The sequence below is a fragment of the Rhinolophus sinicus genome, chromosome 5 (genome assembly GCF_057876585.1).
Source record: "Rhinolophus sinicus isolate RSI-liver-muscle chromosome 5, RSI-T2T, whole genome shotgun sequence".
In the NCBI taxonomy this organism is placed as follows: domain Eukaryota; kingdom Metazoa; phylum Chordata; class Mammalia; order Chiroptera; family Rhinolophidae; genus Rhinolophus; species Rhinolophus sinicus.
In genome coordinates, this window is record NC_142505.1 from 2432868 (window position 1) to 3586300 (window position 1153433).

Sequence of the window (1153433 nt, forward strand, 5' to 3'; positions counted from 1 at the left end):
AATTCTATTATTGGTTTTATTGAGGAACCTCCACACTGCCTTCCATAGCAGCTGCACCAGTCTGCATTCCCACCAACAGTGTATGAGGGTTCCTTTTTCTCCACAGCCTCTCCAAAACAAAAGACTATTTTAGAATTTGAAAAAAATACAATATTTGAAAAGAAAATTTTGGATGGACTTAGAAAATTGGTCATACCAAAAGAAAGGATCACTGAACTTGAAGAGGTCATTAGAAATTAAACACAGAAAATAAAGATTGAAAGAAAGTAAACAGAACTTCAGTGACGTACAGAACAATATCAAATAATGTAACTTATGTGTAATTGGAATCACCAAAAAATAGAAAAAATCAGGCAGAAAAATATTTGAAGATATAATGTCTGAACATTTTCCAAATTCACTGAAAAATATAAATTTACAGATTCAATAAGTTCACCAACCCCTAGATAGTGGAAATACAAATGAAAGTACATCAAAAGTGAAAATGCCAAAAACCAAATATAAAATGTTAAAAGCGGTTAGCAACAAAAGAAACATTTTCCTTTGGTTCATATTGGAACAGGGACAAATATAATAGTTGGCTTTTATCAGAAACAAAGGAGTCCAGAAGATACTACAATAACATGTTTAAAGTGCTGACAGAAATTTAAAAAAAAAAATCTGTCAACCAAGAATTCTATATGCAGCAAAAATAACCTGAAAGAAAAGGTGAAATTAATATATTGTAAGATAAATGAAAGATGGGAGAATTTTCACCAGCATGAAAGAAATGACTAAAATAAATGCTAAATATTAATTTTAAAGCTAAAAAATTAATGGTACAAGATGGAAAATGATACTCACTCAAAGGAAGAAATGCCTGGCACCAGAAATAAACATATGAGGTGTGACAATTGAGTTTGTGAACTCATCCTATTATACAAAAAGTGCTACATACCTCACTGCTGAGTATCACTACAGTCACTTTCGAAGCACTCCCCTGGGGAAGCCATGCACTGATGCCAGCGCCTACTCCACCCTTCAAAGCAATTTTGGAACTCTTTTTCTGGAATGGCCATCAGAGCTGTCATCGTATTACCCTTGCTGTCCTGAATGTCTTCCAAATGTCTTCCTTTCAGTGTTTCCTTTATCTTCAGGTAAAGAAAGAAGTCATTGGGGGCCAGATCAAGTGAGGAGTGAGGGTGTTCCAATACAGTTATTTGTTTACTGGCTAAAAACTCCCTCATAGACAGTGCCGTGTGCATTGTCATGATGCAAGAGCCATGAATTGTTGTCGAAAAGTTCAGGTTGTCCAATTTTTTCATGCAGCCTTTTCAGCACTTCCAAATAGTAAACTTGGTTTGTCCAGTTGGTACAAATTCATAATGAATAATCACTCTGATACCAAAAAAAGTTTAGCAACATCGTTGCAACAAGTTCACAAAATTATTTAGCAGACCTCGTATTTATTGAGTTTTACAATTATACAGTTTTTTCCTTTCTTAAAATATGTATACATTTTTCTGGCACCTTCTGTATATATAAAATGTATAGTATAGACTATATATAGGTATATTAGGCATAGTTACATTCAATAAAGTTGGATGACAGGAAAAATTAACCTGTAATTGTAAAAATCAGAAGAGCGGTTCTTCTGACAATTGAGTTAACTGGAAAGCGTTAGAACCGTGAAGGAAAAGTTTCTGTGATAATGAAAGTATTTTCTCTTTTGAGTGGTGTATTTGTTACATATCAAACTCTACAAATTATATATTTTAAAAATATGTGTTTTACTGTATGAAAACTATACTTCAGTGAAAGTGTTTAATTTTAAAAATGATTCTTGGATGTAGTCTAAGTGAATATATATATATTCAAACACACATCTCCATAAATAAACTATATACTTTCAACCAGATACATACATAAAACAAAGTAGATTAGAAAGACTAGAAGGAAAAAGATGGGTATATATATACACAATACAAATGCAATAAAAATAAAGCAAGGATTGCAATAATACTAAGAAAGTTCAAGGGAACCTTTTAAATAGATAAAGAAGCTCTTTGATTGGATCAATGATATAATCCACAAGTATAAAACAGTGATGAGATTTTTTAGGAAGTGATATCCTATTATCTAGATAAATAAAATAAATACTTAGACGTATAAAGAGGAATAGAAGCATTGTCATAGAAATTTTTAATATATCCTGTCAACTTCTGATAGATGAAACACAAATTTAGTTGAAAATTTTTTAAAGTCTTTGATAAAGTAAACAAAAAAGAAGTCTGAGTAATATATTAACAGGAGATATTTTATGTATAACTGTATTTCAAATCCTAAATTCTGTATAAGTAGTGTTCCTTCTTTTCAAGAGCCAATGGAACATTTAAAATGATTGCTCGTATATCAAGCCATAAAGAAAACAGCAGTAAATCCCTAAAAGTAGAAATAAATCCAGCCACATTCACTGCAATTTACTACTGTACAACTACAAACTAATAACAAAAGTTATATCTTAACTTGATTTATTTTAAGCTATAGACCTTCAAAGCAATTTCAAAGTAAAGAACACGCTCCTGTGTCTGTATAATAGTTATTGCACAACACAAAATATGAATTTTGAAAATATACTTAAGAAACAAAAGGACTCCATTCAAAAAGGGAAAATTGGCATTCATCATTAATATTAAAATTGTTGTTTTCCTCTAAGTTAACTCTTCACTTTGCCCCAAAGTTGATGCTACTATTAACACAAACTTAGTTTTTCACAGATAAAAGTAATGAGGGAATCTACTTAAAATGATTAGATATCTGATCGTGGTTAATCATCTACCGCTTTTGACTAACATACTTTGAAGACATTGAAAATAATTAATATTCTTTTTTTTTTTTTTAATTCTAAGGCAGGAACTCAATTTATTGCCAGAACCTGAAAGTTTTGTTTAGATGAAAATTCTAGTTCCAAAAGTTTGATAGGTCTGGGATGGGGGATGAAATTGTAATCATGTGTGACCCATCGGTTCTCTGATGGCCTGAGAGGAATGAAAAATACCCTTCTGCCTTTCTTTATGACGCGGACGCCTCAGTTTTAAAGACAATCTATTCCGACAGGCAAACCGAACTTAGATGTTTCCCCTCTCCTGTGTAAACAGTGATGTGGAGTATCTGTTACACAACCATTCGGTGAGTAAACACCAGGAATGAAGAAAGAACTGTGCACGGAGAGGGCGTCTGAAGGCACTTAGGACACGCGGAGATGTGCAGTCTTAGGGATACGGTGCTGGGCAGCCTGCAGGGGCCAGGAAGTCCTCCACATGTAAAGTAGGTCAGGGAGCCAGATGGACGGGGTGGGGATGGGGATGCGGGGAGCGCTCATCTCCTCTAACACAGAGGCCTTAGAACCACTGGGGGCGCTGCACTTGGGCTGGTCTCCTGTTAGCGAACGGCGGCTGGCTTGCTCGCCTGTGCTTTTTGGGTGAGTTACAGTAAAAAAGCAAATATGGTGTCTATGAAAACAAAATGCCACAGTATACCAGAGAAGAAGCATTATCTGAAAACTAGAAAGATCCCTGATGATGGTTTACTAAGAAGTGTTAGATAAAACGGGCATCTTCTTTTGGCTGCAGGTAGAAACAAACTCTAAGAAAGTGTAATGGCAAGAATTTTCAGACAGTAGATTGAGCTAAAATGGAAACGGATAGGGGAAGGGTTCACGGAAAGGATCTATGCAATAGTCACATTTCAGCTGGAGGCTGAATAGCATAAAATTAACAGTGTGCAAATAAAATCAGTGATTTGGGGAACCCTTCTGAAAAAAAGCCACCAGAATACAGTGTCAGGACAAAGAAATTTAAAATAAACATGAAAAATAGAAGAGAAAGATACTAAGAATGTAGGATGAATAATGGTATTAAAAACCTGAGAAATATTCTTGTTCTCTCCCTTTCCCTCTGCCTCATCCTCTCTCTCTAAAACAAGGCCATTCATTCTCTTATATAACCAAAGTGAAATAAATTATCAAGTTCATGAAAGTTATCATTGACAATACTACTAATAAAGTCCTTATTCAAGTTCACCGATTGTCCCGTATAGGGCTTTTCACCCATTTATGAACTAACCCAAGATCCCCGAGGGCATTGAGCTGTCATGGTTCTTGAGCCTTTAATCTGGAAGAGTTTCTCATTCTTTTCGTATTTATTTCATGACATTGACATTTGAATAGTACAGGTCAGTTGTTCTGAAGAACGGTCCTCAATGTGGGTGTTTTTAATGGAATACGGTGGAAGCAGTGCCGTGTGCATCTCAGAGAATCAGATGAAGGGAATGGGATCAGTCTGGGCCGTTACCAGTGATGCTAACTTTATTCTCTTAGTTTAAAGGTACAAAGTGCCAAATTCCTTCACTTTAAAGTTGCCACCACCCTTTGTAATTCCTAAGTAAACTGGGCAGATAATTGAGGCTGTGTAAATATCCTCTTCTTACTAAAATTCATCCAAAGGTTCAAGTCTTGCCTGTAATAATTATTGGCATGATGGCTGCAAAATGGTGATTTTCAATTTTATCATTGCTTAATGATAAATTTATCAATTTATCTTTCTACATTTATTGGTTGTTACTCATTCAACTATGAGAAAAAAGGTTCTCATCCCCATTTACTTTATTTATTTACATATTTATGAATTTATTGATCAATAGTATCTAATGGGTCATTTTTATTTAAAGGGTTGTAATCCATTACTCTTATTAATTTTATGGTTCCCACTGTATCAGACTTGGCCTGTGGGAGCACATTCAGGTACCTCTTTGCTGTTTTACTGTTTATCTACTTACACTTCATAAATTTTATGCATGTACATATGTCAGAGTTGTGAGTTTATTTTAATGAGAAGTTCTTAGTTTTAAGGAAATGTAATTTATCATTTTTCCTTTATGCTTTTGATTTTTGCATCTTAAGAAACCTTTGCTTACACCCGTTACAAAGATTTTCTCTTGTATTTGTCTCTAAAAGCTTTATAGTTTTTGTTTTTATATTTAAGTCTATGATACATCTCAAATTAATATATGTGTTTAGTATGAGGTGGGGTCTAGGTACGAGTATATTGTTTTCTCTAGAGATAACAAGATTTCCCAGCACCATTGTTAAAACTGGTTGTTTTATGTCTTTTTCAGAAATATCAGATGGATATATAAAGTGTATATATATATATATATATATATATATATATATATATATATATCCATTACTTAGCTCTCTGTTCTATTAATTAAATCCTTTTGTTGATCCTAGTGCCTGTAGGATAATTATTTGGTCACCATCGACTATAGTTTATCTTGAAGTTATGTAGTATAAGTCTTCTAACTTTGTGCATCTTTCTCAACTTTGCTGTGATATTCTAGGCCCTTCACATTTCCCTGTCAATTTTAAAATCACGTTTGCTGGGTTAGAGGTAAAATTGATACCTTAACAATACTTGGTCTTCTAACCCATTACCATCGTTATATTTCTCCGTTCCTTTAGGTCTTTCTAATTCCTCTTAGCAGAGGACTAAACAGACAGCTATACGTCTTTTGTTAAACTTGTCCCCTGTGGTTGGCATCTAGAATGTCAGTTCATTTCCTACGTCCTTGACTGAACTGCACATGCATGAGGCAGGGTTCAGCCTGGATGTTGCTAGAGTTCATGCATGGATGTGGGGGACCCCCTTGCTGAATATCTCATTTGGACAACTGCCTTCTGAGTTTCTAGAAAAAGCGGTTGCCCCAAACTCTGATCTCGTGTTTCTTGCCAGAAAGACTGTGTGACACTGTTACTTAGCTTGAGACTAAAACCTATAACCTCAGACTCACCCCCTGTGCCCTTTGCTTCTTCCAGGTGTCCGTTCCAGTCTAGAGTCACTGCTTTTGCTCACCCTGCAGTGTCTTTGCACAGTTGTTTGTATTTTGCCTCAAGTTCATTGTTAGTGTCAGCAAGAGCATTAGTCCTCCATAAGCTTACATGGTCCCCCCGCTTTAGTTTCGAATTTTGATCTTATAAACACACAGCAGGGAAATATAAGAGGTTATCTTGTTGCAGAAAAACAGCAAGGACCGAGAAACTCAAGCGGCACATGAGATCAGGGGAACACACCTTTATTACGCCAGCGGCTCAGCGGGATCCTTCCCAAAAGACTGAGCCCCCAGCAAGGTTTTGAGCAGGTTTTTATGGGTTGGGGACTTCCTCGAGTTGGGAAAGGGGTAGGTGTCGTCTGGTGATTGGCTCAAGGAGTGGCTTGGAGGGGGTTATGCGGAAGTGGGCTGGGGCTTAGGCTGGGGACTTCTCTCTCCACTGGGGCCACCATTTTAGCTCCGTTCCACATGGCAGGGAACCATTTTAAGGTCAGTTTCCCCGTCAATCTAACCACAAAGGAAAACATAGTCTGATGTTCTCAGGCTTCTCTTCTGCAAAACAGAAATGCCAGAAAAGAAGGCAGTGGCTGCTGAGTTTTCCAAGAATAACACATAAACCTGAAACTGCATATTTACTCATTATGCCTTCCTGGATGGCAGCTACATTGAGTGTTCTTGGGTACACATGGACTTTGATACATACCTACCACTGACACATCTGGGCAAAAGTCACTGGTCCCTTCCTGTCACAGGGTGGGGCACGGAGCAGCAGTGTCAGCGACACTTGCACTGTTGATAGAATGCAGACTCTCAGGCCTACCCCAGACCTAGTGAATCAGAACTTAAGTTTTTAAAATATCACCAAACACATCATGAGTACTTTAAATTTGATAAATGATACTCTAGCCATATGAGGTTTTCACTTCTAAGATGTGAAAATCATCTTTTAAATATTAGCAATTATTTGCCCAATTTGGCAGTCTACTCAGAATAATCTGAAATACAAAAATTATGCACAAGGATATTCCTTGATACAATGTTTATCATAAAAATGAGAAAAATAAATTCGGCATTAAGAGAAATGTACAGTCATTGAAATTTTACGTAGGAAGATTGTGATGATACAGCAAAATATTTGTTATGTCCTATTGAACTGTAAAGCAGGAAATAGAAGAGTGTATGTGATAACATCTCAACCCCAGAAACACATAATAATCACAGGGGAAAAAATGTTTACTGAAAATATTTGTTGGTACTAGCTAGTGATATTTCTACCTCGTTTTTTGAAGTTTTTGTACTTTGCAAATACTCATGCATTTTAAAGGAAGAGAAAATCCATTTTGAGTAACTGAGGACATATTATTACCATGTAAGTGTGTTTCACAAGGGCCTTCACTTCGTGCAGATTGTTGTTCTGCCTCAGACGCTGCTTTCTTCCTCTGTAGCCCAAGGATGTTGTACACAGGTGACAGTTTCACAGGAAACAATCAGTGAGAGCTGGTGACTGAAGCAGCACATGCTTTTCTCACCCGCCTTGTGATCAAGAGTGAATTGCACAACCACTCTCTGAGGCATTTCTCAGGTTTGGGTAATAATAAAGTTTGATATGTACAACACAGGCACGTTATAAACATGAATGAGCCTGTGGACAAATGCAGCACAACTGTAGCCTATGTCCCAGTGTTGGAGATGTTTTCCTGTTTAAAATTACACATTTCTGAGACCTCTCCACAGCAGGAGTCAGTTTGTGCTGTCCCATGGGGAGTGGCCACTAGCACATTCTGTACCCTGCGAGCTTTTAATCTTAATAGATATTAAGGATTACGCTTATGAAGTTTGCAGTTTATGCCCGATTGTGTAACCCTGTTGTCTAACTTAGCACACCGTTGCTAATTTTCATTATGCTCCCAAACACAGCTGGAGCCGTTTTCCTGTCTTCCACTCCCTTTCCTCAGAGGTATAGATGTCAATTACAGCCTACCCCATTGCCAATTACAGTTATTACTTGCTGCTGTTCAAGTTTAAAAGATCTAATTGTTATCAATTTGCAGTTCCCATTACCTGGCTGTATTCTTGCCCGAAGGTTCCTCATCTCATTGGAAGCTATGAAGTTGGCAGGAAGGGGGCATTGGACAGGATTTTCCTTAATATGAGTAGGAAAGAGTGAGTGTTTGCTACTAGATCTTACTGCTGTGAGATTCCCAAATGTTCACCATTTCAGGCCATTAAATGCTTTCGCAGTATAACCAAAACTATTTAGCTCTCTATCCTGAGGTGCTTTCTGGTCTGTTTCATGGGTGTGGTCTGTCGCTGTCAAGCGCTTTTCTAAGAGAAGCCCTGTTGCTGAGTGTGTAAGGGAAGCAGCTTGGAGCTGGGCACGTCCACACACCAGCTGAGTGGCATAGGGAAAATGAGCACCTCTGTGCCCCAGTGGCTTCCTGCTGCCTGCCCTCCAAGTTCTGGCGTGCCCAGGGACTTTCCATCATTTGTTCCCTCCAGGACTGTTCGCTGCTCACTGCCCAGACCTCGGCCACGTGTCCCACCCAGAGACGTGTTCGCAGGGATTCCTGCCAGTGGAGCGTCTCCTCACCCGCTGCGCCTCATCTGCTCTAGTCCATCGTCCTCTTGATTTTCTTCAGAGACACCTGACAATCCTCAGTAGTCGTGCTCTCAACATATACTGTGAATTTACGGATGCCTTTGTTTTCTGTCCCTATCGCCCACTTCTCATATTGGTGCCATGAAAGCAGGGATCTTGCATGTCTTTACTTTGATAGCCCGTTCCATTGAATGTTATCAGGGACCTACCCCGTTTCCCCGAAAATAAGACTGAGCTGGGCAGTCAGCCCTAATGCGTCTTTTGGAGCAAAAATTAATATAAGACCCGGTATTATATTATATTATACCCAGTCTTATAGTAAAACAAGACCGAGTCTTATATTAATTTTTGCTCCTAAAGACACATTAGAGCTGATTGTCCGCCTAGGTCTTATTTTCGGGGAAACATGGTAGTGGGTATTCAATAAACATTTTGATTGAAGAAACATGAAACAGAACGACAATTATATCTACTTCATAGTGTTGTGTTTTATTCGTTTTTTAAACTTCTTAGTAAAATATCTGGTACGTGTTAAGTACTTGCAAAAATGTTAACATTCCACACTCAAACACACACATCAAACAGGAGAATATATTTCTTTTAATTAGAATATATACATAAGTTTTTGAGAGAGGACCAGCTTACTATTGCAGTTTCTCAGATATAACTCTTTTCCTACCAATTGTTGGCAAGAAATCTAACAATCTAAACAATCTAGATTCTTAAAATGCTTATAGGCTTTTAACCATTTACTGCAAAGTGAAGATGGAAAGCAACACTGTATCATCTTTTCTGGTTAAAGACTGGTGGGATGTGTCTATCCCATGAAGATGTAAGGAAACTTAGAGATAGTCTCCCTGATTGTGTGTGTGTGTGTGTGTGTGTGTGTGTGTGTGTGTGTTTGTGTGTAAACCACAGACACACATTTCAAATGTTAAACCTAATATTTAAAATAAATTAATCATGTTCTCATTGAGTTAGAAATAAGAGGTACTAAGCCTATGACTGCATAGTTTCTCTAGTCCTATCCAGGTCTCAAAAATATCCCCAGATCAAGCACAGTTCATAAGTCATTGATTTGATTCAATCCTTTCATTGCGCAGAAGAACCTGAGGCTCTGAAAAGGTCATGACTTGCCAAGGTCACACATGATTAGTGAATAGATAAGGATTATCCCAGGAACACCTAAATGCCACACTAGAGCTCTTCCTATTCTAACTAGGGATAAGCCTTGTATTTGTGTGTATATGTGATTGTTTGTTTTTTTTCATTAGCAATTACTTATTGAATCTTCACCATGTCCCAGGCACTCGGCTTGGTTTAGGGACAGAATGGTGAATAGGCAGCCATAATCCTGCCTCTCAAGGTGCTTTCAATTTTGGGAGGGGTGAGTCATTAAAAATACATTCACACATAAAATAATTTAATTAAAGTCATGAGAAGAAAAGCAGCAGGAGATTCGAGGTCAATGGCAGCCTGAAGTTGATTCTGAATTCATGTCCTCACATAACCATTAAACAACAAAAAACTAACCATAATAACAGGCACTGAGACCTGTAGGCAATCCAGTGCGTGTGAAATGTAGAATTCTGTTGTTTGTAGTGCCAGGGGGAGTACTGGGTAGTTAACTCCCCCCAAAAAAACAAAACAAAACAAAACAAAAACATGTTTTTTGTTTTGTGGAACAAAAGCCCAGTGAGGTCTCTGCTGAAGGCGCTTGTCACTGCCCAGGGCAGACACCCTGCAGTCCCAGTGCTGCAAAGAGGCTGTGGGGAAAGTAGCTGAGCTTTCCAAGTCCTCATTTCCATGCTATTCTCGGGCACTTGGGGAAATGTGTGAGGGTCCAGGGCCCACTGTCCTAGAGCTGGAGCACGGAGCCATTTCTGCTCCTGCTCCAGTGACACCCTGGGGGAGAATGAAACTGGGAATATCTTGCTGCCACAGGGGTCTGCTTGGGATTCCTTTGCAGACTCCAAGTCTGTCTGTGTTCCTTTCACCTCTTACCGTCACTTCCTCCCACTACCACCTAAGAGGACTAAGAGAAATTGGGGTGCAGTGGCCCTTCTCTGGGAACCCACCATTAACCCACTTAAGAACATCCAAACCTGTAGAAAATTTTTATAAAAATTGATTTGAGCCCAAACTGAGGACATACCTGGAAGCAGGACCTCAACAGACTGAGAAAAATCCCTCTTAGAATGAGTTTCTTTTACGCATTTGGAATTAGGGAGGGAATGTGATGAAGATTGAATGAAGGGAGAAAGCAAGGTGATGATTGGAGTAGAAGGCGGGTAACAAGATTCTGTGCTCTCTTGGGGGTGGTTTTCCTTGAAGTGTCAGAAAAGAGGCTTTTCAAAAGTGTGTTAACCTAGAAGCAGAGAAACAATGGACAGGGCTTGCCTGAGGCAAAGATAAACCTTTTACTAAAAAGTTACATGCCTGGGGCGTGACCTCCCACCAGGACCTGCCCAGTTAGGAATTTATGATCAGACAGCCCTGTGAGGTCACGTTCACTAGAAACCCCTTGTCACCCTCAGCGACATGTCTAATTCCCTCATTACAGCTCTGGGAATCAACTGTATCTCAAGGGGGTGGAGGATTGGGAGGAAATGGGAGGTTCTTACTGATAATTTATTGTTTCAAAATGTTTCCTGTCCCTTTTCTTCCCTCTGGGTCTAGACTAAAGCTTTGATTCTGCGATTTGTGGAATCACCTTGGTCATTCCTTCTCTGGGTGATCCCTTCTTCAGACAGCAAATGGGAAACACATGACTTTCCTTGACTGTGAGGAGAAAGGGGCTGAAAATTCTCAGGTTGTATCCTGAAATTATCTTTCCAACACATCATAGTTGATAAAAGTAGGGGGAAAAGTCAGATTCTGCCAAAAGTTTGTCCCACTATAAACAAATTGACATGCTAGAAACAAAAGCCAAAAACATTTTTAAGTAGGGAAGGCTTGATATCATGAAAACTAGTTAATAATTCTTAAAATAACACCTAATAATTAAAAACTTGTGGGGAGAGTAGAGAGAAGTAAAATAGAAAAGAGGGATAGGAAAAGAGACCAGATGAATCCATAGGGAGCCAAGAAATTAGGGTGAACATATGGCATAGTGTAAATCTAACACTTTCAAAAAAGTGGCGAGTGACTAGATGCTGCTGAGACAATTGGCTGTTCATGTGGAAAAAGGGGAAAATTGCGTCCCTCTCTTACACAACACATGGGTATAAATTCTGGACGGGCTACGGGCTTCAAAGTAAAAAAGCAATGCCTTAAAACTTTCCAAAGAGTATCAAAAACATATTTATAACAGGCAAAATGAGAGAAAACAGGAAAAAGTTGAGAAATTTGACTACATTAAAATTAAAGATGCCATAAACAGAGTAAGAATTATGTGCTACATACTACCGGAGATATTTATAATGTTAATAACCAAGAAATAATTTATATCAAACATAAATAGTGAACAATAGAAAAACAAATGACCCAATCAAAAAATAAAGGTATTTCATGAAAAACTGAAGCCCAATCACCCATCAACATATAAAAAGAGACATGTTCTCAGTAATGTTCATGAAAACCAAACTAAAATTATAATGAGATACCCTTTCATGCCCAGATTAGCAGAAATTCAAATGTCTAGCCATGCCAGTTGTTAGTGAGCTTGTAGGAAAGAGAGAAACTGTGAAGCTTTGTCAGTGACTGTCAACTGGTATGGCTCGTTTAGAAAATAATTGGATAATACCTAGTAAATTTGAAGGTACATGTGGGGCGGGGAAATTTCTCTGCCATTCTAAGTTCTTCTGGCTACTCTAATCATGAAATTGACGTGAGACAGAATAGCAGGAGAAAAGCAAATTAAATTTTAGTAACATACATACATCCTGTATACATGGAAGAGACCTAAGAACACTAAGTCCCCAAGGTGGCTGAAGCCACCACCTTACATACCATCTGCAGCTACAGACACAAGAAGGTGTTGGGGTTCGGGAAGCAGTTCTGGGAGGTGAGCAGGCAAACCCAGCAGACAGGTGCGAGGGTGTATGTGGATCTAAGCCCCTGCCTTCTCCACGGAGAAGCCTCTCTAGAGACGCGTTAGCCCTTCCTGGTCCAGAGAAGTGGACACCCTCACGAACAGAGGCCAACAGAGGTTTCCCTCAGAAATGCACCTGTCCCTTCCAAAGCATAACAGCTATTCCACCTTCAGAGCTTCTCCCGTGTCTGTTGTGTCTAAAAACTAACCAGCCTCAATCCTCATGCTAAAGAGACATATTGAAGGGTGGCACATTTGTCCCCATGCGGTTTATACTATTAGGTTGGTACAAAAGTAATTGCAGATTAAAAGGTTAAAAATAATTGAAAAAACTGCAATTATGTTTGCACGAACCTAATACAACTGAGAAAGTGTATGTTAAGTCTTTCCCCTGAAGCAGTTCTTGCGTAAGAGTTTGAGGCACCTTGAACCAGAATGGTCATTTCAGCCTCCTTTGTAATAGCAGAGTAACTTACAGAACCTGAAAGTCTGCCAACAAAAAATGAGTAAACAAAATATGATTTAGTCATATTTGGAAAATATGCATGAGTTAAAATCAGTGATCAAGAAAGACATGAATTAAAATGAATAAATTTAGAAAATACACAAAACAAAAGCGTATATTGATTATGAACATGTATGCATGTAGTTGGTGGGGAGCAAAACATGCCTTTTGGGATATTGATTATTGTAAGCTGGTTATTTTTAAGGCACAAAAGACTCAAGAAGAGCCTTTTACCCCTCACCCCTCACCTGCCTTAAGGAATTCAGATAGAAAAACTTGCTTAAAGAAAGGAGCTGTCACCATAGCGTAACAGGACTTAAGTGTGGCAGACAGAGGCGCCTGCACTCTGCTTGTCGGGCTTCCCTCGTGTCCCACGGTCTCTGGTGGCCCAGCAAGTGTTTGTTCACCACACGTTTGCTCCTTCTCACCTACCGGGGACTTGGGTAACTCCACTTTGAAGTCCAAACCACTGCCCCACCGCCTTCTCCTTGGCTCAAGATGGCATATAAGCCTAATTTGCCCCATTTGTCTTGTGGCCTCGTAGTCCGTGTACATACGTAAAAAATTGTTATGTTCCACTGTCAATCTGTCTCATCACTTGGATTATCAGAGCAGCTGGAAGAACTCAGAGCGATAGAAGGGAATGCATGGTCAAGTTACCAAACCTCATGTGATGATGCTACACAGCAAGCATCAGGTTCTGAGATTTCTGCTAATTCTCACCCCCATGATCAGGTCTGTTCTGAGAGCGTCCACCACAGAGAGATTTTTGGAGAGAGGAAGTGGAAGGGACGGTGGGAAAGGGTAGGAAGAGATCGGGGGGAAGTTAGGGGCCTGAGGTTTTAGTGACTCTGTAATGTTTCATTTCTCTTCAAGCACAAAGCAATCTGATACAAATATTTAAAAAATATTAACACATGTCAAATCTGGACAATGAATAAATTGACATTTTTAATTTAAGAAAAGTTTAATAGCACTTACTAATCATTGTTAATTTTTTTGTATGTTTGAAATGTTCCACATTTAAACATTTTTCTTTTTTTTAACTCTTGAAGGATATACTTGATTTCCAAAAATGGGAAAGAATTTGAGGGTGGGAAGAAGAGATTATTATTTTTGTTTTCTATTCTTTTATACTTTTTGAATTATTACAACTAGCTTACATGTCTTTGTAGTTTAAATGTAGCAAAAAAATTAATGTAATTAAAATTGTGATAAGTATTTTTGAGTGTTTGAGCATGAAAGTAGGGATAAGGAACACTTTTGATAAAACCAGAAGGAAGGAGGCACGGCCAGACCCTGCTGTCTGAGAGGATGGAACTGTGAGACTCGACAGGCGGCAGGGGGGCGATCACGGGCCTCGTAGGCGGGTGTGCGAGTGGACAGGCCCTTGTTCCATGAAAGGGTATTTGCCGTTGGATTGTATTCCTAGTCGGAAGGAAGGAAGAGTCCTTGAGCTGAATGTCTGCAGGACAAGACCTGGAGTTTAGACATTTCTAGACGGTAAGTAGGGCAGAAGTAAGTTAATGGAGCGATTGTTGTATTTTGCCCAGAGACTCGGAACAGGTCCAGAGAGGCTGCCACGTGGGACTCCACTCACACTAGAGACGCGATTGTCCTGCCCTCTGGAATCCCTCCTCTGACGTGTTCATCAGAGAGAATGTCCACAGACTCTTTATTCCCAGCCTGTGGCGAGGACACTTGGCTCCCCCCGCGCCCGTGTGAAGTGCAGACGCTGAGGGTGAGGTCTGTTGGCAGCAGTCCCGCCTGGTGATGGGTGAGTGCGGCCAACACACCCCACCTGAAGGGGCCGGCTCAGGAGCCGCAGTAATCACTCCTCCGAGGTCTTGTGTCGGAATGACAGCATATTCCCGGAGAAGTGCTTCCTCGTGGTCCAGCCGGGGGTTTCTCTGACAAAAGCAAAACTAATCAAAGCGATGGTGTCAGACTATCAAGATATACACACTGAGCGATTTTAATTCAAGTGACACTTTCCATGGTCTCTTCAGAAATGTGGATTAGTCATTGAAGATGAGTTGTAGGCTGTCGCCCGCTGTTGTATACACTGTTGTCAGTCTGCCTGGTATCCTCTCCTTTCCTTTATCCGTGTCTTTGTGTTTTCCACACTTACCCCCTGTGCCTGGGGCTCCCTGGGGCCCGCCGTCCCTTACCACCTCCTCACTCTGGCCACAGGCCTCCGAGCTGAGGGCCTGCTACTCACTTGTATGGACACTTAGCCCCACTGCCATTGTCTTATATGCTCCAACTGGGAAATGGGACCCTGCAGTGACATGTCTTAGGCTGTCACATTAGGTGTTACCAGTGAGAGTCGCCGGATGCTAAAAGGAGCAGGAAGTAAAAAAGCTGTGGTCTTTCTGCTCTGGTTCTGGCAAAAGACGCAGTGGCAGAGGGGACCTGCAGGTGACCGGGTTCCAGCACATCTCTGGGTTGTTCTTACCCAGTGACGGGGTGGCAATTTTCTCCGGAGCAGTTCTGGGCTACACTGCCCTCCCCATTCTGGTTCTCCAAGTGTGGGAACAATAGTGGCTTCTCGCAGTCACTGATTTCTGGATCACCTCCCTGATCCCTGATCCCATTGCTTATTCTGCCTTTGTAACCGTTTTCTTACCAACAACCTGTATTTCTTTTTCCTTCCGGACACTGGTTGATTGTAAGAATAATGCCACATACTGCTAGTAAGGGGCTCAAGTATGGACGTCTTGCACAGTGTGTGCCAATGAGAATACAGGACTCAAGTGCTGGTGAAATTCGGGTAAAGTGCCTCTGTTTTCTGAAACAGTTTCTTTCCAGTAGCTTCTCTCTGGTTCTGTCTCTAAGTACTATCATGCGCTCGATTTCTATGGTCGTTCCATCACCCTCTTGAGAACTGAGTTTGCACACAGAGGAAAACAGGGTCCAAAGAATTCTAGAGAGAAGACACCAGAGCGAGTGGATTTGTCATCCTGACATGCACCCTCCACCTGGATTCCCAGTTATGGGAAGTCGTAAGTGCCCTATTCTTTAGGTCAACGTGAGATGCAGTTTCTGTCACTTTCTGGTTTGATACAGCCTTTATCAGCTCGAGGGATGTCTGTGAAAAAGCTCCTGGGCCTCGATGGCTCAGCAGATTGACATGTGCCACTGTCTGTGTACTGTGTCTCAGGGTAGTTAGAGCCTGTAGTAAATTCTGGGGCTTCTTAGGGGTTCACTGAATTCTAAAGATCTCTCTCTTCAGCAGACCTTGAGAGAACCTAATGGACCATGTTTGGAGGTCTAGAATCGCTAATGCCACATAGCCCATCCTTTAGGTGAAGACAACGGCTCTAGAATCTCAGACTCAGTGGCTCAGGAAAAACCTCAGACATTTAACATCATCTAAGAAATGTGGAGACATACTTTTTTTCTTGTTCCAATCTGGGGGACTTCTGGGACTTTAAAACATAGGTTTTGTGTTTGTTTGTGGTGTTTTTGCTTATTTATTTATTTTTGGCTTCTTATCCTAAATACTTATCACATTAGTGGCTAGACTTACTTCCCAGACACACTTCAAAGTCCAGGGTCACTCTTCTTGCCTGTTCCTGTCTCTGAAGCATCTCCTTGATCCTGTCAGTCATTAATATTCTTGATTTCATTTTTTTTAATAATCGCCATCCCCCCTCCTCGGCTTTGTGCTAGCAAACGTCCCCTCACCCTGGAGCTAGACCCTTTCCTATGTGACCTTACGCTTGACAATTAGCTTTCTACCAACATAGCTCAGGTCTATGTTCATCCCACTTTCGACTGACTGCATCAAAGTCAAGTCCAAACACATTTACTATCGGATTCCAACTGACCTTTCCACTCCTAGCTCTCCCTTTCCCTGATTCCTCCTCCAGCTGTGTCTCTTACACTCTGTGTGTAACTGGGCTCTCATTTCTCCTCAGACAACACACTTGCAGTCACTCTTCTGTGCCCTGTCTGATGCTGTCCTGCTTTTCTGGAAAGCTCAGTTGACTACATCTAATGAAAGCTCGCCCATGCTTATATTCAAAATCCATTTACTGAAAGCCGTCAGTGGGCTGAACACAGTTCAAGACACTGTGCGTTCAAAATGGTGCCTGTTCCTGTGTAATTCCATGGGTAATATATGAACGTACACAATTAAATACAATACAGCCCTGAACTATAATAGAGTTATGTTCAAATCTCTGTGGGATCCTGGAGGAGATGGCAATGTGTCTTTCAAAATGAAATGTTAATACTACAACAACCTTTAAAATGCACGGTCAAGACTTCAGACAGAGTTAATCACTTCCATTTTTATAGTCTCATAAGATTTGCCCCACTGTGCTATAGTTTTTAGGAGTAAATGCCACACTCTACGTATCAGTTTCTTCATCCAGAAATGAAGATTGAAATAGTATATCGGTGATAGAAATGTTGTGAGGATGAAATAAACAATCCATCAAAAGTGCTTCAGATAGCAGTGAGCATATTGCTAAGCAAGTGTGGCATAATCTTAGGTAGTATTATCTATCGGTCTGTGTTATAAACGTCTGAAGGGTAGAGAGTATATCACACTCATCTTGTGTTCCCCATCCTTCTCCTGGAGCCCACAAGCAGTAGTTTGAAAAATTGAATGAATGAATGAATGATTCCCTTTGGAATGTACACACAGTAAGCCTTTTAAAACTGGTCTAGCTACACTCTTCTGTGTCTCAACTCTTGACATTTTATTTTAGCACGAGAGTTCTTTTCCCATTAATCATCTCTTAGTGTAGAAAATGACTCTGCCTTCAGGGACTGCTTGTGGGGGAGAATGTTAACAGACCTTTCAGTAGCTGCAGTTTCCTTGTTGCCCACTGATGGATCAAGAGCTAATTCCCAAACTAGTTTCAAGCCAACCTGGTAAGTACATAATATTTACTCAAGCGACACTAAGCCATTCGGCGTTATTTCAAGAGAGAAAACAGGATACTTTGAAGAAAAATCTGTGGTATGAATCGGGTTTGCTCATAATCGTTTGGATAATGCTTCTGTTCATCTCCTGATAGAGGAGCTGGGAAATAGTTCTTTTGAATGAGCTCTTTAGAATATTTGGCTTGTTCTTTCTGCCATTCTCATTGCAGATCTGAATGACAGTATAATCAGACAGACCTAGAGAATAATCCCCGACAAGAAGGGGCAGAGGCGATTAGGCTCTCCAGATAGAGCAAGTGAATTCTAGTGCAGCCAAGAAAAAAGTGTTCAGGCTACAAGACGAGGACCACATTTTTTGGTCAAGCAGGTGGAAGGGTTATCAGTGATAAATGCTTGCTTAGGTTTATTTTCTGAAACCATTTTCCTGCAGTTCGTAAAGGAGAAATGCTTAGAAATGGAGTTCTTATATTCTGTTCGTAATGGCTTTCAAAGATGATTCTATCTTTTCAAATCCATCCCTCTGCTTGGTGGAAAAGGCTTACCTCCCTCAGGCATCCGAGTGAGACAGCGGTTCCCTTTTTCATGTCTGGATGGACACATAGCTTTAAAGTGTAGCTTCATCATTTCAAAAGCGCCCTTTGAGAACTTGATTTGAAATGCAGTAAATGCCTTCACTGTGTTGTTTATGGGTCACACTGCATTTGTGCAACTGGTGAAGGTGAGCAGTGAAAGCATCCTGGCCCACAACGGCCCTTGCATTGAAACTCAGAGATTAAGAGTGAGGGCCTGTCAGTGGGAGGTGACATGATTTGGCCCCAAGTCACAGAAAGGGAGACGGGGACAGAGCTCGGGAGCAGGCTGTGTCAGGGTCCCGGAAGAGGTTATGGCCTGCTCCAAGCTCACGGGCATTTATGCACAGCCCGTGTAAACAGGGCGTCACTGGTGCGCCTCTCAAGTCAGACCAGCTTCTTACAGTAACACCATGCGATTTCAGAGCTGCCGCCCATGGGCCAGATTCTGAGGTTGTAATCTTACTTTTCATTCTCATTCTATTTATACATGTTTCAGGATCGATCCCTAAAAGATAAGGAAACTTTAAAAACTTATCCATAATAGTATTATTAAAACTCAATGAAATGACACTATTTCATCGTAGCCTCAAGCCGCTAGTCAGCGTTCAAATTTTCCCAACTGTCTCATACTTTTCTACAATTGTGTTTGAATCAGACCCAAACAATGTCCACTCCGTTACGGCTGCTTCATAGGTCTGCAGCGTGACTTTCAAGCTGTACGCTACTTCTCCAGCTCTTTGCTTTCTTGCAAATGACCCTGACTTGCTCTTGAGCAGAAGCACACCCCTGCATGGAGTGAGGATTCGTAAATACACGTGGAAGGAAGGACCAGAGACTCCGAAAAAGACCCCCCACTACCCTGCCTTGTGTTTGGAATATGGTTCCTTCCAGAACGATGGCCTGCCTGTCTTCCTTTCGCTTTCTGGGAGCCTGTCGTCCTGCTCCGTAACTCTGTCCTCCATGCTGCAGAGTGAAGGCAGCCCCTTGCTGTGTGCCCCCCAAGCTTCCCCAGGACGATCCAGGCCTCCCAGCCTCTCAGCACTCACTGAATAATCACTTCATGTTTTCTTACCCAAATGAGGACACTGGGCGACCCGAAGGCAGTACCCATCCTGCACGTGCCTTCCTGTCTCCAGCTCCTAACACGCTGCCCATCACAGAGCATACACTCAATGAATGTTTATTGTTGTTGATTAAATCGTAACGAATGGCAGCCTTCAGGATTAAGCAGAAAAGGGCACAGAGATCATTGACCAAGGTTAGCGTTTTTTCTCGTGTAGATTCTCGTTTTCACCCAGTAATTGTCGCCTGTCTGGACAGCCATGTGCTTTCATCGAAAGACGGCAATACTCCCTTCGGACCTGTGTGCATGCAGCAGTTTTCTAGTGCTTTTTAACTCCAATTTTGCCTTTTCCAAAAAGAATAGTAGCATAGAAAGTGGACCCAGAGTGAGTGTCAGCAGTGGGACGTCAGGGGAGAGCTGGGCTCCGGCTGCAGCTCTGAACTGGTTTGCCGCAGGCCGGTCAGGCGTAAAAAGAAGTTTGCAGTCTGAGAAGAAGGACTACGGCTCCATTTGTGCTCTGCGGTGAAGAGCCTGCCTCCCGTGGCCAAGGAGGCAAATGGCTGGTGTTGAACTCGTCCCTGTTCTCCTGTCACTGCTCTTAGGGAGAGCCTGGTGCCAGAGACACAGTGGTACAGGCCAGGGCATCTGTTGAAGGGGCGGTGTGATCTGCCGGGGTCCTCCCTGCTGCAGCTCCAGGCTCCTGTCCCAGGTAAAGTCAGATCCTTTGCGAAGCTCCAGGTAGGACTCTTCCTGTAACTTTCTCGCCTCAGCACCTGAGAGAGGCGCTTATATCCCAACTAACATTAGATGTCTGAAAACTAAAGGCACAGTTTTATTTATTGTCAGCTGGCTGAAGGGTAAATGTAAATGATTCACATCCAGATGACAAACATGTGTGATGGTGCAGTACTGTAGCAAGTGTAGAGCTCAAAATTAGGTGCTTGAGCTGCTCAGAGAAGCTGCGATAAAACGAAAAGAGATTCAGCCTAGGCAAGTGGCTAATGGACATGAGCCAAAAGGATTAGGAAATAGCAAGTGTTTAGCGGTAGGAGGGTAATTGAAAACAGGATGACATATAAACCCCTTCGGATGCGAATGGAGTTAGAAACCATTTGTCGATTTTTTTTCTGTTTTCCCTTACAAATATCTATTTTACCACTTAGAATTAAATTTTAGCCTGATGTGGAAATGTTCGTAGTCATATTGAATATACATTAACTCATCACCTACCAATTCCTCAAATACCACTTAGAATAGAAAATGCAAAATGAATCAGATTCTGGTTGATTCCATCTAGTTGTAGAATGGATAGGTTGGTTAATATATTTACCTCATTTATACTACTTTGGGATGCATGTTTCCAGAATTAGAATACAAAACAAACAAACGAAATCCTTCTGGAAAATAAATCACATACCATTGGTCATTTAAAAAACATTTTAAATAAATTCTTTAGAGTAATGGTTGTAGCAGATGCTGTCAGGACATCTCCCATCTCTTTTGCCTGTACTGGAGGTCAAGCCCAAGCTTCCAACAGCACACAATGTTTCCTGTATCTGTCTGCCAGAGCTGTTGGTCCCTTCAGGGCAGGACAAAAATGCCATAGGACTGGTGTCCCCAGGAGCATCCATCAGCCAACGATAGATGGGCAGCTGTGGAGAAACACCTCAGCCCCTGCCCTTCCATGGGGCACTTCTGCAGTGTGCCGTGCACCATCTGTCAGGGAGGCCCCAGTGTGACTGAGCAGGAATTGTCCACAGACTTGACACCTCTGATTGGCTGTCCCCTTTCCATGTCTCTCCTCCCACTCCCTCAATAGACGCTCCGGAATCACCTCCACATAAACTTCCAGCATCTACATCCTGTGTCAAGGTCTAATTTGGGGACAACTCGAACTTGGATGGTTCTCCACTGTTTTTAATGGAGCCCCATCGAAAATGGTAATTCCCAAGGTTCAGTGGTGCTTCTCTGGCTTCATTCATTCACATAAGAGCATCACAGTTTTGCCATACCAGCGTTAGAGTCTGTACTGATTGACTCAATACCTTTCTAAGTCAGTTTCAAACTGATTCACTCTGATTTAGTCTCTGCTCTAGTAAAATTATGGATGAAATCACATTGTAATATGACAGCAGTGTATACCTTCTGAAACATACTTGAAATTACATTTTTAAATGTTCGCTTATGTATTATCTAAAATGAGGCTACACACCAACCTTTGCAAAATACTGGTCCACGATATAGATAAAAAATATGCGTGCTTTGCTGTCACTGGCCCGTGACACTGCAATTGAGAGTTGTTAAGGTATAATTGGTAGAAGTTTGAGCTAGACACTTCCCTGGGGGTGTTTGAGAGTTCTGCATTTCGTGTTGGATGATTTTGTCTGGACGTAAGTGTCCATTTTGAGTTAGGAGCTCACATACAGCATGAACCCCATCTAGAATTCTTTCATACTAGCTTCCAGTACAGTGGAACCAAGAGGGAGAGGCGGTGGGGTGATAATAGCAGTGACTGGCACTTGTTCCATGTCTAGGGGATTTCCTTAGGAACGTGTAAGGTACAGAAGGAAGGGAATACAGATATTTGAGGTTCATAGTCACAGGACAAAAATTTCCTGCTGTTGTCCAGCAAAGGACTTTTCACTGTTTAGGAGGGAATGTTTTGCTTTTGAAAAGATACTGGTCCTCAGAATGCAACTCAGGACCCAAAGCTCATAAACCCACTTTTCAAAAGAGAATTCTGATCATTTTTTTCTTTTTTTTCTAATGAGGCATTCCAAATTTTTTTTAAGTGACACAACTTATTTCTCAGGTATTTAATTGTCATTACTAATTTGTGAATCACATGTTGTGTATTACAAACAAATGCAACCTATGTAATTTGTAAATGATTCAGTGGCTCTATTCCTGGAGACGTGTGTGTGTGTGTGTAGTGTGTGTGTGTGTGTGTGTGTGTGTGTATGTTTGTTTGTATGTATGTGTGTAGGTGTGTGTGTGTGAGAGAGAGAGAGAGGTTAAGAAAGAGAGATTGAGAGAGAGAGAGAGATCTAACAGAACGATTAGACAGCATCCATTGAAGTCACTGTGTTCAGATCCACAGAGATATGTGTGGACAGGGTATGAAATTGTATAGATTATAAACATCTCTGGTTGATTAAATGGAATTGAAATACATTTTCTCTTTCATATTGAAAGAGGCTTAACATTAAAAATCTAATCTTTTCTGAGATAAGGTTCATTAGCACAGTGATTATTCATTTGGCTCTTATAATGATATTCTGCTTAATCACCAGAACAGCGTTTCCTGTGCTCTGTGGGAACCAGCAGGAAACATTTAAAGAGCAAGTCTTGCTTCTAACATGGCGGCTGGTGGGGGATGGCGTTCTCCCTGCTCTTCGTTCAGCACAGCACATCCCCCTCTTGGTCCAAAGCCTTCGGCCCCACAGCACGAGCCTTCCACCTCCCAGGAAACACAATGAGGTTGTGTAACCCCGAAGGCTAAATCTTTGCCTCAGGTCTGCTGCTTTCTGGATTCCACCTAATGTTTCTCCAGGGTGATGTTTTTATTACAAACCCAGGTTTGAGCTGGTTTAATCTTGGTGGTGGCAGACCCCGTGCTACCAAGTTTGACATCTCATTTGACTGTTTAGCTCAGTAAACAAAGACATGAACAAGATAAGACCGAACTATAAATCTTTAAAACTGTATCCTCCTTGGTGCGAATTCAACCCACAGTGCACCACTAAATCTGAAGACTGGTATCTTTGTAATAGAATCAAAATGAAAATATAATCAGGGGATGTCATAAAGAAAGACAACTGTTAGCGTTTTTTTAATTCACTAAAGATTCTTTTGCATGTAGGAATTGGTGAACTCCCGATAGAGAGCTAAATTATCAACAAGGTGAAAATGTGGAATTATCCACCGTTCTATACTGCAGTGTTGCCAGAGCAGCCAGGGTGGTAAATTGCAGGTGACAGACAGCAACTGTGGGTGATTTCAGCAGAATATGAAGATATTGCAAGAATATCAACTAATTCACAAAACTGTCCAGTTAATAAACTTCAGAAGCTGGGCAGGAACAACAAATGTTACTGCTTAAGGCCACGACCAGCCTCAGACCACCATGTGTGGAACCATTTAAATGAGGACAGTGCTTTCAATGATCATGGGACTTCCCAGCTTGCACTGCATGCCCACCTGACCTGGGGCCACCCTAGAAATGTGACATGACTGCCATCAAGGGTGCCACCAGCCACCAGAATGGGTTCTCTACTGCCTCTGCTTCTTCAGTTTAAAAGCTGGTGGGTCCATCTCTGGAGTAGGTGTGCCTGGCTGGCCTGTGTCATAAATACGCTGAGTTTTGTGCAGCAGCGGCCACGTGATCTCGGGCTTTAGGACGACGTCTCCATTAGTCTCCATTATCCACCATCAGACAAGTCTGATCAGATTACACATTCCTAACAAGGACATGCTTGTAACCTGTATTTACATGACTGAGGGCCTATCACTAATTTAATTGGGTCGCTCAAACCCTCGTTCACAACTTCTCAAGAAGCGCAACTTGCTGGCCCAGAACCTGGCCCCATGTTTCTGCCAGAAGCTGAACGATGTTACCTAAGGAGCCACACGGCTCATTTGGCCTCCTTAAATATCCCCGCAGCCTTTCAGATGAGCAGTCAGCGTTAGAAAGAAAGGACGAGGGCAGCGGGTGTAGGTAGCATAGGAGGTTGTTGCAGGGCGTTTGGGGTGTCTTACAATGTTAGTGAACATTTAAAGAGACGGTCAGGATATATCCTCCGCAAGATGGTGACAACTATAGCTGACACTGCTGTGTGACATAGGAAAGGTGTTGAGTTAATTCTGAGTTATCATCACACGGAGAATTTTTTTCCTTTTTTCTTTTTATTGTTTCTACATTGGAAGATGGTGTCATCTGAACCTGCTGTGGTCATCATGTCACTGCCGCAGTGTATGTAAATCAAGCCATCACGCCGCACACCTTACACTTATACAGGGATAGGTGTCAACTGTTTCTCATAAAACTGGAAGAAATGCCCCTTCCTAAAAAAGAGGAACATTTTAGAAAGAGGGCATTTAGAAAAGAGGAGGTGTCTGTGTGAGGTGTGCTGCTCCCCATTTGATCATTTCCCAGGCTCATCCACGTCTCAGTCACTGAGCTTAAGTGATTTTGGAACTCAGGGAGAAACCTGCCACCAGGAACGTGCACTTTCATCACCGTGTTCCACTTCATTATTTTGCAAAACTCTGGTGAATGTATTTGACTCCCACAGAGCTCAGACCTGAAAAATTCTCACAGAGATGGAGTGAATAGGCTGCAAGTCAGAGAGAGGTCAGTGGTGGGATGGGAGAAGCTGTGTTTGGCATTTCTCAAATGTTAACTAAACAATCCGCATTAAAGTCACATGTGTGGATAGTAAAAGGTAACAACAGCAGGAGCAGATGGAGCGCGGATGATGCAGAGCATGAGCATGGAAAATGTATTTTATTGGTGGAGACACTGTAATTGCTGCAACAGCTGTTTGTTCTTACCTTTTCTTCTGCTTATCTTATAATTGGGTCCAGCTCTTCTTTTCAGTGAATAATGATTACAAACTTTTTTCACAAGTAGCAGAAATATTCTCAGGATACAAATATGTGAGAGTATACACTGTGTGAAATCATAGAAATTCTCTTGACTCAAGAAAATCTTTGGAGCAGGGAAATATCTGAAAGAAACAGCCAGTGGTGTTGGAAAAGCTTGTGTGTCAGAAAACATGGGCGCGCAGTGCCTGGAGATAAGGAATCACTAAGTTGAAAAGCACTTTTGATGCAAACAGGATGTTATGGGGTGGGCACACAGCCCCCAAGCTGGTCTGCGGCAGGCATCTCAGCAGAAATGGCGGCAGTCCTCTGGCCCTGGGACCAGGTAGTGAGAAGCTGCCGTGCCAGCTCACTTCCGCACAGCATATGGTGGGGGCTCAGTGACTGGGGGATGAGGAGCTTCCACATGATTGTTCGGTAACGCTCAGACCCCAATGATAGGCAATGGAGCTAGCTGTGCCGTCACCTGGGTTCCAGGACAAAGTAGAACTGACTGCTGCGGGAGTTACACGTTACGTTGGTTTTCCCCTTCACCCGGAATCGCCCTTTGCAAATGGTATTTTCTGCCCATGATTGCAGATTGGCTAAAATAAACTTCAGCATGACTGAGACACACACTTTGAAATAAGAAACACAACCCACATTCTGCCCCTGACTTTCTCATGGAATACTTGTGTGATCCCAAGTCAAGTCACTGAACTTTACTTGGTCTTGATTATTTTATTTGCTTAATAAATGTCAGGTGGGAAACCGTGTCACCTGAAATCCCCTTCAGCTATATGAACTAGAGTAGAAAAGCTCTGTCATCTCGTGTCATGTGACTTCTTCATTTAGAGTTTGATATTTTGGACTTGAGCTATCACAAGACTTTTAGATCAGACCTAAATAAAGACTTTAAGAAGCATCTAGGATACTTAACTAATGGGACGTCTTCTAAGGCAAATCACAGAATCACCCTTACAAAATATTACATGAATGTAGCTACCTGTCTTGGAAAGCTGGTCACTACACGAGATGAACTTGAGATCCAATCAGACCTTGATATCTCATCGTGGCTTTTCTTTCTAGAAGGGCAGATCTTTATCTATTCTGATTTCTGCATTTAAAATTATTTGGGGCTAATACGCTTCCATTGCTGTTATTAGAAACTAAAATTTAGAAGTATTAGAAACTAAAATTTTTCTTTTTAAATTATGCATGTAGAATAATTCAATGAAAACTGTTGACATTGTAGAAAGGTTGCTAGTCGACATGGACAAGCTCATATTTAGTGGATTATCAGAGCCATTCCAACTGCATATCTGAAGCCGTCTCTGTGTCCCCCACCCCTTTTGTGTCATCTTGGTGAAGAAGGAGAAACGCAGTATGGCATATCTTGTGTCCTGAGAAGGCAGGTGTTTCTAGAAACAACGAAAGTTATAGTTGCTTCATGCTCAGCTAATAGATAAAAGTCTCCTGAAGAAGTTAAAGACTGTAATTACATATACTCACTAAGATCAATTAGGAAAACTCAACTTGCATTCTTTGTACAAACAAACAAAAAATGATAACATGTATACATGGTGGGAGGCCAGGAAAGTAGTGTGTAAATATCAGATGCACTGGGCCACCTGATACACAGAAAATTACCCCCCATGGTGGCATTTGCTTCGAGAGCTTAAACCCTCACACATCAGATTGCAAATCTGTTATGTGCAAAACACTATGATAGGAAGGCTATGGGTTGACATCAAAAAAATCAGTCTGGAGAAGCTTAGAGTCTAGTAGAAAAAATAATAGAAATGCAAGTCAAGATTTCCTGCCATCTTTTCCATGTAACTCTGAAGCCATCCGGCCTCCCTTGGATCCCTAACACCTGAGGCTGTCAAGTGCTTCTGTTGTTACCTTACTCTCTCTAAATTGTCGAGTCCTTTGCAATGGGAGGGTCAGTCCCTCAGGCCTCTTCCCACAGTCCTCTGTTTAACAAGTCCTTCCCAGACTCCCCTGTGTAAACTAGCAAAATTCAGTACTTGCCTAGCCCTGCTTTTTCTCCAAGGCTCTTACTATCATCAATCAAAATGAATTTGCTTGTGGATTTTCTTTATTTTCTGTCTCCTTGCTCTAGAACATAAAGCATCTAGGCCCTTGAACTTTTCTGTTTGTTCAGTATCCTCAATGACTACGATAGTGACTGATACCTAGATTTGCATTATAACTATTTGCTGAAGGAACAGTGTACATAATATGAATGAATGAATGGATATATTTATGTTTATTGGGATAAATGAAATGCACTAAAATATTCAAACTGATACTCTGACATAGGATTCTGAGTTCACTTTCTTTTCAATACTTTCATACTTTTATAATAAGCACACATTATTTCTAAAATTTTAATTCAAAAATTTTAAAAGTATTTCTATTAAGAAAATAAAGTTCACTACCCTGCATTGAAATAGAATGACACAGATGACCCACAGGTAGTTTCACACGTGTCCTATTTCTAATCACTTTCACAGAAAATAATAATTCCAACTTCTCCACCACAGCACCCTATTTTAACATCCAACACCTCATTCACATTTTCTGTTTTATTTTCCATATAGTCTATCCTTTTGGTTACTGACAACAGAGAGAATCCTATCACAAAAGAAACATTCCAACCATTTACTCCAGAAAGCTGTTGGTAGAACACAAACATTGATATTGATATTGATATTGATAGAGATACGTATACGTGAAAACCACGTAACAGTCCTTCGTAGGCCAAGGTGTGTTTAATGGGGGAAGAGACGAGTTTTAATACACATGACAGTGTCATGCGTGTGCCAGGCAAAATAATTTTTAAGTTCTGTGAACTAATGAGTAAGAGGTTATTGGTTTTTCTCAGAAGTCTAAGAACTAGTCCATATTTTCGTAGGTGAAACTTTTCATACATGTTATTTAACAATAGAGATGCGAACATCTGTATGTTTATAAAATGAAAAGGGAAATGACTGTATCTTTGCCTACACCTTCAAGAAAGATAATGGTGATCATTCATACTATTTTATTTCAAGCAGAATCGGGATATTAGTTAATTATACAATTACGTTTTTACCGCTTTTCAAAAGTAGTGACAGCTTAGAGTTTGAACTGTACATATAGTCAAATCAAAAAAATATTGTTCAAAGAAATCACATCCTTTTTTTCCTTCCTTAAAGGAAGAATTTTATTTTACCTGGTATAGTCCTTACAGAAAAGTAAACCACTATCATAGGAAGGATATAGATAGATAGATAGATAGATAGATAGATAGATAGATAGATAGATAGATAGATAGATAGATAGATTTACAAACATATATACACACGTGTGCATATAGATAGAGATAGAGGTATTTATATATATAGATTATATATATATATGATATATCTATATGTAGATATATCTCCAAATAAATATGTATCTCCATAAATATATATTCATACAGATATATAAAATCCATATTCAATGTCTAAGAAGAAAACAAATTTTGACTAATTAAAGGATTATAGTATTATCTTCAGTAGCTTAATCAAATGGAGAAAAATATTGTGAATTCAGTCATTAGAATAGTGAATTAATATTAGAAAGAAAATAAAAAGAAATTGTATGATTATATGTAAATAGTTGATAGAGTTAAATTCTAAGATAAATGATTTCATACTGTGCTATACTTTGCTAAGTAAATAAATGAAATTCTACAGCAGAGATTCACACGCAGATTATCCATGATGCTTTTTGATTTTGCATTAAAAAGTGAGAACTGCATGAGTCTAACTTTTAAATTAACAAAATTTTCTCATCAAACATTCAGATATAATAGCCAAAATTATTCAACTATCTCGTAAATGATTTGCATATGAAGAAATTATTCTAAAAATCTGTTCCTACTAAATGAGTTCATATGCGTTTTTTCATCTATTTTTTTGCTGACAGGTTTTACAAATCGGAATTGATTGGGTGACAAATAAATATTGCCTTCTGAATGTTTACAATTAAAATTTGCAAGTGATTTTCCAAAGCAGATTGTATATAGTTTCCACTGCCCACACCACTATCACATAGCCCTGTTTCCAAATACAATATTTTCCACCTCCGTCATTAAGACTTGCCTGTAGGAATGTGGGTTTTTCATGTGTACTGACAGTACAGAATATACATATGGATATTGATTTATTACTTCAGCTCTTCATTGCATTGTAGTCATAAAGGTTGGGTGTGCATCCTCTCTATTAATTAGCTGTGTTGCCGTTGGCAATTTGTTCTCTTTCTCTAAAGCTGGATCCATACCCTCTGAATGGGGACAGCCAATACGATCTGCTAGCTGCTGCTGTGCGAATTAAGTAAAATAGCGTATGTGCAGCATCTAGCATCGTGCTTGCACAGGCAGTCATTGGAGCATGAGGGCTCCTCGTCCACATTCTCTCCTCTAGCCACACTTGCGAGTGCTGTGGGTCATGGCCAAATTACTCAATAATTGGTTACTGGTAAAGTGAGGATGATTGTACATGCCTTTCTGTGTGATATAAGGGTTAACTGAAAAAAATATGTACATATACAATTTCATATGTGCCTATATATATATGGTGTGTCTGTGTGTGTGTGTGAGAGAGAGAGAGAGAAAGGACAGAGAGTTTATAGTATAACAAACCATGCAACTATTTGGATCATTAAATAAGGTGATTTTTAAGATCCTATAAAATTTTAATTCTCTATTTCTATAAAATTTATATTATTATTATAAAGCTTGCTATTCTTGGAAATTTATTTTTAAACAGATTAACTATCTTCTGTAACTTCACAGTTATTTGGGGCCGTTAGTCTGTGCTTTATAAACAACTCCACCTTAATATGACATCTTGGGGGCACTTAGGCGTCTTGTCAGCTATAGTAGAACTTCATGACCATGTCATTAGTGTTGTATGTCGATAGACCTTTCTTTGGTTCCTCCCGTACCTTCCAGTCAGATGACCTGAAAAGGTGTGGATTTCATGGATACATTGGGCAGCTCTGTCTTAACTTCTGGAAATGCAGTGCATTTCCATAAACACCTGGGCACCAGTTCATATACATGTGTGAACATGTTGCATGCGTCCATGTTCCTCTGTGTCCAGAGACTATTTCACTGACTTATTTAGTCCACATTTATTGTGCTAGTGTGTTAAGACCCAGACTATATGGATTCAAATCCTAGTTCTCTTACCCGTTGTATAATCTTAGGCAGATACTAACCAATCTTTTCTCAGTGTTCTCATCTGCAAAATGGGGCAATAGTAGTACCTGTGTTAGTCTGTTTAGGTTTCTATGACAAAATGCCATAGACTGGTGGCTTTTAAGCAACACAAATGTATCCATCACAGTTCTGGAGGCTGGAAGTCCAAGATCAAGGAGCCAGTAGAGTCTGTGTCTGGGGAGGGCTGGCTTCCTCACAGATGTGGTGTTCTCACTGCAACCTCAGATGGCAGAAGGGGCAGGGAGCTCTTGGGGCCTCTTTTATAGGGACACTCATCCGAGTCCCGAGGGCTCCACCCTCGTGACCTGATCACCTCCCACAGGTCCCACCTCCTAATACCATCACCTGGGGGTTAGGGTCTCAGTACACGGATTTGAGGGGCACACACACATTCAATACATAGCAGTCCCTACCTCACAGGGCTGTTGTGAGGATTAAATACATTAACACACACAAGTCACCCAGGACAATGTGTGCCTGTCTGTGTCAGCATCCACTACTGCAGTTATCAGGCACTTCCTTTTTGCCAGAAGCTTTCCTCCACACAGTGAGCAAAAGAAACTCTGCTCTTATGGCCCTTAGAGTCCAGGGGCTAACTTGTAAAGACATGTAAAAGCTAAACACGTAAACAAGTCAGGTAATTTCAGATGGTAATAGGTGCTATTAAGGAGAAATGAAACCGTCATCCGATAGTGACGACGCCTACTCTGGGTATCGTGCTCAGCAGAGGCTCCTCTGAGGACATGGCACGAGTTGAATTCTGCATGACAAGAAGTCAGGCAACAGCCTGGTGCAGAAACAGTGCAGGAACTTGAAAAGTGTATTCGAAAGTCCTGGAGCATGCATGAGTCTCGGAGTTAAAGAATCAAGAGGAGTCTACTGGGGCTGAGTCAGGTAGGCAGGGGGCAAAGTAACAGGAGACGGGGTCATGCAGGGACGTAGGAGCAGGGGGTGCAAGCTTAGATCCTGCCGAGTGGGAGCATTGTGTTCTGCACCTGAATACTTGCAAACACCTGCCCTTGTGATGGGAAACTTGTACTACGTAGTGTCCGGTAGAGTCCTGTCCCTTATCTACGTGTGACAGTGACCCTGGGACAATGAGATGTCTGCATAATGTTTTTTGTTGCTGTGGCATGTCTTGTAGTGAGCCAGCTGGGAAAACTGATGATGCTTCTTTGCACGTAAAACTGACTCGCCTGTAGAAAATTCCCCCATCATCTTAACTCACCATCGTCTGAATATGATATAAACCATTTTTTTTCTTCAAACCTATAGATCGGCAGTCATCATTTTAAGGTCCTTAGGGTTTAGGCTATTTGCCAAAATGACAATAGCATTAAACTTTTTGATATTATTGGCATTAATAGCTCTAACGTTCTCTACCCGATGACATCAATGTCGGATTTCAGGGCTAGGGAGGAGTAATGAGCTAAAATGATCAGAAAGGCCTTTTCACATATTTCAGGTGATGCTAAATGAATAGATGTTGCACACTCCCTGTGAAACACCTGACATCAGCCACATGTGAGGAAAGCACCATTAGCTTTGCAACTGGAAGTGGAGATCCAGGGGCTCAGAGCACCCCTGAAGATGATTTTCAAAATCAGTGTTACTAGCTCACTGTAAAAATGAAATGGGACTCATGTCTCTGGGGATAGGAGAGCAAGACGACGTTGGCATCCAGACCTGAACAAAACTTCATCTCGTTTCCCTGGCCATCCTCACTCCCTTCATCCATTCTTCCCACCTGCCCAGCAGCGTGGCTCAGGTGGCATCACCAAATGCTCTCAAATAGGCCCATTTATAATACTAACACCTCACTAGCTGCTAAAGCATAATCCCACCTGGTTTAAAGATGGTAACAAAAAATTCTTTGCCTGCTAGATATGGGATTGACACAAACAAGCTGCCAGACATTAGGTCAATAGAATCTGGAGACTTGGTCTTAGCAAACCAATCCCTGGCTGTGGGGACGCGAAAGCTCTGTAAGGTGGTGCTAGTAGCACCCCTGGACCCTTCAGTCGTGTGGAAGTCAGAGGAGAAGCATGGGGAGAACCAGCCGAGGAAGAGAACCGTCTGTCCTTCACGCTCATGCTGCCTGTGGGGACAGAGCCAGGAGTGCAGTTTCCAGGCTCTCGGCCTCACGTGGAAAGGTGCTGGCTCAGGTAGTAGATGGCCATCAGCTGTGGCTAGTTGGCCGTCAGCTGTAACCAGTGAGCCATTGGCCACTAATATAACTGCTGTGGCTACGCTAGCAGCAAATGGGGGCCTAGCAAGAAGATGGTGGCTGGCAAGCGCGGAGTGTGGCAGAGTGTGGATTGCGGCTTCTGTGGCTCCTGCTTCCTGTGTCTCCAACCCAGCCACCAGCGAGACTATAGTGGTAAGACTCCCCTATCTATGGCTCCATGGGTGTTCCTTTTTGGCCTCAACATGTCCTGCGTTCTTATGTGGGGAGCGGGAGCTGAGACCCCGCCTGACACCCCGCATGACACCTGCATTCTTGTGCAGGGAGCGGGAGCTGAGTCCCTGCATCCACCCTGCATGACAGATGGCACAGTGAGCAGGGTCTCCCACATGACTCCCTGCATGACACTGCCATATCATCACACTTCTGACACCAGATGAAGCGTTTTCACAGCAAGTGACACTGACACTAACTGCCTGAGGTCAGTGTGGTCCCCACAGGCGCAGGGCTCAGTGCCAATAGACTGCCCCCTACGCCAGATGCCAGTTGTAAGTAGTGGGTCCCCAGGTTACCATCCTTCTGTCCCACTTGAATACAAAATGGAGGCTCCTACACCTCCCCCCCACACATGCACACAGGTTCAGTCAGTCACTAGAACAGCTCACAGAACTCAGAGAAACACAAACTTACATTTCCCAGTTTATTATGTAATAAAAGCTATGATAAAGGATGCAGACGAACAGGCAGATGAAGAGTTGCAAGGAGAGGTCTGGAAGGGTCTGCAGCATGGGAGTTTCTGTTCCCATGGAGATGGAAGCACCACCGTCCTGGCACGTGAATATTTCCCCCACCCTGCAAGCTCTCCACACCCTCACCATTTAGGAGTTTTATGGAGGCTTATCACGTAGGTTGATCGATTATGCAGTCATATTCCAGCCCTTCTCCCCTCTCTGGAGGATTAGGGGTGCTGCTAAAAGTTCCAGGCTTCTCATCACGGGTGGGTCTTCCTTGAGACCAGCCCCCACCCAGGAGCCCACAGAGTTGCCTCATAGGGACAAAAGATGCTCCTATCTGTCACCCAAGGAGTTGCTAAGGGTTTAGGAGCAGCTCTGTGTCAGAAACCGGGGTCGAAGACCAAATATTAGCAGGAGCTGGGATATATATAATTACCTATCTTCATGAGTACTTCAGTGTGTTTGAAATATGAATTGTTGCTACAGAATAGAGCATCCAAGCTCCCGGTTTCTGGAGTCATGCAGTCCTTGGTTCCAGTGTTAGCTACCCTGTGAATTAGTTCTGAGCCATGGACAGGTCACATACCTTCTCTCAGTGTCAGTTTTCTCAGCTATAAATGAGAACGGAACTGGTCCATGGGCAGTAGTGCTGTAAGAATTCAGTGGAATACGTAGCACTTCACACGTAGGCGTCTGGCCTGCAGGATGCAATGGAAAGACTTTGCCACTTGTTGAAGTTGTTATAACTGGGAGTCAATGGCAGAGAGACGGCCGGGTGGCTGCCCTCAGTTGCTCGTAGCAAGCATTATTTATATCACACATCCACTGTCAGTCAGTGCAGAGGAGCTCAAACTCAAGTGTGCATTAAAAATGCAGCATTTCCCAGAAATCACGATTCGTTTGTCTGGAGGAGCCCAAGAATCTTCACTCTTAACACATACTCCAGGTGATCCTGGTTTTTAAGAAATAATGTCTGGGAGTAAATGCCAAGCTTCACTTCCTACATCCTCCCCAGGCATTTAGAGCGACTCCTACCATCAGGATGTGTTTTAGAGAAAGGCTTTGGCAACTGGGTTTGAGCGTGAATGGCAGCCTCACTATTGACTTCAGAAGTTTCACCTAGAGCTTGTCTCCGCGACTCGCAGACATTTTTTGCTTGGCTATCACAACTGAAGTACACAATCTACCACCCCACAAGCTGCTTGAATTTCTCTGAAGACAGGGCCTGTGGTTCATTAGAAGGTGAATAGTGATGGCTCTGACCAAAAGGGTGTGGGAGAGAAGCCAAGAGGGACACAGGTGAGTGACGTTTTGTTTAAAGAAACAGAAAAGGACCCCAAACAATGAATTTCAGCATGGTGTGTCTCTCAGCCATGCAGCTCTGGGCTCCGCTCTGCTTGGTGGCAACGGGAACCCCTGAGAGGAGAACTGCCTGTGGACAGCTCCATGGCATGGACACTGCGAGTTTCCCGTGGCACTAGGCAGCCGCACATCCCGTCTTACTGTGCATAGTCTCATGAGCACTCCTGGGCCTCCGTGTCTTGCTGTCTTTCTCTTCCCCACGCCGTACTGGGTCGGCGATGAACAATTGATGAGTGTTTACATAACATTAAAATATGTTGGTGGCAGCTGGTGTTCAGAGAAGAGCTTTTCTTTTACTTTTTGTTTTACCACAGCTAGCATTCATTTAATAATTTTTTTCTGGTATGTGTATTTTGGGGTTTCCACCAGTGACTTTTATGTGTTTAAGACTCTCCTCTAGTTTGCTCACTAGGCAGGAGTCCCAGGCGGCTACACCCTTGGAGGAAAGATAGGCAGCGGGCCCCTGAGGCTGGTCACTGCCACCGTGCCACAGCTCAGTCTCTGCGAGGTGCTCCCAAGGCCATAGCTGTGACCCCGGAAGTGATGGAGGCGGCCGCGTGCAGCAAGTGCCTTTAGTGCTGCACAGACCTGGGTGAGCCCCTGAGTCTGCCTCTTGCTCGCTGGAGGACCACGAGCAAGACATGCCTTTGTCTAAGGCTCAGGTTGCTTCCCCAGGGAATGCAATAATAGTTCCCAATTCATAGGATTGTTGGAGGGTTAAATGAGATGCACAGAGACCTTTTCAGTACTAATGTGTAGTGGGGACGACTGGAAGTGCTAAACACCTCTAAGTGCTGAGTAAAAGTGAGTCTTCCTGAGTCCCGTCCAGATGGGGGTTCAGGACTTCTGTGGTAGGTTGCTGTGCACGGTGGTGGCAGGTCGTGACTTCTGTGCACACCGGTGTGTGAGGACATCTGTGCTGTAATGTTTTGTTCATGGACATAAACCCGGTGCTCAGAAAGTTTTTGACACATAGTAGGTACACAACAAATAATGGATAAAAATTACACCAATGAATTAATGAATACATGTTAGTGTTTCCCTTCCCTTCCTGTCTGTGATTGCCCCGTTGCAATTGCTAGACCACCAGAATTCAGGTATCGTGTGTGCGCGCGTGCATGAGGGGAGTGTATAACGCGTGCCTTAAAACAAGCAGAGGGGGATTCTTTCATGTTTTTCCTGTTCTTTCACTCCCTCATATTTATCTCCCTTGTCACCAGCCAGAGCCTTAAGAGGTTAGTCTCTTGTCATCCCGTTTCACATACAAAGACACCAGGGCTTGTAAGTGAAATCTTCTTGCCTCAGCTTTCACATGATTGAATGTCACCAGCAGGAGTCTAACCCAGTCTGTCTCCTTTCCTGAGGGCGGCCAGGGAATGGGGGTGCTTTTACCACCCAAATGAGAACAGGACATTCCAAATACTGATTCACTGAGCATTGTATGGGGGAGTACTATTTAGCCATTCACAAATCTATTTAAGTTTTACAGAATTGTATTGGGCCCAGCTAGAAGTGTACAAGGTATACAGGGTTTCTGTCCTCACAGAACTGTGTTCTAGGAAGCAGTGGAATGCCATTCACCAATACCCACTTAGTTAGTAGTATATATGTGTGTGTGTGTATATATATATATAATCATTTGACAGCATCATAATGATGGTACTATGCTAATATCATTTTTGTATCTTCATTTTGAAAAAAATACATCAGATTTTCAGAGAATTTCCAGGAATCATGCAAATAACTCTCATATTCCCTTCCCTCACAGAACTCATTCATATTTCGTCAATTATGAGGGTGGTGTCCTTTAGCATGAGTCCATTCTCCAATCACAGGTCATATCCATGTGTCATGTCTTTATAGCTTCCTTCAATCTGGAACATTCCTCGGTTTCTACCTGACTGTTTTGACTGTGGTATTTGTGAAGAGTAAGGCCAGTCATTTTGGAGAATGTTGCTCGATTTGGGTTTGCCCAGTGATTCCAAACATCATTAGTGCCAGGTTGCACATTTGGCTAGAATATCACAGAAGTGATATCAAGTTCTTCCCTTTGAATCTTGAGTGGCACAGAGATATTGATTTGTCCCCTTTGTGATAGTGTTACCTTAGATCACTTGATTAAGACGGTGGCTGCCAGGCTTCCCCACCGTATTACCCCCTCTATAAAGAATAAGTATTTTTATGGGTAGAAACTTTGAGATTATGTGAAATCACATTTGTCATACCACTTTTACCCAACAGTTATAGCATATGACAGTTCTTTCCGGGATTGATTTTTCTTGTGATAGGTGTCACCTGGTAACTTTCTAATTCTGTCATTTCTTCTAAATTTATTAGTTGACATTACCTCAAAAGAAGAACTTTCCACTCCATTTATCTTTCTATGTATCTATCTATGTATCTATTTACCTATGTATCTTATCTATCTATTATCTATCTATCTATCTATCTATCTATCTATATCTACTATCTATACCACGTAGAACTGATTATTCAAGAGATAGCAATTTATTTAGGCAATGGTAATAATAATAATAATAATAATACATTATTATTTTATTGTTGTTGCTCAAATTGTCTCAGAATTGACTGGTGGCAGTACTTTGGATTCGGCTTCTGTGTCCTGTCCACACGTACCCTTATCTTTGGACATGTCCCTACTTTCTGGCACAAAACAAAATGCAACAAGTCATTTTAATGTAGCCCTGAAATCAGCCGTTTTCCAAGAAGGCGTGGTTCATTTTAGTAGAAAATACTTTTTAGAAATCAAGATACAGGTGCTAGGTAGGCTCATTGCTACTGAGTTGTTGCTGACCCCAAGCCCTCCAAGTGGATGCACACATTTATATCTATGCTTATTTCTATATTTATTGATATGTATTACAAACAGCAGTTCACACCAGTAGTGCTCATTCCAATCCAACAAAAACAAGCGTTTGTCCTACCTTTGTCCATTTCAATATTTATGTCTCCCTTCTCCAACAGTGAGAAAACCAGCCCCCACTGTCTTCTTATTTATTGAGGTATAAGTAATGTAACATTATATTAGTTTTAGGTATACACTATAATGATTTGTTATTTGTATACACTGTGAAATGGTCACCGCAATAAGTTTAGTTATCCATTACCCTATAAAATTACAATATTTTTTTTGTGGTGGGAACTTTTCAGATTTACTCTCTCAGCAACTTTCAAATACGATATATAATATTATTGACTGTAGTTATGATGCTGTACCTTACACCCCTGTGACTTATTTATTTTAGAGTTGGGGGTTTGTACCTCTTGACCCCCTTCAAGCATTTTGCCCCACCCACCCGCCCCATCTCCTTCCACTCTGGCAACCACCAATCTATTTTCTGTATCTCTTAATTTTATCTAGCTTTGTTTGTTAGATTGTTTTGTTTTTTAGATGCCACATATAAGTGAAATAATACGGTATTTTCTTTGTCTGACTTACTTCACTTAGCATGATACCCTCTAGGTCCATCCGCACAGTCACAAATGGCAATATTTCATCTTTCTCATGGCTGAGTGGTACTGCACTGTGTGTGTGTGTGTGTGTGTGTGTGTGTGTGTGTGTGTGTGTGTACTTCTTTATCCATTCATTTATCAATGGCTACTTATAATAACCAATCCATATCTTGATTATTGTAAATAATGCTGAAATAAACATGGGGGAGTATATATGTTTTTGAATTGGAGTTTTTGTTTTCTTCAAATAAATAGCCAGCAGTAGACTTACTGGTTCGTATAACAGCTCTGTTTTTAATTTTTTGAGTAATCTCCATACTATTTTCCATACTGGCTGAACTAATTTAGATCCCACGAGCAGAGCACAGAGGGTTCCCCTTTGTCCATATCCTCGCGAACCCTTGTTGTTTCCTGTGTTTTTGATAATAGCCCTTCTGACAGGTGTGAGGCGAGACCTCATTGTGGTTTTGATGGGCATTTCCCTGATGATTAGTGGTGCTGAACATCTTTTTCAGTTTGTTGGCTGTCTGGATGTCCTCTTTGGAGAATGTATGTTTGTTCTGATCCTGTGCCCATTTTTTAGTTGGATTTTTTGTTGTTATTTTTGCTACTGAGTTGCACGAGTTCTTCGTATGTTTTAGGTAATGACCCCTTGTTGTACATATAGTTGGTAAGTATTCTCTCCCATTAAGCGGCTGCCTTCTCATGTTGGAGAAGGTTTTCTTTGCTGTGCAGAAACTTTTATTTTAACATCATCTCGCTGGTTTAGTTTTGCTTTTGTTGCTTTTGTTTTTGGTGTCAGATCCAAAGTAATCATGACCAAGACTGATGTCAGGGAACTTGCCAACTGTGTTTTTTTCTAGGAATTCTATAGTTTAAAGTCTTACATTCAAATCTATAATCCATTTTGAGTTCATTTTTGTGTATGGTGTAAGTTTCATTCTTTTTCATGTGTTTGTTCAGTGTTCCCAGCACCATTTATTGAAGAGATTGTCCTTCCCCAATGTATATTCTTGGCTCCTCTGTGTAATTAATTGACCATATAGGTGTGGGTATATCTCTGGGCTCTCTGTTCTGCCCCGTTGATCTACATGTCTGTTTTCATGCCAGTACCATACTGTTTTGATGACTATAGCTTTGTAATGTAGTTTGAAATTGGGAGGGTGATGTCTCCAGATTTATTCTTTCTGAAGATCTCTTTGCTGCTTGGGGTCTTTCATGGTTCCATACAAATTTTAGGATTATTTATTGTAGTTCTGTGAGAAATGCTACTGGAATTTTGATATAGATTACATTGAATCTGTAGATTGCTTTGGGTAACACAGGCATTTTAACAATACTGATTCTTCCTATCCATGAACACAAAATATCTTTCCATTTACTGTGTATTCTTCAGTTCCTTTCACCAATGTCTTATAGTTTTCAGTATACTGGTCTTTCACCTCCTTGATTAAATTCATCCCTAGGTATTTTATTCTTTTGGATGCAATAGTAAATGGGAACTTTAAAAAATTTATCTTTCTGGTAGTTTGTTGTTAGTGTATAGAACAACCAATTTTTGTGCATTGATTTTGTACCTTGCAATTTCACTGAATTTATTAGTTCTAACAGTTTTTTTTGGTGGAGTCTTTAAAGTTTTCTATGTGTAAAATCATGTTGTCTACAAACAGTGACTGTTTTACTTTTTTCTTTCCAATTTCGATGCCCTGTATTTATTTTTCCTACTTAATACTCCACCTAGGACTTGCAATACTATGTTGAATAAAAGTGGCAAATGTGGGCATCCTTGTCTTGTTCCTGACTTTAGAGGAAAAGCTTTTTACCACTGAGCATGATGTTAGCTGGGGTCTTGTCCTGCCTGACCTTTATTATGTTGACGTATGTTCCCTCTGTATTCACTTTACTGAGAGTTTTTATCATAAATGGATATTGAATTTTATCAAATGCTTTCTCTGCAGCTTATTGAGATGGGCTTACGATGTTTATCCTTAATTTTGTTAATGTTATGTGTCACCTTTACTGATTTGAAGAGGCTGGCTTTTTCTTGCATCCCTGGAATGACTCCTGATATTACTGGAAAGTGGTAAACATGACAGTTAGGTTTGGAAAATAGTTTTGAGATTTACAGTATTTCGGGAGTAGATAGTTAAGGGAGACTTTTTCTAAACAGATAAGGAACCTTAGACCTCCCTGGTCACCTATTTGGCACAAATTAAAAGCAAATCTGATTAAGTTGTATATCTGCTTACAAACCACTTTGTTTTCCCTCTTTCTAATTTTTTTTTAAATGAAACAAGTAGCTCTCGTTTAAAGTGAACCAGACAGCTCCCAGGTGCAGTTGTCTCCTGAGAGAAGAGAAACATGATTCTTGAAGAAAATGAAAATGTTTCATACCTGACTTTCATCTTCTGAAAGGTTACTTTTAAAAGTTAACTCCTGAAGAGAAACAGATGTGTCCAGAAATTAAGTATTCAAAGCCAGGCCAGGAGAAATTCTCTGTGCCTGGTATAGAAATGGAAGACGGGGCTGTAGTTCCAAGAACAGTCTCTGAGAATCATTCTTAAGTGGAGCAGGGGAGACAGGGAGGGAGAGATGGGTTCTGCCAGAGCTCTTCGCTGTGGTTCTGTTTCCTGCCAGGCTGTTAGGTGTGTGAGCACAGGACACCTGCTCCCTCTTGTTCGTATTCCCTTTGTCACACTCTGATGAATGTATAGAACACATGGGGTTTCTTTATGTTTTTGTTGTTCCTTGCGCAAATGAGAGGTATGGAAGATAGCTTATTATTATTATTATTATTATTATTATTATTATTATTATTGAGATATTCCCTTATTTTTTGCCAATGTCCCCTCAAAATCAGACCACAATTTTTATTGGAAAATTGGGTCATTTTCAGATGAGCTACTTTGAAAACTAATTTAAAAGTATGCACGTATGAAAAATAGTCAGAAAAATACCTGAATCAGGAAAAGATTCTTGATGAATCTTCATGATGCCTTTCTGTGTCTTAAAAATACAGCCATATTTAATCCACTTCAGTACACATGACATGTCATATAAGAAGGAAAGAAATAATTTACCCAATGACAATTTGAAAGGTCTTTCACCTGTTCCTTTATATGTAGGCACCCCCAAAGGTCCCAGGTTGTCTCTGCTTCCTGGGTTCTTTTCTTCATTCTGAGTCTCTTGTTCCACACTCGAGTTCACACCTGTTCACTGGGTTTCAATTGCACACTGGTTATTTCTGTGTTATGGTGACCTCGCACCGGAGTCCAAACATGCCCATTTGTAAGTCTCTCCACAAAAATACGTCTTCTCCTAAATTCTCCAAGTACATAAAAGTCCAGATCAGCTGGGATTTTCTTTGCGTGTCCTGTCAATTTCTATAAGATTTTCCAAATCTTCAGCTTTTTAAAATTATTCCCACTGATCTTATACTAAGTATAACACTAATATCTCAAAGATACTTACTATCTTATCTCCTCTGTCTTACTTATCTATGTGATTTAGGACAAGTTGTTCAAACTGTCTGTGCCACAATTTTCTCATCTGTAAAAATGGACTGTTTTGTAGCCCTCTGTATTATGTAGGGATGCAACCAGCTGTAAGAAAACCATTTGCTTAAACAAGCATGGAAGTTATTGTTCTCACAGGTCCTCTCGTAGCTGCTAAACCCCTCACACTTGCTGCCAGAGATTTGTTTGTCTTTTCCCTATAGATGAAGATGGTTATTTTTCCAAAAGAATCCTAATTTTATACTAAGGTAAGACCAAACTTCTTAACTTTCCTGGAGTATAATCCACATCTATCCCAGCGTTCTGCAATTCAAGTTCCACAGCTAGCACTCAATGAACCTTCTGTGGCCCTGCTAGTTCAGTGTGGAATGCGCCTCACCCTTCTCTCTACTGTTACACCCGTTTGTGCACAGCACGTCTCTCCACCCCAGCTCTAAGGAGAAGGCCTCCATCGGAGCTCCTGCTGAGCAGTGGGTCGCTCACTGCTCTGCATGTCCAGCGTGCATCAGTTGTACCATTATTTATAGTAATATCTTCCTAATATTAAAATGAAATCAAATCCAATGTTATGTAAAAGAAAACATATGGTATTAACATAACATATACTGTACTGTACTGTACTGTACCGTACTGTACTGTGCTATAGCGCACTATACTTTAGCACACTATACTGTACTACACTGTACTGCACTATAGTGTACTATACCGTGCTATACTGTACTACACTGCGCTGCACTGTATCACACTATACTGTACTACGCTGTACTGTACTGTACTGTACTAGACTGTACTATGCTATCCCTACTTGCTTCCTGGCTTTTTCAGGGAAGAAATCCTGTCTAATTTACCCAGCTGTTATCCACAACATTCCTAACATACAAGCCCTCGGTAAAGATTTGTTGAATCATTCCTGTTTTAGGTTCAGCCAAACTAATAATATGCATCTTCAGATACAGCTTTGTGGTCATAACTGTCTTCTCTTTCCAAGACTGATGGGAATTTGAAATGAAGACAGTCATGTGCCACATAATGACATTTTGGTCGGCAACAGACCGCAGTGGTCCCATGAGATTATAATGGAGCTGAGAACTTCCTATCACCTGGTGACGTCCTAGCCGTGGGGACGTTATAGTGCAAAGCATTACTCATGTGTATGTGGTGACGCCGGTGTGAACAAGTGTGCACTGCCCCTGTATCACAGTAAAGCACATACCGTTACGTACAGGTCATAATACTCGATAATAAACAGCTATGTTGCTAGTTTATATATTTATTGTACATTTTATCAATACTTTAGAGTGTACTCTTGCTCTTTGCACTTACAACATAAAGTTTGCCGTAAAACAGTGTGCCCGGTTTTACCAGCGGCAGCCTCGTACAGACCGTGTTCAGCACATCTCTTGATGGCGTCATTCTCTCTTGTGCTGGATTCAGTTTCGTGTTGTTTTGTACAGTGACGTGCTGCGCAGGCTTGTGGCCCGGGAACAACACTCTCTACCATCCAGCCCCGCTGTGTCATAGGCTGTGCCATCCAGGTTTGGTGTAAGTGCCTCTGTGATGTTCACATAAGGATGAAATGGCCTAACTGCATTTCTGTATCACCTCTGTTAAGTGGCAAATGGTTGTAATTTCAAGTTATTTAATTTCTTAAGCTTCGCCATATCTACTCGATTGACTGATAGCAAGTAACTGATATGGTGTGTGTGCGTCTGTGTGTACTCATATGCATGAGGGGCCTTGTTTTTTACCGGAATGTTGGCATTAAGTAGACCCTAGAAATGTTTGTTATAAGCAAGTGGAAGATTGCCGTACAGGTGAGCTCTAGCAGAGGACTTGGTTTAACCCACAGGCAACCAGGTTGGCTTGCTTGAAGAGTGCGCAGTATTTTTATGGTTAACGTTGTTTCTTAGTGACAACAACTAAGATTTATCCAGTGGTTTAAATATGCTAGGCATGTAGTGTTTTTCATATATTAGATCATTAAAGTGTAAGCCGTTGTTCAGCGACCCAGAAGTAAATAAGAGCTATCTAAGTCTTTACCACAGTCTAAAAGAAACGCCAAAGGGAAAGTGTATTTACAATAGTAAACAAAACTTCTTAAAAATCACATTTTCCCGCTCTATCCCCTCAGCATCTCACACGGCCTGTCAAGATGCTCTCCAAGTGCTTTCCCCACCGAGCGCAGGCTCTGAGGCCCATCGCCTGTCCAGCTCTGCCCAGGCAGGCCCGTCATCACCCTCATCTTCCCTTTCTCCCGGTGTGATCGAGGGCAGGTTACTGAAACTCAGTGAGCCCCTTCTCTCGTGTCCTTCGAGGGTGCGGAAGGAATGCAGCTGCGAGCAGATGTAACCCAGTGATTATTCAGATCCGGCGTCGGGTTCTCCTGCCACAGAATGTGCTAGTGGGCGCTGGTTGGCCGCCGCGGAGAGAGTAACTGTGTCCAGGCTGTGTGGTTTTCTGGGCCGGTCTCGCACTTTTGTGAGCCACCGTTGCCATTGTTAAGACGGGGAGGGAAGTAAGAAGGAGCTGCCCTGGTGTGGAATGTGAAAGCCCCCCCAAAGCCCTCGGCTGATGTCCACTGTTCCTCATTTCCTAGACCTGCGAGGGGAGCTCACCGGTAGTACTTTTCAGGGGACATTGTCCCCAGACAACATGGCAATGTTCTTAGTGACAAAGAGCGGGCACAGGGAGTTGGGTAGAGAACTGACAGCGTCTCCCACAATACCTTCAGGCTGTCACAGAGATGAAAGCTCACACCTGGACGGTACTTGCACGAGTGCAGGCTCAGGGCAGGTGCTCAGTCAGTGGCAGCTGTTGTTGACAACAGCCTCTCTCCGTCCCCTGCCCTTCCCCTCAGCTTTCTGCCCTAAGTCATTCTCCTCTGTGCCACCTGTAGGCTTCACCCCTAGTCGTTTCCCTGGGTCTCCTCTCGTTTTTCACCGGTGTCACAATAGGCCTAGAATGGATAAGATGTGCTGCAGAGAACCCTGCACGTACTCCTTTACCAGGAAGGGCAAATTTTTGTTGTTCCTGTCACACATGCAAAGGAAAAAACAGTGACCTAGGAATCATCAGTTTAAAACGCTCATTTATTTCATACGTTTCACTAGCTGTTCGGAGGTAAAATGTGCTCTTCCCCAGTGGCAAGGTGAGGTAAAGCTATGCGTGAGAAGACATATTAAGGTCACGAGCAGTGTTGCTAACTTAGAAAATAAAAGCTTTCTGGAGTCTGTAGTTAACAAGCACTGTGCTAAGTAGGGCACCCCAGTCTTTGAGGTTCCCCTGTTTGACTTGAGCGAATCTTTGATGTGGGAGCTCAGGGGAATTCTCCTTGACTGTTTTTTATTGTAGATTCTAGTTAAGCAAAACAGTGTCTGTCAGTGCCCTGACAGCTTAGTAGTCCAGTCTCTCTCGTAATAAAGTCAGACGACCAGGTGCCATCAGGTAAACACAGACCTCCTGCAGTCAGTCATACCACGCCCCTCCCCCATCGTTCCTGATGCCACTGGGTCCTCAGCCACAGGGACGGAGCCCTGCTAGGTGTCAGCCACGTCCTTGTGCTCAGGGGACCCTCAGGGAAACACAGCTGTGGTCTGTAGTGGATTGTGACGTGCCGATAACAGCATGGTCACCTTCGCATAACTGGGTTTCGGTCTCATCCACGGGGACACAGTCCTGCCCCCAAAGGGCTGCAGAAATGGGGTCATGTTTGAGGTTGCTCCCCTTCTCAGGTCATAGTTTTGCTCCCCTGCCTAGAAATATGCAGCATTTGTTTTCCTGACACTGCCCTGCCTGGCACCCCCCAGCTTAGCCACAGGACTAGTCCTTCATTCATCCCCAGCGCTGTGCCTGCTGGTGAGCACGTCAGACGCCAAGGGCTGGCTGGCCGCCTTGCTGTCTGGCTTGGACTTGCTAGGTGGTTCACACTAGTCACTCCCGCGTGCGCACAATGCAAACTGCAGACACAGAGCGGCTGCCGGCTTTGCACAGCAGGCAGGGCAAGGGTGTAGATTCTTGTGGAGCAAAAGGGCCAGTTCATCTGACTGGCATCTGTCTTGTTTTTACACCACGGTTACTGTCACTGTCGTGGGAAACCTGTTGCTTCCTATTGCTATCAGATGTGCCTGCCTTGATTATCTCTGCCCTGTGTGCCAGGCCCTCCGTGACCTGCTGGACAACCTTCTGTAACCGTTACCAGGTTCAGCCCAAGCCAGTCCTTCTGCGCGTGGCTGGCGATGAGAATCCTTGAAGGGGTGCGCATGCCGTGCGCAGATGAGCCCTGGCACTTCATGGTCAGTAGGTCTCCGTTGCAGCCAGTGGCCTTTCTTTCCTTTCTCATCCATGCTGCAGGTGATTCTTATCTTTAGCCAAATTTGGGAGCAGTGTTCTAGGTGGTGTGATTAATTACCTGCATGATTAATTGCCATGTCCCGACCTGTCCCACTTCTTCACCTCCCTTTCTGACTACGTCTGCCGAGCAGCCTACTTATTCTCAAGGCTGAAAGTTTAAAAAAGAGGTCAGAGAAAACAGTCAAGATCATTTAAGTTAAGGAAAATAGTTTTATTGAAAAATTGAAGTAGATTTTCACCTTCAATGGAGTAAGAACCGTGATAAGAGGAACCAGCCCTCTTTGATGATTTTGGTGTTCAGAAAAAAACTTGCACAGAGCCACTTGGTTGACTCAGCATGTGACCAGGCATTGGCTGTGTGTGGTTTTTGTGGATTTGGAGACGCAATGTCACTGCCATTTACCAGCATCTGTATAATAGTGTTGTTACGTGTGCAGGGTCACATAATATCTGTGATGAGGTTCCCAAGACTGCGAGTGTGTCTGACTTTTCATCCATCCATTTTTATATAGAAACAGAGGTAGAAAAGGAAACGCATAGGGAAAAACGAACCATGTTGGTAACATTTTGTTACAGATATGTATTACTCATTCACTTAACATGCATGGAACACATTATGTATGAGGCTTTGGCTTCACAACAGTAAATAAGAGAAACAGAATCTGTTCCTTGTAGAATCCCTGCTAGGATTTACACTCTCATAGGAAGAGAGACTTATTTTTCTTTTTTTCTTTTTTTTTAGATTTTATTGGGGAAGGGGAACAGGACTTTATTGGGGAACAGTGTGTACTTCCAGTACTTTTTTCCAAGTCAAGTTGTTGTCCTTTCAGTCTTAGTTGTGGAGGGCGCAGCTCAGCTCCAGGTCCAGTTGCCGTTTTCTTGTTGCAGGGGGCACAGCCCACCATCCCTTGCGAGAGTCGAACCGGCAACCTTGTGGTTGAGAGGACGCGCTCCAACCAACTGAGCCATCCGGGAGCTCAGTGGCAGCTCAGCTCAAGGTGCCGTGTTCAATCTTAGTTGCAGGGGGCGGAGCCCACCATCCCTTGCGGGACTCGAGGAGTTGAACTGGCAACCTTGTGGTTGAGAGCCCACTGGCCCATGTGGGAATCGAACCAGCAGCCTTCGGAGTTAGGAGCATGGAGCTCTAACCGCCCGAGCCACCGGGCTGGCCCGAGAGACTATTTTTTAAATTTATTTAATTTTTTCTATCAGTGTGGTAAGTTACATTAAGGAGAAGTTCAAGAAATAACGATGAGATATGTCATGGAGGGAAGTGAGGTAGTTTAGGAGTCTGGTTTCTAAGTGGTAGTTGGAACGTATCTGTTACCTCTGATGTTTGCTTTTCTCTTTTCTCAAACAAATGAGAGGATTCTATTTTGTCACAAAAGGGAATTTTAAAAAGCAGAACAAATAGAGGTTTGCAGTGACAAGCTATGCTTTGGTTCTCCTAGGAACAGGTCACTTAATGCACAAGGACGTTCCCAAAGACAAAATGCTAGTGTCACTGAGATTCTGCTACGACTGTAGCAAAGCCAGCTGTTTTCTTCCTTCGCTTTCGAAACAAATGCCCAACTACAGTTTGCTTCTCTGCAGATAGACAATAGAGGGAGATATAAAAAACTTTAAAAAAAGAGGATGAGGTGGGTGTATGTGTGACTTCTTTTTTTATTTTTTTTTTCATTTTTATTGGCTGCATTCTAGATACATGACACTAGAGAACATCAAAAATAACAACTGTGATTATTAACAGCTTAGTGAGATAAATACTTTCAGTCAGTTTAAGCTACCTTCCTAAGTAATGATCGCTGTCATTTCTTGAGGGCTTAGTATATTCCAGGCACTGTCCTAATTGCTGTAGATGAATTACCTCATTTTATTCTCTGAACAACTCCATTAGATAGTTACTATTATTGCCTCCTGTTTTGTAGACAGGGAAACTGAGGCAAAGAACAGTTAAGTAATGTGTTCAAGGCCATTCAGGTATTAAGTGACAGAAGCAGGATGCGAGTCCCAGGCTGAGAGCTTCCTCAGAAGGACACTTCCCAAGAGATGACTTGTAACCGATCAATCGGAGCTTTCGGAGACCATGTGCCCACCAACCCAAGACGGTGCTCGGTGTATAACCAGACAAAACCAGTCCTCTCCTGGGGCTTGGGGAAGAAGGGGACTGTGATGTCTCTTGAAGAAAATATAATATTCTCTCTGCTGTTACAGCTGTTTGAATTCTACTAACTCTGCTTATCCTCGTTTTTAAAAGAGAAACCTTTTCTTCAGCAGCCATTAACGAAACTGAAGGATGGTATGGAAGGCTGCAATGTCCAAAGAGGCCCACAACAAGTCCCGCATTCCACAAGCTGCTCTTGCCACACCTTCCACCAAGAGACGGGGCTCATGTTCCCTTCCCTTGAATCCTGGTGGGCTTGTGAGACGAGGGTCAAAGTAAAGCTTTGTGTCTTTCAACACTAGCTTCCACCTGGCCCTTTTGGGACACTCACTCTTAGAACCCAGCTGCCATTGTGTGAAGAAACCCGAAGTAGCCCACACAGAGAGGCCACACGGACGGGAGGCCATATGTCGGGGTTCTGGCCAACAGGTTAGCTGACCCCCAGTCATCAGCCACCATCAGCAGCCAGACACGTGAGTGCACACGCCTCCAGATGCTTCCTGTCCTGAGTGTTCGAGGTGCCCAGCCTTTGCGATTACCTGCCTGAGGGCCCAGAAACCGTGGTGCAGAGACGCGCAACACAGGCCCTGCCCCATGCAAACTCCTGACCCACACTTGTGGCAGGTGCACGGTGTTTCACGCACTACGTCTGGGGTGGCTGATACACAGCAGTAGGAGCTGGACCCCCCAGTGAGGGCGCAGGCTCGGGGAGAAGGCGCTCTCGTAGGTCCGCAGCCATTCTCGGGCTCTCTCAAAGCAACGGCTGAGTTCAGCTGAGCCGGGCGTGGTGCTGACAGTCACAGGAGCACCTGTCTGCTCAACCACAGCACTTCCCCAGGTTCGCTGGAAAGTAATGAAAGTTAGAAACAGGAGGTTTTGCTGTAGCACTTATTAAAGTCCATCATAACCAGGACGTTTAGAAATATATAATACATGCTGCTCAAGTCCTTGAAAAGAGCCTGTTCTCATGGATAACTTCAGTACTCTTCCAATATTTATACTTTCAAAGTATTTCCTGACTTTCTATCTCCACTCTCCTGGCCTCCTGCATTGAGTTCTCTGCATGTTCTGTATATTCCATGTCTCCCAGTCAGGAATTCTTACCCGCCTCCCGCTCTGGGATGGGGCAGTGGCCGTACTTCGGCAAACGTGGCACGCTTCTGGGTACCAGACTCGGCTGTAGCGCCCCATCCCCTCTGAGAACCACTGCTTTGTGGCACTGCTTCCGAATCATTTTCCCACTTGTAAGGAGATAAATATCGGCTCACTCCCTCTCCCAGTTGAGATGCTGTTCTAATTAGTTGGGTCCAAATTCGCCATTGATTATTCTCTCCCAGATTCCCTGCCATACTCCACTATTTCCGAACAAACATCAATTGTGCCAATGTCTTGAGTAGTGTCAGTCTAAACGGAAATGGTTCCAGCTTCCTTAGTGTCATCACCAACTGTCTTATTAATTAATTAATGATACTGTGAATAATAAAGTGCGTGGTGTTAAACCAGGCAGATAGCAGTAGGCAGCTGCTCCAGTTTACGGAGCGCCCACCACCTGGCTCAGAGGAGAAGGTGATCTTCTTCACGAGGCACTGGACAAAGTAGGCAGGAAAATAAAATAACACTTCGCCCCATTTGGGGGCAGCTTCCCTGCTTGAGTTCTCTGGAGGGGACCCGCTCCTCAGGTTGCTGGCGGGAGCTGTCCTCCTGGAACCCACAGTCTCCACCTGCGGTCATGGACGAGGGCAGGGCTGCCTGCTCTCGTGTTTGTTTAGAGGCCCTTTCAGAGTGCGGAGTAAATGGAGCTCCTGGGACAGGCCGCACAATGAATGAGGTTCACGGCTGCCCTGTCAGCTTTATGATGCTGACAGTAAAGCAGGACAAGAAGAGTGAGCGTTTGGGACACAATAGAGTGAGTAATAAAAGAACAACAGAGCCATCCTGTTGGACGGAGCCTTTCCTCAGGAGAGCCGAATGGCAGCCCTATTTGTTTCCCTCCTCTAGTCCAGGTGGACGCAGACTGCAGAGACAGTCAGTGCTGGGGATGATGGATGCTGTTCCATGGAGTTTGTCACCATTACTGAAGAGATGCCCTGGATTACTCCGTTTGTTCCGCTGTTCCTGGCCCTGTCGTCTTGCCTCAAAATAACCACAATGAGAGCTGCATGGACATGGGATCCGTCAACTGCCTGATGTGACCGCCAGTCAGGCCTCTCCCTCCTCCACTCACCCGTCTGCACTGCCTTGGCCAGCAGCTCTGTCGGCGACAGTATGTGCCTGCCGCCCTCAGCCGTCCCTAGAGCAGTGCTTTCTGAGGATGCCAGCATAACACGTCCTAAGAGCTCTGTTCATTCAAGGAAACGGGCGAGGAGGCGGCTGGGCTTGTAGTCAGTTTAGTGTCTGTTCTGTGAAAGGCCTAGTGTCACGTCTTCACGTGTCATCCTGTTTAAGCCACAATAATTTGGTGAAGTAGGTGCCGTTTTTTCCATTTATGGATAAAGAAGATGAGGCTCACAGATGATAAATAATTTACTGATGGCTAATCAGTTCCTGGTAGTTGAGCTCTAAGCCCCAGGTATACAGGCCGGTTGCCAGTGGTTGCGCACCGTTCTGTACCCAGTGTCTGTCCTGGTACCTGGCACGCAGTAGGCACTCAATATTTGATACATGAAATGGCAAAACAAGCATTTGTACTCAGGACTCTAATCCCAAAACCCATGATAGGTTCACTTCACCAACAAAGAAAAGTAAATGAAAAACATACAAAACAAATGTGAGAAAAAATAGATTTCATTATGAACTGACCCCATTGAAGAATTTCTTGGGTTTTATGTGTTTTTGATGTGCAGAACAAGTACATGACTCATCAGTTTTCGTTTTGTACCTTGTGTGTTGTTATTTTTCTCTGTGTGGTGCTGAAGCTTCAGGTTAGGCATCTGGGCAGAAGAGTTGAGCTAAGGTTCTAAGTAAAAACACTTCAATTAAAACTTCAAACATCCCCTCAACTTATAATTAAATGTACCATATGGTTCTATTTTACTGAAAATCAGGGCCTAATTTAATGTTTTCCGTTTTCAGCAACAAATTTTATTGGCTTGTTCTCAATCATTTTTATGTCAAGAAAACAATTACAACCAAGGCAGTATTTTGAGATTATTAGACAGAAACAATATCTTACTTGGGGATAATACTATTGTTTTTGGTGTGGAAATATCTTTATTTCAGCTCATCCAGGGATAAAAAACAGTTGCTTAGCTTAACAATTGTTATGTCATTGTAGGAAAGATTCACACTTTTCTCCAGGTTTTATCATCTACTTTGTATTTAATTTGAATACAATCTGAGACAAAATGCTGATTTGGGCACATTTTAACAGATGTGGTTGAGCATTATTTGCAGTGTCTTTAAAATGGCCGGTAAGTAAATTACAAATACAAGGCCAACCATATCATCTGAGAAAGTTCCTATCTTCTTATCTTAACTGAGCAAGGTAGGATGTGGAGACTATTAACATTTAAAAAGAATAGCATTTTAAAGAAGCAATTCCGATTTTCTGTCTACCTTGTTCTAGGTCTGCAGGCATGTCAACAACTGCCGTGAACTTAATTCTAAGCCATTTGATTAAAAAAGTAGTAAGTCTTAGTGTGTGATCTTCCCACCAAATGTATTTTACGTACAACTGTTCCTCCCACACGTTAGTCACCAACCGTGCAGGAGTGTCATATGCTTTATTGCCCAAACTCAACAGTTTCTCACTTAAAAACATTGGTCAGGCTCTCTCTGTTTCCACCACTGTTATAGCTCTTCTGTCACAAAAGTGATGACACATTCTCTGCCCTTCAGAAACATACAATCCAAGGCAGACACTTTCCAGGGTCTGTTAACCCTGGAAGCGAGACTGTAAGTGAGGGGCGAAGGGACTGTAGTGTCAGGTCCAAGAAGAAGCCATGCGTAGAGGAGGATTCGTGTGAAGGAGACACTTGAATTTCCAAATGAAAACTAGGAGTGAGAGTGGCTAGTAATTCATCTTCACTGTTGAGCTCTGTGCATATGTGTGCAGAAGAAATGAGGTGGGGCCACGTCCATGTACCGACATGGGCTAGTCACCAAGACGTGAAGTTGGAAAGGCAAGTTACACTCACCCACTGACTATTACAGAGCGCTGCTACCCACCAGGCCCTCCTCTGACTGATGAGTGTATCAAGCAACCAACAGAATCCGTGCTCTCGTGCAACTTACATTCTGTGTGATTCAATTTATGTAAACATGTAAGCGCTAAAAGAAAAAACAAAAGATCTGTGCACACATGTGAGTGAGTAGTTAGGGCCCTGACTGGACACACACCATAAGCACAAGTGTTTACCTGGAGAGAGTAAAGTAGGAGTGAGGAGGCGGTGACGGGACTTGGCAGTGTTTTCATGTGGATGTGTTAACTATTTTAAAGTAAGAATGTATTTGTCTCTGACTTGTGCTTCAAAATAAAACGGGAGAGAAAAGTAAAGCCAAAGAATAAGCAGAGACGGCGTTTCGTACAGCGGGAACAACCTGAGCGGGGCCTAGGGATAGAATGAGTGCGTGCAGCTTGGCAGGGTTGACAAGGAGGACATCCTGACCTTGTCATCACCCCGGATGTGCCAATGCAGTGACCTTCCTCCTGAGGCGTGGATCCATAGACTCGCACACATTACACACACTGTGTCACGTCGTATCCCCAGTGTGCCACCATCTCAGTTTCCATTGTTTTATAGCTCACTTGCTGGACTTTAAAAAAAGAAAAAGAGAGAGAGAGAGAGAGAGAGAGAGAGAGAGAGAGAGAGAGAGAGAGAGAGAGAGAGAGACTGTCACCCTGAGGGAGTGACAGAACAGGCCGGGAGGAAGCTGGACTGCGGTGTGCTTACTAGGCTCTTAGCCACTTTGGCTACTGGGAACGTGGCTGGCTTTGAACATGAGCCTTGTGAGGAGCGCTGAGCATAATTCAGATTCGTACCTCACCATATGACAGACTGACTATTACAGATCATGTGTTGAATCTACCAAATCACTTGTCTACTCTTAAAGGAAAAGGTCAGCTGTGTGGAAAGTGTATCAATTCTGATTCTGATGGGCTAAGAAAGGCTCTTGCAGGGCTTGGCAGTAAAGGGGAAGAATGCAGGTACAGTCAATAAATTTACCCCAATGGAAAAGCAAGTTAAAAAATGCAAAAGCGTGCCAGGCACCCGTGTGACATGGTCAGACCATGCTGTGTGTGACGGCACTGTCCAGTCAGGGTTGGGGAGGAAAACTCGGCCGTTCTGGCTGCTGATAGTGCCTGAGTGAAGTTCTGAGTCTCTGTGACTCTGTGATGTACGTAGCCTTTTGCACAAATATCCAAAATATAACCTGTTGCTAGGAGTCCTCGGTCCAAATAAAGGGATCTGAAGTGGTTCCTAAAATTCAGTTACCGTTTAGCCACCTTGAGATTTTGCCTTTACAGGGGTTAAGAGTGTATGCTTATTTCCTCACTTAAACCATTGTAACAGACACATTTTAAATTGTTGATGATTTTTGAGGGGATACCTATAAACAGTGGGATAAGGGTAACCACATTTTTAACGTTGATTTTTACAGTAGTATTCCACGTATGTATATGGACAATTGGAAGTTTGAAAAGAAGCATTTGAAAGGCACTTGAGATGTTGGAAATGTGACAATAAATGGCAGTTTAATTACTCATTCAATGTATTATCAAAATGGATTGATACTTTATGAGAGAAACACCAAATTTTAAAATATTCTGTATGTCCTCGTTGGGTCCTCTGAGTGGATCCTCACTGTTCCCAAAGGTGATCCTTGACCAGTAACATGCTACTGAATATGCAGCTGTCTCCAAATATTTTGTATTCACATTATCAGCTTCAGCGATGTGATTCCCCACCAGCCACATGTGAGCAGATGAGCTAAGAGAACTGGGGGACCTACCATGTGTGTTGTTAGAGTGTGACGTGGGATGTGTGGGCAGTGTTCAGGACAGATGGAAGGAGGGCCCCGCAGCACGCTGCCCTGCGCGCCCAGACACCAGCCTCCCAGCTCCGTGGCTCGGCAGCCTGCCTGCCTCCTTCAGCCCAGACTCCAGGTCATCACGCACAGGCGGCCTTCACATGGCTCCCTTTCTTCCAGCCGCAGGAAACAGTGCGCACCTTTTTCATTTTCTTAGAGTAATACTTCTCCCCAAGAAGCCCACAATAATTTTTCAAATGGTTTGAATTTTGTTGTTGTCCTGATAGAGAAAAAATTTTATAGCATGTGAAAACTAACAAGTCGATGAAACTGTTAAAAGGCTTTTTACATTTGATGGTGCAAGACCTCAAGGAAAAAAGCCTCTCTTAATACAGGCATGCCTTCTTTTATTGTGTTTCACTTTGTCACGCTTTGCAGATATGGTGTTTTTTACAAATTGAAGGTTTGTGGCAAGTCTGTGTCGTGTAAGTCCATTGGCACCATTTTTCCAACAGCATTTGCTCACTTCGTGTCTCTGTTACATTTCGGAAATTCTCAGAATATTCCCAACTTTTTCATTATTATTCTATTTGTTATGATGATCTCTGATCACTGATCTTTGATGTCGCTACTGGGATTGCTTTGGGACGCCATAAGCCACACCCATGTAACACGTGAATTTAGTGGATATGTTGTGTGTGTTCTGACTGCTCCACCACCTGGCTCTTCCCCCATCTCTCTCTCCTTCTTCCTGGGCCTCCCTATTCCTTGAGACACAGCAATATTTAAATTAGGCCAATAAATCACCCTACAGTGGCCTCTAAGTGTTTAAGTGGAAGGAATAGTTGCATGTTTCTCACTTTAAATTTTAAAAAAAGTAGAAAGGGTAAAGCTTAGTGAGAAAGGCTGAGGCCACAAGTTGGGCCTCTTGTGCCCAAGAGTCAAGTTGTGACTCCAAACGGAAAGTTCCGGAAGGAAATTAACAGGGCTGCTCCATGGAGCACACGAATGATAAGAACGTGAAACAGCCTAATTGCTGGTATAAAGAAAGTAAGTTTTAGGGTCTGGTTAGAAGATCAGACCAGCCACAGCATCCCTTTAAGCCAAAGCCCAATCCAGAGCAAAGCCCAACCCTCTTCAATTTTGTGAAGGCTGAGAGCTGAGGAGGCTGCAGAGAAAAGTGTGGAGCTCACAGAGGTTGGTTCGTGAGGTTTAAGGAGAGAAGGCATCTCCATAAAATCAAAGGTGAAGGTGAAGCAGTGAGTGCTGGTGGAGAAGCCGCAGCAAGTTATCCAGAAGGTCTAGTAAGATAATGAATGTGGTGGCTGCACTCAACACAGATTTTCAGTGTAGATGAAACAGCCCTATATTGGAAGAAGGTGCCACCTGGACCTTCATAGCTGCAGACGAGAGTCAGTGCCTGGCTTCAGAGCTTCAGGGGACAGGCTGGCTCTCCAGTAAGGGGCTCATGCAGCTGGTGACTTTCAGTGGAGGCCAAGGCTGTTACCGTTCTGAAAACCCCAGGGCCCTTGGGAATCATGGTAAATCTCCTCTGCCTGGGCTCTGTAAGTGGAGCCACCACCCCTGGATGACAGCGCCTCTGCTTACACGCATCTGCTTACAACGTGGTTCACTGAGCATTTCAAGCCACTGTTGAGACCTACTGCTCAGGAAAAAAGGTTCCTTTAAACATGACCTCTCACTGACGATGCACCTGGTCACCCAAGCGCTCTGATGGGGACGGATGGCGATATTCATGTAGTTCTCACGCCTGCTAACCACATCCATTGTGCAGCCCGTGGACCAAGGAGTCATTTCAACTTTTGGTCCTCGTATTTAAGAAATACATTTCATAATGCTGTCGCTGCCATAGACAGTGATTCTTCTGGTGGAAGCGGGGAAAGTGAATTGAGAACCTTCTAGAAAGAATTCACCATTCTAGATGCCATTGTACATTTGTAATTAATGGGAATAGGTCAGAATATCAATATTACAGGAGTTTGGAACAAATGTCAACCCTCACGGGTGACTTTGAGGGACACGACTTCAGTGGTGGAAGTCGCTGCAGACGTGGTGGAAACAGCAGGAGAACTAGAACTGGAATGGCAGCCTGAAGGGGACTGAACTGCTGCCGTCTTGTGACAAATCTTTAACAGATGAGGATTTGCTTGTGGATTAGCAAAGAGAGTGGTTTCTTGAGATGGACTCTACTCCTGATGAAGATGCTGTGAAGACTTGAAATGACAACAAAGGATTTAGAATATCACATCAACTTAATTGATAAAGCAATGTCAGGGTTTGAGAGGACTGACTCCAATTTTGAAAGAAGCTTTACTGTGGGTAAATACTATCAACTAGCATCTCAAGCTACAGAGAAATCATTCATGGAAGGAAGAGTCAGTCAATGTGTAAGCCTCACTGTCTCTTTTTAAGAAATGGCCATGGCGACCCCAGGCTTCTCCAACCACCAGTCTGATCAGTCAGCAGCCATCAGCATCAAGGCCAACCCTCCACCAGCAAGAAGATTGTGACTTGCTGAAGGCTCAGACAATGGTTAGCATTTTTCAGTAATAAAGTGTTTTTTTAATTAAGGTAGTACATTTTTAAGGTATAATGCTATTGCACACTTAATAGACTACACTGTTGTATAAACATAACTTTTTTATTAAATTTATTGGGTGATGGTGGTTAATAAAATTGTATAGGTTTCAAGTGTACAATTCTGTAATACATCATCTGTATATTGCATTGTGTGCTCAACACCCAGAGTCAGTTCTCCTTCCATCACCATGTATTTGACCCCCTTTACCCTCTTCTACCTCTCCCCTCCTCATCCTCTGGTAACCACTAAACTGTTGTCTCTGTCTATGAGTTTTTGTTTGTTTGTCTTGTTCATTTGTTGCTTTCAGTTTTATATACCCTGTATCAATGAAGTCATATGGTTCTCAACTTTTTCTGTCTGACTTATCACACTTAGCGTAATAATCTCAGTATCCATCCATGTTGTCACAAATGGCAGTATGTCAGTATTTCATCCTTTCTTATGGCAGAGTAAGTAGTATTCCATTGTGTATACTCATATACATCTTCTTTATCCAATCATCTATCGAAGGACACTTTAGTTGTTTCCATGTCTTGGCCACCGTAAATAATGCTGCAGTGAATATCGGAGTACATATATCTTTACGGATAAATCTTTTCAGATTTTTTGAGTAGATACACAGAAGAGGGATTGTTGGGTAACATGGTAGTTCTATTTTTAATTTTTTGACAACCCTTCATACTGTTTTCCATATTGGCTGCATCAATTTACATTCCCACTAGCTGTGTATGAGGGTTCCTTTCTCTCCAGAGCCTCTCCAACGCTTGTTAGTACTTGTCTTCTTGTTGATAGCCATTCTAACAGGTGGTATCTCATTGTGGTTTTGATTTGCATTTCCCTAATAACTAGTGACATTCAGCATTTTTTCATGTATCTGTTGGTCATTTATAGACTTCTTGGAAGAAGTGTCTGTTCAGGTCATCTGCTCATTTTCTAATTGGATTATTTGTGTGTGTTTTTTTTGTTGTTGTTGTTGAGTTGTAGTTCTTTATGTATTTGGGATGTTAGCCCCTTATAGGAGACGTTGTTTGCAAATATCTTCCTCTTCATTCAGTTGGTTGCCTTTTTGTTTTGTTGATGGTTTCTTTTGCTGTGCAGAAGCTTTTTAGTTTGACATAATCCCATTATGTTTTGCTTCTAATTCCCTTGCCTTTAAGGTCAAATTCATAAAATCCTCTCAGAACCTAAGGTACATAAGTTTAGTACCTATGCTTTCTTCTATGCAATTTATTGTTTCAGGTCTTATGTTTAGATCTTTCATCCATTTTGAGTTAATTTTGGTATATCGTGACAGATAGCAGTCTAGTTTCATTCTTTTACACATGGCTTTCCAATTTTCCCAGCACCATTTATTGAAGAGGCTTTCTTTTCACCATTGTATGTATTTGGCTCCTTTGTCAAACATTATCTGCCCATATATATGTGGGCTTATTTCTGGGTTTTCAATTCTATTCCATTGGTCTGTGTGTCTGATTTTCTGCCAATACCATGCTGTTTTGTTTATTGTCACTTTGTACTATAATTTGAAGTCAGGGAGTGTTCTTTTTTCTAAGGATTGCTTTGGCTATTAGGGGTCTTTTGTGATTTCATACAAATCTGGTGATTTTGTTCTGAAAATGCCATTGGGATTTTGATGGGGCTGGCATTAAACTTGTATAGTGCTTTAAATATAACTTTTATATGCACTTGGAACCCCTGCCCCCCACCAAAAAAAAAAAAATGTGTGACTCACGTTATTGCAGTATCCACTTTATTGTGGTGGTCTGGAATAGAATGGACAATATCTCATAGGTATGCTTGTATTATAAGATAAACTATCAAGACCATACTCCTGGTGAGAAAATTATGGAAAATCTTACTACATATTTCTTTCTAAGATGAGATGAAATAATAATATACTTCATTTCATTTGTTTAGTAAATCAGAATATTAAGCGATGGAGTTTCTTCTTCACCTACTGTGTCACCTATGTGTCAATACTAATGACGAAGTGACACAGAACGTGAAACCCAGTACATTTTCTTGATTGGATGAGATTATGGGAACAATAAAAAATATTTGTTGCAAAATCATAAAACAGATTGTCTTTGTTAAACTTTCTCATGAACTCATAGTGAATTAAACTCAGTATCTGCATGCTGAATCAAGCTGAGAGATCGGACAATTTTCTCAAAACCTAGGGCCTCTGTTAAAATGAGAATATTCACTTTGGGCATTTGCTGATTAAAATTTCCAGAGAATCTTTTACAACTGATATTTTAGTCTATAAAAAAAAAGATATAAGTACACAAAATAAAATAAAACAAGCATATCTGGAGCCTTGAAAATTGACTTCTTTTGAGTTACTTTCTTTTTCCATGAGGTCTTCTGATTTAATTTAGTCATTGGACAGCACTTTTGTTTGTCAAGGGAAGTTTGTGCATAATTATGTTTGAGTATCAGGTAGTTTCCCCTTTAGAGACACACAAAGGTTATTTAATAATATATCTCCATACTTAAAGTAGATTAACTTGTCGAAAGGGCCAACTTGCTTTACAGTGGCTTTTGAGGATCATTTTGCAATGCAATTTTTTTCAATTAAATAAACAGGCATGTATTATACACACTGTTGTATGTAACAGATACACAATGATGATATGGGAAGAAGGAAGGAATAGTTGTAAAGATGAGTTAGACTAGCACAGGCCCCAATGTAAAGTATATTTTAAAAATGAGATAGTTCCAAGAAGAACCACAATGGCTGTAAACCCAGTTCTTCTCATGAAATAGACTTTCAAAATGTAACGGCAGTTTCCTTTAAGCTATATGTATGCTTCACAATTGTGAAGAACCTTGCTAGTTCCATAGCTAAGTTTCTTGAAAGGAACACTTTGTGGAAGGAACACATCTGTGCCCTCTGTGGGTCTCGGTTCTTCCCATGACAGATGGAGTGAGAGTGGCCATATCGATTGGTCCAACATCTGCTTACTGAGCATCTCCTGAATTCCAGGAACATGGTGCTCGGGTTTCAGTGAAGTCATTTGCAACCTGGAGTCTCTCCATCACTAATTGTTTGAAATTAAAAATAAATCAGCACACATAGTATATCCTGATACTGCTAGTTTCATTCTCGTCAAAATAATGAATATTTGAATACAGCTAGATATCACTGAAATAACAAATTCCAGTTCTTATGCTGTTGAAAATTGCATAATTTGATAAAACAATCTTTGGGGGAGATGTGAATTAGATTAAGTTGACGAATTCCTCTATTTGTTGTAGATGGCTCAGGACTATTTGAATACATTATTGATACTGTTTCCAATCAAATAGCTGTGATGATTACATCCAGCGGCTGGAATTGTTCCAATGCTATTGTCTTATGAACTTCACTGTCCAAATCTAGTTACTCTCCAGTATTTTCTTTAATCTACTATATAATGTGTCTTTTCCTCCTTTTTAGCAGCTATGTTTTGTCCCAGTGTGAATATGATCTAAAGATCAATTTTATTCATCTGGCCCCCTTCCCATTTTAACTGTTTAATTATATCACCAAGAAATGTACTGTTTTCCTGTGAGAAGAAGATCCATTTCCTCCGCGTTCCCCTCAACGTACTAAATCTCTGAAATAGTCACCTTGCCATGTTTTCTAAACTGTGTATTTCCCAAATTCATTTTTGTTTGTTTGTTTGTTTGTTTTTCCTTAAGGAATTCCATCATGACCAACCCAGAGCTCCCTGCCATTGAGGGCAAATTGGTAACAATGCCCTGAACTTGATTCATTAGCTGTTTTGCTAAAACACAACCAGGAATTCCCTTCCTCATTCCTGCCACTTACTGCTGCATGAGTGCTTCAGACATTTCCCCGCTACTCGGTTTTAGGTTACCTTTCTTTTAGTCATATGCTGACATTGTAGTTAAATATCTTGCTCTGAGCCTGTTTACACTGTGTTATAAATATGTCTGTTGCTTCTTGGTCCAGTGACCAAGTGATACAAATCGGTGCTCCCCTGAAGTCACCATTGCTCATTAAGAAAAAAGAATTGCCTCAGCAAAACTAGATGACAGTATAGAAACCGGGGCTTAGTCTCACTTCTGAAGGAGTGAGAGGGTTTCTTTTTTGTGTTTTTTTTCAGACTCTTTATTTTTTAAGCTTTCTTTTCCTAAACCTAATCATTGAGTCCATTTTAAAACAAACACGTAACAACAACAAAAAGCAGTCATTTCAGGAAGAAAACTGGAGCAGGCCAGTAATTAAATAATATGAAAAGCTAGTACAATCTTTTGTATGCTATATTTATCAACTGAATAATTTTCATCTATACGGTCTTGACAGTCCATCTAATAGAACTTTCTTCAGTAGTGGAAATCTTCCATATCTGTACTGTTCAATGTGGCAACGACTGGCCGTATGTGGCCGTGAGCCTGAAATATGGCTAGGGTAAATCTCAGATTTAATTTAATTTTAATTAATTTAAATGTAAATGGCCACATGTAGATAGTGGCTACTAATAGACAACACAGGTCTAGAAATGTGAACCTAATGGATAATTCTGAAGTCATTATTCAAATTATAATTTTGAGGGCATTTTTTTCTTTTAAAAAGGAATTGTCTTACTCATTCCTCAATATAATCACAATAGTCCCTTTATGCTAAGCATTCTTATGTGTCTTAAAAAGGATATATGTTTAAACATTTACCATATTTGAGCTTTACTATATGATTAAATTCTCACAACAACCCTCTAATGTGAGTATTCCTTTAAACTTATTTTACAGATAAAAAGACTAGGGCTTAGACAAGTATTTTTTTCTGCAGTTACACAGCTTTAACATAGCAGGACTTATCTGAAACCCGTGTATTTCTGATTCCAAGTTGTAAGATCTTAAGAACTCTAACGTGTATTGTTAACTGCTTGCTATTTTCCAGACTTTGCTTTGTAGACAATCTACAAAATAAAAGTAGAATTTAAAATTTTCTGTTGTTGCTGAGCTAATGCATAAATACTAGCTATAGCTCTGGTTTTGCAAGCCCATCCAAAGGTCTAAACCTACACACACACACACACACACACACACACACACACACACACACACGCACTTCAAAGTCTACACGCAAAGCCTAAAAAAATTAGCACTTTTTACAGCTTCATTCCTTAAAACTCTTCTTAGTAGAAAACACTTAAACCTGTGCAATTAAAAAACTATTTGAAACATATTTTAAGTGCACGCATGAGCTGGCAGGAAAGTGTAGAAACTCTCCCAAGGCTCAAAAACACAGAAGCGCAAATGAGCCGAGCTGGGCCGGTGTGGAGCGGCAGCTGCCCTCGTCACGTACGCCCATCCCGAGTGGCCCAGAGCTTTGCTGCTGGAGTGTGCCCTTCAGAGCAGCAACTGCCGTGTCACCTGGCATCTTGTCCGAAATAAAACGATCTCAGACCCTCCTGGAGACCTGCAGAAGCTGCGTTTTGACGAGATCTCAGGAGATTTGACTGGCATTTGTATTTCGGACATACCCTTCCCAGAATGACTCTTTATAAAGTACCTCAGAGCTTGTCCTGGAGATAAAGTGTAGCGTCAATGCATGGTGCAATGTAGGATTAGGTATTCAAGCTGAAGACTGGACACCCAAAGGCCAGACCCACTGTGAACCAGGAAAAGCCCACCATTTAAGAGAAATGTTAGGAAAATATACTCATCTTAGCCTTGGGTAAGGTCTTGGAGGATGGGAAGTCTTTCCTGAAATTTTGTAAGCAAAGCAAAACTCTGATTAGTTTTAGGGCCAGAATTCATATCACCCCATGTGACCTGAAAAATCCCGAGCAGACAATTCATACTCAGAGGTTTTAGGTTGTCGGTGCCTCGGGGAAACGGGCATAATGAAGCACTGCACTGTGAATCCAGGCCTCAGACATTCCCACACACAAAGTCCCAGTTAATATAAACTCATGATTTAAAAAGAAATGAAAAATACTGGCTACACCATCAAGAAACAGCAGATACAGTAACAACAGAATTAGACCTATTCACACGACAGGTGTTGAATTATCACACACATGATGTAAGAAATAGATTTAAGATGTTTTTAAAAATGAAATTAAAAGTAAAATGTCAATCTTAATAGCTCAGAAAGATACTCAGGCCACTAATATTTTTTAAATTCCCAGAAATTTTAAGGAGAAAATTATTCTTTAAAGACATGAACAAAGAACCAATAAAAATTGAGACAGAACATCTTTACCAATCCTAAAATTCATCATCATTAAATTAAACTATATATCAAGGCAATACCAGTTAAAATCACATTAAATTTTTCATGAAAAAGTTGGTAAATTTAAGTAAAAGAGTAAAGGGCCAAAAATGGCCAGGGTAGTTTTAAAGAAAACATGCAAGGTGAAGAGACTTAGTAATCAAATCAAGATTAATTATAATGCTATAGTACTTAAGATGTGGTATTAAGGCAGGGAAAGACAAACTGACCAGATGAGCGAAATAAAAACTCCAGCAGTAGACGGATACATAATTGGAAACTTGACAAAATGACAGAAGTTGTGTTGCAGATCAACAGGGAGTGGTGCTACTGAGAAAAAAAAGTGATGGGAAGGGATTGAATTTCTACCTGAATCATATCCACAATCAATTTCATGTCCTAGATTTGAAAGGTCACCTATAAAATGCTCAGAAAACATATAATGAAAATCTTTATGAGTTTAGGCTAGGGGAATACTTCTTGAATGATACAAAAAGCAGTAAATATTAAAGGTGAAACACTGTCAACTCACAAACAGTAGAAGATATTTTCAACACATCTAAGGAATTATGTAGGGTATATAAGGATATATAAAGAACTTCTACAAGTCAATAAAAAAAATACAACCCAATAAAAAAACAGGCAAATGTTACTAGCAGACATGGAAGACACAGGGGATAAACACGAATGAAGGTGAACATATGAAAGCATTCTCAGTCTCATTCATAATTGTGGAAATGCCAATTAAGCTAACAGTGAGATACCATGTTATACTCACTGTTTGAAGGACTTTGCCAATAAAAAAATGCAAAGATTTTAGTCAATAGCGCCAGTGTAAATTAGTACAGTCACAGTATAGAACTTTTCGGCCTTACACCGTGATGTTGAACGTTCACATTTCTCCAGCAATTCCACGCAGAGCTATAAACCCAGAGAAACCTTTGCTCCTGGATGCCTGTGCATGCTCATGCCATCCTGAATCTCATTAGGGATTCTGGTGATGGTGAGAAGAATTTGTAGAATCACTAGGTGGAAAAAAAAGCATTAAATGTTTTGACTTGGATGACAATCTCTAAGAAAACCCAAATTTTGTGGTACATTTAAGTAAATTGGTGAGTTTGGGAGAATAGTCTATTGCTCGGATAAGGAAGGGTCATGTTTATTCATGATGAAATACCCAAATTGGGCAACCTTGAAAAAGCTTCTCCACTGTCATGAGAACACATGAGAAAATTTCAATATAACTAGGATCCAAAATCATTGAAAATAAATCCACAATCATCGAAGATAAAATACCATGTACCTTTGTAATTCGATGTTCACCCTTGCAAATAATAGATATTTATAATTAATGTACCTTTCCACACATTTTTCAATTGTGAAAATAATCAAATAGTCTAAATGCAGTAATTGGATATTCTTGGCCTTTGCACATTGATTCATAATATTTAACTGTCAGGATTGTTTCTTCCTCCTTTACTCTCTGGATGTTTCATACCATTTAGGTCCAGTTTCAAGCCTCCACATCTCATCTTGAAATGACTTCTGTGGTCTGAACTCTTACTAATATGCATTATTATATCATCATTTAGTTTATGTACATACTGCATAGCACATCCTTTCTGCTGTCACCTTTATCATACCATTCTGGTGGATTTTAGTTTTAGTGTTCATATCTCGTTCCCTCAATAGATATGATTCTACAATGCAAAGTCCTCTTCATGGGCTCAGAACTGAATGAAACAAAGATGTGAAGTTCTGCCCTCGGTTCTTACAGGTGAATGATGTGTAATCCCACTGACTTTCACCTTCGTACAGTACAACTAAGGGGTTCTTACCAGCAACCTAACAAGTGCACTAGTAAATTTAACTATAATTTGGCATTCTGAAACTAACATCGGCATGCTAGAGTTTATTGAAGACTCTAAGTCAGTATTCTGTTAAGACCTTTTGCTGCCTCGTGGCATTTGGCAACATTTTGAACAAGAAAAGCTGGAATTGCAGCAGTTGTGAAGGAGGCTTTGTTATCATTACACTGTTAATATTGTCTTGAGTTAGCTGATGTTCTCCTTTTCTGCTACTGTTGATTCTTCATTATATATGAAGTTATAAATACATTATCATTTTAGTTGTTTATGACATTTTAGATTAATCCTGCAATGAGCAGCATTACATATTACCATTAACAGAACTTTTAACACATCATTCCCCAATAGCTATACTTTAAGACATATAACACATTGCAAGTCAAAACTGAAATCATTGAACCTGGTTTCTGGAACAGGTGTAGATGTAATGGCATCTCCCTACATGTTATTGGATGGAGACACTTTATTGTATATACTGTGAATTTGTGCTATTTTAATATCATCGGTATACTGTCAAGGTAAGCATAATAAAAATGCTAGGCTTATGTTTACCTCTATAGGCTTAATTTATATTCGAAACACATATAGGCACACATTCCTCTCTCATCGGGATATGAAAGAAGATTCCTATATTTTGCTAGCAATACATTTGCAACAATCTATTTTGTGCTTTAGTTTTTTGCTACCTATGAGCCTATTTTTCACTGGAAAGCTCCCAAGACTTTTTGCTGTATCTAAGATGGAAAATGACCAAAGATCTTGGCGAGCCCTGTACCTCAAATTACAAGAAGGGATTACACTACAGGACAAAAACTGTTTCCCGTGGTGCTTTTCTTCAGGATATTGAAAACCACATGACATGTTAGGTGCTCCATAAATTTGTGCTAGTGATTTGATTTGATGCCAGCGATAGCATCAATACCTGTTGTATGTTATCATTATTTCTAAATCAATTTGAAGAACTTAGCATCAAACTTTCTTTACAACTATTCAATGCACTTATTGTATAGTAAAATTGTACATATTGGTGGATTTGTTTGGTTAGGTCGCCTGTGGTAAATGAAAACGGGGTCAAATATTCTCCCCAGAAATGAGAAATAATTGTTTAGATAATCCTCATTTATTTTGTGTGGATTACTGATATATTCTAAAGATATTTTTTATTTCATATATATATATATATATATATATATATATATATATATATATATATATATATATTCATATTCCAAGGGATTTAAGGTATAATCTTTTCACAACAAAAAAAGGCTTCATATTCAAAACATGATAAAAATCCCTTGTTTTATGCATATGAAAGTCACAGAGCTACTGAGGAATCCTAGTAAAAGGAGGTGGGCCACATGCTCATTCACTCACAAAATGGGTTCTGGAAGCATTTTAAGGATTGCAGGTGACTCTCAAGCTTCATTTGAAGATGAGAGGAAGTTAAGAGTAAAGGTGCAGCGCCTCAGGAGACTGCGTCTTCACCTGGTGTTTCACCAGCAGTGCTGATGGGCCTCATTACAGCATTGGAGTCTTTTCAAACTCTGGCAGCTTGTTAATACAGATTTCGGATCCCTAGAAATTCAGAAAGGGGTTGGTGGAGCTCCAGATTGGCACTTGTAATGAGCTCCTCAGTGACACAGACACCGCTGGTCAAAGGACCACAATATGACATTCAAAGTCCACTGAAAGGCAAAACATTGTAAATTCCAGATGCCTTGGAAGAAACATGTGCCTTAGCCGTGCATAATAGCGATATTAGATGATTATTAATTAATGATGATTGCTGTTGTCCATATTCTTGTTTAACTCAAAAGCAACAGATGACCATTCATAGATGTGTAAAATAAAAAGGAACGGAAAGAAAATAGTCCAGGTCTCATTTTAGAATTCGATGTTATTGAAATTAAATGTTTCTACCCAAATGTTCTCAACATATTTTATTATTTAATAACTGGAATAGCTATTTGGAGGTGGAACATGGCATACATTTTCTATGATGGTATAAACTAAAGAGAAGTAGAGAGTCAGATAATTTTGATTCGATTTTACAGATAATCTGGTAAATGTGCTGCTGTTTAGAATTTAATAACGCTATTTCTTAAGGGAAGAGAATAAAGAAAAACATCTGAGTATTAAACAGTTGTCCCTGGCATCTAATTTACATTTTTTCATGGACAATGGCACTAATAGCAGTTTCCCCAGTATTAAGTCAGGGCTTTGTTTCAAGATCTGTAGATAGAAGGAAAGGGTGCCACCTACTGAATTAGCCAGCCTGGTTGAGCACACGTCAGCTGCCCTGGCGTAACCTAAACCCCCTCAGAAGAATGGTGCAGACCTGTCCCTGACACATTAAGAAATGCCCACGAGTAATAGCTATGTGGATGTGGACCTCTGAAGGACTCTTAAGTTGTGAGCTTGCTGAAGTCATTGTGGAATAATTATGTGCTGTATTTACACAGGGATGTTGGGATGCCCCACCTGTTGAATCCAAGGCCAGAGGAGAGATGGAAATCATCACCACATTTTCCTGAATCCCAGAAGGAAGGTAGGAGAAAGCACCCAAACCAACATCAATCCTGTTTATTTTTTATTTGAAATTGGAAAACCGCTTCATCTCCCCAGCCAGGTGGGAGTTCGTCATATTCTATTCAAATAGAAGCCAATTCAATCTCTGAAATCCTTCCAACCCACTCGGAGTTCAGCAGTTGATGGGCTTTAGTAAAAACAAGATTCTTTACCTAAAAGTCTGATTCAATATATATCAAGGTCAGGATAAAAGAGCTATCAAAACTAGGTTCTGGAAGCATTGCATGGATTCAAATCCTAGGTCTGCTATTTTCTAGCGGTGTGGTCTTTTACACTTACTTGTACCCCGGATTGCTAATCAGTAAAGTGCAGACTGTAATCTCCTAGAGTTATTTTGGGTAAAATCAGATAATAAAATAAGGGCCAGTTCCTTGAGTAAGTACTCAATAAATATAAGTTGTCACTACCATTTATTGGAAATCTCTGAAAAGTTATGTGGCCCCAAGGGAGTCCTAAGGACGCAGAGCTAAGGAGAAGAGTAACTGAAAGTCACACTCAGACATAATGAAATTTTGAAAATAGAATAAAAATTTTAAAAGCTTTCTGCACATTACATACAAAGTTGCTAACACTAAATCCAATAGTCTTTGCATAAAAGCTGTGCAGATATGTTGTCAATCAAGTTGGAGAAGCTATTGATCATTTAATGTGTACTTTATAGGGTCAAAAATGAATATGATTTAAAAAGAAACTTGACTGTTTGCCCCCCAAGCATTTCTTGCACAGAGAGCTCTTTCCTTTCACACACTGAAGTAAATAATGACCTAAATAATATGTTTGGACACATTTTCATGCTTGCTTTGTTTATGAAATTTTTTTGTTTGTTTTATTCTTAATTAAATTATGCTATATCGTTTTCTACTCTGTAAAACTGGTCAGAGTTCAGCTGAAAATTCATTAGATAAATTACAGGAATTATTTTACTATTTTATAAACCATCTTATTCAGAAAGAGGGAGATAATTTTAAAGTGAAAGTTTTAGGCTTTAATATAAATAATTGCTGGCTGCCAACATTCAGGTGCTTCCCTGAAAGCCAGACCAAGACACAGCTGTGACAGCAACTGAGGTATTTGTTAGATGTCAAGTTGTTGGGCTGAAGGGGTGATGCAGCCTCGTATGAATCGCTCTGCCTTCTGATCAGCTAATTGTTTACCTGTAACTTACTTGAACACACGTTAGCACAGACTCTGTGTCTGTGTGTGTGTGTGTGTGTGTGTGTGTGTGTGTGTGTACACCTGTATGTACAGGCAGTGCCCCAAATGAGAAATATAGTCTTCAGGTAGGTGGGAGCTAGCACTGAGAGAATTACCTGCCATCAGAAGCCACGCTGCAGAGACAGCTACAGCAGGTCACATGTTGTGTCTAGTCATCCAGTGATTAGCATTAAAAGTGTTTGTGGTGGCCTCTCACTGTTCATTGTAGAGTTCAGCCAAGGTGGGCTGTCTGCAAATACTGCAGAGCTGTTCCCATCCGTGCAGGAACGTGGTGGAAGGGCCTGGAAGGACTGGTGCTTCAGCAGTGTCCCCGCTCGATGCACACACACTGCTTACAGCACGCATGTTACCCCGTTATGACCAGGTGATTCATGTCCCTGGGTTCCATGCGCTGGAAGTTAGCTGGGAACATAATGATGCCAGGCAAGGCTGGTTGGAACACTCCATGAGCAGAGCGCTAGGGCTTCGCCAACCTTACAGGAAGGGAGGACAGCTGTTTCCGTGTCTGTTTGCCACAGACATTTGGACACACTCCTCTGAGGCTTCCTTCCTGACCTGGGAGGGGGGCTGAGGGGGATGAGACCCTCTTAGCTCTCTCCCCGGTTTCTCACAGTTGGAAAAGATGGATTTTTACCAGTCAGAACCTAGTGTTTATGAATTGCCACACTTGATTAGGTCAGTTAGCAAAGTTTATAATGCACTCTAATGTGCAACTCTCTGAGATTTGGGTTCTTGGAGGAATTTCAATAATCTGAATTTTTTCATACACTTACTTCTAAAACGGGACTGTCAATCTGTAGGCAGTTTTAGAAATCAAATTTGACAGTTTAATTTGGGGAGAAGAGAGGCTTGTTTTTGTCACGTGTTCTTCCAAATGGGTTGACTTAGTTCACAGACAGTATCTTTGGGTTTTAATTTAGTCTTGATTTTACTTCAGCTTTAAAGAGTTTTACTTTCTAAAAGATAAAACGCTTCCGCATTAGCTTTGTTCCTTAATAACACATCGTGTTTCCAAAGTATCTTAACTGATGATTCTTTCTGCCTTTGTATACAGTTATCTGGTTGTTATTTTCCTTTTGACCTAAGGGGAGAGAGGAGAGGGAGGGGTGGCAAGAGGTTAGATACAGGTAAACGCTTGTCTAGGTCAAGGCGACTGTGGCTCCCTGGCTAACTGTGGATGTCAGGAGACACACTGAGTAGAGGAGGGTCTGTTTCCTCCCCACGCCCCTCCCCCAGGCCTGTGCAGACTTCGTTAGAAGCTACAGGTACTGGCCCTGTTCTTTTTGGATCTACATCATAATGACATTTTATATTTATCTTACAATTCGCAAGGTACTTTTTCTGCGTCATCCTTCGTGTTTTTCATATCCATGTAATGAGGACAGTCAAAAGAGTATGACTGTTTCTAATTTCTCTAAGAGGAAACTAAATTTGTGTGGGCCTTGCCTGCACGGCAGGCCTGGGTCTTGCGCATTTTGAGGTTTTCTGAATCTACCCCAGGACCCTGACCCGTTGTGTGTGAGCTGGTGTTGAAGCAGCATCAGGATCGTCATGCTCCTGCTGAACCAGCCGTCGTTCCCGCTTTCTCTGTTTGTTTAGGAAACAAATTACCGCGTCCATTGCAATTCAGGCTTCTATTCTGTTTCTGAGTCGACTTGAAGATTTTCTGGTTTAATAACATTGCTTCTACATAAATTTTGTCTACATTGTAAACATAACTAGTTTGAATTGGCCAGAAAGAATCCAGTAAGTCCGATAATCTGTACACACAAAATTATGTTTCTTCTTTCATGTTGAGCTTGTCCCACAGCTGCGGTTTGATGAGGGTGTGGTTGTTCGGAGGCAGCAAATGCATAGTACTGATAAAAATGCATTCTTCTTTGGGTGCCTTTACCTGTCACCTTAAACTGTGTTAAATCTGGAAAGGTTTGCTTTTAATCAGGTTGCCCTGTATGTCTCTTGGCGTAGAGCTTCTTTCGTGAAGGTCGTGAGGAACAATATACTGAAACATCTAAAACTATTAGTTGTGTTAATTCCTTTCATAGCTCATAGAAGTCTTCATTGTAATATATCAAAATGTTGCTTTTACTACTTTGAAGAAATTGTTCTACCTAGTATTGCATTTCCAGAGGTTCTTAACCTTTTTCATGTGATAATGAAGTCTCAAAAGATTGGTTACACACAGTAAGTGCCCCTGAAAACCCAACTATTTAATTGAAACGTTTTTGTTGTTTCAAAGTCATGGTAGGAAACTGAGTAATTTCTCAACTTATGCTTTTCCCACATTTCTTGATTTCCTTCTAATCAGAAACAGGAAAGTGTTTTATTTAAAAATTTTAAAAAACAGTTAATATTCAGACTTCTGGTAACTTGAAACATTCTGTTATATGTAGCAAAGTATCATCTGTCAGGCCCAGTTTCCTTATTTCCTCATGTTAGTTGGAGCTGAATCTCATTCATCTTTATAATTGGATTTTTTTTTTCTCTCTTTCCTTGGGCAAGCTCTTGTGGAGGGGAAAAAATGGAAATACAGTTGCTAGTCAGGGCCATATGAGGGCAGCCTTCTGGTCCCGGGTGTTGAGGACCGCTGACCAGCAACAGCCCGGCCTCATGGATGTGGGTTTGAATTTCTGCTCTACCATTTACCGTTTGAGTGAACTTGGGCCAATTATTTAAACTCTGTGCTTCTATTTTCTCATCTATAACAAAGGTATAACAGTAATATTGACTTCATAGAGTATTTCCAGAATATTAAAAAAAAATAGTCCCATAAAGTTCTGAGGACAAATACGTGGCATGTAGGATGTGTCTGTGCAATGTTCCTGTGTTTCTCCATTGTCACTTTTCCATGGCCAACGTCTCTATGGGTAGAGCTTATTTGCTAGCCCTTCATGGCATGGGCTCCTTGGCCCTAGTGCGAGCGAGCACTGCCATTCTGTCATGCAGAGAGCAGTTGAGAACCACTGGGAATAAGTTAGACCTGGGAAGGCACGTCAGCACCTTTACCAGACACTCACTGTCACCAGGCCACTCACCTCTGGGGCGCTGCTGCCCCCGCAGGAGGCTTCCTTGGAAATCGATTTCAGTTCACAGTTCTTATTTTCTTTTGAACGATGGATTCAAAATATTAAGAGGCATTTTGTTCCAGCACATTATGTTCCCCGTGGGTGTAAAGGGTCGAAGCCATCGCGACGTGGAAATGCTCCCTGTGCCAGAGCAGCCTGACTCGCTCCGCGGTGCCCGGAGGCACCGGGACCCAGGACCCAGGACCAGCTGCGTGGGTTCCAAGCGCCACCTGCTCCTTCGCAACTGGGCCGCCTCAGTTTCCTCATCTGCAAAGTAGAGATAAAATAGCCTTACCCATCTTCAGTGTTATTGTGAGAAGACGATGCAAGGCCTCGAACACAGCGAGGTCAAAATGTGGTGGCCACGGTCATGTCGCCCGTGGTTGACACTGCGCAGACTCTCAGCCAGGACTAAGGGGTCACAGTTACTGGAAGACGCCAGTCAGACCACTGTGCTTTAGAGAGGGAAGAGCCCGGAGACATTATAGTCTCACATTCACTCACACGTTAAAAAGAAAAAAGAAGTCCCAGGAGCTGATGGGGACAGTCAGAGTGGCCCAAGGAGCACGAGCAGGAGTGGCCTGAGGAAACACATCACCTGCCCTGTTGCCCATGTGTGCGACACGACCTTCCCCCGCTTCCATCAGGCCGCCCTGGACTGCCATGCCGGGCCTAGGTTACAAGTGAACAGTCCACGTTAGACAAAAACAACTCGAGGACAGGAAGGGACAGGATATACTTGAACTTCTCATGCAGTTGTTTTTCCCATGTTAAAAATCAGGGAACTCATCCTAAAGTATTCGGTACTTTATTTTCTATGACGATTTTCCAGGAATTGCAAGAATCAGAATATGGCCGTCCTACGACAATGCTTGGTGAAAGGTTCCAAGATACGGTAGCTAGACTTTAGTGAAACAAACATGGGTTGTGTGTACTGCCTCCCGTTTTTGAGGGCATAGAGGAAAAGAATTCCCTGCATCTGTGCTTCCACCATGCTAGCCACCAGACACACGCACCGGCTTATATTTCACTTTAAGTCAATTAAATGTTTAAAAATTAGAAGGTAAGTTCATCAGTTGCGCTGGCCACATTCCAAGTGCTCAGTGGCCATGTGTGACTAGTGGTTCCCACGCTGGACAGCTCAGATGGACGCTTCCACCGCCACAGAATGGCCCTGGACGGTGCCGATGTCGGCACCTGGGAAGGACCTGTACCTGGTGAGTGGAGCAGGCTGTCCTGGGGTCGGAAGTGCCGTCGGGAAGTCTGTTCACAACATGCACAAATGGGTTACGCAGATGACAGGCAAAACCATATCCTAAACTCTGGTGAGAATTTCTTCAAACCCAAGCTTTCACTGTGCAGTGAAGAGTCTGTCGTTTGTGATATGAGGAAGCTCTAGATAAAAGGAAAAAGCCTGCAGACTCTAAGGGGGAAAAAGGCAAACATGAAACTAACTGATTTAGGTTCACCTGATTTTCTGGTTTATTTGTAAGCATCTTTGAAGTGTTTTCAGCTTTCAGCGTCATAAGGGGCTTTTCCGGTGGGGACTTAAGGTACTTACATTTCACTTGGAAGGCGGCTACCATTTCCAAATGGTGATATGTGTGTGGGGAAGCAGATCATGGCGGCTCAAGACTGAGTCTGTCCATGGAAAATGTCTGTGTTGGTAGAATTCCACCATTAGCCAGGACGAATTTTAAAGAGGATACATTTTTATCTGTTTAGATTTTATTTTGGCAGCAAAATATCTAACGATTATTCAGTTTACTCTGAAGTATAAAACATCATTATGAGTTGTGTGTAAGTGCTTTGAAATTCAATCTACTCTCTGCCTATTGCTTTTTTTTAAAATGTGGATTGAACTAATGAATAACAGTAATTTCCAGCCTTGAAGTCAGGAAGGAAGAATTGGCACTTTGCTCTCACAATTCTGACCTTTGACAAAAACGATAATCCTTATACTGGAATTGTGCTGTAGAGTTTCCAAAATGCTTTCAGGGAAAGTGTTTTCACGTAAAGTAGCCCACTTCCTTCTGAAACAGTCATGAAACGGGAGTTTTCAGCATTCTTAACTTAGAAACTAGGAAACTGATGTGTACGGAATTAAGTCATCTGCCCAAGAGACTCAGATATGAGGGGAAGTCAGGTGTTACTTGTGCTGTGTGCTATGCTGCATTTCTCAGCATCTTGTGTATCAGTCTAAACTTTTCTGAAATAGTTTATTTTTTTTAAAAGTAATTGGTAGGAGGACACAACCTAAACCTTTCACTGTGTACAGTGCTCTCTGGAGGCCATGTTGCACTTGGCTCACTTTCTGGATGAGGGATGTATTTTCCATCCCATTATATGTTTTAGTAGGTGATGGTATAGAGTAGGTTTATCAGATTATGAACAGAGGGCAAATCCAGCCCATCTCCTCTTTTTGCAACCAAAGTTTTTTTGTAACACAGTGATGTTCATAAATGTACATCTATGGAATTCAGTATTATTAATGGTAATAATCATGATGCTATGCATTACTTGTAGATTCTAAAGCATTGATCTATAACTGGAAGTTTGTACCCTCTGACCAAAATCTCCCCCATGTTCCCCACCTCCCAGGCTCTGGTAACCACCATTTTCCTCTCTGTTTTTATGATTTTACCTTTTTGAAATTACCTTTATAAATAATGTCATACAATATTTGTTTTTCTGTGTCTGAGTTAATTGGCACAATGCCCCAAGTTCCATCCATGTTGTCACAGATGGCAGAACGTCCTTCTTTCTCGTGGTTGAATAATATTCCATTATACATGTATATTACTTCTTCTTTATCCAGTCTCCCATTGATGGAGACTTAGGTTGTTTTCATACCTTGGCTACTGTGAATAATGCTGCAGTGAATGTGAAAAGGGCAGAGGTCGCTTAGAGATCCTGTTTTCATTTCTGTTGGATAAATACCCAGAAGTGGAATTGCTGGGTCATAAGGTAGCTCTGTTTTTCATTTTATGAGGAACCTCCATACTGTTTTCCATCGCGGCTGTGCCAATCTGCCGTCCCACCAACAGTGCATGAGGGTTCCCTTTCTCCACATCCTCATTTACATGTATCTGTTGTCTTTTTGATGATAGTCATCCTAACAGGTGTGAGGTGGTACCTCATTGTGGTTTTAATTTGCATTTCCCTCATGATTAGTGATGTTGAGCACCTTTTCATATGTCTATTGGCCGTTTGTATGTCCTCTTTGGAGAAATGTTTATTCAGGTCCTCTGCCCATTTTGTAATCAGATTGTTTGTTTGTTTGGCCAGGAAGGCTTTCTCAACATGGATTGCTGATAGAAAAAGCAATTATCACTCCCAGATGAAAAAGTTGATTATGAGAATATGGTCTACTTGATTTAAATCAACTCTATAAGAGGTAGTGTGAAAACTACGAAAGAGTCGAGATGGCCTGTGACGTCAGCACAGTCTCGCTCACTTTTTCTCCTCCCACATCCTCAGTTATGGCCCCGGAGCCTTCAGTGTCAGTATGTTGAAGGCGACGCAAGTTCCCCTCAGGCATCCTCCTCTCCACAGCATGTACTTCGCCGTCAAAGGGTAAAGTCTGGAGAGGCAAGTGACTGTCCCTTCACCCAACCTCAGCCAAAGACACAGTCTGCTCCCGGGCTCCATCGTGGAGGAGCCTGTGCTCCTTTCCAGTCGCCGTGGCATTTATGTTCCTGATGGCCAGGAACAGCTCATGCTCGTTCGAGCATATTTTAAAAATGTAGGAAAGTATAAGCACAACAAAACAGTACCCCAAACCTACAAATTAAAATCACCCCTAATCCCAACACCCAGAGAGAACTACAAGTAACATTTGGGTACATTCCTGTTATTGCTTTTTTATATAAATATACATTAAGTTGAAATATTCTTATGTGTATTGACCATTTCTATTTCTCCTAGAGATTGACTCTTGCTGTTCTTCACCTATTTTTCTAATAGGGTGTTACTGTATTTATTTTAATTTATAGATTTCTTTTCCAAAATTAATCAAGGATATTCCACGTTTCTTATTTAATTTAACCATTTTCACATTGTTTAAATTTTCACCCAATTTACATATAGGTTACCAATACTTGGCCATGTTAACCCACAAAAATAGCGATACCATGTGGCTCACCTTGCCTTTAGCTTTTAATTTTGTTAAGTTTATTATGTTCAGGTATCTTAATTTCTCACCTAGTTACACACTTCCTTTGTGAGTTTTTTCCCCAGTGTTTTAATACTTAGTGCTGACCATCCAAGTTCATTTAAATTTCACTTTTCTTTTGTTTGTTTGTTTTATCATATTATTTTTATGTCTAAGCAAATATATGCATCCAGTGAACAATAACTTGACATTTTTATCAAAGATGCATTTTTTTCTTTATACCATTTATTGACTGTTCTGTATCTTTTCAGGCAGTGTGTTAGGCTCCTTTTAAGATATCATATTATGAATTAAAGTTCTTATATAGTTTATTAAGGCATTATTCATGCAAACATTTATTTCAAGACTATATGTGCTGTGCCATTTCTCTTTTCACAAATTGTGTCTAGTATAATGCTATTTTAATTACAAAAGCTTTACATCCCAATAAACCCATCGTAAGCAGAAAATATCCGAAGTTGAAAATGCATTTCATGCACTTAACCTACCGAACATCCTAGCTTAGCCTCGCCTACCTTAAACATGCTTAGCCTGAATTTGGGTAATTACCTTGACTTTCATATCAATACTAATCACCTTCCTCTCCTTCTCACCAGAAGCAGGAGACAGATGGGCATTTTGTAGACATGATGGGATGCAAAAACACAAAATCCAAAAAACAAACGAAAAAACCCACTGGCAACCCAGTTCACTGTAGAGTATGGGTTGTTTACCCTCGTGATCGCCTGGCTGGCTGGGAGATGCTGCCCAGCCCAGCATCACGAGAGAATAACATACCAAGAGAGTAACATCACTAGCTTGGGAGAAGATCAAAGTTCAAAAAGCAAAGTACGGATTCTACTGATTGCATGTCGCTTTCACACCATCATGAAGTCAAACAGTTGTAAGTCAAACCATCATAGGTTGAGGAATGTCTGAACTGCAATTTATTAATTCTAATTTGCAAAATTTTTCATTTATACACAGTTGTAAAAGGTGAATAAATCTTACAGGATGACAGAAAAAAAATTTTGTTTTCTTTTTAGGGGTATGTACACAATGGTTTGTATTACAATCAATGCTTTTTATATTCATTGTAATGCAGAGTATTTTAATATGTGGTAGCACAAAGTTTCTTTCATTACTCCTCGTCAAATTGTATGTGTCCATTTATATTTTTCTTTGTATTCCTTTGCCATAGATTCTCCAGGAGTTTACAGTGCTGTGAAAAGACCTTTTTAATCTTTTATAATGCATTTGCTTTCTACTTTATCTGAAATAGTTTTCTACTGCCTTATTTTAGTGTGTATTTGCTGGGTAAATTATTATCACTCTTTATTTTTTAATATTTTATTGTAATTTTATCTTTATTTTTTTCTCTTGCGTGTGGCTCGTATAGTTACGTATTGGATTATCTGCCAAATCCAGTTGTCTTTATTTTCTAATAGACGAGTTTAATCCTTTCATAGTTATTTTCATAAGTGAATATTGTTTTATGCTCTGGAATTTGCCTCCTTTGTGTCTTTTTCTATACGAATTTGTTTTTCGTTTACATTTTTTTTTCTCATCTTTGGGGATTTGGAAGTAATTCTTCCAGTTTCAAATTCCTTATGATTGCTTTTTTGTTTTCCTGATAACTTCAATTAATCAATTCTTCTCTGTCGTTTCATGAAATTATTCCACTTTATTTATTATCTATTTACAAAAGATGAAAAATCTAACAAGCCTGCACTTCTGTGCCTTTTAAAAACTCACTCCTGTTCATTTGAGAAGATTTGGTTTTAGATCCAAATTATTGACATTAAATTATTATATTTAGCATCTCCTTCATTAACTATTTTTGACTTTACAAAATTTGAAATAATTATTTAAATTTCAAAATTTATTAAATCTTTTATATTGTAATTTTCTTATTCTTGAGTTTAGAAATTTTAGTTCTTTCTCAATCAGCTGGAATATCTACTTAAATCTCTGTTTTAATTATTTATGTATATTACATTTTAAACACTTGCATATCTGAGAATGTCCTCTTGTTGCCTTAACATATGGACGGGTATTTGGTTAACAATTTTATGTCTCAAATTTCCCCCATCAAATTCTGAGACCTTTGTGCAATAACAATTGCAGTGGAGAAGTCCGAGACCAACTCAGGTTGTTTGTTCCCTGTGGGTAACCTGCATAAGAATGAATATTTATATTAATTACTCTAATTGCAATTTTTGATTTGGTGTGGGTCATTTTCATTTCCCTTTCTCGGAACATTAGGAAGCATTGCTAGTAGAAGGCTCAGAGTTTTATCAGTTGTGGCAATTTTCATCACTTTTTTTTTCTTTAATGATTGCTTCCATTGTAATTGCTCGGATTTCTTTGAGAAAACCCAAAATACTTATTTTAGACTCTATTCTCTAATTTTCACATGCTTCACTTTTTCTAATAGTCTTTTTCTCATCCCTTGGTCTTTCTCCTTTATTTTCAGAAATGATTCTCGATTGTGTGCTTCGCATGAATGGTTTTATTCGTTGCAGTAGTGCAGTCATGCGCCACTTAACCACAGAGATACGTTCTGAGAAATGCGTCATTAGGTAATTTTGTCGTTGTGCGAATATCATAGAGGCACTTACACAAACCTGGAGCCTACCACACACTGGAATGTATGGGTGAGCCTGTTGCTTCCTAGGCTAGAAACCTGTACAGCACATTACCGTACAAAACAACATGAGATTGAATCAAGCAATAGAGAAAATGATGTGATCGAGAGATGCAGTAGACACGATATGTATGAAACTGCTGCTGGTGTGACATGGGGTACTGTTTACAGCACAGTTTTTTAATAAGTAAAAAGCAAGCACTCTAAAATAATAAAAGTATGGGAAATACACAAAACAGTGTAGTCATTTATTACCATTATCAAGTAGTATGCACTGTGCATAACTGGGTCACCATACTGTTACACGACTGCCGTCCAGCAGGTTTGTTTACGCTGGCATCACCACAAACGCGTGCAGCATGGGCTGTGCTAGGACGTTATGAAGACTAATACATCACATCAGCTTCACTGTAATCTAGGGGGCCACCTCGTGTCTGAGGTCCTTGGGTGACTGAAACGTCATTATGCAGAACATGACTGTAGTTCTTTCTTTACTGACGCGGATGCAAAATTTAATTGTCTTCGCAGTTTAATTTTCTACGCTCTATTTTGATCTTCACTTCTCAGCCTTCGGTCATTGTGTTTCAGCTCCACCCCCTTTTGTTTCAGACCAGATCCCATTTACTCTTCAATTCCCGCTACTCACATGTGCACAGACACCATCTTTTCTTGCTTACTGGGGTTTAATTCAAGCTGAACTATTTTAACTTTTTTCTTCTTTCCTTGAGAAATCCTTTTTTTAAATGTTCTTCAGAGGAGGCTTCATAATGATACTCTAGTTCCCCTTGCCTGTATGGCAATTAGATTTTAATGGGACACATGTTGTTTTGTTTTCTTTCTGGTATGAATGGAGATCTATCGTGTTTAAAGTGTTTACCAATTAGCAGGATGTCCTTGGCTCAGCTACTGTCCATTTGATTATAAATCTAATCATCTTCTCAGATCTATATATGAAAAGTAAATTTACGTGCACAGTTCTTGGCCCAACTCCCAGGTCTTTTCTGTTGGAATTAAAAGGGGTGTCTTTCATCCCACACCCTGGAGTTCTTACCCGCTAAATTAAAGCCATCCATGAAAATCCACTGCGTGTATTCCTCTCACAGCCTTCCACGCTTTGCCTCGAACCGTGCTGCTTCGTACCTGAGAGGTGCACTTCCCAGGACACAGTTCCTACCTCTTCCAAAGCTCCCATACTCACTTCCTTTGCCCACCGTGTTCCTGCTGTGTGAAAAGGGGCACAAGCAGTGTTGGGATAACCTGTAAAAGCAAGAACTATATAGAAAAAGGGCGAGTGACTGCCAGTGGTCCTAGAGATTAGACACAGAGAACAGACTGTGTATGAAAGAGAGAAAGAAAAGAAGGAGACTCAAGGAAAGAAAGAAGCTCCCTGTCGTTTTCAGTAGCAGGAGGCTGTTCTCTTTCATGAAGCCACCATGTTTGGTTTTTTCCCCACAATCCAATTCCATCAGCTTTATAGTTAGTGGAAATTCCTCTCATTTTCTAGCAATAGGTTGTCTGTCAGTCTTAATTTTTTGTGATGTCGTGAGTTTTCCTGGGTCTTAATAGGTATTTTAGAGATGAGCTGGGTGAGACTGCCTCAGGGACGCCTAGCCAGATGCCATTTTAAATGGAAGCCTATGGTTTCATTATAAATACAGAGAAGACAGTTGCCCATGCCAGAAGATAATATCATTGTTGATTTTTCCCATTCTGGGTTGGTGTGAGCCATAACAGTGCTGTTTGTTTTCAGGGTCAGATATTGAGCAGAAGGAATTATGCTAACTCCTTGATAAATTCCTTAAAATCAAATTTTACATTGATTTTAGTTTATTTTGTATGTTACACAGCCTAGCATAATACTGGCTCAAACTTGGTGGTAATTTTGTGTGCTTAACTACACTGGTAAGAGTTCACACTACTGTCGGATAGTAAATGTTTTCCTTATCCCTGTATGATCTCATAACACTTGATTTCTTTCCAGGTTTAAACTGTCCTCCTCTCATTGAAAGATTCATCCAGGTAGTGGCTGTAAACTCCATCATGCATGATTTTCACAGGAATCTCCCCAAACATTCAGGTTCTAGTCTTTCCTTCAAGGTTACAAACAGGAAGACTAGACTCTGAATGTTTGGGGAGGATCCTGTGACTCAGTCATGTTGCTGAGGGTCAGGGGTGGGGAGAAGGTGAGGCTGTTTTCTTCTTATTTGCTTTGATATCCTACAGCCTTAGAAAAGCATAACTATACACTCCCTACACTGAAGACTCTCTGTCCTTGGACTAGATTTTGCTAATGTAAAAACAACAGGATTATCACTTCCAGAATTTGTGAAAGCATAAGCTCAGCTACTGAGCTCCCGGTTGGATAGAGGAGTTAATGCAACTTGTTCTTACAGGGGAAAAAAAAATCTGTCCATAATATTCCTCAAATGAGTATTATTAACTGTGTATAAATGATAATTATCTGATAAACAGAAAAAAGCATAACATAATAGGAAGGTTAGTGGACTTAGAATCAGAATAACTAAACTAACATCCATCTATGTGACCTTGAACCTTGAACCCATTAGCTAATCTAAGTCTCCGTGTCTTCATGTGGCAAATAAGGCTAATCCCACCTGCTTTACTCACGCAACAGGCTTTAGAAAGGTCAAATAGCAAGGTATGTGAAAACACAAAGTACTTTGTGAACTGTAAACACTGAACACACAAAAAAATGCTGTTCTAAATGAAAAATATTGCCACACCCACATAGCATCAACAGAAGGTTCAGCAACTCTGTTATGTCATTAAAAAATAATCAACATAGATTTATTGAGGATTATTCCAGGAATAAAAACTAGGTATCTAGCATCTAATAAAGAAATGTCTTGTTTGCTGTTCTACTTTTCAATTAAGTATGTTGGTATTTGGTCGTCCAAAACTATATTTTGAGTTCTTTTTAAACTATTAAAATTGCGTGCTGTTCTTTCCTAGACCAGATAAATTAATTAGTCAAATAGGATGCAATGGGTAACATTTACCCCTTGGTAATTTTTTCCATTAATATCCATTTACCATATCTCACTCTTTCAACACTACCTTAAAGACTTACAGACTTTTACTCAGGTACTTCCTAATTAAGTGTATTTGTAATAGCTATAGTTTTTATTATCAAATCATTCTTGATTCAGACTTTAGGCTGATGGTTGTTAATTGCTCAGATTTTTTTAAATTTAATTAGCTTTAGGTGGCAGAACAGATGGTCTCTGAATCAATTGGTGCTGTATCTATGTGATAATATATTTTAATTCTGTCTAATGGGGTGAGTCTTCTTTTCTAAATTTTCTCATTAAACAGCACTCTTAGTTTCTCATTTTCTTTCTTTTTTAAAATTCAAGTTGTGTCAAGAGTAATGTGAAATAAACACGAATTTTTCAAATTGTCAATCTGGCCAAACTCAGAATCAAATGTGGTCGCCTTGGATTTGATACATGTAGTTTCATATATTTAAGGTTATGCACACCCAATGATATTAACTCAATACAAGAGGACTCTTTCCTCAACCAACATGATGTAATCCAACAACTTCCTCACACACTTTGGTCAGCACTCTAAGGGTGCTCGACTCTGGAAATCAGATATGAATTAAAACAGTGTCCTGCTCCTCTGCTCTTGAGGGACATAAAGTTTAGGGGGTGCTAAAGGCTGTATATTAAACTAATCATCACACTGTTGATCATGTAATTACAAACTGTAATAAAGCCTCTGAAGAAAAAGAATACAACTGTATGTAATAAAGAAGCCTGAACAATATTGCAGGGTTGGAAAAGGCTTATTCAGGGAAAGGCATCTAATCTGAGTTCTAGATGATGAATATCAATAAACTTGGTTATTAACTGATAAAAAGGAAAAACACAGTGATCAAATTAAAAACTTTTAAAAATCTTTACACAGCAGATCGCATGTAGTAGAAGAATTTTGAACTACAAGATAGATCAGAAGATCTGTATGGATCAAAGAGACACTATGAAATGGAAAAACTGAGAAAAGCAAGGATAATAGATTAAGTAGAGATCCCAGATAGAAAATAGAGAATAAGAAGAAAATACTTGAAGAGCTAATTGCTGTGAATGTTCTAGGAGATTCAAAGAATGGACACTTAATGAAGGACACCAAAGCCAAATTAAAACAAACAAAAATCAGGCACACAGCCAGAATAGAAGCAGGAACCTGGAGGACACTAAAGACAAAAGATGGCTCCTTGGTTTTGGCTTGGCCGTGTGATGGACAGCGGGCCCTTCACAGAAGCAGAACACAATGAAGGCAGAGGAGATGCGGGCTGGTGAGGTGAGTCTTGAACTTGTTCAGTTTCACGGACCTTAGCATAGCTCTGTGTGGTGAAGCCTAGTAAGCAACTGAACATACGAGTATGGACCTGAAAAGAGAAGTCTGGGCTAGATACATCTAGTTCTCACAGGAGGAGAAGGTAAGTGAAGTCAGTTGTATGGTCCCATGGACTGACATAAAGTCTAGGACTTTCTGGAACTACATATAATGACCGATAGAATGACCGATAAATGCACCTGCAGAAAAAGCATGGAAGGATTACCAGATTGAAAGAAGAAAAACCAAGGGGAGACATTCCCACAAAAGCCAAAGCAAAATGCTGTAGAAGATATTCTTCTTTATTCTCCCACCTTTGCAATGTCTAAAACCACCTCCACATATAAACACATCATATTACTCTGACATTCTTCTAGCATTAAGTGTTAAAAGAAACACACCTTCTTAAATACATTATCATATGTGGACTCCAGGGTTCTTCAGACATAACACGTACTGTGTAGTTCACTTTATTTCTCTAGAGGTTTTATTAATTATAATTCTCTAAACCAGGGATCTATATTTTTCTGTGAAGGACCAGATAGTAAATATTTTAGATGCTGTGCCTCATGGGTCTCTTGCAAATACTCAACCCTGCTGTTGTAGTGTAACAGCAGCTGTACACGATACCTAAATATCGAGAATCGCTAGATGCTGATGAAACAATGTATGGAGACAGCATCAGTCCAGAGACGCTAAACGTGTTGGACAGGCCCTGAGCTAATTTTATCCTGTTTACTGTACATAGTTACATTTGCATGCACAGCAATGTTGTTTTTTTAAATTTCCATCTCTGTTAGGTCAGAGGAATATTTTTATTTTACCCAGAATAAACTAGACAATTAGATGCAGACAATGTCACAGGAAAAGATAGATTTAATTAGAAGATAACTGCAAACTATATAAAGAGTAACAAGAGAACATCAATAGCAATTTTTCGATTAAGGAGCACGCCTTATATATGGCAAAAGAGAAATGACATAGAAAATCAATCCCATAAGAGAAGACAAGCTATGAAAGAATTCATGATCCGTGTAATAAAACGAAAGTGTCCTTTTTGGAAGTATCAAGACATTCACATGCATATTGTGGACGTTCCCACGGAGGAAGAAAAATAGTAACAAAGGAGCTATCCCCCCAAATAAAAGTGCACGTGTGTGCACACACAAGTACACACACACACACACACACTCCTACACCTACAGTTTGGATCAATACATAGAGGCTTAAGAAAGCCCTGTAGGACAATACATTTAGAACAAAAACAGATGGTTATATTAGTTTTTTTAAAATATATGTTCAGATGATGTATTACAGACTCATACATCTGAAACTTGTGTAACTTTACTAACAATTGTCACCCCAATAAACATATATATGTATGTATGTATATATATATATATATATATATATATATATGTCTATGTAAGAAAAGGCTAATATATTGATATATCTTTTTTTGTCTCTCTGCTGTAACTAGAATCGTTAAAGATTTTTTGAAACAAACTGGTTTCCAGGAGGAAGGAATAGACATACATTTTCCTATTCCTCCCACTATATCCAATGAATATCCTGGTAATTACATGTAAAACAAACAAGAGAAGACTCTCAAGAGTGGAGAGAAGAAGGCAGACTGGGTTGGGAACTCAGGAACCAAGGGACAACATGATAGTGAGTTTTCTGGGTTTTCTTTTTGCACTATGCAGCCCAGACATCTTCAGGCCGAGGAAGCTAGCACCTGGAAATGACAAGATGTGCAGAAAAATGAATGAATGAATGAATGAATGAATGAATGAATAAATAAATAAATAAATAAATAAATCTACTCAAAACCCAGAGGACCATGAAAGGGGCAGCCTAGCAAGACAGAGAACTTTTAGACTATCTCTGCTGTACTTCAGCCAAACAACACAGGAAAATTAATAAATAAATAAATAACAACAACAACAAAAGAAAAACTATGGCTCCACATACCCACACCAGCAAAGGTGCAGTGGGTCCTCCATGCTCACCAAACTGCAATATGGAATCTCCAAACCCCTCCCCACCACTACCACCACCAGAGTAATGGTATAAGGCTGGCTAGAGAGCTTGGGATTTCATCCCCATCAGGCAGTAAGGAGGTCTGCTGCTTCCCAACCATTGAAATATCGTTAGAGACCACATGGGGAGCCTAGACTTCCACCCTGACCCAGAAGTAATGAGGCGCCCTCGTCACTGGCTCGAGTGGAAAGAGAAGAGGCCGTTGCACAGTCAGTGTGCGGAGGCCATCTCCCTGTGGCTTCAGTGGAGGTGCCTGGGGAGGTGTCAGTGGATGCCCTGGGGGCAACTGGTCTCCCCACCCAGCAGTAAAGATGTTGCCACTACCTCAGGTGTCAACAGAGACCAAGGGGGAACCTAGACTTTTACTTGTCATGGCTGAAATAAGGCAGTGCCACCATTTCTCCTACCAGTATAGTGTCAGAGGAAACCCGCTGAGGCAGAAGGTTTGAATAAGATTCTGTCTCATAACCGAATAAAAGTATGTCAGGCTTTCAGCTGAATATCACCCAACACACCAAGAACCAGAAAAATTTCAAAGTGAGTGATGAAAGATAATCAGTAGCTATCAATACCTACACGGCGTTGTTGTTAGAATTACCTGACAGAAATTTACAGAAGGCATAATGGTCATTCATCAATTACAATCTCAAAACAAATGAAAAAACAAAAAAAAAAGTCAAAAAAAAGAGAAAATCTCAACAAAAATATAGGAAGTCTCAGTAAAGAAATAAATCTGTAAAGAACCAAATGGAGATCTTTGAACTGTAAAGTAAAATAACTAAAATGAAAACTCAGTAGATAGGTTCAACAGCTAAAGAACGGAGAAAATAATCAGTGAACTGGAAGATAGAACAATAGATACTAGCCCAGCAAAGCAGAGAGAAAATAGACTGGGGAAAATGAACAGATCTGAGGGGAAAAGCCAACCGCAAAAAGTTATATAGTTTATGATTCGATTTATACAGCATTTTTACGATGATAAAATTATAGAAATGAAGGAAAATTAGTGTTTGCCAGAGGTCATGCGTAGTTGGGGGAGAGGATACAGGTGAGTACAGGAGGGTGACAGTGGAGATCCTGGTGGTGATGAAAATGTCCCTTGGCTGTAACACTGTCAATATGCTGGCAATGATGTTATACGACAGTTTTGTAAACTGTTATCACTGGGGGAAACCGAGTGAAGGGGTATGCAGGATCTAACAAATACCTCTTACAGCTACACAATAATCTACAATTATCTCAAAATAAAATTAAAAAATTAAAAAAAATGATCTCAAAGTGTTATGCACATCTAATGCAATCTCTACAAAAATCCCCATGGCATTTTTTTTTGCAGAATGGGAAAATTTATCCTAAAATGCACATGGAATTCCAAGAGAACCAAAGCAGTCAAAACAATCTTGAAAAAGAAAGACAAACCTGGAGGACTACCATTTACTGACTTTAAAACCTACTACAAAGCTACACAATTCAAAATAGTGTGACACTGTACAGATACTTGTACACCAGTGTTCATAGCATAATTCACATTAGTCAAGAGGTGGAAACTACGCGTGTGTCCATTAATGAATAGATGCACATATTGGGGTACATACATGCAATGGAATATTATTTAGCCACAAAAAATATATAAGTTTCTGAAACATGGTACAATATGGGTGAATCTTGAAAACATCAAGGACAAAACTTGTCCAATTCCACATATATGAAAAACCTAGAAGAGTCAAATTAATAAAGACAGAAATTAAGTTACGTTTTCCAGGAGCTGGTAGAATGGGGGGATGGAGAGAACTATGGCTTAAGGGCTACAGAGTTTCTGTTTCGGGTGCTAAAAATTTTGGAAGCAGTGATGACGGGCTCAGAACTCTGTGAATGTAATTAATGCCACTGAATTGTATGCTTAAAAATGGTTAAAATAACAAATTTTATATATATTTTGACACACTAAAAAATTTAAAAATAAGCAAAAAGAAAACAAACATAAACTGATTGCTACTTTGTTAATTATAACTATTCCACATCTTCTGCTGTTAAAATAAAGCAAACTTAAGAGGGCAAACCTAGCAAAACGTAATAAGCTTAATTAGGCAAACAAAGAGGGCAGGCTCCGCCTGTGAGGCCTGGCCCCCTTTCTCCTCTGCCCCTCCCTCGTGTGCTCCGCCTTCCCAGGACCCCTGCAGCACTTAACACCTGTCAATCTCATTCCTGCAGCTGGGCTCCTGCGGGGCCACCTCTAAGCCTGGAATAAGATGCTTCTTCCCTCATGACCGTTGTTCTCTCTAGTCGGGATTCGTTGATTTTCTTTCACATATGGCTTGACAAGTATGGAGACCATAAGACTAACTCAAATAGTAATTTTAGTGGCTTTGTGTATTTCGTTATAAAATTTGTTATAGTTACAATTTTTTAAATACATTTGTGATCATGTAATGTATATGTATCCTCTTTCACGAGAGTGTAAGATCCATGAGGGCAAAAGCCATGCCAGGCTATGCTTGTCACCAAATGCCAAAGCTAGCCTCATGGTGGCATGTCACTGGCAATGAATATTAGTGGAGTGAATTAGTGGAGCTCTTCTTACTACTTTTCGGCAATAATCTTCCCTGAGAAATCATGTGTTGTACCCAAGAATCCAAGACGTCACATGAACTGTTGGCTGCTTGAGTGGATGAAGGAATTGTATGCTGATGACACAGCCAGCGTTTCACAGCCCAGCCGCCCGCTGCCTAGGTCAGTGTTCTGCATACACATCTCACGTGCAGTCGCAGCAAGTAATTCTAAGTATAGTGCGGACCACACATGCTTTACTGATTGTCCCTTTACTGTGGTGCGCCTGAGTGAAACAGGTTTCCTCATGTTACCTGGGGTAAAATTTGTGTAGAAATAGGCTTGACCTTGAATCTAAAGCTGGAGTTGGTTTGGTAATATTTTGGATATAAGGTGAGTTAGTGCTGTATCTGTGTATATAGTATGTCATTCTTGTGCTCATAGTATTACCTCTTGATCCTTAAAGAATTAATGTTGCAAACATTAAAGGGCAAAGTCAAATGCTAAGTTTTGGTTATGGTGTTCCAGACGCCTGAGTTCTGTTCACTACATAACCTTCAGAGCACAGGGTGCCTGGGACTGCTGGGTGCTTGGTAAATACGTGGAACATAATGAGTGGAAAAACTGACTTAGAGGGAGGGAGGGACGAAGGGAGGGAGGAAGGAAGGAAGAAAGGGAAGGAGGGAGGGAGGAAAGGAGCAGAAGAGGCGGGAGGGGAGGTAAAGGGAGGGGAACCAAAACCTCACTCTCAGGTAATCCCTAGTTTTTTACATCCCACATCATCAAAGTATTTCAAGATAAGTATTTCCTGTTCACAAATGCATGGATGTCTAAGTGTCTTTCGTATTTATCACAAATGGTCCCAAAATTATGACATCTTCGGGAATTACTTTTCCCAGTTTAATTCAGGGAAAAGTATGTTTGCCCTCTAGCTCTTTCATTGGTCTGCTGAAAGAAGCCTCCAGTATCTGCTCCTTTTTAGTAGCAATTCTCAGTAAAACTGTTTCCCAAGCAGCCTGTAGGTTAGACTTGAGCTCCATGAAACATACAGGAATCAACCACCAGCAATTAGCCGCCTCACGTAAGCTCTGGAGCATCCCCTTTGCGTCTAGTCTAATTGCATCTAATCCCAGATCGCTAAGCCTCCCAAGCCTTTTCCTGAGGAAGTTTTTATTATTAATAGAAGTCCATCAAAAAGGACTGCGAGTGGCTTCTTTTTCCTTCCTCATCCCTTCGAGGCATTGTAATCTTCTCCCATTTTAAGAAATGATACTTCGCTTTGTTCTTCTTCGGTATTTGTCAAAATGATGCCCATTGACAATAGCAGGGGCTAAGAACAAACCCGAGTGCTCAGTAAATATCCCGGGTGATACAGTGATTTATTGTAGCCTTAATTATCCTGCACCTAACTTCAGCCAGCTCTTTTTTATTTTTCCAGAAGTTATAAAAACTTTAAAATCATAGTATCTGTGGAAGAAATGATTTCATCTAAGTGTGACTTATTGGGGAAAATCCAGTAATGTTGTTATACTTCTGTTTTAATATTTTTAAATGTTAATAACTAATTACATTTTATATTTTAATAAATATATAATGAATTCTAGCATAGTGTAAATGGACACACTGTGGTCTAAAATGGGGGAAAGGAGATGGGGACGATTATATAATTAGGAGTCTAGTTAGAATCCAGTTTCTACAAAGCAGTGTTTAATCTTGTCAACATTTTTCTTAAAATTATTGGTTAAAGATTTGCTCCTATTATGGGATATTGAAACCATACCAGTAATTCAGTAAACAATCCAGGGGTTATAGGGAATTCTTCATTACTCCACAGTGACTATTATAGGAATGTAAACAAAACAAAAATAAAACACACAAAAAACATATTATTCACTTTGTTATGCCAATAAATTAGGATATCAAGAGTGAAGCTTTCAGAGGTACAATAGTAATATGTCTAAATATCCAAAATTTAAAAAAATTATTATATAACAGATGGACTCCATTATTTTTTAAAATTGCGGATAAATTTATTTTGTTTCTCCCAGTGGAGATTTTTGAGCATTTAATTAGAGGCCTCATTGCCCCATTATTAAATTCAAAGAAGCATATCTAATGTGCGCACTTAAATGTAATGTCACTCATTAGTCTTTAATGAAGAGAAACTTACTCTTTCTAGAAAGAACAGCTGTAAAAATAGTATCTGTCACCTACAAAATTATATATTCCCAAGATTATTAATGTGCATTTAATGACTTTGAAATATGTCTTTGCAACAGTCATTATGCATGTTTCTTTCTTTTTGGCTTCCTCTGCGAGAGGTTAATTGAAGTCAGAGAGCCTGGAATTCGCAGGCACCCGGGGCCATCCCGCTGCCACACAAGCTGAATTTTCCCAGGTACCTGAAACAGATCTGGCACGAAGCTGCTTGGCTTTCTGCACCACACGTTCTCTTATTGGTCCCGTACCCTGATAGCAGTTTTCATAATGGCATCGTCATAAACTCTGTCATTAGACACTTGAAATTCATCTGGAGCTCTTTCTGCCAGGATCTAGTCAACAAGAAAATTGATTTTAACGTCTGTGCCATTACCTGACTCTGCAAGATGGAACGCAGAATAAAGCGAGCCAGATCGTAGGGGATTCACCAGTGTCCCATCACCATCATCATCACCGTCCTGGAAGCACATTTAGATCTATTAGACCCTGAATCCTCACATACTGGGCGTTGGGCCACTGGGCCATATGAGCATTCTAACTCTGGTTCTTTTCAAAAACAAAGGCTGATTGTTCCTGCTGATACTCAGCTGAACATCCCGACAACTTGTTTTAAAAGTGATCAATTATCCATGCCTATCCAAATATCCTTATGTCTGAGTTTGGTAAACTTGGCATCTGTGTTTTTTAATTGCATTTTTTAGAGTTTATCTAGATTGAGTGTCACGTAGGTAGTTTTCTTATGTTTTCAAGTATTATACTACGACCTTGTTAAAACACAATTCATCATAAAGCAAAACTCAGTATTAGTGTCTCCATAAAGGGCATACAACATGTTTAATTACAGAAGCAACTAAATCAACTATTTCATCGGAGACATTTGCATACACACTGGTTCCAGGGCACAACTCCAGGAATGACAGCAGAGCATTCTTCTGTTTATTTATTAATTCAGCAAATCTTCATTTAGTCTGTGAGAGATCTAGTTCTGTGTTCTAGAGATACAGTAGTACAGTCTCACATCTGTACATATAAATACATATATCTCTTAAGTATAATTATGTATTTTTTCTATATTGGGAACACGTTCTTTATACTCTGAACATTTCATACATTTTTCTTACAACAGCAATCTGAAGTTCCATAATGTAAGGAAGTGTGTTCTGGAACTACTGCTGACATTCAGCAAAGGGGTAGAGCGCGTGTGTTACATGACTTTTGGGATCCAACCTCTCCCCCGCGTTGTATAAGACTGCCCATAGGGGTGTGTCCCAAACAGTGGTGGTGAGGTTGACAAAAAGGACTAAGACAAAGCCCCTTCATTTTCAAAGTAATTTAGATTTTTACGTTTTTCTTGAAACCATTTTGACATACAAAATTTTCACTAAAAATTATGAAACATTTTTATAGCCACTCGATTTAAATTAACTTATTGAAATATATTCTCTATGCAAGGCAAATCATCCTGAAAGCCGTCCCTCCAGCATCCTTCTCTACCTTCCCCACCTCCCTAGCCCCAACATATCCACATCAAACAGCCTAATATCTGGAAATAGACACTTACCTCTCGAAGATCTGCTAAAAATTTACTTTCCCTATTCAACATCTGATACTTTCCTCGCGTGCAATTGATGCCCACCATTCTGTTTCCCCACTGCATCTTTTCATTTTTTATCACAATAATGCTGTCACTCTATTGCATGTGTATGTACAAATGTGAGCTGTATAAAAGCCAGGTGGCCTCAATGTGCTACCCCAAATAGAGTCGTATTCAGAACGTAATCCTACACATGAAAGATAATAAACTAAGTCACTTGTGTACTCAGTCACCTGGAAGAAATGTGAAAAGGAAAGGTGTATTTCTGAAACATACAGAAGTTTTAAAAAGTCTGTTGTCTGATCTTTTATAATATTCAGTGTCTTATTTTTAGGATTGATACTGTCAAAGAATTGTTTTGGTCAAAAGTCAAAGAAGTAAGACGTTCTAAGTTGCTAGAGATGATGAGAACGTAGTTGAAATCACTGACCACGGGGCTGCAAAAGACGGTGGTGGTTGGCGGGAAAATGTAATGAGTTTGCGTGGCTTGGCAATCAGAATCTGTGCTGTCACTTATTAGTCAAGATACTTTGTTTGCAAATGACAAATTTCAGCTGACTTGGCTATGTCACTGTTAAGTCTCAAAAGAGTCTTCAGGCATGGCTGGATCCAGATGCTGAAACAATATTGTCAAGAATTATGTTCTGATTTCATTCTCCACCAGGCTTTTTCCTGTGGCAGCCCCTACAACGTGAGGTCGACATTCAACCAGCTTAACAACCCCGGTAGGAAGAAACCTCTTTCCCCAAAGTTCCTGCAAGCCTTGCGGGATGAAATCTTATTCCCAGACTGGGGTTAGGACTCTGCCTAGCTAAGATTGGGTCTCCTGAGTGTCCTCGGGAGGCAGGACTTGGCCATCCCCATCTGAATCTCAGGGCTGAGAGGAAAGGTGGGAACCGGTGAGCTAACACCAGAAGGGAGCAGCAGAGGCTGGCCAGGCCAGACAGCGAGATAAAGATGCTGTGGGTGGTATTCTTGTTTCACAACGGTTTTCACGTGAACATACCAAATGGAGCCCACCCATGAGACAAAAAGACACATCAGCAATCAGCAGCCATCCGGGAGCTTGTCAACTTTCAGATTGTCAGAAATTTACTTTCCCGTCACTTACATTTTCATCTCAACAGTGTGAATTCTGTCTTTCGAAGCCTTAGTTGCCCTCCTCTGTTGACTAAACAGAGCCAACAACTCACGTGAAGGAGGCTTTCTCCGTCTGCGTCTTCCCGTACTCTCTGCATGTGTATAGATCATACGTACGATGCATCTGCAGTCTCCTTGGAGTGCCCGTCGGGAGAGTGAGTGCGCAGGGCACCACTGCACAGAGCTGTCAGTTGATTGAACTTCTCACTTGGCCTCATTTCTTTTCCATCTCTGCCTGCCTCGGTGCTCGTCCAAGAATGAATGTGTGTGCACAGTCTTGGCGTGTGTTACCGTTGCCTCTGACTCCTTTTATGTGTGGACATCACTTTACATTTGTGTACGTTTCCTCCTCTCTGTGCTCCTCTTCCATTTATCGCCACACACTCTCGGGGCCCTGCTGACAATCTCAAAGATGTCCGTGTGTCTTCCTCATGTGTGTGGACTCCGATTTAGCCCTGCTTCTTCATAAACTCACGGTGTTCTCTTTCTTATTCTCCTACCATCGTAATTCCTTAGGTCTGCTCTCAGTGTCTCTGTCACTCCAACCCCACTCATTTTTAAATCCACCTTGCAGTCTGACGTTTGGTCCCATCCATTCTACTGAGGCTGCAGTCTTACTAACACTGATACAGATTACCCAAGTGCAGTGCCCTCATCTCTGTGCTAACGTAGAGTTGTGAAAACAGTTACACGAACTACACTAACATTAGTGAAACACAGGTGCTGGGCATTATGCTAACTGTTGCATAAGAATTATCTCAGTATCTCATTGAATTCTCACAGCATCTCTAAGAGGTAAGCCCTATTTTAACATCCACAGAAAATTTGTGGTCAAAAATTTGAAGTAAATTGCCCAAGAGTCACACAGCTAGGCTCAGTCTCTGGTCTCCTTGTCAACTGTGCTCGGTGCCTGTGTTTTTTCTCAGTCTGTTGTCTCTTAATGTCCACCTTCTAACCAGCACTCTGTCCTTACCCTTCTAAAGAGGTTATTAGAATCTCAGAAATTATCAGTGATAACAAATCACCAAGTGCAATGCTTATTCTGTCCCAATCCGTCTCTTCTTAAATAAAAACAACAGCAATGTGAATTTGTATCTACTAGAGGAGCCTAATAATCTCCATTACATGTCACCCTCCCTGAAGATCATGACACTTGAAGTGCAGGGCCCATTTCTTACAGTCTTTTGTATCTAGCCCCAAGCACAATGCTCTCCACAAAGCAGATTATCAACAAAGAAATTCTGAACTTTAGTTGATTTGTATACTGAAAGGTTTAGGGATGAAGTGTACCAATGTGTGCAATTTACTTTGAAATGCATCAAAATATAAGATGGCTTGATGGATGCATAAATGGATACATATATACACACACACACACACATTTTATATAGTATACAAAATATAAATATATATTACATATCTGTGATAGTGCAAATATAACAAAATATTGATAATTGAAAAATCTGGTTATTCACTATACAATGTTTTCAACTTTCCTGTATGTTTGAAATTTTTCAGTAAAATTTTTTTGGGGAAAAAAGAATTGCTAAAGGAATAACGTGAATAGGGCCTGTGTGGCGTAGCCTACAGCTGGGCTGGTTCTCCACATGTGGTGCTCAGATAGCTGTCACGACCTCCCAGTCTTAGACCAATTCCGATTCTTCTACGCATCTTCTGCAGTAGTGACATGGTGAGTTAGTCATCAGACACACGTGTGTGTAGCGATGTTTGTTCTACATATGAAGCGACGTATAAAAAGAGGTCACCCAAACCCTGTCATATCCTTCCACCAGCATTCTGCTAAGTCTGACGTGGCATTTGGAGAAATCCTATAAGAAAACGATACAGAATTAAATGAAAAGGGGAACTATTCGCCCTAGCAATTACTGTACTTTCAAAATGACACTTAGTTTGTGATCTCTTGGGTAACCACCATCAGTAAGAGTCGGAATGTGATGTAAGACTTCAAGTAACTGCGTTTCTGTCAAAGATGAGACTTCCCCTCACGATCTGTCTGCTGGGGTTCTCTCTTACTCACTGATTTGCTGTGCAAGTCTATCAGTTACACTTAGGAGCTTAGTCTCACTTTCTACTTAAAATACATAGCAAATCTTACACTTAGCGGAGAGAACCATCGATTTGAGCTGCCACACTTGCCATTAACCCAGAGTTACCTTGATCTTGCTTAAATGCATAAGGCAAATGGAAGTCAAGAACGGGAAAGGGAGGAAAGGAATCAAACAGTTTCACAGTGAACTAACTTCTGATATGCTTTTTTTTTTTTTTAAAGATTTTATTGGGGAAGGGGAACAGGACTTTATTGGGGAATAGTGTGCACTTTCAGGACTTTTCTCCAAGTCAAGTTGTTGTCCTTTCAATCTTAGTTGTGGAGGGTAATGTTCAGCTTCAAGTTGTTGTTCTTTCAGTCTTAGTTGTGGAGGGCGCAGCTCAGCTCCAGGTCCAGTTGCCATTGCTAGTTGCAGGGGGCACAGCCCACCATCCCTTGCGGGAGTCGAACCGGCAACCTTGTGGTTGAGAGGACGCGCTCCAACCAACTGAGCCATCCGGGAGCTCAGCGGCAGCTCAGCTCAAGGTGCCGTGTTCAATCTTAGTTGCAGGGGGCGGAACCCACCATCCCTTGCGGGAGTCGAGGAATTGAACTGGCAACCTTGTGGTTGAGAGCCCGCACTCCAACCAGCTGAGCTGCCTAACTGAGCCATCCGGGAGGCAGCTCAGCTCAAGGTGCCGTGTTCAATCTTAGTTGCAGGGGGCAGAGCCCACCATCCTTTGCGGGACTCGAGGAATTGAACTGGCAACCTTGTGGTTGAGAGCCCACTGGCCCATGTGGGAATCGAACCGGCAGCCTTCGGAGTTAGGAGCACGGAGCTCTAACCGCCTGAGCCACCGGGCCGGCCCCTGATATGCTTTTGAGGAAGGTTGAAATCTTTGTACCACAGTCGCATTCCTTTCTGCCTGGATCACAGCCTTGCTGAGCTGAACACTCCTGGTAGCCACTGGTCCCACCTTCACGGGGCCACAGAGTTACGCCCATTAGGCTCCAGGCACCTGCTCCCTTAAAATGCACATTTGCTTCTGCTTAGAAAGAAAAAAGCATTACAATGGGAATTTTGAGTTGTGTTGCAAAACTTAAACTATGGCTCAATCTCAAGGATGTATTATTATTTATAGTTAACTCATTTGTGCACACGTTAATTAAGAGTATATCTTCACACTAAGTGTGCAAAGGCCATTTGGGGGGCAGAATCATTATTGAAGTAAAAACAAGAGAAATCAATTCATGCGTGCACTGCCCAGTAAACAAACACTTGTTTCTAATTATCCCTAAACAGTTATACTTCCAGTTCTCACATTCACCTTCTACTGCATTAGTAATATGACCCATTTATTATACTAAGCATTGACAGGTGTGCCGCCAGTGTGACAATGCTTGTAATTTAGTGGGTCATCTAACCTCTGCAATGTCATGAATGAGGGAAGGATTTACACTTTCACTCGGGTTTGTGTAGGTACCATAGTTGGTAAATTTCAAGCTTGGCAGTTCTTGGTGTTCCCTGTCTCACTAACATAGATTTTTGTTGGCCAGACTTTGCTTGGTGCTCTGGTGTTTGCTATGGGGAGCATGGGACGTGGGGGTGCTGAGCTGGCAGGACTTTTATGGATCCATCACTCAGAACAGTAGCAGTCACGTCACAGTCTGTCAGCGGGAGACTGTGGTCGGTGAGCACGGTGCAGAGGTTCCCGCCCCCCAGCCTCTCGTGGAATTGAAACTGTGTTGGGAAGATGAGCAATACACCTTTAAGAGAGAAACTCAGTAGCAGCCCTGGGTGCTAGGCAGGCCAGCAAGTGAGAGGGGGTGGCGTACCTGGACTTGACAGGAAGACAGGAGCCCACTTGGGTGCCTTTTCCTGAGTGCTGGCTCTGTGCCCGCCCAGCACGGAGCCTTCTGGGGGAAGACTCGTTGGGGACAGGAAGGAGAGATGGGGCTGGAAAAGCTGTGAGTCCTCAGAACGCTGCCTCTGGGCTCTGGCGCTGGTTGGTCTGCTGAGCATGAAGGCCCTGCCCTCTCTGAGCCTCGGTGGTTTGCATTTGGCAAACGGATAACATGCACTGGGCAGTCTGGAAGCTTCCTCCTGCTCCACATTGTATATGAAAAGGTCAACACAGGAAAAGCGATTAATTTCAGAATGAACATGAGCTGAGAATGATTGTTGGGTGTTGGGGTCTCTGCCCAAGACACGAGGATCATTTAGTTACTAAATGCTGCATCCAAGGCATTTGTCAAGACTCCTCAATTTCTTTAAACTTGAATTTTGCAAAAACTGAGGTCCTGACCAACACTTGTCCATGACTTTCCTTAAGAGTAACCCGGCCGTATGCCTTTAAGGAACAGACAGGTGATGGAAATATGTGAATATGTTGCATAGTGACTCTGGTCACCCACAGAGCTTGGGCTCTGTCTGCACAGAAGTCACTGCCAGGCCATGCAACTGTGGGTTTTGTGGGGACAGTGCTGCATCCTCTGCTTTGCAGTGGTTGACGGAGGATTCAGAAGGACGATGACAGTAACCACAATGCAACTGTTCCAATTTTCCAGGTTCTTTTCCAGGCACTTACCTTACTTACCCCAATGACTTAATGCCGGAGATGCATCTCCTGTTTCCTGTTTCAGGTAAGGGACCTGAAATGCAGAGAAGTAATCATCCACATGTTCACTGACACTGAGAAACGGAGGAGATGATGGCAAATTTCAGACTCAGGATAATCCAGCTATGAAGTCTCCCCACTCCCCATATCCAGTGCTGGCTGCTGAGACAAGAAACCAGTGAACAGACTAGAGAGAATATAATAAGTTTGGCCATGTTTCCCTTCTCGAATTAAAGTAGACTCTTGAATTAAGTCTGGCACTGTAGGTTTGTATCAAAGCAATGGAAATAATGTAAAAATAGATCACGTGAAAGCTGAGAAGCGGCGCTGGGAATGAATAGACCGCAGTTCTGGGCCCCTCAGGCGGGAACGTGACGTTCACAGGCCCATGCCGTTCAGTGTAATCAGGCCCTCCCTCCTCAGCTCCCATGTGTTTTCTCCTTCTGTGTGGTCACCCATCCCTTCTTGCCTCGTGCTCTCTAGGAGGGTTCACATTTCTGGATGAAATGTCTGGTAAAACGTCTGGTTGGATCAGAATGGCGTCTCGGTCTCAAAGTGACCTTTTCACTGTATTTAGTGTTGACGTCTCTGCATTATGAAAACTGCATATCCCTTCATCTAGTTGTTTACGGCTTCGTGGCCCGCTGCACATGCCCGTCCCTGGTCACTGCACACCCTCCCACCAAACTAGTACCCCTGCCCGAGCTCATCCAGGGCCACTGACAGGACAATCCTATCCGTTCACTAGACAGTGCAAAGGGAATGCCACCTCCAGGGGCTCCCAAGTGTCTGGTTTGTACCAAAGGCTTTGACAAGAAAAGCATTTTCATTTTCAGGACCAGAGCGTATTGGGAGCGCTCTCCAAAGGATGCAGGAACTTAATCTGTCATTAAAACACTGGACTCTTTTTTTCTCATCCTCATCCTCGTTAAGAGCTTTACAGCATCCACACCAGCCTCTGAGTCTCCCGTGGGAGCTCACTTTCAGGAGCGTAACAACTTTATAATTTGTACGTTAATCAAGAGTCTTACCTTGCTTGGCAGGTGCCCTTTTTTTCTTTCAATTTTATACAGGCTCTTTTGACAATCTGTTTGTTGAAGTTTCTACCCTTTACTTAATCCCCCGTGATTTCTTGTTTCCCATGTTCTTCTAGATTAACATCTAACAGCTGGTCGTCTGTCATGTGACACTCATATAATTAAAACTTTACTCTCTGTATCATTTATTTTCAAACCTGGGCTGTGTTAACATGTTCTGTAGTTAGGAAAAAGTTTCCTTGCTGTCATTTCTTACTCTAAAATACAGACCTACTTAATGGACAATGATATCCCACGGTCCGTGAATATTGATATGAGTGCCATTAGCTAGAGTGGAATGCACTCATTTCAAATGTTTTCAAACACTATAAATGCTAATTTACTTTTACATTAGAGGATGTGTCCTTAGCATTTGGAACCATTTTTGCTTAATTGGTATCAGCTATTCTCACATAAATAAATGATATTCAAATTGCTAGCCCCAGTGACACAGAAGCAGCTGACTTCTGGCACCGTCGTAGACCCTGTCACTCATTACTACACTCACAGCCATTCAATTAACAAGAAGAACCCTTTCAGCTGCACAACACGGCTTTGATATAGAAGTGTAGACACAATGCATGAAGTTTGCTTGTTCTAGAAAACATCTCATTAGATATAATTAAGATATGCAAACAGGGGGTACTCAAATTCTGTAGTTTATTGCCAACCAAAAATCTCAACCATTCCCAAATTAATCTTAGTTGCTGAGTTAATTCAGTCACTACTGCAGTTGGAGTCACGTTGGAACTAGCAGCTTCGAGTTGATACCCATTCTCCCCCTGAAAGCTTCTGAGGGGAAACCAAAATAAAAACAAGAAATAATAACTATAACCTCTTTGGAAAACAGTCTGTGGAAGGAATATCTAGTTAATTATGTGACAAAAAAGATTTAGTAATCACTTTGTGAAGTTTGCTAGTTCATTTTAAAACGCAGCAAGTCTCAAGCATTGAGCCTTGTGTATTTGGGCTGTGGAATCAGGGTGGCGGGAGCACCAGGAAACTGGTCTGCTCAGTCCTCCTGGGCTGTCGCTGCAACACAGCAGGAGACGTTTTCAAGACGCGGCGCAAATGACATTCGTTCCCAAGTAGCGCGATTACTGGACGGTCATGGCCAGGCCGCAGGCGCCGTCCGAGGGAGTGGACAGGGCCGAGGAGCGGCCGGACTCCCGACCTGCAGGGACCCGCCGGGCTCGGGCAGAGCCCCCTCGGGCGCCCGTTTACTCAGCGCCGTGTCTCCTGCTGTGAACGCACCGACACGCACTGTGGACGCCCCACCAGCGGACTGACGCGGGGCGGCGGTGCCCGGGAGCCGGACGGGCTGCAGCCGGCACCCTTCTCACCAGCACACGCTGCGCGTAGCTGGCGGTGCCCGTGCCTGCCCCCCTCACGCCGGCCTCCTGTGGGCAGGTGTGGGGATGTCGTCGCGGGAGACCGCGCCACGCAGCCCGCGCGGGCCGCAGGCGGTGACACGGGTGGGCGGCCCGGCCGCTGTCTCGAGGGCTAAGCGCTCCTTCGTGCTGTGCGTTCCCACGCCAGGTGTCGGCTTCGGCAGACGCCCACGCGTGGAGCCCTTGCTGAAGGAAGGACGGGCTGGCTGCCCTGCGCACAGCACCGAGACCCACCCGGGCAGCCCCGTGGAGCCTTCCACGTTTGAAGGTTTCCCAGCAGGAAGAGCTCCCAGAAGCTCATCTCCGGTGATTACCAGGCCAGTTCCTGTTCCTCTGGTTTCTATTTTGTGTGAAACCCCAGGCTTTACGGGGTGGTTTCTGCAGAATGTGCCGTCTCCGGGCAGTTCCTCCAGGCGGTCTCCTCCATCCCCCACCTTGCTTGCAGTTATGCGGGAGCCATGAATCTAGTGGGTCCTGGGGAGAAAGGCCCGTTTTCTGTCTGGGCTGCAGTGGCCTTAGAAGCCGCGTGTTTCCGATTCCACAGCCACTCGCTGCAGGACTGTCCAGACGTGTGCCCGAAGCCTTCCTTAATGGCTGAGATTCGGGGGTCATCACAACCTAGCCCAATCTGGCTAACACTCAAGTTTAAGCGCCTGTGGGCTAAAAATGGAGGCATCTGTCCACGCATGCATGTCTCTTGTGTCACCTCTCAGACACCCTTCCCGGAAGACAATGTGTGTCGTGTGTTAGGGTGTCCAGTACCAGTCATTACCCAGTGCCAGCTGCCAGCCTCGGTGGCCCTCTGGGCGCAGAGCACACAGAGATTGGAGGTGACGGTGCGTGTCTCATCAGAGTGGGGGCCCAGCTCCCGGTACCTTCACATGTGGGCAGGTACACGGAAGTGTCTGCTCCCCGATAATGAGAGGGGTGTGTAGATTCCCATGGTGGTCACCACTGCCCCTCTGTGTTGACAAGTCATTCAGAGCTGCTCTGCCCTTTGGCAGGGGCCCAGGAAAACCAGCCAGTTGCTCAGACTCTTGGCAAGGATGACTTTATGTCAAAATTTTGCCATAAAAAATGTCAAATGAAAGGCAAAGCAAGGTAATGTTGCCATCCTCCACCCCCCCTCAGTTTTAGGGACATATGTCACCTTTTAAATACAGGGTAGTCTACACAACCACCATCACTTTGGGCAGTTTGGAATCAAGCTAACATTTAAAAAAAATTCTGTGCTGTGTGATTTCCTGAAATGTGCTGCATCGGAATCCAATGTTTACATGTTGAAGAAAGAAAGTTTAAAGTCTCTCCTGGGATTTATGTTATAACCTTAGTATTTATTAGAAGAGTTTGAGAACCACCTCCATTTTTAATGACCCCAAATGATGTCTCAGTTAAAACACACACACACACACACACACACACACACACACACACAGTTAAGGATTGAACTCAGATGATTTCTGAACATTTCAGATTTTCTTGCTACCAGTAAATTCTCTCTCATCCAAATAGTACATAAACTTAACTACTAAATGCCAAATACTGATGGTATCCACCAATCTAGCTGCTCTGAGAATTTATCATTATGCCAATCGGATTATCTCCAAATCCCACCTGTTTTCAGATCCTCAGATGCTGGCTTTCTATGTCTCTCTGATTGCTCAGTAGAAAATAAACAGATGGGGCTGAAAAAAAATCTAGAAATACAAATGGGGTAGAAACCACCTCCAGCTTTTGAACAACATCAAAGGAAGGTTTTGGGGTTTTTGTGTGTGTGTGTGTGTGGGTGTGTGTGGTGGTTGTGCTGGCTTGTGTGTGTGTGTGTGTGTGTTGTTTGACAAACAGATCTCTCGGAACAGAAACCTCACTATGGTCTCAACTTTCAGCCACCACTGAATGTTTTGTTCTGTTTCCCTTGAAATCCAGAGTGATTTTAGGGTTTTTCTTCTTTAAATTCTGATGAGTGAATGATCAATGATTGGTATTTGAAAAGTATGTGAAACGGGGTGAGAGGAAGGAGTGCATCCATGCAAGACCGTGGGATGTATATGGATTCCTTTATTTCAGCAGTGAAGAGCTTCAGGGGCAGTAATCTCATTAATTAAAGTGCTTTCAAATAAAGGCCAGGCCTGTTGACACCTGACAAAGATAAATTATGCCCAGGATAGATTTCAGTTTTCCTGTATGTGCTTGCCCTTTACGTGTTGACTTCCACATAACAGGAATCTCAGTGAAACGTATTTTTATATGTCTAGCGCCCTATTTTCTAGCTGCTTTTTTGTTTATACAACTTTATCAGATAACAGCAAGTATAGGACTTTGAAGGGAAAGGTGAAGGGCAGGGAGATTAAGTGCTGCAGCGTGGAAAGGGCACATGGTACAGTTGCAGAGGTTACATCCTGAACAAAGCACTCAGTCAAGGGCATGAGCCAGGACAAATGCAACCTGAGTTCTGCTCCCCAAGCCCCAAACCTGGGGGAAGCTGCATCAGTCTGAACTACGAAGTTTCCCAAGTGGCCCCACCCCTGGCAGGATCCAGCTGGACCCAGCCATAGGAGGAGCCTTTTTCTAACTCACGTGTCGGCCTTGCAGTGGCCTGGTTGCTCTGAATGAAAGCAGTGATTCTCTGCACTGCTCAGGTCAGCAGCCGTGGTACCATCGGGCCGGTTCCGAAGCGCAAGCACGTTTAATTGGGTGGATTTGAAATTTCAGATCTGCTGTGATCACCCATCAGAAACAGGGGTGGTGGCTGATGAGCTGGCCGCTGTGGTGACTGTCAGTGGCCTGGAAGGGTCACTGTGGCTCTGGGCCCCGACCACGGCCCTGGCTTCTGCCAACTGTTTACTACGCACTCTTTATGACCCCACTTCCTTATAGGTCAAGGCAGCAACAGTGCCGACCCCAGAGGGCTGTCCTCTTCAGCCTCATGTCCTCGCACATTTAGGTGCCCCGTTCGTTCTGGCTATGCCAGCGTCATCGGCGTCACAGCCAAGATGGCGGCCTGCATCTGAAATCCCACATGTGCGTGTTAACAATGCATATTTCCAGGCCTCATTCTTTATTCATCAGAATAAATAGACTTGGCATCGGAAATGTGCATTTGCTACACTTATCATATGACTCTACTGGAACCTTGAATATGACAACTTCAGAGAGATAGTTCTGCCTCAGAGAAAGATCCTCTCAATCATTTCCTTGCTTATTATTTGTTATTTATTTTTCAATTACAGTCAACATACAATACTATTAGTTTCAGATGTACAACGTAGTGATTAGACATTTATGTAACTACAGAGTGATTACCCCGAAAAGTGTAGTACCCATCTGACACTACACTTAGTTATTACCGTCTTATTGACTCTATTCCCTGTGCTGTGCTTTACGTCCCCGTGACTGTTTTGTAACAACCACTTTGTACTTCATCCCTTCATTTTTCTCACCTTGGCCCCCAAGCTGCCCTCCTGTCTGGCAACCATCAGTTTGTTCTCTGTGTCTATGAGTTTGTTTTTGTTTTGTTTGTTGTTGTTATTTAATTGTTTCATTTTTTTAGATTCCACATGTAAGTGAAATCATTTCTCTTGTCTGACTCACTCCACTCAGCATAGTACCTTCTAGGTCCACCCATGCTATTGCAAATGCAATATTTCATTCTTTTCTATGATTGAGTAATAATTCCATTGTATATATGTACCATCTCTTCTTAATCCATTCATCTATCAGTGGAGACTTGGGTTACTTCCATAGCTTGGCTATTCTAAATAGTGTTGCAGTGATCATAGGGGTGCATATATCTTTTCAAATTAGTTTGGATTTCTTAAGGTAAATACTCAACAGTGGAATTTCTGGGTCATATCGTAGATCTATTTTTAATTTTTTGAGTAACCTCCATGCTGTTTTCCATGGTGGCTGCACCAATTTGCAATTCCACCAACAGAGCACGAGAGTTCCCTTTTCTCCACATCCTCACCAATACTTGTTAGATTAACCCCTTATTTCAAGAAATGAAGAAACATACCCATATTGGTTTGGTGACTTTCCGCAGGTCATAGTGAGTTTTCCTGCTTACCATTCTTTATAGCTTCCAGCATTTTGATGGGCTTCATTTAAGAGATCATAGCAGCTTTTTTCCATCCATCACAGAAAGATGAACCAGAAACTAGGTTAAGTGTGTTCCAGAGAGATGAGCGAGCTGCTGAGCTTTCTTGTTAGAATTTAACCATGCTGAAGTGGCCATTCTCCTCCTCACGTCTCAGCTCTTCCTTAATGTCCTATCAAATCTAATTTGTAAGCAAGAGACCTGTCATGGGTAGGACAGTGCCCTCCTCTGGACCTGCTTCTAAATGGCACTTATGTACAATGGGCCAGGATTGCAGGTAACTCTGGAAATACGCAGGTAAAGCTGGCTAGTTGCCTCCAACCCCGATGTCTCAATCTACGCAGGTAAAGCTGGCTAGTTGCCTCCAACCCCGATGTCTCAATCTACTCAGGTAAAGCTGGTTAGTTGCCTCCAACCCTGGATGTCTCAATCTACTCAGGTAAAGCTGGCTAGTTGCCTCCAACCCTGGTTGTCTGAGAGAGTCTGTCAGGCTCTCTCAAATCTAAAGAACAAGATCCCTTTCCCATTGACTCACTAATAGGCCAGGAAGCCCTGTGCTATAGAATTTTTCAGGCCACATTCCAATGAGCTGTCGGGTATAGAGCTGCTACTGAAGTATTGTAGATGTGGCCCTGAAGACCTGCTATTCATTAGTCAGACTTACAAACACACCAGAATGAGAACATCCAAACATTATTTTGTCAGTTCTACCAGTTGGAAAAATAAAGTTTAAAAACTAGAAGCAGCCTTAGACATCATCTGACAAATTTCTTAATTTTATAGGGAAGGAAACAAAGGCCCTGAAAAGTCAAGTAATATATCCAGACACAATGACAATGTAGTGGCAGATCTGGGATGATAATAATAACAATAATAATAGTAATAGTAATAATGCCAACTTTAATTCAGACACTGACATAGGTACTTTATATTTCATTAATTCTTTGAACTTTGACGTTCCATTCGCAATGAGGGAAATGGGGCTCAGAGTGGTTAAGTAAGTTACATAAGATCACACATCTAGAATATAGAGAAGCTGAGATCTTAAGTGTATATTAGACTCTAAACCCTGAAGATGCTTAGTCCCAGTTCTCACTTTTCCTGTAATGCTGCTCTCAGTCCCCAAATTTCCAATCTGCGGGTTAGTGCCCCATCTTCAATCAAAACCTTGAAATTGAATTGATTTTGTATCCCAAATCTGAGTTCATCAAGGCTTCAAGAAACACTTTATTGCCAAGCTGTTAGATGTCAATAAAGGAAAAGTGTAAGATGGGTCAGTCGAAGAGAGTTCTACACTCCCAAATGTCACTGCTGTCACTTAAATGATTAGCTGTTCTTCAGAGTAACTGGAAGTTTGGAGCCAACTTGGAGCATTACTTCTCTAAGGAATAGAAGGTAGAAATGAGATATTAAGGATGTCTTCCAAGTGGCTGTTATAGCAGTGGTTTGTGATGCTAACATGAGTGGAGACTAGTGGGCACACCTACGTAGGAAAAGAGACGACAGAGAGAGAGAGAGAGAGAGAGAGAGAGAGAGAGAGAGAGAGAGAGAGAGAGAGAGAGAGAGAGCGCGCTAGCTAAAAGAAAGAAAGAGCCAGAAGAGCGGGATAAGACACCAACGGAGTCGCTGGGACATGGTTGCGTGGAGACTACAGGGAAACCCATTCACTCCTTGTGCAGACGAAGAAGGACGGCTGTGGCTCAATCTGCTGCCTCTGTAGAAGCAACGGAAGTTCAGAGGAGAGTGAAATGCAGAGGACCTGCTGCAGGTGCTGCTGATAAACAGAACACATCATGTGGCTGACACACCTTCACAGAAAAGTACCGCCATCCAGGAATGACAAAGAAGCTACTGGGGTCCCAGCCTCGTGAATACAAGTGGAGTACAGTTCTTCCAGTGGTTAGAATTGCTGGTGTCACTAATAATTCACATATTTTGGGTGCCTCAGGACAAATAGACGGTTTGCACAGACTTCATGAACATAATCTAACGGCATGTACATGCTATGGTTTGAACATCAGACTGTGTATATAAAGACCTTATGCTCATGTCAATAGTCACCTGACAACCATGCAGAGATGGGGAGACAGTCCCTTTCACATGGATGAAGTTGCAACAGGTTGAGGGAATGAGGTGCAAGTGTCATGGAGGCAGGACAATGAAGGGTGCCAGTAAGAGGGACGCGATGTGGCAGTAGAATGTGACACAGGAAGGGAGCCGCAATGGAGAAAACACTGGGTACAGTAAGGTGGGGCACTGCTGTCGTCTCAGGGCAGGGACACTGCTTGCCTCCTATGTCCTAGCGATGGGTGACCTACTGACAGCTATGAAGTGGCGGGTTGGCAGGCAGGGGGCATCAAATCAGCCCCCAACTGCCAACTGAACTATTTGCAAATAAAGTTTATGAGCGCTAAAACTGACGCAAAGGGATCTTCCCTATCATAAGTGGTAATGATGCCGTTACAGAGTAACGGAAAGCTAGGGCAAGACTTCCAAAGTCCCGGTCCTTGTGTTAAAAAAAAATAAAAATGTCAGCTGAGTAAATTTAAAGATCTAAAAGACTTTACTCAACAATTCATGAATCGGCCAGCATCCTTTCCAGCAAATAGAAAGGAACTCCGAAGAGTTGTACAAGTGAAGGGTCTCTATAGGCAGAAGGGGCAGGAAAAGGAAGTTTCTAGAAAGAAGTGGATTGTTTCTGCAAGGTCACCTTCCTATGAGGGATCAAAGTGGTCTGTCGTGCAGTTGACCTCACAGGTGCTGACCAGGTAATTCCAGATTGACTGATTAGAGGTTCCATTCCTGAGAGAGGATGCAATTGCAAGTAGGTTTGGTTTCAACTTGAAAGGAAGATTTTAGCCATAGCCTTGTGGTGTGAAACAATGAAGAATCCACTGCCCCATTCTTAAGTAAAACAGGATGAAAGAGAACTTCTCCCTTGGACGTAAGTATAGAGAGGAAAAAGGGGCATCTAAAAAAAAAAGATTTTATGCCATAGAAAGGTCTGTTTTGCGTAAAAAAGGAAATATTTAAAAATCAAATTTATATTCTAAATGGATTTTCAAAAGCATGAGGTGTGATAAAAAAAAAAGTGAATGCTGCTGCCGAGTGTCATCCAACAGAAAGGCAGGGATCTTCAGTATGGGAAGTGGTGCATCGAACCTTAGTAACAGTGTGTGACAAGTTTCAACTTGTTCAGTGCAGTCAGTTGGACGTGAGCTACAGTTGAGCGAAGGTGTGTTTTAAAGTGTGCTATAAATCATCCTCCATCATGACAGCACTCCGTGTCACACATTGCTTCCGGTACGGCAATTTCTGTCAAATAAAAACATTATGGTGTGTCCTCATCCACCTTATTCACCCGATCTGGCACCATGCGACTTCTGACTCTTCCCCGAAGTCAAAATGATTCAGGACATCGAGGCAGCCATGACAGCGCAACTAAAGACACTCACGAAAGAGGACTTCCAGAACTGCTTCAGAAGGTGGCAAGATCAATGGGATGAGTGTGTTCAAAGGGGAGGGGGGAGTATTTTGAGAGGGATTAATGGCAGTGTGTCTTTTATTGTAGTAGATTTTTTAAATTTAAACATTCACCATATTTCTTGATATGTAAAAACACCTCATAAGTAAAAACAAACCAAGAGAATGTGGAGTACGGATGTGAAGTCTCATTTGGATGTGTAGGTTAATGGGTGAGATAAGCAAAACCAAGGAAACTAAAGGTGTGATAGCAACTTTGTTAGTATGAAGAAGTTGAACTGGCATTGCAGAAAATGTTCTCGTTGGAAGAAGATCGTGAGACACCTTCCCAGAACTTGCAGAAAGCATAAAGCAATTAAAATGACAATAGAAAAGTTGTAGATAGCCAGGAGTGAAAATGGGGACTCAACTTTCAGATAATGAGTGTTTCTAACCTATAGAAAGGGAACAGAAATAGGATTCAAAGATCTAAGCAAAGAATGTTTTCCGTAGGTCCTATTTGAGCTTTCTGATTAAAACCATCACCAGACACTGGGCTTTAATTAAACTAGGTTATTATTATCTCAGAGAGATAAATTAAAGGAACAGAAAAGAAATAAAAAAAATGCTCCCTCAAAATAAAAATTGATTATGTGATAAAGGTGATAATTCCAGCTAAGCAGAGATATGGGTTATTCGTACACCAGACCCTTTCTATAAAGTTCTAATGAAAGCCTCATCTAATGCCACATATGAAAATATATAACAGATGGATTTAAAAATAATTTTAAATATGAAATCATGTATGAATTACTGTTAAATATAACTGAATGCTTAAATGCTGAAGATATATCTAAACAGAAAAGCAAGAAAAGAAATTACAAACAAAAAAAGTGAGATTTGACTAACTTGCATTCAAAAATTTCTTTTATTTGGACATCCACATATTTAGGAAGATTTGCTTCAATACATCTCATCAAGGCACTAAAACCTGGCTTCCACTTCATGCACTTAATATACCTGCTCGTGAAGTTCACCAATAACCAACAACCTGTTGGTAACCAGGGAAAAGTTAACAGTCCTCTTTTCATTCCATCTCTGTAGTACCGGACACGCTTCATCATTCCCTCTATCTGGAAACTTTCCTTGGTTTTGTATCCACCTTGTAGCCACCTTGTTTTATTTGCACTTAGGGCCTCAGCAAACACACAGGACGCTTTCTTGGAAATAGGGAACTGTGGTGGTGCCATGTGAAGGCGCAGGACCTAGCTCAGGGGTCTTCACTCACTATCCCTCTGAGCACACCCACTGCCGGCTCCGGGTGGTGGCCTTCCTGTCGTGTCTCCTCTGGCTCACTCTCATTTCCCTTTGTAGATTTCTAACTACTCTATTCCTGCTATGGTGATATATGAGTAATTTAACAATGCTAACATTTGAAATTTTGGAGTTTTTCCTGTAATTCTTCAAGTTAAGCTACATGCAAAGAATTGAAGACTGAATTGTAGTTATAGAACAGAATTTAAATCACATGAGCCTTGAAAATATGATAACGCAGACAAAGATAAAACTAACAAAAATGAAAAACTAGGTGAAAAGAGTGTGTCAGTGCGTCAACATACTCACGTTTGTAACGGACGTCAGCTGATGCCCTGCTCAATGTCTCTACACCTAGAAAAGAAAGTTTCAGCTGTGTGACGTGAAGTTAGAATGATCACCCCGGGAGAATGAAAAACGGCCCTGAGAGAGCAAACAGCACTTCTGAGAGGTGACATTGGAGCGGTGGACGGAGTAAGAGCTGTGCTACTCATTTCCTGCGGTTCTGTGCTGTCTCATTGTTTTAGCCATGTGTCCAGCAACAAACCCACTGCGTGGATCCAGCTCTGCTATTGATTAGGAGAGGAAAGGAGAGGACGTTGGGCCAGGTGACCTTTGAGGCCTCTTCTGTCCTGTGAGCCTGTGGTTCTGTGATCAGAGACGCGGTTTAGGAAGACGAATGTCGCCACGGTGTGTGAGATGGGTCAGAATGGAGGCAGATGGAAGTGAAGAAGCCAATTACTGCTTTATTACGGACCGGAAGGTAGGGAAGTAATGAGGGTCTGAGTGAGGTGCAGGCAGCAGGGATGGGAGAAAGGTTAAAAGGGGGAAAGGCTGTGGAGGTGGAAGAGACGTACTTTGGAAATCGATTGGAGGGATGTGCAGGTGAGGGAGGAGGAGGTATTGAATCGACTCTACGATTTCAAGTCAGGATGAGTGTAAGACTAGTGGTATCATTAGCTGAATGAAGAGTCAGAGGTAGACACTGTTCTGTTGGCTGTGCCAAGCTGGTGAGGGAAGGTTGTAGTTACGAGAAGCACCTTAATCGTTAGTGCCTGGGACGTAGGGGAGACGGTGTAGCCTGAAGCAGTTCAGGCAGGCCCGTCCTCTGTTGCAGACCTTGGCTCTGCTCTCCAGCTGGGGACGACTGGAGATCATACTCAGTACCTAGGCGTTTATTCGTAGCTTGCAGTGGTCTGGCTTGAGGAAACCGAAAAACCAAAAACCAAAATTTTCTCTCATAGAGGAAACAAAAAGTATTGAGTACTGAGACAGCTCTTGAGCTTTACTCTGTGGACTTGACCTTGTCATGCAGCTGTAAAATTTAATAGTAATAGCACCTCACTTATAAAGTCTGTCAGACACTGAAAAAGTTATACAAGTGATTGGTCCGATAGTATATTTGCTACTATCAGAAATACATTCCTTAGGAAAATAGATGATTATCGAAACTATACACCTCCATTCTAACACTTACCCTTTCTTACTTTTCTTAGCCACCAATATTGTAAGAACTGGATTTCCTAGTTCATGGAAGTAAATCAAGAGTATCTCCTGGGCTTCATGAATTCACAGCCATCCGCTTTATTTGGAGGTTTTATTATATTTACACCTGCCTCTTTCTATTTAATGGATGTAAGGTAGCTTAAGTCCAAGAAATTTTAAAATGTATCATTAAAAATTAATTAAATTAAAGAAATGGAGTAAGGTAATGTCAGCTGCTGTTACAAATGAGAACTGGAATCTCAGTGGCTTAAACAAAGTGGATGTCTTTCCTCTCTCAAGTCAAACCCACTGGGGACAGGAGTGGGGAGCTACGCCAGGCAGTGTCTTCTACACATTCCTGCGGGATCTCCCAAAGTGTGAATTTCTTGTCAGCAGATAGGGGAGAAGCAATGATTGCATAGAAGTTTTTAGGGCCAGAGTGGAAGTGAGCTGTGTCACCTCTGCTAGCATTCCTTGGGCATAGACACAGTCACATGGCCACCACTAAGCACGCCGGGTGCTGGGGAAACGTCTAGCACCTGCCCGGAGGAAAGGAGATGGAATGGGTTTGCTCAGCAGTGAGCCCGGCTCACCACAGTGCACCCTGCTGATCATCGAGACCTGGGTTGGTTTTACCACACACAGGACATGTCATCTCGGGCTGAGTCCCACCCGCTTCTGCAGGAGCCTCAATGTCTAAGGACCTGGTATGACTCCCAGGGGGTCGGCCATCTGGGATAAAAAGGGTAAAGTGTCAGCTGCACCCACCTCAACACAGTGTTAAATGGAGAATCAGAAACAGGAGCCCCTCGATAAAGTCGTTTTAGAAAAGGGCAGAACAGGTGACACTGCAGTCACTGGGCTGCAGCGTATACAGGTCACACTGAATCTCTACATCTCTAGTGACACACAACTCTGCCCTGGCGCTGGGGCCAGTTGCTTAATTAGATCCTGATTTTGCTGTCTTGTGAACTAGGGGGATTGTCACCGTTGTCTGTATCCTCTGATTCAGCAGAGTTGATTTTCCCATGTTTACTGTCACACGTGGCCACATCAAAGTGAGTGATGAGAACGCCCTTCTTGGAGACCCTTCACCTTCCACATGTGCTTTCTGCCCACCTGAAGCCTCAAGAAGTCAAATAATTTTTCAGTCTAGGCTTCTGGGGTTTTTGCAAATACGGTATCTTCAAAACCTTTTTAGGCATCTGATTTATTTGCTTCTAGTCAATTCCATGTTCCAATAGCCAAACAGGGTTTTTCTAAGAGTTTTCTATGGTTATTTTCCCTTCTTCTCCTACCTGCTTCTCTTGCAAATAAACGCTGGCTCCCCTGAGGTTCCCCAAGGCCTTCGCCTGTCAGTGGGAGGCTCCATCTCAATCGTAGTCTTGTTGCAAGGGTGAGTCTTAATGAATCCTTGTCACTCAGAGGCGTCTTCCATCTTATTCCTTGGTTTCTACTTTTCCAATCAACTCGTCCATATTTTGCAGGACCTCGAACTTCTGGAAAATTTCTATTTGATTTCTCTGTAAAAAACAGCCAATTATTGTTCAACCTTATTGATCTCCTTCTGATGCCACGTTTTGTTCAGCCACTGCCAGTGAACTGCCACCAATGACACAGTTGTCCCCCCTTTTTCTTTACCAAAGGCTTTGCATGTACATTATCTGTCATCAGGTTGTCATAGCAAATGGTGTGCCACTGAGTCACTTGCGTTTCCATCTCTCTTGCCTCTGACATCAGTTTTTTTCTTGCTACCCCCTAATTAACTATAAACAGAGCAGCCTTGGAAGGCATGTTGTGAAGATGGCACGACCTCTGCCAACCTAGGACCCTGATGTCTGTATAAGCAGGACCCACTCTGCTATATCTTTTGTTAGAAAAACACCCAACAGCTTCCCTTGATAAAGCTGAAACAGAAGGGAAGCAAAAGAAAAAGAAATAGCCACTGTCTATTACCAATGTCTTTAGTGATGACTATGAAAGAAGCTAATGTAACTGATAAACTCTGAGGCCTCGGCGGCTTCATGCATTACACGTTTATTTAGTGCCCATGTAGATGAGCTATTGGCGGGGGGAGGGGGGGTGTGGAGAGGCTCTGCTGTCTTCAGTAGGCCCCTCCAAGGTGACCGTGGTCTTTGTGAGTCAGCAGGCCATGTGTGAAGGGAAAGGTAGCCGTGGGTGGCCAGGCCTGACCATAGCACATATCACTGTGACCTCCGTGTCATTGTTTAGAATTAGTTACCTGCCTGCGAAGGAGGCTGGGGATCGGGTCTGGTTGTGATCTCCGTAAGGAGGGAAACTTGGGGCAGCGTACAGCCTCGCCACAGATGCTAAAGTCTGCTTTGCTGAAGCGTTCACACTGGGTCTGAGCTCCCGACCACCAGATGAAAAAGAAAGCACGTTCCTAAGACAAGGCATGTGGTTCCTTGGAGAGGAACCTTCCTGGAAATAAATTCCGCCAGAGAATGGCGGTGTGCACGAGGTCTGGGAAATGATGGAGCAGATAGTGCTTTTGACAAGAATCCTAACATCGGTTTAATAGGCTTTCATATATTTCACAGGACATCAAGTAGTGACTTGAGAATAGTTTTTCCCTCATTAGTGGGAATGAGGGTCCCCATTTTCAGAAGGATGTACAGTGTTTTATGGTGGCTCTATAGGTACTGGGGAGTAGCCTTGCCCCTCGGTTGTTCTCCTCTCATCTCTTCTGTAAAAAGAAGGAAATGCTCTAATGCCTTTTACTTGAAAGCGGAAAAAAACAAATGAATTTCCTGGAACCTCATTGGCTCACATTGATTATGGCCAGCCCTTCTGAACCCAACACTGTCCAGGCAGGCCACTGACAACTCTGTTAGCATAAAGAGACACGTCGTGACCCTGAGGTAACCACTGGGCCTGAAGGTACAGTGACACAGCTGCTCAGAAGCTGCCGCTGAAGAGACCCAGGTGGGGTGGGGGTGGCAGGGAGCATCGTGTGGTTAGGAAAGGGGTGAGCTGCGGGATCGCAGAGCCGCTCTCAAGACTGAGCCCCGTCCCGAGTGAGCGAGTGGTGTGATGTGGGCTGTGTTCTCAGCAGCAGGTTCTCATCTGTAAAGTGAGCATGTGAACAGCAGCACCCTCGGCAGAGGCCGTGAGGACCACAGGAGTTCACGTACATGCACGGCTCAGAACAAAGCCTGGGAAGGAGAAGGGGCCTCAGTATGGACTAGCTCTCATTTTGTTGCTTATTTACAACTGTGCGAAATACTTGAGAGCTTAGAGCAGAGACCGGAACCTTATACCTGCCAAGAAACGTCAACACCTTTGAGGCTGTTCCTTTCCTCAGCTGCGGCCACATATGTCTGTTTCCTTAATGTAGCTTAATATAATCAATAATAGTACATCAATGATACATCTCCAAACCATACCAGATGATTTTTATTTTTAATTTGGAGTCAAAAAATATGAGAGTGAATTTTATCTCAAGTGTGAATTTGAAAGAAGGAATGGAGGTGTCTCAATTCTTACAAATAGAAACAAGGATTGTGATTCTTGAATATAAGAAGTCCATGGAAGAAGATAGAGGAAGACTGTGCTATTACATAAATTAATATTATCAGTAATTACAATTAAAGCAATTCCCAGAATTCTTTGATAGATATTTTTTTCAGAATTCCATGTCCCTTTTGGAGACAACCCATTAGTAAACAAAATCAGCATTCTTGGTCTGGCATCCAATTTTATTTGCCTGTGACTATCTGCAAAACTAATGAAATTGTAGTCCATTTTTCTTATTAAGAGTTTATTGGATTAATCCCACTGTTCTCATAGGTTTTTAAAAACCGTAAATAAGTACAATTATGATAAACAAATGCCCACCATATGCAACACCCGATTATGAAGCCATATGCTGTGTTCTCATAGTACATCACATGTTTCACTTATGGCTACGGATGGCTTATCCATTGTCCATTTTATAATTTTAATTACATTAGAATTTATGTTGTTGATTGATTCTGCTATTATAATAACATGAGACTTTCTTACCTACATTCTTATATGCTATTTTCTGGAACAGAGTCAAGAAAATATTTTAACCCAAAGTGTTAGATTTCTAATTTTTAAAATTTCTATTTAAAAATATCAAAGTTAGGTTTTCCTTTCTTAATTTTTTCAATATTTTTAGACACACATCCAAGATGGGCATTTATTCCTTCTACTTCAAACAATATGCATGTTTATCCAAAATATCCAGTTTATTTTGGAATGTTTTTTAATTTTCTTACTTTAAATAATTGCTTTGTTATCAAGTGTCTGAGTGATTTGAATATTAATTTCCTAAAATTATGAAATAAAACAATAGGTATTTGTCTTCATGAAATAATTCTTTTCTCAGCATATAAGACGGTCATTACTTAAGGAAGAGTCATAAACATGTACTTTTTGTGGGTCTATTGTGATTCACTAATATGTGGTAATATATCATCAAAATGTTAATAAAGATCATGGTTAAGATAAAGATCCTAAATCAAGCAGACTTGGGATGAAAATAGATTGTCAGTATTGGAAGGCTATCTGACTGAGGTTATCTACCTAACATCTCTGAAACGGCACATGACACTGTCTGGGGCCGGCTTGCTGACTGCTCACCTGACGTACACGTGCTCACCTGACGTGTGTGTTCCCCATCGATCTGCCCCCGCAGCTGGGCAGGACCTTGTGACAGGCAGTGGGCTCTCCTGGCTCACGTCTGAGCTAAACCATTTAAGAGCAGATGGCAACTCTCCAGCTCTGTCTTCTCAAGATGTGGGGACCTGGGAGGCGCATATAAAAAAGGTGGCATCACAAATTAAAGCAGTGTGACTCTGAGACACAGCATGAGCGAGCTTCTCTGAAGGCACCTGACTCCACCTCAGAATTCTTTCGTGTTAGTTAAGCCACTGAGATGTGTACATTTGTATGTTGATTCAGCATAGAGATAAACTACCCGGCAGGTTGGTTGGAGGATTCAGGGACATGATGATATCCAGTAGTGGCACAACTTGTGACACAGGGTATAAATGCAGTAAGCGGTGTCAGAGTCGTAGTTATTGTACAGCTGGCCTCGCAGTGACCCTGTGACATAATCGGAAGTCGAGAGGATTCACATCAGACTTTGTAAAAGACGGAACTGAGACTTCTGAGGGTCTAACCTACAAGCCCATGTGACAGAGCTGGAGTTCTAGGCCAGTGACTGTTTTCCCCATGATCACGGGGCTTTCTGCTTCGTTAGCACAAGGCATAGAGTGTCGTCTTGCGGCTTGTCTGGCTCTCACTGTCTTCCAGCAAGTAATAGCCGTTACTCACATGATTGGCTCAGCTGACCAAAAATCTGAGGAAATAAAATGCACAGGAAACCGCCCTGTTGTGGTGTTTCAGAGACACATCTAATTAACAAACTGGTTAATATTCGTAAGTGGTACAAGGTATTGTTTCAGCCTTATTTGCCATCTACAGACTTACTAAAAAATATTTTATGTTGAGTGCCAAAAGTTATCCTGGGGAATAGATGATCTGTTTAATGACCCCCCCCCTTCCTCCCCCCCCCCCCCCCCCACACACACACATACTGGCCTTTACCCTGATAGCTCAGGATATTTCTTTTTGGAGTGCTTACCCTAACTAGCATGTCTGCATGAGAACAGTTAGAGTTGTTAATTGTAAATGAGGAACCTTGTCAGCATGTGAATGAGTTTTGAGAAGTAAGAATGGCTAGGTGGGTGGGGTTCGCTGTGCTGAAGCTGCAGCTTCCATTGTTCTCGGCTGTTATTTTTGTTCCACTGAATAACAGCTGCCAGGAGTGCTAGTTGTTGAGTTTTCTGCTAAAGACCCACTTACTGGCACAAATAGTAAATGTTTGCTTGTGCTATTTTGCTGCATCTCCTGTGAGGCTACAGTTCCACATTTAAATATGGATCACATATGGCGAATTAAAATAACTTCTTGTATGTAAACCATATGTCCAAGGAGTAAACCAAAGAGACGCAGTCTATGGCACTGTCATGTTCCATATGCCTTCTAAGTATGGGCTCAAACTTAATGGAAAATAATATAGCAGAAATACGTAAGAAAATGTTTGGTTTCGTAGTTATAACTTGTGATTGGCAGCATGGAGAACAGGCATGGGTAATGTATGATAAATGCTATTGCTCAAAATTTAATGTAAAGACTGTATATAAAATTGTAATATGACAGAAGTAATAAGGATAAAATATATCAGTAAACTACTGCAGTCAATTTCTATATAGTATTTGAATTCATAACAACTAGAAAATTCAGAAACACAACAGCCCTATTGAACCCACTACTTAATTTTTAGGAAAAATAAAATAGTTAATATATGGATGCCCAGACAATAGATGATTTAGATGTGGATTCTGTACTTGAGAACTTACAATCTGGTAGATGAATATGACTTGTAGACATATAACTATACTAAGGAAGAAAGGGAAATAGCCCTGTGGGAGAGTGTGGGGACAGAGCCCCAGAGAGTAGTTTACAGGCTCTCGGCCTCACGTGAAGGGGTACTGGCTTGGGTGGTGAATGGCCGTCGGCTGTGGCTGATTGGCCATCGGCTGTGGCCGGTTAGCCAATTGGCCGCTGGTATAACTGCTGCGACTACGGAGGAGAGCCGAGGATTGCCAAGGAGCCGAGCAGAGCCGAGCAGAGCCGAAGAGAGCAGAAGAGGAGGGCCGAAGAGAGAGGAACAGAGGAGAGAGTGGAGAAGAGTCGTCGGTTGGTCGGTTGGCGGAAAAGCGGACGGCAGGTCGGCGTCCGGTGGGCCCAGCCTCCAGTGAGACCGTGGTGGTATGGCTCCCCTACCTATGGCTCCGTGGGTGTTCCTTGTTGGCCTCACCGTATCCTGCGTTCTTATGTGGGGAGCGGGACCAGAGACCCCGCAGGCTGCCCCGCACGACAAATGGCGCAGCGAGCAGGGTCCCCCGCACGGCAGAGAGTCTGATGAAGTGCTGTGAGCATTCACCGACCAGTACGGGAACCTTGGGGTCCAGCTCAGCTCTGCCAGTCCCTGTGTGTGATTCTAGGCTAGTAAGTTTGTTCCTCTCTGTGCTAAAGTATTCCCCTTTGTAGAGTTAGTGGGACCGGTGGATAGAATTGTGTCACCCCAAAAGTCATACATTGAAGCCTTAACCCCCAATGTGATGGTATTTGGAGGTGGGGCCTTTGGTAGGTAATTAAATTTAGATAGGACCCCCCCATAATGAGATTAGTGTCCTTATAGAAGAGGAAGAGAAACCAGAGTGCCATCTCTCTCTCTGTAAAGACACAGTGAGAAGAAGGTAGTTGTCTGCAAGCCAGGAAGAGAGCCCTCACCAGGAACTAAATAGGCTTGCCCCTTCATCGTGCACTTTCCAGCCTCCAGAACTGTGAGAGAGAAATTCTGTGGCTTGAGCCTGTGGCATGCTATGGTGTTCTGTTAGAGCAGCCTCGCTGAGGTTACAGGAGGTAACTCACAGAAGCTCAGTGGTGTTCAGTCTGTGTGCCATGCCTCTCTGGTTGGTACGTACCAGTGGTTTCCATGCCTGAGCTCTCTAGATTCTAAACATAAATCCAAATTAAAGTATGTCCTATTCTAGATTTTGTTTTACTGAATTTCATTTTTTAATTTTTCAAATACTTTAAAAATCGAAACCATGGATGGTTTATGTGATAACTCGGAGTAAAATCGAATATTTAATTAAACAGAAGTTCTTATTCCCCAAGCATTACGGGATTTACTTGTAATTCAGTTACATAAATCCTACCGATGTCTCACAGCAACCCTCTGAGATAAAAACATCTTAATTTTGTTCTCTCTAAAATTCAAAATAATGAAGCAAGGACTAGCTAAGGTTATATCTCTTTGCTCACAAAAATTTCAAGCTGCAGTAAATATTTCAAATAGGTTGGTGCCTTTAAAATAAATACTCTTTAATAGAGTATGTATTTGAAAGAAGCCTTATTTAAACAGAGTGTTCTAAACATAATAAAAAGTTCACGTGTGAATACTCCTGTATTTCATTGTGTGACAGTGAGCAATTCACCTTATAATGAATACCAAGGATAAGTTAAATACTATGAGAACTTGTAACCAAATTTTTATATTCTTATTATAACCTGCCAAATCATAATTAAATTTCAACAATGTCTCTCAAAATTCAAATTCCTGAGCATCTACTTTTGACCATTAAATACTATCCCATTGTGTGGGTAGAATTCATTTTCACAAATTCCTGTCCATGGCCATTTAGATTTCTTCCATCTTTGTACCATTAAACGAAAGGCTATAATTAACGTTCTTCTACACAAATCTTTGCTGATTTGTGTCAGCATATATTTCTCTTGGATAAATTCCTACATGGAGACTTGCTGGATCAAATCAACACGTGGTGATGGTGAAATTTATAAAGGCAACATTGGTCAGAAAAGTACTAACTTTCTCTTTCAGTAACTGAACTCAGCCTAGCTCATGAGTTCCTGTTTCAGTTAGCATTTGTGAATTCAGTATGTCGGTCATCGCTTATGTAAGACTCAGTCGCTTTGGGGTGAGGGTTCAGTTAAACCTGGTCCTCCTTCCTGTCTGCCATGATGGTCTGAGTCCCGCGTGTGGGCAGGGAAACGGGCATCGTTTGGCTTCGGCTCCATGCCCTGCCTTCACCTTTGTTGCCTCCACTGAGGTGCCTGCTCATGCCGAGTCTCGGGGTGCTAGCCCCTGACTTTCCTGCTTTCCATCAGCAAAGCCTGTGCCCTCTGATCCGTGGTCTGAATTTGAGGCCTCTTTTTGTCCCGTGACCTCCCACCCTGTCCTTTTCTGTCTCTGGGTGTCCCACCTGCTTTCTCCACACCTCACCGAGACCTTGAGTTGTGGCTACTTTGGAAGGTGACTACTGTGATGATAAAAGATCTTCCTATTTCATATTTATTTAAGAGCTGTTTTCTTAGGCAAATTATATAAATCATAGATGGCTAATTTCAGGGTCTGTTTATGAAAGGGACCGTTAATGAAGAACACAATTGTGACAGCCTGTTTGGCCGTGGGCAGAGATTTGTGAAAATGAATTCTGGTGCATCCACACAATGGGATAGTATTTAACAGTCAAAAATAGATGCTCAGGAATTTGAGTGTTGAGGGACTTTGTTGAAATTTAATTCTGACATTTTTACTCTTGGCCTTAGGTTTTTCCCGTCACCAGAATGGAAAATAAGGGAGGCCCTCACACTAATGTAATCAAGTTGCGGGAAATAAAGAGCTACAAATACATTTCTCTAGGTCTGTGCAAGTCATCATGACACAGTATCTCCTAATGAACTGACTGTTTGTAAAACTAGCCCCCACTCCACTGTGCGTCTGGGACTGTCACCTGTGCCTTTGTAGGTCAGCTGACTGACGTGCAGGAAACAATTGCAGGTCTTGTACAAGGTGCAGCATATCGTGGAGTCATTGAAGGTAATTGTAGAGAACTGATCTATTACTGGCAAATCTATGGATGAAATGGCAGGGTTAGACCTGTTAAAAATGAAGGGGAAAAAGCCATGTGGACAGAAACACAATAGACAATTCAACTAAGAAGGCTTTGTGAAGCAGAGGATTAAGACGAGCCCTAGAGGAAATTTATGAAAATCTAGGGATGCCTCCAAATTAATTGTCGGAAATGACCCTCATTATGATCTCGCTGGGATAGTAAACTGAGAAGTACAAAATTGCATACCGTGTTATCTATATGGTTGCTGGAAAAATTAGATGAGAAAAGAAGAAAGCAACATTTGATACAGTTTTTTTATCCTTCCTAAAAAATTAACATAATTGAAATTACAACATACATTTTATTAAATGAAATAAAAGTTATTTATTTTCACATATTTTAGTTTTATTTTTCCAGATAAAGTCTCAATCACACTTTATTTTTACCCCTAAAAACCAATGGAGTATTGATGTGCATTGTCTTTTCTGTAAGTGCCAGTTGTGGTAGCTTTATCCTGTGTCAGCGTGGCTGGGCTCAAACTGCTTTTTCCAGAATCCTTTCCCTTGGTGTCTCCCAGATATCACTGGGCACGAGAGACATTTTACACAAGTTTTAGAAGGGGGAAGTGAAGCAGTAGCTATAGACTTTGTTATGTGTTGGAGGCCATTACCAAGCGCCAGGTACCATGGCTGCTCCCGCGTGTTGTCACAGGTCAGCTAGCTGACCTAGGGGCGGGGGGTGGCGGGGCACCCAGATCCAGAGCTTTTCCAGCCAGGCCTCCTCCTTTGACTTCTACCCCTGGACCAGTATCGTGCATAGTTTCATAGTGAGGCATGCAAGCTTCTCTTGCAAGTCCCCCAAGCCATCAAGGTTAGAGATGGTGGCAGACAGGACTCCAATGTGTCCTGAAAGAGTCCAGTTGTCCCCATGGTTGCAGCAGGACCTGTGGGGCCCAGTGTGTCCTTGCTCTCACATGTGTGTGACTTTGCTTCCCACCTGCCAGTCTGGCTGCTCTTTGAGGACTTAAGTGTCAGTGTGGATTTAGAGGCTAAGCATGGACTGCCCGGCCGATTCCATGGTGACGCCGGGTATAACCGCTGCACGTCCTGATTAGTCCTCGCAGCTCTGCCGCTACAGAAATCTGACCGTTACACTGCGGTGTTTTCAACCTCTGAGAAGCTCCTGTATAAAAGCAAGTAGAATGTTTACTGTGCCATCTCACTGACCTTCGTTTCTAATCAGTGGTATGTAATTAGAGGAAAATAATTGTTTTAAATTTCAATTATTACAAGGAATTATCAGTGACAATAAATTAGACACAGAATCCGAGGATTTATGTTCAAATCTCAGTACTAACACTTAACCTGCAATCTTAGGTAAGACTGCTCTGACTTCCGATAAAATGAGAATAATTAAAAAAGAAAGAAAGAAAAAAGCCTTGTTCTCTATCTAGAAATATTATAAACATGAAATTAAATAAAATTCTTAACTACACACGCAAGTTGGTCCACACCACACACCACAGTACCCTTTGCCAATGTCTATTTCGTGACTAACTATTAATATGTGGTCACGAAACTACATACTTTGCATGTTATCAGGCATTTGATATAAACAACATTAATCAGACATTCACACTGTGCAAATAATTCAACATTTGTGGCTCCATTTCACTCATGTTTTTTTTTTAAAGTGAATGTATCTGCCCCATACTTCAAGGTGAAATTGTGAGATTAAAGATGGCATCGCATATGAAATTGTGAAGTAGTAACTATTCTCTGGACAATGTATGAAGATAGGTGCAGTCCCACAAGCATTACTGGAATGTGACGTCCAGACCACCCGCATGGAGGCCCTGTCTGTGCAGCTGTCCCCTAGCTGGGGTCAGTGTTTGTGTGTCGGCATCATACCCATCCTTTGTCTCCATGTGCTCGGTCCCTTCTGTCTCATTCATCAGCTTCCCTGCACACGCCAAGGAAAGGAGGAGAGGAGGGATCAGGCCCCACGCCACACTCACTGTTCAGTTAGTCTGTTCTGGAATGAGCGAGCGTTTGTGCAACACATGGCGAGATGAGGAGTGGGGTTCGTCTTTCTTTGCTCTCCCTTATCTCAATCAACACAAGTAATTGAAAATTAGCTAGTGAAAATGCAAGGTAAAGAATGACACTAGATCCTTCATAGAACCAAAATGTAGTTTTCTGTTCTGAAGTTGTGAGGCAGTCATTAATTAGTACAGACTTAGTCATAGATAGAGGGTGCCAAAAAAAAGTGTCCGCATTTTAAGAAAGGAAAAAGCTGTATTAAAATTGTAATACTCAATATATACCGACAACGAAAGGTGAGTACAAGTCATGTGTATACATCTTTTGGGCATCGCCGGTATTTCAGATACTATGTCACATGACTTTACTGAGGGAAAGTGGTGTATCTCAGTCTTGTTAATTGGATGTCTCATCCATAGATGACAAATAATGGTGAACCTGCTTGAGAAAGAAGAGAGGGTGAAAATTAATTTTAGAGTGTTTTATTAAAAATACAATTTTAGGGCAGCCAGTGGGCTCAGTAGGTTAGAGCGCGGTGCTCATAACACCAAGGTCGCTGGTTCGATTCCCACATGGGCCAGTGAGCTGCGCCCTCCACAACTAGATTGAAAACAACAACTTGACTTGGAGCTGATGGGTCCTGGGAAAACACATGGTTCCCCAACGAAAATTAAAAAAAAAAAAAAAAATACAATTTTAGTTGCTTTAACTTCCATCATAGAAGAAGACAACAGGTATTCAATATGTGCACTAATCACACCGTCCTGAAAGTTCACTTTCAATTAATGTACGTTCCTATTTAATGCGCATAGTAATGGCATCAGGAATCATTGTGCCTTTCCTATGTGCCAAATGCTAAGAGAGTCATGTGGATTATACAATGAAAGCCCAACAAAGCATATGCAGTCATAGAATCATCACGTGATTTTATAGAAAAAGAAACAGTACTTCAGAGAGGGTTCCTGGCTTGCCCAATGTTAGAAACTATAAGGTGTCAGATAAAATGCAAGGCACCCATTTAAATTGAAATTTTAGATAAATCACAAATAAATTTGTAGTATAAGTATGTCCCAAATATTTAGTACAAGTATGTGTAAAAAAAATTGCGCTAGACCAATTACACAGGCAAAAAAGATTTTACTCAAGACTATTGCACTGTGGGGGAGATTGAACTCAACTCCATTGAATCAAAAGGCAGGAATCTTTACATGCTGGTGAGCTAGTGGGAAAGCACCGGAGAGCTGAGCGGGGTGGTCAGTATGATCTGGCCATCTGTGTTTGCTAACTGAGGGAAGTTAGCCCCTAACCCTCCCATGGAGACTGGGAAATAAAAGCCTTATCTTTCCTCTATGATTGCATTTCGAAGGGAAGACTCCCAGGTCCTTCGGAAAGACATTCCTGAGTTATACAAAATTTATACTTCAAAGGGGCGGAGTTATAATTTACAATTACAAGTTTCCTAAAGTAAATGTTCTAAGAAAAGGGAAGTCAGGGGTATATTCTCAGGAGGAAACCTGTCAATTTACTGAAGCTGAGGAAACCATTAAGGCTGTTATGCTTTTATGTCCCAAATATTACATGGGACATAATTAGACTAAAACGTTATTTGTTGTTAGTCTGAAATTCAAGTAGAACTGGGAATTCTCTTTTTTGTCTACTAGATCTAGCAATCCTATCCAGCTAGCAAGTTGTCCCATCTCCTTCAAGGATTAGACAAGAAAGAAAAGTCACCACTGTATGAACTTACACAGCTTTACTGTGCTTCCTTGACAATGAATTTGATCTTTTAAATTTGTTAAGACTTGTTTCAACAACATGTGATCTATCTTGTAGAATTTCCCATGTGCGCGTGAGAAAAATGTGTATTCTTCTGCTGTTGGGTGGAAAGTTCATTTGGTCTATCGTGTTATTCAGGTCAGCTGTTTCTGTATTGATTTTCTGTCTAGATGTCCCATCCATTGTAAAGGAGATATTGAGTCCCCTACTATTACTGGATTGCTGTCGATTTCTGCCTTCAGGTCTGTCAATATTTTTTTGCTATATATATATATTTAGGTGCTCTATTGAGTGCATATATATTTATAATTGTTATACTTCTTGTTGAATCATCCTTTCCATCATTATATAACGACTTTCCTTGTCTCTAGAGACACTTTCAGATTTAAAGTCTGTATTTTCTGATGTAAGTATAGCCACGCCTGCTCCCTTTTGTTACCATTTGCATGATACTCCTTTTTCCACCCCTTCACTCTTAGCCTACGTCTGTCTTTAAAGTGAGTCTCTTGTAGTGGGATCTTGTTTTTTTAATCCATTCAACCACTCTGAGCCCTATGATTGATGAATTTAATCTGCTCACATATAAAGTACTTCTTGATAGGTGAGGACTTACTATTGCCTGGTTGTGATTTGTTTTCTGTCCATTGTGAAGTTGTTTTGTTCCTCTCTTCTTGCTATTTTCCTTTGCTATTTAGTGAATCTTTGTGGTGACTTGCCTTAATTATTTTCTCCTTGTTTTTTATGTCTCTATCTAGGTTTTTCCTTTGTCTTTGGCTCGAGGCTCATGTAAAAAATATCTTGTAGTTATAACCACCTATTTTATGTTGATAACAACTAACTTCAATTGCATACAAAAACTCTGCACTAATAGTCATGTCCCACACATACACACTTCGTGTTCTTATAGTCAGAATTTGCTTCTTTTTCTATTATGTATCCATTAACAGACTTTTATCTTTTAACATTTATATTAAGGAGAAAATTTAATTTACACACCACCTTCACAGTATTACATTAATCTCTATTTGTCTATGTTTACCATTACCAGTGAGATTTATGTTTCCATATGCTTTCCCTTGCTGTTTAGTGTGTTTTCCTTTCAATTTAAAGAAATCCTGTATGTATTTCTTGTATGGCAGGTGGAGTGGTGAAGAATTTTTTCAGTTTTTGTTTGGGAAAGGCCATATAACTCCTTCATTTCTAAAGGATAATTTTGCCAGGTATAGTGTTCTTAGTTGGCAGTTTTTGTTTTTATTTTTGTTTTTTTCTGTTAGTACTTTAAATATATCATCCCATGCTCTCTTGGCCTTCAGGTTTTCTGCTGAGAAATTCATTGATAGTCCTACAGGGGTTTCCTTATATGTAATGAGTCATTTTTCTCATGCTGCTTTCAAAATTCTCTGTCTTTGATTTTTTACATTTTTATTATAATGGGTCAGAGTGTAATCTTTTGCAGGTTGGTGCTGGTTGGTGAGCTTTTAGCTTCATGAGTCTGGATGTCCACTTTCCTACCAGTATTTGGAAAGTTTTCAACCCATATTTTTTTAAAATAAATTCTCTGCCCATTTTTCTCTCTCTCCTCCTTCTGAGACTCCCATAATGCATACACTGGATCAGTATATGGTGACCCATAAATCCTGTAGGTTTTTGTCACTATTTTTCTTTCTTTTTTTTTTAATCTTTTTCCCTTGTGACTGGATAATTTGTAATTACCTAACTTCGAGTTCACAGATTCCTTTTTCGTCTTTTTCAAGTCTGATGTTGACGAGCTCTCTATTACATTTTTCTTTTCATTCATTGTATTTTTCAGCTCCAGGATTTCTCTTTGGTTCTTTTTTATGATGTACATCTCTTTGTTGAACTTCTTGTTTGTTTATGTATTATTTTTCTGATTTTGTTGAGTTGTCTATGTTCTCTTGTAGCTTGCTGAGGTTTAAAACAATTATTTTGAATTCTTCGTCAGGCAATTAATAGATCTCCCCTAGATTTGTTTACTGGGAAATTATTGTGTTCTTTTGGATATGTCGTATTTCCTTGATTTCGCATGTGCCTTGTATCCCTGTGTTGATGTCTGTGATTTGAAGAATAGTCACCTCTTTCCGACTTTATGGACTGACTTTGTTAGGGAAAAGTCTTCACATAGGGGCTGGGTGGTTGGGGTGCAGTGTCTCCAGCTCTGGGGTGGGGGTTTGCAGCAGTGTAGACTCCACGCAGGTCCATTGACCGAGGCTGGCATTGGAGAAGAATGTGGAGCTCCTTGCAGGCGATGGGTGTGCCTGTGGAGTGAGGGTGTGCCTGTGGAGCCAGCGGCCTCAGTTCAAAGGCTGCTCCTGTTCTCCTTTTTACCCACAAGGAGGAAGTCACAGCCGAGGGAGTACCTTTTGGTGCTGGAGTGCAGGGCATGTGTGCATGTGTGGCAGAGGTGCTGGTATCCAGGGTGTGGCTATGCATGGATCAGTGCTGCCGAGGCCAGGGCAAGGGCACACTTGTGGGGGACTCCAGGGTCCAGGATGTGAGTGTGCGTGCAGCAGCAACAGCTCCAGGGACATGGGCTTGGGTGAAGCAGTAGCAGCATTGGAAGTGGGGTGCGGGCATGCACGGGGCACTGGTGGTGCCGGTGTCTGGGGTAAGGGTATGCACGGAGCTACAGCACCACTGAGGTCTATGGTGTGCACACAGTGGCACCAGGCCCAGGCTTAGGCGAGGGCGTCAGCTCCAGCCCAGGGCGGGGAGCAGGGCACTCCTTCCCTGTGGGGGTGCAGCAGTGTGAACTTCAGGCAGCTCCGTCAGCAGGAGTTGGCCTTGATGAAGACTGCATGGGGGCCCATTGGCAAAAGCTGTGGTGTCCACCACAGTGGCTGACTGGCTGGGGCCTTCCTGTTCTCCTTTTACCGCACAGGGTGATCACAGCTAAGGGACCCCTGTGGCACTGAGCTGGGCTGGGTGGGGTACATGGTGACGTAGGTGAAATGCCTCCACACTTTCCTAAGGTGCATCCTCCCTGTCCGTGCTCCTCGGGGTCACTGCATCCCTTTCACAGGGGGAACCCCAGAGCCCCCCCTGCGCTCCTTCTGATGGCCATTAGTTGTTTAGTCATTGCTTTGTGAGGGGACAGGTGTTGGGACCTCCTAGTTTGACATCTTGCTGATGTCACTCCTCTCTTGCCTTTTTCTTGATTTGATTCTTTAGTCGTTTATTTATTTATTTGTTTTCCTCCCCAAAGTCTTTTAACTTGCATATTACTTCTATTATTTTGAAGTTTTCCACAATAATTTATTTTTGAACTTATCTTCATTGTAAATTTCTTATTTATACTCCCCTTCAGTTTTTTGTTTTTCACCCTCTTTTTGCATCTGATGCTTAATTTATTTGTCCTCATTTTTCCTTTTTATAGAATGAGTGTAAGTTTCAAGGTTATGGGTTTTCCCCTGAACACTGTGTCCCTTAGGACCTCATAGGTATCGTGTTTCTTTTCCTTTTTTCTGTAAGTATTCTTCAGTTCTGGTGATTCTTCTTTGACTTCGGGTTGTTCAAGAGAGAGTATTTCAATTTTTAAGTGAAAAAGTATTTTTGGACTAATTTTACTTACTTATAGTTTTCCTACACCATGATCAGGGACTGTTGTCTACATTAATTCTACTTTTATAAACTTATCAAAGTTTAATTTATTCCCCAGTACTTGGCTAATTTTTATGAATGTTTAATGTGTTCTTAAAAAGGAGGTATTTTCCCCTTTGTAGGAAACTGACACTTATCTGTATATTGTTAGCTCCATCAGCCTTGTTCCTTACGGTGTTTAAGTCACCGACACCTGTAGTTTGTTCCCTTGGTTTGTCATGAGCTGAGTAAGGCAGTCGTCTACTACTAGTATGTTTCTGTTTCTCTTTGTATTTCTAGTAATGGTATCTAAGACAACTTGAGCTCATGAACCTACAGCCAATTTACATTCGCAAGATACATACATGGATGCATTACATTTTTGTAATGTGCGATGTTTGTGCTGGTTTGTAAAGTTGACAAATTTACCTTTATTTCCTTCACATTGGAATAAGTACATTATGAGATACAGACACCGAGTAAAGCCATGCCATTCCCACTGTGCTACTGGTTCTTTGACCAGCAAAGCTTATCTGCCCTATTGTTGGAAAGTAAGGTCCTTACCAGGACCTTTTAAATATTTCTGTGCAGTGTGGAGTGGTTTCCATAGATCTGAGCTTTGTTATAGCATTATATGTCAGGACGATTGGCTTTTACAGGAATAATTTAAGTACAAAATCCTGCCATATTTTAATGTGTCCTTAGTGTGTGAAGATACGTAGGCAGACTCCTCACACAGAGAAAAACTGATGTCTTTGCTGACATTGAAAACTGCAGGAGTCGCTGGACTGGGGACTCAGATTGTTCTGAAGACTTCAGTGCATCCTCACTACACTTGCCTTGCCTGTGTCTGACTAAAAAGTGTGTAAGTAGAGTTTTCCCTTTTTCATTATTTCGTACTTGTTACTCATCCCTAAATCATACGTCCCTGCCTCCTAAATCTTTAAATTATTTGTTCCTTCTTTGAGTCTCCAGCTACTCAATCTCTGTTACTTCCCTTTTTCCAATATTTTTTTTCTTGTTTTCCTAAGTGAGCCCATTCCACAAAGTCTCCCTTTGTGTCTTCAGAGTTTAGCTGCAATACCAAGTCTTCTCAGGAGAAATATCAAAAGTTTTATATTCTGTTGTTTTCCCCATGACTGTGTTCCCTTCTTGAATGGTTTTCCTCATATGTTGACACGTCTTCATAAATGTTAAACTGCTTTTCTGCGTGGTGATTTCAACACTTTTTCTCCCAATGGAACTGACAAGGAAAACGTGTTGTTATTATAATTACAATTAGATGTATCAGCTACGACTATTATAATCACAGGTTTTTCTAACTAGAAGAGAGCTGATGAAGTCCAATGCATTTACTTTAAAGTCGTAAAAACTGACCCCCAAACAAGAGGTGATTTTCTTAATACCTAAGTCCACTGTATCATTGTCCAATAGCTGACTTCATGGAGAAAAGAAAATATTTCTACTTATCATTTATTTTAAGCCTGCCCAGTTCTGTCCTCATTTCTTTAGTCATTTGAGCTACAGATCCAGAGAGGAACCAGTTGTGTTTTGTGAAGACCCCCGAGTTTTCTCTGAGTGGCAGTAGCTTGGGCAGCCTGAGAAAGGAGTTGCATTTGTATAACTAATGTGCTCTAATGGTGTACGTGATGCTAAGAAAATGCTCCTGCTTTCAAACTGTGCTCCCTGGACGGCGCAGGTGGCATCTGTGGATTAGCTATTTAAATATTTATGAGGCTATTTAGACATATTTTATTTATTGTAAAATGTTTATACTATAATTATTTTGAGAATGAAGCTTCCACATGCTATGAGAGGCTGAAGCTAGAATCTAATTCTCCTGAATCATGTCCTTCTAATGCTGGGTCATGTCCAAGTGGAGTAGGGTGAGAAAAGTTCTTCACTGATCACTCGCTGCCAGAAACCTATTGATCCATCAGCCAATCAATTCATTTTTAAAAGCATCGCATTGCATAGATGCGTTGGGGATTCCAGTAGAGACTTACAGTAACAGTAACACACTTACCGCTTAGGAAGGTGCAGGAGCTGGTGCTCGTTCACTCATTTAAACACCCAGAAGAACCTTGAGGTAGGTCCTGGTATCATTTCCATTATAGAGGCAAGGAAACGTTCTCTAAATTCTATAAACCTAAAGTTAATTCGAAGGCATAAGTTATTCCCTTACTTACAAACCAACAGCTTTTGGTAAATGTCCAAGTCGGATTGAGAATCAGTTCAAGAGAAATTAATGGGATTTGGGAGAATTAATTACACGGCTGAGTAATTAAACACAAAGAAATCAGACATCAGTGAAGTAGCGACCTGTGGGCCATATTCAGCCCTCAATTACTTATTGTGTATCCCATGTTTAAAAAATGAACTAACTGCCAACGGTATGTAGTCATGTGTGTGAAGTAATCGTCATGTGAACTCTGTCACATAAAAGTCCAGATTTCTGGCTTCTCTTGTAAAAGCAAACAACAAGAAAAGGAGACGATGTGGAGAAACCCTCGCTTCCCGTTTTCACGTGCCCACAATTGGCTGGATCTGCATCCCTGCTTTCCAGGAGTATTTGCTCCTCAGTTTACCCAAATACCCACAGCTCTGCAGGCACCTGTTAGAGCCAGCGTGCCCTTCCCCCACCATCCCCCGTATTGAACCCCCTTGCAGACGGAGTAGCTGGTTCCTCACCATTTGTCGGTTCTGTCAACATTATCGGTGAACCTGGGAGGGAGCAAGTTCACTCAGATGATGATTCAGACCAGACACGTGAATGGATAGCCTAGCGTTTTCCTCTCCGGGCACTTAAAACTGCACTTGGTGAGAAATAACAGGCAAAGCGCAGAACGGGTGTCCACATGGCTCGCTTGCTTTTTAGCCTCCAAGTTCTTTTTTCTTTAAATTTTAAGTGCTCTGCTTAGTTTCCTTTTTTCACAGGAGGTGGGACACTATGCAGTCACTTCTGAAGCAAATAAGTTAAAAACAAACAAACAACTTCTATTCGTTTTTCTTAAGTAAAATTATCTTCCAACCCCTGTCTTTGATAATTTTCTTCTTGTCACCAGAGAAGCACAATTCTGGGCACTGAATATCAGTGAGAGCAAACTTTAAACCCAGCAAGCCGACATGCCTGATGTAAAGCAGAGATGTGTGTAAAGCAGAGACCACAGACAAATACAGTCCTTTCTCCATGAAAACCCCTGGACAGAAAAGTTGGGGCATTTTAAATGTCAACCTTCATGATCTCAGAATGTTCCTAGTGCATTCCTCACTCACGGATACCTGCTGGATACATTTCTTTTCCTCATTTCTGTAGGAGCTTCTCTCTGTGCACCAGCCTTCCAAATTTCTCCTTTTGTGCTTCTGGGCTGGTGGCCTGTTTACTGCCTGTTGAATTGAATTATAAAGCAGCAGACAACACAGGGGCAGGCCCTTGTCTGGGATTTTTGTGGGCTTACAAGCTCTCCTAACTTGTATTTTTCCTTGGCGTTTATTTTTCGCACCATAAAAGATAGCAAACCTGCCTTTAAAAGATGTAATTGTAGGTGAAAACTTTTAGGAGGGAAAAGGCACATGAGAAAAGGGCGAAATGGCTTATTTTGAACGTGTGAATCGCACGCTGGAACCGTTAATGGCACCAAACAAACCGTGGAAATACACCTTTGGAGGTGAAAATATGATTTTCAGGAATGTGATAATAGTTTCTACAGGGTATACAGAAAACATCATGGAAAATTTACTATTCCTTTTATATTTCACTACAAACATTAGAAAATTGAAAATAAGACCTTGTCATAGAAAATAAAATTGCTATCAACCTTTGATGATTTTTGTCAAAATCTAACTTCAGAATCCTCGTGGAAAAGAACATTCTACGCCTGGGGCCATTCCTTAGTTAAGTACCACGAGTTTAGTGAGGGACAGTGGGAAGGAAGTTGGTACAGTTCTCTGCCTACGGGAAGAACGGTAGTGGTTCTGGAGCTTGAATGGCTTTGAAATCACTTGGAAGCTTAAATGCTGATGTCTGGGTCCCAGTCTCAGATACACCCAAGTAAGTCATTGATTTGGGGCACAGCCTGGGTATGGGTACTTTTTACAGCTCCTAAGAGATTCAAATTTTAACCAAGATTGTGAATGATGGAGAAGAGGAAATTATTTCAAATGCAAAAAAGAGGGAGAAGGGGTAACAAAGTGACAGAAGGGAAGAAACAAGAGTCCTTTTCTTTCTAGAATTCATCCATACATATAGGAAAGTAGGAAGGGGATAAATAGGAAAAAGCATTTGTACTTTGAAGTAATTAAATCCTCAGTACAGAACAAAAATGGCAACTTCATACTGTTGAACATACTCAGTAGTTGGCCGACCTGCATAGATATTAAACGATGGTAAATGTGTAGCTACATAAAGACTATATTATATGTCAGCTTTACTAACGTGCTTAAACTATATAAATGTGCACCTTACAGTTTCAGATGCTTCACAGCTCACTAAACAGCTTCGTACATGGTGTCTTACTTAAATATCCCAGTAGCTCTGTGATAGTGGAAAGTGATCTTCACTTTACAGGTGACGATACCCTAGCCAGGGAAGTTAAGTGATGTGTCACAGGTCACCCATGCTTGAAGTCGGGCCCAGAGACAGTCCTGCGCCCTGGGAACAAGCCTTCATTGCTTGAACCAGCTATCTCTTATCTTTGAGGACTGCTGCCTTTTGGATAAAACTCGCCCCTGGTCTGAGGGGTGGTGTGTTAGTAACAACTTTCTCAAAAGCTTTCCGAGAATATGCTGAAGACGTTAGGGCTGAATATATAGAAAAGATGGCTCCGTCTTTAATGAAACCAGGATAGTGTCACTTAGGTTACTCGGAATAGAAAAAAGAGAACTTCATTAAAGAACAAATACAGTGAGAGTCATAACAGGTTCTCCTTTGTTCCAGACTCTGTGCTCAGTACTTCTAAGGCATTTAATATCTGATTCAGTGCCCTAAGTAAGCTTATTCCCATTTTATAGACAGAGAAACTGAGACTCAGGTTTTTTAGCTTTAGGATCCTTGCTCTTTCTGTAATTCTGGATGCATACCAAAAGAAGAACTTTAAGAGTGAGGAGTCCTGCATTCTAATATTGCCTCTGTCACCAGCTGGTTATCTGAGCCTTGGAAAATAGCTTCACTTCTCAGAAGATCAGATCTCTAAGGCCTCATGTAATTCTAAAATTGTATTAGAGTATGACTTGCAGTCCAAACTATAATTCTGAAATGCTTAGAATTTGCCTTTTGTTAATTCAGTGCAGGAAGTGTTTGCTGTCCGCCATTTCTCTTGTATTCCAACATTGCCTGTGCCAGCGTCCCACCCCTTTCCCAGTCTCAGTGCAAGATTTTCCGGCAGAATTGCCCCCATCTCTGACCTTCTGGATTGACATGTGACTTCAGCCTCGCTAATCACATACTCTTCGCCACAGTAATTGTTTCCTAGATGGGAGTGACCTAATTCTGGTCAAAGAGATCAGGGATAATATTTGTTTTTCCAAATTAGTCAAAGAGAAACTTGTTTTCTTTCCTGCAGAACTTGGAAACAGAATGGCATAGGCCTGGAGCTGCTGATCACCATCTGGCCACTTGGGGGAGACTGAGAATTGCAGTAACAGGAGCTCAGAGCCAATGGATGGAGGTAAAATATGACTTACCTGTATTATTTGAATCTCTAAATCACACGTTTCCTAAAATTCTGACAGATTTGAGTAATACGTTTCCTTTTTTTGTTTAAGTTAATTTAGTTTATTTTCTGTCATTTGGAAGTAAAAAAGTTCTACCCAATGCATGTGTCCTAAGGGCATCTTTTATTGGCAAACACAAAGACGTTGGGTGATTTAAAGGACGGAATATTAGATGATAGAAACACTTGGGTGATAACTATGGGTTTATACTATGGATACCTATCTGACAAATGACTCAATTTGATCCAAGTTTCGGCAATGAAGATGAAACATTAGGAAGCTATTGGTTATAAATGAAAGAATGTCATGTTCAAATGGATTAAATGATACAGGTAGCTAATGACACAAGTGACTGTACGGATTAAAGGTTCATCGGTAGCAAGCTGGCCAACAATGTTACAAACACCTATTTTATTTCTCTATGTTTGCTTCACCCTTTGCAGTGGCTGTTTCATCTTAATGCTGTCACAAAATGGCTGCCGGCAGCTACACATTTCTCTGCTTTCTTCCTGCACGTCAAAAGAACATTGTTCCCTATAGCTCTCTTATAAGTACAAGGAAGTTTCTTTCTCAGAAGCCCTCATTCAGTGTCTGCTCAGAACTAATTGGCCCTCCTCAAGTTTTCCATGCCCTGAAACTTACCTGTGGCCCTGAAAAATGGATGTGCTAATGGGCTTAAACTGGGGGTCGTTCCAGCTTCACCTGAGTACAAAGGCTGAACCTACAATGGATGGCTGTTAGCACATCCAATTCCCCAGGACCACGAGTGAGTTTCAGAGCATGGGGGCCAAGCTGTATCCAGTGATTTCTGCATTACTGAGCATTTTGGTTTCAACAAATGTATGTAGTTCAATGTCTACATTAACCCCCAAACAAGGGCTTTGTTTTCATGAAGCATGCAGAATTGCATGAGGCTGCACTGTAGTTTAGCATTTTCAGTTGTCCCTGTAGTTTATGTGTCCATTCAGCAAATATTTAATCATCCACCATATGCTAGGAACCACACTGTTCACTAGTTCATAGCAGAGGTTCACGAACCAAACTCACCTCATTTAATTTTTACCAACGCTCTTTCAGAATAAGTATTTGTATTACTCAGCATTCTCATCCACACTCAGACTCTGGATAAATCAAACAGAAAGGAAGTAATTGATCAGATATAGGGAGAGAAGGAAGCAAGGTGTCTCAAGTGGCACAGGCTGCAAAACTCCCAACAGCTTCCTAGAATCAGTAACTGTGTTGTGCACCACGAGTGTTCCCTGCAGCAGATGTCTTACAACCTCACAAATCTTTGCACCATTGACTTATGTGAGAAAGTCAAAGTCATGGGGTGGGGAAGAGGGAAGAAGAATCCAGCCCCTTCAGATTCCGTAATAGGATGGACATGGTTTTCTGTCAAAAACTCACACAGACAAGTATTCCTCCAGAGTGAACCAGGGGTACTAGGAGTAAGCAGGTGCGCATACAGGACAGGCAGAGTCTGAGAGGTGTCCACACCACCGTGATTATCTCCATTTACATGATGATTGTCTATATTTACAGGTAAAGAGACAGGTTCCGACACGATGAGCCACACATTGCTTCATTCTCATGCACGCTGGAGTTAGCGAGTCAGCCACTGAATCGTCCTGGGTGACCAGTTCATGATGTGTCTGGATTCCTGAGGTATAGGTTTGTTTCTGTTTGCTAGCCTGCTTATTTTGACTTAGTTTTTAACTTTTGTAACTTGAAGTCGTAACGTTAATTATTTTGTTGGATTCATAAAGAAAATGACATTGGTAAGTTACCCCTAATTTCGTATTTCTATGTGACTTTGCTTTAGAAGATTCTTCTAGAACCTTCTGAGTCATGAATCGATAGGATTATCTTGTATTTAACATCTTTAAATCTCAGGTGATCTACAAGGCATTAATTTAAACCAACATCGATATCTCTTCTTGTGGGATACTTAATTTTCGTTCCTGATCCAAAAATATGTATTTATTTGTTTTTCTTTTTTTTTTTTTTTTGGGGCCTTTATTTTCTTTTAATTTTTATTAAATTTGTTGGGATGAATTGGTTACTAAAATTATATAGGTTTCAAGTGTCAATTCTACATCATCTATATATTGCATTGTGTGTTCACCACTGTATTTATTCCTTATTTAAGAATTTGAGCATGCATGGCACTGTACTTGATGCTATAAATACAGTGAATTACTAGTTAGAAATGCAGTTGCAAGAGAAAGAAACTCAACTCATACTAGCTTAGGCAAAATAAACAAAAAAATTAAAATTTAATTTTTGATTAATTTAACCCTACTGTGGAAGGGACGAAAATGGAGCCAGCCTTGAGATACCTTAATCCACGGACTCTAAGAGCTCTGTCTTCTGCCCCAGCCCCGGGCAGCTGCTCCTAGGAGGATGGATCCAGGGGGCATTAGACAATTCTGGGATTATGTCCTATATCCTAAAAGGGAAAAGGGCATCTTCCTGACCGTCTTTGGTTTAACGACTCCACCGTGGATCATATGCCACTCCCAGATCAATTACACAGGTATGCGGACTCCTTGGCTGAAACTGGGTCACATGCCAAAACCTGTGGCCAAAGCTAGTATGATCTGCAAAAGGAATGTGGAAGAAATCATCAATCACTTGTGGTCCCTGACCTCATCAGACTTTGCAGTGCGGAATGATGGACAAAATGTGAAGCGAATATAAACTACTAGTAATTACAATTGAAAAGAGTGGTACTCCGAACTATGTGAATATTTTTTTAAAAAAGCTTTTAATACAGACAGTCAGAAAAGGATTCTTCCAGAAAGTGGTACTCAGATGACATACAAAAAGGCAGAGGGATTAACTACATGAAGGGCGTAAGAGGTTGCCAGGTACAGGGAACAAAGAAAAAGATGGGAAATATAAGTAAAGCCCCAAAATATACCCTAGAGAGTCAAAATTATAAGGTTAAGAGATCAAAAGGGATCTTGCACAACCTTTGATAAGGTTTTCTTTAAACTCCAAGGGTATTCAATAGCTTAAATTTCATTCCCTTTATTCACATAATATCTTAATCTAATGACAGGATCTTACATAACCTATAATAAGGTTTTCTTTAAACTCCAAGGGTATTCGACAGCTTAAATTTCATTCCCTTTATTCACATAATTTCTTAATCTGACAGTTGTAGAACAAGCACTAGCCTTGGAGAAGACATACTTCTGACACTACAGACACATTTTGACCTTGAGTAAACCATTTTCCCTCCCGGGGATCCACGCACTCTACAATATGTGAAGGGGTTGGATTATACCAAGCTTTTTCACCCAGTAATCTCTGTCTCCCACAAATGACGGAGGTCAGTAAGGAGATTGATTAGAGATAAGGACAGGATGGGATTAAGGATTAGCCTTCTTCCAGAGTGCCATTTGATAAAGCGCCCTGAAAGCTCACCAGGGTAATAACTTACCCGGAAATAAAATAAATTGGAGAAAATGAAATTACCAGATTCCTAGAGAGGAAAGGTTTATGTGAAAAGACTACTTGCCGAGTCACAAGGAATGGGGGTGAGCCCTCCAAGGGACCTGCTGATAGAAGCAGAGCCTCCAAGGTGTCTGCTAAGGAAAGGCAAGTCTGGCTCACTGGGAAGGCTTGTTTTTCTGATTGGAGCCTGCTAGCTTGTCACCAAGTGTGCGCTGTCCAGGAAAATAGAGGCTGAAAACTGCCGACAGCTGTAGCTGTCCGGCTCTGTTTTCTGCACATACCTCAGAGTGTCTCCTAAAGAAACACTTAGCTGCATGTTGGTTTGAAGGGTTGCCAAGGCGTCAGGCTGTCCAGAATACTGTAGGGTGTGGCCCAAGGTTAGGAGAGAGTGCCTCTTAGAAACCTGGCCGCTGGCTCCACACTGCGTGCGCCTCAGGTAGGAAACCTGAAGCTCTTCTTGTCTGCACAATCGCTTAGCATCAGATGCCAAGCTGTGCGCACGGATGTGTGAGTTACCTGGTAACCTGTACCGCCACCCACCCCCAACCAAAAGAAGAGTGAGACAGAACCTGGTTCTGACAGTGCAGAGAAGCGAAGGAGGGGAGTGGGCCACTGCCGCCACCCTCAGAAGGAAATCCGACCACCCAGTGCAGGACACATGCCCAGGAAAGTGAGAGGGTTGAAGGTATGGCTGTGTTTCCGGGACACTGGTAGGCATGGCAGTGAAATGTCAGCATTCATGTTTGCCAAAAGAAGAGCAGCGTCAGGGTGTCTGGGCTCGTCAGAGGCAGTTAGAAGTACCATTTATTCTATTATACGCTTTCTAGAAAGGAATACATACAGACTAATTTGGTGGTTCACTGCAATGAAAGGCGTCATCAGGATGCATTTTTAATCCAAATAGATCTCTTGTGAAATTATTTTCCGGAGACACAGTCTAATGACCAAAACCAAAACAGTCTATAGCTAATTCTGGAGTCAGTAGCGAGCGCTGAGATTTCAGACCTCTTTCCTATATAATTGTCAGAGGAAAGCCAGGCTGTAGTGTGGTGGGGTTTTTGTTCTCCTGTTTTGTTTTTAACCTTGAAAATAAGGTTGAAATCTATTTTAGATAATATATGTATTTTCATTGGTTCATAAAAGAACTTTATTTTATGTTGTTTTCAGAAAATTATCTCTCAGTTATTAAAATATTTCAGTCCTTCCCTCCAGAAGAAAATAATGGGCTAGGAGACGTTGTAGACTGTTAGTGGGGCTAAGCTGGTTCTTTTGATGCTGTGCTTTTTTCCTGGGTAAGCTACTTGACTTATCTCAGGACTAGTTTTCCCTTTTGTCAGGTGGAGATAGCACCCTTTCTAATTCACTGCAATCATAGGGAAATTTGAGGTAATAAATTTTCAAGTCATCTTTACATTTTCTAGGAAAAAAAGGAGAATTTCCCTTGTTGTCTTTAAGATGAGAGTAGATTTTGCATCTATCAATTTTTTATGCAGTGCTTTGTATTGTGTAAACTATCAGGGAATCCTTGATGAAGAAGATGATGGTGGCAATAAGCATGATGACATTATTAACTTAGGAAATAAGTCAATGCAGGGATAATCATTTTCTAAACTGTAAAGCTGAATAAAAATGAAAGGCTCACTGTTGAAGTGTCATCAGTCCTTGTGGGTCACTGTGAGTGATGTTAATGTTAGATACATGAGTAGGTAGCAGTCTGGCTTTCATCACCTTATTTTGCTAGTATTTCCAGATCAGTGTGTGCCACCCTGAATTCTTCAGAGCAAAAGATACATGGAGAGTCACCAGCAATTTCGCGACCTCACTATTATTAAAAGTGTTAAAACAATCAAACACAGGCTTAGAAAGAAGTAAATCTACTACATTTGTGAGCCCAAAACGTTGCCTTTACAAACTGCTTATATAATGGTTTTATTTCCAAAGGTCAAAAGGGAGACAGATTTTGCCCCTGAATAGCATTACTAACAGCTTGGGGAGTAAAGTAACTAGAGTATTTTACATGCATAAGTCACAAGCATTTGAATGTGTAATCTGTATTTTAGCATCATTAGCACATTTGCATTGTGTGATGTTTGCCAAAGAAACTCTTAAAAAGTTTCCCAAGCGTGCTCCACGGAAAAGCAGTGTAGGAGGTGGAGGGAAACCAAAAGGTCAAAATAAAGTCTTTCTACCACATGGAGCCAGAGTGTCTCAAAACACTAGACTTGTAGCCAGTTCATCTGAATTGAATACTTGAAACTGAGTGCAGACGGAAGAGCTGTGAGTGTTGCTGAGGGTGGGAGGTTCCCAGTGGGAGAGTGCTCACCCGGACCAGCCCTGCCCACACGCCATTTGCACACATGGCTCCCCCCACGGAGAAGGGGCACATGCACACGCATGCATACTCTAAGCAGTGGACATCGTCACGGAGCATTGAATGGAAGCCAGTGAGCCTCCCAAGAATTCTAGCAGCTACAGGAATCTGAGTCACTGGGTCACTTCTCTGATGAGCAGTTATGTGACAGATCAGTGGAAATGTCATGGATCAGCAGTGCTTGCCATTAAGTCAAAAGGTTGTTGAGTGGGGGTCTCAGGTAGGAACTGTAATGTGTGCAAAATGTGTGTTGTCACACGTGTGCGTGGAAGCCCCCTGTGTGCACTGACGCAGCTACAGTGGGGCTGCCGAGCTGCACACTCCCAGTGATGGGCGCGGACACTCAGCAGATCAGAAACGGCGTTAATGAATTTTCTGATGCCCCCACAGAGCAGGTCGGGGCCTCCCAGCTCATTCGTCATTGCTGGAGAGCCCAGAAGCACTGCTTTGGGTCGTCAGGCTGCTCGAGACTCACGGATTCTTACACCCATTTTGTGTTGGTAACTGACTAGTAAAAACCATCAGTAACATATAGGCCGTTAGCTTGATCACAGAAGTCAACAGTCACAGTGACAGGCTATCATGAGATACAAACATTATCTGTAGATACAGTTTCAACCAGACATCTCAGAGGTCAAGAGAGACCCAGACGTTTTCATGTTCTAACATCCTTGGCATATCAAAAATTAGGAAATGCCAAACAAGCTAACAAAACTTGTAAGATGTCACCAGTGTTTCCATTTAATGAATAATGTCTGATGACAGTCTTTTTACATGTCTGCCACTCTTTCTGGAACTACATATAATATCTTACTTGAAGATGGCATCAAAGAATCAAAATGTGAGCCACTGCCTGATTGTAACGGCCGGGCTTCCCCTGTGACATGGAGTTGGATTTGCAAATATGAGTTTGGGGGAAGAGTAATAGACAAATACTTTATGTAAATATCATTACATAGGGAGAAATAATAGACAAATAGAAAATACCAAGGGTGGAAAAGAGGAATAAATATTTAAAGTAGCGACAGCATGTTTGAAAGTGACTTTTCATTTTTAATGATCCTCTAACAGAGCATCTTACATTGTCGTCGCTGGAATCCGTGTCCTGGGACCAGAAGGCAAGGACAGTGTGTCCAGCCCCAGACAAGTAAGTACGTACTGAAGATACCCAGCTGAGCAGAGCAGATGTCGCCCCTCACCGCTGTCCAGCCGTGCCTGGGATGTTGGTGATGCTCAAACGTGTTTGTATGAATGAATGAGTGAATGCTGGCCTTCCGGCAATGTTAGGTGAAAGGTGATGTGGGTCATGGTATTTTGTGGCCCACCACACATTTCCCTTTTCCAGATTCAGCTGGAGAATCTCCAGTCTAGCCTGAGTCTCTGTCTCCTTACTGGACTGTTTCTGCTGAGGAGACAGTTCTTGGTCTGCCGGCCTGAAATAAGAGGGGCTTCTGGGTCGTGTCCGAGGCTGTGGCCCTCACAAGACATGTAATCAATGGTGCATTGAATGCAGGGACTGTTGCCACAGGCAAGTCTTGCATGAACCATCTGCTTGAATCCCATGCTTTGTTCAGCTACCAAAACACAATGAGCCAAGAGCACATCTGTACAGGTTTTCACTGCCTTCAGGGATGGCTCCACTATTATTCAGGGGCAGGTCTAATGGTCCCTGCAGATACATTTCCCTAATGCTGGGCACGGTGAGGACGGCTGCAGCAGATGCATGAAACGCCAGGGAACTCAGTCAAGATGGCAGGCAGTTGCCTGTGGTGCCCTCATGCTCCCGGGTGATGGGAGAGCGGCCTGGAGCAGCACCCAGACACACAGCCTCCACACACCTCACCTTCAACAGACGTGACGTGAATACTAACACCAAGCGGTGTCTCACTGTTTGATTAAATTAGACCTTTTGTTTTCTTCCCTCTGCAAAAGTAGATGCTACGCTGTTTCCCGGAAAATAAGACCTAGCCAGACAATCAGCTCTAATGCGTCTTTTGCAGCAAAAGTTAATATCAGACCCAGTATTATATTATATTATATTATATTATATTATATTATATTATATTATATTATATTATATTATATTATATTATATTATATTATTTATACCCAGTCTTATATTATAGTAAAATAATACCCGGTCTTATATAAGACCCGATCTTATAGTAAAATAGTCTTATACTAACTTTTGCTCCAAAACATGCATTAGAGCTGACTGTCCGGCTAGGTCTTATTTTCGGGGAAACACAGTACCAGCTCGGGTCCTTCACACGTTAGGACCAAGCCAACCAGACACCTCAGTCTTGGAGCTTTCACGACTGAATATATTCATAATAAAAAACAGCCAGAAAAATGAAGTCATGTCCTATTGTATTTTCTCCAGGAGATGCCTTTATGTTTTGAGGGAAATAGAAGCCATTAAACAGTGAGCTGTGTCACAATCGGGCGCTCACTAGAGAAGGTACCTGTATGCGTTTATTTAGTCACTGGAGTGTGTTGGCCGTGCGAGGACTGACAGACTGCAGAACCCTGGACCTGCCGAGACCTAGTCTTTCAGGGCATCAGTTCTTCTGGGATGGACGTCAGTGGGCGTGGGGGTTTCTCTTAGCGCAGCAGTGATCGCAGTTAGTCTCATGGGCCACAGTAAAACAGGCTCGGTCGGCACAAAACAGTAAGAAAGGGGGTGGCAGTGATTCCCCTTGATTCCAGGGTCTGATTTCAGAAAGAATAGAAATAATAACTAAAGAAATTTTATTTGAAGGCATCTAAGAGTCAATTATACACAATGCAGAGTGAAAGTAAATGATAAAGTCGTAAGTACTTAAGAGCTTATGCATAACAAGCACGATTCATTCAGGTCATGACAGCTCGTGGCAGCGTTGCCGGGAGCCTATCCTGCCGTTATTAGGAGAAGGACAAATACCTTCGTGCTTAGCTATTTGAAGAATAAACCCACGTGTGTGTTTTTATCACCCCTCCAAAAGAATGAAAACGTGCACTTACTAAGCAAGTCCTAACTTTTATGGTCCCATCAGGGTAGATTTTTAACAATAAGTCAACGGCTAACGTACACAAAAGGGCCCTACACGATAATAACATTAGTTAAAAAGGTGAAATTCCCTGAGTTAGTACAATTTCCCAATAAATACATTACACTTAAATCGTATTCAGAGCTTAAATTACCAACATTGAACAGTAAATGCTTCTAGCTAAGGATGCTTCATGATATCTTGGGTTGCACATTTCTCAGAAAGAAGGTTTCTACTTTGCTTGTTTTCTTGTTTTTCAATTGAGAGTGTACCCTTTTTCATTGACCTGAGAAGAGGACAACTTTCTTCTTCAATCATTACTTCAACACCAGCGAAGGAAATGTGCTGCTCTTGACTTGTCAATCTAGAACAGCCTTAATACAAGAGGTTTTACGACATTGAATTAAAAACCCAGATTATATTTTTTCAGAAGTGTCTTAAACATATAAGCAGATGCCGTGCTGTTCCATCCCTGATGCTTTAATCATAAGAACATCTTTTTATCTGAAGACTCCTGGCTGTATCGGCGTGCACTTTGGTTCTCTTCCCGTAGGTTCTGTACGAGTGAGCTGCTCCACAGGTACCGAGCCAGAGCGTCACACACCTCTAAGCACAGCCTCGTTGTCTTGTTTAGTTTTCTTTTCTTTTCTAATGTCGAAGGGAATGTCAATGGCGAACAAGTTGAAAATCATTCAGAAATTGTTTTCACTCCCATATTAACTGTTTCCTAACTTATATAAGTGCTATTCATATAACTGCCATTCTTATCCTAATTGTGAAATAAACTATGGGGAAGCTGATTCCATCTTGCTCACCAGGTGACAAGCACTTTACAATGCCTGGCAGAGACTGAGCTCATGATAAATGTCACAAGCTTAGAGAGGCTGTAGAGAACACTAACTACTGTGGTTCTCAGACTGTCCCCTGTTGACTTTAGAAGGGGGCAGGTAGACGGACTAGCCCAGCAGCTACAATTTCAAGACCTCCTCCTTTGAAGATCTAATCAAACATTAAAATGCACCCATATTACACAGGAAATAAAAAAATTTAAATAATTTTTATAACTTTGGTTTTGAAATTATGTGGCCGAGAAACTCATTTAATTTATTGTCTATGATTTCTCAACAATGACAATGTATATTCAGTATTCTTGCAAAGTGAGAAGAGTCTAATCCATATATTGTTCTCAGAAGTGATGAAATTTTTATGGATGGTAAAGTTAACAAAATATTCTTTGCAGGTATTCGTTCAAGTATTTATATTTTGAAGGTTTCTTTTTCTTTTTCTTTTTTTTTAAGGTTTTGGAGGCTAGACATGGTTTTCATTCTCAGATCTTTCAAAGGTGCTGTAAGTTTTCGGGTCCTGGAGCCATGGTGCCTGAGGGGGGGATGGCTCTGCTCTCAGCCCTGCTTTAACTAGAGCAGAGCCAATTGGAACCATCTGACACATTGGACAGTCGCTAAAAGTCAGTCTTTGGAGTTGGCAAACCACTGATACAGAAATTTTTGACCTACCAAATGTGGATACATAATAACATAAGTCTCCATTTAGAAATGAGAATTCAGGAAGTCAGACATATGGGACTTTTAAAGGAAGATAGCTTATTTGGGGGGAAAATTATAAAGTTATTACTTGGACATTTCATATTCAGTAAACTGCCTTTGATTCAGAATATGTAAATTGCCTTTGGGATTTGAATGCTGGCTGGCTAAATTTCCAGGGCTATTTTTTAAAAAATCCAACTCAGGCTTCCTCAGCTACACTCTGTTCTTTCTGCTGAGGGTCCAAGCTCCCCAAGTCTCCTAACTCCTCAGTCAGAGGAGGTTGAGCAAGAGGCACGTTTTATCTCTGTTGGAATACAGATTCACGTGCTGTGTTTTGTAGAAAATCAGTGCTGTGAAATCTATTTTCAATAATTGTAGAAGTCTACAACCTAGCTAGCGCAGAGTACAGTAACAGTTCATAAATGAACCTATTGACAATCTCATAGGATCCACGTCATTTCCCAGTGAATGCTTTCTTCTCTTTTTGTCAGCTGGAGTTCAGACCTTTGCGTAACACCCCTTCTGAATTCTGTGTGAAAACCTGAGGTATCACTTTGGAACTTCTCAGTCCTTGATTGTATCAAAATAATATGTCTGTGCTTTAAGTGTTCCAAGAAGAAAGTCAATCCTTTCTACAATAAGATAAAATCATCCAGAGACTCTGCATTGTTTCATGCTCAATGTCCAGCATTCATACCGGCCAGGCGTGTCTGAGAAGAAAACCAAGTGTCCAAACACCGTGGAGAAAACAGACTGTAGAAATAGGTGCAGAGTGACTGGGCTATCTGGATTCCCAGGTGGGGTTTATAACAACTACGATTGGAAAGGGAGGATTCTGCACCCATTGGAGACCGAGTATCTCGTGTGAGTGTCATTTCCCATCAGAGAACAAGGCTAAGTCTATGAAAGAGGTAACCATAAGAGGTGCACTCTGTGTTTACTTGCACGCGCCCAGGCAGAAGTCACGTGTGAAAAGGTGGGGCTGAGGAGCAGCTTGGGGTTCAGGACTGAGGGGAAATGCCCCGAAGTACCAACCGCAGAGGGACAGTGCCAAACATGAGTGTGGATTCATCTCATATCCTTAGCTGAGTCCTCAACTGCAAATGTATTGGCTAAAAAAATATTTTAAATCATGAGTCAGCATCTAACCAGAGATTTCAGCAGTAGCTGAATGCTCGGGAGATGGAGATTTGAGATAAAATCTTGTTATCTTAAAGGTACTTTGTAAACACATTGAGCTTTCTGTTGAAACCCCAAAGGTCTGTGACGTAAAGCGTAAGGAACATGTCCAAGGACAAACAGCATTGCCGTAGAAGTGATGGCAGACTGAAGGAACTCCATGGCAACAAGCCCAAATGGAGCCACAGTCTGGGTAACGTGACCTGCAGTGAGTTAGCTTCCTTCCAGAAAAACTCAACCCTCTTAAAATAAAATAAAATGTTAAGTGTTCAAACTCCACAATGTAAAGCACAGAATAAAAACTGCTGGACTTACAAAGAAGTGACTCAAACAGAGGCTGAGTTTGGCTCCCCTGGGGTGTGGGGAAAGGACCCCGCCTCAGCCCTGGGCTCACCATCCGCCTAATAGAAGACTCTGCAATGGTGACAAGATTTCATGTTCACGGCAAAAAGTGTCTGAGGTTTTCAAGAAAACTTAGAGTGCTAATATCATCTGAATTTCACAACTTTTCCTGAGACTGCTGTTTTTTCCAAGTTTGAAACATTTTTTTTCTGTTTATGAAAGACATTTGTAAGAAGTTTTAATAAGGCATTTACACATCTCTTTTCTAAAATACATGTCTTTAATAATTGCAAAGAAACCATTACTGCTTTTTAAAACCACAATTTCAAGTTCAGAGCTAGATAATGAAGTTAAACAAGTACCTTCTTTCTTGAATATTTCCAGATAGATAATTTCTTAGAATGTAAATCTCAATTAAAATTTCTTTGCATTCTTTAGGTGACAAAGCTCTAGGGCTTCCAATTTCGTTTTGTCTAACGAAGTTACTGCAGCTACAGTTGTGGGTTATATTGGAAAATCTACAAAGTCCTTTTTCCTTTAATAAGACGTATTCACTGGACCTCTTTAGAAGCATTTAGGATCTTGACCATGAAATACTTAAGTAAATAGCTGGTTTTTCTACAAAAATACCTGAGTAAGTTACATGTTTTACATGAACAATATTGGATGATTTGCACTATCATTAACAAATTCTCATTTATCTAAATAATTTTCCTAAAATGATCTCTAGTTTTTAATATATTGAAAGGAAGGAAGCCCCTTAGGAAAATGGGGGTGCTTCACTGGGGATCACCTAATCTTGCCTCCTTTCCCGAGTCTATCAGTCTGTCAGTAACCTGCTGGGTGACCTTGTTTGTCTCAGCTTTTTCTCTGTGCATGGAGGCTTTGGGTGATGTTATTTATTTCCCTGGTTCCTTTCAGATCTGAAACTCCTTGTGAGTGCCACAGTCCTTGTATTTCTGATTATTCAGTTGCTTTACGTTAAACCTCTCCGTGCCATCCTCAGGGAATGTGTTCAGCTCTATAAACACAGGCTCTCTCGCACTGACATTTGCATGATAATTGCCTAGAGATATTTATTTTAAAAAGGCTCTGGCTCCACATCCATAACTAAAATTTAGTAGGTATGAGGTAGGGCCCAGGTATATGAATTTTTAGGCATTATGCCAGATGACTCTCATTCAGCCATCACAGATACCAGAGCCTTACAGTTGGGGGAGGAGGGTGGTTGTCGTTTGTTGTTAGTGAACTCTATTATCCAGACAGGAAAAGTCTGGAGCCAGTATCGTTTCAGTGGACATGGAAAGAATAGGATTGATCTGGGATGTAGTGAGGAGTCTACTGGACCGGACTTGAATTTCATCAAACTATTGAATGAATCAGTGGAGAAGAGAGAGGAATCTGGGAGAAAGACTATGTTTTTGGCTTGGGCAATTCCGTGGACAGTGAGGTGTTTCACTCTGAGGGCAGCAAAAGGAGTAGAAATAAATGGGGAGTGAGAAGAGTCTGGAATATTGATAAGATTTGGACATTGTTGCCTCTGGAAGATCCACATGGATTTGTTCCGAATGCGCATGGACATTTGGGCCCAGTTCTCAGGAGAAAGCTTGAGATTGAAAATTCAGATTTGATATTTATCTGAATACAGATGGCAATGAAAGTCCTGAGAAAGGGTCAAATGTCCAAAGGAAAATGAATAAGTTATAAGAGGTCGTGTAAGAGACTTAAAGAACACCTGTGCAGGTCAGGAAGCAGGTACCATATGTGATGTGATGAAAATTATCTGAGTGTTCTCATGGCTTCCAAGCGCCTTACAAAAAGAGATTTGTATTTTGTTAAACTGGACTGGACCCAGAAGTCAGACTTGTAACTAGTGTCCCCATGCGATTCTGATAGAGGGACCCTAAACCACATCTGAGGACACACTATGTTGTAGGCTCAGGAAGATGATGGTATTTTTCCATTTGGAGATAAGTATATGTTTATAGAATAAGCATTTGAGTCAAAACAATTACTCTTACCTGTCATATGCTCAGTAGACTGTCTTTGTTCATGAATCAGAGTAACTTTTTTCCCACCACTAGATTGAGAACTGAGCGTCTACTTGCGTAGCTCGTGTCGATGTCATCGCTTCCCGTGGCTTTGCTGGCTGCTTAGCACACAATAAATGCTTAATAGATATTAATTGAACTGAATTATAAGAATAAAGTTTTTGGCAGATGTTGCTTTTTTCCCTTTCTTTTTTATAAATATCTATAATTGCAAAGTAATTGAGCATTACTGAATTGGAAAGCCCAGCATTGTAAACATGTCAGCTTCCCTCAATCTTCCCTTTATTAGATGTGTGTGAACATTGTTAGGTTCCTAATCAATAAAACAAGATAATAATAGAAGCTGCTGGGGCATTCAGTTTGTTAAGGACAGACTAGGTAATTCAGAACCGCTTTCCCAACTTGAATAAAGTGGGTTTTTGTTGTTGTTGTTGTTGTTGTTGTTGTTGTCTGACTTCAGGCAGGCATCAGAGAGCCAACGAGACAATGAAGATCTTTCAGAAGGAGGAAAGCAAGAAGGTGAGCACGGACTGGGGGGACTCTGGTTCCTGGAAGTGCATTCCCAGTCTGGAAGAGGGGCTGAAAACTGGCAAGTGATCCATGTTTTTAACAGCCTGATGGGATTCGGGGGGCCTAGCATCCCAGAAAAGCGCCTTGGTGAATCTTCCATGCTGCGGGTTTGGACCATGGGGGGCTACCCGCCAGGAACAGTGATGACCTGGAATCCCTGCCGTAGGACGAGGCTGACTTGAGATTGCCCTTGACTAGTCGCCTGCCAGAACCAAGCAGACATACCCTGTGGAGAAAACCATATCATCTTAGGCCTCAAATTATATCTACCACCTTTCATAGAAAATGTCTCAGACTGAACCAGAAAGAATCAGGCACATAAAGAGGAAAGACCACGGGAATGCAAAGCAGAAGAGAAACATTCCTAAGAGGTCCGATCATGGTGCTGTTAGAACCAGACTTGAAAATCACTAAGGTGGTTGCATTCAAGAAAGACACAGTTGGGAACTTTGTTAGAGCACCGGATAGACTGGAAAACACAACAGCTGAAAACTCATTGGGTGGGTATGAAAGCAGATCAGATATAATTGGAAAGAAAAACAGTAAACTGAGATATAGATCACAAGGAAATATCCAGACCGAATATTAGAAACATTCAGAGGGGAGGATAATTAAGCATAGGAAATACAGTAAGAAGGTCTAACATGTGGGTGATTGGAGTTCAGAAGGAGACTATTGAAAGAACCAGGCAAAGCAATATTTGAAGATATGCCTGAGAGTTTTACAAAACTTAAAAAGACATTAAGTTACAGGTTCAAAAAGCTCTACCAATGATATGGTAAACTGAAAACAAGAAAGAAAAAAGAAAAGTGGCCAGAGGTCTTCCCATCTCTGAATGAAAGCCATTTTGTTATGTGACCTGTTTCTCCTATCAGGAAGCTGAGTGGAACTTCTGTCATTGAATTAGAACTGGCCTTGTCATTGTGTCTACTGCTAAGAATCTGGAAGAAGTTTAGAGGTGGGATTTCTGAGCCGAGACCTCAAGAGGCTTCGGGACTTGGGCTGCTACTCTCGCTGCTTGTAGACCGTCGTGGCACCAGCCTCCTTGCGGCTGAGAGACCACATGGAGAGAGGGGCCCAAGGAAGAGCCAACACCAGTGACCACTCACAGGAGCGCCTGTTCCCAGGTGAGCAATCAGGTGACTGCAGCTGCGTAAGTCACTCCAAGGGCAGACCAACAGAAGGGCCACCAGCGAAACGTCAGCAAATAAATCTATTGTTGTTTTAAGGCGCTACACTTTGGGGCTAGTTTACTAAGCAGCAACAGATAACTGACACAGAAATTGATATCTAAAAGTAAAGTAGTGATACAATAAAAACATAAAACGTGCCAGTAGCTTCAGAATTTGGTATTGAGTACAGGCTGGAAAATCAGGAAGGAAATTTGGAGTGTCACCTGGAAAGACCAAGAGGAAACATTTCTAGGACATAGAAAAGGTGTGACCTGGGATATTCAGGGGCAGGTGAGACTCTAACTGGGAGGGACTTGGAACGTGGAAGGAATTCCTGCATGTAGTAAGGTCGTCTGTCACAGAGTGCTAGAAACGTCGGTTTACAAGCAGGATGTAAAGGAAAAGTAGAGGACCCAGGACTTTTCAGGTTGGCAAATAAAACCGTCTCATCTCCTGTGCTTCCAGCTAGCAAAATATTCTCAAAGTAAGAAATCACCTCTGCGTAAGGATCAAATCACAGGCACGGCCCTCACCTCTCAGAAACCTGTGAGAACGTGAGCAGGGCCCCACCTCCGCTCAGCAAAACGACGGTAAGACTTGCCCACAGCCGCCTGATGTGACCAAAGGGGGGACAGGTCTGTCTTGAAAACACTGCATGTGGCCTCGGAGATTTGGAATGTCACCCCAACGTTTAAAGGAGAACCACAGAGATTTTATGACTGTTGTGTTATTTAAAAAATCAAACACTACTAGTGTGAACTAAAAAGCACTGAGACTATTCAGGCCGTTCGATATAAAAGGTAGCCTGGCAGCCTCTCACTTTCCATGGATGAGAAGTACATCCCGCAGCAGAAGGGACCATTTCCTGCAGAAAGGGAATGGCTGTCACTCAGCAGAGCCGGGAGCCTCGCGTGGCGATGGACGAAGAACCGCAATGGGAGCGGAACGGGCCACAGCGGAGGCGCGGGAGCCAGACCGCGCGCAGCTGCGCTCGTGTTTCTCGGAGCGGCCCTGCTTTGTGCGCCCGGCTCCCCCTGCGCAGGAGTTTCCGCCTGCCCTTGTCCTCCGCGGTGCCCTGGGCCTGTGGGGCCTGGGACTTCAGTCCAGAAGAGGCGGGACACAGAAGGGGCTGCAGCCAGCAGCCTCCTGGCATCTGCACAGCAACAAGCTGGGAGCCTGGTGGTGCGATTGGCTGAGTGCGGGGCTCTGAGAGCAGGTGAGCGGACTGCGCACGTGGGAAGACGGGGACGGTTCGTGACCGGACAGCAGACTGTGGACAAGGACAAGCCAGCCGCGTCGCTTCACGCGCACACGCACGCAGCTCTTGGCGGCGTGACTTCCATCCCTCCATCCAGACACGGTGCCCGCTTCTCGCTGCTTTGAGCGAGGACTTGCCTTGGTCCTTGCTTCGACCAAAAAGTGCAGCAGCAGTTCTGTTTTCGGGGTCCCAGGTAAGGCCTGGAGGGGACTCTCGGCCCCGCTGCACAGGCGTCGGTGAAGACGCGGAGGCGCGCGTCCGGGAGAAGGACAAGACCCAGAAGGGACGTCCAGCCACTGGCTCACTTGGGACACCAGACGTGACAAGGAGGGCGTCGTGCAGCGGCCACCGCAGTCCCGCCTCAGAGCCACACAGCAGCCTCGGCAGGGGCCCCGAAGACTCGATCCAGATGGTGGCGCTGAGAGTCTGAGCCAAGTAAGTGTGGTTTTAAACCCTTAAGCTTTGGGTGTTTGTGTTTGTTTGTTTTGTTTTTTAGAGAGCAGTAGGTAAGGCATACAACTCCAAGTACAGCCAGCATGCTTTTGACAAGCAAAGGAGAAATAAAGAAATTTTCACACAAAAATATCTATGCGGAAACTCACTAACAGCAGCTCCCCAGTATGGGCAATTCTAAATGAATCCAGATTAAAAAAAAAAAAAGATTCAGGAAAGATCCAGAGAGACTCAAAGGGTGGATCGGTATCAGTGAGTGGTAACTGCATATGGCAGCAGTTTTAGTGCCCCAGTAGGTAAGACAGACAGACATATATGCAAATAGATAATACTGGGAGAGAGAATGAAAAATCACTAACAGCAGTAAGTTTGGGGGGGGCAGGAATAAGTGGAGTTCATGTGTCCTAAGGTGTATTGATTACTGGAAAAGGGGAAACGTTCCAAGAAATATTAAACTAGTAAGTCACAGGTGCACATGTGATCTCTAGGGTAACTTCCAAAAGAAACCACAAAAATGGGTAAACTCAGACTAACGAGGAAATGGGTTGATAAAAACAATTTACGCAAAAGAAGGCAAGAGAGGGGAAGAAAATACAGAACAGGCAGGACAAATAATGTGAGGATTTGAACATAAATACGCCAGTAATTACATTTAATTTAAATGGAAAACACTCCACTGAAAAGATAACGGTTATCAAACTAAATGGAACAGGACAGAAGGATTGTTAGCAGTTAGGAGAGTTACATTTAGGGAAAGGTACTAATTGAAAGGGGCATCGGAAGCTTCCGGGGTGCTAGTGGCGCTATGTGACATATTTACTGGTTACAAAGGCGTCCACTTTATAGCAATTTATGGATCTCGATATTTATGTTTATGCACTTCTCTCCATGCATTTGTTTCGCAATTTATAAAGTTAGAACACATGCACACGCACACACAACTTACCTCATAGAGGTATTTAGACCAGTTGACACAGGGCATGTAAGGACTAGGTTTATTTTATGGCACACTTAATAAATGTCTGTTAGGTGTTACTATCATAATTTTCCTATATTTTACACAATCCAAATAAAAATATAACTAATAATTTTTAACCTGACAAAGTCATTCTAATATTTGTTCAGAAGAATCAACTAACAAAAATAATCAAGAAACTATAGGGGGAAAAAAAGAATCAAAAGATTTGCTTGTTGTAACAAATATTTAAATGTATGTAATAATAATGATACTGGTATATGTCTCAAATAACATAATGAACAAATCATAGACATGAATTTATAAAATTGACACGTCATTTTTTTATCAAAATAATAAAGTAGCATTTCAGATTTGTTGAGAAGAGATTTGTCAGGAAAATGGAACCTGCATGATGGGTGCTGCTTTTATTTCCACAGCAGTTGCCTTATTACATGCCCCCCAGCCCCGCCCCGCCCCACCAGCCCAGCTGCTGGATGCTGCTCTGTCAGTTTGCTTGGGTGGCATTCTCATGAGAGCAATTTACTTCTCAACTTGCTGGGAAGGCTGTCTTTTCCAAGGGCTAGTCACCTGCTATTTCATACTTTTCTTCCTCAAAGCAGAACCTTTGAGGAAGATGTTCCCAGCTGAGTGCTATATCTCGAAGATATTTTCTTCAGCATGTTAGTTGTGTTCTTTTTAATGAGCATTTTTTCCCCACATAATTCAAAAGTCAACCTTATTTCTTTTACAAAAGTAGAATTGATACCATTATGGCTAAACTGCTGCACACGGTGATATTGGAACAACTGGTTAATCATTCATAAGCAAAAACGACAGTTAAAAAAATAAAATCACCTATAAACTAAAATTAATGCCAGATGAAGTAAGGACAAATCAGTTTTTAAGTAAAGGCATAAATATGGTAGGAGAAAACATAGGTGGCTATTACATTCCCTTGAGATAAGAATTAGGGACTCTTTTTTTTTTTTTTTTTTTTTTTTTTTTTGGTAACAGCTTCAATTCACATACCATACATTTGGTTTTTAGTGTATTCACATAGTTGTACAAATACTACCAAAATTAAATGTATAACCTTTTCACCACCCCAAAACCAAATCCTGTATTTAACTGTCACCTTCCTGTCCTTCCCTCCCAACCCCCAGCCCTAACCAAACCACTAATCTACTTTCTATCTCTATGGATTTCCCTGTCCTGGACATTCATATGAATGAAACCGTATAATGTGTGATCTTTTTTTTTTATGACTTGTGCCTCAATTTAGCATGTTTTCAAAGTTCATTCATTTTGTATTGTTCATCATTACTTCATTCTTTTTTGTGGCCCAATAATACCCAATTGTGGACCACAGTTTGTGTGCTTACTCATTATTTGATGGGCATTTGGGCTGTTTCCACTTTCTGGTTATTATAATTAATGGTTCTGTGAGCATTCATGGACAGATTTCATTGCAGTTACTTTTCAATTCCAGAAATAACTCCAGTTGGTTCTCGTATATTCCCCTCTCTTTGTTGACCTTCTCTGCCTGATGCGCCGTTGCTTCCATGCCTGCCTTTACTTCCCTGAACATTTTCGTAATGGCTGCTTTGAAGTCTTTTTCTCCTAAATCTGACACCTGGTCTCTCACTGGCAATTTCTGGTCCCTGTTTTTGTTGTTTTCTGTTGTATGGGTCACACTTTCCTGATTCTTCTTTGCATGTCTTGTAATTTTGGTTGTTCTTGTTGTTGTTGAAAACTGGGTATTTTCGATAATACGCTGTAGCAAGCCTGGTAATTATTGTTTGCTTTTGTATTGGTTTAATCACTCACTGGACTATCCGAGTGAAGTCTTTTCTGTCACAGTGCACACTTTCTTTTGCTCCTCAGACGGCACAGGGCTGCACACAGTCACCCGGGTGGCAGTGGAGTTAGGGAACTCCCTTCAGATTCGTTTTCTCCGATCACATCCAGATGTTACGCTCTACTAATTACAGCTGACTGTTCCATTGTTTTTACCAATACACTGGGGCATAACTGCTCCCAAGACTGAGACTGATCGGATTAAATTAGGGTTCTTTTACAGGGGGAGTTTTTGAGGTAAGTGTTTGAGGCTTGTTCTGACCCAAGGAAGGCTCTTCTTAGCCGACTTTCTCTGGTAACCTCACTGGCCTGTGATTTACCTGATTTCCTCATGAAGCTACCAGCCTCCTCTTCATTGCTTTCTACCAAAACTTTCATTGTGTTTGAGAGCACCCTTGGAATTTAACTTCCTCACACTCTTTCAAATAAACTCAGTAATTTCTTGCCATTCTCGTTTTGCAGAGAACCTACGAGTGCTCTGTGCTCATGGCTTACTTCTCCCCCGGGCGAAAGTTCAGAGCGTGGCTTTGGAACCTGTGGTGGGAACAGTGGTGATAGGGTTCTCTCCGAGTGATCCCCTAGACTTAGCAGACTTCTGGGTAGGAACAATGGCCTCTGCTGTTCTAGAGGCAATGGACTGACTGTTCTTGACCTGGAATGCCCACCATACAAGTGTGCTGGGGCTGCAGCAACTGGACCCCCAGGAGTCTCAGCCTGTCATGGCGAAGGTAGAGTCTGTGCTCTGTGAGGGAGGGCTGGCGAGAAGGAGGTGACCTTGACTTCTTAGCCATGTTCAGCTGGCATTTAGCCACTGCAGTAGGTAGTAGGGAGGCAGACAGAAAGGGTAAAGGCCTGCCCCTCCCAGCAAGATACCACATCCTGCCACAGAAGTTGAGCAAGGGGAGGAGGGAGGAGCCGTGTGTTCTTGGCTCTGCCTGGAGTGGAGTTTCTGGCAGACTGAGCCGAGGAAAGGGAGTCGTGATTCAAATTCCATAGACTCTCTGTTCTTCCTAACTTTGACTAGATTTTCTTGAATAAATGTTTCTTCACTTGATGTGTGCCCTTAAAACTACTTCTAGAGACTTTAAATGTGTGTGTGTGTGTGTGTGTGTGTGTGTGTGTGTGTGTGTGTGTTGTAAAAATAATTTTCACCTTCAGTATTACTGGTTTTCTGAGTAGTTGAGAATGCAGAGGAGGAGACTCCAACATCTGTGACCTCACAAAGATTAACAACTAGACAGCAATCCTAAAACAAAAACATCTCCAGGAGAGGTCAGGAGTCCACTTAAGAAGCTTCAGCAACACAAAGAAACAAAAAAACCTGCGAATAACTGCACAAAAAGGTCAGGAAGAACAGTTTCAGTTTGCCTGCATCCCCCAGGCCAGCACTTCTCGGCTCCAGGAAGTAACTCTTTCGAGTGCACATGGAACATTTTCCAAGATATGTCAGGTAACAAAACAAATCAGTGCATTTAAGAGGATGGAAATCATATGAAGTGTCTTTCCTGACCACAGTGGTATGAAACTAGAAATTAATAAGAAAACTGGAAAATTCACAAATATGTTGAGATTAGACAACATGCTGCTGAACAACCACTGAGTCAAAGAAGAAATCAAAACAGAAATCAAAGATGCCTTGAGACAAATGAAAATGGAAATGGAATGTCCCGAAATGTAGGGGATACAGCAAGAGGAGTTGTAAGAGGGTAGTTCATAGTGATAAATGCAGACCTCAAGAAACAAGAAAAGTCTCAAATAACAACTTTACACCTCAAGGAACTAGAAAAATAAGAATAAGGAAAGCCCAAAGTTAATAGAAGGACTGAAATAATAAAGATGAGAGCAAAAACAAATGAAATAGAGATTGAAAAGATAATAGAAAATATCATGAAACTCAGAGCTGGTTCTTTGTGAAGATAAATAAAATTGACGAACTTTCAGCTAGACTCACCAAGACAGGACTGAAATAAATAAAATCAGAAATGAAAGAGGAGGTGTTAAAACTGGTTACCACAGAAATACAGAGGATATTAAGAGACTACTATGAATAATTATATGCCAATAAATTGAACAACTAGAAGAAATAGATAAATTCCTAGAAATATACAATCTACCAAGACTGAATCATATGAAATAGAAAATCTGAATAGATTACTATCAAGGAGATTGAATCAGTAATCAAGAACTTCCCAAAAAAGAAAAGTCTAGGACCAGACTCCTTCACTGGTGAGTACTACCAAATTCAAATAATCAATATCAATCCTTCTCAAACTCTTCCAAAAAATGAAAGAGAGGGAATTCTTCCACATTTTACAAGGCCAGCCTTACCCTGATATTAAAACCACACAAAGATGCCACAAAAAAGAAAAGTATAGGCTGATATCCCTGATGAATAGAGATGCAGAAATCCTCAACAAAATATTAGCAAACCAAATTCAACAATATATTAAAAGGATCATACACCATGATCAAATGGGATATATTTCAGGGATGCAAGGATGGTTTAACATCCACAAATCAGTCAACATAATACACCACATTAACAAAATGAAGGACAAAAATCATGATCATCTCAACAAATGCAGAAAAAACATTTGACAAAATCCAGTATTTATTTATGATTAAAAAAAACCCAAAAACCCTTAACAAAGCAGGTGTAGAGGGAACATACCTCAACATAATAAAGGCCATATACAGCAAGCCCACAGCTAGCATTGAGTTCAACAGTGAAAAGCTGAAAGCATTTCCTCTAAGATCAGGAACAAGCCAAGAGTGTCCACGCTCACCTTTATTCAACATAGTATTGCAAGTCCTAGCCAGAGCAGTTAGTCAAGAAAAAGAAAAGTCATCCAAACTGGAAAGAGGGGACTGAAATAGTCACTTTTTGCTGATAACATGATATTATATGTAGAAAACCCTAAAGACTCCATAAAAAAATCTGTTAAAACTAATAAACAAATTCAGTAAAATTGCAGGATACATAATCTCTCCACAAAAATCTGTTCACTTTCTTTACACTAATAACGAACTATGAGAAAGAGAAATTAAGAAAGCATTCCCATTTATAGTTGCATCAAAAAGGGTAAAATACCTAGGATTCATTTAACCTAGGAGGTAAAAGACCTATATGTTGAAAACTGTAAGACATTAATGAAATAAATTGAAGAAGACACAAATAAATGGAAATACAGTTCATGTTCATGGATTGGAAAAAATGGTATTGTTAAAATATCCATATTACCCAAAGCAATGTACTCATTCAATGCAATCCTAATAAAAATTCCAATGGTATTTTTCACAGAAATAAAACAAGCAATCCTAAAATTTGTATGGAACCACAAAAGACTCCTAGTAGCCAGAGCAATCTTAAGAAAGAAGAACAAAGCTAGAGGAATCATGCTCCCTGATTTCAAACTATATTACCAAGCTACAGTATTCCAAACAGTATGGTACTGGCTTAAAAATGACACACAGACCAATGGAATACAATAGAGAGCCCAGAAATAAGCCCATGCATGTATGGTCAATTACGTTATAACAAAGGAGCCAAGAATATACAGTGGGGAAAGGACAGTCTCCTTATTTAATAAACAGTATTGGGAAAATTGGATTGTCACATGCAAAAGACTGAAACTGGACAATTATGTTACACCATACATGGAAATAAAATGGACTAAACTCCTGAATGTAAGACCTAAAAGCAAAACCTCCTAGAAGAAAGCAATATACAATGATGTAAATTGTGACATCAAAAACATAAAATGTGGTGGGGTGAGTAAAACAGTTTTTTGTATGTGACCAAGGTTAAGTGGTTACCAGCTTAAAATGGACAGTTAGTTCTGTAAGGTGTTTCTTGTAAGCCTCAGGGTTACCACAAAGCAAACCTTTCAGTATATACAAACAAGGGAAAGAGAAGGGAATCAAAACACACCACTATGGAATATCATGAAATCACAAAGGAAGATAGCAAGAGAGGAACGAAGGAACTACAAATGGACAGAAAACAATTAAGATAGCATTGGTAAGTCCTTACCTATCAATAACTATGTTAAATGGATTAAATGCTTTAAAAGGCATAGAGTGGCTGAATGGATAAAAGAACAAGACCAACCCTTCAGATTGAGAATAGACTCAAAATGAAGGGGTGAAAAAAGATATTTCACACAAATGGAAACCAAAAGTGTATAGGACTATCTATACTTATATCTGAAAAATTAGCTTGAAGACAAAAACTGTAACAGGAGAAAAAGTAGGACATTATATAATGATAAAAGGCTCAATATATCCTGAGGATATTGCAATTTTAGATACATGTGAGCCCAACAGTAGAGCACCTAAATATATTAAGCAGATCTGTAGCGAGAAATAGAAAAAAATATACGTAATAATAGTGGGCAGAAGAACTGAATAGCCCCTTTTTTTTTTCCATGGAAGACATACAGATGTTTTCAGGTACATGAAAAGAGCTCAGCATCACTGATAATCAGGGAAACAGAAATCAAAACCACAATGAGATGTCACCTCTCACCTGTTAGAATAGCTGGCATCAAAGAGATGAGATGGCAAATGCTGGTGAAAATGTGGTGAAAAGGGAAGCCTTGTCACTGTTGGTGGGAATGTAAACTGTAAGAGCAGTGAGTTCTAGGCCCTGATGGACAGCGTGGTGACTGCAGTGACCAGCGCTGTGCTGTAGTAAGGTGAAGGCAGTAAATCTGCAATGTTCTCACCATAACAACAACTGAGAAATGGTAATTATGTGAGGTGAAGGATGTGTTAATTAACCTTCGTGTAAGAAATATTTCATGCTGTGCACATCCATCAAATCATCCGCTTGTATATTTTAAACTTACACAATATTATATGTCAATTATATCTAAACAAAGCTGGAAAAAAATATAAGGAAAAAGTAATAAATGTGATTATATGAGAATGTAAAATGTCTGTCTTTTCAGAGTTAGAAAGCAGAGAAGTATTTGCAATGGGTAAAATTTTATTATCTTAAATATACTGAAAACTTTGACAAATCTCTAGGATAAAGATGAACATTTAAGTAAATGAACAGAGAACCCAAATGTCATTATATGATGCATATGACAAAGAACCACATGTAAAATGTTTAACCTCAGTAGGAATAAAACAGAGAAACTCTTTATGTCCACAAATTGGAAAAGATATAAATAAAATCATATCACTGAGTTAGCAGGTGTGCAAGGCACTGAGAAAACATGCTACTGATGAAAGAGTAAATTTCGGTCATAAGAAAAGATGAAATACTGCCATTTGCGACAAAATGGATCTTGAGATTATTATGCTGAGTGAAGTAAGTCAGACAGAAAAGTGAAGAACCAGTTGACTTCACTCATATGTTGGGTATAAATCTAAAAGCAACAAATGAACAGGACGAGCAAACAGAAACTTGCATACACAGACGACAGCTTAGTGGTTACCAGAGGGTAAGGGGAGGGGGGTGGTAGATGAGGGTAAGGGGGTCAAATATGTGGTGATGGAAGGAGAACTGACTCTGGGTGGTGAACACACAATGCAATGTATGGATGATGTGTGGTAGAAGTGTACACTTGAAACATAATTTGACTATCCATTGTCACCCCAATAAATTAAATAAAAAAGTAAATTGACACAAAATTTGGCAAAATGAATAAACATATTAAAAATGAGCATAGCTTTGCCATGCTTCATTCAATTCATTTAAAAATGATAGCATAGTGTGATGTATGGCTATGGTTCTGTGATGTGTGTACGCGCACGTGCGTGTGTGTGTGTGTGTGTGTGTGTCTGTGTGTGTTGGATTTAACCTACTCTCTTGCTGTAGTTGGTTAATATTTGTAGTTCCCTAATCAGGAAAATGTTTCCAGAGCTGGGTACTTAGCATCTGAAAGCCTCCTATCAGAAACCCACATGAGATTCAATTAACTTTATTTAAGATCAATGATAAAAGCTTTGTTAATTGGCATAATTGGAGGTAGCAATGATTACTCAGTGGTGAAATTATGGCGCTCAAGATATGGATTGGACTAGAAATGCGGCGGTAAGTTTCACTCCAGCAGAATCAGGTGTGAGGATCTGGGGAGCCCCATAGCCTGTATTCCTGTTCAGTCATTTCTGTGCAGAGCTCTTCTCAGAGGATTTCGTTGCCTGACTCCAATTAAAATGTTAACTGAATCCTGCCCTTGCAGGACAAATATTGTCGCCTTTGTCTCTACTAGTGAATCTTTCAAAGCGCTGTTGGAGAGCCTGGGGAGAGAGTTGGGACTTTGTTGAGCTTACAGTTTGCATGATATTTTTTATGTCTGCTGGATGTTTTCACATGTGCAGAATTTTGCCTGGAATCTTACTTAGTATAACTCACTTCCTGATTTTGAAGATGTTGAGAATAAGATGTAGAAGCTCTCACCTACCTTTAATTGTTGGACCTCATGGATAGCTACCAAAAAGAAGCTAATAATAAAGAATGAGCAAAATCACAATACTTTTTCACTTGGTAGTTCAAATTCTAGGAATTTATGCTAAGGAACTAATTAGGGATGCGTGTAAAAGTTAAGTTCAATATGTTTATCAAAAAGTTGTTTAACATGACAGAAGATACACAATTTAAATGTTCAACAATTGAAAATTGATTGAGTAATTTGTAGTATCTAAAATAGAATATTAAGCAGCTTTTTAAAATTAGTGCAAATAAAACTACTTGGTGATAAAAAATTCAGGAGACATTGTAAGAGAAGAAAATGATAATAAAATATGTACAACATGAAAATATTTTAGAAAATATGTAATTGTGCTTATGTGACTATAATATCCATTGTTTAGGAAAAAATGAAATGTGTGATTTAATGAACTCCCTAATTTCTCTGTATTTCTTTCATCTCCAAATACCAGGGTTTCTGAAGGGGGAACTATGAACCATGTGCATCAGAATCATTTGGGTTTTTTGTCAAATCCACATATTTAAACCCCACCCGAAACTTATCCAATCAGAATATCTTGGGGGTATATTAACTATCTATTGCTATGTAACAAATTACAACAAGCCATAGGAGCTAAAACTAGCAAATATTAATTATTCAATGTTTTTGTTGGTCTGGAATCTAGGTCCTTAGTGAGGTGCTTCTGGCTGAGGGTCTCTCAAAGTCAAGTTCAAGTTTTGGCCAGTGACTCCATTATCTCAGGACTTCACTAGCACTGGAGAATCGGCATCCAGGTTCACTCACACAGCCGTTGGTAAACCTCAATACAGCCACTGCTAAACGTGCTCACGAATGGCGGCAGGCATGGTGATTTGCCGCGTGGATCTTTCCACAGACTGAATCTCTTCACAACATGGAAGGTGGTGGTCTGAGAGAGAGAACATCCAAGACAGAAGCCACAGTTTTTGTGTAACCTAATCTTAAAAGTGACAGCCATCATTTCAGTGAATCGATAATAGTGACACAGTGTGTCTAACCAACAATTGAAAGGAAGTAAATATGGAATTGGGCACGAGGAAGCATGGAGGGCCATCTTATAAAGCTTCCTAACATGGGCTGAGACCTCGCATTTTTAACACTGTTCTCAAAAGATTCATATGCAAACCATTTACTTTCACAGTCCCTGTAAAAGAGTAAAACATTGGGTGCGTAGTCTCAGACTGACTTGTTTCAGCCCATGGGTGGGTCTCCTCTGTATCCAGCCCCCCACGTAGATAATTGTCAGGCTTGTTTCTCATTTAAAATGATCTTGCTGGAGCGCCAGTTTCCTCTGTTCCTAAAGGCACACTTGTCACTCCATGAAGCTTCCTCTCTCTTCACCCTGAACTTTATCTTCGTTCTTGAAATTATCCTGCTTTGTGCCCAACTGCATGATGTGTAATGTTGAACAACAACAAAAGCATCAAAGCAATTGTGGTATGCGATACACAGAAAACTCCTGTATGTGATTTACTTGAGGAAGCTGGCAGAGGACAGTCTTTTTAATAGTTCAAAATATACCTGTTTCCTCAGAATAATATGTTCTTAAAATGATTGAGTGCAAAGTGAGTATCTGGAAATTGAATCACATCCCATTGTTGACTTTAAACATAGACAGAGATACATGTCTCCAGCAAAATGGATTCATGAATCAGATCATGTGGTCTGATGGAGAACCATGCACAAAGCCCCAGAAACAGAGGAGACTTTTTTTGTTAAATTTATTGGGGTGACAATGGTTAGTAAAACTACATAGGTTTCAGGTGTGCAAGTCTGTAATAAATCATCTATATATCACATTGTGTGCTCACCACTCAGAGTCAGTTCTCCTTCCATCACCATGTATTGGATCCCGTTTACCCTCCTCTCCCACCCCCCCTCCCCTCTTACCCTGTGGTAACCACTAAACTGTTGTCTGTGTCTATGAGTTTTTCTTTACTTGTTCCTTTGTTGCTTTCAGTTTTATATCCCACATATGAGTGAAGTCATATGGTGCTTGACTTTTTCTGTCTGACTTATTTCGCTCAACATAATGATCTAAAACTCCATCCATGTTGTTGTAAATGGCAGTAGTTCATCTTTTCTTACACAAGAGACTCTTACAGGGGAGAAGTGCTTCCTATGGGCTCCACCACTACCCACGGGTGGGAGAGCTCCCCCTTTCATTTTAAGTGAGGTTTCTACTTATTAGTTTTTACACCATGTGGACTAATGTGCTAGCCATTTAAAGGGGATATTTGGCACAGTCAAATCCATTGTTCATAGGTTCCATATTTGTGAATTTGCCTACTTGCTGAAATGTATTTGTAGCCCCAGGGTCAGTACTGGAGACACTTCTGCATTCCTTTGTGGACACGTGGAACAGGGAAAAGTCTGAAGTGCCTGCTTTCCTAGGTGAAGTGTAAAGAGGTCCTGCTCGGCCTCACTGTTCTCTCTCGTACTATAAAGAAGTCTCCTTTTTGCAGTCTATTTGGTGCCACCTTTTTCAAAGTTTTGTGCTTTTTTTGGTGACCTCGCCATTTCAAATGGCCCAAAGCTCAGTGCTGAAGTGCTGTGTGGTGCACGAAGGCTGTACTGGGCCTTCAGAGAAAATCCATGGGTGGCTAAGGCTTGTGCAGGCAGGTGTTACGATGTGGCTGCAAGTTCAATGTTCATGAATCAACAGTGTGTCCTAAATAAGGTGTCTTTAAGCAGAAGTGCACATAAAACAAGGTTTTGTGTTGATTAATGAATAAAAGTCTTGTTACCCAAGGCTCATAGGAACAGAACTCGTTATTTCTCCTAGGAGCGGAGGTTTCAGTGTTCGCAGCGACTTTATAGAACAGAACAGTGAACAGCAGAAATCAGCTGTAAATGCTTTTGCAAAGTAAAGCCCTCTGGAACTTTTCTGTTTGCATTTTGTATACAGAATCTAGTGAAATTGGGAAAGTGCGGAGGGGAGCAAGCTGATTGATTCCTAACTTCCCTTCATCATGCTTCAGCTGCAGGGGCCTCACAGCCTTGTTTGTAAAGGAGTCTCAGCGGGGTTCAGGTTTCTAGTTCACTTGGACTCTAGCTGTCAGCTTGTGGCACAGCCTTCATTTTTGTGAGTTTATGACCATTGCCCGCTCTGCAGCCAGTGTTACCGTTCCATCCTTTGTTTTAAACTCACATGGCAAGCAGTCACCTGACTCACCTGCAGAGGAGCAAGCTCAGGCTGGTCTGAAAGCCCGTACCTGGCTCGGGCCTTTTGCACTCTATTTCGGCACTGAACGCAAAGCTGTTCCTGACACAATTCTTTATCCACTTGATTAAAGTGAATTTAAAGTTAGTTTAAAAGTGGAGATAGGCTACAAGTGGTGCTTTGTACCTGAAGATCTGTCGGACACCTCATACATAGAAAATAAACAATCGTTATCAAACTCAGGTAACTTTTATCTGATTGCAGCACCCTGCCATTTGATGATCTCATTCAAGTCACTGAGAACAAAGACGGTGGTGTGCTGTGAGTCTGTGTAAATCCCACTGATGTGAGGTGCGAGGAGAACAGTCAAATCCGATGTGGCCAGAAGAGATTGTTTCTCCTCCTTGAGGCTCTTCCTCTCTCCTTCTTGTTCCAGCCACACCCACCGAATCCCCAGCACGTGGGGGGAAGGATAACAGGAGTGGACAGAGAGATGCCCTTTCTGGAGTTTTCGGAACCTTTGCGTGCTGTGTCTGACCTGATGATGTATTCCACCCATGTCTCCAAAAAGTCAAAAGCATTTTCAGCGCGGTTCCACTTACGAGTTACCAGATTTCATTCTGATTTAGTCAGTGTGTACCAGGTGACCTGTGTCCACACAATACTCCTGTACGACAAGCGCTGGAAGTCAAACTTCACATGTGTAATTAATTATTAGGGGTGTGTGTGTGTGGGGGGGGTATTGCAGCTCGCAGCTCACAGGCCACTGAAGCTAAATGACAGGAGGAATTTTCCACTGTGTTCAGATGATGATGATGATTTGCAGCTTACATGAGGACCAGTAGTTCATTCATGAGGGTACTCAGGGCAGTGGCATTGAACTTGCTGCTGACAGCTTTAATTGGTTTGTTAGGAACATTTTCCCCCAGAGGATCCCAATGACAGTTTCCCTGAGCAAGAAGCTGACACCCAGCCAGGTTCCCTGATATGCTGGACGTGTGTGAGTATGTTGCTATCAAAATAAACTGTCCTTTCCGGCCAGGGTCTGGCTGTCCTAGCACTCCCCAGCCCTGGGGGCTTTGGTGGGAGCCTTTCCTGGTGGTGGCAGCTGAGCTTCCTGTCCCTAGTGGGCTGGTGAGAAAAGGGACTGGATCATTGGTTGCGTTTTAAACAGCTGCTGCTCTTCTTGGGAAATGTTGGGGAGATGCTGATCAAGCTTCGCCTTGGGAGGTGAGGCCCTGTCGGCGAAAGGAAGGGCTTCTCATCAGAATGTGTAACTGATGTCCCCTCAGCAGGACCTGGATCTGTCTCCTGCTTGGAACACCTGTTTCCCCAGCTGCATGGAGAGCTGGGAAGCAGAGTCTGTTGTGGTCATTTTCAGTTTCCCAGCACCTACTAGAATACAGTGCCAAGCAGATAGTAGTAGACAGAAAAAAGGGTTAAAGGGAAGAATAAAAACACAAAATTTAAATTTGAAATTTAGAAACTGTTAAAGGATTTTGGCCGACATCTTCATAACACTTTGAAAATTACTTCAGTTTGTAGTCTCTTTGGGATTGTGACAGCCCACTTTATTCTTTTTTTTCTTTGAAATGTCTAAACGATCACTTTTCCCTGAACATGTTAAGAGTAGGTATGTATAGGAAGGAATTTTTTCTGGAGATCTTCTGGCCAGGTTTTTTGGTGGTGGTTGTTACATAGTTTTAGTGGAAAAAAATACTTTTAATTGACTAGGTGCAGAAAAATAATCTAAAAACATTACATTATAATCATCGTTTTGGCAGAAACACAAGCCTTTAGAGTCAGTGGAGACAATTCATCTTATCTAGTTATTTGCCATGAACATTCTTGTGTTACCGACATTCAGGTTTGCAAAAGTGCCTCCATTCCAGAAACACGCCACACAGCTTAAAATCTCTCCATGTTTAACCAATCAGGAAACCTGGGGAAAACAACAACCCTAACTCTTCTCTTTAGCATTAATCTCAGCGCAAGGAAACCGTGGAATTTCAAGTGGCCAAAACACCACCTACCACCTTGCGTGGATTTGCCTACTTCCTGAACAGGGATTCAAAAACAAAAACAAACCACTGTGTGAACTAACAAGGCAGCAGTTGCTGTTTGGAGAAGTTAGTTTGCTTACTCCAGTAGTTTAAAAATAGTTTTTCGGTTAACACCTTTTCCACATAATGGAGATGTCAGGGTAGGTTTCGTGGCGGTGTAAATGCTAGGCTGTGAGCGGAGCTGTACACAGCGGATCGCTGCACCGGCGACGGGGTTCAGCAAAGCTCCCGGGGATTCTCCCTGCGAGAGGCTGCTCTCGGGTCGCTGTTAATAGACCGCGGGTGCCTTTCCTCCGCCCGCCAGACTCGCGGCACCGGGTTGGTGAGGGCTGGGGGGGGGGCGGGGGGGGGCGCCCTGACGTCCGTCTCCGCGGTTACCTGAGGTTTGGAGTTGGGGTGCAGAGAGCCATTTCTGCGGAAAAACAGATCCTTACAGTACAATGACCACGGACACGTCACTGTCGGAAGCACATGCTTTTGAATAACAAAGCTTTCAATAGTCCCCACGCAGAGCAAATCGAGCCTCGCACTAACTGTGAACCGTTTCCTCCCGCCCCGCCGTAAGGATGGGACTCCAGGTCGGTAACGCTGCCTGTCTGGCCAGTGGCCTCGCCTAGGGACAGGTAGGTAAAACATTCCCAAAGCCCCCTCTTCTGGCTTCCCAAGTTCAGCGTCGTCCCCCCACCCCTCACTCCCCTGGATTCTGCAAATCGCAGCCCCGAATCAGACATGGTTGTTTCCTGGCCAGGAAGCCTTAAAGATCCCGGAATTCCGTGTCTCCGGGAGGCCGGAGGTTGGGGGACTCGGGCAGGTCGCGCCTCCTTGCGCCCCGATGCGCGGCTTGCCAAGGAAGGCGGCATCGCTCCGGCATCTTCTCCGTCGCTAGGCAGCACATCTCTACACCCGGCTCGGGAACCGGGTAGATCTTCGGGTGCCTGGGCTCAGGCGAGGCGCCCTCCCCCGGTTTTGCGCGCGGGGCCTGGGGCCGCCCTCCCTGCAGGGCCGGCAGGTGAGCCCGGGTCGCACCTCCTCCAGGCCCCGCGCACCGAGCATGCTCAGCCCGCCGCGCCCCTCCCCTCCTCCCCTCCCCTCCGCCCCTCCGCGCCCCTCCCCCAGGCCGAGCAGCAGGCAGCGGAGCGGCGGCGCCGGGTTTTCCGAGCCTCCGCGAGCGCAGGAAAGGAGGGACGCGGCCCCACACCGAGCACCGGGTTCAACCCCGGATTGGTCGCAAGTAGGAAGCGTTCGCCGGTCCGCGGGGCCTCGGACTGTGCCCGCGCCGCGCAGGTGCCGAGGTGAGTGCGGCGCCAGCGGCCGGGGCCCGGCTCTCGGGCGCCGAAAGCGCAGGGTCCTTGGGGGCGGCGGGTGGAGAGGGGCTCCCCGGGCTCCCTCTCCCGCCGGCGGGACCGGGGCTGCGGGCGACCTGAGCCCGGGAGGAGGTAGGGCCGGGACGCCGCCGCTGTCACCCCACGGCGACCCTTCTGCTCCTCGTCAGTCGGGAAATAAGTTTGTTTCGCTGCGAAGCAGCCGCAAAACCAGGAGCGCAGAGCCAGTCCTGCATGGGGACCCCTAGAATCAGCCCCCCGCCGATTCAGGCTGCTCCCCTCTGCGCGCCCGCGTCTGGGGCGCAGGTTCCTCCGGGTTCCTGCCGATGTCTGTACCGGCTGCGCTGGGCCGGCCGCCGCTCGGAGAGGGGACGGCGAACTTGGGCTGCGGTTCCCAGGGACTTGGGATGAAGGGCGCCTGGGCTGTAGCGAAGCAGCAGTGTCGGAACTGAGGCAGATTTGGGGGCGCCCTCTCAGTGCCAGGCTTGGTGCTGAGCGCTGGGGTGCAGCGGCGAGCCACACAGATCTGGTCCCCGCTCTGTGGCTGGTCCCTGCGCACCCCGGCTCTACTGAGAGCTCGCGGGGGTGCGGTTCATTTGCAACAACTTCGGGGGCCTTTGCAGTTTCTTTGCTAAGGCAGAGGCCACCTGGTCTCCTCTCCGGACCCTGACACCCGCGGATGCGCCAGGCTCCCCGCAGACGCGGAGCCAGTCGCGCTCCTGGAGCTGAGGGCGCGGACCCCCGTACGTGTCCCCTTTGTGCTTGGGGTCTGTTTTATGACTATGAGTGGTGTGGAGGGGACGGTCGCAAGACGTGGGCGCCCGGGCGTCAGATGCCTGGACCCATGTGCAGCACAGTGGAGCCCGCGCGCGGAGGCGACTTCGCACGACCACGGGAGCCTCTGCAGGCTGCTGGCTGGCGGGGTCTCCAGATTCTCCGCGAGAGGGCTGGCGGAGGGAGTGGGGGCCGAGGCCGGCTGACCTCTCCCCTTGGGTGGGGCGGCTGCATGCGGGGCTATGGTGGGGGTTGGTTTGCAAGATGGGGTTCCTGGGAGGATGAATCCTGGGGACTTTTTCTAGTTTTCCTACTGGAATCAACAAGGGGCGGGAAGTGCTTGTCGGAAGCACAGGTCTTGTCACTTCTTGGGAAGCTCCCGCAGTTGGCTGAGAGGGGAGTGGCTGTTTCAGGGAGTAGTTCCATCCTGGTTTGTTTGGACACTTACGGTAACAATTGGGAACGTGCCTTTGTTGTGTCCATTGAGGTTCATGGTTGACATCCGTCAAGGAAGGGGGAAGGAACATGAACACGGCAGGTTTCCACGCAGGCCGTCCACGCGGTGGCATTTCCAGGCGGGCAGAAGAGCAAGTTTGTCTCTCCCCAAGTGGGTGAAAAAGAGCACTGTGTCATGGAGGCAGGCACTCAGGGGTGACTTTCATGGTATTTGAGAAAATTCGCATTTCACCCATAACTTGATTCCTCGTCTTGGCTCCTTTCGAGATTTGCGTGCATCTCCACGGCGGGTGGTGGGAGTGGAAGATCACCAAGCCCCACAGGAGTATTATTTTTGCCACCTTAGAAAATGCAGTTGGTTTTTTCCTTCCAACTGGCGTCCACTGCCGCAGATTGGTGAGCAGGGATGATGGAGAAGCTCCGTGTTTTTCAGTCCGCGAGGTCGCTGCAAAGGTGGGGACAGCGACCTTTTCCGGTCAGGGGCCATGGCTCTGGGAGAAGGGACCTGTTGTTTAAGGGGGCAGCTCAGAGCCAAGTGGAAGTGTCAACAGGCAGAGTTGCTTATCTGCAGCCTTTAAAAACCTCTTTTCAGTTCCTTTAATCGGGGGCCTGTCTCAGGGAGTCAGTGTCATGGTGGTGGGTGGTGAGGAGTGAATAGGGAACAAGCCTTTCAAATAATGTTGGATTTTCAAAGTCATCCTAGTTCTCGCTCTCTTTCCTTTTCTTCTCTCTACACACTGACTCTATTGGCTAGAAATTTTCTTCTGAAAGGTCTTCAAAACGAAAGGTGACCTGAATAATTAAGCTTCTCAGCAGAAGAGTCCGCCGTGTAGTTGTGACTTTTCTGCCAAGTTTGTCTAATAGTGGTTTTCACTTGTTGGATTCCGCTTTGTTATATTCAAAGACATAGACATACATCAATTTCAGTCCCTTTATATCTGAAGCATGCTTTTGCATGATTTTACGTGAATTAAGTTATGTCACATGATGAGCTGGGAGATGGCTGTATGCACAGGTGCGGAGAGTTTTGTTGTTGTCGTTTTCCAGGGTACAGCATTCTAAGCAGTGAAGGAGACCGGATTTATTACCTAGACTTGGTCTTCATATTTTTTTTTATTATATACTATCAGAAGAAAATTGGACCACGTATCACTAAAATTTATTTATGTATTATATGCATATACTGATATGATGTTAGACTGCTTAATGTTGTAAAACTTATGCAGGAAGAAACTAAAGGATAAATAAAGCAAATGTTATGAAACAGAAGTTCTAATAGTGTTTTTCTGTGTTCCACTGGATTGGTTTGCACAGCCCCCACGTGTCCACTTTGCAGATGGCTGATGGCTTAGGAATTTTTACCTTTCTCTGCTTATCTCTAGCCCTGCCATTCATCATCCCAGATACTGTAGCCAGTTGCAAAGCAGCTAGGAATCTGCATGTCTGAAACACGGGCCAAGAGCGTTTGCTTCCCATTCCTGGACTTGTGTGGATGGGATGAAGCGTAAGAGACGGATGTGAGCTAGGGCTCTCCTGGATCTCCCAAGTGGGCTGCACAGATGGGAAAACATGAAGTTTTAATTTACAGAGTGAAGTTCCAGCAGTCAGAAAGTGAGAATGGGAGGAGGCGGTAAGCGCGGAAGGGACGCCCCAGTCTCCATGTGGCTGTGTTGTGTGGCTGGGAGCCAGCAGGTCCCAGGGAGCATACGGGCCTGGCCCTGGGTGTGGCTGGCACATCGCGACATTGGGCAGGGTGGCCCCGTGGCTCCTGTGAGTCTTCAAATCCTTGGCCGTACGCTTGGGATGACGTCTATTTCAGAGCATCGTGGTTGGGATTAAACATGGAAGTGTCTGTACAGAGCTTGGCTCTACTCAATGGGGTGGGTTCACAGCTACAGCAAGTGAATTGAAAAAGTGTACTGTGTCAGATGCAGAATAAATTGATTTCTCATTCATGTAAAGTCCCAGAAGGGGTGATCCTGGCAGCACCCATCCAAGGTGATATTCAGACACCCCACCTTCAGCCATTCCGTGCTCCTGCCGTCTTCAGCAGGGTCCCCACGTTCATCCCCATCAAGCCACGGGGAGGAGACTTGAGGATGTTGGTTGCCGAGACCCGAACGCCTACATATCATGTTTGCTTTCCCTCCATTGGCTGTATGTGGGTGAGTCTTTCTCAGAGGGAGGCTGGGAAATCTCATCTGTCGGTGTTTCCAGAAAGGAGAAAAAGGGGTTGGAGGAACAGCCAGCACTTTGCAACATTCTATGGCTGTGTGTGGTGTTTCTCCATGTTCTATAAGCATCACTCCGCTTAACTTCCCTCAACCAGAAACACTGGGACAAATATAGAAAAAAAGAAAAGAGCGACATACACAGCGCTCACTGTCTCTGAGATGCTTTTCTAGCAGTTTGTCCTGCTGGAGAGATACTAACTCTGTTGTAGCCACGAGGAAAACCAGCCTGAGAGAAATCGAGTCACTTGCTCATCACAGCCAGTAAGTGGCAGAGCTGGGATTAGAACCAGGGTATTAGGCTCCAGAACTGATTTTCTTAGCTTCACTGTATTAATTTTTTTGTTCTGGCTTCAGGACTTACCTGATTATAGCCGTCAGACTGTCTTTTCTTTTGGTCTTATATAAAAAAGTTGCAAGAGAACTTAAAAATCCCAAAGAAGAAAAAACATTGTGTTGAATCTGAAATCTGCTGCAGTATGAGTCAGGTTTATCTGGGACAGCCAGCAGGATCAGGTAGGTCTTTTCAGGAAGACCCCCCACTGCTTCGCACTTCTGATGAGCAAATAGTGCGGGGCTGGGCCCTCCTGTGACCTTTCTCTTCAGCTCTCCCTGTGGGAGTCCTGGGCTCCCACTTTCATGCTGTAGCCAGTGACCTAAATTCCTGTTCACTCCTTGGCCTAAGCAAATGTCCTTTCTGGTAAGTTTGCAGCTGAAATATCCTGTCCTAACCTTCCTTCTGCTCTTCACCAACATTCCCTCCTCTCGTTCTCCCAGCTCTGCTAAACATTGTCAGATTTCCTGCATGATCACCAGGGCCTCCATCTAGACTCCCAGCATCCTCTGAACTAAATGACAGCTCGCCCCGTTGTCCTGTCGCCTGACACTAGTGAGGCTGCCTCAGCTCACCGTCCCTGCATATTTGTCTTTTACAGAAATGCCTGTCAGACTGGCTTCCCCATGGCTGCAGTGGAGATGTGAGGTGGTGGGCAGGGGCAGTACTTTGTGCCACGACAGTTTGTGGTCCAGAGTTACAGAGTCCTTCCTTCTTATTGTTCAGTATGTTCTTGTGGCATCATCACAATCAATCAGTGGCACGTGCAGACATACTGTGTACTTCTCACTGACCTCTTCCTCAAAAGCCCCCGTTCATTTCCTCCTCATGTTCCCTGAACTCTTGTCCTAAGAAATCTTCTGTGATTCCATTTTCTAAATTTCCCTCCCTCCCGCTTGTCTCACATCCCTGCCATTTATGCTGTGCACACGTGTGTGTGTGTGTGTGTGTGTGTGTAAGTGTAAGCTCCCCCCCATCGTGTTAAGGGTGTAGAGGGGTGCGAGGTGCAGACCTGCTTACTGTCATGGTTGCAGACTCCCCCTCAGCCGTGTCCCCCAGGGCCTTGTGCAGAGGTAACTAGCTGCTGTGACAGGTAAGCTGTGTTTCCAGTTATGCCCAGTAGCTTTATACTTCGTGGTCATGTGCAGTTGTCCAGTGCTCATAGCATTGTTCCTGACTGAGTAGCTTTCCGTGGTGTCAGCAGAGGGCTCAGGTTCCTACCCTCTGTGGCTTTGTCCTGTCCTGTGTCCCCAGAGTCCTGTTCAGACAAGGTGGAGGGGGTGTGAGGAGAGAAACGTCCTGACGAGTCACAGGAGGGCTGGGCGTGGTGATCGTGGCTTCTGCGCACATTCTACGTGGCCATTCCCTCTGCAAGGGAAGCTGAGAAGGGGAGCCCCACGGATGCCCAGGAGGAAAGGAAGGCAGACGTGGTGGGTGCCGAGCGGTCTGTGAGCCGTTTGCAGTGAGCGAGTATGTGGTGACCTGCTGAGTCCCTACTTCCCTCCCTCTAGGTTCGCAAACAGGAGAGTCTAAAGATTATTTGCCGAAGTATGTATTCCCTTTCTTCCTCTGAGTGGGGCCTCTGTTACTATCCCATTCTGTTTTTTAAGGCTTTGTTTTTTAGAGCATTTCAGTTTTACAATAAGATTGAGAGGGGGTACTGGATTTCCCTACACCCCCGAGCCTCCACAAGCCCACCTTCCCAGCGTCAACATCACTCAGTGGACGCGTGGCCATCACCCGGAGTCCAGAGGTTGCCATAGCGATCATGCTGGGGCGGGGGTCGCGTCTCCTCTGGGTTTGGACCAGTGCCGTCTGCAGCATCACACAGAGCCCTCTCCCCACCTCCGCCCCACCCAGCGTCTCTCCGCCCTTTGTCCCTGGAAAGTCCTCACCTTTTATTGCCTCCATAGTTCTGCCCTGTCCAGATCGGCATATGGTTGGAATCTCACCGTGTGCAGCCCACCTTTTCCGACTGGCCTCCTTCGCTTAGGAATGTGTGTTTCAGGTTTCTCCCGGGCTTTTCCTGGCCCAATAACTCCTTTCCTTCCAGTGCTCAGTGCCATCCAACTGCCTGGTGCTGTCCCGTTCTTAGTGCCTGGTGTGGGTAGGACTCGGTTTCCTACCTGAGGAGGAGCCCTGGCCTCCTGTCCCCAGCAGCCACCAGGTGTGTCAGATGCTTGCTGTCCCTCGGTGGCTCCAGGTGGGCTCAGGGCCCGTCTCTGAGCCAGCAGCTTTGGACAGGGACAAAGAAGCAGGAGGATACTGGCCCAGCTTCTTGCCACCAGAGAGGAGCCTCCATCTGCTTCCTGGGTCACTGCGTGCTGGTTGAGAATGAAAGCCAGTGGGAGGAGAGAATTGTGGTCTTCTTATGCTGCTTGAGGCCACTCAGACACATACTCAGCACTAAATGATGCAGCCAGAGCTCCCGTTTCTTCAGTCTTTTCTTCTTGTAGAGCTGAGAACGGAAGTGGAGGGAAACCCTGCCCATGCACTGAATTCCCTCAGAAGATGGCCCCTGGCCCCTCCCAGGTAATGTTCTCTTTCTCCCATTGCACCCCCTTCTCAGGCCTGCAGCCCCCGCACCCATCCTGGAGCCTGTCAGGTGATGTCTTCCTAAGCCTTTGTTTGCAGTGCCTCTCTGGCTGGCCTGTTTTTGCCGTCTTTCCCACCATGTTTATTACAGTTTGCACAAATGTCATGCTCTACTCAAATGTCACTCCGTGAAGCCTCTTTCAATACCACTGAGGCATAAAGGATGGCTCCCTTCTCTGTTTGTGCTCCTGTTATATATATATATTTTTTTTCTGTGTCACTGCTAAAATACCTACTGTGGAGGTGACCAGTCTTCCTGGTTTTCCCAAGACTGACGGGTTCCCAGGACGCTGCACATTCAGTGTTAAAACCAGGAAAGTTCTGGGCAGATTGGGACAAGACCGTTGCCCTGCCTGCTGCTGCATTGTCACACTTACTTCACGTGTCACTCAGTACCATGTGAGGTCCTGAAGACAGTGAGTAAGAGTTTGGAATCCGGTTCGGACAGAAGCCTTATGGTCCTCAGTGCACGTTGCACTGGTTGTGTGATGGTGGGTGGTAGCCAGTTGCCCCTTGTCTCGGTCTCCATGTCATCAGCTGTACAGTGGGAACGTGTGCATTTTGTAGGGTTGTTCAGATCATTAACAGACATGGTGAATCACTTAGTTTGCCGATGGGTGCATCTGTCAGGTCGGGCTGTACCTGAAGGCACTGGAAGTGTGGGGAGACTGTGTCTGCAGAGTACTTGGTACATGGCCTAAACCCCAGTGAGCGTCCGGTTCACGGGGGTTCAGTGGGTTGATGTTATTGATACTAGAGTATCTCTTGCCTAAAATATGGTAGGCGCCAAAAATACCAGGAAACGCACGTTCACGGAGCACTACTGGTATCACCAGGGGTTTCTGATATGGAACCGACAAGGCAGGGAGAGTGATGGGAAATATTTGGGATAGGTTTTTTTGGTGTTTAAAACTTGAAAAAGCAGGACTTGGCTGCAAGATTAGTTCCTTTTTAGACAAGCTTTTATTTTTCTGGCTTTTAAAAAGCCAGAATCAACAGTTTTCATGGTTTGGCAAGAGAACATTTTTTTCATATGCTGGCAGAGTCAGTTTCAGCTCATAACCCTTAAAATACATATTTTTCACTGTTAACGAAACAGAAGAGATGCGTTTCTGGGAAGGGAGTTTGTTTCATGTGAAAACATGGGTCAGGGGTTAAGAGCATTGCTGATTCCAGAATGATCCTGAGTTTTTTAAAAAATGCGTACAAGTGTCCTTTGTGGCCACCGTTGTAAGATGCTCTCTCTACCTACGTGCTGAGCTTCTGTGGGTAACATTACTCTGTACCCTGCACAATTGTAGAAATAAAAACCATAATAGTTCATGTCTCCCTTGCCTTTTAGGCTTGTCCTGGAAATGTCCAGTGAGGACAGGTGTTACCAGTGTGCTTGTGCCGAGATGGCCCCAGTTTGGAGAAGACAACTAGACAAAATAAATGACATGACTCAACTCCCCAAATGTTTTATAGGCTTGATTGGGGGTATCTGACCGTCATTTGTGTTGTACAGATTTGTATTGTCATCTGCATTCGGACAGCTCTTCAACTCTCAAGGACAAATATGAATATTTTTGTCTTTAGTGACTCATTTGATTAGCTATTATCTAGCTATTGATTCTAGACTCCATGCAGATTAGCCAATTAATTGGGGGTCCAAGCACAATTTTACTGTGTTTAATTAGGTGAATGACATCCTTAAAGAGATAATGTTTATGTGAGTCACATTTCTGATTCCCAGAAAATTATAGTACAAACATGGTTACGTCGAATTCTTGGAACTAAGTAACTGTAAGTAGAGGTTTGTCATTAACCTAACAAGTGTTTTTTAATGTCAGATCTGTTACTGTCTCCTTGGCACAGGTGACTGGATGTGATTTCCTTCTTGATGTAGGATAGTCATTTAGACAAGAATGTGGGCCTTTGATTCCCAGTTGCCCCTTGTCTCGTCTCAGTGTCATCAAGACCTGGACTTGTTCCGCCTCTTACAGCTGCGTGACCGTGAGCAAGCCCTTAACCCTTCCCAGGGCAGGTTTTCGCATCTGTGAGGTGAGGGGGACCACGCCCACCTCACGCAGATGCCATGAGCACCTGTGGAGAGGTTAGGCCAGCACAGGGGGAGGCCGCGTCAGCCCTCTGCCAGGCTCTCTGCAGCTCAGATTGAGCTTAGTACACAGACGTGCTTTCATAGTTGAGGAAATGGTACTAGAGGCTGTGACAGGACCCCACATACGCTGCGTGACGCCCGTCCTCTCTCTGCTGCCTCTTAGGGGCTCATACACGTGTGTTCCTGGCTTTGGTGATTTGCTATTTCTCACTGTGAAAAGTCAAATATACAACCATTCGAACTGCATTTAATAGTTTGAATAGATTCTGAATGAAGCACTGAAGGGTGCGCCTCCCCCTTTTGGTGAGAGAATAGTAGCGAGGGTGTTTTACATCCATCTTCACTGTCCTCAGTTTCTCCTCTCCCGGCTTCCTGACAGAAGTACCAAGAGGTAAAGTGTGACAGTCATACAGGAGAAATAGAAAGCGCCTGCTCCGATAACATTGTCACCTGTCTCTCTGACATGATTTGCAGCAGAGTCGCGTTTGTGAAGCTTCCCGTGTGTGACAGTTGTGGATGGTTGGCTATCTCACCTGCAGGACAGGAAACTTCATTCGGAAGTCTGCGCTCTGAGTCTGGGGTCTTTCTTTCCTGTATGAAGTGCCTTTGTGTTTTCTTTAGCCCGCTACGAGGTCTCATCCGCCAGTCGCTAGCATCGAACTTAAAATCACTAGTATGGCCCTTCTTTTTTTTTTTTTTGGTGAAGGTAATGGTCAGAATTGGAGTCATGTACACAATTGTAGCTACTGTTAAGGTGGTAGTGTGTGTGTGTGTGTGTGTGTGTGTGTGTGTGTGTGTGTGTACGCCCATTGAGTAATGTGGGTTATTGGGAATTCATAGTTCTATTAACTCTACTCGATCCTTTTGTTAGTAGTAATTTACAAGTAAATTGTAGTTTATATTATGGGCTGTAACTGAAATGAATACTTTTTAAAAAACATTACTGTTATTCAAAGCAGCAGTCTTTCGTTCTTCTGAATTAATGAGCTTTTACAGATTTTAATAATTTTCTTATAATGTAGCTCCTTAAATCAACATATGAGGGTTCCCTCTTAAGAGAAGGAACATACTATAATGCACTCCCCCAAATACTGAATTCCATGTTTTAGGTTGGGATTCAACGCTGCAGATGGAAGTCACTGTTTTATGTGATGTGCAATGAAAGAACGCCGGTAGCTGACTTGGTTCCAGAGAGCTGTGATGACTCAGATTCTGGCCCCACGACTTGGTATCTGTTATTTAACCTCTCTCAGCTTCGTGTTTCTGATGTGTATCGTGGGGACATTCTTGCAGGGGTGTGAAGACTAAAATGAGTGAATTATGTATACACGTAGCTCGGCACATAATTATACCATTCCTAAAATAATTGAGTTTGTCATTAGGACCTTATTCTTTTGATAATTTAGGCCGTACGATACCTATGTTGTTGATGAAATATGTGGAAGTTATAATTTACACACCCAGAATGCCGTGCTTTTAAAATACCCCGTGAAGTGACTCGTGTTTGCTCCCGTGTCTTCATCGTGGGTAGACGACGTGATCTGTCTTGGCCTTGTGGAAACATCGAGGCAGCATCTCCTCGGTGCCGCGTCTGATGGCTGACCGTTAGAGAGAGAGGCGATTATGTCAGAACCGAGAGGCGATTAGCACTATTTGAGATTTCATTTTGGGGAAATGGTTTTGGCTATGGTCACGAATCTTACTTATTAAAAAGAAGGGAATACTGAATAGATTCTCATCTGTATTCTTTCTACTTCAGCTGGAGCCCATTTTGCCATGCTGCAAGAGGAAATGAGGACGTGTGACAGCAGAAATGTAAAAATGTGTCGCGTTGCTCTCAGTCCAATGTGATTGAAATTTTTTAAAAGATTTACACTTTTTTTTTGGTCTTATTTGTAATACTGACAGTACTGGGGAATGACGTCTGTTTACTCTGGAGAATAGCAGTGTCTTTATGGGTACTTTGAATTTCAGAACTCAGCGAGCTTCACAGTAACGACTGCTGCATTGTTAACATGCATAATGAAAGAGTTTTACATGTTTGAACTGAAGCAGGTTAATGTTATTTTACTTCCTATGTGTTCAGAACACAGTAAGTTCCTTCTGAATGTTTCTCCACTTCCTCCTTGTGTGTGAGTTTACGGAATTCAAATAATACTTTTATCGCATATTGTTTTGTTTATAGTCAATCATTTAACCTCATGACTTAGATGTCTCAATTACTTTTATATTTCTTTCTCTATTTCTGACACATACAGTAAGAACTTATGCAGTTTTCCGTTGTGATTTACATTTTCCCCTTGCTATCTACCGAGCTGATTCACATACGAATCTTAATTCCTTGGCAGACCTCTGTCCTGGCATTTTATGGAATCTAAGCTGGGGCTTTGTTATGGACATTCTAATCATTAATGCCCCGTGTTCTCCCCATTAGTTTATTCTCAAGATGCTCTTTGTACTCCAGGTTCTCGGGTTCTTCCACCGCCAACCAGACCGAGTATTCCTGGAAGGCCTGTGGAAGGGTCCATGGGAAGGGTGGTAGAAATAACTTAGGCTTGTAGGTGTTAGAAAGAGCGACAGAAACTCATTACATGGATGGATTCCACCACCCCAGCCACTGGAATTACCTGGGCTGAGTAACTGAAGGGGGTGGCGGGGCTGTTTTCCTTATATCTGAAAATAATAAGACAGATTGTCCATTGATAGGGTTTTTGAGTTTGCCTTTGGTCCTTGATGTTACTTAGGTTCCTTTCTTTCTAACTAAGGACTGCATCGAGCGGGGCCTATGTGTACAGTCTTAAGTTCGGAACAGAATGTCACTGACGTAGGAACTTTGCCCAAGACTTGCCGTCACTGTAATCTCGAGATTGACTTTTCCTGGGAGCTTGTGAGGAATGCAGCTCTGTCCCCCACCCCAGACCTCCTGTATCAGGATCTTCATTTGTGCAGGTGATTTTCATTCACTGTAAAGATTGATAGGCATTGACTTACGTCGTATTCTTAATGAAATGAACCAACTGGTCCCCTGCTACTAGGCTTAAGTGTCAAGCATGTACTCACCATGCTTACTTGTCTACTGAGGATGAAATTCTGCACAATTAGCAGGTGCAGTAGGGCTTAGCCTAAGGATGATCAGATTCCAGTGGGATAGATTTTAGATACGAGGCCTGACAATTAAGTTCGTGGACTTGTTGCAACCGTGTTGCTAACCTTTTTTGATATCAGAGGGATTATTTGTTATGAATTTGTACCAACTGAACAAACAGTTAACCAAGTTTACTACTTGGAAGTGCTGAAAAGGCTGCGTGAAAAAGTGAGACGACCTGAACTTTCTGCCAACAATTAATGGCTCTTGCATCACGACAATGCACCAGCTCACACGGCACTGTCTGTGAGGGAGTTTTTAGCCAGTAAACAAATACCTGTATTGGAACACCCTCCGTACTCACCTGATCTGGCCCCCAGTGACTTCTTTCTTTACCCAAAGACAAAGGAAATATTGAAAGGAAGACATTTTGATGACATTCAGGACATCAAGGGTAATACGATGACAGCTCTGATGGCCATTCCAGAAAAAAAGTTCCAAAATTGCTTTGAAGGGTGGACTAGGCACTGGCATCAGTGCACAGCTTCCCAAGGGGAGTGCTTTGAAGGTGACCATAGTGATATTCAGCAATGAGGTATGTAGCACTTTTTCTAGGATGAGTTCATGAGCTTAAGTGTCAGACCTTGTATATCTCTAAATTTCAGGAATTCAGGTAGAATGTTGTCCCATGAATGGAACAGATGGTGCTTCAGAGTTGTTGTGGGGGAGCATCTGCATGACCCCTTCATGGCCTTCTGAATCCCTTGGTGGGGACTCTCTCTAGCCCTTCCTGCTTACGCTGAGGTCAGGCACGTCTAGTGCACCGTCTTCCAGCCCCCATCGGTGTAACTGATCAGCCTTTAGAGAGTTCCGGTTTTCAGGACAGATTTCTGACATATGAAAAGCCATGTTAAATGTGCTTTCAAGGAGCTCTTCGCTTGGTGTGGACGTTCATAATTACAATGTGATGTGGGATAGTCGGTGGCAGTTGCCTGGAGATGATGGGGAAGAACTGGTACTTGAGGTGAAGTGGGAAGATAGGCAGGACTGCAGCTCAGGCTTGGGAAGGACACTCAAGAAAGAGAATATAGTGGGCACAGTGGCCTGGGGTGGGCCTTAGCGTGTGGTGGCGATGGACATTTCATGGACAGGAAGGCGAGTGACAGTCGCAGAGTGGGGCAGGGAACAATCAAAGACACTGCAATTAGTGCATCACAGAACTGCACTAAGTCACATGTCTAGTGTGTGACCCAAGTTGGGGAATAAGAAGAAATTGGGCCATAACTTGTAGGCCATAAAAAGCCACTACAAGATTTTGAAGGGCTGGGATAGCATCTGATTGTTAAGTTTGAGAGATCTGTCTGAATTCAGTGCCGAGATCTGAATGATGGCTGGGGGTAGTGTGTGGGGCGACAACTGTACAGTCTCCACTTTTGGAAGGATGCCTGACCTATGATTAGTTCCTGTTTCCTGTTCCGGTCATGTTAATTATGTAAGATAACAGTAAACTGGGTATAAAAATGCCTTTGCATTTTATTTATTTAAATATTTATGCAGGTCTAATGTATTTCATACTTAAGTCCAGTATACATAGGGATTAATAAGTAATCGGGGGCTTAAATTAGAAAGCTAAGAAAATCAGCAAACAGCAAGATTCTTACTCATATAATGAAAAAAGCATCTCATCAGGTGATTAAGTGGGTTTATACTTTACAATGAGGAGACTTGTCTCATGGCCATGGTTTTCCAAATGGACAATTTCAGTTGGGTATGAGATCTTTTTTTTTTTTTTTTTTAAAGAAACAAAACACTTGATTTGAAATGTCAGACATTTACATGGCAAGGTACCCAGTGCCCGTCTGCCATGCACTATGTTTCTGGGTTATTCCGCACCTCTCCTGTGACGGAGGTGCTTTGCTAATGACATCTATTGTCCTTAGACATTATTTGGGGGACACTCATGCTGTTTGACAACGTTTCAAGTCATGCCCGATGACGCCGTAATGCCCAGTTTCGCTTTTAACTCACAGGAACAAGTTCACTTTCTCAACAGTGAATCTCTTCCACTGTCCGTGGTCTTGTTAGGTCGTAGATCCAGAGCCTCCCCCGGGAAGTGGACCAGGACGTCTGGTGACTTCTCAGCCAGGCCCTCCCTCTGTTCTATGTGACCTGCACCACACCTTCTCCCCTCATCGCTCCCGTGGAATCTCGAGCTCCATAACTCGAGGCTTTAGCAATGCTCTGTACAGCTGATTCTTTCTACAGTGTCAGGGTCCTGGCCAGACTGCCCTCTGGTACCTGCGCTGGGAGGTTTGGGGCCGCGAGCTTCCCTGGTTCTCCCTTCTAGCCTGCGACCTCCCGTGTCCTTGTTATAGAGGCCTTTTTTGCTTAGGCTTTCAGAGTGGGTTATTCCCGCCTGCAACCCAAGAACGTGGGAGATTCTCCCAGCATTTGCACGTGTCTGGAGATGCTTCCCACTTACCATGTGCCTTACGGTGTGACCCCTGCCCCTTCTGTTAGAGATTCCATGGCACAGACACACAGCTTATGTTTTCGTCCCTCGTTAGTCTGAGGCCCCGGCAGGAATGTGGAACAGTTGTCCTGCTGGACAGCTGGTGGCATTTTCCTCAGTTTGCATTAAGTCCTCATATCTCAGTGTCCTGCAGAATGGGGGGGGGGAGGTGGCTGGCAATCCGCTGTGTAACTCCTTGGCCTCCCCTGGTTTTCAGGTCTGGTGAGTGGCTTCCTGCAGAAGGAGCTCTGACAGCTCACAGGGCCAGAGCTGCCAGGTGGCTTCTGCATGAGCTGTGCCTTCTCTGGATAAGCCCCACCAGCCCCTACCTGCTGACATTTCAGGTAACTGCCAGCTGGGTGTTCCCTTCTGGGTCCAGCTGATACTTACATCCTTTCTGCAGATGTGTTTCTGGAGCTCTGGTGTCGCTGTCAGGAGCTAAAGCTCAGCGCTAGGGGCCTTGCCTGCAAACTTGTCGTCGTCAACGCTGAGTACCGAGAGTGTGGTGCCTGGATGCCGAGGCCTCCTCTTGCTCCGTGTACCTTCTAGGCAGAAAGGTCTCTGACTTCACCTGGGGCCTGGTCTTCAGAACCGGGCAGCACCCAGGCTGGCTGCTGTCCTAGTGCATGTCATACGTGGTCTTCACCATGAAACCCTTGTTGACCTGTTAGGAGCAGGGCTTTACATCAGACCCACTGTCAGCCATAGAGACACCTCCCCTGCCCGCAGCGTGGGAAGCGGAGAGACCCGCGTTTGTAGGACCGATACCAAGTCTCTAGGGTACTTGCTGCAAATAGGAGGCTCAGAAAAACCCAGGCACAAGAGGGCGATAATGCCTCACAGCCCCACTGGAGGTGCTGGATCAGAGCCCCGGGGGTGAGGCTGGTACGCTCCCCGCGTGATTCTGATATTCAGCCAGGTTTGGGAATGAAAGCACATTCTTCAGAACACCAACCCTTCAGATATAAATAGGATTCCTTTAAACACAGCGAGCAGAAGTGAGCTCAGGACACTCTGGATTTTAAACAGGTTTTCTTACATTAGGATCTCAGAATGTTGTGTGCACCTTGAAATGCATGTTTCTCAGTGTGGTGGCTGCTGTAACCCCACAGCATGGACTGGAGGTTTATCTGCATCGGGGGCTTCTCACAGTTCTGAAGGCTGGGAAGCCCAAGAGCAAAGTGGTAGCAGACCCGTGTCCCACCGGTGAGGCTGTTTCTGGCTCACAAACAGCTGTCTTCTGGCTGTGTCCTCACAGGGAGGAAGGGGCACCAGAGCTCGCTGGGGTTTTTATTGTAAAGGCTCCAGTCCCGTTTGTGAGGGTTCCACCTTCATGACCTAGTCACCTCCCAGAGACCTTGCCTCCATTTACCCTCACTTTGGGGATTAGGTTTCAACATACGAATTTGGGGGTGGGGGGGCACAAGCCTTCAGTCTGTAGCAACCAAGAAACAACCCTACACCTTCAAGGACTGTCTACTAGATATCTGATGCTTGTGGCTGTCAGCCTGGCTGCTTATTAGCATTGTTTGATTTAGGTGGTCCGCGGTGAGGATGGTTCTGGAAAATGCTGGGTTTTTTTTTTTATGCTTTCCAGATGATTTTATTAAGTGCAGCAGGGTTTAACATTATACATAGAGTGGTATATTTTTTGGGAAATTTAGTTCTAGTGTTTTCCATGTCAACCAGTATTGTACTGTTTCATACCTATCAGGTAGTTTTATTTAATTTATATATGTTTCATGTCATATGTTTTAGAGTAGGTTTCCAAATGTCTGTTTTTTTTCTGATTACAATAGAAACTTTTCTAGGAAGAAATGTCCCCCCAGTCATTGGAGATACTCTGTGAGAAAAAGAAAGGAAAAAAGAAAAATACACACACACACACACACACACATACACACACTCATTTTCTAAGTAAATTCTGTTCACAATGAGTAATGTTAATTAGACACTTACAGTGTACCAGGCAAGTTGCTAAACACTTCTGTTATACTACCTCATTTAAACTTAATTGTCCTGTGAGTGAGGTGCTGTGCAGACCCCTGGGTCCTAGACGAGAAAACAGTGTCAGAGACCTTGAGTCACTTGCCTCAGGTCGCACTGCAGGTAGGTGGCAACACCGAGGTCAGGTCCCAGGTATGCCTGCCTGGGAGCTGCAGCTGTTGACGAGTTCGGATCCTTGCTAAGGTAGCAATTGTTATGTTTAATGCTAAGTGTGTGGTAGCGGGACCCAAGCTTGCACACGTTGCTTTCAGAAAGTGCATTTATTGCAAGGACTCTGAATCTTCATGAATTACTGGGGTTCGGGAAGGCATTCCAAATGTTAACAGCCATTTCAAAATAGGAAAATTTCCAAACCAACTTTGGTGTATGTATGTAAACAGCAGTTTTATAGTTATAGTAGATTGGTAATTTGTGTATGTAAATTATATTAAGTTATAGTCATTATTCTGAATGCATTTGAATACTCGCATTCACTGTATAAATATATTTTTCATGCAGATAGGCCTCCAAGTATTGCTAAGCATGTAGAAAATACTGAGATTGATAGTTTTTGTTACTCTGGCCACACATTTAAACAAAGGGAAAAGCATGGTTTTGACTACGGGCTATAAAACTCACTGAAGGGGATTTATGTCTGGGTCCAAATGCATTTTTTTAATGAGTCATTCAGAACATGATGCTTCATTTTAAAAGTACAAGCTTTTGCATCTCATTATAACACTTAGAAAGTTTTCAGTTGCATGTCTTTCATTTTGACAGAGAAGATAAATTGAGTAATATGTAAATGACAACACAGGTTCTTTTTAATCAAGTACGATGGTTAATCTTATGTGTCAACTTGGCCTGGCCACCGCCCAGGCACGTGGCCAAACCCTGGAGGATGTCTGTCTGGACGATGCCGTGAAGGTGAGTTTTAGATGAGATCAACCCTTAAATCAGGAGGCTCTGAATAAGGCCCGTCCGTAATGCGGGTGCGATCCGTTGATGGCCTTCAGATTGAGGCTGACTCCCTCGAGGAAGAGGCCATTCTACGAGCAGATGGCTTTCAGATTCAGGCTGCAGCAGCGTCTCTTCCCTGGGTCTCCTGCTGATCGGTCTCCCGTCTACTCTGCAGATTTTGTACTTGCCGGCTTCCACCATTGTGTGAGCCAGTCCCTGACAATCAGTCTCTCTTAATCTCTCTCTCTGTCTCTGTCTCTCTCTGTCTCTCTGTCTCTCTCTCTCGCACACACAAATGCACACACATTTTATTAGTGTTCCTCTGGAGAGCCCTGACTACTGCACCAAGAGCCGTTTTCTCCCTGTTTAGAGAAGGTTCCCCCATTGTTTTGCAATGAGTTTTACTTGGACATCTTGTCCACAGAGTTGACGTCATGTTCTTGCAGAACGACAGGCAGTGGATGGCCCCAGGCTCCACCGTCTCCAGCACCGCTGTCTCTCACTGATGGGCAGTTTTACCATCACTGGGATAGATGGGTGCACACAGTTCCAAATGGAATGTGCTGCCCCCTGCAGGTTTGCGGTGTTACAGGTTTCCAGGTGTGGTTTTGGTCTTCCAATCAAAGTGAGATAATTTTAGAAAAATGTGAATGGGATCCTTCTAGAATCCCCTTCATACTTCCATTTAACTTACAGGTAATGAGTGGTATTCAGTGCTAGGGCCACGTTAGGTCCTGTGGGTAGCAAAGAAAAATGTGGGGCATGGACCCCTCCTTGGTGGAGCTTAGTGTCTGGTAGGGGAGACTGAAAACCACAAGTTAAATGACACTTAAAATAAAACTAGTTACAAACTGGAGTAGGTGGTCAGAAGGAGAAAAGGAGCGTGCCAAGATGGGAAGTGTGCACTTCTGATGGCCCTGGGAAACAAGGGTTCCTGGTGAACGTGATTTTTAAGACCCGAAATGTGAGAAGAAGCCTGGTCATACAAATAACCAGGGAAGGACGATCCAGGCAAAGAGAACAGCGGGGAAAGGAAGGGAGGCGAGGAGGAGCCTGCTGCGCCGCGTGGCTTTCGCCGTTGTGTGTGAATGGTCAGGGCAGCTGTAGACCGAGCCCAGCGACGGAGGCTGTGGGCAGAGCTGGGGAAGCCCTGGGAAAGTGAGGTGCCATAGGTGGCTCCAGCTTGAGCGTGTTGCAAGGGAAACCTCAATTTCACACTTCCCTAGTTTTTATTCTGTTGAACTTTCCTGTGACGTAAGCCGTCCATGAAGCATTTAGGGAATAAGTACGTGGTTTTGGTACAAGTATGACCATGAACGTGAATCCCTGTGTGTGACTAGCTCGTGGATACCTGTGTAGAGATCTTAAACCCCAGAGTGTCGTGCTGTTGGTTTGAGAGGCTGTCCATGCTGACAGGCTCTCGGTATCTCCAGTCCCTTGAAACTCGGGGCTTCCTGACTGAGAATTTTAAACTATGACTATCTCTCCCCTCCCTTCCACTCCCTGCCTCCTGCTCTGCTCTCCTCTACCCCTCCTCCTGTCAGTCCCTTTCTTCCGTTTTCTGTTCAAGTCCTTACTGAAGGCTAAGAACTGAGTACAGCCCTGGGTACAGTGAACGTCCCGTGTCCCTGTAGGAAGGCACGTGCCTGGAGGCGCGTGTCGTCCAGCCCTGTAGGACTGTGAAGTCGGCTAGTGTAGCACTCGTGTTGTCTGAGAAGCCGCTCACTGAAGAACTTAAGCCAGCGTCAGCACTGTAACTTGGCAGATTTCCGTTTCGGAGCTTGAAGAATTCAAGTGTACAGCCTCCATCTTCATTGTTGAAATGAAAGGTAAGGTAATTATCCATATCATCTAAAGGGGAAAAATCTGGTGGTGAAGAAGTGGGCTCTGAGACCTTGATTGATTTGGACTGGCTGTTAATGTTGTTTAATTTCCCTGGACAATGCCTGAACTTTCCATTTCAGTTTGCCTTTATAACCCTTTGTATTTTAAATTATTTTTCCATAAAGGTTATGTGTCTGTGAGTGTGCATTTTAATAGCATTAAAGGGTATCTGTGGTCAAAACTAAGCAACCTTTCCATTACCTTCTGCTAGCTCTTTCTTCTAGAGGCAAGGTTATGATTATTTGTTTATCTTTCCAGATATATTTCTTATATCTGAGCATGTACATGTTAAGGTGCTTTTTCAGTTAAAACAGGAATCTGAACATTTACTGTGAAACCGATGGCATGCAATACCCTTTCTTCCCTTAAAGGTGGGTCCCAATTGTCAGTCCATATTGTTCTGTAATGGCAGATATTGTATTGTCTCCTGCCTGCACTGAGCACTCTGAAGCTGAGGCCACGGTGCCAGAACCAGGCTCGTTGTCATCGATGTTCTTTATAGGACTTTGCCGCTCTGAACATGAGTTTTGTAAACGTGTGAGTCTATCTGTAGAATAAATTCCAAAAAGAGGAACTGGAGTTTCTCAGTCAAAAAGCCGTGCATTATAACTTTTATACTTATTTCTGGATTACCCTCCAGAGAGACGATCAGAGTTTACATTCTTTTGAGTGTCTTTGTAACTTTGGATTTAGGAGCCCCGGTGATTAGCAGAGGTTCGTTCCGTAATCCATCCCCACGCACAGTTTTCACAAAGGCTCACATGTGGTCACACACCGGGCAGAGCGGCTTCCATCAGGTGTCGTCTGCAAGGTCATGGTCGGCCGTGGTTCCATCGTCTCCCGTGGCAGGAGCTCACGATGGGCTCCCCGCTACACGACCGCCATGCTGCCCTTGGAGGCTTTGGGTTCTGTAGGTGAGACCCTGGCCCGGCCAGACGGTCCTGCTGCTCTGTGCGTGCGTGCAGCAGACGACGGAAGAAGCCGAGAATATATGCTCTCGGTCCGGCGGCCTCAGGGTCTCATACCCAAGTGATACCCAGCTGATTGTTGGGAATCTGCGATGGTATCATGAGCTGACAGAGACTAATAGCTCTCCTTTGCTGAGCTCTGACAGTCTGCGGGGAACCTTCGCATACGTTATTTCTAGTCTTTACAGCCACCCTCCAAGGTGGGCGTTGTTATCCACTCTTTACAGTTATGGAAGTTCAGAGACGCCGAGTGCCTCCCAGGTTCTAATAATTGGCACAGTGGGAATTTCGGTTCTAAAGTCTCTGCACCCGTATTTGTGACGTAGCTGGATCTGCTTCCGGAGGCGTTTCCCTTTGACTTTGCAACGCTGCAGCTGACCGGCAGAATCACTTCACTCCTCTTTCCTGCTGATCAGCCCAACAGTTGTGGAGGCCGCTTTGCCTACAGCTCCCTTTCCTCGGTTGCCACTGCTGCCCCAGGTGCTGAGACATTCCTGCCAGTTCTGAGTTCGCTGTGCTCTGCCCGGACGCCATCCACAACCTTATGTTTCTGAACTCACATCTCCCGAGAGTTATTGAGATGCTGTAGTTTTCTAGCGCTGCACTGACTGTAATTAGTCGCTGACATATGATGATTTATTACTGGAGATTTCCTTAGAAATTTGCTTTGTGTTTCGGGGCTAAGAGCCAAGTGTTAAAATTTCAGATTTACAGCAGTTCTCCCACACCACTTAACGCATCAAAACCACGCGTGGGGTCACCGGGCAACCGGACATCAGAGCACGGGTCATCCCGGCTGCCTGTCTCTGAGTGAGACTGAAATGTGTCGCAATTAAGAACACCGAAGACGCTACACAGCCAAATTAATTCTTCTTGATTAGGCCCTGGCGAGTTCTTCAATATATAAACCAATTAAAAGAATTTCAGATGCAGGCTGGTCAAAGCCAAGAATCCAGGAAACCTTCTAACAATTCCACAAAGATAAAGACAAGCCAGAGGGTGAAACCCGGGACCATCAAAGCCTGGAGAGCCAATAAGACACTCTCCCCGTGGCAAGGCTGCCGCACAGAACGAAGATTAGGGAAGAGTCAGGGACGGGACGTCGCAACACACCCTGTCCAAGCGTGTGCCGGAGAAGTCAGGGACGGTTTCCAGGCCACTTGCAGGGTTTGGAGGAGGGGTTTGGGGGGAGCAGATATCTGCACTGACTTTCACTCTCGCTGGTGTTCTCACCCCTGTGAACCAGGCCCATAGGTCAGCTTGGTAGGCTGTGAAATTGGGGCGGTTTTAGGGAATGATGACCTACCTGATCGATAAATAGAGGATTCTTTGTCTTGGAAGTCACGTATTTCTCAAAGCCTTCCTCTGCATAGATTTCTGTTAAGACTACTGGGCCCCTCGGGTTTTCTTTTCGTTTTGAGTGTGCTTTAATTTTTAAAATCCCATCATACTTCGGACCCCCTTCCCCCCACGGGTAGGTTTAGCATTGATTGTGACTGTGTCTTATCAGAAGCCCTTTCCGCAGTGTCTCATATTACAGGCGTCCCTTGACTGTGGAATGGTGAATACAGCCACTCGAATGCTTGAGTATGAAACAGTTCACTGTCTTTGCAGTGTGTCTGCCAATGACCATGTTTTCCTCTTAGCAGATCACTAATCTCTATCTCGTTAGAGCCCTCAGGCTCTGTGTGATAGGATAGAAAATGAAAAAATGCATCTGCACTGTGCGTCACGATATTTTCTTGTCCTTATCTCCTCTTCCACTGTGAGATAATTGACGTGTTTTTCTTGTCTGTGTCCTCAGTTCCTGGGGCACTTCAGTGGCCACGCACAGTTCCTGGTAGTAACACGCTCGGTAAACGTATGCGTGGATTCTGCCTTTGGTTCCTCTATCTGACACCTTTTCTTGTACTTTCTGGGCAATAAGAAGTAGATAGATATCTGGGTTTCTAGTAGATTTATACCTTATAATTAAGAAATATTGATTTAATATTTTTTCTCCTGTGGACTTTATTTAATCATTAACTAATAAGATTTATTGAATACCTTGCAATTCTAGCTCCTTAGCCCATAATTGTTTTGAATAAAATGATACTTTCATTTAATCTGATATACAAAACTTAGTGCTGTGATGGGAAGAGTGAGAGGAGGGGAGAAAATAGCTTTAAACGTGGCTGAAAACTCATCAGGCATCTTTCTTACTATTAGAAATACTGTGGCCTCCTTTGGTTGCAAGACATGGAGATTTATTCAGGTTCTGCTAAGGAATGGAGGTTTTTCAGAAGTTGAGATACAGAACTAAAGAAGAGAGAAGTATCTTGCACATGGAAGGTTCTGGTAGGAATTCTGGGAGGCTGCACAACCACAGAGCCGCTGGACGTCCCCGGGCCAGTGGGGCTCAGGACTGGAAGGGGACGTGGGGTCACTTGGTGTCGATGTGCTCGGCGGGAGTGCGAGCGCTTTATAGATCCCTGTGCCACTGCTGCCACATGATTTACCTTCCCACCCCGTCTTTTGTGAGGGTCCATGTTTGTTTGGTCCCCTCACCTCCCTGAGCCGCTTGCTCTTTTTCAGGAGAAGCCTGTATTGATTAAGTCACCATGTCCTCAGTTTGGGGGCAGTGCCCTTGCTAGGCCACCTGGTGGACTGCTGGCTACCCTGCGGTCCCCTGCGCTATATGTGTGACTGAGGGGTGGCTTCACCTGCCGAGATTACAGGTGTATCAGGGAACTCTCGGAAGGGCCTGTCTGTGAGTCACCCTTGGGGGCCATTGGATGCCTGTTTTTTTGCTTTTTTAATTTAAGAAAGAACTCAGTGTTTGATCAAATTAAGTGGCCTGAGGGGAAAGCGAGTCACGTGATGGTTACAGAGTGGGACCTTCAGGCTAATTAACTGCATCATGTCCCATAGTCCTTCGAAAACAAGCGCCATGATTAAGGCCAGTCTCTTTCCTGTCTACTCTTAATTGATTGCTAGGAATTAAGAACATTCCTGACATATCCAGAACATTGCGTGAGAGGTCCTTTGAGCCTCTTCAGTGTCTACACTCCTGCCAGGAGCTCCCCCAACCCCACCAATGATGGAAGGTTGGGGTCCCATATTGGAAACTTAGGCCGAGTTCAGTTCGGCTGCGCAGTGCCAAGAATTCCTGAACCCACGAGATGCTGGAGGCCTGGGCTAAGTGAGCCCCATTCATCATGGCTGTCAGACTCTGCCAGTGTTTAAAAGGTGCTGCAGGGCAGGGTCAGTCATGCACAGAATTAAAAGATCGCAAGCTCCGCTGGTCCAGCCAAAAGCCCGCTCTAAGCTGAGCAGTGCCAGGCCAGGGGTGGAAAATAAGCAGATGCTGAGTTTGTGCTGCCCACAAGCGCCGCTCTCTCAGTCTGAGCGGGGATGCTGAAGCCTGCGTGGTCAGTCAGTTCTGCCCACACCCCCACTCCTCATTCGAGTCGAAGGCTTTAGCGGAGTGCGTGTCACTGAAACCCTCCAAAGAAAGCGACACATCCGTCCCTCCACGGGAAGATAAAGATGGAGTCTGCTTGGGAACCGTTTTGTGGTCAGGGCTTTAGCTGCTTGCGGACAGCTGGGGCTTGTTTCTAATCCTCTGCCCACTTCTTTCCCTTTTTTCACGGTCTCTTGTACCTGCTGATTCCAACTGGAGCCACACTCACTGTGATGGCTTGGTGAGGTCTACTTTTTTAAATCGACCAAAGGAAAACATGTATTTCCCAAATGGTCATACCAATGCTAACATTTATTGAACACATTATGGGGCAGAGTCACTCTTTCAAACTGAATGTTTGCAGAAACCTCATGACGGCAAGAATTGTTGTTATTGCTCTTTGACTAACGAGCAGAGTAAGGCTTCGGGAAAGTGAGCCAAGTGTCAGGGTCTGCAGGACAGTGAGCGGCAGAGCCATGGCGCGGACCCTGGGAGAAGTGGCCTGCGCTGACCCTGCTCTGACACGGCCACACGCTGGGGCTGTGCATGACAGCACTTCACCGGCCTCCCACCCGAGCATGTGTCGTGAGGTGATCAGGTTGGGTAGTGATGCCAGCCCAAACCAGGAGGAATTTACGGTGCTCAGCTCCCGTGGTGGAAATTCGGTGCCAAGTATTGGAGTAGATGTCTTCACATACGCGAAAGGCTTTCCAGGGCAATACTGTCTGCTTTGCATTTGCACGGATGTCAGAACCCAGAAAGGAAACCTCAGGGAGCCGGCTGAGTGGAACGGCCCCCAAATGAGCAGTTTGTCTCAGCAGGTAGTGAGTCTCCCATCACCAGAACCACTCAAACATAGGCTAGGTCCTGGTTTTATAGGAATCCCGGGTCGCTGGATCGATTATAATGCATTGTAGAGAACCGTTATCCACTGTATACTCTGTGGAACTTCAGAAAAGTACAAACCATGATTTTCTGTGGACAACTATTTGGGAAATGCCTCCTTTATCAGCTCATAATGTATACTAGGACATTGAAGGCCTAAGAACTTATTCAGGAAAACAAGATAAAAGCAAAATTGCACAAACTGTTTATTTAACCCGGAATGTCCCCAGATTTTAAATTTATTTTATGATTTTTAAATACCACAAAGTCTTTCTTTTCTGCGGCACCAATTAAGAGCCTGTACAACATGGTTTGTGAATTCTGTTTTAAACCTCCAAGAAACAGCATGGTGTGCCAACCCCTCCCATATGAGTTGGTGCCGCTGTTTGTAATGAGAAGCAAGAACACCTCTGGCTCCCTTGGTGGTCTTTCAAGGAACCGGTGCTTTCATGTGGTGTTGGGATGGATGAAGAAAGTTGCTTCAGACTTGCTATTTTGCATCCTTTTGTATTCTCAGAAGCAGCAAATGCCGACGGCGGCGTTTGGTTTCCTTCCGCCCATGCGCCCATGCGTAGGGATGCAGAGCATGTGTCTGGACGTGGAGCTTCATTTCTTCTAGCAGGCCCTCTTTTCCTGGCCATGTGTCCACTTAACTGGCATTATATGTATTTCAGAACCCCAAAACTGTTTACTTATTTTCATTTGCTAAACCCCAAAACTATTTAGTGTTTACCCTGGGAGTTAGAATCCATCTGAAGAAAACAGATGCTCCCTGAAAACTTCATGAACACTGCAAATCTGCTAGAGACTTTGGAGAGACACTCTTCACCCTGTTTATAAATGATAGGTTTTTTTGTTTGTTTGTTTGTATGTTTTAATGAATGGTCTTTTGCATCATCTGCTTGGGAGTTAACTTCATGAACTTGAGCGAATTTCCAGTTTTATGTAACCCACTCTCTGTTTCCCTACTTACGTCACCATATTGGTCATAGGACGATGTGCCACACGTCAGTGCTGGTATGGACAGGTTCTGTCACACAAATTTATAGTGGTGATTTTGTGGGTGAATCTCGGGAGTTGTGGCAGATAAACATGTTTTCTAAAAGGAAGGTTTTTCAAAACTGGCATTATATATATTTCAAAATCCCAAAACTGTTTACTTATTTTCATTTGTGAAACCCCAAAACTATTTACTGTTTACCTTGGGAGTTAGAATCCATCTGAAGAAGAATTTTTAAAAGGATTTGAAGACCTAGAGTGGGAAGGTGACACGGTGTGGTATAACTTTATTCGTTATCAAAAGCAATGGCTCTCTCTGTGTCATTCCAGTTTGAATTATACTTTTTCGTTTTTGTCATGTGGAGATTTGCACACGTTTATCCTCAACTTTCCATTTCAATTTTAAAAACAGAGCCTCAGCATCTTTCTTCCAAAGTTAATAAATTAACCCTACAGGAAAGACGCTGCTGTGGTTTAGTCTGTTTTTTCTTTTTTTTTCTTTCTGGAGCTGCGCACCACTGACCTGACCGGACCAGCAGAGCGGCCATTCCAGGGTGGGACGCAATCAAACTCTGATGTTCCCAGCTCAGTGCGAGTCAGAGGACATGGTGCTCGGGCAGCCAGCCTGGGAGGACCCCACGCGTATGGAACCCATGGCATTTCATTCATGGAATGAAACATAATTCTTCATCACCCTAAGTTAAACAGCTGCAGGTCCAGGCCGGTTACACGCCTTAACCAGAAGTAGGATGTCTGTAGAGAAGCTGATCCCACTATATGTAAACGCGCCCCTTTGGTGCAGTCCACCTACTTAGGCGGTGTTAGCAAAATGTTCGTCTGTTGCTGAAATTGGCTGTAGTGTGATTTCTGGGTTTTGATAGTGATTCCAGTCTTCTGGGATCAGCCACGGTTCTCTTCAGCCGCTATTCTCAGTGGATGTTTTAGTAGCAATGTTTTGAATGAATAATAAGTTACAGGTCTGTAGTCTTTCTTGTCTGAACCCCGGGTCAGAGGTGTTTTAGAGTCTCCCATTTGGGAAAGGGGGTGTGCTCTGGCTGCTGACGGTATGTGACTTTCCTGTGGGCGCTCGGGCAGCACCTGCACGTGTTGACATTGCACAGCTCCATTGAAGCTCCAATCAGGTTTTGCTGACAGTGGGTTTGGTTTTCAGAGCTTTTTGGGTATGAGGATTACAGATAAGGGCTGTGCTCTGCTTACCCCATTTAATTTCTGCAACTCTTTGAAGAAGGTGTCACTCATTTGGTTTTGAAGATGAAGAACAGCATCAGAGAGGGTGAGTGCTTTGCCTAAGGATACACACCTAGGAAGGCAGTGGTAGAGACCTGTTTAAACTAAGCCGAGGGGCCCACAGCTGGCGTGTGCAGCTTTTGCAGCTTCCGGTCCTGCCAGTCCGATCTGCGGGACACAGACTCTGGCTTACAGCAGCACAAAGGGACTTTACCGGAAAGGCATCAGGTGGCCAGAGCACCAGGGCCAGGGGAGTAAGTGGGGGAGGGCGTGGGTCTCATTAGCAACGACTGTACAGGACATTCCTAGGATAAGCATGTTTCCAACAGAGTGCTTTTGCCACTCTGTTCAGATTCAGATGGCAGAGGTGGGAGTAGAATGAATACGTGCACACATCTGCCCTTAGCTAGGGCAGAGCAGGGCTGGGCATCTAGCATGGCAGGGATGGCATCCCTGAAGGAAGATGATGACCGGTGGCCAAAGAAGGTGTGACTAACGCAGGTGGCGACCGACGAATTAAGTGCAGATGAAATTAACATTTGGGTGAGAACTTTTACTACCTTTTTAATTGTGATCCATTTTACTTGGAGACCTTAGTATCTGAAAACTTTCATCCCTGTCCCAGTTCAGACAATTTCTAGCTACTTGGCTTTCAGAGGATCCAAGAGTTGGTTTGTTATTTGTAACCTCAAGAAACAAGACATGTCCCCTGACCCAGGAGGCCTTGTGATAGACAAAGTAACCCAGAGCACCTCTAGCCCTCCACCCCGGTGGCCATCTCCCACCCGGACGCTGGCCTGGCCGCATGCAGTGATGCTGTGTGACCTACATGATTAAGTCGCTCGGGAAGGCGGGGAGTCACTGCCATGTTAGAAGTCTGAGCAATACGAGGTCAGACAGTTTTACAAACTCGTCCTAGAAAAAGCGCTACATGCCTCATTGCTGAATATCACTATGGTCACCTGTGAAGTACACCCCTTGGGAAGCTATGCACCGACAGCAGCGCCTAGTCCACCCTTCAAAGCAATCTTGGAAGTCTTTTTCTGGAATGGCCATCAGAGCTGTCGTCATATTACCCTTGATGTCCTGAATGTCATCAAAATGTCTTCCTTTCAATATTTCCTTTATCTTCAGGTAAAGGAAGAAGTCATTGGGGGCCAGATCAGGTGAGTAGGGAGGGTTATTTATTTACTGGCTAAAAACTCCCTCACACACAGTGCCGTGTGAGCTGGTGCATTGTCGTGATGCAGGAGCCATGAATTGTTGGTGAAAAGTTCAGGTCGTTTTCATGTAACTTTCTCACGCAGCCTTTTCAGCACTTCCAAATAGTAAACTTGGTTAACTGTCCAGTTGGTACAAATTCATAATGGCTAATATCTGTGACATCAGAGAAGGGTATCAACATCATTGCAGCAAGTTCACAAACTTAAGTGTCAGACCTGGTGTGCCACCAGGAGGCACAGGCTGGCCTGTGGGGAGAGGGCGACTCCCGGCCAGCCAGCTGCTGAGCCAGCTCTCCCAGTCAGTGTGCTGTTGTGACAATGACCTTGGACACCCCACTCAGCCAAGCCGTCCTGTACTTCGGCCGGAAATGCCATCTGACGACAGAGCGCGAGGAGGGACAGGTGGCCAGCTGCGTCAGAGCAGTCGCAGAGATGCCAGGAATAGTAACCCATGGTAGGAAGTCAGGAAATTTCTGGGGGGTTTGCTGTCCAGTGGTTGATACCCCCAAAGAGATTTGTTGTGAAGAAGGGAAGTAATGTGTTAAATTCCTCACGTGAAGGTGAGCAGCTGTTTTATTATCATTGTTTTGACTGTCTCGAATCCAAGGCCTTTCTTGCTAATGTCCTCAGAGGTTTCATGAGAACCTGCCGCTGTGATGAGGGTCGTGATCATTCCGTGCTCCTGGTCGTGGACGGAGAGTATCTGTGGTTGGCTGGCAGCCAAGACTGTCAGCCTTTTCCCTTACAGCAGGAGTTTAAAAAACTCTGCCTTTTCCCCACATATTTGTTTTTTCATAATGAATGGGATTTTTTGCACTAACAGATCTTTATTGTTATGACATACTTGGAACTTCTGATGGGTCCTCATTCTGGATGGCAGGCCAATTTCTCAGTTTTCATAGACTCTTCGTCTGTCTTGACACTTGAGGAGTAAGATGTGATGGATTTTGAAAAAGTGGCAGTAAGAGTCGAGAGCGGTTGGCCCAGGAGCTTCCCAGTGATGGGGAAAGGCTGCCAGGGGGACTGTCAATGAGACGTTGGTTCTCGGTGGTGTTACGAGCAAGCGGGTGGTGAAACGAAGGAAGAAGAAGGAGTAGGAGGGACATGGGCGGAAGCAGCGTTGTGATTCTGGAGCACGGAGCGGTCGGGGGTGGGGTGGGGGTGGTGGGGTGGACGGAGGAGTCAGGGAGGGGGGCCTGGGAGGGCTGGTTGGGATGTCTTCACCCCGCGGTTTCGCTCCCCCACCTATAATTAATTCTAGCTTTATTCAGTTGTTTGCGCTCTCAAGGAAAAAAGGGCAGAGGGCTGGCTGGATTGTCTCCCTTATCTGACAGTTGTTTGAAATCAAAGGGCATTTTCTGTGAAGTCAGTTTCCCCTGTAATTCTTCAGATTTCGTGTCATTGTCTCATGAAGTCGAGTCTCCATCCACTTGATGCGCGGCTCACAGAGAGGAGTAGAAGAAGTTAACGGGGTTTTGCCAAGTGTAATGAAGAGCACATCACACATTGCGACGTGGAGCTAACCCATGAAAGGGAATAGCTCAACGTTTCTCATAGGGTTTTAAAAAGTCGCTGAGTCCCGTAGTTTTCCTAGTTGTGCATAGATTTCACTTCAAGGAAAATTTTATGTAGTTACATTATCCTTATTATTTACTGACTTCCTGTGGAGTTCAAATGGACCAACGGATGCCCTTGAGGATGAGGAATTTATATTCTGATGAAGCCAAGTAAATATATGTGTACTACAGTTTGAATTGTTGTTAAGAAACTTTAGGAAATTACTTGTGTACCTGAGTTCATGAATTATTCAATTTAGGGTTACTTTCCTTTTAAAATTTATCACTGGCTACGTCCTTTAACAATCCTTTGATTTATTAAAAGGCACTTTCCAGAATTAGATTTAAAGCCTTATTGTTTTCCTGTGAAAATTGAGTATGTGTCGTAGAAACCCTGCCTGTATTTCTTTCCTATGACTTCACCTATTCCTCTGTTGGGAAAGCCAGCTCTTTGAGAGCTGATGGACTTAAGAACATTTGAGCTCGTCTGGAGAGCTAGTCCATGGAAGTAAAGACATGTCATGAGCTTTCTTCACTTACAGGAGAGACAGTTGACTTGCCGGAAGCCCATCCTGGCTTCCATGAGGAGGCAGATTACTTGCCAGAGAGAACTTGATGGTAAATTAATATTCTGGGATCACTGTTACCGAGAGGAAGCATCAGATACAGACTGGGGTAACGCGTCCATATGTTGCCTCCCTAGGGCTAGTGAGAGGGTGAGGGTGTGGGCAGAGCCTTTGTTTGGGGTTGGGGGAATACGGACGAAGGGGCATTGTGGGCACCATGCAACTTAAAATACACGGTGTCTTGCCTCCGTGACTGTCTGATGGCCTCTAATGGCCTGATCTGGGTCCAGATTGGTTGTTCAGAACAAGTAGGGTTATCCTAAGTTTGGAAAATGGTTCCTGCACTCTCAGAACTTACGTCTGATTGGAGAGAAGAGGCAGTGAAACCGCCGTAACCTATCGGTGTTCAGATCCCATTGCCCAGCTGGTAAATACTTCTGAGTTTCTCTTGCAGATGCCATTTCCCCACGGTTGTGCCTGAGAGGTGTTGGCTTCCTTACTGGTGCGAGAGCTGCGTTTGGAACATAGGCATAGTGTTTTGGAAATATTTGGCCGTAATTCTCATTCAGGTATGGAGCCATGACCACAGGTGATTTATTCGGGGGCACTGATACTCAGATAAGACTTTCTTCTTCCTTTACTTCTGCACTTGGTGGTGGAGGATGTCATCCCAACTTCCCAGCCATCCTGAAGGGAGGTACTGTCTCAACGTGTATTCAAAGGAGAACATAACCAACAGGCGTGGTACCCTGTGTGCTCCTGGATGCAGCTGTTTCTGAAGCCAGAACAGCCCCACAGCTCAGTTATGTAAGCCAGGAATTTTCTGTTTTGATTATACAAGTTTGTGTTGTATTTTCTTTCACTGATGACTGAAAAATTACCAAAAGACACACTGAGTTATTAGGAGAAATCTTACAATAAGAGAGGGACTGTGGTAGGCAAATGGTAACTGGTGGATTAATCTTTCATACCCCATTACGTAGTTTTTGGGAACATATTTACAGTATTCTTCCTTTGTTGCACATCGGTATTTTGGCAAGTTTAACCCAATGCACAGGCTTTCTCTGTTGATGCTTCATTTAAGGTGTTTTTCATATGTTAGAGAGCTGTGTTTGAGAAGTGATGTGATTGTGATTTGTGAGAATATAATTCTTAGAAATTTAAAGGGTGACATTGTTCCCTTGGTTAAAAACAGAAATCATAGAGTGTTCTCGATGTGTGAACAGGGGCCATACTCTATGGTTTTTGTAACTACAGACGTCACTCAACAGGGTTGTCTGTGTTTGCTTTTTGATTAGTGTGGTGTAGGAACTAGTGAATTGTAAAGTCTGTTCTCATCTGACAACGTGAAATGAGTAAAGATGAAAATATATGGATTATCAGTTTGAAGAACTAGATGCTTGTTGTCCTGCTTTATATGATTGCTGAAATGTAAAAAAAAAGAAACAAAAAACAGGACCTTAAATAGGAGATCTGTGACATAACCAATTAGAATGTAGGAGAGGAAAATATTTTCACAGTAGCCAAAGCCATTGAATCAAAATAGTTGTGTCGATCATACTTGAGTTCAGATATAACCTAGATAAATTCTCTCGCTGGGGCACCCATGTGTCAAAAACTAAAACTCTGGCTCTCATTTAAAATGGCTTTTTTAGACTAAGGTCATCTAACTGTATCTGAAATGGACGTGAAATGTCAATTTCATAACGTTATAGCAGCACATTTCATATTGGTGCATTTAAGGTTATGTCAGCCTTACCCATAAAAAGCAAACGATTTAGGTTTTATTCCAAATGTACTCAGCTCAGGTATCAGTTGCAGGACTCCTTTCCCCTCAGATGGGTGTGGGGGATGGGAACCACATCCCGGAGCCTAACTCTGGAGCTGGGCCCTGTCCCAAGGTGGGATGTGCTCCCCAGATTTCCCCATTTTCATCTCCTGCACATAATCATTTTGGGGGGATGCTTTTGGAAAAATGCTTGATTGAAAATGAGTTTTGTTGCCTACAAGCCATTCAATGCATACATTTGACTTGTGTATTATTTTATGTATAATAATTTGATTACGTTGGGAGGTTTCTGAACCTTCTGTGGGCAGAAGACTGAGTCTGGGAGCTGTGCTCATCGCGGCTTCACTGACAAATGACCAAAATATGCTGCAGATGCTTTAGGCAAGAAGGAACCCGAGAGCCGATCGGTTGACCCTCAGAACTGCGCAGCCCTCTTCTATGCGGATTTTTTTCAGTAAATGCTATAAATGTATTTTCTTCTCCTTAGGATGTTTTAAATAGTGTTTCTTTTCTCTAGCTCACTATTGGAAGAATACCGTATATAATACATATAATGTACAAAATGTGTGTTAATCAACTGTTTATGTTGTCAGTAAGGCTTCTGGTCAACCATAGGCTGTTAGTTGTTAGGTTTTGGTGGCGTCAGAAGTGATGTGTGAATTTTGGAGTGTGTCACAGTCGGTGCCCTTAATCCCCGTGTTGCTCAAGGGCCACCTGGAAGAGCCTAGATCTCAGGTCCCCAACTTTCCTGGATCTCAGTGAAAGTTAGTATCTCAGCGATGTTTTCTGCACATTAGCCGCTCACTGCCTGTGAGTCCGTGCCAGGCCGACGCCGGGTTTCTGCATCCGACACAGCGCACGTTCATCTCATGGTACTTTAGTTGTTTCTGTGCACACATGAACCTGCAGGGCACCGTTTTGCTTTCTCAGGGGGCTCGCAACTGGTCCTCCAGCCAGAGGGGGAAGCAGAGATGTCCAGTGTGAGGGCATCCAGCTTTCCTTGTATGTGTGGGAGCACCCATGTCTCCTGTGATCGCCGCGGACTGAACCTTCATGAAAATACTTGTAACCTCTCAGAACACAGCAGCCTTCCCTGCTCTGCTCAGCGCTGGGCCTGTGCAGTCCTGCCCCTGGCGATTGTCTTCTTTCTCACTCCAGGTTTTTTGAATCACCCTTTCCTTACCAGTTCAGAAATGAGGAAACCTGCCTTCGCAAGGGAGGAGGGGGGAGGGCAGAAGCGGAAGCAGCAGCTTTCTAGAAAGTAGGATTTGATTTTGGGCATCTAAGGCGAGATCTTGAGACGCTTGGGGAGTGAGTGTGCACGTGGCTTCAGCTGTTGTGAATGAGCTGCCACTTCCTGTGACTGTCAGGCGGTGCTGCTACTTCTCATGTCTCCTGAAGAAGCAAAGTAAGTGCTCTGCGGCTTCCCCCGCTGTCTCTCTTAACTCTATCCAGCCGTGAGCCATTACGGGAGCCAGGGGTCTGGCGGTCAGGGCAGCGCGGTGCTTATTTCTTCTGGACCATCCACCCTACCGCGGTCCGGCCACACCCCCAGCCCCCATCATCTGTGGTACATCTTCATCTCATAGGCTGGGGCTTTGGTTTTGTTTCCTTGTGTTCTTTTAAGGGGTCCCATTTTCTTTGTAACTTAGAATGAACCTTGGCCAAATTAATTGATAAAATAGTTCCATTGTGGTATGTGTTTTCTTCTTCCTTTGTTTGCAGATGTGGTTCACCGTTACCTTTACATGGGTTTTGGGTGAAACCAAAGTTAGTCAATTCTGGTTTTCCATAAACTGTGTCACGTCTATAATGTGTAATAATGTTCATTCTTTTGTTTAGTCCTCACAACAACTTTTAAGAGAAGGGGGGACTATTCTCCCTTTAGAAGCTGACTCTCAGAGAGTCACCAGTGACTATAGTTCTGAGCCCAGACGACCATCCTAATTGTCAACCTTCTATTGTAGCCCCCGCTAGTTTCACGGACGCAGTATTTGTGAATTTCATGCTGCATGCTAGACATCGCGCCCGGTCCTGACACTCACCCGTCTGGTCCACAAAGCCAGGATTGGTTATTCCCTTTGGCCCGCACGAGGGACAAGTGAGTCTGGTATATGATTGCCCGAGGGTCTGCTGTGAGCAGGTACGGGATCAGAACCACGCAGACCTGCCACGTCTGAGCTCTTGGGTCGTGATGACCTGGTGAGGTGCTCAGTCAAGGCATCCATGACTCATTGGCATGGCTCACAGGTTAATTTGTGCCTTAATACTCTGGTGACTTCCTAAGTCTTCTGAGGATGCATACTTTAACTGTGGTGGCCGGTGGTGTGAGGGGATGCAGGGTTTCTGAGCTACAGCAGCGGTTCTGAGTAAGAAGATCAGCTAGCATTCCGTGTGAACGAAGTCAGATGCGTTTCTTCATTTGTTTGGGCACAGCCCACCTCAGAACCCGGGGACCCTTCTAGACAAGGGGGTTCTAGCCTCCAGCCTTAACATTGTTCTCCTGGCTCTGGTGGATAAAACGCGAGTTCCTTCTACCTGAAAACTTTCTATAGACAGTTCCCCTGATAATTCACTCTAATGAATGGCATCTGTTTGTGTCACCTTGTGGGTGTCTGTAGAGATTCCAGAAGGGAAAGACAGGCACTTGTCTGAGTGGTTCTGCTGTAGGAAGTTCTTCAGCCTTGGGCCAGACACACAGAAGGAGGAGTTGAGAGCAGGGCGGTAGAGAGTGTCTGTGAGGGGCGTGTGTGGCGCTTGTCACCTGTGATGGGTGACGCGGCTCAGCCCCCATGTGACCTGGCCTGCTGAGGATCTGCACTGCGTTCTGCCCGTCCTTCTGGCGCCAGCTCTAATGTCGGTGCTCCTTCCCAAACCCGGCCTTGCGGACCTGAGGACAGGTGGTGTGTGGCCGGTGCAGTGTCCTCTTGTCAAGGATTTCCCCGGGGAGATCGCTCAACACTGAGTCACCTGTTCATGCTGATTTATTTCACTTGTTTGAATAGGAATACATAGGCAAGGGAGATGAGATGTCACCAGAAGGCTTTTGCACAGTGACGTGCACCGCGCCCACTCCCCCAGGAAAGCACTGCTGGTTAAAACACTTTGGGGGGGTCCCGTGAGAGTAGATGTGTGGGTGTTGGAGTTTATCTCTGATGCTCTGGGATTATTTTTAATAACTTTCTCCCCAAAGAGAGTGGTTTTTAACCCCACATTTCCTTTGCTCACTCGGAAATACAGTAGCGGAGGGTGAAGAGAGCCTGTGACCCACCACTGAAGTCTGAGTTCTCGCGTCACTTCATCAAATTAGTTCTGGTGTCGTTTTGTTTTCCTGGAAATCAGTCACTGTTAAGTGATTCTTTCTGAACCAGCACACACATTTATCAAACCCTGGAGGCGCTCAGAACCAATTTAGGGACGTTTAGGTCCAGCTGGTCGTGTTGCTGGCCTGGCAATTCTGGCCTTGTCATGGGCCGTCTATCTCCATCCCCCGTGCTGCTGTGAACCCTTCCGAATGGGCACGGGGGTGTTGCACTCAGAGGCCGGGAAGCAATCTGAGGAAACGTGGTAGTGTGGTGAGCTGATGTGGACCTTTTCGTTTTTCCAGGTGAGCAGAGTGGGAAGACTGATAGCAAAGGGCAGATGAATTGGGGGGAAAATCAGAAATAATGATAACAGATCCTCAGAACTTTAGCTTTGATTCATTTCCGTCACACTTATTTTTAAGAAACGTACTGAAAGCAACAATTGGCTTTCTGTGTAAGTTAATCGTGCCAGCCATTAGACAGGAAATGGAGTTCAGTCGTATTTGTTGAGCTTTTTAAGAGCCTGGCGCTCCTGCCCTTTCCAGGTCCTCCTTCTCCTCCTCGCAGACCTGCGTGCTCAGCGGTGTTCCTCTCACTTTCAGTACAAGCGTATTTGGGGGTCAGAACATTGAAGTAATGAGACTCGGGCGTCAGTGCCGTGCAGTAGGGAGGGTGCAAACCAGGGCGCTGTAAGTATGTACTAGGGTAATGGTTCTTTTCGCAAAAAGGAAGGCTTAGCATTTGTTTAAAAAAACGTTTTTAATACTCTTGAGACTTGATAACCATTTTCAGTAAGTAGTTATGTTATATAAATTTAAAAATCACCTAGAAAGCAGGTGAGCTTGCCACATTGTTTATGGTGTTTATTTTATTTTAAAAATAAATAGTAATTTTCATTTATATTTGAGAGGTGTCTAGGCATCCAAGACTCTACCATACATCAATATTGATTATTAATTTTGTTTACTGTGATTTGGGAGAATAATTTAATAGACTGTTATATTAATTCAGGTATCATATGCAAAGCTGCAGTTAATTGCTGTTAGAATTTTAGAGTAGAGACGTGCTTATTCCCAAGTGTGAGCTGAGTAGTCTGTCTCTAGGTCATGTGTGACGCTCTTGTAGGTAGCACCATAGCTTTCTAACTTGTTTTGCTGAGACACCAAATAGATACTGTCCCTTTAAATACACACATACAGATGCATAGATAAAAAAGAGAATGTCATGAACTATCGGTGACCCTCATCATAGGCAGTGCTCAATGGTATTTTGTATTTTAGCCCATTACCAACTTTATGCTGGTCCGACCCCCAACGTTGCTGTCATAAGTCCATCACTGTCACCACCACAGGCTGTAGTTTGTGGCAGTGGGTGTGGTAGATGAAAACGAGATGGTTTTTCAGTCAGACAATCCTGGGGTTGGTACCGTGTTTCCCCGAAAATAAGACCTAGCCGGACAGTCATCTCTAATGCGTCTTTTGGAGCAAAAATTAATATTAAGACCCGGTTTATTTTACTATAATATAAGACTGGGTCTTTAATAATATAAAATAAAATAATATAATATAATATAATATAATATAATATAATATAATATAATATAATATAATATAATAATATAATACCGGGTCTTATATTAATTTTTGCTCCAAAAGATGCATTAGAGCTGATTGTCCTGCTAGGTCTTATTTTTGGGGAGACGCGGGGTCCCAGTCGGTATACGTCAGTTATGTGTCACCCCAAGGAAAACGGTAATAACCACTATTCCCCAGGAGGTCGTGAGGCCGGGGACAGACTGGGCACTCAGTAAATGTCCCTTCCTTTTGTCTTTTGAGTTCATGCTTCAGCCATTAATCATTACCCTATAATATGATAAAAAGTGTCTGGTTTGGTCCTTCTAACACTTGGTTGGATTTTATACTATTTATGACTTTAACTATGTCTATGCTTCATATCCTGGGCCCCGAAATAAAAGCCAATAAAAACAAATAACAGCCAAAAAAAAAAAAAAAAGTAGTAATTTTAATAGATCGATGTTAAGTGTCATAAACCAGGACAGAACCTAGGGGCTGGTTCAGTTTTGTGTCATGTTTATTATCACAACTGGAAATGAGTCCTTGTGTCTGCGAATGCTAGTTGTGAGCACCCCTGGGTGTGCCCTTAGGCCCCCCTGCCCTGGCCCATGTTTGGAGGGCTGCCAGCTCGTCTCTCTCACACACAGCTTTAGCCTCTCCAGCCTCTTAGCCCCCACTCAGCACTGTTATCGCTCCTTCTCATCTTTCCGGTTAGTGGTTAGTGGTGGGCTCCTCAGCCCGAGTCCGAGGCCCGGGTGCGACCTTTGGGGCCTCATTTCCTTCTAGTCTCCAATCTCTATGCTGACTGCTCTCTACTCATTAAACAGGGCTCCTCTGTCACACTCAGTATCGGCTTCCTGTTCTATCCTGACTCTCTAACCCACGCTCTCTTTCCTCCCACATCACTTACCTAGACACTGGTTTTTCTGAATCTGCCTCCCAAAGCCTTTCTCCTCCCCTCTCCCCGTTCCCTCCTCCCCTCTCCTCCTCCCCTCCCCTCCCTGCACATCTCCCCCCTTTCCCTCTCCTTCCCTCCCCTCCCTCCCTCCCTCCCTCCCTCCCTCCCTCCCTCCCTCCCTCCCTCCCTCCCTCCCTTCATCTTTTTATCTCACTTTTTTCTGTGAATGTGTGCATTTTGTTGCTCATAATATCATTTCCACGCTGCAAACACATTTGAAATAAATGAGCTACACAAACTCCTAGAATACTACAATGTGTCAAATTTTTGTTTTCTTTCCCGCTTTATTGAGATAACATTGACATGTAACATTTTACACTTATGTGCTGCAAAGTGATCACCACCACAGCTCAGCTAGCACCTCCATCACGCCACAGACTTGCCATTTCCTTTCTGTGATGACAACAGTTAAGGTCTGCTCTTAGCAACTTTCAAGTATGTGATGGAGTATTGTTAACTGTAACCCCAACGCTGTACATGAGACCCCAGGACTTACTCTTCTTATACCTGGAGGTGCCTCTTGGACTGACACCCCATTCCCCACGCCCCCCCACCCCGCCCCTGGTAACCACCATTCTGCTCTCTGTTTCTCTGAGTTCATCTTTTGTCAATTCCATGTAGAAATGAGACCATACAGTATTTGTCTTCCTCTGTCTGACTTATTTCACTTCGCATAACGCCCAGGGTCTTCTTTCTTCCTATCTCAAGGCAAGTAAGGTCTGTCTCAGGTTGGAAATATTTCATGGTTCTCATACAGCTGATCAGAGTGGGATTTTCTCACTGGAGGTGATCCAGAAAAATAGTGGCAGGGCTCATTGCAATTCTGCAACTTTGGCTTTAAACATACACTGTTTCTTGGGCCATGCTAGTCGGGTGAAATTATCCAGTTTGTATACATCTTTTGCGGCTTGATAAATGCACTTAATATTTATCAGATGATGGCAAAATTAAATGAGTTGGTGAATATTAATGTCTGTCTTTCCATACAACTAGACGCCTTGGGACAGTTCCAGCGTGTGGCATTTACATTGTATTATGATGCATTAATAACGTGGCTCAGAGAGAAGCACAGTTGAGGAGAAATGTAATTTTCTGTGAAATGGATATTTAGTACTTTTTAACATTTAGCTGATTATCTTTGTATGCCAATTAAACACTACGCTCCACCTTCTTCCGGTGAGTTTTTTGTGTGTCTATTGAGTGAATCTATTAATTCTCTTATTGTAGTCTCCAATGCTACAATATTACAGATTTCCTTTAGCTGTATGGAATTTGGTATATTTTATTAACTCTGCTCTAGTCGGAGAGGTTCGTTTTTGCGATTTATAGCAAACCAGGCAGGTTTCACGTTGTGTTCCGCTTTGGGGTTGACTATTAGACTGTCATGTCCTTTCAGAAATGTTCCGTCTGCCGTGTGTCAGCCTTCAGGGGCGCTGAGTGATGGAGCAGTGCCGGGAGTACTGTGTTGTCAGAACCCCAGGGCGTTAGTACAGGCTTTATTTGGTTCTGTGTGGGTACAACTTCCATTGGCTGTTTCCATGCCACGTGGAGAGCTCCAGTGAGGGCAAGTTAAATGGCAGCCGTTAGTCTGTGCAGGAACGCACTGACAAGGGTGCCACTTGACCAGAACTTAGTGAGTTGAGATTACTGCGTACTCCACAGGCCCCCCTGGCTCACAGGGATGGCTGTGCCCGGAAAGTACCTTCAGGTTATACGCCGAAAATGGTGATCTTCCTGAGGGGAAGTTCCACTGCCGCACGCACCCCACAGCAAACGCTGCGTGGAACTCTGTGACTGCCTGATGTTTTTAAACAGCTCACTGAGTAGTGCTGCTCTAGGTCACGTGTATTGATAGACACAAACACAATTAAGCTCCCAGGTTTTAGAATAGTAATGCTAACATTTACATAAGGTGGTGCAGGTTGTTTTGCCAGTAACACACAATTCTTTTAGTGTGTAACGAGACGGCAAGCTCCGGTTGCCGTGTAGGTTCCAGAGCTGGTGTGTGTGTTTTCACTTTGTTACACTGATGCCATAATCGGGGTCTGACCCAGGCTAGCCCCACAAGGTGTCAGCAAACCTTTCCACGTCAGCACCTGTTGAACAGGGAATGGACTACAGATAAACTTTTGTTTATTTTTAACATTGTACAGTAGGTGGGCAGAGGTGGGATCAGATACAGCAAATGGTGGTTGGGTTGCCTCCATACCTTCATAAGCTGCGCAGGTAATCTTCTCAGGGACTTACTCACTCACTGTAAGTCCTCCATGAGTCCCTGTTACTCTGGAAGCATTTGCCACAGGGGTAAGGCACACACTCGAGCAAAACGCTCTGGGTTTTAGCTAGGTGACTTCACACCAGTGGCTTAAACTGTGCCTTTACTTCCTCACCTCCAAATTGGAATAGAGTGATTTTGGGCAGTAATGGGGCCCAGTGCATTGAGAGCACTTGTAACAATGTTTTTAATAAGCAAGAGAATGGTAATAAAAATGCCAGCAAAACGTTAGTTGTTATGTGTAGTGTAGTCTAAAACTAATTCTTCACATAACTGTACTTAATATTCTTGAAGAATTAGTACTGCTTCATTCCCTTGCCTTTCTTGAGAATCTGACATTGCAAGTAGCTCTACCCAGGTGCAGGGCAGACATCTCTCTGGTCTTTCTCCCTTATTAGAGACGAGTGTTTGCATGGAATGGCCTGACTATCTGTCTACATGTCCTCCCCTGGGCTCATGTGGCAGCTACTTCAAAGCTGTCTCCTCTCGCACTTAATCATGTGAAACATCAAATAACATGCCAGCTCATTTTATGCATCTTTTCCTATTGAGAGAATTAGTGACCTAAAATGAGTGCAGAAGCTCATTTTCTCCGTTTTCCCTTCGAGTAGTTCTTAAGCATCTCTATGTTGGAAAAGTAGGGTTGTGTGCAGGTTTTAAGGGTGACTGAACTTGGGGACACTCTGTCCAACCACAGAACTCAGGTTGCTTCTGTTGAATTTCCTAAAGCCTGCCCTCCCTTCAATGCAGTTACCGATTTTCTTGCCCATCACGGGGACAGATTTGTTCTCCCTCCAAGAGGGAGGACCTTATTTATGAAGCACGTATTTTTGGAGCTTTCCTGGCCCACTAGGCACTGCTCCAGGGCATGGAGGGGACGATGACTAAGATCAACCACGTTCTGGCCCTAAGGGGCTTTCACCTTGTGTGAGAGAGAGAGAGAGAGAGAGAGAGAGAGAGAGAGAGAGAGAGCGAGAGAGAGAGAGGTGACAGCATGGGATTCCTTGTCACCCTCTGCCAGGACTTCATTTGGACTCTGAGTGGAGTGAGTGATGAGTAAGGGGCATGGACCGGGGGGCGGGGAGCAGGGACCTGTCAGCACAGTCGTGGGACCACCGGCCGCCACACCCTGGTGGCTGCTGCAAGGCTGGTGGAAGAAACAGCGACACTGTGTCAGATCCTGGTTGCATTTTGAAGACTCCCGGCAGTGAAGTGAGAGAAAGAGGAGCCGAGGAGGAGTGCGTGTTTGGTGTAGAGGCCGCAGGACGAGGCGATGGGCAACAGGACAGCTGCTGCTGGCTCGTGTTCGGGCAGCCTGAGCTGTGAGATGTAAAGTGGCAGGCGTCTGTTACACGTGGGGTCAGTGTCCCTCGTGTCCCCCGACACAGTATAACCCCTCCTGACTTGGGCCTGGCAGTGTGACCGCCAGTGGGTGAGACAAGTGGGATTGAAATGTGCTCACAGCGTGGGGCTCAGCCTCCTGCACGTCCATCTTCCAGAGCAGGTGAGAGCTGGTGTCCTCTGACAGGGTCCCCAGTGAGTGTGGGGGAGCGGAGCTGCCCCAGGGAAATGCAAGGACTTCTGACTCGACGCAGGGCTGCCCCTGAGCCCGCCTGAGGTCGTCAGACCCTGCCCGACCCACAGATCCATGACAGGGGCTGCTGTGATAAGTCACCGAGTTTGGGGTGATCTGTCACGCACAAGTTTTATGCAGAAGTCAGTCAGCCAGGAGCACCTGAGCAGTGACGGGAAGGTGCGTGGGTATGGGAGTCCCGTTCAGAAGTCCGGCCGGAGATAGAACTGCAGGTGTTACTGGCATGTGATGGTATTTGAAACGGCAGGGAGTGTCCAGAGAGGGTGACCGAGGACTGCATCACTGCATCTTCACAAGCTTCTGGAGGAGGGGCGACCCGCAGAGAACACTGAGAGGGAGCCTCCGCCCAGCGGGGACGAGGGAAGGCACATTTCCCTGAAAGGGAGGTGGGCACAGCCATGATGGAGGAGGAGGAGGCCACCACTAAGAATTGCTGGCTGGAGGTGGGATTTGGGAGCCCGGGGGCATGTCTGGCTGGATCAAAGCCGTATCGCAGGCCTGACGGAGGCGCAGGCTCATCAGCACGGGTTTAAACTTGATGTGGGAGGAGAGCAATTGGCCACAGTGAGTGAAACGACTTCTTGAGGCGTGTTGTGGGAGGGACGGGCAATGGCACTGGCAGGGGCCGTCGCCAAGGGACCGTGGGTTTTATTCGGAGTGAGCTGAGAGGTCCTGGCACTGTGTAAACAGTGATCTGTCCGTCTGTTACGTGTTGCTCTGACTAGTGTGTGCAGAAGGGTCTGGAGGGAAAGTGGGGAGAACGGCCAAGAGGCTGTTTCCACTTCCGGGGTCAGAGAGGGTGTTGGTGCCCTTGCGTTGGAGGTGGGAGACGTTTCACAAAGCGGTGATGTTGGGACTTCAGCTTTAAGAGCTGACACGGGTTTTGAGATTGAATGAAAAACATAAATGCACATGAGAATTATTTTTTATCATTTATTTCCAGCTGTACTTTATGTGAAGGATGCCTAGTTGAGGCCATCTGATGTCATGTTGGTCAATTCATTAAGATTTACATTCTGCCATGTTCAGAATGATAGTTTCTGTTGTCTGTGGAAAAAAATGGATAAGATCGTTTTTCTCGCCTTCAAATTCCAGTCCACACTGAACCATCCTAGCAACAAGTGACATTACAGACGGTTTCTGGTATGTGTCCTTGTCGAGTTTGTCGGCAAAATAGCAGGTTTGTTTGTTTGTTTGTTTGTTTGTGTGTTTTTGATCGGAAGACGTTCCATGATCTTTACTTGGGATGAGGATGAAGCCGAATACAAGAGGCCTCCCTTCCTTAGACCTGGGTTCACATGTCTGTACCATGGAAATGTGGAATAAAGTGTTTTCCAAAGGCGCTTTCAGTAGAGACTCAAATGAGTGTCTGTGATGTGTTTTACTCTTATACCACGTGCAGGGGTTCCCATGGGAACCACCCCCAATTCGTGGGAAGAGTCAAATTTAACAAAAAGTACAGAAAAGCCATTTAATCATTCTCTGCGCGATCCATGAAAGAACCCAAGAAATACAGAGGAAATGAAATCACTAGAATCTCTATCTATCAGTGGGGGACTGCTCAGAGAAAAACATCCCGCTCATCTCAATAGATTTGATAGATGGCAAAGCCCCAGTGTCCTGGGTCTCACAGCTCCACAGCCTCTCCCGTCATCTGTCTCTCTCTTGGTCCAGGTACCTTTTTCAGAATCTATGTGTTTCAGTGTCTTAGACTTTGGCACCTTGCCAGTCATTTTTATTTAACCATTTTTCCTCTGAAGGAGTTGTTTCCAGAAAGAGCTGGGGACTGTAATACCATGAGCCTTGTGCATAATCTCCTCCTTGTTCAGAGAGCTAATTGTACACCTGCGTTCCCCCCCTCTCTGATCCGCCGCTTACCTGCCTGCATTCGTTCATTCCTGCATCTCAGGTCCCAGACCATCCGCTGCTGAGCACGGGGGCCGCGTGTGTGTTCCGAGTCGTGGGGCAAGTGGTGCCATAGGATATACAAAGACAGAGCCTACCTGGGAGGGAACTTTGTGACAGGAGAGACATTGGGGTCCCCCAGGACTTGTGCTAAGAACAGAGGACACCCCCAAATGTTATTTGAGGACTCAGATCCCGTTTCCTTGACTTGACTGAAAACTAGTTTTGAATGATTTTTTTCTGCTGGGTTGCGATGGACACTGAGCCCTAAATACGGTGATCTGGAGGGTCTTGGGGACCCTGTAGTGACTTGGGGACCCTGTAGCCCGTGGTCCGCTTGGTGTGCACCTGGCCTCCTGCCCAGGACCTGTCCTCACTCTCCCCTGTGTTCTGTGAAGCCACATTGGCCTTTGATGTATTTCCTCTCATTCTGCCCCAGAGGCCTTGCACACTTGGCTCATTGCTCCTGAATGTCTGTAGGTAATTCACATCCGTTCTCACCCGCTCAGATTCTACGCCGTTTCCCCCAAAGGTCCTCCTTGACCCTCCAATCTACGTTAGTTTTCCTGTGTTGCTTCCTTACTGTACCTTTACTTTTCCGTGCAAACATTTACCGTCCTCCATAATTACGTTTGCAGGTGACACCCTATAAGGGAGGTGTTTTATATGGGTTTGCCTCTTCCCCAGTGACAGGCATTCCAGACTCCCTCCCCTTAGAAGCGTACGTGATTCTCCCCCTAAGCCCAGGCCAGGGGCTGAGCTGCCTCAGAAGGGATACCTGGGGGCGTCTGAGGGAATACAAATGGGATTTCGAGGAGATGGTAGATGCCACACCCATACCTGCCCAATGCTTCCATGACCAGCCGGGGTCTTGGGTGGTGGCTGTTGGTGGAAATGTAAAACTCTGAGCCACGAGAATCATGGAAGCCCAAGAACCAGGCATCTTGGACGAGCTTAGCCTTAAGGAAGTGGAACTGTTTTCCGTGGGCCACGCGGGGCCTGCACCCGGGACTGTCTGAGCAGGAGCCCTGGCAGCAGGGCCGCGTCCTTAAACAGCAGCCGTGTGTGGCAGCAGCAGCAGGGACAGGGTCAGGTGTCTGCTCCCTGGCGTGGAGGCCCCAGGACTTCTGCCCGTGACGCGTGGGCTGTGCAGAGGGGGCTGGGAGAATAAGACACGCCTGCACGTGCACCCTGGCGTGGAGAAGCATTTGTTTCCTCTGGTGTGTGAGTCACTGTAGACCCTCCATGAATGTCTGTTTTGTAAAATGAGGAGATGGAGGCCGAGAGCGGTCAGGTGACTCATCACAGGAACATGGCGTGACGTGGTGGGTTAGGACCAGACCGAACCTTCTGGCTCCAGATTCGGTGTCTCTGCCATTGAATGACGTCACGAGGAAGGCTGGACACATTTCCGTGATGTGTGTTAAGAGCTTGCAATCTATTCCCTCCTTATGAGAGTAATAAAAGTTATAAATTGCCACACATACTCCTGGCTGTTTTGGAATCAGTAAGTCTGTGTCGAGGGTGCTGTTCTTATGTCTGTCAGTCGTTGTGGCACCATTCGAATGTCGCTTCTGTATGTCTGTACGTCCTCTTTCCAGTTTGCCTAATAGCGTCCCTTTTTCTCTTTTCGCTTGTGTCCTCAAGATATTTTTCTGTCATGACTTCCCCAGCTAGATTTCTAAAGACAGAGGAGTTTTGTTTTCTGATTTGCAATTACTCTGTTACACATGCAGATACGCGGAAAAAAATATTTTAAAAGTGAAATAAGCGAAGTAAGCACATGTGAATATAATAAAGTAGATTACATAAGGGCTGGTGGGTAATAGAAGTGAAAATGGGCTGATTGATGAGTGAATGGCTCCTTAGAGGAAGAGGCTTTTAGGACGAGACACAAAAATATGGGGAGAAGATGTGCATTCCGGGGGGGAGTGAGATGGGCCAGGAACAAGACGTGTGTCACGCTGGGAAGGGACACTTGCTGAGCTCGGTGGGGAAGGTGGGTGGGGAAGGCGGCTTGGGATGGCAGTCCTGGAGTCAATGGCTTCTGATGTTTCGAAGGGGCTGGTCCAGGCAGGCCATTAGAGGGCCTTGTGTGACGCAGACTCTGCTGGGTACAACCAATGGAAAGGGATCTTCCCAGGTTTTACTTGTGCACCTTGGGGGTCGCCTCTACGTGGTAACAATAAAAGATGAACAATCTCTAGCATTGTTTCTGGTTTCAGAATCTGACTCTGTGGCTTAGTACCTGGGTGACTTTGGATACACTTTTGGAGATCTGTTTCCTCCCGTGTAAACATGAGTTTTTGTGATGATACATTGAAATGCCCAGTGAGATGTCCCATGATAGTGATGGCTTACAGGACGTGTCCAGGACGTGCTAGTTTTATACATGAAAACATATTCATTCCAAATTGTGATGACTGCCATGTTTGTAGTTTTGAATGGATGCTTTCAGTTTATCTTGAATGATTTAGTTCCTGACTTAGAAACTTTTCCCTTTGGTTTTTCTCAGAAATTAATAGTCTTTCATAAGTGGGTGTAGAATCAATCACTGTTTTCATTCAAGAAACATGGCTGAATGAGCCAGATTTGTACAAAATCACTCCCAGGAATCTAACAACATGAATTGAAAAAAACAAAACAAAAAGAATCCCAAATTTGGAAGATTTAATTTCTACTGAAGTTAGAGTGGAGTCTCAATCCCATTCCCTAAATTACAAAGACTAGTGTTTGGGTTCATTTTAGGAGAAGTTGTCAGGATTTAATTCACTTGTTCCTTAACCTTGGCCATCCTGACTAGGTGGGAAGCGAAAACATTTGAAGGGCTTTTTAACAACCCAGTAAATAAGATAGAGTGGAAAGTTACACATCCACTTTTATGTTCCAGAAAATGCAGCTTATGGCGAAAACACCAACAAAGGGGAACGCTGTTTTCCTACAGTACTCATGGAGGGAGCTTAGATACGTTTCCCGGAGTATACCATCCCCCACTATTTGCCCGTCAGTGTTTCACTACGTTTGTACTCGGTGTTCCTTGACATGCCTTTGACCATTAGAAGCTTTTATTTAACAGTCTTCCCACGCACACGTGGTCCTGGTCTCTACAACTGCGACAAGGATGATGAGGGACAGGCTGGTCTGTGCTGCCCACGGCAACCTTCACACATGCTCGGTGTGGGGGACGATGGCCGGGCAGGTTACCTGCACCTTTTTCAGCTGCACTTGTGAGAAGCGCTTAGACTCTCAGTGGCTAAATTGTCACTGACACGGGCAAGTGGACTGTCCCGCCGGCAGGGACCGCAGAAGCCCACAGGGACACGCCTGCGAGGATCAGACAGTCACGGCCGCAGGGGGTGGCGGGGTGGTGTACGCAGGGAAGGGGGTGCTCAGGCCGTGCGATTTGGGAAGCTGCGCCCATTGTTTAGATCTTTGGTTTTTCTGGAGGGGCAAAGCTGTGTTGGGCTTGTTTATTTTGTTTTTTGGGAGGGGTTCAATCCGCAGATTTAAAAACATTGGGACCCATTGTTGGTGCAGCGTGAGTCAGGGCAGGGCACACTGTGACCCTGTGACGCATTGCATCCCTTCAATGACCTGGGGGAGCTGAGGTGCAGCGGGACAGGGGTGGGGTGTGCAGTTGCCCTCAGCCCAGATGCCCCTGCCTCTCCCTCAGTGATTGGAACAAAGTAGAGCTCTCGGCATCCGTACCTGGTCTCCTGGCACCCTGACCAGCTAAGGTTCATTACCAAGCTTCTCAAATGTGATGCATGCCGCGTGTGCTGGCGCTTTCAGCCCCGTGAGAGGTAGCCCGTCTCCCAGCCTGTGGACTTGGCACTAAATGGGTCGTCCACCTAGCCTTGGAGCCTTGGAGCCTTTGTCTGATGACTGTCCCAGCAATCTGATATGTGAGGGACATGAGCCTTTTCCTCTCTTTTTTGCAGGTGATTTGTAGACAGATCTGTCAGCAGCCACAAAGGATACCCTATTATATTTTTTAAGCAGTGTGTAAGTGGATGACATTCGTCCCACTCTGATCTTTTTTCTTCTGAACAATCAGGTCAGTTTCACACAGCCTGACTTTTTTTTGTTAACATTTAGTTTAATCCTTTGACCAACCTGGCCCACATTTGTGTTTGACCTTGGCCCACCTGCCTCCAGCTGGTTAGGTGATTTACACATTAGGAAATGACTCTCTCTCTCTGTCCTTGTTGTTGAACTCCAGACCTCATCCAGACTCTTCCTTTGCTTTGCTTTGCTTTCCCCTCTATCTCTCTAATTTCTTCTCTTCGTGCTATTATAATAAAATTGCTTGAAAAATAATCTAGTCAAATGCGTAGTTCTCTAATTTGGCACAGAAAAGCTCAAGTAGAAGCTCACAATTTCTTATCATCGAATGTCAGCCTTGCAGGCTTCCTTCTGTGACTATAAATGTGCATTCTGTCGATTGTCAGGTGGAAGCAGCATTGCGGTCTGAGGGTCTGAGCCCATGTTTTCCTGAAAAGGCCGCCGTGCACCAAGTGGAGAGGCCTCATGGGCAAGGTCGTGCACATGCTGCTGGGGAATCAGGAGAGAGTATCTGTAGAGGTTGAGAGCTTAGGATCTGAAGTCAGACAAAGCTCAGCTTGAGTCCTTGCTGGTGCCGTGTAGTAATTGTCCCGCTGTGACACCAGGCAACCAAGGTGAGCCTTCTGAGCCCCAGTTTCAGCAATCCCACTGTAGAGATAACAGTCCTCACGTCAGTGGGTTGTGATGAGGAAATGGGACAGAATGCACACTGCCTGCATGGCGCAGGGCTCGGCCCACAGCTGGTTCTTAGTTAGCTGTTACCGTGACTGCTGGCGTGTCTTAAACATCTTCTGAGCGCCGGACCAGGTGATCCGTCACCCAGCTCTCTAAAGGCTTTCAAACCATCCAAGTCTTCCTTGAGGTCTTCCAGACTCCCCACCAGTGACTAGGGCTGTGTTGTCATTGGCTGAGGGCCGGCGTCTCTGCTGCTTCAGGTGTGCATGTGCAGGGGTGTTAAATGTGCAGCCCCTGTGTCCACATCTCACATGTGGTGTTTGAATTCACCGAGTCCACAGGGAGCACCTTCTCCTGTGCACACAGCTCTGCGCTAGGTCCCAAGTGTGCAGGGTGGGTAAGAGGGCACAGCCCCTGCTCCCTGTGCCGGCCTCAGGGCCTCAGGGCCAGGGCAATAGATGCTGAAAACCATTCTCTGTTTGTTTATGGTCCCGGCAAGTGATGAAAATGGGTACCGAGTGCTGTGAGTGAGTCACAGAGGGCACCCACGTGGGGCAAGTCTTGGCTGGGCATATAGGGAGGAAGCTTTGTGCTTTAAAGGGAGAGAGAGCAGAGGTGCAGGATGGGATAGTAATTCTCAGAATTGGTAGGAAGTCGTCGTGGCTGACACGAGGGGCTGCTGGAGGCTGAGGCTGGAGAGGGGTCTCAGACTATGAGCTGTTCGGTCATGCTAAGTTTTCTGGGCTTTAGGATGACACAGAGGAAGGTTGTTGGAAGGGTATAAACAGCAAGGATCGTGCTAGAGCTTTTACAAAGGCCATTGAGGACTCCATGCAGAATGGGGGTAGGAAAAAGCTCAGAAACAGGAAGAGCTGGGGGGGCTGGGATGAGGGGTGGTGAAGAGATGAGAGATCCATGGGCTCGTGTGCGACTGATGGGTCCCCAGAGGCGGAAAGAGGTGGAAATGACTCCACTTCTGCTTTGAGCTCCTGATATGGTGGATGTTGGCCTAAGGATGATGTAGGATCAGAATTTTTCCAGATGCAGCCAGAGCACAAAGGCTGATTGAAAGGGTGGAGCACAGAGCAGCGTGAAGGAAAGCCTTCGTGTGTGCGTCTCCCTCGTCCCCCACCACTGCCGTTCTCACAGCACTTCTGACACCAGACGTGTTTGTTTCCCCACCCCAGGCAAGCTCAGCTCTGACACTATCGGAGCACAGACCGTACATGGGACGGATCCGCCGCACTAGACCACCTCCCTGCATCAGGTGTCAGTCACAGGAGCAGGGCCCTAGGTGACCCACCGCTGCCGTCTGACTGGGCTGCAAGTTGAGTTTCCCATGACCCCTTCCTTGGATCCAACCATTTTTGCCAGGACAGTTTGACAAAACTCAGGGAAACACTTACTTATGTCTCCCGGTGTGTGACACAATAAAGGATACAGGTGACTAGCCTTATGCAGAGAGACACAGGACGAGGTCTGGGAGGGTCCCAAGTGCAACAGCGTCTGTCCGGGTCGGGTTGGGATGGGATGTACAGGGATTGTATTCACCAACCCAAAAGCTCTTGGGACCCTGGACTTTTGGGGGTTTTGTGGAGGTTTTATCAGGTAGGCATGATCGGCCGCTCAATCCATCTCTAGCCCCTCTCCCCTTCCCACAGGATGGGGGTGGGGCTGAAAGTTCTGAGCTTCTCAACATGGTCTGTTCTTTGTGGTGGCAACTAGCCCCCATCCAGGAGCCCATCAAAAGTCGCCTCATTAGAACAAAACACAATCCTGTCACCCAGGAAATTCCAAAGGTTTTAGGAGCTCTGTGCCAGGAACCCTGGGTGAAGCTCACACACATATTTCTTCTTCTAAATTACAATGTCACACAGAGGGAAGGGAAAAGAGGACAGTACGTCATGATTAGGCTAGAAGACATCCTCCATACTTCAAACATGTTGTTAAGTAGAGACAGTCAAGTACCAGGGTCGGTTAAGTAAGTTGTGATTGGAGGTTTGTGTGCGTGAGGCAGGACTCAGAAAGCCTTGTCTCCTGTTATTTTGATGGGCAAAGTGTTCTCCAGCGACAGGAATCAGATAAATACTCAGGTCAACTAAATTCATCACTTTTTAATGGTAAAATCTAAAGTAGTCTCTCTGGATTCTTGCTATAAATTGATTGATTACAATGTTTGCATTGAAATTAAGCTGAAACCACTATCATTTGTACACTAGATATTGATCTTGTATCTTTTAAGTATGCCTCCAGTGTTTTATTTTTTGTTTAGATTTATTCTTTTTTAATGCTTCAGACTAAATATAGTGTGGGTGCAGATGAGGATGAAATTAAATGCCACATAATTTAGTGCAGTTTTCCTGTATGCATTTTGTTCACTTCAGCATGTTATGACCCCGCCTTGGTTTGCACTGGAAGTACCCATTTGTGTACATTGCCGTGAGGTTCCTATCTGACTGAGAATTAAGTATTTTACATTCAGAGTTTAGTCCATAACATTGCAAACTATTCCTTTTCAATGTTCAAAAATTTTGCACATGTACGTATGTTTGGATTTTAAAAAATTCAAATGATATCTATGTGAAGAAATTTGGAAGACCAGGATGGGAGTTTAAGCAGGTTTTGTTTGTTTTGGTTTTGTTTTGGACCTTCTTTCTTTCCCACGCAAGAGTTGGGAAACTATGTCACACAACTGGAAAATCCGTAAGGGCCCCATCCATGTACTTGAACCCTTAAAGGGGGTCCGAGCCACTCACTGTGATTCATGCTGCGGGTGAGCTGTTGGGACCTGTTGGGACCTGTTTATGGGGCCCGTGGTGTTTGTCAGATCAGGGAGTGGGGACACATGCTCTCGCTGTCTGCAGCACATGGCCTGTCACAGCCCAGAACCAGAGTCGTTTAGAGAAAGTTTAATGCTGTGTACAGGACAGGACTACAGTGAGAGACTAATAGAAGTTCTCAGTCAGACACAAGGAGAACTCACACTTATCAAAGCGACCATGAAAAAAAGAAAAATTGAAATTAAAAGCAAAAAAATAAAAATTAAAAATTAAAATGGAGATTGTTAGAGGGAAAAAGTACACACCTTATTAGAGATGGTAAATATCAGAAAGGATGCTACTGGATACCCATTTAATTACCTGGATGTGACCAGTCTGTGTTTATCCCGTAACCTAACTTAGCGGTGTTCGTTTATCAGCTGCATCACACACTCCGTCCTCCCGATTTGCACAGTGCCTTATTTACATGTTTATTAGACTGATGGTTCATTTATCCCGAGCAGAGCTTTCTGTCGGATGGAGAGCTCTTAGTGGCTATAAAGAGATAGGCTATTGCTAGGAGGCGGGCAGCGGGGGACCGTGTATACAGTAGGAGAAAACACTCTGGAAGCGCAATGCCTGCCTCAGCTGCTCCCTCTCTGAGCAAGCGTGGTCACTGGGTTTCTGTGGCCCCTCACAGGACAGGCCTCACCTCAGCCAAGTGACATTCCTGTACTTCCACCAGCAATGAGGCAGGGAGCTCTTGTCCCACTGTGACCTGTCTGCTGTGACATGTGTTTCAAACAGCCTTGTTGTGTATATTTGTATATAAATCTTATCTTACTAGATTGTGAATTCTCTAAGAGAAAGACAAGAAAGTGAGTTTAAGAATGTGGGAGGGTTTGAAGCGAGAGGCCCTCTAAGCCCACACTGAGGATTTCATCGTCCTATTAACCACAGTCGATGAACCAAGATGGTTCCCTGCTCCAAAGGCTGCCGATCTTTAGGAAGTGGCCTGGCTGGCGCTCTGGCTAACAGGCGTGCTGGAGATGTCATGGTGACACCGACCCAGTCAGGTCCCAGGAGGGAATGAACAGACAGTGGAGGCTGAAGGGTACAGCGAGGCCAGCGGTCAGACACCATGGGCACACAGCTAGCACAAGACAGAGTTGGTGTAAAGAACAAAGTTACTAGAGGCAGCACAAGGCCATTACCAACCCGTTTATCTTTACAGCAAGCTCATTAGCTGAAGTGACCTGCAAATGTGGCTTATTCCTTGTATCTGAAAAAAAAAAAAAAAAAAAAAAAAACTCATGGAGCCTAAGGAGGGCAGCGTGACTGGGTAGTGACACAAGGACAGAGGACGCGTTCTAGGCCGAGTTCCCTGCCCTCCCTGGCGCTCCATGCACCAGGACCCACCGTGCTTCCTGACGTCACACAGGACGTGCACAACCTCCCCGGCCAGTGATGGCTCTCCAGGATGGGCAGACCTTTCGGGAGTCGGGGGTGTGGTCTTTTACAGGAAACTTTACAGGACACATTCAGTGTCAGGACCATGGCGCCACTAGGAATGCAGCGTTAACTAAAGGGTCTAAAGTTTACTTCTTACTGCAGCTTTGACAGCTAGGATGTGTATACTTGTAGGGGTGCTATGGTTATCTTGTGACATAGTTACAATTTTGTTTTAATATTTAAATATACATAGTATAGTGTATATTAGGAAAATATAAGTAGCATGATAAATCCATGCTTTCCCAAGTTCTCGGTTAGGACAAGTGTAATGTAGGTATTTAAATTGAAAACATGAATTGAAAAATATTAAGTAAACAATTTTGGTGGCACCCGTGTATGATCAAAATAATGGAGGATGTTTGCTAACGACTTATTAATATAAGACTTCTTTAAAGAAAAAAGTGTTACCAGATCAGCATGAAATGCCTCAGGCAAACTGGATCAAGAGCACCACCTTTTTTTTCTTCCTAAATTCACTGGGTATATTTTAATGTATTAGGTTGGTGCAAAAATAATTGCAGTTTTTGCAGTTATTTTTAACCTTTTACACCGCAATTACTTTTGCACCAATCTAATATTTTACGTATTTTGGGAGATGCATTGCTTTGAAAGTCAGCTCACATGTAACATAAAGACTCTGTTCTCTCTACTAGCACTAATAGTGCAAGAAATAGTGCAAGAAACTGCAGGGCCGCTCTCATGAAGTTGGACTCTTCTCTGAATTTCAAGAATGTACTGAGGAATAACTTTGTGTCAAACAGAAGTCAAGAGAAAATGAGCAAAGAGTTACCTTTGTGGCAAACACCCAGGAAAACCTACAGACCTGCATACACGTGTGCAAAAATAGGAATTAAAAAGCCACTTCCTGGAGTCACAGGGAAACATCTTTTTTCATAAACATTGGGTGCCCATTTTCCTGTCAAATAAAGAAATGCAGGTAAAAGCAGAGTTGCGGTGAGTACTTCTAGGGTGTGTATCCAATTAAGGGACGGTGGAAACAAGAACGCTTAAAGCAAGAGTGGCTAGAGCTGTTTTCTCAAAAGAGCTCCTGAGTCAGATGCACAGGTGAGAGTACGTGATCTCATCACTGTTCCGTTTTGTTACAGGAAGGGGTTCAGCGTTATCAGTGTCATTTTCACAGAATATTGTATTGGAAAGTTAAGTATCACAAGTTGGTAATGACCTTCTACCCGGGCTTTCTGTGTCCAGTATCTTTTCTCTCTGGTCCCTCAGGGATGCCAGTGAGACACATGTCCCCCTAGCACATCTGGATTGTTTTCTACTCGCCGTGAATCCCTCCTCACATCGGCATTCTTCAGCAGGCCTCCGCTGTCTGTTCCAAGTCTACTTTTCCAGAGTTTACCTGTATGCTTGTATTTATTTACCTTAATCTTAACATGCTGTATCAGTTAGGATTCTCCAGAGAAACAGAGCCAGTAGGTCGGTCGGTTGGTCAGTCTCTCTCTCTCCCCCCCCCCCCATATATAAATAAAGGAATATATACACATTATATTTGCAACAATATAATATAGGAATATATTATAATGTATTTTGTTATTATATGTAGGGCGGGCTGACAGGCCAGACACTCACACCGGGGTTGATGCTGTAGTCTTGAGTCTGAAATCTGTGGGTCAGGGTGGCTGGCTGGAAACACAGGCAAGCTTTCTATGTTGCAGTCTTGAGGCAGAATTCCATCTCCAGGATACCACAGTTTTTGCTTTAAGACCTTCAACTGATTGGATGAGGCCCAGCCACTTTATTGTAATGTATCGCATGGTAAAGTAATCTCCATTACTTAAATTCAACTGATCGTAGATTTTAGTCACATCTACAAAATACTTTCACAGCAATATCAAGACGAGTGTTTGACCCAACAGCTAGGCACCATGGCCTAGCCAAGTTCATGCATAACATTTAACTATCATTCATGCCTCCCTTTTTTTCTATCTTGATTTTTTTTGCATTCTGTCTTATATGTCCTTACGTGACATTTCTAAACTAAAATACCCTTCAAGCCCTGGCTACTTTTCTTCCTCCACTGCGAAGATACCACTGTCCACTTGTTGCAGGAGTGATATGTCTAGGGCCTGTGGAATTCTGTTGCGGGACGCACCACTTTTCTAGTGTGCATTCCGTGCTGCCTGACATGGAATGGATTTATATGAGATCTTTACACTCCCTGAGAGCTCTGAACTTCTCAAGGGCCAGGCCGGTAACTGTGTCTTTGCACGGAGTTCATATGTAATGCATTGCTCTACACAAAGGGTCTTATAATCCACCCCACCCCCCATTTTGTGTTCTGAAGTGCAGAGTGCTATTCTGAGCCATTTTTTGCCTCAAAGAATTACAGATACATTCTAGCATACAGTGGGAGTGTGTAATATAACATAGTGTTTCACCAAGTGTCATAAGCATTCCACCACAGGAAGTAGTCTTTATATTAAGAGACACATGCTGATTTTAGTGCGATTTAGAAAAATGTGATTAATGTCAAACGGATGGATTTTCAGGTGTTAATATTTAGGATGAGATTAAAATTGAGCCCTATGCTAGGCTTGAGGGTTGACGTGTAAATATGGCAATGCTGTGCAGTAGTATTTGAAGGGAATAGGTTTTTGAGGCCTGAGTGCAGTGCAGTCCTAGGCTGGGAATGAGAAGGTCTGGCAGCACTTTGCTCTCTCAGTGGCTGTCTGTGTGGTCCTGAGACATTTTACCTCTGTCATTACCTGTGTCCCGTTTTTTATATAGACACTCTGTTCGTTTCTCTTCCAACTCTAAGTGTGATTAGTTACTAAGACGGCTTTGAATACACAACACAGATGGTGCATACATGAAGACATCTCTTGATTGGTGAGCTGAGCCCAGATAGGCCAGGTAAATAGCCAATGAAATTGGACCGAGAACCTACTAACGGCAGGCACAGTGCATCGCTTAGCTTGGGGCCGAGCAAGTCGATTCACGATCCAGTCTTCCTGTGACAGCCCTGTTGAGTCAGTGGCCCCATCCTCCTGCCCTCCTCACGTTCCTCATGGGCTCATTGTACTCCAAGGTGGTTGTGATCGCTTGCAAGTATAAATGTCCTACGATCAGTTACCTTGCAGTTCACAGGTAACCATCTGCTGATGTCTCACAAAGCTGCACGGCACAGTAATTATATTAAGAGTCATTATCATATAATCGCACATGGTCATTTGTACCTTATTAAGTGTTCCCATAATTAAAATAGTTCTGGCCAAATCAGAATCATCCCTGGGATTACTGTTTTTTGGGTTTTTTTTGTGGAAAATAAGAAAGGTTGCTTCCCGGTCTTCTCTTTTATGGATTAAGGAGTGCTGTCGAGCTGACATTCCCCTAACAGCCCGAAGAGGATGAACTGGTCAGGAGAGGAGAAACTGAGTTTTCATTAATAGAATTCTTTGCACATCCAATGAACTTGAGGTAATAAACTTCAGCTCTCAGCACGGATGAGTGCTTTCCATGCAGTGGTAGCTGTACCAACAAATATTACCCCATTAAGGAATATACTGTGAATGGCATTGAGGACAGTGTGTTTTGCGTGTCCAGTACCCCCACTCGCAATTTTACTCTGAACTTTTGTTTTGCTCACATTATTCTCGCTTCAGAACTTTTAACATTCACCTACTCATACCCCTGTGTATTTTAACTTCCAAAGGCTTTGTTTAGTGTGGGGCGGGCTACGCGTATGATTCTAGAAGCCTCTGCCAAGTTTGATTATTCAAACTTCCATTAAAGAACAGCTATATATACCGGCACTGTCCTTTACAAATGTTATGCGAACCACATATGTGATTTAAATTTTTCCGGTAGCCACAGAAAAGCAGTAAGAAGCAGGTAATTTTAGTAGTACATTTTATTTCAAACAATCATTAGTTCAAAGCAATTCAGTGTAAAAATTACCTTTTTTTGGTACTAAGTCTTTCAAAGCTGGGGTGCATTTTCCTTATGGCTTATACCTCAGTTCAGATTGGCCGTATTTTGGAAATGACATTGTCTGACATCTGTGATGAGGCTGTTAAAGACACGTGGCAGGTTTGCCTTGCTGTCTCTTGGCTCAGCTTGCTCTGGGGCAAGCCAGTGGCATGTGGAACCCCAAGGAGACTCGAGCAGGCCCTTGGCAGTGTCTCCATGACAAAGAACTGAAGGCATCCTGCCAGAAGTGGCTTCAAATCACTGGTCACGTGATGAGTCATCTGGGAAGTGGGTCCTCAGTCTGAGTCCCGCCTTCAGCTGCGTCCCTGGGTGGCAGCTTCTAGAACACCCCCAAATTCCTACAGAAATGGTGGGGAATAATGATTATTCTTGTGTTAAGCACACGCACACAAAATAATTAGCCGCATGTTAAGTGCTCGGTAGCCATCTGTCGCCCGTGGCTACTGACTGAGGTGGGGGAGGTATATTGACTATGTCGATCGTAGCTACATGGCAGAAATAGGAGAGTCCTGCACATAATGTGCTTTCCCGTTTTGTGCATTTTCCATCAGCTTCGATTTCAAAAGCTGGTAAGAAAATGTGTCCAATCCTTTAAAAATTCTATTTCTTTTAGTAAAATGTTTGCTAGAAGGACAGGGATGGAGCTAACACTTGTGAACAGCTTTATGTGGTCACATATGTCGTGAAGTCCATCGATATTGGTTACCTAACAATTCTCAGGTAGCCCAGAGAGTTAAGTTGTGTACCCTCCCTTCACAGATCAGAAAAGCGAGGCCTAGAAAGTTCCGGCGTCTCAGGGTTGTGCAGCAAACAGTGTGCTGGCGTCGGGGCGAAGCTCCCTCTGAAAACAGATTCTTTCTCGTGCTTTTCACATAAGAAACACATTTTGGGTCCACGTGCTCATTGGTGCTCCTGGCAAGCACCGTTTGGATGACCCATGTTTCCCTAAATATTACATAGGACGCGTGAGTGGAAGAAAGTTGCTGATTTTTTTTATTATTTTTTTTATTCTTAGGCTTACTCTTGACTTTCCTTATCCGTTGAATTAAGTTCCCCAATTCAGTTTCTTGAATTGGTCTCTCCTGATAGCTTGCTCTGGCAAACTTATCTCAAATGCAGGATAAATTGCCTTTTGGCAGCATTGTCACGGGAAGTTTGTTGACTATCACAGACATCCGTAGGAAGCCTGCCTTTGGGGATGACTCTGGGACTGACAGTGATGCCTCCAGAGCCATCTGATTGTAGTTACAGAGGAAACTTTCCTTGGATTGAAGAGCCACGTGCCAGTGTGACTGACAGCGTCTGAAAGACAATCAAGGTCAAACCCAGAGTGAATGGGGCGCGTGGCCGTGGGCATCGGCTGATAAGTCATGTGTCAAATGTTGCTTCGCCATCTGGTTACTGCTCACGGTTAGGCTGGATTCACTGTGTAGCACTTCTTATTGAGGACAGCTACATGGGACACTTGTTTGTTTCTCATTTATCCGTGAAATGTGCTTTATCTGCTCGCACAAAGCAATTCTGCTTAAAAGTGAAGCTGAAAAACCATCAGCTGTAATGATTCCAACATGACCTTCAAAAAATCCTTTACTTGGGAGGTTGTCATAACTATGTTGTAAAATACGTTCTCATCATTTTAACATGATTTATGCATTATTTGAAAAATATATTAGGTGCCGAAGATGGCACTCATGAATTGGTGCATAATTCCTTAAACAGTAATAAGAAAACACAGTCGGCCACCCCTGGGGGTTTTAGAAGCCCTCAAATGTTTAAAGACCATGAGCCAATCTGTCTACCAGATGTCTGGGTAGACCATAATAAACTCACAGTCTCTATACCAGAAGATGACGGGATGTCACTGAGAAGCCATGCGTAAAGGGGCAGGTGACTCGAGTGAAAGTCAGAAAATTCATATTCAGCACAATGTGTCTGAGACCAGGAGTGAAGAAACTCCACTGGCGTTATTTGCTTTGTTTTGGAGGAAGAAATGAAAACACAGGGAGGTGAAGTCAGTTAGGCTATGTCATATTATTCTTAGAATGGTGTTCACAGTCTCCTGATTGTTAGTTCAGTATTATTTCCTCCTATAATTTTGCTGTCTTTGTAAATGATTGTATTTTTAATACAGTGGCTGATTGGCTTATCAATTAATGTTAAAAAAGCCATTGTCACTCTTCATCATTGATGGATTTGTAACCTTCATTCTGTTCTCAACTACCGTATCATCTTCCAAAATAGACTATTTAAGAGCTGATCCCATTGATAACAGGCGGGATGAGCCTGTCGGGGGCAATTAAACAAATTCCCAGGGAAAACGGCAGTGTCCCCAGTTTGGGTGGTGTGATAGCTATGTTACCATATATAAAATAGGATACTGCATAAGCGGTAATAGGGACCGATTTTAGTTGGTGGTCTGTATGCCGCTGCTGGTGTCCTTGCAAGGGTGGGTATTGAATGCCTCTAGGCATTTACAATAACCACAGCAAATCCATTCCAACGATGATGGCTTCTTCAGTAAACAATATAACAGAACCAGCAGGTTCTAGCAAACTGTAATTTTGTCATCAATTACATGATGTTCCACCATGTTAACACTTGTGCTCCAGCATGTTTTGGATGGTACTGCTGGGGTTGAAATTCCCAGCAAGTAAGCTAGGTGGCGGCTATTTCAGGATGTAGCCAGTGATAGCAGTTTCTAAGTGGAAAATTGGTTATCAACTGTACTTTCCTTTTTCTTTACTCAGGTTTCTTTACATATCTGTCATCTGTCTATTTACCTGTCTGTCTGTCCATCCATCCACCCATCATCCATCCATCCATCCATCCATCCATCCATCCATCATCCATCCATCCATCCATCCATCCATCCATCCATCCATCCATCCGTCCACCCACACACCTATTACTGTTAGCTATTCAAAAACAAGACCGTAAATAAATTCACAATAGTGTTCACTGAAAAGAGATGATAGAAAGTTGTTAATCATCTTTAATAAAATCTGGAGATGCAGCCTTAGTTGTATTTTGTTTATTCCTTTATCACTAAACAGGAGATCCTAAGTTATATCATTTCATCTTTTCATTATAAGCAGCAAATATGTAATATCTACCATCTAGAAGCATCATAAACTATGTGAACTAGTGTTTACAATTATGGGATGGCCATCCAAAAGACTACAAAATATGCAGTTCATTGCATATGTTTTGAATTACTTGAGGTAATGTTTAAAATTATGAGTCAATCAGCCAAAAAGCTATTGAATACATAACTCATTACAACTTTAACAGAATCAAACATGTCTTTCTATAATCCAATTATCGGTAATTTCAGAGCTATTTCCAAGCAAAATTTCCCCATAAGTTTGTTTTTTTGTCTTGGTTGAGAACTGGCACTTTTGAGATAAAGCCACTAACCCAGCATGTGCATTTTTTTTCTCCAGAATGATTTTGTTCACCTTAAAATGACTGTTTTTAACAGCAGGTACTTTCTTCTTCCTGTTGAATTACACTCAACATGCTTTTGGTGTTCACAAATATGGAAAAATCAGCTATAAAAGTGCTGGATAAAAAAGAGCTATATGCATATGGTAGGAAAATAACATTTTAGCTCTAGTTCATGTCTTCTCTAAAGATTTCTCAGTAACTTCAAAAACTTACATCATATTTTCCAGGAAGTCCTTTGGTCTACTTTCAAAGTGTATCCAGAAACAGGAAGCAGTTATAAGATCTGACTGGCTCCCTGATTATGAGTGAAATAAAACCTTTACTACCCGTCAATCTTGTATCTGCATGACAAACATAATTTTTAACTCTTTTTAAAATTGATTATATTTTACAAGTTTTGCAGATCTTCCACTAGATGTTTAATGGATTCAACTGACAGAGTCAGGCAAATTTTGTAACAAGAGAAGTATACTTCATGGGAAATTTAAGCCAATGTCGTGTCTTCTCTCCAGAGGTGAAGTCAAGGAAACAATAGGATTTTGCTGGCTTTGTTCTTCTCATTTTAATATTCCTCTCTACTAATTTTGTGTGCTTCTTTTTTTGTTTTGGGTTTATTTTTGACCTGATAGTTTATTTCTCATTAGTGACAAGAATGATTGGCAATTTGGTTTTATGTTCTGACCACCCTGGACACCTGCTGGGCAGGAACAGGTTACCTTTCTAAATGGATTAATGGTTTATAGAGATCTGTTCTCTGTTAGGTGAGCTATAATAGAGATTCTGGTCTGTTAGTCTTTGTCTGTTTGTGTACTTGTCAATTTCCAGCTCACTTCAGTTAAAAATTTTGTGCCCACTGGGAAGGAGAACAGCTCTTTGATATCTGGATTGTGTGGAATTGGACATAATGGCTGTGCAACCGGAGCCTTGCCTGGAATGTCGTATTTGAGAATGACACTTATTTAATTAGCCCAAGCTACTGAGGTTTTAGAAACCTTGACTGCAAATACAGCAGAGATAGGAGACAGTACTCCCTCATTAGAAGAAACAGATATAACTGGAAAATGTGTTTTTTTGGATAGGAGAAACCCATCCTTTTCAGAAAACAAGCTAGTGAATATATTTCGTCCATGTGGACTGAAAATCTGCATTGAAAGGTATTTCCCTTCTAGGAGGGAGTAGAGTAGGCCTTTGAGGCACACTAGAAATGACAGCCCCAAATGACAAGCCCAGAGCCGGGGTGTCTGTCATCCTGGACACCTGCTGGTTGGACCCGAATGGGGACACAGCCTCCTTGGGAAGCCTAGAAAGTGCGTGCTGCAGACACGGCTGACTTCCTTACTGTTTCTAGGACATCAGACCCTGTCTCTTAACTGCCTGCACTTGCTAAAAAATTCAGACCCTGAGAATCTGCTGGAAGTCTGGAGGGTGTGGCACTCGTTACTTAGCTTGAGGAAGAGGCAGGTCTGTAGTTCCAGGCTTGTGCAGCTGGGGCTTCTGCCTGAGCCCGAGTTCTTCCTTGTGGGGGTCATGCTCTCCTGCCTGAAGCTTATGCCGCAGGCCCCGTCTCTGCTCCTGCATCGGTTTATGGCTGACGTGTGTTCTTAGCCTCTGGTGTCCACGCAGCAGCCAAAGACAACTGTTACTTGAGCAGGGCCTGGGCTCTGCAGGGGTCTTGCTACCTTTTCCCCTTGCATGCATCCTATTTTCTCTGAATTAGTGTTTTGAGGAGCCGGTCCCCTTGGGGGTAGGAACAGGGATATCTTGCCCAGCAGGGACTGGATCTGGGCCTTCGGTGGGCAGAGGCTATGCTGGGCAAGCAGGATTGGTTAGCCAGCGTTAGGCCTCGGCTGGCGTAGGCTTTACACTGAACAAGACAAAGGGAGGTTCTGCTGGAGAACAGCTGCCCCAGACCAGACCTGTAGCCACAGTGACTCTCTAGGTACCTGGATGAGGGACTCTGGGAGGGGTGACTCCATTTATGCTGCAGAACCCCCACCCGCGCCCCGCCAGGTTCCTGGGACGGGAGATGCTGGGATCTGTGCAGCTGCTCTGGTCTCCGAGCCCGAGGAGAGCTGGGGGTACTACCGGGTCCTGTTCCACATTAAGCAGCTCTGTGGCTGTCAGGGGCTTCAGTTCAGAGCCCTGCCTCGGCTGTTTCGAAATGACTCCTCCTTTTCTTTCTTTTCCCCAATCTGACAGTCATCACTTCATTCCCCTCGATCCAAATGCTCATTGACATCCGCGCTAAAGAAGTGACGCCACCAGCCTCCACATTGGGGACGCGTCCCAAGAGAGTCTGTGACGGATGGGGACGAAGGTGCTCTAGTCGCAGAACCTGGGAGCCGGTGGGGAGGACACTCCATCCTGCCCAGACGCCAAGCCAGGAGAAGCCCGGCAGCCGTGGAGCTGTGGTCTGTCTCTGGGGGTATTAGAATGGAGAGGCCGTCCAGCTGGGGTCTCTGCACATCTCTCTAGGGTAGAACTCAGTGGAACGGGAAACGTGTCAGAATGAGATAAAGTGGCGTGTGGGGTGTTGGAGTGGAGAGGGTCGGTGTTGTAGGATGGTGGCCTGTGAATCAGGTGGGTTTTTGGAAGGGTTTGTGAGAGACGGACACCCTGAGAGTGGCAGTGTGGGTGCTGCAGTGGAGAGGGTCGGTGGCCCTCACTGGCGTGTCCCTTCCTGAGTCTCCTGCTGAGGATGTTGCAGACCCATGGACTTCCAGGGACAGGAGCGGACTGACCACCTGATCAGAGGCTTTCAGAGGCTGGTCTCCAGACCAGCCCTAGCGCAAAGGCTTGCAGCTGCGTCACATGAAGTCCTATGGGGCGGGGACGCGGAGCGTGCTGGGGACTCTGCCCCCCCTCGTGTATCTCCCACTTTCAGGGACACTGAGTGATGTTGTAGATTGTACCCTGGCATCCTCTGTGATCCAGAAGCCCTGCTACCTTCCCCAGCCTCCCCACTCTGCTCTGCCAGGTCCACTAGAAGGATGACGGTCTGACTTTTCTTGAGAAGTTTCGTCTCACTGGTTTAGTCATTTGCAAAGAACAGAAAAAAGCATGAGTCAGTCTAAGCTGGCAGATAGATCTGGGGTCCTTTACCTCATTTTTGCCTCCCTGTCTCTCTCTTTTTCTCTTCCTAAGTGTAAAAAAGGTGCTTCTAGAGGGCGCACAGACACAGGAGGGAGCCCGCACTGTGCGGGAAGCAGAGCCGGAGCTCACACGTGGGCATAAAGGGGTGTCAGGAAACAGATTCCTGCGTTCCGCAGCGCACGCTTCCTCGGGAGCTGGGCATCCAACGCAGACGCCATAGCCCAGAATTCCGGCCTGCATCTCAGAGCATCCATCAGTCTCAGGGATCTCCAGGGCGGGGCCGTCGACAAACATGCTGAAGCTGCAGGCCCCCCACCATCTGTCCTAGCAGACCCCACCTCTCCTCCCCGGCCTGTTGCAGCCCTGCAGCCTTCACTGCGCCTCGTGAGATTTTGCCTTGCACCTCTCAGCAGGCTGTGTACGTTGGAATTCAGGTTGGAGTCAGGATTAGAAGGCTGAATGTACACTGTACACTCGCGGTGCACACAATGTGTGTCCATACATCATATACTCACTAAACATACGTGCGTATGTGGATGCTCTGTATATGTACGTGTAGATGCACACAAATCGTGCATCTATGACACGCACATGCTCTCTCACACCTTGGTAGAATTTTCTAGATATCCCACTTATATCCAGATATTAGCTGGGTTCATCTTTACTCCTTGCAGTAACGGCTTTAACTTCACCAGTTCGGTGGCCTTGGATATTGGAGTTCTCCCAGGACTTTTGGCTGATTCCCGACACTTTACCCTCAGAACCGCCTCTGTCTTCATCTCAGGCCTCCTGGCATAATGTGTTTTTCTGTTTTGTTTTGTTTTTGTTTTGTTCTGTTTTCTTGCACTGACCACACATAGAACTCAACTCCCACTCCCCTTTCAGGATTTGCTAAGATAATCCTTTTTTCTTTTTTCAATCAGCCATTAGTAGCCTCTGTGTTAAAGCTACTGTGAGTGGTAAGGCTGGAGACAGGTGTGAGCACAACCACACAGCAAAGCACTTAAAACCTCACAGTCTGTCATTCCCGTCCGCTTGGGGCTGCTGTGCCCGATGCCTCGCAGACCCCCCGAGGGACCCTGGAGGCTGGTCCCTCTCTTCTGAGGACCCGCTATCCCTGCAGTATTTCCATGTTTTTCTCGTTCAGCCTGTTCCTACTGAGCAGCTTGGGTCTCCCATGGCCTAACCCCAACCTCAGCATGGTAAATGCGTCCTGATTCCGGCAGGAGGCCAGCCCATCTCTTCAGCAAAGTCAGCCCCTTACGAGAGCGGTTGGCGTTACAGAGAGCGATATGTTTGATTTGAATTACACATGTGGCTACTTCTTGTGTGAATGCTTTCCTGACTTTTCTACTTTCTGTCTTTCTCCAAGAACGCTATTGGTTTGCTAATATTTGAAAAAATAAGTAATGAGGTCAAATATTTGGTGATGGTGGTGGGGGGGTATGTGTGTGGAGGGGGGAGAGTGTGTGTGTGTGAGTGCTTGAGTGCGTGTGTGTGTGTGTGTGTGTGTGTGAGTGTGTGTGTGTTGCCGTGGGCTCCGGGCAGGTGACAGACCTGAGATGCTTACAGCTTGGTCCCTAAGATCACACACTCAGGAGTCTCGCACTGACTGGGTTATGAATGTGCTCAGACAGGTGGGTCTCCACCAGAGCTGACTGGTCCTTTCTTTGCCATTTCCTCCTGCAACAGGCGTTTCTCCACACTTCCCGTTCCCCCGGATACTTGGACATTGTCTTCCTAATCTACCCTCTCTTCACTGCAGGATTTCTCTCTGTATGGAGAACTTCCTCCCCATGTCCTCACATTTCTGCCATTGTCACTGGGGCCTCATCTGGCCCTGGCTTGCTTTAAAGCCTCAGGACTCCCAGCCTTCTCGTTTTGAAGAAATATAAACTCCAGAAAGATAAGATTAAGGTGATACAGTGGATTATAAAAATGGCCCATCAGCTTTATTCTTCACAAATATCAATATCAAAAAGAAAAGAAATGCTGGGGACTTTTTACAGAGTAAAAGATGCCAGAAATGAGTGATGACTGACTATGTGTAGACGAGAGACAGATCTGGAGTGGGTGAAATACCGGCTCTATGGCCATTACTAGGAGACTTAGCAAAACTGAACCCCGACCAGCAGATGAAAGTTCTGTGTAAATCCTCAGTTCAGTGAAGTCAGTGACTATACTGTGCGTGTAAAAGGAAACACCCCCTTTAGGAAACGCTGGGATCGCTAGGTCCATGAGGCCTGTCGTGGGTCCAGGAGAGAGAAAAGCAAATAATAGGACAAAACTTTATAACTGGGTGCTATGGGTTAAATCCCCACCCCCAAAGATATGTTGAAGTCCTAACCCCCAGCACCTCAGGATGTGACTTTATTTGGAACTAGTGTCATGGCAGATGCAATCAGGCAAGACGAGGTCACATTAGGGTAGGGTGACCCCTGATTCAGTTGACTAGTACCTTTATAAGAAGAAGGACGTGTGAAGACACAGCGGCACCCAGGGAGAATGACACGTAAGCACAGAGGCAGAGATTGGAGTGATGGAGCTGCAAACGGAGACCAACCAGGGATGGCCAGCAAACCCAGCAGCTGGGAGGAGACGGGAAGTCTGTGGGGAGTGCGGCCTGCACACCCCTGGACGCCACACCTCCAGCTTGCACACCTGGGAGGCGATGCATTTGTGTCCTTTTAAGTCACCTTTGTTACAGGAGCCCCTGGGCCCCTAACACAGCATGTGGATGTGAGTGAAACGTTCAGAGATGTTCTTTTCTATTCTTGCAGCTTTTGGTGTGTTGGAGATTCAGCAAGGTAGAAAAGACATTAAAAATGGAAGTACGTGTGTGCATGCACCCTCAGACAGGCAGCCTTCTCCACGTGCACGCGTCACCTGGCCTGAGTCCCTCATCGCGCTCCTAGACAGTGTACGGCCCTCAGTACCTCTCCCTGCCTTTACGTTTGCCCCGGTCACTGCAGTGTGCTTTCAGCAAAGGGCCACCCGTTGAAAGTGGCATTTGTGTTCTGCGTCCTGCATTACTTCCCTTCTGCTCGGAGTCTAAGCCAAGTCCTTACAGTGACCTACAGATTCTTCAGGATGCGGCCCTTGGTTCCTTCTCCTGTCCTGCCGCTCACTCTGCCCCAGCCGGTGACCGTGACCTCGCTGGGCACAGAACCATGTGTTACCCGTTCTCTCTGCCTGACGGACTGCTTCACCCCTTTCAGTCTTTCAAGTTCTTGTTCCGGTTACATCCCGTGGAGTCCCTGTGGGCGCCCCCACTTAATACCGCACCCCCTCTTCCCGGAAATCCCCCCGTCGCCTGTCCCCTTTACCTCGCTATGTTACCTCCTGCCATGCCGCTCACACTGTTCCCTCCCTCTTGGGCACCGTGCTCTGACTGCCCCCCATGATGTAAGCTCCTCAAGGCGGGGTCTCTCGTACTGTATGTTGCTGTTTGTCAAATGCTTAGCACCTCGTGGGGGCCGAGTAAATATCTGTGGAATGAAGGGCATTTTAAGTGTGAGTGACGGAAGGAGATTTTTAGAGTAAGTGTAAATTTAGTATGTCTTCCTCCCCTAGTTACCTGTGAAATAATCTGCCCTTTTGTTTAAAGATATGTAGCCATGCTAATGAGTGTTTGCAACCACGGATTATTAGTAAGTAGCCCTAATTACTTAGACTAGAATTTTTAGAAGTGCAATAAATGCGACTTCTTCGTGCATTCTGTCAAGAGCAGTGTGGGTCTCTCATCACCCTCCCATTCCTGCGTGATCACAGAAGTAAAGTGCCTTTTAAGAGAGAAAATAGTCCCCTCACATCTGTTCCTCCCCAGTCTGTTCTTCCTCTGACATTCCACGATATGGGAATATTATTAGGAAGCTTTTAGCTGCAAGGAAAAGAGCCCTACCCTACCAGGTTTAAAAATGAGGGTCTTTATTATTTTTCCTAGATAGAAGCCCTGGTGTCTTCTCTGTCACTCACTCCTGTCTTCTCTGTGCTCTGAGCAGTGACCTACCTCTAACCTGTGGAAGGTGCCTGAACTCAGACCTTTTCCAGTAGTAAACGGAAGCACAGGCTTTCCTGAGGTTGTAGCAGCTTTGAAGGAATCGTCATAACTTAGCATCACTTTCCTACTTCTTCCTTCTCAAAGTGGTCCTCGGGCCCCTGCTGCTCTTTGCAGGTTTCCGTGGGTGCTCTGGTCACCTCAATTCATCCTGTGTATGTAGGAGGGTGATGGCCCATTTGTAAATTCAAAATGCTGTCATTCCTTCTTGGTTTGCCTGCTTGGACTGCTTGATTTTTTAATTTATTATTATTATTATTTTTAATGGAAGAAGACTCAGGAAAGGATACACCTGAATTACTCCACACTCAGCGTTTACTGAGCGCCTGTCACGTGCCGGCATGGGGGTGTAGTGCCTTAGGCACTGCATTTCTGGTAATCCTCAAAATAGCCCTGCAGGGTCTGAGTCCCTTTCTTTACAGGTGAGAAGGCTGAGACTCGGAGGTTTGTCAGTGTCTCGTGTTAGTTAATTTAATACCTCTCATCAGTGGTCAGATCTGGATTTGAACTCAAGGATTTCTGGCATACATTTTCTGTTCTTTTAACATGATCCTGAGTTAAGAGTATCAGTCTTGTGAGAAGATGGAAGCTGATAGGTACATCCTTTTAAAAACAGGGATGGATGTTCAATAATGCATGCATTCTCCTGAGGGAACAGTACGGCAGATGGTTCGGTTTCACCACACGGGGTCCTCGAGTAGTGACAAATTCATAGGGAATCACGGATGTGTGACACTGTCACACCGGGAGGAAGATGTATTCATCTCCCTAATCATGCTCTTTTTAGTGTTGAGAAAGTTAAGTTTCTCCTATTAACTTGGTTGCTCTCAATTTTATTACCATGTCAAAAATACATGTTTCTAATATCACAGCAAAGAATGATGCCTTTGGGTGATTCATTTTTAACGTTTGAACAGAATAGCCTAGAAGTCAAGCTAATGTCAGTTTTCAAGTTTGTGTTTTGCTCTTTTTAGCCAGTGCATGCGACGTATGACAATATCTGCATTAAGGTGATTTTTACTAACTGCACAATAATTTCACGTACAGTTGTGAAATCACATAGGGATACGTACATCATATCAGAATCACAAAATGCTTGTTCTAACTACGTGTGAGGAAAATGTTATTTCCAAATGTCCAAATTTATGAAGAACGGTGGACCTGTGAATTGGGGTGGGCTCAGTCAGGAAGAAAGAGAGTCCAGTCCAAGAAATCAGTGCCCTCGCCCACGCCTCCCTCCCCCGTCACCAGGGACTTGCAGAGAACGTGGTGAGACTTCATTTGCTTCGGTTTGAGAGCTGTTTGTTCTTCAGGCTTCCCCTTACACTTTATTTGCAAGCCAGCTCTTATCGCTTTAGTCATTATTGTCAGAGATGCCAAGTTCTTCAATTATGCTCATCACAAAAGAGACCAGTTTTATGTCCTCGTCTCCTTCAGTGACTCATCTCACATCACAGCCAGGGCCACACTGGTGACGTCCAGCACAGGTGACAGCTTGTGTTCGGAGCAAGCACACACAGACATGACGGGAAGCCGAGTCACCATCACCGAGGCACGAGGAGTGTCTGTCGGGGCCGTGCGGCCATGGTGGAGAGCTGTCCACGTGTGTCTAGTACACAGAGACACGCGATTAGCGCGTGGCGGTGCGTCCCTCACGTGGTGCTATTAACGCAGACCTGTAGGCAGGTGTGCCCACAGCACGCGGTTTGCCGAAACGCACACTGACCTGCGCTTTCAGCAGAGGTGGCCTTAGTGCACCTCCCACATGCTTCTGCGGTCTCGCCCTCCCTTCTTGCTTCCCCGCTATTCCTTGTCCATTCCACTGTTTGGGCATTTTCACACTCTCTAGAAAATGTGTGTGTGTGTGTGCGCGCATATGCATGTGTGTGTGTGTGCGTATGCATGTGTGTTTGCATGCACGTGTATGTGCGTGTGTGAGCATCTCCACTGCAGAGACGCCACCGCACTTACCTTCTATCTTCCTGTTCCTACCGTCCATTATAAACATTTTTGTTAACTGAAAGCTTTGAAATTACTGGTTTTAGTATAATGGGAAAAGCCAGCTGGATTCCGGTTCTGACTTTATGACTTATTAGTCACTAAATACTACTTTTATTTGGCGTGCATTCATTGGGCGCCCGCTGTGTGCCTGGTTGTTCCAGGTGCTGGGGCTGGTGCAGGGAGTGAATAGACGTGGTGCCCTGGACTTTGTACTCCACGGAGAAGACAGAGATGAATAACGTGCGTTGAATAATCTAGACACACATCTAATGATGATGTGCAGAGAATTAAAACAGAAAAAGTATAAATTGCCCCTTTAGATTAAGTAGGTCGTTTAGCTGAGCTCTGACCTTCAGCCAAGAAGGTCAGAGGAAAGGCATCAGGGCAGAGGGCACGGTTTATGCAGACACCTCAGGGCGGCAGCGCACTTGTCACACTCGGAACGTGCAGGAGGTCATGGAGACGTGTGCCGGGAGAGTGACGAGCAAGGCGAGGAGTTTGGATTCTACTTTCAATGCATTCGGTCAGCATGGTTCTAAACAACATGGTGTTTTGAGCTGATCTCAACACATATTCCTCATGCCTTATGTGGAGAATGGGCTTGAGGCAGGAGAGGTGTTAGGGTCCCGAGTGGGTTACCGCCGTGCTAGCCCACCCTCCCCGTGTTTCACTGCTCCCAGTGGTGCTAGCAGATGTGGAGTTGGGTGGGTAGACTGTGGAATGTGTTTGAGGCAGAGTTAAAGATTTGGTGTTAGTCGGGGGAGGCTAAGTAAAGAGAGGAATCAATGTGCTTGTAAACTTGGGAAAGTCACTTAAATGAGTTAGTGACAGGCCCCTCATAAAATCAGAGTTATAGATCCATCAGTGAGTGATACCAAACTGGGGACAGTTTTGCATCCCCACTGCGTGCTGCGCTGGGGCATTTGGCAGTATCTGGGCACATTTTTATTATCACAACTATGTATGCAGTTGATGCTGCTGGCATGTGGGGGCATAGACCAGGGAGGGCGCTGCCCATCCCGTCGTGCACAGGACGGCCCGCTCCGCCAAGCCTCACCTGGCTGCAAATGGCCGTAGGTCTGAGGCCGAGAAACCCCGGAACACGTCTACCCACCTGGCACGGTGGTGCCGAGGACTGTGGACCGAGTATATCCGAAATGGGATGGAAGGTTTAGATTCTCGACAGAGACAAAGCATTATTGACGCCTCCATTTCACAATGTCTGTTGGGCTAAAGACGAGTTAAGTTCCCACAGTGGAAGAATCCAAGGGATCCCTTCCCACCCAGTTCTGAATGGATGCAGTGCATTTTAAAATTAGTACTTTGGGCAGTAGCCCCGGGGGGTGGGGGCAATCGTGAGACTTGGGGGGTATTGTGCCATGTTTCTTTATTAAGAACTGCCAAGAGAATTAATTAAAGAAGCTGGAGAGAACAGAGGCTCAGATAGAGTAGCCCGTTCTCCATCCTCTGTCTCGGCAGTGACCACCCCAACACGTGCTCTGCACCGAGCTCCCTTAGTAACCTCCCCCAGGACAGGGCACCTCCCTCCACCTAAATGAGTTGTTAATTGGGTAAGAGATAGTGTTGGTGAGAAGTTTAAAATATTTAAGGAGCAGTAAATACTCAAGGCAGGTCCTTTGAAGTGAGCAGTGGCTAGGTGAGCGGTACATTAGCTGCTAGGGAATCACGGAATCAACAGTTGAGATAAAGGGGAGGAGGATTAAAGATGCAGAACTCAGAAAGAGGATTAGCAAAGCTGCTAATTGCATCCAGGTGCTGTCTTCCTCCCATCAGTGACTCTTTACAGTCTTGTCAAAGTTTTGCTGAAAATGACCAGCTGTCAGAAGATCCCTTTGGTGTGTTGGCCTGGTCTGGTCTCATCCGGCTGGTCTTGATCGGACGCCTGCTTACTTGGATTGATTGACGACCAAGTCCAGCTGGCGTCCCCAGCTGGGAAGTTCCAGGAGGTGACCTCAGAATGCGGTCCTTCAGCCTGAGAGTCCTGCGGCTAGCATGTGATGCTGGTGAGAAAAGGATGATTTTGTTCGTTTTGATCCTTCATCACTTCGAAGTTCCAAACTTTGCCTTCTGCATCCAGACGTTGACTGAGAGAATTACACGGTGAGCCCCTGCATGACAGTGTGCTGATACTGACACAATGCGTGGTTTTCTTCATGTAAAAAATCACCACTTGTCTTTCTTGCCCAATCCTTCTCCGTCTCTACACCCTCCTAAATATGCAATAAAATGTATTAGAATGGTATCAATTTTACAAGGGAGGCTGTTTCCAGTATCTCCAACTAGAAGAACAGAGTTCTTAAACCGTAGTCACTTGTTAGAACAAGGCTTCCCTACAGGCATTTTTCTTTTGCTTTTTGAAGGAAATAGGACTTTTCCCCCTCCAAAGAGCAGGTTTCACTTCTTTGTCTGGCTCCAGTAGCCGTTAAGCAGTCCTTGGTGCTGAAAGATACATAGAGATCCCAAGACGTTTTCCCTTTGGAGGAAAACAGTGCATATTTTCCAGTCCCCCTGTCTTCAAGGCTCCTAGATCTTAGTTAAGAAGCAGGATAACCAGCGTAATGTGTCGTTGCCTATGCTTTCCTTGGGAAGAGAAGGCATGGAGCTGGGAGTCAGAAGTATTCTGATTTCTGCATTGTTACTAACTACCTTTGTGGCCTTGGGCAAGCCATTTACCTTGAGTTTCAGCCTAAATGCAGGGATGTTAACTCTGAAACAGTCAATTTGTTAAGTGGATTTGAAACCTGATGGAGGGTAGGAACTGACTGAGTTTGGGTTTTTATAAAGTCTCAAGTGATGCATTTTTTTTACAGCCAGTCTCCTAGTATTTGTGCATCCCTGAAAATGCATTCCCTTCAGTGTGAAACTAGAAATTTAAAGTTCAGAGAAGCTAAGTAATTTACTCAAGGTCATATAGCTAGCTTATGGTAAAGCTTGGACTTTAAGTGTAATCTGCTGACCTGCAAAACTGTTGTTTCACAATTTATTACTTGCTTATTTAATATGAGAATGACAATACCTTTTTTGATAACAACAGCAATTTAATAAATATATATGTGCATGTATACATGTACGTATATGTGTGTACATACATATATATGTGTATGTGTATACGTGTATATATACACATATACATACACACACATATATGTTCATGTATGCACACACACACACACACACACAGTCAACAAATTGGGTATAGAGGGAATGTACGAGTATCTAACACATTAAAGACCACAGATGCCAACTCCACAGTGAACATCATACTCAGTAGTAAAAAGGTGAGAGCTTTTCCTCTAAGATGAGAAACAAGACGAGGATATTCCCTCTTGCTTCTCCTATTCAACAGGGTACTGGAAGTCCTAGACAATTAGAAAAGAAGAAAGGGAAAAAGGGCAGCCTCAGAAAAGAAGAAGTAAAATCGTCTGTATTTTCAGATGACGTAATGTTATACATAGAAAACCCTAAAAATTTTACCAAAAAACTGTTGGAATAAATGAACTCATTTAAGTTGCAAGATACAGAATCACTATACAAAAATCAGTTGCATTTCTTTTCACTAATAATAGAATATTAGAAAGAGAAATTAAAACAATTCCATTTGGAATTGCATCATAAAGAATAAAATACCCAGGAATAAATTGAACCAAGGAGATGAAAGATTGGTACGCTGAACACTGTAAGACATTGAAGAAAATACAAATAAATGGAAAGATGTTACATGGTCATGGTTGGAAGAATTAATATATTGTAAATTATTCATACTACCCAAAGTGATCTACAGATTCAATGCAGTCCCTTTTAAAATTCCAATGGAATTTTTCAGGAAAAAAAAAATTCTAACACTTGTATGGAACAGCAAAAGACCTCAAAAACCCAAACCAATCTCCAGAAAGAAGAAAACAGCTGGAGGCATCACACACTTCTCAATTTCAAACGATATTACAAAACTATAGCAATCAAAACAATGGTATTGGCATAAAAACAGGCATTGGTCAATGGAACAGAATAGGGAGACCAGAAATAAACCTACACATACATAGTCAAGTAATTTACAATAAAGGGGCCTAGAATATACAATGGGGAAGGACAGTCCCTTCGGTAAATGGTGCTGGAAAAACTGGACAGACACATGCAGAAGAATTAAACTGGATGCCTGTCTTACACCACATGCAAAAATTAAGTCAAAATGGATTAGAGGCTTGAACATAAGACCTGAAAACATAAACCTCCTTGAAGAAAACATGGGGTAAGCTCCTTGATCACGGTTTTGGCAATGATTTTTTTTGGATTTGATACTAAAAGCAAAGGCAACCAAAGCAAAAATAAACCAGCAGGATGACGTTAAACTAAAGAGCTTCTGCACAGCAAAGGAAACCAGCAACAAGTGAAAAGGGAACCTGCAGAATGGGAGAGAGTGTTTGCTAACCATGTATATGCTAAGGTTTACTATCTGAAATGTAGAAAGAACTCATAAAACTCAATAGCAGAAAAACAAGCAATTCAATTAAAAAAATAGGCAGGGGAACTATACAGACACTTTTCCAGAGAAGACATGCAGATGGTCAACATGTCTATGAAAAAGAGCTTAGCATCACTGATCATCAGGGAAACGCAAATCAAGACCATGCTCCTGTTCGGATGGCTGTATCAAAAAGACAACAAACAAGTGTGGGGAGGATGTGGAGAAAAGGCAAGCCTCCTGCACTGTAGGTGGGATGCAAGTTAGTTCAGCCACCTTGGAAAACAGTATGGAGGTTCCTCAAAAATTTTTAAATAAACTACCTTATGACCCTGCAATTCCACTTCAGGGTATTTATCCAAAGGAAATGAAAACAGGATCTCAAAGAGACATCCAAACCTCCATGTTCACTGCAGCATTATTCACAATAGCCAAGAGACGTAAACAATCTAAGTGTCCGTCAATGGACGACTGGACAAAGAAATTGTGGTGTGTAGGTCTGGGGTGTGGGGGAAGAGGGAGAGGTTGGTAAAATGATGCCGACATTCAGCTATAAGATAAATAAGGTCTAAGGATCTAATGAAACATGGTAAATACAGTTAAAATATGTATATATGTGTATTCATATGCATACACATTAACTTTTACAGGATTGACTAAGAGAGGTCACGTACCAATTACTCAACCACAGACAAGTTCCTTAATTTATGTCAGCTTTGTTCATTTTTTCCCAACTCAGAAGCCATTATAAGGATCTCAGGTGTAGCTAGTGAGTGTCCCTTAAAATGCTTCATATAAAAATAAAAGTGCCCATTACTGTATTTTATTGGCATCCCTGTGAGGCCATAGTACCTATCATTGTAACCACTAAAATTAATTGTAATGCCTTTATTTCATCCAAGTGACATTCGTGTACCACTGGTCATGCTTTCTCACCTAGGACTCAGGGAGTGTTTGTTCTTTGTCTCCTTGTGTGGATCATGTCCCGATGTATAAAATGGCACGGTCTGGACTCATTGGTCACCACTGGCTCTCACCTTCTGGAGAGAATGTGTATCTCTACGCCCCATTTCACTGACGCAGACTATGCACAGGACGCCGTGCTAGGCGAGGGACACTGAGAAACGGGGTGCTGTCGCCGTGGTCGTTTGATTGCCAAGCACGTACCTAATATCCATAGTCTGCTTGTCCAAGGTACTCTTCTCCTTCCTCTCGTTTTTCTGAGAGAAATTCATGAATCATTAAAGGAAAGAAAGCCAAATGGGGCACCTTTTGTTCTCCTGCGCTTGGGTCAGACTTGTAGAATTGAAGTGTGGTATTACAGGCCACGGCGGGTGGCGGGGGTTCATTTCCCACGGTACGTAGTCGGTACTTGGCCTGTTTGGCCTGGATGGGGCTGCCTTCCACCTGTGTATGGGGTTTCGGTACTGGGTCAGCTCGTTACCACAGACGGTCACACTGACAGAGAACAGAAAGTCACAGCCTGTCCAAGTGCACCGACCTTCTAACCTCTGGGAAGCTGCACCCATAGGAGGTGTGGCCTCGTCACTGCCTAGAATTGTCTGCTTCAGATCAACGGTACGCCTTGTCCTAATTTTTCTTTTCTCTTGCAATTTTTTCATATACTTATATGTATATGAGTGGTATGCATACTCTTTAATCTCTATATTTCAAAGTTCATCGTGTAAGTGTAACAATTATAATTTTTGAATTGTTACATTTTATGTTAAATTGTATTTTATAGCACATAGCTGAGGTTTTGTGTTCTTTCGTTGGGAAACCCCATGAGACGTGCTTGTGAATACTCGGAAAGACAGAAGAATAGTTACCTTTCAAGATCTTGGAAGTTCACACCTTAATACATAGGTTCAGTAAAATTCATATTTCTTGACATATTCATTACTCAGCAAAAATTGTGTACGTTTAAAAAAATTTTTTTTTAGTTTCATGTGTACAAAACACTATAATAGTTAGACATTTATCATTTATACCCCTCACAAAATGATAATCCCCTCCCCCAATCTACTATCCCTCTGACATCGCATACAACCCTTACATTTCCACTGTCTCTATTCCTAATGCTGTACTCCACTTCTTGTAACTATATATACATATATATACATATATACATATATACGTATATACATATATACATATATACATATATACATATATACATATATACATATATATATATAAAATTATAAGTTGGCATTCATTGTTGTTCACCTTCAGGTGTACAGTGCAGTGATCAGGTATCTACATCATCCCTGAGGTGGTCTCCCTAATGAGACAAGTGTCCATCGCATACCCTGCAAAATCTTTACAACATTATTGATTATATTCCCCAAATTGACTTTCGTATCCCCATGGCCATCTTGTGGTTACCAATTGTGCTTTCTAATCCCCTCACCTTCCCCCTTATCCCCACCCCCCCTCCCATCTAGCAACCCTCAGTTTTTCATCTATGTCTCTGAGACTGTTTCTGGTTAGTTCATTTATTCCATGCTTTAGATTCCACATATACGTGAGATCATATGGTATTTGTCTTTCTCTGTCTGACTTATTTCCCTTAGCATAAATGTTGTCTAGGTCCATCCATATCATTGCAAATGGTAAGATTTCTTTCTTCTTTATGGCTGAGTAATACTCCATTGTATAAATGTACCACAGTTTCTTAATCCAGTCGTCTACCAATGGGCATTTTGGCTGTTTCCATGTCTAGGCTATTGGGAATAGCGCTGCAATAAACACATGGGTGCATAGATTTTTTCAAATTAGCTTTTTGGAATTCTCTGGATAGATACCAAGAGTGAAATTGCTGGGTCATAAGGTAGTTCCAGTTTCAATTTTTGAGATACCTCCATACTGTTTTCCATACTGGCTGCACCAATCTGCAATCCCACTAACAGTGCACAAGGGTTCCCTTTTCTCCACATCCTTGCCAGCACTCGTTTGCTTATTTATTGATGACAGCCATTCTGACCGGAGTGAGGTGGTATCTCATTGTGGTTTTTATTTGCATTTCTCTAATGATTAATGAAGTTGAACATTTTTTCATATATTCATTTGCCATCTGAATCTCTTCTTTAGAAAAATGTCCGTTCATATCCTCTGCCCATTTTTTAATTGGATTGTTTATGTTTTTTTGGTGTTGAGTTGACTGAGTTTTTTATAAATTTTGGATATTAACCCCTTATCAGATATATCATTGACAAATATTTTCTCCCATTCAGTAGGCTCCGTTTTTGTCTTATTAATGGTTTCCTTAGCTGTGAAAAAATCTTTTTAGTTTGGCATAATCCCATATGTTTATTTTTTCTCTTACTTCCCTTGCCAAAGGGGATATATCAGTAAAAATATTTCTCTGAGTAATGTCTGTAAACTTTCTTCCTATATTTTCTTCTAAGAGTTTTATGGTTTCAGATCTTACATTTAAGTCTTTAATCCATTTTGAATTTATTCTTGTATATGGTATAAGGAGGTGGTCCAGCTTCACTTTTTTGCATGTGTCTGTCCAGGTTTCCCAGCACCATTCATTGAATAGACTGTCTTTACCCCAACAAATTATTGCTTCTATTGTCGTAGATTAAATGACCATATAGGCACGGATTTATTTCTGGCCTCTCTATTCTGTTCCATTGATCTGTGTCTGTTTTTATGCCAGTACCATGCTGTTTTGATTACTATAGCCTTACAGTATAATTTGATGTCAGGTATCGTGACACCTCCCACTTTGTTCTTATTTCTCAAGATAGCCAAGGCTATCCAGGGTCTTTTATGGTTCCATATACATTTTAGGATTATATGTTCAATTTCTGTGTAAAAAATGTCCTTGGTAGTTTGATAGGAATTGCGTTGAATTTATATATTGCCTTAGGCAGTATGGACATTTTAACGATATTAATTATTCCTATCCATGAGCATGGTATGTGTTTCCATCTATTTGTATCTTCTTTAATTTCTCTCTTCAGTGTCTTATAATTTTCTGAGTACAGGTCTTTTACTTCTTTGGTTAAATTTATTTCTAGGTATTTTATAGTCTTTGAAGCAATTGTAAATGGGACTGTTTTCTTAATTTCTCCTTCTGATATTTTATTATTGGTGTATACAAATGCAACTGATTTCTGAATATTAATTTTGTATCCTGCTACTTTACTAAATTCATTTATCAGTTCTAATGGTTTTTTGGTGGAGTCTTTGGGGTTCTCTATATAGAGTTTCATGTCATCTGCATATAAGGACAATTTTACTTTCTCCTTATTAATTTTGATGCCTTTTATTTCTTTTTCTTGTCTGATTGCTGTGGCTAGAACTTTCAGAACTATGTTGAATAGAAGCGGAGACAGTAGGCAACCTTGCATTCCTGATATTAAGGCAAATGGTTTTCGCTTTTCCCCCACTGAGTATGATGTTAGCTGTGAGTTTATGATATATGGCCTTTGTTATGTTGAGATATGGTCCCTCTGTTCTCACTTTCGTAAGAGTTTTTATCATAAATCGCTGCTGGTTTTTGTCAAATGCTTTTTCTGCATCTATTGATATGATCATATGATTTTTATTTTTCATTTTGTTAATGTGGTGTATCACACTGATTGATTTGTGGATGTTGAACTAACCTTGAAAACCAGGAATGAATCCCACTTGATCATGGTGTATGATCTTTTTAATGTATTGCTGAATTCTGTTTGCTAACATTTTGCTGAGGATTTTTGCATCTATGTTCATTAGGGATATTAGCCTATAGTTTTCTTTTTTTGTAATGTCTTTGTCTGATTTTGGGATCAGGGTGATAGTAGCCTTGTAAAAAGTGTTTGGAAGCCTTCTCTTCTTCTGGATTTTTTGGAATAGTCTGAGGAGAATAGATGATAATTCTTTTTTGAATGTTTTATAAAATTCTGCTGTAAAGCCATCTGGCCCAGGGCTTTCGTTTGTTGGGAGCTTGTTGATTATTGGTTCAATTTTCCTGGTAGTAATCACTCTATTCAGGTTTTCTGTTTCTGCTTGAGTTAGCCTTGGCAGGTTGTATGCTTCTAGAAAATTGTCCATTTCTTCCAGGTTGTCTAATTTGTTGGCATATAGTTGCTCATAGTAATTTCTTAATTTTTTGCGTGTTTTTGTGGTGTCTGTTGTCACTTCTCCTCTTTCATTTCTGATTTTATTAATTTGGGTCCTCTCTCTTTTTTTTTTGATGAGTCTGGCTAAAGGTTTGTCAATTTTGTTTATCTTCTTGAAAAACTAGCTCTTGGATTCATTGATCTTTTTGTGTTTTTTTTTTATTTAAATCTCTATTTCATTTATTTCTACTCTGATCTTTATTATCTCTTTCCTTGTACTTCCTTTGGGCTTATTTTGCTGTTCTTTTTCTTGATCTCTTAAGTGTAAAGATAACCTGTTGATCTGTGATTTTTCTTATTTCTTTTGGTAGGCCTGCAGTGCTATGAATTATCCTCTTAGGACTGTTTTCACTGAATCCCATAGATTTGGGGTTGTTGTGTTTTCATTTTCGTTTGTCTCAAGATAGGTTTTGATTTCTTCTTTGATCTCATTGTTGACCCATTCATCACTATGTTTCCCCGAAAATAAGACTTAGCCAGACCATCAGGTGTAATGCATGTTTTGGAGCAAAAATTAATATAAGACCCAGTCTTACTTTACTATAGTATAAGACCGGGTCGTGGAGTGGAGTGGGGTGGAGTGGAGTGGAGTGGAGTGGAGTGGAGTGGAGTGCCAGGTCTTATATTAATTTTTGCTCCAAAAGATGCGTTAGAGCTGATTGTCTTGCTAGATCTTATTTTTGGGCAAACGGTATTTAGTAACATGTTATTCAGCCTCCATGTATTTGTGTGTCTTCCAATTTTTTAACTGCAGTTGATTTCTAATTTCATAGCACTGTGGTCAGAGAAGACACTTGGTATGATTTGAATTTTCTTAAATTTATTGAGACTTGTGGCCTAACATGTGGTCTATTTTGGAAAATGTTCCATGTGCACTTGAGAAGAATGTGTATTCTGCAGCTTTGGGGTGAAATGCTCTGAAAATACCGATTAAATCCAGCTGGTCCAATGTGTCATTTAAGGCTGCTTTTTCCATATTTGTTTTCTGTCTGGAGGACCTGTCACTTGTTATCAGTGGTGTGTTGAAGTCCCCTACTATGATAGTGTTACTGTTGATCTCTGTCTTTATGTCAGTCAATATCTGTTTTATATATTTAGGTGCTCCTGCGTTGGGTGCACAGATGTTTACTAGGGTTATGTCCTCTTGTTGGATCAATCCCTTTATTATTATGTAGTACTCATCTTTGTCTTTTAATATATTCCTCATTTTAAAGTTTGTCTGATATAAGTATTGCTACTCCAGCTTTTTTCTCATATCTTACTCCAACCCTTCACTTTCAGCCTGTGTGTGTCTTTTGATCTGAGGTGAGTCTCTTGTATACAACATATACAAGGGTCTTGCTTTCTTATCCACCCTATGTCTCAGCCACCCTATGTCTTTTGATTGGAGCATTTAATCCCTTTACATTTAAAGTGATTATTGATAGGTACATAGTTATTGCCATTTTGTTATTTGTATTTCTGGTCTTCATTAGTTAGATTGTTTTCATCTTTCTTCTGCATACAGAAGCCCTTTTAACATTTCCTGCATTGCTAGCTTGGTGGTAATGAATTCCTTTAGCTTATTCTTTTCCGGGAAGCTCTTTATCTCTCCTTCAATTTTAAATGATAGCCTTGCTGGATAAAGCAATCTAGGTTGTAGGCCTTTGTTTTTCATCAATTTGAGTATCTCCTGCCACTCCCTCCTGACCTGCAATGTTTCTCTAGAAAAGTCATTTGATAGTCTTATGGGAGTTCCCTTGTATGTAACTTGCTGTCTTTCTCTTGCTGCTTTTAGGATTCTCTCTTTGTCTTTAACCTTTGCCATTTTAACTATAATGTGTCTTGGTGTGGACCTATTTGGGTTCATCTTGGTTGGAACTCTCTGCACTTCCTGTGCTAGTTTGTCGGTTTCCTTCACCAGGTTAGGGAAGTTTTTGGTCATTATTACTTCAAATATGTTCTCAATCCCTTGCTCCCTCTATTTGCCTTCTAGTATTCCTATGATGCACATGTTGTGCTTAATGTTATCCCAGAGGTCTCTTAAATCATTTTTATTGTTTTTTCTTTTTTTGTTTTGTTGTTCCACTTGGGTGATCTCTGCTAACTTGTCTTCTAAATCGCTGATTCGATCCTCTGCCTCATTTAACCCACTGGTAATTCCTTCAAGTGAGTTCTTTATTTCGGTAATTGTGTTCTTTATTTCTAACTGGTTGTTCATTATGATTTCTACATTCTTCTTTATGTCTTCTCTAAGCTCCTTAAACATTCTTATCATCAGTGTTCTGAACTCTGTCTCTGATAGTTTGGTTACCTCTGTTTCATTTGGTTCCATTTCTGTAGGTTTCTTCTGTTCTTTTATTTGGGACGTGTTTCTTTGTTTCCCCATTCTGGCTGACTCTCTATGTTTGCTTCAATGTATTAGGTAGATCCCCTAGGGTTCTTGGTTTTTGCTGGGTTATCTTATGTAGTATGTGTCCTTTATATTTGACTTGCAGCACTTCCCTATTCTCTGTGCATATGCTCCAAAGGTGACCCTTGTGTTGTGTATATTGTCCTGTTAAAGTTGAACTTTAATTGCTTTTCGCTTGTGAGTAGGTGGGATTGACTCCCAGGCTGACTAGTTGTGAGCATTGGCTCTGCCCACAGTGGATGAACTGCTGTGTGAGGGTTGACTGCTCAAATGTGGTTTGGCCGCTATGGGCTCTTGTGCCTGTAGAGAATTCCCTCTGGTGTGTCACTTGTAGGTCAGACCCTGTAGTACTCTGGTTTGGTCTGGAGTTGGCCTCTGGGTGTGTGGAATCTTGTGCCTCTTAAGCTGGGCCCTGGTGTAGGGCAATTTCAGAACAAAGCAAATCCCCAAGCACAACAACAACAACAACAAAGAAAAAACCAAATACATTCACATGTAAAACAACCAATAACCCACACTCAACACAGGCAGAAATATCAAAAATTAAAAAAAAAAAAAAAAGGAAGAAAAGAAAAGTAGCATCAGTTTTGGCTTGAGCCCGCCAAACAATGTCCAGGTTGTCCTCTGTTGTACAAAGAGTCCTCTGCGTCTTGTGGAGGCAGAGGCGGCCACCTGGCACCAGAGTGACCCTGGCACTGCAGTTCTAGCTGAGTGGGGCTACGGGGTATGGATGGTAGTTTCTACAAAGTCAGTGCAGTGTCTGCTCTCGCCTGCACATACACGTGCTGAGAGCACCACAGCCAGCCACTGGGAGGTCGGTTTATTCCTGTGCCCAGGTCTCCTGAGTCTTAGGGCACTTCTTCCATCAGGGGTGTGTGGAGGGCGGGAGATTTCTGAGCTGCTGGAAGCCCAGAGCTGCCTCTGCCACCTGCTGTTGACCTCTGTGTGTGTCTCTGTAGCGGTGATTGTCCTGCAGCAGCAGCAGCCCAGAAAAGGTGGGGGCTGGGAAGGGAGGTGTCTGCTGTCTCCCAGCCCAGCAGTGTCACACTCTAACCAGCCTCTTCCCTAGGTCACGGCTGTAAAGAGGGTTTTTCTGGGTCCTGAGCACTATAGCTCCTCTGTAATCTGTCACTACTTTTCAATTCAGGGACCAGCTTGAGACTCTGGAAGGGTGAGGGTAGGATTGCTGTGGGACAGTGGGGGAGGGGCCCAGGTATGGAGTTTGCCTTTTGTCTTTTTTGTCTGACCTAGGGCCCAGCTGGAGATCTCCGCTGAGGTTACTGCCTCAAACGTGGATACGGGATACGCTGCTCTCTCTGTAGGAGAGATCAGTTGTGGGACGCAGGGAAAGAGCCCACCCCCTGGCTCTCCCTTCCCTTTCCCCTGCTCACCCTGTTTGCCCACCTTCACGTAATCCTTCTGCGAGTCTCTTAGCTGTTCTGTGTGATGAGCAGAAAATCCTTTGATGGGTTATAGATGTTCAATTTGTGGTAAGTTCCAGAGGAGAACTCAAGAAGACCTCCCTCGTGTACATCTTTTTAATTATTCCCCAACTTCCAGTGCCTTCAAATCTTAACAGTGAATTAATTCCTTTGATGTTATATACGTTCCATAAAATTATGTGCAACTACGCAGAAAAATAACACAAGCCTCTCTTCTGATCCTAAAAGTAGGCACACTGTCTCTTGCAATTGTAGAATTTGTTCACACATTCTTCTTGGAGTTTTGCACTCTTGTGTGTTTCTGTTTGCTGCATTATTGCTTAAGCAAAGTATGACTTCTGGATGGCTTTTAAAACTACACATGCTTCAGAATTAATAAGCACAGTCTTTAAATAAGTAATGTTCGACTAAGGAAAAACAATTACTTTTAAACCTCTTCTTTTAGGGCACACAAGAAAAAACCCTCATGTGTTAGTTTTTGTTTCTAGAATCTCAAAGTTTGCCGGGCGCCATTTCAGATAAAGTCAGCCTGTTTGGAGAAATCAACCCTGTCAGCTCTTGAATAAACACTTGAAATAGTAATTTACGGAATGGATAATGGAGAAAGCTGAGTTAGGACAGGATTTCTGGTCCTAATATGTATGACTGTCTCATAATTGTCAGTAGAGAATCCTGTGAAATCTATGAACGTTGAAACTTACTGAAGATAATATTTCATTTATAGTTAAGTGTTTGTTTATGTGTAGTAGGTAGATGCAGGTTGGGATATACTTAGGTTTTGCTTAGTAAAATAGTCACAGCTTTTTTTTTTTCCTTTTCATATCATGAATTAGTTTCTTTTTGGTGAGAAAAGGTCATAAAAATCAATTATCGTTGGCACGATTTTAGTATTGTCTCTTTTTATGCTCTGTTGAGTTAAAACAGCCTTTTAGCCTTCTTATCATACCTTTTAATATGTGAATGATTTTCTGTCATGTCCAATATTTAATAATACGTTTTCAAAATTTCTAAGTGTAGCTACGGTATTTGTAATTTTTTTCTGATGGTGAAAAAATACTATGAAAATGCAAACAAGTATAACCACTGATGGAAATGGGATTCCCAGCCTCATATTACATCCCTTTGTTTTTCTCCAACTGAAACTTCTGCCAGGAACTTGAGACGTGAACTGCAGGGACTTCTTTGTCCCTGGAACCAGCTTGGGCCCCAAATGCTACCTGGCCGGGTTCTTACTCAATGCTACAGTCACAAAGGGCAGGGGTCATGTGTGTCTTGTTCTCAAGAGGCTAACGCAGGGTCAGGCACATAGCAGCCGTTCAGTAACGAATGTCAAGTACGCATGTGCAATTTTAAAACACACCCCTCACTTCTTCCATCTGTAGTCCAAATAATAACACTAGAAACCCAGAAGGAAGCAGCAATAACGTTTGTCTCGGCAAAGTGACATGTATGTGGTTCTCAGAAAACTAACTGTTTCTTCCTGTTTCAAAGCATATGATTATTAAATAAACTTCTGTAATGAGTGGATGTGATGCTGAATCCTGTGCACATAGCAGAGAAACACTTAATCAGCAGTTTGAGAGATGAGTCTCATTTTGAGGCAATACAGAGCAATCGAATACATATCATTACTTTGAGTTTAAAGGAGGGAGGTGATGAATGCTCAGAAAACAGTCTAGCCAACCCGTTCCGTCTGTCAGGTGGCAGCTATATTCACTGACGGGTGAGAACATTTCACTTGTATTTCCTTTGTAGATATACGCTCTTCCGATGTACTTTTCCCTCCCATGGATCCTCTCTCCTTCATTCCCAAGTGAAGCTGTTGAAACAGAACAATTTTGAGGTAAAGTGAGAAAGAAGAGAGGTCATCGCTCCCTGCCTCCTCTTTCTAAACAATAGGGAAAGGTCAAAGTGAAGGTCAGAGCTAATATCGTCAGCTTATGAAAGCGCCCGTTCATCATGTCTAACTTTCTTTGGCAGGACCTACAAAAGCTTCTGTAGCTAAGGATGATTTTATTGTCAATATGCAATCAGGCAGGTCAATGTTCATTTCATTTGTGAAGAAAACCACATCAAGCAAATTTCATTATAAAACCTAAAAATCAATATACATTTGTACCAGTGTTCTCTAAATAATGAATGCGAGCCCTTCTTTACCCTGAAATAACATTTTTAAGGATTGGGTTTTTACTAAAAGAAGTAAGAAGCCATATTTAGTTCTTCTTTGGACAATATTTGTAATAGATGTTAAGACAGTGATATTAAGAATGATGTTTGGAATCTGTTTTGTATTAAATGCATGTATTGGTCAGTAATGGTGCCTGTATAAGTTGAGGCTGACTTGGGGTAAAAGTATTCAGACATATCAGCTGGCAAATAGCAGAACAGTGGTAATAATCCAGCTAGTAGTTGTTTAGTGTGTGATATTTATGGACACTGGTAAGAAATTTTATTTTTTTTTGCGTTGACTCTTTGTAAGTACCCATGTATGGGGGTGCAGTGGCGTGTGGGGGCTAAATGCCATAGCAGTGACCCCCACACAATACACGCTTTTGTTTCACCTAGCAGTTTATTACCAGTATGTGGCTCCAGGTGGGCCCGCCATTCCTCAGAGCTTAGGAATCCTTTGCTCAGTTCTGTGCTCCATCCGATACAAGAGGGAGAGAGCAGGTGGAGAGGGCACGCATGGTTGTATCTCAGCGAGGCTTGGAAGGGGCATCTACCCCTTTCTTTGCGTTCCACCAGCCAGAGCTCAAGTCATGTGGCTACACCTAATTGCAAGGGAGCCTGGGAAATGTCGTCAACCATGTGTGCAGTGGGGAGAGGAAGGAAGTTTGGTGAACAAGCAGCCAGACTCACCCACGTGAGGGTGTTATTCCTCTTTTAGAGATAAGAACCTACGGCTTCAAGTTCAAATACTATCCCCATGACAGCTCAGTGGATAGTGGTCCTCCCAGGTCTGCCTGAGGGCCCCTGTGTTTCAGCACTGCCCTCCCCCTCAGGCCTGGGCCTGCAGTGGGCCACCTGACTGCGATCTACCCGGAAACACATGGTGTTTTCCCAGTGCAAAGACCAGCAAGGGAGAGGCATGGCTGAGATTCTGACGTGTCCTCCAGGCAGGGCCCTGCACTAGATCTCCCTGGAGCCCCACTGGTAATGCTGACACCCCAAAATGGAGGCAGTAAGCACAACATCTGGGGGAAATTAGAAGAACCCGCCGGCAATCTCTGCGTGGGCTCTTCATCATGACAGCAGGCCGTGCTCCAGTCGGGGCCGTTCAGGCAACCTGGGCCCCTGGGGTCTGCGAGCAGGAACCGCTGTGGCCCCTGCTAGATGTTTAGTGTGTTGTGTAACCACTGAGTTTTAATGTAATTTTATTTTGTAGTGTTACTGTCACTGCAGCATAATCTAGCCTTTAGCCCAGAACCTCTACTTTTAGTGTCTGTCTTACAGGACTATTTACAGAGGCGCAGAAAGATTTCTGTGTCCCTGTGTCTATCTGCCTATTCAGTGATATTCATTGGAGTCTTGTTTTAATAAGTTATGGTTGAAAGAATTATGCTGCAACCACACAATAGAATATATGGAGCTGATGAAAAGGATACAATTTAAACCTATATTTACCTACATGAAATGATGTACAGGATGTATGATTACACGGAAAATGTTAAGTTGAAAAGTACATAAATTATAGATGTGTTTGTGTGTGTGTGTATACACATACGTAGTTATATATAGTTATATGTGTCTGTATATGTTTCAGAACGTCAATAAAATCTTTGTTCACATTTCTGTAGGGACGAGGTCTCCCCAGACAGAGAGCTGGAGGAGGTGATGGCGTCTGGCGCTGTCCCCTGTGTAGTCCCAGCCACCACCACCTTCTGCCCAAACCACCAAGTTAACTTCCCTGCCTGTTTCTACCTCAGTTCTGGCCCCTCTGACCCATTTCCACGCAGTAGCCAACGGACCTTTGCACTAGATCTCTGGAGTCTACTTTCTCCTATTGAAACTGAAAGCCACTCCCATTGTTACCGTGAGGAGCAGCCTGTCTCACCCTGTGTTCCTAAAACAACAGCATTTACACTTTGCTGGAAGGTGCAATCCCTTAGCGGCCGGGGAAGGAAACAGGGAGGTGAGAGGGACAAGGAAAAGAGGCAGCAAAGAGATGCCACGTTACCAGGGTGGCCACTGCTTTGTGACAATCAAGGACGTTTGCTTGGCAGACACCGCAGCTGGCCCACGTGGGACATTCCTGACGTGCACACAAGGAGGAGGAAATGAGCATGCACTGCCCACTCCCTCAGGGTCACTGGAAAACCCGCCCGTTTCTGGGTCACACCATCAGGCCCTGTGGAGCCCCAGTTCCACGCGTGCTGTGGTGGTTGATCTGAATGTGACATGAACAGGGTAGCAGAGATTTGGGGACACATGACCATTGGCCCTCAGGAGGCAGAATCTAAGTTGGACAGCACCCACACAGGCTGAGGTGGAGCAATGGCAGAGGGTCCAGCAGTGGGGGGTGGCCGGACCTTTCAGGAGGCACAGCGGACGTGGTGGGTACAACCTGTCGTGGTTAGAGCCCTGGGTCCTGGCACACCGACCTCCGTCCTGGGCCTGTGAGCACGCTGCTTCCCATTGCCTTCCGCCTTTCCTTAGAAGGCACCCCTCGGAGACATTGCAGGCCCCTTAGGGACCACCACAACCAAGTGAACGTCGCAATAAAGCGAGTCGCACAAGTAAATGTTTTGGTTTCCCAGTGCACATAAAAGTTATGTTTGCACCATCCTGTAGTCTATTAAGTGTGCAACAATATTATGTCTAAAACGTGCTTACCTTTTAAAAAACGTCCTTTATTTCTAAAAAAATGCTAACCATTATCTGAGCCTACGGTGAGTCAGAATCTTCAATTTGCTGGGGGAGGGACTTCAGGTTTTTTTTTTAAAGCAATGTCTACGAAGCAGAGTAAAGCAGAGAACACTAAAACGAGTATGCCTGTTTGTGGCTAAGCATGATTAATTTATTTAGGGTCTTGGCTTTGTTTCCCCCTTCTCTGCAATGAGACTACTCACCTCTTTCCTAGTTGCCTTTCATTCTCCTTGTTTTCTTAACATCCTTTAATTGTCTGTTTGAATCTGCCGACTTACTTTACTACTTAGAAAGCTCTTTGGAGGCAAAGTTCTTTTATTAACTGTTTTCCCCTGAAGTAAACGCATAGTGGAAGAGCTAACAGTAATGAATTGATGAATGATAATGACAACTAATGTTTCTCTAACAATTATCATATTTTAGGCAATAAAACAATTTCCCTGATAACTGGGTTTTCACAGGACTCGGGTAAGAGAGCAGCTCCTGCTTTAGTTCTTTTTCCGTTGGACAGAGCACGTGACGCCCGCACATGCCCTTGTAATTTTATGCCCCTCTACACCCCCATTGTCTTGTCCTCAATGTCACACACAGAACTATGGGTGTTTTTCTAGGTGGATTAAAAGCAACTCATTTTCAATTCCTGTATTAAAGGCGTTCCAAACATATTTGATAACAATAATTGTCACAGGAAGGCATTTCAAAACCGGTTTCATAACAATTTTGTGTGACAACTACCACCCCTGAGGAGTTTCAAGGAACAGTTTAGCTAATTCATCGTATAGAATTTAAAATTTATTTTTTTATTGTTAAATTGTTTTATTGTTAGTTAGAAAATACTGAAACAAATCTGAGATACGTACTTTGTAAGAGAAAGCTATATTTGGTCATTCTTTCCCATGTGTATTTGGGATTCATCCATGATTCCTGACTCACAGCTCCCAAACCCTTGGAATTTCCCAAGTGGTGTGAGTGGACAAGGTGTCTTTTGTGACGTTAATGAGGTGAGTTTTCTGACCCCCATAAGCATGGGGCTGGCTGTCAGGAGGACCCACCTTGTGATCAGAGAGTTGGAACACCTGGCGGCTGAGTCAGTTGCAGGTGGCCATGAGTTACTCAGCCCTGACTGTGTAGTGAAGCCTCCATAAAACGCAGAAGGACGGGGCTGCAGAGCTTCCAGGTTGGTGACCATGGCGGTGTGGGGGCAGCTGTTCCAGGAGGGCACGGTGTCTTGGGGGGCATCCGGCGGGCTCTCTGCTCTCGCTCCCTACATAAGAACTCAGGATATGGTGAGGCCAAAAAGGAACACCCATGGAGCCATAGGTAGGGGAGTCACACCACTATATTCTCACTAGCGGCTGGACCGGAGACACAGGAAGCAGGATCCACACTGTCTGCAACCCGCCATCCTAACTGCAATCCGCGCTTGTTAGCTCAACCACCATCTTCTTGCTAGGCCCCCATTTGCTGCTAGCGTAGCCATAGCAGTTATATTAGTGGCCAATGGCTCACTGGTTACAGCTGACGGCCAACTAGCCACAGCTGATGGCCATCCAATCACATTGATGGCCATTTACTACCTGAGCCAGCACCTTTCCACGTGAGGCCGAGCGCCTGGAAACTGCACTCCTGGCTCTGTCCCCACACACGGACACTCACCGTCTCCCAGGCCGTGCCCTGTGCGTCTCTTCTTCCTCGCTGTTCCTGAGTTCCAGCCTAGTAAATAAAATGCTTCTCTCGGTTCTGTGAATTGTTTTAGCACATTAAGTGAACCCAAGGAAGGAAGAGGTCGGGGGAATTTCCATTTTGTAGCTGGTGGGTCAGAAGCACAGTAACAGCTGAGGCTGGCGGTTGGCATCTGTCATGGGGGCAGGCCTGTAGGACTGACGCCTTAACTTTTGGAACCTGGTGCTGCCTCTGGGGAGACCGTGTTGTTGAGTTGAATGGTGTCCTGACACTGGCTTGTTGCCGTGGGGAACCACACCCCCTCATTGGAATGGGCACCAAAGTTCTGTAACATTCTTCTGCCTATGTCAGTCATGAAATTAATATAAGTCTTTCTTCAGTCAGTGGGGTGCCCTCTTTGGGCAGACTCATGGGTAGCCCAAGGCTAGCTCTTCGACAATCTGTAATGATACATCTTTAAAAAATTTTCCCCACATTAATCGTTTATACCTGCTACCATTGTTGCACCATAGATATATCTCATTACTGGTATTTCTGTGCTTTAAAAACATTTCTTTCTCATAGAGAAACTCTTCTTGACTGTCCTTAAAGTGCCTCCCGCCCCCCATATTTTACTGATTTAGTTTAAAACAGTGACTTTCAGTCTTCCAACATTAGAATTGACTGGAGACTTAACGCAATAGTAATGACCCCCCCCCCCCCCCAGGGGCTGCGAATTGATTGATCAGAGCTGGGAGCCCAGGCCCAGGCTGGAAATTCGCTCTGTGACTCCTGTGTGTTACTCGGGTTGAGTTTGAATTAAGCAGAAAGTTGCTGAAAGTGTGATCCACAGATCACTGGGGGTTTCTATGAATATTGGAGATCGGCAAAGGTCTCATAATAATACCGATTTTGTTCCTGATATGAAATAAAGCGTTTTTCAAGTCCAAACCTGCTAGGAATCACTTTCATAAATGATGTGGTTTGTTGGGTGTTGGTTAGCAAGTTGCAAACCTGACGTACGGACTAAAATTACTGTCTTAAAGTTCCTGAAAGCCAGGGGACACGTAGAGTGTTGGAGTTGAGAGTTTTCCTTGTCTTTAGTCAAACCCATTTTATGGACGAGGAAACTGAGGCCCAGATGGATGCAGTGTGTGGTTCAACTTCACATAACAACCCAGGTGAACCTGAGCTCCCAGCCCGGAGGGCCTGCCCTTTCTCCTTTGCCCCTTGCTCCCAGGAGCCTTGGGAAATATCGCAGGATTTCAGACTTCACTTGTTCCCACAAGCTGAGTCCCAGAAACCTCACCGTGTGTTGTGTAGGTCCCAGTGCCAAGTTCTAATTGCCATTCAGTCATTACTGGGAGCAATGCGCATTCTTTTCTAGAAGAAAACCCAAGTTGGCGTGTGCTCCGCACCTGTGCCTTACACAGGGCTTCTCCGCTGAGACGTAGCCGTCAGGACAAACATACAGACTCAGGTAGCCGAGGTCTGGAACTGAGCTGCGAACGTGCCCTGTAACATCTTCTGTTGCCCACGGAGGTGTGCTCCAGGCTCCCCGCAGCGTGCCCAGTCGCCAAAAGTCTGCTTTCCCCCTGAAAAGAAGGTTTTGTTTTTGTGCTGTTGTGGGGTTCCTTGTGAAATGAGCTAGTGCCTTGTGAAATGATTCCCCAGGGAGCTTAATGTAACCGTGAGTCTGCTGTGTTTTGTGTTCTTACATTGCACATAGCTAAGATTACAGAGTTGGGATGAGGTTAGCAACAAACTACATTAGTGGACTTACGACTGTTTTTCTCGGGTTTGTATTAAAATATACCTGACGTACAATGTTCTATTAGTTTCAGGTGCACATCAGTATTGACCAGGACCGACCTGGTGCCACATGGAGTTATTACTATGTTACTGACCGTATGCCCTGCGCTTTACATCTCCATGGCTGTGTTGTAACTACCAATGTACACTTCTTAGTAACGTCAGCTTTTTCTCCCACACCCCCAACCCCTTGGCATTTTAATTATGATGTGTTTTGGTGTGGGCCTCTTTGGGTTTATCTTGTCTGGGACTCGCTGCACTTCCTGGGCTTGTATGTCTTTCCTTTGCCAGGTTAGGGAAGTTTTCAGTCATTATTTCTTCAAATAGGTTTTCAATCCCTTGCTCTCTCTCTCCTTTTGGTGCCCCTATGATGAGAGTGTGGGCGTGCTAGAGGTTGTCTCAGAGGCCCCTGAAACTCTTCTTACTGTTTTGGATTTGTTTTTTCTTTTTGCTGTTCTGATTGGGTGTTTTCTGCTACCTGATCTTGTAAATCACTCATCCGGTCCTCTGCTTCATCTAATCTACTGTGGATTCTCTCTAATGTATTCATTTCTGTTATTGTAGCCTTTGTTTCTGACTGGTTCTCTTTTATGTTTTCTATCTCCATTTTTATGTTTTCTATGTATCTGTTAAGTTCTCCCTGAGATCATTTAACATCCTTATAACCAGTGTTTGGAACTCTGCGTCTGGTAGATTGCTTGTCTCCATTTTATTTAATTCTTTTTCTGGAGCTTTGTTCTGTTCTTTTATTTGAGACCTGTTTCTTTGTCTCCCCATTTTGGCTGCCTCCCTGTGTTCGTTTCTATGTATTAGGTAGGGCTGCTGTGTCTCCCAGTCTTAATAGAGTGGCCTTATGTAATAGGTGTCCTGTGGGGCCCAGTGGTGCAGTCTCCTGGTCACCTGGGCTGCACACTCCAGGAGTGTCCCTTGTGTGGGTTGTGGTGCTCCCCTTTTGTAGTTGAGCCTTGGTTGCTGTTTGCATGTCAATGTGAGGGATTGACCCTCAGTCTCAATGGTTGTGAGGAAGAATTTTTTTTTTTTTTTTTTTTTTAAGGAGTGGGCTCACGGCATGCCACAGTCCTTATCATATTCAGAAACGAGGCTGGAAAACACTAGTAGACTTATTTAATACTAGGATTCAATGACATCGTGTCACTTGGGAGAATAGCATGTTTGTTTCCCTCTAATTTCATAGTTTACTATTTTTTATTCTTTTCAACCTGGGCTTAACCTCGGTGGTCTCCATGATTGGGGGTAGGACTGAAGTTTTAAGTGAAGTTTTAAGGACTGAAGATCAACTCAACTGCTGGTTGGACAGCTGATCAGGAGGTTGTTGTGACGTGTCTTGAATGGGTCTTCATGGGTGTCAACTATGATCAAACAATCGGTCACGTTTACATTTGATTAATATTGAGCTTTTATAAATGTCACTGCTTTCCTTGAATGGGATAATGAAACCCCTCCCCCATATTTCTTATTTCTTTCCAAAATTAGTCATAGTAGTAAAACAGACTATCTCACATGGAAGGAGAGGGAAATTATCCATGACTGGATTTTGACTTTATGCCTTGACGTTACAGGAGAAGTCTTCCATAATAAAACTTGACAGCATAAAAATGTTCACAAAGTGAGAAAAATACCATAGAGCCCATGAAAAGAACCCCATGAAACCCTCGCAGTGGTCATGTGAAAACCATTGAAACCTCAGGCAGGATGGCCCCTGCCTAAGGAGGGGCTTATGCTGCATTCCAGTGGGGACACAACGGGTAAATCTCAGAGAGTGTACTCTGCAGAACTGTTCAGTGGAATCTGAGATCTTACGTAATAGTAATTTAAAATAGCCGTGGTTAGTTGAAAAAAAAGAAGCTCTTTTAGCATTTTAATTTTAAAAAGTAAGTTGTGATTATTTGCAATATGTAAACTAATATGAAGATAATACCCATATGCATATATTCTTAACCCACTTTGAAAAATAACATGTTGCTGTGTTTACATCAGATCCATGTTAATTACAGAAACAGTCGAACCCGTAAATCATAGATTCCACAGCAGCCCCTGACCCCATCTCCTCCTTGCTGCCTCGTAAGATGCATTGAACGTCCTGGATGGAGTGTGTTCCCAACTTTTGTGTGTTCACACTTTTAAATGAATTAATTTATCCAAAAAAATATATAGGATCATTTTGCGTTAGCATTTACACAAGTAACGTGATGTAATACGTACCCTTTGGCCCCTTCTGTTCTTTTTTTTACAGAGGGTTCCAGCAAATTTTACACACATTTCAAGATGGGAAAATGTATTAAAATTGTTACAATAGATGCCGGTAACAAAAGATGAATACAAGTCATGTGTATCCATTTTGTTGGCACCCTGGTATTTGCTATTATACCATCAACACGGATAATAGTAGTTCATCTATTTTAAATGCAGTTTAATAGTCTGTTGCTCGAGTGAACCGTGATACTTCTCTGTTCTCATTTCCATTTCAAAAGTTTCATTTTTAACAAACTGTCAGCTGATTTCCTGGGACATACATCGTCCCGATGGAAACGTGTCTTAGGGCGGGGCCCCCACAGGTGTGGGACCATGGTTGTAGGGTATGTGCGTGTCAGCTTTACCCGAGGGCCCTGACTGTTTTTGGGAGTGGGTGTTCCAGCTTCCACTCCCACCAGCAGTGTTCGAGTTCCCTTATTTTGTTTTCAGTCAGTGTCCTGTTCTGGCTGCTCCAGGCCTCTGAGCACTCCTCACCCCACAGCCGTGACCTTGGAATAGCCCCGGGTGTTGCCTGCTTTCTTACCCCTCCATGGTAGGTCTGTGGGACCCACGCCCCACTCCTCTAGCTCGTGGTGGATTGTGCAGCTGCTAGTTGGCCTTTACTCTGTGACTTAGTGCCAAAAAGCAGACTGTCCTGTTATATGAAAGGTGCGTGGGCCCCTCTCTGAAAAGTGGATCATTGTGCTCTGCTCAGAGCCTGCTGCTTTAGCGTTCCACGTTACATTCGGGGCTAAGACTTTGACTTCTTAAAGTTTGTCTTCCAAGCATTGAAGTTCAACCCTGAGATTCCATCTGCTTCTTGGGACTGTGTGACAGGCTCGTGCGTGGCCACACTTCACCAACACCCCCGTATCCTCTTGGGCTTCCTTCCCAACTGTAGGTAGAAGGCTGTTCCTTAGGTGCCCCATTCTTGCGAGCAGTGTGTTTACTGGCCGGGCTGCTTCTCTGGTCTTCTTCCTGGCCTTGAGCGCCAGCCGGTCCCACCAAGGACCCTGCCATTGATGCCGTTGAAGAAAATGATCGATGGCTGTCACCACTGGACACGCTTCCACAATAGATCTCATGTGTTGTAAACCCTGGCAGTTTTTAACTCCTCCTTCCCGAGTAAGCATGGAAGGTCATAGTCACTTGCAGGGCCACCTGACCTTCTTCACTGATGAAAACATCTCCTCCACAGAGGTGACAGTGACCTGGTTCAGATGAGCCAGAAGCAGGTGACTGTCCCTGGCTCAGAGGTGTGGAGATGTCAGAAAACCAGGGGCCCAGGACAGCATCGTAGTGGAAAAGCAGCCTATCTGTCTGGGACTCATTGATTTCACAGGTGGCACATGTTCATTTTAGAAAATGTGGAAAACACAGCAGCGCATAAAGAAAATGTGGGTTATCATGAAACCACTGACCTTGCCCACCAGTCCAGATGTACAGATGCACGTGTACATATGCACTGAGTAAATATTTGAGTGCCTGCTAGATGTTGGGACTAGAACGAAAGTGATAAATAGATCAAATATAAGCCTTCCTCTCATGGAGCTTGCAGTCTATGGGCAGAGACAGGTAACAGACCAATAGCTGAACATGTGACAGCACACTGAGAAATGCTGTGCCGGTAGTGGGTATGGTGGCAGTTCTGTGATCACGTGGGAGGGAAGGGGGTTACAAGGCTGAGGGTCTGGGTGCAAACGAATCGATCTGATGGGGGAGGCCAGTGCACTTTAGAAAACATTTCAACCGAGTTCCACTCGAAGAGGACGCGGGCATGTGCTCAAGAAAGGATGTTACTGGGAGATGGACCACCTGTGCGGACGGCATTGGACATAAAAGAGGGTGGCATGTTGCTAACGTTAGGAAGACACACTGTCATTCTAGTGAGTTTTCTATGGCGGGGCCAAGGGAGGTAAGAACACAAGAATGAAAATGTACAGCACAGTTTTATGATATAACCAGTTAAGCGAAATTGAAAGTTTATAATAAAGTATACTTTAGAATTAAATAGTGTGGTATGTTTATGTTTTTTAAAGAAATTGGGAACGTGTATACCATACTGTGTTTCTCTGAAAATGAGACTGGGTCTTATACCATATTTCCCTGAAAATAAGACCCGGTCTTATATTAATTTTTGCTCCAAAAGATGCACGAAGGCATATTTTCAGGGGATGTCTTATTTTTTTATGTACAACAGTCTACATTTATTCAAATACAGTTATATCATCTTTTTCTGGAACATCGTCATAACGTACTAAATGTGTCCGTCTGTCAGGCAATCTTAACTGGTGCTTATTTTCGGGGTAGGTCTTATTTTCGGGGAAACACGGTAGTGTTTTGAAATTTTTCTTTAAACATAAGTCTAATATCTGTTTTCCGACATGTTTCCCAGCCTCGATATAGAAATTCACTAGTTTGTAAGTTGGCTTAAATATTCGGTGGCATATAACTGAAAACAATGCCATATCTCCAACTCTTTACTTTCTATATAAATCTGATACACGTGTTCATAATATGAAACCAAAGGGATGCTTCCTTTCGTCTGCTCTGGAGGCGGAGTGCATGATTACGAACCACAAGGAAGCACTGGTTCCAGTCCACCATGCTCCTCCCCGACATTCTCCCCCCATCCTGAGTGATGTCCCCCCACTTCTCATCTTGCTAGGAATGGCTTATTAGATTGTGCTCCAGCAGTTCCCACTTTGCTTATCGGTTAGGACCGAAGTGTGCTATCATCCTGTTTTCTATATTTAGGGATTGTGGGAAGCTTCGCTTGGCGTGGGACGTGAGTAGCATCTGTTAAAGAGAGTGCGGGAGCTGAAGGCGTTAGATGTTTAAAGAGACGATAAAGCTTTGGACTCAGCTTCCCCCTAGGTTTGCACAGGCCTTGCACACACTGGAGAGCGAATTCTCAGTTTAGCTGTAGGAGGCAGGTTTTATCTTCCGTTAATGCCTGATGCTCAGGTGTAGGGCTTTGGTGTTGGTGCAGTGCTAATGTTTCTATGCCTGGCTTGATGATAACTTGATGCAACTCTGAAAGAGCTGGTGGTTTGTCTTGTACCTAATTTAGGACAGTCTATCTTGGCTATAGCTGAATGCCTCTTGTGGGGCTCCAAGTGTATGTGTGTGTGTATGTGTGTGCACGCGCCTCAGTAGTATTGAGTTTTTGTATCCGAGTGCCAGAAAATTTCTAGAAATGTACATGAACAAGTCAGAGATTCTCTTAGTGAATTAAACTGTATTTCCCGTATTTAAAGTTTCTGTCTTCTTGTGAACCTCTATTGACTGTTACTGAAAAATGTTATTTGGCTCGGCTTTGTCAAAGTCTTCGTTCGATTTGGATTATGTTGGCTCTTCAGGCCACTGCGTCCTTTTCCTGCTTGTTATCTGGAGGTCTCTGGTTATCTACTGATGTGTCCGTCACGTAGCCCCTCCCACAGCTTTGACGTCTGTCTCCCTGTGTTTACAGCACAGTCTCCTGGAATAGTCTTTAATGTTGGCCCATATCAACACTAACAGATAAGAAAAAGATGGCTTTGTTTTGGTTTTAATTACAGCAAAATAATTTATAACAGCTTTGTTTATTTGCTTAGAACTCAGAATCATTATTCACATTTCAGACGGATTTAAGCTTATTTTTTATGGTTGTTTTGAGCTGGATCTTAAGCTCTCAAATGTTCCCCAGTAAAAGACGGCATTTTTTTCTGGAAATGTAGACCTTAAAATTTTAATGGAATTTGCTTTGCCAAACTCATACTACGCTTCTATTTATTTCCCTATGATAGCTTTCTTCTCACATCTAATTTGTTTCAGATTATCTTCCCACTTCCTTCCTGTCTACCAGGAGAATGTTGTTTTCACCATGTTCAGGACACAGTTTAAATGAGTTGATCAATATATCACTACTTACTTTTGGACAAATAGCACTCTCATTGCTTTTTCTGTGCTGTCACTCATGCTTCCTTCAGCTGCAGGGCTGTTGTCTTGGCGTGGGCGGCCATCACAAAATGCCATAGGCCAGGTGTTGGAACAGCTGACATTTACTCTCACAGGGCTGGAGGCGGGGAAGTCCAAGGTTAGGTCCCGGCAGGTTGGGCTCCTCTTCTTGGCAGATGGCCACCTTCTCCCTGTGTCCCCACATATCTGGGAGGGAGAGCTCTGGTCTCTCTTTTCTTAGAAGGACACCAATCCCATTGTAGGTCCCTGACCCACATGCGTTCACTTAAACCTAATTACCTCCAAAGGCGGAACCTCCAGATGCCATGACATTGGGGATTAGGGCTTCACCAGGTCAGACTGGAGGGACGCAAACATTTAGTTCACAACAACTGTCTCCCTCTTTTGTCACCATCCTTCACACCCCTTGGGTTACTCCAGCGGTTCCCATTTGGAATTACTGTGACAACAGATGGCCACGTGCCGTGAGTTAGTGTCAGTGAGGACGTGTTTGTTTTCCCACTGTGCTAACACCTGCTAGAGAGCCTATCATTTCTGTAACCTGCAAGCAGCTGCCTTCTGTGTGCTATGTATTCAGGAATATCAAATGCATGTCATTAGGAAGTGTCTTACCTAAGCCATTGGTCGCTGTGAAGGTCCTGGCCTTCACATATTTCTGTCCGCCAATAACGAGTATTGGAGAAGAAGTGAAAAAGTTGAAACCTTCACACACTGCTGGGGGGATTGTAAAATCACACAGCCTGTTTGGAAAACAGCTTGGCAATGCCTCACAATGCTAAACCAGCAATTCCACTCGTCAGCATATTCCCAGGAGAAATGAAAACATACAGCCACACCAAACCTGTGAGCGAATGTTCACAGCAGCATTTCCCCCAAGAAGCGTCGAAAACTGGAGTCGACCGATGCGTAGACACATATGCAGTGTATCCATGCAGTGGAACATTATTCCCAATGAAAAGAAACGGGTCACGGGTACCTGCTACAACCTGGATGAACCCTAAGGACACTGCTGCGTTAAAGAAACCAGTCTCCACAGGCTGTAGTCGGGGGGTCACGTGGCGGGGCCTGCAGCTGGGAGAACGACCTAGGACCACATCTTCCGCCAACAGGCGGCACTGAGCGGACAGACCCCTCATCACGGGAGAGAGAAGGGGGCCGGGAAAGGCCCTAAGGCAGGTAGTCAGAAGAGCATTCCTACAGGCCCCTTTCCGCCCCCATAGTGACAAACACACGGCAGGTGAAGACTGAAGTTGCTCATGCGCCCTGTAGTGAAGTACCTTGCAGGTGTACTGAGGGGCACAGGGCAGGACCCGTTCAATGTACTGCGGGGGAGGCAAGAGGAAGGGGGGCCCGACCCCAAGAGCCTGTAAGCCCGCTGCCTGGGAGCCTCGGGGAGCCACACCTGGTTCCCCCCAGCGGGTCCCTTGGTGCGTCAAGCTACCCTCTAACTCAGCTTTCTCTCCGCAGACTGTCTCGCCCACTCTCATGATTTCTATCCTGAGGGGCCCCTAGGGACCCCTGCACTGGTATCAAGGCTGCATATTATATGAGTCCATCTAGATGAAGTTTGCAGAACAGGTTAACTTATGTAAACAAAGGAGAGTCGTGGTTGCCACGGTCTTTGAAGGGGCGAAACCATGGATAATTCCGAATGGAAACATCGGAGTAAATTTACATAGTTTTTTCTTGGGGGAAAGGGTATAAAAATATTCTGAAAATAGACAGTGATAGTTATGTGATCCTTGGAATATGTTCATGCTAATAGCAACTGAATTGTATATTTTTATTGGGTGTTTTTGTTATATCTCAAATCAAGAATAAAGCTTCTCCCTCCCCTGCCCCAAGAAAACCTAACTGAACGAGAGTTAGGCTTTCTTAAAATTTGATCCATCAGCCACTGCTGGCCTTACATGTGCTTCCTGTAAAGAAGGCTGAGGGGTGCGGAATCCTTAAGACAGACTTTTACTCCATCATTATTTGCCCCAAAGAGACACTGGAGTTGCCCCTGTCACGCTGCGTATTCCTTTCCGGAATCCCTGAACGGTGTTGACGGGCTTCGGATCCATTGTCAGGACTCTGACAGAAGCCAGACCCCGGCCTGAGGCACAGCGCTTGCACCTCGTGTGCCTTTCTTTCATTCTCTGGATGCAAAGTTCGCTCCCACCCTTCCTGCAAAACCAGGTCGCCTGCCACAGGCCTCTTGCTTTCTGCTCTCGCACTTCTTCAGTGGTAGGAGTTGGTATCTCCTGGAACTGACTAATGAGGGATGGATTTCCCTTGTTGATGCTCAGTGCAATCGCTTTGAAACGCTGGTCCATCTCCCCCACCGTTTTGCACAGCCGGCAGGAGATGGAGAGCGCGCACAGGCTGCTGATTTCTCTATTTGCACTCAGGCCCCCTCCCCATCCACCCGTCTAAAGCCATTGGCCTGAACTGTCCTTTAGCTCCCTGAGCCGGCACATTTCTCATTTGCGGTGACCTCTGTCTCCCATCAGCAGGCCGCCTCCTGACCACAGAGCATGAGCTGGCTGTCATCTTCTGTCTGGGAAGTTATCCCTGAGTCCTGTGGGTCTCTCCTTTCAGGCAGCAGAGTGCTGTTGAATCATGGATGTGAGTAAGTGGAGGTCTGCATCTGTACACTGAGTGGCTTGGCCTCTCTGTCACTGTAGACTCGAGCAGGTGACTTAGATGGCCTGAGGCTGTCTGCTCATCTGTAATACCAAGGTAGTCGTTTATTTACTGAGGATTATGTGTCTGGCTAGGGTGCGATGGAGGCACAGAAGGAGCTGATACACTGGTGAACACACTGGATAGTCACCAAAGCACCATGCTCGGGTCTGCCTTTTTAGTTATTATTTCCTCACTGTATAGATTTATGTTACTGTTATTATCTTCTATTAGGTTGGTGCAAGAGTAATTGTGGTTTAAAAGGTTAAAAACAATTGCAGAGACCGCAGTTACTTTTGCACCAACCTAATACTGTTTCGTGTTGTTCTGCTTTGATTCTCCAAATTGATTGTAAGCTCCTTGAAGGTTTGGGCTGCGTCTTCTCCATCTCGACCTTCCCTGGGGAAGTCAGCAAGTGGTGTGATGGAACTGGGGCTCAGGTGGGCATCTTGTCAAGTTCATGGATGAGGACCTGGGAGTTTGGAGACGGGTCATAGGGATGTTCCGGAGAGACGAAAGCACAGGATGGGAGTGTGCCAAGCGGTGCTAATGAGGTGGCACCTTTCCAGGATTGTTACGGGCCAGTCAGATCTGCTGGTCACAGACTCCTTCCTCATTAGCTGCTTTAGAAATAAGTGCCCCATTGCCCTGGAATTCTGTTTCATTAATTATGTCAAATGGTGGTGGTATCTGAGGCAAACAAGCCTTGGGTTTCCATTTCACCCTAATCATTGGCAAACATTTATCACGCATATGGCTATTAAGCTCTTTAGATTATCTTTTTCATGGAGATACAAAGAGCCACTTAGTAGTGACCTGTGAAAATGCAAGTAGTATAAAGAAATAGTAAAATAGAGTATTACTCAATAATGAATAATTATTTTGGACATTGCTTTATTTGACAAACATTTATTAGGTTGGTGCAAAAGTAATTGCGATTTTTGCCATTATTTTTAACCTTTTAAACTGCAGTTACTTTTGCACCAACCTAATACATATTCTTACTTTGTGTCAGACAGTATTAGAAAAAGTTTATACCTATTAACTGTTTTAATTAAGTTTATACCTATTGACTGTTTTAATACTTTGAGGCAGCTGTGATCATTACTTCCATTTTGCAAAGAAACTCAGACATAGAATGGTAGGTTAATTGTCTACGATCACACAGACATGTAAATGGCGGAGCTTATCAAACCAGTCACTCTGGCTCTGCAGTGTGTTCTATTAAACGCTTCTCAATCCTGCTTTCCATTCTTATCTGTGGACCTAACTACCTGTGGACATACGCATCCTTGGTGATGTGGACATTATTGTAATTGTTTGGGGCGCAGCGTGGTGTCCTGACTCAAAATAAACTAACAGAAAGCTGTGTTAGGGATTAGCAGACTTCTGCTCCTGCCTGACGTGTTTCTCTCATCCCGGTACTTTCACTTTTCCTTGTGATTAGGTTCAGGAAGGTAACTAACTGGGTGGATGATAAAATACGTGTAGAATAGAAATGCGTGGAAGGTGTCTCCAAACTCGTGAGTGTCACGAGAGCAACTAATGTGCTTTCCTGTCACCTTCACGGCGTGTCCTTTGGCGCTGCATCCGTCAGCGTGATGGCCCCAGCTCACGGACCTCACGGTCGTCCTCTTTGTCCATATTGCATGGAATCCAGCATTAAAAGCATAAGATATAAAAGGATGAAAGGACTCTGTCCCACTTTACTTATTCAGCTAACTCATCACGTCTTGACCTCAGATCAAATCCAGCCTATCTTTTCCATCCTGCGTCTCCACCCATTTCATCCTGCAGACAGATTTAATGGATTGGGAGTCTGTGAGTGAGTAATGAGAACACGGAGAAAGGTGGCCAGCATGACTAAGATTTTATTTGTAGTGTAATTCCATTCTAATTAACATTAGGTAACTGGAGAAATATGGTGTTTGCCCCTCTTCCTGGCAGATGTTTTTAAGTCAGTGGCAGAAAGGAGCTGACCCATTTTTTGAAATTGTTCTTGCATCTTGTTTTAGTGGACTCATTTGTTTGTTTCGCAGACCACAGTTAATTTAGTAAGGAAAATAAGCAATATGTTTAACAAGCACGCTACACAAATTTGCTTGTAGTGCTTTGAAGTACCGTAGTTGAACTTTTACATTAGAGATAAAAAACTGCTAAAAGATGGGCAAAATGAAAGTTTGTCTAAATAGTGAAAACAGAGTATTTCTTTTTTCCAAAAATGTTCAGCAGAACTTAAATAAAAATAACATGTATATAGAGAAAAGCATTTTCAATTGGTTACAAGTGATTTTTTTCAAAAAACTAGTTGACCAATTAATTATATATGAATTTACGTAAATTTGTGTCAGACTCCAAGGGGTTGGGGTTGGCAACCTATGGCCTATTGGTCAAATCTGTTTCTCTCCTTTTTTGTGTGGTCCACAAACTAAGAATAGGTTTTATATTTTCAGATGTTCCAAAAAAATAATCAAAAGAATAATATTTAATGATACATGAAGTTTATGTAACATTTAAATTTCAGTGCCCACAAATAAAGTTTTATTGGAACACAGCAACACTCATTTGTTGATGAATTGTTGGCGATTGCTTTCATGTTAATGCAGCAGAGTTGGGTAGTTCTGTTACAGAGTTTATGGCCTGCAGGGCTGAAAAGACTTACCGTTTGGCCTTCACAAAGCAGTTTGCAGACCCCTGCCCTAGCCAATAAAGAAAACATAACATCAGTAGTAATAATACTGTGAGAAGTACTTTTCTTTACGTTATTTCTAATATTTCTAATATGTCTCACCTCCCATGCTGAACTAGAGACCAGGATAAATGATGCTTGCATTAGGATGTGACGATGGTGGGCTTTGTGTATTATTTAAGAAATGGTTTAGGTGGAGGTGGAAGTTGAACAGGATACGTAGGCCGACTTTAAGCCTGAAAGAAGAGGGAACCATTGTTTCCTCAGAAGCTTCCTGAAATCCAGTATTAAAAGACTGATTAAATGAAACGTCAGGTCAACTGCACCTTAGTTTGCAGACATGTTTAGACTTCTGATCAGACCTTCTGAGGACCAAGGCTGTAAAACACAGTGCTAAATACAGGGCACCAGCCTAAGATTTGCATAGTGATGTCGATACTGGAAAATAACCCCTCCGTGGACTCCCTGAGGTATAGACGGTGATCTGCATAATACCTGAGAGTAGAGCCTGTGCTTGCAGTGTCCTCAGTGTGTAGAACAATCGCTAAATAACAGTGAACATGGTTATGTGTAGCTAACCTTTACGGAAGGGACAGTGTCCCAGGTGCTGTGCTCAGGTTGTACATTTAGTACCTTATCTAATTGTCCAAAGTATCTGCTGGTCTTAATATTTACTGCAACATTACAGGCTTACAGGGCCACATGACACTCTCCAAATGGCTGAAATTAGCGCTCAGGTGTGTCTGGCTTCACAGCTTGAGACTGTTTCCTCGCTGCTGTGTGGCTGCAGACGTGTGATGAGGGAATGCGTGTGTCCATGAAGGAGAGTCCGTTGTTATCAGGAAAACCGCATCCTGGAATCTGGAACTGTTTTTAATCTAAAGTGTCTTTGCTCCTGATTCTAGTCCTGTGAGCATCATTAGTAAGCTTTGTCAGAGTTCTGTACTCTTGCTTTGAAAAAGCATCATTATGGACCAATCTGAGTTAGGACTTGGGACTGAACATGTGAGCTGCCCTGCACCGCGGTGTCACTGGCAAAGGGTCGTGTTTCTGCTGCAGTCTGGATGGATCACACCGGGGGGTTGTGCCAAATGCCGTTTGTTGAGCTAAAACTAAATAGTAATATCCCCTCAAGTGCCATAATGTGTACGATTTGAAGAGTTCTTATAGATAGCTTAAATGGTTTTCACGGCAATGCCGTTGGTCTGGTGGACGGGCATTTTACAGCTAAGAAAAGGGGCTCAAAGGAGGTAAGGGATGTGTCCAAGTACCCAGCTGGGTGCTGAAGCCTTCTGAACGGCACACACGCTGGGAAGCGCCTGGAGAGGGATGATTGGACCCCCATGACGAGCATCAGCCGTCTCCCCAGGCTAGTGAAGGCAGGATTGCAAGGACGTGTGGGGTCTTCCCTTTTGGAGACTGATGTGGTTACTGGAGCCACCAAAGCACACGCAAGGAACACATGACATATACGCATGTCGCGGGTCTTAGGACAGGTCCATTGGAAATACAAGGATAGCCAAAACATCATGTCAGCTTCTCAAGAAGTCACAGTAAGACGTACAATGAACAGGTGACATTTTTTAAAGGTGACAATATGTTCAAAGTATTTTATCAAGCAATTATGAATGAGACGTATTGTGCCCATTTTTTACAGTCTTCAGTTCTCACTGTCTATACTGTAAGCTCCCAGTGGTCATCTGGTGAATTGCTGCAGGGCTGGACATCACAGCTGTAAACAGGGCCGTCCAGTCCATCTTCCCTGCGGAGGTTTGGGGCGCTTTCTCAGAAGAGTCAGGGGGGACGTTTGCCTCATTAATTCCCCTACACCTCCATTTTGGTCATTCAGGTGATCTCCTGTATGTTAAGTGTAATTGAATTTTCATATTTTAACCTCACTGGCTGGCGCTGGTCATCTCACTGTTTGATATTCAACCATCTGATAAAGAGTTTCTATTCTCAGGAGTTCTCTGAGGAAGCGGAATATCTGTGCAAGGATATACATAAACATGACTCTAGTGACTGGAACAAAATTAGAGATTCCTGAGGAAAAATAGCTGCTGTAATTTAATAAATGCACTTCAACAGCACCCAAGTCTCATGAGAAGCAAAGTGGTTATTTTGGGTTAATGTCAAATGAATGTGCTTTCGTTTCGCTTTTCCCCCCCATCTTCTTGTCATTGAGCTAAAATGAATAGTTGGTAATCGTTAGAATGCCATTTAACTACAGAAAGAGAAGAAAAGTCCAGAAAATATTTAAATTACCTTTCAACTGAATCAATTATGTCCCAATAAAATTACGATAATTTGGATCCAACTTACACGGATTTTTGTACTTTTCCCTAGTCTTTTAGACATTTATTAATTCAGTATTAAACATCCCTAGGAAATTAACACCTATCATTATACATAAATTATACACTTCTATAAAGACATTTCCCCAATTGGCAAGGCTTCCCAGAGTTTTTAAATATCATATTCTAGATCTATAGCTGTGTAGAGGGAACACATTTTTTTTAACGTTATGAATACAAAGCTCTCCTCCACCTGTCTGAAATGTTGTACTCTCGCCTAATATGACTTGCTATCATCATTATCATCTAATAATAATTACAGTAACATGAACAACTATTGAGATTTATTACCTTACCATAAGTGCTAGTGCAATTCAAGTCCTGTTCTATAGACTTCACATCCATTATTTCATTTAGTCTTCACAACGGCCCTATGCGCAAAGCTTTTACAACCAGTAACAGGTGGCCCCCATGACTGTATACTCCTAGACTGTATATTAAGAAGCACTTTTGAATAATGAAAAAAATGCTTTTTAAAAAAGCTATTGGAGAATACCCCTCCACAGCATTTGTACCAATGGATCCGCCCACCAAAAATGCATGTGAATGTCTGTTACCTCACGCACTTCCCGACACAGTGTAAAACTTGTGATCTTGGCACGTTCCCTGGATGGAAAACATGATGTGTGAAAATATTTCTGTGTTTGTATTTTCCACTGTAATTGAGACCAAGCCCTCTCCACAGCTCTTATCACCTTTCAAATCTCCAGACAGCCCTGCCAACGAGCGGATTAACAAGTTTTAAATGAGGCAACTTTATGGGTGGAAAGTCATGAGAAAAATTGAGTTTAGGAAGAGATGTAGGAGCTCTCTGACCTTGGCACATAGATTCTGCTTTTATGAAATGCATAAAACTGGGGCAGTTTGAGCCTTTTCGATAGAAATCTCTTCACACAGTAAGTTGGTTAATGGAGCACCTGTTAGCAGCATTCAAACCATCCCAACCCAGCTGGCAACTTACTATATTTGTAAACTAAATGGGGGTCAGACCGAGCTGTTGAGATATAACAGTTATAAAGACACACCCGCAGACACCCCAAAAGATGCTAAGAACTGATGGGCTTTCATTTTTACATACCAGGTTTTTCACTGATGCGGGGCTGAAATCGGCTGTTGACTCTTCACTCAATAAAACCGTATGAGTGTTGAGTATTTTCCTGTCAGTAGATGGCATTTGCAGATAGAAATCTACTTCGTAACTTCACCTCTATGTAGCCCCTTAAGTGGTCGAATAGGAAGCTTCTGCCTCCTTTTTATTCCAGTCTTGTGATATAGTCCTCGTTTTCCTCTTGGCTATATGTGTTGACTATCACAGAGACAGCTTTTTAGAGCGAGGCATAGACAGTCAGCATGCAGTATTTGATTTTGGAATACTACCTCTTAAGGATTCTCTCCAGAACTGAGGCCAAACACGCATGCGTGGGAAACGAAAGTTGTCCAGACCCTTCAGACCATTTCCTCTGTGCTTATTTCATAGCCGCCTGGTAAACGTTTTAACAGAGCAGCAGTGTGATAGGACAGTCCCAGAAATCCTAGGTGTTATCTCTGCAGAGACTTGAAGGTCGTCGAGCTCTCCCCTTCAGTTTTGTAGAGGGAGAAGCTCACTAGCAGAGTGACTTGTCTGGGAAAATTACTGGGAAAGTCAGGACTCCCTGATTTGAGCCCCGTGAGTTCTTTCTCAAAACCACCGATGCCCTGTTTGGATAAAAAGGGAAATTCACAGCACAAAATAGAAGGAAAGCATACAAAGATGAAAATCTATTAATACCTATATAATCAGTGCTGGCACTATCTCATCTCCACTCAATATGACTCTTAGGCATCTAATGGGCTTTCCTTGTTTCCAGATGATAATTGACCAGATAGCTTTTAGATTCTGAAACAACAACCCCCTGACGAGAAAACCAGTAATAGCTATGGACGCAGAGGTCTTCACTGCACCTGGCTGGGACGTACAGACTGTATCAGCAGGTGGAATTTCTCTGCTGACAACTGTTTATAAAAGGCCTTTATTCCAGGCTCTAGACCCAGAGATCTTTGACAGGAATTTGTGCTGATGTATCTTATATGTACATTCATTAAATACTTTTTTATGAAGCTGACAACTTTGGGTACAATACCTAGAGTTAGGAAGAAGGTATTATTATCTTTAGTGTGAGGCAGGTGGGTGGTTGATTACCTTTGTCGTAAAAAAACCTTATTTTATCTTCCTCAGTTAGTCTTAGTCAGTGTCCTCACACGTTGCATATTGCTCTTGTCTTTTTTCCCCCTTAGTTTTTTTCCTTGTTAGTTAGTAGCAGCCATTTGTCTGCCAGAGAAACTCATGACTGCCTTTTCAGTGTTACCTCCATTACAAAAGACTCAAGTTTATGCTAAATGGAGGCCAGATACTTGGCGTTCTTGTGGCTGGAAGCTTTGACAAAAGCTATTGACTTGCTTTGATCAGGATTGTTCTGAGTTTATTTCTGCCTGAGAAAAAGCCAGAGTGATTTGGGAGAATTGAGTTCTCATTTATCTTGGTTTATCTGTGCAGTTGATACGATCTGCTGGCTCAGAACTCACTCAGAACTAAGAAAAGAACCAAGTGGCTGAGGAGACCTGTAAGTCTGTACATCTCAGAAAAGGATTTATTTTTCCATGTTCACGTGCCTTTTGAATAGTTTGAGTTGAACGGCTGTTGTGACTAGCATGAGATTTAATGATGCCCACATCAGCGCTTTGTCCGTTGAGCAGAGTGGGAAGGATTCTGCGTACCGGGCTGACCTGAAAGCTGCTTGGCTCCAGCAGTTTATTGAGCTAGAAGTTCAGTGTGGTAGGGTCAGAAACACAGACCCCACACATCCCTCTCGGAAGGGACTCTCTAAGCCTGTTTCCCCACATGCTACCGTAATATTTAAAAGAAACCTGTTAACATTTTGAAGAAATCAAACCTATTCTCTATTTTTTTCCACTTTTGAAAATTCATTCCTATCATTGTTTTTATAAGTTTTGAACTTCTATCTGTTTAAAGTATATTTTTCTGATGTAAATTGCTTCGTCTCTTAACTCGTCAGTAAGAGGAGCTTTGCTGTCCTATTATGGTGATGACGTGAGGTAGTAATGGTGACTATGCCGACTGGAGGATGCGATTTCCGTGCAGTGCTCTCACTAGACTTTAACTTTTGGTGATTTAGAAATTATGAGAGCATCTGGAACCTGGCATATTCTGGGCGAACTCATTTATTTGCCGTTGTACACATCCACCCAGCCCAGCTCTGCAGGGACCCCTGGTGAGGGAGTGTATTGTAAGTGACCACCCCTTCAAGGCAGCCAGGGTTTCATTCAAGGAGCGGGAGGGAGCAGGAAGGAACTGGAAGGCAGCGGGCAGCGCTGCGCTGGGCAATGCAGACAGCAGCCCCTTAGTTCTGCGGAGAGGCCCGGGCGTGGGCTCGCTCGTCCCCGAGGGATGCTAAGCCAGGGCGTCCTCAGAGTCACGCTGCACCGGTTGTGAAGGAGCTGGCAGGTTCCGTGTAGCAGCAGCATGACCGCCGTCGCGGACGGTCCCGTGGGGCCCTTGCCAGGGTTCCCTCACGTGGGTTAAGCCAGGCTGTGAACTTGAGCGGGTCGCACACAGGAGGGCCCTGGGAGGTCTCATTGTCCTGCTTATCACGAGGCACGCGGCCGACCCCGAAGCTCCCTGAACCTCCGTCCTGTCTGTGAACCGAGACGGTACCGCTGGTGCTTGACGTCCCGTCCTAAGCAGATCGTGTACCTGGGAGCACATCTTACAAAGTGTAACTGCTTTTACCCTGGAGGTGTGTCTGCCACTCCTGGATCCTGTGGAGTGAATCACATGTGGGGAACCAGTAATTTTGTTTCAGTCTTCACAAGGCTGGTAGCATTTTGTCAGTCACTGTTGGACCGCACCCCTTTTGTTTTGGGGCTTGGGAATCATGTAGTATCTTCCTCAGGATGACAACATGGGACATGCTTCAGTACAAATAGAAATACGTACCCCGAACTATCATTTTTATTCATTTATTCACGTTCACTTCACTCACTTTAGATGCCAGGCTCTCCACTAGGCACCCGCATACGCAGCCTGGGTGCCACCCTCAGTGTGGAGAGCATGCGGGCTGTGGCCACAAATCGCACAGGGGATCTGAGGCAAATGCTTTGAAGAAGCAAGCGCTGCCCTGTGAGAATGTAGGGGGACCCGACTTAGGGCATCAGGAAGTTTCAGGGGCACCCACAGGAGGAGGTGGGGCCGAGAAAGAGCCTACTAGAAGAAACAGTATGCATAAAAGCCTTGAAGTGGGAAGGAACATGTCAACTTTCAAGAACTGAAACCACTCCATTGTATCTGGAGTGCAGAGAGCGAGATGGGGGATGGCGGGCGGTGAGGTGTTGGGGATGTTCCAGAAAGGCTGGTAACAAAGGGACAGATAAGCCAAAGAAAGAACTTTGGTCTTTTTTTCTGTGACCTAAGACACTGAAGCATCTTAGGAGGGTCAGGGTGGGGAGGGGTGATAACAGGGAAAGGCAGGTGGGGTCAGGAGGGAATGCAGTGAGGATATCATCACTCCCATTGCAGCTGAGTTGATGGTAGGCTCGGCGAGCCGGTGACAGAGACAGAGATGTGGGTGAGGTCAAGCGGCCTCCCCGACTGGTGGCCTGGCTCCTGAACAGAGGTGACAGGGAAAGCAAGGGCTGGGAGACTATGAGACTCCTGTCTTCTGGCTTGTGAAATTGGGTAAATGACGGTGGTGCCATTCATTGCCAACACTGGAAGTGGACCAGTTGGTGGTGGAGGAAGGGGGTGGTACAGGAAGTCATGTGATTGTGTTTAGACATGTTGAGTTTGACTTCCCTTTAGAGTGTCCAGATCGAGAGGTCAGGGAGCCAGTGGGCTGTGTGCAGACAGAACTCAGAAAAGTCTAAAGACGAAATACTACAAATCACAGAATTATAAATACATATTTGTGGTAGGTTCAAGCTGTCATCAATGTCGCTGCAAATTTAGGAAGGTTCAGTGCAAAATTTTGGATCGTCAGAACAGTGGTGGATTAGTAAAAATTGGATTGCCCTCGTATCATTTAAGTTTTATAATTGTTGCACAGTTTTCTTATCTGACCTTTAAAATTAGATTTTAGGTTTTTATAAATGTTTTCATTCTGATCTAAAAAATGTGGCAGTGATTTTAAAGAAATGATAAGAAGGGCATTGTTTTCACATAGTTTATAAGAAATGAGCACTAATTGTTGGTCTTGATGATCTTATGAAGTTTTTTCCTTAATTTGAAATGAGACAGAGTTTCGACTTGCATATGAATATCAAATAATTTTGCTTATTCAAACATATTATGATATTAGTATCTTATTTCAGATATTTAGATATAAATCAGCCTATAATAGGTCTTTTTTCTAGATTTACTGTGACAGTTTTCTTACTCATCAGAGTAACTTATTACACAAGTTAAAGAATACCATGATAAAATCAGGTCCTCTGTAATTTAGTGAGTAAACTTTTTCTAACGTTACTTGCTATTGAAACTGTCTTTTTTGGTAAAAGTAGTGATAAAACTGGATGCAACTAACAAACAAAAGTCTGGTTTATACTATATTCTAAAATGCATTTTTTATTTGTTGGTGATGTACAATTGAACTTGAAATGAATAACACATTTTAGAGTATGTACCAGTTTATTTAAATAGATAAAAATGTGTAATAAAATACATAAGTATATATTATCTTTTAGGAATTATAAAAAATCGACTGGGACTTCTTTTCCTTATGAGTTATAGAATTAATCAATCACTCTAGCTTGTGTAAATAATATATACAGAAAACAAAGGCAATGGATTTGTATTAAACTATAAGATAATAGGTGATTTTTAATGTAATGTGTGGCCCGCAAAGTTCATTTGCAAATGCAGTTTTATTATGTGTCTCATTTACCAATGTATTTTAAAATTGTAGATTTTTCAAAGTAGGAACCAAGTTAGCTAATTATATTCAATTAATTATCTGAATAACTAAATGTAATGCACAATGCATTTATTAGTTTTCTCTGATATTAATTTGGCTGTGAATCTTTTTTTTTTTTTTTAAATGTATATTTTTGCTATGTTAAATCCTAATATTGTCAAAATGTGCATGTTGGAACCCAACTTACCCTTATAAACATTATGTTACATGTTGCATGTTGGCCTTTTTTTTTTTTTTTTTTTAGTTTCAGGTGTACAAAACAATGTAACAGACATTTCACCCCTCACAAAGTGATACACTCTCTCCTACAATCTCTTTCCCCTCTATATGTTGTCATTTTTAGTGATCAGTTGTCTCTGGTTTCAATAGGAGATTTCTAGTAATCACCTTTCTGATTGGTCAGCCTAATGCCTTTATGTTTTATGCAGATTCTCTGTCTACTCCTGGTTTGGGGCAAACATCATATCCTGGAGAATTACCAGTTTGCTTGTTTTAGCAATTTGTACTTTGGTAATTCTGTGATAATAATGTGATTTGTATTTGGTTACCGGTGCAGAAAATCCTGTGGTATTAACAGTTTAACTTATGGGGAAGATCTTTAGACTTAAAAAGGATTACTGACCATTTAAGAATGAATAATTAATCAGGATAAAATTGAGTTTTAGCTGTATTAATGCCTGTCTGAGTTGCACACAGATGCATGCCGAGACCCACGGCCGCCCAGTTCTATAGCAAAAAGACCAGATGTTAACAAAGGGGACCTTTGCCTGTGCTCTGAGTCCTCACAGAGGGGGCCGGGTCTAGGGTGACGTCTGTATAGCCAGACGGGCTGTGAGGTCCCTGGCAAGTCAGTATCCCTACTGCTTCATTTCCTCCTTGGTGTGATGAGTGGGCTGAATCATGTTGTCTCTTAGGTTCCTTCTTCCCCAAAATACTTTCCTTGCATCCTACAAAAAGCTAGAGTGTGATAATGTTGTATTAGTAACATATCTATTAAGTAAGAGCTTACAGGGAACGTGGAAGAAAGAGAAATTCACATCCTGAGTTAAGACAGTGGGAGGGTCCAGTGGGTTCTTTAGTCTGCGATGTGGTCTTCCTGGAGTATTGAGGGTGGGAGGCCTAGGGAGGCAGCCTTCCCCGTGTGCCCTTCATCCTGTCTGACATGGAGATTCCGGATTGGCTCATGTGGAAAATCACTCATTTTGAAAGACTCCTCATGACCTTGTTAGCTCAAGGTTATCTTTGATCTGATTTCTCTCTTCCTGGACAGGGAGCAGGCTGAAGAGCATTAAAATATCTATTTTCTTAGTGGTTTCCTTTTCTAGATTTGAATAATTCACTTGATTCTTCCCAGCTACTTAGATGAAAGTGTGTTATCTAGGAATGCTAATTTTAGTTCTTTTTGTTGTTCATTAGAGAAATAAGTGCATGTTTTCAGCCTCGATAGTAAGTCCTCACGTCCTTCAAGGTGGTCATTTGAGAAAACTCTGACGTTATGTTCAGGTACCCGTTGTGTTCTGAGATTATATATTTGGTTGAGATCTGTGTTTCCTTTTCCTGTTCCTTTACTTTTATTATTATTGTTTTATCTGAAGAGAGTGAACGAGGAGAAAATCCCCTTAGAGTGCCGGGCTTACTCTGCATTGAGGTCCCTTCTGCCCCACTCCTGTACCAGTTTACACTCCTCGTGTCAAACTCGCCAACATCAGAGATCAAATGACCACTTTTATACCAGAGGGAGTTTTTAATGAACCAGCCCAAAGACTCTACTAGCTCTCTCAGACCTTTGTTCTAACTCTGAGGTTCTATGATTCTATTAGATTAAAATCTAAAAGAATTGTCATTTTTGTAGGTGAAGAATTGTGTAGGTGTCATGTTATGTGGTTCAGCCTACATGGGAAAGCTTATTCATCGGTTTGAAAAAAATGTGTGACTCATCTGTGAACACGGTCACGACAAGCAGCAAAGCTTATTCAGACATTAACTTTGTTAAAAAAAGAGACAACTTAGTTATCATCATGACGGATAGATATTAAAAACTGTATTTTAAACATTTGTAAATCAAATGGGAATAAAATGTTCTTTGCATATCGTATTTCCTTTTGTAGGGAATGTTTTTATTTTTTTCCCTGTGTTTTATGAGACAAATCACAGGCCTCACACTTTGAAATCAATTTCATTGTTTTCTTTGCAATTGCAACATAGCTGCTGAATATTTGCATAAGTTCTAATGACTAATGAAGTGCATGCTTGATTATGTGCCATTTGTAAAAAATATCTTTTTATGGCAAAGGCTGGTTTTCAGCATGGCCTTGACAACGGCAATGCAGAAATGTGTTACTTCCCTTAAAATAATGTAAATCAGTGTAAACAAATTTTAATGGAACTATTTAAAAATAAACGATTAAAATAATGGATGTTCGTTGTGTATCACTTCTTGAAGTTATACGAACATATACATAGAGCACCTATGTCTGCCTATTTTCAGAGGCTGGTGTAATACTAATTTGAAAATTTATAAATATCACAGTCATTCTATATTAATTCCGTTCGCATTACCTACATGTTATTTCTAAGTGTATCAGGCATTGGGTAGGTGGTTATGATGCTGACATTGAGAATGTTCCCACGATTACTTTTCAGTGTTTCTAGCTCTCATTCCATGTTCCCGATCCTCCTGCTTGTCTCTTGGGATTGGAGCCAGCATTTGGCCCCACCTCCGCCTTGTACTCAGTTGCCTTTGTCAGGACACCCCTTCCTTCCTCCAGGCCTTACCTGTCAAGTTCGGCTTATCTTTCAATGTCTGCTTTAACTCCGGCCTTTCCCACAAGGCCGTCCAGATGCCCTACAGTCAGAACCCCCGCTCAAGGTCATTGCTGTCAGCCTGCCCTTCACTGCAGCTCATCTAAAGCATGTTGCTGTGTGACCCTCCCCCGGTGTGACTGTCCCTCTCCTCACTGTGGTCCCTGCTGTGGCACAAATCATGCTTGTCTAAGCCATCCAGGTGTGTTCAATTGAATCGTTTTCTAAAATTAAAACTGCCTCCCAAGGTGGTGGAGATTCAGGCTTGATTTCTCCCAAGTGCTGCATGTGGAGTGGGTGGGCCAATTATTTCCGCCTCTTCCTTTGCAAAGGATTTCACTTATGCTCTTGTTTTCTGCCCCAGTGGATAAATCTCACACCATCATTCATTTAACTTCAAGCACAGTTCCTGAGCGTTGAGAAAGAAATACTAGGAAAAACAGAATGTCTGCATCTGCGTGCAGGGTCGTAGGTGTTTGGTGAGACACCATGAAAAATGTACATGGGTGCTGGGAAGAGCACTTATTTAAAAAGGAATAAATGAGTAGTATTTATTTTATCAGGGAGCAGCAGGAAATCTTTGACAGAAATCACAAGGCGGTAGATGCTTTCTTTGACCCTCTTTCTCTGTTTCTTAATATCTCTTTAATCTTATTAATAACAGCGGAAATGCCGCAGTTTCACAGTTTCTGCATAACACACTTCATCAGCTCTGACCCTCATGCCATCATATCTGACCATGAGATTGGGGGGGCAGAAGGTACACATTATTCAGATTTGGGTGACATAATCGGTTACAAACTGTCTAATATTTTTTCAAGCCTGATTGTAAAATCTTGCTGCATTTTTTTTAATTAAATGTTAGTCTAACCTGTTATTTCTCCAACCTCTTTGCATAACTTAAAAATCAAGTAATATCTGTAGTCCAGAATGCAATGTTGTGACTTACCACTCTAATTATATATTTTATAGCTCTACCTTTTAAAACAGACATCACTATTTTGATCATGATCCATGGGCTCCAGTGCCAAGTTGCACCACTGCAGAGTTTCCGGTTCCTGTGGACAAAGGGATTAGATGAGGAACAGGCCTAGACCCGACCATGTCAGGTCATCAGAGTCTGGGCGTTGAGCGTGGGGGCCTGTCTGTCCAAGAAGGCGCTGCTGTCCCTGCCACGAAGCTACAGAAGCCAGGACACCAGATGAGAGGGAGGGAGGCGGGGCAGGGCAGAGCCCTGAAATGGTTGAGTCTCCACTTCTCTCTCCTCAGACCCGTTGCTGCAGCTCTTCCTCCAGTCCTGTGAGCTGTGCCCTAGGGTACTTGGGAGCTAAAGGAACCAGTCGCCCTGTTATCTGAGGCAGTTTGAATTGGGTCTTTGTTATTTGCAATGCAGAGTCCTGACTCCTACAGATAAAATCATTCATACAAATGTACTCTTCTCTTCCTGCCCCAAGGTCCGTTTCTCTCTCTCTCCTCTTCCTTCCTTTCCTTCTAGTGCTGCTTGTGACTTTATCCCTTCCCCGCCTTTCTCCCTCTTATCCGCCCATTCATCCACCGTGAGTCCATCCAGCTAATAGCTCACCAACTGCTTTGCATATATTAAGTGTTATGCTAGGTCCTGAGGACAAAAGAGAAATAAAATAGTGTTTGTTCTCTTTAGGATCAAGTTTCTTCTCTTTGTTTTTAGGGAGCTGGTGTTCTCCACAGGGAGGCAGAGCCCACACCAAAAATGGGGGGAAAGACCATAAAAAAGGGAAATCCTTAAAGCACATTCATAATACTTAAGGTTGGTGGAGAGGCTGAAGCGAGGAGGGGTTAATGGGAAGGGTTTGTGGAAACGCCGATCTTAGAGCAGAGATGCTTTTTAACAGCTATTCTCCAGTGCGTTCAAGGCAGAGTGTGAGTCCCCAGAGCATTCCGTGCACCGTAGTGCAGCATTTAAACTTGCAGAGGTGAAAAGAATAAAAAGCCCTGGAGTAGTAGGCTGAATTTTCCTGACTCTGTTACGCATGTGAGGTGTGGTGAGAAGGAAGCACCCTTTCCTCTGTGCTAAGCACTGTCGGAGTAAAGCCTATGACGACACAATTAATTACGTAGAGCTTCACAGCCACCGGCTGCCCTCGGAGGTCAGCGCCTCACAGGGACCAGCCGGAGACGAGCTGATGACATGGCCTTAGGAACACTAAGCACATGTCGCCGCTCAGTCCACGTCTGTGCGTGGGCATTCCCGACGATGCTGGTCATTTGGAAAGAGAAGGTGATGTTTTGAAGGCTCTGATGTGTGACAGTTGCTCATGAAAGATCTCAGCTGCATTTCTCAGTTTGGCGAGCAAGGTCCGTGAAAGCTGACGGCGACCCACCTTCCGCTCTCACCTCAGTCCCCAAGCTCCTGTGCCTCTTCGCTCTCACCCCTCACAGCACAGGCTGCCCTCTCTCTGGATGTGCGTCTTCCTCCCCCACTGTCCTCTGGGGAGCTCCTTCTGTTACGACCTACTGCTGCGGAAGCCGCCCTACCCTCTCCCTGACGGTCCCAGGCAGACTCGGCCTTCCTTTGTAGCTGTGCATCTCTCTCTCGTGTCAGCAACCACTGTCTGGGTTGTTACTGTTGTCACCGTATTTTCCTCTCTCCAGTGAGACGCGCTCTGTCAGAGTGGGAACCTTTATAGCCGTCTTATATGACCAATTTCCATGCCCATGCATGGGGTGCATTGAGTGCTTACTGCTCATTGACTGAGTGAATAAATGAACAAAATGAGATTGATGAGACACATATGTATGTCTTATCTGTGTATGTTTCCTTATTAAATACACTGAGAAGTCCTGCACCTGAAAATCGACCATGGTTTCAAACAGAAGCATTCACATATTTTGAGGATGGAACCAGTCTTCTACAGAAGATCTTTTGAGTCGCTGACCTAACAGAAGATAAACTCATAATAGTTTAATAGGGAGGAAATGAGGCTGGAAGGATCCCTAATTTATCTGGGCTCTTAAACTGTCATTTTTCAGAAGCAGAACCTTGGGCAAAATAGGCACATTCATGCAATACTCAGCGCGGCTTGCGAAGCGCTTTCTGAGTAGCTCCTTTGTTCCGGGTGATCTGGCAGCACGAAGATGCATCAGACGGCAAGTTGGGAGATGCCACCATAGGTAGGTTCCCAGAGACGGCTGATGCCAGTGTGTCCCCTGACTCAGCCTGATTCTCCTGCTGTAATTAATTTCCCACAAGCTCACATTGCGTCGGAACTCTTGTCACTGTTCCTCAGAAGTACAGACTTTGAAGTGGGCAGCAGAAAATTATTAAGAACACTGAGTATTAGAAATGTACCATGTGCGTGTTTTAAAAACTCTACCATTTTGATTTAAAACAATAAAAAGAGGTGCACATATTTTCTTTTTAGACAAACAACTGTGTGGCAAAAATTCTAAATTTCACCTAATGTTTCATTTTACTAATTGTGTCTCATTGGTCCTATCCCATGGAAAATGATGTACCTTCCCGCTACCTTTAACGAGCTACGCGTATCCTATCCTGAATCATAAAGTGGTGCTGAAGTTTGCATGGTTTTCTGCCTCCGTCGTAAATAGTGGTAAATAGCATTGCTCTTGGAGAATTACCCGTTTCCTCCCGCCCCGTCCTCCGACTTGACGGGCAGTAAGCAGACAGACGGGGACACGTGGGTGTGCGTTCCTGCTCCTTCTCACTCACTCTGTCACACTCTCTGCTGTCACCTTCTCCTGCATGAACACCTTTCTCGATGGTAATTTTTCAGAATGTCAGCAGTTCCAATTTTTTTCCCTTAGGGATCCTTTTGGATTCTGTTTAACAGTAGTATCGATGGACTTCCTTTCCGTTTATTCTGTGATTCGGCTTGTACCCCCTGCTTATCTTGCACATTCTCATCCCGCAGCCATCTCCCCTCCCCACGTTTTTGACAGTCTGTGGCTCAGATATAGTCATGCGAACATAATCATACCATCGCTTACTTACTCATTCAACAAACTGTCATCAAACTGTGTGTTTGCAGGTGTGGGGACCATACTGAAAGGATTTTATAGTTCCCCTCATCGTGAAAGGAAACTTTTAGTGGGGAGACTTTTTGTCATTGTATTTTAAAAACATCTGCAAAACACAACTTCTGTTTTGGACCTTTGCTTTAAGTAGTCGTTTCCATAGACAGTTACTTTGATGCTGGCGTCGCTATGCTGGGGATGATGGAAGGCACATTTTCACTGGGGATATCAGTAGAGAGTGCAGCATCATCAGTATATGCACTGTTTGTTTTTCTTGTAGTTTATTGAGAAGTAACTGACATACAGAAATAACTATAAGTTTAAAGCGTGCAGCGTGATGGTTTGATCTGCAGACATTGGGACATGGTTACCACAGCAGGTTCCGCTAACACCCATCCTCTCATATCGATACAATAAAAGGAAAATAAAGGACAAAAGAAAAAAAAACAATTCTCCTGTGATGAGGACTCTTAGGATCTGCTCTGCAGCCCTTTTCCTGTTTATCACACGGCAGTGCTAGCTGTCATCGATCTGTGCGTTACATCGCCAGCACTTAGGATTCTTGTCACTGAAAGCTTGTGCCTTTTGACCCCTCGGTATTTGTTCATTCACCCCCTATCCTTGTAAGAGTATAATACATAAGGAGTATTTTCATAAATAAAAAGATAAACTGATATTTTAAGTGCCCACGTTGTTTCCACCAACAGAAGAAAGGGGATAATGGATACAAACACATGACCCGAGTACAAGGTAGAAATGCAGATGAGCTTCTGAAGGAGGGATGGAAGGAGTCTGGTGGGGAATTCAGAGAAGGCCACACTGCTTCTGTGTGGTTCCAGGGTAGTCAATGGAGGGGGATGGCATTGAATTAGCTCAGTGACCGTGGCCCGGATGTGAGTGCATAGGGCCGTGGGTGATGTCACTGCGGCTGAGTAAGCCATGCAGTACAGACACGGAGGTAGGAAACGTGGGGGCTGGACGTGAGCCGTGAGTGCTGAGGTCAGTGGAGTGCAGACACAGATGGGCAGGGGCGTGCCTGTCATGGCGGAGCCCCTGTACGTGGTGTCCTGCTCTGTTCAGGCGTCTCTCCTCTCTGCAGGGCGCATGTGCACGGATGCTTTTCTACCTGGCCAGCGTGCACTCAGGTCTGTTGATACCGTCAGGCTGGAGTAGTGGCTGCAATGATGCCATCTTCGCCAGCTCTGAGAGGACATGGAATGTGCAAAAGGCAAACCCAAGTACCTATTAAGTCATCAGATGTCATCGTGTGTTTATGAAATCAGGTGAAAGCCAATTTCTGCATTAGAGCAAACCTACTTTTCTACAGCTGGTGGGGGCTGTAAAGGGAGAGCACTCTGCTTCCCTAAGACGGTTAAACCGTGGTCTAGTTAAATATGGACTTAACATCACGGTGCCAAACTCGCTGCTTCCTGTGATTGATGATGATCACGACGATGGGCGATGATAGTTTTGAAGTCAGTTTTGCAGGGAAATTGCTGTTTTTCTGCTTCGGCTGGTGTTGTAGTCTGGGCTGCGGATTTCTGGTCACAGTAGGCATCTTCTTGATTGCAAGGCTAATTGCTAAGGACTGTCTTCTCTCTGATAAAACGGCCCTAACACTGAGCAATGGGGCCTATGAGTGCAAGTGGCTCCATACATATTAGTTGAGTGACAGCAGTTATTCTGGGCTTTACGGTGTCATGTCTTGGTGAATTACATTTTGGGAACCACACAGCAACCCCTGGCTAGTCAGGAAAATGGTGGAAAGGGTGGTACTAGGAAGATGCTGTAACAGCGCCGCACTAACGTTTGCAAAGAATGACCGCGCGGTACTGTTCCATGTTCTCTGCAGGTCTCTCAGGGCTTCCGCGCTTGGTCCCTCTTCTGGGTTGCTGTCCCCACATTCCTGCTGGCTGGTCCCTTATTGCCATGGGCCTTTGACCAGCTGTTGTCAGCAGAGAAGCCTTCCTTGGTCTTGTCTCTACCAGAGTGTCGGCAGCTCTGTTGCTCCTTCTCATCTCTCTGTGGCACTTTCCAGCACCCGCTGTGGTATGTTTCTCTGTTTATTGTCTGTCACCCCATGCTAGGAGGTAACCTACATGGCAGCAGCAGCTGTCTAGTCCAGTGCTATAAACTGGGACCCTATAAAAGTTTCTGGCCCATATGAGGCAGGCAGTTAGTAATTGTTGAATGACTAGCTGAATGAATTAATCTTGATTTTACACACGGGCAAAATAATGTGCTCAAGATATTAAAAAAGAAAAAAAGTTAATGTGTGGCTCCAGAGCCAGTGTGAAGCTTTTGGGCTTATTAACCCAAATTGCTTTGGTTTGGTTATACACAGATAACACAGACAGCGAACAGCCCCAAAAGGGAAGTGGAACCGTGAGGGCTTCCTGTCGGGGACCATTTTTATACCTCATCACATTCTAGAAAAAAGGCATCGATGTCGTTGACTACAGACTCACTGACAACCACTATTCCCTACTGTTCCATTATGTAACCTGCGGGGACCCTTGCCTGATAAAGCCATCCTCAGAAAGGAAAAGAAAACAAAACATAACACCCCTCTCCCCCCGCCCCAAGATAGTTTTCAGAGGCCAGTGATATTTGCCTGCATTGGGTAAACGTGATCCATCTAGTTTTACAAGCTTGACCTGGCTGCTTCCTTAACAAATGCGGTTTGGGCCTCGGTCGTTCATCATCGGGGAGTTGGGATGAGGAGCTTCTGCACTCTCTGAGGTTAACCCTGAAAATAGCCATGTGGGGGGTTTGTAAATGGCTGAGCAACCGCGTGTCCTCCTGACAACACGAAACTGCATGTTGTCGCCTGTTTAGGTGTGTACTGGCTCGACGTGGTGACGTCAGCTCACCTCTAGGAGGAGGATTTGCTGTAATGGGGAGATCCCATTAGGAATAGAAAGAGCTCAGACACAGATGTTGAAGGTATTCCCCTGGACCCTCCAAGTGTACAGGGAGTTTCCTAAGCCGACTGAACTCGTTAGCTGCTCAAAGCAGTGTCATCCGCTGTGTCAAATAAACTCTCTTTAAAAAATTGTAGATGGTCTTAATTAACCAAGATACAGGTAGCTGCTGCCACCGTCATTATTTAGAGGGGTTGATGAACTGTTTTGTGTGTGTGTGTGTGTGTGTGTGTGCGTGTGTGTGTGTGTGTGTGTGTGTGTGGCGGGGGGAGGAGGCTATGAAAAATGAGAAGCTGAGCCAATGGAGGCCAGCGTGTGGTGTCACCTCCAGGGAGCACTCAGCCCTTGGGGTCATAGTGCAGTGACAGTGATCAGACCTCTAAACTGAAAATACACCAACCGTGTGTCATCCCATGACTCCAAAGGTTATCTGTTTCCCAGGTAAGTTAGTGCTAATGAGAGAGGCCGAGAGACAGGTAAACAAGACAGATGTATTTAGTTTTTGTTGTAGAACTGGTAGGGCTTTGGCAAAAGGATGTAGCTCATAGGGTCAAGTTCAGACATTTGTTGAGGTTTACAGGAAGCACGAGTGGCAAGAACAGATGAAACAGCATAGATGGGGCCAAGAATTGAATGGAGGGAGAACATGCAGATGGACTGCATGGAAAACATGCAGATGAGATCCAGTGAGTTGGAAAGAAAGCAGCCACACAGAAATGTCAGACCCCAAAGGTCATCAAGTGGGAAAAGAGTCCCAGCACCATGGTTTTAGTTTCCACTCGCAGCAGCCGTTGCCATGGACAGTTTCTTTAGAGGAACCCAGGACCATACTTACGCCTTATCCCCTGCGTATGACTGTTTGTGCTGAACCCCGCTTTTGGATATTTCAGTCTTTTCTAGATCCTTGCAGTGGGATTCTGGATGATTTTGCATCCCTGCTTCAGCTGGGATGCGTGCCAGAAACAGAGTTGAAAATAAGCCGTCTTCGTGATTCCTTTCCCAAGAATGCGTGCTTTGCCCAGAATGTTGTTTTTTAACGTGGGTTTGGGGTCTCATGGGGAGAAGGTGGTTCACTGAACAAATTAAAGTATCTAATAACTTGCCCTTGTGATTTAACTTTTTTACATAAAACTGTATTCATGTCTATGTGATCAGGTAGCAACAGAAGGATTTAATTTCATGAGAGAACCTAGATTTGAATGGACGTTACGGGATGTACCACCCATCACTTTATAGACCAGGAGGAGGAGGGGTTGTCATTGGTTTCCCTTAAATGACGCAGTTCAGTCACAGCAAAACAGGATGCACACCCCGGTTTTAGGACCATGGTCTTGGGGTTCTTTCTTGCAGAAGGAGCAGAATAGAGAGTTTAGAACATAAGCTTGGCAGTTATTAGGTTGGTGCAAAAGTAATTGTGATTTAAAAGGTTAAAAACAATGGCAAAAACCACAATTCCTTTTGTACCAACCTAATAAAACCAGATTACAGTTTCAGCTCTCTTCCATATTAGTAGCTGTGTAGTCTTAAGCAAGTTATTTGCCCTGTAAACTTTTTACTTCTTCATTTATAGAATGGGTGTTACGCAGGGTCTCTGGTCCCGCTCCCCACATAAGAATGCAGGATATGGTGAGGCCAAAAAGGAACACCCTCGGAGCCATAGATAGGGGAGTCATACCACTATATTTTTGCTGGTGGCTGGGTTGGAGACACAGGAAGCAGGAGCCACACGATCCGCAACCCGCCGTCCACTTCTCTGCCAGCCTGCCAACCAACCAACCAATGTAGCCACGGCAGTTATATCAGTGGCTAATGACTAACTGGTTACAGCCAATGGCCAACTAGTCACAGCTGACGGCCATCTACTACCTGAGCCAGCACCTTTCCACGTGAGGCCGAGAGCCTCGAAACTGCTCACTGGGACTCTGTCCCCACAATGGGGTTTTATAATAATAGCATTTTGTATTTATATTATGATAATGCCAGTTGATAGTAATCACATTTATCGTATGAATTTGTTTTGAGGATTAAATGGGACAGTAATAGAAGACTTAGCACAATGCCTGGTGAAGTCATTGAAAATGTTCAGTATGTTACACTACATCTGTATTCGATGTTTATTGTTAATGTGGTAACACATTACCACAGCTCCAGAAGCCTAAATGACCCACACTAATAATCCACACTTGTTACCTCGCAACTTCATAGGCCAGGAGTCCAGCATGTTTTGGCCAAGTCCTCAGCTCAGTTTTTCATGACGCTGAGACCGAAGTGTCAGCTGCTGTGTCCCCGGCGGGCTCCTTTCCGGTCAGGCCTGTTTCCAGGCGCCCTCGGCTTGCATTGCGGGTGGAGTTCCTTTCCTTGCAGTGGAGCCCAGGCCTGGGACCCTCGCCTCGGTAGCTGCCAGTCAGCACGGCTCTCAGCACCCAAGGCTGCCCTCAGTCCTTGGCCGTGACCCCCCGGAAGCAACTCGCCACCCGGCAGCTCCTCTTCTTAGAGGTTCTTTGGGCAACCTCTGTACTTCCAGCCCTGCTTCAGGAAGGGCCCCAGGCCCTTTACCTGGGGAGGTCAAGACCACCCAGGAAAATCTCCCAAAGCCAACTGATGTAGGACCTCAGTCCCATAAAGGAGAATAAACATACTCACTGCTCCACCCTCACTAACAGGGACAGGATTATACAGAGTGTGTACACGGAGGCGCTGGAAAGTCGGGGCTATCCCAGAACTGTGCCTTGCTCGGAGAACTATTATTACTGTCAGCTATCATTCTTCTTATCATTATCATATGTTTCTGAGGGATGATGGTTGAGAGCACTATAAGTAAAGGTGATTCGATGATAACAGTAGGAAATAAAAACAACTAAACAATTTCTTCACAAGCTGCTTGTGAAGGAACTTATCTTGTGTCATTCTGTTTGTGTGTGTGTTCATTTGGTTTTAGACTGCATAGCCAAACTGAAAACATACAAAAGGGTATCCCCAAAGAATATAATTTTATGCACCGGGTCCCGAATGAAGACAAAAGTAGACAGTGATCATGGAAACCCAGGTCATAATATTCAGTGATAATTATAATGCTTAGTGATTTAGAATAGAACCTTCCATTGATTTGGTGCTAGTTATAGTTAATGGAGGAAGAGAAGAGATTATTTTAGAAGAATAATTAGTAAAGGCACTTGCGAATTTTACACATACATCTGAGGAAGAGAGAGTCTGCTTATCATGCTAATGTTGTGTTGTCACCTATTTACACAGTGTCATTATCTAAATAGTCTCAGAATTCCAAATAGGAATGTGTTACCTTCTTACCATAGAAAAGAAGCTGATAAAAAAAAAAAAAAATCCTCCTGACCACTTATTAAAATGTATTTTCTGTCCTATAAGCCATGTCCTTAATTTCCCAGTACACCTTGAATATGTCACAAGCAATTTGTAATGGCATCAATTAACATTTGGGAAGTTGAGTCTGGCCATCTTGGATATTAAATATTTGCTCCAGGAATGCTAATAAAATCCCAAAGCATTTTTTTATATTCCCAAAGCATTTATTTTTAACGGTAACAGCAATGTTAAGGGTACCAAATAAATGAAAGAATATCCCGTTAGATCCATTTTCCTCATTTCTTCCAATTTTTGTGTTCCTGTTTGATTCTGAACACTCTCACTCGTGTTTAAAGGTCAAAGTTTGGAAATAGGGCTCTCAGGGCCACGTCACTATTGGTCCAATAGAAAATGTGTCTGCATAACCAAAGTCATGGCGAGGACTGGGTAACGAAATGAAAAGAAAGAATGAATTTGCCCTTCTCTCTATGTCCTCGAAGGGCCATTGCTACTTCTGTATTTAGGGATTCTTGGCTAGCAAGGAAATATATTATTACTTAATTTAGCCCTAGTTGTAAAATATTATGTAGACATTTTTATTAGGGTGACATGTTAGGGGGAAAAAGATAATGTCCTGTTTTTAAAAGTTGAGTTGTTACTAGTTATTGTTCTTCATACACAATATATTAGGCAGGCAGGTTTGGTATTTTTCTGTATGTTTTATACCATGGGTTACACTGAAAATAACGTTGGTTTCATTTCTTCGAAACCATGCCATGAAGCATAAATATTAAAAAGAGAGGTCGTTTTCCCATTTTAATCAGTTGTCTACTCAATATATTCACTTGTCATCCAATTTATTTAATTAAAACAACACTGTTAGGAAAATGAGTGTATCAAACTTTGTTTCATTGATTTAATTGTATTTATTTTGGCCTGACATAATTCAGATCAGCAGCATAACTTGTGATGATTTCTACGCATTCTCTACATTCATATTTATACGAATTAGAATATGGCGTGGCACGTAATAGGTGCTAGGTACATACTGACTTATTGAAGGGATTTATGGATATTCAACCGTATAGTCTCTAATGAAATGATTGAATTGACTTTCCCCCAACATAGTTGAATGGTAAAAATACTCTGGAAAAAGTTTTTGATTATAGTTTAATGTGTTAAGTCCTGTTGGAAATGAAATGAACTTTCTAAATGGATCCCCAACAAAACATTAAATACTTAAGTGAGTTTTATTTTATATTTGTGTATCTCTTTTGGGACTTTATTATCGCTTTATTAATTTATAGCATTTTGGTATTTCCTAGACATGTTTTCAAAAATTCCCAGGAATTATATATTAATAAAAATAAAAATTGCTTTCTTTTTTCCCTACTTTTCTTGTATTTCCATTGATTATATTCCATACATTTGATCAAGGGAAAGTGGGGAATAATAGCAGGGCATTCATTGGTAAGTGAAAGGATATTGCTTGTCATAATGGTCAAATCATAAACCATTGATTAGACGGCTTAGCTCTTATAATAAAACATGTCCTCTTTTTCTGGGTAAACTGTGGATTTACTGGGGCTGATGATTTTCAAGCCCATCCACTAGGAAACTTAACACACATACTTAAGGAAGGTGATACCAATGCTGAGTCCTTCTAAGTGTGTATTGGCTGGATAATCACATTTGATGACCGAGCAGCTTGTCTTCCAAAGCACTCTAGAGTATTTGGTTCTTTCTGCAGTCATTGATGTTGTCCAAAGACTTCAGAAATCAAGATTGTCTTGAAAACTGTTGATTAGGTCCTTGCTTGCCAAGGTATTTCATCATCTTACTTGGTCTTTAATCTTTTATGCCAGTTAAGCTTATTTTGTATGTATATTTTTGTCTTTTAGAGATTTAAATGTACAAAAGAATAGCAGATAATACATATAAAGCCCAGGAAAAAGAACCCAGATTTCGTAGTTGCATGATTACTTCCAATGATATCAATGACCATTTCAAATAATTGAAGACTCAAAGCGCATTCCTGGAGGCTAGAATTATTCATTTTCTTTCTTTTAATTGAAGTTGATCAGAATGTCTGGATGACCCTAAATCTCCTGTGTCCTTCGTGCCCTGTTATTTTTCTAAGTATGCGGAAGGATTTGCTCCATTTGTCAGCCTTTTAAGAAGTGTCTAAACTACTTCCATTCCTGCTACCTTATTTTCAGGCCTATTTGGGTGAACAGTAACTGTATTTCAGATAGATGTAACCTTATTTTCTTTTAAAAATGTATTTTTGATACGGGTTGATGTTATTTATGAGAACTGAGATCAGAAATTCAGAAGTGATAACATAATGTTTTAGTCAACAGAACAAAGTAAAACTGCAAATATTCTTCCACGTGATTTATGCTATGATTCTAGAATCTTTCTCTTTCCTATGATCAATTCACTGTTAGAGAGCTCTGCTCACTAATTTTTATTAAATAATTTCCCAGAAATGAATACAAGATCGTACCACTAATCTTCTCTTTAATGGAATCAGGTGGATCACAGTTGCCAAGATTTCTTAGTAATTTATCATTTTCAGTTTTATCTGCATAGCTGGCGTATGTCTTCTTAGTTTCCAATATTCTGATTTAAAAAGGTTTATTGACTATTACCAAAGATTGTCTCCTTTTTTTCTGTCTCAACTAGGAAGTTGCTTCCTAATAAATGAGAGGGAGGCCTAGACAATTGCTGGGGGAAGTCTTTTATTTTAGGATGAACTCTTGCTGGAGAGGCCAGTGAAGAGCATCTCCTGCCCTTGGTGGCCATGGTGTCCTGTGTGCACGAACCCAGCACCGCGTGTCGTCAGCTCAGAGCTTCCGGGATCATGCATCCCGCCCGTACTTCACATTCCATTCACACAGCCCGTTTCTCCAGTCATTTCTGGAAACTCCAATCTCTGCTTCACAGATGCTTTGATCTAGCCTCTCATGTCTTAGCCTGACTTCCTGACATTTAAAATTTTTATTTTTGATTATTTTTGTTATTCATATTTTGATTTGCTCATTTCCCCCATTGAAAAGTGAGATTGATGAGAACAGAGACCTTGTCCATGCCAGTTGCCACTATTTCCCTGGTCCTCAGGGCACTGCCTGGCAAAGAGGGACTCTCAAAATAATAATAATAATAATAATAATAATAATAATACAAAGTGTACACACGCACACACACCTCTCATATGATGGTTCTTACTGTTACCACCATCACAGCATCCCAGCTGGCAGGACCGTGGACTGACTTTTCCTCTTGCTTTGTTGTCTCACTCAGTCCTTATAGCCAATGAGGAACAGGTGCTGTCACCCCAGGGAGGAAAGGAGGGTCCAGTGATGCCCCCCACGCTGCACTGCACTGGGAGCTGATTACTGAGTCTCTCAATTTCAGACATGTGGGCTTCAGACCCCTGCCTTCAACCACGCTCTGCACACATCTCCGGTCCTACACATCTTTATGGGGTCTGGCCATACGTTTGCTTTTGGACACAAGCCTAGTGTTTTTAGTCCATCTGTGAACACAGATTAGGAGTTTGCTAACCACATGACGAGGGAGAAGGGAGAGTTCAGTGAAAGATGTCCCTAATGTTAATGATAGGAAACAACGATTGGGCGGTGCCTCATGGTTCGTAAAGAGCTCCCCATGTGACTGCTCGTTGAGTTAAATCCTGCGACAAGTTGGGGATGTTACATGCTGTGGCCAGATTCTGCCACTGGCAGGCAGGTGCTCAGGTCTCTGTCCGTTTTTCCTTCTGTCGTAGAAGGTTCCTTTCCTCCCACACACCCTTGTTTTGTGTTTGTCCTATGTTTCACTCCACGATTTTCAGTCTTTTTTCGTTTTGGCCACCATGCTTTCCTATAGTTTCTACTGGTCATTGGACTTGTGTGTGGTTTTATGAAATGCGGACTGGGGTGAGATACATGGCCATAGTTATGGTTTGCTGTGTAATTTAGAGAGTGGATGGGTCTCAGTGTCTTGTCCAAAAATGGAGCTAGCAGTTCTGCTTTCTATCCCAAAATGGGGCTGTCGGGTTAAATCAGGGTTCCCCACCTCGGCGTGTGGGCATCCTGGGCCAGGCAGTCCTCTGGTGCAGGAGGCTGTGCCCTGCTGTGGGGCAAGCAGCAGCCTGGCGTCTACCTGGCAGCACCTTCCCGGTTGTACAACCACAAATGTTTTCAGATGCTGCAGTTTTGCCTCCAGGGGGAAGCAGAATGGACCCCAACTGAGAACCTCTGGGTGAAATTAAGATAGTGAATATGAAAATGTTTTTTAAATGTCGAAACACTATTCAGATTCAAGGTATTATTGTTAGGATGGGCTTTAAGAACAGTAAAAACTCACTGAGGTGGGCGAGGCAAGGGGGCAGAAAAGTTACGGTGCAGGGACACAGAGGACCGGCATTGGCCACCCACTGTCACTGCCATGTGAAGGCTGGCTCAGCCGGTCCCTGCTGTAGATTTCTTGCTTTTGCATTATCCTAAGCGAATATTTCATATACTGGTGACTGTTAATAGGACTTCCCATTGCAGATTTAAGTTTCCATTTCTTTATGAAATATTCTGCAGCACATTCACTGCCATTGATGAATAATTAAAACTAAATTGTACTTGTCAAAATACATGAATACCCACATTTGGAAAAAGAAAATTGCCTAATTCTTTTTTATACCACTTGATTTATTGCATATTATTTTTTATTTGTGGTGTTTGGTGCTATGTAGAGACTCAAAGTTATTCAGAGTAAGAGCATGGATGTTAAATTTGTTTTGTCGAGTAGAGACTATAGAAGATGCCAATTCAATTTAAAGGCCTCCATGTTGGTTTGTCTACTACTCACAGACTAAAAACTCGAAAAAACCCTCTGAGCAGCCTCATGGGTTCACATTGAGGTTTTGTTAAAATGGCCCAGTTACACATGATTTATGCAGGAGGCCTCGGTGACAGGGCTTTCACAGAGCTGTTCAGGGCAAGAATGCCAGCAGCCTCCCTGTCAAGAAATCTCTCCGAGTTTCTTTTAATGGAACTTGCTACATTTACCATCTGGGATGGAGGCTTGAGTAGCAACACCAACTACTGCAGGCGGCAGAGATTCTGCAATTATCCAGAACGGAGCAAATAGTGTAGGACAGGCTCGTCTCATCACTCTCTCCTCGCACTGGCATAATGCTCGGATGTAGACGCTAGTTGTTTAATTTTCAGACAGAGCCGTGTGCCTTGAGAGTAGCTGGACCTCTTCCATTGGTACTACTTTTTATTATTGTCAGAACGGATCAGATAAATCTGCCTGAGTATCTGTGTGCGGGATGCATGGTGAAGGTGATTTTATTTCTCCCCAATAAGTCCCAAACATGCTGTCGTCTTTATTTTATTTCCCTCTTCCATCTTAGACTGCCTTTTGCAACTTGCCTCACAAATCACATTGTCTCTACTTATTACCAAGGCCTTTCTCTAGCTGGTAAATGCATTTTTTCCTTTTCTCAGCGAGATTCAGAGTTTTCCCTTGTCTTATTCCCTATATCTCCCCCTTCACTTTTTAATGGGAAAATTGCAAATATATTTCTAAGGCCTTCTGTATGACGCTCTCCATTTATTGAAAACTCATGCCGTATGAAGTAATGTAGACGAGATATCTAAAATGCTTCATCTGTTTTCTGTGTCCCCAGCTGGACCAATTTTTCCAGATAATTTTCCCTTTCTTTCCAATTTCATCTGCACCATATAATTCAGGAAACAAAAGCACTTTTGTTTTGCAGATTCATTCTGTGATGCAAACTTTCCTGACTAACAAAACTACCAGAGTCCACTTAGGATTTTTGCAATTTTGCATAAGGGAATGAATGCCCTCTGGCTGGAGTAGGGCGTCCAGTCCGTTTAGGTGCCGACTGAAAGGACATGAAGGTTTTATAAGCTCTGACTTGTCTCATCACCTCTTGTGCCATGTTGTTTACGTAAAGTGAGAATCCTGTCTGCTCTCCTCTTCCTGCCCAAAGGATTATCGAGGTCCCCGAATGTGAGGTATACAAACATGTGAAACACTTCTGCAGTTCATGCGTCTTTTACTTTGCACGTGCATGTCTCCTTCAGAACTTTTGCTGGTTAGAACTTTAAATACCATTTCTTGTTCATACTTCATTAGGTAGGGTTAGACCTGGCTGTCAGAGAAAGACAACTCGTAATGGCAGAGACTTAAATGAGATAAAGGTTGATTTTTTTTTTTTCTTTCTTTCAAGTGGAAGTCAGATAGGCCTTCCCGAGCTGCTGTGGCCTTGCAGGATGTGAGGGACCGAGACTTGTCAAGCACGACCTTGGCCTCAGGACTGCAGATGGAGCTTTGGTGTCCTAGGCTCTTGCCGAGCGGCAGCATAGAGAGAAGAACATGCATCTTGTCTCGAGGGAAGTTCCAGTAGTTACTGTGCAGCTGCTCTGGTTCCTCCTGTGGCCCAGAACTTAGCCACGTGGCCATGGGTGGTTGCCAGGAAGACTAGAAGAGAGTCTCATTCTAGTCCCTGCCTGTGTGCCCAGATAAAATTTCTGTGTGTGGAAGAGACGACTGGCAGTATTTTCCCCTGCAAACGCTAATTTTAATACATCCTAAGGTTAAAAAACATTATACTGCTGAGTAGATTGTCAACTACATGTGGGCAGGAACTAGTATAATAAACTGATTTTGTATCATCGGTCCTACTGGTAACACCAAAACAGTGAATAAATGTTCACTGAAAATGTACATTGAGAGAGAGTATTTTCCTTAAATGTGCAATATGATTAATAATGAGACTGATTTTTTAAAAATGTAAAGTGAGTTTTAAAATTTAAACCAGTTGTACCCAACCTGTTCCTTGATTCATGCAATAATCACCGACCTCTTAGGTGCTAAGTGCTGTAGTCAGATTAGTATAGCTTTTCTTATACTGGCGACTGTGGTGTAAACACGTATGTTTTGGGTTCTCTTAGGAAATGACTTTCATACTTATCTCAAAACACGTAAGGGAATAATTCTCTTCATGGCTAATTTTTCTCTTTATACCTGCTTTTTACATATTTTGCTCTGACAGCTTTCTAACTCTTCCTAACAAATCCTCTACCCCCCATAAGGTGGAGATCCAGTCCCCTTGGAGGGTTCTTGAAGAAGGGCTGTCATGGAGGCCCCCATACTTCTCAGACAAGGGGCCTTAATGTTCTGGGATCAAATTAATTAAATATTTCATTCAGCGAGCACTGTCATTGAAGAATTAATAATGCCTTCTATGCAGACTGCTTCATGGGTAATGAACAGCGCTGCTATTTGGGGTGTTCTAGAAATGTCACACTGTGGAGGCTTCTCAGAAGGACCGCTGAACGGAAAAGCCACTGGTAGTGGCAACAGCTGCCACCACACGCGAGCAGTTTGCCTGGCTTGAGGTGTTTAGACAGCAAGACTTTGAGCTCTCTGGTGGTCAAACAAAAGATGCAATTGCAAAAGTTATTTTTATGGCTCTTCAAATAGAAGCAAATGGTGGTGTGGCCCACTTTACTATTACAGACTTTTAAAGGGAACCCAATAAGAATTAAATGCACTTATTGCCATGGACCTGTCTTGTCTCAAAGAAACAAAGATGGTGCCTGGGGAATTTCCCTTTCTGAGGAGTGGACATTGCCTGTGTGTGAACAATACAACGTCTACCTCCTTTCTGGCTCCTGTGCCAAACGTGATGGTGGGGTGTGGAAATTTCGAGCAACCGCCACTGAAAGAACTATTTCCTGAGGTGATACTGCCTTTTACTCAAGGAATAAGTAGGTTTTCGTTGAGTTGACCTGTATGTGTTTGTCAAGGGAGCACAAATTTCTCCTGTTCTCATAGGAAGAGGACGATTTCAAAGAGCCATTTTGTTTCCTAACAAAGAAATTCATACTGGAGACAAATCAGCAGTTTCACAGCTGGTTTGTGAAATCCTGAAATGATGTATACAAATCAAAGCAGGAGAGATTCACTTGGAATGAAGGGGATATTTGAATCGCATCCCAATTTATAATAGGATATTGTTTCATGGTTGTACAATATTCTAAACACGCCAAGTGTGTTAGACATGACAATCCTATCTCGTCTGTGACTCACAAACTTTATGGCAAAGTGACAATTTGAAAGCCTAGAATTACAGGATTGGATAGAAGTGTGTCTTCTGACCCATCTCTTGTCCCCACTTTCCCACTCTTTGTTGTTTATTTTTTAAATGTGTACCTTATCTCATTGTGACAATTCTTCCTTCCTTCCTTCCTTCCTTCCTTCCTTCCTTCCTTCCTTCCTTCCTTCCTTCCTTCTCTCTCTCTCTCTCTCTCTCTCTCTCTCTCTCTCTCTCTCTCTCTCTCTCTCTCTTTATTTAGTTTTATTGGGGAACAGTGTGTTTCTCCAGGGCCCATCAGCTCCAAGTCGTTGTCTTTCAATCTAGTTATGGAGCGTGCAGCTCAGCTCCAAGTCCAGTTGCCGTTTTCAATGTTAAGTTGCAGGGGGCACAGCCCATCACCCCATGTGGGAATTGGACTGGCAACCTTGTTGTTGAGAGCTCGCGCTCTAGCCAACTGAGCCATCCGGCCTCCCCACCCACTTTCTCACTCTTCACTGACCATGCTGACCCCCCTCTGAAACATGCCTCAGCAACTGTGAAAACACCCGTTACTTCCTAAGGTAACCTCTTCGGTAGTTGGACAGTATTGGATTTTCTGACATACAGTGAAAAAAATACCACTTTGTTGGTTTTGATTCTGCCCCCTGGAGTCACATGTGACCAAGGCTTCCCACCTAATCCAGAGCAGGGTTTATAGGTGTTTCTGTGTTGTAACCGTGTCCTGTGGAACCTGCTGCCTCAGGCTAGCGTTGTAACAATGGAGCGATGAGAAGTGTTCAGGTTCGGAATATGTGCCAGCAGGCGTTTGCGGGCATGGTCCACTAGACTTGACCGTGGGATGGATGTGGATGCAAGAGCGAGAGGAGCCTGCTTTTGTTCTCAACTTTTTACTATGTGCTCAATGTAGTGTGTTTGGTATCGAAGCGAAATCAAATGTGCATTCAGGTGGGGGTTCCATGTTACAGGCAGGGAGGGGTGTTCTGTAAGTCTCCAAGAAGGTTGGCCAGACCTGCCTTATGGGTCAACAATGGGTTCTCATTGCTGTGCTTTGAGAGAGCCGTCCTATGTACTTACTGTGTATCAAGAGTAAAATCTTAGCGTTCAGCTTTGTTTTAACTCTAAAAACTTGTGAATATCCAGTAGGGAGGTGAGCATGATTCCATAGAACTTACAATGAAACAGTCTTAGCAGGTTACCAGGGTAAACGTTTTCAGTGCAGAGATATCATACCCCAGTTACTGCCACTAAATTTTCAGTGACACTGAGAGCAGGAATTTGATTCTTTCATACAATACCTGTTGTAGAATGTAACTCTGTACATGCAGGCTCAACTGTGGTAAAACTACAGAGTCTGTAAGTGGTTTTGTTGTGTAAACCAGATTCTAGTTAATGTGTCATCTATCTGTGTCTGTCTATACCTATAGCTTTATCTGTATCTACATATCTATCTGGGAGGAAAAGAACTAGTCTTGAAAAATCTCAGTCCTTCGTATTTTGCAATCCTTTATCTGCTTTATCCGTCATGTGCATGCAAATAACAGTATGCCTGAGTTAAGTGTATAGGACACAGGGGATGGGAATCTCTGGTATATTTCAACCTTGAACTCTCCTCCCCAGGTTAAGAGGCATTGGCTTCTCTCCTGTTGGACATGCAAACAGGAAATTAGGTGGCAAATTATCTGGTGATGGCAGTTTTCTCCACCTCGCCACAAGGTACTAGGCGACTGAATGTGACAGATGTCCCAAACAGGCGTCTGGCTACACGTCTGATGAATTTGTTGCCTTGCCTATAACAGAGTTCGGCTGCCTTGAGAAATAAATCGAGATTAAATTCCCAGTATGGATGTGTCCTGCAAACTTGCAAAGTTTTCGAAGGTGTGCCCTTCAACCAGGAGCGGAAACAAACTGCACATTCAGAGAATTAGCACGCAGAGGCCTTTGTTTAATCAGTGGTTAGTTTGGTGGTGATTGCACAAATTCACTACATTAAATTTAATCAGGGATGTTTCTGGCATGTGGGTGGCAAGTCTACTGATTAATTCATTTATATTCTGGAAATAAGATATGTTCTCCTGGATGCATTTCCACTTTGGCAATTCACAGTATGCATTTCAGCATCTCTAAATGGCTTCTTTGTTCACAGTCTCAGAGCCAGAGTCATGTTGGATGCCATGTGCTGACTAGCTCACCAGCCAAAGAATGACAAACAGGAAATGGCACCATTTTAGCTCATCTGTGGGAAGCACAACAAAGGAACAGTTTATGGGTGGCTGTAAATACTGCAGGATTTTGGTGTCACACGTCTGAATTACCTTGAGAAACCAATTAGGAGAGGTAGGGGAAGCTCCTGATACAATGAGACCCTTTGAACAATGACAGCTCTTCAAGTGGGATTCTGAAATTGGTTAAGTATGTTTGTGACGTAAGAGATTACACTAAAACTATTTTTTGGGGGTAGAAATGAGACTGGAGAGATTATAGAGTCAATTCCTTTATTTCAAAAATAATGAAAAGGAGATTCTGAGATGTGAAGTGGTCGTTTTTCAGCTGTAAAGATAGTTTGTAGTAGAGCTTGGAACTCAGGGCTTCTAGTTTGCTTACTGATTCTCTTTCACAGCCAAAGTGCGCACGCGTGTGCGTGTGCGTGTGTGTGTGTGTGTGTGTGTGTGTGTGTGTATGTTCACGTACGCGGTGGGAGGCTGGTTCCTACACATGGGGACACGGAGAAGTAAAGGAATATATGAGATACACATCATACATATGGGATCACCCTGTGTAGACATGTGATTTGCTTATAAGTGTTGGATGGAACAGGAGTGCTCACTCTGACCTATGGAACCCACTTCACCCTTTCCAAAGGTATCTCCCAGGTGGCTCTGGGGAGGATTACAGGTAAGGTTCCTTAGCATGATCTGTGTCTACGCTCACAGACAAACTGCAGGGATGAGAAAGAATTGCTTCTTCGTGACCATTTTCTGGCATTAACCATGAGATTTACTTGAGGAAGACAGAAAATGGATCTTAGAAATATTCAGGGTAATTGCATTTCCTTGGAAGGTCCAGAGTGGGGCTGACCATGGCTTGCTTCCTTCTGTTCTGCTCATTTCTCAGGGTCCAGCTGCTTGCTGGAGGACAATTGTTGAGTATGCAAATGAGCAGTCATTCTGTGTCTGGGGTGATACTGGCTCATAAGTTTGTAAGCTAAGGTGTCTGTTCTCTCCGAAAGAATTCTCCTCTCTGAGGTTGAACATCTGTTTTTGTTTTTAGAATTCGAATGTTAATTAGGCCACTTCTTAGGAAGTTAGAGGCATAGCTGCTTCCAGTGTTTCACTGTAGCAAAAACAATGCAGACTGGACACAGAAACTGCCATTTCTGTGAACTGTTAAGTCCGTGTGTAATAAGCCTGTTTATACTTAACTTGCAGACACCAGAAACAGGGGCAAGTCCTGTCTTTCGTCCTCTTCACCTGAATTCAATAACACAATAATCTCATTTATCCAGATAACTGTGTTATTGTTGCTGAGAGAGAGAAGCATGTGCTAGAAAAGCTACCTCTTTACACCTGAGTTATAACCATGGAGCGCCTGTAACTAAGAATGCATTTTTGAATGAGCTTCTTATTTTGTGGATCGCTCATACTTCTGAGGACAATAACATGATTCTGTAGCCACAGTGCTGATTCAGCTTCTTTGTCTGCCTTTACTTGCTGTGTGGTCTTTCTCCGGCAACCTTTCTTTTCCTCCTTCGTTTGTCAAGTAGGGACAATAATAACACATACGAAAGAGGTTTATTATGAAGATGAAATGAGTTAATGTTTGTAATGTGCTATGTAATTATGTATCATTATTATTTTAATGAGAAAATCATCAGTTCGATTATCTTGTTAAGGAAAAGAATGGCATGATTCCAGGTAGACAGCCAATTAGAGTTTTCTTCAGAGATTTTCCTGCTTAGAGCTGTACTTCCGAACACCGGCATCACACCACCCGCAGCAGAATCAGCTGGTGGGGCCCCTCCTCCAGGTGAGCAAATGGCTTATTGGGGTCAAAGTGTTCTTATCAGGCAACTGTCCTAAACCTGAGGACCCCACCTTATAGCTGAGCTTTACTCTTCAGTAAACAACTTTTTGTAATTCAGGATCACGTCATATCATTACATTTTATATCACAATCCTGAATAATACTTAAAATATTATACAATAAATACTAAAATATTATCAAAAACATATTTTTGAAGAATATTTGAAAATACGGGAACAAGTTCACAAAAGGTTAAATAGAAACAGCAGGTTAATAGGGTGCAAAACAGTATTTTAGTATGATCCTAAATTTTTAATTCATTAGAGTTTTATAATCATGAAAATATTATTAAAATATTACAATCCTATGATTAATTTTAATGAGTACTGTCTTGATTTGGCCTTAACATTTTCTTTTTTTCCCTTCTTTTTGCAAACTTTAGAATAATTATTTATTTCATCCTTGTAGAATTTGTACAAGGTATAACATTTTGAAAAGGACAGTTTTTTTCAATAAATTTTATAATTAGTTATGATTGATATAAAAAAACTTGATTTATGGACACTTATTTTGAATATATTCTTTTTGTTGAATTTCTAATCATTTTTCAGTGGACTGTCTTAAGTTTTTACATGGAAAATCATAATATTTGTATAATTGATACTCATAATTTTATCCTCTACTTCTAAATAGGTTACACTTATTTTAGTTTGTATTTTTTTAAATTAAATTTATTAGGGTGACGATAGTTAGTAAAATTACATAGATTTCAGGTGTACAATTCTGTATTATATCATCTATATATCACACTGTGTGCTCCACCCAGAGTCAATTCTCCTTCCATCACCATATATTTGATCCCCTTTGTCCCCTTTTACGATCCCCCTCCCCTCTTTCCCCCCGGTAACCACTAAACTATTGTCTGTTGCTCTGAGTTTTTGTTTCTTTATTTGTTTGTCTTCGTTGTTACTTTCAGATTTATATCCCACATGAGTGAAGTCACATGGTTCTTGACTTTTTCCGTCTGGCTTATTTTGCTTAGCATAATAATCTCAAAATCCATCCATGTTGTCCCAAATGGCAGTATTTCATCTTTTCTTATGGCAGAATAGTATTCCACTGTGTATATGCACCACATCTTCTTTATCCAGTCATTTATCGATGGACACTTTGGTTGTTTCCATGTCTTGGCCACCGTAAATAAAGCTGCAGTGAACATTGGGGTACATATATCTTTACGGATAAATGTTTTCAAGTTTTTTTGGGTACATACTCAGGAGAGGGATTGCTGAGTCATGTGGTAATTCTGTTCTTAATTTTTGGAGGAACCTCCACACTGCCTTCCATAGCGGCTGCACCAGTCTGCATTCCCACCAACAGTGTATGAGGGTTCCTTTTTCTCCACAGCCTCTCCAACACTTGTTACTATTTGTCTTGTTGATGATGGCCATCCTGACTGGGGTGAGGTGATATCTCATTGTGGTTTTTATTTGCATTTCCCTAACAGTGAAGTTGAACATTTTTTCATATATCTGTTGGCCATTTGTATATCTTGGGAGAAGTTTCTGTTCAGGTCCTCTGCCCATTTTTTAATTGGATTGTTTGTCTTTTTATTGCTGAATTGTATGAGTTCCTTATATATTTTGGTTATTAGCCCCTTATCTGAGGCGCTGTTTGCAACAATTTTCTCCCATTCAGTTGATTGCCTCTGATTTATTGATGGTTTCTTTTGCTGTGCAGAAGCTTTTAAGTTTGATATAGTCCCATTCATTTATTTTAACTTTTACTTCCCTTGCCTTTGAAGTCAAATTCATAGAATCCTCTTTGAACCCAAGGTCCATAAGTCTAGTACCTATGTTTTCTTCTATGCAGTTTATTGTTTCTGGTCTTACGTTTAAATCTGTGATCCATTCTGAGTTAATCTTGGTACATGGTGACAGATAGCAGTCTAGTTTCATTCTTTTGTACATGGCTTTCCAATTCTCTCAGCACCATTTACTGAAGAGGCTGTCTTTCCTCCATTGTATGTTTCTGGCTCCTTTGTTGAAAATTACCTGCCCATATTTATGTGCATTTTCAATTCTATTCCATTGGTCTGTGTGTCTGTTTTTCTGCCAATACCATGCTCTTTTGATGATTGTAGCTCTGTAATACAAGCTGAAGTCAGGGAGTGTGACACCTCCAGCATTGTTCTTTTTTCTTAGGATTGCTTTGGCTGTTTGGGTTCTTTTGTGATTCCATACAAATCTGATGAGTTTTTGTTCTATTTCTTTAAAAAATGCCATTGGGTTGCATTAAACCTGTATATAGTTTTAAGTAATATGGCCATTTTAACTATGTTGATTCTTCCAATCCATGAACATGGAATATCTTTCCATTTCTTTGTGTCTTCTTTATTTTAAAAATGTCTTATATTTTTCAGTGTATAGGTCCTTCACATCTTTTGTTAAGTTTATTCCTAGGTATGTGTTTATTCTTTCTGTTGCAATTGCAAAAGGAGTTTTATTTATTTGTTAAATTTCTTTTTCTGAAATTTCATTGTTAGTATATAGGAATGCAGTGGATTGTTGTATGTTGATTTTGTAGCTGGCAACTTTATTCATTTTTTGCTTCAAATAGCTTTTTGGTGGAGTCTTCAGGGTTTTTTATATAAAGAATCATGTCATCTGCAAAAAAATGAGTTTAACTTCTTCATTCACAATTCAGATAACTTTTATTTCTTTGTCTTGCCTGATTGCTCTGGCAAGGACTTCCAATACTGTGTTGAATAGCAGAGGTGATAGGGGACATCCCTGTCGTGTTCCTGAACGTAGAGAAAAAGGCTTCAGTTTTTCTCCATTAATTATGATATTAGCTGAGTGTTTGGCCTTAAGGTTTTCCAAAATGAAAATTACTTTACAGATTTCTTTCTTTTTTTCTCATTATAAAAGCTATAAAGCTCATAGTAGACATTTAAAGTCAAACAGAAAAAAGAAGATATATATATATGGATAGATAGATAGAGATAGATATAGGTATATCGACAATCTTACCTCCTCAAAATGACTGTTAACTGTTTTTACAAAAGTCACTCCAGATTTTATTTATGGTTTTCTATATGCACCACTTCTTTCATTTGAAAGAATGGAGCGTGTGTTGTCTACCTTTTCCCCTCCACAGTGTGTCCCACACACCTTCCCTCTCCACAAGATACTGACCGTCATGATCACCCTATGGTCTCTCCCACTGCCGGTCTCTTACTGGTGGATGGATGTAGAATTTGATTTTGTTGTCTTCACAATGAGTGCATTGGCCCTACACTCAGAGATCTTATGCAGATCAATTTACATCACCGAAGAAGGTTTATGAATACAGCTCTAGTTTGGTTTTTTAAAATAATGTATTGTTTTCATCTACTTTTACTTAAATATTAATGAGGTTGAGTATCTTTTCATACATGAATTTGAGTCCCTCCCCTAGACAGTTGGATTCATAATTACTCGTGTATGACTACAATCATTCATACACTGAATCATTCATTCATACATTTCTTGGAGTATTTTAAGAGTATCACAAACACTGAAAGAGCTTTTGTTGGTTTGTGTATTAAATTTTAACCAAACTCCTCCCCCCACCTAACCCCCACCCAATGATTCTGGCCTGTTTCTATGTGGATGAGGTGGTGACTGGATTCTCAGTCAATGCTTTCGTACAATCACGTGATCCAATCAAAGGAAACCATTGGGGTTACTCCCACCAGTTGTAGGCAGGGAGCTGAGACGTGTGTGGGACAGATGGAGCCCTATCAGAGCGCCCTGTGATGTCCCGCTATGTCTCTATAGAGATGCACTCTCTGCATCCCGAAGCAGAAATAGGAATTATTTTGTAAAATATCAATATAGGATATAAAGTTCTCTCTTACATTAACTAAACTGGGAGGAAAAATAAAACTAAAGTTTACCTACCTATAAATTCTCTTAGTGATCCAATTTTTCTGCCATATCCAATGTTGGAAGTCATATGCTGACCAGATTTTGAAATGCCAGCAGAGTTGGAATTTTATTAAAGATCTTGTAGTAATAGCAGGCAACTTTGATTCTGTTAAATTGCCTACGGATTTTTCAATGACCATTTAAAAATGATTATTTTTCTGTCATCCTCTTTGTTTTCATTTTATAGTTGATTTTAAGTATAGCCTTCTGAACACATCAGGTAACCCCTTTATTTATCTTCCTTCCTTCCTTCCTTCCTTCCTTCCTTCCTTCCTTCCTTCCTTCCTTCCTTCCTTCCTTCCTCTTTTCTTTCCTGTCTATCTATCTCCCCACAGAGGTAATAAAAGGCCAACTGTGTTTGCTTTGCAGTGTACACAACAGACAACATGTCAGTAGGATGTGTCCTTTGAGTTGGTTATCTTGCATTATTGATGTCTTCCATGGAGAAACTTAACTTCACCTCTTGGTCTCATTTGTGCTAAGGACCGTGGCTGATGAGTGAGTTGAGTTTGGGATGATGGTGCATGGGTGGGGGGGCAGAGTTTCAATGGCCTGAATCTTCAAGGTTGTTTGTCCTAGATATTTAATTGACTGAGTCTGTTAGGTAAAGGAAACCTTTGACACACCGGTGTGAAGGTCAGCTTCCCTCTTTCCTGTTTTCCTCTTAGTACTGATATATGTTGAATCAAAAATGAAAACCTGGGCTGAGAGTATAACAGACCGGATTCTAATTGTGGCCGTCTCCTGTGTTACCCAGGCCCGTTTTCCCCAGGTAGTCGTACATCTCTTGATGTACTTTTCTTCATACCAGTTATCACAGAGATAGGAGCCTTTTTCCTTCTTTCCTTCATTGAATGGGTTTAGCATCATTTTCCTGTCCTACATAAACCTAGAAGTGAGCATCCCCTGAGATGCTGCGGGAGAAAACCATCCATTTTGGGACCTGAGGGAGGTAGCTGTGCTTTTCCATTTCTTCTGCAACCTGCGGGTTTCGTGTCGTACTCAAATCTTCATCCAAGTATCAAGGAATCAAGATGCTTGTCCTTCAAATCTGTAGTTGTTCCAGCATCTATGTTTGCTTACTTTCTTTTTCCTCATGAAACCTAGGGAAGTACTGTTACTCTTTAAAATTAAAAGCATTATTTTATCTTTGCAAGTGTGGCTACTTACTTCTGTCCCTCATTTACAAATGCTATCCGTCAATGAATCAACTCATTTTTCCTCTGTAAAAGGTTTCACCAGTGATATTCTCATCACCTTAGAAGGTCAAGTATATGGGCCTTGGGAAAAGAAAGTTGAAAACATATTTAGAGGAAAGGAGGAAGGAACAGTGGTGGGGGGTGGGGAGGGAGTGCGGCCATTTGACTTGAGAAGGAGTTCTCCCCATGAAATGGAAAGTTTACTGTCAAGCTTGGTAGTGAGAACATCCAGTAGGAGCAGTGGTGATAGCCCACGTTTCTGTGATGGGCTAGTTAGTGCCTCAGTGAGAACACAGTGTTAGGAAAGCAGAAATGGGGATCGCGCCTTCTCACAGTCCTAGTGGTTGGTTCTGAGTGTGTGGCCCGGGCTGCAGCTGGCCGGTTTCGGCGAGTGTAGATGAATCTGTGCCCGTGCGAATCCCTAATTGGAAAAACTGCTCAAACTGTGAGTGTTTTTTAATATGCTCACTCCATGGAAGGATGGAAATTTCCCCTTCGCAAGACTAAGCTGAGAATTTCAGTTACCTAACACTTTTGCATCTGCATTACCCACATTGTGTGTTACTTGGAGTCACTGAATGTTCAGTGTTGTAAGTGGTTAATTATGAATTTACATTCTGAATACGTTCCCGTCAGCTGAGCTGTCACAGTGGAGTATTCTCTTCTTGCAGTTTTGGAAAAGCCAATGTGCAAATCATTTTATGAATTACATGGGCAAAGCCCAATGTCACATGGAGAGTGTGCCATTTACATGCCAGTTCGGTTATGTCCATTTCACATTATTTTAAGTATCTGCCAACTGCTTTTGTCTGCACTCCAGAGCCACACTGTTTATTAAACAACCACAAGGAAGTGTACAGAATAATGCCCCAAATTTCATTGTCTGACTGTTCTTCTTTCAGGGATCACTGCTTCTTCTGAACTTGTTTAGCAATTATTAGTTAGATGCTTTGCACTTCACAATTAGCTGTTATTTCTTGTGTTTATTTTTCTGATCAAAAAATCAAATTTGATTTGAAAGATTTGAAATATGAGATGAGTATCAAATCAGCAATAAACCTAACAATTGACATTCATAGGTTTAAAAATATCCTGTTACATATGCATCTATATGATTATGTTTTCAACAAAATAAATAGTGGAGTTCCTACCACATGTTTTCATAACCTTTTAAACATTTTCTGCATTATTAATTGAGTCTCTCTTTGTGTGATTACCTTTTAATTTTTTTAAATGGGTCAATTAAATAAGTATTTAGAAGGTAGGATTCTTCTATTTCTTTGGAACCCCCAAAGCATAATCATTGCAAATAAAAGTTCTCAATAAATAGAATTTGTGTGAACTAAATATTGGTTACTTTCTAAAGTCATTTGCTCTTTTAGATTCCTTTGGTCCATGATTACAGTGACACAGTACAGACTAATGCAGTTGCTTTTAAAGAATCCAGGTACCTCAGAATAGCTTAAGGCGTAAACCTATAACTTTATTAAACAAAGATTATTATACACATCAGTGGCAACAAAAGTGAAAAAAATTGGTAGGTATGGTAAAAACGGACCAACAAAGCAAGAAAGAAGGAAGGCGCTATGTGTTCAGAAGCCACTATTCACCAGGGAACTTGGAGGGCTGAGTGTTCATAAAACCACGCTACCCCGGTCATCTGACAATACGATGTAGATCATCGAATTGTTCATCTTTCCTTTGCAGTCGGATGCTGTAAACACATTCTTGGCAGAGTCAAGGTTATAGTGAGCAAAATACCTGTTGTCATTGTTGTTGTTTTCATATTAAAAGAGTGACTTTTAAAGTAAAAGTACATGAAAAGTGTTGCTTAGTTCAAAAACATTCTTTGGAGCTACACAAGAGTTCTCAATAAACAGTTTACAGAGACATACAGAAAGGAGTGTAGTTTTCAGCTGGCTCTGTCGCCCATACACTATTTTTATTTCTTGTGCTTGTTTTTCTTGGTTTTTCTTGTCTCGTCCTCTTGTCAGTGCTCCCGGCAGGGTGTTCCGTGTGCCTTTCGGGACCTTTGTGTTGACTATCGCTGTGTGGAACCCATACACGTGCAGTTATTCACCTTCCCTCCAGCCTGCACTGTGGGCAGGGCTCTCCTTCCAGCCAGCATGATGTATCGCCTGCCTTTCTCCTCCTCCCAGTTTGTCCTTTCTCACTCGGGGAATATCGATCGCCTCCCTTGTAGGTGGGATGCACCGCCACGGTTTCTCCGTCGCACTTCCTTCTTGGTGGAGACTCAGCAAGTCCCGCACGATGCTGTTTATTGAACTTACCTGTCAATTTCTCCTTCCTCGCCTGGCTGCCTAATTCAGTGGAATCAGCACAATACCAGAGCACACAGGATAATGACCGAAGATTTTTTTTTAACAGAAAATTGTAAATCCAAAAGCGACTTCGGTTTAGAAGACCAATCACGTAAGCAGGTGGCAACTTTTAAAGTTTGCACAGCAGTTTCTAACTGAATATGGCAGCAGACGACGGTTTTCTTGATGGGCTTCCTCTCAACTTTTCATTAAATGTCTAAGAAGAGACATAGAAAGACACAAATTGACAGCAAGATTGTAAAATAAAAATGAGAAGCAGAAATCCCCCTCTAAATATAAACAAAACAAAACAAACATAATCTATAAAATAATAAAAATCAAAATGACCTCACTTGCTCCATGTGTCACTAAATGCTAAAAATCAGTAGGGCACATTTCATTAGTCTTGGAACTGGCTTAGGAAATGCATTCTTAGTCTACACAGCTCACTGCATACCAATGTATCAGCTGGCCATTGATAAAGTAAGAAAAGAAACTGACCAGCGATAAACCACTCCTATTATGCACTGAAACAAATTACTAGAAAAATAGGTGAACCTTCCTTAACAGGGCACCCCTGCAATCAGAGCTGGAATCTCACGGGTCTGTCTTCCCACCAAGGTCAGCGCCTATCTCTCCGCATCAGTGCAGAAAGTACAAAGCTCAGAAGGCAACATGTCTGAGATCAATAATATGGAGAGCTGCAGACATGCCTAGTGGTGGAAAGAGAAATACTGTGCATTCAGTATACACGTGGACGTTTCTATACCCTTCCAAGTAGAACTTTAAAATGCACGTACAGCATAGCAGTTAAGAGAAAGGGTGCTTAAATACAGGATGGTTTTGAATTCTAAGATTACCATGTACTAACGCTCTGATTCTGGAAACATTTCCTAACATCTTGGCTCTTTAGTTTCCTCCATTATAAAATGGGGGTAAAACACCTCATAATGTTATCGTGAGGATTAAATAAGTGAATGCTGTCTGGTGTTTGGTATAGTTAGCTCTGCCTAGATGGAAGACACTGCTACTGCTTATCCTTAGCTTCGGCTTAGAAGGAACTGGATGCCTGCTAGCTTTGCAGATCGAGCTAATAGGCCACAGCCATCATGTTAAAATCCCACGTGGACCTGCCAGTTGAGGTTGCCAACCTCGGGTGTTTACCTTCTGGGTGAGCAAAATGCCTGGCCCACGTAGATCTCTCCCTGTTCATGTATAAACAACCAGAACAACTAACTGAAACTAACAAATACATCCAAATGAAGTAATTGATTCAGGCCAGGATGAGTAATTTTTAATAAGTTGGTGTATAGGGAGCTGGATAATTTTATAATGTCAAGGTCGAACTACACAAATAACTTTCTAGTCAAAGGAAAAAAAAATTGTACAGTGAAGGAATCAGACTGTTTTCATTGTCATCCAGTAGTAAGTCATATCTTAATGCCTCCTGGTGTGATGCAGCATGGAATAGATACCATTCATGATGTATTCTTGTCCAGAAAGTTCTACAAAATTGCATCAGCAGGCAATACAGTGAATAGAGGAACACGCCAACATCCTCCCAGATGCAACCAGACGAATGACAAACGAGAGCCCTTCTGGGGGACAGCAAGCAGGCCTGAGCTCTCCAAGTTAATGTCTAGGAAATGGACTACCCTGTATTGAAAGGAACACGGAATACAACAAGCCACGGTGCTTGAATTAGATATTTATTTTGTCAAACCAGATTAAAAGGCCATTTTTGTAGAGTGCCTACTTCTGTAAAGTAGGGTATGCATTGTGAAAGGTAAGCAGAACTTTTGCTAAAATATCCCTGGACACAACTGTGATAGATATAGTTTCATGTCCTGCAAACTTTCTCTTCCTTTCACCATGTTTTCGTCATGACCACGTACAACAGTGGACTAATCGATAGGCCTTTACAAGCGTAGTTGTGAACCTACTGCTCTTGACTAAAAGGATATTTCAAAAATTGTTTATTAGGATCCTTTGAAAGGTAATTACTACATATAAAAGCAACAGAAAGAACGGGAATCACCTTTCCCTTCTTCCTCCCTTTTTGTCTCTACCCTTTGAACCCAAGTTGCAAGATCTTTGTTTACTGTGGAGGATACAGTTGGAGAGTATTGTTCGTTGCCCCAGGCTCCACAACTAGTGGTGTTGGTAAGTGACGTGGAGGCGGTCGAATCCTGACACGTGCTCTTAGCCAACCCTGTAGGGTCTTCAGCTCTTGCCCCCCATCAGTGTGTGGCCACAGAGGACATGGCGAAATACGAAATTGAAAAGGAGAAAGCACACTTTACAATTTTTCATGGGAGGACCCTACCTCGGCTGCCTCCTTGCTCTGTCAGCTTATAACGACTTCGGAATGAAGCTTGCTACTTCAAGCCCCAGCTCCTGCAAAATTGTTCTCAAAGCCTCCACACCAGTTAATTTAAGTCCCTGACAAGTCAGAAGCATTAGGAGAATGACACATGGGGCTTTTGTCCCGACCACCTGGGGGAGGGACGTCACTCTGGCACCAACCTCCAGCCGTCTTGGAGTGTCAGAAGCAGCCTTTCGGAGGTGCCACCCACTTGCTCTGTGAGTGAGAAGTTGAGATCTGGATGGCGTTTTCCACACTCGTGACAGTTGGTGACATGCTGACGGGATGAAACAGGAAGACGGCATGCTGAAAGTTTGCTGTGACCTAACGAGCAAAGTTAGAGAAGTCACTCCTAGTCACATGAGAGCTTTCACAGCCTCCGTGAGACATGGCTCAGGCACTGCCAGCTCTTGTGATTCTGGATCCCCCTGAACCGTATTTTGGGACCTCCTAGTCCGTGCACAACCCGACCCATGATGAGCTCAGGACCTGAAGCCACGAGGTGTGATCTTAACCAAATGATTTACGTTCCCTGAGCGTTGGTCTGCCCGTCCGTGCAGGAGGGACGATGAGGATACTCACCATATTGGGACTTGTGAGGATAAGTAAGACGTCCCACACTGTGGCTGTCCAGAGACAATTACCACAGCTGCTGCCTGCTGTCCCCATGGCCCGCTGGCCTCAAGCCCAAACCATGTCGGGAGTCGAGTCCTGTAATGCTCCGAACGGCTTCTCTCATCTCTTCTGTCCAATGTCCAGTGCCTCTTACATCTCTCCTGCCACTTGCCATCCCCAAAGGAACACAGAAATTCTGGGGGCCCCTGAAGCCCTGTGTCACACTTGACAGTGCCATCATACGCCAGCTGATGGGTGTTTCTTTTTCCTAATTCTTGATGAGATTAAATAGTTGCATGTTGCATATTTGCTTGGAAAAAGGGTCGGTTGACAGCTTTCTGTATTGTTAACTAGTTTGCATTTTCCACATACCTTTTTTGTAGGGTTATTTTAGTGTTAACCCCGCAAGTTGCTCTATTTGTCAACTCACAAGTGTCTCTGTTGTCTAGTGTCATCGTGGGCTCCGGAGGGAAAGACTGGTTAACTTTGACCAGTGTGTGTAGTTCTTGTCTCACTTGTTCTTGCCTAACCACTCTATCGACTGTAAAATAATGATTTTCATGTGTTTTAAATTTTCATAAGTCATCAGCTTCTGACTTCCCACGTTCCCGCCAAGAGACATTCATTTTTTTCCCTTTATTTTTACATATACTCCTGCTTCATTTTTACAATCATCCTTTGAAATTTTCTTATTTTCCTATATTTTACACTTTATTAATCTGTGCAAGGTGACAATATTTATTATCAGGCAGATCATGGATGTAAGCTTTTATTTTACAATTTCTTTTCTTGTGAATGCCTGTTTTACATAGTTTTGGGGTAATAAGCCTGAATTTTGTGAGGCCAGTTAAATGCAGCAAACGTTTGTAAAATTACTGAAAATGAATCAATGATGACAAACATTTAATGATATTTGTTTATTGCTGGTTGGTTGTAGTTCCATTTGTCTCACAGATATTTTCCTGAAATCAGGGCTCATATTATAAAATGACTCTGCACAGTACACAGTACGCATCTTCTCAAGTTCTCTGGCGAAGAGGGCAGCCACCCAATGTCGTGGTCACGTCAGCCAGTGTGTTCTGGGACAAGCTGTCCTGAATTACGTTCCACGGCATATGTCGCCAGCCTGGCCTCTTTCTGCTGCCTTTTTTCTTTTTTTCTTCTTCTGCTTTGGTGACTATTTTGGACAAAAATGGCTGACCAAACGTGAATTTGACTAAGGAAACAAAGCAAGACTTTCACATGGGCTATTCAAATGCAGGCTTTAGAGTATCTTAAGTTACTTTCAAGAAGACATTGTAGCCAAGAGAATTGAAAACATATTTTTACAGAAAAGAATGTACACGAATGTTCATAGTAGGATTATTTGTAATAGCCATAAAGTGGAAACAACCCAAATATCCATCCATTGATAAATGGATAAACAAAACGTGTCATAATCATAAATGGAATATTATTCAGCCACGAAAAGAAACAACGTACTCATACACAAGACAATGTGGATGGACCTTGGAAAAATGCTCAGTGAAAGAAGCCAGACATGAAAGTCCACATGTCCTGTGCCTCCATTGTTATGAATTGTCCAGAATAGGCAAATCGGTAGAGACAGGAGGTAGATAGTGGCTGCCAGCGGCTGGGGGTGGGGGGGGGAAGGGGGGAAGAGGGGGATGGAGAGTGACTGCTTAATGGATATCGGATTTCTTCTGGAATTGATAAAAATGTTGTGGAATTAGGTAGTGGTGATGATTGCACAAGCTTGTGAACATATTTATAATAAATCCACTGAATTGTATACTTCAAAATGGTTAAACGGTGAATTTTATGTTATATAAATTTTATCTCAGTAAAAATATATAAAAAAAGATGTTACAGTGAACACAGTGTATGCAAATACTAAGCCAACGGAATTAGTGGAAATTCTTTGAGTTCAAGTGCATCAATCACGTGTCTCAATTCCAGGAGAACTGACATGGATGAGCAGTTGCAAAATTATGCTACTAAATGGAGTGCATTTGGATAAGAAACACTTACCACAATCCTTCTTAATGGCAACATAGTGGGCGTTCCAGTTTCCATGAATGGATCCCCTCTCGCCCCCAAATAAAAGCAGATAATTTGTCATTGAATGGTGGATGGAAATACAGAGTGATGTATTCACAAATCTGTCACTGACACAGACTCACAACGTAGTTAGGTGCCATGTCGTGAGGATTCGGACCGAAGACACTATACAGACAAACTGGGTATAAAAGAGGGGTTTCCGGGGGAGGTTCCATTTCACCTGTTTTGGAAGGATGTGCAGGAATCCTCCACAGTGTAGATAAGGAGGGAACAACACGGGCAGTGCGGGCTTTCATCTTACCTAACTCCCCTTTTTCTATCCAGAAAGGCTTAGTCAATTCTGCACTGAACCCAACCATGCATTCTCTCTATAGAGTTGTAACAGCTTACAGTCCTTGTTTTGGGGTTTAGATTGCAAGGTTCAGTTTTCCTACAGTTTCTGCATTTCTGTTCAAGGGAGGCCATTAGAACTTTGTTGTTGTTGTTGTCGGCCATTTTGGATCTACAAAAGCTAAGAAAGCATATTTCCCTTTATGAATTTTTCATATACTCATCAGATGCTTCTGTGCTCTCTGCCCCTTTGCCTGGCCTGAAATCTTCTTACTTATCTAGTTCATCGCTTGCTGTTTGCCCGTGCAAATGCAAGGTTATAAACAGCTAAAATAGGAAGGTATGTCAGCAAAGAGCAAAAGGAAAGGGAAGAGGGTGAATGGAATAAGTGCCCAAAGAGGGAAAAAGAGCAGGGTGACAGATTGCTCTGTGCATTTTAGGCCGAAGGAAAGAAAGAAAGTGAGGAAACAGTTGGGAAGAAGGTGGACTGATGCTGCATGTGGGCTCGAAGCAGTGAAGGAAGCAAATTCAGGGATGACGCCCAAGGCAAGCAGAGGGCGGCAGCGTGTTTGTTCAGGTGGTAGCGAGAATGCTGAGCTATTTAAGTCACTTGCCATATATTTTCCTTTAGGCCCATCTCCCGTATACCTGAATACTTAGCTTGCTTTGGTGTTGAGGTGGCTTTACACTTTTTCATTTGATCCTTATAATATTTCAGGAAGGTGATGTTTTTTGTTTGTTTGTTTTGCTGTCTGTTACTGTTTTCCATGATTTTTTTTTTACATTTAACAAAAATATATTATTGCGTGAGTCTTATTTATACCAAATTTCTCATGATTGATTCAAAGGAAGCCAATTGTTGTATCATGTGTAGTTTGAAATAACGTGTGATGAGGCCTCAAGGTAGGGTCTGTTATTTAATCGTACTCGTGAAAGAGTCGAATATGCCTCTCCCACATATGCTACTTGGCATAAGGATTATTTTGAGCTCAAATCAATTGAGAAGAAGCAGATACAAGACAGGCTCCCTGCCATCCCCCTTTTTGCCTAAAAGCAGGACCTATATTTTCAAAGGTGTTTCTCCTCCCCTCTCCACTAGGAAAGACAAAAGTTAATCACCTTGTGACAACTTTAGACCCCATGAGCCTGAAGATGTTACCAGAGAAAACTAGAAAACAATCGTGACTGACTAGCCTTTTTCCACCATTAATTTACCTACCGACAGTTTGCCACCCTGGGAAGCCTAAGACTGTTTCCCTTTGTCCTGCCACGTCCCCACACATCGCTTGTTCTTTGTTGAAGATGCTGTGCCAGCTGGAGTTATAAGCCACCGCTTTGTGTTACTCAGTCTTCCCGGGTGCCACCCATGCACACATGGGTACATGTACGTGTTAAGACTTCTCTTTGTTTTTCTCTTGTTATTCTGTCTGATTACAGGGGTTCTCAGCTAACTGAGAAGGGTAGTAGGAAAATTTCCTCTCCTACAGTGTTGTAACTTTCTGTTTTAGAATAATTTATTTACATAGTTCTTGTAATAGAACTATTTAAAATACGCCAGCATCATCTTTCAGGATGTTTATTTTTAATAGTAATATTAAGTATTTCTGAGAACGGGGAAAGAGTCAGTTTAACCCCTTATGATATCAGTGGACTAAGAACCATGAAAAGTAATCTTGAAAAACACTTTTAATAATATGTAAAATAGTTCTGGTAAATACATGTTACAGGAAATTATTAATATTAAAGTGACTCAAATTTTACCATAGAGAGAAGTCTTGAAAAATACACTAATGGTTCAATAGTTATCTTATGAGTTAGGTAAAAAGATAATTTTTATTGTATCATGTATATTTGTCAGTTTATCTAACATGGTTTTAATAATAAGAGGAGCAATAAATTATACAAATAAAAAATGAAAAGGGCCCAGTTTACATAAAAATGAGGTTTCTGTGTTCTTGTAACAGATACAATAGGTAATTAGAAAGTGGCTGTAACTAGTAGCAAACAAGTAGAATATGGAATTTGTAGTTGTTACATTAATACCTAAAGTGTTGCAAGGTGAGTAACAACCTGCACGTAAAAACTCCTAATGAGCTTTCCTTATTAACTGAAGTGTAATCAATGTACAACATTACATTAGTTTCAGATGTACAACATGATGATTCAGTATTTGTATATATTGCAAAATGATCACCACAATAAGTCCGGTTAACATCTGTTACCATGCATAGTTATAATTTTGCTGTTGTTGTGATGAGAAGTGTTAAGATCTTCTCTTAGCAACTTTCAAATTCGCAGTGCAGTGTTGTTAACGATAGTTGCTGTGCTGTACATTCCATCGCGGAGACTCACGGCAGTTATTGCGTAATGGGAAGTTTGTACCTTTTAACTTCCTTCACCCATTTTGCCCACGCCCTGCCCCTACCTCTGGGAACCACCAATCTTCTTTGTATCTATTGACTTTTTTTTTAAGATTCAACATATAAGTGAGATCGTACAGTGTCTGTCTTTCTCTGTCTGACTTATTTCACTGATCGCTAACACCCTCAAGTCCATCCATCTTATTGCAAATGGCAAGATTTCATTCTTTTTATGACTGAATAATATTCCATTATATCAATATATCACATTTTCATTAAGAAGTTCTTAATCTGCAAACAAATTTGAATAGGATGTGATTTGATGACATAATAGTTTTTCTTCTTTACTGTTAATAAAGAACAAATCTGTTCAGTGACCTTGTAATTGCTTATTCTTTCACACTATAATTTCATTAATGGCCTATTAAAATTATTGAAGTGGGAACATGTAAGATTATGCTCGGGCATTGGGGTGCCTCACAGTTCCCTTTCTAGCCCATTCTTCCCCTGTACTGTACCTCGTGTTTCTCACATTCTAAGTATAAAACATTAGTAACGTGCGGTTGACCACGTGCAGACCTCCTCATACTACAAAGTCTCGCTGCTTATCCTGCCCCTTATTGCACTAATAGTGTGTTCACTTCAGAAAGCTAGAAACATCTAGATAAGCAGAACCAAGGCAATTAGCCTATAATTCTAGCAGCAAAAGATTGTAACCAGTGCCATTTTGGCATTATCCATCTACATTTGTTTTTCCTTTGCTTAGATCACATAAATAAATGATTGTGAATTTTTTTCCAGATGTTTTATGGCTTGTATTTCATACTTAGTGTTATAATATGAACATCGTCCATGTCAGGAAATATTATTATCTTATTATTTTAATGGTCAGCTATTGTTCCATATGTGGATGTACATAATTTATGTAGCTGTCTTCTGTCTATTGAGGATAAATTCCTGAAGCAGAATTCATGAATCAAAGAATGTATATATTTTATATTTTTAATGCACTAATAAATTTCTATTAGGAAAATTTGTACCAATTTACATGTCTGTCTACACTGAATTAAAGTACTGATTTATCCTTGGTGATTTTAGGTAGCATTTTTTTTCCTTTCATTTGCCATTATTATTAGCAAAGAAAGGTATCTTCTTTTTTTAGTCTATTAGTCAATTAATAAAATTAACTAATATATCTACACTTATGCATCTATATGTATCTATCTGTATGTACATATACATATGTATTAGACCTTTAAAAGCTTAAATTGTTAAGTTTTATTTTGATACATGGTTGATCTTCACATCAGTTTTCTTATTGATTAGAAAGGTGAGCACCTCCCTCTCTTCAAATTTGTAGTAACTAAATAAAAAAATTTGTGAAACATGAAAGGAACATAGCACAATCCCAACCATAAAGGGTCCATTTAGCTTAAAAATACATGGTTATTAAACACGGCTTAAGGTATATAAAAAGGTACATAAATAGGTATTTAAAAAGAATAAAAAACAGATACAATTTTCAATTTCTGAATAGGAAACGTGTCCTAAAATATGTCAAATGGTACTAGGTCAGATCTGATTCGTGTTTGAATGGCATGAATCACAGCTGACTTGATAATAGATTCTTTAATATTTACAATAGGGCATGTTCTTCCTAGAACTGACTTGGAGCTCGGACTCTCTTGGGATTATCCAAGGACGTAAGCAAATGTGTGTTTAGTTTACTCCGGCAGCGTATTTTGCAATGGACACACACATAGACAAAGTAGAGAATGCAGAAAGTGCGGGGATAAGATGAATTCCAGTGTCACGGGAAATGTTGGAGGGAGCCAGGGTTGTTTAGGGGACTTATGACTCAGGAACAGCATCTTTGGGCACAAATACTAGTGTGGCCGCCGATGCAGATTTAACTTTGATTATACTCTTAAAATGGAGGAAGGATCTGTAGGTAAAAAAGATGAGGACACTAGTAACTGTCACAGCACAATATTCATAGTTGGCTCAGACGTTTCCCTAGGGAAGTCTGTGGCCCATTCTCTCACCGACCTCTTCATCCAGTCCCTGGACTTTCACCTGACAAGCTTATGGTAGAGCTGATCTTATAGTCCGATGATAGCTGAACTGGGTTACATTTCAGGCCGTGTGTGGCCCCGAGATTAAAGACGACTCCATAAACCTGGACAGCTAAGGGGCGTCACGCCGTTCCAGCCATTGTAGCTCTGTGACAGATGTGGGGAAAAGGTGATTTTACATCAGCGTGTTTGTGACCCTGAAGTTGAAATTGTGTCTGATGATTACTAGGTTGTCTGACTTAATGAACTTAGTAAACTGTTTATATTCATTTCCTGGTACTTGCCTTATAGTACAGGAGTAAAAACCCAATCAGATTTGCTAAGTACATTTTAAAATGAATAAATTGAGAATTAAGATCTCATTTTGATTGTGTTACTTTTATAAAGAAATATGAGGAACAGAGCATTTCAGGCACTGATAGCAATTTTGACAGAAACGGAGACATTTCATGATGCAGTGGGAAACCTGACAGCAGAATTAGCAAATAAATTAGAGTAGATGTTGGTAGAAATAAAGTGGTATGGCTTTGAAGGGAAAATAAGACAGGGAGGAAATTGCTGTGAAGGCAGATTAAAGAAACTGGGAAAGATTGCCACACGCTGAGGTCTTCAGATGGTTCCTATTTGGCATGGAATAGATTAAGCCGTACTAAGTAAAAACATGAAATGTATCACAAATGTATGTGTAGGCCCATAAGTAGAAGTATAGTAAGAGAAAGATGAATCTGAAAACCAGAATGAAAGACAACAACTCATTTTTTGTTACTGGAGGAGGCTGGTCAATGTAAGATAAGCCTATGAATGAGGGAAAGTAGTTTATATTCGTCTGAAGTAACTGAAGTTTGTTCAGTAATGGAGGGAATGTGGTGAGGACCTGGAAAGGGTGAGGAATGGAGTTCAACGGGTGCGGTGTGTACAAGTATTAAAGGTAATCAGTGAGGAGGTAGGTGCCCAGACCCATCCTGCCCCTGGAAAGAGTTTAAGAATCATTTAATCCAACCCCTCACCCAGTGAATACACCTGAGAAGAGCTAGCTTCACATTCCTGAGAAGAGCTTGCAAAACATGCACTCAAAAGGGAATCCATTACCTTACAGGATAATACATTCTAGTTTTAAGTAGCTTTTATTATAATCTGTATAATAAAATATGTAATACTTACATTATACTATATGATATGGTAAATTATAAGCTATTTACAGCATAAAGATGAAAAAAGAAAGAGGATGATTAACTTTTGTCCAGTTTTAACCAAGTGCAAACTTATTTTAGGTAAAACTTCTCCAAATTGATGGGGAATAGTCCAAATACATCTTTTTTTTTTTTTTTTTTTAATGGGTAAAATTTGACATTTAATCATGTGCATTAGTAGGTCAGAGAAATCAAACTGGAAAAAGATTGCAGAGCGGTCGGGGAGGTAGCAGTTAGCACAGATTCTACCAGAAATGATCGCTCGTGGTGTGTGTGGGGGGTGGTGGAGGGGAAGAACACGAGTGCAGAGGAAACAGGTGACAGAATGAAAGTCATGGGGAAGAAGGCCCAGTGTGAACCTAGGCTCTCAGCAGGGCCAGTGGCCACTGGCAGACAGATTCTATGAGGCTTCTCTCTGGATTATCTGAACATGGAGACAGTTCATGGTACACTGACTCAGATCCTCCGTGGAACAGGGTGGAAGCACAACTTATCCCGAGACAGGACAATGGGAGACAGAAGCAGCCATGAGCGAAGTGGTAGTGCAGGGGTAGGGGACTGGGAAAGCAGGTCCCCTAAAACCTGAGTTGATCAAATGCCATGTGGGGCCTTTGCATAGAAAGATGGACACAGGTTGGGTCTATGTCCATCGCATAGAGATAAACTAGGCGAGTGCCCTCCCTAGCTTTTCTGTGCCTGGTTTTCTCATGTGTGAAATGGGATTATAGTTACACCTACATCACAGAGATGGTGGATGGGTTAATTGGATATTATACATAAAGCACGTAGCATGGTTCCTGGCACGTTTATTGTGTTCCTTAAAGATTATTGTTAATAAGGAAAGCAAGGCGTGAAGGTATCTGCTTTAAGTCAGAATTTATGGGACATGTATTGTAGTGGAGGGAAACTGAACCAAATACGATGGTCTTTTGGATCCTTTCAAGCCCAAGTGGGATTCTCTGCCCACTTTTTCACCCGTGCCTCTCACCCTGTGGAAATGTAAAGGCAAAGAAAAAATGAAGACCATACTAATAATTAAGGACCTCTTGCTACTCTCATCCATTTTGGGCCTCTTTCTAATTTTCTTCTACTTCCTGCCTTTATAAAAATTGTCATTGATGTACAAGTTGCCACAATAGACGCTGAATAGCTTATTAAAAAATATTTCATTACAAAGCAGTTCTGTCTGGATGTTTGACGGTTGCAAATTTAAATCCACCTCGCCTGGAGACTTTGCAGTGCCGTGTCAGGGCTTCCATCACGAGTATCGTTTTACATTACTGGTGCCTCTGCTGCGGCAGGACCTCTGGGCCAGGCGCTTTGGGAGGACTTGGAATGTGCTCGTCTCACATGGTGGAGTGGCCGGGCCGGGATTTACCGTCACACCTAATACAACAACGAGAATTGGGGGGAAACATGAGACAGCAGTTTTTAGATAGTGAACAGCAGGCGACATAGAACAGTGACCCCAAAACCAAGGCCACAAGGGAGGGGACCAATAGGATTGTCCTGGCTCACACATAGGAGGGCTTCTGGGTCACCGCGCAGGAAGGGGAAGCCAGCAGGACTTTGAAAATCTGCGTAGTAATTTTGAGAAACTGTTTAGTCCAGTCTTGGTGCATTGAGACTTGAATGTCGTCACATTGAATTGTTTTATGGAAATGATTTAGCGCCATTTTCAGCGTTTCATTTATACTTGTAGCATGTTTGCTGAGTACAAAGCATAGGTCCCATGGTTGCAGTGACCAGGCTAGTCAGTCATGATGACGTGGATACCAGAAAGTCTAGAACAGAGACAGGTAGACCTCATGGGAAACCCAGGTAACTGAGCACATGGACGGAGCAACCAGGAAGACGAAAACGCTCAGTGTGGCTGAGATCAGGTGTTGAATCAGAACTGGGAAGAAATGGCTGAAGAGGCAGAGGCGAGCGCTGCCCGGGTGTTGAGCCACGTCAGAGGTCGGTGTATTGATGCTAAGGCAACAGCACTGCAGGTGAGGTCACTGGCATGACAGCCACGCCTTGGGAGCTGGCCAGAGAATAGGCATTAACGCTTCTGACTTCACGTAGATCAGATTGGAGAAAACAACTCATTTTCCTTTGAACAGAAACTCCAAATCTAAGCTTCATGGAGTTTGTTGTTATTGAAAAGACCAGATTTTCCAAAGAAAAACTCAAGACACTAATGGAGTTTTGTCATGATTTGTGACTTATTTCTATGAAAGTCTTACGTTGTCAAATTCAATCACTGTCTCATATTTAGCTGCATTTATTGAAGAACAGAACTCTCTATGTAGATTGTCCTGACTCACGCCGTGGCTGTATTTATGGATCCCTGCGTCCCTGCTGACTGAGATAGCGAGACTCCACCATGGCAAACATGAGGATTTTCATTCTCTCCTGTTCCTCTGCTTGTATTTTATACATGTTTAATCCTTCCCTGTACCTAACTACATTAGCGTTTTCTTGGTTCCAAAGAGTATGTTGGAAGAACATGTTAACTTCCCCAACACTGAATACAGAGCGTAGGCATTCAGTAAATTCTCAGTGAATCTTATGGAGAAACTCCAACCCATCCAAAAGGCCTCTTACTGTTCAAGAACTTATCTCCAACATTTAGCATAATTTGAAACTGATGAATCATTTTTGACATACAATTAGACTAGACACCACTGCCTATCCCCTCCTCCTCCGAGTAATTGAAGGAAAAAAATGAGTGTTACAATTGCAAGGGCTCAATGTGAATTTTTCATCATGATTGTTAACTAGACGCTCTGCTTTTTTTCTGTTTATCCCACATTTCACCATAGGATAGCAGCTACTATAACACTAAGGGATTAGTTCTCCAAAGTTTTTAATGATAAAGTATTTAGAGGTTCCTCAATTTCTTCTGGGATTTAAGTGATCTTATTTGATTGAATTGCTTTGTTTTGAACTGTAAATTTTATTGACTTTGAAAAAAATAGTAAACTATTAATCAGTCGCACCATTAGCTTAAAACAAACTGCCTCATAAATGCTGATTCTCTATCTCACTTATCAAAACTGATATTTGTATTTTCACTACTGTAGCCCTTATTATCTACCCACATATTTTGGCAGCAGAGTATTATGATGAAAGAGACTGATACATTGTTATTTTATTATTGTTAACATTATTGTTGCGGCAGAATGGACTAGTGTTTATTGCTTGGATTTACCACTTGCAAGCTGTGTGCCTTTTGGCACATTGCTTACTTTCTGTGTCCCATGGGAACAACATCGCACCTCCTTCACAGGGTCGTTGTGATAGTATTATTATTGTTATTAATTATTATTGTTGCATTTATTGGGGTGACATTGGTTAATAGCATTTATATAAGTTTCAGGTGGACGACTTTGTAGGGGGCCATCCGTGCACTGCGTTGTATGTTCACCACTCAGAATTAGTCTCCTCCATCACCATGTATGTGACTCCCTCTGTCCTCTGTGGCCTCCTCTGTCCCCCTTCACCTCTGGTAGCCATCGTTCTGCTGTATCTATGAGTCCATTTATTTTTTTGTTTGTTTTGCTTGTTCATTTGTTGCTTTTAGCTTTTCATACCACATGAGTAAAATCATATGGTTCTCAAATTTTCCATCTGACTTGTTTCACTTAGCATGATACTCTCAAGATCCATCCATGTTGTCGCAAATGGCACTGTTTCATCTTTTCTTATGGCCTGGTAATATTCCATTGTGCATGTATACCACATCTCCTTTAGGCATCATATATGTGTTGGCTTAGTATTTATTAGCAGTAGTGTTGTTATTTCTTTATACATTTATGAGTATATCTCTTTAAAGGAAACCGGAGTAGCAATTTATTTAAACAGTTTCATTTTGACATCTTTATAAAAATAAATTTTAATTCTGTAATCTGGTTTAATAATGATTCATTGAAAGTCTAGGCAGTACTCTCAGTCTTGAGTTTGTGCTGTTATCTATTTCTGTTTTACAAACCCCAAAACTTTGTGGCCTCAGCCAGTGACCATTCATTTAGCCTACAATTCTGGGTGTCAGCAATTTGGGCTGAATTCAGCTGGTGTTTCCTCTGGTTTTGGGTGCAGTGCTGGTCAGCTAGCTCTAGATCCAGGTTTGACTGGCACCAGTTAGGGGCGGCAGCTAAGACACACGTCTCTTGTCACCTAGACAGTTATTCTGGCTTATTCACGTGGAGGGAGCAAAGTAAGACTCCAAATGCAAGATACGAGATGCCTTGTATGCAATGCAGTGTTGCTTCCACCACGTTTTATTGCCCGAACTAGTCACGATGCCAGCGGAGATGCAAGCGCTAGAGAACTAGACTTACCTGTTTGAAGGGTGATCGGAGGACCTGCAAAGTTACATTGCAAAGGAAGGAGAGAGAAGGGTGAATTTTCAGTCTACACAGCACTGCCAGTGTTTCTCCCAGAAAATCTTATTCAGATGTTTAAGAATATGCCGTCTCTAATTCCTTCTGTGGAAGTTATTGAAGAGTATTAAAGTGTGTCAAAAATAATGCCGACACCACATTGATTTACCATCATTTAAAAATGAGAAATATTTGAAGACTAACAGGAGGAGACCAAGTGGTTCTCCCTGGGAAGAAGAATTTGTCTGAGGGGCCCTAAATCAGTGTCACCAAATTCCCATGACAAAGTTTAGTCCCGTAGAAATGTCCACACTAGCTTTGAGATTTTATAGGACAAAGGGAGGAAGAAAAGGAAAGTGGTCCCTAAATGCTGCAGTTCTCAGGTGGTGTCTGCACAAGGGTGTTTGGTTTGTTACCACCTTTTGTCCTAAAAACCTATAATTACATTGAAGAGGAAATGAGACTTTAAGGGAAAATTAACCTTTTATATTCTCTTGAAAAATCTTTGCTTCAGTGTTGTGAAATTCTGTTGAGTTTATTTTAAAATGTGTCACCTCTGGGTGTGTGTGTGTGTATGTGTGTGCATGTATGTGTGCTTGTGTTTCCTAAAGACAATTGAGTGGAATAGAAAAAGTTTACATAGGAGAATGGTGAAATAAGAATTAGGTATTTCCTCATCCCTTTGACTGTAGGCATTATTTTCATTTTGAATTCATTTGGGAGTTTTAGAGAACTTTTATGATAAGTCTCACCACCTAAGGAGCCTGTTGACAAAATGTGGATTTAAATCACAATGTAAATTCAGTTTAAGGATGCTTTAAATCTCAACTGTAATATCTTTCAGTGGATTCTTTAGTGAGAGTTTTTTCCACATTTGATGTGAGATAACAAATATATTATTTACAACTCTCAGAATACACATAATGGTTGGTAATTTATGTCCAAAAAGAATGTAGGACAGACTTTTCCCCTAGTTTTATTTTTAAATTTCCATCAGAAAGAAATCAAATCATCTGTAAAAATCTTGTTGCAGAATATTGTTAGATGATGTTATTAGGTCGGTGCAAATATAATTGCAGTTTTTGCAATTATTTTTAACCTTTTAAACCGCAGTTACTTTTGCACCAACCTAATAAACATCCAGCTGTTTAACCATAACTTTAAAAATTGCAAAGCATTTTGAAAATTTAGTTAAGATTTTATGTTGCCATTTTTTAAAAATGCAGTTAAAAACAAACCAAAACAAAAAAACATGAAAGACAGCAATTACATGCCTTCTAAGTCTATGTCCCCTGACCCACTTATATAAAGTTGCAACTTCCTTGATCCTCTGTCCAGTTTCCTATGCATTTAACACTCCCCACGGTGTTTTGGACTTCTAACCCACTGTGTGCTTTCCTTGCATGTTACTGGTACTCCCAGGCTGTCTCCACATGAACTTGAGCTTCATGAGACCAGGGATGTTTGACTCACATGGAAGGATGTGGACGCAGCATCTAGAACAGTGCTCGGCGCAAAGGGAACACTGAGTAAATGCTGGATGAATGAACTATTAAGTGGAAAAACGAATGCATTTACCTGAATTTTAAAAGATAATGTAATTAGCAATAAATCGCATTTAAATATATATCCCATTTTATATTTGACAATAGTTCTAAGTGTGTAATTATAACTCCTCTGACAGGGATGTCTCCATCTTGTCCGTCAAAATGAAATCTAGTCTCAGGCTTTTCCTTGGTGTTGAGCAGACTTATTTTCAAACCTGGCTTCTGTCCCTGTACTTAGAATTAATACATTATTTTTTTTTAATATGCAGTGGCTCATCTATGACTATTGTTCAACTCAAGTAATTATCTAATTAGCCTTGCATTCGGAGAAAGCAGTTTCCTAATTGCTTCCTGTATGCCCTTGAAACAAGTGGGAATTTAAGAATTTGTTCTTCTCTTCCCTCTGTCTGTGCCCTCCTTTCTCCTGTCCCTCTGTCTGTCTGTCTTTCTGTCTCTCTGTCCCTCTGTCTCTTTCTCTCATAGAACTTAATGGAGAAAGAATTGCAAATCCTTTTGCATTCATATTTAAAAAGCTAGTAATCCAGCAATCATGCTTCTTAGTATTTACTAAAGGACTTAAAAGCGTATGTCACTCAAAAACCTGCACAGGGATGTTTGTAGCGGCCTTATTCATAGTTGCCTGAACTTGGAAGCAACCAAGATGTCCTTCGGTAGGTGATGGATACATAGACTGTGGTCCATTTAGAGGATGGAATATTATTCAGAACTAAAGAGAAATGAACTATCAAGCCACAAAAAAGCATGGGGGAAACTTAGATGCATATGACTAAGTGACAGAAGCCAGTCTGAAAAGGCTGCATAAGGCATGATTCCTACTATATGACATTCTGGAACAGGCAAAACTGTGGTGACAGAAAGAGGATCAGCGCCTGGAAACATAGGGCAGATTTGTTTGACCAAGTTCTCAAAATAGGTGTCAGAATTATTTGGGAAGTTTTACAGTTTTTAATTTAAACCATATTTCTTCCTTAAAACCAGCAGCCTTAAAAATTATACCAAGCAGATGTGTATTTTGATTCCAAATTGTGGAACTAACATTCTCATTTATAACTGTTTGCTCTTTCCATTTTCCCCAGAGAGAGGATCAGAGTATATTTAGTCAGTGAACCTTCCCTTTTTTTAAAATACAATGTTTTATCAGAGAAATCTGAAACTCGCATGAAGCCTTGCCCAGTTGCTGGCTTTCAAATAGGGGCCTGGTTCACCTGCAGGCAGTAACGAGTTGGTGGATAATCATTTTCAAAGGATCATCGGTGTTATTCCTCAAATCCGGATTTGGTCTAAGCCATCCTTCATATGTCCTTGACCCTTCATTGAATCCGTTGCAAATTGAAATGCTGTATAAATCCACCGAGTGTTCTGATACTGAACATTTATGGCAGTAATATGGAAATCTCAGAAACACACAAATGTATTTTTAGTGCCCGTTACTGTAGAATAAAAAAAGTTGTAAGCAACACTAATTACCTTTGTGATCAAGAGGAAAACAAAAATCCATATCAATTTAGATTACTGTGGTCTGCATGGTATCTGCTCCTGAATAATCTGTTTTAACCATTTATTAAATTATAAATACATTTTTATAAATCTGGTTGGCATTTAGATATTTTATAAAACACAATAAATGCCAGAGAAAATTGAATTAAGAAAGCTTGTAATATGCTTTACTACTAGTTTTTTTTAAAAACAAGTGCCTGTAAATGGTTCTGCTCTATATCAAGACTGAGTCTGATCGCAGACCAGAGAATAATTCTTTTCCATGCCAGAGGCCTTGACCTTTTTGTTGATAGCTGTTTTTTAACAGCTTCACCTTGTGTTTTATTCCTTTGGATTTGAAAGAAATTTGATTATCAGCCTTGAGCAGAAATCGTAATCACAGCAGCGGAGACAAGTCATTTAGGGGATAATAGAGTCCTCAGAGCAGCCGCGTGCTGTCTGTGTGCCTGACGCAGGGACGCTGTCCCAGCACATCAGACTTCACACTGGCACCCACTTGGGGCTTCTAAAGCACATCTATCGTGTTCCCCTGAAAATAAGACCTAGCTGGACCATCGGCTCGAATGCATCTTTTGGAGCAAAAATTAATATAAGACCCAGTCTTATTTTACTATGATATAAGACCGGGTCTTATATAACGTACTATTAATTTTTGCTCCAAAAGACTCATTTGAGCTGATGGTCTGGCTAGGTCTTATTTTCGGGGAAATGGTACTGGTTGTATACCTTAGGCCACCAAATGTGTGATTTCAGGCTGGCTTTGCGTAAAAAAGGAAAAAAATCTCTATGGTGTTTGATGATCTCTAAATTTTCAAATTCACTTCTAGTTTACACAGATTGGCAATCTACTTGACAGAAATCATCAATATCATCAAACTGTAGCCTGAAAATGATATAGGTGGGGCCACTAGTTATTAATCACACCAGCGTGTGTATATTTTATTGGCACAATTGGAATTGAACTCACTCCTATTAATAATGTCCTTTGTGAAAGTAATGTTAGGGGGTACGCAAGGTGAAGGAAGGGACTATTAACGTTTACTTTGTAAAACATCGAGTAGTTTGGTTACGTAACTTAAAAATAACAACAAAATTAGGTTATGGGGAAGTCTTGGTTTGAATTAATTGGTGTACCTTAAGTAAAGTCATCGCAGCACTTATTTTTGAAATGCAGTCCTGTTTTCTCAGATTACTTCTCCTGCCTGGAAATATGAGAGCCAGGTTATTATAAGTAGCTTCTGCTTCCATGTAGGGTTCCTTCATCTCCATCCATTTTCTCGTTGGAAGAATACAAAAGGCAAAGATCCTACCGCTTGTGCCCACTGTAGATGCTGGGGACATATTAGTCACTTTGTCCCATGAAGGGGAGCGTCTGGTGAAGTGCTGGGATGTCTCATTCCTAAGCTTCCATCTAGGGTTCTATTTGTACGTAGCAATCTCAATATGTACTGGATTGAGAAAGCAGAAAGTATGTGCTCCATTGATACTTAAGAATAAAAATGTGAATGGGATTTTGAACGACGACGTGCCCTTTTGCTATATCATATGTTACATCCAGTGACAGCCATCAGCTTTCAGGAGCCAACCTGGAAGCAGATGTTTTGGTCAGCTGGGACATTGGCTCAGAGCTGTTGTGTGAGACATTTTCCTAAATGCCTTACATATATAAAAACTACTCTTCAATACTATGACGTTTAGATACTGTGAATTTATGTAACTTTCCCATTATTCCCGAGCTCTCAAGTGGAAGAATCATGCCATAAATCCATGGTCTTATTTAAAAAAATAACAGATTTATTAAAATATAATTCATCTGTTTAAAGTGCGCAAATTAATGCTTTTTAGTATATTCACCAAGTGAATAATTATATTCCTCACCACAATCAATTTTAGAATATTTTTGCACCCCCACCCCCTCAAAAAAATACCTTGCTCTCATAAGGAACCACTGCTTTTACCCATTCACTATCCCCTCCCCCCAGTCCTAGGCAACCACTAATCTATTTCCAGTCTCTATAGATTTACTGATTCTACACATTTCATGTAAATGGAATTGGCAATGTGTTGCCTTTTGTGACCAACTTCTTTCAGTTAACATAGTATTTTCAAGGTTCACCCATGTTGTAGCATCTATCAACATTTTTAATTGCAAAACGCTTTCCTTGCGTGGATATGCACCTTATCTAGTCCTTTGTTAGTGGGAACACACTGACCCTGGCTGTTTTCCCTACCACTCGACTTCCTGTCTCCCATTGCTAAGGTTGACTCATGCACAGGTCTTTGGCACCAGGGCATTTGGACAGCTCCGCCAATTCTTTCAGCACTGGTGCAAAGGACGGCTCCAAGCTGAAGGTTTCTGAGTCCTAGTGGCACCTCAACTCAGCCTAGCAGGGACCCTCTGGGAAGTGTCCCAAGACAAGCAAGCCTGAGTAGGACTCCCCTCTATCTGCCCTCAGCTCCCTTCAGCTGAATCCATAGCTCAAGTGTCACACTACCCGACTTGCAATACAGGAAGGAAAGAATTCCAGCTAGTTTTCAGAGTACAGTGGATCCTTGGAATATTGTGTGAAAAGTGTATTTTATATAACAATAAAGTATCACCTTTGGACTTTTCCTTTGTAAAATAGATTATGGCACCTTTAGTTGGGTATTATTTAGATTTCCTATTAATCGAGTACATACTGAGATGCACACAATGTATTTAGTCCATGTATCTTTTGATGGGCTATTCAAGATAACATCATCTGGTGACATGAGTGCTTGTCACAGTGTAATGGGGAGTTGGGAGCCACTGTGTACAGTGGAAAATTTCTTGTACAAAATATTTTCTTCAAGAGTTTGGATTTATGCACTTATTAATTTCATCATTCACATCAAATTAAATGTTTTATGGCTTATGCAAGAATTGTGTCGCTTACTCATGTCCAATTTTCCCTGTTACTGAAGTGTGTTAGTATATTTAAAAAAAGAAATTAATTGCACATTATAAATATCTCATTGGAAAATAGTAGTTGGATTATTAATCTGCACCATTTACATCCAGTGAAACATGTTTAGAGCCAGATTCTATTAGTACTTTTTTGAATTTTACATGATCCTTGACAGCGATTATGATGAAAGACGGACCGAAGGGAGAGAGGGGTGTCACATCATTTATGAGCAAGACACTTAACATCTTCTCGCTTGAATTCACAGCATAATTCAGAGGAAACACTATTGGCCTTAGTAATTAGGAAAGTAATGGAGGCAAAGAGTCAGCTTGTTCATATCCTGTGATCTGACCCCACAGATAATGTGTCACATCACACTTCACATTCCCGGAATATTCATTTAACTGAAGTGAGTAAACAGCAGGGCATTCTTGGTTGTAATCTGTGGTATGTGGCTTCAGACCATTGCATTGGTGTGTGATAATCTGTTGAGATTGTATGATTCAGAAACATCAAAATTCTATTAAAAAAAAAAACAACAAAAAATGATTGGCCAATGGGGAAATATATGCAGTTATTTATTTATTCATTAGCAGCATCTAGAGGCATAACTGGTATTCTGAAAAGTTCGGGAGACTCATAAGGAGGGTGTGAGAAACTTCCTTTAGCTCCTGGTGTGCGAGTAGAAGGCCTTTATAGCACCATTTCCCCAGTGCTGCGATGGCCTTTACATTCATTCCACGCTCAGAGCTATCAGCTGTTTTCAGATTTTGACACTTGAGATGTAGCTGTATGAACAGGACACAATGGTCATGGATGGCCCACACTTCTCAGTGCTGGAAGCATCTGGTTCTCATCTGGCCTGGGCAGTTAACAGCCAGCGTGGAGCACATGTGAGGGATTGCACTCTGTTCAAAGAGAGGAGACATGTATTTGACAGCTGAGATTAATTGCTCCTACCTGGGAATTAACTGAAAGTTATTCCACAATATATTTGCTTCAGGGCAGTCTTTAGGAATTATTTTGCTTTTCTCTTCTTCTTTTTTCTTTTTTTTTTTTTTTATCATTGTGATGTTTTCCTGTATTTATTTGCCTTCTATTTTGCATCAACTTACTGATGAATTTCTAAGCAGTGCACTTTACCAGTTGCCAGATTCAGCTCCTGTGTTCTCCCACCAGTGCCTTGGTTCCAAATCTTGTATTCCTCTCACACAGCCCTTCTTCTTTCTGCAGGCCAACCCACACGTCACTCTGATATCTTCATAAAATATGTTCGTGAATCTTTTTTTCAATTTAGATATTATTCATAAACCATAAACTTGACCTTTTTACAGTTTACAATTCAGTGGTTTTTAGAATAGTCACAAGCTTGTACAACCATCACCACTATTCAGTTCTAGAATATTTTCAAAACCAAAGAGAAACCCTGGGTCCATTACTAACCATGGCACATTTTGTTCTCCCTCAGCCCCTGAAAACCACAAATCTATACTCTGCCTCTACGGGTTTGGGCATTTTACATAAATAGAATAATGTAATATGTAGAGTTTCACGGCTGGTTTTCACATACCATGGCGCTTCAAGCCCATCTATGTTGTAGGAAGTACCAGTAATCCATTCCTGTTTACGGATAAATAATACCTCATTACACGGATATACAACAGATTGTTTATTCATTCATCATCTGATGGACATTGGCATTTCAGTTTTTTTACTCGTATGAATAACGCTGTTATGAACATTTGTGTACATGTTTTTGTGTCAGCATGTTTTATTTCTCCTGGGTATATAGCCGGGATTGGAATTACTGGGTAATAAGGAAGCTTTATGATGAAGTTTTTGGGGAATGACCAATAAACTGCTTTTCAAAGTGGCTGCACCATTTTGCATTCCCATCAGCAATGTATGAGGGTTCTTACCTCTTCATATTCTTGCCAACGCTTGTAATTGCATGTCTTTTCATAGTCACGTCACTGGATATGAAGTAGTATCTCATGATGGTTTTGATTTGCATTTCCCTAATCACTGTTTATTTGAGCATCTTCTCAAGCTCTCGTTGTCCACTTGTACAAGTTCTTTGGAGAAATGTCTGTTCAGATCCTTTGCCCATTTTTTTAAACTGCTTTTTATTGAGTAAGAGTTCTTGATATATTCTGGGTATTTTATGTGAATACTCTGACATTGTTCTTTTTCTTCAAGATTGTTTTAGCTATTTGGAGTCCCTTGCATGATATGAATTTTAGCACCAACATATTAATTTCTGCAATAAAATTAGATAGATTTTTAATAGGGAATTGTGTAGAATCTGTAGATAAATTTGGACTATTTCTGTCTTAATATTGTCTTCTAATCCATGAACATGGGATGTTCCTTTTATGTATGTCTTCTTTAATTGTTTCAATAGTGTTTTGAAATTTTCTGTATAGAAATTGAATACTTCTTTTAGTAAGATTATTCCTAAATATTTTATTTTTGATGTGATTTTATGTTTAATGGACTCGTTTATTTCATTTTCACATTGTTCATTACTGGTGTATAAAATATAAATTATTTTTTATATATTGATCTTATATCCTATAATTTTGCTGAATTTATTAATTAGATCCCATAGTTCATTTAATGGATTCCATAGGATTTTCTGTATAGGATATCATGTCATCTGCAAATTGAGATAGGTTTACTTCTTCGTTCAATTTGGATGCATTTTATTTTGTTTCCTTGCCTATTTGCCCTTTCTGGAAGTGCAGCTGCAGTGTTTAATAGAAGTAGCAAGAGCAATGGCATCTTTGTCTTGTTTCTGACCTTACAAGGAAGGCTTTTTTTTTTTTTTTGAATGAACCTAGTTAGGTTGAGGAAATGCATTTCTATTCCTTGTTACTTGAGTGTTTTTATCATGGAAGGGTGTTGCATTTTGTCAATTTCTTTTGTGCATCTATAAAATAATCATTTTTTTCCTTTATTATATTAGTATGTCATATTACATTGTTTGATTTTCATATGTTGAACCAAGCTTGTGCTTGGATAAACCATTTAGGTCATAGGTTCTTTTTACATCTTGCTGGACTTAGTTTGTTAGTGTTTTGTTGAAGGCTTTTGTGTATACCTTCATAATGGGTTTTAATCTGTAATTTTCTTTTCTTGGGATGTTCTTGACTGTTTTGGTAACACTGAGTATTGGGTATCATTACTTTGGTATTACTGGTATATTACAGTCCTACTGGCCTCATAGACAGAGTTGGGAATGCTCTCTTGTCTTGTATTTTCTTAGACAATTTAATTAAACATTTTGTAGAATTCACCAGTGTAGGAAGTTTCTTTATTACTAATTCAAACATTTTATTTATTATAGACCTATTTGGATTTTCTATTTATTTTGTTTTCATTGAATTACTGAATATTTATGGAATACTTGCCATGTACTTGGCAAAAGGAACAGAAACAAATTGTCTAAAGTTAGTTTTAACACTTTCAGCAATGCCTGAGTCCTCATCATAAAAGAAATAAAATAAAATAATCTATTATGCTGATTTTGTATCCATTCATTCTTTGGTTAATTTTCATGTATGGTTTTCTCAAGTGTATGTATTTTCAAATATTACATTATGTTGTAGACCATTAAATATTCCAAAGATGATCTGAAAGGCTAGAGGAATCACCATTGCTTTTATTTCTATTTGACAAAGCATCAGCCAGTAAAGTGAAACCCATCTTTTTGGTGGCAGTGGAATAGTATGATACTTGACTCCCAGACATCCACTTTTAGAAAAAGCCCAAGCACTGGGATATAGAACACCACATACTATGCCAATCAGTGAACTTCTCAGAACACAGTTTTCCTGACTTATATTACCTGAATACAAAGCATCCATTACAAAGAGCTTATAAGCAACTACAGTCGACAAAAAGAGAAGTGTAGTCAATGATGCATTTGTCTTCAAAGCATCATGTTCAACCTTCATGCAGTGTCTGAAAATGAAGTTGGTCAACATTCTAGAGAAACCAGCAGTTGTTCCAAAGACCACTGTCCATATATATTTAAATATATTTTCTTTTCTAAGATGTTCAATTATTTTTCTATGATTTTGATGACTATTGGTCTTCTGAGTTTTGGATCTCCCAGAGAAGGAATGGGCTAACCACGTGTGTTTGTTGCCATTTTGATGTCCTTGGGCACTTCCCCAGCTCCCACCGGTAATGCACCTCCATTGCTCAGGTCAGCCCTCTATTTACTCTTGAAGCAGTTTTGTGGTTTAAGTCTTTTTAGGAGTTTATCCATTTCGTTTAGATTATCTAATTTGTTGGCATAAACTTACTCATCATATTACCTTATAATTATTTTTTAATTGCAAATTTGATTGTAATCTCCCCGTTTATTCTTAATTATAGTATTTTGAGACTTTTCCATTTTTTTCGTGTTCAGTCTAGCTAAATTGTTCTCAATTTTCCTATCAAAGAACCAACTTTTGGTTTCATTGATTTTCTCTATTTTTTTCTTTTATTTATTTTCTCTCTAATCTTTATTATTTCTTCTCTTCTGCTAGCTTCAGGTTGTTTGTTCTTTTTATAGTATCTTAAAGTGGAAGGTTAGGTTATTGATTTGAAACATTTCTTTTTTAATATAGGCATTTACAGTAATAAATTTCCCTCTAAGCACTACTTTAGCTGCATCCTATAAGTTTTAGCATATTGTGTCATGATTTTCATTCATCTCAAAGTAACTTTCATTTTGCTTTCTTCTTTGGCTCCTTGCTTATATAAGATGAATATTTACTTTCTAAATATTTAGAAATTTCTCAAATTTGCTTTTGATCTTGATTTCTAATTTCATTTCATTGTGGTCAGAAAATATTTTATATGATTCCAGGCCTTTTAAATTTTTGCAACGTGTTTTATGATCTTTTGTAGTCTACATATAGTCCATAGTCTATAATCTTTAGCTAGCCTATAGACTTTTATAGTCTAACTTAGAAAATGGTTCCATTTGCACTTGAGAACAATATGTATTCTGTAATTTTATAGTTGAATGTTTAATAGATGTTTGCTGATACAGTTTGTTTATAGTGTAGTTAAAATCTTCTCTTTCATTGTTGATTTTCTGTCTAATTTTCTTTCCACTCTTGAAAAATGGGAATTGAAGTCTCGAATTGTTTTTGTTGAATTGTCTATTTCTCCTTTTAATTCTGCCAGTGTTCCCTCATTTATTTTGTGTTTCTACTGTTAAGTGCATGTATGTTTACAATTACTATATTTTCCTTGTGAATTGGCTATGTTTTTTTTTTTTCATTGTAAAATGTCCTTCTCTATTTCTAGTAGCATTTTTGGCTTAAAATATTAAAGTCTGATATTAGTAATATAAGTCCAGCTCTCTTTGGTTATTTTTCCATTCTTTTCCTTTCAGCCTATTGTGCCTTTGAATCTAAAACATTTCCTTAGACAGCATAGAATTGGATCATGTACTTTTTAATCTATTCTACAAGTCTCTACCTTTAAATTGAAGTGTTCAATCTATTTACATTTAATGTTATTATTGACAATGTACGGTTTATATCTGGCTTTTTAAAATTTGTTTTCTATGTGTATTATGTCTTTTTTGTTTGTGAGTCTTTATTTATCCATTTCCACTGACATCCTGCAGTCTAGGCCTTCACCTGGCAGGGATTCAACAGAATACCCTACCGGATTTACGTTAATGTTGCCAATACAGAATGGAATCCTGGTGAGGCCAGGTCTGCCAATGTATCAAAAGAAATTGAAATTTCTTTTTTTTTTTCTCTGTATTTTCTCAATTTTTTGTTTTAATTTTTGAAACTAAGTTAAATTTTTAAAAACATTGTGGACCAAACAAGCTATATCTATTGGGCAAATAGAGTCAAAGAGAAACCATTCGACACCTGTGTTTTCCATATTTGGAAGATCTCAGGATCAACTCAAGTCTGGCAAGCTTGCTTTTATATGCTGTCTTCCCACACTGATACAAATCCCATCTCCCTGTACAATAGTGTGAAATAACAATAATAAAAGCTTTCTTGTGTTAAACACCTTATAATATAGCGAGTACATTCATATCACTAACTCTTTACCCTTATTTCTGTTGTCAGGTGGAATATGTGAAAATTTTTTCAGACAACAATTAAATACTCCAAGAGCTTCTAAACATTAGAGCTCTTGGTACCAAATGTATGGATGGGAAAATATATATTCTGATTGAGACTTTGTGAGAAAAGGGAAGAGTGTCGGAGCAACCGTCAAATGACTTGGCTTTTGCCTGTCTTCAACGAATTGAGCGGGTACTTTTCAAGTTTCCCGCTCGCAGAGACTTCAGTTTTCTCTTTCGCAAAGTAAAAAGTTTACCCTTGTCGATTGTAAAAGTCCCATTTTACAGGTCAATGTGATTTGGCTTTGACTGACACTGGGGAACTATGGGAAGCATATAAGAGGTATTTCACAGTCATTCCAGAACGTGTAATGATGAACAATGCAGGGTGTCTGTCATTCACTCTTCCTAAAAGTAATACCCTCTGAGATGTACAAAGCTTGCGCAGAAACATTTATAGCATAAGGATCGCATTCCCCCTTTTTCACCCCAGCACATTCCGCTTCATCAGAGAGTGTCCTTATTTGTAGCTTATGCCGTCAGCTGTAGCTAATGGTTGACCTGATACATGCACCTCTACGTGTTCTCTTTAACAATGGCTGCCTTTGTATCCGAGTGGCATATTAAGCACCTGGGAGACTTTAGGTGTTCCTTGCTATTTTAACTCAAATTGCCGTGATGATCTGTGCATACGAAAGTCTTGTAACCCTTCACCTAAGACTTGCTCTTTCTCTGCTCCCACTTGTTTTCTATCATCCTGTAGATATAAAAGGATTGCAATTGAAATACTATAAAATGTTCTTACTGCAAGTGCTCGAGTGAGCAAATCTGGTTAGCTCTCAAATGATAGCTATCCATCCTGTCTCTCCAGTAGTAGATGTGTTTTGAAATTTTCACATTTGATTTATAAACAGAAAGTCTCCCTTGACTTTATCCTCCTGTTTTTGACACTTTTTTTTCTTCCTAAAGAATGAAAAATAACAGCTGAGAAATGTAGCCTAGAATGAAAATATCAGAGACAGAGAAGCAGACTGAATGAAAAAACGCATGTACCATTCCCCTTGAAATAACATTAATGTCTTACTGGATCTGACAAAAGTCAATGAATTGCTAATTGAGGGCTGTTTTTCCAGTCCTGATTCAAGCCGCCCTGCTTCCCAACAGCCGTGTGAGTGACTCACAGTATCCTCAGAAGGCAAGGAACCACGATTGGATCAGTGATGGATTTTTCCCTCCCTTGATTTGAAATATTCTTGCCTCTGCCTTTCTGTCAACCCTAGAATAGCATTTTGATTTGTAATTTTATACTGATTTTAATTTGCTTCATTATTTTCTTGGAACCATTGAAGAAATACATCAAACAGAGGCATATTTGACAAGAAACAGAGGCCTTTCACTGACACTAGAAATGTTGGGTTTTCTTTCTGTTGATGCTTTTAATGACACTCTGACAGTCTACTTTTTATCATCTGAGGTAAAAGGAATGCATAGTGTGACTTGAAAACATCTTGACAGGGAGTGCAGCTGTGTACCTATGAGAACAAATGACTTCTGATCTTCTGGGTCCCTCAGCAGGGATAGCATTTCAATTGGTTTTCTTCAGGGCTCTGGCATGCTAAGGGGAGTCGCTGTGTGTCTTGAATCTGCTGCCTGTACAGCAAGTTTGTTATGTCAGAGAAAGGCTTGTACACCCCATAACACTTTAGAAAATTGTATGATTAGGTAATTATTTGGAAAATTGCTTCTGTGAAAAGTAGTTGCATAGAAATATGTTTTCTCAGCAATACATTTCCTTCTTGAAAGTCCTTGCCTTTCATTTAAAGACAACAGAACATCTCAGGTAATCCTTAGATATTTTCCTGAGGTATGAAATTTGGAAGGTTCTAAATGAACGATGTATATCTGGTATAGTGTCAGCACTTAACAAGCATTTATTGAATGGATATATGAAAATTAATTTAAAAAATGGAGGGTTTTCATGACATGAGAAGACACTATTTTTTAAGCTCCAGGTAAAAGTAAAGAATGAATTTTGTACAATGTCTGGTTGTCGTCTCTTTCTGAGTACATGACAGTACTGTAGTTTCCCCCCAAAGTGAAGCCAAACGAATTGCTGTGGCCAATGGCACGTGGGCGGGGGGCGGGGCTAAATACCAGTGCCTAGTTCTTTGTTTCCCCTCCCACTGTTTTTCGGTTTTTGAAATGTTTGTTGAAACTGTCTTTCATCCACCTGAATTACTGTGTTAAGCAAACACTGCCAACCATCATTAGACATAGAGCATGAATGAAAAATAACTTGCTTTGAGGCCCTGGTTGAGGTGTTAATATTGGGCTGTAACGTAGCTTTTCTGGAAGATAACAAACCTCTTGTCATCAGCTGGTTTGTTACAAAGATCTACAGGAAATTCAGCATCCCAGGGAGCCAGGAGGAAATTCATCCTGGGCCATCCTCACATCTGAGTGATGAAGTTCTCATGGTTCTCCACGTAAGAGCTGATATGACCCAAATGCTTGAGTCCTTGCAAATAGCAAAAATGGTGCTTTCTAAAATATGTATGCCTTGTAGTACAAAACACACTGTGAGGACAAGGAACATAGCTTTTCAAAAATACACTGATTTTTGTCCCAAATATAAGCGAAACCAGTGTTTTCAGATGAGTTGACCTAAGCCAGGGATTTTAGGTTCTTCTGGATTTTTGGTTGGTTGTCTTTGCGTGATTCTGTGTGCGTGTGTGACAGGAGGATTATTTTCATGAGTGTGTTGTTCTCACTGATATAATCAGAACTAAAATTAAAAACTAGAGTCCAGTACAATTAAAAACATTACAAAAATATGAGCGGTATACGTCAAAGCCTGTGAGGTAGGACCACAATTGTACTTTCAGGCAAATACGTAGCTTTAAATAAAATTGTATCGTATAACATATTATAAATAAAGTGACCTAATGTTCAATTTGAAAAGTTAGAAAAGATAACAAATCAAAGTTGTATGAATCAGGAAAGTGATGAAAAAATCATTAAATAATACAAAACCAGGAAATAGATAAATCTAAGAGCTGTTACTTGAAAATAAGACATATGTAAACTGCTCAAAGGTCATACACAGAAAAAAATAAGGAAAGCACATAAAGTAGGTTAGTAATTTTAATTATAAGTTTATATATTATTAGTAATTATAAAGGGGTTACATCAATACAGAAGAAATTAAAAATGTTAGAGAATTGGATGGCATTTTGGCAATACAAATTACCTGAGTTAACTGAAATAAAAAAATATATAAGGAAGCAAAATAACTGCCCCCCCAAAAAAAACCCATAGAGCTTATAGCTATCCCCTTTGGGATGACATTGGGCTGCCTTCTTAATGGATAAACTTCAAATTAATAGTAAATTTGTAATTTTGTGTGACAAAATTGTATCAGAACAAGAAATAGAAGGAAAAGCTGGGAAAGGTTCTTTGCAAAGCAGCATAATGTGCAAATGGCTGGTGCAGAGTCTGACAGCCTGAAGACGACCTGCCGGAGCTGGTGGCGGTGCCAGCGGTGACGCTGAGCCACTGATGGACTCGGGGAAGGACAGTGCTGCGGCCCAAGAGTCCACGAGCGCCAGCATTGATGAGTCGAACCCTACTCCCCAAGGTGATGCATTTAGGAGGTGGGGCACTTGGGTGTTGCTTGGGCCCTGAGGGTGGAGCCCTCATGAAGGGGATCAGTGCTCGTATAAGAGACCCCACAGGGAAGTCTCACCCCTTCTCCATGTGAGGCCACAGCGAGAAGCTTCCTAAAATACAGGCTGAGAGAACACGTTTGGCCTATTTTTAGCCAATGAGGAGTTTTCTTACATAATAGTAACGTTTGTAGATCAAGACTCAGAAGGCTTGGATTCGAGTTCTGGAATTATGAGGGGTGAGCATGGGTAAGTCATTTAACTTGGGGGACTCTTGGGGGTCCCCACCCATAAACTACAGCTTATAGTAACAATTTAATTTTGAAGATGTGGATTATGTTTTTATAGTGACAGAGTGCTTCCTTTTTTATAGTAATATCTCATGATGTTAATGGTGATACCAATAAATGAATAGATGAAAATAAAACTGAACTTTTGGTGAATTTCCAGTAAGTAGATATTAAACACTCTGATGTTTCAAGTCATTCTATATGACCTCAATGTGTTAATGCATCTGTTCGACAGTAAATATTGGTTTTGAAAAGGTCATCCCTTGTCAAGGTAGTTTTTGAGGCATGGTCCCTACTTATCTATGTTACTTAAAAAATGGTAGAAACTCAAATTATGCGGAATGATTGGGGGAGAAAGTCTAAAAGTATAGGTTGCTGATAATTTAAATAGTTGTAAAAACACATTACAAGTTGGGTTTAAAATGAGTATTCTGATAGCCCTTTTCCTAAATGAATACTATAAAACCGAGGCACAAAGTATGGTCTATTGTGAGGTCATTTTTATCCATCCCATTCATACCTATGGCATGAAACATCGAACATCATGTCACGTGTTCCCAGGGATGTGCACTGGCCCTTTGAAGAGTTTAATTTACCCATGGTTAGCTTTTACATGCATATTAATGCAAACACTTAAATAATTCAAAAAAGAAAAAATGCATATGCAGATTAAGTGGCGATTGATCCAATGTGTATCTTTCTCTGCTTTCTCAGGACTGCCTTGCTCCTCCCCCGTACTTTCCTTTCATCCCACAAGCAGGCACACCCCACCGTCCTAATTACCTGTGTCCTTGGTCACCACATGACACCTCTCAGACCCCTGGGTCACTCATCTCTAACATAGTAGGGGTGATAACATCACACCTGCCTCTTTGTCCACGTGCTTTTATGGACCACGCGGCAAATACTTCTCGAACACGCTGTAGGTTTCCATATAGAGGTGAGGAGTAGCTCTGCCCGCTGAATCCAGCCCTGACAGATTGTCATAAAGAAGAAAAGTCTGCCTTTCTAAACTCAATTAACAATGGCACTTGTTTGTGAAGCAGTTGGCATTTCATTTAGCTTAACCTCATTAATTTATGTGAGGACCAGATGTGGTTAGGGTAGTTTGTTTTTTTGGAAGATGCTAGCAACCAGAGGATTCATCAAAATAATGACCAAAACACCCAGAAAAATCGATAGCTACTTTTCAGCTCCAGATCTCTGTCCTCGCCCGGACTGAGGGCTAAGCATGACCGTGGAGGTCGTGTTTCCTGGCTGGCGTCCCCTCCTCTCAGAGATCCTGATGTTACCATAGCCATGGCCCATGCTGGTGTGTCACCCAGGCGTTCCTGTACACGTTTTCATTGGCCTGCACTTCTGTTCAAACCAGCGGTCAGCAGTTCCATTGACTTCGGAGCCTTTCTTCGAGCTAATCTGTCAGTTTTCCCTCACATAGCGCGGCTGCTGTGAAAGAAATTGGAGCTGTTACACCCCGTGCTTTGATACAGTTTGTAAAATGCGAGGTGGTAGACAGTAAACCAAACACACCATGCTAGTAATTTCTTTAAAAGGCCTGATGGGCTAGCTCTCAGTGTCTGGGCCCAGGGGGCTGGCATCCCTTTTTCAGAGAAGACTGACATTGTATCAAAGTGTTATCTTACTTGTGCATCAACAGAATAGGTGTCTTTGGTATGGCTTCCAGGACTCAGTACAGAAGAACACTTCCTCTGTTGCCATTTCCCCATTGTTTTGAGTTTCTCTAGATTGAAGTGAAAATTAATTGGAATGTTAATCTTAGATGGAGTGATCTGGTAGGTTAAAAGCTTGAGTATATCTGCATGCCATCCTGGGAGTAGACCCTTCACTAGATGCTATTTAAGAAAACAGCTATAATGTTCTGGATATGCATGTCATTAGAACTGTTCTTACCAGAAAGGAAGCTTGTAGCCTCAGAGCTGGACCCCGCCCCCATCGGGAATTGTCAGATAGCGTGACGTCTTCTAACACGTCAGGATTTCTTCTCCCTGAATAGGATGGCTCTGTAACCTTCCCTGTTGAAGCATTTCTAGGATTAATACTGATTTTTATATCTTCTCCTTCTAACATGTGGGAGCTACAGGGAGTCTGTTTTAACTGAGGACGTTTAGGGGTGTGTGGTACTATCGAGATGTGCAGGTTAACTTTTCGTTGTGTGTCTTCAAGTTGTCTGTTGTGGAAGGCTAGTCAAGCAGTTCTCTACTATAGTAAAATGGTTTTGTCACTGCCTGTTAGTACTATTTAAAATGTTGCAATCGATTTATATTCATTCGAAAGAAAGAGGAAGATTAAAAGAAGAGGAAACACAGTTCACATTTCTCAATATTTATCACATGTATACTAGGCTTGAAGCATCCTCATATATACACATATACACACACATATATACACACACAAACACACATCTACACACATACGTGTATATAATTACATATGTATTATACATAACATATATATTATAGTGATACAATATGATATTATATATTATACATGTATTATTTAATACTTACAAGCACCATAGAAGAGAAACATTGCTGTTATAATTTTAGACTTCAAAGATATCCAGAGATGTTCAAGAAGGATAGTAAGTCGGTTGAGCGATGCTTAGAAACCACATTTCTGGTATTATTTCTGGCTTCGTAAAAGAGAGTTAATGCTAATAGAAAATAATATGTAAAAGTTTTCAATTTTCAAGTAAGACCTCAAGAGCATTTTGTGTGTCCATCAGAATAAATCCGTATTTTAGGCATTATTACCTCTTGCATTTAAAAAATTGGGCTCCTACAATCTGTCAGAGTCATAGGAGGAAGGGAGAGGGTGCGTTAGCAAAGGGAAAGTGGCTGAAACAAAACTCAAGTCTCCTCCCGTGTCTACTGCGAGGTGGCGCTCATGTCCCTCCCGTGACCCTTGCAGAATGTCTTGCTGTCTGTCACGGTCCATGAGTTGCTTTAATACTGTATAGAGGGAAATTTGGTCGACGCTACTTGTTACAAAATTAAGCAGCACACATTACAGGAAACATCACCTATGGTACGAGATAGGGGACCCTGAACAAATGCAGCTGGTGTGCCCACGTTTATGATTCTTTCTTTACCCTGGGTTTGATGTCTGGTTTCGCTTACCGCCCCCTTTTAACGTCTTCATTGTGTATTGCGTAGCGTCGGTGTGCGTTTCTGTGCCTCCAGGGCGATACCTCTTCTCATAGTTGACCTTCACGATGCAACTTTATGGCTGTGAGGTGAACGGCGTGGAAACGTCCTGCAAGACATCAGCGGTATTCCCTTTTACTGTACCAGGTTAGTAATGGTGACTGTTCTAGGTTCCTGGTGTCGCTTTTGGCGGCCATGAAACATTCTGAAGTAACTCTCCATGTTTCAGAACCATGCTCGCTGCTGACTAGTGAAATTATTCATGCCAGTCCAGTGTGAAGGGAAACACATGAGTCTGTGTGGTTGGTAATTTCTTCACAGATTACTATCAGTCTTTCTCTCTAAGCAAATAGCATAAGTTCTTCCAGAGTTTACTTGCTCTAAAGGGAACCACAATTGTAATTAAGAATAATTACAGTAGGAACAGTGAAACTCTCTTTAGAACATTCTAGATATGCTGTCGTTCTTAAAATATTTTTATTTCAGTCAAGACGGCCACCATTAGACTCTCAGGGGAGAGGTCTAAAAGAAATGGTAGCTGAATCCACGTGGAGCCAGCCATCTTGGGTTGCTAAATTCTCAGAATGGAGAAATTCCAGATCATTTGGGCTTTGTAACAGGCAGGCTGACTCCACTTAGAGCTCTGAAGGGATCCATTTTAATTCGCAAGGCACATTAATTCTTATCTCCCTCATAAACATGTATTTGTTTGAAGCATTGTCCCTGCTGTGACATGTAGCCTGGAACAATTCTAGCTAGCATCGTCAATAAAAGCTTCAACTCAGGAGTCACGGAGACAGGGCACCAAAGTTCACCCCACCATTTGTGTTCCATGTGCTTCTGGGAGAGTTATTTAAAACTGTTTCCTTAGCTGTAGATGGAAACAATAACCATTTGTCCTCACTGCCATGAGACGTCAATAAAATCATCTTACCAGAGTGACGAGACTTAGCAAACATCTAAACATATGGAGTGTTCTGTGATTGTTTAAATCAGAAGACCTCTGTAAGGATTGCAAAATTTCACTCTTTTACATGCGATTACTATCATTTTTAATAACCTGTGTTTTCAGTACCATTATTTTTTAATTCATATCAACTTTAAATTTATTCTCTTTTTAATTTTTTTTTAAATTGGGGAATATTGGGGGACAGTATGTTTCTCCAGGGCCCATCAGCTCCAAGTCATTGTTCCTCAATTTAATTGTGGAGGGTGCAGCTCACTGGCCCGTGTGGGAATCAAACCGGCAACCCTGTTGTTCTGAGTTCACGCTCTAACCACCTGAGCCATCTGGCTGCCCAAATTTATTATCTTTTTGTACATAGCCTGGTGATAGCTAGATTCTCTCTGAGGTCTTTGTTCTGTACCAGGAAATCTCTCAGGTTTCCATTTGTGAATTAATGCATCCACATGGTTGAAGACATTTGTGGTCATATAAACTTGAGAATCTTGATGTCTAACTCTGCTCTAGCACCTGGCTATTTGTGTCATAAGACAGAGAAGTGCCTTCTGATATACAGTGACATTGACCTTCCTTTTCAGCAAACAGACGTAGTGATCTGCTTTGAAATATTGTAGTATCTGTTTATTCAGGATTCGTGTTCATGGTCGGTCATAGGGACCATTTTGGGAGGCCACATAGAGAGACAGCAGGACACTCGGAACACTGGTACTTGTTTGTTTTGTCTGCTTTGGAAAATAACTTACATACCCTAAGTGGTGGTCATATTTGTAAACTTTATCTCTGCCTATGCCACAAGCTCACATATTTCACATGATAAAATGTACATTAGGTTATTTTGTAACATACTTTACAGCTATCAGGAAATGTTTTTACATGAAGAACAATGAATCAAAATGTAACTTGAGAGCTGGCATTCCCATCGCTAGCTGTAGACCAATCATAGCAGCATTACTCAGCAGAGCCAAAACAAGGGAGCGACGCACATGCCTGTAGACAGATGAGTGGAAAGCAGAATGCAGGACATGTGTACATGTAGTGAAGTATTACTGAGTCCTGGAAAGGAGTGGAATTCTGATACATGCTAAAACATGCATGCACCTTGAAATGGTCGTGTTTGTGAAATAAGCCAGACACAAAAGGACTAACATCGACATAAAGTTTTATTTGTAGGAGGTACCTAGAGTAGTGAAAGTCATGGCAACAGAAAGTAGAATAAACATCTGGGCAGGTGATGTTTAATGGGTGCAGTGCTTCAGCCGGGGAAGAGGAGAAAGTTCTGGAGATGGATGGTGTGATGGTTACACACATTCTGAATGTACGTCATGCCGCCGAACTGTGCATTTAAAAACAGGTAAAATGGTGAATGTTCTTTCAATACATTTTACCACACTAAAAATATATATTTAAAAATTTTTAAAGGGTCCAACATTTAGATCCTGAAATACTGAAACTGTGATTGTCTGAAATATGCTGCCAATCATCTTTTCCCTTTATTGAGTTGCTGCCTGTGTTTATGTCACATTGTAAATGGAGAGCTGCCAAAGGGAGACAGAGTTGGGGTCTCAGGTGCGTGGGTTTCACATGAGGAGAACAGAGAAGCATCGCCGACGTTCAGTCTCCAGGGCACCCGGGCTCATCTCTGGCCGCTGCCGTGGGGGCACAGTCTCAGCCTGATAAGCACGGGAGCTTTGGGTGCAGGAACCGGGGGGACAGGTGTGGAGGGACTGGTGATGACAGGAGACACACACCCGAGCAGCTGATCTTCTGTTGTAAATTCAGAGACGTGCACCCCTGCAACTGTGGTGATTTCAGGACGCGGTCTCCTCGAGGAGAGCTGCCCAGGGGACAAAAGCACGCCCTCTAGTCTGTCTCTGGGGCACAGACTGTCAATGGCAGTGAGGGAAAAGCCAGACAGGAGAGAGGCAGTGAATGCACACTGCGGAGTCCGGGAGCGCCTGTGCGTGCCCTGGTCTGCTGGACAGGCCTGGAATCCGCTTCACCTTCTATTAGTCTGTGTGGACACACACTTCTCTGAGTGTCTCTTCCTTCATTTCTCAGAGCTCCTGGCTGAGAGAACCACCTGCGCTCTCTTTTCAGTCAGAATATGCCTCCAACCAAATGGACATGTTTGGCAGCTAAACCAATCTCCACCCATTACGTTTTCTTGGGTACCTGTGTGTTTTGCTGGCACATGCTGGTCACAGCGGCTATGGCTGACTTGTGTAGGAAGCACACACGTGTGGTTATTGCCTGTGTTCACTCTCGTGGGCTGCTTGGTGCATTGACTCAAATTACCTTCTGTGAAAGACAGTGTGCATGCAAACAGCTTCGGGAAATAGTCAAGTGGACGACTGGCTTTGCAGTTTGCCTGGTGCTTTTAGAAGCGTGAGCACTGCGTTGGCAATCCCACGTGTGGGCCTGGAAAAAGGTTCCTCAGAGCCAACCAAGGTCATTCCCTCAAGACAGGTGTGTCCACCTCAGCACACGTGGCACAGTGACTGAATGACTCTTTGTTGTGGGGACCTGTCCTGTTCAATGCACAGTGTTTACCTGCATCTCTGCCAACTGGATGCCAGTAACACCCTCTCCCAAGCCAGGGCAGTCACAAATGTCTCCAGACTCTGTCCAGTGTGGCCTGTGGGGCAGGGACAAAATCGCCCCCACTGGAGAAGCACTGTGTAGAGTATGTTGTGAAATTCCAGGGTTTAGGTTTTTTGGAGCAGAATGTGGGGTGAGAAGAGAGGAGTGATGGAGGGACCAGTGAGACAGTGTGTGATGTTTCCCGTGGTTTTGTTTCTTTTCAGACAGACAGACTTTGTGCCGTATACAACCTGCGTGCAATCTCCATGGCATGAGCTTTATAGAGCTGTGCCATGTTCTTGTTCTCCAGAAGCTTATGGAGACAACTTGAGAAATGGCACTTTCTATTCAAGCCATGAATGTGCTTTCATCAGGCATTGTTGGGACTCGGAGTTTGGTTTTGGTTGTGTCATTGGCAAGTCCAGGCACTCACCTTGGGCACAGCTGAAAACGGGGATTCGAACGATACGCTTGTTAAGTTGTTTCTCTGTGTGTCACCTCTGCTTCCTGTGGTCTGTCACCAGAGCAGAGACAAGTGGCTCCTGAGTGCCTTGAGCCTACCCCAAAAGGAGAGGCCCCACCTTTGTCCCGATTCCATAGATCAAACCAGGAGAAATGTGTTGGGGCTGCATGTGTCCGCGTGTCGTGTGCCGCAGGCACTTTTCCAGGCGGCACATGGACTGGCCTGGATCACCTAATCCCGGCCCACTGCGCCCTGCCAACTCCCAACCCTGAAAACAAATCATGAGTGATGCCCGGAAAAGGAGAGATTCTTTAGTTACTCTTTAGAAGAGAAAATTAAGCAGACATTCCGTCGTGAAAATCTCCCCCCCAATTTTGCTCAGGTGTATTTTCTTCTTCTTTGTTGTCTTCTCTTTGTGGTGAATGAGGTGATTCTTCTGTCTGCTTCTCAGGCCTCCTCTTTAGTCATTCTCAAAGTCTGGTCCAGAGAACCCTGAGGGGTAGCTGGGATTTCCAGGTACTCTGTCAATCAAAGCTATTTTCATGATACTCCTAAGATGGTGTTTTTCTGGTCACTCAGTCTCCCACAGTGTATAGTGGAGTTTTCCATAACGTGTGACACCACATAAGACTGGATGCAGAGGCAAATAGGAGAATCCAATTCATTATCTACTGTTGATTCACACACCCAAATGATCTGCAAAAGTGTAAAACACGCCTCTCTTCTCCCTGTATTTTGTTTCAGATAATGTAGTTAGTTTTCCACAAAACCTGGTAATTATGTTCATATGAAATGGATTTAGTATCACTTTTAAATAAATAAATATTTTTAGAAGTTTTCATTTTAATTTCTCATGTGGTGATTATTGATTGCCCTATCATATAAATATAAGGCTTTTTGGGGTTCCCAGTCGTTTTAAGAGGGTGCCTTGTTATGGTCTCAGGTGAACACCTGGAGTGTTCATTGCGTCCTCTCTACTCTGCCTATTGGAACAGTGACACCTTCAGCCCTGGGGAAGCTGCGAATCTGTTATGTCCCCCACCCCATGGCTGTCCCCTGACAGGTGGGGGAATCTTGCCCCTGCAAGTGCATTTCAAGGTTCTGCCAAAGGCTCAAGGGGACCCCAAGCAGAAGTGTATAGATGCTTCTCCATGCAACTCCCTCCATTTCATGACCGAACCCCACACCTTTCAAAGTGCCATCTCTGCTTCCCTAGAGAGACGGCTACTTTCAGCTTGGGCCTCACTGCCCGGTGCTATGGTTTGGGGAGTGGTCACGAACATCGTCAGGCCACGTGAGCTCATCTCATGCCCTCTTTCTCTGCGGCCCCATGCTTACCATCTGTTTCCTCATATATTTTGTTCAGTTTTATAGCAGTTTATAAGACTAAACTAAGTGTTATACCCATTACTCTGACTCTGAAATTGCCAACATGGGAAGTTTTCAGTTTTTCCTACATGTAGGTGTCTCTTTACAAGGGACCGAGGTCAGAATGTTGCTAGATGACAGCCAAATTGCAAAATGACACCTAAGGGTGGAGGACAGGTGACAGCTTCTCTATTTTACATCAGTTTGAATGAACTGTTTACATTTTATTATGTATATAATAGTATTGACTTAGTAGTGCATGCATATGCTTAGGAAAAAATCATGCATAATTAGGTCTTTTTTGTGTGTCTTTTTCCTAATAGAAGTATAAGATAAAACATGTGGACCTTCTCATCCTCCAGTATTTGAGCTATTTTTTCTTTTTTGGGAAAATTCTACCTTGATACAGAGCAAAGAGAACAAATATAAATTTCCGGGGATTAAGCAAACTTGAGCACGTACCAGCTACAGAAGGAGATGTTCGGCAGTGTCTTCCATTTCTCTTCAGCCTGAGAACTCAGTCAGGGCACTGGGTCCCCTCCCAGGATAGAATGCTGCAGTGGGGGTTCACTTGATATAACAATAGAGTGGCTGCCCCTGTGTTTGAAGGAGAGCTGCGTTCCTGGCCCTGGGCAATCAAGGTAGCATGGCCTCCATTTTTAAAAAGCAGAAGTCCAGGCTAGGAGAGAACCCTTTGCCTCCGGCCATGCAGGAGGGATGCAGCTTTGATCCAGCATTTCTCTAACACAATCCTCTTGCCAGCTCATCAAGCATCTTGGACCCAGACTGTACATAAAACAACTTCCTCCCTACAAAGATGTAGGACGTCAGGGTCATTTTTCAAAATGTTTCAAGTGCAGCACTGCCTACTCTGAAGTTCAGTTAAGCCACAACCAATTGATAGTGAACTGGGGAATTTCCAGTTGGTATGAATTATACAATCCTGGGGGGAGGGGGGAGAGAGAGACAGAGAGAGAGAGAGAGAGAGAGAGAGAGAGAGAGAGAGAGAGAGAGAGAGAGAACATGTAGTGCTATATTTCCTTTCAAGAAGGCTGAAGACATTGCCCACTGACTAGAAAATGTCTGCATTTTTCACATACTCGTGCATGGATTTCCAAATTGATGGCTATTTGCTTCAAAAGTAGACAGGAAATCAATCGTGGAAATTATTGTGTGCGTAGCTCAATTCAGGATGTTGTAAAATATTATTTCTCTCATCCCCTTTATGCTGCTTAGTTGCTATTTCATTCTTCACGGCAATAGCAAAATGCCCGATGATTCGGTAAGCGCAGACTGGTCTGTAAGGTTCCCTCCAGAGCCCAGCCGCCATCTGTCCGGTGGCCCTAGGCTGTGGCAGCAGCAGGTCACGCCCTCCGTATGGAAGAAAACCAAGGCAGGTGGCTTACGTTTTGTTCAGGATGCGTTTCCCTTCAAACACATGTCACTGTGTTACTCCTACTTCTTTCTTTAAAGGAAACCACACCGTCGGTCTCATTACGGACTGTGAGTAGCAATGAATGTGGACAGTGGTGCATATTCTCAGGAGTAGTGGAGGAGCTCGGGGGGGGCCCCCGCCAGGGAGCAGGAAAACAGATGTTGCCAGTGAAAAGCAGGGCTCACGATTGGAACCCCCATTCCGGGCTCTTGGATCTCATCACTCACATGCAATTTCCCTTCTCACATTCTGGACTTTGCACAGCACGGTCACGCCGCCTAACAGGGCTGCCGTCCGTCTCCACTGTTGTCTACCCAACATGCTCTATCAATCGAAAGAGTATTGTAACTAATCGTGGGTATGAGGAACATTTATGTCAAGAACATAAATGGAAGAAAGTGGGCCAGAAATGGCCATGCATGTAAAAATAAATATATATAAATATTTACAGAAGCATACAATACATACACATAGATTTAAATTCAAATGGTCAGAGCATAACACTAATAGTGTGTAATGAGCACATTTTCAAAAGCTGTGACCCTCCAAAACCCCTCTGGGATTCACACCTTCAGTTAATATGTGAGGAAGGGACGGCCCAGGGAGATGAAGTCATTTGCTGACGGGCACTCCGCTGGAATGTGGGGATCGGAGTCTGAACCCTACTCTGCCTCATTCCTTCTTAGGGTGTAGGAGATTACACACATGGAAGTACTTGGGCTCTCGCATTCCAGAGTCGCTTTGGGTGAATTATGTTCCATTTCATTTGTGTTCTGTTCGCTGCACATAAAGGTATGTGCTTTTCTTCCCGCTCCCTTGGTAAAACTCAGATAAGCAGTGTGCTCCTATAGGAAATGCTGCATTCTAAGGGTCCAGCGTATTTTATGTCACGTCACCAAATGTGACAGAGTAGGCTGTTGTGGAACGTCAGGCGGCGGCATACTGCATTCCTTAGAAAGGAAGTGATGTGTTGGCACAAAAAAGCCATGCCGGTTTTTTGTGATAACGGTGAACCCTTGGAAATGCCGTAGTCTGGTTTTGCAGACAGCCAACAGATAGACACGTCCCCTAGGGTTTCCCCCTGGGAAACGTAGAATTGAGTTTAGGCAAGTCTGATCATTTCCCTTAGTGAAAATGTAAGGGGCTCAAAAGCCTACACTTGGATATGGGCTTTAGTAATTTGAGGAGAGTTGTTTCCCGTCTCCGTTCCTGGGCTGCGGAGGCAGGTGAGGTACTTCCCACAGCACAGTGGATGTGGACCCCTGCTGATGTGGGTCTTTCCAGTTAGGAATTCAGCGCTGGCTGTAGTGCCTGTATCGAACAGGGCCCAGTGCGTTGTGAGGGGCTCAGCAGCTCCCGGGTCATCTACCCAGTCCATGCCTCTCCCTCCCCCAATTATGATCTCCATCACGCCTTCCGACTGCCCCCACATTGCCTCTGGTTGAAAATCTCTGCTTTAGAAATATAGAACCTCGGGCTCTTTGTTGTTATAAACTCCTAAAATGACGACACCTTTATGCACATTTTAAGACTTCAGACGTTTTGAGAATGGCATCGTATGAGCTACTATGCCAAGTACAGTTCCAAGCATAGGGCACTAAAATAATGATTATATGCTCTCTACTAGCATCTCTACAAATGCGGAGTGCTTTGTAAATTACAGGAGGCTTTCAGACTCGACATTTTGTTTAATTTCCCCAGTAACTCTCAGGAGGTTGTTTACCCATTTTATTGATTAGAAAATGGAGACTCAAGAAGAGTATCTTGGCCATATTTTTGTGTGTGTGAGTTATGGAGATCATAAAATACCACTGTTTTGAGTAGTTTTAGGTGAGTAGAGTTTTCTTGCTGATTAAGACCCTTGCGTAAAGAGCTCTTGTGTGGACGACGTTTTCCTCTTGGGAGCAGTGCCAGTTCTTTCTCCTGCTCTCCTGATTCTAAGCCCGCATGATGTCATGGGTAGCTTGTCTGGGGACCTCCTGGAGATGGGAACATCTGTCTGCAGCCCGTCCGGTGAGCTGCCCTCACTGTGTTACCTCAGGACAGTGTGTGACGCTCCGAAGCCCACATTTCTAACCTCACAGCTGACAGCAGCATGAGCCATGCCGGTTCCTCTCCCCAGCCTCCTCTGCCTTCAGCAGATCTCTAGGCTCTGAAGCATCTCCCAGCTTCGTTTATCTTGTAGTCCAGACCCCGGAAATTAGTCTTCCAGAAAATGGCTCTTGAAACCAGAATCTCCAAGGCGAGCGAGGCTGTGTGATCTTGCCAGGAAACCTCCTCACTGTGTGACACTGCATCTCAGGGAGGGCCACTATTCTCAGCTTAAATATCAGCTTTATGCTTCAGTACAATAAATAACCCATTTCTCTACAGTAATGACTTTTTTCCCTCACTTTGCGGAAACTGCAGGGTCCCTTGTTATCGAGAGATAATCATATCCTCCCAGTGCCAGTTATGGCGCCCAGGGAAAGTCCCGAGGATATGATTGTCTGTTAATAACTCTCAAGCCTGTTCTGCATCATGTTAGGCTGTTGTTCACTTTGAGTGTGTGGGGGGACCCATTAGTGTTCTCTGTGGTTGACATTATTTGTCGCAATAATGATAAAAGGAGCAAATGACATGTGTCAGCTTGTAGCCAGACAGCCTGACTAGAAACGCATCCCACCTCCCATTGAAAAATGCGTTGAAATGTAATCTCTTCTTCATTAGTTTACGAACCGGAATGTTAATACTAAATTATGTCCAGCAGAGCTTGTGGAAGTTCTGGAAATAAACAAGGATAACTTAATGTCACCTGACCTTTCCCTCCCACAGAAACCTAGGGTTAGGCTTTAACCACCTGTGAAGGAAGTAAAGCTCATGGGAAATGGGCGATTCGGTGAAGGAAAGTGTCATCACTAACGTCAGTGTAGCAGGGTGGATGGAAGGAACAGCCCTTTGCATGGGAGGCCGTTCTAGAACATGGACAGTGGTTGTGTGCCAGCTACCCTTCATGCTCTAGCACTGTGATAATAGCTGTCGTTTACTGAGCGCCTGCTATAGGCCAGGTGATTTTCAGACATTCTCTCGTGTTATCGTCCCAAGAATCTTGCCAGGGAGTTAATATCGTTTCTGTTTTGCAGCTGAGGAAACGGAAACGGTGAGGATTAAATAATTTGCCCACGTTCCTCTAGCAGGTACGTGGTGAAGCTCAGGTACCCCTCTGCCTTCGGAGCCCCTCCCTGTGTTACCTGCTGATTCATTCAGGGTGTGGTGTGCAGGAGGTGACATGCGATCATGGAGACTTGAAACCATGTGTTATTGGGTAGGACAGGTCTGACGCCAGTGAAAGTGGAAGAGACCGGAAGTGAGATCACCCTTGTCCCCACGAGTCTCGGGTCCTCTGTCAGCGAGAACAGAAAGAACTGAATAGGTCTCATCTGGTTTTTTTTTGAAAATTTTCATCAATTATTTTCAGGCTTTTACTTGTCACTTGGGAAGGATTGTTTTGTCCTGAGGAAATGACAAACCCCCATTTGAGTTCCGAGGTGTTTGGGAAGGTCTGGATCAGGGCTTCTTGTTTCTTGGAGGAACATCATTCTTCTCGACCAGGCCTTGCCACCTGCTGCCTCTTCAGAGTGGCTTTGGGCCCAGGTTCTCTGCAGTCATTGGTGGGTTCCGGTTCCTTTGTGTTGGAATACAGCCAGTGCACGTAGGTTGACACCAGCGGATTTGTTCAGAAATCCTGGGGAGAAGCATCCATTTCTCATCTGTGCATGTCTTCACTTCCTATCTCTTCCCACGTGGGATTTTTTTGGAGTTTATAATAGAAGCCATAACTAAAATTTAACCATAACTTAAAACCATTATCATAGTAGATAAATGATAGCGATGTAACATTGGAGAATGTAATAAATTTTCAGTGATTTTCAGAATAAGTAAGTATTTTGTGCATACGTTGCACTGGGCACTGTTGTTGGCATGGATGACCTCATTTTGCCTCACCGAAACAGTGTGTGGTGGAAATGCAGTGATGATGCTCGTTTTATACATAAGGAAGCCGAACTTAAAAAAGGTGACAAAATGAAGGCCTTTCCTTGCTCTCTTGGCCAGAGACAGGCTATTGTGCAGCCGATGATGATGGATGCACAGCGTCTTTCTTTCCCTGTGTAAAACAGCTCAGAAGTGGCCAGGAATAATTCCCATGTTCTTTCTACCTTTCCAGGATTAGAATTCAGTATCTATTTACCTGATCCATCTCTGCCTGTGTTGGCACATCTGAGACGGAAAGTTTTAGTTAAATCACTCTGTCCACTGATAAGAATATGTCTGTTCAACGTTTTGTTTTCCTATGAGAAATGAATAAACAATTCCTAGTTATAAAATCAAGAACGTCTCAGTATCTACCTAGGCCTTTAAGAGCGGTCATGAAAATGTGCTGTGGAAACAGGACTTACAGGGAATGCATATCCCTTTAACTTAATTTTTAAGTTGGTTTCATTCCTTCAGTCTGCACACAGTTAGAGAACAAATGCTTTGGACCGGGTTGAACTAAGCTCTGCAGCTTCAAGCTGAAGAGTAAAACAAGATAAGACAGGTACTGATTTTCCCACAAAGGAAGACCTGTGTTTTGTGCGGTGTCGGTGATAAACGTACTGTGATTAGTGTCATGCTGGAAACATGCTGAATATGACAGGAGCACACGATCCATTACGATCCTGAAATACTGCGGTTTTGTTAAAGGGATTATTTCAAAAAGAATGGTCTATTAATCTTTCATATTCATTTTGATGATGTTTGTTTGTTTTTTTGGGGGGAGGAGTATAGTAGTTTTATTTTGATAGCCACCCCATGAAGCTAGGGACCTTGTTCTGTTTCTTTTCCTAATTTCTTTGAGTAAATGAATAAATTCAAATATAAAATCTATTGGTCAACACTAGTACCATGTTTCCCTGAAAATAAGACCTAGCCGGACAATTAGCTCTCATGCGTCTTTTGGAGCAGAAATTAATATAAGTCCCGGTCTTATTTTACTATAAGACTGGGTATAATATGATATAATATAATATAATGTAATATAATGTAATATAAAATATAATACCAGGTCTTACATTAATTTTTGCTCCAAAACACACATAGGCGCTGATTGTCCGGCTGGGTCTTACTTTCAGGGAAATTGGGTAAAGGAGCAACTAGCTGACTGTGATTCCTGTTCATGAGCCAGGAATATCTGAATATGGAGATTTCCTTGCACATAGATAGTGTCGTGGGGCGATTTTTGATTGTATGTTCTATTGTTCATCTGTATGTTTCCCTCAGTTTCTTAAGGCACGTAGCTGAGACTTCATATTACCCACGGAAAGTTTGCCATCAGTGGTTTCATTTCTTCACCAGCCACCATTTAGTTGCGAGGTATAGAAACCTACACCGCTCGCTTCTGTAAGAAGAAGGGCTGCCGAGACCCTATGCCAGAAAGCTTGGTAAAACCTGACCCTCTGGGGACTAACCTCTCACCCTCTTACTGCATTTTCAGTCCCTCATTTCTAGAGGGATCAGGCGTAAGGGTATGTATCATCTCAACTCTGGTTTTCACAGGTCTTTTGTTCCCTGTTTATCTCATTAGGTTTATCTGTGCCAGTAATTCTACTTTGACATGCCTCAGGGTCATAGTTCAGAACCTCCAAGAGAATGATGCTACGAGCTTTATGTGGTTCAAGTATTCAATGGTGGTGACCAGGCTGTGGCCAGTAGGTTGAATCACATAGTACGGAGAGTGGCCCTTCCCAAGAGCTCTCAGTGGCAGGGTCTTCAAGAAGCAGGTGTTGACTCATCGGCCTCCTTGGGATAAGTCCCAGATATTTCGTCTCACTCCCACCCCTCCCATCTGCTTCGCATTCTCTTTGCTCCAAGGCACCTAACCTAATCCGATCAATGTACTACTGGGGTGAGGGTTCCCTCTCGAAGCAATTCCAAAAATCAAAGGGATGAATTTAGAGCCAAGTGTCTTAGACAATGGGCCAATATTTGGTAGTACGTGCTGTTTTTAGGTGCTGGCTTTGCTTTTCATGTGTATAGTCATCCTTCATGAGACTGAGCATAATGCCTGACAATCTCTGACCGCTGTTTCCTGCCATGTTACTAGTGCAGCATCACAACACCTAGATTGTGTTGTTAATCTTCAGTTGTTCTTTGAGGCTGAATAGTGTTATCATGCCCACTTTATAGGTGAAATTGAGGTGTAGAGCAATCAATGAATTGTGGAAGGTTGCATGCCTAGTAACTGATTGAGGTGATATGTCATCCCAGGCCACTGTCCCATGCAACCTTGACCAAAGTTTCATTAGTTTTATTTTTATTATTGTCATTTTAATTATTGTTACTGATATGTAAACTGGAGTTGCAAATGGTGCCAAAGGCTGTAAATTGAGCTTTACCCTATCAGTACATATCCTTAATGTAAGAAAAACAAATTGCGGCTCTGAGATACATACTGAACTGTTGTAGCCAGCTTACATGCATACAGCCAGTGACTGACCATATCACAGTACAAGTGGTGACACGTGTAGGATTCATGGGTAAGCTGAATATAGGGTTTTTTCTATTCATAAGAAATACTGTTTTGCAGTCATCAGGGTCATTTGTGGCCCTTTATTTTGGGGGCATAGGTAAAAAAGGACAGAAAAAAAATACATTTCTGAATATATTAGCGATATAAAGAGGACATATCTGCTCCTTACTTTCTGGGAATTTTTGTTACTAACCTGGAAGTAAAAGTAGGTGCTTAATACAGTGGTAAATTATTATACTACCCAGCAGGGGATATCGTAAACTTAAGTGATTAAGTATTTATGGCTAATCAAGAAAATATTTCTATCCCAATCAAGTATGCTATGTTTAAACGTAAATTAGGCTAGACTTCTATAATTAAAGATTTTTCAGAGTGGCCAATCTACATGTATGTCTACATTAAGTGATAATTTCCATTCTAAAAATATTACAAGACAGTTATTTTACTCAGAAGTAAAGTTATGTACAGTAGAAACTCGGTTAGAGGATACACACACATGCATAAACATGAGTATATACACTTATTCTAAGTAACATTGTGTATACATTTTCCTTAAAGGGAAAAACTATCGCTTCAGGGAAAAATACTCTCAGGTGCAAAACTCATTTTCCAATTAAAGTTTAACTACATCACCTTAAGAGAATATACAATGCCATATTTATGGGATGAGGTGTTTTGATTTTGTTTTTTGGTTTTTTATTGTTACCCTCATTTTATGTATTCACTTAACTACAGGGTGTCCCCTTGTTCATTGCTCACATTTCATTATTAGAAAACCCTTTGTAACGTTCCCTCTAGGATACAGTCTCTTTTATTGAATCTGAACACCACAAACTATGACGCGGGCCTCACAAGGCCTAGAGTGGTGACATGTCACGAGTCATACAGCCAGTGGGAGGCCGAGCAGAGAAAGGGGCCTGGCGTCCTGGCCCTGATCTCAGCCATTGCTTCAAGCTGGAAATCCACACCAACTGTGTTGGATTTCGTTTCTGCCTAATTTAATTTGAGAATGGAAGAGTTAAGCACCAGCTATATGTAAGCCCACGTATACTTAAAAATGTACTTATTTGTTTATTTGTGTTTTGTATCCTAGGAATCAGTGACCTTCAGCAACTCCCCAGCATGTGGCCCCAATAACTGCCCTAAAAGGTAAGCGTCCCACCGGGAAGAGCTTGCTCACAGGTACCTCCTCGCTGATTGACAGCCTTAGTGTCTGTGGAAGCATGGAGTCCCCTTCCTTACTCATTGATACCCTGAGACCATTTCTGATGTTTTTCGTAAGGTTGAGGTTAATGAAGGGAGTGAAGTCATATAAATTAATGCTTGAAAATAGGAAATTGAGACCTTCCCTCGTCTTTCTGGAGGAAGATACTTGTGGGAGCTTTTCTGTGGCTCAGATTAATTTGGTAATTCAGAAACTTAGGAATTTGGCATTGTGGAAAGAGTATTGGGAATAAAGTAAAGAATGTTGCACTTTTGCCAAATGGTTTTACAGGACAGAACATTTTATCAGTCAAATCAACACAAATATTAATGTAACTTGGTCCTACAAATACTCGTGTCTGAGAGGTGAAACTGTTTAGGGATAAAACAGGAATAATGTCACTCAGTGTCTACACTTATGCCACGGTTTTCCTGAATAAAAGATACAGCTCTAAAGACGTAATACTGGTATCTGTGAGTGGCCTGAGGCTGTTGTAACAGAGTGCCTTGACCGGGGTGGTTTATTCTCTCTGTCTGTGGGATGGACGTGTGAAGTCAAAGCGTAGGCACCCCTCTGAAGGCTCTCGGGGGATCCTTCCTTCTTCTAGTTTCTGGTGGTTGCCGACAATTTTGGGTGTTCCCTGGGCTGTTGTTCCATCACTGAAGTCTCTGTCTTCACTTGGACTCTTCCCTGCGTGTCTATGTCCAAATGTCCTTCTTGTTATAAGGATACCAGCCATTGGATTAGGGCCTCCCGAATCCAGTAGGTCCTCATGTCTACTTGATTGCATCTGTAAAGACCCTTTCTCCAAAGAAAGTCATATTCACGGTGGGAATTAGGATTTGAGATATCTTTTGGGGGGACATAGTTCATCCATAACAGTGTCCATCCCTGAAACATGACATGGGTGATAGTAAAGTTAACTGGCTACCTGCGCATGCGTGGGGAAAATACTAACACGGGAAGTGGTGGGGGACGAAGTTCTCATCCCATTGGTACACACTAAATACAATGCTGAATTATTTTAAAAGATACAGTAATTATTTCTTGATGGCCAACTTATCTCCCAAGCAAGATAAAAATTAAATACTATTATACAGTACATGGACTGATGACATCACGTAAATATTAGTCTGTGATTTTTACTCTCAGGGAAGATTGTTTCCAGCACCCTCAATTAAAAAATATTTTTAAAAAGTTTATTTCACTTGATCCTTAGATGATTTTCATAAGCCAAGATGGAGTAAGCATTTTTGTGTGTTTGTTTTACCAATTAGCTATTATTACGCTGTAGCAAACCCCTCTAAAACGCAATGGCTGGAAACAATGACCACTTATTATTCCTGCGGAGTGTAACGGGTCAGCTGCTTGGGTCCCCTGCTGTGGGACAGACTCTCCCAGTCGTGACCAGGAGTGCCATGGGTTTGGGGTTGCCTTGCAGGTTAGTTAGGGGCGCCTTTTCTCCACGTGGTCACTAATTCTTCAGCAGAAGCCAGGTTGCTTCTCACGGTGGTGGCATCATTCCAAGAAATTCTGCCTGTGGTCATACTTGCTGTTAACTTCTGTTCTGTTTTACCGGCTCAGACTCATCTACGCACAGTCCACCCTACTAGGGCAGTGGGGGTGAGCTCCTAAATCACTGCCTAATCTAATCAGATTACCACAGGACCTGTAAGTCTTCCATCGTCTTTGTTGTCCTTGCCTCAGTTCCTAGGTATTTAACATGGCTTAGGATGTTCGGTGTAAGTTGGTCCTCACTTATCTCTCTGCCTCCATTTCTTTTTCCCATCCCCACCTTCCAAAATATGCTCCATCAGTCCAAATATCTTTAAATTATTTAAATATGGCATCTTTTCCCTTTCTTTTGTTTGTTCTATTCCTTCTCCCTGGAATATTTTGTTCTCTTTCCCCTGCTCTCTTGTTCTGTCTTGTTCAGTCAACTCATTTTATTGCAAAATGAAAACTCACTTCTTCCAGGAAGCCTCTCATGTTTTCTCTTGCCTGGGCGAGGCTTCCCTCTGGTGAGAAGGGGAATGTCAACGACATGGTAATGACATCGTTCTGTCCTCGCTTGCTTGGTGATCTTCCGCTCCCACTGTGGCTCCATTGAACCAGTGCTTGTATCTTCCTTTACGTCATGGTGTCCCTAGAACCTCGCAGGACACATACTAAGGCGGTTGTCGGTCACGATCCATGGGACAAACAGAGGACCTAACAACTTCTTCCCTATTCTGGTTCCTCCTCTGTCTTTCAAAGTTGAAGTTGTTGGAGATGTCCAAAATTAAGCCTGGAATGCAGGGGTCAGATCCCTCAAATTTCCGTGGTCCTTCTTTGGCCATATTAAGGAGGGACCGCCCCCCCACCCCCCCCACCCCCCCCACCCCCCCCACCCCCCCCACCCCCCCACCCCCCACCCCCTCACCCCCCACCCGGTCTTTTGTCCTCTAGCACCAGTTGTAAAGATGGTAGCCTGTGGATCAGAACAGCCTGCAAACAGAGTTATTTTGGTCATGCATTTGCCTTTGTTTTCTTGTTTTCTTTTGTTTGTAATTTCAAAAGGCAAAACAATGTTTAATTTGTTGGCTGCACTTAAACATTAGCCTTCACATATAATGATGACTTTCAGATTCTCCAAGAAGAAATCAGAGTATCTTTCTCCCCTGGGTTTGCATTCCCAGATGGCAGGAAGGCTTCACGGACCACCAGCAACCTCCCTCTACTTGTGTCTTAGTGGATTCCAGGACTCAGGGGAGAGGAGAGTGTGGCGTGATGGCCGGTGGGCACAGGGTTTCCCTTTTGGGTGGTGAGCATGGTCTGGAATTAGGTCGTGGTGATGGTTACACAGCCGTGATCATCATGTCACATCATTGGCTGCCTGTGTGCCCCAACAGGCACTTGCGGTCAGTATCCTCAGCTACACGAAGACATCTGAATTGACGGGCTGTGGAAACTTAGATCCTAAGAGTCCGTCTCTGGTGAACCAAAGGCCGCAGGTTCACCGGCTGAATAGGCCAGTTAGGCGTTCCCATCATAAATCCATCAACTAAGCGAAACTAATTTTGGCTTTGTGTTCAGAGTCCTGAGCTCAAGTCCTTGCTCCGATATTACAGGAAATAACCGAGTCTCTCTGAGGCTCTTTTCCCCACCTGTACAATGGAGACTGTAATACGCGGTGTGGGCTTGCGTGATGTAAAGTTGCTTTATTAATACCATAAAATGTAGTCTACACTCCACACAGGGAGAAAATGGAAGAAGACAGTGACATTCTTTTTCTCTGGATTGCTGCAAATAATTTCCATCTTTTGTTAGGTGGTATTAATTAAAATAGATTAGGAAAATGAAGGGCTGATTCATGCTGTCACATGGATGGATTTTGAAAATATGACAACAAAAGGAGCCAGACATAAAAGGCCACATGACGTATGATTCCATTCATGTTAAATGTCCAGAACAGGTAACACTGTAGCGACAGAAGGTGTAGTGGTGGATTCCAGGAACAAAGGGGAGAGGACTGTGTGGAGTGACGGCTGATGGGTGCAGGGTTCCCATTTTGGGGTGAAGAGCATGGTCTGAAATTAGATTGTGGTGATGGTTGCACAACCTTGTGCATAGACCCAAAACCACCGAGTTACACAGTGAGTGGTGAATTTTGTGATATGTGAACTATATCTCAATAAAGCAATAGATTAGGATGCATGTTTCAGGAAGATGAAATTTCTCCTTCACATGTGGTGTCTAGAGAATGTAACAGACCCTGGGGTGCCATTCATATCAGTCCACACCATTTCTAAAAGTCCCACATGCCCTCTAAGGCCAAAGACCAAGTCAGAGTTCTAACAGTAAGGCCCACGGTTTAACATAAAGGGTACGAGGGAGGGGGTCAGATGGTGACGGGTTCATATGTCAAATATTTTCAGTCACAACCTCTTTAAGCCTCAGATGCTTCAAACCGTAAAGTGAGGGCACTAATAGCCACTTTATGGGGTTATTTTAAGACTTAGGAAGAACGGATGTCAAATACTTACCGTGGGTGCCAGTCGCAAAACGGGCCCTCCGTCATTGATCGTTTGGAACTTGGTGTTATCTGGTTGTACATATCAGGCCATCTCATTCAAATTTTGGCCTTGCAACTGTCCCAAGATCGGCTTTTCTTTTGCTGACATTTTGCCCCAAAAGAAAAGAATGAGTAGAATTTTTTATTGTACTTGATGAATTTAATGAGCCCCCGTGGGACTTTTGCTATAGTAGGGACATATTTACCAGAGAAACAGGGTTTTTATTCTCCCTGTGTTTCTCTGGGAAGACCACAGATGGCATTACCTGTGCTGGGTGATGTCAGTCAGGACCGTACAGCACCCAGCCTGGCGCTAAAAATGTGCCTGTGCTTGTGCTTCTGAATGCGGCATAAGCTGCTGCTGACCAGAAAATAAGCAATTGTCCATCATTTTTATTACTTAGGACTCTTTTCCTTTAGAATATAGTAGAGATTTTTTTTTTTTTACTTTTGTCTTTGTCTTTGAAAATTGAAATTAAAATCACACTGTGGGACTAGAGAAGATAATTGAGTGATGCAGTGGAGTCTATTAGAAGTTACGACATTTAGCAGACATTTTTAACCTTAATTATGAAAAAATGGCTATGTGACTTGCTCTACTTGACCCAGTTGCTCTGTGCTTTTCCTTGTGGGTAGTGGGAGGGCTGACGCCCTGGTGAATGCTGGGATTGCAGGACACTGTGGGTCATTTGTTCTCTCAGCAAGTATTTATTCAATTCTAATGATGTACCAGCATCTGTGTTAGGATCTGGTGGTACAGCAGCAAAGGAAATATGTAAGAGCCCTCAAATTTTGAGTTTAACATCTAATAGGAGGGACATAAGAAACAAGTAAAAATCCTAAAATTGCATGAGGTCCTGTGAAGAACAGGAAGAGAATACAACAATAAAGCCGCACCGGTTATGGTCCAGTGTCACTGCTGACTGGTGTGACTTGGGAGGGGGGCAGCCGGTCACCAGTGGCCATCTGATTTCCTTCAGCTGCATGAATTGACCTTTGATCGTTACGGAATGAGACCTGTTCTCCATGATGTTTTTTGACATGATATTTACTTTATGGGATGTTAATATTACCATACCTGCTTTATGTAAATTACTAGCTCCCTGGGGTTTCTGTCCTGCTTTTGGTTTCAACCATTCCATGTCGTTTTAGGTGTGTCTCCTGTTAGTAGCACGTAGCTATGTTTTTCTGTGTGATCTGTTTTTCTCTCTTTTATCGAGGGAGTTGAATTGCTTGCACTTATTTTGAATCCTGAAATATTTAACATCCTTTCTACCATCTTACTTTGTGTCAGGTTTTAGATAGCTGCATATATTATGTTTGTTTTTTTGTGTCTGCCTATTTTGTGTCAGCCTTTGGTTTCTGTATATTGCATCCTTCCTGCCTTCTAACGCACTGAGTTTTCTTTATTCCAATATCCCTTCCTATTACTTTGGATTGCTTACTCTATTTCCAGTTTTCGTAGACTCCCTTAAAATTCAAACTTAGCAGTACCAAATTTAGTAATGTTCTCCAATAAAAGCCTAAAAAAAAATTAACTCGAAGTGTGCCACTCAAAGTTCTAAGTTATCGTTGTATATATAGTTTAGTTCAACTTTATTTTTCTTGCAATTAGTAATTATTATTGTTATGTGTAATGGTATCAAGGCTTAACTTATATAGATTTTCCAATTTTTTGTTCATTGTTGCTTCTGGCATCGCACTTCCTTTGAGTTCAAGTTCCTTTTACTTAGCATATGTCCTCTTAATGAGAAACTATTTAATCTTTGTTTATCATGAAATATTACCTGTCACTATTATGTTTGAATACTGTTAAGCTGGATTTGGAATTCCTAGTTGACAGTATTTTCCCCCTGAATTGATAATCTTTTATGTGATCTTTTCTTTTTTCTCTGCTTGTTTTTAAGATTTTCTCTTTGTGTTCAGAGTGCTGCATTTTCATTATGATATGCTTAATTATGCATTTATTTTTAGTTTTTCTCTTTGATACTTTATTTTTCAATCTGAGGGCACATTTCTTTTTTTCAGTTTTGGAAATTCTTATTCATCATTTATTTGAATATTGACACCCTTACCATTGCTTTCTGTTGCACTTTTCTGCATATATAATTAAATGTGTTTTGGACCATTTATTTCTCCTATCTTAACACCTACCTATCCTTTCATATTTTCTGATTCTTTGCATCTCCATTTTGGGAAACGTCCTCAGATTCCTACTCCAGTTTTTAAATTCCTCCTTCCTTGGTGTCTACTCTGCTATTTAACATTTTGTAGTAGTCAAGATACCTAGTTTATGCTACACTAGCAAACAACACCCAAATCTTATGGGCTAAAACAGCAAACGTTATTTCTCCCTCATGTTAGATGCCAAGTTAACATGGGAGCTCTGCTCGTTATATTTACTCAGAGCCCCATGTTGGTGGACTCAACGTCAGGGTGTAATGCCACGATTGCTGACGAAAAAGAGATCCTGTGGGATCATGATCAAGGCCTGAAAGCTTCTTCCCAGAATGGACACATGTCCTTTTTGCTCACATTTCATTGGCAGAAGAAGCCACATGGCCATGGATGATGCCGAAGAGGGCAAGGAAATAAGAGGGCAAATACAGTCTTGACGTTTGCCTGGAAATCAAGGAGAACCAGAGTGTTTGTGAAAAGCATTTAATTGTAACCCCAAATGTCCATTGGGTTTTATATTTTTCAGTTATTATTATTATTATTTTATTTATTTATTTATTTATTTATTTATTTTTAATTTCCAGAAGTTCTATTTGGTTTATCCTTCTGTGTTTCTTTCATCATAATGTTCTGTTTTATTATGGATTCAAATTCATTTTATCTATAATCGTTTTACACACTCTTATTTTCTATACTTGTTTGTAATCTTTTATTCTAGTAATTACATTGCATGCTCTCTTTATTGTCTCAGCTGATTCTTTTTGTGGTAGTTTTTTTGTTTTTCCTCATCTAGTTTTAAATTTTATATTGTGAGCCAATGTTTGTTTTTTTGTTTGTTTGTTTTGTTTTGTTTTCACCCCCTGTGGGAATATATGTACCCTATGTTGTGAAAGCGTGTTCTAAGCGGGTTTTGTATCTGCTTGTACTGAGGTTCTTGGGTTTAAAGGGCTCCTGACCAGGTTTGGTGTTAGTTTCCTACACTTTGTGAGTAATACACATTTAGATTATATTCTAAGGCTTAGCAAAACTTGGGGTTTCAGCTTCTTAAAGGGGATACACTGAGCCCAGGGCCGACAGCAAAATTCCGTACCCATTCTTACGGCGACTTGGCATAGTGTTTCTAGTATTTTTTTCTCATGGATTTAGGGGATCCATGTTTTATTCTGGGGTCTATGGTCTGCTTTTCTGTGGCACAATGTCTAATACTAGCGCCCGGCTCACCTGCCCTCAGCGCCATCACAAGGCCCAGGCCCATCGCCTTAGCTGAGCGATGTCACGTGTCTTGCTCCTCTGCTCCTATGCCTGCTCAGAATTCCTGCTCGTGTGTTTAAGATTGGCACCATTTTAAAAAACTATCGCTTTCGTTATCTTTTATTCATTATTTTCTGTATTTGTAGGTGGTCATTGGGCTACATTAGCCAAGTCCATCAAGTTTTCAGAACTAGACGTTTCCAGCATCAACTTCCTAACCTTTAAGAACAGGTGCTCAGGTTACATTAGCCACAAGGACCTCGTAACCGTATGATTTATGTCTCTATGCGAACTAATGGGGAGAAAAAAAAACAGACTGCATATCAGGTCTCGTGTCTTTTTTTCCACTTTGATATGACCAACTGTGAGGTTAGAGAAATCGTCAAACTGCATTGGGCTGTTTTCCCGTCTATGAAATAAGAAATCGGGACTTGATGCCTTAGATAAATGGGTTCTCTTCTTTAAGCTAAGCAGGTTTAGGATTGACAAGTTTTTAGGAAATAACTTGTCTCATGCTAATATTCTAATATTGAATTATTCAGTGATTTCTACCAGAATTCTTTCCAACCTACACTAGTGCAAAAATCGTGTGTTCACCCCACTTGGTTTATAATAATTGTAAGTAGTTGTGTAAAGAATTGTCATGTCTTATTAAACCTATGGATTGAATGAAATTTGTTCTGCTATCATAAGGGTCTCGTAATATTAGCATAAAGTGTTCATTGATTACTGTAAAATACTTTTTGAGAGGCCTTCCAAAGTAAGCCTGCATTATTGCTGTCATCATACAGAAAAGAGAAATTAGCGTGCGCTTTTATCTTGTCATATTTACATTCAGACATATGGTAGCTTGTCAAAATTGCAAAACAAAGTCTTTAGAACCTTGAGTACAGAATCGCCCTCCTAATTGCACATGTAATCAAGAAATGTAAACTTCATAGATCACCCCAAACAGACTTAATTCCTTTTTGAGTCTCCTCTTTAAAAACGGTCCGCAAACCACAGACTCCCAGGATTTGTGCATTGCCTTCAAAGACGCACTAACGCAAGTTACCCAAAGGACAGTCATTTGCTGTCAGCTCAGTTTTAGCCATGTAAGTTTTAAGGAATATAATACAGATGGTACCTCTATCTGAAGATTTTACACAACATTTATTAAACACCTGAGCTTGGTGGGACTGAGGGACTGGTTGCCAACTGTTAGTACAGCTCTGATGTCACACACGTGTGAACTTGGATGACGTGGAGATCCACGGTGGAGTAAGACGTCAGGTGGTGTGCGATGGACCGCTACGATGCACCGAGCACATCAGCACAAGCCACCCGGAACAAGCGAGAGAAATTCAAGACACTTAAACGTGGGGACCAGTGCAGTGAGATGCCAAGGAAACAGCAGCCAGCTTTATCTGCAGAGGACAAAGGATGCTGCACCCGGAGGATGCTAAGACGCTGCTGGGGAGCTGCTGGGGCAGGGCATGGAGGGGTCACCGCAAACTCCCCTGCCCTGTAAGACCTGTTTTGAAGTGAGGCAGGCACTTGTCTCAAAAGTCAAGGACTGAATGTACCTTAGAGAAGTGGTCCTGCGTATTGTACCATTTAATCCACCTTTGAAATAAAAGATTAGAGATAAGATGAAAGCTAACCGGATCCTTGCTGGAAGAAGAAGCAAGCTTTTAAGGGAGAACCATAATTGCAGCTTTCTTCAAGGTATGTGGAAGCCAGGTTTTAGGGAAGTGCGGGATTAGCCACGTTGGTAATGACAGAACCTAAGGTGTCCCCGGCAGATCCTTAGGAGCTTGAAAACCTCGGATTTGTAGAGCAGGTGCTGGACACAGCTGCTGAGTAATCCTCTTAACCTCATCTGTACCCCAGGGGAAGAAAGAGCAGAATAAGAACCACCACCAAGTGGTTGACAACAGGGGAATAAAGGAGCATCAAAATACACAAGGACAAATTGTCTCAACGTTAATGATTTTGAACAAAAGAGACTGGCAGTTGCTGTAGAGATATGTGTACGGGTTTAAGAGAAAGACATAATAGCTCTGCCTGACTAAGTAAAGGATGGAATCGAGTGACTTCCAGGGGTGGGCCTTTCTGCAAGGTACTCCTAACGCTGGTTTTCACAGAGGGCCTAAATCGCTCTTCATGTCTCTTTATTAATTTTCTGGTCATGAAATAGTTAGGAATGAATAGCTCTCAGTCAGTATCTAGTTGATGCTTATAAACAGTATCTAGTTATAAACAGTTTAATCCAGAACTATCTAGATGTCTTAGCCAATGGAAATTTGAGCAAAGCAACTGTACCAAAGAAAAGTGGGGAGCAAAGCGGGGAAATGGCACCCAACTTTGTGGGCGAAAGATATAAAACTGTAATGTGTGAAGCCATTGGCCGTCCTGGATTGCCGTGGCCGAGCCTAACCAATCTTGGTTGGAACACCTCCCAAAGCATGAGTTGGCCTAAAATGGAATTGCCCAGCCTATACCGTTATTTCTGTGTAATGTCAGAATTCCATGTCTTAGTAACTCTCTGTATTTTTAAAGTCCCTTCTAGAATTCACTGCAAACCCCGACTACGGAAGCCCAAATTCTGTTTCTTCCACAGCGAGCGATATAGTACTAGGTCTCCATTGACTGACACAGCTGGAAGGAGCAAACTCCCGGAACACGCACCGTGGGTAAAAGGGGCCCAGGTCAAACCCAGGACCAATCTGTCATTTCACAGTTGAAGAAATTCAGGCTCCAAAATGTTTAATGACTTGTGCAGAGTCACACGGTCACACACACCAAAAGTCTCCATTTTCAGACTCATGCCGTTTGCACGACACTGGGAGTCTTGCTGATGTCAGTGGGGAGAGTTTACTTCCCACAATTAGTTTTTCTCCCTCCAGGACAGAGGAGGATGATCTTACATCCGCAAAAAGGACGGGGTGACATTTAGTTGTACTCAACAGAAGCATGAGAATTCACGTGCTTTAAAGGCTAACACAGTCCTCACTCGATGATGATAAAGGTCAAAATAGCCTCCAGATTTGAGCACTTTTGATGGATCAGGCACTTTCGTAATCCTTATAAATACCCTTTCTTCTTTGATACTTGCAACCAACCCAAAGGTAGCATCTAACATTTCTTCCTTTTTCTTTTTCTTTGATAAAGAATCTGCAGTTTAGCGCGTTAGATAAGTTTCCCAGTATTTCATGTTAATTGTGTGTCAGAGTTGGGATTCGAAGTCAAGTCCATCTTGATTCCTGGGCTGGGATCCATAATTACTGTTGAGATTCCTACAGACGGGTAGGGGTCAGATGTTCTTCACCCCTAAGTACCAGTAAGTACCAGTGAGGGGTTCTGCACGTACGGTTCACGAAAGGCACCCGCCGGGGTGATGTCAGCCGCTGGCTGCAGCCCAAACACTTACCATCCACAAGGTGGCAAATAGTAGTAGGGACTTCAAGGCCCGGATGCTCCTCCCAGCAGGAGACGCTCCTGTGGAGACGCTATCGGCTGGCGCAGTGGGAACATCTCACTAGGCTGTAAAGAAGCTGTTGATTGCTTACACGGCTTCTGTGCCATGCCAGCTCTCCTTGCCAGCCTGCTCTTCCTTATCAAAGAGCCAGGAGCTCCAAGTGAGGTGAGAATCCCACTTGACAAGCAGACATAAGCCATTTGGGGAAAATACAAATTAAAAGGCTCTACCATGGAAATAGAAGCTTTCCCAGCAGGCAGTGTCTTGGGAATACATTGTGTCAGATGACACAGGGGAGATGAAAGACGAGTGAGTCACCGGCTCCAGTGGAGAGCGCCTGCTGTGTCAGGGGCTGGGCAGCCTCAGAGGCTGGATGAGCTATTTCAAGGTGCTGGCACAGCTCCGAGTGCCCCCAAGCTGGCATCTGCTTAGAAAGAGCCTTGAATTGTGCATGGTTTGCCAATTTCTCAAGTAGCTTTAGCCTTTGTCCTAATTTATGACCTCTGGGCCTCGGCCTCCTAATGGAATTGTATTCATATTTTAAGGGGAGAAATACAGAAATGTAAAGAATTAGAGACGTTTTGCCTAATATCACATGTGATTCAGTGGAAGAGCCAAAAGTACAATTTTATTTCAGGGCGTTTGGTCTTTAAAAATAGACATACGCTGGCACGGGCTACGATGTCACGGGGCATGAGTGTCTTGGCCAAAGAAATCTCAGTTGCGAGAAGCAGAGACCCCCCGACCCCCTAAACTAGCTCAGCCAAACAGTTAGTTTACTGGAAAAATACAAAGCACCTCCCAGAACCTGCAGTGAGGAAGTCCTGCCAGGTTAAAGGCAGAGCTGACAGGCCAGGCATGAACACATTTCTGTGTTTCTGGGACCTGTGGTCTGTGTGTCTGTGTGCCTGTTGCACTGTTTCCTCGTCTCTTCACAGGTTCTTCTTTCTATGTTAGCATGCAGTCAGTTAAAGTCGGTCATCCTAGCCCTGGAGTAACATGGCCCACCGGCTGCCTTACTCGGGTCTCGTTTAGACTCTGTCCTAATCTGAAATTTTACAGATTGTAAAGCCCCCGCTCCTGTTACTTTGCGGGGTGAGGAGACACCAGGACTGCCTTTCAGCCGGGCTTCTGGGTGTTGGCTTTTTCTAAGACTATTGCCAGAGGCTTGGCAGACAGTCCAAAGCTTTCTGTGGGTGTTCACTTCTCCTGTAACTCACTGCAGCAAGGGCTGGGCTGGCCCCGGGCCGATGTGTAATACCCGCGCTTGCCACCAGGGGAGCCAGTCCTCCCTGCCTTCCAGCGCGCCCCTGGGTACAGTCGCCTGCTTTCACCCCGCGCTTCCTGAATGCTAATCCTGACTCCAAGGACGTCCAGTGGAAGACTGTTTACACCACGTCCAGCGATTGAAAGGGGAGCGGGGCTGGTTACCAGCCCGGTCAGGGACTGATTACGGCAAAGTACTGTACAGTTGAAAAAAAAGGGTAGGGTGCAGATGCTGTCGTTTGGTGTGGCCTTTTTGTGACATCTACCTCTGAACTAAGTCCGAGTAATATTTTACAAGACACATCTGAACCGTTTTAAAGATTTGCCTCTTTTTACTAGAAATTCCAGGACTGTCCAGACCATCACATTTATGCAGACCACAGGGCATGTGCCTGTGTCTTATCACAACTTGAGACCTAGACCAGTACTTCTCAAATTCAAAAATGCCCACAGATCACTGGGGAATCGTGTTTAAAAATGCGAATTCTGTAGTGGTCAGAATTCGCATTTTTAAGCAAGATTCCCCGAACTAATAAAAACTATATATATATATATATATATATATATATATATATATATGAATTCTGCTCCCGGAAGGTTGGGCAGAGCCTGAGTGCTTTCCTTTGTAAGAAGGTTCGTCCAGGTGGTTGGCGGACCCTGCTTTAAGTGGCAGTGACGTGAAGATTCTGTTTCTACCTCCAGAAACACTGGATTTTTCAGAGCAGCAGAGTCTGTCCTAACTTTCAGAACTGAGCGACGGGAACTTCGCTCAGGGTAGGAGGTGAGTTACTTCAGGACATGATCTGGAATTAGAAACTCAGTTCTGTTGATTCTACCCCCTTCGGGGACGGTCATATTTATCATATTGACTCCATACTCTTTTGTTCAGGTTGGTAAAAATGACTGTGTGCTGGCCTTGGTTCACTCTCACTGCCTGGTTTTCAGCTTGAGCAGGGACTGTGAACGTAAACATACACCCAGAAGGCAGATTTATCTATTTATCAGCCAAGATTTTGCAAAGGATGCAGAGAGATTGTTGACTGATACTAAAATTTTGACAGCTGGGAGTATTTTTTTCAGCAACAAGATGGGGAACTTGGGCTAAAGGGGACCGATGACAATCAAACTCAGATTTATTATGGACCTTTCCAGGGCGGGGGCCTTGTCCTCTCTCAATGCAAAATAGTCTAAAATTCCAATTATATGATCCTGCAGCATGTAGATTATCTTTGAGTAACTATATAAATAGAAACAACCATCATCTTCTCAATCCTATGTGTATGTGGTATCATGCTGGGACATCTGTAAATTTAGCATACTGTGATATTCAATATACTTCTGAAAGAATGTTCTACAGAATGTATCATATTTCAGTTAGAGGTTTTTAAAATAACTCTGCTGTCTTTTATGTAGCACGAAGCATGATTTCTACACTTAGTGTGTGATCAATACACCTACTATGTAACATAATCTGTGGTTTGGGAACATCTGTTTACCTTCCATGCAACATTTTTCTCTAGTGTGGATGAGGGAAAGTCTGCTGAAGTAAGATTGTTTCCTTGGGTTTCTAACAGTTTCTACCAGCTTTATCTTTAGGGTCCTGGATAAAAAGGATACAGTATTTCTGTATGTTCCAGGTGGATGTCACAGTCCGCTTAACAGTCTGAGTAGCAACGTGCCTGGGGAGTTGTGTGACCTTGGGACAAGCTTGCTGCTGAGGCTCCGTTTTGGCACTTACAGTAAGGAAATGGTAACATCTACCTCGTGGGGTAATCTGGATGAAATGGCAGACTATTTAAAAGGCTTAACCAGTACTTGGCATATGAAGCACTCAGCAGATAGTCTCCTCATTCCCTGAGGCATTTAATACACTAGGAATAAGCCGTAACAAAACATCCTTCTCTCTGGTTACCTCTGGCACCTAGAACACTCTTGATGACTCGATAAGTTTTCATTGTAACTAAAACTGAATGATTAATAGGGTAAATTGCTGTGAGAAAAATGACAGAGTATGCTTTCCAGAACCATTTAAACATGATTGTCCATGATGTGCTGTATCGAGCCCCCCCACCCCTGCTTCCACGATTGGCTCTAAGGGATGGGAGCTGATGGTAAAGAAAGGCAACACCATTGGAACGGAAGTGCATCCTTGCTTTTATTCCTGCAGCCATCATGATTTTAGTGGTATCAATTCATTGGTTATATGTAAGGAACTACTCTATTGGAGTTTTTTATAAATTATGTTTATCCCAATATAGTTACTGTCAAACAGAGAAAGTTCCTTTTATGAAATACCAGCGTATATGATGAATGAAAGCATATGCCTGGTTTCATCATAGGGCTTGTATGCAAAAGTGCGCATTTTTCTTGTGCACAGTTACCTGCACCCTAAGGAGAGGTAAGTCTGTCTGCCTTCCAGTTGCAGTGAGATGTTACCAGTGGCTTTCGGAATATGTTATATTCGCATCACGTCGCTTAATCATTTTGGGCCTTTTCACTCTATCCAAGTCAAATAATCAAGTTCTCTGACTAAATTATAGTAAATATTTATTTGTGAGGTTTTAATCCACCCACAGCAGCCTTCGGACGTAGTGAAATGGGGACTATTTTTATGTATCATACATCTGTCAGAGCTGCACCATTTAATTAGCTGGACGTGAGTTTACAGATGATGTCAACTCAGTTTTTAGAGCCGGGCTTCTTGTCTGGTTGCAGAGAACGGAATACACTTGTGACATTCCTGTGATGTGTCATGCATGTTATGAGGCATTACAATGCAGACTGTCCCGTGTTGCCATAGGACCCCTCTCTGGATGATGCTATGTCTGTTACTAACAGCTTAGGGGCTACAGTTCCTGATGGAAGTTATGCAAACATTTAGGGCGTTTTATCAGTAAGATCCATAACAAATCATCATTTTCTCTCTTAAGAGTGAGACAGACCCAAACCAGCATGTGCTTAAATCATGTATATTTGATTGCTGTCTCATTTACTGGTTAGACAGATAATTTGGGCGTCTTCCCAAATTCTCGGTTCTGTGCAGTGTACTGGTAAAGACATACCTGCCGTAAGGCAAGTAACAGCACAGTGAAAACCCAGTGAGTAGGTAGCCACTGCAGATGTGACCACACTTGGCCTCTTTGGAGCACAGAGTATATGGAAAACGTCACAGGAGAGGTGCCATTGGAACAGGATGATGAAGAGGAAGCAGGAGATTGCAACACACATGATCCATTTGGATCGTCTTGTTTTCAACAGCAAAAAAATACTTTACTCTCCAGTTCAATAATGTTTCTGAAAATTTTAGAGTCTCTCCCCCTACCCCGTCCCCCCACCCCACCCCTCGCTCCAAAAAAAAAAAGAAATCCTCTTTCATCTTTCATTGAACTGGAAGTCATGAGAAAATATAATTCTCCTGGTATTCCAGTCTTCTGTGTTTGCCCAATGAGACGTGAACCCAGTCTTCCATAATGCTGGAAATTGACTTTTAAAGAACTTGCGAAGTGCTAGGCGTTTACCTCCCGAAAGGCTGGTGTGGAGCTGCGTTTCCTCGTGGCAGACCAGCCTGAATGCTCACAGTGTGGTCGTGAGTGCACACTGGGCTCTGCCGTGGGTGTGCTGCATGCGGGGCTGCTTTCATCAAGCGGCTCATAATGGGACGGAATTGCCTTTACTGTGGCCCTGGCAGAATTCGCGGCGACAATACGGTATGAAATGCCGGATCCGGGAAACGGGAGAGGTTCTTCTGTAAATGTAACGGCATTTGGTCTGAGTCTCTTTCACTGTTGCTACCTGTGCTTGTCCCACCCACCTGGGATCGCACCTCATGCAGAACAAAGATTGTGTTTTCATGCAGATGCTGTGTCATTGGCACTCGGCCAGGGACGATTTTGTCACACAGGACACATTTGGCAATGTCTGCTGGGGAGGGGTGCTGTTGGTGTCTGAATGGGTGGAGTCTGGGACGATGGTGAGGCTCCTGCTTTGTACACGATCTCCTCCCCAGCAAAGAACCGTGGGCCCTACGTGTCAGCAGTGGCAAGGTAGAGAAGCCCTGCTCTGTCGTAGCGGAAGGCCATTTTGCGACTTGACCTTGTTAGTTCATACATTTATGCCTCACTGTAGAAAGAAAATCAACCCGTGTGCTTATGCAACTATAATGTAATAACCTGAGTAATTAGGCTGGAAATTACATGCTCTGCTATGAAACGAAAGTGAACCTTTGATAAAATGATGTTTTCAGACAAAAGAGCTGAAGAAATGGTTTCTCACCTAATACTGTGTGACTGTAGCATTAGTGACGTCATCCCGTGAGTGTGCAGTGAGCACGGAACTTACTGGTAGGCACCGGGGGCGCTCAGGGAGCCGGTGGACACAGGCGTCGCTCCCATCAGGTCTGTGATTCCCTGGGATCTAAGAAAGGCTTTAAATGTTACGTAAGTGTGTATTACATGTATAATTCAGATACGCGTTTTATGATCAGCGGACACGCAGGGTCAGGGTGACCTGAGAACTATGGGAGGGCCTGAGCAAGGTCTCGTGAACGTCCCTCTTAAACAGAACAAAGGGAGAAGCAGTCAGAGCTGACCAGGCCAAGGAGGAATTGGAGGCAGAGGGAGTGGCACGGGAAGAGGTGTGGAGGACAAGAGCTCGGTGCCTTCCACAGACAGCAGGCGTCAGGCATGGCTCCTTACTAAGCCATTAGGGAGCACGGCTGAGCCCCCGGCACGGCCTGGACCCACCTCAGGTCCTGGAAGCCATGAAAAGAAGTTCTGACTTCATTCTAAAAATAAGACGAGCGTTTTAAGACTTTCAAGCAGGAGAGGGAGGGCGTGTGATGAGATTCACACTTGGAGTTGAAGTATTAGGTTGGTGCAAAAGTACTTGCAGTTTTTGCTTTTTTTTTTTGCCTTTTAAACTGCAGTTACTTTTGCACCAACCTAATAAGACAATCGGAGGGTGTTGTCTTCTAAGTTTCTACAGGAGTACATCTTACAGTACTTGAGTGATGGGGGGTTGTGGGCATCTGTGTCTGAACTGGTCAAGGCCTGGCGGATTCTCTCTCGTGTAAAATGTCCAACTGTCCCCTTTCCCCAGAGAGCCAGGTGTTCAGTGGCCGTGTGATCAGACATCACTCGCGTGTTGCTAAAGGAGGAAGCAAGCGTTGTCAAATGGCTCCTGCGTCCCTCGCAGGCAGAGCTCACAGCCACTGACCAAGGGTCAGTGCCAGGCTCAGCACGCCACGTCTCTGCTTCCTCTCAGGCAAGGGTCATTGTCCTCAGAAACACAGGCCTCAGGAATGTTCAAGTACTTTCCTGGTTCAGGGCCCCACAGCTAAGACCTGATCATCACGTGACGACAGCTAAGTTCTGTGACTCCCAAACCTGTGCCTTTCTCCCGGTAGCGTCCTGGAGGTGGGGATGTGCGTGTCTCATGTTGAAGCTGTACTGTAACCGTGTGAGCTCGGCATCACTCTCTTCTGATTTTATACACGTGGAAATGCTAGGGGGGAGTTTTGCTCAATAATTCCCAGGAGACACAGTTTAGACCTATGTTCGTTTAACGCCAAACCAGTGCTCTTTTCACTGCACCTACTGCGGTGTCCGAAAATCATCAAAGGCGAACGTCTTTCTTCCTCTCATATGCTTCTGGAAAGATAGCGGATAACTGGTCAGCATTCCCTTCTGTGTAATTTAAAGTTGTCTTCAAGGTGGCAGCAAGCTTCATAAAGCATGGGATGCAGTCATTCCGCCAAAGCCTGAAGCAGTAAATAGGAAGAGTGATGCGGAATCTATAGCTCAGTGTAGGTGATTTCCTACGAACAGGAAATAAATAATGCGTATTGCATATTTCCAGTTCTGTGATCGCTTCCTAATGGTCGCCGAGGGGTGGAATATTTATAACAGACCAGGCGCCTTTGTGTTCCAGCCGTGTAAGCCCGAGCTGTGCTTGGGTGTGCTGCCATAATGCTTTATCGGGATTCCTTAACCTTGCATCGAATGGGTATCATGGTCAAGTTCAGCTAAATAAAGTTTGGAAACCAGACAGTCCTGGGTTGGGGCTTACATGCTAACCCATCTGGCTGGCAGTGTCCCTTTAACTTTCTGACTCTCTGAGCCAGCTTCTATACGATGGAAATCCCTGCCCCAAAGTGATTGTCAGGGTCACGGGTAAGGCACCCGCCGTGCTGGGCAGGAGCCCGGTGAAGTGGAAAGTGTCCTCTTCGTTTCGTCATAACTGCCACACTCGCTGCTTTTGTCCTGTTTTCTTGCTTATTGGTGCGAAGACCACTAAGTGTTGGCTTGTCAGCAGAGGAAGGTAAGTTACCGGAATCTTTGAAAGTGATGACAATAGAATCTCCATTCTCAGAACTTTCAGGTGTTAGCCCGAGTTAGGTCATTTCAAGAGGACCTTCTAGCATTTTTTGACAGTACAGCCATTCTACGTCTTTTGATGGAGTTGACCCCCTGGAGGAGTTAAATAGTCACAATGCCCGCCTGGCCTAGGAAGCAAATGAAATCCGGGATGGTGTGTTGTGTCTTGTTTTGGGAGTTGCAAGCAAGGGGGAAATTATGCAAAATCTGATCCTGTGAATCACGCTTTCCTGATAATTGAAAGCATCTAATGATTCTAATAAAGTTAAGGGGGGAAAAAGTCTGTTGTTTCTATTCTTAAGAGACAACTCCATTATGAATCTAGGCCATAGCATGACAATGCCTAGTGTCTCAATCTCTCTCTCTCTCTCTCTCTCTCTCTCTCTCCCCCTCTTCCTCCCTCCACCTCATGTGTTTATGTTTTCTTCTGTGTCAAATATACTATTTTCATAGTCCACAAAATAATATCAATAATGGAGTGATTCAACTTTATATTAGAGACATTTTTCAAACCATTTATCCTTTGGGGTTAAGGAACTTACAGTACAACGTTACATATATTGTATGTATTTCATGGTGACTTAAGCACATTGCTTTTTGGTGTTTGTTTTATTTGTTTGTTTTCGGTTTTGAGAGCCCCTCCACTAGTTATTTGGTTTAATATTATTTTCCGATGGAACAAAGGACTGCAAGGGGATTTGAAACAGTTGTAATGAGTAGAGGTAATAATATGCCCAGCATCTCTTCCCTCCTGTCGTTGCCCGTTACCTTATTTGGTTCAGTCTGGCATTTTCTGTCGTCTGTATTTCCTCAGTCATTTATAAAGATTCATCTTCCTGAGACACAACTCTTCTGAGTCCCTCATGTGGATAAAAATACCCCCCATGGTCTGTGAAACAGAGCCCAGTGTTCAGCGTGCTTCACGCTCTGTCCTCAGCTCACCTTTCCAGGCTCGTGATTCTCACTGCTTCTCAGGCCGGTCCAATTCGTCTTAAGGACGTGGAATTGCATTAAACACCAGTTGATCTTTTCAAGCCCTACTCTATCCAGTTAATTGTAAAGGAACAGGGAAGGAGGGAATGGGAGGAGAGAAGTGAAACAGAGAGCGTGCAGCGTGTCCTTTCTTCCTCACCCCTCCCTGGGTGCCTGCTTTACCAAAATGAATCCATGGCAGCAGGAGATTCTCTTCTTCTTCTGGTTCCCAGGGGCCTCTTCTGTGTGGACATCTTGCCATGCTTGGTGTGGATCTAGAGTCTGAACGTACATAATTTTTATACAGTGTGCCCCCTCCAAAAAGTAAGTCAGAAATCAACGAGGTGTAATGCTCTGTGAAGAAAGAGTGATGTGTCCTAATGCCAGGGTAGAACAAAACAGAAACACACAAATGTCTGTGTTGGGACTGTCCAGAGAAGGGAAAGTGTGCCCACCCCCAGCACGGCAAGTCTGTCATGAACTAGGGTCACTTTGATTATATCACATGTTCAGCTCCTTCTTTGAGCCTCAGCCCTCACCTCCACTCAACTGTTTCCTCTGCTGGAAATCTGCCTGCGTTTGGAAAGCTTCTGCCTTTCTTGGCTACCTCCTTGCATAAGAAGTGAATCTGTGCAGGTGAAAAAAGTGTGTCTTCCTGTCTCTTGACTAAGTGAGAGCCCAGGAAATGAAATTCAAGTAAATCTGTCAGTTTGTATCCAAATAAGGTCTTTTTATAAGTTACCCAGAAGAGATTAAACATCAGGACTGAAATTCTGGGATTCTGAGTTAAAATTCATATATATATTTTTTCATTCATGATATATTTTCCTGTGTTGTAATTCTCCACTTTGTTAAAAATTAAAAAGAAGGGGGACCATATCTGTCTTAAACACAGTTAGTGTCTCTTATAATTTGGATTCAGGGTCATGTCTTTCTGATGTTTTGTTGTCAGCAATGTCTTAGTGACTATGTTTGCATAACTTTAGTAGCTAAAGAATATTATGTGTAGTAAGTTGTATCCAAACACTTTTAGTTGAAAATACCCATGCTTAGCTATAGTTTGTAGAAGCCCAGAATAATATGGAAAGATGTGATTTGCGTGAAGTTTCTTCAAATTTAACATATGTGACCTCTTGGATCTAGCTATATTTAACTCTGATTTTGTAGTAATGTTTATTAAGCATCTATGTGTGTGCGTACATGGACGTGCGTGTTTGTGCAGGAATGCCCTGACAGAAGACTAAGTGTTATATAACTAAAGAGTATTTCCTTGCACAAAAACTAAACAAAACAAAACATCATAGAAAACACACAGCTATACCTAAGAAAAAATACTGGATTTTGAAATGTCACATTTTATTATTCTTGGAGAATGCCTGTTAGATGGTACATGCAAAATATGTAAGTTGCTTTTCCAGATTTTCCTTTCAAATATGCAGAGGCAAATTACTAACGCTATATTTGAAAGCTGAAATTATCCTCCCTCCCTTGAAAATAGGACAATCTTAATTATAGTTACGCTGTATGGTGCATAAGTGAGGGTAGAATATCTTTTCACTGGTGGAAAAATCTCACTGGGCTTCAGGCTGATTCTTTTTTTATCGTAGGGAGAGGATCTATTGAAACTTTCTTTCTCTGCGTCTCCTAAACAAAGCTTAGAAGAGTTGGGCCTTTAGCTCTCTTGGCTCCACTGAGTACCGTTATGTTTGCCTCGGGATCCATAAGCACTACCCTTTTTCTAGGGGACGTACGTACCTCCAGATAGATTTCAGCAAGAACTTACTCCGTGACTGCGGTGACTTTACAAGTCAGTGCTGTGAAGCGGTACTAATGGGGCCACATTACCTGCGTTCCCTCCTCTATGGAGACTCCTTTCCATCTGTTTTCAGAGTCTGGGCATCTATGGGTGCACATCCCCCTACGTCACCTGTAAAGGACTCACAGCCAGTCCTTCAGGTGAGTCACCATTTCTCAACTTTATCTCCAATTTCTCCTGCCGTTTGTGTTGACACCACGCACGTCTGTAGAGCTGATGGACATATCATCCTTCCTGCCAAAGCCGGTTCCCTAATACCTGTGAATTCCACATCTTAGGGGTGATTTTTTGAGACGTAAAATATGAATGGACGGGGTTCTTTGCATTTCCTTAAATAATACGAGAACAGCTAACTGAACTGAAATGCAAGGTTGTAATTTCTGACTGTAGTGGGGAGTCTGTATGCAGCATTCAGTGCGAGGTTGTAGCTACACGGTAAGGAAACAGATTTTCTTCTCTGATTGACTTACAGCCACACCTCAAGCGTCACAAGCTAGCAAAGAGGAAACTGTGAACATATAGCTGGATACTGAAGGAAACTTCTGCCTGTGAGTTGAGCTAGGGCTAAGGCCACAGTGGGGAAACGTGTCAATGCAAATAGTGATTTGCTGATTTGAAATGTAGACGTTGTCTTCCTTTCCATTGAGTTTTGGAAAGCTGGCATTTTCATCTCCTATTCGCAAAGCAGGTAAGAGAGTTATGACTTCACCCCTCTCAGTGGCCCACTTGTGCTGTCACTGTTGCTCTTGTACTCATTAAATAAAATTGGAGCTGTTATTATTTATCCACCTCCATTATCCCCCAAGTAACAAATGGCAGATCTGACAGGAAGAGCAGCAGCTTCTCTCAGGAACCTCAGTGGGACAGGAATTAGCAGGAGGCTGCGGCAAGTACCATGTTTCCCCGAAAATAAGACCGGGTCTTATATTAATTTTTGCTCCAAAAGATGTATTAGGGCTTATATTCAGGGGATGTTATCCTGAAAAATCATGCTAGTGCTTATTTTCCGATTAGGTCTTATTTTGAGGGAAACATACACTGCTAGTGGGAATATAAACTGCTGCAGCCACTATAGAAATCAGTATGGAGGTTCCTCAAAAAATTAAGACTAGAATTACCTTATGAGTCAGCAATCCCTCTCCTGGGTATCTACCCAAGAAATCTGAAAACATTTATTTGTAAACATATATGTACCCCTATGTTCATTGAAGCATTATTCACAGTGGCCAGAACATGGAAACAACCAAAGTGTCCTTCGATAGATGATTGGATAAAAAAGATGTGGTATATATACACAATGGAATACTATTCTGCCAGAAGAAAAGATGAAATACGCCATTTGCAGCAACATGGATGGATCTTGAGATTATTATCCTACGTGAAATAAGTCAGACAGAAAAAGTCAAAAACCATATGACTTCAGTCATATGTGGGATATAAAACTGAAAGCAACAAATAAACAAACAAAAACTCATAGACACAGACAACAGTCTAGTGGCTACCAGAGGGTAAGGGGGGTGGGGAGTGGTAGAAAAAGGTAAAGAGGGTCAAACATATGGTGATGGAAGGAGAACTGACTCTGGGTGGTGAACACACAATGGGATTTATACATGATGTAATACAGAATTGTACACTTGAAACCTATGTCATTTTATTTAGCTAATGTCACCCCAATAAATTTTAATTTAAAAATACCATATTTAGAACAAAAAAAGAGAAACAAAACACACACACACAAAGAGAGAGAAAAAGTGACCCGAAATCACAAATGTTCTCCTAATTTTAGATGTAGAGTATGACCCCACCCCCACCCCCATGGCGGGTTATGGCTTTATCCTCAGGTTTTGAGTTCATGTAGCAGAATGTCAAGGCTATATTAAAAACGTGATACTTCCTTCCTCTTGCTTGGAAAGTAGAAATATAATTTCATTTTCAAGAAAGCACAAAGTCCTTCTCTGAGGCAGAGCCCTACCTAGCAGCTAAGTGTAGAAATTACAATACTTTTCACAAAGAAATAACGATAGTAGTAGGATTGTGATGGATTAATCACCTCTCCTCAGTAAAATGACGCTTCCCTCTTGAGGATGTCTGAGTCTGTTTCCCCTCCTGTGATGCAGGGTCCAGGGGCCGGATTGGTGGTCTCCTCTCACACAGTTTCCCATAGGACTGTGAGCTCACTGAGAACACAGCCCACAGCACCGGTCTGTAGCCCGACTGGCCACGTGTCCCGACCTGGTTAACTGAGTACCAACACCACCTTTCATTCCAGAACACAGAAACCATTTTTTAAAACATTTTTGTTTTTTATTTTTACATCGCTCTGTTCTCTTTAATGCACACAGCTGCATTTACAGCTCGAAACCACTAGAGAACTTTGTTTCCCATTTTTACAGACCTTATGTCATCAAATACATTTGTGACATTTAATATCTTTAAAAGCACGTAATATGGGACCCATGTTAATCATCCTGTGGTATGCTTAAATCTATGAATTTGTTTTAAAAAGCTTACTAGTAATATTATGTTGGATGGAACTGTTTTATAAATGATGCTTTGGTGTCTGGCAATCATAAAATGATCATGAAAATGACTTACAAAAAAACTGGGTTAGAGTGTACCAGAGTCAAGTTCAATGACATCCAAGGGACCTAAATGGGCAGGGGACAGAGGAGGGTGAGGTGACAGAGTCAAGAGATGCTCCATGCGGCTTCTGTTTCTGTTTGATGTGACAACAGTGGGAGGGTAACTGCTTAATGAGACAATTTGATTCAAAACCATTTGCATATTTTCCATCACAGAAAGTGGTTCTTTCTGTAGTTTATGGAATGATTCTTTTATTTTATGGTGGTGCTCTCAAAAACAAGTATCCTTTAGCTTGTTTTTTTTTTTTTTTTTTTTTTTTTTTTTTACCAGGATTATCTGATTGATTGCTTACCACTGTCAATGTGTTTTTATCATAGATTCAAAGAGTCATAGAATTCTGAAAGTTTTTCCCAGTGTTTGTCAACCAGGAAATTCATATAGACCAGTTTTTCCAGTTTGGAGAAAGACCAAACACCCTTTTCAGGGCTCACTCATCCCTGTAGCTTTCAAGCCTCTTTCGTAGCATTTATTCAAAGTACTTACTACCTTTTAAATTCTACTCACCTGCCACTTTGCAGAAATCTTATCCGCCGAATCCAGTGCTCCAAATCTCCTCCACCCTTCCCCAGTTTTCTTTTTTCATCCGGTGTTTGTCACTGTCATCTGTCTGTCTGTTCTGGAATGTGAATAGAAGAGGGCACAGCTTTACTCCCGCAACTGATAAACCCCAAATGTCTAGAATGGTACTTTGCACGCCAGGATCTCCATAAATATTTGTTGAGTATTTGAATATCAGTTGAATATTGAATGAGTGACTATATTTATTTTTTATCATTTAATTTGTGTTCCCCCATTAGACTAAAAGGCATGAAGACAGAGAATACCCTGTGTTGTTTGCTTTTTGTGTGCAGGATTGTAGCCCTAGTGTGTTGCATATAATAGTCATGTAATACATATTTTAAAAGAATGAATTAGTCAAGAAAAGGAGTTGGAAGAATTTTAATATTTACATATCTATTAAATTTTCCCTCTAGTCCTCATAGAAGCTCAAAGCTAATGTGATGCTGTTTTTCATTAAATAATTTCCTTTGGTAGGTGATGATTGGAAAACACTAAATAATCAAGTGCATGCAGTTCTAATATTTATAATACGGCAGTTGGCCAAGTCCTCTAAGTAGACAAATATATTTTCAGTGGAGGAATTAAAACTGGATTAAAACCAGCATCTGATTACTTTGTGCTGTTTGGTTTAGCTAAGAACAATTTCATCTCATTTAAATAAATAATCATCGTGTTTTTAGTATAAATGATTCTACAGACTCTGCTAAAAAGGGTTTATGTTGCTGTTTAGAGTAGGAGAGTTGTATAAATGTGACCACTCTCACAATAACCTTTTGTTAATCCCTCCAGAGGGGTCAATGACCAGCATTTACAGTAGACTTGATCTATCTATCTATCTATCTATCTATCTATCTATCTATCTATCTATCCATCCATCCATGTATCTATGGTGTCTATATATCTATCTATCCATCTATCCTGTATCTATGTATCTATTATGTATTTATGTATCTATGAAGCTATCATGTATCTATATGTGTCTGTTTATGTATCTGTGTATGCATATATCTATCTATGTATCTATTTTTATTGAGGGTCTATGCTTCAGAAGCTTAAAACTTAAAGGACTGAAGCAGAAATACAAAGGAGGCATAAGTGGGGTTTAGTGCTTGCTGGAGGCACAGAGATATGATAATTGTGTGAAGGTTTTGAAAATAGTGGTTTTATATTATTGATCAACTAAAAGATGAACATTGTGGCTGGAAATATGTGATAGTTTACAGAATCTAAAGGGCATTAAAATATGTAGTTAATTTGTGCATTCTTCTTTGTTAGCACAAGATGTGACATACTAATGCCGGAGAGTCTGTAAAGGAAGTGTACCCATCCTTGAGAATCTCTATATCAGGGATATAGTTGAATTTTGACACCGGGGTCCAATCTTTAGTGTTTTCTGGAAAACATGAATAAAAAGGAAAGAAACGTTTCCTTTTTACTAAGGGTGTTTCTTTTGGGGTGGGCTGGCTAGTTGGCGTGCAGAGCTTGACCAGGTGTGTTTTAATCTATTTCATTCTGGAAGAGGAGAAAAGAGGCAGGAGATGACGGAAAGAACAACTGACTAGGAATCAGAAGACCCAGGGACTAGTGTCAGGCAGCCTCCGATAAATTGTTTGACCTTAGAAAAATCACTTTATTGCTAAGCCGCCCCCCTTTCTAACATTTTAAGGGAGGAGGGGTGTGAAGGTCAGAGGAATTAATCTCAAAGTTTCATCTCGAGATTACGGGTGCTCGAGGCAGTGTTCTCTAGTGAACGTCAGGAGAGCTGTGGCTTGACGTCTCAGTCCCTGAGGGCGATGGCTGGTTAGAGACCTGCAGGCCAGAGAAGGGTCAACTAAACTGAACCCAGGGCTGAACCCAGGCCCTCTTCTCTAAAGCCGCCTGCTCTTGTGTGCTTCCCAGGGTCACTGTGATTTTCCAATGGAGTGAGGGACCCAGAGGTGCTGGTAGTCACTGAAAGCCAAGGGAAGAATTAGATCATGTGGCTGGGTGACGCCACTCTTCAAAATGTACGTTCTGTCAGAATGGGCTTGATACCCGGAAGCGAGCTTTGTTTTCCATCCCCCACTCCCACCCCAAGAACGCAATCTTTAGTGTTTGGCAAATTGTCGGCTGCTATAGACATGTATTAAAAATCCCAATCTGCTAATGGGTTCTAAATAGGACTTTGATGTCTGGCACAAGAAGTGACCAAAATAGTATTTGGTATCCAAAACAAATATGAGGTTGCGGTTTTAAAGCATTTATAATCATATTTGGGCAGATAGATTGTGTGTGAGTATAGTATGCAGAAGCCTTTTAAAGAATTTCAGTTCTAGAAAAGCTTTTTAAAGGTCACCCTAATTAAAGCGATGTTTTTGAACCCATGTGAAGTAGACACTATTATGGGAAATTCATCGCAATAACCCAGAATGGCGTTTCACTTACAGTTTGAACTTTTTATGGTTAATCTGGAAAGCAAAAATGATCTTTTTGGAGGTTCTTGATCTCTGACTGAAATGACATTTTAATCAATAATAACGATTTCTTTGCTATGATTAGGAGCACGGTGGTTCTCCAGGCAGTAATAATTAAGCAGTTCTATTTTAGAAGCCCTCCAAGAACGGCTTCTTTGGTAAGATAAGTATCCATCTGTTTAGCAAAGGAAAGCACTCCTCAGGTGGAAGGTGATGGTCACCCACACTTATTTACAATCCCTGGTCCTCGGTCCCCAAATAATCATTCTGTGTGTGGTGGGGGGGACCCAGGATCAGCCATCCCCGGCCCCAGACAGAGCCTCAGACAGCCCAGGTCAGCTGTGCGGGGCTCATCCAGCCCCTGAAAACCATACAGTGAAATTGGCTGCGCGCTTCTTAACGCAAACAAACTCGAATATGTAGAGAGAAGAGCCATTCATTGTCTTTGGGGTCACCTCAGCTGTTGGTGTCGTTTAACTTAAAAATGGTCCCTCTGTCCTAAGGTTGCTAGCACTTAATCGGTACTCACGGAGCAGGGTCTCGTCAGTGCTGTGTCATCACACAACCAGACATCTCTGCAGGCGTCACTCTGTTGTACCCTGTCTGTGCGTAAGGGTGGATACCCTGTGGCCCTTGTGGGCTATCCGGAAGGGACAAGCCCTATCTGATCAGCACGGCTATGCCTCCAATGAAAAGGGATGGATAGAAGCAATGAAGTATTTATATTTTAGTCATTAGACACGAGTGATCATGAGGAAATTAAAAAGCCTCAAGTGCAAAAACGATCATAATTATAGAAAATATAAATGAATGTTTAAATTTTTATTTAATGATGATGAAATGAAACAAAGATCACATTCTTTGTTCTGTGCAAGACTAATCAAGTGTCACCACTTGAAATATTGATAGAAAAAATGAGAAAAAGATGAATGACTTTTCTGAAATGCTAGACCCATATTTAGATATAACTTAGCATTTTATGCCATAATCTATTACTTACTTTAGCAAATTTACTATAATTTAATTATTGTTATATTGAGTGATACATTTTAAAAATTCAAAAGTCCATCTGACAGTATACATAGAATGGGATGTCTTAAAAAGTCATTGTGTAAATCTGTCCCAAAGAGCTTCTATGAGACTGTGTATTAAATTTGAAGTTAATCAAGTTGATGACAGTGGACAGTTTCTCGTTTTTCTAAATACATGGCCTGTGTTTTCCACAAAATGCAAGTTGCTACCTGCAAATGTTTTTCGAGGCGTTATTTTGTGCTGCAGAGGCTCATCTGATCGAGAAGTGATTTACAGACAGGCTGCAGCTTTGCCAAAATGCCGTGCTGTGTCTATTTCCCTTGGTATGTCACAAGTCATACCTGCTCCCCTTCACTGTTTTTTTGCCGCCGCCTTTTTCTTTTTCTTTTTCTTCTACTCCTTCCCCTCCCCACCCCACCCCCTGCAATACTGAAGGAAATGGGTCGTCGAGGAGATAAAAACATGTTACTGTGGCCATCTTCTCTTCAGAGCCTTTCAATTCTCAATAATATGAGTGCTCAGCTGCTCTGCTGCAAAAGCCACACAGGTACATCAGTTAAGTTGCAGGTCCTATTCTGCCTTTTCTCACGATGGACGAGGCGACGCAGAAAGCTCCCGTCCATTCCTGAAAGGCTGTGTGTCTGGAGCCAAACTCTCGTTCCCAGGGGCCCGCCCTGCTCTGAACACCTCCGAGCGAACATGAGTCTTCCTCCCTTTCTTCTTTATCAGCCTTCAATCACCGTTTTTATGTCAAGAAGTGTCACTGGTTTTATGTGCCTGTCCACATTTCATAAAGTGAGAGGACACATGATAAAAATCTAAGAATAGCATCATAAATCATCCGTGCCTCTGAATTGCTTGGAAATGTTCAGCGCCTTGGTTTGGCTCCAGATGTTCAAATGGCCGCTTTCATACCGGCCTGACACATGTCAAGTGGAAAAAAATAAAATACAAAAAGCAAGCAGCTGGTTCTACACAACCTCTGCTGCTTACTTTCAGTTCAACCTTTGGTGTATTTTCCTTTCTTCTTTTTCTCTCACTTGGCTATTTACTGCAGCATAGAAGGGTGGCCTACCCACCTTTCAGGAAAGCTGTTTTCCACTCATGAAAGGTAGAGAAATGTGGGGCGAAGGTCACGTTGAACCAGGCCTGTGCTGGAGGCTCCCCCCGAAACGTGGCGACCCCAGTAACCCGTGCGTCAGACAGCAAGCGCTTGCTGCCTTGCGCTGTGCTTCTCGTTGTTCCCAACGAACTATTTCATTGAAGCAGAATTATTTATTCCCTCGTCCAAGTCAGAAGTTCGCCTGTTTGGTGCTCCAGGAAGTCCCAGCAATGATTGGTGGCCACAGGAGGCTGAGCGACTGGAGCGCACAGAGGCGGCTCCCCTTTCCTTCTGTGGAGGAGCAGCTCTGAGCAGCCAGGAGGGGCTTCAAAGAGGCGCGAGGACTGCAGTGGGGTTTGAAGTGGAAGTTCCTGCGTGTCTCCAGGCCATGGCTGAGATACAGAGAAGCGTTTCCGGTGCCTCAAGCACAGTCCACTGTTGTCCCTGTTTGTTCAGGTCTTTTTACCTGGAGAATTTCTGTGTCTCAATTTTCAAGTTTTCTCCTTTCTGTATAATTTTGTGGAAAGAGGCCTTTGTATGTAAAAAAATTGTACGGTTTACATTTAACAGGCTGTAATGCCTCCACTTTGATGTGGGCTGCCCCCCCCCCCCCCCTTGTATGCTGACCTCATGCTGAGTCATTCTCCATCCGTGTGCAGGTCTGAGACTCAGCTGAGGCACCAGCTGTGTGGACGCAAAAAGGAAATGGCTGACGGCTCTCCTTCCGGTTTCCAGACACCAGTCCAGTGATTGTTTTCCTGTGGTTTTTTTTTTAAACATGAAGGTGTTTTTAGTGTTTTCGATTGCTCCATTGTCGGACAGGATGCGAATGGCTTGTGTAGCAGACTGAACGGTGCTTCATTACACAGAGTATTAATAGAACAAGGGGTCTTCTGGGCCTGGCACAGCCTTTGTCTCCTTCAGCCCCAGACGGGCGGTTATGTCACCAGGGGACGCGTCGTGCCCGTGTCCTGTGACAGCTTTGCTCTCTGGACATGAGATGTCCTCACAGCCCAGGTCAGGCAGCTTCGGGTGTCTTTGCACACCAACACACTAATTTTCTATTTGAATTTATTAAAAAAATGAAAAAGCTCCCTTATAGCTCAGGGGATAGTAAAAGTGAAGCTGCCTGCAACATTTATAATATATGTTTGCACACAATATTTTTAACAAGCACGCAGGACACCAGCACGGAGGTTTCTGCTTCCAGGCGAAAGGGTCAGTAGCAGGACGGATGGGCTGCCACCAGCTGTCGTGGTCACATCACAGTTTTCATGTTTTCTGTAGAAGGAGTAGTTGCTCACTTTTTCTTTATTTGGAATAGGTGTAGTGTAAAACCCAGATGCCCCAAAGATGGAACTTGGGGCTTGAATTCTGATTACCCATGGCGTTACTTTGGGTAAGATAAACAGATTCAACACGAGCCCAAAATGCACTGACATGATAAAATAGAATTTTATTCCTCAAGTTCATAGAAATCCAGACAGCTTCCATGTGTTAGGAGTGTGAGATGGAGGCAGTAATACTATCTACATAGTCCTTCCGGGACCCAGACACCTGAGGGGTCTGCCTCTTTCCTGTGTGCCTCCCAGGGCCATTCTGGGCACCCCCACTCCAGCATCGGGGTGAGGAAAGCATGACACCAGCACATGAGAGCTGTTACAGGACAGGCCCCCTTCCGTTCACATCAGATAGACTTCAATCCCATGGCCTTGCTTGGCGGTACTAATGGGAATCAGGGAAATACCCTCTCGCACAGTGTCTAGAAAAAGGAAAACATGGGTCTTGGGGGACAGACAGGTAGCTACACTCTCTCATTTCTTCTTCCAGTCAGTATGTTTAGGGAGCGACCTGTTCGTTTGGCTTCATGCTGGACTCTGTGTTCATCGTTTCATTGGCCCATTGGCCTTCCCAGGGTGCATCAGGGAAGCAGCTAATGTATCTCTCGAGGGAGAGAGAGGAGACTAAAGATTCAGGGAAAGTGTATGGGAACTTGAGACTTCAGGCTCAGGATCTTTCCTCTTTCTTTTTGAGAAGGGAAGGATTACAAATAATCCAGTAGTGACGTTATTTCTTTCTTTTTCTGCCTTTGGAGTCAGCCTTTGTGAGAGGAGAAGTCGCTTTGTCATTATTAGCATTTGCAAGAGTGCATCCCTTTATTTCGGTGCTAGAGGAATGGAAAGGTTGCACTGCAGTTCCATCACCTTTCCAGTGGACGGTGCTTTGTTCAGTCAGCATCCATGTGTACACAGTTTTCATGCCATGTAAGTTTAATGAGGGCGGACATGTTACTTGTGTTTCTCATACTTCCCATCCCTTGCCTAGCACGTCTTCTTATACTGTGTGTGGGGGGTGATATCTGACCCTTTAAATGGGGTCCTGGAATAACTGAGGCATCATAGAGGCTTGAGACAGTTTTTCTAATAATCAGACCGTGTAGCTCATTTTGCTTTAACTCTACTTCCCTTTCTTCCCCTCCTTTCTCCCTCTCTCTTCGTTCCCCTTTCCTCCTTCTCCGAGACTCCCTCCCCTTTCCTTCCCTTCCCTCCCCCTCCTCCAGATGGTTACCAATATTGATGAAATTCCCCCAGAAGCAGGCAGCTCTGCCTAGTGCAGAGGGAAAATGCATCAGGTTGTAGGTTCTAGGTTTTGTTCTCGATACTGCTGCTAACCTGTGATCGTACCTTGGGCAGACAACTGATTTATTAATATGGTTGACCTCAATGTCCTAATCTAGAAAAGGAGGATGGATCCACTGTATACAGTGGCCTCTTTCAGCTTGTCACCTAGTGGCCGGGTCAGTGTCAATTGTTGGTTTAGGGCCATGCGATGGATGTTTATAAATAAAACATGGGGTGGGGGCAGAAGATCTCATTTCTGTTAAAATCTAGTTTTTGAAATCAGAGTTGGGATCTGAATCTATGGTCACCACCCCATTCAGCTACATGACCTTGGGAACAATATATAACTGCTCTGAAGTACAGTTTCTTCATCAGTTTAAAAACTTGTGGGTTACAAGAGTATCCGCTTCATAGGGTGTGGGGGAGAATCTAATGAGCTATTATTACCTGTCCAGTAGTGAAATGTAGACATTTGAAATAAAAAGGCCATTCCCTTTCCTCAGTCCATTGTGTTGGTATAGAAGTTAGGGAAACTAGGGTGAGATTTTGCCCACGCAGCGCTTCATTTTCTTGTGTGAACCGTGGTGGCGGGCATCTCAGCCTGGAGGGGACCCGAGTTTGCCTGGGTGGTGATCAGGTCTAGAAATCTGATGTTCTCTTGATTGTTTAAGTCCTTGGGATAAAATACCAAAGAGCCCTGAGATCAGCTATTGAAGACCAGATGGAGGCAGGAAGGAGTTGAAGAAAATGAAATGAGTGTATAAAGCTCATTTGTAAAGTTCTGGGACAGGTGAGACTCGGCATTGATGTGAACAGTGTTGGCGTTTACCACTCTTTACAGGACCCTATATTTTAAGAACAGTTTGCAAGCAAATTAGTTTGTCTGACATCACTCCCATGGGCTAAGTAAATATTCTCACTTTACACCCATGCAAATGTAAGGAGATGGCCACTTAGCCTGAGTCACTTACTACACTGACTATCACCAAGTTAATTGTATGCAGATTTGCCTTGCTGATCAGGCATGCTTTGTGGCTTTTATTGTTATTTTTTTCTATTTCTATCCTATTTGAGGTTACACTGAATAACTTACTCTCTCTAGTGTTGAGCAGCTTCACCTGCACAACAGGGGGCATGAAGGAGAGTAGGGCAGACTAGACACTTCTCTCCAGCTTCAAAGACAGCTGGCAACTCCGCGGTTTCTGGATTATGATTTATAACTGACCAGCTCCCATCCCGATCATGTGCGTTTCCTCTCTTCTGAATTCAGCCCTGTTGTGTTCTGGTGTCCTCAGTACCAGTCATTTCAGGATTTGTAAACCTTTGCTTTCCTCATCTTTTCTAAGGAGAGATGTACCCCAGTCCTTGTTTCATCCTAGTTTGTTTCTTGGCTTGGGAACCAGATCAGGTTTGACTCACTTTGTTACTTAGATCTCACCTGTCGGGACATCCTGGGGACGTCACCCACACCCTCCGGCATGTTCTTTTCTCTTCTGAAATGTGGGATCAATAAATCTGCACTGCATGGTTCTTGTGAGGCTTACGTGACATAAAATACGGGAAGTACTTACGAGCGTGTCTGGCACGTGCTACCGTCTTCTTACAAGTCTGTAGGTCAGGATGGAACTTCGAAGACTCTGTTTATTTTATGCCAGTTAAAAATAAGTATCTATAAACAATTTGCAAATCATCTCCACTCCTTAATGATGGGTTGACCAAAGTACCATGTTGGTTATATAATTTGCGAAATTATGTATCCTTATAAGGTATTGCATACTTTGAAAACTATGTTGAGCTCATTGGAAGTATTTAGCCAACATCATGTATCGTGGTATTTTTTTGCCAATAATTTGAAATTTTTCTAACAAAGGACCAGGTCCTGAGATCGAATTGCCTTTCTAGAGCTGTGTAAAATTTTTAAACTATAATTTCCAACTGACAAAGTTTAGTGTTCTTCCGGAATCCTTCAGCAGGTGCCAGCTTCCCTCACACGCAGAAAATAGTTCCGATTTGCTCTGGAGACAGTGTGTGTGGGACTCTGTGAGTTCACTTAGAGGAGTGTTAAACCTGACCACTCTACAGCTTCATGTAAAAAAACCAATTTATACCCTGTTGAGAATGGCTTAACTTTCTTTTCCTACCCTTTTTGTGCTGTTCTGATTTGTTCATGTGAGTTTAGGTTTCTCACCCCAGGCATTTTTCAGTCTAGACCATAATCAGTGCAAGAGGAACCCTTTCTGAGAAATGTGCCCTCGTCTCTGACAGACTTCCCTTGCACTTCTGTTCTACTTATTTAAGTGGCAGCTATTTGAGTTTGACTTACAGGCAGATTAGAACCAAAAACAAGGAACACTTCTCTTTGTCTCTGATTCGGCGCTTTCTGTACCGTGTGCTAAATGACAGCACTGTGGTAACGTACGCTCAGGCGTGAAGTCAGAGAATGGTGGCATCAGACAGAGCTGAGAAATAATGGGTTAAAAATGAGAAAAATAGATTCACTGACCGCTGAAACTCGTAATGGACCCGACGTTGATTTGGAAGGTCCAATATATTATACAGAATTTCCCAGACTTCTATGGTCACTGTCATGAGCGGGACATGGCTGTCAGAGGAACAGTCTCACACACGTGTGTCTTCCCACAACGTCAGATTTATTAGAATAAAGCCATGGATCTCATCCTACTGACTCGGTTTCCCCCGAACATTAACCCAGGCTCCAGCCAGAGGGCAGCCTCCGATTGTCGAGGGAGAGCGGGTTCACACAAGAAGGCCACGTAGGTTTGCAAACAATAGGGTTAGGCCAGGCAAACAGTCTTACGAAAGAAAAGTGAGAGAGTCCGGTGTTCAGCTAGAGTCCCTTTGGTACTGGGGTGCGTGTCGTTGGGCGTCAGGCCAGGCCGGTGAGATGGTCAGGAGGCAAGGCTTCGAGCGCCCCATCTGGGACGAGTGCAGGTGCGGCTGTCAGCTCGTCCCTCGGCTGAGGCCTGAGCGAGGAGCCGTCAGAGGGCTCTGATCTTACGCTGGGGACCGGGTGCGGTGCCCGCATCTGCAGTCTGATAAAGTGTCCCTGGTGGTCACACTCCAGCCTTCGCCTGCAGTTACCTGGTAGAGCGTTCCCTGGACACGCTTTTCACGGGAGGCTCTGGCAGGACTGTCACTCTGTGACTGACGCAGCTACTGGAATTATGAGAGTCCATTTTGTGTTCATAATGAATGCTCTGTGTAGACACAGATCCTAATTCACAGGATAATAACTTTCCCAATTACCTGTCTAGCATGTGAATCCTTTTTATAACATCCTTGCTGTGTGTTTGGCCAACCTCTGCTTAAATGTCTGCAGTAATGATAACCACTCACAGTTATGATGATGATAATGAAAATGACCATGACAGTTGCTACTACTGCTTTCTACCTGCTCTGTACGCAGTTCACATATTAACTGTCTCAATCCTCCCACAACCTGGTGAAGTCCATACTGTTTATTTTCCCCATTTGATGTCAGAGGGAACTGGGACCAACACGCAGCAGGTAAACGCAGCCCAGAGGGAGCTGCGTCTGACCTTTGATCCCATAAAATCTTGTCAAGAGCCCAGAGACTTAATCACTATCCTCGCATGTAAATCTGTATAGACGTGCAGCCATTTGACGTCTGCGATTGGCTCTAATAGCTTACTGATTAAAAGTGTGCAAGTCCTAATGTGCCACTTGGAAAAGTTGATCATTCCTGAGGTCCTGTTTCCTCATCAGTCGAACGAGAATAGAATGTGGGTCAGCTTTATGAGGTTGGGAGTGGAGCAAATAACGTATTCCGTTGCATTTATAACATGGAGCCCAGCATGTGGTAAGGACGCAGTCACCATTAGCCACTATTATTATTGCTAGTGTTGTTCTAATCAATCCTGAGAGGACGAGCCTACACGTGGCCCGGTGTGCTGACAGACCTGAGTTTAGCAAATCTGGGCAACTAGGAGGTAAACACTAGGGCTCCTGAATGAGGTGCCCTTATGCCGTGTGCTGCACCCCCACCCAGGCTCTCTCCCTGCAGCTTGCAAAGTCACGTGACAAAGCATCTATGAGATGACATTGGGGTGGGCGGGGCAAGAAGAGAAATGTCCCTCCTGTGTAGATTTAATGTCCGAGAATGCCAAGGAGAGACAAAGTTATTGTGCTTCATGTTTTTTAAACACGATCGATCAGGAAATCATGAGAGTGTCCAAAACAAATCTTATGTCAGAGGGCAGTGCCAAGCCCAGCCGAGCCCGGACTTAAATAAAGGCGGTCCCTCTGTGGAAGTCCCTTAGCTGTGACAGCCAGGAGGGCTGGCCGTGGCCAGGCTCTTTGCCCCGCATTCCGGGCAGCTCCCTCCTGCTCGTTTCTCTCTGGCTCCCAGGTCAGGGGCGGATGCCTCTGCACTCGTGTGTGTCGTCTCTGCGTGATATCCTTGGCTTCTAAATGGGAGGACCAAACTTTACTTATCATTTCACCTGTGTTTGAGGGTTTCTCTTTTTATGCGCACCCTGCCTCCAAGCGTATTCTGAAAGGAGATTGGTGGCATGGAGTCCCTTGTGTGTCCCAACGTTTGAAATCAGTTTGGCTGGAAAGTCCCATTGCCTCCTCTCAGAGGCTCATGTGGTCTCGTGCTCAGCCTGGAACCCTAACGTCCAGCGGTTCTCCCTCCTGCTGTTCCCCAGTGAAAATCGATCACCGTGCGGCTGTCAGAGTGACGTATTGAAAAGTATAAGCACACCATCCTTTTTCTAGCTTAGACCGTGGACATGTCTTCAACAGGATAAAGCCCAAACTTTACGATGCTGTAGAAAGTTTTAGGATGCAGCCTGGCCTCACTCTCCAGCCTCCTTCGTTCCACTTTTTTCTTCAGTGACATCAAATCACTTACCACTCTTCCTGACGAACAAGATCAGGGCATAATTTCGTGTATTGTTTGTTACCCTCGCCGCCCAGAACAACCTGTTAGTATCTTTGGCCTTCTCCCCAGTATTTCCTGAGCAGCGTTCATGGTGTGTTGTCCACAGTAGATGCTTGTGTGAGTTTCCTGGCGCCGCTGCAACAACGCACCAAACACCGGGCGGCTTAAGACAGCAGAAGTAATATTCTCCCCCAGTTCTGGAGGCTCGAGTTCCAAAATCAAGGCTCTGACGGGGCCCCCACTCCCTCTGAACCTTTCCTGCCTCTTCCTTCTTCTGGTGTTTCCAGATACGGGCTGTGGGAGCAGAACTCCAGTCTCGGCTCCTGACTCACTTGGCTGTCTCCCGTGTGTGTGTGTGTGTGTGTGTGTGTGTGTGTGTGTGTGTGTGTGTGTATGTGTGTGTGTGTGTCCAAATTGTCCTCTTCTTATGAGCACACCGCTCAGAGCGGGCTGTCATCAACCTCACGACCGCATCTGAACCTGATCACATCTGCAAAGACGCTCTTTCCAAATAGGTCACAGTCACGGGTCCCAGGGGTTAGGACGTCACATCTCGTTTTGGAGGACACAATTCAGCCTATCAGAGTGTTCCATCTGTATTTGACAAATGAATGAATGAATGCATGTGTGCTCAGCCATCACTTCTGTGAAATCGGCTCATGTTCCAAAGAGAGGTAATCAGCCAGCCCCATATTAGTGTACTTTGGCCATACTATTTATTGTCCCATCACAATGTATTTGTTGATGTGTTTGTGTCATTAGTGAGACCATGAATTGCTCAACGAAGGGCTGGGCACTATTTATATCCCAGTGCCTAGCGTGGTCCCTGGAAGGGAACAATGGATTCTAATTTAGCTAAATCTCCGCTTTCATCCTGAGTGGGTTATTTTTCTTTTCCCCCTCAAAATTGCATTGCTGTCTGCTCGACCTTTGTGTGATGGCAGCCGAGTGGCCAGGTGGTGAGGTTGCGATATTGACATGTCCAATTCATAGTCTTTTTCTGTGGGAGTTTTTTCCTGTAACCACTTCAGACAATAAAGAATGCTTTTATCATCTGAGGCCAATTCCTCTAACTAGCAATATCCTAAAATACTATCATAATCTGTTTTTTTCCATTCTTTGGAATTAGTTTAAATTGTTGTTTGCAAAGTCTGTTTGTGTTGTATTTAAAATATTTACTGGAAAAGATGTTTGTATTTTTAGCAGTAATTTTTGGAAAAGTTTATATAAGGGGAACAGTAAACATTTCACATGCTTGAAGCTAGAAAATTTCTAAGGAGATGTCAGAAACTTGCAAATCTGTTACTGTTAGTTACTCTCAGCTAAAAAATGGATGGCTAAGGGCAATTTTCCTCTTTAGAAACAAAAGGGAAACTTACCTCAGCAAATTATTTGTTAAATATTATGTTCTCCTTTCAAAAATGATTTGGGGTGGGTATAACTAAACCCCATACATAGAGTAGTTAAAGATAAATTGAGAATACAAAAAAATTACTTTGCACAGAAAAGAAAATTACAAAAAGAATTTGAGATAAGACGTAGCCACAACTGAGCATTTTCCTGCTGGTAGGTAAAGGAAAGAATAAAATTTATAAAAGTCATACATGTAGCAAATCCAAATACCTCCTTTTTCCTTTCTCCTCGTCGGCTGGCTTGGCATCTTTATTTCAGGAAAAGTACCTAAGGGAGAATAGCATTTGAGTTTTGAACTAGTTCACCTTAAGTTATGAAGTGACTTCCTACATCAGTTATTACATGCTGCTGGTGGTAATAAATAAATGTTCACTTTGCATGTCATCTCGAATCATTCAAATTCATAAAACCGATCATTATATTAAATGCACGTTAAGTTAAATAGCTTAAATATTTTAAAAATATATAGCTACATTAAAAAATTACTTAGTTGTGACACACTCCATTCCTTTGTTACATGTCTCTTAAAAATGGTTTGGTAACCCAAGGATGTGACTGCTAGTCCGTGGAAGTCATGTCTTTACTAACAGTTTGCAGATCACTTTTAAACATGTTACCTGATTGATGACTTATTTCTATTATTCTCAAGACAAATCTTTATCAGCAATTTGAAGAACATTTAAAAGCAAAATGGACATGGAACATTGATGCTACTATGAATTTATTTTTAGAAATCAAAGGAAATATGATTTCTGCGTTGTTTTATTTTGTCTATGATGTCAAGATAAATTTTAAAAACATAGTAATACCCTCTTTTATTTTAAGTAGTTGGTTTTTTATTAACTAAGATATTGGGCTAAATTATTACTTGACTAATAAGTGGAAGAAATATTTCAAAACAGAAAAAGCTGAAAAATTGTCAACTTTATTATAAGGATTTTAATGATCATAAACCTGAAAGTAGAGAATTGGATAAATTTCCCATTTACTTTTATTTCTAAGCTCTGGTCCAAAACTCCAATTTTTAAAGGAGGTTTTCTTGTTCTGTTTTGCAGTTTCTCCTATGAGAGTTGTCACACTGGTTTTAAGGGACATACTCCCATTAGTCTTCATTTTTTCTTACGTTCCACCCATTACAGCTGAACTATAGGTGTCATCAGAAGGCAGAAAACAAAGAGCTGGTCTTTCCAACAGCAATGTGGGAACCAAATTGATTTTAAAATTGCCTTGTGCCACATGAGCTGTGGGGTTCTAGAAGCGTGCCATCAGCTTCCCTGAAAACGTGGCTGAAATAATACTTAGGGTCCATCAGTTCTGGTTTTCGTGTAACAACTTCACTAAGTGTGTTATGATCTTTGGGGATGGCTTTTATTCCAAATTTAGTCAGTAGAGCTATTTTTTAAAATACATGAAATTGAGCAATGTATGTTTTGGAAACCAATTTTCAAAATTTCATCTCTGCAAAAGGTACTTAAAATGCAGAGTTAAATGCTAGGAACATGTTTCGATGAGTGGCAGATACGTTTGGTTAAAAGTTTCCAGGTGTTATTAGTAGCATAACACACTGTGTCCATGGGGTTCATCTGTCTCATGATGGAGTGTTTGGATGTGAAATGTACAAAAAGCAGGTATATTGTACCTGTTTCCTTTTGCAACAAAAGCATGCCATGCGTAGAGAATGGAAGGCTGAGATTCGAGATGCCATGTTGCACCCAGGAGAACCTGTCTGTGAGTCTGTCTTGCTTTCCTCTCGCCACGCTCTGCAGTTCACCACTCAAGCATGATCTCTGGGCCTCCCTCCCTGGCTTCCTCCCATGGCCGGCATGGCGTCCGTGTGATCGGAAACCCCTGACCCGTCTCGTAGGGACTCTCACCACTGACGTCCTGTTCTCAGTCACGAGCAGGCGTCCCCCTCCAGCCATATTCCCGGGGCTCGCCAGCTCCCTGTGTCGTTTCCAGAGTGAGTGTTCTCAGCCTCCGGGGCCTTGCCCGCTTGTGTCCTGACTCCCTCTTCTAAAACCAGCAGCCCTGTTCTGCTTTTCTGTCAGCATCGTTGGAATTTACCTATTTATTTATTCCTTCATCCTTCCTCTCCCTCCTCTCCTCCTCTCCCTGTTTCCCTCTGTTTCTTTTCTTCCCTTCTATTATGCGCTGCCTCCCTTGATAAAATACACATTCCATGAGGGAACGGGCCTTATCTCTGTCCTTCATTAACATGTTTCCATGGTCTAGAAAGGGGAAAATAGACACTTTATAGTGGAGAAATCTGATGGTCCCCACCTGAATCTAGTCATCAAAGTTTCCATAGTCGATCATGGGACAAATCAGTCTTCTGATAGGTCGCACTGAGAAAGATACAAAAAGTTCACAAAAGAATCTAGTTAAATGAGGAAACACTGTAATTATTCTACAAAACAATTATCCATAATATTAAAACATTTCTAGTACACACACGCACACACACACACACTAAAAAGAAAGATTGAGGAGTTGTTCCACGTCAAATGAGACTAAAGAGACATTAAAATGTGGAGTATGTGATATGAGGTTTGTTCTTGCTCTAAAGGGCTTTATTGTACAATGAGAGAAATCTGAACGAGGTCTCAGGTTAGATAACAGTACTGGATAAATGGGTATTTCCAGATTTTGATAGTTTTATTGTGGTTATATAAGAGAATGTCCTGCTTTAAAGAAATATATATCTATATAGACATACATTAAACTATTTAGAGTTAAATAAATATTATATCTGCAACTACTGTCAATGAGTTCAGAAAAAAACAGTCTGTGTTTAGAGAGAGATAAGAAATGATAGAGAAAATGTACTAAAAGGATAAAATTTGGGCAATCTTGGGGAATTTGAGCGTACAGTAATTCTTTAGACTATTTCCACAACTTTTCTCTAAGCCTGAAATTATGAAAATTATAATTTAAGAAAAATGCATCTAGTCAAACTTTATATCTATATTATGGGAGAACAAACTAGCCACCAATAATCAGTTTCAAATACTGATGCACCCTAAATAAAAACCTTAAATATACTTAAGGAAATACGTTGTATAACAGTAATGTTCTGCTTGCTTATAAACTAAATTGATGTGAAAGCCAGAGATTTGTATCTTTCCCATTGAAATCATTGTAGGTAAGGCAGGGAACTTATGGTTTCTGCTTTGAGAGTCACACATATAAGTTCAGTGTCTTCGTGCAGTTCGTGATTGACGAATGACCTACATAGAATTCAAAATTTTCCTTCCCCATTTAACTTCTTTTAATGTAACATGTTTGTAGAATTAGAATAGTTTTATGAAAAAAGATGCTGGACATATAACTGAGACTTCATTAAGCCACTTTAATTTCTAAATAATGATGTTTTATTTATTTCTTGCACTGGGAAACTTTGCTCAGAGAATTGCGAGATGCAAGCTTTTAATTGAATGCTTTTTAAATACCATGATCTCCAAAAAGGCGTTTCCCTCTTCCAGAAGCTATATTATTCTTTAAGGACATTTTTTTCTTTCTTTTTTTTTTTAGGTTACAAAATAAAAGGTGTAGAGCATAATTCATAATGGTTGTGGTTATTATCTGGCCTCAAATTCTAATCACAGGTGTTCTTTACAGATTCTGAATAGCTGGACTATAATATGGGAGCCAGATTTAGTCTGTAATGGGTTCAGTCTTGACCTTCCCTGCCACACTCTCTGTGGGCATCATGCTAACATGATGAAATGACCAGCGTCTGAGGAGTGCCTTTGTTTATGGGGTTGGATACCTGCCACATCTTCAAATATAATACCTAGCATCCAATCCAAAATTACTGAAGCAGGGAAGTGACACAGAGTGCATAATAAGAGTGTGTTAGAGTCGTTTAGTGTAGGCTTATTGCGAGCGCATTTGACTCCTTGTTTCCTGATTAAATCTATGCTAGTTCCTTTTATGACCATTTTTACAATTGCATTATCTCAGTGCTACATGGCTATGAGTCGTTATCAAATTCAATATGTGAAACCATGACAAAACCTAAGAAAAATGGGCAAGCTTGGGTGGTCTGTGAAGAATACAATGAAATTGCTGTCTAAGGTCATGGATCTAGAGAGCAAAACCAAATACGAAACGCAGTTTCCTCGCTTCTGTTCCTGCCCCACACCTGAAAACTCTACCAACATGGCCCCCAAAGAAAATGCGCATCAGAGCAAACTCAGCCTCATTTGGGGGGATGGTACCAGCAAGCTCACATGTGATGCCTTAGTAGACTGAGAAAGACAACTGGCCCCATAGGCATCGTGTTGGATATTCGCAAGACCCCAGTAAGGAGTGACAGCTTGGCACTGCTTCCGCCATAAGTTAATTGTTGAGAATCTAAGATCACCTGTGATCATACAACGTCGGTAGGTAGCCTTATGATGGAGTTTGTACCCCACGAGAGCTAACTGTATGGCTTCTGATGACCCACCAGTTTGGAAAAGTGTAGGAAAGCCTCTGGGGTAGGTGCTGTCAGTTTGTGGATTAGGTGGGTCAGGTATAGACAACAGCATTAAGTAGCCAGAGCATGATTTTATTTTCAACTCATTCCAGTCACCATGTTGGTCATTGTGGAGCTCAGATTAGAACTGAATCTTCTCTCAATTGCATCCTGCTAGTCATGACCAGCCCGGAAAAATATTGTTGCCTGACCCCATATTAGATGCTAAATCAAATTCGATGAGACTGTTTCTCAGCCTTCCCAATGCCATTTGACTCTCTTGTCCGAGGACAGGTGAGTATCAAGGACGCAAAACCAATTGTCGCTTTGTTCCCGTGTGAGGGTTTCTCTTCAGAAAGTTCAGTCAGCTGTCCCCCGGCAGAGATTTGATGGTCTGAGGTATACTTTGCTTCTGCCCCTTACCCTTTGTGACTTCCAACACCTCGTTTGGAAATTTTTTCTGATTCAAACTCAGAAATGTATTGTCTCACAGTTTTCGGGTCTAGAAGGCCAAGATCAAGCGATTGGCAGGGTTGGCTCCTCTCACGGGCCGCGTGGGAGTCGCTCCTGTGCCACTCCTCTCCTTCTGCTGGTTGGCTTCTTATCTGTGGATCTGTGGAGTCCCCTGGGTTGGAGATCTCTCCTTCATTTTCATGTCAGTGTTCTCCCAAATGTCCCCTTTTATAAGGACATCAGTCACACTGGATTAAGGCTTACCCCAGTGGCATTAATTTAAATTTAACTAATTACATCTGCAACAACACTGTTTCCAAATCAGATCACATTCTGAGGTTATGGGAGTTAGACATATGAATTTTGTCTAATGAGAATTCAATGTATGAATTTTTGGAGGGCCAGAATTCAACCCATAAAATTTAGCATCTTTTCACAAACTGTCTTTCCACCTCGTGATAGTGTATGACACAGGCTGATCAGTCAGTCCTTTTGGTACATGTTTGTATTTTCATAGACCTACATGAATATTTCTTTTTGTCTAGTCTACCATACTTATATAGGTAGAGAAATATAGATGTCTTAATCAGCAGATGTGTGCTTAATAAAATAATAAATACCTGTGTGTATGGGTCTGCCTAACTGTGTGAGATTACATAAAGTGAAATAATATTGGACATTTCCAATCACATTGCCTTATTTTTCTATTACTGTCTTTACATAACCTTGGTTCATATGAACTATAAATAGCTGTTAAGTATCATCATCATCAAAGCTCACGGAAGATAAATGACACACCTGAAGCAATCAGGTGAAAGACATGGAAGAATCACCATAAACCCACAATGGTGCCCAATGGAAACAATCATCAGTGTGAAGTGAGACCCCGAGTAGGTGTCACCACTGCCACCAACCGTCTCCTCACCATCACTGCTCTCAGATGGGTCCAGGTGCGTCACATGCCATTTATCTGTTTTAATTCTCAGTCACTAGCCTAAGAGAAAGCTACTATTCTCATTTTATAAATAAAATAAAAAGCCAGATTCAGGACTCAAGTTTTGGTCAGTATTACCTACCATTATTCAACCACCAGTCTATCTTAGACTAATGCCCATCAGTGAAAGCTAAATTCTTAGGCATGCCAGTGAACACCAGTGTGCAAAAAGAGTGTCACTTCATGTACAAAGGAAGTGATTTTGACTATTGAGAATGAAAAAAAAAAAAAAAAGTCCCAATGGCATAGCATCATCCAACTAGAACAGGGGTGTCCAAACTGCAGCCCATGGGCCAACTGCGGCCCGCAATCCATTGTTAATTGGCCCGCAGCAAATTCAAAACATATATTTAGTTTACTTAAATAAACCAGGTGAGGCAATATGTACTTCACCTCGAGTGAGTGGCCCAGCTGTTTGTGTATTTTACCGCATATGGCCCTTGGTGAAAAACGTTGAAAAAAGTTTGGATACCCCTGAACAAGAATAAAAGGTCCACTAGAGGGTGAGTGGGTAGAACTTAGTGTGTCCAGGTACAGTCTGATAACGGGCAGGGGCTGGTCCTAGCCAATGGGGAGAGGGCTTCACAGGGGCGCTGTCACAGACAATACTGAGGCATGGGCCTACATGGAAAATCTCTTTTTAATCTGCCCCTAACTCAAAGCCCACTTTAGTAACAGTGAGAACTGAGACTCATGCCAATAAGTACATGAAAAAAGTGCTCAACATCATACATTATAAGAGAAATGGGAATTGTGTCCCCTCTAAATGGCTAAAGTGAAGGAGATTGACAGCAACACATTTTGGTGAAGACGTGGGACAACCAGAATTCTCATACATCGTGAGTGGTGTGAAATGGTGCAACAACTTGGAAATAGTCGGACAGTTTCATAGAAAGTTAAGATGGATGCGCCTTATGACCTGGCAGTCACGCTCACGTGTAGAGGGATTTATCCAGAAGAATGGAAACATGCCTACAACGAGCCTTGTATGGGAACTGTATTCATTGTTGCCCAAAAACTGGAACTAGCCTCACTGTCTATGCACAGAAAAATGGCTAAGCAGACGTTCACACAGTGGGATACGATACAGCAACAAAAAATGGTATGTGAATGAACCTAAAACGTGTTCAGTGAACGAGTTCCCACACAGAGGAAGACATACTGTGCGACACCACTGCCGTGGGCAATAGAATAGGCTCCATCCTCTCTAATGTTAGAAGTCAGTCCCCTGAGGTCAGGACATTAACGAGGAAGGGAATCAGGAACCTTGTGTAGCTGTGAAAATGTTCTGTCTCGTGACAGGGCGATGGATTGGACGGGACACCTCAGACCTGTGCAGTTTGCTATATGGAAAGCATTCCTCAGTAAAAAGAGCCTTTCAAAGCATCAGTGCTCACAGACCAAGGGGAGCCCGTGCGCTGAAGAAACTGCATTGTGTGGGTTACGTGTGTTCGTGTGGGAGTGAGCACAAAACAGGCACACACGGCCCCTGCATGGTGGCTGTCCCCACGGAGCTGCCTCAGGTATGACGGAGAAAGAGACACACAGTACACCTGCAGCTGAAATGTTTTCTCAGAAATCCTGTGAAAGGCCCTTTTTTTAGAAACAGCAGAGTGACACCCACCCATTTTTGTGTCTAGAGTGCCCTGCAAATTGAGTTACTTGCCCACGCCCCCAACCTCCTGCATCCCATGTCCCCTGGACATCCTGACGCTCCAGATGCTCGTTTAAAATGATGCAGTTATACTCTGGTTTCTCTTCAGATTGTATAAATCTTTCGCCTTTTAAAATGACACAGTTATCCCTTCGAATCTCCTGCACTCAGAGAGAGAACTCCCGTGGTGCTGCAGCAAATCCAGCTTGTGCCAAGGCGTTACTAATTTTAAAACTCAAGTGTTATGTCTGGGATTTTATTTTTTAATTTTTTTTATTAACCTCTCCCAGAACTTTTCTGTGCTGTCATCCATACATCAGAGGATTATGAAAGAAAAGTCAGTGTGGCTGTTTCCTTCTAAGGCTGTAATTTGGCTCCATGAATTATTAATTATTAGACCGGTATGGCCTCAGCCCTTCCTGACCCACTATAAATTTGACAGGCTCACCTTGTGGAAGGAGCTGCAGTCACGTAGTTCTTACCACTTAGGGCTCTGTGCTGTGTTAAACGGATTTAGAATATTCAAGCCACGAAACTACTGAAATAAAACCCGAAGTAGAGAAGGTTTTTGTTAGTTTGGTTTTTTGTTTGTTTGTTTGTTTTTCTGCGAGTGGATTTGAAATTCAGTGGGAGGGAGCAGGTGTGGATTGCATTCAGGGTTTTCATTGTTGGGAAGGACGGAGCTGTTTCATAGATGCACAAGCAGATAGCAGGATGGGCAAATGACTGCTTGGCGAGAACTGTTTGAAAGTAAAGCTTTGGAACCTCTGACATCTCTGCTGCTGTTAGGAGGAAATAAATAATTCACCAAAGACCGAAGTTGTGCGAAAGTTAAGTTCCGTATTTGTTGAAAGCAGACATCTGACATAGTAAGTACATTATTTTTCATATGCGAATTATAGCCCTTCAAGAGAAGCAGGAACCAAGGATGTATGACCCCTTTTGTTTCTGGCTGGGATACTTAGCTTTAATACTTGATGAAGCCTCCCCGTCTTCCTTGGTTCGTTCTCTCTTTAATATGTAATGTCATTTTATTTCAAAACTTGATGTAGAAAAATATATGAGCATAAGTTCTGTTTCTTTTTGTGAACACCAGATTAGTCTCATTTTATGTGCAGGATTTTTTTTTTTTTTTTTTTTTTTTTTGGTAATTTCCGAATATTTCATAAGTGTGCTCGCCACATAGGCACACATCTGACTCTGTCAAATTCAGACAATGTTCTTAACCAATAGTGCAAATACCACACTGCTCAACGTGACAACTTAAGGAAGGAAATTACACCAAAGCTCTGATCTCTCCAATGATTTTGAATTGGTGGTTTTATCAATATAAATGTAAGTAAGGTAGACATATATGTTGTCGTCAGCTATGCTAAAATAAATGTGTTAGGTTTCACTAACTTAGCCATTCTAGGAGATTTTTTTAGAAATAAATTATTTTGCTAAATCTCTGCAAACTCTCATATATTAACAGAAATTTCAATAGCTTTATTACTTTGAGCACACTGCAGTCAGTGGTCCTAGGTCTATTTGACCTAAATTAAAAAATATTACATTTTTACAAAATAATTCTAAGGTGTTGGAAACTAGAGAGGAAATTCATTCTGTCAAAATGGCTAAGTGTGAAAATGACTTGGGAGCTAAAAATAACTTGATTATGCCCTGTTGCTTCTGTATAGCCACTTTGAACAAATTGACAAGCTAAAATTTTGTATGAATCCTGTATGACATTAAAGTATTCAGAATAGAGATGATTTTCATTGTTAGGCCCAAGAGGCCAAGGAGTGACAAGTAGTACTTCAAAGATAAATGACAGTGCATCAAAATTCTGAAAACTCCTATAATTTTAAATATCCTTGAATAATAGCATACATAACCAAAGGGTTTCCTGAAAGAAAGAGATTATGCCACCTAATTGTGGGATGTACTGAAACAAAACAATGACATTTCTACCGTAGGGTCTAATCATTCATTTTTAAAAGATATTTTAAGTAAATTGTCTCAGGTTGTACCATTAGGGGAAATTATGCATCAGAGTGACAATTACATGAAGTTGCTTCATGGGTGCTGTTTTAGACCCCTTTACACAGTTGGCCAACAGCTATCCGTACAAAAAATAATATTCTCCTGACTTTATTTTCCGTGGGAGAAGTTGATCCCTCCTGGTGCCACTGAGGGGGACCCGTAGCAGTAGGTTTCCTGTGGGCCGACTCGATGAGATTGTGTTGAGCATACGGTGCTTTGGTTCAATATTAAATCAAAACTCTCTTTATAACTAAAGCATTTCCAAGATCCATTTTCAGGCCCGTCCCTGGTGGGCATCGTGATACCAGATCTTGAGAGTCCCAGACACTCATAGAGATGAAATGGGATCTGAACTTGACCACAGTCATTCTCCTTTTGGTTTTGCTGAGGCAACTTGACCCCTCCCTCCCATTTTACCAGAGATTTGGATTATATATTTGGATTTTCAGTGAAACTGTAGAAGGTAGGGGTCAGGCTTTTTCCGGGGTTGATTTGTTTGACGGATCTTAGGTTTTAAATTTGTCCAATGAGGATGCTAAGTTTACACTCCATAAGAATTTAGGGACAGAGCATTTTGGAAACAAAAGCAATATGCAGAGCATATCCTCTGGTCTAACCCGGCGTTATATAAGAACGAGCTATTGCAGGCTTTGGTTGGAGCCCCGGATCTGTGTCAGCTTTTCAAGGATGACTTCCTCTTCTGGTTTGCCCTTACCTGGGTTCCTCTGGAGGGGCAGTTAGTCTGCAGATTTCCTGTGGCCATGTTCCCCAAGGCGAGTGTTTTAAGCCTCCCCCTTGCTGTGCGTTGCCTGGTGTCTTCATTAAAGTCTCGTTTCACTCATGTAATGTTCGCGCCATTGTAACTCTGTGACCACAGTTTCAGGACCGTTCTCGTGTAATGGGTGATGGCTTTTATCATGTGGGACATCTGATGATCCGCTTGTGATTTCAGACGCTAGTGGGACAGCTGTTTGGAAAACAATCTGTCTACCTTCTAGCTGTTACAGTTACATAAACTCTCTGAGCTTCTGCTTTTCTCTATTTTTAATGAAGATACTAATACTACCTAGTGCATTAGACTACTGAGAGAATGAAATGAGACATTTCATACTTAGTATTTGCCTTGCGTATAGTAAGTGCTCAATAGCTCTATGGCTGCATTCACTTATTACATCTCAAGGGCTTATACTTTTCCAAAACTCACTGCAATTAATTCTAGTTTGGAGGAATAATGGATCTGGTCTGTTACATGGATGGTAAGCGAATGACCATGAATCTTATTTAAATATATATTTATTTTTAATGAAGAGAAAAAAAATCGAACAGTTTTTGTCATTACCAGTTCACCACAATGTCATGCTGTGGTAGAAATCTACTTGTAAAGAGTAACCTCCCCAGTTTTCTTCACACAGAATCAATAAGTGTGAGTGATTTTACTAGTTATGAACTATACCAAGGAGAAGTGTGACTGTACATCACGTAACGTAATTTAATGTGGCAGACACACTGAGACTCGTTACGATGTTAGGTTTTTCCCAGGAGATGTTTAGATAACTGAGTGCTGCAGGTTGGAAGTCAGTCCTGTAAGGATTTCCTGGCTCTCTGCCTCCAGTAAAGCAGCACCTTCTAGCATCTTCTCTCCTTCCAGACTGAAATCCTTGAAAGAAGTTTCCTGCTGAGCACCACCATAAAATAATATCCCTCTTACTTTAAACATTTCTACTATAACAGCATCAGAATCTTGGTCTTATTTTGACATTTCCTCAATGTTTTCATCCTACCATTTTGCCCCCCTTAAACTTCATGACAAGGTTTTAGCACCATGTGGGTACCCTTGAACCTTCTCCTGCCACCTGGTGCGGGTTTGTGTTTTTATAGCTAAGTAGGGAAATGAGTAGTGAGCTCAGCTTCCTAACGCTACCTCAGTAAGTCGAATAAATACATACATATAAAGTGTAAATGTACTAGTAAGTTGATGTTTCCAAAATATTACTAAGTACTAATATTTTCTACATGACTATGTCTTAGTGATGGTACAAAAATCATGACTATTACAATTTTTAAAATGAAATATTTGATGACACTTTGTGTCTGTAAACAAAAAAACTGACTTTGCCATTGCTTTTGTTCCCAGTTTTCCAATGATTGCTTTGAAATGATTTGGATTCTGATGAACATAATAGGAGAAACACTGCCCCACACCCCAAATCTCTATTTCTAAGTGAATGTATATGTACCCCTTTCGCCAGTTTTAACCCCTTTTGGGGAGCGTTATTATAGTTCTCATCCAGGATTCTTCCGGGATGGGTGTGAGGTGTCAAGAAACTAGCACAGAATGTAGCACCTAAGTAATCGTTGTAATTGTTGCTACTCTTTCCATATTTGAGGGATAAAAACATCAAATCTTAAAATGGAAATAATCTGGCTATTCTCACTTTGATGAGCCTGTATGTAGAGTTAGTGGATTCTCCAAATTGCCAAAATCACAACCAAGAATTGCTCCTGAGTAGACTTTGGCGAGTCTCCCAGTTGCTTCACGGGGAGGTCATACTTTTGATTGGAAGCGGACCCCAGAGGTCATGTCTTGCCTCACACAGGTGGGGACATGGTTCCCAAGACGCCGTTCAAGGTCCTGGCGCTGTTGGTGGTCAGCCCAGTGCGGGAACCAGGGCTCCTGGCTTCCTGGGTACTGTCCTTTGCATTGTGCCGTCTTTCCTCTGAGTCGCATCGATAACCTGTCCCCTGGTGGCTGTCAGAAGTCTTGCAGACATCTGTGGATAGCACAGCGCAGCAGCTATTTTGGAGCGTCTCCCCTGAAGTTAAGGCAACAGAGAGAGTTTTCACTTGAACATGCTTTGGGGTGTAAATTATTTCACTACTTAGAACTTCTTGTTTTTTTCCTGTAAATTAATACATTTCAGGTATTTTGGGTTTTCTCAAGTGGGCTGAAGGATGGAGACAATTCAAGGGAAGGGAGTAAACAAGAAAAATAAAGAATTATTTCATTCTCATTCAGAATGAACAATATACCTGCTTTGATATTTTGTTCATTTTGTTTTTTCGGGGGGATCCCCAATCCATTGCTTCTGTAGCTGGTAACACTTTGCTCTTCAAACAGGCTGAGACTTTGCAGAGGTTCAAACTCACCCCCCGAGTATGGCTGTTTGTTTACCATGGTGCGTTGCCCTGTAAAAGTTCACCAAACACTCTAGAGATGGAATATTTTAATCCTACAAAAGCACTTTTGTTTACTGGCAAAATCGCACATGGATTTTGATTATTTCTCAGTGGAGATGGCCTGGGAATTTGAAATCCATTAGCGCTCCTCTCGGGGCAAGTCCATCTGCTGCCTCTCGTCTAATAAATCAGCCGGACGGAGATGAGGTCTGTGACCTTGGAGCTGGACTTGGCCGCCTGGGCACTTTGGCGTCCACACACCGATCAGGACAGCGGGCTTTGGGAACTGCCGCTGGGACAGCTCACCCTCCATTCGGGGTGCAGCTGAATTTAGTGGGGCTGTATCGGGTCCCACACGTAATCTGGACTGACCTCTCTTAGCATTTCTGCCCCGCAGATTCTCCCATTTGAGTTTAGGGGTGGCCTGAGGAACTGACCAAATGGCGATTGTCCCTCAGTCACCCTGAAGATTCAGGCTCAGAAGGTTCAGATCCAGGCCTCTTCGATTGTTCCCCCCCCCAAGCAAGCCTCTCAAACTATATTATATCCACTACTTTCTTGTAAAATAAAGTGATAGCAATTCCCACCTTCTTTGAAGTTCAGGGTGTTTTTCAGGAATTGATGTACCCAAGATTGAAAGTTCTTTAAGTGGTTGGTACCCTATGCGGGATGATTGTATTTTCAATAGTTCCTTCTGTATCTTCTCTTTTGGATGAAGGAGTGTAGTCGTGTGCTTGGGCTGTTGTCACAAAGTACCACACACTGGGGGCTTACACAACATAAATGCGTTGTCTCCCAGTTCTGGAGATTAGAATCTGAGGTCAACATGCCTGCAGGGCTGGTTCCTTTGGAGAGCTGTCGGGGAGAATCTGTTCCAGGCTTTGCTTCTAGCTTCTGGTACTTTGCTGTCAGTCTTTGGTGTGCCTGGGTGTGCAGAAGCTGTGGCCTGATTGCTGCCTTCATCTTCACATGGCAGTGTGTGTGTGTGTGTGTGTGTGTGTGTGTGTGTGTGGTTGTCTGTCTCCAAATTTCATCTTTTTGAAAGGACATCAGCCATATATGATTAGGTATCCACCCTACTCCAGTATGAACACAGTTTAACTACTTACATTTACAATGACCCTGTTTGCAAATATTTCACATCCTGAGATACTGGAAGTTAGGGCTTTAACATATGAATTGTGGGGGGGGGGGGGCAAGATTCAACTATAGCAAGGAACATGGGATTTTTATTTATTTATTCTCACTTCGTATTCTTTTCGCTGATTTGAAACTTTGGGATTACTGTAATGGGATTACTGTAATGTTCTTCTGAATCTTTCCATTCCTCCATTCTTACTCTATAAGTGACAAAGCATATCCAAATATATTCAATTTACAACCTCAAAGTAGGGGACTATACAGTGCGATAAGCCTTATAATGAGTAATTGTGAATCAATCTTAGCAAATTAACAGTTAGGTAACTTGCTCGCCAACCGTCATTTTTAGTCAGTTTCTGAGTGCCTGGATTAGATATCGCCCGGATTACGTTCTACAGACATTATAAATTCAAGTATTGAATTGCTCTCCTCTATCATCACATTGCTCTTTCGACAGTGGGTGTAGGTAGGTCTGTGACCTGTGGCACTCTATAGTAGACCGGCAAGGACAGATGGTGCATATAGTTCTGTCTCAATGTCCTTGACGTCAAATGCCTCTCATTCCCGTTACCTGTCAACCGTAGTCATCATGTGTGAAGCTCAGCAGTTGATAGACTAGGAGGAGAATTGTTCCGTTTCTCTAAATCATTTTTCTTGTGCAGAAACCTTCTGTATTTGTCTCTTATTGCTTCTCTAACAAATTAGCATAGACATAGCAACTTAAAATAATTCCCTAGATGCACTAGATGTTTGCTTTATAGAGTTCGTCTCAGCCTCAGAGACGTCTGTGAGTCCTTAAGCGCGTCAAAGAGAACCAGGCCCGTATTTTCCTCCCGCCTCTGTTTTTCTTTTCTTCTTCTTCTTCTTCTTCTTCTTTTTTTTTTTTAATAATTGACTTCTCATTTCTTTATTCCTTCCTGATGTGTGGATCCTACCAGATTACAAACCAGCTTCAGGACAGGGCAGGAGATTGTTTCAGGAGTGAAAGCACTGCGACGAAACATCTGGTTAATTATTAGGCTGACTGCAGGTTCCTGGCTTTGTTTACTGAGCGGGCATAGAAGCAGTAAGGCTCCAGGAGCCAGCAGCACATTTCTCACCTACACCTTGGCATTTCAATACCATCCTCAGGGGCTCCAGGGCCGATTCCAGGGAGAGCAGGGGAACTACAGGATGAGCCTGGAGTATCTTTGGCAGCAAAAAAGTGGGAAGTGTTCTAAAAGGACGGGGTTGTGTGACAGGACACAGGTGCCAACATCCAAGAGCTGGAAAATTAGAGCAACCCGATACATAACTGTAATATTGAATTAAATAAATATTCACAGGCCCATAGATAGATAGATGATAGATAGATAGACAGATGAAAAGAAAAAGGGAGGGAGGGAGGGAGTGAGGGAGGGAGGGAGGGAGGGAGGGAGGGAGGGAGGGAGGGAGGGAGGAGAGAAGACAACTCTTCATTATGGAAGAATTCCAACTAATGTACACAGTATGAGAACATGGAACATTATCATTAGAAAACATGCTGATAATTGGTTCAGGCAAGACCCAGTGATGGATGCTGAAACTAGTGGATACAATTTTGAGGAACAACAAACTTTTCTTACTCTCAAAGCACCCCCCCGCCCCCACCTAATGTTTATTGACTCCAAAGAGGAGAATTGTGACTTCCCACTGGGAAAGCCTGACCCAGGGGATCCTGGTCAGCGTCACTCGTGCTGCCGTTATGTCACACACCCCTGACGTGTTGCAGAGAAGGGCTCATCATTTCTGTTTTATTTTTGAGAAAAATACACAACCACAATCTGATGATGAGAACATCTCAGACACGCACAAGTTGAGGGAGACTCTGAATTGAGGAACCTACTGTCACCCCAACCATGAAGCATGACAGCTTACCAGTCCTCTCCCTCTTGTCATCAGGTCATGGCACGGGAGAGGAACCCTAGTGGCGACAGTGGAAAATCGGAGTCAGGTTCTTACTTTGTTTCTTGTTTTCATTGTGGCGTAATGGTTATGCAGGTTAATACTAGGGAAGCTGGGTGAAGAGTGTACGGGAATGTTCCATTCTCTTTTTTCCACTTTTGTATTCATATATATATATATATAAAATGTTATATGTGTATATACCGGGGGTGCCAAAATAATGTACACATTCTAAGAGGTGCTGTCTATGTATTACTTTTCAAAATTGAATTGAATCACATAGCAATGTGCAGTATGATGTTTGCTCAAAAGATGGCGTTAATCAAATGAATGCTAACGTCATTCATTGTATTACAATTTTAATAGTTTTCTTTCTTTCTTAAAATGTGTATACATTTTTTTTGCACCCTCTGTGTGTGTGTGTGTGTGTGTGTGTGTGTGTGTGTGTGTGTGTATTTTAAGTCTGGTTTTCCCATTAATAGGTTTGTAATACTGGACAACTCACATAACCCCAGTGAGCTTCCCTTGTCTTATCTGTAAAGAAGGCGGGACAGTGCAGACTGTCACAGACAAAGCATGTGACTGACATGTAACTTAGCCTGCTAATGAGAAGCCGTGGCTCTGAAGTCCTACAGAGGAGATGTCCATCCTGGTTCTGTCACTTAGGACCGTGTGGCCCTGCATAACTTAAGTTTATAAAGCCTCGGTTTCCCTATTTTTAGGGCCTATAGGCTTACTGTGAATTTTACATATGGTACAAAAGGGATACACTTTCCAGAGCCTTTGACTCACAAGCTTGCTATTATTATTACATATTTATGAATAAAATCCTCATCAAATTAGTCGATTCTAATTATCTGTTGACTTCAGTGCAACTTTTTTTAAAAATTGAGGTAAAATATATGTTACATAAAATTTACCATTTTAACCCTTTTTGAGTATACATTTCAGTGACATTATGTTTACAATGTTATGCAACCATCACCATGATCTATTGCCCACCCTTTTTTCTCACCCCAGAGAGAAACTGTGTAACCCCATCCCCCCTCACCCCCAGCTCCTGGGAATCTCTGATCTACTCTGTCTCTGTAAATTAGCCTGTTCTACAGAGTATACATAAATGGTATCTCATAATATTTGCTGTCTTGTTTTTCTGTTCTGTACAGGTTTTTACTTGAATCTCAGTTGAGTAGCTATCGTTCTAAAAATATTTTCTCTACTTATATGGTTTGCATGATCAGGAAAATATTTTGTAATGTGTTGTTTAAAAAAAGCAAATGAACGAATATCTGTCAATCCAATTTAATAACAAAAGATTCTGCCAAGAAGTTATATGTGAAAATGTTCACCACATATAACTTATGAATTACAACAAAATCTTAACCTTAAATGCCCAATGATAGGTGGATGATTAAATTAAAATGGGAGGAATTGCAAAAAAAAAAAAGAAAAAAATGCTGCCTAATGACTTCTGGATAGTAGAAAAACAAGACAAATTTTATTTTCTGTTTTATTTTCCGTAGTTTTTATTTTAAAGAAGTATTACTTTTCCTAAGAGAAATATCTAGAAATAAGAACAAATTTGTATTTAGTCAATTGATCGATACTTTTATAAATGCAAGTTGTATTGCCCATATCTGAGCTAAAATGTTCAAACTACTACCCAGACTGGTATTAGTCCATAAGTTACTCAGGAATTGAGAAGTAAATCTGTAAATGCTTATGTCAGAAGGTAGACCAAAAATGAGGAGAAACAAATCTGACTCCAGAGTATCTCACAATAGATTCTAGTATCTCATATTAGAATTTATTTGCATAAATCAGATACTAAAATTAAGCATCTGCAATATGTAATGCACGTGCGCAGTTCATGTGCTGTTATTAGAAGCTGGCAGTAATGAATAGGTTTCCATACTAAGGTAACAGGTATGTTTGCATCTGGAGAGAGAGACCATAAAGGAGGATGTTATTTTCCCTGGTGACCTGTTTAACTTGAAACAAAGAGGGAAAAAACTGAGATTAATCAGTTGTCAAGTAGCTTCTGAGAAACACGGATATATATAAAGATTCATGCTGAGATCTGACATACTTTTACGGTTTTCTTTTTTTTTTTCCTTGCAAATCCATTTTATACACCACTTGATCTATGGATCAACCAAGATGTGATAACTTTTAGAACATAACTGCCGTAAATCTATCTCACTATATGGAAGAATGTTTTAAAACATAGAAAAAATCATAAAACAAGTATAAAGAACATGGGAGTGGAATTTGGGCGATGTGTCTATATTTTAGTAGTCTTCATTTCACGCGTCATTTGGCCTCCTTTGTTGGGCTTGCTCCCTCATCTGTCATATGGGCTGATACTTTGAGGGCATGAGAAGGTGGGGGCTGTGTGACATGTTGAAACTGATTATCCACATCCATCAGAATGTCACATTTAATGTCTGACGTATAACAAACAAATGCAGTCCTGTAAAGTTGTACCATCACTGCCAGAAAATGTCTTCCTTTAAGAAGAGCCAGTATTTCAAAAGTGGATAAATTAAATGATTAACCACCATATATGGTAAATCTTCACTTTACGAATTAATCCCTAGGTGATGCATCTCAATTGCTGACTGCCATACCACGAATAACGTGTGTGTTATGTATACAGTGTGTGTTATCTGTGCACTTCGACCTACATGATAAATGTTTGTCACATATTTGCTTAAAAGAACTTTTTTTTTCCATGGCAGTTCAAAAATATTATAATGGTCATTCTTTGAAAAAATCGATTAGGGAACAAGTATCTGAAACCAGTAGCACTTACTTTTTGTTTTGTTTTCATTCTCATCATAAGTAACTTTGCCGTCCACTCTATCACCAAATAGACACTTTCTGTACAGTCTCTGGTTTGGACTCGGGCATTTCTGTGTTGATATCCTCAGAGTTTCATGTCCCTTGAGAACAATTACAAAGGTTCACAAGGTTGTTTTTATTTTGCTTTCTCCGGGTGCCTTTTAAATGAGCCCTCCGGTAAACAACAGCATGAAGCTTTCTTGTTGGAATCCTGGCTGCCGCCTTCCATCGTTTATTATGAATACATCTGGGAAATGATTTATAAATTAAATATTAGGAAAATGCACTTTAGGGAAAAAAAAAGTAGTGAGAGGTGTCATTTATAATTCTCATGTAGGGAAAGTCACGCCAGCAATTTCTAATGGAAGGCAGGGAGGGTCACTCTTAGGAGGTTAAGTCACAGTGTTTGTAACAGAACCAGGGTCGGGACGTCTTCACGGCGTCTGCTTGGGCATGTGGTGCGTTGAACACATCATGAAGGCAGAGGTTCCCAATGTTTCCCTCAGAGTGGCCCTTTAGAAAAGTGAGAAATAATAAAAGACAAAAGTGACCTGTCAGGACACGTCCTCTCATCCCTCCCCGGGGCAAACATAAAGTGTTTACAAGTACTTCTAAGTGGAAAGAGCTTCCTCATAGAGTAGAGTGTGACAACACTAGGTGTCAGTGTCAACGTGGGTTTGAGCTAGAGCAGGTTTTAGAGGCCATGTGACAACTCTTTTCTCAGCTGTACAGATGGGGACCAGCCTGGTTAGGACTTACCCAAGGTCTCATAACGTTTGAAACATTAAGCTTTGGAGGTCAATTGGAAGGCTTACTTTGAAATTTCTTTTTGCCCATATGTGGCCGATTTTGTACAATGGGGCTCTGCTGCCCTGCTGGTCAGGTTATGACATCCATGCGTTAGGACAGTGTCTCTCACATCTGCATCATTAATGGAAGATGAACCATAGCTGTTTATAACCCAGAATTAAGGGGAGCACAGAGCTTTGGGATCATGTTCCAAAACGTCACAAATTCTGGGGAATTAGAGCACACTTATCTTGTATATTTTATTTAATAAAAAACATCTGTTTCTTTTTTGTTATTTTTTTTATTAAAGTATAGCTAACATACAGTATCATAGTTTCAGGTGTTCACACAGTGACTCGACACCTATGTACCTCACAAAATGATCCCCACGGGGAGTCTAGGAACCATCTGCCGCCACAGAAAGTTATTACAGTATCATTGACTGCGTTCGCATGTCATATGTTACATCCCTGCGACTTATTTATTTTATAGCCAGAGCTTGTGCCTGTCGATCCCCGTCACCTTTTTTGCCCAACCCCACCACCACCCTCCCCTCTGTCAACCATCGGTTTGTTCTCTGTATCTGTGGTCTGTTTCTGTTTCGGTTTTTTGTTCATTTGTTTTGTTTTTTAGATTCCACATATAAATGAAATCATACATTATGTATCTTCCTCTGTCTGACTTATTTCACTTAGCATAATACCCTCTAGGTCCATCCATGTTGTTGCACATGGTAAGATTTCATTCTTTTTTATGGCAGAGTAATAGTCCATTGTGTTAATGTACCACCTCTTCTTTATCCAGTCGTCTATTGATGGGCACTTAGGTTGCTTCCATATCTTGGATACTGTGAATAATGCTGCAATGAATATAGAGGTGTTTCTATCTTTACAAATTAGTGTTTTCATAGTCTTCAGAAAAATGTCCAGAAGTGGAATTGTGGGGTCATAGGTAGTTCTATTTTTAATTTTTGAGGAACCTCCATGCTGTTTCCCATAGTGGCTGCACCAATCTGCAATCCCACTAACAGTGCAGGAGGGTTCCCTTTTCTCCACATCCTCACCAGCACTTGTTTGTTGGTTTATTGACGACACCATTCTGAGAGGTGTGAGTGGTGTCTGATTGTGGTTTTTGTTTGCATTTCCCTGATGGTTAGTGACATTGTGCATCTTTTCATATGTTTATGGCCATTTGTATGTCCTCTTTGGAGAAATGTCTATTCAGGTCCTCTGCCCATCTTTTAACTGAAATGTTTATTTATTATTTGATGTTGAGTTGTATGAGCTCTTTATATATTTTGGGTATTAACCCCTTGTTGGATATATTGTTTACAAATATCTTCTCATTCAGTAGATTGCCTTTTCCTTCTGTTGATGGTTTCCTTTGCTGTGCAGAACCTTTTGTTTGATGTCATCCCATTCATTCATTGCTTTTATTGCCCTTGACTCAGGAGACATTTCCAGAAAAATATTGCTAAGACTGATGTGAAAGAGTTTACTGCCTATGTTTCCTTTTAGGAGTTTGATGGTTTCAGTTCTTATATATAAGTATTTAATCCATTTTGACTTTATTCTTTTATATGGTATAAGAAGGTGGTCCAGCTTCATGTTTTGCATGTATCTGTCCAGTTTTTCCAACACCATTTGTTGAAGAGACTGTCATTTCCCCTTTGTCATGGATTAATTGATCATGTAAGTATAGATTAATTGCTGAGCTTTCTGTTCTGTCCCACTGATCTCTGTGTCTGGTGTTGTGCCTACCATACTGTATCGATACTATGGCTTTGCAGTACAGTTTTAAATCAGGGAGTATGGTACCTCCAGCTTTGTTTTCCTTTCTCAAGATTGCTTTGGCTATTTAGCATCTTTTGTGGTTATATTTCTTCCTATTTTTTTTCTTTAAGTTCTGAAAATTTTGACATATCTTTTCAATACTTCTATAATCATTGCATATAATAATTTTAAATATGTAAGAAGCGGATTCATAACTATGAAAGCATAACTTGGTAGTTAACATTTCTTTTCAGAACCCGTTTCAATTTCTTATTTCTTTTCTGCAAGAATGGTTAGACTGTATTTCAATATGAATTTCAAAGACATAATCAGCCATGTATCATATCATCTTTATTGGAAAGAAACATGCACATATATTATTTACATATACACTATACATATAAATTTATTTATGAATGTATGTGTATATATACATTTTAAGTGTATTTTGATATTTATTTTTATGTGTTTTGCATATTTATAAAAATATGTATTTTATCTAATTGAAAGATGTGTATGCATATACCATTCCTATAGAGGCCTTGTCTTTTTGCTATCTTGACCTCTGAACTGATAGTTTCTGCAGAAAACAATTCGCTAGTGTGGCTTTGTGGGTATCCATTTGTCATGACATCGTTGGATCACTGACAAAAATTGTAGTATTTGGGAAGGTTAAAGTAACTTATCAATAGAGTTTAGTTATTTTGTCTTTTGTCTTTTTTTTTTCTTTAAATCTGCATTAAATTTATTGGGATGACATTGGTTAGTAAAATTACATAGGTTTCAGGTGCACAATTCTGTAATACATCATCTATATGTCACCACCCAGAGTCAGTTCTCCTTCCATCATCTACAACCCCTTCCCCCTTTACCCTCTGTTGTCTGTGTCTGTGAGTTTTTGCTGTCTTGTGCTTTAGTCGTGCTATGCGAGAGAAGTCAGTCGAAAAAGTCGAGAGCCATATGACTTCACTCATATGTAGCATATAAAACTGAAAGCAACAAACGAGTTATGTTGCAGTTTTTATTATAGACTTTAGTCCACATTAGCTTATGAGAAGAAACATCAGAGATCGGTGATGTTCACTTAAACATTTCTTTTTATCTAATTTAATTCAAGTTTTGGGATTTTTTATTATAAAATGGTGTCGGTAAATGGAAGAAGACAGCAGACCCTCACAAGAACTGTGCGAGGCAGACATTGGAAATCTGTGATGACAGCATGCGTCTAACTCATCCTTCTAACAACATTTACAGTTAGAAGAAAACGGAGAATTCTCTAAGACTCATAGTTTTTAGATAAAGATTTGTTACATGGGCATAAAAATTCCAAAAGATTTCTGTCTTCTAACAATCTCTTGAAATTAATGAATAAAGACAGTGGCCTGCTATTCATTCAACGTGACCACATCAGGCAGTGGAAATAGAAAATGATTTAAACTTAATCCCTTCTCTTGACAGTTGTGAAGCGGTAATCCTTCATTCTTATCCTCTTAGAAGATACTGGAAGATAACTTTTTTATTCTCCTATTTTCATATTCTGTCTCATCACCTCATATATCATATAGCCAGATTCTCTGTGGTCGCCGAAATAAACTGGCTCTAGAAAGCCACGACTGTTACGAGGGCTCTGGAAAAGGTCTCAAAGCTGAAAATCCATTCCAGATATATTTTCAGTATTATTGCTGCAGAATGCACGTCCTTTACTGAGATATCAAAAACATCAAAGACTAGATCAGCTCATTCATGTGAACAAGCATGGGGATAAAGTTCCTCCTTCTCCTCGTCATTAAAGAAGCGGCGGTACAGCCGGCCTGACTGTGGCACCTCGGTCAGCAGAGCGTGATGTGGTTTTTGCTAATGTGTGATATCAATACAGTGTCAGCTGTCCCTTAAGCCCTTTATTAGCTTTGCTGGGCTTTTGTAATTCCGTGTATTCAGTATCATCACCCACCCACCACGAGTGCAGTGTCTGTATTTCAGCTGGACGTTACATTTAAAACGATGGCTGAATGCAATCAATCTCCTCCTTGTAAACTTACAAACTGACATACAGGACATATTCTTACTTCTTCAGAAGTATTCAGCTATTTATTTATCTAATATAATCCATAAGTGTATCTGGAATCTAGTAAATAAAATCCTGATTAAATACATTTCCTGGGGAAGATAGACTATTGATATAAAACATTGGAAGCTGCAGCCTATTGACTTTTTTGTTTAGTTTTTTGGAATGGCTTTGCAAAGGAAATTTTATTTTTCCAACGGAGAGTTCCACAAGACCCTGTTCTTTCATTCACTGGACTGATTGCCTTTTTTCTTTTTTTCTTCTTTTTCGTCGCTCTGTCTTTTCTTTCTTTGTTCTATCATGGGAAAGTAAGTCAATGGGAAAAGGCATTGGATCCATTTACTCTGTGTATGTCATGCAATTTTTACTGTTTTCTGCCTCTTTTCCTTTGATTCTGTGGTCGTTGCTATTTGATGCATATTTCCCCCCTTTTCAATTGAGATACAGTTCATACACTGTAAAAAGCTCAAGATGTAAGTGCATAGCTTAATATATGTACTCATGTAACCTCCAGAAAATGGGTGTTTCCATGGCCTGAGAGCGTCCTCATCTGCCCCTTTCCAGTCAGCTCCTGCCCCTCACCCCCCAGTGCCTTTGCTTTTCTGACTTCTGTCTCTGTGGATTAGTGGTGCCTGTCCGTGAACTTCATATATGTAGAATCAGAAAAGTTTGCACTGTTTTGTATCAGGCGTCTTTTGCTCAACATAGTATTTTTTGAGATTCCTGCATGTGGCCTTACGTACCAGGTGTGTGTTCCCGTCATTGCCGTGTCGTAGTCCATTGTGTGACTGACTACAGTCTCTTGCTGTGGCAGTCGTGCTCGCGGGACGCAGAGCAGATACTTAGATCATTGTTGCTCTAGCCTCATAATGAAATTGCTAATATAATCTACCTTGTTTGACAGTATCAAGGGGAAGGAGTTCCATATAAAGGATCCCTTTTTCAAGTGTCAGAATTGTCTTAAATGTTGTTATATCTTAAAAATCTATAAACTGCACTACACACGTTCATGTCTTCCCAACTGAGTATGTGATTATCTTTAAGATTTAATTAGAAACATGGCTTCCTGCACGGTATTCTCTTCACTTCTATAGTTCTGTCACTGCGTTCCTCTCAGGCCTCTATCAGATCTCGTTATTTCACCTCAGTTCTTTGTTTCCTACCTTCAAGCCTCCTGATTCTCTGCTTCTGATCTCTGCTACATCAAACAGGAACCATGTTAGAATCCGCATACGAATTTAACTCTGTAGGCTGTGGAAGCACCAAGTTCATAGCCTTTAGCTCACAGACTGTGTAACATTTGTGTGGAGACCATTCCTGGTGAACTGGGGTGGAGGTGGGGGAAGTGCTTCTCTGGCGTTTAATTTAAACTTTGAGCTGGGAACCACCCACCTGTTCAGGTATGGATGACATCTTGCAGTTTTCATGTACTCAAGTTTAGAGAGAGCATTAGCATTTACGAGTATTCACTCACTCAGTGTGTTAATCAGAGATCCTCCCTGGACACGCAGTGCTTCCAAAACAGCCATGGTCTTCCTCCCGAGGTCTCCCCTCATTCCCACACCCTAATGTTTTCGTTAGAAGCACACATTTAGTTCAACTCCAGTTCTTTCTGCTCTTAGTTTTCTCTTTCCCATTTTATGTATTTACACTTCTTTTGAACTTTTCATATTATTATTGGCTCCTTTTTTTATATACCATACATTTTACTTCATTTTTACTACAGATTGATCACTCAATTATTTATATGTGTACACACAGACATTTATTTAATGTCAAGAAATGAAACTCCAGTGTCTGGGTCATTGGCCTTTTGTGTTAAAATGAGAACACTGCCCTCTTTCATCACTATAGACCAATATTTGACACAGTTTAACAGTTACTAAATAATTCATGACACTTTGGTAACAGGTTTTCACTGCATTTATGCACCATGAGTATATATTTTTGTAATTGAAAAAAAGGCAGACTTGCATAGTAGGTACGATGGAAATCTCCTGAATCAGATTGCCTGAGTTTGACTCACGTATTGTACTGGCTGTTGTGTGATTTGAGACAATTTACTTAATTTCACTGGATTTTACTTTATTCACTTGTAAAAAAGGTGACATTGGAACCTACCTCTTAAAGTTGTTATGGTGATTAAGGTACCCTGTACCTTCAGAGTAGGTAATAGGCACTCAATAAAAATTGGCAGTTATTACTATGGTTCCAAGTGCGCATGCCATTTTTATTCAAATGTGTGCAATTTCCGTGTGATCTTAGTTGTATATACACAGTAAAAATGTAGCGTGTGAATTAAACTATTGACTGTTTTCTGTAACTGAAGTTGCAAACCTTTTCACTGTCGGGCTCTTTGTCTCTCAGTTGTCTGAACCAGAGGGAATGATAATGGTAGAAAAATGGCTTCTTGACGACATATAATGAGAGACTACAGGGTACATTCCTTCAACAATGGTCTTGATTGAATCATTCTCAACTGCTTACTTTCAGAACACAGATATTACTTCTAAGAATAACAAAAGAAAAGTCAGATTTCCCTTTTGAATCACTAAGCCTTTTGATATTGGGAGAATTCTTTAGGTGTGAAAGATAAGCGTCAGTTTTGTTGGTCGTACAGGTAAGTCATCATAAATTCTTTAGCTTTGCGCAAAATTTTTTTCTTAATTTTCTCATTCTATAAAGATTTCTATATAAAGCCCTGAATATACAAATATTAACTTATTTTTTCTCTGATGACATATAGTTGTAGGTTTTTTTAGTTAAGTATTTCATATTTTTGGTGCTAACAACTCGCTGTTTAGCCTAATCTCTACATTGACATCCAAAATGTACGTTGGCACCATTAATTGGGTACCAAAGATGACACAGACGTAACTCTCCCTCTCAACATGAACAAGACAAGGGAGAGTGCCCCAGCATGTGAGCGATAGATGGCATGCTGATATGGCTGGGAGATGGCAGCTGTAAGGCTTTCCTGACCTGTGTGATTTCAGGTTTTCCTAACAATGTAGCTTGGCTGGTGGGTACCAAAGGTCCACGCCTTTCACATGCCATAGATGTTCCTTGAATTATTTACGTAGGTATTTCATCCCAACTATTAGGTGGTAATTTCCTTCGGGTGTGAATTTATTTCTTCTACATCACTTAGAATAGGGTTTGCACTTATGTCCCAGGTAAATATTTTCCAGTAAATGTAACAATCATATTAATTTTAAAAAAGACAGTGATATAAAAAGACTGCTTTTAAAGAATATGACAAGAAACATGGTATATATGCATTAAATGAATATGTAAAATGATTCTGACAAAATATTAATGGGTAGTTATCTTTGGCTAGGAATTCAAATCATTAGAACTTTTCTTCTTTGTCACTATGATTATGTAGTTATATAATCAGAAAATAAATTTACTCATAGTAGATTTCAAAAGAAAACCTGAGCAAACCATTAACTGTAGTAGAAATCAATAAAGTTTTCAAAAACTACTTTCCAAAAAATTATCACACCAAGACTTTTAAAGCACACGTTTTTGTTGATACTTAATGTTCACTAAAGTACGGACAGAGAAGGAAGTCATGAGTTATTTTTATAACGCCACCATTACATTAATACAAAGATCAGTCAGAAGCAGAACAGAAAAGAACACTTCAAATCAATTAGACTTAAGGATATAGGTTCAAGAATCCTAGTTAAAACCAGCAATGATTTATTTGTACATTAAAAGAAAAAGATAAAGAAAGGAAAATGATAAATGTTGAATGAATTTTGTTGGGGGATTTTTTCCAGTGTTTCAAAATGTCTTCCTCCCTACATCTTCAGTTCTATTATGTTAAGTATAATGCAAGTGTAGGTTTAATCACTTTCTATTTTGGTAACTCATTTAAGAGCACCCGTATTTTTATCCCGTGGATGAGGTATTCTGACTTCTCTGTCGCCTTCAAAAAGTGCCACTTCCTTACCATCATAGTGTGAAAAATACCCTTCTGTCTTGCTTTCCTGCTGAGAGAACCCACTGTCTGTTTGGTGCCCCCCCTAACCTAAGTCTTCTCAGCATGAATGACCATTCCCAGAGCGAGCATATTTTGTACAAGTATTGATTGTGTTGGCTTGGAAAGGCACGTCATGTTTTACCCACATCAGAGCCGCACTCTCTGAATGAAGGAACCATAATAGCCGGAGACTCCTGGTAATCTATATGAATTTTATAGAATTGAGGTTTATGGATCAGCTTTGTAGTAGCACAGAGGTTTTGCTGGGCTTAACCAGGTGAGGGAAATTGTCAGGTACTTTTATAAAGTCATAACATTGCCACAGACAGGGATGTGATGGGTCATTTTATAAGAGAAGAAAATGATTAAACACATCACATTATTTCTAGTTCGATGGCCAGTGTAAGAAGGGAGGTCGTTGTTTGATATACTTTCCAGTGTAAGCAGTGCTTTGTTCTGATGGGCTGCTAGACCAATGAATGCTCTTTGCTGTTTCCTTTTTCTAGTGTTGTTTTGTGTTGTTGTTGTTTTTCCCTTATTCTTCTCTTACCGTGTGTCCCCGAAAGTAAGACCCGGCCGGACCATCAGCTCTAATGCGTCTTTTGGAGCAAAAGTTTTATTAATATAAGACCCGGTCTTATATAATGCAATATAATGCAATATAATGCAATATAATGCAACATAATGCAACATAATGCAATATAATGCAATATAATGCAATATAATATAATATAATATAATATAATATAATATAATATAATATAATATAATATAGTACTGAGTCTTGTATTAATTTTTGCTCCAAAGGACACATTAGAGCTGATGGTCCAGCTATGTTACACGGTAGTAATATAACTTCTGCAGGTTTCATGAACTCCGTGAGCACCATGGTACTCGATTTGTGTATCGGTGCTATTGGCCTTGTTTATTCTCACCTCTTCTTTGAAATGTTGGTTTTTAATTTATGTTGTCATTGTCCCATTAGGGTTCTGCGTTTTACCACCTTCTCCTCCCAGTACCAACTCTGGAAGCTTCCTAACGAAAACTATAAACTACGTTGGTATTACTGTACCCTAATATTCTTAATACTGGGTGGATGTCAGTAGAAGGTAAATTGGGGGTGAACCTTATTTAGTCCATCAACAGCTGTTTAATAAGTATTAGGTCACTTGCTTTGGTATTTTAAAGAGTCTTTTGAGATACTGATGTCCTGTCCTTATGGAGGGAACAATCTGATGGAGAAAGAAATTAAAAATACATTAACCGGATCTGGCTTGATATAATAAAAGAGAACTGTTCAATAAGTTAGAAGCAGATTCCCTCATGAGGTGACTCCATATCGTGGGCCACCTGTATCCTCCCAAAAGAAGAGGGCCGTTCAGTTGGAGACTATACATTATGACACTTTAGGTTCTGACTCTGCCGTGTACTGACTCGGCGACCTTGGGAAATTGACTTCACGAGCTCTGCCTTCAGCTCTGCCTTATCTTTACAAGGGGGTTGATAGGAACACCTGCCCGCGTGCTCTCTGTGCAATGTGCGTGGAGTGTCATGTGCATAAGTGACCGTGGGTGGTTAACCAGGCTCTGCCTGTAGATGAGGATGCTGACATGTGCAGTTGGGCCACACACTCCCTAGCACACACCACCTGTTGCCTACTTCCTCATTGGAGTTCCCAGCGGCCACCGTGGACTCAGAAAAGACCGTGGAACCTCTGGTGTAGAAGAATGAAGGGGCTTTCTGGGGTCCTCACTCACTGCTGCATCAGGTTTGCCTCTTATACCAGGAGTTTGGCAGGCAGGTTACAAGTGAGGTCCAGCCCCTACTGTGTGATGTGTTACCTGCTCCCTTCGGGCATTCACCTGTCCTGGACCAGACAGAGGCACATTTGGTTTTCATAAAACATACTTTCCACCTCTCCTGTCCTCCGTCTCCTTTCAGTGTTAAAATAAACGTGCATTGGTGGGTGTCTGAGGACAGACCTGGCAGCAGTGCTGTGTGCGGGCTGTGCTGTCAGAGCGGTTTCGGTCTAGCAATTATTTGTCCCTCATCAAATAGACGGTTGGTGGCAAACTCAGAAGCAGGCACTAATCCCTTCAGTCTCACAGCAACGGCCCCACGTTGAGCTGGTTTCGGTCAAGCTCTGCATTCAGAAATTCCATATTTGCACCGAGTCCTTGGTGCTGTTCTCTGGGGTCTGGAGCAGGGCCGTGAACTTCTGCTCCCTTCTCACCCCTCATATTAATAACCTGCCAGCAGGCCCCTTGGGGAGTGGTTGTAAAAAAAAATGAGCTAATAAAATGATATTAGAGCAACCTCTTGGAAATACAAACAGAAAGTATTTACAAACGCTAAGATATGCGGTTTGCAACACAAAACTGCTTACAGCCCAGATACTAAAATTACCACTAAACCATTAGCTACAACAGATCCTCCCAGCAGCAGACATTTACTTCCTGTCCTGTTACATGCTGCTCAAGGTCCAGTGTCAGCATAAAGCCATCGTTTGGCAGTTGCATTTGTGTATTTAATAACTGTTGATAAAGCTGAAATCACGAATCAGTAAAAAAATTTGTCTTTGTAAAGCACATCCAGGGTTTAAGCAAAAGGAAATCAGTCAGCATTTCTTTTATATAGAAAACAGGATGCTTGGCATTAAGAAGAAATAACACATACAGTGATGTCTGGAATGTCACTGAATTGAGGGAAGTAATCAATATCATTTTTAATCAGTGCTGGCTTGCACTGTGAAGGAAAGACATGATTTAACGTGCATGATGTTCGTATTACAGAGTTTCGAGAATCCCAGGAGATGAAAGAAGCTAAGACAAGGGCACTGAGACCCAAAGAGACAAAGTCCTTCCTTCAAATCTCGTGCAAAGTAGACTTGTTTAAGTTTGCTCCCGGTTTCAGAAGTAGGAGTGATAGGTAGAAATTAAATATCTCCATGGTTTAAATTTTAAAAAGCGTTTCTAGAAATTGGATATTCTCAACAATGGAAAAAAATAAACTGCTTTGAATCACAGTGAATTTTCCAGTATTGCAAGTAATCAATCATATAACAGAGAACCTCCTGACATGAATTTTATACCCAGAGTCGCACTGTATGGAAAGCTTGAGTGAGTATCATCTACAGTCCAGCCTGCTATAGCTGTGTCTTAAAATAGTCAACTTCCTTATATTTTACAATTTGGGGGAACAAAAAGAGTTACAGAACTTTATTTCCTACAAGGAAATAAAGGTGGGGTGGTGGGGTTACCTCTCGAGATCCTCACGTGTTCTGGGCATGTCCAGCATTTGTGTATTTCTAGGCAGGGGACAGAATAAACTGATCCCCGTAAGTCCCTTCCAGCTCAACGATTCCAAAAATTCTGGTGGTGTAGTGAAATGTGATATGGATATCATAATATAACATAGCAAATAGAAAAGTGTGGCACTAAAAGATAAAGCCTTGTGTGTCAAATAGCATTGTATGAATAAATCTAAAACGTAATTTTGAACCAATTTTTAAAACTTCTGCCCTCAAACATAACGTGGTGTCATGCAAGAGATGATAGTGCAGAGACCATGGTAAGGAAACCTGCAGATAACCAAATGCCTTCTTGTATTAAATGCGTTTGCCGAATCCTTAACAGAGTAATCGTGTGTACCCACCTGTGAGTGGTTTCCAGGCTCTACCTGTTTCTTTCTGCCTTATACACCCCGCCCCCCTCCACACCCCCCCCCACACACGCACACACACGCGATGACACATCGGCTCGAATATTTCTTCCCCTACGGTTTCACTGCACTTGTGACTGAAATGTTTAGCTGCACGTTGAATAGCCCCGAGGTGCTTACTCTTCTAAAAGTCATGATCACTGAGCAACATGGTATCTGGAAGACACTCTGGCGTGCGACTAAGGTTTCCCACTGGTGAAATGCGAATGACAGCACCACCGCCAAAGCGATGCGGTCATTTGCTTAACAGCATACGAGCGAGTCCGAGGCTGGAAGAACATGTGGACATTAGATGGCCTTTGTGACACCAAGCATCTGAACACGGGTGAGCATGGTTGCGTCTGTTTCCTGTCGCCATCTAACTTTTAGGAACAACTTTACCTGTCTGGACTTGAAAATGGAAAACGAAGAGGCAGTCGCTGGTTACCCTCAAGGGGATAACATGACACAAACTTGGTAAGGGGTACAGCTAGGGTTTCCAGGCAGGAATTCCCACCCATTCTCGGGAATTGTTTTCACTTTCCCATTCTCGAATCCCGAGATATAAACTTTTTCTGTTCTTTACAATGAATCGTTCCCACAAAGTGGCAGCCGATACTACCAACCACCAGGGTTCAAGGAGCCAATTTTCCTGATTTCCCGATCAACTTTTCTCAGGATTTGGGAGCGGAAAAGCAAAAAAAAATCCCGAAAATGGGCAGGAATTCCCGCCTGGAAACCCTAGCGATAAATAGGGAAAATGTCTAAGTGATACATTGTGAGGAGTACGTTTATTTCCCATTGTGGGTGTTACTGGGTTCAAGGAGCCGATTTTCCTGATTTCCCGATCAACTTTTCTTGAGATTTCGAAATGGGAAAGTGAAAAAAATTCCTGAGAACAGGCGTGAATTCCCACCTGGAAACCCTAGGTACAGCTCGCGGAGAGCGCTTCCAGGGAACGAAAAGGGAGAGGAACACACACCTGATTTTGTGTTACCCTCTGTCCTTTAACCTGTGTGCCAACCCCAGTCCCATTCGAGTACTTCCCTGTTGCAACTTCTCCAAAGTAGCAACAGCAGTAATCCGGGGCCTTTGGTTTGAGTTCTGTTCCCTCTGGGGGTTTTTATAAGGTGGCCAAGGTTCCGTCCAGCCCCAAAAAAGATGCTGCCTTCTCAGGTGTCCCTAAAAAACCCAGACATCTTTTTAGTGACAAATTCTGAGTATGAGTGACAGTGTACTGTCCTTAGAGTCCTGCGAGCCTGGGTCGGGAACAGTAAGCAAAGTGTGGATGGCGTCCTCATCTAAAGCCATGTCCTGCAAGCTGGTGTCCCCTGGCAGTCCCTTCTTCCTTACAAATCGTTGGCATTTCGGGTCTGACCTGGAATCTGAGAACTTTCCTGAGCATTTCGTGAGCCTCTATATATGTCCACAAAATCCTTCAGAATTTCAGAGGAATGTATTGCACTCATTGTCACAAAATGTGGAGATCGTTTGATATAAAGGATAAGCCGTGAGCCCCCCACTGTTCCCAGTGTTGGAAAACAACTTGGTTTCAGAGGTGCTTTGTCACGTGCAGGGATGCAGGGACCTTCTGGTGAAGAGCAGCACTCTCTGAAAATCCGTGAGTGTGGTGTTGTCCAGAAGCTATTTCCTTTGTCCCCGTTTGCTGCCTGTCCTGGATTCACAGTGTGAACCTGAACTTCCATGACAGAGAGAAAGCAGCATCGCCCTCTTCTTCACATCACCTTACGGTTTTAGTGTGAGGTGATGCCATGGTTTTTAGTGGAATGAACTTTGAATGGGTGAACACAGTAACAAACAGATAACCAAAAGAAATAAACAACTGATTCGTCTCAGAACCATCTGACTCCTAGAAGGGGTTTCACTGAGACGCTTGTGTGTAAGTACCCTCTAGAAACCCTCACGAGTTTTTGCCTTTTCCTTTTTTCATTTTTTCCCAAATAGACGGTTTTTGACAAACAGACTCCTAAAGGCAGTCAAGTGTCAAATACAAAGTTATGGCTGGTGCAGCTGCCTCTGGGATCACACGCTCCATTTATCCATTACAGAAAGCTCAGATGCACAGACACGTGGTGTACCTGTCAATTTAGTGCATTTAATGAACATTGATCATGCTCATTCAGGCACATTTCTCGGTGCTATAAACAAGAAGTCAGTCGTTTCTGGAAGATGTAGAAACTTTGCTATTCCGCAAACTGCCTACCTGGGATGGTACTCTTTGCCAAAAATTAACAACCAAACAGGGCTACAAAAGAGGAAAAAAAAAGTTAAATAAAAAATTATTCTGGTTTTGCATATAAATCCCACATTTGTGTACTGAAAATTGAAATTTTAGTGACTTTCCTAGTCATTAGATTGCTTTATGGATTTTTCTTTTTCTTTTTTTTTCTATATATTGATATTTCAAGTGTTACAGCTTTGCTCCAAAGTCATTTTTTAAAATTTTCTTTCTATTATAAAACTTCCTACTGGGTAGTTTCACCATTTGTAAATTGTGGTGGGTATACGGACTGATTGGTGCCAGATTTATTGTTCTGTATTATAGTGGGAAACATAGTCCTTTCTTACTATTTGATTTTTCCATCCTCTCAGAATATGTCATAAGAGGAATAATTTTGTTTCTTATAATTGGAAGACATCATTTGTTTATGAATGGTATTTTTGTTTGCTATTTAGTTGTTATTGGGAACAAATTAAAATCATGTATCCAATTAGGTCGCCTCAGGTAGAGAGAGGTGCGTCAGATTTAGAAATGATTTACTCGTAACTTTCTTTGGGAGGATAGCCTAATCAGTTTGGGGAAGGGCTTGTACATTTACAGTTCTCCACACGTGTTATTATTTCAGCAGTTCCTGCTTTGGGTTGAGGATTTTTCCGTCACCCTGGGGCACAAGATAGCTGAAGAAGACAGATGTCTTCTCCAATTATACTACAGACTCATCTGAGAGACTGTGGGTTTCCCCAGGTGCTGATGAAAATTAGAATTGAACCAGAATGCCAAGAGTCTCACATATCCTATCTTTGAACTTTCATATTCTTGTGAAATAAATTGAGCATTTCACATGGAATGTGGTATACTTTTAGCAAAAAATATTCACCTAGCACTTTTTATAAATGCGTCTAAGACTGTCACTCAACAACATTAAACATGTATACAGTGAGATCTATTCAGGAGTATTCACTGTGGCTTTGTCACTCAAGCAAACTGAATCGTCTGAGTCTCTATCCGTAGGGGAGGGGCCCACACCTACGGTGGAACATTATAAACCTATTAAAAATTATAGGGCAGATTAACATGCTCAGATATGACAGGATGTACATATCCGTGGAATAACATGCACACCATGGTGCTCTTTGTTTAATAAATAAAAATAAAAACCTATACGTCTGTTGGTATATGCTTGTAGGTGCAAAGAATATGTTTGGAAGAGAATTATTTTCCTCTGGGGAGGAGAATGAGATGGGACATTGTCAAGGGAATGTTGATACATACAGTTTTATGTTTCATTATTCTACAAAAATAATGCATGAAACAAAATTTCGTGTAATTGTTTATAATTGATTTTTTAAAAGAAGGACATCCATGGAACGGATGGGAGAAGCCATCGTTAATTTAACCAACAAATATTTATAGTGTCCGTTCTCTGCGTCGGGCACTGTGGGATTCGGTGGAGAGCAGAGACACCCTGGCGCTGAGCTCAGGGATTTAGAAATGGGTAACGATTTCATAAACGTGCGTACGTATTATGTAGGAAAATTAGAAGGAGTTAGAAAAGTTGGTGATTAACTGGTCAGGGAAGGTTTCCTGAGGAAGAAGTGTTTGCACTGATATCTGAAGCTTGAATCAGGCCTAAGCAGGAGGCTGCTAATGGAGTCAAAACAATGGAAACACCAAGGGAAGAGGTGAATACAAATGTCGAGAGTGGAGTATTTCTCGTGAAAATAGTCCTGGTTTTCCCATCTATCCAGTTGGCCACAGTTACTGTGTAATGCTTTGCAAATGGCTGGGCATCCAGAGAGATCAGTCGGTGTAACTGACCGCACAAGTGACAAGCCCAGGATGACCGGGGCTAGAGCATCCCATTTGTGCATTTGTTTGGGCAGAGGATGCCCAGCTGAGCTTCACCTGGCTCTTGCGGGCGTTGTTTGGGCAAGTGGGTGTCTGTCATTGCCCAGGCCATGCCCACGTCCCCTGACGGGCTCTCCTTCCTCCGTTCCTTCCCACCTTGTGCTCAGCCATCATGCATCCATCCTGTGACACAGGTATGGAGCACCTTTACATACCACTATTGAGAAAAGCAAGCATGGTCTTTACCCTATAAGCTCAGATTGTGCTGAAAGAAACAAAGAATTAATTAAGTCACAGATAGTGGTTAATATTGTGAATGGTTTATTGAGGTGCTGAGAGAGAGGAAAGAGAAGGTCTGCTGTAGTCGCTATGTTCAGGGAAGGTCTTTTGAGGAGGTGACCCTAAGCTGAGACGTCAGCGGGGGGGAAGGGCCAGATGTGGACAGAGTGCAGGCAAAGGCATAGGTAACAGCCTTCACCTGGGGAGGAGCTGGGAGGATTCCAGCAGCTGGAACCAGGTGGGTACAAATGGAGGAACACATGTTCGAAGGAACTCGGATGGCCGCCCCAGGGTGGTGCAGACCCCTGGGGGTGGGCGGTAGAGGAAGCACAGTACTGACCAGACAGTGGAAGCTCAGAGTCTCTTTTGTAATTCCCATGCCTGGCACTCTGTCTCTTGAATTCACTGAACCTGAGGTATGGGAGACACCCTACGGGGGAATCTCATCAGACCCCTTCCTGTCGGTTGCCCTTGGTGTGAAGGTCTGAGCCACCGAACCTCTCCAGCAGCACACAGAGCTTTTCTCAGAGCCTATTTTGTGATGGACTCAAAGCCATCCCTCCCCTGCGCAGAGGTGATCCTGAAAACAGCTGGATGCATGTTCTGCCCTGTGCTTTTCGTTCACACCTCCTGCGTCCTAAAAGACAGCCCTCTTAGCCGGGGAGCCTTCACAGTGGCAAGCATTTCAAGCAGTCATTCCCTCTGTGGACTCTCTTGAGCCCTGGGACCGAGTTGTGTACTCCACTCTGCAGCCAGCTCCAGGAAGGGCTTTTCCAACCCGTGCTCCTGATGTCTGTTCTCGTGACTGTCCCAGATGAGTGAAGTGGGAAGTCCAGCCAGTTATCTGAGTAATTCAAATCAAAGCGTTCAATACTGACGTGAATCTCCTGGGGTATCCCCATGGTTGTGTGTACGGCTAAATACCCAACTAATTGCTGGAGTTCCAGCAATTAGTTACCAGTTCAATGAGGTAAGTTATGCAAAACTTCTACCTAAATGTACAGCTACAAGCCACCTGTAGTAGAGACATGGGTGCCTTTCTTCCCCTGGGGTTCTTCATGGGAACCACAAACAGGAAATTACTGGAGTGGCTACTTGCCCGGTTCTCCCCAGGAGTAATCATGCTATATTAGCATCCTGCCAGATGCCTGGGAGAAAAGACAATTCCTTACATACAATAGATGCTCCTTTTTAGAGAAAGCCCACTTATATACAGGCGATTCAGAAAGATCTATACACAAATAGATGCCCATGTACAACCTACAAATTCTACAGAACTCATTTTCTGTCTGTTTAACTCTTGTTTCCTTCCCCCCAAAACTTGGAGCGTTATATGATTTCCACCCCCTTGTAACTAATTTCTGGTTGTCAACCTAAACTGCCCTTATTGGCAAAGCAAAGTGATGAGGCAATTGAAGAGCTACTGCAGGTCCAAAGCAGTTTGTCTCTCTTCTAGGCAAAGGCTGGACCCTTAGTAAATGTCTGGTGAGTAAAGTTGAATTGAATTAGTTTGAATTGAATTGAATTGCTTTGAGGGTGCTGGCGCTGGAGCCAATTACTTCATCCCTGGGCCTGTGTTTTCAGCTGCATATTTCCACAAGTATTCGTTCAAGCAGTGGTTTATGGGAGGCATAGCTGGAAGGAGCCCAGCAGAAACTCAGTTCAGGGCCGTGGACGCACAGATTAAATAAACAGTGTCCTCAGTTCGTAATTGCTCCCAATGGCACAGGAAGGTAACGTACCCAGTGCCATCCGTGGTCTAAGTGGAGAGCCTGGGGATCTCTTACAGAGAAAAGAAACGAGGTGGGAAGGCTAGTGGGTGGGGAGGAGACGGCGTCCTGGAGGACACGGTACCTGATTAAAGCATGACCCTCTAATCAGATGAAGCAGCAAATAGTATTTCCATTTAGGGGAAAGGTGTCATTTTACTATTTACTCTAAGGTGTTTCCTAAGCTTTGTAGTATCTTACTGAATTTTTCTAGAATCACTTTTGGTTGGCCTCTGGGATTTGGACACTGGGTGTTGGAAGGAAGTTCTCCATGATCTCAGAGCTTGGCCTGAGTAACTGTGAAATGAAAGGGGAAAAATTATTTATACACACACACACACTCACACACACACTCACACATATATTATACTCTCACTGTACATTTTAATCTCTGGTCTGTAGCTTAATGTCTCATATCTGTCTGATTTTAGGCAGTTTTGTCTATTTGTCCCATTTTGCTAATAGATGCGGCCATAAATCGAGAGTATGTAACTACAGTGTGTACATTAAATGGAGAGTGCCCCTTACAAGTGTATACTCCTTCCCTTTGGAATTGGCTGGATGGTTTTTACGATCACTTTTTACAGGCCCTGGTGTTAATTTCCACTTTCATCAGGTGGTAGAAAAAGTGTTGTTAAGATGAACGTCCGCCGGCTTTAAGCCTTAATGGAGGAAGGTGATTTACGTGAACCGTCAAAATGCGTCCTTCCTGTGGAGGTGACTTGAGTGAGACAGGTTATGTGACATGTTTCTTTATCTTTCTTTTCTTTTTTTTTTTCTTGCTCTCTACCTGTTTTCATATGACTGGAACCTGTTAATTACCAAAGTGCTCAAACAGTTAAGAGTTGTGCATTCCTCAGTCCCAATTCTAGTGAGGAAAAGGGAGATTTTGCCCATTAAATCTCTTTAGTTGGCAGTTTCATAGTTTTTCTCTTTTTGGAAATCACTTGAGCATAAGAAAAACTAGATAAAAAGATATAACTATTGTACATTATAGAAGAAAACTTTCCATAAAGAAACCTACTCCATTTATGTTCCTTAAAAATTAAACACTGTAAAATAAAGTATCTATTAAAAGACCGAATTATGTGAATTCTCTCTTCACAGTATCATGAACGGCCATTTTCCCTGCCACAAATGTGCATTTTATGTAAAGCCCTTTATGTTGTGAGATTTAAAACATCATTGCTAACGGGCAAATCCCAAATTTCTGAATCCATATATTTTGTTCTGGAGGGCCAATCCACTTAAAAGCAACCGGAAAAGAAGGAACAACCTAACAGGACAAATTCCAAAAAAAATTAAGGTGCACAATTATCACCTCTGTTTTGTTAAAATATAGACCGCCAGGCCCACCCCCAACCATTCTGGTGGTAAAACCCTGCCTTGGGGTCTGAAATGTTTGTGTTGGTTTGTTTTGTTTTGTTTTTAATGGAAAGCCTGAATGTTAGGATACATGTGGCTTCTAGGAAACACTGGAAAAAATTTTGAAGCACAGCTCAGTCATCTATACCTTCGAAGACTCATGCACTTGAGGTTGGCAGTGGAGCAGATGGGAGGATTCGGGTAGAGTTAGCGTCAACGTCTGGAGGCGAGGGCACACTTACTTTACTGTGGAGACGTGCATCTTGAAACACCCAGCGTCCTATGAGGCCTTTGCAGCCTTGAGTCTCTAGGTATTAACAGATCCACTCCCAGCATCAAAACCTGCACTCACGTGATTTTTCGAGCTTCTGAGATGCTGATGTGCCTCCAGCCAGAGTTTGTTTCACCTGTTTACACTCCATTCCATTTGTTAATTCTCCTTTTCTGCAGTTATGCTTATATTGACCTTCACAAGGGTCAAGGACTTTACTGCTTGCTTAACTTTGCCCTCTGTTTCTTTTATCAGTTCTTTAAAGATGTCTGGAGCTGCAAAATGTTTAAGATATCTTATTCTTTTAGTTTTAAATATTTGTGCGTGTGTGGCAGGTTCAAATAATGTCTGTTATTCATACTTCCTGTTGGAAATTGTTTGCCAAAATGAAAAAGGGGGGGAGAAAAAGTGAGGTCCAGAGCAGTAGGAACACATTTCAGAAGACACTAGGCGGTGGTGGACCACTGGCTGGGGAGCAGTTGCCCTGAGGGCTGACAGTGGCCGCTAAGGAAGGTGGATCTCTGTCTGCAGCCCAGCATCTCCCTGGTGGGCAGGCTGACTTCAAAGGGATATGAAGACATTGAAGAGTCACTGCTTTGGGGTACCTCTGCATCAGTGTTTCTCCAGGTGTGGTTCACAGACAGGATATGCATATACTGAACCTTCACATCCACTCTTCAGAGAGAAAGGAGCCACCACATAGCCAGGACACTGAGACGGAGTGTAAACTCGCACGGGCCAGGGTAGTGGTGTGTCTGCCTCGGCGCCCCCTGCAGGGGGCGGGAACCTGCAGCATGCGCTGTTCCTGGGAACTTCCTCAAAGCCAGAGAGTCCTTAGGACCCAAGAGCAGCAGTTCTTACAGGGTGAGCCCGAGACCAGCGACACCCCATCACTTCATCACTCGCCAGACATGCAGCTCCCAGCCCCACCCTGGACCTGCTGAACAGAAATGGGGTGACCAGGCAGCCTGGTTTAACAGACACCCCGGGTTATTCTGACAGGCACTGACATCCGCTCATTGCACCTGGCAAACCAGTGCCTTTCTGATTTACTGTTCTCATTACATAGTATTATAATCAGGTCATTTTTTAAAAAATTGGTGCCCCTCCTACTTCTATTTCCTCATGTCACCGTGAAACAACATTAAACATCACTGACAGAACTAGAGAGGAAATACGAATGCCCTGCCTTGAATTTGTAGTCATCCGACTTTTCTGCAGGCCGTGTTGGAGTGGTGTGTGTGTGTGTACACGCTCACACTAGCAAAAGCCGCTGGCAATAAGTAAATGAGATTAGCAAAGCGAGGCTAAGAGAAATGCACACAAGTTTTAGAAACTCGAAAAGCAGTTGTCTATTCTTCCCATAATTATTACATTAACAGAGACACACTTGGCAGTGAGTCAGCCTTGTCCACTGTCTGGCTCACTTTTCAGTTTCCTGTTGGCGAAGGTCCCTGCTGAAGGATTAAGTCACACACACCTCATGTCCATTAACTGATGGGACTTGAAAGTCACTCATATATCTTTATGTGCTTGAGATTTTGTCTTGTCATGTGCTATTGTTCAATCAGATACAACTTTGGTAAATATTGGGAGCAGATAATTTGTGAGCTACCCACAATCCTCAAGGACTGCAGTTCCTCGACTCACTTTTAACGTATCCAAGTCAGAGCAGCTTACGCTAAAGGAACCAACTGATGTCCGTACGCATGTTTGAGAATAGTTTATTTGTCTCTGAATAATTGGATGTCTCTGCATTACAGAGCCAGACAGTCTGAAATATATGTATTTTAATTGATCCATCCATTGAACATATATAAAAGCAGGTTAAATGACTAGTTCAGGGCTCTGTACCTGACATCAGCTGATTCCGGATGGAAACTGATGCCCTATGATACACGGTACCTACTAGTGTCCTGGGACCACTCACTTGTATGGTCTTCCCCTCATTTGTAAAATGACCTCAGTGTTGAAGTCAAAATCAGCCGCTGTTTTCCATTTAGCAATTACTCAGTAAGTGTGTGAGCCATTGGCATACGTTCCAGAGGTCCCCACAAGCCTGTTGGCCAGTGGCGTAGAATAAGATGTGTATTAGTGAGCCCACGTATGAATGTGTGACTCAACTGGTAACATTTTCCAGGAAGGAAAGTTATCTTATTTAAGCCTCCCAAATTGGTGTGATCTGATGGAACCAGCATTACTTACAATAGGACCCAAGAGAAATACAACTATATTCCCCAGTGCTATCTGTCCCCAAAGACACTCCTCTTTATGGCGAAATATTCTGACAAACCAATGATAAAGTATAACCCTTGGGAGCCTCTTCTTTCGCATATTCTGTTCTAGAGAGTAGCAGGTAATAAGCACAGTATTAGGATAGGTTTTCAGTTCAGATTTAGTTTGGGTTGGTTCCTGCAACGCAGTCAACATTCAAACAGTTTTTGCAGGTGCTGGGAAAGAGTTATTTAGCCCTGCAGTGTGACTAATTGCTAGTAATTTCCTACAAGAAGGGGCCTGGGACAGCCTGTCTCCAGCTCTCCCCCATCCCATGTTGTGCAGGATGCTGAGAAATCGTCAGCAAGTGTGCCTGACACAAAACAGGTGGCTCTCGGTGTGAAGAAAAGCTTCGTGTAAAGCGAACTTGTACACACACAGAAAACACTATGACAACATGATTTGTAAAATAGTGCTTTATTTTCATTTCTGATGAGCCTGAATTTGGAATTAGCTGTTACCAATATAGCATCATCCAATCTCACCTCTTGCCTTTTTCGTCTTTCCAACAGCTAATGTTTTATGAACTAATATTGAATAGGCCATTTGAAGAAATATCAGGAAATTTACCTGTGTATGAAAAGAAAAATCAATTTGTAATGAAAATGCATGTTGACTTAAGTCCTGTAAACTAGGAATTTCGTATATTTTTAGGTCAGATCTTTCTGCAACCTTGTGAAAGGGTACATTTCCGGTGTCAGTTTTGATTATTATTATTTTTCTACAGTGTCTCTTATACCTTTGTTAAATCTAATTCAAGATTCCGGATGGAATTCAAGGGGTTACCTTTTTACAATTGCCTGGAACTGCAAAAACCTAACAAAAAATATATAGTAGCATGTAGACCATAAAGATTTAAGCAGCTATAACGCAAGCAATAAAATGGATTGTTTCTAATTAAGAAATGAAGAAAACCCAGGTTTTACCAAATATCGAAAATTATCTACTAAGGATTCTGATGAATTTCAAGACAATTTTTTTGAATGGAAGCATTGCAAAATGTTTTTTGTTTTATCTATATATTTCTATTATCTCACATTCCTTAAATATTGAATTACCATAATCTTGTCATTTACCCCCCCCACCCGACCCCCCTACACACACACACACAGCTCATCTCTAGAGTTTTATGAGTTAGTCCAAAAAGGAAGTGCACTAAAATTTAGGACCTTGGTAATATTCAGGCTGGGTTAGTTTTATTCTGCTACATGGACCTTAAACTTACTTGAGTAATTTAGTGTTAAAAACAGGCAAACAAACAAACAAACAAAAAACAACAAAAACTAAATTCAGCTGAGTAAATCTAAGATCAAATTGCCTTTCTTCAATGATTCATGAGTCTGGCAGCATCCCCGGTAGCAAGTAGAAAGGACCTCCAAAGAGCTGCAGAAAAGGGAAGGTTTTTAAAAGTGAGAAATGAGGAAGGACAAGGAAATCATAAACAAAAGAAAGGATTATTTCCGGCAAGGTCACCTTCCTTGAGGGAACAGAAGGGGATTACTGTCTGGCAGATTACCTCACTCCTGCAGCCCAGGAAATTCTACCCCTGGGGGAGGTGGAAACTGCAATTAGTCTGGGTGTTGAGTTTCGGTCCGGTGATGTGGCCTTAGCACAGGTGACTCCATTTGGGGCTTGCTGTGTCTTCTAAAACAAGTCCCCTTTGGATCAGATGCTCAACTGAGAGACACGATGAAAATTTAAGTGGCATTAGCGCCACTTCCAGCTACTGCTCTGAGGTTCTCAAAGTTTGTGTCGATCCTTGCGTGGCATTCACAGGTCGTGGCGTTTTTTGCTTAATCTCTGTGATGTTACAGGCCACAACCACAGGTTCACAATTTTTAAGTCAACCACTCTCTTTGTTCCTTTTCTAACGTTGTTTCAGTCTTAGGGGTATCGTTTCCTTGGAGGTTAGTGGCTCTGGGCATGCACTGAAGCTTTTGAAGGAATACAGCTGACCAGGGAGACTACTGTGATTACTATACGTAGGATAATTCCCAATGTCTGGAGTGCACCATGGTCCCCAAGACCCAAACCAACCTGAGTCCAGTACATCAAGGAAGGACCCTGTTGCCGGAGTCACCTTTTTAAGCCAAGTGGCTTACCCAGTGATCTTATGTGTCTGATCTTATGCACCTTCCCCAGAGGTGTTAATCCAGGTGGAGCAAGTGGTTTTGGCCACAGCACAGACCTTTCTCAGCTAAAAGGTAGTCAGGGGCTGTCCTACCACAAACAACTTTGGCCAGAGAGTCTAAGGAGATGGGTTGGGCAGCTATTTTCTTAGCAGCAGATGCTGCAGTATTTTCAGGAATGAAGGAGCAGTTCCTGATCATAGCCTCTCTTGTACTCACTCCTAACCAGGGCAGCAGGGCCTGCCAAAGGAAGCGAATCCTGGGTCATTAATGACCCCTGGGAGGTCCTGTCTAACTTAAAGATATAAATTCAGGGGGATCAACCAACAAGTGTTATAGGCCGTCTTTGGACAGTTAGGGGCATGGTTAGAAAACCAAAGCGGCATTGCCCAATCATGTGCCAGTCATCTAGGCATTCCTAGGCCCAAAGAGAATGAATACCTCAAAGGTAAACCCTGTCGGAGCACAGACCATCCCCGCTAAGGTGGTGCTGGCAACGGATTCATTTGCAGGAGTTGTTGCATTTGCCCATTCGAGCCAGGGGTCAGTTAGGTTTTAAGCACATTTGGAAGTAATATCCTAGCTTGAAATAAAGAATTGATGTAAATACCTCGCAAAGATGGGTCCTGCTGGTGAGATCTTTTTGTGATGGGAGCAGATCTGATGTAGATAAACATGAGGCTATTGGGGTGCAAATGTACTAAGATTTCTATAGGTGTCTGTGTCTAATTGGGCAAATATAGTTATAACTGGAGAAAGGGTAAGCAAGGTATTGTTCGTTCTGGCCATAGAGCTGAACTCAGTAACAGACTTTTAAGGGGGTCAGTCATACTGTGTGGTGACATTGGGAATAAAAGAGAAATTGGTCACCGGGAGGACGAGGGGATTACTAGCCTCATGGATAAATCAATCTTTAGTGACAAATCCATCACTCTGGAAGGTGAACGCCCTTGGCAATGGCCTGGGAGATACAGAAGATGGTGTTATCTTTCCAGGCCAATGCCAGAGTAAGGAAAGAAAAGGAAGAAGAAAGGGTTCTGGGTTGAGTTTAAGTGGGAAGCCTTGATCCGGAGTCTTGGGTAGAAGCAGTCTAGCACAATATCAGCTGCTCCTCATCCTCATCAGTGGGAGTCAGGGATCTCCAGTGTCTGTACAGGATTAGATGTCCTGTGGAACCTTCCTTGGCTGAGAGATGCGTACCCAAGGCTCAGTGCTGCCTAGCTTTGCAGCACTATCAGGGTCAGGAGCCCTTGGAAAGGTCCCTTCCAGGATTGTCTTCCTCTGGCGATGTTTCCAGAATACCCAGTCACCATGCTCCAGAGTATGACCTTTTGAATCAGGATCTGGGAGAGTTCCTTTAACCTGCTGAAGATAGGACTTTGCGTAAGACATTAAAGACGTATAGTACCGTGTCATACTAGCACGCGGCAACAAGGCAGACGCAACAGGATGTCATAGGAGGTTAGTGTGCATGCCAAGAAGTGTTGAGCGAGTTAAGAAGACTTTGGACAGCATATGGAGTGTGTAAGTAAATGGTATTTCTTAGGGTTAATTCTGCAGAGACTTCTGTTAACTGCAGCTGGAATGGGCCATCGGGATGGGCACCAGAGCTGAATCATGGCTCTGTGCCCACTAGGCAGTAGGCCGCTGCTTACACCATGTCCTTGCATGAGCATCGCAGGGCTTAGCTCTCTCCATCAGGAACAAGTAAGGTGAGGTGTTTCGGGTAGGTAGGCAGGTGGTTCTTGCTTTGCTCATTCTCCCACCAAGGCCTGTGCATACTCACCTTCCTAAGGAAGAGTTCCAGGGATTGAAATTCTGTGACATTCATAGAGTAGGAAAGTCAGTAAAGAAAAATTAGGACCCTGTGTTTGTGATAACCAGTAAGGCCTGCAGATCCATGAAGCTGTTGCCTGCTTATGGGCCTACGGAATTCTTGGATTAGCTTAATTCTTCTTGGAGGTAACTGGATTTCTTCAGCCCTTACATTGTGAACTAGGTAATGAACAGTGTTTAGAGATAACTGATTTTTCCCCCCTTGGAGACATTGTCTTTTCTCAGCTAACTGTTGTAGCAAATAAATGGAATCTGTTATAGAAGACTCTTTGATAATTGAACAGAGCAGGAGGTTGCCTGCATATTTGGAGAGTCAGTTTGCTGGGGGTGGGCAGTGGGGCGGTCTTAAATCTTGGTGGAGAACATGGGAGAAACAAGGAGGGTCCCCTGTGATCCCGTGAGCCATGGCTGTCCAGGTATATTGTGGATCCTCCCAAGTAAAGGTAAATATTGGCCTTGGGGGTCCAATGGAATGTTGGAAAGTCTGAACAGACTCAAGGTGATTCACTGCTGGTGACAAAAAAGGGTTTGGGTTTGGACAAACCTGGAAGTGGGGAATAAGTGTTTTGTTACAGCTCTCAAGCCCTGGACGAATGGGCATCCGACACATTAGGTTTCCGGACGGGCCTGAGAGGTGTGTTGAGGGGCTGGTACGAGAACTGATTAGCCCTGGGTGGTCAGGTCGTCTGCTGCGGGAGCGAGGCCTGTGGGGACTCAGGCTGGAATGCATAGCAGGCAGTTTGGGGAGGGGTTTAGTTATGTCTGTTTGAATTTTGAGGGGCTCTGCACTTTTTATTCTCCCAAAGTCAGTGTTACAAGTAGCCCACAGAGTTTTGGACACTTCCATTAAACTGGGGGACGTTTGCTGAAATTCTCCCTCTCCTATGTCACGAACAAATCGAAAGGAACATAAAGACCAGATTTCCATTGATCAGGACATTCTAAGGTGAGGTCCAGGGGAGGTAAACACATCAGCCTTTTTTATTTGAAAAGGAGATTTCTACTTACTAGATTAGACTGGAACTGAATCACAACAAAAGGAGTGTTTTGCAGTGAAAGGTCCCAGAAGCTTTCTTACTGGTTGACAAAAAAGCTTCTTCGAATTTTATTAGATACCCCCACCATGGAAACCTGTCGTCCACTTGGAAGGATTTGTTGTCCTATTAGACTGGGATTTAAAGTTGAAAGCATAGCTCCAGTGTCTACCAGAGTCTGGCAAGGTTTCCCATTGGTTTTCAGTTTAGTTTCCCCTGGGCTTTTGAAGGGGATCACTGACAGCAGTTTACTGAAGGTCCCTGGGAGTCTCGTCAACTCGGAGAGGGGCCCACACGGGTCCACCTTCACAGACAGATATGGGTGTACTCGTTTATGGTGAAGGATTTACAGAGAGCCTTTGAGGACAAGCTCCTCTCCTGCCTTCCAGTCGATTACAGTTGAGACACGGATCCCTGGCCCAGTGTTTTGACGGATGGACCCCTAGGAGGGCACCATGCGGTGGCCCTGGTGTTATTTGAGGTACCTGGCCTCGGAGCTGTGGTGGCTGGAAGGCCAGCAGCCTGGCGGACTTTTGCTTCTCGTGCTCTCCGAGGGCCTCGCTACGGGCAGGAAGGAGTTCACTCATACCCCTGGCCTGTCATCCTCTTTTCTGCCTTTTTATCAATCCACTAATCTCAGGGGATAATCCATTTACAAACGGCACGGCTGGAATTTATTTTGGAGGAAAGTGTTTCCTTTGACAAACCTGTCTGTTCGGTATAACTGATGAGTCCGTTCCATTCTGGTTCCTGGTGACCCATCCAACACTGAGTAGGAAATGGTGCAGGAAATGAATGTTGGGGTCCATTTGTCAGGAGGACCATGGGACCCTCAGCTCTCCTTCCATGGTTTTCTCACACTTGCTCACCCATCCTTGTCTCTCTCGGTGTTTTTCTCTCCCATTAACCCACTAGCTGACCGCCCTTTTCGTAGCCTCTTAGCATCGTGCTTAAGCATCCTCACCCGCTGTTGAAATCAGTGTTGTGCTTGTATAACAAAGAGGAGAACTCGTCAAGAATCACAGCAGTTAGCTAAGAAAGAATGTTGGTCATTGGGAGATCATTCCTAAGTAGCTTTGGTCATGTATCAGGGAGCTCAGGTTTAAATAGGTGCTTAAGTGCTTGTCTCACCACTCACAGGGCTGGTCTCTGATGGGCCAGAGGGGCTGTGCTCGGTCTACAGACCATCGGCCTAGGGATGCTGCACAGCGACCACTCACCTGGGGTAGGGCTCCCTGTTGATTCTTTTTCTCTTAATTTAGTTCAGCAGTCAGTTTTAATTTAACTAACCAATTTAATTTATGTATAAGTTGATTTATTTGTAGTTGATCTTTCTAGGCTTTAGGCAACGGAGGGTGAAATTGATGTACATATTCTATCTGCGAAACAAACGTATGGGATTAAGTGTGGATGCCACTCCTCAGGAAACCCTTTTCTGCCTCTTCCTGGATACGTCGAACCATTTATATTTCCTTCATGGCATTGTCATTTTATATGTATTTGGGTGCTCTTTTTTTTTTTTTTATTTCATCAAGTAGTTTTCCAATGACTACTTAATACCAGGGACCATTATCTCAGAGAATATGCTCTGTGAATAAAATAGATAAAAATTACCGCCTCATGTAGCTTACATTCTAGTAAGAAAGGCAGCACGTTACAAGTGTGTGTTACACTGTCAGGTAACGAGCAATGCTATGGTGATGAAAGTAAAGCACACGTGATGAAAGTACACGTGGAGCATGACCGTGGGAGGTGGTGACAATATTTGATATGTTGGTGAGGAAAGTCCTCTCTGAGAAGGTGACGGGATGCCAGGGACTGAGTCACACGCAGCTGCCCATTTTGTGATGGTCACTCATCGAAAGGGGACCCTGCGGGAGGCTCAGTATTACGTTGGAGGAAGAGAAGGAAGGCCAGTAAAGCCAGGGTGGTAAGGGAGGGAAAGTGGCAGAAATAGAGATTGTAGAGGCTGATAGGACAGGTCACATAGGGCCTTATTGGCTGACATAAGTTCATGTATATACATTTTTTGAGTTTAATGGAAAGTCACAGTAGGATTTTAACTCATGTCTCGCCTGTTAGGCTGGGGTCTACAATTCCAAGTGTAGCCCCATAGCCTCGTGTTGATAACTGTTGGAGAAAGGGAGGGAGCGAGGGAGGGATGAGTAAGTGGGTGGGTGGATGGATGATGGATGGATGGTCAGATGGTCAGACAAACTAATTAATGGTCTGCCTACCCTGTTGCTCTTTTGTTTATGTGATTCAATTAGTGGCAAAGCTTTTCGCTAGTTTGTTTTGCTTTGCTTTTCTAATATTAGCGTTATTAATTGGTAATTTTCCTTGCACTTGTATCCTTGATGAAAGTTTAAAATTCGTTACAGCGATAAGTAGAATTTCCTGAGTCCTGCGCCGTGAGGCCCACGTCCTTTTCCCTTCTTTCTCTGGATAAAAATCTTTTTGGCTCTGCAGCTTGGACACGATTGACTGTCCATATAAGTTCACTTGGATTTCCACCTGGTAACTTATCCTAAAGGATCAAGTGAAGCCAGATTCCCCAGCTCAAAGTCAGAGGATCAGACAGCAACTGTCCCAAAACAATGGCATAGACAGAATGAGGGTTAATCCCCCTTGGGGGGACCCTGGTGTGGGTCTGCCTCTGTGGGCTCCGTAACAGCCTCCCTGCTGGGCACAGGTGAACCTGAGCAGCCTGGGGAGTCCGCCCTTCAAATCCAGGTGCAGCTACCCGAAAGTGTTTCTTATATAAGTGTAAGCATAAACGTTTGCAGTTCTTGATCAATCCAGAAAGTATTAATAGAAGTGAAATCAAGTCTATTATGAGAGTAGCAAAGCAAACAAAGTGACAATTGGAACTGATTGCTACCGTCTAAGAAATGTTTAACCAGTACAATGAAGTATCTTGGAAATCCACGTGACTTAAAGACACTAAATGTAGATTTAAAACACACATGAGTTGTCACCGCTCCTGTAACAGGTCTGCAGACTGCGCAAAAGGAAAATCATGCTTGTGGAATGTAACACTGATGCGAGATCCTCAGACAGCCACTCAGTGACTGGGTGGAGAGATGATGAAGGGACATTTGCTCCTGTTTTGATTTGGTTTGGGTTCTGAAATCCATAATTCCATAATTCGCAGCTCTGCTTAGTGCTGCAAATGTCAAAATGCCCTGTGACCTTGGTGAGATCAGGGGGAAGGGAGGTGTAAGCCAGGGAAGGGAGGGACGTTTTTTGGAAGAAGGTCCTTTTTCCTGTGCATTTTCACCTTTTAGAGAGAGAGCGAGAGCAGGCCCTTATCTCCTGTTGTGGCCCGTTGCGTTTTGATGAGGGTGCGGCACTGGACAGCTGTGCATACGTCGCAATGAGCGAGGGCACACTGACGCACAGACCAACGGACGTGATGCTAATGGGACTTGCGTGCGGAATCTGTTTTCTCCTCCCTAGCCGCCAGGGCTTCGGAGAATGTTGTCGCTGCCCCATTTAACTGCATCTTCCTTAAAGGGCTGGATTTATTCATCCCAATTATGTTCTCATTCTCTCCTCAGTTCCTTTCACTCAAATTCCGTAAGCTCTCATCTCGCAGCACCTTATCCTGCAGCTTATTTATCCTCTCACCCTCGCTCTTTGAATTGAATTCGGAATCCGATTTGGAGCTTGTCTCTCTGAGTGTAAAACACCTCCTGCTATAAATAAACACTGAGTTTACTTGGGTTTGATACTTAGATGAGTCCTATCGGCATATGTTTTGCTCCGTGCTCTCAGTGTCTTGTGGGTTGAGCTCTCATTTTCTGCTCTGAAAATGGCAGTGCTGAGTGTGTGTTGAGGGCTAAGGCAGGTTGAGGGAACTCTTCTCTGAAACTGGTGGAGGGCCAGTTAAACCCAGCCTGGGGGCCTCATGCAAAACGTCATCTTTCTTTCATTTTCTCCTGGTCCCCTGTACTTTTGAGGGTCATAGCTTAGTGAACTGGTGTGTAGTAGATAAGCAAGGAATAGTAGGGGAAATGACACCAAGAGCAGAGCGGCGTCACCCTGTTTTATAGACAAACACCGACGCCTCCGAGATGGAAATGACTTGTCCCTCGTCACAAAGCAAGCAGGTGACAGAACTGGGATTTGAATTCAGGCTTTCTCAGTCTAGATCGTGAGTCCCACCCTGGGTACAGGTGGGGTGAGCTCCCCATTTACCGATGGCCGAGGGGTGGGTGGGACTGTGGAGTGGGACGAACTGCCAGCTCTCCCTGAGGAAACGTAGAAATGCCGTTCTTAGCAGTTTTGCTAATGGCGGCAGGCCTTTTGGAGGGTCCCCATGGGCAAGTCCTTCCAGAAGGATCTAGCACCTACACAGAGCATGTAGGGGCTTCTTTCTCTTGTTTTTAATTGCTGGGCCTCTGTCAACACTTTATTTCAGGAGGAATCTGTTTTAATGCCGATCACGCTAACATGATTTGAATACCTACTATGTGCTGATTGCATCTTCGTCTTTATCTCTGTTAGCTCACTCAGGCATCAACACAAACCGCAAGAAGTAGCTAATACTAGCGCCATTTAACGAACGAGGATCCCAAGAGGTTAAGGAGCATGTCCGAGGTCAAACAGCTGCCGAGTACATGATCCACGGGCAGCCTGGCTTCAGTTCTCGGCCGCAAGGTCCATCACTACACTGCCAGGTTCAGAGGCGCGAGGTCGCTGCCCGAGGCTGCATATCTCATAAGTGGTAGGTTTGAGGTTTAGACCATTCCCACGAGACTCCCAAACCTGTTCTCTTTAACACCACCGCACACAGGAGGCTGAATCAGGTTGACCACTGTGTCTTACGTTCCCGCTATTACTACGTTGTTCTTTATTAGAAGAATCTATCCTCATGTCTTTTTCCTTCTAAACTGTATGTCTCTGAAAGGCAGAGTCTTTCTCATCTAGAAGGCTGTATTTCTTGCCCTTATGTCACCAATTATTTTCAATGCTATGTCACCAAGCCTTTGTTAATTAACCTAGAGAGAAATCCTCTGTAAAAGAGGCCATTAAACCTAGAGTCTTGCCCATGGAAAATAACTAGTTATCATATTATCTTTACTTGCCCAAGGTCATACAGCAAACTGTAGTAATAACAATAATAATAATAATAATAATAATAATAATAATACAGAAAAGAGTAACAACATTATTTAATGCTTAAAATATAAGCACTAAAGGACTATTCTAAGAAATTTATATATGTTCATACACACACATATAAGACATATTATTTATTCACAGTGTATGATAACCGTAAGTATATTATAGATCTTGTTATTTCCTTTGAAAAAAGAGGTGAGGAATTTTAGTAACGTGCCCAAGATTACTTAGCTCAGTAGGACGTGGAACCAGCATTCTCATTCAGGTAGCCTGGCCCCAGAGGCTAAACTACCTAGAAGCTAGTGTGTTTTTTATTGCATGGACACTTATACATAGTTACAACATAAGCAAGTCACTGCTACATTGCTTCACGTATAAGGGTGTGCATAAGACAGTGGAAACAATGGCGGATGAAATTAAATGCTGGCAGGTGTCAACCGTGGCCACCTCTTCTATATCAGAAATGTCATTTTACCTGGAAGGGCCAATAACACTAAAAGAACACATCACTGCTTTATCAAAATACATGGGGGAATCTGACATCCCACAGAGAGTCAAGCCGCTGACGGATACTGCTGTGTCTCTGTGTGTAACGTTTTTGTTAGTCAATAAACAGGAGAAAATTGCTACTGCTGGGAAAGCCATGTATCTTTCTATGACAGGACAATTATGTTTGCAAAACAGGGGTGATTAGGCCCTTGCTGTTTGTTCAGAACGTAAGAATGCCTGTGTGTGTCTGTGTGTGTATGTTTTATGTGTATATGCTTAAGTGCACATATGTACAGTTATCCACGTACACCAAGGAAGTTATACACTTTCACCTCTCACAGTAATGGTTTTATGCTGTCCTGTAATTCAAATTATTGCAGCAAAGGTGCATTTTTGTAAAAAGTGTAAGTGCTTCATGCTGTTCGCTTACCCACAAACTCTTTAAGCTTACGGACACGTTTGCAAAAACATTGTCTCTCTGCTTCATTTTCCTGTGGCCCTTCTGCCACTGTCCAGTCCTCAGACCCGTGTTTATCTCCAGGGCCGCTGCAGTCAGCTCCTAATTACTCCCTCTGCCTTCGATCTCTTGCCGCTCAAGTTCATTTCCCATATCAAGGCCTTCCTGTAATGCAGGCTGAATTGTGTCGATGGACCTTCATTGGTACAGAACGAAGTCGAAATTTTGTGCTTCTGCTTGTGCAGCACAAGACATGCCATGATTTCTCTTTTAGGTCAAGAAAATATTGAGTTGCATGTGCTTGGCACTGTCATCCTGCCCTCACTAATTGCCCCCCCCCCCCCGTCCCATTATGTGCGCCTCTCCTTAACATTCACTTCCTTGTTAGTTGCTCCTATGTGGTCTTGCCTCAGCACGCCTCCCACCCACTCCAGGAGCCTAAGCCGACTGCCTTGAATGTGCTGTGCTGGAGGGTTAAAATACTGTGCATCGATCATAAATGTTGACGTATCCTATTACTTAGTGTCCCATTTGCCCCTAGGATGAGGTGAGCAGAGCTGAGCTCGGAGCAGCCCACTGGTGAAAGCTCAGGGGTGTGTAAGAGGAGTGAGTGTTAGGTATGGGGCAGATGGTGGAATGGTCCACAGGAAACGTCATTCATCGGCATCGGAGTAACCAGAGAACCGTGAAGTAGAGTGTTGAGTTGAAGTGGGTAAGTACACTCATCTCTCAGGACGGGAAGAGAGATGAGTGTACAGGCGGAAATAATCTAGGTGATTGGGACACCACTGTCCACTGTTGGAGGAATAGGGAGATGTGTGTAGTAATAGGCTTCTCAGTTGTAAGTTAGAACAACCCAACTCAAATGAATTTGAGAATTACCCTCTTTCTCTCCAGCGTCTAAATTAAACACCAAGAAGAGCTCTGAAGGTTTGACCAGGACATGGAGTACTGACTGCTCTGGGCCATGTGTCAGACATGTAAACTGACAGCCCATGCCCCAGAGTCACCCAGAGCAGGAGAGGTGGGTCTCTGAATGGATATTGGACAGACAACATGCCCCATTCTCTCTTGAGCCCAGTGTGGCAGGTGGGTCACAATTATCCAGATGTGCGAGCACCAGCTGGCAAGATGTGGAATATTCAGGTCATCGAGGTTAGCTGTCTGTTCAGCTGCCCAGATGTCCTCCCCTGTTAACCAAGGGCGACCCAGTCTCATTTGTGTTTCGTGCGCAGATTGAAGGAGAGTGCACATGACAGAGAGCGTTACGTGCATATGAAGACCCTGTAGATCCCAGGTGCTGCTGCTCCATCACTGCCAAGCCCACAAGGCTGCCTTCCTGTCCCCACATGTTCGTACTTCCGATTTCCAATCTGGCCCAGCGTGTTTCGGCCACCCCCAACCCCACTGTCACTCTAATTTTTACTTAGTTTTCCAAACCGAAAATCACAGTTTTGAGGGAGCACATGTTTTCTACATAATTCTGGTCACTGGGCAATGCTGGGAGCTAGGGAAAACCTAGGACCTTGACATTTTCCCAAGCTAGGGCGGTGTTTGGGGCATGTCAGGTTTCCCAGGGGGAAAAACTAATAGAAAAAGACATTGTCCTTTTCAGGACCATAATCTGAAAGACCGTTTCACTGACCAGGAGTGGGATTTCTGAGTGAGGGGTAAACGTGCACTCCGAGATGCCACCAAGCCCCGGGGTCGAGCGGGCGGAGAGCTAGAAGCTGAGGTGTGAGCTCAGTGATGGAAGGAAGACTGTGAGATGCAGCCAAGTGGGAGAGAGACAAAGAACACACCGGGATTCTTAGAGGATGATCAGAAAACACTCATTTGTTTCCAGGCATTTGTTTCTTCTGTAACTCTGTTTAAATAATGTCTATTTTCTTCCTGTGTCAAGCTGTCAGCCAAGCATGTATGTGAAGAGTGGGCAGGGAAAGGAGAGGGGTTTGCAGAAAGTTTGGGGGCTACGTTAGTTCTTGGCATTGCACATTAGAATGGCATTTGGCTGAAAAATTCAATATGGCAGTTGGGCAGTGGGATTTCTTGCCGTGTGAAGGTCTTGTCAGTCTCTCCATGCCTCTGGCCCAGATTCTTATCAGTTGAAAAGGGAAGTAAGCAACTAAACACCACTGGAGGTTTTATTGATGGTGGCTCAGTAACGCCCAGAGCGCAGGGTCTTGGCTGTAACAGAAGTAATAGATTTGGCTTGGACCAAAGCACCCAACTCAGAACTGATGGTGACCTGGCCCAGGAAGTCTGCCTTGATTCAGCCAAACCAGCTACAGGCACAGATGTTGGCACAAGAGGGAAATGACCAAGCTGCGCCTGTCTCTGGTAGGCCCTGCCCTCTCTGCTTGGTGTAGGAGGGTTAGAACCAAGCTGAGCCCAGCCCACAGCGGTTAAAGAAAGAGAGAGCAGGACAGAGGTTACAGGACCTGCCTTTCTCATGAGGAGAAGGCAGGAAGGGTAGAGGGGCGCCCGCCGAGAGCTCGCTCTGCCCCAAAGTGTGGAGGCTCTTCAGCTCCTTTCACAGGGACTAAAAGGACATGGAGACGTAAGGGAAGCAATTTGGGTTTTCCCCTTTACGATTAAGCAATTTAATTTATGAGAACAGAGGAGAAATATTCTTAAGTAAGGAAATGCGAATGACCTTCAAAGCAGGTATATTATTAGCCAGATATAGATATAGTCAGAATTTAATTTTTATTAATATAGATAATAGCTTACATGGGCCTTATGGTGACATTACTAGCACTCTAAAATTTAATTATGTTTTAGAGCTTCTGTTAATGTCTTTTGTAGGATTATACAATCTGGGGCATCACCAGGGAGCTTCATACATTTTATTTTCATTATGATTCGAAATAAGCAGGAATGAAGTACTTTGCATATTAAAACAGTTTTGAATTTTAAGGTCTTTATTTAAAATTAACCCCAAAGGGTAAAAATCAGTGTTGTTTTAGTACCAAGTATTTTAAATGTATTTGCATATCTATCTTAAATATACTTATTACGTGCTAATGTATTAAGCACTAATCACTATTTTATATACTAATATCAATGAGTTACTTTTTTATCAGTATTTTTTCATAATTATTAGTTGACTATATCAATCTGTATATCTTCACAATAGTTTTAAAATACCCTTTCTGATGGCACATACTTTTCCTCAGTTTTTTGTTATACAGTGTTCCATTTTTTGTCTTTTAATTACCATACCTTGATTATATATGTACTATAATTCCCATCTCCAGTAAATCCCTTAAATTAATAGAAAATTCTGTGCCACGTTTTTAGAGTCATCACAACAATGTACTAGATACTTCTATAAATTTTAAACCTGATTATTCCCTCACAGGCCAAAAACAGGAATTCTGGGCAAGAATTCAATCTCTATTTTCCATAAGACATGCTTCTAAAGGGAGAGAGATACTATCAGTCCTTTGTTTTTCTAGTTATCAGGAGTCACATGCTTAATTTTTGGTGGGCTGCCGACCACGTGCATCACTAGGTGACAGTCACAGAGACTGGGAAAGAAAGACCTGGGCAGCATGGACGTGAAGGCACAGGAAGTACAGAGGGCTGGAGTCAGAGCCTTCTGCGCGCGCTCTGCGATATATCGCCTGCCCTGGCCCGAGGGTCCTTGTCTGGGAAACGAGGTGGTTGGCAGGGTGTTCCCAGCATCCCTCTGGCTGCAGCAGCATCATACACAGTTCATCACTGCAGCCACACCAAGCGGTACTTGCTTAGTACATGCATCAAGTGACTTCAGCCAGGCTTTGTGCTGTCACCGTCCCGTCCTCATGGGCCTTCTGGTGGCTTCAGAGACATTCTGTTTGGGGAGGGACTTAGTCTGGCATGATTACAGCCTAGAAATTACAAAGTTCCAGTTGGCCCTCATCTATAATTACAGTATGAGTGTGTTACGCATGTATAAGGGGGGGATGGGCAGAGCTTCCTAACACTTAAATGAGTCTGTGTTTCAGTCTTAAATATTTTTCTCTGAATTGGTATTAGGTTGGTGCAAAAGTGATTGTGGTTTAAAAGGCTGAAAATAATTGCAAAAAAAAAGAATTACTTTTGCACCAGCCTAATAGTTATCATTTATGGTCAGGCTTCTGCCCTCTCAGGGTCAGTCATGTTCATGGACTCGATGGGGTGGGAGGGGAAAGGGACTAAGCACAGAGTGTGTAGGGAACAATGTCTAGTCGAACAGCTTATTTCTTCATCCCTGTGGGAAGGCAAGATCACAACGGACATGAAACAACGACAGGGAAAGGTCATAGGAAGTCCCGGCTTATGAAGCAGGAGTTACCCCACGTAAGCCTGTTCCCTAGGAGTTCTAAAACTTTACCATAGTTTGTTGCTGTTATACTGGCCTTGATCGTGGCAGACACTCATGGCTGGATTTGACAATGAGTTTTTAATTTCTTTTTCCTGATTAGACCTTTGCAGTTATTCATAATGTTCATTTGAGTGGAATGAAATGGTATACACTGAGGCAGGTGTTAACAGATAGTAAGATTTGATATGTTTTGAAAAGAAATGATAATGGTAAATGACAGGGACCTAATCTGTGGAACAATATTTTTGCATAAAATGATCTATGAGTTTGTAATTATGTGATTAACTCACTATGGAAATAAAGGCAATTGAGCTAGAATCATCTATAGAATAAAAAAATACCTGGAATTTTTTCAAGTTAATCGGTTACAGTGAACTTTTTTGTCAATTTCAAACATAAATACTATTGTAAAATATTCTTAGGAGAATGGTGTTCATTTATTTACCACTAAAATCCAAGGATAATCAAGAAAAAATAGCAAAAATAGTATTGATAACTGCTTTTTCTTCATGTTTATAAAGCACTTTCATATACATAAAACCTCATTTTAAAAGAAATATATGAATTAGTGAGGCAAAGTATAATCAAATATATTTTATTTGATTTTTTAAAATCTATTTTTCAATCACTGTTGACATACAATATTGTATTAGTTTCAGGTGTACAACATACTGATTAGACATTTGTGGACCATATGGCGTGACCACCCCAATTAATCTAGTGATTTTAAAGATGAGGAAACTGAGGCACGGTGGGTTTAAATACCACGTTCATGATCATGTAGCTTTTCAGAGGCAGAGCTAAGAAATTTACTGCATACTTTATGTTCTTTTTACTGTAAGAAAACAAAAGTGAAATATCTAGGGGAATGAGTCCCAAATGGTTTCTAGTACATTTATTTGATTTGAATTGGATCATAGAGAATTAAATTCTGATTTTACTAGCAATGCATGAGAGGAATAGATAGATATGTAACTTGAAGATTGATGTTATAAAATAGCCAAAGCTATAATAAATAAACAGGGCGAATTATAGTTTTGGTCAATATGCATAATCATTTGGGTGACTTGACTTGCAACAAACAAATTGTGTGAAAATGTATTTATGAATTCTAACTGAAATCTAGAAGTTATTTGGAAAAAACAATTCACACGTTCACAGAGGGAATATGGAAAATACGTACTTAAGTGCTTTACTTTCATGCATTTCTATATCCTGCAACATCCTGAGAAGGTAGATATAATCAGCCCCGTATAATAAGCAAGGAGCTTGAGGTTCAAAGAAGTAAAGTTCTCCTTTGTCATATGACACGAAAATGGCAAAGCCAGGATTCAAGTCTAGGTCCTTCTAATTCCAAAATCTCTATACTTGTTTTCCACACCATCTATGATCTTACCTGTACTCCACGTTAACGCATATACTAATTTAATACTCAGTAAATATTTCCTGAGTGAATGACTGAATGTGTGAACATCTCTAAAAATGTTTTAAGCTCGTTTATCCTGGAGTGAGAGCAAGACATAGCTGTGACGCCCAGGACCGCGGGGAGTGGACAGGTTGTGCAGAGATGCCATGAGCCCTTTGGCAATAGAGAATGAAGGGGTCTTAAGTGTTTTATTGATAAATAACTAAAAGCAGTGGCTAATCACTGAAGCTCAAGCACACGTCATCTTAAACAAAAGTAAAACCAGTAAATACGGTGTGGAAGCAGCTGATGGTTGGGAGATTGCTCAGAGGGGGCATGCGTGAGCGTCACACAAAGGAAGAGGTGGGCTCGGGAGTCCTCACAGAAAGGGCGGCCTGTGATCCCAGACAGATGCCCAGGAAGCAATAGCCATGTCCTATCAATCAGGAAAGACCATCAACCCGCGTCTGGCTTTCTGACAACCGTTACTCTTCATTTGGGGCCATCGCTTGTTCTGAAGGTTGGGGAAACAGGTGTGATAAACTGTTAGAGCTGCTGTGGAGGGATGTCGGCCCTCCAAGGCCATTGTGACCCCAAGAGGACCATATACACAGGTGAAGTGTCCGAAGGACAATACAGAGAAGAGATGCAGCACACTGAGAAAGAGGGCCCTTGCCTCCTTCCTTGGCCTGTTTTTTAAAGGGAGGCCCCCCCCACACCGCTTCTGTGATTTCCATACCAGGAATCTCTTAGTGATCTTTATCGTAACTGCTCTGTTAGCAGGTGAGGAGAAGAGGACATTTTTACTGTTAAAGGTTTACTATTTTGTTGGTGGTGGAAGGAAGGCACCTTCAAAAAGTATGGAAATGGGAATGCAGTGTTTTATTAATAATAAATGATGTGCTTATCCAGGTTTCTGTTTCTTGCCTCTTCGAGTAGTCATTGTTGTCGAAGGGTGTCCTCAGCCGAGGATGACATTCCTGTGTGGCCAAAGAGGGAGAGCTAGAATCAAGTTTTGGGAGGAGGCCATTGGTTCAAAGGTCATCAGAGTTAACAATTGAGTTGATAGTTAGTTAATGACAAAACCTGACCACTAGAAAATTCAGAACTTCAACACATGCCCCTCTTCTTCTTCTCTCCTATAGCACCCCCAAAGTCACTGTCAACACTTAGATCTGTTAAGCTCAGTGTGTGTTTGTCCTGGTAAGCACCTACTGTGTGCTGGCCATTGTGCTAGACTCACTGTAGATTACTTCATTGTTTAATCCTCACTATACACTGTCCCAATGCCATTTGCATCCCTGTTGTACGTGTCAGTAAATGAGGTGAAGAGAGACGTAGGGAACTTACCAACTCTGCTAGTTGAGGGAAGGTTGAATTGAGAATGAGCTTACATCCATCCAGCCCAGAGATCTCTCCCTACACCCAACCACCCTTATGAGGGAGTGAGCTCCCTACCCACGGGACCAGGGTGGGGGAGAAGTAATTTATCAGCAGCTGACTTTTCTTCTTTGTTGTTATGAATATTGTCTAAATATTTCACCAGGTGAAATTCACAAAACACAGAATTCACCATTTTTAAGTGAACAATTAACTGGCATCGAGCACATTCACGATGTTGTACAAAATCACATTTATCTCATTCCAGAATATCGCCATCACCTTAAAATAAGACCCAGGACCCAAGAAGTGATTACTCCCGACTTCTTCTCTTCACACCAGTCACCACTCTGCTTCCTGTCTCTTTGGATTGACCTGTTCTAGACATTTTGTATAAACAGCTAATTCCACATGTAACCATTGGTGCCAAATTCTTTCACTCATTGTGCTTTTGTGACTCTTCCACCCTTCATTGCTTTTATGACCGAATAGTATTCTGTATACCACAGCCTTCATCCATTCATCTGCTGATCGGCATTCGGGGTGTTTCTACCTTTTGGCCATTTTGAGTAGTGCAGCTGTGCCCACTCCTGGGCATGTATTTGTTTGAGTAACGGCTTTCATTGGGCGCTACAGGTTTTGGAGTGTTTACTTCTGGAGTATTTACATCGCGCTGGTCCCTGAACTCGTGCTTTATGTACAGAAACTCTGACTTCTCAGACCTCCATGAGGGGAATACTATCACCCCTGTTTTACAGATGAGGAAACTAAGTCACAGAGAGGGTAGCGCATCTTGTTTTGGGTCACAAACTAGTGACCTAAAGCTTGGCTGGACCCAAGCAGCCAAGTCCTAGGGTCTACACACTATGGTCTTTACCATTATTAGATTTACAACCGTTATTGGTATTGTGATTATGTTAGAAAGGTACTTAGGTGTTAGTTTCCTTAAAAATGATATTTACTAGTTTTGCTCCCTAGCAAAAATTATATAGTGAACAATAAAACAAACCCCAGACCTAACAACCCAGAGTACCTCTGTGGCCATTAAAAAAATAAAATCAGATCACCATCCATGTGCAAGGTTAGAAATCCAAGCAGTAAAGAAACATAAAATTTGTCTCATGACTGATTTTCTGGAAAAATACGTGGGCTTCCCAATACATGCTCCAGACGTGTTCCGACAGCAGTGGGGTTCCATCTCAGTTCCATCCCCCAGGCTCTGGCCAGGCGCTGGCCCGCTCACTGGAGGTGAAAGCCACCCAGAGGCTCCTGCAGAGTTGGTGGTGGACCCGAACGCCCACGCCCTCCTCTGCGCTCTGCATCCTGGCTCGTGCACATGACCTCCTTCCCTAAATGCAGAACTTCCCAAGTCCCCGGCATGTTTTGGCCCCGCGCCATTCTCAAGATAGGTTTGCATCCCAAGCCTGCTGTCCACTTTGTTACTGTCACTCAGAGTGGGGAAGGGACAAAGCACTCTGACCATCGGGGATTTTTATTGGCTTTCACGGGCACGTCGACTACCAGCTGGGAGAGACGGGGCCCACCTTCCGCTGAGCTCGGACCCACGGCTGCTTGGCGCCGCCGTCCGATGGATGGACCTGCGCTGCGCCCACCCGCCACCCAGCCACGGAGACGCTCGGCCTGAGCGAGGTCCGGCTGTAGGACCAGCGCTTGGTCTGCAAGTGGAGTCGTTCATCAAGTTGAACTCTTGCTTTTGAAACCAGGGCTCCCATGCAATTCTGTTTGAGTATCGAACGGCACATTCTCTTGCTCAGTATAATTTATTATCTGAGGGATGTGCCTACATTTAATAGCAGTTGGCCACATTTTAATCTCACTGAGCTGCTATGAATTAAACCAAATGGTGAAGTGATAATGTATGACTGCGTCTTTATACCGATAGAAGTTAATATTAACCAATAAAATGAAATGTGTTTTCAAAAAATGAAATGGGTTTTGCCTAACCCTGCGATACACATTTTTCTTGTATCAAACAGACCGCTAATGTATGTCAAGCTAAGTTTCTTTTTTTCTTTTATCTCTCTCAGTAAGTGATTTGTACTGGAATAGAAATCCCTAAGTATCAGGTATGTGTACTTCGGTTTTGATGGCTTTACTATGTCTGAAGACATTAATTAGGCATTATCTATTTATTCCCTCTTATAAAATGTTGATAATGCTCATTTGGGGATGGACATGCTTGTTAAAACCATGCATGTTATTAATGAGCTTTCCAAGAATGGATTTTTTCCACAAGTCAGCCCATAAATGCCTCTGATATCTTTACATTGGAATGAAGTCAAGCCCAATGGTCTTGTTTTCATTAAGATTATTTTTATAGGCAAAGATTCTTCTTGGCTCCCTTTTTAATGGATTTTGTGATAGGAAAAATGCAAATGAAGTAACAGCAGTGCCTGTAAATTTCTAGCCTGGTGACTGTCATGCAGTTTTTATTGGCTTTGCTGTCCAACCTTCCCCAGCACATTTCCTTTGTGTCAGTGGCTTATGTAATACAGATCATTCGTCTGCACGTTGGACTGTATAAGTCTTCCTTTCCTCCAAGTGTGCCTTGCGTGCCACCCTCTGCGTGTGTGTGTGTGTGTGTGTGTGTGGTGTATGCATGATTGTGGTGTTTGTGTTATGAGTGTATGTGTGTGTGGTGTGGTGTGTGTGTGTGTTTGTGTAGGGTGTGTGTGTGCTGTGTGTGTTATGGCATGCGTTGTGTGTGTTGTGTGTTGCATGTGTTGTGTGTGTGTTGTTTGGTGTGTGTGTATAGTGTCGTGTGGTGTATGTATGTGGTGTGTGGGTGTGTGGTGTGTTTGTGTGGTGTGTTTTGTGTGTGTGCGCGCGTGTGTGTGTGGTATACATTCCTATAAGTGCAGCATAGTCTTTCTTAGCTGAAGCTAAGGAATGTCGCCTTGGGATTTCCCCTATACATTTCAGATCTGATAAATGGAAACCCCGTGGTTATGGGAATGACACACACTTCATACCTAAAGCCACGTGACCTGCAGTCTCGGCAGATGCCTAAATGATGACCTACCCCCTTGCTGGCACAAAAAGTGGTGTAAACACTACTCAGAGCAGGATTCTAGATGAGGATGGTCACATTGTACACTGGAATGCACTACTGTACTTTTTCAACCTCTCTGTTCCCCTCGCTGATTGTGTGAGTTTCCCATCTTTAAAAGGAAACATTCATTTCTGATTATGCGGGTCTCCGATGACAGTCAGAACAACCTGACGGCTGGAAACGTGCACAGGTGGTACGGAAATCACTCGGCCTCCACGTGTGTTGGCCGTCCCATCTTTATTCCATCTGGCATGCATCTCCAAAGCAAAACATATTTCGAACACATTCTCTGTGGCATTTCCACCTGAACAATACAGCGTGCTAACTGCACGGCTCTCACTGTATGTAAGGCACACCAGGCTCTCCATCGTGTCCTGCCCTGTAGGATTACTTTGTGATGCTGGGGCAGGGTGGCAAGCCGAGAGAAAAGAAGCTGCCTTGCACAGATGGTACTAAAAACAGCTCCGAGCTCTAAAAGCCGGTGTTTTATTTGAGCACTTTAGCTGCTACAAAAGGCTAGCTGGGTTCCTGTCCTTTCTGGCTCAGCAACCCCAACCGTGGGTCCGCAGAGCAGCAAACAACTCTAAGAAGATGATCTGATTTCTGTGAGTTTAATTTCTGAGCCACGTTTCTCTCTAACAAATCTCGAATGTGTTGAGTATAGAGTGAAAGGTCTGTCACTGTCCCACGTTGGTCACCCTGAGAACAGAAGTCCTCAGTGTAACTGTCCCTTATCCCAGGTGCAGTTTATCACCATCGTCCCTCAGGATGGTCTGCCCAGGGGCTCCCAGCTCAACACTAATGCTGGCCGTCATTGTTTCTCAAGCTTCCAGTCACCTTCCAAGGGACATGCTTCCAGAATCATTCCTGAGCCATTCTGACAATTTCCACTGAAAATCCCCCGCCAGGCCGCGAGTGGTGAATGTGTGTATTCTGGAACTCCTGGATGTTACCAGCGGGTTTCCACAGATGTTTGGTGCCACCATCAGTAGAGTGAAGTCTGGAACTTTGCTGTGAACTCAGCCCCTTTGTGGTGTGGCTCAGATATTAAGGAGGAAGGGGCAGGTCTTGGATGCACGTGACCATTGGGCCATCTCCACTTTCCTGACATTCCTTGGAGTCACCATTGATGAAAATGATGGTTTTGTCTGTCCCAAGTGACAAATGATCATGGGTCGCTCTGGCCGCTAAGGACGGGAGATAAGTAGCCTGTAAAGGATGACAGCTATGGACGGTCCCCCCAAGAGGACTTCAGGACCTTTTCTTATAGATGAGCCTACTCTGCGTGCTTGGCGTCTACCGGAGATTCCGGCAGGGCTTGGAACACTGGGTCTGAACTCACCAGTCAGAGATATTATAGTGTACCTGCTGTGTCACTGTCACTATGCTAGTGGCTGGCAGTGCAGTACAGATGGGGCGGGGGGAGAGCCCTTGGTGTCGCTTCCAGCTGGAGAGTAAGACGGGCAGAAAGCTGAGAGCTCTGTGCCCTGCTGGCCTGATTGGGGACCTCCCTTGTCTGACTGGCAGTGATGGAATTCATCTTCACCGTCTTCACAGTGCTCACCTGTCCTCAAAGGGTGTAGCCCACCTGGGTCATGCTCCGAAGCCGCTCAGAGCCCCCATTCAAATGGCCCTTATCCTTTACAGCTGTCCAGGTAAATAGGCCACCTGGGGCATTCACTCCAGGGCACGCTAGACCTCAAGTGTAAATGCAAATGAATTGGTCTCCTTTGTTTTTTTCTCCCTACTCCGAGGAGGCTACTCTTTTAAATGTCTGGTTTCCCCTCTTTTATAGTTACACGTACTTTGAAAGCTGGAGAGACTCATTGTAATACCAGGCTACCATGTATTGACGGCGTTATTAAGTGCTCTGCTAAGGTTTTATCTGCATCAACTCAGGGAACGCTCACGGGAACCCTGTGGAATTGGCGTCACTCTCCAGGTTTCCTGGAGTCACAACCCAAGGTTTAGGCACCTCCCGCCCTCTGTTGGTGGCCACAGAGCTGGGAAGTTTGGCCCCAGGCTCCCACCCAGGCGTCTGATTTGAGAACCTGAACTCTTAGCCATCGCCCTCCAGTTTATCCATGAGAGAAGGTCGTTAAGCATCTTGTCCAGTGGACAAACCATTTAGCTGCAAACTCCAGACCAATACTTACGATTTCATTGTAATATAACAATAACAGCAGCAGTTAGATCTCACAGTGCATACTCCATGCCGGGCACGCTGCTCATTTATTTAATCAGCACAACTACCCGAGCAAAGCACTGTTTCCTTCCCCGTTTTACTCAGCAGCAAAGTTACATCCTGAGACTAACTCAGTTGCTTCAGGTCACGCAGCTGCAGAAATAAGACGCTGGAGTTCTAACCCGGCCCCTCTGATGCCAGAGTTTGTGTTCCAACCTAGCGCTTCTCAATGAGGATAGAAACCCACCCCCCTCCGGAGACCTTTGCAATACCTGGGGATGTCTCCTTGTCACCACTTGGAGAACCGCTCCTGGAATGGGGGTGGGGGGGGTGGAGGCCAGGGATGCTGCTAAACCTCCTCCAAGGCACAAGACAGCCCCTCACAATGAATAATCATTTGCTCCAAAGTGTCAGTAGTGTTGTAACTGCTGTTCTAGCCACTATGCTATCCTGTCTGTGTGCCCCCAGCATGGTCTGGGAAGAGGCACGCAGTGCAGTGCACCCTCCCAAGTGAGGAACGCGGGGAGCAGCCTCCAGCGTACATGCTTACTTAGCATGTCTTCTGTCCGGACGGCAGCTCTGGGCGGGAGACTGCATTTTATTGGGTACCTCATAAGGATAAGAGCTAGCGTGTGCCAGCAGGCACTGCCGGGGGCTCATCAATTATTACAATGGAAGCACAAATTGGCATGTTTAGATTTTGGAGGAAAGAATGGCAGCCCAGTTGGAGAAGATGATGAAAGCAGCAGTCTGATGGCTGGTGGTGATTTTGGCTTTGGTGGAGAAAAGTAGCCACATTGTTATTCTAAAAACACGTTAGTTCGGAAGGAAGAAAGCTGATGTTTCAGGCATTTTCTTTTCATTAAAGCAAACCTGTTTTGCAGATTTAGTATGCCTTTTCTCTGTAGAGCAGCTCAATTACAGATTAGGCAGCAAGTTTGGACAAAATTAAAAAGCAGAATAAAAATATTTTTATACCTATATTGTATATTTCTTGCAATAGTTTCCAAGTGTAATTACCCATGAATTTCATCCAAAAATCTTCAGCTGTGCAAATCTTACATTTGGTTCCCAGCTAATCAAAATTGGGCCTCAGTCCAGCATATACATTACTTACAGACACCGGGACACACGTTTCAAACAAAAGGAAATTTCCTTATTTCTCCTACCAAGGTTTTGTGTTGTTATCATCCAGCTGATCGAATACAGTGAGACCCGCCTACCCCCTGTGTTCCCAGTTAATAAATTGTGTGGTCTCTTTATTAGGTGCTATTAGCTTTCGTGAAGAGCACAGTAGAAATGAGATACAGTCTCTGCCTTCACGGAACTACAGCGGACAGGAGTCACACACCTGACGCAGATATACATCTGTGACCCCTGAGGCTGGTGGCATCAATTGTAGCAACTTCAGAGAATGTCCCAGTCATGTGAGTTAGAGCTGCAGCTTGAAAATAAGGAGCACGCGAGCAGGCTAGTGGCTGGTAGGTGGAAGGAACAGCGTCCTGGAACAGAAGCATTCGTGTAAGGCAGTGAAGCAGAAAGCAGCTTTATCGACTGAGATTTTCTTCTTTTGCTAAAATAGCCAGGTTCTAGAGTCACACAGACGTGTGTTTGAACCCTCCAAAACCTACCACTTAGGGTCCTGTTACTTTGGGAAGACCGTCGTACTTCTCAGCTTCCGCGCTGTGACAGCGAGCATCATGGAATCTGTGGCTAGCAGATAAGAGCACGCGTGCCCAGCATTCAGCACCCCTTCCTGTCACCCCGACTGCCATGGTCTCCCCACACTCTAAGGTCCATCGAGGTATTTCTGACTTTCCTTGCCTGGACCCGATGGCTGGCCGCAGGCCACACCGCGTCCCTCACACACTTCCCTCGGTGTCCGTAGCCGCGCTGTTCCCTGGAAATACCGCGTCAGACACTTCTCTGCTTTACATATTTTAAGGACCACAGTAGGGAAAAGGAAAATAAGCAAGTGCAATTAATTTTAATGACCTATTCTATTTAAGCCAGATATCCAAAATGGTATCAACATGGAATCAACATCAGAATTATTAATGAGATAGTTCACATGTTTCTCCATTCCAAGTCTTTGAAACCAGTGTGGCTTTCACACGTGCAGCAGACCTCAGTCTGTGATACTCGCCCATCACTTGGGACTGTGCCCTCCTCTGTGCTCTCAAGGAAGGAAATGTAGCCTCACCTGCCTTTGTAACTATCATCATCTGTGTCTTATTTGAATACAAATGGCCAGAGGCAGAAAACTATGATATAGCTGGAGAAACAGAAGGCTATATCCATTAAGCCAGGGACAGTTGTTTTTTTTAAAAACACTTGCCTTTAAGGCTACTGATAAAACTTGAAAGTGAGGGCGTGCTTGTGAAATAAAACCACATCATACAAAATAAAACCGAAATTCAATTCCTCTGTGCCTCAGGCTGAAATAAAAGCTGGTGTGAGGGGCTACCAATTTATGTTATCAAAGTTAAATTTATCGCAGTCAGATGAACACAAAGGTGCAGGATAAACTTTCAGCGGATGGGATGGTGTTCCTTTATATACAAAGATACCATTTGCTTTATGGGAAATGTATTCTTTGAATAGGAGTGCACTGCTTCTGTGTGTCTGGATGACGGGGTGCAGGCCACGCGCCTCGCTGGGAGACCAAGCTGCCTTCGTGGGTGAAGCCCAGTTCTGTGACCAAGGACAGGTCCACACGTAGGTCAGGCTTCGTTTCCAAACCTAGTAATGGAATGCCTGGAACTCTTCACTTTTCTGTCCAATCTTCTTTGAGTTATGTTTGCTCCCCTAACATTAGGCTGCGGGTTGGTGCTTCTCAGACCATTCGAATGAAGTGTGCTTTCTGCAGGGATTTCACCATGTTTAAGTCTCACTGAACCACTTGTGACAACTTCATTAGTGCTGTGCCCTAACGGTCCTCGTCGACGAGTCCTCAGGGTATGTCGGTGCAGTTTTGTGTTTTAGTTGGTCAAGTTCAACATGGCAATTAACTGTCCCACCATATTGCTCTTTTTAAAAGAAATGCCTGTTATATGATGATAAATTTCTAAATGATAAACTGGGTTTAGGGCTTGGGTGGCCTGTGCTCTATACCTGGGAAAGACACACGTACTCTTGTCGTTGGCTGGATACTGGGTGCAGCTGAATAGTCCTACATGCAATAGATGCCATCACGTTTGTTTCTTGCCTACCCAAAGGTTAAGCATCCAAGAAATAATACATTCCAGTTACAACTTCTCACAGATGACCACATAAACTACTTCGCTGCTCCTGGAAGGGGCGTGCTTAACTATTCCTGAAATAGCTCTGTAATTAAGTAACTTGTCTAATGTGAGAAAGAAAATGAAAGATCTGCAGTGAAGGTCTACACTAAGGGGATGCTTGGTTTACTTTCATTAACTTCAAACATGTTTTATTACCTAAAGGCATTTTGTAATCGGAGCTTTTATCTGACATACATATGTGTGTGTGTGTGTGTGTGTATCCCATTCTTCTTCCTCCAAAAGGCAAGATCATGCCACTAGCATTCTTTTGAGAATATCCTACAACTTTAAATAAAGTCAACTCAGAAATAAAGCTATCAAAAATAGAAGTAAAATATACACTTGCCTTTATTAGAAACCAGGCATTGGGGTGAGCACTGTATCGCGTATGTTTGGAGGTGAGTGGGTTTGAATCAGCGTGGCTGCTGCCGTAATGATTGAGGCGTGTTGTCTTACTGCGGTTTCTGCCTCCTTTTGTCTGGTGACTGGATTGGTTAAAGGGAGGTTAGAGTTATGGGCTCAGTGCCAGTCGGGGCAGGGAGTCTTCTTGTCCCGGATTTCAGCGTTTCTCTGCTTCCATCATCAAGTGTGTTTTTGCCACAGAATTATGGAGGATACGTGGCCTTCTAGCTCATCGTCTGATACCGCTGCCCTGAGCAAGCTGTTAGGAAACGGCCGTGGCTCGCAGAGGAGGGCGTTGTGATTGTGATAAAAGGTGTGGGGGGTGGGGAGGACATTACAGTATCCTAGACGTGCATCTCCTACTGAGTGCCCTCAGGTTTTCACCCCACAGATCATTAGAACATATGGCACCATCGTGAAGTTCTATACTTGAGTGATTTCAGGGTTTACTTTGTGAGATATTCAGGAAGTCAGAAAAATGTCCTCATGTACCTCCGGCGGTCCATTATATGTGAATTATGCCAAGCATTACTCACCACTGGAGAAAATGATTTAATACATATGCCCTCTTCGTTTTTGGTCAGGACTACCCACGTGGCAAGCAAGAGAATTCAGAGTTTGCTCTTCCTTTGAGCAATCATTTCTAAATGTGATTGTGGGAAATGTTGCATTAGGAGCCCACCTTTTGGGTTTGGATGGAGACTACAGCTTGCGGAACTCCCATTCCTGGAACCACTGTCCCTTCCTCAGACAGGCGGCTTACAGAAACGGTACACATAAAGGGAAGGCAGAAAGAGGTGTGGTGCTGGGGTGGAGGTGCGGGGCGGGGGAGGCATGTGGGGGGTGAAGAGTGAGGAGCAAGTGAGCCACAGGCACTCTGGCAGTGAGTGTCCGCCTTTGCCGTGGCTCTCCGTCCCCAGGGACCAAGTGGAGGCTACTGTGTGGGGACCTGCACCCCTTCCACAGAGGCTGATTTACTGGGGCTCACGTTGGACTGAGAAGGTGCCTTGTCCAGGATCCCAGGGCTGTGGACCACACTTGAGAAACTGCCTGGAGGAACAGGAAGACTCCTGTCTTCCACTTACCGGTTCTTTGTCAGGAAGCAGAGACTCTCAGGACCCAGCACTGTTTTGTGAGGACTGCATTTATTGAACCTCCTTCTCTGGCTGGTAAACCCCCTGGCACTGAGTGTCCTGTGGAGGCATTAATGACCTTGTAAACCCCATAATTTAGATTCTGACGCTGATCAGGAGAAGAAGAAAAACTTTCTGACTTCTGATCCTCAAAAAATATAAACTATGTAATGGGGACAGAGTTTCTGTTTGGGATGATGAAAACGTTCCAGAAAGGGAAGGTTGTAATGGTTGCACAACGACTTAATGCCACTGAGTTTTACACTGAAAAATGGTCAAAAGGTAAATTTTACGTAATGGTTATTTTGTCACTATATATACATTACAGCAAAAGTTTTGTTTACTCACCGACTGCGACTTTTGAGATCATTTTAGTCATCTATGTGCATGACTTTGAACGAGCTGCAATGAAGCAAATTAATCCACAAAGATTAGCTGTTTATCAATTTAGAAAAAAATAACTTTTTGTGGTATATTTGCTTTAGCTTTAGGAAGGAGCTCACAAATGTGAATGGTGTTTGCTTTGGTGTCTTAAAGAAAATAAAAATTAATAGGATAGCTGTTCAGGAGTTAAACCTGAAACCTCTGTGTTAATTTCTTGGAAGTTGAAAACTCAGTTTCTGGGTGTCGGCTGCTTTCTGACGTGAAGTTCTGAGGATCTGCAGTTTATTTAGGTCCTTTGCTTAACATCTTCATATGGAATGTTTGGGAGCATGCAGAGCATAATTGGTAAGTTTGGGAGGTGTGGGCTTCATTGCTATTTGAAAGGGACGGGCCCGCGTTCAGACTGTGTTATGAACGAGGGAATGAACACCAAGTGCGCAGGTACTTTCCTGGCTGGCTCAGCGGGGAATTTAACCCGCGATGTGTCCTCAGGGCACCAAACGGGCATCCACGAAGCCATCAGAGCACAGGACAGGTGCCCCCCTCCCCGTGGTAATTACGGCAGTTACCGCAGGGGTGTCCTGCTTGTGTCAAAGGGGCATTCAGATTAAGGCGACTGTCCTCTTGAAATGTTAAGGCCATGAAAGAGAATTATAAGAGAAGTTCATTTTGGGTACTTGATACTGAAGGTGAAATGCTTGTCACACAAATATATCCAAAAAATCCTGCGCACCTAGGTCGGTGTCCTTGGAACTCAAGTTGCAGGAGTGAATGAAACCTGAGGTTCGGAGCTGCACTCACTCAGCCTGTGTTTCTGTCTCTACCAAGCTCTACAGGAGTGAGGAGCGGGAAGCACCAGTCAAGGCATTGAGTGACAGAATTGGGAATTCAAATGGAATGACAAAGTTTTCCTGCGAGGGAGGGGATGCCAGTGATTTTTTTTAAAAGTAAATTTTGTAAAGATCGGGGCTGATTCCGTCTTCCCACTGGAGATTGTGAGTTCCCCTTGCAGCAAGCAGACTCTGGTTGCCATGGTATCTGACCTTCCTCTTGGCCTTGCTGTCACAGCTCTAACTGGTCACTTGAAGAGGGCATTATGCATGCATTTTGACCATTGTTTCCATGTGAAAGCTGGATTGCTTTGACATGTGCTTTATTTAGAAATTAGATTATTTACTTAGGGCAAGACTGCCCAAAATGAACATATCAAGTGAGCAGAATAGCGATTATATGTTAATTGTTCTAATGACAGGAGGGTTAACTGTTTGCATTCCAGCTGTTATGTTCATCATGGGGGGTCTTTTGTTCTTTACCAAGCCCCTTAATCTTTGTTCCTTGCTTTATGATTTTTTTTCTTTTTTTGTGTTACTAAAGCTCTCAGTCAGGGATCTAATTTTAGCATTCACATAGGGGGTATAAGCCACTCTTGCCTCACTTAAAAGTCTCACAGTGTCACTAATGCATATTTTCCCCAATGGCTGGGAGGCTCAAGTTATGCTGTTTTTTGAGAGAAGCAAATCCTGACTATGCCCTGGGTACCAAAATATCAAGGGCATGGATATTGCTAAGGTTCCGAAATTGGCACAGTGTTACTAATACATTTACTTCCTGAGTCCTAGATTTCGTTTCCAGCCAGCGTCTTCACCAGCCCCTTCTGCAGTTGGGCCTGGAGGTGCAAGGTCGGGAAGCTGTGTGAACTAATCCTGTCTGCCTTTGCACAGGGACACACCCCTCCCCAACCATCACCACAGGACTTGTTAGCCAGGTCGGAGTGAAGGTGAACTGTGTGTGCGAGATGCACTTTCACCTCATCTCAGGAGAATGGCTTCCATTGTGGGAAGGATGGGTGTCCACGTCCCAGCCTTTCCATTTAACGCTTGTGTGATTCCTAATACGGTGTCGCTAATGTCACTGAGCCACTGTTTCCTCAGATGTGGGTTGTAATAGCTGACCTGTGCTGATAATATGAAACTATTCACGCAAAGGTCTGGGTAGAATTCCTGGTAAATGTAGTGTCACAGTAAGTAATCACTGCTACCCTGTTTCCCCGAAAATAAGACCTAGCTGGACAATCCGCTGTAATGCGTCTTTTGGAGCAAAAATTAATATAAGACCTAGTTTTATATTCTATCTATTATATAAGACCCGGTCTTATATTATAGTAAAATAAGACCCAGTCTTATATTAATTATTGCTCCAAAAGATGCATTAGAGCAGATTGTCCAGTTAGGTCTCATTTTCGGGGAAACATAGTATTATTATTATTATTATTATTTTTATCATCGTCATCATCATCATCAATAAGTACTTGATAAATAAATGAACCTTTACATAAAACAGAATCGTATGTTTTGAAGCAGAACAGAATTACCTCTTTAGATCAAGCCCACATACGAGAGATACAGACCTGAGTGTGGCCTCATCCCCCTTGCGTGGGGGGACTGTGCCTGCTAACGGAAACGCTACCCTGAAGACCTGCCATTCAAACAGCACCCACATTCCACTCCCTTATACTTGATGAAATAGGGGTCATTTACCATGGTTTACAGATGGGGGACCTGAAACCCATTATGACCTTGGCTACCCTGCAAATGGGGGCAGAGTCATGGCCAGACTTGTCTCTGCTGACCCTAGCCCAGAGGTACTTCCCTCGCTTCACCATTCTTTGTCCAGTGAGACCCTCCCTCCTTAAGAAATGGCCCAAGAAGTTCTGTGACTAAGTTGGTATTTCATATTTCTAATGAAATGAGGTGACTCAAAAAGAACTATTAAGAGTAAAGAAATAAATCATTTGAACCAGGATTTGTTTTTATTTGTTTCCTCTCTCAAGACCATCCTGGGATTCCCGATGGTTTTCAGGGAGTTCCTGAAGCCCCAGGAAATCGTGTTTCATATTATCGATATGTTTCCAGAACAGAGGGTGTGTGAGATTTGGGGTCTGTGACTACTTTCTATACATAAAAAACGAGAAGACTGTCACCAAGCGTAGAAGATAGGCAGATTGTTAGAGCAGGTCACTGGGGTGTCACCTAAAGGATGGGATGTATTACATCTAAGAAATGCAGACCTTTGTGGTGGGCTCGTGTGACCTTTTGCAGAGAGGAGTCTGTCATTTAGAAATGTGCCCAGCTGTACAATGTTTGTCTCAGACACTACGTTATTCTCACTTAACTGGCAGACGCTAGGTTAGGTGGGCCCACGGTTGGTTCAGAAGCTCGCTGACGTCAGTGGTGACCTGGCTGGTTCTTTCTTTCCTCTCTGCTCTCACAGTATGTTACCCTTTAGTTCTCACGCATCTCAGAGTGGCTTTGTTCACTCCAGGAATCATATCAGAGTTGAAATGGAGAAGGGAGCACCATTAGGCTCTCTGAGTTGTCTCATTTTTATAAAAAAGGGCATGCTTTCCCAGACACGCCCCTTCCGTGTAAGAATTTCCTACAGCTCATTGGTTAAAACTGGCTCACGTGGCTATTTCTAGCTTCCAGGAGTCCAGGCACATGAGACCTGACAAAGAGAAATGAGATTGCTGGAATTCGCCCGACCCACTCAGAGTTCATCACCCACCATGGGTGATCGTAGAAAAGGGCGGGCTGGCTGTAGCATTCAGCTGCCCACGTCTCTCTTTCCTGTGATAATTTTCCACAAATCCTGACGAGTTAACTACGTTTTGCTTTTATATTAAATTGAGAAATTCCTTCCTAAATAACACGTTCCTGAAACATTCCAATGTGTTAAGTAGTAATCATTGACTTAGTTCTTTGACTCTTAAACATGGTCATTATTTCTAGTATTCTACTTTTAAAGTTGGATCTGTTCAGACCAAGGAAGCAGGGAGTGGTTTCATGAGGGGGCAGAGTCAGGAAAGCCTGGCCCGGTCCTCTGATTTCCTGGAGGTGGTCGTCTGTCCCAAGTTAACCAACGGTGGTCATCGCTGAATGCGGGCCCTCATTTCTTACTTCGTCTCCTCCCAATTTTATGGACTTTGTATTCTGTATGGTCCAAAAATCTTGGAATGACTTTGACCAGGAAAAATGCACTGATTATTCTCAACAGTCTTTGACTTTGCTCATGCAGATCTGCCACACAGCTACGGGGATATTCTAACGGGTAAGGTTGGAGCCTCACCTGGGGGGGTAATCAGAATACACAACCTGCTGCGGGCAGGTAGGGTCCGTTTCTCAACAATGTTTTTCAATTAGTTTGCGGAAGCTAGAAGTACATCCTGGGTGAATACATAAATACACCTTCCATTCTCTGGATCCATCGTTTCATGTCTGTTGGCTGGTGGCCCAGTAGTAAAGCAAGTGTTTGAATTCTGACCTCCTCTGAGAGTCACTTCCTCATGTCTTAGTGAATAAAGTGAAGTAATTTTCACTGTCTGAGATCACTCATCTGATGTCTGCTTATCCACCTGGTACGTGGAGGTACGAGCACGTGTTGTGTTTCTATGTGAGATGAAGTATTTCACTGCAAATCTTGGGAAGACATGTTTTTAAGTTACTGGTATAAATGTGTAGCATGGGGGTAGCAGTGCTTTTCCAAGTACTAGGGAAATGTCTTTGATGATTAGGTGTGAATTGCTTGCTTTTAGAGAACATGGTTACTGGGTAGTTCTTCCCTTTTCGGCAGTGTATGTTCTCTGTTGATAACATTACGTAGTGCTTTCCTTTTATGCTTCCTTTTTCCATCTCTAGCCTCCTTCTCAGTCTGGAGTAGGTTGCGAATGCTCCTCTTGGCCCCACATCTATTTTCATTTTTGATCGTGTCTCAATACTGTCACTTTTTCCCAACACCCTTGTTCTGCCGCCATGACATCAAGGGACATTGTAGCCCCGTCACAGATTTCTTTATCCGTTATGTTCTTCTCAAGGACTCGACTCTAGCAGCTTTACCCTTAAGACAAAAAGCTACTTCTTGCCAACTCGAGCTTGTGATAAGGGCAGACCTGGTCTGCCTCTCTCTGGGGACATACAGCACATTTAGAGTCACGTCAGTTTGCACAGCCCCCTAGTAGAACTGAGAGATGTTTAATAAGTCCATCATTATATCATGGACAGGTATTTGTGGGACCCCTGGCATGTGTAAGGCTTGGGGCTAGATGCTTTGAGAAACGCAGAGAACATAAAATTCAGCCTTTGCCCTGGGCGCTTTCACTTTTGCAGGAGACAGGACGGCGTGTGTCTCTATGGAAGTCAGCCTGCATGGAAGGGTCTCTGTGCGTCCCTGCTTGAAGCCATGTTTGTCGAATGAATATGGGTCCAGTAACAAGAGCTGTAGAAGTTCAAAAGAGCTACAGGCCCTTGTGAGCCAAAGACTTAGAAAGCACCAAGTATGTGCCCTCAGTGAGCTTATCTGGTCTCCTCTTACAGATAAGTGGAAGCAAGTCTCATACTAAATTCCGAGAGTGACTGTGAATTTTCAAAAAGCCACACGTGTTATTGACAGACCAGCAATAACAGATATATCTGGAGAAAAGTAAACATATGCCTATCTTTGTCGAGGACAGAGGGCTAGCTTTTGCTTCCCACCCTCCCATTTTAAGTTCTTTACAATGATGTCATATTCCAGAGCTAGATGAGCAATTTTTTTCTTAGACATGAGTAGTATCTGGATTCTCTCTTTCCAGTGAGGAGAATTAGCATTGCCCTTCTGAAATAGTTAATTCTAGAATTAATGCTCACTTAGTCTTGCGATTGTTGTCCATAAATCTTAAACATGTCAGTCGTTTGGCTTTGCTGATTGGATGCCATCTGTCCCTCCAAAGGTGTATTGCACAGTATTCCAAAATGAGGTGACTATGTCATGTGCCAGCAGAGCAAATTAAGAAATCTCTCATCTAAACGTTCTAGGCATTAATAGGGCATGTTGTCAAAATCGTTTGCCAGTGGACTTTTCATTAACCTTACATGTGTCATGTGTTACTCTTGGATTTTACCTTCTGAGAACATTTATAAATGCCTCGTTCTAGGTGAAGTTGGATGCAATACACATCCGAAAGTCTAGTTTGAAAGCTCAGATGTGACAGTGAAATATGTTTTGAGTCATTTTGACACCAAAATGTTACAGATGTGAAATGCATCGTTAGCTACTTAAAATTTAAATCTTGGGAAGGATCCTGAATTTAAAAGTTTCTCCTCAGCCCTCCAGCAGATAAATTAAGGGCACATGTACTTAAAAGGTAAACGGAAGTATTTTGGAAATGCTAAAGTGCAATAAAAGTAATTTGAACTAGATTAAAACCAGAATACCATCTGAGAAAATGTTGAAAAAAAGGGAAAGCAAAGACAACCTAGTGGTTTCACAATGAAAGCAATAAATAAAATAGAAATGAAGAGTTAAACACTAGTATCACTACTTAAAAAAGAAATGGAAGAAATCTTTTGCAGAATGTGTACAAAAACATTACCACCAAGGGGGACTTTGGCGATAAGATGTGCTTTGTAATTTTTGTTTCTGACGCATCTGAGATGTATTATAGAACATAATGTTATGTATTGCCGCATATAAGAACGTACTGCAGGACTTGTGTGTATGTCTGTAGCTCAGCAATATAATTCAGCATATCAAATTGCCAAGAAATGGATTCATACAGTCCCATCCACTGTCAGAGTTGAGACTGAGTGAAGAGACATGTCACAAAATATTTTTCAATGATAACTGTTTTTGAAAAAAATAGTTATCGTTGATACAAGTGTTTGGTAATAAAAGTAAATATTTTGGGAATTGTACTCCTCAAATCACAAGCAACAGATCTTATCAGTCATCTCCTCCAAACTGCTTGTGTGACAGATGAGAGACGGGGCCCTCAGGAGTTAGGTGACTTGACTAGAGTGGCCCACCCAGTAGGAAGCGTCCAGTGGTGGTAGAGTCTTCTCTCAACCCACTGTAGTTTCTAAATTCCGTGTCTTCATCAATGGTACCGCCCCCACTCTGGCCTCGCAGGAACAAGAGAATTACCTGTGATCACCTGCTCTCCCTCTCTGCCCACGTGCAATCCCCAAGTCGCATTGATTCCATCTTCTAGCAAATGCTTGACTGCAGCTGCTGGGCCCATCCCTCATATATGTCTATCTTGTTAAAGCCTCCAGCAACTGTCTCCTGATTTACTATGACAGCACTCTAATGGTCCTCCCTACCTGGCATCTGGCTTCCTCATTTCCATTGTCAACAGAATTTTTCTAAAATGCAGCCTTGATCTGAAATCACCACAGTTTCACAGTGATGGGTTGTCACCCTATGACATGGTGCACACACCCATGCAGGCTGGACTCTGCCTGCCTCTTGCCACCTCCCTCCCTCTCCACTGTCCCAGACCCTTTGCTCTAGCCACTGCAACCTTATTTTAGTTACCCCAAAGCTGTTCCCTGCAGGGATGTAGCCACTACCCACATGTGACAATTTACATGAAAACAAACTCCAGTCACATGAAATTCAATGTTCAGTTCCGAAATCACACTAGCCTCATTTCAGGTGCTCAGTGGTCACCTGTGGCTGGTGGCTGTCATATTGGATGACAGAGTTTAGGACGTGCCATCATCACAGGGACTTCCGGTCGGCAGCATGGCTACGCAGGTCAGGACCCTCCCCTGTGCTCCGTCCTTCTCACAAGCCACAAGTGACTGAGGTCGCTGAGTACTCTCACTTCACCAGGCACCCCATACTTCCTAACTCCCCCTTCCTGTTGGTCTCAGAAGCAGGGGGCCTTCCTCTGGGGCTGCATGCTGGGGTCTCTTCTCCTGTCACTTCCCAACTCACCAGCCTCGGTTAGCTGCCCTCTCTGTGCTGTTCTTTGTACATAGGCCTTCTCTTAGCACAGCATTTCATCACATGTGTAATTGTGTGCTTCTTGGTCTCTGGCCCACCACCAGACTGAACCCCTATTTCTTTATCAATCTCAGGTTTGGGGTCTACAGCCTTGTGCGTGGCACGTTGCAGGCACTCAGTAAAGTTTTGATTAATTAATGGATTAATTCAAGGGTTTTTTTTCATTTGAAATAGAGAGGCTTAACTAATACAATATGTATATTTATAATTTTCCAGGAATTAAAGCCTTTTATATTTATATTTTTATTTATTTCTATTTTTTAGTATGACTTTTCTTTTGAAAGAGGAGTTACTTTCCTAAGATATTATATTGGCTTTAAGAAAATCGCTCTTAAGGATCCGTGAGCTGTGTCAGAAGATTGAACCTGAAGCAGCTGTGATGATGACGATGATGATGATGATGGGTGGTCATCTTCATAGCAGGAAATCTAAGGGGACATTTCCGTCAGCCTCACACCCACCCAAGGGGAAGGAAACTGCATTTAGCACAAGCCTGCTTCAGACTAAGCCCTGTGGGGAGCCCAGGACTTAATACAATTGGAACAAACCAGCCTTTTGCATTTGTTTCTGCTGCCTGCTAACCCGTGACTACTTGAATACATAATTTTACAGTGGCCTCCATAGTGAGGTAGTTCCTATTTTTAGTTGTAACATTAATATTTCATCATAGGCATCGCACATGGACAGTGTAATTGTTTTTCATGGCTGCACGATAGTCTATCCAGTAATGATAGTGTATTATGTAGAGAGTCCCCAGTTACTTTTTGGACAGTCACATTGTTTTCAGTGTTTCCTATTTTAGATAGCAGTGCACTGAATATTCTTACGTAAGCAGTTTTTCTTGTTGAGAGAGAGTTTACCTTAGGCTAAATGGCTAAGGCTAAACTTAGCCTAAGTTTAGGGTATCTGGAACATTTTGGCAAATATTTCCCCACAAGCTTGGGGGTATTGTCATCACTTTAAATTCTTTTGTCAATTTAACAGGTACAACATGGACAGAGAAGATTTTAAAATTGAGTTTATGGTGGGGAAATATATATGTATTTCTTTTATTGAAACACTGCTGTTCTTTTAGATAATCACTATCACATTGAGAAAGAAAGTGAGTTCAAAAAAGAAAACGATGCCATTTATTTAACTTCCACCTTTAAGCAAAATCACTAACCTCTCGTCCACCAAAGTTGATACCCCCTTTATAAGTTCTTAGGTGTACCTCCTGCAGGGGTGAAGGTGTGACTTCCCCGTGTCGCTCCACTCTACGTGGAGTAGGACCTGGTGGGCTCAGGAGCACAAACAAAGCCTGCGATGGAAGCTCCAGACTTTTTTATTCCTTGAGGGGCATTTTATATTATGTTCCATTTCAAAATGTGGCAATGGATAGTGCACAGATGTTTAAATCCTACTATATACTTCCACCAGTCTCTCACATTAGTTCTTTTTCTTTTTTTTATTATTTTTATTTTTTTTTATTTATTGGGGTGACAATTGTTAGTAAAATTACATAGATTTCAGGTGTACAATTCTGTATTACACCATCTATAAATCCCATTGTGTGTTCACCATCCAGAGTCAGTTCTCCTTCCATCACCATATATTTGATCCCCCTTACACTCATCTCCCAGCCCCCACCCCCTTACCCTCTGGTAACCACTAAACTATTGTCTGTGTCTATGAGTTTTTGTTTCTCATTTGTTTGTCTTGTTCTTTTGTTGTTTTTGGTTTATATACCACATATCAGTGAAATCATATGGTTCTCTGCATTTTCTGTCTGACTTATTTCGCTCAGCATTACACTCTCAAGATCCATCCATGTTGTCACAAATGTTCCTATATCATCTTTTCTTACCACCGAATAGTATTCCATTGTGTATATATACCACAACTTCTTTATCCATTCATCTATCCAAGGACATTTTGATTGTTTCCATGTCTTGGCCACCGTAAACAAAGCTGCAATGACCATTGGAGCAAACGTGTCTTTATGTATAAATGTTTTCAGGTTTTTTGGGTAGATACCCAGGAGAGGGATTGCTGGGTCATATGGTAATTCTATTCGTAATTTATTGAGGAACCTCCACACTGCCTTCCATAGCGGCTGCACCAATCTGCATTCCCACCAACAGTGTATGAGGGTTCCTTTTTCTCCACAGCCTCTCCAACACTTGTCACTATTTGTCTGGTTGATGATAGCCATTCTGACTGGGGTGAGGTGATATCTCATTGTGGTTTTTATTTGCATTTCTCTGATGATTAGTGATGTTGAGCATTTTATTCATATGTCTGTTTGCCATTTGTTTGTCTTCCTTGGAGAAATGTCTCTTCAGGCCCATTTTTCAATTGGGTTGTTTGTTTTTTCGTTGTTGAGTTTCATGAGTTCCTTGTATATTTTGGATATTAGCCGCTTATAGGAGGCACTGTTTGCAAAAATCTTCTCCCATTCAGTTGGTTGCCTCTTTATTTTGTCAATGGTTTCTTTTGCTGTGCAGAAGCTTTTAAGTTTCATATAGTCCCATTTGTTTATTTTAGCTTTTACTTCCCTTGCCTTTGGAGTCAAATTCATAAAATGTTCTTTGAACCCATGGTCCATAAGTTTAGTACCTATGTTTTCTTCTATACAGTTTATTGTGTTAGGTCTTATGCTTAGGTCTTTGATCCATTTTGAATTAATTTTGGTACATGGTGACAGATAGCAGTCCAGTTTCATTCTTTTGCACATGGTTATCCAATTCTCCCAGCACCATTTATTGAAGAGGCTGTCTTTCCTCCATTGTATGTTTTTAGCTTCTTTGTCAAAAATTATCTGTCCATATTTATGTGGTTTTATTTCTGGGTTCTCAATTCTATTCCATTGGTCTATGTGTCTGTTTTTCTGCCAATACCATGCTGTTTTGATTATTGTAGCCCTGTAGTACAAGCTAAAGTCAGGGAGTGTGATACCTCCAGTATTGGTCTTTTTTCTTAAGATTGCTTTGGCTATTCGGGGTCTTTAGTGGTTCCAAACAAATCTGATGATTTTTTGTTCTATTTCTTTAAAAAATGCCTTTGGGATTTTGATGGGGATTGCATTAAATCTGTATATTGCTTTGGGTAATATGGCCATTTTAAGTATGTTGATTCTTCCAATCCATGAGCACAGAATGTCTTTCCATTTCCTTGTGTCTTCTTCAATTTCTTTCAAAAATGTCTTATAGTTTTCAGCATAAAGGTCCTTCACATTCTTGGTTAAGTTTATTCCTAGGTATTTTATTCTTTTTGCTGCAATTGCAAAAGGAATTTTTTCTTGTATTTCTTTTTCTGAGATTTCATTGTTAGTATATAGGAATGCAATGGACTTTTGTACATTGATTTTGTAGCCGGCAACTTTACTGTATTCGTTGATTGTTTCTACTAGCTTTTTGGTGGAGTCTTTAGGGTTTTCTATATATAGCATCATGTCATCTGCAAAGAATGATAATTTAACTTCTTCATTCCCAATTTGGATGCCTTTTATTTCTTTCTCTTGCCTGATTGCTCTGGCGAGGACTTCCAACACTATGTTGAAAAGCAGAGGTGATAGGGGACAGCCCTGTCATGTTCCTGAATGTAGAGCAAAGGGCTTCAGTTATTCACCATTAATTATGAGATTAGATGAGGGCTTGTCATATATGGTCTTTATTATGTTAAGGTATTTTCCTTCTATACCTATTTTATTAAGTGTTTTAATCATAAATGGATGTTGTATCATGTCAAATGCTTTTTCTGCATCAATTGTTATAATCATATGATTTTTGTCCTTTATTTTGTTTATGTGAAGTATCACATTGATGGATTTGCAGATGTTGAACCATCCTTGTGCCCCAGAGATGAACCCCACTTGGTTGTGATGAATAATCTTTTTAATGCATTGTTGTATTCGATTTGCTAGAATTTTGTTTAGGATTTTTGCATCTGTATTCAAACTTACAGAGATATTGGTCTGTAGTTTTCTTTTTTTGTGTTGTCCTTACCAGGTTTTGGTATCAGGGTAATGTTGGCCTCATAAAATGAGTTAGGGCGTACTGTCTCTTCTTCAATTTTTTTGGAAGAGTTTGAACAGGATTGGTATTAGATCCTCTTTGAAGGTTTGGTAGAATTCACTAGTGAAGCCATCTGGTCCCGGACTTTTGCTTTTGGGAAGGTTTTGGATGACTGATTCAATTTCGTTACTGGTGATCGGTCTGTTTAGATTTTCCAGTTCTTCATGGTTCAGCCTAAGAAGGCTATATGTTTCTAAGAATATGTCCATTTCTTCTAGGTTATTGAATTTGGTGGCATATAATCCTTCATAGTATTCTTGGATGATCCTTTGTATTTCTGTGGTGTCCGTGATAACTTCCCCTTTTTCATTTCTGATTTTGTTAATTAGTGTCTTCTCTCTTTTTATCTTAATGATTCTAGCCAAGGTTTTGTCAATTTTGTTAATCTTTTCAAAGAACCAGCTCTTTGTCACATTAATTTTTTCTATTGTCATGTTGTTCTCTATTTCATTTAGTTCTGCTCTGATTTTTATTATTTCCTTTCTTGTGCTGCCCTTGGGTTTCACTTGTTCTTCTTTTTCTAGTTCTTTAAGGTGTAACCTGAGGTTATTTATTTGGGATTTTTCTTGTTTCTTGAGATAGGCCTGTAATGATATAAATTTCCCTCTTAAAACTCCTTTTGCTGCATCCCAAAAATTTTGGTAGAATGTATTTTCATTGTCATTTGTTTCTATGTATCTTTTGATCTCTCCTCTAATTTCTTCTGTGACCCGGTCGTTCTTTAAAATATGTTGTTTAATCTCTATGTATTTGTGTTTTTTTCTGCTTTCTTTTTGCAGTTGATATCCAATTTCAAAGCCTTGTGATCAGAGAATATGCTTGGTATGATTTCAATCTCCTTAAATTTGCTGAGGCTAATTTTATGTCCCAATATATGGTCTATCCTTGAGAATGTTCCATGTACACTAGAAAAGAATGTATAGTCTGACTTTCTAGGATAAAGTGCTCTATATATGTCAGTTATGTCCATTTCATCTAATGTGTCATTTAGGGCTGCTATTTTATTATTTATTTTCTGTTTGGATGATCTATCCATAGCTGTCAAGGATGTATTTAAGTCCCCTAGTATAATTGTGTTTTGGTGAATTTCTCCCTTTAGTTCTGTTAGTAGTTGCTTGGTGTATTTTGGTGTTCCCTGATTAGGGCCATAAATATTGATGACTGCTATGTCTTCTTGTTGTATAGTCCCCTGTACCATTATGAAATGTCCATCTTTGTCTCTTGTTATCAACCATCAACAAAACAAATGATAACCTACAGAATGGGAGAAGATATTCACAAATGAAATATCTTATTAGGGATTAATATCCGAAATATATAAGGAACTCATACAACTCAACATAAAAATAAATCTGATTAAACAATGGGCAGTTGATGGAAATAGATTTTTCCAATAAGGATATACAGATGGCCAATAGACATTTGAAAAGATGTTCAACGTCACTAATCATCAAAGAAATGCAAATCAAAATCACAATGAGTTACCAGCTCCTGTCAGTATGGCCATCATCAATAAATCAACAAACAACAAGTGGCAAGGATGTGGAGAAAAGGGAACCTCATGCACGGTTGGTGGGAATGTAAATCGGTGCAGCAACTATGGAAAGCAATTTGGAGGTTCCTCAAAAAATTAAAATGATGCTATGTAAATTATACATCAATATACTCTTACCAAAACAAACCTGAAAATGATATTTGGCATAGTCATTGATTGTTAATGTCTTCTTATTTTTTTAATTATTTTTATTAGTCTTTATTGTCCATCTTACTAAGTCTTTATACTACTTAAAGTGAGAGCTTACGGGATCTGCCATAGGACCCTGTACTTGAATGGATTTCATCAATATTTTATCACTTTTTTTTGGATGACGACATGCTTTCAAATTTGTGAGTGACACACCTGGGAGGGATAACTAATAGAATAAAACCCAGAACCAAGATTTGGAATTGTTTTGACAGTCTAAAAACCTGGGCTCATACCATAAGATGCAATTGGACAAAAATAAATGTAAAGTCTGGCACAGGCTGGCTTCCTCAGGCAGGCAGAAGAGGGATAAGCAGCTGGCTTCTAAAGTAGTTATTCCCCTTATCAAAAATGTGTTTGCCTGGTAGAAAGGGCATCCCAGAAAATCTAGGAGGAGGTTCAGGCCAAAAATGGATGCTTTAGATGTAATTGGTGCATTAGGAATTTGGTTGATGCCAAAATTGTGCCCATCTGGATATTCCATGCTTTGTGTTCACATGATACTGGTAGGAAGAAGCATTATTTGTATTATATTTATAAGGCCATTAAATACACAAGTACCAGAGTCATGCTTCCAATGTCATAAGCTTTGTGGTAAATGCTCTATATGCATTATCCCACTTCATACTTGTAACCAACCCACGAACGGAACATTTTTATCCCATTTTGCACGTGCACACCTGATTCTCTGTGAGCCTTAGTCATATAGCTAGTGAGTGGCAGACCCAGGTATGAAGTATTCAGAATTAGGACTCCCATTTTCCACACTGAAGCTCTTTAATCCATCTTGAGAATTGCTTATAACTGGAATTTCATTCTTAAAATCTTATAAAGTAAAAATGCAAAAGCAGAGCGATATCCAGCCTATGCCATCCGGGGGAGGGACCACTGATTGGTATTTAACCAATCCCAGGGCTGGTTTATTTTAGCGCTAACCCTTTGGGAGGGACTAATTTGTAATCCTCGAGTTCTAAGCAGTGCCCCATCTAACGAGCCACGTAAAAATGCTGAGGTGTCATGGTGATGACGAAGGCTGTAACCCAGTAGGGGCAGCTGCGTAGTGAAAGGTTCTTAGTAGTCCAGGAAACGAACAGGAGACTTTGCTGAAACATATAATCTATTTTTAATGACTCTGAAATAATCGCCTTGGCATTGACATGGAAGAGTATTATCCCCAGTCAGCTGTTTCGCAGAAAATACTCCACCTTGAACTGTAGTCTTAGATGCTGTTTCCTGTTGCTCTCCCATAATCTGAAGAGGGGAAAGGAAGTCACCATGTGTTTGTGAGAAATGAGATAGAGGACGTACCGGCTTGAAACCCTTTCATTCTAAAGGAGAAGAAAAACGCACTGGCACGAAGTCAGAAAAGCCCGCAGTTGCTGTTTCTGTGTTTCAGAGAGGCCATGCACACCACAGATGTTAGTCAGTCTGAGGTGCAAAGTCAGTCTGAAGGTCAGAGGGAGAGATGACCAGCTCTTACTAAGGAGTGTATGCATGACATAAGTCTTTCAAATTAAATTTTAAGTAATGAATGAACAGTGTAAATTCCCTGATATATAGGTGTCTGTTCTTTCTTAGCATTGAGTGCTACTTGGTTAGTTGATTTTACTACATGAAATCCTGGTCACAGCTTTATCAAAAGGCTGTGTTCATTTCTTCTACAAACCTCTAAGGGGAGGCTAATATGAGTTCTATATCCTCTCCTGAATTTCCACCTTCCCGGTAGGACTTAACTCCTTTCTCGTTCTTTCCTTCTTCCTGCTCCTTTGAGTACAGAGCCCCCACTATTTTGGGAATGCTTGTTTTGTGTCTCCCTTTAAATATCCAAAAAGATGGCAGGCTTCCTTTTCCTTCTAGAAAAGATGAAAAGTAATATTCAAACAATTTTACCGACTGTCGCCATTCCCTTTGCCTTTTATCTTTGTGACCCAGGAAACAAGTTACTTTTAAGCCTTCCCCATTTAATTCAACAAAGGAACCCTTTTAGAATTATAGTTTGGCTAGTTTCTGGTAAGAGCTGCTAAATCAGGTGAAGCCCAAGGTGCACTTGCGCCCAAGATTTTAATGAGCGTCCTGAGCTTATAGAAACCTGTTAGTGCAGGAACTGTGTTTTCCGATCTTTTTGAGGAACAAGCAGCCAGCAGCTTATCCTGAACACTCCGTCTCATAAGGCTTAGGGGGATTTGGGCTGGCATCAAAGTTGTCTTGCTCTGTAATGGCCATTCACAGAATGGGGAGATAGAATTACTCAGACCTGCCATCGGTTGCATGACCTTTGATGATGGCAGCTGTCAATGCTTAGGTTGTCACCTCGAAGTTTTTAACCTGTAGAAGAACCTGTTTGATGTGGTCGCTATGAAAATACCCATCTGGGGGTAAAATTTTAACAAAGTCCTTTTCCCTTTGACATTCAACTTTCACCTTCTGTCCCTCTAGCTCTTCTAACCTGCTCACCTAGTAATACAGCTCTGTCACTAGACAGCGTCATGTTGGGTACAAATGGCATGTGGCTTGTGCATTGTGTCTGCGTGAGCGAAGCGAAGAGTGAGCAGGGAACCCTCGGGGGATGCGAAACTTTGAGCTTCCCGGGGGGACAGCGGTCCTTGTGCTGTGCGTCCGTGTGGGGACGTACGAAGTGACTCCCATGGAAGAGACACGCTGGCTGGTTCCTGACGAACTGGAGCTTTTCGATCAGGATGCCTCCTGCACATGCCCCGTGGGACGGTCTCCTTACACCTGTGCTGTCACCTGGGGAGTTGGTCATCCCTGAAGGCCCTGCTTGAGCCGCTGCCAGGACATCAAAGAGGGAGCGGAGGCTGGCCACCTGGCACCCTGCCGTGTGCCTCCGTGTAGCCTGGGGTCAGAGGTGGCCGAGGGTAGGCTTATGTGACTGAGTGTTTACTTGCATCTGAAAGGAAGCTCTAGTAGGTCTGAAACGTCTGATGGGAACGTGATGAGCTAATGCGAGATCCACAGAACACTGTGAAAACACCACTCTGCACTACTATTCCGTTCTAGGGGTTCGACCTGGTGTGTGTTTCGGTGAAATTGCCAGTGGAAAAATAGTTTTAGTTTATATAAGCACTCCATTTCTGAACCTGATTCCTTTTGGCTTGTTTGTAAGTACGCTTATCCTTAGTCTAATGCACTGACTTTTATGTTTCACCAGTTCTTGGTGGTGGGGGATGCAGTGGGGAGGGTATTGTTTAAACTTGACCTAAAACAGTTACAATTAGGAAAGTTGCATCTTTTAAAATTTTTTATTAAATTGATTGGGGTGATTTGCTTAATAAAATTATATAGGTTTCAAGTATACATTCCTATAACACATCATGTATATGTCACACTGCGTGCTCACCACCCAGAGTCAGTTCTCCTTCCATCACCACATATTTGACCTCCTTTACCCTCTTCCACCACCCTCCCCCGCTTACCCTTGCTAACCACTAAACTATTCTCTTTGTCTATGAGTTTTTCTTTGTTTGTCTTGTTTCTTTGTTGCTTTCAGTTTTATATCCCACATATGAGTGACATCATATGGTTCTTGACTTTTTCTGTCTGACTTATTTCACTTAGCATGATAAATTCAAGATCCATGTTCTCACAAATGGTCCTATTTCATCTTTTCTTACTGCCTGAGTAGTATTCCATTGTGTATATATACCACAACTTCTTTATCCATTCATCTATTGAAGGACACTTCGATTGTTTCCATGGCTTGGTCACCGTGAATAATGCTGCAGTGAACATAGGGATACATTATGGATAAATATGTTCAGATTTTTTGAGTAGCTACCCAGGAAAGGGATTGCTGGGTCATATGGTAATTCTAGTCGTAATTTTTTGAGGAACCTCCACACTGCCTTCCATAGCAGCTACACCAGTCTGCATTCCCACCAGCAGTGTATGAGGGTTTCTTTTTCTCCACTGCCTCTCCAACACTTGTTATTACTTGCCTTGTTGATAATAACCGTTCTAACAGGTGTGAGGTGGTACCTCATTGTGGTTTTGATTTTGCATTTTCCTAATAGCTAGTGAAGTTGAGCATTTGTTTTCATTTATTTGCTGGCCTTTTATTACGTCTTCTTGGAAAAAGTGTTGATTCAGGTCTTCTGCCCATTTTTTAATTGGGTTGTTTTTTTGTTGTTGTTGTTGAATTCTATGAGTTCTTTATATATTTTGGATATCAGCCCCTTATTAGAGGCATTGTTTAAACATCTCCCATTCAGTTGGTTGCCTCTTTGTTTTGTTGATGGTTTCTTTTGCTGTGCAGAAGCTTTTTAGTTTGATGTGATCCCATTCATTTATTTGTGCTTTTAATTCCCTTGCCTTTGAGATCAAATTCATAAATTCCTCTCTGATCCCAAGGTCCATAAATTTAGTACCGATGTTTTCTTCATTGTAATTTATTGTTGCAGGTCTTATGTTTAGGTCTTTGGTCCATTTTGAGATAATTTTGGTATATGGTGACAGATAGCAATCCAGTTTCATTCTTTTGCACGTGATTTTCCAATTTTCCCAGCACCATTTATTAAAGAGGCTGTCTTTTATCCCTTGTATAAATAAACTTAACAAAGAATGTGAAGGACCTATACACTGAAAACTATAAGTCATTATTATAAGAAATTGAAAAAGACACAAAAAAGTGGAAAGATATTCCATGTTCATGGATTGGAAGAATCAACATAGTTAAATGGCCATGGTATTGACAGAAACACAGACACACAGACCAATGGAACAAAATTGAGAACCCAGAAATAAGTCCACATATATACGGTCAGATAATTTTCGACAAAAGAGCCAGAAACATACAATGGAAAGTTACCTCTTTGTCAAGCAACTTAACCTTCTCTTCTCTCCTTTCCTACCATCCAGCCAACCTGCCAACCATCCATCCTTCCTTCCATCCATCTACTGTACAAAAATTATCCATTGACAGGATTTAGAGATGAAAATACATACTCCTTATCTTTCAGAAGCTCACAGTCACATTTACTGTCCAGAATAATATCAGCATTTTCAGCTATTCTTTACTATAGATGATTTCCTTCAGACTAAAATAAAATGTGTGTGTGTGTGTGTGTGTGTGTGTGTGTGTGTGTGTATTTACAATGCCGATACATACAAACACTTAAAATATTTGTTCGTATCTGGTGAAAGTTTTCCCTTTTTCCATGCAATAGATTCTGTGACTTCAAGAAAGTTTAAAGGCCTTTGGCTAAATGTTGCATTGATATTGCTCTCATCCTACATCTTTGTAATTTTAGGAATATATGAGAAACTGTCTTTTATACCCTCCTTTCAGTTTTTAATCTACTGTGGGATTTGACCCATACAAAATGTTGGAAAGAAACAATATCAGCTTTTGACAGTAAATGAACTTTTGCAAAAACAAATGGTATGTACCAGTAGATTATATTTGTTCACCAAAATACATTTATAAATTATGACTCAGTGAATTTTAAGATTGCACGATAAGAGTAGGCTTAACAAAACTGTGGGTTAGCACAGATTAAAAGACACTTCTTGTTTCACCCTTTGTCCTCCTTTGTACCTGGCCGATTGACAACCCCAAAGCGATGGAGCCATCTGTAAGTATCCCCAATACAGATTCACTTCCTTGCACATTCACTAAAATGCACGGTTTGCAATCACCCTTCAGCTTGGTAATTACCTAAGATATCTAGATGCTAAAGTTTAACAATTAACATTCCAAGTTCATATTTGGTAGGACAATGTACAGAACATCTGAACTTTCAGAATTTGTATAGCAGCATTCAGCGTGACACTGTCATTTCTATGCATTAGTGCATTACCATTCCCTTCGATTGAAATGAAGGCTTACTAGTGAGAAAAGCAACCAAATAATGTTATTTAAATTGAATGTAAGCTCCATTTTTAATAATAGATAGTCTGGAATCCTAGATAAAAAGGAATAATGAATAATACAATAGAATCCAAATCATTCATCTTTCCTTAGCTCTACAGACATGCTGCTGGTTTCTATCAGATCTTTTCCTGGCATTAAGCCTTGCTTTGTGTTTGCAATTTTTTTTTCTGTGAGTTTTTATGTTGAAATATTTTCCACATTTGCATGTATTGATTCAATTTTTTGCATGTGTGAAATATTGAAATAGCTCAGTTTAATGGATCATTTGGGAGCTTTTGCCAATCTTGAGAGGCTGAGAAACTTGTTGAAAATTATTTTTGCCCTCTCAACAAAAGACATTAGATGTTTAAGCCTTCTAGAATAATTATATTGAATCTAATGAAAGTCATCACAGTGATAAAGGCTATTCTCAAGCCACACCAAGATCTGAGTAACAAATAAAAGAGTGACTTTGCTTCATTCATCCAGTTTTCCCTCCTGGAATGAAATTGACGGTGGGGGGAAGGGCACTACAGAAGGAACCCCACACTCCTACACCCACTGTTCAGCTTCCCATCTTATGCTAGACCTCATCTTCCGTGCTGGATGAAACCCCCCCATTTCTTGCAGCTGAAATGAAGAGAAACAGAAGTTATTGCTTAGTTTCCAAAGTTCCATGTCGTGAGTAGCTGAGGGAGTTGGAAGAGTAACTTTCTGTGTCCAGAGTAGGACGTGCATAGGCTAATGTTAGAATCTCCACACGCCCAAGCGATGCTAGTTTTATCAGTCACTGTTGAATGCCTTTTCTACATGTTGTGAAGTTTTAAAGCTCTTTTATATAGGGGATAATGTTTGTCCCTAGAATAAGCCATATATTCAGTTGTTTAGGAAAATGATGAAATTTATTTTAATTTATTTTAATTTCCTCCTCTCCCTCTTTTCTTCCTTCCCAGCCTTCCACATTTATTTTCTTCGTGTTCTCTAAGGAACAAGGAATACTCTAAGAAATACTGATTTCAGCCATTTTTCCTATTTGACCTTTATTGTAGAAAGAACATGTATGTGTGAATCTCTCTGTGTGTGTGTGTGTGTGTGTGTGTGTGTGTGTGTGTGAAAAGTACTGCTATGTTATGTTACGTGTGTCTATAAACACCAATAGGCAAATGGTAAATAGCAGAATGTGGAAGTCATACTTGATCAATGGTACTTTCCCAGGCAAACGTTGCTGAAATAGCAGGATTAGAATTATTATCTTCCCCAGGAAAAGAAAAAGCCCTCAGCTAACAGCTGCATGGACAAAAGCGCTCCCAGCTCTATTTTCAGAAAAGAAAAGCCTAAGCATCTGCACCAGGGACTTTTTCCTATAAAGGCACACTTCCTTCTGAGGAGGGCTTTCTGCTTGGGGCAAGCTGTGCTTTCTCTTGAGCCCCCTTAGCAGCAGCCCTACTGACCCAAAGCCTACAGCCTCTGCTCCTCTCAGTGTTAGAAACCCTCCTGCCCACTCTCATGTTTGTGTATATTTTTAGTTACCACCTAGGCCATCTCCAGCCATGCTCAGCTGCCTTGTCTAGGTTATGCAAGATGACTTCTAGAGAGGCACCAATAATTGTTTTTGTTAATGTTCTGATACTAAAGTTACATGTGATTTCAATGGTCTACCCCAATTTTTTCCACATAAACCAAATTTTTAGTACATAATTTTACAAAAACTGAAGTTTCATGGTGATGAACTCATTTGCTTGACTGGGAAGCTCTCCAATTACAAATGATAAGCTTGCTGGGTAGAGTATCCTTTGTTGGAAGTTTTTTCTTTCATTACTTTACATTATGCCACTCCCTTCTGTCCTGTAAGGTTTCTGCTGAGAAATCTGATTAGTCTTATGGGGGTTCCCTTGCAGGTAATAAGTTGTTTTTCTTTTCCTCCTTTTAAGATTCTTTCTGTAGCTTTAACTTTTGACATTTTAATTTCTATGTGTTTTGGTGTGTGTCTCTTTGGATTCATCTTGTTTGGAGCAACTGGGCTTCCTAGATCTGGAGGTCTGTTTCCTTAACCAGCTTAGGGAAGCTTTTAGCCATTATTTCTTCAAATACGGTTTCTGACCCCTCCTCTTTCTCTTCTCCTCTGGGACCCTTACAACGGGAATGTTTCTCCACTCAGTGTTGTCTCATTGGACCCTTAAGCTATCTCCAGTCTTAAAATTTTTTTTCTTCTCTGTATGGCTGAGTTCCATTACCCTGCCTTTCAGCTCCCTGATCCTTTTCTTCTGCTTCATCTAGTCTGCTGTTGAAACCTTCCAGTCTATTTTTTGGTTTAATTATTGTATTCTTCAGCTCTCTGAATTCTCTTTGGTACTTACTATTTTCTGTCTCTTTGCTGAAGTTCTCACAGTGGTCATCCATTTCTGCCTAGTTTGGTGATTATTTTTATAATTACTTTGAAGTCTTCATTGGGTAAGTTATTTATCTCTGTTTCATTTAGGTTTTGTTTCTGAGGTTGTACCTTGTTTTTCTTTTTCATTTGGAACATATTCCTCTATTTCCTTATTGTGTTTGTTTATGTGTTTTAGATAAACAGTTCTCTCTCTCTCTCCCTTTCCTTCTCCCTCTCCCTCCCCCTCCCTCCCTCCCTCCCTCCCTCCCTCCTTCCTTCCTTCTTTCCCTCTCTAAGGAGTTGTTCTGTGTCAATGAATCCTTTACCCTTTGTTGTGGAGTAGCAGTTCAGTTAGTCCTCAGGTTCTTTCCTGAGGGATTGTTCTATATGCAGCTGTCGATTTGTTGTGTCTGTGGGAGGAGGTGTGTTCAGGATCTTCCTATACCACCATCTTGAACTGTCTCTCTATAACAGTTATTTTAAAACTTTGCACCATTTAGCTTGAACTATCTTATCCAACCTGTCATTCCATGTTTGTTTAAAATCCTTCTAAGTGTAGTTTTAGTATTTATGTCCTCTGATATTCAGTATGATGGAAATGCCTAAAAGACATCTGTATTCCCATAATCCGAATCCGTTTGCTAACATTGGAAATTGACTGTCTTGAAGTATGAGGAGGTGTTTTTGTTTGTTTCTTTTTAAATGATGGAACAAGCTGCCTGTTAGGGTTTTATTACACTTTAGTGTCCTTTCTGTGAATCATTCACTAGTTTTTATTTTGTTCCATAAAACTGTAGTGTAAACTTCTCAGACAACGACTGTTTTTAAGTCTTCCGTACCTTGTTGCCTACCTGTGAATCAGAAACTATGGCAGTTTGGGCTCTATCTTTTTTTATTATTATTACTGTTTGAAAGTAATCTCTAGGCACTAATCGAAGTTTATTCAACAATAACCAAATTGAAAGGTCCTTTTAGGCAGGACATGTTGCCTTCCAGTTTCCTAGCACAGTGCCTTCTGTATAATAAGTGCTTAATAAATACCGTTTGACTCTGACACAAGAGGAGTCTCATATGCTTTGCAGATATTTTACACACTTTGTTATTATAGAACCTTTCTGATAGCATTTGAGAGCCTTTTCTCTAAACATGTCCCAAATGTCAGAGATTGTAGTTTGGGATCGAGGGTCAGGCTGCTTGGCTTAGACCCAGAGGCTTGTCTTTGATCTGCAGAAGCAACCTGAAGACCATGGAACTCTCCTGTCATGCCCACTTGAGAATGAGGGGTCTTCTTCAGGGCTCCAGGTTGGCAGAGTGAGCAGATTCTGTTTGCAGGAATATTCTTCTAGAGCACCCAGAGCTGGGATTAGCCATTCCTTTCCCTTCTGCTTTCCCATATTTATTTCACAGATGTGTAGGTGACCTTGTTCTTAAGAGATTTTTTTTTCTTTTTGGTGAAATAATTAAAACATCTTAGTCATTGGCTCATTGTTAAATTTTCTACTTAATTTTCTGTTTGGCTCCTTTTTATGAGACGCTGGGTCCTTCCAGTTAGAAACTGCAATAAATGAAGGAGGGGGATGAAGAAGGTGAACTTGTATTAGCTGACTTCCTTGATAATACTGAGAAAGGACCATGTGCCAGTAGCCTAATTGACAAATCTAAAGTGTGGTGGTAGTTTATGGTTCAAACAGTATTTTCCATAGTCTTTTCAAGCTATCAGGTTTTATAGGAAGATGACACAAAAAATTGATGGTTATAGTTCCACAGATTTAATTCAGTGAACATAAAAAAAAAAAAAAAAAAAAAAAAAAAAAAAAAAAGATTACCCTGAGGGCATTAAGAACTGTTTTTACTGATTGAATATTTTACTTGCATAAGTGGTAGTTCTTATAAACAGCTGTACCTTTTACTGTTAGTATCTTAAAGTTCTTAAGATGTAGGCGTACATGTTTCATTTTAATAGTGAATTGCCATCCCCCACCCCGAATAACAAAAAGGTAATATACAGTGTCTTACTTTCTATTGGTACCAAAGTGATAAAATTGCCATCTACTCAACTTCCAAGAGAACTTATTTTTTGTTCTCTCCCCCCCCTTCTATTTCTTAATGAATATCAGCTGTAAAATAATTGAATCATCGGGGTACTCTAATATCTTTGCAGAATCTAAACTAGACTATTCCCAAATGTGGGGAGAGTTTACAGAAAATGCCATTCCTCAGGCCATAAGGTGATGAGATAAATTTTTAACGCAAAACTTCAAAGCAGGAGGCTATCTGGAGGCATTGGAGCTTCTCTGTAGCCTCCCTTGTTTCACAAATTGAGTCTCTAGCCCCCCTCATTTACCCAAAGAACACGCAGATCTAGTCAATGCTTTCTCCTTAGCAAAATTTCTTCAGAATACTCGTTTAGTGGCTTTAGCCACTGCAATTTTATTGTTGGTTTCAGTATTTAGTGTTGGGTAGTGATTATGGAATGAACTGCCAGTAGCCAAGCTACATCCATTCTTTCTTTGTTCCTTAATAACAGGTCACTAATATTATTTTGGGCATCAATGTACTCAGATAAAATCCTGTAATTTCTAGCACATTTGCAACAAATATGGCCATGTAACTAAGTTTTGTTCAATGAGGTAAAAACAGAAATATTTGGGGTGACTTCTGAGAAGTTTTTTCAAAGGAAGATAATTCAGCTGGGAATTGTGCTTTCTTGCCCTCCACTCCACTTTCTTCTTTGTGTTGCCTGGAATGCAGACTTGATGGCTGGAGCTCTAGTAGCAACCTTGCACCAAGTGGCAATCTTGACTATGAATGTAATATGGCAGAAAGAGGGAATGACAGAAGAAGCCCAGGTCCTTAATTGGAGACTATGGAACTGCTCTACCAGCTTTGGATGACTTAGGAGTCTTTTCCCAGTGAGTGAGAAATGAACTCTTTCATTTGAGCTATTATTTTGATTTTTCTCTCACAAGTGGTTAAACCAATTTGGATAGAATGAAGTTTCAAATGAATGATGCTAAGAGAAGTAGAATTCTAGCAGACTAGGGAGGCAGTGTAATAAACACACATAATCCCAGTAAGTCCCTAAGAAATTCATAATATGGAAGAGTTGCTTGATTTCTCTATGTCTTACTTTTCTCTTTGAAAAATAGAGGCCTGATAATAGCCTTTACTATTTCTTCATATTGAGATAATGTGTAAGTTCTTGGAAAAGTGTACAGTACTAATGGAAATATGTTTTCCATTAATAACGTTACCTTGATCTATAAAGCAAGGCTGCTTAACTGCAAGTCAGTGAATTCCTTGATTTTTTTAATTAAAAATTGTAATTGTGGATACAACTTTTTTCCTTGGGAGCTATTCCTTTAAATCCTTAACAGAATCTAGATATCAGAGAGAGTGTCCAGAATGGGAAGACAATATTTTCCAGAGAAGGGCACCTTCTGTTGCAGAACAGCTAACGTACGAGAAAATTATTTGTATTTTTACTTTCACAGTATATTCAACATTTAAAGCCATCTTGAATGTCGAAAATTGACAGGTCTTACAAGGTCCCATTTCAAATACCACTTCCTCCCCATTTTTTAAAGTGCCAAGTAGGAAATAATCATTCCCTTTTCTAAATTCCCACAGGACTTTAATAACTACTCTCTTATAATGTATATCTATATGTTTTATACTTCTGTAAGGGACTGTAGCTTCCAAGAAAGCAAGCATCAGGTCTAAACCCACGTTAAATCCAGCTACTTACACATAGGGCTTATTCAGTACATTCTTATTGGGTAAATACCTTTTTCAAAACATTTGCTTATTTCCTTGGTGTATACAATACATTTTTATATAGCTGTGGTCTAAAAATAGCAAACTTTAGTCTTAATATAATTTAAAAGGAAAGGCTTCCAATTGGGTGCAGTGCTCAGCTGTTGGGACATGGCACAGAGAGGGGAGCAGGTGGTAGTCCACAGGGCAAGGCTGCAGTGCAGACCTTGTCACTTGTCTTCTGTCCCTAACCATCCCGATTGCAGTAGGAGTCAGCTTGGTGTGCGGGCTTGCTCACAGAAGTCAGACTTAAAAAGATACAAGTGATTTCTACTAGGAAATATCAGTTGTTGCCACACTGTGCTTTCTGTGTAGTAATTATAAAACAAAGGAAAGCTAACTGTTACCTTTAGATACAAACTCAACTTTTTCATGTCATCCAATAATATATTGGCATTAAACAAATTCTGCCAGTAAGAAAGCCATTTATTCTCGATGATACCTGATAGGCATATAGGCTATTTCCTCTAATTACATGAGTTTGGTGCAAAAGTAATTGCTGTTTAAAAGGTTATAAATGATTGCAAAAACAACAATTATTTTTGCACCAACCTAATACTTGATTGCTTTTAATAAGCTCATTTTATTTCTACTGAGGTACTGTCTTATGTATTCCATTAAAATCTGTTTTGGGATTTGGGGAGGCTTAAGAACAACGCCCTACTTTCCCTACAAAGTTCAGAATCAATTGAGGGACATTCTTAGCAGTCAGACTAATAGAGATGAAAACATAACCCTTATGACTGATAAAGTGAATAAAATGGCATAGATTTATTGACAGGTAGAGTGCTAGTAATTCACCCCTGAATTGAATAGATTTACCCACACAGATACTTGGGCACCTGGACAAGTCTGTATCTCCCAGACCCCTTTCTAAAGGGACAGGTTCTGTGTTCATGGTCAGAGAGCAGAACAGAAGGCATCCTGTCTGAAGGTGGGGATTTCTGAAGCAAGATGAGCAGAAGTATCTGAGATGCTTATGTTCCATTCCTTCTTGGGGAAAGTCCAAGAGTGATACTCTCCCATTGTCCCTTCAAATGGGAACATGTGGTATTTCACTGTGTTCATCTAATACTGTTTCATGTCATCATTTTCTTCTCACCAATAATCCAAAAATGTTCATAGACATTCATCCCTATTGCATCGCATAGAAAATCCTTAACTTGACACCTAAGGCCCTGTGAACTGGCTGCAGAGGATCTAAAATCGATACCCCATAATATGCATTTCCATAGCGTTTCCATCTTCAACTGACTTAGCTCATTAGCTTGTCTTTGGAAAACCCAGAATTCAGTAAGTACATTTTGATACCTGCTTTTAGTGATTCTCCCATTGACCCTTTGTTCCTGAGCGTACACACAGAATCCTAGTCCATTTTAGAGAGAAGTGATTGGGAGATGGAGTGGGTTTATTCTCGTAGGTCCCAGGTAGAGTTAGGCCAGCACTATAGCACATACATTTTTTTTACATGCTTCCTATTAATGTTGCGTATTAGTGATCACTGCTTTAATATTTTCCTGATATTGCCTACCCTATTGAGTACTGTAGAGCCAAAATTTGTTATTCTCTATTTTATGACTCTTTATTTTTTCCAGAGTACTTAACCCAATCTATACTGTGTTTCCCCAAAAATAAGACCTAGCCGGACCATCAGCTCTAATGCGTCTTTTGGAGCAAAAATTAATATAAGACCCAGAATTATATATATTATATTATATTTAACATATATATTATTTATATTATATTATGTTATGTTATGTTATGTTATGTTATGTTATGTTATGTTATGTTATGTTATATTATATTATATTGTATTGTATTGTATTGTATTATAATATATTATATTATATTATATTATATTATATTATATTATATTATATTATATTATATTACCTAGTCTTATCGTATAGCAAAATAAGACTGGGTCTTATATTAATTTTTGCTCCAAAAGATGCATTAGAGCTGATGGTCCAGCAAGGTCTTATTTTTGGGGCAACACGGTAGTTAATGAATTGCTTACTGATTATTTATTTGCTGTCTTTCCCCCACCCTAGAATATAAATGCCATAATTGTTTCCATTCATTGTCTGGCTCATCAGCACCAGAATAGTGATTGGCAGCAATAGATAATAAACATAAGATTATATCCTGACTTATTTTTACCTTAATGTTTGAAAAGAGTATCGTTCCATTTTGTTCTTGCCCCTTCTTTCTGATGAGAAGTCTGCTTTCAGTCTAATTGTTATTTATTTGTAGGTAATTGAGCCTTCTCAACATTCTTGTGTGTTTCTTTTTTCTTTGATGGAATCTGAAACATTCTAGTCCATTTCTATTTAAATTTGTTGTCTGCTGCATTTCCTGTTTCAGAATTCCCTTCTCATTCAGCTCTTTTCCGTATTTTTTTATTACTTTATTTCAGTCTTTGTATTCTGTGTTCTTTCCTCAGATTTGACACTTAATTCATGAACCTACTTCTGCAACCTAATTTAATAGTCTATCTTTTAGGACTTACTCCTTTTTATCTACTGCAGGATAGTTTACATTCACTGAAACGTGTTGGTGATAAGTTGACGCTGCTTTGCTTGTACCTAGAATGGCATCATGTAGCGTCATGCCTGTGGACGTAGAACAGTCTCGTCACGGCAGAAAACTCCCCCAGGTCCCACTTTTTCAAATCCAGTTTTCTTCCTTCAAAATGTGTAGATTTTTAATTGTAAAAGTTTGAGTTATTATTTCTATAATAATTTTAAGTACCTAGTTTATCACGTCTTGCAGATGCTTCTGTTATTTTTAGTTCTTTGTACACCAGCTCTCAGTTGCAGCTTCTGTTTTGTCCCTCCTGTTGGTTTTCCTTGGGTGGTGTATCCTTCACAGGTTTTGTGTTAACTACAGGAGATACCCCCCCCCCCCCCCAATCCTCAGGATGGTCCGCATAGCCCTATATAGAAAGACGGAATTCATTTCTGCTGGGTTCCAAATGGATTCATTGGCTTTTGCCAGTGTTTGTTTTAACATTTCACTGGAGACTACGGGACGACCCGAGGCAATATGAATATAGATTACCTCTGTGCAGACTGAAGTAAAACTTAACTTTGTGTTGTTACCTTTGTATTAGTTGCCTGTTGTTGCTGTAACAAATCACCACAAATTTAGTGGCGTAAAAGAATATAAAGTTATCCTCTCACTGTTCTGAAGGGTGGAAGTCTGAAATGAGTCTGCTGGCTGCGTTCCTTCCGCAGACTGGGGGGATTGTTTCTTACCTTTTCCATGTCTGGAGACTCCTGTAACCCACACTGTGCTCTCCGTCGGCCACATTATGAGCCAGTGGTGGAGCGTCTTCAGCTCGCTGTCCACTTTTGTTGTCACGTTGCCTTCTGTGCCTATGTGGTTGATCCTCTTGTCTCCATCTTATAGGGACTCGTGATGGCACTGGGCCCGCCCATGTAATCCAGAATGATCTCCCCATATTAAGCTTTTTAAATTTGTTACATCTGGAAAGTACTTTTCACCATGTTGAATGACAGTCACTGCTTCTGGGGCTCAGGGCTTGGCTATTTGGGGGTGGCGGGGGCATTAGGTAGCCTGTCATGTGCCCCTCTCACGTTTCGAGACAACACATTTCTTGACCATTTGGATGTCCTGGGGGTGGAGTTTTCCTAATTCCCATCTCTCACATGGTGCAGAACTTCCAGTGGTCCTGTTTGAAGCAGAGGTCTTAAAGTTTCAGTTCCACGCCTCACCTGTCCCTGCCAGGTGTTCAAGTTCATTCCCAGACCCCACAGATGCTTTCTCACATGATTCCAGGATGTGCTTTCACATGAATGACACCTAGTGGTGTGCAGCTGACATCCCAGCCAGTTCTATGGCTCCTTACTGGGCCCTGCGTCGACCATTAGCTTCACCTCTTACTCTAGCTGCCCCCCCCCCCCCAACTCTCCCCCGAGATCAGGTAATACATGTGTTTGTTAGAAGTTCACCTTCATTTTCCAGATGAAAATGAGGATGCTTAACTGATAAACGAGCAAGTCAGGAGATAACCTTGTGTTCTGACTCTGACATGACAGCTCTTTCATAAATCTTAATAACCGTGCTTTTATTATTATTCCTCCTGTCATTGTTAATACTCATTAGTGAATTATCAAATTATACAAGAACCTGATGAAAACCATACTGTTGCCCAGCTTTGTAACTGCAGCATGTGCACAAAAACCGTTCTTTCATTCTTTAAACATCTTTTGAGCTGCCGCACTGAGCGAGATGGTCAGTAAGGGACATTGAATGAGACATGTTATCTGCCGTAAGGAAGCCATAGTTGAGAAAAGAGAACACTTGCATGAATAGATAATTACAGTGCAGCCTAAGTATCATGTGAACCCCAAGACGACAAGTGAAGTTCTCCCCGGGGGCTGGGAGTGAGGGGGTGGGTGGGGAAGAGTGGGTTCAGAAATGCTGCATCTTCAAATAGTCATTATTGCATTGATGGATGGGTAAGAGAGAGAGGGAAACATAGAAGGATAGTTACATGACGCATAGTCACGGTCATTATCATCGTTTTGTAGAACGTCAGGCACAGAGAAGTTAAGTAACTTGTTCAAGCACACAGTAAGTGGGGCATCTAGGGCATGAGGCTGTCTGATTCCAGAATGTTCACTTGGGAACTCTGACAGTTAGACCTACTTCTAAAAGGTCTGTCGGAGTTCACAAGTGAACATTGGAAGTACTTTGTGATGAAGGTTGTCAGGATGGGGAAGCACCACAGGCAAAGGAGAAAATATATTTGCATGGAAGGAAAAAATAATAGGGAATTTTCAAGGAAAGAAGAGGGAAATTCCTGTTGACGACTGTGCTATAAAGCCCCAATCAGTGAGCCTGGGAGGTCGTGGGAGAGGGGCGTTGGCACGATTTGGTAGTGTGGGTTTACCAGGTGGTTGATTGAGGCCCCCTGAAGGCTGTTAAACAGGAGCATCATGGGCTCAGATTTCTGTTTTGGAAAGTGCACTCCCACTCCAGGGTGGAGAATGGATTTCAACCAGTGCTTTTCATTTTTTATTCATTTCCAGTTGAAAAATGCTGCAACGAAATAGCATGGTTTAGAAATCAATAAATGGCACAATTTAAAATGTCTGGAAGGAACTTATTGGCTCCTCCGTGGAGAGCGTGTTCTGAAGAGGCTGACACTCACCCCCCGCTGATAAGTGTGGTATTTTTAGCATTAGTAGATACGGAGAGCAAGGTCTCATTTTTCAACTTCAGACATTACCAGGAAGAGTGATGTCCAGATTCATCCTCATGCTTTCCTTCTTTCCCTCAAAGGAAAAGTGCTTAGTTTCATATTTTTTCCTCCCATCTTCATGGGTTCTAGAACTGATGATACATTTTCATGAATTGCATGATGAGTTGTCACTGGCCTCTGCATCTGACAAATTGCACAACCTCAGTGTTTCCTAAGTGGCATCATCACCACCGTGACTTTGATGGTATGTGAGACACTTGAGTGAGTGGGTCGGGATCCTTTCAGCAAAGAAATTGGCAGATTATTGAGGTTTCCGAATCCAGGTGTTTTGTAACCATCATTCTAAAAATTGATTCAGTGGAGGTTTATTGATGTGTGCTACAATGACCGGGTGAAAGGTTATTAGAAAAAAGGATATGATTATGGTCTCAAAGTATCCTCCAGAGGTTTCTTACTAGTTATAAAAGTGAAATGAGACTTTTGTATTTATAACAGAGAAGTCTGGTGATGAACTGTAATCCCGCCGCTGCCAGGACAAACTGGCAGTGCCTACCTCCTAAGGTAATGCACTGGAATCCAGGGTGACCTGTGCACAGATGACATACTAAGTGATCGTTTTGTGTCAGTGTTAAAGCTCCTGGATGGGTTAATTACATTGTGATTATGTAGGTGAAAGTCACTGTTCTTTGGAAAAGCATTATTTGGTGAATCAGAACATTGTATACTTTAAATATTTTACAGTTTTATTTCTCAAACTTCAGTAAAACTGGAAAAATAACATTTTTTGGTGAATTCTTAGAAGAATTATTTAAAGATCAAGTGTCATGATGTCCGCTCCTAATGATTCGGGGAGGGGGGGTTGTTTACAGTAAGAGAGAGGAAGGAGGGAAGAAGAGGGGAGAAGGAATAAAAACACAAAGCAAACTTCAAAATATTTCCATTAGTTGTAGGCCAGAAAACATACGGGTATTCGTTGTACCGTTCTTTCACCTTTCCTGTTAAGTTTGATTTTTTTCCAAATGAAATTTGGGGATCGGGGATGATCAGGTGGAAATTGGGTGCCTGCAACCTCACTCAGAGTTATTACATGTGTATTTAAGGTCAGCCCTGGCCAACACTTCTACGCTTTAATACGTTTGCTTTGTTTTCTACCCGCCTGGTTTAAAATTACAGAGTTAGAACCACTGGTTTATTGCAGTCAAATATTCTTGGGTCCATTTTTGGTTGTAAACATGATTGGAAAGAAAAAAATTGTCAACAAAGAAAAATAACTGTTCTGCATAGTTAAGGTCAAGAAATAAAGCTGCCGTTTACCAGCTTGGAGCCCTTAGGCGACTTCCTCAACGTCTCTGGTTCTCAGTGTCTTCATCTGTGAAGTGGGAAGAGTAATGACACCTCCGTCAGAGGGTCCTGGTGAAGATTAAAATAGATAATCCGTGTAAAGTGAGTCGCAATCTCTGAACATAGTAAGCACTTGATATAATGAAAGCCCGTGGCAGAAAAGAATTTGTCTCTGGGCAAAAGTCATCCCTCTGCATTGTGTGCTGTTCAGAATAAATCTGTAATGTCACCCTCCCCCCACAAAAAAAGAAAATTACAAACTTTAAAAATTGCAGAGACCCAAATATGTCACTTAGCATAGAGGTGGACATATGTCTACTTTAAAGTTACATGTTATTACATAATCCACGTATGGACCATGTGGCTGTATCATGTAGTTTACATACATGTTAGGTTCCACCCCCCACAGACACCCCCCACCCCCCCCACACATGCACAAATAAGCATGCAGGTGTGTGCACAGACAATTAATAGTCACTTTTGCTGATGGTGACTCCAGATTTCTGAGACGTTTGTGGTAAACATTGAGACATTGCATTGTATCCAGCTTACAGGTCAATTTGGTGTCATTGAGTCATAATTTTCAAAATGGGAAACAGTCTTTTCACACTGTTTTAATTTTGTGGTCTCAATTGGTCATTGTTACAGGAATCTGATTTCTTCCTAGAAAATGGATATGGCCACACACTCTCTCTTGTGGACCCCTGGTTGTGGCTTCTTGATTATTTTATCACTGACTCCATCCCTTTGGTTGGAAAAGAAAGTGCAGTCAGGATGCTTCAATTGTCATTCCAGTGGGTGCCCTGGGCAGAGATTTCTGAGCCATCCATCCCTTTGAAATTTTGTTCTCAGCTGGAGAAATGTCACAGTTGTCTCAGCTTTTGACTCTGAGTTTTAGTGAGAAAGGCAAGAAATAGGAAATACGAACATTTTCTAGAAGAAGCAATGGGCAATTGTATGCACATCGAGTGACTTACTGCTGAAGATTCTAAACCATTAAAAAATATTGATTAAGCCTCAACCTGATGGGAAATTGTTGCCATAACTTTCATTTTGCGCGTAGATTTGCTGAGGCTCAGAGCTGTACTTAACTTGCTGAATCTGGTCTTATAGCCAGAAAGAATCCCTTTCCCCAGGTTCTTATTTACTTTGACAAGCGTGTGGGTAAAATTGCAGACTCTTCAGAGTCCCAAAAAGAGGCAGTTTCTTGCAATTTCCATGCAAAACCTATTTTGGTTTCTGAAATGCATTCTGGGGTAAATATTTCAGGTTCTCCTGTCTTTGTGAGAACGCTTTCTCTGGTTTGCAGTTCCTGACCATTTTGGTCTCTCTCTCTCTCTCTCTCTCTCTCTCTCTCTCTCTCTCTCTCTCTCTCTCTCTCTCTCTTTCTCTCTGCTATGGTTATTTTGACATTAATTTTGGCTTTGATCTTAAAAGAAAAGAAATATACATTCCCAGATTCAGGCCTTTATGATAAACCACTTCTTATTTTAAGTGGTTTGTCTCGGGAAAAAATATATGAAGAATTGATGGAAGTTAGAAATGTTTAGTTAGTAATTAGCACCTCCCATGAGACACCAGTGCACATCACATGATGGCAAAGTAACTGTCACATAACATAATCAAAGATGAGTCAAAGTCATTACTAGGCAAACAGAGGCTGAATACAGCTTTAAACCAATTAAACTATTTCGATGAATCACTGAATAAACATGTTAGTATTTTACTTCGCCCTTCTTTTCGTTTGCTTCGGCCATACATGGCTAATGTGACTGAGCTGCGCAATTGCTGTTTAATTAACCTGTTTTGGTCAGCATCTTACCTGAGCTGCGTGAAGTCTCAGGAAAGATTGAACCAGATGAAAATAACAGGCCTGAAATTTGTGCCGGTCATTTTACAAGGTACGCCAAATTGCAGCAACACCCAGAGAAATAAAGAAACAGGTTTCCTTATAGAAACCGGAATGACAATACTTGCAAAATAACATGTTGAACCAACACGAAAGTTTAGTAAAACTTTTTTAGAAGTGTGATTACATGGTTTCATCCCCTCGCCCCGCTGTGTGTTGTTGCTATTAAGAAGTGATGCTAAATCTTCTTGAGGTCTTGTATCTGCTTGGGGATAATTGAGTGCAGTGGACATGCAAAGGTCTGGCAGCGTGCATCTCTTACAAAGTCCTGTTTCCTTTGGGTGAGTGACTTTTCTAGTTACTGAGTAAAGCATCACGAAAAGTGTCAGCACGTCATCTTTTATTCCCCAAGACCAGTATCAAAACCCTAAGGCAGTGTGTGAGTTGCCTTGACCTTGATGATAATTGTTTTTCCACAAACGATCACATAACTGGCAATGTGAGGAGAAGCCCCGTCTTTCTCCGCGTTTGCACAGTAGGAGTGTAAGAAGGTAATACGCAACAATCCAGTGTATAAATAAAAAGACTTTGTCCACACATTGAAGCAGTCTGGGGATTGGCGCCATGAAGACAAAACTTCTGCCGACTTTCGTCTCTTGATCCCAATGTTTTTACTCTGAGGCAGACGCAGTTTGTGTAGAATTAGCTAAAACCATCTTCTGCCCAACCTGTCTCTTTCTTCCCTTCCACACATTTATAATTTACTCACTGAGCACCATGCCTCCAGTTCTGTAAAGCAGCATCTTCTTAGCCAGTTTATCATGGCACCCCCAAAGGTGACCGAGACCCCTGCATTTTGGACACTTAGAAAAGCTTCCTTTGATTTCATTCTCGGGACTCTGGTGACTGTGATGAGGGGTAAGCGCCCTTCCCATGAAGGCCACTAGAACGATAGAAGGTCATAGCTGTGAGGTCCTCAGACACCTGGACGCAGGCCCTGTTGTACAGGTAAGAACTGGTAGGCTCTGGCAGGTGAAGTGGCATACTGTACATTGCCTTATTTGAGTAGCAAGGTGAGGATTAGAACTCAGGTTTTCTGACCCCCTAACCCAGGCTTGCTTAATAATTTAACTAAGGTGGATGTACGTGGACAGATGTCTGCAGGGGCTGGCAGGTAGCATAGGTGGCAGAAGCCAGAGCAGCGCTGCTTTGGGCAAGTGCAGGACACTTGGTCTGTTTGACAGTGTTCCTATTCCAACTCTGAAACCTCTCCCTCGCCAAACAAAGCGTGTCAGAAGCCCCTGCTTGCAACTCCTGAACGCATCACCACGCCAGCCACGTGGAGTTCTCTTAGTTATGCAATCGGAAGACACATCACCATTCCTTCTGGGGGGCGCTTGCTGTTTTGAGTTCCATGTCACCTCTGCGTTGAACGCCTAGAGCTCAAGAAGAAGCATATCTTTGGGGCCTTAACATGTCCCCATAGAGACCAGCTTTAGTGCAACCAGTCTCCCCGAAGTCTAGACCTGCAAAGAATATATACATGCGCGTCTCATAAAACCCACAGGGGAAACGTGGCTGCAGCCTGTAACCTTCCTGGGAGCTGCGGGAACCCCGAACAGACAAACCCTATCCCAGGGCAAACCTACCGCCTGCACCCAACACCGGTGCAATTACATTCTCTAGCTGAGGGCTTACAGAAAGCGCCCGCCGGAAGGCAGCCTTCCTCGCTACCCCTCCCTTGAAATCTGTAAACAGCTGTGCACGCCCCTGTGTGTTTGAAAGGTCGAGCACATCTGATCGGGCGGCAGCTTGATTTCCTGATCAGCTTCAATGTGAGTGGAGCCAGTTCCAGGGCTGTGATGCTCCCGGGGTGCGTCTTTCATTCCTGCGCTAATTATGTCCGCCCTTTGGGGGAAGGCAGCCGCGAAGCTGGGTCCTCCCTGATTATCGTTGGCGGAGAGCCACGCGGCGCGCAGTTCAGCATCTCCAGCCCCAGCTGAGAATATGGTCCCATTATCTCCCAGCTGCCTAGGCGATCCACACGGGGCTGGTCTGCTGGGGTGAGCAGTGGAGTGCACGCAGGAGCTTGCTGAGCTGCAAGCGCTGTGTGATCTGCGGGAACACGCACAGCGAAACTGGGACACTTCACAGTCTGTAAGTACTGGGCCCCCTCCTCCCTCCAGCTCCGTGGGAATGTGACTTTGCAGGCTGCATTGCATTTGCTGTTCCATCGCTCTTTGTTGAATCAGGCGGCTGAGACAGAGTGTAATGTATTTAGAGCTTGCTGTTGCTGTCAGATCTCTTTTATAATTGATTCATACAAGGAAAGCAAAGACCTTTCAGAATGCTTTTATAGGAGTTAAAAATTACTGGCTTTGTTGCTCATCTGGAAGCTTGGGTGCATCGTGTGTGGTGCTCAGGATGGTCGCAGCGTATATTTATCTTTTCTATCTCTGGCGATCACAAGAAAGACGGAAGTAAAAGTAATGTGTATGTAAAGACATCATCTGTGTTCACTTTTATAGAAAAGAAGCAAGTGTCAGTATTTCCAGAGTTTATTTAAGACAGTTTATCTTGCGGCTCTCTGCTGCCTCTGAGAAACCAGAAGCAGGAAAGTTCGTTGTTTTTCAGTTGCATGCTGTTTAGTAACTTTGCCGGGGTGGGAGAGGAGAACTGTTAGAAATATTTGCCAGTGTAAACTGTGTATCTCCGTTTTCACTCCAAGGGATAGTGTTTAAAACTAAGAGTGTATGTGTAGCTCGTTTGTGCTTTTGAGTGCACTACTGTTTATGACGCGATCTGAGTTCTAAAAAGCGAAGCATATCCCTTCAAACCCGGGTTCATTTATCTTTCATGTGTCTCCAAATGCAGTCTGTCAAACTAATATTTGTTATCCCTGAGCGATGAATTGATCATAAAAATGAGATTAGAAATTAATATTGTTAATGATGTTTTCATGGTGACTTTCCAATGATCAATGGCTTAGTGAAATTAAAGATTGTTATCACTGTGTAGAGGGGTGTGGGAATTCGTGTCCAGGTTTCCCGAGGCTACATATAAATCACCCGTCTTCCTGGAGAAAGTAGAGAGTTGAGCTGGGGTGAGAATAGAATGGGAAGAGACGAGGCCAGAACCACTTGAACCTGTGGCCAGAGCTGATGTGAACCAAAGAGCCCGGAATCCTTCCTGCCTGGCCGGGGGAATCCGACTCCCTGACTGCTTGAGACCCTGCGGCCTCTTTTTCAGAATAGTCTCAAAGCTGAGAAATCCACAGTGTGTGAAAGTGTCTCATGGTGAGGACCAGTGTGTGCTCATTAGCTTTGCTTGAGGGGGACACGAGAGAGGAGACTGAATACCTGGGTGTCTCCCTGCCCACAGGCATTGTCAGGGCTGGAGGTGTGGAAGGGAGTCGCTAACAAAGCAGGAAGGACAGATGAGCAGGGCTGTGGCCCCTCTGGGCAGCAAATGGTCCTGGGGCTGTCTTTGTGGGGAAACCTGTTGCCTGAAAGAAGGAAGTGTGTTCAAAGGGCTAAAACCCTGAAATCTGAAACACAGACCCGCAGTGATGATGGTTAGGGCACTGCTTCTACACCAAGGAATGGCCTCACGCCTTCTTCCCAAACTGGGCTGAGTGACATGACTGAGGAGGCCTCAGCTGTATTTTAAATAATTGTTGGCGTTTTTCTAACTAGTGCAAATAGAGGATCCTGCAAAGATGGGATCTTGTTTCTAATGATGACAAGAACAGAAACAGAGGTAGTTCAGGTCCACTTCTTTTTTCTTACAAATGTTTGTTTTGTGTCCACCTAATTTAGTAAATGCTGTTTGCTTTTGAATTCTCATTTGCTTTATCTGACTCCTGAATTCCTTTTCTTTCTTTCTTTTTTTTTTTAATGTATCAGGAACTTTTGCTTTTTAGTATTTTCCTGAAGTGGTTGAGTTTTTATTTTTATTTTCCAAATGTTTAGAAATTTCAACTCACATGTTAAACATTTTTTTTGTGGCTGGTCACTGCAAAGCTCCAAGAGATATTTTCAAGATTGTAGCATGTTCCTTTTACTTTCAAAATGTGTCATCCTTTTCTAAAACTCAGGACACTGTCTCCCCAGGTGTGCTTAATCTGTAGAAAGGGGGCTGGATGTTTCAGGAGTTAGTTTTAGGGTCTGGTCACTGGGCAGAGGGGAAGCCAGGTGGGTGTCACATACACCTTGTCAGAGGTGCTTTTAACGCCATGTGGCGATTTGATGGTTCTTCCAGATAAAAGTAAAGTGTGATAAAAGGAAACAAAGGAAAACTCTTGCATTTGGTCTGTAAAAAAGCAGTGTCTCTGTGGGTGTTTGCATGCGTGCACATTTACCCAGCAGCCTTGGGCATTTTCTGTGCTGTTCCAACTACCCCCTCCGCAAGCAGGAGGTGCTGGGGTTGAACAAAGCGAGAACGTCCTGTGAAGGGGACACAGCAGCCTGGGCCTGGGCCTCAGCAAACGGAGTTCTCTGCCGCCACCTCATGTCCCCAGCAGCCCTTGTCAGCAGGCCCTCCGGGCACACAGATTGCACCCTCCTTCCTGGGCAGGTAGGGGCAGCCAATGGGAGGTGAGGACAGAAGCCCTGGGAACTGTGCCCCCAGGAAGTTCAAAGGACAATGTGGCAGAGTGAAAAGAATGACCTAACTCAGGAACCCTAAACTGTCGGATGCTTGTAATGTCAGGCGCGAGCCCTGACTCTGCACTGCCCGGCGTCCACCCCGTAGCTTCTGTGCAGGGGCAGGGGAGCTCGGCTCTGCCTGTGTGCCATTGCAGTGCAGGCTCCACAAGCCGCTGTCCCTCTCTGGGCTTTCTTAGCCCTCTGCTGAGGGACGGATGATTTCTAAGAGACTTTCCAGGTCAGGAAAGACTATGATCTCATGACCCCTCATTCTAACCTGTCATCCACTCCTCGAAAGCCCTTGAAATTGCATAGAGACTGTGGAGCAGTCCCAGAGAGCAGTTTCCAGGCTCTCGGCCTCACGTGGAAAGGTGCTGGCTCGGGTAGTAGATGGTCATCAGCTGTGAATGGTTGGCCGTCAGCTGTGACTAGTTAGCCATTGGCCACTGATATAACTGCTGTGGCTGAGCTAGTAAGTGCGGTTAGCAAGCGGATTGTGGATTGCGGACCATGTGGCTCCTGCTTCCTGTGTCTCCCACCCAGCCTCTGGTGAGACCGTAGTGGTGTGACTCCCCTGTCTATGGCTCTGTGGGTGTTTCATTTTTGGCCTCACCATGTCCTGCGTTCTTGTGCGGGAAGCGGGAGCTGAGACCCTGCATGACAGGAACTGAATGGAATGTGACATAATTGTCATTGGAAGCGAAATGTTAGGTACTAGATGCTATTCCTCCCTCCCTCCCTCACCCTCCCTTCCTCCCTCCCTCCTTTCTCCCTACCCCTGTCCCCTCCCTCTCTACCAGGTCCCTGGTCCCTGTCCCCCTGCCTCCCTCTCTCCTTTTTTCATTAGTGAGCTGTTCTGACGTCAGAAACAAAATTGGGATTTTGTTCTTTTGTATAACCCGGTCATTTGCCCCGTCTGCCTTGAGAGTCTTTGAGGAGTGAGACACTGACAAACTGCTCTGTGTGCCACGTTTTCTTAGTACTGGGCACGTGTGCACAGGACCCTGAAACTTATGGGGCTGCATGTATGTGTGTATGCATTACCCGTGTCCACTGTTAAAGTAAGAGAATAATTTATATTTCAAATTGAGGGTAATTAAGCAGGATCCATCATAATGTGATAAACTAACACTTCATTTAAAAATTAAACAAAAAACATTCATAAATGAGAGTCCACTTCAATGTCACAGGATATGAAAGAGCTAGATTTTTAAAAAGGAAAAAATAAAAGTGTACCAAAGGATTATATTTTCCCCCAAGAAATGAAGTCTTATTCAACAGTATGGAAAATAAAAGCCGTAAATGATTTCGTTAAGAAATACATACCTGGTGATAGAATCAAGTCAGCAACTTTGTGGACTTCAGTGAGCTTAACCGAAAGCTTCATGGAAAAATGTCTTTATGATACACTTCTTGCTCTCAGAACTACTTATCACGAGGGAAGTGTCTCAGTTAAAAATGACAAAAGATGAAGTTACTCGACCCACCACTGATGAGTCTGGAGCGTCTGAATGTGCTCAGATCACATTGTGAGTAAACTCCGTTTGAGCATGTTCACCACAAGTGCTGAAAGAAGCTAGATTAATTTCAGAATTGATATTTGTAGTGCAAGGATTGTGCTGATTTGCACCCCTCCCCCCATTATATGAAATAAAAATACACATTGGCTGGAGAGCTAGAATGGCAAAATAATTACAGGCTGATACTCTACTTAACAGTTGACAATATTCAGATGTATTTTTCACATCTAGTGTACTCGAAGATGGCTGATAAGTAGCCATTTGATGACAGTAATAGCTGCATATGCTCTGCTTCTCATTCCAGAACAGGGTCGTGTTATGACAGCTATTAAATGTAGGTTGGAATATTAATTTTTCTCTCGAATTTTACCATTAGGAAAGCTCTGTGTATGTGGTTACTACCCTGGAGTTTGAATATTAATTTTATTCCTTATTGAACTTGTAGACTCTATTTGATGTGATCCGTGCAGAATATAAAGTTAATTTCCCAAGTCTTATAAAATTGGGTAGACATCCTGGCTTTTGGGCATCCGGCCCTGTTGTAAGTGGAATCAGTAATGTGAAATAATTCCTGTTTTATAGTCGTACATCCTTCCATGACCACGATGATTTTGTACTTACAGACTATTTCTATGTGCAAAATATAATGGGGACAGATATGTTGGATAATTTGTGAGTCTCCAGTCCTTGGTTTTAGAGTTCCCGAGCAGCTCAGGGCACTGCTTTTGGTTTCAGACCAGTGTGTGTGATGACTTGAGATGTTTGAGCCAACATCACCTAGTTAATTAGGGTTTGTCAGACTGTTTTATTGGGTAGTTTTTTAAAAAGGTGAAGGTATAAAGCGGGCTTCGACCTGGCTTTCGGCTCGAGCGTGGTTTCACACCCTCACGCGTGGTTTCACGTCCTCGCCTGCATCCAAAGTCGGACGCTGAGCCCTGCTGCATCTTGGCCTGAAATGTCTCTGTTTCAAGGAAGGAACATGATGACTGTTGAGAGGAGCCCATCAGAAGTTGCTGCAGAGAAGTAAGGCCTTTGTACGGCTCCACATAAAACACACAGATTCGGAGGCTATGAACAGGATTTAGAGAAGCTGACGATGCCAGACAGGTGGCAAGGGGGATTGAAGGAGACAGATTTAAGGCTTGCCAGAAGGAAACCCTATATCAAGGGATAGAAATTTGAATGCTCTGCAGAGAAAAAAAATGTAAATAAGCCAGTAGCGGATGAGGGTACGATTATGCTTGAAGGAGATGCTGATGCTACAAAGGGAAGCTGTTGAGAGCCTGGAAATATCAAGGGTGAGGCCGCCGCTGGGGCAGATTCACAGAGAGTTGGCCTGGGCATCGCTAAGCTACCGCCCCCATGACTGAGACATTGAGATCAGTGAAGAGATGCGAGAAAAAGGCCTGCTCCTGGCTCGTAGCTATGCTGCCTCAACAAACCTTCCAAACATATTTATCTTTAGTGAAGTAGGTATGAGGGCACCATGGTAGCTTCTCTTACTGTAATGAGGGTTTCTGAAGTCGTGTGTGCACATATTATGCCTAGTGTGGTGGGTGTTGAACAAGTGGATATGGAAATCGTGTAGCTGTCTACACTGGTGGATGCTTCTCTCAATTTCTGTGTTTCCGATCTCGCCCCTCAACATCCCCAAATGTTTATTTGCGATACCCCAAAGGCTCCCAGGAGACGGGGTGGGCTGGCGGATCCCCAGGGGGCTGCTTTTCTGAAATCACTTCAACTGCCCAGGAGACACATTTAAAGTTCTTATGTCAGATTAATGTGCCACGATACTCAGTGGGTCCTTGAAATCGTTTCACTTCACTCTCTGCCTACCGAGAATCGTGTCCAGAAGAGTCCGTTTAGGTCTCTCCAACATTTCTATAAATACGCTTGTCTGCTGGACGTGAGCTTCTAAACGAGCTGTGTCACTAATCACACCCTGTCACTTTCAACAACTTAGCCTCCGAGCTGCTTAGAATTCCGTGTGTTTGTCCCCCTTCCAGATGTGTGGAGCCACCGGTGGTGGTGGTGGGGGGCAACCACTACCCCCAGGGGAGAGCAAACCATGTGTGAGTCAGTGTGTGTGCGAGTGACTGTGTGTGTGAGTGTGAGTGTGTGTGTGAATGAGTGTGTGCGAGTGAGTGTGTATGAGTGTGTGTGAGTGTGTGAGTGAGTGTATACGTGAGTGAGTGTGAGTGTGTGAGTGAGTGTGTGTGTGAGTGAGTGTGTGTGAGTGTATATGTGAGTGAGTGTGAGTGTGTGAGTGAGTGTGTGTGTGAGTGTGAGTGTGTGTGTGAGTGAGTGTGTGTGTGAGTGAGTGAGAGTGTGTGCGAGTGAGTGTGTGCGAGTGAGTGTGTGTGTGCATGCACCTAAAATCTTAGCACATCATTAACATGTGTCAAGGGCCATAACTGAATGACACATTGGTTACAGTCATATCTTTTTTCCAAATTATTTTCATAACGTGAAATAATATTCAAGATGAATGTTCATGTAGAGATAGAATGAAATATTTCATTTGAGAAACATCCTTGCGTATATAGATGACAGTTTTCGATTTCCACATAATCTGAAAGGTAGAGTTAGGAGCTAGTTGGGAAGTCTGGATAGAGCTCTGACGTTTCCTCCAAAGTGTCTGTTTTTGTAACCTCTCGGCTTCCCGTGGGAGCTTGTCCTAAAGTGTGATGAGGCAGATCCCTCCGGAGGAACGTTTGGTCACTTTAGGTAGCGAATACATAGACATTTTTAATGGATGTGTTAAAGGAAGAAACATGTAGTTAGCAAATAAAATACATCATTTTACACATATAATTGCTTAGGACAGGACTAAATCGATAAACTGCTTTTCTGAAAAAAATTTTTTGATAAGCAATTTTCAATTCAGTTATCGAATATAGCAGACCTTGTCACGGCGGCATGCAAGGGACCCTGCACAGGCTATTCCTGCGTGTGCCAGGATGGCCACCCTGGTGAATGGGGAACCGGTGACATGAAAGGATGGCATCTGAGGTCTGGAGTGATCTGCGGGTTTCTGTCTGACTTTCCTCTGACCAGCTGCAGGGTCACCCAGGAGAGAGTGGCTGTCACAACAGTGAGTAGGAACAGCCTGGAATTCCCACAGCCGTGTGGCACACTTTCCCCGGCAGGAGGGTCACCCTGGAATTGCTCTTCAGATTCTGTGCACGTGCCACAACCCAGGTCTATGCTGAGGGCCCAGAACCAAAACGAAGGCCTGAGGAGACCAGACTGAAAACGTGAATGGGTGAGGAAAACCAGGTGTCAGAAAGTAGAGAATCCACAGGGGCCATTCAGGACGCTGAGCAAGGGTCCCGCCCAAAGTTGTTGTCATGCAGGATTGTGGGCCCAGTGTCGCCACATGTCACCAATTTTAAATATTGCTATTTTTTTTTTATAAATGATTGATGCTAGAGGCATCTACCAAATCCATACCCATATAGTTTACATCCTCTAGTGTAAGTTAATTCAGGGGCCTTTCCCTGGTGAGGGAGAAAACACAAGGTTCTGCAGCGTGAGCATTTAGGGAGGAAGCTAAGGAGACAGTTAGAGCAAAGCACGTTGAACTTCCTGCAAAGCTTGTTGCAGACCCTAATGTGTCTCATAATAATCATTTTGTAGAGGTCAGGTTTAAGAACTCATATGTTACAGGTATAAATGTGAAGTTAATCACCCAGAACTCAATAAATAAATATATTTTACTGTAGCCGAGTCAGTCAGTTTAATAAACTGCAGGTGTAGTTACTGCTTTAACTAACATACATTATTTTAACTTGAATTTGCCACTGAAGTTGCTAGACATGATTTATACAGCTATTGAAAGGGATGCATTGTTGATGTTTTTCTTTTTCAATATTCAGAGGGTGCAAAAAATGTATACACTTTTTTAAGTAAGGGAAAAACTATTAAAATTGCAATACTCAATATATCCCAGTAATAAACAATGAATACAAGTCACGTTTAACTTCTGCAATTGCAAGAGGTGCTCAAAGTGGTTACTATCAGCATCCAGACCCTTCTGATGACAGTGAACTACTTGCTTGAGCAACGCTGACCAAAGTGTCCACGTGTGTACATATTTTTGGCACCCCGCCGTATAATTAACTTTCTGTAGACACTCACTGAGCATGTATATGTATCCAGGCAAGAAGAGGGAATCTGAAGATGCTTCCTTCCATCACATTTGAGGGGCAAAAAAGATGGTCTAGTTTCCACTTGTTTTTGACCTCATCATGCCACCTGTGTGCTGTTTAGTTTTACACCAGGCATTTCCCAAGCTGTGTGTGATGGAGGAACCAAGAGCACAATGCTTCAGTGTTCAGGCATGCACGCTTGTCTTGGGTGTCTGTGTAGGTGACAGAATCAGCAGTGGGGCCATCACAAGACTGCTGCCTAATGCATTCGTTCACTTACAAATCATTTATTACATGTCTGCTGTTTACCTCACCCGGCCCTGGGGTCTAGGGGTTGAGTGATGGACACGACACATGGAAATTCACAGTCCTCCTCCAAGTATTATACGTGGAGAAGAGGGAGGGACAGGTTCCGTGAGCCACCCTGGGGACCTGTGGTGGCCATTCTGTCTCCGAGTCTCCACTGCTTTCTTTTGTTCTGCTGGTTCTTTTCTCCAGCTAAAGGTGCTTCTGTGGGTCCAAGTTCTTCCTATATAGGCCATGTAAAGGGGAGGCACAAAACAATTTTCCAGATATTTTTGCAAGCCCAAAATTATGTTGACCTCAAGTAGCTGAGTCATTGAGGCCAGCGTCTTTGTGTTTCTGAGAGCAGCTTTTGTAATTAGGCCACCAAGGTTCTAAGGAGACCTCCCCTCTTTTTGCTTCTGTGAACAAGGCTGGGCCTTACCTACCCACCAAGCCACTTACTGCTTAGCTGTTGTTCTTTCCACCTGCCTTAAATGATTGAATTGATAGCATGACTAATTTGAAACCTATTTTTAACTCTGTTTGTACCCCAGACGTGGGGACGGCCATCCCTCCCTAAGACATGGTCTTAAGTAGAGTTGAATTAATATGTGGGGAAACATTTAAGCTTTTTGGAACAAGATGCTTTATAACTGCAAAGTGCTATTAGTATTAAAGATACTAATTTGGAAGTAAATATTATAGCAACTGAGTGCGCAGGGGCTCTTAGTGCACTGTTTCATTTCAATGTATAAAAAGAAAATTGGTGCTAAAGTCTACGGTGACTTTCCGACTGGTAATTTATTTCCCCAAGGCTATTGATGTTTCTCTGCCTTCCGACTCCCTTCGCTAACACAGAGGCTCACTTAAGTTTCGAAGTAGCCAGTTAGAGGGATCCCTGGAATAGATGACAGCTTTGTTTTTTGTTTGTTTGTTTTCTGCCATCTGAGCGCTGAACTCTCTGGAGTGATTAATTGTAAGCGCATCTGATGTCATTTTGTTTCAGAGGCACAAAAGTCGCCATGCCTGTCACCTAAAGACAGCTGGCTCTGAGCTTTGGTGAAGTGGTCCTACCTGTTGTGATCCTAGGAGACAATCAGAGGGATGGTTGTTAATGTTTGGAGCCTACAGACTCACTGGCTTTCCAACTCTGCTCCCCTCATTCATCACAGAACACTCAAGGGGTTGGTTCTTCGCCGTTCTCGGGGGCCATCACTGGGTTTGATCTGTGTGGGGCTGCTGCTAGATGATGGGGGGCTCGCAGGCCAGGTCATTTCCTGCCAGCACAGTACAAGCCCCTCGCCTCTGGTGGCCCAGAAACAACACCTGTGTGCTGTCAGAGTGCCTCCACATCAAATGGATGCCGTCCTCTGAAGATCTATACTCACTATTAACAAGGCTGTTGCATTTCCCACAGAGATGCTAACAAACGATGTAGTCTTAAATATCAATTGATTTAGAATATCTCTTAACCTGACATCAATAGTAAGGCTTTAGCATAGCTCTCATGTGAGAAACGTGATGTTTTGAATTTTTAATTAATTTAGCAACACAGTACAGACTGTATTGTATCTCCTTTCTCATGTTAATATGACTTAAAAGCTCCTAGTAAGAGAAATGTATTCTTTCAGTGGCCCAAGAGTCCAAACATTGGAGAGTGACACTGGTGGGAAAATGGAGGGCAGTGCTGCTCAAAGGTTATGTATGAAAAGGCAGAACCTGTTTCAGGCTTGAGCTTCTGATTCAATAATTCGCACCCAGATGAAGTCAGAGTTCAGGGTCTAAGTCACATTTGAGTCCTAAGAGTAATGACCAGTTTGAATTCCTGCTTCAGCCCACGCTGCATTTTATCACGAAAGATTTCTTTCTTGGGCGTCATTTTTCACCTCCTTCTCACTGTATTATTATTTGAAGTCAGAAAAGGAAATGTGCTACATCAACCGTTCTACCAGCCTGTCAAGTTAAAAGTTTGCGTCTCATTTTGTATTACACTGCTTTACACCCTAAATCGTTGCCTTTTGTCCTAAATTGATCTGGTCATCTTTGCCTGACAGCTGAGACTTGTGGTTAGTTATTTAATGTCATGTGAAGTAAAAGATTTTTAATGTTTTAGCTAGGAGAGATGTTTTCCCTAGAATCTTAGAACTTGAGGTGTATACTAGCGACAAAACAGATGTGCTCCATATGGAATATTCTGGAATATTTTGAATGATACTATTGTTTGTTTCTCTTTTAGCCTGAGGCTTCTGAAAGTGAAATGTTGGCTTTTCTAAAATGTGCATTCTCTAGTTTCCCATACACTGTTTATTTCCCCCCGGTCACATTGCATATTATTTGCTGCTGGTGGTGACAACTGTCGGGAAAGTGAGAGGCCTTTCTTTTTTAAGACTTTCTCCACTGGTGACGTGATGACAGCTGTCATGGGAATGGGGAAAGATAGAGCGATTTTTCAGAGTCCGTGAAATGAAGGCACTTTCGTTGCTGCAACTTAATGAAAGTTGCTTCGTTGTGACATGTGTCAGGGTCTTTGTGATGCAAGTGGGGAGGGATCGTTTCTGAAAGATGTATGCCTCCAGTCTGGATTTGAGCTAGAGGGACATGACCTTGGGTTTGAACTTACACAAGGTTGCCGCTGTAATCAAATCCAGAGTCAGTATGAAGAGGTTTTCGATCGTGAGGGCAACAGAGAGTAACCCGCGGTACAGAGGTTGTGTCCACCTGGCGCGAATACCAGGAACCGTGGATGGCTCCTTGGTGCTTCGTTACCCAGAATCCTTAGGAAGTAATGGCATATTTACCCAGTCATCTGGTCCTTAGAGATTAAGGTGAATGACTGCGCCTTTTCAATTTTCATTAAAACAATCCTTCCTTATAAATTAAATATATATGTCATTTCTCTATTTTAAAAAGATATTTCTGTCACAAAACCCACGGTGAACGTGCAGTGTTGTTAAAATGAAAAGGAAAGTTCTCAACCAAATAGTTATTAAAGGACTTGATTGAGCTGTTTGTTCATGATCCGTATAGTTAACATTTTAAAAGTACGAGTCAGTGTTTTCAGTGTATTCACAGAGCTCTGCGACCATCAGCACAATCATATTAGGTTCATCATCCCCCAAAGAAACCCCGTACCTGTTAGCCTCACCCACATTTCTCCTATGCGCTCCCCAGCCCGAGGAAAGCACCGTCTGCTTTCCGTCTCCATGGATGTGCCCATCCTGAATATTTCACAGCAATGGAATCATATCATCTGTGCTCTTTTGGGGCTCTTTTCACTTGGCATCACGCTTTCAAGGTTTATCTGTATTGTAGCATCTATCAGTACTTCATTCTATTATTATTATTATTATTACAAAGCAATGTAATAGTTAGACATTTACACCTCTCACAAAGTGATAACCCCCCAATCTACTTCCCCTCTGATAACATATATAGCTGTTACAGTTCCACTGACTCTTCCCCATGCTTAACATATATATGTATATAACATATCTGTATGTATTATATATAATGTGCATAATTTACATATAATATATGTATATATAATTATAGTTGGCATTCAATATTATTCTACTTCAGCAGTACTTCATTCTTTTTTATGGCCACATAGTATCCCATTGAATGGACTTGCCACATTTTATTCATTCTTCAGTTAATAGACATTTAGGTTGTTTTAACTTTTTTGGTTATTACAAATAACATCACATTGAACATTTAAGTACAGTTTTTGTGTAGACATATATCTAGGAAGAGCTTTACTGGGTCATCACTGAAAATTTTTAACCAATATATGTTTCAGTTTTACCAACCTTGAAATACAGTGGATTTTTAAAAAAAGAAAATAGTAAAAAGCCATAAAAGAAAATATGTCTCAATGAATAGTTTTACTCAAACAAACAAATAAATGTCCATTTGTTTTAGTCTCTAGAAAATGAATATCTCCTAAACCTTTCAATCTCTCTTCTCCAAACTCAAGAGTGGCACACCATCCAAGGATGAAAGGTTTGACCACCAGACAGGAAGGTATTGGTCTGTAAAAAGTAAAACCAAAATGTGTCTTTCCTGTATTAGGAGCAAGATACATGCAACTTGAAGAAGGGATATTTACACACTGGTTTAGTCAGCACATCAGGAAAAAAAAAAAATGAAATTGTATCACAGCTTAGCCTTTGGAAGCTTAAAATATTTGCATGGGGAGATAGGAAACTGTGGGTGAGCTTTGTCAACCAGTCTGTAGAACCCCAAAGTTATAGATGCAAATAGGTGTTGGGCTTGTCTTTTCTGATCCCTGGAAGTGCCAACCGAGATCGTACACCGTAGAGCACGCCCGTGTTTGAATTCCACCTTTCCTGTGTGTCATGCGTTGCCGCCCTGGATCCGAGCGCTCATTAGACAGAGGCTGAACCAGGGCGCTGGGGACGGTGCTGGTGTTCACACAGCATCACACAGGAGGCTGTGGTCACCACTCCTGTGTATTTGCTGTTTTGCAAGTATTCTATTGGGACTGGCTTTTCTGTTTCCAATTGAAAATAGGTTAGAGGAAGGATATAAACACGTTAGCGCTCTGAAAGGAAAACAAAGAGAAGTTACTTCCACACAGATTATCCCCCTTGACATGCATGATGAAAGGTAATATGAAAAAAGCAATGCACTGAATGTTGTTTATAGTATCAGCAATTGTTTAGTCAAAGATATTTTAAAATTTGTATATGTCTGTAAAAGACATGGATATGAACATCATTGAATGTGCTCCCAAAGCAAATAGACAAGTGTTTTACTTAAAATATAAGTTATTGACACGTCTTTATTGTATATTATGTGCTCTTTGAATGTTTTACACCAGGCACAAACATCTATTAGTTTACATGTTGCAGAATCTTGTCATTAATGTTTTATTTGCCTTTCAATTTGGAGGGGCCAACATTTTCCATTTAATAAGTATTATCACTAACAAATATGGGACCTAGAACCCAGTCAGTGAGTCAGTATCGAGTGCCAGCTTTCTATAAGGATTCGAAACGTGTATTCAGAGCTGAATATGGCAGATAAACTGGGTAATGAGGGACACGGTTGGGAACTATCTTTTGGTTCTCTTTTTAGCAGTGATGGGCTATATATACAGAGCGTCCTGTAAAAATGAAAATTCACATTATACCCACCACCCTGTTGCTCCTCCAAATATTGCTCTTAAGGCAGGTCTGTTGTAACTTGACTTGCAAGTGGATTAATCCGTCAATTATGAACCAGGGCCAGCCCCAGGCAAAGCTGTACGTGTTGGCTATTTTAGTGAGTTTCTCGGTTATAGTCTCACCCACCCTTTGACAAATTGAACCCATGCCTGGAACCACGGCTCTCTCCCTTACCCTGCTGCTCCCGAGCCCCCTCCGCTCCCCACTCCCACTTCTCTCCCTCTTCTCATTTCTCTATCAACACTTATTCTTCGAGAGGCTGAGAATACTTTGTTCTAATAGTTCTTGGAATTCTTAGAGTTATGAAAAGTAAAAGAAGCTGACATTTCTGCAGTACATCAGGCAGCTTCTCCAAGGTCTTACGGGAAGTTTAAAGGGCACCTCCATTCTATGGCTAAAATTTTCATACTTGCAAAAGAGATATCCACGTAGGATCCATTCCTAACATCTGTATTTTTAAAAATCAAAGTGGTCAAAGTAGAAGTTGGTGAATGGAGGAAATATAATTTTACAAGCCACTAATTTGGACACGTTCTGCTTTGTACATGGGTTACGAGGAGGAAATGAATCTAAGCATAAATATAGTCCACTCACATATTATTTGGTTTACCGAAACATAAATGGAAATTAGTAATTTAATTATTCATTGCAAAACAATACTTGTTCGCTTTCTTAAAAGTAAGGGTAAGTACTAGAGTCTCCGTATTCTTTCTGTTACATTCACCAGCTGTACCTTTCTGTTTTGATAAAGAAAACACATATCCTGCTGAAGCTTGTTTACTTTGATATTTGCATAAATTGCATATGCCCACAATGGGAGAAAAGGAGGACTGTGGGAAAGGAGATCGTGTTGTTCTGAAAACAGGGCCTTACTTTGGCATGAGGCTGCCTCCGGCTGCAGGTGGGCACGCAGGCCTGGCGCTTTTTCTGGAAACCGTTGGCTGGAGCTCTTAGCCGTGCCCTGTCCACATGGACTCTGGTTCCCCCTGGTCATTACCAGTCCCTTCGCCCTGTTGTGCAGCTGAGGGCCGTGACCTGAGAGCCTTGCCTTGGTTCAGCTTTTTATCTAAATGTCCTCTGAAGTTTTAACCGGTTACTCTGTCCTCCACTCTGCTCTCGTTCCTGTCACTTTACACATTGTTCAAAGCTGCCATTTTTCTCTTGAGGGCTGGTGCTAAAGGAGGAAACCCCTCTCCCCTCTGTGTGTCATCTCCTGCTGGAAACATACTTAGGATTTCATGGGGATCGGATAGGTCATTGTGCAGACATGTATAAAAAGATGTAGGTGTCTTCAGTGGGATACAGTGTTGGAGAGATGCGGATCTTTCTACCTCAGCTTGTTCTAGCTTTGCAAGTAATGCCAACTCTCCGGGATTACTTGCCTGGCACGTAAAGGATCTTATCTGTAGAATAATCGTAGTTGGATCTGGGTATTTATGTCCTTTCTCGCTTTCTGAAGATTGCCTTAAATAAGAATACCTGCCCTTTTTAAAAAATATAGTTTTGTCACTGTGTCTTTCTGAGAGCTGGCTGCCCAGAGATGCCTTTCCATCTTGAACTTCAACAAAAAAAGAGCAACTTTGTTTCCCTGATGGCATGTAGTCCCTCACAGTTGGATATTCTGCCATCCCCTTTTAATTCTGCCCTCAGTTCTTTCTAAAGCTATTGCTTTCTGAATTTCAAGAATTCCTGCGATCCCCATTTTTCAATATATGTCCCTTCCTGGTATCTTCCCTCACTTTCAAATTCCAGTTTGGAATAACGTGTTATGTGATCGTAGGCTTTTTCTGTGCTCTTCCTAAAACAATCAGGGCGCTTGCTTGTGTTCATTATTTCTTCTCCCTGTGCAAGGAAGCTGCTCAGACTCTCATGTGAAGCCATCGGCATCCCCTAGGCTGTCCTTGTTGCTTGTTGGCAGTGCTTCGTGATTCTGTCACATTGCAGTCCCTGCGTTGGTTGGTCGCCCCCTTTCACCACTCCTTGTACTGGGAAGAGCCCTGCCCCTGTGTTAGAATTCAGAAAACAAACCTCTGAGATCCGATTGCTTCATATTTTCATGGCATTCCTTTTGTTAAGGTGTTGGACATTTCAACGAAGAGGGAAAGCCTTTGTATGTCCATGTATGTTCAAGAGACTCAGAATAGGCTGGATTAAAAATATGCCTTTACTAACACACTTCCTGAATTTTGAAACTGAGCTAAGATATGGCTCGTCTCAAGCCGTTTGGCAGCTCAGTCGCGTGAGGAAATCTCTCACTTTCCCGAGGCCGTGCTTTTGAAGACTTCTTCAAGGCGCAAGCCCACCGTTTTATTCTCAGTACCGACCAGAACAATGAGTCGATTTTCTGGGTCACAATGAAAAGCTGTTGATGCAACACCTAAGAGCCAGCAGCTTGCACTTGAAACTATTTTCTTCAGAGAACGGTCCACAGGACTCTCAGGGACGCAGGAGTTAAGGGTGAAGCAGTCAGGCCTACATCTGTCACCTGTAACTCCAAGGCGGCGTTTATATATATATACGCATATCAGGGAACCGGATGAAAACCATCCACATCTCTGAGTACATTTCAGATCTGCAAAGTTCAATCGGGTGGAAAGTTTACTCAAATCTATTCCTTCATCCCTGTTTTTAAGCCTAATCCTATTGCTTTTAGGCAGCCTCAGATGCCCAGAGCTAAAATCATTACTGTACGTCCCCAATGACTGGTAATGGGATTGGACTTCATAAGCTGAGACCAGTTGTTATTTAATTCACTGTTTTTAAAGACCTTGACCTGAAAATCAATGCCTTATGCTGAAAAGATTAAATTAGCATTCTCTAATACATATCAGAAGAATGGTTCACCCCACTGAGGCAGAGTCATATTAAAGTAGTACACTGAGTTTGAGCCCAGACAAATTTTGCACGCATCTATTTGTGAGGTATCAAAGCCTAGCAATTCTCCTAGGTTGGTGAAATAGCTCTCTTCTTTTTCTGTCTCAGAAGTGCTGCATTTGATATCATGCAACTGGGTGGTGTACCACACCATGTTGAAGGGGCCGGGCTCTAGAATCCTAGTGCGTGGTTCACCTCTGGGTTCCAGTGTTTAGTCAATGTGACCTTCAGAAAGGTACTTGACCTCTCTGTGCCTCAGTTCTCAAATGTGTAGAAAACAGCATCGACCATGTGGGGCTATTGTGCATATTGAGTGAGCAGAACAGAATGAAACTCTATTGACCAAGTGGGGCCTGCACTGTGTGTCATTGTCATGTATGGAACGGTGTGATGGATTTCTGAAGTTGGGGGGACGATTCTGTTTTACACACATGACATGCTATCGAGGAAGTTTAGAAAACTGCATGTGTATGTCCTTACTCCGTGCTCGGACTGGTGTCGAGGTCCTGTAGCCACCAGCAGTGCTGTCTCAAAGACATAGACTTGCTTGAGTCACAGAAGTCCTTGTGGATCCACTGGAACAAACGGTACCGACCAGCGCTGGCAGGTGTGGGGAACCTAGAGGTGGCATCAGGATGGAGATCCCAAGTCTGAAGGAAAATTGCTGCTTTTTAAAGTTTAACTTATTTTTTCCCCATATACATATGTATTTTACATATTTCTAATTCTGAAATATAGTTCTACAGTTTATTTTTAATATACTAAAGCATATTTTGTTTCTGTATTACCTTTATGGACTATTTTGAGTTACATACAATGTCCTATAAAATTTATGTACCTTAAATATTATTGATGTCACTATTCCCCATTATTGAACATTTAGTTTTCTTACAGCCGTAAGCTTTTGGAATTTATACTGCAGACCCTATGACTATTCTAAACAAGAGAGAATATTTATCTATTTGAAGAATAGATAAAAGGTTATGACATTTTTTGATTTCCAGTAATTATTTCCAGAAGGATTATCCACGAACAAAATAACAGTGAAAGTGAACTAATGTAGGATGGCAATTTATTCTTAAAATTAGCATAAACCAGTGGGATAGAAAACAGTAACGTAAGGATAAGATTCAATTCTAGTGCTAGATTTTAGCCATCAGAATTCCAATTTTCTGAATACGAAGGTTGGACAGTTAAGTTCGTGAACTTTCCACTATGTAAACAAAGGGGAGAGGGGGGAATTTGCGACCTTAATTGTCCAACCTTTGTATATCGCGTATCTATCAGGTGAACGTTTTTTGCTGTTCACATGAACCTTAGCCTGTCCCACATCTGTAACCTAATACTCTGTGTTTAGAATTGTTGTCAGTTGCTGCTAACTTCTTTTCCAATGTGTCTTGAAAAAATAAAAAATGTTGGTTTTTCTTAGTTCACCATCTTTATTATTTTCCCCTTAATCTCCACCTAAATTAATAATCTTGAGCACAAAAGTATTTGGAAATGCCCTTGGCATATATCCCCGAAGATGTTCAAAATGAGACCTGTATTGTTTACACTTAGAAAACAATCTTTGACTTTTTGTCCTTCACCATCTAGGCCTGATGCAAAAATCAGGGAGGTGATCTCGGTTCACGAGCATGATTTCTTTTTGTCGCCTTCACAATGAAGGAAAACATACAAAAATGAATAAGTAAACAGATTCCCAAGCTTTGCTCCCCAACCTGAATATCCACGCACCTCAGAGGCTATGTAGAATTTCTGAGATAAGACAGTGTGTGTTTTTCCTTCTGATAGTGGATAGGAATGAATGGGAAACACTTGGCACCGAGAAATACTATTTTGCACACTATAAATTGCCACTGCTCACTCAACACTTGCAGCTTAGAGCTCAGACGAAACTTAGAGTTATTCTCATTTTTTCCCTTATAGACCCAATAATTATATTGAGAGAGTATCTTTAAACAAATACAGATCGTCTGTTAAAACCAAAAGTGGCAGAGGAGGAGACAATACGCCCTAATCTGCGCCATCAGCGTGTGTGTCAGCGAGCATGTTTTGAGCTAACTAGAGAGGATTAGAAAAATTGAGAGCTGTTGGAGACATCCGCAGAGCTGACAGAAGTCACTAGCCATATGGCTTCTTTGCCTCCCTTTCGGAAGTCCATTTCCTTTAAGGATTAGTAATGAGCTTGAGGGTTGATGTGGCTGGATTTAAAACTGCCCAAATCACAGTCTGATTACACGGAGTTGCATCGTATTGCCTCACCCCCTCATGTGGGTCACCAAACAGTTAGTTTGGGACCATGCGTCTCGGGGGCACTGCGTAGTATCGTTGTTTGTAACAACAGAAAGCAGTCAGCTGAGAGCAGAGGTGTGTGGTTGTAGAGCAGAGAGGAAAGAAGAGAGCGGGAGAGAGAAAACTGCCTTTGCTGCTTCATCGTCTGGTATTGGCTGTCCTCAGACTCGTTACCGCTGTAGGTTGTTTGTTCCACTGGTCTTATAAAAAGTAGCAGACGTTTCAGTAGGATGTGTCTGTTGTCTGAAAAATGCGAAATATGAATATTTAATCCTTAATAAATAAAGTAGCCAATTCCATAAGCATTATACTTTAATAACTAATAGCAGGTCAAAACAAATTCAGGGTCAATTATAAGGAAAAGTAGTTTTGGGGGGCACCATTTTATGTATTTCACTTTTCTTGATCTATGCTTTATTAAGCAATTTATACCCTGTCCTTACATGACTTTGTGTTTATTTGGAGGTAGATTAAAAAAAAAAAAGTGAGAAGGAAATAGTTGGTATTATCAATTAGTGATTTTACCTGAGGACTTGCATAAGGCAGAAACACTGAAACAATAAGTTATGATCACAAAATACCTATTTGCAGGCGAGGAATCTGAGACTTAGGAGACTTCTTGAGTCATTACATAGCTGGAAATGGAACCCATGTCTCTGTTTCTTTCTTTTTTTTTTTTTTTTAGTTTATTGGGGTGACAGTTGTTAGTAAAGTTACATAGATTTCAGGTGTACAATTCTGTATTACATCATCTATAAATCCCACTGTGTGTTCACCACCCAGAGTCAGTTCTCCTTCCATCACCACGTATTTGACCTGCGTCACCCTCTTCTACCACCCCCCTCGCCCCTTACCCTCTGCTAACAACTAAACTATTGTCTGTGTCTATGAGTTTTTATTTCTTCGTTTGTAGTGTTCCTTTGTTGTTTTCAGTTTATATACCACATGTCAATGAAATCATATAGTTCTTGATTTTTTCTGATTTAGGTCACTTAGCATAATAATCTCAAGATCCATCCGTGCTGTCGCAAATGGCACGATTTCATCTTTTCTTATGGCAAAATAGTGTTCCATGGAGTATATGTACCGCATGTTCTTTATGCAGTCATTTCATAGCTTCCTACAGCTATCTTCTGGGACTCGGGACCACATTCGGGATGTTTGGGAAATTGTTTATTTGTACACTTAAACTCATTTGAATTTTGAAAACTCTCAAGTAGAGTACTTCTGCATCAGCTGTTTGACGTGGCACCTTTGGTGAGTGGCTATTGCAGATTTTGAGTTGGCGTGTTCTAGGTCACTCTCTTTAGTATTTCTTTTTTCTGCAGTGAAATGAGGGTATAATAAAGGAATAATATTAAATCATACAGTCATGTACATATGCTTCAGTTTCTTGTGCTAGCAAACCTTCTCAACATAGTATTATTAACCTTATTTTGCAAATAAGTCAAGAGAAAATCCGTGTTTTCCATGTGAAGAACTCAGAGAGGATAGCAGGGTGACACAGAATCCCCGGAGAATGTACATTACTTCTTCCTTCCCGAAACAAGTACTACAGAAGGTAAACTTTGGAATTTTAAGGTGATTCACTGTTCATGACACTATTTATTTTACATTTGTCACATGTGATTTTCTCAGGATACCCAATATAACCTCTCCTACACATTTGGCTTAAAATTAATTGGCAGCCAATGGCAGAGGGTAGTCACTTAAATTTGCTGAAGCAAGCACAGTGGCTTATGTCAGATTGTTCTAAGAATGCCAAGGGCAAAAATATGTGCTGAAGGAGGCTGTGTGGGTTCAATCTGTCGGAGGCCTCCTTCAACTCTTAATTAGCTTGGAGACGCCATCTTGACTGGCTGTCCAGGATACCATTAGGCAGGGCCACTGACCTTGGCAGCTCTAATATATATCTCTGTAGAATTGAGCTGTGAAACGAAAGGGCACTGCACAGGTGTTTCCAAGGATTTTAAAGCCGCAGTGTGCAGACTCCACGTAGGTCATTAAAACTAACTATTAGTGTACACAGCGACCAGGCAGGGCATAGTCCCGCAGGTATCAGCCTACCTGAGGGTCAGTAGCGCCATGCCCCTTTCCAGCTCACACACTTCAGCAACCTCAGTTTTTATTCTGACCCTGGACATTCTGGCAGGAGAAATTATGTGGGGACTACTTCTTGATAAGCTCATCAAGGATGACAGAAGTAAGACTGGATGGGAAAGTCTGGCCTCTCACCCGCCAGCCTTATCTCGTGGCTAAGTACCCAGCCTGTAATTAGATTTGAGAATCTCAAATAGTCGGATAAGCAAAACAAGCCTTTTGTAGACCCAGGTTCAAAAGTGAGATTATGAGATAGGATTTAAGGCCAAAGGAAGAGAGGTAGGAAAGAGGACAGGAGAGGAAGGGGGACAGAACCTCTGTAGTGAATGAAAATCTTCTGCAAAGAAAAAACATACAAGAGAAATAATCTCCCAAACACAGGACTTCAGCGTCTGCATTCCCTCTTCATTCCAAACAGTGTGCTTACCCCAGCTTGTCTAGTGCAAACTTCGCTGAGTATCAATCACATTGAGAGCTCCAGAAGGTATATATCTGCAGCAGATTAAGGTACAAATATTTCCAGATTAGTGTTGGGTGGCGAGATCAACTCACAGCATGAGGTCTGCACCTCCACAGAGATGCTTCATGGCGTTTTTCCTCTCCCAGAAATGAAGTGGCAAATTGCCTCTTGAGTTGAGTGGAAAAATCAAAATGTTGTCCGGTTGGTGTCCCGGGCAGTGAGTTGCATGCTTCCTGGGCTGTATAGCAGGTCACGATTCTGGAAGGGGACTCACTGTTCTCTCTGGAATTGGAAGCTCTGAAAACAGGTGGCCACACCTGTTGTACCAAGAATGGCCTTGAAAAGAAATGTTTGCAGCCGTTTTGTTATCACTGCAGTATATGTACATTCACAGAGCTGGAGCAGAAGTCCTCGGCATGGCCACAGGTTAATTTTATGAAGGCTCAGGACCAGACTGTGCACGTGGCCATGCTGTAGGATGCACCAAAATCAATCCTGACGATTTATTTTAGTCCCGATTACTTTGGGGACCTGATTTTCATCAGCTACACAAAATAGACGGCTCGCTGGCTCCTAGTAGTTTGAAAAATCAGGTAGGGTCTGTTTCCACCTGAAAGGGGTAGGACTCTGAGCCCGCTGCAGCTGTCGTCAAGAGTGCGGCGCTTCCCCTGCTGTTTGCAGGTAGACTGAGCTCTTCAGGTAAAGCGCTCAGTGAAAAGCAGCCTTTTACAATGAAACCCAGCAGAAACCACTTAACAAACAAATAGTAAGGCACACTATGGAGACGGTCCAGTGCCATCAAGTGTTTTAACCTTAGGATGGGTTACAGTAAGTGAGGCCCCTGGGTCACCAGGGACTTTGGCACTGAGAGGGGACAGCAATGAGTAAGGCCTCTGCTCTGGACCTCACTGTAGGGAGAGACCGCGGCCACGTGGAGCTTCTCGGCTCCCAGCTCCATCAATTCTGCTACAGAAGTGACAGTGGCGCCCAAACAAGACCACGCCATCGCTGAAATCCCAACCACCTCCATGTGCGTGCAGGTTTGCAGACAGCTCACTGGGCACACGATGAGAAATCTGTGGCAGTGGTCACAGGTGGTCCAAGACCGCTTTGGCAATCACACTGCTGCTCCGTGCGTTAACACACACCTTCCCTGGAGGTGCTGAGTGTTTAAGGACTGGCTTTACTTTAAGCATTGTTTCACCTACATGCGTTAAGAAAGGAATAACTCATTGGTTTCTGCACAGTGGGCTTTTTTGTGATTTTCTGTTTCATTCAGGAGCCATCGTGATATGGAGGTGAGAAAGGGACTCACCTCTCTAAGCATTAGCCTTGTGTATTTGGCTGTATTTGCCCTGTTTGCTTCTCTGCAGACACACTGAACGCTTATAGGTAATTTATTGAATTAAAAATTCAAAAACTTTTCTTCATATAGCTCTGCATTCTTTTTACAAACTCAGGTTCGTGATCCAGGATATTCATGAACCTGATATTATAATCTTAACAAATGAGGTTCAATCTGACCCTGAGACTCCAGTTCCCAACATTCATGACTGTCCCATGACAGACATTATTGGTTCCTTTTTTTTATTCAAGACCTTTTCATGGATTGGGCTTAAATATTTTGGTAAATGATAGAAACACTCTCCTCAATGCCCCAGTTCTTCTTTGAGAAGTTGGGAAAAAAGGTTATCTTTATGCAAACCATAGGTAGACTGTGGCCATCCCAGCATATTTTTATATAAGGTTGATTCCACTTAAAGCAGTTGAATAGAATATTATCAGTCATCTTGTAAACAAAAGAGTTTAAGCAACTTTAAGATACACTTTGCAAGTCATTGTGGTGGGATTAAAACCATGTGAGAATACAGAGGTGAGTGTTACCTCTGAGAATACCAAGCCCTGTCCTCACAAATGTCACAATTTAATTGGGAGAAGAAAAGAAATACAGTATGAACAACGTGCCAGTATAAGGGACACGTAGCTTTTCAATGCAGACAATGTCACGAAGCAACATTTGATTGCCTGAACAGTAGAAATAAGAAATGCTCCAGGAGACCAGATGAAGGGGAAATGGCCGTGGACTGTTTGTCTACAAGGTAAATGGAAAAACACAAACTTGAGCAGGACCCTAAAGCATTGTTAGGACGTACACATTTAGTCCAAAGCAGGTGTCCTGACATGCGTAACTGTGAAAGCAGAGAAATTCAAAGAGGGTCGGGGATGATGATGACGATGGTAGAAGTTAAGTTTTCATTGAATACTTAAGCACTGCTTGGATGGAGGTGACCCGATGTGGGGAATAAGAAAAATAAACATTGGGAGAAATCCCCGACAACCCCAGGTCTTCAAATCTGGGGGAGTGGAAGAACAAAGTGTAGGTTTAACTGAAACCCGGTGTTTCTTGAAAGAGCTGGTGTGTGGGGAAGTTGTTTAGGAGACGGGTTTTAGTGAATTGAATGAGGGGATTCAAAGGGAGTGTTCAGTATGCAGTTAGAAACCTGGGACCTGGAATTCCAGGGAGACTCGCGCCTGGAGGAACAGGCATGAGCTCCATGCCTCGGGGACGTAGCTGAGGACACCAGGTGTGTGTGGGAGCCAGGGCTCGGGCGCCCCTTGGGGCCGTCTTACACCCAGAGGGCAGTGAGACACTGTGTCTTCGTTCTTCTCATGCGGAAAGAAAGTGTGTTACCCACCCGGTTTCTCAAGGTCCACACATCCTCAAGTTACAAGGTTTTGAAGCACAGAACGGTACCAATTAGTGGAGATTTGTATTAATCAGACTTGTTTTATTTCTTGTTGTTTTTGTTTTTGACACCTGGCGCAATATTTCCAGTAGAGAAAGACTTAACTCGGAAATTCAAAATGTGTATGGATGGCCAGAGAAGAAAAGCGTTTGTCTATATGTGTATGTATCCATATGTGTATGTATAAGTGTGTGTGTGCTTGAGTGTGTGTCGTCCCGCACAAACACACACTCTCCTCTTCCTTATTCTTGCTCCAAGGTGATAATGGATCAGGACGATTTGTAATGGTCAAAACTGCACAAACTAAAATGGATACCTAACCTCATGTTAGGAGAAAAGTGGAAGAAATTACTTATATCACCAATATAACTTTGCAATGATCACAAAATATTTTTTTAATAAAGGAAAAGCACTAATCTTTTCTCTTAATAGTAATTTTTAGAGGCATCCCAGGTTTGCTAGGATGTGCGAGGCATTGGTTTGCTAGGCACGTGTGGGTTTTGAATAATCCAGTAAAGGAAATGAGCCTCTTCTTTAATGGAGAGGCACACACACAACACCACACACACACACACACACACACACACACACACACACACCTTGACCATCAGGCTCTACATAAATCTTTACTCCCATCTCAGTTTCTATTAGAGTACTGTGCGTAAGTGTTGTAAATAACCAACTTTTGCTGGAATTACTGGCTTACAACAGCTTTTATTTTACTTTTTTTTTTCTTTAGTTATTAATAGACCTCATTTGCAATCTAAACCATGTCTTTGTTTTATTTGGAGAAACAATAAAGTTTCAGAGAGGAAATGAAAACGGGCTCAAATGGATACTCAGAATTTCTCGCTATCTGATTCAGTACCTAAGACATGATCCCCTTCCCTCTGACCAAGAAGATAAACTGTCTGTCTTCCCTGCCTGCTCAGTCCGGGAGAACGGTGTTCTCGAGACATAAAGTGAGGGGGAAAACACCACCAGGTGAACTGAATCCTGAGCTAAGTGAGGTTACAGTGAAGAACACTGAGCCCCACCTATATGGATTCCTGGATCAGGGTCCTGGGGGTTAAAACTCCTGGTGCTTTTATCAACATAACAAAACAAAAAGCAGGACTGCACATGGGTTTTTGTGGGAACCACTTAGAACAGTATGTGAGGTATGCTGGAGGTGAGGGTGAATTGCCCAGTGACAGAGCAATTCCAGTTGTCCTGACTTTTAAAGACAGTTTAAAGAATCAAGTCTGGAAAACAGATGGCAGGTTTTTGCTAGTGACATGACACATGTGTGTACCCTGTAAGTTAGTGAATGGAGGTCGGTGCCTGTGGTTGGAAGAGGGTTCTGAGAACGTGATGGGTGCAAAGTCTTCACCAAGGATTCGCACTACCTGACCTCAGCAAATATGCATCCTAGTACAGGAGTTAACATACAATCATAGTGCCAGGCGGGGTGTGGTACAGGAAATCCACAGGAAAAAAGAAAGTGCATTATTATTCAGAGCAGAAGCCACAACTTTGACCTGTGAGTATCTGTAAAAGTTGTCTCGAAAGGTGACAGTTGAGGGGATTTCTTTTTTAAAAGTGGAGGAATGGAAGAAGCAGTCAAAGCAAAGCTGTGTGCTCAGTGTCGTATGCGAGATGTGGCAAGCTCATGCAGGGAGGACCTGGTTTGACTAGAAGACAGCTGCATGCCAGGGAGGCTGGGAGATGTGGCCGCAGAGGTCCGTTGGAACTTAACTGGCGGTGGCACGAGGTGATCCAATAAGGAAAGTGAAGTACTTGGGGTAGTGGAGGGGCAGTGAGTGGGCGTGTGGAGACTGGAGTTCCATTCTCAACTCTGCCACTCGCTCACCCTGTGTCCTGAGAATCATGGGACCTGCTAGGGATATACATTTCAACCTTGGCAATGACAGTGCCCAGTGGGAAACCAGTGAGTCATCTCACAGTGATTCTACGCAGAGTGTTTGTCTTGTAGGTTTGGGGTAGATGACCAAGTTATAGGCTGAACCCCAGGTGAAGTACTTGGCTTGTGTTCAGGAACCACGTGCTTTTGTGTCTGTATACGTAAGACTCCTACTCTTCCTGGGCACGCTCACAGCATCCCATGGGAACAGTGGTTTGCATGTGTGTATCTTAACTAACACTCACGCTGGGGCACGTGCTGTTTACAATATTCTCTCTGTGTGTTTCCTTGGTTTGTTTCTCTTCTTTTTCACTGCTTGTTTAGTTGAACTCATGTATGTATGATCAGTTTGACCATTCATCCCAAGAAGAATAAGAACATGGAAACCAAAGTCCTTTATTTTGAAACTCCAGTCAAAGGGTTGTCTTGAAATAATTACTAGATGTTAAGCATTCTTACCACAAGAAGAAAAAAAAAAAAAAATATATATATATATATATATAAAATATATGGTCAGCTTTGGCTTCCAAATGAGCCTGATGGCATGTAACAGTTTCTCCCAGGGGATCCGATGTCCAATGTGATGGTTCTCAGCACACACGGAGAAAGAGAGCAGAGCCAAAATTAGTAGCAATATCCGGTAGAGGTGCTTGGGAGATGGAAGATGGAAAAGATGAGGAGAGAAAACATATGAGAAACAGGATTTTAGAATAATTCTGCTAAATAATAGAAATAGAGAAGGCTCTTATTTCTGCCAATATTTCTCACCAGATGTTACCATTAACTGAATTATTCCTTTCCATTTCTCGGTTTTCTATTAATCAAATGGCCAAATAGGTTGATTCTTGCAATTCACAATGTTGATCACATCCTGAACCAAACCAATATTTGCGTTAGTTTAATTTTATGGAATAACAATTGAAGAAACAAAAAAGGCTCATTTCTACTTGGAATTAAAGCTATGTGTTTTCTTTAACTACCAAATTGGGCTACAAATCAGATAATCTGACTCTTCTATGTATTGTACATGAATTGATATTTCTTTTAAATCAAGTCTATATCACACATCTTGTTCAGGTCTAGTCCTGTGTGAACAAAACTTAAATTTTTATAATTAAGTACCTCTGGCTACTTTAGGATTCTAGTATGATTACTTCAAATTCTCAACCGTTCCGTTGTCTTTACTAACATTTCCAGTATGTTAGTGTTTCAATAAATTATCCATAAGATATGTTCAGGTATTAGTTCCAGACTTCTTTGTGATAAATATGTCTATATTTGTAAGCCTTAATTTGCTGGTTTAAGAACATGCATTATATAATTTCTAATTAGAATTTCAAGCTGAAAATATAAACATTTTGCTTAGTTCACATTTCAGTTTAGAAAATACTGCTGGTGAGTTCAGTGTTTCGAGGAATGTGATGATGCCTCCAGTTTCATGGGTCATTTCATCCTGCATCGGTACAACAGTTTTGTATAACATGTCAGCAGTGGGTCCTGCTGATTTTTCTAGGCCCTAATCGGACCCACAGGAGACCTTTTATTTAAGCTTAAGAAAAGAACAACCTATTACTGTAAATTGGGGATCAGTAAATGTTTCGTGTAAATGGCTAGGCACTAAATATTTTTTACTTTTCGGGCTATATGATTTGTCACAACTAATCAACCCTACCAGTGTATCATGAAATCAGTCATAGACAATACCTAATGAGCAGGCATGGTGGTGTTTCAATAAAACTTTATTTACAAAAACTGGTGTTGGGCTGGATGTGGTCCTTAGATTGCCAATATTTGCAATAGGTGACAGACATGTCCTAAAGTGATGCCTGAGGACTTTTTGTCCCATGCAATGTTCCTGGATGAAAAGGAATTTCTAGTCAAGTAATTCTGGGAAACAGCACCCAGAATAACTCTTATCTTAGACGAATTCCATTGTCATCTTACTAAAGGCTATCAGAAGTCTTTCAATAAAGCAATCTGTCTACTTTGGTTAACTCAGTTCCCCAAACAAATATGACTTTGAAATTCTTTTTATCACAGTAACTTTTAAACATATTTCAGAATCCATGACTTAGAAGCAAGTTTTCAAACTCTTAATTGGACTATCTATAGAGTTATTACATGCATATCTTTCTTGAAATCTTTTTAAATCCTTAAGCTAACTCACAAACTCTTGTTCACAAAGGTAGCCAGGGTAAAGTCCTACCTTCTTAACTAGTTCTGAGTGATTTTCCGATTATTCTTTTCTTAGGTTGTAATTATATTACTTCCTGCTGGCTATTTGAGTTTTTGGACTTACTCGGTTTTTCCCTCAGTTAGATGCATTATAGTTTAAATTGATTCAACGTATATTTAGTGTGTGTCTACTTTTCAGGCACACTGATGAATGAGACCGCCTTTGTCTATCCTTTCTGGGCATTTATCATAACAAAGGCAGATAAAGACACAAGTTATAATACTGTATGATGACTGCTCTAATAAGACGCATTCTGGATCCTGTCAAAGCACACATGCGGAGTGCTAAAACATAATTAGGAATCAGAGAACCTTTCCATGGGAAGTTCATCTCAGTACAAATTTCAAGCTAGCTGCAGAGAAACAGGGAAGAAGGAGGTGAAAAGATAAGAAGGTAAGATTGCCAGAGGTACCTGGCTAAGCCACTGTGTGACTGTGAAAGAGATGCTGCAGAGATGGTGGGGGTGGCGTTCAGCAGGGCTTTCCTGGTTCTGTAAAGTCACTGCAATTAGAAGGAACGTTGGAGGCAGTGACATGGCCATGCTGTGCTCTGGTAATGCTGTGCCAGACTGTGGGGATGGGCCCGAGGGCGGGAGCTGCTCACCAGAGGGACTCGCCTTACGCCTGTTCCACAGCTTCCCCAGGAAATCTGCCATCAGGGACCCATGACTTTTCTTCAGACAGGTAACATGCCACCAGGCCTACTGTGTTCTGGAAAGAAAGAGAAAACCAGGCGCTTGTTTGTTTGTGCCTGAAACCATCTGCTTGCTGTTGGAAACACGAAGCTGTCTTTTCATTTGAGGTATTGGATAAATTGTGAAGAGTGAATGATAACAAGTATTTTTAGGAAATTTAAAGGAGGCTTTGTTACCTATTTGTAATTAGACAAAACTTGGAGCCAAGAGGCAGCCTGACTGTTCCACCTGAAGGAAGTGATGGTGTGTGAGGCGAACCTCAGTCTCTTCCTCGGTGACAGCACTTAGCCGGGCAGGGCCGTGCCTCGGGTCTGCTTTAAGACAGCAGAGCCGATGGGCACATACCTACATGCACACGTGTAATTACATACCCCATCTGTCTGTCTGCACCTGCATTGTTTCTGTACAAGCACATGAGGTGTTTCTGGAAGTTATCCTCAGTTAGAATGAAGCATCACGTTGTGTTCAGTAACTAACATTGTATGCAATATGCCCACTTTATCCAGGCTAGTGCAGTGAAGCTTGGAAAGGTATGATTTATGTCGTGTTTATATGTTTTTTCTGGCTATTTAACACTGCCCAGAAATGCATCTTCTAATGGCCAGACAGCAGGCGGGGCGGGGGTGGGGTGGGGGTCTTCGTTAGGGACTGTTTGTTGTGAGGGAGGAGTGGGTGTTAAACAGGACGAAGCCATCAGTTAGGGTCTGGGGCGGTGTCACAGAGCCTTCCTCAGCGCCCAGGTGCATGTCCGCAACGCAGCAGCAGTGTTCCTTCTCACGCCCTTGCCCTGGGTCCTGTCCCTATGCGCATCATGGCTCCCACACTCGAACCTCAGTTGTGCAAACTCGGGAGAAAGTGGACTCTCGGGAGGAACGGACGCATCTGTCATTACCGTCCCATGCATGTCCATTGTCGGTGCCCCCGCCCCACTTGAGGGCTTTCTCTGAGCTGTGAACACAGTTAAAGGACATACACACCATTTCCTCTGGTTGGGAAGAGTCTGCCTTCCTTGCTGGACACTAGGGACGCTGTTCCGTTGTTCATGCAGGTGATTCTTTCCCATCCATCAGGGTTACTGTTTCTCAGTTAGTTTGGTCTCCTTCCTGCACAGGTTTCAGAAGGCAGCCCCGAGGTACTGTCTGAGGCTGAAGTGCGACACGAGGAATGCCAAATGAGAGCATATGTGTATTCACACTTCCATGTATTCACACTTCCATGTATTATACGTACATGTATTTACACTTACATGTACTCACACTTACGTGAACATGGGTACCAGGAGGGTGTATTGTATCAAGTTGGTTTTTTTCTACACTTGGTCTTGAAACTTGGAGTTGAAATGTAGTAAAATCGCAGCTTGAACTGTGTGTAGGCACTGACTTGAACTGAAGTCATGGGATTCAATTGTGCCTGAAGTAATTTCAACGACTTAGTTCTGTCGTTTGTTCTTGGCCACATCTCTGAAACAGCCTAAGTCTCACAATGTAAGTTACCTCTAATTAGAATTCTAGTCTCAAAAATGGTTTTTGTAGATAATTCATCTATTTCTTAGTGTCCACAGGTAACCAGAATTACTACATTTTCTTTTACCAACAGCATGTCCACTGGCTAATTTAAGGAGGAATTCTGATGTCATGAAAATAAATTACCTATCTATCTATCTATCTATCTATCTATCTATCTATCTATCTATCTATCTATCTAGATACATATATAGATATATATATGTAAATACATATAGCTATAGATAGATAGATAGATAGATAGATAGATAGATAGATAGATATTTACAGCTATTCCCATTTTTCTGTTTTTCTCCTGTCTTTGCATCGATCTCACATTTCATTGCAAAGAACTCACAGTGACAGTAAATAAGAAATTAAGGGGAAACGTGTGTGCTGTATTGTTAGCATACAAGCGGTGCAGAATCCTGGCTTATTTGTTTCTTTATTAAGAAAAGTAGGGTAAGCTTGGTTCTTTTCAGATCTTCATTTGACTCCTTAGCAGTTTAATTTTAATTAAATTTCAACAGAGTAATGTATTGATCATATAGATTGCAGTCTGGGCATCCAGACATTATTTCTTTGTTTCACATAATTTTTCCTCCAACCATTGCGTCCTCTGTGAACAAACTTGCATGACCTTTGACTTTCCTCCAGAAATGATGCAGCAAACCATAAATATAAATATAACTTTACGCTGATATGATGTGTGAACATTTCTTCCAAGGAATATAACTCCACTGTTGTGAAAACAAAACCCACAGATTTTAAAAGTCTGACTCTCAGGCTAGGAAATGATGGATGCAGCATTAGCCGGATTTGGAAATAACGATAGACTTTCAGGAAAGTTACCGGAAGTGGTTCCCAGTCCCCTACGCCCTTCCCTGCGGTTCCCTGTGCTGACGTCTGCCATGAGTACAATACAGTGCTCAGAACCAGGTAGCGAATGCCGGTAAATACAGGTCCGTGCACAGCAGACCTCACGCGGCGTTCACCAGTTCTCTGCCGATGTCCTGTTTCTGCTGCAGGGTCTAACCCAGAACCTGAGATTCTGTATCGTACTCACTTCTCCTTGTTGTCCTTCCTTCATGACAATTCCTCCGTCTTTCCTTGCCTTTCGTGATTGGACACCTTTGAAGTTCCTGGGCGGTTGCCGTGTAGGCTCCTCGTCCGTCGTCTGATGTTGTCTGGGTTGCACTGAGCCTGGGCCTCGTGGGCCAGGAGACCACAGCTCAGGTGCCCGCTCAGCGCGCCGCACCACAGGGTGCGTGAGCCCCTGTGACTTGTACTGGCAGCGGGTGCCTTGCTCATTTGCTGGACAGGGAGTTGCCTGAGTTTCCCGCTGTGAAGTTACTGTTTCCCCAGCCTTCGCTTTCAACATAGACGTGTATATTTCTTCTTAACTCACTATGTGTATTGTAAACTCCCTGTACTCTTTTCCTTCTCTGTTTCCCAGCTTAAAAATTAGGATACCGGAACCTAACTGTCATCCCAACCAGTGCCGTAGACTTAATACCCATCCTTTGTCAATTCTCGGATAAAAGCCACTTTATAACTGGGAATACTCACCGTCACATCTCCAACAAGAGCATACATAGAATGGGCAAAGTGGACTGCAAGAACTGCAGGGACATGTGCTCTCTGTGTCACAGGCCAGCCCTCAACCCTGCTCTTCCCTGGCCCCACGAGGTTTGCCCAACTTGGCCTAAGCAGCCTAACTCAGCAAAGGACACTTCGATCTGTCGCTTGCTACCTATATGGTACTACGCTAACTAGATAGATAAGCACCCGCTGATAAGCGAGATAGAAAACTCTGCTCCAACATCACACTGACATACAGGGCAGGTTCCTGGCGTGCCCGTGCTTCTGGATCCTGCGCTATAATTCCGTCCCGTTTGCGTGTATCTGATGGTGACGTTTCCCCACCCGTCACAGAAAGGCAACCTTGGTAAACAGGCTTACCAGGTCTCTAGTCTATTTTTCTCTTGGAATGCCAGTGTTATGTGCACTGACACGGTATGTTCAGAGGAAATTGACCACTTACAGGTCTAGAAGAGAACAGGGGAGGGTTTGCGGAAGAAATAAGTGGCCCATTTACCTCCTCAAGCTTCTCTTTCCTCTGACAAATGGAAACAATCATATACCTCCCCCCTCAAGTTATTGTGAGGATTAGGTAACCTATATAGATTCTTTGGGTAGTAACTGACACATAGTAAGCACTCAAAGGAAAAGAAAAAAAAAAAGAACAGCGAGTCATTTTGTCACTCCCATCTTTCATGCCTGAGATACAGATGTGGGTGCAACAGACAAGAAAATGGAGGTGAGCACTTGCTTAAATGGTTCTATTTAACGCACATGACTTCTACATGTATTCGACACCAAATAAGAGTGTAAAAGGTGCGTCAGATGGTACGGGGTCACCCTGTCATCAGCATGGAGTCCAGGCTAAAGGACAGTGACACTGAGCTGTGCTTCTCAGGAAAACAGCCTGGTCTCCAAGAGCACGTGTTCACGAGCACATGGACTGGGAAACACACTAGGGTGCATGCTCCATGGCGACAGGACTTCGCCCACTTCACTGGGCTCTCCAGTGCCAAGCTCAGGGCCTGACCTCCGGCAGGTGCTCACCAGACATTGTTTAGAGGAATGTTCCCTATACTATTTACTCCTGTAAGTAATAGCACAGCATTTGGAATGTACCGTATGGTGGCCGCCGCGTGAAATGGCGGGCTGGGACTGCAGATCCTATATTACCAGTTCACTAGTGAGGGGGGCAGTGGCGGGTCCCCAGACTCCATTCATTATGAGACACTTCAGAGTCGCCCCTAGATAAGACAGCCCACGTTAAGAGTGGTTTATGGTGCTAACCGTTGCACATGCATGAGCTCATATACTTCTCCGTAAACTTCTGAAGTAGGTTGCAAAGTTTCCAAGTTTATAGATGAAAACCTGGAGGATCAGAAATAACTTTTCTAAAACAATGCTAGTATTAGATTAAAAACAAAAACAACAACAACAAAAAAACCCAAAACCAAGACTTGAGTTTCGGTCTGTTTCGGAAGACCATGTGTACACTTGAATCACACTGGGCGCTTTCCTGGCCCCCACCATCCAGCCCCCTTCAGTACTACATTATTTGCCCCCCCAGTAGAATAAAACAAGGTCCGTGAGGGCAGACTGTGTCTGTCTTGTTCATTGCTGTATCATGGGGCATTTCCGTTACTAGAGTTTCAGTTACTAATTTGTGAGTAAAGGACAAAGGATAAAAGATCTTAGCCCTTTTCTTTTCATAGCGTCTCAGAACTCATGCATCTATGTTTGCAATGTGATTTCTGCTTCTGATAAAGTAGACACAGACTCTCCTTTAGGCTAGCAGATATCTGATCTGGCTGTCCACGCGCTCGGCAAGCTGTGCATGGGCAAGGTGTGCGTAATGATGAATATACTCGTGAGCTTTCCTTCCCCACCAAGTACATCCAAGTACAAGCTCTGAAAGTCGTATGGTTCTTGCCACTTTAAAGCCAACACCTAATCCATTAGGTGGTAGAGTGTTTTGTGCTTACCTTTAACTCGTCTTTCGTTTAGATGATTAAAAAATGTCTGTTGCTGTCTCTGTGTGCAGCGTGCTTCATTAGCAGTGATTTATGTGGGCGTTTAGCAGAACTGGCACTCTGCAGTACACCAGTGGGCAGAAGGAAAACAAACGTGCAAGGATTGCTAACAACCCTTCTTTCCTGCTCTAGTGGTGGGAGACTTCAGAAAGTATGCAAAGTTGACTTCCCATCACCCAGAAAGCGGGACTGAGACCGGAGTCTCTGGATGGTGTCATCTCTCCCAAGTCCCATCCATCCGCTCTCCTGTGATGCACAGGACGGAATCCAGTGGGTCATGGGTTTTCCCCTTCAGGGGCACAGCGTGCATCCCACCGCCACGTGTGTCCTGAAGCTGACACTTCCACTGCTGTCCGTCTTCTTTTCCCAAGTTTACCTACTTAAAGCCATGCCCAGCTTTTTCTAGCAGAATCCAACTGTACAGATTTTCTCTTGCATTTCCTTCAACAACCTTGTGTTGTCCATTACTCTCACTTTACCAAAGAGGAAAGTGAGGCCAACAGAGGTTAAATAATTTTCCCAGGGTCAACAGCTCAATGGTGGAGGTGGGATTTAAACCTGGCTTGTGTAATTATAAAGCGAATATTTTCAACCACCAGAGGGAAGGCAAGGAAGTTTTTATTTTACTTGTGAACCATATTGATTTTGTCATGTCTACCTGAGATGCTATGTGGAGGAGACTCTGGGATGCCCTTGGGCTAAGCAAGAAAGGGTGACACCCTCAATTAGCACTGCTTTCCCAGGAGTGGGAAGGGGAGTGGGTGCCATGTGCTTTCCTGTCTTCAGCTATTATCTACTTTTGTTCTTGTTTCCCTTGTAATGAGAGTGTACTAATGAGGGAAAAACAATGTAAAGGAGCAGTGGAGTATCTGAAAAGCAGCCTAAATAAGAGGAAAACACCATGTACTTTGTCATATAACAAGTGCAGTCTGATACGCCTGCATCGTGACTCCCGGGGAGAATTTCAGTAGAGTGGTTAAATATCTATACTGTGAAGTCAGACTTTGAGGGTTCACTTTGGGAGTAATGGAAATAACCCATACCTTGGTGGCAGTGGCCGTCATGTGGCTGCATAAATCTTTGAAATCCCATTAAACTTTACACTAAAAAGAATGCATATCAGTGTATATAAAATGTAGTGCAGTAAATTCCAGGGGGAAATCATTCAGAGTTCATGTCCTGACTTCGTTACTTATCACCTCTAACTGAGGGCAATGTATTTGACCCTTAAAATGAAAATAATATTGTTCTCCACCTTAAAGCGTTGTTTGAAAGATTAGATGGGTTAAAACTTAGTAAGAGACCACGACATAGCAACTGTTCTACAAATGATATCTATTATCCATCATTACCTTAGGTATTTTATATTATATTCTACCATCACATTGCCTCCAACATTGTTTAATAAGTCGCTTGTTAACTACATATGTTGTATGAGGAAATCTCACAAACATATAAGCTTCAAATGTATATATATATATAATTGTGTAGCATACATAATATATGAGCAATTATAGCTTTGAACACATGGCTTTTCTGTTTTCAAATAAATGAGGCTAGAAGGGAAATCATGTCCATTTGTTTTTCACCTGAACTATAAAAGTGTCCAGTATTTACGTGTCCTAAATATGTTCTTATTCAAACTGATGGACTTCTAGTTTTGCTTGAACACACTGAATTCATTAGATATGAAAGAATGTTTATGATGAATTTGTGACATATACTTAAAAAGCTAAGCAGATAGAGAGGAAATTAACTCTAGAAAAACCCAAGAACTACAAAAAGGAAATATAAGCAGTGTACCTTGGGGCTCAGTTGAAAAATTATTAACCAAATGAAGTGATAAAACTGAATTCGGACAACGGTACAGCCAGGTATGTATGTGCGTGTTTGTATCAGTGTCTCCATCATTGGAAGTGACTGTGTAATACCCCATAAAATAAGCTCGTGCGTAAGACCCAAATGCAGAAATAGTGGTCTAAGCACGTTTTAATCAATATCCAGATGCATACCAGAAAAACTTGTTTTCCCCAGGAAGTGGTTCCCTTGGGGAAGGAGGAATAAGTATTTAAGCTGTGTTGATGTATTACTTTAACACAAGGAAAAACTAACGGATTAAGGCATGACTTAGTGGAGACCACTAATAGTCATGTGTATTTGTGGCTTGGGGTGACATTTCCAGTAACAGCACCACACATAGAATTTAAAAACAGTGCATCTCAAGCAACTTAGATGGATGGAAAGATAATGTCATATGAGCAGCTGTGAGGTACCTCGAATGGCCTTGGTGATGACGGGTCCCGTGGCCATCATTCATTTCTCTAATTATACATCCCCCAGGTACACGGCCTTTGTCTGGTACATTGATGCCCTTCAGGCCGCCAGGGACGCCTAGAACCGTTCGGGTCCATCCCGCTCTATTCCTGGTGAAGAACCTTGCCCAGCAAGGAAATAACATCACGGACCCAGGAACCCAGCAATTCTAAATTGCATGCCAGTGCCCTTTTGAAGTGCCACACTGTGACTATTGCATGACTGCAGCTTTTTAAAAAGATGGCCTCCACAGTACGGAATGTAAAGGTCCCATATTGAAGCAGAATGCAGTTGTGTAAGGAGGAAGCATGTTGAGGAATGGATAGTGGGTGTGCACTCTAACACATTCAATAATAGATTTTTTGAAATTGGTGTGTAGAACTCTGTTGGCCCTGAGAATGTGGAAGAGATATCCTTCGGCGGCTGAAATAATGAGATATTAGCAAGCCGGCTCTTATGCCAGAGTATCTGCCTAATGTAATCATTACATTTCTGGTAGGAATTGCCACATGTGGCAGACACTATTTTGCCTAGAAAGCCTTTAGAAATGAAGGAAATTGTCCACCTTAGCTGACCCTCTATAATTCCTCCAAATCCTCTGTAATGTGTGATGGAAACAGAGTCCCAATCAGCCAGCAAGTCAGTGCGTCTGATGTAAATTCGGGACTCTGACTCAGAGCTCTCTACCTCCCGGTTAATAGGTGCAGTTTTCCAAATGTGTTATCCAGGCCCTTCATATTTCTTTTCGCACTGTTCCATTCGTACTTTCATATGCTTGGGAAAACAGTCCAGTGCGAGAAAGAAACCAACACACATTTTCTCACCATTCCTAACAGACTACTTATTGCAATCCCCACTGAAGTAAGGGAGACATCAGGGAAATACAAATGGAAAAGGGTCTCTTCTAGTAGACGGAGTAGAAAGTTGGTACAAGGAAAGCATCGGGGAAGCTAATTTGATTGACTGAGGTGATATGAGTTTTCATTATCAGGAAGAACCAGCGACCATAACCATGGGACGCAGAGAATATTTGTACTACTCACTTGACATATAAACTAACTTGTATAGTCAGTAATCTTTTCTACCCGGCTGAGTCGTCATGCCCTTGTGGGCAGAGACTTTGACCTTGACTCTGAATTCTGCATATTACCATTTGAATAATGGGCACTCAATAAATGTCCGTTGATTGATCGAGCATTAAGATTTGACTGTGTGCCATTTTCCATTTAAATGATTGACAGGTTGCTTTCTGAGGACGCTGAATTTCTCTCTTGCATTCAGGGCTGCACACTGCTTCCCACCACCCTGATTGACTGCACCCCTCATTAGTTAATTGTAAAGTTAGAAAACACAAAACTATACAGTTGGGAACTGGGGGTGATCCTTTTTTAATTTCCTGTCTGAAGAATGACGGCACTCTAATAATTACCAATTAGTAAGAAAACAAATGTTCACGTTGGTCTTACATTTAAGGGAAAGCAACATGTCCACAACCGCATGGTCACAGAAGACTTCTGAGCCAACCTTAGTGAAATGTAGCCTCCGACAAGGTCTCTGCTCTGACACTGTGCTATATTTTGTGTTATGAATATTATACAGATTCTGCACTTTTGCTTACTGGCATCTGGCTTGGCTTCTGCAGAATGAAAGAAAAGCAGAGTCAGACAGAAAACAGTCACCACCCAAACTTTATCATGCTTTAAAAGGCACATTGCTTTGTACACATTTCTGTCAAAATCGTGTCTGCAGAAGAAATAACTTTAACAGACAATGAAGACCCTGAAATTGTTAAAGATTTTGCCAACCTTGGTTCAGTCGTCAATTCAAATGGAAACTGCAGCCAAGAAATCAAGAGAAGGCTGAGACTCAGAAGGGCGGTGATGGAAGAACTAGGAACGATCGTTAAGAGCAAAGACGTGTCATCACAGACCAAGGCTAAGATCATCCACGCCCTCATATTCCCAATTACTATGTACGGATGTGAAAGTTGGACAGTGAGAAAGGCTGGTAGGAAAAAAACAAAGTTTCACTAGAAATAATGGTGCTGGAGCAGAGCTCTAGGGAGACTCTAGACCGCCAGAAAGACAAACAAGTGGGTCCGAGAGCAAATTAAGCCTGAAATATCACTGGTGGCAAAAATGATAAAACTTCAGGCACAGCATGAGAAGACAGGGCTCCTTGGAAAAGACAAGAATGCTGGGAAATACAGAAGGCAGCAGGAAAAGAGAAAGACCATATATGAAATGGACTGACTCCATAACAGAAGCCGTCGGCTGAGTCTGCAGGAGCTGAGCGGGCCTGTGAGGACGGGACACTGTGGATGTCACTCACTCGTAGGGTCACCAGGGGTCAGAGCTGACTCAACGGCAGGTAGCAACAGTGCTGTGGCAGAAAACAGCATGGTACTTGAAGTATGAATACATATATTTGAATCCTGGCTCTATTGCTTTTTAGATGTTTGACCTTGAAAAATTCCCTTAGCCTTTCATAGTCTAATTTTCAGGGCTATAATTTTATACACGATAATGATGCCTGACTCCAGGGTTTCTATGAAGGTTAAATACAAAGTGAATGCCAGAGCACACAGTAGGTCCACAGAAGATGTAAATTAAATGTGTCCTTTCATTTACATACCAACTCTTCATTGACTGCCTACTGTGCCATGCACAATTCCACGTGCCTCTTAGATATCCACGAGCAAAGCAAAGATCCCCTACGCGTATGCTCATAAAGTATGATCTGTTTGGGGAGGGTCTGAGTCTGAGTCTGAACCATAATGGTAATTACTGTTTGCTCTCAAACATAAGTCAGTTGGTCTTCCCAGCACACTTGTGAGGAAGACAGGGCTCATGGCATTTCCCCAATCTACAGGCAAGCAGGTATGTTCCCAAGGATTCAAGGGCTTTTCCAATGTCAAAAACCTTGTGGCAAAACCATGAAGAAGGAGGTCGGTGGGCTGGATTCCAAGTCCAGCATTCTCCCGTGTCTTGCTGCCAGGAGCCCTGCGCAGTGTGTGCTATGCTGGTTGTTCACTTAGTACTTAGAGACGGGGTTCAGTTGTCGACCAGAGAAGAGCAGCAGCGGGGAGACATGGATAGTCTCTGCTTCTGGGGCTCATGTTTAAGGCAGATCCCATGCAGGGAAATCGGGTGTCAGGCTGTTCCCCTGTGTGGTCATCCCCCCACCCACTTCTCCCATCCAGCTGCAAGTCCAGACTCCTTAATACAGATTCCATGCTGTTTGGGGATCAGGGCCCTGACTTAGGCTGCACTGACCTCAGCGAGGATCTGTGCTGGGGCCTCCATACATGACGTATGGACAGTGAGCCGGGAAGGTAGGCGGCAAGGCCGTTATTTCCCAGGCGAGCTGCACAGCTGGTTGGTCCAAGGTTAGAGCATGGGTCTGGGCCGGCCGACTCCGCTCCCTTCATGAACTTGAACTCTAAGTTCTCAGCATCATGCCTGTGTTGTCCTGCTCAGTGGCCTTAAAATCCCCTTGTTCTCTCTTGTGTGTCCTTAAAGGCACAGTTCAATGTGTTAGCCCTTTCGAGAGGGTTCTTGCAGCCCCTGCCCTACCACCCCGCACCGCAGCTGAGTTAGACGGTGTTCTTTTGTGTCCTCAGTGCCTTATACTTAATAAACTTATTACGAGCATTGTACTGAATCATGACAGCGGGTACAGTCTTCCTGTCTCACCAACAGTGATCTCCTTGAGAACAGAACTCTCACCTCCACTGGCTGTGCACCCCCAGCACCCAGCACTGTTCCTGCCACACAGTAAGACCCTCGCCTGTTCGTTGAGCTGAGTTAGAACTATTTGGACACCAGCAGGATTTTAATTTAGCAGAATGCTAACACTGATCATTATACACCCAGATATAGACTCCGAACCCGGAATGCTTAAGGGGGGAACAGAACCGTGCTTTTGTCTTCAGCACCTTATGGTCTTCCACGTGACTGGTGCTCTTGGGATTTTTTGAAGGGTTGGAGGCTACGGTAGCAAAGTGTGAAAAGAGACTGTAGCGTTCCCCGTTAATCGTCTTCTGTGGCTTAGCCAGAGAAAGCAACCAAGTCCTGTTTCATTGAGGGCTCCCACCCCTCCCCTGAGCCCCCAGGATTTACGGGTCTAATTCTTGAGCCGACTCTCAGAGTTAGTGATGAGCACTCTACCTCTTGCTGCAGCCAACCTAGGGTGATAAACCAGAGAGCTCCGAGCCGCAGGGGCCATCTGTCACCGCCATAACCCTCAGCTCGGCCTGCAGCTTTCTTTCTGGCTCTGGCAGAAAACCCGAAATTATGAAACTTTGTATCCCACACCACAATGCCACGTGAGGTCCATGAATCTTTAGCTCCCTTCAGAAAACCTGGTGCTCTGCTCGCCGCTGCCCACTAGACAAATTACTGTCAAGACCCCATTATTTCTGACGAGTGAAGGTGAACCTTACCTACCCGAATGTAAATAAATGCCGATGGGGTTCTTGAATTCCTTCATCCTTAAAAGTCCACAGCTCTTAACAGAACACACACTGGAAGTAGCATGGTATCACTAGGTAAATCTTTCTCGGGTAATTGGATACCTTTCCTAAGCTCTTTTTAATTGCTTCAAGAAACTACTTAACATTGCAGTCCAATCCCCAGATCCGAGATGACATTTCCCTCACAAAATTAATTATTAATACCCTGATCATTTGCTTAAGACATTAATAGATTTCATTGATCAGCACATCCTGTGTATCTAAAATGGCCTAATCACCATGCATGTCAGAAGAGGATCTGAACATATTCAGTTAGATACCCTGCCCACTTTCGGCCAAATCAGCAGATCAGAAGTCGAGAGTCCCTTTTGTCTTCACTACATACGAAGCCCAACTTTATCAGAAACTGAGCTGTGTAAGGGCAGAGAGGAAGGCGAGTTCTTTAATGATGGTTCTTCACTTTCTAGCAGCTCCCTGGTACGCAGAGGGCTTCTCAGTGAGCACACAGTATAAATTAATGCTGAGTGCCCTGGATGGACGAGCTGATGTCGGTCCAGGTTTTCCTGCGAGTCTGTGTTCACTCACAGCTTTTCCTTAAGAGTGGGGGTGCCGCGAGCAGCTCCAGGTTATTGTCCGCTACCATAAGGGGTGTACCATAACAGCACCTAGCGTGTATATGGTGCTATAGGGTTCTCAGAGTGGTTTCCTTTTCTTAACCATGAGGTTTGTCCTTGGAACAACCTTGAGAGGGAGGCGGGGTGGGTACAGGATCGTGCCACGAGTTACAGCCAGAGCTGCAGTGAGAATACCAGTCTCCGGGTTCCTAGACTTGTCACTTGTTTGATTCACTGATGACTAAGAGGCATCCTGCTCATTTTTCAATGCCAGTGGCAGTTCATCTGCTTCATGAGGTCTCCCCAGCCGGAAAGTTCCCTCCTTCCTTCATAACAGCGTATTGAATGGCTGAAATGGCAGGTAACTGCCCTACCCCCACAGTAGGTGACCCTGGAGGACAGAGCCGGTATCTTCACGCTGGCATATCTTCTGCCTTACCTAGTGTCTGGCAAGCAAACAGGTGCCATGTATATGCACACATGCACGTCGGGCCGGCAGTGTCGGTGGGAGAAGGGATGGGTGCATGAGAGCAAACACTATGAATTCTGGTTTTCTGAGGACACCATGGCTTCATTTGGTTCCTGCAGCATTTAGAAAATAGTTTGACCTGATTTCCAACATGTAAAACTTGGGAGATTTTCAAAATACAAAAATATTTTCAACTTTTCTTAGGAAAGTCATAGGTGTTCCTGCCATCCTGGGGTCTGTGCCCCGCGTGTTCGCCTTCAGCTGGAGCCGAGCAGCAGCTGCTGCCAATGACACGTGGGGGTGTCACTCATGCGCTCACCTGCCTCATCGCCTTTGGCACACAGAACAAGCAGCCTGTCTGTGCCACAGACTTGTCCCGTTTTAAGATTCCTGGATAATCGAGCCTTCATTATCGTTCCTGACCATGCTCTGGGTTTGCCCAAAAGAAACCAGTAGACAGCTACTCACACTTGGTGGAATTTCTCTCGATGGGCACTGGAGCTGCGTAGTTCCGGTGTGTTTTAGAGAAGAAACATGGAGCACAGGCAAAAATGTGTGGTTTGATGGGGTACTTAATTTTCCCACACAAAGCTTCATTCTAAAACTGGGGAATTTCACCTTAAGACCCACCAAAGTTGACCCCATCTTGTTCAGTAGCAGTTCTTGTGGATTCACTTTTTTGGGTGTGTTTTAATTGGTAAATGACTAAGAACAGGGACTGGGAAGGACCTTGTAAACAGTGGTCCAATCTCCTGCCGTCGGGTTGGTTCGCATCTAATCAGAATCCGTTCCTGCCTTCACTTGGTGGCCACCGGGACACACCAGCTCTAATCCCCACCCACTTGTTATTTGTCAGGAAAGGAAAGGAGCTTATGGGCTTCATATTTATGGTTTAATATGCTTCTCTCTTCTTGACTAGTACTTGGTCACGGGTGAATTTTATTTGTATACAAGTAAAGATGCATTTGCGAGACCACCAGGAGGAGAATTCCCAAATCTCATTGTAATGTCTCTTCTTTCCCACAGATTAAAGGTTGAACGAGACCTGAAAGAAGCAGTGATTCTATTCACTTGTTATTGGACTTGAAACTCCTTTGACCTCGGAAGCTGAAGATGAGGTTGCCATGGGAACTGCTGCTCCTGCAATCATTCATGTTGTGCCTTGCAGGTAGAGTGTCATTTTAAAACTTTTTGATTTAAAAATGCCACTGTATTTCACACTAATTCAAAAGTGGGCCTTCACTTTCGATGGCAATGATCAAATCCTGAAGTGCCTGCCACTGTGGTCACACTGGCTGACGCTGTTGAATACACATCCCTGATGTCTTTTAGTGGCTGTTTTCATGGTGTGGCATCCAGAGCTAGACACTGATGTTTCGGCTGTCTGGCTGGTCCTTTCAGAGTCATTTGAACCATTATGTTGCTTGAAAGTTGTTATTTTTGCTCAGCCCACTGCTCAGTTGCACAGAGATATTGGGCAATAAAACCGATAATTTCGTTGGGGGTGTCGCCTGCTGCGGCGTCCGTGCGTGGAGTTTATCTGGGTAGCCCTTTCAGGGTCTGTGTCAATACCAGCCCAGCTGTTGATACTGATTCTCTTGCTTTTTCATGTCAATACACTTATAGTATAGCAAGAGCCTAAAAGCAAAAAGAGAGGCGTTTTTTCCCGTGTACTGATGGTCGACTACCAGACCAGGGCTTTAACAAGTTCAAACATGCTTCTCCTGCTTTTGTGGTTCTCTGGAAGATTGAGGCTGCCAGGGGATGTACGTGGTTCTGGTGTCGAAGCAGTGACAACACAGCAGGACTGAGGGTGGCTTCCTGGTTGGACAGTGGGATCTTCCCAGGTCTTTTTGAAATGTGTCTAGTTGACCTGCTTTGTCATTCAGAAGGTCAAGTCCAAGAGGGATGCCTGGAATATATTTGCATTTTTACAGCAAAAACCAAAATTGACCTTTGGATGACCATTACTTCACTCCATGCATTCACTCAAGTAATGTTACTGAGTAGCTTGCAAGGAGCCAGCTCTGTGCGAGTCACTGGGAATAGAGTTACAAGCGTGACAGGCAGTCCCTGCCCTCTTGGAGCTCCAGGAACTGAGTTCTGTAGTGACCTAGACTAACAGCTTGATACATACAGCAAGTGATTTTCAATTATTATACGATTAAAGGGTGTCGGGCTAGTTGTAACATGCACGGACCCTTACTCTATGCCAGGCATCGTGCTTGGTGAACTTTATCTCGTTTCATGCTCGCATGACCACTAGGAAGTATGCACTAATTATTGTTACTTTATTATACTATTAATATTATCACTGACACATCAAGGCATTAAGAAACTCACCCAGGGTCACCAAGACAGGAAGTGGTAGAGCTAATCAGATTGAAACCCCAGCAGACTAAACAGAGCCCAGACTTTGTGCATCACACAGTGCGGTCCTGTAGCTTTTGTGTTGACTTGTCCAGATCACGGCTGCCAAGTTATTCTTGACAATTCGGTTTTCCTTCGTTCTTCCTATGTCTTTCTAATCGTGACCCTCATTCACTAATAGACCTTCTATGCCCAGCCTTCAAGTCCTGACCTCCACACCTCAGCTGAGTTCACAGGGCCCTCACCGTTCCCTGATCAGAGATGTGGCGTCTAGCCTTGTCTTGCCTTGTCTTTCAGAGACGGTATTTCTCCCCGTCGTGAGGTCAGAACCCCACTCTTCCCTCCACCGGCAATGTGCCCCAGGCTCTGTGCTCCAGCTGCTTTTCTCTGGGCTTTCATGCCCTTTGACCCACCTAAAATTAGGCCTCAGCTTAGACAATCCAGCCCTAACTTCTTCACAGCAAATCAATTTCTGACCCTTTGCCAGTGTGTTCATTTAACCCACTGTGCTGAGTAGATAACTGAGAAGTCAGAGGGTTGAAAATCAAGGAAGCCATTAATCTCTTCTATTGTGTTTTGAAAAATGTGGGACTCTTCACCTAATATGTGTGCCTGTATCTATTTTATTCACTTAACTTTTTGTCGGGAATCAGTCTATTGAGTGTTTTTGCAAGTCGTCGCGCGTGCACGCGCGTGTGTGTACGTACTGTTTTACATGATGTTAATATTCCCTTTCCATATGTCTCTGTCAGTGTAGCTAAAGTCAAGCTTTAATTAGTGTTTTTGTTTTCTTGCTATTTGTCTTGATTTCATTAATTTGCACAGCACTGAGCTGTCTGCATTTTGAACAGATTTCTTTACCGCCCATTCTTTTCCTTTTCTATACTTCCTTCATCGTAGGTTTCTTGGTGAGTTTTTTGCAAGGAAAATACGTATGCCTATCATGTTTACCATAATTAGTGAATCTCAAATATGTCTTTCCCAGTGTTTTTCTTTACATAGTAAAATAAACGATCCACGTGACTCCTGCAACGGATGCACCTTGAAGGGTCTGCTAATTATTCAAGGGCATTGATTCCTAATGCGCTTCTCTTTTGCCAAATGCTAGACTCAGGCTCAGATAATAATAATAATAATAATAATAATAATAATAATAATAAAAGACTCCTTAAACCAGTAGTCTGAAAATTCAGTCTCTACAAAACTGGCTTTCTTATTCTCCCTTCCAATCAATTTAAACCAGGCGTCACAAAACCCCGCTGCCTGAGAGAGCAAGGAGGCCAGCAAGTGAGTGGAAGGTTCTTAAAGAAACGGTGACGCCTACAGTGTGACAGGCACTGGTGGCTACTGGGAAACTGGGGAAACACGGCCAGCTACAGTACCAACCGGGGAACACCCCCAGGCCCAGCTGCAAGGCCCCCCGGCTCTGAGATGTCTGTGCATAAATCTCCTAATTCCTTAGCGTTTGCAACTAATTAAAATTATTTTAAAAAGTAGAACTAAAAAGGCCACATTAAACAAACCAAAGTAGTCTTTAGACTGTACTCGTCCACCAGTCTGCGAAGTTTATTTCAAGCATTTGTTTTTGCTTTGACGTTAGACTTGCTGCAAGTACACTAGACCCCGAGGGTCTTTGTACGAAGTCTTCCTTTTGCCGACAATGCACTTGCCCTAAGTGTCCCTGTCACAAGTCCTTTAACCTTCTTTAGGCCTGTGTGCAAATGGCACCTAATTGGTGAGGCTTCTGCTGAACACAAGTAATAAAGCAGAAGAGCAACATTCCCTTCACCAACATCCTGTACCTCCCTTATTATTGTCTTTTTCTCCAGAGCTCTTGTCAGTATATGAATAACTATATATCTTATTTGTCTTTGTACTAAGTGTTTTCCTTAGCAGACTGAAGTTTTATTAAAGCGGGCGTTTCTGTCTTTTCAGTCCACTGCTGTATCCCGACTTCTAGAGAATGCCTTGTATGTAGTGTCATTCTTATTAAGCTAGTGCTGTGTCCTGCCGGATGTGAGAGGGGAAGCAGGTCTCCAGTTCTGGGGGACCCTAGTGATGCTCTAGTCCCCTCCTAGGCCAAGCCATTCAAGTGTTTCTTTAGTTCGCTTAAATATGTCAAGTGGTTAAATTGGCCTGTGTGCCTTGTCCTCTGTATCGGACGCTCTTGTTGCCACAAACGCCCTCTCCGTCATCTGTGCCTTTAGCTACAGCTGGGTGGACTATCCCCTGTCTGTGTGTTTCTGCCTCGAGTCTCTGAAGTCACAGCAAAGAGGACTCTGGGAAGGCAGCACCGTCCTTGGGTGCCCTCTTCAACCAGTGGGGCCCGACAATCAGGAGACGAATGCCTCAGCCTCCTCCTTTGGAAGGATGTGGCCCTCAGAGGTCCCCAGCAAGATGGAATCCCGTCCTCACAGTAGCTCCTTCTGTCTTTTTCTTCCTCACCCCTGCCTCCTGGGATCACCTCCCAAGTCTGTCTCTCTGGCTCTGCTTCCCAAGCAAGGCCGTGCTCACACCAGTTACCAGCAGGGAACCAGACAATATGGGTCATGTCGGTGATTGGTAATCACACGGGGAGCAGCTTAGACGGGGACAATCACAGTGCTCGTGAGGTGGCTCCGGATGTATGTACGTGTGCAAGTTCTCCCTTGTGCACACGTCTCTCTAAGCTAAGTCTGTAAAGATGTTCTAGGTCCTGCAACCAGGTAGGATTACTGTTCACCAGCTCTCTTCCTGTCTTTACTATTTACTGGTTTTATTGTTAACCAGCTGCTGGGCAAGTCATTTCGCCTTGCCGTACAATGAGGGGGTTAAACAGGGTCCCTAAAGTCCTTTTCAGCTCTAAAAATGGGCAGTTGCGGCTCTGCACATGGTTCACGAGGCAGATGTATATATGCTGAGAGGATTGGAGCAGAGCCAGAACGTTCATGCCACTAATGTGAAGGTGCACGGAGGTCCCGATCCTACCGTGTGTGACTGGTTCTGTTCACACTGGCGGAATTTGAAAGAAAGGCTCACACGGCCGATGCACGTGTCCATATACTGCCAACGGCATGGAGACATTCAGATGCTCTGTGGACGGGTGGAGCATGCATGTTTGGTGTGTCCCTGGTCGCTCTGGGTGTCAGGAGGCTAAATGTATTCCCATCTCGACGGTGTAGTTTTCCTGCTTCAGCAACCTTCGCTTTTGGAGAAAGTGTGTCTTCTCCCAATGTATTTTGTTGATTTGCTCACAAAACTGTGTGGTTGTTGCAGCTGCAGTTGGGGTGGCCGTGGGGAAAAGTCCTGTGCAGTGCAAGACAGACACGTCCTGGGACCAGTGAGGATTCCCAGACAGTGCATCACGGAGAGGGTGCCGCTTGGATGGATCTGTGACAGTAAGAAGTGTAAGCCAATGGCCGTCGGAGCGTGGAGTGGCTGCTCAGTAGTCTTTAGAAGTCACGTCAGGCTCAGAAAGTCTCTTCTCATGTAGACTGAAGTGGGCTGTCCATGGTTCTGGCTTCTTCTAGGGCCAGAGGACACAAACACATACACAGTAGGAGCTGCCACTATTCCTTGATGCTGATAATAAAATTCAATGAGCTCAGTCTTCCCACCTAATTAAGATGCCCAGCGAAGCTTGGGATCAGCCCTAAACCGCCCCCCTTCTTCCTCATGCCAGGGACCCCCCAGGTGAGCACACATGTGACTTTCAGAGCCTGGCCTCACAGTGCAGCTATGTGCAATATTTCACTTCTTAAGAGTCTCATGTTTTTTTCCTGAGAATAAACAGAAGAACAGACAATATTCAAATACTTCTTAGTTCTACACAGATATTAAACCTAGTACTGCCTGTGTTCTTGTAAAAGTAACAAGCATTCAATTAAGATCAAAAGCGCGTTGAGTAAATGTCAGTTTTCATATAGTTACTGCAAAGCAGAGTTCTGCAGTGACCTCTTATTGGATTGTTTCTCTTGCTGAGGAGCTGGTTTGCCAGTGCGTTTGTGCTCATAATGGCAGAAGCCAAGGGATGGCTGTCCTCGCTCCTCTGCACTGGCTCATAACCACAGATGAAAGGGAGCCAGAGTGCTCCAAAGATTTAATAAGAGAGCTAATGACTAGATTAAAAAGCAGTGACTCCAGTGATAAAAATTCAGGAAAGAATGGCGTGAAAATAATAAACAGCAAAAGGAAAACTCCCTTGGAATATCAATTTACATATTTAAATACATTTCACAGTGGGACACTATTGATCAGTAATGAAGATATTGAGGTAAATAGAGAAACAAGCAGCAATTGTAGGGCCCCACCGACATGGACATATAATAACCGCCATACAAACCAAACGGTATTGGAAATACTCATTTTAAGACCACTCCTGAAGGGAAATCATTAATGGCTTCATGAGATATGCTCAGCCAAGCTGGATGTCGTAACTATGTATAAAACTCCTTTATTGATAGAGTGTAGGACATGTTATATTTTGTATCTAGGGGAAACGTGATTGGACTCTTGAGTTAAACAAATTAGGGAAAGAGACATAAAAACAGGGAAGTGCAAATCCAGACATTAGGTGCATTTCATATTAGCTCATGTGATAATTGTCTCGAGGGTGCTGCCTAGTAGGCTGAGGATGGCGGGTGAGGCAGAGCCTTTGGCCTGTCAGAAACGCCACCTGGCGACACAGCAGGGAGGCTGACGAGCACGAGCTTCCTGCAGCCTGTCAGCTGTGTGATCAAGCTGTTTTTGTCTCCCGAAGCCTTGGGTTGCTTTTTTCCCCCATCTGTGAAATGGGCAATATAAGTGTATTTTCTTCCTTTGGGTGTTTATGAGGACTGAGATAACATACAGGGGGTGCCAAAAACATGTGTACACATTTTAAGAAAGGAAAACTGTATTACAATTGTAATACTCAATATATGCCGATAACGAAAGATGATACAAATCACATTTGACTTTTACAATCATAGGAGGAGCTCAAAGTGGTTCCCATCAGCGCCAGTAACCGGATGATGGTGAACTACTGCTTGAGCAACGCTGACCGAAGTGTCCACTTGTGTACATTTTCTTGGCACCCCCGGTATATATTGCTTGTACTTAGCACAGTGTCTGCTGTCAGCTGGTCCTCAGTTAACCGCTGTGTGGGGACCTGCCACTGCTCGGCACTGGGCTGCCCCCCAGGGGTGAAGACCACCTCTACGTGAGACATCACCCTGTCGTCCGCGCACTGACGATGGTGACGATGCCGGGAGCAGCGTCCTCGCTCACCAGTGACTGTGGTGCACAGTCGTGTAGCAGAGCTTATAGCACATGTGCGCTTTGCTGCACCACTTTGCACCGTGGCCTCATCTATAAAATGGGGATACGATCATAATGGTAAGTATCTATGAAAACTCCACCCCTGAAAAGTGGATTAAACTCATTTGTATGCGTCGAGCGCTCCGCAAAGTACCTGGCCCGGCAGCGTGGCCTGTGTCAGCTGCTGCTCGTGTTGCCGTTATGACCAGCAGCGCCTGTCACTGGGCCTCCCTTTAGCTGTACGGCAGCCACCGCAGTGAGAGCCTGGCACTGGGAAGCCGGGGACTCCGTGTGATGGGCTCCCAGAATTGTATGAAGGGCAAATGGACAGGGGTTCTAGAAAGAGAACGCCTGGTGGTACCAAATTATGTAAGTGTTTCTAAATGCATTTTACCAACACCGAAACAACTGAGATAAAGGCAGGAGCACATAGCAGAGAGCTAATAACTGGGTGATAGCGTCGCTGTGATGGAGCGTGCTGGAGCACGCAGCCCCTGATGGCCATCCCCTGCACCTTCTCTGCTCCTGGACTCCACGTGGTGACACAACCGGACCTGTCCCCTATGTGAAGGACAATGCTTGATAACGATGTGGGCCCACACTACACTCATAGCACCTTCATTTGCTTAGCACCTGTTAGTCTGGAAAGTGCTGGCTGAACAGTCTATTTCAAGGCCTGGGAGGGGCCCGAGACAAGTCCCATAATATTCAGAGCAAAGGGGGCTGAGTGTTTCCGTGCCGCACACTGTCTCCCATCTCTGAGTGTCTCCCATCTCTGAGTGTCTCCCATCTCCCACTGACCCTCACAACAGCCCGTTGCGTAGAACAGAGGCCGCATGACCTGCCTGAGGAATCAGAGCTTGTGCGGGTCCGAGGCGGGGTTTGCACTTGGCTCTGTCCGCCCTGAGGCCTGGGCTTCTCACTGTGTGCTGCGATGTGTCCTGACATACACCTGTCCTCATGCAGCGCACGTCTTACAGACACTAGGAGCCAGTGGTTCTCAGACATGGACCCTGGGCCCACAGCATCAGCATCCCTGGCAAGAAATGCATTAGAAATGCAGATTCTTAGGCCCCAGACCAGACCTACAGAACCAGAATCTCTGGAGGTGACTCCACAGCCTGTGTTTTAACAAACTCCCCAGGGTTTTCTGATGCTTACGAAAGCTCAAGAGCCACATTAAATGCTCTTGAGAGGCAAGGAAGGCAGAAATTGTCATTATCCCAATTTTACATGTGGGAATCTGAGGGTGACCGACCTGCTGGTTACACAGCTGGCATTAATGTCAAAGCTAGAATCTCGGCTTTCGGATTCATAACCCAGTACCCGGCTTTCTCCCTGGCGTATATGCTGCCTTCTTACTCAAGTCGCTCTGACGTTCAGGGCACTTAACGAATAGCTGAGGACAGAAAGGAAGCACTTGTTATGTTGAAGAGGTGCCCTGAGTATTGACAGAACTTAACTTCAAGGTCCAGCCTCCTTCCACTGCCTGGAAACCGCTAACAGGTGTGACACTGGCCTGCGCCCTCTGTGTTGTGATGTCACGGACACAGAAAAGATGCTATTCCATCATTTGGAAGGAAACAGAAGTGTGTTGCAGAATCTTTGAGAAGAAGGAAAAAAAAGATTAAGTCCCTTGAGCCTACAAACAGAGTATAATTATTCTGGTAAACAGTCACGTACCTGTTACTAGGTGTGAGCTCTGTGCTTAGAGAGATAAAAGAAATTGTTTTCATATTTTGCAAAAGCCTACGTGGATTGTCAGATGGTGTTTTCTTCTCCGAGTAATCCTTTTCCTTAAGGAAGATGGCAGCATATTCTGTTTTGGAAACAGGAGATGCCCAGGGAGAGGGTTCAGCCCTCACGTCTGAATGAAGACGTTTCCAAGGTTCTCATTCCTCCAGCAAGGTTTGGGAAATGGCCTTGAAAGACCCCTCTAAAGACTAACACTGCACTGCAAGTAGCCCCACGTGGCTATTCAACACCTGAAACCTGCCTGGTCCCAACTGAGTTCACAGAATCTGCAGGCGTTTCCTTTCTGTTGCTTCAGTAACAATGGCCCCAGCTGGGTGCCTTAAAACAACAGAAATGCATTCCCTCACAGTTCTGGAGGCCAGAAGCTGAAGGAAATCAAGGTGTCCGCAGGGCCGGGCTCCCTCTCAGGGCTCCCTCTCAGGGCTCCAGGGAAGGACCTTCCTGCCCCTTCCAGCTTCTGATTGTGGCAGCCATTGTCGGCGGTCCTTGGCTCCCACACGCATGACCCCAATCTCTGCCTCCAGCTTGATATCAGCTTCTTTTCTATGTCAGCAGCTCTGCCCTGGGATGTTGGAAACCCAGTGGAAAGAAGGAAGATAAAATACATCATTAGTACCACTTGTATCAATTATACATTGAAATGAATACATTGGGTTCAATGAAACATCAATTTTGCCAGTTTGTTTTTGCTTTCCTTCAATGTAGGTATTAGCAATTTTTGAATGCCGTATGTGCCTCCCATTATATTTCCACTGGATAGCAGTGCATAGATGATGAAGGAACTAACCTAATGATCCTTAACCTGTAACTGTAGCTGAGAATAATTACCCCCTTTCCATGTCTTTGTAGAAATAGAAACCCAGGCTGGTTGCCCTGAGCCTAAAGGGAAGTTGACTAGGGAACTGGTGTAATGGGGGAGATACAGACGTAAATCTTCCAGGGGGATGACTCGAAGGCTTGGGTGAATATCATTTACCACCGCCCCTCTAAGATGCCTTCAGAGAGGACAGAAGGTCTGAGTCCCGTATCCAGCAAAAACATGATACATTAAAGACCAGAGGATTTTTTTAAAACACTTTTTCTAGTGAACCTACAAATCACACCAAAACAGAAGTGATTTGTAGGCAAATGTTCAAGCAGTATTACTCATAACAGCCCCAAAGTGGAACAGCGCAAATATCCATCAGGTGATAAGTGAATAGACAAAAATGTTTGACCCACACAGCACAATATTCCTCAGCCTAAAAAAAATGAAGAGAAACCTTGAAGATACGATGCTAAGTGAACGAAGCCAGACACAAAAGGCCACGTATATAAATCCATTTCTATGAAATGTCCAGAATAGGCAGATCCAGAGACAGAAACAGTTCAGTGGTTGCCCAGCGTGGGGCATAGGAGGGAGGAGGGAGTGACTGTTCCTGGGTGTGCAGTTTCCTTTAGGGCGATGAAGAAATTCTGGAAATACATGGTGATGACAGTTGCAAAATCTCATAAATATGCTAAAAACACCTGTCTTGGTCTGTTCAGGCTGCTTGAACAAAATACCAGAGACTGTGTGTCTTATAAACAACAAATGCATTATGCACAGTTCTGGAGGCGGGACATCTAACAGCAAGACACCAGCTTGATGTGGTGAAGAAGACCGTCTTCCGGGTCGGCGATTCCCGTTTCCCTTTGTCTTCACTGGGGAAGGACGGCGTTGCTCTCTGGAGCCTCTTTCTAAGGGCACCACTCCCGTTCAGGAGGGCTCCATCCTCAGACCCGATCACCTCCCTGTGGCCTCACTCCTAACACCATCACCTCCGGGGCGAGGATTTCAGAATATGAATTGGGTGGGGGAACATTCAGACCATAGCACCATTCCATGATACATTTTAAAAGGGTGCATTGTATGGCGGTGAATTTTTTAGCAATAAAATATAAATACATCTCAGGAAAAACAAACAAACACAAGTGTCTGTCTCCTGAGAACTTGTCTTTCTGTCAGGGGGTCGGTTGCTCAGGGAAAGCGTCCCTCTCATGATTAGCAGGATATTGGATACAGACCCATCCCAACTGCCATGTTTGACAAACAAGTTCACTGGTTTGGCCAAAGACGCCCCCATAACAAGGCGCAGAACCAGAACCCAAGCTTCCGTAATTCTCCCGCTAGTCCAATATGGCATCTCTGGTGTGTGTTTTGTGGACATTGGGGGTTTCATCTGTCCCTCACCCACGTCCGAAGTGCAGCTTCTGTAACAAAAGAAGAAGGAGAAAGCGCCTACCTTCCAGGGGAAGGAGCTCTGACATCAGTTCACCTGTGCTGTGATACCGGAGCCCCCCTGGAAGCAAGCGAGGGAGCACGCACAGAGGGGGCAGGGGGCCGTCTGTGTGAGGGGTGCTTTGAGGACACAGCATGAGCATTAACTTCACCTATTTTCAATTTCATCCCCAGTTGACATCCCTGGGAAGCTGACCATCTTTTCATTTTCTGCCTGTCTGTACCAAACCCCCAAGTGGCCCAAATTAAAAATCCATGTTGAGACAGCGACTAACCTTCCCCACACCTGAGTGCTATGTCCCAGGCCAAAACTTGGGAAATCATTTTGATGCAAAAAGGAAAGGTAGATTTGTGGATGGAGAGTGTCTGAAGAACCAGTGATGTTAGGTAGATTCTTTAAAAGGCATGGATGCAGCAATGCACATGTTGCTTGAACTGCGTAAATGAAAAGAACAACAATCAGTATCAACAATCAGTATCAACAATCAGTATCATTTCAACCATATCATCCACTTACATGATATCTATACCAGAAAGAAATTAATGAGGTTAGAAATGCCTTCCGTTTGCTGACGGGGAATCAGATGTCAAAACAAACAACTCAGAATGCACTGGAGATACAGAAGCCAATCCCTCTCATCTAGGGAACTCGGAAGAGAAGGCCAGTGGTTAACAGGACAGTCCATTGCAGCAAGTACGTTACTTCCACAGTCAGACACTCATGGATTCTCAAGTCATGCTCTCGTCCAGCCTAGCTATCCCTCTGGGCAGAGGAGCAAACCAAAGAGAGAAAGGATCAGTTCACTTGCCCGAGTCACATGGTCAGCAGCTTTCAGAGCTAGGATCAAATATGGGGAACATCAGCTATACTTTTATCAAAGTGGTGATTTTTCCTGACGTGGACTTGATCGTTGTTTTCTTGTTACACCGTAACGTGTCTAAACTCTACTTATGTGAATAGACATGAATTTTATTACTAAGGGTGTTGTAGTCAAAAGTTGGTGATTGCGTTTGTCCACCATTTTCAAGTTACCGTAGCGGTGTTTGGTAACTTGCCAATAAGGTCCTAGAGGCTTTTGACACAGTGGGAAATGAATTTGGAGGAAAGATGAATTTCTTTTAGAGATTAGGTAGAACTTTGGGTTCCTTTGAAAATATTTACATGTTATTTGTGAATTTACTCATTTATTTGATAATTTACTAAGCATCTCCTACATTCTGTGGACTGGTAGATGGTGGGAAAGCCAAGATATTTGTGACTTAGTCCATCGATTTGAGCAATGTATAGTAATCTTGTGGGCTAAAACAATTTCTTTCAAACTCATATACCCTGTCAGATTTATATGAGAAATCAAGGAAAAACGGAGGGTTCTTTTCCATGAGCCATAATGTTACAATCTCAGAAGCTACTGGTACGACCTACAGTGGAGACAGCCACGGTGCTGGGGCTGACGTAATTCTGAGTTGGACACCTGTCTCTAAGTATAGTTACTAAGTGTATGAACTTCAGGAAATTCTCATAATTCTCTGAGAAACAAGATGTAGACTATTTAGCACAGTGACTGGTCTATAATCAGCCTTGATAATCATGTCTGTGTCATTGTCAATTAATAATTACCCCTGAATCCCATGCAGGCAAACACTTCCATTTACTTTCAGTAGAACCTGAATTACGTAGTATAAATAGCAAAGAAAGAAAATAGTGGGAGTGAAAGGGAAAGAGAGAACACTGAAATCACGCATGCCTGTCATCGTAAAACCAGGTTAGAAAGGTCAAAAATGATGGTGTTTAGTTTTGTTGTAAAGTTGACAGAGAAGGTGAGGCAGACCACGACCGCCTTCCCAGGTGGGGAAACAAGATGAGGGAAACAGGACGCGTGGCTGTTTCCTCTGCCTAATTCTGTTGTTCTAAGGGTAGATTGCTGTCTTCTTCTCTTTAGAGCCACATAGATATAAATGTATGTAAGCATTTTATTACTGTATTTTTACCCAGTCTGTTGGGCAATCTGCTCAAATTAGAGAATTTTAGACATGGAGACTGCTAGGTCACCCATCTAATATTTTATCGTTAACTATTAATAATTATTATTCTCCCTGACTTTTCACATTTGTCACCGTCGAAACCTGACTTTGAGTCCGAGGCAACTTCTCCGTTACAGATGATGAAGATGATGATGATGATAGTGGTAATACCGCAGTATTTATTATTTTCTCTCAGCTAATGCTTTGGATAAATTCTGTAATTTATACTGGGCTCCAAGCAGCCCAGTGTGGCTAATATTGTTACTTCCGATCATAGAAGGAGAAATTAAGTCACCATAAGTGGCTGATGGTTCTGCAGGCGTGGCCTCACCAACACGGTGACCTCCTCCCGCTCTGTCCTGCCAACGTCAGTCTCAGACCTTCCAGCTTCCTTCTGGAGACACAGCACCTTATTTCGAGTCTCCACTTCCTGTCCCTTCTCCAGCGTCGCTTAGCCCTTCGTCAGCTTCCTCCCCAGTTACCGACTGGCTACATTACTGCGGAGAAAACCTAATGAAACTGCAGATGTCACCTCTCGAAGTTACTTATAGGCAGCCCCATGGTATAGCGACCTCTGCTTTCCCTCCATGGAGTTCTCTTTCTTCCAACTCCCAACATTTTATCTCCCTTTGAAGTGTCACCTTGCTTTCTCTCCGCCCCCTGTGGAAATACTCATTACCTCTCCCTCTGACCCACTCCGGGGCTGTGCCTCCTCTCCCCCCTACCTTCCTTGGCTTTCTGAGTCTAATTATATCTGAGCTTAGAATACAGATGTAAAGCTAATGAAATTATCTTTAAACACTCCTTCAAACTCCAAGTGTTCACCTCCTTCTGAGTTGAAATGAGTAAAGTTGAATTTATTTCTTTAAAACTCACTAGGCGAATGTATTCATAGAGTCAGCTACGTATGGTAAGCTCTTTGCACCTGCTGTCTTCTGTGCTTCTTTTAAGGGAGGGAATGAAATTCTCTCACAAAATTTCGTCCATAGAATAAAATACCACCTCGCATGGGAATTATGATAATTCAAAGAACAAAACCAAACCAAAACAAATTCACATCTCGGAGCAGAAGAGTAAATAATGAAAATGCAGCACTATTTGTTTGGGTCAACAGTTGTTGCCAGAACTCGATGTGATATTCTCTGTAGGATTTTATTCAGAAGTTATGAACTCCCGGTAAGACTAGCAAATACGAGCTGCACACAAGTGATCTTTGCAAAATAAAAATCATCAAGTGAAAATGAGTTCTCTCCTCTTTTCTTCTCTTCGGCTGAGTTCTTGGACACCCTCTTTGGGGATGTTTTTCTCCCCAGCGGTGTGATATTTACACAGAACCTGGTTTTAATATAATATTCATCTAACTGGAAACAGAGCCAATTTGAAGTCGATGCTCTAGATTCCTTGTATCCCCTTAGGATTTCACCTACGTGCTCTGTTCAGTTGCATTAAAGATGAGGGACGGGAGAAGAAGACTGTCCATCAGCTGCGCTTCACGATCGTTTATCATCTCATATTATCTAAATTGATCCCCAATTCAGTAAATAAATAAAAAATATATATGTTTTGTTCAGTGATTTATAGTCTCTTTTGAAACAAAAACAATGTAACTGTGTGGTAATGGATGTTAAGTAATTACCATTTATTGTGGTGGTCATTTTGCAACATACAGAGGGTGCCAAAAAAAAAATGTATACACGTTTTAAGAAAGGAAAAAAAACTGTATTAAAATTCAAATACTCAATGTATACCGGTAACAAAAGATGAATACAAGTCATGTGTATACATTGTTTTTGGCACCCCCAGTATTCACATCTCAAATCATGTTGGACACCAGACTAATACAATGTTACATGTCAATTATACCCCAACAAAGCTGGGAAAAAAGCAAAGACTTACAAACATCCAAAATTTTTAAAAAAATACACACAAAGAAATCACTCTTGAATTTAGGGCTTTACCTTTCTTTTGATGTTAATATAATAGAAACCTGAGGAATCTAGAACTCTATTTTCCATTTTCTGGGTTTATAACTTTAGCTAAATCACTGTACCACTTAGGACCTGAGATTCTGCGGAAGTGAAATAGGGGAGCTGAGCCCAAATGAGCTTCCTAGACCCTCGTTACCCAGAATTTGGTCATCATCTGTTTTTGCCCAATCGGTTTGCCCCTTGTATTATGATTCACTTCAGTTACTTATCATTTCCATTTTTTTACCTAAAGAAACATTGTTGCAACAGTATCACTTGTTACGAATACAAAATAGCCCTAAACATAAACATTAAAGCAACAAATGTATTAAAACCCAGTTTGTCCTGGATGATTGATTCTGAGTCCTGACAGTTCTCCACAAAAATAAGCCTATCAAGTATTAGACAGGTTTTTTTACTGCACACTGGCATCAACTGAGACTCTCTTTGATTTGATCAGGACTTAAAGTGAATTAATTGAGTCAGTGAGTCAAGTTTAGTTACTGCCTTGTCTCTGTACAATCTGAAAGTTTTCTCACACACCAGTGTCACCAGGAGGCATCCACCATCTTGGGAAGTGCTAATGTCAGAGTACAACCTTGTCCTGGCCCCCAGAATGGATACTGCCGTGCCCCAACGTGAGCTATCCGATGTACCCTGGCAATAGCGACTCTGATGAATCATATCTTTATGTGATCCTTTTTTCTTCATTATTTTTCAGATGTGGAAAATTTTGTTGTATCTTTGAACCTGTGTAATATGCAAAAGTTAGTGTAAACCAGTTGTGTTGCAACTGATTTATGCAGCAATACTATCGCCTTTATGTGTTTGAACTTCTCTAAAACCATTGAGAAGATTGGTTCAGCCATTCTCTAGACTGGTCTGTTCATGGCTTGGTGACAAATAGTTCATTTTTAAGGTTTTCATAGCCTTAGAAAATTCACACAGATGTTAGGAAATACATTTGGTGCACAACAAAATAGGTGTTTTGTTCACGTTTTTTGTTGTTGTTGTTGTTGTTGTTGTTATTGGATTTATTGTACTGAGCGGTTGTAATTAGGTAACTGTGTATTGAGGAAAAAAGCAGGATCAGATTGGGGGGGAGTCTGAATTTGAATATCTTTGAGCAGATTTCTTTCCTTTGCAAGTTCTAATTTGAGCATATGTGGTACCCATTCAGCATCCAACTCATATGTTGGATGTGCCTGTACAATTGTAACATGCACAGATAAGAATAACGGGTGTTGGGTGTATACGCCGTCTAAATGTATGGAGACATTTACTTGATGTACCAAGCACAATGTCATTCCCACTCTATTGGCTTTCACTTTTACATTGTGATTGTTATTGCCACTAATAGAATGGACAGTGATGGCTAGTAAGTCAATGGCATGACGGCGGAATGCCACATTCATTCAAATATTCCTTGAATGTGAAACTCTATAAGCTCTACCGTTTATTCTCTTAGGCTCTATGTCACGACAGGACCTCGACTGAATTCGTCTTTCCCCATTAGTCTTCACAGGTATCCTAGAGGGTAGATCTATTGAGACCATCCTTGTTTAACAGATGGGAAAACTGAAGCTTACGTAGAAATCGCCCATAGTCACACCACTGACAAGTAGCCGAAATGAATTGAAATTTGAGTTATGGACCTTGAAATGACACGGCAATGAGTGTTTTTTAAAGTCCATGTGATGAAAAGTTTTATTTGAGTTTTGATAGAAAGGAATAGGTCAAGTCTTGGATGGGCAGGTGAAGGTCACATAAGAATTTTTTTCTCCAGCCCAGACCTAGATGTGCTGAAAATATTTTAAGGAGGAGAACACGTGGGTTGTTGGATTTCTTTCACCCGCTTATGGATTGAATGATTCCATAAATCATTAAAGCCAGTTTTGCCCATGGCTAAAAGTTTCTGATAAAAATGTAACCGTTTGGTATAAGAGAATAGAAGCTGCGTCATCATCACCATCCGAACTAGTCACACATATTGATTTCCTGTGATGTCTCAGTCTGTTCGAAATAGTTATACTTATGTTTATATAAAATCATATATTTCAACAAATATGGCAGTCTAGCAAGAATTGCATTATTCTTTACATAAACAGGTGTTTTCAGAGACTCTCATTATTTGTGTATTTCAAGAATATCGTACCTTGACGACCTTGACTTACTTGGGCACACGATACAAGTCGGAGCGCCCGAAAACCTCCTGGCAGGTGTTCAAGATACGTTTTCACAAGCGGGGGATTATTTGGGAGCAGAAGGCATCACTTCGCTTACGTAGTTAATGGTTCTTAGTCTGGCATTTTATTGGAGAGCTCCATTTTATTGTGATAATGTTAAACAGGGTTCCTGAGAAGCTGTTTTCTTTTCAGAATTTGAAACATAACTGATAAAGGTCCCTGTGGCCAGTTCTATGCACAAGGTACATACTTATCCAATGATTCCATGAAATACTACACAAATTCCTTGTGCTTCATAAATAGACCATTTCTGCTAGTGGATTATTTTCCCTTGAGTATCTAGTTGACCAGGATATAAGAGAATGGAGCTTGGAGAGTTCCTTATGATTATATCAGAAGTGTGTGTATGTGTGTGTGTCTACCCTTCTGCGTAATTGTTTATGTATGTACTTGTGTATTTAGAGTAGTTTTTATTACTCATTTTCAAAAATAAATGTGATAGATTTTGCATATTTCTTGCCTCTGATCTCAGTCTAATAGAGGAAACAATGGAGAACTGATCATAAATGGAAATGTCATAGACATTTAATAGATATATTATTAGTCACATTAGTGACAATTTCGTTCCACGTTGAGTTTGAGACCAGCTTTCAACCAGGTGAAATACTGAACCCAAGATGTGATCTGACTCATACTTTAGTAGGAATAGCACACCCCTTGATAGCACAGTCTCTTTTCATGTCTTACAATTTCATTGGCTTATTTTTAGTAACCCCTTTATAACATTGGCCAGTATTACTCAATTTAACTATTTCTGATGTATTCTTTCTGTTAATATCAATGCCAATAAATTTTATAGTAAAATCCTTTGTTTTGGCATTTTAAAGATGGTATTTTCCATAGTTGCTATGGCAGGTCCTATCTGAGTTTACATCCATCCGATAGATTTCAGGACAAATTTTATAATGTCACATATCAAAGACAGGAGAACAGGTTTTATTGGAAAACTTATATAGGTCAAGAGTTAGCAAAGAGAAAAGAAGCCAAAGAGCCCTTAATTCTCATCCCACATCCCACCAAAGGTGGATGCCTTGAGCCTACAATGAGGGTCTGTGTTCCCGTCATCTGTGTTCTCTTCAAGCATCCCTTCTCTCCAAGTCTACGAAGAAGAGCAAACCTGAGATGAATTGACTCCATAAAAGAAGTGGTCGGCTCAGTGGACAGGAGCTGAGCAGGGCTGTGTGGACCAGACACGTGGATGTCACCCGTCCCTCAGGTCTCCAGGAGTCAGCCCACTCAGTGGCACGTAACACACACACAAAGGAGAAGCAGATTGCTTGGCCATAGGCGGGCTGTGTGTAGGAGCTCTACTATACCAGCTCCCAGCCCCTAGAGACCTTCAGGCCCTGAGATGTCATGGTACCCCTTGCATGGAGCATGAAGCCGCTGGCTGCATGACAGCCTGAGCTGGAGCACCGCCTGTCCTGCTGGGAGAAAGTCGGCCAGCCCCTATCCTAGTGGGCGTGTGACCTGTAGGATTGCATGATCCTCACACAGGCATGTAGAGAACATTTTCTCAAAGCTGGTCACCTCTTAGGGCCTCACCATTTGGTGGAAGACTCACTGGGATGACCATGAGAATTACTCAGCATCCGTGCCCTAGGTGGGTAGCATTGCTCTAATACCAGATACAACACATGAAGCTGGTATGGTTTTGTTGCCCTTCTAGGAATTTATGAGATGACATTGGATTCTAAACTTTTTGAAAACCAAATTAACACTCTAATATGTGCCTTTTCACATGGGGGTATAATTAAAAGCAATAAATGAATATATATGCAGATGCATTGAATTTATTGATAGACTTTCAAGGATCCTGCAGTTTGACTATAGACTTAAGATTAAACGTCTAAAATAGACCTTATAACCATCCCAGAGAGAAGCATATTGAATTATGCATAATTCTTACATTGATTTACATACAAAATAATTTTCTAAACAAATTATAGTGTATACATTGAGCATTTTTGTTTAATTTTAACAGACTAGTAAAATGGACATTGTTTTTAAGTTTCCATTTAGATAAAGATGATTAATGTTGACAATAATAATAGTCTTAATAAGAGCAACAGCTGTCCTTTGTGGAGTGTTGACCCTGGTGGCAATAAGGTACCAAGTGAGATATGTATGAGATACATGTATGTGTCCATGTGTGTTGCACGCAAGCACACACACACACACGTGTGTATTCTCATTTAATCTGCACCAACCAACCCTGGGAAATAGACTCTTTTTTAGGCCTATTATTCAGATCAGGTACCTTAGAGGAGTTCTGTAATTGGTTCTTCGTTCTTCTGCTAGTGGAAGTGGGATTTGAGTCCAGGCAACTTGCTTGTAAAACACCATGCTTTTTATCACTGTTCAGGACCGCCGCCTGGTGGATAGAATTTTTATACATAAATGCTACGTGCTGAGTTTTGTAGAAGATTGGATTTTAAACCCACAGAGAATTGGCTGCATGTCTGCTCACCAGTCCTACCTTTGTAGGTGGTGTGTACGGGACCAACTTAAGTGTTAAGTGGAAACATCCCTGGTAATATTTTCTTATTTGAATTGATCTGGTTTCCACACATACCAGATAAGAATTCAGAACTTGCTGAGGGAGCTCACTGAAAGAAATGCCTTGACCTTTGTAGTGGGGAAGGGATAAAAGACCAGGTCACCCCGAGCTTATGTGTGAAGAACTCCACGTCTGCTCCTGCAGCCACCAAGGCATGTATAAGACAAGGGACCTTCTTCTGCAGCCTCCACTGCTCTGCTGTCCTCTGTCCTCGGCAGTTCCTCAGCCAGGACTGCAGACTGCCCTGGCAGTCGCAGCGGGGTCAGTGGCTGCCATCACGATGTAAGAACCACACCACTGGCTTGTGATGGACCGACAGACGGACAGACACTGCCTCTTCTGAACTTGTAACGTGCCTTCTAGGTTCAGCGTTAGCGCTTCAAGTGAAGACGTTTCAGCTTTGCAGAGTCTGGGCACCTCATCCTCGAAGGAGAGCGTCTTAACTGAAGTTCGTATGGCGTTTCTGCCCTGACTTGGGGCTCATGAGTCCTCACTGAGGGCACTTCAGCAGACAGCTGGAGCACCGCCGTGTACCTGGTGACTGTCCCCCCGCCTGGGAAGGCGCAGAAGGACGGAGAGGCGGGCACGGAAGCCAGTCTGCACGGCGGTGCTGTGCACCTGCCCAGGTGCCGAAGGAACGCAGAGCGCAGGTTTCACCTGAACGCCCCCACCCTCCCCCCGTGGAAGGAGGCGCGTATGTGGAGGCGCCACGCACGGATGAGAACGCGGAGCGTTACAGCCCGAGGTGGGAGAGTGAGTGAGTGACACTGTCCGTCAGCCCGTGGGAACAGCCACTGCCCACTGCCCACCCCTGCGGTCCTGTGCCTGGAAAGTGCACAAAGAGCCGTGGAAAGTACACGCACCTGAACACCCTGCGTGAAACCAGAGGAAACAGGGCAGTTGGTGAGATTTTCTTCTCTCCTCCCCTCCACCTAATGTACTCTTTTGCATCGGTTCTCACCAGGCCGCGGCTGAAATTCTTGCTCACGGTGTGGTTGCCTCCAGCATTGATTTCTGTCATTCTCTTTTACGGCCGCCCCCGCAGCAGGCTGCTGGGAGGTTGCGACGCCCTGTGAATTCAGCAGGTGTGTCGGGCCTGGTAGCCTCTTTGCCGCCCTTCCGGCTCCCTTCACTGACACGGTATCAAACGTGATTGCCCCTCGATTTTAACTTTTGCCTGCGGTGTCACCGGACGACCTCGTTAGTGCTGCCCCCGAGCCCGCCTGGCGACGTTAGGAGGTCCCAGGCGCGCCCGTCTCTGTAAACCACGCTGCTCTTAGCACGTGCAGCCCTGCCCACTCAGTCACCTTACCCTTCTGGTACAGGAAGTCCTCTGGCTTCTTTTAAGGGAGAAGATACTTTAGAGAGAACAGAGAAAAAAGAATTAAAGAGAACTCTGTTTGCCCCTCAGCGTTCCAATCACCAAGGATTAGAATTTTCAGGAACCAATTTCCATGTGATGCCTCTGTTTAAAATTGAAGTGGGTGTGTGTGTGTGTGTGTGTACATTCACATATATATTTTTAATACAGTGTTTGAACTGTAGTGAACCCAGTACTCTTTCCTTGATTTCATGTGTGTGGCTCTTTTATTCCATAATTCAAAGATATCAGGAAACCTATGTAGGTTTCACAGAAATTCAGTGAAGTGAGACCCTAAAGACGTAGTATAAATAGCTCCCAACAGCTGGGGCCTACAGATCAGTTCCGTTAGTTGATGTGTTTATTTGTGCATGAGGCGGGTGACAGTGACGTTTGCACAGCGCTGTCCCAACATACGTACGCGAATGGGGGCATAGAGACCCACTCTCTTGGTTTTGTAGCTGGACAGATTTCCCCAAGCTGTTACTAATGGTAACTTTTCCTATTTAGAGTGAATTTTCAAATGGGACAAGGCATATTTTCAGTTTTCTTCCCTGGCTTTAGAAGTAATTTACAAGTACTTTCTAATCTAAGGAAAAAACACGCCTTTGCCACAGAACACATTACTAATAATAAGAGCTAGCATTTATTGAGTACTTTCTCTGTGCCCGGCATCGTGTTCAGGGTTTTGCATGCAGGATCCTATCTTAAGCTTTAAAGTGGGTTAGTCAGTGGTGGTTCCAGAAATTCTGTGTACTAAGGAATCGGCGATAGCAGTCGGCTTTTAAAGTGCACTGAGGATCTTGCCTTGAAGAGGTTTATCCGTCTTAAGCACATTAGTTTTCCTTGATGTTTCCATTACAGATCAATATAAATAGCAGCATTTCCTCAAAATGCCTCCAGTCACACTGTGCATAAGGCTGGGGAAATATCTGGTCCATTTCAGAGGTGAGGGACGACCCACATGTAGAGGTCATGGAAGGCATGGCGGGAGGTCTCGCTAACGCCCTCCTGTGTGACCCTTGGCAGTTACTAGTTGTAGGTTCCAATTTTACAGATGATAAAACTAAGACTTACAGAGTTTCAGTGACTTCTCAAGGTGATACATCTGGGAAAAGGTTGGGGAGGAATTCGAAACTAGTCTGTGTGAAGGCAGACCCACCAGGTGGCATTGTCATTTCCAGTCTGTTAGGGACCTACTTTCCACAGGACCCAACTTAGGGACCTTTCTTCTGTTTCTCCATCCTTTTGGTTAGTTTGGACTATTCCCTTTTGGGAGCTACAAAGCCAGGGGGTTGGAGTTATTGTGCAGGGTCAGAGGTGCTCAGAATATCCGACTGACTACACCCGGCTTTGCTTCCAGCAGTTTCTGTGTTACAGCCGTCTTCTGTAAAATCCTTTGTAGCATTCATCAAACTTTGTTAAAAGTTTGTAGCACCAGCAAATCCTCCATGAGTCGAAGAAAATCATTCTTTACAGGAAATTACATCAGCCTGTTCCCCGTGGCGTTGGAAGGTGTGTTTTGTCGATTCTCTGGCAGACATCAGGGTCCTGGGGGCACCCAGTGGATAAAGGAGCGTTGGGTGTGACCTGGCTGAGGTCTGAATTGCTCAGCCCGAGTCATTTAGTAGCAAGAGTCTAACATACCTTCTTTATCGAGATTTGAGCTGTGTGTTCCTCAAGTGAAAAGAATTCAGAACGTCGGCTTGGCATTCAACCCATCCCCGTTTCAGTTCATGGGAGTCTTTTTGTTTTTAATTAAAATTTATTGGGGTGACAGTGGTTAGTAAAATTACATAGGTTTCCAGTGTACAATTCTGTAACACATCCTGTGTCTATCCCATTGTGTGTTCACCACCCGAGTCAGTTCTCCTTCCATCACCATATGTTTGACCCCATTTCATTAACAATAATGTCGTTGACCCACAGAATACAGGTGTTGGATGGTAATAATGTAACGGAGAAGACACAGTGCTACTTACCTTCTTGACGAAGCACATTTGTCCACTGAAGATGCTGTCCTATGTTTTGGCTTCGGGGAAAAACGAAAGCTTAAGTAAAGAGGGTTGCAGTGAGCACATACAGCAATATATCTGATCATATTAAGGGGTGGCTTAGGTGGCTTCATGAATATGAATACGGGAGGAAGGTTTTTCTTCTCTTGCTTTATTATTTGTTGGTAGGATGTATTCTGGAATTCTTGAGTCCCCTCCCATTTTTATGTGCCTCTCAAGCCTCTGCCAAATTATAATTGTCAGGGAATTTTGGTTTTTCATTTTGGATGGAACAAACTTGTTGGTACTCTGTGATGGGAATGATATCTCGGGTTAATGAAATAATAACTGATTTTCCCCATATGCAAAACATAGAAGACTAATGAAATTTGGAAAGCAGTGTTTTCCTTAATACTGAAAATGTACAACATGAAATTCTGTCTGATTCAGAAGGCACGTTAGGGTCTCCTAGTGTGATAAAATCATTAGAAATTGTTGATCTCTGGTAACACAATGCAAGTGCCAGTTTATAGAGATTTTTCTATGGTGAGAGAAGCAGATAATCAAACCTTTACAGAAACAAAACACTATAGAAAATAATCCGGGCAGTCTTCGGATTTAAGTGTCTTAAATAGAACGGGTTAGGTAAATATGTACAAACATTGAACATGTAGAGAGAGTAGTTTCTAAATATCAAATTCAGGAACTTTTGATTGATGACTTATATGTCATGTCATTTTCTTAAAGATTTGTTTCCTGGTTTCCTACCCTTGAAAATGGAATAAGGTGCATCTGAGAGCTCCAGTGGACTAAAAGCAGCCCATTCGGGGCTCACATATTTCTACCTTTATAAAGTGCTGTCTCCCGTCCCAGGGCACCTTCGCTTGACGGAAAGGAGGCACAGATATGTGTCCCAGCTCTTACACTTAATAGCTCTGCGTATCTGTCGGGATACAAGACATAGTCTAGCTGTGCTACAGTTAATAGCGCACCCTCTCGCGCTCGCTTGCGCTCTCTGTCCCTCTCCCCCGACCCCCTCGCAAGGTTTCTCACTCCTACTTCATCTTCCAAAGTGACTCAGCTTCAGCAGCAGGCACTGCTCATGGGTCATTCAGGCACTGGGGCTGGTGGAGGCTTCCTCTGAACACCTGCTTCCAACACCATCAGGAGTGGGAAGGGCCATGTGCCAAATCCTAGAGACCCCTTACATTTCCACCCAGAAGGGTGACACACATACCTTCTGTTACCTTTCCTCTCCCAGAGCAAACGCATGGTCAAAGGAAAGGCAGCAGAATCCTCCCCTGCACCCAGCCAGGCCTCACTGATGAATGAGTTTGCATGAATCTCAGTATATCTGAGCTTAACTATTCTAATCTGTTAAAAAATGGGGAGGATTTCCCTGACTGAACCCCTCTCCCAACCTTATGTATCCTGGATGCCAAAGGAAAGTCATTTTTTTCACTCAACAAGTATTGTTTAAGCTCCTACCATGTGTCAGACACTGGCTTAGGTTTGGAGACACTGGAAAAAGCAAAAACGCAAAATTCCTCATGGTGTGGATCTTATATTCTAACTGGGTTCACGGGAAACAAGTAGCCCAGTGACTATGTAATATTTTAGGTGGTTAAACGTTCTAAGAAGAAAGTAGGGTCACTTTGTCAAAGAAAGCTTCTGTAATGAGAATAACTGTGCAGACATCTGAAAGAAAGGGGAGAACAAAATTGATGCTTATCAGTAGGAAACTCCTTCTCAAAACGGAAAAGCCAATGCAGATCCCTGAGGCAAGACGCTGCCAGGTGCACCTGAGGCCCCCCCCCGCCCCCCAGTGTAGTGCAGTGACTGACAAGGACCTGAGGATTAGGAGACCTGAGCAGAGCAGGGTGTCAGACGGCAAAGGGCCCTGCAGGCACTGAAAGGAGTTTGAGTTTATTCCGAATGAGGGCGAGGATTCCAGGCCTTTCACTAAAGGGGCATCGTAACATGATTTGTGCTTTCCTTGGCTTGTCCGTGGATGCTAAGCTGTAGGCTGGAGTAATGGCAGCCAGAGCACAGCTGGGCAGCTGCTGCGTCACGCTCCATGGGACACAGCGCTGGCTTGACCAGAGCGCAGGTGGGGGAGGGGTGCATCCCGGATGCCTTTGAACAGGGAACCCTCAGATTTGTTAGTGGATTGGCTGGGAGATGTGCACGTACCCTATAATTATTACTCTATAGACACCACGTGTCTGTGTCACAAAAGTAACCCAGAGCCTGTCAGGTGCTCACGCTGTGTCGGGTGGAATTTTCATGAGGTTTAAGTCTAATCAAGGGGGGCAAACTGAATGATTTGAAAAAAAAAATCTTTATTAAGAAAATAGATGGTATTACTGCTAGGAAGAAACTTGACACATGGATGTGAGTGACAGGTAGTCAGGCGAGGTCTGGGGAAGCTGAGCCTACAGAAGAGGCTTTGCTATGAAATCAGTGGCTGGGAGGGCACACTCAGCAGACATACAGCCCTGCAAGGATCCTTGGGCTCAGCTAATGGTGTCGAGGTCATGGTCACTGTCATTTAGACAGGGCTGAGGGAAAAACCTGCTTCAGCTGGACGTGGAAGGTGGCCTGGGCCAGTCATACTGGGCTTCACAGACCAAGGCGAGAATTCCAGGTTGTTACGATTTGCAGCGATAAGAAGACATTGTAAGGTTTTAAACAGAGACGGAGATCAGCTGCTTTACCATTATAAAACAACAGACACCTGACACTGACTGCTGGAGAATGGATTTTGAAGGGGCAGCGGCACTGAAACCATTTTGGAGGCTGCTGTTTTATGGCTAATTCTGGATTCTTTCCTCATCTTTGCACAAGCAGTTGCTGTTTCACTTTGGAAGTGAATTTAACAGTTGCCCCTCTACCCTGCCACCAGGCTACGTTCTTGGACGATGAAATAAAGGGTCTGCTGATGACTTCCCAGTAGCTACAGTTGGTTCTTTTAAAGTGTGTATCTTAAAAAAAAAAAAAAAAAAAATCCTATGTTCTTTCCAGTGAATGTTTTTCTGAATATTTAACACTCACTCACCGTTTCCATGGGAGACAGTATGGCCCTGTCCTTTCCCTTGCCTCGCCCCTTCGCTGGCTTTGATTGCAAGTGAGGACTGCAGAGCACCACACCTGTGAGCCTGTGTCCTGGCTCCTGGCTGTGCCTCCTGCCTGCCCTCCCACCAGCCCCCGCCAGAGCTTTCCTAAGCAGCTTCTCCTGCCACACTGCCGCCACTCCTGCTGAGTCAGTCCAATGGACTTTCTGCGTGTCAGTCTGCCAGGGCTTTTGGCTTTGGGCATCTGGTTCAAACGATCTCTCTTTTTCTTGGAAACTCACGTGAGTAAGGACTAGAGTCCACACTTTTACAGTGATGTTGCAGAGTGACGTGACCAGCTCCCCTGAGGTTGAGTATGTGCATGCCCACCATCCAGCAATAATAATTCTAGGTACTAACCCAGAGAAACTATGCGTGTGCCCGTGTGTGCACAAAGCTCTGTGATGGCAGAGACACAGAAGCAACCTAAGTGTCCATCACAAGGGGAATGGATAAGCAGTCTGTGTATTCATCTAACAGGATGCTGCATAATGAATCAAGAGATGCATGCATTGATGAGAACACGCAAAAACGTAATACTGAGTGAAAATAGGACATTTCAAAATAATGGAGAAATGTAGTGCTATTTGTGGACATTTTAGAAATAAAAAAAATAATAATACATACATGCACTTATCGATGCGTGGCTAATAGAAGTATAAAAACACATGAGGTGCCAGTACATACACATTTCAGAAAACTTCTGGGAATAAAAGCAGGTAAGGAGAGAGAGAGGCCTTGGCTGAATCTGTCACTTCTAAATTACATTAAAAAAGAGGTCGATATATCTTAAGCTAATCTGTAAAATGTTATCATCTGTGAAATCTGGCTTTGGAGTACATGGGTGCCATAATAATTTATGAACTTTCTGTGGTAGAAATATTTAATAATTAAAGATATTAAATAATAAAAAATAAGTGTTTTTTTTGCAAGCCCCATCTCGATCACTTCTGTGGGTTATTTCTGTGCTTCACACCACCAGGCGCATAATAGAATCATTTTTTTTTCCTAATGAGCGACTGAATCCTTTTTAGATGTGACGGTCCACTTGTAATGGTTACGTTTTCTCTTCAGTAAATCGTAGTGTTTTATTGCACAGTCTCACAGAGGGACTGAAATGAGTGGACTGAGGTGAAGTTGGGGGGCTGCTTCACCACCTCAGTAACCACATGAAATAGCGATGCAGTCTTGACGGCAACATCAGATGAACAGCCGGGAAGGGAGGGAGCTGAGGGAGCCAAGCAGAGAAAAACAGTTAAACCAGTCGCCTCGCCCCCTCCCGTCAACCGTTTGACCTGAGCACGGCTCACACTGGACTCTTTTAAATGCCCTTTTGGTTTGAGGACAGTTGCTAGAAAAGGAAGTTGAGACAGGGCCTTGCCCACACCCTGGACTATCACAGGGGCATCTTCTCTCTGGAGGTCGGGTGCCCGGTGGTGCTGAAAGTGACAGAAAACCTCTGCCTTCCTCGTCTCCTCAGGCGAAATGACCAACAACTCACGTCTCACTAACCCTCTCACCCTTTAGCAAAGTCCTGTTGAGCCTTCGTATGGGACCTGTGGTCCCTCTACTGGGCTTTCTTAGCGAATCCATGTGGACACCTCCCGTGCTGACAGATGCAATGCAGAATTCCAGGCAGTGAGACGGCCATCAGTGTTTATGAAATGTATGTTGTTCTCAGAAGCAGCATGTCCAGTGTGATAGGGCGCTCACTCATCCTTAAGTAAGTTCATTGCAACTTAAGGATTACATTACATTTTAGTTTTTTCTCCTCGTACTTTGCTAAAGAAAATTTATCTTTGGGACTTGTAAAATTGTTCAATTCGTTTCTAATATATACATATTTCTATATTAGGCACATGCGTAGTTTGTATTATGTATAATATCTATTTCTATTACAATCAATGATAATCCATATTTCTATTACATTCCCTTCAAAAATCTTCTGTTGTCCAATCTTCCAATCAGTTCTGTCTCTTGCTATCTATCAAGTAATATGTTTAGGTTTGCGTGGCCTTTCATGTGGTATCATTGTGTTTCATTGAACAAATATCACTGACTTCGCACTCACAAAACTGTGTTTCATCCCCTTAATTTTGAATATGTTCATCCAAACAAAAATGTGTTCGTCTTGGTCCTTTTGAGGTTGGAGACAATGTCCTGTTGTTTCCTGTATCCCCAGCGCCGTGCCTGGCACGTGGTAGGTACTTAAGTGTGCCAACCAGTTACAGAAGCGTCTGTACTCCTAGTAAATACAGAAACAGAGGTGTTCCCTCCAACTTTGTTTCTCTCCATTAGTACTGATTGTGTGTTTATACTGTGCCTTTCCTTGTCTTCTGACTGTCTCCTCCCATAGGGTGTACACTCCAAGAAGACAGGCGTGCCACTTGTCCCCACACCCCACCCACTGAGAACAGTGCCGGTTACTTTATGCACATGGTATAAATGTTGAATCAAGGAACATAATGGTTTTCAGTAACTGCAAAGCAGATTGTTAAAGAAAGGCACGGATGAATCCTTTCAATTTCTTCTCCCAGGGTTTTAATATGGAACTGAGCGTTTTGAGGGCTGCCTATAAGAATATTCCAGATTTCCTCCCTCTCTTCCCAGCAAGGGTGCTCTTTTCTAATGGACAGGCGAGCATTTTGAGTCCATCGGACCTTGAGGAAATCGACTGCCTTTTGCACGGTCATTTATGATCTAGGGAAGTTTTCTCATTTCCACGTTTTTCATTGTAATCTTCTCTTAACTAAAGAAAGGAAACCCCAAATCTTAAAGAGCATCCCTGACAGGTCAATCCGTACATGCATAATGATGTACTTTTATCCCTTGGGTTGCCATGCTGAGGTGCTTTTTTGAGGATTTACAAACCTATGACGATTTTGAAGTGGCTGCTGCCACACCTGATGGAGCTGAGGGCTGTGGCCTTACAAGGTGACTCCGTTAGTCAATTCTAACGTCTCTTTTTGGAGACACTGCTTTTTATGTGTGTGTGTTTGCTCTTCTCACCTTTTTTGCAACAATGTCCATGGAGTCATATTTCAGCACTTGTGGAAACTTAGGACAAGTTGTCATCTAGTAAGGCCTTACACGTTGTGCATTTTGCCATTCCAGGAGTGGATTGATGGGCTGTAAGTTTACCAGTCAGTCCTCAAGGTAACAGGTCTGAGGTGGGGAGGAAAACATGCAAATGTTTTTTTTCTGTTTTCATTAGCTTGCTTCTCTGAGAAACTCAGTGGCATGGCACAAGACTGATATCAGAACTTTTAACATTGTAAATGTACAATCAAGTGGGAGGGCAGCCACCATGAACATGTGCAGCGTGTTATATCGGAGAATGGGGTGGTTTTCCATCAGCAAAGACAAATTGAGAGTGTTCCACAGTAACTCGGGGAAAATACGTTTTTGGGTTATGATGAGAAAGTTATTAGACCTGGAATGGGTGCTTAAATTTGTGTTGATTATGTAAAAATAACATGATAGTTTTGGGGAGGATTGTTTGTTTGTTTTTGTTTGTTTGTGGGGTTTTTTGTTTGTTTGTTTTACGTTTTATCTGTTTTCTCTCCAGATAGAGTTCTTTTCATCTGAATCATGTACCGCCTGTGTTATAATACGCTTTACATGTGTTAGCTCACATATGGTACATGGGCGTCCTTTTCAGGAGACATCGTCATTACCCACATTTTACAGATGTCGTAGCTAAAGCTTAGAAATGGGTAGACAGGTCATCTTGATGGGAAGTGACAGAATTTGTGCACTTAACCTCTATTATAGTGCAACACTTATTAAATAATCATACAGCTCCTGCTATGTGTGCAGCCTTTCCACTCATGCACAAGTCAGGGGTTAGAGGTAGAAGTCCCCACAGCACCTGGGACAAAGAGAGGGACCGCTGGGACAGAGGTAAGAGCAGGTGAAGGTGACCAGCCAGTGACAGCGACAGCCCTCCCCAGCTTCAGTTCTAGGTGTGTAGGAAGAGCCAAGTGGCCTCTGTACCTTGGTTGTTGGCCTTTGCAGGAAAATGGTGCTATTCTGGGAGGCGAGGAAGATGTGACCCTCTCCAGCTCCAATAGTGAAAAGATCCCATAACCACAACAGGAGACCCACATCTGGAGAGAACCAAGTTACATTCTATCCTTCTCTGTGTCCCACTGTCACAATGCTTGGTTCATAACAGATTTTCTGTATCTGTTGATTGGAATGTCATGAAATGAATACCCACATGGTGTAGAATGTAACTTGCTGTATGGCCTTGGGAAGGTCACCTTCCTTCTCCGAGTCTAGGCTTCCCCATCCTCGTAGAACGGGCGGTCGTACCTGCGTGGCACAGCTGTCACATGGTGTCAGTGAGAACTCTGAATGCAAAGCTGCCTTGGACACTGTCACACTCTCTCTGTTGCTACCTAGTGAGCAGGTGGAATACAGAATGGGGAAGAGCCTGGAAATGTTAAATTGATTTATAGTTTTAAAAACCAGGAAGATGCTCAGGAAAGAAGGGATCTAGAAGCAGAAGGGAAGGGCGAGTGGGGCAGAGGCAGAGCATGGAGCAGGAGAAGCACGAATTTTTAAGAAGCTGTCTTGAACATTTAGGAAAAACAGGTTGGTAAAGGGATTGACTGAGACATTTGGCTGTGTGTCGTGTCACAGATACCTGGGACGTCTCGTATACAGATGGCTGGAAAAATTTCAATTACGTTTTCAAATGTCAGTTGAGTATTTCCTTTCAGTGCAGAAATGTATGGCGACACGAACTATTGGGTCGCCCAGTTGTATTCACTCTGCATGGGGGATGGAATATTACAAAGCTGCATCCAGGAAAATTGTATTAAATATGCCCAGATGGTAACATTTTAATGGCTGGAAGCACTATAATGCTTTTTCATTGAAAATCTATTCAAATAAATGTAAACACACACACACACACACACACACACACACACACTTGATTTTGCAGCAGTTTGGAGGCAGAGATATGACATATTAAAACTAGTTTCACAACGTAGGGACCGTTATTATTGCTAAGGGAATTCTGTGATGAAGATAACTGCTTTCAGCCAGGTAAAGGGACACAGATAAAAGATGTTTTCTAGATTATTTAAATTAGGGATGTCATGTGATAAACTTACATTTCTTATGTCTTACTCTTTGAAGAAATCAGCATGTACTTTATGACGTCTTTATTACAGATGCAAATATACAGGCATTTAATCTAGTCAAATTCAGCCATGCGGACTTGAAGTGAAAGAGCAAGATGGGAGAAATAACAATCTATAATAAGTAGCGTGAGTAAGTTTTTGCACTGTCACCCAGAGTGCTAACACAGTGACCTTGAGATGAGAGAAGTGAATTAACTGGTCACTCAGTCCATCTCCTTTCATTCATGCCTGACTAGAGAAAGCGTCTCAGGGGCTGGGCGTCAGCATTATGTTTAGACACAGTATTGTGACGGTGCATTCTGTAAATTGTAACAGAAGGCTGTGGCTGCAGATCGATGGAGCAGTGGCCTCATCATGACCTAAGTTAATTTTTTTTAAATTTCCTCATTAATTTGCTCTGTCATTGTGTGAGTGGCGACTTAACTTCCCTTCAGAGAGCCCCCATGGTTCTAAGCTCACAGGGACACTCCAGGTCCAGTGGGAAAACTTTTTTTCCTTCTCACATTGTATCAGGGATGAAACCTTTCCCAGAAGCTCCCCAGCCTGGCTCTCCTCCCCTGTTGTTGGGCGGCATTGCATTGCAAATTCAAACCAGCCCCCGACAGGGGAAGTGGTACCATGATGATTTGCCTGGGTCAGCCATTGTTGAGCCTCGGGCTTGGGAAAGGGCCCTTCTCTCTGATGCATATGGGCCACCCAGGAAAACACTACATTCTATTAGAAAAGGGTGGGGGGACAGTGAATAGTGGGTAGGTGGGCAAGTAGGTCTTGCAACCCATTCATCCATGAGTATATTGTAAAGCAGTATTTCTATGTCACATGTACACTCTCATGTGACTTCATAAGGTGGTGTACACAAGACCATGTGCATTGTATTTTATGGGCAATAATAGAGCATTTGTGGGGTAATCTTGACTCAGATTTTTGCCTTAAGATTGGTGTTACTATATAACCTACACATAGAATGAGACTCAAGTGTCATATCAATATTTTCCTTAGTTTAGCGCTTATCCTTATTAGGTGTGTCATAAATATTCTTTTTAATGGTGTATAAAAAACTGGTTTGCTGTTATGAAAGTTTGATCAACAACTTAAATATATATATTTTTTAAAGAGAACCAATGTAGAGCAACTCTACTATTCATTATTAAATAAATGTCACCAAATCCTTCCAGACATCCAGATAGGTACCTGATCTCAAAAAAAAAAAATGCCAAATACCTTCTGTGTGCTTGAGTCGGTTCTAAGCATCATGGATAGAGCCAAAAATGAGACAGGTAAGGTGCCTGTTCTCAGAAGCTTACATCCTATTGTGAAAAGAGAAAAATAACCCGGTAAAGTCAACCAGAAAAGTAAACACATTAATTAATAAAAGGGAAGATGGTGAAAATCACTTTACTCACAAGAAAGTGAGTGGCTACTGGAGGGGCCCAGGGACGTGCTGTCTAAGAAAGTGCTATTCAAGCTGAAACCTAAATGATATGAAGATGACAACAGGAGCGACGTGTGCAACTCCAGGAAAGGACAGGCTAAGCTGGGAAGAGCTGGTGCAAAGACCCCCAGCAGAGACTGAACTTGAAATGTGGGGAACAGAGGGGAACATGCGGGCAGAGAGGTCTGCAGGCCAGGTCGCGTGGGGTTGAGTAATCAAATGTAAAAAGATGGACGTTTATTCCGAATACAGTGGGAAGCCATGGGAAGCTCCGTGCTGAGAAGTGACAAAATGCCCACTGGATGAGTGTGGGGACAGTATTGTGAGGAAGAACTCAAAGTACAATGAGGGGGCTGTGTTCTCCGGTGACAGGGGTTGGTGGGTTAGGCCAAAGTGGTCGGAGTGAAAGGTACAAAAAATGGACGGATTCAGGATACTTTGGAGACTGGGTGTGGGAAGTGGGTAAATGAGAGAAAGTGGGTAACGTCTAGAGTTTGGGCTTTAGCTGCACATTAGTTAAAGGAGTTGTTTTCTGAGATGGGTAGACAGTGGGTGCGGCGGGTCAGGCTGTAAACAAAATCAGGGTTCTGTTTGGCCCTGTGAAGTTAGAGAGGCCTGTTGTGCCCTGTCCTGGTGGAGACGTCAAGGAAGCAGGTGGATCCCTCAGCCTAGAGCCCCAGGAAGAGGCAGGGACTGGAGATGGAGATTTGGGAGGCATCTGCATATCAATAAGCAGAGAAGGGCCCACACAATTATTTTAATTAATTCCACAGAGCGTTCTGAAGTACAATTTGGATAACTGAAAATTGATGGGTGCTTATTTATTGAAACATTTGTCTTGGAAGTTTGTTGACAACGCGATTGCTGAGAAATTAATTGATTGTTCATGACAAGCAGTGATGGCTCATTTCATCAAAGTTTCCCCTAAAAGACAAAGAAGAGTTTGTGTTATCAGCTTTGGCTGGCTTTGAAAATTTGTTTTTGTACATCACAGTTTGGGGTTAGCAATAAAATCCTCTGCTTTTGCTTCATAAATCAAACAAGGACACAGTTGTTAAATAGTCTCTATCATATTAATTAAGCTCTGAAACAAGGCAAGCATCACAGCCATTTATAACAGGGTATTGCATAAGTTGCTAATCAATGGGAAAAGCAACTAATTAACAAGCCACCAGTCAGCGTTTTGAGCAGAAGTTGGTGACTTTCAGCTTAATTAAACCTTGCAGGTGTCAGTGATGATATGAAAGAATCTTTAATCTGTTTTTACCTAAATTCCCCCCGATGATTTTCACATCTGTACATGCTTCAACCCACTGTTTTGAGGTAGGTAAAGGGATTTCAGTGTCTTGAAATGTTTTGCATTTTTAAAAGCCCTCTTCTGAACTAAATTGTTGAGAATTCTTTTGGATTAAGACAACTGAATGCTGTTCATGAAACATCACTCCCCAAAACCATAAACTTAGAATGCTAAGTCCCACCTGAAAAAAAAACAAAAAATTAAACAAACTGGCTGAAAAAAATAAGTGGATTTTGAAACACCTTTATTAAAACATAGTTTACATACCATAAACATTACTGATCTTCAGTGCAGACTTTAATGATTATTGGTAAAGGTGTAGAGGTGTACAATCATCATCAAAATGCAATTGAAACAATCACATTTTAAAGATTGGGCAACTTTACCCGTGCTGGTGTCATAATTAGCTTGCAGGGGAGGCTGGGATGTAACTAACCCTTAACAATGACCAAAGAAAAGATTGTTACGCCTTTTCTTATGGTTCTGAAGTAGTCTCATGAGTTGGGTAAAGCTAACACAAAAACAGGAATCTAGACAGAGTGAGTCAATGATTAGGATTAACCTCTCCCTTACCTAATACCAAGGGTGCCAAAAAAATGGATACAAGTGGACACTTTGGTCAACGTTGCTCAAGCAGTAGTTCGCCATAATCAGAAGTGTCTGGACGCTGATGGGAACCACTTTGAGCACCTCTTGTAATTGCCGAAGTCACACATGACTTGTATTCATCTTTTGTTGTCAGTATACATAGAATATTACAATTTTAATACAGTTTTCCTTTCTTAAAATGTGTACACATTTTTTTGGTACCGTCTATATTTAAGTACCACAATTTCTACTGTAATTAACATTATTTGGCAAAAATTAAGATCTTCGGAGTGTCCTTATTTCTTTTTAGGGACGTTCTTTTATGCCTCATTTGTGGGATACCTGTGTTCTTTTACAAGGAAAATGGTCTGTTCCTTCTCAGTTGCTGTCATGCACCACCTAAGGACATTTCAGTTAACGACGGACAGCACATATGACAGTGGTCTCATAAAATTACCATGGAGCTGAAGCTCCTGTAGAAAAGGAAGGGTATGTGATTCGGGAGGAATTTGTTTCTCTGACTGGAGCGGAATCTGTGGGGCTTGGCAGGAGGTGCCCTCTCACTCACTGCACCTCAATTATGGGGGCACAGATGACACCCCAGCCCCTCAGCCACTGACCGGCTTCAGCACAGAGCCTGTCCCCAGCCCTACACATTCAGAGGGCACCACCGGCCTCCCAGACCTAGCTCGGTGGTGTTCAGATGCACGGTGGTAAGTTCTTTGTTGAGGACCTGAGCTGCGGCATGAGGACAGAAGTCCTCAGGGGCCACCTTACCGAGTGTTAAGTGCCGCTGTCACTTCAGTAAAAGCTTTCTGGTGCAAGGTGCAGCCCATCTGTCCCTGCACTTTGGAAATATTTGCAGGCTGAGAACATGTGAAGCGTAGATAAGTTGTATTCCCTCAATTCAATGCCAGAGAGAAGCCTCTGCACCAGAATGGGGGCCACGGAACCAAAAACAAACTCCCAAAGTCAAATACTGAGTGCTCAGTCCTTCAGCCTCTCCATGTTAAACACCATTTTTAAACAAATACCATCGAGTTCCTGCTCTGACTGCTGCTCTGTCATGCGGTCTCAAAGCCAGGGCCGTGGCAGGTCCCTGTGTGCCTTTATCCTCCATCATGTTTCTGGTTCCTGCTGTTCCCCAGGCCGCCCTTCACTCCCCCCTCCCCCCCACACAGTCGGTGTCGTGGTGACGTTCGCCGCACCCAGCCAGCCTCTCCTGCATATTTCCAGGCTATCGGACATGTGTACAGGCTCATAGCCCTGGAGCAACGCGCTGGACCAGACAGCCTCGCTGTGCAGTGGGCTGGACCCTCTGGGTTGGTGTAAGTGCCTCTGATTTCCCACAATGACAAAGTCACTTAACGAAGCGTTACTCAGAGCGTGTTTCCGTCATTACACTACATGTGACTATATATTCTCGTCGCTGAGATGATGTCATTTTCAGAGAGTAGCTTAGGAAGTGGGAACACGTTTCTATTTGAGTTTTTAGAGAAGTGTGAGCGTCAAAAATGTTTGTCATGTTGAACATAGACAAAATCATTTGAGATAAGTTGTGGTTTGCTGAATAATATTCTTAGTCCTGCCATCACTTTCTGTGTTCCAGGAACTGTTTTAAGCTGTATTTTGTGTGTGTGTAATTTTTACAACAACCTGTGGAATAGGCCTTTATATTGGCCCCATTCTGCAAACTAGGAAACTGGGGCACAAAGGAATTAAACAGAGCCCAGGGGACCCCAAACAGTGGTTTTCAGAGCCGCGATGCAGAAGGGTGGCTGTTCCGCCTCTGGAACCTTTCTCTCACTTAGTCAGCGTCTCCTACTGCACGTGTGGACTAGCGACACTGCTCACCTCGCGTGACTTCCGTTGTTTCCCATCAGGAAGGTTTAACAAAGTTTCATGCGATGGTCCCAATGCGATTAAGAAAACAGCCATAATTTGCTCTGAAATCTTCCAAACGTGTTAGCTAACCCGGTGCTGTGCCAAGGAATCCGGACACTTGGCTTGGCAATGATACTCTTCTAACATAATCGCAGCCACTGGGGGAATTATTTAGGCTCTTTGAACCCCGTTATCTGTAAACTGCGGAAGGCGTTCCTTGGCTGACCTGCTGCCTCCTTTTCTGTCTTCCTAATCACTAGACAGCAGCGCAGTCCACACAGAGTATAAGCTCCTTAACAACGGGGCCTCCCTCTTCTTGCCTCTGTGTCTCCAGGATCATTTATGATACTCTGTCACCTCGGGAGTGCACAGTAAATATGTGCAGATGTAAAGTATAAAGGAAGGGATAATATTATACTGCCTCCCCTGAAGATTTGTCGTCTAGATCAAATGTGGTAGGTAGCGTAAGTGACGCTGTGTCCTTGGGCTTTTGCTACCCGCCGTAGGTGACTGAAACGCCAATGTGGGGCTCCCCCTACCCACGGCCCAGGTGGATTCATAGGCACAGAGGCAGCATAGAAACCACAATGCGGGTAAATAGTGCCAAACGAATAGCTTGAGGAATGCACAAAGAGCATTGCGCTGTCCGCCCGTGGGGGGACACTTGCAGCGTCCAAGTGTACCTTCCGTTTCTATTTCTACTATCAAAGTCTTTCAAAATAGTTTGTCAGAGGCAGCGAGTAGTCATTGGGTCACAGGTGTAAGTGGCTGACATTGGAAGAACTACGTGGCCGAGGAGTGAAAGAAGGGACTGGTTGTGCGGAATCGCTCCTAGGATAGCACACAGCACCCCTCAGGTCGCTTTCCTTCCTGGGAGAGAGAGAAGGCATGTGTTGTGCCTGAGGAAAAATATGGGAGGACAATCCCTTTTACCTTGAGATGTGTTTCTGTACTGATCAGACAGGCTAATCACTCAGCACACACAGCCTGCCCACCCGCCACCACTGTCCTCCTCTCTGTCCACAGGACACCGCAGTGCGTTTGTTGTGCCTTCATTTCCTCCCCGGGACTCAGAGCTTATGGCTTTCATCCGTTCAGCTTTGGAATCTGTTGTTCCTAAGACAGAGACGATGCTCGTTTTTCTGTACCTGGTGTTGTTTGTTTTTGTTTGTTTGTGGCATAAATAAGAGTCTCTCTCCACATGTGTACTCAACTAGTGACATGCTATCTGTCCTGGCCCCTGGGAAATCTCTGAAAATTGGAGGGAAGCCAGCCATCTATTGGGTTATATTAAGATTGAATAATGGAAAGCAGCGCAACGCCATACTATATGAAATCGTATATTACTTTTCACTGAATACAATTTTAGCTGAGCTACTCTGGTAATGCAGAAAGTGGTTTTGAATTTGACATAGTTATTCATTTATTAAGGGCCCATGGGAATCTAAGTTACAGAACGTGGGGTAAAATAACCACCCTGTATTTTTATTCTACTCCCAAACATTTAGGTATAGATAATAAATATTGCTGCATTGAATGTAGTCCTGTCTTTTTTTTTTTTTAGGTTGTTTGTCTTTGTTTTGTTTTAGTTTCAGGTGTACAAAACAACATAATGATTAGACATTTATACCCCTCACAAAGTGATAACCACCCCCCAGTCTATTACCCTCTGACACTGTATATGGCTATTATAGTACCATTGACTCTATTCCCTATGCTGTACTTCATATCACATATATATATATATATATAATTGTGGTTGACATCAATACTATTGAATGCAGTCCTTTCTGATGGCTTGGGTTTAAGTGAAGATGCTGTCTGTACAAGAATGTACTATGCTCGGGATAAACAGGGTTTTAGGAAATCCGAAACCCTCACAGAGATGTGTGTGTCACTGGGCTCTGGGCTGGCCCCCCACCCTTGTCCTTCCTTAGAAACCAGGCCTCAAATGCCAGAACCCTCGCTAAAAATTAAGGTTGGTGAGGCATGGTTTTATCTTTTGGGATGCCTTTCCTGGATGTTTAGCAAAGGGAGACTACACATTTTAAAAGAAACAAACCTAAACACGAAATAAGAAAGGCTTGAAATCTGGCTGAGGAATGTATGTATTTGAACTTGGGTCAGTCCCAGACCTCAGTGAATCATAATTTCAACCTTCATGAAGTGAAATAGTGAAAGTGACATCTGCCTTATGAGGTGGCTTGGAAGCTGGGGTCCCTGGGGACACTCTACAAGGGGGCATGTGTCTGCCTGTGTTCCTCACCAGAAGTTTAGTTATAATTCTCAGATGTGTTTCACTCTGTTTCAATAACTATCTGTTCCCAATTTATATTTTACCAAAAACATAAAAATCTTAAATGGAGAATGACTGAACCTCGTGAAGTGAGGACAACATAGTTTACATGCATTTAATATGTATTTTTCTCTGGGTTATGGTAAGTTCTCTTCTCACGAAAGAGTGTGAGAATCTGAAGCAGGTGTGGCCAAGACGCTGCCTCCCATCCAGGGTCCATGCCGAAGGGGCTTCTCAGAAGGTGGTGTCCTCTCTGGCAGCCCCCACGTGCCCTGCATGGTGCTTGCTCCAGACCACTGTGTGCTGCCACATTGCTTCTGGACTTCCAGACTCTCATCATGCTCCGTAGCCATAGCCCACTGAGTGTTTAAGGACCTGGGGTTCATTCACACCAAGGGACCCTCCGGAGACAGCACGGAGGCACTCAGTGTCATCTGTGCCCTGACTGTTGGAAAATGTCCCCTTTCTCTCAGTCCGCTCTTGCTCTGCGTGTCTGCCTTTGGCCTTGCTGGTTCGAGGTTCTGCTTTCCGTTGCATGTCCTGTGGCAGTAGTTTCATATTTATTACCTTTTGGTGGTAAAGAGTAACTTCCAGCTGGGCCTCTGAGCTGAAAATGTAGCCCTCACTGGACACCAGGTCAGCACTTCCGTGTGCTGGGGTGACGCCACGAGACTCTGAGCTGCGGTAAGTGTGGTGTTCCTCCCTGAACAATAGCGCCAAAGTGCCAAGGCAGACAGTGAATATAGTAGCTGCTCAATAAAGATTCGCTGAGATGAGTTCCCCTTAAGTCTGTGCAGCTGCTGAAGGACCCGTCATGGCTATTTTAGAAGGGTGATAATCTCCCAATTTGATCTTTCTTTTGAAAGCCATTCAGTAGATAATTTATGATGCTGGGGCAGTCCTTTCTGAGTACTGGTTCTGAGGGTATAAAAGTAGTAGAGATGCAGGACAAGCATGTTTTCAAGTAGAGAAGCTGGCTCAGCAACCTGGAATGTGTGCGCGATCATGGAGACAGAACCAGAATTAATATAGTCATTACTGCGTGGTGCATGTTTTCACGTGTGCCAGACCCTGTGAGAAAACCCGTGTATACGGTATCTTGAGCTGGCCCCTCTGGAGCAGCCATAAAAGAGAGAGTGTGGCTGTATCCATTTACAGAAGAAGTAACAGAAACTTGGAGAGGTCAGTTACCTCAACCCACATCACACAGCTGGAACGGAAAAGCTGGGATTTGAGCCTTAGTGCTTCTGGCTTCAAAGCCAGCGTTCTTAAGGATTGGATCTCGAAGTGTGAAAAGTAGGTCAGATGAGGATGATGGGGACGTGTATCTACTTTAATTTTTCTTACCCAATATCAACTCTCCATTTATAGATAGTGGAGTAATTTTTCTATAGCTGTGAACGAGTTACCTGCAAAGGAATGGGGAGACGAAAGATCCATGCTGTTTTGAGGGTAAATTTTCTTCCACCTTGAAAAATGGTGCAAATCATAATAGAAATACATCACAATCCTTGGTATTCACCTCATTCAAGGGTGGTTTCTGTTGGGCCTGTGAAGCCTGGACAGTAGCTTCTTGAGGACCCTGTTTTGAGACTAACATTCTTTCATTTCCATCTTCAGTCTCCTGTTTTCGTCCCTGATTCTCTGCCCTCCTATTTGCCCATTTGTGGTCCATACGTTTTTGTCATTTTAACTCCTCGCGCTGGAACTGCGCAATCAATTCTGAATTTCATGGCTCAGTGCACAGATAGGCTGGTCTGTGCTATCCGTCGCTTCGCCGGGATTCCCATGGCCGGTAGCTGTTACTGAGGGGCTTCGGGCTGGAGTCTACACAGAGGGGGCGGGAGGTCATGGGGCAGGTAAACATAAATCAGGTGTGTGCAAACCGGCGTGATGGATGTGAGTTCCCCAAGCGCTCTGCCTTTTGTCAAATGTACATACGAGGGCAGAGGGCTGTGTGGTGTGAATGGTGAATCTCAGAGCTGCTCCCTGGGCAGAGCAATTCTGTGTCTATTAACCACTAAGGGAAATGTTACAGTTCTTTCAATTCCTAATGTAGGTAATCATGGAATTGTGACTGGTTACCAGCTCTACCTGTGGCCAATATCACTGGCCTAGTCAGACCATATGAACATTTATCACAAATATCTCAGAATATCGTTTAGGATATTCACCACTTTAAAGTTCCGTAGGTATCACACTGACTGTTAGAAATGCACATATTATTTTATCACAAAACTTGGAAGTGTTTTTGTAATTGTATTTCAGTAGATGTGGTTTCCTTTGTCACTCTTGGTATGTTACTTTAAGCCCAACAACTATTATTCTGGGAAAACATCCGTGGGTGTCACCAGGGTACCACACGAGTCCATGGCACAAACAGAAGCTGGGAACTCTGGCGCTGGATGTTGTTTTGAATGTTAGATGAAGTCTGGCTTCTGAAGGGCTTAATTTGTGGACATTATTTGAGGAAGCAAAAGTTCTTCATTGGTGTATTCAGTACAGGTGTGTGTTGCCACAGTCAGCGTCTACCGGGAATGAAAATTAATTGCGGAAGTAATGCCTTTTACCTTTGATCTGTCCCACCTTAACCAGTGGTAATCTGCCCCCCATTAACCGTTGCTTTCATTATGCGGGTACAGTGTGCACTGTCAGTGAGACTCTGGCTCTGCGATTAGAATTCCTGCGTATTAATTTTAGCTGCCCTGCCACCTTAGGGTGACAGTGCTGGGTACCTGATTTTACCTCGTTAAGCCTCAGTTTCCTCATCTATCAAAATGGGAGTAATAACCGTACCCACCTTACAGGGTTAGGCTGAGGGCTAAATGAAATAAGCACTTAGAGCTCTTAAACTCATTCTAAAAGCATAGTAACTGCCACATACACAATCACCAGTATTGTTTTCAATACTGTCATTACGTGTATAAGAACTGTCTCTCACCACCATCTTCATCCTCCAGAAACGTCCAGGCCTTAAAACCTCACACACCTTCCCCAGGCACCACCGCAGACTCCCGTGCTCTAGGGTGTCCTGGTCCCTACCATTTACGATGACTTATCTGATAACCAGCCTACCTTCAATTTTAAAATTGGTTTCAGTAAGTTTTGGGTAAATATACAGGAATACTTATAAAGGATAAAGAATAACAATATAACACCAAGTAATGACAGTTTAAGGAAAACATGTTTACAATTAACTGTGAAATTCCCAGAGAATTCCTCCACAATGCCAGCCTCTTCCCTCCCCTCAGTTGTAACCACTCTCTGAATTGTGTGTGTTATTCCATTGCATGCTTTTCTAGTTCTACCACATATATCTCCAAACCAGCATAAGCTATATATAAATGAGTCATATTGACACCCGTGACTTGCTTTTTTAACCCACCTGAAGTTCCTGAGCTACTCACACAGTTACCACTTGCCATCATTTGTTTTATTTTTGCTTTTCCATCACTTTCTCTGAATGGGTGCACCCCAATGCATTGTCCTTTTACTATCAATCACCTCTATTTTTTTTTTATTTTTTTGCTGTTTATCTGTAAGTGCTGCCATGACTAAAGTCATACATGTCCTGGCTGCCCCTGACTCTAAGAAGAGTCATTGCCTCGTATCCTCGACTTCACCACATAATTCAAAATTGTTTTTCAAAGGATTGTTCTAACTTCCATTCCTGCCGGCAGTGGCTAATCATACCAGTTCCTTCACGTTCTTGCCAACCGTTGACATTGTCAGACTTTGGCACGTTTGGCGGTCTGAGTTTGAAATGATATCTCAATATGGTTTTAATCGGCAGTTTTTATTTTCATGTATTTGTTGACCATTCAGTTCTCTTCTGTGAACTGACAGTTTTCTTCAGGATTGTTTGTATTCGTCATAATTTGAAGTAATTCTGTACATCTGAAGATGTCCATTCTATTACCTACCTACCTACCTACCTACCTACCTACCTACCTATAGATCCAATCACATCTTATCCCAGTTGGTCACCAGCCTTTTCACTTACTTGGAGTCTTTTGAACAGCACAAGTGCTTAAGTTTAATATAGTTGAGACTTTTAAGATTTTTCCTTATGATTGCGCTTTTTGCCTTATATAAAAAAATTCCACAATCTACTTTACCTAACAGTAAAATCAATCAAGCAAAACCCTTCTGCATCAGCAAACACCATGACCCAAAGGAAGCGGGGAGTGGTCTTGGCTTGGAACCGGTTCTCCTGACAGTTCTCGTGTGTGGCTCCACTGGGGATAAGAGCCGGGTTTGTCACCACCAGATTATTTAGACAGACTCTCCAGTTAATCAAACATCGATGTGGGGTCGCCTGTAATGTAACTTGGAGTCTGGGTCACCCTCTCTACCCTCAGCTGTGCTGGACGCCAGTGACACAGACAGTTACAAGGAGGAAAACTGAGTCTGGGCTTCTCGTGCTCATATTTACCATGTCCTGGGATGTGATTCCTGGGTGACGCATACAAGCGTATCTGTGTCTCCTTTTATAACCTCCGTGCTTGATGTGTCCGTACTCAGTCTACTCTTGGGCCCCGCTCCACACTCTGCTGGTCTGCTTATAACGCATGGTCTGTTCCTTACCTTCCCGCTGCTCTGAGGTTGGGCGTTTCCTGGATTGCGGGACACTCAGTCCTAAACCCACGCCTGGTAGTGGGAAGAAGGTGGTCACCCCACTTTGAAGATAAGAACTCCATATATATTGCATCTTTGTATGTTGTGCAGCTCTTTCCAGTGTTCGCACATAATCAGAAGTTAGAAAGTGTGTTTTGTATTAAATTGGGAGGTGCTCAGTTCTGTCTTGGATCCTAACTACATGTTTCTTACGTCAAATGTTTACTTCCTAGCATATGATTTCAGTAAGCTGTCATTTTTCTTAAGTATGTTTTTACCTTTTTTTTTTAATCTGCTGGCCAGCAACAGGGTTCGTTTACCAACAGGTCTGCCATCTGTATGAGAGTACATCATGTACTTTTTTTTTTCATTTTCACAAATATATCACAGTTTCCTAATTAAAAATTAATGTATTATGACTCATAAGATTACCAGTTTAACACCTCACAGACGTTAGTTGAAGATACTGGTTTATTTTTGTTCTGTCATTAAGAATCTTTAGAACCATGAAAGTTCAAGTTGTCAAGTTTTCTGTCATTGTTGAATTATCCTGGAGGTGACTTTTCTGTGTATAAATTTCTTAGGGTTTTCCTTCATAGTGTAATTTGAGAGGGCGCTGAAGTGGCTCCTGTAGCTAGAAGGACCCCTTCGTTTGGCCAAGTCCCTGTTCTACACTCCAGCACCCATCCAGTTTTCACCCATCCAGTGGGTTAACCTTTCCCCAGCACTCCCACAAAAACGCTGGTGCCTCGGGAAGTGCAGGCAGCTCCCAGGAGGATTTGGATCTGTACCCCTCTGAACAGAAGTTAGTGTTTCAGCTGCTTTGCAAAGTCCCAGCATCTGTCAGAGGTGTGGCTAACATGAAGGGAGGGAGGAGTCACAGCCTAGGTGGGGGTGTGGCTAAGGAAGGGAGGGAAGAAACAGCCTCTTGAACACCGAGAGCATCAAGGTAGAAAGGCCTCAGCTGCGCGTTTGGGAGCTGGAGTGGGGCACTAGGAGGAAGCTCCAGAAACCAAATTTTCTATTGCACATCTTATCTTGGGACACAGAAGTCTTTCAAAGGTTGATTCTTGAGAACATGTTCTACTTGAGATAGAATGCAATGGATATCTGATGTGGTTTGTGCCAATCTAAGTGACTGAGAGATTTCCAGATTTCTCTGATTGCCATCAGTAGGCCAGGATGAAATGGGATTTTTTTTGTCCCTAGTTCCTTTATCAGTGTCAGTGAAATGAGAACTAGGCTCTCTATTCTCCCAAATTGGAAAGAAATCAGATCCAAATCTTGAAAAATCAGTTGAGTGTCCTTGAACCTGTATTCCATGTCTGATATGTACAGAGTGGTAAGTGCCTTATTAAAAGGAACCTGATCTTGTGATAATTCAGAACAGATGTACCAAAAAGTTTTATTTAAAAAAAAAAATCACAAAATAATTCTTCTAAGTAGTAATAATTTAGAACTGAGCAAAACTAAAAATGTTATTTAAAAACCCACAATATAATTTCGTCAGAGAAAACTTTCCTAATTGTGTGGCAAACAGAGTAGGGTGACTGTAAGGTCAAGAATCCAGCTGCTGCTACTTCTGACCTTCAGAATAGTTTAATCTGGTCAATTCACAGTTGCTATAGTGAAACTGTATCTTAAGAAAATGTAACCCATATTGGCATCTGTTTCAGACTGAATTGTGTGGCCCCAAAAGAATCCTTAACCCTCATATGACTGTATTTTGGAGATAAGGTCTTTAGAGAGGTGGCCAGGGTTCAGTGAGGTCGTTAGGGTGGGACTCTAATCCAACAGGACTGGTGTCTTTATAAGAAGAGGAAGAGACACCAGTGATGCACACACAGGAAAGGCCATTTGGGGACACATTTGAGGACAGAGAGAAGGCCGCTGTTGATAAGCCAAGGAGAAAGCTCCTACCAGAAACCAACCCGGTGCAAACCTTGATCTTGAACTTCCAAGCTCCTCAACTGTGAAAACATTCATTTCTGTGGCTTCAGGCACACACTCTGTGGTATTTTGTAATGGCAGTCCTAACCAACTAATGCATTATCTAGTTTCAAAATAAACATTTAAAACGTGCTGTGTACTGTATTCATATAATAAGATAGAGAAAAGAAAATGCATTAAGAAAATTGTAAAGAAGAGAACATCTATTTGCAGTATTTATTGGAAAAAATCCACGTGTAAAGTGGACCCATGCAGTTCAAACCTGCGTTGTTCAAGGGCCACCTATACAGCTATGCACCACCTAAGGACATTTCAGTTAACGACGGACAGCACAAGTGACGCTGGTCCCTTCTTTGTTGCGAACCTGAGCTCCTGCACGAGGACAGAAGTCCTCAGGGGCCACCTTACCGAGGGTTAAGTGCCGCTGTCACTTCAGTAAAAGCTTTCTGTGGCTGGGTGCAGCCAGTCTGTCCCTGCACTTTGGAAATATTTTGCAGATTGAAAATGTGAGGTTCATGATACTTGGATCAAATTATGCTACAAACTCATATTTAATCATAGGCAACCCCCATCCCCCCAAAAACTCAGTTTGAGATTTCCCCCTATGTTTCTTCTTAAGATAGTGCTTATCCTCTGCTCATTTATCTTTTATCTTTACCTGAGGCAGGCAAACTAGAGTCTTGGGCCAAATCTGGCCCACCACCTGTTTTTGTCAGTAAAGTTTTATTGGAACACAGCACACTCATTGTTTTATGTTATCTGTGGCTGCCATTTTGCTACAATGGCAGAACAGACACATTTCAAAAGAGTAAAAGAGAACATATGATCCTAAAATATTTACTACCTGTATATCTATGTATTACTAAAACATTTATCCATATAAAAATATTCTCCTTCTGTATACTGACCTCTTTGCTTAATCTCCCCAACATACTCATAAACCTTATTAGTATGTGAATCATAAATAATGCTGAGAAACTATACCTGAATATAAATATTTTTATTAAATTAACATGATATATTTATATCTATCTAGGAATATGTTTATATGTGTGTGTATATTATGTATATGCTATGTGCTTAAAAAAATCTTAGGAGCACTGGGATTTATTGAGTAGTTTCACTTTTTAAAACAATGGGTAAAATTTTAGATCCAATAAGTATTCATAATACAGGAATCTTATTGGCACTGATTTTCCTGGGTGAAGATTTTCCTGGGTGAAGATGCGGTGATTCTCTGCACCCAAGCAAGTGATGTGCAATTCACTAAAATGTAGTGTATTTTACTGCCATCTCACCAACCCTCCATCCATTTGTTACGGCCTGACCAAGTTACAAAAGGCTTGCTTTACATCTCCATTAGATGTCATCCATATTGGCTGACGTGCAAGTACTGTTATTATCAAGCAGAGTTTCTCATCTCTTCCCCAGAAATTAATGAAGTCTTGACAGCGTTTTCTAAGTGTAATGGCTCGCATGCAGCATTTGGTGCTTTATTTCTATTTGTTATTACTGACTGCTAGGAAGGCTAGGTGACTAGGTCAGGAAATTAGCTTAGGGGGAGAAAAAGAGGCGAGCAGTGATGCTAAGTTGAAAATTCGTACTGCAATGGGGTACTGTGTTGAATACTTAGATTTGAAAGACTTCATTTATTATGTAATAACCAAATGCAGTCAGCAGAATGCATCTGTCAGTGAGCCTACAAATGGTTTAGTGACCCCCCGAGATTAACACTGCAAGAAGGGCAGCAAATTTGACACTAAAACAACATGTAATTTAGTGAAAACAAAATACCCCTAAGAGGTACCATGTGCTATCGAAGACCCGTTGGTCACCCAGGGCCTGACGTGGGTCACTCATGTCCACCGTCTGGCTCTGTCATGGTTTTTATGTCTTAATCGTAGTTCTGATAATGTTGCTAAGGGATACATGTCTACATAATTTAATTTTTATAATTTTTTTATCTGAGGAAGCTGACTTCAGGTTAGCCAAAATGTAAAATATAATTCAAACCAAGTGTACAAGAAACCAGAGTTTGTGCTAGGTTTAAAAATCATTTCATTCTTAGTCAGCTGCCTTATGTTTACCTCCTCTCCTAATCTGTAATTCCAATCTTTATTTTATTAATTGTTTAATTCCCCTAGTGCTTATCAGGTGCATTTCCCATGCAGTGTAGTCAAGTCTTATTCAGAGTTTCATTTCTAAAAACAGCGCGGAGACAAAACTACTTACCAGAACCTTTTAGGAAAGGTCCATGTTGGAGGCTAACATATGTCACCTTTCTGTACACCCAACGCGTCTGAATTTCCCCGTGATGCTGGAGTCAATTCCTGATGAACATGAGATGAAGTACTTTTCTTATCCTCAGGGGCCATGTTGTGTGTAAAACATGCCCCTTCGTGTACCAGAATCTCGCTCTGTGTGGCACTGAGGGGCCTGTGGCGATCAATGCTTACTCTGAAGGCTTCAAGCTCATGGCTGTCTTCTCGTGCTCATTGTAGGGCACAAGGCCATTGAGAGTGTTCTGAGCAGGATCACCTCGTGGGCGATTTTTGGTGTGATTTAATTCATGCAAATGAAATTGTCCTGCGAGGCCCAACCATTGTACTGGGTGGTGTTAATAATATTTCAAGTTTATGTAGCACTAACCGTGGACCAACCATGTTATATGTGTTTTGTGTGTCATGATTCTCATGACAGTAAACAAGGTATATAGTACCGTCGTCTTTGTTTTAGGGGTGATGGAGCTGAGGGACAGAAACGTTGAGTACATTTCCGGAGGTCACACTGCCAATGTGTGGCCACACCAGGATCGAACACCACAAAGGTTCGTAGTCACCAAGGTGCTCTGCCTTACCCACTCCATCAGTATGAGTTGACGTGGATGAAATACTTCAAGGAATAACAATATATTTAACTTCATACTGTGCAGTATCTACCTTTTGCTTCAGGTTGCTATTTGTTTTTTATTCCACTGTACATTTATTGTTTTTATCATCCAAAGAACGATTTAAGGTAGTAAAATCATCAGCCATCTCTACATAGGAATCGAGTCCCACGAGCCTTAGCTATCAGTCACCTGCCATACTGCACAGATCTGGGGACGCCTTTCACATAGGACAGTGTGTGGGTGACGCCCCACGCCAGAGCTGTGCAGTGTGGTCCGTGCCCTGACCTGCTCGCTGGTCATTGGATGCATCAGGAAAGTTTATCTCTGTCACACTTCACCAGTTCCGTTATGCTGTGCCTCCAAATTCGGCTCCTGTGCATATATAAAACAGAGATGTCAACACCTTGTCCAGCTTTACATGTGAGGGTTTCGGCTGGGCAGACTTTGCGCCCGTGAACGCATTGGTTCCGCGTGTTTATAAGGGAATCCAGGTATATCCCAGGCTAACGTCCATTGTGAAAATTCAGTATAGCTTTTCTTTAGGTGGGGATTCTTCTGAAGCTGCTTTTATCTCTAGTGTATTAGTCATGATAATGGAATCATAAAAACGGAGTTGCAAAGTGTGGTCCAAGCAGTCACAGAGTCTGCAGCCTGTGAAGTGTCTGCGGAGGCAGGAGTCCTGTGCTTTTAAGCTGTTGGCATGAGGCTAATTTACAGTCCTGTGGTCTCTAGCCCGTGACCTCAAAATCCACCTCCCTAAAAGGGAGGAGATTAAGAGAGGAGAGAAAAAAAAAAGGAAGAAGACACCTGCTCTGTCACTTGTCAGGAAATGAAAGGAAGAAATAGGAGACCCAGAGGAAAGTGGCACAGCGAGAACACGGACTTCCCACCGTGGGCGCCATCACCTGTAGACACTGTTGATAATGCAGATGAAGAAATGCTCACCTGCTCTCCGCAGGTGACATCCCTCCCTCACAGTCACCGTTTCTCAGGGCAGGGGGATAGCAGTTGGGGAACGATTGAAATTGTTCCCGAGTTCTTTGCAGGATCTCATGTAAATTCATCACTAACTGTGGAACCATCTACTATGCATTTAAGTAATGAAAAATGTATTAGTTTCACTACACAAATGTATTAGCTTCCACTCTGTAGTTAAATGAAAAATGTATTAGCCTCGATGTATAAATATATTAACATTCAGTCTGTGGCATTTTCTCTTAGATGTGATTTCACTTGAACTAGTCTATAATGCAAACACTGCTTCAAGTCTGAATGCTGCAGAATTACACGTTTTAAAAAATTCCCTTCAGTAGCAGAAACATTTGTGTCTACAGTGGTATTTGTTTATGATCGCAAATAAGTTTCCTTCCTATCAAAATGCTGTTTCAGAGCGTCCTCACTGCTACTTTTACGCCAGATACTAGAGAAGGGTATTATTTTTTAATCTATAAATGATTATACACATAACATTTGTAATTAAAAAATTAGTCTAGAACTGGGAGGAGATGAAGATATTCTTTTTAGTAGAAAGACATGGCATGAGCCACTAGCTGATTGGGGGACTCACTTTATGTGGTAAAAAATATATATATATGTGTGTGTGTGTGTGTATCCATGTTATTTTATATAAATTACTTGTATTCATCTTTTGTTATCGGTATATATGGAGTCTTACAATTTTAATAGCTTTCTTCCTTTCTTAAAACGTGTATACATTTTTTAGCACCCTTGGTATATGTAACTATATATATAACTGTAACTATATATATATGTAAACATATATACACACACATATGAGCAAGGCACGTCTCTCTGTAGCATCCAGGAGCATTTTCACAGAACCTTTGTTTGGTGGCACACGGTGGCTGCAGAACAGTGTCAGCGGGACACTAGGTGTAAACTGCGTCCTACTCATTCCCGACCCACCTAGTCAACACCACCACTCTGGTAACTGTTGAAATCTCTTCCTTCTCCATCTCCTGAGAAGTTGCCTGTTAATTTTTTAGTGAAGCTGGCCATGTCCAAAGAAAAATACAAGTCAGAAAGCAGGGAAGGCGTTTAATGCCAAAAGGTAATTGGAAGTCAAAGTATGTTCTCTTAATTTTTCTAGTTACCACACACTCTTTCCTGTATTGACAATTTTAGACAAACCTCATCTCCCGTTAGACTGCAGTTTGAAAATAAAGACTTGCAGAGCAGAAACGATGGGCCATGTCTGTAGGTCTCCAGACGCACTGATGCCTCCGTATGTAGCCTCCAAGCCAGGTGTCGGCGGCTCTTCCACCGTGGATAACTGGATCCGAATTCTCTGCCCCTGTTCTCCAAGTGGTTTTGGCAGCTCCCACAAGCGGTGCCTGGAAAGCGCCCACAGAAGGACTTGAGCTGGAGGCCACCAGGATCTGCCTTCCCTTGTCCCAGTCCAGCTTCTTCTGGCCACATTCAGAGGCTGCAAGATCCTTTCATCTGGATGGGAACAGCCACCACCCATCAGGGAATGAGGACAGGAAGCTGTCACTGTCTCCCACCATCAGGCCCCAGGATGACCCGGAAGTACGCCACCCCTGTCCTCTGTGTCCCCTCTGCCCCCGTCTAATGAAATTGGACATAGAAGATAGAATGCCGTAGCCTTCAGAGACTGCGGTCATTCTCCACATGTCTGACACCTACCACCTGGTAGAGATCTGCTCACCTCACGGAGAAGGAAAACCAGGAATTACCTCTATCTTTAAAGTATGCAAGTCAGCCTGGAAATGAAGTGGTTTACAAAACAAAAGTGTTCCTTAATGCATTTGTATTGGGCCATTTCCAAGCTCCTGAGCCTAACCTCATACGTGCATATTTTTTATAACTACCCCCCACTCCTCATGTCAACAATGAAATCCAAACAAACTTATAAAATCCTAACAGAATCACAAGCACAAGGTTTCTTTGAAGCATTCCATTTTCTGAAGACTATTTTCTATTTCTATCAAATGCATTTGCTGCTGAAGGACAAAACAGTATTAAAGATCTCAAGGTCAGTTGCTTTAGAATTAGCATTACTCCCCCATGCACATTTCTGTTCAGTTTTTAATTATTTGTAAATGCAATGCATATGGTAGTTTCCATTTTATTTATCTACACAGGTTGAAAAAAAAACCAGTTAATAAACTAGTGTCCTCCTTTGCCCTATTTCTAAGACAAGCAGAATACACACATTTTGATTATTGTCTTCAGATTGTGCAATGTGGGGGCCCTAGTGTGTCACCCAGGATTGGTCCCTGCCTTAGCAGGCGACGTCACTAAGCTTTGAGCTGCCTCAGCTGTCAAGGTGTCTTGGGACCTGCATTCTGCTACCTATTGTCACCTGCGCTTTCAGCTCCTCTAAATCCCTGGTTGCTTGGAATCTTGACTACAGCTATCCCCAGGCATGTGACACAGGGCTCTCTGTCTGACCTCTGATGTCTCTCTAGACCTGTCATTTAAAGCCATGCTTACCCTTGCCTGAACACATTTCCCAAATTCCTTGTCTGCAGTTACAGAGGCTGTCCTTACTGAATCTTTATTTATCCAATACCTGATCTGAATCTGATCACTAACCTACATGTTGGAATGGAAAAGGCCAGAATCTGGAAGTCACCTGAAATTAAAACCCATTGCACTTGTCTACTGTATGACCTTGGCCATGTTGCTAATCCCCCATCTATAAGTTCTGTTTCTATAGCGGTAGATAAATGATAAGCCTTTAATGAGTTGTGTGTGTAAACTGTCAAGCAGAGTGCAGCACACATCCTAGGAACGTGACAAATGGCAGCTCTTCTTCTCCTCCCGCTCTCGCTCCGCTTGAACTTCTGGCTCCACTGGGAAGATTTCTTCACCTGCTTGCCCCTCAGTCCCCACTGTCATTTGGCTTCAGTTTATGACTCTGTGTGAGGTGTAATGAAAAAAATATGGTACATGTTTAAATAAAATATTTTATTACAGTAAAAGATATATTGCCATTAATCCCCCTCAAAATACCCCCCACACACTTCAGACACACTTATCCCATCAGGTGTTGGAACTTCAGTCCTGCCCCTGACCTCTGGGAAGAGGAGAGGGGCTGGAGGGTGAATTGATTGCCAGTGGTCAGTGAGTTAGTCAATGAGACTTGTGTAATGAAGCCTTTGTAGAAACCCCAAAAGGTAGGGTTTGGAGAGCTTCAGGGGAGGTGGACAGGTGGCGATGTGGGGAGAGAGCTGTGCTCCAAGCCCCTTCCCCACACCTCATCTTTGCATCGCTTCCATCTGGCTGTTCCTGAGTTACATCCTTGTATAATAAATCAGTAATCTAGTGAGTAAAAAGTTTCCCTGAGTTCTGTGAGCCACTCGAGCAAATTAATCAAACCCAAAAGGGGATCATTGGAACCCCCCAGCTATAACTGGTCAGTCAGAAGCACAGGTGACAACCTGGACTTGTATTGGTGTGTGTGGGGGGACGTGGGGGGAGCATTCTTGAAGGTCTGAGCCCTTAGCCTGTGGAACCTGACACTGTCTCCAGGTACAGAGTGTGGGGATTCAGTCGCTCTGTAGGTCACGGAGTCAGTGCCCCTGGAGAACGGAGCTAATTGCTTGGTGTTGTTGGAGAAACCCCACACACATTGGAACTGGGTGCAGAATCAACAGAAGCCTTTCTGTCTTAGCCTCACCTTCAAACGTCTGGTTTCACATGATTCAGTGGCCCCTGCGCCCCAACACAGCTGTAAAAATGAAAGGTTTTCCTTTCACTAAGGTCTGGGTATGTCCTAAACATTTTTCAGCCCTTCAAATTTATATTGGAATTTTATTTGTGTCAAAGAAGTGTGAGTGCACAAATTGTAGATTTCTGAAGGGGATAAACATTTGTTTCTCTGTTTTCACTTTTAGACATGCATTCAATTCACACATGTCATTAAATAAAATAATAAAATAAAATAAAAACCTGCAATAATAATAAACTTTGATATTTAGTTATTATTTTTAACCGTACATACACAACTCCAAAACCATGTCAGAGTGACTTTCTGTCCATGAAAACAAATAGAGCTGATGAAGCCATTTGGCTAGACATACAGAGTCTGAAACCTAAATAGGCACCTGACACTCAACATGTGGAGTGGACCCTCATGTTCTCCCCTCACCGTTTCTCCTGCAGCCTCCCCATCGCATGATGGCAGCTTTCTGCTCCCCACTGCTCAGACCAATGAGCTCAGATTCCTCTTGGGTTCCTTGCTTCCTCTCATCTCCTTCGGCCAGTGTGTCTTTGCCTTTAAAATGCATCCCAGCCACTTCTGCCCGCCTTCCACGCTGCCATCCCGGTCTGAGGCACCAGCAAACGTCTCTCTCCAGGAATTCGGACGTAGCTTCCCAATTGGTCTCCCTTGTGCTGTCTGCGCTCCCGTCTCCAGTCTGGACTTCCCGCTTCTACCTTCTGCTCTCTGCAGTCCATTCTCACACAGCTATGGGCGTAATTATTTTAAAAGGCAAACCAGGACCTGTCTTTCCTCTATTCAAACGCTTGCATCGGCTCTTTACTCAGAGCAAAGCCAAGGTCCGGCTCTAGCCTCCCCGCGTGACCTGCGCTGTGTCCCCTGCCCCCCAACCCCTCTCCTCCCTGGTCTAGTGTGCGCTGCCCTGTTCCTGTTTCCCTCTGCCCAGGGCTCACTGTGGCCTTGCCCAGCCTAAGCACGCCTTGCTTGGACCTGCCTGCAGGCCGTGGAGCTGCCCTTCCTGCTGCCCCGAGCTACTCTTCCCCCAGGTGTGTAATTGTCTCCCTCCATCTCTTCCCTCAGGCCTTGCTCAGCTCTCGCCATCTCTGTGCTTTGCCCCAGGCACTACCGACAGTCCTGCATCCCACCCACCTCCCTTCTGGGTCCCTTTATCCTGCTCCATGTTTTCTTTTTCTGTAACATTTATAAACTCACATACAGTATATTTTACCTATTTGTTACATGTGTTTACTGTACTTTTCCCCCTAGTAGCACATAAGCTGGTCACGGGCAGGCCTCTTTGTTTAATTCACTCATGTAGTCCAAGCACCAAGAATAGTGTCTAACACAGAGCAGACACTCAGAAATGCTGAATGAGTGAATGAATAAATGAATGAGAATACATCTGAAGTAAATTCATTTGGAAAAGCTTACTACATTAGTGTTTTCTTGGGTGGGAGACTTGCTGCCACTGCTATTTGTCTGCAAGGTTGAAATACCAAAGGGGCAAGAAAATCTCACCTGTTATCTGGCGTTGTGCAGATAAAGCCAAATGATTGACTGCTTGACTGAACTGGCTGTTTGTTTGGACATTTTTTTTTTTTTTTTTTATAATAGTTTAAGAAAAAAACTAACCTATGTGATGTCTATCCCTTCTCCCCTTGCTAGAGCTAGAATTGTCAGAAAGGCACATAACACACACTTGGTTTTCAAAGAATTTAGTTAACTGAATTCAATGAACCAAAAATAGTCACAGTGAAAACCATCAACATTTATATGTAAAACAAAATCTGGTTTTGTCGGACTTAAAGGGGATGTAGCCAGAAGCTATCGGATTACAAAGGAATAAGAGAATAATCCGGCATTGCTTTTCTCTCCATGCAGGCTTTCTAAATTCTGAAAAGACAGTATTAGGAAATTCATTACATGATGGTGAAGTGTGACAAGTTACAGAGTTTAACTCGGGTAACAGGCGAACGCTAACACGAAACCACTGTCGAAACCGCTGTCACACAGGAGAAGCGAGCTCTGTAATTGTGCAGTACTTTTTAGGGAACAGCAGCTTCCATTTTCAGAGACTTTTGTTGGGCCGTCTGTGGGTTAACGTGGAAGGAAAAAGGTCTCCCACCAAAAGGAGGTGTACAGTGTGTGTACAGAAATATGTCTGGCGTGGACCATATATGCAGGGAATGGGGGCTTTGTGGAAAGAACAGGATGTGAAAGAGGGGGGAAGATAGTAAAGAATCAGTGGTTACCTGATGTCTCTCTTTGCAGAAAGGAAGATTGGGTGATGGTAACTACTCCTTGGGAATACTTACAAAGCTATACAGTGACTGCCATGTAGGTGGCTGGACTCCGGAGCAGCTCTTAATAGCAAAGGATGGCTTCTATGTGAGTGTGTGTGCCTGTGTATATATAACACATACACATACATGTGTCCTCCTGTAACACGCTGTGTGTGTGTATGACAAACACTGTGGAGGTCCTTGATCAGAAATACTGGCATCACTATTCAGTCCGTGATATCAAGTGTCCCACTGCTGATGGGTAATTCCTTTCCTGCCAAATGACTTCGGAAGCAGACAGGCCCTTCCAATAAAGGAGCTATTTCTAGAATTGCGTGTCATCATCAAGCCTTCTTTCTAAGTGTGTCACATTTGTCAGGTCAGATTTCTTTCTGAGGGGAGGCAGCATTGCAGTGCTGGGTCGGGAGTAAGAAGGAACGGGAATAGGGTGATTAATGAGGATTAAGAAACATTGGTGGGTGGTCAGACAGACTTCTCTTAATTTCTCAATTTTGCCTTGTCACTGAACAAAGGGGAATTCTGCCAGCTTGTTCATTATGCCTTGGTGCATTCATTAATACCCCAAAATAAACGTGACACACAATTCCAATTATGTGTGTGTGTTTTTTTAAATGCAACAAATGTATCTAATTTAATGATGGATGAAATTAAAGGCTGTCATACACTTAGCTGTTGCCAAATCGTTCCATTAATTATGATAGGTAGTTCAGCTGTGGCATGTGAGTATTAAAAACCTTATTGAATTTATCTATAAATAGATCTGAAATGATTTGTGTGTGTTCTGTTGATATTTCCCAGGGAGTACACATTATTCACATATTTCACAGAGACATAGAAGGAGGAAACACAGATTGCCCAGAAATCAGCCTTTGCGTTAAAAATGTAGGTTATTTTATTCCTCCTGAGTGCAGGAAATATCCGATTCAAGGATTCTTGACATGAGTCAAATAAATGCCGGTGTCTCCCGTGGAGAGTGTTGACTTCCTCACCGTTAGTGGCACTCGCCCCCAACATTTTCTGTCTCACTGTCAAGACTGGTTCACAGTCTCTTTTCAGGTGATATTCTTATGCTTCATCTTCGGGACGCCCCTAGTCTGCACCCTTGGTCCCACCCCATCAGTCTAAAGAACACCCAGCTTGCGGCAGAGTTTTCAGTACAGTGTGTTGCAGTGCGAGCTGGCCTCCTGGAGGTGCCTTTTAAGCGTTGTGTTACCTGCTGGTTTTCCCAGAGTTTATGCGATGCCAGCTCAGAAGCAGGGTTATGTCATCATCGGTATCAACAGATGGAATGTTCAAAGCCTGTCAGATTGCAAGCCATATTTGTAGTATATGGAATAATATATTTCATTGTTTCAGCGCTTCTTTCACACCTTAACTTTGGTGCATCACAAAATATTTCATGAAAATTTGGGGAAAAGACGACATTCTCCTTCCTCAAATAAAATAAATCCCGTAAATTACATAAAGCACATTGCTCCTGTTGGGCATCAGTGCCTTGCAGCCTGACCACAATCGGTGTAGGTGTGTGTGCTTCGGTACAGGTGTGTCTGCACCTTTTCTGTGTGTGTTTATATTACAGCCAAATCTAATACATTTAGCCTTGCTGTCCATCACGAACCTTGCCCCCAACTTCTGCTTAGCGAGCACAGGTATATTTATTTCTGCAGCTAGAAGATAAAAACTTCGTATCTTTCCGTCCTCTCTCTTCCTATTTCTTCCTCACTCCTCCATTTGTTAAAACTCTTCCTGTACGCCAAGACCCAAGAGGCATTCTGTGTTTTCATTGCTAAGAACCCAGTTTAAACTCAGCAACTTGTGTGCTGTGTGATGGGGGCTGGCACCTAAGCGCTCTACACCTGTGTCCTCTATACCTGTGTCCTCCTCTGGAAAAGAGCGATGCTAACAGGACATGCCTTCTAGGGTGGAGGTGAGGTTTTACTGAAGTAACCCCTTTACAGGGCTGTGCACAATACCTGTCACACAGGAAGTACTTAAACAATGCAAGCTGAGCTGCAGCATCTCTTGGTGGAGCCCTTTCTGTGCCCACGCATTAATCTCTTCCCCTCAAGTAGCCGACTTCCTGGTGCTTTGCTGCTGGAAAGTTGTGGACCTGTGTCCTTTGTCCCCTGACTTGCATGTGTGCCTGTCTTCTGTGTTGCTGAGCGTTTATAGAGCTCCTGCAATGCAGACATTGTGTGAGATGCTGAGGACGTGCACGTCATAATGCAGGCGGGGTACCCCTGCCTGCTTCCCACCTGGAGAAGACAGGTAATAAAGCAGTTAATATGCAGACGGCATCGGTGGAGACAGTGATGAGCTAGGAAGGAAATAAAAAGGGTGATGTGACAGTCACCGTTTGGGTTTGTGTGTTTGGAGCTACTTTACAGAGTAGATGAGGCCACACAACTATTCTCGAGTCTTTCAGCGGCGCCCTGACGGCGCACGTCTGCGGTCCCAGCACCTGTACAAAGCTTAGAAACTTCTCTGGGAGCTGCTTTCTGGCTCTCATCCCTGCTTAGTCTCTCGTCAGATTTCAGCCTCTTTCCTGCTTGTATCTGATCACTCCAGTGTGTCCCACATCCTCCTCAGATTAAGGCTGCAGTCTGCCTGGCACTGGCTTCAGGTTCCTCCCAAGACATGTCACTCACTTGCATCCCTCTGCTTCCATGCACAACAACCCGTGAGCAGACACCCAGACATCTGTTCCTGTGCCCTGACACCAGTCGGTGTCCCTCCATGCCAGGGAGGGAGAGCAGATAAGGGATCCCCTAAGGGCAGGTTCTAATTATCTCCCCAAAGGAAAGAACTCAGGCAGACACCCACCAACATCACCAGCTGGCAGAGCTGGTTTGTGCTTTGGGCGTTGAAAAGGGGTTCAGCACTTGTCCTCACCATCCAGTGGAAGGGAAGTTTCCTTTGGAGAAATGGCTCCACAGACACTTTACCACGCGCTGCATAGATTCTGTCTCTAATATGTCTGCCGTCTTCTGAGCGCTCTGAGTCTCAGAGCCAAGGATGAGTGCTGGTGACAGAGGGAGATTGCACCTGTCTTGCCATGCTCATTCTATCTGTCCATCAGTCTGTCTGTCTGTCACTCAATTCAAATAATGCAAAACACCTGTATCTGCACTGAGAGGCTCAGACCAAGACTCAGGTGGAATCGGATCCCCTGGGTGGATCTGTGGACTGGACTCCCCGTGGCCTCTGTGATCTGTCTGTGGGCGAGTCACAGAAGCCAGGGCACTTGGGCTTTCCGACCTACAGTCACTCACGTGGACCCAGTCCGTCCCTGTGCCTCACTTGAGAATGTGGCCTGATTGTCTGTGTGGGCTTTACTTCAATGCTGCATGAAGAGGCAGCCGTAGCGACTTCTCTGATGTTGAGAAAAGCAACTAATCCCTCATCATGTGTTTTGCAAACATCAAGGATTACTCTGCTTGTTCCCAAGACACGGGCTTCATGAATTAATGTGTCCTCTCCCAGTTAAATATTCAAAACCCATTTGCCTAAACTAAGTAGCAAAGAAGATAATTTCGAACATGGGTGGCAGAGGGGGTTGGTCCATTTTATTGAAAGCACTTGATGAAATAGATTGGAGAGCCACAGCTAATTTACAAAAATGGGCACACTTACTCATTGACCTCTCTTAATTTTCAGACATGAAAATGGTTCAGACTTCATGTCTGGTCTGTGTAAAAGCATTAAGTAGTTCAGAAATCAACATGTCTTATCCATCTATTGTGCTCTGGGGAAAAAAACCACCTTGTGACATTATTTCCTTATGTTCCTGAAACTTGGTAATACCTATCGTAAAGCAGGAGCATAAGCGCTTTCATTGTAAAGAGGTGCTCGTGACAAGATCTGTGAAGAACATTGTTATTAACTTAAACGTCTGCACTTACAGTATAGCTTTTCCAAGGCGATTTTTGTTGGGCTACAGGTGGTTATCTAAGACAATCAATTTACATAGAACAATTTATTCTTTTTTCATGCTGTTAAAGCAAATTGGTATGTAATTAGATTTATATACTGAATAATCTCATTTGCATATCCAATTAATTCTTCCTGTTTTAATTTGCTAGGGTTGAATTCACATTACTAGTAAAAATAACACTTAAATTATCAAGGACTCAAATTTTCCCTTGCTGTAATTTGTTCAAGATGTTCCATTTAAAAACTGGTCCCCAGCTTTCTTTGCAAAATCTGTTGGGGGTATGTGAAAGACTTCACTTACAAATGCCCTTAAAGGAAAAAATCACAAGGTTGAGGTTTGCCCTTGGCTGGCAAGGAACAGGGGAACAGAGGGTAGAAAGCCACTGCCTGGCTCATGACATGGTGCTGTTCAAAACCAGGACCAGTCAGTTCCAGGTTTTCAGACACTTGACTTCTTTTCACATTTCAGTGTGTTTAAACAAACACACATGTGCGCGCGCGCACAATCTCTGTACTGATGCTTCCATTGTTGCTGCCCGTGTGGTTCCTCGCTGTATATAGAAAATGCACGGCCTTGGGATTCCAACACCCGGCTTAATTCTTGTTCTCCTTTTTGCTGACTCTGATGTCCGGCGGCTGACTACATGCGCGGCAGTAGCCTTACCTGTACACGTAAGCGATCATAGTATGTAACACGTCTTCCAGAACTCCGGTGGTTTCTTCTGATACAGCACAGCACGTGTCTGCTAGTATGGAGCTAGCAACAGACGATGCTCAGAAAACAACTGTGCCCGGTCTGTAGAGCAGACTCCAGAACACGATAAAAAGGAATGTTCAATTTCTAGGACTCGATACTATTTATTATTAAGCTCAGTGAATGTCTATTAATGATCATTTTCAATGGATTCAAGTAGTGTCTGAGCATTTTGTGCAAGTTACTTAGTCTCTCTGTGCCTCAGTGTCTTCCTTTGTAAACTTGGAATGATAACGTGGACCCACATCATAAAAGCATGGTCAGCATTAAGGGGGCTCATGCATGTTAAATCCTTGAAATATCTCCTAGTACACAATACGTATTCAATCCGTGTTAACATACTTATCATCTTGAAGGAACCTGCACACATACCGATTTTATTATCTGTGACCAGTGTATCAGTGTGCTCAGGCTGCCATAACAAAGTACTAAACTCTGGGTGGCTTAATCAACAGAGATCTATTGTCTCACAGTTCTGGAGGCTAAAAGTCCAAGGTCAAGGTGTCGGCAGGTTTGGTTTCTCCTGTGGCCTCTCGCCTTGGTGTTCAAAGAGCTGCCTTCTCATGTGTCTTCACAGATCCTGCTTCTGCACGTGTCCAGATTCCCTCTCTGTATAAGGACAGCAGTCACACGGGATCAGGGCTCACACTAAGGGCCTCATTTTAATTCCATCACCTCTTTAAAGCCCTGGCTCCAGGTGAGTCAGAGTCTGAGGTCCTAAGGGTGTGGCTTCAGTCCTCTGACTTTGGGGGAACCCAAGTCAGCCCACAACACCAAGGCCGACCATTCCCCATGGATTGAGGTACGCTGAAAGCCGGCCTTCTGAACTCACTCCAGAGTGTCGGCTTACCTGTTTCCATCCGGCGCTTCCAGAGCATGGGTCCCCTATGCCTTATCTTAAACTCTCTGTCACTTTCTGTGGCTACAGCCATTCTTTCAAAGCCGTGTGTCCCTTTTCTCCCCTCTGGTGTTTAGTCTGTGTGTCCAACTCATGTAGCAGAAATGTCATCATACTTACACTGCCCAGACAGGTCCACATCTCAGATTTACTGATAATTATACAAACACACACATTCTACAGATACACCTGTAGGGTTATGTAAACTCAGGCAGGTCACTTCACCTCTGTGAGACTTCTTCTGCTTTTTTACTTCTCTGTAAAAGAGGACACATATCCACACAAAAAGATGTAACCGAAGAGAGGATGGGAAACGAACTTCTCAGCTGCTAAAGTGCTATGCAGGCACCAGCTGTCTGCTTGCTAAAAAGGCTGTATTAATTCCATTGTCTCTCTTACAGTGTTAGCTTTCCATTATTAATATCAAATGGTTTTAATGGTCACCTTAGGGAAGACGGCTACTTCATTGCCAAAGCGATGTTTATATTTAGACACAGGGTCTTCTTCCAGATCTTAAGAAAACTGTGATTTGCAGTTGACATGTAATCAACTTGCTGTTCCCTGCTACGTACCATTTCCATAAAATCCCTTCCCATCACCGCTGCATTACAACTACAAAGCAAATGCTCTACAGATTGTCTCTGGGTCAAAATACCAGTTAGCCATTGGAACCACCATCTACCTATGTGTCATTTCGCTGTCAGTTACCTCCTTTGGAATGCCTGTATGCTTCCTGTGTGTAACTTTCAAACCGCCTCCAGGTACATAGGAAATGTCACCAGCTTTTTCATCCTTTCAGGTTGGAAGATGAGCCACCTTTTATGGGTTAGACAATAAGGATTTGGGATTTCATAGGCTGGAGTGGTCTTAAAGGGCATCTGATTCATTTGTAATCCTGTTAGCAGACACTTTACTTTGGACAGGAAGGACACCAGAGTCTTCTGGTAGCAGGTATTGCCTGGCCAAGTATACGAAGCCAGCAAGACTTTTCCAGTCCTTTCTTTTGTCATGTCTTCCAATCTATCAGGATAAGTATTCTGGAATGGCCACATGGGTCAGTTTGACTGTCCCGCCCTTTCCCACCCCACCCTTCCTTTTGTCCCATCTCTGAGAATCTCCTCTCTTGCAGTGAGGATGTAGACAGGGAATTAAAAAACCTCTTAGGGTCTCTGATTCCTTAATTCTCCATGTGGGCCCTTTGTATCTTGAATCCTAGGTGTCTTTGATGCCTTGAGTCTCTCCTTCTCTAAAGGATTACTTCTCCAAGGCCACCTTGGTAGGCTGCCCGCCAGGCAGTTCTTTCAGATTCGTGGAGAACCAGCCATTTCTCTTTTCTGAGAATGACCTCTTCTGAGCATGCGCCCTGGGTGTTAAGTACACACTGCCTGCCCTCTGATTGGCAGCATTCTCCAAACCCCTGAGGAAACCCAGCAGGAGGGAGAGAGACTGTGTCCCATCACACACTCCTCCACGGGACAGTGGTGCAGTTTGTGCCTGCACCGCTGACCGAGCACGCCATCCATGGGCAGCTTCTCCTGGGGGTCTTGCCATGGGAAACTCAGTAGGCGATGGACAGAAGTGAGCAGTAGCATGATGCAGTGACCAGGAGGGGCGTTCAGGCCTCAGGACGGCAGTTGCTGTGCCGACTGAGTTTTGTAGATGTGACAGAGCACGTCCTCAGAGAAGTGGCATCACACATGCCTGCTGTTGGAAGTGTTTGTTACGGATCTTCTGGAATTTTTTCTATGGTTTGTGTTTCATTCCTCTGAGTACTTAAACTTCTGGAAAATCATTGTCCTTTGGAGTTGGGTTGCATTTTTGGTGACACCCAGCTTCCTATTTTTAGAAACTCAGTGAACGTGGTGACTATGCTGGGTCATGCTGTGGGATCAAAAAATTAACTGTGACCATAAATTAACAAAGCTACTTTTCTTATGTGACTCATAAATCAGGTATCCAATATGCAGTTTCCATGAGGAGTTTTAAAACTCACATGAAATGACACATGTGAAAGCTTTTTCTTAAAAATTATAAATCACTCTATAAAAGTGAGGCCTTATTTTTTATTCATATTCATTATTAAATATATTTCAGCACACTGCTTTAAAACTCAATACATATGTGTTAAATTACCTTTTTAACGGCTAAATTCGTTTCTTCATAAATTGTGCCCTTGGTGGTGTCTGCCAGTTACGCTGTAGATGGAGTTCTCCATATTCATGTCTTGACTTCACAGCAAGTATCTTAAGAGAATTATCAAACGAGGAAGCGAAGGCTCCGAAAGAAGCAATAAGTCACTTATGTAAGGTCAAAGGGGAGAAACGGACGGACTGGAGAATATAGGTTAGATCTCCTGCCCGCAAGTCCACGGAACTTGGCTAGGGCTGGTGATCTGAGCCTGCAATCCGCTTCCTTCTGTTTTCTCCCCAAACCTCTGCCTTCAGCCAGCACACTGACGCCCCTTCCTCCCCGTACTCCTTCCGTCTGACTTAGGGTTTGCATAACAAGGATGTGGTCGTCTTGCCTATTTATTTCCTGTAATTCCCTTCAGTTCAAAATAATGCATGTGCTGGGCACTGAGTGCCCGTCTAACTGTTGCGCAGTTTGATCTTCCTTCTCCCCCTAACCAGTTGGTACCCAATCCAGGATGTGTTTTCACTGCGTTCTCAATGACCACATAGAGCCAACTAACAGTTGTCAAACGAGGAATCTGGAAGTATTGTGCTTGTAGAGAGCTGATGCTTTTGTGTGACTTATTGTGTCTTCATTTTGATTGATTCTGCTTTGTTGTCCTTGGTGAATAAAAGTAACCCAATAACCAGACTTACTTTTGATCATTTCCCCAGTCCCGGCTTTCCTTCCTAAAAGCAATTCATTGCCTTGTTTCTGTTCAGGGGATGAGTCTACCGACTCCCTCTGCCCCAAAGCTGAGCTGCAGGAGTTCAAGGGCGGTCTGGGAAGACCACTGAAGAAAGTCATCTTCACCACCTTGACCCTCCATTTTTTGGCATTATCAACCTCCTGAGAATATTGTCTTAGAAAACCCCCTCAAAGTTAGACACCTCTTAAAAGTATGTAGGTTTCAAGGCTCCATTGAAATTACTGTGCTACTTTCAAAACTGTATTGTTTGCAATCACAATGTTGAAATCACCTAAAATTGGGGGTTTAAGTATATGCTTTATGGTGCATATATTACGTCTCCATTAAAAGTGCCACAAAGCGTAGTAGTTACCCTGTTTTCAGGGGACACATTTTAGAAGATGGTTACTTTAACAGTTATTTTGCTATTGTCATGTCATGCAAATGTCTGTTTCATTAAGTTCATTTTAAATCCCAAAGTTGAATGTGTTGAGGAAACGCACGAAGCAGCAGGTTCTGTTTGTGGAAACGGGAAGGAGTGTAGACGGGGGGCTGTTCTTCTGCACCATTTTGATTTTGTTTTTGCGCCAGAGGGCCACCAATCGGCAGGCGTAAAGAAGGCTGTAGCTAGTTGCACACTGTATTTACAGTTTGTTCCTAGAGGTTACAGTGTCTGTGATGGACTGGGAGTCGGGGGCTCGGCCTCCATGTAGAATAGTGGAAGCCGGATGTCTAATTTCAAACTTAGCTCGAATGTGCCTCGTCAGCCTGACCTTGCAATAATTCCCACAGACTTTTATAAAGTAGATGCACATAGTTGTAGGGATCTTTCTGTTTGTGTCTCATGTTGTACTTGTATAAAGTTTGGTATTTGAATATTAAAAGAGTACGTGCTTTAGAATCACAAGATGTGCTCCTTTTCTCCACATGCTTTTTTACAGCTTGTGTCTCCCTTTTCTAGAAGACTTAATGAGACCAGCCCAAGGGCATTGATTCTGAGAATGAGCGAAGGTGATGTTTACCCCGTCAGAGTTCAGTCAGGTACAAGCATCCCGCCCTCCTCGCAGTGTGTATGTGAGGAATGGATCTTTGTTTAGGAAAGACAAGGAATGTTTGGGGAAAGTGTGGCCGTTTTGTTATATATTTATGCTGCTTCACTTGTGCTTTTTTTGCCCCTTGTCCTTTCTAACCGCAGTAAATGTAGGTAGGAGACCTGAATTTAACTTTGTGAGAACACACAGGAACCTGCAGTCCTTTCTAAAAGATCTGGGTCGTAAGTGCTTGCTTCTCCTTATTACCTGCTGCTTGGAGCTGGCTCTTATGCCCCCGATAACACTGTGGAAGCACTTCTTCCACTAATATCTTACATGCAGCCCCCTTTCCAAAACATACAGAACTCCACACATCAAAGTAGCATCTCACCGTAAAAACCAGATGGCCTTTTTTTTTTTTCCTAAATAATTATTTTTGATGAAATTTGTAGTCTGCCCAAGGTGCAAAGTCACTTGGTCACTTTCTCTCTAAGAGGTCACAACCTATAAATGACATAAATCCTGACATTTTAAGGAATTTAGAACAACTGTTGTGCTCCTCCCCCAGCCAGTGTGAGGAGTCTTAAGGAGGAGCTTGCATTGCCTTTTGAGTCATTAGCTCCGAAGAGAGTTCTGGAAGTCAGCCCTGGGAGATCCATAGCTGTGACTGCGAAGGGAAAGCTTGCCTGTTGGGAACATGTGTGCACTATTGCATCACCCAGTGTGTGTGCCAGGCTTTCTCTTTTTAATACCGTTAATGACAGGCTGCCCCTTGTGTTCTGTATGCACTTCTCCTTTCTCAGGATGACACTGATAGTGAAAGTTGCTCTCTTGGTCCCGTAAAAGTGTAATTCAGGCTCTTGATTTGGGTTTCATGCAGACAGCAGTCTCTCAGCTTTGTGCAGTGGCCATTTCTCATTCCTGCCAGTAGTATTCCAATGTGCAGAGAGATTTGCCATGAAAAAGTCACCACCGTGCTGCAATGCCTGACCCTCTAGGAGGGAGACACGAAAAGGAATCTGCAGAAGAGAAACAAAGGCTGGCACACTGCCAGAGCCATTTCGAATGATGGACCGTGAGGACTTTGACAGGTAGTAGCCCAGCACCTCTTCCCAGAGGACGCTAATGAATGGACTGCAAATGACTGTGGCATCACCAACTTTCCTTTGACTCTGGCATTCGGGGTCATCCCAGGTGGGCTGCTAACTTTCAAATATTGGCAGGCCCATGGTCTGGAGGGGCAAGCTGGCTTGTTTGCAGTTGCCGTAGAACATGGATACAGGGGGAAGACTGAAGGGCATCCAACCACAGATCTAGGATCTGCCTTCTCAGAATTTGAGATATCTAAAAAATAGAATGGACTTTGTAGAGTGGGGGAGAGGAGAGTGTCTTATTGTCACGGAGATGTTAGGATTGCGACAAAAATGATCTGAGTTATCTGGCATGTGTTGAAGAGTGAGGACCCGGAATTATGGAATTTTAAAAGCAATTAACATAGAATGATTACAGTTCAAATTATAAGGAACGGCAGCATAGTCTTATTTCACTCGGTGATAATAGATGACAATACGCAAAATATCTCAAGACAGAAAAATCTCTTCAGAAGCCAAGACACTGAAGATAAATTCTGATGGGTAAATAGACTACCTCAATATCACACTACTTTTGCCCATGCAAAAAGCAGTTTGATCTAGTCCCAGATTTGGTTTCCCGGAAGCACCGTCAGCTTCCCTGTGTGGCCCTGTCTGTGGCGCATGTCCCACCTTTGTAATCACAGGTTTCTTGTCATGTCTCGTTTCTCCCTGAGCTCTGTGAATCCCATGAAGGCAGCAGCTATGTCTCCTGCCCTCCATTTGAATCCCAAACTCCAGTACAGTGCCTGGAACAGAATAGGAACGAAGCTAATATTTGTTGGATGAACTAATGAATGGATACATTTTACCAGTGTTAATGTAACGATAAATTATTGCGAGAACAAGTCTCGAAAGGGAGGTCTAACTAATTAATGTTTAGGTTTTGTAGGCAATAATAGATTCGTTTACAAACATCTCGCCTTAGCTATCCAGAGGGGCAGCACCCAAACTCAGTGGGCATAAGCAGACACACATGTGGGTAGGAATTCCAGTGCTCTTCCCCAGTCTTCCCAGCGAGTTTCCTTTTCCTGGGGCAGAAACACTGCCAGCTCCATGTCAGGGGTTTGCTCACAGTTGAGGACCCTGGCTCATTGGGCGTTCTGGTCAGATACTTTCAAATTCAAATAAGCAAGCTTTCTGAGGAATCTGTACATAACCCAAAATAACTTAAGATTGCTCTGGTGGTTTGATGTGATCTGGAACAGTTCACCTACTCCTACTTGGCAATAAAAATAAATTAGAAAATGGGACAGGAGTTGTTACAGCTTAGAAAACTATTGAAGACTGAAAACAAATATATAGGTTAATGCCATGAAGTGCCTGACTGGACAAGCATTTTTTTTTTTTCCAATTCTGGGGCAGAAAATGTCTGTAAACATTCCTGCATGTTGGAAAACAAGTGAAAATGACCTGTGGCTTTGAGGCACTTATTGAAAACCTACTTTAAATTGAATACACAAGCCAAGATAATACAGGCTGTGTGATAAGAAACATTAGAGAAATCTATAACATGAAGCTTTTTATTATAGGTTTATTACATCAATCTCTCCAGTGGGTAATGGAACTTGTAAATATACTCTTATGTAGGAGTCTCCTTGCCGGCTTTTATTCATGCTGAAGTAAGTGCAGCAAACTTATTTGCTGTCAGGGTACATTGAATTCAAGATGAGTATTTATTTTGCTTCTAAGAAGGTTTTGCTTTTGTGAATTGAACGTTTGATCGGCTGTGTGAAAACAAGATGGTACTGCAGGGAGAACAGGAAGTAAATTAGTTTTTCCTAAATATGCGTTTTGTAGACCTAGGTATTTAGTTAGTGAGGGGCGCATATGTGCAGCTTCTCAGATGGGTGCGTCGTGTATTGGATGTGTGCATTTATGGCTCTGTAGTTGGATGAAGAGAGACATTCAAAATGTCAGGCTGTAGTCACTATTTGCCAGTGTGAAGAGTTCTCGGGCAAAACAAGAAAAAAAAAAGTATTTTTAGAAGGGAAACTTCTTAACCTCTTTTTGACCAGAGAGTTTATTAAGCTCAGGGGGGCATGTGAATAAATAAGACACTCGGAAGGCATCCAGCTACACTGCAGTTTCCATAAACTTGGCAAATAACACTAACCAATTATTCCAACTTATCCTGACACTTGAAAGGAGTTTATCAGGTATAACTAAGGCCGTGAGAATGACTTGCCTCAGAAATGATCACAGTGGTAATAAGAGTACTTAGCCATGACTTTTTAATCATATACTAAGGGCCAGATCTTGTGCTGAGTGACCTGTGTGCTGTCATCTCATACTCTCATTAAACTGGGAAGGCGCTCCGACGCTCCCATGGTACAGAGGGAAAAGTAAAGCTCAGAGAAAGAAAGCAACTTACTGAGGGTCACACAGATAAATTAAAGTCTGTGCCATTTATCTGTTGTTATTTTATTATCTTGCTTTATATTTAACAAGTGTCACCCTTCCCATTTTCTTCAGTTCCCAGAGCCACAAGCGTTCGCAGCACCCTTTCTTTCTTGTAGACATTTCCAGTAACATGTCTGCTCTTTCACCTTCACTCATAATCTGAGAAGTGAGTTATACTTACTCTGCCTGGGGGAAGTGAGACTAAGGAAGGTGGAGTGACTCGCCCAGGGTAGGTGACTTGTTCTTAATTTCAAGCCTTTTTATAACGAAGCCCATAGTTTTTCCAATGCAGCATGTTCACGTTGCAGGATTTGAACCTGGAAGAGGACCAGCTGCAAGTCATGAATCCATGTATTTAAATAGCTGTTTGGTATTATTTTGTATTATGTGGAGACACACATACATACACACAATGGATTGTATTTGCTCATAAAATACGATAACAGAGAAAATGTGTCCATTAGGAACTCACATACATTGTGCCATGAGAGACCAAGTTGGCCCTCTGTTGCAGAATCCAATTCCATGAGACCTTCTTAGAAACAGGAGCAGAGAGTAAATGTGTACTGTCTCTCAGGTACCACCCTCGAGTGTCCTGAGGTTTCTACTCTCCTCTCCCCTAATGATTCGTGAATTGTACCGTCTCTTACATCAATGTTCAGGCTTTTCCTTAATGATTGTTATCCACCCTTTCACTCACTCGGCTTCCTGGATATAAGATGGCCAGTCTGCGACCAAAGACCTAGTTTATTCTTTCTTTGTTATCCGTTAAGACTTCTCATAACATCCAGTAGATATTTGATAAGCACAACTGTGTAGTTGGTTGTTTTCCTTGGATGCTGCGATGTTTTGAAATCACCCTCAGTGCACATAACCTTTTGGATGGACTTTGTATTCAACATGGCAACATGTGAGTTTCTGAAAATGCTGCTTCTGTCCCGACGCTTAGAACTGAACAGCCTCATTTCCTCAGTTGTGCCTCGTACCCGAAATCCTGTTCGCAGTTGGCTTTTATTGGCTTTTAAAATAGCATGACGATCTGATGTGCAGTCCTGGGCTTTGGCAACCTGCCTCCTTGTGGCCAGAGAAGGTGGCATTTCTTCCCAAGCAACTGGACCCAAGCAGTGACCTCAGTTCAGTTGAAAGCACCAGGTAGCCTGAAAACTGTAAGTCCACAGCACTTACTGATTTTCCAAGGTCTAAAGATAGTTTATAAATGATAACAAAATGACAGCAACATACGTGAAACATTTTTAAAAAGAAATGGAGTTATAAGTCTACAGGGGCTTATTTAAGAAAGAGGTACTAATGTCAGGGGCGGTGGGGTCAGCCTCGCCGCTACATCAAACGAGTATTTCATGTGTGAGGAGATAAAGCAGCAAACTGTTTAAAATAAACAGCATGTGTTCACCTTAGATAACCAGGGCATCTCACTCCGGGTACATTCGCTCCCTGCAAACGAGCGCACTGCTTTTCAGAATCCAAGGCTATATTGTCTGTTAGCCAAAGCCTGTGCTTGGTCTCTTTCGGGCCTGTTATAATCGGTCATCCGTGGGTGTGTGCCCAGGCAATTCCAACGATAGTCTCTAGCACATTAGGAAGGCGAATTTAAAACCCCAGCCCTTGGACATTCCAAGGTCAAATTGCAATGACATTGAGTGGTCTTTTGTGGGGGATTATTCCTGCCTCCTTTGTCTCCAGTAGTTATGACGATCGCGACTTGATTCCCCCTTCAGCGTCCTCCAAAGGGGGATACACAGGAGCATGATCTGCTCGAGGCCAGAATGACAGATAGAACAGTGACATTAAACAATACGGAAGCCCAGCATGTCAGAGCGGGACGGGGAGCCCGAGGCCATTTAATCCCACCGTGTGCTTGTCAAAGACACGGGACTGGAGCCCAGAGGCCTAAGGTGACTTGCCCAAGGTCAATGCAAGGAGACGCCCCTCCACTGGGCTTTCTCTTGGTAATTACAGGAAGGACCATTTGTTGAACACTGCCACACCCCAGCCACTGTCCCCAGCTCTCTACATGCTTTGATGTTTATTGTTGAGGGAACGGAGGTATAGGGCCAGTTATATAAGTTTCCACTATGTCATACCCACCACTATCAAACTATTTAGCTGAGCCAATAGCTTCAATCTTTCCAGTATACTCTTAGCTAGACAAAGACAAGAAAGGAAAGATACCAAGCACGCTTTAACTTACCTGACTGTGTCCTCATGGCAGAGGAATGTCCCCAACCTAGGGGACCCCAAATGACGAGGGCCCGTGGCACGAATCCTCCAGAAACTGATCAGCCCCTGAATTCCTTAGTTGACTATGTGATTTATGCATCAAGGACTGAATTAAACATTTCAGAGTTTCTACACAAGATTTTGCAATATTTATATTAGTCAAGGTCAGCTTTCCCCAAAATATGTTCTGCGGATCACTCACCTCTAGAGATGTTCTTTGAGGGGGGAAAATAAAAAGCCTGTGATCAAATAATTTTTGGAAATAAAAAGCTATCATCATATGATGCTCGTTAGTATATGGCAGTTTTGAGAATGCCTGTAATAAAGAAACGTGTTTTTGTTTAACGTAGCAATTGCCAAATTTAGATAAACACAAAAATACCACTATCACCACTTTTTGTTGAAAAATTCCTGTTCACATTCCTGCAGAACAGACATGGGGAGAGATGTATGAGAGGGACAATAACCAGTCAGCAAATACTTTTCAAGGGCACATGTGCCGGGTATTACGGTGGAGCTTGGTTCTGAAGATCACACGTGATGGAAGGACCAGTGCTTGGAAATCACGGTCTCACTCTGGTTTGGTAAGAGGTGCGAGGCACAGTGTGGGGGGTGGGGCTGGAAGGCAGACCTCCGTTGAGGAGCGCTGACAGCTGAGGCAGATTGGCCCTCAACTCTGAGACGCCTGCATCAGGAATTCGGCTCTCAGTCCTGCACGACTAGTGGAGGGGAGTCACAGGACATCTGTGGCTCCATGTTGTCTTCAGCGGCCCAGTCTCATGTGCATCGTAGGACTCATGACATCGGTGCTGAGCCACTTGACAGGAAAAGAGGAAAGAGATGGGACATTGTACAGGAGGCTTGTGTGATCTAAATCTGAGCAGACACTTTGCTCCCACCCTTGGGCCACTGGCTGGAGATCATTCATGGGCTACATGTCACTGCAAGACAGGTGCCGTCCCGCTCTGGGCCCAGGGAGAAAGAGGAAAGGGTTTGGTGGCAGCTAACTGGGCTCTACCTCAACATCCTATGGAATGAGGCCATGGAGAAGGGGAGGGGCCGTTCCAGGCAGAGGGGATAAACTCCAGAGACACAAAGGGAGGGCAGCTGTGAAACTGTTGACAACCTGCAAAGGTCTGACGTGACTAGAGTACAGGATAGCTGCGGCAGAGCAGTGAGGGGCGGGTCAGACGAATAAACAGGCGAGAGCATGCGGGCTTCGGGTCCTGCACTAAGGAGCTTGGGATGTATTTCTTCAACGATGGTGAATTGGTAAAGAGTCTAAAAAGTGTTGCACTGGAATCCAAAAACAAAAAGAGTTAGGAGGTTACGGCTGTAGAATTGGGATAAATAATGAGGTAACAAATAATGAATGGCATGGAATAGAGATGGAGTCAAGCAATGGTGGTAAAATACCAATGATGAGGGGCCCACTGAATGAGAATGAGGAAGACAAACGGAAGAGTCAAGAGTTTCTCCTGGGCGAGGTCTGGCTGAATTGGTTAGATATTGGTCTGATTTATTGAGAAGACAAGAGAAGATTTGGAGGGAAAGATAATCAGAAGGAGGAACCCAGGTGGGTCAGAAGCACAGGAGGGAGGTCTCCAGAGGTTGAGATTTGATACCTGTCAGCAGGTAGATTTCCTGGGAGGACATAGGGTGAGCGCAATCACCGAGGGAAAATAAATAATAATAAAAATGACAAGTCTGCGAGCCAGAACTTAAAGGACTGGAAGAGGAAGAGTTTGTCCATGAAGAGACATAAACGATAAGAAAGAACCAAAAGGAGAAAGAATTTTGAAAAGGAAGGTAGGAAACCGCCAAATGCCCATCAGCGGATGAATGTATGAATGAATTGTTGTCTGTCTATACACGAATATTATTCAGCAATAAAAAGAAAGAAAGTGTCCATACACAGTACAACGTGGGTGAATCTTGCAAACATGCTGAGGCAAAGAATCCTATCACAGAAAAGCACATATTGTAGGATTCATTTATATGAAGGGCTCAAAACAGGTAAATCTATAGTGATGGAAAGTAGATTAGTTGTTCCCTGGAGTAGGAGGTGGGGTGGAGATGTTGGGTAACGGAAGGGAAAGAATAGTGAGAGCTCATGGGCTTGGGGTGGGGGTGGGGGATAATGAAACTATCCTAAAATCGATCTTGCAGATAGTTGCACAACTGTGAATATAGTAAAAAACCATTGAGTTCTAGACTTAAAATAGGTGAATGTATAGTATATGAATTATTATAGCACCATGAAGCTGTCATTTGAAAAACAAGTAGTGGGGAGAACAGCAGAGTCTTGGGTATAATAAATATCATTTGTCTTCTGAGCACACTTCTGGGGGTGAAATTCTATGATTTCTAAGCCAAATCATGCATTTGTGGGGTTTTTTTTCAGAAACATATTTAAATTTCTGTGTGGACAAAAATCATCACTTTTGTTTATAATTGGGCATATTCTTAAGGCACCGAGTCACCCCCTGTGCTTTTTGCGTCAATGAGTCTAATAAGTTTTCTGTAAACTAGCATTGAGACTGATGGTACTAGGCTGGGGAAGTTTTGTTTACAATAAAAGACTATTAACATCAAAATGACCTTGGAAAATGTTGCAGTTAGCTATAACCACGTGCCCTGTCCAGGTGAGATGGTCAGAACCACACGTTCAACAATGCCTGGTCCCCAAAGGGAACCCAGCCAAACTTATGGGAGGAAGACATTTGTCGTTTTTCATTAAGAGTCACACCCAAGATATTGTCCAGGTTTTCCTGGAAAGGCACAAATATCACAGTTATACATTATTTAGTAACCAGCTTGCTTGGCACAGGTCAGGTCCATGTGATCCAAAATATGATACTTAGAATGCAGTAACACAAGCAGATTTGTTGTTTTAAAGTAACAGAACGTGATGTGTGAAACCCACTTTCTCTGGAAGGATGCCTCCTTTCCTCAGCATTTCATTTGTAAGTGGGTTTGGCTCCATTACTATTTAATCTTCTTTTTAATCTGTCCCTTAGTTAATATGTAGCCTGCTTCTGGGGAGGTTTTCCTTTGAAATACCAATAACACCCATTCTTTACTCGACTGTGAAAACAAAGGCTCTCTCAGGGGCAACTAGTTGTGTTTCATCTCTAGGGACATAATTATTTTGTGTTTATCTACATGCCCTCAGGGGCTGGTGATGTAGGACGCCCTTCTGTGGCCTTTGTCATTCAAAAAAAGAATCTGGTTTGTTAGCCTGGCAAATGTTAATTCAGATGGTCTTGCATCATTCTGGTGAATTGCCTGTTCTCACCTAGCTATGTTCAAGTTCCCCGCTTTTATTAGCATGGTTCTCAGCTCTTCAAAGCTGGGTTAGCTGATGTTTTTTGAGTCGTTTCCTTGAGCTTTAGTAGTTTAGGGATTCAGAAACAGAGTGTCTTTTCTGTTGATGTGTTTAAAGCGTTTAAGTTCATTTTCATACTCATAATCCAATGAATCAGAATAGGGAATGGGGTTATAGGTAGCCCTCTTAAATTTGCGACCTGGTCATACAGCAATAAAGCTACAAATAGGAGCTCAGACTCAATACCTGCGGAGAGTGATACTGGGGAATCCAGCTGCGCGTCTCGGCAGCAAGCTCGCGGCTCTTCCACGCAAGTTGGTGCTTTCTGTGTTCCGTTCCCTTGGAACAACCAGGGTGAGAAAATGGAAGTCTCATTTTGTGTCCGGAAACGAGAAGCACTGGTGATATGAGCCCCAACCTGGCTTGGTGAGCGCTCTTGGTCTTCACAGGAGAGAACGTTTGGGTAGATGGTCGTGGAGACTGGAGCTGCCCTCGCCAGCCACCCCAGGGGGCAAGATGGGTTAATTCCCCAAATCCCTCTCTAGCTGACTACTTGGCATGTGAGGGGAAGGGATGGAATGTGGAGGGCATGCTTCCGTCCACATCCTAAAATTGTAACACTGCCCTGTGCTCACACACATGACACAAGGCGTCGTAGGATGGATGCTTCATCTCTCTTTTTGTGAAGGAAGGTTTGGCATTACTTTAATTCTTCACGGAGTTTGTTCCCTTCATGAAGGATATTATCCACTAAGAGAGATATACTTTGAAATTTGAATATAGCCTGTAGTTAAGAATGAGCAAAGATAACTGATGAAGTTCGGACCCTTTCAAGTGCCTGTCCATCACGCCTTCTAACCCGCTGTTAACCATAGCTAACCACAGAACGCATTCGCGTGACTTTATCTCCTTACTTTTGTTGCAAGAGGAATAATGGTGATTCCTCTTATTATCCCGGCCAATTAATACTCTCCCTCTTTAGATATCTCAGTTCTGTTTACTAGCTATTTTTGGCCTTCCAAAACCAGCTTGGTGTCCTTGCGGTTTTAGTTTACATGCGAGTCTTGTTTTTGTAGAATAGCTGAAGTCTTCACAGCCGTTGTTTACAATTCTATACATAGGTCATTATAAATAAGATATGATTCTTGAACCAGGAGTAAGAAAATCTACCTAAAAAAAAATAATAATATACGTATGTTTCAGGGAGCAACCATTTTCCTTTTGTAGATCATAGTGCAGTAAGTGGCCCTTTTATGTGCATTATTGATTTTTTCCAAAGTAAGTCACTGCTGATTTATTTTACCTATGTTATCGTTTAGGAATAAAGGAATAGAATTTATCACAAAGAATGAAATTTTTAAAATACATAACTTCCCTTTGCTTAAGGCAAAAAATATCCTTCATTAGCTTTATAACATTTCAATTCATTAACTAATTCAGCAATAGTTATAAGAAGTTTACTATGAACCAGCCAGCCACTGTTTCAGGCCCTGGGGTTACACATGTGATCAGGGCCTGCTGCTTGTCAGCTTTCCTTCTGGTGGCCTTAAGAAGCACACCGGTAGGTACCGTGTTTCCCCGAAAATAAGACCTAGCTGGACCATTAGCTTTGATGTGCCTTTTGGAACAAACATTAATATAAGACACGGTCTTATTTTACTATAAGACCGGGTCTTTGATATGATATGATATGATATGATATGATATGATATGATATGATATGATATGATAATACTGGGTCTTATATTAATTTTTGCTCCAAAAGGCTCATTAGAGCTGATGGTCCAGCTGGGTCTTATTTTCAGGGAGACGCAGTAACTGCAATGCACTTTGATGACTAATAACAGATATGCCCCGAACAATGGGAACACCGACTTGCTCGTTTCCAAAGGACTTTGTACTCCTATGATGGTAAATAACATGCTGTCGTTCAAAGATGTGTTTGCTTTTTCTCCTGTGCATACGTTTTAGTGGGGAATGGTCGAGTCATTTCATTACAGAGGCACAGTCCGTGGTCAGACAACACGGGTAGATGCCAGGCTTCCACGATGAGGTACCACTGGGAAGTCATTGGTCCCATACAAGCCTTAGTTCCGAGGCAGGAAAATTGAGCCTTCTTAAATACTTGTGTACGTGACTTCCATTTTTGCTGCCATATCACACCCAGGTCTAAGCCACCATCATCCCTGACCCAGAACAACTGGACCACGCTTGCCAAGACAGGTTGCAAAATGCGCCCATGAATCCTCCCCGTCCAGGTGTGCACACCCTTTACAGTGTGGCTTTGCTGCTCCTCCCACCAAGGCGGGGGCACTGCATTTCCCACCCCATCCATCTGGACTGACTCGGACCAGTAGGATGCAGCACCAGGGACACTTCTGAGGTTAGGCGTTAAGAGGCTTGCAGCGTCCACTTCTGCCCTCTTGAAACATTGTCTTGTGACATGAAAGGAAGCCAGCCTTGCCCACTGGGGGTGAGAGGCCGTGTGGACCAGAACTGAGCAACTTGGCCAAACGCCCAACACTTGAGTGCAACCATCTCAGACCTTCTAGCCCAGCTAACACCCCAGGGGCATGGAGCCACATAAGTGAACCCGGATATCGTGAGAAGTGATATATCATTATTGTTTTAACCACTGCGTTTTGGAGGAGTGGGTTGCATAGCAATAGATAATTGACGTACTTATACCATATTCTGCATACATCTCATAATAGAAAAAGTGTCCTTAAAAGAATGAAAGAAAAAATTTATATTTCAAATCCAGACTCTCATCACATGATCCCACCTGATCTGACGCCGCCTCACTCTCTTTACCTTACCGCCTCCTGTCTCCTTTCTAACTTATCCTCTAGACCAAGCCTGTTCAGACCTTTGCTCTTTCCTCTTCCTTGAAGCCCTTTTCCCCAGACATTCACAGCCCTGAGTCCTTCTCACAAATCAGTTCTCACTGAAATGTTATGTATTCAGAAAGGCCTCCTCTGACTTCCTAAAATAGCCCCCATTCCCACAGCCAGACAAAGATTGCCCGTTTGCCCTGTTTCCCTTCCATCATAACCCTCAGCACATCTATAATGACCTGTTTGTTTGTCTGTGTTTACATCACTGTCTGTTTTCCCACCTTCCCAAAGAGCAAAGCTCCGTGAGGTCAGGGGAAAGCTGTGGACCACTGGGCATCCAGCTTCTAGAACAATGTGTGACACAACAATGAATGGATGGGTCCAGCAGTCCTTCTCAGCAGTTATTCAAAATAAGAGACATGAAAGCTCCTGGCAGAGGACCTGGGTCTGAGAGCAGGACTAGTAAGGAATTCACAACCCCCAGGCCCTTCATCCCACTTGTTGGCCTGTCTTCAATGCTTTCTTTGAAGCCGCAGTCTCTGTGAGGCTTATTACAGCTATTATCTCATTTGGTTATTATCCTCTTTACACCAATCACACAACTGACTCTTAGAGAGGTTGTACAACTGGGTAACTAGCTGCTTGTTTCTCAGAGAGAATACCCAAGATTTAAATGCACAGGGTTTAACTGTAGAGTTCCATTTTTAAATAATACACTGGACTGTGATTGCCTGAATAAATCACTGTTATATTATTGTCCCATCTGTATTCCTCCCTCCCACACGATGACAGAGTCTTGCTTATGTTTGGATCCCGAGCAGCAAACACCCAGGGCACAGGGCTGCAGGCGTTACCCGTCCAGTCTGGGGGCCTGGGGGCAGCTTAATGGAGAAGTCGCGTTGCAGATGGACCTTGACGGATGGCAGAGCAAGAGTTGGCCAGGCGGAAAATTTCTAAGGAGAGGAAACTACACACAAAGGTGTTTTGATAATTCAGTTTTCAAAGCTTACAGTATTTGGAAGAAAATATTTTCGGGACCAAACCAACCTCTCTGGAAACTTGAGAAATGTATAAAAAAAGACATTAGAAAAAAAAAGAATGAAGAGAAAATGATGAGAGAGTTGATGTTTCAGAGAAGACCCTGGCTGGACAGCATTCTTAAATTGTGCTTAATTAAAAAGATGTTTGTGTGACCAGGAGGTCTCAGTAGACTTTTCAGTCACTTGCAAAGAAACTCTTCAGAGTCTTCAGAGGGTTTTTAGACTAAATGTGGCCCCTACACATGAAATAAATTCAGTAGTAGGTGATAACTGTTCAGGGATTAGCACAGCAGATTCCGCTGAGCGGTCTAAATGCCTTCTTGGTTGAGCAGAAATTGTGTGAGAGAAGCCAGTCATACCATCCCAGACATTTCCTATCACTTCGGTGATATTGGTTATATGTTTATGACTTATGACTGGTTTATCTTAACAAGAGCGTTAGGAAGTCGTACAGCCTTTATGAAGAATGGACGAGCATGGTTCATTGTGAGTTTTTGTTGGAAGCATTTGAAACCTTTGACTTTAAATTCCCAGCAGATGGTGGTGGCAGCAGGCAGGCGCGCTCCAGTCAGTGAGAAATCAAAGTGAACTTTTAAAATAGCTTATTCGTAAACTTGGAACAAAAAGGAATAACTGTTAGAAGAAAAAAAAATCAGGTTTCCTACAATGCCTCTTATTATGTGCAAATCAAAAAATTGACAAACTGTAGAATTTGCCAAAAGCAGGAGAATGTGGAGTTTACATTATGGAAATGTAAGGCATTTAATCAGTCTGTTAGCAGAGCACTTGAACATAAGCTGTCACCAAATCTCGTTAGTGCATAATAAGACGTGCAGCCCAATGTGTTTTTCTTCTGGAAAGCTTAACGGGGGGGTGTTTTCTGAAAGATTGTGTTTTCTCTATTAATGATTTAAAGTGGGTAAAAAAGCGGGGTACGTTTTTCTCTTGGTAGCCCACCCCACAGCACGGTGATAATTATCTTACATTACTATACTTGCTATTTCTCTTACTATAGCAACTATTATTTTAATATAATTTGGGGAAAATATATGATTCTTTTTTATTAATCATTAAAGTACTTCCTATAGCTTTTTGAGTACTTCAAAGTCTAGAATTCCATGATTGTTTGAAGAAATTCTTATCTAACCCTGCTTAACAAAATCTTATCCAGTCTTGGTCGTGTTTGTACCTACCTTGTCCTTAAAAATATTGATTATAACTTCTCTTTTTGACAGAAATTTTACAAATTGTTCACCTTTATCTTACTGGATAGCTGCTTCATGAAAACCAAGCCAGAGTATCGATGTCACTTTTTCCACTTTAGTTCTCTTTTTCATGTGTCTGTTTGTTTTGTCTCTGCGCTCTGGTGGTGGCAGTGGTGGTTTTGGGGGGGAGGGTAATATTTACAGGAAGTGACCAGAACCGCGAGAAATGGCCCTAGCACAGAAGACCGTGTTGCAGATCAGCTTCTTGTTTCATGTGCTGTGCTGTGTCTTCTGTTATCCAGATCCCCCAGGCCATTTTGCTCGGGTGGTTTCTCACATGAAATGGAATAGCTCACAATAACGGTCAGCCCCTCAAAATGTCAAGCACGTGAGACAGCTCAGAAACTTCATCAAATGCCAGTAATAGCGACAGAACTGTATGTCTTAGGAAGCAGGCCCACACTCAGCCTTCAGGCCTGCGAGGCTTTTCTCACGCCTTAGGTGTGCTCATTCCCCAGCCAGCCGGCGCCCTTTCCTTAGGTGGATGCGCAGGGGGTAGAAATACAACTGTGATTTTAGCTGCAAAAGTACAATTTTACATTAAATCAAAAAGTGGACATGCTTTATTGAAATGCCCTCTGTATGTGTTCTGAATTTCAGTTCATTGAATGCCCTGAAAATTAAGTAAACACTCAACAGGCCTTGCTAATATCAGTGAGCTGCTTAAGCCCCCATCTTAATCAGCCATTTCCATCCCTTTCCTCCTTCCTGCCTGTCAAATGTTCCTTAATTAAGAATTATTCTTAATTACCAAGTTTATGTGTCATTTTATTTTAGAGGTAATTAATTAAATTAACACTAATCGTTGGGGATATTGCCTGTTCTGCACACACAACGCTGCTTTAATTATTGGAATACCTTGAGCTCCTTGACTGACAGGACTCGAGCGTATTGATTTGTTTTGTGTCTGGTAGGTGGCGGCTCATACTGAATAGGATAGAAACTCAGCCTGTGGAACAGACAAAGTAGGAGGAAGCATTTTTTTTTTTCTCGGTTGATAAAGGACAGTGAACAAATGCACTCTGGTTACTCACTGCGTTATGTGGGGTCTCTGAGGGGCAAGAAAGGGTGATGGTTATGGACAAATTTCGATCCTAAACAATAGACAGAGCGAAGCTATTCTGTGAGAGTCCTCAGGTACTTATTAGAATGGATTGGCCAGTTTTCGTACGTGTGGAATGACCGACCCAGGTCCTCCTGGTTGGAGCGAGGAGCGATCCAGTGAGCATATGCAGAAACAGACGCACAGATCTCGGTCCCTTCCCCCATCCCGTCCCCTCCCACGTTCTCAGACTGCATCTCCAGTGTCACTCCCTCCGAGAAACCTTTGACCATGAAATGACCCACCTTCCCTTGACTCCAATCATCCTTATTATAATTTCAATTCATCTGGTTGATTATTTGATTGTCTGCCTCACCCAACAAATGAAGTCTCTTCTGGGGCAGAGATCACTTCTAATTTTGCTTATCATTTATTTACTTGTCATTTGTTTAACTAGCAATTGTCAGAGTAGATACTAAAGAAAAATTTTAATGAGTGAGTGAATCAATTATTAAATATTTTTTTTCTGGAAACTGCAAGCTATTTAACCTTTTTTTAAAGTATGAAGCATCCAACATATTTGATTCCACTGTATTACTAGGTTCTGGGATGAGGCAAGGGAGGAGTAAAAGCTTATCCCTGCCTTCAAATATTTATAAGACAGTAGAGGAGAAGCTCATACAATAAAATATCATATAAGCCAGACTATAATAGCTGCTGAAGAAAAGGTAGAAACACCAATCTATGCAAACACATAGAAAGCAAATCTCCCAAGATAGGCAAGGCCTTAAAAATGCAGAGATTATTGGAAATCTGCCTTGAAGGGAGTTTTGGATAAATGGAGAATTCGGGAAAGGCATGCTGGGAAGAGGGGACAGGGGGAGCAAAGGTCAGATGCAGAAATGAATATGACGTTATCAACTTGTCAAAGATTCGGACCCCTGGTGGCACTCGGTGCTGGCAAGGACCCAGGGACAGGGCTGTTCTCCAACTGTTGGCAGGGCTGTCAACGTGTGCATACTTTCTGGAAAGGAATTTGTCAATACCCCTCGGAAGCCTCAATGTTTCCTCCTCTGGGGGTCTCTTTCGTGGTTAGAGATATGTGCAGTTTTTTACGTTCAGAAGTTTTTGTTTTCTTTTTTATTATAGCATAATTAACATATTATGCTAAACAAATCAGCCTAAACAAATCATTGTAGGTCAATGATTAAATGAATTAAGGAATTGCTATAGAATGAAGCTATGCATCCAGTAAAAAATTACATTTTTAAAGAATATTTAATGACATGGAAAGGTGCTTAGAATGCAATGTGTATGTAATATCATGAAAATCTGAATAGATAACTGGACACCAGTTTTATAAAAGTTAAAATATACCCAGGGAGGGGGAAAAGGAAATCATAGCACTAATTTTTAACAGTATTTACCTTTGGATGGTAGGCTTACAGAGGCGTTCCATTATCCTCTGTGTTTCCTGTTTCCCAGAGTTTCTACCATCAATATATTACAAACAGATATGTTTGGAATTGTGTATGTCGTGAAGGAGACAGGGTATGATACCTAATGGCTAACGTGTAAACTGTACTGAGGGCAGTTTTGGAAAATGAAGTTAGAGTTTTATAGGTTATTTAGCTCCTGATGCCCTAATGTGGGCAGAGTCTTGTGTTAAGTACTCAGGGGAATAGGAAAAGTGCACGATACCGTTCACCACTGAAGGACTTTGCAATCTGGCTGGAGAGGCAAGACACAAATGTACAATTTTCAAACAGTGTCAGACAGCAGTTGTGGCCTTACCGTGGGCAGAATGCCATAAACTGCCAGCAGCGTAGTAAATCCATCAGGACCTGGAAGTTCAGGTCACTGGGTGGCGTGTTCAGCCATTCCAGAGGATTTCAGGTGCTTTCGTCATCTCCTAGCCGTGTTCCCATAGGTTGCATGTGGTCTCCCTGGCTGTGCAACAGCACAACAGCTCTGCACTCACCTGCCATGGCACGGCGTTGGGGCAATGGGTGAACGTGTACAGGCTGGCTGCAAAGGTGGGGGGAAGGGTAAAGAGATTCCAGAACTTATTGCCCAGGAGTCCAGAAGTAAGTAGATGCTGCTCACTGGCTTTCCTTGCTCAATGATGTATCTTTCCAAAGGGCCCCACCCTCGGGACCTAAATATGTGGGTTGTACCTTCTGCCTCCTGACGGGCATCAATGGCACACATGCCTATGGGTGTCATATGTGTGAATATTCTGTATGTATGTGTGTACGTATATATGTGTGTATATAATTTTTTTCCCCAGAAATCACTCAGTTTCTATGGCAGATGATTATATGGCCAGTGTATGTGTGTATGTGTGTGTGTGTGTGCATATCACATACATGTACATATACCATATATTACATGTACATACGCCATATATAAATATAATTTATATATAAATATAATTTTTCCAGGAATCACTCAGTTTCTATGGCAGGTAATTATACGTAAACACTCTGAAATAGAATTACTATTTTCATTTTGTGTTGCCATCAATTTGTTTCATCTTAAATTACTAGAATGGTGAAAAATATGTACATTGATGTAACTGAAAAATGCCCAATATTTTGGAAAAGAGGAAAAATATTTTTTCCAGATAGCTAAGAGAACAAATAAATTCTCCTTTGAAAGTATTAATAGCAAATTCAATATCTTAGGTGAATGGGATATTTCTTAATATGTAATCATCTTAAGATGTTTGCTTAATTTGTTTGTGTTTGTTGTTTCAGTATGAACTTTTATCCATTCACAAATATTTATAAATCTTCTGCTGGATGTAAAGCCGCTGATAAGTGTGGCAGGAACATTGAGTACGTCTTAAGGAACAAGATTTCTTGTGGTCCACAGATACTGAGAGCTCTAGAATGAAGAAAATGTACTTTTGACCATGAAATGTTTGTGATCTCTTGGAGGAGTCAGAGGAGTAAAGAAGTTGCTTTTGTCCTCAGGGCAGTTAGCTGTTGACCTTGACCAGTTGGCTGGAGAGATCAAGGGCATCTTTATGGAAAAGGCGGTCTTGACCTAGGCTCCAGGTTGTAGTAGTTCTTAACTTTGTTTGATGAGGTCAAAGATCCCTCTTGTCATCTGATGAAAATGATGGGTTCTCATCTCCCAAATTCACAAGCACATTGTAACTCAATTTAACAAGTTTATGGATTCTTCTCCAAGCGAATTCATCGTCATTTACAGTTGACCCTTGAACAACATAGGTTTAAAGTGAGCAGGTCCACAAATCCACGTATACCATGTTTCCTTGAAAATAAGACCTAGTCGGACCGTCAGCTCTAATGCGTCTTTTGGAGCAAAAATTAATACAAGACCGATATTATATTATATTGTATTGTATTGTATTGTATTGTATTGTATTGTATTGTATTGTATTGTATTATATTATATTATATTATATTATATTATATTATATTATATTAAGGCCCAGTCTTATAGTAAAATAATACTGGGTCTTATATTAATTTTTGCTCCAAAAGGCGCATTAGAGCTGATGGTCCAGCTAGGTCTTGTTTTCGGGGAAACAGGGTATATGGAGCCCCATAGTTAAATTAAACCCATGTTCTTCAAGGGTCAATTGTATTTTCTTTCCTTTTTATTATCATTTTCTATTTCTGCTTCAGTTACAGTTAATACTCAATGTTATGTCAGACATTTATATAACTTGTGAAGTGATCCCCAGGATAAGCCTTGTACCCGTCTGACACCTCACATAGTTATTACAATATTATTGACGCTATTCCCTGTGCTGTCTGTTACATCTCTGTGACTGTTTTTATTACTGGGAATTTATGCTTCTTGAGCCCTTTTCAGCTTTTTTTCACCCATTCCCCTAACCTCCCCCCCAATCTGGCCACCATCAATTTGTTCTCTGTATCAACAAATGTGTTTGTGTTTTGTTTGTTTTTTAGATTGCACATATAAGTGAGATCGTACAGTATTTGTCTTTCTCTGAATTATTTCACTTATCCCAATGCCCTCTAGAGCACTTTTTTTTTTTTTTTTAATGGCTGATTAGTATTCCCTTGTATTTATGTACCACCTCTTCTTTACTCATTCGCCTATTGGTAGACACTTAGGGGTCAACTATATTTTATATCTGTGGTTGGGAATCCACAAATGTGGACAGCTGACTTTAGTTATACTTGGGGTTTTCAGCTGTATAGGGTCGGTGCCTGTAAACCTGTAGTTTACAAACCCTACTTTAATAACTAGTCAGAGTTTGGACATGCACTAGGCTGGAAGCAGATAACAATAATTGTGGGTGAGTGGTGACACCAAGGTGAAATGCATGAAGTGTGTATAGAACACGGAGAGCAGCTCCATTTGACTACCTGGAGATGGTAATGGATGATCTGGACTGAGAGGTAGGGCCATCCAAATGACCGAGGAGTGTACCCTGAATCATATTATATTACGTGAAGTTTGATCAAACAATACGGTGAATGTTTAAATTAAAAAAAAAAAAAAATTGTTACACTAAAAGACACATTGCCATTGAGCTCCCTCAAAAATACTCCCCCTCACTTTGAACATACTTATCCCATCGTTCTGGCCACTTTCTGAAGCAGTTCAGGAAGTCCTCTTTCATGAGTGTCTTTACTTCATCCTCCATCATGACAACGCTCTGTGTCACACCTCGCTTCTGGTACAGAAATTTCTGTCAAATAAAAACATTACGGTGTGTCCTCATCCACCTTATTCACCCGATCTGGCACCATGTGACTTCTGGCTCTTCCCCAAAGTCAAAATGATTCGGGACATCAAGGCAGCCACGACAGCACAACTACAGACACTCACGAAAGAGGACTTCCAGAACTGCTGCAGAAAGTGGCCAGAACGATGGAGTAAGTGTGTTCAAAGCGAGGGGTGGTATTTTGAGGGCGATTAATGACAGTGTGTCTTTTACTGTGATAATTATCTTCTTTTTATTTAAACATTCACTGTATTTCATGATCACTCCTCATATTGGGTCCATTTCCAAGGGCCTGCCTTTCAGCCTTTGTTAATCTTCATTGAACAAAAGTGCCCAGTCTTCCCAGTTTCATTTCAGAGTTAGGCCTGTAACAAATTTTGCTTTTCCCAAGGTGGTTTTCCTTGTGCTGCCAGCATCCAGGTGTGTGCTGGGCACTCTGTGGAAGAGTGGAGCGATGGGACAGACTGTACCAATCACTGACGCCACCATTCAAGTCCGTCTGTCACTTCCCTGTGTGGGGACATTTTATTCCCTTAGAGTCCCTCTTGAGTCAAAACAATCCACCGCCGTTATTATTATAGCATGTCCGTCTCCCAGAATGTCACAAGCTCTTTACAGCGAATGGAACAGAAAGACGATGCTTTGCAGACTTGGGTATAGTTGTTTTCAGACAGGAAGGGAAAATGACAAGAAGAGACTGAGTGGAGTCAAGGTAAAGGTAAGGCTGCTGACTTGAAAAAACAGTCAAAACAAGATTGATCGACCCCAGACAAGTGCCCCATCTCTCTCATGTACACACACACACACACACACACACACACACACACACACACACACATTAGTGGGCTGATAGGCTCAGTCAGCGACTTTTATGAAGGGTTTTGTTGATGATGTGATCTTCCTGATATTAATTTTTAATGAGAGGAATATAATTACATTCTTATTCTTGAATATAATTTGGTGAGTCCCTCTGAAGATAATATCCACATGTTGAAGGTAAACACTCATACCAGTGCCTGGCACATGGGGACACATTTTAAGTGTTTTTCATCGTTGTTGTTGTTCTTGTTGATGATGGTGGTGGTGATGAGGATGGCTAACAATGGTGGATGTTCATTGTTCATTCCTTACAATAAATAACCCAGGGAGGTAATGATAGTTTCAACCCATTTGATATTTGAACAAAGGCAAACTGAGGGATGTGAGGAAGTGGCAGCTCCAGGGTTTGCATTCTCATCCGTGACTGGGAATGTTCCAATAATCTTTCTGGTGGCAGGTATTTCTTGGAGCCCTTTCAGGATCACTGGCCTTAGAATCACTTGTGTTATTTGTTTTAACAGATTCCTGGGCTCTACCTACAACAGACTAAAAAGTATAGGTCCCCAGGCTACCGTTTTAAGAAAATTCACACCTTGATGGTTAAACACACTCAAATCTGAGCACCATGGTCCTCTGCAAGCACTGGCATCACTCATGCTTGCATATCATTTGTAGGCTCTACCTTAAAGGACGGCTTAATTTGATGAAGACTGCTGGAGGAGAATACTGGCTCTAAAATGCTTCACCACTTTTCCTGCAATTCACACTATTAAATATTTATTCTTTTGGTTTCCAATGTACCTATAGGAGATTCCATTTAAAGTTTAAATAGTTGGGGAATCCATTAACATCCATTAGCACTGTGTGTGATTTAGGGATTTGAAAGTCAGTCATTTAGCAGAGCTTCAGGGGAGAGGAAGAGGAATGAATTTCAGTGAAGACAAAGGAGAGAAGGCAGGGAGCAGAGTAGATGGCCCAAGGGAAGCCTTGCAGCTGAGGGTCCCAGACAGCTAGGGGAAGATGGAAACAAAGGAATGTGTAGCCAGCTACCTAGAGGCAAACAAGGAGAAATTGTGGAAAATTGCCTAAATGGCTTTAAGATTTCCTGGTGGTGGGGGTGGACCCTAAGGACCAGGGTTTCCTGTTTCCCTCCCAGGGTGACTTACAGTTTAGTCTGATACTGGACCCATGTATTCAAAGGTCTAACGGCTGAGTGCAGACATCTCAGCACAAATTATGGGATTTAGCATGACCCTAAACAAGTCAGAGAAATGGAACCTAGATTTATCCAAACATAGTAATCAGCTAATTTTATTTGGGGAATGAAAGTTTTCAATTATGAATACTGTTTTCCCAAATTATTTTTTAAATTACATGTAAAACTTTCAACACTTTTTCTTTCCAGTGGCCATAAATAAAATAATTTAACAAAAATTCATATCCTGTGACTTTCTTACCTATGTATGAACGTATCACTATAGACATTAAAATAAACAAACAAAACAGAAGGATCAGGAATGCTCAGACAGGATAAACTGTGAGTGACACACAAGAGGGTGCATTTAGGAGGGTGACTAGCGAGGTCATCCCCTTATTTCAGGATCAGTATGACAATCTGTATGGGTCTGAACTTGCAGAAAAGAAAGATTAGCTGGATAGTCTTGTGAAATGGAAGCTGCATTCATTTCACTAAGTGGTTAGCTCTTTCTTTAAGTAGCAGTTAGCTTTGGTCATTGACATGTATGTAAACATCAGTGATATTAGTCTGCCACCCTTTCCTTGTATGTACATTATCAACCATCTGGTCTCTAACCTAAAAAGCATTCACACCATGAATCTCCTTTGTCGGGGTCAGTAATGGTGATAAAGAGGCATGGAGACTTTCCCTGCAGAGCTGAGGGAAGACACCAGAAGAGAAGAAACTTGAGCAGCACAGTTTACTTGAGGTCTCCTAATCTCCTTTCCTTTCTGTTCCATTTATGAAAAAAAAAAAAAAAAGAAAAAAAGAAAAAAAAAAAACATTTTTAAAAGCACCTTAAAATACAAGAATGCATACAAACCCACGAATAAACCAGTGGAAGCTGCCATTCCTCCCCCACTCCATTTTTTGCATGTAGTTTTATTTCAGTTTGCCCGGTAGCCCTCACCCCATACAATTCGGAGCACTTGGTCTTGCACTAAGAAAAGACTTACAAAATGGAAGGGTCCTTCCAACGAAGTGTGGCTGTTTTGGCAATTATGCAGTTTTAAGGTTTAGAGCTCAAGAAGTAAGCTTCGTAGATCATGAAAGTGATTTAAAGGAGAAACCCAACTGCTTTTTGTGAGTTTATTTGGTGAAAGCATGAAACTTGCCCTTTTTGTTTGTTTATTTGTTTCCCTTGGTAGGTTAAAGCCTTGTTTTCCCTCTGTTTGAGTCCTGTGTTATTTAAATTGTAGAGGAATCAAAGAGACTTAAAATGGATGATGGTAGTTTGGGGTGACATCAGGGGACACCTCCCAGGTGTGTTTCTATTCGAATCTCAAACCTCAGTGAGCAGTATTACACTCTGATTTGGGACAGGAGAAAACCCAACCACAGACTGACCTGGTTTTTCTTTGGAGAAAACGCAGTCGATTCCTGATTGCCCACACTATATTTCAATCCCAAAATACAAGGAATTAAGATAATTGCAAACAAGAGAACACACAAATGAAACCGCATCCTCCCCAGAAAGCTAGCTCCGCAATTCTTGATGGGAGGACTCAGACTTTTCCTCGGGAGTGGTCCTAAACGTAAGATCACATTTGTTACAAATTCGGAGCAGTGCTGTAGGGCAAGCCAGCACCGTGCCTGATGCATGTGGCCTGGTAAGCAGTGTTTACCCCTTTCATCAATCTACGTCTACTGTGTTTCCCCGAAAAGAAGACCGGGTCTTATATGAATTTTTGCTCCAAAAGATGCATTAGGGCTTATGTTCAGGGGATGTCATCCTGAAAAATCATGCTGGGGCTTATTTTCCGGTTAGGTCTTATTTTCGGGGAAACATGGTACATCAATTTAACTTGTAGTCTTTGGTGCACTTTAACCGTGCCTAGTATACAAATTGGTGCTGCTAAAATTGCAGGGCATCCAAGCTGAGATGCGTGGGAGACCGTGGAAGACATGACCTGAGGTTTAGGAGTGAGTGCCAAGCTAGAGGTTTAGACTGGGCAGCCCTTCGTCTCAAGGTGTGAGTGGAACCCACAGGTGAGTATGACCTCATCTGGGAAGAGGACAGGCCTTTAATAGGGAGCCATGGCTTTTCGTTAGCCTGCTCATGTTTGCCCACTCAGAGTTTCAACAGTTGAAATGCCCGGTGATCTAAGAGGAAAGTCTGGATTTCTGCCATCTCTTGATGATGTGGAGACTGCATTCCTGCATAGCAGCATTACGCTGGCCCTGAGAAGAAGCCACCATCCCCAGAAGGACCCCGTACTTGCTTGGCCTGCTTCACCCTTTGCTTGCAAGCCTGCCCAGCTGTAAACATTGGGTTGTTCAGTTTGTGATTAACGATGGTGAAAACGTCTCTCTGCCTTCGATGTTAGTCTCTCATTAGTTGGATGGGCAATTTTTTTTTACAAATGAATGGGAGTTAAAATTGTGCAAGGATCAAATGTTAGAACAGGAAGAACTGTTAGCCATTATTTAGTCAGCCATTCATTTTGTAGTTGGCGGGCATGAGACCTAAAGCGGCAGGGGCGGGGACGTGCTGCGTTGACAGGAAGTCCACATCATGGCAAGGACAGAGCAGGTCACATGCTGCCTCCCAAACCTTGGACGCTTGAGTTACTAACATATACTGACATGTTCGTTTTTGAGTGAACAGGAAAGGCTGGTAGTTGTATCTGGGTGGGGATAAAAAGACAGCAAAAATGAGGGTAAAACTAACTCCTTTGCTAGCCTATTACATGAATGAGAGCATGCAGAATGCAGGTTTTGAAGGGATCGTAAATTTGCTTATCGCATTTGTGCTTTGAACATGGCCTTTTAAAAATCGTCTGCTTATTTCTACTGGTTGAGAAAGAAATTGCTATTTCCTCAGTGTTTTCCTTTGGACCACGTTGGGTTTTTCCCAACACACTTTGCATGGCAGCCAAATGAAAAGGCCCACAGGAACCACCCTCTACCCAAGAATCAAAGGAATCGCTTGGTGTGAAAGGTATGAGCCGTGCCAGGCTCAGCACCCGCCAATTACTGATCACCCACGCTGTGTTTTATCATACTGGATGCATGGAATTAAAATAATTGCAAATATGTGTATACACACAAGAGAGATACGGCGTGTGCTCACAGCTCCATGTTGTAGGTGGTAGAACAGGGTTGCGATTTAGAACAGTTTGCTCTGGGGTGCGATTCCCGTTACAGAGCCGGCCCTCACTGCAACCCACATTTAGTGACAGGGCAGATGAGTGCAGGCAGCTTGTTCACCAGGACCCATTGGGCAAGGTCAGCCCTTCGGCAGGTTGGAGGCATGAAATCCCATCCAATTATCGGCTGAAGGATTTTCCAAAAACACATTCACCTGATGTCATTCCCTCGCTGGGTCTTTGCAGCCCCTGCTAGGAATGTCGGGAGCCCCAGTCTGAGCCCACCAGAGAGCTAAGCACTCCTGTGGCCCAGCCACTAAGGATTAGGCGTCCACAACCGGTGAACTAAGGAGCAGGGTCAAGAGGAGATGAAGTCCTTACGAGTTCCAGGGTCACACCTGAGCATGCTTTATCACGTCATCCACAGTGAATACCGGAAGTGAACACGCCACAGAGTTCCAGAGCCTGCACAAGTTACAGTAGTATGAAAACTTCATTTCTTAAGTTCCTTAGAAGCAGCTTCTTTCTGACCCTAAAGCTCCATCCAGTGTTTGCCAGGTTGGTGAGAAAACTGCATTTCCATTCTTACTGGAGCCGACTCAGCCCCTATAGGAAACACAGGAAATAGGGAAGGGGGTCTGAGTCTCAGTCTGTTAAACGTGGTGCTGACAGTCTGATTGTCCAAGCCCAAGTGGGTCCTCATATATGGCAGCTCTCAGCTCTTATGCTTCCGGAAAGAGAACCTGTCCTAAGGTTGTGACATCACTGCCTTGGCTAGTACCGCTGTAGGCACACGGGGGAGTCCCCCACGGTAACACAAGCCCTGGCCTGGCACGGACGCCCACGCCCTGGTGCAGAGGGGCGTCACCATTCTTCTTTCCTATGACTCTTCCCCCGTCCACTTGTCGGCATCTTGTTGGAGACTTTCTGCTTTCCACAAGCTCTTTCAGGAGAGAGAGTCCGAGAGAGGGAGAGGGAGAGGGAGAGGGAGAGGGAGAGGGAGAGGGAGAGGGAGAGGGAGAGGGAGAGGGAGAGGGAGAGGGAGAGGGAGAGGGAGAGGGAGAGGGAGAGGGAGAGGGAGAGGGAGAGGGAGAGGGAGAGGGAGAGGGAGAGGGAGAGGGAGAGGGAGAGGGAGAGGGAGAGGGAGAGGGAGAGGGAGAGGGAGAGGGAGAGGGAGAGGGAGAGGGAGAGGGAGAGGGAGAGGGAGAGGGAGAGGGAGAGGGAGAGGGAGAGGGAGAGGGAGAGGGAGAGGGAGGGGGAGAGAGACCCTCTTTCTTGGGGAGACGTTTGGTGATGTCTGTGCTAAATGCAGTGCAGGGCAATTCCACACAACAGAGAATTATCCAACCCTAAATGTCAGTGGTGCTGAGGTGGGGAGACCCTCTCTGTGCCTTGTTTAATGGGATCGGGTTACAGATCTTTGGAACCATGTCTGAGGGGAAAATGAGAGACAGAGGCAGAGTGGGGTGGAGGTGGCGGTACCGGAGAGGAAATCTTGGAAGGTGGTGATTGAGAAGGTCAGGATGGGGGCCACTCCCTGAAGTCCCATCTGGGATGAGCGGTGGAGAGGCTGATGGAAGAAGCCTGCATTGTGAGTGCACTGCTCTAGCCCAGTTCCCTCTGCCCCCTCTCTGGCCCAGCACTGTGAGAATTCCTGGTTTCTGCAGAGACCTTGAGCAATGCATATCTCCTTTCCTCCCTCTAGCCATTAGGAAAATTCTTATCAGTTTACTGCTTCATGTGCACTCTTTATGGAAAGCCAGGCATGTCCTGTGAGGGTGTGTGTGTGTGTGTGTGTGTGTGTGTGTGTGTGTGTGTGGCCACTATGCCCAAGAACTAACATTGTATTATAATATTACGTCTTCTCACTGCTCTCCATTGCTCAGGAGAAAACTGAACACCTAACCTAGCTGGCTTATGATATCCGGCCAAGCTAATAATCCCCCTTTTTCTACCTTCACACTCTCCAGGCCCTTTGGTGAGCTGTTACGGCAATACGTATGTTTTCCCCAAAAATTCCTGTTCTATGAGCAGGAGGTATTCTCCAGATTGGGAATATCTTGCCACAGCCACCATTCCCGCTGACTTTCTCTGGGACAAGTGATGAGAAACCAGTTGCTGTGCTTCTGGTTTCCTGCATGGTCCCCAGGGAACATGCTCATTAAGACACAAAGTATCTGGGAGAGAGTCCCCGGGATGTTCCAGTGACTCATTTCTCGGGGAAGCTGCCCATTGGGACAACCCTGACTCTCAGCCCTGTGACGTGATAGTCTTGGCTAGGTTTTTACTCTCTAAGCCTTAGTTTTCAATCCACAAGTCCGGTGCTAATGCCAGCGTCCCAGGTTAGACGAATAATCAGGTTGACTCCATGAGGGGTGTTACTGTTGCTTCGTCAAACTTAACAATATGCTCTTCATTTGCAGAAAAGCTGGTGTCCATCCGTGACAGTAAATCCCACTGCAAGTCCCTTATAGCCCAAGTGGGCAGACTGTGGCTGGGGACAAATCCTGACAGTGGCCTGTTTGTGTACAGTCAATCCACAGGCTAAGAATGCCTTTACATTTTAAATGGTTTAAAGAATGAAGAATAATATTAATATTTCATAACACATGAAAATTATATGAAATTCAATTTTTAATGTGCCCAAATAAAATTGTATTGGAACACAGACACGCTCATTGCTGTGCCTATTGCGTATGGCTGCCTGCACGTCATAGCTGCAGAGCTGTGACAAAGACCCTTGTCTCACAGCACTTAAAATATGTACTATCTGGTCCTTTGCAGAAAACGTGTGTGTGCCTGCCCTGGAGAGTGCTGCAGAGGGGCACCCAGTGAGAGACACCTGTGCCCTGGTGACCTGGGATGTAGGCCCTGCATTCAAAATCATGTTTACTTTTTATAGATGCTGTGACTTGGTACGTCCGGCTGTGTGTGTCCGTGCAGTCACCCCGACCTATCGTCGTGTCTCAGTGTCTGCATTCTGGGAGCCCGTGTGCTGGTTCCTCTGCGGCATCTCTCCAGCACTTCTCAAAGTTTATTCCTTCTGTGCCTCGCTGGCTGTATTTTAAATCGCACAACCCATCGTAGATCCTCGATGTGTTGAGAAATCTACCCAACACTTTTTCCATTGACCTAGGAACAAAGAGGCAGAAAGAGAATTTTATTTAGAATGCATGATGGTGGTGGCGGTGGTTAAGATGGAGGGGCAGAGGAAGGACAAGGTCGAGGAAAGGAAAGGAGAAGGTTCTGCTTTCCTCCGGATGTGGGATGAGGGCACCGGGACTGCTGCGTGGGCAGCCGGCTGGAGGACCCCAGGACCTCAGCGCCTGCCCGGGGCGGCCCTGGGACACTCCCTCCACCAGGTACCAAGGATGAGCAGCTCATGGACGCTAACAGGAGCTCTGAAGCGCAGGGTCCTCTGAGGTTGTGTTTCATGCTGTTTACCTGCAGCCTCTGCCTCAGGGGTCCTTCATCAGCATAGCCATCAACATGGGGTGGCACCAGCACAGAAGTTAAAACGCATTTGTATTTTGACTGACACTGTGTGTCACTCGCAGAGGAGGCTTAGGTAGACTTTCTTGGTGCTGTGACAATGTGCGGGTCGCAGGAAGCCATCCTAGAACTGTGTTCTTCCTGTTGTGTCTAAGTGAGCTGAGCTAGCACCCGCGCTGGTTCAGTCCCAAACCAACTCATGACCTCTGCACACCCACCCGTGTGCGTCGTCGTCGGAGACCCCTGGACACCTACCTGCTGAGGTGGTGACATGTGTTCTCAGTGCTCCTCTGTGTGCAGCGTCACAAGTGGCCACCCTGCCCCCATGGCAACCCCCTTGATTTCCATGCAGTGTGCTGCGTAAAGTACATCTCAGATTCTTAAAGTGACAGGAGAAGTGGTAGGTTTCTCCCCAGGCAGCTTGCACTTGTATCTGCTCATCACAGACATGTGACAAGGCCGTCCCTTGACCGAGTACACCTGCAAACAGCAAGAGGGAGACTTGGCAAGAGGCAGCTTTGCTCCGTGTTCCATGTTCCCCTCGGGAGAGCCATGCAGACCTCCAGGGTCCAGTGGCTTGTGTCCACCCCCTGTGCGCAGCTGCAGTCCCATGCCTTTCCTGGCAGCCTGCTCCCTCCGGGATGGGATTCCCTGAAGCCTTGAGGATCTGGGCCGGAGGGAGGGATCCTGTGTTCCTTCATTTGTTGTGGAAACTTGGAGTTTGTCTCGGGTCCCTTTGGCTTTCTTAATGTGACAAAGCACTTATGATTCCATTTGTCTCTGTGCGGCCTGCTGCTCTTTATTTCCTTGATGAAAACATCCTGCATCCACATATTCTGAGACGCTTTCTTTCTTAATACTGTTTAGTAAATATTGTTTGTCACACACACACTGACACACACAGACACAATTTTATTTAATCTTGTGATGACTCTCAAGAAAGGGAAATACTCTTATAGAAAAATTCTGAATTAAAATGTGTAAAAACTATTAGTAAGAAGACATTCTGGTTTTATACTACCTCTTTGGTTTGCTTGACCACGGGTGAAAGTACCTTTTAAAAACTAGGGTATTCAAAAGTCTAATGAGGCACTCCACTGAGTGTCTGCTCCTAACTTTAATTTTTTAATTAAACATCTACCCATCACATTATGAAAATTCTCAAACATCCATTAAATTTGAAATAATGTCAAGGTGAACACCAGTATAACCATCAGCTAGATTCTAGCTTTAACATTTCCCTCTATCCATCCATCCACTCCATTCCCCGGTTCATCCATTAGTTCATCTTTTTCAATGTGTTTCAAAGTAAACTACACACATCCATACAGTGTTTCATAAATAGTTCTCCTGCATCTCATTAATTAGCACTAAGTATTTGTTTATAGAATTTTCTCCTTTGCACTAAAATGTATACACCATGAAACTTAAGTGACCGCTCGAGATTTGATAAATGCATACACCTGTGTAAAAGCAAACCCTTATCAAGATTACAGAAAGCTCCTTTCGGCCCCTGCCAAGTCTGCATTGACTTTTAAATCAAATATCTAAAGGATTGATTTTATAAGATTATCTTTAAAACTCTTCAGAGCCAGGAGAAAACATCAGTTAAATTCACAGATTATTTCAGATTTGCCTGACGAACGTCCTTGCCTGTGTTTTCTCTTTTGAGTGTCTCACTGACATCAAGAGCCTGCTTAACTGTGATCACTACCTTTGTTATCAAGGTTATGCCAGTGGGTCACTATCTTTGTTTTCAACGCCATCAAATGGATGTGTCCTGGTCATGTCACACTTTTGCAGTTTCTGACTCTTCTCCAGGAGTCTTTGAAAGCTAACCGATCCTTAAATCTAACACTTGGTGATCTGCTGTTAATAGCGTGTCTGCCACGATAATTACTGTACAGAAGAGACCATTGATTTGAGCCTCTGAATTTCCAAGTGAAAAACAAGAACTTCCAAGTGGGTGGTGGCTTTCCCAAGATTGCACGTATCTTAGCGGTATCCCAGTAAACGTAGGAAGCAAGTGGTTTCAATATCTACCTGCTTCTTCTTAAACGAATTACTTTTCCTCAATTATTTTTTTCTGGACCCGTTTTAGATTCAGGCGGGATACAGAAGGGAAATAAGATGTGATCCGTCCTCTCTAACAGCACACGCATAGTGGTGAAAAACACCAAAATAGAAATTTTCTATTTTTACTGTGTTTTAATAATAACATGTGGTGGTTGCTATGGCGGTGCCTGACAGTGTCTGTTAATCCATCTGGCCTGTTAGGAAAGGATTTTGGAGAAGTCAGCGGCAGTCTAGAAAAATGAATAAATGATAGCCAGGAGAAAATAGTGGTAGTGGCAAGAAAAAATCTTGCAAGAAATGCAAGATGTATTTCAAAACACAACCTGGGAATCAGAGAGAGTACCCAGAGGAAAGTGCACCGTCCTCTCAGGAACTCTGGAAAACACACCCCAGGGAATTCGCTGAGCAGCACAGCCCCTCTGTGCCTCAAGGGTACTCCCACTACCCCCCACCTTCCAAGTCGCTGGCCCCCCACTTGTCAAAAAGATACTTCTCAAACCTTCTCTCAGTGGTTCCCTATTGCCTCTGATGATCGATGCGTTCTTCTCCCCCTCGTGTCTCTGGGTGCTTTTCATCAAGCACGCTTACAACAGAGGCCTCATCTAACTTCCCGAACTCACCCCCGAACTGAACGTCTTCTGCTCAAATTGTCCCCACTCTGTCCCACTCCAGTTCGCTCACTTTCATGACGTTAAGCCTTTGCCCCATCCTTTGTCCCTCCTTGGAATTGTCTTTCCTTAATGTCTACATTTCAAGATTCCATCTATCTAGAAGTCTTTCTCCTTTCCCCAGAAGCCACCTTTTCTAGAAACTCCCATCCTTCTTGGCTCCTTCAGTACCCCCTTTAAAGTCAAACCCCCTTTTCTTCTGCTGCAGCTCACAAAGGATAACACAATGCTTGGCCTAAAGTAAGGATGTAGTGTTTGTGAAATCAGATAATGAATTCTACCTTATGGCAGTGTGTGCTGCTAGTTCTTGAGTTTCTCTAAGGTAGGGTCTGTGTTCTGCACGTGTTTGCATTCCCAGAAGTAATAAAACACTGTTGAAAATTGAACAAACACCCAAATAAACCTAGCATGCTATTCTGTAAAGCTATAGTGTTGCAATTATTCTCTGTTTACTTAATACACATCCAGGGAAGGTGTTGTTTCAGCAGGGGCCTCACCAAGATGGTCAATTGTGTATCAGTGTATTTCAGCCTCTCTTTTACTGTTAATATAATGCTACCTATAACGGCTTCAAAGTGGGACATTTTTTAAAAATTATTATTTAAAAAGAGAATCCTGTAAATGGTGTCAAGAAAGAAGATAAGGGAATGTCTTCCCATGATAAATGTTTACTTTGGGGAGATTGTGCGTGTCATTTACGTAGTCAGCATTTTGCTGACCTCCTGCTGTGTACCAGGCACCAGGCACCAGGCACGTCCTGGGGTAGCGTTTTGCCCAGCACAGGAATATCTTCTAACAGACCCCAGAGAGTCCGTCGGTGTCTATTTTAACTCTTTAAATTGCCTATGAGAAACTTACCATCTAGTGAATCGAGACCTTCTATCTGCAGAGAGCCCAGTTAGTGGGAAGTTCTACCTAGTGCTAAGCTTTATACTGCTTCCCTCCAACTTCTCCAAGCCTTTCTTCTGCCTTCAGGCCCCAGACCACGAAATCCACTCCCAAGGTGCTTACTAGCAACAGTGTCCTTTATATGTCCCTGGAATTCACTGCGACTATAATTCTATGTCCTGGTTCAAGGTCTGCGGCCTTGAGGGGTGTCTTCTACATGGTGGTGAGCTAGGTGAGTGTATAACCAGCTTTCACAACAGCTGGTTGCACGCTCAGCTGCATTCTTAGTGCTTCAGAATGGTGCGGTGAACCTTCATTGGAGAAGTTTTAGCATTGTAATGTGCATTCATTGAGAAATAATTACGTGGGTCAAAGGTCTCTTTGCCCTCTGGAATTTCTAGTTTTGTCCAATTTTTTTTTAAATACAGAATAACCATTGTAAGGGATGAATAAATATCAGGTGAAATTTAAGGGTTTAAAATACCATAAAACTACATTATTTCAAATAAAAGTTAGATACAAATTATTTGAATAGGAAGTCTAAATTAAGAAAGCCATCTATCCCACCATTTGAAAAATTAAATCTTGTCTTTTGGTGTTCCTTAGCAAGTGTTCTGATGCCTGTTACCAGAGTAGGTCACTGATAAAACTCATCTGGTTGAAGGTAACAAAGACACTTTCTAAAACTGATGGGAAACAGGAATGTCAGGATGAAACATTAAAAATCCATGTCCTACAGTTTTATAGTTAATAAACTCCAGTATCCCACACAGTATTCAGGGTCTTATTAAAAATTAATAGTAATCCACTCTTAAGCCCAGCACCCTTCCCAATACTGGAGCTTCGTACCGTGCACCCTGCGCCCGAAGCCTCATCTTCTTCAGGGCAAACATACAGAACTCAAAATGACTTTTCTTCAGAGGAATTTGTTTCTATATACTGCTTACTTTTCCTTAAGCATTTGTTGTCAGTTCAGGAAACATTCTTCCTCAGTTTATTCTGTACCAGGCTCATGACTGGCATCTGCCTGGGGACCTTTGGGGCACGAAGAGGATCCATGTTGTAGAGAAAATGAACGGGGCGTAACCTCTACTGTCCAAAAATATATGCATGACGGAGGGAGGTCATCATGTCAGATTATTTCAGTATGTTATTACACATCATACTATGAGGTCACTCAGGAGGGTGGCTTAGTCCAACCTGGGTTTTAGGGAAAGAGTTTTAGAGGAAATAACACCAGAGTTAAGGGATTGAGGTAAGAATTCAGTGTAGCCGGTGAGGTTGTGGAGACACTAGAGTTGTTACTGAAGATTGAAGTATGGCCGAAAGTAGGGCTCCTGAGGCATGTATATAAGTGTGTGTGTGTGTGTGTGTGTGTGTGTGTGTGTGTGTGTGTGTAGAAATAGTCTGATTTATTAATTCTTAAACTTCGCTACAGTTCTCTTCTTGAAAATTAGAATTCTTTCTCAGTGGCCAAGGACTTTAGCTAATGTATTAGCTTTTGAAGGGGTCATAGAGTCAGCAGTGACGATCACCATGCCCTGGGGAATTGTCATCAATAATTTCTGCAGAGCACAATTCGAGGTAGCGTGTGGTGTGAAAGGTGTAGTCATAACTCAGTCGTACGTGCTCCGGGGGCCTTAGCGTGCAGGCCCCCCTTCTGATACTTCATTCCTCTCTTGCCTGAATACGGCAGCTTATTTGACTCTTATTATACTGTTGATACTAGAGGAGAAGTTTTTCATCTGTTACAGAAGAGTCGTGTCCCTCGGATCACTGACATTCCAGAAACCAAACTTTCTCTGGTGCTTTCCAATGTCATATAGCCATTTAGGCAAGGGATTGCTGTGAGTAGACGGACCATATTATATAATCTATGTGAATAATTAGGAAGGGAGTTTTGTTGACTAAATAATGGATCTCTCTTCTGTTCACTCGATGTTTTATATCACTCACTCAAACCCCACTGGCCACCATCCAGGAATGCTGTTTCAGTCCTTGCGTCCAGACCTGCGTAAAGAAGAGAGGTACAAAATTTAGAACCCACAGTGACAGCCACAGCAGGAAATACCAGAAGCTATGAAGGAATTTTCAGTTCAATCACTTTAGAGTTTACTTAAGGCAATAGTGCATATGTGCTCGTGCAAAGGTAGCCTCCAAATTCAGTGCCAGCTCAGTGCTCTGGACCACGCAGGGGACTCCTGTGGTGTGCCTGCCGTGCCCATGGCCTCTGCTTTGGTAACAGCAGTTAATCTTCCTTTAGAAGACACCACCTCTCCTATTTCCAGTCCTTTGGGGTTCCTCTGAGCTCCCCCTCCACCAGAAACCCATACGGAAGCCCAGGTCGGGCTGCTCGAAGTCCATCCTCAAACTTGCTGAATCTCTGTGGAGGGAGACGTGCCTACTTAATGCCGTGTTTGAGGTGGTAAAACGTAATCCCACATTGCCAGTGACCATCTTTGGGACCATGAAGATCAGCCTGCCTATAAATACAGACCAAAAAAAGACAATAGAGCTTAGACTTGGCATCTGTGTCTGACAACAGATTGATGTTTTTCTCAGACCAGAGTGAGTTGAGTTCTCTGTCACTTTACTTGTGAGGATTCTCCAGAGAAACAGAACTGATTAAGACAAATGTCCATACAGAGAGAAAGCTACTTATTTTAAGGAATTGGCTGAAGCCTTTCTGGGGACAGGCTATTGTCAAATACCACTTCAGACCAGGTCTGTGCCCCAAAAGTCAAGCATGACTTCATAAAGGAATCCTACCTGACATTTTCAAGTGCAACTTACTTGAACTCCAAAAGTCAGGTGTAAATTGAGAATGGATTTATACCTAAGCCTTTTTGGTTGATTCCGGTCTTTATTTGGAACTGACATTTGGAGAATAACTCGTTTGCCCTTCGAATCAGTCCCTTGCTGGCTCCAAAGTAGGGAGGAGGGGGACAGGATCCAAATGGCTAGTGCAGCATATTTCCGGTGAATCTTACTTACTGGGTGTAGGCCAGTCTGGGATGGAAGTTAGCAATATGCCAATTCCCTAACTTCACCAGTGTGGCTTCTTGGGTCAGACTTGGATTCTGCAGCACATTTGTTGTCTAAAGATATTAACGATTCTGTGGCTTGGCCTCCGGGGCCTGACCCGCCCACAGTAATATGTTGATTGTTGGAATGTAAGACGTTGTTGGGTTACAGAGCTGAATCTCTGCACAGTTGCAGAGCACCCACACGAGATGCAATGCATGGCACCTCCTCGCCTAACAGATGGACGGGCCAGCTGCCTGTGCCTCCCTATGTCTCAGAGTGCGAGCCTGGGTCCTGCCGACTCCAGCTTCCCTCCTCCGTGAAGCCCGAGCCATGAAGAGATGACAGGCGAGCAGTGGATGTGGTGCCTTAAGCCAGGGCCACTGTTGAACTGGATACTGAGTGCCCTTGGGACATCCACCAGAGTGACAGAGCCCTTGTGAGATGACTTTCAAAGATAAAGTTAGACATCAAAGAACTTTGTAAAATCGTCATGCCCATTGTCTCATCCTACAGATAATAAAACTGAGATCCAGAAGGGTTAAGCCCCTTCTTAAGGGGACATAGTGGCACAGAGGGGTCAAGAATTCCAGGTCCTTCTGAGTCGAGTGTCACCCCTGTGATGAGAGGGACCAATGAATGCGTGATTTCAAGTGGGAGCTTTCCATCATTTCCAACAGGAAAATGTCGACCCTTAGGTCTTGGACCGCTTTCGGAATTTGTTCTACTTCTCTTTGTATATTCCCGGTAGGAGGGACTCTTGATAAGATTCCTCTGTGCAGAAATATTCATTTGTAAGTTGGTTTGAAATTAGCCTGTCATGTGATTCACTGAGATAGAGTTAAAATAAATTCCTTCCGCAAAACAAAACGAAAAAACAGGGAGAAAGGATTTTATCATTTATGGATCAATTCCCAGAGTTTGCTTCAGTTTAGTTATTAATTTTCCCTCCAGTATGCGATATTCAATTAAGCCTTCCCTCAAATTGGCCATAAATTTCGGTGAAAACGAAAGAAGCTCCATTTAGCAAACAATTTCTGTCAAAGAATCTAATAATGGGCTGCAGTAAGAGTGATTCTCACTTGAATGAAAATGTTTGCTCTGCTTGTTTTCTTTCTTTTTTTTTCGATTGTTTGTTTTCTGGGCTTTGGTTTTGGTTTTGCCCATATTCTGTGTAACATGCTCACAGTGGCTGGAAAGTGGAATCAGGTAGAATTGTTTACAAGCATAAAAATGTATTTCATAGCAGTGTTTTTGATAAAATCTCATAATATACTGTCCCTACCTCATTTCTCTGTTACAAAGAACGGCTGGGAAATGAGGTTTGATCCTTATTCTCTGATTCTCACGAGAGCATGTAGGAAGCCCTTCATCACCTTTCCGTGGGCACGTCCTTGTAGCTACGTACAGTTGCTGAGCACCCACAGAGTGTACAGAGGTAGGAATAACCCACTCCAGAAAATCCGTGTGGTATTTACTGAGGAGGGAGTGACGGTTGGCACTGACCTGGACCCTGGCAATGAGAGATAAAGCAGAGACAGACAACGTACGCACCCTCAGTGTAAGTACCGTCTAATGCCAGATAAGGCAGACATGAGATAGGACCTCAGTAAGGACACATGACATGAGAGGGGCATTGGTGATGAAAGTGCAGTGATGTTCACCCCCAATCTGGGATATTGAGGACGAAAGGGTATTTGAGCTGCAACTCAAAACATTCTGAAATAGACTTTTCCAACCTTTGTTCTGCTTTCTCCGTGAATGGTTTGCCTTGAAGCTACACAGGCAGTGGGAGGTGGGGAGAGCATCCTGAGAAATGCCCCCTAGGGTTGGGCATGAGTGATGGCACGCTCAGGTCCACCCCACTTGTTACAGGAGAGAAAACTGGGACTTAGCAAAGTACCAGCTTACCCAGCAAGATGGGAACACACTGGTATTTCAGCCCTGGCCTTGTGAGGCTGCTTTTACAGTCATTTTCCTTATTGAAATAAAACTTCAATTTTCACAATTCCTTGATTAATTAAGGTCCTTAGGATACATGTAGTTGCTTACTCATGTTTCCATCACCCATGCCTGACATGGTACCTGGTACATAGCTAAGAGTGAAGACATGATTGAATAAATTAAAAATGATAAGGCACAATATAAGGGTATGTTTGTGCATCTCTGAATATACTAGCTTCTATGAAATGAAAAAAACACACTATTCTATAATTTGTTTATACTTTTCACATCTATTACCTCATTTGATTTTTACAAGAAATGCATTTCATTAAAGGATTTTATTATTTTTTTATTTTTTAACTTGAACTAAAATCTCAAAGAAGATGTAACCTGCCCATATTGGCAAAATCAACTAGTTCTTAGTTGATTACTTAGTAACAACTAGTTCTATGTTATCAATGGTATTCTATACAACAAAGAAATCTTCAGTAAATTATTGTATCTAGAAACCTAGAAATTGTATAAACCACATTATATTGGCACAGCACCACAAAACTAGAAGCTGCAAATAAAAAAAATTAAACCATAAAGTTATATTCAAATTAAATGAACATTGAATCAAAGAAGAAAACAAACTTGCAATCACAGTTACTTGTAAACCAGTGATAATGACAGCATAATATATCTAAATTAACAAAAAATACAAAGCATTGTACGAGGAAAAAATTCATAGATGTATGTGTGTGTATTAGACAAAAAAAAATTAAAAGAGCTAGGTATTTCGTTACAAATTTTTAAAAAGTGATCACAACATAAATATAATGAAAGTAGAAAGAAGGAAACTTGAATTCGGAAAAATCTCTGTAACGTTTTTAGGGAAGAAGAGCTGGGAAGGAATGAACTAGCCATTCTCTTCAAATTGAAGCTGACCTGTAACACATTCCCTCTTATGTATACCACCACCTCAAGACCCTTTTAAAGTAAATGATAATAAAAGGATAAAATAGTAGAGATAGAAAAGAGGATAACACTCTAAAAATAAAATCAATTTTAAAAATACAACAGGAGTGATCTCTAATGGCGAAAAAAGAGGTGGACAGAGGAATATGGCAGAAGCGGATAAAATTGGTGACCCAGTGCAGTGACAAGACCAGTGTCCTTGGCTGAAGGACTTCATATGGCAATGGCTAAAGTAATGGTTCTCTTTTGCAGGCGTCAGAATCACTGGAGGACTTGATAAAACACAGATTACTATCTCCATTCCCACAGCTGCTGGTTCAGTAGGTGTGTGTGTTGGGGGGGGGGAGGGGGCTAAATATTTATGTTACCAGGTTCCCAGTAGCTACTGCTGCTGGTCTGAAAACCCCACTTAGAGCTACTGTGCTAGAATGTTGGGGGTCCTCTCTGTGGCGCTCCCCTCTTAGCAATACATGGGAAGACAGCTAGATCTCCCGCTGTTCAAGTGAGACCTGGGGCTTGTTCTGTATTCTTTATTACATGCATCTAGAACAAGCATGAAAATAGCGAGCCTCCTGTTTGGACCTTACTGTGTATATGTATGTCCAATGACAATAATGTGGATTTAGATATGGACCATCAGATTGACCTTTAGAAGCATTAAGGGGTTCACAGGTTAGAAGGCAGGAACATTTGGAGAAAATGAAATGAGAGATGTGGAATAAAAGACTTCAACGTGTAATATAGTTTATTAAAGTTATCTACAGATAATAATAACTGAAGTTTTAAGAAGATATGTCCCTTAAGGGACATTAATGTACATTTTTTTTAACCATCTCAAGTTGCATCCTAAAGACTGCTTGAGTAATGCTAGGATCAGAGGTCACTGCAATGTGGTATTGGGCCTACATGGATCAAGTCTGAGGTGTAGAACAGTGTTTCCACTTCAGATATGTCCATGTATCTATGTGGAGGTAGATTATAGATAGATGGATGGATGGATGGATGGATAGATGATAGATATTATAGATAGATAGATAGATAGATAGATAGATAGATAGATAGATAGATAGATAGATACATAGGTGCTTTATGAAGCATTAAGTGTAAAGTTCCCTTCGACCTGGTGGAGGGGAGACATCTATTAATCTAATAGAATAGTAGAATAGCCAAGTGACCATAGAAGTCCTTTTTAAAAATATGCTTTCTATAACAGGGAAAACCCAGTGACATATGCAAAATGCACAGGCACCACTTTTGTGCTGACACGTTCTCTGTGTTATAGTCACACGATGATAAGTGCCATGTGCTTTGTATCCATCCGCTCAGACAATACTCCATTGTCATTTTTGAGAAAACAGTAGTGTGGCTGCTGCTGACTAGTAGTATTACTGTTTGGCTCTGAGGCCGTGTTTGCAGGCCAGATGCACAGAAGGCGAGCGGCCTCCTCCCCTGCGCCTCACCTGTGCCGTCGCATCTGCCCCTGCGCCTCACCCACTTCACATGCTGTCAGGAAGGGCGGGAGGAGGTCATTGCATGTGAAAATGCGCAGCTTGTTACTCAGGTGATCTATCTGTGGTCATTCACAGCTTCCATAGCAGCATAGTACTTGTGTAGTATAAGCGAGTAGGTTGGTGGGTGATTGTGTACAACTCTTTCAACTTTTCTACATGTTTGAAAATTTTCACAAAAAGTTGGGGGAGGAACCCAACATTTAATTGTCTCCAGAGCCAAATGTCTAGAGTCAGCCCCAGCTCTCCTGGTATGTCCGGGGCCAGCCCTTTAGCTTCTCTGTTGCCTCAAATATAAAAGGTAACTTACCCCGTGGTAATAAAATGAAGTGAGTTGGTATTTGCAGAGTGCCTTGGAAGAGTCATGGAAGTAGGGAAGGTCTAGACTGGGTGTATGTGCGTAAGTTTAATTATAAAATAAAACTTCACAGATCATTCCATAAAGGCTGTTGTCTTTTGTTTTTACTTAAAATCATAGAAAATTAAATTCAAAAACTCTTTAGGAATAGTTTCATTCAACCCTTTGAATTCCAAAGGTAGAGCATAGATAGCTGCATAAGAATTCTCAGCTAGTTAATAAGAGCACAGCAGGTCTATAAATCAGGTTTTCGAATTGAAAGTCCCCTATTATCAGTAACACACTAGAATTCCTCCATTGGTAGTGGAAGGGAAGAAATAGCAATTTTTGTTATGATATCCTTTTTTTGTTGTTTAATTTAATATTGTGTGATACTTTTAAGTAAGTTAAAATATGTTTGACTTTTTACAAATCTGATTGAATCTCCAGTGTTCAGATGAAAATTAATTGCCATCGCTGTAATTTAAGCTAACAAGTATGGTAATAATTCAGTAAATTATAATATTTTGGTTTTACTTACTACCCTGTTTCCCCAAAAATAAGACCTAGCCAGACCATCAGCTCTAATGCGTCTTTTGGAGCAAAAATTAATACAAGACCGGGGTCTTGCTCCAAAAGACGCATTAGAGCTGATGGTCCGGCTAGGTCTTCTTTTCGGGGAAACACAGTATATAGTCATATAAGATATAGTAGAATAAAAATGATGGCTTGTTTTAGGTAATACCAGTACGTTCTCCTCTTGGTTCTTCTGGGTGCTGAGAAAACAAAATGAAAATTTAACAAATTGGCTTCAGTCTAGATGCATCGTCCTTAAGATTATCCCATATTATTTCATATTTCAAAGTTGCAATAGGTTAATGTCATAGTTACCATTTACTTAAAAATGAAAGCTGGTGACATGAAGTTGAAATACATAACAATTCTGGTCTTCAGTAGATACCTTATAAACAACAATCATGATGCCAAAATACTTTCATTTGCTAATCTGATGGCCTTTTCAGGAGGGAAAAGGCGTGTCCAACACAAGGCAATCATTCCTGTCCAAATACTACCTAAATATTTGGACAATGTAAGTAACATAATTACTTATAAGTTACTCATAAGCAAAGTAACCCTATTATTTACAAGCAACAGTTATAAATGGTGGGAAGGGTGGTCATATATTCCTGGGAGACTGCCCATCATGGAGAGTATTCTCTCTCCAGATTATTATCTTCCACTGCTCTGCAGAGAGCAGCCATCACCTTCAGTGACAAAACTGTGAAGTTTTAATAAAGGCTCCTACTGGTATGGGCCTGAGGCTGTAGCACTGTGGCGTGGGGTCCCACCCCATGAATATTCAAAACCTGGAGTGTTGAGACCATCATTTGCCTCCCGGAAAGGCGGGCCATTTCCTCCTTCCCAGTCAGGGCACGCATTCCAGAAGAAAGCAATAGGATTTTCTCCTATTGTAAAACCATCACTATTTTATAATAAGTACACAAATGAACTATTTTGGTTGGAAATATATGTGCATATAAGAAAGAAGCTCTCCAGTCCTTGTGTAAAATGTACTAGGAGAACTTTTAAGTGTAAATCCAATTATGGATGGATGGCTTCGTGCTGTGATTGCCTCGCAGAAACGTGGTACGAGTTTTAATGGCTGTTCCTCCTCGCATCTTCAAAATACAAGGTGGCATCTGTCCTTCAGATGCCCCACAGACCACACCCCCACCCAGTGAATTTGCTTTGCTTAGAATGCTGAGGGTGTGTTTTACACCCTTCGTCACATACATAGCTTCACATTTGAAGACAACTCAGCAAAAACCTAATTTCACTGGTGGACGTAAGCATTCCTTTTAGAATACGGGATGTAGTCATAGATTTTTGTTGTGTTTATCTTGAGCGAGACCTGGGTTTATAGTGTAGAGGGATTCTCAGCCGTGGGTGCACATTGGAGTTATCTGGGGGACTTCAAAAAATACTGAGTGTGACGTAATTCATTCAGTGCAGCCTGCATGCGTGCAAGGGATGTTTAAAGCTCTCTGCAGCGTCTGTCATGAGCTGCTGAGGATGGACCCGTAATGACGGCGAGTGTGTGAAGTTAGCCTCAGGCTGAAGACACCAGCTTTCCAGATCAGCTCTCTTTGCCAACTCTTGAAGATAATGTCACATCTTGAAAAAATGTTTTCGATAATTAGGTCGTTATTGAAATCTCACAAGGCATGTTTCTCGTTAGTGTTGATAACCCCCTTCATTAACATATTTAACCATCATCTATAGCTGTCCTTGCCTTTCCCCAGAAAAGCCATTGATAAAAATTCAATTGCTCACACTAGCTATATTTGCCCCCTATTGTAAATGGAGCCAGGGTTAGTAAACACACTGGTAAAATCTCTCAGGAGTGTTTCGGTGCATCACATACCTTACATGTGAGGGGTTTGGTTTTGTGGTTGTGCAATACACAAGAGTGATTTGGGTTTTGTGACTCCGTGACTAGTTATCCAGACCTCAGAAAACCGAGCTAATGCCGCCTGTGATGTCATCCATCGCGTATGGTGTATGTGGAGAGCAGTGAACAGTGTGCTTCTCTTGGCCAGACACAAGGAGTCATGGGAAAGTAAAAAGAAAACTCAGTCAGGAACAGTTGTAATTGTACACTGTTGTGGCAATTTTATTCTGGCTTTTGTTGTGTCTTAAGAGTGACAGCTATACCCAGAATTTCTTGTTTCTGTAGCTACTGCGATTTCCTGTTCCCAAAAGCTGTGTAGTTGTAACCTGCTCTTTTGTTTTCCTGCTTTGACTAAGGAAATTAATTTTTCTGTGAGTAGAAGGATAAAAGACAAATATTACAAGGTGTCAATTGCATTCAGTGTTTAATGTTGGGAAAGTGTCCAATCTTGAGGTCTGTCTATAACTAATTTTAGATATGATTTTATTTTTCTGGCCACCCGTGGGTTTGTCACAAATTAATTAAATGCTTCATTTCTTTTATCTAATTGAGGCCATTTCTACCTCTGATGAATAATTTTGTAAAATTTGTGACAAAGGAAAATGCTTTGGGAGTGACTGTCTTTGCCAACAAAGCACACACACAGAATCATTCTTTTTTTACCCTTTGCTTGTGGCAAAGGCCGTCCAGACACCCCTCTGGGAGGCATTCCCTCTCAGAGCAGGCCAGTCTCTTCCTTGGTTCACTTGTAACATGAAAACATACTTGACCCAAGTTTCAAAGCAGAGGAGTCAGCTTTACCTAGCAAGTGCGATGTGCATTAAAATCAACAAAATGGCAGGGTATGAAACCAGTGGAATTGAGAACTGCATTCAAGTGAGGGTCATTCAGCCCAAAGACATCTGATATTTTCTGAATAAAGTCATTGAAGCACTTTCAAAGTCATTGTCAGTTCTTGGTGATTTCCTCAGCTGAAGTAGTTACCACATGTAACATGAGGTCACAAATCCACACCCTACAGAGCCCAGGTGAGGAAAGAAAGAAGTGAAGCCCCGCAGGTAGATGGGAACAGACGGTGACAGGTGTGGTCCAGACTTTGGAGAATGCAGGCGGCTTTCACTGAGTTCCAGCCAGTTTCTGCGTCGCAGGAATGAATGCTGGCCCAGTGTTACAAGAGCTCCCGATTTTTTAAGAGGAGCTATAAATCTGGGTTTTTATTTTTAATAATGCTAGATTAGAAATGCCAACCACAGAGAGGATTAGCCTGACAAAGAACGTCAGATCTCTGCTGCCAACACTGGGGAACTGGTCCAATCACCCACCTGCTGAGTGTCAACACCAGGATGAGTCAATGGTCATAATTCAACTGTAAAACTGGTGGGAACCTTTGGGAGAATGTAAATCTCAGCTTGTTCTGTAATAAGGGTTCCAAGACCACGGAGCGTAATTTAACAAGTGCCCAAATCCCACAGCACCTAGCTCCCAGTTGCATTTGGTACAAATATTTTTAGGCCTATGAGTACTCAACCAGTTACTTTCAAATCTCCTTTCATTGGATTAAGAATTTTTTTTAATGTTATTTATGGTGTACTTCATGAAAGGGCTTCGCGGTTCATGTCCTCGGGCTGTTAATGACAGATGACTCATCTGTCAGCATTTACTGAATCATGCAGCCATTAAAATGTGGTTTACGGAGGTTGTTTAACAGTCAAGGAAGAGCTTATCATCCCTGAAGCTGGATGTGAAATTGTACATACGTTGTGATTACAACCATTATTAAAGTTGAATTACAAAACAGCAGGAGGAAATACATCAGAAGTAGCTGTTAAGGAGGTAGAATTACATGTCATTTAATTTTTTTTCCTGAATTGTTGTTATATGTCTATATACTTCTAATAAAAAGATAAACGGAGGGCCACCCGAGTGAACTGTCCGAAGGTAGACTCAGAGCTCGGCAATGCGCGGCTTCACCACCAGGAGGCAGAGTTCTCGGGAGTCTCACCTGCGAAACCCGAAGGCTGAGAGGTCATCAATACAGTGAGGAAGGAAGACATGTGCAATCAATACAGAAAGAATGGGCTTGGATTCCGCCCGACCGGCTTGCATTCTGAGCTCGGTCGTCGAGGCGTATCGCCGTGGGAAAGAAAGCTGACCTTTCTCACAACCCCCGGTTCATCACCGGTGAAACCCCAAGCGGACTTGCACACCTGGGAAATCTCATTCTCGTGGTGGGAATGGGACGGTGTCTGTGAGCGCGGGGCAGCGAGCCCGTCGTGCAGACGAGCCCTGTGATGCCAGCTGCTTCCTCAGCCACTGCGAGTACCCGCGTCCTTGCAGACCTAGTCAGGACGCGCACCTGCAGTCTAGCGACGCACTAGTGACCTCGTTGTTGAAACAGTGCCCCTTAGATGCCAGGCAGGGTGCCAGGACGCGCACGTGACCATCTTCTCAATGTCATAGCAATCTTTAAAAAGTGTTATTGATAATACTATTATAAGGAATTACAATCATAAAGAAACAGATAGTATGTTATTATATAATTATATGCATAATATAGTAGTACAGTGATACCATGATCAGGAAAGCGAGGTTCCCAGAATTTCAGTAACTGTTCCCACAATTCAGAGCTAGACATGGAGGAGCTGGGATTCAAACCCGACGTTTCTGAGGCCAGAACTGTGTTCTTCCCGCTGTTTTCTCCAGACAAAGCTGTGCGTAGCCCTTGACTGCGCAGTGAAGGGCCAGTGGGGATGGGGTGAGGCTAGAAACGCCTCTTCCCTCGTTGGCCAGCTGGGGAACTGAATGCTGTGCCCAAAAGGAACCTGAGCGTTTGAGAAGATACCATCTTGTGCTCTGCAGCTTTGAGTGAGGCCACGTTGCCAGAGCCACAGGCCCGTGGTCCAAAGACAATGCCGAGTTGAACACGTACTCAGCCTCAAAGACACAGCTATTGTAGGAGTCAACTGTTAGTGAGAAACAGCCCAGAGTAATTACGGGGAGGGAGGTGAGAGCGTCCTGGGCCTGGTGTTCAGTCCCCATGGTGAGGGTGGGGGTGTAAGAGGACAGGTTAAATAGTTTAAAGGCGTGGGAAGAAAATGGGCAATACTCAGATTATTGGGGAAACCATGGCCTTTTGTAAAACACACTCCTTCAATGAAAACATTAGAATGTATTTTTAAGGTTTGGGAGACCTGTGACATTGGAAATCCCTAAATTCACAAATACCTTATAGCGTGACTTTATTTGGGGAGGCATTTTTTTCCACAGAGAAATAAAGTTTAGTCTCAACACCCGATTTATCCCATGCATGATGAGGAGTAGGTTCTAGAAACCCCCCACGTCAGTGCTGAGTGAATGTCGGGTCTACTCACTGACCTCTCTACCCCAGCCTCTCAATGGTCACAGTTCAACATGGTGCCTCAGCAAAACCACAAGCTACGAGGTGGAATTTTGGGATCATTTACAAAGATAATTGTTTCAAATGTTCATCCTTCAACAAAAAAGATTCTGTTGTAATTAAAAGAGCTTATGAACCTTGTGGAAATCCACATAGGTTTTTCATGAAGGCTTCTGGTACATACAGACAAAAATAATGTATTCAAACCAACAAAATTATCGTGAGGATTTGACCCCAGATCAGAAGACGTCACTGTCTTCCTCTCTCCAGCTACCCCTTGTCCTGCACCCACATCCCGGTGACAGAATGAGCTTTCTGTTTGTGTGTAGGGGAAGGCAGAGGTCTGATTACAGAAAAAAACAGTCTACCTGTTAATTTTCTCTTCTCCCACAATGATAAACTGTTTAGTCATGAAGAACACTCTTCCAAGGTGTGATAAAAAAAATACAGTGAATGTTTAAAAATAATTATTACAGTGAAAGACACATTGCCATTAATCCCCCTCAAAATACCCCCCTCACTTCTAACACACTTATCCCATTGTTCTTGCCACTTTCTGAAGCAGTTCTGGAAGTCCTCTTTCATGAGTGTCTTTACTTCATCCTCCATCATGACAACACTCTGTGTCACATATCACTTCTGGTGTGGCGATTTCTGTCAAAACATTATGGTGGTCCCATCCACCTTATTCACCATATCTGGCACCGTGCGACTTCTGGCTCTTCGGCAAAGTCAAAATGACCATGAAAGGTAAATGTTTTGAGTCAATTCAGGACATCAAGGCAGCCATGACAGTGCAACTAAAGACACTCACGAAAAAGGACTTCCAGAACTGCTGCAGAAAGTGGCAAGAAGGATGGTATAAGTCTGTTTGTTTGAAACGAGGGGGAGTATTTTGAGGGGGACTAACGGCAATATGTCTTTTAATGAAATAGTTTTTTGTTTGTTTAAACATTCACCATATTTTGTGATCACACCTCATATTTTAGATATACAAAGGAAATAAAAAGTACATTAGCCTATTTTATGTTACAAATTCTTATAATTTGGAAATTTCTTCACAATATCATTATAATTTGGGGGCAATATAGAGTATGATTGAACATGGATTTTTTAATATCAGACCACATTTGGTTAAGTGCCGCCTTGTTGCTTTAGCAAATTTATTGTCTTAAACCTTTCTGTAAAAATGAAATATCAATAGACTTTTATTTCACAGGATTGTTTTAAGGATTAAGTGAGATACTTTATGTAAAGCACATTGCATAGTCCCCATCTTAGTCACCTAGGGATGCTGTAACAAAACACACACATCTCTTCTCTCACAGTTCTGAGGAGGGCTCTCTTCCTAGCTTGCAGGCGGCTGCCTTCTTGCTGTGTCCTTCCAGGGCAGAGAGGCATGCTCTCTGGTGTCTCCTCTTCCATAGGCACTGATCCTGTCAAATCAGGGCTCTACCCTGGATAACCTCATGGGACGGTAATTATTTCATTACTCCAAATACAGCCACCCTGGGAGCTAGGTTTTCAGTATATGAATTATGGGGGGATGTGATTTGGTCCATAGCAGTCCCCATTATATCTTTAATAGACTAATTACATTTAATATACCAAATTGTTTAAATTAAACTCAAAGGTATATCTCCTCTCAATGTGTCTTAAGGTGTTTTGGGCTTTTTGTTTGTTTGTTTGTTTTTTAATGAAATACAATTTTCCACATTAATGATTTTGAGGGTATAGGATTCACTGGGTTTTAGTATATTCACAATGTTGTTCACCATCACACAGTTCTCTTGGGTACCATGCAGAAAGGTAACTAAGCAGGCCTGACTGCTGTGGTTGAAAGGCCTGCTTCAGAAGTGAGCCCTCCACTAGCCTCTGGGAACTTAAATTCCTGTAGGTTTCCCACAGCCCTGACTTGTAAGAATGCCTCACTCTTCCTAAACTGCTTGTGCGAACAATATGGTTTATTCTGAAGTGCTGCTTTCCTTCTGGGTAGCTGGAAAAATTGGTATGTGCCAATCAGAGGTTGCCTAGGTGACCCGTCCCCAGTGAGAACCCTGGGTGCTGAGTCTCTAATGAATTTCCCTGGTAGGCAACATTTGACAGGTATTTTCAAAATGTGTTACTTTTGTGTGACTCCACTGGGAGAGTAATTTGGAAGCTTGTCTCTGGTTTTCTCTGGCCTTCCCTCCACATGTCTTTTCCCTTTGCTGGTTTTGCTCTGTATTCTTTCACGCTGTGGTGCGATGAATCCCACCTGTGAGTCCTAATATATTCTGAGCGTTGAGTCCTCCTGGCAAATCATCAAACATGGGGTGGCCTTGGAGACTCCTGACGTAACTATGTATACACCTAGAAGTGGAATTTCTGGGTTCCTTACTTTTTTGAGCAACAAACTATACTCCACATCACCTACACCATTTCACATTCCCACCAGCACTACTCGAGTATTCCAGTCTCTCCACATTCTTGCCCACACTTGTTATGTTATGTTTCCTTTTTAATGCAGCCTACCCTAGTGGGTGTGCAGTGTTATCTCATTGATTTGTATGTCTCTAGTTTTAATGATGCTGAACATCTTCTCGTGAACTTGTCTGCCATTTGTACACCTGTTTGTGAGAAGTGTCTGTTTAACTCCTTAGCCTGTTTTCTGAATTGGGTTGCCTTCTCATTGTTGAGGTGTAGGGGAGTTTTTACATATTCTGGATACCACACCCTTATCAAATATGTTATATGGAAATATTTTCTCCCATTCTTTAGCCTGTGGCATTTTAAGTGCGCATAGAGGTTGGCTATAATTATTCTGTTTTAATCATCATGGTTTCAAATCATAACTAGCCTTTTTTCAGTTCTCAAAAATAGCTTCATTTATGTTCTCTGCATATACATTATTTCCATGGTTATTTTTTCTGACCCTGTAACTTTTGCTATGTTGCTAGCACACTGAATTCCCTATGTTGGCCAAGGATTTTACACATTTCAGTAATTATCTATGGAAAGGCTATAAATACTTCTGTTACACGCTGGAAATTTTGCCTAGAGTGGAAGCATATTAACTGTCAGCTGCCAGCTCCTGAATTTCCTTTGACAAAATGTTAACAGTTGCTCAAATCCTATCTACTTCAGGAGACCTTTTCTGTCAAGATCCCGAAGGCTAAGTGATGAATGGTTCCTTCTCATTTGAGGGCAGTCATTACCTGGGCAAAAATGGTTGGACTTCACTTGATTTTTTTATAGAGATTGCCTTCTGACATTAACCAATAGTTTCTTGTTGATTTCCTGAGGGTACAGAAGAGTTCTAGATGACTGTACTGTTTGAAAACTTTCCTTATTACTCATCTCCTAAAAGAGAACATACAAATTCTCCCTAATTATTAATTTTTTTTCCTCGTTACGTCAACAACTTTGTTTTCACTTTTGCAACTTCTCAAGTCCCTGGAATACCCCAAAGACACTTAGCCATAATTTACCTGTTACTGCAAAGTTTCTAGTGTGAGCCTTTGTGTTTTTAAAGGAAATGTAGATACACATACACTCGTAAAATGTATAAAATGATAGACCCAGATGGAATCAGGAACTTTTAACCTAAAATCCATAGATCATTTTCAAGGAGGTCTGTGAAACCCCTGATCTTTTATGTAAAATTTTGTGTCTATGTCAGTTCCTCTCCACCTTCTTATCACTGTATTGTCTGATTCAACTAATGATAAAAAACTACTGACTGGACTAAGTGATATCTTAGGCTTGCCCAGATCTTCTTTTTTTTTCTTTAATTCAATTACTAAGCATCAATTTGTCAGTGAACAGATACTCAAGGAAGGAGGGGAGGGAACTTGTCTGTCTTCGTTTATTATTGTATCTTCATTATTATTGTATTGTATTGCATGTGTAAGAGAGTAGGGGCTCAGAAAACATTCATTGTATGAATCAGTGAATGGATGAATGAGTGAAGGAATAAGAAAGAATTCCTCTACAGAGACTATAACGTTCCTAACGTAAGAAATAGGCTGCATAAAAATAATACTCTATTTTAAAATAGAATGAAAATTAACTTTCATAGAAAACTCAAAAATTGACTTTCTTGATGGAATGAGCGTCAGCTAGTTCTCTCAGAAGATCTTCCAGAAGCACCAGATTCTGCTGTAAATAACACTTGACAAGCAGTCAGGATATTTCATTTCCATCCCTGTTCTGCTACGCACCGACTTACACTCATTGGCAGGTTGTCTCCTTTGTTCATTCACTCATCCATTATGGACGGATCACATATCCACTGAGTGGCAGAAACAGTGAAAATGGCTGGGGAGCAAAAACAACATTGACTCACGTTCCCATCTTCAAAGAGATTACAAGCAATAGACGAGTAAATAGAGTATTTTAATAGTCTGGGTAGGCAACTATCATAGAGTGCAGAATGTTTGAGGGGCAGAAGGAAAGACCCTTTCATTGGGGGGGACCTTTGATTGCCTGCCAAGCAAAGAGATCTCTCCTGCTTTTGTTCCACATCCCACTCTGCTTTTCGTGATGTGACTAAGATACAAACACCATGACATCAAAAGACAGAAAACAATCAAAGGGATTTATATTCCCTTCACTGCCTCTTAAATGCAGACATCACCCACCTTCCTTCCAGCCCGGTCTGAACGTGACCCTTTCTGATTAGACAAGAATTCTGAGCTCCCATGTTGGCGTCACTCAGCCAAGACCAAAGGAGAAGAGAAAAGATGTGTGTGTGCAGCCTACACTTGAGTGTCCATAGACCCAACCAGGCTACTAATTTTGGGAGACAGGGGGGTAAAGAGAGAAAGATGACCCACTTTATTACTTTTCCTTGAAGCAAGAATTCGTGTCCATGATGATTTACATTCAAACGTTGTGTTGCATCAGACCACTGAGGGACAGGTCTGTCTTCCTACCTAGTAGAGAAATATTTAAAATAGGGTTCATTCCCCTCCCTGTCCCCCAAACTCCCCTCCCAAAATCAGAAACTTTAACTAGGGAATGTTTAGATATTTTGTGGCCCCTTCCTTGTATAGAATTCACTTGGTGCCCAGCACTGTTCTTAGCACTTCAGAAGTATGAAGGCATTTAACGCACACAGATAAGCCTGTAAGCTCGGTGCTACTGCACACTCCATTCAACAAGGGAGGAAGCTGAGGTGTGGAATCCAAGCAACTTGCTCAAGGTCACCTACAGGTACCATTGGGATGTGAGCCCAGGCACTATTGTGTGGAGTCCATGCTTTTAATTCCTATACTAGAAATAACTTACAGATCTCAGCGTATATATTCACATAAGAAAACTGGCCAAGAGTTACAGTTCCTATTATAATTCCATCTGCATCCCTTGAGAGAGAAAAAGGAGAAACATCATGGCAGGGCCAAGGGCATCCCAGGCTCCCGAAGCGGGATTTTGTGCTCGCTTTGACAGTAGAATGAGGATGCAGCAGCAGTACCTGCCTTTGCTGATACGCACGTGTGGGCTGGAGAACTTGGCCCTGAACACAGCCGCGATGGGCGCTGAGGTGGTACAGCTGCTCCTTTCCTGCCTGTCTCCTGTGGGTGCTCCCTGCTCACTGGGCTGCAGGCACCCTGGCTGCTATGGTGTGTGTGTGTGTGGGAGGGCAGTGCTGGTCTTAGATACACTTCTCAGCACCTTTCCACTGGCCCAGGACGTTTCCAGTCACCTCTGCCTCTGTCTGCCATGTTTACCTCCCAGGTATCCTCAGACTTTGTTTTCTCCCCTCCTTCAAGTCTTGGATCCAATATCATCACCTCCGAAAGGACTTCACTGGCAGCGCTGTTTCAGACTGCAGTCTCCTCCCTGGAGTCTCTCCGCCCTTTCTTGTTACTTCCCAGCATTAACCACCTTTCGACACACTGCAGACACTACTTGGGGTACTCCCCCAACCTAGAACGTGGGCTCCCTTCCGGCGTGTTTATTTCTGTCTGGCCTGAGTGTGGTCTAGCGTGTAGTGGGGCCTCAAGGAATACTCGGTGAATGAATGAAAGATGTTAATCCAGCAGCCGTGACAGGTACTTCCTGCTTACTTGGTGTCTTGCTAAAGCAAACAGGCAATTTTGCTATACAGGCTGAGAAGCTCATGGTTGTCACCTCCTATCTGGTCACAGGTGTGTGGGAAGGGACTTGAGCATCATGCTAGTGTCATGGAGAGGACAGCGGGATGACTTCTTCAAAGGGCCACCCACTTGATAGACGTGCCTCTTACCTTGTCTTAGGAAAGCCAAGACGACGTTTTTCTCCCTCGGTTATAAGCCTGTGAATTCAAGTCAGTGGCATTTTCTGTTGCCATATATCCCTTCACAGAAAGAGTTTTTCTTTGCGTTTGCCCAAATCGGTGTGCATGTCACTTTACCTTATGACAGGATGACATAGAAAAGGCAGAATGTGCAATAATTAGATGCAAGTTTTATGCTCTTTTCAAAAGGTTATGAATCCCCTCGTTCATAAAGTTTTCTGTAGAGGCTACTTCAGGACAAAATATTCTTTCCGTACATCAGCATGCTGGTAATTCCAAACAAGAACAACTTTGTAATGCGAGAGAGTTAGTAACAAGCATACATGTGATGGATGCCTTTACTCCCTCTGCTCTCTAGTGAAAGGAAAGTCTTCACTTATTTTCTCCTGAACCAAGCTTTCAAGACATAAATATTGCCCAGGTAGATGGCCTCCCTTCCTAAAGGATGACTCCATTCTCCTCCTTCACTATATTTCTGGGTAAAAGCAGACCATTTCTCCTGTTATCCAAACAGTAAAGCGAGAACACCCATGGTCCTATGGAAGAAGACACACAGTTTCAGAAAATCAGAATTCTGCTTACAGCTCCATCACTGAGTGTGTAAACCACTTACCCGCTGAAAACCTGCCTTCCTCACCTGAAAAACGGGGTCAGATTAAAATTCTGAAGTCACTCCCATGTTGTGATACCGTTCTTAGCGTATCAGAATCTCATTTGTCATTTGTTGGCGGCACTACATAGAGAGCAGTTGCCACTGTGTATCATGGTACCACAGAGTATGCGGCTCTGATCTTAGAAGACACCAGGTCCGGTCCCTGTCGTGCAGCCTGTCGTGAGGGTGAGCTGTCCCTAGGCCCCTCCTTCTCATCGTGGAGCGCGGAGGAGACCAGCACCGGCGAGCAGGGCTGTTGGGGAAGTGAGCCGAGGCCTAGCATGTGTGTTTCGTTGTCACAGAGCCTGGCCTTACCGCACTCAACACGAGTAGATGTATTGTCATTATTCTGCACGTCGCTAAATAGGAGATACAGGGCTCGCCTGCTGAGGAAGGGGAGGTAGCATCCATTTGTGTTTTGCTAAGCATCTGTTTTCTGAGTCTGAGCCCAAGTCGGCCTTGTGTGCCAGTGGTGGTTCTCGTGTTTCCCTCTCTAGCAGGACTTCTGGAGTCAGTGAGTGAGTGATGCAGAGCAGCATTCTGGTGGGGCTTTCTTACCAAGTTCCATGAAAATGCCCGTGTCCCGCCGGGAGACTCATACTTGGAGCCCACTGCCTGCCGTGGACTTCATCTCGATTTTTTCTCCTCCCCGGCTTCGTGGGGGACATCATGACAGCCTCGTATCCTAAGCAACAAAATGCAAAATAACTGAAGTACTTACACACCAGAAAGAGAGGCGAACTAAATTCAGATTTAGTGGCTTTTTCCTGCTAGAAATATGTTGCCAGAGTTTAGCTTCAGCAGCTCCCAGATTCCTCCCTTTCACGCTGCCTAGTATATATGTTGACACATTCACTATGTGCCAAATTAAACATGTGAAACATTTACAGAAAGACAGGCATGGGGTATGTCAGCTGCCAGAGAGACGGTGCAGGGGTTCAGGAATGTTACTTGAGGAGCCATGATGCAGGGAACATGAAAAGTGCCACCTGTAGGTGTCCCGTGTTCAGGAGCCTGAGGGTCAGGGAAGGCTGTGGGGACCTAGGGTGTCACTGGGGAGATAACGACACCAGCAGTTCACCCCAAAGGGCTGAAAACAAATGCTCTCCACAGAAGTGCAAACTTACGACGGAGTGCAGGAAGGCGCACTAACCGTTGGTCCTCCTTGGGTTGAGTCGGGAAGGATGCTTTGGCTCTGGGAACCTTAGAGAGCCGGTAGAGCCCTTCATTCCTGCCAGTCACACAGCAGCTTGTGCAAATCCAGGTTACAGTGTTCTTAACACGGCGTGAGTTTCACCTCAGGAGCCCGAGCAGGCCCGTGGGGATGCCTCAGGCTTCCTGCAGCACAGGAGAACTTACCCCACGAGCATGTCAGATGGAGACCCTGCTCACCCACACCCAGGAGTACAAGAGCGGCGTCCCCTGCGTTTGCTATGAGGGCCACACAGCTACCCTTGTTCCTTGGTGACAGGCCAGCAGTCACCTGGGGCACCAGACAGCCTGTGGTGGCTGCTGACATTCCCCTAATTCTTCTTCCTTCAATGGTGGCTCACGACCAGGTCACCTGCATCGGCCTAACCTGGGGTGCCTGGCTCACATGCGTACGCCCGGACCACCTCCAAGTCCAATCAGAATTTGGGGCAAAGGGGGTAGGGCTCTGTATTCGTTTTTAACTGGCTCCCTAGGCATCTCTTTACACCAAGACTGCACAAAAGCCATTAAAAGCATCACTATTGTTTCAGATTAATGATCTTTCAAAAAACCACTAAAGTGTCTGAATTCCAGCTGAAAGCTAAGAGGTTTTGGAATGGATTAGCACACAGTCATATATTTTGTCTCCAGCAAGAAATAGTGTCCTGTGATGGAGAAGAATGTGGGAAAGACACATTTTGATGGGGCTTGTTGTGTGTGTCCAAAATTCAGGTCAAAGGAGTGGACGTCTAGGGAGCAAGTGACTTCAGGGACGACCAAGTTGAGGCAGAGACACAAAAACGAGAAAAGGCCCATAGAACTTAGATCTCTGCCTGCCACACTGCTGAGGCCTCTGTGTGGTATTTACACACAGGTCCATTTGGAGAACTGTCCAAAGGAACTAGGAAGCTGAGACAGAGTGAACCCACCCAATAAAGTGATGTGTACTTCTCCATGGATACCGTTTCAGTTATGAGTCCCTTAGCTGCAGCTGATGAAACAATTCAGATTTGCTAATGATTTGCAATGATTAGCTCCCATACCTGGGAGTCATGGGGATAAATCATACTAGGGACAGAAGTGGTTCCAGAGCTCACATAAGGTCATCAAAACTCAGTTAGTCTCCGTTCTTTAGTTTTGTTTGAGTTTCATTCTCTTTTTCTGATCTCTGTGTGTGGTGGGGGCCTCTGGCAGCTCCAGGCTTTTTCCATCCATGCAATCCTAGACTGTAAAAGGGGGTTGTGCCTGGTCGTTTCACGAAAAGCCCTGGAATGGAGCTGTAGTAGCCAGACTTACATCGTATGCTTGGGAATCTATGTAGATTGGGACATGGGACATCACCTGGCCAGGCCATCCACCTGCTCCTCCTGGCTTGGCGTTTAGTCTGGCCAAATGACTAAGGTGAGAGAGTGAGGGAGCTGGTTCTGCTGAGAAAGACTGGAATGTTCTTACCATAAGGAGGAGCGATGGATTCTGCCCAGGAACAAACCATGTCACTTAGGGAAAAAGATATTGAATGAATCGGTGACCTCACAATCTCATTTAGACTCCTTTAGCCAGAGCCCACCGGTTATATGCATGGGCGTTTCTATCCTCTCATTTGTTCTCATGACTAAATCGTGATGTATATAAACACACATTGAAGCGTTGGCTACCTTGGAGCTCAGGGGCATCTCAGGGCAGTAAACTGTCCTGTGTGATGGTTTCATAGTGGACACAGCTTATAATACATTTGCCAAAACCCATACAATTACACAACACAATGTACCAGTTGGCTTATCCGTTGTAACAAATGCACTGCACTAAGGGAAGAGGTTAGTAACGGGAAAGCGGGGAGCGGAGAGAAGTATTCAGGAGCTTTCTGTACATTCTCCATTTTTCTGTTAACCTAAAATTGCTCTAAAAATAGAAGTCTATTAATTAAAGAGAGAAAGTTAGCTATACTTCTCTGATAATCAGTTCCTCCAGAATGAACACTTCATGAGACAGGACAGTGTCTGCTGCGGACACTGTGTGTCCTGTATGTGTGACATTGGAATTGGCATATAGAAAAGGCCCACAAGCTCTGATCGGAAACCATTTGGGTCAGAAATGTTTGAGAATTGAGAGTTAACTTTTTTTTTTCTTATTTTAGAAAAGAAATAAGGTCCACAAAATGTTCCCAGTATTTATAACATCCCCAGCTGAATCTGGGTCAGCACGCCACAATCAAACACATTTATAATTCTGCAGCAAAAAATATGAATATTCACACTGAGGCTATATATAGCCTCACATCGGTTCAGGTCAGTTTTTGCCTCCCAATGAGTTACAAAATATTTGCATTTGTTGAAACTTCATTTTTCTTTTTCATAACTGGGGCTTGACAGCAAAATCACCCAATTACTTAGTTTTAAAGGAGTAATTAATCCAGTATTCCTGGAATTTGTCAGGGTCGGAGGTCAGGGTCGGAAGGGGATGTGTTGACAGTTCCCTGGCTGTTCCTTGCCACCGCTACAAACGCTGCCTCCAGCAACACAGACTGTTCCTGTGGGCAGAGACCTCGTTCATCTCGCGCACTTCCCCACCTCTCCGCCATCTCTAAGATCTGGCAGGCCGTCCCACGAGGTCTTCATTCTGTGACACAATGTGTGATGGCAGCAGGATTACTGTGTCAACCAGAGAACAAAGAAAGAGGAGGAGGAGAGTGCCCTTCTCATTTGAATTTCTTTCCACTTGCCGCCTGCCTTCAAACACATACCAACTGTCCGTAGACCACTCTGCTTCTTGTTGCTTAAAATGCTTCTTTGAGGCTATGAAAAGGAGGAAGGTGGAGGCAAGGACAAATGAAAGAACATCTTATCCTATGAGCGGTGTGTCTGTCTCCTCTAATATCTGTTTTTCTTCTGTGCCATTCAACTGAACAACCACACAGAACCACATGGAATGCTTATTCGATAAAAATGTTGCGTGCTGGATACTTACACACACAGGCACTTGTGTTGGGCCTCTGAGCATCCCTGGCTATTTATTTTATAAAGACCGGCGAGGCTAAATCGTATTTGTAGTGATAGTTTGACAGCTGTCCAGTCATCATGTCTACAATCAGTGATTCAATTTTAAAGGAAAGTTCTCACACTTGGGAAAATCAATGTTACAGTGTTTCATTTGTTTCTGAATTTCCTTAGGTTATTGCCCATACATTCTGTGAGTCATTTGGATCGCGGAGATGCTGCTGACCTTACAGTTTTTAGCCAAAATGAATTTCCATGATCATTTGGAAGGCTGGAGGAGAAGGCTCACAGCCAGCTGGATGGAGTGGGCCCTGTGTGAGCGCTTCTTGGAACGTTCTGGTGGCAGAATGAATACTGTTTCTCCCTGCTGGGCTTCCCCCGCGATATGCGTGGTGAGAAGGAGAAAGTGGCAGTGAGCGTGACTGTGGGACCACGCGCAGTAAACCGGCTATGGGACGACCCCATCCCTGTCCCTGGTGACCTGGCCTGGCTCTGTCATCCCAGAAGGCCACATGTTCGCACTGGTGACACACACAGAGCAGTTACTCTGTTGATGGGTCAAGGGCTTCACAGGATGCAGAGTCAAAGACAGAACGCGGCAGAGCCCCTTGGGTTTGTGTCAGGGTACCTCTGTGCGTGCGCGATGCAGCAGTCTCCCCACTTTCAGATGTGCCCCAGACAGAACTCACCTCTGAACCCCCCGGTTCTCATTCTGAGCTCATATGCAAGCCCCGTGTGCCCTGTTAGGTTACTTCCCAAATTGAGACTGTCGCCACGTAGGTAAGTATTTCTGGCCAAGACCAGGCGTTTCATCAAACCTCCCACCTGAGGTTGTAGGAAGACGAACTGTGTGTTACAGGCTCGGTTCCTCGGCTGTTCGGGCAGCACGTGGGACCTGCCACCAAGATAAAGAGTCTGAAAGCTCTCAGAGTCAAGTCCACAGCGACGACAAGCAGGCTTGAGTCTGGTGTCTTTCGTTTTCTCCAATGAAACCATAGTGTCGCATTTTTGTGCTTTCCCAGTAGAGTCCACTCACTGAGTTGGCAACAGACGAAAACAATTTCCAGCAGAAGTGGGCTGACCTAAGGGGGTGCAGGAAAACGTGGCCTTTGACCCCACCCCACTGGAAGCTGCAGGGTGATCTGGCACACAGAACACTGCTCCGAGGGTGTTTTCTTCGCCTCTATCCTTCATTGGTTTAGGGCTGAAAGTCTCCTGTGCTCAGTTTGTAAGGGCAGGTACTGGTTTTCCAGCTGCAGGACGCACAATGGTGAGCTCTGATCAGGAAAGTCCAGTCGGTCTGGCAGGCGCTCAAGGCCCTGCCTTTCAAGCACCCGGGTAAGACGATACTGATGTAGGAGAATTCTGGACCACACTTGGAGGAATGTTTATTTTAGGCACATCTTGACTTTTTACTAAGTTGCCTTCTATGAAATATTTATCCTGAGAGCGTACCTGCTGTCTGATACGGCTCAGCCCCTAATGCCTGTCCTCCCCGCCTCAGCTGCCTTTTAGGGTGATCCATACATGCTCTAAAAAAAGAACTGCGTTCAGCATCGGGGGATTTTTCAAGCAGTCCCTCCCCACTAGCTCGCTCCTTTGTGCCTGTTGTCTTGGCTGGCCTTTCACTCAGAGTCCAGACGTCGCTCTGCACTTGGTCCTGTAACCAGGGCCCTAGGGCCTCTGCTTTGCTTCCTTGGGTCCACGGTCACCTAAGATTAAGTCTTATTCTCTGTTCAGTCTCAGCAAACCTCAGGCCAGCCCTGTCTCTTCCCATTCTGTAACCCCATTGGGCTCTGGTGGCCTAACTGGGCAGTATCCTGCCTGCCTGAGACAGAAGCTTCGGGACGTGCAGAAAGAAGCCAGGTCAATGCAAAGGAAAGAGAGGGAACGCTGCGGAGAGGGAAGAAGGGAGAGGGGAGAGAGAGAAGCAGAGGGAGAGAGAGAAAGTGAGATCATTGATGTCTCAAAGCTGCAGATAAAGTAAGTGAGACCCAGCTGTGGAGAGGTGTCTTACTACTGGTTTCTTAGAGGATTATTTTATTTTTAGGTGAAAACTATTTTTATTTCCATACCAGATATAGGACATTTGTAGTCTGTGACCTGGGAAATACATTTGGGCTTAAATAATCTCTTCCAATCTAAAGTTCTGTGCCTCTATCATCTCTTTCCGTAACCAAACTTGTAAGGCAGCCTTGCCACTGCATGTTGTTTCTGGGACACTGGCAGGAGGACTCAGGAGGAAGCTGGCTGGCGCTGATTTTTGTCTCCTCCAAAAAATTAGATTTTAAAAAGAAAAGAATCCAATGGGAAAAGGAGTTTGAGAATCACTGGTCGAGAGCAGTGTTTTCTGATAACGTTCACTATCTGATGAACAAAAGGGGGGAAGGGTTAAGAGTTGCCTGACCTTTAACCTAAATAAGTTTCTGGTCCTGAAATGTCTACTGTTTTCTGAAAACCCTAAGCATGGAAGGGGGTTTTCCTTCGTTTAGGTCTCCTCTCTTACCCAGAATGTGTGTGCTGCTCAATTGGAGGGAACGCGGGTGGGCGGTGTGACCGGCGTAGCCTGGTGACTGATGGGCGGAAGCCAGGACACCATTACGTACCTGGATTTGCACCGAAACCCCACACGGGGGCTGAAGTCACTGGTCTGGAAGCTCTAAGACTGTATCTGGGCTGTCGGCAACCTGACTGCTCCCCCTTCTTTTTAACCACCGTTTTAGAGAATTCCCAGAAGGATCAAGAGCTTTGGCCGCAGAGCCCCTGGGAGCCCTCTGATAACAACGGGAGCCCATTCCCCAGCTTCTCCAAGATGCGTGGGGACTAGGGTCACTTTTCAGCCATTTGGGTCCCAAACATCACAACATCAATCCCACATCCGTCACTTAAGTAAGAAGAGATTCATGACTTCAGAATAAAGGGTAGTGCTCACGGCAGGAACGTATGCGATTCAAGTGAAGAGCAGATGGCACTGCAGGTCCGTGGACTGGTGGGTCTCCCTGAGAAGGCCTCTTCTGTGCACTTCAGGGCTGTCCTTGCAAGTGCTCACACTTAGCTGCTGGGGCTCAACGATGCATGCTCTCAGGAGGGGCAGCTCCATCCCACCTTTCGTCCGTACCTTGGCAAGCCTGTCCATTGTCTTTGATGGGTCAGTTTTATAGCTTCCTTTCCTGGCTGAATTTCTTTCTGGGAATGTCGTCAAGCAAAGTTGATCAGACTTTGCCCAACAGAGGAAGTCCAGGAATGAGTCCGAAGCCAGGGCTGGTTGACGTTCTGCTTTCAGAGAATGGAGAGCTGGGAGCAGAAGGGGCGGTGTTAGTAGACTTCAAATCTTCATGTATGAAACAGTCCCCAGGAGAGCTAGCTGAAAGGCAGGCCATGGACCCGGGTTTTTCTGTAGTCATCCTGGACTGGGGTCTCAGCCAGCAAGCATGGCATGACGACAGTGCGGTGGTCCAGCCTACCATTGAGACCTGTTGGCTTATTAAAGCCTTGTCCTCTGTCATTTTCTGAGATATTCCTTTACCTCTCTAGGCTGAAAATCACTGCCCCTCCTCTCGTTACACAGAACAACTTACTGTGATAAAGGAAAGGGTGAACTTACCTTCTAGACTTTGAAAATGGCACATGCAGAGTCTTTTGTGTGTAGCTTCAAGACACTTGGAGGTTCCTTTGTGACTAGTACACAAAGATAGAACAAGCTTAGTGATACCTCCCTCCATGTTTCATCTAAGAATGTCACTTTTGGGACTTTGTCACCCAGGCACCTCAAGATATGGGGGAAATAAAGAAACTCTGGAACTCTTTGTTTTTTTTCCTCAAAAATATTGTTAATCCTTGTCTAAAGGCTTTACAGGTAGGAAATCTGTTTTCCACTCCTGGGTAGCTAAACTTCCTAAAATGTCTACCTTCATCTTTGTGATACCACATAGCTCATGCTTGAAAGGCTGTGGCTTTCCTTAGATGAGAACTGAAATACTTTTCTCTTTATGCTAATGTTTGTCTCCAGGCAGTAAGCTTTGTTAACCAAGAGAAAATAAAAACTTTAGATGAAATGTGTTATTTATAGTGAATGCAAAGCATCATTATTATCAATTCTTGTTACAAAATCCACAGAAAAAATATCCTTTTTGTTATTTAAATATGGCATGGAGACTTTGAGAAATAGTACAGATGTTAGCCCACAGCCTCTCAGCTGCATCCTGGATAAGCATTATTATGTTTTATTCTTATTTGGAATTACTTGTAATAGACTGTGTATTTCTGTATGAAATTCAAATCAGGGAACACCAGTGAATTGAGATGATTGATATTATATCTATATATACACACATAATTTTGGAATTGGAACAACAATAGACATATTTCTCTCTTGGAGAAAAATCCACCAAGCATGCTGCCGTGCTAGGGATCTTGCTGAATAACGCTTGTTACTTAACTAGATAGCCCTTCAATCCATGTAACTCTTCACAGTTGAATTGAGCTAACCCTCGACCAGCCTCTAAATGTGTTTCTAACATAACTGCGTACATTTTGAAAATCTGAAAGGTAAATATCTAGCTTTGGGAATATCCAGCTTCAAGCTGTCAGTATTAAAAGGAGGTACATGTTTGTGCACTTTATTCCACACTTTTATTTTGTATTCTTCAGTAACTCCCGTTTTCTTTGTTTAAGTCTCTCATTAGTGTGAGATTTTGTCCATGGCGTGAGGAGAGAGGATGGCGGTGGTAATAATTCACGACATCTCTGAATTAGACCTTGTGTGCGTGCACATGCGTTTATCAGGAAATTATCATGGCTTCTTTCCCATTCTTAACTGGTGTCGAGCCACTGCCCCATGTAATCCAGTCGTTGTAGAGATGACAACATGGAGGCATTGGGAGCGAGGTGGTTCTCTGCAGGTTGTGGAGTTAGTAGCTGACCCCAGGTGTCTAATCTCAGGACATGGTTTTTCTGAATCCACATCTTACACGTTGTCACAACAAAGCCATCGGCTGTCCCCTTTCCTCTATAATGAAATCGAATTATGTTTAGTCATCTTGGCTTCTTAATTTTTCTTCTATCCCAACCTCAACATGTGGATTTTTTCAAGCCTGAGTTAAAAGCCTGGAAAGAAACTACCTTACCATGCTTCACTTAGATCTCCAAATGAGCTTCCTTCTTTTTCCTCAGTCCCGATTCACCCGAATGAATCGTCTCATCCTGTCACCTGTCAACAAAAGGCTGGTTATGAAGGTTTTCCAGGATAGCAGCTGTAATTCACACTCTTCAAAATAATCACATCTAAGGGGAAAATGGATTGTCAGCTATGGGGCGATATTCAATATTACTTTACATCAGCGCCACTGGCCCTCTGATTGAATGCATTAAAAAGTGAGAAAAAATGACTCTCAACCAGAACAAGTCCTTACTGACTATCTTCTATGTATAAGCTGTTGTACTTGGTAGCACAGAACATGGACAAATGGGTAGTATATGGTCGTGCTCCCAAGGATCTTACAGTCCAAAGAAGGCAAAAGAAGGTGCAGCTGCTCTAGAGAGAAAAAAGTGGTATCCACAGAGAGACAGAATTTAAGAATCATAGAGTTAAAGGAAGAAAGTGAAGGTCTAGAAAAGTCTTCTAGAAAAAAAAAAAGGTTTTAAATTAGATTTTGAAAAATGAAAATTAACATTCATGAATATACATGGTGAGAGGCATTTTGGTGAATATCGTAACCCATATTCATTATGGGTTAATTATGGGTCACTCTAGAAGCACACGTACTCTACACTGCTGCTTAAAGTGTAGTTTGTGGGTTATTCTGGTCTTTGTTGCTGTTCCATGACAAAATAATTTTCATGCATCTGTTTTCTTTTTTTTCTTGTTGAGAGAAAGCATTTAGAAACGTCTGCATCATTACACACACACATCAGTGAGCTAGCTACAGACCAGTCTGAGCGATACTGAGTCTGTCAGCTCAGTCACATATGGTCCCAAGCCACGTGATACTTACACAGCATCCCCATATGTGGGTCCATAACACTTTGGAAAAAAGCAAACAACTGGTCATTCACCACAGATAATTTGAGACGCATGACTCCAGGTTGTTCTTCGTTTACCTTCATAGCCAATTTAAGGAAGTTTTATACCCACTTTATCAGCACAGAGCTGTTTCTCATTCCTAATGTATTTACAGTCATCACTGCTTACTTCCAATTCTGTTATCCCATTATAGGGTGGAGACAATTTAACTGTGTGACATTAGCCAGTCTCCCAGGGTGACAGTGGCATAAAAGGGATATAGGAGGCACAGTATGTGAGCCAAGTGACAGGGTGGGCTACAGACAGATGGACCCAGAAGGAGCAGAGGAGAGGAAAGGGAGTGCCAAGTGCTTCCATGTCTGGGAGTTGTTAGTGAAAAATGAGTTATCAGTGTCAAACGGGAGAGTCTCTTTACCCCCTGATGTCTTCATGCTCCCTCTTCCCTGAGACATTTCATCCAGAGGCTGAAATTGTGGACGACTGCTTTTTTTTTGTCAGTTATCCCTTTTATTTTCATGTTGTTTCCTCTTACTGTTCCTATTTGAAGATGTTCTTCATTTTTGGACATTTTCTATTCTCATTTCAGATGACTACACACTGCATGGTCCAGTTTTCATTCAAGAACCAAGTCATGTCATGTTCCCTTTGGACTCTGAGGAGAAAAGAGTGAAGCTCAATTGTGAAGTTAGAGGGAATCCAAGACCTCATATCAGGTTTGTTGGTTTCTAAGCATGTGTCCCAGGTATATAGTTTCTATCACTGAAACCAGCAAGTACTCATGGAGAACTGATTACATAAAGATCTTTCAGATAGGCATGCTGGGATATCCTGAGATGCTAAAGAGATGACAGTGTTCCTAAAAAATTCAGTAGCCAACTTCTGTTTCAGGCAGTACTGGGAATTAACTATCCTGACTGACCCTCTCACTGAGAGCCTTGTCATTTCTTAACATTGTATTAAAAAAAAAAAATGCAACTGTTTAAAATGCATCAATAGACTGGCAGGAAAGTAAGAAATACTCAGAAGTCACTAAGTAAGTAGGTTTGGAACCCAGAGGAGAAATTGAACACGACAAGTGGTTTTCACTTTGATGAACTAAGTGAACTGGAGCTTGGATTTCGCAGCTTCACCGGGCACTGGGGTCACAGGACAAAGCCTCAACTTAACCAAGAGGAGACTTTAACCTGAGAATGCTTCCCAAAATAGACCTGAGTCCCAAGGGCTCTATCCTTAGAGTAAATGTAACAAGAACTAAACTTGCTTCCCTCCTACAAGGGAGTGTAAAGCAAAAGTAACTGCCTATTTCAACCTTGGCGCTAAGTGGTTTTAGCAGCAGATGAGACACAGCTGAAAGGAGAATTAGTAAACTGCGAGATAGATCTGAAGAAATCATCGAAAGGCAGCGGAAAGAAGGAGAGAGAGGGAGAGGGAGATGGGGGGCAAGAGAGAGAGAAAGAGAGAAAAGGAGGTCGAGAGAAAACGTTTACACGTCTAATAAGAGTTGCACAAGGAAAGGCAAGGGCGAATGAGATGCAGGCAATGTTTAAAGAGAAGGCTAAGAGTTTTCCTGAGCTAACTAAGAATTCAAGCTATAGTTTTAGGAAGCCCAGCGAACTGAATTCCAAGCAGTACAAATAAAAATAAAGCCTCATCTAGAATTATCATAGTGAAATAGCAGAACACCAAGTGGGAGACATGATCATAAAAATACCCAGAGCTGTAATGTGGATGACCTTCAAAGAGATGACAATTAAACCAGCAGCTGACTTGTCAGTAGCAACAGAAAAAGCTAGATAGAACACAGAACCTTCAATATGCTGAGAGCACTTAACTGTCATGTTTCTTTACAGCAGAGATACTTTTTAAAAAGGAGAACAAAGTAAATGTGTTTTTAGGCAAAAAATGAAGTTTGACTCCAGCAGACAGACCCTCACTGAAGAAAATTATAAAAGATACCCTTTAAGCAGAATAAAAGTGATCCAAGGAAGAATAACTGAGATGTAAGAACAAGCGATGAGTAAAGCCAGTGGTCAAGGATAATATTGCCACCTAAAAATCAATTGCACCAACTAATAAAAATAATAAAAACAATACTGTCCTGAGATGATAAAAAAGAAAAATTAAAAGTCATGAAATATACTAGAAATAAATTGAGAAGTGATATACTGTACAATGGACTATCCATATGGTTAAAAAAAATGAAATAAATTTGGACCCTCCCTCAGCATGTACAAAGATCAATTCCAGGTGATCAGAAGACCTACACGGGAAATTTGCAACACTTTTAAAAGAAAATAGGCATCTATATTTATGACTTTGGAGGGAAGAAAAGATTTCTCAAATATGACAGAAAAAGCACAAATCGTAAGAGAAAATATTTAACCTCATTAATGTTAAGAACTTTGGTTCAACAGAATTTATTGAGACGAGTAAAATAAGCTTCCAACTGGGAGAAGATGTTTGTGATACTGTCCTTGGCAATGACTAAAATTCAACGTGTTTAAAGAATTCCCACAAATCAAAAAGTTGAAAACAATTAATCCAGTAGAAGCAGTACCAGGACAGCTGGTCGGTTACTTCTAAGAATAAGAATATCCAGTAAGTGTGTAAAAAGATGATCAGTGTCATTAGTGAGCAGAAATACACAAATTGAACTAAAATGACACACTCTCAAGTCTACCAGACTGACAGAAATTTAGAAATTGAATAAATAAATATAAGCTGGTATATTCCTAGCAGGTAATGGGAGGAGGCAGTGGTGAGAATGAAGGTGTTACAGCTGCAACAACACGACGGAGGAAACAAAGCTCGTCACAAAAGAACACGGGGAGCACAATTCTGCGTTTACAAAGTTGAAAAGCAGTTAAGACAGAGCAGCTGTGTAAGGATAGTAACATACGTGACAAAATCATTATGAAAATCAAAAGCCAAAATTAAAGATGATAACAGTTGAGAGGGGGCAGTGACGGCATCAAACTGGATACAGAAGACTTCGAAAGTAATAATCTTGCTCTTCTGAGCACGGAGCTTTATTGTCCCATGATTCTTCATGACTTACATATATCTCACGAATATGATTTTGCCTCTTGAAATTCAATGATAAAAACTTCAAGCTAATAACCCATTTCTAATAGTACGTAAAAACCAAAAGGATACATAGCATAAGCCATCATTGAGGGAAGGAAGACACTGGAGTCTTCAAGGATTCACAGAAGTGGGATGTGATCTGAGAGAGGTGGTTTTCAAATGAACAGCTGGCAAAGGACTCCCCATACAAGCGAAGGCATGGGGGTATTGGCAGACCGAGAATCATTTTAGAATGTAACTGTGTGCCCATGCATTCATTCATTCATCAAACACATCATCATGCACCAGACTACCCAGTGTTTTCAAAGTGAATGCCAGGGTGCATGAGTTAGCTCAGGAATTACTGGGGTGAGTATCTGCAGAGTTTATCCCCAAGGTGCCACCACAGCAGCTCTGCCTTGACCTGGCTATGTATCAGGATTCTGAAGAGTACGTCTTCCAGGAAGCGTGTTGAAACCACCATGGTGAGCAGATGCAATGTGCCAGGCCCTGCGTTGGTTTGGAGTGGTCAGAGATTAATGAACTGCACGGCCAGGTCCTGTGCTTCTGGGGACTACCTCGGGGTGGAAGTGGTAAAGTGCTATGCTGTACGTGCCAAGGGGGTGCCAAGGGGCTCCACGTTCTAGCCCCCCTGGGGGAAGGAAAGGCTGCTTCAGGCTGGAAAGGGAAGTGAACATGTCACAGAAAAGGGGATGTTTGACTGGAGGCGAATGATCTCTTGCCGTATGGATAAGGAGAAGTACATTCCAGAAGAAAAAAACAGCAACTCTCTAGTGGCCATATAATTCGGGTGAGCATCTAATTTAGCATCCAAATCAGGCCACTGTTGATAATTACTCTAGGACAGCAGGTGTGAACCGAGCACTGCCTTGGACAAACCAGAATTGTAGCGATTCTCCCTAAAACAGGTTGAATTCAAGGCTAAATCAAACATTTTAAAATGCTTTATGTCATCAGAGAAGAAAAAAAAAGCAGGAGGCAAGGTTCCTCCATGCATAAATGATGAGTTTAATGGCCCCAGCTTTTAGTGTACAGCCGAGTGTACGTTCACAATTAGCCATAAATGGAAGCGAGTTCTGCAGCAGAATTTGGCAAGTTGCTGCTTTGTTTCTCCCCAAACTGTGACCTTTAATTAACATTACTTTTGTAACATTGTATTTCCAGATACTGGGGCTTGCTTTATCATTTAAAACAAGCCAGGGAACAGAAACCTATTATGTTTCTAAAGACTGCCAGGAGAAGCTGAGAAGAAAACTTTTAATCAAATGCACTGACAATTGGCTGCAGTGCACTTTGTTTTCCTCCATCCCTGGCAGTTTCTCTGTCACAGAAAAGCTGATTGGTCCCTGGGAGCTAGACACTTCCTCTCCTTAAAGCAGACACCTAGGAAAGCATGGAGCTTTCTAAGGCGTTTCTGCCTGAACCTTGTCTGTGTTCAGGCCGACTTTCAGGTGCATTTGAGATGTGCTCTCCATGGGGATCCTTTCTCAGCATCACGCTTTCCCTCGCACACCCCCACTGACCTCTCCTCTTTGTGTTTATTCCCTCAGCTGAGCCGCTCTTCTCCTTTTTCCCTGCCCCTCCATTTTGAAAAGATTGACCCAGACCCAGAAAACTTTGAGAAGTTTTGACGTGTGCCAACTTCCCTTGTATGAAAGTTCCCAAAGGACAGGTGACATTACTTGTGGCACTCAGCTTCCCTCTCCAGACAGAAAGAGCAGTCACGTACTTGGTTGGAGTACTTTTCCTGTAAGGTTTGTATTCAACTTAGTGTGCAGACAACAAATTCCAAGTCAGAAAGGTCCTGCCCCTCCATCAGTGCCAAGTTGAAACAGTGAACAAAGAAAGAGGCTTTCGCTACAGCCAATCCCACAGATGGCTTCCCAGCCAGTTCTGCAATACGATACCTTCTAGAGCTTCAGAACTGGGTCACGATTTCCCAAGTGATTCATAAATCAGCTTCTGAGATTCCCCGATTTGCCCTGGCCTTTGGAAGAATCTCTTTGTTCCAAATGGGTACTGTCTCTGTATTACCAGTACTTAAAACAGTCCTCAAACATTGAAAATAAATGGTGAAATTTCCACGCGTGTCGCAGTCTGGAATAAGATAAGGCATTCAACGCAATCCACATTCAATTGGAATGAAAGGTGACTGCATTGCAATAAAACTAGGTAGAGTGCTTTGTAATGGAGACCCGGCTGCATTTCACAGCAGGCACTTTATTTTCTAAATAATTCCTTTGCCTTGGCTGTTCGTATGTAAAAGCTGACACTGAAGGAGATTAGGGACTCTGTGCAGAGCACTTTGGTTGAGGCAATGGGTGTAGACAAACCCACAGCCTTTCGCATTATCCCCAAAGCCACTTTTCTGAAAAGACTCCTGTGGTCTCATTCCTGAATTCCACACTCTGCTTGCAGCTCACATTATACTGCAATTTCCTCTTTGAGTTCTTAGATTTGTCATATTAAATTGCTCAACTATCATTTGAAGTGAGAGTTATGGCTGAGACGTGATCAGCTGACAAAAAAAAAAAAACTGTCTAAGGCAGGCAGGCAGCTCTGGAGATTCATGTGCATATAGACTGGCTGAAATAGAACCCAGCTGTTCTCTTTTTATTGCTTATTACTTTCTTGTCTGTGTCAGAACACAGAGAGAATTACTCTCCAGCTTAAAAACAATGTCAGCCTCTAATACCCATCTTCTTATAAGCAAACACATAAAGAGCTATGGCCCATTCCGGGCTTCTGGCCCACCTTTCCCACACTTAATGTTTATAAGATTTTACGTTTCAGAGACATAGATATGGACAAACATATCCGCTGTGCAGATATGTTTAAACGTATCCGCTGTGCAGGTATGTCATAAATTATGTATACACAAAGCAAAAATATCCAGCAAAGAAGTAAAATATCTAGGCACGTGCACGAACACTTATGGCGCCCAAGGAGAGTGTCAAGTTCGAGGTCACTAAAGGAGAACACAGCTGTGATCTAGGCGGGTCACCCGCAGCGAAGGCAGAATTCCCTGAGCGGAGCACAGGGAATTCTGTGGGAGATCGGAGACAAGTTCTGTTTCCCTTAGGAATAGTGAGGAAGACCTCATTGGAAGAGGTGTCCTTGAAAGTGACCTTGAAGTATGCGAGATCTCCACAGAATGGGATCTTTCAGTCTTTAAAATCCTGGTTTTGTTGATACCCAAATCGTGAAACTAACTGGCCTGCATTTTTTCACTTAAATCCTTCTGCGTTGTGCACACCAGCCGTAGGACCCCAGGATAGGCATGTCTGCCATTCATTACTCTGGTGATTGCTTCTGATCCATTTCCTTTGTGCTCCTGTGTCTCCTTATTTGGGGTCTCCCAATGTGACTGCTACTGTGAGACTGTTGATAGGTCAGTAGCTCCAACTATGCGATTTTCATTACCTGATATTCATTGAAGGATTTGGGAGGGAGGGGAAGATAAGATAGGCATTGATTTGTCTTAGCTCCGAAGTCACTAAGTATCCAAGTGACTTACTGGTGAAGACAGGCTCTCTCTGAAATGTCATTGGCTATTTAAAAAAAAAAAAAAAAAGATTTTGTTACTAAAGATTTGCTGTTTAAATGTGTGAGTCCCACAAAAACTAATGTACTGAGCCAAACACTAGTCAGATACAAAGATGATCTAAGTAAACAAACAGAGGACAACAGAACTCGGTAATGGCCTCATCTGCAGCTTCCCCGGCTGGCTGATTGACGCTTGACGGCTGGTGGCCGGTGATCTTCCTTAAAGCTAGTTCAGGCCCTAAGACAGCTCTAGATCAATAGAGCGTCTCGGCTTTGCACTCAGCCATTGCAGTCATATTAAGGACCAAATCAAAGCAACCGGGCTGCAATTTCATCAAATACTCAGCAATCTACCTGAAAGTGGTATCCCGTCCTCTGTAGGGACCCTTTTGAAGAATAACTGCAAAGCACAAAAGGACTTTTACTGAGGAGCCCTGTTCGAAGACAGTTGTACAAGATGCTGTGAGAAATTGCAAAAACACAAAAAGAAAACAAAAACAAAGTGAAGTGTGTGTCGCATCATTATCATTATAGTCAGAAAGACAAGTGTTCCAATCCCCGTACCATTTGTTAATGGAAAGGACCCGCTCTCTCTCTAAGGGTTTATGTTATCACCATTGCTAGGTCGAGCTTTTTAATAGTTTACTATGGTTAAAAAAAAAGTCATGGTATTTCATGCTATTTATAATTTTTATGTATTTTGGACAATTCCGAAATATTGATTAATGTTACAAGGCTGTATCTACTGGCATTTTTATACTGTAGGTGGAAGTTAAACGGAACCGATGTTGACATCGGTATGGATTTCCGCTACAGTGCTGTTGAAGGAAGCTTGTTGATCAATAACCCCAACGCAACCCAAGATGCTGGGATGTACCAGTGCATAGCAACAAACTCGTTCGGAACCGTCGTTAGCAGAGAAGCAAGGCTTCAGTTTGCCTGTAAGTAGTAATTATGTCATGCTGCAGATATTACTTTGAGTGTTTGCACCGTTGTACCAGGAGCCCTCAAAACTGTGTGTTTTCAAAAACCAAATAGATTTTAATTTGCTACATCATCTTCTTTACCCTTTTCTCATATTTGGGAAATACCTTCTTTGTAGGATAAATTGCAAATCTGCATTGGGAGATGTATTCCTCTGTAGTTATAATGATTGAAATAGTTTGACTATATGATAGTTTGGTTACGTGATGCTCTATAGACACATAAATTCCCATACACACTCAAATTTACACACATGTAAATTTACATATATGACAAAACACACACACACACACACACACACGAAAGCAAGCAGTTGACCTGCCTGTAACTGAATAGTCAATATGAGAAGTATTTAACCATAAAGCTCAGAGTTAGAAAAAAATGTGGTAGTCTATTATTTCTATAATTCTCTATTGTTTTCTTATTTTATAGGATAGGAGCGTTTTAAAAACAACTACAAGAACAAAAAGTTGAGATAGTTAAAGCATTACCTTTTATAGTATCCTTTTTATATTTTCACTTTAGAACCTTTAAAAAACAAATTGCTACCTCTTAAGACTGCCACCTAATAAAACTTCATGAGCATATCAAAGAAAGTGGAATAAAATCCAGGGGCAAGAGTACAGAGGCCTTTGAAGACTGATGACCCGCTGCATTTGTGAGGGTTTATGTATTTGCATCTGATTATGCATTTCCTTGTGTAAAATCCCAACTCATAGCAGTGCATTAATGTCAAAGGTTTTATAATTACAAAGTCTGTTAGTAGTAACTCTGTAGAATATTCTCATTAACAAAATCCTCTCTGGAAAACTCAACATCAAATATACCGAACATCCGTGCTTAATCTGTGATTGCTATTCGGTGGTATTTTTATTAGCTGAGAAATGAATTTTCTAAGTACAAGGTATATATGGGATTCCAGGATTACTTTGTTTGTGAATGTTTCCTGGGAGTCTTCTAAATAGTCTCAGGTGTGCAGAATGGTAGGCGGCTAGCATGCCTGATTGAGTGCTACAGACCGAAGTGTTTATTGCTCTTGGTTTCTTACAAGTGTAATATCTATGCTTAGTTTTTAGTAATGACAAGTGAATTTTATTGGATTCATTTTGGGAAATAATCACAGAAATCATCAATGCTCAGAGTAGGGAAAATGTCTGTATTCAAGTACTCTTGTACTTCGTTGATTTTCGGATTTCATACTGTAGGAAATTTTTCAAAAAAAAACAAAAACCAGTAATAACAACAAAAAAGAGACTGACATAGCATTACTGCCCTTTTGTTTTTCTAACTTACGACATTTAAACAACTAATTTCCACCTCTTACGACTCTCTTTGTGTAAAAGTCCAGGCATTTCTCCTACCAAAATATCTGGTAGACAGAATCTCATAGTCAAAGTCAGTCATTTAAACACAATAGCTTAGCCTCCATGAACGCGCTGCCACTCATTCTGTGGCTGAGTCGGCCTGAGGACCAGTGTCTGGACTCCACCTGGCCTGTCCCGCTTCCTGTGTGATGTGGGGCTCCTGTGTCCTTCAGGATCCTTGGCGGATACGCGTACGGTTTTAAAAAGTCTGAAAATAGAGAGCTCACCGCTTCTGCTCTAGTTGTTCCAAAATACAAAGCAAACCCAACATCTCTTCCTTAAAAGTTAGCCGAATATCTCAAGTTCCATCCTTTCCACTCCCAACGCTTACCGTATGATTTTGGTGAGGCTTTAAATAGGTGAAAATACAATCGTGGCCCTTTGTCTCACAATTCTTTGCTTCTCTAGGTACTTAGTTCACAACCATCTTCTACACAACACACACAGTTAATTGTTCCCGTGTGGAAATGTGTCCCATTCTGTGCATGTGGCTTGATCTTTGCAGGAGATGACACGGGACAGACAGTAGCGTCCATGATGTGAACTTCTTTCTCAGTGAATGCAGTTGACGTTGTTACTCACTTTTCTTTAAAGCTCCAGTCTCATAACTTTATTTTGAATGCACAGTGATGTAAAATCTGAGGATTGATTTTTCATGACTGTCTCTTAATCCTCAGCTTCCCACCCAGGCCATTGCCCTAAATTCAGAGTGTTACAAATTCACCTGCTGAGTAGTGACCCTTCTTTTTTCCATCAAGGTTGACATTGTTTTAAATCCTTTTTTTTTTTAATCTGACATGTGGATTATCCTATACTTTAGTGTCAACGGATAATTTGATAAACATGTGTCCAGTCAAATAATTGATACAGTAGGTTGACCAGGACAGGGCAGCATGGCAGTAGAGAGCTTCCAGTAAGATGCGACTGAGTTTTTAAGTCACTATTGTTTGCATTCTCTCGTGCAGTTAGTTAGCTGCAGACTCATCCAAACGTACTTCAGCTGAACCCCAGTGACTCCCACTTGTTCTCAAAGCAAGCAGAGCCTTTGCCAAACACCTTGGAAATCAGGGTGTCCTGTTTCTGCATCAGCCACCCCTTCCTGGGCACTGACACTCTCCTCTAGATCTCCCCTAAGCGTTTATCACAAAGCGGCCAGAATAATCCTTAAGCACGTTAGCGAGATCATTCCATTTTCCAGCTTTATGACTTCTCAGCACTTAGAAAACATCTCAAATTCATTTCCATGGTCTCCTTTTAATTTCTATGACAAACCGTCTTCTGTACAAGGGTCCTGATCCTCCTGTTCCCTTTCCTGACACGCTTTTGTCCTGACCCTTCACCGGGCTCACTTCTTAAGATCCTTGGTTCTCAGTTTAGCTGTGACGTAGTTTCCATATCACCCCATCTTACAAAGAAGCATTCCTATTGCTGCTTCTCCTCGGCTGTGCTTCCCTCTTCCAACAACATCCTGTTCGTTCACGATGACTTAGGACAACCTGCAATGATTTTGTACATTTATTTACTTCTCATTATTTGACTCTGATGATAGAATCTTTGTTCCAAAAAAGCTGAGACTGTCTTGTCCATCCTTATATCACCAGAGTCTAGGACACTTTATGTGGATGAATAAGAGAATTCCTTTAGTGTCTATCCAGAAACAAAGCAAAGAAAATATATGTGTAAAATTATTTAGGGGACGACGTATTTTTATAAACCCACGCCCTTTACAGTCTCGTCGTTTTTGGTGTTCGTCCTTTTGATCATCAAATCCACACTGTTCATACTTCTGTTTTCTGTCCCTTTTCATTTAAGGAAAATGAAAAGATGTGCCTGAAGCCAAAAGTCATTTTTAAATGCTTACAGGACAATTCTTTTCCTCAGTGATGGAAGGTGAAGAAGACAGTGACATCTTCCAAGTGTCACTGAGTAATTGCTTTCACCCTGAGCACTTTCATCATCATTGAGGAAAAGAAATGTTGCTTTTTGACCACACTTGCTGCACTGTAATATGCAAGTGAGAATATTGCTTTGGTTTTAAGCCTATGATTTTATGGCTGTAGCAGACCTTATGGGTTTTTTGGCCTATGTCTTTTGAAACATGAACTTGAGGATGGGAGGAACTGGATCCCTCGCTGTGGATTGCACCCTTAATGAGTGACGTCCAAGGAGAACCAGCCTGAGCTCCAGGTTCATGGCACCCTGGCTCGTCTCAGCGTTAGACCCACCTTATTTATAAGGAAAACGTTCCTTCTTCTTTATCGAATATGTCACAGTTTTCAAATCTCATTCAAATACCTTTTATAATGTTATCCACAGGATCATTTTATAAGTTAGACATTATGGTTTTTATGCTGCATGTGTAGCCATAACTTGGCAATCTCTTGTATTTGGCATTTAAAAACAATGAATTCATATGAGCAAAACTCCTAATTAATGGAGATGATGCCTCTAAGAACCTGCCCCTCCCCCACTTTTTTCATTCAAAACCTTTCCACTAGAAATCCTTCCTTGATTAGACACACGTGCCATCATCTACGTCACTCTTGATGAGCTATGGACATGTTGGTGAGCAAACATTGCTGTGCTGTCATTATTTGGAGCACCTTTTGTTTTTCGGTCCCCCTGTAGTATTAGGCCGTCAGCAACCACTTTTCTTACTGTCACTTGGCCAGTTGCTAACAGTAGGCCACCAATGCCCCTTCTACCATTTACTCCTCTGTTTCACCTCGGGCTGGAAAACTGGACTGATCTGTGTCTGGCACTTAGTAAACTTGCAATAGTAGATGTGGAATGAATGGATACATAATAAGAATTGGATATTAAAGTCATCAGGACATGAGTTAAACCATCGTGAACTCAAGGACTTTCCAGTGGCCCTTGAGTGCTTAGAGGTGGGTGCACGCATTTCCACCTTGAAGTGGTGGAGGAGACAGGTGCCATCTTAGTTCCAGATGAGGCAAGAGGCTTTAGCCTAATAAAAAAGAAGTTCACGTGTGGAAGGCATCAGCATTCATTTGTATCCTGCAAATCTGGCCTGAGAGTACGCAGAGCTTCTGTGAAGTATTCAGGAATAGCTTTCCTTTAACCTCCCCTCCACCCAAGGGGGAAAGCAAGTTGAATGTTGTTTAATTCTTACGTAGGCCACTGGATCAGAAGATAAGGCCAGGAGTGGAGGGAGATTCGGTTCATTAACTCCACAGCTGATGGTGGGGATTTTCCAGAGGCTGTGTCTATACGGAACAAAGTGGTACAGCCCCATTGCCTAGCTGCCCACTTCCCTGCCAGGCACCCCACGCCAAAGTGGCTTGACAATCATGCATACATTTGTGACCCTAATTTTAATATAGTCGGTTTCAGTTTCCATAATGAGAACAATTAATAACAGTATTTCTGCTCTAATAGTTAATATGCAAATTTCCAGTGTGTTGCAAGTAGGTTGTAAAGCGTTCAGAATATTGCTATTTTATGGTAAATAATTGTGGGTTGGTAAACTGTATATCCCCAAGTAGTAAATGACATATTACTGTAAGTTCTCTTACTCCCAGATCATTCCACCCCCACGTGTGAAAACAATGCACTTTCAATGGAGATTATTATGACGTGCTTCCAAGGGAATAAGCCAATAACGCCATATTGTAGCCTGTCAAGCTGATTGTTTCAGAGTATTGTTTGGGGCCTCCTTCCTGGAAGGTCCGTTGTGTTATAACAGTTCAGATTTTCAAAGCAAAAGACTTCTGGTACGCATCATCTATGGATGACCATAGTTTGTACATAAGTACCTCCAAGTTTCTCACAGTAAATTAAATCATTTCACAAAGTCAAGTTGCCTGACTGCTGTAGGGCACCTGGCATTATCTTGGCCCCGGACAGGGTGCTGTTCTTTTGCGTGAAGCCGAAGCCGTAGAGTGATATCTGTGCTTATCTCTGTTGCTACCCGGCCTGAGGCGGGAAAAGAAGCTAGATTGGCACACTGTGCTCGCCCCATGTACCTACCCCCTGAGCTTGTGGCAAGGAGAAAGGAAGAGAACAGAGGAAGAGTGACAAAGGAAAAGCAACGATGGAGATGACAGTGAAAGGGATCTTTCGGAGCAAAAGCCACTCGTGCTGGCCTCCCTGTGACCTCAGCGTATTTATAAGGATAAAGTAACTCAATAAACCAATGCATTCTGGGATTAATTTCTGTAAGCTTTATCAGTTATGTGCCAGCCAGTGATTTTCTTTTTTTTTTTATTTATTTTTTTTATGGTGAAAGTTTCTCCTGGATAAACAGCAGTGGATTCGATTCTAGCTTCTACAGCAAATCCAAGTCTCCTAAACTTGGGTGCCCTCTGACAATCGCAGTGATGATGGTGGGCCGTGATAATGATACTGGTAATAAAGACTAGAAAAATGTATCCAATTTAGAATGTTGTGCTGTATCCGACTGAGGCTTTTAACATCCTGGTGTTTGAGGCTGATCATTGCTTCCATTCACAGTAAATTTCAAATGTTCATTGCTTTTAATATCCAATAATTAGTTGATCTTTCGTAGCCAAAAAATGAAACATGCAGTCAATCTGAACAATAGCTGGGGTTTTGATAGATGGCCAACCCCATGCGTAGCTCAACTGATGGTTAATTATGAAGCCTGCTTAAATAGGCAAACTTTTGTTTCTGAGCAATAAAATGTTGATAGATGACTGGATAAATAATTTGTGAATATTTAGATCAATTAGAACTCAATAAACCAAGGAACATTTGGATGGCAAAACTGAAAACATTTATCAGTGGAAGTCTTTGGTCTTCAATAAAAGAGTAAATTTTTCTCATTTGAATAGTTAGAAGACTTCAAACCAAACTTGCTGAATTTCTGAAATAGTGCTTTTGGTAGATCATTTCTGCCACATACTACAGTCCTAGTAAGACATTCAAAATGATGATTGGTGTCTGTTGAAAATTTCCTAATGGAAACCTTAAGACTAATGGGTGTGTGGCCATGCTGTTGGCTCTTAGTGATGTGGGTAATTGTGAGTTGTGGTATAATGAGTCACTGAAATTCACAGGGAACACCATTCCACTTGTATTTCGTTGGTCCCTTCCACAGAACCTTTTAATATACAGACACCAGTTCATTGTAACTATTAGTTGATTAGGTTTATCTCCTCCAGTTATTCCACAGCCCTATTTGGGGCTTATATGACTGACAAGGAGTAGTTATGACTTAAATAAATGAAAAATAGAGGTTTTTTGTTTGTTTGTTTGTTTTAATTCAGAAGCATTCCAGCAATACATTATACATGCAGATTGGCAACCAACACCAATTGAGGTCTAAACGAAGCTGACGATCAGACAGAGCTTAAAAAATAATCGCTGAAGTTTAAAACAGTTAACATTGTGTATTTTAGTAAAAAACAACAAGTTATTAAAATATTACCCCTTTTGTTTCATTGTTGTGAATAGTCAGTAAATAATACAATAATTTTGATTGTTTCTGAAGTTTAATTTTTTGACCATGAAGGTCAAGTTTTACCATCATTGTGCTTTAAGATTGACTAAAGTTTTGGTCAACAATCCGTTAGGTGTTGCCATTCAGTTGGAAGGGGGAGCAGTTTCTGAATGGGAGGAAATGGCAACACGTAGAGGATCACTGATTCATTCTTTTTTAAGAATTTTTGTCTGAGAAGTTATGAAGTTGTAGAAATACACATGTTCAATATTGCTCAAAATTCAAAATCCATTAGACCATCAGTAGTGGGTTGAATGGTAACTTACCAAAAATTTGACATCCACCTAGAACCTATAAACATGACCTTACTAGGAAAAAAGGGTCTTTTCAGATGTCCTTAAGGATCATAGATGAGATTATCAGGGTTACACAGTTGGCCCCTCCTTCCAGTGGCGAGGGTCCTCATACGAGGCCGTGGAGGAGAAGACCAAGAGGCAGTGTGATCTGACATGGAGGCAGCGCTGGAGTGAGGCGGCCGAGGGCTGCAAGTGGCTGCTCACAGCCCCAGAGGCTGGCAGAGCCGACGTAGTGCTCTCTCCGAGAGCCTTTGCAGCCCAGCCAATGCCTCAATTTCCAGGTCTCTGGCCTTCAGAATGGGACAGAATCAATTTCTGTCGTTTTAAGCCACCAAATTTGTGGTCACTTGTTTACAGCTGCCCTAGGGAACTAGGAGACCAACACATATATGCACAGTTCCTTTTGTTCCCTCCCCTGACCACTTTCATCAAAGAAAAATGAAACCACCTGGGGAATGAGGCCCGCATCAGCTGCCTTTGTACCTAGGGAGCCAAAGATTGAGGGGGTGGCTGCATTAAATATGGGTTATCTGTCGAGTTTTGTGTCATACTCTGCATTTTCCTCTGGAGCGCGTAACAGGGTTTTGAACTATATGTAGTCAGGTGTGATGAAATAATAATAATAAGGTAGCTGCAGAAAGGCACAGAGTAACCTTTTCTTTTCCCCGAGCACTCCTCTGCCTGTCTCTTTAGGCCTTCCCCAGAATAGGCAGGATTGGCCCTTTCTCCGGAGGCCAGTGATTTGAAGCAATTGGGAGCTGTTGGCTCCGAGTCCCTCTCCTTTTTTCTAGGTAATTCTTCCTGAATTGGGCCCCTTTGTCTGGTGTTCTGGAGGCCTAGACACCCAGCATGTAAGGCACTCAGAGTGTCTGCTGTCCTGTGGCCGTAAGTCCACCTGCAGTCTGTCCTGCGTGGCTACCCTTCCTCTTAGGACATCTGCAGCTGTCGAAGGTCCCATGCTACCAACGCCACTTCCTTTGTCCTCCCAGTTAGGACTCCCCCCGAGGAGGTCCGGATCTGACCGGCCGGGCACCTCTGGCTCACGTGCATTTGGTGCAGCTCCTGGCTGGTTCGTGCTTCACAGCGTATGTGAGCCCTTTAGCGAACAGAGCACGTGTGAGGAGTCTGAGGTTAAATCTCAAGTTCAGGGCAGGATGAAAAGGTGTGCGCGTGTGTGTGTGTGTGTGTGTGTGTGTGTGTGCGTGTGTGTGTGTGTGTGTGTGTGGTGTGTGTATGTTGTGTGTATGTTGTGTGTTGTGTTGTGTGTGGTGTGTGTGTGTGTGTGTGTGTGTGTGTGTGTGTCTTCCGAGAACTAAATTCCTCTGTCAGATATTTCCCCAGAGACTAAATTTGGTACCATCCACTGTACTCTCAGTGGGTAGTACTGCTATCCGTAATTCCTCCATGATATATGCATTTAAGCCACACACTAATCACGATCAGAGTATTAATTTGCTGCCAAATACTTGCATTGTTGTTTATCACTGGTATTTCAGATGTGTTTTTTTTCTGTAACTCTTACAAGTCCCCCCCCCCCACAAAGACCATCCAGTCTTGTGCAGTAAACAATCTGTTAGTTTGGCCCCATAAAATGATAAAATGTAGATTAATTTTACTTATAGGCCCTCCTTTAAGTATCCCACATTCATTTTGAAAAGGCCCCAGCGTGGGTGTGAGAGGAAATCCAACCAATGGATTTTGTGATTGTTTTTAAGCTCTGTGATTACTTTCTTCTAATTTTTCAAATGTTGTCACCATGAGGGCAGGGGGTTATGAATAAGTCCTGAATAAATATCCGTGGAATAAATGAAGCTGCATAAATATATGAATCAATCTATAAAGGAATTTAAGGAAAACAGAAATACCTCAGCCTTTGCCAGCCTGTGAGGTAATATTTCCTCTTAAATATTATGTTTCCTTGAACTAAGAAGTACTGTTTTTATATTTTTTAAATAAAGAGGTACCCACAAATAAGGATGTATATTAAATAATAGTGTTTCTTTTCCCTTAAAAAAAGTTTTCAATAAAGAAGTGTTGCCTCTAACTTTCAATACCATCTCTTTGGTAACAGCTTTATTAAGATATGTCACATACCATATAATTGAACAATTTAAGATGTCCAGTTGAATTAGTTTGTAGTATGTTCACAAAGTTGTGCAACCATCACTACTATCTAATTTCAAAACATTTTCATTACCTTCAAAAATAAACCCTGTACTCATTAATAGTCAACCCCATTCCCCCCAGGCCCTGACCCCTCCAAGTATGCTTTCTGTCGTAGGAATTTTCCCATTCTGGATGTTTCATATAAGTGGGCTCATATACGGTGTGGCCTTTTGTGACATTTATTTCAGTAGCAGACTTTTATCAGATTCACCTCTGCTGTAGCGCACGTCAGTACTTCATTCCTTTTTATGCTCAAATAACATTCCATTGTATGGAAATAGCACGATTTTGTTTGTTCATTCGCCAGCTACCAGACACTTGGTTATTTCCACTCTTTGGCTGTTCTGAAAAATGCTGCTATGCCCATTCACTCACATGCATCAAACGATGACTCTCTGTTTAACATTTTGAGCAACTGAAACGATGACTCTCTGTTTAACATTTTGAGCAACTGCCAGACTGGTATCTAAGTTGGCTGGGTCAGTTTATAATCCACTGACAGTGTATGAAGGATCCGGTTTATCCACATCCTCACTGACACTGGTGGTTGTCTTTTTAATGTTAGTCGTCTAGTGGGTATGAAGTGACATCTCACAGCGGTTTTGATTTCAGTTTTCCTAGTGACTAATCATGTTGAACAACCTTTCATGTGTTTATTGGCTATTGGTAGCATCTTCTTTGGAGATATGTATAATCAAATCTTTTGCCTATTTTTTTTAATTGGGTTATTTGTCTTTCCATTGTTGAGTTGTAAGATTTCTCTGTATAGTCTGAATGAAAGTCCTTTATCAGCTATATGATATGCAAATATTTTTCTCATTCTATAGATTGTCTTTTCACTGTCTTGATGGTGTCATTTGAAGCACAAAAGTTTTAATTATGATGAAGTCCAATTTATCTATGTTTTTGTCGCATGTGCTTTTGGTGTCATAGCTAAGAAAACATTGCTTAATCTGAAGTCGCAAAAATGTACTCCTATGTTTTCCAATAAGAGTTTCTGAGGTTTTGCTCTAAAGTATAGGCCTATCAACCATATTAAATTAATTTTTCTATGTGTTGATGTCAAGGTCCAACTTCATTCTTTTTCATTGTCTTTTTCAATTTCATTCTTTTGCGTGTGGAAGTGGAGTTGTCCCAGCACCATCTGTTGAAAAGATGGTTCTTTCCCCGTTGAATGGTCTTGCACTGTTGTCACAAATCAATTGACCAGAAATGTAAGAGTTTATTTCAGGACCTTCAGTTCTATTCCATTGGTCTATGTCTGTCTTTAGGCCAGCCACCATCATCTTGATGACTGTAGCTTTATAGAAAGTTTTGAAATCAAGAAACATCCGTTAGTAGCATCATAAGATTTTTTTTTTAAATGGTGCCCACCACATTAACTACAGACTCCATCCTATTTTCCCTTCAAGCAAAGCATCTTGCTTTTGGGCAGGTCATATAAAATTTAATCTCAATAAATTCTGGGCTGTCTGGTCTTAAATTACATCACATTTGGAGCTGTGACAGTCCAATCCACTGTTTCCCCAAATCTGAGGTAGAACTCATTTATCCTTACTCCTCAGAGTCTCAGTTCTGTTTTCATCAAACAACCGCTCAAACAAGAATGCTTGTCTTTTCTTAAGAACAGTCACTATTTTACAGGCCAGATGTGATCTAAATCCATTGAGAATTATTTGTTCTCAGAAGTCCTAGAACTATCACATAAGCAACCAGACCCCTTACCATTGGCCAGCTTATCTCCATTTGTAACTCTTCCAAGAACTGTGGAGAAGCCATCATTGTGTATTTGCATAACCCAAGGGCCATGAGGGGGTTTTCTCAGAACAACAGATACTCCTGAAGCAGGGCAGTTTTTCTGTCTCCACCAGAGTATTTTATTATAAGTCATTTCTCCTAAATTTGCTTAGACCTTTCAATCATCTCCGTGGCTTTGGACCTGTTATTCTCTGTGTGACCTTGAGAGAGCTTCCACACTCCTCTCAACACGTGTCATCTATAGAAAGTGCACAGTATTTAGAGTTGTGAGGATTAAGTATGCCTGGGAAATGTAGTTTGTATGTTTATGAACACGCCTCAGCCTGTCCATGTATGCAATGCATATTAACATGTGAATGCTATGCTCTCTTCTATCTTCTGTCTACGAGTGCTCCAGTATTTATTGGTGAGGTACTGGAATTGCAGTGTGGCTTTGCCTCGCCCTCGCACTGGTCTGTGTACCCCCTGAGATTGGACTGGATCCCATGTTTTTATATTTTACTCAACACTAAACATGGTTCCTTGTGCCTAGCCGATGTTCCAGGGTTTCAAACAGTTAGCAGTTGCTGCAGCGAGGACATCAAGCTTCATTTTACCCTGACCAACTATCCATTGTACACGTAATTCAACATCAGTAATTGCACATTGAGATTTCTGAGTAATTATGTGTACTGTCAAGAAATTGCTAATTCTCCTACATATTTGAAAAATTCAGTACCTTTGGAAAATACCATCACATCATCCAAGTAAATGTGTTATGACAAATTGAGTTGTCAATACTCAGTGTGGAGATTTCCTTTGTGTGTTTGTTTTTTCTTCTTCCCATAAATGTTTAATGAATACCAACTAGGTAGTAAGCGCCGTGTGAGATAAGGGGGTCATAGCAATGAACTAGACAAATATGACGTTGTTTCCTCCAGCAGGGAACACAGAGATTGAGCATGTAGCCTCAAGTCTGCCGCATGATGGGAAGGTCGGAGGGCTGCCTTTCTAAGGAGCAAAGGACGGAATAAGAGGCTGGGGAGAGCCAATGAAGAGGTGGCCTGAAAGTACTGTTTGCTTATGGAAGATAGTTGATTAGACAGACGTCCAAGGAGAGGTAAAGAGTGGAGAACAGGAGGAAGAGCAAGGCGTTTCAAGAGAGGAGAAAGCATAGACTGTACATAGCCCTCATTCATTCCGATTTTCCTGCGTGTCCACTCTGTATTGGGTGGGTAAACAAAACAAGATACAGTCCTTTATTTTGTAGAGTACCCATTCCGGTGGGGGAGAAAAATGGGCATCAAGCAATCGTGCAAGAAATCTATAATCACCAACTGAGATAAATGCTAAGAAAATGGCTGTGGTGCTCTGACGTTTGTAAAAAGGTGGCGAACCAAGACGGGTATTGAGGAAAAGTCCCCTGAGCGCATGACTGTAGTTGAGACCTGAGGGATAAGTAAGGATGAAAGAGGAAGCATTTCCCAGACGGAAACCACAGTGTGTGCAAAGACACTTGGGTGGAATGGAGCATGGCCTTTTGGGGACTCAAAGAAGACCTACTGTGTGGCTGTAGTACACAGAGCTGGGCTGAAAGCAGTACCGTGTGAGGTGGTGGGGAGTGTGGAAAGGAAGAGTTTGTTCCGCACTTTACCTCAGTATGTCCTGGAGTCACTCTATGCTGTTTGCACTTTATTATTTTTTAGTTCACATCTCTCTCTAGCTCTTTTTTTTTGTTTTCACTCATCCTATTATCAAACTTTGGTAACAATCAGCTTGTTGTCTATAGCTATGTCTGTTTCTGTTTTGTTTTCTTTATTCATTTGTTTTGCTTTTTATAGAGTCCACACACAAGTGAAACCATATGACATTTGTTTTTCTCTAACTTGTTTGACTCAGCGTAATGCCCTCTGGGTCCATCCATGTTGTCACAAATGGCAAGATTTCATGCTTTTTATGGCCCAGTAATATTCCATTGTATATATGTCCCACTTCTTCTTTATCCAGTCGTCTTTTGATGGGCACTTGGGTTGCTTCCATATCTTGACTATTGTGAATAATGCTGCAATGAACATAGGGGTGCAACTATCTTTTCGAATTACTGTTTGTTTTCTTCAGATAAATACCCCGAAGTGGAATTGCTGGGTCATAAGGTGGTTCTATTTTTTATTTTTTGAGGAACCTCCACACTGGTTTGCATAGTGGCTGTGCCCTGCGGTCCCTCTACTTAAGCATGTCACTTTAGAGGCTGAAGGTGAGGAAAATTCTCACATACTAGTATAAAACACGCCCAGTGTTTTGCAACCGACATGCGTTCCATAGAGCGGCAGCGTCCTGTGAGTGCAATCATCAGCTCCCACGTCTCCACCTATCCACCTGTATACCGGTATGAGCCAGGCGGGAACGTATTCATTCTCTCTTAATCCTTACGTCAAACTCCACTTATTTCAAACAACACTTGAACTGTTTATGTTCCCATTTTATAAAGGAGGGGACCAAGGCATGAGAAAGGTACATCACTTGCCACAGGTCACTCAGCTCACAAGTTGAAGGGCCAGGAGCTGGTGCCAGGTGACTTAGCTTCAGGACGTGCAGTATCTGTCACTCCACTGCACTAGGTCTCTGTTATTTCTCTGCAATGACAATGCCTCTCTGTCAGAGAGAATTGCTTGTGCAGACATGCAAAACTGAGTTGGGAATGTGCTGCTAATGCAACAGCCAGACTCGATTTCTGAGTGCTTATAGTTAGGGAACATGCACTAGCAGCCCCGGGTGAGAAGGTCAAGCTGTGGTTTGTCCTTTAGCTGGTAAGTGGCGATGCTCAGAGCAGGACAGAGAGCTACAGTAGGACCTCGCTGTCATGCAGCTTAAGTGTCGTCACTAAGTTTCCGCACAGAAGAGAGGGTGAGATTGGGGACACTAAGAAGAGGAGGAAGTACTTACCCAGCAGTGCTGGAGCGGGGGGCACACAGGCGCTGCTGACGCGTGTCCTGCCAGTTTAGGGGCCACTCCTGGCACCCCTTCCCAGAGTGGTTGCTTCACTGGGTTGTTGTAAAAGTTAGAAATATCTGTAAAGTCTTGGGTGTGTAGTAGAAACAGGAAACAATAGCTTTCATATAGTTACACAGCTAATTATGTACTGCTCCAAGAGCCTCATTTGTGGTTTTACTTTTGTTTAATAATCTTCCGTCATTAATCACCAATTACATATAGCTCGATGTCATTAAATAGTGTCATGTTACACAGAGTTTTTGTATCTGTGACAGCTGCATACACCTTCCTCTGTCTTTGTCTCTAGTAGTTACAACACAGGTGCCCTCAGAAAGCATCTCACAGATTTATGAGGCAAGTGTCACCTGGAGAAACCTAATTCCTTCCTCAGTTAACCTTCATTTGCCAAGAAGTACACTGCCTTTGTTACATTTGAAACGGATCAAAACAAATATCCAGCATCTCTTCAGTGATGACCCTGCACCCAGAAACAGAGAAACTAACCTTGGGTGCCAGGAAGGACGAAAACAATTCATGAGCTTGGGAATTCAGGTAAATGGAGCGCTGAGAACCTCCCAGAACTTTTTTTCCTGTCTGTGGCTTTTACAAAGGACTCCTACTTCCCGACCCCCACCCCCAAGTGATCTCTGATCACCACTCCATGCAAATCTTACAGTTTCGAGTCACAGTAAGACTTATTTTGGGAGCTGGTACAAAGTCACCGGCTCTGCACTCTGGCTGAAGTCACCTTCCCCAGTCTCCTTCTCGGTGCCCTGCTGATATTTGTATATGTACCCAAATAATACTCTGTAACTTTATCTACCAGCCTCAGTATTGCTTGTCAACCCCATGAGAAAGCCCACCAGTGTTTCGCTTTGTTCAGTGCATTTTGGTTGGATAACCAGGCCGCTAGGTCACTATCCGTAGGAACCGGGGTCCCACAGAGCAGCGCGTAGTCACAACAACCTTGAAAAGGTTAACACTTGAGAGCTAAACGTGCAAAATCAATTCAGAGACAAAGATGAATGTGTTTTCCTTCTGGAAGAGATATTGATCTGGGGCAGGCGGAGAAGGGGATCTCGCAGACTTTATTTCCTGTGTTATCGGGTGATTGGCGTGCGTGTAACATTTTGAGCAGAAGTATGTTGAGGCGCAGGATTGAGCTGCTATCTTGGGGTTGATGGATTAAATGGACCCACTGTGTGTCTCAGTGAAGCAGCCCCTGTTAGTGTATCATGAAAAGGGATGTTTATAAAGTGTCCCCTCTTGCCCTTTGTGAGTGAGCTGTTTTGTAAAAATGCTCATGCAGTCGCCCCATGGACAGATACCAGAGCTAATAATGAGTCTGTGGAATATTTCAAGGTGGAAAATGCAAGGCCTGTGGGGAAACACCCCTGCTTGAGAGGCCCAGGCTGGGATCGCGGACAATGGGCTCCGATCCCCTCCCTGCGCCATTCGCTCTGTGGTTCACATCTTAATGATAAGAAGAGCAGTCCTAAACGTGAGGACGGCCGCAGCCGGCTGGCTCGCCCTGACACCCGACACGTGGTGCAGTGCTCTGCAGTCAGCAGCTGCTCAATAAAAGCTCTTACCATTAAATAGGTTGCCCTCTTAGTATTTTCGTATTTTTTTCTTAGATTAGAGGGAAGACAAATTTAAAGTATTGTCACATAGCAGTGGGTGTGTGATACCACTTGCTGTTTGCCAACTCGATGAGAAGCTGAAAGACGCATGTATGTAGATGTTACATCGAGTTGTGGTTTTTAAATACTGAGATGTAGGTAAAATGGTCAGAGAGTGGCACTTAGAGATGAACGAACATATTACATCTGTGGGGTCTCCGTATTTATTCCTTTCAGTGGCATTGCCTTTCCCACCTCCAAATTAAGCATCACAGATGTATCCCTCATTTGACCAGGTAGGCTTGATGCCTCTAAAATGAATGGTGAATCTAGGAATATAAATTATAATCACATCATAAACATGTTTTTCTTACCCTTGGCAGTGACGTAAAGTAGTCCATTTTAAGCTTGTTTGGAAGGTTAAGCAGGAAATCTTTTCTTGGATAATTAATATTTCAACAAAAATCGATGTTGCTACAGTTAGCAGGTAGGTGATCTGACTAATTGGCTCGATATTAAATTAGTTAACTATCAACTGTCCTTTAGCTGAAATTTTGTTGGTGGAAAAATGGGAACTGGGAGGTATGTGTTGGCTTTGTCACCCAGTTCTGTCCGGCCAGCTCTCGAGAGCTTATGTTCTAGATTTGGAGAACCACTGGGGCTTGGCCCCCAATTGCCTCTAAAACATCCCTGTAGTTTTCCCTCGCTGCTTTGTCGTGGCACTGGGGACCGTACAGCTCAGGAAATGGTCCCCCTGTCCACAGAATGCATCTTGGCCCTTTCTGTCTACGGTCTTGCTTTCTCCTTGCTAATCCAGGCCACCACTGTTGTGCCTTGGAAAAATAACGAATCACTGAATTGTCTGCCCTATTTTACTGTTTAGAAAGCACCTTCCACTCTATTACTTGGTTTGGTCGTTACAAAGCCCCAGGAGGTAGATTGCCTGTGACCACCACCCCGTCCATTGTACAGATGTGGCATGTCAGCTCAGCGGTGGGAGAAGCTTCCTCCAGGCAGTGTGACACGAATACGGGTCAGACCTTGGAATGAAGGCTCAACGCTGACCCGCATCCCGCGGTCCTTTCACGGCCGCAGGGTATTCTTTTCATTCAAAACGGGCTCCTCTCTGAAGCTGAAGAAATGGATCTTGACTAACAGAGTGCCTGACATCTGTCATTTGTGAAGAAGCTATTTTGGGGGTGTACCTTCAACTTCTGGTTCATAAAACTAGTCTATGATGAAATTGTAGTACATTTTTTAATAAGGTAGACTTTTGACAATTTGAAGGACTGTTTTATTTCTGACTTTCTTCCCTTCCTATAATTTTTAATGTTGGAAAATTCTTTCTTTGATGAATTGATGATGGTAGAAGATAGTGGTGGCAGTGGTGACAGTTTTTGGTGTCAACACTTAGAAAAACCTGTGTTGGTTTCACACACCTCCCCTTTGTTTTCTTATAACTGTATTGCTCCATTGTATCCAAAGCTGTATACACAGTGTTTTTTGAAACAACAGGCAGCTGGTAGGGCGGGTGGGAGGTAAAAGTGCTTTTTGCCTGCTGGAGAGGTCCTTGGAACACAGCCACGGAATGAAGGGTGTCATGCAGGGCGTCCGGCAGGGTCTCTGCTCCTGCTCCCCATACAAGAACGCAGGATATGGTGAGACCAAAAAGGAACACCCACGGAGCCATAGGCAGGGGAGTCATACCACTATATTGTCTCTGGCGGCACTATACTCTCAATGGAGGCTGGATTCACACTGTCCGCAAACCGCCATCCACACTTGCCAGCCCAGCCGCCATCTTCTTGCTAGCCCCCATTCTTTCTCTCTTCTCTGCTAGCATAGCCACAGCAGTTATATTAGTGGCCAATGGCTCACTGGTTACAGCTGACGGCCAACTAGCCACAGCTGATGGCCATGCAATCACAGTTGGCCATTTACTACCTGAGCCAGCACCTGTCTATGTGAGGCCGAGAGCCTGGAAACTGCTTTCTGGGGCTCTGCCCCCACAAAGGGTCCATGCTGAGTAGACCCAAAACACCAGGAAGACCAGCAAACGTTCTCCAGGTGTTGGTGGCAGCCTCATGGTGTCCCCTGGGGCCCGTCTCTCGGGCCTCGGTACCTGGGCTCCATCTTTTCTCAGGGTTGGGTTAACTGGCCTGTTACCCAAGAATGAGAGAGTGCTTCTTTTCCATCTCTTTCCACTTAGCACACTATATGCTTTTTCCAGGTCTTTCTTGCACAGCAACTACACAGGCACCTCTGCACTGGCCCACAGGGACTTAGGGAAACAGACAGAAGCTGTACCGGGCTGGAGGTAATCCATGGGCTGCTCTCCACAAAGGAGCACAGACTCCCAGGGCCATGTGGCTGAGAACTGCCATTTGAAAAGCTGCCTCAGTGGGAATGGCGAGAGTTTAAAAGCAACTCGGCGGGTGGTAAAATGTTCAGAGGGCTTCTGAGACACAGCTGAGGGACTGGACGGCCAAACAAGGCAGATTACTCTCAGAAACACCGGCAGTGCGGAGCCAGCTGGTCCGGATATTGTGTTTTCCTTATGTTGTGGTCTGCTTGTCTATTAAAAATTCAGCATGGGAATCAAGTGTGCTTGAAATGGTTCTTCTCCTTCATGGAAGGGCTGAGGAGCACAGAAAGAGCCTCACCTGTCTTCCAAAGTCAGCACTCGCAGCAGAAAGCACATGTTTAAAATTCCGCTCCAAATTCCCTGCAATTGTGGGTACACACGCCCGTGTTGGAGACAGGTGTGCATTCTGTGTTTCACCAGGATCGTACCATACGAAGAGCTGTTCATTTGGTTCAGCATCCAATGTTCACCTGAGTTTAGATCCACGTTGTATGGAAAACAGATGCCTGTAAATACTACACAGCACACAAGATACTCCCGATAAAGCTGGTGAGAATTGAAATAAACGGATACAATAAATTTGAGTCCCCCATCTCTAATGCAACACGGAAAACTGGTGAAGCGAGTGGCATTGTGGGCAGAAGTGCCCACACTCTCTATGAGACTGTCTCCTCTCTCCCACGTTGGCCGCCCCCTGCCTCTGGGAAGTCGTCTTACCTTCTGAGCTCAGTTTTATTCTCTGTATAGTGAGAGTGATAGCGATATTAATGCTGTTTTAAAGATCCACTGAGACAACGTATGTGGGAATATCTCCTTCCAGTTACAAAAGTAAGACATGTCCTGCTGGTAAAAGGCATCAGAAGAAGATCTAAAGAAGAAATGCGTGGAAAGAGTGAAATGACAAAGAGGGATATTGCCCTGTAATACGAGAGAAAGGCAGAGGCATTAATAAAATATCGATTCCAGGATATTAGAAGGTAAATAACCAACAGCAATGTGCGCAATATGTTGTGGAAGCCTGGCAGTGACATATAACCTATTCTGGGGTCCCCAAGAGAGACGGTGACTGAGCCTGGCCTTGACAGATGGTTGGCAGATGAAGGGGCGCAGAGAGCTGGCACGGTGTCTCACCAACCAGGGCTGCAAAGGCACGGTGGCCCAAATCATCGCGGATTGGCGGGGACATGCACACACTCCGTACCATGGAGGCTGTCAAATACACAGGGGCGGTGGGAGACCATGAGGCGGAGAGAGGTGAAGCCCAGCCATGGAGGCCTTGTCTAAGGTGCTAATGACCTTGCAATGGGCTTTGGGAGCCTGATGACTCCCAAGGGTTTGAAGCGGCATCGTGACAGCGTCAGGTTTGTGTTTCAGAAACTGGCTACTGTGGCTGCATTTTGAAATGTACATTTAAGGGGCTGGGATGCCGGAGCCTAGGAAACATTCATGATGACGCTTTCCTATTCCAGGAAGGAAATGAAGAGCGTCTGCCCAGACAAAGGCAGTCGAGTTAGAGGAGGCGTGTTTGCAAAGCATCTACGAGGTAAAGTCGTCAGCCTCGTGGACGGCTTGGCTGAGAGAGGGACGTTGGCGTGCAGGGTATAGAGTAGCCCCCAAGCTCCCCCCTCAGATGCTCAGGTATCATTGACTGAGTTTGGAATCAGGTTAGGGTTGGAGATCGAGAGATGGCAAATTTGCTTTGACACACTAAGTATTATGATTTGTCATCCAAACTTGGATACTTATAAATGTGAGACGGTCATTATTAATAATCTTTTCCAGGACCATCAACGTGAACCACAACTATCTCAGGAAAACAGGATATAAAGTCGCCTTATGTATAGGACACTCAGATCTACGTGTCTGTGCTAATGAGACTGTTTAATATATGAGGCTAATACATCAGCAGGCTTGAAGATTTACAATAAGCAGACATGGGGGAAAAGGGTAGAGTGAAAATTGGGACAGTGCATCCGATTACCCAAAAAAGGAGAGAAGAGCATCAGGCCCAGGGCTCCAGGGGGACAGCAGGGTTCAAAGCGTCGCTGAGGTTGGAAGAACCCGCATAGGAGACTAAGGGGGAAGAGGCAGAGAAGTTAGAACCTGGAAGAGGCAGAGCGCAGACATTTCCACACGGTGGCTGAAGATGTCCCATGCAGCAGAGAGATGAGAAAGCAGATTAGAAAAGAATGGAGAAATGCCTGCTGGATTTGGTACCACAGAACTGGCTGTCACCGGAGTGACTTCAGGTAGAAGCGAGGACAGTCCCCAGATGCAGTGAGGTGAACAGTGAGGGGGAACTGTGGCAGGAGAATGCAAGGGCGAACCTAAGGAAGGGAGGAGAAAGAGAGGGACACAGCTAAAAGGACAGGAGAGTCAACGGAAGCTTTTCTTTCTTATTTTTTTCAGGTTGACAGAAATTTGCTTATTTGAATAGGCCGAAAGAGCAAGTTTCAAGATACAATTTTTATTCAACTATAGTACTGGCTTATTTGAGTTTTGTTCAAGTTTCAAACTTGTACTTTTTTTTTCCAGTGATGGTATGTAGTCCTTTTAAGTTTTGTCTTGTACTTTGCTCTTCTAAGTGGGTGGGAAGGGAACCCCACATTCTTATTGGGTATTTCCCACAGCACACTGCAGCCGAATCATTTGCGCACACTTGGAAACTGGAGGAAAAGCTCAGAAAGTCTGGATGAGGTGAGACCAGGAGGGCCGGTGTGTGTCTGCCCTGACTGCTGCCCCATCCACTCCACTGCGTTCCTTCTCTGTGGCTGGAAAGCAGGTCCTCTCTTCTGAACAGCCTGTAGGCATCGAGACACAGAGACTCTGGTGTTGCTAAGACCTCACCTCATCTCTGTCGGTTTTTGATCGAGGCAAGTGTTAATCCAGAAGAGAAATGGTAGCTCCACTCTCCAGCACCCGCTTGCTCTGCCAAGCTCATCGCTGTGTGATCAGCCTGCCTTTTCCACAGCAGTTCTTCCTGTCACTTCCATTGCACTCTTCGTCCCTGTATATCCCCCATTTCCAGCACCTTCAAAGGAACCAATCACTCGTTTCTCCTCGGGCACATCAAGGTGAAGGAAGAACGCGTCTCCCCTACAAACTGACTAACAAATACTGGTTACCCTTCACTCTGTTAGCACTTGTGAACATTTAGAAAACAGGTGATATGTGTTTTGAGTTTTCGAAAGCCTTCAAGAAGGGCCGGAATTTGTCCTGGTATAGGGACATGTAGGGGAGGAGAGAAGGCAGGAAACAGAATATAGGACCCTCCTTCACACTAGCACGTGCCTTTGGGAAGCCTGCAAGAGGGACCTCTGTTAGAGGGTCTGGGAACCACTGTGTGGCCACAGACTATGAAGCAACCTCATTTGGTTCCAAGATGCTCATTTAATACTATTTTTTCTTTTCGTTGACTGTCTAGAATCTAGATCATGAAATAGATGCTTTGGGGGGCAACTTACCAACCAGCCTATTGTTATTGCGAGAGTCTCAGGATTCTTATGTCATTCCCTTTCCAAGACTAACCAGTCTTCTTCTTTCAAAGTAGGAGTGGCCGCCTCAGCTCTGCAAAAGACAGGCTGTGCTTGGCAAGTTCACCCAGCAGCCCGCTGGCGCTCTTGACCCATTATATGCTCTGTGGGAAGGTAATGACTTTCCAGCAGGCATAAGCGACGGTTTGCTTTTGCACGGAAAAGCATTAATCTCCTATTATGTGATCCAGATGCTTTGCAGTGACTGTAACAATTAAATGTCCCATGGTCTACGTAGGGCACTGCTTTGGCCTGGTTCATAATGCAGACACTGCTTACTGTTTTTACCCCCAGCCTGCTCATTCTTATGGGTACTGACTGCTGCCACCCTCACCCTCTTCCCCATAAGCTCTTCTGTGTCAAGTTCCTAGGGACCGTCTCTGACCGTCCTCTAGAAAGTCCCACCATTTGATCTCTAGGACGTTAAAAACTTCCAGCAGACTCATGATGGTCACACTCTGTGACCATCTCATTTTTTCCTTGTTTCCTAAGCTGTCTGTGTCCTCACTATAACGTCAGCTCCACGAGGGCAGGACCCTGTTCCTCCCTAGTCTCTGCTATCACACCAACCCCTCGCCTTGGGCCTGACCCAGACAGCCAGATGTTTGCTGACTGAAGTATCGCTCTTTGGGTAGCACAAACCACTCCACCCTCCGTGCCTGCATTTGGTACATACATCATAGCATGTTTTTTGGCACAGATTTGTGTGATGCGCCCTCTCTGCTTGGTAGACGTAAACTTGTTGAAGGGAAAAGACTGTATCCTCCTCATCTGATTCCCCAGTACCCAGCACAGGGCCCCTCAGGAGTCAATGCTCAATAAATATCTGTTGAATCACCTGTAGGCTCCCACTGCATCACATTTTATTTAATAAGTTTTTGCTGAGCTCGTAGGGTGCAAAGACCTAAGTTGTGCACGCGTGCTGACTGGAAATAGACATAGCCCTTCGTGTAACCTTTTAGGCAAATGATACAGAGACCAAACAATATAGATGCTGCATTGGAAACCCCTAAGTTCTATTCCAAGAGAGACATAGGACATCGATGAGTTTAAAGATCCTTTATGTTTTTCAGGAAAACAAATTTTGTATATGCTATTAAAGCAGATCAAATGTCATGTGTGACTAGTACTTCTGAGGTGAGGGGAAAACGAAGACTACTGAGCATTTTCTCTATAGCAGGAAGGTGTGCAGTTCGCTCTTATTTAGGGAAGAGGAACTGAAGATGGTGAGAGGAAAGGTTGCCCCTGGAAACATCTCCCACTGATGTTTCTCTCGTGTGGTTGGGTGCTCTCCCGCAGGCATAGCTGCTGTGTGTCTGTGACTGAAAGTCTCCTTTAGGATCGATTTCCCATCCTAGCCCAGCCAGGTGCCCCTGACCCCCTCTGGCAGCAGCCACGCCCCAGAAAACCAATCGGTGCCCCAGTTCAGCTTGCTCCAGTGACCCTCAGCTTCCCTACTAATGGCAAACCAAGTCACCGCACAGGTAACTGGGGGAGGGTGGGTGGGCTCTGCTCTCCCGCGGTGCAGGAGTTCTGCTGTGTGGCACGTCCACGGGACAGATGGTGTCATGAACTCCTGATGTATTGGGGACATCTTCCAGGAGGCAGTTCTAGTATATGTCCTTTTACCCACAAAACAAATTCTTTTCAATATGACTACCATTTTTGCAAACATGCCTAGAAACAGAGTTGTATGTTTTTGGGGTTTTTTTTAATGACAGGTCTTCAAATCTGTATTTGTCATTCAGTGACTTAATCTATTACTATGTCTTTGTATTTTAATGCAATATTTTTTTCCTGATAGATAGTACCTATCTTCTAATTTTAAGAAAATACTATTCCAGAAATATTTTATATCACCTATATTATGTGTGTGTGTGTGTGTGTGTGTGTGTGTGTGTGTGTGAGAGAGAGAGAGAGAGAGAGAGAGAGAGAGAGAGAGAGGACCATGATATAATTATTTTGAAGATTTTAAATTTAAAGAATGAAATAGTATTTCTCTAGGCCAAACAAGTTCAATTCTATTTTCAAAATGTGAATCCACCAATGATGTTTTAAAAGCAAGTTTGTACCCGAGACTCTCCCAAGCTCTCGGCTCTAACACCTGGCTTTCACTGTTTGTAGTCTGTAGAGCCCTTGAAGATGCCTGGTTGCTCTCACTTACATCTATTATAAAGTTTTTAATTTCCTCTGACCATGACTACGTTTAATAAGTGCTGGTTCAGACAGGAAATGGAACTATTATCGTGATGAACGCCTTTCTCCTGGTTATTAAAGGAAGCCGTTTTTATCGTGCTGATTCTGTTCAATGTATTTTCATGCACGGAATAACCAGTACGGTTGGGTTCAGTATAAGGTGCAGAAAGAAGAAAACAGCACACACAGTAATAGTTGACTTGTACTGAGAATTCTTAAGGGCTTTGACCAATCAGATCCAAAATAATTTATCTATGATAGTAACAAAGCAAATGACTCCCAACGTGACACCGCTAAGGACTGTCGCAGTATTCCCAGGGCTTCAGTGCTGCCTCTCACTGATGCGTGAGAATCAAGTTTACCACTTTGGCTATCAGTTGCTAAGAAACAAATTATAATCACAGCTCACATTCTTTACTATCTTATCCTCTTAATGCCCCTGAGTGGCATTTATTTCCTTCAGATGAGTAAATGATCAACAGAGTAATTGTTTTAAATAAAATTGACAACAAAAGCATTTTCAGGAACAAGCCATGTTCGCGTTACTTTTACTCGGGTGGGGGGAAGTTGGAGTCATGATTTTATTGGCATCAACATGTTAAAGTGACTTGAGACAAACATTTATAATGGCTTTTGTGTGTGTGTGGCAGTTGGTTCTTAATTAGAAATCAATTTTACTATTTTTTGTGAATAGTTACGTTGGCTAAAAAGAGCAGTAACTTAGGAGCTCTTTCACTTAGTAGATGTGTCTAACTTTGAAACTTGAAATCCAGATTTTAATTTTAATTACGTCTTTTAATTTCCTCAAAGCCTCAGTGTTCCCTTCGGAAGAATGGGTATAATAATATGTACCTTACAACGTTATGTGAGGAATAAACAGGATACTGTATTTGAAGTACCGAACAGCCACACAACAAGCTGTAGTCCTTCTTTGTGTAACTGTTAACCTCTACCCTTAGAGGAAGCATTCGTAGGATATTTGTAAAGATAAACAGCTAACAGGGTGGAGTAGCAGTATATTACTTCAAATTAGTGCAACAGTAACTCTCAATAGGCCATACCGAAATCAAACAGTGATGTGAGGCACTTACTGATTTACTCTTGTATTTGAACGGCTCCCTGAGCATCATTGCGTTATGATTCAGCCCTGGTACTAGTGTGAAAGAAATGTGGGGGCCTTCATCGTAAGGGGTAGCATGTGTCTGAGAGCAGGTGGTGTGTGTGTATCTGACTCACCACGGGCTGTATGTGGGAGTGTTGTACGGCGAGTAAGATCGCACGAGCTGCCCTGTGGATCTACGTCGTGAGGGCCAAACGCTGGTACGGAGTGAGACACAGTCTTTCCAAGTGAAGCTGCAGTGAGGACCGGGTTCCTACTGTCCTTGTCTTTTCTGTAGTATAGACATGTACTGCATAGTATAGACATTTTCTGTAGTGGGCATTTAGAGCCTGACAACGCGGAAGAGATCGTTTCTGCCTGTTCGCCTCTGAGAAGCCCTCACCCCCTGCCTCCCAGCCCCCCAGAAACACATTTGTGACCTGCCAAGGGCCCTGAACCCTCCAACCTCAGCGTGTCCAATTGACAAAGTTCTCTGTGTTTTATATTTGGGGTTCTGTGTAAGAAGGAAGGACTCTTCAAAAAATAAAAGTTTCTGCAGAAGATAATCTGGATTTTAAGCTTCTCTTGTAAACATAGAATTGTTAGCAAGTATGGCTGCCAGTGAGCCCCACTAGATCGGGCATGTTCTTCCAGCACTTGGGGCTTAATATGTAACATGCAGTTAAACCGAGCCAACTGCTCCCCTGTAATGTTCATGTCTGACCCCGAAGGCCACTGAGTTTGCAGTCTTTGCTTTACGTCTCCATCTACACTCACGCTCTGAAAAGCCCATGCTCCCACTGGTGAAAAAGTACCACTTCCGTATCGGTACTAATACTTCTTTCATTTCCTGGGAGGGAAAGTTGTGGGGTTGTTGATCACAGAGAATCACATAACCTTTTTCAGAGTTCCTGCATCGTCCATCTTGGTCGGTGTCAATTCTTTGCTGATTTTAATTATTCCTCAGGATTCCAAACCCAGGTTCAGTCACGTATTTTCATCTGCATTAGATACCAACTGAGTACATGACACTGTACTGGGAACTCTGGAAAACAGGGGCCAAATTAGGTAGGGTCCTGCCGAAATCTCAGATGAGCAGGAAAAGGAGAGAGAAAGAGACATGCACGTGGAGTCCTTAGCTTCCAATGAAAAGAGAAGAAACAAATATGAAATCAGTCAAAACAGTATTTGCCAGAAACTTAACAAGGAGTAAAGGTGCTTTTTATCTTAATTCCAGGGACTTCCAACTTGCTGAGTTCAGTAAATACCATTTATATTATTTATTCTTCCATATCTTTCCTTCCTCCTTTTGAAACTGTGGGGAAAACTACTCTGCTGTCTTTTAGTTTATCATCATCAACAAATGGGACATAAAGCACTTTACAAATTAAAAACAAATGGGAAAAGAGCAAGCGCTAACACTGTACTGGGCGGCAGAGCTAAGCCACGCCCCCAGAATGTACCTGTGAGGGGACCAGGTGCCAGGAACACTGCATTAACCCTTGTCGTCTGCCTGCCACGGAGCAGCTTTTTACTAAGTGGTTTCCTAGTGGCAACAAAGCATTCAAAATGCACACACGTAAGTGATTCCTACCTGCTGATTGCATGGGATTTTTAAAAAATTTTACAGTGAGGAATAGACAGTCCATAAGGGCCTTTATTAACAAAGAATTAGCGTACATCCCAGAAAATTCTGGCTGTTTCTCTGCATTAGGATACACCACTTGGCAGACGGACACCAGGTGGCAGGAGTCAGTTCAGGGACCAACAGCCAGTAAGACTTCACTTTGAAAAGCTTCTTAGTGCTCATTCTCCGAGATTTCCAGGATAAGCCCCTGCTTTTCTTTATCGCCCTGCTCATTAATGCATAATAAAGAGAAGAAAAGGACGGCCTGTGTCCCGAGCCCTATGGAGAGGAAAAGCGAGTTGATGTTTATGTTCGAGGGCAATCCCCGTCTGAGGACCAGAGAGTCCCCGGGAATCGGTTTTGTGTTGCTGTTGAGAGCCCCGCCGGCTCCAGGCTGTGTGAGAGCCCCCAGGGACAGTGGTTGTGAAGAGAGGAGGATGGGGGCCTTGAAGCAGTGCCTCCTGGGAGGGTCACGGCTGTTAGCTGAAGTCCCAGTGCTATTATTAGGGCCTCCCCCCCCCTTATACCTAGGTGTTCACACTGAGGTCCCCCCATTATCTGCACAGGTCCGTCCTTGAGGCTTTCATGGGAATTGAAGGATCTGAAGGAATAAGAGGGAAGAGGAGGAACCAAGGGGCATCGTTAGGAGGCCATTGTGATTTGTCTCAACAGGATTCAGGCTTTGAACTTTTTAACACTTTTCTCTAGCTGACCCGAGAATATTGATATTTGAGCACTGAAATGTTTGCGGCACTTGGAGACACTCAGGCCATTTTCATGTGTCCCATGTTATAAAACAGCATTAGAACTCAAGACTAGAAAAGAGTTGTCACCTAAAAGAAAAACCCTGACGTCATTGTTGGCATTTTGAAATATCACTTGATCACCACAGGCTCATTACTGCTGTCCCTAATCCACCACGCTGACATTTAATGAGCGTCTGTGATGTGGCCGTTCTCCAGTGGGTCGAACCCCAGCCTTTTCTTGTTTCTCTTTCCTTTTACGGTACTTGCAGTAAAGGTGCTGTGCAACACTCTCCTAGGAAGGTCAACACGCTCTTCTACTAACCCTGACCCTTTCTGGTTTTCTGGGTGTACATTTCTCAGAAAATAGACTATTGTGTCAACATTTTAGATTATATAGATTGGTTTATATTCATCTCATGGCCTGCTGAAATATTGACTTGTAGACATTTAGAAAATCAGGATAATAACAATCAACATTTTTTACTGTTCTTTCAGGAGTTAGAAACTCAAGCCCATGCAGGGACCAGGCAGGTGACAGGAATGGGAGAGGCAGGGGGGTGGATGTGAGCTTGCTGGACAGAGAAGGAAACGGCCAGACGGACCGTGCGTGCTCTGTTTGCAGCACTCAGTGTTTGGAGAGCAATTGGGTCCTATGCTCGGCAGGCACAGCATTCCTTGGGCTGATTCTCCCACCCTTGATACAGCTGATCAAACACTTTCACACACATTCAATCCTCAAAACACTACAGGGATAATATAATTAGCCCCATTTTCAGATGCAGAAATTGAGTTTCGGAGAGGTTAAAATCTTTGCCTGACGTCATAGTGCGAATACGTGGTAGAAATAACGTGCAAACTCAGCCCAAACCATAGTCAGATGCCTGAGAAACCAAGACTGCGGTGCAAGAGAGAAAAGACAATGTGACCAATGAGACTGTTAGCGCCAAAAGGATGTGGGAGGGGTGGCCGGTTGGCGCAGTTGCTTAGAGCGTGGTCACGCTGGGAGCACCAAGGTTGCTGGTTCGACCCCCACATGGGCCACTGTGAGCTGCGCCCTCCTTAAAAAATAAATGAATAAACAAATAAATAAAAAATAATAATAAAAGGACGTGGAGCTGTAAACTGAGTCACTTGCATTTCAGGCCCAGCCTTGTCCCTCACAGGTGACTTTAAGCTGATGTCTACATGCGTTGGTTCATTCGGGCACGTGTTTTGCTCTGTGCCCACTATGGAATCTCCCAGGCTGAGTTCTAGGTGCCATTTCAGACAGACATTGTCAAATGTACACTGGCCTGTCCCCCTACATGGGAAAGATGGGTTACAAGAGAAGCCATCGTCTGACCCCTCAGGAGGGGCGAGGTTCAGACCCTGCTGTCCTGGGTCTTTATGGGGCAGCGAGAACGTCACCTTGGGCAGGGCGCTTGACCTCTCTGTACACCGAGTACTTTTTTCTCCTGATCTGCAAGATGTGAGGGTTCAAATAGCTGCGACACCATCGCTCCTGAGGGCCCTGCTAGGTGTGCTCTCCCCTCAGTAAGTGTGACCTGAGATGACACCTTGGGAAATAGGACCTGAACCCAGGGGAAATGCAGCAGTGTTTTCACTGACACATTAGCAGTTAGTCAGGCTAGGCAATGTCACCTGGGAGTGCTGTGATGACCCGGAAGGAGCAGGTGTGGGTGCAGCCATCTCTGGATTAAAAGCCCAGCTCTGCTCAGATGTGGCAGCTGTCTCACCTGATTTAACTTCTCTGAGCTCCGTTCCTATCAGTATAGAAGGGTTGATGGAATTCACCTCACCAGGTGCTTTTCCAGGAGAATGCCATGGCCCACAGGGGCCGTCAGTACTAGGTCGGAAGCACTAGTTCCCTTTCTCCCGCACACTTGACCTCAGTGCTGGTGTGAGTCTGGGGGCGATGCTTACAGAGCCCCTGCTTTCTGAGCTCTTGGGTGATTAAACTTGAGTCTCTCCTGCTTGGGTCAGCCCGCACAACTTCACGTACTTGAGCCTGGACCCCCACACCCCTCAATGTTTCCTAACCCCTCCGTCTAGTCACAGACGGGGACGTGTCCGTCCACCCTACAACACTGACTGAGCTCTGCTGGGTTCTCATCAATGTGCAGTGATGGGTAAGGCACGCAAGGTCTCTGCTTCTGTGGTGCTTATGTCCCAGGGCAGCCAGATGGAAAACAAGAGCCACATCAGTGAACAAGATCATGGGCGATGTGATCGTGCTGTGGTGGAAGGACGTGGAAGTGGTTTTGTGACTCGTGGGAACTGGCGGGGACCTTGGGAACGAGTTCTGAGGAGGGCCTCTCCGGGCAGGGTTGTCCTGTGTGACCTGTCCTACCCCTCGTGGTGGCCACACTCAGGACGTACGTGGCTGAGTTTAGGCCGAAAAACGAGTGGCCCCAACCCCTCGCCGCCACCCCCGCTGGCGTGAAATCACGAGCGTATTGCAGATTATCGAGGTTCATCTCTTCTTCAAGAGTCATGATCACATCAGGAAAGAGAAAATAGGTCCTGCTCAAGCTGAGAGTGACCTGCCTCAAGAAAAAGTGCTCTTTGGCCTTTGGTGTTCTGCATTTAAAAAAGATAAGATCCACTTCTGTGACGGGCAGTTGAATTATATAGCAGATACTAGCAACGCAGCTTTTTTGGGAAATCTGGTGTCAGTCTTGGGCCAAAAATAAACTATGAACCTTAAATGCAGCGAGTGGCCTCAGTAATTCATTCAGATGATTCTGGTTTCTACTTGCACTTTTTGGGGCACTCATGTCTGCGAAAATGTGTCAGAAATGGGTGTTACAGTAGACACAGGCTCTAATACAGGCATACAGTTTGACCTTGACCGTGAAGAGGAATAAGAAACCTGTGGAGGTATTTCAAGAAAATAAAACATTTGATTTTTTATATGATTAAGAATTAGGAGAAGGGTCATTTAAAAAGTCATGTGACCAGAATTATTGTAACACTTGAGGAATAAAGAAGGAGACATACAGCAGTCGTTATAGATAAGATTTATTGTTATAGAAGCCCTGGTATTTATTGGATCAGTTTCTGTGCTCTTCAGGAGGTAACAAGGAGACGGCAGAATCCTGTGAGGATCGAGAGCAGATTCTGGAATCAGATTCCCCGAGTTCAAGTCCTGTCTCCATCACTTACCTATTTAATCTCAGGCGAGTTATTGAATGTCGCTGAGTCTGGTTCCTCTTCTGTACAATGGGGTTGCTATAGCACATACTCAACAGGCTCAGGAGACTAGCTCGTGCGTGGAGTGGACTTGTCACAGCCCTGCCATCATGGGAACATAGTAACGATAACGATAACATGGTGTAGACATCGTGTCATCTCATCCTCATCATCATCACAGAAATAGCTACTATGTTTTAAGCACTTCCATACGCCAGGCACTGTGCTAGGCATTTGCATGTATTAGTTCTCAGTCCTCATACAAATTTATAAGGTATCTTATTATCCTCATGTGATACATGAGAAATATGAAGCACAGAGAAGTTAAATATTTTATCCAGCGTCACACAGCTCCTAAGTGGTAGAAGCAGGATTTGAACCCTGCTGGCATGGTTTTAACATCACATGTCATTTTGATATTAACATCAGCTGCTAATAATAATAATATTCCTAATTATTAATTCAAATTAGTAAGAAAAACTTTTATTAATGCTTATTATTGTTATAATAATTTTTTATTACTGATATAAAAAGGACTTCAACTATAGCATTTAAAAATTAAATTACAGCCAATAAAGAATTTCCTGAGTGTGCAGATTGTTCAATACTGGTTAGTATGTGTAGAGGAATGCACACACATTTCCCCTTATAGGTATTTTGTGGAAACCATTTCTCCAGGGATCGCATGAGGAAGGTCCTGCCAGGACACAAGGTCACCCATTCATGTATCCACCACCATTGCTCAGGTCTCACTGTGCCTGGCAGTGGACTCAGTGGCGCTCAGATTGTCCCAGACCTGAGGCCTGAGCTCGCGTCCCATCCTGGGAGTCCCTGTCTTTCCACTTTGGTTAGGAGCTGGCTGCCCAGGCAGCACAACGTGAACAGCTCTATTCTCAGCACAGTACAGGGCCTGTCCCCTGAGCTGTGGAAGCAGCATTCACTCCAGAATGAAGCGGGCTTCCTCCTATGCCCTCCTGGCTCCAGAGGCCACTCCCCACCCCTTCCTAGCTCTGGATGTGTGTTGATGCTGGACTCTCCTTTACCCACTTTGATTTCTCATTCTGAACCATCTTGGCACCTCAAGGAAGACTGAGGTGACACCCTTCCTTCCCCAGGACCCAGCCAGCATCTCTGATGAATTTCACATCACTGGCAGGAAAAAGAATTGGTCAGAGAGTAGCTCGTGTTTCTGTCTTTCTTGGGGCAGGAGACGTTCAAAGGCAAACAGCTCAAGTTCCAGGAGCCCTTTGGGAATGGAGACGCGGTTGAGTCACTCGGGGAAGTTGACTTTTGAAATGCGAATTGTCTTCTGTGTCCTGTGGCCTTTCATATTGCAGCACCCAGCCATGTCACTGTATGACTTAATTTGGGATTACTGAACCCAATGGAGTATAAACGGATGGAGTATTCATTACTTCATAAGGTGTAAGGATAAAATGGAATTTGGAGATAGAAATAATTGATGTCTCAAATGACACAGATACTATTCACAAGACTCTTATCTACATAAAATGTTCAGAATTGATTAGACTTTTTAAATGTTTACATCAAAGAAAATAATAATAATAATACTGTGTTTCTCCGAAAATAAGACCCAGCCGGACCATCAGCTCAAATGTGTCTTTTGGAGCAAAAATTTATATAAGACCCAGTATTATATTATATTATACTATATTATATTATATTATACCTGGTATTATATTATATTATGATATAATATAATACTGATTATATTATATTATGATATAATATAATACTGGGGCAGGTTCTGCTTGAGAAGTTTCCCTTTAACGCGCCAGGCAAACCAGCTCCCAAGTCTGCAGCCCAGGAAAATCACTGTGCTCTCTGTGCGTGGTGTGTGGGGTGCCCCGACAGCTGTGTGCGTGGCGGGGTCCGATGCTCGTCGTAGACCCATCTACCTTCCCTAAAAGCAGTTCTGAGGGTGACCAAGGACTTGTCCCGTCCTGTCATCCACTGCTTGTACCCCTTCTCGACTTTCTTCTGTTCCAAAGGAAATGATCTCCTCTTTGATGCAAATTCTGTACGTGAAGTAAATAAATAATTCATGATAATCAGCCATCACCAATTTGCCGAAGTAACAGGTATTATTACTTTTGTTTAATTATAAAATTCAAATGAGATTGGATTTAGTGGCTTCCTTAATATGTGTTACCTGCCAGACTGTAAACTCCACATCCGCAGGATGATCACAGTTTCCTGAACGTGTTGCGTATTGAACAGTGAAGGAAGAAAAGGAAATTCCAAGGCTGAGTCCCGACGACGTCCCTGTTTCATTCCACTTCTCTGAGATTATTATTAAAATGAATCTGGTGGCACAACTGGCAGGCTTATTGTAAGGAGTATGCAAATGGCAGTGGCTGTGTGAGTGTTCTCTGTTAATATCGTCTTCATTATTTGGTTCAGAAACCACTTTTTTAAAAATAAGGGAACAGGTCTATACAACTTTAGTGCCCCTCTCCTCAAAGTCACAGAAGAATGTTAACCAGGTGTATGAGTTTCCTGAAGCTGCCATCACCAGCTGTGACACATTTGGTGGCTGACCACAACACACACGTGTTCTTTCACAGTTCTGGAGCCCAAACGCCCAAAACTTAGTGGGGATGTAGGAAAGGAGTGTCCCTCGCTTATTCCAGGTCCTGGTGGCAGTTTGGACATCTCTGCACTTGGGGCCACGTCAGTCTAGTCTCTGCCTTGGTCTTCACGTGGCCTTCTCCTCTGTGCGTCTCATGTCCCTTTGCCTCACCTTTATTAAGAACACTCATCGTTGGATTCTGGTCCTTTCCAGATAATCGAGGTGATCCTCTCATCTTGAGATCCTTACCTTTATTATATCTGTGAAGGTCTTTTTCCAAATAGAGTCTCACTCACAGGCCCTGGGGCTTAGGACGTGGATGCATCTTTTTGGGAGCCACCATTCAGCCTGCTCTCCGTATTTTTTAATGATCCCTATGCTCCTCCAATGCACCCTAATCAGACACTTCTGCAACGACAGGTGTTGGCCTACTGGACTCAAACAACGGAGATTTCTACTGTGTAATAACTTTGGTGATAATGGCTGTTTATCATCTTTATTTCAAAGGCAAGTCACATGAGGGTCCACAATCTTCCTAGAGCTAAATGAAATAGAGAACTAAAAGACAATAGAAAAAAATAATGCTTAAAAGAAATAACATTAAGTTATGTGAATATGAATATTGTTCTTAGTTTTGAATGTGATGTTTTTCAAGTGTCGAGAACGAATTGAAACATGCATCTTCGAGTTTGCAGCTGAATACGTACTAATTTCAGCTGTGAGCTTCCTAAGCAAAAATGCTAGAAAGCCAATTGAATTAACAAATGCACTCAGATTTTGAAAGCGTTATTCAGCTAAACATGGAAGTCCTTCTCGAAGAATCAGCCAAAGAAACCATCTTGTTAAGAGACACTTGTCACAACCAATTCCATTCACTTAGTAATCACTTCTAATATTAAAGGGTGTTTTGTTTTAATTCAGTATCTTCCCTCCAAAGAGAGAGAGGGAGGGAGGGAGGGAGGGAGGGAGGGAGGGAGGGAGGGAGGGAGGGAGGGAGGGAGGGAGGAGAGAGCGGGAGAGAGAGAGAAAAGAAAAAGGAAAAGAGAGATTCTTAGTTGCAGTTCTTAGTTTTAAAATGAGTATAATAATAATAAATCCCACAAAGTATACATAGGGGTATAATGTATACTGTGCATTTTCAAGCATAGATTCTGAAACACCAGTATTCACAGGAACAACCCCTAGCGAGTAGAGATTTGCAAAGCTGAGCTCGGCTTTCATAAAAGGTAGGGGCAGCTCTTCGCACCACCCATGACCTGAAACATGTAACCTCCCTGGAGAAGTATTATCGCTTTCATTATGTTTGCCCAGGAGCAGCAAGTCCCATGGCTGAATTATTTCCACGTTACAGGCCATGAAATGAAGAAAGTGAACCTGTAAACAGTGCTGTGAACAGGATGCCAGAGTTCATGAAAACAAACAACAAAAACAAAAGAACCTTCACAATTAGTTTCATCCTAAATGGAAGCAGGTTTACTTGCTGGAAACAGAGGTCACGCATCTCGCTTTCCATCCCCATCACGCTTGTGCTTGTTTCTTCATGGCTATAAGAAGGTTGCTTCATTATCCTACCTACTCAGCAAGCCTATTAATCTCTGTTATTAACCTACACGACCTTTTGAGACAAGGTCCAAAAGCCAGTTTTAAAACCTTGCTAGTTCTGTGGGTGGTGTGGCAGTGTTTCTCCATCTCTGGTTTTACTCATGACCGTGCGGCTCTTTCACATCTATGACGGAAAAGAGCTTTGAGGTTTTCCTTTGGGATTGGGTCCCTTCCGTATGGATGATTGCCCCCATGAAACATGGCATGCGGCTGATGTAAGCAATGATCGCTGCAGCGGGGGCACGTACCTGATTTGTCATTTGTTCTGGATCCTTGCTGTTGGAGGGGCTCTGTAAAGTGTGAACTTCTTATTCACAGTTTCCGGGAATGATTTATTTGTTTTAACTGCCAATTTTCCAGACCTTTGCGGTCACCTTATTAGCAGGTACTCTTCTGGCATTACCATGCTCTAGAGGAAACATAACAGGAAAAAGGTCACCAGCATGGGCCTTAATCACAGGGACTGAAAACACAAGGAGAGAACAGCAAAGTCACACAGAGCTTCCAGTTCTGGGAGGTTGAAAGGACTTACGAGACAGACATTCATGTAACTCACTCCTAGTATGAGCTTAGACAGTGAATCACCTACTTGCCTACACTTTTCTGCCAGGTCATGACGAGTTGGAAATACCAAATAAAAACGTGCGGTGTCCCACATTTTTTGTGGTTGATTAATGGCATGAAATGTGCAGCAAAAGGAAATGCAGCATGTCTCGAATTCATCATCTCATCCAGATATATTTTCCCGTCCATACACTTCTTTTAATCATTTGGAATAATGAAAAACATGTACCGTATTTTACAGATTCTGATCCTAAAAGTTGATTAACTCATCAGAGACATATTTCAACCTCCACAAACCATGTCTAGTGCCCCATTGATTAGTAAAAACATACCAGCATGGTGCCCCACCATGGCGGTCCTCAGCGTGTGCTAGGACGACACTGATTCTGGGCGGGATCAACAAGTAACTGTTCACAGCCTTGGTTTCGGCAGGAGTTCTGGAGGCTTTAATGCTGTGATGTGCATTGCATACCCCCAAGAAGGAGACACAGTAAATAGTCACTCCCAAACGGTAAATCCCCTCAGTGTTCTCAGAACAAACGTTACAGTAACGGCTAGCACAGCACAAAGTAGGGAAATTGAGAACAACGAAGTGTCAGCTTGGGTTCTGATCCTGGCTCTGTCATGAACAGGACAAATCACTCGAGAGCTCTAGGCTTCCACTTTTTGGGGAGTGGAAACAAATGACGTCTTGCGTCCTTTGAACACTTGCAATGCTGTATTTCTGTCTGTGGTCAGGAAGCTTCCTGGGTAACACCCATCTCTCCATTCTCTAAGTTTCATGGCACTAAGTTTCATGGCTGCTGGTTTCAGTAAGAATCGTCAAACCCACTGGAATGTTTCAGTGAGTTGATAACCTGCAAAGGGTTAATATTTTGAAAGTGTCATAGTCATGAGCAAATAATCCAAATCAAGCAGGTTAAACATCAGAAGTGGGCCTCGCAGCTGATGCTTGCTCTTGCACCCAAAGGAAAAGCTCGACTGGATTTAGGCACGACACACAGTGTCTGGGCAAGGGACTGGGTGAGGTGGTGAGGGGCGCAGACCTTGTCCTGAGGGTGTCAGTTCAAACATCTGTCCCCCTCTGTCCAGGGTTCAGTACAGAGTCGCATAATATATGTCCTTTGATTTCCCAGTCTCACCTGTAGTTCTCTTCCTGCTTTCCAAAGAGCACGGAGGGATCTCTTGTCATTGGGATTTGGTGGGATCCCAGTACCTTTTTTTTTAATTTTTGTCACAACTCAGGTGACACTCCCTCAGTGGAGGGGTGTTCTATATGCTGTTAAGTAGGTAAGAAGCATCTAATTTTACTCATAGCAGTCTTACTTTAGAGGTATCAGAAGGTAACAGAGGGTGCTTTTTTTGTTTTGTTTTATTTATTTTTTGTTAGTTCCAGGTGCACAAGACAAAGTAATACTTAGATGTTTATCTTTTATATCCCTCACACTGTGTGAACCCCCCTTCCCCCATCCACTAACCCTCTGACATCGCACAGAGTCATTACATTTCCACTGTCTCTATTCCTAATGCTGTACTCCGCTTCTTGTAAGTATATACATATACACATATACACATACACACACACACACACACACACACACACACACACACACACACACACATATATATGTACATACATACATATACATACAAACTTGTAGTTGACATTCATTATTGTTCAGCTTCAGCTTCAGGAGCACAGTGCAGTGATCAGGCATCTACATCATCCCTGAGGTGGTCTCCCTAATGAGACAAGTGTCCATCGGATACCCTACAAAATCTTTACAACATTATTGATTATATTCCCCAAATTGACTTTCATATCCCCGTGACAATCTTGTGGTTACTGACTGTGCTTTCTAATCCCCTCACCTTCCCTCTTATCCCCACCCCCCACCCATCTAGCAACCCTCAGTTTTTCATCTATGTCTCTGAGACTGTTTCTGATCAATTCATTCACTTATTCTTTTCTTTAGATTCCACATATAAGTGAGATCATATGGTATTTGTCTTTCTCTGTCTGACTTATTTCACTTAACATAATGTTCTCTAGGTCCATCCATGTTGTTGGAAATGGTAAGATTTCTTTCTTCTTTATGGACGCATAATACTCCATTGTGTAAATGTACCACAGTTTCTTAATCCAGTCATCTACCGATGGGCATTTTGGTTGTTTCCATGTCTTGGCTATTGTGTATAGTGCTGCAATAAGAAGGGTGTGTTTTGATTGAAATTTATTTTGTGTCCAAAAAAAGTGTGTATAATCAATGCAAAAATGAGTCAGATTTATGTAAAATTCGTGGGTAATCTTTTTATTACACTGAATTTTTATGTGTTCTTCACTGCAAAAAAATGTAGACAACTCTTTCTCAGAAGTTTCTCAGACTTCTGAAAATTACTTTTGTTATCCTTTCATTAATCACAGAAACAGCTGGAGAGAAGAGAAGGGTGTTTTGTTCTCTCTGTAGAATTGTTAGTTAGTGCTTTCTTGACACTTACGGCATAGAAATTTAAGTTAGTGTGGGTTTTTCTTCTTTTAAATTAAATATAAGTGCATGTTAATTAGGTGATGAACTTAGTAGCTTTGACCTTCCTTCATTGTAGTTCTACTAAAATGAATTATTGAGAGATTTTTTTTAATGGATTATAACTGAAGGTTTTCTAGAAACCAAATGTTGAAACCTGAGGAACCCATCAGTATGGCTGACATGAACTTGAAGTTTCTTAAAGCCAATCCAGCAGAATTTTTGGCGTCCCCAATCTAAAAATACCACTTGATTAAATTCACTTGTCAATATCCCTCTTAATTCCAGAGTGTAGCTTTTAATGTGCCTTTATTTCTCTGAGAAAAAAAGAATGAAAATAAAAAGCTGGAATCTAAAAATAAAATCCATACTGAATACACAAGCTAAATATACCCCAAGTTTTCTCATTGCTACATTAATTCAATGAAATCTAATTTAGGCTGGCACCACGGTTCTGAATAAAGATGAATAAATATTACGAGTTCGCATTGTGTTTCAGCTTCTTTCTTTAAGACTTATCAGGAGGAATGTTAATTGCCTAAGTCCGTACGTAAGATCCTGTGTTCTTCAAAGTTTTCTGGGAGAGAGATTAAATGAAGGGCGGCAAATACTTTAGCATTTATTTTTAGCTTCATCCTAGCCTACTGCTGTACCCCCACAGTATCTGTCCTGCTTCAGACCTTTCTTCAAGTTGAGTTAACTTTCCAAAATCCAGATACTATTATGTTGCTCACCCATCATCCCCCTCACCCCCCGCACTGTACCCCTTGACACTCATAGGAGTGGTTCCCAGCTGGTGCTTTCTGGTTCTGCGGATGTTAACACTGAACCTCCAAAGGGCACCAGGCCCAAGTAAGTTTAGGAAGTGGTGGTTTAAATAGCATTAAGCAAGTCCCTTTACTGTGGCTTTTTTCTTTAGTATGAACTGTCACTCTCTAAGAGGTCAACAGAGTTTTTACCTTTTGCAGCTTAACCATGAAACATTATGAAAGCATATCAGTGTAGTAAGATTACGCTGAGGAAAACAAAGTAGCATCACAGACTGTATCTGCACGATGACCCTTACCCACCATTTTAGCTTCTCATCCCTTACTTGGTCCAGGCCCCTCCCTGCCGTTTGGCGAGCATCCGCCATCATTTTGAGACCTCTTGATTTTTGTGCATGCTATCCCTTACCCTGGCTCTCTCTTCCCCCCCTTTTACCTCTTCTCAAAATCTTAATTTTTTTCTAGGTCAGACTGAGCGTTATGTACTTTGTTATATATGTTTTTCCTGCAAGACCAATAATTTGCATTCTCTTTTGGAATCCCATGGTACTTAGTTTGCATATCCCCTCAAGCTCACACCATTATCTGCTTGAATCAGATGACTGTTGACATCGTCCTACAGGATGGGGGCTTTTCAGGGCCAGTGGCTCCACCTGAGTTTATCTTTACATCCTCCGTTTCTGAACACTCCGCCAGGATGTCATTCTGGTTGAACAGAATTGAGCCAAATAACCACAAAACCGTCTGTCAAACCACATCATTCTTCTGCTCAGAAACCCATGGTGGCTTTCACGTCCACTCAGAATGGGAGCCAAGAGCCCTAAAGGGTCCACGGGGTCCTACACGGTCACCACCCCCACCCCGGGCCCCCATCCCATCTCACAGGTGCCTGCTCCCTCATTCGTCCCACAGCCACATGGGTCCCAAATCCTGTCTTTGGGAGCTTTTCCTCTCTCTGGTATGATTCCCCCTGAATATCCCCTGGTTAAATCCCTCTCCCCCTTCCAGTCTTTGCTCTAATGTCGTCTACTTGCTCAGACTTGGCCTCAGCCCATATTCTAAATCACCGTTTTTCCCCGTCTTCCCAGCTGGCCCGCCCCTCTCACCAGCTCTTTCTTGTCTCCTTTGGCCCACTGCCTCTCTCCCTTCTAACATGCTGTATAATCTAACACGCATCCTGTTTCTTGTTCTCCGACCTCACCTGACCATATGGAAGTTCAGCAAGGGTAGGACATCTGTCTGCTTCATTGCTGTGTCCCAGGCCCCTCGAGCAGGGCCCAGCCTGCATTCCACACCTCAGAGACATAGGGGAGAAGAACTGAATGTGTGAACGTGGTTTGCATCCCTTTTTCTGGTTCAGCAGATTTGTTTTGTATGTCATGATACATCCGTGCAGATCTCGGGAAGACGCGGGTGGCTTTTGTGAGCTTTCATCATTGAAAACCTGTGCTCTGCACTTTACCTCACTCCAACTGTGAAGGCAGTAAAACATCACATCAATTAAAATATCCCAATTACCACTGATCAGGGAGAACTCTATTCGTAACACAGCGGAGCCAGCGTGTGGAACTCGCAGTAGCCTCACATGTCACTCTCGGCACAGTATGTCAATTGCATACGATAATTTTGTTCCCCCTCATGAATTTTGGTAAAATAATGAAGAGCTTGTTCAGGGGAGGAGAACAGACCACTAAACAAAGTGTATCTATTTTAAAAGCCCATGGTTCTGCTCTTCCATCCACCATGACAAGGCTTTCATCATGGTCACGTCCAGAACCGCGACCCATGGCCTGCCCCCGCCCTCGGAACGCTGAGGTGGGTCTTACGAGCCTAGCGAATGTGAAATGCCATCCTTGCCCTCAAGGAGCTTGTAATAACCATGGCAAGTGTTTTGGATTCTGGTGTCAGCTCATTTTCTTATTCAGCTTTACTGAGCTGTAATTGACAGACAACACTGAAAGTTTAAGGGATGAAACCTACTGACCTGACACATTTCTATGCTGCAGAATGGTCACCACTGTGGGCTTAGCTGACACCTCCATCAGGTCACATAATGACCGTTCCTTTTCTGTGGTGAGAACACTAAGATCCACTCTCAACAACTTTAAGACTGTAACAGAGTACTGTTAATTCCTGTCACCACGCTGCACATTAGAGCCTCAGAACTTCCTCACCTCATAACTCCTAGTTTGTACCCTTTGACTGACATCCCATTTCCCCCACCTCCAAGCCCCTGGTAACGATTACTCTACTCTCCGTTTCTATGATTTCAGCTTTTTCCACATATAAGTGATACCATAGAGTATTTGTGTCTTTCTGTCTGACTTATTTCACTTAGCATAATACCTTCAAGTTCCATCCATGTTGTCACAAAGGTCAGGGTGTCCTTTTTCTCATGACTGACTAATATCCCATTGTGTGTATATATACACACCATGTCTTCTTTAGCCATTTATCTGTTGATAGACACTTAAGAAATGAAAACAGGATCTCAGAGAGATCTCTGCACCCCCATGTTCACTGCAGCATTATTTACAATAGCCAAGAGATGGAAACAAACGTATCATTTACTTATCAGAGGTTTAACTTTGAGCAAATCCCGTAACTTTCCTGAATTCCAAATGTCTTCCTCTGTATAGTGCAGCTGATTCTTACACCGTCCCTGTCTTCTTCACACAGATGTTTTGATGGTCAGATGAGTCCTTTTGAGTAAAAAAGGCGGGCTTGTTTTACTTGTTACAATAAGTGCGGTACAAATTCATAGAGACAGAAGCAGAATGGCAGTTGCCAGAGGCTCGGGGGATGGGGAGTTAGTGTTGAATGGGGACAGAGTTTCAGTTTTACTGATGGAGGTGGATGGTGATGGTGATTGCTCAATGCACTTAATACCACCGCACTGGAGACTTGCAAATATTTAAGAAGGGGGTTTTATGTAACATACGTCTTACCACAAAAAAATGGGAAACATATGCACACCCCCACGGAGTTATGCTGTAGGACTGCATTTATTTGGATACATGAGTTCAGGGGCCTTAGATAACTAAGAGGGTCAAAATTCAAGAAAGCTCACCAAAAATAAAGCAGTTTTTGTAAGTACTCTAAAAATAGAAGGACACATCATCAATGATCTAGTTGCTGCCACTATCATTGCTTCTACATCTAATACTTTATTGTCATTGTCGTTACTAAATGGTGATTGTTATCACTGCTGCGATTTTCGCTGCTGTTGTTGTCATCATCACCTTCTTTGTATCATCATCTGCCCTGAACAGTGGGCTAAGAAAATAGAATTTCTGCCTCCACCTATGTCTGAACTCTGTGTACGAGACTGAATATTTAACTGTGACATTTACCGACTGCCTACGAAGTGTCCGGCCCCGGGTCAGACACCAGTATGCATTGATGATCTCTGCATTTATCTGTGACCCCAAAATCAGTCCTCTCGGCACCTCCGTGGTCACCTGTGGACATGCTCAGAGCAGCCAAATAGTTGTCACCCTACACACACTCCCCCGCTGAGGTGGAACATGTCCCCTCCTTTTTGCGAACCATTCAGTGCATGCTTTTGGCATTTTTGTGGTTTTTGCTGGTAATTTTGCTGTTTTCAGTGGCTCAAAGTGCGGTACTGATGTGCTGTCTAGTGTCTGTGAGTGCCAGAAGCCTGGGTGTGCCTGACGGAGAAAATGCGTTTGTCAGGTGAGCGTCAGTCAGGCGTGAGTTACAGTGGCTTTGGTGGTGAGTTGGTGGAGCAACATTATGTATTAAATCAGACGCATTTAAACAGAAACACAGAAAACAAGGTTATGGATTGACCGGCTGATGAAAAAGTCCTGGCCAGAGACTCTCAGAAACCCATGTCTGCGTTTCCCCAGGAACAAGTTTGTTAATTCAGTGTTTGCAGCACCCTTCCAGAACATAAGCACTGCCAATGACAAGAACCAGCTGTGGATGGGTCCCCCACATGTATTTCCTGCAGGAAAGTTAGGAGGCAGAGACACTCCCAGAGACGTTGGAGTGAAAATGACCTCAGGGGTGGCACTGTGAAGATGGGAGGATGACAGACAGGCCTGTTCTCTGAAGGGCGCGATGAGGCTGCAGCTGGTTCGAGCTCGTCTCCTCAAGAAGCAGAGCGCCAGTCATCTCAGTCGTCTCAAGGACAGATCGAGTCTGGGTTGAGTCACCAGCCGGCACACACTGGATGCCTTGCACTGAGCAGTGACCCGCATCAGACAAGGTCAGAGCACAGTGGGGCTGAGGTGGGGATGGACTGGGACCAAGTCACGGGTGCTACCTGCAATTAGACCAGATCCAGGTGTCTTCATCCGCATACACTGGGACCATCATCTATGCAAATGGGTCATTGATTGGACCAGTCCCCCCAGCAAAATGCACTTCCTGTCAACTCCCACAGTCCTTTCTCTCAGTCACTCCAGGGGCTGGTTGTTCCCTTTATGCCTGGCAGTGGGGTTGCATGTGCACCTGTACAATCTAGACTGTAAACTTCTTGAGATCAGGAACCACATTTGATTTACCTTCGTATTCTCCACAGCATCTACTGTACATGACGCCATAAAGAATATCTTTGGGGAGAAAGAGAGAGGGAGGCTGAGGGAGGGAGCTCAGACGGAAGAAAGGATGGTGTGTGGACTGAATGTCTGTGTCCCCCCAAATTTCTATGTTGAAACCTAACCCCCAATGTGATGTATTTGGAGGTGGGTCCTTTGGGAGGTGATGAGCTCATGAGCGTGGGGCCCCCATGAATGAGATTATTGCCCTTGAAGAAGAGACACGGAGGCCCCTGCTCTCTCCACGTCCCACCACGTGAGGACACAGACGACAACTGTCTGCAAACCCAGACGCAGGCTCTCACCAGCACCTCATCTCACACTTCTCAGCCTCCAGAGCTGTGAGAAGTAAATGCTTGTTGTTGAAGCCACCAGGCGATGGTGGATTTGTCACAGTGGCCCGAACAGTCAGATCTGCCCAGCTCCGAATTTCTCTGGCTCTGTGGGGTTTCTGAGACAGAAAACAGTAACTCGTGCGAGGCGGCCGTAAATTACCCCACACTCATGTGGCTACCGTCTTCCTTTGGGAAATCGGGGCCTGTTGAGTATGCCTCCTGCTCAGTTGTTTCTCCCATCCCTTCAGTTGCTTGGAAAGTGTGGTTTTGCTTTGGTCGGGGAACTGTTTTAAACTTTTAGATGTAAGATGAAAATATTTATGAGTTTCCTCGGGTGTTACCTGACAAAGGTGACTTCAACGTCAGTTGTAAATAAGAAAGGACAGAACTGAATCGAGACCGCGATGTCACTTGGCACCGCCTGCGCCCTCTCGGCGGTCTCGGGGGCACCAGGAGCGGAGCGGGCAGAGGGACAGTGATTGATTCCTCCACATTTGAAAACAGGGTGGAAAGTAGAAAGATTCTACTTCTATATTATCTTCTTGTAACTTTCCGTGCCAACGTTCCCTGCCCTGTTTCCATGACTTATTTTTCTATAGCACTTGTCACCTTCACAGACACAATGTGTGATTTATTTGTGTTGCTCAGGATCGTTTCACTCATTTCAACCTCTTGGAGAAGGGAGATTGTTTTGTTCTGTTTTTTAATGCTGTACCCGGTGCCTAAACAGGGGCTGACATATAGTAGGTGTTCAAAGTAGGCATATTGTAGGTATTGAATCTGTATTGAATGAATCTGTATTGGCTGCTCTTTGCCTTAGGGAGCATTTAAAAGTAAGGGGCGTGAGTGATGACATTTCCAAAAATTGGCAGGTTTACCACAGGGCAGCTCCGATTTCTCTCTGTGAAGATGAGAACGGTGAAACTGCACCAAACCAAAGCCTAAATAGATGGTGAATAAACACATGGCTTGCATGTATATCTGATGATGGCTTTATTTTCAAAACTGTAATTAAATGAGATAAAAATATATGGTTGAAGTTGCCGAACCAACTTAAATTCAACATAAATAACAGCTGCTCTTCATCTGAGAATTTCATCTATAGACAACATTTTTTATGCCCTTAAAATTTTTAACCAGTGTACAGCTAATTCAGCATCCAGTATTCCAAGAAATGTAGTTAAGAGAAACTTGAAATCCACTTGCATCTCCCCAGCTTTATATTCAAGTAGCAGTAGAATAAATATTCTCGGAAGAAATGCTGGAAAAGCACAAATCAAGAGGCCATAATAACATTAGTAATCTGTATTGCAGGAAGTGAGAAACGGCCTGCCTTCGAGATCTCACCGTCTGCCTATAAGTGTTGGCCAATTCCATCGTGAGAGCAAGGCTCCGGCCTGCATCCCCAAAAGATGAACGAAAGAAAAGAAACCGCATGACAAGATTGAGATGAAGTGATTGCTTTCACTTGAAAGCAGGGTTTTTCCTGACCAACTGTAGGGCTGCTTGATTTGTGGTGTCGCAGGTTTGAGCGTGACCTGTGGCCCATAGTTCTCCATTTAGTCATGCGCTCCCAAGGTTTTTCCTATAGATTACTAATGTTATTATGGCCTCTTGATACATGCCTTTTCAGCATTTCTTCAGAGGCTATTTATTCTAGTGCTACTTGAATATATCTGATTTGCCCTCTAGGGTTGCCCTTTTATGAAGAAGGCTGGTACAGTGAATCACAGCTTGCTAATTTTAATTTTCAGAGGGGAGAAGAAAAGGTTATGAAGTAAAAGTTCAAAATGAGGAATCATGTTTCTTTCTGTCAAAACTGGAATGGTCGACATTCTATCCGGTTATGGAATTCTTACCCTGGGTGAAGAACAGATAATTGTATGAAACATCTCTGGCTAGCTGGTAATAGCCTTGGTCACATAACAGGCCCGTGCAATTTGCACCATGTTTTTTCTTGTTTTTATTCCCTGGGGCAGGGTTCCAGGGTGGGAGGGAATTTCTTTTGCCAAGCAGGGAATTTGTTTCATATGGTGATTGCATTCCAATCTATGTGTATCTCTAAGCTTTCATTTTAAGGCCAGGTAGGTGGTTCAGTGCCCTAATTAGAGACGTTTTTTTAAAGATATCTTCCAGAGCTTCCCCGGCCACTGAGCACACAGAAGCTGAGATGCCGGGAACAGTGTGCCATGTGGAAGGTCCCCCCTGTCCAAGGCCTGCTGACCACCACCTAGGTGTGTAAGAGGGAGGGAGAGCAGTGCTCCACAGGTACTAAGTAGGTGCCTAATATGTATCAGACGCTGTCTGGGTCATTGTGCCTGAATAAAGACGGGAAAGATCCCTGCTCACACTGAGCTTTCGTTTATTTTGATGGGAGAGGAGAAGGGACAATAGGCCAAATAGCATACAAATAAAAAAAGTCATTGCAGATACGGGTAATGATTGCTCTGAAAGACGTATTAAAGAGATGAGGTGATAGAGAGTCACTGAGGCCAGGTGGTGGTCTATGTTAGATAAGCACTCATGGAAGGCTTCTCGGAGGAGGTGGCATTTGAGTTGTGTCGTGAAGAATGAGTCTGATAAGCAAAAGATGGGTAGAGAGCATACCATGCAAAGGGAACCGCAAGTTCAAAGGTCCTGAGACAGGGCTAACCCTGAGGTATTTGAATCACAGAAAGTAAAACATGGTTCTTACAGTATAAATAAGTAAGGGAGAGCATAGCAGGGAGTCGGGGATGGGGAAGGACCAGATCCCAGAGAGCCTTTGCCGAGCAGTGGAGAGTCTATGTTTTATTCTGAAATTTACCAGGCCAGATGCTTTTCCGAAACCTTTGTTTCTCTTTGTGTTGTGAAGTATGAAACCAAAGATGGGGAATGCAGCTGCCTCGCCATTAGCACCCCTGAGTCAGCATGACAGGCAACAGGGGATGAGATCCCGGAGAGAAACGTGCCAGTAACAATAGGCGGTGTTTAGGGGCCCCTGTCTCCAAAGAGCAATGTTACGTATGACGCCGTGTAGCATGAGTCGCAGTACCTCGTGAGCTAGACGGGTGAACGCTTTTACGGGACGCACAGGGCGACGCAGACATTTTAAACTGACTTCTTCTTTGGCTTCGTAAAATGCGTGAATATCCAGATAAAATTGAGTATGTGAAAGGCATGAAGAACGAGAACCAAAATGAGAAATAAAAACAACTATTAGGGAAATCGTACACTTGCAGCAAAAAGGGCAGCAGGGCACTTTTATTTTCTTGTAAAGTCAAGAAAATAATAGGAGAGGGGTGAACACTGTGAATGTCTCAAATAGACAATCAACGAGTGTGGTTTTGTGCCTGTTATTTAATTCCATAGAGAATAGAGGCGAATTACATGGACTTCTGGGTCAGGAATACCCGGATTCCAAGGTCTTTGATCTTGGATGTTGATTTTTTTCTTTCCATACACTGGGAATTAGTGACAATGCTTGCTTCCTGTAGTTGTCTTGAGTATTATATGAGTGAATGTGTGGAAAGTGAACGATCATGTCCTTTACATAAGCGGGTGGAAACTGGCTTTACCTTTTCCCCAAAGGGTTAATATTTACAAAAGTGATTAGATTCCCTAAACAGTGCACAGAAGCCTCCTCAACAGGTAACACTGATTATGCTCTTTCAAGTTCCTGCCTGGGGTTTGTTGCTGGAAGGAAATTGTGTGTAGTAACGTGGGGCTAGAATGAGGAGAGTAGCCCCCCTTTTGCTAACTGCAGGATTGCAGATCGCAGGCAGATTTGCCTTTGGCAATATACACACATGTCCTCATCCTATTGTTTTATTTTCCCTTTTCAGCTCTTCTACAAAAAAAAAAAAAAAAAGGAGTGAGAAACAACTATGAAGAAACATCAAATCTCAGAGTATTTCTTCAGTCGTTAATACTTTTTTGAGCATTCTCAGCTCTACTTTACATCCCCATTATTTCATAGATTACATTTTCCGTTATTTCTTTTTTATCCAAAAATTGCATTCGAAGAATTTATGCTGCTCTTATTTACTTGTTAAGAGGAAAAATTCTGATTAAATCCATTTATGGTTTTAAAATGACATTTCTGTAATTCTAAAGTAATCCCCAAAGTGTGGAGTTTATCTGGTATGACTAAAGAGGGTGAGAGAAAAATCCAGACATTTGAAGGGAGGACATGGTGAGGGTTGGAATCAGCACCTGGGACAGCTCCCACCCAGTCTTCCTTTTACTTTGAAATAAGTGCTCTAAAGATATTCAGTGATGTCCATAGCAGTACCATTAGGGACTATGAAAGAACAAGGTCAAGAGCCATTTTTACAACTGAGTCATTTGTAAATTAAATGCACATTAACTTAGGAATATTAATAAGGCTGTTTATTATGCAAAGATCTCCAGGAAAAAATTTGCCTTTCTTTTCAATGTCGGACCACTAGCTAGAATCACATGTTGGTCTCTTACTTTAGACTGCCAACAAATTGGGGTATTTAATGTCAAATCTTTAGCACGGCCATAAGGTTTTTGCTCTGTTTGGTTTTACGTGGTTGTGAGGGAGATAAAATGGCTGACACCTATACCTGGAAACTCAAGGCATATCTGCTGAGGAATAGAAAACCAAATAGAAAAATTAATGACATAAGGAAAAACAAGATACTGACAAGCATATGTATCATTATTTTATGTTTATATATATTTTTTCAATTTCCATTTATATCCTTTTTCTATCTGTTATACAGTGTAAACTTCTAAACCTTTAAGCTCCATGAGTAAAAGATATTATCAGTAAATAATGTATTTCAACTTTTATTCCTGTTTTAAGATAACACATTTTGTGTCCTTCATAAAGGACAAACATCAGTTTTTACTAGTTTATGAAAATGACATTTCCCACCTTTATATTAAAAAGTAACACGAATTCTCTCAGACCACATCATCATAGGAAGACGTTCTTAAGGAGAGTTACCTGAACCCAGTATACGCGAGTGTATCTTACTTGTAAGTCCCATTAAAAACACCGTCCATGCACCACAAAGGCCGAGGTATCTGGCTCACTTCACCACCTGTCGAGACTTGAAATCACAAGGAAGACGAGCTAAAGACGATGGAGTCTAAATCTTATCCACGTTTTTGCCACAGCAGGCTTGACTTGACCACTCTGGTGTCTCTGTACCTGGTAGAAGTTTCCACTCACCACCTTCCCCCCAGGGAGTCACTCTGTAGCCTTTCCTTTGACGCTCAGAAGTGATCATGACAGTGCTTACATGTGGAAACTAGTGATTTTGGACCAGGCAGATGGTAGGTGCTGTGCTCTCATGACCTTAACCTTCAAAGAGCCCTGTGAGGTGGGAATTACTGTCTTGATATTAGAGCTGAAGAATCCAGAGTTCTAGGAGGTTAAGTAACTCACCCACATCAGACGGTAGACAGTGAGACTGCTGAGTTTGTACTTGGGTCCTCGGACTCCAAGGCCAGTGTGCAGGACAATTACCCAATCCCTCCTCTTGCTGTACTTTCTCACAAACAGGGAAACCCAGCCAGCCACACCAGTCTCACTGACAGTTTCTTCCTTCTTCCTGTGTGGAAACAATGTCAAAAATGTGGCTTTGCAAATCATAAGATTGTGTAGATCTAGACTTATTTTCGGTATGAGCCTCTAGAATCCAAGAAACCATGCCACCCTGCATCCACAGAGTGGCACACACTCAGGGAACACATGGCAGAGTCAAGACATAATCTTAAGTACACTGCCTGATAATTGGTTTTAAAGTTATGCTCCAAAAAAGAACCCTCTTTCTTTTTATAAATGGTGCAATCATCATTATGAAAATCATATTCATAACAAGTGTTTCGCTTGACGATTTTTCCAAGCTGATATTGATTTCCTTATTGATTGCTTCTTTCAAAGTTGGAGGAAGCGACAACAAAGGGAACTGGTGCTCGCAATTCCTTGTTCTGAAGCACCCCGTGAAAACTGATAGAATCCAGATCTGCTAAAGTCAGGGAAAAATATATATTTTTTAACTTGTAGTAAATAATACATGAATAAAAATACATGTATTACTTGCATGGTTTACTGCATCATTTTTCCTCTTGTCTTTTCTCCTGCCTTTCTGGGGATTCTTAATAAACCATGATATGTGGTATTTTCTCATTCACCTTCCCTGGCCATTTAAAAACTAAACTTCTCACACTCTTCTCTGGGTGGTCCCACCCCATGAATGATTTCAGTTCTTCCTGTTCATATGTGTGATGGGCCTAAATAAGTTACCCTTTTATTGACTGTTATTACTTCTCAAAATATACCTGGGACGCTCATGATTTTGTTTTCTCTAGAACATATCCCGGTGCTTACTGTAAGCCACCTCTTCCTCAGCTCTAAGCATTTCATAACTTTCCAGACAGGAAATATGTGAAAATTCCCCCCACCACCCCGCCGATGCTCTGATTTTCTCTGCAGTCTGAATTCTAATGTTTTCGTATATGAAGGGTTTCTTTATTATTGTTATTTATAACATATTACAGTTTTAAGACCTTTGTACACTTTTACTCCCCCAGGAATTCAACTGCTAACTCAGTTCCCCTGTGCTCGCAATAAGCTACACACTCCAAGTACTGAGTGTATTTTCCAGTCTCATTTAAAAAATGAAATGTTGGTATTACATTCCACAGGCGAATAAAAGACAGTTTTCACAGAAAACTGTGATAGGAAAACACACGTGCCACAAAATTGTGTGTCCCGTAGCACGTGATCGCGGTGGAAAATGTATGGAAAATGCTGATGAATGAAATCAACTTCAGAAAATATAGCCTTCTCTTTTTTTAAAGTCTACGAATCTCCTGTCAATGAACCATACACAAAGCTGGGAAAACAAGCTGTTCTGAAAAAGCTTGGTACCTGGATACTATTTTCCATCATACATACATGTCATCTATTCAACCATTATCTTTGGTCGCCATGTGCACGGAGCTGAGGGAACACGACCCGGGTGAAATTGTTTAGCTCCTTCCCAGCACGGCGGCAATGCTGGGCCTTAGTGGAGGCATTCCTGATTCTTTCCTCTTTGTCCAACTTCCCCCTTTGCTCCTTTTTAAAATAATTCCCTCATCGAGGGCTCACTCACAAGGAAAAGCTAAGGAATGGAAGAACTGAAATCAAATGTACCAGCTCTTCGCGTTGTGCACTGAATGTGGATTTTTTTTTTTTTTTTTTTTTTTTTTTACATATTCACTGAAGAGCATTAAATTCACGCAAACAGGCTTTTTTCCCGCCCCCAGAGTATCAAGTATCAACTTTGAATGCTCTGTTTCACTGGCTTCACTAAATCAGTGAAGTGGTAGTTTCCTGTGTGTGACAGCAGTGGCTTTGGAGAGAGACAGACGGGAGCTTGTGTTCCTCTGGCTGCTTCCTAGGTGTGTGGAGAAGGTGCTGCCCTCTCTGAGCTTCAGCGAATCACCTGCAGATTGGGACTTGAAACTGTAATGGAATCAAATGAGAGCTGCATGAAATGTACTTGGCGTGTGGTGAGACCTCCGTGCATTTTGCAAGTCGATGCCCTTCCTGCCGTCCGTGCTGCGGTCATGGTGATAGGACATTATCTGAAGTGCGTTCTGTCTCTCAGTGCCCGTTGTTAGTGACCATTACCTAGTACCAGAGCTTTGGCGATAAAATGACTCTAAATGAAAGAATAAATGGGAATATTGCTGGGAAAGGCTTGGCCATGAGTGTTCAAGCTTCCAAAAATACCCATGCACACATCATTCTTTGGTTTGGAAAATTATGCTGCTAGCAATTACCGTCTGGATGGATAGTTATATCTGGAAGGACCAAGCTTGGACATGTCTTCTTTCCTTAAACATGCGCATCACAGTAGTGACTTTGGATTAGCACCTACAGCTCCCGCTAGAGCCCGTTTGCTACTGGGAATGCTTTTCAAGTGGAATGATGGGGGTGTGACTCTCCTGCCACTGGGTTGTAGCGTTCCTCAGTGGGCAGGACAAACACAGATAGCGCACCAAACTTGTAGCATGTAAGGCCTACTGCTTTGCAAATCTTGTCTCATTTCATCTCTTCCCAGAATTCTGATTTTAGAACAAAGCACATGTATTCCCATCTATGAGAACATGAAGACTTGTCCCACACAAGTAAATACAGAGATGATTTTCCAACAGATCTGCCCAAATGCAGTCTTTCCGTTCACTGTGTAGGTAGGGCCTACCGTCTGGAATCTGTTTCAATGAACTACTAAGCATATGTGTAAATATTTTCTCAAACACCAGATTCATGCGACATACTCTGTCTTTCTGAATCTTGTAGGGCTGCTTGGATTCAAAAACTGAAAAGAAAGAAACAAGAATACAGCCTTTTAAGCTCAATAGGACAGTTAGCTATCATTGCATATATTTCTCATTGTCTTTCCCATTTCTTAATGTGCTTTTTCTACTCAGAACTGTGGCAGATTTTGCTTCGGTAACATTTAATCTCTATCAGCTCCTAGTTTCTCATGCAACTCTGGAGATTGGATGGGATGTCTGTGCTAAAACAGATGACTTCTTCTAAGAACCGGTGTGCAGAAGTGACAATTCAGACTCAGCCGATGTCCCTTTTAAGGATAACCGTTTGCACCATTAATGCTATAATAAAGGTTTTTTTTAAATCTATGCTTTAATATTCTTTGAAGGCTTTTCAAATCATTTCCCTCAAGAGAAGAAGAAATTATGTCCTAGCCTCACCTGGTGCTCATTGAATAAAAAGAAGGTATTATATCAGAAATGTAATTCAAATTGTAGCCATGTCTTTTTGTGCTGAGGATGTGCGTGTCTGCCCCATGTTCCTCTTTGTACCTCGGCTCTCGTGGTCCTCGGCTCCTGGGATTGGGTGTTTCCTGTCAGTCCCGCCCGCTGAGCTCCCGAGTTCCTACGGACAGAAGCTGTGCTCTCACCATGTTTGTCTGCTGAGCTGATGACCAGATGATGTTTAATGAGAATTTTATAAATACTTACTGATGAAAACAATAATGTATGAGCTTAAAATTTGCCTAATTTCAGAAAAAACTAATAATCAAGATGTGTGTGTATAGATTTTTTAGTTCCCAAACTGTCCCTGAATGCAGGCCTGAGTGTGCAAATGCTCCGTCTGTAACTGTGGGCGGGCTGCCCAGGTCCTCCTCACTCTTATACTCACTAATGTAGCTTCTAACCAGGGTCATAGAACCTCTCTTTTCTAGTCTGTAAAATGGGGACATTATTCACACTTAACTCTTATAACTGTGGTTAGGATCGCTTGAGATCACCATCATGAAATACTTACCAAAATGGCCAGCAGGGAGGAAACAGTAAGTCTTACTCTGCTCTCCCTTGCATAGCTCCCAACCGCTCAAGACACACTTGGCTTGGAATAACCCCCAAATCTGATGAGAGCAAATGCTTTAGACAACGAGAAATGAGATGGCACCTAAAACACTCCTTGAGAGGATTTAAATGTGGGAGGATGACAGAAAAGCCGTTTGTTTAACAATAATATATGTCACCTCCTTACACACAGTTCTGACATGAACTCACTTGTACTGGCAACTGCTCCTGGCCGACTCCAGCTGTGATCTGGGGCTTTGTAATGTCTTGTCTCTGTGACCAGACTTGCCCTCCTTGAGAGACGGGACCGTTCTTCCAAACAGAACCGTGGACATTTCCTTATAATCATTAAAACTACACAAGAAGTGTAAAACAATCACGTATGGGTGTGAATGTGTGTTTATCCGTTGTCTATAGTGTATAGAATATGTGTGTGTGGGGAGAGAGTTATATTCCAGGTCCATTCAGAGTGACAAACATGATTACATCTAACAGAATGGTTTGTGCAGTAAACAGAATTGCGTATCAGAAAACATGACTTGACCGCCTGTTAGGACATCATTGTAGAGGTGCCGTTAAACATCCATTGCCTCATGTATACCTGCGCTGTCCAGTAGGATTTTCCACAGCGATGTAAGTGTTCTGTCTGCTGTCCAGCATGGTGACCAGTCGCTACATAGGCTGTTGAGCACTTATAATGCAGCTAGTGTGACCGATGAACTGAACTATGGTGAGTGGCTGCCTCACGGGACAGATAAAGGACGACAGGACAGCGTCACGTGAAAAGAGGCTAAACTGAATTCTCTTTGTGCAGGTGCTGCAAATTCCCTTTCGAAGTAGTGGGACTGTCCTGTGATGTCTTAGGACTTTATGTTTTAAATCCTTTTTCTTTGATTTGTCCCAACAGATCTTGAAAACTTTAAAACGAGAACGAGAAGCACGGTGTCTGTCCGTCAAGGGCAGGGGATGGTCCTGCTCTGCGGCCCGCCGGCGCATTCCGGAGGTAAGTCTCAGTGCACAGACGCCTGTGCCCTTCACCTGCTGGTGCTTGTCCCTCTTGACCCCAGCAGAGGGGACAGCGTCATTTGGAGAGAGTCCCAAAGTCCCTCTGTGTCGAGGAACAATCACTGTCAGTGCCCCTATAATTAAGTGGGAAAGTACGGAGTGTGCGGATGCCCCACCCACTGTCCACCTGGCACACGGTGGATGCCTGCCTCAGTGCGAATTAGAGTCCTGTTGCGCAGTAAAGCGACATAGGTAAAACTAGCCAGTACTTTCTCCAACTGCATTGGGTTAAAAGGTGGCCCTGCCTCATTTCATCTCCTTGTTGACCTGGGAGGGGATCAGACCCAGCACCAAAGTCCGTTGGCCCCAGGAGCCGGGATCACTTTGTACAGACTCAGAATGGCGAGGCCTGTGAGGAGTGCCTCTGACCGCAAGTAACTGAAAAGCCCGCTAACCAGGCCCCAGAAGCCTGGAGCTTCTGTAGTTCTCACACACATTCCCATAGGCGTGTGATCTGAAGCTGACTGGATGTCTTCCAGGACCTAGCCCTTTCCCTCCTCCTTCTCTGAAGTCCCAAACATGCAGTGTGGCTGGGGCACCAAGTGTGGGGTGCAGATAGCAGGAAACAGAAAGAGGCAAGGACCGGAGTTTGAAGTCTCTTTTTCAGTGTGTCTTTGTGCTGCAGAAGCTCTGCTTTTACCTACATTGCACGGATCACCCTCCCCCACCCCCATGACAAAGGAGGCTGAAAAAGCAAGAACTTTATACAGATACTGATGGTCCTGGGGGGGGGGGGGGACACTCACAGTTTTGTTAATTAGTGAGAGTATGCATAGTGCCCTGGTGGTGGCCAGCAGTGTCGCTGGAAGGACTCTGTACTGAACAGCAAATGTGACTGCACAGAAAGGGCTCTGTGTGTGGATGCTTAATAGATAGTGGTACTTACTGGGATTCCACTAAAGTTTGTGATGACAACATTGATAAACTCTGCTCTTGGAAATTATGGCTCAAATTTGTTACCTGCTAACCTTGTTAATGGCCTTAATTTTCTATTTGGCTTAAGACATGATTAGAAGAGAAAATGCTTTAAACTGAGGATTTGAAAACACCCCTTTATTTTTGTCCTGTATTCAAAAGTTGTCACTCTGCCTTTCTCATCTAATGGCCCAGCTAACATTTCCAGCAGGAGATGACAATTAGCAAAATAGGTAAAAGGCTCCCCCTTCAAACATGATGAGAAGAAAGCAGGTGGGAGAGGTGGGTGCCCGTCCACGTCTGGTCAGGCCGTGGTGTCCCGAGGGGCTCTGGTTTTTGAAGACCTCACAGAATCCAGACCAGATGTCAGCAGCTGGTGTTCAGAGAAATGGGTCTGTTCTTGGGACTTCATTTTCCTTTCAAGTGAGTCCATTACATTTGGGGCATGAATGCAGGCCCGGGCTCTGTTTCAATCATTATTTGATATTGGGCAAATATCTTAAGTTCTCTGTGCCACACTCTACTGATCTTTAAAGGCAAGAGATTAAAGGCAATCTCTCAGACCCCTTTAGTTCTCTCGTTATGAAATAATAACTCAAAACCTGAACATAATTATTGAGTGGGTTTCATTATTGAAGTCTTGTCACTCACACAGAACCAATTAACTGCATGTTTATTTAGGTTAAAGTTCGCTCAGACTATCACTTCCCTTCTTATTATGAAATCTGATCAAAGCAAGGATTGGAGATTTCCGAATTTCTTCTGCAGGCTACCTTCACCGCCTCCAGTTTACATAGCATGGCAGCCGCTCTAAAGCTTCATCTTGTGGGTGTATTACGGGAAAATGCACACCGCTCTCTGGTGTAGCGATGCCTTTGAGAAAGCTAAGACATGTGAAACGCTGCTTTACTGCGGCACGGTGAGGCACCTGACTCCCTCCCCTTCCCACAGAGAAATGCATTAAAAATGTCCGTGCACAACCACCAAAATGCACTGGACTCGCCGGCAGTAGCCAGCAGCTCTGAAACCGGTTCCGTGAGCCACACTGCCATTCCTGATGGTCCTTGATGGTGAAAGACAAGGGATACATATTCCCATTATGGGCTCTGTTAGAAGCTGTGTGCTCAGTGCCGCTATGGGCAAGGCAGACGAGGCAGGGGGATTTGCAAGAATGCAGCCAGAAGGGTCTGGAAGGTTCTAAGAGAGCATCGGCTGGAGGCAGTGGAGTCCGTGATTATCTCATGATATCCCCCAATGCAAACTGGGCAGCAGTGATGCCCTCATTGCTTCTCCAGGCCGTCACCACCTTGACGCTGGCAGAGTCCCCAGGAGCCACTGGACGTGCCAAGCATTTTAGAACCAGCATGTGGGATCCCGGTTTCAGTGGTGACAGGCCCTGGAGAAGACAGGGAAACGGTCAGCCTTTTATTCTGTCAGTGGGGTACCGAGGAGCAGCGTGGCTCCGTCGTAAGGAAGGCTGCCGTCCTGTTTCAGAGCCGTGCACTCAGACGTTAGGGTCGCACAGAAGTGAGCCGCAGTGGGTCTATTTAGAAAATCGTTTCAGTCAGCAGGTACTTCCAGGACGCTACCAGTCACTGTGTAGTGACTTGTCATCTTTTAGTTAATAGATACGAATGCAGATGTGCTGTCATTGCACAGACTTTATTATTGAATCTTATCACAAACACCAAGAAATAGAAATCACTCCAATGGTCTCTGGCTGTCTGTGAGGCTGATTCATATTAGAAACAGTTTCCTGAGGTCTGGAATTTCCACCTTGCTTTCCATTACCTCCAAGGTCATGGTACCAGGAATTCATGACCTTCAGGAAGCAGGAATAGTACTTTGAGATTCTTCCTTCCAGTGATGAAAATTGCCAACTTATTCACCAGTGAAATCCTCAGGAACTGTTCACCAAGAGGGGTTTTGGTTCCCACCTGCCTTTTGTGTCACCAAGAACTGTGCTCCTCAAAATGTGGTCCAGGACCGAGCATCAGCCTCTGCCTCACGCAGCAGTTTGTAAAAAAGGCAGAATCCCGGGCCCCACCCAGGGGCCTACAGAATCAGAATACTGATCTTAACAAGATCCCAAGTAATGAGATGCACCTTAAAGTTGGAGAAGCCCTGAGCTGTACTGTGGTGTACGCACATGTACACACACACACACACACACACAGACACACACACGCGCACAGACACGCGCACACACACACACACACAGACACGTGCATACACACACACACACACACACACACACACACACACACACATACACACCACCTCTGGGCCGTGGTGGGCAGGGCCCTAAAGCATCACCCAGGCACCATGTTAAAACCATAGGAGCCAAGCCTTTTCCCCAAGGGTATTCTGATTTCGTACCTCTGGGCAGGATCCCCGAAACTCTCCTTTCGGTAGACTGAGGCGGCACCATGGTTAAGATTCCCCCCCAGCCCAGGCCTCCTGTCAAGAAGGTGTGCTCTGATTTCCATATCACCTGCACAGAAGGGCTCATATTTCAAAGAACTTAAAATCTAGTCCCCTCTGGCTCTACCTTTGACCTCGTATGTTTGTGGTTGTTAATAAGGGAGATGAACGACTCAGAAAAGACTGGCCTTCTCTCATTTTCGAACGTGGCGTTTCACATTTGGTGAGCTCTTACTGTGTCATGTTAGTGAAAGTGTGGCTTCCTGGAGAGCAGAAACCAAAACCCCATGACTCTGATTCTGAGAGGCTTTTCATTGCTGTGGGTTTTATAGAAACGAGCTGTCGGTGTCATCGTCAGATGCTTTTACACAGAGCACATCCTGTTAGACTCAGATCCCATTCACGTGGCAGCAGACAGAGGGACCTTATAACAGAGTGTCTGAGGTCTTTATGGTGTTTATAATGCTTTAGTTTACATTATCTTATCTTTTGATCTTCACAATAATCCTATATGAAGTAAGGACGTGTGTTTCCTAGATAAGGGAAATCGAAGCAAGCAGATTATAGGAGGTCACAAGTTAATCAATGGCAGGGCCAGGACTTACCTTTGCCTGGAATGTGCTGCTTTTTTTCCATTCAGGAGAAAACATCCCAGATCAATTAACTGTGAATTTCTTGAGAGGGCTATTCTGGAATCATTTATGGTTTTAAAAGCACCCAAGGTGATTCTAATATGCAGCTGGGGTGTCTCTGCGTTACAAAAGCAAGTAGGTCTTGTCCCAGCTAAACCTCTCTATTTGCAAGTATCTCCAGGGTCCCAGAAATTTGATTTGATCTGGACATATCCATAAATATTATAACCTTAAGAGAATCAATCATGCCTTCCTACAGCCTGTCTGTTTTAACCAGATCATTTTGCATTCACTGCAGGACAAAGGTAAAGCATGAAACTAGGGCACCCACATTTCAGCCCTAGCTCTCCTGCTAACTCACCATGTGGCCTTGGGCCAATTATGTAACTTCTCTGACCTCTATTCTGTTGCTACCTTCCCACACCTACTTAGCTTCCAGCATCCAGATGTCACCTTCAGGATCAGGCTAACCCAGTGTCTTTCTTAGCCCCAACAGGCTGACAGGCCACTGGTCCAGGACTCATCTCACTGTGCCAGAAATGAGTTTCCTTATGCCCAGAATAATCTCAAGACATGCACATTCTGGTCACACTGCCAACTCTGCCCAACTCCCCACTCGGTGCCTTACTCCTACCTCCTGCCCTGAAGTGGCTCCCGTCCTTACCAGTTCTACCTAATAGACTTAGATTTCCAGGTGCATCTTTATTTCCTCCAAATACCAATCCATTTCATTGTAGTCCAGACACTGGTCAGCTCTTTCCCTCAAGTCACCCAAAGGTGCCCCCAGGTTCCATTCTAACCCAGCTTCAAACCTCGAGCCACAACCCGCCGTCCTTTGGTCCTAAGTATGGCTGACATCTAGAAAGTCCAGTGACAGGGCTCCACTTCTGTATCAGGACCCCTGGGATATGGACATCACACTGGCTGGGTTGTAGTTTTGTCACCCTCTGATTTGGATGATTGGCCACCTTCCTCAGGAAGCAGTCACTCCCACTTCCAGATTATTCCCACTCCTTTCTCCCAGTGAGATTTTAGGCTCCCTCTCCTGCCCCATGTCTGGTCCCCAGCGTAACTCTCCAATCTCATCACTAGCTGGATGGAGTGGATCTTGGTCTGGAACCATCTCCAATGTGTTGTGAGGGTAAAAACACATAATGAATGTGGAACAATTAGTTAGGTTTGGTTTGACTTTTATCATTTGCTTAAACTTGAAATTAAAGTTTAGTCAGAAAACACCCTGTCTTTGGAAGAGATGATTCTTGATTTATATTCATGTAACAGCTTTTCAGTTGGCAAATATTCTTCCACGATGTCTCCCAAGAGATCTATATGGAATTTGCATGTACCGTTGACATGCACTGGTCATGCCCGAGCATTGAGTCTTTATTAAAATGCTGATATAACCAGTCTCGTAACATTTGAAAATTTCCCTTAAACACTCAAAATGACCACTGAGGTATCTCAACCAAATGTTCTCATAGACCAGATCCCGTGTAATTCTTTACGTTGTATCTTCTCCAAGTGTGTACAGTATGTGCCTGGCTCTATTTTGTTTCCTTACAAGAAACAAAGCATCAGGTCGACCTCACAGAGGCCAAGATTTTAAAAATAATGCAATAGTGCTGCAATTGTTTTTTAATAGACTAAAGAATGTAGTCTTCAACTTATTGTACATAGCATCTTTAGAAAAGCAAGATTTGGGATTTTTATGTGGTTGTAAAATTAGCTGTCACTTAATTGTCAGGAAAAGCTGTAAGAAGAACGAAGAACAGCACTCTAAGTGTTGGGTTCCAGTCTCCTGTTCTGGTGACAGTAGGACATGGTTGACCCTGCAGATGGGAACTAAAGAAGGCCTAGCCTTTCTCCTCAGTCATCTTTCTGTGTGTGTGTGTGTGTGTGTGTGTGTGTGTGTGTGTGTGTGTGTTGTGGGAAGGTGCCCCCAGATAGGCCCAGTTTTAGAAACACTGAAATAAAAACTGATAAGTAGTGGTCTGAGGACATGGAGTCCTTCTTTGGTCACCACTGAGGTAGCTGTCATTTGATGCTCATTTCATGTGACCCGAGAACTGACTTACCTGAGAGATGCCTGATCTCCTGCAAATAATTTTACAAACCACAGGTGTGCAGTGGGTTAAGACTGACATCAGTGGAGATCTGTGATTCACAAGAGGTTCTGTCATTAAGGTAAAAAGTTGGTTTTTATCACCTGGACTTGGAACCCTAGGAAATAAGATTTAAATGCTGGTTGGGGGCGTCATCAAAATATTAGGACTGTGCCATCCCACGAGAACATTAGGGCAGAAACTTTGGCAAACCACCTTTTTTGATATCATTTTTATAGAAAATGCATTCTGGGTTCCATTTCTAAGCCAAGAGGCTTTGTGTATTCAGTGAAATAGGTGTCTTTTGCAATTTAATGAGAAAAAGCTGACGTGCAGTTAGTGACAGGTTAATCAATACCATAGACTACCAGGTATCTTTTTTCTTCTTGGGATTACATATCCTTAAGGCAGTTGTGTTTGGGTTTCTTGAGTCGACCGTGCGCCTTTGAAAGATACAAACCTGGACCCTTTTATCTGTAATGAGCCAATTCCTCTCTCTTTTCTCGTCCCGCTTTGCCACTCAGAAGAGGTTGGTGATTTAATCAGCATAGAGGAATGTGAACCCATTTGGAAGATGATGGTTTTCTCCATTCATTAAGCCTCCCTTTTTCACTCATTGAGCAGAAAAAAAGATCCACACTGATCAGAGGCTAGTTGTTAGAAATGACACAGTGCCGTGTTTCATGATGAGCGGAAAGGCTGCTGGTGTGATTTCTTCTTAGCACACCACGTCCAGGCTCCATTTCTCTCAGCCACAAGGCCATTTAGCTCAAAGAATCAGAAAAGGAAGCAAAAGAGAGGAATGAGGACTTGTGTGTCCAGAAAAATGACTTGCTTCTCCCCCACGGGAGGTGACAAGAAGAATCGAGGTGAATATTTCTGATGTCAGTTGTCTCCAGAATTGGTTAAGCGTATTTTGTGATGCTACTGACATACATCTTACCTTTGCATTTTCCTGTCAACTCTTTTTAAAACAACTTGAATGTTTCATAACTATACTTTCGAATGTCTTGATATTAACGACTATACACCTATGAGGGGAAAAATGAGTTTGTATAAGAAGCAGACATTTTATGCATGTAGAGCATTTGTAGACTTTATACATCCGAGCCCCCGATTTCTTAAATGAACCTATGTAGAGAGTTGGCTCGTCTGGTTTCTAAAAAGAGCTCCCCAGGAGCGGTAGCTGTACACTTTCTACCTAAATTCTCCTTTCAGTTTCAATAAGAGACTTGCTGAAGCTGTTTTTGCAGTTATAGCCAGTCCCAGGCCACAGCTCTTAGAAACAGACTCTGTAACTTAATAAACAGCAATTAAGTAAATTTCTTTGTGTTTAGCCTAAAGATCATTTAATTTTTAAAAAGTAGCAGAAATAAATTTCAAGAAATTGTTTTCTTTTTTTTTTCAGGTGTACAAAACAATGTAATAGTTAGACATTTACACTCCTCACAAAGTGATAACCCCCCTCCCCCAACCTACTACCCCTCTGACGTCGTATGTAGCTGTTACAATTCCACTGACTCTATTCCCTATGCTGTACTTTACATCCTGTGACTATGTGTGTGTGTATATATATTATACTTGACATTCAATATTATTCAGCTTCAGCTTCAGGTGTACACTGTAGTGGTCAGGCATCTACACCATCCCTGAAGTGGTCTCCCTAATAAGACAAGTGCCCATCTGACATCCTAGAAAATCTTCACATTATTGATTATATTCCACAAGCTGCCTTTCGTATCCCCTTGGCAATACTGTGGTTACCAGTTGTGCTTTCTAATCCCTCTACCTTCGCTCCCATGCCCACCCTACCCCCCACTTCTAGCCAAGTCATTTTTTTTCTCTGTATCTCTGAGTCTATTTCTGTTTAGTTTGCTTGTTTATTCTGTTCTATGAGAAATTGTTTCTTCGTTTCCTCCTTTGCATCTGTGCAACTGTTCCCATGTTTTTTACTTGGCAGAAACCAAGGATTTTAGTTAGTTAATGCTGGTCTAATTACCCAGCTTCTCTCCTGACAGTTACCCTGTACTGGATTCAATGAAAGACACTATATCAGAGTGTCTGTGGACAGATTTAAATTCAAGTTGACAATGACACTCTTTTCTTTTTAAACATCCCCCCATTATTGAAGAGATTATCTCCAGGTCTCATGCTCAGAACTGGAGGCCCCTTGATGAGTCAGAGTAAGGGCCAAACACACTGGCACCAAAAGGAGATGGCGTTTGGAAAGGGAGATTTCACCCACCAACCCGAGTGACCTACCGACTGTGATTATTCAACCAAGTCAACTGCGCACAGAGCTTTCCCCTTATGGAGCCGTCCTGTCCCAGGAAGCAGTGAAGGGTGATTTTGTGTTGTAACACAGGTTCTAGCTGGGACATGAAGCGTCTGGAGATGGAGAAACACGTTACATATCCAGTAGAGTGCTACCAGGGATGTACCAGCCAGAACAGAAAAATGACCAACATCATGAACCTGGCTGAGCATTTCATAAATTACCCAGTGGACAATCACTGCAGGATACGTGGGGGCCATTCTTGTCTCAGTGCCCCCTGGAAATACAGCCTATGAATCTGTCTTTTCAGCTGGAAAAGAAATGAGCAGCTGTATCAGTACATTGTCAGCAATGACTCAGGGTTTTGTCAGGTCAGTGCATCATGATGTTATATTGAATGAAGCAGGATAATGGCACAGTACAAGAATCAGGAAATGCTGGCTGCATCCTGGGAATTTGAAAATAGACTCTGGTTGGGAGGTCAGAAACAGAAGTTTCAAAAGTGGAATCTCCACCATTGTCAAGATCTTGATCCTGTGAGTGTGACAAAATGAAGAAGAAGGTGGCCATTATTCTGCTACTTTTTAAAAAAAACTCATTTAGTTTAATTTTCAGAAATTCAGGGGAAAAAATAACTAGAGTAGCTCAAATCAGAAAACTATGCAGTTGGGCAAGTGAAGTCCATTTTCAAAAGCAAAGGACTAGATTGTGTGGCATTTGGTCTAAAGGTAGGATTATGGCTTCTGATGCTGTGTGATGTCAGAACACTGAGTTAAAAGATTATTTAATTAAATGACAGGATATTCATCCCTGACAAAAAGTATGGATGAAAAACTTTTTTATTCAATCATGCGTTTTTGAGTTAACCATATTCACTAATAATTTTGACACTTGAGACATGTGACACGAGAATAAATACAACATTCCAAATGGACTAGTGATAGTTTTAAAAAGAGACCAACTCTGCCTACATTATGAACTTAAATAAATGTTCAGTCTTTAATTCAGAGGCTGATTGAGCGGCTGTTCATGAATTTTAGGCAGATACCAGCTGCTAACAAACAGTGGCCGCCATTTTGTACTGAGCCAAGAAAGCCCTTCCCATCTCAGACTGTAACACACCTGATTTTTCTAACATCAGAGAAAAATTGGGTGTGTTAGTTGCAGGTTAACACATTATCACAATTTTCACTGTCAAAATTAACCCTTGGAAAGGAGTTGTGTTATAACAACACTCCACAGGAATCATAAATCCATATGTCAGGCACAGGTGGAAAGACAGTTGCAATTGATAACTTTGCATTTCAGAAATATCCAAGGAATCTCTGCTTTGTGAAGTAATTTGGGATTTGTACATTTTCTCATTCCTCAAACCAGCACATACACTAGGAAACACTTTGGAAATGCCAAGATACTTCCATTGTAGGTGTTTGAAGCCCAGGTTGTATCATTTCATGCAAATTCAGGTTTGCCTTTTGAAAAAGATAAACAAGATTTTGAAAAATAAGAAATAGTTGATGTAAGTATCATAGGTTTCTTCCATTTGTGGTTCCCACTTATTGAAATAGGTATGACATACTTCTGAAATCAATACCTAAATATAAGAAAGATGCTCCTACACCTTCTTCTCTATAAGTCTTTCAAATGTGTTCACTATATTTCCAAGCCAGCATTCGTTATCAATGTACAGATCCAGTTTACTGGAAATTGTGATGAATGAGATTTATAATTGGGTCCTCACAGAGTGTGTAGATTAGGATTTCAAGGTTGAAGAGATTGGATTGCTTTTTAAAAGTAAAAATGGTGAAGTTTGGCAGAACGTCTCAGATGCTGACGTTGTAGTAGACATGGCAAATGAAGGAGCAAAACCAGAATGGCCCCTCCAACCATGGGACGTGCAGGGCAGATAATCACACTGGGATATGTGCTCTTGGTTGTGGGTTGGGAGAGGAACGGGGTTCAATGATCTGATCATGTAAAATAGAAGGACATGACGTAGACTGGAGAAGGCGTCCCTGGAGAAGCAGCTCTGGAGCTTAGACTTAAAGGATGGATGGATGGATGGATAGATGGTTGGATAGATAGATGGAAAGAAGGAAGGAAGGAAGGAAGATTACCTTGGACAGAACAAGAGTACATAAGTCTGGAATGGTGAGGTTGTCTGGCCATGATGGAAAATTAGTGTAGTGGGACGCCTGACAATGGCAGGGAGAAAGTACAAGCGTAAGTCTGGGATGAAGGCAGAGACTAGGCTCTGAGGTGGGAAAGCTCTACACGTCTTTCCAAAAAGAGGTTGCTAAAATTTGTTTTGTTTGTTTTCAGTGGTGTTGTAAACTAGGAGATGAGTTGGGGTGGAAGGCAGTGTTAAACTGGTTTCTTGACAGCCAAGGCTGATTTATGATTAACCAGCTTTCTTTAAAAAAAAAAAAAAAAAAAAAATACCAGAAGCAAAGTTCTAATTGGACTAGAAACAGACGGTAGCCATCATAAGCCTACTTGAAAAATTACCCGTAATTCTATTCTCAGGTCAAATTGAGAAATGACGATAGGAGATAATATTAGTCCATTCTGGATGGTATAACAAAATGCCACAGACTGGGTAGCTTATGAACAGTAAAAATGGGTGTAGATATACTGGGTGTAGACACAGAAAAAGGGTGATATCATAGTTCTGGAGACTGGAGGTCAAGGTGCCAGCGTGGTCATGTGAGGGCCTCTTTCTGGTTCATTACAGTGCCCATCATGGTGTTATCACACCGTGGACGACACGAGGGAGCTCTGGGGGGGTCTCTCATAAGGACACTAACCCAACGTAGGGGCTCCACCTTCACGACCTGATCCCCTCACAAAGGCCCCACCTCCTAACCATCACATGCAGGGGTTAGGATTTCAACATGTGAATTTGGGGAGACACAAACAATCACATTAGCACAGAGACTCATGACGAAACAGATAACTTGACAACAAGGAAGATGGAAAGGGTCTTGAATGGCTTCTGGCAATGGCTACTGTATATCTCTATGTGAAATATTTACCAAATCTGGATAGCTAGTTCAAAGGTCTGATAACTGTCCGCTTATGATGAGAAACTTTTTTTTCTAAGGAACCCAGAGGAAGTGTCCTACCGTATTTACCAACACACACACACACACACACACACACACACACACACACACACCATCAATTTCCCCCCTTAAAAATCAGCAGGAAGTCAACAGTTCCAGCCAAAGCTTTAAAGAGATAGAAGCTAACATGGCATATTGGGTGTAGACACAGAAAAAGGGTGATACCAGTTCAGTCTGCAGGTGATAGCTGAAGCAATAGAAAATTTTATTTCAGTTCCTCAGAACCTTACTAAATCAGTGATAGCCAGAAGCCAATAAGTTGGAAAGGGAAAATGACTACCAAATGGCCTTAAACTTAAGATCTGACATAGGAATTCTGGGAGACCCTGTGGTCAGTTTCAGGGGATCAAAGTTACACCCATTTTTGTTGGTGAACCTAAAACCCGAGTAGAATCACAACCAATGTTAATAAATAGAGTTGAATTAAAAAATCTACTCCATAATGATAACCTAAGAAAATACTCAATGATAAAAGGGGAAGGGATGGGAAAAGGGGAAGTATCAGCCATTGCCTGAGGATTCAAAATAAGACCAACACCAAAAATGCATGTGAAAGAGATGCCTTAACAAAATACAGTAAACTTAAAGTCATATCTCTGTTGTGCTTTCAGTCAAGAAAAGACATTCGATGAAACCAAGATTCTAGTATGAAAAGGAAGCTGATACAGAGCAGGGCTTAAAGGGAGCTGACAACGATTAGAAATGGAAGCATTAAAATCTGCAATGCACACTCAGTAAAAAGCCAAATGAATATTGTAGAAAATTGAATTAGTGATAAGCATGACTAAGTGGACAAGTTTTGGGTTTTTTTTTAATGTAAAAGGAAAGTATAATGATCACAGAGCTTTGTAAATATGGAAATTAGGGAGTAAAGATCCAATCTATACATAACGTAATTGATGCGTATATTTGATCAGTGTATACATACTATTTTATTTAGCATTGTGGCATACTTGTAATTTCATGTTGTTCCATTATTTAAATACTAAGATCATATTGTACTTTCTCCTCGTTGAAAGGGAGCCAAAAGGTATTATGGTACTCTTTATTTTAATAATTAGAGGAAGTGTAGATCTAGGTAGATATAAAACCGGAATGTGTACCTTCCAAGTTGCTGGAGACGATTAAACCCAGAAAGTGTAATCTATCAACTAACAGCCAGAAGTAAAGATGAGCGAAACAGCACATATTTAAAAATACGCAGAAAAGATGACAGATATAAGAGCATATAGCTTATGACATAAAATATGAAGAGGTATAACTTCCATATTAAATATGAGAGCAGCAGATCAAGTTAAAAATATGCGTGATCTAACCAAAATATGATAGCACTTATTTTTAAATAAAATATCTCTTCTCTTAACAAAATAGATTTTAAAAAGAAGAGAAAGGAGGGTAGAATTATCAGTTTACGACCTAGTATTATTTAAATACAAAAACATTAAATCAGGAAAAATATTTTGTATTATTAAAATGCACAAAACACAATGAAGACATTCCAATTACATTGTTTTAAACACCGTAAAACATAGTGTCAAATTTATAATGGTAAAAATTTGGAAAATGCATGGAGAAATTACAAAGCACATTTGTTATTTAACTTGACAGACTAAGTAAATAGAAATAGGAATACAAAAAAATGTTAATAATGTTATAACAAATAACATATATTTATGTAGTTTCTTTTCAAGTGCCTGTGAAATGCTTATTTTAGTTGGTTATATATTAAGCCAAGAAATAAAGTTTAAACAAGTTGAAATTGTATAGGTCAGGCCTTATTTTCTGCCATCATGTAGTTAAACTAGAAATTAACTACAGATCAGTTTAAAACAACAACAACCACAGGTTTAAAAAAAAACAACCAACACACGCAATATCAAGTCAGTTTTCTGATACCTAGTGTGTCTAAACAGAAAATAACATAATTAAATGGATGTTTAATTATGGATGTTTCAAAAATGAAAGAAATTAAAACAGATAGATCTACACATATGAAATTTATGAAAAGTACAATGTGAAGCAAATTAATAACCTTAAATTTATTATTAAGCAAAAAATTTCTGTAAGTCAAAATCAATAAACTAATATTCACTTCATGAAACTAAAAAAGAATACAGAACAAACTGTGGGAAATGAAAGATGAAGGTTGAAATTAGTGAATTAGAAACAGCACACGGAAGGTAGTCGAGAGTTTTGAGAGAAAAAAAAGGGTGAGCTTATCCCTCTCCAAATCTAATCAAGAACGAGCAAGAGAAATACAAATGCACAAAGTCAGATTTAAAAACATATACCATTTTGCGTACGAGATTTAAAATCATGAGAGAAAACTGTGGACCATTCTATGCTCATTAGAACATGTGGGTGAAATGAACAATCTACTAAAAATGTAGAAATGATAAAATTGAACCAAGAAAATAGTATAGAATAACTGAGTAGACCAACGATCATGGAAGGAAATGAAAGTTGTCAAGAATTACTTTCTCCAAGTGCTCTGGGCTAAAAATTTTATGAAGAAATTCTTTGAAATCTTTAAGGTAATCCTGTCACCAAATAATTGGTTCCAGGGCACAGACAAGATGAAAAGCTCTGGTCCATTTTATGAAATGAGTATAATTCTGGTACCAGGACCTGGCAAAGACAGAGGAAAGGAGAGCCACCTACGCATGTTAACACCTACCTAGTGGGTAATATACGTCAGGCACTATTTTAAATGCTTTACATACCCTAACTAATCTAATTCTTACAGCAACCAGATGGTAATATAAATGCTGTATTGCCCCATTTTACAGAGGACAATGCCCCTGAGACGTCGTTTAAGTAAATACAGCAATGCGCAACAATGCCTCAGCAATGCACGGACAACCACTTTGGAATATGTATATAAAATGGGGAAGAAGTTTTAAGGGTACAGATAACTCAAAAAGCCAAATTCCAGATTAAAAATATAAAAACAAAACCAAGTCCTAAAATGAAAGCCTCATGAACTGTCAGAAGACGCTTCTTTCTGTGTCCTGCGAAGTGACAGCCAATAGCCAGAGAGGATAAGAGACAAGTACAAATGAAACAATGTTGATAATTATTGAAGCTGGGTAATGACACAGCAGGCTTCATTCTACCATTATCTCTACCTTTGTAATTGTGTCTATTTGAAAGTTTCCATAACAAAAATTTGAAAAATACAAGTATATGGTGTGATTTAGTGATCGCCAAGGTTGCCTCCAGCTCAGACTTTTGTACTTGGTTCCTCCGTTGTTAATCACCGCCTTCTCCAAAAAAGCATCATGCACCAGCCTATGAGGGGAGAAGATGTTTGCATCGTGTGGAGGAATTTGCACCGTATATGGACACAAGTCTCCTACAAACCGTACAGCTATTGTATTTCCTAGTTTCCATTTGAAAATCACTCTGGCCATTCAACTTAAATTAGCTGTGCTTGCTCCCCTGCCTCGAGAGACGGTTGTCACTAAAAACGCCTGGATGGGCAGTAATCCGCTTTGCTCCTGCCTGGAGCTGTTCTGCATCTCCAGTGGCAGGTCCTCGCCGCATTACTGGGGCAAGGGTGCAGTGAGGTGGAGTCTGCACTCAGCGATGCTCGGGGACGTCACTTTCTGCAGGGAATGAACGAAACCATCCATATGAACGCCCCCATTGCCAAGCGGTACGGTAGCCTCGTTAAGAGAATTGCCTGCAGGGGAGAGCATTATGCTAAGAGGACTAGTTCACTTTCAGGTTAGGAAACTTTAAATGCAAGTTAACACAGCTCCCATTTTCATTTCCATACTTATCTTGGCTGGGGAGATGTGGCGTTTGTCACTACAAATCAGCCAGTGAAGTACAGGGAGGGGATGGCAAAGTCAGTGATCCAAAGCCTGAAAGTGCCTCTGATCTGAAATATGTCATGTTTTATTTTGTACCAGATACTGTACCAAATGTGCTTTCCCGCTGGAAGAGCTTCTCCTTTCATTTTCAACACAATGCCACATACCCAGCAGTAATCTTTAACAGCAGAAATGCAATTAACATAACCTATCTCGTGATGTGCCCGCATTCCAGACAGCTCATGAGCCACAGAGAATGCTGTGTTGTCAGTTTTCTGACCACGAGCGGCTTCACGCCCATTCAACACCACATGTGACTTCTGTTGGAATGTCAGGGTAGACCCATAAAGCTTATCGTTTAGCAGCTTTCATGTGGCTATACTGAAATTTTCAGAATGACAATGAATCGGCTCATTAAAAGAGAGAACTGAGTAAGACCAAAATTAATCCTCCATCGTCCCAGCTTTAGAAGGTCTCATCTCTGCTGTGTACTAGTGCCTGTCTTGAAGATGGGTTACAAGTCCGTAAAAGGGCTCTTCTGGACATCCTTTTCCGTACAGTCCCACCTTCACCTACTCCAGTAGAAGCAGGGAACCAATCCAGGATTAATTTATTGAAGAGTCAGTTTGCTATTACAGACGGTGAGTGTGAGAAATACTACAGTTTTAAGCATTTCTGTGGACAGACGGGTAGAACTCAGACGCTATTGCCTTGCAAAACAATAATTAAGAGGAATTGGGGAGTTGAGCCTGGGAGTGTCACTTATGCATGGCCGTTACCCCTTAATCGCGCTGGAGCCCAGCTCTTGAAGCCCACTCTTGGTCCCTGCTTACAGTTCCGCCTTTAACACATCCATCAGCATCACTTCCCTGATGGACTCTGGAAGTTGGAAAGCCTGGCATTGGTGCACTCACTTCTCTGTGACTTTCTCCTCAGCAGTGGACGGCCCTGCCGGAAGCCGTGGGTTTCCTCCCAACTCTGACTGCTGTTCCTTTTGTGTGCCACTCTGCCTGTCATCAGAGAGACAGCCAGAGAAAAGACAGCTGGCATCTGTAACTCATGGGGGTTCATAAAAACTAAAGCAGGTAGATTGTTCTCGCAAATGAAGTTCCTGGAAATATGGAATGATGACTGTCATGCTAATGGCTTTCTTTCTCTGGCTTGGTGACAGCCTGTAACCAGCTAAGGGAAAAAAATGACACCCACACACTGAAACATACATCCTAAATTTTTATGTAAGAGACATAGTTCTAATTGTTATGTTGACTCCCTGGAGATAGAGACCAAGTATTTTGCAAACATTATTTCTTTACATCTCTGCAAAGGAACTATCCTAACCAATGACAGCTAAATATGTTGTCGAGACCTATTTTTCTAATTAATTGTTAACAAATAATTCTCTGAAGTAAGTCAGAATTGCCTTTAAGACCTTGGCTGGATTGTTTGTTAGATGTTTGTTAGTTTATCTCAAATGCAGGTAAGAAGTGGGAGCTAGAAAGAGAAAATCAGAAGCCCACTGAGTCAGGATGACAGGTTTTTTTCCTTTTGTACAAAAAAATAAATAAGTGGAAGGAGGGAGGGAGGAAAAGGAAGAAAGGAAGAAAGAAAAACAGGTGATGAAAACAGAAATATATTAGATCCCAGTAGGTGAATGATTCTTATTTCTCTAAAGCTTATAAATATTGAGAACTGTAACGCTTCCCCTGACAGCTTACTTGTCAAGTTACTGCAGGAATAAATCATCCTATTCTGAATCTAGAACACGGCTCTAAAACTTGCAGAGACCACACTGATATTGAACTAGAGCGAGCCAGATGTGAGTAACGGGCTGGTGAAGCTGTGAGCCGCAGTATGCATCCCGCCAAAAGGGGCAGCTGATCGTTGCTTCCAAGGACGTTCTGAGGCTCAACTAGATGATCGAACTGAGGTGGTCACGTTGGTGATGCTTGGCGTCCAGCTACCTACACAGGGGACACAGTGCACCCTGACCGATTTGTGCCAGACCCTCCTCTTCACTGGGAGTCCTGGGATCCCAGCAGTGGTCCAGGGACTCTCATTATTTTCCATTTTCCCAAGTGACATTTTCAGAGCAAAGAAGTGAGACTCACCTAGCTAAGCGTTTAGCCTCCTGACTTAGAAGGTCTGTGACTTATATCGGAGCCAGGGTCTCTTGTAACATTTCTGTAGCATAGCTTCCAAAGTCCCTACAAGAAACAAGGCCTGTGGTGACAGTCACCTCCTTCAGGGAAGCCCAACAAAATGGCCTTCCACCAGAAATGCATCGTTCTTTTGCACTCTGCCCAGCCAGACGCAGGACGCCAGTCCTGGGTCATTTTGACCATAACGCCATTGCCTGGTCACATGACGTTTCACCTTTATCAGGTTTCCTGGGTAACAAAGCCATAAAGTTAACCCAAGATAAATGTGTCTATAGAGAAGAGGAAAGGGTTTTCGCACTTTGCCCACCGTTGCCGTGTGGGAGTGTGAGCTCAGACCTTTCTTTTCCTTTTCTCCTCCTGCTCAGCTCCTCCTTCTCCTTCTTTTTCTTCTTTAAGAAAAGTGAGAAGTCCAGCTTTTTAAACTGTGAAGTCTCCCAATTTTAGAGTGAGAATGCTGGCGTGGGAGTACCGGCCCAGGACGCAGAGGGCGGGCCCTTGCAGTCTCCCAGGGAGCTGTGTGACCTACAGCTGTCAAGCGGAAGGTCAACTGCAAAGCTCTTTCGATGACCTGTTACTGTTTCCTAATTGATAGAGTTCATGCTGCCTGTTCCTGTGCCAGGGAGGCCGTTTCTCCCCCCTCAGCTTTTCTATTCTGCTGTGTCCTGTGAAAGCAAAGAGTGCAAAACAGTCCAAGTTCTTTCAAAACCATGAATGGCTGATGCCAATCTCATCATCGGATAATATTCCCCAGCAAAGAAAACAAGAGGAGCACTGCTCACCCTCCTAGAATTTAGAGCAATGTGTCTGCTTTCATTTTGCCAATCTACCATCCTCACCAAGAAAATGTAGTGCGGCATAGGTTTCATTGACAAATGAAGGAGAATTAGGATTAGGTTGGTTTTTTATGTCCCCAGTGCAGTGTCATCCGAGTGTTATGGAGCCCCAGTCAAATACTCTGTTCAGTAGCCGGAAATAAAGAAAGGAACTGACCAACTCCCCACCTGGCTCCAGCATCAAATCTACATTTGACCAATAGCCTTGGGGTTTGTTATTTCCTCAATCCTTTTTGAAGACATCTTTTCCCTTTTTTGTGTGCGTCAGGGGATCTTTGTTGTGTAGGAAAGGCGTGTCCATGAGGAACAGAGGGAACAGTTTGAAAGTGGCCATGCCTCACAGTTATTAGAAATGCTTCTCTCTCACGATCACGTGGGCATTTGCAGGGATTTCATTCTCCTCCACTGACCACAATATTAGACATCTCACCCAGGAAACGTTGCACAGGACGTTTAGTTCTAGGAACAGTATCTAATCTTTTGCATCACTGTAAGAAGCTGGCCAAGGGTGTTGAAAGCTATCAAAGGATTAACTGGGTCACATTGAAACATATGATGTAGAAACAGAGGGACCTTTTTTGTTATTCAGTTGAAACAATAACAACACAAAATACAGAAGCTAGCTCCCTCCGTTTTTTTCAGGAACATTTCCATTAAGAGAAAATATGGAGACTTCATTCAACCTGCAAAATAGTCTTACTAAGCATTGTGGAAGCCATTTTAAGGACTGTGTTCTTTAACATAAGGGCAAGGGGAAGCCATTCGGTTTTAGGTAATTCTGTTTCTGGTTTGAAAATACAACTTTTGAAGAGTGTGGAAAATGGTTTGCAGCCAGGCAGCAGTGCATGAAGAGAGGCCCAGACGAGGTGGTTGCGATAATTTAACAGATGTTGGTGTCTTTGCCTCACGAGTCGGTAGTGGCTATAGCGGTGGGAACTTGGTGTGCCCTCCCCAACCCAAACACAAACCCTCTGTAGGCTCCTCGAGAAGGTCCCCTCACCCCCTGGGCACTGGGTTCCATCCCCTCCCACTCACTCAGGGACGTTGGTCTTGCTGTTGTTTTCCTCTTCATTCCTGCATTAGATGAATTCTCCTTCCCTACTATGTCACTCCTACCTGCCTGCAAACTTGCAGCAACATTTCCTGTCCTAAGTCAAGTACAAGCTCCCTTGGACCCATTATAGAATTTCTAGACTCTTTTATAGCAACACCACATCTTCTCTTTCATTGACTCTTGCACCCAGTCCTTCAGCCTTTTTCCCAGAATTACACAAAAATAGTGTCATCGGTGATATCCACAGCTGGTGGATACTACTACATTCTCAGTTGGTGGCATTCTCAGTTGTCATGTCATTCAAACAGTCTGCAGCATTCACTGTAGCTGATCACTCTAAACCTTTGAAATACTTTCTTCTCTTGGCTGTTGGGCCAACTCTCTTGATTCCCCCCTTCATTTAACTGGCTTTCCATTCGCTACTCCTCTGCTGGCTTCTTCTCATTTTCCTGCCATCGTCCCATCTTCTTACGGTGTAAGCACCCTCAGACTCAGGACCCAGACCGTTCCTTTAGATACATGCATACGCCCTCGTGATGTCGTCCAGTCCCATGGCCTCAAAGACCATCTTTATGCTGGTACTTGCCCACCATCCATCTTCAACAGCTCTCCCTCCTAAATCCTACACTCACGTATCCCGTCTGCTCATCACCTCGCTTGCTTGCCTAATGGTCATCCCAAGGATAATATGACCAAACCCAAGTGTTGATTTCTTCCTAAATCTGATCCTCCTGGAGTTTTCCCAGCTGTGAGAAAGGGCAGCTCCATTCATCCAGTGGTTCAAGACTGACATTGATGACATAGCAGTTAATTTATTTATTTCCTTATACCTCCATCCACTCTGTTAAGAAATCCTGTCCACTGTAGCTACAGAACATACCCTGCACCTAACGACGCCTGCCCACCTGTACCACTGCCACCCTCGTCCCAAACCCCGTCACATCCAGCTCAGATCATCACAACAGCCTCCTGACACGTCTCCCTGCTTCCATTCCTGCCCCTCGCCAGCTGTTTCTTATCATAGGAGATGTGATTCTTTGGAGATGTAAGTCAGCTCCTATCTCTCCCTTTCTTTTTCCCCAAAGGTTTGTAGTCCTCACGCAGAAAACAACTCTAAAACCCTTATCTTGGCCAGTTGCCCCCAAAACTGGTCTGTAGCCACCGCTCAGTCACCATCCCCGCCCTCAGTCTACCCCAGCCATATACTGGTTCTCAGAGACACCCGCTGTGTCCCTGCTCGCAATGGGGCTTGGTGATCCCTGTCCCCTGGCCTGGAATTCTCGACCTCCAGAGACCCGTGTGGCTTGCACCCTTCTTCATTTCAGATCCCTGCTCCATTTCATGCATTTCCTGGTATTTCTGAAACGGCACTGCCATTCTCCATCTCTTTCATTGCTTTTTATCTTCTCATGAGTGTTTGGTACCACGTGACATAATGCTCTTTTCTGAGAATTGGATTTATGGGCAGATTTGAGGAGTTTCATGGTTGTATTTTAACACGTGTTGTATTAGAGCCGCCACAGGTATATTATCCGGTGGAATTCACAAGTAGAGTCAATAAGTCATGTAAACCGCAGGCTTGCAGGGCTGCTTCGGGCTCTGTCTCCAGGACCTCAATGGGTGTGTTTATTCTACTCTTCAGCCAAGATATATCAGTGGGAAAGTTTGAAATGCACGGTTTTGTAGGGACTGGACAATCATCCATATTATGTAAATGAGGGGCACTAAAATACCACCTCTTTGCCCAGGTCCTCTGTCATTGAACTGCCATCACCTGTAAGTCCCACCCTTAGTCTGCCTCATGGAACTGTCCACAAGTGGAAGTCAATGACCAGTGCCTCTGCAGGAAGCCTGTGCAGAGACTTTCAGATAAAATGCCATGGTCTAATGAACCAGAGTCTGCTTAGGGGGCAGTAAGGCAGAATATGGCTTCTCATAAAGCACTGGAGTCTCTCTCAACCTACCGGCCCTTAATTAACCTTCTGGATGAGCTGCTCATGTCCTTTCCTTCTCAGTACCAGTGGCTGGTGTGGGCGGCAGGCTGGAGGCCCGTGGCTGGGAGGCCACTCTCAGGCAAACCTGCACCCCTTCTTCTTACCCGTTGATTTGTATCCTTGGCAAGAATCAATTGTTTTTACTCCCAACCCTGTTTATGCCAGTTATGCTTATAATTATATACTGTATATTTGCATAAACCAATGAAATAGAATGAAAAGGAAAGAAATGTCACTCCCACAAAAACTATGTGAAATCCTTTGGGGAAGACTCCATAAAAGCAAGTCATAACAAACGGAGACTGTGGGCAAGACACTTTAAAAAGTTTGGGGGAAATCGTTAAATTCTAGTAGGGTTGTGTAATCAGATTGTTGCACAATTTTATTTTTATTTTATTTTTTTAAGGAAACCAGACTTGAAAATGAGAGCAGATGGTGCGGGATGAGTGTAGTTTATGTGAGAATTATAGCAACAACCCCAGTCCACAGTCAACTTCAAAAAAAAAGATAATAAAAGGCAGGGGGCCCACTATTCCTGCGTGAAAGATCGACACGTAATAAACTTAGTTTCCTACATATTAAATAATTTTATTAATGAATTCCATATAAATATATAAGCTATATCATGGTAAACATAACATGCAATAAGAAGTAAAATTAATTGCATAAAATGTTTCAGATGTAAATATGTTTCTTGTAACTTTTTCAATTAACCATCCAACTGTAGGTTCCAGCAGCATAGGATGAGAGAATTTTTACGTTATTTGAAAACAGCTTTCCCAAGTAGAGCTTGCAATCCCATTATAGACATGTCGGGGCTAGAAAAGGATGTGAAATGCTCAGAACGATCCTAGGAGAAAAGTACATTATTATTCCCATTTTCTGTGTGAGGCTTACGGGAAACGAATGGCTGACAGCTGACCTATGAAGAATTAAGAACGGCCTGCACTCACGATTTGGGCTCTCAGTTCTTACATGTTAACACCTCTTCAAACCTCTTCTACACGTCTCATTCGTATAACATGGCTCACCTGAAGACTGCCGAGCTAATCATGGATTTTAATTAATGGCTTCTAAAACACAGTGACTGTGTTTTAGAAACGCCATTTTTCTGTCTCCAGTGACCAACTCGCGTGCCTTCAGAGGGTGTGGGCAGCTCCTTGGTTTGGGACATGGTGCATATCAGTTCTCCTCTCGGAGATTTCACAGCGCTAAGGTTTGGAGAAGTCCTGTAGCAAGGCCACGTGGCCAGCCGCTTTCAGCCCGGAATTTCCCAAACATGTTTGTCCGCGTGATTTTGTCATGTAACGCCTGTTTGAACTGCACTGAACCACTATCCCATGCCCATCAAAACGTGGCTTTATAGGCTGCGTGTTCCTGCTTTTTCCTGTGTCCAGTCCTGTTCTTACCCACTGTCAGCTGTTGGCCGTCATGCCTGGCCTGAATCTTCATATTGCACCCTTATTTCTCTGAGCTCTGTGTCATACTCACTCAGGAGAAAACAACAAATGTTTCCAGAGATAATAAACTTGGCAGTTTCTTCTGATAGCTGGATTATGACGTTGGCACTCATCCCCTTAAAAATCAGTGAGGGCTGCATGCAATCATCTGCAAGCCGAGAGTCAGCTAGAGACTGAGCTTGCCCCTTGCTCACCAGGTCCTGGTTAAGAAGCTATGGAGGGCAGAAAAGGTCCCAACTCCTGCCACAAGCCGAGCGAGGGCATGTTGGGCCAGGCATCATCAAAGAGGGTCAGCTAATCACTGTCCACCCGGTAGTTTGGGACCTGAAGGGCGGCCAGAATGCTAAAATTATCTCCATCGTGTTGTTCCCGGGGGCAAGGTTGGCACATGGGGAAGCGATCGCTCTGTGTTTGTGAAGCTGGCTGGAAACACGTGTGTGCAGACCTCCACCCTGGCCTGGCTACAGCCACACTTCCTCCTGTGCAGGAAGACCAGGCCACAGGCAGTTTGCTGTCGTTTGTGTCCGTTCTGGGCACACTCATAGTCACTATGAACAATGATGCTTGTGCTCAGAGCCGTTCTTGAGAAGGACCTTCTTTTATTCCCCTCTCAGCCGCTCTCCTGAATCCTCACCACCCTCCATCAGAAGGTAGCAGCTGCAGAGCTTCCCCTTGGGGGGCATCAGTCGGCCTGACTTCCCCCTCCCCATCCGCTTACAGGCAGACCAACTACCAGGCCAACTCAGAGAGTCGAAGTGACCGGCCCAAGGTCACACAGCTCACCGCTAGCAGATCTTAGTGTGGGCTTTTAGGTGACATATTTTCCAGTTAGAATGTGGCTGGGCTGCCATCTGAGGAAGAAGGAGTAAACCGTTCCTAAACCGAGATGCCCCCGGTGTGTTAGCATGGGAACAGGACTAGCGAGGGCCAAGGGGAAGGATTCGGCTTTAAATGGAATTGAGAAGGTACGATCTGAGCACAGATTTCCAGGACTCACCATAGAATTGGCCATGGCACGCTTGTTAAGATTACAAAACACTCTTTAATACGATGTCTATCACCTAATTGTTTTGTTAATCGGGATTCTTTGGGTTGCTGGTGCCAAAATCCGATTCAAATGAGCTCTAACACAAATGAGAATACATTGGCATAAAATTCCCATTAGACACACAGCTAGATTTTACTTCTCAGATGGTAATGTTCGGACTCTGTCTCTCTATCTCTTGGCTCTCTTTTCCTCAAACTGGCTCTCCCTGCATGGTCACCCCAGCAGGGAGAGAATGCCTCAGTCCCAGTAATTTCAACAAAAGCTTCACAAGTGACTTCTGTGTGCCAGCTTGAGTCATATGCCCGTTCCTAAACCAGTCGTGGTGACTAGAGGGTATGGGATGGTGTGGACAGAAAAATTGGCTTGGGCAGCCATTGTGCCATTCCTGCAGCCAGCGTAGAGCTCAGCCTTACTGAGAGTCGGGGCGCAATGGTCCCTGATGGAAAACTAGGATGAGCTTCCCAGCTGGGGGCAAGCTAGACACCAAAACCAAATGATGTCCAGTTGGCATCTTCTTGTGAATTATGGTTACAGTCCAGGATCCCATCCCAAAGAGTTATTTCAAGATGGCAGAGATGTGGACCATGAACCACTAGACCTGCTCTGCTCTCCTAGAAACGTGACCAGGATTTAGGAAGCCCAAACCCTCTAGAACGCTGTGGGCTGTGTACACCCCGCTGTATCCATAGTGCCTCAGAGAATGCCTGGCACACAGCAGGCACGCATTAAATACTTGCTGAACAAATTATTAAAAACTAGACATCATGGAAACAGAGTTTCAATTCAGGATGATGAAAAAGTTTCAGAGATGGATAATGGTGATGGCTATACGACAGTTTTAATGTACTTAATGCCATTGGACTGTGCCCATACTCGTAAAATGGTTGCAATGGTCAATTTTATGTATGTTTTGCTACAATAAATTCCTTAAATGGAAAAACAGCTTCGACATTAAGGAAATCCCAAACCTGCACCCACATCCTTGGGAAGCAGTGCTGTGTGTCACGGGACCTCAGAAGACTGCTTTCAAAATTCCCTCCAAACCCCGTTCTCTTATTTACCACTTACCTAGATGAATTCTTTCTTCCTCACATCAGAGAACACTGAGTGTCTCAAGTCCCCACAACTCCTTTTGTTAGTCAGGTGGGAGAAGAAAACCTTACCTATGTGAAACTATAGAAATAGGTGTATGTATTTAGCGCTAATAAATGTAGTGACTAAGGAATTTAAATTGTATAATATTTTTCACCTTCCCAGAGATGGATAGATTCCCTGCCCTGCCCGCCTCCCAAAGGATTTTTTGAACTTAAAAATGTGTTTCAGTCCCCTGGGCATGTTAGAATAATCATGAATGTTTATAGTTGCTATGGCAACTAGAAATGCTGGCAAGTGAGAAGGAAAAGAGCCTGAGAGAGTCAGATAAGCTGTGTCAATTATTGAACATCTGTCAAACATTTAGCCAATTTAAAGTGACAGGCAAGAAGCTAGAAATCGAAGGTGGGTGAAATGTATTTTTACTACCATTCACTTAAGAACATTCGTTTTGTATTGTTTTGGCACTATTATAGACAGGTAATTAACTTTCATTTTCATCCACGTAAAGGAGCTGTTTTCTATGGGTAAGATATGGTCGCATGTGTCATTTTTTTATCCTGTAATAATATTACTCTCTCTACTGCATGTTGCTCTTACAGTTTCTTAAGCACTTTTGCACGTATTTTTTGATGTGGTCTTCATGACAACACACTGCATTTGGTAAAGCAGCACCCATTTTACAGTGTTACACACTTCATGGGAACAGAGGTGGAAACCTGTCCCTGGGAACCTGTGCCTCTTCATTCAGAGCTGTCCTGTCCCCATCCGAGCAACTACTCATTGACACAGAGGCAGCACCCTAAGTATTTGTCACACGTGCCTCCTGACCCACGCGTGTACTGGCGACAGTCCGCCCAGGTCAGTGAGGACTCCTTTCCCGCTGGGTCCCAGGGCAACCTCAGAACCCAGCACACACTGCAGAGGGCCAATGGCAATTCGGCAGAGCTCCAGGGTCAAGGTGAAACCCATCTGCCCTCCTGGTCCCACGGTGACTTCTCACCTTCCCTTGGTGTGCCCTTGCTTGCACATCGTTTTCACGTGTCTGGTCTTATTTGGTCACCACGCCTCTCAGGTGATGGGTAACCCTTCTTTATCCATGAGAACATTGAGGCTGAGAGATCACAACGTTAGATGAGGGAACCTGCTCCCCCGCTGTCTTGTCACCTGCACTGTGTGAGGAAAGGGCCGTCGGTACAGAAACTGAGGTCGTGGATTCTGAGTCCTGCCCTGATCATGTACTAACTACAAAAACACAACCAAGAATGGATTGGCTGCCTGTCCAGCACTGGTCCCTGATTCTGAAAAGGAGTGTGGACTCATTGTATGCAGGGCACTTTCCAGCTGTGATCTGTAACACACAGACTCTGGTTGTAACTTTACTGCCGAGTTTCCCACATACGACCTTTCTTTCTTACGCACCACACTCTGTTTATCTTTGCATCCAGGCTTCTCTCGAATATCCTTAATTTCTAGAAACTGAGAGAACATATTAATTTTAAGTTCTGGTTTTGCTACTTAAGTTTATTAGCATACTGCACTGTACAAGTGGCCAGAAGATTTAATTTCCTGGGCTAGTTCTGTTGAATGTAAGATTTACCAGGTTATTTTTCTTTCTGTTCCTGGAAAGCAAATACTACCTCTTGGAGATGCATCCAATGAATAACAGTGCAAATCATCTCAGGAAGGTAGAGCGCTGTGGTTACTAAGATCAGATGTGAACACAGCTGTGTTAATCAGAAACGCTGATCCAGTCTGTTCATGGAAGTGGAAGATTCCGAATGGGTCTTCAGAATGAATTTGAATGAATGTGTAATTCATCAGACAGTTCTAGTCACCATCTTTGCCTTATCAGTAATAACAACGAACATGGACGTGTACTGAGGGCTTGAGTGTATGGACACTGTGCTACTTACAATAGGCATGTTCCTTATATCTTGCCCTTGACCCTCTCAGCTACCTGAAACGTGTAAGTATTAGTATCCCCACTTTCCAGATGAGAAAATTGAGTCTTATGTAAGTAACTTCCCATGGTCTCATAGAAGCAACAAAGCAAGGTTTCAGGGCCAGATATGTCTGTCTCCGAATACTAGGGTAGGTACTTGACCAGTTATAGAAAATACTCTTAAAACACATGAGGTGAGAATAGTTATTAAATAAATAAATAAAGACTTGCTTAGACATCAGAAAAGAGCTGTGATCTGATGTTATTTTTCTCCTGAAAGTTTTGTTGAAGCTGCCTTTTTTCTTGTAAGTCTTTGTTTTATTGGCTTAAAAGAAACACAGGAGTCATTGGTCAGAATCCACCATTTCTAAGAGCCTGTAATTTAAAGAATAATTTTACGTGGTAATGGGTAGATGGAAGATTAGTACACACGTATTTTTCAAAGGATAGTCTGAGGGGGTTTATGGCCGATGGTAAGAAAAGTCCCTTAGTAAAGGGGGAGGGAGGTGTGATAAGTCTAAGTAGAAAAAGAAACGACGAGGGTTTATATTAGTCAAGACACTTGATCGCGAGGACAGAAACTCAGTATCCACAGGAGACTTTTTTTTAAATAAATGGCTCTGTTGATTAGAAAAAAGGTAGATGACATGCATAGTTCCTCAGAGCTGATTTTCTTGAGGAATCCAAGAACCACCTACACTCAGAGCCTGTCGGCTCTGAGTCTTAGCTTCATCCTGTCCGACCAGTTTGTCATGGACATGGCCATGGGACACTCTGCTCACAGCCTCTGAATCTTAAAAACTGAGGGGGAAAAAAAGACCCTATTTGCTCAGCTTGAATTTTAGAAATATCTGATTGGCTGACGTGCATCTCATGACCCTTTCTGGGTCAATCACTGGTCCTTGGGAGATGAGGTAATACGATTGGTCTGCCTCATGTCTCATCGCCTACGGCCAGCCTTTGAGGAATGTGATTGGCTACCACGAGAGCCACCTGAAGAAGTACCGCCACGAAGAAAGGTACCTTGCGTGGCACATCGGATAATGAGGTCAAAATCACAGATAACTAATCTTTCATCGGGTCCTGTCTGCCATACCCCCGGGTGGAACCTGACCATGGTAGTCAGGGAATATCTCTTTTGTTTGTAAATGTCCAAATGAATAGAGAAAATACTTCTCTGTGGGGAAGGGCAGACCCATTTTTAGTAGAGCACCAGGCCCAATGCTTTGGTCCTTTGTTTCTTCTGAGCCCTGGCCTGACAGGGAAAACATGGGAAAAGCGTCTGGAATTACAATGAGGACTTGCATTTTCTTGGCAATTTGATTAAGGGTTAATTTATGCTTGGAATTTAAATGTCAGTTGTTTGAATTTTAGGTCACATCTTTAATTGAAAAGGGTGTAGAATTATTTAATACTGTGGTGAAAAGGCTGTGTGTTGGTGATTCGTGTGGGAGCTGCTGATATTGGCTGAAAGCTTGTTCAGTTAGTCATGTTACTGCTTGAGTCCTTTCAAAAATGTAAATAATTATAGTCTAACTGGCATTTCCTACCATTTACTCAAAATTTTTCATTATTCCTGTGACTGTACTTCAGTTCCCACATTGAATCGTTCTTTTTTTTTTTTTTTTTTTTGTGTCTTGCTCCCCAGAAGTTACTTCAAGTGCGACGATAGATTCTGATTATGCTGTGACAAAGTGCTCAACTTCTAGTACAGATGATCTGTGCAGCCTTTTCTTAGAAAAAGTCTTTGAATGCTAATGATACAGGTGACTTGTCCATCCTGACATTTCAGGATGTAGCTTGTTACCTGATTCGCTGAAATCAGGAGCATCTCCTGAGTGCCAGACGTGGGATTAGGTACTGTGGCATAGCCTCCAGAGGCAAGCAGGGTGGCTGTGGTTCCTGCCGCCATCCTGATTTCAGCCAGGGCTTGGCACATCAGTCGGGACAACCCTGTAGTGCTGGGGCACTGGCTCAGTTCAGCGGAAGGCTGTCATTGTCGTGGGTTCTGGCATGAGAGAGACAATCTTTGCCACATGCTCGAGAGACGTCTGTTTTAATCCCAGTCAAATCCAACTGGTTCTATCTTTCGTCTTGGATTAGATCGCTTGACTTTCCCATGTCTCACTTTCTCTGTCTCTCCAACAGAACTAATCTTTAGTCTACTTATTTCTAAAAATTTTCAGAGGCGACAAATGAGATAATGGGTACTTAATTGTTTTAGAAATGCAAAGAATTTAACAAGTTGTGGTTCTGCTATTATACATACAAGACGTAGCCTTTCTTAAAGACATACGGGGAAATCTGCCTCATTGGACCCACTTTTACCTTCCTTGGACATAGAAATATCTTAATCTGGGCATTACTGCCACCTTTGAATAACTGAAACCTGGCTGGGTCACACACATCTCACCTGGTAACTTAAGTAATTCCATCAACACATGTCATGTAGCCTGTTATGTCGTGCCATGGGCCAACTTCACCCCTACATGCTGACCTCTCTGCTTTTGCTGAGTCTCTCTCCTCTTGGATATTTGGAAGACTCTGAATCAGTCATCTGTTCTTTCTGCCATTTTGTAAATTCAGTGAAACTGCATTAGAGAGTCAGGAAAAAAGAACAGGAATGTTTTTTGGGTTTTTGTTTTTAGTGAAAGGGCTTAGGCATTATGACTTAAAACACATGGGTTCTGATAGTACAGATTTTTGCCCTTTGTCACTTCAGTGATTTTCTTTTCCTGTGAGTGGTCTGGTGGAATCCTATTCCTCTAGGTAGAGGTGACATCGTTCTCACTAAGACATTTGGCCTGGAGTTCAGTATGAAATGGTTGCTCCAGGAACTTCTGACATTCGGGATTCCAGTTCAATCTTACTGACATTTACTGAGTTGACTACAGAATGTGGGGGACAGAAGTGAAGCGTGTTCTCCTGCCATGTGTTCTCTTGTCCACGAGTTGTACTTGGGCCTGGCTGAGGAGGGAGAGACAAACAACTGAACCTCCTAATACAGCAGAAACAAAATGTGAACATGTGAAGTGGTGTTTAGTTGCTACGAGGTAGGAAAGAAACACATGCCTCTTTGGTGGTTGAGAAAAGACCACATGTATTTCCCAAGTGGGAAAATGGCTCTTTCCAAAAGATGGGGGTTGAGATAAGCAGAATTTGGAAGGAAATGCCTAGAAGAGAGCACTGAAGCCTGGGCAGGGAGACTGAAAACCATACTGTACATCTGGGAATCAGTGATTGTTTTTCCATTATCATTTTATTGAAGTATTATTGACATACTCATACAATATATCAGTTTCACGTGTACAACGTAATGATTCAACATGTGTATACATTGTAAAATGCCACCACAATGAGGCTCGTTACCCTCTGTCAGCAAACAAAGTTAATACACCGTTATTGATCATATTCACCACGCTGTACATTACGTCCCCATAAGTGACTTATTTTATAGCCGGAAGTTTGCACCCCTTGATGTCCTTCACCCGTTTGAACCCCTCCAACCATCTCCCCACCCCCACCCCATGGCAACCACCCATTTGTTATCTGTATCTATAAGTCTGGTTTTGTTTTGCTTGTTCATTTATTTTGTTTTTTAGATTCCACATCTGAATGAAATCATGTGATATTTGTTTTTCTCTGCCTCACTTATTAACTTAGTACTGTGTTTACCCGACAATAAGACCGGGTCTTATATTTTTGCTCCAAAAGACAATTATGGCTTATGTTCAGGGGATGTCATCCTGAAAAATCACGCTAGGGCTTATTTTCCAGTTAGGTCTTATTTTCAGGGAAATATGGTACAATGCCCTTCAGGTCTATCCATGTTGTCATAAATGGCAAGATTTTATTTTTTTATGGCTGAGTAGTATTTCATTCTCCCTGTCTGTCTGTCTGTCTCTCTCTCCTCCCTCCCATTTACATTTAATATTTGTATGAGTTTTATATCTATTCCGTCATATTCTCATACATGTCTTATTATCAGAACAGTGTGTTCAATTCCCTTCGAGTTAAATTCCTTAACTTCCACCTACACATTTTTAAAGAAAATCTATACCTTCAGAAAAATGCCCAGTTTACCCAATAAAGTAGAGGCAAGAAAATAAGAAGTAACCCGTAAAGGGAGGGGGGAGATTATAAGCCACACCCAAGAGCAATATTCAAGGGCTGTGTTACCTGCCCACAGGGGTCCCTGTTTCCATCTTACTCCCACCCTCCCTGCCCCGCCTGGGTGAGTGAAGGTCACGGCCTGTACTAACCAATCATTAAACACAGCGAGGACTTGGGCGGCTTTGTCGGGAGGCATCGTTTTAGAAACGCTTGGCACAAATCTGCACGGGACTTAGCACTAGCTCTTATCTAATCCTTGCCTCACATGGTCACCATTTCACTTCTCCTGCATCACTTCTGCAAAGATGGTGAAAGGGTTTGCTTTTCTGTGCCAGCATGAATCGATTGGCAGCCACTGCCTGAAGCAGTGTATTGAGAATGACTGTGAAGCTGTGTCCGGCATATTCAAGCATGAATGTCTACCATGGGTGTCGGCGTGGCAGCCAGTGGCCCAAGTGACTCATGTGTGCCACCCCTGCTCTGGTCAACACTAAGTAATAATGAGAAACAGTGTCTGGATGCTGGAAGGACCTGCTTGATGCTAGAGACCTGTCTGAACCAAGTTGTCTGGGCCACAGGGCGTCCATAATAGGCGTCCTTTCAGCTACAGCCATGATTTCAGCAACCTGAGTTGTAAAGGACCATGGCCGCCATGACAGGTGTTAAATACTCATTGGTCTGTCTTCTGAATAATAGAGGGACCTACCTGTCCTGTTCCAGCCCTTAATTCCAGCTCCTCTCAGACACTTCCCCGCCATGGCTGTTTCCCAGAGTGCTGTTCACTGGACGACAGTTTGCACGTGACTTTATATCGATCATTCCGTGTCTTAGTATAAGTAGAGCTGGCACCCGGTGGCTTCATCTCTCAGAAGCCGGAGGTCTGTTGGTCACTCTTTCTTGGGGCTCTTACGCTCTCCTGCCACCTGTTTATGGTGCATAATCAGCAGGGCTCTTTAGTATTTCAGGTTCCCGGTATAGTCCTTAGCCCTTAGTGTTTCTGGAATTATCTAGATTACTCGCATCCCCCTTTCTCTTAGGTCAGAGAAAGACGAGCAACTTCTCAAAAGTTGACATTAATACATTTCACGTTCAGTGCAACTCTTGGTCTAGGCAAGGCAGGTGTTCTTTTTATTCCTATTTTTCAGATGAGGTGACTGAGGAGTAGGAATTACTTTCTAACTGATTTGCCCCGAAGCCAAGACTCAGCCCATTACCTTGGCACCAACTCGAGGAGTCTTCCCACTTAGCTGTCCTCTCTCTCCCCTTGTCCAGGCAAAGTGCCAATGGATGACACCCCCACCTGCCTAACCGCTCTCCATCCCGGCATTGAGCTTAATGCTTCTGTTCATAGTCGGTACATATTTGGCAGCAGATAAACCAATGAGTGCTTCCAGGTAACCCAGTTCATTTGTAGATCACTTAAAATGCTTTTTTTTTTCCACATCTACTCGCTTAGAAACACATCTCACTTGAAATTCAACCCCCCAACACTAAACAAAAATGAGGGTCGTTGTTGATAAAAACTCATCTAAAGATGAGAACTCCATGCTGTTAAAATAATTGATCCATGCCAAAATTGGCCACAGTGCAAGGACTGGAATCCCGGTCTCCTTGCTATTAATTCTGTTATCTTTTTTCTACACAACACAGACTGACTCAAGTAAGTAAGTGTAGCGTGAGTGTGTGTGTGTGTGTGTGTGTGTGTGTGAGTGTGTGCGTGTGAGCTCTTGTTCTTGACCTTGCTAATAGCGACCTATGTGATGATTAGGAACTTACTGGGTCACTTTGGGTCCCACTCTCCTCATTTGTTAAGATCAAATGTTGGATTTGATAGCGTAATATAGAATCATGGAATTTTAATGCTGGGAAAAAATTAGAGATCATCTAGTTCTACTCCCTCGATTTACTGATAAGGAAAACTGTCCACTTCTAGCTCCAAATTAAATTCTGAGAGGAACTCATGACTTTCTAAGAGAGCCAGCTTTTCTGAAACCGGAGACTACACCGTAATCCCATCTCTGCCACTTACCAAATGTGTAACTGTGACCCTCGCATGTCACTTTGCTAGACTTCTGTTTCCTGCTCAGTAAAACTGAAGGGATGGATTAAGGCTCCTTGCAGATTTACAATTTTCAGGACTACGAAAGGCATCTTTGAAAACTGACATCTTCGCTACCCCTGGAGTAGCACTCAGACGGTGATGAAGCACAATGTAACTCCAGCAAGAAGCTAGACAGCGTGGGGAACACGCTAGAAGCTTCCGTCCACAGGACAACGACCAGGTGCATTTGTTCGATGTGTCCCTGAATTTAAAAATTGCTATACTGATGTCTGCTTTTAAAAATAATAACCCAACATCCTTTGCTGTTGGCCCAAAGATACAGACAAAAGAACCAATTAAGAGAGTGACGTTCTGTAGTTCATTTCCTATAGATTTGGGTACTACATGTCAGAAAACTCTCACTTGATCTTCTGCCTCAATGGGCATCACATTATAAGTCATCTCAGTATTTTTCAGGCGGGCATCAGAAGCCTCACAATTTATTAAATATCGCATTCCGAGTATGTGTTTACTCCTTTGTTAGAAATTGCCAATGGGACGAACTGTGTGTCACTTCCAGAGCAATTAGTGGGGGAACGTATCAAAAGAGATCTGTCAAGTTTGAGTAAGTATAGATATTGCATGAAGTCTCGAAGGAAATCAAGCCGAGTGGGGTACATTCTTGCTAGTGGCGGTGCATGAGAATATATTTGTTTTATTTACTTGGCTTTATTTTTCAGAACGTTGAGAGTATGTCATGTAACCCATTAGATTAATGTTTTGCTCTGATAAAAATAGACTTGGGCTCTTAGGGGAAAACTATCATCTGTTGAGTGAAATAATGGTACTAGCTCTTTACTTTCGAGGGTTAAGAGGTCTTATTGCTTCCTGGAGGGAGCCCAGGAATGCAAATAGAGCCTCAGGGACAAGGTTATAGTCTGATTTGACCTTACTTAACCTTTCTAGGCCTCAGAATTTTCATGTTTTTCGTTTTTTGTGTGTTTTTTAAAATAGCATTTGTGCTATGGTAAAAATCATGAAAAGCCTATAGGCGTGTAGGCCAGAACTGAAAAGGTGTAGCAAACAATGGCTGTCATTCTATGGAAGTAACGGAATGGGTAGGAAATTTTGTTTGGACAGGTTTTTAAATATATATTTTTTACCTTTTGACCCCCATCACCCATTTCTCCCACCCTCACCTCTGGCACGAATCCATTCTCTGTGTCTGTGAGCTTGATTTATTTATTTATATTTAGATTCCATATAAAGAGAGAGCACACAGTGTTTATCTTTCTCTGACTTAATATCACTTAGCATAACGTTCTCGGGATGCGTTCATCTTGTTGCAAATAGCAATATTTCGTGATTTTTTTTTATTACTGACAGTATTCCATTGTGTATATGCACCACCATTTTTTATCCATTCATCCATCAATGGACACGTAGGTTGCTTCCATATCTTAGCTGTTGTAAATAATACCGCAGTGAACATAGGCAGTATTCTTTTTAAATTAGTGCAAATATCTTTTTAAATTAGTGTTTTCATTTTCTTTGGTTAAGTACCTATACGTGGAATTGCTGGGTCATAAGGTAGCTCTATTTTTAATTTTTGAAGAACCTCCATACTGATTTCCATAGTGGCTGCACCAATCTGCAATCCCACCAACAGTGCACGAGAGTTCTCTTTTCTCCACATCCTCACCAGCACTTGTTGTTTATTGATTTATTGATGATGGCCATTCTGACCGGAGTTAGGTGGTATCTCATTGTAGTTTTTTTTTTTTTTTTTTTTTAAAGATTTTATTGGGGAAGGGGAACAGGACTTTAATGGGGAACAGTGTGTATTTCCAGGACTTTTTTCCAAGTCAAGTTGTTGTCCTTTCAATCTTAGTTGTGGAGGGTGCAGCTCAGACCCAGGTCCAGTTGCCATTGCTAGTTGCAGGGGGCGCAGCCCACCATCCCTTGCGGGAGTCGAACCGGCAACCTTGTGGTTGAGAGGACGCGCTCCAACCAACAACTCAGCCATCCGGGAGGCAGCTCAGCTCAAGGTGCCGTGTTCAAGCTTAGTTGCAGCAGGCGGAGCCCACCATCCCTTGCGGGACTCAAGGAATTGAACTGGCAACTTTGTGGTTGAGAGCCCACTGGCCCATATGGGAATCGAACCAGCAGCCTTCGGAGTTAGGAGCATGGAGCTCTAACTGCCTGAGCCACCAAGCCAGCCCTCACTGTGGTTTTTACTTGCATCTCTGTGAGGATTAGTGATGTTGAGCCTCTTTTCATACGTCTATTGGCCATTTGTATTTCTCGTTTGGAAAAATGTCTATTCAAATCATCTGCCCATTTCTTTAATTATTTCTTTTTTCTATTGAGTTGTATGAGTTCTTGATATATTTTGGATACTAACCCCTTATCAGGTAAATGATTTGAAAATATTTTCTCCCATTCAGTAAGTCGCCTTTTCATTTTGTTGGTTTCCTTTTGCTGTGCAGAAGCTTTTTAGTTTGATGTGGTTCCATTTGTTTATTTTTTGCTTTTGTTGCTTTTGCTTTTAGTGTCAGATTCCAAAAAAATCATTGCCCGGACCAATGTCAAGGAGCTTTTTCTAGCTCCTTGTTTTTCTCTAGGAGTTTTATGGTTTCAGGTCTTATGTTCAGGTCTTTCACCCATTTTGAGTTCCTTTTTGTCACGGTGTAAGGTACTGGTCCAGCAAGGGGCTACTTATAGTTACATGTGCATGCGTCAATAAAATGATTAGCCCTTCTCATATAAACATAATTATATCTCTCTAAAAATGCATGCAGATGTGTTAAGATCCAGTGACAAACAGAAAGCCATCGGGCACGACCCTTCCTTTGTGTGTAAACAGTGGATTATTGGGGCAGAATTTGTTTCCTGTGGCTCATTCCGTCATGCATTTCTTTACAACCAGGCCTCACTGAAGTATCAAATAATGAAAAGGCCTTTTGAAGTAATCCGTATACAGTAATTCTGTATACAAAGCTGAGGTGAACTTTCTACCATTTTCCAAGGACACTCCATGCATTTAGACTTTAACCCAGGGTCATATTAAAAGAGCAACATGCCAGAACTCTGCCAGCTGGTTCTGGAAACCACAGGGTCCCTTTGCATCTAGTTGCTCCACCTCCCCCATCAGAAAGCTTCTGAAGGTAAAGTAGGGCATGTTGGCCCATCAGTGCCAGTACCTTCTGTGTCGCTTCTCCAGCTTAAGACAGATCTAGACATTACCCTTGACAGAAAGGGATCATGGGCTGCCTGGAGCTGAAGCAGTTTGGTTTCCTCGGGGCACAAGAGTTCACCGCAGCAAATCATTTAAACTAACTGTCATTTGAGTCCTTGTCTGAAATTGAAACTGTGGGCTCGTGTGTTCATTCACAAACATTCACCTAATTCTTAAGAAAATTAGGACTTTCAAAGAATATTTGCAGGGATGACTGCCTCCTACACTCATCCCACTGGCATCCAGGGATGAATAAGCCTTTGTGAAAAGGCCGTTTTAATTGCTACTTTATACTCAGTCTCTTTTGAATGTAATCATTTTTTTCAGCTCATTTTTAAAAATACAGCTTTACATTCATTGGACCAGCCAACCAGTCAGTCAATGTATGTTTAGCGAGTATTTGCCACAATGTTAAACCAACATCTCACTAAAATACAGGGAAAAGAGTTCAACCTCACAAGTAAGGAAAGAGTAGGAATTTGCATGGATGGTAAGAGGTGCTGGGAGAAGACTGGAGTGAGACCCTGAAATTACGCTCTCAGTAGGGCTGAGAGTTTGCACTAGTTACTTTGTGTCTCTGTGCCAAACTTTCTCAGTTAATGGAAGAGTATAAAGCTATTGAAAACCAGGAAGTGCTCGGCAAGCGTGTGGACTATGTACGATGTGTTCTCATGGTTATTATCCACAAAATAAAGGACGTGATCTAAGCAGCATCCAGGGCGCTTCCAGCTCTGCTCTGTCAGATTACAGACTGTGTGGGTCTGCAAATTGAGCATCAGCCCAGGAAGTACCGCGTGATGCTTGGCGCACCCTTCGCAAATCTCAGTGCTGTTCCCTTGACTTAAGGACTCCGGGCTTCTCTTAATCAACTACCCGTCTACTCTCTGGTTCTTTAGAAATAAGACCGGATCGATTAACGGTAAGGAGGCTGGTAAAGTGCTTTAGGGGACTGCGATTACTTCCTATTTATACTTAGCAGGCTGAAAAACAACCTGTGGGCAACGGTGTGAATATCGAACTTGACCCCTGCTTTCCTGAATAGGGCAGCGGCCTAACCACGGTGCCTTTTGCTTTCAGAGCTGAGCTATGCCTGGATCTTCAACGAATACCCTTCCTATCAGGACAATCGACGCTTTGTTTCTCAAGAGACTGGGAATCTGTATATCGCCAAAGTAGAAAAATCAGATGTTGGGAATTACACCTGTGTGGTGACAAATACGGTGACAAACCACAAGGTCCTGGGGCCTCCCACACCGCTAATCCTGAGAAATGACGGTGAGTTTTCTAAGGGATTTTGTTAGTTCTGTGCTCTGGGACCACAGGTTGACTGTGGGACGTTGTAATGTTATTGGCACACAGGGCCTGATTGTCTGAACTGAATTTAAGAAAAATTTAATGTTTTCTACACTTGGGACCCTTATTTTCTCTGCTTGTGTAAGAAATAAACCCGTGAATCCATTTTGGAAAACTAATTAGAAATCGAATTGCTAATCTGGACAGGAATAGGCGTGGGCTTAGGTGAATATAAATAACAAAGGAATCTACTTCTTGTTTCCTTCCCACTGAAATGGAGTACCCAGGTACAATGAGGTGGGAGATTGAACAATTAGGTCATTAACCACTTCTATGCAATTTAGAATTCAGGGCCCAGAAAGAAGTTTTAAATTATCCAAATAATATCTGGGTTTATGATCCTGAAGACATAGTTCCCACCACACTGAAATGCAGAACTCTCAAAGCTAATTGCAGAGAGACATTTGAATTTCCCACACTTTTGTGAGAATAGTTCCAGAAAATATATGAATTTCACCTAATGACTTAGATGGATGACGTCATAGTACATGGTAATTCACCATGTGCTGTTTAAAGTTCATCTTACCAAATTATGTGCCCAACTCTGGGAGAACCATGCCTTTTCCCCACCATGAGCCTTTATGTGATTCTGTTCCCTCTTCTTGAAATGCTGTTCCTTCTCTTAGTCACTTGATTAACTCATACTGTCCCTTCCAGTTTTGTCAGCTACCCCACTGTCCGCAGGAAGTTTTGTCTGCCTGACCCCCGTCCCAGCCAGGCTGTATCAGGCACCTCCTCCATCAACTCCAATGAAGCCTGTCATTGCAGCCCCAGAACTCTTTACTCTGCTTCACAGTGACCAGCGTGTGTCACTGTCTCCCCAACTGTACACTTGCCTTTGTAAAAACACGTGCACTTGACCACTCCTGTATCTCCAGCCCCAAGGACAGTACCCAGTACACAGAGGTTCTCAATAAATACTTGTTGAGTAAATGAAAACTTAGGCACGATTGACTGTTTCCACAATGGCTGATATAATGACTTCAGCAGTCATAGTGTACATGTTTAGGTTTCTGTTCTTTTTAAATCCCTTTCTCATCGAGGACTCATCGAGCCTTCCATCGTGAACAGGATTTACTAGACCCATCATACAGATGAGGAAACTGTCAGCCACGAACATGAATAACAAGCATTTGTTAGGCACCAACTATCTGTTGGGTGTTCAGAACTTCCCCTGGCTCGTCTCATTTAGAAGTAATCACAGGAGGAATGTCCTCTTTCCTATTTTACAGATGAATGCACTGGGGCTCAGACATGGTAAATAGCAAACCCCAAAGCCACACAGCTCGGGAAACGACAGTGGCTCAGATGCACGCCCAGCACCACACCTTGACTGCACAGCCCAGCATACTAACTCCTCACTGTGCCGTTTGGTACACAATACCACCTCTCACCTGAATGTTATGCCAATTAAACTGGGCAAATTCAAGCCTAGAACTCAGAGTTTTCTCCCAGTCTGTCCTCTTTCCCTCTGTGCTGAAGCTGACCTTGTACTCAAGTGGGGCTGTAACCTTGAACCCTGACCCCAGGCTATGTGCAGACAAGCCACCTCTCCAAAGAGGGGCTGAGCAGCCCTGCAGCATAGAGTACACTGTGGGATTTTTGAGCCAATGGTGTAGATTTCAATCACTCATTCATTTATGCATGCATTTCACATGCATTTATTTAGCACTTGCTATGTGACAGTCAGTCCTCTGGGAGCCAGTGAGCCAGAGCAGTATCTCAGCTGCCTCCATTCTCCCAGAGGGCACAGGTGAAAACAAACAAAAACAAGACTCGGATTGTTTTAAATAGTAACGAAATAAACCAGTATGGTAGCACAGAGGCTGGGGGGCAGGGGGCTGGTGGAATGTCTACTTCAACAGGGTCGTAACAAAAAGACTTTCTGAGGAGGTGACGTATGAACTGAGACTGAATGACAAACTCAGTCATGTGACGATCAGAGTGAGGAGCGTTCCAGGCTTAGTGAACTTCATGCGCAAAGGCCCTGAGGCCTGAATAAACACTTGGCTTGTCCAGGGAGCAGAGAACGTGAGCTCGGTTGGGGTACAGTGAGCAGGGCCGGCGTGGTTTGAGTTGAGGTTGGAAAGGAATCAGGGGCCAGATCGTGGAGCCCATGGAGAGAAGACTGGAGTTTATTTCAAGCATGATGAGAAGCCCTTAGAGGATTTTCTGCGAGAGTGATGTGTGTTTTTTAAAAGATTGCTTAGCTACTGTGTGGAAATAGACTTTAAAAAAGTGAGAGTGGACACGGGAAGGCCAGTAGAGGACACAGCAGTGATTCGGTTGGGAATGATGGCCGCCTGGAGCAGGGAGTCGTGGTGGGGAAGCCAGAAGACGATGGTTCAGGGGACAGTGTGTGGGCAAAGCTGCCAGGACGTGCTGACGGGAGGTGGGAGCTGGCTCAGAAGAGAAAACCAAGAAGGACACGTCGCTTTCTGGCACAGCAGCTGGGCTTGTGGGAGTGCTGTTTACTGAAATGGTTTTACTAAGCAGGTCTGTAAAGGGACAGTCAAGAATATTGTTTTAGTCATTATTTGTAAAGCCAAAAGCATGACTTCTCCCTTGGCAACAGAAAGAATGCTTTGCTTTGTGGTCCCTGGCCCATCTCTCCATCAGAGTCTTCATCTGGTATATTTATTAGGTCGGTGCAAAAGTCATTGCGGTTTAACTGGTTAAAAATAACCGCAAAAACCACAGTGATTTTGGCACCAACCTAATATATGTCCTCAGCTTGCTTTCCCCACCAGTGACACTGTGATCCAGCACACGTCATGGTTTTCATCCAACTTGTTCCTGGGCCCAGGGCTTGCCACATGGCAAATGCTAAATTAATACATTGGCTTAAGCTGAATTCTATTAAATAAAAATGGAAAATCCTATCAGTTTAAAGGGTCAGGTTGACAAGGGACCAAGCCTGCCAAAAGCTATCACTGCTCTCTCTCCAAGACCTAAGGGTGAAGAAACTTGTTCAAAAGATGGGCTCCAGTGGCGTTTTGTACAGAATTATTTAAAATACAGCCCCTCTGGCCTCTGCCCATTGCCAGAATGCCTGTCCAGTGGTGTCGCTCGTTTTGGTGAATCACGTGACTAATGTAATGCAATACGGTAGGTAGTACCTTAGTTTTTGAACATCTCTATTGATGAAAATTTCGGTTTACGAACACCGTGAACCCGGAATGTAAATGCTTCAATTTTCAAACAAACCTTGGAAGTCGAACATGTCACGTGGCTTCCACTGAGTGCACTCGCTGTCTGTCGGCTGTTTTCCAACGTTTCAGAACTCGAGAGGTTTTCCAGAACGGATTACGTTCAAAAACCGAGGTACCACTGTACTGCCCTCGAGTCACTAAGACACACGGAGGTGAGTCCTCTCAGGGTTGCTGCTTCAGGGAAAGGAACAAAATGTCAGGAACGCAATACTCCAGAACCATCCCGTACACCTGAAGTTGACAACCACCCCGCCTCTGAGATTTGTCTCAGCTTGTCCAGTGTACCCTCACAGAGATGACAAATGCTTTTTATTAGAGTATTTTATCACAAAGTTAGTTGACTAAGGGTTTTATTCTTCAGCAGTTAATGCCCATTCATTCTTAATTTCTATAAGAACCACACAGTGAAAATCCTAATGTGTCTGTCCCATTCAGGCCGGAGTCCATAAAATGGATACTCAGGCTGTCACTGAGCACAAATAGGTGATCTAATTAGCACGCGTCTGGAGGTAAGGGAAAAGGGGAACTATAAGTCAAGAAGAGATTGCCAAATAAGATGAGGTTCTTGTTAAAGGCTACCTACCCTGTGAGGCCAAAATCAGTGAAACTGTCATTCCGCAATTTCTAGAATTCAGTCCCTCTAAGTTAGCCTGGTAAGTGCAAGGTGAGTGTGGAATTTGTACAATCATTTTGATCACCAAAGCTCACTTAGGATTTCACATCTCCTGCCTTGGAAACGTGACCGAGCCCTGGAGTTGATCGCCGGAATGAGCCACGTGGCTGCTCATTCCCCTTGCCACGCACACATGGAGCTTAAAGAACAAGAACTCCTCAATCTTCAGGTCATTTCTTGAGTTCCAGCTAAGCAGTTCTGGACTATGATTCATTGTTTCCAGCCCAAAAGGTTGCAGCGAGTCATAAAAAGTGCAGAATGAACCTTGGCTCCGGTCCTGATAGGAATCGAGTGTGATGTGTCCCCTGCCCCTCCCGCAGACCCTTCATGGCTGTCGCCACCAGCAGGCTGCAGCGTCCACAACACCTTGGCATTCCCTGGTCCCATCTCGCAGCTCTTCATCTCCTCACCCCTTCCTACACCTCAGATCGCAACTGAAATATGGGGCAGGCTGGTCCAGAGGTACGCGTGAGGCCTCTGGAGCCAGGTGCGCTGGTGGGATCCACCCCACGCGTTAGCCACGTGACTGGACGTCAGGTTAACCTCGTCACGCCTGGTGTCCTTGTCATTCAGATGAGGAGAGTGGCCCCTACTTCAGACGCTTCCTCTGTGTGTTAAATTACATGTAAAGTGCTTCGAACAGCAGCACAATAGAAGAGCAACACCAGTGACTTTCTTGAGATACGCTCAACAAATTCGTTATAGAAACAGATTACAGAGCGTACAGGTCATATGACCCTTGTTTTGTAAAATCCATGTGGATGCTGACAGAGAAGGCTGGAATTGTACTCTCCAAAATGCTAACAGTGTTAAACTTCAAAGTGTTCAACTTTTAGTGATAAAACGTTCCATTCTTTGTTTTCTGTTTGCTTTGCCGCATTTTCTCATTTTTCTACACTGACCAGTTTTTAAATTTTTGCAGCCATGTTTGGTAAAAGGGTTTGCACAGATTATGGGTCCGACAAGCACTTAGCGATCCGATCACTCAATTTTGTGTTTTTGTCTTTTGGAAAAAAAGGAAACTGGGAACCCGAGAAGCGAGGCAAAGCCGCAGCAGGAGCAGTCTTGGTCCCCAGTCACCATGCCATTTACTCGAGGGTCCAGAAAGCTGTCTGTGGTTCTCTGTGTACACATTTACTTTGTTTCTTTTCCCTTATAATTTTCAAACGTTTGTATAGGGAGTTCTCCTAAATAACTGTACATTACTTTGTAATATTCACCTCCAGGACGTACAAAATCTAGAGTTGTTCAACCGATGGGCGATAATTTTCTATCAGAGTTCATATTTATTTATCTAGGTTTTTTCACATCTGCTTTGAAAAAATAATATAACTTGCGAGCTGGGGAAGGTTAACTGTTGCTTAGGTACCAGGAAAGAATAAGATTAAATTGAGAAAAGCATATCATAATGACTTGTCCCACGGGCAGAAGCACAGCCCAGGGGTCTGTAGCAGCCCAGTTGCTCCTTATTGACCATGACAGGCTTCCTAATAGGTCTCAAAGGACTGTCCCTAAATTTCCATAAGCAAAGGTGATAGATTGCCCATACCATGTAACGAGAGAAGTCATAGATTTAGGTGACAATCATAAGTGCCTACCCTCGACTTCCTCTGAAATGGTACAGAGGAGAAGAATTTGCAGAGACTAGGAAAGTCTTGGGAAAATGAGATCTAGTCTGTGAGGAGGTCTGCGTGTGTTACCTGTATACAGGTGTGCAGTTGGGCAGAAGAGTTATCGTATGGCCTTGGTGTTTTGGGTCTGGATGGGGCCTGGTCAGCCAGTCCTTAGTTTGGCTTATTAGAACCAAGACAGATGTTGAGCACTTCACAAGACAGATGTTTGGACACTGGTTGTTAAATATTTCTGAATATTATCCCTAAGTAGAACTCTAACTAGAAGAGATGCTAGGCAATAGGAAACAAAGGATTTATCCCCTTTTAGAGTTTCAAATTCTCTCTCTTTCTCTTTTCCTCTCTCATCTACCTCTCTATCTCTGTCTCTCCCCTTCTCTCTCTCCTCTTTTGTCCTCCATTCCCGGTATATTAACATTGATAAACATATATATGTAGGATGTGTGTGTGTAAATATACATATGTTTATATGCACGAGATTGTCTTTGGAAGTTAAAACGTAAACTTCACTTTTCTGAATGTTTTATTGTACTTCAATATAAAGTTAAATCACTTAAAACCGATGTTCTCAAATATAAGGACAATAACAGGCCATGTTTTCCTGAGTCCTCATCCACGTTTCCCCCACCAGCCTGTTTATTTAGCCATGAAAGCACTGAACAAAGCCAGCATGGAAGCGTTTATATCCTCATCTGAAATCGAGCTTTAACGGACAGGCTGACAACCTCAGCTTCCTGTAGTTTCAGAACAGACTGGGGTAGGACAGAGATTCGTGCGCTGAACTTGGTGTTGGGAATGTCCCTGATCAGTGCCAGGCAGCCTGTCCTATTGCTGTGGCCGCACCTAGGATGCAGTGAAGGGGGCAGGACTAAAGGTCAGGAAGGAAAAAAGCCATGGAAGCCTGAGGTGTCATGAGGCACATCATGCCATTCCTTGGTCCTCCGCTTTCTTAGCCGTTAAAATGAGTGGCTTGTAATAAGTTACGTCTAAGGTTCCTTCTCGTTGTCTTCTAGGATTCCAGACGCAACGCTCTACCTTACTTTACTCCCACGTCAAGGTCACACAGGCCAGATAGCATCAAACGCTGCTGCACAGACAGGTGCTGTTCACTGGGTCAGATTTCTCCCCAGGCTGAACAGCAATCACAGCACAAAGCTCGGTGCATTTGCTCGTTCACTCATTCACGCCTCAGTGAGCCATTGGTGACCGTCACCTCTGTGACCTTCGACCTCCTCATGGTTCAGATGACCAAATTCCCCTCAAAGTTCCAAATTTAAGACCAAAGAAAACCTAACAAGCAGAAAGGAGGAAACTAGAATATCTAGGATATTCTGTAATATTGATGCATTACCATTTATCCTGCATTATGATACGGCCATGTGTTCTCAGGCAACTCCGCCAACATTGCCCACACGGCATGAGACCCTCAAGTGGGCCTCAACGACCAGTGTGTGTCTTCACAAAGAGATCAGCTGTACTCGTAGGCTGATTAATTAACCAAGTGAGGTCTAATCCCGGGGTCTGTTTTCACATCACACAGGTTTCTGGGGTCAGATGAAAACCCCAAGTTTAAGAGGATACACTTAATCTTCAGGTCTCTTGCCCCTCTTCTCTGGCACTGGGGAGGTTCGCGTTGGGACAGTTGCTGCCCCAAACTCAACAAGAATTCACCTGTTGTAGGTGAACAGTGGAAGAAGCGATTCTGTGGACAGTCCCCTGGACTGTCTCCTTCCACCCAGGGCAAAACAAGCCTTTTTTCAAAGGGCAACGTGACCAACTCAGTGAAGGGAATTTGTAGGACTAATCTGACATTTCCAAATAGTGTAGATTAGTAGAATATACATGACATTCCGCAAGAAAGTCAATGTAGGCACTTTTCATAAGACAATTTTTGCCATTTCTTTTTTCCCAGCAGAAAATCCTACTCGGTGGATGTTGGTAATAGTTCCTTCTGTGGTTTAATTTAGCAAGCACAGATTCCAGCAAAGGCAGGTGTTGGCAAAATCTGAGGACGCACAGCTCTGCAGGCTGGCCTCCTCCTGCCAACACAACACTCTGCAAATCGTAGTTAAACAAGCCTGGTGTGTGGCTGATTTCTCTTTCACAGTCTGTCATTTGCCAGTTGTTTTGTTAAATTCTGTGTTCTTACAGGCATCGGCGTCAGCCTTAATAATTTTCCAGGTTTTGAAAGAGGGCCAGTCGCAGCCACAAGGTCATCTGCAGAATGCAGGCTCTTGATGGGCATTGTCGCTGGGGGGACTGCGGCACCAGGACTCTTCCCGGGGGCTAGCCCATCGGTGATGGCTCTTAATGTCAGGTGGAACTTCTTGCTTTGGCTGGTCACCTTATGACAGAAGTTCTTAAAGTGTGTGCCCCCGGACCAGCAGTATTTACCTCACCTGAGAACTTGTTAGGACTGCAAATCCTGGGCCTACCTCTCAACTTACGAAATCAGAAAGTCAAGCTCTCCAGGCGATTTCAAGTTTGAGAACCACTGGTTTAGAAAAAGCACCCAGGAATTTCTCTCTCTGTCTTTGTCAGGAAATCAACTACTTCACTTATTCAGGAAGCTGTCATTGCCTGCATATTCCATGTCACCGTGCAGTGCACTGATAGTAAGTAGACAGCAAGTGTCACAAACATGAGAAGGTCTGCATCACCCACGTCGTGCCCCTGGCCAGGCACAGCGCGTGGCTTACTGTTGATGGTAAATGATTGTATATTGGATTAATTCACGGGACTATGAGGACAGCTGAGCCCCTGATGATTGAGGACTTTTATGTGTGGAATTTCACGTGCTGTGACTTTCACTATGGTTATGGTGGTTCTCTTACTCTAAAAAATAGAAAACACTGACAATGCATTTTAATAAATTGAGGCTTTTTTTTTACTTTATGTTTAAAAAGATAGGTGTAAATATCTCTATTTAGAATTGAAAGCAAGCGTTGTCTCTATAGGAAAACCATATATCTCATGCAGGAGAAAAGGAATAGTGTTGAGAATATGTATCCTGGTCGGTGCTGACTGTATTATACCCACTCTTCTATTTTGCCTTGGCTGTGTAGACACAGCTCAGCCTTTATATCTTCCCACATTTTAAAATAATTTCAAGATGGATAAAGGGTTCTGGAACAATTCCCCCAGTGGCCTTGCTCTTTTTGCCTAATATTCTGTGAATGACCAGAGCAGCTGTAGACTAATTAAGTACAAAAGTGTACAGGTGGCCAGAGGAATGACTTGACAAATGCAGTCCTATTTAGGGGGCCTTTTGTTTCTTTAAAAAAAAAAAAAAGTTAAAAAGGCAACAGCTTCTTAAATTTAATGTAGAAAATTAAGGCCAAAATAGGTAAAAATGAAAGAAATAGTCAAATAAAAATGTCGCCTGTGCCAGATGTAACCAAATGAAATGGAACAGTTCACAGGTGTTCCTCAGAATGTTCATAACACAGTCAAAGAAGATTGCTTCCTTCATTTTTCATGACTCTAATAAAGACAATATTTCTATGAATGAACACTCTAAACAACAGCAAAATCCATGCTATCCCATCTCTGATCCAGATCTCTCTGACCTGTAACCAATGTTATAGCTACAGATCAATCTGCATTATTGCTGAGACCTGACACCTGTATTCCCATAGTCATAAATATAGATCACGGAGTATCACCCCCGACATCTCTCCACACGGCCGCATAAATGACCTATGCAGCTCAGTGTAGAAAAACAGGATATTCAGTCAGTGAACTCACACAAGAAACCATGATGATACTTAAAAACGACTTCCATGCCTGGAAAGAAGTACATATTTGACTTGATGGCTGTTATTTGTCACAGAATAAAAGCCCACATTCCTACATCTTTTCCTCCATTCCACAGATTACTACTCATCACATTTTTTTTTTTTTCACATGGCTGCTACTGAGCTAGGATTTGTGAGGGATACAGAAAAATCAGAAGTATTTCCATTTCTCAAGGAAGCAAAAGTACAACAGAAGAAATGGCAAGTATATAAAGATGATAGAAAATGGCAATGCTATGTGCAAGGTCCCCAGTTCACATACAAAATGCTTTACGGTAGTAGTTTTTCACTGAGTGCCTCTTAAGTGAAGAGACAGCAATAGAAGCTAGAGATACAGTGGTACCTCGGTTTTCTAATAGTCTGTTCCGGGAGACCGTTCAAGTTCTGAAACGTTCAAAACCAAGGTACAATTTCCCCGTAGAAAGTAATGCAAAATGGATTAATCCATTCCAGACCTTTACAATCAATCCCTAAAACAGCAATTCAGCATGAATTTTACTATCTAATGATACCATAGATCCATAAAATTTACGGCGTTCGTAAACTGAAATGTTTGTCAACAGAGACGTTTAAAAACCAAGGTACCACTGTACTAGTATGTGCGAGAAAAATGGAGACATTACTTGATGTCATGCATTTTACAGTCGAGATGGAGGACAGAGCCTACATCCATGAACAAACAAGAGAATTATACATTGTGATAATTAACATAAAGGAAATAAGACGTTAATAGAGAATAACAGTAGTGACCTACTGGTCGCTTACATAGGGTGATCAGAAAACACTTCTCTGAGACGGCGTCATTTGCGTTGGGACATGAAGCAAGAGAAACATCACCCATGAAAGAATCATGGAGAACACGAGAGGAATGCGAATGAGTCCACGCAAACACTCGCATGCAAATGTTTATGGAAACATTATTCACTGTAGTCAAAGTGGAAGCAACCTGCATGCCCGTCGACTGGTACTACGGGTTGGAGTGTGCCCGCCTTCCCGAAAGACAAGTTGAAGTCCTAACCCCCAGGACCTCACAATATGATAGTATTTGGAAATAGGGTCATTCCAGATGTAATTAGTTCAGGTGAGGTTGAGGTCACTGCAGGAGGGGAGATCTTTAATCCAATGTGACTGATGTCCTTAAAAGAAGATGATGGGAAGACGCACAGAGAAAATGCCATGTGATGAAGGGGTAGAGATCAGAGTGACACAGCTGCAAGCCAGGGAACACCAAAGATTGGCAGCCACTCCAGAAGCTTGGAAGAGACAAGGAACGATTCTACCCAGGGTCTCAGAGGGAGCACATCCCTGTCGACACCTTTATTTAGGACTTCCAGCCTCTAGAACCGTGAAAGAATCAATTTATTTGCTTGGAGCCATTCAGTTTGTGTCACTTTTTGTTACAGCCTTCCTAGGAAACTAATATAACCCATGGACGATAAGTAAAGTGTGGTTCATCCATATGATGGCGTCCCATTCTGCAATGAGAAGGCAGGAACCACAGATTCCTGCCACAGCAGGGATGGACCTCGACAGGCTGTGCCAAGTGAGAGGAGCCAGACGCCAAACACCTCATACCGTCTGACTCCTTTTATAGGAAAGGCCCAGAAAGGTCCAATGTATAGACACTGAAGCAGAGCTTGGTCTCCTGGGCTGGGACTGGTTCCGGGCAAGAGCTGTAAACGGTGTGAGGGGTCTCATCCCGCTGATGGATGTGCCCTGAAACTGGATGGTGGTAATGGTTGCGCAATGTGGTACATTTTCTAAAAACCATCGCATTGCATGCGTAAAATCGCTCAACTTTTTGGTCTATAAACAATACTTCAATAAATGTGTCATTTTCTTAGAGAAGTCATGGAAAGCAGTGACAACTGAGGCAAGAGGTTCAAGTACTGTCTGGTCATGTAAAGACCACTGTGAGCTAGAGAGTAGGACTTGGTGGGGGGGGGGATGGGCAAGGGTCCTGGAGCAGTGGCTGTGAGTCTGGGCTTTCATGGGGGCGGTTAGGGGACCCGGGACCCTGAGCCTGCATCACAGTGATTTTTCAGTGGCTCAGGACAAGGTTATGTGAGATACATTTGCCCTGGTGACCCTTCACAGCTGGATTAAAGTACCCCAATTTATCTGTAATATTTTTAGAAGGAGGAGGCATGGGAAACCTGATCTATGACACATGGGCTTTGCCCTTTGTTTTTAAGTTGATTGTCCCACCCCCTCCCACACAGGATACACTGCAATGCAGACAGTTTCAGTTTCCTGGGAGGATGGGAGACCTCTTCCTCTCAAGTCAATCCCTTCTTTAATTAACACTGCTTGGGGGTACACAGCCCCACACACAGCGCTCAAAGGCGTTAACTCCTTCCTGCACTTTGAGCCTTGGTCTGATCTATGGGATGGTAAGTCAAGTGCACTGGCTGTTTGTAGGGAATTCCGCAGTTGTGTGTGAACAGTTGTGTGTGAGCGCCAGCAAATGCTGGCGTGCTCTGCAGCAAATGCTCAAAGGAAGGCAAACCCAAATTTAAGGGCAAGAGAATCAGAGTGAGTAACAGGGAGGGATGGCTTTGGATTTGCGCATGTCAAGCCTGGGTTTAGTGTACTGGAATCTGTTTTCGCAGTGCTGTCCATTGCGTTGGCGAGACGCAGTAGTAAACGATTAAGATGGGCAATGGGGTGTAGGGGGAGGGGAGTGGGCAAAGGTACAACCTTGAATGCCTACGAGTTTGTTGTGAGACTGAAGACAAACTGTTTAACCCCTTGGAAATGACAGCTGTGCTTGCAAAACGCAGGGACAGATTAGAACTGTAATTTTATTTATTTTTTTTGGGGGGGTGGGGGTAAGGTCCCTTCAAGAATAGGTTGCTAGCTATGGATCTGCTCTGTAGAAAAGCACGGCTCCCAATGCCAGGATTCAGAGGGCTGAACTGATGGTCTCCAAAGTCCCTTCCAAATCCAGTCCTCCCTGTCATTCTGGGAAGGGAAATAAGCAGCTAGGTTCAACTTGGCACTTCTGACAACACACCTCGTAGCAAACCCAGCTAGACTGTTGTGTCACCTGACAGTGTTAGGTTTTGTTTTTTTCTTTTACACATTGACGAAATCCCCTTGATGCTTCCCAAACTCTGCAGCTGCAGATGAAGAGTCACCTCTGCAAAATGGGTGGAATTATTTCTCTTTGTCATTGTATGGTTTCCCATCCATCCTCTGCTCACCTTTTCTTCTGAATCTCTTCTTCAGTCTCTTCTCGCTCTAACTTTGGAAAACCTAGAGGAGAGATGAAAAGGAAGGCCCTATTATTTTTCAGTAAGCTAGAAGATTCCAAGCTTTATATTGGCACAGTTGAACCAGAGACCGTGGAAAATGACTAGAAATTGAATAGCAATAAATGCATGAAAACATTTGGAGCAGAGGTAGATGGGATGAAGAATGTACCGATAAGAAATAATTATTTAGTTATAAAGCATGGACCTAGTTTGCTAGATTGTGTTACCTTGGTCATAATTGTGGAGTCATTTTTCAGGATGTGGGATGTGGGAAAGTGGAAGACAATGACCTTCAGGGTAAGCATGTCGCTGGCCAAATGGATATAATTTAAGGGTTGTTTTCTATATGTGTTTCCTATTATTCTTTTCTTACTGGTTCAGAATCTAATAAAAACACTGGCATTTGATGCTACCTTGCATGTAGTAATTTGTGATTAGTTCAGATTGGCTTGGAAGTGAAAGTTAAAGTAATCTGTGGCCACAAATTGATTGCTCCGCTTTTTTTTTTTCTTAAATAGACATAATAAAGCATGCAAGTATTCTTTTTAATATTTAAATTTTTCTGCAGTATGTTTCCCAAAAGATAATTGATTTGATTTTCCTGGTGACTGGGACTTTATCCACCTTTGTATGTGTTTTCCATGACTACCCAAAGGAAGGTGTTCCTGAGACACGAAGTTGTATGCGTGGAGAATTTAATCCTAGGCAGATGGTGTGGCACCGCGACACAAGTGTCCCTCTAGCGGTAACTGGGAGAGGAGCCACGATTCACGGCTGTTACGATGGGCCCTGCTTTCAATGCGGGAATGAACTGTGCATATAGTGAGGGATTCGAGCCTCTGACATTACTAGGGAAACACCGGCGTGCGTGTTAAAAGAACGTCTAAGACTTAGCTGCTGCTTTTTATTCGCAGGGGTGATGGGGGAGTATGAGCCCAAGATAGAAGTCCAGTTCCCAGAAGTGGTCCCGACTGCCAGAGGCGCCACGGCGCGGCTGGAATGCTTCGCCTTGGGGAAGTAAGTTCTGGGGCCCTGCTCCCTCGCCACCCCCGCCCATCTCGGCCGCTGTAGCATTGACCTTGCCCTGTTCACAGTGATGGTTCCTGAGGTGACTGAAGATCAAGCCTTTCTCTTTGTAATTCTGCACACCCACCCCCCGCCACAGAGTGGGGACATGGAATGGCACGAGGAGGAATAGGCTGCCACCACTGACAGGGCCAAAAGCAGCGGACAGCGGGCGATTCTGAAAAAGTCTTTTATTCCATTTGTATGACCTGTAACGCGCGTGCTGTCTGACCCAGGATGACAGGGAAACAATGGCTTCCATTTGAAGTACAGTCAAGCTGACTATTCGGAAAAATACGGACTTTCATTCCAACCCTAGTTTACAGAGGATGCAGCAAACGTTTCTTGAACTTCTTTTTAAATCGCGTCTCTTCTTTGTGCTTTGGCTAGAGATAGGTAAGGCCTGACATTCTCTAAGAGAACCTCTGTGTTCCGGAGCCGTCTAAAAGTTATCCACAACTTGATTGTTCTGTCTATGCAGTATCCTCCCCTAAGCCTAGTTGGGAACCAGTTAACTTTGCCATGTCAGAGGGCACAGGAAAATGAAAAGCAAGTCAGTTAGGACTTTACCTGTAACCCCAAAGAAAATGTTTGGCATGAACAGTAAAAGCTATCAACTGAAATGAGAATGTTTAGATCCTCTATGCATTTTAACCATGCTTGAGAATCTCTGCACCCAAGCCCACCCATCCTGCTAACCCATTGCCAGCTACCCAGGCTTTGCTTGTGCCCAGGTGTTGGCTAAGGCAAGAATAACTTTTGTCCAACCCTTGTATCAGCATGGGGTCTATGTTCATATGAATTTTATGTTTTACAGCAGCAATGGGAGAAAGATTTTCTCTTTTTTTAATTTTTAACTCTAATAGAAGGGTTCTTTTGGTTTCCATAGTTTCGAGTCATGACAGTAGAAGCTACAGGAGAACCTTTGCTTTTGGCAGAGTGCAGTCCAGTAATCATTTCTTATGTCCTGAAAACTGACCCATTAAATAAATTGTGGTTTAGTCATAAGACTGAGCACTGTACGGACATGAAAGTCAAGTTGTAAAGCAACATGAAGACAGAAAATGCCTATGGTTATTGCTAAGACGATAAAAGCAGATTGCCACACAGTGTAACGCAGACAGTCCCATTTTTTACCAAAAAAGAAAAAGAAAGTGTGTGTGTCTGTTTGTGTGTAAAGAAACTCAGTCCAGGCAAAAGGTGAAAGCAGGTGGCTGGGTAGGTGGAGAATGTAGTCATTGAACTCTACACGGTGACACCTTGAAAAATCTCCTGTAGAGAGAGCCAGCAGAATTCAGTGTGCGCGCTTCAGAGGGGATATGAATTAAACTCTATTCACGCTGCTCGAATGGCACTAGAATAAACACAAAAGACCCAAATTGGGCTCCTCCAGTCAACACAGAGATGTTTGGGTGTGCAGTCCAGCTGCTGAAACCCCACCCATCACCCACGTAGAAGCAGAAAGACTATATCTAAGGACAGTCATTTGAAAAGCACATATTAAATGTGTATCTCATCAAGTGGAAAGACACCCACAATGTATTTTGGATAGAACCCTTCTGAATTTTGAGTTAGTGTCTGTCTAATGAGCTTAAATTCTTCTAAAATAAGTATAGTAAGTTGATGGCTTTAATTTTCTAAATACCATGTCAGGTTTTCCAGGGAAGATTAGCAGGTCTTTACTCTAATTACTTCTCTGTGTGTGTTTTTGTGGAAAATAAATAAGTAAATAATGGTACCCCCTGCTAGGAAGCTGCAATCTAAAAAGCTGCGGTTAGCTCGCTCAGCCATTGGTTTGCAGACTCAGTGATGCCCTCCTTGCAATTTAAGGTGTGTTCTATCAGTGACAGCTGTGGGATGATGAATACCCCGAGAGCACATAAAGACCCCACACATTGCTTCTCTTATCTCACTATTTTAAGTAAAGTCCCCCCAAACCACCCTTCCGATGGGCTGCTCTATTAATTGGTAAGTTTCTATAGGGCGTGTTCTGAGAGACAGGAAATGGAACCTACCAGTCATTGCTTTGTGGCCTGAGGCCCGAAACCAACATAGCATCACTCCTGCCTTATGTCAGCAGTCAGAGTAGTCAGAGGACCACCAGGTTCCAGGGCAGGGGCCGGGGCCTCGTTTTGATGGGAAGAATGTGAATTTGCAGTCATCTTCAGTCAGCCACAATCGTGTGTGAACAGTTTTATTTTCAGATTTATGATTTAGAAAAAAAAAATGTGTTAGAAAAGAAGAAATAATCATTTTAAAAAACCTGTTTTTATTTCCAGGATAATATTGCCTAAAAGCTAGATGACCTCATTTAAGGTTAAGAAAGGTCCTGTAAGAAAAACACTAATTTATAATGATAGTAAAGATGTGGATAGGGATAAAATCATAATAGTGAGACGCGAATGAACCAAGTTTGGGGAATGCTGTCTAGCGCAAGCTTATATGTTCAGAACCAAGAAGGCGGGGGTTGTTAGAAACATCGGCTCAAGTGAAAAATAGTTTTCTCTGCTTTGATTCACTCCTTTTTATTCTCACACTCAGTCCAGTACCGACTATTATCTGGAGAAGAGCTGATGGAAAGCCAATAGCAAGGAAAGCCAGAAGACACAAGTCAAATGGAATTCTTGAAATCCCCAATTTTCAGCAAGAGGATGCTGGTTTATATGAATGTGTGGCTGAAAATTCAAGAGGGAAAAATGTAGCACGGGGACAGTTGACTTTCTATGGTAAGTTTGCGATTCCGGTTGATCATTTGTCATGCTACAGACCCTGGCCTTAAAATCCTAAGCTGGGAGGTTTGCATTCAAAGACTGTGCTAAACCCTTGGTTTGCTACTTAATTAGCATTCCCTGGGTGGTTCTAGGTGTGCAGAGTGGGGGCGAGGGGGCGGTGTTGACAGCGCAGAGAGAAAGAAATTAAGGCTGATACGTTTGGGGAAGAACACACTTGCAAAGGAACCATTTTCCCTCCTGCCTTCAAGCTGTAAAACCTGACACAGGAAATGTTTTGTTCTTCTTGCTCCTGATTTATTTATTTTTTTAAAGCTCGATGCTTTTCTTCATCCACGTTTTGATTTGGGGCTCATGTTCATCCTCTCTGATCGCTCCTGTCCATAGTGATTTCATGTGGTTCCACGAACATTTCAAAATGCACACTGTCCAGATTTAGTTCTTTCGGAGTGGAGCGTGACAAATCTCTCTCACCCCAAAGACTGCTTATGTGCAGCTGCTCCTATCCCAATCAAATCATCGGCATTGATCCAAAGCCATATAAATGTAAAACCTCTAGCACGTGGTCATCAATTGAGCTGGTCTTGGAAACCCTGTGAGGGTATTGATTTGAAATCCAGAAAGGGATTTCACTAGATAAGCATTGACTTTTGCCAAATTGGAAATGCCTGAATCCCATCTGTCCAGGGTGTTGAAAATAAATATTATAGATTGGTAATTATTCAAGAATGGTTTAAATAAACAACAAGTATATTAAAATGATGAGAGTAGTTCTGTAGGGGCAAGTTGTAGCACAAGATTTAAATGTGCTTATTTCTTGCAGTAACTGATAGCACAAAAGTCTGTTTATTTCACCAATTCTTCCAAAGCATTTTGGTTTTTAAGAAACTTCTGTGGGGGCAGAGCCCCAGTGTGGGGGCAGAGCCCCAGAAAGCAGTTTCCAGGCTCTCGGCCTCACATAAGACAGGTGCTGGCTCAGGTAGTAAATGGCCATCAATTGTGATTGCATGGCCATCAGCTGTGGCTAGTTGGCCGTCAGCTGTAACCAGTGAGCCATTGGCCACTAATATAACTGCTGTGGCTACGCTAGCAGAGAGGAGAGTGGAGAAGAGAGAACGAATGGGGCCTAGCAAGAAGATGGCGGCTGGGCTGGCAAGTGTGGATGGCGGTTTGCGGACAGTGTGGATCCAGCCTCCAGTGAGAGTATAGTGCCGCCAGAGAGAATATAGTGGTGTGACTCCCCTACCTATGGCTCCGTGGGTGTTCCTTTTTGGCCTCACCATATCCTGCGTTCTTGTGTGGAGAGCGGGAGCAGAGACCCCGCAGGCTTCCCCACACGACAAATGGTGCAGCGAGCAGGGTCTCCCGCACAACAACTTCCAAAGAATTTTATTCAAGAGTCATATAATGCATTTTGCAAGCATGATTGGAAACTGGGTGGATTTGGAAATCCAACGAAACTTCTGTGACACCCTCCCACCACTGCCACACACATGGTCCTCAGCATTTTGAACTCACGTACCTTTGATGCAACGCGGGTAGCAGGAAAACACACATGGTCCTAGAAAGTTCTTCACATGATGGCGTGGGTAACAGTTATTTGAATACACCTATGCTCCTCTTTAATCACTCCTCTTTCTGCAACACCATTAAAGACTAACTCTACTAGGAGCAGAATGACAGACTCAATATTTCACTTTGCCCTTTCTTAAACTGGAGTAGTTGGTACCTCATTTGATTGGTTGAAAAGCAAACTTAAGACTGAAGGTTACAGATTTGTTCAGTGAGATGCAGTTGCTGTCTTTTAAGTGTCTAGGGTACTTTTTCTCACCAGTATAATTATTTCTTAGGTGTCAGATAGGGACAATCTGAAGATATTCAGGTAAACGGCCAATGTTTTTTTGCTGTTGTTGTTGTTTCTTTTTTATTAGGTGAACAGACTTTTCAATTCAGGGGTGGTTGTTCCTAAATGTTATCTGAGTTGCTCAAATAATTAAAGTGATTTTCAGTTTTATGATTTTCTTTTAAGTGAAATGTCTGTTTTCAGTATGTTAAAAAGGTATGAAATTTTCTGTAATCGAGACTTGGCTTGGAGCTTTCTAGTGGGTCAATTTTCCTGCACCGGGGAAAGAATTCTCCAGCCTTACTGTTCTGAGAATCAAACTTCCCACTGGCTACCAGCTGTGTGTAGTGAAATGTTTTTTTCCAGGGATCCTGAATTGGAGATAAAAATCAGGCTCTAACGGCGTTTCCCTTTTAAATGAAGTTATCTGCATCCAGGCATGGGGGAAAAGGCACAGTAAAATTTGCCTGCTTTCTGAAGATAATTCAGCTTTTCCTCAGTTGTCAACCACCCTTGGTATTAGAAGCTTTTCAGATAAGTTGACTTCCAAATCGCTTGGCTATTACGTCTATGTTTGTTCTTTTGTTTTTCCTCAGCTAGCATATCACTGACACAGAAATTATCAAATTGTTTTCATTGTCACAGGGGAGCTTAATTATACTAAAGGGCTTGGCTGTCATTTTTTTTTCCTCTCATTTTTTTGGTCTCCATTGGGTTTTCCCAGGGCTGTGTTCCTAATAATATTCAGCTGCCTGGATCTCCAATTGAAATGACTTACCATTAGAATCACTGTGCGGATTACAAAAAGGGAGAAAGTGGCCCCCGTCACTTAGCCATGAACATGCTGTCTTTGTTGACAAGAGAATTTCTTACAACATTCACATGTGCTGTGCTCAGGGATTACAAACCCTGGGTTTCAGCTTAGAAAACTGCTGCTTGGTTGTTTCCAAGTTGTTGCATTCCATCCGTCAGCTCTTCACTTCAGCAATCCCAGGTGTGCTAACTTCTGTTCTGGCAATTACCCCTCCTTGCACTCCAACCGTTTAGCCTTTTCCCAAAGGCCTGCAGGGCATGATTCCATTTCTCCCGTCTTCCCTGCGTCAGGATGGTGGAAGCCCCCGTTCCTGGTGGGTGCGTCCCCACCACAGCTATGTCTTTAGGTTGGCGTGTGCTACTCATGTTTGGGACGTGTGAAGAATGAAACTAGTTCACACATAAAACATGGTTCCCCTGCCCGGCTTCCCAATTTCTTTTTGGCATGACTTATACTTGGCCATGTGGTCTACTTTTAATCTGCTCTTTCAGACATTTTTCAGCATAAAAAACTTCCTAGAAATAGATCTGTATATTTTCAGGGGTTAAAGACTATGGATCTTTGTTGCTAAAGGTAGAAATTTTCCAAAATGATTTAATGTTTTATTCATTCATTCAACAAATATGTTTTTCATCGCCTGCCATATGGCAGGCACTAGGGCTGCAAGACAAACCCCGCCCTCAGGGAGATTGCATTTTACTACAAGTTGACAGACAACATGCTATGAATCAAATAAATGAACTAGAAAAATTTTACATTGTGGTACAAGTTATGAAGAAAATAATTAGGAAGGCACGATAGGAAATAACGAGGAGCAGGGGAAAGGCTTCCTCGGATAATGTAGTCAGGGAAGACTCTCTAGAAGTGACGTCTGAGCTGAAAAAGAATCAGCCATTCAAGGGGAAGTACGTTCCAGGCAGGAGGTAAGGAGGTGCAAAGGCCCTGAGACAGGAATTGGCCTGATGTGTTTGAGATGCATCAGGGAACCCCGTGTAGCTAATGCATAGTGAGAAAGGGCAAAAGTTGTGAAACACAGGAAAGTGACAGATAACGCAGCACTTTGTACGCTAAGCACAGAGTTTGGGTTTTATTCTGAGTGTAATAGGAAACCACAAGAGGATTTTAAGCAAGGGAATGGCTTTATCTGATTCATGCGTTTGAAGGACCTCTCTGGTTGCTTTGTGATGACCAGATTATAAGGATCCAAAGGCAAAAGGAGGGACAACCCGTCAGGAAGCCATCTAAGAGACAGGTGTTGGTGGCTTGGGCTCAAGGAAGGAGAAGTGGAGAAACTTGAAATATATGTTGGAGTTAAAGCCACTGAGACACTCTCGTGTCATTCCTGCAGTTACCCAGTTTATAGATGAGGAAACCGGCTCCCAAAGAGCTCAGACACCAATCGCAGTTTGCACAGGACGAAGCAGAGCTGAATTCCCTGTGCTGTGCTTGTTCGTTCGGGCTTGAGCTTCTCAGACATCAGCGGGCCTTTGGATAGCGTGGAAATTTTATTACCATGCAGAACACTGGGCCCGTGGCCAGTGTCCACAGACAAAGTGGAATGGGAGAGCTAAAGTAATTATCTTTGAAGAAAGGAAAGGGAAGTATATAATGGATTTGATTCACTTCATAATTACTCATCTTTCCACCTCATTGTGTCTGTGTGGTCACTTCCTTTTTGCACAAATAGACCAAGAGAATTATAGCCATCATTTGGAAGAATGAAGTGTGAACTAAGAGAACCTGATATTTAATGCCTTTTGTGCCGTTTTTCCTCTATAACAGGCGTTAAGACAGCAAAACCTTCTTTACTATTAGGAAACAGTGACTGTAATATCTGAGCAGTAAACAAGGCTGTGTATTTCACAGAATCCCTTAATGTTTGAGCTACAAGGAACTATTGGGGCCAAGCTTTCGACTTGTGTAAGTAAAGTAAGTAAGGCCCAGAGACATAAAACAGCTCAGCCCAGACCATACAAGTGAGAACCAGCCATGACCAGAACTGCAGTGTCTGTTGTACTCTGCCGTATGTTGGTTACTTGTCCTGCCAATAACATGTTTTCATAAAATACGGAAGGAAAAAAGCCCACCAGTCATCGGATGAACAAGTGACTTTTTCACTTCCTGTTTTCTAATAAGTACACCAACGATTGAGTCCAAAAGAGCCCCTTTCAGTCTCCTGTCCCAATTCCGTCTGTGGCTGTGTATCTAGACCTTGTGCACTGTGGTCCTTTGGTTCCAAGGGCAGAACTGGAGGCTTGATGACACTGAAATGGCCTTTGAGCATCGTCAAGGTCCTCAGGGAGCGAACACAAGCCCCATGCAGCACAGCACAGAAACTTCCCCATGGACGTGCTGCAGACCTATGGTCACCACGTAATACTCAGCCCTGCACAGTGGCTTACAGGACAGGATGACCAAAACATGGCCACAGCAGATGAGGTAATTTCGCAGTAGAGCAATAGTCTGTTTTATTGTCCTAGACAGAACTGATACGGATACCCTCAGTTTCTCTGAGTGTCACTTAAGGTAAAGTCAACAATTTTTATTCCCTTCCATTCATCTGGTGGTTCCAGTAAAGTGGGTTGCCGCAATTGTTCAAGGGGTGCACACTGAGAATGTGGAAATAATGGCCAGTGGGAAGTAACAGGAGTGAGGACACAGGTCCTTGGCTCCTGAGAAACGTCAGGCCAGGGAAGAAAACGTCACAGCAAGGACAGTATATTGAAATGAAATTCACTCCCTTCACTCTGTGTTGCCACAGAAGGCAGATGCAACTGTTACGATTTTTATCCATCAGGGAATATAGTTTATATTTACCTTTAGCAAAGTTTGCATAAGTGGATTCATTTGTCTGAAAATGTCTGTGCTAGTCTAAAGCAGTAGTTCTCAAACTTTTGGTTTCAGGACCCCATTTTACTCTTTAAAATTACTATCCCCAATTAAATACCCCAAAGAACTTTTACTAGTGTGGGCTACATCTACCAACATGTGCCATATTATTATAGAAATTAAAATAGAACTTTAGTACTCTAAAAAATTTTAAATGACACTGATACAGCCAATGCATGTTAACATAATTTCATATTATAAGAAAACTGACTATATTCTTCCACACATAAAAAACACTTAATGAGAAGAGGGGCATTGTTTATGTTTTTGCAAATCTCTTTCATGTCTGTGTTAACGGAAGAAAGCTGAATCCTTATATGTGCTTCTGCATTCAATCTGTCATTCTGTGCTGTTTTGGTGGACGTATATGAAGGAAGGCTGGCCTCACACAGATGAGTTGTTGGAAAGAAAGGATCTCATTGACACCCTGCTAGAGACTTGTGGAACCTCCGGGGCCCCTAGACCACGCTCTGAGAACCACAGGGTCCAAAAGAATACCCCCATGCCCGTTGGGGGCAGGGTAGGACACACTGCAGAGCCTGCAGTAGACCTGTGTGCCGATCCTGAGGGAGCCACTTTCTGAATCTGGACCTCAATGTCTCTGGGCCTCATCTACAGAGTGGGCGTGATTTCTTTTAACTCGCAGGTCATTATCAGGGTGAGAAATAAGACGTGTAACGTGAGGTTGATGAGATCCTCCGTGGTGAGTGAGCGGTAGTGTCATGCTCAGAAAGTGGGAGGAAGGGGTGAGTTTAACCCAATAAGAGCAGACTTAGAGAAACACTAGGGAGCGGCGGGGTTGAGGATTACAAAGATGTGAAGAAGTCGATCCATGTTAGGCGACAGTGATAGCTTGCCTTATTTGGGTAGTAATGGGTTGAATGAACCAGTCTCAAGGCCTTTTTTAATGAATATATTTCTGATTTCCAATTCTTTGTATTCCATGACTGATTTCTAAAGTTCTGAACTCACTGCAGCATATCTGGGAAGAGAAAATGTGTGTTCTTATAGAAATTGGCTAACAAGAAAAGACTTACACGAAACTACACAATCGATGGTACAAAACAGTGATGCTGCTTGTGCCAAACAAGCTGTCTGCGTTCAGGAAGATTGCAATGGGCAGACCAAGGACGGCTTCATGGAGGAGGCATTTCTGCAGAAGAAAAACTGATTAGGGGATGAAGGGGAGGAGGACATTCCAAAATTACAAGATGGTATGAACAAAGGAATGAGGCAGGGACTGGCTAACTAGATTTGAGGACAAAGGAAACCCTATTTGTCAGGAGCTGCGGGTTCACTGGGCATACTCGGAGAGAAAGTGAGAGAACCAGGTGGAACCAGATGACAGAGGACTTTAAATATTAGCTTTAAAATATGAAATATGGCAATGTGCTTTTACTTTGTATGACTTTTACAGCGTGCAAAGCACATTCACAAATCCCATCCATTATCTCACACACGGGTTACTTCCTACAGTCACTTCTGTTCTATTTATTAATGAATACCTATTAATAGAAATGTACCTGCTTTTGCTTGCCCTCTAGTGTGCCTTCACGCAGTTCGGTTTTTGTATTTTATGCAGAGTTGAGCATTGTGGTCTGGTAGGCCTGGCATGATGGCATCTCCCCTTCCGTTGACATAAGTGGAGTGTAACTTAATATAAAGGCAAAGAGAAATCAGAGTGTTCGAGTGAAGCATAAATTAACAGAGAGCCCAGGACATGCAAAAATTCAGTTGGTTCAAGAGGCAGTCTAAAGACTTAGCATACTAAATTCAGAAGGGAATTTAGACACCATGAAGTCCATTGTCTCTTTTGTTCAAATGGGAAAACTTAAGCTGTAGGTCTCCAGGCTCCACATTCAAAGCTCAGCTCACAAAGGACAAGGTTGAAATGCCTCAGCAGAGTATTTTTCAAAGTGCTTGTGTTGTTGTTTAATCAAGTTACCTTTTTGTTTGTTTGTTTTTACATACTATTCTCAGTATTTAAAACAAAGCAAGGCTGCTCTAGTGGAAGGAACAGGAATTCTCTGAGCTTCAGAGAACTGCATGTGAAAATGCTCCTTGGGAGACGGTTCTGATGGGGCTGGATGACAGCTAAGACCTAGTGGAGATTTTCAGGGCTGATCAAAGACCAAATGCGGACCCTACCCCAGAACATAATATGAACATTTCTTGTAAAGCTAAATAAAAACTCACTTCCTTTCAGTGAGTTCTACAACTGGGGAGTCAGGGGTTAAGAGAAGACTGTAAGAATAAATTGGAAAACTATATAAGAAGGTTGGTGAGTAAACAGCTCAACTGCCAATATTGGGAACAATGGATTCAAGGTAAAGATACTGAGAATGCCTCATTGATTCTGTCAACAGCACAAGAATTCCAGGCTGAGATAAAGATTTGGGAAGCAACTCTATGTAGGTGGTAAATTGAAGCCAAGTAATTATCTTCAGGCTCATAAAACCCACTTACCAATAAGCTTCTGAGGCTCTGCTGGCCTCGCCTCTGCGTTTCCTGGAGATGCCTCCTCGTCTCCGAGACTCAGCAGCCGGGCCTGCCTGGGAATGGCTACCGGTCTTCCTTGTTATCCTAATGGAAATGCTTTTCCCCAGAGTGTCCTTGCTTTTGGAGTTTTTAATTTCTAAGTCCTAAGGCTCATGCCGGCATTTCTTTCTATTAGACATTTCTAGTTTTGGAGAATCAGACAGCCAGATAGCTCTGAGAATCGTTTGACCACTAGATTCAAATTATATCCATCTTCAATAGAAATTAATATTGGGTAAGATGCTTGCATGATTCCTGTGGCTGGAATACACAGGCATTGATTTATGTCATTTCTGTCAGTTATTGAACAGAAGATTGAAATGAAGACATGATCCATGTATCCAAGAGACTAACAGTGTCATAGCATCAAATCGAACACAACCATTAACCTTGTATTTGAATTTATAGCTTGAGAATAAGACTTACGATGTTTTAGAGAAGGGATTCTTCTGAAAGAACACGAATGGCCAAAACGGATGGTTCTGTTTTAATATGTGGATGTGATTAATTCTGCTTAATAGGCAGGATCTACATGTATCATTTGCCCGAAAAGACATTAGATACAACCTTCTTTCTGAAATAATAGTGCTGAACCAACCACTTCTGGCCTTCCTTAGGTCTATTATTTAGACCTGGAGTTATAAAATGTAGTTGAACCTAGATATTGGATGATAAATACCGTAGAACCACCCACATGGACTATGTATTTTTTTTTTTTTTTAAAGGAAACAAACATGGTTTTCTATTAGGCTCTAAAATGCACCATTTTTTTAACCAAGAACTTTGAACGGGTGACCCAAAGAGCTGGAGAGATGTGAGCAGCTTCACAGAACTTTATTCTAGAACAGAAAACTCACCCACTTAGATATGATTCATCCCGTCTAAGTGAGTGAATCAAACCTGCATGGTGTGGGCTTTTGCCCTGTGGATCTGCAATTGGTGTGTTGAAAGGAAGATTATCTCATTCTTCGCCAATTACATAATATGATATTTCATTCCTGGTCTCCCTGGGCCCATGTCCAGGTTTTCACTTCAAAAGGAATACGTTTTCATCATTCAGGTTTGGCTTCTATGTATTAATTTTACCTTAAAAGCAGAGAAAGTACCTGATGATGGCTCTCGAAGGCTGGACTCATTGCTGGGGTCACCTTGGCCGGCACCAGTGTGACCTGAGCCTCCTGGCGAGGGCCCTGCAGGACAACACGGGGCACATCCTCAGAAGGGCTCAGTTAGCGAGAGATTCGTAAGGTCTTTCCAAGACCCTCCCTTCCTTGCACCGTCTCCTTTTCCAGATTGCAAGGTTTTGCTGCCAGCACTCTGTATTTTTGAAAAAAAGTTACGAATACGCCCAAGTGTTACAGGAAATCTGTGACATTGAAATCTGTGTCTCTGCATGGGGTTTTGATGTTTTCTTTTTGAACTTCAACTTGACATTGCTTCATAAGTTACGTTTGCCCTTCCTTTTTTTTTTTTTTTTTTTCTTTTTTCTCATCCTCTTTGAAAAGTTTGGCTTAGTTGTTAATATTCCACACAGCTCTCTGGAGCTTTTCTTGTTTGCTTGGTCTTCATGGGCTCGATGGGGGGTAAATATTCAGCAGGTTGAATGTGAAATCAGGCCCACAACTGCCATAAGCCGATCAGGGTGACACATCTGATTCTTCCAGCAGAGAACTGAAAAGGCACCTACTTCCTGAGCTTCCTTTGCGTTATGGCAGGAAGGTACAAAACAGCGGCTGGCTGACAGCTCTTTCAAGGATGAAGGTCATGGTTCTTAAAGGTTCAAGTGAATGCTTGTTGATGTTATAGCTTTTTGGGGAAGTTGACCCCCCTCCCAGCCTCCCCGCACATGTGACACTGCATCATCCCCATCAACAGAGGATTTGTAAAACTGGGTTTTGCTCTTTGAAAAACATGAAATTGCTTACAGATGGGAAAAGGAAGGAGAAAGCAGCGTTTACTCAGGGGCCTGGAGACACCTCTGCTGGTTAAGGGACTTGAGAGTTTTTTCTAGTTTTGTTTATTATTAAGAAGGTAAGGCAGACAGCTTGTCCTCAACCCTAGCAGATTCCTTTTGAATTAAATTATGGATGATTCTGGAGCCTTACCAAATGAAGGGTCTGAGGCCAAGTCAGGAAGAGATATGTGTTAAAAGGATTGTGTAGCATCTTTTAATTAAACACTGAATCAACTCTGACTATTCAGTTTATACTGGCCGGCATCACCCTGTAGAAATGCTCTGTGGAGAGAATTCCTGAATGAGTCCCAAGGTTCTCTTCTGTGTCAGCTTCAGGCTGAAGGTCTGCTACCTAAACACGTATGCCATTCCAGTTACCATTGGTGTGAATTGTGCTTTAGGCAAAAAGAATGATATTTATGAAGACGTTTTATGGAACGTGGAATGAATACCATCTTTAGCTCCATTAAGAACGAGGAAAGGAAACATGACTTCAGTTGAAGCATGAGAAATGTGGCATAATTTTGGTGGCGGGAGGGGTGAAGGGCGGGGGGCAGTGTTGGAATTAGGGAGGCCTGACTTCTGTGGTAACTGTGGGCAGGAGGTGATGTCCCAAGAAGCTTTGGTAAACACCAGGACTCACTCTGAGGCTTGGGATGCTAGGGCCATACTCGTGTGGATAACACTCTATCAATATGAAATAAGTCAATGTTAAAAAATGTTGATAGTCTTGAAGGAGGACGGAGTCACAAAAATTAGCTGTATCATGTGTTGAGTGAAGTGCATTAGTTAGGGGCTGGCTAAGCTGCTGTAACAGGTAGAACCCAAACACAGTGGCTTACATAGGAAGTTTTTTTCTCTCTCATGTATCTCTCCAAAAATAGGCAAGTGAGTCGGGTCTGCTTTGTTCCACAAGGTCATTCAGGCAGGTCAGCATTTCCACCCTACATGGCTTCCATCTCTGAGTTCAAGGATGTTTGTCACTTTTTTTCCCATCGGTGGGAAGGGGCAATGAGAGTCCAGGGCAAGTGTCTCTAGGTAAATAATCTGGAAGTTGCTCTCTGCACTTTGACACCCGTGTCATTGGCCTGAACTTAGTCACATGGTTACCTCTAGCTGCAAAGGAATCTGGGAAGTGTAGTGTATAACTAGGCAAACGTGAGCCCAGCCAAAAATGTGAAATATTTCTCTTACAAAAAGGAAAAAAAAAGGAGGACGAGACACTTGGGGAAGAGGGAGAGTTGATTTTGCCACATGGCTAATGGTAGTTCTATTTATTCTGCACTTACTGAATAAAAGACCAGCCACATGGGCTGCAGAAGTGGCCATCGGACTTGGACATGGTTTGGGGTGTCGTCTAAAAGCACCCTGTGAACTTCTGCCCATCCTTATAACTTGCTTAACATTTGGAAAAGGGATTTTATGATTGGTCTACTTTTGTCCCTTGATTGCATATGATAAAAATAGATGGAACGTACACTGAATGTCTGTCCTGTCTTTGCTTTCTGAACTGCTATAGCTCAACCTAATTGGATTCAAAAAATAAATGATATCCACGTGGCCATTGAAGAACACGTCTTTTGGGAATGCAGAGCCAGTGGAAGGCCCAGACCTACGTACCGGTGGCTGAAGAACGGAGAAGCGCTGTCCTCTCGGGTAAGCAGACTGATGACAGGTGTGTCTTAGGATTGCTCGTAGTGTCTAAGGTGTCCTTGTTGCTATGGAAACAGGAAAATGACAAGTTGTTTCCAAACTAATACGCAAGCAAATGCCATTCTTACTGGAACAAGTGGCAGTGAGTGTGGTCGGTCAGCAGCCTGCACGTAAATGCCATTCTTCCGCTCCAGGCTGGACCTTGGCCTTCACACATTAGCATCTCTGGCTTCACACTGGGAAAGTCATGCAGAACGTCTGCAACGTGTAATTGTGTAAGACACAGATTTGTGTGTGCACTAGGCACGAGCGAGTGAGTGACACCTCGAGGCATCCAGACGCCCCTCCCAGTGTGGTTTCGTCATCCCTTCTGTCTGGGAGACCTCTGGATGGCGTGGTGTAGTATGTTCCCCATACAGATACCCACTCTGCCTCAAACATGCAGTAATGATGTGTTCAAGCATGAGATTAGCAGCTCTGATCCCACAGAAATAAAACAGAAACAGGAGGTGATGCCTGGGGCTGGAGGCAGCGCTGGAAGGCCCGGGAGCGGCAGTGTAACTGGTACCTCAGTTACAAGAGTCCCTCTCCAGGGACAAGATGCAATATTTTCAGAGCTCAGGCTCCGGTGTACATCGCCCCACCCACCTGTTGCCTCCCAGTGGTACAAGCATCCAAATTGCTTAGTAGGACTCTGACGTCAGAGGGGTGGAAAGCCAGGGGCCATGCCCCCCACTGGCCCTGGGGTGGGAGCTGCAGTAGCCCTGGCGTCGTCGCAGGTCGGGACCTCAGAGAAGCCGTCAGGAGACTGTTTGTGGGCCAGTGGGCCAGGGAACGGGGTGGAGCAGCCACAGAACTTCTAAGGGGGAGGGGAGGACACAAACCAACAAAAATGACTCCTTTTCAAAATAAGCCTGCAAAGCAGCAGTCCATTTAGAAAGATAATCTCCTATAGAACAAGCAGTCTGTTTACCAGGCTCAAAGAGATAAATCAAGGAATCATGGTCATAAAAATAAATAGCATGTTTTGAAACAATAGCAGATAAATCTTTTTAAAGACTAAATGGAAATCTTAGAAACATATAACCATGAAATAAAAATTCTACTGACACTATTCATTTTGTAAGGGGAAATGATAAGTTATAATAATATTCACAAAGGATTCAGAAGGTGTTCTTCTCGAAACAATTTTAACAAATGCTGAGCTAACCCACCACTCCAAACACATTGCCTCATCCAACATTCCCAAGGGACCTTGTGAGTAAATGCTATTCTGCCCATTTCACAGACAAGGAAACTATCCTGTCTGTAAAATGGTCATAGCTGAGTGATTTGCCTTAGATCACATCGTTTGTTCGTAAGTAACGGAGACCGGATCCAAATATTAAATGTCTACGGCGTTCAGAACCACCAAAGTTTACCTGGGTAAGAGTTTCAGAATTGGTTATGTGGAAACATTTTTATGAAGGAGTGAGGAGGAGGAGATAAGGGAAGAAAAGTATAAACGTTCTTTGAAAATATTTCAAAAATTGCTCTTTGGGTTTTCCAAAAACAGGCCGTAAGCAGGTTTGTGTGCAGGCGCTGCATTGGGGGTGCTGTCGGGAGCCTCACCTGTGACACAGTCAGGGAAGCAAGGTTGAGCCCAGGGGAAGTGACACAAACTCAGGGTGTGGCCTGGAACAAGATGGTCCTTCACCGTCTCCCCAGTTGAGGCAGGGACGCTTGGCCTTTGCATCCCTTCCTTGACCCGGTCGTTGGATTGGGGGAGTTCCTTCAGCCAAGGGCAGTTCCCAGAGAGAGACTTAGCCGTTATCTCACTCATCAGCTGGGGGAACAACTACCTTGGTCCTGAAGGGATTCTCTGGAAGGTCCAGAGGGACCCTGGGAGAGGAGGGACGTGGACACAGTCAAGGAACGCCCATCCAAACGGAGCCGACCCTGAAAGAGAACTCGGAACAAAGCAGGGGAGGATGGTAGGACCTTCGAATTGGGAACAATTGTGTCCAATAGAATTTCCCTTACAGGGTCTTCCTATTGCACTCGAATGTTCGCCGGCATTGGACATTTTCCTTGGGCCCCAAGTTGAGAGCCAGTTTTTCATCCTCAGATTCCACCCCCCTGGGCCCCATGGGAAGAGTGCCTGTGGGGGGCACCAGCAGGGATGTCAATGGGCACAACTGCAGACCTGCAGACTCGGGGGGGGGCATTGGGGGGGAATGTGCAGAACCTGTGCCCTACGCCTACACCTCCCGCCATCACCTAGAGGGCTCCTGCTGGGCTCATGGTCTCTCAGTTCTAAGAGCCAGACTCAAATCTGACTCAGATCCGTAGAGCACAGGTACCCAGGTAACTGGCATCTTCCTCCCTTTGTTTAATTGGTGGAACACGGGGCTAGATTTGCTGAAAGCCTAAAATTGTGTTCACCCAGCTAAACTGAAGCAGAAAACCAGTGTGTCTTCATATATTGTACTGTTTTAGATGGCAGGACTCCTCGAAGGATGAGATCCTTTTTTGGTACTTCAGAAAATGATCACGTAAGTTACGTATCCTCAGGCTGACAAATGAGAACAGTCTGCTCCATACACTAACTTTCCTTTCCTCAGATTGGCCACCAGCCGGTGGTCCAGCGCATAGATCCAGGGAGCATTTAGTAATTAATACCTGCTTTTTGTTTTGTTTAGTAAACTTCAACTGATGTTAAATATTCGTCCCTGCTTCATCAAAGAAGATTACAATCCGATTAACTTTCAAAGTGTTGCCTGCTCATAAATTGAGTGTTTTAAATACTCCACACAGTCAATTTCATTGTATTTCCCACACCCTCACCCTCAGGTAGCACAAAGCCTTAAAGTAAAAAAACCAGCATTTTAATTTTTTATTTTAAGATTTTTTTATTATTATTATTGGGGAAGGGGAACAGGACTTTATTGAGGTACAGTGAGTACTTCCAGGACTTTTTTTTTTTTCCAAGTCAAGTTGTTGTCCTTTCAGTCTTAGTTGTGGAGGGTGCAGCTCAGCTCCAGGTCCAGTTGCTGTTGCTAGTTGCAGGGGGCGCAGCCCACCATCCCTTGCGGGAGTCGAACCGGCAACCTTGTGGTTGAGAGGACGCGCTCCAACCAACAACTGAGCCATCCAGGAGGCAGCTCAGCTCAAGGTGCCTTGTTCAATCTTAGTTGCAGGGGGCCGAGCCCACCATCCCTTGTGGGATTTGAAGAGTTGAACCAGCAACCTTATGGTTGAGAACCCACTGGCCCATGTGGGAATCGAACTGGCAGCCTTCGGAGTTAAGAGCACGGAGCTCCAACTGTCTGAGCCACCGGGCTGGCCCCCAGCATTTTAAATTTTAAGTTCATCTATTTCCAGGGGATATTAATATGAATGTTTTCCCTATTAAATCAGTGAGAACTCAAAAGAGTCCTACCATTTAAATGTCATTTCCAACTGATGTATGGGTTGTTCTATTTAGCATCTGACCTGCCACAGATTTAGTTGACAGATAAATAATGTTATGAAAATTGCTTATGTGATGGCTATTTTCTTCCCATTAAGCCCCTTTGATATAACATGTAGCCAAATTGCCTTGAGATCTCATTGCAGAAGGTCATTGTTTCGTGTTTCTCTTTTCTTTCACAGGACAGAATTCAAATTGAGCAAGGGACACTCAATATAACAGTTGTGGAACTCTCCGACGCTGGCATGTATCAGTGTGTGGCAGAGAATAAACACGGAGTTGTCTTTTCCAACGCTGAGCTCAGTGTTATAGGTGAGTCTACATACTGGAAGGAAAGAAAATAAAAACTGTTCAAGTCACTGCACTCACATAGGCTTTACCAAGCATAAATATTCAACCCAGAAATGGGTTAAGAAATCTTTAGACTGAAGATAACCCTTGAAAAACAAGTAACAGTCTACAAACAGTAAGAAGAGGCCACTGTCTAAATCAGCCTCTTCTGACACAGTGGATAACAGGGTTCCCTCGACTCTCATTTTTATTCCTCTATCCATCACTGTTCTAAATTACACAAAGTTTCTGAAATGCTTTGGAGTTTGTTGCTGTTGTTTCAATGCGCTGTAATCTTCAGCCTGGAAGGCGGAGGAGCTCACGTGGATTGGAAAGGTTTATTTGAATAACTGGCTGAATGCCTATCTTGCTCTCCCACATCTGAATTTCCCAGGCTGTGCACTGTGGGCTGCCCGTGCCTCCAGCTGCCCCTCTCACCATGTGGCCCCTTCCTCCTGCCCCTCAGCTATGGTGACCTTTCTGTCCTTGGTTCACTGCCCTCCCTTCCTCCAGGGGCCCCGCACATACTGTGCCTTCTGCCTGCAGTGCTTTCCCTTCCCCTCTTCATTTCCTTAACTCCTCTCATTCTGCATCTCCCAGCTCCACCGTCACTGCCGCCACACGTCACCCCTGGCCCCGTGCCGGGTCCACTCCTGCTCTTACCGGCTGTTACGCTGCCTTTGATTCTCCTTGTAACCGATGCCACAGTTGCATCGCGCTTGTGTGTCTGATTTCTGTCTTTTTATCCCACTGCACGTTCATCCCCCATGATCTCCAGGACCATGTTTGGCTTCACTCGTCGTCTCATACTTAGGACTTAATACAATAGTGAGGCGTGTAGCGTGCACTTAGTAAATATTGAATGAATGTAGGAATGAATGAATGTGTTAAGCGATGAAGTGTTGAGAGACTATTAAAAAACGAATAAGCCAGTCAAGTCAATAAATAATGGAAAGTATAGGTTAAGTGAATTGACAAACCTATGGGCATTAAGAAAAAAACAACTTGCTTGCACCCCAGAGAAAAATCTTGACTCTGACTTCAGAATTTCTCTGAAGTAACTAAGCAGTAGTCCTCCTCTGGGAAAGCATAATAGAAGATTCTGAGTAAGAGAAAAGCAGCGCACAAAGGACGCTGATCCCATAAGCCCTGAGTTGCCCTCCCGCAAAGCACTTTCTGGTGCTTTTGGTGCCTAGCTTGTAGATCTTACATGTGTGAGTAGATGCTCCAAGCTGAATGTACTCCCACCCTGTGCAAAGTGAAGAAAGAAGGAAAAGCTGCCATGACAGTTCCTTGGACCAACATCCATCAAAGACAAGAATTTGTGAGCGTTTATGGGGCTGCAGCCTTTTTCCAAGAGGCCTAGGGACATTCTGGCCTGGAATGTTCTGGAACGATCACCCGCATGACCCACTGTTAAGCATGGCCTTTGTGGGTGCTAAACACCAATACCTCCAACCCCACAAATGTTGGGAACAGTCATGTTTACTTCCTCGGGGCAAATATGGTAGTTCCCCCCGCCCAGGTTGGCTCTGACTATTGGTAGTTGGAAGTAACTGTTGGTTCACAGTTCACCATGGTGGATTGCTCAGACTTTTCTGCAGAAAGAAGTGTGTTCTCTATTATACATTATGTCAACTAGTTAAAAGAACAGTTAAAACTGAGGGTGAGTGGCCTAATGAATCAGCCACATTGTCCTAAAACCCTCTCATGAGTACTTGCCAATCTACAAGTCTGGGGACCGACCCCATTACAATTATAAAAGATTTTGTAGGTCCCTTTGTTAAAATTTGATAGTGGCAAGTGACTAAAAATCACGGGATAAAATCATGGGGATGGAGGCAAACTATAATCCCCAAAGCAGGGCCTGAAGTGGGAAAGGCTGTTAAAATGTTTCTTCTCCAGAGCCCCTCCCCACAGCTGGAAATAACAGTGTGTATGAGATCTGTATCTTGAATGGTATCCGTTCTTTGTGTGCATGAGCTGTAAAGGCTTAGAACAGCTCTTTGCAGGGCCTTTCCCAGATCCTTTCCCTCCCCCCACCCAGGGTTCAAAGCCTGTGAGTTGGGAAATCACTGCTCCAACTTTTACATTCAGAGGGTTATTTCAAATCATTTGCAATTGAAATTAATTCCAAATGAATTCTTGATCTGAGTTCTTATCTTAAGTTCCCCAAGGTCAGCAAGATAGAGCACTCAAGATACAGAGGAAGTGCTTGAGAAGTTATTTAGCCACCCTGGTCTCAGCCAAGCTGAGTGTGAGGCCAGTAAGGCACGTCAGTCAGTGATACAGGCCAAACCCTGGTGGGAAAAACAACAAAAAAAAGTAAGGCTTCAGGGGTTCAGGAAAGGGAGATTGGCTAATGGCTCAGGCCAGTCAGCTGGGCCCTGAACAAGAATTTGTTTGGAAAACCAGAAAAGAGCACCAGGAGTATTCCAGATCAGAGTGAATTGGCCTGAACAGAGGCTCAAAGTTACGAAACATCTGGATAGTTTCTTGCACATAGAGATTCCTGAATGTTCTTCAGAAAATTTGATTGACAGGCATAAAGCGTATGGTTAAAATGTAAACTTGAGAGAGGAAGATGAAAAAATTAAGGACCAATTTTAGAGAATCTTGAACAACAAGCTTAGACTTCCCCTGTTTAATGTACCATTTCTCTTCCAAACAAACAAACAAACAAAGTCAAATTAACATACTGCAAGTGAATTGAAGGGCAGTTAAGTATTGAATGAGTAAATCCCTAGAGTCCATCTTAAGTGAATGAGAGACAAGACTTTGGACTGTTTGAAAATACACATAAATTAATATTGGTTAACTCGGGGAAGCTATAATATCATTTTATTCCACAAGTCACCATGTTTCTTGTAGAATAATAATCGTTTGGCTTTTTTGGGTCATCTGACTGATTTGGTATTACCTGTATTACAATCATGGTGAAGTTGAATTGAACAAAGGAACAAAATGAAAACAAGATACTTCAGCACAAGGAAGAAAAAAAATTGGGCTGTTCCAGCCATTGATCAGATATCAGGATGCTGTAATGCTGGAGAGGAAATCCCTTTCATGATAGGTGATGGCCCCAAGTCATGAGAAAGAGATGGTCAAGAAGCAAGTGGTCGATGTGTTCTGTCTGGGTATTTAATGTGCATGTAACATATCTATAGTTAATGGATTGAAACTGCTAAATAATTAACCGAGATGCTGGCTACTCCCTGGATGCCACAGAGAGACTGTTTTCTTCAGCTCAGGCCTGGCTCTGGGCACATCCGGTAGAAATCTCCTGGTTTGTGACAGAACCTGTTGCAGTTGAGCTGTATTATGCCACAGTGCAACTGTCCGCAGACCTCTCCTGGGCCCACCTGTGTCATGGACGGGGTTCTGTTGTGTGACACACTCCTGTGGCATTCCTAGGGTGTTCCCCGGGTGACACTGTATTCCACCCCTGCCTCCTACTCATGAAAATATATTGGAACTGGCGTGCGTAATCTTAGAATCATGTGGAAACTTTCATCTTCTGTAAAAATGTCGTTAGAAATTGTTAGGTATTTCCTTGGTTGAAAAATCACTTTTCTTAGGCACTGTGCTCCTGTTTAGCATGTGTGTCCACTTAGATGGATGACTGTATTGGTGACCTGACTGCTGACTGACCGCTGAGCTTCAAACTTCCCGTGATGCTCCACTCGGAACGCATGTGCCGTGTGCTTAGTCGTGGGGTAGAGATGGGAGCTAGGTCCCAAGAGCAGAGGCGGGGACCAGGCACCTGTGCGTCAGTGCAGGAGTGCTTTCTAGGAGAAACCTGAAAGAGCGCAGGATGGGAGGGCGCTGAGGAGGGACGTGGGCTCAGGTGAAGTCTGGCCTTGACTCAGCCTGAGAGGGACAGCTGCAGATTCTCAGTTATTCCCACCTGACGCACAGACGCTGCCCGTTTTTTGTTTTGTTTTCAGTTTCTGTATCAGTCAGTCATTGGGCTGCCCCTAAGGGGCAGTTGGCATTGTCACTACATAGGAGTAGGAGATGGGGACGCGGGGGTAATGAGAACAAAACCTCCCTTCTAGTCAATTCCCCAGAGAGGGAGCCGCTGACGTGGTAAGTGGCCATGGCTCACAGCAGCTGGGGCCAGAAGAAAGAATCTGCACGACGCACAGACAGCCTCGGCTACAGAGGACGAGTAATGCCCCACACGCTTGGTTACTTGGTCCAGTTTCCCTGGGTCGTAATGGGAAGTGTAACGAGTGTCTGATTTTGAAATGGGATGAGTGGTGCCTGAGAGTGCGTGGGTGTCTTCCCCGTGGTCTTCTGAAGTGGCCTGACTCTGCCAGGACTGTGTCATGGAACAGAAGCAGCTTTACCTGAGAGATTTCCATCTGATGGTTCAGTGTCACAGGCTTTCCTGGCCTCTGGGGTGGAGGACATCTGACCCTGGCGGGATACTCAGGTACCATTAAGGGCCAGTGAAAGTGAGGCGCTGGCTGCAGCAATTATCTGATTAATCTGGCCCTTACCCAGATGACTGGCTCCCAGATCAGAGAAGCATTAAGGCAAAACCCAAAGTCATTTCACAGGGATGTCCACAGGCACTCATCTGCACCCAAGTCGGATGTCTCAGCTGCCTCCTTGAGCCAGATTACAAAATAATCAAATGCGGCACGTGTGATGGGCCTCCAGCGAGCAGACAAATGCCTTTCTTACCAAATGCCATTGTCTAGGCGGGAGCTTTATTTAAATCTCCACGAAGAGGGAAGGCTCTGTGCTTGGAATTCCGATTCCAAGGCGGCATTTCTAACCAGGTGCTCAGCCTCCATGTATCAGTAAAATGAGAGTGCCGTCCCTCCCCGTACCCTCAAAACGGAAAGAGGTGACACGCGAGAGCTTTTCTCAAGCCTAATGTGTTTGTAGAAATATAAGAAGTGTTCTGCTGTTGTTAACTGGTGTCCACACCAGAAACCTGGAGCAGCCACAACATTCCTCAGGTTCCCAAATTTTGCTGCAAATTAAAATCACATGGGAGCTTTTCAATATCCTGGTGCCACTCCAGTTAATTCAATCTCCGGGCCCAGGACCCAAGCATTATGCTGTAAAGCTGCCCAGATGTAACTCCAGTGAACAGTGCGGTCTGGGAACAACTGCTCTAATTGATCAGATCGGAACACCACTGATTTGTTCCGAAGGTATTGATTCTCGCTGTCACCGTGCATCAGATCGCAGGGGGGACTTACTAGAGCGCAGGTGGCTGAGCCCCGCCCCCACAGTGCCTGACAGGAGCGTTCTGGGCGGGGCCTCCTGGGTGCTGGTGGTGCTGCCTGGCCCAAGACCACATTTGGAGAACCAACCACTGCTCTAAAATAAGAACTCTGGGCTATGCAGAGGTTGTTTAACTTGAATATAGCCTACATAGTAAAGCTTCAGGTTTTGATCAGGCCTTTGAGTCCGAAGCCCACCTGCAGTAGAGAAGTACCTGGCATCAGAGACCCCAGCCCTGGCTGAAGGACCCATTTCACCAAGACAGGTGAGTAGGAACAGGCACACAGAGTGGCTTCACAGACTGCCCTGTGAGGAGCGAGCTCAGGAGTTGCTTGTATGGCTCTGGTGGTGTAAAGCCATCCGAGGGGAGATGCTGAAATCTGAGGGATAAGTATATGGCAAGTCCTTACATCAGTTTCCCCCACAGAAATGCTTTCAGTGAGTTAGAGTTTAAAATGTGACTGAGGAACGCAGCCCCAGGCATTACTGAGTATCAGTACCGCTCACTGTCTAGCAGCGAGAAGCCTGGAATCTTCTGGTGCATGGCTGGGAAAGCGCTGTTCATTCTGAAACCCACAGTTCTGTACACAGAAAGATTGCCAATAAATTCTTCCTCAAATGTCAAGCCGCAAGGAAGTTGTGAGTCTTCTAGCAAAATTATGTTTTTCTCTTATTAGCCAGTAAAAAATAAGCTCTTCTCTGTCCCTCTGTGGTCATGCTGACCTGTCTGCTTTGGCTGTGAAGTTCAGGGCTAATTTCACTCTGTTGTGTTAAGTCTAGTACGATTGTTTCCAATCCTTCCTGTGTTGACTTCAGCCATATTTTAAATGTGTTTATTACTTCATGTCTTCTGCTAGTATCCAGCACAAGTCTCTTTGAATTGGTGAATAAATAAATGAAATGAAGTAACTATCCCCCCACCCCACCCCGGCCTGTCCCCCAGTACCTTCTGGCAACAAATTGATTCATTTTTGTAGCCTTAGAATCCACAGTCAAGATTTAACAGTCGGTTTTCAACTTTAAGGCATGTAAAAATTACTTGGAGATCTTTTTAAATTCAGACTCTGATTTCAGGTTTGGGGCGGAGCCCGAGGTTGTGAATGTCTAACAAGGTCCCAGGTGAACAGCAGTGCTTCTGCTCTGGCAATCGCAGTGTCAGCGGCACGCCTTGTAAACGTGTAAATTCTCAGGTCCCTCTCCTGGTGGGTAGAGTTTAGGAGTGGATACAGTTAACAAGCTCCTCCAGCTGATTCTTATGATGAGTTAAATTTAGGCACCTCTGATGTAGAATCTTCTCTGTAGAACCTCTTCCCAAACCGTGAGCCATCACTGTGGAGTACCCTGTAAAAGCAAACAGGTTTGGCGGCAGGAGAACTGACTGTTGGTATCAGCGCTCTACAACCACTATGTCCACGTTTCCATTACTGAACTGAGTACTGACAAAAGCTCTATCAGTCATTGTGACAATTCTACCTGAAATAGAGCATTTGCACCAACAGCATTCCAGCATTTTTTTTCCGACATGAACAGACAGTGGCTCTTCTAGGTTCCTGAAGTGCACTTAATGTAAGGCAGGTTGCTTTTTCTAAAGCCTTGCGAATGTGATTGAAAATGAGCCTAGCGAAATGGCCAATATGTGTTCCCTTTGCATGTTAAAGCTCCCTCAGTGAGTGCCTCATGGAAGGGCCGTGATACACAAAAGATCAGTCACTGCTGGATCACAGACAGAAGCGTCACTCATCCACATTGTAGTGTTTCTCTCGAGCACGCAGCCCTTAACGCTGCTCTGGTGCCCAACTCACAAAGCCTCAGGGAGCAGATTCTCTGAACACAATGAACCAATCAAAGGAACTGGAAGGAAGCTGAAGTGCCCTGGGTTGCTTGTTTGGGAGTACCTGGGGAAGACAGAGGAGATGGTGGTATTGCCACACAGGAGGTCCCAGATCTGGGGAAAGCGGAGCTCTCAGGGCCCACCGGTCCATTTCCTGTGTTTTGGGGAAGTGGGGAAAGGAACTCCTGTGCTGGAGGCAGCTTACATTGGCAGGAGCTGAGTCTGTGGATCCTTGTCACTCGTCATCCGGTGACTTCTTATCGGTGGCCTGCAATCGGCCATGGTGGGAGTATTTACACCACAGAAATTGGCAAGCACTAAAAACCAAGTTGTTTGGTGTTTTGTTTCGTTTGAAGAGCCAGTTGTTAAACATCTACCATCACACCAGGTCATGTGGTTTAATAATATAAGCAGCCCAGATTGTATTTCTTGGGTAATTCTGTTTCATTACACTGAGGCCCCACTGCAGAGAGCATGGAGTGTTCAGGCCAGGAAGCTGAAGAGGACATCTACAATCCCGCTCAGAGAAAAGGGATGTGGCACCCAGGCAGAGCATTGTGGCGGGGAATTTCCTGTTTTGAATCCTCAGCGCTCGCTTACATCGTATAGCACTTCAGCAAATATTGATTGAACCTCTACTTTGTGCCAAGCGCTATGCAAGGTCCGAGGGATATACAGACCCATAATACACAGTCCGTGCCTTCAAGAAACTGAGGAACTAATAATAGCTCATAACAAGTGCTCCCATTTCTTCACCATTGGAATTCTAGGACTCTCACTACCACAGTCTAATGACTGTCTTCTGTCCATTTAACAAGTATTTCTGTCTCATAACAAAGTTAGCCGCATCGAGTACGGCACTCCAGTACTCTACACGACTTGTGTGACCAAGGTCACTGATTTGTAGGAGTGTTCAGGACAGTGTGCCAACTCTAATGAAATAGCCCTAATTTGGAGTGAAAGAAGAAGGTCATGTGCTTACAGATATTTTAAAATGCATTGCCTCATTATCCTTAGATAGGGTAGCTCACGGGAGGTTAGCTAACAAGGGGTTAGCAGCCCAAGACCTGCTTAAAGCATTATATAAAAATGATTTTTCATCAATGTGTTCATTATTGTATAAGAAATGATACGCTAAAATGGCCTTAAAACGTTTTTCTTGGAACAGGAAGAAAAGTTTGCATCCTTGTCTACACACTAATTTTTGGCTTTTCAAACATTTTATAAAAAGAAAAAGGGCTAAGCGTGATTGTGCTTGTTGGCAGAGAAGGTGTTGAAAGATCTCGAGATGGTTCCTGTGCTCAGAAGCATTTGTCAGTTATCGCAGTGCCTGAGGAGCCAATGTTAAAGATATAGTTCTCGCCTGTACCAGGACGGAGAAATTACGACTACTCGGCAGCGAAAAGGAACTAGCTGTTGATACACACAACTTGGATAGATCTCAAGAACGTGACGCTCAGTGAAAGAAAGAAAAAAATCCCCAAAGGTTACATGCTGCACGGTTCCATATGTATCGCATTCCCAGACAACTGCTCCACAGAGATGGAGAACACGTGGAGGTTTGTAGGCTTTAGACGGGGTGTGGCTGGAAAGGGGGGCAGGAGAGAACTCTGTCTTGATGGGAGAGTTCTGTATCTTGATTTCAGTGAAAGTCGCTCAAGTCTGCGTCTGTGACCCAGTAGCAGAGAGCTGTCCACACACATTCTGCCAGTGACCAGCTTCCTTGTTTAGATATCATACCGGCCCTGCACTTACACAGGACGTAACCACCGGGGAAAGGATGCACACGGCCCCCCTGTATTATGTTCGCAACTTTCTGGGAATCTGTGCTTATTTAAAAATACAAAGGGGTTTTTCTTTTTTTCACACAAAGATGTACTTTGGGGCTCTAAGAAGTTTTGCAGTATGAAGTCCCCTAATGGTGGTGCTGGTGGTGCTGGGAGTAATAGAAAAAGCAGAAGGTGCAGTGGTCATGAAGTGCTTCCTCTGGGCAGATATCGTGCTAAGTGTCAGTACTTTCTGGACGATTCATGTATCACTTCATATCAGAACAACCTTGTGACTGTAAGTAGTAGTATTCTGCTTTGTAATAAGAGGCGCCTGTAAACGTAAGAGCTCCTATGGCCGGAGACGCCCTGAGGAGAACAGGGCCTTCAGTGAATTAGAACAGAACAAGCAGGACCTGGGGATTAGGGACATTAGGGACATATCAGGCGGAGCTCAGAACAGAACAGTCTCACTTCCGAGTTTTGTTTAGTTTCCTTGTGAATATCACCCCTGATCAGAGAGGGCCTACTTTGGCTTCCACCTTGGACCTACAAAGAAAAAAAACTACCCCCTGCAACCAGCCTTCTGGTCACCTACCCAGCAAGCCGGGAGAAGACTGGGGTTCTACAACCTGATACCAGCATTGTTGTCTCCGTGGCGGAAATACGTGAATAAATGCGTTCCCTCTAGGTTTATTTTTCTGGAACGATGAAGTATTATCATTAAGTAAGGATAACAGGTAAAGGTTAAAATAGTAAGAAATACTGAACTTCTAAAAGAGCCAGACTTAATAGTCTACTGTGATGGAACTGGCACGCATAATTATCCTTTCTTCTTAACTAACAGAGTAAAACGTCACACTCATATATTTCCTTAATGGGACAGCCACTGCATACCCAGTGAAGAAGTCATCATTCTTACTTTCTCTTGAGAAATGATACTGAGGCACAAAACTTTTGTTGTCAAGGGTTCTACCGGCCACTTAAAAGACTCTTGATATGTGACGGAGAATTTGTATAATTAAGTACAAACAGTTCAGAATCTCAGAGAGGGTTTCTCCCAGCCAGAAGCATCTCATAGGTAATGTAATGTATTAAAGATCATCGATAAACAATTGCCATGTTTCCCCCCAAATAAGACCACGTCTTATACCGTATTTCCCCGAAAATAAGACCAGGTTTTATATTAATTTTTGCTCCAAAAGATGCATTAGGGCGTGTTTTCAGGGGATGTCTTATTGTTTCACGTACAACAATCTACATTTATTCAAATACAGTCATGTCATCTTCTTCTGGAACATCGTCATAACGTACTGAATGTGTCCGTCTGGCTGACAATCTTAACTGCTTATTTTCGGCGTAGGTCTTCTTTTTGGGGAAACACAGTACAAGTTGCCTTTCACACATGGAAGAGGTCCTGTCGTATGACTCATTCCAACACTGGGACAGCAGTGCCTGCTGGTAATCCATGTAAGCAGTCCTACCCTCTGAGGTTTAGCAAATGAGGGTGTCCCAACTCTGAGCTCCTGACAGGCTCCAGTCGGTAATTTAACAACGGACTTTGTCTTTGCTGAATCATTACGAACTTCCTGATGTTTCACCTTCAATGTGCACTGACTGTTTAAGTGCCTGCAGGGGTTGATTCTAACAGTGACCTGCTGGGGAACCTTACGAATACCTTAACACCTCACTCTCTGTGAATGTCAGATCAACAGGCTCCTTTCACTTTTCCCTCCAGCCTCTCCTGGGCAGTATTTGGGAATCAGAATAGATAGAGGGTCCAGGCAGGAAAAAGTGTCATCCCACAAGTTTGTGCCTAAGAGCATCTCAGGTACAACAGGTGGTCACAAAGTGGCAGACTGTGAAGAAACCCATTAATGGGTCAAGTATTCAGAAGCGAATGGAAACCTGACAGTTTTGCCCTGGAACTGCTGCAGCTCATGGTGGCAACTGGCAGGCCTGCAGGGTTAGATAACGCTAGAAGTAAGTTAAGCAAATAAAGGGGAAAAATTTGAATGTAGAACTCCATTTTTATTAGTGAAAGGTATTCAAAGCCAGTCTTATCTCTAGGACATCCAAAACATAATATGCACATAAATACGACAGCACAAATGCTTTTGAAATGGGAATGTGTTCCACCTTCTGTGTGGCCCAATATGATACTCTTTCAAACCCCATAAAAGCAATACACAGGTTTTTTGACAAACACACCCAGGTGTTGTGCACGGTTTGATTTATGTAAACTCATTTCAGATGCGACTGCAGAATTCCTCCTGAACAGATGAAAAATGTCAGTTTAAAGTGATGAAAATATATGTGTGTAGCAAGATACACTTTTAAGAAAGGAGTTTTGTGTGATATGGATTTGTATCTATTTCACAAAATACCCTTTTTAAAAAACTTCTAGAGTTGATTTTTTTTACATTAGTATGTCAATTCGGGTGTTTGCCTAAAATGAGAATGAGTGTTGTGTCACAAGCACCTCTCTGTGTTGCAAGGTGGAGAAGCTGGGATCAGTGCCTGGAGACCGGTGATAGGGTCCCTTAGGTGCTGGCATCTTCTTGTCTTTCCCGAGTTGCAGCAATCAGACCCAGCCCACTGCCTCATCAGCGCAGCTCGCCCGGGCCGAAATGGACTGGCCATGATTCCCACTCACCCACATCCATCCTCTTGGCTCGGTTTGGCCGTGAACTCCAACACGGCCCTGCCTAGGGCCCGGTTCTCCAGCCTTTATGCATCTGCACGTCCTTCCCAGCTCAGCAGTCTGCACGCTTCCTCCTTCCCTCTTCCCTCAGGCTGTCTTCATACACACACACCATGCACACCACACACACTCACCACACACACACACACACACACACACACACACACACACCACATACACAAGTCCTGCATTTTTGTAGGATTTAGCTATTAGGAATTTGTCTAATCATGGTAATGTATTTCTTAGGATGGTTATTGTTTTTGTTAGTGTTCTCGTTATATGAATATTGAGTAGGCCTGTCTTCTTCATAAGCCTGTCATTTTTATCATGTGATTTGGCAGATGAAAGCAGGAGTGTGTTTGTCTCATTATAGGGAAGCATCTGTGCTTGCACTCTGCTTATTAATTGTACTTATAGAATAACTGAATCGGGGACGCCCCTCATGTTTCCGAGGTGCCCAGACTGAGATCTCATTTGCCTACTGATTTATTTACTTAATTTCACCTTCACAAAGTAAAACCAGCCCCAGGTGTACAGTGCATCACCCCATTGAAAAGTAACCTGCCTGTTTTTATTTCCTTGTGGGAAATTACTGAAAATCTTTCCACAACAAAAGCACTTAATAAAGACTTAACTTGTTTCCATTGGAGCTTGTTTTTTTCTTTTTTCTCTTTTTTCAATCATTAGCATACGGTTTGGGTACATGTAAGAAACTGGCCCTCATTCTCCCCACCCATACACACACACACCCTGTCTTCCTGTAAGTAATCTGTGTTAGTGTTTAAATCTCACACTCAGCATGCTAGAAATCTTCAATTCCATCAGGTCGTGTTGCAACAAGTCAGGGGTTGTAAACGTGGTAGAATTGAGATTCCAAGAGAGAAATCCCTGCTCACAGCACGTCCTGCAACACGTTACTGCAATTAGCTCAGAGGAAAATGGAGATTTTTTTTCAAAAAGGCAGCTCTTACTTTCCTTCCAGGAGGACACAGATTTGTATCTTTTGTTTTAGAAAAGAACTAATTATTTGCTGTTATTTCCACAAAACTATGTATTTGGTGTCAACATGTGTGAATTTTTTACAACACTAGTGGTGAGCTTGGAATAGTGTTTTCTAAGAGCAAGTCACAGTTTTTCCTGCGTGAGCCAAGTGGTGGTGGAAAGCTGAACAAAGCCCTGCCTTTCTAGGAGCTCACAGAGGGTAAAGACACAGACACGTCAGCATGTTCTCTGGTGGTGACATGCACACAGCACATGCAGAACTGTATCGAAGAGGGCACGTGTTAACCTCCACAATCAGAAAAGTGCCTTATGGGTGTTCTTGTTTTGTCTTTTGCATTTTGTGTGTGTGTCACGTGCCATTGAGTTGGCTGTGACCCCTGGCGACCCTGTGAATGAGTGACGTCCACAATGTCCCGTCCTCACAGCCCTGCTCAGCGCCTGGAGACTCATGCCAAGGGCTTCTTGTATGGAGTCCATCATCTCATGTTTCGTCTTCCTTTTTCTTGCTGTCGTCTGTTTTCTCAGTGTTATTGTCTTTTCCCGGAAACCCTCTGTTCTCATGACGTGCCCAAATTAGGGTACCTTCAGTGTTGTCATTTTTGTCACCAGTGATGTTTCAGGCTTAATTTGCTTTAGGACCCACGTATTTCTGTTCACTTAAACATGGATTTTTTTTTTTTTTTTTAATGAATCTCTCAATAGGGTGATGGAATGTTCAATATCTTGATCTTCATGGTGGATGGATTATTCCAAATTCATGAGTCTGTAGACTTACAACTGGTGCGTTTTACCATCTATAAATTACACCTCAAATTTTAATTATCCACCAAAACTTAGGGTGCTACTTCCCTTTACTTTAGAAAAAATTTAACTTCTTCCGTTTGATGCCCATGGCAACAATAAGTATATTACAGAAATAAATCTCCCATAATAATTATGTTCTATGTTCTCTTCCAGCTGTGGGTCCAGATTTTTCAAGAACCCTCTTAAAAAGGGTGACTCTTGTCAAAGTGGGAGGTGAAGTTGTCATTGAGTGTAAGCCAAAAGCTTCTCCGAAACCTGTCTACTCCTGGAAGAAAGGAAGGGACATACTAAAGGAAAATGCAAGGTACGCTCTTGAAATATTTTCAATATTTGATTAACCTATAATAATTTATTGGTCTGTTATTCATGGTTCTAGAGGGAGGCATTCACTCTCTGCTATTTGCAGACTAAATGTTAATCAAAAAACTGAAGCTTTGGAAGAGGATGGTAAATTAATTTGTCTTTATAATCTTTCTTGGTATTAAGATTCTGCAAAGCCCTCCCTGCACAGAGGTCATGTGACCCATGCTAACGCTGCCGGAGCTGCCCAGCGATGAGCAGGCAAAAATGCGCTTCTTAATTGTAGCCTAAAATTTATTTGTGGAATTGCCCACTTTTCTCCATCTACCTCCTTTTTAGCGTTAACAGATAAATCCAATTCTTCTTTGCTATGACAACCCTCTAATATTTGGCAATGACTGTTAGGTCTCTTGTTCATCTCTCCTTTTCTGAAGCGAAATATCTCTAATTCCAAAACCCATTCTGCAAACGACATAATTTTAATCGCATCTTTGTGAAATAACAGTGTTTTCCTCATTGATATCTAAACTCTCCACCTGTATGTTTCTTGTTATACTTGAATTACACTTAGAAAGCCTGTTGTTTATTATATGTATATATAGGTTGCTTGAGGTTTTAGGCCAGACTGCATCCAATAGCAGCTATCGCTGAGACCTTTTCTTAGCTGGCACCCCTATAAAATATCCCCCACCCCTTCCTGTAATCTCCTCAGTCTATTGGAAAATGATAATTATGCATGAGTCTGTGTCGCCCATAACATTCACCAGCTGTATACATAATGATTTTAATTGATGCTAAAGGTCAGGTACTTACAGATGCAGTGGGGAAACCTGTGAAGACATGTATGCAGCTACCCTTTCCACTGTGTGCCTTTGAATTTGCTCGCACAAATAAGATCATTGCACTGCCGGTTGTCCTTATTAGTTATTTTGCAAACAAACCCGGCATTGTTGATAGATGGTGTAGCCACAAGCATAGCAAATTCATAATGTGCATTCCTTTCTGACTTCTGTCACATCAAGAAAGCAGTATTCTTCACTAAATATTGGCATGGCGTTCACATTTGGAGCCACACCTGAAATTTGACACAATTTCTCATATTGTCGCCTTAAACAGCAGGTTCTTTTCCTGTTTTACTGCAGTGTTTCCCATACTGAAATATGTGAGATTACCTGTCATAGTTATGTGTTTATTAGGTTGGTGCAAAAGTAATTGTGGTTTTTGCAGTTACTTTTAACCTTTTAAACCGCAATTACTTTTGCACCAACCTGATACTCTGATGTGTATTCAAATATAATTAAAATATAGCTGGTATGTACCACATGTATGGCTTAGAAAAAGGCTATATTTTAAAAGTTTTAATTCAAGAATGGTATAAAGGAAAAGCACTTTTTAAAATCATGGGGATGAGAGATAGACATGCCAAAAGCCATGCATGAGTGAAGCTAGAGTAACGTGGTAGATCAACAGTCCAGGAGACGCTCAGCCTCACCGTCACAAACACTGTTGGCATAAAACAACAAAGGCCATTTCTCCTTCGTATTGCATGGCCGCCCTCCAGGGGTCAGCTGGTGGTTTTGCTGCTGTCTAAAGCCAAGGCTGGGGACGTCGCACTCTCTGGGACACGGGAATCGCAGGAGGATGAAGAGGGTGGCTCCACACCCTGGGAGCTCTAAAGCTTTGGCCCAGAAGTGGACATGTCACTTTACTTGTGTGTCCTTGGCCCCAACAAGTCCCATGGCTCTGCCAAGTTCAACCCCACAGGGAAATACAGCCCTCCTGTGTGCTGAGGAGAAAAGAGACAAGCTAACATTGGAACTCTGTTGACGACTGCTTATCACTGCTGTAACTTAACCATTGTTCCAGGTTGATTGAATCTCCTTTGGGAAAACAGTATATTGATACCAAGAATCCTGTTTGATAAGTGAATTGCATTGATTGTTTCCACCACTTGACTTACCACAGAAGCTTGTCTCTCTGCACGTTTCGTTCTTTCTACTCCTGATTTGATTAATAGGCTTCTGATATTGCTTCAACATTTATAAGGCACTAAAGATCAATTTAAACCAAGGAAACGCCCCACCACTACTCCAGTCTTGCTGTTCATCACCTCTACCTCCAGTGTCACCAGGCAGGACCCAAAGTATCAGTATCAGCCCTTCCCTCTCCACGTGGGAGCTGTATTGTCACAGCTCTGGCCCTCCCTTCCACCGCACTCAGAAGGGATACGCAGCTGGATTGATTTCGGTCATGTAAGTGAATGCAAAAGCTTGCCATGTGTAATATAAAGAGGACAGGTGGGGGCTTCAGTGTGAGCCCCTTGCAAGGGAGACACCTGCCACTCTGTCCGAGCACATGGCCACCGTATGGAGATGCAGGTCAACTGCTTTCCATCTTCTCATTTGGAAAGAAAAACTAGAAATCTGGACTTTTGTCTGAACTATCTTCATTTTTAAATGGCGGTACCTAATTTTTTTTTATTTTAAAGTTACTACACACCTCCATGGGCCAAGTATACTCCATGGACCACTGTTTATTTGTATGTTTGTTTTCACTTCAGAGAAAGATATAAGCTCAATAGAACATCTCATAATTTCTGAAAAGGGTGAAAAATAGCAAAGATTTTACTATTATTGCCTCATTGCCAGAGAAAACAGTCCACCATTTTTTTCTGATAATGGAGAAACAATTAAGTGGATAAGTGCACAAAAGCAGTCATAGGTAGGATTCAGGAGTGAAAACTTTTAGGATTCCTATTTTAGGAAAAGACTGACACTGTTAGACCAATGCAAAAGGCAAAATTCTTTTTGCCTACTGTTAATAATGGTGTTTAATGCACTGATTTGTCAGCCTCAATTGTATTTTGAAGTGTGGAATCTTAAGAATAAACAGGTAAATTTTTAACACTTGAAGAAGAAAAAAAAAATATTAATCTCTTAAGTACCAAATACTGGTCTAAACAAAGTTTTGGTGAAACAAAATTTTATGCTCCCTGGAATCTATGTTTTGAAAGACTTTGCCAAACGCTACTTATTCAGTGATATTTAATTTCAATTTTAACTAACGAACTGCTTACAGAAGAGTTTACAATAAAAGGAGAGGAAGCAACGTTTTAAAAGTTTGTATCATTTAATCATATGGTGACATTGCAGTTATTGTGACGGCTACAGATTCAGAAACACTGGTGTAATGCGAACATTAAAAGTGTACTTGTATGTACTTATTTGGGTTTTTCAAGCATTTAGAAACTTAAATCATATTCACACTGGCCTTAACCATATTATGCCAAACATTTAATGGAAGAGTTAATCTTCATTTTTTTGTAGCTTTGTTATGTGTAGGCAACATATCTATATAAATAAAACATGTCTTGTTTTCTTGTGCACTTACCAGCAGGCAAAGTGTATGCAGTATCAGGCGTTTAAAATAGGGACGACCTGTCACAAAGCCCAAGTCCTTTAGTTCTCAGGAGAGGCTTCTAGTGACCATCAAAGCAATAAAATCGTTCGGATTAATTGAGCCATGAAGCCCACTAATTGACTAAGGCTGATAATTTTGTTTACTGTTAGTTTTTAAACAGAAGGCACTTGAGGCAGAGGAAACCGGAGTTGATCTATTAGAAGCAAAAACAGCAAAATAGAGAAAGAGCCAGAATCATGAATAAAAACTTAGAATCCTAGAATAGAAGGAGCCATAAAACCCCGTGTCAACCAGAAAGAACTGTTGTAGTTGGCGTGACAGAAACCCCACTCAGAACTGGCTTCAGTACAGAGGGGGTTCCTGGGCTCCCACCTTCCAGGGGGCCGGGGCGGCTTGTGACCCAGGATGTGCCAAGGTTCAGGTGCTCACACACAGTCATCAGAATTCGGTCTCGTTCTCTGTGTCTCTCCCCAGCGTTTTCTTCCGTGCTGACTCCATTTTCCCATGGGCTCTCCCTCCTGGTGGCGGGTGTCTCACCTCTTACAGCAAGGGCGGAAGAGATGGCCATGAAATTGAATGACCCTGCCTTAGCGTCCTTCGCTGAACCGGCCCCATTCAAGGGGGATGTGTTGTACTGGATAGGAGGGCATGAGTCGCGTGCTTATCCCAAGAGACACGTGGGTCACTCCACCGCAGGCCACATGGACTGATAAGGGACAGGGTCCTACTACCAGAAAAAGAGAGAATGGATGCTGGGTGGACACCAATGTCACATTCCTGCTGTAGTCACAGAGCCCAGCATCCATTCCAGGACAAGGGCCCACTCAATGGCTGGACCCTGCTCCATAGGCCCCGGGTACTTCTCAGATGCAGAGCGAATTAAGTTCTGCACAACCTCTAGCCTGGTAACTTCCACTCACTGTTTTCTGCTTTGCTCTCTGAAGTCATACTAACAAAACCAATTCTTCTCCACTGTCCCCACTCGCAAGGCTGTTCTCTTGTCCCCTTTCAATTCTCTTCCAAGCCCACACGTCCCTGATATTCTTCCTATGATGTTGTTTGACATCCTGTCACTGTCCTGATCGTTTCCCTCAATGTCTGTCTGGCAGCCAGAGCTAAATACAGTGCTAATAAGGAAATAAATCGCTGTATTTGTCTCTGTGGCAAAGGATGATAATTATTGTTACATTCCGTCTCTAAAGACGATAAATTATCTTCAGTGAGCTTAGATCACCAAGGCAGTAAACGTACAATGCATCGTGGAAAGACCACTCCCTCTCAAGGGTGATTTTAAAAAGTAATTTAATGCTTAAAGGGGTAAATCTAGTTAATCTGGCAAATTTACTTAGATGAAATATTTTACTTCTCACTGAAGCTGACGAAATGAGTAAAGTGTTACTCTAGTTAATTTTAAATAAAGATTTCTTTAACTCATGCTGGCGAATTTCTCTCCTCCCTTTTAAACATCAGGCTAATGCATTATGTCAAGCTAATGGATAATAACCAAGCATAGATATGTCACTGAATGTTTCCAAAAAGACTCTCAAACCTGCAGCCTGCACACCACAGGCATGATTTCAGAGCAGTGTGACTATTCTGTCAAACGAACCCACTCCAATTTCACTCAATGAGCCAGGTGTTCATTGGGTGCTTGCTGCAGGTAGGCCCCTTGCTTGGCCCGGGGGATGGAGAGCGAGCGGAGACATAATCCAGCCCTCAGAGTGCTCATAGCCGGTGCAGGGCCCAGTAGCAAAAGAACAATCTAAGTTTTTCAATAATCCTAGGGCATAGGTTATAAAGGTGATATATTGAGAAGGAACATTGAAACATGTGGGCCAACGATAGATTGTGGAGGCCTTGAATTTTATGTCTGTAGGGCTTAGACTTGAACTAGAAGACCCTGGAGAGAATTGAAGGAGTTTCTGCAAGGGGAGTACACCGTCATACGCCTGCTGCAGAAAGATTGCTCTGCCTGCAGGGTGGGGAAAGAACCAGGTGGGGCAAATTTGGGGAGGACTAGAATCCGACTCAGGCAGCCGTCCAGGAAATGGGAAGGGCTGGAAGGGTGTGAGTCTCCTTAGAGTAAAGGAGACTAGAAAGATATTAAAGGGTAGGATTTAAAAGATGTAATGACGTATTTAGTGAAAAACAGGAAGGAAAATAAAATGACTCTGCTGGTGGATGGCAGTGCCACTTGCCACAATACTGAAGATAGAAAGAGCCATTCTGAGAGGAGAAAGTGAAGAGATTAATATTAACATGTTCATTTTGAGGTGCCGCAAATGGAGATGTCACATTCCCATTCAAGTGTCACCTTCTCAGCGAAGCCTTTTCCCACTGAACTGTTTCAAATTATAAAATGCCCCGTTCTCTTTCCCTGCTTTATATGTTCCATCGTTCTTATCACCATCTAACATGCCACATTTTGTATTTCATTATCTGTCTTCTCTACGCTCCACCCAGTCAGAATGTAAATTCCATGAGAACAGAAATCTGTGTGTGTGTGCGCGTGTGTTTGTGTTTGGCTCAAACAGTACACATTTAATATCTGACAGTCCTGGCCATCAAAAGCCTAAAATGGTTCTCCCTCAGCTAAAATCATGTGTTCTTTCTGGAGATCCTAGGGGAGAATCTGTTTCCTGCTTCCTAGATGTGAGCTGCACCCGTTGGCTCATGATACCCCTTCCTCCGTCTTCAGAACTAGCAATGGCAAGTCAAGTCCTCCTTACACCACCTCTCTCTGACTTGCTCTTCTGCCTCCTTCTTCTGCCTTGACCCTTGTGGTTCCGTTGGGCCCTTGGTGTGTGTATTGTTCCATTTGGTATCACTCCCATTGATCACAACTCCTGGTAAGAGTAATTGCTCAGTGAATGAAAGTCCAGCAGGAAATTGATGTATGCGTCAGAATTCAGGAGAGTAAAGACAGAGACAAATATCATCAGGAGATAGAAAGCCATGGAGAGAATAAGTTCATCCAGAGAGAGTCCTGTAGAGTGAGAACATCTGTGAATCAAACAAAGGATGGAACCCAGAGGAACAGCCCCAGGCAAAGAATGGGCGGAAGGAAGCAGAGCCTGCTGGGAAGACTGAGAGAGGGGACTTGGGGAAGGACAACCAGGAGAAGGCAATGAACAGAAGCCAAGGAGCAGGAAAGATCAGAAGGAACAAGCTCTTGGCGCGCCCGAGAGGCCCAACAAAGTAATGGCTCAAAGATGGCGGCTGCATTTGGGAACCTTGAGTGGAGGGCTAAGGACCAGTGTTGAAGACACCGTAAGATTACGTATGGCATTTCTAACCAGACTGAGATATATGTTAGGTTTGCCTGATCCCTGCAGTATAATCAGATCAAGGCTAACACTGGATGAGAATATTCAGCCCTAATTGGAATCAAATTCATGTGTCTTGTGTAGAGACATTGAGGTCTGTTTCTGAAGTGAAACGGAGTCATGGCCCTAATTTGCCTCCCTTCCCCAAGGCCTCTGGGAGAGTTGACATGCATGTAATACATGCAAGGAAGTCCCAGCACAGGGCAGCAACACTCCACGTGTGTACAAGGTGTGAAACCCCAGCCTGAAGACACGGGCAGTCTGGGAGGCAGAGCAAAGGTGTTGGCAGGTATTTGCCCAGAAGGCCATGCAATCCTCACCTGGAAAGGAAAGGTTATTGCTCCCGGTGCTCTGCTTCTGTTCTGGAGGCAGAGTGTCTTAATGACAAGCCTGCCCGCTGGGCATCTCTTACAGTTGCTGCAGAGCTATATGCTCTGTTATTAGGAATTCTGCCCTGGGGAACAATTATGTTATTGCACTAATTAGAGGCAGTTCTTCTCCACAATAATGGAAATCCTGCCTTGGAGGCAAAACAACATCAAAGCAACTGGAGCAGCTCGCTCTGGATGGGTCTGTTCGCAGGCTTTTTGGTGACACTGCAACGTTTTCACTTTGCATGTGTACTCATCATGGAGATGGACAGAGCACATCCTGCCCTCCAGACTCAGACCCAGGACCCTTCCCCCTTGCCTCCGTGTGTCCCTCCTAGAGCCACAGATAAAATGCTATGGCTTTGAGGTCCCCTGTCGTGCAGTCGCAAGGGCGTTTAGAGATTTGTTTCTAGATGTTTGTAATGATGCACAGACCCGGTTCTCTCTTGCTGCAGCCACAAGCCTTTTCATCAGTATCGTCTGTCACCTCGTGTTATGGTCAGGGGCTAACGTGATGACCAAATTCAGGCAGGGACTCCCTGCCACCCGTTCTATGCACGTGGTGTCCACATCGGTTAGGCCACAGGACATGCTGAGGAGAGAACTGGATTTCTGTGCGGAGGATTGAAACAAGGTCCCCAGTGTAAAGGCAGTGCTTGATTTGAGTGTCACCCTCATTGGCCACCTGTTTGTCAGTCCTCTTGGCAACTATCACACTAACCTCTCACCTGGTTTACTTGGAACCAGTCCTCTCTGAAATCTTCCACAAGATGAAACGTCCCACATCACGTCTCTGATCAATTCACATGTGTCACACACTTCTCTGGACAGGACGTATTTGAGATATGAACACAACCTAATTTAAATCAGGGTTTTTCAGGTATGATAAAAAAGGGGCAAAACAATTTCTAGAGTGGTTTAAAGGACAGAGACTTTTCATCTGATACAGTTATAAATTGTACTCTTTAACAACATATAAAATAGCATTCCATAGCCTTCAACACCCATATACATATAGATATTTTGATATGCAAGCATAGAAAAAGCCTGGAAGGGACTCTGCCGAAATGTTAATGGTGGTTTCCCTGGACCTTCCTTCCTCCCTCTCTCCCTCCGTCCTTCTCTCTCTCTCTCTCTCTCTCCCCCCCCTTTAGACATCGATACCTTTTATATGTATGTGTATGCTTACTTCATTAATGTTAATTTCCTAGAAGAGGCCGAAAGGCCGTGAGGGCAGGTGCCGTGTGTTAGAGCACACCAGTACCCCAGCCCCTGCTCCTTACTGGGCCTGGAAGACTATAGCGACTCAATATTTTTGTAATGAATGAATCAACCAACCCAAATCCTCTCATTCTTGGAGGAGATTGCTGGAGAAGGCGGTGGTAGGATATTAAGTGGAAGGTGCGGCAAGAGGGAATCACGCAAAGGGAAAGCACAGAGGCATGTTTGAGCAGGAAGATGCCTCAGGGCCAGCTGAGGAAGACACTGCGTGACAAGTGGAAGCACTTGCATGCCACTGGGTACAGACAGCATTGGGACATGTTTGGGGCACAGGTCTCCCCACTCCTTTGAAATTGTCTCCCATCCTTGATCAGTTCAGTTCAATGAGTGTATGCAGGGAACGTGTGTTGGGACTTACTGTGACCCCACCTGGGATGTCACCTGACCATCCTGGGTCGGTGTGTCTCTATCCCTAGACCAGAAACCCAGAGGGCGTTCTCACGTGCAGGTCTGCAGACTGGTGCTGAGCTGGCTGCCGTGGGACCCACAGAAGTACATTGAAAAATGCAGAATGCCACTCGCCGTTGCCCAGGGTTCCTCCTGGGGGATTCTCAGAGGAGACCCAGGAATCTGAGTTTGTTTTGAAGTTTCCCAGATGATTCTAATGCAAAGCCAGGTGTGACGCTATATTGGTGGCCTCCCCTGGACCCCGGGACAGGCAGCCAGTCCCATGACGTGCACACCCCTGCGCGGGTCAGGCGCACTGTGCCACCTGCTCTCTCACGCCTCCTTGTGGAGCCCTGTGGCCCTCCTGCTGCTTCTTCAAATGGCCTCCTTCCTCCTGCCGCACAGCCTTGCCACACTCTCCTCGCTCTGCCTGACACGCTCTTATGCAGGGCCTGACAGACTGCAGTCCACGGGCCAAAGCCAGCCTCCACCTGTGTTTGCACAGCCTGCAAGCTGAGACTGGTTTTACATTGTTAAATGGTAGAAAATAAACCCAAGAAAAATAGTATTTTGTGACACATGAAAATTAGATGAAATTCAAACTTCAGTGTCCACATGCAAAGTGTTACTAGACACAGACCTACTCGTTATTTACAAATTGTCTCTTGCTGTTCTGGCACCCCACGGGCAGGTTTCAGTAGCTGTGACAGAGACCACTGGCCTGCAAAGCCTAAGATATTTGCTCTTCAGTCCTTTACAGAAAAGTTTACAGACCCCACCCTCCATCCAACTCATGGCACGTGTCTGGAAATCTGGGGTTTCAAAACGTCTTCCCAGTAATATGGTCTTCCCTTTGCTTGGCTTTCTTTCTTTTTTGTTTTTTATTAAAATGTATTGGGGTGACAATGGATAGTAAAATTACATAGGTTTCAAGTGTACAGTTCTGTTATGTATCACATTGTGTGTTCACCACCCAGAGTCAGTTCTCCTTCCATCACCATATATTTGATTCCTTTTACCATTGTCTACCACCCCCTGCCCCCTTACCCTCTGGTAACCACAAAACTATTGTCTGTGTCTATGCGTGTTTGTTTCTTTGGTTGTTTGTCTTGTTCCTTTGTTGCTTTCAGTTTTGTATCCCACATATCAGTGAATTCGTATGGTTCTCAACTTTTTCTGTCTGACTTACTCTGCTTAGCATGATAATCTCAAAATCCATCCATGTTGTCGCAAATGGCAGTATTTCATCTTTCCTTGTGGCAGAATAGTATTCCATTGTGTATATATACTACAACTTCTTTATCCATTCATCTATCGAAGGACATTTTGGTTGTTTCCATGTCTTGGCCACTGTAAACAAAGCGGCAATGAACATTGGAGCACACGTGTCTTTATGGATAAATGTTTTCAGGTTTTTTGGGTAGATACCCAGGAGAGGGATTGCTGGGTCATATGATAATTCTATTCGTAATTTTTTGAGGAACCTCCACACTGCCTTCCATAACGGCTGCACCAGTCTGCATTCCCACCAACAGTGTATGAGGGTTCCCTTTTCTCCACAGCCTCTCCAACACTTGTTACTATTTGTCTTGTTGATGATAGCCATTCTGACTGGGGTGAGGTGATATCTCATTGTGGTTTTCATTTGCATTTCTCTGATGATTAGTGATGTTGAGCATCTTTTCATATGTCTATTGGCCGTCTGTATGTCCTCTTTGGAGAAATGTCTATTCAGTTCCTCTGCCCATTTTTTAGTCAGTTTATTTTTTTGTTGTTGAGTTGCATGAGTTCCTTATATATTTTGGGTATTAGTCTCTTATCGTAGGTGTTTTTATTTTGGTTTCAGTTTGGTTTTTGTACCTTTCACTTGTCCTTTGTCACTTACCCTTTGATTAAATTGTCCCTTCCACTGGTCCCATCTAATGCAAAGTGGAGAGGAAGTAAATTGGGTTGGAGGCCAGAATGTCCTCCCTTCTGTCTCTGGAAGAGCAGGTCCCGACTTTTGCTCGGGGGGAACTTCTTTTCATGCCCCCCAAGCCTTGAACTCCCTGGGAAATGAGAGCTAAGGGAGTTTCCAAGGTGAGGAGACAGCAGGTGAGGGGTGCTGTGGGTGGGGGCAAGTGTACACCTCACACTGTTACCCAAATTCCTGGATGGTGACACTCATCTTTGGCTGAGAATCTGTGATTTGCACTGACTGTTTCACACAGGGGTTTCATTTTAATTTTATGATTATAAAAATTATAAACTGTCTGTTTTGGTTGAAGAAGGAAGGAGAAGATAGAAATCACAAGACTTTCTTCCTACGGTTTTATAAAATCCAGCTATCGTGACGATATTGACACACAGGAAACAATTGAGAAACCACCAGTGAAGCACAAACTAATATAATACAGTCCAAACAGAAGTACACAGCTGCCCTCAGGGAACACGCAGAGAATAGTCGCTGCGCATCAGGCAGAGTCTGCCAGAATGGGCTTCCAACGGGAAGCGAGTTTAAGCTGTTATTAGAGAAAGCGAGCGATGTAGAGAGGCAGAGAGGGAACAGAGCCGGCCGTGTTGGAGCTCATGTACATGCAAGATTAAGGGATGGACGTGAGCAAGTCTCGTACGCAAGTGAGAGTCAGAGAGGGACCCACACAGGTGGAAGGCTGGGCATCTGTCGGGTGTAGATGGAAGAAGTGGAAGAATAATCAGGGGGGAGGGAGGTGCTGTGGGTTTCCTGACGGGAGATGGTTAACGTGAATAATGTTGACAGGTATAAAATAAGAGTGACAGAAACCCTGTGAGTCGGCTTGGCTGTGAAGGAGCTCGGAAATCTCTAGCTATTAAGATGAAATAAGACTTTGATCTCCCTTTCTGTCACTAGTACATTCATGAATCAACCTTGGGCTTTGGGAGTCCTTGGGATTCTGGATACTTGTTACTTTGACTCTTGTCATGTGTTTCTTGGTTATCTTGCGGTCACCGTTTTCCCACTTGTTAATGTTAATGATAATAATAATACCTAGTTGTTGTTGTTTTTTTTGTCTTTACCCGTCTGCTAAACATGCCATATGTGTTCTCTTTCAGTTCTCAACAAAACATTATGAGAGCAATCCTATCATTAACCCCACCTTTTAGATAAGGACAACCGGGCTGGAAGAGGGTATTTACTTAGTTGAGGTTGCAAAGCTGGGCAGTCAGAGCCTGGATTCAGATACAGGTCTCACTTCATGCCTGTACCAGCTTTGCGTAAAGAAGGAACCGGCATTCGATGCTTCTCTCTATGGCATCTGGTGGTAAGTCAGTGAATTAGTAGTAAAACTAAAGTACTGCTTTCATTGCCTCCCTTTTAAAACAGTGGGGTATTGCAGGTGCCTTTAATGTGGATGAGATGACTGGCCAGAAGCAGCTTTTCCTGTTACACGTTTCATAGTTTCAGTAATAAATTGGCAGCCTTCACATTCAGGGCTTTATGGTTTCCTGGGGAGGAGGCGGCATGGTGGTCTGATTTCAGGGCTGGGGTAGAGCCATCTAAACCCCTTGGAGAAGAGGTCAATTAAGTCCTTGAGGTACCTCAGCGCTGCCTTTGTTCAGAGAAAATAGCTGTGTGTCACCAAATGGACTTAAGTGATCATGAAAATATTCCAACCAAGTGGCATGTAATTAGGAGCAATTAGAACTGAAGTGTTGTGACTGGATGTGGAAACCAGACCAGGGTGTTGATGCCCTTAGTAGAGACGAGGCAGATGGTTTGGGTTTCTCCTAACTTTGCTATCCCTGGAAATAGAATTGGCTGGACCGCTTAGATGTAGAGAAGCCATGTAAATACTGATGGTCTGTGTCTGACCCTGTATTTCTGTGGTACAGGCGCATGCTCATGTTTCAGTTGCAGATATGCCAGAGTTAATTGGATCTCTACTAGTTAATATCCATCATGGTATCTCTTCATCCCTTTTGCCAAATGATCTAATTAGAGCCACACTTGGCTCTCCACATAATTACAACATATGGCATCTAGAGGCTACATATAGTGGAATTATAGGTTGCCTGACGAGAGATACAGGTGGTGGGCAAAAGACGCTATTAAACAAAGTTGGAATGTGTGTTTTAGTGTATACAATCCCCCCTACTCTCCCCGGAATAAGAAATATTTTGTAATTCAACTGTCCTTCCCCCATGAAACAACATAATTACATCATAGAGTGGGATTTTTAAAGTGGAAAAGAAAGCAAATAATTGATAATGTTAGCCTAAATTATTTAACACTCCATACCTCTAAAAATTATCCCATGTAGTAAGCCAGCGGCAGCAGAAGCAGCTCTGTGTAAGATGGATTATTCAGGGGGGCATATTCCTGCCTCCAACCGGGATCACTTACCTGGCTGCTCCGTAGATAACACAAATAGGGCTGAATCCTTTGTCCAATAAGAAGGAAGAATTTCCTCATGCTCATGTACGATCTCTGGAAGCAGACTGACCGGTTTGGGTGGGTGATGCATTCAGTCTGGGGGTGTTCAATGGGAAAGGCTTACCATGCAGTGGTACCTGGAGCCCACCTGCCCGGGCCCGTCCTCCTCGGTCCCTGTTCAGTGATGTCACAGTGGTAGCTTGGCCTTGGCCAAAGTGGGAATGTTAACACCATGGAGATGAGCACGTGTCAGGACATTGTTTTTCCACAGAGAGCCAGTTACGAGACCAACGCATCATTCCTTGTGCCGCATAATGCAGTCGGAGTTGCCAATGCCAGTTTGGACTTCATGAGACAGATGAAGATTGGAAACATAGCTTTCCAACTCGTCTGCTCTGAAGTGATGAGGGCGAATGAGGTTCAATGAGAGAAAATGGAAAAAGAACGGAGTTCTGGATAGACTCTTCTAAATTGTGTCAAGTGCATGAGAGAGAAAAAGAAACCAAAGCATCCCTCAGCAGGCAGAGGAGAACCAGGAAATTGGGTTGTTCTGAGATTCTAGGTAAGAGTGGATGATAAATAGGCAGTGTTTGACATTGCCAGGTGTCGCTGAGCAGTCGTAGAGAATGAGGACCACAAAGTGTATAGATTTGGTGTGGTAATGAAGTTGGAAGTAACCTAGGAATAAGCACCTTCAGTAAGAGCCAAGCTCTGTGCGCCAGGTAAGCAGCTGGACGCAGCAACCAGTTTGTGCAGATGTCCAGTAATGAATGACAAGAGGAAAATCAGATCTATGGAGGGGAGTGACATGCTTGTGGCAAGGATCATATTATGATGGAGGACATTGGGACATAGTTACATCCTGAGGAAATCACACTGGTGAAGATGGAGTTAAAGGCATAAGGGAAGGGAGATGATTCTCAGGGAGACAGGAGGGTATTGGAACCGAAGTCAGTGTGGGAAGAAGATGAACCTGTCTTCTTCTCTGACTGTGGGGAGGCAGAGCAGGGCGGGGGTAAGAGCACAGAGAAGTTAAGTGTGAAAGAGGGTGCTGAGGAATTTCACTCAATATGGCCTTGGCCATGATCTCAATAAAATGAGAATCAAGGTCATCCGAATGGAGGGGTGATTGTGGCCATTGGAGGGGTAATTGTGTGCTGGAGCGAAAGGGATGTCTGGACTGTCTTCTGTGGTCAATGTGACAGAAATTAGATAGGATTTGGATGGTGTTGTTTATATATTCAATTTCTTCCACACACACTGGCTTTCCCACATATCGATGTGCTCTAAAGGGTTTTATTCCAAAAATGGTGGTTTGTTCCAAAGGATGCATAAAGTTGTTATAGGAAAAATGAGGTTGACTGCTTTTAACACCAAAAAAAAGAATGTTTTTTCAGGTGAATTGAGTATGTTCTGACTCAGAAAAAAGCAATGCACTTTAAAATTACTTTTACCCTTTCTCATTTTCTCAAGGACGCACACTCCTTCTGTCATCCTGTTTCCTCCTTCCTTGAACTCTCCCTCCTCTTTCACTTTCTCTTGGGCACCTCTCGTCAGTCCGCGTACCTTCATCTTCCTCAGACACTTCACTCCTGTGCTGTCTTATTCCTGTGCTGGGCAATCGCCTCCCCTCCCGTGGCTGTAAACACCATCTATACTCACAACTCTCAAATGTACATCCATAGTCCAGGATTCTCCCCGCGTAATTCAGGCTTACGTGCCCCAAACAGAACCCGTTCCTGCCACCAGCCTCCACCTGAAAACCTGTTCTTCTGCCAGTTTCACCATCTCCTCTTGTTGCTTGCTCCAGAAACCTAGAAAGCATCTTTGATTTCTCTCCTTCAGCATCCCACATATCCAATGCATTAGTAAATTTTGTACATTCTGCTTCCAAAGAATATATAGGATCTGTCTCCGTCTTTCCCTCTGCATTGCCACTGTCCTGGCCCAACGACCCTCATCTCTTGTTGCACTGTTGCAGTGGCCCTGTCTTGGTCCCCTCATGCTGCTATAACAAAAATGCTATCGACTGGGTGACCCAAACATTCATTTATCAGAGCTCTGGGGGCTGGAAAGCCCAAGATCAAGGTGCCAGCAGATTCAGTGTACGGTGAGGGCCCGCTTCCTGATTCATAAATGGCTGCCTTCTCACTGTAACCACACATGATGAAAAGAGGGAGCTCTGAGGTCCCTTCTTAGGGCAGTAATCCTGTTTGTGAGGGCTCCAGCTCATGACCTGATCACCTCCCAAAGCCCCACCTCCTAGTATCACATCAGGGGTTAGGATTTCAACAGATGGAATTTGAGGGGACACAAGCATTCAGTCCATGACACCCCCTAACTGGTCGCCCTGCTTCTACACTCACTCGTTTCCTACCTGTTCTCTATTCCACGGCCAGAATGGTCTTTTCACAACATAAATCAAATCTTATCACTAACCCTTCAGACAGAAGCTAATTGCTGAGCAGGGCCTTCACGGCCTGTGTGACCAGCCTCCTTCCTGTACATTTTATCGTAGGGTTTTCTTTCAGTATCCTCCCCCTCGCTAATCGGCAGTGCCAAGGTGTCTGAACCCACGTGTGTCTTGTTTTCCTTTGGATCACGAGTGATTATTTTCCTCTTCAATTCCTTCTTTGCATGTTTCTGAATTTCTAAGGACATAGTTATGTCGTTTTTCTTGACTATTATCTGTCTTCCCAAACTGGTGTGTAAGCTGGGTGAAGACAGATGCTGGTTTCTCTCACCACTGTTGATCCAGCACAGTAACATATTAAGGAAGGAGTTCATCCATTCAGGAGCTGTTGACTAAATGAAGAAATCAGTTAACTCTCAGGCTGCCTCATTTCACAAAGGATTTGAGGATGCCTTAAAAAAAAAAGTATATGTATATGTACATATACATATATATGTGTGTATATATATATACACATATATAATGAAATATAAAAGTAAATAATTTATGGAGTGGGAATAATGGGAGATTATCAGTAGAAAACCAAGAACATCAGAACTGAAATTAGGACGTGGAAATTCATTCTTATAACCCACAGATTTGGATGTACCCATCTTCCTACCTAAGCAGAGAGAGAAGCAGCTAAAAGAGCTATAGTGATTATAACATTCAAAAAAACTGTTTTTCCTCATAGCAAAATCTTAGAAAAATCTTCCCCAAGAGACACAATTACTATAGTAGATACAAGATTTCATAGATGTGTCTTATAAGTCTCATACATTTGGTAAATAATATACTGATAAAGGGCAAGTTAATGAAATTAGTTCTGTGAGGAGCAGCCCAGTATATGGTTATGCTTTTTATGTTTTGTTTTGTTTTGTTTTTTAATGGAGAGGCTTTACCCAAGGGTAACATTTTAAGATCTATAGCAGTATTTTCTTTTTTTTTTTAGCATCTTTTTTTATTAGTTTCAGGTGTACAAAACAACATAATGATTAGACAGTTACACCCCTGACAAAGTGATGCCCCCGCAATCTACTACCCCTCTGACACTGTGTATACCGTGTTTTCCAGAAAATTAGATCTAGCCGGACCATCAGCTATAATGCATCTTTTAGAGCAAAAATTAATATAAGACCCGGTCTTAGTTTACTATAATATAAGACCAGGTATAATATATAATATAATATAATATAATATAATATAATATAATATAATATAATATAATATAATTAATATAAGGTAATACCAGGTCTTATATTAATTTTTGCTCCAAAAGACGCATTAGAGCTAATGGTCCGGCTGGGTCTTATTTTCAGGGAAACACGGTAGTTATTCCAATATTCCCTGTGCTCTACAGCAGAACCTTCCAATACTAGTTCTTGGAGTGGCATTGTTGGGGGAAGGGATACAATTTGCATAATATAGCGTTCTGTGATTAAGTATGACGTTTGCTATTTCAGACCAGCTCAGAGCCTTCACTATGCTGTTTGCATTGAGATTCTCCAAGAATTGTGTTCCCCAAATTTACTTGGAAATAAATCTCATTGGACAGAGTGCTTCAAGGGAGTAGGGCTTCAGGGGGATAAAACTCTTTGGAAAACACTGAGCTAAATGAATGCACAGCTTCATTTACTGTAGGAATTCCGCCCTTAACTCTCATGGCAGAGCAGAATTGTACTCGGGGCTGGGTAGACAGGACAATTTCACTATTACAATTACGGGCAAGACTAGGAGACGCAGCTGTTCTGTGTAACCACCTTTGTGTTACCAATTTAGACCCAGTCTGGACTACAAAGCAGGCCAATGACACTCAGAAGAGAAGTGGCCGCATGCTCCCTTTAGGACAGTACAGAGGAGAATCCCATGTGGTAATGAGCGGACAGGGTCCTAGCGGTTCGCCCCTCGCTGATTCCTGCCCACAGAGCCCAAGATGGAGAAAGCCTAGTAAGGCTACACGAGTTTTCCAGACACAGTTTTCCACAAGAGTTAGGCATTCTAACTGAATAGCTGCACTGAAAGCAGACCAGCTCTTTCTCTAGGGAATAAGAGCAGGAATGACTCAAGCCTACACTTAGCCAAGGACAACAGAGCTTTGCTCCTGGTCCCCTCGGGTGTGAAGAAGCTGAAAGTTGAACACAGGAGGGACCACTCAGCAAGTTCTCGGGGTTTCGTCTCTTTTTGTCAACCTAGCATCCAGCAGTTTGGGTTGGTTAGTAAATACTTGGTTGTGAAGACACAGCTGTTATTCAGACCATTACCGTATACATTTTTAGAATCCTAGAAAATATTTATAACATCACAAATAATTCCCTACCAAGAAGCTTGGAAGTGTTTGCTCTGCCCGAAGGGAACACCCATAGTATACCACTTGCCTGAGAACATATATGTTTGTATATGTGACTATGTAATAATGGCATTGTGGTTCCATTGTAAAAATAAACCCATTGGAGAGCTGTTCCTGGTATAGCATTCCTAACCACATTTACCTTCATCATTCAAACAAGCTCAGTCACAGGCCGAGAACGTGACCTAAAGGAAAGTGAATTTCATTTTGTTTTGCTTTGCTTTTGCCCCACACCCTCAAACATGAACCCAAACATCACACCTGCTTTATTAAATTTTTATATTAACAGCAACATTTTGAGGCAACTAGAGTAGACATTGTACTTTCCCATTTTGTTATTGGGGGCATTATAGCACAGAGTGAATGAACCGGTGCATCCCAGTGGAAGAATTTTGGGCTACAAGTGGGACCCACTCGAGACACCTCCGATTAGGTCCCCACACACCAGGACAGCTCATTCCTGTGGCTTCTGATGTCCTTCAAAGCCACGGCCTGGGTCTGCCTTTCTGCTTCTCTGTAAAATCACCTGGTATTTAGTTCTGAATTCATAATGCATTTGTTTTCTGTGAATACTCAACTCCTGAAAACAAAGCAAAGCATAAGGAAACTATGTATAACCCTCTTTGGTGCCTGGCGTTCCAGCCTGTGGGGATCGCTGGTCCCCCACCCCCACCCGCGCCCCGCACTTGGGCTCTACATTTATGAGAAAACGGGGGTTAGAGGACTCAGGGGTCTCACAACTAAGGATTGACAGGTACAGGCTCAAGTAACAGTAGGTCCAAACTGAAGGATCCCCTTCCCATTCTGGCTTCGGAAATGAAGCTTTATAGTAAGAGTAGTGCTTAGAACCCCAGGAACGTGCCGTCAGAAGGTCCCCAAAGCCTTCTAGGGAAGGGTTCACCGAATTCAGCTTGCAGAAAGGTTTTCTTCCGCAAACACAGTCTATTAATTAACATCCTGTCTAATTTTTTAAATTAGGTCCATTAAAATTTGGACTGTGTGTGTCTCGTCATCCAGATTTCTGATTTATTTTTAAGCAGTGGATGACCTACAAGAGTCAGCCTGCATTTCCATAACAATAACCAGCCAGAGCTGAGAAGCTCATCTTTTTAGCAAGGGCATGGAATCTCTGCTTAGCCGTGCACCCCTGGTGCCGCACGGTAAGATGTGGTTCAGGGGCCATTTATCATTACTGTTGAATTATTGTTTTCCTTACTTTAGAGCTAAAATAAAAGTAACATTTCTGTATCTATATCTGTATCAAAAATGGAAATGAGAAAGCTTGGCCAAAGGGCCACACATTTTAAGACAATGTAGGGAAAAGAGTATCTTTTCTTATGCTCATAATGAACATTCTTTCTTTCGAACATTAGGAAAGTGTGTCATGAGAACTTATTGTCACCCCTACATTAGTTTATGCTCCCTCCCCACCTGGGTAGGTCTGCCTCTGTACCTTTGTGTTACAGGTAATGACTTGAAAAAGCAAGAAGGGTTGCAGTCCCTCCGACTAGCTGTGCAAGTCTGGCCAAAACCCATTTTCTGAAATCCAGCAGCACAGTGTTCTTTCTATTTCCCTGTGGATGGTGAAGTAATAGAACCTCACTATTTTGTCTTCCCTGGAGATTCTGCTAATTCGCTGGTGGGTCTGTTTGTCTCTGTTTCCTCTTTGTCTCCGTTTCCTCTGTCGTACTGGCATTTACAACAGGTTGTCAATTATCCTTCTTTCCAGACTATTTTAAAATCTGGGCGTAAAAGCTACATTCAGAGCCCTTTTCTGTTATAAATACCAGGCATCTCTCTAGCAACACCCAAGTGAGGGTTTTCTGGGCTGTTTTTCCTGAGCAGTTAATTGTCAGCCTAACTTAGCGCCTGATAGATAAAACAGAGAATTAAACTTGCCTTTTAAACTAGGAAATTATTCTATCCGAACATTATTGCTTATATTAAGCTCCTGTGCCATTAAGGCTGTCTCCTTTAAATGAATGGGCACTGGGAGGATTGTTTACTCAATTTAATTGTGGGGGAAAGAACCCCTCATACAAGGGAAACGGTTGTTTGAACCGGTTTTTACCAGTCACAAGCCATGTGAATGAGTGTCCAATTAAATAGAGGCTCACGAGGGCTCCCATCACAGTAACATCCGTTATCTTAATTAAACAAGTTACTATATAAAGGTGCTTTCATGGCTCACTTTGTTAAGAGTAGGTTCTGACCTAGCAACTCTAGGAAGGTTTGTTCTCTTTGTGGGACTTGGGGGCGGGTGGTGTTCCCAGCTGGTCCCATTGTGCTGCAGACCTGACAAGCTTTGTCATCTGCACTGACGTTCAGGCCCACGCAGCCTGGGGAGAAGAGGGACCGACCTTCATCATGCAAAGTGGAACAAACAGCAGCAACAGCCCTGGGCAGGGGCGTTTCATAGTCACTCTGTGGGTGTTGTGACTCAGAGGGAAGGGGCCGGGGAGATGGAGAAAGGAAAGTGGATACATATTTTTGAGTCTCCATCACGTGCCAGACACCAAGAAGACCCTTACATACAGGCACAGACCTGCTTTCTCGTATCTGTATCTTTGAAATCCAAAAGGCTCTGAAAACAAAAGGTTTGGGTTTTTATTTGTTTGCTTATTTTCGCCAGCTTTGCAGCAAACTCATTTGATGTCAAAACCAAACTGAGTCTATAGACTTTGTCATTTTGTTTTGTTTGGTTTGATTTTGCTTTACCCCATGTTTAATCACAGAAATAATAATGTACTAGATTATGAGGAACCACATCAGACTTTTGGGGGGATGTTATATGAAATAAACGATGTACCGTCGTGTTTCTTAATGTTAGAAATACTGAATTCTAAAACATAAGTTTCCCTAAGGATTTTTGACAAGGACTTAATGTAATAGCCCATCGTAAAGAAGATAAACTTGGGCTCAGAGATACTAAGCATCTTGCAAATAAGCCCCTCCTTTTTCTTCTAGCTGGGTCCTGCATTGTCCTACAAGGCCAGTCTCTGCTTACCTCTCCAACCCTATCAGCCATTTGACAACTCTTTCACTCAGCTATAGTCACACTGGATTTGCAGTTCATCAAAGACACCAATCTCCTTTCTGCCTCAGGGCCTTTGCACATTCTTTTCCCTGGAACTGAAGTATTTTCTCCTGTTCTCAGCTAAAATGCTATTTCTGCACAGAGGCCTTTAGCAGGCAAGCCAAAAATAGCGTGATGGAGAAGTAGGTTGATTTTTCCTGGGTTCAAAGGTGAGATGATGTGAGAAAGAATTTGGATATTGTGAGGTTCGTTTTATCCACACAGCAGATCGTCCTTCTTTTTCTGATAAAGGCCCCAGTCATTCTTTCAGGAAATGCCTTTCCTATTATGCCATTTTCTCAGGGTTGTCTGTCCAGTGCTCTGCCCATCTCTGTCCATGGATGGAGTGTGGGGTCACAGCTGAGCCAACCAGGTTCTCTCTCCCTTTGGGAATCAGAGCTTTTCTGTGGACACAACATGGGTAGAACAGAGCCACTGTGGTGGCAGCTCCCTGGGGACACTGCCCCTCAGGTTCCACTCCCTAGATCCCAGAGCCACTGCTGGTCACTGTCCTTTCCAAGCCCTGTTTGTTCAGCTTTTTCTCCAGTATGGGGAGAAATCCCCCTTCGGCATAAGTTAGCCAGAGTCGGTCACAGGTCCTTATAACACAAAAACCCTAACTGACGGAGGCAAACAGATGGATCAGCTGTAAGAAGGTGGTTTTTTCATCTAAATCAGCCTTAGAAAAATAGGAAACAGCCCTTTAATGGTGTTTGGGTATTTAGCTCAGTTCTTAGCAATGATTCTGTCTTATCCCATTTGAACTAGACAACTTACGTGAACCTCTCAAACCTTTCAGGGGCTGTTGGAAACATTTTGCTCCACAATGGCATTTGCATTCAGCTTAAGGTGTTACCCACTGGTGAGGTACCTCTTAAGGGATGGCTGGTCTTATTGAGCATGTGCAGTTGCAGGAGGCCCTGGAATTAAGGCAACTGCATCCCCTCCGGAGAGCTCTGTGCTCAGAAAAAGGGCGCCCACAGAGCGTGAGGCTGTGGTCCCCGCGGGCGTGCGCTGGGCCTTCTGGTTCTGGCGCTGCAGACTGTGAAGTTTTCAGGATGAAACCTTTGGCTGCCTCCGTGCAGACTCAGGTTGCCTGGCAGCTGCACCCTCCCAGAATGAGTCATTATTCTTCCCTGCTTCATTGATTCTCACCGAAGGAGATTTGGACAATGGCCTGAACCTGCCAAATGAGTTCCGGAAGCTTCGCACATGGGTAGCTTGTTATATAAGCAGCTTGTGGCCAGCAGGGAGGCCTACCCCATCTGACAGGAGCAGGTTCCCGCCCCGCTGACATCAGATGGGGTCCTTTGCCCACCTCTGTGCATGACATCTGAGCCCAGAGATGCTGACATATACTCTTTTCAATGAGTCCCCATTGCCTGGGCAGCACCGTGGTGGCACTGGGGCAGTCCCCTGGGCTGTCATTTCAGGTCCCCTGACAGCCTTGTGCAGGTGGATGAAGGAAAGATGGCCCGGGATTCCTGGGTGAATGGATGTCAGCTCTGCATGGAGCCCGGAGTCTGTGCCTGGAGCCCATGCTCCTTTCTTTGACAGCACTGGAAGCTGCCATGATTTGTTGGGAGTCTGTCCCCTACACGAGACTGACTGCCAGCTCTGTGAGCAGACTTGCCTGTCTCAGTCAGTGCACTGTCTGGAGCACTTCACACAGTACTGGGCACATAACAGGTACTAAGGAAGCATATTTATTTATAACTTCCCACAGGGAAGGGAAGCGTCATCCCTTCATGTGTGCATCAGAGCAAGAGTGGCTCATCTCTTTACAACAGTTCCACTGATTTATTTCCTTGCAACTCCTTTTTACTTTTACAAGTGGCGAAATCGTGATCTGTGTGGATGTAGTCGTGTGTCTCTACCTTCAAAACACTATTTTAAAAAAGGATATTTGTTTTGGAATGCTAATATTTACACCCCAGCCCCGACCCCCAACTAGCCACATACACACCCTCCCCCCACCAACCGCCCTGTACTAGGGGCCTCTTAACGGAAGGATTTGCTAAAGGAAACTTACAGATTTAACATCAGCTACGGAAAGACCCAGGTCCCCAGCCTGGTCCCAAGTGTCCAGCAGGCTCTGGAGGTCCCCAGCACAGAGCAGCCAGGCTGCAACACCTGGTCTGAACCCCAAATCCTGCAGGGACATCCTGCCCTTCTCCTACAGTACGGAGCATGGAAAAGGAGAGGCATAGGTGCTCCCAAACGGAGGGGAGAGAAGAGCCGAAGAACTCCTTTGAACTCTTCGTCAAGGCAGCTGCAGTGCCATGGAAGGATGAGATTTAGGGAACAGTCAGGGCCTGGTGTTGCTGTCTCTGCAGCCTTGAGCAAGTCAGTTACTCTCTTGTCTTCCAAATGGCCTTAACAATGAGTAAACCGTGGTGTGTTAGTGAGACTTCATTAGATGGAAAAGCAGTTGATAAAGCATTGTAGAGGTTGTATTCCATGGATTTTAGCTCTGTGTACATCTTTACAAAAGCGGGTTATATCGTACCTATTTTATAACTTGACTTTTTTATGTAAAATATATAGTAGATATCATTCCATGTTGTGAATATCGAACATATTTTCATTTTTAATGGTCTAATCAAATGGCATTATATATTTCGTCCATTCAAATATTTGTCCGTACAAATATTTATTCATTTTAAACAACTCTGTATCTTCTTGAGAAATGCTGTTTAATCAAGTACAGTTCACATCAACCTTCTAGGATTCTAATGAGAGTTGTAGTAACCATGGGAATTTCCAAGCAGCCATATTTTGGGCACCGCCACCAGCGTGAAACAGCCAGCATTTATTGAGTAATATCAGTAGGTGTTTCACAGGTACCCTCCCTAAATCTCCCCCAAATAGCCAGGCTCATTATTATGACACTCACTTTATACTTGAAGGAACTGACTTGTCAGCATTACCTTCTTCGTAGCCATGCAGCTGAGTAGATTTATTTGACTTCAAAACAACATAAACTCCATCATATCGATACCTCGCATGACCTTGAACTCAGCATTCAGACCTAAGCTCCCGTGTGTCCCACCATTTCTTCGAAAGATACCACCATTGATCAAGCAGCGCTAACCAGAAGCCCGTCCCGTGACTGCCCCGAAACCACTCAGGTGAAGGTTAGTGAGCAAAGCACCCTTGAGCCCAATGTCCAGGATTCATCCTTCAGCCTGGCCTCTCAGCGGCATTTGACACAGGGGGTGTGGCTCGCCCCTCCCATTTTGAAACTTTTGCTCTACTTGATGTCCACGGCCCTGCGTTCCTTCCACACCCGGCCTCCCCTTCTCAGTTACGACTCTCGGAGCCCCCTCCCTGCAGCCTCTGCACTGACCCAGGGCCCAGTGTTTGGGCCTCGCCTCTGTTTGTTCCTTCTTGTGAGGTGTCTTATCTTCATCTAGTCCAGAGTCTTATAAGCTACCTAAAAGCTGGGGAGTCCAAGTTTATATGTGTAGCCCAGATTCTACCCAAAACTCAAGGGCAGTGAACCTCATGGTCTGTTCAACGTCTTAGGCCTACAAAGTTTGGACCCTAGTACGTAATGTGTTTTTCTCCTCAGTGAAAACAGAGGGAAGTAGTTAAGCTTTGTTGGGCCAGTTGAGTTGGATGACACATGTTCTCCAAACCACGTGGAGAAGTTCATGGATTAATGGAGTCATTAATTCATCAGTTCATTCGTTTGAATATCAATTAGCAGCAACGTCATTGCCAAGTACTATGCTAAGATCCTCAATAAAAATTTTAGAGCCAGTTATCTAAGACTAAGTAATTCCAAATTAAATTGATCAGTGGAATCAGCTTTTAGTTTCCACACCAAATGGAGACTGTCTGAATCACTCCTTCCCAAATTCACTGTTCTGAAATATGCATAATCCTTTCCAAAATGGAGATGTATTTGGATGTCATACAAGACAATTGCAGCTTTGTAAACTTGGCCCGAGGAAGATTGAGTTTCATTTAGAAACCTTACCTTGCTTTCCTGCACATCACCCAGCAGCCCCTGATCCCTCTGCTTGGTGTCATTATGTCAGCCTGTCTTCTGCATAGAAAGAGGGAGCGCCACCAAAATGAACAAGGTCTTTCACCTTCTCCCTTTGGGTTCCGTGAAGCAGTTGTTTATGAGACTTGTCCCCCATGCCCAGTGGGAACATGCAGAAGATGGACAGTATGTCTGGTCTTTCTTCCCCTTTCCACATATTAAGTTGTCACTGTGTCAAATGTCTTGTCATCAAATATAGCACTGCGAAAAAATTGCAATTATATTTATCACTTTTTTCCCTCTGACCTTTAGATTTCATTCAGTCTACAGAGAATCTCTCTAGGTGGTTCAGAGAACACGCAATCATCAAATCAATAGGGCCAACAACACCTGACACCTTCTCCCTCTTTTCACCGAGGGGAGGGCTGTCTACGTGTTGGAGTCAGAAGTTTGTGCACCTAGGACGGGTAGCAAAGCCCTGCAGCTTCAGTGCATTGAATCTTGCAATGTAATAACCTCACAGCCATGCAATCTAGGTCTAGTAAGTAATTACAACAATATCATTTGGAGTTTTCTAGTGTTTTCATCCTCTCTGCCTGGTATGAATTTTGAGCTTCTGTCTCTGGACAATTTTGTTTAGATTTTAAAATCTTGGATTTTGATGTCTAATCATTTTCATTAGAATTCCTACTGTCAGAATTAAGTAGGTTATAAACCTCATGTTTAACCATGGTTCCTGTCCCTCCCCCATCACCTGGAATATTTTGAGGGCACGCGTGGCAGTTAACAGCAGGTAGGTTCTCCAGCAGTGCAACCTCATTTTAATATTGGCGGAAGCAGAACTAATCAAGAAGGCAAATCTGCTATGAAAAAGTCCTATAAAACATTCCAAAGTTAAATGGACCATTAAAAAATAGTAGGCTCTGGAGACAGCCAGGTGCTTACCAAAATCTAAGAGTTGAACTTTAAAAGTCACACAGAATGATCAAGATGAGATACCAAATCAGCCTTAAAGATAATATATTCCCCAAGACTCAAGGACAAAAATGCATATAAATCTTATTTATTAGCCTGATTCAACTTGCTACAGAGTAAATGGATTTGTATGCGTCCGTCAGGTGGAGGGTATTAGTCCTCTTATTGCACGTCACAAAATAAGTACAAGTTGAGCTCTTCTCTTCACCATGTTGACTGTATTCTCAGACAGCTTTCTTCCCCACGGCTAAAAAATGGCTGCAGCAGCTCCAGACCTTAAATCTTCAGCTATTCAGTTCCAACAAGAAAGAGTGAGAATTATTTCCCAGAAAACCCCAGAAGTCTTAGTATACATCACTGGCTCAGATTGGGTCATGTGATCATCCCTAACCAATCACTGCAGCCAGAAAAAATTAAATTTCGTGATTCGTATAAGCCTGGATCCCACATTTCACTCCCAGGTATATTAGTGAAGCCTAACAAAATCACATGGCTGAGATGGGACGAGGGGTGGATTTTCAAATGACTGTTATAGGATATGGGGCCGGTGGCTGCTGGGCACTACTGTATATACAAAAAGCAATGGTCACAAATGGAGGACGGTGTGGAGAAATTAGAACCCCTGTGCACTGCTGGTGAGAACATAAAATTGTGCAGCCGCTGTGGAAAACAGAATGGAAGTTTGTCAAGAAAATTAAAGATAGAATTACCATACGATCCAGAAATTCCATGTCTAGGTATATCCTCAAAGGGATTGAAACCAAGGACTCAAACAAGTTAACTGAGAAAAAAGAGGAGAATACAAATTACAAAAATCAGATCGATTATCACAACCGATCCCATAGACATTAAAAGAAGAATCAGACAATACTATGATGAACTCTATGCCCACAAATTTGATAAATTACATTCCTTGAAGACACACTCTGCCGAAACTTAAACAAGAAGAAAAAGATAAACTGAATAGACCTATATCTATAAAAGAAATTGAATCAATAACTAATAACCTTGCAAAACACAAAGCACATGACCAGATGCATTCACTAGTGAATGCTACCAGACCTTTTAGGAATTATACCAACTGTCTACAATCTCTTTTAGAAGATAGAAACAGAGGGACTACTTCCTAATTCATTCTATAAGGCCAGCATTACCCTAATACTGAAACACACAAAGACATCACAAGAGAAAGAAACTATCGATTAAAAATCCTCAACAAAATATTAGCAAATCGAATCCAAAAGAGTGTGGAAAGAATTATACACCCTGACTAAGTGGGGTTTACCCAGATAGAAAGGGCTGGCTCGGCATCTGAAAATCAACTAATGGAATCCATCACATTATGTGGAAAATGGCATGATTATATTAATAGGTGCAGGAAAAACATTTGGCAAAATCAATACCTGTTCATGATAAAAACTCTCAGCTAACTAGGAACAGATGGCAACTTCCTCAACTTGGTTAAGACTACCTACCAAAAACCTGCAACTAACATCATACTTAATGTCAAGAAACTAGAAGGTGTCTCACTAAGCTCAGGAGCAAGGAAAATCTCTCCCTTCTCATGACTACTTTTCAGTATTGTACTGGAGGTCCTAGCTACAGGAAAAAGACAAGAAAAGGAAATAAGAGGCACATGGATTGAGAAGGAAGAAATACAGCTGTCCTTGTTTGAAGATGACATGATAGTCTATGGAGAAAATCTGAAAGAGTTGACAAAAAGAAACTCCTGGCAAATAGCACTCCCCAAAATGGAATACTTAAGGGTATAAATCTAACAAAATATTTACAAGACTTATATAAAGAAAAGTATAAAAGTCTAATGACAGAAATTAAAGAATTAAATAAATGGAGAGGCATTTATGTTCGTGGATAGGAAGACTTGATATTGTCAAGATGTCATCTCTTCCCAATTTGTTACATAGATTTAATGCAACTCCAATCATAACCCAGCAAGTCAGTCTGTGGGCAAAGTGATTGTAAAGTTTATAAGGAGAGGCAAAAGACCCAGAATAGCCAACGCAATACAGAAGGAGAAGAACAAAGCTTGAGGACTGACAGTATCTGACTTCTAAAATTATTATAAAGCTATGGTAATCAAAACAATGTGGCACTGACAAAAGAATATACAAATAGATCAGTGGACCAAAACAAAGAGCCAAGAAATAGACCCACATAAGTATAGTCAACTAATTTTTGGCAAAGGAGCAAAGGCAATGCAATGGAGAAAAGATAGCTTTTCAACAAACAGTGCTGGAACAACTAGATATCAGTGTGGAAAAGAAAATGAATCCAGACACAGACCTTACACTCTTGACAAAAATTAACTCAAAATGGATCACAGACCTAGAAGTTAAATGAAAAACTATAGAACTCCTAGGAGATAATATAGGAAAAAGTCTAGATGACCTTGGGTTTAGTGATGACTTTTTACATACAACACCAGAGGCATGATTCATGAAAGATGAAGATGCAACTGATAAGCTAGATTCCACTAAAATTAAAAATTCCTGCTCTGCAAAAGACATGGTTGAGAGAATGAAAAGATGAACCAATGATTGGGAAAAAATTTTGCAAAAGACATATCTGATAATGGACTGTTATCCAAAATATACAAAGAACTCTCAAAACTCAACAATAAGAAAATAACCCAATTTATAAAGGTACCAAAGACCTTAACATACAATTTACCAAAGAAGATGTACAGATTCAAATAAGCCCATGAAATGATGCTCCACATAATATGTCATCAGAGAAATGCAAATTAAAACAACAAGGAGATACCACTACCACAGATTAGAGGGGCCTAAATCTGGATCACTGACAACCGCAAATGCTGGTGAGGGTGGGAAGCAAAAGGAGCTCATTCATTGCTGGTGGGAATGCAAATGGTAAAGACACTTTTCAGTATACTCGTAGTTTCGTTATTTCTGTATAAAACCAAACATACTCTTACCATACGATCCAGGAATCATGATCCTTGGTATTTAGCCAAAGGAGTTGAAAACTTATGTCCACACAAAAACCTGCACAAGAAAGTAACAACTTTATTCCTGACTGCCAAAAAACTTGGAAGTAACCAAGATGTCCTTCAGTAAATAAATGGATAAATAAACTGTGGCCCATCCAGACAATGGAATACTGTTTAGCGCTAAAAAGAAATGAGCTGTCAACCCATAAAAAGACATGGAGGAACCTTAAATGTGTACTACTAAGTGAAAGAAGCCAATCAGAAAAGGCCACATACTGTACGATTTCAACTATACAACATTCCGGAAAAGGCGAAACTAAGGAGACAGTAAAAGGATCAGTGGTTGCCAGTACTGGACCATGGAAATTCACCAGCAGAACTCAGACTATTGAGTTCTCATAGCAGCCAGCCTACCACCTTCCCTGCTACCTCAGCAAGCTCCTTTTAAACTTTAGTATGAACACCGCAGTTTTAAAATTATCCCTGTCGTCATCACTCTCCACAGTGCAACTGTGAGTGATAAACAGCAGGTAGATATTGAGCCTACCTGAAGAAGCACGTAAAGTGCAAGCATTAGAATCCAACAGGGAAAGCAAGAACCCCCTTAAGGAGAGTGGAATCCGGCTGCAAGAAGGAACAGAAGTCAGAAAAAAATTAAAGCTGGGAGAATCTGGGAAGGCTTCGTAACAGAGACAGCACCTAAGAGGCGCCTTGCTTGATGAGGGAGCCGAGCATTTGTGGCGAGAGTGCGGAGAGGTGTTCTGGGCATTCCTTGAGTGAAGATTGGAAACTAAAGCTAGGCTGCGGGAGTCTACACGTGATGAACTGAGGTTCCTCCATAACTCCAGAGCAACGGGCATAACGTTGAAAAGGCCATTTCACTGACTAGTGATTTTGCCCAAACAACAGGTTTGACAAACATTGTGCCCCTAGGGAGCGAAGGGTCAACAGTCGTTTGAGTATCCACGTACCTGCAGCAAAGATACACAATGAGAGCATCGGAGGCATTAATTGAAATCCAAGCTTTCAGTGTCTGCCAGATCCTTCCTCCACCACATGGAGTAAAAGGCATAAGTACGTCAGGTTAGCTATCAACTGTTTCTTTGTGTGCAGAAATAAATGCCATTACAGGAAACTACAGCAGTATCTTGACATCAAGAAAAGAATATAATCCTTTGAAGTCCTTTGAGCTCAAGGACATTAGCTTCTAGGGGGAAGTATATTACAACCAAAGAGTTGGGAAATATTTTCACTGCAAGTTTTCAGAAGGCAGTATATTTTCAGTGATGTCTATGATATTAATAGATAGCCATTGCAAAAACTCTTTAAAAATATAAATACTTAACCCTCTTTCTGTGCGATGGGACCAGAAAGGCAAGTAAGTCTACACAAGGAGTTTGCAAATTCTTTAGGTTGGATGGACCTTTTCTAGTAGCCCATTTGACATTTATACCTCTCCACATATTGTGTGAAAATCGAGGAGCTATCCCTTGGTTTTAGAGTTGGCATGCACGACCTAATTATTAGAATATAGATCATTCCTTACCCTTAGATTGAATGCCTAGCCCGTCCCACAGGTAGTTGGAAGAACTGATACTTTACTTTCGGACCTGTACTATTTATTTGTGAGTGACTGATTATCAAAAAGAAATCTCAACTCATCAGAAATAATTTGGGATCTAAAAATCCTCTGATTTCTTCCAGAGTTATGTCAATTTCCCAAAGATGTTTACCAGCTATTCTTTTTTTTTTTTTTAATTTTTTTTTTGGTCTCACTGGTTTTGAGAGTTTGCTGTCAGTTGAGAGGAAATATAGAAGAAAGTGTTGAAACCAACTTAAATAACTTGCTAATTCTATTAAACTTTGGCACAACTTCAACGAAAGTATTTCAAGTCAGTATTTCAAATTCAACTGCCGAGGCTCACGTAAAATTTCCTGGGCGCAGTCACATGGGCATGAAACACTGCAGCTCTGCCTTCAAAGTCCTTTGAAAATGTGTCTCATGATGTCTTTAGAAGGAAATATTCTAAAATGAAATGAAGAACTTCATTTTCAGCTGAATTTTCTTTACATCTGTCACCTTCTTAGGTGTGGGTTCTGAATTTTAACATGTTTCTCTTTTTGAACCTGTGCTGATTCTAAAAGGCTACGTACATCCTAGTAGAAATTGGTTTGAAATGACACCCTGAAGAGTTGGCTGAGGTGCACAGTTGTCGCTGTGGTTCACAGAAGCACCAGGAGAAGGTCATGTGTAATAATGGCTAATGCCCCTTCAACACACAGAGCTTCTCTCATTCAACCTTAAATATAAGTATTCATTTCTTGTTAATCTACTGTCTTTCAAAAACAAACACCAAAAATACTTGAGGCAGCTTACAATACAAGTTATAAAGAGTGAGACTGTCAAAGTAGAACATTTAGACCATGTGGAAGAAGGGAAAAGCATACATTAATATTCACTTAACTAAATAAATATTAGTATTTTGAATTTCCTAGTATTCCCAAGACAAAAGGGAAATCCGTGAGCTGCTGAAGTACATTATCTGAAAAATATTCTTGAAAGAGATGACTTTCTCCTGAGAGTAAATTATAAATTAACTTTAGTACTTGAATCCAGTAGCAGATGGATTGTAGTAGTTTCCCAATTTTTTACACTTGCCTGCATGCATGCCCTCTGCCAGTGCCGTCCCACTTGGATGCTGGGCCTGGCCATGTGACTTGCTTTGGCCAGTGGAATGTTAGAAAAACTGAAGCACGCAGCTGCTTTAAAAGTGCTTGCACAGTGGAGCTTTCCCGTGGCTGCTTTTCGAAACCTGTCATCACCATGCAAACAAGATAAAGGAAGCCTGCAGGATAAGGAAGGGGCACGGCCCCATCGCCTCTGTCACCCTAGCCACACTTAGCAGGCCCATAAACTCAGGAACAATAGAAATGCTTGTTGTTGAAACAGCTGAGCTTCGGGGGGGGGGGGGGTATTTGTTATTCAGCAACAGCTAACTGATGCAGATCGTCATATAAGGATATTTAATAACACAATGGACAGTGTCTTGCACAGTAAATTGTCAGCAATTACAGGAATATCTTCAATACAACACATACCAGCCCTTGAAATATCTTACATAAAATAAAAATTAAAAAACGACTTTTTATTTGCCTCGGTGCCTATAATATAAAATGTTAATTAACTCCCCCCTCGTCACCGGGAAACAGCCACCCTTTCAGTCAAGCACAGCAGCCCTGCTTAATGGCTGGGGACACAAAGGCTGTTAATACTCTTTCCAATGCTGTCAATGAAGCCTGAACAGAGTGAAACTAGCAGACTATGGTTTAGCTGTTGTGTTGTGCTCTGAGGGTGAAACCAAGCCATCTGCACAGGATATAACCTTCGAGAAACATTGTATAAAGGGAAATAGGTCTAGAAAACATGCTATAACTTTTTCAATCTATCTGATACGTGAAATTTTTGTATCCCTGCTTTTGGTGGTGCTTCCTATAAAAATCCATTGCCTTCTTCTTCTCCATCAAAGTCTATTTAAGCCTGGGGGAAATATGCCGGTAAAAACATGCCAAAGACAATTACATCTGAAAAATTAAGTTTTATGTAAGGTGTCATTTGATCCTGGAGAATTATTGAATCTCTAGGCCTTAAAAATCATTTAGACCATCCCCCTCTGATTCTTGACACCCCTCTAAGAAAAGCATGACCTGTCTAGCTTTCTTCTGTTAAAAATGCCTCCAGTAAAAGAAAATCATGTCTTTTGTGGAGAATTGTACCCCTTAGCCAATGTTCATTTAATAAAATGTGTATCCACAAATAGAGTTTTTAAATCCCTAAGTTTTAAGCCAGCTCTTTGGTGCGGCGCTGGACAAATCCAAGCTTTCGCTTCCAAACATTTGAAGACTGCAGTTCTTCTGTGCCCAGGTTCACCCCAGTCCTTTGCTCACCAGGCTAAATGTGTCAGCATTCTTTGGTTGCAATTAACAGCAATAACTCTAGTTAACTCAAGCGAACAGGAATTTTACTGAGTAGATATGAAGGACTCAGAAAATCCATGGAAGAAGCAGGCTTGAAACTAAGTGGCCCCAAGGTGGCTCTGGGCACTAGGAAACAGGAAATGCAGAAGGTGTTTCTTTACAGGAAGAATTTGATCAGGTTGCCACTGCTGAGTTAAGTCAACTCCAACCCTGTTCAGGTTCTTTGTCCCGCTTTTCTAGGGTACAGGGGTTGTGTAGACCATTGTAGCATCAGTCCCAGGCCACAGGGGAAGAGAAAACCCCTGCTGGTGGACCCACCAGCTCAGATCCTCAAAAGAAAATGTGGGTGCTCTTAAAAGGAGCGGACAGGATAGAAGCGCGGTAGTCAAAACCCAACAAAAACAAAGGTTGAACTGTTCTTTTATTTTCCCATGAAGAGCTCCGAGGCCCGTCTGTCTTCTTCCCACGCACTGTGTAAGGTATGGATAGTGGTGTCTGAGCTCCAGCTCCAGTCTGATCTGCACAGGGTCGAGGGGGGCGATCCCCTCCCTCATTCTGGATGGCATGCATCTATTAGTGTCACCTATGACTATGTCCACATTTGGGGCAAGCTCTTCATTCCATTGAATCAGGCTGAGTTCAAGTCACCTGAAATGCAGTAACTGATTTTCATTGTCCTCTGGTCTGTGCCATGTCTTTTCCCATCGTGATCACCCCTCTTCCTCTCCCTAGAATGCACTCCGCTGCTGTCTGTTTTTGCCCAGTTAAGTAACTCTTATGTTTGCTTCGATCTCAATGCCTCGTCACTTACTTAGACTCAATTTCCCTGTTATAAACTCTTATGATACCATGTACTTCCCCTTTATGGCAGCGATTAGGAGGTAATTTTACGTTTATGCATGGCTTCAAATTGGTCTAGAAATAAAATCCAAATTTCTTACTCCGTGACCCAGCCCAAGCCTTAGCAACCAAACTCATCTCTTACCACACCCCTGCTAGCCTTCTTTTGTTCCTGGAACACACAAATCTATCACATCAGTGATACAGGTACAATAGTGTCTGTATTCTATTCTTAGCACATTTACTCACCTGAATTATCATAGTTGTATATTTGCACTATTGTTTATTATCTCCTTCCACTAAAATAAATGCAAGCTCTGGGAGAGCAGTACCATTAATTGTCTTACTGCTGTAGACCCAATATCCAGGAAAGGACAGGGTGCACAGTGGATGCTCAAGAAATATTTGTTGAATTGGTGCATGTAAGAATAGTCACCATATAATAAATTGTCTTCCCCAAGAAAGGTTAAGTTCCATGACAGCAGAGACCTCATCAGCTTGGCCCCCCATTGCATTTCCAGCACATTGCCTGACACAGAGTAGGTCCATATTGCATACTGTTTAATCAATGAAAGAACATCACATTTTCACTGTTAACGTTTTTGAGCCTTCCCAGAGACGTTGATATTTATCCCCAATAAACATCCGTGACTCCCTTCAGCACCACTTTACAGATGATGAACATCATCTAGGCATTTCATTCTGTTGTGCAGAATGTGGTTCCTGCTGCTGGATTGCGCCATGACGGGTGTACAGTATGGGAGCTTTCCCTCTCACCTTTGTATTATGCAGAAAGGCAGTTAGCATGGGACCCCGTCTTCACGCGAGTAACCAGCAGTCTCACTGGGGAAATCTGGCCACCACCAAGAAAATGAGACTGGGAGCTAGCAATTTTCTTGGGCCATCAATTAGTTATGAAAATCCAATGTGCGTAAATTAGACTTCACATTATATTTGATTCCCACCAAATCGGCCTAATAATTGTATTGATTTTTCCATTCATTGTCCTCTGTGAATTGGGGGACTCGAGTTGAAATTCTGAGTCTGCTAATAAGCAGCTTAGTGTTTCTCTGAGTTTAAGGAGCATGCAGATATGTAGGAATATTATTAAAGTAAGGATTCCGACTCAGAAAGTGTGGGCTGGGGCCCGGGAATATGCATTGCTTAGCAACACCCAGATGAATCGTGCTGCCGACCACAAACCAGAGTTTGAGTGATGGCAATAAACACCACTCTTACGCAAGTGCAGAGCCTGATACTTTTCAAAACACTTGTTTGTAAATTAATTTTTTCAAATTCCTACAATGACCCAAGTCTTCAGTAATAGATGAGGAAACCAAGGTTTAGAAAACTTAGACTTTCAACATCTAGTTCATAACACAACTGGAACTTTATCCGTATTCCTTGCTCCAAGAACAGTAATTGTTGCACCTCGGACCCTGGGCCTCATTCATTCACTCATTCACAAGGAATTCATTCAGACTGCCCTCCACCCCAGGCACCGCTGTAGGGCTGAGGCTGCCACAGTGAAAGAGACAAAGGCCTTTGTGTGTGTTCTGATCTGTAAAGGGAATCATTGGCCCCTCCCAACTCCAGTGTTCGGTGAGTCATTGAAGGGCACCATATTTATAAAATGTGTTAGAATGGCTGACCCAAGGCATTATCGTGGCATCATCTTCTACCTGCGTGACCTCAGAATCAATAGGCTTAGCTTCAGCTGGTCATCCCCCCCCCCCCCAGAGCTTCACCCCCTTGCTTCGTCTCCTTGCAGTCATGCATGTCTGAATGTACACACACACGCGCGCGCACACACACACACACACACACACGACCCGCACCTCGTCCTCCTCCTGGGCTGCTCTGTGGTCGTGCTGGTCACACTCCCCCTACTTCAGGGTCTCTTTACCTCTTGTCTGGTCCCACAGTGTCCAGCAGCACGTTCTGTACTGATGGACATTCTCTGTGTCTACCCTACGTGAGTAGCCAGTCACCTCACGTGACTATCGAGTACTTGAGAAGTAGCTAGTGCCACTGAATAACTGAAATTTAAATTTCACTGTATGTCAACTAATTAAAATGGAAGTTGCCTCATGTGCTTGGCAGCCAGCACTCGGGCAGCACACGTCTGGACTCCGGTAGGAGCCTCCTACGTGGCTTCACTGGCCGCAATCTTGTGCTGAGACTCCATTTCCTCACTCACGCTCCAGTGTGATGGTTGTAAAATGCAAATCTGACAGGATTCCTCCAGTGCCCTAAGCCCTTACTGTCAGGATAAAGTCTTTGTTTTGAACATGACTTTCAGGGCTCTTTGTGACCTACTTGTTCCTTTGCTGAACTCTCCAGCTCTCTTTCTGCCTTAGAGTTACTGCCTTTTCTCACACACTGTCCTTTCCACATGTATAATTCCTGCTTATCTTTTAGGAATCAGTTCATCTCCGTGAAAAATCTCCCTTGAATCATTCCCACCAGGACCTCTGCTATAAGAAGGTACCGTGTTTCCCCGAAAATAAGACCTAGCCAGATCATCAGCTCTAATGCGTCTTTTGGAGCAAAAATTAATATAAGACCAGGTCTTATATTTCAATATAAGACCTGGTATATAATATAATGTAATATAATAATACTGGGTCTTATATATTAATTTTTGCTCCAAAAGATGCATTAGAGCTGATGGTCCGGTTAGGTCTTATTTTCAGGGGAACACGGTATGTTTTCAGGATACCTTAGAAATGCATACATCCCTTTAATTAACCACATTATCTAACCTGTCTGTTACTTACAGGTGATGATGGTGGTGGGATTTTTATTTTTAATCACCCTGTGCATTTCTTAAAGGCAAGGACTCTTTCCTGTTCATTATTACCCAAGAACCTACCATGATTGGTAAATACTCATAGGCATGGAATGAATGTGAGATGGAAAGGAGAGAAGAGAGGAAGGAGGAATTAATCCAGTTACCATATATATATTTTTTAATCGCGGCTATTCATTGTTTGGGAATTTCAATTTTCTAGTTTACTTTCCTACCACTGACAGCTAGTGTAAATCTAAGTTGGACATAGTTTTTGGATGGCTTTCTTATAAACAACTGATACGTTGAATTTAGTTTCAACTGTACAAAACAAAAGGCATTATGTCTTATCTAATGAGACAGGCTGTTTCAGTCACCCAAATCATTTTTCCTTTGCTAAAATGTCTGAATCTTTCACTATATTGACTGGTGACACAATCTTTAATTTTTAAAGCTAGAAAACACTAAGTCCAGCCCCATCATTTTTTGGAAAGTGAGGAGGAAATTGTACAACTTGCCCATGATAAGTCAGTAAGTGAGTTGTGAATTCAGTCAAACTTTGTACGTACATGGATGCATTCTAACAGTTGAAGTCTGGGAAGAAAGACATTTTGTTTTCCAATACCCACTTTAGAGGAGTTCATAAAATCCATGACAATAAGTTCGATGAGATTTAATTTAAACTAATAATTACAGAGTCGTGCCACCTTTTGTACGTCACGTTGTGTCCGTTAAAAGTGGACTGGGTCATCTGTCTTGGAACCATGACCATTTTCAGTTGGAATTTAGGGCAGCCTGCCTTATCTCAAAAGCCCGTGCCTACAGCCTTCTGTTGAGATGGTATCAGCTGGAACAAATAAGCTGAGATTGCATTTGCTGTTTTTCTGCACTAATCTCAAGAACAGTTCCAAAAATGGTTTGTCAGCAGCTGAACTGAGTACAGAATCTGTGAGCATGTACATATTTCTCCTCACAAGAAAATCACTTTTTAAGCTTCTTGGAAATTGATTACAATATGCTTCCGCCCCTCTCCTCAAAAGTAAGGTAAGTGTCAGAAACCATCATTTTGTACTTTGGAACGCATTCCTAAACACGTAAGAAGAACATCGGTACTGAGAAGAAACACCGGAGAGGCAACCTAAATTTACAGGGAATATAATCCCTCCAGAGAACTCTGTCGCCATGAGGACGAAGCGAGGTGAAGAACTTAGCAGTTATCTAGGGAATTTGCCTGGATTGGTTGAGAAACTTGACAGTTCAGACTTCCCTTCCCGAATAATTTTTATGTAACTTTTCAGGAAAACAGAAATAGCACTAAGTGACAAAGTTTGAACTCTAAATAATTCTGTTATAAGGCAGAATAAACTTTTTGTGATCAGTCGTTAAAAGGGAAGCCAAACACTCACTGCTGTGTCTCATGCAGTAGTACCTACCTACAGTAGGCCCACCCCGGAACCAACCACTTTAACCAAGAAAGAGCATGTGATACTGTCCCTGGCCACACCTGAGTCCTATGAACGCCCCAGTATCCAGGGGATGGTGTCGTAACCACCCAAAATGGGTGGTCTGTGAGTGGGGAAGACATGGCCTCCCAAGGGAAAATCGGATTGTTAATGTTACTAGACAAAGAGGAGTGGACACTGGGCAGGCATTCAACAGATGCCACCCCTCAGGGGAGCTATGTGGCCAGAGCAGTGTCGCTTCTCCCTTTGGAATCCCCTGGGATGGTTATCACAATGCCTCTGATATAGCAAGTGCTCAGAAAATACCTGTGGCCTGATGAAGTGCAGGCTAAAGCAGAGGAGACCAAGAATGGAGGACTTGGTTTTCCCTTACAGTTGTACCTCAGTTTTCGAACGTAATCCATTCCGGAAGACTGTTCGAGTTCTGAAATGTTCGAAAACAGCCGACAGCTCGGCCTCAGGATCTTGCACTCAGCGGAAGCCATGTGATATGTTCGACTTTGAGATGTGTTTGAAAACCGGAGCGTTTATTTCCAGCTTTACGGCATTCGTAAACAGACAGTTTCGTCAACGGAGATGTTCAAAAACCGAGGTACTACCGTATTTTGTTTGGCAAGGCTACAAAAATTAGGAAGATGACTAAAATGCTTAAAAGATAATCATTTGGGGCTGATTCTCAGATGCCCATGACTGTGTGGGTACATGGTGGTCAGCGAATGACTGGATTGGTGTAGAACTCCAAAGCAGGTTACAACAAGACATTTTTTCCCATCTAAGACTTTTCATATATACCAGGGGTGCCAAAAAAAATGTACACAGAGGTGGACACTTCGGTCAACGTTGCTCAAGCAGTAGTTCGCCGTAATCAGAAGTGTCTGGACCCTGATGGTAACCACTTTGAGCACCTCTTGTAATTGCAGAAGTCACACGTGATTGATTTGTATTCATGTTTTGTTATCGGTATATATTGAGTATTAAAATTTTAATACAGTTTTCTTTTCTTAAAATGTGTATACATTTTTTTGGCACCCTCTGTATTTGTGGCTTTTCTTAATTCCCTTGTTTCAGAGGACAGACCCTAGCGAATCACCTGGAATTAATTCAGTGGTATAACTTAAGCTGGCAAGGAATCTAGCACACTGTAATTTATATTCACCAGGCATTTTTTCTTTCCAAACTATACCAATTTTTACCCGTAACATAAACACAATGTGTAATTCTAGAAGGTTTGGAATAATTCATTCAGTAGCAAGGCATACCTTGAAGTACGTTGCATGTAGAAACAGATTGAAAATTGTAAAGGGACAACTTATATGTTAAAAGTAAATGTTATACTTAATTTCGTAAAAGGAAAATGGTTCATATCAAATTTTAGCATCCACGGGAAGTTTATTTTCCAGTAACTTTTAGAGTTTTATTTCATGACAGGAACTTCAAGAATGGCATGATAGATATTTCTTTCTTAACTGCTATGTGACTATTAAGATGCTGTGAAAACTTGCAAATTAGGTTGTAAATAGCAGCGAGGAAAGCATTAATTTTCTCGGCCACCTTTCTTATAGTGCACTTCACATTATACTGGAGACAGGTGTTAAAAAATAAGCCTGGATGCTTACATAAAAAGTCCAGTCTCCTATTTTCCAAGCACAGTGGTATAATTGTAGCTTTCATTTATGGCGTGCTTTGTAGGAGTGCTGATTAATTATACAGACCTCCTGATGGTTAATATTCTTTTCAACTTTGTCTCCCTCTGCTATTTGACCACTACAAAGTGAATCTCCCTAAATCACTTATTATTCAGGTTACTTCATTTTAAAAAATGAATTTGCTATTAACATCACTTTTTTTCACACATAACTGTAACTCATAGATGTTAATAATCATTCTGTTTCTTGTTTTTGGACCTAACTCACATTTATTCTCTCTCTCTCTCTCTCTCTCTCTCTCTCTCTCTCTCTCTCTCTCTCTCTCCCCCTCTCCCCCTCTCTCTCTCTGCCTCTCCCTCCGTGCCTCCCTCCCTCCGTCCCTTTCTCTTAGGCACACACACAGTCCCAGGCACACAACACTCAAAAGAAAACTTCTAATATGTTCTTTATCTGACTCTGATCATCTACCCAAGGCAAACATGTCTAACAATTCTGTGTTACTTGACCTGAGATATCGGACAAAGAGACCAAGCAACAAAGCACCTTTGTCAAGGCTAATATTAGCCAATCTCGTTTTTGTGCTGATTAGAGATATCCGACGTGAATAAGTCACTACTGTGAATTCTTTGAAAATACTTGTAACACATTTGGTTTGTTGCTTGCGGTTATCAGTATTTTCAGGATTACTATGTTCCTTTCATCATTATTTCGAGTTTAACATTTACCCAAAAGCCTCATTTACCTGATTTTTCAGGAAATGTGGTGTGCTGATTATTAGAGGAGGATTTGCCAGAAAACTCTTTTATACACAGACAGTACAAATATTCAGATATTATCCTGCTCTTTGCTTTAAGTAGGTCAGATTCACGCCAATCTGTGCTCTTCACCACCCCCGCCCCGCGTGCTTATCAAACTCCCGTTATCACTGGCATATCTGAATTGCCAGCTTCTGCCCCTGGACCAAGACACCTTTAATTATAAGTGCTTCCAGCTCCTTTCTTAAGCTCTTCACTTTCTGTCATGAAACTCCCCTTGGAATTAGGAAAAAGGTCCTCGCAGACTTGGGCTGTTCATGAGAAGCAGACCCACATACCAGCTCCTTAAAATAATTATGTATGAGAACAGCCATTACCTGTGCAACTTTACAGTCCTTTTTGCATGGTTTGTCTGAAAAGAATAAAGATTCTTCTTTCAAAAGAAGTAGGTTCCTTTTCCATCGGGGGGAAACCAATAGTAGGACACCCAGGTCCCCGCCAGTATATTTCACGGGACACTGGGTTGAGTATTTGTTGAGAGGAGACAAGAGTGCTGCAAGGACGCAGTTGATCATGGAAACTTCTATGCAAAACAGACCTGAAGGTATGGAGCACATAAAAATAGTGCCCCTAGCAAGAGGACACCCAGGTATTAACTTCAGAGTCCATTTACAGAGTCCATTTACTGAGCTTTATAGAAAACAGTAATACCGTTTACACACCTTTATGAGTATAAGTTTGGACGATATCTCTGTTTCCTCCAAGATAATGATTTCTCTTTACAGTTTTGTGACATGGAGGCGCTGTAGGGGACCCGTATGCTTTCAAAAACAATGTGCGTAGTTGCATTTTGAACGGAGAATGTTATCATTTGCTTCCGATTCTTATAGACCCCGGACTTCTAACCACCTACCAAAAAAGTGTTCGCTACCAGAGTCTTTATCCCAAGAAGTGTCACCAGTGTCTCCAAAATTCTCAAAACTAAATGAACATTAATCCACATATTTGTTGTGTGCCTCTTTGTACAGAAAGGATGGCCGGGAAATGGTAAGAGTTACTGTATAAGACTTGGGCCCTGCTTTCCAGAAGCTGTTTGGATAGATGGGGTGATGGGATATTGAGGCAGTGTATGATGAATGCCTCCTGGGTAGATTGGACAACCTCGAAAAGTCAAGGGACCTTCACAACACAGGTCAATGGCCCATTCGGTCATAATGTTGTAAAAGGAACTGCACCCTGGGATCATGGTCAGAATAGATGTGTGTTTCACAAAGTGGAAGACTTGCATCTCTCCAAGTGCTCAGATAATCTTACATGGTACACAGACATTAAATGACATTGAACCGCATAGTTCTCTTTCTTTATTTCTGAGCACATCAACGGGAAAGTCGGTTTAGCCCTAGTGTGTCAGAACACTTGCAGCCCCGGGTAATACTCCTTTCCCCAAAGGAAAAGCCCTCCATGGGCTCGGTATCCTGCAGACATCTGTGCCCAGCTGGAGTATGAGGCCTGGGGTACACGTTGATCGTCTGTATTTGTACAGTTAGCATCGACTTGCGGCAAGGGAGGTTTGTTTCTACCTATAGTAGTAATGATCTGAAGTTTCTCTATTCACTTACTTTGATTTTAAACTTGGAGCCACTTAAGGAAGATACGGTGACTGGGAATTACAATGACGCAGAAAAGAATAGTAACAATGACCACTGCAGCTGATGAGTATTAAGTGCCCACTAAGGGCCCTTGTGAATGTTTCACGGGGATTTTCACATTTCACCTTCTCAGAATCCTGTGAGAAATAGGTGCTACTGTTCTGACCCCCGTTTGAGAGATGGTAAATGAGCCCAGAGAGGAAAAGAGACTCTCCCACAAATATTGGAACAAGGAGTCGAGCTGCCTGGTGGTACATGAATGAGGCACCAAGGAATTGGGGGAAGCTTAGGTTATGTGACCGTTAAAGTTGCTGGATTGAGGGGTTCAGGAGGATAGGTGAAAGGGGGGATTAAGAGGAACAAATTGGTAGTTACAGAGTAATCCTGGTAGAGCACACCGCAGGAAAGAGAATCGGTAGGACTGTAATAACTGTGCGTGTGTCAGCTGGGCACTGGATTTATCGAGTGATCGCATCATCAGTTATATAAATGTCTCATCACTATGTTGTACACCTGAAACTAAAGTAATATTTTGTGTCCACTGTAATTGAAAAAATGTTAAACTATTTTTAAAAAGAGAAATATATGACCGTTAAGGGGATGTAGTTATGGCGCTTCTGTTCTTCCACAGAAGACAGAAGTGGTAGGGGCCACAAGTGTGCAAAGAGGGGGGGTCTTGGGAATGGAGTTGTAGCTGGACCGGACGGTGGTGTTCTATCGTGATGGGTGCGGGAACTAGGAGAGTCTTTGATTTGTTAGAAATGTTATAAAGTTCTTAGATGAGGCCTTGAAGCAAGTAAACTATGATCCTGCGATTCCCCAGCGGTTGCAAGTTGGGTTCATGATAAAATGAAAACATTTTGTTTTTCTAGCGTTGCTGTTTGCGTTAGAGAAAACTCCTCTCCTCACTAAATTACGTAATCCATATAGTGGCCCTCCCTTTCTAATTAATAATTATTATTGACTTCCAGGCCTTTTAGTTACTCAGGGGTAAAGGATTCTAGGATTATAACTTCCAGTCATGTTGTAATACATTCTCTCCTTTTGCTTCCGCTTTCAGACTTTAGTTTAAACATCAATTTCTCAATATTAGGAAAAGCAATGTCCACCATAAAATCAGAAAACAAAAACAAACAAAAAAAGTATTTAATTATAACCCAAGGTCTAATGGCCAATTGAAGGAATACCTCTTTCGTGTTTCCATGTTTATATAATGTGTTTTGCCTCTTGTTTTCTTTCTTTCTTATACCCCCCACTGCTGCAGGATGGTAGAAAGAGTCCCGGCTTGGCAGTAAGATCTGAGCATGAAACTGTACTCCATCTCTTATCAACTGCACAGCCGTTGGAGTTTTTATTTACTTGTTTGGATTTCCTTTTTCTCAACTGGAAAACTGGCAGAATCCTGTTTCTCAGGGTTGTTGTGCAGATTATATGTGATACTAACCGCAAACACCCAACAGCACCCAACAATGATCACAGGTGTGAAATAAATGTCCTCAGCACCTCAGCACACCCCACACTCAACTAATGAGCTAGTCCTCTGGGTCCGCTGGTCCATTTCTGCGATTTCTTCTTTATTTCCATTTATTTCTAGAGACAGCTGCATTTGGCTATCAAACTGTGATTTTGCCAGCTATCCTGTGTCCTAAGACAGTGTATGTTTGTTTTGTAATACTTCCTGAGTGCCTAGTAATTTAATAAGTTTTTCCTCATTATAAAAGTAATATTACTTATTATGATGCTCTGATAAGAATACATACAAATACAGAAAGTAGAATATGATATTAGAGAAGGCATTCATCTTCACCATGCCTTTTAGATTTGTGTTGAAATTATCTCGAGTCGTACATTCCTGGAAGAAAGGAATTCTAGGAGACACAGAGAGATCCTGCAAAATTTAAAGGTGGCAATTTAAGAGACAAATTTTAGAGAAAAATATATCCTTTATTTTATTTCTTTCTTCCTAAAACATGGTGTTTTCAGTGTTATTTTCTTACTACATAAATAAATACAATTACAAGCTTTTACCTGCCCAAGAAAAGTATCCCCACGTCCATCCACGATAGTCACAAGGAATAATTCAAATTGACTCTATGATGTTTAATCCTTATTCTACCCTGAGCAGACAGTTCCTTCCAGGTTAGTTTACGGAGCTTTTACTATTGGTTTTCAAAGGAAGTGAGACCTGCATCACAGGTTAAACGAACAGGAGTGTATTTTCTCTTTCGAGCGGTGCTGCAGGCGAGGGGTGATAGGCTCCGAACCGCTGCTTGTTCTTTGGGCAGGTGGAAGCTCACAGCTTGTTCAGAGGTTTATTAAACTCAACTCTTACAACAGAAAGCAAATTATCTCTCAGGGCACTTTGTCACTGGGTGTCTGTTCAATAGCGATGTCTGTTGCCGCCACAGACTGCGTGGAAAGATCAATGACAGGTTGGCCTGAGAGTGCCCTTGGAGGACGTCTGTCCCATGGGACTTCATTTCAATCCATGATCCAAAGCCTTTTTCTTGAGCTGGGGAGCAGAGCCATCTTCTAGGGCTTTCAGTGGGCTCTTAGGAACCGCACAGAGCAGTCTTCCTTTCCATAGATTGAGCTAATTGTCTCTAATCAAGCTGAGCGTTTCCATGTATCTTTTGAAATTCACCATATAAACTCAGGCAAATTCCAGATAAAACTGTATTAGGGCTCTCCAGACCCAAAAGGGTGTCTAAGAGATTTATTACAGGAACTGTCCCACATAATTATGGAAGCCAAGAAGTCCCACGACCCGCCATCTGCAAGCTGGAGACCCAGGACAGCTGGTGGTGTGATTCAGAGTGAGTCCCAAGGCCTGAGAACTGGGGGCACCGGCATTGTGGGTCCCAGTTGAGTGTGGAGGTCTCAGAACCAGGAGCGCCGACGTCCAAGGCCAGGAGGAGATGGGCGTCTCAGCTCAAATGGGGAGAACGGGTTCTCCCTTCCTCCACCTTTGTGCTCTGTCAGGCCCTGCAAACGTTGGATGATGCCCACACTGGGGAGGGCAGTCCTTACTCAGTCTGCTGATTCAAACACTAATCTCTTCCTGCATCACTGGCCCAGACACACTCAGATTTCACGTTTTACCAGCTCTCTGAGCATCCCTTAGCCCAGTCAAGTTGCCACATAAAATTAACCCTCACAAAACTTAAAATACCTTTTGTATTTCATTAAACTAGAAGCCCATTTAAACCAAAATGAGTCCTGTTTTCCCCTTCAGAGCCGAGTCTTGGTGTGTTTTGCTCATGTCTGCAGCACACCAATGCCAGTTCATGGGCCAGCGTGTCCTTAGTTCTCAGCGGGGACTCAGCCAGCATGGTGCCGAGTCCACCTGTCTCCAAGTCTGTTGGTCACAGGCGAATTCCTGTTGATGGACGGGCTGAGTACATACATCTTTGGCTTTGTGTCCTCATAACCACCTCTCCATACCTTCAAGATTTTGACTACCCAATTTTGGCTATAATTTTAATATCAAAATAAATATTAATTAAGTGGCCAGATTAACAACAACAACAACAACAAAAATAGAAGATCTAGTTTAATCTAACAAATAAACAAACTGGCTTAATTAAAGAAGAAATTAAAATTGCAGGTAGGCCGTAATTTTGGTTTTCCTGTTGGACTCTACTATTTTACACATTGTTCATTACCACCCCAGATCTGTCCTTCAGACCCCGCATTTAATTCCATGTTTCCCCGAAATTAAGACCGAGTCTTATAGCGTATTTCCCCAAAAATAAAACCAGGCCTTAGATTAATTTTTGCTCCGTTAGGGCATATTTTCAAAGGCTGTCTTATTTTTTCATGTACAACAATCTACATTTATTCAAATACAGTCATGTCATCTTCTGGAACATCGTCATAACGTACTAAATGCATCCGTCTGGCTGATGATCTTAACTGCGGCTTATTTTCGGAGTAGGTTTTATTTTCGGGAAAACACGGTTGTTAAGATACCACTAAAAGAGCGATAATTTCAGTGTCTGCTAGGCACTACTGGGGAAGGGCCAGGCCCACACAGAGGGGCACTGACGAGCGAGCACGTGTGTTGGTGCTAGCCCGGGGAAGCTACACGCCTCTGCGTCACTCCCTCTCCCTGTCCTCTGAAGGCTACAGAGGCGGCTGGCTCAATCCAGACCAACAACCCTGGTGACTGTCCTCTCTTGCCTCCTGGAGGTAGAAGATCCCCCTAAATTTCATGTCTGCCCAAAGCCTTAGAACGTAACCTGATTTGGAAGTACGTTCTTTGCTTCAAACTGAGATGTGATCAAATTGAGATGAGGTCACACTGGATCAGGGTGGCTCCTCTTCGGGCAACCAGTGTCCTAGTAGAAAAGGGAAATGTGGTACAGACGTGTGCACAGAGGGAAGACATCGTGAAGAGACACATAGGAAGAACACCCGGTGACGAGGAAGTCAGAGGTTGGAGAGATGCATCTAGAAGCCAAGGAATGCGTAGGACTGCTGTCACCAGAAGAGAGCTAGGAGAGAGGAGAGGAAGGATTCTCCTTCAGAGCCTCCGTAAGGAACCACCTCTGCCAGCACCTCGATGTCAGACTTCTAGCTTCCGGAACTGTGGGACAATGAATTTCTATTGTTCTAAGGCAGCCAGTTTGTGAGACTTTGCGATGGCAGCCCTAGAACCTGAATACAACGCCCGATTTCCCCTCCTACTCCATTGCTCTGTTCTCTCGTGTGGTACGTCTGGGGAAGAGACAATCCAGGAGGGAGGGCAGTATGGCCTTAACCCTAAAGGCCCTTTGATGAGGGGCTGGCTATGGGCATGCAGCCCTGTACCTTCTCACTAGGTGTAGTTTGGGGTTATCTGGCAGAACTGGCCTCATTCTAGGGCACCACTGGTGGCCTCCTGGGGACTGGCTTCCTGTGACAGTTCCGCCATCCTGCCAGTTTGCTTGAGCAGACAAGTAGCAGTGCTTATATTAACCAGGCTTGAGGTTTTATATCCTATCTCAGCCCTCCAGGCATGTTGACCTCCCTCGTAATAGGTAACCCTGGCCTTTCACGTTCAGGCTTTCAACTTTCAAACATGTTTTCTGGAACTCATCAAGTACAAAAGAAAGGAAAAGGCCATTATGACCCTGTGAAATTTTTTACATTGCATGTAATTTTAAGCAAGTTACATTATCCCCAATCTAACTGCATTAAAGATGATTTCAAATTTAACTGAATAGTTTGATATTTCCGTTGTTTGTTGGTTGAGAGGAAATTATTATTATTTTGAATTCAGATATTTACTTATTTATTAAATGTATTGGGGTGACATTGGTTAGTAACATTATATAGGTTTCAAATGTACCTTTCTATAGTGCATCATCTGATATTGCATCATCGTGCGTTATTATTAATCCATCATCCCCCCTTTTGCAGATTTTCTAAGTTGACTTTTAAAGGGATTTACTCCTAAGGAAGTGTTTCCTTGTGACTCAGAGGCAGGCGGGACGTGGTGCCTCTGTCACCTTCTGTTGGGCTTCCATGCAGAACTACTCAGAAAATTGTAGGTCACCACTTGGGATAACCCTCCTGTACAGGGCGATAGAATATTGTGGAGTTGGCAGCTTTTGTCATCTGTTACTAAAAAGGAAAGATCAGCATTTTTAAAGGTGCAATGTCCCCAGACTGGTTTTGATTTATAAGACTGACAAGGTCAGCTCTTCAATGGCTGTAACCCAGAGCCTCATATTAAGAAAGAGAGATTCAATTTGTCTCACCATTCCAGAGATGCCCCTATCCTCTGTGGATCTGAAATCTCCAAATGACAGTGGGGGGACGGCTGCTTCTCTATGCAGCCCGTAATTTACTGGGCTGTGACTGAGATGACCTCTTTTCATGTAGAGAAAGTGAAGTCCTGGGTCACACCTTTATTTTCACTCCTTGCTGCTTTATCATCTTTGATTTTCCTTTGATACTCTCATTGATTTAAAAAACGCCTACAGGTAGGTCACGGCTAATCATTCTGAGTCAGGAATGGATTTACATTTTCAAGTCTTTTTATCTAAGGCTATCACTGTTAATGAGGATTAGGAGGGGCTCAAAGTTCAATATCAAGCTGATAGCTACAGGTCAGTCAACAGTCTGAAATGGGGAAAGGAAGATGAAATGGAAACCTCAACATCTGAAGAGGAAACAAACATGAAATCAAAACCATCCTTAGACTGGATTCAGGTACTCTGTTCACAGGGAAAGAAGGAATGTGGAGATATTGGTTGTAAAACCCTTTTTCTAAGTTGTTATAAGAGCTTAATTAAAAGGAAGCGAGTATCTTCATGTTCGCGTTGAGTTGCATATCAAAAGTTCTTTGAAGTAGTCCAAATTAGCACCCCAAGGCCAAATGCCAGCTTTAATGCTAATCCCTCACTCATGAAAATCCTATGTAACAAATTAAAAGCACCAGGTCGTTGTATATTTAGCTTTTATCTACACAAATAAGTAGCCAAAAGTATCACAGCTGTGTCCGAGGAAAGCTCAGGTGAATTTTTTCATTCTCAGAAGTCAGGGGTTATTCCTCCACAGTTGAGTTCATCGAGTTTCTAGCCGCAAGTTCTTCAGGGACAACCTCGGAATCACCTGCTGAACCCATTCCTTCTCCAATTTCACTGCCACCGTCTCTCGAACAAATTCAGTACTTTAAGAGATTGGACCTGTCCAGTTGTCAGGGCTTAAAACCCAATTTCTGGTATCTTAAATTATTGGTTCATACAACAAGGCACCTGAGGGAAGCTGCTGGGTTTAACGTGGATGTAAACAGGTTCAAAGATGCCATAAGGTCTCTGCCTCTCCCTCCCTTCCCCTTTCCTCCGTTCCCCTCCCCTCCCTTCCCCTCTCCTCCTCCTCTCCCTCCCTCTCCCCCTCTCTCTCCCTCTTCCTCACCCCCTCCTCTTACTTCCCTCCCCCTCTCCTTCTCTCCCTGTTCCTTCCCCTTCCCCCTCCTTCCCTTCTCCCTCCCTCCTCTCCCCTCCCCTCCCCTCTCCCTCTCCTCTCTCAGGCTCTGCTTGTCTTTGCTTGGCTTCTTTAAGGCATGCTTTCTCAGTATGTCAGACAAGATGACTGCCAACAGTTCTAGATCCCCATTTCCAAACCGAAAGAGAGAGTGTGCTCGGATAGCTCCTGGTTTGGGTGGCATGCCATCCCTAAACCGCCATTGCGCACAGGAACATAGGGTCTCCTGATTGGCCAGGCCTCAATCCCACCCATCTGCACACTGTAGACAGTATGGGAAACAGCTTCCCCACTGGAAGAGCCAGTAGCCCTGGTACTATGACTCGTGGAAATGTGTGTGTGATGATCTAGAACCCTTGGGCATCACTTCCTGATGTACAACCATCTAAGCTGCTCCTGACTTAGACAGGCCTTGTATCCAGGAAGTGTTGGGTAGATATCCGTGAATGAAGGAGTCGGCTGTAGTCCTCCATGACCATCAATGTCATCCAGGTGCTTCATTAGGCGTAATGACGTGCTATAGGACTTCGGAGGACAGATCTGCTCCGTAGCAGTCTGGGCCTTAGCAGAGTCCTTTATTCATGTTTGAAACATCGGATCTAGGAGGATACAGAGTTTTAGTTACTAGAACATTCAGCTCATGCACTTAATATGGTACCTTTCAGCTGCCAGGCACTGTTCTGAGCTCTGCACATCCCTGCAACAGCCCCATAAGACGTGGTTGCTTGTATCATCCCATTACTCAAATAAGGGAATTTAGGTCCATTGACTTCTCCAGAGTCCCGTAGCTCCTAAGTGGCACAAGCCTGATTTGAGCCTAGACAGTTCCATTCCAGGGTTTATGTTCCTAGTCACTACACTGTATTGCTTGGATAAGAAAGTGGCTGAATTTCACAAAAGAACAGTCCCCCCCAACATCGTATTATGCCACATTTGGACAATACCTCGGGAGACTAGGCAGTCACGGCAATTGGATGCGATTTAATGAAGGCTACGCAGTGCTCCCCGTTCTGCAGCGGTCTCCGTCACTGACCTGCTCCATTGTCTGGGGTTCTAGCCTTGGAGGCTTTCCTCTTCTACAAGTAACAGTGGGAGGACGGAGACACTAAACCCATGCCGGCACTGATGTCTTAGAGAGGAGTAATACACGAGTTTGCAGACTTATTTTGTCATTTCACAGGGCACATGGGAAAATGGGCAGGGAAATTTGGGGGCGGGGCAAGAGAGCCTGTGAGAAGTGGTGAAGAGCAAACTGGTCCCACAGCTGGGGTAGGGACAATGTGTCTTTTGTGCAGTGGAAATCCCAAAACTAGGGGTGCAGGAATGGAAATGACACTGGGAACAACATTTTACAGAACTTTACAGTTAACAGAACTTTCCACGTGTCTCATTGTAGAAGATAATCATGGTACCCTGTGAGATTAAAGAAAGAAAAGCTGACATAGAGCAGTACCTCCCTGAGGAGACATTTTTGATTGTCACGAAGTGGGGGGAGGGGCGGAACTGCTGCAGTCTCGTGGGTCGGGGATAGGGATGCTGCTAAATGTCCTCCTCAGGAGAAGGAACTGTCTGGTCCCAACGTGTCAAGGCTGAGAGACTGTGTCTTAGTGCGTCAGTAATTGGCCAGGTCATTAGCAAGTATCAAGTCAAGACTGGAACCCAGGGCATCGGATGACAAATTCTTTGCTTGTGTCCGTAGCCTTTGGCATTACACAGTGAGATGCAGGTGATGGCTTTATGTTTTGGGAATTACAACAGCACCACTTCAAATGGTGCAAATTATTGATAGCCCTCGGTCCTTTGAGAGCATCAGCTCACCCCTTACTGTTAAATCTGTCCCACGCCTATGTCACCTCGTGGAAGATGACTTCACATCCAAAACACAGATGTCACCTTCCTTACTGAGTGCCCATATGCCCCCATTTCACAGTTTGCAACAGATTATTTTATAAACAGGACTATGATTAACTCCTCTAAAGCTGTTTTTGTGATTATTGAGGTGATTAGGATTTGATCACCACTCTATCTGTGGGTACATCTGCTGTTTGGCTAATGGGACATCAGATGGTCTGTACTGGGAACTGTTATGTGTGTGTGTGTGGTCTGAGTGAACAAAGGGCCATCACGTCCGCATCTTCTTCACTGATCTGGGATGACTTAGCTCGCTTGTGTATAGACTTCAGATTGTCGCAAATGATAATTGGAGTGGCAAAAAAAGCTGCTTTCATTACTATATTGAAAGGAAGTATGCTCAGAGAATATTGCTCAATTTTCCCCATATGTACAAATGACTAAATAAGAGGACACAGTTTTAAAGATGAAAGAGAACTGCCCTAATAAATAATAGGAAATGTACTAGAACTTTCCCTAACCCTCTCTGACCTAATTCTTACCATCAGCCTATCAGATTGCTGCGGTTGGTTCCATTTTATAAATGAGGAAGCTAAACTCAGAACAAGTTGCCCCCGATCATACAGCTCGAGCTGACAGAACTGGAATCTGAATGCCGGCCCCGATTGCAATGTCCTTTATAGAGTTCTTACATCCTCACACCTTCCCATTGGCCTGGGACCTGGATCGTGGGACGGGTTGTCACGGAGGCTGTAGCTTCCCCCTCCCTGAGAGACTTTACGAAAAGTATGTACAGCGTCTATGACCCAGTGTATTTAACTCTTCACCTGTGGTCTTCAAAAGCCTGGCCTAAAGTGCTATGAAATGAAACTGTGCCCATCAGAGATCCCCGGTTCCAATTATTGGTAAAGGACGCTGTTAAGTCCAGGCCAGAGTTACATGGTTTAGCACTCTGAATTCCTGTCACATATCATTGACCTTCTCAATGGATATTTATTTATTTATGTATTTACTCCGTCACTTCACAGACACTCACAGACATCTACGACATGTCAGCCCATGTACAAGCTCCACGAACCCAGTCCCTGACCTCAGGGAAGCTCATATTCCACATGATAAGACAGTTAACAAGTAAACAAAACTTCTAGATTGTGCTTGGGAAGAAATAAAGTGGCTACAAGAAAAGAGAATCACAGGGAAATCCACTTTCGAAATGGGATTCAGGAAAGGTCTATAAGGAAAAGCTGCCCTTAAGTCGAGGTCTTGAGAGGGGGAGAAGGTGGGAACTTCTTCCAGAGGTCAAGGCAGGCAGAAGAGGAGCTAAGCCCAAGCTGGGAAAGGGTTCCAGGTGCTCAAGGAACTTGCAGAAGGACATGTGACTGGAGTTCACCAAATGGTCACAGATGAGAGCGAAATCAAGTCAGCAGGGAGAGGTCCTGGAGGTTCTAGAAAGGAATTTATTCTGAGCGCAGTGGGGAGCCGGGGGTCACTATTTCAACCCAGGAGTGAGGCCATCTGGTTTGTATTTTAAGAGAATGCATTGGGGGAGCAAGTGTAGAATTGGGCAGATCACTGAGGACAGTTTCCGGGGGCTTCCTGAGAAGGAGGGAGCAGAAGAAATAGGAAGAAGTAGGTAAATCTGCAAGATATAGTAGCAATTGAATAGACACTTAGGTTGATGAGCTATCTGTGGACATTTTTTATTTCTCTGACCAGCCTCTAAGCCACGCTGTATACATCTTACTCAACTTTGCAGCTTCTTCTTCTGCTGTAGTCATATTGAAAACAGGCTTCTCTAGAATCCTCCCTGGTCCAGCCTTGTGTCTGTCAGAGAAAGTGTTGCCTTCTCACCACGTTGTAGATATTTGTTCCTAATTGTGGGGTCTGAGATGCGCTGTCCACACTTGCTGTTCTGCCAAAGTCATACCATGTTGTGAAATATTTTAATTTTTTTAAGTTCACTTTTTGCCTCTCATTAAAGTATTGTCTGACCCAGTTCAGAAATAAATATGTGCAATAATGGCTCATTTAATTTAAGCCTCTCATCTAGAGGAAAACAATTTCAATGAAAATTTATAAAGTCACCCATCAAGGGATTTTTCTCTTATTTCTCATTAGCTGTTTTAAGATGAATGGTGACCCACAATAAGCTTTCCCTTCACGGAATGTGGTTAGAGCTGCCAAAAAGAAAGAGTAGCTACCACCTATCTAATATTTTTAATAGTTATTCCAACAGCATGTCAAGAGCATTTTAGCCAGAAAAGTATTACGAAGATTAAAGCCACATACCCTAATTGTATGTATGTGTACATAGGCAAATACCCTAAATAAAGATGAAGCTGTCAAATGGTGTAGCCGTGATTTGTAGTAGGAAAGATGACATAAATAATTTCCAGTTAGTAACATGCGATAAACTCACCACTTGGGGTTCATTTGCTTTGATTTCAGAATTACCATTTCTGAAGATGGAAGCCTCAGAATCATCAATGTGACTAAATCAGATGCTGGGAGCTACACCTGTGTAGCCACTAACCATTTTGGAACTGCAAGCAGCACTGGGAACTTGATAGTGAAAGGTAATGACTCAGCCAGACAGCGCATACATTAATATTTCTATTATCATTTCTAATAATGTAATCTATAGAAGTGGTGCCATTCATATTACTGTGAGCAGATATCGCTGCTAAATTAATTCATCATGGCAAACATGATATGATTCATAATTCTTAGAGAAGGGTGGGTAATGACTGTGATGGAAAGGCTATCTTTTTCAGAATCATCCAGCACAATTCGGAGAATTACAGCCATTGTATCTATTACGGTATTGTAACTAATACTATCTTCAGTCCTTTAATTAAATTTCCTTCAAGTCTCTGTAGATTTGAAATTCATATCTAGGAAGACTGTGCTAACAAATTAAAAACCCATGATTCAAATACTATTTTTAGCAAGCATTGTTTAAACAATGACTTTGGCGGTCTTTTAGAAGTTCTGCCCCAGTTATTCAGAGATGTGGACACCGATTATTCTGCTAATAAAGGGCTTTGATCACCTCTGTGCTTTGCTGGAGTCACTAGTCAACCCTCTCAGTTTTAAGTTTTCCACATCCCTTACCCTGGGTGCTTTATAGTCATGACAGAAAGTCTCTGATGGTGTTGCACAGCCTGTGACATCACATGTTCCAGCCCCACTGGGTTGGTGGGAAGGGCTGAAGGTACTAAGTGAGAACGGTGAAGGCTGCAGTTTTCATTTACATCTTATTTTCATGCCTATCACTTTATATCACGCCTAGTTATGTATATAGTTTGGAGTTGAAGGGATCTTGGTGATGATGTGACTGAGGATGACAAAGCTGGGTTGTGACTTTCTCAAGGTGACCAGCTGCGGAAAAGGGATGCTAACCCGGAACCCTGGTTCTGCCTTCTCCTGGCTCTTTCTACTGCATTGGGAAGCACCTGCACTTATTTTTCCTGTTTCTCCATAATTAATATAAATAGGTGACATCATATTAGTTCCTTTTGGCCCGTTTGTAGCTTTCTCTATACAGTAAGATAGCCTGAGGCAAATAAAAACATTCAAAAAGAATATTTGCCTCAATTTTAATTTAGAGAAAAAAGTTAAAAATCACCTAATTACATACTTCGGGGTCATTGGAAGTTGGAAAAGTCCTACCCCTTGGGGAAGCCTTTTTATCATAAACATTTGTGTCTGTGCAGATAGAAAATTGGAAGCCCCAAAGTCAAAAGTAAATCCATATTTAGATGGACTCCATCGATTTCAGTCTCTGAATTCTTCACTCGGAGCAATTGCATGGCATGTGACTGACGGTGTGCTCACTCTGTTTCACAGGGTAAAGGAGGAAGGTTAGAGAACCTTTGTGAAACAGAATTCCAGCTGGAGGTCTTTGCTAATGTAAGCTACTTCAGCTGCAAAAGGAAGCCCAGTGATCAGCCAGGACCAGGAGGGGTCCCAAGGTTTCGGAGCTGACACCTGTTATACAGTATTTGTTAGTTACGGAGAGCTAAGAGAATTCCATCTAAGAAGCAGTGGTCTTACTAGTGATTAAGGGGCGGGGCTTAGAATGGAGAGACCTGGCTTTGAATCTCATTTCTCCCACTTACTGTTAGGTTGGTGCAAAAGTAATTGCAGTTTTTGCAATTTTTGAATTTTGTAAGCCGCAATTGCTTTTGCACCAACCTAGTAGCTTTATGGCCTTGGACAGATAATAACCAGTGTGGGGATATTAGGGGTGTTGTGATGACTGAGATAATCCATGTTAAGTGTTTAGTACAGTGCCGGCACCTCAGAAACAGTAGTAGTAGTTGTTGTTTATATGTTAATAAAATGGCTATGTTTTTATTCTAAATCATATTGAAATGAACATTTATGAAATGTCCACCCCAACACATTAGAATCACTAGCAAAGAGAAGAAAGCCCGCCAAAGAAATGACTGAGGGGTGAAAGATAAGACACCTACACAGAGAAACCACATGTATGCTGTTCTGTCCTGCTGCAAGTGGGGAATTTTCACATGTGGAAACAGCCTATGTCCTGTATTTGATTGCCTCCTCCTCACAAACCTTGACTTCCTCAGCTCTCAATCACTTGAGAGCTGGCAAAATGGAAGGTCCTGTTTTGCCTGCGAGTCCTCACCCCAGCAGAACCTCCAGCCCCAGGACAAAGCCACTGCCGGCCACCCTGCCACTCCCAGGCTTGTCTTGTCCTGAATCACGGTGCAAAGCTCACAGATACACCAGTGATGAAAGACACCACGGTCACCTGGCCTTCTAGTAAAATGTAAACAGCAATTCCCTAAGGATGTTATAAGAGAGAGTTTTAGGCAGTTCATAGGTCACCTTTTTTATTTTTTTTCAATTTTAGTAATTGCTTCTTTCAACGTGTATTAGGAAAACATTAGTTTTCCATTTATGGCAAGGATAAAAAATATCTCCTTTTACAATGTATTTAAGTAAAGAAGGGAGTCAGTATAAAGAAACGTGTTAAGTGTGCATTGTCACGTGAAGGTATGTGGAAAAAAAGCATGAAGACAGTCTATGAAACCCGGGAAACATGAGTTACCGGCAACTTTCAGGAGAGTTCAGTGGACATGGGGAAAGGACTTAGAGGGACAGTGACAGGCTCAGTGCATCCCTGCCTCCGCTGGCCGCGTGTTTGCTGAGGCACAGGGGGCACTTTAACACTGACATTTCCTACTAGACGGGGAGAGGGTAGGACTGGGCGGGAAGAACCTGGGGCTGTGAAAAGAGGAAGACAGAGGTGTGCAGGTACGAGCTGGGACAAGTGGTGTCCCCGCCGCTCGCCAGGCAGAACTCATTTGTTTCAAAGTAGCCTTTTGTGTGGCCACGGCGGCAGTCAGCTTCTCCACAGAGGTCCTCTGGTTCTGTATTCTTCTAGATGAAGTGGGGGAAAACGAAAAGAAACAGGAGCTTTATCTGGTCCATGTGTTCACCGAGGTTAACAACCGTGTTGCTATGGGCGAGGTGGAAGGTATTAGAATGCTGCCCCCCCCAGGGGGGCTGGTTCTGACTCTCGGTAGCATTAGCGGGAGGTGCTCATGTGCATGGGGCCTCCAGGTCCCTGCAAAGGACGTTCACAGACACTGAGAAAGACAGTTTAGAAACCTGCCCCAGAAAGCACAGGAAGGCCGAGAAAACTGTTCCGAGCTCCCGGTCACCTGTGCCAGGTACTGACTCACACATCAAAATGCTGAGCCCCACCCCTTTCATGCAAATGGGACCATGTGACCCCAAATATGGCTGAGGGCGCTGTGTTCATTCGAGTTTGAAATCTACAGGGGGACTCATTTATCAGAGAAGGTGTTCTCCAACCTAAAGAGGTGCTTGTATTCATTTTGATCTCCTGATGTGTCTGGGATTAAAACACGGAAGGTCAGACATCAGAGCACATCTTCTCTGACCTTTTCACGATAATTCTATCATTAACAATACTTTTAAAAGCCAATTCTCTTCCTCCCGGCCCCCACCCCCACGTTCGGGAGAGAGGCGGAAGATGGTGCAAAACACAGGGTCAGTAAGTAGAGAAGCAGAGCGAGGGGACAAAGCCACTACACCAGGTACAGGAGGTTTAAAATCTGTCTGAGGCAGGCAGCGGTCAGATGGAGAAATATTCAGATGACGTGGGAGCAAGCGGCCTTCCAAGCTGCGCAAGTGTGACAGGTGCCCAGAGGGCTCTTGCTAACCATCCCATCATCTGAATTTCTACATCCTACAGATTTCATTTTTCAAGCTAGTTACAGTATATTTGCGACTTTAATTTTAAGCAAGAACAGATCTCAAACCAGACCTCCGAATCCTAATACAAAGCATAGTATTTGACCTTTGAGCAAAGATGTGCTTTAGCCATGGCGGATGTCATTAAGAACTACATGGCGGGCAGGCTGCATTGACGTGTGACGCTGTACCTGTTAGTTCACTTCTGTCTCGACAGTGCAATGAAAGGCATGCCGTTCTGCTGGATGTAGAGTCTGCTGTACAGGTTTCTTGTGACAGTTGTATGTACGTGGCAGTTCGAGAGAAGAGTCACCTGGAGTATTTGTCTCGGGTGTACTCCCTCCAGATAACTGTGGTAATCATAACTCTGCTTCTATTGATCAGCTCCTGGGCTCAAAATGAGAAGCAGGGTGTTAAGCTGTGGCTGCTGTTACCATAGTTACTCTGCTGCACTACCTCCAAAATGACCTCCCGGAACTATGGCTGGTGGCTCCAGACTACACACTGAGAAACCCGGTCCTACCCCAAAGAACGCGGTACCTGCCACCAAGCCAATGAAAGTTCAGTAGGGTGATCAGTAGAAGTGCAGGTATCCTAGGTCTCACCCCTACCCTAATAAATCTATATTTTTAATAAACACCCTAGGTGATCCATATACACAGCCAAGTTTGAAAATGTTCCATTTTCAGGGGTGGGCAAATGATGGCCCGTGGGCCAAACCCAGCTGGCTGTCTGTTTTTGTATAGCCCAGGACCTATACAAAAGAATGGTTTCCATGTGTTTAACTGGTTTGAAAAAAAAAAAAAAAAAGCAAAAAAAAAAATCCACTATTTTGAGACATGTAAAAATTTTATGAAATTCACATTTTAGTGTCCACACTTAAAGTTTTAGTGGAACACAGTCCCGTCATCTCTTTACATACGGACTATGGTTGATTTGCACTAAACAGCAGCAGAGTTGAATAATCATGACAAGAGACCATGCGACATATACATTCCTACATAATAATATCCTCAATTTTGCCTCTTGACCAGCAAACCCTAAAATACTGACTAGTCATCCCCTTACAGAAAAAAATGTACTTCCCCTTTCATTTCATAACATTTTCCCTTCCCCAGATCGGTCTTCAAAATCTGGTCTAAGGTGTAGCCCAGCCAGGTTGTACACAGCTGTCCTTATACCTCATGCTGATCTTCCCGAGTCTGATTCCAAGCTGGAATTAGTAGGGGGATTTCTTTCCCAGGGCCTTAGCCTCACCCCAGTGTCAGAAGGGATAACCTCAGTGTTTGGATACAAGTTGAAAATCCAGAGAGGCAATCAGATCATTGATTGAGAGACAGGAGAAAAGTACCTTGGCAGACTAGGGGACGGTGGAGTCAGTTTGATTCTCCAGGATTCGAGGAGACCTCATGCTGCTGGAACCAGACTGTTGGGCCGGGGGGAATCTTAAAGCACAAAGCCCATTAACTGGGGGTTTTCAAGACGCTAATCACTTCCTGAACTTCCCACTGTCACCAGCCAGCCGAAATCAGTTGAACTGTTCTACTTTTAGCTCAGACTGTGGTTTCCGCTTTTATTAATATATACAGAGGGTACCAAAAAAATGTATACACATTTTAAGAAATGAAAAAACGGTATTAACATTGTAATACTCAATATATACCAATAACAATAGATGAATACAAGTCACATTTGACTTCTGCAATTACAAGAGGTGCTCAAAGTAGTTCCCATCAGCATAATTTTAATACAGTCTTTTCCTTTCTTAAAATGCGTATTCTTTTTTTTTTTGGCACCCTCTGTATATCATTTTTTTGAAGTTGTTCTGAATACAAATTTTACCCTGATTTCATATGGATAGAAAAAGACATTTTTGTTCTTCTTATTGTTTAAATTATTTTTTCATTTGGTACACAGAATTACTTTTATAAGAAAAAAATTATACTTTAACTGTCTAGAAAAAAGATCCTCAGTAGAATTTAACTACAATCACATATACTCCTAACAAGAAATTATTTTGTATTCTCATTGTTCAACCCTGCAAAGTGGTGACGCTCCTGTGGCTTACTGAATACTTAATTGGTTTCTTCATTGCCAGAATCAAGAGTTTATTTATGTGTGAAAGAAAAGAGGCTATCAAATACATGCATAGAGCAGACAGAAAGGAAATTTTCTTACCGATGCTAGAGCGTCTACAGAGTTACAACAGCTCATTGTATAAAATTCTTGTGTTAACTGTTTGACAGTGAGAATTATCAACCTGCCCATGCACAGCTTCACCGACACAATAGTGTAAAGTCTTTTTGATTGGAACTTTTTTTGGAAATGTGTTTGAAGCAGCCCACATCTCCTATGTAAAATTATTCAAGGCTCTATCCATATTTGACTGGGGATCAATCAGAAATCGGTAACCAGCAGTGACATTTGGCTGCTAACCCACAACAAGAGCTTTTCACATTGGGCCCTTATATCAGAATACATTTCCACCTAATTAGATGTCTTCCACTGGAACCAATTATTTCTAGGTGATAATTAAGAGTCTCTCTAATAGGATTAACGCAAATTCTAACCCAAGGCATCTAAAGTAGGGAGGAAAAGTTTGTTAGAAGGGCTAAATGCTAATTATGATAGGTCCCCCTGGGAGAGGGACAGTGGCCAGAATATACCAATATCAGAATCTTCGATCTGAGAAAACCTGCCTCAGTGGAGTTGACGACAGTTAACTCCGGTGAATCCTAAAAAAAGGGAGGTGACTGTGCCTCTTGTTCTTCCTGTCTTCACACAGCATGCTATAATCTGGAACTCTTTTTCTACCAAGACGGGAAGCCAAGAACTTGTTGAAACACAGCATAATTATTTCCCTGGACAGCCACGTGCTCATGATGAGGGCCACATAGATTTAGCAAACAGTTTGCCTTCAGCTATGTCAATCATGGATAGAACGATTCCTTTTTTGCCCAATTCTCTCTGTAAAGCAGCCTCTTGCCTTCCAGAATGCCGAGATTTAAGTTTATTAGGATTGCATTCCCTGCCGTCTACCCTGACTCCATCCTGCCCATCACTTCCCCATCCTCGGTCTAGAGGGGAGATGTAATTCCGTAACTACTGCATCTCTCTATGCCAACTCGACCCTTTCAGAAGAAGGCCTCTGTGCTTTACATTCTTACTTTCAGTAGAAAAAACACACAGTGGGTCAATCAGCTCTTGGGAAAATATCAACCTCACTAGTAAATGGGGAAATGCACCAGTGTGATTTGATTTTTATTTATTTATTTTTACATATACAATTGGCAAAAGATCAACATCTAATGACAGTTTTTGTTGGTGGGAATATAAGGAAAATGCTGGAGAGCAAGTAAAATTGAAAAAGTACAATTTCCATGGCCCAGCAATTCCATTTCTGGGTATTTTCTAGAGGAAATTATACATGTTCTGAGGGTAACTTACAAACATGTTCATTATGTTGTTTGTAATGACAAAAAAATGCACAAGCAAAGAAAAGCACAGATCGCATTATTTTGCATATGCATATGAGATGATTTAATACTAAATTAGAATTAGAAAATCATGCCCTATCATGTTGAAACATAAAAATGCACACTCAACATAAGCACTAACTCATGATGGTATTTGTGAGTAAGGGGTCTAGAGTGAATTCATATTGGAAATACTGTGTTTAGGTAAATTTTTAGAGTATATTCAGAGGGGAAAAAGGTTGGCGTTCTATGAAGAAATGTTGAAGACTGTTCATAGTAGACGTTAAAATGTAAGTATTGCTAAAAAAAATTTTTTTGGTAGTTTTATATGTATACTGTCTCAAATTCAAAAGAAGACCTCAGGTCAGAATTCTCCTACATGGTCAGATATTGCAATCAGATTCATCTGGACAGGGGATCTGATTTTCTGTTTCTCTCCCAGATGTTGTAGGAGAGATAAAACCTTATCACTAGTGATATTTAACCCATTTGATCCAAATACTTTATTTTAAGGCAAACACTCTACTGTAGAATCAAATAAATGGTTTATTTCCGAATGAATACTTATCAATCAAAATAAACAAAACAAACAAATGAAAAAGACAAGCAGACTATGACTCTTCGGCTTCATTAAACGTGAAGCACATAATTACTTTCTTTTCCGGCAATTCAGAGACTTGTGCTGTACTGATTCAGTTTAATTGAACTTATTACCACCAGCAGATAATAAGAATTATATTGAAGATATCCATCTGGCTGGCACTGGAAAACCTTACATGTTTCATTCTTCATGGCTGTCATAGGCCATACTAATTGCCTCATTTCAGCTGTTTCACAATCAGTATGATTTAGCTATTAATGTGATAAAACCCTTACTAGAGAGGAAGTTGATATTAAAAAGCATAGATCTCTGACCTACCTCCCCACCACTTCAGAACACATCCCCAGCATTATTAAAGTTATACATTTTTCAAATACATAAATAAAAATCCTTCTGTTTCTCATGTAGATCTTTTGAGGTTACAGCCGTCATTGTATATCTTGCCAGAGAACCATTCCCCTGCTGAAGGGAGTAAGTGCTTTATGTTGAGCTTTTCAGTCCGTAAAATGTTTTTCAAAGATCAGTGTGGTTGGTGCACCTACGCTGTGTTTTCTTTTTCATCAGTTCTAAAGCTGAGGTGGATTTTAAATGGCTAATTATGTAATAAACACAAAGAGGGAAGTAAAATTAAGCACTTTTATCTTCCGTTCCCAAATATTGGAACTTCCTGTGGTTTGACACTGCAGCTCTGTCACACCGCCTGGTTTTATATCGACACGTTCGTTCGCAGAAGCAGCGGGGAGTGTGTGTGTCTGTGTGTGTCTGTGTCTGAGTTTCAAATTATCCATAGTTTTGTATTTTAGAGGGGGAAGGCAGCACTTGGTCCCAAGTCTGCAAAGGATGGTTTGGTCTGTTAGAAACGCTGAAACAAAAAAGATGTGTCAGAATAATTCATGAGTGGCTCCCACCTTCCTTTCTTCACATTTGTTTTCTGTGCCAAAGGCGGGAGGGGGATTGCTTTCTCAAAGAAGTAACCTCACCAAGCCATGATTGCATTTCTCTGGCTGTCATAGGCAATCAAGTCTAAGAAAACCGTAGGCCTTTAGGTTAAATACAGAATCTGACCAAGATGAAAGCGAGTTAATTAACGTTTTCATCATTTCTCTGATTTACTCTAGCAAGATCCATTTCTGAAAGGTTAAAGTGGTTGTCCCTTTTACGCAGCCATTTGAAGAGCTCAAAGTAGGTGACGGGATGTGGGGGAGGAGATAAATGTGAGCCGAACGTTTACAGCAGTGGCTTGCTTTTGACCTGGCCTCCTCGCAGCTCTGTAATCAGTCTGCAAACGCACAAGAGACATTATTAAGTGAAGATCAGCAACCTCTGCTTTGAAAATTTCCCAAACTAGGAAACACATCTCAACGTGCCCCACCCCCTTCTCTCTCTTCAGAAGTAGAACGGTTTGTAAATGTAGTAAAACTTGGATTCTACCTAGAAGCGTGGGATCCAGAGTGTCCAATCAGAAGTGTCCTCCCTTCCTTGTAACTTTCATAAGCCACGCCCACTTCTCTTCTGGCACAACACATATCTGTATGTCTCTACTGGCATTGCCCTCAGCCTAAGTGGAACCATGCTACTTGTACTAACACTTCTTGATGGGTAAGACACGGGAATCTGATCGTACAGGCCAGTGTAGGTCATGCAGGGCACTTTGAGGCAGTCCTAATACAAGGGAATAGTCAAAACATACAAAAGAGATGCCATTGCCCCCCCCTCTGGACGCAGTGGGCCGTGGACCACCAGCAGCGGAATTGCCCACGTGCCTTTTAATACATGTGCATTCCTGGACCTGCTGAACACAAATCTCCAGGGGTGAGGCCCAGGAATTCTCACTGTTAACAAGTTCCCCCCCGGGGAATGCCTACCTACAGCAAAGGGCGGAACCCCAGGGGCTGACAGCCTAGCAGCAATGGACACTAACCGACAAAGAAATAGAGCTGTGTTCCAAGCACAGAGGAAGCACAAAGGAAGGAGCGAGTAACTGACTAAAGGGGTAAAGGTGATGGTTGACCTGGGAATTAAGAGATGAACAAGAGTTCACCAGGGTAAAAACTGTAACGGTAATCCCAGGCAGAAGAAATTTATCTGACAGCCAAAGGCATAAAGCCCACAGCACACTGGGTCAGGATTCAGGGGAAATACAGTGGGAAGGTGAGATAAGAAACACCCAGAGAGGAGGCCACTGAAACCCTGCCCTTGCACTTCAGGGACTGGGGACAATAGAGAGGCAAATATTTGGTTTTCTTGTTCATGGAAAGAAAACAGATTCCATGAACTGTACCTTTAGGATCCTGACACCAAGTCCAGGGGAAATTTTACATTTTCTATGAGTGTTTAGAAAGAGACGTGATTATCCCCAGTATAGGATTTTTTTTAAATTATTTTTAAGTGTGTGATAATTCATGATATTTGTAGAAATATTAGAAAGAAAATAAAATCTAATCATTCAGCGAGATCTGTACAGATGTTTTTCTTCCAGAATTCTATGTAGGCATGCATATATGTGTGGGGGTGTCTATGTGTATATTTAAATCAGTATCTATCTGTTTTTAAATCTAAAATAAGTGTTCTTATCACAAAAACATCATACTATACAGTCTTGGTTTTTTTTCATTAATATCTTTCTACCAGCATAGATTTCTGAACAAGAAATAAAAACTGGCCCTGTTTTCTTTCCCCTGCGAGTCAAAATAGCATCAGCAAGACTCCTGTACGAGAAACCCCTGTGATGCCAATGTGTGCAGGACAGAGAGGAGGCTGGAGGGTGGTGTGGAGGGCTGGTTACAGTGTCTCACCTCAGAAGCGTTGATGCAGGGATTCACGTCAGCCTGGAAGGGAGACCCGGGCCGTTTCTCGGCCCCCTTTCTCCACCCTTTCCTACTGCAATTTCTTATCAGTGACACACACGCTACTGATAGTATGCTGTGTAGATTTTCTGATCCCATGAATCATTCAGGAATGGATGAAATGATGGAATCAGTGTTCGAAATGACCTTGAAAAGATAATTGTATAAACCAAATATAACAGGACTAATTTTAATAGCAGCAAATGTAAACCTTTGCACTTATTCCAAAATTCAGGGTGGGAGAGTCAAATTTTAGGGTCAGGCTGTGTGTTAAAGGTGTCAGTTCACTATAAGATCATTGATGAGTCAACAATAGTCTGTGCTTTTTTTAAAAAAAAACAAAACAAAACAGGAAATTAAACCTATAACTTAATAGAGTATCCGAAACAAGAGAGGGACACATCTAAAAACCTACTGTAGCGCTGTTGAAAATACAACTTGAGGAGTTGTGTTCTCACTTTCAGACTGACAGTAAAATTTAAAATCAGCCTAGAGGACGACAACTGAGATGGAGATTGGAGGTTTAGGTCAAGAAACTGAGGCTGGTTAAGCCAAAGAAGAGGACTCTTGGACGGTGGGAAGGGAGGGACCATCAGTGTTTTCAAACATTTCAAGAGCTACCCCACTCTGATATCAAAGGGAAACCAGCTAGGTGGATGGGGGGTATCGGGCCAGAGGGTATTATTTGTGTTCAATAAGGGGGCAACATTTCAAATAATTAGACCATACAAAAGGTGAAACTAGTGATTTTTCTATTATTGATGATGCTCAGTTCCAGACGGGATGTCTAGTCTGGGGGACCACTACAGAGAGAATCCAGCATCAGATGGGAGAGTGAGGTCTGAGGGTGCGGGGGCCCGTTTTCTAGTTGTGCCGGCGTTCTCAGGGCCCACTCTGGTGACTCTGTACGTGCTGACCCCTATGGACTGCCCAGCTCTAGAACGTTCCTCTATGGTTTTGTGGTTTTGAAAATGTATTTCTGCCCTGGTGTTTTTCTACCCCTGAGCGAAAGCATGCCCCTAGGTTTAATTCCATTATGTGAACTTTATTATTGCAGAGTCTTGCTGTTTTGTTCTCCCAGTGTGAATGTATCCATAATCAGCAGTGCCGGGTGGGTTGAAAAGGTTATTCTGCTAATTAAGAGTAACGTGTTCTTAAAATAGAGTCCAAAGAAGAATCTCTTTTATATTTAATCGTATGTTGGAATTTGAGGGCGTTTGGTAAACCATACTTTCGTTCATTGCTTGCGTTTTAAACCCCTGAGTTATCAGCCAAGGTCATCTTGCAGATGGCTTCTGGATGCCAGCTTTGTCCCTGGTACAGCTGATGGGAGAGACTGTGGGTTGGTCCATGGCCAGAGGGGACTCGGTGAGGCCCCTGCAGCAGTAGACCTGTGCTCCTGTGCAGCGTCAGGTGCTGTCACGACTAAACTCGCAGAATCCAGCCAGTCGGTGTGCTTCCTTCACACTCCAGGACAAGGAATGCGGCAGGGCCTTTTCCAGACTTGCTGTTGGTTAAGGAGGAGTGAGCGAGGGGAGGAGAGAGAAGAGGAGTGGTCAGAGACGTGAGGAGTGTTTAAATGTCAGCCACAGACCAGAAGTGGTAACTGGTGGTTCTCATGGCACATTTAACCGGAACCCCCGACCTGCTTTGTGTGACTGTGAGCGTGTTTAGAACTTTGAATCGGAATGCTTTTAGACAGGGGGCATGAATTCTCTCCGTTGACCCGGCTCTCCTCATTCCTTTTGTTTTATATCCAAAACCTACATTGACGGTCTTGCCAAGCCCTCTATAAGCATTTGTCACGCAGTAATAAGTGGGTCCCATCACTCTGCAGAAAAGGTCAGCCTTTTGATTATTTTCAATTATTAAATTATTAAGTAGATGTAAATTGACCGTGATGGAGATATAAGAAGAAGACTGAAAAAAGGGAATCTTCCAAATCTCTCTACTTATAATTCTGTGCACGGTCTGTTTAGAATGTGCATTTCACTCCCATGTCTAAACCAGGAGGTTGTCAGTGTGAATAGAAACTCGGTTATCTGAATGGACATGGTCTTCTTGGGAGCAGCCAGTGGTTAATTGGGACAAGAAAACACAAGTCATTATCTTTGAGAATTCTGAAGCAAATTGAAGCAGGTTGTCACCTCTCACCAGGAAACAAATTAGTCCTGTCTTTCGAAAGACTCTGCATTCTTCAGCTGCAGACTGGAGATTCCTATCGACTGCCTAAGAAACAGGGAGAGTGTGGATTAGTGGCATGAAAACAGTGGCCATGAAATGCCCAAAAACAAATTTTCTCATTTGAATGACTATTTCCAGTTGGTTTGACTAATGTGTTTGAATGATGAAATTTGTGCTGAGCTTCAGTGCCAGAAAAGTGGGGTGCCATCTTCCAGCTGAAACCATTAGTCTACCAGTCTGTTTGGGAAAGCTCTGTGCATAAAGGAAAAGCCATAAATTACAAAGAGCTCTTTCCCTGGCTAACTTGTCTTCATGCACTCCCTGCCATTCTGGCTGGGATTACAGTCCAGCTTTAGCGAGCGAGTGTTATAAAGGCTGTAAATGGTAAAAAACTTGAGAAGATATAACCTACTTTTTCCAAATTTTGTGAATAAGGGAATGATTGCAGTCTAGTGGAAAGAATAGTAGGCTGAGGTCCCGCCCACCTAGGTCCTGGTCTCGACTGTGTTGTGTGACACTAAGTAGATAACATTTCTCCAGACTCCAGCTTTCTCACCTGTAAAATGCGGGGCCTTGAATAGAGAGAGTTACAGCCTCTTTCAGTTATCAAGTTCTATGATTCAGTAAAGAAGTAGTTGGAATAAAGCATGAAAGCCCTCTAATTTCCAATTTCTTTTTCATTCAACAACAACAAAAATCTATCCTGAGGTTCTCTAACTCACACTCCCCAAGAGAAGGGGATAAAATGTTTCTTGTCCAAGAGATTTACATTATATGACGATTTATTTTGCATAAATTCAGGTCATGACCCCTGAAGGAAAGAGAGAAATCACAATTTAAGTGGTGTGGACAGTTTTGCCTACTAGTCCATCATGAGGGCTCATGAGACAAGGACATGAAAGGACACTGGGCTCAGCTTGTCTCTGTCCTCATGGACCTCTTAAAATATGATCATGTCGCCACACTGAATGGGACTCCAGTGTTTGATGACATGTTGAGTTTATACAATATGGCACCAAACACAAGCCAGCCACTTCAACGGGCACATAGCCAGAGAAAGCCGGAGAGAAAGCTGGCTCATTTGGACAGCTTATTGATTCCAAGGTGGTGCCTTCCTCTGGGATTTTTAAGGGCACTTTTCAGTGTGTAAAACCTTTGTTTTACATCCTGACCTTAAACCTGAGCCCCGTGTAGATGTAATGTATCAGGAAGCAATGAAAACGTGTACGTGAATGTTCGCAGCAGCATCATTCACAATAGCGAACTGTGGAACCAACCCAGTGCCCAGCCCTGACAAATGGATAAACCAAATGTGATCGCTCCATGCAGTGGACTACTATTCACCCATAAAAAGAATGAAGTATTGATACATGCTACTGATACGTGCATGAACCTTAAAAACATGATGCTAAGTGAAAGAACCCAGACACAAAAGGCCACATACTGTGTGATTCTAGTTATGTGAAATGTCTAGAACAAATTCATAGAAACAGGAAGTAGGTTAGTGTCGCCAGGGGTTGAGAGGAGAGGAAAACCTGGACTAACTGCTAATAGGTAAGGGATTGCTATTCAAGGTCGTGGAATGCTATGGAATTAGATAGTGGTGATAGTTGCACAGATAGTAAATATTAAAAATCACACACACACACACACACACACACACACACACACACTGAATGATGTACTTTTAAAAGGTGAATTTTATATTATGTGAATTATATCTCAATTTAAAAGTGAAAAAACTAGTAATGATCTATTTTGCACACCACCACCACCACCCAAAAAAAAAAAGAAAGAAAAAGAAAAGGAAGTAAGTTTACCAGCTGTGATGTCCAGGGATCATATGATTCCTGGCACTTGATTTGTTCTTAGGGATCGCCAGCTTTACAAGTCTTAGTTACTTTAGGGGCTTTCCCAATCCTGCTTCTCCTGGTAGCAACTCTGAACTCCACTCCTGGAAGACCCTGGGGGAGAAGACTCCCACTGCCAGTCTCCCATCACTGTAGCCCTGCAGACTCCTTTCTCTCTCGTCCTGGGCCAGCACGACAGATATTAAGATCATCGTAACTGGGTGGAGAAGTTCTCTGGTACCATGTCCAATATGGCCCCTCTGTTCCCTTCTCTACTCATATATTGCAGGGGGAAGGACACAGGGTTTGAAATAGACGAGTCAGGTTCAATCCCAGCATGGTCACCTACAAGCTGTTCAAAGTGGACTTGTACAATGGGTATGACAGAATCTGTCCCATGGGGTTGTTGGGAAGACTAAATTGGATCATGGATTTAAATTAATTAGCACATAGCAACACTCAAATCTTTACTCCCTTCTCTTGCTGGATGTCGCAGTATCTGGCCGAGTGGCCGTGGTGTACAGACACCTTGCCTGTACCATCGCAAGCTTGGCTCGCAGGTAAAGCTCTTCTCGCATGTGGGCTCTATCGCGTTCTCTCCCTCAGCTCCAGCACTTCCTCCTGAGTTCTCGCCTTCACTTGGTCATGTCGCCGTCCGCTCAGTCCTCCCACAGCATGAAGCTGGAAGCGTTCCTGATGACCACCTCAGTACTACCCCCGTGTGATTCTATGCACCTCTCTCTTACTGCACCTACTATATTTTTATGAGAATCTATTTCACTCCCATTTGATTATTATTCATTTTTTAATTTCTAATGCCAAGCATAGAGTTCAGTAAATTTTGATTAATCAGCGAGAAATGAGGCATAGTTCTTTTTTCTGGTGAAGACATTAAGTCCCAGCTCACTGACACCCAATAATGACGTGTTCTTATTTTCCTCTGGATGTCGACAACTATTTTATTTTTATTTTAGTAAATTAATAAATATCTGTAGGCCCATGATCAACTTAAGAAGGAGGACATTACCAGAAACGTACATCTACTTATGCACCCCTGTCCTAATTCATCCCTCAGCACCCTCCCCCACCAAGCCCTTCTTCCTTCTTAAGCACTTTAACTTTTAATATGTCTCAGATTCACGCGCACTGAATCTTGTGACACACTTCACTGACAGGTTTGTTGAAACATAGTTTGTTTTCTGTGTCACTGCCCTTACTATTTTATTCAAACAGAGCAAGAGATGACCCAATAGCCAACAGGGAAGTTACACTGGCCACTTCATGTGACGTAGAGCATGCTCCATCTGGACCGGGCGAGGCGAGCAGACAGGCACTGAGTTCTCCGTTTGTAGTTGAGGAAACAGGCTCAGGAAGGCTGTGCAGCGTGTTTCAGGTCAGAATCCAGTCTGAGGACTAAAGGTCCAACGCTGTTTCCATTACACTCCACTGTCTCAGACTTTGAGACAGAGAAGCATATGATGAAAATAAAAAGGGTGCCCACTTCATAGAGAGGTTGAGAAAATTAAATGTGATCATGCTTTAAAGTGCTCAATACACGTCCATGTCAAGAACGTATAACAAATATTAGGCATCATTATTATTGTCATTTTTGTATGGATTGGTAGGTAATTCAATGTTTGCCTCTAGCAGAACCTTCTGTGAAGTCCCCTAAGCCACCTGGAGCGGTAGCCGGGTCACTGGGTTGAACTGATGACCTGGAGGCCGTCTTGGAGAGACTCAAGGAGTAGAGCTGTTGTGTTGGGCTCTGGAAAACATACGCCTGCCAGGCGCGTTGAGCAAGGCAAGCCTTGCTGAGATGGTACATGGGAGAGTCTGCTCCAGGGGCTGAAATAACCTTGGCTTTAGCCCATTTAGTTTCTCAGCCTGGGTGACCTTGATGAAAATTCATAATCTCGCTGAGCTTCAACTTCCTTATCTATAAAGAGAGGCACATTGTTTCACTTATTTATGTATTTATGCGTCTTCTGTTGGTTTGGTTTTTTTGCCAGTGGGCTTTGACAACGTACAAAAATACCTCCAGAAGTGAGGTGAGAGTGTGTGTGTGTGCGCGCACGTGCGCACGAGGACATGCCCATGCGTGTTTGTCTTTGTGTTTCATATTATTATACTCAAATTGGTACTATAACAGTATGAGCTATTTGGGTAGTTTTTCTCTATATTATCAAATTCTCCTCCTACCACCTGCTCCCTGGCTTCTCATCCTTCAGATCTTCTTCAGGCCCCTTCTCTGGCCGGCTTATCAAAAGAAGTTTCTTTCTGTTCTTCTCTGTCATAGCACCCTACTCATTTCTTACAGAACACTTTCACAATCTAAACATATTTTTCGCATATTTATGCATTCAGCATCTGTCACCGTCACTAGAACACAAGCTTCATGAGGATGAGAATAGCTGGCCTAAACCCACAGTCTTTAGCACATGCCTTGCACCTCTTAGGTGCTCTGGAATGAATGAATGAATGAATGAATGAATGTATGAATGAATGAATGACTAGACCACATAACCTGGTCTCCTGTTGCACCGTGTTAGAATCATTTCATTCTCACAGTCAATTCACAAATTGGCCCAACTGGAAGGACCCTTGAAATCCTTGGAAGAGACGAAACCATCTCTTCTAGCTCTTTCTTTTTGCAAGGGAAACTGGAAAGGAGTGATTTCACACCCAAGCTCCCACTGTGTTGCCTCCCTGAGTTGCTCAGCAAAGTCTTGTTATTAAAGCAACAGCAAATTAATAAGCAGCAGACCAGGGGAAATCAGAGGTCCTCAGCGGGGCATAGTGAAAGGGATTTGGGCTTTGGTGTCCGACAGCCTGGTTCATCTACCAGCTTCGCGTCTTCTGACTTGCGGACCTGGGACAGGCAAGCCCTAGGACCCGGGACAAATTCGTCTTCGGAAGTTTCATTTGCTCCTCTATCAGGTAGGGAAGTCCTACCTGCTGTAAGCGCTGGAATCTCTCCGGAAAGCCCTCGCAGCCCTGGTGTTTCGTACTGCCCTGGAAATGATAGTCAATATCACTGGGCTTCTGTTCCTTTCGCCGCCTGCCTCCCATTGGTTCCACTACCGTTCATCCAAGCACAGAGCCTCACAAAGTTCCATTTGTATCTTACAGGGCTCCCTAAAAATGTACCCCGAACCCAGCAGTGTCGGTGAGCGGCACTGAGGTCTGAGAGCCGAATCACTGTCCTCTCAGGAAAAGTAAATCATTACATCTACTTCTCATATTTATGTTGTTTACCTTTGTGCATGTATTGTAAAACCCACAAATCAATGTTCTCAGCAGGCCGAGCTATTTGAACGTGCAGAACATGTTGTTTTGTACTAGGTGTTTCACACACAAGCCCCCACCTGCCCGGAGTCCTGTTTTCTGAGGGATGGTGGTGTGAGCAGCTGGGGCCCAGGATTGCTCTCTGAGGGACTTGTGCTTTATCAAGGACCAGATATGATTTCCCATGTATCTGATTAACCTTCTCTGTAAGATTGCCATCGTTTCTGTAATGCCAGCGGATTATTCTCTGCGTGGAAAGACAGATATCAGCTCCTTTTAATCAATAGCCTACAAAAGGTGTCATCTGGCTCTCCCTGCGGTTATCTAGGATGTCTGACCAAAAGGATGCTGTCATTTGTCAAATAACCTGATTTAATTGAAAGCACCAGTGAGTGAAGTTGCCTTTCTTTTGAAAACAGTATGCAGAACAATGTGTTAGGTCAGGTAAATGCCCACTAGTTTGCTTTTGGAGAGAATTCCGGGGGGTAAGATACCCCCTTGTCCCTTTTCATTGCACAGGACTGGCTTGGTAGCGCCTGTGTTGGCATGGGAGTGAGAGAGGAGTAGGCACGCGATCGATCTGTGCCAGCCCAAGTGGGAGCTATGCGGAAGGCTCGCGGGGCTGTTGCGTAATCTTTCATCCAAACTGGAATGAACCGGGTGCTGGCAACACTGTACAGCAGAGATGGGCCAGAGCTGTCCGGGGCAAGTAAGGACATACGGGCAACTCTGCATCACACCATCAGGATGCCGAGTGACTGGCTGGTTTGGCGTTGACGATGTGTTGGCGGTGTACTTCCTCGGGACTCGCTGAGGAAATAAATGGGACATGAATGAACCATCGCTCATTATTCAGCCATGTAGAAAATGCCTGTTTCCATGTGTAACATAATGGCTCCTGCTAGGAGAGGAGAGTTGTTAATTCTTGGGGAGGACACTCTTCCATCAGACTTGGACAGCTTTCCGTCTGTGCTAAGATCCTTTTGTATTGCCAGTTTAGGGAAAATGCTAATAAAGCCTCAGACCCAGGTCTCCATTTGGAGATGCAGTGAGTCACGCAGGAATCTGCCATTCTCTTCAATGAACGTTAGGCGACAGTGGAGAAATCTGTCTGGCAACACTTTACCTGGCATGACCCCTCCAAAGGAAACAAACAGATCAGGGCCGTATTTTTAGAGACTCCCTACGAGCAGGCCAAAGAAGCAGGGTTTGCACCGAGGTGGTTGTAGGAATCTCACATAAAGGTGCCAGGGTCCCCCAGCTCCCTCAGTCTGACGGGGAGGATTCTAATACCTAGCCCACTGTGGGCTTAGCACAGGCTCAGAAGCCTCCCTTCAAACCCCGATTTACCCAGTTCCTCCCTGCGGTTCCGATCCTGCCCTTGTAAAATGAGAATCGTCCTTTCTCTGCGTTGCTGTGAGTCTTCAGTGAGGTGGCATTATGCAGGCAACGTGGCGTAGGACACCACACTTAGAGACTCTGCAAAATGATACGTCTGTTTCCATCTGGAGGCAACTAGCTCCACTGTCGTAGTTCAGAACCCCGACCAATCCAGGTTGAAATGTTCCCTCCGCTACTTACTAATCGTGTGGTCTTTCTGAGCCTCAGTTTCCTCATGTTTGGAATAGAGGAAACAATGCCCACCCGACAATATTTTTTTTCTTCGGTTTTAATTTGCCCCCATAGTTATATAGGGATGAATTAAAGAAAGAAGTCATTCCAAAGGACTTCGCATGAGAAATGCAAGCTCTCCTGTCCCCCTTTGTCCCTTTCCCAGAGGTACCCACTTCCAACTCTGGGCTTTTGGTTGGTTAACGGTTGGTTGGTTGGCTGGTTTTGTATTGATTTTCATGTCTCTAAATAACATGCTTGTATTACTACCTCTTCCATGTTAGGGATTATCTTTGGACGTCTTATGCTAGAAAGGAGTTTTCTAGCTCTCTGTCCTCGCCCCTACCCACATAGTACCCTCGAATCGCTCATCCTCCTAATACAAGCAAACCATAATTCTGGTTAGATCAGTAATCCACGATTACATAATTATGACTGCAGTGCTTTTCCCAAGTGAGCAATGGGACTAATCATGGTTATTATTTGTTTTCCTTTTTTGGCACTGTTTTATTTCCCTACTATCTGTGTTTGTTTACTTAGTTTCTGTATACACATCACTACTTCAAACTCCAAACTTTAAGCCAGTTTTCAAAAAAATCTTTTAAATATGATTAGGGACAAACTATAAAAGACCCTTCTGGATATTCCTTCACCATCCTCCTGGGAAGGAAGTCCTATCTTTTTCCTTTTGGACACTGTATTTTCTGAATCTTGTTTATTTCTTCCTTTTTTTTGAAGCATATTCTGCAGTGGTTTGCTGAAAAACACCTTGCTTCTCTCCAAGTTTCTTTCACTCTCACACATGATGATAGTTTGGCTAGGAATAGAATTCTAGGCCAGAAATAGTTTTTCTTCTGAATTTTGAAGGATTGGTCCATCACCTTCCAAATTTCACCTCTGCTGTTGAGACGTCTGAAATAATTCTTGGTTCTGGTCCTTTGCATGTAATCTATTTTTATTTTGTTTTTCTCTGTCTCTCTAGACTCTTATGGGCCGTTCTCTTCATCTTCATTGTTCTAAAATGTTACGTTTTGTGAGTTGGTGTGGAATCTGATTTTCTCCTTCCTGATTAATACTCAGGGAGCCCATTTATTTTGGAAACATACGTCCTTCTGTTCTGGGAAATTGAGGGATGATTTTGTTGAGCATTTATTTCTGTCCTGTCTTTCACCTGTTCTCTTTGTCTAGAGTAGCCCTGTAATTTTCTCTTTCATCCTCCTTTGTTTCCTTTCTTTGTGTTTTTACTCTAGCCTCCAGAAACTTTTCTCAGATTTATCTTCCAACTCTTTTCATCTCTGCCATTGCCAGGCAAACAAGGGCCAGTTGCCAGGCTGCACACCATCGTGCCTGCTGAGGCAACATTTCCAGGAAGAAATTCATGGAGACATGAGAAGTAGTAGGAATGCAAGCCCCCCCGTTGTCCGTGTATCCTGGGGTAACCCACGGAGACCCAGTAAACTGACTCTCAGATGGCCCAAGAAGGCGCTGAAGCTTGAGCTGCATGATTCTGGGAAAACAGCTTCCTTCTTAGCACAATCTGCAGACCAGAGACCAAGCCTGTGGATGCTCCTTGTGTGAGCAAGCGGCAGGAACACCCCCTCAGTGTTCACGATCCAGGACATCCTACTTCTTTCCGTAGCATGAGTGGGGCTGGGGACCAAGTGCTAGAGTTGACTGGAATTGATGCCTTAAACACGGGGCCCTGGCTACTTTCCGGGGAGCAGGGCAGAAAGCCGCCTCCATGACGAGGCGAGCCCACAGGAGATTAGTCTGAGACAGGTTCACCTTGTCTCTCGACTGTCTCATGGCTTCCATTTCTAGGAACTTTCTTTTGGTCTCTGAACGTTCCTTATTTGTAGCAATGTTTTCTTATCTGTGCATGAATTGAACGTGTCTGAATTCTATCAAAATATTAATGATAGGTTTTCTTTACTTGCTTTGGACTTGATTTTCTTTTGATGTTAGAAGCTGTCCTCAGATGCCCAGTGATTCTGAGTTGTTGAGTCACTGTGAAGAGCGAGGCGCTCAGGAGCTGCACTTGCAGCCATGAGCATGTGGGTGAAGCTTATTGACTCAGAGTTCAGTGTGACGAAGCCATTTCCTTGGGGAGCCCCCGCCACAACTGTGTCAGTAGTTGTTTGTTTTTCCTTTCGGGTTGATCACAGAAGCTAGCCAAAGTATTTCTGTCTCCTTCTTGGACAGACATGTCACTGTCAGTGTCCTGGGTGCCATATTGAGGAAGGGAGCTGGGAATCTCAGCAGTCACACTATAAACATTCACGGAAGCCCAGCCACCCTCCGCTGAAGCTGGTGTCCTCTGACCCAGACAATTCCTCTGTTACCCAGCACACTTCTGGGCTAAGGACGGTTAGTCACCTGGCTGCCTGGAATAAGAGAGGGTGTCTGGGGACTTAACTGATGCTAAAAACATTCATCCCATGCACCATCACCTCCACTTTCAGTGATACCTAACACCACCAATTCCTGAATCTTTGTGGAATATTCTAAAAATGAAGTTAGTCTGCTTCTTGTATTTCTCCATTGCCAGCTTAGGATTCAGGGCTTCTTGTCTGCTGACCATCCGGTTGTTTCCCAACATCCCCAGTTTTAATGGTTATGCCGCCCAGCCGTTCTCTCTATCCTTAAAGGCTTTAAAAAAAAGTCCCTGTACTACTGTTAAAGACTTTCCAGAATCCTGATAGCGTTGTTGCAAAGAAGAAATGAGATAATTTGCTGAAGGAAGCTAGTAGCACAGTATCTGATACATAACCATAGTGATTATTTCTGTTGCTTTTTTATTATTCTAGTCTTGTAAAATCCTCCCAGTATATATATTATTTTTGGCTAGCTCTCTATAGCCAAATATAATAGCATAGAAAGGGAAGGCCCTATGAAATCAAGACCTAATTTATCGGATTTATCAGGCCCCACTTGCCACTGTCCTCCGGTTATTTGTATATGATCATGTCTACACCTGTAAAAGCAAGAGGGATTGAGTGTGCCATGACACCCAGATACTAATGCAAGGTGGGATCTGAATCAATGCTTAGCATCTTGTAAGTCCCCTGCTGTACTAAGGCCAGGTCTATTAACTACTGGTTAATTCTACTGAGTCCTATTGAAGAATGGACTGCCTACCCACACCTACCCACTTGTACACAGGTCAGCAGCACACCTGGCGTGAGCCTGTGAGGTGAGCAAACTTACAGCATCTGTGGGAATTTGTGCTGAAGCTCCCAAAAGTTACTTTTAGTCGTTGTATGATTTCTGGCCTCTAGCAAATTATAAAATGGAAGACAAGAGGGGAAAACAGAGGTTTAAAACGATTACGTGTTTTAAAGCCAGAGACACCGCTCAGGTAAGCTTTGCACAGACCTTTCATGTCCCTCGGTAAAATATATTTTTGGCCGTGCCCCATAAACTACTCGAATAATCCATTAAGATAGCTGTAGAAATCAGCATAGCAAACTATCAGTGAGCTAGTTTAGTCATTCACCGGTTATTAATCTTCTCAGCTCAGGGTCATATTGTCCTGTCTTCAGCATTTTTCACAGTGCCTGATGATGTCCGGAGTTAATGGAGGTCCTGCAATGTGGATCCAACAAGCATGATAGTCTCCTGACTCGATGTCACCCAGGAGATCGTCTTCAAATGTGGTGCTTTTTCCTGGCAAGTGAGCAAAAGCTCCTGTGCCATTTCTCTGGGTGTTTGCACACTTTTCCGTCAAAGAAGTGCCTGCATACAACGAGAATTTCCTTGTGCTCCTTCCACCAGCAGCAAATCATCTGGTGCATCTGTTATCATTTTCAGGAGCTGTCAATTTCATTTCCTCTTTGGCTTCCGTGTAAAGTTGAGGCAGATGTTGTCGTTACTTAGAGAACCACAATATTTCTTTGGAGACTTATTTGTACATTTTTCTCAAATGGAATTTTGCCCTCCCCTGCCCCAAGCCCTGCATGTTTGGGGAGCTCTTTCTTTGAAAGTTCCCGCAGTTATGACACATGGACCAGCGGACAAACGAACTCAATGGTGACGATGGTGATGATGATGAGGATAGTGATTTGTGTCAAGCACTTCGTATGTTCTAGTCACGGCACATGCAGCCAGAGAACTATTCCAAGTCAAACACATCAACTGACTTATGGGTCAAGTGACCTCCCCATAATTAGTCAGCTGGTAAGTGGGAGAGCTAACATTTGCACGCAGGTATTTCTGACCGCCCAGCTCCGTTTCTTAACTACTTCTGTAAGAGCAGCCCTCTACTTGGGATATTCTCGCTTTTACTACCAAAGTCTGCACGGAAGTTTCCGGTTGGGATCTTCTTTACACCTGAAAGAGGTTCTCTTCTCTTAGGATTTCTATGAAGTCTCAGGTGGGATCAGTCAGGGCACTTTGGGCCATTGGAAGGATTTGGGCTTTTCCTCCCAATGAAATGTGAAGGCATCTTTGTTTCTCCCAGATCAGGGGTGTCCAAACTGCGGCCCGCGGGCCAACTGTGGCCCGCAATCCATTGTTAATTGGCCCGCAGCAAATTCCCAAAATATATGTAGTTTACTTAAATAAACCAGGTGAGGCAATACGTACTTCACCTTGAGTGAGTGGCCCGGCTGTTTGTGTATTTTACCTCATATGGACCTTGGTGAAAACCGTTGAAAAAAGTTTGGACACCCCTGACTTAGATTCTTGGTAACAGCTAACATTTGTTGAGCACATTACATGGCAAGCTCCAGTCTCAAAGTTTTACATGAAGTTACGCCTTTTAACCTCAGCACATGAAGGATGTGTTCTCACTCCCATTAAATCTGAGGAAACTGAGGCAGTGAGAAATGAAAGAGCTTTCCTAGTATTGACACCGTCAGTAAGTGGTAGAATTAGAATTAAAACCCAGGGAGTCTGGCTCCACATTTTTAATCCTTAAACAAAACTACCTGTCATTCAAGGGGTCCAGTTTTCCAACATATAGTACTTTGAAATGAATTTATTTTTTTTTTTAACTTGGCAACACTTTAAATCCGTGTATTTTTGCCTCCTCGTGAGCTGAGACTTCAATTATGGAGCATGTTCCATAAATAACAAAGACACCTCTGCCTCTGGGAGCACGTGGCGATAAATAAGTCTTGTGACTCCTGGGTTTCTTTCCCAGAGCTGCATTTTGCCCTTCTCGGGAAGCTTTTTCTCACCTCATGATGCTGGAATCCTGTTTTTTCCTCCACCTTCTTATATTGTGACTGCTGCAGGTCCTCTGGTTCCATCACATTCTATCAGAATAAAAAGACAGTTAGGCAGAGCTCCTTTGCACCTACACATTGCCCACCACCCAAATGCGTGTTTCCCAGTGAATTGAAGTGAGCCAGGAGCTGTGGCCCTATTGGAATGCAAATCAGTGACTGATGGGCTTTCCAATCAAACCAGACCTGGGGTTGAATTCCTGTTTTCTCCCTCTAATTAGGTCCCTGGCCCTGGGGAATATATTCAGCTTCCTTAAGGGAGCCTCAGGGTCACTGTCTATTAATAGATGATAATGCTACCTGTGTCATAGAGTGGGGAAGCTGACCCCTCAGATTCATTCACTCCTATTTGCAGAGCACCTGCTATGTCCGTAACCGCGTTATGTAAAAGGTACATATGCAGAACAAGAAGGACATGTCCTCTGCCCTAACAGTGCATCTATTTTAGCGAGTCATAACTGCAGGTGTGCAGCTCAGAGCCTGGCACGGGGTAAACACGTAACCCACGTAAGCTGCAATGATGACAACGATGATGGTGATGGTGGGTGGGCGTCATGGCATCATTGCCATTTCACCCAGAACCTGAAATGAAAATTTCAGTCTGCAGGAACGAGGCCTGTAGGAAATCTACTTGCTGTCTTCTTTCTATCTTCATATAAAGGACCTACTAGATAACCACAAAGCAAAAGGAAAATGTTTAATAAACAGATTACTCGGCTACCTTGATAAATACACTACAACCCTAACTTCTGGTTAGAGTCATAAAGCTAAACACTTTTAACAGTTTCTTTTAAATCACCCACAGTAAATCTTCCATTGACAAATGTTCAGAAAATCGTGCAAGAATGTCACCTCTTCTAGCACCAAGGGGCACTGTCATCTCCATCACTGGGAAACAGCAGTGTTTTTTTTATTCTACCGCTCCATCCGAGAGGTGCTGCATTTTCTCTATTCGCGTTTTACCTCCTTTTCTAACCAGTTCAGTGATTCCTTTTGAATTTGCCACCTTTCTCATCAATTTCACAGTTACTCTTCCTCTGGGTGATTTTCCAGTGACATCCTTGCGACTGTCGGTGCATGACGTGCCTTCCGTGTCGTGGATTTAGCTGTTAGCTGGAAGCATCTGGCAATCACACGTAAACTCCTGCTCGTGAGCACTCAGGCTTGAGCCAGGAATTACTGTGTCATCTTCACTGGCTTTTATTAAGCAGCCAACAGCTGTCCGGGAACTGAGACTTACTACAATGAGCTCTCCCCTTAGAACGCAACCCTCTTCTCATCCTCCAAATAAGTCTCTCCTTTTCCTTTTTTCCCTCCATCTGCAGCATCCATAGTAACAGTAAGAATAGCTTCTCACACTGGGGGTAGCATCTTATGGCTTATGAAGCGTGTTAAAATCCATTAACCAAGTTTGAATTTCATAGCCATGCTGGGATGCCAGAAAGCATCACTTCCAAATTCCAGATGAGAAAACTATAGCTCAGAGATGTCAGATGACTTCCTGACATACCCACACCTGTGTGTGTATCAGTGCTGTGTGGCCAAACCTGGAAAACTAGGTTTTTAAGATGCTCAGTAGAGTGTTTTGTACATTTCGTGATGCTGATATTTTGAGGCAAACCTATGGCCACATCAGAGCATCCCTAAGAAGAGGCCTACTTCCTGAGGAGTAACTGACTCCCAGCTCCTGTGTCTGAGATGAGCCCTGGGCCTGGGCCTATTTTCGGTGTCCTGACTCTTCAGCTTGTTTCTAGTCTGCCAGCATTATCCTCTTTCCTGGGAAGAAATGGCGGGGCATTCAATGGCTGCCATGCCGCACGAGTGCACACTGTTCACCGTGCAAGTGGTACTGTCTGGCGTTGAGCAAAGTAGCAGGTCTTGGGACCATGGCCCAAAGGAGACAGGCTGATCTCTCTGAGACTGTTGGAGCCCCTGCCTGATGCAGACCCGTGTCTGTGTGCAGGTTCCGGAAAGTTGTAGACGTGGATGAGAAGCTGTTTGTAAGCTGTGGAGTGAGCCACAGAGTCTCGGGGCCGCGCCCTGCGTGTCTGGCCTGTGCGACCAATGAACAGACTGATATTTCTTACACATCTCTGTGAGTTCTGGTCTGTTTGGTGCAGAGCAGTTTGCAAAATGTGGTTCACTCTTTCGCACCACAGCCCCGAGAAACAAGCCGGGGGACTTGGCATGACTTACACAGATAAGGAGTACGTGTCTCTTATGACGTGGGCTGGGGTCTGGCCTCACTATCTTCCCTACCACGAGCGAGTCTAATAAATAATCTGGGCAGTGAGTACAGTTCCTGTAGTTTAAAAGAATTTCCTGAGGAACAGACGTGGATGCGCGGGTGTGCACACACACACGCACACGCACACAAACACGCACCCCACACATACATAGCCCTAGGAGTTTTCTTGTTGTTGTAATTCAAGTAACATGTTTCTGGAATGAGGAAGTTCATTTTTTTTTTTTTTTTTTTTAATTAACCAAGACCTGGCCAGAAAGCTATTTCTCTTTGCCCCTAATAAGTCTCTTCCAGAGTCTGATGAGTTTTTAATGCTGACAGTCGCTCCGTATTGTGGACAATGGTGGCACTATGGTGCTTCACGTAACCATCATGGGCAAACCCAGCCATCGTTGTAGGAGACAGTCAGTGATGCAGAGAATGTGGGCCTTTGAGTCAAAGCACAACTCGGGCTTAGATTCCACCTTTAGGTGGAAGGAGCAAGATGCAACTTACCTGTGAACGATTATACTTACAAAGATGCAGCTTGTCCAATGCAGGTTTGCTATTGTAATGCCCTAAAACCACAGAGTGAAGTGTCGTTCCACCAAAGGCTGCCTCTGCCCTTCCCCAAACTTCCTGTGCCGTGTGCTGTCCCTCCTGCAGCTTCTCATCTCCGGTGTCTGTGAGCAGGGACGGTGCTGTTCTCTGCCTGTGTCTTTCGTGCGCTTTCACCTCGTTCTGTCTCCCTCACCCCCACTGTCCTCTACATAGATTAGATCTAAGTTTTAAACTTTTTAATGTATATTTAAATTTTTATGTCCCCTGCACGTACTTTCAAAGGCATGAAAAGTTGTAAGCATCTCTCTGAAAATAAATTAAGTTGCTTTCTACATCTCTGAGCCTCAACTCTTTTTGCTTTGTTTTGCTTTGTTTTCCTGTTTGGATCAGCAGCTCTCAGAAGAAAGACAAGTTTCCTTATCTGTGCAGTGACCTTCACATCTCCCTCTGGAAATAGTTCTTTTCTACAAGAGTGTTTGCCAAATATTTGCCTCTTTCTCCTCAAAATGAAAACAATAACGAAGTCTTAACTGAGAGCTCTCCTAATTTCATTCTGCTTCCTTTATCCCACCGACTGTGTACGCAGGTCATACTCTGAGGCATGTAACTCCACAGGAAGCAGAATCTTTTAGCTGCAAAACTTGGGATGTCCAGCCATCAGGCACACAGGAAGAGCGTCTCGGCCAGCGTGGGGCCCGGGGCTGTTAATAGCTGTCCATCCCAAAGGGTTTCCAGAGAAAGTTCACTTAGAATTAGAGACAAACCCCAAACAAGCTGGTCGGTCGTGGCCCACTGCTGGAGTGGGTGGGGTTGTTTGACTTTGTTTTGCAGAAAGCTTTATAAATCATCGCTGTGAATGTCCACAAAGACAGCAACGCACTTGTTCAAGCTTCCGCTGCTCCTCCTTGACCTTTTCTCAAATCTGAAAGCAAACAAAGAAATACTGCTTTAGAATAAGAGAATTATTGCCTGCTTCCCGAGATGCAGAGTCCTTAAACTGAGGAACTTGAAAACCTGTGGAAAATTGCGGAGGGGAACAGAGGGAGGGACGCTTTCCCCATATGCTGAGACTTCAGCACCACCTGCTGACCAGACACGTGTCCTTCTCTGCGCAGCAAACTGCAGGCAGGGCAGAGGGTGTCGCTTTGCAGCTGTCCTGACAGGGGAAGGCCTTGTCAGGGATCCGCCCCGCCCTGGCCTTGCCTCAAGGTGTGCGTTCCATTTCTTTTGTAGTTTAGGCACCTAATCTCTTACTTTGTATCAGTAGTAGATACAGCCAGATGCCCACCCATCAGATGCCATAATATAGCCCTTTAATCAGCGAAGTCCCCATTATGCCTTTCTGACGTGTTGTCATTGGTGGGATTTTAGTCACCAGAACTGGTGGCATTCCTTTGGGACACTTTTGCCCACTGACTCCTAAGGGAGCCTTACTCAGGTGTAGAGGCCAAAAGAAAGGGGCCCATAACCCCTCCTTCTCAAATAGGAAGGGTTCAGATTAGTAGGTGAAAGTGTTTCTCCATAGTTCAAGAGATCTGTGGTTCCTGTCTTTTTTTCCCTCTTTCTTCACAGTCAAATAATAATAATAATAATAATAATAATAATAATAATAATGCTACTGAGTAATTTTAATTACACCTTGACTTGTAGATACAATTGTTAAATTTGTCAATGAGAATAGTCTTTTCCAAGAGTCTATTTCAAATCCCAAGCCAGAAAGTTAGCTTTCCCTGGTGGCAGATAAAAATAACAGCAAGCAAGTTGCCCGTGAGTGATTTCAAAACCAACTATAACTCACTGATTTAGAAACAAAACAAGACAAAGCAAAGACTCCTTACAAGTAGTCGTAAGTGACGTGGAAACCGGATGTAAACAGAGCGTTTGGGCATCCTGAGGGCCGCTGCCAGCGTGACATTGGTGCTCGCTAGGAAACCAATCTTAGTGAAAAGTGCATCTAAAAGAAACCAAAGGATGTCGAAGAGAGTAATATTCTAACCAAAATGGAGACTTGGAAACAAATGCCAAAGACATTGATGCTGATACGATCTAGATGATGATACACTGGGTATATTTTATTTCATAAGGAAATTCGGGCACGTAAAGCTGCCTACTGCCGATGTAAGAGCCTGGGTCTCAGCTCCCTGCTGGGAAACTGAGGGGGAAATATCTCTACCCAGATTTAAGACCTTTGAAGGGAATTTTCCTACATCCAGAGTGGGCAGCAGGCCAGGCCCATATACTATAGGATGGAATGCCCTATATTTTGCTACCTTATGTGATACAAACCCCAAATCCCTCATGTAACCCGATTCGGGGACATACAGCTACACCGTAGGGAAGAATGCTCATGAAGGAGAAAAACTCCCCCATTAAAGGAACTTCCCAACCACAATTACAAAGATAATGAGGACGTCTGTCACGGTAAGAGACAGCCAGCAGGTACAACAAAGATTCACACCCTGAAAAGAAGCAATAATGGAATAACCTGGAAAGAACTTGTAGCCAAGATTTAGTGTAGATTTCTCAAGGACAGCCTCCCCTCACCCTCCATCATCCCCACGTTCCCACCCAACTCCCCGACAGAATGAATCAGTTCTGAAAAGTGACTCAGAGGGCAAAGGACCGACTGGAAGTTATGTTGTGGTTGGTTGGTTGGCTGGTTGGTTGGTTGGTTCATTGGTTGGTTGGTTGGTTGGTTGGTTGGTTGGTTGGTTGGTTGGTTTTGATAGCTGCTTTAAAATGTAGAATGTAATGACTCAGCAAAGAATGATAATTAGAAAATTAATCAACTTTTCTTCTGTTTAATGATGAACTAGTCTCTAAAAGCTTACTATTGTTTTAAGTAATGCCCTGGTCCTGACAGCAGGTATTTGATGAATGCATTGACTCCAGTTGTTCCCCGGGATGAAATGCAGACACGCAGAGTGTTTCTGTTTTAGTGCAGTGAAAACCTGTATTCATTCTTCTTCTAAGAAGTAGCACAAAACTGATTTTTAAATGATACATGCTCTAGAATTACATGCTGACATGTTTTCCTTTTCTTTTTCTGTGGTGTATTCATTTACAATTTTTGCGTTTTAAACACTAAGACAGCCTAAGTCCTATCTTCCCTTCCGTTTCACCCCTGGCCGTCCCATCATCCTCTCCCTTCCCAGCACAGAGGAGACAACACGATGGCTGAGGATACAGGCAGTGAGGTGGGTTGGAGACCTGTATGAAGCATGGACTTTGGGCCCAGAGCCCAGGACGAGGGATAGCAGGGGGGGCAGAAGTGCTGGGCAGAGGACACAGCTCACAGGGTTGGAGAACTGGTTAGACTGAACAAAAAAGTAAGTTGATTAAGCAAACAAACATAATTTTTTTTTTTTACATTTACTTATTTATAAAATATAGAAATAGTCACAGATGTATAGGTGTGTGTATTATGCGTGTGTATGCGCACACACATGCACTCAGCTCTTTGGCTGAGAGCATCCAGAATCGATGAGCACATGGGTGTCCACGTCTTAGTTTCTCAGACCAGGGTGATTACAGGTGGTGAGACGTCATGTCCGTAGTTGCTCTCAAAAGGTTCCACTAAATCCCCCCCAGAGAATCACTGATCCTTGGGCTATAGCGGAGAAAATTATAAGATGAGCCTGGAACGTCTTATTGGGCCAGAAAGTTAAGACAACATTTAATAAATAATAATAAAATATGACAAAGACAGAGGAGTCAGCTTAAAAGGACTCCCAAAGGCCAAAATGGAGACAGTGTGAACATCAAAATGAATAATTATAGGAATGAATTACAACCCATTGAATAAAATAGGAAGCCAAGAGTTTATACCAAAATACATACATACATACATACATACATACATACATACATACATACATACTCTTCCTTAAAGGAGAATGTCAACTGGTATATGTCAAGGAATGATGGAAGCAGAATCACTGTTTGGCATTGTCGTAGGGGTGGCTGGTTTAGGCAGGGGTCCTAGGCTGTCAGCAGAGGTTTGATGAGTTATCAGAATACTGGTGTAATTTCAGAATCCCTCCCACAAAATGCTAATCAGTTACAAGGGGAAGTGGTAAGTATAAGGTGGGAAGCCAGGCAGATGGCAACACAACCAGGTGATGTGGGTTAACAGGTTAGTGCTCACACGAAGTCACCTCGCAGCCACAGCGTCCGATGCACTTAGCGATTCGATGCACTTAGGACACAGTACCCAGCCTCTCAGTGGTGCCCCTGCTGAGAACACACGATCTCAGCTGGGTTGTTGGGAAACATCAGATACATCCAGGCTGAGAGTCAGCCCACAGAATGCAAGGGCCATCCTCTTTCAAATTGTCAAGACTTTGAAAGACAGGGAAACCCCGCAGAAATGTCCTAACTTGAAGGCGTCTGAAGACACATGACAATATAAAATTCCACCAGCATTCCGGGGTAAGTTCCCAGACCAGAAGACCTAAGATGCTACTGAAAAAGGAAGCAAATTTGGAAGAGCAGCCTGGCTGGTGTTCAGTATAACGTGACACCCTTTCCCTGAGGTGCCCACGTCTGCTGGAATATTCCAGAAATGGTGATTCACGTGCTCCTGAGTCCTCCCTTAGACAGAGCCAGCATACACCTTTATGTAGTTTCTCTTTGCTTCCTACTCTGGGACCACACAAAAAAAGCCGGACTCATCTTCTGCCCATAGGCCCTTCATGTACTGGCAGACCACTGTTATGTCTCCTCTAATTTCTCTTTCTCATGCCAAACACTTTCAGTGATTTTCGCTGTTAGGGATTTGTTAGGTCTTCAGTAACCTAGGGCCACTGATCGGTCTGGGAATGCAAGGCTCTTCCTAGTGAGTGGTGGTCTCATTAGTGCAAAAGACAAGGGGTTTTTACCGACCTGAGATGGAGCACCACCCGCTACGAACGCAACCAGAGATCGCATCAGCTTTCGTTGGCTGTCGACACCGAAATGCTCCAGCCTTTTTCATGGGCCCTGCCAATCTAGTCTTCCCCTGGCCTGCCTGTACCCGTGTAGCTGCCTCTTTTCAAGTGTAGCTTTTTGCCTTTATCCCTATTAAATTTCATCCTAAATGAAAGCATTTGTCCAGCTGGAAATCACTGTGAATTTTCATTCTCATCTAATGTTTAGGGTATTCCTTTTAGATTTGTCTTTTATGCAGAATTGATTCATGCAGTTCATTCACCACTGGTTTTGTTTTTATTGAAGAAATGGGACCAGCTAGAGAATGAAATTCGTCCCTAGAGATGCTACCTCCAGGTTTATTGTGATCATTAATCAACTATCTTTGTTGTGGCATTTAACTACTATAAAAAATAGTTATCCATCCAGTCCCCTGTGTGTCATTTGAGGTGAGCTGACTCTCAACTCTGATGAGCTCCAGTTTTTGAAGTATCTCATTTTTAAAAGTCTCCCTACAAAAATTAATATATGAAAAAGAGATACAACCTGACTGAAAGGTGTCATCAAAACCATCACCATTAAGAAATCTACCAACAAAAGGAGATGTACGAAGGTTGGACAATTAAGTTCACGAACTCATCCTAGGAAAAGTGTTCCATACCTCATTGCTGAATATCACTACGGTCACCTTCAAAGTACTCCCCTTGGGAAGCTGTGCACTGACGCCAGCACCTAGTCCACCCTTCAAAGCCATTTTGGAACTCTTTCTGGAATGGCCATCAGAGCTGTCGTCGTATTACCCTGGATGTCCTGAATGTCATCAAAATGTCTTCCTTTCAGTATTTCCTTTACCTTCAGGTAAAATAAATAAATAAATAAGTCACTGGGCGCCAGATCAGGTGAGTAGGGAGGGTGTTCCAATACAGTTATTTGTCTACTGGCTAAAAACTCCCTCACAGACAGTGTCTTGTGAGCTGGTGCATTTTCGTGATGCAAGAGCCATGAATTGTTGACAAAAGGTTCAGGTCGTCTAACCTTTTCACACAGGCTTTTCAGCACTTCTTAATAGTAAATGTGGTTAACTGTTTGTCCAGTTGGTATAAATTCACAGTGAATAATCCCCGTACTATCAAAAAGAGGGTTGTAACACGTTCGCGAACTTAACGGTCAGACCTCTTATACCTTCCGTGAAAGGCAATGACAAACATACACATTAGGCACTGTGAGTGAAAGGCAAAGAAATTATCAACTTTGCTTTGGAATGGTCCAGGGGAAGCAACAGCAAAATGAAATTCTTGTCCTGTGACCCTACAAGCGCTTGTTTTTACAGATAATGAAAGCCCTAAATCAGAAAGCTTTTCCACTAAACAGTGAAAGTCAGAATACAATATGACTTGGATAATGTGTTATAATTTATATGTCTAATTGCTCACCTAATCACTAACCGAGTGGTTAATAATGAACTCTCATGGTTGTCATGGTATTTAGAACAAAACACTTAGTTTACTTTCTGTCCTCTGTATATCATAGAAAACACTATAAACATAATATATATGTGTGTGTGTGTATATATATATATATATATATATATATATATATATATATATTTATATTTATTTATATTTATATATATTTACTTTAGGAGGTTTGGGCACTTGGTAAATATATGTATTTTTAAGCGTCAGTTTTCTGGAGTTGGGAATTTATCATTCTCTGCAGCGTGAACCAACCACAAGTTTAGAGAAGCAGTTGGTCCTATTTATTGTTGCTATTTAATTACATCCAAATCCAGACATCAATTCACATTCTGAGTTCTAATTCCTTTTGAGAGTTCTCTGCACAGAACAATAGTTTGAGTGACTCTTCAGAACAGGAGTCGTAAATACAGATCCTTCCTTATCTTGATGAATTAAAACCAAAGGAGGGGAGACAGTTTTGTTTTGAAGGAGCCATCTGTTTATTTGTGTACAGTGTTTGTATTCAAATTTAAGGAAATTAATCAGAATTCACAATGCAGAAAACAGGAGTTCTGAACAAGCATACAATTGGAGAAAACAAGTCGCTAATGAGGTTTGAACCTCTTTAGTTTAATCTTCTCTGGTCCCACGGCGACCTCTGTGGTGTGTGTACAGTACATGACTTGCTTTGCATTGATTCTTGCTACTTTGGGGCTGAGAACGTGAATTGGCGACAAGAGGTAAATGAATGAATTAGCAGCTGTCCGCGCAGCAACCGTACTAGCGCAGTCCTTGAGTTAGGGTCCGTCTCTGGTTCTTGGTTAACAGGCAGCTGAGTTCACCAATAATGAGATCTGTCCCAGATCCCTACATGTGCATAAAGGGATGGGCATTTCTTCAGGAAACAAACGTCGATTAAAAATGAGAGCCAGAACTGCACATGAATCCAGGGGTATGTGCCAGCTCCTTGCTGCTCACCCATAATTCGTCAGGAGATGGAGAGCCAAGATATTCTTAGAGACCTGGACATCTGACTCTGTCCTCCGGGGTCTGATGTATAAGCTTAGAGCCAGTGCCAGCATTTGAGGCATAAAAGCATCCCTGCTTTTTACCTAAGGCCCCAACTTCATTACTCTTGAGCAAAACCCTCCAAAACCGTCTTCACCCCGTGGCCTTCTTTGAATTTCTTCTGCATTTAAATATCTTCAGTTGACTACACATAATGAAGTGTGCAAATTGCTGGATTATACCCTTAGACGGTTCTCTGGACGATCTGTGAATGGATGTCATGTTTTCAGCTAAATGAAAAGAGGCCGCTTAGCACAAGAGAGAGTTTCATAACCACTCTAGACATTAGTCTCCCTCATCTGTTAACTAGGGATGATAATAGTACCTACTTGTCAAGAATAAATGAAATAATCCATGTAAAGTGCTTAACACAGTGTCTAGAATGTAAAGGGCGCAGTTATTACGAATGTTATTATTCCCTCAGTCTGCTTTATATCCTTCATGGTACCAGGACACTCTTTTTTATCCATATAACACACAATAAATGCTTGGTAGGTGAATCAACAAGTGAGTGGCACATTAAAACAAAAATCTAAATTGCAAAATCAGTGGACAGCTAAGTCAAGTAGACGTAGGCAGCGTCTTGCCCCATAAAAACCACAGACACATATAATTTTAGCCAGGAATTTTTCATGTGTAGATGAGGAAAATTTAAGTTCAAAAATGATAAATGACAGGTTAAGTCAAAATGGAGCTATTGCTAGATTTTTGCTTAGAGTTATTCTGAGGTGATTTTGTTCTCAACTACTTCCCTCATTAAAAAAAAAATATCAATGTATAGATACAATATATAAATACAGTATATAGACATATTGTGTATATCTTTATCGATAGATAGATAAATAGATAGGTAGATAGATAGACAGACAGGCAGATGTATTCCTGGAGGTCATTTACTCAATAGAGCAGATTTTGATTATGTGACTTGCAAAAGCCTCAGGTTTTGAAATAAAGGATTGACCCTCCCACACCCTCCCAGCTGGCAGCCCCTGTTCAGACTTCTCATTTCATGAACATCACTTATTTAACAGTGACTAAAAGTGCACCAATCCACTTATCATGATCTTTTCTGTTTTCAGACAACAACAAAAGTATCTCCCACTGCTGTGTTATAATCTGTTTATGAACATAAACTTTGCTGTTCTCATGACCAAAGATGTTTGCTTTCCGTAATTGGGTAGAAGGATAGGAAACCTGTTTTAAATCCTCTCTTTAAAGAAGAAATTTTAATGTGGGTTGTTGGAAAGAAGGTCCAGCAAGAGTCTCCATGAGATATCCTTTTAAAATCCCTGGCTGAGATTTGAATCTAAGACGTACCCTTAATAAAGGTTTATGCACCCCCAAGCCTGAACCCCATCCTGTGAATAGAAAGGGGATTGGTGAGTGTTCTTTTATTGTTTTGTTTGCTTTGGACTTGTCTTCTTTGTTATGATTTGTGGGGTTGGCTTTGTTTGATTTGGTTTAGGATAGAGAAATTTCTAGAATAGGGCTGAATTCAGAATTTCATTCTTTAGTCACTTACATGACCTTTCTATTTAATGCAAATTGCTTTTCACCACTGAACTCTCTGATGCTGTTTATGAAATACGGTTGCAGTGAAATATAAGGGACCAGCTGTGTGTGAGTGTAGCTCTGGAGTTATGTACTCTCAGCTAAGCAAGCCCATTCCATTTCCAGTTCAAACTAGAATGTAAAGGGTGAATTTGAAAACAAATGAGTAGACCTTACTTTGAAGAAGTAATATACATAATGTCATTTCGTCAATGATGCTCATTACAGCATTATTAATAATTATATGTATAATAAAATTTGCTAAAATGTCTACTAGTTTCAAAATGGTCAAAACTATAAACTTAATAATGCATGAAGCAGATTATGAAAAATGGGGATAAAGATATACCTAATATTAAGTAGAGAAGAGACAGGAAAAACATTTGTGTGGAATGCTGACAATAGTGCAAAACAAAACATCTTAATAGCTATGCACCAGAAAGACTGGGGAAAATTACACCAAAATGAAAATACAGGTTTAAGCTGGACGGTAAGAAATTAAATAGGATTTTGTTTTGTTTTATTTTTGCTTTTTTTTTTTTTTTTTTTTGCTGGTGGTGGGGGTGGTGTTTGATCCCGTCTTTTAACCTTCCTGAATTTTCTAAATTTCCTGTACTAAATATTTATCACTTTTAGGATAGGGGAAAAAAAAGCCCAACAAACTTCAAATAAGCATGGATTTTCCTGTTTGCACTCAGATGAAATATTGCTTCCACTGAAACTGGGGAGATATGAAACCTTTTTAAAGCATCTATTTCAGAGCCAGCTGGCAAGGGCAGGCCCTTCCAGCGTCTTCTTAGGTGGGCTACCCTCAGAGCCCCCCACCTGGGTTCTGTTGCTCTTGGGAGGTTCTCATAATGAGTGTTTTCATCATTTCATATTAAAAATGACCTCCTGGCCTGAATCCCAGCTTCCCAGATGACTGAGGTTTGCAGGTCATAGCCTGCGAAAATATAAAAGGAAACTACTCAGTATTTCATCCTCTTGGATTCTACTTTTTTTTTTCGGTCTTGTTTTCACTCTCCAGATCCAACCAGGGTAATGGTGCCCCCTTCCAGCATGGATGTCACTGTCGGAGAAAGTATTGTTCTGACATGCCAGGTGACACATGACCACTCGCTAGACATCGTGTTCACGTGGACATTTAATGGACACCTGATAGATTTTGACAAAGACGGGGACCACTTTGAAAGAGTCGGAGGGGTAAGTATTAATATTGGACTATCCACGGGAAATGCCATATGCAACTGGACTGCTCCACACAGACTCAAACAGCTGTTTAACTTAAAAAGACATAGAAAGTTAGTCTTCGATGATGTCATTCAAGAAACTCTTGGGTAATTCCTGCTTCTTTCTGCATGTAAATCACTTATCGAGTGAACCCATATGGCAGGCCTGCTAATTCTCAATAGTCTTACAGGTTAGTTATTCATTACCCTGTAAGATGAGGAAACTGAGGCTAGGGGAAGTTGGATGGCTTGCTCTGGCCTCATAGCTATTCTTTTTTTAAAAAGATTTTTATTAAAATATAGCTAACATACAATGTTATATTAGTGTCAAGGGGTTATTTAACCATAGCTATTCAACATTTTTATACCTGAAGAAGTGATCAGCGTGATAAACCCAGCAACCACCCGACACTGCACGACGCTGTCACAATATAATTTACTGTATCCCCCGTGCTGTACCTTACGTCCCTATGACTTATTTTCTTTCCACCTGGAAATCTGAACCTTTTATTCCCCTGCACTTCCTCCCCCCTTTTTAATTTTTCAATCACAGTTGACACAGCTGTTCAGTTGCAGAACTCAGCTCAGACTTCAAATCTCAAGCTCTGTGCCCCCTACCTTACCGTACGCCACTGAACCCGTTTAAGAAAATCGTTTACGGACAGTTTACTCAGACATTGCAGCTTCTGATGACACTCACTTCAGGACTCATCATTGTGATAGTCGAGCTCTCTTTCTTGAATCTGAAAGTCTGATCAGGTTATTTATTATCTCCAGGTAATTTGAATTCAAAGGGTTGAATTTTCAAAATGCCTTACTCTTCAGAAAAACAACAACAACATATCATTGAACTCACACCAAGATAAGGTTCAATCTGGAAATTTGAGTTCATCACAGTCGTTCTCAAAAAATGTTTTTCTGCCCAACACAGCCCTACAGTCCCATTTCTAACAAAGACTCCCTCTGGCTGCCACTCACGTGGAGGGGTCCAACCACAAGACGGCAGAATATAACAGAGGGGCTGGGGTTTGAAAAGCCTTCCCCATGCTCCATGCTGCAGTAGCAATCAGATTTTCTCACCTCATCTTACCCCCACCCCATATGTGGAGAATAAATGGACTAAGGCTCACAGTGCTATGCACACGATATATTGATCGAGGCCTGTTTTCCACTCCAATGCAGTACTAGTCCTGTTACATTCTTGCTGCCTTTCTCAAACAGTGTCTCTCAGTTGAATCACAGAACACCAAAAATGATCTGAGTGACTTTTTTTTTTTTCAATTATTCCCAAGGATCATATATGACTAGTGTACTGTGTTAGATGCACAGGAGAGAAATTAATTCATTGCATGAATGGATGTCTCGGGTCATGAATGATTTGCTCTTGGAACCCTGGTTGAGAAAGGCTGGATGGAATTGCCAATATTAACCATTCTGGACCGCTTGGATATGGTTCAGACGAACAACCTTGACCACGTGAGAAAGATAATCACTACTTCACAAGGACACCGAGGATATTAAACCCCTTCAGGTCTAGACAAGGGCATAGCCCAACGCCTACCACAAGAAGGGTGCTTGATAAGCTTCAATGGTTGTGTGAATTGAAGGATGGGTAACACTGATTCTAATAACAGGAACATACAAATTGACAAAACCTTCTTAAATTAAGCAGAGTATTTGTTTTCATACTAGAAACCAATGTCTTGGGCAGGAGCGATATTAAAAACATTATCTTCCAGAGTGGCACGGGCACCAACCAATCAGAATAGGTGCCTGGCTGATAGGACCCTGCCAATCAGATAGATGTAGCTTTTATGCTGGCCTGGCTGCAGACCAGCCATGGCAGAGACAGGCGGAGTCACCCCTCATGGAGTCAGCAGTAATGGCCACCTTTCTAGAGAGTTCCATCTGTGCAATCACTCTCATTAGCCTCCACAGGGAAATGTTTGTCCCCTCTGTGACCCTAGTCTTGACATCAGTCGACTCTTGTTGAGTTACAAGTGCCACATTCAGGAGAGCGCCACCGAGGGTGAGAGTGGAGTGTGTCAGCCACCAGGGTCATTCGTGTCTGCCGAGTACTGACTTGAGTAGAAGACGTAAGGAAGCAACTCTGAGGTCAACCCGTCTCAGTTTCCCTGGATCAGCAGAGCCAGCCCATTGCAGGTTTCAGACAAGTTCTTACTTTGTTGTCCTCTGACAGCTTGCAAGTGCTCTGTGTCAGAAACACAGTGGGGAAAATACGCCGGTGCTGTTTGTGCACTTTGGATGGCATATTCCCAGAAATCTCAGTTAGCAGCTGGGTCTGGATGACTCCAGAGGGAGAGAGAAAGCTGCCATGGTCTCCTTCCAGGAGACTCCTGTCTTGCCTTTATTTTGTCTTTGTCTCAGTTTGACTTTAAAAACACAAATCGGGTCAAAATGGGTAAATAGAGAGAGCACACTCGAAATCACAAGGCCAAAAAATTCTGATAAGAGGTTGCTGTGGTCTGAAATTTCCTGGTGGCAAGTTTCTCCGACTTTCAAGACCTCAGTGAACAAAGTGAATTATTGAGACAGTGGAGCCATTTCCTGAAAACCTGTATGGTTCCCACCTCCCCTGCACAGCCCCTCGTGCGGCCAAAGTTTCATTTAACTCTGTACTCAAAGTCCTAACACGTGAAATGTCTTAGGTAAAGAAGCAGTGCTAACAATGACGATGAGGCTTCCTTACGATTCCTTGTATATTTCCAAAATGCGAAAGCGTTGCTCGAACACATCCATATATACAGGCCCCTTAGTCCTCACTGAAGCCCTGTGAAATCGGGTAGCAATGATTGTCCTATTTTATTGAGCAATCATAAGACTTGATCAGTAAATAGTAGAATCTACAGGAGAAACCAAGTGTTATAAATAAAAAAGCTTTCATGTTAAAAAAAATCACAGCTCTTCTTGAATTCCATTTAATGTCTTTGATGTGATTGATCATGGTCATCAATAATGCCCGTTTAAGTTTACTCTTCTCCCTTTTCCGAAGGATTTTACACACACACACACACACACACACACACACACACGCACAACATCTAGCTCATTAGGCAGTGTACCCTTCCATCTCAGGTCAATAAACTTAGGCCCAGAGAGGGTCAGAGACTTCCATGAAGGCACACAGCAACATACGGGGCTGTCGTTTGGGGAGGGGAAGCCTAAGTGATCTTGTCATCCATTAGGGGTTTAGAAAGAAGTGTGGCTTCCCGGATCTGACCCCAGGGTGCTCTCTTGCTCAAGCAGTCATTTCCCAAGCTTTTGATAACCGAGCTAGGAAACCAACTCCAAGGCATAGCAGTGTTCTTCAGTTAAAACACCACCTTTGGGACGGCGTTTCCCCGGCCTGTGGCGGCGTCTCCCCACGTGTATTAAAAGTACTGTGCTGGTGAACAGGGTAGAAATATCTAGGGTTCACAGACTTCCATCCCAGATGTCATTAGTTCATCTGCTAACCATGCTTGCATTTGGCATTTCAGCAACAGATTGGCACCATCCCAGACGAGGGGATGTAAGGCTTCCGTGGGGAGTCTGGGTCGCATAACCCTTTCATTCAGACCTGGGAGCGATCAAACTGCTGGCTGTGAGACGGGTTGTGCAGTAAAATGCAGGTGCCCCCAAATGTGGGCCTTTCCAAATACAGGGTTCCAAAGTATGGGGACGCCAGTGATGGCAATAGGCCAAGGGCACGTCGAATGAAACCCATGGGACTAGACCAGGAGCCACCTGACAAAAGTTACATGCTTCCCGCATGGGTAGCAAACGAGTCTGGAGACTCAGAGCAGCCAGACTGAGGTCTTGTCCAAGGTGTGTTCTGAACACCTTGCTGTTCTTATCTCTCGGGCAGGCTCTCTGTTCTTAATAGGCCATGGCTGGCATCGCTAATGTTTTCATCAGCCAGTGTAAAATAAATCCATCAGTCGCCGTGCCCTCCGTGTGATAACGCTGTTTAGAGCTCATTGCAAACTAATTGTAGCCACTTCCCCACTTTATCAGCAGGATTCGGCTGGTGACTTAATGATCCGGAACATCCAGCTGAGGCATGCTGGGAAGTACGTCTGCGTGGTCCGGACAAGTGTGGACACGCTGTCTGCTGCTGCAGACCTGGTCGTCAGAGGTACGGGAGTTTGGCTTTGGTCTCGTGACATCCACTCCTGCACAGGGTGCTAAGAACCACGGTGGTCTAGGATTATAGGGAAAAGGTCAGGTAGAAGCTAAGCGTTGTAACCAGTGCTCAGCAGTCTACAGAAGTGAAGTGTGCGTCCGTTTCTCATAGGGGTTTGTCAGAATATGCAGAGCAAATCCAGTTGCTTTACCCTGAACCTCACTCCTGGGAGTGGCCTGACTGACGGCTGTTGGAGCTGACTTTCTAGGACGTTGGATAACTGAAAGCAAATGGCTTATGGAGGGATCAAACTGCCTTCTTATATCTCATCCAGGCTGGACCAAGTCAGTGCTTTAACCGGGGCTGTAAGAGCAACTGAGGTACAATCGTTACCAGTTTTCCCCAGTTTCCTCTTTTATCTCTAAAGTTAATAGTTCTGTCTAGTTTCTAAAATACGTCTTCAGAGAGAAACATCACTTGACTGCCTGGATTGGAGTAAATAAGCTGTGAGTTGATGTAAAAACTGACATGTGTGAGAATCTCTGGAGTCCAGACAGCATGGCCTGACTTCACATTAAGGGCCGTGAACCCCCATCTGAGTCACACCAGCTGATAAACCCCAAGCCCCAAAAACCAATTTGTTAAAGGAACAGTGCATGGACTTTTAAGAAATATTTTTAAATTAAATTTAAACTCTGTCAACTGGTATACATACCAGAATCAAGCCTGCTACCTGCTCGGAGGTTTTCTAAGTGAGGCCAGTCAGAATATCGAAATCACCTCTTACAAGCATCCCCTTCACCCGAAGCCTCGCTGGTGGCATGTTGGCACGTTTGGCAGAACTTTGAGTGAAGAACATGAAATCCAGTGGCCATCAGATTTGGAGGAAGGTGAATCTGAGTGTAAACCAGCATTACTGCAAACTCTGAAAAGTCTTGCCGTCCCATTAGGCATGCTGTCATGGAAAATGTGTGAGAGGTAGCAACTTAAACTATCAAGAGAAGTTAGAGGAAAATCGCTTTTCCATCCTGCCTGCTTTGGTTCCCCTTCAAATGGCCTGGGAAAACCTTCCAGTAGTCGTCCAGATAAGGGCGAGATAAGGGGAAAACCTTTTGACCCGGGTCAAGCACCACTGCTGGAAATGTGTTTTTCCATTTTAAATGGCTGTTGCCATCACCAAAGCCGGTCTGCTCTCCCCTTGGGGACAAAAGAATTCTGTCGCTAAACATTTATCCTCCGTTTAATTAGGATAATGTTCACATCAGCAGTTTAAACACCAATAAATTAGACTAATAAATATTGAAATCAGTAATACTTGAAGTTCTTAAGTGATATTGTATACTTCATTTCACAGAAAATAATATTAAGTACCAGGAGGAATTTGCAAATTCTGTCTAAAAGAAAATCTAGTCTAATCAGTTAAGAAGGCCAATAAATTAAGGTGCCATTTCCAACCGTAATCTGTTGTTTTATCTCCTCCAGCTCTGCCCTTGAGGTTTTCCGCAGATGGGGGGTTGGGGGCGGGTTGTGGAAGGGGTGGGAGGCAGAAAGGCCTTTTCCTTCCCTGTTAGGCTTTTGTATTTGAAATGAGTACAGTTACGAGTCTTGGCGCTGGCCTCCTGGATCGTGATATTTACTTTATTTAATCTATAGCTGCCTAGTGGCAGCTAGAAAGGCCACCCTTCCCTGAGAGAGACACTGGCGTCACACCAATGTTCCCTCTGCCGTGGCCTGTGACAAAACTCTGGTGACAATGTAACATTTTGAAAGAGGGACCCCACTTCCCCAAAACAAAGCTGGTAAACATTCTGTATGGTCGGATCTACACGTTGGTGGGGTGAGTGGTTGGAAATGGCAGAGCAAACAGCGGTGGAAGCCCCGTCTTCTCTACAGCGGCCACGTTCACACCACCCTGCACTCCCTTCTGACTCAGTGGCCAACACACGCTCAGATACTTCCTGTTAGGTTAATGCATGGAGGAGTTGGGAGAGGAACACGTTCTGTTTCTGGTGCTTTGTTTCGAAAGGTCATGGAAGGAGCAGCCGTTACAAAAGGGGTGTGGGATGGGAATGCTAGGATGAGAAAGCTGGTGAGGAAAAAAAAAAAGATTATATTGTCTTCTGGACTTTATCTGGTTAATCAGGGTCCCAAAGACCAAAGCTTACCTCAGTTCTATTAAGGTGGCATTAGACTGACGTGCTGAAATGTCACCATGGAAAATTAATCAATTCTAGCCCTCAGATTTCCAAACCTTTCATTCAGGGGTGGGAGGAAGAAGATAAATTTAGTCTCATCTGTGCGTCTATAAAAGTGACTTTTAAAGAAGGAAAGAGAAATTTAGGGCATCGCATAAAGGGTTCAGCAGTGAGTCCCAGAACAAAGTCTTACTTCAGGAAATTGCCGTTAGCTTCGCACCACTCTCATGGCAGGCTCCTGTTCCCGGCCCAGGTGACATGGCCCAGCAGAACTTTGTTCTTGGCAAAAGTATCTCAGCAGTACTTTTGATTGCCGTGCCGCGGCGTGCCCGACCCCTCCTAGGAATAGCTCCCTACACCTGTCTGATGGCCATGAGGTCGCCATTATGTCTCCCTCACAGCCACCTTCTCTCTTGAGGTGCTCAGTGGTGCCTCCTGGGAAACGCATTTCACTGCCTGGTAAGAGCTTTTCCCGTCTGAATCTGGGACAGCTTTGTGGCTTGGCTCGGGCTGTTAGTATTCTGTGTTTGCCTGCCAGCCACTTTCCATCCCTGTTTCTTTATGATTTCCAAGCCATCCTTTAAAACTGATTTTCTCCCATTTCCATGGTATAAGTACATGAGCAGAAACAATGGACATCAGGAAAGAGAAGTAGGAAACTACAGATATGATTCACAGAAACTGCAAATGAGGGTCCTTAGGCTCCAGCCTGACTTGGAAACTCCTTTGAAGAAGCCACCGTGTCGTGACTTGAGCAGCAGCCGTCTTCACAGCAGTCCCCTTGCACACAAGCATGGCTCACATTTGATGAGGGTTGGGGGTGGGCCAGGAATTCCGACTCAGTGGGACTATATGGAGCAGTACTGCGACCCCCAAAGTCCTAAAGCCATGTCTGCTCAAATCCACATTTTGCTCCAATGAAGACTCCAATCTCCCTTTATCACCACTGCATCCCCCGGTAACAGTACCTGACCCACAGGAAGAACCTACAAATGTGTGATGTAGGAAATGAATGAGTTTGGGCCCTTGTGGTGCCCCAATGTTATCAGCACCTAGAACAAATGCTCTATGGTGTTCTTTGTTTGCCTGTGAGTTTTTTCTATTATACTAGAAGGAAGAGGCAGGTGTCTCATTCTTCTCTGTGGTTTCTGAGCCTAGAAGAATGCCGGGCGCCTAGTAGGTATTCGGAAAGGCATTGACAAGTGATGGATGTGTAAGTGGATCAACACATGGTTGAAGGAGTCAGGACCCATTCAATTTAGGTGATCACTCGCCTGGACATTTGAACACAACACACTGTTCCACTTCTGAGGGTCTTGCTTTTTTGCAGGTCCCCCAGGCCCCCCAGAGGCTGTGACCATAGATGAAATTACAGACACCACCGCGCAGCTGTCCTGGAGACCCGGGCCCGACAACCACAGCCCTGTCACCATGTATGTCATTCAAGCCAGGACTCCCTTCTCCGTGGGCTGGCAAGCAGTCAACACAGGTACCATCTTGGATGCCCAGCGCTGGTGTCTCTCAGCCCTTCTGAAACTCAGCGTGACAGACAAAGCTCTGTGGCAGGAGCCAGGGGCACCTGGGTCCTTTTTCAGACACAGCTACCAATGAGCCCTAATGGCAGTGTTTCCTAGGCCTCAGCCAATTGTACTATCGTGTATTTAATATTTTTCTTTATACCACTTCACGTTTTTGTTTGTTAATGTATCCTTAGCAGGGAATTCTATAAGATGGTAGGTCTGCTGTGTTGGTTATATTTTCTCTTAACACACATTTCAAAGTACAATAGTTATTAAAAGAAAATGCATCAATCTGCGTGTGCCCTAAAACCATCTGTGTACCATGAATGGTCCACTGTGGGAAGCAGTGGCTCATACCAGTCCATGGTCACGGTCTTTGTAAAGTGGATACACTGCTGTCGAGAAACCAGTAACTAAGGACTGTACAGAGTCTGTCGACTCACCGCCCGTTTTTCAGATGGATAAATCGGGACAAGAAGAGGCATGGGATTTTGTTGTATTAAGAAATATGTGATTTGGCCATTGCATCCCTGCCTTCCTTGTACATCCCTGTACCTCCAAAATGACTCATTTTGTTTTGTATTTATGTTGCATTTGAGGGATAAATGCACAAATGCGTAGTTATTGTGAGCAAGATACACACACTTGTGGTCCCCAAAGGTTGGCTCTGTGTCCTTGATGGTTCTGAAGTAGAAATAAATGGAGTGATGGGCCCAGGTCTATGCAGTTCACATGAATTGTATTGATTTTCACAGCCTCGTTTTTTTGTTAATTGTTTTTGTTTTGTGTTGCTTTGTTTTAATTTAACTTATCCAACCTAAGGAACGGGTTTCTGTGTTTCCAACTGAATCACTGACTTCCTTCTGAGTCACAGGAGTGCTGTAGGAAGGAGAGATGGGAAACCCGGAAGTTAGAAGATATCAATGCCAGTCCTGACTCTGCTACTCAGCAGATCTCTAGCCGTCCTCATGTGCTCTTCTGTTGAACGGGCATGATAAGAGTTGTTTACGGCCCAAGAGAAATGATTGTGACACGTTTTTAAAAATAGGAAGTGCTGCATAATAAACGTAATGAAGGAGGTGGCAATGACCGCAATGATAATGATGATGATGGTTTAAAAAACCAACCTGGATTTGTTGAGCCCTCGTTATGTGCCAGATGCTCTGCTACGTGCTTCTCTTGGGTTTTCTCAAAGCACTGTGAATACATATTGTTATTAGCCTTATTTTATGGGGAGACAAGGCATGCAGAGGTTAAGCAACCCACCCAAGGTCATTTGGCTACTAAGTGCAGATTCCGGATTAGAATCCAGGGGAACCCACACTTCCCCTTTGGAGGGTAGGACTGTGTACATGTGGCCCCGCAGGGCTGACAGCCACTGAAGCCCGGTCACCAGTAGGATGGCCTCAGCTTTGTCACAGGACACCTCCCCTCGTGTAGTCTGGGTCCAATGGGAACTCTTTATGATAATCAGTTTAAAACTCAAAGAGTTTTCCAGTTGAGCATAGAAGCGACAGTGAGAGCGTCAGGGCTGTGACATCAAGCAGTGTGCCATGTCCTCTTGTCCTCTTGTGAACGAGCCCTTCTCCAAGCACGGCCAGGGGAACGCTGGCCAGTCTGCCCTCTGTGCCCCACCCTTTGTGTTCTTCTGGGCCACCCCTTTTATGTGTGTAGATGCTTTCTTTAGATGTGCCAATAGAGCTCACTGACACTAGTGTTATGGGCAAATAACATTCCAACTCCATGGTTATCGTAAGGAATAGAGCTGAACTAAGCAGTCAGACCAGCTGCAGATGCAGCGTGACCTTGGGGGCGTCACTTCACCTTGGTGAGGCCCATTTTCCTCATCTATAAAAATGAAGAGACTCATTCTGCCTCCCTCCTAGCTCCTTGTAAGAATCGCACAGTGTTTCCTCCGTTATACAGTGAGCTAGACACCATGTTCCATGATAGCGGTGCTTAGTCAGGAAGCAAGAAGCCTCGAAGTCTGTGTCTTTTGTGACGTCCTCTGCGGGTGTCTGACTTCTTGGTTTGCCATTGAGTTCTGGGGTTACCTCTCTGTGATGGCTGCTCTCAGAACCGCTGCGGCAGCCTGAGCACAGTCCTGGGGATGGGGGTGGAGGGACGGCATTTCCCGTCTTCCCAACATGGAATCCTGTCAATGTCTTTCAGTCCCGGAGCTCATCGATGGAAGAACGTTCACTGCGACCGTGGTGGGTCTGAACCCCTGGGTCGAGTATGAATTCCGCACTGTGGCAGCCAATGTGATTGGGATCGGGGAGCCCAGCCGGCCCTCAGAGAAGCGGAGGACGGAAGAGGCCCGTGAGTAGCGCCCGGATACAGCTGGGCTGTTCCAGCGGCTGCTGCTCCGAAGGGAAAGGCTTTGAATTCTCCCTGCTCCTCAGCCCTCTGAGCCTCCCTTAGCTCACCCTGCTTCCCTTGCTGATTCTAACGATCAGAAATCAGGCCAAGAGACGCTCAGCTTAACGGGCAGTGAGTTTCAATCAAGAGTTCAGTTCCCACTCTTTGCTGAGGTCCCTTGTGCAGGGAGAGACATGTGCTTAGCTCTTTCAAATGCCAACTCTGTCTTCATTGATTCTCCCACCGGGATGTATTTTTTAAATGCACACCCAATATTTCAAATGAAATCAACTCGCAGAAACCACTGGTGGCAAAGTAAGTCCTTCAGGGACGTTCAGGCAGATTTTCTTAGGGTGCAAACCACCGGCAGGAGCCAGGATTCGGAGCTTCTGCTAATTCCTAGGAGGCTGGGCAGCCGTTCTGTGTGACCTCCTGTGCTTGCAGCTTAATGAGCACAGGAGAGAATAACACACACGAGAGAGTCAGCTGTACCCTGGGGGGTGAGGTGTGGGTCTGCGGAGGGCTCCCAGCTGGGATGAGGCCCTACGTTTGTTGAAGGAAGAGCAAGGTCCGTAAGTAAATGGGCACAGCAACCCCACTCTTAGACAAAAAATCCATTTAGGTCTATTTCTTCAGCTTTAACCAAGGGGACACAGCCAGTCACCAACTACCTGCCCCAGCCAGACATTGTTAAAATGCGTCTGGAGTTTTTCTTCCTAGTCTTTTATTTACTTGATGATAACACAGCTAATCCCCATGCCTTCCCTCCTCTAAAACTGTGATTTAATCCATTTAATCAATTCCTCTCAGCAGTCCTGAGGACGGAGCCTGCATTACTTCCCCTCCTTTACAGAGAACACTGGGGATCAAAGTAGTTAAGTGCAGTGAGCCAGGGGTCAACCTCTGTCCACCACTTCCTTCAACACCCAGCTCAGAACTCACCTTCCTCCCAGAAGCCATTAGCCTACCCCCTGCTGCTTCTGACGTCACTGCACCCCTCATCCTCTGTGCCGTGCTATGCTGTCCTCACCACCACCTGGTTGTTGTTCTGTGTGTGCTTTCTCCTTCCTACTGGAGTGTGAGCTCTGCACAGGCAGTTTGGACTCTCCCCCTTGTGTGCACTGCCCCCCCGTGTGCACTGTCCCCCCCTTGTGCACTGTCCCCCCTTGTGTACCGCCTCATGGTTAATAAAAACCCACCCAAGCATTAGAACCAGAGCCTCCATTCTTTCCTCGCCCCACTGACCCCCAGCCTCTAGGGATGGAGCCAAACACGTGCTCAGCCATGTCAGAAAGGGGGACGGGGAACCATAGCAGTTTCCTGGGCACATTTCGCTTGCTCGAGGTGATGCTTTTGGCCCCTTGAGCACGTGTTACTGATCTCAGGAGACGAAGGCGTGTGCATCAGAGTATTTGTTGGACGTGAGGCACCTGAGCCTTTGCCACCTGTCATGACCTGTGTTTTGTCCCCCACAGTCCCTGAGGTCACCCCAGCTAACGTCAGTGGTGGCGGAGGCAGCAAGTCTGAGCTGGTTATAACCTGGGAGGTAAGTGAGTCACAGAACAGAGGGGACAGCCATCAGTCTAGGCGATGGAATTATTTTCCTCTATAAACATACCTGGAAAGGTGCCTCCTCTGTTTTTAACAGCTAAGATTTGTGTGCGTGCAAACACTCCCTCTCAGACAGCTAATGGCTGGCAGGAAAAGATGGTGCTTGCCCATCAACTCTTGAGTCACATTTTAATTTGATTCATCACAGGAGAGACAGTCATGAAAGGGGAGACAGCACAGGGAAAAAAATGTGTGTGTGTATATAAAAGAAGCCTGGTTCACCGAAACCCAGGTTTTCCTTTCTTCCTGAACTGTTGCCTGGCCAGTTGGTGCAAAACGCCTGCCAGCCACAGGCTCGGTTTCCAGCAGCTCCATTTCCTGGCCATTCGCTTTGCTGCTGGAGCCCTCTTTCGTGAGGTGTTTTATTAAACAACCTGGAGGACAGCTAGCCACTAATTGATTAAAAATTGATTTTGAGAGAGGAGGTGGGAGTTTTAGAACGGGTTCTTAATGTGTTTTGAAGGATTCTGGACCACAGGCCAGAAGTTAAGATCTGTCATTCGGCCACAGCCCCCGCGGTGACAGAAGTCACTTGACATCTGCGAGCCCCCCTCAGTTCAGAGAGGGGAGCCCTGCCTGAGCCAAAGTGGTCTTCACCTCTTACCTGACATCTCCTGTCTGTTTGGCATGGGAGGGAGATTCGCATCAGACAGTGCATGTGGGAATTGCTGGTTTCTAGATCAACTCTCCAACGTTTCAGGACGGGGGCTGATGCCAGGCTCTCCACTGCAGAGTGCCGTGTGTCTGTTTTGTCTCCTTGCTCCAGTGCCTCCTGAATATCTAAGGTAGACTGGCAGCAAGCCCCAAACTTAAGAGTCTTGACAAAGCCAGAAATAGGACAGGTGTGGAAGAATATAGACAGCCGTGTTCTGGGCGGGGGGATGGAACCATTTCAGCTTTTGAGTCAAAGTGCTGTGCCTTCTGCACTTCTCCCTGACTGCCTGCCTGCCTTCCCAGACGGTCCCTGAGGAACTGCAGAACGGGAGAGGCTTTGGGTACGTGGTGGCCTTCCGGCCGTACGGCACAGCCATCTGGATGCTGACCGTGCTAGCCTCCGCGGACGCCTGCCGATACGTGTTCAGGAACGAGAGCGTGCGGCCCTTCTCGCCCTTTGAGGTTAAAGTGGGCGTCTTCAACAACAAGGGAGAGGGCCCTTTCAGTCCCACCACAGTGGTGTATTCTGCAGAAGAAGGTACGGACGGCTCACGTCGCCTTTGCTTTTCAGACACAGACTCAATGGAGCGTTGTACCCATCAGTTGAAGGTGCATCCTGATTTGAGAAAAGTGCAATGTAAAAAATTTTGTTCATTAACCACCACCTGTGTCTTAGAAAGACCTCAAGTCCACTGTGGATAAACACAAATGGCCAGTTCCATTGCCGAGGACCAAAATTGCGAGTTCCATAGAAGATCTTCATATTTCTTTACATGTTAGCATCACTTTCAAAAGAATTCTGTTCTATTTTATCCCTCTAAGTGAATATCAAAGTGGGATTTGTGTTCCCTCTCACCATTTTTATTTTTATAAATCGTATCGTCCTTTCGACTTATTCTGTGTCACTAAAGAAAGGAGTAAGTCGTGAAGCACCGTGACTGCTCTCAGGGCCGTCCCCAGTGCCATCGTGTTCAGGGGCTCTCACGCATTCTCACTGCCTCTGTGCTACTGGTGCTCTCAGAATGCCCCTCCCATGATCCCCATTACCACTGGCGTTGGTCTTTGTTGTTTCCAAGGTCGTGTTCAGAATGACACCATGTTAACATACCTGAACGTGGAGTCATTTGGAACAAATGGAAATGCAGTAAATTCTTTCCCCAGAGAGAGAGGGCAGCCCGTACTCTCAGCAGGCCTCCGTGGCCCGCCCCCACCTCTGTTCTCGAGTCGTGCTGCCTGCTGCACACTCCGTGCTCCAACGAGAGCCGCACGACTTGCAGTTCTCCCGCAGGCCTGAGCCCCTCATACCGGCTTCCACTTCTCTGCGTGTGCCCTTGTGACTTCACACTCGAGGTGAACAAGCAAGGGCCATTCGCGTTTCCCCAGGCCAGCTGAGGTCGGTGCTTCACTTTCCCCCAGTATCACATTTGTCTACTCTGATGCTCCACCCCATGTGTCATACATTTTGAGTTTTAGTTTTAGGTCCTCACCAAGGTGTGTTTCTTGAGGACCAGCCAATGATTTTTCACCTGTGTGTCACCAGTGTCTAACCGTGCATGACACATAGACCCGCAGTAAATACTGGATGACTGAACACATAAATAGAATCATACATTGTTGTGGTCAAACTTTAGCAGTCTCCTTGTCCAGAGCTTCTGGGAGTGCTGTGCACTCCACAGGGAGTACACAAGTTGATGGTAAATGGTACCAGGTGAACTTTTCCAAATATTTAATAGTTACACAGATGTGAATTGCATTAGGAAAAAACTCAGCTATCAAATCTAAACCAGGATTTCATGAATATTATTGCTCATGGCATGGCTAGGTTTTTCTTTAAGAAAGACCAGTGTACGGAAAATATCAACATATAAAAATGATACACAGTTTTGGCAAAAACTTGGTAAAAGTAACTGAAATTTGCAAACAGACTTGGTCCAGACCCTTCTTTGCATAAATAACTTGTCCAAGTTCACATCGTTAGCTGTGTAGAACTGAGCTGTCACCAGCTGCCCTGAATCTTAGGCAAGTCACGCAACTCTCGTTTCCTTTCTCATAATCACAATCCAGTGACTACCGTGTTTCCCCGAAAATAAGACCTAGCCAGACCATCAGCTCTAATGGGTCTTTTGGAGCAGAAATTAATATAAGGCCTGTTCTTATTTTACTATAATATGAGACGGGGTATAATATAATATAATGTAATGTAATATATAAGACTGGGTCTTATATTAATTTTTGCTCCAAAAGACGCATTAGAGCTGATGGTCTGGCTAGGTCTTATTTTCAGGGAAACACGGGAGGACTCTCACCTATGACAAATGCTAATTAAAAAGGATGTGCGTTAAAGGAATTGCAGCTATGAAAAATTGGTGCTTAAATTTTAGTAGTCCTGGATGCTTTCCTTCCACTTTCCCCTAACTTTAGAACCCAGAGGCTTTGGATGAGCCTGTTCTCCACCATCTCCATCACCACTCCCGCCCAGCTGTCAATCATGGCTCCTCTGTCAATCGAGGGTTTGGCTCACAACCACTGAGGGCGACCCTATAACCATGGATTCTTTGCAGCTCATCATACCGGTACCCAGAAGCCTATCCTACTGCCGCTGATAAGAGTAATACCTTTTTCCGTACTCATGCAGAACCTACCAGACCACCCGCCAGCATCTTTGCCAGAAGTCTTTCTGCAACAGACATTGAAGTTTTCTGGGCCTCCCCCAAGGAGAAGAATAGAGGACGGATACAAGGCTATGAGGTCAGCAAGAGATCGGGGCTTGGGTCTGGAAGGGTCCCTCCCCTGCAGCGAGCCCTCCAGGACACACTCTGGTGGGAAAAGACCATGTTCCGGTTTAGTTTAGAAGCCTGGCGTCATGCAGAGGCTCACTGCCCTCTCCTGTGGTGCACCTCAGGTGTGCTATTTCAGAACTAACGCAGGTCTCAGCATTTATCAGCTGGTTGACGAGATGAGCTTGGATTTCTGATATGCCCAGGGTCACAAGGGCTCAAAACAAAGATAGAGAAAAAGAGAGAACTAACCAACAACAGTTCTGCCAATGTACCATCTCGCTGTGACCTAGGAACCCCAACGGCACTTTTTGCTGGGGATAATGTCTCAGCACATACAGAGCTCTGGGTTCTGCAGCCCTGCTTCTGCATGGTTATAGAAAATTAACTCCGTCATCAGAATCTGTATTAAGAAATATATTACCCGATGATGGAAATCTCCCCAAGGGGTAGGATTTCCAAGGTCTTCCTTTTTATTTTCTCAGGTTCAATACTGGAGACACGATGACAAGGAAGAAAATGCTAGAAAAATACGAACATTTGGAAATCAGACATCAGCAAAGATCAGCGACTTGCAAGGCAGTGCACTGTACCACTTGGCTGTGAAGGCGTACAATACCGCTGGGACGGGCCCCGCCAGTGCCACCGTCAACGTGACAACCAGAAAGCCACGTGAGAACCCCCTCCTCAGAAGTAGTTTAGGGATGCAGTGGACATACCCCAAGTTCAGTCCCAGGATCATTTGCATGCTAATTGGTGTCATTATGTGGATTCAAATTTACCTTAGCATTTTAACTGGCTCTTTCTGAATACCATGCAAAATTCATTGCTCCAGAAGACAGAAAGATAAATGTTTTTCTCTTCACTGGGAAGGGCCACTTCTTTTAGCTACAAATGTTAGGCGACCAACTGAATCTTTTTCCATTTGCAAGGCTGTATGTCGTCAGATTTTAGTGACCTTGAAGACACATATTAGTGCAATCGCCCATTAAATTGCCTCCACTCTCAAATTCTAGTAAGGAGATGTTCCTCAGATCCATTGAGACTTAATAATCTGTGACTTCGTGTATCTTAATTTTTTCATAGCACCGAGTCAGCCCCCCGGAAATATCATATGGAATTCATCGGACTCCAAAATTATCCTGAATTGGGATCAAGTGAAGGCCTTGGATAATGAGTCGGAAGTGAAAGGCTACAAAGTGGGTAATTTCTTTTTCGCAAAGGCACCCAGTCCTGCCATTCGTGGGGACAGTCTCTTCCATGAATCATAGGGACCATGGTCTCACGGTGCCTGGCCACGCTGCCCCAGCCTCTTTGGGACTGTCTGCCCCCTGTGGCTTGGCCTGAGTTTGACAGATGGACCTTGGCAGCTGGCCAGGATCGGGGGACGCATCTGTCCTGAGGCAGAGTCAGAAACGGGTAGAGACCCTGAGGTTGTGTCTACAAAAAAGTCGTGAAGAACCATGTTATTTACATGTCTACTATCACCTTTGTTTGGCTTTTGTGTTGAGGATATTTTTATCTAATGGACAATACGAACTCCTTAGTATTACTAGTCGTCAATCATTTTCGTTCATAGTTAAGGACATTTACATATAGAAAAAGAAGGCCTTTTTTCAGAAAATTTGTTTGCCTGATCCCATAAATATTAGCCTGACTTTTAAGAGGTAGAAAAGAAAAGGTATGGAGCCTGGATGTCACCACTGAAAGGAGTAAAAGATTGCGTCAGTGTTTTAAGGGACCTAATTGCTGCCTCAGGAACCACCCTAAAACTAGGGGTCACACATTTTTCATGATTCAGTGATCTGGACTGGGCCAGTAAGGCAGGGTGACACACAGCTGGCTTCTCGGTTGGAGGGTTTGCGGCACAGCTGTCTGCCACCTGGGCCTCTGTGTGGACAGCTGGGGCTTCCGCACAGTCGGGGAGCTGAGGGCGTCCGACTCCCCCATAGTCACTGGCCTCAACGAGGGCGGAGGCCAAAGTCCTGCTTAGAGGTTAAGGGTGTGACTGGCTGCAGTCAGACCAGCTCAGATTCAAAGGGAGAGGAGTCAGGTCATCTAGTCACAAGCCCTTCATTTCACAGAGGCGAAGCTGAAACCCATGAGTGAGGGGACCTGAGTGTCCTCGGGTTCACAGGGGCCAGCGTCTACAGGCAAGCGGAGGTTTGCCTCAGCAACCAGGGGATAAAGGTGATAGGCATTTTTACAAGGAAAGTTGGAGAACAAGTATTATTTCCTTGCCGCTTCTTTGTACTCCTGTCCCCTCCCCCCGTGAGGCAGTCTCGGGAGCACCTTCCCGAAAAGGCCCTTTGTATAGTCCTGTGACTCAGCAGACACTTCTGCAGACATTCCGACATTCACGGCAGCCGCACAGGACCAGACAGGGTGTGATGGACGGAGGAGAGCAGGTCAAGACAGACGGGGCATTTACCTGCAGCGAAGCCTGGCTGGGCTTCGCTAGGACTGGGGCAACTACGTTTATTTCTACAGAACTAGAAGAAAACGCTGGAGCGAATTACAGCCAGAGAGCATGACCGTCCCCGGATCAGAGCAACAGATCTGACTATGTGACCTGTTCAAGCCAGGGCTTTACATATTTTTTCTAAATGTAGTTTTTTGTGTCGGTTCATTGTACCTTGTGGATCTAAACTACATCTATGAAAGATCTGAGGGCACCTCCAAGTTGGGGTTTTGTGTCTAAGGAAGCATCAGTAATGGACGGGTGTCAAGTGTGTGACATGCTGCGCAAACCACATGTGCCGACTGTAAAGGCGCAGGAGGGCGTAGCAAGGTTAGGCGGGTGGCAGGAAGGAGCTCTTTCTGCGTCGTCTTGGTTTCCGACTCAGTCTGTCCCTTCTCTTTGGGGCTGGGACTGCGGCAGCCAGACTCCCTACCCCTCCCCATTTAGATCCCAAGGAAACTTGCCATAACTGACTGTTGAACTGCTACATATGTGTGTGTGTGTGTGTGTGTGTGTGTGTGTGTGTGTGTGTGTACTTTTGCTTTTTCACCTAACTTGTCTAGATTCGTGGGATTTCTGCTTGGATAGACAACCTCAAAAAGAAGTTGACTTCAAAAATCTTAAGGCCCAGAACACTGTGTCAGCACAAATCGTGAAGCTGCTTCACGACACGAGCTAAAAAGAGAACATCTGGGTTCATTATTACAAACTAAACTGCCTGCAGAGCCAGGCAGGTTACATAAATGGGTTCTGTTGACACCGCCCTCTCCACAAATGCTGTAAATATATGTGCCAAGCACCGTTCTACTAGTTCATGTTCACTTTCTCATAGCCCATGAAGTTGGTGCAGTTATTGGCCCCCATTTTATAGACGCAGAACCCGTGGTGCAGAGTTCATTCACTTGCCAACTTCACATAGCTGGTATATGCTTTTCCCAGCCTTACTGAGACAATTGACATAGAACACAGTGCAAGTTCAAGATGTACACCGTGTTGACTTGACACATTGACATATCACAATCTGATTGCCACCATAGTGTCGGCTGACACCTCCCTCACGTGACATAGTTACCATTTCTTTTTTGTGGTGAGAACATTTAAAATTTACTCCCTTAGCCACTTTCAGGTGTAGGATACAGTATTACTAACACAGCGAGGAGACTGGAGACGGACTGGGGCTCTGAACACAGGCAGTGGGGGTCCAGCACCCGCCTTTCGGCCGCTCACTATTCTGCACGCCAGCAATAAACAAATGTACCGAATGGCAATAAAGCTCTACCAAATGGAATAACAGACCGAGGGGAATCCACGGTGCCAGGGATAGACAGGAGAGGCTTACTGTGTGACGTGAAGGCCTGGGAGGGCCTCTTTCAAAAGGTGACATATCAGTTGGGCCATGAACAAAGGAGGGAAGAAGATAGGCATCTCTCTGGGAACAAGTGTCCCCAGCACAGTGAATGGGTTGTGCAAAGGTCCTGAGGCGGGCATGTGCCAGTGTGGCAGAGCAGGAAGTATTGGAGACTGTGCTACACTTCAGAGTTTGTGATTATCCAGGATAGGCAGTGGCTTTTCAGCTCTGGCCAGTTGTTGCCAGACAAGACTGTAGACTCGCGTGGCTGTATCTTTCATTTACTCAGTAGAAGTCAACATTTTTTCATGTATAATTTCTTGTTTTTAAATGTTGATATCTAACTTAACAACAACAACAACAAAAAAAAACACACAGGAAAACTAAAAGGATCAGTTAACATATACGGGCCACCAGTTTTCTATTGTCTAAACCCCTGGGTTTTCATTCATGAAGACACAGACCAGAGAGGGGTAGCAATTTGCCTACAGCCACGCAGCTGGTGGCCATGTCGGTCTCAGGTGAGAGTATCAGCCGTGGACCCAGAACGCCTGGGTTTGAGTGCTGGGTCCACCACACCTGGCCATGGGAGCCTGGGCAAATTGCATCACTTCTCAAAGTCTTGGGTTCCCTATCTTTGAAATGAGAATAATAACAGTGCCACCTAAGAGGTCATCCATGTGTGTTAGCATTTAGAATGTACAGTGTTCAGACTCGTGGTCAGCATTCAGCGATGTCGGATGCTCTCAGCATTCGTCCCGGCCCACTCGTTCTCCGTGTCTTCCACCCTGGACCATACGAAACGAAGCACTGTCTCCAAGCCCATCAGCTGAAGCAAGTGTCTGGCATGAAGGAAGAACCTACTGGCCTTTGTGTCGGTTCCACTGCCGTCCTAGATATTACAGGCTGATCAGCAATGCTGATAAAGGGCTGTTTGTGGCTGGAACTGTTTCTTTGGGATTTGGATTTGAAGCTACGTAGTTGTCTGTGCTCTGGCAAGGAACAGAGGTAAATCAAAGAAGCAATTGATTGCTGGAAGCCAGTCGTGCCCTTGCACCTGGTCAGCCAGCCTGCGTTCCCGAAGGACAGGGAGGGGTCCCTGGCAGGCCTGAGGGCACCGGAGGAGGTTCGGCCCAGGCTGTTAGCGAGGGGTGCTGAGTTTGATACAAGTGAGGATGGGGCAGGGGGGTGCTTATGAATCTTCTCACTGTAAGGGGGTTGTGTTTTCCACCTTGTAGCAGAGGGACATAAATTAAGGTGATGAAATGCCCAGGAACAAATGGGACCTAACCGTTGTAAAGGAATTTTATGAATGTCACTTGTGTTTGGGTTCTCCATGGAAGAATGACCTATGTCTCTAACCTCACCCCTGAGAATTTATAGTGTGTCTTCCGGGAGGATGAGCTGATGTTGTGTTGCTCAAACTGTGGTCCCTGGACCAGCAGCAATGGCATTATCAGGGAACACGTTAGAAATGGAGATTTTCAAATCCCACCCCAGACCTACTGAATGAGAAACTTAGGGGTGGGCTCGTGGGAATAGTAATTTACCGTGGGTGCCCTGAGTGCCTAACTTTTGCCAAGGATGTTTACATCTTATTCCCATTGATCCTTCCTAGATACTATTTTTTACACACTTCCTTTGAGCCAGGCCCTTCACAATAGTCAATCCTTGTGCAATCTGGAAAACACCCCAGAAAGGTGGTATTATTGTCCCATTTCACAGATGAGACAAATGAGGTCAGCAAGTTAATGTAAGTGGACCAAGTCTATTCTTGTGTATAAGTGAGAGCCATACATCAGCAAGGAGGAAATTGCGCTCCCGGGTATGTCAGGGAGCCTTCTAGAGGTAATGGGAGGCCACATATCACATTGGTGGCCTCATGCCACCCCCGCCCCTAACATCCCTTAAACTCTCTTTCCTCACAATGAAATGGGAGCTGCAGACATGCCCCTGACTGCAAATGAGCCTTCCAGATGCGCGTGGGCAACCTGACAACCTCAGCGTTTCTGCATTTCACTAGTGCCCAGAGGGGAAAACAATTGAATGCTCCATCTTTTGGGGCCTTTGTGAGGACAGCAGGTGACACCTGTTCTTTCTGTATTGGCAGGTCTTGTATAGATGGAACAGACAAAGCAGCACATCTATCATTGAAACAAATAAAACATCGGTGGAGCTTTCTTTGCCTCTGGATGAGGATTACATAATAGAAATCAAGCCATTCAGTGATGGAGGGGATGGCAGCACCAGTGAACAAATTAGAATCCCAAAGATATCAAGTAAGGATGCTCTGTTTCTCCCTTCTCCCTGCCTGCCTCTCTTCTAGGCCCTCACAGGGAGTCAGGGTGTCAATGGAAGAAAACCCACAAAAAAAGACATATAATAAAAATGGACACCACCGTCCGCCTTCCTCAGCTGGTGTCAGCTGATCACAGGCAGTTTCTTGCAACAGACAGTGTGACCGGTTTGGACTGATTTAATCTGTTGCCAATCAGAGAATCAGATTAAAGCAGCCCCAGATGGGTCTCACAGGTTTCTTCACGTGGATCCATGTGGTAGCATCTACAATAACCCCAAAATGATAGCTCAGAAAGTTAGAAGCAGAGGGCTGTAAAAAGCTGTAGCAGTTTGTCTGTAGTGATACAATGTATAATTCAGTGTCTTTGGCTGAAGATGCCAGGCGTGCCAAAAAAATGTATACAAGTGGATACTTTGGTCAGCGTTGCTCAAGCAGTAGTTCGCCATAATCAGAAGTGTCTGGACGCTGATGGTAACCACTTTGAGCACCTTTTGTCATTGCAGATTCAAATGTGACTTGTATTCATCTTTTATTATTGGTATTTATTATTACAATTTTAATGCAGTTTTCCTTTCTAAAAATGTGTATACATTTGTTTGGCACCATCTGTATTTAAACTTGACACTATTAACTTTGAATGTGTGCATGTAACATATGAACATAAGTGTACATGGCCACATATAGTCAAGATTATCTTTGTTTACAAAGGTTGTTGCATAGTGCGTGAGAGTATTCTTTTTGAACAAATACATTCATTCCTGCTTTTCAAATATTATGTTTGCAAATATCTCAGCAGCATATTATTTCTTGTGGTGAAAGAAAAAAAAAAACAGAATAGGCAAATTCAGAAAGACACTGAGTTGCACACTTGATGACAATTAAAATGGTAACTTTTATGTTATGTGCATTTTACCACAATAAAGAAAAAAAAAAGGTTGCAGTCAGATATCCAAGTGTAGTTTTTCCTTGGCCTTTGGGTCCATGCAGGCTGGAGGTAAATGTTTTCAGGCCGTCAGTGGAGAAATGATGGAATTTTAAATCACGGGCATAATCCTCTCCCCAGTGCCCTGAGTTTCATCCTGTCTGCCAAGTGTCCGTCATATTTGTCAGATGAGGAAAGGGTCCAGTATGTCTTGCGGATACCAAAGTGTAGACAGGATTACTAAGCAATTTTAATTGCATCTGTGAAGTTCAGATGCCGCAAATCAGAAGAGAGAGTGTTCACTGGTCAGTGCACACGTCTCTCGTCTTTCCTTTGGCTGGGATTGGATTAGTGTTTGTTCATTTAACAAAGAGAACAGGACTCACAGTGGAAATTCAGGCTCCACCCAGCTACGCCCTGAACTCAGAAGTGACCTGCCAGTTTCCAGATGGAATTTGTGTCTACGGCATCTCGTTTACATACATACACTAAGGACATTGTTGTCTTTTTAAAAACTGGGCAGACTTGGGTTCTGTACCCCTCGCCAAACCAACAGCTCTAATTTCTGTGGAAAGGGAACCAGATTTATGGTGTGATGTGGAAGCAGTCTCCAGGCCACAAACACACAAGCTCGGGGTTTGTTTGGGGGTTAGTTTATCTCACGCTGTTAAAATCTGATTTCATACTTGCTTGTCATTGCAAGGATTGTTTTGTTGTTAAGCTGATTGATGATTCTTGGCTTAATTCTTTACAAAAACATTATAAACACTGATATTGGTATAATTATTAGATGATAAGGATGTAACTGTGAGCAAATGGAAAATATAAGACTTAATAAGAAAAAGTTTAAGGATTGAGGTGTTTTTGTTTGTTTGTTTGTTTTTTCCTTTGGAGAAAGGTATGTGTTTAGACAGACATGGTTTGAATCCCAGTTCAGCTAATGATGAATGTTAATCTAGGCAAGCTGTCTCCCTTCTCTGGTCCCGTGTCCTCGACTGTTAAATGGTGTAATAACAATACCCGATGCTTATCAGGTTCTTGTGAGAATTAAGTGTCATATTGCTCTGTGCTCAGCATAAAGGTCAAGTTCAAAAGGGAATGGCCGGTTTTGTTTTGCCGTGTCATGAATATATCTTAATAGTTCCCAGTAATGCTGTAGTGACAGTGAAGTTTCTTCTGTTAGATGTGGGCAGCCTCGTTTTCCAAATGCTTAAATGGAGGTGCAGGAAGGTCCCATAACCCACTCTCAGGGTCCTAGCTGGGTACTCATAGGCCTGATGTGAAACAGTCCTAGGAAATGGTCATTTGTGGTAGAATGCAGCCCGTTGGATTGTTTCCCCCTCAGCCCCGGGGCCGCGCTTCCCCTGGTGGCCAGTGGGGGGCGACGCTGAGTGACGGTGTTCTCTCGTTGCAGACGCCTATGCAAGAGGAGCCGGACCTTCCACATCCAATGCGTGCACGCTGTCTGCCATCGGTACCATCGTGATGTCCCTCACAGCCAGGTCCAGCTTATGACAAAAATCTACAGGACTTGCTGTTTATAATCTAAGCAACATTTAGCTAGTTGTTTTGGAGACACCCAGTACTAAGTAATATTGTTGTTCAAGTACATCTTATTACTGGAAAACAAAATGTTTCTTGCTTCTTTAGGGATGGCATTATACAGTACTTCCTCAAAGCAAATCTAGCTTTGTCTGAAGTTTCTTTGGAAACTCTGCAATGCACTGAAGACATCTGTAATACGATGTTACCAAAGCAGTTTACATATGTCCTTATATGCATATTTTTATTATATATTTAGTGTTTTATAGAATTTTTTAAAGTTAACATGAAATGTAGATATTAATTTTTTCCTCTGCTGTAAAATGCAACGGGCAACACAACCATACAATTATTATTTGACAATAGTTCCTTTCGAGACCGAGTTTGAAACTCGTCTTGGTAAATAAATCGTAAATTACTTGTACAGTTTTACAAGTATCTAGTGGCAGGACAAGAGCTGGTCTGTAACTCCAGGCCACCATGTGTCAATGACTCTTGGGATGGTTTACGCATTGACGTGAATCCTTTGACATGTACAGTATGTTTTTCCGCCCAGTGGTGAATTTCGTTGTTCACCACAACTTGAGATGGTTTCAGGAACGGCCGCCATTTCAAAACCTACGCTAACTGCCCAACAGGTACTTGTGCAGTATTTCACCCTGCACTTAGCACAGTCTGTGCAGTAAGACTTCCGTGTCCCTCTATGCGGTCAGCATTGTCTTTGTAGTAGCATTCTTAGACATTAAATCTGAAGTTACATATCTATCCTGTAGTAACAGAGACCAAAAGTGACTAGAATCAACCAAGTCTTTCAAGGATACTAGATAATTTTACTATCTCTAAATGTATCTGTTTTGAATGTACATTTTTTAAAAAAGGTAATTCTCTGTTAATGGATTCACAATTTCTTTACAGAATGTCTTATCTATAATATGTGCATCTCTTTCATAATAGAGCCCTTCTTCTGAATCAAAATCGTGTACGGAGTTTAGCAGGTTTCTCATATTTTGGCAAAAAGCTGCCTCAGAGATTTTTTTCCACGACTCTATGAAAGATCTTTAGTACAACTGTATGGTTTCTCGACGACTCTCCTGTTTTTCAATCAGTAGCTTAGTTGCTTTATAAGCTTTACCTTCTAAATCTTAAAATCACTCATTGGAAAATGACAATATCAACAAAACCGTATTCTTATGAAAGAACTATTTGTTATAATGGGGGAGGTTTTGTAAGCTGACACTAGTGAAACAGTGCATATAAAAGACAATGAAGTTTTCTATAAAAATTTTCACATGTAAACACGCTACCACGTTTTCTTCCTCAGAACGCTCAAATATGCCTGCAGTCTGTCATTTCTCTTTACAGATAATATAAGTTAACTTTTCAACCTTCTAGCTACATTTATCCAATAAAGTCATAATCAGGATTCCACATATGGAAAAACTAGGATGGTAACCGAAAAAAAATATTGTCAGTATTTCAATCTGTGTTCCTTTCTTAGTTTGATATGGTTACTTCTATGTTAAAATAAAACAAAATTTAAAAATCACACATACACACAAAAAAACAACAACAAAATAATAAAATGAATGAAAAAAAAAGTGGCACCCCAGATAGTTCCCAACCCCGGTGTAAATGATATTTACCAGTGATCTAGCCTATGTAATCTTTTTTTTTAAAGGTATTGTTAATAAATATTCTGTCATTTGTAAAGATCCTTGTCTTTTGGGAGCATTTTTCCTGCCTGTCTGTCAGGGAACTTGTTCGCTCACCCTTGTGCTCGTTATAATTTGAGATCAGAGAGGGACTCAGAAGTCTCTGGCCAGGATCCAAAGCTAGATGACCCCGAGCTATTCCTTTGGAACTGACAACTGTAAAGACACCGTTTCAGATCTTCTTCAGAAGTAGAGAGGGTCAAAATGCACAAAGTGTCCTGAAGATCAAACTTGCATACTTCTTCTGCATGAGCTAAGTGTTGTGCACCTACTCTAAAAGATCTTTTGTGTTCAGGTTTCCCAGCTCCGCTGCTGAAAGGATAAAATCTGAAGTGGAGCATTTACGGCCCCTTTAAGTCTAAAGACAAGTTCACCTTGGACCCAGCCACACTGGCCCTCATTGGCCCCTGAACATGCTTGCTTTTGGTCTCACCTCTGTGCCTTTTGGTCATACAGCTGCTGCTTCCTGCAATAACCCTCCCGCGCTTCTTTCTCACCCAAATCCCGACTGTCCCAAGGTAGTGCCAGCCCCAGCTCGTCTGTGAAGCCTTCCCACACGTCTGTCCTTTGTGACGCCCTCCCTCTGAATTAGCGGCAAGCCCCGCCAACACCACTCACGTAGTCATTCGTCAGGTACCACTTTTGTTACTCTGTTGTACTGTTACCGTGCACTCTCGCTGAACGCCTGTATTGTTACTGATTCTGCTTGTCTGGATGCCTTGTCTTCCCCACTAGATTGTAAGCTCCTTGGGGGCAGGGACATTGGTCTGACCGTCCGTGTACTCTCCATACTGCCAAGCCCAGTGCCTTCCAATAAATGCTCATTGATGAATTGATTGAAGGGTCCTTTGAAGTAGCATTTTGCCTCAGTTGCCCGACTGTGTGATACAGCGAACTCCCCAGGGAAGACCGTCCCTACTTCTGTGATGCGGCAGCTGAAACCATCCTTTAACCTCTCGGCTCCATCATCTGATAAGCAGGACCCTGGATCAGCTGGGTCTCACTGAGCTGAAGCTGTTGTATCACGTGCCTCAGAAGCACCTCCACCCAAACCTGTCTGCTCTGTTGGCTTCCGTGGTTGTTGCAGAATAAACAGCTCTGGCTAACTTGAGCGGACACCAAGGATGACAGCGGTTAGATCACTGAGCCGAGGAAATGCTGAGTAACTAAGCTGGGGTGAGAATAAGAACCAGGCCTCTTTGAGGGTCCAGACGGCAGGAACTTGGGAAAGTCTTTTCGGGGTGCTGCTGTGGGAGTGAATCTGCTCTTTGGCCAATTTTGAGGCCACTCTGCTCAATATATGAATTTCTAGAAGAGACAGATGAGTCCAATTCGTGTCACACAGCCAGGGCACCTTGATCACACCAAGCCTGCACGCCTAGGGGAGGGATAGTTTGTTCAAGCACAATTGAGATGATGTTTCCAGAAAGTGGGATAATGGGTACTGGGAAGGTCAAAGCAGCACACTTTGTGCCTCGCCATCCAAAGGGACTTCCGCAGGCCCTCGCCCCAGTCCAGACGCTCAGGTGGATGTCATTTCTGGGGGTTGTTGCCAGTGACTAATACGAGCACTGGGAAAGGGCCCCTTCTGTTCGCTTATTAAACCTTTGAAAGGTGCTTAGTCTTGCCCTCTCATTTTGTATGTAACCCATCTGTGATTAACTGTATGAGAGGAAAGTCTAGTTTGCCAGATAATTGGATTCTCAGTGTTCCCGAGTTTTTACAGAGCCCACACACCCCATGTACAAAACAGCGTTGTCCCATGGGCACGAGACATGGGTCATGCATTTCATTTCCAAGTGAGCTCAGAATTCTTCCAGCCTGGGAGGTGGGCGCTGCCCTACCTTTGTATCTTAAGATAGAACAATCGTGTTATTCCTATCATCCAATTTTTGGTTATTTATATCCAGGAAGTAGTGTTCAGTCCTGATTAACCTTTTTCCCTTTTTCCCGTCTCTCCCACCATCCTTACCGTACCACAAATATGCTCAAAGAATTTTGAATTATAAAAAGTACATAAATAGTACATAATTAGCTACTGAAATGTCACGTCATTTTTAAAGTAATTTAATGTAATGTCATCAACCACCAGGTGATTTTTGTGCACTGTATTGTATTTTTTTTAAAAGATTTTATTGGGGAAGGGGAACAGGACTTTATTGGGGAACAGTGTGTACTTCCAGGACTTTCCCAAGTCAAGTTGTTGTCCTTTCAGTCTTAGTTGTAGAGGGTGCCGTTCAGCTCCAGGTCCAGTTGCCTTGCTAGTTGCAGGGGGCACAGCCCACCATCCCTTGAGGGAGTCAAACCGTCAACCTTGTGGTTGAGAGGACGCGCTCCAACCAACTGAGCCATCGGGAGCTCAGCAGCAGCTCAGCTCAAGGTGCCGTGTTCAATCTTAGTTGCAGGGGACACTACCCACCATCCCTTGCGGGAGTCGAGGAATTGAACTGGCAACCTTGTGGTTGAGAGCCCACTGGCCCATGTGGAAATCGAACCGGCAGCCTTCGGAGTCAGGAGCATGGAGCTCTAACCGCCTGAGCCACTGGGTGGGCCCTGTGTTGTATTACTGATGCCACAGTTATCTTCCATTAACACAGATAACCAAGAATGGACCGTGTTTTCCTCTTTTTACAATTAGAATAATTGTCTGGTCAACCTTGTGATTTGAGGAGAAAGCCTTTTAAACTCAAAGCTTTATTGTCAATCTCTGGATATGCCCAAAATTACTCCATCCCAAAATGTCTGATGCTGGTGCTAAGAGTATAGATTCGGGTATCTGACTGCCTGGGGTGCATTCTGACAATTGCCACTTATTACATAGGATAAAGTTTGTCAAGTCCTAATGCACAGCTATCCAAACATTAGCAAGTATTTTATAAATTAGTTATTGTTCCTTTTCTCAAGTGACTTGGGACAACCACGAAGACCAGGCATAGAATACAGATGCTTCGCATGGCGGTGATGAGCTGAACCCAACTGACCCCTCCAGTATCACCTTTTATTTAAATATTTTCATTTCTGAATATAAATATTAATATTTGATCATTTTCATAATGAAATAAAATATTTAATAATATTAATAAAAGAGGTTAGGCAGCAGGGACCTCACTCAGATTCTGCTTTTCCACAAACCTTCACTCACTTTCCCCATCTGGTATTGACCTCTCATTTCTCGGACTGTCAGGCATGTCATCTGTCCCCCCTCGTGTCTGTCCTCTCCTTATCTGGTGTTGAAATCGCTGGTGGTCATGCCTTCTCCCTCCAGCAGACAGAGAGTGTCTTAGGGGTAGAATCTGGGTATGATCTTCACTGCAGTCCCCATGCACAGGTCCCTACCCCCGCCCATCTCTAACCCTGACAAAGCCAGAGACGGGAGAGTATCTGTCACCATTTTGTGTGACTTCCCCAGCCCCCTGCCCCCTGCCCCCCAACCAGGGTGTGATCAGTCAGGCTGCCCATTGTTCCCAAAGGAGGCCCGTCCCCTCCTGCTAAAGGGCCATGCAGATGTAATGTTCCACAACTCAGGTGTAAACCACAGGACGCAACAGAGCTCACAAGTTATTTTCAAACCGCCTCTGTCCTCAGTCACCAAGTAACGGTCCATTGTGGATTAGCAGAGTTTAACGATATAAACCACACTGAGAGAAAGTGGTTTTGTTTGTTGTGCTTTTTTTAAAAAAAGGTCAACTGCATGATAGATCTGAATGTCTGTAGACTCGAAGCTGGAGTTATTTAACTGTGATAATCCCAATCTCTGTAAATTGTCCTTTTGTGCAGTAGTCTTACCAATTGTTATGAACAGCACAAACTACACCAGGAAATACACATGTCTTAGGATTTAACTAACAAAGAGTAACAGCTGGAGTTTGTTTTTATAGATTTCAAAGTGTTCTGCACACTAAGAAGCAGGAGATGCAGGTTTTTTTCCTTTGTCGTTTAAGAGATAGAGGCAAAGGGGTGCTACAAGCCCAGAGTAACAGGGCTTACAGTCAGGACAGATTTAGAACTCTTTAATTCAGTGCATTTCAACACCTAGAAATAAGTATCGACTGCGAGAAAGGACCACATGGAGTAAGGAGCTGGTCTGTTCAGTTCAAAGCGAGAGCAGCCAGGACACCGTGCTGGCACGAGGACATGCGAGGTGGGGGTGGAGCCGTTCTGAATGGTGACCTGGCCCAGGGCACGGCCGTTCAGAGAAGCATGTGGGTTTCAGTCATTTGTCCAGGGACTCCTGGCTGCCCTGTATGTTCCAGGCACTGTCCCAGACCCAGGGGAGTGCTGTGGAGTTAGGAAGAGACCCCACGAGGCCCACAGGATGAAGGAGGTGAGGCTGGCGTGAAATCACCTGGTTTGGAGTCAGACTGTGCGTGGGGAAGCCAAGGGACCAGGAACAGTGTTTGGTCACAGTACAGAGAAATGCAATGACAATAATAGCTGGCAACGATTATGCTTCTAGTTTGTGCCAGTCTCTGTGCAAATCAACCTGGTGCTTTACTTACCTTTATCATTCATATTTCAGATGTGGGGAACTGAGGCTGAGAGGTTCAGAGGTTTTCCAGGGTCACACAGCTCACCAGGGAGGCCAGGAACTCAGGTGCTGGCAGCTTGTGACTCCAGGCCCCACCCCAAAACACTAGATATCTGTGTTGTCAGGTAGGTATGTAGGTAGGTAGATACATACATACATGCATACATACATACATATCAGGGGTGCCAACAAAATGTGTACAAGTGGAAACTCTGGTCAACGTTGCTCAAGCAGTAGTTCGCCGTCATCAGAAGTGTCTGGACGCTGATGGGAACCACTTTGAGCACCTTTTGTCATTGCAGAAGTCAGACGTGACTTGTATTCATTTTGCTATTGGTATATATTGAGTATTACAATTAATGCCGTTTTTTCCTTTCCTAAAATGTGTATACACTTTACGGGCACCTTCTGTATACACATGCATACACAGACACATACATACAAATTCGTTCCCAACAGGAAGAGAATAAGGCAGTGAGCTTCCCAAGAAGCTGGACACAGTTTGTAGAAAAACAGCGTCTGGGGTAGGATTCCTGCCGAGAGCCACACAGTGCAGGGGTGGTGATTGCTCTCCTGCACACTGGTCCAGCTGGGCCACTTCTTTTCCTGCAAAGGGTGTTGCTTATTGGTTGTGCTTGACCACAGGTGCCTCAGAGCTGTTTATCAAACTCTGGCTAGCTACCCTGTGAGATAAAATGTGGGAGGCCCAGTTAACTTGGATTTCAGATTAAAAACAAAAACTCAATGCTTTTTTAGTATAAGTACGTTCCATACAATGTGTATCTGAAATTCTAATGTAACGGGGCCTCCTGACCTCTTCATTCGCTGAACCTGGCAGCCTCACCGACGTTGTGCGTTTCTAACACTGAGCTCCTGGGTCCTGGTGACGTTATGCTCTCTAAAGGCTGACGGCTCTGAGCATGCAGCATGGGTTTGCTGACTGAGATCTGGGTGGTTTGTCAAACTCGCCTTTCCCCTTGCAGGGGATGATGTGAGGATGGGTGTGTGTGTGTGTGTGTCCAAGGAGTCAGGGCCACTGGGGATGGTCCTAGAGCTGGTAACAAAGAGCATTATGACAAAGGGGTGTTTCTAGAGCACAGCCCAGATTATCCGGCAAGGAGGGGAAAGGAGATGGGGAGAGGGGCTCCAGAAATATTTTAAAGGGTTATAAAAATGGTTTGTTGCCTAGAACGTAACCATAGTACAATTAGTTGGCAAATAAATTATGTGGTTGGTTGATGCCGCGTGGACCAGTCTTCAGAACCGAATACTGAGACCACATGACTGGGCGTTTGCACTGCCCCAATTACCCCTCCTTTAGTTAATTGTCAACAGGTAAAGATGCTGAGCGCTAAGCATGTGTCGGCTCGGTGCTGGGAGATCGGAAACCAAGGTAAGTAGGATGAAGGCTTCCTCTCTCATCCACTGCGGGAGAGAGAAACATACTTACATGGAAGGTGGTGTGAGAAGTGCGAATGTGAACGAGTTGACAGAATTCTGGGCCTACGCGTCTTGCAAAACCAACTCATAACAATTAAGTTCAGTCAAACACAACAGAATTTTTTCATCACCATCCCTCCCCCCAGATAGAATGAATTTTATGTGATTAAACATAATAGTTATTTTCTCACTTTGCTGTTTAAAAAATAAAGAAAGGAAGGAAGGAGAGAGGGAGGGAGGGAGGGAGGGAGGGAGGGAGGGAGGGAGGGAGGGAGGGAGGGAGAGAGAGAAAGAAAGAAAGAAAGGAACGAAAAGAAAAAAAGAAACAGCACATTCAAATGTCCCATGTTTTGGATCCAGTAAGCTATGTGCAGATAAGTATTGGCCCCCAGGCCAGTCGGGGCTGGCCGTTGCCTGTTTCTTGTAAATACGGATTTATTGGACTACAGCCACTGTCCTTGCTGCCCCGTCTGGTCCGCTAGGGTGGCAGAGGTGGGTGGGAGCCGCAGAGACTAGCTGGCTCTCACAGCTGAGAATACTTATGGCCCAGCCCTTTAAGAAGAAGCTTGCCAACCTGTGAACTGGGACACCAGCACTTTCCTGTTGATGTCTTTCCAGCCAATTCCGCTCCCCCACCCCCACCCCAGGTTTATGTGTTCTTTCACTTTATCACCAGGCAGGGACAACTCTTTGCTTTTAATTTGAGTAAATGAGTAAACTAACAACACACCTTCTGGGTGAAAAGCGTCTGCTAGAGCGTTAACATTGCACCTACTGGCCATATGGGCTGCATTTGCTGCCCCTGACACCCAGGTAACCCAGAGCTCAGCTGTGGGGTTGGCCCCTTAAAAAGCTCACGGCAGCTCCGGGGGCCTAGATGTGGCCGGCTGCTGGGCTGGAGGAGGCGTTTCTGGAGGAGAGCCACACCCACTGTGAGTTCTGCCTGCTTTGTTATTTAATCGTAGTGATGATTCCGTGTCTTCTGTCAGCACACAGCATTAATAAGCGAGTGTCCCGATCACCTCTGGCGAATACGGTTTTCTCGTCTGGTGTTCATGAAAGAGTAGTCCTTTCTCATTGTCCAGCTAAGTTCAACCAGCTCCTGTTCAGTGGTGAAGCCAGACAGCAACAGGACATGGTTCTTGACCTCTGAGTGTTTATACTTTAAATGAGACAGAAATATGCTAAGTGATACAGTAAGTGATAAAATAGACTCAAACAGAAGGTACCTGGGGAATGCAGAGAAAGGCTTCCTGGTGGCAAAGAGCCGAGACAGTGGATAAAATCTCAATAAAATGGAAAAAGAGGTTGAAAAGCCTTTTTCCACCTGAGAAAACTTGAGCAGAGGCTTGGAAGATGGCGGGATGAGAAAGCACAGTGCTCTTAACAAAGGAGTTCTCCTTGGAGATGTGGCTGGACAGCTACTGAGGAGCCATCAAAGGGGACTTGGTTTGAAAAGGAGCTTTAACTTGAAGGTGATGGGGAGTTATTTAAAGGCTTTGGACATGCGGGAGACATGGGCACGTGTGCCTGTTACGTAGCTCCTTCAAAGCAGGGGAATACGGGAGGCCAAGAGGTCAGTTGACAGGCTATTGCAATAATCCGAGCTCAGAGATGATGAAGACAGCAGTGGTGACGAGGGGGTCTTTCGGGGAAAGTAGAAAGGTACTCCTGTTTGATTTGCAGACTTAGACAATTCCCCGTTGTTTACGTTAAACACTTTCATGCTGAACCGCATTCATGCTCACATCTATTACCTAAACCAGAGGGATACTGGCGAGAACACAAGACTGCCCTTTAGTTCAATACAATGTTCTAAAATGAGGAATGGTTTTCAAAAAGTCTGTGCCCTGGAACTTGATGTGTAGGATGTGGAAGCAGGAATAGCTCCACAGTCGTGGTCACAAAGATCCTTGGGCTCACGCTAAGTCCTAGTCTGATTAGGTTTTTCACCTTTTCGCGAGTCGTCAAAGATTGTTTTGGGTTCTGTTCTCGCTTCCAGATAGCTACTTTTTTCTTTAATCAGTTCGCATCTGAGGTTGTTAATTCCACCGACAGATGGCCCTGACATAAAAGTCTCACCATGCAAGTGGTTGGATTTTTAACCAGGATGCCCTCTGGCCACGTGCACTTCTCCCCCAGCCCTCAGCCTGCAGAAGTAGCTGTAGGCCTTGAGGCATTTCAGTGAGGCTCAGTTGTTTAAGCTGTTGGCAAACTACCCCTCCAACCTCCCAGCCCCCCCCACACCCATGAGCAATCTGAAGTCCAACGGGCAAGAGATCGGGCTAACGTGCTCATGGGAAGGGGTGTCTTGGAGTTCCTGTGTGGTCTGAGCCTGGGGCTGCGGAGGCTGCATGGAGGGCAGTTACTCGCCACCCTGACCTTGGGAGCTGATGTCTAATCAGCCTGCCAGGGGAGGTAATGTTCGCTCTGACGGGCCATGGCGAGGCTTGTGGCCACTCCCAAAGCCCAGCTCCTTTCATGCCACCATTTACATGTCATAACGTAGCCATGACGTCAGCAGAAAGAGAGCCAGCCTACGGTAGCCAGCTGCTCAGGTCCATGGGTCTCCTGGCGATTTCCAATCGTGTTCTCATTGGACACTGCCTTCCTCTCCACGAGCTTACTGGAGGCCTTGACCGTCTCTGCCAGAGAAGGTTCAGTTCCAGCTCTATGCAAGGAGCTGGGCCAGGGTGACGGAGGGTTTAAGAGGGTCCGAGAAGCATTTATCCTTCCGAAGGGTCATGTGCTGTCCCAGACACCACAGGTAAAAGGACTGTTTGTACAGGAGCTCATCTCCCTGTGGCACAGTCCAGTGGATAGACGTCCAAACTGGATGGTCAGTTCCCTACTGCACTGGCCCCAGGAGGGGACGAGGCCCAGAGTAAGACCCCAGAGGCTGCGTCAACCAGACTCTGAGTTTTAAGGCTTCGTGGAGAGGGAGACGTAGGATGTGGGTTCTCAAAGGCTGAGTGTGAGTCCCACAGCTGGGCAGTGAGGAACGGGAGGGCCGTAACCCACAGGGAGACCCACGGCGGCTCTGTGCTGCCCCTGACACACACGTCCCCGGAACCAGAGGGTGGTTGGGGCTCAGTGCCCAGGTGATGGCTGGCTGCTGAGACCCAGGGCGTGGCTCCTCACAGCCTCCTGGACAGAGGTAGCATCTGCAATCCTACGTGTCCGGCCCTGGTTTGAAAGCAATCAGACAGGAAACAGTAGTCCAAAAAAGTGGCATTGTTTGTGGCAGGACTTTTCTAGCACATGTTCCCTCAACAGATGGTTTTTAAATTTTGATATTTATCAGAATTGCCCAGGGCAGCTGTTGTTGAGGTGAGGTCAGGAAACCAGCAGCAGCAGCAGCAGCAGGGAACATGCTAGAAAGGCAGGTTGTCAGACTCCACCCAGACCTGCTCTGTCGGGAGCCCTGAGGTGGGCCTGGTGCTCTGTGCTGTGATGGTGCTGCCTGCTCACAGCCACAGCCGGGTCCTGTGGGGCTGGGACACAAGTCCTCACCAAGCGACTCACTACCTAACAATCCCTCTGAGCCTCAGTGACTGCTTCTGGGAAACGGGGCTGTGATACGGGCGATGTGGGCTGGTTGGGATGAAAGGTGACGTGAGGGGTCTGGTGCGGCTGCTCCCACTTGGCATGTTAGCTCAAGCTTCTGGAACAAAGTACCACAAGCTGGGTGCTTAGGAACAGCAGACATTTATTTCTCACGTGGCTGGAAGTCCAAAGTCAGGGTACGAGCCTGGTGGCGTCCTGGTGAGAACCGTCTTCCTGGTTGCAGACTGCTGACTTCTCATATCTCCAGATGGAGAAAGAATGCTCCCGAGGGTCCCTTTATAAGAGCACTGGTCCCATTCCTGAGGGCTGACCCTCAGGGCCTAATCACACCCCCAGAAGTCCCACCTCCTAACACAGTCACACTGGAGGGTAGAGTTTCAACATATGAATTTGGGGGTGGGGGGGGGAGGACGCAAACAGTCAGTGCATAGCCCTTGTAAACAAGCAGTGACTGACAGCAGTCATAAGCTTCATGCCTGTAGTCCAGAGCCCCCTTCCCGGCTGGTTGTGGTGGGTGGTTACCAGGACAACAAGCACTGAACCACCTCCGGAAGGCATATGCCAGCGAGCATGTCAGCCTGCAGGGGTTCTGAGCACTGTGACCTCCTCCCCTCTCCTCTGCTTCCTGCCCCAGGTCCATGCATGCACGGGCAGCGCTGAGTCCCTGTGGGGCCAACTGTTCCTCCTGCGCCCTCTCTGCCCAGGACACACCTGTACTCATCCTACCTGCAGCCCATCACCCATCACAAAGGCCCAGCCTCGATGCAGACTCACACAGAAGGGTATTGAGGGGAGGACATCCTGTCTGTGTGGGATGTTTAGTGGGATCCCACAGGACCTCCCGCAAGCCTCAGAGGTAGGGGCCACGGGGTGCGGTTTGTCCAGGCGCCCAGCAGCTGCTGAGTCTTTGTCAGCAAAGGTCTCTTCAGGCATTCATCCTTGATCCAGTGATCCCTTCACAACCCAACATGCCTTTCTCAGTATATTCCCGGACTATACAGGCTGCCTTCAAGAATGCAATCTTCAAATCCTGTCTTCTCTTTTGGTGTGGAGTGATGTATTAGTGCACGTTGTTAAATGAGCTTGCCTCCCATAATGCAACCTAGATAGTGCCTGTGGGTCTTGGCATAATGCCTCTCTCTCTCTCTTTCTCTCTCTCTCTCTCTCTCTCTTTCTCTCTCTCTCTCTCTCTCTCTCTCTCTCTCTCTCTCTCTCTCTCTCTCTCTCTCTCTCCCCCACCCCCAACCCTCCTCCAACGTATTCAAGAAGTCAGGGAAGAAGAGGGCCATAGCTCCCACTTGTTATAAGAAAGAAGGAAAGACAATCTTGAACCCAAGTTCACGATCACTCCAGACTGTTGCAAAGTGCTTTCTCCCTGAGATTTTAACTGAGTTTTACCACTGGCAGCTTCAACAGTCACACTGGCACTGCCAGAAGGAAGCACCGACATTAGCCTTAACAACAGTCTCTTGCCCAGAAACATTCCAGGTAAATAATTGAAATCTCAAAGATTGGCAGGTGAGGAGGTGCCACTGTGTACCGCGTGGGGAGAGAATGCGTGGCAGGGCGGCCAGAGTAATCAATCACTCTGGTGAGGAAGGACACTCTGAGACGCATCCGCGCTTTTAAGAGCTGCGTCTGGCTGTGTTGCCTCTCAGCTAAATGGTGTTCAGTAAATTCTGAACTCTTCTTAGCCGAGAAACAGCAGTTCTCATTCTTCTTATCACTGAGGCATGTGAGCGTGAGTTCATTTTCAGAATGCCACAGTAACTATCAAAACACAAAATCTTCCAGCACCTCAAGTTCAGGATCTTCCATATAACTTATGACTTCAATTTCTGTTTCACCGGAACCACTTTTCTGCAAAACAAAACATCCTCCTTTAGACGTCTTCTTGAGAACTTTTCAGTTAAGGAGTTTCTTTACAACAGGTTTTAAGTCTATTTTGCTTCTAAAAATAGTAAATGGTCACTGGAGACAATGTAGAAAATAAAGTAGGAAGAAGACAAATACACACAAAAGTACCCATGAGCCGATCCCCCAAACATAGCCCAGTCTCTCCACAGCCCTTTGTTCTGCACATAAAGTTATCTTTACAGTTATGTGAAGTCAGATGGATAAACAGCTTCATAAATTGATTTCTTTCTTGTAACATCATATAATATTTTAAATTCTATTGTTATATGATTCTCGGCTGCATCACTTTTAGTAACTCCATCATATTCTGTATAGTTTACATGTGTTATGTCCAGTTTTGGTGATTATAAATAATGCTGATATTAACTAGAAAATGTGCAACAAAACAATAACACCGCCTGTAAGAGACCCTATTCCTCAACTTCATTTACTCACTTCTCACATTTTTAATATTTACACTGGATACTGCGCTGTGCGATGGGTATGCCGTGAGGACACACCAGACAGGGTCTGTGCCTCTCGTCCTTTCAATAGTCTGTTGTCCACTTAATTTTGGAATGAACCCCTCTGGATACAAAGAAGGGCTGGAAACCAGTCTCTAACAAATCCAAATTTCAGGATAAGATGTGTTACAATGAGCCCTCTTTTTATGGCTAAAAGCCAACTTGTCCCTTCCTTCGTCCCTCCTCTCTCCCACCCCCCACCAAGTGTCTGTCTTTTAGATGTTAAAATTTCTTAGGTGTGGACAAGCAAAAGCTGCTTAATGAGAGCTCTGGGATGGCAGCTACGCTCGAGTCCTAGCACTGGGTCCCCAGCCACACTCAGATGCGCAGGTCGTCCTTACAAGCGAAGGGTTTCCGTTCCCAGGAGCCAAACCCTTCCCAGGGGTTTGCAGACTGTTACTGCCAACAGCACCAAGGGGGCCCCTTTGTCGTATTGTAGCAGAGGCCCCAAAGCTGGGTGGGCCAGGTTTCATCTTTGGAGGTAGACACTGAGGCACTGGCACTGGGGGCCCAGCCGTGGTCACCTGTGCTCTTGCCCCATGTTCTCCCAGGTGGAGGCCACAGGATGGACAGCAGTGGGCGGCCCTTCATTTTCCCAGTGCTCCCTGCTCTCATCCTCCCTGACCCCCTGCCAGGTTTTACGTGACTCTGCAATGTGAGGAGACAGTGAGTGTACCCAGTAGCCTGGCGTGCTGTGCCCTGACGTTCATTTTTTGCTTATTCCGAAGCCGGCTTGTGTACCCCAAGTTGTTCGTTTGCACACATGACTTGATTTTAATTAACCGCAAACCTCATGCATATACAATAAGCTCTTAAGCCAGTTTCTTTCCCCAACCTCAGGATATTGAAAGCAATCTTTGGGGGCCCTGCAGCCAAATGAGATACCAGCACTAACACGTTCCATCGAGAGGCAGGACAAATGGCTTCAGCCAGCTGCTTAGCTCAGACGCAGCTTCTCAGGGGTGACTCGTCTGGAGTGAAGACGGACTGACAGCAAAAGCTCAGATACACCACAAGAGTTTCATCCTGGGGCGCACTGTCCTTCCAGAAAAGCTATGGTTAAGAGCATATTGGCTGTTCCCCAGTACCAAGCATGGAACTAATGGGGGTTCTTTGGTCGGCCTCACTAGGTCAGTAACTGCCATTGTCTGTAATCGTTCCAAACCCCCAAACTGCAAACTCTAAAGAAAGGTCACAGCTTATTGAAATGATCCATCTTGGTGAGTGTTTTATCGACCTTTCCCGTCCCTTCAACCAGTCACCAGTTGATTCATCCAATCCTGAGTGCTTTATTAGAGAGAAAACAAAATTTGTTAAGAAAATTGCATGATTTACATCAGGAGTCTGCAAACTACCATCTGTGGGACAAACCTGGCTTGTTGCCTGTTTGTTTTGGCACATTTGTGTGCATGGTGTCTGTCTATGGCTGCTTTCGTTGACCCTCAAATATTTACTGTCTGTCTCTTTATAGAAAAAGTTTGCTGACCCCTGCTCTAAACAACCATTCAATTTAAGGATAGATTTGACAATCAATGAACCATAACTATATGCTGAAACTCACAAAGCATTGCTGAGAGAATTAAAGAAAACCTAAACAAATAGAGTGACATGTCCTGCTTACAGATCAGAAGACTTGACAGGATTGTTAAGATGTCACTTCTCCCCAAACTAACTTGTAATACAACCCAATCTGATTAAGATCCCAGTAGCCTTTTTGGCAGAAATTGATAAAATGGCTCTAAAATTTAGTGTAAGGAAATAAAAAGCACCTAGAATATGAAAAACAATGCTGAAAAAAAAGTTATGCTTGGCAGCCCTGTACTACCTGGTGTCCAGGTGTATGATAAAGCTACAGTAATTAAGACAGTATTGTAGTCACATAGAAGTACACAAATAGGTCAATAAAACCACATGGATAGTCCAGACAGAGACCCACATGTATATGAAAAACCGATTTTCGACAAAGCTGTCAAGTGGATTCACTGGGGAAAGTGATGATTTTTCTACATGATGCTGGAACGATTGGGTAGTTGTAGGTAAGAACATTCGGTTAAGCCTAAGTGCTCTGAGTGGTATAACGGGCCCCCAAAAATGCATATCTGGGGAAGTCATTTGCCTTCTCTACGGTTCCTTACACTATGGAACTAGGAAAAATTCCTCTGAAAAATTTTGTTGATTGGGGTACCCACGTGCAGAAACATGGATTCTTAACTCTTTTGCTGTGGCATTCGGATGTGTTTTCCTGTGGCTTGCACCATCAACAACAAAGAGGTTTTGTGTGCCATATCGTGTAACATTTTGTAATAAATTTGTTATGTCATCAATGCCATTAGATTCTAATTTATCTATACTTAAATCTAATGGATGCTACTTAGTATGTTTTCAGTAATTTTTTTTGCTGAAATTCAATATAATGGTAAATTTGTTACCATATAACAAAGGTTTAAAATAAAAATAATGCCATGTATGTACAAAACAGGTCAAAATGTTATTAAATACATAAAATAGTCAAAATATCAATTTTTTTTGTGTGTGGATTTTTGACACATTTTGAAAAAAAGCAAACTTGCAATCAATTAACGCAGTGAAAGAGTTAAGATGTTAGAACTAAACAACGTATTGGATCCTCCCATCTATGCCCTTATTCTACAGAAAAGGAAGTGGAAGGAATTGCCCAAGGTCAGTTACAAGATGGCTGATAGCAAATTCAAGTCTAACTGGTGAGGACACTCAAAATCGAGTAGGACCTTTCCAGCGTACGATGAAACAATCCGACAGAGCAGGATGACTAAAGCGGCAGAAAGCCGCAGACGCCTGGGTGAGAAGACCCTGTCTTCTAATACGGAACACCAGTAACCCAACGGCAGATCCCTGGGGACCCAGCGCTGGGCAGAGAGGAAATATCTTAAGAACTTTCAACATTACCTCATAGTTAACGGTCACAACAAAATCTTTAATACTACTTTTCGGTGCTGGAACTGGTGGAAACAACTTGGTCCATAAGTGACATCTGAAAACAGAATAAAGGAGGGAGTTAGGTGAGCAAACGCATCCCTTCTTGCCCTTAAATTTACTCTAACAATTGACCTAGTTCATTCCAGGACCCACTGTTTTGTATATTCAAGTCCTTACTGACCAAGACTTCCTAATGTCCACATGGTGACAATAACTAAAGGCCTTGGGGGCACTGCAAGGCTCTGATGGCCTCTGAGTCCCCTAAGAAACACACAATGGCATCTGCTCCATGTGGCGCCTATTACCTGACAAGAGAAGATCTATGCCACGTGTGTGGCAGGGGGCCCAGCTGTTACCTGCAGTGCTGGTTGGCACCGCTTCCCCCTGCTGTGCTGGCTCACAGAGTGTACTTGATTTTTCCACCCCTTTGAACTGCCACCCCCCAGCCCGTAGGTGCCATCTGAATATAACATTTATAACAGTGAAGTTGTTTAAAATAAAAGTCTAAATTATCTAAGGGCTCAGGAAGAACAAGCCTCCTCAAATGGCACCACCTTACTGAATGCTAACAAATGAGGAGTTCTTATGGGGCTGTTTGCAGGCTCCAGGGTGGGTCACCAGATCTGCGTCCCTTTCTTAGAATCTGTGTTTGACCTAAGAACAGTTAGGTCAGACAGGGCCAGGTGACCTAATGGCCAGGGAAGGAATCGGTACTTTGTCACGGGAGTTTGTGCTGGGGAGGAATTGGAGTGATTTCGGCCCCCAGTGGGCTGCCTTCCTTTAGCTGAGATGTAAAATGTGTGTGCGGGGGGTTCAAGAGAGGCAGACGAGTGCTGAGGGGGGCAGGCCGTTGTAAGGAAGCCAAAGAACACGGGTGTAAAACCCTTCACAGAAACGCATAGACTGTGGACAGATTCAAGCAGAGGAGCGTAATGGTGGGCGTTGGGGTGGGGGGGATGACATTGTCTCCATCAGTTTCTGTAAATCACCTCCCAGCGTTTCTCACTCTCTGGTCCACACTCATCTTGGAAAGGCTGTCCAGAGGACATAAAAGTGGCATACATCCATCCGCTAACAAGAACCCGAGTGGATGGCCAGCAGAAGTATAAAAATTCTCCATGCAGAGCCCTTTGGACACACGCACACGTAACGAGTACCCACCTGCTGCAGGTTAGTGATAAGATGAAGACGAGGCAGACGGTTGTCAGAAGCACAACCAGAACCCATTCTGTCCAGGGCTTTGGCTCATCGTTTCCTGATGAAAGAAAAGGAAATAAATCAGGGCTAGAACCTGTGACAGACAAGGGAAGTGACGAGACCCGAGGGGGCATCAGAAAACTGGGGTTTGAGTCGCAGGTGCTGGTAGATGCTGGGCACGTGGCTGAACCTTCCTGAGCCTGAGATTCGTCACCTGGAAAAGGGGGTGACAGCATCCGTCTCACAAAGTTGACATCAGGGTGAAATGAAATGATGGCATTGAGGCCATTTTTCATCCTAGAGCGTTATTACTCAGTCAGCAGGGGCACTGCCTCTCGGTTCTGCTACCTGGAGCTTATCAGCTTTTGCTGAGTAGTGAGGTTTTAGAGGGAAGAGCTACAAAACTGTGAGCCTACTGAGTAACCTAACTGCATTACAACCGAAGTATTTTTTCCAAAGCTGGAAATTGGACTTTTAGAGCAAGTGAAGTGTGGGATAATACTCATGGTTAACAATACGGCATCAGACGCTGCTATTATAAATGCTCCACAATCTCTACTATCCTTGAAACACCCCTTGCGAGACCTCATGTATAGAGCATATAAAATGCATTATATATGTAGATTGAGGTTTGCAAAACAAGTTGTTTCCTAGTAGGGACAGGACTATGGCCGCACATGTGTGAGACTGGTAAGAGAAAGTGGAAGTAAACATGTTTATGTTTAGAGCATACAATGAAAGTAAACGTGATTATATTTATGTGTGAAACTGAGCTTAACAAAACTGAGTGGTAAACACGTTCACCAAAACAACTCCTGGTTATCACCTCAGAGGTAAACAAGTCCAAGGAAAAGAGGGTAAAAGCAGAATCCCAGAGCAATGCCGTGAGTGGTCCCACTGGGCGCTCCAGCTAAGACCCTCTGCGAGGTGCAAGCCGTGATACTCCTGGACTCTCCGAAGTTCTTCCCTGCAAGACCAGCTCACCTCAGACCCATCGTGGGCCCTGTCGTCTCTCCTGGAACAGGGACCTTCACCATCCCAATTGACTCTGGGACTTGGTTCCTTGTTAAATTCTGTTCTATTCTGTATAACCTTCTGTGCTTACCAGAGCATTGGCCTCTGGAGGGACATTGGCTCCCAAATAAAGCTGTGTCACTCACTCTATTTGAACTTGTGTGCTGGGACTTTGTTTCCCACTCGTGTCACGAGTACCACGCAGGGACATAGGGCCCTGCCAAGGGGTTAATGTCCCCTTGACTTTCAGGAAGACACTGAAGTGTGGTGACTGCCCTCACAGGTGTTCGCAACACCCCATTTCACAGACAGGAAAATAAAAGCAAACTGCAGATAGCATCACTTTGTTGCATGCTTCATTACTCTTTAGTGAAATTTGCTTCTGATGTGCACTCAGGGACAGATTCTTCTTTGAGCTTGGATGACAGCTTTGAGGTGGGGGGTTGATTTTTTTTTGCGGCACTAGAAATGCATTCCAGAAAAATCGGAGGTCATTTACTCAGTGTTGAAAATGGTGTAATGCGCTTGCTAATCTGCCTGATTCACTTCCAGAGGAGAATGCAAACCTGAGGACGTTCCTTTCAGTGGTAGAGGCCACTTGCTGTCCCTTCCATCACTCACCCAGTTAACCAGCATGTGCTGGTCTCCCTTTCTATACTGTGTACTGGACACAGGTCACCAGGGTGAGCACACGTGGGCCCCCCCTTCCCGCAGGACAGAGTCCGGCCATCAGGGAAACCCAGCACCAAGCAAATGACAAGGTAATGGGGCTGTGGGGGCAGCAGCGCTCAGTGCTGTGGTGATGAAACCACACTGCTCCGGGAAGAATAGGTCCCAGCCCGCAGTTGGCTGCTGTTGGTTTCTTCTACAAAACGAGAAGTGAGTGGAAGTGGGACTTTCAAGTCCGTGTAAATAGCCTCAGACTTCCCCAAACTCCAAAGCACTTTACACCCAAACGTCCAAGGCCCCGCGAGGGAGCGATGTCTGCAGGGCATCCTGCTGGCGATGCCAGCTTTGCTCTGGTCTCCTGCTGTTGTGCCTCCCGAGAACTCTGAGTCGGGGTTTATTTTCTGCCTCCCCAAAGCTTGCATTTCTCCCCCTTCATCTCTTCCCTGTGCTTTCAAATATTCGTGGAGTCCTTTATCCTGAATAATCCATCACTTCGTTCTGCCACCTCTCCAGACTGTCATCAAATACCTTTGTACTTTGTTTCCCAGCCTAAGGTCTTGAATAGGGGTTCAGGCCGCTCCATTTCCCCAGCTCAGAAACTGCTTTCTTCATCACTGGTGCCTTCCTCCCATGCGCGTGCAAAGGACTCTCGGTTTTTGGTCCAAGTTTATCTGTCCTGACCTCCCTGTGGACTTCAGACTTGACAGTGGCTTCCACCTGGAAACCAAGCCATTGACTCTTTCACCCAAATATTTCTCCTCGTCAGCAGCGTTTCCTTCTCCCCTGTTTAATTTCAGTTGGTCTCTCCGCTCAGCCCTGACCGTGCCGTATTTTACACCAGGGTCTGCTCTTTGAACTTGGCAGTTTGCTCAGCACAGCTTCGTCTTTTCATTCCACGCAGTTTTCTCCCAGGTCTCTGCTCCTGGCTCAGGCCTGACGCCGCTGCAGGTCTAGACCCTAAACTGCCCAGAGGTGAACCCTGCGGGGATGTGTCTCAAAGCGACAACACGCACAGTTAAACGCATGCTTTCTTCCCATGAAAATGACTTCTCGACTTCTCCCACTCTCTCCCCATCTGGTGTCCACTCTCCCACATCCCCACCTGCAGTCGTCGGAAGTCACCGTGGTTCTTCCCACTCTCACAGCCCCAGCCTCCTTTCCTTGTTTGCATCGTTCTGCCAAACCCCGTCACGAACGCTAGAGAAGCGTGCTCTGCCTCGTCTGGAAACGGGTCCTGTTCCCAGCTTGCTGTGAAGGCAGCATCTTGGCCTCAGTGCCCTCACTGGTGACAATGAGGCACTTGAAATAGCTGACCCTTCCGATGCCTCCTGGTCCAACGCCTTCTAGCCCCACTTAATCCAGGCCGCCATTGGTTTGCGTACGCTTACCTTTAACAAAATCAGTCTCAGGAAAGGAGTACACTTGGCGTTGCTGCAAGTTTGAAAGTTGTAGCAAAGTATAGAATAAATAAAAGTCACCCGTAACCAGAGGCAACGGAATGGCTTCTTCTATGTCAGGTGTTTGCATCCACCTTTCCTGAGGGCTCACAGACGCCAGACCTGTTGCAAAGCACTTAACATACCTTCTCAATGTACTTCTCCCAGTGATGCTTTGTGGTGGGCTCTGCTCCCCTCACTTCACAGAGGGAGAAATGAGCCGATGGGGCAGGTTGGGGTGGGGGAGGGACTAAGTCTACTGAGGACACACAGTTGGCGGGTGGAGCTGGGATTCTAGTCAGTTCTGTGGCTTGTAACCGAGTGTCCTGTTAAACCGAGTTCTTACTGCACTTCCTCAGAGCGAATATAAAGAGCGACTGGGACAAACCATTGCCATCAAATCAAATACCGTCTTGCTTTATTTCCCAGTCGGGTTTCCTGAATAAGGGATTCTGCCGGCTTCATCTCCCCATCTCTGAAACTCTCCGCTCCACACTTAACCATGAGGCAGGTACCCCAACATTCAGACAGTCCAGACTCACATACATGGAATAAGTATTTAGCAAGGAGCATGTCAGCAGAAAAAGTTATCCTGTTTAAATTCGGTTAAACAGGCCAAGTTTGGGTCCTGCAGAAAGAATGAGCAGTGTTGTAAACATTATCGGGGCCACACACTCGGAACAATTTGTGTCTCACATTGTGCAACACCCCATAGCCTGATAAGTCAAGGCCTGATAATAGCACCATTTACTGCTGCCCATGATTACAAAAATCTTTTCAGTTAAACCACTCTCTACTTATTCGCTTCACCTCTTACTCTGATAAGTGAAGATTCTTGCTGAATTAGCAAAAATATAGAGGCAACTGATTTTATTTCATTCAATCAAACAAAGTTACTGGTGCATGCGAGGTCCATGTGGGATGCAAAGCCATGCTCGCCACTCGGAGGGAGGGGGCAGATGAGTCGTTTCTCAGGACCTGGCTCCGGCAGTGTCCCAGCGTGCCTGAGAACGACTCCCCTGCTGCCCATTGAGAACAGAACTAACCTCCAGAGGACAGAGCCAAGGTCACTTTACCGCACAGAAAACATAACCTGGCAGGTAAATCCAGTACCAGAAAGAGCTTTCACCTACTCACTGCCAAATGGACATTACCTGTGGATTATCTAGGGCTCTGTGATTTATTAACATGGAAAAACTGAGAGTCAGTTATATAAAATAAATGAATTAAAGATTGCATTTACTCTTCTTCTGGTGAAGGTAGGAAAAGGGGAATACTTCCTGCTGACTGTATTTATCCTTCGAGTTAAAAGTGATTAAGAATTTCAATACTGTAAAGGTTGGGGGGCCCCTGAATGCATCAGTCATTTGAATTCTGGAGACTCTGGCCTTGGAGATTTTTTTTAAGAACAAGTTATTTCCAGGGAACTTGTACCTTCTCTCTGACTCAAGGTGAATGCCTTTCCTGCCATTAAAGCGGAAGCCACAGAGGTTTCTTTTCAAGAGCTTAATGGACACTGCTATTTGGTTATGCAGAAATGAGTTCTTGAAAGAGGAAGTCACTCAGCCTGTTCTCTCAGCCCTCTCGGCTCTCTACCTCAGTCCTGGATGCTTTTCAGACACCAGCAGCTTGGCGCTCAGCTCTCTGGTTTCTGGTGCCTTCAGCTTGCGTCGTTTTCGACATCTAACAATTTGACCTTGAGAATAAGCCGACTAATGAGCATTCTGTCGCTGTGTTATGACCCGGCGTACCTGATGACGAGCACGGGGTTAGGATGGTGGCAACTGAGAAGGCAAAAGCCGGAGGTGTGGACCCGACGTAGTCCCAGCTCTGCCTCTGGGGCCCTGGGACCTTTGTCAAATTGCTCAGAATCCTTAAGACACAGAGTAATAAGCACAGGCCTGGAGGGGAAAGAAAGTCACCCAATATTGCACATACTAGGAAGTAGAAAGGGGCATGAGGCGTGGATGGTCCAAACCCTCCCGGATCTGTGTTCAAATGGACACTGTGGACGTGTAGATAAGGAGAGCCTGAAGACATCATTGAAAATGTCCCCATTGCTTGGTCTGCATGGAGGCTGACCGGGTCATGAGCTGGCAGAGTGTTCCCTTTCACGGCCATGAGTCCCCACTGCCCATCCTCCTGCCTCAGTCTCCCTCGCTGGCACCATGACCCCTGAGGTGACAAAGCATCACAGAAAGAAGGGTGTAGAGCCAATCCTGAGGCTGTTTCCAGACCCAGGCCCAGCACTGTCTAGGTCCGTCACTCTGGGCAGTTCCTTACCCTCTCTGATATCTGTGTTCTCATAATCTAGAAATCTGTAGAATTAGGAAAACTCTGTGTTTCTGAAGATACACAAGTTAACGTCGCTGAGCGTGTCTAGCAAACTCCCTGGTCCAGTAGGAGAATCCCTTCTTCCTCTGAGCTGGCAGACCCATCGTGACGCAGAGTTCCTCCATGAAAGGGGAGGGGGGTACCCCTAGAGCTGGCGAAGCCCGAAAGCACGGCGGGAACCCCCACTCCTGACACTTGGGACATACTCTGAAAGGCCCCTGCTAGCCCTCCTCCAGGCCAGTGCAGACCGCCAGGGGTGCAGGGGCCCGGCAGCAGACAAGCAGTGGGGCTGCCAGGTGTGGTCCCAGCCGCCCCCACACTGCAGGACCCTGGGGAGAGGAAGCAGTTGACTAAACCAACTACCTTGTTCACCAACCTGAAATCCCTCATTGGCAAGGACGCCCAGTATCCCCCTACGTTATGGGAGTGCCAGGTAAGCCCAGGTGCATTTCTCAGGTTGCGACGGGGTCCGCTTTTTATTTCTCAACCAGTTTTGGTCACTTTTGACCCAGAAGCTGCCATCTCTTATGTCACAAAAGCTTTAGAATTCACAAAATGTATTCAGAAATTAAGCAGCAGAAGAAGGCATAAGTTAAGAAACCTAGGGAAACCTAGTTTGGGCCTCTGCAATATTTTCCCTCATCTTTCCCTAGCCTGGTTTTCTCTCTGTTTCACCACAGGGTGAGGATTGGTTGGAAAAGAAAGACTGCAGTAAAAAAAAAAAAGAAGAAGAAAGGAAAGGAAAAGAAAAGAAAGGGAGGGAGAGTAAGAAGGAAAGAAGAAAAAGAAGGAAGGAAGGAGAAGGTAAAAGTAAAAAGGAGAGCAAGGAAGAGTGGGCAGAGGAGTCAGAGGCCTGAGGGTGGCACTCCGGACCTGGGGCTGCACCCTGCTAGGGGTCGAGTCAAGGAGACGCTTAGAGGGACCCAAAGGTGGCTCCGACCCCTCCAGCTTTTGGTTCCAGGTGCCGGCTTTCCTCACTCATTCACAGCCGGGGAATGTCAAGTAGAGGAGAAAGGTACAGAGTTGCCTGTTTATTAGTATTAGTGGAATCTTACTTCCACCCTAGCCCACATCCTCACAAGCCCCCTGATTTTCTGCCTCAATCTACGTCCATGAAGTCCTTACAGATCCTAGGATATGTCACGTGACTCTAAGAACACCCTGTCTTCTCCCCAAACTGTTACAAGAAAGCCAGGGCCAGGATTTCCTGTGAGTGCCTGTCTTTCTGTGAAAGGAGCTGCCCTGGCGAGCAGCTGGCACCCCTGTGGCCTTGACCTCACGCTGAGCGACCTGGTGACCCTGGTCCTGCTCTCTGGGTGCCCATGCACCATATCTCAAACCTCAAGACATCTGCCTTAAAAATCCCTTCAGTTGGCACCTGTACTATTCTTGCATAGATCCTGGCCTTTGCTGAGGTCGCCACAAAGGCCACTCGCATGAGGTGCAAGGCCTGTGACTGTGGGTGAGCCTGGTCCCTCAGAAGCAGGACGGAGAACAACTGAGCCCAGCCAGTGACACAGCTGGGAACGAACGCAGGGTGGACGCACACAACACTCTTCTCTGAGGGGCAGGGCAGAGTTGTAGGAAATCTTCTTTTGCTAACTGCTTGCTTCCCATGTGGCATCTGGGCTTCATGGAGGGGAGGCAAGATGATGGACTTCAGAACCTACGACCAGGGTCAGGAAATGAGAAGGTTTTGGTAAACAGGAGATAGCAAAGATAATAAAGGAACAGAAGAATGTGGAAGTTAAGAAAGTTGAAAAAGGAGAAAGACGCATGAAAAGTGGGAAGTTAGCTCTTACGATAAGACCCAGATGCCAGTTGAGGAAGGGCAGGTGATAAGGAGCGGTGATAACACGAAACTGCTGCTTCCATTAAAAAGAAGACGAAGAAAGTATCCTTGCTCTGGAAATCCTAGCACAGGAGGCGACCTAGGGCGGAGTTTCCAGGCAGGCAGCAAACACACACATGCTGGCTGTCCCCGTAAGTGCCACCCTCCAGCCCCCTGGACCTCCAGGGACCTTGCCAGCTGAGCTGCACTATAGTCCCTTCTCCTCCACTCTCCCTTTTCCCATCAATCCAAACGTCCTCACCCTGCATCTCACTCTTTATTTAATAACCTTGGGCGATAATGGGTTAATTGAATCTACGCAACTCCACTAATTGACTCAGATGTCATCTATTTGAGAAAATTATCCATTCATAGCCACTTCTCGGTTGTCTGATAACTACTGAATTATTTGATGTCTCTGGGCCTCCAATTCCTGACCTTAAAATAAAGGAGGTGAACTTCATAACCTCTAAGAAAGAGGTGATATCTGAGTTGAGCCTTGAAGGAGGAATGCACGTGGAGGGCTCCAGGGTGCCATCTGTGAGGCAGGGTAGGAGGGCAGGAAGGTGGTGCACAGGAAATGAACGTAGCAGCAAAATTGCCGGGTAGACAGCAAGCTGGGCATAATTATTGCTGCATCCTCACGGGGTAAGGAGGCGTCATGCACAATGTCCCAGAGGGGCCTGGACTTCCTGTATGTTTATTAATCATCTTGATGAAAATGAAGTCTGCATTGATTAAATTCACTAATGATCCTAAACTGAGCAGGGGAGTAAGTTCCCAAAATGATGGATTTATAAGATGAGGAGTAATACCCGTCAGCTCATCTTCACGAAAAGGGTGGCAGTAAATGAAATAGGACCTGCTGTGGATAACAGCTGTAAGGTACACTCGGGGGAGACAGTAATGGGCCCAGTGCCAAACCAGGAGGCTGTTACTTAGGAAACAATTACAGGAAGAGAGCACTAAAGTGGAGAGCAGTAAATTAAAAACAGGGTTAAAATAAATTCTCATCATGGATCACTATTTACTCTCCGAACATGGGGTGGGGGGGCTGATGGAGCCTAGAGGATCGTGAATGGCAGAGTAGGAAGGAACTCTAAGGTGTGGCACTCCCATTTTACAGGTGAGGAAACTGAGGCCCAGAGAGGTGCGGTGTGACTGACTAGGTCAGACAGGTGGCAAAATCTGTGCTCACAGAACCCTATCACATACCATGGTGCTGACAGCGCTGGTGCTGGAGTCAGTCAACCTGGATTTGAATCCCATCTCTGCCACATGCTGGCCATGCAGTTTCACAAATTGCCTCAACTTTCCAAACCTATTCTCTCCTCTGAAAAATAGCTTTGTTGATAGGATTGACCAAGGTAACGCATGTGAAGCATTTAGCACAGTGCTTGGCCAATAACCATCAGAAAATGTTATCACTCTTACTATTGTTACTGTTTGTATTTCACAATATTCTGAGAGGCAGGCAAGGTGGATATTACCTCCTTTGTGCTGGGAACCCGAGCAGGGGCAGAGCGGACCGACGTGTCCAGTGTACACAGTAACCTGTACTTTCTGTGGGAGGCCCCAGTGAGCCTTCCATCCTTCAGTGTGCTTGTGGCTTTTAGGCCACACCTATAACCGCGTGTGTCTGTGTCTCCAGGCTGCATGGCTGCGGCACGCACACGCGAGACATACTGGCTGTTTTCCGTCTCCTCCTGAAATGCCCAGGGTGCCCAAGACGCCCAGATAATAGCAAACACAGGGTGTGAATTTTCCATCTTCCAGGGGCAAGGCTACATCTCCAGGGTGTGGGGTTGCCGTTTGGTGCAGAGTGAAAACGGGCTCTTTCGCCCAGAGCAGCCATCGGACCCGCACACCCCTTCACAGATCCCATGCACAGACACAGAGGTCATCTTCTTTGCCAAGGAAACTCGTCAGTTTGGTCAAAACAACAGCTGCAGAATTAACCCAGGAGCTGAGGCGACGTCCGGTCCTTTAGATCCTCTGTCTGTTAGACCGGAGGCCCAGGGACGGATGCAGACCTTATCTGCCCTGACATGCAGTCAACTTTGGAATCTTCTTTAAGAAAAGTAACAAAAATATGCATTCCAAATTACACGTGGGAAAATTAAAGCAAAGGAGAATGGATTAATAGTTGCCAGGGGTTAGGATGGAGGAGAGGGTGGGAGGGGAGCGTGTGTATAACAGGAGGGATCTGGTGGTGATGTCCTGTGCTTTGAATGTGGTGACGGACACATGAACGTACACATGTGATACAATTACACCAACTAAGTACACTGATGAGTACGCAGGAAGTTGATGGGATCTGAATAAGATCATTGGATGGCATCGACGCCAGTCTTCTGGTTGGGACATTGCACCACACACAGCTTTGTCAGATGTTCCCCTTCGGGGAAACTAGATGAAACCTACATGGGCTCTCTCTGTATTATGTCTGACAACTGCGTGTGAACCTACACTTATCTCAAAATAAAGCTTTTAATTATTGGGGCGGCTGGTTGGCTCAGTTGGTTAGAGCGCGGTGCTCATAACACCCAGGTCGCCAATTCGATTCCCACATGGGCCACAGAGCTGCACCCTCCACAACTAGAGTGAAAACAATGACTTGACTTGGAGCTGATGGGTCCTAGAAAAACACACTGTTCCCCAATATTCCCCAATTTAAAAATATATTTTTTAAAGTTTTTAATTGTAAAAAATTGGATCGAAATAGAATTGAAAAAAAATTATACAGGTAAAGCGTTTTGGAAAGGCTGGCACCAGCAAGAAGCTTGAGCATTCGGCTTCAATGGTGCCATGGTAAATCCATCTCTGGTCCAAAAAGCAGTGGGCTGACAGGAAACGAGGCACAGCAGTGATGAGACAGCATTTCGACATGCGCAAGTACATGTACACGCTTTCCAGGATTATGGTTCAGGCATGAATAGGCCGCTTGCTTTAACATAAACGCAAGCTACTTACCCACTTCAATCGCTTGACTCCACTTGCTCCAGAGCCCTGCTGCTCTACACACAGACCTCACAGCTGCTCTCACTTGAATAGAATACTTAGAAATATCCCTAATTGTTGAGGTGAATTCACTGGTCGTCATATTTGCAGTCTACATGAGAAAAATAAAGTAGCATTAGAATACTGTCTCGACACGTAGTTTACGTACAACCATGCCAACGATCAGAATGGGATGTCATATATAAATAAGTCACGTGACTCACTGGGCAGTGACCCGTTTCAAATCAATAGGACACATTAATTAGTCTATTCCAGGCTGCTGCTGTGTGGATGGGTTGGCCGTCAGCCTTCAAGGGAAAGCTCTCTTGTAACCAAAATAAATAAAATGGGTAATTGTAAGACCCAGAAGTTTGTCCGAGTCCAGTTGGTGTTTCCAGATTGGAAGGCTGGAGTGGCCGATAGCAGAATGCATAAGCCCCTCATCTTGTCCTTCCATACTCTGTAGTCAAATTTCTAAACAATGTCACTTGGTTTCCATCACATTTTGTATCAACAAACTATAATCTGCAAGCCCCTCTGGCCTGCTGCCTGCTTTTGGAGGGCCTTCAAGCTAAGAATGGGTTACATATCTTTAAATGAATGAAAAATATCCAAAGAATATTTCATGGCACGTGGCAATGCCATGAAATTGAAATTTCAGTGTCCACAAGTAGTGTCACTAGAACACACCCGCGCCTATTTGCTTCCGTTCCATCTGTAGTTGTGTTTGTCCCGTGTGCCAAGCTGAAGAATGCTGGCCGAAACGGTATAGCCCCCAAAGCTGAATAGGTCTGGCCCTTTACACAAAAAGTTTGCTGAGCCGATATACAAGGGAGGGGGAGGGAGGGAGCGCGGGGGCACAGGGAAATGGAAATAGCAGAGACCTTGGCTCTAGGATGGGTGGGCTGAATCCTGGCTCTGCCTCCACTACCCCCAGGGCAATTTCTTGACTCTTCTGAGCCTGTTTCCACTTCATAACACAGGAATAAAAACACCTAACTCGTGGGTTATTAATTTAAATGCAATGAACCTTGGTGCAGCCCAAGCTTAAGGAAATATTAGATTGAATCCTATGAAGACAGCCAACGCTGAACCCAGTTTTGATCAGCAAAAACAGCAGTTTTGGATGGTTCAGTACAATAATATGTGCTCAGTGGCCACAGGCAACTTACGCTGACATTGTCTAGTGTTGAAGCTGTTTTCTCACTAATGAGCCCTTCTCCTACAGTCCGTCTACTGGTTAGTATCACCACCATCCAGCTAATCCCCTGGGCCCCAACCCAGAGAGGGGTCCCTGACACCTGCACTTTAAATACTCCCAGATGTGTTTCTTCCTTCCTCCCCCACCCACAACCATTGCCTATTTTAGCTCTTGTCCATCACCTTTCGCTTGGACTATTGCAGTAGCCATTAACTGACATGCCTATATCACCACGACCGCCCCCCTCAACCCCCGCATTTCATGCTGCTACCAAAATTATTCTTTGATTTACAGATGTGGTCATATTTCTGTATTGAGTAAAAACCCTCCAGTGACTTCCATTGCCTATGTCCATAGTTTTAAAAGGAGAAATTTTTCTGTCTTTTTTCTTTTTTTTAAACAAAATCTTAGCGCCATTCTGGGAGAAGTCAATTTCTAAGTATTTATTGAATGAGGTTGAATGTGCTTTGCCTACTATCAGTATCAAGATTGAGTTTGAATCCTGACTTCCCTATATTTTTTCTAGCTTTGTGACTTTAGGCAAGTCACTTAATCTGTACCTCACTTTCCTGTGAAATGGGAACGATAATTACATAATTAAGTTACAGGGAGGGTGGAATAAATTAGCATAATAAAGATTGGCACATAGTTGATGCTCAATAAATGTTGGCTTTCTTCTCAGGTCCATTTCCCTTGAATTTTTTTGTCCATTAGTGCTAATAAGTTTTTATAAGTTGTGGTAAAATACACGTAACATGGAATTTACCATCTTAACCATTTTTAAGTGTCCAGTCCAGTGGTGTTTAGCACATTCATAGTGTTGTACAACCGTCTCCAGCATTCTTCATCTTGCCAAACTGAAACTCGACCCATTTAACAACAACTCCCCACTCCCCCACCCCCACCCCCTGGAAACCACCATTCTACCTTCTGTCTCTATGAATCTAAGTTCTCTTGGTATCTCACATAAGTGGAATTATACCGTACTGGTCTTTTTGTGACTGGCTTATTTCACATAGCTTAGTTACCTCAAAGGGCATCCACATTGTAGCATGACTCAGAGTTCCCTTCCTTTTTAAGGCTGAACAATATAGCATTATATATGTCTGCCACATTTTCACTATCCTTTCGTCTATTGATGGACACGGGTTGTTCCCTCCTTTCGGCCGTTGTGAACATGGATGTACAGATTTCTCTTGGAGACAGTGCTGTCAGCTCTTTTGGAAGTACACCCAGAAGTGGAACTGTTGGATCATATATATTTCTATTTTTAATTTTTGGGAAATCGCCATACTGTTTTCCACGGTGGTTGCCCATTTTACATTTTCACCAACAGTAGTGCTAGTGAGTTTTTAATCTGACACTTTGTATTATTTTCTACCAAAAAGATGTCCTTTCAAGACAAAAAGGCCAGTAAGGGTTGGTTTGTTTTCATAAAACCTGGGTAGATGCAAATTACCTTTGACCTTATTAGCTCTAAGCTGTAACCAGAGTAGTCACTGAAGATAATTTTTCAAATGTTTCTAAAAGGATACCATCATCGAATATCGGAAAGATCTGAAAAATTACCTGAAAATAGCCCTTCCTCGTGTTGTAAATTTTCACTTCATAATCAAAGCAGTGGGCCGGAAAGGCAGAAACTGGTTTCTCCCATCGAATAGAGAGTCGGGTTCCTTCAATCCTGGCTGTGACATTCACTGGAGGATTTACTTGATCTAGATGAGAGAATGAGAGGTCAATGGCCGGGGCTGATAAATCCAAGCCACTCACACTTCTTGAAGCATTTCTAAGATGTCACCTTCTCAAGTGTTTGCCCTCAGGAAGTAATAAACTGACCTCCAAGCCATTGGGCTCCAGTGGCTCACATATGACCCCCATCTTGTGACACTGAAGAGGCAGAGATCCTTCCTATAACCTTCAAAGATCCCTATTCCAGTTGGCATTGAATGGTTGAATCCCTTCCCTCTTCAGCTCCTTGCAAGACCCACCCCACCATTTCTTTTTCACTTCCAGAGTTGGACCAAGCCCAGGGTAAACTGATCCTAGAGAGAAATTGCCCTGGAGCTGCCACCAAGCCCTGCCTCTACTGAGCAGGTGTATGGCCCTGGGTGACCACTTCCCATCGCTGGGCTTCAGTATTTGTTTCATTTTGCTGTGTGTGTCTTGTTTTGGTTTGTTGAGGGGATGGAGTGGAAAGTTCCAGTTTCCTCTTGCAAAAGAAGAATGGATTGGGCTAAGCTTGTCTTTACTTCAACAAGAACTGTGGTTCTCCCCTCTGAGGCCTCTCTTGATTGTGTACAGCATGTGATGTGGGTAGAAATCGTTTCTAAGAGCATTCTGATCTTAGGCTGTGTGATCAAGGGCTCACAGTGAATGAATCACAGGGACAAGCTAAGAACGAGGCCCCCTGGCTCCAGGGGCTGCCAGCCCTAAGCAGAAAAGTTTTAACCCAAAATGTCCATGTGTTTTAGTAATCGGAGGATTTGTCTCAATGAAATGAAAATCATATATACAAATGAATTCTTGTGGTCTGTACCAGATTGTGTCCATTTTCATTTCATATTACTATCATTGTTTCCCAAGTCCTTCTCAGCATTTTTTACTACCTATTTTCATGAAAGTGACATTTTTAGGTCACCTAAGAAATATACTATTGAAAAGAATTGCATTACTCTTTAGTAAATGCTATGATTCTTTAAACAAAGTTATGCTCCATTTGATATAGATAGAGATATATCACAAGCCAAACCATGTTCTTTAAATAGTATTCTGCATATTTATTGGGTACTTGTACAAGGCACTGTCCAGAATACTTTATTAGCACAGTTCTCACAAAAACCTTGTAGGAAGTATTAATTTCTCCCCATTTCTCAGCTAAGACTGAGGCAGAGGAATGGCCAGCTTGTCGAGGTCTCTCAGCTAGTCAGAGGAGGAGCCTGGTTCCAAGCCCAGGCAGCCTGGCTCCACAGACCACGCTAATAACCCCGCCACCATTGAAATCCGGAATGTCGATCACCACACTTGCTATGTGAAGTTTCATTAACACACATACCTAGAAGGAAGGAGACTACCTTCTATTCTGAGAACTGAGGGAATGAAACCTTACATGACATGTTTATATCTGAGAATCACATGCTCAGAAAGGCATTACAACTCAGGAATATCCAGAGGACACAGACCGGCATGGTAAAGGTGTCACAAGAGAGGGGGCAGGCAGCTGGGAAAAGAGAGATTTCAGGATGGGACACGTGGCTGCCTGTGGAGAGCTGACAGGCCATTGTGGGGGAAAGGGTAAGAAGTGTTTGGAGGTGTCACCAAGCCATCACAGGACCCAGGGGCAGGAATTGCATGATACCGGTCCTAGCTGCTGAGAGATGACGTGGCTTCCTTCAGCAAGGCGTTCCCTTTCCAGTGGTTGTCAAGCAGGGGAGAATTTGCCCCCCCCCCCCGGGACATTTAGAAATTCCTGGAGACATATTTCTGTTGTCACAATTGGTGGGGGAAGGTGCTACTAGCGTCTAGTGGGTGGAGGCCTGGGATTCTGCTAAACATCCTGCAGTGAACAGCATGGCCTCCATGACACAATTATCTGGCCCAAAACGTAGGAGGGTTGAGGCGGGGGGGACCTTGCCCTTGTGGTTCATATTCAGAGGCCAGATGGCCACTGAGCATCAGAAAATAGTCAAGCTAGGTGATCTTTATAATGCCTTCCAATGCTGGGCTTCGGCGAGTGGGGTATTTCAGCTTTGACTCCATCTTACCAATGGCGTGAAGAGCAAACAGCTGATCAAATGGCTTGATCGCAGTGTGCTTGCTGGAGCCGTTAACATGTACTGCGAGCCAGTCACGCCCTTTGCTATGGATAAAAGCCCTGGGAAACCAGCATGCACCTTTTCTCTTCAGTGTGTCTTGGCTGTATTCTTGACATTCCTCGGTCTGAGATCCATACCTAAATTGGAACACTTGTAAGTTTTTCCGACTGGAGGAAGCAACCTGTTTGCATAAGTAAAAATAGGTACTAACCTATAGTAGAGGAAATACTGTGTGTCCTCAGGGGCATCCTTGCCGACAAGCCAGGTACAGTGAAGAGAGACTTGGTATGGCTGTAAGTGTGTACAGTTAGTTGCCACGGTGTTTGTGGTGCAAGTTAAATTCACAATTGAGGTTCCAGGAGACCCTAGATGGTCAAAAATAAACAGAACAAGACAGTGACATGATAGTTTCGGATTTTTGTGCTTCTTTTGAAACTGTAAGGATTGGGAACACCTTATCCACCGTCAAAACTAATCACCATCACGTATTTATAGAAACCTACTGTCTACAAAGAACCAACTTACTGCGGGATGGAGCTAGGATTGCAGAGCCCAAGTTTCTGACGTCAAAGAGCTTTCCAACTCCCTTGGGGGCGGGGGCTGCATGTGACACATGTATGAAAGGTCAAGAGTAGTGCAATACGTCATCATTCGGAGCTTGTGTCCAGCAACCTCGGGATTCTAACGCACATTTGTCAATGGCTACCTGGGGACACCTTGGTACTCTCTACCCTGGACCTTGGGTTTTCCAACTGTAAATGAGAGACTTGGTTGAGGAAGGTCTCCAGTGCCACTTCCATCCTAAAACTTCTCCAAAGGATAGGAGTTTTGGCAACACTGCCAAATAACACCACCTCTTCAGAGACGCAGTGTGCAGCATGCACTAGCTGTTCAAGCTGTAAGGAAATCTTAAGATTTCACACGAAACCCTTTTACGCTCATTTCGCCCAGGATTTCCCCAATTTCTTTGACTGGGAAGCCTTGTTTTCATTTCCACCCCAATGGCCGCCATGTTGATGGCCCTCTTCAGACCACACTGTGGGACACTTCTTCAGACCACACTGTGGGACACTGGCCATGCTATTGTTCAGAGGAGGAGAGGAACACTTTGGGCTGAGGGTCAAGGAGGACCTCGTCCAAAGGCAAGCCTGAGACTCAGTCTTGAGGGATGGAAGGGAGTCTTTTTAGCTTAGTGTTAGTCAATTAGATCATTTTTATCACTGTTACGCAGTGTCTCCCAAGGCGGAGAGGCAGAGAGCCCCGTGTTGTCTGCAGAGAAGTTCAAGACAAAGGGAAGGAAGGCTGAGGTCAGTCTGCTTTGTGCAACCACCGTGAACAGCTGTGTACCATGGTCATGCACACACGTCCATTCTCGTGTCCATGTGAGAACCCGCCCACACTCTAAACGCCCAGATGGTCTGTGCCCATGTGTGGCCAGCCATTCCTGGAGTCAGCTTATCTCCCAGTTCTGTTCCAGAGAACGAGTTATTTGGTGTGAATTCAGTTTGATGCAAAGCAGAAATAATTAATTTTTCATCAGTGTCACCTGTATTGTTGTGCTCATGGGACAATGAGAATGGTAGGAATGTTATTCTGAAATAACGTTACTGGGGTACTACAGTTGTTTATTGAGAGAGGTGGGAAGTGGCTCAACGTAAAGCTCTCAATGGCCTACATGTGCGATCTTGTGTCCACTTTGGATAAGATTCTGTACTTGGGTTCAAGTCCATTGTGAGTTGGCTGATATACAGTCTGAATAACACATAGTAATGAGTAAAGGGAACAGTCTTTACAATGCTGTTCTCAGTCACCACCACAATGTGGGGGAATAGCGTTTTCTCCAATGATGTGACAAGAGAATGGTTTGAAAATGACCCAGACCAGACTGTCAAGGCAACTGTAAGTAGGTACACTCACATGCCCGGGCTTTGGTGGCCTGCTCGTCCTCTTTCCTTTCGTGTGTGTGTGTGTGTGTGTGTGTGTGTGTGTGTCCATCCAAGTTTAACCAGAAGGGTCACTGGTTTTAAGTACTAGAACCCCAATTTTCTACTGGAGGACAGTATAGAGACAGTGGTGTTACTCTGTTTTCCTCACAGCATTTAGGTTTGCAGTCTCGTGGCTTCTAGGAGAATGTCAGCACAGTTTTCTTCAATGTGATATGAGAAGTTACAGAATTGAAAATGAACAGTATGTCTAAAGCATGTATTACGACTGTGCTGGATGCAATAACACATTGTCCCTGCCTCCCATGGGCTTGTAGTTGGAGCTAGCAGGGCAGAAATCTATCCGTTTTTGAAAAAATAAGTAATGTCACATTGTCAGTGTCAACAAGTAGCACAGCCCACAGATGAGTTCTGAGGGGAAGAGAATCCTTCCCTGCATAGGATGAAACCAAGGGACTTTCCAGAGCAGGGATGGCTTGATCTGGACTTTGAAGTGTGGGAGGGCTCAGACCACCAGCACAGGAGACGCGCCCAGAAAAGCAGTCCTTGAGACAGGTGTGTGTCGGTGTGTGGGCATCATGATTACAAACCCATCGGAGCACAGCACAGGAACCCTGGAGGGCGTGGTTGGAAAGATGCCCCTGATCCCAATTACGAGGGACCTGACCAGCCCAGATTTTGTTTATGACCATTCTGAGCTTCTGAGCAGAGGCGGGTAAGTGATGTTTGCAGGGACGTGCCAGGTGGCCCTGGATGGGCTGTGATGATAAGAAGTGATGACAGGCCTGGTTAGGATGTTACTGAGGTGGGAGGGTCCTGGGCAGGAAGTGACGGCTGACTCAACAGAAGAAACGGGAGTTGCTGGCTCTCTGGCTTGCTCACATCTGCAAAGTCTGAGACGTAAAACTGGGCCTTACCTGGTGGGGCTTTGAGCTCAGCAGAAACCCAGCTGCTTGCGCGGAGGGTGTGGTTGTACCACGGGATGGTCCGCACACTTGCTGAAAAGCCTTGGTGAAGGACGCTCACATGTCTGCTTTCAGTGTTCCTGGTTTCAAGCTAAAAATAAAACCCACAAGTTATGATATGTAAAAGGGAAAGAGCCTTAAGAGAACTATTTTCATCAAATAGGCATTTTCTTCCCATTTTTCAATGGCACGTAAAATGCAATGAAGTAGGTTTACTAAAAAATGAAACCCACAGTCCACAAGTGTATACTTAATCCTAAGCTCATTGAGATGGGTAAATTATATATGTACAGCTTTTTACACATCAATCATGCCTCCATAAAATGGTTTTAAAAAAACTGAATAAATAAATAAATTACCCAATTCTAGTATTTACATGTTTTTTAAAAACCAGTATAAGAAAAACATCATAATTAATTCCTCAATGATACACATTCGTCTTAATAAACCAAACTAAATATTACAAATAAGGCTCCAGTCCCCTTTGACCACCATCTCCAGTTCTGGTCTCCTCCCACAGATAACAGAAAATTGACAGAAAATTCCATATTGCTGGAAAAACAGTTAATGCTATGCAATTGCTTCTCCCTTAGTTTAATTTTATTAGGCATCTAGAGGTACCGCGTGATTTAACATAGCCCTGCAGTGAACCTGGGCTTCTGAGAGGTTAAGTGTCTGGTCCAAGGTTGCAAACAAAGGAAGACGCTGAACCGGGAATTGAACTTGATGTCTGATCAGACCCCATGCCCTCCTCCCATTTCACTCCCCTATTTTCTTCTCGGCTATTTGTTTGTTTGTTTGGCTATTTTAGAGAAACCACAAAACAGTATTTTATAATCCATTATACTTCAGACCTTACAAAACTTTCTTTTTTAAACGAGAGACTTGTCCCAAAGTTAAAATGTCCAGTGCTACCGCTCGATGCTAAATGGCATGTGTGCACTGCTTCTCAGCCACTTCAACAGACACTACTCTACTGGGAGCACAACAAACGGCCCTTCTGCAGTTTCCTTTTTTTTCCGTTAAATTCCCTTTAATAAGGAAAATGCGTTCCAAATTGAAATTGAGTCTAATACAGATCACCACCAGAACACTTACCTCATCTTCTTGGGGGGCATTTATTTTCACATGATATCCTAGCTGGACATTCATTTGCTCTTGATCCGGATTCGGTTCCCAACGTAAAAGGACTTGAGCCAAACCGGCTATTTTGATGGTGAAATTGACAGGTGGGAGAAGTGAAACTGTCGATCAAAAGAAAAAAGGTGCAACACAGTGTTCAGTTGTCCACACGTGGCACTCTTTACATTTTCAAATACTGTTTTGTGTACAGTAGTATTTTATTATGACTACTAGAATGTATAATACTCAAATAATTTTGGAAGAAGTTCCTTTAAAATTGTTTTTAACTCATTATACATTTTTTAATACTTTTCCCAGGTATTTACCTGTAACATCTATTGGTTTTTAATTGAAATATGAATATTTTAGTCCATCATTAGTCACAAGAAGCATAGTTTTCAATCTGAGAGTCATTGTCCACTATTTGATTAGGACACTTTATTGGTTTGTGGCTAGCAATTTTTTTTAATGACATGGAATAAAATAGAATAGGAAAGATATCAAATATAATAAGTACTGCTTCGTGCATCAAACATAATAAGAATAAATTCCGTTTCATGAACCTTTTCTTTCCATTATACGTGTACTTATGAATTTGTATGTGTGCTGGTTCATGACGTAAAATGGATCTATTGTTTAGTATGATTCAAAGTCAAGACAAATTTGTCAGCAAAACTACTTAAATAGACATTTCTGGAGGGAAATGTTTGTTTGTCTGTTTTTCTTAATGAACCACTCTCTAACCTTGCTTTCAAAATGAAAGCTTTCATTTCAATTACAAAATCAAGATCTGCTCATTTCAGAAATTTTAAAGCACAGATGAGGAAAAAAAGAAAGGAAAGAAAATTGACCTGCAATTCTACCACTGAGAAAGGTATTAGCATGTGATATATTCATTATCTTTTTTTCCTGGTCATATATGAATGTTTTACTTTTTTTTTCTTTTTTCTAAAATTGGGATAATACTGTACCACAATTATGAAACCTTCTTTTTATTATTTTTATTTTTTTATTATGTGGTCAGGATGTTTCTGTCGACCTTGAATATTTAGTAGCCATGCGTGACCCCAATCCACACTCACCTACACACTCCCAATGCTGTCTAGAGCGCATTGTTCATGGTGGTCACCACTGGCCACATGTGGCTACTTCAATTTAAATAAATTTAAATAAAAGAAAATCTTCATTGCCTTAGTTGTATGAGCCACATTTCAGGTGCTCAGAAGCCTTCGGTGGCTAGTGGCTACTGCCTGGACAGTGAAGATATAAAACACTTGTGATCACAGGAAGTTCTCTTAGATGACACTGGGACCACGTGACAGTTTTTTTAGACTCTGTTATTGCACCAAACCCATAGATCAACAAATTTCTGAGCTAAACACAGTGCAAGATTTTTTGTTTTTTGGTTGCGAGGCCTCTAGCTATTCCCTTGCATGGAAAGACATTCCAAAAGTGGTCGTCAGCTCCAGCTTTATTCCGTGGAGCCTGTATGCCCACATTTGCATTATGATGTCCCATTGTAGGATAAAAGTTGCATTTCAGCCAACCTTACTTTCTTAAAATATAGCATATTTAAAGAGTTTGTATTCTGATAAGGATAAATAGTCTATCCCTTTTTAAACAATCCACATATAATTTCCTAATTGAGGGATTATTTAGGAGAAAATAATGCTGTCATTTTTGTAACGTGCTTATTTTTTTAAGAGATTTTTGCATTTAATAGATGGAACTTACATGTTTTATCAGGAAGTAAGTCTGCTTGCAGTATGACTGCGCCCCCCAAAAGAATCAGGAGTACACGTGCCATGATGATCAAATTCTACAGAAAACAGAAAGAGGAAGGTCCAAGTGGAATTTTTAAGAAAAACTGACAGCTACTGTCTAAAGTAAAATGTAGTTATTTGGTCATTTAACCAACCAACATTTATGAACAATCTGTTATGTGTTAGAAATACAAATATGAAGAAATCTTATCTAAGGGCAGAAGGAAATGTAAATCAATCACTATAGTCCAATCTACAAACTGTTCCAAAAAATGTGTGTACGGGGCACAGTAGGAGCAAAGAGACTTCTGAATTGACTCCTAAAGGATTAACACACACACACAAACGTGGGGAAAAGCATTCCTGGGTGCAGACACAGTGAGGGCCAAGCCAGAGAGAGGAAAGTAAGACCAGTGGTCAGCTGTGAACAGGACACCAGGGCAGACCTTCCAACAGTAAAAGCTCTAGGAACAGTTAATTAGATGGAAAATAAACACCATTATCATTTTTATTATTCAGTACTGAGATATATTTCAATAAGACAAGGACAAGAGGCTTAAATGTAAAACAATTTAATGTGGGAAAAGAAACTCTGTATCACAAACTGAGAAGAAATTTGTGACATTTTGAGCTTTGCAGAGGCCAAATGAACCTGAACAAACCCAAACCCAAACAAAGCCAAAAGAGAAATTGAAAGCATAGTTATAAGCCTGGAGACAATAAAAACATATTTCTATCTACTTGAAACAATCGGACAACGAAGGTGAATTTAGAGTAGAAATGTTTTAATAACTCTGTGTGGCAGTGTGAAAAAGTGGTGAAGTCATTTCCGCGTCTGGTTTTACGTGTCAAAGAGAGTCGGAGCTCTTTTATTGGGAATAGTCAATTAGAAACCTTGAATGTTTGCTCTGAAATTTTTGAAAGGTGTTTTTCATATGAACTTATCTTTAAAGAACAAATCATACACTTGGCTTCCACCTGTTGTGTACTGCCCAGGTTTTACACAGCAGCTCTTCCGGTGCCCCTCCACTGATTCGGTGTGTGATCATTTATTACCCAATTTCCAATGAAGAAAAAGAGTCTGAAAAGTTAAATCATTTGTCAAAGATGAAACAGATGGTAAATAAGGGAAGAGAGACCCAACTTTGGATCTTTCAACAACAACGTCTATGTTCTGTACTAATTTAAATGACTGACGGTTTTCAGTTTGAAACTTTATTTAAATGCTTTGTTATTTTGAAATGTAGTTCTGGTAGAACCAAAAAAGATAGACGTTGGCTAAATGGATACATTCAGGAAATACCAAAAAACACTCTTTCTTCATTAACTAATGTGCTTAACTAACCAAACTAACTTATTATTTAATTCACTACTCTCACTACTTAACTTACTAATGAAACTAATAAAATGTCACAACATAGAAGACAGAAATGGCATATAGTTGTTCAATTCCTTTTTCTTTCTCTCTCTCTTTTTTTCAGTATTTCCCATTAACAATGTTTACTTCTTTCAGTAAACGACTCAGGCTGGGCGAAACACCAGTATCCACATTTGGTTTCTGGATATTTATGAGCATTGTATGACTTAGAAGAAGATGTTAAGGTTAAGAATAGATCGGTTTTGAAATAAATGGTGAGTGGACAAGTGAAAATAAGACACGTTGCCTGGTGGTGTGATCTCCAGAGATGTCTTAGTAAGAAAGTGCTGTCTAATATCCCTGTAATTAGATGGTTTGATTGTATTAGGTTGGTGCAAAAGAAATTGCAATTTTTTTTTAACCTTCTAAACTGCAATTACTTTTGCACCAACCTAATAGCGTGTTCAGTTTTCAAGTTCTTTTCAATTTTTATTTTTCAATTATAGTTGACATTCAATGTTATTTTATATTAATTTCAGATGTACAGCATATGGTTAGACATTTATATAATTTATGAAGTGATCACACTGGTAAGTCTAGTACCCACCTGGCACCATACAGAGTTATTACAACATTATTGACTATATTCTCTGTGCTGTACTTTACATCCCCATGATTATTTTATAACTACCAATTTGTACTCCTTAATCCCGTCCCCTTTTTCACTCAATCCCCAACCTCCTTTCCATCTGGCAACAATCACTTTGTTCTCTGTTATCTATGAGTCTGTTTATGTTTTGTTTGTTCTTTTATTTTGTTCGTTAGAATCCACATATCAGTGAGATCGTATTTGTCTTTCTCTGTCTGTTATTTCACTTAGCATAATACTCTCTAGGCCTATCCATGTTGTCACAAATGGTAAGATTTTTTTTTTTTTTATGTCCAAGCACTATTGCATTTTATATATGTATATATGTGTGTGTGTGTGTGTGTATATATATACACACACACACACACATATATATACATATATGTGTATATATATATATACACATATATATGATTTATATGATATATATATATGATACATATCATATATAACATAAAACTCTCTGTGAGATATATATATATATATATCATAGGAGGTTTATGATATCAGGTCTTACATGTAAGTCCTTAATCCATTTTGAGTTTATTCTTGTATATAGTATAAGAAGGTGGTCTAGTTTCATTTTCTGCATGTATCTATCCAGTTTTCCAACACTATTTACTGAAAAGACTGCCCTTACCCCATTGTATATGCTTGCCTCCTTTGTCACAGATTAATTGACCATATATGCATGAGTTTACTTCTAGACTCTCTGTTCTGTTCCATGGATATATGAGTCTGTTTTTATGCCAGTATCATGCAGTTTTGGTTACTATAGCCTTGCAGTATACTTTAATATCTGGTAGTATCTTCAACTTTGTTCTTCTTCATCAAGATTGCTGTGTCTGTTTGGGATTTTTATGGGTCCTTATACATTTTAGAATTATTTATTCTAGTTCTGTGAAAAATGCCATTGATATTTTGAAAGAAATTGCATTGAATCTATAGATTGCTTTGTGTAGTGTGGACATTTTAACTATGTTAATTCTTCCTGTCCATGAGCATGGTCTATGCTTCCATTTATTTGTATTTCTTCAATTTCTCTCTTCAATGTCTTATAATTTTCTGAGTACGAGTCTTTTACTTCCTTGGTTAAATTTATTCCTATGTATTTTATTACTTTTTTGATGCAATTGTAAATGGACTTTTTTTTTAAATTTATCTTTCTGATAGTTCATTGTTTGTCTATGAAAAATGCAACCAATTTCTGAATATTAATTTTGTATCCTGCTACTTTCCTGAATTCATTTATCAGTTCTAACAGTTTTGGGTGGAATCTTTAGAGTTCTCTACACACACTATCATGTCATCTGCAAATAATGAGTTATTTTTTCCTTCCTTTCCTATTTGGATGACTTTAAATTCTTGTTCTTCTCTGATTGCACTGGCTAGCACTTCTAATACTATGTTGAATACAAACAGTGAAAGTGAACATTCTTGTCTTGTTCCTGATCTTAAAGAAAAACGCTTTTAGCTTTTCACCATTGACTATGACGTTAGCTGTGGGTTTGTAACTTATGGCTTTTATTATGATGAGGTATGTTCCCTCTATTCCCACTTTACTGGGAGTTTTTAATCATAATGGAAGTTGCATATCGTCAAATGCTTTTTCTGTATTTATTGTCACGATCATATGATTTTTATTCTTCATTTTGTTTATGTGGTAGGTCACATTAATTGATTTGCAGATATTGATACGAACTTGCATCCCAGGAATAAATCCCACTTGATGGTGGTGTATGATCTTTTTAATGCATTGATGAATTCAGTTTGCTAATATTTTGTTGAGGATTTTGCATCTATGTTCATGAGGGGTATTGGCCTATACTTTTTTTATTTTTTGCAATGTCTTCACTGGTTTTGGAATCAAGGTAATACTGGCCTCATAAAATGCACTTGAGAGCCTTCCCTCCTCTTGAATTTTTTGGAATAGTTGAGAAGGATTGGTGTTAATTCTTTGAATGTTTGGTAAAATTAATCTGTGAAGTCATCTGGTCCAGGACTTTTGATTGTTGGGAGTTTTTATATTATTGACCCGATTTTGTTAGTAGTGATTCATCTGTTCATATTTTCTGTTTCTTCTTGATTCAGTCTTGGAAGATTGTATGTTTCTAGCAATTTATCCATTTCTTCCAGATTGTCCAATTTGTTGGCATATAATTGTTCATAGTATTTTCTTGTATTTCTTTGTATTTCTGAGGTGTCAGTTGTCACATCTCCTATTTAATTTTTGATTTTATTAATTTGGATCCTCTCTTTTTCTTGATGAGTCTGATTAAGAGTTTATCAATTTAATCTTTTCAGTTCTTGGTTTCAATGGTCTTTTGTATTTTTTTTTTTTTAGACTCAATTTCATTTATTTCTACTCTGATCTTTATTATTTCCTTCCTTCTACACATTTGGGGTTTTTTCTATTGTTATTTTTCTAGATACTTTAGATGTAAGGTTAGATTGCTTGAGATTTTTATTGTTTCTTGAGGTAAGCCAGTATTGCTATGAATTTCCCTCTTAGGATTACTTTTACTGTGTCCCATAGGTTTTGGGTTATTGGGTTTTCATTTTTATTTGTCTCAATATGTCTTTTGATTTCTTCCTTGATCTCATTGTTAACCCATTCACTGTTTAGTAGCATGCTATTTAGCTTCCATATGTTTGTGTGTTTTACAGTTTGTTTGTTTGTTTGTTTCCTAGTAATAGATTTCTAGTTTCATACCATTGTGGTCAGAGAAGACTTCTGATATGATTGCAATAATTTTAAATTTATTGAGACTTGTTTTGTGGCCTGCCATATGGTCTATCCTAGAAAATGTTACATGTACACTTGAAAAGAGTGTGTATTCTGCTGCTTTGGGGAAAAATGTTCTAAAAAGATTAATTAAATCTCTCTGGTCTAATGTGTTGTTTAAGGCTGCTGCTTTCTTGTTGATTTTCTGTCTGGAAGATCTATCCATTGTTGTAAATGTGGTGTTAAATCCCTTAATATGACTGTGTTACTGTTGATTTTTCCCTTTATGTCCATCAGTATTTGCTTTATATATTTAGGTGCATAGACGTTTACAAGGTTATATCAACTTGTTGGATTGATTCCTTTATCATTATGAAATGTATCTCTTTATCTCTTATTGTAGCCTTTGTTTTAAAGTCTATTTTGTCTGATATAAGTATTGCTACCCCAGATTTTTTATTGTTTCCGTTTGCATGAAATATACTTTTCCATCCCTTTGCTTTCAGTCTGTGTATGTCTTTTGATCTGAAGTGGGTCTCTTGCAGGCAGCATATATAGATCTTGTTTTATTTCTGTTCAGTTACCCTATATCTTTGATGAGAACATTTAATCCATTTTATTAAGTTCTGTTGCTGGAGTTTTCTCCTGTTCTTTCATTTGGGATGTATTTCTTTATCCCCTCATTTTGGCTGCCTTTCTCTGTTTGTTTCTATGTGTTAGGTAGATCCGCTATGTCTCCCAGTCTTGGCAAGGTGGCCTTTTGTAGTAGGTGTCCTGTGGGGCCCAGGGATGTAGTCTCCCTGATCACCTGAGCCAGGCACTCCAGGGTTGTGTGTGCCCTCCTGTTATAGTTAAGCCTTGATTGCTGTTGGGATGCCAGTGTGTGGGATTGACCCTCAGGCTGACTGGCAGTGAGGATTGGCCATAACCACAGCATACGAACCTTCTGTGTGGGGGTTGACCTCAAGAAACAAGATTCACCCCAGTGGTCTCTGGTGCCTGCCAAGACCACCCTTTGGGGGTGCCACTTATGGGGCTAATCAGGTTGTGTTCTGTTGTGATCTGTAGCTTGCCACCAGGAGGGTTGGTCCTGAGGCTTCTTGGGAGGGGCTCCAGTACAGGTCAAAGCCAGCTGCTGCCCGTGACCAGCCTGGGGCTAGCTGGTAGGAACTACAAAGTGACATGTGGTTGGTCGTTGCTTGTGCTGGGTCTGGAGGTGCGTAGGAGAGGTCACACTGTGAAACAAGGCCAGTTGCCACCAGCGCCAGACTTGAGTCTGCTTAGCCAAAGACACAGGGTACCCCAAGCCCTGTTGCCAACTGCCAGCTGTCCCACTACAAGCTGCCTATAAGGCTCAACTGCTGACAGGGTCCCTAGCGGTGTGCAAGTAGTGTGAGACAAGGTCTCAGGGAGTCACCAGGCTGGGGCCAGTGGTGTTCACCCACTTAATGCAGATTGAGATTTGACACCAGAGCAGAGATGGGGGCCACTCAATAAAAAGCACACAGTACATTGAGGCCAGTTGCCACCTGCCTGGGGCCTGCAAATCTTTGAGAGTTTTTAAGAAACAATGCAGTTCTGGCCAAGACCAGCAACCACTGCAACTGAAAGAGCCTCAGGTGGTGAACAAGTTGGGGCTGACTGTTTGCTGCTAAAAGAGCCTCTAGTACTGTGCAAATTGGGAAGGGGGCGGTCTCAGGAAGCCACCAGGGTGGGGAGAATAGTGCTCATCAAGTTAGTGCAAATTCAGATTTGGCCCTGTGGGGGAGGGCTCAACACAGGGACAATGGCAGTTGTCCCTCCAGCCCTTGCCCTAAAGCCACATAACTCAGTTTCGCCCTGTATGTCCCTGGTGCTCCATAAGCCACTGTCCCTCCACTATAGCCCAGGATGCGTGCCTGCAAGTGAGAGAGTCTGTGCATGTGCCTTTAAGAGGACACCTGGGTTTCCACCCATCATCCTTCTCACCTAGATGGGCAGAATTCCCACTGATTCTCATAGCTAGATGTTGTGGGGGCTCCTCTTCCTGGCACCAGTGCTCCAGGCCGGGGAGCCCAGCGTGGGGCTGAGGTCCCTCATTCCTCCAGCTCCTCTGCAGCTGAGATATCTCTCCCCAGTCTCAACCACCACACGTGGGTTGTGGGACCAGTCCATTTTCTGTATCTGCCCCTCGTACCAGTCTTGATGTGGCCTCTTCTTTCTATCCTTAGTTATAGGACTTCTGTTCAGTTAATCAAGTGGTTCTCCAGGTTGATTTTTCTATAATTTAGTTGTAATTTTGATATGGTTGTTGGAGGAGGTAAGCGTAGCATTTACCTACTCGGCTATATTGACCAGAACTTTATTCAGTTCCTTTTTCAAATGAACGTAAGTATTGCTAATCAGAATTATGCCTCTTTTGATAAAAAATAATCTTGTTTCTTTCTTTCTGATGATTCCATACCACGTAGAACAAGAAGTTTTAAAGCAACAATGAAAATAAAAGCCGATATTCTAATCTTTTTAAAAAATTTCAACAAGTGATGTTTTTAATAAATTGAAGGGACATGTTAGTATTCACTAAACCTGAGAAGCAAAGATTTCTTTAAAATCCTTAACAAACAACAACAAAGACAACTGCCTCTTCAAGTTAAGAAAGTGATGTCTGAATTGTCAACATTTCCTGAAATGATATTACATATGCTCTATCTTTGCACTAATTTCCATTAACAGGAGGAATTCTAGGTCAGAAAAAAATGCAAAATTGATGTTCCCTAGTGACTTTTACTAACTGGCAAAGTAATAGTCTGTTACAACCACACTTGTAAAAATAATAAATGTCTATTTATCTTTTGCAATTAAATTGTTGAAGTAAGTAATGAAACTGTTGAATATCTCAGTGGGGAGATAATTGAATATGTTACGTAATGAGACACTTTCCATTAGAATTTGTCATATATTCTGGTTTTACAGCTGCTGAAAAATAGAATTATTTTCCAAATCTGATCATTCCAAAATGTTGATGATTGATTTATTTTACCATAAAACAGCCATATGCTTTTTTTTCACGTATCATTGTGGTGTTTTGTATTAAAAAAAGATGACACTTTTGAAAGAAAATTGGTTGTCCTATGGCCAACATGAGATACTCTAACAAGAATCTGAATATTACCAAGGATGATAACTTTCTGTAAGCCAGATAAATCCCACCCAAGGCTGGCTATTACTGGAGCTTTAGCAATGGACCACACATCTTGTATAATTCTGTTCACTCTCTGCTCTGTTCCCTGAAAACACCTCCAGCGTTTGCCTGTGGTCCCTCAATATTTTTGGTCCCAGGCATACCAATCACCCTTGCTGAGAAAACAACCCAAATTTCTTTGGGCCATCTCTTTAATTCAAATACATACTGTTAGATAAATGTCAACTGGGCAATGCTTCATTGTGCACAAGTAGAACTACTTCACTAGCATAAAAAATATTAGAGCTACTTCACTAGCATAAAAAATATATCAAAATGACAATATATTCAACTCATTCTTCTCATGGCTACCAACGGAAATCCATCAGAAAACCATTACACTGTTGAAATAAGATTCAAATTAAACAGAGGGAAGCACACACAGTTTGCCTACCTACAATCGTCAGAAACACACAGTCTCTTAGATTGTGAGCTACTAGCTCATGCGACATTTCACTGAGTCAGTCTAAAATTCCTCGAGTGCTTCTGAGAATCTGACTTCTGGCAGGTGTGATATATGGATTTTTTTGTTTGTTTTGGATTTTTTTTTGAAATTGGGGAAAACATAGGAGCAGACCTTTTGTACTGCAGATATTTCTAGAAAGTTGGTCAATAGCTTGACAATTGGCAATGAATTTCCCCAGTGTTCCTGAGAATTGGTCAAATTCTACTGAAATTCAGACTTATAAATATTTTCCCCTCTTGTTGTCTTTTCAACTTATTTTTCTGCCTGGGGCATTTATTTTATAACCAAAGTTGTATTTCCAACCCTGCTTTTAGAGATTTTTGAGTCAGCTATGGTGACACCTAATTGCATACACAACCTCAGTGCACAGAAATTGAAAAGAAGCTAAGAGGATTCATGCTCTGTTAGGCCCTTCAAAGTAAAGAGTTTACTTTTACTTCCTTTTTTTTTTTTCCTGTACAGCAGAATCAGCAATGCAATTTATCTCTTGGGGGATAAAGAATAAATAAATAAGCCAAGGTATAAAATGCAAATAATATGTTTACCTAGTTATGTTGCATCACCCCCAAATGAAAAACTGCACACTCCTGAAAACATAAACGAGTAATAAAGGCCCTGTAAAATACACACAGTTTTTTTTTTTTTACTACTACTGGACATCTGATAAATTTTCTGAATCAGTCCTAAAATATAACTCATGGATTCAAATCATTGCCACAGAAATAAACACACTTTTAGCCAAGATGGAAATGACGCTGCCACCCTGAGTTTTTGGAATGGGGAGGAAAAAGGAGTTTTTTGCAAATCTCCCGGTGGTTAAATATTGTCTGGCTGCCCATCATCCCACATCTCTGCTCCCCCATTCCTGGGCGTACCTGTCTCTGGTGATCCTCCAGTTCCCAAGACTGGACTCAATAGCAGAGGGCCAGCACTTTATCCATCATGTCACAGCTTGTGTCTGCAGCACCAAGACTGTGCCAGGTCCAGGGCAGGGGCTCAGTACGTCCGAGCCTGTGCAAAACAGAGGCACATTAACTCACAGCACTTAGTAAGTCAAGTTACATAGGGAAACACCCAGCATTGGAACAAATCAGATCAGAGCACCGCGGCCTGGGAGTGGGGAACAAGCCTGCTCCGTCTGGGGGGAGGTGCCATACATTTGGGCTTCACCTGAAAACTCCCCCAAGCAGCCTTTCAAGTAATAAACACAAATGAGGTGATTTGATTTCTAAAACTTTATTATTTGAAATGTAAACTTTTAACATATAGCTACATACGTTAATACATTTTGTGGTAACTATGAGGCAGAGTAGAACTTTTCACGCAAAATAGAAATTATAGCAGGTAATGAAATTTTCACCATGATAATTTATTACATTGGGTATCAAATACATTAATCAATATGGCTATAAAAGCAGTCACTTTTCATGTGTTTATGAATTTTAGGTTCATGGAGTATTAAGAGATTTTGATCTCTCTCTCTCTCTCTCTCTCTCTCTCTGCTTCTTTCTCTGTCCCTTTTTCTGCTTCATTCCATTCATTTTTTTCTGTATTAACGGAAATATGTTTACGTTGCTTTGGGTAAACAATTAAATTAGCGAACATAAAGCAAGTGAGATCTTTCAGCAAAATTTTGTACATTTTATATAAAACCAAACTATCTTGAAACTCCTAGAACCCCGAAGAGAAACGGAAAGACTTCTGTTAGATGCAGTGCTGTCATCACTTTCTGGGTTGTTGTTTCTTAATTTATAGCTTTCTTAATGAACTCGGAGACTTCCTCTCCGAGGTATTTTATTATATCCTATATCCTATTTTCTAAACTCATGTATTCTCTAAGAAACCTTGGCAGAACATATGTTCTCATTTTAATTCCTGGAGGACCTGGTAGAGTGGGATACAAGTCTCTTCCATAAGTATCCACACAGCTACAGGTGTTATTTCAATGGCACTCACTTTGCCTGGACTTGTACAGTCCAGCTCCTTAGCCAGGACCCGAGCATGGGAGGCAGGACCCTGAATCAATGGGCCCTGCATGATGCACATGAAAGGGTGCCCTTGTTAGTTCTGTCCCTGCTAAAATAGGGTTATAAGGGGTTTTATTTCCCCTTTTGCTGTAAAAGTTTGTCCTATATTCACAATCAGGACATCCCACCTTTTCTATGCGCCTCCCCCCATGTAATTAAATTATTAGGAGGAGCCCGGAGTCTGGTACAGAAAGAAGGCGCCTGCTCAGATTGCCAGGAATGAGCCTGGACCCCACTTACTGAGAAGTGCAGCGGCCGAGCCTTCAGACGCAGCTGCAGGGCACCGACAAGAAGCCTTATCTCGGGTGCTCTTCTGGACTTAGAGGCGGTTCTTCTTCACTGTTTCATCATTGCAGCTGTCATGGTGAAAACTCGCCCACAGGCAGCTTCCTTTATGACGAGATGGCAACAGGGCTTCTTTAAGCAAGACTCAGGAGCACCTGTGAGAGAGCAGTGATGGCCCAGCCATCACCCGACTCCGGAGGCTGAAACTGCTGCCCAGGGAAAGGCTGCCCACATATCGCCGTCTGGTGCCAGCTCATCTGCATTTCCACCCCTTCCTGGTGTTCTGCTCTATTCAGGCACTGGAATTAATGTTTGCTCGTGGGTGGGCGACAGGTAATCGGGTTTCCCGCAGGTGCTCTGAAGCAGTGCATTTCTAGTTTCTCTATGTGCTTCACGCAGCCACGGAATCTAGAGTATTTGATGGGCCTCTGTCACCTCCACAGCACCGGGCACAAAATGGGGCACGAGGAAGGTGCCTGTTTGTGTGCCAGCATTCGCAGCCAGGCTCAGGGTGCAGGGAATGCCTGAGCCCTTCTCTGCTGCATTAGCAGGTCCTGCACCCTCAGGTAAACGTAGGTGTATGGGGGCAGTTTCTGGGTGTGACGGATTGCTGGCGTCTGCAGCCTGGACTCGTCCTATGCAAACTGTGACAATCATTGTGTTGGTGTGGGGCATACCCAGGACCTTCTCCCTCGGGTTACCCCCCAGTTCCCAATGTAGCACCTCAGCTGTCCTTGGTGTGTTTCAATTTAAATAAATCTACTTGGGTTTTCCTGTCCTCTGTTCCACTTTTGTCTGGGGAATTTCAAGGGGACTGACTAGCAAAGCAGACTTTAAAAAAAAAATGGGGCCTAGGGCATGACTAGGTAAGACTAGAGCTTACCGTACAGAGTATCTGAAGCAGGTAGTAGTTGTTGCTTTTGAAAGGGGACCTCCATTCTTAGCCCAAGGGGCTGAGCGGTGACAGCCCCTAAAGCCAGTGCAGGAGAAGTCGGAACAGAGGGGCCCAGGTCTCCTTAGAGCAGACACAGAGGGGAGGTGGCCAAGTGAGATTAGGGGTTCTGTTTGCAAAGTGACAAACCATGGGCACCCAGGACAAGAGTTCCTGGAAAGCTCAGCATATGTCCCGTGCATGGGCAGCCAGTGTGATGCTGGGGTTTCCCAGGTAACCAACAATTTCAGCAGTTGCCAAAATGAAACCAGATCAATCATTGTTAGATGACCTAAAAAATGTGATTTTCCTTAGGAAAAGGGAAAATAAAAGAAAGATAAGAGAGATCCATTCATTTGCTAAGAAGTGCCCAGAAAAGTTTAGATACAGGATTGGCCGTCTGGCCTCCTCTTTAAAATCCTACACTAATTTTAGATGTAGCCTATTTGTCACTATAGAAGCCTTAAAAATAGTTATTAATCATTGTGAGGGCGGTCATTTCTGGCCTGAATAGCTGCTTTAACATCCTCCCTATTTTTCACATTCATTTACTCAGCATTTATTCACCAAAGGCACCTGTGCGCTATGCCAGGCAGTCTTATGGATGTAGAGGAAATTAGAGCTTCTGCCCTCTTCCTGCGGTGTGAGCCCTTGTCCGCTATTCCCAAGGTGCTCACACTTTGTCTCCAGGCCCTATTTCCCTATGAGCGTAAAGGAAAACCAGAGAGGCAGGGCTTCGCACAGCTTATTTTTTTGTGGCAACAATGGTCTTCTTCAGAATAAACTGTAAATATCCAAAGATAATTTAGGAACATGCTGGAAGAATTCACAAAAATGGTTTTTAATAAAGTGAAATCAAATTTGACTTGTGTCTCTTAAGAAACAAAACAATCTGGGTTTAGCTGAGGCATATAGGTGAGAATGTGAGGAGTAATACCATGGAAATCGGGGTTCAGGGGAATCCACCTTGAACTCTGGATAAAGAAGCTTATTAAAGCTGTTTACTTCTAGGTATCCATTCGTGGAAATAACGAGAACTGTAGACCAAGGTTTGTGTGAGAGAGGGAGAAAAAGTGAAATTCATTGTATTTTTACTTGTAATATAAAAGTAATACACAACTGATTAAGAGCAATGCATAATTTAAGGTTGAAATAAGTGGATAATAAAAGGAGTGTTTATCAATAACTTTAAAACATAGGGTATTATGGAAAAATGTCAAGTAAAAACAGGAGTCCCAATATACATATATAATTATTTTCGTGATCTCATTTTTTATCAAAGGACAAAACCGATAGGAGCAGTTATCTCTAAGTGGTAGGTGTATTAGTTGGCTATCGCTACAGACCAACCAACCACAAACACCGTAGTGATAAACAATAATAAGCATGTATTCCCTGCTCAAGTGTCTGACTTTTGACTGAGGTCTGACTAACCTTGGCTGGGCTCCAGGTCACAGAGTGGGGTCAGGTTTGTTCCAAGCATCTGTCACTCATCAGTGACTACGCAGGGCATATGTTTCTTTTTTTCACATGATCAAAAAAGGGCAAGAAAACAAGACCCACTGCATTTCATGTATTTGCTTACGTCACGTTCACTGACACCCCAGGAGGAGAGCAAACTGCATGGCCCAGCCCAGCCAAATGCAGCAAGCCCATAACCCCCACCACGATAAGGCAAGAGCAACTATGAGAAAGGAGGGAAGAACGTTGTGGGGACAGAGCCCCAAAGTGCAGTTTCCAGGCTCTCGACCTCACGTAGAAAAGTGCTGGCTCAGGTAGTAAATGGCCATCAGCTGTGGCTACTTGGCCATCAGCTGTAACCAGTGAGCCATTGGCTACTAATATAACTGCCCTGGCTATGCTAGCAGGAAAAATGGGGGCTAGCAAGAAGATGGTGGCTGAGCTAACAAGAGCGGATTGCAGAGAGGCAGATGCCACCAGAGAGAATATAGTGATATGACTCCCCTACTTATGGCTCTGTGGGTGTTCCTTTTTGGCCTCACCATATCCTGCGTTCTCTTGTGGGGAGTGGGAGCAGAGACTCCGCCTGACGCCCTGCACGACAAACATTCTATCACAGTGGGATCAGTATTTCCTTTAATTTTCTTCTTATGTTTCTTTATAGACAAATATTCTATTCTATACATTTGCAGGAATAGAAATTTTTTTAAACTATCAGAGGCATACAAATCAATGGAATAGACTTGAGACTCCAGAAATGAGCCCTCACTTTTATGGTCAGTCAGTTTTTTGACAATGAAATACGGAGATCAGTCTTTTCAACCAAAGGTACATGTAAACATCCAAAAGAATGGTATTCATCCCCTGCCTCACACCATATATAAAAATTAACTCCAATGGGATCAAAGACCTAACAGTAAGAGCTAAATCTATAAAATCCTTAAAAGAAAACATAGGCATAAATCTTTACGATCTCGGATTAGGCAATGGTTCCTTAAATATACAAAAGCACAAGCAAGAAAACAATAGATAAACTGGACTTCACCAAGATTACCAGTTTTTGTGCTACAAAGGACTCCATCAAGAAGGTGAAAAGACAACTAACAGGATGGGAGAAAATATTTGGAAATCGTGCCTGATAAGAGACTTGTATTCAGGAAAAAAAAATGTGAGGAAATCTTACAATTCAACAATGAAAAGAAAATTAACCCAATTAAAAAAGGGATGAAGGATTTGAATAGACACATCCCCAAAGTAGATGTACTAATTAATAGCCAAGATGAACATGAACGCTGGTCAATATCATGATCCACCAGAAAAATGCCAATCAAACCATGAGCCAATCAAACCTTTACACCCACCAGGACGGCTAAAATAAGGACAGACAATACTAGTTTTGGTGAGAATGTGGGGAAATCAGACCCTTCATAGACTGTTGGTGGGAATATGGTGCAGCCACTTTGGAACACAGTCTAACAGCTCCTCAGAAAGTTAAACACAGAGTTACAATAAGACCCAGAAATTCCACTCCTAGGAAAATACCCCAAAAAACGGAAAGGATACATTCACACAGCAATCCGAACGTGAATGTTCATTAAGTACTATCACTTATAACAGCCAAACAATGAAACAGCAAAAGTGTTTGTTGACTGATGAATGGATATGTGGTATGGCCATGTCATGAAATGTTACGAAGCAGTGAAAAGGAATGAGGTGCTGTTACATGCCACGACACAGATGAACCCTGAAAGCATGAGCCACGGAAGAGAAACCAGACACGAAAGGCCACAAATCAAATTACTCCGCTTCCGTGTAATATTTAGCATAGACACAGAAAGGAGAGTAGTGGCTGCCCAAGGCTGGAGAGGGGAAGTTTGGGCACAGTGAGAAGTGATTCCTCATGGGTCCAAGGTTTCTCTTGGGCAAAGACATGCTCTAAATGTGATTGTGGTGATGACTGCCGACTCTGTGACTGCCTGGAACACCACTGAGTCACACACTTTACATAGGTGAATTTTATGGTATGTGAATTATATCTCAATAAAACTGTTATAAAAACACCCTAACAAGATTTAAATTGAATCAGAGGTAGTTACTAGAACAATCCCAGTATAACATCCATCCTGGACTTAACCATCTATGAGTAAAATTGAAAGTGTGTCTCTATTCAGTAACGAATCTCAGTAGCTTAATTAGGCTTTTTCAGTTCTTTACTCAGTGACCGATTTATTTAAACTCTTGCTTTTATTTTATTTTATTTTACTTTTATTGAGACATAATGTACATATAACTTTGTGTGCGTTTGAGGTGTGCAATGTAATGATTTGACATAAGTACATATTGCAAAATGATTTCACAGTGACTACTATTGAAGTCCCATCTTTTAAAACTAATGCTTTCAAAGCCAGATACAGGAAATCAACCCCAATATAGAAGAAAACAACCAAACCAACTACACAATTAAACTTACATTATTAATGTAAATTAGAGTTCCATTTTAGTCAAGAGAGAAACTACTGTGTGCCTGGGCCTGTCAATTGCTTTACACACATTATCATAGCCCTATAAACCCATTTTACAGATGAGTAAACTGAGGCTCAGAGAGCATATATTCCCTGAAGTCACATTGCTCAGGGTGGCGAAACGTTAATTCTATCATTGTCATAATTATTTTAAAAGATACATAACAAGTACTGGCCTGGGTGAAGATTTCTCTTGAGAAACTTGTGATTATTTTGGATTAAGCCTGAACTCTGAACGTTATCTCTTGTGGGAAGATCTCTCTCTCTCTCTCTCTCTCTCTCTCTCTCTCTCTCTCTCTCTCTCTCTCTCTCTCACACACACACACACATTCAGCTGCAGCGTGTGCATGTCTTTATTTTATTTTTATACTATATTGAACATTATGTTTATATCTCTGTCTCCTCCACTAGCTGTGAGGTCAGGTCTTAAATTTACCTACCTTGGTTTTGTCAGAATCCATCAGAGGATCCAGCTTTAAGAAAGAAGGGGTTGAATTGACACAGTAGGGAATGCCACAGGAGCCCATATTTAAAGGTAAAACATGCAGTGCAGAACACCACAGGAAGCTGGGTTAGACAATTCTTGCTCTGATTGGAGGCTGCTGATAAGTCAGAATTTTGAAGGTGATTATTCTGTCTTTACCCTTGGGCCCCTATTCTTTTAACTACTATTGAAGTCCCATCTTTTAAAATTAATGACCCAGTATGAAATTTCAGAACAGCTGAAATTGATTTGTCTATTTACTTACCTCTTTTAAATGTAAAATAAAATTGCATTTGTGTGGAAAATCCCCCAACACCAATGAAAATTGTGATTCTACCTTTGCTGAGAAATATCTTTATTTGTCCTCTGGGGGATCTTAAACTTTAGTTGGCTTCTATTAAACTTTTATGAGAACAAAACGAGTGAATGACTTTTTCTTCAAACAGGTACTTTTTGTTGTTTCAAAGATAGACTATATTCCTGAAAGAGAATTAGTTCTTTTAGACAAATTACTCAGTATCACTTACAAAGAACCAAAAGAGGGTGGGTGACGGGTTTGAGGAGACAGGCACCTCCACACCAAAATTACAGAACATTCAAATTAGGTCATAATTATGTTTTGTCTGACTTGTCTAAATATTGCCTCACATATCTTCCCCAAGGGGCCTAATAAGCTATCATTATAAACTCATATCTTTATGTGAAGCATTATTCTCCCGTCTCTGTCCTATTTTAAAATGCAGATGCTCCTGGGAGCATTGATATATTAAGGACAGTTTATGCCACAGGCTCCTGGAATGAGGTGCTCGCAGGAGGGGTGGAGAGCACCGATCTGAGGGGTATCAATCTATTTTTACTTGCAATCAAACCATCTGCTCAAAACCCAGGAAGGAAAAGAAAATGGAGCAAGTATTCAGCATTAAGGTCGATGCAGTTAATGTCCCAAGTTGACCAATCGATTGTCTTGTAGCACCATAATCTTGGTGTCCCCGTGTCCTCCCATCCCCAAACCACTGAAGCACACACTTGGGCATCGCAGCAGGCTGAATCATGGCCCCCCAAATTCCCAGAGCCTGTGAACACGTTCCCTTGCCTTGTGGGTAGGATTCAAGTGAGGAATTTCGATGGGAAGATGATCCTGGATTATCCAGGGGGCCCGATGGAATCACCAAGATCTTTATAAGAGGCTGGCAGGGGGGTCAGAGAGGAATGATGACGTGCTGATGATGTGCGGTGGCTTTGAAGGTGGAGGAAGGGACCCTCTAAAAGCTGGAAAAGACAAAAGAACAGCTTCTCCCAAGAGCCCACAGAAGCAACCCGCCCTGTGGACCTACTTTAGATTCCTGATCTCCAGAACCGTGGATTAATAAATCCACGCACCGTGCCTCTCCAACTCATTCTCCATGCTGCAGCCAGAACGATCCCGTGAAACACAGATGTGTTTATGAAACCCTCCCGCTAAAAAACTTGTAATGTCAGTATGACCATTAAAATAAAATCCAAGTGTCTCAGGTGGCGTGGCCAGCCCTGAGTGACTGGGCCCCTGGCTAGCAGGACGCAGTGGTGGTTTTGAGTTAGAATGTCTGGGTTCGAATTCTGCTGGTGCCGCTTACTACCTGTGTGAACTTCAACAAATTAACCTCTCTGTGCCTCAGTTTCCTCATTGGAAAAATGACTCATTGGGCATTGGTGAGCTTTAATGAGTTAATAAAATGCTTGGCACCATTCTAAGCACAATATAAATTGTTAGGTAGCTTATCATTATTGTGAGTATTCCCACATGCCATTGGCACAGAGTAGACCCTAAAACAGTTGATGAATGAATGACTGACTGACTGACTGACTGACTGACTGACTGACTGACTGAATGAATGAATGAATGAATGAAAACAGTGTTACCTTCACAACTGCTACCATGTTTCCCGGAAAATAAGCTCTAGCATGATTTTTCAGGATGACGTCCCCTGAACATAAGCGCTAGTGGGTCTTGTGGAGCAAACCTTAATATAAGACCCGGTCTTATTTTCAGGGAAACATGGTACTTGTGGCTCTGGTGTTTCCAGTGTGGTGGAAACCTGCCCGACCCTAACAGTGCTCTCTGTTCCTGGTATTTACTTTTGGGTGTGTGGTCCACAAAGAGAATAATACTTCCTGTAGGGTTTCTGTGGCGTGAATGTCAGTTCCTTTGCAGGTCAAGTTTTATTTCCCTTAGGATGGGTCTACATGAAGAGCATCTTGGGTGGAGGAGAGAGGACTCCTGGACTGTTTAGGTGGTCCTCATTAATATACTGGGGGCGGGGAGGGGGGGGCATGAGTCAGGTGTTCTAGCTACAGGGTTCTTTTGTCCTTTAGTTTAATGGCCTCAAAGTACTTCATCCTAGCCTGATATGTAAATGTTTTACTAATTGAATTCATTTGAATCAGCATTCCTTGAGAGCCTTTTGAGATACATTTTTTAAATCTTCATGTTCTAGTTGTTTTTTCTCCTTCTAACATATAGAAAGACTATTTTAATCAGGTTTATTGAGGTATAATTTACATGCAGGAAAGTTTACCCTTTTTAGTGTGCTGTTCCATGTGTTTTGACAAACGCACACATGCTGTCAAGTAATCACCACCATTATCAAGCTATAGAAGCATTTCATCACACCTCCAGATTCTCTCATGCCCCTTTGTAGTGACCCCCTCCCTCAATCTCCAGTTCCTAGCAACGACGGATCTGTTCTGTCTTTCTAGCTTTGCGTTTTCCAGGATGTCATATAAACAGCATTATTTTGTATGTAGCCTCTTGAGTCTGGTTTTCTTGACTTGAGGTTTAGACATGTCATTGTGGATACCAGTAGTTCATTCTTTTACATTGCTGAATAGTATTCCACTGTATGGAATTACTACAGTGTACTTATCCATTCACCTGTTGGAGAAAATGTGGCTTCCGTTCAGGTTCAGGTGGTTATTGATAAAGCCACTGTAACCATTCACATGCATTTTTAGTGTGAGCATAAGTCTTCATTTCTCTCAGGTACTGTGCTAGTAATAGGATTTTTGGGTCATGTGGTAAGTGCATGTATAACTATCAGAAATCACCAAACTGTTTTCCAAAGTGGCTGCAACAGTTTGTAGTCTCTTCAACAATGCGTGAGAGTTGCAGTTGGTCCTCGTCATTCCCAGCACTTGATATTGTCAGGCTTTTTTTTTCTCCCATCCCCCACTCCCTCCCTTTTGGCAAGCATCAGTTTGTTCTCTGTATCTACGGATCTGTTTCTGTTTTGACTTATTTATTTAGTTTCTTAGAATCCACATATAAGTGAGACCATTTGGTATTTATTGTTCTCTGTCTGACTTATTTCACTTACTGTAACACCCTCTAGCTTCATCCATGTTGTTGCAAATGTCAAGATTTCATCCTTTTTTATTGCTGAATAATATTCCATTATACTATGTACTATATCTTTATCTGTTCATCTACTGATGGACGCTCAGGTTGTTTCCATATCTTGGCTATTGAAAATGATGCTTCAATGAACATGGGGATGCATATACATTTTCAAATTAGTGTTTTTGTTTTCTTTGGATAAATACCCAGGAGTAGAATTGCTAGGTCCCATGACTGCTCTATTTTTAATTTTTTGAGGAACCTCCATACTGTTTTCCATACTGGCTGCACTAATTTACAATCCCACCAACAGTGTGCAAGGGTTCTCTTTTCTCCACATCCATGCCAGCCCCAGGTTTTTTCATTAAAATATATTAATGGGTTTCAATATTCTAATGTGGTTTTAATTTGCATGTTCCTAATGACTGATGATATTGAATATCTTTATATATGCTTGGTTACCAACCATATAGCTTCTTTTGTTACATTTATTTCTACATTAATGTAATATACATATCCATATGTATATCAATACAATTCTAGCTATCAGAATTTATTTGTAACTATTTGCTGTTACTATATAAAAACATAATTGATTTTTATATATTAACCTTGAATCCTAAGATTTTGTCAAATTCACTTATTAGTTCTAATGGTTTTTGTTGATTCCTGTGATTTCTATGTAAACCATTATGTCATCGGAAAACAAAGAAAGTTTTCTCTTCCTTCCCAATTGTGACATCTTTTATTTCTTTTTCTTGACTTGTTAATGGTTATGAACTATGGCAAAATGTTGAAAAGAGACACTGAGACTGAGCATCCATGTCTTATTGCTGATATTAGGAAAAAAAGTGGTCAGTATTTTACTATTAACTATATTAGCTGTGTATTTTTCATAGATTCTCTTTACCAGATTGAGAAAGTCTTCTAATCTTAACTTTGTGTTTTTATCATGAATGGGTATTGAATTTTAAGTGCTTTTTCTGCATCCATTGGGATGATTACATAGTTTTCCTTTATTGATCTGTTAATATGTCAAATAACTGATTAGTTTCAAATGTTAAATCCACCTTGCATTCTTGGGATGAACTCAACTTGATTAATCCAACTTGCTGGATTCAATTTGCTAATATTTTACTAAACGTATTTGTTTCTATGTTTATGTGGATATTGATTTGTACATTTTTTTGGTAATATTTGTTTCAGAGTTGTAATCAGTGCTACACTTGCCACAAATGGGAGGAAATGTGTTCCCTTTTCTGAACAAAAATTGTGCAAGATTGGTGTTATTTCTTCCTTAAGTGGTTGATAAATTTGACCACTGAAACCATCTGGGCCTGGAATTATCTTTGTAGGAACTTTACTGAACAAAATTCAATTTCCTTAATAATAAAGGGCTATTCAGATTCTAAAATTTCATCCTATTTGAGTTCTGATAAATTGTATTTTTCAAAGAATTTGTCCATTTCATCTACAATGTCAAATTGGATGGTGCAAAATTGTCCATAATGCCTGCTATTATCCTGTTAATGTCTATAGTGATAGACTCTTTTACACTGAATTCTCTGTATTTTTTCTTGGTCAGTCTAGTTAGGATAGATGTAGTTACTGTGTTAAGTTGGCTGGAATCAATGCTGTGTCTCTGAATGGCAGCTTGGAAAGCCAGTCCTGTGCTTCTCAAAATGGGGCGCTAAACACCCTTGATGATACCGCGTCTGATTGTTGGAAGCCACAGAATTATGAGGACACACGAATTTTTCTAGGGAAATTAAGCAATTTAAAGTTACATTGGAAAGATTACACTTTAAAAACCATGAAAAACACAGACATTAGAAGAGGCAAGTTTTATTTTATATTTTAAGATAATCGGTAAAAGTTCGTGGAAGTTGTCCATTTTCAGGATTTAGGGCTGTTCCTTTGCCACCTTCTTCACACCTTTCTGCCCTAGGGAAAAATGAAAGAACTGAGTCAAATGCAAGTGCAACTGCAAAAGCCTCCAGACCAAGAAAGGCAATGGTTAGTCAAACCAGGTGGGAACATAAAACATGGCCAGTCATTTCACGGGCCGCAGGGCTTACGTTTATTAATAGGGTGCCTTGAAGACACGGTGTCTCGGGTTCCGAGTATTTTACAAATTCCGTTCTCGCTGTGCAGACATTAGGGTACAGAATAGTAGGAGTGAAGCGCCAACGCGGGAGCCGCAAAAACAGCAAGTTAGCATCCACCGAGCTCGGCCTGGGTGCTGGGGACACACTTAAGCTGGCGGACCCCAGAGAGGTCGTTAACAGCCTCATTTACAGAGGAAGACAGTGTCACTTGTCCAAGGCCACACAGGTGTGCGACGCAGATGACCACACCAGCGAAAGCGAGAGGTGCGCTGAGAAGTCATTAAAATAAACGGCCCCTGGTCCCCAGGGCTCCCAGGTGGCGCGGTGGCCTGCGCGGGCCTGGGAAAGGCCAGGAGACGGCGCTCGGCGACGGCAGCGGCCCGGCCAGGTGGGCGGGGCAGAGCGACTGCAGCCCGGCCCCGCCCACGTCCTGCTGCCACTCGCCATTGGCCGCCGGCCGGCGCGCGTCTGTGATGTCACGTCGCCGCCGTCCGGAAGTGCGCGCGGCGGCCACGGCGGCGGCAGGCGGGTGAGCGGGCGCGTGGGGGCGCGCGGCGCGCGCAGCGCTGGGTCCGTGGTCGAGTCGCGAGCGGCCGGCGCGGCCCGTGCGGGGTCCGCCCCCGGGGCCGGCGGGCAGGGGCTCTGGGCGGGCGAGGCGCCTCTACACGGGCGGACGGAGCCGCCGGGGAGGTCGCCGGCCGCGTCCCGCCACATCCCGGCGGACCCATGGCTGAGTCATCGGGCCTCCCCGGGCGATTCCCGTCCCTGGAGACCTGGTCCAGCCCCTGGTGCGGGGCGGCGCACGCCGCTCAGGGCCGCGTCCCCGGGCGGGGCGGGGGGTTCCGAGTGGAGGCGGGGGTGGAAGACGCCGAAGGCCGCGCTCCCGTTAGGCTGGGTGGGGGCCCTCGCCCCGTGGGAGCGCCGCTCTCCGGCCGCTTTCCAAGGAAAGGAGCGGTTCTTCGGCGGTTTCCGCTGGGGCCACGTGAGGGCCGCTGCTGCCGCCTCGCGGAGGTCACCCGAAGTGGAAAACGGTGTGACGCTGGGCCACCGAGGGCAGGACGTGGGTGGGACGCGGGGCACAGCTGCTTGGGCGCAGTGAGTGAGGAGGATGCGGCGGCGAAGTCGCGGGGAAATACCTGGTTCACAAAGCCGAGCACGTACCCCGGCCAGCGGGGTCTGGGGCGGGTGGGGACGGAGAGTGACACGCACGCACCTGGGACACGTTCTGAAGGAGACCAAGGGCTCCAGAAAGTGCCTGAGTGACATTTTCTGTGTGGCACCTCTGCTCCTGGCAGCCCTGCACCCCACACACTGTTACTGAAATCCGCCTCCCAGGAGCGTCCAGTGACAGTGAAATGCTCCCTGCGAGCACAGTAGTAGGTGCTTCCAGAGGAAACCCGGAGACCTGCAGGCGCAGACGTAGTTGTCACTATCTCGTGGGTTGTCACTTTTTTGTTTTCCACCCGAACAGCAGATGAGTGTCTGAGTTGATAAATAAAATCGCAGCGTAGCCCTTTCTTTCCGTCCCTTTTCAATGGCATCGTCGTGCATGGTGTTTGTCTCGTAGATGTGTGGTCGGTGACGTCCCCAGATGCTGAGGTGCCTGCACCCCTCGCGGCCCCTGCTTCACTGTGGCTGGAGCAGACTCTGCCTTCTGAAGCAGCATCTGTTTACAATGAAGGTGCAGTCTCCAGAATTCCAGTCCCTTTTCACGGAAGGACTGAAGGATCTGACAGGTGAGAGACGGGTGCCTTTTCACGCTTTAAAGGAAGCCTGTGTCAGTGGAGAAGCACAGGGTTGACGTGTGTGAGCCAGCGTTCACGGTTTTGGGTGGCTTCTTAGCTAAGGAAAGAAAGGCCTACTGTGTGGAATCCGGAACTACAGCCGAATCCCAGGAGGCAAGACACACTGCAGTACAAAGCACGGCTTTTCTGTGTGCTATGCCAAGTGCTTACACAGAGTGCGCGACTGGGCCTCCTAACCTAGGGAGTAGGGATGTTCTGTTTTGCGGATGAGGAAACAGGCTTAGGAATGTGAAATGCTTCGCCAGCGTGTGTATAACTACCACCTGGAGATGGGCTTTGAACTTGCTCAGTCTGATTTCAGAACCCAGCTTGTAAGCACCAAGCTGTGTTTCCTCCCTGAGTGGAAGTGCTTTCTGAGAGCTGGAGACAGAAGGGAACAGGCCTCGCCTCCACTAATGCACGTGCACACCTTACGGAAGGCACACAGGAAGTGGCTTCAGCGTCCTGCCAATAGCAGCTCCATCATGCTCTCCAGTTCTGTCCTTCCTTACACTGCCCTCAGTCTCAGCAGCTGCTCTTGCAGAAACAGCCACACAGCCGCATTGCAAAGCCAGGGGTGTTTTAGTGGCACCTCAGAAATAAGGTGTATGTATGTGGAAAAAACTTACAGATGCCAGGGAGCCACCCTCGAGCTGAATAGGAACTTATACATTTTTATGAAAATTCTACTCCCTAATTGTGACACACAGCTACTTTTCTGTTCTTGAAATTAGATCAGGGAAATGGCCCAGAACTTGATTCTTATAGGGTCTTCATCTCGTCTTGAAATAGAGGGCTTAAATTTGATGCTTCACTGATTTTTAATTAGACAGTGGAAAATACTAGAAACTCACTGTCCAGTAGAAATACACATAGTATGAATCACATATGCACCCTAAACTTCTAGTAACCATATTAAAAAGGTAAAAAGAAGTAGGTGAAATTTTAATAATAATTTTCTAGTACATATCACTTAATCCATTGTATCTAAGATACCATTCTAATACCAAATTTGTGTAAAAATTGTTAATGGGTTATTTCACATCTTCCTTCCTTATAAGTCTGATATCTGCTGGTGAGCCTGTGCTGACCATCGCAGTTCAGACTCGTCCCATTTCAAGTGCCCAGTAACCACATGTGGTCACCGTTTGAAAAGCATGGATCTCGCGGCTCCACCTCTGTCTGGAATTCGAGCTGGTTCTTTCCTATCTCCCAATCTTCCCATCTTCAATTGCAAGAGGCATCTTGGAAGAAAGGTGCCAGATGACTGGATGTCATCGGTAGTTAGCTCTTGGTGGCCTAGTTTAGATCCTTCTGCATTTTCCTGTTGGAAACAAGGCTCTGGATATTGGTTACTACAGATCTTGACATCTTTTAACAGTTGCATCTGGCTTACTAACCCTGACTTCAAGAGCTGCATTTTCTCCACCTTGACAGGTGAAGTGCTCAGGTAGTTGGAAACTAAGTAGTATGGTAAGATAGAGGTAGTATTTGCGCCCAAGGTCATGTCCTTGGAAGACTGGCAGATGGGAGCATGGACCTATTGTAAAGTTGACTTTTTCCAGGCTACTCTGAAAGTGGCAAGCATGAAATCTTTGAGTGAAGTGCTCACCAGTTAGAAAATCAAATAATTGCTTTTATTTGGTCTTTGCTACTTTCTAAAGACTTGGGTGTCCTGGTAAAAGAAAATGTTCTGTATGAAAACGATACACAAAGACACACACAAAAAAGATGGCTGTTGGATGGTATGCAGTTTAATACTATACCAGTTCTCAAATCTTAATATAACAGCTGCTTTGCCACATGTCAAATTAGTTTCCAGTACGCAAGAATTTGGGAGTTAGGGTACTGTATTGTGCACATACGGCATTTTATCATTCGTCATTTTATTTCATGTAATTAAGTCTTTATTTTGCCTGAGAAAACCATTTAATGCTAGGGGCATATAAGATGATTTCCCCATGCTATGTATGAGACTGAAGTTCCAAATGTAGTGCTTTTTGCCTAACTTACATGGTTAGTGGATGAGCCAGGGCTGCTGTGGCCTCTTGGGTGTCATCCTCCTCACTGCTGGGTGACAGCGCTCAGTGGATGTGATGTCAGAAAGTCATCACATTCGCATTTGGGACAGTAGGGACAGCTGACGCCTCCTGGAAACGCTGAAGAACAGATTGTTTGTTTTCAGGTGGTGACAGTCACGCCACATAGTGGGCTTCCCGCTTACACTTCCCACGCACTGTCCGTCCCCCACCTCCAACACTCAAAATTCAAAATTGTAAAGGGAAGAAGCGAATGAAACGTAAAATACAGTTTAAAAGACCGGAGACAGTTATCCAGGTTTCCTGACACATTCACGTCGTGGTCTTTCGGTTGCTGATGAGAGTAATTAACAACAGCTTCTCTCAAACGCGGCCGTTGAAGCAAATTAACACGGTTTGAATGATGAGATTCTGCTTTTCTTGAGTCTTAGGCCTCACTTTACAATGAAGTTTAGTTGCATCCGGTGTCAGTTTCACTGAGTACGTATGTAGTTTACAAAATGTGTTGGAAGGTGGAATGTGTGCCTGTTTCTGGGAGATTGAAGGGGTCAGTGATTGAGGAAAAAAGGAGTCTTAAAGCTTGATAATCCCTGCTGTTTCAGGTCAGTTTAAAATCATGCCTTTCTTAGTTTCTATGACTGTTTCACACAGGCACAGACATATATCTTCTCAGTTGTATTAAAATATTAGAAGTGTGAGGTTTTTGGAAATAGTTATCGATTTCCATAGGGCTAATGAAAATGGTGAGTAGCTTACTTTGAGTTCTGGATCTCTCTGTAAATGCAGTTAACTTGTTGGGTGACTTTGGCCTTACATTTTACTTTAGTGGAGCCAGCATGAGAATCTTAAAACAGTGGTTATCTCTGCATTCTGTCTTGACCTGCTTCATCCTATTAAAGCAGGTTCAGATGGAAGTAAAACTTGCCCACTTTTTACATTCCAAAACAGTTTCTTAGATACTATTTTGATTTGAAGGAAGAAAACCTTTTAAAAAAATGTGCTTGCCAATGAAGCCACTTTTTATTTTTATTTTTATTAAGCTAGGATATCACAATTCTGTTCCATTGAGAGCCAGTTTTGTGTGCAGATGAGTGAGAGGTTTTCTACCCTGAGAAGTGCGCGACTCTAAAGACATGAACAGGTACTTCTAATATGATCAGTACCCATAAGCATGGCCTGCTCTAGGAGCTTAGAATAAATTCACTTAACTCCACCATCAGGAGAGGCTTCCAACAGTCGGTCACGAAAGAGGAGTGAAGGCGAGCTGGATCCGAGTTTTTCCCGCAGTGGGTGGTCATGACGAGCATTAAAAAGGTGAAGGAAAAGAGGGTAGAATAGATTGATTGCATGGTGTGTAGTGAGGGTCTTATTTCATGAAACTCGTATTTGCCAGCCCCCTCGCCCCCCACGCACACAAGCATGAATGATTGCTCTGCGGAATGTCTTTCTTAGTGTGGGTAGTGCGGTGAGACGGTGGATAGCAGCTGCCCAGCTACATAAATAAGTAGGAAAGGTGTGAGGTGAGGTGAGGTGAGGTGGCGGCATGAGCACAGGGACAGGGGGACCTCCGGAGAGGGCTGCAGAGCTCCGGGAGGGCTGAGACAGCTGGGTATGCAGGCCCGTGGACACTGCTTGTGCGGAGTCGTTGGAAGGGCAGTGACGTGGTGCCATTCTGCTGCTGACGTAGGCCCCTGTATCTGGACCGTAGAGGCTGAATTTCAGTGGGGATCTGTGGCACTGGAGGCAGGGAGGTAAATGAGGGCACTTGGGACTCAGCAGGAGGGAGGTTCAGACGCCCTGGCCAGGGACACGTGAAGGGAGCGTCCAGAAGTAGTTTGGCAGTCCTTAACCTTTTGCTCATGGACCTCTAAATCGAGTGAAAACTGTGGACTGATACACATGGTTTTTATTTTAAGGGACCAGGGACCCCATGTTAAGGACCCCTTAGTAGGGATGCATAATCGGGGGACCTGATTGGAAATGTGGAGTTGAAGGATTGTGAACTCTTCCCCTAGGAGAGGGCTTATTGGGGAGGGCGAGTCCCTGTGGGAGAGCTTTTACTTACAGCCAGAAGGTGGCGGAGGGAACAGTTGTTAGCAGGTCACTTTGGGGAAGCTGCAGAGAGTGGGGCTGGAAGGTTTGGGAAGAATAGGTAGGGGAGGATGACAGCAGAAGAGGCCAGGGTAGCGATGGTAGATGACAGTTTGAGTTGTGACAAGGGACACTAGAACTCTGACGCATGTGGTTGAATGCTCGGGTCAGTGCCTTCAGCCCCAGACCACCAGGGACACAGCTTCTTGGGCTGTCGGTCCCTGCAGGGGTGTGGGGGGCAGCACTGACCATGGAGGACCTGGGGGTGTCTCAGTGGCAGGGCTTTAGAAAGGACTGTGGTAGGACTGGGCTTGTATCACGTGGTCTTGGGTTTAAGAAGGTGAGAACAGTGTGAGGCTGAAACTGGTAAGTAAGGAGCATTCCCGCGTGTGAACTGTCACGGGCTGGTGACCTTGGCAGTGTTCGCGTCGGGTCTGTTCAGACCTGGTGACGACGTGTCTTGTTCCGTCACGGTCACAGAGAGGCCTTGTCTGATGTTCACGTCCCACACAAGTGCGGCGCTGGGCCGTGCGTGCCAGGCCCGTTCCTGGGTGCCCTTCTCACCAGCTCCATATGGTGCCCTGTGGGTACCTGGGTACCTGAGGTGAGCTTGGCTTTGTCCTGTGCTTAGAGGGGTCAGCTCTGGGTCTCCTGTGCCGACGCCCTCACAGGAGTTCCCGTGTGCATATGGCTTTTCAGGAGCAGAGACAGGAGTTGGTTGTAAACATCGGAGGCAGATTATTTCGTGAAGGACTCTTAGCTATGACCTTTGTCATAAGTGCTGGGGCAGAGTCCTGTGTGATATGTACCATGAACATATTGCTTCAACTTCATTGCACACAGAGAAGTATGTTGGAAAACACTTCACATTTCTACAGTGTGCACATAAACCTGGAGAAGGAAAGACCTGGTCACTTGATTCTTCGGTAATAATTCCGACTTAAACACTGATGACCTTGGGCGGTGTGGGAGTCTGAATTAGCTTCCGAGTCAGCAAAGAGAAATTGCGCAAGGGCCGCTTCTCGCAGGTGACAGCGGCATTCCACTCTGGTCAGTCACTTCCTTTCTGTGGGCCTGGTTCTAATTTTCACGTGACGACGCTCAGTGACGTGGTCTCTGCTGTCTGACCGATGACAAGCCTGTACTTGTACTTCTGGCTTCTTGAGGAAATACTGAAATAAAAGTGTTCTTTCTCATCTCAGAGCTGTTCCTCAAAGAGAACCACGAGTTGCGCATAGCGGGAGGGGCCGTGCGGGATCTGCTCAGCGGAGTGAAGCCGCAGGACGTGGACTTCGCCACCACGGCCACCCCTGCCCAGATGAAGGGCCTGTTCCAGGCGGCGGGCGTGCGCATGATCAACAACAAGGGGGAGCAGCACGGCACCATCACTGCCCGGGTGAGGGCGAGCGGCTGCGTGGCCGCCGTGTCACGTGTCTTCCGGTTACTCAAGGGCAAATCACAGGCTTCTGTACCCCGCTCTGGAACCCCGCCCCCTCCTTTGTCGACACCGCGTGCAGGTCATTTTGATGGTACTTAGTGTCACCGCCCCACTGCCCAGAGGCCGTTCTGTGCTGCGCGCGTGTGTGTGTGTGTGTGTGTGTGTGTGTGTTAGTCTCGGTGTGAAGGTGGCATCTGCTGACTCGAGGGCGCTGACTTGGCGTCCGCGCCAGCTCGTGATTCCCCTCCCTCGGCCTCAGGACGGCTATGCCCTGGTCTTCGGCTAAATCGATATTCAGGGTCCACGCCGACGGCTGTTTTTCACAGCCGGACCGTGCATGTTCCGCTTGCGTTTCCTGTGCTCATGGGTCTCTCCCCTGCGATTAGTAGCAGTTTCCTTGCATGTGGCTTTCGGGTGCCCCATCGATGCAGCACCGTCAGACGGGCAGGTTCCTCTCAGCTCACTTCCTGTTCTGAGCCCTCACCGGGGGCGGCCTGTCTACTGCCACCTGGACGGTCGGCCGGCTGCTGCCCTGCCCCCGGGTCCCCTGCACCAGCTCCTGGCCACTCCGCGGTTCTCTTCTCACTCGATGGCCTGTTTCCTGGGTGCCATTGGGTATTCTCTCTCGCTTACGCCCTCGTTTTCCTAGTCTGAAACGTGAGAGCCTTCCCTTCTCGGCTGAAATACTTTGTCTCAGCCTCACTCTGGTCTGATGGTTGTGTGGCCTGTAGAACTGGAGGCTGGGCACCGTTTCCACTCAGAAATGGAAGGCTTTGTGTCCTACGTCCTGGCGCTGCCAGGGCCATCTGAGCTCGGGCAGGCTGCTCCTGCGTCTGCGACCTGATGGCTTGTCCTTTTGGGAGCCTCTCGGATCTTTCTCTCACTGGTGTCTTCCATTTCAAGCTGAAGCGCTTCGCTCTCTAGGGCGCTTAGTGGGCCTCTCGTGTCCTCTATGGACGGCATCCCCTTCACTGGACGCGTCTCTTTGGGGCCGTGGCTGACCTGGTTGTACCTTTCCCCTGTTTGATATCCTCACCTTTCATTTCACTTCCCACGGGGTTGCCTTAACTCGATCACCCAGTCTTTCTGTTACGTTTCCAAGTTCTGCTGTCTCTAAAACTTTTCAGAGGTCTTTCCTAGAATGCTTCTTTGCAAAGCTTCCTGTTCTTGTGTCAGATGAGAATCTTCTCTTTCTTCCTTTAGGGTATCGTTTAGAGTTCTTTTGACAATGTCTTTCTTTCCTCTGAGCTGCTTCTGTCTCTCCTTTGGCTTTACTTACATGGGGCTGTTGTTGGGTTCTCCGCTTGCGTGTGGTGGTCGTCCAGTGTGCTGGACATTTGTGCCGTGGAGCTGTGAGGGAAGTCCAGCCCGCGGCCGCGGGACCACCAGTGTCCGTGCAGCAGGCATCGTCCTGGGGAGCTCAGCGCAATCCTCGCCACACCCAGGTCAGAATAAGGCGGCTCTTAGCCTTTAAAACACCATGTGGGGAGGGATGGGAGTCATGGGAGTCGTGTGGGCTCTTCAGGTAACCGTGTTTCTTGTGCTGCTTCCCTCCCGCGGTCACCTGTGTCTGGCGCCCCAAGCTGTGGCTATTTTCAGGCTAGCCTTTCCACTGAGTTATAATATCTGGTTCTGTGTCTGGGTGAGAGAGGCGTTCCGGGGGTCTCATTGTTTCTTATAATAAATCTGAAGCAGTCTTAACATTTCAAACCCTTTCCTTACCTCTTGCCTTTAGAAATAACGTGTGTCTCAAACTGAGTTGTGGATTCTGCATGAGAACTAGCTTGTTTCTAGGAAGAGTACGTGTGAGATTGAGAGGGATTCTGGAGCAGACTTCCAGTGCTCGTCAGTGGCTTCCCGTCCCTGTGGCGAGGTCCCGGCTCCTGCTTGGCCTGAGCGCCATGTGCAGCCTGTCCGGCGCGCTTGTCCACACACGACCCTATCTGCCCCGTGCACACACCCCGTCTGCCCCTCACACGACCCCGTCTGCCCCACGCACTCACCGCGTCTGCCCTGCACACGCACCCCATCTGCCCCTCACACAACCCCGTCTGCCCCGCGCACGCACCCCGTCTGTCCTGCACATGCGCCGTCTGTCGGCCTGTGCACCTGTCTGCCCCCTGTGTGCAGGCCCTGCCTCGTGTCCATGCCTCAGCTCGTGTGTCACTGTCATGGAGCTCCTCGGCCCTTCCCGCTGCGCTGTTTTGACTTCACTGATTGTCACCAGTGAAGGAGTTGCGGGATGTGTGAACTGGCTCTTCCTGTCACCTGGGCCCCAGCCCGACTCCCTGTACATTGCCGGTCAGCCCTTTGCAAATGGGAGCCATTAAACAATGCATCAGAGAGTTACCCGGTGTGACGTTGGAGAACCGGAACACGCTCTTTCAAGGGCTCCTCCCGCTGCCGCAGCGCTGGTCAGAGTTGCCATTTTTGTATGTCACACTCATCTTTTTTTAATTATGATGGGTTTATTATAAGAAGATTCTTTGGATCTCCCTTTGAGTATTGTGGGTGTTGTTCTGAGTCAGGGTATATGTGCACTAGTTGACCTTGAAAAGAAGGAAGAGAACCCTAAGTGGCAGGACTGATACTTGTTTTCCAATCTACCCAGTGATGCTAAAAACTAATTTTTAAAAAAACGTTTAATTGCAGCTTCATGAAGAAAACTTTGAAATCACCACACTGCGGATTGATGTCGTCACTGATGGAAGACATGCCGAGGTGGAATTCACAACTGACTGGCAGAAGGATGCCGAACGCAGAGATCTCACCATAAATTCTATGTTTTTAGGTAACATATGGAGAGAAAATAATGTTTTCATTTGGTCTAAGGGCCTTCTTCTCAGGGGGAGCCTGCATTCTGGAAATGTGCAACCTGAGAGCTTGCAGTCAGTGTGAACTCACTGATCGATCACATCTGAAAATGCTGACATTTCAAGTGAGGAAAATTCACACTCACGCACACACACACACACACACACGTGCACTGCGTCGCTCTCCTTCCTCTGCACTCTTTCACGACGTGTCCCCCTCTCTGGGTGCCCACAGCACTTGTCGGTGTGTGCGCCCCTCTGCGCTGAGCCCACACATGACCTCAGCTGCGTTGCATTTTGGGAGCCGTCTTTAATCCGTCAAGCTGGCGTGTAAGAGCAAGCCTATTTATCATCTCAGCTTAATTGTTTTGTTAATGAAAGCACTGAGAATCCCAATGGGAGCAGATGTGAATTAGGTTAGTGGTTTGGTACATAATTGAAGCAGTATATTTTCTACTTTAATTTTAGAAATGCCTTTTATGTTTAAGACTTTGGATTAGAAAAGAGAGAGATGAAGCATCCGGTATCGTAACTTAGTGAGTAGAGACAGTTGTAGTGAAAGGATGAAGTAATTGGGTCTGCTTCATGGCTCGGAGAAGAGGGTCGGGGGCCACGCTGGGATCTGTTGCTAATGACATTAATGGCAGGTCACATCCTGAGTGCCTGCGAGGCTGTAGGCACAGCGGTGGTCACGCCTTATGGGTTATGTCAACTCTCAGAAGAGCTTCGTGAAGCAGATAGAACCCATTTGTCACACAAGGAAACTGACTCAGCTGTTAAGTAATTTCCCTCAAGTCACAGAAAGCCACGGTTTGAGCCCAGTTTCCAGAGCAGTGAAGTCTGACCACAGCGTGCCCCATTGGTGGCGTGTCTTCTCTCCAGGATGTGCTCCGACTCCAGTTGCTGGTTTCTCCTTACATCGTTCTCACTTAATTAAACCTCCAGCTAGTGCAGTCTGTCCAGTCTCATGACTGACTTCTCATCAGAATGCTTAACTGCAAGAGAGACACGAATATTCTTTTGCAAGATTCTGTTTGTAAAAGTCAAGCTAGACTTACCGGTACTGCTCTTTTTCAGCACTTGCTGACCCTTCTAATGTGCCAAGCACTGTTCTAAGCACGTCACATACATTTAATCTTCCCAACAGCCCGATGAGGCAGACACTGGTTCGTGCACAGTAATTTGCTGAAAGTCATGCAGCTCGTAAATTGCAGAATTAGGATTCCTGCTTAAGCAGCCTGGCTCCGGAGGTCATGTTCTTAACCACTTACTTGTTCTCAGTAACTCAACTTTCTCATTTTTATTCATCATATTTTAAAAGAATGATATTCAGAGCAAAACAAAAGTATACACCAATGTGATACTCACTGCTCTTACTTTTAGTCACTTTTTTGTCCAGGCTTTGCTCAAACATTATTGGATGAACCATTCCTACTTCTGGTGATTATGGTTACTTTGTTTCTCAAATGCTTATTTTTGCTTTTGTCGAATCCTGTGTTTTCTTTCCTCCAAATTAAGACCTGAGTATTTCCTTGTTCACCAGAGACAGTTAAAAGTCTCTTCATTAAGAGAAATAGCGTTGAGACAGACAGGCCACATTTATTTGTTACTTTGTAATCATACTTTAGTCTTTATTTAGCTACGATTTTTCCTTTTATTTTTTCTTTCTTTTTGAGTCTGGAGCCTTTTAAATTTGCTGTATGTATCAAAATGCCACATAAACCTAAACAGCTTGGGGAGGGTTAAACCTGAGCTTACTGGTATTGTTGCATTTAGTATAATCAAAAGAGCATTCAGGTTCCAACAACTGAACTGACAGGTGGCTCTGTGCTTCCTCTCTGGGATGCCAGAGGATCGACTGTCTGAGGATTACGACCCTCCCCATGAGACTGGCTGAGTGGTGCCGGTGCCGCTGCTGTTCTTTTACCTTCGTCAGCCCTACGGTGGCTGGCTGTTTGCTTGGGCTGACATATTTCCTGAGACACGCTGCTTTCAGTTTTAGAATCAGGAAAGTCCTAGGATGATTGGGATGAATTTGGTCATCAATAGCTGGGGTTTTATGTGCCTTATGTTAAAAATGTTTTTGTCAGTTTTTCTTTTTGCTTAACATGAGAGCATATGGTGGAAAATGTTTTGTCTACCTCATTGTTTGGAATGGCTATTAGGTTCACATGGTTCAGAATTCACAAAGTGTGAAAGGCTGCCTAACGAAGTCCCCTGACCCGAGTATATCTTCCTCTCATATTCCCATTTATACGGCCTTTTTGTTTATTTATTAGAGCTTTTTGTATATTATGGCAATCAGCCAGTTGTTTCTATGATACTGACTTATATACATTTTTCCCAGTACAACAGGGCCTCGAATGATGTCATTTTGTTCAAGGCCATTTTGTTGTAAGGTGATGAGATGCCACAGGCACTCACCTTGTTTGTGTAGTTAGCCTGGGGGGGCATTGGTTTCGTTGTCCCAGAACCTACTGACGCCATTGGGGACTTCTGTGTGTGTATCATTGACTTTATGCTTTGCTCTGTGGTGGCTTTTGCCGTGCAGGTCTTAATTTGATTTTTTATGTAGTTGAATTTATTAACAATTTCTTTGAAGGCTCTGATGTTGTGTGTGTATGTGCTTTATTTTGTTTTCCTGGTAAATATATTTGGAAAGGTCTTTCCTATTCCAGGATTATTAATTTTTTCCCTGTGGTTTATTAGTTTTATTTATTAATTTTCCTATATTATTCTTATTTATTTATTTTTCCCAGATTACTCTGGCTGTTCTATTTTTCCAGAATAACTTGACAATCTGCTGTTTGGTGTCTTGTCTTCTCCCCAGTTCATACTGGCACATTTCCTGTTTAGTTTATTCTGAGTGTACGCTGCTGTACATGCAGCCTTTTGTTGTATTTTTATCTTCTGTTTGATAGCTGATACAGATGAATGCTATTTATGTCTGTATTTTAACTTCATAACTCTTAAACTTTGCTTAATTTTTACTCTTTGTGACAGTTTTTAGCAGATTTTCCTGTGTTTTCTAATTCTTTTTTTCCAGTTTCTCTATTTTTTATTGCGGTACATTTGATATACAACGTTATGTTAATTTCAGGTGTACAACATAATGTGTGACCGTTGTACATACAGTGAAGTGATCACAATAAGTCTAGTTGACATCCGTTACCACGTATAGTTACTAAATTTTTCTTCTTGTGATGAGAACTTAAACACCTACTCTCTTGGCAACTTTCAAATGTGCAACACGATGTCATTAACTCGTCACCATGCCGTACAGTGCGCCTCCAGGACTGGTTTACTGTATAACTGGAAGTTTGTACCTTTTGACCCCCTTCACCATTTCGTCCAACCCCCCAACCCAACACTAGTCTGTTCTCTGTATCTCTAAGCGCAGTGTGTTGTTTTTGTTCAGATTCCACGTATAAATGAGATCATCCGGTATGTGTCTCGCTCTGTCTGACTTACCTCACTTAGCAAAACGCCCTCAGTGTGCATCCACGTTGCTGTGGACGGCAAGGTTTCATTCTGTTTAATGGCTGAGCAATGTTCCATTATAGATATGCACGTTATTTTCCAATTGTTATTTGCTAATAGTCGTTTCTCCTCTCTTCTAATGAATAGGTTTTGATGGGACTTTATTTGACTACTTTAATGGTTATGAAGATTTAAAAAATAAGAAAGTGAGATTTGTTGGACATGCTAAACAGAGAATACAAGAAGATTATCTTAGAATTTTAAGATATTTCAGGTAAGAATTTTTTTAAATTAATGATAGTTTTTTATTGCTATTACTGTGTTTCCCCAAAAATAAGACCTAGCCAGACCAGCAGCTGTAATGCGTCTTTAGGAGCAAAAATTAATATAAGACTCAGCATTATATTATTATATGTTTTATAGATATCATATATTATATTATATATTACATTAATATTTTGTATTATATATTATTATAAAGACCTGGTCTTATATTATAGTAAAATAAGACTAGGTCTTATATTAATTTTTGCTCCTAAAAACGCATTAGAACTGATGGTACAGCTAGGTCTTATTTTTGGGGAAACACGGTAGTCGCCGTCTCCGTTGTCACATCGGTTACCAGAGAGCGAGAGACCACATTCACGTGACTTTTATTACAGTGTAGTGTATGATGGTTCTATTTTATCATTAGTTGTTGTTACTCTCTTACTGTGCCCAATTGATAAAGTAAATTTTATCAATGGTGTGTATATATAGGGAAAAACAGCGTATATACAGGGTTCGGTACTTTCTACAGTTTCAGGCACTCACTGGGGTCTTGGAACGTGCCCCTCTCAGATAAGGGGGGGCTGTTGTATGACATATGAGTGAGATACTACTTAGATACTTCATATTTTCATTCCCAAAATATATACACATTTACTCCATTCTGTGGGTATCTTTTATGTAATCCAGCTGTGAATCACTTTTTCAAAATGTCCATTTTCTTTGCAGTTTGCTAGTCCATGCACTGGTCATTCATACACAGAGATGTGCGTGCTTGCACAGGCCCGGACTTGTTATGAGCTATGCTAGCTGCCTACTTTATATCCAGTAACATGAATTTTTCACAGGTTAGGATTACACTCAGACTATCCTGTAACATCCTACGTATTTTGTCAACAAGTGCTGTTCCTTTAAACTTGACTCTTTGTAGACAGTGTCTTTTTTTTTTCTTTTTTTTTTTTATTGGGGAATATTGGGGAACAGTGTTTTTCCAAGACCCATCAGCTCCAAGTCAAGTCATTGTTTTCACTCTAGTTGTGGAGGGCGCAGCTCACCGGCCCATGTGGGAATCGAACCGGCGACCTTGGTGTCATGAGCACAGCGCTCTAACCACTGAGCCCACCGGCTGCCCTCAGACAGTTCTTTTTACAAAGACTGGAACATAGACTGAGACTCAGCCATCGTTGTGTAGTCACTGACTCTAGATACTGATGAACGGAGCGGGTGCTTTAAGTCTCCCAGCTCCGAGTCCATGCAGTGCGTTTCCATGGCAGCAGCTGATGTGTCATGTTTGAAATTGTTCCTTAAAAGTACCGATGTGCAGGGCAGCCCGCTGGCTCGGTTGGAGCGCAATGCTCGTGGCATCAGCGCTGCCGGTTCGGTCCCCGCGTGGGCCAGTGTGGGCTGCGCCCTCCACAACTGGATTGAGACAACTGCTTGGAACTGATGGGTCCTAGAAAAGCTTAAAGTTTAAAAAACAAGAGTTCCCGATGTGCAGACAGGCGGGTTGAGGGGCTAGGCCTGCTGCGGGTTGGCATTCCCGCCTCGTTTGGGTGCTTTACCAGAATGTCTTACTCACCTACAGTAAGTACCAGTTCAGGAACTGCATTTGATGGCCATTCTGGGCGTCTGTCAGTGATTTGGAAGTGACAGTGAGGCGGGTTTTCAGTTCTTGCCAAATTTAAGAAGGTGACTTATATTTTATTGGATCTCAGGTTTTCTCAGCAGGAAGAGAAGGTGGAGAACTGACCAGACGGTTTGTAAGGTCCCTTCTGCCCCTGACTGCTTCTCTGCTGTGTGATCCAGCGGGTGTGTGGGGCAGTGCCTAAGGAAGGAAAAGTAGGTTTCTCTCATCCGTACACCAACACAGAGGTAATCCACTGTGAGAACTTTGTTTTGTAGGTTTTATGGGAAAATTGTAGACAAGCCTGGTGACCATGATCCTGAGACGCTGGAAGCGATTGCGGAAAACGCACAAGGCTTGGCTGGAATATCAGGAGAGAGGATCTGGGTCGAGCTGAAAAAAATTCTTGTTGGTAACCATGCAAATCATTTGATTCACCTCATGTACGACCTCGACGTGGCCCCTTACATAGGTGAGGCCAAGTCATGAAATGTTTGCGTTTTTGGCAGTGAAACATACCTCGTTTACAAGTTCATAAGGCAGAAATGTTTGACCAATTTCGATGAAGAATTCTAAAAGGACAAAGGGTATTTTAAAATAAGCTACACTTTGAGGATGGGTAGGACAGTTTGGTACCAGATAGGGGACAACTTAGGGACAGTGTGGGAGAGTGGTACAAAGTGGCCCCTGGAGCCCAAGGTGGGTTTGAGTGAGTCTTTGCCTCTCATCAGCTCTCTGATTTGGGTTAGTTTCTGATCTAAAAATGGGGTCTGAAAATCCCGGCACCTGTGTGATGCAGGGCAGAGGGATTCAGTGAGCTAATACACAAAAAGCACTTAGAAGAGGGGGAGGCACAGAAGCTGCTCAGTAAATATTATAATTAATTTCAGAAAGAACAGTGGGATTTACAGTCTGTCTCACTTCGGGGAACTTGGGTGTATTTAAATGAAGACGAGACTACTAGAGGGGTGGCTGCTCTGTGGTCGTCAGTAGTGGATGGTCAGGAGTTTGCGACTGGATTGTCCCTTGTGAGTCTTCTGCCATGGTCACTGCCACCTCTGCCCTCCTGATGCAGCTTGTTAATGGAGACAGGGATGTTTTAGGACTGCCACCAGGGTGGATGGAGGGTGAGCTGGAGAGGACAGCGGCAGTGTCAGTGGGTCCCTGGGAGATGGAGCGTCAGACTGGGCCAACCCAAGTCCTGCCTACTGTGACGGGCGCTCTGTGTGCCAGAACAGTGGTGGTTTAGGATATGAATGCTTCTCGTTAACTTTATCCACGGTAAAAATCGGGGCGGGGAATGCTTTGTCCCTACAGGCTTACCTGCTAATGGAAGTTTGGAAGAATTTAACAAAGTCAGTAAAAATGTTGAAGGTTTTTCACCAAAGCCAATGACTCTGTTGGCCTCATTATTCAAAGTACAAGATGATGTCACAAAATTGGATTTGCGGTTGAAGATTTCGAAAGAAGAGAAAAACCTTGGTTTGTTCATAGTTAAACACAGGAGAGATCTGGTTAAAGCAGTGGACAGTTCAGAGCCGTTGAAGCCCTATCAAGACTTCATTATAGACGTAAGTACATACTGGGCTTGGTCAGAGTGTAGGTCGCCCTCTGTAATCATGAAGCTGATTGCTCAGTGCAAAGACCCACAGTGTATTCTGGGGACTGTGCTCATTTTAAACAACAGCCTCACACGAGCATGTGTGTAATTTAAGCTGAGATCACAGCGGGCTTTCTGATGTGCAATGGGACTAAACGTTTGTTTGCGTTTGGCACTCAGTGCAGGGACCCTGATGCCAGCACGCGCGTGTGCGAGCTCCTCAAGTACCAAGGTGAGCACGGCCTCCTCAAGGACATGCAGCAGTGGTCCGTCCCCCCGTTCCCCGTGAGTGGCCACGACATCAGAAAAGTGGGCATTTCTTCGGGAAAAGAAATCGGGGCTCTACTGCAGCAGTTGCGAGAACAGTGGAAGAAAAGTGGTTACCAGATGGAAAAAGACGAACTCCTGGGTTACATAAAGAAGCCGCCAAGTCCATGAGCGCTGGCGCACGGGCAGGACGTTTTCGGTAAGGCTGGCTTTTCCCCTCCCCCTTAGTGAGATTTAAGACTTGAATACATAGCAGACCGAAAGCCAGCTTAGACGACGTCTTCAGAAATGTATGAGAGATGGCATTTCATTACATTTTTGATACTAAACTGAAGGCTACCGCCTCTGCCTCTGGTTTCTATCACTGACCTTGTAATTTTTGTGGACCAGTTGTGAGATGAGCCGAGTTGGCTTCACCCATCTGTGTGACTGTGTGTGTGTGTGTGTGTGTGTGCACGTGCGCACACGCATAGGGCAGTCGTATCTGATCTCAAAATGCAGTAACTGTTTTGAAGAAAAACTGTTTCTTGGTGTTTGCAGTTGAATTCATTGGGTTCATTTATACAATTGTCTGAGTATTCTTATTTGAATTCCAGAATAAACTTGTACTTGAAAACAATTGACAGACTTGTATAAAATGTCCTACATAAAGTTTGAGGACCAGATGTGTCCCAGGCGCTGGCCTTTGTACACCGAGACTTATTCTAGCTGTTAGCATGAGGCTGACCCTTCACTCTGGCGTCCCGGTCTCCTTACCCGTGCGTGCCCAGCCTGGGACACGTTAGCCCGAGGGTTACTCTCGAGCCAGCTGTAACATTTCCTCTGGAATCGGATGTGTCTATCTGATGATCTATCAGGTGCCCCATATACATAGTGACATACTCTTGTCCTGACCCTCTGAAATGCTGATTTATTTCACTAATTAAAAGGACTTGGCCTGTATTAAAACTCCTGTGAACAGGCCTGTCCACTTGGTCTTTAAGGAGTTGAGCCCTAAATGCTTTCAGTGAGCAAGTAAGTTGATGGCACAAAACATTTGTTTCAGCTGCTATATTCTGACTCTTTGTCACTGAGTTTTCTTTCTGCATAGCCAGTCATGGCATCTTTGTGTTCTACGGGCAAATTGCGATATTTCTATTAAAGCCCAGCTAAGAAGTGTGAAAAACAGAGCGACGGGCGGTGCAGCGGAAAGGGCGCCCGAGCACTACTGCACACAGGCAGTAACTAAGGTGACTGTGAAGCATCACAGCGACACCGTTAGGTACTGCTGACGTCACACAATGCCCGCTGTGCGGACTTAGCTGTTTCAGTGGTCTGGTTTGATCATGCGGAAAGCACTTTAAAATTGTATTCTATGCATGTTTTCATGTTAGGAAGTTTTATTTGCAAGTGTCAGTAAACAGCACGGCACTTCTGAGATTACATCCTTTACTGGCAAATGTAAAAGCCACGTTCCCTCACTGCAGGGGGTTCAGGCTTCAGGGTGAAGAGGTGCTGTGGGATCCACTCAGACAGAGGACACCTGCGCGCAGTGGGGCTGTGGCCACCAGCACTCACATAACCCCCCAGCTTACGTCAGTAGTCAGTGATCTTAGGGACACGTGCAATCTTGGCGTTTTGGGTCAGGGGGCGTATGCGGAAGAATCAACAGCAGTCTCGAGTGGCTTTTCATTTACTCTCTTTACAGAAATATGCAACATGATATATTCAGTTGATGTTTTCAATCTAGGCAATCAAAACTATTGCATGTTTGGTAAAAGACAAAATATTGATAAATTAAAACATAAGGAATTTAACAGTCTGTTTACCCGATTAGTTGAACTCTCTCCAGTGAATTATGTAAAGCAGTGAAGTAATATCAAAACCATAGTTACACATATGGGAAAACTGCCAATAAACCCTCGAATGTGTAAGCAAAGAGAGGTAGGTGGCAAACAGTCTATCTCGAACTTTACCTCAGAAGTTAGTTCTGATACCTAAATTATCTGCTTATGAGTAGATAGTTTACATGGTTTAAACAAAGAACAAGTTTAATTTAGTTTTGCTCATCAAGTTTACTTATAGGTTTTCTTGAATTTACACTGAACAAGACAGCCTGAAAATACAGTATCACTGCTAGCCTGGATGAAGGGGACATATTGTAGCATCTCTGCTGCCCAGTAGTTTAGGTTCAAATTCAACTTTGGAGCAGGATAACCAGTGTTGTGTTTCAAACAAACACTGGGCAGATGATACACAAAATACTATTCTTTTACTAACAAACACGTAAGACAATGAAAACTTTATTCTGGGGCTCAAACTGCGTATTTTAACTTTTTAATATTTTCAAAATTTACAAATCAGTGTCTCAGAGAAACTGAAAGTTGAAAGGAACAAAAGCCTTTTGAAGTAACGTGCGTGTCCTGCCCGCTTCCTGAAGGGCCACGTGCGGAGTGTGGCACCCTGGCTGGGGACCTGCCTGCTGTGTGGAGCTGGGACACAGGTGTGCCTGTGTGTCAGCACCAAAGGGTTAGCCTCACGTCCTAGGAAGGGCGGATGTGTTTGTGAAACAGTCTGCTCACTTTCAGAGAGGTCTTCATGTCCCGTCAGTGACATGCGACCAGACCTCAGATTCCACAGGGTAATGGCACCAAGCTACAGAAGGAGATATTCCTGAAAACCAAGTATTGTAGACTGCTTTCATCCTCTTCAATGGTACATTTTAGTTTAAATCTTCCAATTTCGTTTGGCTAAGAGCTGCAGCCTTCCGTGGAAGGTCGCCTTTTACTTACGTATGCATCAAAAGCAGTAGTTTCCAAAGCAGGTGTGATTTTAGAATACCAACTTGCTAAATAATCTGCTTTCTGCTTACAAGCAGAGGACTACCTTGTCCGGGCTGATTTCATCTTCAGTGTCGGGGATTGTGGGCAACAGGGCAGATCGAGTCAAACCCCAAAATTTTTGAGGTAACATGTCTTTTTTGGTGGCTGTAAATTTCCATCCAATATGGCTTGCACAGATCTTACACTGGGCAACAGTCCAGGCAAACCTACAAAATTAATGAAAGGTATCAGCTAAGAAATCACATTTCTGGGCCTCAAGCTTAATTTATAAACCTGTTATGAAGACAGATCTCTGAACCAAATTCTAAGAATCAAGGAGAAAAAACACTGTGAGCTTTGATCTGTACAGTTCCCTGAAACAAACCGCATAAAAAGATTTTCTAATTTGTATGTTTCCCTCTTACTATGCAGGGATGCAAAAGTTGCAGTTTAGAAAGTTGTCTAGAAAAAACTGATTCATTTGAAATAATGGTGCTTGGAGGGGAATCCTATGGGGACCCTGGGCCACCAGAAAGAGGGACAGGTGGGTCCTAGAGCCAGTTAATCCTGAATACAGTCACGGAAGGCAGGGTTCCCTGGAAGACAAGAATGCTGGGAAATAGAGAAGGCAGCAGGAAAAGAGGAACAAACATGAGATGGGTTGTGTCTACAACACAAGCCGTCGGCTGAGTGTGCAGGAGCTGAGCGGGCCTGTGAGGACGGGACACCGTGGATGTCACTCACTCGTAGGGTCACCAGCGGTCAGAGCTGACTCAACAGCCTCTAGCACACGTTTTGTAATGGTGAGGTATCAGTCTTTATATGTAATAATTATACAAAATGTAAGTTACTTGACTGTTCTCTTAAGCTATGTTTAAATTTTTTCTCCAATGCCAAGAAAAAAAGTATGATCTTATTAATATGAATTTCTTCTCACAAATTGCTGGTTTTTAAGAGCACGTTCTAAGTTGCACCTGCTTTTTGGTCTGTTTTGTACGGCAGTCACGTGAGAAAGCAGCAGCCCCTGGAGAAACGTGCACTTTTGTGTGAGATAAAATTGGGGTGGGGGGGGAGATAAGCGTATTTCTCATCTAAGACTGAAGAACTACCCTTCCAAAATAAGAATGATTTTATCAGTTAATTTAACCAGAAATATAAGCCATGGCACTTCTGGTCTCAAGGAAAAGAAACCAAACCATGTCACTGCAGCCGTTTCCTCTTTCCCTCATTTAGTCTTTATATTAACAAGGTAATTCTAGTTTTAGTCCTGGACTCAGAAGAGTGTCAAATAAGATTGGACAATCCAGCCGACATGGTTCTAGGCCCAGAACAGTGGGGAAAATCACTAATCCCTACTCAGTGTGCTTCCGTCAAAGTACAGGCTGATCCAGAATTTGGAACAAAAGACAAATCATAGGGTTCTTGAAGATAATATGGCGGGGGGGGGGGGGGGCCTAGAAGCGGCTCCCAGGTGGTGCTGCTGGCCCAGGATCACCCTGGAGGCCACTGGGCAAACTAGAAGGAAAGTGGGCTTCAATGGTCCTGCCGGGGACACACTGGTTTTATACGTTACAGAATATGGGTCAGACACAGCTCTACTGGTCGTAACACCGGTGATTTTCAGAGCGAGCTGACAGGAAAATGTGGTCCATTTGGGATAACTATATAGTGGTTTTGAGATAACAGCACTTGCCCACCTTTCTCCCCAACTTTACAATCAGTGAGAAGCAAAAATAGCTGTTTCATGCCATGCATGAAATGAAAAGCATTTAAATACAATTATTCATTTTACTGTCTACTTTTGATTATAATTCTAGCAGCTCTGCTTAGGAATTTGTGTTTTTCTGCCTAGTTAAGGCAAACCCACAAAAGCCACAATGACCCCGACATTACCCAGGAAACCAGCTGTGCTCCGTGGAAGGCCGGCCGACCAGCGTCAAGTTGGAGGCCTTGTACACGGTCAACGTCTCATGCACGTATCCGTGAGGATTCACGTAGGCTGCCATCGGCCCGCACAGGGATAAACTACAGCAGAGGATCAGCAGAGGATAAGTTAACATGAAAAAAAGAAAGCCTCATTCTAACAGATTTTCAAAAAGTTGACCAAGGAATGAGGTTACATGAGCTATCTTTTCTAACCTTTTAGTTTTAGATGATATCAGAACCTTAGCATGATAGCATGAGCTTGGCAGTCAGCCCAGCTGTATTCAGTCTAAATATTTCCATGGTGACCCGAAGGAAAACTACTAGTTTTTAAACCGTCAAGACACACACTGTAAAATACAGAGCTCAGCTTCATCTGAAGGTGTCTCTGGGAGGAAGTGCGACGAGAAGGTCCCACCTGGCCATCCCTGGGCGGCCGGTTCCTTTGCAGACAGCAGGTTCCTTACCTTCCTGATTTGTAATTAGGAATTTGTCATAAAATAATTTTCAAACACCATTATAATATCACACAGCACCGGGCCCTGCTCAGAAACTTGTCCTACTTTATCTTTGGCCCTCTGTGGCAAAACTGATGTCTGATGGAAATAGAAAGCCCGAGGCATTCGTGTTTGGTCCTTACCATTGGAAGACACTTGAACACGGATATTCTACAACATTCCCATTTCCAAAAAGGACCAGGACAGGACAGGACTGCCGGTCGTAGTTGACATTGTCGCTGTCAACGCCCAATTGGGAAGACGACTCACCCAACCCTGAGCTATTCCCCACGCTTCACTGGCTGAGTGTTTGTAGCGAAAGGAGAAGGCAACAGCCGCGGCTACAACTCTGTTCAGGCAGCTGGGAAAGTGTACTCAGAAGCTCACTGAAAATGTAATAAAGCTCTCACCTGAATATTTCATTTTTGGTTGTTATTTCTGATTCTTGACACTGTTTACAGCAAAGAGACGTGCACTGAAAAGTTTAAGAGGCGTTAGTGGGGAAGTTCACGTAACGATGTCACTATACAGCGCACTGGACCCCCCAGCACCGCCTTTCCCTTCTGGCCACTCTAAGACCGGGTCTTTAAAGGTAGAACCAGAACATTCTGAGACCTGACACGTACTCACTTACACAACTACCGACCTTGGACAAAGAGTGACTGACACCAGAACCACAGGTGTTCCAGGAGGAAGTCTGGAGATCAGTCTTAGTGAAGCTGATCAGATAGAGGGACTCACAGCTGAGTGCGAAACAATTCCAGTGTCTGGTCCCAAATGACACATTTAAACTTTCCCTTTAATTTTCTAGTTGTCTAATGGCAGGACTCTACGACGGACCCTGTGACAGTTCTCTTGGTCTCCAGACTGAGGAAATGTGGGCATCACAACATACTCACTTTATTCATAATGTCGAGTTCACAGCGCAGCCGTTGGATGGCGCTCCCGATTTTCAGGAGCTGAATTCTTAATGCGTCGTCAATGGGGAGACAAGCAGCTACTCTGTAAGAAAAGTCTTAAAGAAATGGGGAGGGGGTTCAAGTTTAAAACTGATGAGGCAGGTAAACACCAGCGAATGTATGACTAGATAATGTCCTTTTGAAATCCTTCTCTACCGGTTTCCCAAAGAACCCGTTTTCCAGAATTATAAACACTGTTACGACATATCAGCTATCAAGCATATACTCTTAGGGGTTCTACAGTTCACATCTTCCCCTGTACCTTTGTAAATGCCACCTTTTAAATGAAACATAAAATCTTTTACAAGTTACTTATTTGCTAAGAGACTAGAAAAAGCTAAACGGCACCTAATCAACAGACACAGACATTACAGGTGAGTCAGCCTGGGACGGGGTGTCCTTTAAAGTCAGGCACCTTAGGGAACAGGGGAAGGAGTCTTCACACTCAGGAAGGGTTTTGGATGCGACTGTAATTTGAACTTCTTTGGAAAACCTTGCCTAAAATTGGAGTGTTCACAGAACTTAAGAACTTTCTTACAATTAAGTAAAAAATACTCATTTTTTTAAACTGCTAAAAGCCAAAGAAATGTATGTGCTTTTCAGAACTAATAAAAGTACTAGTTAAAACAACTAGAGTTTTTGGTTTCGTGAAATCAAACACTTCTTTTAGTGAGACACCAAGGCCACTGACAGGAAGGAAACCGACTGTTCGTACCTATTGGGTTGGAAGGAAGCGAGTCGTCTTTCAGATTTTCATCCCACTCGCGTAGCTGTTTCTTGATTCTATCCATTAAGGTTTCCTTGTTTAAAATAAAAGTACCCATTACAAGGTTCAGAGACTTTTTACAATTTACTGCCAGCTTTTTCACTCTCTAATAAAACTAACACATTAACAGCAATTTAAGTCGTGACTAGATAGTAAAGTCTGAATTAGTTTAACCGTGTGTTTTTTTATGCGGAAGTGATCCAAGCCCCCCCTGGTGCCCTGCAGGTGCCCTGTTCTCGTGATTTAGAACTGGGCTCTCCTCCCCTTTCTGGCTGCTCTCATGGGGGCTGTGGCCCCTGTAAATGACACTACCACTTGCTATCCACACACTGACTTGGCACCTGTTCACTATCTACGAGTGCTGACATGCAAAGAGTACGCTGGTCTCCTGTGCATTTGCACTGGCTCAGAAGCTGCTGGAGGCCAGAGGCCTTGTCTCCTCGGCTGTGTGCAGTGTGCAGACCCTACGTGCTGTGTGCAAGGTGAGTCACGGAGGGAAATGAGTAACATCTGTTCAAAGTGTACTATGTGCCAAGTGCAGCAGCTATTACCCCATTTTACAGATACTCAAGTAGTTTGGCCCAAACCAGAGAAAGTGATGGGAACCAGGCTTTGAACACAGTCTCTGTATCAAAACCCAGACGCTGGCCTATCCCAACAGCCTGTCTCAGTGAACTCTGCACCATGGCACAATGCCTGGCATTGAAGTGTGAGGTGCAAAACCACCGGTGGATGTCTCAATTAGTTCACTCACTAGGGGTCAGGAGACCAGGTTAATGCACTTGTTCAGAAAAAACCCAAACACTGTTAAGGATTCTTTAATTTTCTAAGTGTAACTACCATTGACCCAACAACATTTCAAATGCTTAATAAACCCTAAAACATCTCGGTATCTTGTCCTGAAGTTATAGGATATTAGAAAGTGGGAAAACTAAAAATTCTGTACACTAAGGCAGCGTCTATCCAGCAGTCTGGTTTCTGCCTGTTCTCCTGACGTGTAATGAATGGTGTTGGTTTTGAATGTGAAAGACCACCGAGTCTGAAAGTCTATGTTTTGTTCTAACAGCCCAGAATTACGACCCGGCTTGCCCTAGAAACCAAAAGTTACCGGTGAGCTACTTACAGCATCATACAAGGAATACAGCCAGCGAGGCCATGAAGTCAAATTTGCACAATGAAACTTTCTCTGAAAACAGAAAAAAAAGTCACTTAATAAAGTCGCCCCACACAATAAAGATTCTTACAGTGGAAAGAGCCATATGTGAGAAATGATTAGGGCCCAGGAACAGACTTCCTAATTTTAAACAGATGAAAACTTTTGTAAATAATCATGTACTAGATACTTACTGAGTTTGATAATCATGTTTTTATATCCTTCAACTACATAGTGCAACTTAGAATCCTGATTCTTTGAAAAAGCTCAAATATTCCAATTTCAGTACTAAGGACAAGTTAGTAAACGTAAGATGGAGACTAAACATCATACTCTTATTAGCCACGTTATTGGTCTGTATACTAATAAGTACGTGTGCAGCATCCACAGCGAACACCTCGACACAGAATCCAAACTTTCTTTGTGTAAAAACTTTAAATGGCTCTTAACTGCATCACCGTGGAGGTAAACAGGAGTGACAATTCCAACGATAAAACGACCATCTACTTGAGACGTCATGACCAAGCAACCCTTCTGATGAGCACAGGGCTTGATAAATGGACAAGCAGGGCGCGTCCTTACAACACTCCGCCACACTCCCAGCAGGTTAAAGGAACGTTCCATCACGTTCCCAGAGCTCCACGATGGTCAACCCAGCGAGAGGGGGGCAGTGCCAGGAAAGGCAGTGAGTGAACGTGAGCTCAAGGGTGGAATCGCAGAACCAGGAAGGTCTCTGACTGAAGTGGGCTTGGGAAGAGTGCTTTCTGATCCCACTGGCCTCCCTCCTAACCACTAGGGACGCTTCTCTAATGTCCCCTTGTCAGAATGGAAGCTTACACAGGGACATCTGTGGAAACTCAAGTAATTTTATGCCATTTGGAATGTTTAATTCTAATGGCAAATGTTAAGCGAGGCATGTGCAAAACATTTCGGGGCTAACTGAAAACATCTCAGGAAGGACACACTTCCAGACCCTTTAAACACTTTTCTGCGGGAAAAGCCCACAGCAGCCTGCTCGGCCTGAGTGAGCTCAGAATCACCTGAGACCCGCCATCCTGAGCACGCCCGCTGCTTCAGGGACACGGAGCCATGGGCGCTGCTTCCAGTTGTGGGATGTCCGCGTCCCCGTGAATGAACCCTATGGGCAGAGGATGGACGGGGCCCTGGACCTGAAGACAAGTGCTGCAGGGACCCAGCTCCACGGAAGGTCCGTGTCCAGCTAACGGCGCAGCCAGACGGCACGGAGCTGCCACCAGTGCCATCGGACACCCCACTCCCCATATGACACGGAGTGGCTCTAAGTGGCCTCCAAAGTAGGACAGAGTTTGCAGATCATCTGGAGCCCAAAATAGATCCACTAGTAACTTCTCCTGGCCTAGTGAGCTACATTCAAATTTCAAGACCCAAAAAACTGCTCCAAGTTTAAACAAGAGAACCCATTAAACAATCCGAAAGATACATGGGATGGAAGCATTTGTGTCTCCTCAAACCTCTCATGTCTCTCACGCCTTAGCACCTTCTGACAGAAAATAACCAAGGGCTAACATTCAGAGTCCAGAACTACCGGAAAAATAAGAGCAGGGAACCTGTGCCTCTCTGGTCCCTGCGTGCCTGTCTCTCCTTCCTCTGCCGAGCCAGTGGCAGCCCAGCTACAAAGGCCGAATTCTGAGGCAACGTGAGCAGGCTGAGGTGCTTTCAGCAGACTATGGATGAACCCACGTTCAGGTTTAAGACAGCCAGATCCTGCCAACAGGACACAGCACACAGCACTCAGGCAGGAACTAACCCCACTCACACTCACCCTGGGCTTAGAAGTTTGCAGAGAGGCAATTTAGGATATTTAAATGCTTCATCATTTTAAACACCTCATCTTGGTGTGGAGGAGCTGTTATATAAATCAAAACACCTTAGTAACGCCCACAAAATACCCAGTAATTGAAATACACAACTATCTTGAGTATTAAGATGCTATGTCGACAGCATCTTGATGCAGTTCCTTGTCATGTAACGTCCCAGCCACCCAGTGCAAACCACGAGCAGTCACTGAACGACTCAATAAATCCCCAAGCTGTCCTGGCGCCCACGTGCCCTCAGAGCCATCTGCAACATACTGATTCCAACAGTTACACTCCACAACCCTCCACTGCTCCGGAAAGACGAACGAGGGTGACAGTGCACCTAACGTGTCTGGATCGGGCGTGGAAAAGGAAGCATTGCACAGCCCACAGCAGCTGCCTGCACACTCAGGGCACGTCGGTGCTGCGCCATCTTCAGGAACACTAGTTTCAGGGTTCCCTGAGGGTCCTGAAGCAGTCTAAGTATCACTGCATTAGAAGCTTCCTAGAAACACCGATTACAACACACCACCATGTCACAGATTGGTCAACTGCAGCACAGGACAAGTCACAAGAACAAGGAGTCTCCAGACGCCCAGTGGAGCCGGAGCCCACCCAGCAGCCGCCCTGTCAGTTGTCTGGAAGCCGGATGATTTCTCCCAGCCCACGGACTGGTGTGAGACCCTGCCTGAACGACCCTGTGCCAACCTCCTGTGACACTGAAGCTTCGCCAGTCTACCTGCCAGAGAGCCAGGGGTGACCGGTGCAGGGTCTTTCAGGTTCTAAGGGAAACCGTCTTTCTCTGTTTTTAAAAGCCATTCTAGTCTAAGTTTAGAAACTAGTAATCTTTTTCTTTAGGCAGAAATCATAACTATGACTGTTTTATACATCTCACAAATGAGTAGACAGGCTCCATCAGCTTTTCGTTTGACAGCAAGAATGATGTAGCCAAAAGGATATGTGTAAGAATTAACGCACTTTTACAGAGCACCTGGTCTGAAGCCAGTTTTGAGCAACTGTTGTACAAAGTGACCGCTGCCCAGCTTTTCTTCCGGAAGTCGGGAGGAAGCGCCGCTTACTCTGTGTCCCTCAAACTCTCCTTTCTTAAGGTTATGTGTTTACGACTCGAGAGCCAAACGTCTGATCTGATTACAGGGAGAGAATCCCACAGAATTAAAAACCACACGCTGTTAACACCCCACTGGTCAGCAGAACAGCAGGAACCCCTTACAGCGCTGACACCCGGCTGCGCTGACATACGGTCCAGGACCGCCGTGGGGCCTGGGGAGCGAACCGTAAGACTTGTTTGTGTTTGCTCCTAAAAACAGGGAAAGAGCAACCTGCCCTCATTTTTTGAAGATCATAAAAAATTCGTCTCTCACCTTCTGGTATTTGTGCCACCATCTATGTGAACACTGGTCTTCGTAGGACACAGGTTTTGAAGGAAATATCTGACGTTTATTGAGCGATTCTAACTGAACGGCAGACATGGTCGACGGCAGCACACACTCGGGCAGAATCTGAACTTTGGCTTGCTGGATTCTAAAATCAAGAGAACAGAGCATGCTGTTCATCTTTAACATAAACTAACAAACGATTAAGTTTCTAAACATAAGGCTAATTTTAAATACAAAGATTTTCAAAGCTTTCTTGTTTAAACATATTCATCAAATGCGGATGTTAGGAAAGATGAAAGTTTCAAAAACACTGTATTTCACAAACCACACCAAAGTTAAAACCAAAGACAACCTAAGGAGTGGAGTTTCCATCTCACCGTGGACTGGAAAGGGAGATTTTTACATTTCAGACAAATATCCTGAGCCTATAAGTGAAATGTTAAAAAGAATCAACATACGAACAACTCCTACTGCGTATCTTGATTCTTCTAAATTAATTTCTTAGACATTCTTAGACACCCCACCTGTCCCATCTCCCCATCTGACGCTTACACCTTTCCCTTCTCATAAACCATCTAACCTGAGGAGGAGGAAAGGAAAGGAGAAAATCAAGAACCCATTTACATGAGTGGGTTAAATCACAACTAGAGAATTACATGTAGCTTTAACTTCTATGTGCATTTCTTTTCTCAAACATTTCATTTCAATGTGCAAAGAATCAAAACATGCATTATCGTTGTTTACTTAGAAATTATTTAAGCTCTCACTATAGTAAAGCCATCATTCCAGAACGCTCCTTGAGAACATCATAACTGCAAACATCTTTTCATGAACTAGTGCCAACAAGAGGGCTGTACCTTCGAGCTATTTTCTTATGGGGTTTTGTATCTCCTAGCCTTTGAAATGTGGAATGTGCTAGAACAAAGCACTTTCAGACTGACAAAGTCACACCGTATATTACAAGCCTCTACTTCACTATCAATTATATTTAGGAAATCTAAAGACGTCTTTCATATTAACCACTGTCTTGACCAACAAAAATTTATGAATGAAATGCTGCTTTTTATTCAAGTAAAATAGTGAAGTGTGTCTGACAATATCTAGGCTTAATTTAATGATAATATTAGACTCACTCCACTAACTTCATTTCTTTCCTGTGAGCTCAAATTTACATCTACATGACTTTGGAAAATGCTTTAAAAAATGACCGCATTCAAGCTTGTGTTCAGAATTTTCTTATTAACTCTCACTAAAAACAAACCAAATCTCAATTTTCTTCACCTAACACATGAACACAAATACACGGTAATCGTATTTTTAAAGCAAAAGTGTGTACGTTTTACAGAAATCTTTAGAAACCAGATTCTTCTTTAAGGCCATCAATAAATGAAATTAAGAATTACATTTTACCCAAAAATAGTTGGATAGTTACAAGAGTTCCATAAGATCCATTATTTTACTACGATAAAAACATTAACGCTATTGGGACACCGGCTTCCTGATCACGTGAGCGGCTGTGAGTCACCTGCAGCCTTGTCACTGTTGAGCGTGTCCAGGGCTGAGGCACACGGGGCTGGTTCTTCTCCCAACAGCTGAGTTTTGTTTTGAACAAAGCTAGTTCTGTTTCTTTCCAGCCTGTTACGGCACTTGTTTGTGACCATAGCTACGTTAATTTATATAAACATTATAAAAAACCAATCGACTATATGAAATGTAAGTACAAAAATAAAATTGCTTCAACAAGTATTAGGTTGAGCCATAAAAATGCTTTCAAATTTGGTTCAGACAATTCTAACAGTAGGAAAAAAGTGCACAATCAGGAAGGATTCCGCACTCCAGCTGCCTTTGATTATTTTTAGCATCTGTCTTGAAAGAAAAGCTACAGGTGTAAACCACAGACAGACAGTGGAAGTGGCGTCCACGAGAAAGACGACCGCCATGTCCGACTGCAGCCCTTGGAGAAAGTCTCTCGTTTGCACCAATGACGAGTGAGTGACGTCATGTGCGCACGCAGTTAAGATGCACGTGTAGGTTTGTATGTGTGACTTCATGATCTCCAGCTTGAATTGGCTTTTTGACTAACGGTTATGGTCTCAGGACAGGTAAGAGGGCTGCCAGTCCAGACAGGGTGTTGATGTCCTCTTCCTGAAGCCCCACCCCTCTGTCTTCCAGGCTCCCTCCAGGCCCAGGGCTGCCTGACCCACATACGTCTTTGTAATTCAGTAATGTTTATAAATACCTACTATGTGAACCAAACATACAAAAACCTGCCTCACTGCAGCTCACAATCTTTTGGAATCATAAAATGCTGAATTGCCAGGTGTTCAGAAACATCAGCAGTGCAGCACAGAGCTCAGGCGGGATGTCCAGCTCTGGCAACAGGTAAGAAAGAGGCCAGTGCACGAGGCCCGGGCAGACCCAGGAGTCGGCGTCTTCCTACAACCTCACAGCATGCCTTACGTGCCAGTGCCGCGCAACAGTCCGCAGGGGAGCAGGCAGTATCAGGACAAGGGCTTCACTTTTTTTTTTTTTAAGAAAATAGTTAGGTGAACTGGATTTTTAAAAGTGAGTTTAGTATTCCCTGAACTTAAGAAAAAGCTCTGACTATGAGAGCCATGCGGAAATGATAACTGCTAAGACAGTCTGCTTGGAATTTCCATCTCCATAGGCACAGCCAGCACAAAGTTACTGATCACTTATTAGGGATGCACTACACTTATGGGTGACATCAGTGGCACTAAAGGGACATGGCTCGGCTGGAGCAGCTGGCAGCGGTAATCAGCATGGCCCTCAGACACCACAGCTGTGCGGTGACCACACAGAGCTCACGACCTCTGGCCTCCCTCCCCTTTTCAGTGAAGAGAGGTGTTTAATCCCAAAGAAGCCACATGCCAAATGACGCTGCACTTTGGTTTCAGCAGGGTCAGCACATCCACGGGGACATCAGAACGCCCCAGAAACCATGAGAGCAGACGCTGCGGCCTCGTCCCCGCTAATCACTCCCTAGGGAGGGACGAGGTTGGAACTCAGGCTTCCATAGTTTGAAAAACTTCCCAAGTGACTGGGTGCACAGTAAACATGCCCACCAGTGGCTAAACCTTCCAAGGGAAAGACAACAGCTTGTCAAAAGTTACCAAGTGTAAAGGTCAGCAGAATACAAAACTAGACGCAGCCCGTTTCATTTCCAGTTGCTCCCACCGCTTTAAGACGCGGCTTTTCTTACCCATCCGACTGTGTTCTCAGCTCCAGGACTTTGAACCTCTGTCTTCCAACTGCTTTCACTTTCACTATCTCAATTCCAAAGTCCTGCTCTTCTCGGTAGGCGTAGATCTCAGCTGTCGTCCCAAACTGTGCTTCCCTTTCCTGTATGTTACTTCCAAGGCAGATTTTTAAAGGAAACAGTTTTGAACACTTAATTTTTAAATATGCAAAGTTGACAAAAGCAATACACATGGGAGTAATCACCCTCATTGCAAAACTATTATAATTTTAATATCCTATGGTGGAATTTAGATATATAAGGAGGCTTCAGAAAGTACAAAGAGAGCACTTTTAGGAAAAGACCAGATTTCTAGTCACTGACGATGATGGACTGGCGGGTTAAACTCCCGCTTCCCAAAGCAAACATTCCTTGACTTCGGGAGCCAGCACCCGAATGCTCAGCCCTGTTCTGGGGCCGGCACTTCCTGTGTTCACTTCCTGCCTCTGCAGCCAGTTTCTGTGGGTTTGCTGACATTCACCTTCAGTCTACCACTAGTTTGCAATGAGACAGCTCGGGGATTCTCAGAGGGAACGAACAGCCATTCTTTGGGGAAAGCAATCCTTCACATTAAAATGTAAAAGCCCTCTTTCTCTTTAAATGCAGTTTCTGGAAATAAGTTTCTAGAAAAGTTTTTCATTAAATATTAATGACTACAAATTTTCAAATACCAGAAAGTTCAATTGTGTATGAAGGTAAACGCCTAGTTTCCATGGTGACGACAGTAAGGAAAGCACTCCAGCTTTCAGTCTCCTCACTGACTTGCTCACCTCATGGCTTCCCCCAGGGCAACCCGTCCCCAGGGTGCTTTCGCCCCGACCTCCGACCTCCATGGCTCCACGGGAGAGACATGCTGAGCACTCACTCCAGCGCTTTACCTGTAGGCGAGAACCGCAAAGGTTCTGTCTTTCTGAATCAAGTTCCGCACCATGCTGACCTCCTGAGGGCTGAAGAGCTGCAGAGGTAACGTCTGCCCGGGGATCAGCACCACCGTGACCTGCGGCAGCACCGGGATCACCGGGCAGCTGTCGTCGTCGTGCAGAGTCCTGCCGTGGAATTCCTCCATGTCAGCGCCCAGATACTGTCGGGAACACACACGCGTGACACTGGAGGTGCGTAGGGACACATGGCTCAAGCGACTGAAGAGCCAGTCAGAGTAAAAGCAACATAAACGGCGGGTCCGAATACTTATGGAGGTAATAAGCACGGTGGACCGCATGCCACGTGGAAGTGGAATCTGACACTCAGTGGTAGAACTTCTAATGTTTTGTGAAGGGTCTCTCTTCACAGATTCACAAGATCAAGAGCGATTTTTCAGTTCATATTTTCTTTTGACTAAGACACTTCTTAGTCCAAATATGACAAAGGACAAACGTGTTAGTAAGTTAAGTAAGAGCAGCGCCCAACAGTATAGACAGGAAGTACTCTAGTGGCTCCATGACCAGCAAAGACACAGAGGAAGGGCGACAATTCCTCGGAGAATTACACCGGGACACAGTATGAGCTGCTTAACAATCACAAGTGAGTGCGTTTACGCCCCGGACCTCACTCAGAATTTCGGGCGCAATGCTAAAATCAGCCGCTTGTTTTGCTGCGCTTTTATCTACAGGAAGTGTGTACACCCATTAGATCCGTTCCTAAATTACGTACCGTGTGTGACGTCGGCAGGCTGGTGTCAAAATTGATGACATTTGGTTTCTTGGCTTCTTTGCTATCCTGGTCTTCAACTTCCATTTCAATGTCATCTTCTTCCTCGTTCTCTACTGCACAAGGAGGATATCATGAGAAAAACCAGATGTGTGACCGTCAGACGCGGGCTCCCCTTCAAACGCAAAACCCCTTCGTGAGCCCGGGGATTCCCCCGTTGGAGAATGTCTACAGCAGCACAGAGAGGCCCCAGGCTGGGCTCTGCCACTGACCACTCTACCTTAGGACAGTGGAGATGTACAGAGGAGCTGCACAGACAGCACAGAGCGTGCCGCACGCCGCACGCCGCTTCCCGCTGGTCGGCTTCTTACACACAGTGCGGCCCACTCGTCACATCGGCGGAACCACGCTGGCTCCCAGCGGTTACCTCCACGCCACCGTGTACTTGGACTGCCTCAGTCTTTACCCACTAGCCTCTCTCTGTCCCCTGTGCCTCCCAAGTTACGCTTGGTTGTCGCCTTTGCCTCGTCTGCGCTACTTTCTCAGACTCCCCCAGTTTTGCGGCGAGCCGGTCAGGCCTTTGGCAGTCTCTCTCAACTAGGATTTCTTTGCTGTATCTCACGATTAGACTGACGTTCCTGTGTTTGCGGGAGGAAGACCGCACAGGTGAAAGGCCGCTGTCCTCTCGTCAAGTCAAGGGCGCACGCTGTCAGCAGGTCCTGTTTGTCACGCTGCTCCCCTGAATGCCCCCGGCCCCCTCCTTCCCAGTTGTACCCTTGGAAGTGAGTCCCCAGGCGCAGCCCCACGGAAGGGGTGAGGGGCTCCACCTCCTGAAGGGCGCGTCTCCGGACGTTACCTGAACTCGGCTGTGTAAGAGCCGTCTCCGCTCCTCTCACTAACTCTGACACCTCAGACAACTCATTCCACCCGATTAAACCTCAGTTTCCCCCTCTGAAAAGTGACAGCATGAATAAGGTGGTCTCTAAGGCTCTTTTAAACTCTTAACTTTTAAAAGTTCCTCCAGAAGACAAGCAGGGAAGACCCGTTCATTAAAGTGAGAAAAGGTATCACTATTACCCGGCAGAAAGATTTCCGTGGCAGTGACATCACTACCCTGGCTGTCACTACACTATTCAAAACGGAAGCGTTTGTAATCATTCTCATATAAATGTTCCTTTGGGATTTTAAAGTTCACATAAAACATATCTAAAAGAAGGTTTTAGGAAGCTTTCGCCACACAAATTTTAAACTATGCAAACTAAGCCGATCCACTTTAAGAGCCTGGTGTTACTAACAGCAGGTCAGGGAGTTAGAAAAGGCTGCATACGGAGGCAGGGGCCGTCCTGCTGAAGCGGGGCCGTCCTCTCAGGCCAGCGACGCGTAAACGCCCCTCCTAGCCCAGTGCTTCTCAGCCACAGGGGATTCTGCCCCTCAGAGCTGTGGGGAAATGTATGGAGACATTTTTGGTTGTCACACCTAGGGGAGTCCTGCTGGCATCTAGTGACAAAGGCCAGGGAGGCTGCTAAGCAAGCCACGGGACAGTCCCCTGCAACAAAGACTTCTCCAGCCCAAAATGTCAGAAGAGACGAGGCTGAAAAACCCTGGCCTGCACAAACCATAAAGACTTATTGAATCTTCTTTCTGACCTCATATTTCGTGTATTTTTAAATGCCCCAAATAATCTCCTAAATAGACAAAATCTCATCACAAGAACCATCTCCGTTGTGTATATGATTTAAATCAAACTGTCTCCAGCCAGGTCTCTGAGGAGAAAATACAAATGCTTTTGAAGATTGTAATTGCCTTGGACTTTCTATTAATTCTTATGAATTCCTCGATACAAAGCTTTGTCAAAGAGAACAACATAATTATTTCAACTTATAGTCAAATGGTCAATGGTCTAACACTTCACATAAATACAACATTTTCTTAAGAACATACAAGTTGCACCAGGAGATAAGAAAGACAATTTAAACCAATATTCTGACTCTAATTCCTTGTATTTGCAATTTTGACAGCATGGCTTTCACTTGGCAGGTGGACAGACCCACTTACTGCTACTATAGACAGTTTAACAGATCAACTGTTAGCGCAAAGGCTAGAATTCATAATTTTAAAATTCACATTGAACTGTCCTGGCTTCTCGTCTCTAAATGATGTCCTTACACAGAGCAGCCTTTCTGATAAGCACGGCTGAAACCCACCTCCCCTACTTGGCTGCTTATCTGTAAATGTTTCCTTTGGCCAAGACAGTTCTTTGCATCTTAAATATGAGGTTATTTCCTTAGCAGTTAAAGAGGGTTACTCCTCAAAACAACTCACTGCATGGGTTTGTGGACACCCCAATGTTCCTTTCAATTAAAACTCATATATGATTTAGAAAAGTTTACTATTGCATCGCACCGTCTCTGGGTGCTCTCAGCCCTGGTTTTTCTGCACGAAGCCCGCGCTGAGTGTTCGGAAGAGCCCGAGCAAAGCCCGATGAGCACGTCGCTCAGGAGCGCCCCGCGCCCCCAGGAGCACAGCTCACCGCCCTCCCCGAAACAGCGGGTTTGGCCCGTGCACAGTGGGGCTGGCGTCTCTGAAATAAACAGCTCAGCGCTCTTACCCCTGTGTCAGCTCAGCCGCCTGGCTTCAGGGGCGAGCACTGGCTCGGACTGGTCTCTTTCGCACAACAGGTCCCTCCTGTATGACGCGCGTGCACTCGGTCTCTTCTTCCTCGATCCACGCAACCAGTGCACAAACCGACCCTCCAAGCGCAGCTCCTTGGGCAGCTGCCTGAACCCCCCCTGCTTCCTGGCAGCTCACAGGAAACTCCAGCCCCACGGGCGAGGCCGCCCAGGCCCTGTGCCCCTGCCACACCCCCACCCAGGACATGCTTTTGGATGTGTCCACAACCCACCTCACACGCTTCCCCGACTCCTCCCAGGAGCACGGGAGCCCCCCCTCACCTGCCCCTAAACCAACCACCTCCCGCTGGTTGTACTTCCGGGAGCCCCGCAGACTCAGCCTCAGGTACCGACGGCACCTCCTCCCGGACCCTCCACGACACCGCGCACCCGCTGGCGTTCGCTGGGGGCAAAGCTGACGTCTCCGCTTGGCTGCTACGCCCCCGGGAGAGCGTCTCGTCCACGGCGACAGGTTCGCACAGTGACAGACACCGGCTGTGCTGACAAACGGGCTGGAGTCCCGGCTGCGCGCCCCTGCGACCCGGGCGTCACCGCACTGAGCGGCCGGTCACTGCTCCCTCCCAAGTCGGGGCCACGGAGCAGCGGCGCGGGGACGGCTGCGCGGAGGGCGCGCGGGTGCGGGTGCGGGTGCGGGGCCGCGACGCGGTAAGTGCCGTGCACGTCACGTCAGCTGTCACCTCGGGAAGGGAAGGGCCGGGGAGCCGGGCGCCGCGTCCCAGCCGCTCCCTGGGAGCCAAGCCCGGAGCCCAAGCAGACGGAGAGCACCGGGTCTCCGCCCCCGGGGCAGCCCCTTCCCGCCCCCGAGCCCCCGCGCACAGCCGGGGACCCAGCAACGCGGTGTCCGCCCGGGCCTGGCGATCAGCCCCGCGGCCTCGGGCCCCGCGCCCGCCCCGCCCCGCCCCGCCGCGCCCCCCGCGCCGCTCGCCGCCCGGGCCTCGCCCCTCCCGCCGCCGGACCCGGGCGCTCACCAGGCAGCAGCGGCAGGTGGTTGCCCATGTCGTGCGCAGCGTCCTGCGGGTCTCCCTCGCCGGCCATGTCTGTTTACCCGCAGAGGATGCTGGGACGGGGCGGTGCCCGCCGCCGGGGAGGGGCTGCGCCGCCAACGCCGCCGCGCAGGGGCCACAGCGCCCCCTGGCGGCCCCCGCGGCAGCCTGCGATCCGGCCGCAGCGCCCCCTGGCGGCCCCCGCGGCAGCCTGCGATCCGGCCGCAGCGCCCCCTGGCGGCCCCCGCGGCAGGCCGTGCGATCCGGCCGCAGCGCCCCCGGCGGCCCCCGCGGCAGCCTGCGATCCGGCCGCAGCGCCCCCTGGCGGCCCCCGCGGCAGGCCGTGCGATCCGGCCGCAGCGCCCTCTGGCGGCCCCCGCGGCAGGCCGTGCGATCCGGCCACAGCGCCCCCTGGCGGCCCCCGCGGCAGGCCGTGCGATCCGGCCACAGCGCCCCCTGGCGGCCCCCGCGGCAGGCCGTGCGATCCGGCCGCAGCGCCCCCTGGCGGCCCCCGCGGCAGGTCGTGCGACCCGGCCACAGCGCCCCCTGGCGGCGCCCGCGGGCAGGGTACGCCTCTGGCGGCCTGCAAGCGGTGCGGCAGTCGCCGCTGGGACCGAGTGCTGTCCCTGCAATCTCTGACTCCGTGCCCGCCGCGCACGTACAGAGCCCTCGCCTTCTCCCAGGCCCTAGCATGACATTTTACATGGGGGGAAACTGAGGCTCAGATTCTCATCTCCACCTCACTCTTAAAGCAGGCGGCGGGGAGCAGACAGAAACCCGTTTTTGCCCCATTAACTCCAAGTAGACGCACGAAGACTGGACAAATCCATCACTTAGGCCGAGGGTGGTGGGATTGTAGCCGATTTGCTTTCCAACAATTTTCAGTAATTTCCGTATATTACATGTATGGATCAGAAATAAATACTTGAAATAATTACACAATAGACAAAGGTATGTGATGGGTGGGTAAGATTGCCAGAATATAAAACAGCCCAATCATTATAACATCAAGCAGGTAAAAATAGTCTTACATGGCAAAAAGACTGAGGGTTGCAAAAGTGCACGTAATTCTGTTACAGCAGTAGGGCCGTGACCAGTAAGAGTTGGTTTGGATGATGGATAAAGTTTCCTTAGTGTCTTTCAACTTCACTTTTTTCAGCAAAGGAGGAAAATGAACAATCTTTAAGTGACACGAAATATCTAAACATTCTAAACAGAGGGAAATATCTAAACAGAGGGAAAGAGGAGAGGGAGAAGCAGATTGCTCTGGAGAAAACAACAATGAACCTGAGACACAGGAAGTGCTCAGAAAATTTGCCTCACGGGAAAGGTGAAAACCAAAAACGGTGAGCCGGGCTGCTGAACCCATTCTGTGTCATTCTGCCTTTGGTCCTGAATCACTCCATGTTGTTGGTCAAGTTGTCTATGACCTCCAGCCTCAGTTTACCCATTTGCAAAATGAAAATGGAGCAAATAGTGCCCCAGGGTTGTTCTAGTTCATAATGGCTGCGATATTAATGACAGCATCACCTCTCAGGTTATTCACCGTTTACTCACACACATGAGTGGGATGGGCTCGTGGGGCTAAGGCGATCCTGTAGTCAGCTGAAGGATGAAGCCAGAGGACAGAAGGAAACAGGGACAGGACCACAGGACGACGAGGGAATGGCTGGCATGTGTGAGACGGGGGCAGAGAGAGAACACACACACATGCCTCACGCCTTAGCCTCACCCATCTCGCTGTGGCTTATAGAGCCTCAGTGAGGGGTGATACCTGTAGATGTTTCTCTGCACAGCAAGCATCTGGTCTCTACACCAGGAAGCACTGGCCTTCCCAAGGTCCTCCCCAGAGGCAGCACCAGAATTGTGCTCTGCCCCCGGGTCACCCAGGAATCCTGTGGACGAGAGAGGACAGCTGTGAGCCTGGCAGAGTGGGCAGATGTGGCTGGAAAAGCACTAACTCACTCTTTCTTCTTCTGTGCACTGCTGCAGGCCACGGATGCCGCCATCTGTGCATCTGCCACTCCCCACTCACCTCCTTCTTCTCCATTCACATTCACCATCTGCTCCCTCCTTCATTTCAGCCACCCAGTGTCTACCCATCACCACAGCTGCCGCATCCAACAGGGGTAACAACCAATGGCCAGTGAACAAAACCATCTAAGCAGGCAGGTTTCTTGGATTAAGCCCTGGTTATTAAAACCAAAGAGGAAGGCATGATCATTCACCATTTATTTTTAATTTGGTGGCTTTATCCTGAAACAAGGTACCATACAGAGTTCCTCAAGTTTCTTCTTCTTCCATAAAATGTGTCCCCTGGTAAGGAGCTCCACGAAGCAGAGGGAAAGGAAACATATAGGCTCATAGACCTTTGCCTTATGCTGAAGAAGTACCTTTCATAGTAGATAATTCAGGCAGGTATTAGATGAGACAAAAGGCCAGTGAAGAAGCCGCCTGCTCTTTCAATTTCCGGCTCCCACACTGTGTTAGTCGTAAGGGACGCACGTACTGGGGAGACAGTGCCAGCTCCCGTCTCTTTTCTGCGCTGTTCTCTAATGGGTTAACGACTGCTACTGCCATGGCCTGAACGGTCAGTCCTCTTGTCTCTGCGTCACTGCAGCAGCCTCAACACTGGTTTCTTGGTCTCCAGCCTGGGAAGGAGCTTCAGCTGCTTCTCCACAAAGCAGCCAGAGTGATCCCGTTAAATCCATGTCAGGCCACGGGACTGCCAGCTCACCGCTCCCTCCACGTTCCACCCCCAGTAGCCAGCGCCTCAGGCTGGCCCACAGGCCTCTGTGATGCACATATGGCCCACACATCTCACTGAGACTCCCCTTCACTCCTCTCTCCAGGCTCATGCATCTCTATCACCTCTGGCCTTCAGTCTCACAGCCAGGGGGCCCTCCCACCTCAGGGCCTTTGCCTGGAACGCTCGTCCCCCACTGGCGGCGGAACTCGCTCCCTCAGATGCCCAGGTCTTTGGTCTTAGGGAGTCCTCCCAAGACAACCCAGTATCAAATTGTGGCTCTACCCCCAGGCCCATCATCTCTAACCTCCTTCTCTGCTTTATTTTCCTTCACAGCATTTAGCAACTTCTAAACCACTATGAGGATTACGTTTTAAAATTGTCATCCCCCCTCCAAGCTCAGCAGGGAGGTCAGAAATCTCTGCCTGTTTTGTTTACTTACATGTCCTGGGGGCCTAGCACAGGGCCTGGCACTGGATAATCCTCAGAAATGTTTACTGAATGAATGAATGAATGAATGAATGAATGAATGAATGATGTACTCATGGCAGACACTGTTGATTGGCCCAACATCAATTCCTCTCTTCCTCTTTACTAAGAACCCTCATTTTGTTTGGGGCGATGATGTGTCCAGCTCCATGGCCTCATGTTTGTGCTAAGCTCGTCACAGCCCACTCCCCTGCCCCTTAACCCTTTGCAGCTCATAGTGGCCACATGACACAATTCTGGCTGATGTACAGAGAAAGTCAAGTATTCTGTGGTATGTGTATTCCAACATCTACGACCCTGCAAAGCCCAGAGTGATGGAGTGATGGAGGGATCGAGTCTCCTTCTGCAGGGCGGGAACAAGGGAAGCCGGCTCTGTGAGTGGGCATGAGCCCAGATGCAGCAGGAATGTTTATTTCATGGCCCCTTCAAAATGTTGACGATTTTACAAACTACCCACATTCATATTTCAGTAATATGGTGAATGATTTGAGATTTGAAAAAATATATCTACATCATTCACTCTGACGGCTATATTTCCAGGAACACCAGAGCCCATTCAGGTCCCAAGCATGTTGGGTTGTTTCCCAAAATGATTGTTGGTGATGCTACTCAATATTGCAACTTACTGAGACTTCCCGCCATCATGTCCATCTCTCACTTGACACGTAAAGTAGGGATGATTTTGCAAGAAAGGAAAATGATGGGCAATTTGTGGCTTTAAACTTGTGTTTAAACAGAACTGCTTCATGACGCAGCCAGTAGCTTTCCCTGATGCCACGTGCTGTGTCCACCGTAGTTAGGAAGCAAAGGGGTGGAGAGTACTGCAGAGACGAACACAGGCAGAGACGAACACAGGCAGAGACGAACACAGGCAGAGACGAACACAGAGGAGGGCAGGTCCCAGGTGCCAGTCCAGCCTTGTTTCCTGCTGAGTCACAGCTGGGTGGTTGCCATGTCTCCCCCCACCGGCCTTGTATTCGGGGCCTTGTGTGTAAGGGTTTACAAAGGCCACGATGCATGAGGTTTTGCTATTGTAACAAAGTCTCAGTGGCTTAACATGAGTGTGTTTTTTGCTCAAATCAGCCCACTGTGGGTCTGGTGACTCTGAGATGGGCCCCTATAGGCTCTGGGCTGCTTCCTCCTGGGGCACCTCTGTACAGCACATACTTCTACGATCCCACTTGCCACGGTCAAAGAAAAAGCTTGGGGATTGAGCGGCCTCTTAAACTCTTCTACCTGCAAGTGACACTCATCAGATTTCACTGGACGAAGTGAATCCGAGGGCCAAGCCCGACTTCAGGGGTCAGGGAAGAACCATAGTCTGCAGTTTGGTTGTATTAGTAATATCTGCCACGGGGTGGAGCTAAATCGGAGGCTTTCCTGTGCGTGCGTGCGTGTATGCGCACATATGGCTGCACATATATGTATACACACATATATACATGCATATGTATGTTGCAGAATACTTTGCTCAAATGAAACCTGACGTGGACGCATAAATAATTCAATATAACAGATCACAGTGGACCTGCTGAGCTCAGTGCTTTGAGCTCTCATTCGATCCCATTGGGGTCTGGATAAGCATAGTTCCAAAAGCAGGAGGAGGATTCGGGCCCCCCGATTAATTCGGGTCCCCCGATTAATTCGGGTCCCCCAACTAAATATATCCTTAGCCACAACTGACGTTAGTTTACCATTTGCATCACAGAGAAGCAGAAAAATGTAGAACCCAGGAAATTAATTAAGTGGGAAAGACGTTTCATATAAAGTTACTAATGGATGTGTGTTAACGTGGCTTTCAAGGGATGAAAACTAGCAAGATGGATAAAAGAGAGAGTAACGGTGTGTTTTGTCAGAGGAGCTAACTGGAAAGCCCAGAGGCAGGACAAGGCTAAGATGACGCGCCAGCCAGGGCCCGAGCTGGGGAGAGTCCAGCCGTGTCCAGAGACACAATGTCACTGAGATGCCAGACTGAACAACGTGGCTGTTCCTCAACTCAGGTTAATAAACATATTCACCGCACGTGCGCTGAGCACCAGGTGTTGTTAGGGGAGCTGGGGACACGGGCAGTGAAAGAAAACAGACAGGTGCCTGTCCCCGTGGTGCTTCCACTCCACATGGAGAACGAGGATAATGAGTGAGAAGAGGCTTGAGGGCGGACACGACGTCCCTGCCCTCGGCGGGTTACGGTTGAGGTGGTGGTGAGACGAGCAGGCGTGTAGACCACATCACAGGTTTCGGGGGCCGGGGGCACATTTTATGTCCTCTGTGATATATGAACCACGGTGGCCGCTGCAGAAAGAGGGGCATGTTATATGTCCTCTGTGATACGTGAGCCACGATGGCCGCTGCAGAAAGAGGGGCACATTATATGTCCTCTGTGATACGTGAGCCACGATGGCCGCTGCAGAAGGAGGGGGCACATTTCTAGAAGGAGTGCAGGACCCTCTCAAAGCAGGAGGATTAAACAGAAGCTGGGCCTCAGTCACTCTCTTTAGACAGCTGGGCTCAGCACGGCCACAGGACAGCACACGGAGGCTCCCTTCCAATTGTCCTGCTTTCGACAGTGACATCAGATGGCCGCACAGGGCTGCAGCGTCAGGCACAGTCTGGACGGGAGCGGTTGGCAGGCCTCGTAGCGCATGTGTCTTCCACAAGCCAGCCCTGAAGCTCCCTGCCACTCGCCTGCTTTCCTTCCTAAAACCACTGACACTGGCCATCACAGCTTATCATCACTCAGGCCCCAAGAACAGGGGTGTCCTGCCCTGCAGGGGCTCAGCTGACCTGCAGAAGTCTCTGCTTCTGGAAACCCATCCTACAGGACTAGCTCAACAGCAGACAAAAATGTACACCCAATGATGTTCGTCTCAGCCCTGTTCAAAGAGGCAAGGTAGAAACAAACTAAATTCCACTATTTTGGGAGTTATCTGATAGCTTCCTAATGAATTATTTCTCTGCTTCTGTGAGCCAGAGTCAGTTTCTCTTCATTACTGGAAGAACAAAATGAGAACCAATGCACAGACAAAATAATGAAATACTCTGAACTAGTGGTTACCTCTGGATTCCGGGATTTCCTTCCCTCTCACTGGCTTCTAAAACCTTTATATGTTTCAATGTGTCGTAATTTATGAATAAACATAACTATAATTACTTTTGTAATTTAAAAAATTAAAAGGTGTACTTTGTACAAATTTTTCCCAAAAAGGGCACAATTGTAGCTGAGATGAGACATGCACAGATAAGTGTAAGCCCCAGGGTGGCAAGACCTGTCAACCACTTCCTGCCCCGGGAATGCAGCAAATGCAGAATGACTTTACTAGACAGAGGCATGCACTGAGCTTGAGAGCTGTTCCTGTGCAAACAGAAACATGTGATCCCTCTGAATGGACCAGAGCTTGCGCAGCGTCGTGCCCTCGAGACGGCTGTTGTTTGATCAGGAATATTCTGCATGTGTGTGTGTGGGGGGTTGCATGTGTGTGTGGGGTTGCTGCCAGAGCACTTCCTGTACATTAGAAGCCTTAGCTCAGGTCGTGCCTCTCACGATTGCTTGTTTAGCACTCACTCTGATTCAAAGTCCAGGGGCGTGCTTTGCCGGTGACCCACCCTTGAAGTCACAGTGCTCTGAGAGGTAAGTTCCAGCATCTCTATCTTTCATGATCAGCAGCCATGGCCTCCTGAAGGGATGGGAGCTTCCTGGTGATTTTCCAGCTTCCATTGTCTGCGCTATTCCTCGGCTTCCCCCAAGACAGACGACAGAGAGAACCAAGTCAGGGGCGCTGGCCGGTGGGGACGGACGGTGGCTTTACTCAGCAGGCCACCGCGGTGCTCCTGCATGGACTGTGAATGTATCCCGGGATGCAGGTCTTTCTTTGCAGACAAGACACACAAACCCACAGATTTTCATTTGGATGCACCACTACGGGCTATTGTTAATTGTGAAAACTATGGGCAACCAAAACTTGGTTTTCATGAACTAAAGTTAAGGCATCCTTAGAGTTTGCTAAAGGCTTAAATTTTATGTTCTATCCAGACATCTGGCAGTCACCCAGTGCTCTGGCAACTGCAAAGCTTCTACTGAGCATGTGCAGTCAGGGGTCCCCACGACTCCCCGGAAGGGTGCTGTGTTCCGGGGACAGCGTCGGCGGGGTGTGGGGTTGCCACGCTGATCGTTGCATTCACGTAGTTGAGGATCGATGGTGGGGGTTGCTGTGGTTGCTCCCTCTGCTGGTGGACGGATGCTTTTTGGGGGATTTCGTTGTTACCGCGCTCACTCCAGTGTTTAGCCATCTTGGCGTCCCGTGGTTCTAGAAAGCTGGGATGCATCGAATGGGTAGAGGGAGGGCTTTGGCTTTGCTCTAATGAGTCAAGATCTAAACTCAGGGAGCCGCTGATTGTGCCTGATGGCTCTGTGCGTTGTCCCCTGGCCATTCTCCTGCGGGCAGGGGTCTCTGTGCTGGTGGAGGCGCTCGGGCAGCCACCATGCTGCAGTTGAGCGAACTGACTGTGCAGTTTTAAAATTACAGCTCCCCCGCCCCTGGAAAAGCAGAGTATGCTGGGATTGGCCGGGCGCCCACCACAAGCTCTGTCTGTGCCGGGCTCAGGCTTGGAAGAGCAGAGCAGTGAAACCCTTATTATTCAGAAACACTCAAGCATAAATCTTGCTGATGATAGAGCCTGGCCCGATGCCTCCGGCAGTGATCTAATCGTTGAAGACAAAGAGCAGGAACCTTTTCCTGCAAAAGCAGTTCTTCCCTCACTCAGCACAAGTATCCCTTCATCTGGAATCTCTCCCGATCTCCTTAAGTGACTATGGCACTTGCCACTTTATTTTGAATTTCATTTTTATGTGTCCCATTACCCAGCTCTGTGGAATGTCTGCTGAGGGCAGGGCTGATGCCTCACTCACCTTTGTGTGCTCAGCGAATAGTCCAGTGGTGGAAAAACTCAGAAAAGAACATGACACAGAGACAAGCCCAGCCTATGTGTATCCAGTCATGATATGTGTGGTCAGTGTGATGGCTCAGCCACGTTTAAAAGCAGGACAGACCTCCAGACCCCACTTTAGGACAGATAAAGGCAAGACATTGACGATAGTGATGGCAGTGACCTACTGCCTTAGCTGAATGCTGTCCTCCTGCCAGGCCCTGGGAAAGAGGCGCTTCACCGTGCTTTCCGGTCACCCCCCAGCAGCCCTTAGGGCAGGCATCTGTATGCCCACCAGAAGGAACCAGAGAGCTGAAGTTCTGTGACCAAAAACCAAAGCGGCACAGCTTGGGAGCAGCAGAGCTGAGAATTCAAACCCAGACCAGCCTGTCTCCAAAGAGACCGTAATCACCGGTCGGAGACAGCGACAGATACTATTAGATGCCAGGTGGCGTGTGTGTGTGTGAGTGGGGGAGGGGGTGCTGGCATGAGCCTTGGCAGCTAAGGGGGCATTTCCTTCCTAGAGATGGTAGGGAAGAAGGATGGTGTGGGGCCTGGGGGGTCCTGGGCAGAATAACGGTCCTCAGAGATGTCCACGTGCCAACCCCTGGGACCTTACGTGGCACAGGGGCTTTGCAGGTGTGTGAAAGTGAGGGTCCTGAATGGGAGATTACCCTGGAGCATCTCGGGGGCTCAGTGTACTCACTAGGTCCTTATAAGAAGAAAGCAGGAGAGTCAGAGTCAGGGGAGACGGGACAACAGAAGAGAGGTGCAGGGAGTGGGACCAAACGCCAAGGAACGCAGTGGCCTCTAGAAGCTCAGAGAGAAAAGGGACACCCCCAGAAGCCCAGAAGGAATGCAGTCCCTCTGGCACCTTGGTGTCAGCCCAGTGAGACTGAATTTGCACTTCTGCCCCCCAGAGCCATAAGGTGATAAACCAGTGTCATTTTAAGGCACTGAGCATGAGGTCCTTTGTCACAGCAGTGAAAGCAAATGCACGCAGGGCAGAATGTGACAGTGTAGGGGTCCTGAGGTGGAGGAGAGATTTCGGAGGTCAGACTGGTTTGGGGCTGCATGGTCAGGGCAGTGATTTTCAAGGTGGTCCCAGGACACCTGCGGTGCTGGTCCAAATGCAGATCCCCGGGCCCCCACTTCTAACCTCCCAATCTGACTGCTCATACAGTGACCCCATGACCCCTGGAGAGTGACAGTCAAGTCATAGCCTAGCCAGATGGATAAATAAATGAAATTAACTGGTGTGAGGATATTGCTTGGCACTGGCCTTTGTGCAGAGAAAGTTCAAGGCAAATCCAGGCTCCAGGGCTGCTCGCGGGACCCCCACCCCCAGCTGTGGTCATGGAAGTCTATGGCCCCTCGCGACATCCGTTGGAATGGTGACCTTGCTCCAGTGCAGTGCGAGGGGCTGAGGACCCCAGTGGTGAACAGAACAGGCTCACCCTCCCCCTGGAACCTACAGTCTGGTGGGAAAAACAGAAGACGTGGGACTCGTGGATATGTGAGCATCTGTCATAAACGATGGATGTTACAAAAAGGCAGTCCTGGGAGGACCTGACCTGCCGGGGGAGGGAAGCCAGAGAACCTCCCTTAGGTAAGGACCGCGCAGTGTCACCGAGTCAGCTGTGGGAAGAGGTGTGGGGGGGGGAAGCGTGTAGCAGGAACCTGAGGCAGGAGGCACTCAGTGGGCCGGAGGTCACGGAGTGAAGGCGGCAGTGGCCGAGGGGAGGCTGCAGAGAAATGGGCCTTCTGGACTTGTTCAGAGTTTTATCTTCCCCAAAGCAATGAGTCATGGGGTCAGGTTTCCATTTGGCAATTAGTGTTGGCTGCAAGGGGGCAGGCCAGTTGTATTGGGGAGGGTGGGACAGGGCTGGGAGACCCCCACCCGGAGGCAGTGGGACTAACTGGCACGGTGCCTGAGACCCCGAGGGTGCCCACTGCAGCTCAGCTCCCACCCCTCACTGCACAAGACTGCCACGACGGCTTGTCTTCTGAAGGCAGGCAGCTTTCCTGCTTACCTTACACTTCAGCCTGAGAATAAATGGATAAATGAGTTCTGGCATTTTCTGCAAACCTCAGATGGAGGAGCGTGTCCAGGCAGTGACCGCAGGCGGGGAAAGCGAGGTGACTGTGGGCGGTTCCACCACATCCGAAGGTCCCCGCAGGCGACACACACACTAGACACTTCTCCTGCCGGTTCTGGCTCTGCGAGCAGCCTGGACGTCAGTTTTGATTCCACAGAAGGCACAGGACTGTCCCCACCCTGAGAGAATGGTGACCTGTGAGCATGAAGCCCAGAAAGGAAAGCAACAGTCGGTAAATATAATTCCAAACAACCCACATCAATAGCACCTGGGGTGTTTCACCACTGCAACAAAGGTTCCTGGAAGGCCAAGAAAGAAGATAAAGACTGTAGAAGGTAAACAAGAAAAGATACGGATGCCGTCCGCCATATTTTTATGAGCTAATATGACCAGGAAATACTGATTCCTGTAAAAGTTCTCTTAAGTCAGGGGACCTGCTATTAGTTTCTATGTCTCATTTACCATGATCCGTTAGAGCTTTTTCACAGTTAGTCCGCTTTAGTTTTGGATTTGAATCTGAAGATACAAATGAATTCGCTTGCTCTGAATTGTTATGTATTCCACCTGGCACGCCCTCTCTGGGTGACCTTGGGCAGGTTCCGTAAACTCCAGTTGCCTTTATTTCTTCTTCTTTCAAGGGGCGATGGTGAGAGTTGTCATCTTAAAGGGCTGCTGGGAGACGAGATGTGACGAGGCCGAGAAGCCTCAGAACACGCCTCTTCTCCGAGGCGAGCTGTCAGTAACCGCTCGGCACACTGAGCCCAGTTCCAAGCCCACTGCTGGCTGTCCATCTCACCCCAGCACAGGCTCGCCTTCTTGTTCTCTTGCTGGGAATTAGGCCACAGTCCCCCTGCTCCACCCCCACCCCGTCTTTGTGGATAAGAGGCTCGGAGGCTCAGCCTCGAGAGCTGCCAACGGGGCAGCTGGCGGGAACTGGAGGCTGGAGGAGGGGACAGGCTCCCTGCCCGCCTCCCCTGGGCACCAGCAGCAGCAGCTCATTGTGTCCCATAGCAGCCACCCCATCGGGTTTGCGGTACTCCCAGCACTTGCAGAACCGCCTGACGGCACCTTCTCAGTGGCCCAGCGCCTCCTCCGAGATCCACATGTCAGCTGAGCAGGCTGAGCTGAAACCCCCTCTCCAGGCTTCCGAGTTTGGTGCCAAGCTGTCCCTTTGTCCATCGGATCCTGGAGTTCGCTGGTCCCTGCAGCCCTACCTCCAGGAGGCCTTGCGCCAGTCAGTTACCTAGTTACCGGCTTTGTATCTAGTTGGTAATTCTTTGTAGCAAACTCTCTCTTCTCAAATAACTGGGGAGGTTTATGCATCCGGAGTGGAAACACTCCTGTCTTTTAATGAACAGAAGTTCATACTTTGAATATGATCCAACTTGTCAAAACACTTGCACAAATTAAAAACACAGACAGTCCCAAGGAGAACCGAGCAAGAGGTGTGCACATGTGTTGTACGTCCCAGAAGAGGATCTCCCAATGCCCAACCGACATGAGACTGCCATCACTCTCCTTAGTAATGCGGGGAAATGCAAATCAAACTCTAATGAGATGCCTATTAGACTGACTAACGTTAAATATACTGAAAGCACCAGGTGTGGATGGGGCCCTGGGACCATGGAACTTTCCGACAGTACAGGTATGAGTATGCGTTGGTTGCAGCCACTGTGGAAATGGAAGTATTTATATAACGTTCACCATACCTGCATGCCTGGCCCAGCAATGATACATATAGGTACGCCCGCCCCCCCCCCCCAGTAGAAATGCATGTACAGGAATGCTCAGAGAAGCGACAAAAATGTCCCCAGAAACAGAATGGATAAACAAACGGAAGTGTATTTATACAGTAACAAACATGGAAGAACTGGAGCTACTCGAACCTGGATTACTCTGATAAAAATAGCGTTGAGCGAAAGAAGTCAGAGATGAAACAATACGTATAATGTGATTCCGTCTGTTTAAAAATTGATGGAAAAGTCAGGAAAGCTGTCACCCTCGGGGCTGATGCAAGGGGGACCACTTGGGAGGACAAAGGACGGAGCACCTGTGCTGACAGTGTTCTGCTTCTAGACCTGGGCGATGGTGCCGTGGGTGCAATGAGTCCATTCTGTGTGTTAACTCGCTGAGCTGTGTGCTTTAATTTATGTATGTACTATACTTCAATAAAAAGATGTAAAATATTTAAAGCCTAAAGTTTCCCATCTTCACTGGGCATTTGTTTTGAAAAATTGCCAGCTTCTCCCTTCCTATACTTTACCCATCTTTGGAGCATCGTCTCTGTTTGTTTCTTAGAAAACCCCTGCAGATCTAAACCACAAACAGAGCTGTTGTAACTTTTTGTTCTGGAGCCAGATATTCCCTACGAGGAGAGCAATCCCTTTAAGGCAGGTTGTACTTGGTTTTGAATTTCTAGGACTGAGTACATTGCCTAACTAGAGCAAGTGCTCAGTAAATGTCTGTTGAGTGAATTCTACGGGTTGTTTGCATAGGATACATCATTGGTGTTTCCACAACTCAAACACAGTACCTTGCATGGAGCAGACGTTCGACACACTTACTGAGTGTATAAAAAGGAATTCTGAAAGCATGCCTTTGGTTTATACTACATGGTGCCTCACTAGAAAACTACTTCACCTTCACTTGAACTACCAGTGAACTGCCACAAACTTCCTTGGTATGGGATGTCACCATCCAAATCTATGTTCTGCTTTTGTTTTTTTTCTTTTCTGTCAAAGTTTTCAGCTATAGCTGAGAAACTTACTGGAGCTCCCATTTTCTAGAAGCTGTGAGTTGATCTCATAGAGGTAGCCTGTTACGATAGAAAGGGCACTGGCTAGTCCGGCCCCACCACAGACCAGCTGGCTGACGCTGGCCAATACTTTGGTCTACACTTGGCCTTAGGCTGCCCCTCTTTGCAATGGACAGCTGCATCATTGGGGACAGCAGACACGTGTCCTATCAGTGACTCTTCTTTCCTCCACCCACGGAAGATGTTGCTAATTGATCACATTACACCTGTCCACTGAGCCCATAAGTCACAATTGTCCGCACAGCACACCAGAGCCAGGCCTGTCAATTGCACAGTCGAGCGTTAGTATCCATGGGGGATGGGTTCCAGGACCCCCACAGACACCCAAAGCCACAGACGCTCAAGTCCCTCCTGCAAAATGGCACAGAATCTGCATATAACGTGCATACCCTCTCGTATACTTCAAGTCATCTCTAGGTTACTTAGAAAACCTGGCACAATGTAAATGCTGGGTAATTAGTTCTGTACTGTATTGGTTATGGAGTAATGACAAGGAAAAAACCTGCACGTTCTGTACAGACGCAAGCCTCGTAGGTACATGTCAGCAACAAAAAACATTTTTTTTTTTTCTGAATTATTTTTGATCCACAGTTAGTTGAAGCCACGATTGTGGAACCCGTGAATATGGAGGGCAGACTGTGGTTGGCAACCATGCAAAATCTAGTTGTCAACCATGAACGGGATGAAAAAAAAGTCCCCTTTGATTTCCGAAGTTCTATGGTCTTCTGAGCTATAAAAAGTAATACGCTCCTGAGTGACCCCAGGGCACTGCATAATTTTAAAGTGCATTCAGAACTATCACGGAAAGGTCACATTGTTATTACTCACGGCTTCAAAGTTGAGTATTTTATTGCATTATCAGTCTTTGCGAACGGCGGTCCACATGTAGTGCTGGTCTCACACAACACTTCTCACCTACGCACTTCACTTCTAGGGTGAGGTTTAAAATCAGCACAGGGACACGTATCAAGTGTTCCCAGGAGAATGCAGATATCCCAAGTCTGAAATCCCCCATCCCTTAAGTAGGAACAGTAAAACGAATTTTCCTAAAATGGTACCACTTGATAGGTAGGCATTTTGTGCACCTTGTCAGAGTGAATTTAGAGAAATCAGGAATAAATCATCCAAGCGACTGCCCTAGCAAAGGCCTGAGGTGTGAAGTATTTAAATAATATCTTCAAATTAGGTTCAACATCAAATTCAAGTTTATCTAATGGCTCTAGATGGACGTCTTTAGCTAATGTTAAATATGTTAGGCTGAGTGTCTGGTCATCACTGATGGCTAGTTAACATTACCTGGTGGATGAAAGGAAAGTGAAAAGTCTGTGGTTTCCCAAACAATGTCATGGTTAGAGGACCAGATGACTGGCGTGTAATTAGTGCTTTCCAGTCCAGTCTCCTTAAAGAAGTTGTGTCCTCATCATAGAAGTGGCCTGCCTGTTATTCATTCACCAAAAAGTGGGATTACAAGTTCATTTTTTTCACTCTTTCAGAGCACATGAATTCTGACCTCAAGAGGCACAACTGCCAGACTGAGAGGCAAGTAGGTGGGGCTAAGACTGAACACGTTTCAGGATGCTTGACAGTCTTCCCAGGAAAGCACCATCTAAGTTTCAGTGAGCAGAGTGGATGGACGAGTGCCTGAGGGTTGATAAACGGGGCTGAAATCCTGGCTGCACCCCTGGAATGCATCCCTGAGTTCCTTGGGCCATTTGCATTTGCATAATCCTGGGGATAAACTAGCTGCTCCTCAGGTTTCTTCCAGCTCAAACCTTCTAGACTTCTCACCAATGTTTGTTAAGCGATCAAACCAACCAGGAATAGCATCCACATCATCCGGATTGCTTAGGCCAAAGTGGACTCTAGACCACTTTAAAGGAGAGAGTCTCGCCATCATTTTGAGATGTGTGTGCCCATCTGCAGCCAGCATGAGTTGACCGATTACCTGCGTGTCCGTTCTTACATCCCAGCTGCCTGCTCTCCTACCTGCTCCTCAAGCCATGGCCGACTTGCTGGCATGAGTAGCAGGACCTGACAAGGTGAGGTACCAGCTGACTTCCAAGGTCGGCTCAAGCAGTGCGGACTCCAGGACACTGCAATACAAGCCCACTTTCCAATCCTGCTTTCCTTTGCATGGGAAGAACTTCTGCTAGAGCAGAAAGAACATTCCAGGTGTTACACTTCAGTTTGGGGACAGTTCCCCGATCCTTTGAGTCTCCGTTTGGTTACCTGTGAAATGAAGGAGGCAGCCGAGGAGAGTCCCAGGGTCTCCTTCCCTCTGTAATTTTACATGTATCCAGAAGCTACGTTAGGCCTCCAAGTTCCTCACACTAATGACCTTTCTGCTCCAGAGCTGCGTGACACATGGCCTGGGAATGTCCTTTTACTATTCACACTGGGCGTACCTGGGGCAACTGGCTTAGCCTGAGTGACATTTGTTACGTGTTATCAAATGGGTTTCTTATACCATTCCATGGCTTTCCTAGGGGTGCTGATAAAATAATCAGGGTGGATATAGCTGATGGAATGGATGTGTGTATGTATGTATATACACGTACACACACGCTGTACAGGCACACCTTGCTTCATTGTGCCTCACAGATGTTGCTTTTTATGTAAATTGAACTTTTGTGGAAACCCTGAATCAGGAAAGTCTATTGGTGCCATTTTCCCAGGAGCATTTGTTCACATGTGTCTCTGGTCACATGTTGGTCACTCTTGCAATACTTAAAATGTTTTCATCATTATTATATTTTTCATGGTGACCTGTGATCGACGATCTTTGATGTTATTATTGTTAACAGTTATGGGGCGCCACAAACCACACCCATAGAAGACCATGAACTTGATAAATGTTGTGTGTATTCTGACTGCTCCACCGACTGGCTGACTGGCCATTCCCCCATCTCTCTCTCTCTCTCTCACTCTCCCCTTGGGCCTACCTGTTCCCTGAGATACAATAATATTGAGATTAAGGCCAATTAATAACCCTACAATGGCCTCTAAGTGTTCAAGTGAAAGAAAGAATCAATTGATGTGGCAAGCCTCGTTGGTGCCTTATTTTAAGAAATTGCCACAGACACCCCAATCTTCAGCAACCACCCCCCACGACTCAGCTGCCATCAACGTTGAGGTGAGACCCTTCACCAGCAAGAAGCTTGTGACTCCCCGAAACTCAGACGATAGCTACCATTTTTAGCAGAAAAGTACTTTTAAATTAAGGTATGGATATTGTGTCATCATTCTAACCTTTTTTCAGACCTAATGCTATTACACACTTAAGAGACTACAGTATAGTGTAAACATAACTTTTCTATGCACTGGGAAACCAAAATATTCATGTGACAAGCTTTCCTGCGGCAGTCGCCTTATTGCGGCGGTCTGGAACTGGACTTGCAATATGTCCGAGGTCCCCTGTACATTCATTCACGTTCCAAAGGAATTGTGTGGAGATCAGTATCAAAAACTCTAACTTGAGGACCCTGAGGAGTGTGGGCCCAGCCTAACCGAGCCTCCTGGATCTCCTTGCAGGAAGCCTGGTTTGCCCAGTCAATGGGCTGTGGAAAGTGCCAGACTTGTGAGTATTACTTGTATTCGTAGGGCATATTTCTATAGATGCCATGATGAATTAGCACAAATTTGGCAGTTTATACAATACACATTTATTATTGTAGAGTTCCACAGGTCAGAAGCCCAACCCGGGTCTGACTGGGCAAAGCCACCGGTGTCCTATCTGACCCTTCTCCTGTTGTCACATCTCTCTCTGATCACAGACAGAAAAGTTCTCCAATTTTAAGGACCCATGATTAGCTTGGGCCCCCTGGACAATGTAGGCTTAGCTCTGCATCTCCAGGTCCCTAACCTCATCACGTTTGCCAAGTCCCCTCTGCCATGTAAGGTTGCGTACTCACAGGTCTGGGATTAAATCGCGGACATCTTTTGAACCCAAGGATGAGCCACGTGGGGAAATACAAAGCCTCAAAATGAAATTAAATGGTATGAAGAGCCTGAAGGGCCTTGGGGACCATCCAGTTAAATCTCCCACTTGGCAGATGAGGGAACTGGGGCCCAAACAGACGCAGGACTTGCTCAAGGTCACAGCTGATGCAAAGGAGAAGCTGCCTGTGAAATCCAGGTCTCCGGCCCCGGGCCTGGTCCTCCCGCCAGTGTTTATGTCCCCTCTGATTGGACTCTCACCACTGAAAAGCATTGTGTTTTTGTAAAACCACTGATGGGAATCTCTGTTCTTCTTGGAAGAAGAGTTTCGGATGAGAACAGAAATTTGTTAAAAGGTCTGTAATGAAATAGCAAGACGGTTTGCCATTTTACAAAGACATTATTTTTAATCCCAAGTGTCAAAAATCACTCTGTTGCCAAAGAGATGGTATTTAAATAAAGGTCGCACAAAATCAGGGAGCGAATGCAACACGTGACGTATCAGAACTATGAGCATAAGTTCAAAGACTCTTTGGACATTGGAAACTTTCTCTTTCTCTTTAAGTCCCGGGATCCAGGGATCCACCCTTCCATCCATCACCCTTCCATGTCCCCACCTTACAAATTAGCTTTGCATTCAGATTATGTGCCAGGGGCACTGGGAAGTAGTGGAGAAGAAACAGAGTTCCCATACTCGTGGGGCTGAAAGCACAAAACCAAGGCCACCCAAAGTGTGCTCTTCACCTCATGTAATCAATTACCAGGTTCTGAAAGGTGCCAGTCACTGCTGAAGACCCAGCTCTTCAGGACGAAGGAAGGACGGACATCTCACCGCCCAGCGGACACATTCTGGACGTTTGACTGTTGGCAGCAAAACCCCAAACAGGCAGCTTCTGAAAGAACCAGAGACTTATTGCTAAACCAGTTTGACTGGATTCCTTAAGAAATGTTAGTTCCCTTCCACCAGAGAGATTTCTCTAATTTACATGCTTTCAGAGAACTGCCTTTTTAAATTTAAGAGTTTATTTTATTATTTTGAATTCGACCCAATTCGCTTGACAGATATTTATTGAGTGCCTACTATGTGTCAGGACGGTGCTAAACACTGAGTACACACAGTGAAAAACACAAAGGTAATCCCTCATCTTGGGAACTTGACTACATTCTGAGAGCAATGCTGGAGGACAAGCCCAGGAAACAATGGCAGGAAATGATGAGGGGCCGAAGGAGGGAAGGATAGGGCACCTACTGTAGTTTGTGTGGAAAATAAAAGCCTTCACGATGGTAAGCACAGACCTGGACACGTTCTCCAGCTGGTGTTGATGCGTCAGATGCTGGTAAAGGGCTTTGTATCTATTAAATTTTAATTGCCCTTCATTTCATAACAAATATTTTAAAACCTACACTTTGATTTCTAGTTAATATTGATGGCATCAGAGTTCATATTTTATTTAATGATTGAAGGTAATGAGAAATTATAGTATAGGGATTTTTTTTGAATTCTCTGGCTGTTCATTTTTCATTGATTTAAGCCAGGTGCACAAATACCCATTGGCCACCAGATGGCGGGGTTGACATTTACATAGAGTGTCTGGTGGTGGGGGATGGGCCTTTTGAGAATTGCAGGCGCACAGAGACTCTCTCTCTCTCTCTCCCTCCCTCCCTCCCTCCCTCCCTCCCTCCCTCCCTCCCTCCCTCTCTCCCTCCCTCCTTCCATTTCTCTCTCTCCCTTTCCACTTAATGAAATAAAGAGAAGAAAGCAGATGAGAAAAGAAAGGCATTTAAAAAAAATTCTCAACTAAATTTTCAAAAATAGGAAACTCTCCCCCAACCTTGTCTATGGAAATGAACATCCCCCTGGGTTTGTGGCCCCACTTAGGTGGTCTGACTCTACAAAATAATGCCAATGATTTCAAATCACCAATTCCTAAAGCATGTTTACCACTGGGGCAATCTCATTCTCTCTCACCGAGGCAAAAAGAAAAAAGAAAGGAAAATTTAAAAAAGGAAAAGTACCCTCTTGGTTATGTTAAGAGCCCCATGCTTCCTTTGTGTGTGTGTGTGTGGGGGGGTGAGTGGGGTGGGGAGGGGGTTGCACATACATTTCACCTGTCTGGCCATGAAGACAAATTTCTACACTTTTCTCCTGCTTCACGGGACCACCACCACCTCCTCGCCCTGCCCTCCATCTGCGTGTCTGTATACTTTCCTGTTTAAATCATCCTCATTTTCATCTTCTGCGTCAAGGAAAGGAAATCCTGCTTTGTGTTCTTTGGCTGGTTTCTTTGCCTAATGTCACTGTGAACCTTCTTGTTTATTTCCACTCCTATAAATTAAGGTCAGGGACGCCTTGGGTAGGCGTTATGATTTGAGCTGGGAATGTCACCCTGCTCCTCTGAGCTGTCCCCTTTCAGAAGGTCCTGCCCTTTCTGTGGGCATCTCCTCCTCATCCCATCCCTGCCCCCAGCCCCCGCCTCCATAAACCTTATCTATGGCCTTGAGCTTAGGTTGTAGAAGTTGTACTTTTGCCCTCAACAGATTTTCATTTCTATGGCTCTACAAAGATTTCTCATGCCTATTCTTGCTCTGCACACACCTCAGATAAATTTCAGTTTCATTCAGCCTTGGCATTCGAGCAAACGACTGGATTCTCCTCACAGTGTGAGAACCTTAATGAAAATGAGAGCAGGTTATATTCATCTCGTGTTAGTCGTTTTTTTCGTTTGTTTGTTCTGGGTGAAAACTAGCTGAGACTTTTTGTTAGGCTTGGTGGCGTCTTCCTGACTGGCATAAAATCAGGAGTCTGGGCAGGTAGTCGCGACATCTGCACATTCATCGTGTGACCTTGTACATGACCTCTTGGATCCTCGGAGCCCTCTGTAAAATGAGGCCCACGGCCACGTGCTCTCTGAGACCTCTTCTAGGTCTGACATTTTCTAATTGCGTAAATCGGTGGCTTCACATTCTGCCCACCCTCCTATAGCACGGTGTTTGTTGACTCACAACTAATGTGTGCAAGGCTGCCCTGGAGTGGGCTGGGGAGTTGAGGGGGTCAGAAGGAGAGTGAGGGTACGGGGCAGGAGCCGGGCCCTCCCCTCTCCCTCTTCCAAATCCTTTCTTCCCTGCAGAAGTATAACAAAAACAGGACTAAGGCCTCACCTGCTTAGGGTGATTCAGTGCCTTTTGCAAGCCATCTTAAATCCTATTTAATGCGGGGAATAAGTATGACAAATACACCATGATACTAAAACTTAAAGAAATTCAACCTTCATAGAACGTATGGGCATTTCCCCTTGACAAAGACTTAATGAAGGACAGCTGCTTCCAAAAGCATGGGCAGACTATCCATCCTTCATTCCCACACCAGCCCCTAGGCCCATGGTTCTCAAACCAGCACGGTAGCACCATCTTCTTGGGGGTTCCTTCGCACACAGATTGCCAAGCCCCACCTCCCTAGAGTTTCTGGGTCTGCAGGTCTGAGATGAGGCTCAAGACGGTACGTTTCTATCACGTTCCCAGGTGAGGCTGATGCTGCCGGCCCAGGAAAAGGCTGGGAAACAGATTCTCCCCACAGCCTTTCCCAGCTCCTCTGTGCTCCCTGCGTTCCTTGGCCATGGCCCCTTCTTCCATCTTCAAAGAACATCATTCTAACCTCTGCTTCTGTGTCTCCTCGCCTTTCTCTCACAGCGGCCCTCTTGCCTCCCTCTTATAAAGACCTGGGACTTCTGGACTTTTGACCTACAGAACTGTAAGATACAAATTTGTGTTGTTTTAAGCCACTAAATTAGTGGTCAGTTGTGACAGCAGCCATGGGAAATAAACACAGGTCATGGATCACTCCATCTGTGCCCCTCCACTGCCCCCAACCCAACTCCGTTAAAGGCTATCGCTGACGTGCTTCCACTGAACAACCAGCACCCACACAGGCCGTGGTTCCCACGCTTCCTAAGCCTTGCCCAGCTGAGAGCTTGTCAGTCGTCCCCGCAAAGGGATTAGAGGTTTGGGTACGGACATCTCCGGACACACACTTTGCCCATCAAGACTCAGCAGGTATTTCCCTGCAGTCCTCTGGTGTTGGTTGCAGCGACCGCAGAAGAGGGTTCCCAGGCATCCTGCGTGGCTTCTTTCTGTGATTTTGTCGGGAATGGGGTAAAGTCTGCTCATCTGCAGCCGCAGTAACTTCCCGCAGTCCTAGCCTCTCCAGGAGCACTGACGGTTTCCAGTCATGCGTTTGTCACCTTTGCTCTAAGTACTCTGCTGCCCTCCTTGCAAGTACCCAGCTGAGACGTCCCCATGGTCGTCCACATCCATCCGATGGGCGGCCTCTCCTCTCGCCCTCTCTGTGTCCTTCTGCGCTCTGGAGGTTCTTACGTTGGTCTACACAGAGCCGGCTCCGCCACGTGCTTCCCTTACAGGCCCAGGTCCCTTCTTATTGCCCACGTGCTCTCTTGGACTGTGTTCTGCTGCCTTTTTATGTCAGCCTCTTTTTTTCACGAGACTTCTCACATCACAGAAATGCTTTCTTCTTGTGTCCCTTTGAAGAAGCCAAGTGTTTTCTTCTGTTTTATAGAATTGATCCTTTTCAGAAGTCTGCTTGTATCCCACAGAACATTCTCGTTTCTGGTTCTGTCAGATTTGTCCTGCTTTATTTTATTTTTTCCTGTGTTCACTCTGGAATGAGGGAGACGTGGCCCAATTGTCCCCACTCTAGGCCCCCTCCACTGTCTGTCCACGTGTTGGGAGATCCCCCTTGGTAGATCTGCCAGAGAACATGTGAGGGTGCACAGCTCTGAAACCGACATCCAGAATGTAACGGAAACCCAATTTCGATTCTGCCCCTGCCGATTGCTTTCCTCTCATTCTGAGTTGATGGAATACATACCATCTATAATCCCATTTTAAACTCTATTTGTTATTATTATTTCTTGTCTGGAAGACCTCTTTCAATGAATTTGCTGGCATTCCTTGGCTCACTTTGTACCAGGCACTGCTCTGAATGCTTTATGTATACCAACTATCTAAACACCTGCCATAAATTACATACTATGATCCCTACTTTAGAAACGAATAAAGTGAGGCACAGAGAAGTTAAGGAACTTGCCCGAAGTCACACAGGCAATAAGTGATGAAATGGTTTCGAATCCAAACAGGCCTCTAATGTCCTCTGTCACACAGTGAAATGCTAAGAATTATATAAATTGCTCTGTGTCACTAGTTCCTGACACAGAACTCCTAAAATACTTGTAATTTCCTGGGTGATAGGAGGGTCTTTTGTTCTAATGAGGTGACTCCTGGTGGCTCCTGGATGGGCGCTGGCCACCAGAAAGACCCAGCTGTAATGAGAAGCTTGGAACTTTCAGCTCCACCCTTAGTCTCTGAAGAGGGGAGAGGGGCTGGCAATTGAGTTGATAACCGGTCACACCTATGTGATGAAGTCCCATAAAAATCCTAAAAGTATGGGGTTGGAAGAGCTTCTGGGTTGGCCAACGCAGGCATGTACCAGGTGGGGGTGTACCCCAAGTCCACAGGGACAAGGTCCTGTGCTCAGACTCCTTCAACCCTCTGAACCTCCTCATCTGGCTGCATCCTGTGAGCGGTTCTAGCAAATTATCAAACCCACAGATGGGGGCTGCAGGACCCCCTACGTACAGCTGGTTGGCCAGATGTCAGGTGACAACTTGGGACTTGTGAATGGCATCTGAAGTGGGGACAGTCTTGTGGGATCGAGCCCGTAACCTGTGGCGTCTGCCCTAATTCCAGGTAGATGGTGTCAGGACTGAATGAAATTGCAGGACACGTAGCTGTGTGGGAAATCCCCACACACAGTGTCCTAGCAGCGTCCAGTGTGAGTCACGGAGGAGAAACACAGGGTGTTTTCTGGACATACCTCGTCTCTAATGCCCACCTCATTTAAACAGCAGTGAGGACTTGACACTTTACGTGGAAGTGGGGGACGGCCCAGGCCTGGAGAGAGAGGGACTTGGAGATCACCAAGCCTCCGGCCACAGCAGGCATTTTCACGAAGACCTGCCGATGTCTGGCTCAGTGTGTGAATCTGGGAGCCACGCTCCCCAACCCATTCAGCTCTGTGATTTACAGAACTTACAGAACTTACAGAATCACAGGCTCCGAGTATATGTTTTCTAAATCGCTCACCATCAATGGTGCGTTCGCATTTAGTGCCTCTGAAAGCATGCCTGTTTTAAGGACCAATGAGTAGAAAACGTCTAATAAATCCTAGATTCTTCCTAGCTCATGAAACACATGGAATTAGACTCTGTGAGGACACAGAGCTTGAGGACTCCCCCACTCTGTTTTCAGGGCAATGCCAGCGGCAAGTCTTCAAGATTTAAGCTGGAGTCTCTTCCAGACAGACACACACCATTATCTGAGTCCCAGGGTTCAATATTGCCGAACAAGAAAGCCACACATCTGCTGTCACACACACACACACACACCCCTCCACCAAGGGGCAAACGTAACTCTCAAGTCAGACCCCACAACCTCCATTTCTCTTTTCTTCCTTCTCTGCCTCTGCTTTAGGGGACTGGAATTCTGTGCTGTCTGACGGGGTCACCACCAGTCACAAATATAAGTTATTTGACCTTAAATGAAAGGGCACAGCCCCTCAGTGGCACTCGCTGTGTTTAACATGTCCCACAGTCACACGTGGCTGGTGGCGGCTGCAGTGGTCAGTGCAGGCGCAGCGCATTTCCATCAGCACAGACAGTCCCACTGGACAGCGGCCTTAGACATGTCCTGGGCCAGCAGCTGCAAACCTTCCCAGACAAGGGGCAGGAGTCCCGTTGTTTTCCAATCGGATTCCAAGCATTTCAGAGCTATAGGAGACACTGGAGTTGACCTGGATCCTTCGGGTTCTCAGCCACAGTTCCCAGCTTCGGAGCAGCGAGAAATGTAGTTGGTCCATAAATGTTGGCTGAACGAATGAATGATTTTGAGTTTATGCTCCTGTTCAGAGCATGTCACGTGATCTTTACCAAACCTCTGTGGTGGGCTGGGCTGATAACCCCATTTTAAAGATGAAGAAACTACGGACTGTACGAGTTGGCCAACCTCAAACCAGCAAAATTAAGTGGTGAACTTACAGCCATGTTTCTTCATCTATATGTAGGGAATCAGTTGGGTTCAGACCAGAGATGTTCTGTTGCATTTTCAAGAACACACAGCAGTTGGCAGCAGAGCCAAAACTAGAATCCAGGTCTCCTGAAGGTAAGCCAGTGCTTTTCTGCCACCAACAACATCACGTGTGACATTAGAACCTATTTCTTGTCTCTCCGTGCAGAATTCTTTGTGCCTAGTTTCCATCTTCACCACCTTCATTGATGCTAAATTTGTGTTTTTGCTAATAACTACTAGAAACTGCCTTCAAACTATTGAAGTCATTTAGTATATACTGTTAGTATATAGTTAGTTACATTATACTAACAATAACAGCATTTATTATAAGATCTTACTAGGTGACAAGCTGTTGTCTAACTAAACACTGTACATTAAAAATTCGTGAAATCCTTCTCAGAGCCCTGAAAACTAGATTCCATTATCATCCTAGTTCAAGGCTGGGGGAAACTGAGGCATAGGGGTTTGGGTGATTTATTCACAATTAATGATGCCAACCCCTGTGGTCTGACTCCAGAGCATAAGGGAGGAAACCTAGGAGACTGGACAAAGACAAATGTCCCCACCGGGCAGTTGGAGGTTCTTCGAGGGGCATCTCTGAGAAACACACAAAATCACCCCACTAGAAAAAAAAAATCCAAAGAGAAAGAGACAATTTTAAACATCCTCCAAGTACAGAGGGTCTGATGCCATATCACGGCAACGCCAGCCAGGTATGGCAGTACCTGTCTCCCCTGCCATATTAAACAGTGTTCCCATAGGAATCAAACTTGGTTACCATTGTTTAGTCTAGTGCATTTTGCAAATTCAGTTGACAAGAGATAGCATTTATTAACATCACCCAGAACTTCACCCTGTGGCACGAACTAGTGAGAGTCACCCGCCCTGAGCGTCCAGTCGTCCTGTGAAGCGTTCTGAGGACAGGTTTAGAATTTGAGGGATTTGCATTTCAGGATATTTCTAATTCATTCATTAGCATTTTATGCAATTTTTTTTTTTTCTGAACAGAGCACTCTATTGGTCTTTCTTGCTAAGGGAACTATGACACACATTAGGAACGGAAAGTATATTTTTTGCGTTATCTGCATTTGATTTTCCAAGGTCTTCCTTCTCGAGATATAATGGGTGTTCATCTCTTCCAATGTGACCATTATGCGGCTAACATACTGAAATCTGGGCAAAAGCTGAGCTGTTGTGGAAACATTAAGAAAACATAATTACCATCCGATGGTGCCACCTAATTTGCATACTGTTGCAATGCATCGTGATGGGAGCAGGAAACAGTTTTTGGAAAATATTTTCAGTGTCATGATTTCTATCCTCTTTGTTTGTCTTACCCACATGGGGCCGATCAGAATGCCTTATTGCAGCCATTTGAAATAAATCAGTATTTTAAAAAATCTACTTCCTGGTAGCGAGGCACGCTTAATCTTTTATGGTACCTCAGGGTAAGTTTGGGAGCCCCTAAGAAATACAGCTCCTGCTGGAGCACTAAAGCCTGGAGAGAGCTGATAGAAATGCCACTTCCTTCCAGATGACGTGACGCCCACATGCGGCCATGGGAAAGGGAGCCTGTGAGCCCATGTGCCAGATATTGAGCAAACCACTGAGTGTTATAAGGATGAATTTAGAATTATATCTTTAAAAGATCTGAAAGGGAACATTGCAACTTTTCGATAGAGCTCTACCTTTTTATTTCCTACAGAGACAGAGATCACCACAGGTCTGCTTTTCTGCATTGACCCTCATCTCTCCTGTGACCTTTTCTAAAGCATGCAACGGCGAGGGATTTGGGATCTATGGCACGTGACTTCCTAACGTGTGTTAATGCACCTTTGGCCGACCAGAGGATTACTCTCTGCGTAGAAAGTGACTTGGGTCTAGCATCTAAAAAGGATTTTCACACTAATAAACCACAAGTCAAGAGTCCAGACCATTAAGATAGATTTGATGGACATGCATGTATAACCCTTCACTAAACTTCCAGGAAGTAAACTGGACAAATGCGCTATGGATGAGGGGACCGGAGAGCTTGCGTTGGCTGTATGCTCGTGGTGAGCTGGTAGGTTCTCAGGTTTTATGAATAAAAACACAGTGTTTCACACACAGGGAAGGTCTCTGTCCTACTACCTTCTACACCTGTCAGTCCAGACAAACAATGTGCTTGCAAAGGCCATATTTCAGAGGAATGGTGGTAAGTCAGAGAGTATCGAGAAAAGGCTGATGGGCGGGTGCAGAGGGGTGTCTGGAAACCCTGACAATTTGGAGACAGTGAACTTTGTAAGGCAGAGCCTGGGTCTTCACCATCTTTGTATCCCCAAGTTGCTGGTTCCTTGGAAGACCCGAGAAGGTACAGACAGACCTAAGAGGAAAGGCTTAGAGAGAAGTGAGAGCTGTCTGCAATGGTGGAAGCTGGCTTTCTCTTTCTAGGGGAAAGAACTAGGGTCAGTGGCTACATATTGTCACTCTGTGATACCGTATAATATTGTTACAGTTTTCATCATCTTGTCAACGTTAGAAGTGAACTCAGACAAGCTTGAAATTTTCTATTGTTTCCCCTTCAGCCTACTGTTTGCGAAGGACCTGTGATATTTCTCAAGGCCGAAGGACCTTAAATGGACTTTCACGAATTCAGGCAGATGTACACAACGGCTCTTTTGATTTCCTCCTTCCTGTTGCTTTAACTCAACGTTTTAGATTATCTATTATTTTCCACATTATCTCTCTCATTCTGTCCCTAGCAACTCTAATGACGAGCAAAATTTGGATTGTTGAGTCACAACAAGCTGAATTAATCTGATATTATACATCTAGGGAAACCCAAAGAGAAGTTGAGGCCCCAAATAAGATGCTCCTTTCATGCCCCTTTTGCCGTGTAGAGAACTATGGTAACCAAGGAAAGCTACCGCAAATACCATACAATTTCAGCTTAATATTTGTGAGATGTCCCTCCCCACTCGGGCCTGGATTTGAACTCAGCATGATTCCTATTGTGCGTTAATAAAATCCCTCAAGAGCCTTCTAAATCGTTTTCCACTTTACCTTTAAGTAAACTTAGGTCCTGCAAGGATCACAGCAGCAGAAAGTCACAGCGGGCAGGTCGGTGTGTATGTTTTCACAGGAACTCATTGCTGTAACACAGAAACCACAGTGGGGAAAGCTCATAGTTGTAGAACTTTTAAACAGAATCATCCAGTGATGTCAGGGCAGTGATGTCCTGACCCTGGGAATTTTCAAACAAGGAACCTGGGCGGCTCGCCATAGCAGTGAGGCATCTTATAATGTGAGAAATGTTGGCCTCCTGGACTGTTTCTGAGTTTCCTGTTAGTCCAAATCACTAAGAAGCAACGCTCAGACAACCAGAACACAGTGTGGGGGTCCTTCTAGCTGCTGACCATACAGCAAATCAATTTTCCAGTCGGATGCCAGTGGCCGGCTCCATTTCTCTGTCTTCACCCCAGTGGGACATCCATGATACTATGACTCACAAAGAAGAAACAGGAAAGATGTGTTTTAAATTCAGATACACCATTTTACATGCCATTCCATTCAATAGGTCTATGCCCTGAATGAGCCCAGAGTGGGAGATAAGAATATAATTTGCTCTGTGTGCCCCAGTTGGTCTCCCTGTACCCGTGGACTTGCTTGCAGTGTGTGCTGTAATAGAAAGACATCTTTACACACTCGTCTCACATAGTTTACTGAGATGTTTACTTAATAAACCTTGACTACAGAAGAGGGCCCATGCCGTAGGCTGGACCAAACATAGCTTCCAAGACACAGACAGCACTCAGGATCACCAAATTTCATTTAGTTTTCCTCTTCCTGGGAACTCAACTGCTTCATACAGCACTCAGCCAAAGAACTGATGACCTGCTCTGACTGCTGGAAAAGCTGGCGAGACGCCTTGGCCTTCACCACGGCCCCCACCTTTCTCTGGGACCTCAAGAAGACTATGGCACCTTCTGCCTCTCATGCTGGCATTAGCATCGAGTCTCTGCTCACTTGGTGACTCTGTGATGCATGTTGTAGAGGAGGAAAACTCTCCCTTTCTTCCCTTCTAGGTTCTTTTGGATGGTCTAACAATTAAGTTGACATAAGACAGATTGACAGGAGAAAAACAAATTTAATTACATATGCATGGGGGCCCCATAGGAATATAAGACCCCTGGGCACTCGGCAGTTGAGGCTTATATGCCATCCTGAGCAAAGGAGGAGGGGGTGGGGCCCTGGGACTTCAAAGGAGGAGAGGACAATTGCCAGGAAGACCGAAGAGCAAATGTGTGGTCAACACATGTTTACCACGCCCTGCAGAGACAGAGGGACACAGAGAGAAGGCTGCAGGTGACCTCCCCTCGTCCCTCCACAAGTGCACTCTTGGTAGTCACCTCAGGTGACAGCTGTCTTCCTGGACCAGGCCCTCTAGCCAAATTATTTGAGGCAGCTAAGGAGGAGGTAAAAGCTTTCCCTGAGTCCTTCGAACCTTTATTGTCTTCAAGTGAAAAGAATCCACGTACCAAAGTGGCATTGTGATTGCCAAAACACCCAGAGAAGTTGATGGTCTGATGAAGATGGTCCCCGCCCTGCGCTCCAGAAGCACTCTTTTCTCTGCTCTAAGATATACGATGCCTGGTGTAAAACTGAATCACGTTAACTATTGAGAACATGACACAGCTGAGGGCTGCTTCCTTATTTACCAACCGACAGATCAGCCATTTGTCACTCAGATGTACAAAGTAGGCTGTTTTGCAAATGAGTGATGTCACCCAAGCCATATTTTAGTTAAGAATAAGAGACTGTCAACTCACTGAAAATGTGTGAAAATAAATCCACCTGGTATATATACATATATAATTTTGATCGGTTAAAGCAGGACATGATAAAAATTTCATTGCTGATGAAAAGCAGAGGATGACAGCCCCTGGGGCACGTTTGCAGATCATGTAACCTGTAGATTATGTCTTCTCTCTACTGCCACATGCCTCCCTCTCCATTTTTCTCTCCTTTATTTTCCATCTCAGATCTATCCAGCTGAATCATAAAGTGTCAAAGTTGGAAGGGGCCTGATATATCATTTTCTAGGACTGTGATCTGAAACACCTGAGCTTCGAAGGGGTTGAATCCTTTCTTGTGCATAGGAAATTTTTGGTCCATATCTTCTACAAGACCTTTAAAGGGGCCCATGCTCTTTCCCTCCTCCCCAAACACTAATTTTTAAAATTAGTTTTGACATTTAACACATAAGCAAAGTGGACCTCTGGATAACAGGTCTATTGTCATTTTTGTAAATTATCGACACAAAACCAGAGCTCAAGGTTTCCAGCCCATAAGACATTGCAGTTGGAGACCCAGTGCAGTCCTGTCACACAGCAGGGAGAATGGTCACTACTGCTCAGAGCGACTCATTTCTCCTCTTGCCCTTTTGTCATAATGACCACAGACGTGGGTACATGGCTTACGCTGGGTCAAACAGTTCTCATGGGAGAGACAGAGCCATGGGACAACCAAAGTCAATTTCGTTTCCTTTTTCTTGGGCACAGAGGAAAACTTTGTTCTCTTCTAGTCTCTGTTGCTCGTAGGTCGGGCCATGTTACTTGCTGGGAAATGGATGGAAATAGTGTCTCTAATTTCTAGTAATGGCTCTTACCATCCTTTATAAATTTCTAGTTTTATTTTCATGTCTTGGGGCCTTGGAGGCTGAGTATTTAGAGCAAGTGTCATAAGAAGGCAGCCAAGGTGCCGGCGCTGTTTGATGGAGGACAGGCCCTGCTGATACACACAGGGAAGATTGTGTGATTAGAAACCAAGTTACTGGGTTGGTGCAAAAGTCACTGCGGTTTTTGGCAATTATTTTAAACCTTTAAACCGCAATGACTTTTGCACCAACCTGACAGGTGTGCTAATGCACAAAGGTTTGGGGGTGGTTAGCACAGCCCTGCCTCCTGGCTGCCCTTCGCAACACAGCACCCATTTCCCTGGGCACAGCGTGGTCCACGGGAGGGCTTATGACATACGGAGTCTTTCCCTGGCATGCCAGGCAGCTTCCTGCAGTAATGAGCAACCTCAGTATCTTAGTGACGCAAAACGGCAAACGTTTACCTTTCATCACGTAGAGCGTCAGCAGCATTACGTTGGGTCGGTGGCTCTGTGTGCCTTTTCACCAATGGCATAGTGTCCTAAGGACATGGGCGGTCTTAGGACAGAGGAGAAGAGCAAGAGGCTGGTAGGAAATGGTGACACCTGTGAAAGCTCACATTCATACGTGGCAGACACTGTGTTCAACTTCATCCCATGGACCAAAGGATATCCCATGGCCAAACCCAACGTCAAGGAGACAGGAGTTACCCTGGTCCCATCGGAGGCCTGGCAAGTCCCATGGCAAAGGGTGGGGTGGTGCATCCTTTCACCGGAAGGGGGAGAGTAAATTATGTAGCACAATGATGTAAAATGCGGTACTTTGTATTGATGTATAAACATCAGGAGAGAAAAGCTGTCTTTTGTCTGGGATTTACAGCTACAGCTGCTAATGTCTGTGCTGCTCTGTGGAGGAGGCCTGTGAACAGCGGGAGATGTTAAGCCCAACGCTGAGAGGAGGAGGGAAGAGCAGGATGGCAGGTGCACAGAGACAGCCCTCGGCTCAGGTTCTGACACCCTGCTTTCCACAGCTTGTCTGTGGTGCCGTGAGCTACCTGCCCCAGGAGCCCTTCAGGCCAGGTCAGCTGATGGGGTAGATAGACCACCTTCTCCTTTATTTTCTATAGTTTTGCCGCAGTTAGCTTCTCAAGAATTCTTGTCACTTGTAACAAAGACAATCTTAAGTATTATAATATAATTTATTACATAATACATATCACCACATACTATGTATTTTGTTTGGGTCAGAGCCACTTCATCTTGTTTTCTCATTGTGTGATCTTGAGCAACTGATATAAACTCCATGCCTCAGTCTCCCCATCCGTAAAATGGGAGCAATTATGCTTCATTCACAAATTTAAGTTAGCCCGTTCCTGTTTCAGCCTTTCTCATCTCAGAAAATGGCAGCAGCTCCGTTTTTCCAGTTGTTCTGGCCACAATCCCTGGAAATATTTTTGGCTCCTCTCTTTCTCTTCCACACCCTCCACACCCTCCACACTCAGTCCACTGGCAACTCTACTGAGAATCCAGCCACGTCTCACCACTGTGCCAGCCCAGCCCAGGCCGTCCTCTCCTGCCTTCCCCTCCTATGGTTTGTTGCTCACACATGGCAGGAGTGAACATTGTGAAACTCGCCTATGACATCATCCCCCTGCTCGAAGCCCATCTCGCTCCGGAAAACCAAATGCTCACCCTGACCAGACCCTGCAGGACCGAGCTACTCCCTCCCCCCCGACCACACCCCTACCACGTCCTCCTCACTCCACTCCCACCACAACCACCTTCACACGGTTCCTGAGCAACCACCCGACACACTCCTGCCTCAGAGCCTTGGACCTTCTGGCCCCTCCGCTTAGACTGCTCTTCCCAGAGTCTTCCCCTCCTTTCCCTCCGGACTGTGCCCTGCTTGCTCTCACCTGAGCACTTGTAACACCGGACATGTTTTATGTGTGTTTGCTCATTTCTGTAAGCTTCAGGGGAGCAGAGATTTTTTTCTGTTAACTGCTTTATCCCCATTTTGTTTTGAACACCATAGGTGCTTAATGCATGTCTACTGTATAAATGAATACACGGATGGGTGCAATTGATCCAGGGATTCACTCAGCGCACACAGTGCCTGTAAAATGCATAGTGAGGCCAGGCGCATAGTGGGGGGTCAAGCTGTGTCTATTACGTCAAGGTATTTGTACACTGAGCCTTACCTCTGCCCATGGTCCTTCAAAGAACAGTCGCTGATCCAGGAAAATTGGGGAGCAAGGCCCCGCCGGAGTCCCTGAAACCACGTGTCACAAACAGCTGTGTCTGTGGTCTGAGCTGTGACAGCAGAGTCCTCGGGAGGGCAATCCAGGAGTGATGCTCTCTGGTCCCCTGTGACGCTCAGCCGCCACCTTCCTTATCAGGACCTCTCCAGCCGCTGCTTTAGACATCAAGTAATGAAAATCTCAGGCAGAGACACCCCTGGAAAAGGATTATGGAATTTTAACAGGATGGCTGAAAATAGACAGAAACCCCCCAATCCACCTTTTAGAGATAACAGGCTGCGGCAGCTGTAGAGTGCAGGTGAGGGGAGGACTGTGGAGCACCCTGGGCACGGTGATCTCCATGGACACCGGCTGACAGCAGGCAATGGGGGTGGCCGAAGGTCATCGCTCAGAATCCATGAGCCTCAGAAAGACTGGCCCGTCCCCCTCGAGCTCCCCCAGCACTGTAATTCCAGTGCTCCTAGTTTGAATGTGTTCTGAGATTTCATTAGAGCAGTGCACAGAAATAGCCAGGGGCGTAGCGGCCACCTCATCAGAGAGGCAATGATCTGTTCCCTCTCACAGAGAGCCTCTCGCACGCTCTTTGATGACCACGCAGGGATACTGCTCACACAGAGCTGCTTTATGCGAGCAGCGAGCCCTCTGAAGAGCTGTCGGGGCATTTCCTGGCAGCAGCCCCCATGGAGGGAACTCCATGCCACATACCTGCAATGCGCTTTCCGCTCTCTCCCCCTCAGTCCTCCCTGGCCTCTTCTGGGGCTCCCTCTGGTGTGTCTGTGTCCTCGCCTCCCATGTCTCCTCTTCCTCTGGCTGCCCTGCCTCTCCTCTCTTGTCACCATTCCCTTGCTCTGTCTCTCTCAGCAGCTAACAGCTACTGGACACTGTGATTACAGCGATGACCGGGACATGTTTCCTGCCCTCGTGGAGCTGACGGTCAACTGCTGATGCGTGTTTTCCAGGGAAAAGAAGAGGGGGCAGGAGCGGTGAAGCACGACATTCCGAGGTGGTGGGGAGTCAGGACGCTTTATGGGGAGGCACCGAAGGATGGAGCTGGACGTGAGGGACAGGGAGGGAGGAGGCTTCAAGTAGGAAGGACTAGTACAGATCAACGCTCCACGGCGGGTCGCGGGCCAGAAACAGATAGAAGTCAATGTACCTCCATGGTAGCCAGCGTCTCTGTGGTGCCTGCTTTATATCCAGCACGTGGCGTAGACGAGCTCATTTAATCCTCTTTAAAGCCCATGATCAATGACCCCCTTTTACAGACAGAGACATTGAGGCTAAGAGACATGGAGTCATCTTATCCAAAGTCCCACAGCTACTTAATAGTAGAATTAGAAATTAAACCCAGGCCCATAACCACTAGTCATTACCACTTCCTGAGGGGAGAGGTAGGACACCTGTTTAAATCATGGCAGCAAAAGCCAGAGGGTGAAGGGCCTTGAATGCCAGGAGTCTCAGAATTCCGTGGTGAGTAATAGTTGGGGGTGGAAAGGGCCTTCAAAGGGGGAACGATCATTATTAAGATTTCGCACTTCATCTCTGTCTTGTCCCGGTAAAACGAGATAAGCAAACACCAATGAACGTCCCTCACCACCGTTCCCGTCTCCCATCCCTTTCATAACCTTCAGGTCACTCACAGGCATTTTTATCACAGCTGCTTCATTTCTTTCTGTTCCATCCCGCCTTCCAAGTGTCTTTATTTCTGATCGCTATTGTTACAAGAGCACTTTAACACAGCTCGTTAAAACAAGATTCTAGAAATCCATACTCAGCTCATGTTGGTCACTGCAGGTTTTCGTGGTGGTGCTTTGTTTTCTTCCTAGTGCGTTATTTAGTCAGGAAGAAACTTTCTGGCTGAGAAACTGTGAGCTAATTATCATTTACATATTTCTATGGTAAATGCATTCCCAAATTGCAATTTTACATTTTTTCCAAGGAGCCCCCAGGAATTTCATCTTATTTAAAAATTTGCTTATCTCTTATTCACTAAATAGATTTATCCTGAAGTTGATAATATCATCTCTCTCGAGTGCAAGTTTCATTACCATTTTGTGAGGTTAATAGATGAAGGTCAGATATAAACATGCCAAAGAGCTTCTAACTCTCTCCTACGGCCATCACCCAAAGGTTGCCAGCTGTATTTAAGAATATCCCACTAGAGCTTTGATTAGCGATTTCACCTTTGAGCTCCTCAGTGAGTCCCAAAGGCAGAATGTTAAGCAAAGGACCAGTATGTCTATTGGGAATTGGGACCCGCTATCTACAGTTTTACATATTCTAGAGATTTCTTTATTTGGGAAGAGGAAAAAAGACATTTGTTTGCTCTTATCAAGAACAGGCGAACATTTCCGTTTAACCTTAAATCGTTTTAAGATAGCATGAGACCTCCCTACAATGAATCTATAAAAGGAGGAGGGAAGGAAATCGAAAGTGAGTAAGTAAACCCACAACGACTGTGAAGCACTGACCACAAGGGGGATACGTGTGCTGTCCTGTCGTCTTTTCATGGCAGAACTCAAACTTCCCTGGAAAAATCACAGGACTGAGAATAACAATCTGAAAGTCAGTCATATACCCACTAGTCCAGTAGGAAGACCTCTTGCTTTTAAGATTCATGCTGTGCCTTCCAAATGTGGTGGGTTGTCCTCACCTTGGTCCCTGAAGCATATACACGGTTTGCTTCTCTGCTAATTCATGTATATTCATATCTTCCATCCCCACAGCAAGGACACTGTGATGGCTAATTGTACTTGTCACTTGACTGGGCCACAGGATACTCAGATAGCTGGGTGTGTCCGTGAGGGTGTGTCCAGATGAGATTAGCATTCCTGCTGATGGACTGAGTAAAGCAGACGGCCCTCCCCGTTTGGGCAGCCATCATCCAATCCATCACAACAATCCTTGTTGTGAATCGATCAACAAGGTGAACTAGCTCTGTCTGACCGCTTGAGCCATCACACTGATCTCCTGCCCTTGATGCTCCTGGTTCTCAGGCCTTCAGACCTGGACTGGCAAATACACTATTGGCATGTCCACCCATCCCTCTGGCCTTTGAAATACATCACTGCCTCCCTGGGTCTCTACCTTACAAATGGAATATTATGGGACTTCTCAGCCTCCATAACTGCATGAGCCATCACCTTATACTGAATCTATTTCTAGAGATATATATATCCCATTGGTTCTGCTTTTCCCTGGAGAACCCTGACTAACACAGACACTAAATGATGGTGGAATAGTAGGCTAAGTCAGAACTTGCTAACTCAAGTACCTGCAAGAGTTTGGTGTGACACAGGTGAGTGTAAGAAGGCTCCCTCCCGTTTTAATCTCCACACTCTCTCTAGGAACATGAATATGTGAAACATTTCGCCTTAATTTCCTGTAAGAAAAAGACTAGCACAAATATATGATAGCAACTGATATTTTGTTTCTGTAGGGACAGTAGGACTTGATGGGACTGAGTCACACTGCAAAGTGGATATCCCATTAAAAAGGGCCACTTGTTACTGGGTGTTAGCTGACTGGTGCAAAGGCAAAGCAATCCTGCAAACTCTTCCCCCTTTTTTTCCAAGAGAAGCTAGACTTTTGGATTTATAATTCAAATCTGTAATTCAAATTTTGAAGTTGGCCACTAACTCAAATGTTCAAAAAAATTGCATGAGTTTTGGGGGTAAAAAACCAAAAAAAACTGTTTGTGGGCCATTTCTGGCTCGTGGATCACCAGTTTGAGAAACCCAGGGTAAATGGGAAGGTGTGATGCTAACTGGGGTAGAAGCTGGGAGAAAACCACTGTAAGGACACAGTAACCTCATCATCTTTGGAATATGAGGGAAGCAGATGCATCCATATGGTTTCCTCAGACAGTGAGAACCTGTCAAATCAGTACCATATTCACTTCAAGGTAGTTAAAAAGATTAGCATAATGATACGTTGGTAATTTGAATTAATTGCATAGTAATCCGTCACAGATTACACTAAGTGAAGGAGAACATAAAAATAAACACTGAGCCGAAACAGATTTTCAGCAGCAGAAAATGACTAGTCCAGAAGATGTGGGATTCACAATTCCTGTTCTCTCACTTTTTTTTACCGCAAACATGAAGGGGACTGACAAAAATATGACCAGAATAATTATACTTATTGCTCTTATACAAATAAATGATTTCAAACTCAGAAGCACATCAAAGGGTTTCAAAAGCATTATTTGTCTTGTCTGGAAATTATTTTATTGACTTGGAGTGATTTTATACTCCATTAAAAGGTTTTATGTAGTTTGTAACCTCAGGGCAGGTGACAATGCCATTTAGTCTGAATTTCTTCATTTGGGAAAGAATGGTGAACTTGATGGCGTCTGAACATTCTTTCAACTCTGTCATTGTATGAGAGTCCATTACAAGAGGTGACAGTTGTCCAAAGGTGATTGGTACTGGAAAAGGACCATTTAACATGAATGCAATTAAAATGGGACCAGAAATTCAAAGCACATAGTGCAATGTTTGATTGGAGTGTTATCTTGAAAAAATGAAACCCAAATTACAATATTTTATTCCAAAGCTAACAACATTTAAGTTATAAATGCAACTATGCGTAAAATGTCAGAATGAACACAGCAGGAATCAAGGGTTCATTATTTGGGGGTGAGAATCATTTTTTTCTGACTAGTTTGAACACTAGAGTAACACCTTTATTTCATGTTTGACTTTCTCAGTGTGTGCTAATCAAGAGGGTCACTTCTGTCGAAGTGTGTGAAGGCTGCACCCATTTCCCCAAGAGCGTCTCTTCATCTTTGATATTTAAGTTTTTCTCTTCTGAAACATTTGTCTTGTAATCATGCTTGTCAATTTTCCCTTCATTGCTAACCATCTGATTCCACTCCATCCTTATGTATCAATGGCTTTACCTGCAATTAGAGCAGTTATCTCTCTCTTCCATATGCTTTATGAAATCCTGCATTTCTGGGGTGAGATTTATCCGATTTTCCATTTCACTTTGCAATTGCTTTACATTGGTGAGGAACAGAATTGACAAATAGTCAATGGTACCACCCACCATGGACAATAGCCTCTGAGTCTGTGGATTAGGGTTCATTTTATGAGGGGTTGATTATTAGTAAATATTTTTGTGCTTCCAAGGCTCCCCACCCTCAAATTATTTGAGGATAAAAACCAAACAATGAAATGTTCTTTCATTCCTTTATAAAAGTTCATTTATAGCTTTGCATGATTCCCCTCCATTTTAGTGACACTATTATTTTTCACCAAACACACAATAATCTCATTATAGAAAACTCTGATTTTTCCATCTCCCCAGTGATGGAAATCTTCAATGAACTAAGGATTTCTCTCTGAAGTTTGTATTTTGGAGACAGAGGCAAGAGAATGAACTCATGTAATCAGTCTGAAAATCCAATTTTCAGATATGGACCAAGGTTGGTCAAATTTCAGACCCGATTCCTACATGGTCCTCAGTAATGGAATTGAGGCTCAGAATGCAGGCTTCACACCTGTTCAATTGCATGCCATTATAAGTTACATGCCATTATAGAAAGAATTTTAAAGGTAAAATATAGATTACAAGCAAAAGGGTAAAAGAAGCTAAAAGACAAACGCTGTAGGAAAATCTGCAACGGAATGATCCAAATAGCTGGAATAAAAACTACCACATTCCTTGGATCAGAACCAGTCCATGCGGTTCCTCTTCAAAGCGGAGACAATTAAAAATGGTGAACAAAAGGCCTGCACATCCCGTTATAAGAGGACCCGGCGGAGACACCCTCTGAATTAAACGTTACGAACACACAATGGAATTTATAGATGATGTCATACAGAATTGTACACCTGAAATCTATGTAACTTTACTAACAAGTGTCACCCCAATAAACTAAAAAAAAAAAGTTAGAGTAGAAAATAGTTTGCAATTGAATAATTTGTCAAGAACAAGCAGGAAACTACGACCAAAGGTCAAATCACCCAACAACAACTGCCAACTACACTGTGACACATGAACTTCATCACCTGGGCACTTGGCCCTCAGGTAAGACACGCAGCGGCCGCCGAACCCCCTCCGATACTGAGGCCAGGATGGAGCAGGGTGCCCCCACCTGGGCACGACTGACTTCATGGGGTGGACAGTTCTTTCTGCTGGGACTGTCCTGTGCACTGTAGGATGTTTTGTGACATCCCTGGTCTCTACCCAGCACATACCAGTAGCACAACTCGCACCTGAACCCCCAAAATTGTGGCAACCAAAATGTGTCCAGACATGGCCCCAAGTGTCCCTGGGATCCCAAACGTCCCCAAGGAGATCTGCTGGGACTGTGGCTCCTCCTTGAGGGCCGTGTTGGGCCTTTGACAACAGCTTCTATGAGGCTCCTCTGCTGACTTTCAGTGAAGAAAATCTCAAGCTTTGGTCGTTCCAGTACCATGTGTATGTTTTTGCTCATCACTGTGTATCACTTTTAAGGATTTTGATAGGTGTACACCACCTATACTATTATTTACTCAGTAATATTCCTTAAGACTGTTTTTTGCTTTTTTTTTTTTTTTTTTTTTTTGCACATACCTAGAACATTCTAGATGCTTCTGTGGGAAGTTAATTTACCTCTGTGCATTAGAGCTTGATTGTCTAGGGATCCAGGCTGAGAAAGGATGCCTGTGTTCTGAGACCCGGCCGCCACGGGAGACAACTCTGTGCCCCCCACTCCCCGATGCAGCTTTCCTCTTAACTCTGTTTTCCCTGACAGCACATGGGGAGAGCCCCACACGCAGGCTTGCTGACGGAAGCTCTGTCTACTTCTTATTTCCCTGAGAGGGATCCCCTTCCTTTTTACTTACATGCTCACTTATTTATTTAGCTATATTTGACATATAAAATTGTATTAGTTTTAGGTATAAATCTTAAAGTTATTTTTAATGGATGTAAATTTATAATGAATGGAAATAAATTTACCTTAACAGGACACATGTATGCTGCTCTCATAAATGGAAGTGCAGCAGTAAATACAAAGTAATTAAAAATATATACTGAAAGCAAAAACGACTATGAAATTCTAGTTAGATAGTACTAGCTGCAGAAATCTCATCATAGCTGGAGGTCGGCTCTCTCTGGAAGATTAAAACGTGTGAGAGGAGTTAGAGACCTGCTAACTCCAGGCTGAGGTATAACAAAGGTAAGGGGGACGTTTCTCACTATGCTATTCAATGCTACTTAATGTAAAAAAACTAAAATTATCTTGACTATCTTAAGATTATCTTCAAGTGGCCAGGGGTCCAACCCTTTATTCTGGGGAATACTCTTCTAGTTTATCTGTGGACATACCTGGTCTGTGTGGCAACAGTTAGGTGCCATGCAAAGGACATTCTCTTGAGGACAGGGTATTACACACATTCACTGCCAGCATGGAATTCAGGGCCAGGGAGCCCCACTTTGTGACCTAGAAACTGAGACCATCACTGCACCCCCTCACAACGCTGTCACTTCAGGATTACATGAGACAACTGATGTAAAGTAATTGGCATGCTTGACTGACACACGACACTTTTGAAAAACATTGTTAAAAAAAGTGCCAATTTTCAAAAAGAAGAAGGCCCATCTTTCTTTGAGTCTCAGGTCAGTTAGCAATTTTCCATTAAAGGGAAACTGCTTTCTCTCTTGATAAAATGGTGTAGGGTTCTGACTTAGCAGCATGTAGAGAACTTTAGGGGACCTCTTCCCTTGACACTTCTGATTTCATTTCTGAGACTGAAGAGGTTTGTGAGGTCCAGCTGGGAAGGCTTGTCTGGTAGGTAGGCAAACACTCCATTGGCTCAGGCTTGCCAAGTCCAGTGATGGTCACAGACCTTGCTTGGGGTCCTACCCTTGGGTTCGCTCAGAGGAATATTGTGATTTCTGCTCGGGCCAAAGGACTAACTCATATGGTGACTTAATCAATGGTTGGTTCAGATTTTTGGCAGTCACGTGCAAAATCCTTCCTGGAGGACATTGCTAGATGGCACCTATCAAGCCCTGCACAATGACACAACATTTCAAATTACCACTGACCGAAGGTGTAACCATATGCTGAGCATTGTGCCAGACCCTTGTTTACCCTCCTGCTAATTCTATGAAGTTCCTGTCATTCCCAATAGGAGACGGAAAACGTAAGGCTCAGGGAAGCTGTAATATGTGCTCAGGCTTCCATGTGGAGTAAACGGTGGGTTCAAGCCCAAGTCTGACTCCCACCTGCATGTCAGACCTGGCTGTATAAACACACCTCTGTGGAATGAACAGATCTACTGGGCATGTTAAGAGTCTGCATTGGCACAGAACTTTAGACCATTCAAAATCATTTCATGTGTACTTCACAATCCCCCATTTTGCAGAAAAACAACTTTTTAAATCCCAGAGAGGGGCTCTCCTGGAGTTTTGCAGATATTAATCTCAGTCAGGCAATTTGTTTTGGCAATAGGGGACTCATTCTCCTGAAAATATGTGTCCTCTGATCATTTATAATTAGAAGCTGCAGTGTGGGGGCTGAAAGAGAATTTTGTTTGTATGACCAAGTGATTTACTGGTTATGAATTTATTCTTGAGCTGAGATGGATCCGGATTTTATACCTCAACATCCCGTGAAAGCCAAATAAAAATATTTAGAACAGAGAAGCAAAGGGTATTGGATGCCTCCTAAGTACACAAATTTCACCAGACCTACTGACCTACTGTGATTTCAATCTGGTCCTTTAGTGTCTCCAACCACTGGGCTTGTGGGCTAGTATGTATTTCCATGGTTATTTTAAAACTGCAGAAAGTAACATGCTCCAAAATTCTGATTCAAATGATTCAGGCCTGCTGCGAAGATTACACAGATCTTTAAAATCTATAACCCAGCCTGATGTTTTTATTTTCTTCCAGAGTGCCTGATTTCTTTCTTTCCTCACCAATTATTTTAGTGCAGGAGACACTTAGCGACTTGGAGGTGACTTTGCATTCAAGTTTAACTTTCTATTCTCCAAACCCAGAGGGAGGGCCATCTGATACTCCAAGTCATATCTAAAACAAATTATGAAAGAATGGAAGGGAAAGGCTTGCCTCTTGGAGTCATAGGGATGTTTAGTGACCAGGAGGGAGAGATGCTGGAAAACTCACCCGAGTGAGTCAGCCTCCCGAAGCGTTTGGTGGATTCAGTCTGTGCTTTGAGACCAGTTTTCAGTCCAGTCATTTCTTGCTGCTTTTGACCCTGGTAATTAGCTATTGGAAGCCAAAAGGAACTATTTTCCATCACTTGAAAGTACTGCTAGGTATTTCTCTTGTTGTTTGGAGGCAGACATTTGGTGTCTGAGACAGTCCGTGGGTCTCAGTGCCCTGAGAAAGCCACGCGGCTGGTGGCTGCAGGTTTGCACCTCTGCTCAGTAACTCTTCTAGTTCAAGGTGTCGTGACGGCCAGTCGTGTGTACAGCCCCTCCTTATGTTTGCTGTATCTCTGTACCTCATATACTATTATCCTCCCCATTTGGACCTTAGCTTCATCCTAAACAGTGTGTACATTCGAATTGGATGCACTGGGATAGTTCTGTTACTTGGTCCTCATGGATATATTTACGTCATTGACAACTGTCCTGGATATCTCAGTACTCAGCCTATCATGGTGTGTTTATTACTCATGGAAACAAACGCTGCCCCTGTGGCCATGTGACCGGGGCTGGAGAGTGGGGGAAGCAACTTCTTTCTATTTAGTGCTAACAATATCAGCAAATGGTCAAGAGAGAACACCAATCTCCATCTGTCTGCCTTGAACTCGTCTCATTCCACCCCTCCAGGGTTTGAGAAAGGCTGTCTTCCAGTCCCCCGGAGGAAGGGAGGGCTGAGTTATTTCCTTGACAGGACATAAGTGGCCAAAGAGTACGGTGGCTTGAGATGGCAATGACTAGATGTCTGCTAACCAGACGGGGACCTGCAGATGGTGCAGGTCAGGGAACAGAGGCCTGAAACCTGGCCGCGTGGGGCCGGCCAGCACGGCAGGACCAGTCGTACACGACAGTCGGGAGAGCAGCTCCACCGGGGCCCTGGGTCCTGCACAGGGCTCGCCGTTCATGCAGCCTCAGCCGGCTCATTCCAGGGCTGAGCACAGCACTTCTGTCCCCCCAGTTTCTGCAGACAGCCCCACATTCCCGACCATAATCACGGCTCAGCTTCCTTTTAGCTGTCGCTTCTTCCTCCTACTGAGTGATAAAGCCCGGTCACGTCCCCTGCCAGGGTGCTTCCTCACACTGGTCTCCTCTGCTCTCTGTGCTGGGTCTCCCAACAAAGCAGCAGCAAGTGGACAGTCTGGAAGGGGGGCGCTGCCTCATCACACTCAGGACGTGGAAGCGTCTCCTGGAATGGACTAACTGAGTTCTCCTCACCCAGTATTTGGGAATGACAACCTCTCGTGGCAAGTTCCATGTGCATCCTCTCTGCTTCTCTGTTACATCTCAGCACATCTTCTTCTCCTAGAAACCACCTCCTGAGAAACAGACGCCCTGGAGGTACTTTCTCTGGACAAATTCTGTTGCTTGCAGCAGCATCAGTCATGGAGAGAGGTAATAAGTTGGCTCATGTACATAAAAAGGTCAGTGTTAGAAAATGTCTTTCCCCCTGTGTCTCATCTACACCTTAGCATAACGGTCGGTACTGGCAGTGAGTTCTCTGTGACACCAATACTGGAATAAATGGGCAGAGGCTGAAATCATTACGAGAAAAGGCAAACATTACTCTGAGACTGGCACTGACTTTTTCTTCCTGTCTATTTCTTGTTTGTTTAATAAAGCATCTAGAGCAAGAAATTAAAAAATAATGATATGATAATATCGGTTTACTTCTGGTGGATTAACCGTGGCCATAAATCTAAATTTAATTTTACATTTAATAAAATCCTCCATGTTGCCTGCATTCGAGTCCAGGGCACTGATTTTCTTCCTCCCAATTGCTTTCCCTGCACGTTAAGGCAAAGACTGTCGCTGATCGTCTGCTTTGGTGCCTCCCAGACACGCCCGACTTAGAACCTGCCTCAAACTCCATCCGGTTGATAAGCCTTGTTATCCTTGTTATATGATTTATGTTGATTCCACCTTTCTTTTCATTATTCTTAATTATCTTTGCTGCCTTGCAATTTATCACTTAGGCCACCTAAACCGTCATTATTTCACTTAGCTCTGCTCGCACATCTTTGAGAGAGGGCACTTTAGCTTCAGAAAACCTCAACAGCTTGATTTTTACGCTTGCCTCTGAGTTTAATGGTGCTTTAAAGCAACAACAACGGATATGCTAAAAGCTTCTCTGGAAGTGTGAAAAGGAGAGGGCTGGGATAGAAACGCGGGTGGTGCAGGGCGTGGAAGGCAGAGCTTTCAACACAGTTTCTAGCAACAGTTTTGAAATAATGGCAGCAAATGTACACAGTTCACGTGGTGCACCGATGGCTTTTTACAGCCTCCAAACTTGGGGGGCCAAATACCCAGTCAGACTGAACACAAACTCCTTTTCTGTCTGTAGTCATGGGCTGCTGAAGACTCCGTTTCATATGAGTCACATAAAATATAAATTTCTCTATTAGAGAGTTACGATGAATCATATAAATTTCCATTTCCATAGGTCAGAGTGGTTCAGTGTTGGCAATTTCAAAGGGTTCAAACAGAAACATGGGGAAACGTAAGACTTTTCTGCCAGCCCAGTAAATCTTGCCATTATTCCAGAAATCCCAAGGATGGAGCCATGTCACTAAATTCAGTAAGTCAAAAATGCCATTAGCTGCAGGAGGGGCTGGGCACATGGACCCACTTCTAACGGCAGGGGCACACAGGTAGGAAAGTGTGTAGAGATGTAATCCAGCTCCAGGGTGCCTTTTGGACCACATGGGAGTTTTACATGTTCCTCCCATATCTTATCCATCAATCTGCAGCTTCTCTTCATTCAAGGAGGCCTCACTAAAGCCTAAGTACACCCACTTCTTCCACGATGTGACGATTCCCTAGGTCTAATCCTTTCCCCCAAAAGAATACGGCAATACATTTTTGAATTTTAAATAGTGTAATTTTTTTTGCAAAATATTTAAACAATTTAGCCCAAGTTAAATTCCCTTCATTATCCTGGGTGCCCATGAAATAACCAGACCTTCCAGATTCTTTTATGCATGGCATGAACGCATATGTCTTAAATAAAAACATAGAGCATACCGCGCTTGCTGCTCTACATCCTGTTTTGATCACATAACAGTAGATTGTAGACACTTTCCCTGTCACCACATACAGATCTGCCACAATCATTATAAGCCCTGGAGGTATTCCACCCCATCACCATGCCATCATTGAAGAAAATCAATCCCCTATACATTTGGGTTCATTCTAATTATTTTTGTCATACGAACAAGTGTGTAATAAACATACTTGTACACACACCTTTGTATAATTATAATCTTACAAAGGTGTGTGCACAAGAATCAATTAGTAGTGGAGTATTATAAGAAATGCGCATGTCACGTGTTGACACGTGTGCTCAGGGGGCATTCCGAGGTCCGCTCCTCTGCAGAGTACGTGAGAATTCATTTCCTGGACCCCAATCAGCCCTGAGCACCATGACACCCTTTGCTCTTCTTCAGTTTGACAGCCAGCCAGTGACAGTACTGTTTCACTTCAATTTCTTTACTCTTTAGGATGGTAAAGAACTTCTCACACATACACTGATATTTTGATTTCTTCTTTTGTGACTTTTTTCCCCCCATGTGTCAGGACTCTTTTGTAATTGCTAGTTACCTATCTCAAACCAGGTTAAAACCAACCAACTAACCAGCCAACCAACCAACCAACCAACCAACCAACCAACCAACCAACCAACCACGCAACACAGGATGTGTTGGCTCACCGGCCTGAGGTACACTGAAGTGGCTCAGAATCCTGGGAGAAGTCAGGGTCCGAGTCCCGTGTGCTGGGTGAGCAGGTCAGGGCTGCCAGGACTCACACCTTGGTTCTGCTGGTCTCCCCTTGGATCCAGGCCACAGTCGGGTTCTCTACAAGGCAACCAAAATGGCTACTGGCTCCCCAGATTCACTTCTTCCTGGTTTAGCAACTCGTTGGTAAGACGACGCCTCTTTTCCACTTTCCAGTTTTCAGTCCCAGAGCAGTGGGCTAGTGGGTTCTGCCTGGGACATTATCTGTATCTAGGAAGACGGGACACTATCACTGGCTGTGCTTGGCTCAGCTGCCCATCCTCATGTCAAGGGGGTGGATTCTGTCACCACAGAGGCGGCTGGCGGATGTGTGCACTGGGCAGTCCCACGTAAGTCACCAGCACTGCCCGCGTGTCCTGGCCTGTCCATCTATTCACTCCCCTGAATTCCTATGGTAACCACAGAGCACACTACATGGTCACAGCAGCACCCACCCATGGGGCCCGTGTGTTTGTGAGTCTCACCTGTTCCTACAGTGAGCTGAGGGGCTTCTCAGAGCGGGCCTGGAGTTCTGGCTGCACAGGTCTCCTGCACCATCTTTCCTCCTCCATGGGCCTGGGACGAGGGAGAGATTACATTCAAACACACTGGTCCCTTGACATTTAAGTCTCTTTTCCCAGAGACCTAGTTCCAGTCCTTTTGACTTGCTATCTTCTATTTCTTTGTATCTTTCCCAGGACTCACCAAAGATCATCTTCTCCCAGACCCCCAAATCTGCCCAGAGTGCCCATTCACTGTCTCCAAGAAGCCCCTTCCACCCAACCCTCACATTGCCAGGACTCCAATGACTACACTGATCTCCGTTAAGGGCACGGGGACTTAGGTGTCCCCCGCCTTGTGTGGCATAAAACCAGGTCTCAGTAAACATGGGTCAAATAAATAATGAATTTGTAAGTTAAGGGAGTCAGACCAGATGGTTTCTGAGTTTCTTTCTGAGCCGAGTATTCTACTGGATAGTAATGAATCCTTCATGTCTTCGTCTAGCCCAAACGTCCATGTAGAAAGAGTCGGCTCTGGGTGGCAACACTGCCAGTCTTGGCCCTTTTAGTCTGACTGTGCTACGCTGCCGTGGCTTCCCCTCTGAAGAGCACGTGACCTACAGAAAGGCCTGCAGTATAGAATCAGACAGCCCCGGGCGTGAATCCTGTTTCTGCTCTCAGTGATGTGAACTTGAGCAATTTACTTAACCTCTTCAGCATCTTTAGAATCAGAATCATGAGTCAAAATAAAAAGACTAAAGGACAAAAACAAGAATGACCATGCTTGCCATCCAGGAGTGTCATACAGGACTCAGAAAGATAATGAATGTAGGAGACGCAGCCCAGCTCTGTAACATGGTAGGTGCTCAACATGTTACGGATGGAATGAGGGGAGCACGTACATCCCACTGTGTCGTCACGTTAATGAAAGACATGCCGACCAGACATGCTGGCCTAGGTCCCAGAATATCTACAGGAGGTCACCGGAACTAACAGAATCAGACTCATGTTAATGAAGTGAGACCGTATTACACCCACCGTCCATTGAAAGCTTCTTAGAGCCCCCAATCCTTACTGCCGCCCTCTGTAAGGAGATAAGGTAGAAATCCATTTGCTCTTGTCTGATGGGGGAGTATGAGCCCGGAAATTCACATATTCATTGTTTTAGCACCTTATGATATGGAGTTCTTAATTGGTCTGCATCAGTTTATCTGTCGCTGCAGTATTTTCCTGGGAGTCACTTGGAGGAAGATCCCAGCTAGGTCTGCTATGCAGCTCTCAATGGAAATGGCTTGCATACAGGGCTCCAATACTGTGCAGACTTCCAGGGGACAGAAAGAGAATTCACATCAGAGAGCAGAACGGGAAATGTAAGTGTAGCCTATGAGATACAAGTTAAATTAACGTCTCCCCCATAAGACCTGATTTAGGTTTGGGGGCTTCTAAAACATATACCAAACACTATTAAAAAGAGTCAGAAGAACGTGGGGTGACAAACGCCCAGATTTGGGAAACAGCTGAGCCTTTATTTATCCTTCAGCAACTCATCTCTTTGGGATCAACAGTTCTCCTTTGACTGTAATAATATTTACATTTTAAAAGAAAAAATATAGCACACAGAGGGAAAATCTGACTTACTAGGTTATATTTTCTATTGGACTTTGCCTTGAATGGGTTAAGAGGATTTGTATAAAAGATGGGCTTGTGTTGTAAGCTGGCAGGGTGCTGAGGCATGGACGACACGTGACCCGGAGTCAAGAGACACGCCTCAGTCATCAGGCAGCTGTGCAACCTAGAGCAAGCCACTTGACGTCTCTGGGCTGCAAGTTCGTCCTGACATCATCACATCAGTAGTGTTTCAGTGACACTGGCATTGTGGAACCACCAGCAGGATGCAGACACCCACTCCTACCACACACAGACACGCACGTTGCCACCAGAACAGCTTGTTAGGGATTTTACAGAAACAAGGGTGTGCCATGTAATGACCACAAGAATGTGCTTTAGAATCAAACTGACAGAGTTTGAATGTCCATTCCACCACTGGCCAACTGTGTGACGTTATATAAGCCTCCATTTTCACACCTGCATAATTGTTATTATTAACAATTGATTCTTTATTATCTTTCATTATTAACAGTACTCACATATAATAACTATTTATAGGGGTGTCTGGAGGGTTAAAAGAAGTACTGTTGCTTGCCACAGGGTCTGGCACACAGTGTCTACTTAAAATATGATCATATTTGGGGAAAGGCATCGGAGACCTAAAAATGATTTTAGAAAACAACAGTCTAAATGATGTTTAAAATTCCTTCCAGTTCTAAATTCTCTTTTATAAAAAGTGGCTCTTGTGAGAGAGCAGAGAGCAGCAATCGGCGGGGTTTCTCACATTCCTGACTTCAAAGGCACTTGTCTTATATGGAGAATATATACGCATATCCAAGCTTATTGAGTTAACTTACCCCTACGTGTCCTTGTGCCTCTCTGCAGCCAATCTTCTCCCCCCTCCCAGCCCCTGACCATCACTGGTGTCTATCTTCTGTCCCTCTAGTGTGTCTTTTCTAGAAAGTAGTCTAAATGTAGTCACACAGTGTACAGACTTTGCTAGACACTGCCAGAGTTTATTTCCCAACCCAAACAACTTTTGTACTCATTTTGCACTCATGAGAAATTTAGGAGACTTCCAAGTAGTTCACGTATGGGTTTTCAGTGGCCGTTACAGCAAATTACCACCAACTTCGTACCTTTAACCAACAGATTCATAACCTTACAGCGTGGAGGTCAGAACAGACCTCACTGGGCTAAAGCCAAGGTGTGGCCGGCTGCACTCCTTTCTGGGGGCTCGAGGGGAGAACGTTGTCTTGCCTTTGCCAGCTCCTACTGGCCGCTCACATTCCCTGGCCTGAGTCCCCCTTCCATCTTCAGAGCCAGCAGTGGCTGGTGAGTCTTTGTCACGGGGCATCTGACAATGACTCTTCCGCCTTCCTCTTTCGTATTTAAAGAACACTGTGACTACACTGGATACGTGGCGAATCCAGGATAATCTCCTTATTTTAAAGCCAGCTGATCAGCAAATTTATTTCTATTTGCAACCTGAGGGCCACTTGCTGTGTTACAGAACATATTCATAGGTATGGAGGACTAGGCCACTAGGCCGTGGGCATCTCTGAAGGTGGGCGTTACTCTGCCTGCGACAGCCTGGAACCTCACAAGCATGTATCATACTGTCAATGAAAAAAAATGGAGTCGTCCTAATGGTTGTATAGTTGTAGCTAATTATGGTTTTCAATGACATTTCCCTAGTAACGTCGAGCATCTTTTCATGTATTTCTTTGCCATCATGTCTTCTGTGGTGAAATGTTTGTTCAAGTCTTTTGTCCACTTAACAAGCTGGGTTGTTTGTTTTCTTATAATAGAGTTTGAGAATTCTTCATATATGCTTGACTGTAGTGTTTTATCAGACACGCATTTGGCAAATATTTTCTTCTAGTTTATACCTTATCTTTTCATTTTCTTTAACAATATTTTTGAAAAGATTTTCACTTTAATGATGTCCAATTTATCCCTCTTTTTATTTTATGATTTATGTTTTTTTGTGTCCTAGAAAATCTTTGCCTAAACCAGGGTCACAAAGATTTTCTTCTCTGTTTTCTCCTAAAAATTTTATACTTTTAGGTTTTTCATTTGGATATGATCCATTTCATATTAAATTTTTATAGGTATAAAGTGTGGGTTCAGGTTTAATTTTTTTTTTTTTTTGAACATGGATGTCCAGTTGTTTCAGCACCATTTCTTGAATAGAATAAATTTAATTTTTACTTTCAGATATTTATTTTATTAAAAAGAAAAATATTGAAGGAAAACATTCAGCTCTTTTGATTCTTCATGATTTCAGGACTTCTCAGCTGTTTTTGCCTTTTATTATCTATGTGCTAACGATAACACACTCTTGAAATTGAGACGTTCATGCATCACACACCAGGTTAGATATCTACCATGGTGGTCCATACACATGCCTAGACTTATGATGAATAATTGGTCTCTCAGTGTCATGAGTAGGACCTAACTAATTTGATGGAGTGTTTAGCTAGTAATGGAAACTCATTAGCAGAGCTCTGGTTCACGCTTGTTTGCACCTGCAATTTCTTCTCGTTTCAAGGACTGTCCCATCCCGTCTGCCTGGTGTACATAATTTCACATGGTAACAGTGCTGATGACCCCCCCTCACCCTCATCTGGGAAGTATGATGAGCTCTCCGTCACCCCTTCCCTCCAGGCTGGATGACAACTTCCAAGCAGCCTGGTGCTGTCACCGGTACAAAAAGCTGGGAGTCCCATCCCTCAGAGACCTGGCTCTGCGTGACTCTGGGCAAGTTACTTAAGCCAAGACTAAAAGTCGGGGAGGCCCATGGAGCAGATATTCTGGAAATCACATCTGTGTGGCCCTAACTTCTGACACTTACTTTTCATGACCATTCACGTCAAGGATTCCATTCTATCCATGTGGAGTGGTTGAGGAAAGAAGGCTTCAGATACCTACTGATTTGGAAATCACTGCAAGCAGAGTTTTTCCGTAAGGAACTGGTACTGACTGCCTCAGGCCCACACGTCGCTGACTGAGGCACAACACAGACTCTTCTCTTGTTTTGAACATGAGACCACAGAGCCCTTGAGTGAGACGAAAGCTGCATTTTTAGGGGTGGGTGTAAGCACTGAGCTAGCCTATGGAGCTGTGACTGGCGGTTCTTGTGTGTATGTTTGTTTGTTTTTCCCGCATTAGTTACAGGCTTCATTTCTCCACCATCCTTAAGAGCAGAGAGCAGCAGCAAGGCTGCCGTGACTCGGGGCTAGTGCTCTGAGATTCTTTATCAGACATGTGGAAGTAGCTCTCAAACCACAGATCTTGGATTCCTCCTTTGAAGAGCAGCAGGGACGCGGTCTGCAAAAACCTGACAAATGTTTGGTTCACCCGACCTATAATCTACCTTCCACGAGAGACCTTCGATGTGTCAATCACCTCAAGAAGTCCTGCCACAAAGACGCAGGTGTTATTTTGCTAGTTTCCCAAACACGTTTGAGCGTGGGACACTTGTGTTCTCAGCACACCTGTTACCGCATGGAACAGCGTTTGTGGGACTCGACTCTGGGAAATGCTGACCTAGAAGCCGAGAGCTGGGAGGAGCTCAGACATCATCCCATTTCTATGCTTTTTGTTGGATGCTCTGTCTTAGCTTTTTCTTTCATCCCCATAATCTCAATGCATTTCATTTTTCTTCCATCCTGTTATAAATTTAATGTTTTCAAATAGTATTGGGTTAGTGAGATACATTTTCTTTAGTATCCATAAAGCAATGCTTGAGAATGGTGCTAGCCCTCTCTGAAAGACAGAATACTATTCACTAGTCTTATTGCTGTGAAGGTTAAATGAACTACTGTACTTGAAACTCCTGAGCGAAATGTACAATAAGATCATATTTAGCTCATCAGAGCAACGTTCAGTATTTTATGTTTTGTTTTTAAGTTGAATTCACTAGTCTGGCCGAGGACAAAACACTGAAAAGATGAGGTTTCTCTTTGGGCAAACAGCGCGTCTGATTTCTGTGTCCCTCCTGGGTCTCCCCTTTCTCTTCTGTTGTCCTGATGACCTCGATCCTCCATCTTCAGCAGCTCTCCAGAGGGATGAGACAGCCGTTCTTCACACTTCAGTGACTGGAGGAGGCCGCACTTCAGCCCAGGTGAACAAGCAGCAAAGTGTGTTTGGATGGGGCCCTCTCCTTTCTGCTTGTCACCAGCTCTGGAGTCAGGGGACGCTCAAGGCTACAGTTATTCCAGATTCGGTCCCCTCAGGAGAATTTTAATGGGTGCGTCATCCTGGGAGCTTTTAGCATCCTTGAGAATCTGCCCATTCCTGTGCGATTTGGGGAGACATTTTACAACCCCTTATAACTTTATAATGTTTCAGGAGAGTGAGAGATGACAGTAGGATCTCTAACAGCCATTAGAACCCTCCCTGTTCATGCTTTTATTTTAAAGCGAGAACCTTGGGGTCTCAGAGAGCTGATGTGAGTTATCTGAGAGAACAACGCTCATATCTGGGACAGTGGCAGGGGCGGGAGGCGCTTCCATGAGGGGGCTGGCAGGGGGGACAGTTGGTCTCAGGCTCCAGCCATCAGTGTCATGTGAACACCACTTTGTACCTGGCTCCCAGAGCTTACAAATTCCCAATGGAGAAATCTTCACTAGTTCACACAGAGATTGACACAGGACCTCAGTCATGTCTGGCTGAGATGGAGCAGGAGAAGAGTACAGATCAATAAAAAAAGGAGCAGCGAGGAGATGTGTGACTTCTGCTCCTTAATTTGAGTGTCAAATTGGCAAAAGAGAAATAATCTCTTAGGAGCAGCCCTTTGAATTGGATGATGCCAAGCCTGACCTGAGAACCAGGCACACGACCAATTAGTAACATGAGTCATGGTCCTAAGTGAAGTCCCCTTGGTGGGCCAGTGATGCTTCTCTTTCCCAGAGCGCTTGGCAGCTCAGGCAGGCGTGCCTGTTGTGTCTGAGGCCACCTCCTCCTGGGAGATGACATCTAGCCCACCTAGTAAGACCTCTGGCGTGATGGCCTGGGTTTCCAAACAAAATAAAAAACACATAACAACTCACTGTGGGCAGAGTGAAAGTATGTAAGTCCTACTCACTTGTTCAGCAAAACATTTTAAACATGTACTATTTGCATTATTTTTGACAGTCTCTTCTTTGGGGGGACAATTTTACTATATTTTAGAGCGCCATCACATGACTCAAAAGGAGTCAGAGAAAAGCTACTTTTCTGGTAGGCCTGCTTTTGTCTTTTTAAATAATGTTTTCCCCTTTACATAAACAAAAATTATCTTTATGGCTCTTTGGGGAGCCACAGACCAGGAGGTGAGTGATTTTGTTCTGTTTTATAGCCTCGAGAAATGGTCTAAGAAATATTCTGATAGAATACCACGCAAGTCACATAATATTCAGCTGACAGGAGTGGCATTTATGCCGACACATTTGAGATGGTACTTTAAGAGTGCTGCAGAAAGCTCTGGGAGTAAACTAAGGCTCAGATCCTCCAAAATGTACGACTGGTCAGATGCCTGCGTCTCTATGACTCTGGTCTTGGGGTCATGGCCCTGGTGAATTCCGGTGCAAGCTGCCCTGATTGGATCCCTACAGCATCATGGATTCGGGGATTGAGGTGGCCTCTGCCAAGTTCTTCAAGCCTGGCAACTGCTTCATGTGCAAAACCTTTATCTGCGTGATGTCAGTCCTCCCAAACGTCCTCCTCTGCCACGGCTCCTCTCGTTTCCTCACTCTGCACAGTGAGATGAGGTGAAAGGCTGAGCAGAGGCCGGAGTCCCGCTTTGGTCTCCGCGCGACACGTGCTGGAACAACCGTGCAAACCGTCTTCCGTGTCTTCCCCAAGCTGTAAGGACTCTCGTGGCTCCAGTGTTGTTCAATGTCACCTCATTAAATTCCCTCAGAATTTCATGCTAAAAAAAATCAATGATAAACCCCTTTGTATTGCTGTTCGATGGCAGGGCACTGTAGCACATCACAGCTCTCTTTCTGCATCAGCTGCCACGAAGCTCAGTTTTCTGGACAGTTTTTCTCTCCCAGGACATCTTTCCTACACTGATTTTGCTCTTTTTCTTTGCTTTTAATTATTCTAGCATATCTGTGTCTTTCAGTATAAGCAGTTAGAAGTAAGCACATTTATTCTATTTGTTGGCCGTTTAACCTCATGTATCATTGGTCCTCTTTAGATCAGTGGTTTTCATATTGGGGAATATTTTTTTTAAGAGTCCATTCTTAGGTATGTCAGCAGGGTAGGGGTGACAGGGGAACACTTGATACGTGTGGTTCACAAGAGGTGTCTTGATTTGTACATCAAGCTCCTCTGCTCAGGTTGAGAGCTATTGGGGCAGAGCTGCATTTTTAAGCTTCTGTGTGATACGCTCTGACCCTGCAGGTCTGGCGTAAGGTTGAGAAATGTGCAATGAAACTTTTTTCTTAAGGGAATGTTCACCCAGGGCATTTGAAACGCTGTTATGAAGACTCTAAGAAGCAGGGACTTGTCAGGTTGAAAGAAGTGGGAGAGGGGTGGCGATTACCTTCCTCCTACAGGTCAAAGCTAAATGCCGATTTCATCCCCATAGACTATTTCCTGTCTCAATGGAACTGAAAGGCAGGTGACGTGGAATGTTGCCCCTGCTCTGCCTGGCATCTTCATGACCTTGAGGAGTCCATCTAATGACTGTACCTATCAATCACCTCATCTGTACACAAACCAGTCAGCCTATAACCAAAAGGACCCTTTCCACGCTGAAAATGTGACAATTCTTCACCACCTTCCAAGGAGAGGGCACGTTTAGAAACAGGAGGTACTTTAGTGGCACCGGCTAAGCAATGAGCTGTGAAAATGATGGGAAAAGCCTTTTCTGTACAAAGTGAATGCGGCTTGGCTTCCTGCCAGGGACATGCACACCACTACCCTCCAGCGTCAGGAACACGAAAAGCGAGGTCATAAGTTGTGCAAATGGTTGTTTCATCAACAGGAGTTGGAAGCCAAATGCGATTGTTAAATATTTGCAATCGATAAAATCAATCTGTAAGCTTGCTTTTGCTTGGAAGAAGGGAGCCTGGCTGAAAGGGGGCCTGGTGGGCACTGAACAGGCCAGTGGGGTGAGTGGGCCGGCGGCTCTGCCTCCTTCCTTCTATACACACTTCACCCAGGGAAGCAGCTCCCCTGGCTCCCGAGAGGAACATTCCTCTGCAGCAACGACCACTTGAAATTAATGAGCTCATCATCCCGTGTCTTCTTTGGAAGCAGTTATGACCAAGACTAATTACCTTCAGAACAAAAAAATCCTTTTTTCCCTCCCCAGTAACCTAAAGTGCTTCCATTTTGCTGTACCTTGCAGCACAGCCCTACAAGCAGAGAAGATGTAATTAAATTAGAACGTGTGGTGGAAAGCCGTGGCGGCGGCAATAATTGCTTTTCAGAGACCACGTAATTGGTGCTCCAAGGCCTTCATTTCAAAGCATCAGAGTCAATTTAGAAGCCTTGCTGTACGTGGGGTTGACCTGCTCTGATGAAGACACCGAGTCTTCACGTGTCTCAGTTTTCTTAATTTTCACTAAACTCGTTTTTAATGATTCTGTTAATAATCACAGTACCATGGTGCTGTGTTATGGACACTGGAAGATAAAATTCAAATTCCCCTTCTGCCCATTAGTTAAAGTTGTAACCACAAAATATACACCACCTTTGTTCATTGACTCTTTGATAAGCCCTGGAAATTCCCCAACGAACAAAAATACCATTTCATTTGGCACGTCCCGTACAGGACTCACTACATTAAACCAAGGCATGAGAGGGTTAACGGGCACTGCAGTACCTGCTCGTCCCGGTCACTCTACCTGGAATGTTTCCCCCTCTCTGCTCTGGTCCAGTGGGCAAAATTCTACTTATCCATCAAGTCCCAGCTTAAATGCCACCTGTGATGGACTGAGTGGCTGTGCCCTCTCCCCCAAATTCATGTGCTGAAATCCTAACTCCGAAAATGATGGTATTAGGAGGTGGGCCCATGGGAGGTCATAGGTCACGAGGCAGAGTCCTCATGGATGGGGCTGTCGCCCTTAAAAAAGACACAGGAGCGCTTGCTTGTGCTCTCTGCCATGTGAGGGTACAGTGAAGAGATGGCTGTCTGTTTACCAGGAAGAGGGTCTTTACTGAGAACCTGACCTTGCTGGCACTCTGACCTCGGACATCCAGACCCCAGAACTGTGAGAAATTAATATCTGTTGTTTAAGTGCCCCTTGCAAACTTCCGCCTATGCATTCTGTTACAGCTGCCTGAGCTAAGACACCACCTCTTCCATGCAGTCTTCCTTGATTGCTGCAAGAGTTCACCAACCCAAATTCCAGGTCCAGTGTCCTGTCATTTACAGAGTGCCGATCAAGGGGCCATGCTAACTAAAAGATGACCTAACTTTTGCGGAAACTGAAAGGCTATTGTCATCACTGTTATGAGTCTCTCTCTCTCTCTCTCTCTCTCTCTCTCTCTGCTTACCTGTTAACAGGCTGCCAGCTAAAGACATGGGACACAACACAAAAGTCAGCTAAAGATTAGAGTCATCAGGACAAAGCAGGTACTAATTAATTATCTGAAGAATGATATTTTTTATCTGAAAGAAAGTGCTGGGCTAGACATACTATTTTGTTGTATGACCTTGGGAAAGTCACTTCACTCTCCTGAATTTCAATTTTGTGTTTTGCAAACTAAAATTTATCAAACTAAATTATCACCAAGATTACTTTTGCCTCCAATATTCTATGGGTATAATCACAGGTAGCATAAACCCTAAAATTGAGCCCAAGGTATTTATAGCATTAAAGCTAATTCACAACCTACCTGATCATGCCAACAGAGAGTGAATTTCTCCTGTGCAATTACTGTTTCTGGCTTCATAACGACAAAGCAAAGCAAAACTTCATGATCTTACCATTTCATGCGAAGTCGATTGGTTCTGTGAAATATGCTGGGTAATTAGTAACTGGATGGAATTCTCCATCTCATTTTGCAGCAGCATCTTGACAAAATACCAGCGTGCCTCCCCTTCTGCAGGGAACATACTGAATTCTGTAAATGTTTGCTGGTTCTGTGATGGATAGGGAAAAAAACAACGAAACACCCTCAATGATAGATCAAACAGTGGCTAACATTGTAATCTTTGTTAGTTATTATTACTTGTAGTAAGAGTGGTAGCAGTAAGAGTGTTACTGCAGTAAGAGCCATAGCAATAAACAGTGTTACTGTAGTAATAGCGGTAGCAGTAACAGTGTTACTGCAGTAAGAGCCGTAGCAGTAATAGTGTTACTGTAGTAATCCTGGTAGCAGTAACTGTTACTGTAGTAATCGTGGTAGCAGTAACAGTGTTACTGCAGTAAGAGCCGTAGCAGTAACAGTGTTACTGCAGTAAGAGCCATAGCAATAAACAGTGTTACTGTAGTAATAGCGGTAGCAGTAACAGTGTTACTGCAGTAAGAGCCGTAGCAGTAATAGTGTTACTGTAGTAATCCTGGTAGCAGTAACTGTTACTGTAGTAATCGTGGTAGCAGTAACAGTGTTACTGCAGTAAGAGCCGTAGCAGTAACAGTGTTACTGCAGTAAGAGCCGTAGCAGTAACAGTGTTACTGCAGTAAGAGCCGTAGCAGTAACAGTGTTACTGCAGTAATCCTGGTAGCAGTAACTGTTACTGTAGTAATCGTGGTAGCAGTAACAGTGTTACTGCAGTAAGAGACGTAGCAGTAACAGCGTTAACGTTTGCTGAGCTGGCACTAGTCTGAGTGCTTCACGTGGATTACGTCATGTACACAATGCTGGGAAGTAGGTGCTCTCATTATCCCTTTCTACTGAGGCTCAGAGAGGTCAAGTAACTGGACTAGGATTACACAGCCCATGTGATCCAGAAATGGGATTCAAATACAGTCCCGGCTGACCCCAGATTCCTGGCTCTCATAGAAGTTTCGAGTGACTCACACACAGTAGCTCTAATCAGGTGAGCACCCAGTTTGGAGATGCCTGGCCCTGTAAGGTGTGACTAGGGAGGCTGACGATCAGCTGCAATGAACACGTGTGGCGGAGAATTCTGTGATCCAATTCCAATGGGGTGGGGGCGGGGCTCCCATACATTTAGGAGCTTCTCTGACACCAGCTGGGTGTCCTACAATGCAACTCAACACGGACACCATCTGCCTGGAGGTAGCATCAGGTCCCACAGGCGAAGGTCCCACAAGACCGCCCCACCCCACTTCAGATACCAATCCTAAGGGTAGGTTGTCACCTGTACTTCTGACCAACTGACTACAGGTTGGAGGTTCCAATAATCCCTTCCCTGGGTTCAGTTAATTTGCTACTCACAGAACGACTCACAGAACTCAGAGAAATATTACTCACTAGGTTACCCATTTATTATAAAAGGATGTAACTCAGGAACAGCCAGATGGAAGCGATGCATAGGGCAGGGTACAGAGAAGGGGCCTGGGGCTTCTGTGCCCTCTGAGTGGGTCTCCACATGTTCACCAACCTGGAAGCTCTTCAAACTCCATCCTCTTGGGATTTTATGGAGGCTCCATTACACAGTCAGGATTGATTAAAGCATTGGCCATTGGCTAATGGTCAAGAGAAGGGCATTCAACAACCAGCCCTTCTCTCCTCCCCAGAGGTCTGAGGATGAGACTGGATGTTCTAACTCTCAAATCATGTGGTTGGGTCCCCTGGCAACCAGCCCCCAACCTTAGGTTACCTAGAGTTTTTCTAAAAGTCACCTCATTAACACAACAAAAGACCTTTTTATCACTCTCATCACTTAGGAAATTTCAATGGTTGTAGGAGTTCTGTGCCAGAAACAGGGAGAAGACCAAATATATTTCTTAGTATCACAATGCCTCTACTGCTACTTAAAATACAGAAACACTCCTATAGGTTGGAAATCGTTGCTGCTCTGAGTCCCCTGAGGTCTGCCCCTTGCCCTCACGCTCTGCGGCTCCTTGGGTCCCACTTTCCCAGTATCTCCTCAAGACCTAACCACAAAGAGTTGTTAATACCTGTCAGAGCAGGCCCGCCAGGACCCTGCCCCTGGGCTAAGACTGGTATCCAGACCGGTGTCACCCATGAAGTAATGATTAGGAATTAAAAAAACCACATTACTCTTGGTAAACAGGACTAAGTGTCAGTGTGTGATGTACGTTAGGGGCTCAGGGTCTGTGTTTTCTGTCTTAGGGGTGGAAGGAATGAGAAACTGTGTCCGTCCCTTGGGCTGCTATAAGGAAAATGCTGTGGGCGTGGGTGGCTTAAGCAACACACATTGATTTCTCATAGTTCAGGAGTCTCGGGTGTCCAAAAGAAAGGTGCTGGCAGATTTCGTGTCTGGTAAGAGCCCGTTCCTGGTTCGCAGCCTTCTTGCTGTGTCCTCACATGGCAGAGGGACGGGGAAGCCCTCTGGGGTCTGATCCGTAAGGGCAGTCGCCCCATTACTCACGAGCTGAGCACCTCCCAGAGGCCCACCTCCTCACACCATCAAGTTGGCATTGGGATTTCAACGCACAAACTTTAGGGAAGACACAAACCTCCTTTCAGACCACGGACCTCCCAATGGCATCCTGTTGATACCATCATTTTGGGGAGTAGAACGGCAGCATACTACTTTTGGGGGCACAGAAACATTCAGTCCATATCGTAGACTTCCTGAAGCATTGACCTGGTCAGGACAATGCTAAAAACCACGAATTTGTGACATTTCAGCGGCACCATTCTAAACGCCATTCTCCAATAAAAGCAACAAAGGGCTCTGGAGTGAATTGCCAGGTCCCAGGGCGGGCGTAGGGAAGACACAAGACGAGCCTGGAACATCTCGACACGCCAGACAATGAAGACACGAGAAAATGAGAAGGATGGGGGTGACCAAAAAGGGCGCAGAGGACACCCGAAAAGTCGCTGAATGACTCAAGGTGGAAGAGCCTGAGCATCAAAATCAATGACCTTGTCAGGTTACAACCCAAGGCACAAAATAAATAGCCGCGAGCCCATACTGACATAAATAAATAAATAAACAATAAACAAACAAACAAACAAATAAATAAATGAGGGAGAAGTGATGACTCTTCTCCACAGAAGAATTCCAATGAATATATGTAAGTGGGATGAAATAGAGAATCATCTTTAAAACACCACAGTAATAACTGCCACCGGCAAGATCCACTAATAGATGCTAAAACTGGTGGGCGAAAGTTTAAGCAGAAACCGAGTATTTGCAGAGTTTCAAAGGATGTATCCTGAGTATTTAGATATTGCAAAGGGAAAAGAGTAACTACAGTGGAGAACGCCGGCGGACCACCTTGGACAAGTGACTCGGGTGCTCGCCACCCCTGGTCCCTGTGGAAGGCCATGTATCCCCCATCCTGCATGTGGAGAAAGGCACGTTACCTCTGTGGGTTCCTTTCCAACAACACACAGCCTGTTTAATAACGAGAAAACATCAGACGAACACAAACTGAGGGGTTTTCTACAAAACAACTGGTCTGTACTCTTCAAAAGTGTACAAGGAGACAAGGAAAGACTAAGAAATTGTCATGGATTGGAGGAAACTAAAGAGGCAAGACAGCTAATGCAATTTAAGATTCCAGATTGGCTTCTGGGACAGAAAAAGGACATTCTTGAAAACCAGTGAAATCTGAATAAATTCTGCAGTTTAATGGTTAGGAAAGTAGAACGGTTCCTTTCTAAGGGTTCATTACTGTTGCACGGTTACATGAACAGTTCACATAAGGGGAGCTGAGAAAAGGGTATTGAAGGATATTTGGGAACTCTGTACCTAGTTGCATCCATTTCCTAAGTCTACAGTTATCTCAAAAAAAATGCTTTTGAAAATTAATTTAAGAATCAAAACTCTGGAGAATTATCTATACTGTGATATTCCTCTTGCCTCATTCATAAAACTTATGAAAATTATCAAAATAAGCACAAAGTTTAAAGAAAAATGAAACCATTAACCACCAATAAGGACCTATGTTTACTTAAAAAATGTTAATTTAATAGATCTTTTTGGCTCTCCTACTATTTTCTTCTGTGTTGTATTACCTTCATTTCAAAATCTTTCTCTCTGAAGTACAGTTTTCCAGACATAAACCTATTTGCTCTGAAGAAATTGTTTCTGGTCAGATGGTGCCACCAAAAATGCCCTCGGTAGCTGTTGGTGGTTTTATCGGTTTCCTTGTATCACCCTGATGCTGCTGGTTATGTCAGGCTTCGGGAAACTTTTGCTCTATTCCAGTCTGGAAAAACAAATCACAGTGCCTCTGAGTTCCCTCTGTAAATAAATGAGACTATGGTTCGTGCCCGTCGGCTCGGGAAACGTCAGGCTTGGCTGGTCTGTTTCACGGGACAGAAACACCAGGAGGGAAATCCTCACAAGGTGCAATCAACATGTCCCCTCAGCATGAGTTCTAGTGTCACATAACATGATGCAACTTAATGTGCGGCTACCGGGCTATAGCTTCAATTATGCACAAAACAAGGAACGGAAAAATCAATCTAACTGATAGTTTTGCTCATGGATCCTTTAAATGCACAATTTGATGAGAGGATTGCATAGCATCTAGCAGGGAGAAGTGGGGACACAGTTAGAGGCCATTGCAGTGGCTATGGCTCGGTCGACACGACAGTTTCAACCTTTCTATCAATTTCTTCTGGACGCTTCAGCTGAAGTGTTCACTTGTCTTGAACTTTGGACTACTGAGTAGAAAACTAGAGGCCTACGTGACAGATCTGTGGTGATGAGCTGAGAAAAAAATAACAAAAACAAAAGAGCTAAGAGAACAAGAAGGAATGCTGGAAGCTGAGGTCTTATAGGATATGGAAATAATTGTGGATATAATAATTGTGATAATGATGATTTATGACAAAAGCAGTTACAGTTTACATGTGTATATACAGAATACATGTATATATATATATATATATATATATATATATATATATATATAGTGTGTGTATATATATATGTATATGCTGAAGATGAGTGGATTATGTAAGGGGAGGAAAAGGCTGGAGAAATAAAATATACTTACTTGATGGGAATAAATACGGATGACAGTTTGTAACCTAAATCCATAAGTGAGCCTCAGCTGGCCCAGTTTCTATATAAAGTTGCATCCATGAAGTCCAGTCAAATCTCAGTCCTTACTCGTGACCCCTGCAGAATATTATAGGAACCCTGCTCAGACTGACCAGCAACACTTCTCCAAAGTTCCTTCCTGCATCTCCCAGCTCCTCACGCCAAATCGTCACACTCTCAAGTCTAAGGTCAACGCTTTTCCTCCACGATTCTAATTCCGTTTCTGCCAGTTCTTTGTTATGTCAGTTCATTCAATGAGTTGTCCAGTCACCTTTGTAACCTGCTTCTTGCTTGTGATCGTTTCATAACAGATCAGGAGACGCTCGGCTAGTAGGTAGATGATGGGGGTAGCTGTGTGTGTGTGTGTGTGTGTGTGTGTGTGTGTGTGTGTAGGGCGCTGGGAACCGTCCCATCCATGGCAGTGATTCACCACGTGGAAGGTTCTGACTTGCTCCAGTCTCAGCCCGGAAGTGTCAGAATCCCTTCTGTCCACGAAGAGGTCCCCCCTTTTGTACCACGCCGTGGCTTTGGGGCCATGCCCTCGGCGACAGGAAGAGGACTCCTCAGATTTCCAGCTGGAGCACATCTTGCAGGGAGCCCAGCCCTAAGCGTCCCCACGGGCCACGCACACACAGAGGGGTCCAGGCAGCATCGCTCTCGCTCTTCTAAGCGCTGTCTCCTCAGCCAGCCCTCCTTCCCACAGAAGTTTCATAAGAGCTTTTTATGACATAATTATCCATCTGTGCTTTGCAATTAGGTGAGGTAACTCACAATTAGCATGTTTAATTAGGAAACGAGGTGTTAGAATCACAACATTGAGCAAAATTCCGTCCTGAAGTTTTAGTTCAGAAACAAATAGCTTTATCCTTTCAGGAGGAAAAGCACACACAATCGATGCGAACTTTCCATTTTGGCAGATAGTGAGATGTAATTTATGTTTAGCACTGAAAGAGAGCATTCCATCTGTTTTCCAGATGGAGCCACCTTCCCCTGTAGCTGGGAATGAGTCACTCTGGCACATCACAGTCCTCTTGGTCACTCCTGGGCCATGTTGGGTTTTCTCTCCGGGGTAGACATCGAGCCGATTTACCTGGAGACATACGCTGTAGAATGATGACACTCAACTTACCAGTTTATTAGAGCACCTACTGTGGGTCAGGTGCTCTGAGGCGCGGAAGATGAGTTAGTGAGCTTAGCGGGGCGACCGACTTCTAACGCACTGGACACTGATGGAAGCGTGCAGGGAATGCTGTGGGAGCAGCGAGGAGGGAGAACTCGGCCCTGAGGGGAGGTAGCATCTTCATGTGGCTTTTCCCAGGAAGAAGGACCCGTGTTCAAACCAACCAACCAAACTGAGATGCAGACTGGATCGGACCTCATCATGGGGGTTCTAAGGACACCCATGAAAGGGCGTGTCTCCTGGGCCTCGCTTCTTTCTGAGGACACGTCATGAGTTTACTTGTCTTGTGACATGGAAGACAAAGTCATCAGTAAAATTTCAAGAAGTTGCATTTTTCTGGAGGAAAGGCACGACTTCATGTGTATTTACGGGGCATACTCTGAGGGTGTGAACAAACTTGAACAAAATGTTCAAGTTACTGATCTAGATTGGCCAATATTTATAGATATTCATTAATTTCATTAACACAGAAAGGGGACAGAGACAGGAAAGCAGCCCCTACTTTCAAGCTCTCAGGGAAGACAAAGAGTGTGGGGGTGGCAGAGATGCCACTTAGCCAGGTACGTGCTCCTTTCCACGGAGTGGCTGTGATGCGGGAAGGGGCTGTCCAGCCAGGGGTATTTCGCGACCCTCCCAGCATCCAAGTGCGGCCACATGACCGGTCTCGCCAATGGAATGTGTGTCAGCGTCAAGCTGACGAGGGTAAGAAGTGGGGGCTCTCTTCTTCTCCTCTGCAGTGACTGTGGCAGGAGAGCAGGTCCCTGAGTCTCCAGTGGAAGGCCACTCAGTAACCCCCGCACTCTTCAGGCTCTGTGGACTGTGGGTTAAGCCACAGATTAACTTATACTCTAACAGCCATCAACATTTCTGTGCTTATATGTTATAGACACGAAGGTTTACTTTCCTGATACAAAAGGCAAGCTCAACATACTGGTAAGTGCCACACACGTGTTAGGTGCGGCGGGAACTGGAAGAGGACGGTTGAGAAGGATCAAGGGAGGCGTCGAAGGCGGGATGACGTACGAGCCACAAAACCTTGATGCTGAGTGGAACCAGGCAGAAGGGCCTGCGCAAGGTCACAGGGGGTTGGCAGAGAGTGGGAGACCGAAGGGGAGCTCTCAGAACAGCGGGAACAACCCACTGGGAACAGGGACGGGCTGAAGGTGATTCAAAGTGGCCGGAGTGGAGGATGGGACAGGGTGGGTGGAGGTGAGAGAAATCTGCAAGGTTTCTTGACGGAGGTTAGACCTCATCCAAACGGCAAGATTAAGGGGTTATACTGAGAGCTGGGTTTTGAAAGCTCGTTCTGGTTGCTGTGTGAAGAATAAAGAGAAGAAGACTGCGGCAGGGAGCCCAGTGCCAAGACAAAATTCTAATCCTGGCGAGCAGAGACATGGCCCGAATCAGTGAGGAGGCAACGGGAATAGAGAGAAGCAGCCAGATGGGATGGTGACTGTTAAGGCAGAAAAAGGACACATGGAGCTGGAGCCAGAGGTCAAGGCTGCTGTGGAGTGGGGGGTGGGGGGCACGGGACTCAGAATGTATGACAACGCTGCCAGTCCTGGTTTTGCTATTAGGCTGGCGCCTGGTTTTAACCCCTGTAGGTGTAGTCTTCCCTGTAAAATGTGGGTTTGCAGAGTCTGCAGAGTTTTGTCAGGATGGAAGGAAGTGTCCTGTGTCTCTGCTGTGCGTTATAAGGGGAAGGCTCTCACGACCGACCAGTGGGATCTATGTCAGCGTTAGGAATCCATGGCCTGGAGCAGTAAGACCCTTTAGAGGTGGAGTTTGAGAGGTTCTACATGGAGAAGGGTCACTGTCTACTCTGGTGAACCCACCTCACAGGTAACGTGGATGGTGTCTCTCCAAGGAGCCCACCAGTTCCCTCACCTTCCCCAGTGGAGTTGTCAAGGCCCCAGGTGGTTCAGCTTTCCTGAACTAGACTGGACTCGGGCACGTCACATGCCTGGGTGTCTTTGGGGTCATCCCACCTTCCAGCACAGCCCCCGAAGCCCCGCACTCGGAGCTTCTTCAAACTAGTCTTGTGTGTCAGTCTCTGGCTGCTAACAGTAGTAAGGGGTTCTCCACGATGGGGATCAGTGTTCCAAAATTCCTCATTTCTTCCACAGGCTTGTGCGTAGTTGAACAATTCAGAATGGCCCTTTGACCAGATTCACTCCTATAAGGCCGCTGTGTGAGCACAGGGTGGAAACGCACCAGGCCCTCAGTAGACATTTGCTGCACGGCTCCCACCAGCACGTAACGCATCCACGGTGTGTTTCTTCCCTTTGTTCCTGATTCCGGCTGCACTCACCGTGCCACAGTTTACAGTTGGTGAAGACACTGATTCATTTTTAAAAACCAGAACCACCTCTGCATGTAGCTAATAAGATCTAGACATTTAAATCTGACTCACAGAAACACTTGGCCGTTTTCCTGCACGTCTGGGCCGTGGAGATAATTCAAGGAGCTCTCGTCAGAGAGACTGAAAAAGTGTTTCGGTTTTTTTTTTTTTTTTTTTTTTTCTTGACCCAAAGAAACCTGATTCAAGCAATTATTCTTCCATGTGCTTTCCAAAGCTTGGTCAACTAACTTGGCAGGTGGCAAGTCACCATTTGTGGTAGAATGAATCTTTAATTGAAGTACCTGGGTCAAAGATAAAAAGGAACAGTTCACACAACACACAGCTGGTATTACAAACTCTTTGCATAAAACCACAATTTGCAACGAGCCTGGATGTATCGCGAGTGCTTCTGGAACCATAAACCTCTCATTTGATTGCACCATTTAAAATGTTTGATGGAGTGCTTTGTGATACCTAATTTAGTTGTTCGCAAATGGTGGCATGGATGATGGTCCCCATTTGCGTTTGCAGCTCAGCTAACGTCTGCCATGCTCCTGCGATGAGCAATGATTCCAGAAGGAAAGGGTGAAATGCAGTACAGACTGTCAAAGAGCTGTGGGGAACATTCGGGGTGGCCTTCCCAGGCACTGGAGGGCACGGGTCAGGTGGCTCTGCCCTCTGGAGGGTGGCTCTGCCTGGTTCTCCTCCAGAACTCAGCAGGGAAGCATTTGGTACGCGCTGGCCATGGCAGTGGCTGCGGTTTTATCTGCTCAGCAGGTATTCCCATCCCCCTTCTGGTGACAGGACCGCCTTTCCTTTGGGACACTCCTCCATCGGTACACACGGGCTTTGTGGGCTGTCAGTCACAGGTCCCCGTTGTCACCCCAACGCTGTGAGTGGAGTGGGCTCGCAGACCAGGCCGGACCGGTCAGTGCCCTTCCCTTCCGGAAGCTGAGATGGGCTCAGGAACACGCATGTCACCAAAGTCAGGCCAATCAGATTCCAGCTCCAGACTTGACCCAATTAGAACAAGCGAGAGACAGCTTGTTCTTGGTTTGGGCGCACACACTGTGAACACATAGGCCAGGGTCCTTAGCACCCATCTTTCCCATCCTGTGGAAGTGCCTCCTTGAGGCAGGAGGGAGCAAGGCCAGCGTCCAAAGGAAAGCAGGGCCGGGCGTGGGGAGTGTCCAGAGAGCACTTGAAGTCAGTCCCTGCAGCCGGAATGAAAGCTGCCCTGGGACGCCCCAGGTGCATAAGCCAACGCCCGCCTCGTCCCCAGCTTCCTCTTCATGAGGCTCATTGGAGTTGGCTCTGTCCCTTTACAAAGAGCTCTAACACTGTTGTTTTAAAATGCAATTTAAATCAAGGGACCAACTAAACTTTTCTGTATTCTATCATGGCCCATGTCTAGGCACGACTCCTGCTACATTTCTGATTCTAGAGTGCACAAAGTGATTATTTGTAGCAATTCTTTTGTGAGACCAATAAAAAGCATCTTAGGGTAAAGTCAGCTGAGAGGCCTTGCTTTTTGTCTTCTGTGTGTAGGAGATTGTGTTTAAATGTCAGAGCTCAGATGTCACCACCTGTCACCCAGTCGTGCACAGCAATTTCCTCTTGGACAAAGGCAGCAAGAATTGTCCTTAAAGGTGAAGGGTTGTCTCAACACTTGTATCCTGCCCTCCATTTCAAGTCTCCATTTCCTTTCATGTATTTATTTTTAAAAACAGCGTTATTGAGTTACGTTTCACATACTATGTAATTCACCTAGCTAAAGTGTACAATTCAATGTTTTTTAGATATTTACAGGGTTGTGAAATCATCGTCACAATCAATTTTAGAGTTTTTTCATCACCCCCAAAAGAAACTCTGCACCTTTTATCAGGTACCATTCATCTCTCTTCCCCTCGACCCTAGGCAACTACTAATCTATTTTCCACCTCTATGGATTTGCCTGTTCTGAAGTTTCCTAGAACTGGAGTCAGACGATATGTGACCTTTTGTGACTGGCTTTGGCTTCTTTCACTTAGCATCACATGCTCAAGGTTCATCCATTCAGGTATCAGTACTTCATTCCTTCTTATGTCAGAAAAATATTCCACTGTACAAACAGACCACATTTTGTCTAACCACTCATTTGCTGATGGACATTTTGGGCTGTTTCTACCTTGTGGCCATGACAAATATCTCTACTGCGAATATTCATGTGCAATGTTTGTGTGGACCTGTGTTTTCGTTCCTCTTGGGTGCACACCGAGGAACGGAAACTTTCTGAGGAACTTCCGTGCTGTTTCCACGGGGCTGCACCATTCTGCACTCCCACCAGCAGCGCACGCGGCTCCTCTTTCTCCATAACCACACCAGCACTTACATATCTTTCTGATGACAGCCATCCTACTGGGGGTGAAGTGATGTCTCACTGTGGTTTTCATTTGCATTTCCCTGAGGGCTAATGAGGCTGAACACCTTCCATGTGTGTGGTGGCCATTTTTATGTCTTCTTTGGAGAAATGTCTATTCAGATGAGGAGCCCATCTTCTGATTGGGTTCTATTACTCTAATAGCAGTGGCCAGAGCACTTTGGTGAATGGAACTTGGCCCCAAGTTTTGGAGTTACTGGGTCTATTATTGGGAACTACACTCCATGTGGTCAATGGAGCCAGGAGGATGAACACAAAGGCGACAGGGAAAAGAGAAGGCAGCACTGTGTCCCCATCCTTGGGCAGGAGGCAAAGCGGATAGATGTGGGGCCAGTGCTCATACCGCTTTTCAGCCTCAGGACTCAGTTTGTAGGTCACCTCCTCCGAGCAGTCTTTCTTGATTGCTCTTAGGGACATCTCGTGAATTATGCTTTATGTTAGGATTAGTTTTTGTTTTCCTCAGGACACTTTTATGACTTCCAATTATTTGGCTTCTCTGCTTCCTTTTTTTCCTCCTTCTAACTCTGTCTCTCAGCAATTTGAGGACAAAGGTCACTTTGTCTCACTACTGCTGTGTTCTCAGCAGCTACCTTGGTACCTGGTAGCATGCCTTCTTTTGCTCAACAAATATCTCTCGAATGGAAAATAGCTCAGGTTATAAGAGAGAACAGTTATGTTAGTTTATGTTCCTCCAATATTGAGGAACACTTTATGAAATCTTCCCTGTTAAAAGACTACCTTTCAAACAAACTCACTTCTGCCTCTTCACCTGTAACATTTACTTAGCAAAATCAACATTTGTAACATGCTCTCAAATTCAATCCTGAAAATTATGATGTGTACTGGACACTCTTCATTCAGAGGAAAGGTGAGCTCAAGACAGGTTCCTCCGGGAATCCATTATCCACGGACCAAAGGGACTTTATTAATAAGGCGATGATACCTATGCGATAATCCTACAGTAATGAGCCCACCTGCAATGGAATTTGAAGACCCTGACGGGCTCTACCCTTTGTCTGCATTCCGTGTTAAGGAAAAATGCTTCTTGCCATGAGAATAGCACATCTCATTTTCCATAAGCACAAGTGCTGAATCCCATGCTATTACTGTAGCACCGTTACATGGCATTCCTACATTGGTCGTGCCTGTGCAGAATACACGTTTGACTACCATTCAGAAATGGGACATGAAATCCCACACTGGGACATGAGGATTCTTTAAAATTGTGAGTAATTTATAATGCTGCTCACAATGTATCATGCTGCAGAAGTCTAGCTAAGAGGAAGAGCCTTTCTCTCCCTTCCCCACAGCCGTCCCTCCTGAGCCTACAAGGAAAGATCCATGTTGGTGGCTGAATGGATGCTGAGGAAAGGGGAACATTTAGGCTCATTCTCAGGGGACTGGCTGGGTAGTAGTGTCAGATTTTGTGATAAGAAGTAGGATTCAGCACGGTGTTGACAGCCTGTCTCCCTGGATTCAAATCCTGAGGCTGGCATATTCAGTTTTTCCCTGCAGCTATTTCTTTGTCTGTAAAATGATGAGAGTAACGGCCTCTACCTCACAGAACTGATGTAACACATGTAGAGAACTGAGCACCGTGCTGGAAGGTAGTGTTTATAATTATGCCTTTCTGCTTCTCATCCTTCATCCTAATGCACCGTCATCATCACCATCGAGTGTGTGGGAGGAGAGGGACTTTAGGGGAAGGTAGGGAAACTGTCGATAGCTTCCATTTTAGACATGTTCCCGTCGGGGCGCCTGTGAAACCTGCACTTAGGGACGTCTGGTAGGTAAACGGGAAGCTCGGTCTGTAGCTCACAGGAGGTACCTGGGCTGTTGGTGTGGCTTGGGAACCACTTGTCTACAGGTGACAGGTGCATGTGGGACTGGCTCAGCACACCTAGGGAGAGCGGGGGCAGTAAGAAGAGGACAGGAGCTGGGGGCAACGGCTTGAAAGGGAATACGAAGGAAGAGGCACCCGCTCACAAATGCCAACGGAGGAAGCTGCTAGGATCAGCGCTGTGCTGGGAATTAAGGGAGGAGGGGAAGGTTTAATAAGGGCGTGGTCCATGCCGCCAAATGATGGAGAAAATTCAAATGACAGAGGGGACTAAGGACCCTACTGGCGAAGTAATTAGCAGCTCACTGCCGACACTTACTAGAGCCTGGAGCCCAGAAACAGGGAAGCTGAAGGTGAAGGCGCTGACCTGCTACATGACAACACAGTATCCCCTGTGGGGGGAGGGAAAGGAAATGGTCGGTGTTAAGAATTCAGGGAGCCGCGTCCTGCCTTGGTACCTCTTTCTTTTCGGGGCCGTCAACGCAAGAAGCTTCCATCCAAAGAAGAATGATTCACAGGAAGGGGGTAAGGTTAGAGCTTAGCAGTCACTTGGCAAACACTGAATTCCAATGGGTGGCCTTCTTGATAAAACCAAACTGGGGCATCAACCTGAACACCTGGCCTGGATCTTAGACTTAAGCTTAGCATCTTTATCACATGGAAGCTAGAAGTTAAAAAGGGGGTGAGGAGAATGTCCTCACAGGGTGGGGGCAGGAATTGAAGGGGGAGGGGGCACGGCTGCATTCCTGCCAAGCACAGGTATCCTGCTGTCCTGGACTGAATTGTGTCCCCCTAATTCATATACTGAAGCCCTAACCCCATTGTGATGGTATCTGGAGGTGGGACCTTTGGGAGGGCGAGGGTGGGGCCCCCATGATGCGATTAGTGCCCTTATAACAAGAGAGTGGAGAGCTTTCTCTCTCTCTCCCTGCCATGTGAGGACACAGCAAGGAGGTAGCTGCCTGCAGGCCAGGAAGGGGCCCCTCACCACAAACCGATTCAGCAGGCACCTCTGTCCTGGCCCTCCCAGCCTCCAGAGCTATGAAAATAAATGCCTGTTGTTTAAGGCCCTGAGTCTATAGACTTTTTAATAGCAGCCCAAGCCTACTGAGACATCTGTTCACTTATCAAATGTGGCCCAATGCACCCCCCACCCCACGAACAGTTCCTCCTCTGCGGGAGCTGAGTGTTCCCTCATAATTTTGCCATATTCTTAGTGCCAGAAACGTGAGCTGAGGGGCCCAGCTGTGGCCCTTCCTCTCCTGGCAGTTGGACGCAGCTGAGGTTGGGGGTTAGCAGGGTGTGGATGCCAGAGGATGTGATTTCCATATCTGCCACATGACCTACTGAAACAATGCTTCCTCGATCTTCTGCAAAGAGTTCGTAATGACGGAACACTTAGAAGTTATTATACTCTTTTCAGAACACTATGAAATATTGACACATTTAATTCTAGGAACAATTTCAGGCAGAAAATAAGGCTCTATTGCATGTCACAATACAAAATCATAAGCACAAACACACATCCACAAAAAAGGCACGCTGCTGAATTAAGAGTGATTGGCTGTTTGCAACAACGTTCGCTTGCTTCATTCATTGGATCTCACTCACCAGCAGACAAACAGTAGCAGGTGCAGGGAGGCAGGAAAATGTTGGCAAAGAAAGGCCTAAAATTGAGAAAATTTTATCCATTAAGTCGTATTTTCTGGAAATTGCAAAAACCCCACAATTATTCCAATTTAGTGAGGGAATGTATCTGTTTTGGACAGAATGAGAAGCTCTAAACTGGTTCTTAAAGTTTCACCCGACAAATTGCTCTGCAGAGGCCAGGCCTGGTCTCCAACACTGTATTAACCAGAGAGCTCAAGTTCACACTGGCAGGGCGATGAGTGTCACTAAAGGAAACTGTAGTCCAGCTGTCTGTAGTCCCCGTTTACTGTTACCAAATGGTAAGGAACTTTCCACCCCCTTTGCCCTTTCTCGTACGTAACTTTCTAAAATTTCTGTGCTGCAAAAAAAGGACAGCTGTCTGGGAAAGAGGGAAGAGGGATGCAGTGAGAACAGAGTCTCTCCTTCCTCTACTGGGTTTTGACAGCTTCGCGCTAGTATGTTCTCCTAAATGCCCATGGAGTCAATTTATTTAATCTCCCTGGAATGTCAGCATTGGGTCAGATCCCCACGTTAGTAACTGCTGGACCCCCAGCATTTACACTGGGGCCTGGCGCACGTAGGCACTTAATAGACATTGGTTAATTTTCTATTTAGTTAATATTGGTTAATATTTCTAGATTTATGTTATTACAAATGCGATGTTGACAATGACAGCATTTCCTATTTTTAAAATGATGTAAATTTGCATTGTAGCAATTTGCAGTCCACACAGTGGGAAACGGTTTCAGGTATTTGATTCAATTTGCTATTGTTAATCATCAAAGATGAAGAATTTTACCAAAGACCCTCAAATTACTTGAGTATAGAGCGAGCAGAAGCTCAGGAAGCGGACTACTGCAACAGACGTTTTTTGCCCTCCTGTACCAGTGACATCTTCACTCCTTAACACCACCGGACACCCTATGACTACCAATCAAGGAAAACTGATGAGCCCTGAGTTTGACGGCCAGTTTTCTAAGTTGATTCAGCTATAAAGAGATCTGTGACAAACTATTTCTATAATGGGCCAGTAGATTTGTCATTTACATATCACATTAAATAACCCACCCTCCCCCCGCAAAAAAAAAAAAAAAGAGAAAAAAAAGCACATGAGACGCATGAAAAGGTCACACCGTTAGGCAAAAAAGGGAACATAAACCAATGGGGTTTTCTGAGCTAAATTTCAGATTTTGGATGGGCCTCTGATGCTAATTAGAGCTGACCATCTTACCTAAAATAGGTGCAGTCTCCTTGGTCACTAGGTAGAGGTGTTCTTTTCTTTTGTGGTGATGCGGTAAGTGCCATAGAGGCTAACCACACCCCTGCTCCCCTACACCCAACCTTAGACTTGAAAAGATGCTGTTGGCAACTATGTTATCCATTTGCTCACCACAGAAGACACTAAATGTCGTCTCCAGTCTGGAATTAGGGAGAAAGAACAAATATTAATTATGAAGCGGAGACTGCGAGTCTAATTTTGGAGAGCTGGTCTCAGGAGGTGGCCCAAAACATGGAACCTACATTGAAAGACATCGGCCAGACACAGCTTCCCCAGTATAGATGCTGCAGATTCCACATTTCCAGCACTAAAGACGACCTTATCACTTACGGTGGGTCCTGTTTAAAATGTACGTAATTCATTTATCCTTGAAAAGTATTTACTGAGCACCTTCATTATACCAGTCTCATGGCTCCCGTGTGCACAACAACCTCAGAATAGTGTGCACAGCATCTCAGCCGTGTCTGAGTGTGACTCCACTTATCAATTTCCTCTAGAAAGGGAAGAGAGGAACAGGTGGGAACAAGAAAACCCACTGAACATTTAGAAGCTGGAGGTCACTGTGGTTTAGATTAATCAGAACATTTGTCAGAGGACAAGCTGATCTTTTCAAAGAACCAGCTTTTGGTTTGGTTGATTTTCTCTGTTTTATTTTTATTTTCAATTTTATTGATTTCTCCTTTAATTTTTTATTATTTTTTTCTTCTGATTGTCTTAGGAATAGTAATTCTTCTTTTTCTATTTCCCTAAGGTGGGAGCTTAGGTTATGGATTATAGATCTTGCTTCTTTTCTAATATATGTATTTTATGCTATACATTTCCCTGTGAGCACAGATCTGCTGCATTCTATAACTTGGTAAGCTGTATTTTCATTTAGTTCAGAACTATTTGAACGTTTTTCTTGAAGTTTTTTTTTTCTTTGATGCTTATGTTATCTTGGAGTGTGTTGTTTAATTTTAGAGGTAGTTTGAGTTTTTCAGCTAAGCTTCTGTATTCATTTCTAATGCAATTCCATTGTGGTCTGAGAACATTCTTTGTATGTTTTGTGTAAATTCGTTCAGGTACATTTTATGGTCCAGAACGTGGTCTCTCTTGGTGAAAGTTCCAGGTGAGCTTGGAAAGAATGTGTGTTCTGCTGGTGTTGGATGGAGTGTTCTGTAAATGTCAATAAGAGCAAGTTGACTAGTAATGCTGTTCAGGCCATCCATATCCTTACTGTCTGCTTGTTTGATCTAGTATGAGGCACAAGCAGAAGAGTGTTGAAGCCTCTACTCTAATAATGGATCTGTTTGTTTCTCCTTTCAGTTGTGTTAGTTTTTGCCTCATGTATTTTGACACTCTTGTTAGGTGCACATACAATAAGGATTATGTCGTCTCAGAGAACTGACAGCTTTGTTATTACTGAGCTACTATCCTTTCTTTAAAAAAGCAGTTATCTTTAAGATAAATTAAGAGTAAGAAAAATAAAATATTTATTTCAGCTTTATTTATCACTTCTCTAAAGCTCTTCTTTTCTTTATGTAGATCCAAAGAAACATTATTTTGATACATTATTTTCCTCCTATCTAAATAACTTATTTTAATAGCTCTTTCACAGTAGGTCTGCTGGTGATGAATTCCCTCAGTTTTTGTTAAATCTGAGAACGTCTTCATATCTCCTTTATTTTTAAAGGACTAACTTTGCTGGATATAAAATCATAGGTTGGGGCATTCTTTTATCACTTCAAATATTTCACTCCATACTTTAACTTGCATGATTTCTAACAAGGAGTGTGCTTTAATTCGCATCCTTATTCTTCTATGGGTAAGGTGTTTTGCAGTTCTGGCTTCTTTCAAATTTTCCTCTTTGCCTTTGGCTTTCTGCAGTTTGAATATAACACATTTGGGTGTATTTTTTTGTTATTTATCGTATTTGGTGTTTTATCAGTTTCCTGGATCTGTGGTTTGGTATCTGTTGTTAGTTTTGAAAAGTGCTCAGCCATTATTCAAATATTTCTTCTGCTCCTTCTCTCTTCCCCTTCTGATATTTTCAATTACACATATGTTGCACCTTTTAAAATTGCCCCACATTTCTTAGATGTTCTGTTCTTTTTTGTTTTCTCTTATTTCTTCCTTTGGCCTTTCAGTTTGGTTTCTCTTGACCTATCTTAAAGCTCATGGACTCTTTGCTCAAATGTATCAAGTCTACTGATGAGCTTGTTGAAGGCATTTTTAATTTCTGGTTTGGTGTTTTTGATTTCCAGAATTATCTATCGATCCTCTCTTAGAGTTTCTATCTCTTTAATCCATCTGTCCTTGTATGTTGTCTACTTTTTCCATTAGAGCATGTATCATATTAATCACAGTTATTTTAAATTCTCCCTCTGCTAATTCCTACATCTCTGCCATATGTAAGCCTTTTCCTAACAGCGGCGTTGTCTCTTCAGACTGTCTTTTTTGTTGCCTTTGGCGTGACTTGTAATTTTGTTGTTGCTGCTGAAAGCAAGATATTGTATCAAGTAATGGAATTTGAGGTAAATGGAATTTGAGGACTTCAGCATGAGGATTTATGGTACTATGGCTAGGAATGGCACTGTGTTTAATGTTTGTTGTAGCTACCGATGGCAGAAGCTTCAAATTCCGCTAGTATCTAGTTTTTGTCTCCCCTCTATATTTTGGGCTTCCTCAAGTATCCTTCCTAGACAGAATCCATGCTTTGTAGTTCTCTCAGCTTCGACCCACTGGTGTTATACTGCATCCCTGTTGGTGTTATATAAGGGCAGGGGAGGGTTGCATAAAAGCTGATGACATTTCTGTGTCTTCATGGACCTGAACCTTGGGCTTATGACCTGCACATGTGCTTCTCCAGTGGTGCAGCTGCCCCTCCTGCCTCCTATTTTTTCCCCTGCCCACTGCATTCTCAACTGATTTCCTTGGAGCTCTGATCCCTGTCGAGTCTCCCTTGCCTTGCCCCCCACCCAGGCGACACAGGAAGGGCTGAGGGGCTAGAATTGACAGAATGCCCTTTTCTTTCTGGGATAAGGCTCAGGCAAAGTCTTTTCCCCTGAGAGTAGGTGTTTGTTATGAAGGAGGCTCTGGGTGAATTTTGCAATGATTACTTTCCCCTGCCCCTGCCAGAACCATGAGTCTGGACCTTTCGGGGATCGTCATCATGAGAATCTAGTGAGTTTCCTGGAGGTAATGCTCATGGATGTGTGGGTTTCCCAAAATCAGTGGCACTTAGGACTTCCCAGAAGAGTCCAAGAAAAGTAATTGATTTTCAGTTTGTCCAGCTTTTTCTTGTTGTAAGGATGGGGCTATGTCTCCCAAGTTCTTTACATGTCAGAGTTGATACAAGAAGTCTTTATCTCAAGAAATGAAGATATATTTATTTACCTACGTGACAAATTCATGGGAGGGGCAGAGGAAGAGCTGGCTTTAGGAACCACCAGGATTAAGGCTTTGAATTCTGCCAAGACTGCTTCTCTACATCTTGATTTCTCTCTATTCCAGCATCACTCCTGACTATGGCTGGTTGCTGATCTGTTTTCTCCACAGCTGCAGGCAGCTCTGGACTCTCAGCCCAACAACTCTGTTACCACACAAGGAGAGGGCCTTCCTCCAGCATCAAATAAGAAACATATTACGTGGAAGGATTGTGATTGGCTCACCAAGCTTCACATGCTCATAGCCTAGACCAATCACTGTGGCTGTCGAGGGGCGGGACTATGATTGGTTCAGCCTGAACCATGTGCTCACTCTTGGGGCCACAGAGATGGAACCATTAACAGAAAACATAATGGATATTCTTCCTGGCATAAAGGCAAACATTTTAGAAAAGGGAGTGTAGAGGGAGAAGGAAGGCGAATAATCCACACACAGGAAGGGGACGTAGTGACTAGCTCACTGAAAACAAAATAATTTTGCCTACTTCACCATTTCATGTACTTCAAAACTCTTTTAAACCTTTTGGATGATTATGAGGGTGGATAATGTCAATCCTTGCCCCTTGCAGTCCTTGCTGAAGTAGATAACTGGGCCTATTAATCTGACAATACATTTAAACTGAGTTATTGCGACAAGGGACCTCCATTATCTATGATACTAGTTGCAAACTGCTAGAATAAATCTCACGGGGTGGAGAGGATCAAAGCTGCTTTCCTTTATTTGCCATTTTTATATTCCATGAATTCTATATTTGATATGGTTTAATGCACAGCTCAGGACAGAGCGAGTTCCACTCTATGCTCCTGCACCTCCAATCCCCATGAAATAAAAGTAAAAATCCCCTAAAGTGACAATTCTTGGCAGTTCAGTCTGAATGAGATTGCCATTCTTTTTGATTAATTAATGGTTGCGCATTCAAGTTTGACCTGAAATGGCCTGAATCTCCATAAAAAGTTTCAAAAAAGGAACGAAAGTTTTAATAAAACTTTTTATGAAAATAATTAGATGGGCTGTAAGACTCCTCCTGTTAAACCCAACTTGAACTCATTTAAGAAAAAAGGAAATTGATCGCCTCGTGTTAAAGGAAAGTGCATGGGTATCAGGGAGGGTTTGATCTAGGACGTCACGTGCTGTTACCAGGACCCGCTCTAGAGCTCACTCTTGACTCTGCTCTTTGTAATGGGCTTCATTCTCAGCCCGCTTCCTTATGAGTTGATGTCCAGTGGAAGAGAAACCGTGCCTCTCTCATACAATTCCACTGAATCTAAAGGCTCTCCCTTGTTGGTTAGAGTGGGTCACACACTAGAACCTGCCTTCACTGTGCCAGGTGATGATGGCAGGTATTTTTCTTTCTAAATTGTTTATGCTGAGTAACAGAACACCTAACATCTGATAGCGTAAAGTTGTATCTTATTTCTCATCCGTCTGCAGGTTGGCTGGGGGTTGGCTCCCCTGGGCTGGGGCGACGAGGGATGGTTCTGCTGTGCATGGCTTTCATTCTCCTCTTGGAGCCAGCAGGTCAACCTGGGCATGACAGTCTCATGACAGAGGTGATGGCAGCCGCACGCAGCCAACTGTGTAAGCACTTTTCACGCCTCTGTTTGTATGATGTCTGCACACTGTCCAGGGGCCACAGCAAGTCCCACGTTAAGCCTCGAGGCAAGTCACAGGGTGTGTCCTAACCATACATGGATGGCAACATCACACAGCACAGGGAGTGGAGGTGGGGAGGGTTAAAGAGCTGGGGCCTCGAATGCAGCCTGTCAGCAATTGGCTGCCCCTGTCAGCCAGCCTTTGTCATGAGACCCAGGGGCCAACAGATCAATCCTAACAGTCCTTTCAGTTAGTCAGAGGCCACTGACGGCTGCAGTGAGCCGATGAAATGCCGATTAGTACAAACACCTATATCATGCTTTAGTTCTAACAACACGTATTACTCAATTCTCACAACATCCATGTCCGATAGGTACCTATGGGGAAACTAGAGCAGGCGAAGGAAACAGAAAGAATTTGCATGACAACACACACAGTGCCGCTGAAGTTATACGGATGCTATAGCCAGTGGAACCCAGTGAGTTTCACTTACCAAGGAATAAGAAAGCCTATAGAGTGACTGAGGATGAAGAGAGAGGAGGAAAATAGGACAGATGAAGAAAGAAGACCAGGAGAGCTCAGATAAGAGCACGGGGAGGAAAATGGGGGTCTCTAGTGCTGCTTCTGGGTCCTGACAAGTTTTCAGTTCCAGCTTTCTGCACAGAAACCTGTGCTCAATCAGCTTTCTAGAGCATGGGAGGCAAAAGCAGAACCACCCTGGCTGAAGGTGACACATCTCCCACGCTATCTCTTCCTGGGCCATGCCCTTCGCAGTCTCGGCTCTGAGGCCAGCTCTCTTGAAACATCAGGGTCCTTAGGAAACTTACAAACACTGACCCAGACCGAGCAGCCAGCAAATTTCTTCTTAAAGAGACAGGCAGTATTTTAGGTTCCATGGGCTGTCACCGTGACTCAACCCTGCCAACGTAAGGCAAACGCATCCATAAGGAATATTTAAATGTGTGTGCATGGCTCTGTTCCAATGTAACTTTAGTGTGGGCACTAAAATTTGAATTTCATATCATTTTCAAATGTCACGAAATCTCATGTTTTTTTTTTTTTTTTTTTTTTTTTTTTTTTTTTACCCATTTTAGACTGTGAAAAAACACCCTCAGCTCACAGGCCACACACACAAAAATGTGGGGAGCTGCATTGGGCCTGTGGACTGTAGCTTGCTGACCCATGAACTAGAGCTTTGCGAAGGGACCCTGGTGAAGAATTCTGCCTTTGCTCATCTACAAAAGACAGGGGCGATGCTAAGTGGGTGTCAGGTATAAACTATGACTTTGGCACCTGAGGTGGCTTCAAACTCTGAATGTGCCCGTCCCCTAAGATTTCTCCTCTACCAACTCACACATACTGGCTGTCCTTTTCAACCCATAATGTCTTTTAGTCCAAAATGAAAAGAAGATTTAAAAACCCATCTGAAATTCTGCGGGTTTGTGACCCTTTTCTGAGAGCAAGTTTGACCTGAGGGGTTAGGGCGGGAAGAACTAAGCTTTTCCATTCTTGAGATTTTAAGATTCTCTAATAGAAACAGAAGAAGGTGGGGCGATGAGGGCATTTGGAAGGCTGAACTTGGCTCTCTCACTGCCTGGTGAGGGCCCACGCTGCTGGCAAATCCACAGACGCTTCTTAACTTGGGATTCTGGAACTGTCGTGCCAACTTTCAGTGCACTGTGCCATTGAGCCAACGGAGCGAGGTGGGACGATTGGAAGCAAACCCACTGCCAGCAACTTCTCTACTTCAAAGTCTTGTTAACAGGGGCTTCTGGAGCGTCTGTTGTTCCTTCCTCCCAATTTGGGGCCAATAAACAGAAAGACAGGAAATGAAAAGCAGAAGAAACTCTGGAGAAGGCCCCAAATGTACTCAGCCTCAGAGCCATTGACAATCCAGTGCGTTTGTATAACCTTCTGAGTCCCTCTTGAGGTCGATGTTAAAAGCTAATTCACTTTGGCTATATCTTTAATGCACGGGATTTATTATTTTTAAAGTCATTTGCAGAAGAAGACAGGGCTTCTCTTTTGACTGAGTCCGATTTGTTAATTGCTTGACCAGGCAAACTAAATTGAGTTGAGTATCAAGTCAGCCTAAAAATTCAGCACTTTTGCCTGGAGGTAGGAGCCACAGGACAGACAACAGAAAAACGGACGGAAGTGACCCATCTTCCTCCCAGTTCCACTTCCCTCTGTCTACGGACACATCGCACAGAAACCTCTTCTTTTCCTTGGATAAGCCCCTGAATAGAATATTCTCCATAATGTCTGTTGAAAACATATCATCACACTTGGAGAACTATGATAAAGGGCTGATTTGTAAAAGCCTCTTTTCTTTTCTGCAGCAGTCACCCTGTTTTATGTTGTATTTGTGATGGGGAGATCTGGCTTAATGAAGGCATGATTCCACTGACAGAGGAAAGCAGTTAAGAGAAAATAAAAACTACGCATCTTAGAAGCCTTCTCTGCTGGGGAATCAGCAGTTAACCGACTAATTGCATTTTTGCAAACTCTCTTCTATAAAATGCTAAAGAATCTTAATTCGTGATTTCCCCTGAAGCTGTCATTGGGTGTCAGCGGGTGGCCAGGAAGTGCCAGGCACACTTCAGTGGGCATGGCCCAGCGAGTCTCCTCTTTGATCAAACTTGGAACCCAGACAGGAAACAATATGCTCATTGCTTTACTGCCATCGTGGATTGTTCATTAGTTTTCATTATTTTCTAAGATCTAGAGGGAGCCATCAAAAAAAATTAATCATCAATGGAGGGCAAGGCAGCCTTCTGTGATCGTAAAAACACAAAGTGTTTTGGATTATGGACTTTCTATGATTTACACTCGAACTTGAACTGAAGGGGGCATATGGTACATCAGTGTTTATTAGGAAACAATGGGGATTTATGATAAATCATACGTTTTGTCATAAAATAAGTTGCCTTTCTATTGTGTTTTTTTTTTTTTTTTTTTAGTCAATTTTCTGAGTATGTGTGGGGGAAATCCTTTCCTAATTTTGACCTTGCTAGAAAAATAAATTTAAAAAATAGCATCCCACTGTCAGGAGAGGTTTTAAAGATTAGGCCGATTATGGAACGTTTGCATTTTCTCCGAGCATTCCTACCAAGCTTGGGGAATTCTGTTTTTCTGGAGTAGCCTAGTCCATTCTGGAAAGTTCAGAAAGTCCAGTCTTTCTCCCGTGACAGCCCTGCACGTACTGAGGCAGCTACTGGGTCCCCTAGCATGGTCGAAGGCTTGAAGGTTGCAGACTCTGGAATCCAGCTGCTCACGTTCGACTCGGGGTCCTGCCACTTCTCAGAAGTGCCTTTGGACAATCGTTTAGCCATCGTCAGCCTCGGCTTCCTCCTCATAAAAACGGTCATGACGATTCAATGAGGATTTTCATCGAAAGTGCCTGACCGGCAGTTTGCCCAACGGTAAGTGCTCAGTAAATGCTAGTTATGGCGGGTCTTGCTTTAACTTTGTTTCTGATGAGACAAATCCCAATATGTCCTCCAGTGAAATGGTTTTGAGTCCCCTCCTATCAGGGTGACCAACTTGTCCTGGTTTTAAAGGGGGAAGTCCCCATCCTGGGGATCTCTGTCATCGCCAGGCAGACTGGGAAGGGCGGCCACCCTGTCACCACCGGTTACTCACATCAGGATTTGTCTGCCCCAGTGAAAGTATCTTTAATTAAGATGTGCCTGGCCAGACATGCCACATGGGGGCATCTGATTAAAAACTGCCTGGTGTGTCAAGAAACGTGTTTGGGCACCTGTCTGACTTGCTCTTTGATCACAGCGTGCTTGCTTCCTGGTGCTTTTACTGCTGTGCCCTTGGTCTTCAGGTTCAGGCTCATTTGGCAGTATCTTGGGGCCCCTCATTGTAAGTCTTATTTCCTCCCTCACTTACCCATATACCTGTGCAAGATACTGCCTCCCCTGTCACAGATGGAACTGCACTGGTGCTCACGTGCTTACCTGGGGCTGAGCTGACATTTCCCTAGAGGCTGCCTCCATCCTGCGCTCTGACACTGGAGGAACCGCCTTGTACCAAGTCACAGACGTGGGCTTGGAACCCGTTCATCGTCAGTCACCCTCAGGACAGGATTTCCATACACTTTGTGAGGCCCCTCAATGGGCGCTGTTCTCTGCTATGTACGTTTCTGTATCTGTCTGTGATCACATGTGAAAGAACTAGTCGGTGCCTTTCTGGGACGTCTCTATACTCTTCCCCTACATTTATTCATCTTCTCTTCCAGAAACCCTTTCTAAAAGGGAAGTGAGTTGGGTCTGGCCTCGTGGTTTGTTCCTGTGATTGCTCTTGCCTTTTACAACTGCTCCCAAACCACCTATGTGCTCCTTGCAATGTATGTCATTCCTGAAAAGACCATAACAGACACAGAGGAAAAGGTGCAAGTTTCCTTTAATGACAAAGGATAAGAAAACTTCTGTTTAGAGGTGACTACTCAGCAGGAGATAATTAGCATTTGGCTTCTCAGGTGTCCCCAAGTCCCCCACCGACACTTATGGCTGGTACCTCCTTCCTGCAGTGTTGGATCTTCCAGAAGCAGAAAGCCTGCACTATCTTATTCTCAAATGCTGTTATCTCTTCCTCACCATCCAACTGCCCTTCAGATGTTGGCTGGGAGCCCACCTACTCGCCAGGGGCAATTAATTAGTAGAAAAAGCCCCAGCACATTCCTGAGTGTTTACTGCCAGGTTTATGTGTCTAAGATAAATTTCTCAGGCAGAGTCTCCTTCTGCAGAGCCAAGTTTCAGGCCTGATTCTGAATATTTTTAATAGTATATTTTAGAAAAAACTGCCTGAGATACTAATGAACACCCTGGTTAACAGTGCACAGAATCCATTCTTCCCCTTCTCTTTAAACTCAGAACTTGATTTGCTAATCTTTGGGCTTCTGAGAAGGTTCCACATTGTTTATTGTCTTTTGAAATTGGTGGTGGTTCAGTTTCTCTTTCCCAAATGGAACTTCTCGGGTAGGACACAGACAGGACTTCCAGGCGGTTGATATACGTTAGATGGTCCAAGCTGGTTTTAAGCAGGACGGAGTAGTCTCTGCAATCCTTACCTTTTCTGAGCTTCTGTAGAATCGAATTATAGAATGTGATGTCTTTTCTAGTGCTCCATGTACATTTTATCCTCAATTAGATTGCACACTCTCCAAGAGCAGCAAATAGATGTTATTTATCGTTGTGGCTTATACAACGTTTAGTACATACATACGTGCGGTGCCAAAAAAATGTGTACACATTTTAAGAGACGTTATCTTTGTATTACTTTTCAAAGTTCAATTGACCTTGGCACATTTGATGAATGCTGACTAGTTATTTTGTAGAATACAACCATTTGAGTTATCAGTATATATTATTAAAATTTTAATACAGTTTTTTCCTTTCTTAAAATGTGTACACATTTTTTGGCTCTCTATCTATCCATATGAATATTTTTAAAGTGTACTCACAGAAGTTAATCTCCAGTTATACCCCTCGAGGTAAAAACACAAGGGATTTTGCTGGAACCACAGCTCCCTGGATTCTAGCTGACCTGTAAGCAGTATGGGGGTTATCAGCTCCAGTACCACTGGGGGGGTGGGGTCTGGGTGCAGTTCCAGAAAACAGTGTGTTATCCGCCAGCCCATCCCCCTGCCCCAGCCTGAACAGTGTTAACGACAACAGTTTTTCATTTACATGGAGGATAATTGTGCACAAAGTCACTGCTTAGTCCCACTGTCCATCTTTTGAGGTAGATTATCAATATTCCCACTTTACAATTGAGAAAACTGAGGTTCAGAAAGCGCCGGTGACTTTCCCCAGGAAACAGAAATTTGCGGCGCAGAGGCCCAGGTGGAACAGCGCCATGTGGCTCTTCCTTCTCTTTCCAGCTTGGCTTCGTGCCCTTGCTGGTCTGCTGACACTTTCACGACGTGTGAGAAGCAAAGGTTCTATCAAGCAACAAGTCACGCCCCAAACCTGGAGCTGACGTCTCCCACTCGTGTGACATCCAGCCCTTCAGCGGGGCCGCTCGGTTTCCTGCCAGGTCAGTCCCGGATTTGTCTTTTTCAACCTCCACAGCTGCCACCCGAGTCTACGCTACCATGACCCTTGCCTGGGTGCCTGCAGTAGCTTCCTAAGGGGTCTTCCTCCTGTCACTCCTGCCTGAACACCTGGTTGTCACCTGGAACGTGCCTCGCACTGCCCCGGACGCTTATTAAAACATGACTGCTGGGCGCGGCCCAGAGTGTCCGATTCAGGACGCCTGGATGGGCCGAGAATTTGCATTTTAACAGGTTTCCCGTTATTCTGCTGCTGGTAGTCCTTTGCAAACCACTGCTCCACACAACGCATTTCCCACGGAACAGCCAGGGTCTTCTTTCCTAAACTCAAATCAGAGAGCGTCTCACCCTTGTGAACAAGCTCCCAATAGCATCTCATTTACGCCCGTGACAAACCTGAGCCTCCCCCAGCCCTGCGGGTCCTCGTGGATATGGCTCCTGACAATCTCTGAGCCCATTTCCTCCTGTTTACGGAGCCTGCGTTTCACTGCTCATCACTCACTGTCTCCCATCTCCAAGCCTTCAACCAGGAGTATTCCTCCCCCAAGTCTTTGAACGGATGACTCCTCCGTGTCAGTGAAGGGTCCACTGGACTGGCCTCCCCGGAGTCCTTCCTGACTTTCTCATTAAGAGTTGTCTTCTATCGTCTCAGTCTTATTTTCCTACTTGTTTTGCCTGATTGTTTTCTCCTCCTCCCACCAGAATGCAAGCTCCACGAGAACCGGCCTACTGTCTGCCCTGTTTGCACCCTGAACTCTGTGCCTAAAACCACATCTCAATAAATATTTGATAAGTGAATGAAGGAACTTCTAAGACTCTCTCGGAACCCCCAGTTTCCTTCAGGTTAGCAGTCCATCTGGGACCCCAGTTCTCAAGCCCTGTGAACGCCTGAGGGACAGGTCCAGGGGCCCTACCACCTTCTTTGCCTTTACAGAAGCAACCTTATCAGATCAAGGGCATCTTGTCACAAATATGGCAACAAGTGAAGGCACAGAACAGATTTTCCTCACTATCTGACTACAGTAGGAAAAGAGATCCTTAACAGCTAAGGAATCTTGAGAAACATGGGGAATTGACTCTATTCATCATCCATAGATGCCTTTAGACTCTCCTGCTGACTCTACAATTGGCTGTAAGGGCGGTGTGTGTGTGTGTGTGTGTGTGTGTGTGTGTGTGTGTGTGAGAGAGAGAGAGAGAGAGAGAGAGAGAGAGAGAGAGAGAGAGAGAGAGAGAGAGAATTACAGACAAAACTTCTGTGGCATGTCCAACTTACCTTCTTTTAGGGAACAGTCCCAATCCTTTCTTTTCTGTATACAAGGACTGACATTTAAGTTCGCAAACTTGTTGCCACGATGTTGCTAACCTTTTTTTGATATCAGAGGGATTATTCATTACTGTGTTTCCCCGAAAAGAAGACCTAGCCGGACAATCAGCTCTAATGCATCTTTTGGAGCAAAAATTAATATAAGACCCGGTCTTATTTTACTATAATATAACACCAGGTCTTATATAAGCCTGGGTATAATATAATATAATATAATATAATATAATATAATATAATATAATATAATATAATATAACATAATACTGGGTCTCATATTAATTTTTGCTCCAAAAGACACATTAGAGCTGATTGTCCGGCTAGATCTTATTTTTGGGGAAACAGGGTATGAATTTGCACCAACTGGACAAACAGTTAACCAAGTTTACTATCTGGAAGTGCTGAAAAGGCTGCATGAAAAAGTTAGATGACCTGAACTTCTCACCAACAATTTATGATGCTCTTGCATCACAACAGTGCACCAGCTCACACGGCACTATCTGTGAGGGAGTTTTTAGCCAGTAAACAAATAAATGTATTGGAACACCCACCCTACTCACCTGACCTGGCCCCCAATGACTTATTTCTTTACCCAAAGATAAAGGAAATATTGAAAGGAAGACTTTTTGATGACATTCAGGATATCAAGGTTCATACGACGACAGCTCTGATGGCCATTCCAGAAAAAGAGTTCCAACATTGCTTTGAAGGGTGGACCAGGCACTGTCATCAGTGCATAGCTTCCCAAGGGGAGCACTTCGAAGGTGACCATAGTGATATTCAGCAATGAGGTCTGTAGCACTTTTTCTAGGATGAGTTCACAAACCTAATTGTCTGACCTCGTATGTGGCCCTGGTAGCAATTTCCTTTCCATCCAGATCAATGGCTGGGCATATGCCCCAAGACTGACCAATCAGATTACTCCTTTTATCTCACAACTGATTGTCTACAGGACATACAACTGCATCATGCTGGGCCAGTGAGAGTCTCCTCTGCAAATTCTCCTGGAGTTATCAGGAAATTTACTGTCTCTGCAATCATGAGAACCATGTAAGCTTGGAAACTCTGGTGACAGCCTTTGTCACTGCGTGGAAACAGCCTATCTGGGAATAAAGCTGAAGCCCAGTATGAAGAGATGGAGTCTGGATAACATCACTTTAGCCCCTGGATCCAGGAGTGTTTGAATCTCACACATGGAATTCCTACTTAGGTGAACACATTGTTTTTCATCTTCACTAAAGCAAATTTGAGACAGATTCTATCACTTCCAGCTGAAAGGGTGCTGAGGGACCCAGTGTGTCTGCATGTCCTTATGAGACTCTTCCTGCTGTGCTGGGTTATTTTGTTGTAACACCTCATTCAAAGACAGTTGGAAGCACCCACAACACTGTCCTGAAGCAGCTGTGAGCCTCGAGGCCACACATCCTTGTGAAGACAGTACAGAAAACGTTAGTAACAACGCCTCCATTTCTATGGAGTTGTCTTCTAAAGGGGTCACAGAATCCAGTATATATTCCTCTTCTCTTCACCTTGCTCCTGTGATGGAGGAAGGGAAACAGACAGTTCCAAGCTGTGTGACCCTGGGAAGTCACCACGCATCTCTGAGCGTCCATTTTCTAAAGTGTTATACTGGGTAGGGAGGTGAGGAGGGTCTTTCAGACCTGACATTCCGTAAGGCTGAGACATGATGTGACACAATTTGCATCCTGATTGCAGGGTTTGCAAAACAAAATGTTGGTAGGGGACGTTACTGCCTGCAAGTACGTTCTGAGAAAAGACACCCCAGTTTACGTCAGGATCCTGCCGCATCACTCAGAAGCAGGAAGAATCACTCCCATGCTTCCTCACAGATCTCTCATCTTGACGGAGCACCAGACGAGCTGAAACAGTTTTAGGAGATCCACGTGCTTTATTTTACTCCCAACTTTTCTAGGGAAATACTATTGCCCTTTTACCATAAACCATGGAGTATAAACCAGGAGAACGTGCCCAGGAGGTTACCTATGAATTAAGCTGTCTTCATGGTGTCCCAAAACAGATCTAACTCTGAGAAAGATGAGTTTATGTGACCCACACTTCTGAAAAAATACATTGCAATCATTCCTTCTTAAAGGATTACAATGCAACCCTTTATAATCTGCCTCTGCCACCTTCTTCAAAGCCTTAGGGCCAACATAACTCCAACAGGAGCAAATAAACAGCCACTGGCCTACGTTCTACACGTGTGCAATATAAATTAGCCCCCATTGAACACTCACTGGGTGCAAAGTTAAGAAATATATTTTCCTACTGGACAATAGAAAACATAGTTCTTACTTCATGTTATAAAGCAACTGTGGGGAGTCCCTGGGCAACAGTAAGAGATTATGTCGGAAACATTTCCCTCTCTGCTAATTGATATAACAAAGAGAATAAAATTTGCTGAGAGAGAGGGAGCTAGATGGAATGAATGAGAAAAACCTTACTGGCAGAATGGAGCTTTGAGATTTCCTAGAAAAGATTGAGTATGTACTTATTTGGGAGTATTTGAAGAGTTGCATGTGTTTTGTGAGTGGCAGGCGGAGGCGGATGACAACCGAGAGCCAGAATACTTCATTTAACACGATCTAAAATATTAGTGACATGAATAGGACAAGTTCCTCTCTCTTAAGAAGTGGTTTCTCACAACAACAGCAGTAACGGCTTTTAATTTTTTTTATTTTTTAGTGAAAGTATGCCCAAATGTTGCATGGGGCATACTTATATAAAAAAATCTATTTTTAAATTAAAATTGAGCAGGTAATCCTTTATTTTCATTGACTAAAATTGGGAACAGTTCAGAAGGATCTTAGTGAAAGCTTGCTTTTTTTTTTTTTTTTTTCCAAGCGGGATTAGCATGTGTTAAGATATTCCCATCAACACCCCGCAGCACTCATCATGTGTCAGGTTCTGTTCTGGCCACTTTGTCCATTTTGACTCATTAAATCCTTACAACAACGTATGCGGTAGGTTTTACTCCATTTTCTTTTTTTCCCACAGGAAGAAACTGAGGCACAGAGATTGAGTGACTTACCCGAGGTGACAAGCAGGGGGCAGAGCCAGAATTTGAACCCCAGCAGTCTGGCTGCAGAATCTGTGCCCCTAATACTGTGTAATTGTACCTGGCGAAGTCTGTGGCCACACAGTGATGGGGAAAAACACCCACCTCCCTACCACTCCTTCTACGTAGCAAACCCAATGTTGAATTGTTGGCTCCACCTTTGAAACCAAAAGCACAGTTCCTGGAAGGAAGCACCTCTGATCCTGAAGACAGCCCCTGATGTCCCCCCCTGGCATCTGGATGCCACCTAGGGGCTGGCTGCAGTTGACTAGCGCTCATCTCCCCATGCCTTCTACTCACCCCTCCAAACTCCCTCCTCAAATGCCACCACTGTCCTTCCCTCACTGGCTCTTAAGAGTCACTTTAGGGTTGTGTCACATGATGAAAAGACAGCATCACAGTATACTAACATTTTCGCAGGCTCTTGTCTTGGCAGGTGCTCTGCTGGCGACGTAGCAAGTTGTGGGGTCCCATGGAAGATGAGGAAGGGGACGTGCCCCCCGCCCCATGCCTAATTTATTGCAGGGACTGAGACACTTGCTAGCCTAAAAGCCCACTCCTTTATCTGCTGTCTGTCAAGGTTTGCTCCCAAGGTCGGCAGGGAGCCCTGATGTATTTGCAAATAGGAGCAAGTACCATGCGAATCCAAGACTCCCAGAGAATGATGCATGTATCACTCAGGGTGTTTTCATTGAATCCACGCTCTCGTTTGTACAACATAAATGAGAGCAAATCATAAATATGCATCTTTACCGTATTTAAAAACGATTAGGTCCGCGTATTGACTTCCTTGGGCTTTTCGTACCACACTATCAATTTGTAAAGTGCTCAAGCATTTTACTTGTAGTGAGACAGTTATTGTCAATAAAGTGATATAAAGCCTTCCGTCCTGTTCATACTTACAGCCAAGAAATAAGCCTATCTGTAATGACGCCTACATGAGAATTGAATTGAATACTTCTCTACTGTAATCAGACAGGGCGCGGAGTTAAAGACAATAAGGGAGTGAAATCAATCAGCCATGGCGCAGGGCCTGAGATAATAATGACTCGAGTGGCTGGGTTGCTTTGGAAAATTAATAGCAACAGAGGGAATTACTAACCTGGGAGCGCCAGACCCCAGTCACTTTCCAACACCCTGAGACCTGAAACGTGCAGAAAGCCACCCCTGCAAGGCACAGGTCAGCTGGCTAGAGCCAATAACCAAGTGGCTGAAATCTCACATCCTCCTGGTCAGTGGCCCTCAACTGGAGGTGACAGTCCCCAAGGGAACATTTGGCAATGGTAGGAGACATTTTTGGTGGTGCAAACTTGGGGCATGGGTGCTACTGGCATCCAGAAAGTAGAACCCAGAGATGCTGCTACACATTCTGTGACGCACAGTCGAGCCCCCACGGACAGGTGCCCAGCCCCCAGTGTTAAGAGTGCCCAGGCTGGGAAACCACGGAGTCATCAGCTGCCCTGAGACAGAGCTCACAGGTAGGTCATGAGAGCACCGGCGAGATCCAGGATGAGTGGCTCATTATCTGAATCCTTCGGTTGAGGTCTGTGTTCTTCACAAAGGGCTCGTCGAATCCCTTGCCTGTTCTATCTGCTCGCCAGCGCTGGGGCGTGTCTCATAACCAGCAGCTGCTGGCCGCGAGACATCGCCGTGGGAACAAACAGCTCAATGCAGCAGAGAAAGGACATTCTGGACACAGCTGGTCAACAGGAGGCTCGGTGGGGCCGGTTCACCTGGCTCCTTTCTCTGAGTCCCGCCTACGCTGTTGGGGAGTATCCTGGCCTTTACCACTGAAAGTATTTACTGAGCCAGTTCTAGGTGGCAAAAGGTGTTGGTGTATTTGACAAAATGAGCTCAGTGAACAGATGTGCTAAAAACACCTGCATCGCCTGTCCAAACACTGCGTGTGCTCGCCTCAAGTGTGTGATCTTTCGTGCAGCCGGTCTCATGCTGTGCTAAGCTGACAGCGACGACTTTGCAGAATAACCAAAACAATACAGCAGACTTCCTATCAAACCTGTCGTTAGGCCCACAAGACCTTGAAGTAATAAGGCTTTGCCCTTAGGTCTGTTAAACATATGTTCTCATTTTGTAGCACCAGGAAACCTAGTTTTTGTCATAATAAAGAAATGTCAACTTGGAGTACAAACATTACCCAAACCAGTTGTCTTAGAAATAATCATAAAGTAAATAGAACTTAATATGTAATACGGACAGATCTCTCCTTTGTCCCCAGTCCAAGCTCTTCCTGTTGTTATTCCAATTTCCTACAGGGTCCAGTCACCCAGAGTACATCCCACTGAGATGGGGGCCAATGTCCCCGTAAATGTCCGAGACGTTTCCCATTCTGCTGTCTCCTCAAACACCGTGGACCTACCCTGTGCCGAGGTGGCATTAGCACTTGGTCGTCCATATCTGTCATTATGGGGCTTTCTGAAGAAGCAGAAGGTGCGTTTTCAACGGTGGGGATCTTAGTCCTCCTGGGGGGTTTGGGAGGGCAGAGTTTTAGCACATCTCAGATCATGCCATTTGGATGGTTTACTCAGCTACTGGGTGAAATTCTTTTTCAAATCAAGCAACTGCTGCTACCCTTTCACCTCACGGGAAAAGATGGGAAAATCGTATTGTATTGTATTGTTCAGAAGTTACCCATTTTCATTCCTTTTTTTCTAAAGGTAATATTTCATCTCAGCCTGAAGTCCCCATAAGCACCTTCCCCAGCTTCTGACACATTACACACTCATCTCATGTAGACACAATAGGATTTTCAGAGATGCTCTGTCCTCTCCTCCCATTTTACAGATGAAGAAACTGAGGTCGAATGCCTTGTCCCAGGTTTGTTGTAAGTTGCTACTCTTCAAGACATTTGCTGCTCCCCTCTGGGGAATGATTTTATTCCTTCACTCCTCTGCCCTGGGATTTGGCCAGGTCATTTGCTTTGGCCAATGAGTTATGAGCAGACATGGTGTGTGCCACTTTCAGGCAGGAATTTTAAGAGCCATCATGTGGTCCTGTCATGTTCTCTGCCTATTTCTATGCAACAAACATGCCGTGGGTAGGAACTGTTCCCTCAGTCTGGGTTCCAGATCAAAGACAAAGCAAGGCACAGCCTCAGCCAACACACAGCTATGGAAATGAGAAATAAACCTCCGTTGTTCTCACCTGCCACTGGGGGTCACTTGTTACTGCAGCGTCAGACAGCCTACACTGACTGATACAGTCACCCAGCAGCTTAATAATGGAGCTACTTAAGCCCTAATTCTCACTCTGAAGTCAGCTTTTATCCGACGTACCACACTGAACAAAACGTATTTCAGCTACCATGAGCCACAAAAAAGAAAACTATCCAACATCGAGCAGAGAGGCCTTTGTTTCGAATAGTGTTTGTTAGCTTGTATTCCAAAACTAATTAGAAAGGGTGTAGGGGATCTCACCACGGATCAGGTACATTTGTGGGCGTAATTAAGGGCGAATTCCTCAGCAAGGCCTAGCCCCAAACTTTAGACTTTCCACGATCTTCTATTTCAACCTCTGCAGAAGGTAAATTGCATCTTACACAGCACCAACCATAATGAGTTATTTTAAATCAAAGATAAAAACAAAACACAACAAAAACTCCTGAAATTCAGAGGGTATCAAACAAAAAGTAAGACAGAATGACAGAAAGGGAGAGAGGAAAAAAACTCCAGTCATTGCATAGAACGGTAAACATCACTTAGGTGTATAAATGTACTTCATTATTTTCTAGTTAACGAGTTTTCAAATAAGCTGAGAACATTCTGGTGATGCCTTTACTTAACGTTGTAATTTCACAAACTGTCAAGAATAAAAGAACTCCACTTGGGTAAATGAAGATATGCTTGAATTTCCTTAATTGCCACCTCACTAGGTCTTCGAGCTCTTTGTTTCACTGTGTGACAAACGGTTCTGAGCACTGTCAGGCAGTCTCAGGGGAGACTGGGTTGCTACACAACGTGCCAGTCTCATTAGCGTGTTTCTGACAGCCCAAGCTGAGAGACGAACAAGCACTTGTCTCAGGCAGGGTTGCAGGGCCGTGACTGAACCATCCAGTGTGGCCGTCACTGACCCATCCAGTGTGGCCGTGAAGGACCCATCCAGTGTGGCCATGAAGGACCCATCCAGTGTGGCCGTCACTGACCCATCCAGTGTGGCCGTGAAGGACCCATCCAGTGTGGCCGTGAAGGACCCATCCAGTGTGGCCGTGAAGGACCCATCCTGTGTGGCCGTGACTGACCCATCCAGTGTGGCCGTGATGGACCCATCCTGTGTGGCCGTGACTGACCCATCCAGTGTGGCCGTGACGGACCCATCCAGTGTGGCTGTGATGGACCCATCCATCCAGTGTGGCCGTGACGGACTCATCCAGTGTGGCCGTGACTGACCTATCCAGTGTGGCCATGACTGACCTATCCAGTGTGGCCATCACTGACCCATCCAGTGTGGCCGTGAAGGACCCATCCAGTGTGGCCGTGACGGACCCATCCAGTGTGGCTGTGATGGACCCATCCATCCAGTGTGGCCGTGACGGACTCATCCAGTGTGGCCGTGACTGACCTATCCAGTGTGGCCATGACTGACCATCCAGTGTGGCCATGACTGACCCATCAGAGCAGCTTTTGCCATTGTTAGAGTATCAGCTCTCCTCCATCCGGCCATCTTCCCTGGGAGAAGGATGGGCTTGAGGGTCCAAACTCCATGCCCTGTGCTGCGTCTCTGCCTCACCCTAACACAGCCCCCGGCACGCTTGTTGAATGGCTGGATGACTGCATGGTGTCTCACCTACCCACGCTTGGTGGCTCCCTCCTTTTTCTCTCTCCACCCCCAGACGAAAGGCAGAACAAACTTAATGACGCAATGATAATCGAGGGTTCGTTTTTCACTTTGAGGCTGGGTCCTTCTACCTCCAGCTCACACAAATTACCTGCCCCCAACACACCTGCGTTCCCTCTCCTGTATCCATTTTTCTGGCCCCGTCCCAGTTCTGAACGCCTCTGAGGGATGAGCCTGTGGCCCAGTCACCTCTGGGTCGTCCCTAGTGCTTAGTGAAGCTCACTGCTCTTCGCAGAGGTTCTGTTTGTTTTAGTTTTTAACATAATGTTTCATATTCTTTTTTTTTTTTTTTTTTTTTTAATTAAATTTATTGGGGTGACAATTGTTAGTAAAATTACATAGATTTCAGGTGTACAATTCTGTATTACATCATCTATAAATCCCATTGTGTGTTCACCACCCAGAGTCAGTTCTCCTTCCATCACCATATATTCATATTCTTAATGTGTTGTGTCTCAGAAACGTTTGCTCCTGAGAAGACAGATGGGAAGAGAACAGAACAAAAGAATGAGGTAGGAGATTGGATGGAAAGGCAAGGGTGCACTTCCTGGAACCTTATTGCAAAAGTGGCTTCAAGTGAGGGTTCACAGCTGCGTTTGGCGTATGGCCTGCATTCTTGGTGTGGGGGGAGGGGATGGTCCCGCAGAGAGTGAAAAGTGGCTTTTGGAGGGGCTAGAAAAATCCGTGGATTTTTTACAATGGTTCATGACCATCCAAAGAGGCACAGATACATAAATGAATACACAGTACATTTGTGGTATTAAAATGTCACAGGGGCGCGTGATTAGGAAGAAAATGTCTAAAAAGACTCTGAGGAAAGAGGGATGAAAATGAAAATGGGACTGGGAAACACTGATTTATGAGGATGCTGTTTCCACCCAAAGAAAACTGGGCTGCGCATGTTATTGTATCTGGCTGTACACACGTCTGCGTAGTTTTGATAAGATGGATAATATATGCCATTTTGCTAACAGGACTCTTTTTTGGAAAAACCTAGAGTTTATTTTGAGATTTTTTTCTTTCTCAGCAAATTAAACATGTGATAACTGTTGCTACACACATTAAAAGATGCTTCTGGTGACTGACATCCACAAGTCAGGGAAACACTGTTTTGAACAATGAACAACTCAACCCATGTGTAAAATGAGTCTTGTCAAATATTAAACAAAGCGACTAGTCTTAGAGCATATGACGAACGTCCTCAGTCCCAGAAAGGACTGCAGGGAGACGTTTCTGGAGGACCAGTTGGAGGGTCCGCTTTTCAGCTCATGGTACACGGCCACCGATTGGGCTGTTTGCTTGGTTCACTGATTCATTATGTCGACCATGCCTCTCCCCCATCATTTTAACGTGGTAAATGTGCATCCTGTTTGACATATTATTGCAAACTGTGCACTGGTGTTCCATGTGCATGCATTTTTAATATACGTAGATGGCAGTGTGGCAGACACCATTCTGTTTCTTACCCTCCTTTTACTGAGTGTTTTACTGAGTGCTGCATAACCCGCCTGGGTGTGTGTCCGCAATGATCTATGCACCACTATTCTAGAAAGGCACACCCAGGTCATCTCCAACTCCTCAATAACTCAAATATCTTGACAGTGACATTTCTCACACATGTCCGCTCACCTGGAATCTGGGTCAGAGTCTCCTGGGCGCCAGCATTTCCAGATGGGAACTTTTTGAGATTCATCTGAAGGGGCATGAGCCATTTTAAAAACCTTTAGCATCAGCTGCCAGCATCATACGAGTTTTGTACTGTTGAACAAGATTTTGTATTTCTGAGACATATTCCACTTGATTATATTTTATACAGTGTTGAACTCAGTTAGCAAATGTATTTTTATTCTTATGTTCATAAATAAAATGTGCCTATAATTTCTATAACTTTTTCCTGTTCTAGTCTTTGTCTACATTTGGAGTTAAGAATACACTAGCCCCACAAAATGAGCTGAGCAGCTTCTGCTTTTTTTCCATAATTTTCTTAAACCACTTGTATATCAAGGAATTGACTGCTCCTTTAAGTTTAGTTGGACTATTGTAAAGATATCTGGACCTGGTTCTGTTTCAGAGATTACTCTCTGACTATCATTTAAAAATAATTATTGGATTATTCAAGACATCCATTTCTTCTTTCTCTAATTTTTCAGGAATTTATCCATTTCAACTACGTTTACAAAATCAATAGCATTTAGTTGTTGATAATCTGTAGTATATATTTTTTAATTTATTTTTTAAAAGTGTACAACATGATGATTTAATATATGGGTACATTGTGAACCCTAAGTATTTTTATAGATGTCTGTTGTATCTGTGGTTATCTCTTTTTATATTCTGTATTTCTTAATAGCTTTATTGAGATATTATTTACATAGCATAAAATTCAGTTGTTTGAGTGTAAATGCAGTGCTCTAGCTGGGCTGACCAGGCCCCGGGCTGCAGGCCTGCCCTACATGTGTCGTTCTGGGGCCTGCAATGAAGGGAGAAAGGCTGCCTGTGTTTGGAAACTCACACCCTGTCACTTCTGCTCACATGCCCTTGGCAAAAGCAAGTCACAGGACCTATCCCAACACTGAGGGGCAGAGAAGGGCACTCCTCTCTTGGCGGGGGAGGAAAGAGAGGAGGAGGGAGTGATTATTTGCTGAACAATAACCTAATCTAGCACGTCTGTTAAAGGGAAAAGTCAAAACAACAAAAACAAAGCAGTATTTCAGAATTTTAGTTAGCCACCGCTACTTGGAGAATTAGGGTTCCCAGATAAAACACAGGCTGCTCAGTTAAACTTGAATTTCAGGTAAGCAGCAAATCATTTGTTTGGCAGCAGTATGCCAAGTAGTACATAGAACATACTTGTCCTAAAAATGACTTGTTAATTAAAAAAATTTTTTAATTACTTAAAAATGATGTGTTGCTTATCTGAAATTCAAATGTAACTGTACTTTCATTTGCGACATCTGACAATTCTAGGCAGACAGATAGTGGTCTAAGGCTATATTTCTTTTCTTTTCTGAGAAAGAGAGAGAAAAGCAAGTCTTGCAGATATTCCAGTATTTCACTCAGACTCTTTCCTTCCATAGACGTGACGAAAAGACAGTTGAATACAAGGGAGTAAGTTTCTCATGATGCAACTCAGCACGGCAGAAGCGCGTTTCTATAAAATCCTTCCCCGCTTATTTATCTGTCACCCGTGCTCAGTGGTCCCACGCTCTTGTAGTCTCCCCACCTTCACAGACGAAGGCACTGAAGTGAGAAGCTCATCTACCCCACGGCTCAGCTCATCCTCGGCTTGGGAAGCTCCATCCCCATTCTCCCCCTTGCAACAAAGAAAAGTAACTTTTGGTTGCATGTATTTCTCCTCAAGATATTTGTTTATATATTCCAGGAAGTTCTAGAGGTCAAGTTTATGATTCTAATTGCAAGTGTCAGGTGTGAGAAATAAAACATGGATTTCGGTAACGTCCGGCAGGCATACGTAATTTTCACCCCAGCCCTGCTCCTCCCTAACTCAAATATACTAGCGCCATGTGGAAATCAACACTGTTCAACATCTCCAAGCTGCTTGTGGTGCGTGGCTAGGTGTGGGGCAGTCATGAACTACAAGGCATGTACTGTGGGCCTGTCTGGATGCTTCTGAAACTGAGTCACCTGCTCTGTCCCCCGCGGGCCTTCTCCAGGCCTGTGGGACCTAGCTGCTCTGGTATATAAGGAGAAAGTGCCAAGGCTGCATGTCATTTACTCGAAGGCTGACTCCACTGCAACTCACAGCGCAGAGCAGCACAATTTTGGTGCAAACTGGAGAACGTCAAGAGTGTCTTAAGTCCTTCGGAATCCTCTCCAATGGCTTGTGTGCTGGAAGGAAGAGCTCCCAGAGCATGAAGTGGACACAGCGTGGTCACGTGTAGGATGGGGCTTTGTTCAAGAAGTGCTGCTGATCTGGGGGACCCTCCTGCCAGGTCAGGCTTCTCAGAGTCTGGACTGACCCTTCTTCGTTGTTACGGAGACTTCCCAGATCTCTCCAGCCTCCAGGATTGAACTCTGAACTTACAGCTCCTGCTCTGTGCCCCATTTACTTGGTAAGGGACTGACCCTGGCAATATGGCGTCACCCACACTGTGTGTGCATGTGCTGGCTAAAAAGGGGTGCGTGTACAGTCAGGGTGTTGCAACACTGTAGGTACTGAGGCCTTATGTTTATCTCTGTTTATCTGTATCCCCGTTTCCAAGGGCCACTGTCTTAATATCACAATCAGGGAACTGACTCTTTTATCCCCTCAGAATGCTTTTCGATCTAGCTCACTTTTCATCATTGAGAGTCAGCTCCCATTTTAGCTTCAGGGAGACACCCCTGATACTCTCATGGCCCCTCCAACTACCTGCACTAGGGGTCAGACTACCTTTTCTTTATTTCATTTATTACATTTATTGTGATGACAATGGTTAGTAAAATTATATAGGTTTCAAGTGTTTATTTCTATAACACATCATCTGTATATCACATTGTGTGCTCACCACCCAGAGTCAGTTCTCCTTCCATCACCATGTATTTGACCCCCTTTACCCTCGTCTACCACCCCCTCCCCCCTTACCCTCTGGTAACCACTAAACTTTTGTCTGTGTCTGTGAGTTTTTGTTTCTTTGTTTGTCTTGTTCTTTTGTTCTGTTCAGTTTTATATCCCACATATGAATGACATCATATGGTTCGTGACTTTTTCTCAGACAACCTTTTCTATAAAGGACCCAACAGTAAACATTTCCAGCTCTGTGTGCCACACATGGTCTCTGTCACAACCACTTAACTCTGCCATTGCAGCACTAAAGCATGGGTGTGGATGTGTTCTAATAAAACTTTATTGATGGACACTGAAATGTGAATACATCATTTGCATGTATCATAAAATATTATTCTTCTCCTGATTTGTTTTCTGACCATTAAAAAAATGTAAAAACCATCCTTAGTGCAAACTACAAAAAGAGGCCATGCTGGGTGAAATTTTGTCCTTGGGCTGACCTCTGACCTAAAGTCTTGTTTGTTTACTTGACTTTTTAATCCCACTGCACAAAAAATTCCTCTCTAGCACCTTCCATCTTGGCACATCTAGGACCCATCAGGGTGCCTGGCTTGTGTGGGAGAGGTTGAGGTTTCCCCACCTAAGATTGTGTAGCTAATCACCTTCCCTGCCCCGCTGTGCTCCTCTCATGGGCCAGGGGGACGGACCACCACAACATTTAATGAGCGAAGGTCTGGGCTGCATTTCAGTAACATGAAGCTCTCTTTGCCCCCACCACACACAAAAAGGAAAAAAGCACCGTATCAGTACAGACCTGAGAACATACGGAAAACAATATGGAGGTTCCTCAAAAAAATAAAAGCAGAACTACGTTATGACCCAGCAATTCCACTCATGGGTATTTATCCGAAGAAATCCAAAGCAATAACTTGAAAAAAATATATGTGCCCCTATGTACTGCAGCACTATTCACAATAGCCAAGATTGGAAATAACTGAAATGCCCATCAATAGACGACTGGATAAAGAAATTGTGGTCTATTAACACAATGGAGTATTACTCTGCTATGAAAAGGATGAAACCTTACCATTTGCAACAGCATGGATGGACCTAGAGAATATTATACTAAGTGAAATAACTCAGACAGAGAAAGACAAACACCATATGATCTCACTGATATGTGGAATCTAAAGAACAGAGTAAATGAGCAAACAAAACAGAGAACAAACCGATGGTTGCTACATGGGAGGGAGGTGGGGGATGAGTGAGAAAGATGAAGGGATTTGGAAGTAGAAATTGGTAGTCACAAAACAGTCATGGGAATGTGAAATACAATATGGGGAATATAATCAATAATGTTGTAAAGACTACATATGGTTATCAGATGTGTACTGGACTTATTGGGGGATCACTTTATAGATTATACAAATGCCGACCCACCGCACTGTGCACTTGAAACTAATATAAAATAACACTGAATGTCAAATATATATATATAGTCACGGGATGAAATAGAGTCAATGGTACAGTGTCAGAGGGGTAGTAGGCTTGGGGGCATCATCACTTTGTGAGGTGTGAATGTCTAATCAGTATGTTGTTTTGTACACCTGAAACTAATCAAAAAAATAAAAACATGATAAGTGCTACCTAATGTAGGTAATGTTTAAAAATATAAATAAATGACTTTAAAGCCTTTAAAACCTTCTGCAATTGAAGTGCATGTTTGCCAGAAGACCACAGCTGCAGGGTCTCAAAAGGAAATATCCTACTATTGCCTTCTCACCTCTGTGCCTTCGTTTAAAAGGTCTGTTCACTGGGTGAGCCTTCCCTGGATGTTAAAATCTCTCCAGGCCAAGACAATTCCTTTTCTTCTCCATAAAGTCTCCTCAAGCCCGTTAGTTTTGGGGTAAGCTGTTCCCACTGCCAGGAACGTTCTCCTCTCGGGTAATTCCCTCTCAATTTTTAGGTCTCAGCTTTACTGTCACCTCCTCAGAGAGGCGTCCTCTGACCACTGTGACAACACAGCCACCATTGCCATTCCTGTCTCAGTACTGGTGGTTCCCCTTCCCAGTGCTACCATGGTTTGTAACTCCTTCCCTAAATATATGTTTGCGTTGTAGCTCCATAGTCTAGCACAGTTCCTGACACACAGTAGGTGCTCAACAACAATTTGTTGAATAAATGAATGAACAAATAAATGCTTGGCCTCCTCACACTGCCTACATTTAAATCCCAGAACCCCACGTCTTAACCGTTATTGGGCAACTCACTTGTTAATTTCATTGAAATTTACTTTTTTTTTAACCTATACAATGCAAAAACCTGCTTCATACTATTGTTGTAAATATAACATGAGACTAGCACATGTAAAGTGCTTAGCACAGCGCCTGGCATGTAGGACAAGACGACTAGTAACATCTGCGTGTCTATGTATCTATCATCTCTATCATATGTATCTATGTATGTATATAACCTCTACATTGCATATCCGTCAAACGTCTATCATCCATCTATCTATCCATCATTTATGTCCATCATCTGTTACCATCACCACTATCTTATATCTCTTGAATATATGAATTCATATCAGAGATCATCCAACTAATTAGACCTGTTTGGCTTTGGTTATCGTATGCTCAAGACATCTAGCATTGCTTTATTCTGCTAAAAACCAGAATAAACAACCCAACCCACCAAAGAGAGAAGACTCCTCGTGTTTCCAGTGTTTTCAGTTTCTGATCCTGCCGTGGTCCCTGGATTATATGCATGGACGGTGCCCACACCCTGGGTGGGTCCTGCCGTGTAAGACTGAACCCTGATACTTTGTACCACATGGGGAATCTCACCAGTCAGCAACACGGTAGGTGCTGGCTCGCTGAAAACAGCCACTTATTCTTATTATTTTTTGAAATCTCTGCCTCACCTTCCAGCATTGGGGGTCTCCATCAAGCCCAGGAGTTATGCTAATGACAGCAAGATGGCCTTGTCCCAAGCCACAGAGAGGGAGGAGGAAGAGTTAATGGCCACAGTTACACAGAGTCGACTGGCCTGTGCCTCCCGGGAAGGGTGGGCTGCTAATCCTAGTAAGTGGTAACTCGATTACACTCTCCATGTTTTCAAGATGAACTGGAGTTTAGCAGACCTTAAATAATGATCTGCGCCAAACTAACAGGCAAGGAGGACATCATCGGACTTGATACACACACACACACACACACACACACACACACACATACACACACAAGAGCATAAACTCAGAACTTGTTCGAAAATTCTTTCTTTCATCCCTGCTTTCCAAGCCACATATGATAATGAATATCTCATTGGACCATGATTTTCCCTGTTTCAAATAATTGCTCAAGAAGAGAAAACCGATGCCCTTTGAAAATTAGTTATGAACCACAGAAAGTATAGACAAAATTTTCATATTAGTACAGTCAGGTAATATATTTATTTAAGTGGTATATTTTATATTGACATGACCCTTCTTTCTTTGAAGCGTTCAGTATGGTTTTTCCAAACCTTCCACAGTTGTCAGCAATTGAAGTGCCAGCAACATTTTAAAGCAAAAACGTTAAAAACCCCAATACCTTTCCCTGGCTGACTTTGTTCTGCTTTGCTTTGGTTTTACTGTTAATGTGTCTTGCATGGTAGGTACCCTGCGGGCAAACACTGGGTCGGGAAATGTCTCTAGCTTCCACTGTTCCTGTCACAGTATCCAGTGCAAACCTGGCAGGATTAATAGCACACGAATGAATTAGTGAACAAATGAACACCACACAACAATGTAAACTCAACAGTGTGCTACTCAACGTAAGAATTATTATTCTATAACATCAATATCTGAAGAGTTCTGTCTTTGGAATCAAGTAAAAGCAGGCCTCTTCCTCCTTGAAATTTTTGGTTCAACAGCCCTCAGATATAGGGGTGGCCTCAGAACTTAAAATACGCTTGGAACGTGTAAGACCTCTCCCATCTCCCATCCCCCATCCCCTGGCTTCATGTCAGGATTAATTTTATTGGTGGTGCCCTTTTTATCCCTTAATACAAATTAAAACAAGACAGATTGGGAGATGCTTATTTCTAAATACCCTTTTAAGACAAAGGAATACCTGCAAGAAATCTGCTTTTAGTGCTCACTAGAGAGTACAAGAAAGGAAAGCATCACCCCCTACCTGCAATGAAAGAGGGTTCTAGGCCTGATGTGAACCTACCTGTACCTGAGCTTTTTGCTGCCATTACCTAGCACCACCCGGGAGTTTCATATTTTGCAGGAGGACCATCGGAGGGTAAGTGATGACCCCAAAGGCATCAGATCCCAATCCCTGCAACCGGTAAATATTCTCTCACATGGAAAATGGATCTATTCTGGACCATCTGCATAGGTCCTAAATGCAGTCATAAGTATCCTTATAAGAATGAGGCGGAGAGAGATTTCAGACAGACAGAAGAGAAGGAGGCAATATGACTGTGGAGGCACAGATTGGGGTGATGTGACCACAAGCCAAGGAATGCTGGCCGCCCCGAGAAGCCAGAAGAGGCAGGGATGAGTCCTTGCCTAGAGTCTCTGGGGGAGCTCGCCCTGCTGACAACTTGATTTTAGCCACTGAAACTGACTTCTACTGCTGGCTTCTAGAACTGTGAGAGAATACATATCTGATGTTTAAGCCACTACATTTGTCATAATCTTTTTTTTTTTTTAAAGCCATAGGAAACTAATACAAATATAGAATTTTTTGTTAACCAAAATCCTGATATCACAACTGCATGAGAGCTTGTTAGAAATGCCAAATGTCAGGCCTCATCTAGGGAATCAGAATTGGCAACTTAACAAGATCTGAGGCAATTCATACACACTTTCAAGTGTGAAGGTCACTGCTCTAAGCAAGTCTGAAGCCTTTTGATGAGAAGCTGCCTCTCACTTGTCAGAAGGTCTGAGGTCACCATTGGTGGAGGGCAGGTGCTGCATTAACAGACCTGCGAGGTCCTCTGAGTGGCTGAGAATGGGGCTACAATGCAGGTGAAAATCCCCCTCAAACTGAGATCACAGCACAGCTCACTGAGAAGGAACGTGTAAATGACAACTATCTTGGAGCTGGACCATGTAGGACTTCAAGGTTCTTTAAAATGGTGCTCGCATCCCTAAAAGACATTCTGACGTTTATGCAACCAAGCCACACATTCTTTATTTATTCAGAAATTAACAGAAATAAATTTCTGAAAGCCAGAGCCATTCCTAGAGAAACAAGCTTCTCACAGAGGCCTGGGTGGCACACACTGACAGGGATACAGCAGGGACACAAGCTTTCAACGTGATTAGAAAGACCAGGTAACTTTTACCATGTCTGTCAGCAGAACGCTTGTATTTCTGTGATTCTTACATATCACCTAAAGTCATATTTACACTTCTAACAACAGTTTTTTAACAAAGCAAAAAGGTTGAATTACAGTACCTACAGCCAAGGAAGGACTCATTAAACAGTTTGGATGGATTCCCAAAGCTCTGCAAGACTGTTTCCTGACCTCCAGTAGAATCCAGCAGAGGTAATTTACCTGTCAACTCCTGCTTGAATAGGCAACAGCAAAATGCTGGAGTCAACAACACAGCCTATAAATGTGTATGGCAGCTAATTTTTAATTGGCACTTTCTCTTGCACCTGCCATAGCAATTTCACACATTTATCAACATATTGAAAATGCTTACTTGTTATTTGCAATCTTGTCCCTTTCACATGCGATCAACACTACTCAAATTAGTGTCCCTCTGAACACTCACAGGTATTTGGAGTGAAGGTCACTTTACACCTGGCTAGTAGGAGGGAATCTCAGGGTTATAGTTCCAACTCTTTCATTCTAAAAATGAAAAAAACCTGAAGTTGGAAGACTGACGCCAATGCTTCCTATTTCGTCTCTCAATAGTACTGAAAGTTTCTAGAATGATACGGACATTCAAGCAGCTACAACAGACATGAGCAGAGACTTGATGGGCAGGCAGGGCGGGGGGACATAAGAAGGTTATCTCAAGACTATGAATCGCCTATGCCAGATTGAATAGTGTACCCTCAAATTTTATGTCCACCTACAACCTCAGAATGTGACTCATTTCCTCATTTGGAAATAGGTCTTCTCAGATGTAATTGGTTAAGATGAGGTCATATTGGGTTAGGGTGGAACCTAAATCCAGTCACTGCTATCTTTATAAGAAAGCCATCTGGGGACACGGACAGGCACACAGATGAGACTGCCCTGTGAGGATGGGAGCAGAAACTGCAATAGTGGAGTTATAAGCCTAAGAAGCCAAGGATTTCCAACAACTACTAGAAGCTAGGAAGAGGTGCAGAAGGATCCTGCCCTACCACTTTTGGAAGAAGCATGGCCAATATCTTGAATTCAGACATCTGGCCTCCAGGAGAAATTTGGTGAGATAATTTCTTTTGTTTTAAGCCATCGAGTTTGTGGTAATCTGTTATGACAACCCTGCGAAACTAGTACACACCCATCCTAATTTACAAAGAAAAATGATGATGATGCTGGTACATTTGTCAGATGCTTACTATGCATCAGGCACTATGCTAAGTCTAGTACATGGATTGTTCCACTTAATCCTCATTACAATCCTGTGAGGTAAGTTTATTATCCTTATTCTACATTCACTTGCCCAAGAAACCAGAGCAAGTGGCGGAACCAGGGTTTGAACCTTTGTAATTTTGAATAGGGCTCATGCTCTCACAACCACATTCAACTATCTCCTGATAATGGTGAAAGTGGTGGTGGTGGTGGTGATGGTGGTGATTATGGTGATGATGATGATGGTGGTGATAGTGATAATGATGATGGTGATGGTGGTGATGGTCGTGCTGCTGCTGATTGTGGTGTCATTGATAGTGATAGTGATGATGGTCATGATGATAACAACATTTCTCAAACTCCCTGCTCTTAGAGCCAAGTGTGCCCTCTCTCTACTTTACTATCTCTTCTGACTCCTTGAAGGTGAATCTAGAACTTTTAGATAAATAACCAAATATTCAACTACTTCATCGCAAAAAGCAAATAAAAAACTTTACAGCAGGCAATTCCTGCCACCAACCATTAGGTCTCATGATAAACAACTGTAATCAATGCCATCTTATTGCCCAAGACTCAATTGCTCTGATTTAATGGTCTTATTACTGAAGGAAGAGAGAGAAGAAAGACAGCCCAAGGGAAAAATTATTCTTTTCCAGGTGGAGGCATGTTTAAAAACCACCTTGAGGGAGCTGAGTCATATATTGAACCATGTTTTAAATCTAATGGAATAATAAGTGTTTTACAAATGAGGAAACTGAGGGCTAAAAATGAGGAGGGTCTTATCCAATATTAGAGGCAAGTTAACTAAAGATTTGGGGTTAGAACCCAGGTTTCCTAACCACTAGTCCGATGTTCATACATCCTTCCAACCACTCCTCTGCTCTTTTGTTGATCCATTTGTCCTGAGATATTCCTTGTAGCAGACATGACGGGATAGAAAAAGCTCCTGAACGAGATCAGAAGACAGGGATTTGAGTAGTAGCTTTTCTAGTTATGGCTTCTGTGGCCCCAGGCAAGTTATTGGCTCATCAAAGCAGAAGGGACTTTAACTGTGACCTGCTATCAACGTCTTGTCCACAGATGAAAACACCAAGACCCAGAGAGTCTCGGATGGGTTCAAAGTCACACAGCTAATTAGTGGCAGAACTGGTTCACTTTGAAATGTCTTACTGCCCCTAAACAGAGGCTAGGAATGTTTCACCACTGCTAGCATTTTCCTGTACTCTGGGGTCAGAGCTTCTGGGCTCAAACGCCACTGTCCTCTCACTAGGTCCCGCAGACAGGAGAAGTGACTTCCCCTTCTGTGCCTCAGTCCTCAACTATAAAATGGGGGAAACGATAATACTTAACTCATTGTGATTTTGTAAAGATTGAATAATAGAACCCAGTGAAAGTACTTTGAACAATGCCTCGCATTATATGATTATTATAGGTTTGAGCTACATAAATCTGTCCTCATTCGTGAGGCTTCTGATAAAGAAAAATATCTTGGGCAATTAATATTTTCAAAACAGATGACAAGTTCAAAACAGATCTTAATTTCAGTTATCACTTATTCATTCATTAACCAAATATTTACTGAACACCTATCATGTGCTAGGCACTGTTCTAGGTGTTGGGATATTGCAGGAATAAAATCCACTGAACTCCCTTAAATTCTCGTAGGGTTAGAGGGACGATAATTAGTAATGCATAAGCAAATGACAGATGTACTAGGAGGTGCCCAGTACTATAAGGAAAAGCAAACCAGAGAAGGGAGTAGGAGTAATACAGGGAAGAAAGGGGGCTGGGAAAGATTGTTGACACAAATAAGGTGGCCGAGGAAGGTGGCATTTAAGGAATATTCGAGGAAGGTTGGAAGCTGGCCAGTAGACATCTGGGCAGAGGCTGCCAAAGCAAAGAGCGAGTGCACAGGCTCCGAGGCAGAAGTGTGCCAGGCATGTCCATCAGTGGGACAGCAAGGAGCCTCGTGTGGTCAGAACGGACGTGCAGGAGAGAAGGAAGCAACGAGAGCAGAGAGGAGACAGATGCCCGGCCTCAAGGGGCCTTTGTAAGCCATCGTGGGACCTCGGGTTTTTAGTTTTCATGAGTTATGAAGCCACTGGGGAGTCTTTAGTCGAGAGGTGCACAATTGGGCTTGTAGTTTAACTGACTGGGAAGCAGGCAGTTTAACTGCTGCTGTGTTGGGAACAGACTAGAGGACTCAACGGTGAGAGCAGAGACACCATTTAGCAGATATGACACAGTGCTACCTGTTGACCGAAGGAGATTCATTTTCCTCCTAGCACATAGGTTTGTATCCAGGCGAAGCTGTCTACCTAGATGTGGAAAATGGAATGTGAGTAAAAGAGACATATGTATATCATATAGAGACACATGCATATACCTGGCTCTGGAAAGGCCCCATGCTTTTATACGCTCTCTCTCTCTTTCCTTCTTGGGGGGCTCAAAGCTAAGAACTCTTGAATAGTAGAGACAATAATAGAAGCAGCGCAGATGCCCAAGTCATCCCTTGGAGGGGAGTGTAAACATACCAAATAAAAATAAAAACCAAAGAAAAGGGGGACCAGTCTTGAAAATTCCCTGAGCAAACAAAACCAGTTTAGTCATACATACAAAGCTAATTTTGCTTATTTTGCAAGACTAACTTGACCTGGGTCATTTCTTGCTGCTTCGGGAGATCGTAAGCAAAACTTGAACTATTTCCCAAGGTTGATAAAACCATTGACAATTCTAATAGTGTTATGACGAATCCCCATGAAGAACGAAGTCGCTGTTTCACTCTGTATGTTGCTTTATGATAACACACCCCCGAGCCTCACTTCATGTTGGGTTTGAGTGTCCCCAGTTTGCAGACTGTCTTTTTGATATGTGCACCCTAACCTTTTACTAATTACTACTTGAGTGATTCAATGCTTTCACGTCTGTCAATTTGAACTTTTGACAGGAGCTACCCAGGAATACTTCCAGACCGGCCTCTAACTATGAGGTGAATAAGAAATAAGCATTTACTATGCCTGCTACTATGCCACCTGGATTGTTCCAGCACCTACAGAGCGTCACCCTGACAAATACCAGAGGCCAGTGCAATGGACCAGGTGAGAGATGGTAATGACCTAGAGCAGGACATGAGCAGTGGAGGCTGTGAAAGTGGCTGCATCCTGAATCTATTTAGAAAGTGGTGACTACCAGACTTTCTGACACATTTGAAAAGGGGTGTGAGGAAACGAGTTGGGGTAACACCAAGGATTTTGAGCTGACCAGCTAGGAGGATGGAGCTGTCAGGAGCTGACAGGAAAGACCACAGGAGGAAGAGTAGGTGTGCGAGGAGGCTGAGAAGGAGGAGATCAGGAGTCCAGCTCCGGGCCTGTGACTTTTGATGATCGTCACACTTGGGAGTAGAGATGAGAGGAGTAGTGTATAGGGCTGTACACAGCAGGATGCTGGGGTCAGCGTGGGCCGGCTGTGACAGCCAGTTATGAAAGTCTCAGGAATTTCATCAGCCAGTCATTAAACTATTGGTGGCTTGAAAACAACTATGGTGAGAGTATTTACACCACAGAAATTGGCAAATGCGCAAGTCAGGGCTTTCGGGGTTTCTTCCCAGAAAGCTGGTTGTTAAATAGTAAAAGTAGTAAATTAGAGGATTGAAAAATGGAATCACTTACTTGAATACCTGACTATAACTTAAATAGAAATGTCTATAAATAGACAATGTAGGGACAATGGATAGAGCAATTTTGAGAGAACATCTAAATACTCCACTAGTTTAATGGCTATTTCCTTTTTTTCAAGCGGCGGCTGCGTGTGCCCACGTGAGAGGGGCCACAACAGGAAAGGAGAGGTTTGGGGCAATTCTGGTTCCAACCAATATAAAGGAGGGGAAGGGTTCCCATGACACAGTGAAACCCGAGGTGGAACAATGAGGTGAAATGCCTGATGGGGCCCTTTTTCAATCAACTTCCCTCCCCCCCAGTATCTTGAAGACCCAGATGGAACACTGATCAACTGAATTGTATGTGACAACGCATACATGAGCCATAGTGGCTACACTGAGTGACAGAGACCAAAGAGGACATCAGGAAGTTGGCAAAATCATCATGGGGATGTAAAGGACAGCAGAGGGATATCGTCAATGATATGGTAGTAACTGTGTGTAGTGCCAGGTGGGTACTAGGCTCTTTGGGGGAATCACTTCATAAATTATATAAATGTCCAACCACTGTGCTGTACACCTGAAACTAGTATAATACTGAATGTCAGCAGTAATTGAAAATAAATGTGTACATATATAGACACCATGAAGTTGGAAGGACGGACCAATTGATAAGAGGACATATAACAGGCTCACATATGCAGTCCTGTTCTAGGTTAAACACATCAATTGCACAAGTGTGGCACAGCTCATGATACACCTTGATGCATTCCGGGTCTCCTTGCCCTCGTTGGTCTCCAGGATCTTGGCCCTTTTTTATTGCCCCAGGTGCTGCTCAAGTGACCAGCACCTTGCGGTATCTGACCAGCTTGATATGGACACAGCTCATTGCACCCGGCCTCGTACCTGCCTCACACACCTCTGCTCCTTCTGGGAGTGACATCTCCGGGGGTCCGCTCAGTGCCCAAGCATGTGCAACTTGGAGGCAGGGTGTAGGGTGAATGATGGTCCCACAGAGCAAGGCGTCAAAAATGGAAACTGACATAAGCAAATCAATACATCTTTTCTCATGTCCTGAGAAACAGTTGTTTACACAGCCTCTCAGAAGCTGGTGGGCCTGCCAGATCTATCAATGAGTCATGCTGGGCCCTCTCCAGAGGCCAGTAGGACATGACACTGTCTTTCTGGCTCTTTCCCTGTCCTGCTCCCGTCATGGGATCCACCTGCCACCCCCACTTCACTTTCCCAAGTTAATTCCCAGAAATAAACACCAACCTCAAAAGGAGATCACATATATGAAAGAGACCTGGGGTTTTGATGCTAAATTAAGTGTGAGAAACTCTAGGATGTAACCGCCTCACAAACCACCCTTGTCAAATGAGAGGGTACACACTTCACCTCAAACCCTGCAGTTGTAAGAAGTGGGCATCATATTTGACCCCACCATGTCTGAGTCTACACTGTATGCTCTGGTCCTCTGTGCTCCAGGGATGGGGCTCAAATCCATTTTACGAATAAATAGTTACAATAGTAAGAATCTTTATTCTGGAAAACAAAACCCTGTGAGGGGCTATGAAAGTTGTTTTCAAATAAGTAAAGGGATAATATTCAGAATGTTTGGAGCGGTTCCACATAATCCTAGTGAGAAGGGATGGACAGGAAGGAAAACAAAGCGAATGACAACAACTCAAGAACTTCCGCGTGCCGCTCAGTGGGCTGCCTGGTGCTTTATAAAAACCCTCGTGACATTCACAGCGTGCCCACAAACGCTCGCTCCCACTGCTCCTGTGTTAAAGGGGGGAAACAGGGTAGAGGGCGGCACTGGGGTGTCCTGAGCAGTTTGGTAAAGGCTCAGTCAGGGAAGAGGAGGGGTGCAAACCTAGTCAGTGCACCCCCGAACCCCGTGCTTCCTCACTGAGCCTCTTGCCACTGCAGCTGTGGACTCTGCAGGAAAGTGCTGAACAGAGGGGTTGGGAGGGCAGCTGTCTTTTCCCCTGGTGGCCACCTCCCTGTGGGTGGGGATCTGATGGCTGATTCACAGCATAGGGAGTGGCTGTTCCTCCTAAAATTAGACAGAGCAGACACAGTACCCTCCCCTCCATTAATTCCCCTGTATCCATGGGGTTGGAGGGCAGCAGGCGGTGAGGGCAGGGTCCAGGGGAACCAACGCAGGAATGGGCAGCATCCGGCAATCACTCCATGGAAGAATCAGAGGTGTGTGCTGGGGTTGAGGTGGAGTGAACTCAGAGTTTGGCAGGATGAAGCAGTGATGGAAACCCTGAAATCAGGATCGAGAGGTTTGCTTGTCGAACAGGAAGAGTCGCAGTGGTTTAATCAACGTGAATGTTCTCGAACCAGAAGCATCTGCCCCTTAATAAGGCCTCAGATAGAGTTGCCCAGTTTCCAAAATGGCTTGGACATTCACTTGGGGAGCTATTGTAGAGTGAATTCATGCTTAGCCCAGAGCTGGGCTCCATGACCTTCAAAACTCCTTCAAAGTCAGGAAGCCCAGGAAGGGCAGGGCCTGGGAAAGGCTGCTCTAAGTCCTAACATCTTTTGATGGTAACCCGAGAAATGAACACTGCACACCTGGATTAGTAGTTGATTATCGGTGAAATGTTTCACACCACGTTGCTAGTATGGTCTGGCAATAAAGCCAAAGTTGGCTCCGGTTTGAGTCGCAGAAGACTTCTGACTGTTCAAATCTTAATGGATGCATTTAGCATAATCCCTTTAGTTACTTTCTCTGCGCTTCTCCAATCAGAACACGTGGAACTCCCATGAACTGTCCTGAGCAGACGTTCGTGCATGGATGCACTGACAGCGGCCTGCATGGGCCGGCATACGAGCGTGTGACGTGAACAGCAGGCACCCTTGGAAGGCAGAGTCACAGGCATGTTGTCCTCCGGCACCAGAATCCCTTACCATTTCCTAAGGCAGGTCCCTGTCTTCTCTCGATTATGCTTCATGTGCGCTTATCTCAAAATGTGATTGAATTGGTTGCTTCACAGATGGGTTTAAAGGATACTTGCGTTTCTAAGCACCGGAGACAGAAGAGTGACTGGTGTTGGTTCTCAAATTAGAAGCTGTTAGGAAGGGGGAGGTTTTAGCAGTTTTGAAAGAATTTAACCACCTTTGGTGGAGCTGATATTTCCTGAGCAGCAGGAGGATTTAGTCCTTGGTGAGGGAAAGAGGGCGGGGGCCTGAAGCTAGACTGTTGCAGGGGTGATGGATGGAAGGAAGGAGGGCTCTTGGAGGGAGAAGTGAGGTGAGAAGGCCCCCAAGAGGACTAGGAACCTGGCAAGAGGCAAAGGCAGCTGCTTCCTTCCCCACGAAATCCCCTGGACACACAACGACTTATGTTTCAGATAACACTTACACTAACTCCAACACTAACCCAACCCAATCCCAACCCCAGTACTACCTTATCAAAAAACTAGTTATCTGGGAGACTAAATCCTGTGAGCTCTTAAATAAAAGAATCGTCTTGAAATGATTATCAAGTCAGTATCATTCTATGACACTATGCTCTTGTCATCACCAACAGAGATTTGCATCAGACTAAATAATCTCCAGGGTTTCTCATTTAATGCTCACACGAGGTTCTAATGTTATCCCCATTTTACAGACGGGAAATCTGAGGCTCAGCGGGGCCGCATGATGCCCTAGGTCATATAGCTCGTGCGGCGGGTGGGGTGGGCTGGGACTGAAATCAGTGTAATTGCAGAGCAGCTCTGAGGAAATGACAGGTGGCGGCAATCGCGGAGCCTGCACACGGAGGGCTCTGATAGGCGAGGCGCTGTGTAAGTCAGCACTGCCCTGGCAGTGTGCGATTTAATCCTCTCAACAATGAACTGTGAGTTGGCACCAACTAGCCTCCTCCCACTGGTGAGCAAACCAAGGCTCCCGAGATGAAGTTACTTGTTTAAGATCACTTCTTCCGTAACCGGGGCGGGGCAGGCACTGAAGCTCAGCCCTGACCTCAAAGCCCCCGCTGCTTACCTGCAGGCACACAAAACCGCTCCCGCAGTTCTGAAGAACCAGAGCAGGACCACAAGGCCCGGGTTCCAGGCGATCGCCACCCTTATTTTCACAGTAGCACTGGCTACATTGCAAGTAATCAACAAATAGTTCAATTTAAATTTCATTCCAATGGATCAAACCACAGACAGACAGACTTTGACTCCACAGGGAGGTAAGCAGCAAACAGAACGGTGAAGCCACTCTTCAAAGCGGGAGTAATTGCATCAGCAGACACTGGGGGTGTGGAGAGCCAACCTACCAGGTCCCAACCCACACTGCACCCTAACATGAGGGGTAGGAGCACGTTTAAAGGACACTGATGCCCGAGACCTCGCCCAAGGCCAGTTAAGTCAGAATCTCTGGGGATGAGGTCTGCACAGAGTGTTTTTCTTCAATCTCTTCTGGTGATTTAACGTGCTGCCCGAGATAAGAGCAACCTCTCTCTTTGCTGTGGAGGACCCTGCAACTCTGGTGCCTTCAGCACTCTTTAAAAAGTCTTAATGAATTTCTTTAATAGATATTTCTCCCCTAAAGTCCTAGTGAAGAACATGGAAGCCGTATGTCCTTTCCCTTCCAACAATTACTCTGAAGAATGAAGTTGGCCTCACGCCGGTTCTCACATTCCACACGCTGCAGACTGACCTGGGGGGGCTTCTTAAAAGACAGATTGCTGCCCTCCTCCCCAGAGTTTCTGATTCAGCAGGTCTGGGCTGGGGGAAAAGGATTGGCAATGCGGGTCCAGGGGCCACACTTTGAGAACCACTTTCGTAGAGGGCTTGAAGGGACAGAGGTAAAAAACAAAACAAAACAAAACAAAAAAACACACAAAAAGAAAAGCTCTTTCCTGTCATGCCCCATCAGTCTAACTTATTCAAAGTAAAGTTTCCACCCAGGCATGGGATTTCTGACCCAAGGGCATCACTGATCACTCTCTTCTCATCTGAGCCCTATTTCCCTAGTTACCGCCTTTTCAGAATCCTGCTTTTCAGATGTGTAGCCAGCCTGTTGCCACACTGATAGATATTGTCTGATGTGCCAATAAGGCAAGTTTGTTTTGGCATCTGAGAGGTGTTGGTGTGCAGCCAAAATCAACTGAGTCTTTAACTTCCTAATTTGCTTGGCCAAGTCCTCACTCCTGCGGCTGGCTCATGGGGGACGGAGGCTGAGAAATGTTGCATCTCAACATCCACTGTGTCCTGGGCACGGTGTGTCCGTGACCCAGCAACCAGGAAGCAGGGTGAGGAGGAAGAAAAGCCGCCTCTGACCTGAAGTGCCACCCAGGGAATCTTCCAACACCATCCGGTTGGATTCACGGGCCGAGAGGACGTAGGTGGTGAGAACACCAGCAGCTGTGCCCCGTGACTCTGCCTGGTCCATCCATCTATCCCACCCCACACCCCTGGCCGGTTAGGAGCAAAGACACCCCCTTACTGTAAAGGCCCACCGTGATTTCTGACCAGCTTCTTGTGTGTAGAATCCTCTGGTAGGATTGGCAGTTAAAAAGAATGGGCTCTTACATTCATGGAATGAGTTAATACAAGTATCTTATTCCAATGTCATCAGCACCCAGATCAAAAAAGAGACCCCCGGAAGCTACCCCTTCTACCTCCTTCCAGGGAGGAACCCTATGCACAGGGTAAGCATATCGCAATGTCTAACACGGTGAGAAGTGTCGTGCCTGTTTGAACTTTCTTTCTATAACTGGACTTCGTTGCGTGTGGCTCCTTTCACTCAATATTATGTTCATGAGATTAATTCATAAAGGCATCAGGAGTTTGTTTGTTTTTATTGTTCTGTAGTATTGCAATGTATGCATTTGTCCATTCATACATTGCAATATTATAGAACAATAAAAACATCTATTTGTCCATTCAATTCTGTAGATAGGTGAGCAATCCCTAGTTTGGGGCTATTAGAAATAGCACTGTTATAATTATTCCTGTGTAATTAATTTGGTGACTATCACAGGCAATTCTGTTGCATATGTTCCTGGGAGTGGAATTTCTGGGTCATGGGATATGCTCTGTTCAGTTTTAATCGATACTGTCAGACAGTTTTCCAATGATGCATCAATTTAGGCTCCCAGTCGCAGAGTGTGAGTGGTCGAGTTGTTTCACACTCACATTTACACCTAGTATTTCACATAAATCACGCTGGTGTGTGTGCATCACTATGGTTAAAATTGCATTTTCCTGATCACTAGTGACATTGAACATCTCGTATCTATTGCCATTGGGAAGCTCTCTTTGATGCATTTGGATCAAGTCTTGTTCGCATTTTTCAGTTGGGTTTCCTGACAATGATTTGTAGGAATTCTGGATTTTAACTCTTTGTCAGATTATCTATGTACCTATCTATCTATCTGTGCCTTGCCGTCTCGCTCTCTTAATGGTGTCTTTTCATGAGCAGTTTATATGTTTGTAGAGGGTGTCTTTGCTCCTAACCCCCAAATAGTCTTCCGCCTACAATTCTGGCAAATATGGAAACAATTTATTTAACAGAATGAACACCTTGAATGCTGTGACTTCTGAGTGGTGACATTTATACCCCTTAATTCACTAACCGGAAGGCAGGACCACCTTGTTTTTCATTAACCTATGCCTGGGCCCCTGGGTACTCATTTCAGATCTAGAGCCTACCCATTACACCCTGTCCACAATGGTCAGCTGTCAGTCCCTTTGGTAACAACCCACTAAACACAAAAGAACTTCTAGTTATTATTCAATCATACCCATCTCACCAGTTCACCCAGGGACTAAGGCAGAAGGAACAGGGGAAGGAGAATGTTGGAACGTAAACAAAGTGACTTAAAAAGGTATCTGGGGAAGCAAAGAAAGGAGGCAGGTTTTATTCAGCTGCAAATTAGGCTTTGAATGAAGTCTTTTGAGGATTTTGGTTTAAGTGTCCTCTGGGGCCAGTTTCTTTTGCACTTTTACATAGAGACAATTTACATAAGTAGAAGCTTGGTATCGGAGGTAACCATAGTAACCTGGCCGTTCCATGTATTCACGGTGTGCATTTTTTCCCCATTTAGCGAAATCTCCCTGTGCAGTAGCTAAGTGAAGCTTTACATGTTGATGTACCACTGAATAAACAGATCAAAGTTGGAGGGATTTTCAAGAAGATTGGGGGAAGAGGGTGGAAGGAAATTGTCAAAATGAAGAAAACAAATCCTTAGGGGTTATAGTGGGATTCACAGCATCCTAAGAAGGTACAGATCTACTCTAAGATTGCCAAGACGTGTGATTTTTATCGCCTGGAATTGTGTCAGCTCAGATGGAGAGGGAACAAGTTAGAAAGGAAGGGAGCTTACCCTTAGCTGTGTTATAATTAGTCTCTTAAAAATCCAATAAACTGTGCTCCAGCCCCAGCCCTCTGGATCCTGTCTCTGGGCAATGAGATGACATATTAATCCCGGGGATTGGCAGGTCTGAGGCTGGTATACCTGTAGCTTGCTGACTGAGAAGATCATTAATGGAGCTGAGTTGCCCTTTAGACCAATGCAGCTCCCTCTGCTGGAACCCTCCTATCAGACCATCTCCAGATTTCCCTGGGTCCCATCAGCTATAAACTTAAACCTAAAGTATTATACATACTGATAGCCCGTTCAGTGCTGAGAAATCAACAATCCCATTCAAATGATTAATGCCGGTATCAACAACATCATTTCCTATTTCAAATGCTTCTTTCCCTACTCCAGTGTCTTCTCTGAAGTGGTTTTGGATGTGGTTGCTTGGCAAGGCCACCACACCGGACCTCTGAGGGACAGGGAAACTGAAGACCAATCCAGCTGACCTGACCATGATGCTCTGATTTGAAGCGTGTTGAAATCCCGTGGAGAGGAGAGTACATTATCATATTTCAATTTGACAGTCCATCAGCAAGTATTTGACATGGCCAAGCAATGCATTTATGACCTTGGGAGAAAACATTTAGATGATGTCATCAATATATGAAGCCGTGGAGCTTATTTTCATTGCATAGATGCTGTTTCTGGAATTAATGGGCCCTGGACTTATGGTCATGGGGAAGACGCTGAGGAACAAGCTTCTGACTTAGAAAGCACTCATTTTTATACAAATAGTGTTCCAGAATGCTCACGCATTCTAATAAGGAATGAGTATGGATTTTGTAGCAGAGGACAGTGTCTCAGCAAAAGACATCTTCAATACCAATTTTCAAGAACGAAAAAGGAAAAACTGCAGACGGAACATGATTCTCCAGAGTGACCACAATCATTTAACATATCTTAGTGTCTGCTTACATCACAGTTTATATACTCTTTTTCACAAATAAGATCTCTCCCTATACACCAAATTGCTTAAAACATCGCCCCATCTGTTCTAGAAACATTCTCTTTAGGATATGCAACACATTCTAAAGTTGTATTCATGAACCAAAATATGGCTTGTGGAAACTTTGTGACCTTGCTTATTAGAAATGCCAGTTGCTTTTGCTGGTACTGTATAAGGAAATTGGGTTTCTACCTAATATTTCTGCCTAATAGAGGCTTACAGTAACGTTTCAATTGTGAACAATTTCCTTACAATTTCTCATGTATAATTTTGCAGTAAATTTTATTTGTGGGTAATGGAACTATTTCTTTCAGAGCAAATTTGCTGATTATACATGTTCTTTCCACCTTCGCTTCCTATAAAAAGGGGGAATAAATGTAAATGAGTCACCTTAAATATGATATGCACTATATAGTTTTTAAAAAATTATGTTTTCATTACTCTAGCTGTTTCATAAAAGCATACCAAAACCAGAATTTGACTTTCACCCTAACATTATTTTATAGGTAGTGTTAACTAATGTGATTCCACAAACATAGCAATTCTGACGAATACAAATAACACACAAAGCAGTTCAGACAACACCAAACACAGGCGTCTGACACGGTATAGAATTGTATATGAAGTGAAAAATGATTAACTTTAAGATCTGCAGTTATGATGTGCTTGTGTCACACTGTTGCACATATACTAGGTGCTTAATAAACATCTTTTGGCAGACTGATGGGTCTGTGCGGGTCAGTAGGTTGGTTAAACATGAGGTGGGCTGAATTAGTCACAGTAGCTAAAATGTGGAAGCAACCCAAGTGTCTATTGAGAGATGAATGGATAAGCAAAAAGTGGTCCGTTTATACACTGGAATATTATTCAGCCTCAAAAAGGAAGGAATTCTGACACAGGATACAGCATGGATGAACCTTGAGGACATTCTGCTCACTGAAATATGCCAGACACAAAAAGGCAAATACTGTATGATTACACTTAGCTGAAGTACTTACAGTAGTCAGACTCACAGAGACGGAAAGTAGAATTGGGTTTACCAGGGGCTGGGAGAAGAGGGGTACGGGGAGAAGAGGGGAACACCCAACAGTGTTTGTTGGGTACACAGTTTCAGTGCACAGATTATACAGAGAATTACACAGAGAAGAGTCCTGGAGATGATGGTGGCGGTGATTTCACAACAGTGTGGCTGTTCTAATGACTCTAAACTAAAAAAAAGATTAAGACAGTAAATTGTATGTTATGTGCACTTTGTCACGATACAGAAAAATGGGAAAAAGTACTCATGACCATAATGTTAAGTGGTAACAATATATTAAGGAATTTATTTTGGTAGTCCTACAAAAAAACTGGTTAAGATTGTGAATTTTATGTTTTGTGTATTTTACCACAATAAAAAAAAAAATGAGAAAGCATGAGGTAGGTTAAGCATCTTGATTTACCAAGTTTTCCAACAAAGAACAGAACCATTTGTCTCATTATAACTTTGTAGATGCCTTTACGCCATGACTAAATACTTTTGATGTGCTGACAACGTGCAAATTTCATCTCCAGACCTGACTTGTTCAGGACTTGCTGACTAGTGGGTGCCATTACCTGCAGGAGGCATCCACATGGATGTCTCACAGTATCTCAGCGTTAACATAACGCAAATCACACCTTTCTACTCCGCCTCCTCCATCTATTTCACTGTCAACTATTCCTGTCTCAGTAAATAACACTGCAGATAACTCAGCTGCTCAAGAGAATTCCTCCTTCTCTCTCGTCACACAGCCAGAGCGCCAGCAAGCCCTGTTAACACAACCTCTACCCTGCACCCCAGATATGCTCCCTCCTCTCCGACTCCTCTACACAGCCCACCCCAGCCTGGCCACCACCATCCATCCCTCACCTGGACACGTGCAAAGGTCTCCTAAGGTTCTCCTGCTTCCTCTCTTGCTCTCTACAAACCAGAAGAGGCTGTTCAATAGACGAATGAGACTGTATTATTCCCTATGGAAAACAGGTTCCTGTTTTCTCCTTGCCCACTGAATGCAATTCAAACTCCTATGGCCTAGGAGACACGACCGCTGTGGGCCCCTGTCACCCTATGTCCTGCCACCCTGCCTCTTGCTCATCGTGCTCCAGCCACACTGGCCTTCACTCAGTGACGGCATCGTGCTAGGTTCTTTCCTCCTTAAAGCCTTCGTTCACGCCATTCTTCCTGCCCGGAGCGTTCTTCCTTGTTCTTTGAAAGTCGGCTGCTTTGGCACCACGCAGGTCTCAGCTTATATTTCGCCCCTCACGCCTGCCTGGAGAACCTAGCTAAACATTTCAGCCTGTTGTTGTCACTCACTGAACTCTCTTCTTTTTGTCATTTTCATTACTTGTAATCATACATGAATAAGTCACATTATGTAAATAATCATACAAAAATATAGAATGTCTGAATATATTAATATGTATGTTATATTTTGTATGTATTATATTTGTCTGTGTGCCCTGTTAGATTGTACAATTCATAAATACAGCGCTTATGCTTCCCCCTCCCCCCTAATTCTCAGCACCATGGACAGCACATAGAACTGGACAAATCTTTGTGCAATAAATAAGCGAATGAATGGATTGCATCTATGTGTTATTCAAGAAAAAACTCCAAATCTTTTTACCAAGTCAAACTTAAGAGCTGACTGCATTTGGTAAAGGATGTGAAAACCTTTTGTAAGGCATTACACAAATGGTAGGTATGATAATTTTCATTTACTACTGAAGAGCATGGCTGATTTAGAATCATAACACTACATAATTTTATAGCTAAAAGAACTCTTTAAAGATAATCTTGTTCAACCACATCAATTTGGAGCTGAAGAAACTGTCCAAGTCACTAATTCAGCCACCCCACCCCCGTCCTTCATCTGACCTACACCACCAGCCTCATCCCGGCTTGCCCGCCGATCTGTACGTTTGGCTCTGGGTGTTGGTGGAATACGATTGTAAAACTGTATAAAACTCATTTATGAGAATAATTAGCTGATGGTCAGGCTTAGTTCTTAAATACCAAGGTTTGTGCCCTGCGCAACGCCCTTTCATCTCAGGAGTCCAGACTAGAAACAGATTATAGAGAGATCACTTCCCCATTTCCCCTTCTAAATAATTGGGCAACAATAAGCATAAAAGCATCAGAAAGCCATTCTTCTTTCGCTGTCTCAGTAGTATTTTGGATTATTAGACTGGATGGGGAGAATACAAAAACATGGGGACATTTCCATCTCCTTTTCTTTTATCCCAGCACTATTGATCTGCTATTCACGATTTTGATTATGTTTTCAACTTCAGGGAAAATGAGAGCTTCATAACAGTTACAGGCTATGTCTTCTCAAACATCAAAACCTTCAGGTTGCAAACTTCTAGCTCCTGTGAGGTGCTTTCATTTGGGTCTGAATTTAATTTTTTACGAATGGGAACATCAAGGTAGGCAGGTAGGCTCTTCTGATGTCAACATAACTTCTGCAAGAGTTGTAGGTACATATGTGGCATCGGCATAAGTACGGACATTTACTGAAATTTGACAGATCTCTGCTTAAAAGATGAAAAAGTAACAAACTTAAAACCTACGTAAAATAAAACATGGTTATCACTTAATAGTAATAGTATTTTGGTGGATACAGCTCAGTTAATCGATGATGCAATGCAGTGTGTGAAGACAGGGAGCTTTGGGAGCCCAGAATGGGGCAGGTACGTCAGACTCAGGCGTCAGAGAAGACTTCCTGAAAGTTTCTAGATTATGAAATGAGAAAAGGTACTTCAAGCAAAGCCAAGCCCCTAGAAAAGCACAGAGGCAAGAGAGGGCGACAGAAAGAGGGGCCAGAAAACCATTCCGCTCACACGACGAAGTGAGGTTTGCAAAGAAGTGAACTTTCTCCTGGACTGTGTACACCAGCAAATCTGGCTGTTTGAAAGCACTGTTCAATTTGACCTGTTGGTTTGGGCATAGGAACAGCCACGCTGACTGCATGCATTTGTCAGGCAGGCCAATCAGATGGGTGGTCTCAGTGAGTAGGTCAGCAAACAGTGTTCCCTGAGGCCAGCGTGCTAATCTCCTAGGATTTTCTCTTTTAAATGGCATTTTCCATACCTTAAATCTTTCCCACCCTGTGCACTCTTTTATTTTCAGCAGTTTATTAAACTGCTCAGATTCCAGAGGGAGCAGCTTTGGAATCTGACCTTTTTTATTAGCCATTATTCTTAATGTTTGCAGCTCTACAACCACTAGGAAGGGCAATGAGTTCTGTAAACCAGACAGGGTCTCGGTAACAAATCTTGGCATCTTCCCGTTTTCATCTACCTCATGGGCTTAAAATGCCTCTCGGCAACATCTGACAGATATGAATTATATTGTGCTCTCGTACACCAGCATAAATAAAATGCTGATAGATGGAGGAATAATTGCAAGCCTCATATATGCATTTATCTTTGTATGAAGCCTAGTGACTCTGTACTATGTCAGAAAGATAATAAAAAAGCCGAGAGCCTGAATTATGGGCATCTATTGAAAACAACTCAGTTACTGAGAATAACACTGCTCATGATATTCACGGTGTATGTGCTGGCTCCTGAAGCCAAGAGCAGGATTGAAACCAGAAAGACGAATTTGCATGAGGAGCCTGACATTTCCTGACATTAATCCAGAGTTCACCTGATAACTCGGTTCAAAGCCATGAGATGTGAGCTTGGGTCCACAGATGGTAAAATGCTTTTTTCTCTGAATAGTCATAACGTTAAGTCTGGACTTCAGGATCAAGGTGTCAAAAGCCTCTCTGCCTTACCCCAAAAACATTCTCCCTTTTAATGTACGGGCCCCTGATTGTCACGCAGCTGTAACAGCCACAGGCTTACTCGGATTCTAGGGAAGGAAAAGTAGGGGTAACTCTCACACTTTCCGTGCACAAAGGAACATTGTCACCATGCAGGACTGTATTCTCTATTGTCACACGCAATGAGGGGAGAGGGATTTCCGTCCTTAAAGGGCCACTTTCTCCATCTGTTAGAAACTCTTCCCATGACTGTCCCTCACGACAAGCTGACTCAGACTGGGGTTTCTGTGTAACCTGTTATTAACCTCGTAAACACAAGTCTGTATCAAAACACCTGAACTTCACCCAGTAAAGAGGATCATTTTTACTGTGGACAATATGAGGGGAAAACAGAAAAAAAAAAAAAAAACTAGGGAAAAATGCTGTGTCTTTCTCACATATCTTTTAACTGTTTTAATTATTTAGGTTATAGTCTTTAATTAAGTGTTCCCTTCTAATTGTGACTCGCAATACAGCTGGAAAATGCTGACTTGGCAAGCTACACACTTACACTCTGCTTAAACATCCTTAGGCAGTAGGTGTAGCATCCCTGTAGGTATTTCCAGGAGATGGACTTGCCAACGAGGTCTTTTTTCTAGAGCTAGAATTAGTCTAGGCATCGATGAGTGATGTCCTGGAAAGGTTTTCCGCTGCCCCATCATAATTCTTGAAATATTAGCGTTGACTCTGATTAAGCCTCCTTAACATTAAAAGACCATTCAAAACAGGTTTTAAGGAAGAAGAATTATCCAAGTACAACTGAATGCTTTATAACCAAGGCAAACGTTTAAAGATGAAAACCTCATCTCCATGCAGAAGTCTTGGTGGTGGCAAGCTCAGTGTCTCCGCAGCACCTGCCAAATCTCCTTTCCCCAGTCACTCAGCACAGCAGACTCTCCTGACACTGGCAGCCGTTGAGCTGTTCTGAGATTTAAAGCCACATTTGAAAACCAGAAATGCCTCTGGGGGCCAGACAGGCAAGAGAAGCTACTCAACTCAGCAAGGTTTTACCATATTGGGGTCTCACCCCAATGTGACCAAATCTTCAGATCATTTTTATAAAAAGCCAGAAATGAACATTTTAATGGGAAATTTCTGGTGTGTTTTAGGTGCTGGGAATCACTAAAACACACACGCATACATCATGCTGGCCAGTATCATGCTGACCAAATGATGACGAGCTGAATTATAATGCAGAGACAGCCACTTGGAAAACTCCCTTAAAAAATGACTTACTGCTCTTCACTTCTCTTAGCTAGAACCTACTTAATTTGGTCTCCCTAGATTAATCTCTCTTTACTTTAAATTCAGTCTTTCCTCCAACTGCAGTTAGGTCTATTGAAGTATAATTTACATGGAAGCAAAATTGATCCTTTTTAAGTGTACAGTTGGATGAGTGTGTACGCGTGTAACCACCACTACAATGAAAACAGAGCACATTCCCTTCACCCCACTTCCCTCCTGCCCCCACACAGTCGCTCTGCAGACCCTCAGTCTCTGGCAACCCTGACCTGCTTTGGGGTGCTGCAGTTTTGCCTTGTGGAATGTTGTTGAGTATGTCAGCAGCTTCTGTCTTCTTATCGCTGAGCAATATTCTACAGTACAGAGGTGCCACAATTTATTAAACCATTTACCAGTTGAATGGCATTTGTTACCTTTTCTGATGTTGGGCAATTATGAGTAAAGCCAAGATAGACATTCACCTGCAGCTTATCTTGTGGACATATGCTTCATTTCCCTGGGGTAAGTACCTCGGAGCGGAATTGTTGGGTCACATATTAAGTGTATGTTTTACTTTATAAGAAACTGCCGCACTTTTTCCGAAGTGACTGTACCGTCCTGCATTCCCACCAGCGATGACTGAGCGTTCCAGGTCCTCCAGGCCATGGAGTGGCATCTCATTGTACTTTTCATAGCATCTCCCTGTCACTACGATACTGAGCTTCTTTCCATGGGCTCCTTCGCAACTCATGTATCTCTTGTGGACAAGCATTCATTCAAGTCTTTTGCCGTTTTCTTTGGGCTCTTTTTCTTATTGAGATTGAGTTCCTTATATATTCTGGATACAGGCCCTTTATCAAATCGGTGTTTTGCAACTGTTTTCTACCACTCTTCGCTTGTCAATTCATTTTTACTGTTTTAAGAGCATACATCTTAAATATTTCTCTTCAGAGTTGATACTTTTTAGTCTGGTCTTTAAAAGAAAAGTATTTGCTTAACCCAAAGTTACAAAGATTTTTCGTCTATTTTGTTCTTCTAGAAATGTTATGGCTTTACCTTACGTTTAGGTCTATGCTCCAACTTGAGGTATTGTTTTTTTTCGTTGTTGTTGTTGTTTCTTAAATATGGTGTGTGGTAAAGGTCAAGGTTTTTTGTTTGTTTGTTTGTTTGTTTGTTTTTTAGCTTGTTTGTTCAAGATTCTTTTTTTTTTATTAGTTTCAGGTGCACAAGACAAAGCAAAACTTAGACGTTTATCATTTATATCCCTCACACTGTGTGAACCCCCCTCCCCCCATCCACTATCCCTCTCTTTTGACTTTGGTTATTAAAAGACCCAGAATGCAAATATGCCAGCCTTATGTCAAATATTATCCTGTGTGATGATTTTCTTCAGTCAGAGCAATGTGTTTGGTTCAAAGCAATCTATGATTGCCATATCCTTCGGGTTAAATTGCTGTTGGTCACTTTTGTCTACCAGCATGCTGAGCGTCATCCCATCCTGCTGACCAGGCTTTATGCTTCTGACTTAGATAGCTGCACAATGACTATTTCCTCAATGTCAGTTTCGAGCTTCAGAGAAGCCCTGTGTGTCTGCCGACGTTAGACGCATGATAGCCGTGGAATCTTGAGCAGCGTTTTGTCTCCTCATCTCTAAGTGGGCATTAAAAGTCAGTGATTTTTCTACTCGTTAGTTTTGCAAAACTTCTTGGCACACTATGTAGCATATGATGTAAATATTATTTGAGGGAGCATTGCTATTGAAAGAGCTTTACCGCGATTTCTCCTTCTCGGCATATTATGTATATTCTGAATGTGACAGAACTCGGCCAAAGAGACCACAACACGTGCTGGAATTCAGACGCTGGCAGTGGGGCCCATGGTCCAAGATTCAGGCTCCTGGAGTCCAAGCTCTTCCCTGCTTGCTTCCATCACAGCGGCCAGTGATTTCAGTGACTCCAGCAAGAGTGCCCTTCCTGACTCCTTCCCAGCTAAGAGAGACATTGGCGGTGGGAGCTACCGAATGGGGAGATGTCAGCAGAAGTGTAAAAGCCTCACGAGGGTTCTGTTGTTTGCTTTTTCTCCATCAGGATGAAGCTTTCCACCT

At 43.4% G+C, this 1153433-nt stretch overlaps 4 protein-coding genes, 1 long non-coding RNA gene and 1 pseudogene across 17 annotated transcripts; 2 read left to right on the forward strand and 4 right to left on the reverse strand.

The window, feature by feature from the left end:
* The first annotated feature begins 164834 nt into the window (after nt 1–164834).
* CNTN4 (contactin 4) lies at nt 164835–934715 on the forward strand. 9 transcript variants are annotated; one of them, XM_074312212.2, is made up of 25 exons: nt 165604–165733; nt 212910–213025; nt 357919–357974; nt 545066–545207; nt 673170–673296; nt 679982–680157; nt 733820–733915; nt 771323–771520; nt 785083–785185; nt 787775–787959; nt 799520–799656; nt 803287–803416; nt 816939–817089; nt 870469–870596; nt 908150–908325; nt 912369–912489; nt 916003–916161; nt 918365–918514; nt 920029–920099; nt 921122–921356; nt 923454–923566; nt 924081–924267; nt 924682–924794; nt 929515–929683; nt 932040–934715. In XM_074312212.2, the coding sequence occupies exons 4-25, from the start codon at nt 545153–545155 to the stop codon at nt 932138–932140; spliced, it is 3081 nt and encodes a 1026-aa protein (XP_074168313.2). In that variant the 5' UTR covers nt 165604–165733; nt 212910–213025; nt 357919–357974; nt 545066–545152; the 3' UTR covers nt 932141–934715. The 9 variants fall into 9 exon arrangements, with proteins under 9 accessions (XP_074168314.2, XP_074168317.2, XP_074168312.2 ...); XM_074312213.2 differs by lacking the exons at nt 165604–165733; nt 212910–213025 and adding an exon at nt 164835–165064; XM_074312211.2 differs by lacking the exon at nt 212910–213025 and having other exon boundaries at nt 165597–165733.
* On the reverse strand, nt 333803–365516 carry LOC141567204 (complex I assembly factor TMEM126B, mitochondrial pseudogene; annotated as a pseudogene).
* A 9989-nt stretch (nt 934716–944704) lies between the features above and the next one.
* Nucleotides 944705–981978, reverse strand: IL5RA (interleukin 5 receptor subunit alpha). Of its 2 annotated transcripts, XM_074312145.2 has the most exons (12): nt 981761–981978; nt 980369–980504; nt 971048–971132; nt 969290–969435; nt 968144–968282; nt 965495–965648; nt 965233–965420; nt 963041–963186; nt 960244–960382; nt 949951–950044; nt 948760–948844; nt 944705–945274 (listed from the first exon to the last, which is right to left on the reverse strand). In XM_074312145.2, the coding sequence occupies exons 3-12, from the start codon at nt 971118–971120 to the stop codon at nt 945188–945190; spliced, it is 1251 nt and encodes a 416-aa protein (XP_074168246.2). In that variant the 5' UTR covers nt 971121–971132; nt 980369–980504; nt 981761–981978; the 3' UTR covers nt 944705–945187. The 2 variants fall into 2 exon arrangements, with proteins under 2 accessions (XP_074168246.2, XP_088655015.1); XM_088798889.1 differs by lacking the exons at nt 944705–945274; nt 948760–948844; nt 949951–950044; nt 980369–980504; nt 981761–981978 and having other exon boundaries at nt 960236–960382; nt 971048–971128.
* Nucleotides 981979–992405: 10427 nt separating this feature from the next.
* Nucleotides 992406–993148, reverse strand: LOC141567144 (uncharacterized). The gene is made up of 2 exons (XR_012489543.2): nt 992655–993148; nt 992406–992520 (listed from the first exon to the last, which is right to left on the reverse strand). It is a non-coding gene; the product is annotated as an uncharacterized LOC141567144 (long non-coding RNA).
* Nucleotides 993149–993152: 4 nt separating this feature from the next.
* TRNT1 (tRNA nucleotidyl transferase 1) lies at nt 993153–1010706 on the forward strand. 4 transcript variants are annotated; one of them, XM_019749136.3, is made up of 8 exons: nt 993153–993213; nt 994252–994420; nt 999801–999994; nt 1002689–1002827; nt 1006477–1006603; nt 1008499–1008692; nt 1009538–1009791; nt 1010001–1010706. In XM_019749136.3, exons 2-8 carry the CDS (start codon nt 994276–994278, stop codon nt 1010256–1010258), a joined length of 1311 nt encoding a protein of 436 aa, XP_019604695.2. In that variant the 5' UTR covers nt 993153–993213; nt 994252–994275; the 3' UTR covers nt 1010259–1010706. The 4 variants fall into 4 exon arrangements, with proteins under 4 accessions (XP_019604695.2, XP_074168324.1, XP_074168322.1 ...); XM_074312223.2 differs by lacking the exon at nt 993153–993213 and adding an exon at nt 993238–993715; XM_074312221.2 differs by lacking the exon at nt 993153–993213 and adding an exon at nt 993264–993472.
* Nucleotides 1010707–1011743: 1037 nt separating this feature from the next.
* CRBN (cereblon) lies at nt 1011744–1030133 on the reverse strand. Its single transcript, XM_074312220.2, has 11 exons — nt 1029983–1030133; nt 1026328–1026440; nt 1025556–1025758; nt 1024642–1024791; nt 1021404–1021563; nt 1018157–1018219; nt 1016983–1017067; nt 1016208–1016323; nt 1015719–1015783; nt 1014782–1014913; nt 1011744–1013115 (listed from the first exon to the last, which is right to left on the reverse strand). Exons 1-11 carry the CDS (start codon nt 1030047–1030049, stop codon nt 1012935–1012937), a joined length of 1335 nt encoding a protein of 444 aa, XP_074168321.1. The 5' UTR covers nt 1030050–1030133; the 3' UTR covers nt 1011744–1012934.
* Between the last annotated feature and the right edge of the window lie 123300 nt (nt 1030134–1153433).

Bases quoted from the DNA above. Each gene is read 5' to 3' on its own strand.
- IL5RA (XM_074312145.2), bottom strand. From the start codon at position 971,120: ATGGCACGTGTACTCCTGATTCTTTTGGGGGGCGCAGTCATACTGCAA. The intron at 965,421-965,494 runs GTTAGTACCTAT...GTTCCAATTTAG, and splicing joins CAGTATTTCCTCTACTATAG to GTATGGATCTCAGACCGAGG. The intron at 963,187-965,232 runs GTAAGATGGAGT...TCTCTCATCTAG, and splicing joins GTTTGCTCTTCACGCCATTG to ATCAAGTAAATCCTCCAGTG.
- CNTN4 (XM_074312213.2), top strand. From the start codon at position 545,153: ATGAGGTTGCCATGGGAACTGCTGCTCCTGCAATCATTCATGTTGTGC. The intron at 771,521-785,082 runs GTGAGTTTTCTA...TTTTATTCGCAG, and splicing joins GCTAATCCTGAGAAATGACG to GGGTGATGGGGGAGTATGAG. The intron at 916,162-918,364 runs GTACCATCTTGG...AATGTCTTTCAG, and splicing joins CTGGCAAGCAGTCAACACAG to TCCCGGAGCTCATCGATGGA.
- CRBN (XM_074312220.2), bottom strand. From the start codon at position 1,030,049: ATGGCCGGCGAGGGAGACCCGCAGGACGCTGCGCACGACATGGGCAAC. The intron at 1,026,441-1,029,982 runs GTGAGCGCCCGG...CTCCTTGTGCAG, and splicing joins CCACCTGCCGCTGCTGCCTG to TAGAGAACGAGGAAGAAGAT. The intron at 1,014,914-1,015,718 runs GTGAGAGCTTTA...CCTCTGCTGTAG, and splicing joins ACCAAAAATGAAATATTCAG to TTTATCCCTGTGCGGGCCGA.
- TRNT1 (XM_019749136.3), top strand. From the start codon at position 994,276: ATGCTGAGGTGCCTGCACCCCTCGCGGCCCCTGCTTCACTGTGGCTGG. The intron at 1,002,828-1,006,476 runs GTAACATATGGA...TCTAATGAATAG, and splicing joins CATAAATTCTATGTTTTTAG to GTTTTGATGGGACTTTATTT. The intron at 1,009,792-1,010,000 runs GTAAGTACATAC...TTTGGCACTCAG, and splicing joins ATCAAGACTTCATTATAGAC to TGCAGGGACCCTGATGCCAG.